Source organism: Ischnura elegans, chromosome 9 (assembly GCF_921293095.1).
Source record: "Ischnura elegans chromosome 9, ioIscEleg1.1, whole genome shotgun sequence".
In the NCBI taxonomy this organism is placed as follows: Eukaryota; Metazoa; Arthropoda; class Insecta; order Odonata; family Coenagrionidae; genus Ischnura; species Ischnura elegans.
The window spans coordinates 71,433,865-72,587,297 of record NC_060254.1 but is presented as its reverse complement, the minus strand read 5'-3'; the positions used below and the strand labels follow the sequence as shown (position 1 = coordinate 72,587,297).

The window sequence follows — 1,153,433 nt, the reverse complement described above, 5'->3', positions numbered from 1 at the left end:
AAATTACTACATCACATTAACTTCCACAATGCTCAAACAATAACCTCATGAACTTTTTATGATGTTTCATGGAGTTTAGGTCAAATGAAACCAAGTTATAGCCAACGTTTCGATTTATGTAAAATCATCCTCAGGGCTATGAAAGTGAAAACATGAACAATACAAAATACAAAGATGACAACGATATACAATAGTTTTACATAAAAATGTTACATAAATCGAAACGTTGGCTATAACTTGGTTTCATTTGACCTAAACTCCATGAAACATCATAAAAAGTTAATTGAACAAGGTCAAGAATAGAAGAGGAAAAGTAATAACCTCATGTTAAGCAAGCATTCGTTTGACCATCCATTGAATCATTTTGCACCTGGCTTACAAAATACACACAGCCTAAGCGCGCGGTGTTGAATCTCAGTGAGGGTGAGCGAGTGCCAACTTAATTTCAATTATGAAATGATTTATACAAACCTGCATGAATTAGTTCACCTGACAGTCGTGGCCTATGCGTCATACTTGGCAAGATTCTATGTCCTCTTGCGCCCAAAAATGAACCCAGTTACCCCACTAACCTTCATGTCCTACCTCTCCCTCCATCGCAGACAAGGAGCGTATGTAAAGCGGAACTCGAGGATAAATCTTCATTCTCCACGTAATCGTGACGCTCCAGCTTGGGAACGCGTTCTGTATTTTACAGACGAATTTTGAAGGCAAGACTCATTTTGCAACGCAAACTTTCACCATTTTCACCGCAGCACGTATGTTTCATACTCACCTATTATGTTATCGAGTCTGAAAATATTTATCTGAATATAATTTCGCAGAGGATTAGTTTTCCCTACTTATAGCAAACAAGGAATTAACATACGCAAAAAATCGATAAGATTTGCCTAAACAAGCAATGCAGAAGTATCTCTTCCGTAAAAATTGATTTCCCCATTCCTTGGTGAGATGCAGCGGCTTAAATATATATTCCAGAATAATGAACTATTTGAATATCCACTTAGAAATAAATTGCTGAAATATGTACCACTATTGACTGAAAAATGACAAGGCAAGCTCGGAAGAAATAGTCTCCGAAAGCCTTCATTCATGCATTTCACAAACAATGACTTGTACATATTTATAACTCTCGAAAACATTACCTCATTTTGCCTATATATATTGCAATTCGTATTTACTAATAGTATATATACTTAGCATAAAGCACCATAAGAGCATAAGGTTTCAGGAAAACTCTGGAAAACATGCCCCAGAAATATTACATATCCGAGAGGCAAGGGGTTAAATTTTAAGTTTCTCAAGCACACACTTTATAGGAATATTTCACTATTTTTCCTGATTGCTGATGGAGCATCTAACACCAAGCTTTTTTATATGCCGATGTCACTCCGTATATACGAGTATCAAACCAAATCACTGTATGGTGTTAGCATTTGGTCCGCCAACACCTCTTGTTCAGACTATTAAGACTCTTGTCTTTGATACAGGTTCCATCGGGTTCGTAAATAAAGGAAGACTCATGGTACCGCGAAATGAGAGTATTATTTTTTACTTCAAGCCAGAGTCCTCTAGATTGCTCTCTCAACACTACTCTCTTCATAGTTATTATATGGCAATATAGAGGACTCTGCTTCAAGCTGCTACCGCCCGCCACCTAGAGCTATTTTAGGTCTTCCCATACATCGACCAGAAGTAGTAACTTTATGCTGCCTTAATTTTTTTTTATTTTCGCCCATATTGAAATAGAAAGATGCGCGCAAAACAAATGGAATTTGTCTAAAAAAAAGCTATGCAACAATATTTCTTGTCAAAAATTAAGGACTGTTGAGTGCCAACTTTGCATACGAAAATGGTTTATTAAACGCTATTATGATCAAGTCGCAATCCAATAAAATTATAACTTCATATTTATTTTAAAATACTCAAACGATTAGCTCATGATCATCAAGTATTCGCTTGATATTCCATCAATTTATTGCTTAGAAGCTTTATTCACGTATCTTATAAAGTAGGCAGCGCCTAAGAGCGTCGCTAAAGACTAAAAAGACCGAAGGAATGATAAGTGCCAACTTTAAGTATAATATATTAATGAGTGTCCTTATTTTAAATGACTTAACGCAGTCTTACATTGATATTGCCCCTACCCTCAACCAAGAATCTACATACACGCTACCAAGGGTGGATCCAGGATCTGTTTCTAGGGGGGGCACATGGGTCGGACAGGTCGACTCATATTTGAGATTAAAAGATACAACAATACTGTAGAAAATATTCTATTTATTTTGATATGAAATTTGTTAATATTAAATTAAATGACTGAAGATCCGTTTTACACAAAATACAACTATCATAATCATAACCGTATAAAAAATCTCGTCTACCTTTCAAGCATCTGGGGGGGGGGGGGGGGGGGCACGTACCCCTATCGCCTAAATCCGCCTATGAACGCTACTGGGTTCAATGTCCATTTCATCTTCATCACGCGGGAAATAAACGGCAAATCATGAAGCGGATTTAACAAGAGTCAATAACTCACTGGTTCTAAATGGGTACTTCAACTACTTAAAAGATGATGCTCAGACTCACCAAGGGTCAGGAAAAAGCAATATAATCTGGCGAGGGTTGCATTGCTGATACTATATGCAGGTGTTCAATCCGGGTACCATAAATCACTCATCCTCCGTCTCAATGGGGCTGTTGGTGGTCCATAGTACGCGTGGAAAGTGTTTGCACGACTCAAGGGCAATAGGGTTTATTCCAGGAAGGATTTTTGCCCCAGTGGTATACGAGCGAAAGAATGGCAGACGTTTCAACATGAGGTATGCGTACAATATCTTTAGGGTGGGCCAAGGAAAATGTAAGGTTAGGGTAACTCATTTGGAACAAGGAAATTGTAATGTTTTATTTCTTATAATATTTTTTACTTGAATATGTGCGTATAGCATTACATAAAAGCCAGAGTAGCAGATAAGCGTTCTATATCCCAAACTAAGACGGTCTCAATAACGAAAAGGGCACTACTTTGTACGTAGAGCATTACAATGTAGAAAAAGAAACAGAATATGACTACATGATTCAATAAACTATTGAAAACTAATTTTTTAAATTAATTCTCCTCACTCCCGTTGAGGGTAGCCTATTCTCCATGATACTCCTCCCTTATATCCACGCCCCGTTGTTTCAACTCGTACGATTCCAAAACACTAGACCAAACTTTAAGCTTAGGGAACGAGATAGGGTTGCTAGGCATTCCATGAACTCCATACTGTGGAGAAATTAGAAGCTGAGTCGCTTCATGAGTGACAGTTACGTAATTTATCTTTTCTTTATTTTTAAAATCTACGGAAAGGAAGAAAAATAGCAATCAGCCTCTCATGGATTTCAGCCCTGCAATTCCTAAAATGATGGCATTTAGGCTTAGAATTTTTTCAACCTATGTGACGACTATTAATTGGACTTAGGAAACTTAGTAGGTCACATTCCAAGATAGAAATGTATTATTTGTAAACTAAAGGGAATACGTGCCGGAATAACTAGTTTGTAACGATTCAAGTACACCCGTTCTGCTTTAGAAAACCATTCTCTTCTGAACAGGCCCAAATCGATCCACGAAACAACAAACCTATATTAGGAAAATGCAAAATTTCATCTTTGATACATTTTTTTAAAATGAGTGCACTTCACTGAGTCCTGTCATTAGTGAAAAAAATTGGATTTTCCAGTCACTACGCTAAAACTACTATTTTAATAGAAGGACAGGTAATGAATGATTAATGTAAAATAATTCAAAAATTATTATGGGACACTACCGACCAAAATATTCCTTCTCTGATTCATCTGAAAAATGTTCACATTCACTATGCCCTAAGCAGAGATTTTTCTTCATGTATTGGTAATGCAGAATTTCACTCCTTTAAACTCTGTCAGATAGCAAGATTCCATTTTATGGAGTAATGAGAACGGTCATTTTGGGTACTTCAGAGGAAGTTGTGGCTTACGGGGCTGCAAATCAGGCCGAACATCAAAGAGTCCCGCGTTCCAATGCGGATTATGCCCATGGGCACCAGCAGATTATGCAGGATTGTGTGCCCAACAGATTATTTTCGGAAAATGTGGGCATCAAAAATTGCGGACTTGAAAGCCAAAATTGCAAACCTTGTTGGACTTGGCATACCGTGAGCTTGAAAAACGACCTCCGGGCCGGTAACTGCGTCTCTGTCCTAAAACTGAGATGCTTGTTATTGAATCTGCTCTCTCGAAGGAGTCGTAAATATTCATTTTTCTCGCACTAAAGATTCCTTATGGTCTTGAGAACTCCGGGTCAGACACCTTTTAAGGGAGCCATAGAGCAGTAAAGCGTCTTGGAATTGATTTTTTGGGAAAGTCGATCGTTTCCTGCTCTCACCAGACTCTTTCATCAGCCTTGCTATGCCCCATGCATCTGTAAAAATCTAAATTCTCTCCCTTCTTCCCCCAACATTTTTGCTAAATTCTTTATTTTTTTATCTCGTCCCTTATGCTTTATTTTTGTTTATCCTGTAAGCGCCTAGCGTATATCCATTATATCATGTTACTAATTCACTGTAAATTGGCGAAATTCTTTATGTGATCAGCCTAATTAAATATAAATGAAGTAAAAAATAAAGGTCTAGTGAGTGGAAAATTGAGGATGGGAAAATTAAAGTTATTTAAGCCTTGGAGAAGCACTTTTACGCAAGTCTACGCTTCCACAGATGTAACATTAAAACCTAATTTAAGTGGCTATAGATTTCAGGAAAACCGTAAAGAGAAGACGGAGGAAACTTAGTTGGGCAAATCATGACAAGATGATGATAAAATGGATCGATCGAATAAGTAGTGAGGAAATGATAAAGTGGGAGAAAAGAGAAGTCTTCTGAAAACCTTAATCAGAAGACGGGACAACTTAGTTGGTCATATTATGAGACATGATGGCCTGATGAAAAGAATCGTAGAAGGACAGGTGGAAGGGAAGAAGGGCAAGGGACAGCCCCGATTAAGTTACACAAGACAGGATGTTAAGAATGTAAAAGAGAAGAAATACGTCACCATGAAAAGGCTAGCAGATAGGACAAAAGAATGGAGAATTGCGACAAACCAATTTCAGGATTACTGACTTAAGATTATGACGAAGTTATACCTTATTATGGGTTGTAAGAAATTTGAAACACCAAATTCACTAATCTTGAGCCTCACTCGAATTCAACGATTAGGTTTCTAAATATCCCTTCAATGTTAGCGCGACTTCTAAAAGAGTTCTATTTCGGTTACCATTGAAATGATTGAACTTTCGTTCAGATTTCCACTCCCCTAGGTCGTTATATGAAATAAGTAATAACTATTTCCCAATGTCATCTGAATTCGTCCGTCGCATTGAGTTTTTATCTTTCATTATCTCCCCGTGTAAATCGTTCTGTTCGCCTCACTACAATGAAAACACTCCAGTGTAAGGGTTAAATAATCAGATAAATATGTCTCTGAGGGCGAGCATATTTATTATTTTAACGAGGATTTCTCAGATTCTTAACCTGGGTAAAGCAAATTTACCTAAATAAATAACAAGAATCTCCTCCCAAGCAGAAGCTAGATTAAGTTCTTCCGATAAATAACTATGAAATGCTACGGAGACTATCACCGCTATTCTTTTCACCCCTATTGAGGACAACGTAAAACAAATTTAACTACATGTGGCTTTCGGCTGCTTAGGAAAAACGATAAGAACTGCTGACATACACAGTTTAATGGCAAAAGTTGAATTTTAAGCGCTAAAACGTTTCGATTCAGATCGACAGCAATTCGATTCAGATCCCGAAAAATGCTCTTTTAAGTGGACATAAGGTAGCGTGTAAGAAAGTATGACAAAGTACAAGTATTTTTAATAATCTAAAGGGCGAATCCACATATATTTATATAATGACAACAAATTGAAATAAAATGTTTTTGAAATGCCCAAATGAGAAGGGGAAATGCATGATAAATTGAGATGTGCCCTTAAAAGTTATGCCTCAAGCACTCCATCAGCTTTTATTCACTCACAGAGATAAAGGAAAATGATTTTTATGAATTAGGTAATGCATTAATCCAACATGATATATTTAAATGTTACAGAGAAAGTTGCCATAAAGAATAGATTCTACACAAGAGTAACGGAAATGATAAACGTACTACGATGGGAATACCTTGAATTAAGGAGAAAAAAAAGCGCGGTTGAAAGGGATTTTTAAATCCTATTTTGGTGATCTTGCATTGATAGTTATTAAAAATAGATTTAAAGAGCCGCACTATATGTCAAGAGAAGATCACAGACACAAAATAGGCCCTCCGAAACAGCTATGGGATTTGGTGAAATACTCTTTCCTGCACGGGATTGGAACGGTCTTCCTAAGGTAGTTTTGGATCCCTTCATGCCAAATGTTAAGTTCTCAATGAGAAAGTTAAATAATGTTGAATGGTAAGGGTGTTTTAATTTTGTATGTTTCACTATGATTGGATTGACGTTTATATAGTTTTACTTGTTTATATGTTTATTTATTTAATTGTATCTATGTTACCACCCGACCGAATGGTTGACTTGTATGTTTTTTGTTCTTTAATTTAATAATAATAATAATAAATACCAACACAGACCGATTGAAAGCTATCCACTCTTTCCCATCTTATTAAAATTGAACAAACCCTGGAAAGCTGGTGAAGGGGCGTTTTAAATTAAAATTTTCTAATTTAAGGGACGGTACCTACTCTCACGTATGAGGGTGTCAATTTTGTAAAGAGTATAATCGAAAAAAAAGCTCTGAAAAGGGACAAAATCCAAGTTTTCAGTTTTTGGGATAAGAGAAATAACATTCCCTCTATCATATTTCCAACACAAGTAATTTTTTAATTTCCAATTGCTCAAGGGTATTATAAAGGCTGCAAAAACGTTCAAACATAGTCATGACATTACAGGATGCCGAGGACTCCCGAACCCGAGCTACTAAAATAAATTGCTAAAACAAAGCTGGAGATAAATCGTTTTTGAAATTTCTCATTAAATTTTAACAACGCGTGAATAATAAGTTGCGACCTGACCCCGAAACGGATGCAAGCAAAAAACATAAAGCAGTAAAATTAAACACTACGGAGAGAGAAAAAAATTAACCCATAACAAAAGGCGGCGGGCAGTGAGGGGAATAGGTTCGGTAGAAATTTAACGAGCATGACTACAAAAAGACAACAAGAGTATTTCGAAAAATTGGAAAAATAGCTGCCAGACAACTCCCAATGAGCACGGCCTAATTGAACCTACGTTTATTCTCCTAAAGACATCAGTGCGCAAATAAAAACTATTTTCCATACCGAACAGATAGCGCAAACAGAGGACCACCCAGGTATTTTTCCAGTAAAAACGGAATCACCCGTATTAACATGGAAGCGAAGGAATGGTGTAAAATAAATATTTTGGATGAATACGGGCGAATGTTATTGATTGGGCTCGCACACCCACTAACCAATTACAAATGACGGAAACGAGGTGAAGTAAATAAAAAATTCAATGCCGGATCTATAATTACAAACAAGGTGTTCATTTTCGTGACGCAAGCGAACGCCCTGCTATTTTATTTATACGGAGAGTTATCCCATGCGCTGCAGGCTACGGGCTCGGATTGCACGTGGGTAAATGGAGATCACTTGGATAATGGACGCACTCAATAAAGGGCGGGTGGAGGTGCACAGGCCGTCCTGCCCATAGAGTTTACGGCACCTCGTAAAGTAATCTTGCCTCATCCCAAAACCCCCGGGAGAACAACCCTTTGGACCGAAAAGTGTACGCCATGGGTCGAAGCGGTGAGGGCGTATGAACTCTCAAACAGACTGCCTCGGGGGGGTCGGCTCCAAACACCGCTGGACCCCTTGGATTCCGACGTGTGGGTGTGGGAGGCAAGTGAGCTCCGTACGATGCTCAGTGATAATCTATTTCTAAAGGAAAAGGTGCATGATTGGTGGATATATGGGGATAGACCAGGCGGTTGGGAGAGAAAGGGGACAGCTAGGAAATGCGATAGGTGAGATTACGAGTTACAAAAATATCGAGAATGCGAAATGCGACAAATCGATAAAATATTAACCTGTCAATTCAATAGTATCGATTGTAAACAAAAATTGTGAATAATCATGCCAGGCAGACAAAAGGGAGGGAAAGGGGACGGCTAGACAATGCGACAGGTGAGAACACACTAGTTAAGAGAACGTCGAGAATACCAAATGCGACAGATCGATAGAATATTAACTGGTCAAATCGATAGTAAACACAAGTTGTATATAATCATGACAGGCTGGCGATTGGAAGAGAAAGGGGACAGATAGGAAATGCGATAGGTGAGAATACGAGTTACAAAGATATCGAGAATACGGAATGCGATAAATCGATAAAATATTAACTCGTCAAGTCAATAGCAAACAAATGTTGTAAAGTACACAGAGCACGGATAGGTGCAAAAATGGCGAATGGAGGGGGCAAAACCAGCCGATCGGGAGATAAATGGGACGGCTAGGCAATGCTATAGGTGAGAATATCTCGAGAATACGAAATGCGATATATCGATAAAATGTAAATTCGTCAATTCGATAGTAGCGACAGTAAACACAAGTTGTAAATAATCATGACAGGCAGGCGATTGGGAGAGAAAGGGGACAACTAGGGCATGCGATTGGTGAGAATAGGGACGGGTTAAGATAATATCGATAGTATATAATGCGATTAATCGAAAAAAATATTTATAGTGTCGATATTAAATGCAAGTTGTGAATAATCATGGCGTGGCACGATGCTCATAAAAATAATTGAAAATAAATATTCGCATAAAGTATTGGACATGGTATTAAAAACGGCCAATTAAATTATCACAAAACGATGATATTGTTTAAAACCTGGGCATGTAATCCGGTTCATCCGTCGCTTCAGCTAATATTAGCTGGCCTTAAGAAGGTAATTCAAATATCTTTGCCAGAGTAGCTAATTTATTCATTTATTTGCGTTAGCGACCGTAAAACATCCCAAATCAACTCCTACGGCATTACTTCTGATTCATTCTTTGCTAATAGTAAGCCACAGATAACATTTACTAGGTATAAGAAAATCATAAACAGTCGTAGCGAAATTCACTAATTTCTTGTCACTAACTTAAACGAGTGTCGACCTATAATAATTACAACGATAAACACCCTATTTCCTATACGGATGTATAAAAAATATTGGACTAAAATAAATTATTTTAAATTTTTTTCGAGTATTCCATCAAATTAACCCATAACAAAATATGGGCCATTCGAAATCATTGATAGGCATTCGAGAATACTTTTTTATACCAAACATAAAGCACAAACCCACCAAGTAATTTTCCTGTTTCGGGGTTTGGAGAAATGATCGAATACCTTGAAAATGTTATGCTTGTATTGATAACATTGGGGTCAATCCATTTCAAATCACCCGGGCAATGTTGCTCGACATTTTTAATTATCCTGACTTTTATATTATTGGTTCCCTACAAGTAGAAAATCACAAATTTACACCATTTGAAAAACACCATTTGAAAAAATTTACAAGCCATACTTTTTTTTTGGCAGCTATTTTTAAAAGAGCGGCTGGGAAAATTTTAATGAAAAACGTGGTTTGCATAAAGTTTAATTTCGAACCTATTTTAAAAGATATCAGAATAATTTAAAGACCAGTGTGTTCATCATGAAAATAGCTTTTGGAAAACATTTTTTAAAATCTTCTATCATAAAAGAAAGTCATTCAAATTCCAATTGAGCTAAACATTAGCCGCGGCATACTGATCTTTTCACAAGTTTTGGCTAATTCAATATTACCGAAATATTTACTGGTATGATAAATATACAGTAATATTGTATTTATCTAGCTAAGCTCGACAAATGAAGACGTTTTACTTTTTTCAGTAAATAAATGTTGAAATAATTTACCACGAACCATTAGAGGAGAAGTATTAGTTTCGAAATGATGGTGGGTAATAAAGCGAGAGGGTGGAACGTATGAATAATATACTCCTATTTTAGTGGTTCCACAACATTAAGGTAAGTCAAAAAAATTGCTAATACCAAATACAGATCAAAATGATGTTTGGAATTTGATTAGTATCACATGGCCTGACTGTACATGAGGTTACTAAGAAATACAGCGTCTCCTTAATGATTATTTCCATTGAAAACAAGATAACGGAATATTTAGTGGAAACAGCCAAAAATATTTCCTTTCAAACTCTGCCAGAAAAGCATTAGTATGTGTAATAGGACGTTTGAAATAAGTTAGGAAACAGTTCACCAGTGCACATTTGGAGGAATAGTGCCAACGGTACCGACAGCTAAGAGCAAAATGGATCGGTCTTCAGGGAGAGCGATGTCTGTAGTGGTAGGAAGTTACTCGCTTACCTACCATCCCCCTGGGGACGATGGAGGGCTGAGGAAGGTTATGGGGGTGGAATTGGGATGTAGGCTTGCTGATTCGGCAGATGAGCAGGAACGGGTCAACACAAGGTGAGATTGGGAGAAAATGCCAATGCAGATACCCCAAATCGTCCGAATGTAACCCGTAGTGCTTCGTAAAGTAAAAGATGACACTGCTACAAATATGAATAATTTTCTTCCACTTTAATCCCAAATTAATAATTCACCATTGACAGTGAGGTAACAGCTAAAAGAAACGTAAATTATCAGGATTAAATTCAAAATATAGGATTAAAAGTAAAAAAAAATCTTCCTTTCAATACTTTAAGCCGAAGGCTATATTCATCAAAAATTAAAGTTAAGCTTAAAAAATTTTAGTTTTAACTTTCATGAATTTTATCCACTTTCCTATGTGGTACAAAATTTTAGGCCACCAACAAATGTATGCTATATTGAGTAGTTGCATATTTTTTTAATAATAAAAAACCCACCAGATACGAAACATTGGTACCTGGACAAGGAAGAGGGTTACTGGGAGGTTAATAATCCCACGGAAAAGAAGGCAACTGGTAAAATATTTTCTGTTGCAATTCTCATTTTATATTACCTATGAAATTTATGGAAGCCTTAGGTTACTTTTGGTATGATAGAAATAAGTAACTGCACAAATATAGAAGTAAAAAAGGTGCTAAGACACAGTGGCCAACCGGGGAGAATAAAAAGAACTAAAGAGGCAATGGAAACTGATGAAATATTGAAATTTAGCAATATGATGAGGAGTTTCTGATATGTGAAAAAACAGGCTAGGAAGCAAATTTGCATGCTGAATCTTATGTAAAGCTTGAAGCATTTACCCTATTGGCTAGCAGAAAAATTGACACAATAATTTTTTTCCCCCACAAACACATTTCATTTCCACAAAAAACGAAATTATTTCTCGACCTAAAATGTATTGAGAATACACATCTTTGAGATGACACAAAACATGGCAAATATGTTTTCTATTGAAGTGAACATTTTAATTGGTCGTTTTAATACAGTGTTAGCATATGCCTAACACATTTTTGAAACCTTAGGTTACTTGTAGCCAAAAGTTACTGTTCAAATATAGAGTGACAAAAAACATATAAAAAACAAAAGAAGACAAAAAGAGAAAGTACCCGTGCACAATACGTTTGATGTTTCAGCTTGGCAATTTCATGCGAAGCATTATTTGTTTGCCAATTAATGATACTGGCATTTGACTTTGAAATCTAAAAACCATATTTTGTACCCTATGTAGCGAAAATCATGAGCGATTCAGGTCCATGAAAGCTACATGTGTGAAAATTCATTGGGTGCAAGGAAATAAACTTATATCGGTAGGTAGGATTAGCATGGAAGAATTTTATGAAGTAATTTTGACTGACATTCACGTAAACGAAGCCGACGAAGCCTATCGCCTTTCCCCCTCTGGGCTCAAATTTTTTTTCACCAACTATCTACGCTATCCGTTTGCGATACTGCTGGAGCACATCGACCTTTTTGTTTTTTCAGCCGTTCGTTCGATCTCGTCAAAACGGCACGATTGACGCGGATCAGTCCATCGCGAAAGGCAAAACGCGGATAGACCATCCATCCGAAGGGAATGCACCGCATCTCCGTGACGCACGGGAATATTTCGTACGCCGTTTGTTTTTTTCCCCCCCGACCTTCTTTTATTTTCGACGGCGCCAGATCCTATAAATCACCCTAAGTGAACATTCCATGAGGGAGTGAGTGAGAGAAAGGGGTTGGGGGGAGTATTGAAGCCTCATATCCACCTAAACACCCACTCCACCTTCTCCCCAAGTCCTTTTTAATTCCCCACACTCTCCCGTCCTAGTGGGTAGATGCGCGTCCTATATTTGGATCTCTCTCTCGCTATCCTCCTCTCTCACTCCCTTGGGTCCATAATCGGGGGAGTTGGGCTCCAGCTTCTTCTCCTTCCGATCTGCTCGCGTCCAAAAGTCCGCCCTCGGATCTATGCATCATCAAGAAGCGCGGATGCTAAGAGCCACATACTATCGTAAGACAACGTGGTAGATTGAGCTCAGGCTACTCCTTTCCGAATACATGTGTTTCATTACCATATGTGAGCTACTTTTCTTTGCATATTACGCAATATAAAGCAGGAAATATATTTTCACGACGAGATGCATTGTATAATGCATAGAATATTTGAATATTACGTTGTATACGGCGGCAAATATATTTTCACCGGAACTATTTGTCGAACTCAGGCTATTCCGTTTTAAGCCCATGTGTTTCATTATCATATGTGAGCTGCTTTTTCCACAATGCACAACGGGGTATAACATGTGATTAGATAACGGGGTGGCTGAGGGTAAACTCAGTCCATTACGCTACATGCCCAAATGTTTCATTATCATATGTGAGCTACTTTTTTGCATACGTAATACAGGGTGTTTCAGGAGGAGTCTGCATTATTTGAGGAGGTGGTAGAATAGATAATTTAAAGCATTTTTTGTGCTATAAATATTGGGTCGCAACTCCTTACCTACTGAGCTATGGCAACGTAAAAATGTTTTGGGTGCACTATGCAGTTACCATGAAAAAGGTTTTTTTTCTTGGGCATCCACACTTTTCAATATTTTATTTAATACTCGGGATTTTTAAGGGCATTAAATATTCCCGCTCTCCACTCCTCAACCTCTCCCGGGGAGAGTCTCCCCCTTCCATTAACCCCGTACCTTCACACATTATTTCTATGACCGTGCGGTGTGCATGTGGCGGTCCTCTTGCATGCTGCATGTTGGTGATTGGCGACCCCCTGCCAAACGCCCTAGAGGTGGCTCGCAGGGTATTATGTAGATGTAGATATATATTATTGGTTTCCCCTTTCCCCGCTCTCCTTATCCTTCAACCGTAACCCACCTTCACATCCGCTGACGCTCTCGCACATTGAAAATTTTGTACTCCGTTAATGCCCTATTGTATTCTTCCCGATCTCCCCCGACCTCTCCCACTTTTGCCCACCTTTCACTGCAGTTAGTCAGTTAGAGTGCATCGGCCCTACCTTCCTCCCAATACTCCCACATCCCCTGGGCTTTTACAACCTGGGGAAGACCCAATCCCTCCCCTTCCACCCTCCCAACCTCCCCCTACCTCTACAGTTCCCCCTCCTACTCCCTCTGGTTTTTATATCAGATTTTTAAGATGATGGACCAATATACTCCTCGCCTGAGCGTGACGCGGCGCGTCGAAACCACGGTAGTGCAGAAAAAAAATATTCTGTGGAAAGAAATGATTAATTTTTCGTTCAAAATGAGTAAATTTCATTAAGTATCGCCAGAAACCATCAACGGCATTAAATAATTCAGGTTGGACGAAAACGTGCGATTATAATAGGGTGGTATCCTGTTTTTTTTTTAATTGCCTAAATCGAAAGATTATAACTCCTGGAATACGTATTTCACGATTTTAGATTTTTAAATGATGATATCTCTTTTTCGCGATTAAATGAAAAGAGAAAAATTTCAAGCGCGCGAAAACGCGACGGCTAAGATTGAATGCTGGGAAAAGTCCGTTTGACGTCATTCTGGTTCCGGCTGCCGCCGTGTGAGGCCACCTTGGTGCGAGCCTATGAGCGCTGCTACGATGCAGGCTACAAGCAGGTAGCAGAGTACCCTGCTAGCAGTTAGCGCTTGGCTTAAATAAGGATAATTAATGCCTTATCAAAGGAAGGAAACTTTCCGATTTTAGGTAATTTTAATAGGTGATTGTTAAGAGATGTTTCCCTGAGCTCTGTGCCTGCATTGGTTATCTCAGACGATGAAAAACTCCTATCTACTTGTATAGAAACTCGATACCTGTGACGTCACATGGAGTGAAATCGCATGGGCGCCAATCTGGCCTTTATCAATGAGGTTAAAATTGACCATTAACATTCGTCTAAACTGGCATTTCTAAGACCAAATAATTTGTACATTATGAATACACCAATTGTGGGTAACGAATCGCAATCAATGCCTTTCGTTTTCTTTGATGAAGGAAACTACCCTAGTGTCCGAAACAATCTTTGGGCCTGATTAAACGAGTGCTTTGACCCAGTATCAACAATACGATTGCGCATTCTCACGCATTTTGATACAAGAAAACAGCCTAACTTTGTCTTATATCCGCATACCTTAAACCTTAGTAACTGCCAGTCACATGATACACGTTAACCTTGATCAAATTATTTAACACATTCGTCGAAGAGCCCGTGATTAAAACCATACGTCTCCAGGAAGTAAGTCTCTAATCTGCACATCATAAAACCACGGAGAAAAGTGAGCACTGGATTTCCCTTGGGTTATTACTATCTTAAATCATCATACAGCTATTTTTCATCTAAATTATATAAGGTACAGCAGAAATAGATTTTGAGCTCAGAGTAACTGGTAGAAAGAGCCACTGAAAACTACCACGCTGTTCCAGTTATCCGTGTATCCGAAATGTTAGTACAATAAATCTAATAAGTACTGCCGGCAATATAGGTAGAAAACTTCTATTTCATAATGCAGCATTCACGTTGAAGGTGCATGCATATAATCATGGAACATAAAATAAGTACGTTTAGTCGGGCATGTTTATATAATAGGGATACTTGTACAAAGTCAAGGCATTCTTTAGGAAGTTAATAATGAATATCATCATATGAATTTCCAATAATAATTTATGTGCATATTGCGTAATTAATATCAGTGAATAAGTCTTAGGGATAGAATCATCAGCAGGTAATTCATTGAATTACGTTCAAACTGAGTACATAAAGAAACTATAGCTATTGATAATGTTTAAAAATAAGAAGAAATATCACCTTTCAGACGAATCCGGAAAAAAAGTTTTATTAAGTAGAAGGGGAGAAAAAGCAGTCGACAAAGGGCTAAATATGCCCCCCAGGGCACACCGGTTCGTTTGAAGGCAGAAATCATTTCCGAAAGAGAAAAGTATCTTGGGTAAGACTAAAGCAAGCTGAAGTCAATGAGGGAGTCTGTTCTAGGAGTGTGCCTGGTCTTGGCTTAGGGAGAACAAGGCTTGAGCGGGATAAATCTGGAGGATTTCCCCCTTAAAATCTTTCCAAATCCAAAACTCATTCATTCGGGTTCATTAATGGCGATATCCTGAAATGGAGAGTCGTCATAATGAAATGTGTTCAATCATAAGAGAGAGAAATTGGAGCCCTCAAGAGAGCATTGATCAAACGATGGATTCGTGAAGAGCACAGTTTTTAATTGACCATAGGGAGGGAATCATAAATCGTAAGAATAATGATTATATCAAGGATGGATTCAGGATACTTCTATTGAGGGGCACAATGGGTCTGATAGGCAAATCTCATATTTGGGATTAAAAACTACATTCAAAAATTATTCTACTAACCATACTCTCAAATTTAGCATAAACGTTATTAATGTGTAAATATAGATAAATTTTATGTTAAAATATATAATATATTAATATTTATTAGTATAATATATATAAATAAATTAATGTATATAAAAATTAATATAATAGATAAAAAATTACAAATATCGTCCATTTTTTAAGTGTCTTGATCCGCCTATAGATTATATACATATACACCAAGGATAGTGTTCGCCATGAAAAAAATCATTTTCCTTGGCCCGGATTCGAACCCGGATCTTCCGATTGATGTATATTATTTGCGTGACTACGTACAATAATACTTGTACTATGCAGTGTTTTGGAAATAGTCCGTCGTGGAATAGCGACTAAGAGGGGTTTATTCCTCGACAGATGCTTACATAGAGAGAGCGACCTCCGTCCTCTGCGCCACACTGTGGACTTGAAACATCAACACCTTGTTTGGTTAACCAAGTCTGAGCTACACCTTGAAAGAAGATGGCTTGATGATGTAACTTGTTTCATACTTAACTATAAATCGGGAGATCTGGGTTCGAATCCCAGCTGAAAGAAATGACTTTTTAATGGCGAATTTCATCCTTGCTGTATATACTTTGCACCCGTGCGCGTGACTGCGAACAAAGTCACTTGTTCTATGCTGTGCGCTTACTAATAATTACATTTTTCTATACACGGTATGCCTTTGAGACATTGTACTGAAGGAGGTTGCTGCCAAAGTTGATTTGCCACAAAAAAATAAATTGGCTCATTCGAGATTCGAACCCGGACCTCCCGATTGGTGTACATAGTTTTCCTCATCTTATTCTTCTATAAATATCTTCGTATATTAATGACTGAGATACGATGATAAATGCAGAAGAATGTGATAGGGAGAGTCATTTTAGAGGACCAGCACCATAATGAAAAGAAGAAGAGGATGAGTTGATTATGCCAAAGGCAAGGCAATTAGATGACAAACATGATGGAGGTGAAGAAAAATTCCTTTTATGGGAGTTAAGGGACTGGAAAATTAAATAAGGATGAGGGAAATTACAGAATGTAAAAAAGTGGAAATTAAAAAAAAAAAAAATACGGCGCGAAAACGTTATGCGAACGAAAAGGGCTAAAATATTAATTATTAGATAGAAAATACAAAAATGAATCACATTAAGAAGCGTAAATGAAAATTCACAATAAAACTATTACAAGCCTATTGAAGACGTTCATAGTTCTACGTAAAAACTTATCGGAAAATTGATTCCGGAAAATGACCCTATCCTACAGCATAGGTTTCAAACGCTGCAACCCACGATCTCATTTTCTGTCAAACTTTTTCCATTATTCTGGCTAAAAATTTCTAAGACCTTCTCGAGACAAAATTGATGAAATCACTGGGAGATAGCGTCGAAGGCCATCTACGATTCAATTTCAAACACACCATCAGAGAACTTGTGTTGGAAAGTTTCTGGAAATGCGTCGAGTAAAGAGATTTCAGAAACTCTGATTGGAATTCATTGAAGAAAATAACGAATCTTTGGATAAATAAACATTTGTTTCCAGTTGAGATGGTTGAACTTGTTTATTTAGAATATTCCACGAATAGATTGATACTTTTTTTACTCGAGAAAAGCTTTGCAGATTTGAATATCTTAAATATTTTATTTTACACGTTTGAATAACATAGTTTGATGAATATTTAGTGATACGTGATACAGACAGATTTGATTATGCAATGGATTTTTTTGCTACCTTTTCATTGATTAATTCCACTTTAAGAATACCCATGCAAAGGTTCAGACCCATTAGATCGTGGAAAAATTCCTTTAGCCTCTATATTTGCCCTTAAATTAGAATATAAATATTAATAATTTTCCTTGCTGATCCTTATTATGCTACCTGCATATCATTAAATACTTACTGTGCAAAGATAAAATGAACAAACAAGGTTTAAATAAAATTTCCATATGCATATATTATGCTTACTTCCAGATTGCCCATTACCAGCTTGAAATCCTTTCCCACAAAACCTCACGGCTATGTAGCAATATTTTCTCACTCTCTTCTTGGGTAACATTACGAATTACCGTATAATACTGAGGAAAACCTATGTATGAGTATCAGGAATTGGAATTAAAGGCAAAAAAGTCTGAAATAACAGATATTGTGAAACAGTGCTGAATTAATTGCTTACATTGGATATATTTTAAGTTATGCTGAGAAAAGAGAACTCGCGCAGTGATACAGGAATAAACCCTACTTATTAATGAAAGAGCAGCCCGCATGAAAGCTAATTATCGGTGAGGTATAAATAAAGCTTTGATGTGGGATTATAAGAAAAACAAGAATTATATAATACATGGTAAAGAAGATCTTTAAACGTTTAATAACCATGCAAGAAATCAAAACAAAGGAAGGAAAAAGGCGAACTTTTTCTGAGCCACACTAATTTCGATATCCATTCACCCAAACAAAAAGTCGTTTATTGGAGTAGACATTAGTTAGACTGACAGCTATAAATTGACACTCTCATCATTTAATGATCAACTACCCCTCCTCTGAATAGCAAAACTTGGGAAAAAACGAGAAAAATATTGACATTTTACCCCGATTCTTAATAACTTCTTCCTAAATGGCAGTAAGTACCTACTAACCAAGAAAAAATAAACAAACGAACTATTTGATTTAGAATATTCTGCAGATAGATTGGTACTTTTTTTTACTCGAGACGGTATTTACACATTGAATCCTTACGAATATCTTCAATCTTTTATCTGATACGTATGAATGGAATAATATGGAAAACATACGATGCTGACAGATATTGATGATGTGATGGAATTTTCTACATTTTGAATTGGTTAATTTCAGTATAAGAGTACCCACACAAAGATTCAGTCGAATTACAGCGTGGAAAAATTCCCTTGCCCTCGATATTTTCGCTTAAATCAGAAAAAAAATTTGCCAGTTTCCATCTGACTTTATGTTAAATTATACCTGCATTGCAATGAGTACTTCTACCGAGTGCGTCTACCAAGAAAACTATGAAAAAAACAAGGATAAAACAATTTTTGTGTGTTCTACTGTGTTTACTTTAAGGCTATCGATTAGCAGCTTGAAATCTTTAGCCACAAAACCCCAGGCCCTGATATTCATCTCCAACTGGGCATTTGACGCGGTTTCCACCCACAGCCGATCTTCTAGCCACATCCGCCAGCTGCCATCGATGGTGTTAATATATTAGCCGCATCTCATCCCTTTCATAACTGACCAACCGAAGAAAAGAAGAGCACAGGAATGATATTTCCGTACAATGCCAGAGCAATAAATTTTGACTGCCATACATAACATACCTAACACAACTAACGTCATATCGTTGGCTCAAAAGCATCTAAAATATTAAAATCCAGGCGAGTTCAAAGAGATATACATGAAAGAATGTAATAAATAAAAATAAAAAGAGGGTCTAAATTGGCCATTTTAATTTGTTACATTTGAAAGGCTGTAGAGCTCAAACTATCCCTTGATTTAAAAAAGATGAGTCTCAATGTTAAAATGAAAAATAGACTTTGTTTTATTACACCAATTTTTTAATGGCATGGCTAGTTTCGACGCAGCGGCGTCACCATCAGATCAAAGTTTTTTTGTCATTTTATCATTAAGTTGATCTTCCACAAAGTTGAGTCTGAGACGATAGTGATAAGATTGATTTCACTTCAACCCCATGTTCCTTAAAATAATAGAAATATTTTATATTCTAGACGATTATTAACCTCTTTATAATATATATCCTCACAACGTATTCAACCCGAATGGTTTCAAAACTTACTGTATCAGTACAAAGAATACAACTCCTTTGCTCATATCATCAAGGTGAAATTAGATAATGTTGACCCAGAATCATTGGAATCATTTTGATATTCTTGCTTTTATATCTCAGCTGCATATTGCATGATCATTTTTTTATTCCCTGCATTTGGTAATTAACTTGAAACCAGCATTCGAGGTTAATTTCTTTGAGAATTTCCGGAGGAACCAAATAATTTCTAGATCTACCAGTTAAATGAAAATAAATCCATAGTGTAATATAAAAATCGGATTATATTTACAATTTAAAGAGTCGATTCTCACGCTGAATTCATTTTATATTTCCAACATTATGTTTATCATGGGCAGACTGTGTAATACTTTCTACGAAAACAAAAATGCCGTACGCCAGCTTCATAATATTGTTTCTTCACAGTTTTTCCCTCCAAAGGGCGTGTTTAATGTTTTTTGGCAACCTTGTTTCACGGTTATGCTTCATAGCTATGCTGGCACCACTCGAAAGAAAAAAAAAACTAAAGGTCCTAACACGCCAAGCGAGAGGCAAATGGTTCAATTTTTTCCGAACCTTTTTACATTGCTGGTTATTTATTATCGGAAGTCATCAGAAATAAATAATCTGACGATTAATTTGACGCTGCTCTCCATCAAATTCTCTCATCAGCTGATCTTTTGACTTTATCCATAGTAGGTATATCATTTTCCCTCGTTAGACCACATTTGGAATACGCTGCCAGTGTTTGGGACCCTCATGAAAAAGGCTTAATAACAGAGTTAGAACGTGTGCAAAGAAGAGCTGCCAGGTATCTGAAAGTTCGTTACGATAGTCTTGTTAGTGTAACTGACCTCTTAGATAAACTCGGATGGGAATCTCTGTTGGACCGTAGATTGAAAAATAGACTAAACCTTTTAGATAAATTCAAGAGAATTGTCTTTTCTGACGAAGTTAACCATATCTTACGGACGCCAACATACTACGGAAGATCAGATCATATAAATAAAATAAGAAAGATAGATTGTAGAACAGACAGATTCCGAATGTCATTTTTTCCACGATCAATAAGAGATTATAACGGCAGCAATAGAACTCGTAAATAGATTGCATGACTTGTAGTGTAGCCTACTACCATATGTAAAACTTAATGCATGTTTCTTAATTCAATTATTATTTCTAACAGCATATAGTTGTATAGTTTGTTATTATACGGGACGTTTTTGGACGGTGTGGTGTGCATGTGGGAGTCCAAATGCATGCTGCATGCTGGTGATTGATCACCCCCTGCCAAACACCCTAGAGGTGGCTCGCAGGGTATTATGTAGATGTAGATTTCCCCTAACTCTAGTCTTAACAACAATAACCAATACTATCTAGGAATTCAAAACAGAATTTATAGGATATAACGTAAGCCCATAAAAATAAGCTTAAGGTTGACCGTAGGTCGAACGCTCAGGAGGCCGAATGACATAATTTCGTAAGAAGCCCCCCTCATCCCTCCTCCCATGCAATTTTTGAAGAAATATCGCCGTAAACCTCAGAACAGCTGTCCGCCATTACGACCGTTCGCTGGCAAATAAACAGTCGCGGGAAATACATCGCAGAGGAGCGCGATTAGACAGGTCTTCCGGGTTGAATGCCATTTGGGCTCTTTCTGCAGTCGGAAAAGAGAAACTGGACAGATCAGCTGGACGAGAGTGTTGGAGAGGCAGGAAGTTACGAACGCTTGCATTCCAGCATTATCGCCTCAAGTCATCCCTTCACTCCATTACCCAGGTACTCGGGCCAAAAGATTTTCCTATCCTTCTCTCTCTGGAATTTAAGTTTTTCCCCCCTGCGTTTGGCCTGCAGGAATAGTTCTCGGGTTTCCCACCGGGTATTGCGTGGCCCCAACGTTTCAACGCCTGAGTCTACCATCGCCTTCAGGGGTATAGAATGAAGACGATAATCAAATCAATAAAAGAATGCATATCATTGCAAAAAAAGGTACATCAAAATCCTTTTCTCTTCTTTTCAATTAATTTGCAACTGAATTATTTTTTTATTTCATAATTGTATTTACATTGTTATAACCTTTTATGCGACAAAATTATGTTCTTATATTCATTCATAGCCCTGATGAAGGTGTATAAATATACCGAAACATTAAAATTCACTCCATTGCCCAGGTACTCGGCCCAGAGGATTTTCCTATCATTCCCTCTACAGAATTTAAGTTTTTCCCGGCGTATGATCCGCAGGAATAGTTATCGGGTTTTCCAACGGGTATTATTTTGGGTGCATAGTCCAAAAGTTTCAACGGCTACGTTTGCATTCGTCTTCAGGGGTATTGTATGGAGCCAAGATACGATTTGGAGCGCCTATTTTTCAAGGCCAATACTTCAAGAAACTGAATGACCAAAATTGCAATTGCTATGTTCAAACACAGTCGTAAAAAATATCGGAAAAAATATCGTGGCGTGGCAGCAGTGACGCCACGTGTTTCTAGGTAAAAATATTGGACGTCGCTTTCTCACCACAATAGGGTGGTTTCCTATTATTTTTTTATTGCCTAAATCGAAAGATTATTACTCCTGGAGTGCGTATTTCACGCTTCTAGATTTTTAAATGACGATATCTATTTTTCGCGATTAAATGAAAAGTGAAAATTTTCAAGCGCGCGAAAACGCGACGGGTAAGTATAAATGCCGGGAAATCTCCGTGTGACGTCGTTCTGGTTCCCGCTGCCGCAAGTGAGGTGACCTTGGGGCGAGGCTTTGAGCGCTGATACGACGCAGGATGCTAGCAGGTAGCCGAGTACCCTGCTAGCTGGTAGCGCTTGGCTTAAATAAGGATTATTAATACCCTATCAAGCGAGGAAAACTTTCCGACCTTAGCCAGTTTTAATAGGTGACATGTTTCCCTGAGCTCTCTGCCTCATGCATGCATTGGTAACCTCAGACGATGTAAAACTCCTATCTACTCTCATAGAAACTAGGTCCCTGTGACGTCACGTGGAGTGGCATTGCATGGGCGCCAATCTGGCCTTTTTCAAATGCGGTTAAAATTGACCATTGCCATTCGTCTAAACCGGTCTTTCTAAAACCAAATGATTTGTATATTATGAATACACTAATGTTGGGTAAGGAATCGCAATCAATGCATTTCGTTTTCTTTGATGAAGGAAACTACCCTATTGTTTAATTAAGACAGTTTTCACCGAGTATCCACTGCGAATGCCAAATCAATGCTGGCGCTAATGGAATGACGTCTCATAGCGTCCTCACTCTCTCACGGGGGATGTTTGCGCAGACGCCGACCTATTGTTTGGGTGTACCGCCTCACTTAACCAGTTTGTCGCTCGGGGGTGGGCGGAAACTCCATCATCAGCGAGCACGTATTGTTTTAAGGGCTTCTGCGAGAACCCTTGGTCCATTCAGAGTCCGTTTGCAGCTTCGCACAGATTGCTCACATGAGAGCGTTAAAGGGTTTCATCCCAAGGGGAAAACCATTGTTCTAACCGCTCAACATCCTAACTTCGTATTATTTTTCTAAGAGTATGAATACCTGCCAAGTGCCTAAGCACAATGCATCTCGTAGTATTACATTTAACACTCTGAGTGCTGTGGGCGTAATATTACGCAGCGTGAAATCCTTCGATTTTTACTAATGCTTGTAATATTACGCTATCCGTCTTTTGAAAAATCGTAGTTTGCAATTGTTTTTAATAAAGGGGTAAGCCTCAAAATAAACAAATGAAAAAGCAAAAGCATAATTCATCATTTAGAATGGTACCAAAAACACCTATTCCTCGCATCTAAGGTTGGCTTTGAAGAAATAACGCGAAAGTATTGAAAATGGCCAGAAATTGGGTAGAGATCGACAGTACTAAGGTCAGCACGGTAAGTATTAAACAGAAATATTAAGATTTGAAAACTCGTGACTCATTGTCCAATAAACTTGGGGCTTGTAGCGTTCTCACTTTTGTGGCATACGGAGCGATAACAGCAATTTATGTTGCTCATATCCATCTCAGGTCAAACTATTCAATGCATCCCTTGGATGGGGAAATGGTGGAAAAGAAATATTACACTTCAATTATATAATATATTAATATACGAATTGATATGGTACCCATGGTAATAATTTTAAGATAAAACCTCGCATTGTAAGGACGATGTAAAATTTAGTACCATAATAATGATTAGCCACTTAAATAACCCATATACAAAATTCAATTATCTTGGTACTTATATGGAAAAATAGTTATCACCAATGTAATGTCAACTGATACCTACATGCGAGCTACTGTGTGGCGTAATGATTTCAAGCAGGATCACATACAAGTTATTCAGTCATTCTTACTCCAACTGGAAAAGTCATCTAAACGATCAAAATATGGTTGATGAAAGGTGTTCCATAAAAAAAAGAAATCTTATTATTATTATTAAACCGATTAATTAAAATTATCTGCATTTCTTCATTTCATTACTTATGTTTCTAATAACAAGTCCAAATGCAAATGATGCGATTTAATTTCCTATTTTCATAACTTTAAAGAAAAATATCGCTTGATACAATATTTTGAGAAGAAGAGAATGATTGATTAGATATTTGAGATGCCAAGATCTCAATACTCTTTGACACACGAAAGATTTATGAAGATACAAAATTATATCAGAATCCTGGGAATTTTTCGTTGAACTCATTATTAAGGCATTCGATATAATAAAAAAAATTATTTGCACAATTAATCGATTTTCCGTTTAAAACTATTCACTGGACGACAAAATTAGGAGCGAATATGCATGAACTCCAATAATACAGCACGCATGACAATTATGTGTCATAATTTAACCATTGAGATAAGAATTTCATAGACTTAGTGAATGTATCTTCAAAGAGGTTTTTTGCATCCGATTGAACTCATAAATTATCAGCATAACGTCATTAACCGGGGCAGAAGCGGATGCATTGCGGGGCCGCCTGAATTGCCGATCATCGCAGTGCCACATTGTAACTTTTATATATCATGATATGGCACTGTCTCTTATGGGTGTATAATCAGTTAAAATAAAATTTTCTTAAGCTTTAAATTTTAATGATAATGCACATGATAATTTTTTATTACGTTAAAAGGAAAGGTAGTTCGAGATAACTTTTGCGCCCCTCCCCCTTGTGTTTTTTCTGTATCCGCCACAAGTCCTGCGACATATTTACCGGAATTTTTGGTCTGAATTTCATGTTTTCTAGTTAATTAGATGTTAACAAACAAAATTAGCAACTTCTGTGAATCATGCTCCTGCTATATTCTGCCATCGGTCAGGAAAGTACTGAACTAGTTGCAATAACGACATTTCACCTCGCCAAGCGGGAAAAATTTTTACCGTCGACGTATTTTATACAATATTCTGGGACCGAAGAGCTTGAAATTTGCTCACCTGAACGAATACATCAGAAAGGCGTTTAAAAGGCTGCATAAAAGTCCGAAAGACGCCAAACCGCTCAGGTCTGCCACCCGTAAGGAGGCAAATGCTGTTCTTGGAAATGATCCCAAAGTTCCCACTTTTTCCGTTGGCGGAAAGATTTTTATCATATAATTTACATGCTTGAAATAGATCCAATCTCGCCAGCTTTCAATTAACACCCCTGTTTAAGGGGCAATTTATCCTTGTTTTCCCATGGTGAAATTTTACGAGCAAACGATAGAACTTTTCCCCGGATCGTTTCTGGTTTTGTTGGCGCTGAGCAATTTATCTCCCGGTCAATATTTTTGAAAGTCATAAAAAATCTGAAAATAGGCACGGTGTCGGAAGAGGCTTAATAAAGTCCTGCCAATGCGGAAGAGTGGAAGGAAATGGATAACCATTTAGTTCAACGCAGTCAATGGCTCAAAAATCTCTGATACTATACTTCGTAGCTAATAAGGATACGCAGTGCGCCAACATAAAATTCCAAAGTAAAAAAAAGATCATTTCTGATTTTAAGAACTATTAAAAAAATACTCCCTTAAAATATTCCAGGTGATTTAAAATGAATAGCGGGGTTTTAACGCTAGGTAATATTCATTACAGTTAACTTACAACGACAAAAGATACATCAAATGAAGAAGAAACTCAAACAGTTTTTATGGTGGCAATAATGCGTATGTGCGCCCAATGTTTCCGTCTACATCCGCTGGAAAGCGCTAGTAGCATAGCGACTAGTGAATAGAAGTTTATTGTGCTCTACAGTTTTCAAAGAGGGAATCTGTAGTTACTGTCCAACGTACGTACCGTACTAAGCTCTGTTATGATCCTCAATGATAGTAACATCCGAACCTCCACAACATGCTGACTTCTCCGAATTAAGTAACAGGATTAAAGCAGGTATTGCAACAATTACTCGATAGACAATAATCAGCGCTTGGGAGGAACGCACATATCTTCTTGACGTGTGCCGTGTTACGAATGGTTCGGATTGAACACTTGTAGACTTTATTATAAAACTGTTTGAGTTGACATTTCATTATATATATATATATATATATTCTTTATAGGTAGCTGTTATTTATAGCCATAAATATTATAAAACGTTAAATCCCCACCATTAATTTTAAAACGCCCTGTATTTTTTCAAGACCTCATTGGCATTCGGATTTTCTTGTCTTCCGATCCTTACACTATGTAATCAAGTCCATCTTTCCTCGAATTCCAGCGAGCGAATAGAGTTCTGAATTAGACCTCTCATGACATCCGCACGTTTGGAGCAGGCGGAAGCTTACACGAATTTATGATTTCATTACTGGGAAAAAGGGGGCATTCAGATTATTTTTTTCAATGAAGATAGCAAGTTTTCATTTCACTGACCTTAATAAAGCTTTTTATTGGTGATTGACATAAGTAGACGAAGCATAATGGTCGATATAAGTTTTTTATAATACTGAATACAATTCCCCAAAAGCTTATTTCATATTTAAAGAGAAGCAACTAAAAAGGTCTTACCAGTTCGTTTATCAGTGATAAATACTTGAATAATAAATATTATAAAGCGTGAAAACCGTATTGGTTGGTAACTATATGGTATACTTAACCCTCCTCCGATACTAATTTACAGAGAAATTAGAGAATTTTGCGGATATTAACACGATTTCTAAATTGGATACGGATGTGAACCACACAGAAGAATATTGATGGTAGGTTAATATAAAACAGTTAATTTGCTACAAGCCACAGCGAGCGCTAAGAGTCAAGGGGTACTAGTTCCCAACGAAATGTTTTGGGATGTAAGGCCATTAGGGCATTTCCTCCAAATAAACCTCCCGAAACGTTCCACCTCTACTCATGAAACCCCTGGAAAAGTTTTCATGCTGCGACATTGTGCGTGATGATTGCATCAACGACGAATTCATTACAATGCATATCTGTATTTATAAATGTACATACAAGTATTTGGTGGTATAATAATAAAGCAAATAATCGGGGATGATTCGCAGAAAAGCCTGCTATATTGGCTGGTCGGGTTGTTCTCGAAAGCCTGCCATACGGGTTGTTATCAAAAGATTAGAAAATTTGCGAGGGGTTATTGAAAAGTAATGTCTCTAAGGACGCCATGTCCGAACGCGAGTCGCTAGGCAAAATTTGACTACAGCACTGCATTCCTTGGTTCTTTCACCAAAGTGTGGAGCCATCCACGTGACCTTTGGCCGCCCAGTTGCTGCGAAACAGGGGTTTAGGATGGAGCTTCCGCTTTACTCGCCCACCAGATTCAAACTACGCTCAGTAATTCGATTTTTGAAATCAAAAATATTTTCTCCGAAAGAAATTCGTCGCCAGTTAGCGGAATTGTACGATGAGAAGTGTATGGGCATCAAAATGTTGGGGAAGTGGAGCCGGGAGTTTTCTGATGGACGGGAAAACGTCCATGTGAGTAGCAGTCAGGTAGGCCGGTATTGTCAGAATCAAAGGCAGCTCGGCGAGATGGTGTGCAATAACCAGAGAATAACCCTTCATGAGATACATAAAGGTCTTAATGAAGAGTATGGATACTTCTCTGATGCGCAGAATAATGTGTCGAAGGTCCTCGGTTGCGACTAGATGTCTACCAGGCTGGCCCGTAAGCAGCTCACCGATGAACACACGAAAAAGCGCGTCCACATATGTCACATTAAACGACCCCTCTACTCAATGAATTCGGATGGCATATCATCGACCACACTCCTTACAACCCGAAAGTTGCCCCGAGCGACTACCACTTTTTTCTCGCTTTAAAAAATCTACTTGGGGGACAGAGATTAGTCAGTCAGACGAGGGACTGCAAGATGCAATGTCAGATGGCTACGCGGCGCGGCAGGAGAGTGGTACGACACTAGTATTAAAAAACTGGTTACAAGGAAGCAAAAAGTATTTGATCATCAAGGCGAATACGAAAAAAATAATTAAATGCTTTGATTGTCAAATGCTATACACCAATTTGGGAATAAATTGATTTGCCATTAAAAAAATAGGAGATCTTACGTTTCAATAAAATCTCGTATTATTTTAAGCTATTTTAATAAATTTTAGCTGCACAATTTAAACTAAATGCCACGGAAGATGGTGGGGGCAATAAGTGTACGAATACGCTTCAATATACTTACTCCACATCGTTCAATAATAGTTTTTGTAAAATATAGATTTTTATCAAGAGATTAATTTGGCATTGATGGTAGCAGGTTATTTCTGGTGGATATTTTACTCAAACTGTGCGGAATTATAGAGCCATAATTTTTATAATTGACAAAAATTCATCAGTAGGGAGACATTATTACATTGAATAGGGATAAATGTGAAAAAACTAATTAGTGCCACACAATCTAAACTCAGCAGTAGGTCACAACACGAGGGCAGTGCCCAAAGTATCGTCCATTTCACCGAAACAATAAAGCCGAGAGCAGACCGTTGCGGATCATCCTCGCCCTACGCACCGTTCTGAATCATCCACCTACATAGCATGGGAATTCACCCCTAGGATAAATGAGCGACGCCTGCCTGACGCATCCATCACAATCAAAAACTCAGCAGTCCTCTCCGTGCAGTGAACCACGATCGCACGTATAACCGAGCCGTAATCACGCGCCGCCCCGTAAAACGCAACACACGGGAGGAAAAACAAAGGCGAAGCGGATGGCGGATCTCACGTGAGAGCACAGACATGCACTCCGGGCGCGACACCGCGGAAAATTGGATCTTGGCAATGAAAACGTGTGTGGCGGCGGTTTAGGGGAGGGGCAGGGTGAGGTAAATTACCGCAGTAGACGGAAGTTGGGAAGGGAGATATGGTCGAAAATATGGGACGAACCTAAAGTGATGCAGAGGAAGACCCAACGAAGACGAAGGAATCGGGTAAAGGATCACTAACAAAGGGTCACTAAGGGTTATACACTAAAAGTCCAACAAAAATTATGTATTTCCCCAATGTTTCAGTCCTTAGAATTTTAAATTAACCCAAAAAAATTGAAACGCGATTTATCGTTTACTAACAATATCTTCAGTTTTTATTTTTGTAAAAACGTTTGCTTGATTTTAAAATGTATTTGCTATTACCTTCTTCCATCCTGTTTTATTTTTCAACATTTTTTGACCGAAAACTAAAATTTTGCGTTAGTTTGAAATTTTCAAAATTAAATGTAAAATTTTAGGAAGCAACAGACCCGCCGAAAAAATAGACATTATTATCCCTACATCAAAGTATAATCCTTATTTTTTCAGGCTTTTAAGAATATTGGAACAAGATTTTTAAAAACCGATAGGTAACTGCTTTGCGCCATTTTCATCTATGCATTCGACAAGGATATTTGATTTGATTGTTGAGAGGAATGATCATTGAGCAGTTTGTAATATTATTGATTGAGAATAAATATTAACAAAAACAATGCCTATCACACTAAGAATAATCGTAATTAATATTTATAACTATACTGGTAGTTTCTTCAAGCTTTGAAAAATACGACGTCTGATGAAAGTGATTTTTTTCGTATCAGCAAACTCTACTAACTAATTAAAAACAAATTTATCGCCAGTTATCAAGTTGGTGGGTTGGATGCCTGTTTTTAGCAGACTATTCTCCTCAATCTCTCCCCCTTACCTCATTCCTCAGGGCCGCACCCAACCTACCAACTTGAAGATTATACATTTCAACCCATACCGAGACCAGCTCATTCACTTCTGAAGAAACGAACCTTCAGGTGTCGTGAAACATCGGGATAAAACCTGAACCACGCGGAACGACCCGCAAAAGAAACTAGACATGTCATTCATGTTATTATTTTGAAAGCTAAACCTATAACTCATCTACCGACAAAAAAAAGGTTCACTTCCGCATTATTCCGAAATTGCATTTGAAAACCCGATTTTCTCTCTCATTATTCGCCTAAGCATAAGAGATCTGATGAATACTGCTTGTATACATACTTGAAATTAAGAAAACACACTGATAAATTTTCACTAAACCGCATAAATCACGTTAAATAAATAAAGTAGGAAAGACATCGGGCTGCTTCTTGAGTTTTAGCTCTTGAATACTGTAATGCAAGTAGAATGAAGTTAGGTAGATGAAAATTGCGTTATTTACGATGCAGACAAGTATTTATTCTAGATATTACAGTCGCGAATCTATCTCTTTAAGCCTATGATGTTGAAACTTGATCCCTATTAATGGAGAATTACCAGAGATGAATTTTCTCACTAAATATTTGGCATTAAATTCTTCTTTTGAGAAGTTTCTCATGCCTCACTCATCGGTAGCTACAGCAGAAGTCCCATAAGTTTTGGATTTCTACATATAAATTTTCATACAAAAGAGTTGATAACTCATTTCTTCTCTCTGTGCTAAAAAATTATACCACTTGGATCACATCCTTTCAACCCCAATATGTCCCCTTCCTAAAAATATGAGTTCTCTGTGTTTGGTCGCTGCCACCTTCGCTGCGCCACTGCTCCCTGGCACCTCCATAACAATCACGTCCTTAATTTGAAAAGAGACCGCACCGCGACGATCACCGTAACTTAATCCTCTTGTCTTTGGGTCACTGAACTGTTTGTGATTTTTGTGGCGATCAATCATCTCCGTGAACTCTCGGTTGATTAACTCATCTTTCAATGAAACAAAATTGATAAAAATTACGAGGAAATGAAATCAATCTGCTCGATTCATCAACAGGAACACGATCATTACCAACAGCTGCTTGGATATTTGTTTACACACACGTAGTGAAGTGTTTGTTTACGACTCAACTCGAGCTGGGATTAGCTTGAATTCAATGATTTTAATATCATTTTAATATTTTTAATATGCTTTAACTATTACAACGTTTTTGATATTGTTAAAAAGCTCAATCATTAACTTGGTAAAAGTAAAACATTTAGCTACGTGCAGAGGATGGGGCTACCCTTGCTTACAATTTTCATTCCTTGGCATCACCATAATAATCACGTCCATAATTTGAAAAGAGACCGCACCGCGACGATCATCGTAACTTCACCCTCATGTCTTTGGGTTTCCAACAACGGACACAAAATGTCCTTTGCCGCGTCCACAGACCTTTCTATTATGAAAGAAATGTTACATAGCTGAAATGCATTGAGTCCCGCGTGAGATATAAACGTGGCAACGAGCCTTAATTTCACAGGATAAACTGCGGAAATGGAAGGGTCCCTGGCAATGACATTCGGAAATAATAGGAAAATAAAGTAGTTTGCAATGTGTGTGAGTGAGTGATATCACAACCAAGACATCCTTAGCAAGGCCCCTTCAACCCCCGCAATGTTTCCTCTGAGTTGGGTGAGTGCTTGTGAAGGATTTCCAGTTGAGAGTCAGGGGTTGGTCGCTGCTGCGAATTCTCCCGTTCCAGCTAACCAACACAGTAATTTGTCTCGTAGGTATGCCGTGACACCTAACATCACTGCCATTAGAGACTATTATTCTGTTTCATAACCCAATAATTGTAGGAATATTCAATAATTAATTATGAGTTCATTACTAAATATGTAGGCAAGCAAACGAATTTTATACTTTCATCGGTGTATCATATTCCGCAGAGATACGCATTAAAAATTTAAATAATGATCAAATGAGTAAACTGTTGTAGTAAGTAATCAATCATTTTATCAATATGCCTCACACAAAAAGGACCCCCAAACAAAATTTCGCACGATCCCGAGTATATAAATAAAATATTTAAATTCCAGCCAAATTGAATAAAATAAAAATGACTGATTAAGTTATTCAACAAAAAAAGCGATTTTAGTGTTCAAAACCTCAACTCCTTTGGAAGTAGCGTGGGACCAAGCATTGGGTAACAAAATCTTAGGCTCACTTCAGTATAAAAGGGTGGTTTCCTATTATTTTTTTATTGCCTAAATCGAAAGATTATTAGTCCTGGAGTACGTATTTCACGCTTTTAGATTTTTAAGTGACGATATCTATTTTTCGCGATTAAATGGAAAGTGAAAAATTTCAAGCGCGCGAAAACGAGACGCGTAAGTATGAATGCCGGGAAATCTCTCTCCGTGTGGCGTATTTCTGGTTCCCGCTGCCGCCCTGTGAGGTAACCTTGAGGCGAGTTGAGCGCTGATACGACGCGTCCCTATTGTACCCGAAAACCCAACCACCGTGTTATGATTCTTATCTGGCGTTAAAGAAGTTCTGTACTCGTTTCATAACTGTCCCTTTGTAGAAATGCCGCTTATTGCTTTATTGCCTCGATCTATGGAAGAGTTATTGCACTGTTGAGGATCGCTTCCCTTCGCACGGGGTTTTCCACAAATGCTTCTCTCCAATTGGTTGAAAACTATTCTCTTCCACAATTTCACCGAGAAAATTAGTCATTTTGTCTTCGTGAGTGCGAAAGAATGTGCGTGCCTGTGCTATGGAAGCGAAGAGCGAGGATTTTTTTCCCTATATCGTGACATTTCAGCGTTGAGGCCGAACTAAGTACCACTAGTGAAGGATATCTCGGAACGATAAAAAGGTACGTTTTCCAAGTAAAATATCTCTGTGATCGTGTGTATTGTTTAGGGAAATATGTTCTAATTTCGCATTCCTTACGCGGTGATTTAGATTGTTAATATTTCGGATGAGAGAAAATGGAGCGCATGAAAGTAACCTGCAAAGAAATACATGACGTTATTGTTAATGAAAGTGGAAATTCGCTGTCTTCAAAACGTGAATTGCCCTTCAATATCTTTCAGATAAGTTAAAATTGGTGAAAGACGAGAAGACAAAGGAAATGTTGAAGAATGTCATGGATAAATACGTTTTCAATGGGTATATCCAGATATGGAAAGAATGCAAGAGAACCAGTGTCAGGTTTGTAGTAAAATTTCGATGTTGTTTAGAGAAGGATATACCGCTCCCAACAGATATGCATGAATCCCTTCTTGAGACTCCTTGTCAAAGCATGGTCAAGGCACGACTAATGATGGGAACACAGCCCGACGTATTTTTTGAACCTAAGCTAACATCAGAAATTACCGGTATGTTTACCATCAAAAAATCATATTATATAGATTTTTATTTATTAATTCCAAAATTTGTCATGAATATTTAAAATTTTTTGGAAGAAGGATTTGGTGAGGACTTTTTTTCCTTTTTAAATAGGCATTAGCGAGGAACTCATCTCAAGGTTTGCCTTTATTTTAAAAGCTCTGACATCTGGACTTGAGATAGATTACGCCAATTTCAGCGGGTACTGCTCAGAAACTGCATCCCTTTTTGTGGATATGTATCCGTGATACTACATGCCTCCCACGGTGCACAAAGTGCAGTTTCATGCAGCATCACTTGCCAAGGTAGTAGTGCTTCCAATTGGCCAATTTTCTTAGGAGGGCTTTGGAATCTCTCCACAAAGATATCAAAGATTCGGAGCGCACCACACGCGAAAAATTTTGCGCTTAGAAGAAATGGGAGATCTTTTCCGAAGGCTCCTCCTTACTTCGGATTATCTAATATCCAATAGTTATGTATGTAGGTACATATGCTAAAAGAAATGTTTCAAACGATATACGAAACTTACTTGCATTAGAGGAGCCAACTTCTGATGAGGACAGTGACGGCTGGGAATCCGATGAAAACTGGTAGTGGGCTGGTAAATTTATCCCTAATGTTTTCTTATGTTTTATATATTTATGTTAATATATTATGGTTCATAAATAATTTTATGTAGCATTTTGGTTTATGGCATAAATTTTTTGCTAGGTGATTTCTTATGTGTGTCCTTTCAAAGTGTTAACGCAAAATTAGTTGACTAAATCATTAATAATGTTTAAAAAAATAATTTATGTATTTTGTATGAACATTGTTACTTAAATTATTAAATTTCATGGTAAACTACTTACTTTTTTATTCCTAACTATTAATTTCAATTAAAAGTTCCCTCTTAACTGAAGCCGTCCAAATAGTCGATTTTTGCTTTTTTTTTCGTCTCCGCGAATTTGTTTAAAAAATTTCCCAGGATCAATTTTTCGGCAAAAAGTCTTTATATTCACGTTATATAACCCAAATATGAATAGTAGGAAAAATTTCGTCGAGCTAATTATAAAAATATGGAAGATATGATTTTTGGCCAGCTTTTTTCGATTTCAGCCCACTGTGCGACGCAGGCTGCTAGCGGGTAGCTGAGTACCCTGCTGGATGGTAGTGCTTGGCTTAAATAAGGATTATTAATACCTTATCAAATGAAGAAAACTTTCCGACCTTAGCTAGTTTTAATAAGTGATTATTAAGACATGTTTCCCTGAGCTCTGCGCCTCATGCATTCATTGGTAACCTCAGACGACGCATAACTCCTATCTTCTCGTATAGAAACTAGGTCCCTGTAACGTCACGTGGAGTGACATCGCATGGGCGCCAATCTGGCCTTTTTCAAATGCGGTTGAAATTGACCGTTAATATTCGTCTAAACTGGGATATTTAAAACCAAATAATTTGTATATTATGAATACACTAATGTCGGGTAACGAATCGCAATCAATGCCTTTCGTTTTATTTGATGAAGGAAACTACCCTATTCATAAATTGTATTTGAAAACTCGAAGTTCTATACCGACCTGCATGGTATTATTCTCCTAAGCATAAGAACTCTGTTGACCACTTCTGGAATATGCACGCCATTTTGACGAAAAAATTATATGTTTATCAAACATTATCAAACAGTATGAATCCCAATAAAAATAAATAGAAGGCAAGTTATCGGGCTACTTTTTCAGCTCCAAGGGATGCAGTGTAAGGCCAAAGAAAACCGAACACTATGGAAACCAGTAAATGTTCACGAAAGAAAGGCAGAAGAAACTTGACGCGTCTTACAAATACAAAATTTCAAATCTCATATTCCTCAGAACTATGCTTAAAAATTAAAATTAAATTCAGATAAATAAGCAGAAAGTGCAATTTATCTTTTTCTGTTATTATGCTCCACAAAATAGGACGACCAAACATAATATCCGACAAATCCGAGCATAGAAATAAAATCACTCCAGTCAAATTGAATTAAGCAAAACTGACTAAATAATGCTATTCCACAGAAGCAGCGACGTTAGTATTCAAAACCACAACTCACGCGGAGGTAGCGTAGGCTGTTTTCGAGGGTGAGGGAGGGCGTGAGAGGAGGAGGGGTGGGACGGGGTCAGTCCAAGACTCGGTTTGGCGCGGGGGCGGCGTGGGTGTTGGCTGGCAGATTTCACGAGCGACGACAGCATGGATGGATTTCGTCTCCGACGTTTGTGCGCGTCACAGTCCCAAGAAAGCCCTTCCCTTCCACAACGTGATACACCGACCGTGTTCCTGTTGCCGACTATCCGGGGAAATGTTCATCTCACCAAGCAACGATAGTTTTCCGAACCCTTTTAGGCAAGCGTACCACCTAAATCGTGGCGAGGCACATCAATACTATTAACAATTTAGCCTCGTGGGCTCTACCGGCGAACTAATAGCAGGAATTCTTCTTAAGGCCGTTTTAGACGGTACACGGAATTGCGCAGTCTGACGTACGTGCGAAGGCGCATATCAAAATTGCGTCATGTAAAGCGGTGAATTGCTAGAACACATGCGAGAATGCGTGGATGCGAGACGGCAAAACAGCCCCTGTTCTAATTTCGTTCGTGCATTCGCGCAATTCCACGCCATTTTAGAAATAAATGCAGCTCTAACCAGCGCAATTCCGTGCCCCGTGTAAAACGGCCTTTAGGTACCCCAACCACCTGCCCTGATGACGATGCCCTGATGACGACGACGATGATCATCGAATCGTCGGCAATGTAAAAGAGTGATATTTTCAGATTATTTGTTAATACTTCGGTACCTATTTATTAAAAAAATTAAAAATGCATCCGAGAAAATGCAAAGGTAAAATTTCAACTTCGATGCACGGGAAACAGCTGATCAGCGTTAATTTTTTCGTACCCTGGAATTTGCAAGACGAGTTTTAAGTGACTTTTCCGTCTCCAAAAATAACAGGAAGGGCGAAAGGCATGCGTTCTCAAGGTATGCGTTCTCTTATTAACTATTAACCTTCAAAAGGCTGATGAAAAGGTGAATAACGTAATATGGAAAACTGTAAATGAATGTATCCCCGGTTTCTATATTTCCCTTTTCATATATTTAGAAGATATAATATCAATACCATCGGAAAAGTTAAATATTTTTTAAAAAATTAAGGGGTTGTTTAAGTTATTCTAAGTCAAGGTTTAAAAGCAAGTAGCTTTGGTTTGAAAATCACAACATTAAGGCCACGTTGCTTTGTTTCTTGTAGCTCTGTTTCATTCCTTTTTCAAAAATGTGTTTTAAAATATTGTATCTACATTACAAACGTTTACCTACAAGTAGATACACTCAAATTTCAATAATATTGCAATTTTGATGTCCTTCGACTTAATTTTATGGATTTCTGCAAAAGCCTACGGATTAGTATATTTATTTCACGCAATACTCAGAACTTTGACAAATTTGAAAATAATAGGAGAGGATGGGGTTAACACATATGCCACTTTGAGTTATCCCGGAGTATCATAAGTATGTATTAATGGGAGTTAAAAAAAACTAATGCGCCGGTAAAATTTAAAGTAATTGTAAAAATCTCACATAAAATTAATGCGAAATGTGTCATATTTTAATGAACTGATTTGCAACCTCACAGAGAGTAATAGCGATAAAATTGAAAAATAAAATATATATAAAAAAACATAAAGGTGGTGTTTGAGTTATTCAAGGTCAAGCATTAAAAACAATGACCTTGGGTAACAAAATTAATATAACGCGGTCAGGCTTCTTTTAATATATAACAAAAGTTTGTCACGTAGAAATGAAGCTATACCATCTGTCTTCCTTAAAAAACTAACATCCGCCAAAATGATGAATTAGGCGTTTCTGTTTTATTTGCAACGCTAACTTATGTTTTATTCAGGAAACCACTACTCTATATTGCTTCTTGCCATTTTGATGTTTTAATTAGAACATTTATGCTTTCCAATTTCCTTATTACATTTTGAATGGATATAAGAAGCATATCTGCCATACCAAGTGGCGTATTGTAGGCCACGGCAGGGGGAGCAGGATCGACGTGACCGCCCAGGCCGTTCATTGTTAATTTTTATTGTGAAATGATTTGTAAAAAATACTCAGTTGTATGCATAAGTGAAGAAATAGGTTATATTTAATGAATTTATCAATTTAATTGTAAAATAAACGAATAAATATTTAAAATAATTACAAATTCTTGAAAATTGGTCAGAATGACTGGTAGTATTTATTTTTCCCTACCACTTGTCCTTTTACAACTGTTTTCAACGTCTTGTCAGTGTCAATCATGTCTCATAACGTGGCCAACCAAGTTGTCCCGTATTTTATTCATGGTTTTAAGAAGACTTCTTTTTTCTCCCACTCTTCGTAGCACTTCATCATTTTTTTCTCGGTCCATTCATTACCATCCTGCTTCTTTCCTTACTTCTTTAAACCTCAAGATTAAACCTTACTTATTCCTGATTAATCAGTAACATTCATGTGGGTTCATCTTTAATTAGTACTTCAGGTTAATTCCTGCATCAGTGCTCGAGTGCTCTTTTCTCTGTCTAACTTCAAATCATTTCTAATCAAAGTAATTAATCCAGCATTATTCCGCATTATTTGTTATTTTAGACTTTTTCGCCTTTAAACCCGAGACTCATGCGGGACTTATAATTATTTAAAATGATGACTACCCGTCTAAATGACGGATAGTCACCTCTTTAATTATTTCTACTAGGTAGTCATACAACCCCGCTCCTTCTAGTGTTAACTCACGAAAAATGATTTCTGATATGAATCTGAAGGGTAAACAAGACTCCTTTCTCTCGCTCCAGCTTCCTGCTTTGCCAGATCACCTGTCCTCCTCCACCCCCGCACCCGTTCACCAATGGGCGGGGCTTCGGATCGATTCCAGCGCAGGGTGGTATACCTACATCCCCATCGAGACCGTGATAGCGATTAACGGGTCGTGAGGGGGAGCAATGTTCCGCCCGCCTATCTCCAACGCTCACCCCAAAACGGGTCGGGATTATCCCTGATTATTAGCCCAGACAGTGGGCATTAATCCCGGATGAACATGAAGTATCATTAGGGCAGTATTTTTCACTCCCTCCGGGGGTAATTCGGCGAAGACACGGATTATAAGGCGGAAAATCCTCGTATGAGTCTCAGGAATTGGAATTAAACACGATAAAGGCTTAAATAAAAAATACTGCGAAACGAAGCTGAATTAATCGCTTTGATTAGAAATAATTGGAAGCTATGCTGAGTAAATCGCACTCGTACAGAGATGCAGGAAATAACCGAGGAAATACGAAGTACCAATGAAAGAGGAAGCTGAAAGAAAGTTACTTATCGATGAGGAATAAATAAAGAGTAATAAGTGTTTAAAAAAAGAAGAATTGACCATTAATATATAATGGATAGATCGAGTATGCAATGAAGAAGTGCTTAAAAGAGTGGGAGATGCGTCTTCTAAAATCCCTAGGAAAAAGACGGGACAACTTAGTTATTTTAATTTATTTTCATTTATTTACCTACATTTATTTACTTCCCCGTACACAGCATATAGAAGCCTTATACAACGGAGTAATTGACAAAGCACGACACAAACACCAATGGCCTGGATAGGGACCACCTACCCAGTCGGGATTCGAAGCCGCGACCTGTGGTTTGGCAGGCGAGGACTTAAGCCCACCGCCGCTTGGCCACGTTAGAAGTCTAATGGCCTGATGGAAACAATCATAGAAAGACCAGTGGAAGGGAAGAAGGGCATGGGACGGCCCCGAACGAGTGACAAAGGACAGGTTATAAAGGACGTAAGAGAGAAGAAATACGTAGCTCTGAAAAGGCTAGCAGATAGGAGAGCGGAATGGAGGACTGCGTCTAACCAATCTTAGAATTGTTTAAAGTATACCGGGACTAGCCGCGGTGATAACTTACGGGAGTCACCCACAATGCACAATCTTGCGAAAGATCCACAGAGAAAAAATCATTCGCCTTGACCCGGGAGAATCTTAGATCTTAGGATCTTAGAATTGTTGACGAAAATTGTTGTGAGTCAAACTTTTATTCCGCAATGTAAGCACCTAATCAACAAGTATTTTATTGGAGTAAACCTTAGTTACACTGATTGTTACAGGTTTACAATGCCGTCATTTAGTGACCACTTGCCACACCAACGCATAGAAACATTTGGCAAAATCTCATAATGCTAATAGGTATCCCCAAGTGTAGTTACAATGGATAAGATTTGGGATAATTTTACACATTGCTACAACGTGCGCGAAAAAACTAATAAATCCTTAATTCTCATGAACTGTTTTTAAATTATATTCTTAATAAAAGTAAACATTGCGCCAAATGGAGGTAATTTTCCACACACAATATTTAAATAACTTTACCGGCCATGGTTTCAGCACCTATTGCAATTATAAAAGTAAACCTTTCGATTCCTGGAAAATCAGAGCAAATGATGCAAATTATTATTGCAGTTTAGAATTAAAAAAAAGCCTTTAAAATTCTCTTTTATAAAGAGGCAGCGAATTAGAGGAAAAGAATATTTTTGCTTTTCTGCGAGCGAAAAAAGATACAATTGTTGATGGCGAGAAGGTCGTGTAGGTGCTATTCATTTCTGTTTCTAGAGTACACATCACTTGGGGATATTTGCGTAGAAATGAGGCTGTGTACTTGGCACCACCCTGGGAAAAACATATGACAACCCAGCTGTCCACAGAAATAGCCAAACATGCCACTTCAGGCAGGGTAATGAAAACTAGACAGTACACACTCCGTAATGGAGGTATCCAACCTCTTTCAACTCTTGATTCGAAAATATAAAGAAATGCAACTATGCTTGCATTTCACCTTGATATAAGCACTAAGCAAGCACTGACACCGAGGAAGGTTAAGTCATGTATATCTTTGGTTGGGAACAATTATCGTTTTTCTAGTTATAGACAGGAACTGGACTCTTCCGTTTACATCTACACATTACCACGCAAGCCATCTAAAAAGGTGTATGGCAGGGGAAGTCACGACACTAGCCTTTTACGTATAAAAAGAAAACAAATTTACGACTAACATTTGTTGAAGTCCCCAATAGTTCGGAGGAAAAGCGAACTCCCATATTTAGCCGTTCGGCAAAAATATATTTTAATTTATCGCTTCTATTGCGCCAGGAAATATAGTGGGGTTATAAATAATACATTCTCGCTATTAATGATATCTCTTCTCAATAGGTCAAGCAATAGAACAATAAGCCTAGCACAAACCCTCCGAGTTACTAGCGGCTTATTTCTCATAATTCATTGAAGCATAATTCATTGAAGATTTTCAATGTGCATTTCATCAGTGGAAGAAATACTGTGTAACTTGAAATTACTTCCTTTCTTCGTGAAAATTTACTCTCTTGAGGATTTGAATCTATACACGTGAGTCAGCCTGGATTATTTTCGAAAGAGTCCCATCCATTGTATCCGAATTAATTCCTTAGGTCACCAACGAATTTAAGAGTCTGAAAGGTTGTCCAATGTGCACTGTGCAGTCCTGCTGTGATGGCTTCGAAAGCTTTGGACACTACTTTTTCCTGTGTGAGTGTTCCCTTTACGTGTATTTATTTAGTACAAGAGACTTACTGTCATATTATCATTATTATGCGCTTAATAAAATAATACTATGCATAAAGTAAGATTTATTTTAATCAGAAAAATATTGAAGCCAAGATCGATAAAATAATTTAATATTTTGTGGGGAAAAATTACCAGTGTTCTTACTTCTTGAGTAGAAAAAAAATAATAATTTATTTTCTCCTACATTTTGTTTATATATCTGAATAAAAAAATAACAAGAGGTGCTTTTGGTGTTCTCCAAGGTCATAGGACCATAATTGAGCCACCATCAAATAACTAAATGTATGCCAATAAAAAAATAATAATGCAGTAGATGATACATGAGTGTTATAAATAAATGATATCAAAATAAATTTTCAATTATATCTTGCGAGAAAAGCCAGTCTTTAGCAAGTCTTAACATTACATTTGAGGATTTATTTTTTTAAATTCTAGCGGGAAGTAAATAAAAATAACTTTGGCCACATGTAAAGAAAACAGCATTTATATAATGTCAACTTAGGCCTATTTACTTCTATAAATGACTCACTATGAAAATGCATGCATAGGTATACTCCTGATCGTGGCGACGGCCGTCCGTTTTGGAGGCGATCTCAGCCGCCTCCTCTCCACAACTAGGGAAGCTGAGGGGGAAACCTCACGCGCTGGCAAGGAGCAGGAGAGGAGGGAGCGGCTCCACCGCGCCTGAGGTGTTTTTCTTTTTCCGTGCGAGGGGGTGAGGAAGGGGGCAAGGGAGTTTTGTGAGAGAAGGGGAGATTGTAAGGGCATTGTGGGACGGGAGGAAGGGTGGGGGAGATGGGGGGGGGGGGGGCTGAGGGCGACGGTAAACGTGAGCAGCTCGCGCATCTATAAATAGCCGAGGCTGCAGAACAGTGGTGTGCGTTAAGGCGTGTGGCAGGGGTTGCGTGAGGAAGAGGGAGGGGCTAGAAGGAGATGTAGGGGAATGAAGGAGAGGATAATACGTTTGAAATGAGGCTGTTTACTCGCACAAATTATCGCAATTTCTTTGATGAGTCCTAAAAATAGATGAGAAATTTCATATTTCAAATCATATTTTCAATGTGATCGTTTACTCAGACAAATTTTTATCGTAATTTCTTTGATGAATCCTTAAAAAAATGGATCGGACGAGCATATCATGGAAGAGTTGCATAACGATGAGGAATACGCAAAAATTAACCAAATGGTAGTCATTAAAACAACAGTAGGAGTATGATGAGATAATACATTTGAAATGAGGCTACTTACTCAGGCAACTTATCGTAATATCTTTGATGAATCCTTCAAAAATGGATGAAACGACTTAATCATCGGAAAGTTGCATATCTACCAGGAATACGTGAACCTCAATTAAGGGATGCCTAATCACAAAACAAAGAATGAATGAACTCATTATAAAATAGGCCCGTAAGCGCCCATTTTTGAGGAATTTGGGTCAAAACAACTCAATCAAACTTATCATGCTAGATATCAAAACGAAAGTTAAGGAAAAAAAAACAAATTTGTTCTTAGCCAAACTTGAAATTTTAACAAATTCCTTAATAAAAGTAAACATTAGCTCGTTCCCAGGCGCATGGCACGGGTTTAGGGAGAAATAGAGAGGGGACAGAAGGAGGTGTAGGGAATGGGGTAAATGATAATACGTTTTCAATGAGGTTGTTTACTCAGACAAATTATCATAATTTCTTTGAGGAATCCTTAGAAAATGGATGAGACGACAAAGTTATCCGTATATTTTCAAAACTTTTCAAGAATATCCTGAAAAGTTTCCTTAGAAATCCAGTTGAAATACCAAAAAATACTATGACGCGTTCAAAGGAATTCCTCAAAGTACAAAATTGACCGTGCAACAAGGCAAATTTAGAATTCAGAAAAAGTGCAGCATTTTTACAGTGCCTCGTATGAGGCAGATCAAAGATACCGTTGCGAGTTCAAAGAAATCCTTACACAAAATGATTTGTCTGGAAGATAAGAACACTAAATCGGCAGTGAATTCCGTGAAAATAAGCAATAAAAAAGTCCAAGATACTAGCTACCTGGAAACGCCAGAAGTGAACGGAATAATACAGGAAAAAAAAAGGAACCAAGCGATAAATAAATCCATCAGGAAGGTAAGGATGTCAGTGAGCTGAGGAGGGGTGGCTACAACTGAATTTATATAAGAGATATTTTAAGAACAACTAATATTCAGTTTTCAATCCACGAAAACGAAAAAATTCCACAATGGATAAAATATTTTATATCTATACCTACATTGTGCTCAATAAAAATTTCAAATAATGAAACGAGCGTCATGTTCATCTTCCTGTCAGCTTCTCTCTTATAACTTGCTTTAAAGATCTCGAGTATTTATAAAACTCTGATTTCGCTACCCTTGAAAATGAAAATTTCCGCGAGGATGGATGGAAAAAGTAGCGGATAATTTAACGTTTGAGATATCCGTGCACATTAAATCATAGGTTTTGATAGACAGGATTATATCAATTATGATGGGTAATTTTGTAAGAATATCCTTCTCACCTTCTCAAAAACAACAAAATTTCACCTTGGACGACATAAAATCGCTCATCTCACTTCTAAAAAACAAATGAGACTGTAGGAAATGATAATATTTGATTAGTTCCATTAGATGTCTTAAATATTGTGCTAACAATAAGAATCTTCGTATTTCTGTTTACGAATTTACTTGGAAATTAGTGGCGTTGTCAAGAAAAATACACTAGGAAAGCAAATACGTTTTTCACCTAGCTAGTTATTGAGTGAGCAGCACTCGATTCACGTCACGAAAACGAAAATTTAACTCGTCTTAATACTTAATGGACCAAGATAAACATGCACACCAAGGAAATTTAACGGAGAGACAGTACCTAAGTAATGTTAGATGAACAAAACGACCGAGATTTATATTCAAATAAAGATCAAAAGAGAATATAAAATATTAATTAGTGTCAATTTGTCTCGACGTTTCTAGTATCTCGCACGAAGTGGTAGTTTAGTGGGTAACTTGCGATTTAATGTGGCATTCATAAACTTATTGTCTCCATTTCTTTACCTAATGAGAAAATCAATCTTCTTGTTTTCCCAGAGTTGCGCTCTCTTTGTAAAAAAAACGCTGAAGTCTCATTAGTATAAATAGGATATTCATTTAATTAATTGACATCACCAAGTTGCATGTACAAGCACTGAAAACCCAATTTCCGGATTTACTCTCGATTCCTCCTATGGAAAATATTGTCCAGGCTTCCAGGAAACTGGAGAGACAGGTGTTGAAACGTAGACCACCAATCAGAAATGAAACCAGAAATAGCCGATTACAGCAAGATGCACCCTTCAATTACCTAATTACAGTGACAAGCAGTGTCGCAAATGTTATAGTATAAAAAAATACTATCCTATACAATAAAGTTCCCGATGAAATAAAAAATTGCAAATCACCTTCCGAATTCAAAAGGAGACTAAAAAGCCTCCTAGCTGAAAAATGCTATTACAGTATTAATGAATACCTGGAGGATGCATTATAAAGGAAATTTTCTAGATGGCAACTTGAATGCCTATAATTTTCCATACTTTCTGTTAGTATGTTTATAACCCTCTCAGCTCTGTTTCTAATGTTTTGTACATATAGTGAAATGATTATCTTGAGAATTCCCAAGAACCTGGAAAATTTTCAATCATGTATGTATGTTGGTATCTCATATTCAATCATGTATGTATGCTGGTATCGCATATTGACTTTAGCCTTGCAGATGTATAATTTGCCAATGGTGAAATAAATTTATTATTATTATTATTATTACAGACCCATAAAAATGAAGCACAAAAAAAACAAAATAATTGTAAGCAGCAGAAGTGAATAAATCAGGACTAACATTAAAATAAGGAAAGAAAACTAGTAGAGGTAGATGAATTATGTTATTTGGACAGCAGGATAACTAACGATAGGAAAATCAAGAAATGTTATGTATGCAGAATAGCCCAGGCGAATAAAGAATTCCACCAAACGAGATATTTACATATGTATTTTTATATAAACATAGAAATAAGGAAAAATTTATCAGAACTTTCAGTTGGAGTATAATTATCTACGAAAGTGAGGCATAAACAACGATAGAAGTGGAGAAATCAAGGGTAGAGGCCTTCGAAATGTGGATGATACAGAAGAATGATGAGGATCAGACGGATCGACCGAGTAAGCAATGAGGAAGATTAAGAAGAGTAGGAGAAAAAAGAATCCTCGTGAAGACCTTGACAAGAAGACGGAACAACCTTATTTTGAGAACTGATGGTCTGATGAAGACAATCGTCGAGGGACAATTGAATGGCAAGAACGGAGAAGGAAGACCTCGAACAAAATACATGGAACAGGTAAAGAAACATGTGAAAGAGACAGGGATGCCGACTTACAAAAAATATTGGGGGCGCCCAAACCGGGGATCTTGCCCCGAAAAATTTTATAAGTAGTGAGCTTTAAGTTTTTTAAGCATTTAAGAAGAGTCATATGATCAAAATTAGCACCCTGATAACTCGAATCTCGATATCTGGACACTGCGGAGAAAATCGACAAGCCTGACACATTTTTTCCTCACACCCATAACGAATTTGTGAGGGGGCTCGGGCCTCCTCAGGCCCCATGGAGTCGGCGCCATTGGTGTAGAGTATCATTTGCCATTTACATTGAGTGAATCTAATTACGACAATCACATCACCTAATTTTCCACTAATTTACTGGCAGTTACGAGGCTGAATGGTGATCTGGTTCTCTGGATCTCAAGCCCCATGCAGTTTGAAAGAGATGAAATGCGCAGGAGTAAAAAGATTAGCTGATAGAAGAATTGAGTGGAAAGCTGCGTCAACCAATCTTAGGATATTTGACCACTGACGATGATGATCATCATAAAAGTAAAAAACATTGGAGGCGAAATGTCAATTACGCCAGAAAATTTATGATAGCTGTTACCTCGCTTTGAGATGCCCATTGAGCTCTCTCAAGCGATTAACGGGAACATCAGAGAGATGCATAAGCAACAGCTGAAAAAACATAACCGGATGGTATAAGGACTGCACGGGCGACCCATAGTAGGCACGTGATGCATTAAACACCCTAAAATCAACATATCTATAAAATTAGCTACATGCTCTAATATTCATGCCATTAGTCAGATAAAAAATAAGGGAATTAAATTGACACCAGACACCAACGGACGTTGTTCCCAGCGTTCGATAATATTATCACGTAATTATATCGCTACTGGATTTTTACATTTTTTGAAATTTTATTTGTAGGTTACCATTTTATCAGTATTTAGAGTTGATTAAAATAATCGAAACTTAGAAAAATGAAAATAAAAGATTAGAAGAAAAAGGTGATGAAAAGATAAGGAAAGAATTCTTAATCAAATTGTTTGTAAAATAAAAATAACTGCAAAAAGGTGATGAAAAGATAAGGAAAGAATTCTTAATTTCGAAAAAAGGAATAGTCTAAACATTCATGAAAACATCAATAAAACGCTGAGAGTTATAACTTATTAAGTACATTCTCAGAGTATTCACAACATTCCCATTTACCATTGGAATAATTAAAAAAAAATTCTGTAATAGAGAGATTCCTTATAATTTCGATACCTCAATTGAAAATGAAAAGATATGAAGTGAAAGACCTTGCAATTTCCTAATAAAAAATGTTCTGCTGTTTTTGAAAAAAAATTATGTGGAAAGTGCAAAGTGTTTCACTTCATATCTCATAACGGATCTCCACAAAGTATCTGCCTCATCTATTCAATTTTAAAAATGCAAAATTATTTCTAGGATATCTATAGGAGCACATTAAAAAATTCATCAAATAGTTACAAAGTATGCATGCATGTTAAGTTGTATAGATTACAGCCTTAATTTTAAGCCACAAAATACTACGTATTCAACAGAAACTAAATGGAAGAGACTTCAATCAAGGGCAAGCTTAACTTATTTTTCATGAAAAATAGTTCGTGTGGCGGCATTAATCAATTTTCAAAACATCTAATGCGCCAACAATATAAAATGAAATAACATTTACAAGTTCTGGAAATCCAGTTTTCGAGTCTCTTTCACAATCCATACCTCTTGTGGAAAATATTTTCCAGGCTTACAGATCGTAATTAGGTGATTAAACATTGACGACCAATTGGAATATAAATATAGGAATTGCTGCCATAAACAGTATTACAATGAAAATTACTTATCTTGTCCTCACCGTACACCCGTAACATTCGACGGTGTTTTAAACGAGGCTAGACGATGAAAGATTTTTCGTGGCAGTGTGGGTGGAAGAGTGTGAGAATCTAGGGTAATGGGGGACAAAAAGGGGTGGGGATAGGAGGGGAGAGTCTGAAGGTGATGAGGGGAGGGGAGAGACGTATTGGGAAGGAGTGCGGAGGAGGGGTAGCCATGGACGCCCTAACGCGTGGCGGGGATGCTGGGCTGGACCAAATACTGCGAGGAGTGAAAAATGAGAGTAGAGGGAACACGTGGAGGCTCCGCTATGATAAGAGACGTGTGCAAGAGGAGCGTAAGGTTTCAAGAAAAGTGCAAAAGCAATGCTTACGTGCCCGTTCCGTGAATTGATGACGCTATGTTTTTCGAGCTAAACATGAATGTGAGAGCCACCGATGTATCAGCCCGTATGAATCATTATGTCCGTGGAATACATATTTTTAATAAAATCTTAATGTCCAATTTTAATAATTAGAAAATAAAACTCATATGGAATTGATAACGTATACAAGTGTAGGAAATTGTAATGTCGTCTCTCTTTTAGCGACTTATCCTCAAATTTAACCAGGTCTTACATTCCCGCATAGAATAACCGCGTCAGGCGGTGAGACCTTCGCACAAACAACTTGATAGGAGAAGTGGAGTGGAAGGTTGGGGTAGGATTTTTACCTCTTAGAATTAAATTTGACACTTTATTTTATAATGTGGTGTAAAAATATTTTCGTACCGTTGCGAAAAACAAAGTTTTCCTTTGCACTATGTTGAAGATATACAAGACGTGAATAATAGGGCATTTTAATTGTTAAATAAAAAGCAAAAAATTATAAATGGGTTTAAATTTTACAATGCAAAGGATTTTTAAAATGTTTATTTTTACTATGGTACACTTTAAATTTTGGCATCTTGAGACAAAACGCAACTCTAGCAAAATACTTTAGTCAATTTTCTATTAAAAAGGGAAAAGCAGGATCATTGTCTATTACTATACGTTTCCTGCTCTAAACAAATGACTTAGAAATCAGATTATTTCAGTAATGTGTCCAATAATTATTCTATACTTAGAAAATATCATCGTTTTTTCCAAAATTAAAAGCGAAAAAATCATTTCTGACCATCATTTTTTGATCTCGACCCACTTTACGATGGAAAACTCCACGAGTTCTGAAAGAAAATGAAGATGTTCAAGAAATCTTGATCAAAAGAATCATCAACCAGTTTCCTAAGTAAGAAAGCCTGTCTCTCAGAAGAACTGGTGACTCTAAATCAATTTCGATGAGAATAACACTCTGCTGGACCAGAAGTCAAACCATGGAAATTTGGCCTCCAAGGCCAGTTTGCAGACCAATACGCAATCCAGGCTTCTCAAGAAGCATGAAAATTATGCTAGGTTCTAATAATTTTTAATTATACTATCCAAACTGTTTAATCCTATGGCTTGTCACGGTACGTCAAACGTTAATACATTCTACAATACGGGACATTGCCAGGAATTTTGTAGACTAAGTTGAACATTAAATGAGGAACTTTCAAGCCATGCGGTACACTTGCAATTTTTATAATTTTGGAGATAAGTGCAAGTAATGGTTGGTGGGGTAGACAATATTGTTGTGTCAAAGGGATATAAGTGAATCACCGAATCTGCAGGGTGGGGCAGAATTGACTCCATGGAATTGAATTAATTTTCTTCAGTGCATGGACGGTGAGCCTTAAAGGGCTGAAGTCGCCACGTTTAAGGAACAAAAGGGTTACAACTCAGTAAGATCAGATATATTTGATAGAAATGTAGAAAAGAATAAGTGGCCAGAAAAACAGAGTCGATTCCTACTAGGGAGTCCATTCTGCCCCACCCCGTATGTAATATTTATACTTATTAGTGAATCACTGAATCTATATGTATTATTTATACTTATAAGTGATTCGCTTGTATTCCTTTGCCACAACAGTACTGTGTACTCCACCAACCATTCATTATCTGCACTTATCTCCGAAATTATATATTAAGTGCACTAGTACCTCTTGGCTTCTAGGGTCCTCAAATGATGTCACGAATGACAATGACTCACCATATGGCTTATTCTGAGACATGGCAGGAGGTTCAGCTTACCAGCTGACGATGGATTCTGAAATGGAAAACAATGAAAATTTTTTAAAAATCCTTACAACTGAGAATCTTCAACAATCTTCCTCCTCCAATCCTCCAACGATTTATAAAACGTTTTCATTCATTTTTGTGATAGGTAGCGCCTATTTGTGAAAAAAATGTGAATAAAATGCATTACTAATGGCATTATTTCTATCTCTTTTTGGATGGCTGAGATGATCTAAAAATGAAAGGAAAATCTACAATAATTAGGAAAGAAAAACCTGAAAGAACTTGTAGTACTCAGTGCACTGATGAAATAATATTCACTACATTTTCCGTCCCCTGGTCAAAGAAAAGTTTATGCGAGTCTTTTTCATCACCGGCTTCATTATCGCCGGCCACGTGAAGTTCAAGCGTGGAACTCGTCCAAAGCGCCATTCAGAAAGCTGCATCTGAGCAGTACATAAACGAAATGGGGAAATTAGGGAGTGTGCGAAGGGTTTTATGCAATTACCACGGAAATATTTATTGACAGTTACGAAACCGTTCAAGTACGCTTCCCAAGGTTCATGAGCTGTCTGTTATATGCGTCCTAGGATGCGTTCTAAGCTATCGAAAAACCAAAAGAAAGGAAAACCATTGCGATGCAAGAGATATGAACTTGCCACCCCATAAATCACGGAAGGTTGTTTTGCATTATTAGAAACAGTTACGCTAGCATCTTACTCCAAGAATACCACATTATACATCCATCATATTTATTGATTATTGAAAACCGATCAACATTTAAAAAACCATAAAAAACATGGTTCGTCGGGGATATTAACATAAATAGGAATAATTTATTGATGATCACCAAAATAAAGATTATCAAGCAACAAACATAAAAATGTTTCAGTGCTTTACGATAAAAAACTTGGTGTCTTCTATACACCATAAAGACCACTTACGACCACTCATTCATTCACTCACTCATACAAATGTTTGGGGTGAACGAGACGAGATACGACAAAAAGTCTTATGAAGACCCCCTCTAAAATTGTCTGAAACCCCAGGAAAAATTATGAAAACTATAAATTTCCAATTATTTCTCTGTCTATTCATATGAAATTGAGTATGGGGATTAGTTCAAAAAATGGGCACCAAATTCCAATGGCGGCGCGGCAGTCATACAAGCAAACAATCATAGCAACATATTTGTTTATGCAAACAAGAGGAGCTAAACTGGGAAAGAAGATAAAGGAATTAAAACGAAAGGATGATAAAAATAAGGTAGGATATTTACTCACAACAGCAATTTTTGAAAAGTCAATCTTTTAATGGCTTCTTTCCGTATGAACAAAAATTTGATCACATCAAAGCGTATTCAAAGGAAAAGAGGAGAAATACAAGGTAAACAAACCTTCCTTTAAAGATAGGTAGGTAAAAATGATTTTATTTTCATTCTTTGTGATGGCGATAACGTTTTATTTTTCTTTACGTCCTTTTTCTGTTACTAACCTTTTTAATGTGCAATGTTATCCGTGAGCTGGTGCATCAATGGCAGTGAATAATAGAATATGAAGAATACGTGCGATTATAGAATCGAAAATGTGGTTGTTATTAATTCCATAGTTTACAAGTGCACATAATGTAGTTCCCCTCTTGTTGCCCATACACGATTGCAGTAGAAAGCTATCTAAACAACCTTTCCTTAAAAGATAGGTAGGTAAACATTATTTTTAGCGTTTTATTTTTCTTTACGTTATTTTTTGTGTACAATTTTTTATGTGTAATTTTATCCGTGATCTGGTGCATCATAGGAAGTGAATAATAGAATATGGAGGATAAGTTCAATAAGAAGGTATTTCTTATTCAATTATTTGTCTTACGAAAAGCACGTTTCATTGAGTGACTAAGTTATTTAGCTTAAATATATTCTAAATCATGACCTTTATGATGCCTTGTTCATTAAAAGTTGTCATCTGCTACTCACCAGATGATTTAATTTCGCATTATATTGGATATTAAAGCTGTAAGGAGATGTTTCTATATACCGACTCAATAAAAAAAATATTGAGGTTTTCCTGGAGTGGTATCATTCGCGATCATGACAAATAATCTTTTAATAAAATCGTCATTTCTAAATACGTCTTACTAGGCCCAATTCATGCTAAGGATCTTCACTTATCAATTAAAATGTAGTTTACTGTAGTTCATTGTATTTCGTAAATTCGTTATGTTATGATATTAAGTAGGTATAAATTGAGTGTTACAGGGGAACATGCTCTCGACGTTATTTTGTATTTGAATTGAATAAGTTAGATACTCAGTCAAACTCATAAAAATCCATTTTATTATCTTAGTCCCTCAGAAAAACGTTCCTCTTCATTAATATTTTACTTTCATATTGTAACCCACGTACTATACGCTCGTTTTACTTGAAAGTAGAAATATTATTTATATCTAATCTAGCCAATTGAAAAGTAAAAGATCCGTAAGTAGCAAGCGGCATACAAAAAGTATAAGAACTTCCATAGCTACCAAAACAAGGCCGAAGGCCTTTTACGGGGGGTCTGGGGGGGCAGAGCCCCCCCAGCGAGCAAAGCGAGTCTAAGGAACAGGAGTGAGTCTCTGCTCTGTGCTGACATCTTGTGGAAAATCAATTGCCCTACTAAATATCTAGCTGATGTCGTTTGTTTTATTTACCTAATTTTTTGCCTGACTCTGTTTGGAAAAAAATCACTTGTACAACCTGGCTTCTCACTCCCTCAATTGTAATTCGTCCTGCGATGGTGTAATGCCAGAGGAGTGTTTTTTTCCAAAAACATCTTTATTTTCTTTAAATTGCAGTGGTTTCATTACTTTTTCAAAATGCTTTTTCTATTCCTTTCCTTAAAATAATAACCCCTAATCTTAATAATGAAGAAATCCCTGACAACAATAAATAACAGCATTTCTTTCATTATTCTAGTCCATTAATTGGACATAACCTTTAAGGCATTTTACTCCCTAATTAAAATATCTGTCCATATTATCAAACATAGACTACAAAATTTACTAAATGGAATAGCCTAACGTTTCGGCATAAATTTTCCATAAGATAACACATTGAATAAAAAAATTTAAAACACACTGAAATAAACAAATAGCGTCATTTTAAAGTGTAAAAAAGTTCACTCGAAAATTAAGCCTCAGCGTTGAAACGCGCCGTACCAATAAAAATTTCCTATGAAAAGTTACCAAGGTTGTATATTTTTTATTTCAACACGGATTTTAACAAAGTTAAAGCCAAATCGATTGATTTCATCAGATAACACATAATTTAAATAACAAAAAAAGCAAAATTCTATCAAAAATAGAACAAATGTTTGGCTGAAAAGGTAAAATATAAATGTAACAATGGCTTCTCAAATCACAGTTGACGTAAATTACCATACCAATCGCGTAATCAGCCCAAAAAAAAATGAGTTAAGCCACCTCGACACGCAGGAAAAATCACGAAGACACTGAAACGAATCAGAGAACTAGACGAGAAAACGAAGGCAGCCGCGCCATAATGGTGAACGAGCGTGGAGAATAGGTTTATACGGAATGGACGGGAATGAAGCCAAAATAGGCGAATAAACGAGCACAGTGCAAACAACACCTTCACCTAAATGCGTCTCGACCTGTTTCCTGAACACCATGGGTTTTTATAAACAACACCTCAAGAGAAGGAGGTCATCCTAGATAAATCCATTGGTTTCTAGGCACTCTGGAGTTTCAGGCGCTAGGTGTTTGCTTATATCACAAGCATAGGCTTAAAATCAGACAAAGGATCCAGAATTTTGACCATACTAGGCTAAGACAAGAAAATAACTGTGGAAAAAATGTAAGATATGCAATTAGTGATGGAAAATTCGATTTAGAATAAAATCGCAAATCGAATTTAATCGAAAATAGTCAAGGATCGAGATCGAGCCATTATTTTCGAATTTTTATTGAAACTCGATTTTTTAACATCAATCTTGACCATTTCCTTTAATCTCAGTAGCGTCACTATCGGTATCTGATAACATCATTCGTCCCTAGTGAAAGACTTGAGTTTTGACAATGACTATGACAAAAGACAATGGTGATCCTAAAACTTTAATGTGCGTGGATTTGTAAATTTTTATTACAAATAATTCAGTCGAGTATTATGATGGGATTTTTTAATCAGGTACTAAAATGTGTATTTTGAGTGTTTATAGAATGAATGATAATTTTTTTGCACGAACTGTACTTTTTAAATGAAAGAACCGTCGATGCTTCCGATATTTTGGTAAAAATTGGAATTTTTGTTAAAAAGTTCAGCTATCATTTCGATTAAAAAAAGATTTTAACCGACATTTTTCCATCATTATATGCAATCAATACACCATGCGTAAAATAAAATTCCCCAATAAAACAACATTTTCCAGATTTTAGGGCAAGAATTTTATACTGGTAAAGCAATAAAATAAATCATTAAAAAAGCATTTATTCAATCCTCATTCATTTATTTTAAAATCATTTATTCACACCCATACTGCCCAGGTTTCAACGAATCACTGGTGCTATTTTATGATTATTAATATTGACAAAGTTTTTCGTTATATCAGCACTGCAGATAAATATTCAATATGATGAAAATTACATTTTTTACTGAATTATTTCGGTCTACCGGAATTTAAATAACTCGTGGCCTATACTGATTACATTTCGAGGCTATTTTATCCCGATTATTTATTTATTTTGCAAATTAATCTGTTATTGAATCCCAGGTGTCTGGTATTAATATCTCTCCATATAATTTTTTATAAATTGCGGAAAAGCACAGTGCCAGGGATTATGTAAAAATGAACCAATAATAAAGAAAATGGAGAAAATTATCGTAAAAATAATTTTAGCTTAAAAATAATAAATACCGATCATAAAAAAGAAATGTCCCAATGCAAAAACTAAAAATTAATTAGTGTGCATTTCAGGTTGTGTGCACTTTGCATGAAGAGCACCATAGCCTTGCAGTTAGCGCGTAGAACTACTGACCTTAAATAAAACTCTTGGACCAGAATATAACAGTGGAAAAATGTACGCTACGCATCCAATACATTTTCCTTCTTCGCGGATGTGCGAAGTAAAATTCCGCCATAAAACAATAGCTTTCTGATTTTGCATGCGACAAAAGAATTTTATGTTGGATAATAAATAAAATAAATCATATAAAACACGTATTCACTCATTTCACAGTGCCAGAAAGTATTGAGAAATGTACAAATAATAAAGAAAATATATTAAATTAATGGATAAATGTATTTAAACATTAAAAAAGAATTAATTATCAAAATCCTTGATGGAGAATTTACCAAGGAATGATACAAACTTCGCGATTGAATTTTCCTCCGCTCATATTTCTTGCTCAATTAAATATTTCCCGCCAAATTGGACAAGCGGTTTGATCATTCCAAGTTTTATCCATATTTTTCCCAAGCAAGGAGAAATTAAAAAAAAGGTGATCGATCTGGCATGGCATTATGTATGTACCTAAAGGTGATGGACCGAAATGCTTCTGGATATAATAACTTAATAGGAATAAATGGTTTCAATACAGTTCTGAGGTAAATATACACACTGTTTCTGTGCTAGGCTTAACCACGTTTCCTGACTGCCAATTCTGTAGCAAATGGAATAATTGAAGTACCAGTTTACAACATAACGTGACAGACCGAGGTAAAGGACGAAGCTCAAAGAGTGGCTTCGCACGGGGATCCATCTCGTAGTTTATTCATATGTTCACCCGTCAGAGGCACCGACCCGTGGTGGATTAACACACAATAGCTCATGCATTTTTCCTTAACCGAGCGATATCACAAATGAACACCCATCATTGCATGAATCATAGTTTCTTTAAGAGCGATACGGAGAACATCATATCGAGGACCTCACTTCATTTCCAGGTCCGGCAGAAACGATAAATTAAGAGAGACATTTCGCCCAACGGATAGGTATGGGAATTATTTTTCCCCAGAACAATGAAGGACTTTAATAAAAGGTCAATGGTATTCAATTTAAAATTTTTAGTTGTTATCATTATTTCGCTCGACCGGAATTTCAATAACTGGTCGCCTATGTCGGCTATATTTCGAGGTTATTTAATTACAGTTATTTATTTATTCTGCAATATGTTTTTGAATCCCAGGGGAATGATATTAACATCTATTCATTTATTTTATTTTATAAATTACGTAAAGGCACAACGCCAGGAAATATCGATAAAAGAATCGACAAATAAGAGTATAGGAAAATATTTATGGAAAAATATATCTAAAAATAAATGACTATTGTCAAGACCTAGTGACAAATTACTCGCATAAGTTATGTATCATTATAATCATCTCAAAATTTAGTACACTGAGAATAGTATCTCAAATTTTAATCGTAGTAATAGATCAGAAATTATAATGAAGAGTACTTTTTAAATGGAGACATAGGAAAGGAAATTTTTTAAAAGTCTAAACAAAAAACTTTGCAATTTTCCATTTCATGATTAGTGTTTCATACAAGTACTTTGTAGATAAACAATATTGGCTGAGATGGACCGAATCATTCTCTTAAGAATTTATATTACAACCTATCTTACTACTGGTCATGCTCAAGAATAAGTTGAGCTTTACTCAACAAATTATATTATGATGTGAACCTGGCATCGTAATTTGATACGTCACATACAGAAGTTCTAGCAGACGCTCTTCCCCAGTTTTTATATGTTGTCACCGTAGCCAATATAAGCCAAAAATTTTTCAGTGATAAAGTTCAACTATGAAGGTCAAATATTGACGCCTTGTTAACAACAACTCAACTTTTCTTAATTTGGTGTAACTATGGAACTGAAAACTCAAATTGAACGTCAGTTGGTTCCCAGCATGACGTAACTCGACTTAGGATAGACCACACTAACCAATAACTTTAATCAAAATCATAATAAGTAAAGTTATGCTAAGTTAATTCGTTGTAAACGGGGCTAAAGTTGGAGAATGGAGGTATCAACGACAATACGCCACCACAAGATTACCAGAATATTGGTCACGGATAACTTGCTGCAAAGTGCTCTTGTCCAATTTGCATCAGATGCACACATAACACGCTGCATGAAACGATGGAGTCCCACCTTCATTTTTCAGGGCTAGATACCTTTCATCGAGGACAAATGTCCGCGATAAATTCGCCAAATTTCGGGAGGGGAAACGCTATGGCATCATTTCATTCTGGAGACATGGGATGGTGGCACTTCGAAACGAATTTATTCCTTTGTGGGCCATGCCAAGTCTATATAATAAGGCTCATTTGGTGTAAATAAAATAGGAAGAAAAAAGGAAAGAAGAAAATACTTATTTATCTATATAAATACATACATTTCTATCCTTAATGTGAATACCTGAGAATTTAGCTGCCAAAAAATCCGCACATATGAAAAATATTTGCAACAGTGTTATTATTTATTGAACAATATTTTTGTAGCTAACAGTAAAACATAACACTAGTAGGAATAAATCGAAACCCTATAATAAACATAAAAAATATTCTTTTCCTCATCGCATTAGTAAGTTGACATTCTAGCATACAGGGAATTCCCATGAATTATTAACAAGTAATTTGTATACTTTGGTCTTGAATACTCGTATTAAAGGCAAGTTTCTTATTTCTGTTGGCAGTGAATTCCATATGATAAAAGCTGTTTTCATACAGGATTTATTGTTCGTTTCTTCCGCGCAGTGATTTATAGAATATGGGATTACCTGGAGCATACCTGTGATTTATAAGTAGAGTTACGCCAGTTGAAGTTGCTATGAAAAGGGATTGAGGGAGGAATGAAGATATCAACGACAATACGTCAACAAAGATTACCTGGATATTGGTGACGGATAACCTACTACAGAGCGTTTTCCTCCAATTTGCTTCACTCAGGCACAAATACACGCTGACTGAAACGATCGAGTCGTACCTTCATTTTTCAAGGCTAGAATACCCTTCATCGCAGACAAACGTGACGACGAATTGGCCAAAATTCGCGAGGGGAAACGCTAGGGCATCATTTCATTTCGGAAAGATGGGATTGAGGCCCTCCGAAACGAATTTATTTCAATATGGATCATTTCATTTCATTTCAGCGGAATGAACGACAGTTCATGCTGACTTAGTCGCAGGACTTCGACGCTAAGGAAATTCACTTCATTAAGGAAATTTGCAGCAAGTCTAATGGCCGCAGGGTAAGACTTCTGTGGAGGGTAGTGTGGTATACTAAACCCATTGACTTAGACACCGTGGTTTTAGAGTTCAACGAGCCGACAGGCCGACGACAGGGTAAGGAGACAACTGCTCCGAGCTAAACAAGTGCAGCTTGAGAAGCCGGGGTAGAGGGCGTGCCGATTGAGCCAATCGAGTCTCATTTATTGAAAAAATTCATAATTCCATATACAAACATAACAGGTAGATTGTCCAAGGAGGTTATATTTACAAAGAAAAATTTCTGAAGGGGGTGGAATACTTACAAATGCCATAATGGCCAGATGCGCAATATATAGTTATATATTTGCTGCACCGGGGAGGAGTGTCGGTATTCCATTATCTGAAGTTCATTGTGTTTGCGCTATAATCAGTGGCGTAGCCAGAGGTGGTTCCCGGGGGTCTGGACCCCCTCGAAATATAAAAATACAGTTATTTTCCTTCATAAAAGAAAACAAAATATTGAAAAATCATGAATTTACAAAATATTTCTTTAACAAATAAAGTTTTTGTCGGTTATGAAAAGTGTTAAAAAAGTTTAAAACCCATTATTTAGTACCCTGTTTTTCAAAAAATTTCCCCCTTGGTTTTGGACCCCCCCGAACGAAATTTCTGGCAACGCCACCGGCTATAATTGATGGAATATGTGACTACTCGGTCTGGTTAGCAATAAGTAAAGTTTCGCGAGTTTAAAAGTTGCTATGAACGGGGCGGGAGACTTGAAGATAACAACGACAATACGTCACCACAAGGTCACCCGAATATTGGTGACGGATGACTCGCTTCAAAGCGCTTTTCTCCAATTTGCCTCAAACGCACAAGTACACGCTGCATGAACGATCGAGTCCCACCTTCATTTTTCAAAGCTAGAATACCCTTCATCGACGACAAACGTGGCGAGAAATTCGCCGAAATTCGCGAGGGGAAACGCGATAGCATCATTTCATTCAGGAAACATGGAAGGGAGGCGCTTCGGAACGAATTTATTCCTTTGTGGGTCATGCCAAGTCTCTATCAATCTAGTGTGAAGGGGGGAGCGGGCCCATTTCATTTTGTGTAGCATCGGTATGAGCGACAGTTCGGGAAGCCAGAGAGCAAGCGATCACTCCTCGTTACGTCAGGCGCGTTGAATAAGCCGCGACACGACCCCCTGTCAGTATGCCACGGTCGCTAGAGTCAATATATTTTGATGCCATCGCTTCAGTTTACATTACGATCGTCGATAAAACTGTAGCGGGCAGGAAATCGAGCAATTGAGCGACAACATATTACTTTTGATTCCTCTTACCGAGTGATTGCAGAAAGAAGGATCTAGAAGCTGAACTGAAAGATCTTTTCATTTAAATTTCTAAATTTCAAGTGAGAAGGCCGAAATTTAATGTAGTGTCTGTAAATAATCAAACAATAGCTAGTAATCAAATAATCAACAATACGATTAGGCTATCTCATCCATTTTGAGATAATAATAATAATAATATTTATTTTACGGGAGTAAACCCAATTTACAAATATTAAATGTAAGGAAAATTACAAGAAAATTAATACATTTACAGTTACAATTATATTGCAATAAAAGTAGCATATCATATACAAGTTACATTAAGTCGATAGGTAGTGTATTAACAGCAAATATGTTAACATATTTCGTTTTAATAAGTCAAAAGAATCATAAAATATATCAGCATTAGTCACATGTGATGCACTGTTAAATAACCTCATTGCCCTGGTGACAAAATTATTATAAACAATATTGTTTTTACAAAATTTAACAAAGAAGTGTTGCAATATTTTGTTGAGGTAACTAACCAATTTAAACTAATATCATTGAGACAAGTGCAATATACCGAATTATGGCATAGTTTAAATAGAAACAACAGATCGTTAAGTTTCCTTCTGACCAGTAAAGGTTCCATATATAATATTTGAAGAGTTTCTCTATATGGGGTGTATTGAACATGAAATCCAGCATAGAAATTTACTATTCTTAAAAATCTGTTTTGTACTCTCTCGATTTTATTTATTTGTACTTTGTTATAAGGATGCCAGATAACACTGTTATATTCAACAATAGGACGTACCAGTGCTGAGTAAATACCAATAAATTGTTTCAATTATAATCGTACATTTTCGATCAACTCCAATTATATATCATATCCTTGAAAATTGAGAATACTAAATAAAATGTCAAAAAGGCTTTTGCCCAAGAAAAACAGTTTTCATGGCAGCTGCGAAGTGCATCCAAAAGTGTTTCTGTTGCCATTGCTCGGTAACTAAGGATCTGCGACCCCAATGTTTATGGACAAACGCTTAAATTGATTGCCCCGCCATCTTCAGGAGGTGGTAGGGGAGACAATTTTAAGCATATTTTATCCACTTCTGATACCATTTACGCTCTTTGCAGCTACCATGAAAACGGTTTTTCTTGGGTACCTATTCAAAATTTTCATCATTTTATTTAGAACTCTCACTTTTTAAGGACATTAAATAATTGAGATTGGGCGAAAGTGTACGATTATAATTGCAAAAATTAATCTCAAAATGGGTGAAATAGCGCAATCGTATTCTTGACACTCGCTCAAAGCCCTCGTTTAATTAAGCTCAAAGATAACATTTTCCAGACAATTATAATAATAATAGTAAATTTAATAATTTTATGCCCTTGAAAAATAGAATGAGGAAAAGACTGTATGTAGACCCATGAAAAACAATTTTTATGGTAACTGCGAAGTACATCCGAAATATGCTCGCGTTGCCATAGCTCAGTAACTAAGGAGTTGCGACATCATGTTTATGGACAAAATTAGCTTAAAATTTGCCTTCTGAAACATCCTGAATTCCACGAATTAAAGAGGTGTTGCTTGATGCTGTCGCAAGGTCGCTTCAAAAGGTCAGAACGATTTTCAAAGAACGTTTAAAATTTTTTTCCTCAAGCTGACGCCAGGATAATTGAAGCATTTCCGCTTACTCTTTCACTTACTCACACGTCTCTTTTTTCCACGCTGAATGGCTAGCCGAGCTTGCATGATGGAGTATTTTAAAGTTGCGGAATGCAAGTGACGAGAGTCGGTTTCCGGGAGGAGGAGACAAACCAAGCAAGGTATTACAACACAGACAGCGAAGCGAATATTCTCGTCTCCCAGTCCTAGCTCTTGGATAACTTAGAGGAGTCCATTGATGGAGTTTATGGAAGCTGCAACATAATCTTCTCATATTACAGTGTCGTCACCTTTCAAAAGATCGAGATAACAGTTTCATCTTGTGTACATGGAAAACGAGTACATGAATATATCACGAATGAGATAAGTATCGCATGATATTGACTTCAGGATGCTTCAAAAGGTCAGGGTGATTTTGCAATGAACGCTAAGATTCTTTCTTCAAGCTAACGCCAGGTTAATTGAAGCATCTGCAATTTAGGAGAAACTCTAAATCAGGACTTATCCTGTGAAAAGTAAATTCAGGAAATGTGCGGGCATGAAAATCGCAAATTAGGAATTATTCAAAGAATTATAGGCATATGCGATAAAAAAGCAAAGGAACGATGATGTAATTTTCTTGTGAGAGCCCGTTTGGAGTAATACACTAGTGTATGGGAACTGTACGATGAAGGGAAGATTTCGGATATACTATATATAATACAAAGGTGAGCAGCAATATTTAATATAGGAGCAAGCAGAGGTTTTTTGAAAATTGCGCCGGATAAGGTGGAAAATGTTGGAATTCAATGCGCAAAATACAATACAAGACGAAGAAAAAGCCCCGTCATAATTATTTTCCTTCATGATCGCCACAGCAAAGGACAACAATGCATTATGGCCGTTTTACACGAGTTACTCAATGTGACGTTTGCACGCACGCGCAGTCAAAAATTGCGCCGCGTATAGCGGTGAATTGGTAGAACACGTGCGAGAGTACATGGACGTGAGGTGGCAAAATAGCCCCTGTTCAAATTTCTTTTGAGCATTCCCGCAATTGCACGCCATAATTAGAAATTAATGGAGTTAAAACGTGCGCAATTTCGAGCCCCGTGTAAACGGCCTTTAGTGTGTTATACACTAAGCATTTCGATCCCTATTTGGATCAGTGAAGGGCATTCAAAGTATACAGGATGAAGTTGTAAGGATGGTAAAAATTGAACTCCATTAAAAATGCTTTTATTCGGTGCAATAAAATGATACCCGTAGACCAATATGACGTGGATTGGAAATAGGTATGAAGATATCATCTACATATTTATCCTTAATAATAGTGGTCGAAGGAATCTCAACTGGAGTAATGCAAGCAAAACAAACAGAATGTCGCTTTAAAAATACGTCAGAGCTTTTTAGAATATGAACGCACGAAACAAATATAATTTTACCCAGCACGCGAAGCATAGAGGAACCAAATCCTCCGGCTGGCTTTTGATATCCCATCCTTTATATCAGAGGCCATAAATATGGACATTTTTATCCCGGGATAATTTTGTATCAAATTTCCATCGCATTCTACAGCCATTCAGCTCCTTTGAAGATCCTCCGCCGTAAATTTAACTGCCACCATCTTATAAACTCTTCCATCGTTGTCAGCTGAGCAAATATATCTTATGCGTATACAATCAAAGTGTGTGTATAAGAACGAATCTGTGATGCACAAGGACTGAGATGGAGTTCCGCGACCATTATAGAAGACTTCATTTTTTATTCTGGGGCCAAGTTTGACGAGCAGCACAAATCATTCTTCCATCGTGCATGGGATAGCCCTTTGAAGTCCATGATGACTGATTCCTCTTCGATGCTGGGCTCGGAACCATTCCTCGGAGCTCAATAAAGGCATCAAACTTAGAAAATTTGGACAGCGACGCAATGAACTCTTACATAAATCACTCCACCCTATTAATATTTATTGACCTAATACAGTTACGGCGAATGAAAATGCATTGGAGGGTTATCATTCCTAAAGTACGAGCGGATCTTGGTCCTGTAAGCAAGTCTCTGAATGATTTCAGCTGCCGTTCACCAAGCAAATAAGTTAAGAAACGTTACATATTGAGGCAACTTCGGCCATCACTTCGCAGAATTAAGGCGTACCTGTTATGATTAAAATTTGTTGCCATTTTAACTTACTCGATTTCTTGTTCATTTAAAATACGGCATTAAATATGATAAATATTATTAGATTATAAAGGTTAGCGTAGATAAAAAGGCCGCTACAAAAAGGCTAGTGGATAGGAGAGAGAAGTGGAGAGCTGCGTCAAACCAATCCGAGTATTGTTGACTAATGATGATTGATAGAAAAAGAAATTTCTGATGAAATGTAAAAAATTATTTCCGTTACGTACGTTGAACTCCACCTTGTTCACTGAGACCCTAAAAGTTGGCGGAAAATACAATTCCCAGATCAGGGAGCTACTAATGCATGGCTCAAATGTTGCCATCGTTAATTTTGCGTTACAGAAGCATTTAAGATTGTATAAGTGACGGTAGTCACGGGATCACCCTTTCCAGTAAGACTGAAAATCCACGCAATATGCATGACTCAGCAGGGATGCCGACTTACAAAAAATATTGGGGGGGGGGGGGGGGGTGCTAAAACGGGAATCATTCCCAGGGAAATTTTATAAGTAGTGAGTTTTAGGTTTTTTAAGCATTTTAGAAGAGTATTATGATCAACATTAGAACCCTGATAACTCGAATCTCGATATCTGGACACTCCGGGGAAAATCGACAAGTCTGACATATTTTTTCCTTCTACCTATAACGAATTTTTGAGGGGGCTCGGGTCCCCTCAGGCCCCATGGAGTCGGTTCCACTGTGACTCAGTAACCATGATCAGCGTGTGCCGATTGTAACTATCTCCAATTAAATGTATGTATCTCTGATGGAAATCAATCCCAGTGGTTTTTATCATTTTTTGACTCCAAACCACCAAGCGTCAATTCCTTCTCGCAACCGTATGCATCTCAAGCTGACCTGGTAAGGACTAAAACAGAAGCAGGCGTCCACTCCTGAATCTTCCACTGCAAAACGAACTCTCAATGAAACGGCTAATAGCCATAGGAGTATCTGGCAGGGGAGTGGATATTAAGCATGGCAGCGGTTTATAATACCACATCATCAATGAGTAAAATGATATATGACACGACCCTATAGAGCAGGGGTGTCAAACTCATTCACCTTGGCGGGCCACATTAGCTAACTCAAACAGCTCGAGGGCCGCATATTTCAGGACCAATAACAGGAGAGTTATATAAAATACTACCGCAACTATATTATAATTATTATTAGTTAAAAAGGCAACTGAAAGAGAAGAAAGAGTGTATTTACTTTAATCTCTGGAACTAATGCTCCCAGATACTTGACACCCCTTTGCCTGTACAAGTGCATGAAGAAATGCATTTGGGCAATATGGATGACGTGCCAGTAAGTTTTGATCTTACAACTGCAAGAGCTGTAAATCTTAAAGGAGCAAAGGAAGTGCCGTTTGCGATTGAAGAAGTCATGGTGCCGCGGGCCGCAGAATGTAAGGGAGCGGGCCACATGCGGCCCGCGTGTTTGACACCCCTGCTACAGAGCTTCGGCAGAATTGCATGCAAATACTTAAAGTTCAGCGTTCTTCCTTTTTGCGCCAATAGTAGTAATACTTCTATCATATGTTCTGGGTATATTTTTTCCTACTTCTGATTAGTGTAATTTGAGTGTTCATGGAATTAATAATAAATGCACTTTTGTACGAACTTTATATTTTCAAAATTGAAACGTCCGTTTTTTCGATTAATCGATATTTCGGTTCAAATTTCGATTTTCGTCGGGAAGTCGAGCTTTTAATTTCGATTGAAAATCGATCGCTCGAAAAATTGATTTTCACTGACAATTTTCCATCACTAGCACGAGCACTGCCGAGATAGCGAGCGACTCTGACACCAAAAGCTTTCGGATCCTATTGTTGTAAACAGGGTGTGCCCTTCTATCTTACTCCCCCCTAACACTTTGTACTGCCTCTAGTTCTTCGCTCATATGAGTGCTCTTTTTCTATTCCTTATGGATGAACTTCTCCCGTCCCGGGAGGTGATGCATCGCCGTCTCGGAGCGAAAGTAGGTGGAGTTCTTAGCTCCGAAAAAATCACAATAATCGGAGTCGATTAAAACGTATTTACAGTATGTAACAAAACAATGTAACATAAAAATATTATGCAACTTTTTGCAATGGAATGCAGTTTTCAAAATCAAAATGTTACATAACAATGCCATGCAACAATGCTATATAACAATTTTTAAAGAATGGACTTAGACAAATCAAAAAAGTTATATAACTGCCGGCCTCGATGGTGGCGGGTTAGTCCTTACCTGCCGCATGATAGGTTGCGGGTTCGATTCCCGCTTGGGTATGTTGCTCATATCCAGGGCATGGATGTTCGTGTACGTCTAGTTGTAAAATTAAAAACCCAGTTGTAAAAGGCCAATACAGGAATAAATGAATAACAAATAAAATTAATGTAACTTTGTTATATAGCATCGAAAATGTGTTAATTAGCAGTGTAATATATTTCCCATCCAGTGTCGGTAAAGATAACAAGAAGTTATATAACTATGTTACATAACTTTGTTGCAGTATGCGAATCTGTTTTAGGCAACAGTATGGACGTCTGAAAATGTTATATAACTTTGTTTAATAAAAAAAAATGCTTTATAATATTGTTACATAGTGTAAATGCGGCTTTATACCACAAACTTTCACATCCATTTTCTTTTGTAAAAAGGGAATACCCTTCTGACATACTTCCCCCTACACTTTGTAATACCTTTAGTTTTCCGCTCATATGAATGCCTTTTTTCTCTTATTGCCGAACTTCTCCCGTCTCGTGAGGTGATGCATCGTCTTCTCCGAGCGAAAAAAGATGGGGTCTTAGCTCCGAGAAGCACAGCAGCGGGAGCCCAAAAGTTGCACTTATACTACGTAGCAAAACACAGTTATATAGCAATGTTATAAAACTTCTTGCAATTAAATACAGTTTTTCAAAATCGAGATGTTATATGGCAATGTTATACAAAAATGTTACGTAATACTTTTAATACTTTTTAAGGTATGCATTTCGGTAAACCAAAATAGTTACATTATTTTGCTATCGAAAATGTGACATAAGACAGTGTTAAATGTTCCCATCCAGTGTTCGTTAAGGTCAAAGTAAGTAAGGGTGAAAAGTCAAGGGGTACAAATGATTTTGTCCTAAATAGAGTTAGGTATAGAAATTAGGTATAATAGATGTAATATAATAAACGAGATGAACTAGGTATTTAGTAATGCATTTCGTTTTTCACTCGATGTCAGCACAGAACAGAGACTCACTCGTATCCCTTCAAGCGTTTGCATATTTCTTCTATAATTTCTGTACCTAACGCTGTTTAAAAAAATTCACTTGTGCCCCTTGGATTCTCACCCCGTCATGTAACATTTTTCTACAACAATGCTATGCAACAATGTAAAATAACACTTTTTCATGAATGCACTTTGGCAACCCAGAAAAGGCATATATAAGTAAATTGGTTATATATTGGTTCGAAAATTTGTTATATAACATTGTTACATGTTCTCCATCCAGTGCTGGTAATGATATTTAGAAGTTATTTAACAATGTAATATCACTTTTTTGCAATCAAGTTTGGGTGTCTGAAAATGTTATATAACTTTCCTTATAAGTATTGTATTATAACAAATTGCTGCATAGTGTAAATGCGGCTTTACACCTCAAATATTTTGATCCTACTTTTGTAAAAAGGGAGTAACATACAGTCTTGTAATGCCTCTAGTTCTTCGCTCATAAGTGTGCTTTTTTTCTCTCTCATGGACGAACTTCTCCCGTCTCCTGAGGTGATGCATCGCCGTCTCAGAGCGAAGGGAGACGGCGTTCTTAGCTTCGAAAAATCACAGCTACGGGAGTCCATAAATCAGCTCCAGCCGAGGGGTGCATCGAAGGAGCAAAAATTAAATCAAAAGAGACTTGGAGCCTAGAGACTCCATCCGGCTGTTCCATCTGGAGTGGAGCGTGGAGGGAAAAATATTAGATCAACTGGGAATCGGTCTTTTTTTAGTCTCGCATCAATGTCCAATTCGATGAACATTCTGGCATTCATCTCCAATGGTCGGAAGCAAAAGAGGAAAGAAGTAAACAGAAACTTCTGCAACAGTCTTCCAGCCCTATCGCTACTTCCAGGGGACATCGATTAAGCCGCATTTTCACTGTGTAACAAAGCTGTGTTATATAACAAGGTTATATAACTTTCTGCAATGGAATGTAGTTTTTTTGAAATGGAAATGCTAAATGAAAATGCTATAAAATAACGTCCTAAAACACTTTTTAAGCAGTGCACTTCTGCAAACCAAGAAAGTTATGCAACTTTGATGCATAGAATCGAAAATGTGTCATATGACAGTGTTACACGCTTCCCGTCCAGCGTTGTAAAAGATCGAAAGAAGTTATTTAACAATTTTACATATTTATTTATTGAACATTGTTACATAGTGTAAATGCGGCGTTACTCATATGATACTACGATTTATCGGTCCACAAGCGCTTCTCTGAGCAATTCGAATGACCGATTTAGCCGATGAACAAAAACTCTAATTAAGACTTAATTATTTTACACGCGGTTACAATAAATGTGTAGTAACTTTCCTGCCAAAAAAATTATGATTAACCCTTTATGTATAATCATCAATCCAAACAAATAGAAAACGTATCACGCACGAATATGGGTACCCAAATTTTTGTGGAATAACTTTTCATTTTGATATCAAGGATATCATTTAATCTCCTATGTACTAATGAAAGTTCTGTCTGCAAGAATATCTGTAAGAATGAAAGTGTTGTCATATTTAAAACGTTTAATATGGCATTAATATATTTAATGCATTTCCTATGATTGTTTATGTCATGAAATGGAACATCATAGTAATCATTTTAATAATTTATATTGAATTTAATATAATGCAAAATGTCATTTATTTATGTAATATAATATAATTTTTGTTCTCACTGAATTTTTCCTGAATAATAAATATTTTTCTATCTATCTAATGTGCATGAAATACGTAGGTAATAACTGAAAGTGAAAGTATAATTAATGAATATTATCCAAAATACCGAAAAATGAGTGCGACTCAGTTCCAATTTAAATAACGTGTGAATTATCAACTGATAAATTGCAGAAGAATTATTCGATATATATATATATATATATATTTTTTTTTTATTAGGTTGTGTCTTAAATGCGTGTGCTGGAAGTCTTCTTAGCCTCTGCGGATTATGTGGTTTTAGGCCTTGTTATATGTGTTCTAGCTTGGCTTATTTGTGTTATCGGGTGAATCTTTACTAATAGATTCTGTGTGTCTGTTCGTGGATTTCTTAAATCAGCTGGAACATTTTATTTCTGCAAACTTAAAATTTTGTTTGCAATTCATTGGAGTGACTGTTGTTAGCGACCCTCATTTGCGTTTTGTTTGGAGTGTGTTTTTAGTGTGTGTGTTTTTCACACTAATTTGACATTTTAGATAAATGTGTTTGTATCAGCTTGTGACTTGCTTCCGTTGGATATTGTGGATCTGCTAAAGGTACTCTGATAAAATTTATAAGTTCTGTTTTTGTATTGCAAAACTTTGTTTACGTATCCAAGTTCAACAATTGGGCATCATGTCTTGTGCCAAATGCAATGACCCTCTGCCAAAGGATGGTCTTTTTGTGTGTTGTGATGGATGCAATGGATCCTTCCATTATAAATGCTCTAAAATATCTGAGAGCATATGGAGGGCCAAATCAGCGAAAAAGAAGCTTGAGTGGAGATGCGGTGACTGCAGACGCTCAACTGTTTTCAACAACGACGAGTCACAGGAGGCCTCCTTTTCTACTGTGAAAATTGCTGATAAGGAACGTAAAATGGATGTTAGCATAGCTGGAATGGTATCAGGAAGATTTTCAGGCAGCCGCAATAGTGATGTAAGTGGTCGATTAGACAAAATTGATAAGAGTTGTGTGAAATCACGCATAGTATTAACTTCATGAGTGCACGGTATGATGAGTTGTGTGAAAACATTAGGGTGGTTAAGGAACTCAAAGATATTATTTTTGATTTGAGAGACGAGTTAAACTGTAAAAATAAAATTATTGACGATTTAAAAATTAGAGTGAATGAGCTGGAGCAAAACGCAATGATGGATAAGGTGGAAATTGTTGGGCTAGATTTAAATTATGTAGATACCTCTCCTATTGAATTAGTTAATAAGATAGCGAAATCGATTAAAATAGATAATCACAAAGATGATGATGTTCGAGATGCCTTTTTCGTAAAAAATAAGTCCCCTAACAAAAAGTCTAAGCTTGTTATCTCCTTTAAAAATAAAAAGGTTAAAGATGTATGGATAGATAAAAGAAAAGGGTTGGATAACAAAGATATTACTGAAGGGAAAATTTGTGGGAAAATTTTTATGAATGAAGCACTCACTGGTTATTATAAAAATCTCCTGTGGAAAACTAAGGAAAAGAGTAAAGAGAAAGGTTTAAGATATGTTTGGGTCAAATTTGGAAAAATATCAGTAAAAAAAGATGAACATTCACAAATCATCAGAATAAGGTCAGAAGATGACTTAAATAAATTTTGAAATTCCTAATAACTTGTGTGAATATAACTATTTTTTTTAAATACTAAGTATAAGAATGGATTTGTTTTCTATCATAAATGATGATTACAGAGACTGTCATACGTATAATTTATCTGAAAGTTCAAAAATAGTTAAGACTTATGATGAAATATGTTTACACTTGAATATACGAATACTCAGGAAAAATTTCAATGACTTACTTATTCTTTTGCATCAAATTAATATGAATAACAAAGTTGGAGTTGTGGTTTTAACGGAAGTTAATATAAAGGAAGAAGAAGTTGAGAACTTCCAAATACCGGGCTATGAAATGATATTTAAACTTAGAAATTTTGGCAGAGGAGGTGGCGTGTTAATCTATGTCTCTAATGATAAAATTTATCATTGTATTTCTGTTAATAGTATTTCTTATGAAGCGATCTCTTGTGTTGTAAATATATTAGGAGTAGATATAACTGTTATGGGACTGTATCGACCACCTAACCTCAAATTTAAAGATTTTTTAGAGGAATTTTTTGATGAAATTATTAAATTACGAACTAGAGATGTACTTATATGTGGAGATTTCAATATTAATTTCATGTCCAATCTTGGCACAGATATTAATGTTTACAAAGATGCATTAGCTCAAAGAGGATATATACAATTAATTAAAGAAAATACTAGAGAGGTGATAGTAGATGGAAATTTAGTTTCCTCATGCATTGATCATATACTCTACCGGGGGAATGCCTTTCATTGTGATGGGGTGATATTTCAGGCTTGCATATCGGATCATTATGCTGTAGCAGTTGGTATGGTTAAAAAAGATAATTTTCCCTCATTGAAATTGACTACTTTAAAAAATACAATTTCTGAAACGTATGTTTGTGAAAGAACGGTGAAACAGCTGATTTCAAGCCTTGATTTAAACGATCTTCAAATGTTAGATTCGCAATCTCCTAATGATATATATCTAGAATTATCACGTCTGTTTCAAGGAATATACAGTAAAGCCATGAAAAAACGTTCTCGGAAGGATAATAAAGATAATAAAAAAACTTGGATTAATAAAGAAATAATTGAAAAAATTAAAGTTAGAGACTGCCTCTATAAGAGATGGAAAAATAGTCCCTCGAATTTGAGTTATAGAAGGGAGTATCAAACTATTAGAAATCAAGTTAATAAAGAAATCTACCGAGCAAAAAAGAGTTTTTACTATCATAGTATAATTCGTGCAGCTAATGATGCAAAAAAGATTTGGGAACTAGTTAAGTTAATAACCGGAGCAGATAAAAATAAGGGGCCTGATCATACTATTGTTAAATATTTCTCTGGTAAGATGAATTTAAAATCTGTGGTCAATCTCTTTGTAAAGCAGTACTCAAAAGATAACGAAGAGCTTAGAATAAATTGCTCGGAAGTTTTATACGAGTACAGTCCTGTTACAATAAATAATAGTATAGTGGTAAATTATGCAACTGAAAAAGATGTTAAAAATATTCTCAAGAATATTGAAAATAAAGGACCTGGAATTGATGGGATGAAAATTAAAGACTTAAAATCTAACAGCATCTTTATACCGGTTTAAAAAAAATTTATTAACACTAGTTTAGAAAATTCCATTGTTCCTGTTGAATTGAAAACAGCTATTGTTCTTCCGGTTTATAAAAGTGGAAATCACCTTCAAACACAGAACTATAGGCCCATATCTATCTTACCTTGTATGAGTAAAATATTAGAAAAATATGTGGCAGGCATGCTGTTAAATTTTTTGGACAAAAATAGAGCAATTTTTGAGCATCAATATGGTTTTCAAAAAAAGAAAGGTACAAAGGATGCCTTATAATACTTTTCAGAGAATATTCGAAATAATTTAGATAGAGGAAAGAATGTTGTAATAACTTACATTGATTATAAAAAGGATTTCGATATGGTTGATCACACTTTGTTGCTTAAAAAATTATAATATTGGAGTGAGAGGGTTGTTGCTTGATTGGTTTAAAGATTATTTATTTAATAGAAAGATGGTAGTGAAAGTTCAAAATGTTGTTAGTGATATTACCAGCATAAAAATGGGAGTGCCCCAAGGATCGATTCTGGGGCCAATTTTGTATTTAATTTATGTTAATGATATGCATGAATGTATTAAAAATTGTAATTTACTTTTGTATGCTGACGACACAGTCTTGATATGTAGTCATGTCAACTTCAAAAATGCCGTCATTAATATGCAGAATGATATCAATAATATGTTAAAATGGTCCCATGACAATAATTTAATTTTAAATGAAAAAAAATCTAAAACAATGCACATCACTTATCTTGCATCTAATATTAAATCAATAAATATTAAATCTCACGGTCATGAATGTCTACATTCCAACATGATAACTTGTAACTGTAATATTTTAGAACAAGTGAACGAATATAAATATTTGGGTTTGATTGTTGATTGTAATTTCACTTTTAATTCTCATGTATCAAAATTGAACCAAAAGCTCAGATGCATTATGTACAAATTTTATTATCTGAACGACAGCGTCACGAAAAATGTACTCAAAATGATGTATCACGGTCTTTTTGAGAGCCTTCTCAGATATGGCCTTACTGTGTGGGGATCATGTGGTGTGACTAATATGAAAAGATTGAAGTCCAACCAAAAAAGGATTTTAAAAATGATTCATCAAACTAACTTTGAGGAAAATGGTGGATATTCAGGTGACTCGTATTTTAAAGACCTTGGTACATTACCACTTGATAAATTGTATCAGTACATATTAATAATTGATAATTATTTTAATAATAGATACAAAAGGAAAAGAAATATTAATAGTAATATCGATTTAAGGGCTTTAGGAATGTATGAGATTCCGCGATGTTATACGCATAAGGGTTGTAGGCAATTGAAAGTTGTTGTACCTAAACTGTTCAATAATTTGAAGAGCGAATTTAAAGAGTTAAAATCTTTGAGTGAAGTAAAAAGAAAAATTAAGACATGGATATTGTCTGGTTGTTGATAATGGAATGTAACAGTATTTTATATATTGATATGCTTAATTGCTATTAAGAATGTTTTTTTTAATGTAAAAATTTGTTTGTTAGTGAAATTGTTAATTTAGTAATTTTTACAAGACACAAATTGTAATGCTTAAGTTGGCACCTGCTGACAAGCCAATTTCGGCTTAGCGGGACCAGAATGTTTGTTTACATTTGAAAATTTAAACTGTTGTATAAACATTATTTCTTGTTTGTACATAGTTATAAAATGAATAAATAAATATAAGTGAAAAAAAACCATAGCGCTGATGATGAAGCCGAATAATTCACCGTAGGCCAGCCCAGGACTTGGAACTGAATCAGAGAATGGAGACGTATAGTGTTCTATATTCGGCATTAGAGGTAGTTAGCTGGCCAGGCATTTTATTCCATGATTCTAACTTTTTCAAATTAGCTCAACATGCATCTGAAAGAAGGATGCCTTGATCGTTTAACTTGTTACAAATCTCGACGCATATGTGGATTTTCCAAAATTCTGAATCACACGTGATCATTTCTCCGTCCCTCAGAATGATAGTTCCAGCGATAGGTTTCCGGGAACCAAAAGAGTGATCGCACTACCCATCATTTTCTGAATCACAAGGTCATTCTCAACGTCCCTTTTTTCATTGCTTTTTCCGTGCCACGAATATTAGAATAGAGGATTTCCAAGTCGGTCTCATAATGTTTTGTCCCCCACTGCGCATTTAAATGGGTTTACAGAAGTCGCCACTCGCGTCGCTACTGACGTACAAATTGATCCGAGTTTCATGGGGAAATAAGGCATAATTAGGGTTGTCAACCGATATTTACATTCATGATGAAGTTCTTTATCAAATTCATAACTCTTCAATGCTATTCCTTGTAGTAGGGTGATTTCCAATTATTTTTTTATTGGCTAAATCGAAAGATTATTCCTGCTGGAGTACATATTTCACACTTTTGGATTTTTAAATGACGATATCTATTTTTGGCTATTAAATGAAAAGTGAAAAATTTACAGCGCGAGAAAAAGCGACGGCTAAGTATGAATGCTAGGAAAAGCCCGTGTGACGTCTGGCTGCTGCCGTGTGAGGCCACCTGTGTGCGAGGCTATGAACGCCGCTACGATGCAGGCTACTTGCTGCCGAGCATGGCGGTAGCGTAGAATATCCTGCTAGTGGATAGCGCTTGGCTCAAATAAGGATTAATACCCTATCAAACGAAGGAAACTTTCCGACCTTAGGCAATTTTAACATGTGATTATTAAGATATGTTTCCCTGAGCTCTGTGCCTCATGCTTGCATTGGTAATCCCAGACGATGTAAAACTCCTATCTACTCGTACAGCATCTAGGTCCCTGTGACGTCAATTGGAGTGGCATCGCATGGGCGCCAATATGGCCTTTTTCAAATGAAGATAAAATTGACCATTAACATTCGTCTAAACTGGGATTTCTAAAACCAAATAATTTGTATATTACGGATACACTAATGGTGGGTAATGAATCGCAATCAATGCCTTTCGTTTTCTTTGATGATGGAACGGCAACTCGAAGCGAAGCGAAAAATTTTCTCCGCGATTATTCTCATTCTTTTCGCCTCGCCTATAGCTTCAGTTCTGGTAACTTCGTTATCTTGGCGAAATGCTGTGACTTAAGCAATGACGAATTACCCATAAGTCAATGGGCACAAGATAAATTCAGCGATCAACACACTGCCTGCGCAGTCCGAAACAATTGAAGAGCGCGAAGCACGTTGGTAAGTTCATATAACAATTCTAAAATATGTTAGGTTAGGGAAAAAGAAATCCATTATTTTTTAGGTTGATGGCTGTAGTGATCGATATCTCGTAAAATATTCATCAGGCGATTTCAAATTTAAGCTCTTATAAAGGTGACATTTCATACTAAATAAATTCAGTTGCTGTTTATTGTTCGGTCCTTTTAGTTGTTAGTTAAAGGGTATAAAAAATGGAGGTCAACAACGAGAAAATTCGGTACATTTTACATTTTTTCTTTGATAAAGGCGAAAATGCAAGCCAGGCGGCTGAAATTTTGTATGGTGATTATGGCCAACAACACCGGTTGTATGCCAAGCATCTTAGCAACAATTAAACTCATTGGCATCAAAAATACAACATAATAATGTTAAAAAGCGGTAGCAAAATCACGAGTCTGCCTCTCGTCAAATCTTTCGCTAAGCCGCTAGAGCGATTTCATTGTCGTCGTCAGCGAAATTCGCACTTGGCGAATGTTTACGTTCACTATATGCTCGTCAGGCAGAACGAGAATAACTTTTTCGTCGCCAAAGACACGAAGCGAAGCATTTCTGACGAAATAGCCTGCGAATGAAAATGACAATACGGATGAATACAGCGTTCGCCAATCTTTTCGATAAATCGCGTTGGCTATAGCCAGAAAGAACCAGAATCAGCCCCAGAAGAATTATTCGATATTTTTCTACCATATACTTATACGTTCAATAAACTTTTGAGAAAAACATGACATCTGTCTATTTCCCCATTAGGCGTAAGGGATGCTTAGCCTAACAATAGCGGACTCCCTCATTTCCATAATGGAAAGAGCATACGGCGACTCGATTTACTGACGGAGTAGTGTTGAGTATGGCCACCCAGAGGGCTCTGCCGTGGGGATCAGTGCAGCGCCACGCATCGAAAATTGCAATAATGCCTGGAGCTTCGGCGTGGGGTTCCCACCTGAGTAAACACATATCCGGTACCTCCGGACAGGTAGCAAACCTGCAGTCGAGCCGTTCGCGCCAAGCTGACGAAGGAATACGCGCGGCACTCATTGATGCTCGCTGAGTTCGCATCTGCTGAGGCCAGCAGTAGAAGGGGATGTGCATGGTAAGTAAGCCATTCACTCAACGGAGTGAAATATGATGCTCCACCTCGAAGGCGACGAGTAAAGGTTACCAGTCCGGCTAATCTCCTTCATGTCCGTTGAGGAAGTCTTTCATTTATGGGCGCCTTTACTATGCTGTATTGATTCTTGTACCGCATATAGTCCATGTTATGAGACGCTTTGATTATGTGAGGAATATTGTCGGAAGAAAAGTTCCCCAAGAAGTAAAAAAGATAGTTGGGGTAGAAAAAAAGACACAAGGACGAAGAACATGATGGAACTGAAGGAAATAGGTGTGGAAGGAGAAAAATGGACGGCTGCATTAATTTTAAGATCGTAGTACAATGAATAAATGTATTATGTATCGAGTAAAAACAAAAGTGCAGGGATGAAAAGAGTATTATTAAAGGCATATACCGGTTGACAGCAGTAGCGGATACAGAGGAAACTCAAAGGGGGTGGGCGCAAAATATACCTTGAGTTACCTTTACTATTATCGTAATAAAAAATAATCAAGTCACATGCAGAGCTTCAGAAATTTTTAACTTAAGTGATTATATGCATATTCAAGACAATATCATCTTATGATAAAAAAAAGTTACAATTGTGATTCTTCAATGTTTGGCAATACGGGTGGCTCCGCTAAGGGGGGGGGGGGGCGCCCCCCACTGTATCCACCACTGGTTGACAGCGGCGTATCCAGGTTTGGACCAAGGAGGGGTCAGAACGGGGGTCTGGGGTCCCCCCTCCTTCGGCTGGAAAGAATTCCCTTGACTCCTTACTCCGCAATATCCATCTTCTTCAACCGTGTATCTAATCCCTTTCATCACTTAATTGCGTGCGCGTCGGACGCTTCAACTGCTTTTACTCATCACCAGAGGTTACCATTGTTACCACCATCTCAAATACGGAAAACTTGAATACGCGTGAGCGCATGTTCGCAAAAGTCACCATATTAACCATTATTTTAATCTAGTAATTTTAAATGCGGAATTATGGTTTCTGACTATTTTGGAATATTAACTTGGTACATCATTAGAAAAATCTTCTCGGGATTGCGCGCGGGTTAGATTATTTAACCCGCGCGCAATCCCGAGAAGATTTTTCTAATGTTATTCGCCGGGAAAGTGTAAAATCATATATTTGATACATCATGGTTAATTGTGTTTTGCTTATGATGCTCTCCCTTCTAAATTAAATTGTAATGCTATGCTTTAATCTTTTTTTTACATCGTTTAGTCAGTGTTGAGAATTTTTATAATGCCAAAGTGTACAGCCAAATGAATATAGGAGCTGCCGTCGCGCAAATGCGCTGATACGTGATTATTTGCTCCGTTTCGCAAGTATTGCTTCCGATTGTATTCGTATTCTGTAGCTTCCTAGCTATTTTTAATTGAGTCAATTATAAATAACTAGAAAACTACAAGTATTGCACCTAGTGATGGGCACTGTGCGAGCGATTTATTTGGGAGACGAAGAAGTAGGAAAGGTTCGACGTTCACCGACAAAAGAGCTCTTGGAATCCACAAAAGTGTTCACGGATGATCCAGACAGCGCCAAACTGTGGGCAAGACAATCGATACGCGACTAATGTGCATGTGTTAAGCTATGCATTGCTATAATGATGAGGGAAATCAGACGGGAGAGAGGGGGGGAATCGCTCGTTTTGTCTGAGGAGGTGGGGAAGGGGTATTGGGGAAGTGGCGGATACGGTGGCTGAAATTTTTACGGCCCTTCCCCCACTATGAGCCGCTTCCAACCTCCACGACCCGCTCATCTTCGCCAATAAGCATCCAAAGACAAAAATAAACACCGCACATTCCGTATTGAATGATACGATCGACTTAACCAGAGAAGCCAAAAGGGGAGAAGCAAATTTTGCAATAATTTATTCTCACCGATCCGCGCTACACTGTGTTTTTCCCAGGATATATTGACTACCGAGGCGACGACTGATAACCCTAGGGGGAACATCTTCTTTTTCCTCGCTCAACGGCATGGATTTACACTCCATCAGTTTCGCTTAATCAGTTGAATAGCTGGAAATTTCGATCGCTCCTAGCCTCAAAGTAGTATCTCGAAAAATCATTCCATTCAGGCGTATATTGAATTTCTAGTCCAGAAAATAACGGGAATAATTTTTTACCGCATTAGAAATTTGTTTCATGCTACGACTTGTCTCTGTTAATTTTTCGACCATTTTTATCTCGGAAATCGATGGATTCGGCTTAAACTTGGTGAAAATTCATGCTGAATGAAGATAAACAACCTGAGTAAATTTTCAAATATTTTTTTTTATTTGGTATGGCGCGCTCCAATGCTAAAAATTAGAATTTAATGAAACATAAATGAAAATGGTGTTTACAAAACGAAAATTGAATTTTTGGCCTTGAAACGGTTTTGTTGATTAGTGCTCTGATATACGATTTTATACCCGAAATTTCATATTATATGGTTCAGTATTTACGCAAATGATTTTGTGGACTATCAATTTAAGATACCCCTGAATGGAATTTTTTTGGGATACTTCTCAGCGGCTAGGAGGGATTTATTTGTAACGTGCTTTTATGCTCACATCGATGGAAGATGTTACGGATCAGCCTTCCCGCTGGAATGTCGAAAGTTAAAAAAAACGTATTCGCGTCTTCGATCACCCTCTTTGCAAAAATGAACCTTAGATCTAAACTTCTTTTTTAATATGAACATGAGGAAATATCGGCTTTTACACATGTGGCCGAGATTGACATGGCAAACGAGACTGTAGCAATAGTCGCCCACGTCGTCGTCGTCGGAATTGGAAATTTTTGCATGCCAACTCTTTTGAACGGATTCAAAGATCTAAATGTCGTTATATTAAGTGCTTTCGAAAAAATGTACGGAACTATGATTTGTAATAGTCATACTTGATCAGTCACCAATAAGAATATTTTAATCATTAGAGTAGTGTGAATTGGAGATGATTCCGTTCTCATGTCCTACAGTACATAGATTACCACAAAACATGGAATACTTAAATATTTAATTTTTATAATTTGTATTATAAACTATTTTAATGCGAACCTTCTTTTTATCTCAAGCCACGTGAAATTTTATTCAGTATTTTGAGAAATAAATGATATTCAGCAAGTGCGGCATTTTTCAGCAATTAAAGTGCAGCTCATACAACGGTGACGTCTTCTATCACTATTATATTTTTAACTTATGTATAGAAAAAAGGGAAGAGTAGGAATGATTTCTTAGAGTAATTATAAGAGTAAATAGAATAGCGATAAAGATTAGTTTTCTGCTAATCCGGGCGCTTTTTTTTGCTAAGGCATACACATTCTATACATTGGAAAAAGATTATGCAGCAATGTGGAATTAATCCGCACGAAATAAAACTTTCCAATTCGAAATTTACAAGGGTAAAAAACAAATATTGAAAAAAGCCCTAGCACATTCTGAGGCGGTAATAATAAAAAACAAGACAGCGAGCGACAGAAAATACGAGACAAAGCAAGTAATAGATTAAAAAAATGTGACGATAAACAGCCTATGAAAATTTTCTTTCGATTTTCTATTTGGTAAGACGCGTTTCGACTCTAAGGTGTCATATTCGTGTACGAAGATTTTTAACGGACAGTCCCCATATGTATTTGCTATGGACGAGAGGGAAAGGTGACGAGGGGGAGGGAGGGTAGGGTGAAAAGGTTCTTAATCTTAATTCAGCATACATTTTCACCAAGTAAAAGCCAAACCTATCGATTTCAGCCATAAAAATGGTCGAAAAATCAACAGAAAAAAATCTTAACCATAAATAATGAGAACAGGATGGAAACGGTATTTTTTAGGTATCCAACGTTTACAGCAATTTAATTAATACTATGGAATTTAAAAGACATTTAATAACTAAGGTTGGACAAAAATGAGCGATTGTAATTGTCTGAAACAATTAATCTTGAAGCATAATTTTGAGCGAGTATCAACAATACGATTTCGCAATTTCACCCATTTTGAGATTGTTTGTTTGAGACCATTCTTATAGCGCATTTTAGTCCAACGTTAATAATTTTATGCTCTTTACAATCCAGAGTATTAAAAAAAATGTCGTTAAGGCCGATTATCGAAGAAAACAGTTTCCTTGGTAACTGTAGAGTGCATCCAAAAAAATGTTTGCGTTGCCAAGCCTCAGTAACCAAGGAGATGCGATAAAAATGTTTATGGACAGGAAATGCTCGAAATTGTCTCCCCAAACACCTCCTGAAGTATTGCAGATTCCTCCTGAAACACCCTGAATATCTGTTATTACACAATACTGCCCGAAAATATAACAGCATACTAAAAAAAGTCACAGTGAGATGCTGGCAGTCTTTCACCCCCATCAGTCACTGACCTAAAAGTCTCCTCGTTCAATCACCATCACTTTCAACACCTTCGTCTCTTTTTTTTTAAATGACGTCATTGCCCATGCCACATTCGGGCAGACGCCTCACCCTTGGCTCTCAGGCAGCTCAGAGCTCTTGGCACATTTCGTGGCGAGACGACGTATTTACAAAAAAAAGGTAACAAAGCTCCCCATTCTCAGGAAAATTAGGAAGGTTTCCCTCTCTGCTAGAAAATAAAAACTATCGTGCTCCTATTATAAACTGTCTCAGACAGCCCGAACTAATTTAATTTAACGATAAAAGTTTAGAAAAAACCTCCCAACTACCTTTAGGTCTACCAAATTGGATCAACATGCAACAATAGTTGGGTGCAAAATGAAAAATTACAATGGATAACTTCAACTGAGCGATACATGAAAATGAATAGATCTAGTGAGTGAGAGAGAGAGGCTTAGAACGAATAAGCCTGAATTAATTTATGGAGTTAACATGGACTACATCATCTCAAACCCTGATATTTATAATACATCAGATATCTCAGGTCTTCTTCAATGAAAAATTCGTCATTTCTTCCTGTATTGGCCTGAAAATGGAAGAGATTTAATTCCGCAGATTTTTTAAATGCATTCAGTAGATATGTTATAGTTTTAATTTATTATTGCCTAAATCCGATATATCTGAAGTGTTATTTGTAACGTGACTGCATAGAAAGGCATAGATTAATTTAAAATCCCAATTTATTTTCATATCCTCATCCGAATTGCGATTTATTCCAAAAAACACCCATCAAACCAAAGTTATTACTTTACGTTGCTACGCAAATAGAACCCATCGTCCTTAACTAGAATATCTCAAAACTTCCCCTTTTGAATTAAATAAATGTATAGAGTTTTTAATATACCCATCATCCTTCGCCGGCCTCGGTGGCGGCGGGGTAAAGTCCTCGCCTGGGTAAATTGATTTTATCCAAGTGCATGGGCGTTTGTAACTGTCCTTCTCTGTTGATTGGTGATTCCTCATTGTAAAGGCCATAAATGTGCTGTTTACGGGTAGATGGAAATAAATAAATAAATTAACAAAAATAGGAGCAAGCAGCCTGTCCACCCTGGTGTATGCATCTCTTTATTGTTTTGTTCCTAATGGATTATATTCAGTTTTTAGAGAATTATTGCTTGAGTAATGCCGCTAATTTGCTTTTCTGATGCGTGTGATAGTGAATAGGCGTGTATATAGTGGAAAAAGTGAAAAACTGGCGCAAAAATATTTATATTTTAAACTCTATACACATATTTCTTTCAAAAGGGGACGTTTCAAGATATCCTAGGTGAAATTCTAGCGCTAATAACTTTTTTTTTAATTCACATAAAATGTCGTATAAGTTCAACAGATTCAGGCTTCAATTGGTGGAAGTAGACATATTTAAGTAAATAAAAGATCTTAGCACTTTCCCACCATTTTTTTACTGCGTACAACGCTTTTCAGCTCACTGAGCCATCATCTGGTACAAGAGGTAGTGGCACATTTATTTAAATACAAAAATGTCGTGTTAAACATTATTCATAGGTCCTATTTATTTTAATTCTAAAATATTTTTTCATGTGGTGTAAGTTTATAAAAAATTGAGCTATAGCCATTTACTATAAAGGTGTTTGAGCCGTATTTATACCACTCACAGGGAGAATTGGGGTCAGGAATAATTTGTATGGGGTAGAGTTGAAGTAGTTATTGAAAGGACGGACGCTTTAGAGATGGAATCGCGATAATTGCGGAGTATTGGATTAAATATTGCTCACAGACCTTTCACAGATGGATGTACCTTTGCTTTTCTATTTCGAACGTCAAAAACTGTTACTGGCGCACAGACAGCGTCACCTAGATGTTAAGCGAATTAGGCTGGGAGCCGCTAGAGAATTGGAGGCTGCGCGCAAGGCTTAGATTGCTTGAATAATAGAGAATAGATGTCTTTAAGAGCGACACGGAGGACATTATATTGGAGCCCCACTATATTTCCAGGTCCAACCGAAGCGATAAGTTTAGAGAGATATTTTGCCGAACGTTTCTATATTCATTTTTCCCTACAAACATAAAAGACTTTAATAAATGCTTGATGTAATTTCGTTCGAGCACTTGCTTTTTATACGTAAACGGCTGGTGCCCTAACACCCCCTGCCACACGCCTTTTTAGGCGGCGGAGGGGTGGTATGTAGATGTACCTGATGATGACCTAGCGGTTGAAACCCGTAGAACCAAAGTAATCCTTGTGGAATAAAATGCTTTCTTCGAAAAAGGCTATTCGGGCTTCCAGCCGGGTGGTCTCCCTCCATTCTGCCAGAAGCCCGAATAGCCTAGGAAGGCAAATCGGAAAGCATAAGATTTTACTTCAAAGTGATTTCTTGTTTTCTTCAACCAATATGTATTCTTTCTACTACATCTAGACCACCTCAGTCAATTCTACCGTATTTTACAATAAATAGAAGGATGGTAAGAACAGTGAGATCCAAAAATTAAAATGACAAAATTTGAAAGGTAATTAAATTAAAAAAATTAAGAGAAAAATTTTTACACCTGATTCTACACCACATTTCTCACACTAGGATAGGGAAATCGACTATGGGCAAAGATCCGGAGCTTTTCCGGCCATTCCTCCCAAATACGAAAGCCTTGAGACAGGAGAACCGAAATTCTATTTAAAATGGCGGAGACTGTTAGATCACCGCTTGTTATTTTCGGAGAATCCTTCCTCAATTTAATCCAGTTTACACTCATTCAGTCATTCACATTCTCGATCATTTACCTTCGTCACGGGTTACCTCACTAGATCTTCCCCGAACTGTTCCTCGGCAACACGTTCTGACATCTCTATCAACAAAACTTCCAACAGAGAAGCGACAGTTTCACCATTCCCTATCTCCCCTGAGGTCGGCATTACAAAGGGAATCATTCATGCGGTAACGTTTTATCGAAGACTGCTTGGCCTCAGTGAATTCGATTTCTCCCAGCTGTTTATGGACTCGAATACCACGTTGGCCATCATCCTCAACTCCGGATGCAGCAACTCGTCACATCACAACGGTTTTTATTTCGAGGACCAATAATTTTGTACGACCAAATACGTTATGGATACCGCCCATCCATTGGACGAAAAATTCCTTCAAACTCATCACCCTCGAAAAATTTTGGTCGATACAGGTAAAGACTGCAGACGTGAAAACCAGAAAACTGCAGAGTTTTCATCCTCCATGCGCTAAAATCACAGGTGTAAAAAAAACTAATGTCAACCGTATTTTGCGACTAAATTACATAAAAAATCGAAATCATTTTTGGCCGTACAACGCAGAGACTACTTATGAATCTCGTCCTTTACTTTTTTTGCATAGAGTATGGTGTAGAATACCCACTTGAATATGATTTGCTTTCATTTCCATGGGTGTTGAAAGAATTCAAATTTTTTTAATTACTCAAGCACAGTCTCCTGCATTTTAATGTTCATGGTGACATTCTTACTAACATAAAAAATGGGTAAGCTACCGTGCAAAAGTAGAAAATCGCTCAACATGTAATCATGCCGGTAGAAAATGATCTAAGATGAGTTACCCGAAAGTCCAAAATAATACTCAACACCTTTTTTTCCCGATTCTCTTTCGTACACATTCATTTTCAGAAGATCGCAAAAACTGTCAAATTCAATATTAGTTGAAATTCAATATCAACTCAAAGGGTGCATTCCCTAACTTAAACGGACTTCTACATTATTTGTTTCGTGTAATAGGATAAAAGCGTCTTTTAAGCCTCCAGACAAAAGTATGGCATCATGTATTATACGTAAGAGAATGATATTTATTATCAATATTGTAATTTAAAGGCACATTAATGTTTTTTGTCAAACTCTACGTGAAACGAATATTAATGGAAGGATTAAAATGATATTTAATGAAACACAGGGACAACACATGAATCCAACCCATTAAGAATTATTTATGTACAGACTACGGCGTAGTATATTCTCTTATTGCTATGACCGCTTTCACGATACATTGATCTATTCAGCCACATAAATATTAATTAACTCTCAAATTCTATGGAACACACGCAGACGGCGGAATAAAAAAAAATTGGAAAATATACTTTACTACTGACTCATTTTTAACGAAAAGTGGAGAGCACTTAAGAATCTCTCAGTGGGCAAATACAAAAATTATAGCTTATCGCTCATGCTTACTGCATTCTAATAACAGAGTACATAATTCTCGACATGAATAAAAAACAAGGAATATTAGCTGTAATATTCATTTATATATATGCCTAAACCTGAACCCTCCATTGGGATATTATTCGTTCACCTCCGCAATAAAATTATTTAGGCAACGGAAAGTTAATTAGCTAACTATAATTTCAAAAACTTCCCTTAAAGCTAATCAATTTTTAAAACTTAATCCGTCCCTATAGTAAAATGATATGGAAAAAAATCCTTAAAAAATTTACAATAGGGAAGTGCACTAGTGTTTCAAATGCACCAAACACATTTTTTAAATTAGAGTTCAGAATAACATAATGTCGTAAAACCACAGTTTAAATCCTAATAGTGAATACTTGATTCGAGATGACCGTCTGAAATATGGAAAAATTCAAAGGCCGCTAAAACGGGTGTCCATGTTGAATATTGGCCGTGACGTCACAAGGCAGTAGCAGAAGGCAGCTTCTACACCGTTTAGTTCTACCACTATTATTGCATAGAAAAATTACAGAATTTGAGGGTATCCGTTTTTTGCTGTCATATAATATCTTCAGAATATATATGTGGCTGCTTCTCTTTTGAGTAAACGACTTCATCATTGCGTAATATATTAATATTCTGTTACGTGTCAACTTCAACTTTGGAAAGAGTAGTACGAATAGCACATTGAATCTTTAATAAATGCATGATGGCATTTATTTTTCGCTGGGTATATTTTGGCACAATGCCGTTTATCATGCCAAAACTTTTTTTGTAAGAACCGAGTCAAACTAATAAACCTATTTCAGACGTTTGCTGCAAGACTTATTCGTTGCGTATGTATTCACGCCGGCCGGAACGTTCGCCCTTCGCAACTAGAATCATGGGATGTTAGCCTTATTTCCGAGCTGGCTGGTTGTTGCAATGGTTCGCTGTCCAGGATGGGTTCAAGAAAAGATAATCTTGGTTGGGATAAGGAAAATTCCAACGATTTATAAATGGTATACCAAACTTTGATGTATTTATGGTTACTGAATTTTTGAATAAGGAGGACAGGTTCAACGCTCCATAGAAATGCGAGACGTTAAGGCTAACAAGGGGAGACCGCGTACCTTGCTGCATCTTTTTCAATTAGGGCGTTAGTTAGGCTGTAACTAATTAATTTTCATGCGTTACTTTTTACAACTTATATATATACATTCAAAATATCCGCGTTTACCTGTTGGGTCGGTTGGGGTAGTGGTAGCGTGCACGATTCGAAGGAAAGATCACACCCGAAGGACCGTAGTTCAAGACTACGTCAGGGCATTATTTTTTGTTGTCTTCATTGTGATCATACGGCATCAAGTTTATCATTGATTATAATTGCAGCAATCATTGACATGAGACAATTTTTTTAATCATCATTATGGCGTTTAGGTATTTTAGCAGTGTCATTACAAACGCAGAGATACGATGACTACAAGGGTTGGTGTGCGCTAAAATGTTAATTTTTTCTTTGCTTATACTGACCAACTTCCACATTAAAAATGAAAACCACTCTTGCAAGAGCACATACCATTAAAGGCTCGCGGCAAGCAACAATATGCGTACAGGCATAATTAATAAGAACACAAAGCGAATATAAAATGCCATATATCTCGAACACTTGTAATTCACATTAATCCAAAGGGAGTTTACTTACTCAGTACATACCTCAGTACCTTGTACTCAGTACCAACCAGTTTACCTCAGTAGCAGTGCTAAAAGAACCATTCTGAAATATAATTTCAACTAATAAATAGGATGAAATAAAAGTTGATAACCCTGGACCGGGCGCGCTGGCGTATAAAATACGTCAATCTTTGAAAACCAAGGATTTCGACATTGTACGTACATTCTGGGCTATAATGGTCTCGTGTATTCTTACAATGTACTTGGACTGCCTATATTGCGAGTTTTCAAAGTTCGAGGTATTGTAGCTAATTTTTTAGATCAGCAAGATGAACCCGTCACCAGTGGAGTACAAATTACGCCGCGCAACCTGCCGTGTACCTTTATATCTGTATCACCTATAAATGTACTAATTTCAACAAATAAAGATTAACTTTAACAAAAATCGTTTGTTATCATATATGCACATATCATGGGCAAAGTACGCATTTTGCCCGGTCGTGTAAAAAAACAGTCGCGCCATAATTCTTAAACCAAACTACTTTCAGTTTATAAATTACGTAGGTCTACGCGGAAGATGCTATATTTTGACTCAACACACTTTCTGATGTGACTGAGGTACCTATTAAGTAAATTATTATAATATAAATATCAATTTGATCTTACAATACCTTCAAATGATCTTCAAAACAGAATATCATCGATAGGTAAGAGTCAGGAGCAGCCTTGAACCATTTATTCCGTATAGCTTGTGCTTAAGGCACGGGAATGTATAACTTCTCCAGGCTTTTGTTTCGACGTCGAGATGAAATTTGGAACAAAAAATCATTTATAATTCTATTTTGAATTCATGTTTTCGGTACTAGACGACATTTTTAGGAAGCAAACTCCACCGATTCCCGGAAACTCTCGCCGCGCTAAAGAAGGCGACGGAATACAGCGATACTCCACTGGTGACTACTGCCTTGTGACGTCACATCTCAATCAAGATGGAGGTACTGTGTTTCAGCGCAACATGAAATTTTCCGACTTTCAAAACGTTTTAAAGTGCATACCCCAGATGCAGAAAATAAAAGTGACTATACTAATGTTTCTTTTTTAGGCTAAACTTTCAAATTCAGCAATAAAAAAAAATTAGTGCACTTCCCTATTTCTTCGCTCTCTACACCCAAGTCTAATTTTTATATTCATTCCCTATCTAGTTATGTCACAGCTGCATGTTATCTCATATCATATTACTCCCTTTATCTACTTAAGGCTGGAAGGCGATACTTGGTGGAACTTGGTGACAGGAAACATAATAAAGATATACTTTTGTATGTTCCACAGAAGTTTTAATAACCTACCCAGGTTTCCACAGTACACTGTGTCATTATCAAGGTGACATAGTGTACTATCGAAATCTGGATCGGTTATTAAAACTTCTGTGGAACATACAAAAGTATCTCTTTATTGTGTTTCCCTTTATCTGCTGTAAAATGTATTTCTTTACACTTTTTGTCACCAAAACTACTTGCCTAACACAATTAATTAGGCATATGTAGCAAGTGACCAGCATAAGACTGTTACCAAATGAATTAACTTACCCGTATTTCTTTTCCTCTACGGTTCACAACTCTAAAGTATACTTGAAGTAGACATTCCCAGAATGAATAAAGATCATTATCATTAAAGCTCAGAGATGAGAAATGGAATAGAAGACTAGATCAGGTTTCAAATCGCTCAGTGATACATGATCATTGGATTATAGGAGTCTAGGATGGATTGCCAATTTACATTCACAATTGGATAAGATACCACTTTAGCATAAAATAGCCGGTAGAAAAAGATTTATTAACCGGTGAGTTTAACCATGTCTCTACCATTACAAACCACATCATGATCCGAAATAGCTAAATGACCTCATGGCTCACTTCCCTACGCAAGAAAACTAACGAATTTTGAGCTATTTTAAAATCAGGTTTAACTCATTCAAATACGGCTTCAAGGTGAACTTCGGTAAAAAAATCGGTTAAAGGTACTTTCGTCATCAAACCAAAGGTAAAATTTGGGATTAACAGATTTACTTCTTTCTTACACGTATTTATTATACTCCACGGTTCACAATTGTAAAGTATACTTACAACAGATACCCTAGGAGAGAATAAAGATCATCATCAATAAAGCTAGGATATTAGAAGACTATATTTCTCATCGCTAAGTTCCACATCTTCATTGGTCTATAAGTTTGTCGGATAGAATGTCTATTTACTTATATTACCGTGTGAAGCCTTTAACACTTAAAATACCCGATAGACAAAAATTTGACTTATTAATACCTGATGAGTTCCGTTAGATTGAGCAAATATTGTCCATTTTTATTGTGCCATTCATTAAATTTCTGTTATCTCTTTTTTTTTTGGATTTTTGATTTGAGCGGAAACCGGTGGCGTTTTATTCATTTGTATCTTAAAATAGCCAAATTTTTAAAAAAGCATATTTTACTTGACCAGTCGTTTTCCAATATATGCTGCGATGAGTTACGTTGGGATAATATTTTTTTGCAGCTGGAGTTCTCAATTTTAATACGTTTATCTATGTGATGTGGTTTACCTAGCATGTCACATCAAGGTCCGAAATAGCACAAATGACCTCAAGGCTCTTATTCCATACGTAAGAAAGCTACCGAATTTTGATCAATTATAAATTCAGGTCTAACTCACTCAAACGACGGCTTCATGGCGGATTCCGATTAAAAAATCAGACCAAAGGTAAACTTAGGAAATAATTTCAACAGATTTACTTTTTCCTTGAGAAAAATCTTCATCTCCCTAACTAATTGCCACGATCAACTGCACAGGCTCAAGGTTTCCTAGCACCTGTTTTTCTGCAACCGAACAGTGATCGTTTGTTTACTCTCTACCTGGGCCTTTTTTTGAGCTAGACATTATTCATTCCCCTCGACCTTGTCCTCAATTTATCCCAAGCTTCCTCCCACACACTTCAAACTTCCCTCTTGGGCTCAAATTCTAGGAATTTTTCAATAAAAAAATTCGTGAGGTATTAGATCTTGAAGAACAATGAAGGCTCACGTCACAATAGCAGGATTAGGGTGCAAGATGAATCTGGAATCTACAGTGCCACCAACTAGTCATCTCCGAAGAGTCAAGTACTCCCTTGCGTTATCGATTGTGACCGAACCGCACCAGTGAAGTGGTAACGTATTTGAAAAATGAATGGAAAATGTTACATAATTGCGACAAATTGATTAATTTTTCTTAACTTCAATTATTTAATGATGCATAACGTCGTGAAGTATAGGTCTGAGAATGATATGCAAAATTGTTCGCCAACGTTTCAATATATTTATAATATCTTGTTCAGGGCTATGAATCATGATGGTTACAATAAATAAATACACGAAGACATGAAAGATATTACAGTGTTTTTTTACTACAATATAATAAAAACGTTAAAATAATTCAATTGTACATAAATGAAAAAAAAGATACAAGAATTTACACACACCTTATTTGCACATTTTTTTTACCGATTGTAACTAAGCTGGTACAATATCATAATTACCATTAATTTAGATTTATTTAATAAAGATAAATTTTATTTGGATTGTCAATGTCTGATCTTTTATTGCAGTTATTTTTATTTTAAGATACAAGAATAATTTTTTTAATAATAATTTTTCATTTATGTACAATGGATAAAAAATATTTTTATTGTATTGTTGTAAAAAACATTGTAACAAACTTTCTTGCCTTCATGTATTAATTTATTGTAACCATCGCGATTCATAGCCCTGAAGAAGATATTAGAAATAAACATTTAAGCGCTGGCAAACAATTTTGTATATCATTCTCAGACCTTTACTTCAAGAAGTTATTCATCAATAAATACTTGTAAAAGGGGTAAAAGATGTATTTTGTAATGGTTCTTAAAGAAAACATATGAACGTAACGTTTTAAATCTTATGAAACCTTTTGATTATCCATCACTTATGTCAGCACTTCTTCTGGCCTCATCACCCCTTAACCAACTTACCATACCATCATTTTGGCACCATTATATCACCATATAAAATACCGTTGCCTTTTTTTCTAGCGAGTTAATATTTACGCCTCTTGCTTAAAAAAAATATTTTTTCAAGATACCTGGAAACTCCAAAATATTATTTTATTTTTTTATATTTTCTTCTCAAACCACCGGATACAGCTCCTATTGATACCGGCATATGTAACAATTAAACTTACACGAATAACCATGCCCTGGATCTGGGAAACCTACCCAGGCGGGACTCGAACCCGCGACCTCGTCATTCCTAAATTCCTAAATTCAATCCCTGCGTGTAATGTGGATTACACTAGTTGTGCAGTACACCGTCGGTCGGATGGGACGTTAAGCCGTGGTCCCCTTGGCGCCTTTCGTTAAGAGCAGGCTAATGCCGACGCCGGGTTTCTATACACCCTTCATCGTCAGTTCCTAATCCCAAGCTGATCCATTCCTGATTTAAATATTTTAAAAATCTCTTTTAAAAACATATTCCATAGTAGTAACGAAGATAAGAAAACGAACTTTAAAAATTTAAACAATAAAATTCTTAAAAATTAACACAAAAAAAAGTTCCCTGAGTGAGCATCGATCTCACTACCTTCACTTCCACAGTCGGACACCGTATCCACTGGGCTGTCACCCTATTGTTTAACATGCGCGTTCAAATCAGCTTATATAGCGTACCTTCATTTTTAACGATTTTTTATTGCTTTTTTCTCGGAATTTTACGAGAAGTGCGTCGTCTCGCTTCGGCATATTACATTTGTACCCATAAACTACCGATTCACAAAATTTGAGCTCGATCGGCGATGCGAAGGTCGTGTATTCCCCTTGTAAGTTAGAAATTTTGAGCTGAAAAATTGATGAGACCATTAAAAAATATCCAGGGCTGACAGTTAGTTAGAAATTCAAATAAATTTTACGGAATGTAACATGGGCGTTCCCAGCGAGGGGTAACTGCCCCCCCCCTCCTCCCCTAGAAGCGAAAATAAATTTAGTTCAAAACAAAATTTATGAACAAATTTCCCTTTTGAAGAAAAATGATATTAGTATAAGCCATGGAAGTAAAATAAAAATCATTATTTTTTCAAGCAAATAATTAGAAAAACTAATCAATTGCTGCCATAAGTTCCTTAAAATTTTGGTTTCATTAACCTTCTCTGTGCAGAAAAGTTACAACTTGAACTTCCACGGCTAGTTTTTCTTCTCCCCTTCCTAGTTTTGAATCTGGGTACGCCCATGGAATGTAAAAAAGATTGAGAAATAAATGTGCGTTTTAATAAAGTCTAGTTAACTCTAAAAAGGCGACGAAAGAGAAAGAATGATGGTATTGGTTCTCTTTCAACATTTATTAAGCTTATTATTTAACCTATTGCGTTCCGTTTTTATCTAAACCGTTCGTCACGAGAATCAGATTAAACAATGAATAATGACCGTTTCTGAATTGAACTCATAGAAGTCTTAACCGTTAGAATCCCGGGGATCATCACCTTAAAAAATTAGCGTAATCGTTAAAAATTTAGTCAAAATGCAGGTCTCCAGAAATCAGCGAAAAAATGTGTTCATTAATTCAGATCTAATTGCAATCAACCTAAGATTTTATTGCATACATAATTTGACTTTTTTGTGCCAACTGTTTTCAAATATCTCACATGGGAACGAGAGAAATAGCTTTAAGATTGTAACTTTCATTAACGAAAGAGAAAGAATGATGGTATTGGTTCTCTTTCAACATTTATTAAGCTTATTATTTAGCCTATATTCAAACGGAAAATACATATATAATCATAAATGTAAATAAGCACATATACTGCAAATTAGAACACATTAGATATTTAAAGAATATTATTTCCATGGTACTAAATTTGATAAACAATACCATCCATGGAAAAGAAACCCTAAAACAACTTCAAGAAAAATTAAATTTGACATCAATAGTGTAGAAAATGGAAGGAAAGCTGCAATACTGTGAAGGAAAATAGTCCGTTTAACATCGCTAAACATAATGCGACTTTGGAGGCGAGACCTGCAATAGGGAGACAGCTATTTCACATCACTGTGAGAGGTGCAAATGGACTTGGCGCAGAATGTGAAACAAGTCTACTAAACTAAACTAAAAAATAATATTAAATATTCTTATTACCATCAGGGATGTGCGAGTACTCGAAAATTCGAATCGAGTCGAGTAGTTGGTACTCGAGGTACGTTGGTAGTCGAGTAGTTGGTTGTTTCGAGTAGCATTACGAATGTCGAGTCGAGTAGTTTGTGTTACAAAGCTGTCTAGGCCAGTAAGCCGGTGATTAATATACGTATATAATCTTTATTACTATTGTGCAAATGCCTTCACTATCTTTCTTTAATGGGCTCTTTCAAGCCGTTTGAATACGCATATAAATTAAAATTTCGAAGTATTACGAGGGGTCAATTCATTTAAACTGTGCTTCAACTGTTTAAGGCACATAAATTTCCATTCATCTCTTAATGCTGAGACAATTATCATCAGCGTTCCTCATTATTTTTTCCTTCAGGATAGGCATTCACAATAGAAAATATACTAAGGGATTGGAAAAAAGAGAATATGCTGGAGCATGCATTTGTTGTATTGCCTGGTCCAGAAATAACCATACTCGACTCGATACTCGTGAGTAGTTTTCTACTCGACTCGATACTCGACTCGAGATCAAAAAGTACTACCTGCACATCCCTGATTAACATTCATTTACTCATTTTGCTCTTCAATATTATAGTTTTTGTGAATTAAGATCAGTAATCCTGAAAAAATTAACATTTCGTTCACTCATTTTGAAACGTTCTCCATTTCCACACAAATCCATTATCTGGCCGGTCACCTGGTGATGATCAATGCATATGAACGAGGGGGGGTTTTGGAGGATAAAACCTGACAGAGCTCAGAGAATTTTAATAGTTTAATCCATTTTACTTAATTGGACTAATATTACTTATAGAAAAATGTAAGGATTATAAAAATATCCCTCAGAAGGCCGTAAAACTTACCATTAACCATTTTACATTACCATTACCATTTTGAACCATTTATCTTAAAATTTTCTGGGGAAGGGCCCCTGGGCTTCCCCTGGTGGGTATTCCATATCCCTAACTACCCAGTATTAGTTGCGCATAAAACCTACCCAGCCTCAATTCCTAGCTGCGCCCCTGTGAACGATATAAAGTTACTAACGAAGCAGGCCCTAGAAGATTAAAAAGGAAAGCGCCGACTTTGACCTGCTATTCAGAGGACGATGGCGCCATGTCCGAGAATGAGAGTGTTGTTACAGAATAAAGGGACTGCAAAGAATATCGTCCAACTTGAAAGCATCAAAAGAAAGGACAGTGAAATAGTACCTGTTACTGAGACGCTTAATTGGCTGAAACCCTGGGCTAAAATAAGGGATCGCAAAGCAGTCCAGGAGGCTGCATTTTTAAATGAGATTTTCGTGCATAGGGTTGTTTACTCATTCTTAGTAACTTCTGAAACCGCATTTTCACTATGTAAAAAACACTACTATATAGCAATGTTATTTAATTATTTTCAAAGGAATGCAGTTTCTCGAAATCGTGATGTTATATGTAAGTGTTATAAAATGCATTTTTCAGGAAAGCACTTTGGCAAGCCAAAAAAGTAATATAGCATAAAAAATATGCGATAAAGCAGTGTTACATATTTCCCAGCCAGTGTCGGTATAGAACAAAATAAGTTACATAAAAAAATCATATATTTTTTTGCAGCCTAGTTTGGACGTCTGAAATGTCATTAAACCATCTTAATATAACTGCGTTCGTTGAACATTGTTTAATAATATTGGAATAAATATTTGCAATTTTACACGGTTATAAAATTTATTGCGACTTAGCTTTCAACGATAACATCATCTGGAAAATATTAAGATAATATTGGGGACCTAGGTTGTAATAAATTTTATAATCGTGGAAAATTGCAAATATTTATTTCATAGCTTGAATATTCGGATTTTATTGATTCATCACGTTGTTACGATTTTGTAAATGCGGCTCAAGTGAATGCTGTGACCAAAGCGGACGGTACTTTGACAGAGAAGGTTACCTCGGGGAAAATACATGCAAAATATGTGGATCGGTAACTGCACACAAGAGGGGCAGCGGATCATTAATTTGGCTTTTTGACATCCGGCGCCAACCGCCTGTTTGTTTCGCGTGACAAAGGCTCAAGAGTTGTGACGAAGGAGAGGAGAAGAATACCCAGACGAATGGTATAACGACGAAGGGTCGGCGGTGCCAGGTCTTCAAGGAGGAAAACAAAAGCATTCACGTTTTAGAAATCCGAAGAGAGCAGGCGAGGAAAGGGAGGAGAAGCACAACGGATGGTCAGGAATAGCGCGTTGTGCCAAAAAGACACGGGCAGAAGTGGAACACTTAATAGATGCGCTCCCAAAACACCATTAGGATGGTTCTCTGACGATGTTAGGGAAGGCAATCTCAGGATTTGGAAATTTGATGGGGGGAAAAGGAAGTAGGTAGAAATACATATAACATGCGTGGAAATATTGGACGGTTTCTAAGTAAGTAATACGTCTATGCATTTTAATATAGGGAGGTGTAAAATCAATCGTTGGATATACCTATAATTACCTTTTAGCAACAAATTTTTATCTAATAAAAGTCTATTTTGAAGTTAATAAAGTAGGGGAAGATTTAGAAATTAATATTGAACGAAATTCTCATTAAGTAACAGGTTTATGCATTTATATACTAAAGATGAGATGCATTTATATACTTGTATAGAGCCCTGTAAATCAATAAATGGATATTTAATTACCTTAATACAATATATTATATATTATATACCTACTCCAAAGTTAGTTTATTTTGAAGTGAATAAAATGTGGGATACTTTAGAAATTATCTTTAATAAAACAAAGATTAATCGTTGTCATTTTTATAAACTACCTATGTATCTATGCAGTTCCAGTGCGAATTCAAGGCGGCTGATATTTTTTATTAAATACCGTACTCCTAAATAAGATTTATATATATTCGAACTGTGAATTATTGGTGCAATGGCGCCTCCCTCTATCGATCCATAATTCTCAATATAATATTTCGAATAATCCTTTGCCAAAAAGACACGGGAAGATGTGGAACACTTTATAGATGTGCTCCCAAAACACCTATGGGATGGTGCTCTGACGATGTTAGGGAAGACATTCTTAGGGTGAAGAAGTTTGATGGAGGAAAATAAAATCGGTAGAAATTATTATTATCTGGAAATGAAAGTTGTTCGCACTTTTCCATAATAATTTAATGCGTAGGACGCGTTTAGGCCCACAGAGTCATCATCTGGTACAACCACATATGTCAAACTTCCACTATATCACGCCAATTGAAATTACCATTTTCATAAAAAATTAAAGTTACAAGTCAACAAATCAGATGGTTGGTAAGATAGATTGGCTTTACCCAAGTTAATATATGAATTTGTGATTAGGAAAAAAAAACAAAAGCACATGTGGAAACACATAAACTAGTAATGGAATATCATCATCATAAAAAGCTACAATTACCCTCGAGAGCTTCAACGAAGAAATACAACAGCTCTACGGAGTGGAAATCTCTCAGGAAGTCCGAAAGTTTGGAGCGGACGGTAGCTTTCACGAATTATTACTGCGAGAGAGGAAAACATCAGGGTATCATGTTTTTCAACGAAAACCTATTTCGCCACTCAACAAACACACGTCACCAAATTCATCACGAATTAATTTGAGATTTTGTGTGACAGCAAAGAGCAAACAATTTAATAAACCGCGAGTTAATTAGGAATTCAATTCGCAGCTCGTAAATTTAATTAGGGAATGATGATGAGGTGTAAAATGGTCAGTGGAACGTTCCTCGGTAAGGGATCAAGGCACCACAGTTCGGAGGGATATGTGTGTGTAAAAGCGTGCTCGAAGAGGGGTGAATCCGTTCCAGTTTGAGATCGGGTGTGCCACCGATTTGACAGCCGTGACCTAATGCGCCTGTTCGGAAGCTTTTGCGCACTCCCCCGAGCCAAAGACATCAAAGAAATGCTGAAAGGCAAATAAAGAAACAAACTACGGTCGGCGCGCGTCTATTTCCCGCAGCATTCGCTTTGCGACGGAATCGAAAAATTGAAAACAAGGGTAGTGGGAGTAATTCCTGCGTGAGATAGGAATTTTTCTTTTGCCCAAATGACAAATGTCAAAACTGTGGGACACCGTACCGACTTTAGATCCTCCTATTTTGATGTTACGATGATTTTGACAATAAACTGGCCGCAGGTCTCGGTGGGTGGGGGATTAAGTCCTCGCCAGCCAAATCAAAGCCCGCGGGTTCGAGTACCGCCTAAGTAGATTGCTCCTATCCAGGGCATGGATTTTCATGTACGTTTAATTGTTAAATATTGAAAATTCCGACGTAAAGGCCAAATAATGCTGTTTTCGGTGGATTGGCAATAACTAAAAATAAAGACGAGCAATATGTTATATTGATAAAATACATATTTTCTCATGAATTAACTGATGAAAATTGGAGTGAATATATTAATAAGCCTTTGAAGAAAGGCATGAATTCGGCAGTTCTTACGCACGCAAATAGTGGCAGTGTTAAATGTCAACTTCGTGGCAAGTGTACGGAAATTAGTTGCTCACACTTCGATCAAACGCTGATTTTTTATAACGAACTGGCCAACTGTTTTGCATGCCTAAACTAAATATGAATCATGCATTCCATGAATAATATAAATATTTTATAAAAATACATTCCATAAATTTGCTGGCCTCGGTAGCAACGGAATAGTCTTCGCCTACCAAACAAGAGATCGCGGGTTCGAGTCCTGCCTGGGTAGGTTGCCCCTATCCAAGGCATGTATGTTGTTAGAGCATGTACAGGTTTATTTGCTAAATTTGTTAAACTTCCGATTTATAATACCCAAAATGTGCTGTAATCGGTGGTATGGGAATAAAACAAAAAATAAACATGCATATTTTCTTTGCGTTCACGGATAATAATTGGAGGGAAAATATTAATAAATATTGGAAGGTGAGATTAATTTTTGAAGTTATTAAGCACGCAACTATATGAAGTGCCCAAGGGCAATGCTTGATTACTGATTGAGAGATTTATGCATGACTTTAATCTATGTATGAGTCAAAATCTCTGTAATTTTACCATACGATTAATTAAAAGTAAACTATCCTTTCCATAATCGATAACCTCTCTCGAAAATTTTCCCGTAATATTTTCAATTTATTGTTAGTAAAAAGTAGGAAAAACCAATTGGACAATGTGTCCGCACATTTCTTTCGCATGCGACGTAAAAGCGAAAGTGGAGTCAAGAATACAAGTTGACGAGAATATGAAATTTATGCGATATATTATCGGAATTATATTAAAGGACGGATTAGGAATAGCCATACAATAAGGAAGTCAACAAACTATAGATAGACTATCGCGAATTGCCATTCATTTGGAGATTGCGTGACAAAGCCACTGAGTTAGATACAAAATTGGACAAAACGTTTTTCCATGATTTTTTTCATGCTTGATATAACGAAAATGACAAACAAATACGTTTTCAAGGAAATTGTTTACTGTAATGGCGTTGAAAATAAAGGATACTAGTAGAACTTTTTAAAATTTAAATCAGCACAAAATTAGGCCCTTTATTCGGATTTGGTATTCCGAGAATTAATAAAATAGTTACAAATAATTATAATTCATTTGAAACTATTTTATTTTCTTTCTCCGAACCTCCGAGCCTCCGAACACACAGCTTTGTTCACACCTAATTTTACCAAGAGGGATTGGCAGATTCTCGATTTTAACGGACTGTAATTATTTATTAAAGGTATTGAATTGGTAAGCGGTTTCTACTAACTTTGATTCCCATGCGATTCTCAAAAATGATATTGGTAAAAATTTCTTGCTTTTAACGAGGATTTTACTCTATAATCAGCAGGATTCAACGAACTCTTACGTACTCTTGATTTATCTTAAAAAATGAAAAATTAGAATTTCACTGGTCGGCCATCATGTTCCAGATTACTAATTAATGATGTAATGAATGCAATCGTTGTAAAATAATATAGCCGATGACACATTTTCTTTTTTTCTACTCAAATATGTTTAAAACTTTTCCATTGAGGAAAAATATGGCATCACCATCAAAAAGGGTCCTTCAATGTGGTATTAGAATTTCGCATCTCAAAAATCAAAATTCAATCGCCAGTCAACGCGCTCAAATAAATGAACTGAGGTAAAAACGGCTTTCACAATTAACTATCCAGAAACTGTCAATGAAAACATAACACTTAGAACAGATTTAATTCATTTGAACGTAGATAAAGATTTCGAAAAAGGCAAGATGAACAAAAGAAAGAAAAGTTTCTATCTACCGGCAAAAACTCGATGTAAAGGTATACTCAGCACAGTGTGTTAAGATTGAACAAGGCTCTAAAAACCATTCAAGTCGGAGATAATGCGGCAATATACAAAAAAACACAGTAAATGGACGTGTGAGAAAGGCTGAATTGGCTCGATTGACCTTTCCCAATCAGGATATTTTAAGTACCCTAGTTATGAAAAGGAGGAAATCGTACAGGCTCCAACCATAGTCTTAGTCGGAAGACGCAATTTACCCTATAAAAGTTGACAACGGCAATCTAATCTCACCACTGCACTGGTTTCATTATTCATTCACAATCATGATTCTGGAGGGAAGGATCTTCGAATGCCTCTCCTGGGAACCGCCGCGACTAGTGGAGGAGTCGAGAACTAATGAGAAGAAAAACTGAAAGTTTTCAAGCTGGTACCGACCTCTGTCCGTCGACGTCCTTACTAGCAGCTAAGCTCCTGCCGGCGATGCCACGAGGCAAAAAAAAAGAAAAACACTCTTCCGATGATCTAACTACAGCGGAGATTTGTCCTTATTTCAATTTGCGCCCGTCGCCACAAATTTGGGATAGCAATAATTGGAATATATTATTTACAGCAGCCATGGATTTTTTTAATCGAATTGTTTGGGGATGGAAGCGAATAGGATTAGGCGACTCATGAGTGGCACTCTTTTGAGGCACTGCAATGAAACAATTTTACTGCCTCCAGGAATTTTGAGCAGTTTTTAATACAAAATTTATTACAAAGTTACAGTGAATGCACAATATTTAACAAATGACAACAATTTATTTCATTCTTCTCGTCCAATATAATTTGCTCCTAAGTGTGCAATTTTTCGTATGGTATGTATGCGTGTGGGACCTTTTGACAGGCCAAGTGGCTTGTAATCTTGCCTCGTCTTTCTTTATCACGGCACATGTGAATGAAATGTATGTAAAAATTGGACTGCTGGTTAAACCTAATTTAAAATATATTGAAGATAACATCGAAAAAATACAGTCCGTGTATTCTAAACTCAATAAATGGATATATGGTTAGTTAATAAAATCAAATTTTCCTGTCTGGATATTAAAAGGCAAAACCCTTGAAAGCGGGGAAAGATGGCCCACTCGTTTCCACGATCGGGTGAGAGAGTGTGCTCATGATGCGGGCGGGCCCTCCATGCCGGGAGATTCGGGGGTCCTCCCCCGGAAAAAATTAGGAAATTGCATGCCTGGAAATGGATTTTTACGCTATTCTGGCACTTAAGCACTAGATTAAAGTTAATAAAAAATAGTAATTTCATAAGAAAAAAACATGAAAAGTGATATTTTCACGTCTTATAAAATGTTATGATGTATCATGGTTTTTTCCTCGAACTGCGCTGAAATCTAAAAAAATCTCTAAAATAACCTTTTCGAATAAACTTTCAAAAAAAGCTTTATCTTCTGCCGCCTTTTTTCATTTGTTTTTTTAATAAAATCTTTTCACACTGAGTATGATGAAAAGAAAGCAAATAAAGTAAACGATTAATTCTATAATACGAAAAAAACTATGTTTCAAGTAATCTGAGTGTTTTTATATACGCTTCACGATAAAAGCGAACGTTGTGGGGGGCCCCTAAGCTCGGGGTCCTCGGCGAATGCCAACCAGCCGACATGGCCAGACCTCCCCTGCTCAGGTGACTGCTTTCCTAAACACGAGAGGCTCCATCATGTGCCTGAACAGTCAAGGGAATATTATCGACGCAGGGGCATCAAGTTCGTGTGAACATTGCTTTGATTCCTGATTACCCATCCCGAAACCCTAGACGAGAATTCCAGCAGAAGCGCAGAATGTATCAAACGATACCCTACACTGAGAAAATAGGGTAAGAACTCATGATTGTATCATAACATCTGTAAGTAATAATAATAATAATGATTAGGCATCTTTTTTTGCAAACACAACTTGGTCCCTCTAAGCCATGACACTTTTCAGAAGATTCTATTAACATAAGTAAAACTGTATAATAAAGGAAACCGCAATACTATAACGCCGATTTCCAAGGCTTAAATAACGGGAAACACGTAAAGAAAAGGCTAAAAATATTGAAGAAAAAATTGTGAGTTATCTAGGTAGAATCATGAGATAAAGGAAATATTAATATTTAAGAGAGTTAAGATGCTTCAGAGGACTCATTCCCACTTGTCTTTTCTTGGAATGCATTAATCGCTTGAAAGTCATGCTATCATTCCGAAAATTTCAGGGAATATAAAGAATACCTTTGTTCGAATTTGAAAGTACCTTGAAATTGAAAATTTTAATTAGAATTTTTTTTCAGATGCATAATTTTTATATTTGAGATGCTGCAAATGTAGAAAAAAGCCTACTTTTAATAACCTAGTAGTTTTAAGATAATTAACTCAAATATTTATAGAGTAATTCGTCACGAATGATAACAAAACACGACCGGTAGAGAGGGAATGAGACCCCATTCAACCCCTAGACACGTCATTTAGAGTGAATAAATTTAAGGGTTTATAATAAATATGTATATTTAACCGTATACGCTATTTTATTTATCTTATAAAAATAATTTTATGTTTGTCTACTATTCCATAAACACCCCCCGAAAATATTTCCTGGCTACGGCCTTGTGCACGGGTATCGTATGGGAATATTTGCTGCCCAGCCCAGCAAGTGACTGTCATGAAGTTTACTGGGCTCTTCTAGTGTAGTCGACGTCAGGGCGATTTCGGCATAAACAACTGCCTCATAGCGATAATGCATTGCATAAAGTTTTTGATTAGTCTTTCTTTTCCATGGAGAAATGCACGTATACATTAGCCCGAAGGTTGTGCATACTGTATACTAAATTGAATATATTTTGCGATAAGTTTTTGACTCCAATTAGGATAGATATAATTTAAATAATGGTTGTAATTTAATTCAGCACATCGGTCGCAGAAATTTAAAGAACCCAATGGTTCTACCTCTAAACGCAAAATTTAATGATGGGTAAAATAAAGTTAAACCTGAATTTAAAACACAACTGAGAATTTTAACTGAAACCGAATACTAAATAAATTTGATTTAATTACTATGATAAAACTAAGTACCAACTTAGCCAAAATAGGTCTAAAACTGGTTTTTGCGGGTCAAAGCATGTAGATTAGCATCCAAAGGATCAGATGCATGAAAGGGAAAAAAAGGGTTACATTTTCTGCCAATGTTGGCTAAAAATTAGAGGTTCGTACGTATTGAAAGATGAATCACAACGAGCATCAAAAGTTTTGCTGTTGCATGCGTGTCGACAAGCTAATTGCCCGGTCGCGTATCAAAGTCGCAGGAAAACTCACGAAAGGGCGCATAAAAACAAAGTAACATCGCTCAAAAAGTCGAAAACGTGTGTGGAGTGAAAATAAAAATGAATAAATTTTGAGAAACATCTTCATCAAAGCGGGCAAAAAGGGTTAAGGTCGTAGAGAGCTCTCAAAAAGAGTTTGAGTTCACCACAAAGCAGCCGACATCCTGAGTCCAAAACAGGTAAACCAAAGTCTTTTTTAATCAATGAAAGTAGACTAGGAAGAGCTTCTCGGATCTCTGATTTCAGCTTTAAACCCTGGGTTACCCTGGAATGAAAGGAGTGCAGTTGAACTGCAGTATTCCATCACAGCACACAAGCAAAATAATGTAATGCGATAGAGTAGTCCAAAATTCACGATTTTATCAACCAAGGAATACATAAATCCCTTCCATCATCCGCGCATTGTTCCATTTACAGTTAAGATCTAGTTTAGTCCCACTCTGATTCGTCTTAAGGTTTATGGAAATTTTACGCCTCACCGCCAGTCTGCAAGCCCTAATCAAAAAACAAATTCAAAATCTTGTGTTAACTCCCAGCCATTAAAGTAAACCAGTTCAGCACAATAGAGGTTTGTCTCCCGCACAAAAATTTATTCAGCGGAAAAAAATGTGTTTAGCGGTTTCCAAGAAAGGATACCACATTGCTCCGTATGCTAGAATTTTCATTTAGTCGCAGGACTGAATATCCTATTGTCAAGTTTAGTTTAGTTTCCACTTGGTAATCAGTAAGATTAATATATAAAATATATTTCAATTTGCTGGCAAATTAATAGCTCTACACTTTGAATTTACTATTAAGCAAAACCTCCATCGATCATCAACACGAGACGTGGAAGAAACACTAGAGTACCTGATTTGAAATCAAATTATTGAATTTATTACATTTGTTGCAGGAAAAAATTAATGTCAAATTTAAAAAGTAGTTCCCTCACACATTTAGAAGCGGTGGAAGGATAGGAAAATGAACTAGTTGCAATATCTATTTTCTGTTTTTAACGACCTGAAAAACATACTTTAAGGCTACATTGATAAAACATGCACGCTCTGCAAAACACATAGGAATTTTCATCCTCATTTGGCCTCATCTTTCAAAGGCACTGAGCAAAGAATCCTTTCCTAATCCTAAAGACAGATCAGTAGATATGGCCCGCAAAGAAGACAAAATATTGCGCACATACTGATAATACTCAATGGCCAACAAAATAATGAGAAGTGATCCAAGAGATACAACACGAACTCAGGGCAGTGGTACTCGTGGAGAGTAATAGCTCAATATAATTATAGGTCTAACCTATTATCATCTCTATTTTCCCCCTTTAAGGTTGAATTTACACCCATTCAATAGCCGGGGACTGGACCTAAACTTGGAAGAGAAGGAGCATGCGTCTATCAATGAAATAACTGCATTATAATTAATTTTAAAGTATTCAACAGATTATGGTCGGTTCCATGGAGTATTTAAAGCCTCGTCCATATCCATGGAATCCATCCATTTAGAAGTCAATATCCATGGAGTTTTTAAGAAGCATTCTGGCAGCTTCTCTTTCCTTCATGCACTTCCCTCTTAAATTCAAAATAAAGTCTATTCCCTTTCTTTCTATCTAAAAATCCTATTCTCTTCCTTCCCCTCGCTCGTTTAACCCAACAGTCTATTCTCTTTTCAAGGTAGAAATTTGGAATGAATACAATACCTGCATAACATTAAAATTTAGGGAACGAATTACAGTGTCACATTTGTTACCTCATCCTTTGCAAAAATGTCATTTGATATGAACGAGTTCTATTCCCGTATAATGAAATGCTAATATTATTTTATTTACGGGCTACAATGGTATCAACAGGACAGAATCAAAATTTTCCAGGAATTGAATACGTATTGAAAGATAGATATCTTCATACACTTATTTCCATTACAACGACAATTTTAGTCGTGTTTACCTGATTTTTAGAAGAAATATGGACTTAGAAAGGCATTTGCTTCATTTTCTACTTGCAATATAACTGAGTGCAGCCAACGAAAACTCACTTCGTGCTTAAGCTAAAGAACAAACAGCTAAATATAAAGCAATATTGAAATATGTTAAAGGATATCTCGTTATCTGTGGCAAGCAGCCGTTAAGCTCAGAAGGGAGCATCTCAATGCTTAATAAGGAAAAGGAAAAGAACAGAATCAGGGCATAAGGAATATAAAAGTTATGTCAAGTCGAATATTTTTCTCTGGAATATTTTTTTTGGCTGGAAGATTGAGTGATGTTTTTTTTGCTATGCCTATAATTTTTATTTGTTTTCAGCAAGTGTTGAAGGACCTGTGAGAGCTTAAGTGGCACGGATGAAAATTAAAACCTTTCCTCGTGGGTAAGGCAGCAAAACCACGTTGATTCAAGAACATTAAGTATTCTCCTCGTCACTAAAAACACATTATGAAGGCATGGATGACAACAGGCTATTCATACTTTTCTGAAATGAAATCGATGCGAGACTGGGAAAAATTTACTAGTTGTGGACCAGTGCCTTCCTCATTCAACCTGAGTTCCTTTTCTTGACAGCCAACTGCACAAGTTAACTGCAGTCATTGGTCTTGGGAATAATTAAAGGTTTCAAGGCTCACTATGGTTAGAAAAGCTTTGGCGAGCATTGAAAGAAAACGATATTTATAAACGTCGTATACTTAATGCATTACATTTCCTTGCAGCTTTATTTAGCAGTGATGGATCAGACACAATCATTAATCGTTCCAGGAGTACAGGTTTCTGTTGAATATCACAATCCCTCTGAATCCTAATTTAACTGACGATAAGTCCAGAGCCAAACCTCAATGTCTTTGTTAAATACATGAACTCGGAAAAAATCAAGATGAATCATGACGTACTCATAAAAATAAAATTCAATATTGAACTAAATACTATTTAATCCCACCCATGTTGCTATGAATGAATAAAGCAACATTAAAACCGGGATCGAGATAATTTATTTAGCGGAAAAGTGCACGTCATTATTTCTGCATAGTCTCTTAAGCGACTTAATGAAGTATTTCGTTTTGTTTGATGACTTTAGTGAACCCATCACTATGGGACTACTGTACGAATAATTATGCTCACATTCTAATTTGCCACACTTCAACACTGGAAGACACGGGTCGAATCGATTCCCCTACCATAAAAATTAATAGTAATGATTCGATTCTGCGGTAACAACGCCAAATCTTCCAGTTTCGACTAAACTACCGACTGAATGAGTCAAACTTTGTCACCATTGGTAAAACTTAGATATACGTTTAAGAACTTCATACGTTTAAGTTCGAAGTCGAATAATCATTCCACTCTGTGTCCCACTTCCTAACAGTGGCGGATACAGATGGGGGGCGCGCCCCTCCCCTGCGGGTCCGCCCGTATTGCCAAACATTGCAGAACCGCAATTGTTATTTTTTAAATCATAAGATGGCCTTGTCTTTTATATGCGTATAATCATAGAGCGTAGGTTTCCGCGGCGATGGTTTGATCTCTGCATTTCTCCAGGGTTTTCTTCCGCGTCAGATTGTTGGTTGGCAACAGTTTCGCTGGCTATCCTGCCAGCGGCTATCCAGCAGCGGACTATCCTGGCTGACCTGAAGACGCTGGCAGGATAGCCAGCGAAACTGTTGTCAACCAACAATCTGACGCGGAAGAAAACCCTGGAGAAATGCAGAGATCATGCGTATAATCACTTTAATTAAAAGTTTCTTTTACTCCTCCTGTGACTTGATTATTTTTTATTGCGATAAAAGTAAAGGCAACTAAGGATATCTTTTGCGCCCCCCCCCCCTTGAGTGTTTTCTGTATCCGTTACTGCCGTCCTAAAGGCAAAACTAATAGACGGGAGTAGACTTGTTTCAAACCAAGCCCTTCTTACGCTCCAAGAACTTCCTTAACGTTCGCTTGATGATCCAAGACCTCAGATGGACTGTATGCAAGGCGTGAATTGATGGAGTCAATCCTAGTTCTACGGCAACGCCCTGAGGTCAAAGCGCTAGGTGACTCCAGTCCACGAAGGACGATGTTCCTACTCCTCCCCTTCTTGGAAATTCCCTCTTCGTTTCCTCTGCACTGCACGGAGGAGAGGCTCACTCAAGACAGCTATTACGACCGTCGCTTTTAGCGAAAATTATACTGTGTACACTAGTTTCTATAATGGATGTTGAAAAATCGAATAATTACTCTGTAAAAATATGTACACTTATAAATTTCTGCCAGATGGTAATACTTATTACGCTGGAGATTGGTGCGATGGAGGTAGGTGACGACGTTCGTTATTTTTTGTGGTACCCCGGCCCAGTGGCGCAGCGAGGGGGATTTTAGGGGATAACCCCCCCCCCCCAGAGCTCAGAGAAATTTTTAAATTTAATCCATTTTACTGGATGGATTAGTATTACTCATGGAATAGTACTAGGATTAATCAAATACCCCTCAGAAAGTCGTAAAAATCGCCATTTTGAACCATTAATCTTAAAATTTTTCTGGAGGGCCCCCGCAACTCCTAAATACCCTTGCGGGTATGCAATTCCCCCACACCTCAAAGTATTAGTTGCGCCTAACACCATCCCTAGCCTTAATTCTTAGCAGCGCCCCTTCGCCGGCCAACCATTCACGCATCGACTCATATTTGTCACTCTTTAATTCTGTAATGCTCCTCTGTCTTGTTTTGAAATTAGCTGTAGAATGTTTTAAGCTGGGAGAGTGCATTTATGTAATAACAGTAACATATGTTGAACATCGAGATCGAAATGCTAGGTTCTGAAAATATACTTTACTACTTCTACAAAATCGATTGTGAATAGTCGACAAGTTTCAAAGCCATCTAAATATAAAACAGTACCGATAGGTGTAATATAACATCAAAATTAGTAATTAGGTTGGGCTAGTCACCAAAATTAGAGCTAAGGCCTTTTACCATAAGTGAAAATGGGATAGCCTTAATGAGATAATAAAGCCCATAGATAGCTACCGATTTCCAAATATTTTTACCAATGGAGGCAGTTGACTGCAGCTGAACAGAAAAAAATGGAAGAAAAATATCGAACTAAATGGGATAACTGTCCTGAAGTGAAACGAAAATCTTCCAAGCTAAGCCATCTTGGTTCCTTTAAAAAATATGTTACGTAATTATGAAAATTTTTAGTGAAAATTACGCTACATTAAAGTGCATTAGATTCACCCTCAAGCAATAGTTTTTGGAAACATGTACCATTTCTTTAAATAATCATTTTCAGTGCATAAATTTTCGGTATTTTTGAAGTCGAAAGTTGTATATTTATATCATACAGACTGTTTGCAAGGACACATTGTTGTACTTTATTCTTTATGGATGATTTTCGTAAGGAATCATCCATAAAAAATAATTTGCAAAACTGATGTAATAAAACATTAGACATCGACAATTTAAGCAATTTATTGTTATTTAATAAATCAAAATCCATAGGTAACTATGAACTGTATTATCTTAGTTACCATCAATGAACATTGCAAAAAAGTATGTCTAAGATCTAGCCTCCTTTCTTAATTAATTTTCAACTGGCGTTTTTAATGTTTTAAAATTCCATCATTGGAAAAAGGTTGATAAAACCCTTTATGCTGTTTATATATCAAAATTATATACCCATTTCAATTTCAAACCCTGATGATGTTGCATAAGTACACTGGAACCTTGGAAAAATTGCATTTAAAACTCATAAGACACACTCTAAGACGCAAATTAAATTTAAAAATATATATATTTTGAAATATCGGCATATTTTTGGCCAAGTTGGGGCATTGGAAACAAAACTCCCTACATGCTAAGGCATTGTTTCAACCAAGTTAAATGTTTTCCTGTCACTTCAGCCACCATTATGTTTTTAATGTAGCGCACATACAATCCCCATTGTGCACCCGTTCAGATGCATCCAAGACAATGCACTTCCCTCCCGAAGGATCGGACTGGCTTCTCCTTAGAGCACGACCATGGTTCAATGGCCTCTCCCGATTGGAATCCCAGAGGCTGAGTCAGACCCATCCAACCCAGAACGAGCGTCCAATCCTTTAACTTCCAACCCCTACGTCAAACCCATCTCTCCCCCTACTACAATTCTACCTCTACCCTATCACTACCCTCCCCTTTCCTCGTTTACCATCACCATTATCTTCGTGAGGGACTTCTTCTTTTTCGAAATCACTCGTTTCCTTGTCTTTGGTCTGATCAAATACCGTTAAGCCCAGGTTCACTCAGGTATACCTACTCCTTCGATGCTAGGAATGGTTACGAGACTGGGCTAAATTACCACAGTGCAGGAAAAATATGCTTGTTATTGAGTTAATTTGAAGGGGAGTACGGAGAAGATGAATTATTCAATCCCTGCTTAAGCTTCTTATCTCTTCGTGAGAACTTAATTAATACGTCTATATATTAATGTAATCTTCAGGATTCTGTGAATTGCTTCGAAAGCGAAAGAAATTTATCTAATAAACAGCATCAGTGCAGGTAATCGATCCTTGATAAATATAAAGCATACTAGCAGCTATATCCTGAGAAACTATAATTCACGTCCACATTCTGTTATATAGGCCACTTGGAAATTACGAAGTAAGGGTTTTTCGCTTTTCGCTGATAGAAATATTTCATTGTAACTTTCGCCTACAACTCTCCTCGAGCTGCCATGCATTTAAGACATTACGCCATTAAATTTTTAGTAGCATTATTTATAGCATCATGAATGCTATTAATATTATTACATTAAAAGTGACAAAAAGATATTCTTTCAAAACTACGTCACGCGCACGTAAGAAGCTTAGAAAACCATTTTTAGATTGAACCGAACCAGTCACATAAGAGCTATATTCATTTTTCCGAAATTATTCCTTGCCTTCCATAGGATTTCCTAAAACAGTAACCAAAAGTGTACGATAATTTTTTCACAACAATACAAAAATGCGCCTACATTAGGTAAATTTGTAAAGAATGCGCCTATTTAAATTTGGAAAAAATTAATAAAACGGTCCTTTTCTAATTATGCATATGATATTTTATTCATGGTTCCAGGACTACTTCGTGTTGCATCATATGCGCGTAATTACAACGAGCTAATAACAGAGCGAGGGATAGTAAGATGAAAAATTTCAAACAGACAATTTTATATGAAAATGACACTCATTCGACAAAAGTAGCCTGAACTTCTCCATACTTGACCAGCCCACCATTTACAAATTCAGAACTAAGAAACTTCAATCTTTAGTTGAGAAAATAAAATAGGCATTTCTTGCATTAGTCAATTTAAGATCGTTAATTTCCCTTAGCCAAGAGAACGACTTCCACCTCCAAGAGCTATAACTTCCTGTTGGCAGAAAAAGTTTTGGCGCCAATTCAATTCCCTTTATCGCATAATTCTGCGGCTACCACTATTACCTAAGTAGGATGAAAAAATTGAAACGTACAATTTTATTTTAAAATTCATTTAAAACAAGTTGCCTATATTTCTCCATACTTAACCCGTACAGTTATTTTCCACCAAGAAACTCAATTTTGAAAATAAGGCATGCATTTGTTGCATTAGTTTATTGAAGATCGTTTATTTTCCTTAGCCAAGATAACGACTCTAAATTCGATAGAGTAAGAAATTTCTGATGGTAGAGCAAGTTTAGTTGTACATTCCTCACCTGCGCAGAAATTGCTCAAATCCTTGCCCTTAACCAAACAAATTTACCAATATTATCTTCAATAAGATGAAATGCATCAAACAGAAATTTTTTTAACGAAAATGGCACTAATTTCACACAAGAAAATAAAGCAGGAATTTGTTCCATTATCCAATTTTATTATTTTCCACAGCTAAGAGAACGATGTCAACTTCATTAGAGCTAGAACTTCCAGTTGGTAGAGCAAGTTTAGGTGCGAATTTCTTCTTCGCCACATATTGCTACGGCAGCTGTTGTGTATATTAGCGTACTCCTTGCTATATTGCTAGAACGCTCTCAGCACTTCCACGACGCGTCTAACAACCACTCTTGATCTCAAACAGCCCCTCCAAGGTCTCAAATACCTCCACACCATTGCTTTCATTTCCTTCTAAGCTCACCCCTTTGCCTCAGCGACGACTTCTTTTTCGTATTTTACACCACTTGCTTCCATTCCTTTCGGTTCGCCTCGGTACCGTTAAAAGCACTCTCCACTCGAAGGTTGGATCTTTTCGTGCGAATCGCTCGGCTCTAGAACAAATTAAAACGCGGAGGGGGGGATAAGAGCGCTCTCCCCTCCCGGATGGTGGTCCGGTGAAACGTGAGGCAGATAATATCGACGCAACAATACAACGAAAGGACTACGAAATACGATTTCCACTCTTTTTTTCTCCTTTGAAATGCGGGTATCATTCCAGCATCGTTCACTCATCCATTTAGTGATGACAAAAATCGGTTTAGATTAAAATCGAAAATTGAGTTTTAATAATTAAAGATCGAGGAAATCGAGATGGAGCCAAAATACTTGCGATAGTTTAGCTTTTGAATAACTTCACTTGAACTAGGTAAAATAGGTTCCTCATGTACAGTTAATATGACTGTCAATACTAGTTATCTGCGTGCATTTCTTGGCATGTTATATAATTCATGCATGAATCGCTTACCACAGTAACTTTTCGTTTTTTATTGCTAACTAACAGTTTTATTTGCATGGTATGTTCGTGTCATAAGAACTATCCTAGTTTCTGGTCTGACCGCGTATCGTTGTCCTGTGTGCTTTGTCTCTGTCCGGCAAGCGAGCGCGTTTCTGATCAAGGCTAGTATGAGTGCTGCATGCCTGGTGTGGAATCACCTCGTGCCACACACCCTGGTTATGATTTGCACGGTACATCATAAATGTATATGTAAATCCATGACCAAAAGAACCGACAACGCAACAGTAAAAGAAAGAGGAATAAATTTTGCATCAAGTCTCACCTTCCGGAAAGTAATGCCTGTTTTGGAATTCAAATAAAACTGGTACATTTCATCAAATATTAAATTTTTATTTGTAAAGAGCATACTTCTAACTACTTCTTTATCATAGTTCTTAAACAAAGTCACCTCGCAAATTAAAGCATTTTTCATAGCTCGTGACGAGTTTTTGTATCCCAGCTTCGTGCTCCTCAGCCGCCAGAGCATTGAGGTATGCAATGAGATCAGGACCCAAGGGGTCCTCTGGGGGTTACAACGCACCGGGGCGGGGCCCCGCGGGGCCGGGAACCAAGTCAGAGACCCGCTCGCCCGCGCCCCGGGGAGGGGTTTGGATGGGAAGGAAAAAGGAAAGTGGCGCCGCCGCGATAGGAACCCGACGACGCCTCTGGGGTAGGGATAGGGTTGGAAGGGAAGGACGGGGTATACCATCGCCGCCATAGACGCGACCAGGGCCCAGTAAATAGCGAAACCAGACATCAGCCATTAATGTGCCAACGATTTTGGAGGATTTTTCTATTAAAGAGAAAAATCCATCGATCAAATCGATTGAGGTATGCAGTCAGAGCTTCTTTTAACAATTTCACGAATGTTCGTAAAATAAATACGGAAATTGATCTCATCAATTGATACGCACCGATCGGCCTTCACGAATTCGGCAAACGAACCCAGAAGTTCGTCCGTAATGACTGATGGCCGTCCGGAACGCTCGCCGTCATGGGTGTTCCCTTTGACCAAGGGTGTTCTCTATTTTCTTCACCATCATAAACACAGTCAATATCAGTGAGGCGAAAATTTGCACACAGACATTTGAAATACAATTAAACGTTTCAGAACTTGTCCTGCGGTTACTCTAATCACCAGCGCTCCATACGGTACAGTCGGGTACTACTTTCCGGACGTCCCTCGAACAACGTTTCCTGATATTTAGCTTTGCGGAGGCTGTAGGGGGATAGTCTTGGTCTTACAATTAGTCCAAAAGTGTACCATCCTTAACGCTGCATTGGTTTAAGATTTACTACACTCACAATTACAGATTGGGTTAGCCAGTGCTTAATTCCTAAATATTTAGGTACCGGAACGCACACCCGCACATTTGATCCGTACACAATTTTCAAACTTAAGCCGCCGTCCCTCTTAAAACTTCCGATTTTTTTAAATTACAATAAAATTTACATTGAGGAATCATGTTTTACCAAATAAATAAAACGATAGCTTTTTTTGTATAACTCAATTTTCCCTGAGAAATCCCGGAACACTGCCTCGGTTGAATCCAGGCGAAAACAAGCACTGGGGATAGCTAGCACCAAGCATTCACCTCTTTACGAATACGAATTCCACTCTTTTATCCTTTGATATATGAATATCGTTCTCTCCTCGCTCACTCACCCATTTAGTTTTAAATTCGCTTTGATTTACTTGCGTCACCAAAAGGACCGAGTTTGGAACTGTCAAAATAAAATAGGGACAAATTTCGCAAAAAGTCTCATCTACATCTGCATGGATTCCTGCCATTCAGCTTTACGAATGTTGGAGGGAGATAGTCTCACCAAGCACGTATCATCCTTAATGTTACGTTGATTTAAGATTTACCTCACTAACCACACTTGCCGACTGGTGTTAGCTCTCGACAAGCATGCACTATTTTTTGTATTGCATGCAGAGACGCGCGATGCATGAGCTACGTTTTTCCTGAGAACCTTTGTCGCATAATCAATAGGTTTCAGGATCGTCGCACTAAATGCGATTATCACTTATATACGCCTGTTTACAGTTCTTATTTCTCAGCATCGGGTGGACAATATAAGATAGCTTTTAAAAAAGGAGAGAGTGATTCTTAAACCCTAGACTTCCGTTCTAATACAGAACTAACCAATTCTGATAAATATCTAAATACAAAGTTTTACCGCAGCGTTACAACCTTAATGTAATATACAAGCTATCATTTATCCCTCCTGTTTTTAAAAGACACCACGTAATCGAGAAAATATTTGGAATTTCAAATGTCACTTAGAAGCTGGAATTGTTAGCATTTTAGATTATAAAGGCTATGTGTATTTGTTCAATTTACCACTGGTTGAAACACGAAAAATGTGACGGAAAAAACTTCTCCAGCCACGTGCTAACTTAACGCAAAAAGTGAAATTTGTCCACTCAATTACACATACGTTAGTACAAAATATGCTTTATTACATGATATACAGGTTTCCGGGTTAATTCCGCGTCGACTCATTTTTGGCGGACGACAGTTTCGGGCGCGTTCCAGTTCCCGTCTTTGGGTCCAAATGATCTGCAGAGCTGCAATCCTTATATATATATATAGCTAGTCAGGCAGCCGTTAATTTGAATTCCATTGTTGGAAAAGCCGTTTGAATGATGAGGCTAAAGTATAGCCGACCTCCCTATTGAAGTTATTTTCACGATTCGCAATTTCTATCGCCTCTCTCATCAGCCGAGGGAAATATTCATTCTTTCTTGCGAAGATTTTTGATTCTTGGAATAGAATGATGTGCCCAGGTTCCGACCATGCGTGTGTGTTCCGCAATCTCAGAAAGGCAAAAATTATAATAAATATATTATATTAATGTAATATATAATAATAATAATCTAATATATAATTATATATTATAATTTATATTAAAAATTTGAGAGACATTAAAAATTAGGAATTTAAAACATCGCTTTCGCCGCAGTATCAAATCGTGCAATCTCACCAAACGATTCTTCAACTTTATTGAGCATCTCAAGAATTTCGAAAAAAAATGTGTCAAACTGAACGACAGGTGTTCCATTTCCAGTGGACTCTACGAGAGGAATTGTGACAGACAGCACCACTGCCAGCAAGCGCACGTTCTGTAGTGGGATGCTGATGCAAGATACAGAGCAAAAAAGGCAATGTTGATTTCTCACTCTCTAGAAAACACTTCTTCATTTTCACACGTGTTTTTATTTGCAGCAACTCATAACCATGGCTGTTCTATAGAAAACGACTATTACTCGTTGAAAAGAGTTTTTCCATTAAAAAAACATGTTTTTGCGATATATTTTTAAAATAAATATCTTCAATATTTTCCCTTCGGGTTGTGCAGAAATGCATTAAGCAGAAATTATTTTCCGGAAACCAAGTCACAATTGAAATATTAATACATTAAAAGGAATAGGTAAACGTGGTATAAAAATTTGCCGAGGTGGCAAAAATGTATACCAAAATTTCCATTCCACCAAATTTTAATTTTCTTCTTCAAAATGGAATTAAAATTGAGTAAACAGAATAGCATCTGTCTCACGGAAATATTATTAATCCGTGGTATCATTAATTAGGATATTTGAACGATGACGATAAATTTACTGAGGAAAAGTAAATGTACCACTAAAAAATTGTACTGAATGGCACAAAGGTAATATTTATGAATATATAATTCATGATCACTGATAAACATGAGATTCGTAGAACAATGGATAATTGCTGACGTATTTTCAAGACCAATTTTAAACTCCGTACGCTTTAGATTCATGTTAGGAATCAAATATGGTATGAGTTTTCTTTCCTCAACTAAGCAAAAATGGGCCTTGAGGTTTTCAGATTATGATCAAAAGTTTTGCATGGGAATATTATTATTACCTAAATATTGAGACACAAAGCAACCGAACCAAAATAATCCATTAAAATCCATGTTATGAATACTTATCTCTGTTCACTTTATCGTGGAAGTAATACAATTTTCTCCTTGAGGTCGTCTATATTTGAAATTACAGGGGTGAAAGCGTAAAAGATATGGCTGATCATCTTCGACTGCGCAATACTATCAATTTAAGACGAATAACAGCTTCTGTGATCAGCCAATCGTAATCCGACCGACCACCTCGTTAAGAACTCTCTATCGATCGAAACGTCAATGAAATTCTACTACATTTAGTCTCTAAATACCTCAAAATAATCTTCCACTTTCTTCTTCCACTTTCCAGTTTTTTTTGCCACCATCCACTCATGCAGCGCTTGCAGAAACAGGCTAAGTGCAATGAAGAATCTAAGCTTTTCCCGGTGATTAGCATGGATGAAATCTTTTCGGGTTTCCAACCGGGTCAGGGTCTGCATCGTGTACGCCGACGTTTCGTTGGGAGACTTTCCCAACATCCTCAAGACTGATGATGCCGATGCGCTGTGTTTAGTTAGTCCGAGCCAAGGACCCTATTGGTCTCAAAACAGCCGGCATTTACGCATTCCATGCGAATGTGGTAGAGTGTATATTGGAGAGACTGAGAGGACCATTGAGACGAGGATGAAGGAGCATCGTCATTATTATTACCCGATGTAGTGTTCTACACATTGCTGTCCATTCCTCCCAAAGCTTAGTTCGAGTTACGCCACTGTTGCATAGTGCATACTAGTGTAACAAGAGTGGAGTTCACAACGACGAGATTTTTAGTATGTATAGGGTGGAGAAAATTGCGTCACGAAATCTTTACCTTGAATGGCTGATATCAGAAGGGACCAAAATTACAGACGATGTTTAGGTCGAAAACGCATCATTTTTATAATTCAGAAACTTGGAGCTAAGCGCTCCAATTGGCCGCGAGTTTGCCCTGTTGCCGGATCCTCTGGACAACTTGTGACTTCGTATTCTTTGGCTGCCGGAGATAGCGATGTATCCAAGGCATCTGGCAATAAGGCAAACTCGCGGCCAATCGGAGCGCTTGGCTCAAAGTTTCTGTAGCAATGCTGCATGGTTGACAACTTTATATCGGGAAAACTGATTGACGAAAAGTTGTTATAACCATCTGTCAGTCTCGTCACATTTTGGAACGCCATTTGTCGCGTGGCGTCTCGCAGACCCCATTTTGGAATGGTAAAAAAAAATGCATGAAAGTAGAAATAACTGTTTTAACTACAATAAATCATTCATTGAATACTTAATTTCATGAATGGACAATAATAACTGAGGTATTGTTTGTAATAAAAGACTGAATCCTACTTATTTGACGCTTCTTCAGATTTTCTTTCATTGGAATTATATCAACATGTTTAATTTGGGCGGTAAATGCAAACATATTTTCCAAAGTTATACAGTACGGATTTTGCTATTAACCTAACAAAAATTTTGACTACAGGATGAATTATTAATTTTGGAGACATTTTATATTGATAGCGCGTACAGCTGAACTTGAACCAAAATATCTCCCATCAGATTAGAAAGTTATTCTTCGAAGCGACCACAAAATTGCTATGTGTATGTTTACAGTTAATTCTATGAATCTACATCAATGTAATAAGTCACCATAAACGTATATAGCAGAGGGGAAAGTGGTGTATTGTACGCCAAAGTTTTATGTGAGAGCCATAGTAAATTCATCGCAATAATAGTTTTATTCAGGTGTTAAATTGATTACAATAAAGTAATTCGCAGCAGTAAGACGCATATCCAAAATTTAATGATTTAAATAGTTGTTAATTTAAATTATAAATTTATTCAAAAACTTTGCGATGAATATCACGAAGCTATTAGTATGTAACGCTTGGTAACTTTGTCGCATGGCGTCTACCAGACTCCATAAACAGCGAAATATCAAAATTTATTCCATAAATGTAACAAAGCATATAACCATATTGGTAACTATTTCAGAACCATAAAATAATAAGATACAAGTAATAAAATACTAACTATAAAAATATGATGTGGTCGAAGAAAAGAAAATGGCCTGGAGGGTTAACAGAGAAACAGGGAGAATTTTACTACGGCAATTAAGTATACAACAGATGCACGAAAATTAAGAAATCTTCCCTCCAAGCATAGTTCAGGATAAGAATCCCTCCTAGACTCCTACACTTATGGAATTCTCCCATCGGTACCTTCGATACGGGATGCCACTGTACCTACTTAAACCACAACATTATAAACCTCCGCTTGCATCTACTGTCCGCACCGTAAGTTTAGAGACTCGAGTTTGAACGCTTACAAAAACCATACCCTTTAAGTTATTATCATATTAATTACTTACTCACCATTACTTTTGTTGTCTTTGCACACATGTTGTAAATTTTTCACAAATATGCGTTAATTTTGTATCAATTTTTTTGCGCAAGGCGATGAGCGCCAATCGGAAAAAAACAGCCGGTAAAAATAGTCTTTGTTGCACGCACTCCCTTTCCCTCAGTGTTGGAGAAGAGCTTGAATTTTCCTTGTCACGAGTGGCAAAATCGTATATTCGGTGTAAACACTTCAACCAGGGATGGATCGATTGCATATGTCAATTCTCGTTTCCACCGATTCCCGTGCAGGGAATCGGAATCGATCACATAAAGTCGTTTAAATGTTTCAACCAGGGATGGGTCGATTCCAAATGTCGATTCTCGATTCCACCAACTCTCGTGCACGGAATTGGAATCGAGAATCGATCACTTAAAGCCAATTCCGATTCCATCATATTCCATCGATGCACAAAGGTTATGAAAAGATTTCGCTGTTTCACAAAATAAAATATATTTGCGACCGGTTTCGATACATCGTATCATCATCTGGCCAGATGATGATACGCTGTATCGAAACCGGTCGCAAATATATTTTATTTTGTGAAACAGCGAAGTCTTTTCTTAACCTTTGTGCATCATGAAGGAGTTTCACCATGTTACGCCATCCACCATCGCATATTCCATCGATTTCAAGCGGATATATATTTTTTAAATACACTATACCGTTGGGGCATAAAGGCCACGACACACCTAAGCCATTGTGCACTGTACATTATTAAGTTAATCATTAATGTCACAAACAGTTTAAAAGTTTATTACTTTACTTAAGTTGACGATATATTATTATAAAACTAATTCCCTATATTTTTATAAATATACTACTTTTTTGGTAACTAGATTGCTCAATTGTCTTAGTTATTGTATTCCATTCCATCCCGAAGGTTAAATGACAGCAATGCTGCTGACAAGTCAAAAGCCCACCTGTTAGTATGCATAAGAATTGATGGAATGAGAATCGAGAATCGCGGATCGATTTCAAAAAATCGAAAGTGGAATAAAAAAAACTGAATTGACTCATCCAAGTTTCACCCAAATTAATCAACGCGCAATATTAAAAGTAAAGCATTGGTACCAATATCATGAAAATAGCTTAAAGGGCATGGTTCTTGCAAGCGTTAAAACTCGATTCTCTATACTTTTCGTACGGACTGTAATCCCGAGCGGCCTCGAACTCATCCCCCACTCCCATCATGCCCCTCTCAGCATCCTGCGTCCTTCGGTCCTGCACCGTCTGTCTCTCCCCCCGGAGGCCCGGAGGAGAGCAAGCACTCGCTGCATCGCCATTCCTGGACGGCCGAAGAGACGATGCTCCGAAACAGTTAACCGATCTCTCCTACTCCTCCTCGCTGCCGAGAGCAGCGCGGGTTATAGCGCACAGTCGGGCGACTCCCCACGCGCGATCGTCCTTTCCCACAATCCTCCGCGCAAGAGACCGCATCTGCACAAACATCGTCCCACACGTTCGCTTAACCGGTTTCCTTACCTCCATTTCCCCACTCCCTCCTTCAATATTATCTCCTCTCTCCGCCACATCTCAACTCCTTCAACCACCTCATAACTAACGCGCACACGGGCACAAATACCTTTCTCCTTCGCGCGATTTATATTTTTCATTTTTTTTTTCGAGAATTTCTCCGCTAAGAATATCCTCCGAGCCTCCATCGTCCTACCTTCCTTACCCAGACCGATACATTATTAATCTTTATCATCAATAAATAGGGTATCCGAACGTTGCAAATTGAGAAAGGAAAAATAAATGATAAACGATTTTAATTTTTCCTGGTGAATACTTCTGACGAATATTTCTCGGGTTCTCAGCCAGGTTAGTACTATTATATAACGCGACGTTTCGGGTGACGAGTTGTCTCCCATCATCAAGGCTGTGTTACTTTATGGAAGACCAATTTCACACTTGAAATTGAAAAGTGTGAAATTGGACTTCCATAAAGTAACACAGCCTTGAGGATGGGAGACAACTTGTCACCCGGAACGTCGGCTTATATAAAAGCACTAACCTGGCTGAGAACCATAGAAATATTCGTCAGAAAAATAAATGCTCTACCAATTTTTTTCGAGCATTTTCTCCGCTAAGAATATCTCCTACAACCTTCCATGCCAAGACCAAGATATTCCTGATATTTAGCATTAATAAATAGGGTATGTAAACGATGTCTGTTAATAGAAAAAGGAAAAGTAATGCACCACCAATATTTATTCGAACATTTTATCCGCTAAGAATACCCCCTAAATTAATCGTCCAACCTTTTATACTCAAACCGAGACATTATTTATCTGTAGCATTACAAAACAGAAAATCTGAACAATGCAGTAGATAAAAATAGAAAAGAAATGCACCACCAAAAATTATCATAAATGAAACAAAGAAAAAATATATATGATTACTACTAATGTAAATAACATTTGTATATAAATGGATGATAAACGACGAATTTTAGTAACAAAATGTTTTCGGAAGTACGGACCATAGAGTAAGCCCAGATACTTCAACATCAAAACCCCAGATTCCATCACATCTGAGATTAAACCCCTTGCCTATAATAAGTGCAAAATATCTATCTAAATTGAGACTTGGAAAGGCCTTTTCGCAGTCTCGACTGTCAGAGACCACCAAAAAAAGCTAATGAATCCATCTCGCTGCCTACGACACCTAATTAGATTGCTAATGCAGATTAGATTGCATGTAATGATTAAATGACAATATCTTTGTTAATAGCAATTGGAATTTTATACACATTTTCAAAATTTCGAGCAAATGTATCATAAGATCCCAAGTTTATGAATAATACAGCGGAAAAATAATTAACAAAAAGTTGATTTAGCAGAGATACAGAGAGTACTATGGAAATCTTATAAAAAAAGATACCTACATGAAAATTAAGAACATTTACTCCGGAAAGTCGTTATCTCGAACGCCTCCCGTCTTCTCTCGTCCTTCGTAAGTGTCCATGTTTCCGCACCGTAAGCGCAACACTCCAGCCGATTCACAATCTTTTTATTTGAAATCTTGAAACGGAATAAAAAACCATAATCACCAGTAGCGCAATCTTTAATTTTCACCTATTAAAATTGCCTATGGTCGGAAAGTTTCCTTCGTTTGATAGGGCATAAATAATCCTTATTTAAGCCAAGCGCTACCTGTTAGCAGGTTACTCTGCTACCTGCTCGCAGCCTGCATCGTAGGGGCTCTCATAGCCTCGCACCAAGGTGGTATCACACGGTGGCAGCTGGAACCAGAATGACATCACCCGGGATATTCCAAGCATTCATATTTACAATAGCCGTATTCCGTCGGTCATCATCAATTTATCTTCGAATGCTATTTCCATCAGTGGTAATGAAATATATTTTTTATTTGTGTTATTTATGATAATTTTTGTTGGTATATTTCTTTTTCCTTATTTTTTTTCCAAATTTTAATAGGTGATTATTATAGGTGATTTTGAAAAGTGCAGTACAACCATAGAATAGGGACCTACGGAATTCCGTAGGTCCCTATCTGTGGTACGTCTCTTTAAGCAATTCCATTCCCTCCCTCACCTTTCGTCTCTTTCAGAAACTTTTATCATTGAGATTTTACCAGAGAGGTCGAGCAAACATATTCACCCCTTGAAAGCCATGAAGGACGATGCGTCATCACCATTTTCTTTGACGAGCAAGCGAGGATAAGGGAGGCATGGGCGTATAATCACGCACTACTGCGGTCGCGCCTGAGCTTAAAAAAAACCTAAAAAAATAGAAATGGGCCCAAACGAGAGAGGCATGTTAACCTCACCATCCTATCAGAAAATCCGCAGATCCTAATCCCCGATCTGTCGATATAGCCTGAATCACATGACCATTTTTTTCCGTTCCTAAGAATAAAAGGGTGGTTTCCTATTTTTTTACATTGCCTAAATCGAAAGGTTATAATTCCTGGAGTGCGCATTTCACGCTTTTAGATTTTTAAATGACGATATCTATTTTTCACAATTAAGTGGAAAGTGAAAATTTTCAAGCGCCCGAATACGCGACGGCTACGTATGAATGCTGGGGAAAGCCCATGTGCGTCATTCTGGTTCCAGCTGCCGCCGTGTGAGTCCACCTTGGTGCGAGGCTATGAGAGCCGCTACGATGCAGGCTGCTAGCAGGTAGCGCTTGGCTTAAATAAGGATTATCAATACCCTATCAAACGAAGGAAACTTTCCGGCCAAAGGCAATTTTAATAGGTGATTATTAAGGGATATTTCCCTGAGCTCTGTTCCTCATGCATGCATTGGTAATCTCAGAAGATATAAAACTTCTGACTACTCGTATAGCATCTAGGTCCCTGTGACGTCACGTAAAGTGGCATCGCGTGGGCGCCAATATGGCCTTTTTCAAATGTGGTTAAAATTAACTATTAACATTCGTCTTAACTGGGATTTCTAAAGCCAAATAATTTTTATATTATGAATACACTCATGGTGGGAAACGAATCGCAATCAATGCCTTTCCTTTTCTTTCATGAAGGAAACTAACCTATTAACACAAACATGACATACCTTTGATTAAACCCGAAGGTTGGTGTATAGATGGGTCAGAGTAGATCTCACCCCAGACAAAGTCACAGGCATAAGAGTGTTTACTTCGAGTTCCCGCCAGTTCCTTTCCATCTACCACCCAGCAGTGCGAGGAGTTTCGCGAGGAGTTGTAAATTAAGAAGTGTGAAATTACGACATTAAATATGATATATGGAAAACTGAACAATTAAAACCATGGACACAAATACGACATACCTATGAAGCCATATGTAGGTATTATACAACTTATACCCACTTTACTGACCCCATGAAAATAACTAATTTCACAAGTAATCATCGATAAATTGTCCGGGCAAACTTAACAATGATTGCGTGAAGAATTCTTGATGTCCGACTCAGCCATCTTCCTCATAGCCTAGAGGACGATGGCCAAGTTGGACATCGAAACGTCGGTAGTAATGCAGTTCCTGACCCGGTGGCGATCCCGAGAATTCTTCACTCAGTCGATTCGCCGGGAAGCGCTATATATTTCTTTATATAAAACAATTTGTCTTACTTTCACGCACTATAAAAATACTTTAAGATTATGAAAAAGCATTTCACAAAAAGTTTTCAATAAAAAAATCGGTTTCCAGCATTTAGTCATAGATTAATCAGCTCCGCCAGAGCTTGTGAGACAGTACACTTGATTAATTTAGAATTTTTTTCCATTTCGGCAAGTTGTTCATTAAAATTTTCCAAATTTTCATTTCAAGCAGCTATATTTTCATGCTCACCGATGAATAAAATGAAGAAAAAGTATTTTCACGTTGGCAAGCGATTTATTCCCTAAATCATTCTCACCTGCCCATAAAAATGAGCCCGTCACAGCACATAAAATATCTTTTATACTATCGGGATTCTCCAAGTTTTTCCAATATGGTATAATAGCAGAATAATAGCTCAAGCGATAGGTTTTCAGAGTCCAAAAGAGTGATCCCTAGATCCATCACTGAATCATACCAAAATCCCCTTTCCCATCACTTGTTCCGTCTCTTTCCGCATTTACAACTGATGATCAATGAAAGCTATTCTCTATGGAATCGAGGCTTGGACGTTGACAACAGCAGAGAAAAGTCACCAAATTTTGCATTTCAATTTGAAGACCAGTCGAAGATTCAAATTTTTTATTTAACATAGATATCAGGAAAAGGGGAAAAAATCACTTTATGGAATTATACCTTCTTATTATCTTATTATCTCTTCTTGAAACCAAGAAGATAAAAAACAAATTTTGCCAGCGACGCTAAGTATGAAATTTTAAAATAGCAAGTTGTAGCCTTGTTTCTTTGTTTTAAAAGCTATATCAGCGGAGCCGTTTGCGATTAATCTATTATCGTAGATTACTACTGCGTTAAAGGTTGGACTACTCCAACGTCGCAAAATATATCGACTCAAGGTTCACTACATCCTTGAACAAATCGTGGTCTCTTCGCAGTACTTCGCAGTAACTGTCAACCCTTACAAGCCGATTGTAGTAGTTGTAAGTAGTCGACCGCAGTATCAGCGAGCGTTGACACGCAAATCCAGCTGTAGACATCAGAAAGGAAGACTTTTGCCGCAATTTAAAAGCTGAGATTTCTTTGGATATTTCACTCGGCTAGCTATTGTTTACCTAATATCGCCGACTAATAAGCGCAGCAGTATTAACAGCCGATATGTACGTAGCTTTTCAAGTTTTCCCTTAGTTTATCTTAGGAATTAGATGGAAGATGGGAATTTCTAGTCCCAATCTCAACCAATAATAATAATAAATACGAATTATTACTACTTATTGGTAGTTTAAGATGCATGCTGATCTGGGAGTTTACACTATCGTTGCGGAATGAATTATGATACTTGATGGGAGTCAAATATCAAAGGTCGAAATTGATGATAAGGGATTAGCTTTCGTTACCCATGGTCTTCTATTCGAGGATTTTTGGTGTTTTTGTTAGTATTTAAACGTGAGTATGAAATATAGTTCTAGAAAACCACGACGGATAGCAAAAGAAATCCATAGCTCCCGAGTACGATGAATAACGATGGTGTTCTTACAAATTGAGCTGTACGAGAATAATTTGTACTTTGAATTGTATTTTAAATAATTATTTTGCTATAAAATGTCACCATCATAGATGATGAATCTATTAAAAATGATTTATAAAATTGGAACCATTGAGAATAGTACGCTTATCAAGAGATCAACTGTGCGATTCATATCGAGGAAAACAGACGTTTTTCCGCCATTAAACCGGGTTCCTTTTTTCTCTGATTCAGAATCAGGAGCGAGATCACTCATACAAACAGACTCTTTCGCATCATCGTTGTTGTTCCACGGCTCCAGTAGAATAAGGAAAACCTGTGCATATCACGCCGTGGATCACAAGTCAACATTCGCTTCCCATTGCTGTTTCCTCTTCTGGAAAAACTACGAAATGAATAAAGGGTGTAGTTATAAATACATATATCAAATTTTCATATTTTTTGACGCTCTATGTCATCACGGCTGAAGTCACTACAAATAGAAGTGGTGGCTACGAAAAAAAAAGCCCTGATTAAACTTGTCCTGACTTTACTGCACCCATGGAATGTGACAGCCCTGGATCCTCCTGTGGAAGATTAGATGCTTAACTATTATTAAAGACTCGAGTAACCGGATTAAGAGAAAGCAAACCATTCAAAAGAAATAGAAATCTAAAAATAAGAAAATTTATACGTTAATTATTCTTTGAATGGTGACATTAATAGAGGTGTACAAAAGCATATAAACAGCAACAATTTAAAGTAAAGTTTCACAGTAGGTAATAATGATTTCGAGAATCTTTGGAGTAAAGGCGTCGTGGAAAATTGAAGTGGAATTTCAATTGCAAAACGGAAAATAAAATATTTGTATACTAAAAAGATTTCTTAAGAAGATCGTTTTCCCCAACTAATTCGACCGAGAAGATGAAGTAAGAATGACAGACATCCAGGTCATGATAATTTACTAATGTCACGATTGATAGTTCCCTCTAATATCTATCAGACAGGTGTTTACCATGCATAGAAAGTGCAATATGCTTCATTGTTTCGAGGAGGTTGTATATATTTCTATTCCTTTCTTTCTAACTGAGAAGTTATTTAAGGCTTGAAATGGCGAAACTTGAACTGCAGGCGCTTGGAAGAACACTTCACTGCGTTATGACATACAGAATGGGCAAAGAGGATTCATGTCAGTCATAATTTCATAAAATATTAGATGTGAAAAGTATTAGCGGGTCTTCCACGGCATCAATTAAAAATTTATTTCACTACCGCTCAAGCTATGATATGATTATGAGGAAAAATCTTATCCGATTCCCAAGTGATGAGCTAAAGGAAATGTATAATTCAGTTTCTTTATTTTCTTTCAGTGAAGTATTTGAAGTAATTTCATACTGCAATGCTAATATAATGACCGTACGCAGAATCCACCTTATTAGAATCACCAGTCGGTAATCAGACGCTACAGGCTTTACGAGTGGGCGGCAGGTTTCGCCATTTTTATTTTATTCAATAACAAATCAAGCAGCTCCTGAGTAATACTAGATGAGGGGATTTGATTCGGTGGGCGATTTTTGAGCGTTTTTGCAGTAAAGGTATCGTAATCTGACAAATGAATTGCGGCCGAACATTAGGATTTGTATTGCGTTTATCAGAAGGTTAAAATCGATTATATGCACGCCAAGCATTTGGTATCGCAATTATCCCGTTGCTCATTAGGGTCAGTCATAACAAAACACATGCATAAAATTTAAAACAGATACCAATCTTTTTGAAGCAATATTCAAAAGCGATAACTTGCATGCCAAGGATGTAGTAATACAATTCCCAAGGAGCTCATTGCGGTCCAAGCTACCTCACCTGCGGGCTACACGCGATGAACGGCGACACAAGAGAATAACATAAGCCCGTGTGACGCCAAGCTAAAGGCTTTCCAAAAATAAAAATGAGGGAAAGAAGAGGAGTGAGAGAGAAAGAATCGTCTGAATAAAAAAGTAGCGGACAGAGTACGTGCGCCCGAGATGGCGGCCTGGGCAGGGGCGGGCGGTCCATGTCGCTGGTCCGGTCTCCTCGCGATTAGATTCGCCCAAGCGATTTCGTCCCGCCAACCACCCAACCTCCTACCTATTTCCATAGCGACGGCGAAGTTTTATGCCGGCAGTTATGCAAATGGGCGGTTTTAAGGGAAGAGAGAGGGAACTGACTTCATCCGACGGAACGATTACAAAAAACTCCGCGTTCCCCTGATGCGAGGATGAGCACGTTGGGCTAAAATCGAAGGCATTAATGTTGTACCTACATCTACACGATATATCTCGCGCCACTTCATAGGCGTTACGTGCCACCGAGGGGGAGATTAGGAGACATGAGCCGCGCAAAATATAAAGAGATGTGAAAAAGAGATTACAATATTGAGGGAAGTGCTTTGGCTGCATATTATTTTTCAAAATTATCGCACCTCGACCGAGTATTAATCTCTTATTCTATAATTTATAAAAGCCATGACCAAAATATTTCCGAGCCAAAACATTTTTCCTCGGGGATCTTTGCTATAAGTCTGTGTTGAATTCCATCAAAGAAGCCCAATTCTATATCGAATGAATATTTGGTTTCTGTTCAAGAGAGAAACCTTTAATAACCACATTATAAAGGATTTTTAAAATGCGGTACAAAGAAAATGCATCATGTGTGGCCTTTAAAGATTTATCTTTTATGTCTTGGAGTGATGTTTCTCAAAGTTATAGGGAAACGTGTTTTATCATTTTAATTTACCGCCAATAGACGATCAAATCTGAAAATACAAACAAGTGTATGATTTACTAGTTAATTCATTGCCCATTGATTCAACCATAGGGTTGATGTGTAGATTGGTGAGAGTAGAGCTCATCCCAGGCAAAGCCACAGGCATGATAATGTTCATTTCGAGTTCCCGCCAGCTCCTTTCCATCTGCTAACCCGCAATTCGTGGATTTTCGTGTGGACGTATCCGTTGGCTTCACCGGGATTTGGAAGTCGGTGTCCAACGCTCAGTAGCCTGGTGCTCTACAAACTAGGCTGATCCGCTTCTACATTTGAAAATTATGAAGTGAAAAATAATGGCCCTACATATGATAAATGGAAAGTAAATAATTAAAACCATGGACACATATATGACACACCTATGGAGTTGTATGTAGATATTATGCAACTTTATTAAACCACCTGAAAATAACTAATTAAAAATTCAATCATTGTTTTTTTTGCGCGACAACTTACGATGATTTTATAAATACCGTCACTTAATGTAACCACTGCTTTAAGATCATAAAAAAGCATATTATTACTACGCTAAAATGAATAAACAAGTTTCCAGCCTTTGGTTATCGATAAATTGGATCTGCAAGCGCCTATGAGACGATAAACTCGTTTATTTCAGATTGTTATTTCATATGATCAAGTTACTTCCCAAATTATCATTTGAAGCAACTTTAATCTCACGATCACAGATTAATTTTAAATTCTTCTCTCATTCGCAGGCGATTCATTCCCTAGTTTGTTCTCGCCAGCTTATAAAAATGAGCCCGTCACTGAAAATTCATAGGATTTTATGCCGATTCTCCAAAGTTTACCAATATCCTATCACTTTCGAGAGGATTGTATGGGTTACTATGTGCCAAAAAAATTCCTATACGTAACATTTGTTGTCAAAGAATAGTTTTCCTCCAGCCCTTTGTAGTATTTCTGTTCCTTTTGTCCATCTCCATGCATTCTTCTTTAGCACCAGCAAATATTCAAGGCTTCCCTGACTCGCTACTCATATTTTTTGAGCATCATTGCAATAGAGAAATATGTTCCACGAGTGTATTTAAAGAACTCTCCTCGCAGTCAAAAAGTATTTCCATCGAAACAGGTTTAGCATCGTTTTCAAAGGAACCTCGTCACCGGGCTCTCAGACGTCTGCGTATTCGCCTCTGGCAATGTTTTGAGAAGCCACTCCCAGTAAGCTTAGACAAGCCTCTTTCCGAGAAGACAGTCAATTATATCCCGAGATATCACGAAACGAGCCATCTTCACAAAATCCACGTATTATTATGTATTGCGATTATATTGGATTCACTTTCCCTTTTCTTGACCCACAAAAAAAAGGAAATTTTCGAATGAGGATAAGCTTAATATACCGAAAACTCCACGATGAAACGACTGCTATTTTTATGCGAAGCATAAGCAAAATTCATATATCAAGGTGACACAGTCGTGGCTGCTGCTTTCCCATTGGCCCGTTTATTTAATAGTAAAAGAAGGCAGATATTATCCCAGACTTATTCGAGAATCAATTGAGATAGCCCGGACGGACACTTTCAATAGTGACGATGGCTACCGCTTGGATGCCAATTGGAGGAGACTGATTAAACGGGCCAATGAGAGAGCAGTAGCCACAACTGGCGGGCCTGAGCCTGTATATAACGAGGACGAGAAACGTAAAAAAATATATTAAAAAACATAAAAAATGAAATAAATGAAAAAACAAAAATATTGTACAAACTGTTGATCATTCTTAAAATCGACGGACAAAGAAATAAAAAATATAATAAATAAATATTAATTTATTTTTTAACTCAATCTGATAGTGCTGCAGGTAATTCAAACTGCTGTCTGATATTTATTGCATTATGTATAAAATTCTAGTTTTATGTTTTTCCTTCGCACCAACAACACTATCCACCAACAACGATACACAAACGCAATTTTTAATTGTTCACTGCAAACTGGCTGGTTGGGTAATGGGTAAGCCAAGGCTCACCGGAACAGCGTAATATTCGCGCCTCGGCGCGGTCATCAAGTGAAAGTGGACCGGCATCTTCGACTTAAGAAGTTGGCAGCAGTGCCAGCGAAATTGTTGTCTTAAACCAACAACCGACAGGGTAGCACCGGAAGAATGGAGACATTGGAACCTCGACACCACGGAAACCTACGTATTCACATGAAATGTTGTAGCTGTCATATTTTTCTTTCCTTTACGCTTGGAAGAGTTGTGTGGCTGTAGCATTTTATATTAGGAATTAGTAGATTTCACTTTCTTCGATTCCGCTTCCAAATCCGATTCTTTCAAATCGATTCCCGAGACCCGATTCCGATTCCATCGATTCTTACTTATAGTAACAGGTGGGATTTGATTTTCCAGTGGCATTGCTGCCATTGAAATTGAGGAATTGAATGAAATAAAATAACTAAGTGGATCAAAAAGTATATTTATTAGCCTTTCGTCAGACGCAATATTGGAATTGCTTCCTTCAGGCGCAATGTGCCTGACAGGCACAAACATGAAAAAATATTATTAACTCTTAGCATGGCTCAGTGATACACCCTTAAAGTTTAAAGCACCGTTATTAGTGTAAACGAACACTTAAATTATTTCATATTTGATACGTATATACCACTTTACACACCGCCATTTCAGCCCCGGACCGACCCAGCCAGGTGCGATTTAATGTGCTCTTTAGGTTATTAAGTATCCTTATTAGGCTATGAAGTGTAATGTTTGATGCATTTCAGCATGTGAATTCTATAAGATCAGTGTTTTTATTTAGCTAATAATTCTTTTATTTTGCCATTATTTTGTTTAACTATGCTAAGTAATCCGCCACTGCTCTGTAGGCATAAATGCGAAAAGCTAAAGGTTGCATAGAGCATGTCAAAACATACAACTACTACAAGCGCCAAGGGTCAATTTAAAATACACTTCTCCATCTACGTATTAACCTGTAAGCCGCCTAAAAGGCGTGTGGCAGGGGGTGTTTTGCGCTGTGTCTGTCAGATCCATTGCGCCCGAAGGAAGGTCAAAAACAGATAATTGATATTCTAGTAATATATACTCCAATTTAATAAAATAATAAATATTTTGAATGTTTCAGACATAAAGTGTTGATTAAATAATTTAAAATGTATAATGGCTAAGCTGTGTGGCGGCCTTTTTGACCCAGGCTTATAATCTACTTTCAAAATAATCCTCTCCCTGGAATCCATGGAATCGGAATCAACTTAAGTGGATCGAAAGTATACAAGAAGGGTACTTCCTCGGTGTGGTGAAGTTGGGGGTGTGGATGAGGGCGGAATTACTAAACAGAACGTTACGGAGGGGAGAATGCAGCGAGAGGACATGAGAAGGGCCAGAGAATGTGCTGGATGAGACTTCAAGATATAGGAATGATAAGAATCTGTGGAGCATGCGGGAATGCACGGGACAATCGACGCACGCATGCACCACGGAGCGTTGAAAAATGCACGAGCGGAGATGAATCATAAAAACGATTTAAAACATGTGTATCTGCGATTGCAGGAATGCTTTAAGTTAAATTAAATAGCTTTACTTTTTATGCCATAAAATGATTTGGTAACTACAATCATAATATGCCTGTACTCCGTGAAAAATTATTCACAACACCAAAAAATGTTTGTAAAAACTTTATTATAATGTTAAATTATAACACTGAATTGAATTCTTAATTGTACATTAAAATTTACTTGCATATATCAGATTAATTTCAGTGAACCGTATTTTTTAAATTTAAATTTTGAAATTCTTACCGCATATATTTAATAAGGAAAGTGAAATAGACAGATTCGGAATTTATGCCTATAGAATGAATTTTTTTAAGTACGGACTTCTGAATCTAATTCATTTGACACCAAGGCTATTAGTCCAGAGGTCATTATAGTAAAAACGAAATGTAACTTCTTTGTTCTTAATAAGGCACAATATTCCCACTGGACCTGTGTAATTTTTTAGCCGATCTTACCCCTGTGTCAAATATGAAAATTCAATTCTGAGAAAATAGAGAAGCAAAATTTTAGAGAAAAAAAGCGAGAAAAAGTTACACAGGAAAACTAAATTCATGGGTTAGATATGCATATAATTTAAGAGGGAAGTTCATAAATCAAACTAAAGAATTATCCTGGGATGATTAAATATTTATGACCGAAGGAAATATTTACTTGGAGCTTCCTCATCTATCTTTAAGATTTTTTCAGGGAGGGAATTCCTTATAAACTCAGAAAAATGTATAAGAATAGATCAGAAACCACTCGGAAGGTATCTCGCACAAAGGACTGTTCTTTGCGTTATCCGAATCCACGAACAACTGTATGGATAAAAATCATTTCTCATTACTGCATCTATTCTGGAATTCTTTCCCTGAAAGCTTAAGTCACATGGTCTCTATCTATGCATTCAAAACTGAATTATACATGACTCTACTGAATGCAGAGCAAAATTAAACTTTATGTGCAAAATTAATCAAAACCTACAAATTACGAGTGTTGCAAAAATTTAAATCCTTATTTCTTATTTATACTGTTATAATTTTGTATCACACTGCTATATCTATTTCTGTTTTACATCCATAGGTATTTTTGATTTGTTTTTATGTTCCTATTGAGCAATTTCCTGAGCCAATTATTGTAAATTGCCTTTTTGTTCAAGAGTTATCCCCAGAGCGTAATAAATATAAATTTTCTTCTATTCTCCAAATATATTCCTTCATCAAATAACAACACACTGCATTTTCCTGTATTTAATCACTTTGTACAGCTTTTATGCTGTACAATAATATATAGGCGAAAAAGTTAAATCATTACTCCAAACGAGTGAGTGTCTCTATTCTTAGTACTATGGTACGTTCACTATCCACTATTTGGCAGAGTAACAGCACTATCATTCGCATTTTACCGCAGAGTGTAACAATTCGCATCAATCTCCTAGTTCATGGCATTTATCTCCACTAGCCTCGATCGCAGAAGTATTACACAAGAGGATGAAAGTAGTAGTCGTAAACACTGCAAAAGGAAAATAACGATCTTTTTATTTCTGCCAACATGTAATGATTCTACCGTAAGGTTTGCATTACGCAGTTCACCGGATTGGGCTTGAATGAAAGCAATTTCAAATATCAAATAACGCGCAAAAGCATTTGCGGTTTTTATAATCTCACGACTGTAGTGAATGAATGAGTGGATCTTCAGCCAGCCACCGCTAATCTTCAACGATTCCCCATGTGAAACTGCTTATTTCACAGCCGACCTGCATTACAAGAGGTCAACTCGATTGCACGTTCGCACAAGTGGTGGACGAAACCTTTATAGCGAAGCATATCCTTGAAAGAAAGGAGCCCATAGATAGAAATACGGAGAGAGAATAAAAATGTGCGATGATTTCTCGGCTTGGTGATTCCGAGGGAGAGCGCGATAAATTTGTTGCCAACATTTTGAAAATAATTACTGCAAGTAAAACTGACCTTTGGGATGAAACATTAAATTTACGATATGCTATAAGGCTAAATTTTCATACAGGTAAGTATTTTATGTTGACGGTGGTAAATGAAATAGGATTTTTTTCCTCCTCAAAGACCAATTTAATTAAATCTACGGACTTTTGAAAAATACTATAGTTCACCTCATCAAAATACGTAGTAAAACCATTCCTTAGTCAATATCAAAACACTGCTCATCTCTTTCATGTATTCATGTTTAAGGCTTAAAAATACGGCGAGTGGTATCCTTTTCTGGAGGTAGGAGGCTGTTTATGGAATGCCATTTCCAGAATGAAGTGTATATTTTAGTTTCTGACGCATTTACAAAAAAATAAAGAAAAGTCAAAACTGTTTTCTTACGAAACATTTGGATAAAATTTTGTTCTTGAAAGGTCACTTATTTCATTTTTATGTGCTATTACCTTGCCAATCGATTCGTTTATTGAAAAATAAATCCTTAGCTCTGATGTAAACCAGGGAATCCAAAACAAGTTTCACTACGCACTAAATTACCTTTAAAGCAATCCATTTAATTTAATTTTAATTATATTAAGTATACTACACATTTATTAATTTAATTATAATACTTTTCGTGCTATGGGGGTAATATTACGCCACGTAAAATCATTCAATTTTTACTACGGGCGAAATATTCATTCGAACAGCATCAGTATTTTGGAAAATCGTAGTGTACCATTTTTTAACAATGTGGAAGTAACATATTTTACAACTATGTACTGCAAGTAACATATTTTACAACTAGGTACTGCAAATGAAAAACGTAAAATTTATTCTTTAAAATGATATCAAGCACCTCTTACTGGCATCAAAGATTAGTTATTGAGAAATAGCAGAATAAAACAAATGGTAAGCACTAGGGTACAAATGTACAGCACTTAGCACGGTAAGTGTAACTTTAATTTAATCCATTAATTTTACCCAAGAATATAACATCACTTCCCTCTATGTATACACATGCATACTTCATGAATAGGGACAAAAAATAGAGCTTGCGATAAAGTTTACGAGATATTCAGGTCATGCCAGAATGGCACGAGAGGGTATTTTATCCAAAACGTCGTAGTGGTTCAATGAATTGAGAGTACACAACGTGAAGACTTGCACAAAAGAGTTAAAAGACAACAAATGGAAGGCACTAACTTGTTACTTCTACACCATGTGATCCAACTAAGAGAGACCCAACGAGAAAAGTTTGAGCACATTCACAAATTTTCAAAACCAGCGCAGAAAAAATTTCACCATGTGAAATTGAGGCATTTGTTACAAAAAGTAACCTTTTAGCCGGAAAAGATATTTTACACTTAAGTTTACCATAAATATTTGCCATTACTTCCCCATCACAAACCTACTTGTAGGAGGTATTTTCTCTATCATTACAGTATGTACACATTCGCGTAATCGTACCTACCTATAATACTCAACCTCCTTGTTCAAATAAAATCCTTTCTTTCACTCCTGGGTTCTGTGAATTCTGTGTCAAGGATTATGGAGATGGTCGGAAGAATTATGATCATTAATTTTCTTTTGATGCATGAGTTGGCCTACAGCAATTAGTAATTAAGGAACTATAATTTGAGTTTTTCTCTCTTGAACTCTATATTAAATATTTAATCAGCGTCTTGGAGTGTAGGTCTTGATAAATTGTAAATGCAATTTATTTCCGACGTTTCGGTAAATATTCCTTAATCAAGGCTTGGTATATTTGAACAATAATAAAATGAAACAAAGAACAAAAATATCAGATGCAACATGATTGAAAAAAAGATTAAAAATTATATTGTATATATTTTAAACTAACTTATAACTGGTATTTTTAATTTTTTACCGTAAAAAACATCGTTATAAACTGTTATGCTGTTAATGCATCAAAATTATGTTCTCATTTTCATTTCAAGCCCTGATAAAGGTGTATAAAAATACCAAAACATTAGCACAAAATGGCATTTAAAATTAATCAATACTTACACTCCAAGACGCAGATTAAATACGCAACAAAAGTTCTTCCAACGAGTAACACATTTGTCCACTAAATACGCCAAAGAATGTCCTGTTACAGTGAAAATAATTCAATAAAATAGCAACAAAAAACTTTGATGAGTTGACACAGTCTTTCACAGAGACGGTCTTTCGTCACCTTGGTTTTGAGATAGTATGTCACACGCTGATAGCTTCATTGTTATCGCTAAGTCGCATTAATATGCATGGGACGGTCCTGTGACACAGAGATGGTAACGCCCATGCCTTTCATTACCGCGTTCCAATAGGTGCCCATTAACATGCCTCCATGGGAGTGGCTCTTGACGCGTTTTTTGGAGCATATGAAAGCTATTTATCAACCCTACGAGTCCGAATGCTACCTGTATTAATATTGCTAGACAAAATACTTGCTTAGTAACTTGATACTCTTACCCACTAAATATGACAGATACAACGCCGTGGTAGATTTAAACATGTAATTGCATTCACCTGGCCAAAAATTTCTTTTTGTTTACCTTCATGAGTGTTATCAATAAATAAGCAGTTCGAATAAGGTTGTGAGGATTGCTAGAAAGATTCTTTGCTCATCGAGCCTTATCTATAATATCTTAATAAAAAGCACACTAGGACTATGGGACCCAATGTCCGAGTAATCGTAACAATAAAAAGGTCTAATCAAGATTTGTACTCGGATCGGTGGATTCAAAGACCAGAGTGACAACCGTTACACCATAAAACGTTCGAGTCTAAATGTTTATAAGGATTTCATTATAAAGCCTAGAACACCGTAAGGTTGATTTTGGGACAGCTTTATCCACATGTTTCCGGACATCATTATTGCAATTGATGAGCCAATGATTTAAAGATGACTCATAGAGACAGTGGTACTTCTCGAGGAAAAAATTCGACTGATGTAACTCCGCTATACTTAAAGAAGTTCTGATAAGTGACAAATAATTCATTCGCGAAACAACTTACTTGCGACTCATGGTATTTCCAATAAGAAAAGGAATTTGAAGAAGTGAGGTGGGTGCTAATGGAGCCTAGACAGTTGAATAGTAATTGCCTACACATGAGGCAATTGCAGGTAATACAAGATGAATTAACTACGAGGATTTTAAGGAAGATATTTTAATTCAAAACCGCAATTGTTTTTCCTGAAGTTTCTAAATTAGGCGTGAAGGTGATAAGTGCTATTCACCTCTTGCTTCCTCCTTCATTTCTGCCTCAATTATCAATAATACACCCCCTCATTCTAATGACAAAGTTTCTTCCAATTATGGATAGTTAAGGTGTCAGCAGTAAATCACAATTCACTCTTTGGCATTTTGAGCAAGTAATGGAAAATATTCTTGCAAGGAACATGTAAAATTCTTTAACAATATATAAACTTATACTGAAAAGTAGCCATAGCATTAAAGATAATTCTATAAATCGCGAAGAAATCCACCACCACCATCATGATAAGTCAAAAATCCTAAGACTTGTTCCTACATCTACATACTACCCTGCAAGCCGCCTAAAAGGCGTGTAGCAGGGGGTGTTAGGACCCCAGCCGTTTACGCGTAAAAAGGAAATGCGAAATTACGATTAGCATTTACAAAAGTCCGTCATGGTTCGGGGGAAACAATTCCCATATCTATCAGTTCGGCAAAATATCTCTCTTAATTTATCGCTTATGTCGGACCTGGAAATATACTGTGTCTCCAATACTATGTTGTCCGTGTCGCTCTCAAAGATATCTATTCTCAATTATTCAAGCAATCGAAGCCTAGCGCGCAGTCCACGAGTCTCCAGCGGCTACCAGCTTAATTCTCTTAACATCTGGGTAACGCTGCATGTACGCCCGTAGCAGTTTTTGACGAACCGCGCGGCCTTCCTTTAAAGTTTATTCAGTTCACGGATTAAGTTTTTCTGCATCTGATCCCATATGGTCGCTCCATAATCGAGGTGTGGCCGGACGAGAGCGAAATAGAATCGTTTTTTTTTTACTTTCTCAATCGAAAATATTCCCACAATACGCTTGACGAATCCTAATTTCTTCAGGGCCATGGCGCAAATATTCCTTATATGTGTTCCCCAGGAGAGGTTCGCAGTTATCGTAACTCCCAGGTACTTCACTTCGTATGTTGCCTTTATTTTAATTCCAACAACAGCATAAACATGGTAGTTGGACGAACTTTGCAAAAAATGTACCGCCGTGCGTTTGTTCCGATTAAGCTCGAGTCCTCACTCTTGGCTCCACAGATGAACGTTGTTTAAATTCGATGATAACATTTCATATTCAAAGTGATCACTAATTTCACGATATATGACAGCGTCGTCAGCAAATAAACGTATTTTACTGCTATTTCGGGAGCAGAAGTCATTAATGTATATAATAAACAAAAGGGGGCCAATTGAGCTTCCATGTGGAACACCTTATGTCATTTTAACTGCATCAAAGCAAATTTCGTCAAGAAATATTTACCTTTTGTTTACGGTCACTCAGAAAGTCGCGTTTGACGCAGCTCTCTACTCTGCTCTCCTACCTGCTAGCCTTATGTTGTTTTTCAGCTGATATCTAGCTATTGTACCTTCCACATTTATCATGCTCTCCTTACCGCAGCATACTAAATACTTCTCAAGGAACTACCATTGGAAAGAATATTGCGTGAGTAATCCAGCAAAGATCGCAATTTATACTAGCATTACAGAACTAATCCTTCATCTCTTCATCGGTCTGCGACCCCAAGGAGATCATCCGGAATCAGTAACCACATTCAACTCTAAAATATCTCCACGTATTTTAGTAAAAACCATCCATTTTCACCTACAACCAAGCCAAACTCCCCAGATTTTTAACTCGAATCTTCTACTTGTACAACTGCCCGCATCTCCTTCCCGATGGAAATGATGACTATGGTAATGACTAACAAACTGCCGCACAAATATAACTACGAAGAAGTCGATTAGTGACCGCCTTGGAGACAACGGAGGCAGAATTGGTACAATATTTCAAAGGGAATCTAAATCTTGAAGTTCTAGCTCCAACACATTTCACTAGGCTGCGTCGTATTACTATATGGAATTTCAACGATAAATTCATTTCATATTTTCATTCACACACCAAAAGGTCATGCATTCATTCCAAAACGTACAGGTATTCTCAGGAATTAAAGATAAACGAATGTTTTCACGAAATATCTAAGGTCACAGCGTGCACAAAATTCCTCAGCATCCAAAACGTTTTGTTCCCAACCCAAATAAAAACGCAGCTAAATATGAGCGGCAGTTTTTCGAGCAAGAGCGCTTAACGGGAAAGGACGGTGTCCGCCCTCATCCTTCCAAAGCTTCTGAGGCGTATCGGTCCAAAACAACTATCGTAGAATACCGGTGCCTAGAAATTGCCTCAGCAGTTTTTCTTAAGAATACAGTTGAGAATTTTGAGGCAGAGGTTTAGGTACTTTTTGGAGCCACTATATCAGTTTCAAAATTGATGCACGCGTTGATGTCACCACTAACATTCTGATCTATGAACAAAATGTCAAAGGCATGTGATTCAATGTATTTTTCATTATAATTCACTTTATTCTCCATATTTTAAAAGCCCATTTGAAGATAATTTTTTTCCACATAGCAAAAAAATTTGATTAGTTGAAATCTTTCTGAATCGAAAAATAACCTTATTTACTGCGATAGGTCATTTACATTATGATTCCCAAGCAAAATTCAGCACCTACTAAGTAAGGTTCGCAGGCATGATCGTTTCCTTAATTTGATTGTGATTACAATGTTCCAACTTAATAAAAAAAAGTACTGCATGAAATAAGTGGCTTTGTACGTAGTCACGTGTACGGGCGCAAATTACTATACATCAAGGACGAAGTTCACAATGAAAAAGTATTTGCCTTAACCGGGATTTTAACCCAGATTTCCCGATTCTATGCCTGACCGGTAATCGGGAAAGCCGGGTTCGAATCTCGGCTAAGCCAAATATTTTTTCATGGCAGACTTCGTAGCCATCAAACTCAATAGACTAATAAAAAAAACGTGAAGCCAATTACACAATGCACGAATATTACAATAGAGGATCCTCAAGTCTGCCTCTATATATGTCGTCACTCACCTCGCATTTAAATGTGTTTATGAAAGTCTCTTGGATATTTCACTTTTACGTATTGTTTTTTACATAACGCGAACCTGGTTTCGATAAGTAATCACCATCGTCAGGCGTAAATTATTCTCATCAAAACCCGGGTCGCAAAAATTGTGGTATAAGTAAAAGAAGCCTTACAATAGGATACCACACAGTGAAGAATCAGTTAGTGAATTTTACGAAAGTCGCCACGTGAGCCGCTGACGGACAAAGTGATCCTAGTTTCACGGGAATGTAAGGTATAATTAGGTGTTTAAACCGAAATTTATGGACATGACGATGTGATCTATCAAATTCGTAACTTTTCCATGCTATTCCTCGCATTTGCAAGGCCCTACTGCAAAATAATGGGAAAAATTGAATCGCATCGCACTCATCACCGCGCCGCGGACATTTTTGAAAACCGATTAAGAAGCGAACGAAGTGGCAAGAGACATCAGAATTCTATGGGAAGGAATTGGGCCTCCTTTAAGCAGTCTCCATGAATAAAATGCTTCATCAGAAAGGTGTTTTGAAATCCTCGATTCCACAGTCGCGTCAGTGAGAGTGATTCCGAAAACTGACAACCAAACAGTGCGAAGATCAATTATGGCTCTTGTGAGAAAAAGATGAAGCTCTCACTCTCTTTTCTCGCAGTGCACCTGACGTCATCTTCCCATTCGTCCTAAGTGGATTGCCCTTGGTATTCCGTCAACAAACGCTACACGCGACGGAAGAGCTTTCCACTGTTCCATGGACCCGTGGGAGGACCGCGAGTATGAAGGGAAAGAACAAAGGTTGGAATATCTGGAGTCACTGTTTCCGAGTTTTTAGAGTGGTTAGAGTCCCGCTAACTTAGTTTCACAATTTTTTGGCATGGTCTCCCGCTGATGCTTTAAGTTGGCTAAATTTTGTTTAGAAAATGTACCTCATTAAGTGAAAAATGCTGCCACAATCACTAGAACATGGCTGGTGATCTTCATCGGAGTTTTCTCATCATTCGCGATTCTAATGTTGATGAATAAACTCTGTCCTGAACATTCATCTACTTCTACAAATTACCCTGCGAGCCACCTCTAGGGTGTTTGGCGGGGTTGATCAATCACCAGCATGCAATTGGACACCCACATGCACACTACACGATCCAAAAAATGTCACGCATACTAATAAATTATACTAACACATGCTGTTAGATATAATAATAAAATTCAGTAACAAACATTACTGGAGCGGTTATCCTTGAAAATATACTTTTGTGCTGTAATTGTTAGATTCCCATTGGCTCAAATAAAATTGAATACCAGTGTAAGAGCGGCGAAAATACTAGTTTATACTCGTAAAATTTTATTTTCAGCTGAGCTTGTTGTAGAACTTAACGGTGATGATTGGTAATAATTTTTCTGTGGAAAAGTATGTTGGAAACATTACTACGACAAACTACCAATGAAGTAATTAAAGAAGGTTTACTGTTAGCGTCCCATTGAGTATTTTAACGTATTAACCTTTTTCCTGCTCCTGGGAGAAATAAAATTGTCATTTTTTAACTGTGAAAAATTTCTACTCAATCATAATTATTGTTGCAACTACATATTTCGACATTAAACTTTAAAGTACAAAAGAACACGTAATTTAAATCTTTCCTGAATAGAACTGAAAATGTACGCCTACATTTTCGGTGATACTCAGAAGCAACATTAGGTTATAATGGGCTAAAAGATTATGACCAAAAATTTCACCAAAAATACGCATTGGCCCTGATAAGATTGCCAATGTTTTGCTCATGGTAGGCATGGCTTATTCTACCCTATCCTATCCTATCATACCTATCCTATCCTTAATATTACTGCCACACTTCGCTACACACTGGGAACCAGTGATAACCCCTATAGTATAACCCAACCTCCTCGGAAGGAACACTGAGGGAGAAAGAAAGAAGTGTTAGTTCGACTGGGATGAGGGGCACTCAACAGGGAGCGATGCCCTTTCCGCGCTGCGAGAGAGAAAGGACGAGTCAGAAGGAAGAAAGGCAAGCGACGCAGGACCGAAGGGAGGGGAAGGAGGAGATTGGAGAGAAGCTGGCGGTCGCCCACGAGTTTGGGGAACCGCCGCAGACGGGCGCTGCCTTCGCGCACCTTCAAGGCGGACGTGTGTGGGAGTTTCAACTGTCGAACTGTTGGGTGGACAGTGAAGGGGAGAATATAACGTTCATTTTTTAAGAGCAAAAAGTTTTAAAATACCTATTAAAAAATACATTACTACAATTTTAAAAGGGATACACCATTCAGATCATAATTAAAAAATTAAGAGTAATAGCTTTCCAACGATTCGACACATAAACTGAAAAAGAAGTAAAACGACATGTTTTTTTCCAATGATACGATAGCGAACTGGTTATTCAACGTTTAAATTTTCTGTAAGCTCGTGAGCAAATTATAATTTTTTATTCGTATTATATTCCTCTCACTCAACCTCTCTTTTTACAGTTTTTCATGAATTCTCACTTAAAAATCATACTCTCTGTTTGAAACCTTATGAAATACATTTTTTTCATGTTTTTTTTCTAAATAAATGGTAGAGAAGAGAAATTAAGAAATTAAAATTATCTATAAGCACGTGACTAACCATAATATTTTTATTCGTTATAAATTACCCTCACCCAACCTTTTCTTAAACAGTTTTTCGTGGAATCTTAATTTTTTAAATCCTAATTTCTAACGAAAGACGTTTCACTTGAGTCTATTTTTCGAATCATTGGAATGCCTTTTCTCTATACCTATTTTTAATTATGAAATGAGAAATTACGAGATCAGAGTAAAAGAACAAAGGAAAAAACGATTCATGAAAAGGAAGGATTATTTTTGTTCTCTATGAAGCGTTTTTGGTCACAACGCTGCATAGAAAAGATTTTTGTGAAAGCAGTGACTTTTTATGACAAATATAAAATAGTGTTATTATTTTCAATTTGTCGATATAAATATATTTCTCATTATGAAACATTTCTATTAGCGACTTAAATTATTATGTAAAGTCACTCGTACTCTTCACAATAAATATTTTACTGCAAAAATTATTAAAAATAGATTTAATTCTAATTAGGGGTAGGGTTAGCACACAAAGAAGCCTTATCATGCGGAAGACGTTTACATAAAAAAAATCACAATCCCTTTTGGAAGCTTCTCGGGGGGTTCTTGGATGCGATACGCAAATATGATACGAAGTTCCTTTGCCCATCTTTCCTTACAATCAGTGGGATTTCTTAAATTTCCACCTCCAAACATTCTACATCTCTTCTCCCCTTCTGAGTCGCTCTAATCGTTTTAGCTAGATTTCAAATAGCTTTGAAGCTAATTTCAAAAATTCACCATATTATGAGTTTAGGACTAGAAATAAATGAATTAAATAACATTATCTGTAGTCATGCCATAAAACACAGAAAAAAATCGAACTTTGAAATTTCCGCTAATACTATTACGGTGTGCAACTAGTTAATGACAGAAAGCATTGGAACAATTGTCGGCAAGAAAAAGCGTGGATAGCACGAAGCGAAGTTTTTTTCCAATAAGCGATTTCACTAAATGGTCGAAGAAAACAAGATTTTTTCCACATTTCGGTACTAAACGTTTCAACCGCTATGTCATCATCAGGTACATAAATATGAAATTTTAAAATTTATATATAAAAAATATTGGCAGAAGAAAACATATATGCATGTGCCTAATGATGACCTAGCGGTTGAAACGCGTAATAGCATATTAAAATTGCGGAAAGAGTGCTATCTCGTTTTCTTCAACCATTATCTATTCTTTCCATTACATCTCGCCTGCCTCAGTCAATTCTACTGTTTAACCTAAAACTAATTTACTCATGATATTCTCAGTAGGTATTTCTACTTTCTTCCAAACATAAATTTAAATTGAAACATTCCGTCAAGGGTTTCAAACGCTCCCAATGCATTCGATGTGGGGCCTTATCAGCTACCGGTGGAGCTCCAAACTGCAGGCGTGAGGGCAGACCTGCCCCCCGGCGGCCGTCAGCCGGTAGTTGGGCTCTCGGTTGAATCAATGTGGATTTCATGTGTACCCACGCTTTGGTGTTGGTGCCTAGTGTGACTGAAGGTGGGTGTTGGAGAGAGAGAGAGAGGTTTTCCAAGGTGGCCGCCAGGTGGGAGCAGCGTCGGAAGGGTGGAGAGGTGGGGTGGGAGGCGTGGTGGAGGAGGGAACGATAGGAGAGAAGCCAGTCTGCTGGTTGCCTTGGATCTGGCCAGCCTTACACCTTTACTGAGTGCGAGGGGCGTGTTGTGTTGTTCAGCAGTTGAGAGCCGCTCAGAGCTTTTTGGTTACTGTGAGACCGAGGGGAGGATGTGAGGACCTCGGAAACATCGGAGACTTCAACGCACGAATAAACAACTAGATCCCCCGCGAGGACCCACGACTGACCAAAAGGTGAGTCCTCTTTTTCCCATCTTCTTTCGGAAGGGTTTCGTCATCGGAAGTGTGTTTATGCAACGCCCTCCCTCGGAGCGTCAACAAACACTCGTGCCGACACCTATGCACATCCGTTAACGCGTGCGATCTGGTTCGGCGTCCTCGAATGCTAAGCTATTCCCAGCAACTGGTCTCCACCTGTGACAATATGTAACATATAGAGAGAAAAAATAAACGACTTCTTCCAAGAGGAGGAAAAGTGGTTCCGAGACGGAGAAATGGTAGTGCGTGAGTGTTCGTGACGACTATGTATGCATGTGCTGGTGTAAGTCTTCGCGAGAGGTAAAAGGCACCGCGTTCTCAAGTCGAGGCACTTTCTATTTCAACGATATGTTACACTCGGAGTCGTCCCTTTCCCCCCAGAAAGGCGACTGTGATGTAGTCACGAACGTTACTTTCTAATTGATCGGTGCAAAAGGCGGAAGCTTTGCCCTGCACCAGTTGGGTGCATGAGTGTGTCCATTTATGAGGCGAACGGGCAGCCCTGGAACGGATGTGTTATTACGGCATGTTATGCACATATATATGCGTATCGGAAGCTTGATTTTTACACAACCGGAGAAAATAGCACCACTTCGTTAAGTGACCGCGATTCCATGCTGAGGAAATTAAATCATGGCGCTAATAGCAGGCTATATTATTTCTCCAAGGCCATAGCAAACACAACAACTTTTACATCAACATATATATTTGTTTTTCTACAAAAATATTGGCTTCAATGCGACCAAGGTTTCGCTATGATGTTGCTTAATCAGGTGAATGAATAAACTTCTTATATTTTATGCTCATTATAGAGGCGATCACGAATATATCTCATCTAGTGATGGAGACAATTTTTCCCGAGAGATATCGTGGAACATAATATCGAATGATGAATGGAGATATCGTACTGTCCACTATTTTCTAATTCTATTATCTAAGTCTATTGACTAATTTTAATAAATTAAAGAACAGTGTAATACCTTTGTTTATCATTCATTTTTAAAATTATTAAAGTGAAGTTTTAAACACTTCAACACTGGAAATGTTTTAAGCACAAGTTGTCTAATGCTGATTAAAAAGTTTTGCACGAAAAATTTATTCTGACGAGTAAAAATATTAATTCAAGCGGATCAGTTATGTTGAGTGTCAATTATTCAGTGTCTAAATCTATTTGAAAACCGAATTTTTAAATGAATTTTAAATTCAGAAGCGTATCCCGTGACGTCCATGGACTGTGTTAAGCAATTCCCGTGGGTGGCAGCTTAAAGCTCTGCATCCACTGCCCATCAACCGCATGTTCGTGACCATCTGTTCGTCTTGAAGGACTGATGGGGGAAAAGCTGTTTCGTAACACCAAAATTGCGCTATATGGATTTATATTGCAAGAAATGATGTAGGAGTGTAATAAAACAGTTAAATTTTCATTCATAGAACATATAAACGAATTATTTTAACTATAGCGTATTTTATAATCTCTCCATGTAAAATATAAACCCCATTCATTCCGTAGGAGATAGATTAACGCGATTAAAAATGTAAAAAATGGTCATATTTGAAACTTAACCAAGTGCCGATCAGTGATTTGAAAGGCTATCGATAAACATTGAATAATTATCACTTTCACCATCAAGTTTAGACATCAGTGAGTCATCCATACAACAATGGAATATTTTAAGCATACTCCAGGACCAAAATGTTTAATTTAGCATAACTGATTCTTTCCTTGGAATAAGACATTTACAGAAAAACACTCTATAAACATTTAAGGGATAAAAGCATACAATTTCATATTATTTTATGCAGCGTTAAGATGATATCTGTCCAGTTGCATTGGATCTAGACAAGATGTTGATTATGAAGTGGAGAAACCGTTCGTGGAAGACGATTCCGCTTGGCGCTAAAACCAGCGATGTGAGTTATCTCATTTGGTCTCGAATAACGGAATTAGAGATGATGAATGTGTTGTTGTTGCATCATGAAGAAAAGTTATCCCGATTAGCTGATCCAGTCAAAGGATATCACTTCGCCTTTCCGTTGAACGTATAGATACCGACGCCGCTATGCGTGATGCACAACTGTTAGGTTCCCATTAATATCGAGTTCTACATATGCCTGCATGTTGAAGAGATTGACAAGCAGCGCTTAAAAATAGTTTTACCCTTTGTGTAACTTTTTGATAAACTCTTTAATACTCAGGTTATAGCTTCAAAAGGGCAGCCATATCCTTCATTTTGTCAAAATTTTCTTTAAACGGCATTTAACATAAATTACATTATGTATAAGGTCCAATTTTTCAACCCAATTATAGGTATATAGAGTGAGTTTTTGCAAAATAAACTGAATTTAAATCGAATGAATTTAGATAATCGTCTTGTTATTGCTTGAAGAATTATTTGCAATAGCGATGACTTGGAAACCGTTCGGCAGTCATTGAAATCTCCAACACAAATATTGATACAAATGGGAAATAGAGTAAAAATATCACGGCATTTTTTTTATAGAATTGGGTATTATTATTCGCTTTCTTTGAACGAGAGTAGGCGTGATTTCTATCTTCATCATTAGCCTTGTGGTTGTTCAGTTGCCGTATCCGAGCTACGACTGCTTTCACCGTATTGAGAACATGCAAATGCAAGCAAAGAACCGAAGCACTGATAATGATGTTCCAACGAGAACTTTGGAAAACATTCTCAAACAAGGTCGGTCCAATTAAGTCCACGATTTTTACCTCTGAAGCGAAGTTAATACGATTCACAGTTTACAAATTGATTATCCACGCTCACTTTAATTGCGAAAAAACATTACCTGTGAATACATTCTTCATGCTCGTATCGGTAATCCTTCATGATAGGTGGCTATAGCAAATTAAATACTTGAATGGTTGCTATTGATGCAGGAATTTAAAAATTTTGTCAAGGCAATTGCCATATCTATACGGAATGAAAACAATGACAAGTTAAAACGAGATATTTAAAGTTAATATTTAAAATGTAACATGAATTCTGAGGACCTCTTAGTTTTAACCATCAATTTACATTAGATAATTGAATGCTTTGTACTTGCTGGCCAACACTTTCCTTGTGTGTGCATGATATTGGTTAAATCGATGGGAAAAGGAGGTTACGACGTGAAGTGAGTGGTGACCACAGAGTATCGGAGTTATATCATAATCATTAATTAATATCGATATTCCGAACTATCTATTTATAAGCTTATAAGCCAGACATTGTGCCTTCTTTATCTTATTGCTGTAGGAGATGGAATAACATCCGGGACCAGTGGCGAATCTAAAATTATATTGCTGGATTTTGGGTAAACCGCGTCAAGATGACCAGCTATGACTCTTCTATGACGGAGACCTCATCGAGGCTAATGATAATTTGCCATCAGGAAACTTTGGCCCTTTTGGATTATTAACGCGGGTCATCCCAAAAGTCATTAATATTGACGAGCATGGACCGCGAAAGTTTTAGCAGTTCTTATATATTTGGTATCAAACTGTAAGGTGTATGTACCGAATTCCATATTATTAAAATCGAGCGTCTATCTTGAAGCTGCTCAGTTCAGCAACAAAGATAAAGAAAGAGGAACTATTCACGTTGACCCTGGGAAAAATTTTAAAACCAAGCTCTTCACCAGACGTTGGGAAATAGTTAAAGGGAAAACTGCTTAGGATATATATCTCAGTCAGGAGCCAATTGGTTTGGCTGGATTCCCATCGCTTTCGGCCGTTCGGGTGGCGCTCTCAATGCATGACTTGCTACGCTCGTGAGAAATGCTATCGGTGACATGGGTCCGCGGTTCCCTGGAACCTCCACAACCCGTGCACAACGGACGGGAGTGATTCTTGCTTTACTCCCCTCTTCCCAGCATCCTTTGCTCCCCCACCTGCCATAGACACCCCACCCCACTGCACCCCACCTGTTCCGTCTCTCTGTATTTGGCAAGGTAGAGGGACGACCAGTCCCACGTGGGGTGAGTCACGTGACATGCCGTCGCGGAGACCAGTCGCGACACAGGGGGAGCGACGGAGCTCTTGCACGACTCTCGGGAAGGTCGTCGGGGGAAGAAAATCTGTGGATGGGTTTTAGAAGAAGCTCCAGAACGCTGCAGAATCATTTACATTACCGTGAACAATGACGGTGCCATATTCCAAGTAGAATCTTTATATACCAATCAAATCTAAAAAAATTATAATTCCACGTAAGTTTAATACTGGACGACCTAGGTTTCACAGGTTCAGAATGTCTTTTTTTCCACGATCAATAAGAGATTATAACGGCAGCGATAGAACTCATAAATAGATTGCATGACTTGTAGTGTAGCCTACTAGCATATGTAAAACTTAATGCATGTTTCTTAATTTTATTATTATTTCTAACTGCATATGGTAGCATAATTTGTTAGTATGCGTGACGTTTTGAACCGTGTGGCGTACATGTGGGAGTCCAATTGCATGCTGCATGCTGGTGATTGATCACTCCCTGCCAAACACCTTAGAGGTGGCTCGCAGGGTATTATGTAGATGTGGCACGTATTTATCTGGTACATTTGCATCGAAGACTCCGATTTTAAAAATCAGTATTGAATTTCTGTGGAATTATAAATTTTTTTAATCGTTCCATTAAGTCGATTCCATGAAGTCACGCCTGAGACAACGAATAATAGAATCTATATAGTACAAACTATAAACCCACTTTCGACCACTCACTGACTGTCTCACTCAATGTTTGGGTTGATACAACCAGACGAGATACGATAAAACGTCATAAAAATAGATCTCCTCTAAAATCTTCGATTTATCTTCGATCGTCAAAATTAACACCAGAATTTTATTTACATGATCATGGATTCAAATTTATCCTAGCAAGAGTCCGATAGTTGTCTGTCAATAAAAACTATATGAGATCATTAGTAGGATTTTCTTTTCTTTTCCACACCTATCGTAAGTTTCTAACCTGAAGAGGACAGTAAACGATAAAATAACTAAAATCTAATTACTCCAAATCCTCGAATTAAATCTGAATCGCTTGCAATCGTTTTGCCGCAAAAATGAAAATAAACTTTGTGCATATGAATATCTTGATGCAGTTAAGCCAGTAGCTACCGAAATTATCCCGTCTTCTTTTAAATGAAAATTAATTTCAACACGTAGGTGGCTCAGACATCTTGCTTGGCAATTCCGAAAAATCTCTGTAGCATAGGTAGTCCTTAAGGATGGGTTGATGTTTGGTGTTCATTCTGAGACCATTAGATGATAATGCAGACAAGAACGTTCCTCGTGACGATGGGCAAACCCTTCGGTAATTTCCAATCTTTTGCGTTGACGAAGAAAAAGATCATCTCGCGGGTGAGTATGACATGGCGTCCATAGAATTGCCGCGACATTGTTTGCTCTCGCTTGAGCAAACTCGACGTCCAAAGAGGGCTGCGGAGGATTGAGGAAGTTGTTCACGGCAATGGCAAGACGAAGGTTGAGAAGAGGAAAGGCTTTGAGCAGTGAGATAAACGCAAGCAGGAAAGGACGAGACGTTATTAAGAGCGGTCGAGTGAAGAGGAGTGAGGAGGGGGGTTTGGTGACTTTTTCGGATGCTCCGGCGACTCGTTTGGATTGGCTCCAGGAACGAGTTTTAAGGGAGAAAAATGCCGTCTTCCGACTTGATTTTCAACCTGTCCGAAGCAGTGCAGCAAGCAAGCTTTACGATTCCCGAAAGAGTTTGACGGATAGGGCCAGGGTGACTCAGTTTGAAACGACTTCTCGAGAAATTCTTCTTCTCCGCTTCGGACGCTCCGCTTCTGTTGACTTGTGGCTGACGTAATGACCCGCAGACATTCGTGGAATTCAGACGATTAAATATTCATGGCGGAGACAAATAACGAAGATGGCTCTTTTCCGAGACGTGGTCGATAGTTAGCTAACAATCTGCGGCCGATTAGAAAATGCATAACTTCTGCCGATGAGGATAGCCTCTTATATTTTCTCAATTAAATGTTGCAGCATTTTGAGCGAGCCAATGCCGTGTCCATTTGTAGAAAATTCTCAGACATTGATATAACGATATGAATTCATGCATCAATTAAAAGCTGATATCATGTTAACTAAGAGATAGAGAGGTGATAGAGGATACAGTTCCCGGCATAATTTGGTGGAAATATTTGATATTGAACAAAATGAGATTACTAATCTATTTTCATCCCTATTAATTTATAACGGCCCAGGTTTCGGCAAAAAATGGCAATGTCATTTTCAACCTAGAAAATGGCATTATGTGCCGAAACCTGGGTCGGCAGAAAAAATAAAATTGTGAAACAGACAGGTGATTTCATTATGTTAAAGATTATGACGTGGTTGCTTAGTTCGAAAAGATCATGATCGAGGGCTCTCGGATCCGGATATGGGGGATGTCTGCAGAAAATACCACCATAAAATCTTTATAATATACAGAAAAAGATCAACGTCATAGTTCTAACCACCCGTAAAGATTTTGTCACATAATAAGTCGCAAGCAGTACCTTATCATGAATACTAAGACAAAGCTTAAAATGTTTAGATGCAATAAATCAGAATATCTGGGTTCAACTCTTTCATGCATATGCTTTCTGTTAAATCTTATAATCCTCACAATATTTTTGAAGAATAAAAAGGCAGAAATCCTTGATAGATGGACCAGTTTATTCTCCCTGCCACAAACATCCTCTGCTCCTTTATTTATAAGTCATTTTCAAAAAACTCCATTAGGTATAAAAATTTAGGAACTCCCCGAAGATCTGCTAATATTCTATAGAAATTATTCTTTACCTCTGGATATTTTTTATACGATACGTAAGGAACGGCCAACAAGGAACGATTAGTTTTCTAAATGAATATTTTTCGTGAGTTTCCATTAATTTCTTTGGGCAGCGCAAAAATTATGTAGTTAACCGTAAAACTGGGCCCCTTACGAACGTCATTTTTTAACATAGTCACTAATACCCAGCTCATTTAAAACTATTAAATACGGGATTTTACAGGTAATTATATTTTAATCACACACTAAACCACCATTCTAGATTCTCCAATTACAGCTGTGCAAGGCTCGGTATTTCCCAGGCTCCAATTAACCATTTTCGTCTATGCTAGAAACAGGTTGCGTTAAAAAAAAAAATGCATCCTTACCTAGAATCACTACGAGAATTTTCAATGCAAATTTTCCCTTTCACTTCTAAGAGTAAAATCATACGCATTGATGCAATTTTACACCTTATATCAAAGTCAGTGACTGCAATTTTCACATTATCAAAGCAAGCTCGTAATGGCAGTTGCGTTCACTTTTTTGTCGGAGCGGTGCTTAGTTTGGGGAAACATTACAACCCGTTCGCCTAGCATTGAGTTCAAAAGTGAAAGTGTGCCTCGGGCTCCGTACGCGAGCTGACAAAAATTATTTCAATGCCGATTTGCAAAGAACAAGATAACGTAGGGAATTAACGGCCTCGTAACCAGATTCAAATCTCTCATGAAACGTGACCAATACATTTTTCTCCTGGCCCTTCTAATTTTCTCATGACACATGCACGAATCATTATATTCGATATTTTTTTGTTTCAATTCCGAAAGCACGGTTGCGTTAAAACTACACTACGATATTTCATTTTATTTCGGCATGAGCGAAGTCTTTGAGTTAAGAAGAGCATATTAAATAAGATACTAATCTTAAAGTCACAATATTATGTGAAAATATCCACACTATTTTCGTCCGGATTGATTTAATGGTAAATTATAAATTTTCTTAACAAACAGCATTCTTATAAAAATACTTAAAAAATATGATCTCACAGATTTCTCTTGTTATTTAATACGGTTTCACATAAATTTTTCACATATATTCTCAGTTTTGAGAATGATTAAGCTGTAGTGAGGGGATAAAAATTAGTTAAAAGGTCATGCATTATATTAGGCTGACAGAGCAAACAAGTTTAAAAAAAAATTTTTATTCCATAGATTACCAGAGATAACGGGATAACTATTGACAGGAATTGCAGCCCATCATTGATAGTTTCTCCAAATATACTTATCAGCCCGAATTAGATATTGCATGGGCAAGTATATTAACTCTATCCAATTCTTAAGAAATGATCTACAAGGAAACATTTGTTTTCCAAACATTGTTTTTGGAGAGTTTCCATTAATTTCTTCAGATAACCCAAAAGTTTAATAGTTAATCTTTAAACTGCGCCTCTTAAGAACGTTTCGCTAACTGAAACGAAAGAAATTCGATGGTAGTACTATAGGAGTACCATGAATTTGATGAGCCTACACGTTCATGAAAGTTACTCATTTTAAAATTCAGCGTGAGATAAATATAAATAGTGCATTTAGGGACGGCCGACCAACGGGCACTGATCAGCTGAAATAAACTATCGCAGTTTTAATCAAATCAATAATTACCAGCTTCATATGTTCATAAGCTGCAGTGACTTCAAATATTATGCTCATGTAACCAATTCTGTTACGGTTACATACGAGCGTTGGAGCCAATTATAATGGCCTGAATCGGTTTCGTGCAATCATATATTAGCGCCCTCTGGTCATTAAAATCTTTCATCGCCACCGGAGCATGACTCCAAGCCGAGAATGTATACAGCGCGTGTCCGTCAGACCTCCCTCCCTCCCACCTTGGACAACATGTTGCGAAACATTATTTCACTTCAGTGGCTCCTTCACTATGGAGCCTTGACGCTTTCCAACCAACCGGTTGCTTTCGCGCTGCGGGAAAGCCGGTGATTCGTACGAGCATCTGAGTGCACAGTATGGGTTCGATCGACTCGCAGAGAGAGGAAACTTTTTCCTCTTAAGAAACACCTATGGGTAAATCGTTTCCCGCCGATGTTTTATCTATATCGTATTGATCTAGAATTGAAGTAATTTGAGTGGAATTAAGAAGCAGGATTTTGGAATAGCATGCGATGAAAAAGGGATGGAAATATATCAAACTATCGAACGATGAAACGTAGAGACAGGGCTATGGAAAAATAAGGAAAAAAATGAAAAGTAAAACTTGGCAATTACACATAAATTTATTGAAGGACGACATAGGTTTTGACGTGACGCGTTGATCTAGTTCATTTTAATAAAATTTCTATAAAATCAGTATATAATTTAATAAAATCTCTGTCTTCTGTTCAAGTGTACCAGATGATGACGTGCCTCGTCGAAATCTTTGTCGTCCTGAATAAAATTACGTGGAAATGCAAAGTTTTACTAATCATTGTGTTCGGTCGATTCCATGAATGAAAAATATGGAGATTGAGGTAGTAAAAGACGCAAATTTTATCATGAAAGAAGCAAGTCTTTAATATAAATTAAAAGAAAGAGTGATTAAATGTAACTATGGATTAGCTACTCCAATAAAGTTACAAGAATACTCTTCATCTTTTGCCTCCAAGAAAGAAAACTTACCGAAATTTCCAAAAAAATTTGGATATAATACTCAAATACACAAAAAACCTCAAAGCCATAGAATTACCTACACAACGCTCATGGTCTTGAAGGAAAATTGCAGAAAACTGGGGCGAGATGGACCAGAGGACGGGACAAGGAATACCACTAAATGAGTAAAAACGACTTGGAAGGAGAGTGACAGAGCAAGTAACATAGCTTGGATACCTTCTATACTCGGTCATTCACTGAAACATGCGTCGCAAGGAAATGCATCTACGTCTCCTAACATATTAAACGTAATGGCACTCCCCTAAGAGGCTTATCCATTTACTCGATAATGCTATTAAACCCTGTTAAGTGCTAGTCTTTCACGCAGAAATAAAACGCAGCAGAAGACTTAAGAGTTACCAACCTACTTTTTTCTTTTCGCATTAATCAAATGGCAAGCTTTGCATTGAAATATACCTGTTTATAATTTTGTTTCTTCTAGCAGGACTTCATAATTATTTTAAATTCTAATGATTGATGAGTAATCAGATGTATTTGAACGGCATGCTGGGGTTGTTAGCGCACTGATTGGTTCTTCATAGCCATATATTTTTCCATTATTTGATGTCAGTAACGTTAGCATTGCTTCAAATTTCTAAGCAATGAGATATTGATGCTTTTATATATTATCATTATGATGTGTATTAGGTGTTGTTTCGAACAGGTGAAATATCCTGCTTTTAAGGAGCTTTTTCTTTAAATTAAGCAAGTTTCCCAATGTCTTCAAGAGATGGTGAGTCACTTATGTCTTTACTCTCGTTATGTTGTTTCAAAGCTCAAATCAAGCATCTTTCTCATGACTGAAGAATACAGTTCCTACATAAGACTGAAGATTATCTATGCTTTCTAACACTTTCCTCGGCCTGAGTATTGAAACACCAGTCAGATTTGAACAATGTAACGTTAAATTCGATGCGAAAACCGTATTCAATCAATTACATGTATTGATGGCATGATATATTGATTTAGAAAAATTAGAATATATCAGGCAAAAAACTGCCAGTTTTCTTGTAGGAGGCGGAGCTATGCACTCTAATAAAGCAGACCAAGAAGAAGTGAAAAGCATTTAAAAATAAAATATTGAGATAATGGATATATACGACCCAACATTTAAAGAAGGGGTTTAGGAGAATACTGAAAAATAGAGGGTTCAGGAAACTGTACAGACGACCAGCTATAGTCATGTAAGAAGAAGGCTGGAGGATGTAATGACGAGAAGAGTGTGCAGAGGTCATGCAGAAGGAAGGCTCCCACGGGAAAGACCAAGATTAAGATGGAATGACCTAGAGGTTGAAGACATGAGAAGACTTGGGGAATAGGTTGACATGGCGGAGGACAGAGGAGTCTGAAGACAACTTGTCGGCGAGGCCAAAAATAGACTTGGATTTGAGTGGCTATAGGAGTTGAGTTTGGCGTGTTAACATGCTGAGAGGTGAACATAAGTGGTTCGGCTTCTATTTTGGTTGTCTTTCGCTTGACCATTATACTGTATTCATTGCTATTCATGCGGCTTGTTAGTTAATAAACATAAAATGAGCTGATTTAAATACTGCGTAATTAATTGAATTTCTTATCTTACATAAAGCCTAATTTTTTAAAAATTGTATACTGCATTTCCTTAAAACGTTCTTATCTCTGCATAAGTCTGCCTTAAACTTTGTGCCACCAGATTCCAGGGTCTTTAGATACTCTGGAAGGAGAAATCTGAAGTTGAGTTTAATAAAATCATTCTCAGTGAGAAACGCCCATCACCAGTTACGTTACAGAGGTGGGCCAGCAGGCGGAGTTAAAACGACCTATTCAATCCCGGCACGTCAATTATTCTCTTGTGGGTCGAAAGAGCAAGGCGATATACGATAGTCTTATCCACGCAGGGCGGGGTCGCTTTGCGTTGCTAGGGCGACCTGCGGAACCCGGTTGCATTGAAAGCGAATATTTTCGGTGAAATTGCTGGCTTCAAGGTGGTCGTGTTCTGTGGCTGCAAATCGCCCACGCGATGCTAGAAATGACGCCGCCCAAAGAAAATACATGCGCGCGGGTTCTACTCCCTTGCTACATCATACATTCCATCCATCTTCATTTTGGTCGTCGAGCGTGGAAGCTTGGTGGATGGAGATTGCGTTGGTATGGTTGCCAGAGTGATGGCTTTGAACCCAGAGGGTCCGGGTTCAAAAATCTCGGCGGAGATAGAGTTTTTTCAAAGGTTGCCCGATCCCTGCTTTAGTGCCTTGAGGAGGGCACTTTATGTACAGCACTCCGTCCGTAGATTGGGAAATTAGGTCTTTAAGGTCCATAAGGATTGCAGCCGTTAGATTGCGAGGCAAAATACGTTTTCAGGTTGAAATGTATGCGTTGGTGCCAAAAATATTTATATGAAAGCGATATCTCCTATAGATTCTTAGATACAGTCTGGGACGTGAAATGACTCCAGTTCTCGCTCTCTTATGGTACATAAGGACATATGTGTCCCATGACATAAAAACACTAATTTTGTGTAAATAAAATAACAAATGCGGAGTTTTTCGTATTATCTCCACAGGCTAGAAACACATAAACCAATAGTCCTGTTAATATCGGCCTTTTCAATGATTTGTTATAAAATCTCAAATTTCCACTTAGTAAACAGCATTTCACATGAAATTTCTAAACAATGTGGAAACTACAACATCTAAAGGATATCACGTAAAGAATTTAAAAGAGAAGCCAATAGCCTATTCTTCAATAGAACCAATTCTTCCAATCATTCACCTTCTCATTTAATTTTGATAGAATATCAAAAATTTTGGGACGTGTATGTCCCTTGCACCTAAAAGGGTCAAGCCGTTGTCCCATTGGCGCCTTTCGTTAGGAGTAGGCAAAATTCGTCGCCGGGTTTCTCTCCACCCTTCCTTTACCACCATTCTCTACGGCGCAAATGACCTTAGCTGTCGGTCACCTCTTCCAAAAAGGATACCATAAAATAAGTTTAAAATTATGCATAAATAGGTGATAATCCACCACGAAAAACCTATTTCTCACGTTTATCGCTATGGAAAGCCCCTCAATAAATCGTTTATAGTTACAGCTGCCAGAATATGGAACTCATTACCGATAGAACTAGGAAATTCGCCATCAATGTGTTTAAGAGTAAAGTGTATAAGTTTTTTCATGATAGTTCATGGCAATTCTCCGTGTAACTAGCCATGCTGACGTGATTGATTACTGATGTGATGAGAGGAGAATACATTTTGCATTCATAATATAACTTTCTGTTGGCGCTACGTTTTTCTGTTGTGCCTGAACGTTTTCCTTTGAATAAATTGTTTCCAATGTATTTAAAATGTCTGGAAATTTAGTGTGGCAAGATACCCGGGTATTTGCATTCGGGATGGAATTTTATGTATATGCTTCTATAGGTTTTTATTTATTTTTTCTTATTTTTCATGTTTTGTATATAGTGAGCCTATCTGTCGTGTACCTCTTTTTTGAACCTCTATCAAATGCTGTTTCCTGAATTCCTGTGCTCTTGTAAAATATCTCATGGGCCAAAAAGTCCCACGATAATAAATTAATTGAAATAGAAAATTAAATCTTAATAAGGTTGAAAGGGTGGTCTTCTAATTACAATGTCAGTTGCAGACCATGTTTTTCAATCACTTCCATAAGTAATGATTTTATTTCGCTTTTAGATTCGGCTTTTTTGCGTACAAATAAGGGCTACAGATTGTAAAAACTATGAAATCGTGATTTCATTATTAGTATAATGATTTATTAAATGATATCAGTTCAAGTAGAGAACAGATGGTCGGGAATAAATACGGATGATGCTCGTGGAGATGTATGGCCAAGACCGGCTGTCTCTCTCAGCTGTATCTACCTGGATTCGCGATGCGTTGGATGCTGTAAATGGTCGCCCATGCGCATCGAGTCTCTTGGGTTGCAGCACGCGAGGTTGAAAGAATAAAAAAAATGCGAGTGGGATTGCAGAGATGGAAAGAGGTGGGGCTGTGCAAGGAGGTTTTCGCGATGCGAGCTCGCGAAGCCCTGCGCTCCGCGAGCCGATATCGAGAGCGATGTTACCAGCTGCCGTGACCTCGTTCCCTTTTCGTGCGGGCACCGCCATCTTGGAAGCCATTTTAACTCCCTTTGTTGGCGCGAAACTTTCTCTCCAGTTCACTTTTCCTGCTCGACGGATCAATGAGACCCCGCTGCCAAAAAATGCAAGGGGGCAACGAGAGAGATAAAAAAATTGAAAGCGATTGAGATCTCGCGGTATACGGTTAAAAAAAGACCGTATCGAACGAATAAGGATGCAGCAGGTCATGCTTACGTCCACAAAATTGGCGCGCTTGCCAAAAAAATAGCACTTTATCTAAGTAATGGAATCTTTTGCTTTGATATCCACTCGCTGTAAGCAATATCAATAGAATTCGTACGTCTCAAGAGTAATTTTTTTAAACGAACTTAACTTTAGGAAGTAAATGAACCAAAGGATAGAAATGTTATTGTTCAATTGTAGTTCATTTAGAGAATGCAGTTGGAGTTCTTGTAGAAAAAAACTCTTCGAAGTTAGGTGCTCGCAGTAAATTCTGCAACCTTGCGGAATGCAGCTCAACAGGACGAATAAACACCGGCGTATATTATTGCGGCCGCAACACGCGTGGAAAGACATTTTTAAGGCATGAGTCATAATCCAGATAATGACACACTTCATTTCAAAAAAATGTTCTTACACGCCATTGATTTACCTTGAGAATATTCTGCAACATCCATTACAAGTATTTTGAATGAGTTACTCGCTAATCCATTGTACAAATATTTTTAAGATCAGTAGAGCACGTGGAGAGTGACTAGCCGTGTTAAATACAAGGATGTCAGCCATCTCATATCCACTCAAGTGAGGTCAAGGGATTCTAAAGTGATCCGTGCATATTTTAGTCGTCGAAAACCAATGTGTTATATTATCGATGCTCCACTTTGTAGTAAAAGATCAACAAGCACAGTGTTTTAGAATGCTTCAGTTTATAATGAATACACTTTTACATACTGCGCATACATAGCTCGATGTATCCACGTTTAACGGGATGACATTAACTCAGAGTAAATGTAAACAAGAACGATTTTCGGCTTTTACCCACTATTTTTTATGCATACCGGTACGCATAAATAATTGTGACTTACACTTACACTTACTCTCTCGCTGTTCTCAGAGTAAATGCATACAAGAGCGCTCCACGTGACTGCGAATCAGCCGAAAGCTGAGACCAGCATTGAAACCAAAACTTCAGTGTTATTTTGTGAAATGGGAAAGTTAGTATTTGAATTACTTCTAATATATTTTTTTAAATACTGATAACTTTCCGTCAACTTGAGCGTGAAATTAACCCTACACTGCATTTTGTATCATACATGATACACAACAATTAGTGCCAGTTGTTTCTGAAGGACACAAATATTCCCCTCTTACTTAACATCTCTAACTTAAAGTAATCATTATAATTATATTTCCATTATCAGTAATTAATTACTAAAGAAACGGGCGTTAGTGACAGGTTTTCAATGAGAAATTAATTTTATATTGTACACGACTGAAATGTACATGAGTGTGAATTTTAATGAAAACAATATTTTCAACAGAAATAAACAGCATGAAAACAAATATGAGAATACTAGTGGGCATAAAATGATTGTGGAAAAGTGCAACTATTACCTTTCATTTCAATACGAAAGCCACTCGTTGAAATATCAGAGGATGCCCTTTGGGATGCGATTATCACGTGGGAAAATCCAAGGATACGAAAAAGCGTAATTTCACATGAGTCACGCCTGGGTTTTGCGGCCTGGCGAGAGTTGCCTTTGAGAGTGAAAGTGATCCGCACTGGGAGAAACTCCACATGCGACGCGTTGCGGAGATCCGTGGAACGGCTCACAATCCGAGGAAGAAAGACAGTCGATCACTTCTTCGAAACGCTCCATTGGAGATTGAATAAAAACAACTCATCAACTCACCTGTCGCTTTCCAGCGTGGCGTGACAATCAATTTCTTTAAATTCGCTCATTTGTACGAGGAAAAAGGTGTGAGCTTGAATTCGGAAATTTTTAATCTTTCTTTGAATGCTCTCAAAAAGCTTGCGTCCACAAAGTTACACTTTTTACCTTCGTAATCAAAATACGGACCTTGGCGCTTATCGTCACGGAATCATTTACGAAAGCAAATCATATAATATAGCGTAAAGGCAACTTTAAGCAACGTTTTTTACTATATTGTTGGCATTTGTAACCTTCAGTTAACAATTAATTATTAATATGGACTTGGTCTGCGCTAATGAATGTCATATAAAAGTCTAGCTGATTATTTTTTCTTCATTTAGTGCTCTTCATGACAATACTTATTCACACAGCCTTACCATAGGTAACTCAGGCCACTCATAGTGACATCCATTATCATATACTGAAAAGTACCACGTCTAAATGAAAATGCCTTCATATTTTAAATTATTGCCACATCTGGCTTTGAGGGTAAGCATATGATGAGTGAGATTTCAAAAGAGCTTTATCAAGGTTTGAACATGGATAGGTACATACGTATATTTTCCGTATTTTTAAGCGGATGCTTCACAAAATAAATTTTGAGTAGTTTATAAACATTTTTGTAAATTACACTTTTGAGAGAGTCATAATTTCATTGTAAGGTATCCATTAAATAACATTTATCTTCCAGCCTATGTAAAATTTTGGGTTAAGTCAATCCCTGTATCTATCCAGTTTACACGAATCTGTAGTAGGTCCCCAAATGACGCACAGTGGGCCAAAATCCAAAAAAGCTGGCCAAAAGTCGAAAAATGAATTTAGCGCAAATCAACCAAAAACAGTTGATATTCATTATTAAGCATATACTCTTTAAGATAGGGTACCATACAGAGCATGGAATACGTTAATATAATTTTTACAGCAGGTCAAAGGAGAGCATGTCAGAGCGATTTTAGCGACCAATTTTTTTCGTTGATAATAGCTAAATTTGTGGCTTCATTACAGAGTCGTCGTTTAGAATATTGGTTTCATTGGTATTTTTAGCCATAAAATTGATCTTTATGAAATGAATAGAGACAGTGTTTGTTTCATTTTACTAGTTAATTAATATTTTTATAATAACCGTCATGACGGTTCCTAATTAAGTAGTTTTTGCTCTTTGTGTCTCCTAGGTTACGGCTCTGCTTCACTGCAATGCACGAAACGTCTACTCTAATGGAGCGTTTCCTTACTTCCAAACTTGTAACTCCATCAGTCACCTTGCGCCATGCATCGGTGCACCCGTCTTTTAATTCCTATCTTTTCTTCCGTTCCGCCAAAGCGCATGGTTCGCCTCCGTACGAGAACACCCACCGAAACACATGTTTCAATGTTTGAGACGCTTCACATCAAAGGCTTGTGACGTTAATTTCATTTCAGTCACCTTAGCCTTCAAATATAAAAAAATAACAGGGATAAAAAATATTTTCGTCTTTTTTTATATACATCTGGCGGCACAAAACACCGGAAGTCAAAAAGGAGGGATGGAATCTTTCGGAGAGAATAGTTTCGGAAAACGTTCATCCCGTTTCTCCTACGTCCACTTATATATCCGCCCATTCATTTTCCGTTTCCTCGGAAAAGCCATTGTCTATCGCCCCCCATCCCACTCCTCCTCTTAATGCCATGGGATTTCACGCCTACGGCTCCTCACGCACGCAACGAGGATCTTCTTTTGTCTGCTAGAGTCGCAAACTGCTGTGTCCCTTTATTTTTTTCTCTCTCTCCACATCTACAGCCCTACGTCTGCTTTCACGGTGTCTGTGCGAGAGAGTAGATTTAGGTCCGCTGAAGAATAAATACATACAATTAGCTACTACGAGCACCATGCTGTCGATGTGCGCATGCGTGTTGCCGTGCCATCATTCGGGAAACAAACAAGAGTTGTAAACACATTCCACGGCAAGCGACGGAGAAGAAGATTGACTAACGGAATATTTTAAGATCGAAAAGTTTTCAAAATGAAAACATTCGAAAGAATCATGGTTCGCTCTTCGTATAAGCTTTTAAATAGTCACATATTTTTTGTTCGCGGACACTGAACAAACCAACTTTCCGTTCCCACAAAAACTCTAAAAGGCGTACAAATTAGAATACTTCTAGGTGTCGTACGGTGCTGAAAGTGCTAGCTAGTCTTTGAAATAATATAAACATTGCAACGCAAATGATTAAATTGAAATCATCGTACATGGGTTTTTCATTATAAATGTACACCAGATTATAGTCCTTACCACTTAAGTGGTCAGAACTGATCGGCATAACATATTTTTCAATATGAATTATTCACATCACAACGATAATATTATCTTATTCAAACACTATGCTTCGAATGAATATAAAATTTAAAATACCAACTCTTTAATTTGATCACCGCATTGGAAATAGCTTAAATCAATATTTGATATGCACAAACATGGACGATTAATAATAACTAATGATTTCAAGCTAATTATTGGGAGATTGTAGTTCCGAAAGTGAGAGTGAAAAGAATATGCTATCCCTTGTGGTTAATTTTTCTCTCTAGTTTTGAACTCATAAGTACCTATTACAATATTCTGGAAAATGGGAAATAAGATCAATATCGATGGCATATTAAAAGAAAATTCTGCCTGGAGTTATCTGGCAATGCATCAGTGACTTCACAGTGGCCTCGCATGATATAGCAATAAAAATTTCCTCATTGTTACAAGCGAATTTTGGACTAATTAGTAATTTCATCCAATTTACTTTTTTGAAAGTCACATACATCCATGCTCCGGATGGTGGTAAATCCACCCAGGCGGGATTTGAATCCGCGACCTTTAGATTGGAATACGGGGAAATAACCCCAGCCCCCGCCGAGGTCGGCACATAAGTCAATCGCTTTAAGTCCACCGTGATCAAAGGACGTAAGCTAGGAAACAGTTGCAGATAGTCCCATTGCGTTTCCATCATCGACCAATTTGGAGCGCGAAATTCGTTGCGGACGTCCAGTGGCAGGCAACTAGACAAGCTGGGTGCGGTGACGAATGAAGCGACAGGTCCCTTGACGCGGTAAGTAAGGGTAGACTAGAAACGCGGAGAGAGAAAGGGGCGTGGGACGTGCGACGAATGCCAATCCGCTGATGAAAGAGAATTAAGATTCATGGGCGACGCGGTGTAGCACTGAAGAGGAGAATGGAATGAATAAACGAAGCCTGTCGGCGACTTCCCCAGAACCCTACTTGGTAGCTTACAAGATGGGAGCCGATTACTAAGAAATAATCCACCACTCAAAACTGGATAAGAATGGAGTGTTTCGATTTTGTCTTCGACATTTGAGAAAAATAGGGGAAAAGGTTCCACATCTACAGAATTTTGTACTGCGTATGGGCAATACTACTCCTTTGCTACCACTGTGGGCTAAAATCATTATATATTCCTGCAATTACCAGCCGCGGTAGAAACGGGGTATAGTTCTTACTTTCCACACAAGAGGTCGCGGGTTTGATAAATGAATAAACGAAGCCTGTAGTCGACTTCCCTAGAACCCTACTTGGTAGCTAACAAAGTGGGAACCGATTACTTATAAATAATCCACCACTCAAAACTGGGTAAGAATGGGGTGTTTCGATTTAAATATTCGATAAAATATACACTTTCCGTCGTAATTCGGTGGATACCTTTGATATGTAATATAGCGAAAAGTACTTGTCTTTTTCCACACTCATTTATTCAAGTCGTCATTCCTACTGGAATATGTATTAATATCTATATCGTAATCCCATATTGGAGTTCCCTAATGCCACTTTCAAGGTGGGACAGTGTGACGAAACCTGAGTCGATTGGAATAATTAAAGAAGTGTGGAAATAAACAACAACACTGTCTTCGACATTTGAAAGCACTTATGGAAAAAAATTGTACCTCAACAGGGTTAGGCATTGCTTATGAGAAATTCCACTCCTTTGCTGCCACTGTGGGTTAAAATCACAATATTATTGCCGACATCGGTGTAGGCGAGGAGAAGTCCTTGTCCTCCGTACAAGAGGTAGCGGGTTCAAGTCCCGCCTGGGTTTCGCCTATCCACGCATAGATTTTCGAGCGCGTTCGATTGTTTGGGTTAAAAAAAACGATGTAAAAGGTCACGGGTGCTGATTATGGTGGTGTAGGAATAAACAAATTAATAAAACCAATTACTAATTAGGCACAGTGCCAAATGCATTTAAAGTGAATCCACGCATGATAATAAAGTGGAGAATTGTCGAAGGATTCATGAGTACATTTATGCAAAACCACCTCAAAGTGTCTCATAGTTGTTGTTTCCTGGCCGTCTGATTGGCTTATTCCTTTTGGCTTTGGCTTTATTAACTGTCTCTCACCCCACTGTATATCGCTACATTGTTCTGAAGGAGTTTATTCATAGAACAATAAATGAATTTATTAACATTTGGTATTTATATTTATTATTATCATCCTAGACAGCGATTTATTATTTTTTTCACAAAAGAAGTACCAGCAGAACCTTTTCAAACACAGGGAAAGGAGTTGCTCTGACAGAGAATAGAGGAATATGCTCTCACCTGATGAACTTTTAATTCGCATATGGACCATTTGTACATTTGTGACCTGACGCAAACACGCATTCCGCATTCTGTTGCTGCAGGCTCAACAAATGGTATAACTCCTGTTGGCGTTTTTTATCCCTTCGGGTCCCATGAGATTTGCCCAAACGAAATTCCTTTTGATCTCAGGGCCGCATGCAAATCTCCATGAAAATCCCCTGATGCCGTCTCCCCAACCCCCAAAGCTAACCCCCCCTCATTCCACTCTCCAGTTCAATCACAATGAATTCCCCCTCTATCCGTCGTCAAGGGATGCATACCCCTCTTTCGCCTTCCCCATCCTAATCTGCTCTCTCCGTCACCTCGATACATAAAATATTTCTGGAGATCTTCCTAGCACTCGAAAGGGACGATTTTCAAATTGGTGCGAACAGTGTTTTCAAACGACTGGGTGACCTCGATTCTGAGTCATTCCCCATTGCTGTTAGCAAGCTTTTTTGTTTAGAATGTTCCCACCAGAGCAAGTGGTGCGATAATACTGGAGGACTAACAATAAGTAAAGAAACTTAGGAGATTTTTATTTGAGCAAGAGGTGGGTGGGAATTCGATTGAAGGGAAAGATCAATCCCCACACTATTTAGCCGTGGGTTGAATTCAGCTATTTGAATCTACTTCCATAGAACTCAACATTGGGCAGTAGTGTAGCGAGGGGGGAGGTCCGGGGAGTCCAGGGAGCCCCCCCCCCCCCTCCCCGAAATCAAAAATACAATTTCCTTGCATCATAAAACAGAACAAAATAGTGAAAAATCATGACTTTACAAATGCTTTATTTGAAAAATGAAGTTTTTTCGATTATGAAAAGTGTTTAAATTAGTTTAAAACCCTATATAATAACTTTCAAGCAACTTTCCTTCTTCCTTGTTCTCCCAAGAATCCCTCTATCCTTTTTATCAACAACTCCCTGACAACGTTAAATAACAGTATTTAAATATCAAACGTAACAACACTATATCATGAATCTTGAATTGTTCGTTGAACGTCGATCAACAACATAGCTTCGCTGATCATAGGACCTTTAACAATGGTAATAAAATAGTGTCTGTCAGTTACAGACCTAAAAAATCACCATCGTGAATAACAAATGGTTGATTAAGATATTGTACAACTACTACCACTTCATACAAGGCCGCTTTTTTCACCCTGATGAACCGTAGGCCAGACATGCTATTAAATCGAACGGCGATTAGGCTTCGAAATAAAACACTGCACACGTAACCCTTAATAATGGAGCGGCAATTTTACAAATGAGAGAGGATTGTAACTCTTCTTCACTCACTAGGGAAAAAATTGAACTTTTTTCCCTTTAAAAAGCCTAAAACGGATTTTAATAATACATGTCTGCGGTAGGGTGAATTATCTTCCATCGAACAGAAGTTCCAGCGTCCGACGACTGCAATTTATTGGGATAACTTTTAAAACGCAATCCCATAAACTTGAGGAAAAAAAAAGAAAAAGCCATATTATTCGCTCGTTGCTGGCGCACTACGATCGTCAATTTTCGCCCTTGTGTCTCGGTAAGGGCCCGCCATCTTCGTATGAACGTCGGCGCTCGCAGCGATGGCGTAAAACGTACGATTTTATGACCGCAACGGACCACAGGAACTGTCGTATGAGGTTGCGTTGGTTGGAGTTGGTGGGGTTCATAGAGGGTCTGACGGGAACGATATGCCTGTGGGTGGGCTCCGGCTGTTCACGTGGTGTAGGCTGGAATTTAGACCGCAGGGAGGGCAGAGGAGGGTAATCACCCACGCCAGGATTACCGAAGAAAAATGACTACACAATGTAAGGCCAACATTATAAATCAACATCATGTTGAAATGAAATGTACCGCGGTTGTCCAAGTTCAAATATTTATAAGACATTTATATTAAGACTTAATATCGAATAGGGATAAAATATGAAAATAAAATTTTATCATCAAAAACAATCATAGGTCTCGAAGAAAGAGGACTTCCCAATGTTTGGCGATAGGTCAACTTCACATTTCAATTCCACGTACCGAGAAAATTCAAATAAGTACTATGGATCAAGTTGGTGTGGTGGCCATAGTGTCAGCTTCCCAACTCGTGGATCCGGGTTTAAATCTTGGCGGTGGCAGAGATTTTTCAGAGGCTACTCGATCTCTACTTAAGTGCTTTGTGGTAGACACTCATTTAAAACACTCCGTCCGTTAGATAGGATGTTAAGCCATGGTCCCTTGGTATCTAAGAGCAGGTGCTAACTTAGGTTAATATCCACTCTTCCTTCCTTTCCGCGAAAACAACCTTATCTCCCGGTTACCTCCTCCAAATACCATAACATATTAGGCTTTGAAAATTAATCCAGTGAACGGATTAAATGCGAAATTGAACTCTAATTACCTTTGCTGAGAATTTAATTCTTTTCACACGACCACACGGTAATGAGTGGTAAAATTGTGTCAGTTATTACCGTAGTTTCAAGTAACAAGAAGATAAATTGCGCAAAAAAAAGCCTTTATTATAGTAGGCTAAAATTTAGGACATATTTCTCTTACGCCTTCCACTATGTTAAAAATGTTTCCCTTACCAAACAGTCCAGGCTTTCGGAAATGGCTACTCAACTGGGTATACAATACAGGAACTGTTATCGTAATTTTAATGAAATTCGTTCCATTCTGTCCATCTACTTCCTTCCATGTACCACGACAGCCACGATTCGTGTCGACGTGATTGACATGATATCTCACAATGCATAATTTAATAGATAAGTCTTCAAAGCAGAATCTTGTACTCATTTTACTCTTCACAATGTTCTTACCGTACTAATTCTCAAATTCAAAAATGCATTTCCGTGTTATTGAAGTAGAACAAGGTGTCTAAAACACACACTAACAGTGGCTCACATCAACTTTTTCTATGATTGATCTTTCTAATTGCTAGCCAGTAAAATTCCATTTCGAAAACAAATTTTTTTGTATTTCTCTCTTTGGCCAAATGCATCCTTAATTCAATAAAACATTTTGTAAAATGATCTTCGACGAGAAAAAACAATAAGAGAGAATGGATAAATGATGCGCGTTTTTGTAGTCGTACCCCATATTTAATCGAAGTAGGAGAGAACACAGCAAAAATACCAATAAATAGAAAAAATGCCAGTGAACTTTCTCTTTCTACTCGAAAATTCAGCCCCATTCACATCGTCGGAATAGTAAATAAATGCCTTATAGCTGTGCCGCACCATACCGCATTAAATTCGTGAAATATCGGTGACACACCGTTTTTCAGAAGTGGATATCATGTGACCTTCTTGAATCATGACGTCCCAAGGCGTCCACGGCGTGCACCGTTCATATTGCATTATACATTATTTGAATTCGAGATTTCCACAGCCCAACTAACGTATCGCCAGAAAGGCGGGACCGCTTCAGAAGAGATTCCGATCGCAAAGGTGGCTGGCGAGGGAGAGGGAGGTGAGACGTGTGGGTGGGGAATCTCTCCGTTATCTCACAATGGCGAGAGATTTAAAGCCGTTTTGGCCGCACGAGCCCATCAAATGCCGACTGCAGAAGAGGAGGAGGAGGCGTGGTTTGTGGGGAACACGTCCGCGCAGAGGAGTCTCCCTGTTTCGTATCTCTCGTGAGATGGTCTGTACGAGTCGATGCGGAGGTCTCATCGAAGATCGCAACTTCCTCATCCAGCCAGGCTCTTTGCCAACCCACTGTTCAAATCATTGATCTAACAGCGGGATTCGTAATAGACAAATAATTCACTGACTCGTGTAACAGTGCTTACAAATTCTACTCTTCAAAAACGGGCATTCGTAATTTCAACTTGGTTATTCGAACTCAAAGAGTTAAGGGTAGCCTTTTTTACTTGGGTACATGCATGTGTTATGTTATGAAATGGGAAAGCATTATACATAGACATTTTAAAAAATTAAACACTAATATTTTATGTAATTATTCTTTTTGTAATTAATATGACTGCAAACTTTACTATTCTATTTTTATTTTTATGGATATTGTCCTCACCATTAAATATTTTTATATAAATCTATCTAATAGAACATACCACACTTCAAATCATAGTGACACAACGGGATTCGCTGTAGACAATCGAAAAAATCACCGACTCGAAAACAAACCTCACAAGCTACACGCTTAAATTCAAGTATTCATAATTTCAACTGAGTTATACGAATTCAAAGGCTTAAAATGACTCGTCACAGTTCAAATCATTGATCTCACAGTGGAATTTGCAGTAGCAGATCAAATAATTCACCGTCATCCAGAATAAAAAAACAGCTAAATAAGCATCATTTGGATTGATACGAAAAAAAGCACTGCATAGAAGAAGCACCTTTTTCATAGCCATGCGCGCAGACTCAAAGTTATATACATCAAAGAATGAATTCGCCACGAAAAAATCAATTAAATTATCAGTGATCCTGGCTTAGCCAATGCATGGAAAATTTCATCCATAATGCTTGAATGTTTATTCCTTGTACCAAATTAACTATACTGTATTTTACATGTAATATGACATTAGCTTTCACTCACTAGGTTTTCGCAGGTTTTTCACGCCCCCCTTCTTGTGTGGGCGTTTTCCTGCAGTGGGTTTTTTTCGCTGAGGGATACTACACTCTTGTCCTCATGGTTATCCCCACAAACAAAAATCTTTTTTAACACAAAATTTTCACATATACTTGTTTATATTTTTTGACATTTCACAAAGAGTGTATATGGTATATCTTTTTTATCGTAATGGTTTATATCGTTTTTAAATATGCTTGCATTGACGCTATCGAAGGGTTAGGCGCCAGAGGGTACTTCTTAGTCTCAACCTCGCCAGAATAAAGACATCTTATTATTATTATTATTATTAATGTTATGCTGAATCTTATACGTATTGAAAAATATACAAAAGCTTTATCTAAAGACTTTAGTAGAAACCCACGACTGCGATAGAATGCAGGTGCTTGCCTCTAAGAGCGATGACTATGCGTTCTCGTTCACAGGAAAGGCGATAGTTTCCGTAAAATACCCGAATTCGTGGTGAAAACGTTTCCTTAGATTCACGGAAATTTCATAAGAATTCGCATTTCCACCAGAGCACCCTGAAGCATTTCCGCCGCAAACTCTTTGGAATGTGATGTGATTTGCAAGTTTTCCATCGATCCTCAGTGAGGGGGAAAGAAATAAATTCTACTCGGAATCAGTTCCGAGCGCGACCGACGCCTAAGGCGATCACGTCACCGTTCCACGGACGGGTGCTTTTCCACTCGACTTTCCACGTAAGACTTCCAAGACGAGATCAGACGGGATTCCGGAAATTTCAGATAGACCACGGCCGTTGAAGTCTCTGCGTTTTCTAAGGACGGAAGTCGATTACGCAGAAAAGTTTTCTTCCTGACAGTACATTTGGGATCAAAATTAGTCGCGTTATCACTAGGTGGCGTCATTGGCGTTTTTATTTAACTTTTTATTGCACCATCGTTAAAAAGGACTAGCTTATTTTGTGCATAAACATGGGGTCACTAGTCCTTGGTTACAGATCTATGGCAACGGGAACATTTTTGGATGTACTTAACAGTAACCACGAAAATGGATTTTCTCCGATTTGTTGCCTTCAATACTTTGGATTTTTAAGGACGTCAAATGATTAAGGTTGGACGAAAATACGCGATTATAATTGTCTGAAACAATTAATCTAAAAATAGGTGAGATTACGCTGCCATATTGTTGATACACAACGCTCTCGTTCAATTTAGCTCCAATATCAATTGTTTTTATTAGGAAAAATTAACGGATAAAACTGAAGTCACATATGCATAAATATCTAGATAGATTAGATCCAGTAACTGTCACCGTAGTACAAACTTTGGCTCTCGAAATGGTATAACGGTGGCCGCACAAGCCAAATTTATCGAATAATTTTCGTGAAGACAAGCAATATACTGAAAATTTCTTAACTAAGCGTACAGAAAAAAGGTAGCTTTTCCTGGTGGTGACCTTAAAATTATGGGTTAAAGATGGATACGATGCCTGCAAAAGTTTAAGTCAGAAAGATAGGGGGATTTGTATGAGTCATCACGTTTACGGGCTTTCAAGAATGGCAATGAATTATTCGGATCGATTATCCTCTCATGGCCTAATCCGGGCGTGTCCTGTTTTCGAATTTTGGACGGTGTTCCCTTCGAGGCTCTGCGTTTAAATTTCATCGCCTTTAAATACGGATTAAGGTGATGCGTTTTAGAATTTAAGGTTGCTATGTTCTTCTTACACTTGTTTCAGCGAAGTTGATACCGATATCGTTTGACAAATTTAAGGACAAAAGTTTTCATAAAATAAGAAGTCTGAATCCTTCGCTCTCAAAAGAAGCACAACTGAGGAAAATCATGGCGATATACAAAAGGTGCACATAATATTAAGTATTTTAATGAACTAGTTGCAAGCTCTCAAAGAGGTAAATTATGGTTGATACGCAGATGTGAGGGAAATACCAAAATTACGCTGAGTGTTGTGTCAGGAAAATTTTCTTTAATATAAACCGCTATTGAAAGAAAAAAAAAATCCCCAAGGCCGTTCTCTTTGCTGGGAGAAAAAGAAAGGGCAGGAAGGGGAAGGACAAGGTGGGGTTATTTATATTTACCGTTATATCTTAGCATTGAATAACAAGAAATGGCAGAGGTGGTTAAGAAATATTTTAAAAAATTAAGGGAAAACTTGCTACCATTAAGACATCGGAATGCCGACGACGCTTGCTTTGTTATAACGCCCAAAACTTGCCTTGTGCACTCGGCAACCAAAGTTAAGAGCATCACGGAATGTAGAGGCATCAAAATGCACAAGAAAGTGCTAGATGTGATGCCACCTTCTTCCCTGCACCGAATTACCATTAAGAAAATCGCTCGTCACTATTACGATACCGGAATGTTGACGACTTCTCTTCCTGCTTATTTTATAACGCCCAAACTTGCGTCAGCTTTCGGCAACCATAATTATAGAGCATCGGCATGTCCAGGCATCAAAATACACAAGAAAATGCTTGATGTGATATCACTTCTTTCTTGTAACCGAGTCTCTATGACGAGAAAAGCTTGATACCATTAAGATATCGAAATGCTGACGACGCGACGGTTGCTTTTTTATGACGCCCAAAACTTGACACCGCCATCGGCGACCACTGTTAAGACCATCGGAATGTCAACGAATCAAAATGCACAATAAAATGCTAGATGGGATGAAACAACACCTTCCGCGCACCGAGTCACCGCCACTCTTAGCTTCGGCCAGCGACGACTTCCCCCAACCCAAGACCTTCTCCCGCCCCCACGGCCCCCGGGGGCGATGCGCTCCAATGGCTCTTGGCCTCCGCCTCCTCCGCGGACCAGTGGGCGGATGGCATCGCCCCCACGCAGAAGACAAGACCCCCGGCTCCACCCCCCTCCCCTATCCCAAGCGCCCTGCATCCCACGCAAAACTGCCGCTCTTGGTTCTCAGATCCGTCTCCCTCCTTCTTCGGCTCGCTCCAAAGACGACAGTGACCTTTATGATGTGGTCCCCCCACAAAATGGAGTTCATGTTAAGTTTCTCCTAACTCCACGCTTCTACTAAGAATAAACGAAGCCCCGAACTGAATACGACAGCAAAACACTTGGTATTCATCCACTATTTATTTTTTACTTTGATTGATCCTAAAGTTGCCTTAAGGTTATAGCAACAATTTGTAATAAATTGGGTAAATCAGCGTATGTATTCATCAAGGACGAAGTTTGCCATGAAAAAAACATTTGACTTACACGGGCTTCGAACCTGAATCTCTCGACTGCCATTCAGGCGTGCAGATCAATTACACCACTAAGCCATCTTCTCAGAGTGAACTTCAGGATCTTACAGTAAAAACCAGCTACACATTTGGACACCATTGGACACATAAAGTTTATAATTTCACAGAATATGGTCACCTTGGACCTTTTCCCCCAAGCACTACGCGCCAAAATAGATTTCCAGCAATTAATGTACTCGAAATTTTCCGCTTCCTTGCAGTAGCAGAACAGTCAGTTAAGTAAGCAGAAAATTCCTCGTTAAAATATGATCATAAATACTCAAGGTGTTTTGGAAAAAAATTGGAGTTAGTTAATAGTAAAACCCCTCATAGTTAAGGCAAAGATTTAAACGATAGGAAACGAAACTATTTTATTTAGTGCTTAAAGGGTTTTTGAGTCCCAATGATCTGAAAAAATCTACGCAATAGCGGGTTTAGCGAAGCAAGTTGCTTGCGCTGAATCAAGTTGGATAATTCTTATAGGGGAAAAGCGTTACTGCCGTTGGAAGTAATTTTATTTCAAATTAAGTACATTGAGTAGAGTGCACGACAGTATTATTCTAATTCGTTTTAAATATATTTTTCCCTCACACCTATCGGTGGCTCAGAAAAATGACAACTCAGACAACTGCATACAAACTTTTCCCTAACTCAAGTTTGTACATCTCGAGGATTACCGCGGCGAAAAAGTGCTGCTTACCATGCCCAGGTAATTGCAAAGCTTTCAATAGCAATCCACATACTACTTAGGTGCGCTTGAGTGCAGTAATCGGACTCACCTGCGAGACGGACAAAATAAAATCGGCACCTTTTATCAAGAGGGGCTAATTCCCGTATCATGCTTCTACCTATATTTCCATTCAAACTTCCACAAAAGCCATAATACCTGTCCTCCTGGTATAAACCGCCGACTCATCCTGTAAGAACTTCACAAACATAGATGATGAACCGTGAGATGACATGAAGCCCGCGGTTTTTGCAGCCCTTTGTGGCGTTCGTGTCAAAATGCGCCCGCAAGAAGAAATTTACCACTCATCGCTGCCCAGAAAATTCCCTTCTAGGATTACCCAAGGGCGGAAGAGACTTCCAAAGAAGCGCACCGCACCTGCCAATGGCAGATTCGTTTTCCAAATGGGTGCACTCTCATCCTAACCAAAGTCACAGAAAAAAACTCAGTCTTTTCCAATCACTCTATTTTCTAACGAAAATGTTTCTTTTGTGAGAACAAATGGCTTAAGTAATTAGGTAATGTTTTAAAATTGTGTTATCCGTTGAAATTTATTTATTTATTTATTCAATCCAGTCCAAAAACAGCAGGAGGCCAATTACAGAGGACTACAATAACAGGAGAAACAATTTAATAATATTAAGCAACGTAACCAATGATGAACAAAAAATATTCAACAGTATTTACAAATAAATAACAAAGAATAGTACATTTCATCGATATTCAACAGTATTTACAAATAAATAACAAAGAATAGGTAGTACATTTCATCGGGTGGTGTGAGGAATAGGGGGAAAATTACGATAGTGATGGTGCAAGATGGATGAGGGATAAAAAAAAGGATCAAAATTTGGAACACATTTGGCATAGTAATTAATGGAGGAAGGAAGTCTAAATAATGGAGCCAAAGACAGGAAAAACTTTGATCACATATCACAGTTACAACACAGGAGGTTACGAGATAAATAGAGGCGAAAGAAAGAGACATTTCTTCACTAGCTAAACAAAGATCTCATTGGAAAGTTTCCCCAAACGTCAGGGTCGAATCTCAGCTGAATTTCTCCACGCAACTTCATCGACGGGCGGATTAGAATTTAACATTTTAAATAGTTAAACTAATACTACCTAACAACAATTCATTTTCTCAGTCTATGTTCACGAGTACAGAACGGGCAACACAGATGTAAATATTTTCCTTTGAATAATTAAAATTTGGACAATCGTGTTAGGGAAATGTACACAGCAGTATTAAAAATAAACTTTGCGTTTTTACATTAATTTCTTGTAAAATCTCCACAAAAGTCTTTCCCTTGCTGGCCTCTACAATTATTTTAAGAGGTCTTAAAACACTTTAAATTTAGCAAAACATACTAAAATATAGTGCTAAGTTCGTAGTAGCTGATCTCTTTAATCATGTATCTTTATCTCCTCATGTCTAGTTACCAAATTTCCAGAACCTCAAATTAAAATAGTGCGGATAATTGTTGAAAAATAACCCTAAAGATATATCACTAGGTAACCACTGAGTGTTGAAATATTCGAATCCACGTCCTTGCAATAGAAACCAGAGCTACCATTGTTACGAAGAAGCCTTCTATCACATCTCCCGACTCCGCACTCCCATATTACTGACGCCCGATTGGCTATTGCCCTGACAACCCCTACCAGGCATCTCAGGGGGTGGTTCGCCAGGCACCTATTGTGTGGATGCAGATTCAAAACCGGGTTCTCGGCATGGAAACCAGTGCATTAGTCACCACATCAACCTTATCCCTTGCGAAGTCTAGAGGGCGATGGCCCTAATCTCACGATCGTACCTTGGGGAAACAAAAAAGACGCGACACCCCGGCTCTGAGGACACCCGTATGGAATATCATCCAATGGCGCCCTCCCGTGGCACGCAACGTCTCCGCACATTTTCTTGTCGTTTCGATTCAATATCGGATGAAAATTAAGAAAACGGAATTTCCAAGGCCTTCGTGCGAAGGAGGAGCGGTTCGCGTGGGTTCTGTTACCACGGCGACGGAGCGCCTTGGCGGGTCGAAGGCCTTGAGTCGGCGAAGAGGCAAGGATGGAGCGTTGTGTTCTTGGAGGTGGCTTCAGAGACACTCTCCGATAGAACGGTTTAAATACGAAATGGGAAAAGCCTGCAGCTCTTCGCGTTTATAAAGCATCACATCTTGCTATGTAGTTAAGGTTTACATTTTCTCATGCTATATTGCGTATTAACATGGTCGGATCAAGGATTTTTTCTGGGGGGGGGGGGGTTCTGACAGGCAAACGATCTTCTCATATTTGAGATGAAAAATAGCATACAACAATTACTGTGCGAAATATTCTCTTTATTTTATTACGAAAGTTATTAATATGAAATTGAATGATTTAGGCCTAGAAATACACAAAACAAAACGAACATAATGATAACCGTTTCTAAAATCTCATGTATTTTTTAAGCGTCTGGAGGGGGAACGTGTCCACGTTCCCAACCCCCCTAAATCCGCCTATGCATATTAGTTTATGTCCATATATTGAACCTTACGTAGTCTCATGTAGTTATGCGGTAAAAATGTAAATTTAACGTAATAAAAATAAAATCGTCCATTTCCAAATTTATTTATTCATTCCAACCAACCCAGGTTTCAGCACATAATGATATTTTCAAGGTGGCGATAATGACTTCGAAAATGGTAATATGTGCCGAAATCTGTGTCGGTTGGAAGGAATTATTGAGCGCAAAAATAGACAAGTACTTTTCATTATGTTGAATATCAAAGATTTCCACGAATTACGTCGGAAACTGTTGCTTTTATAAAAATGTAAACTTAATATTAATTTATATAATCGAATATTCTGAATTTACTTTACGTATGAGAATAATAACATAGAGCGGATTTTTCTAAATATATAAAGTACTTCGCTCTTTCCTTCCATTCCCTCATTCAAGGTGAACTTAATTTTACGTTTAGTTAACAAAATCATGGTTAATATGTAGACAGAAACTCATGATAGGACAGTAGAGACCTGCGGCAGTAAACACAGGCATACTTATGCGATGGTGGTTGGCGTAACATGGTGAAACTCCTTCATGATGCACAAAGGTTAAGAAAACACTTAGCTGTTTCACAAAATATTTTGTGAAACAGCTAAGTGTTTTCTTAACCTTTGTGCAACAGGCATACTTAATTTAGCTAAAACGAAATATACCTAAAATTCTGAGGAGGTATATCTGGGATGATTCAATTGGCAATAAGTGATTATTATTGGCTTTTCTACAGATTTTACTCTAAATTAAAAACGTCTTCGAAGTCACCCTACTTCCATAGTTCGATTATCTCTCGTTTCTAGCATGATGTTGGAGGGAGAGAATTTCTTAGGAGCAAAAATTCTTGAGAAAACCTGGCGGCCTTGACAAAATAGTCGCTCCGGAGCCAAAATTTATTTTGCAAAGCTTCCTCTTCGTTATATATATCCACCCGATAAGCTGCAAATCGTAGTTTTCATTTGAAATAAGAGTGAACCATCACTAAACTGTATACTTTCCTGTAATATATGGTCGACAATAGATGGCGTTTTGCTCAAGGTATGGCTAAATACAATCAAAGATTTTCTTCAGGGTGTACAAATGATAGGAAGCTGACCAGGTATATTGTTGCCTACTTCCTTTGCTTGGAGTGCAGAGGTAAAAGAAAACAATTGTTACCTATTTATCTCGATTTAAGACAACGGTTAATAGCTTAGCATATGAATAAAAGTCAAATCAAATTAATTAGAAGTAAATTGAAGATTATTTCATTAATTTACAAAAGTGTTATAAATTTCCTAAACGGAAGGTAGTATTTTAAAAAAACTGATAAATGTTTTTCCTGAGACTTTTTTGTATGGTCTGAAGAGGATCTGTGGTTCTGAGTATTCAAATTTGGCTTAAACTGGGGTGGGTATGTGGCAAACAGTGCCTATCACCCACTAGCTCCTTGCCATTAGTATTACGATGTCATTAACGAGAGGTTTGATGCATTAAAAGGCAGCCGAAACAATTTACATTTATAGAAAGTAAAAAAAAGTAATATCCCAAACGTAAGATACTAAAAGCAAGAATAGGTCGACAGGTAAAATAAATTATAAAAAATACACTATTAAAATGAGAGAAATTATACACATATGCTCTTGAATAAAAATTGAAAGAGGTGTATTTCGTACTCAAAAGCGATTAATGTTAATTAGTGTCTTGCATGCATACATAGTAGGTATTGATGTGATATAAGGTCGCGTTAATGAAACCAAGTAAAATAGTGTCAATAAATGGTTCTCATCTTGTTTAATGTCAATAATTGTAGAATATTTAAAAAAAATTCCAATCAATTTCTGAGCCAAACTCTGTTTATAAAAAAATCACTTGTACCCCTTGGCTTCTCACCCCCTCATATATGATACATTGGGACCGAAGAGGTTAAAAACTCAACCTGTGCAATGGAGTGAGTGGGAGAGAGAGAAGGAGGAAAAGAGTAGGGGAGAAACCTTCGTGAGATGTGGGAAAGCACGGTGGGATGTGGTAGTCGTGGAGGTGAGACATTGGGATGAGATCTTGGAGGGGAGATGTTGTGTGGTGACGACTGTGGCGCTGCCCACGGTTGGAAGCCTTACAAGGCAGGCCGCCAGGAAGAGAGAGTAGTCGAGGCATATTCACGAAGGAGGTCGACCCACGCGATCAGTTTTTTTTTGCGGAGGACGAGCCTGAGGTCTTCTCGAGTGTGAGAAAGACTATGCGAAAAAGCGCAAAGTGAATAAAGCTCGAGTATATATACGTGCGAAGAAAGCGCTCAAGGGCCAAATTGACATTTACTTAGAGCTGCTAGGAGGTGAACCATTGGAAAAACTGCAAGTTTGCTAATTTTGAATGAGCCTAATTATACATTGATGAGGCGTAAAGAATATGAAAATATATTTTAAAAGTTAGCGTTGACGAACATGCGATAAAACAATTATCCTTCGAGCTTAATTAAAGGAGAGTTTTGAGCGAGTATCAACAATACGATTGCGCATTTTTAACCAATTTGACATTGATTTTTTCAGACAATTATAATAGCACATTTTTGTCCAACCTCATTCACTGATATGCTGATTTCAAATACGCCTGAATGATTAAAAACTGTTTAGTTTTTAACCACTAAGCCAGTCCAAATCGTGGATAAAGAGTGATGGAAATCAGAAACTAATTAATCCAGAAATTAATGAATTGTTGAAATGTCCAGAGGCGTGAACACAAAAATTGTGCACGTTTTCTTTTCTGTGTGCATAAAATTCCTCATTTATGAGAAGATAGGGGCTGTTTACTTCTGTAACTCCAAAAGTGTGAGATTTCTTCGCAGTGTGCTTTTTCCGCTGTGCGCATTTTTCCCCAAACTGTGGGAAGATAAACACGCCGAGGATACATAAGTGAGGCATAAAGGTTAGCGGTAAGGGTTCACTGGCCACGCAAAAAAACTAAATAAGTACGTTTTCAGTCATCTAAACCGAAAGCGATGGATTCCTGTCGCCGATAGACCACGGAGAAATATAACCTGCTCGATCGGTTGGAAGACAGGATGATCGGGCTGTAGCGAAGGCAATACGAGAATCTCCAATAACACATGCAGAATGTTTCAGTAGGAATCAGCAAGAATAAGATTGGATCCTCTCTTGGCATTGCTACTTTAGCTGATCGCCGTATCCTCAATGACCGGAGACTCTTCTTAAATATCATTAATGGCAAATACAGATCTTCTGACCTTCTTTCTTTTTTTCCGCTTCGTGTTCCTTCGCGCACGACGAGGTCGAGTGATCTATTTCATTGTTTCACCCCCGCCTTTCTGTTTCTAAACGTTCTTTTCTAACTCCTATGCCAATTGTGTTCCAAATTTTGATCCTTTTTTCCATCCCTCATCCAACTTGCACCTTCACTATCGTAATTTTCCCCCTATTCCTCGCACCACTCGATGACTATTCTTTGTTATTTATTTGTAAATACTGTTAAATATTTTTTGTTATTGTTGGTTACGTTGCTTAATATTATGAAATTGTTTCTCAGATCCTATGTAATTGGCCTCGTGCTGTTTTTTGATTAACTAAATAAATAAATAAAATCTTCAGGAGGTGGCAGGGGCGACCATTTTAAGCATTATTTTCCCGATAACGTAGGGCCAAAATTGCCACGTTACTGAGCTATTGCGACGCAAACATTTTTTTGTATGCACCTTGCAGTTACCATGAAAACGGTTTTTCTGGGGTATTCAGCCTTTTCGACGTTTTATGTAATACTCTGGAATTTTAAGGGACATAAAATATTTAAAATTGAAAGAAAATGTGCGGTTATAATATTCTGAAACTATTTCAACCTCAAAATGGGTGAGGTTGCACAATTGTATTGTTGATACTCGCTCAAAGCTCTACTTTGGTTAAACGAAAATATTAATTGTCTGTGTATGTATTTTATTTGTTATAAGACGCCTCAATTGGATTGTGGCGGTAGTTTTAGGATGCGGGCCATTAAAAATGAAAATAAAATGCTTTAACGCAGCTCCTCCGAAATATTATTAAAGTCTTTATTGTTCGGGGGAAAACGAATTCCCATAGCAATCCGTTCGGCAATATGTCCCTCTTAATGTATCGTTTCTGTTGGACCTAGAAATATAGTGAGATTCTAATATGATGCTCACCATATCGCTCTGAAAGAAATATATTCTTTATGGCTCAAGCAATCTAAGGCCAGCGCGTAGCCTCCGAGTCTCTAGCAGTATCATGGGAAATTCAACAGTATAATGGGCAATGGAAAAAAAAACTTGCTAGGATTTTATTATTTGAATCCTCCCACCTCTCCTTCTACCAGAGTATCCACTGTAATGGAATTAAATATTCAATATAAAGAAACAGCATGAAAACAAATCCTGCCGTCATGAGCTGCGATCATAAAATAGACAAAAAAATAATTGACTGAGAAAATATGTTCCTTCATCCCCAAAGCCGAAAGCGATGGGTTTCTGACGTTCGTAGACCACGACGAAATATCACCTGTGAGATCGATCAGGTAACCGGAATTGGGTGATCGAGCAATGGCGACGGCAACACGAGATCCAATGCATGTTCGAATCAAGCTCCTGAAGGTCACACGAACACACGCATAATTGTAATCGCATCACACTCCTTGGAGCCCAACTGAATGTTGCATATCGTTGGCTAAGTTCTAACAACACGCATCTAAAAAATAGCAACTTTTCAGGAGAGAAAAAAAAACGATTAGTTTTTTTTTACTCGTGCTCTGAAATTAAAAACGAAAAGTTCACAAAACTGAAAAAGAAGCATTCATTTGCAAACAAACAGTTGTTTTTCGCTTGTATTTCATTTTTTACGTCATCACACTGTGTTTAAGATACCTGTCTCAAACCGGCCGAATTTGAGATACGTGCTGTTAGAACTTAGCAATCGATATGGTATTATGCGTGGGATAGGAGTGTGGCAAATGTATATACTCGAGTACAAGCATCCTGGTACTCAAATAGTATTCGCGGAACCAGCCATGAACTCAAGTATCCGAAAAATTGCTCAGTTACTCATGCCTTTGTCTAATAGTTTGAGTACTTACAATTAGACGAATACATCACTCATCATCATATCTGGTCAACAATCCCAATAATGTTCAAAAAAAGCTATTCGGGCTTCCCAATAATGGTTTGACGCAGCCCTTCACTCAATTATCCTATCAGCCAATCTTTATTTGGAGAAATTTAAATTGCAAGAAAGAGTTTTTAGTATTTTCTACCACTTCAAATTACGTCCCAACGAAAATAATCTCTCATATCTTTTATTTCTTTCTAAACAAATTTTAATCAGTAGCTTTCCCCACAGTATTAAGGAAATTTAAACGAATATATAAGCCGATGCCAGTTTTGTATGCAATAAAAAAATTCTTGGTGGACAGCTGACTAATTAATTTTTATTATTGACCTCACGTTTACCATTACATCATATCTAGCCAATCTAAAATAAAAATGTTGAAATGACGAGAATAATTAATACATGACTCGGACATAGAGCTTTGCTCTGGCATAATTTCTCATTGTGCTTACATCTATCCTTTGGAATATTAAAAAAAATTTCTATGTTCTGTGAGAAATTAATTTATCTACATTGGTAGCAGATACATACTGCCGCTTTATTCTTTGATTTTGAATGATGCTTTGTTTTTCTTGCTTCATAAATTACAGCGAGCTCAGAACTTGAAAGGATCAACTACTTTACAGCAACCGTATTTCATCACCTTTCATTCTTAGATGCTAAACGTATTTTGACGGTGGATTCTCAGATTGTTCTCCACCTATAAGCCCCCTCCAATACGATCAGCCTCTGTGTTTTAATATTCCTCGTCGGAGTTGAATTAATCCTAGCTGCAGCTAGTTCGATTTTTACTGTCCTCACTATGTCAAGTAATATAATTATAGTTTCTATTCTTTGCGTTGGGATAATAGTGAATATATTGGTGCATAGGTATTCGAGTAATCGCATGGTACTCTTGTACTTGAATCCAGAAAATAATACAAGCCTGGGAGTGGCGAAAGCGATTTGAAACTTCTCAAAACTCGGTTGCTCAACATCAAAGCCTTCGCTGAGATTCGATGTAATTCCAGGTAATGATGGAGACCTATGATCTAATTTCCACCTTTGAGGTTGCCAGACTGCATAGTTCCCCTGCGGTGCGTGATGCTCTGAATCTTTAAGTTCCCGTCTGATGCATAGTGGGAAGAAGTAAGAGGGGATTGCCGCAAAGTCTTGACGTAAATGTTCCTCCAATTCACTTCAGAATCCTTAAAAATGGAATCAATCAGCTTTTTAAGAGATTAGATTAATGATACTTCCTTTTTTCTTGTTTTATTCACGAGGGCAAGGTCAGAACTTGGAACGTTCAACAAACGACAGTCCGGTTATCCGTCAGAAATAAAACAGAAACTCGATTTGAGGTTCTCGGATAACTTTCTAACTGCATTAAATCACTTTCCAAGCATAATGCGGAGATTGAAGTAATTCATATCAATAAAAACCTAAACTCGTCACAGTTTCTTAGAGAAAAGTTATGACATATCGACCACACTCTTTCTCACGTAGCCCATCGATGCATAACCATGAAAAATTAGTTTGACTAGTTCGTAAAGAAACGAGTTTGGTAAGCATGCGGTTCTAACACGAGGTAGAGACATTTCAAGAGAGCAGGAAAAGGCGAATCATTACGTGAGGAACGACTTTTCTTCGAATCTATTACGGAATATTACTCATCATCGACTAACATCCTTGAACAACAGCTGGCACGAGATTCGTTGACTAGTGGCGGAATTATTCTTTTTTTCTCTTTGCAGGTTCCTTTTGCAGCAGGTACATGAAGGGAAAAGTCACATGCCAAATGTTCCTAACTCAACGACTCATTGTTATTAATGTAGGAAGTTTTCTATCAATAAAATCATTTAGGATGTTCTTATGCTTTTGCAGAAATTTACTTGCGTTTAGTAAACTTTTTACAAAAAAATTAAATGTAAATTCACTAATAAATCTAAAATTGAGTAAAACATTGTCGTGAGAAAGAAATAATATTCATCCCTTCAAAATGTACGAAAGTAATTAAGCAAAAAGCAAGATCGAAACGTGCGAGGAGAAAAAAGTAAAGCAACGACAATATAAAGTTATTTAACCATAAAAATACCATGGTGAAGTGCTTGGGTAAATATATGAATTCGCTAATGCGTCTGTATTTAAAAAAATGCAATCGCTGATCCGAAATGAAAATTTCATGAAAGTTAAGAAGATTTTTTATAGATGAAAACATTGGACTGTAATCAAACATAAATTAGTAGATTAATGAAGGGAAAATTGGGTATAAACTTGGGATCAGCCACAGCTGGCACTTAATGAAAGGCGCTTACTGTACCAAAGCACAGAGAAAGTAAATACAGAAATGACAGGTGGTGCTGAAAGCGATCACCTCAAACTCGATGCGCATTTGGCCATGTTCCAAATAAGTAAATTGTGGTCGCTTAACAGTAAACAACTATTTAATACATTTCTTCTGGTGTTTTTATTTGTGACGGATTGTGATTGTGATTTTTAATAGGCGGTGATATTAGTTGCGCTACGATGAAATGGACGAAGGGAAGAAAGAAAGGAAAAGAGGCGATTAAATTTGATGTCTTTGATGCGGAACGAAAGAAGAGAACAGCCCTTTCAGCTTCTCGAAAAATTCAGTTAGGGATTATTGATCAATACTGGCTTGTACTGTACTGTACACTTAATAAATTGATCGGAAAAATTCATATTTCTCGATTCCTATTTTTTTATGCCCAGAAATTATGTCATCGGATGCGTTACAATTTACTAGTGCTTATCATTCAGGTGCAAGGAATGAGTCATCCATTGCCAGAAAAGGCAAGGATACGAATAGGTAATTGGATTCTATGCCTGATAAGTTAATGAAGTTGTCTTGAGAGCTGCTTACCTTAACTATGAATGGAGTGATAGCTAATTATAGTTAATTTAAGAATACCGGGACTAGCCAGGTTGATATCTTTACGGAGTCACCCACAATGCACAAACTGTGCGAAAAATCCGCAGAGAAAGTGTATATAATAGTTAAGTGAGTATAATCTTCAATATAACTTGGCTGAGCACTCCCCCGCTCAAACTTATTCTGGCATACCCCCAGGGAACCATCTTGTCTCAAGCAATACATTGACAAAATGTATATTTGCTTATTATAAGGTAGCGACGTTTTAGTAATTTCTAATTGGGCGGACATTTAACTCATTCTCAAGATGGCCGCCAGGTGAAATTCCTATTACAAGTTAATGATACTGTATTCTCGTAAATGTCCTCTCCATATATCCTTATCCTACGATTAAAGTTTAACTTTGCAATCGGCGCGCGGTTTATTTGAGTGATCACCACCTGTGTTCTAAGCTGGTATAGAGTTTCTAGAAAAAATATTCGTCAGTCTCGGAAATCGACCCAGACACTCCGAAAAAGAAACTATTACACGAAAACCATTACACCTTCCCAATTCACATCATTCAAGACCGGCCAATAACAACGTAACGACTGGCTTACAACATGAAAATCCAGTTATCCACATTAAATCTAGGTAGCCTTAAAACAATGCTGTCACCAAGTGACGTTACAATTAATACAGCATCTTTATCGGAGCATACTGTGTGACCGAAATAAATAAATGCTTTGCTAAAAGAAATGAATCCAAAGATTTTGAAGAAAAAACTTTTCTATAATTTGAGCAAACGATTCGAAGAAAAGCCTTATTCGGGTTTAATTGCGTAGGTTGGCATTCTTGGAAACGCAAAGGTTAGCATGTCACTAAAGGATACGAAACCGTTGCTCAGTCCGTCAACCCACGCAGAGAAATCCGAAAAAGGCTTTGTTTCACCATGATCCGACACGAAAACCTTAAAAAAAATAGCGGGTATTAAATGGAACTTGAACATTGATTGAAGCCATTGATCTTTAAGTACTAAGGTTCTTCATTTATGTTATCTGCTCAAGATAGTTAGAGTCCAGGGAAGTAAAGAGAGCCGTTATAAACTGTTGAATATCGGAAAAATTTCTATTTCAAGCTACTGAACCGATATTCATCCAAAACGCTACTCCAAGCAATAATTTCACGGTGGGCACAGGCTTTGAGGACGGCCACCACATTTAGCCATTTACGTGAGAAATGGCAATTAAACAATATTATATGCTTAATTGCATCTTTAATTCAACTACATGACAAGCAATCACAACATTAGCGACACAGAAAACGAAATAATCAAACTATTGTGCGGAGAATCCTGCTGATTTGTCAAGGCTTATATTTTAGTATCTGTTTACAGAATATTTAGAGACTTAGATTGCGTGAATTCTAAAGCGAATAAAATGCAGTGTGTAAAGAGCAAAAATATTATATCAGTCCTTGCACGATTATTATTGACACAAATGTAACCTGCTATAATTCTATTCAGGGACCTAAACATTACCAAAGGTATCCTAAACACCTATGAGAACCCAAGGAAGGAATACAGTAAATACAATTAAGACAGTATCTTTATCGGAGCATACTGTGTGACCGAAATAAGTAAATGCTTTGCTAAAAAAATGAATCCAAAGATTTCGAGGAAAAAACTTCTCTATAATTTGAGCAAAAGATTCGAAGAAAACCTTATTCGGGTTTATTTGCGTAGTATTTAATTGCATGTCACTAAAGGTCAAGTAATTATTAGGTTACTGTAATTTTTTTGAGAGTTACAACCACCCGGGCCGGGACCCAGTGCTACAACTGATACGCCAGCGCTACCAGGGAGGGGTTTGGCAGGGAAGGAAGAAAGGAAAGAGGCACCGCCGCGATAGGAGCCTGACGACGCCTCTATGGGTAGAGATATGGATGGAAGGGAGTGAAAGGAAACTCTCGTCGCTATGGAAGCGAACATGGCCCACGACTAGCGAAACCATGATTCGATGTTTCTACAGAAAGGAAAACATTTCCTATGAAGAAGGAAATTTCTACGATTTTCCGTAGATTCCGTGGTATCATCAGCAACATCAACATATTACACCGCAAAGAAGTGCCTTCTCCGAGAAAACTTTCCCTGAAATGACGAGTTGCGTCCGTCACCATGCACCGCCGAAGATACACGCTGGATTTATTTCAGTAAACAAAGGTTAGGGCATCCATCAGGGAACGAGACGTGTGCTTTACTCCCTCCGCCGGCGTAATACGGGCTCCCTAGGGCCATTATTGTGGTCAGCGATACTATAGAAGGGTTGGAGAAGACATTCACGGCCTCAACCGCATTCCCGCAAACCACATCCGACGATCCTCATCCGGCCTCCGAACACGCCATCGACGATCCAAACAATGCGCGTGACGACGGAGGAGGCTCTCCAGAATATTGTTAAAAAGCCTTTGCGTGGTCAGATGCATCGCCGTTGTTCCCCATTTGACTTGATCACTGGTTTAATTAAAAATAAAAACGATCAACTTATGGGTGGATGGCGATATTTGGTTGAACTGTGTAATTTAACCGATAAAACGGAATTTGCCAGTCATCACTAATTTTGTATGTTCCACATTTTTTTTATTAGTCCATTTCAGGTTTCGAAACTGTGTACTGTGACATTCTAAAGGGTTGAAATTTTTACCTTTGAGAATGACACATTGTACAGTGTCGAAAGCATGGTCAGGCTAAAAGAAATAATTTATGGAACGCACAATATTAGGGTCTTTATGATTATGTTTCGATGAAAAACTATGAACACACTAAGGATTACCTCGGTATTTGGAAGGAAAAGGACGATAATTGAGGACAATTGCAGAATGATCTGGAGTTATCTACGAGATATTTCGTATATCGAAAAAATAGTCAAACAGAGGTTAAGCTGCCAACGTAAATGAATCCAACGAAGAATTACAGTTTTGAAGGCTTCGTTACGGTCGGATCCAGTTCACAAATCACAAATATTCATCAGTATTCCAAAGAAATCTCTTTATGATTTTGTCATAGGAGGAAAGGCCTCCGAAAATGTTCTGTCATTTGAGGTCGGAGAAACCGATGTTGACTGTTTCCCATGGAGCCAAAGGCAAGCCACTTTTGAGCTTCAAGCGGGGATCATTTGGGCCTTCGTCCGGTGAGGATAAACCATCAAGGAACACACTCTCTCCATCACTCTGGCCCGAATTAAGGAGAGAGGAAGGTACTTATTTTTTGAAAGTTGACTTAAGTGCACACAACATGAAATCATCCACGAGATGATGGAAAAACTCAATAGGCTTCATCAAGCAAACACCTTGAGAAAGTTTTAAGCACCCGGTCCGGCGCAAAAATAAACCCTAAAAATTAGTATTTTTTTGTCGTATGATAGTCAACCGGAAACTATGGCTGCAAAAGCTATAAAAGGAGGGTAAAGAAGGTTAAAGAAAACGCTGCGCCAGCGTTATCCTGTTAAATACATTACTTGCAAGAAGAATATGATTTTTTCCGGTGAATGGTGGGATCAGGCATTCCATTTCATCCGACGTTTCGAAGATATACATTTTTAATAAACTGCACGGGTTGCTCCAATAACAATAAGTTCTCTATGAAATAGATTACTACTCCCGTACTTATTTATCGTCCTCAGATCTTCAGGCAGCCCTGAGGACGATGAAACGTCGGCATAAATTTAGTGCCTAACTTAGTCGCGAGTAGTCGTGTAGTAAGTCGGAGACATTAACAGCCATAATACCTTCATCTTAACGCCCAATCCGACAGAAGGAGTGCTATAATTTAACTGTCTTCAACACATCACGAAAATTGGGAATGGGAGTCTTCTGAAAAATCACGACAACTAACAATTAAAGCAATTATATATCAGGTCTTGGAGGAGTACATTTTTTCATAGCGCCTTTTACAAATATGCTATAGGGTTTCTCAAGGTACTTCTAGAATTTGAGAAACATACTTCATATAATGCGCCACTCAAAAATGTGGTTTACTCCATGGCATACCCCTTATTAAGGTTAACTAGTAGAATACCGGAAACAGTATCTCATTATCATTGGTCAACAATCCTAAGATTGGTTTGACGCAGCTCTCCACTGAAGTCTCCAATCAGCTAATCTTTACACATCTAAGTAGTACTTCCCTTTATCATCCTTCTTCACCTGCTCCATATATTTTATTCGAGGTCTTCCTTTACCGTTCTTACCATGTACTTGTTCCTCAACGATTGTCTTCATCAGGCCAACATGTCTCATGATATGGCCGATAAGGCTGTTCCATCTTCTCGTCAATGCTTTCATGAGGCTTCTCTTCTCTCCTACTCCTCTTAGGACTTCCTCAATGTTAACTTGGTCGATCCAATTTTTGCACAACGAATTTTGCTGGGATAAAGTTTCTTAACACAAGATACTGATGCGATAAATGTACCCGGCATTATTGGCGTGGCTCCAATTCTATAATCCCAGGATAAAATCAGATACTAAGATCGAGAGCATATATTACAATGCGACACAATGATTCTTCCACAGGTGGAAATTCTAAAGAAAAAATTCAGGGCGTGGCTAATTCTTAGGCAATCACGGTGAATAGCCCAAGGTAATCACTCCGACTATTCATTTCATAACGGAATGTTTTCCTCCGGAGGAAAAAAGATACTCGCACCTTCGTGATTACTCCTCCGTAACTCATAGCGAAAACATTTATGAATGTATTCTTCTCACTTGGCACGTCTTCAAGTACATAGAAGAGATAAATACCCCTAGTGTTTTTCAAGCAATTGCACACGTGACATAAAGTAAGAGAAAGAAACTTGAGGGTCCTTTAACACTTGTACACGTGATCTTTGATAACGAGAATTGAACTTCAATGTCATTCTAAAAACCAAATGGGATACTTTTTGGGGTGATTCAGGGATGGAAGGACAGGTATTTCAGTCGTGCTTTACCGTACTTTTGAACCTATAATTATCACCTAGATAATGAACACCATAATATTTGCAACATTTTAAATACATCGGTATTACTCAACCTTTACCGCAGAAAATTCACAAATTCAATTATTTCAAATGAATATATTGAAAGCAATGTTTATCTATGGAAGCGAGGTTTGGACAATGACAGCAGCAGAGAAGACAAGAGTGAAAGCATTTGAAATGTGGTGCCACCTAGGAATGATGAAGATACAATTGAACGACCTAGGAAGGCCTAAGAAGAGTAGAAGAAAAGAGAATCCTTCTAAAAATCTTTAGGAGAAGACGAGACAACTTAGTCGACCAAATTATGAGGCATGATGGCCTGATGAAAAAATCTTAAAAGGACAGGCGGTAAGGAAGAAGGGTAATGGACGGTCACGAATGAGTTACATAGGACATGTTGTAAAGGATGTAAAATAGAAGAAATACGTCGCTATAAAAAGGCTAGCGGATAGGAGAGAAGAATGGAGAGTTGCGTTAAATCGATCTTAGAATTGTTGACTAATGATGATGATGATGGAAGCAATGTCGTCCAATTATTGCAATCATTAACACGGAAAGCTACACACCACGGTTTGGCCACTACATTCAATCTTAACTTTCCCCACCGGGGTATCGAAAAGGCTTTACGAGTCTGCGGCTTCAAACGAACCAATCACGATCCCAGTCTACGAAAGAGACTTTGCCGCTCTTTAAAAAAAAAACCTCCTCCCCCAAAGGCAAATATGCGATACGCCGTCAGCAATGACAGTCCTTTAGCGAGGTAAAGCTGACGAAGTCTCTCCGCGAGGGGAATATGGTGGAAGGCCATCGGTCCGACAATGAGAATTCTCCATCTCCCCAACGACTTGGCAACAGCGGAGAGCGTGTTTGACTTTTGTCGTATGTGGGCGAGGGTCGCTGCGGGCAAGTAAGGTGTGTCAACTCCGAAGAAGAGATAATAGTCATTCCACTGGCACACCCTTTCGCTAATACTCATGGGTGACAAATGGCATCGGCCGTGCCTCAATAACTTCCTGGTATTTCCCTTGGCTCACGGCTCATTCGAATCCATAACGCACTGTTCGAAGAGAGCTCAGCGTTCGTGCAGAGGGAGACAATAGACAAATGAAGCGCGACGGACTGCGAAAGACGGTGACCACAAAGACGTCGATGGCACCTTGAGCGTGGGTTGATTGTACTGGTTTCCGGAGTGAGTCGCTTCACTCGCCCAAGTGGCGCATCCTTCCATCGAAAGTAAAAAAAAGTCCAAAAACTAAATTGTGACGTAAAATATCATAGCTGCTTGGAATAACCATCCATGAAGTGGAGAAAGTGCATGTGAGCTTATGTTTTAACTAACTTTTAAAGGTGCAATGATATTTTTGTCTAGGCGTACTCCCTTTCATGTGAAATGATATGAAAACTTAAACAATGGTCCGTAGAAGAGGTTCATATTAAAGTGTGCAAAAGTACCATTTGTAGTTTATATTTTGTCATGGATATATCGTATTTCCACCGCGTCAAGACTGGAACAATTTCATACCTCTCACATTTATTAAAAAACATTATCACCCTCTCCCTATGCGCTATAATTAAGTGTGCCGTTAAAATTTTAATTAGTTATTGTATCGAGATTCAGGTCTAATTAATTAATAATTATGGTGAATTTTCTCTCTATCATTCGTGCTACAACCTTTAGAAATTGATCATTTGAGGGCCATCACCAGCGGAGCAATAATATTTGTAGTTTATATTTTATTGAGGAAAGACACTATGTAGTTCAAGTGATAGCGCAGGCTGAGCAAAGCTAGAGTCGTCCCTTATGGTTTTAAAGCCATGCCAAGGTTCACCATGAGGTGAAGGGTATGATCAAGGAGGTGAATAATATGTTCAAAAGAAGCAGGAAATCTCAAACTTGTTGCTCTGCAGTCATTCCAACGTCTTGAAGTAATGGCGCGAATCGATCGAAGACACATCACCTTGAATGTGAAACATTAGCTTAGGAGCGACGCGCACCGGAAATCAGAAGCAAAGAAGGTGTTCTACCGCACCGTCCAGAATCACAATTAAATGGAGACTTTTCTCTCTATGCAACGCTTAACACACTCACTGTACTGACCTTGGTACTGCTCATCTGTACCCCAGTGCTGACCGTTTTCAATACTTTTCGGTAATTTCGGAACTACCAACCTTTGATGCAAGGAATAGGGTTTAGGTATCACTTTTTAAGAATGAATTTTGATTTTTTTGTTTTTTTGTTCATATGTAAAATTTGTGTATTTAAAAAAAATGTTAGTTCCGCTTTGTTAAAAAATGGCAAACTACGATTTTCAAAGGACGAATGGCGTAATATTACGCTCGTAGCACGCAAAGTGCTAAGTTTCGTTCTTCTGAAGGGTATGAATTCGGCGACTTGAGATGGTAGAACAAGCAGATATATTGCGCTGATAAAGAGTAAAAATCCATAACAACAAATAAATGTGATAAATAATTAATAGATATATGGGACAATAATTTGTTATGAACGTTATTTACCTATAGAAAGAAAACACCGAATTACCTAATTAAGAAGTACTTCTTTCACCTAGTAAATACTTTCAGTAAAGGGTACTCTTATCAAAACCTAGTTAAGTTTCGGTAGGCCAATAGCCACATCATCATCACTGGTCAGAAATCCTAAGATTGCTTTGACGCAGCTCTCCACTCAATTCTCCTATCAGCTAATATTATCACACCTACCTATTTTTTCACTTTCACATCCTTCTTTACTAGTTCAATATATTTTGTTTGAGCCCCTTATTTTCTGTATTTCCTTCAACTTGTCCCTCGACGTTTGTCTTCATCAGGTCATTATGCCTCAAGATGTCGGCTATCAGGCTGATCGGATTTCTTTCCAAGATTTTCATGAGGTTTCTCTTCTCTCCTATTCATACAGATAAATACATAATGCCTTTTACATGACTATTTGCTTTAGGGTATCGGAAATTTTCAGACATAAAGCACTAGCATCGCATAGCAATTTTTTATTGACTTAACCTTGATTTAGAGACAAAATGAGAGACCACAACCAGATAACGATAGGAAACAATGGATTTCGTTAGAGGTGTATTCAAATTGATGAGAAGGATATCAATTCACTGAGATCTCGCTAATGATTAATTCTCTTCAAATGATAAACTTATCACTTAAGAGATCACTTTACCGGTAAAGAGGACACTTCAACAATATTCTTAGTTTCTTAAGTCTGAAAAATACGTTATGTGAGGCAAGGAAAGCGGAGTTCAGCAATTTTCAATACAACGCAAACAAGCAAAGACAAAAAATGCGCATTTAAAAGAAGGGATAAACTCGGATACTATATAGGATGTAAAAGATTTGCAAAAATGCTTATTAAGTAATTGTGATAAACATACAAGGTTCAAGTAAGTTAAACTCGAAGAGCAGCTAAACTTCTTGTAACACGATGGCATTCCCTCTGTATAATGCCTGCCATTATACGTTGGCTAAAAGAAAGCCCGGGGTGCAAGAGAAAAAAAAACGCCTTTGGAAGTTATAAACTTCAATAAATGGTAAAAAAGCACCAATTTGCGGAAAAATTTCAAGAAATTTGTAGCACAATACCACAAAAAAAGCATAATAAGGCCGCAAAATATTCCTTGAATGGATGCTTAAAAAATTCAAAAGCTATCGACGCGTAAAATTCGTCCTTGGAGACTTATCAAGATCAAAATCTAAATTTTTTCCCTTAACCACGGTTTAAGTACAGGAATAAAATAATTAAAAAATGATCACTTTCGCATTATATTCGAAACTACCGCTAGCGCTGAAAGGAATGACGGCAAACAACAGAGAACTTTTGTTGCAGACGCCGGCGGAAGAGAGGAACTACTCTTTGTCGTCAAAACCGATTTTATTAGGAAAACTGTGGAATTGCAATCGCATCTGGCCTCGCGTAAACTTGTCCATATCCTTTTGAGGAACTGAGAAAACGTTCAGAGCTTGATACCGTCACAAACGTTGATCAAGATTTTCCAGTTGGTGGAAAAGAATGATTACCTATGGAGCCAGACTATTCCTTTGCCATGCTTCAAAAATAATCATTCAAGTATTTTCAATTAATAAAAAGCTACAGCCTGAATTATGAGTGAGTGACATCAACGTAAATGAACTACCGAGGAAAGATATTTTCATTTGCACTTAAATCCCTCCAGCATGTGTCTTCGATGAATTATCCATATCAATAATTATTGTTATTTAATCTTATAATTTACTGCTCAATCTCTAATGATACAGGATTGAAAATAACATGCCTGTAATTCTTAATGAATTTCTACACTTATTAAATGTATTAGACTTAATTTTGCATTCATACGGAATAACAACTAAAATCTGTATATCACATCATGTCGCCTACTACTACAGTATATAATTTTTTTAAATTAAAAGGAAAGAATTCTTCGACTTTAAGGTACGTATAACAATTAACTAGATGAATATGTTAGATAAATGCAATAAAACGTATTATTTTCATTAATTTTTGGCTTAAATACTTAGATAATGATTCTGTTTGGTTGTTATTTAGATTTACAACGATTTTAAACCACGATCACCCATTTCACTTTCGCTCTTTTAGAGTGAAAAGTCAAAAATATCTATGCCCTTATTATCTTTTCATCGGCCATATATTTTGAGTTATAAATCTGAAATTTATGACACGATACATTTTTCATATGCCATAACCACTTTCACACCAACCATCGTGTCAGAGCGATACAGCGGGAAATAGTATCGTTGAAGTGATGTTTTTATTTATTCTCATACCACCGAATAAGGCACATATTGGCCATTATACATCGTTTTTTCCAAAAAATTCTACAATAGCACGAACATAAACAACCATCCCCTAAATAGGGGCAACCTACCCAGGAGGGACTCGAACCCGCGACTTCTTGTTTGGCAGGCAAGGACTTTCCGGCATATTGCGCGATAAGACGTGCCAAAGCTCGAAAATACTCCGTTAAACGACAGTGGATAACGTATTAAATTAGACTTAAAATAGATAGCATTAACGTATTGCATTGGATGGTATCAAAAAGTATATTTACAAAAGTCATATGCTAATATCTAGCCACAGCTCAGCCTCTTCTTGCAAATGTCTCTCTGATCGGTCACGTATGAATCAAATCAGGAACAATAGTGAAATCTAGAGAGTGCCTCCGCTTTCTCTTTGAGTCTCGGTACTGAATGGAAAATGTTGGGAGACAATATCAGCAACATAAGAGGGATAATATCTCCTGATGTTAATGGCAAGACTCCTATTAAGCTCTGAAGAAACTATCCCCTGATTACTACATCTACATCTACATAATACCCTGCGAGCCACCTATAGGGTGTTTGGCAGGGGGTGACCAATCACCAACATGCAGCATGCAAGAGGACCGCCACATACTAAAGGTGTTATGAACGGTACTGAACGTGCAGAACAGATAATGCATTTGACAACGAAAGGATAAATTGAATCTCAATACCTTTTCACTAAAAATGTACTCTGTCAGCGTAATCTTCGTTTGAATGTACGAAAAATTTCCACTTTATTATTTTAATGAATCAATTTGAAGATTCAAAACAAGTTCTTTGGTTTCATTAAGGAAATGTATGGTATTGAATGAATAGTTCACGGTAGAATTAAATGATGATATTGATTACAGACTCTAAAAGCGTTAAAAAAATTGTTTGAGACTTCAAAATATGACCAAGCGATCAAAATAAGTAGCGTGGGTAGAGCATCTGTCATTAGGTTAAATAAATGCAGAATAACATTTACATAAAGTAATTATTTTGATTTTATCCTCTTGCAGCATTGGCCGATGTAGGTACTCATTTATCCTCACGCATAATAATAACAGGCATTATTGGCGAATGCACATACAAATGTGCTACATTTTTTTTTACTTTTAAGAGGGTTTTTAGAGCCTTTTCAAGCGTCAAAAATTTCAACGTTCGTGTCTTAAGAGAACAGCACTGACCCAAAAATGCGAATCCTGAAAAGCAATCGACACGAACAATCTAGAGAAATGTAAACTAATAATTATAGTATGCACGGAAACTATTCTACCCGTTAACTCTAAATCAGTTAAATATTACAGAAAATACAGAATCTTGCATGGAAACATAATCATTGATATCCTCCATTGATGCTAGTATTCCACCAAGTAGCGTCTTAAGCCATTTACTTAATAAATTATGCACGCGAAAAAGTAAAGCTCTCTATAAGTACTAAATTGGCATTGAAAAGCAAAGTCTTTTTCTATTATTAACTCAAATTAAGCACAAAAACCAACCGACAAAAACAAAACAGCATCTATCGACTGTGGCTTAATGATGCCTTTAAAATATTTAGGAGCATGCGTTGACTTAAATAAGTAAATGGGTATGCATTTAATGTTTCTCAAAGCTGAGTAAAGTAGCTAAGCCTTTGATTCTACTTGACACTATCAAAAGAAGTCAAAGTACAGAAGAGAGCCAATGTCAGTAGCCTCTGAAGATTGGCCGGGGAATCACATTAAGGTAGCCTAATGATTCAAAGAAAGGGTGGGGAAAAACCTTTCGCCAAGGGTTTGATTAAGGGGCTTATCCTTTCACGTCACCACAGCCAATCACCAATAAGTGGATTTGGCGATAAATCTTGGCCTCCTCCGTATCGACGAAATACCTTTTTTTTCTAATCCCGCCTGACGCCTTTCCTTCATCAGCCCTTCTGACCTCTGCCTATCCCAGGAGCAGAATAGTGGCTTGACGAATTAAAGCGAATTGCTGCTCTATCGTACAGCCATATTACACTTGAGCAACATTTAAGCCTCATGGTAGTAAATGCAAGTTTGTGAACCGACCAATTGATTTACAGGATGCATCGCTGATGTCCAGTCTTATAGGTCACGTTTTCTCGTATAAAACTTTCGCGTTTATCCTGAAGTTTTCACAATTTCCACTAACTTGGACGCAACGATGACAACGTGTTAATTGCCCAATAGAAAATTTCGTCTGTCAGCTTGTTTGTCATGCGTTGATATTTTAATCCGCATCAAACGTATTTCCAACAGAATGTTGAACTGTAGAAAGCGATCAAAGAAAACACAGCATATGCTTATGCAGCCTTGACAAATCCAACAAAGGATATCTTTCCGCAATAAATAATACTCTGCTCATAGTAAGCAATTGAAAACATTTTTCTTCATCAAGGTATATTTTTTAAAATGTTGTATTGTTTTATTTTTTATGTTCCATACTACCGAAAATAGCGCTATATTCGCCTTTCACGTCGGTTTTTTTTCAACAATTGAATGTATACGAACATCGATGCCCTGGATAGGGGCAACATACCTAGGTATCACTCGAACCCGCGACCTCTTATTCGACAGGCGAGGACTTTACCCTGCCGCCACCAAGGCCAACTATGAAAATATAATTTCAGTATTCTCTCGCCCGTTAAATTTTATAATTAAAATGTACAAGTTAATCGCCGTCAAGGATTTACTCCATTTACCCTGAGAATTTCAAGACCATAGCCTAATTTTTAACCACTGCGAAAAAAAGACAAATGGCCCGGTAGTGATGAGTCCTATCAAAAGTCTTTTCCCAAGCCATAAAAGAACTCCATCATGGAGGATAGCAAAAAAAAGCTCATAATTATCGGAACTCGAATCTAACTTTCAACTTCGCTGCATGGGAAAAAGTTTCAAATATAACCAAGGCCACACATTTAAGGATATCAGAAGCTTTTCAAGGCTTAAGAAGCATTTTTCGAATTTTCTGCGGCATATTTTTTACAGTTAAACTCGTTGATACGCACACGTTTAGTACGGACCATAGTATCCATCCGTAACAAACTTGCTGGAATATAAAACTTCCTTGTGGACAATGAACAGGCTTTCATCGTCATCCTGTACTTTATGCACAAAATAAATATCAAGTATGGAAGTATAAAATACTCAAATTACAGTTGTGATAGTTGTACACCTTGCACAAATTAAAAATTTAAAGCTAGAAGTCCTCAAATGTAGCTGTATTAATTCTTCATTGTATAAATAGGTGCCTGGAGGCGGCGATTAAGAGAAAAACAAAAGTAGGAAAATATTTTTGATGCGTCAGCTGGTGCAAAAGAGGAAGATATAAGCAATGTAGAATTTTCTAAAAGGATTTTTTAAGCATGACAATAAGTGTAGTACGTCATTTATACACTTTATCAACAAAATTCTAACGAATAATTTCAATAAAAATGTGATTTTTTCATTATAATATTTTATTGGAATAGTAACGGAAACTACATACTTTGTGTTTATATCCATGAAAAATTCATTTTATTTATATCGTAAAATAATATGGCGACTCCAATGTAATAGTGCGGTGACTAGACCTGAAAGAATCTGTAATAATCCACACAAAAATGTTGAAATTATTATCATCGACGAATGTGAAAGTCTTTAATTTTTTCGCACTTTTCAGTAACTAAGTGAGGTATTCAATAAGCGAAATTGAGTTTTTCAAATAATAGGATCCAAATGGTTCAATACCACAGCAATTTGAATTGACCGCATAGTCACAGTGGAACCATCTAAATGGCAATCACGGACCTTTCAGCGTCCCCTCACTGGATGAAAAGGGACCACTTCACCGAACGCAATTTTTCGATTCCAATGGTATTGAACTCAATCAGCGCTCTTTACGACTGAATTTATCCCTTCAATGTGAAGAACGGAGGTGCACAATTTTTTTTCGGTAACGTTCACTTCACTGGGAACCCAGGCAGAAAAAAATGAATGTGATACGGGTGTCATTCGATCCTTTTGACAGCATCAATCACGCTTTCACTTCGGCATCGTTTTTCAGACTGGTCATTGCAACCGGAAAAGAAATTTTTAACCGTTCAATTTTCGTTTGCTCTCGTTGGCCGATGGAACCAAATCAGGCGTTGACATCGCTACCTATATAACTAAAGACATTTACACGGTTAACTGTTGGTATGATCTATAAACGATAACAAAATCTGAGTAAACTTCTCTCGGGTTTCCCACCGGGTTAAAGGCTTCATAATGGCCGACGTTTCGAGCTCCGACTCGGCGCTCATCATCAGGGCTACTGGATGCTGTGATGCGGGAATGGGCCTGCTTATATGCTGCCCTCCTCCGGTCAGGTTCCTCGGGATTGGCTGGTAGTTTCCCGCCTGGTGGGGTTGACTCCGGATTGGTCTGTCCGTCGTATCGTCCTTTCCCTGTATTCGGTCAGTTTTTTCAGAACGGGTTTCCAAGTGCTGCTAAGGGAATAACAAAATCACCAAAAAAATAGAGATCCCTAAAATAGTGGCAGGTAAAAATTGTAGCAACCGACACAGTGGCGTGGCCAGGATTTTGAACTGAGGGGGGTAACCAGAGATTTCGGGGCCCTTCCTTGGTTATGGATAAACCCCCAGGGCAAAGGGGGATCCAGGGATTTTTAGGGATTTTTGACGTTGAAAATGTGATTTTTAAGACTCAAAAACTGTAATTTTGCAAAATATAGGAGTGCGAGTATTCACTGAAATAAAGTACTTTTTAATTAAGACTATCATACTCGCTTTTGGCGCCTGAACTGGCAGAGTCAAGAAGGACAGAGTTCCCTCACGAGCGTAAGCTAGTATAACTTTTAAGCTTGAGGAGCTAAAAAAAAACGATGTAAGGGGAGCGAATACTCCGCCCATACCAAAATTGATAAAACATTTGGGAACTTTTATTTTTTTCCCAAAGAGACATTATTGCCAGAGAAACGTGTACTCGAGTCAAATACCACGAAAGGTTTGCCAAGGATGAGGCGTCGCTATCCGAAGAAAAACGGGAGATAACGAGAAAAAAACACAAGCATGCGCCTTTTCCTTCATTGTAATACTTGGCCCATTAGAGATATACTTGACTTTTCGACAGCTTCGACTCCTAAAGATCTCTCGCGTGATGAATAAATAAATAAATAAAAAAGTTTCTTCTTCTTCGAGGGTGGGAGGGGTAAGGACACTTGCGAGTGTTTCTGTGACAGCCCCATGCGATAGGGCGCCGTCAACTCTCTCCCAGGAGTCGTAACTTGTTCCTCTGTCTTGTTGACGCCCTTCTTGAGTTTGGACTTTTTGAGAGTGACGCCTCTACGAAACAGCTTTAATACGAGAACAAGCTCAGATGTATCGGGATCAGGTGTTAGGCGAAACGCAGCAAAGTCGAACTTCTTCCGATAAAAAATTTTTTTCGTCTTTACGGCTAATATAAGTTTTATATGCTGTGAGAGAAGAGACAGTAAAATAACAAGTTAGGTAACAGCGTTAATCGATGAAGGCGATGCCTTCCATGTTGCGATCGTAATTGTGAGTGCTAATTTAACATGTATGGAGAACGATTATGTGATGAAAATCTTCCAATGTAAACTGGTGAGTCACAGCGCAACCGAATCATGGCAAATCAAGCTAATTTCATGGTTAAAGAAGTAAGAATATTTTACATCGGTTTGCTTACCAAAATAAAATAATAATTCGCCCGTGTAATGTGGGGGGAAATATGGTTATATTATTTGTAGTCAGACCACCAAAAACAGCCCTCTTTTGGCCTTAAAACCGGGGTTTTCATGGTGCTTAACAGTTTACACTAACATACATGCTCTCGATAAGGAAAACCTATCCAGGCTGGAATCGAACCCGTGGCCTTAGTCTGACATGCGAGGACTCGAAACCCGCCGCCACCGAGGCCGGTTCCATTTCTGGCTGAGCTTCTCGAATACTAAGCGAAAAAGTATAAAGTGCTCGAGAATACTGAGTTTATTACGATATTTAGATGTTCAGTTGAAAAATTAAATGGTAGGTTTGACGTAAAAATTTAAAATGCTATGGAAACAACATTATTCACAAGAAGACCAAGGTTGTGTGGTTTTGTAAAGCATCACGATCGAGGAATATGAGACTCAAGAGAAAAGTAGGTGAGGAAAAACTTGAGCTGGTGGAGCAATTCAACTATTTGGGCAGCACATTAGAGTAAAACGGATGCACCAGTAAAGACATCAGGAAGATAATTGCGTTAGAAAAGAAATCGTTTAAGAACATTCATTTCAGAAGATCATTATCTAAGAGTATAAAGAAAAGGTTAGTGAAGTTTTTGATCTGCAGTGTACCGCTTTATGTTGCGGAAACGTGTACACTTAGGAAGGCGGACGAGAGAAGACTGGAGGCGTTCGAGATGTGGTCGTGGCGAAAAATCGAGAAGGTGATGTGGACAGAGAGGATGTGGAACGACTAAGTGCTGGACATGGTGGGTGAGGGGGGTGCAGCTTCTAGATGAGATACGGAGGACACAGAAGGTTTGGATGGAACGAGTACTTAGCTGGGAGGGGATGCTGAAAACAATATTAGATGATTGAATGTTGGGGAAACGAGGGATATGAAGGAAGATAATAGGATGTTTGGATATAAAGGCCTGTTTACACGATACATTAACACGTACGAGTTAATGTACGTTTGCGTGAATGATTTTGGTGGACCGGAACGGAACATATACGAATGCATGAGCCAAATTAGAACGGGTTCTATTTTCTGTGCACGCATTGGCACAAGTTGGGTGGTTACACGGTGCATTTTGGCGTTCATTCTCGCGTTCATACATTTAGACATTAACCAGTACGTGTTAATGTACCGTGTAAACAGGCCTTAATGAAGGGTCCATGCTTTGAATTAAAGAGGGAAATACATGAAGGAAGATGAGGCTGCCAGAATGCTTCTTAACTACTCCATTGAAACTTACCTTAATCGGTAGAATACTTTAATAATAATCATGGAAACAACGATATGATAAGGCGTGCAAAATGAGCCGTCTCCTTGCATTCCTCACCCCGGACCTTTCTCTCCTTCACATTTTCCATCACATTAAGAACAACTCCTTGGCTCCATCCCCTCCCCTCCACTCTCTCTAACCAACATCCCACCTTCTACCTCCTCCTCCGCACATTTTTCCTTCCCTTTCGCTGCGTTATTTCAAAACCGGGCGGCCTCGCTCGCTCAACTCCACCACGCCCTATCCAGACTGTCAACTGGTATACATGCACCAGAACGAGAGTGGGCCGCAGCATTCAGTTTTTTTCTCTCGCGTTGGTGGCAATGAGTAGGTATAAAAAATAATAAACTGAGCAATAAATAGAAGCACGGAAAGTGAACGTGGGGCTAGTTTGCGTGTATGTTACGCTACGGTAGCCACGTTTTCAATAAAGCGCTCCCTGGCAACTATCTGTCCAGTTCCAGAGTCACTTTTAAAAAACTCACCTCCAAGGGGCCTAACGATTATCTTCACATCCACCACTACTGCCTTTGAGGCAGCCTCCAAGGACACCCGCAGCTTCTAGCACACAGGAGGTCTCAACATCACTCTAGGAGTCACCAACCTAAAGTTTTACTTTATCACTCTCAGCCGAAACGTGATAATGCTTTTACAAGCTTGCATTAACTGCGTAACACCCTATCAATCACATCAAGGAGTAAAATGGGTTTTTCTCGCCCAAACTGCAATATCTGTGAGGCAAATCATTGAATGAATACATATCGGCATACGCACAGAATGTGAGATCTCATCTCAAAAGAAAAATACCAATACTTGGTTTGCGATAGAAATTAGTGCAGCTCTACAAAAAGGCTAGTGTCCATAAAGAGGTAAAACCGAAATAAATACATTCCATCAGAAGCATCTATAGTTGCTCAAGCGACATGGAATGAATTTTGAGACCAGCAAAACTAGAGGTAAGAAAAACACGTGATTTTTAGATAATTTTTTCTTATTATTTAATGTACTAGCCATGATACTAAAAATACCCAATCTAAAAATATTTAAATAAGTTTGCTCTGACCTCTGAATGTGTTTAACAATCGTGCAACTATTTATCGTGCCCTATTCGTTTTTACCATCACTTGGAATTTACCATGGTGCCGCTAGGTAGCATTACGATCCAAATTTTCGTGAGTGAAAAATTGAAATTGAAAACGAGGACCGCTAAGATAGAGAATGAGCTGCATAAAAACTAGAAAAAACGATGCTGGACCTCAATAATGCTAGGAATAAAATGTTTCGATGAAAATTTGTCGCTAATGAAATTAACACTCTCGCAAAGAATATTATCTCTGTTTTAGCACACTTTGTGAAACATGTTAGGCATCTAGTTCCTTCCCATGTGTCTGTGCCCCTCCGATTGCGTAGACTTATTTCCATTGCATTGTTTTACATTGCATTTTAGCCTAGCCTTTTTGTTTTTGAGTCACAAAGACGATGGTTTCCGAAGTGTTTCCGAATCACGCTACAGGCTAGTCCACAGTAAGGAATAAGTGTAAATTCCTTGTTAGCCTAAGACATTAATTTTATATGGTTATATAACCCACTTTGAAGCCCTTAATGCTATTTTTGGTGTTGAATAAATAAATAACATTTTTGTGCTGGATTAAAATGAATAAATAGCAAACCAATGTGATAACCACTACAAATCAAATTAAATCACTGAATTGAATGCCAACGAGGAAAATAATATCGAGCGAAATTCATCCGACACCAAGCCACGAGAAAAATGTTTAGCAATTGTTTACTTTAGGGGGAGTAATGAGACCAAAAAGAGTCACGCAGCCAGTTGAGTCGACCACCATATCCGCAGTGCATCGACGATTATACAAATAAATGCACAAGGTCAATCAGGATCAGAATTCCAAATTATCAGAGATGAAACGCCTCCTGTGTTTGCTCGTGCACCGCGATGCTAACCGGAGTGGAAATGTCATTCTCAGTGCTTCTTTTAATAGCGGGAACAATTCGCGTCAGAATCGACCGCAGCGAAACGCTCGCGTCATAGTTTCCTTTGAGTCATCCATTTGACATTTTCAAACCGAATGAACCTGCTAGAGACCTGAATTTATAACGATTCAGCAGTGTGTCAAGTGGGCGAGGAGGAAAAGATTCAAAGAAGAACATTTAGGAAAAAACCGAAGGAGCCGGCATTTTTCCATTTTTCGGACATGATCCACAAAACGGCAGCCATAATGGCGATCTTTGATGAAAACAAAGGGAATGCGTAGAGGAGGACCAAAGCGGTTGTAAAATATCTGGAGGCACTGTTTCCGAGTTTTTAGAGAGGTCAAAGTTCCGCCATCTTGGTTTACAATAGGGTGGTTTCCTATTATTTTTTCTAATTTCCTATTATTTGCTATTATTTGTCTAAATCGAAAGAATTTTACTCCTGGAGTACGTATTTCACGCTTTCAGATTTTTAAATCACGATAAGTATCTATTTTTCGCGATTAAATGAAAAGTGAAAAGTTTCAAGCGCGCGAAAACGCGACGGATAAGAATGAATGCCGGGAAAACTCCGTGTGACGTCGTTCTGGTTCCCGCTGCCGGAAGTGAGGCGACTTTGGGGCGAGGCTTTGAGCGCTGATAGGACGCAGGATGCTAGCAGGTAGCAGAGTACCATGCTAGCTGGTAGCGCTTGGCTTAAATAAGGATTATTAATACCTTATCAAACGAAGAAAACTTTCCGACCTTAGGCAATTTTAATAGGTGATTATTAAGACATGTTTCCCTGAGCTCTGTGCCTCATGCATGCATTGGTAACCTCAGACGATGTATAACTCCTATCCTCTCGTGTAGAAACTAGGTCCCTGTGACGTCACGTGGAGTGGAATCGCATGGGCGCCAATCTGGCCTTTTTCAAATGAGGATAAAAATTAACCGTTGCCATTCGTCTAAACCGGTATTTCTAAAACCAAACAATTTGTATATTATGAATACACTAATGGTGGGTAACGAATCGCAATCAATGCCTTTCGTTTTCTTTGATGAAGGAAACTACCCTATTTTCGAACTTAGTCTCCGACTGATATTTTGAGGTGGCTAAGTTTTGTTCTGTTAACACTACGCTGTCAACACTGTTAATACGCTGCATCGAGTGAAAAACGCTACCAAAATCACTGGTATTTCGCCGGTGATTGTCAACAGATTTTTCCCATCATTCACGATACTTCTATTAATGTATAAACTCTGTGCCTGTTAGCCGCTTTATTGGTGGGTATATCGTTGAAAATATACTTTTGTACTGTAATTTTTACATTTCCTTTGGCTATAATAAGATTAGTTACCAATATAAGTGCAGGTAAATGACTATTTTACTCTTTTAAAATTTTATTTTCAGCTGTGCTGGTTGTAGAACGTAACTGTGTGTGATTGATAATAATTTTTCCCTGGGAAAAGATATTTGAGTCATAACTTTACGAAGCCTACCAATGAAGTAAGAAAAAAGGTTTGAATTGTGATTGTGATAAATTGTAAAGCTAAGAAATATTCGAACTCTACGGAATATACTATCCCTCATTTACTATTACCATTGTTTTTTACTCGTACATTGCGCACGTACACGTGATAGCTATCAACACCAAATGCCAAAATGATCATATGAACCCCATAACTCTAGAATGGAGTACGGTATATTGCTACTTTTTGCAAAGAAGCATAGTATATTTTTTATGCTAAATGTATTTCACATATTGTGAGATAAACAGCAGTGGCCAATGACATGTGCTCATTGCATCTTTAGCCATTAGTATCACATTGGGACTAAAGACGAGATGTAAAAATAAAAAATAAAACAGTTCTCTCCTTACACCTAGCCGTCAACCCTTAATAATTCATCACAGGTTGACGGCTAGGTGTAAGGAGAGAACTGTTTTATTTTTTTTTTTGCATCGGCGGCGACGGCTAGGTGTAAGGAGAGAACTGTTTTATTTTAACTGTTTTGCATATGCAAATACCCTTAATAATTCATCACAAGATAGTACCTTTACAGCGATATTGATACATAGATAAACTGTAAAAAAGAACAAGGACCCTGAGGAAAATACGCGAATGACTACGTCATTTTCTTTTACGAAAATTATCGGACTTTCAACGATAACTCATGCGGTAACAGTAGTGTGGTATGCCGCGTTATTAGATGCTGCATACGACTGCACCACGCATTTTTATACTGCATAAGATTGTTTTTTGCATTTAAGAATGTTTGCTGCATTTTCATGTTTTTGATACAGAAAAGTATCTTTTACGTTAATAGAGAAATGGCGGAAATAGCGCGAATAATTGGACGTAACATTTCGCGAATTAAGGACTAAAATTTTCTGTAATGACCACAGCAAAAGAGCGAAGATTAAAAAATGCGCTAATGCCAAATAATCTACTCAAGGCCTGCCATAATTTTAGACGTTAATTTCCTCTCCCAAAACCACAGAAAAAACCGCTCTCCCACGGCCATCAAGAGCTTTCGCGAGAGAGCGCTACAACTCAATTTTCACCCCGTGAAGGAACTCTACATGATGAGCAACTCCCGAAAATTCATTTTTCGATTCGAAACAGTTCTGGACGTGAGGCTGGCGGCCATACCCGCTCCTTGTTCACAATTTCGCTTCCTTCTTTTCCGCTCCGAGGTCCGTTACGTTTCCGCCTCGCGGCCCCTCACTCCACTTCCATCTGCTTCGGAAACAAAAAAAAAGAAGAGCGAATACCGCAAGACTCCCTTCCCCCCTTCCTCCCTCCTCTAAAGCTTCCATATCTCTCAGCACCGACGGCGCTGCGTCCAAGGCTCTCTTCCATCTCGCCTTGACTGAGAGAGTTGCCCACGCGGATGACGCCATGCGCCTCGTTAAAGACTGATCAGTTGGTTTTTGTAAAATATTCATCGCCCGACGTCGCTAAATAGGTTACGGACGCGTTCTCTCTCTCCCACCGTTGTCGTCGGAGAGGTCGTCTGAAGTGCAGGACGAAAGTTCGTGAACTAAGATTCATCGACTGACGATTTTGTCATCGAATTTCGATTTAATATTGGCTCTATTAAATATTTATATGACTAATATTTAATATTGGCTCGTTATTTCGATTTAATATTGGCTCTTACTAATAATTTTATAATTAATATTTAATATTGGCTCGTGATAACAGTCGGCTTTACGATAATTTTCTCTCATGATTTGGCAATTTATTTTCGTCTGCCTGCCGTAGAAGTTCCATTTCCTCTAGAGTTCCTCTAGTGAGCTCCGATGAACGCCGATTACCCGTGTAAATTCACTAGTGTCTGACACACTGAGCACTTCACGGCTGGCACAGGGCGTGGTTAAACACGATTCGCAATCGAAAGCTATTTATCCACGTGTACCGAGGGAAAGCAAGTGGCACATGAGGAGTGCAGGGCCATAAAGTGTGAAGAGTAATGCGACAGCACATGAGGGAATGATTGCCATTGGTACCGATACCAGTACGCTTTGGTGGTTTGCGTCCGCTGCTTGCGTCTACGCTGCGTTTCGCTCCAAAGAGTCGAATCCAACAGTGAGTTCGATTGGATCCGTGGGAAATAATCGAAAGGGAAACAGAGGATATTGTTGAAAAAAAAAGTCACGTGGAGCATGAGAGCCATGTGAAACTGATTGCCCGAGAATAGGACACGCCAGCTTACCCTCGCAAAGATCGACCGCTGTGTCCCAGAATAATTGGTCAGAGCACGGGGCAGTAAAATTACTCTAACTAGGGTACGGACTGCATTTTATGTTCCGGAACATAGTTGAGGAGCACAAAAAAATGTATTTACGCTTGCTTACTCACATCTAAATTAACGAAAAAAACTACGAGGATATTTAGTTAATTTGCTCTGGCTACCAGTTTAAAATCCGTGTGCATTACCATTTGCATCGCTAGGTTTATTAGGTTAAAAAAAATGAATTTTTACGTTCAATTGCACATATGCCCGATGAGAATAACGGTGATCGCGAATGGCATTATTAAACTGGAAAAAATTCTAAGAAAAAGTGCATATTTTTAGGAAAAAGGAGAAACTCCCGGGAAATTCCAGGGAAAATTACTAAATCGAAGCGAACACTTCGAAATGAACCAGGAATTCATGGATTCGAGCGAAGAAAAAAAAAAACAAAGCCGATACAACCAGGCACCATTTCAAAGTTTAACTAGTGGGTTTTTTTTCCGTGACTTATTTCAACTTCCAAATCAACGATCAGTTTAATCAAACCCTATAGTACTCAGGTATGAAGGAAAGTAATCAATGTAAACAGAGAAATGAGGAACTACTGAAGAGTGATGAAGCGAAAGAGGCTTAAAATTAATTATCTTTACCGCTTTGTATTAGGCTATTTCCACCAGAGTAGAGACTTTCTAATTCTCTTGGAACTTTTACTAAGGTGATACTGATCTCTTAATAATTTAGGCATGTCATCTAACTAATTTTTAAAGGCTTTATATAATTTGAAATTTTATCGACGCATGACGTATGAGGAATAATAGACCATACTTAACGACGGCCTCTCGCAAACCAGAGATGAAAAAGAAAGTCCTTTCATAAATCACAGTTGAAGCCAAAATGTAGAACCAATGACCCACTGTGAATCGATACGTAACTCAACTTTGCAGTTATGAATTTAATCCTCGGCTCCAAGCTCGTAATTTTCATTTCCAACAGTGAATGAAAGCATAATGATACCAGGATATAATAATGTTCATAATGATTTGCACCAAGATATAGCCTAAATTCTTAATCTTTAAAAAATACATTACAAATTTATTATATTAAACATATTTCGTTGTATTATATAAAGCTATCGGTCGTTGATTTAAGTACGATCGTAATATTATAAAACAGAGAATGTTGAACAACATAGCAACAGATGTCGTGCTGTCAGAAATTAACCAGATGTGATTTGAAATGTCTTACATAAATATTTTAGATTAAATACTAGTTAATAATGTTAATACCTCCAAAATTGAAATGAGATGGTGCATTCATAGATGACTTGAATTACAAATCGCAAATGAGCAACTTACGTCGTCTCAAAATGCGACTGTCGAGAAAAATTCACTAACTCATGTTTAACTATGTGGTTTTCCCTTTTAAGTTTTTTTCGATGATTATTTGATACTTGTACCACTTATTTAATAAAGCGACCCGTATTCCGATGAATAATAATCAGCCGTAAATATTAGCTATTTAGTACCTTACATTTCTCAGTATCAAATTGTGAATAATGCTGATAGTATCACAAATAAATAATGTCTCAGTAATTGCTTTAACGATTGATAGCTAATAGTTTTCCCCTAATGATGATGATGATAATTTATCCCAACCCGGATCGGTCTATTCAGAAAAGAAATGATATAAGTAATAGACAGTCATCCAATAAACCTTGTGATTGTCGAGGTCTTCTTCCGACGAAGAAAGTTATGAAACGGAGCAGTAACAGATCGATGACGGAGTGTTTCATTCGAGGTAAACAATGGAATCTTGCGAGAAAAGATATACCCGTTGCCTATGAGATAATGGCAAAATCTTAACGGGCAACATAATGGCTCAGCAAAACTGGCGAAAAGAAGGCGAACCTTTCGAAGGGAAAATAAATGTACGTGAGTCATTACAATAACTCTCCCTCTACCATGAACGGCGTGTGCCAGCCGGCCTTGCCTTGGCGAGATTCTTCGGCCTCTCGTGTTGCAACGCTTTCCTTTCCCTGCCTTCCAGCATCCGTTATGTTATCCCTCATCCCCCTGGCTACGATCAGCACCATTCCTCCCACCACCTACGGTCACCCGAGAAATATCAAAGCTCGCCCTCCCACTAAGCGCCGCAAGAAGATCTTCGCAATCATGCGACGTCCCCAAGGTTACGTGCGCAGAATTGGGCTCTTTAAGTTTTGATTTCCGAGTCCGAAAGCGATTATGCCAATCACGTCCAGAGAAACCCTTTGAGTCGGGGGTCTTTGTAAGCGACGAAAATCCACGTATGAAGCGTCCTTTTCGGAGACTTAGATCGGTTCTCATAATCAGAGGGATAATCAACACATGAAAGGGGCCGAAAGGTCTTTTCTTCCGAGGAATATTAAGGTTCTGAAGAAAGACAAATGTGAGCAAACTAAATCATAAGAAAGCTATTTTTAATTATTAAAGGATGGATCCTTGGCCCATAAAATCTCTATGAAGTAAAAGCCGTTTAAATTGTATGCTCATAAATTCGTATAGCAAGTATGGAAAACTTGCGTAAAACAACGTTTTTTCGCAGTAAAACTTCCTATTATTTCATGCTCATCCAGTAATACCTAATGGCCTCATCATATATGACATACCAATCGAAAAGAGTAAGCTCGATCATTAAAAAAAACTGGAAAACTCTCAATTTCTGTATGTAGGCATGCTATTTATCCCAATTCATAATTCATTTGGATTCCCATGAAAATTTCGTGCTAGTAAAATAAATCGTATCCTCTACCTCAGAATGTAGCCAAAATTCAGTGGCTCATCAACAATCACATCATCCAATGAGTTTCGTATACACGCTAGTCTTTCACCAAAAATTCTTTCAGCAATATTATCTCGGATTATGCGAGTGAGAATAGACAAATTTCAATTTCAGAAAACATGCAATTTTGCGGAAGTTGAATCGAAAAAGTAAAATAGGAAATGGAGCATATATCTCATTTTGAACTCTTCTAAAGGTCACGGGAAGTTTTAAGTTGGATTCGACATTCTAAGCTCCTAATCGTAAAACAATTAACAATCGTATCGGTTCTAATGCTTAGGATTGCATTTTAAAATCTAACGGATCCAAAGAGAATTATACCACACCAATCATCACACTCTCAATTAAATCTGCAATCAAATCAGCTCTCGACTCTAGATGTTAATTCCTCCTCAGATATCACAAGCATCCGATTTCAAGGGCTCTTATTACCGTTGATTTTACGTTCAATAACTTCATGAAACACCATAATATTTCCAACATTCCTGAAATGTTTCTAATTCCATCCAATAAATATGGATGAGCAATTTCGTATGAATGATGATTCAGCGGGAGATCTATTTCATCATGAATATTTATTAGAGGATGAAAATGACGCAGAGTTTAAATCCTAGCCAATCAATTTGCATTGATTTAGAGGAACGAATGTTTTCGCTGCAATGGATGCGTGTGTTGACTTCACAAGGGAGTTCAGTTCAGGCGCACAGTTGGCAACTGCTACTGAAGCGATTGCATTAATCGCACATGCCACGTCAATTGGAAATTATTTCAATTGATGATTCACGGAAAGGCAGAAAACGACGATGCACTTTGAGAAAGCACGAGATAAGAAAACAAAAGACGTAAGACGCCAGAAACATTCGTCCTTTGTGAGGTTTTATTGACCAAAATATTTTTTAAAGTTACTCTGCAAAAATAATCAGTCTTTCATTTAGTTCTCCCAATATTTCTGCTCATTTTACGCCTGTCATATTTCCTCAGTGAAAATGTGATATATAAGGAGATTTGGAGTATCAATTTCCGTATTAAAAAATAAAATTATATGCCTAGTTGGGAAAGATATTGGTTCCCTCAGGCACGTGGAAATTTTTTTTTTATAAAAGGACATTGATTTTCATACAATACAGGACTATTCAACTGAGTGGTTTTTGGCTAAAAATGCCTATCCAGAGTGCCATTGAGTGGAACCGCGTCTTTTGTTAAAGGTGACACTATGAAATGCTATCATATTATAAGCATATAATTTTTTCCGCAATGTAATCTAGATATAACTACAGATGACTTCGTACAAAAATCATATTATCTTTTTTTTAGTAGCCTTAAACTATTTTAATCTAAAAATTTTCCCAGAAATAAGTTGTAATGAACTATGCCTTCCCAAAGTTTAGGGCAACCATAGCATTAACAATGATATAAAGAGTTACTATCTTTACTATTTAGTATATTTTATCTAGTTCACTATAAACTGGATAAATTAAAATGGAGAATAACCGATCGATTCACGCACCGTTTACCACTCTCATAGCCATATAAGCGTTCAAAGGAGGTTGTAAAAAATTGATAACATTTCCTCAACTATCCAGGGGTAAAATTTCGAGATAAAATTTTTCTCCACCCTGTATAAATTCCACTGCCTTGGTAAAGGGTATACTGTGATTGTGTATGAGTGGAATGAAGTTACATTATTAAATTATATTTCCTTTTTCCTATTCTATAGGCGTCCTGACATGAAGCCCCTGCACACGATGAGGGTCCAGGTGGCCCTGGCCCTTGGGTTGCTGCTCCTCGCGGCGACCAGCGAGGGGCAATCCAACTACGCGAGCCACGGCAACAGCATCGAATTCGAAGCGCCCTCCGAAGAGAACAACTTCGGCCTGCCTCAGCAAACGATCCTCGACGGAAAAGTCACCAAACTCGACGACCTCTCCCCCGTCATATTCCTCAACAGGACCAAGGGGGCGCTCAACTGCGCCGCTGGCATCATGCAGGTTAGCACACGCGTCATCATCGATTGTGAAAAATCCTAAGATTGGTTTTGACGCAGCTCTCCACTCAATTCTCCTATCAGTTAAGACATATAGAAGGGCAAATCGTCTGTGACTGAAAAAAATTTTGAAAAAATTTTGGCAAAAATTTTATATTTTTAAAGTTTTCTTTTAACCAAGCGATCTCATTAGATTTAATGCTGGGACCATGTTTTCGTTCTTTTTTTTCAATAATCTCTATGAATAAATAATAATGTAAATAAATAATTCAATAATCTCTTTAAATAATTTCCTTAAATTTATAAATTATATTGTATTAAGTATTCCAGTTAAATTGGTGATATTTTCCCGCAATACACGTATTTATCTCCGCTAATTTTTCGCTCTTCATCGGTATTTTGAAGATACCCAATCAAACCTAGTGATTTTGTGAAAAAATTGTAAGCAACGTCATGATACATTCAAAGTTAATCTGTTAGCCTGAAAATGATACTAATTAATATCATTTCATAAGTTTTATCACACTAAAGTAAATATTACGTGCGTTACCGATATTTTTTACCACGGTGTTCGTCTTAATTTTGGATAATACGCTTACATCCTCAGTCACTCACTAGCGGCTACTTTGACGTAGATATTACGTCACGAGCACCGAACGTGTTAACCTCCTCATCTAACCATTCTGTAAAGATACAATCTAACGATTGAATCACCCTGAGCACACTACCAGAGAAAGTACACTGATAGTTAAATTGTATTACGGCTTCGGTGGCAGCGGGGATGAGTCCTCGCTTTCAAACCGAAGGTCACGGGTTCGAGTTCCGCCTGAATATCCGAGGCATGTGTGGCTTTAAATATCTTATATTGGGAGCACCTGTAAGCAATATGAAAATTATTATAGCTAAAATATTAAGAGTGAAATATTCCTCTAAAACTGTTCATAGATCGTACATTATCACTCCACGAAGGTCTATTCAAAAATGCTTCCTCACTCTCTAAAGAAACTGTATCATCATCACAGGGCAACAGGCCTAAGATTGGTTTGACGCTGGTCTCCGCTCAATTCTTCTCTCAGCTAATCTTTCACGTCTACGTATTTCTTCTCTTTCACATCATTATACTTGCTCAATTTGTTTGAGCCCTTTCTTTTCCGTTCTTGCCATCAACTTGTCCCTCCAAGATTTTTTTCATCACGCCATCATGCCTCAAGATGTGGCCTGTAAGGTTGTTCCATCCACTTATCAAGGTTTTTATGAGGCTTCTCTTCTCTCCTACTTTTCTTAGGACTTCCTAATTACTTACTCGATCGATTTGCTTGATCCTCATCATTAACCTCTAATCCCATATTTCGTGGGCCTCTACCTATGATTTCTCAGCTGCACTTAATACCATTGAAAATACGACGGTAAAAAACATGTTAAGATTTTATGCGTTACTGATAACATGCAGTTAAAATATCTACAATTGACTCCTTAAGTATTTCAAATTGAAAGATACAAACATTACTCCCGTAGAAGACTGTATAAGACTGACTGAGATAAATTTCAATGGGGAATCACCAATATCAGCACTTAAGGTTTACCACTCATTCAGCAATAAAACTTTTTTAGGCACTTAAAAAAACTTTAAACCTTTTTCACCTCTCTTAGTCTTTTACTCAATCCTCTTGCTTGATCTACATGCTATAAAATTGGCCTCCAATCATTTTACTCAAGAATACGAGCACACATACTCAAAAAAATGTCGACTGTATAAGAAAATCACTTTTAATTAATTCATTTACTAATGATCTGAGAAGGTCCTGTTTATTGCGCTCATCGTCGGATATAAGTAACCAAGGGTAGAAGTCACAATAAAATGATTAAATGATACTAAGTAATCTAGAAAAGTGGAATTTTTATGGTGGAGTTTTACAGCCTCAGGGTGATAGAAACTAGAAGCGCTAACGATAAAAATTGACAACCGAATCCCTTTTACCAAGTCAGACATAAAGTCTCACGGTCCAGAATCAAAGAGGACATTTCAATCCTCAAACACCGACCGAGGAGTTCAATATCATTCGCCGACACCAGGAGCAGTAATAACAGCCCGCACGAATTCAAGTTTACAACGGTGCAATAAAAATGAAGAGGTAAGGTTCCATCTGGAGTCAAGAGTTCTTAGTGACTGGGCACACTCAATGTCTTTTTTCCTGGTGCCATTCCACTAAATATTGTTAACGACCACTGTTATTGTCATGCTGAATGCAAGTGCTAGCTCAAACAGCCCAGCCATTGAACAATAAAAAAATCTGGTATAAACAGCATGATATCAAGTTAAAGGGTTAATGAACCATCTGACCCGGAAAAGATCCCAGTATCACTAAGCTGGGGAGGTGTTTACCTGCTCTGGCAGAAACGTTAAACACCACGTTTGTATACTGGTCGGACGACTTTCCCGTAAAAGTTCATGGTCCATGGAAGCACAAAGCCGTGCAGAGAAAATATAAGTACAATGGAAAATGGTCACACGTGAAAATGGTATCATTTTCATCCACCCTTAACCTTATCCACCACCAACAGCACCGAGGCTTCCGTAAAAATGCTCTCATGAGACTGCCAACCCCTCAGAATATCGCAAAGCATAAGGTTGGGATACGGTAAAAAAAATAATAATAACCCAAGAGCACGCAACGGTCTTATTTGAAGAAGGAAATACCGATGATGAGGGAGAGATTAAAAATGTGGAAAGAAAAAACAGTAAACAACTCATACCTTGGCGACGGGGATGAGATTTTCACGCGGAACATTCTCACGGAAGATAATCAGTGCCGGGATGTCTTTTCCGTTAAGATATTTCTTCGATCAAAGGGGTTTCCATTGAATATATTTCCCGTAGGGGGTGAAAGTTTGTTTGGTGATTGGTTCCCAAGAACTTGCGGCACAATATTGGGCAGGAAATGCAGACTTTCATCTGGAGATTGAATATCAACTGGGTTCCCACTCAACCGTGAAAACCTTAAAACCGTGAATAAGACGTGAATTTCGTCTACCGTGAAAAAAAAACCTGGAAATAGCCGTGAATTTCGTCATAAAACCTTAGAAATATCTCAAACTTGATTGTAGAACTATGATAGACGGATTTAAAAAAAAACGATATTTCAATTATATTTCAAGGCCGAGTCACGTACATATACTGTCCACATATTTATCTGCACCCGTGTATTCGGAGCGCAACTATTAATTGGTCCGTGTGGCATGACAGCACATTGACCTTAAGCCTGCGATTGGAAGACTTTAACCCTGGCAAAAAAATTAGGCACTTATTTATTTCCCTTCCACCCTGCTCTCTCCATTTTCCCACTCACACCCTTTAGCCGGACCTGAATTTTGCTAACTACAGGTGACGTCATAGGAGATTAAAATTTCATTGCTGCGTTTGCATTCAAGGCATCTGTCCCGTTTGTTACATTTTTAGTTAACGTGCGGCCGACGATTGTTACGTGTTCAATATTTCTACCTAAAACACCTTATCTACAAACCGTGAATTTGATGACATTTAGACCGTGAAAACCTGGAAAAAACAGTGAATTTTATAATGTAGTAGGAGTAAGAACCCTGATGAAGAAACAAGACCCTTCCGGAAACAGCAGATAAAACTGGAGCGATGTCCGAAATCCGGTTTTAGAGCATCACAGAAAAATAATGGAAATAAAAACTCAGTCACAGATAAAAATCCTTCTTTTTTGACTTCAAAACAACGAGCTTTTAACATTCATTTGTGCTTATATTTGAGAAATATAAAGAGTTAAAGTGCAAGTAATGTATGAGTTCCGTAATTAAGGTATTCCAGTTTTTTTACCTCTATTTTCTTTGGCTTAACCTTGTGGAAGCTCTTTCTTTCGTTAATAAAAAGAAAAACTTATTTACGTTCCACCAATTTATTTTCAGGAACAAATAGTTTCGACGCAACGGTGTCATATTCAGGTCGAAACTAAGTGTACCTGAAAATAAATTGGAGGAATACAACAAAGTTTTTCATTTCATTAACAATTTCAGTTTTTTATCATTGCCAGCATGGTTTAGTAATCTATTTGCACAAATTGAATGACTATAGCTTTATTAAAGTCGAGCATCTTCATAAACGAGACTTTAAAAAATCTTCACCTAAAACAATGCTTGTCACCAAATAACTCAAAAGTACTTTCTAGTATGAATGTCTATAATTTAATTTTGGAATCCCAAATAGAACAATAAATACTCTATTAGCATATCAACGAAGCACTTACCTAACTACTAACTACCCTACATCACCGGGATGAAATTAAGCCATAACTATGAAACCCTACATCAAAGTCACTGTAAGTATCCTACGTCATTCCAAAACCAACTAATATCTTTAATTAGTGCGACGGCTTCATTTCTTTTATATTAGTGTTAATAAATTAAGTAACCCAACAGTGAAAATAATTGGATTATTATATAATTCTTGTAATTGTATTTTTTAAATGTGCGCAAACAGGTAATTGTATTCATTGGTATCAGGCTCAACTATGTGGAAGTTAATATTCGAAAATGAAAAGACGACTTCGTTGAAGTGGAAGTCAACGAAGTCCACTTTTCATTTTCGAACTGATTGTCTTCCACTAACAGTGTCTTTCATACTGTAAGTGCAGTTTGAAAAAAGGGGGGATGTATTTTCCTGATTTCTCCTTCTAAAACCAGGTTTAGATTCTGCAAGCAAATAATAATAGCCGGCCCTGGGAAGAAACTTACGACTTACTTTTAATTCTCTTTCTCACACGCAGGTGGAGCTGAAGTTCGATGTTCCCTTCTTCGGCATCGCGTATGCCGACTTCGATCGGAACAGCGCTTGCAGCGTGCACGGCAACGGCTCTCTTAACTTCAGGCTCGACCTCCCCCTCAAAGGATGCGGTACAGTACAGGTGAGTTGATACTTAGTAAAGGGCTCCTTGCCCTCTCTCCTCCTCACTCAAGGTAACCTGAAAGATATAATTTTTGTTTTTTTCCCCGGCGAACAATTGCAGTGAAGTTTTCTCGGGTTTCGCACCGGGCCAGGTCCTCCATTGGATTCCTGAATCCCTTAAGACGATGGGCGAGTTATCCATCGAAACGTTGGAAGGAGAAATGGAGGACCTGACCCGGTGCGAAACCCGAGAAAACTTCACTGTAACCTGAAAGATATGTATCACAAAATATTTGATGCCTAACGGAATATTATAAGATTTCCTAATTTTTTATCATCAGATATCATCTTACCGTATGTGGGCACCAGTGACGTAGCCAGGGAGGGGCACAGGAGGCACGAACCCCTCCGCCAAAATAATTAATTTTAGCAGAAAAATATTAAACCTAATAAACAAATGTATTCTACTCCAATAACATTTGTCAGCAAAACAGCTTCCCGACGATGCATCAATTGCGTAATTTTAAGTGCCGAAATAGCATGAAAAATGGTTTCTAAGGATACAAATGTTCTTACTTTCCCCAGAGGGGTTTCCATCGCCCTTACCCCCCGAATCTTGCCCCTCCCCAACACATCGTCCTGGTTACGCCCCTGATAGACAACAATATAGAAGCTAATTTATGGCTTGGGGAGCTTGAGTGGGAAATTATGCTTCAAGAAAATAGGTTGGCTAATGAGAGGAAAATCGAAATATTTAACATAAATATAACTTTATGGTAAAGGAAAAGAAAGCTTCCTCTAGCTTCAAAAACCTATTAATTCTGTTTTAAATTCCTAATATATATTTGAAGTGCATTAGTTACCATACTGAATTTCCTTGAATAAGCTCATTCAATGGGAGGGCTATTCAACATAGGCAATAAACAACTTCGAGTTATTGAGAAGTAAGTGTAAAGAATGTTTTATTTTAATTTGATCGAGAACTTAGATCCAGATAAAATGGGCAAAAAAGTATAACAAGTTTTTTTTTTATTAAGTGATGGTTGAAAATAATATGTCTGCATTTTTAATAAATTAAAAGTGATTACTAAAGGTTTCGCGGTCCATGTTTGTAGATTTATGGTTTTTTGGGAATATCCCGCGTCAGGTTATTAAAATGGCCGACGTTTCTTCTCCTATGCCGGAGACCTCATCAGGGCAAATGACGGAGGATGATAAAGTCATTTGCCCTGATGAGGTCTCCGGCATAGAAGAAGAAACGTCGGCCATTTTAATAACCTGACGCGGGATATTCCCAAAAAACCATACATCTACAAAAAGTGATTATTTTGGCGCTGAAAAATTCTCCCTTGACTTCGTTGCTACTGCAGCTATGCGAAGTTAGACAACTATACTCTCTCCTTTCGTCTCAGGAGTTGATGCGCAAGGGGGATCGGGTTGGTGTGGTGGCTAGAGTGTTGGCTTCCCACCTGGCGGGCCCGGTTTCAAATCCCGGCAGCGGCAGAGAATTTTCAGATACTGCCCGATCCCTGCTTGAATGTTGTGTGGAGGACATTTCAAGAGCAACACTCCGTCCGTCGGATGGGACGTTAAGCCGTGGTCCTCTTGGCGCCTTTCGATAAGAGCAAGCAAATGCCGACACCGGGTTTCTCTCCACCCTTCCTTCCATACCCTTCTGAGGTTCAGCTCAATAATGCCATAAAAGTACACATAATAAAATCCTGTCTTCTTATTTCCCATATGGAGGGTGAAAAAATTTGTGACAAAAAATTTTAACACAGGTTTGATCGCGATCTCTGGCAGGCAAAGCATTCGAAATCATGAGTTATCCAAAACATCCGGCAACAGGGCAATCTCGCTATTAATTGGAGCGGATTGTCAAGCCGTGGACCCCTTGGCGACTTTCGTCAAGAGCAAGCAAATGCCGACACCGAGTTTCTCTCCACCCTTCCTTCCATACCCTTCCCTCATGGCGCAAATGACCTCAGCTGTCGGTCGCTTCCTCCAAATACCATACCAGTTTATGCGTAAAATAAGCCAAGGATCAGGCCAACACTATTATTGAGGATTCACTTGCCTGCATAAATGTATGGATCTCAATTTATTTATAAATAAGTGCAGCAGACCGCATATATTTAGCAGGAATGCTGTCCGATGTTCCAGCGAAATTTGCATAATGAGAGGTGAAACGGCAAGCGCTGGCGTTTCTCGGGAATATTGCATATGAAATGTTTACCAGACGGATACTCCGCAAGCTTGTTTGCGCCGCAAAAAGATGAGGGTCGCCTTCAGGTGTAATAAAGAGGGTACTTTTAATTCGAGCAGAGATGCAAAGCCACGCCAGAAACTTCAAACTCATGATAGCACACATAACTTTGAAGGCTTCCTTTTCAATTTCACGCCTTCTTTGTGATGAACACATTCATTCGAAGCGAAAAGGAGGGAAAATTAAACTCAGTATGATGACCGTTGAAGCGAGAGCATCGTTTTAAATAAAACTGGCTTCTAGGTTCTATATACGAGGATATTTCCAGGCACCTTCGCACACCATAGAAGGAACATAAATATCATTCATAGACTTTGTTTAGAGTGAAGTGATCCTTATATTGAAAGAAAAGAGTGGAGGTTAAACGCAGGCTATAAATTCACCTCCTTTCAATCAAGGACTTTATACGCTTCAATATCTAGTCCAAATACATTCCTTTTACATAACCTAAAACTCGTGGATAAGTATACAAGAAATTCTCAGTGATTACATATCATAGAAGTGACATATTCACTTTACACTGAGGATTACTACCTTTATCAAATAATTCCCACAAATACCTTGATTATAACGATTAAATTTGTACTTACTGAGGCAGTATCAAAATCTTCTAGATAAAGAAAATAATCCAATATATAAAATAAATATATAGAGGATAAAAAAACAAATGCTCATCTACAATTGTACTCCTAGCACGACTCAATTACACCATCCTGCATAAGAATAAAAAGCATAAAATATCAAGAAAAATAACTTTAAGGTAATACGGAAAAATTAACTCTGAGAGCTTTTATAAACATTATGTTAAAAAAGAGTACATTAACAATCAGCTTCGTAATGAATGCGATTTCATGCCTTCCAACAGTTTTTGGTAATTTTGCTCCCTATCGCAGATAAAAACTGGTGCAATTAATATCAATGCCCGAATAGGAATTTTTAATTATACTGATTCCATTTACGGAATATAAGTTATGTAAATAGCTGTTTCAATTTGGAAATTTATCACTTATTACGAGATAAAAATTAATTAATTAAGCTAATTGAAACTATAATTATAATAATAATCAACTATTGGAATATTTCAACAATTAATTGAGGACGCATGTAAGCGCTTCAAGTGAATAAAGCACTCAGGAAATACAAATTTCCAGGATTTATTGAATCAATGTAATGAAATTCGAAAACTCAGAAAGAAACCATTATCATAAATTAATAAATACCGCAATAAATTGCACAATCATATGAAAACTACCTGTTATCATTATTATTAATTAGAATCCAAAAAGGAAAAAATAAGTGAAATTGTACGATCAATAAGTCATATCCATTGACTCATTTCTACGGCTCAGGCCAAATTCAATCCTTAAAAAGGCGATTAAATTGAGACTTACGAAGTCTCTGTATATTGCGTTTATAACTAAAAATCACTCGATGAAGTATAATACAATTATCAAACTGTTTTTTTTTGCAGAAGCAAAGCGTTTAAAAAGAGTTATAATATGCTTCAAGTTTTGATTCCTCACCGAGACCTCACCGACCCCTTGACGCGAAACGTAGGCGCTTAGCAAATGTAATTCAGAGCAAGTTTCAATTAGGTTCTCAGATGAATATTCTATCTGTGTAATCAATGATGGAGTAACTCAATTATGAGATAATTAATATATAAACGCACACGTAATTTGTTGAACGTTTGCTCAATAAATGCCGTAACAAATTGACCAAGCCCGCTGGAAAGGTGATTATGGAATTCACTTATGTTAGCATATGCAGTTCTTACGAAGCGTATTTTGCATAATGGATTATTAAGAGTTTTAAGATAAATATGAATTAATTTATGAGGCGGGAGATATACATTACAAAATCAGAGAGAGAGACCTAGGCCTCATATTGAGGATCCTCATCAATAAGTTATTAACGAAACTAACCCAATACCTTTCACAATATCGGTAATTAATAATAATTCTCGTGAATATACAGTCGTTCCACTGAATGCAAATCAATGAAATTCGATGAATCTTTCATTGACGTAATTAACTTCGAGAAAATTCAACACCAGAATTGCTAAATTTATGACAATAGACCCTCGACGTAGACACCATTTAAAAGATTTCCCCCTCACATGAAATGGCCTTGTGATTAGGCACATCGATGTAATCGTCAGATTAATGGAAACTATTTTGTAGACACTGAACACCAAAAGTATGGATGAAACATTTAAGGTATGGTTTTCATTAATATCACTGATATGCAACCCTCACAAAATTTGCCCCGTTCAAAACGAAACATTTACCAATGTGAGGAAGTCATAGTTTAAAAAACAGCAAATATCGTAATAAAATAGTCTAAATTATTCTTTAGATGAATTGTTGGAATCTACAGTAGTCACACAATTGGGACAAAGGAGTTTTTCATTGATAGGGAGATAACTCTTATCAACCTAATTTTTAATTTTTCGAATTTATTTCTTTTTTCAGAGCCCACAACGAGTTTTTACCAACAACGTTGTGGTACGCTTCCATCCTGGACTCGAAATGGATGGAGACGAAGTCATCACAGTTGTATGTCGCTACCCACCACCAGTGGCGCCACCTCCGGTCGGACTGCTACCTCGAATGTAAGTATTCGATATTTTGGTATCTTCCACCTACACATGCAATAAATCCATTCCTTGCTGTGATCACAGAAGTATTTTAATTTCAGGCTATATTCTGATTTATTCTTCTGAAAGGACATAAATATATGCGGGAAAGTTTTAATAAAAATCTTTAGGAAACTGAAAAAAAGTTTTCTTTCCCGGTCGCTTGAAGAAGAAACTGATTCCTATATTTCTACGCTAAATATTTTCGGAATTCATTAATATTATCATCTTAAGATTGTTGATGGCAAGAAGTAGTGGTCCATGTTGATACATTTCATTGATGGTTCGTGATTTGTATTTACAAAAAAAACTTGATGTCGAGGCTAGAAACGTTAAACACACTTAATAAATAAATTTACTCACTAACAGGTTGATGCTTTCAGATTTAAGCAGGATAAAAAAAAAGACATTAATAAATTCATGAATATTTTGCTTCCTTTACAGTGAGCTTCCACCAGAGGCAGGCGCTGTAGAACCGCCCCTCAAAGGCTTCCACATCCTCCTCATCGTCTGCGCTATCCTTTTCCTCACCCTTCTTCTCATCGGATTGGGATGCTCGTACTACTGCCTGCGCCACCGCAAGGCTCCGCTCATGCTCCTGCCGCCCGTATCGAGACCCGCCTCCTCTCTCAAGGGAACCCCTCTCTTCCCATCTTCGGCCGCCTCCACCGCTTCCTCGCAGTCGGACGCGACCAACCAGCTCTCCTCCGGGACCATTTCCATGTTCGAGGGCCTCAAGATTCCGAGGGCCCACGCAGGGTCCTCTCCACCGGCCCTGGCCCCGGCGCCTCTTGCTTCCACCGCATCGGACACCCTGCCTTCGGACTACCCGTCCGAGTCGCTCAGCTCCGAAGAAGAGATGGAGGTGGACTCTGGCGGTAGGATGTTGCTCGTGACCACGGCGGACGTCAAAGGAATCGACCGTCGGCCATCCACACTGAGCTCGGCCGGATCCTTCGAGAACGCCGGCTACCAGAGGGAGGAGGAGACGTTCACCGCCGCTGTGGTACCGCCACCGGCACCAAAGTTCGACGTTTCCGTCAGGGTTAAGAGAGCGCCGCCATCTCCGCCACCTCCGCCTTCCTCGGCCACATCAGATACCACTTCAATTTGCTCCTCGATGGTTGCCACGCGACAGACGGACAGGAACAATCTAGACACGATCATGGAGGAGAGCCACGTTGCGAGGTCCATGCCGCCTCCGATGCCGCTCCTGCAACCGTCACCTCCCGCACCCCCGACGACGTTCACGTACGTCCCAGAACTCCACCCGCAACCGTCCACTTCTCAGCACAAGATGTCGGAGAGGCAACAGCAGGTAAGAGGATGGGATAGGCTTAAAAACCTCATCGTCATCACTGGTCAACAATCCTTAAACATTTCTCGGGATTCCCAACAGGGTAAATACCTACTCCATTTTAGCAGACGTTCCAGGACCCTACTCTGGGCTCGTCCTCAGGCCTGCTGAATGTCTTTTATCGAATAAATTATTTTAAAGTCCGTTAAAATGGAGTATTTAACCCTGTGCGGATCCCGAGAAAAGTTTACCTACATTGTTCCCCGAGAAATAATCAAATCTTATTTCAATCCTAAGCTTGCCATGACGCATCACAGAATTCTCTAAGGCAAGGAAATGTCTAACGCACTATTAAAGTGCAGAAAAAAATGCTAGTCAAACTGCTGTTGAGGCCTGATATAAAAACACAAACAAACAAGTATATTGATCATAAAAAAGAATGAAAATCATTTTCACTTGAAAGTTTCATCACATTTTAGGGGAACCTAGACTAAAAAATAATGTTTTAAGTTAATACTACAGATCTGGAGACATTAAACCCAAATCGAAATCTCACGTATCGGTTATACGCCAAAGCTAATGATGGCACATGAAATTAAACTTTTCCCTGTTCATACGATGGTTTTTTTTGTCCATTTGTCTTAAAAATATTGAAAAAATTTAATGACGCATGTCTCTCACTCTTCGTATCTAGATGGCGCAATACTCCTACCGCCAGAAGAGAGAATGGACGGATGTGGAAGCAGCACGATCAATGAACGACGAATCCGACACCATCCTCCGAGGAGTGGACATCATTCCTCCCCCCGCAAACTTGAGAGCAAGCCCACCGCCGCGCTCCCTGGTCAGCCTGAATACTGAGAACACGGACACCCGCTCCGTCTCCGAGATCATCGAATCGCCACCCAGCAGGCCTTACTACGCAGCAAGCCCACCACCACCGCCAGTCCTCCCAACGGGAACATCAACCCTAATACGTAGCCAGCCGCCACCACCTACACACATGATTCGCAAAGAGGAGGAGATCATCCAGCAGACAGTCGTGACCGAGGACCTACCCGAGCCTCCAGTCGTGATCTCCAGAAGACCCGAGATAACTTCGCACGTGGTGGATGATGTGTTCCTGAGGACCGTGACGGAGAGAAGGACCATCGAGGACATTGAACGCCGCAGGAGGAGAGCCGCCGCAACCAATCCAGAACCTCCGCCGCCTCCGCCCCAGAAGTGGGACGTCGTCATCAGGAACTACCCAGATCCTAACCCTCCAAAAAATCCACCACCACCCTCTTCCATTGCCTCTTCATCCACCCTTTGCTGGGAGTCTGACTACACCGATGCCGCCACTTCCGACTACCACGGCCCGCCAGAGGACAGGACCCCAGAGCCTAGGGAAGCACCAATCTGGCGCGATCAAGCTCCGTTGGAAGAGCCGGTAGTATCGACTAAAGCTCCCAACTGGGACGTCCTGATCAGGGTTCTGCAGCCACCAGAGAGGACCCCGTCTGAACGGGCTCCATCCGAGGCTACGACCACCGAATATGACACGGCTCCAGAGACCGATACAGAGGACAGGGAAACGGAGAGCAGAAGAATCGAGGACGACGAGGAAGAGCTGGCTGAGATGGTTAGAACGACCCTCACGGAAGCCGACAAGGAGAAGTGGCGTCAGATCATCACCACCGAGTCCACTTTGAGGACTCTCCTCACGGAGGCCACCGTCAGGGAGGACTTCGAGAGAATCCGTAGGGATACCCGCTACAGGACCCTGTTCGAGCCACACAAGTGGGATGTCATCATTAGGGTGCTGGCGCCACCACCTTCGGCCTCCCAGCCATCTTCCTCCCGCGGGCCCAGGCCGCCCTACCGCAGGAGCAAGTCTACCGAGTGGGATAATAGGTCCAGGAGGTCATCCCTGCCCACATTGTACGAGTACGACTCCGACACGGGAGCTTCGTCAGTTTCCACACGCAGGAGAGGGGATGACGACGAGCGCGAAAGCAGGAGCAGGGCCCCGTCCTCTCCGGCGAGGTCCAGGAGGGGCGGCAGGGCACCTTCTTCTGTTTACTCAGACGCGCCCTTCTCCGTCTCAGAGGTAGTGGTCGCGGACCACTCCAGGCCAGAGGCAATGAGCGACGTTATGAGCGATGCTAGCGGTCACACTTCCGCGTCCTCATCATACTTTGCCCCGTCTTCTGGAAAGAGGGGTGCCATCAGGAAGGCCCTGCCCAAGGGTTACCGCAGGAGGAGGTTCGAGGACAGCGAAGAGGACGAGGAAGACGCCGTGGACGGCAGCATAGCTCGCTCTGCATCCCAGCCCTCGCTGGCGAGGAGCGCTTCCGAGTTCACGGAGAGGTGGGCGGTTGAGGGTCGTAGCAGAGAGAGCTACGCTGAGTTCGAGGATTTCTTCGAGGACGGGTCGTCTTCGCTCCGCTCTGGAAGGAGCAGGGCCTCGTCCGGTGCCATAGGTTTGAGGAGGGGAGGTCCTAGCGAAGGCGTAGGGCCCGGTGAAGATGTGGTGGGCTCCCTTAGGATGACCACGACCACGACCGAGGTGGAAAAGGTCAGGAGGGTCGTTCGAGGAGCAGATGTATGGGGAGGTTATGGGCAGGAATGAAGAGGGAGGTACTCCATAGAATCCTCTCCTTAAAAGGATACGAATTCTTCATAAATTGCGAATTTATATCTCATAAAAGAACAGAGCATAAATTCCAGTTGAAAATCTGTTTGGGGCTCTTTTGAATATAATAAATGAAAATGGTCAAATTGTGAGAAGCATGAAAAACCTCGCCGGTAAAATATAAGGGTTTGGGTGAAATATTTGTGCAATAAAATCGAAGAGAAAGAAGGCGGGAATATACTGCTATTATTTGGCCTTATTCAGACCGCTAGTAAGCTTTAAGACCAGAAAAAATAGGGTACATTCGATAATACCATAAATAGCCTGTGCTGTCCTTAGCTCTGACCCGGCTAGGTTCCCGCCGAGTTTTTTTTTTAACTACTAAGAGGATAATTATTCTCGTTACACTTGGAGTAACTCACAGTAATGAATTTTTCATCAGATATTAAGGTGCTCACCTCCGTTTAACGGAGCCTTTTAGCGAGGTCAATGAATTCACACGAGGAACGCTCTCCCTGCGATTTTGTTGAGTCAAGCCTCGCTTCCAGGCACTTGATTCTTGCCTTAAATTTCTAAGAAATAAGACTGTTAGAATATTGGAGTGCGTTTTTTAATGTGTGAGAGGAATGCTTAGACATGATATTTCGAGTCTTCCACGAGATCATACCACTAAGAAACATTAAGATATGAAGGTTTACATGTTTTTAGTCTCGAAAATACGAAGAGTGTATTCGAATAGAGAATATTTTGCTAATTTTAATCGAGCTAGTACTAAACACACATTACACGGATAGATGACCAGGCTATATAGGAGTGTAACAACTTTGAATTATATGCCGGAATCAAAGGAAATGGTTTATAAACTAATTTACTCCTAGAATATGTACCTTAAATAATTAAGTTAGTTGTATATAATGGAACTCGAATCTCATGATGGTGCTTATATTTTATAAATATATTTTGCATGAACGGAGTTGCTTCAGAAGTTCAACAAAATATTTTTTATAAATCGTTATGTGTAGCTCAAAGGATGAAAGATTGTGTAAATATTAGACTTTTAAATATGATAATTGAGACAAGTCTGCCATGAACGGCAGAGGAATGTAATTCCACGCTCTAGGAAAATTATTGAATCATGTTAAACAATACGCAATGTCAAATTTCCTTTTGTGAACCTACGTGTCGTTGTTGAGATGAAATATTATAATTTTTCTAAGAAATAGTAAATATTTTTGCATACTGGAAAAAAAGACCTCCAATGCCAGAGAGAACACGTATTTCGTGTGTATGTGATGTATCGTCGCAATGCTATATTTCATTTTTGGCTATTTTTATCATCAGACTGACAAGTTATCTCACGGAACTGAGTAAAACGTACTTTCAAGTATGAAAGCATGTTTTTTTATATGGATTGGATGCTTACAGTCAGCATAAAGTTACTGTGATTTGGATGGATATTACGTCCACACACTGACCATAATGGGAAGCCTTTCCATTCTTACACTCGACTGAAATGATTTTTCCTCTTCCCATAGGAATGAAGCTAATTTCTAGAGAGTGAGACTGTAGAGATTTCCCTAAATCTTTGCATGGACCTATTGAAGGTTAACACGATCGTTAATTTTTTTAAAGGCCGAAAATATTTCGGATTGAGGTGGCTACACTTTACAAAGGACAACCTCTTTTATCTAGAACAGATAATAAAAAACTATAATTAAATGAGTAGCTCTTCGCCTAATACCTAATTAGTGCTTGAGTTACATTCCCAACGTCTATCGAATTGCCATTAACCACTGGTTAAGTAAGTAAATTAATTTAGTTTAAGGTAAATTTCTTGATTAACATCCTATGTAGACCGTTATCGCTTCAAGGGCACTCGGCAATAAAACACCTCTGACAAAAATGCAAATGGAATAACTGGAAAGGAATCTACATTCCATATAAATCATAAACCATTAACTGCCATAAGTTCTGCAAATAGGATTCAAGATCTCATATTGAGACTTAATGGTTGATGAGGAGACAGCAACTAGCATAGTGGCACAGGATACTAAAACTTGGTAGGATTACAATGAAAATATAGAAAAAATGAATCCAATCCGGTTCCTGACTGCTTAGCAATCATTCTGAAGATCTTGAAAAGTCTTGAATGGTTGCTAAATAATGGAAACCAAGAGAATTGGTATAAAAATTTGTAAACTGGAATCTTACCAAGTTTTATACTCCTCAGTTTAATATGATTTGATTCAACAATGCAATTTGATGCCGGAGAATGCACTTTAAATAATAAAATGTCAGACTTGGAACTAATGTGCGATAGAAAGTATAAAAAACTGCCATAATAACAGCCTAAGAAGTCCTAAAGAGGATGAATATATGCGAGAAGAATATTTTTTATAGGGATAAAATGTTTTGATGGTCTAACAGGACACACCAACGAATATTTTGTTCTAGCATGTACCAGTGAAAGTTTTATGGAAGAGTTATAGGATTCTGGTAATTACGTGAATTATTCAAATATTTTTTTACAGGAGTGTTGTAGCCGCTAATGCTCTGTTAGTTATGATTTTTTTTACTAAATATTTTATCTTTGACTGTTAACATTACACATTATGTGCAAAATACAGTTGATGAAAGCTTCCACGCCTAATTCATTACGAAATATTTCTACGCTTGTAATTGAAATGAAAATAAATAAATTTTTAATATCAACTGTGTATGTTAATTTTCATGAATAATTTCCTTTCCAAGCAAAACAAATTATCCTTATGAGGATAAATATCAATATAAACCAATTTGAAGAGCCAGAATTAATTAATGATATGACAAATACTATAAAGTAGATGCTCAACATATCGGTATTCCATATCGATCTATCGAACCAGTGGCTATTCAACAGAGTAAACTTGATTTGAATGTTAAAAAACAAATTATCATAATTGTTTTAATTGTCCTTAAATTATAATCCCTTTTAGCGGACGGTGATTATTTCGGACGGACGCTTTCACTCAGTAGGTTTTCGCAGGTTTTTCACGCCCCCCTTCTTGTGTGGGCGTTTTCCTGCAGTGGGTTTTTTCGCTGAAGGATATTACACCCTTATCCTCATGTTTTTTCCCACAAACAGAAATCTTTTTTACACAAAATTTTCACATATAGTTGTTTATATTTTTGACATTTCATAAACAGTGTATATTGTACATTCTTTGTGTTGTAAACGTTTGTCTACCATTTTTTAATATGCTTGCATTGACGCTATGGAGGGGTTAGGTGGAAGAGGGGACTTTTTAGCCTCAATCTCGCCCGAATAAAGATATTTTATTATTATTATTCTTATTATGGCGTGTAAGGTAATTACGTGGTGAGATACAATAGCGTGAAAAAATAAAATGCACTTTCAGAAAAAAGGAGCGAGGACTTTATCTTACCCAGCAAGGTTAGGAGTAGGTAAGTACTCCCTATAAGGCTCTTAAACCAAGATCAGGAAGAATGTATGAGCAAAAATCAAGGATTCATTAGAGTCAGTTACTCGTTTTGACAACCCTAAAATAAATTAAATGCAAACAAAAAGCACATTAGTCAACGTACGTGAAGCCAATAGCATGCCAGGAGAAGTCAAATGGGTAACGACGCCACCTATTGCTAATTTTGTGGAATATAATAATGTTTCTTCCTTGCCTACCACTCAACGGACCATTAATGAACCAACGAGACATGATGATGCGCAACAAACCAACAGGAGTAAACAGCGGTGATACAAAAGGTCGAGAAGCAAAATTCTTTTCAACTAATTGTCGTTCATTACGAAATATCAGAAAAATGAAAAGTTACTTGTTCATGCCCTTTGCATAAAAATATTTGAGTTAATTTTCATGAAAAAAAACTTGAGCACATTATTTGACTATAGATTTTATAGATTTATTAGCCACGATTAAATGACGCACGTAAGGGAGATTCAAATTTTAGCAAGGCTTTTTCAAGAACCTAACCCTGAAAATGGGTCATAGTGACAATTAGGGAAAAATGTAATCATACAACCAATAAAATTAATATTTCCTATTTAATTTCAAACCATTGGGCCGATCTAGACAAATGATCCTCATTAATGACGATAGGATCATTAATGACATGAAATGGGTGACTAAGATCCATGAATACGCCGTCATCACTTCAATTAGTAGGGCCTTGAATGTTTCAATGAAATGAGATTGACCTCGCACATTCAGGCGTGCAAAATTGATTCAGGGTTCGGCAATAAATACGTGATTTTCTATTAAGGGCAAGCGGTCAGAAAAAAAAAACCTTTAAACTTTCATTCGTAAATGCTGCGAGATTGGTTACAAACCACTATGATGCATTATTTTTCATATAAATACTGAAATATCCAATTTCAGATTTTAAAAATACGTTCCCCCTTTGGGGTCATGAAAGAAGAATAGCTAGATAAATGAAAGAGTAGGACACACTAAGGAGAGAGCACATTTCTACAACCAATGAAACCCATTAGATGTTTTTAATAATAGGTTTGACGATGGTGAAAGATTTTTTTACAAGTGTACTATGTAGAGTAAAACGATTTTTGTGTAGTGAAGATGAATAGGCTCTAACCCCGTTCAATCAATCACCAAGAGATGGTACATTTATGTACTTTGCAAGGGGAAGTATATTATAATGCCATCTATTAGTAACTTGTTGTAATCGTTAAACATGATCCCAAATTAACCCCTCCTGCGGAAGAACCCCTTAAAATGGGTGTAGCGTAACCGTATTGTTGATACATACTCAAACTCTCGTTTATTATTACTCAAAGATTAATTGTTTCAGACAATTATAATCGCATTCTTTCCCGGCGTATAGAATTGTGGAAGGTTACACGGGATTTCCACCGGGTCAGGTTCTCCAACTCCATCTCGGCCGACGTTTCGATGTGCGAGTTGTCCATCGTCCTCAGGGGATTTGACATGGAGGCTGGGTATGAAGACGATAGACAACTCGCCCATCGAAACGTCGGCCGAGATGGAGTTGGAGAACCTGACCCGGTGGAAATCCCGTGTAACCTTCCACAATTATAATCGCACATTTCGGCCAGCCTAAATTAGTTAATGTCCTTAAACATCCAGAGTATAAAATAATATGTCACAAAGACAGGATACCAAGAAAACCCGTTTTCATGGTAACTGAAAACTGCATTCAAAAAGTGCTTGCGTGGCCAAAGCCCATTAAAAAAGGAGTTGCGACCCATTGATTATGCACAAAAAATGCTAAACATTGCCTCCCCTACCACATCCTGAGTTTTTTCAGGTTCTTTCTGAAACACCCTGTATATAATACAATTTGCTTTCCAATTGGTTTGCGTTGTAAGCATTAACATGTGTAACTATTTCTTTCAGATTGTGGCTAAGAGACCTTCCTCTCTTCGATGCTTGGTAGTTCGTAATAAATTTACCTAATTTACAATCAAACATAGAAAATAGTTCACATCCTAGTTGCTACGGTAGAATACAAAAGTTTGCTCATTCTCCGCCTAATACACCTAAAACAATGTAATCCATTACTTATTTCTTGAATTTTCAAAATTCAACTTATCAAATCGCAAGAGAGTTTATTTTTACATGTTGAAGCCCAGGAATCCATTGCTATTCCTGATGCAAATCAGGAGTCGGACCATTCTCCACCTAACAAGCCTAAAATAATTTCATCCATTTGTATATTTATGCATTCTCAATTTGCAAATGATCCAATAGTAAGATAGTTTATGTTTACATGGTTAAGTCGACGGATCCATCTCTGTTATTCAAGCTCGCGGCGCCGACGCAGTAGGTCGCAGAGACAATCTTGCGGTGAAGTTCTACTCATGGCTCCCAAAACCCCAGCTTCCTCCATTTGTCTCCGCTCCCTTGTCAAGCATCAGGAGCAGGCGATGTAATCGCATTCTGGGATTTAATCAGTGGAGTACAGCTTCAACCTCATCATCAGAACAAATCATTGTTGCAATTATTTTGGCGCGTTCATCTTTAACGTACAGTCACTCACAAAAGTTTGTGGCGCCACTTCTGCTTCTCGAGAAATTTCAGTTTCCCTCACTCTTTTTGTTTTCCTTGGTCATTCGCCGAAAATATTTCGTTTACCTATGAAGATAAATGCACTCAGAGGGAGTAGTTACTTGCAAATTGATCATTCCGTTTCGATTCATATCGGATTTAATGATTATCTCGTGTGCATTTACGGCGAACTTGCCCACTGTTGGTTTGCATTGCCCGTATTATAATACCGCGACCCCGAGTAGTTGCGGTGGACTAGTGGGGTAAATGCGACTGGTAAAGGCGACTGCTATGGTGGAGGTAGTGAGTTTGAGTCCCAGATGCGAAAATATTGGTTATATTTTTTTCAAGTTGTTCGCTCGTTTTGTAGGTATGTCTTTATGGATTTGAAATCATGTTTAAATTGCTGAAACAGCATTACATACTTTTTTAACGATAATAAGTCGTATAAAAGTTAGACGTATGTTGATAAAAGTTGGGTAGGATTAAACGTATAGTTTCTATGAATGCTCAGTAGATTTTGAAGGTTAGGGATTTGCAAAAGAGGCTAACCGCAACCCGGCGTTGAAGGATGCATAAAAAACAAGCGTCGCGTTTTTTAGCATAATTGTTTAAGACTGGCCGCAAAGGGTCATGAATATCAGTTGATAATTCCAAATTTATCAATTGCTTTAGGTTGCTGTAGGTTGTTAAGATTTTCTGTAATGAACACCAGATCGATCACCCGCCTTGTGAGGCAGATGATGGAGCACAGACGGCTAGCTGGTGGTAGATATTGGTTAATATCCTGGCCTCGGCGTAAATGTGCTCGTGAAAGACCGGCGGGAAAGAGTCACTATTTTCCTTCATTATTAACCACACCATGTTCCGGGAAACTTAAAAATAAAGATAAAGCTTACGCAATTTTTTAAATTTAGCTTAGCCTTGTAAATGAAGTTCAATGGGTAATAATTTAACAGGAGATATAATAACATAATTTGATAATAAATAATAATATTCAAAATCCCTACGAATTCTTTCACCGGCTGTCATTTACAGATATATCCAATACCATTTTGAATTACCTTGTATCATAATGTACAAAACAATGGACAAATTTCTTTACAATTCACGACTTGAAATAATGTGTATTCCTTATCCTCCTCAGTTCTTTTCTTACTTGCTATATACTACGAAAATGTTTCTCGTCAGCGAAAATGTTAAAGTGTCAAAAAGCCTATTCGCTAACCATATTTTCCCCATTTTTATTTACTATTTATTTTTTACATTTTTTTCTGGCGCTCTTACATAATCTTACCCGCGCGGTATCCCGAGAAGATTTTTCAAATATATTTTCCCCGCTGTATAATAGCCTCGAAATTTTTTGCCGGTCTGTTAACATGGCATGAGAGCGAGTTTGTGGAGTTGAATAATATGTTACATCACTCAACTTCTAACTGTTGCGTAGTTGCATCCAAATTGCGCCTCCCTGGATATGGAAACTACTCTATCGACACAGAGGGTTAGCCTCGATCAAATCGCGAGTCCTGATGTCGTCGCAATCGTGGGTGGTTCGAAGTCTGCCACTCCTTCGCCTGTCTAACAGCGACTCGTCGCCTTCCTTGAAACACCTAACCCAGTAATAAACAGTATTCCGGGACAAATTTAGCAGCCTAGCTATTTCGGGAACTGTTTTGCCCGCCCTCTACCATGAATATTATGTGTCCGCGTAAGGCTAGACTCAACCGCGAGCTGCTTTGCTATTCCAGAGCTCGAGGTTCAAGACTGGTTCAGAATTATCGATGGTGTTATTCGTGAAACACATGCTTTCCTTTAGTTCGCAGTACCTTTTTACATGTTTCCCAGGTACTTTTCCCATAATTACCGCTTCACAACTATAGTAGTCTTCAATTTTCTCATACTGGTAATTCGTGATATTAAAAAGTGGTAAGAGCGTTAGATTGCTGTGATGAAGTCTCAGATTTGTTTTGCTAAATGTTTTTGGTCATGAAAAACTGTGACTTCCATATATTGACTGTCATAATTATTATTTAGAACTTACCCATAGTTTATAAAGAGCTTCAATGTGTTTTTATACCAATATGTGAGAACAAGTTAAAGGAAGACCGGTGAAAATGAATACTTTGACGTGCCTTTTCATATGATTTTCTTTTTTTCCGCTTTGCCATGATTTACAGTTTCACGATTCGCGTTTCCAGGATTATCACTTGGAAATTTTAAAGTAATCAGTCGTTAGAGCTCGATTGAATTAACGTGGCGACATGATATACACGTTAATTTACTATCTGAACCCGAGTTCTAATCCGAGGGTGCGCAAATTATTTCAAGAAATATTTTCTCGGGTAAGGAAATGTCTAGATTACTATGGAGAATAATAGAACTTGTGCTTATTAGTTTGATGATTGAAAAGAAGAATTAAGATTTTTTTACAAAATTTAAGCTAGCAACTATGACTAAAAGTGATAAAGGACTCCTATGTGATTGAAATACTTAAAAATGCTTTCAAACTTACGCAATGGCGATATAAAAGTGTGTCACTACAAGGAGTGGTGAGATTTTAAGGCCCCCTAGGTTTTGCGTTCACAATAGGTTATAACATCAACAAGTTCTCTTTTTCAGCCCACCGATTAATTGGACGAATCAACTCAGAGAGATTAGTTGGATCGTGGCATTAATTGATAACTAGAGAACGCATTCAACGCGAAACCCAAGTGAAGTAGTATGTGATGATTATAAGGGCTATTTACGCTATATAACTCAACAACGACATCATATAATGACGCACAAAATGGTAAATTAACCAAAATCCATGATCACAAAATGCGCACCCTCCTTAAAGATGCAGATAAGTTTTCAAACCTGACAGCACAAACGAGAAAACAGAGGAGAGTGAGAAGTCAGTGAATTGTATTAAATAGTGGAGACCGGTATTAATCGAAAAATAAATGTAAGTTTCTAGTAAAATCACGAAATGTGTGACTCCTAGCACCAGTCTTTGAACTGTTCAATAACGCTAACGCCGGGTTTTTATTCGCCCATTATCACCACCTCTTTTCTGAATCCCTTGCCTTTTAAATGTAGCCATCCTTAAAAAGTATAACACCACACTTGCTCTATTCTTAACTTTTATGTGACTCATTATAATTTTTTTAAATATAAGATGCTGTTGCAGCGAGTTTAAAGTGATTTGAAATCTATAAAGAAATAAAAGGCGAGTGAAAGACTTGAAAAAAATATGAACAATGTTTTCCGCGTCAGGCATTCGATCTCACAATCTCTACGAACAAAGTCGCAAGTTTATTCCACTATTCCACCGCAACTTATGTTAGCGGAGGTGTTATAAAATGGAAAATACGAACCAACAGTGAAAACGGGGGCAAGAACGTATTAAATGCATACGAAATAATCATTAAATCCGACATAAATCGAAACAGAATGATCAATTTGCAAGTAATTACTCCCTCTGAGTGCATTCATCTTCATAGGCAAACGAAACATTTTCGGTGAGTGGCCAAGGAAAACAAAAAGAGTAAGGAAGCTAAAATTACTCGAGAAGCAGAAATGGCTCCACAAACTTTGTCCTAAAACTTTTGAAAGTGACTGTACATTTCCATTCTTCGTCGTACGGACGCGGAGACAATGCTTGCTTCACTCGTTGGTTCTTCCTGAAGGTTGGTTATGTGATGATAGAGCTCTCCTGGAATTAAAGTCTATTTGCTTCACTCTGTAGTTCTATCTCAAGATTTCTTTTTTAGGTCATGACAGAGCACACCAGGCACAAAGTCCAACCACCACCACGTTTCCAACCACCCGCTAACCTTAAAAGTACTGGCTGTGAATTTTAAATGAGGTAGAGCGAGTTAAACGCTATTTTTTTCCAAACTTTGATCATAAAAATTTAGAATCTTCTCGAAATGTAACACCCCCGAAATTTATCCATCATAATTTACCCCAATTATGTCCAATATTGGTTTTCTCAGGGTTGGGAATGGCAAAGGATTAAAAAAATCCCAGCAAAAATGTGATAACGCAACCGGTAAACTCCCAGAATATCTGAGTGAAAACAGAAAAGGGAAAAATAACGACAGAGAAAACGGGAAAATTCCCTCCACCGAGCATGAAATCAACTTCCCTGCGAGTAAAACAGATGTAACGTGCGTAGGGATGGGGAGGTCAGGGTGTTTGAATCCTGCCGAGATGTTTTGGAAATGCGGCCTGTTAATGTATGTACTCCAAATGTAACATCCCCTATGAAAATATGTATTGTATAAACTTGTATAAAATTTTTTCATAGATGATTTCCGAAATGTATCCTCATAACTTTTTCACGCTTAAATCTAATTTTTGCTCTCCAATCTGCTGAGAATGGCGATAGATTTCAAGCATCCCAGAAAAAAATCACTTCCAAAAAATCATCAAAAGAGTTCTTCGCTTGGTGTGCCTTGGTATGTGATCAATGACAACTCGACGCGGCTTCACCCCGAAGACCGAGATGGTGCAGTGATTAATGTAACCGCGGAAGCCTACCTTTTAGAATCCCAGCAGATATGGTGTTTGTCAGAGAAGCTGTAGAATACCAAAGTCATGGTTTTGTAAAACCCCCAGAATATAGGAGTGAAAATGAAAAAGGGAAAAGTTACGACCGACACAACGGGGAAATCCCTGAGAGAGCAAGATCCTATCGAAGCAACCGAGCAAGTAATCTTACTCCCTGCGAATAAGACAGGGGAATGTGGTGCGTGAAGAAGCGGGGAGGTCAGGGTGTTAGAACCCTGCCGAAATTTTTGGAATATTCAGCCCTTTAACGTAACCCCTCCAAATAAAACACCCACGAAATGCATACTCGTAACGTTTCCACTCTTACGTCTAATATTAATTTACCCAGAGTTGGGAAATGCAATAGATTAAAAATTCCATACAAAAATTTTATAATAAACTATTTTAATTTCTCCTGGTGAATACTATTAATGAATTCTTCTCGGGTTCTCAGCCAGGTTAATTCATCCGTAGAATCCGACGTTAGTCAGTTTGAAAGTGGACTTTCAAAAAGTAACACGGCCAAGATGGGAGACAAGTCGTCTCTCGAACCGTCGGCTTGTACGAAAGAACTAACCTGTCAAAGAACCCGAGAAGAATTCATTAAAAATTTGATACTTTCGACAGCCGAGTCATCATCATCACTGGTCAACAATCCATGGTTTGACGCAGCTCTCCACTCGCAGTCTCCTATCAGCTAATCTTTTCACACCTACGTATTTCTTCTCTTTCACATCCTTCTTTACTTGTTCCATGTATTTTCTTCTAGGTCTTCCTTTTCCGTTCTTGCCTTCCACTTGTCCCTCGACGATTGTCTTTATCAGGCCACCATGTCCCAAGATGTGGCCTATAAGTTGTTCCGACTTCTTGTTAAGGTTATCATGAGGCTTCTCCTCTCTCCTACTCTTCTTAGGACTTCCTCATTACTAATTCGGTCAATCCATTTGATCTTCATCATTCTTCTGTAGCACCACATTTCGAATGCCTCTATCCTTGATTTCTCCCGACAGCGGAGTATAAAACAAAAATCATCCATTTGTAAAACTTTTCCAGAATATGTGAGTGAAAATGGAAAAGGAAATGATGCTTGACAAGAGTCCACAGACTAATGCAGGAACCTGGGGTTTTGGGAGCACGGAGTAGAACTATACCGCAAGATAGTGTTTGCAACGTACGACGCCCAATGGTTTCCTTGGCTTCACCATGTACAGAATAAACTCTCTTGCAATTGGATACGTTCAGTTATGAAAATGCAAAAAAATAGAAAAGGATGAAATTATTTTAGATTGATTAACTAGATAAATGTCTGGCTCCTGATTTTTTTTGAAGTTGCGGAATATTAACTCAGGTTTTATTTCTCAATATACTTTATTTTGAGGTTTTGGTCTAAATCAAGGGAAAATTTAAAACAAAAGCTCCAAAAAATGTCCGCACTGTCACGAGTAAAATTTTGTATCCTACGGAAGCAACTAGGATGTGAATTATTATCCCATTTCCTATATTTGATGACAGATGAGGCTACGAAGAAGGGAGTTCATAGTGCTTAATCTCAGCCGAACTAATTATGGTATAATACTTTAATGTATCTTCTCCAAATAAAACATCACCGAACTTTTCCAGATTTATGTCTGAATGGCAATAGGTTTAAAAACATCCCAGGAAAAATTACTGCCCACGTTTCGGAGGCGATGCAGAACTTCATCTACTGGGGAAACCAAGTGATCAAAAGAGTTGATCGCTTTGTCTGCCCAGGTATTTGAACAATAACAACTCGACGCGGCTTCACCCCGAAGACCCAGATAGTACAGCGATTACTTATAACCGCACAAGCGTAGAATTGCAGGAGAAGAAAACTTCAGTCATCCTACTGTAAAGGTTTCAGAATATCTGAGTGAAAATGAAAAAGGGAAAATTAAAGATACACACAACGGGAAAACCCCTGAGACGATAGGATCCAATCGAAGTAACCGAGCATGGAATCTTCTTTCCTGATAGTAAAACGTTCTCCCGGGGGATGCTTACATAAAAGAAAAGACATTAACTCGTCGGAGCCACCTTAATTGAAGGCGGGGAACCTTCCTCGCCGAACGCGTTCTCTCTCCCCCCCGCCACAACCCGAAACACGAGCAATTACAAAAGGAATCCTTCCCTCACAAGTCATTCGCAAGCAGGATCTTCTCACACTCCACTCGAGCGCAAAGGGAACACACAGTCTGTGGAGATACAGCCGAAACGACGCGTAAACAAACTTCGAGAGAGAGGGAGGGGGAAAGTCCCATAATCCTCCCTGAAGGCAACCGATAAAATGGTTATTGCGCCCTCTTCAACGGGGCGAAAAACGTCTCCGCGCCTGGATTTATGGGTCTCCAGGTTTCAATTGTGTGAGGGAGAGGGGGGAATTGAATACCCTGCGGACACTCGAAAAGACATTTGGAGGAGAAGAGAGGAAGAAAAAAGGGAGAAGAAAAAAGAAAAAAAGAGAGGAGAAAAGAATACACAGGTCTCTAAGCTTAGGGAAACTGATACAAAGAAGTTCTTGTTTGTCGAATGATCTAATGCCTCTTCTCAGTAGTGACTGAAAGCAACGATTTCCTTTCAAAATTTAAGCTGCAACCATGCATTCAATATGGAGATATTTAGGTAGCATAGCATTCTAATCAATTTATTTAAAGTTTTCTTTCTAAATTCAAGTCAAAATCATGCACTCGATCCGCGGAAATTAATAATTTTTTTATGAATTTTCATCCAAAATTTCTTCTGATCATTTTATCATTAACTGTTCTACGATACCTCTTATTATCATGAATTTCGTATAATTTATTTCAAGTCATGCATTACAGCTTGAAGTGGTCTTACCGAAATAAACCCCTGATCAATAGAGCAAGACACTGAAATACAACGTGTGCGCGCCTGGATTTATGGATCTCCAAGTTTCAATTAAGTGCGGGAGAAGGGGGATTTGAATACTCTACGAACACTCGAAAAGGTATTTGGAGAAGAAGGAAGAGGAAACAAGGAAAAAACAGAGAGAGAGAGGAAATTCACGTCTCTCGGCTTAGGGAAATTGATTGAAGGAGGTTCTTCAATACCGAGTGACCTAATGCCTCTTTTCAGCATTTACTGAAAGCAACGACTTCCTCTGAAAATAATATTTCCAATCACGTACTCAATCTGCGGAAATTTAAGTAGGTACCATAATATTTTTCATCAATTATCTCCCACAACATCTTCAAGATAAACTATCGTTAACTGATCTTCAATGCCTTTAATTATCACGACTTCCTTATTTATACTTTTAAGCCATTTATCGCAGTTTGAAGTGGTCTTACTGAAATAACTTCTCGATCAGCAAAACAATCTTTTTCTCTTGATCAAAAGAACAAGATACTAGAACACAATGTCACCACTCCTGGATTTATGGGTCTCAAGGTTTCAATTTTGCGCGAGAGAAGGGGGAATAGAATACCCTGCAGACACTCGATAAGACATTTTGAGAAGTAAGGAGGAAACAAGGAAAAAGCAGAGAGAGATAAAAGAATACACAGGTCGCTGAGCTTAGGGAAAGTGATTCAAGGAAGTTCTTCATTGTCGAGTGATCTAATATCTCTTTTCAGCAGTTACTGAATGCAACGATTTCCTCTCAGTGGCTTGAAAGCATAAATAACAAAGTCGTGATAATCAAAGATATTGAATGAGGAAACATGGAAGAGATTTAAAAAGGAGAGAGAAATGACTGCATACAGATCGCTAAGCTTAGGGAAACTGATTAAAGGAGGTTCCTCATTGTCGAGTGATCTAATACCAATTTTGAGCAGCTACTGAAAGCAACGATTTCCTCTGAAAATCCAAGTTACAACCATGTATTCAACCTGCGGAAATTAAAGTACCATAATATTTATATCAACTATCATAAAGAATGAGGACGATAAGATAAGGGAAACTGACTTAAGGAGAAAAAAGATCTGTTGCTTTCCCGGCGTATGCTGGTAGTGAAGGCTGTTCGGGTGCTCCACCGGGTAATCTCCTTCATGGCTGCCGACGTTTCGGGGTACGAGTCGTACTCCATCCTCAAGGCTGAATGTAGTTTCTCGGAAAGTGTTCGTCTTATATAGCTGTGCCGGGATCTCAGGTTCCCCTCTGATTGGTTCTTGGTATTGGCCAATCTGATTCCATACAATACGGGTTTCCAGACGTCACTGAGGGAGTAACCGCCTTCTCTATTGAAGTTCTTGTCCGTTAGCCGGATCTCTATGGCCTCATTCGCAATCCTTTCCCAATATTTCTTCTCCAAATATTTCTTCTCCTTCTGACTTAAGGGGGTTCATTATTGTTGACTAATCTAATACCTCTATACATCAATAACTGGGAGTAACATCTGCGGAATCTACGGACATTTAAGTACTTTAATATTTATATCAATTATCATAAAGAATTAATAGGACGCTAAGATACTTAAGGGAAACTGACTTCTGAGGTCTTCATTATCGAGTGATCAAATACCTATTTTCAGCAGTTACTAGAAGAAACGATTTCTGTTAAGTTGCAGTCATTATCCAATATGCAGAAGTAAAAGTGCAACAATATTTTTCTTTACTATTGAATCATCAATATGTAAACTTCAATTGAAAACTGGAGATCCATAAATCCATGCACATAAATCCATGCAGGCGTTCTACTCTAGTATCTTGTTCTATTGCTCAAGAGGTTATTTCAGAAAGATCACTTCAATCTGTAATGCATGACTTGGAATTAAAAAATAAGAAAGTGATAGTAATCAAACATATTGAAAGTGGAACAAGGGCGAAAGAAAAAAGGAGAGAGAAAACAATATACGGGACGCTAAGCTTAAGGAAACTGATTCAAAGAGGTTTTTCCCGTTGAGTGATCTAATAACTCTCTTCAGTAATTACTGAAAGCAGAGATTTCCTCTCAAAATTCAATTCTTAATCATGTACTTACTCTATGGAAATTAAAGTACCACTACATTTTTATCAATTATTTTTTTAATTAACTTCACGATGAACCATTGTTAAGTTATCTTCAGCACCTCTGAATATCAATACTATTTATTTCTACTTTCAATTCAAACATTAAAGCTTGAAGTGGTCTTCCTATTTTTGTATTCAAATGATTTAGTCAGGTTTCCATGGAGCACAAGAAGCATCCTGATAGCCTCCCTTTCCTTAATGAAATTCCTCTTCAATTCACTACCTTCAAGGATTACTCCCTTTCATTCTATCTAAAAATCCTATTCCCCTCCTTCCTCTCCTTCGTTTACCCAACATTCTAGCCTTTAACACTGTTTTTTTGCATCCCTTCCCCGCTAAGTACTCGATCCATACTTTCCGTCTTCTCCGTATCTCAAGTGGCCTCACTGAAGGCAGATTCTATTTCAATCTTGAACATCGGCAACTTGTAAAATATCACACTTCGTGGGATACCAAGAAATTATGCATAACGACGGTAGCCACTAATTACACTTAAAAAGCTATTTCCCTAAATGAGGCTACTTTTTCAAAGGGCAATTTCACTTGTATTGGGTCAGATTTCAAAACTTCCTTGGCATTGAGAACCACTTTTTAGCTGTTATAAACACTGAAGAAAAAGATAAGTAACCATGGCTTCCGTTGCTCCTGGAGCAATTCGTTGGAAAATGAAATATTAACCGGAGTCATTCGTTGGGAGGCAATAAGAAAGTATGATATAAGTATTTAATATGAAATCATAGGTCATACCAATTTCAACAATAATTAGCAAATAATACATCAAGGGAATAACCCTTAGTGATCGTTACCTCACTGAGGAAAAACAAAAGTCCGGAATAGTTGAGGCAAAATGTGCCACATGACATTTCAGCGTTTAATGTCTCTCACTGGTTCACCTTGAGAGGTACACCATAGGCGCCTTCTTCATATACTGGTTATGAAATAAATAAACCTGCTTTGAAAGGTCTCTCCAAGTTTAAGAACATACCCATCTTTAACAGTTACAGTCAAGCACTTCGAGCACATGGAAATCGGAATATGCTAAACCAGTGACTCAGAAAAAATGTAATATTTTATCCATTTTCCCATTAAATCATGCTCATTACTTGAAGAAAACCAAATGAGAAATACATTCTCTAATATGCTGAATAAAAATATATCATACAGAAATTCCATGAAGAAGGATTTGGTGCTTTCCCGGCGAATGCTGTTGAGGAAATCTTCACGGGAAATCAGCCGGGTAAGGATGGACATTGCCGCCAACGTTTAAATGGCCTTCTTTGCCTTCGCCCTGAAGACGATGGCAGAGAAGGCCACTGAAATGTTGGCAGCAATGACCATCATTACCCGGCTGATTTCCCGTGAAGATTTCATCAACAGAAATTCCATAATTATAGGCATTCATTATTATAATTTAAACATATTTATGATCCTTTAAGAGTACATATCGACAGTACTTAGTTCCGCAGAGATTATTAGTAGGGTTTGCAAGTGAAACGAAACAAAAGTCAAAACCAGTAAAATTTCAATAGTTTTTTCCAGGGAGCGGAATGTCGAAACGAAACGAAATGGATTTAAACCCTAGGAGCTAAACTCAGGGTCGAAAGGAAATCGGAGTCGTAACTACTACGGGTCAAAACTAAAGTAAAACTCTGGGACGAAACGAAACGCACATAATTTTCCGTACCGGAAGGACTACGTTCTTCACCTTCGAACAGTTTAGTTTCGACCCACACGCCGAGTGCGAAGTATGGTTGAATAAAATAGAGGTCTAGGCCTACCGGCATTAGATGCACGGGGCACTCATATTTTTCCCACCAACAGGAGAACGGTGAACGCCAAATAGCCATTCGATTTTTGAGCTCAAGGTTGTAAATTCTCCACACATATCACTACCTTGGTTTGACAAGGTTCTAACTGACATTTTTGCAAAATTTGGTGTTTTCACTCAAGATAACTAAGTTTATGTTTCTCCATGTGTTGCACCGGTTTTTATTCCTCTATGTAAAATAATAAGAGATTTAGAACAGTGACAAAGTTCCAACTGCAAGGAGAAAAAACTAATATTTGGCGTGACAAAGTTCTAACTGCATTTTACTTATTTTATTGCTCATATAAACATGTAAAAAAATAAAATAAATAACATATTTTCTTAAAGTAATAATTACTAGTGTATCCAGTGGATCACTAGTGAATTGCCAAAAATCAAAAATAAATTCCTATTAATAAAAGAAATATTGCAGTTTAAAACTTTGACAAGGTTTTTCTCAAAACCAGCTGATGGTCAGTAGAACCTTGTCAAACCAAGGTAGCGATATGTCAAGCGTAATGGGTCGAAACTATTCCCTCTTATCTCCCTCCACTCAACTTCTGGGATCGAAAACTAACTATGAGCAGCGGAGTATCGATTAAATAGTTTCGTTCCTGGGGAGTAAAGTTTCGTCCCGGGTCGAAACTAAACTCCTTGGTGATTTTAATTTCGTGCGGGAGCGAAACTAAACAAGAAAGACGAAATTATTTGGCGAATTGACAAGAAAAACGAAACGAAAATTTTTCTTTTCGTTATTCTTGCCAATCCTGATTATCAGTGGGTGAATGGTGACTTCTTCCGACTTCAAAATATTTTTTATTTCACCGGCAAAATCTTGATATTTTTGAATTGGCTCTCTCTCCGTGGACTAAACGTCGTGATTCAATGGCACTGCCACAACTTTATTTCATCTTTTCTGTGATTTGTGGATCAATAAAGTACAAGGTTTATAGTAATCTATGGTTTTGTCTGTGAGTATCGGTCGGTCCCAGAATAGAATGTGTGTATTTGCCTGTGGTACGGCAGGTATTGTAATAGGGCGGGGATTTTTTTAAAAGTCCATAAGTAGTTGCCAGGTTTTTGTGGATTTTTTATTATCTTATTACTATTACTATCAACATTATATTCACTTACTCAGTGATTAGACCCTCAGGCTAGCTGTAATAAGAGAGGGTAGCGCTCACCCCAGACTTGGTCACAAGCGCGTGGATCCCGCCTTTCGAGGATTTTGGTTACGGGGTACCCAAAGGCTTGACCTGGAAATTGAACCCGAGACTCTTCAAATCAATAGCCCAACGGTGCACCCACTGAGCCATCATGCCCTGGAAAATACTTCAGCCAGCGGAGAAATTTGGGAGATCCTTTATCGGAGTACTCGCGGCGTGGAAATACCACCAAAAGAATTGGTATTCATGAGAGAGATAATTTGCATTTTAAATTTCCACACATTTATTTATTATTATACATTTTTACCAGTTGGCAATTGTCTGGTGGTAACGTGAGATTTATTACAAATGGCTAATAAGCCTACCAACCCAAGAGGCACAGAAAGGCACAGAAAATACACCTACCTATAGGATAACTGACATATGAAATTTGAACCAAATAACCCAATTTACAACTCTCCCTAATATATAACAATGGTATCAACTCAGAATTCAAGAACACATACTCATAAAAAATTTACTCTTTCTGGAGAAGATCTTGAAAATATTTTCAGGAAGATATTTCAACCTCTATATTCCCATGAGAAGGAAGGATTATTTTTAAATGTCCGTTTTCTGCCTCTTAAACTTAATATTGAATTTGTGATCGTCTCTTCCCGTGTAGCCGGGTGAGTCCAGCTTTTTACCAATTTCCCTCCAACCCCGCTCTTATATTAAGGCTTTGTGGACCCCACATAACCTATTTATGTTACTCCTTACGTTTTCCATCCCAAGTACCCTAGCATTGCTGCGACAACGTCTCCTCTTCTATGCCTCCCAAGAGTATTCCTGGCTGCCATTCTTTGAACTTCACCAGGAAACCAAACAATTGTTAATTTATTATTAGCAATAGCTATTTCATACATGGTACCAACTAGAGACTGTAGAATCCGAAAAATATCTCTGATATATTTAATGATCTATCGTCGAATACATGTTTTTGGGAAATAACAGGTCAAGCTAATTGTAAATTGGGATTTGTGAAAAGAATACTTGGAGAGTGCGACGACATACTAAGAGAAATTAGCAACTTCTCTCTCGTTAGACCTCAATTGAAATACGTTGGATTCTCATGAAATAGACTTGAAAACAAAGTTAGATCGTAGACAGAGAATAGCAGCCAGTTACCTTAAAAACCGTTGCGATAGCCTTGTTAGTGCTACAGACCTATCAAACAACTCGGATGAGAATCACTGCTAGATCATGGATTGAAAAGTAGACTAAACCTAATAAGAACATTCAAGAGTAGTTAATTTTTCGAGTCCAGTCTCTCTCAGTCCTTCGTGGTGTGCGGACGTATTTTTCTGTTGCTCTCCCTACTTAAAGCAGTCCACAATGCCTAGTGAGTGCGTCAAGTGCGGTTCCAGTATAAAGCGAAACCAGAAGCAGCTTACTTGTGATACATGTAAGAGACTGTATCACCCTCACTGTGTTTCATTGTCAGATACTGACTTGCAAACACTGGTAGAACTCCAGAAGACGTGGTCCTGTGCTGTTTGCATCGGTGAATCCCGGAATTTACGCGGTGACAACACCCCAGTTCGAGCCACAGGTCATTCAGCTCCAAGTAGAACATCGCCCGAGAATGCCGACGACCCCCTCGCAGAGTTGCTTTATCGTATAAAGCAGCTGCAGGAGGATCATGGAGATCTGAAGAAGACCTTCATCACGTGGCAAGATACCTTCAACGACCAAACCGCACTTCTGGAACAAGTAAATGGGAAACTGGACACCCTAAAAGAGGACCAGAAGAAGCTAACACAGAAAGTAAGTGAAAACAGTGAACTGTTGACTGGACTTTCATCAAAATTTGTTCTCATTGAGGAAGAACTGTCAAAAGTTAAAGGTGCAGTAAACGTGCTCCAAGAAAAAGCAAATGACCTTGATCTTAAGTTAAATAAAGCTGAACAAAGCACACTGAAAAACTCAGTCGAGATAAGAGGTGTGCCGCTGTTCCAAGATGATGACATTCAAAGTGTGGTCATAAAAATTTGCTCCTTTCTTGGTGTGCATGTGTCAGCCGAGGATATAGACAGAGTTTTTAGACCCAGGCCTCGCCACAACAGTGATTCAGGCACACACGCCCCCCCGATTATTGTCAGTTTTGTGAGGCAGAGCAAAAAAAATGAGGTCATTGTGAAGCGTCGTGCCAAGAAAAATTTCAGCTCTAAAGACGCGGGTAGCTTCTCCGATTCAACTTCTCTCTCCCAGATCAATCAAACAATATATATCGATGAAGCCCTCACCAAATATAATAGAAAAATATTTGCCCTCGCTAGAGGTCTTAAGAAGGATGGCAAATTAAAATTTGTTTGGGTGAAAAACGGTAAAATCCTTGTGAGGCAATCTGAAACCGGCCCTGTTGTTGTCATCGAATCTCAGAGAGATCTGGATCTTTTTTTATAAATAGCGATAAGTGCTTGTCTGAGACAAATCTGTATGCTAGCACTGATAAAAATATCAATATTTCATTAATTAACGCTCAATCACTTGTCGCACATTTTGATGAATTTAAAATGTACTATGATTCTAGAAAGATCCATATAATTGGTGTTACTGAAACATGGTTGAAATCAAATATTGGAGATGATTTTGTTGCATTGAACAATTATACTCTTTTCCGAAATGACCGTGAAGGAAAGAGAGGGGGAGGAGTGGGTATATACGTCCATGAATCCTTACAAGCTGAACTGATCGGTTCGTCCCCTAGTGAATATTCGAACCGGCCAGAGTATTTATGCTTAGAGGTATGTCGACCACCAACAAAAATTTTAATTTTAATTATGTATAAACCTCCAAAATCTCAAAATTTAGAAGAATTTGAAAACTTCCTTGGGTATCACATTTCTATGTATGAAAATGTACTTGTGATGGGAGACTTTAATATTAACTTACTTAAACCCTCTTCAGAAAAAGATAGGCTGTTGGAAATGTTACAGGGATTTAATCTCAGCGTTGTAGCTACCGGGCCAACTTGCCATACGCACAACGCCCAGTCTGTTTTAGACTTATTCTGTGTCGATAATCTCAATAAGGTGGTTAAAATTGAATTATTCGATGAACCCGACTTGTCTTGCCACAATCAAATGACTTTAGTGTATGATATTAAATCACCAGACCCATTAGTGAAGCACATAACCTACAGGGACTTCAGAAATTTTGACCACTCCAAATTCCTCTCCGACCTGAGTAATAAAGACTGGGATGCAATAGCGAATGCAATATCCCCAAATGATAAAGTAGAAATTTTCAATACCAACGTTATAGATACATTTGATTTGAACGCTCCTATTCGCACTATTCGTGTGACCCACCCACCAACTCCATGGATAACACCCGAAATAAAGACAGAAATTAAGCGAAGGAACTATGCCCGAGCATTATATAGAAGGTATGGTGACCCTGATGCCTTTGCATCGTACAAAGCCCTGAGAAAGTTTACGAAGAAAAAGATTCGTGAAGCAAAAAATAAATACTATCACGCGCTTTTCTCAGAATACCAGAGTGCAAAAAATACATGGAAGAATTTGCGAAATCTCGGAATCGCTACAAAACATAAAGACGATAAGTTAAACATACATCCAGACATCATAAACAATTACTTCTCTCTCAGAAAGAAGGCAATTCTTCCCCAAACCTCCATCAGCAATGAGGCTGTTGTTCTTGATAACCAGTTCTTCTTTTCACACGTGAAACTTACAGAGGTCACTAAAGCATGTAAAAACATCACCACAAACGCTAGAGGCTATGATGAAATTCCTATAGATTTTATTAAAAAGGTATTACCTATGTTACTACCTGTTCTCTTAAATATCTTTGACTCCTCTGTACAACTAAGTATATACCCAGATGTCTGGAAAAGAACCTTTTTACGGCCAATTCCTAAATGTCCAAAACCTTCCAATCCGAGTGACTATAGACCAATAGGATTACTATGTGCCACAGCTAAAATACTTGAGAGAATCGTATTTGATCAAATAAGTGCGTATATCACCGACCGTAACATACTCGACCCAAGACAATCTGGTTTCAGGAAGGGACACAACACACAAACTATACTTCTGCGCCTAACCGAAGACATATTAAAAGCAATGGATAATAGACAGTTAACTGTGCTTGTTTTGTTCGATTTTTCACAAGCATTCGATTCCGTTAACCACACTCTCCTATTGCAGAAGTTAAAAGCATACAATTTCTCAAATAGTGTTGTTAAATGGTTCCGATCATATCTTTCCGAACGAATGCAGGCTGTAATAGGGAAGGACGGAGTAACATCTACTTGGCAAAATGTGGACACAGGAATGGTTCAAGGTTCTGTTCTTAGCCCATTACTATTCTCCATTTTTATCAACGACCTACCGAAATGCTTAATTCACTCACAGTATTTTCTCTATGCCGATGACTTTCAAATATACCTTCATGCAACTCCTGAAAACCTCATACAAGCTATAGATAAGCTGAATACTGATATTGAACATATTAGCACGTGGGCTGAGACTAATGGTCTGAAACTAAATGAAAATAAATCAAAAGCCATTATATTTAGCAGTAGAAACCTTTCCCTCAAGATAAATCTTAACCACATCCCAGAAATCATGGTTAAACATCGACCTCTCCCCTATGAAGAGCAAGTAAAAAATCTGGGGGTAATTATGGACCGCAATTTAAATTGGAATGCGCATTGCATAAATGTTAAGAGTAGAAGCCATAAAACGCTTTATTACTTATACAAGACAAAGCGCCTGTTGCCCACAAACATACGAAAATCCATCGTAAATGCTCTCATTTTTCCCCATTTTGATTACTGTTGTGGTGTGCTAAGTAATATTAATGAAGAAACAAATAACAAATTGCAGGTAACGATGAATGCTTCACTGAGATTCATATATGATCTAAAGCGTTGGGATCATATTACAGATGCTTACAGAAAACTAAAATGGCTTAAAGTCAAGGAAAGACGCCTCTATTTGTCTATGGTTTCTGCCTTTAAAACTCTTAAATCCAGCTGTCCTCAGTACCTATTCAACTCTTTCACTTTTAAAAAGATCATAATAAGTCGCTTAACGCGCTCCCAGCATATTGATCTACAGATTCCCCAACACAAAACCGAAATATATCATAAATCTTACGTAGCTACAGTATCAAGGCATTGGAATGCACTCCCGGAAGATATTAAATCAAGTCAATCTTTAACTAGTTTCAAAATTAAATTATTCAAACACTTAATTCTAAAAACTGAAGAATCTTCCTAAGCACATTGTATCCTAAATTTAGTTTTAATTTAGCTCATTGTTATTAATAATATGTACGATATGTCAATTCCTCCTGTGTATGAGTGTAAATTTATATATTTCCTGTAATTAGTAATCAGACTTAGGATGTACCAATTGTATGCTACTATGTACCACGGTACAGTCACTTGTTCTTTTATACTTTGTGAACTTACTCTATGTTTTTCAAAAAATTCATTTTGCCCCAGATCAACACTGTTTCATGTTTCATGCCTTGTTATGTATAGAGTGGAAGTTATTGTTGCTATGGGGAAGATACTATTTTTTTCTATTCTATGTAATATTTCTGCTGTACCTAAGTCTTTGTTATTTTTTTTTATTTATTACTGTCTTCTTATCATATAAAAAAAAGCTAAATTTTTATTTCTGTAAAGTCTTTAGGACCTTGAAGGTCTACGATAATAAACGTTTATTATTATTTTTTTTATTTTTTTTATGTTTTCACAGCATTTTTGCTGGTTGTAGGCGAGGTACGGGTATCACCAAGTACTCTCGTCTCTTTACTCTGTTTTGAAAAATTTTCTGACAATCCGGCAAGTATTTAAAATTGCTGCTTTTTGTATGGTAATAAACAAGTTTTTCGGCAGTCCAATAGTTTGAAGACCTTGATGGAGTGAATGAGGCACTACTCCTGTGGCGGAGATAATGATGGGTATTATGTGTACTTTATCTGATTTCCACAATCTCTTGATTTCATTTTTAAGTTCTTCATACTTTTCCATTTTGCTGGTGTAGGCTGTAGTGATATTATGCGAATTAGGTACGGTAATGTCTATCAAGTACGTTTCATTGTGAGTTTTATCTTGTACTACTAGATCAGGTCTATTGCTATGGACTGTTTTATCGGTAATAATTGAACGGTCATAATAAATCTTACAGTGGTCGTTTTCAAGGATGGTTTTAGGTGTGTACTTATAATAAGGAACTCCATTTTCTATGAGTTTATACTTCAGAGCTAATTTCTGGTGTATGATGTTGCATATTTGATTGTGGCGGTGTAGGTAGTCTTTTTGAGATAAGTTAGTGCATCCACTTGTGATGTGCTGTATCGTCTCAGAGGCATTATCACATTTTCTGCATCTGTCATCCAACAAATTTGGGTTTTTAATTATATATTTTTCATAATTTTTTGTTTTCACCACCTGGTCTTGTATTGCGATCATAAATCCTTCTGTTTCTGGGAAGAGTTGCCCATGCCTGAGCCATGCGTGCGATGCATCTTTATCGATTTCAGGGGCCTCCAGGGCATGAGGGTGTCTTCCGTGAAGGGATTTAGCTTTCCATATTGACATTTTACTGTCTATAGTAACAGTGGTTTCACTAACTTGCATACTTTCGTCAGATAGGTTTAACGGTGTGTATTTATTGTCTGCGTCACAGATAGTTCTCAGGAGATCCGAGGTAGATTTCTTGCTGAAAAAATATTTCCGTAACTGAGAAAGTTGTGAGTTGTGCTGATTCTTGATGTCTACGATACCCCTTCCACCAAATTTTCTGGGCAGCGTGCTCCTCTCTATATTTGAGCTTTTATGGAGCATATTTTTCTCCGTCATTTGGGATCGAATTTTTCTTTGTAGGTCGTCTAGATCTGTTTGTGACCATTTGATTATACCAAAGGAGTATGTCAGGAGAGGGATGGCAAAGGTATTAATTGAATTAGTGAGGTTTCTGCTGTTCAATTCCGTGCGAACAAGTTTCTTGATTCTATTTTGGAATTCAGTCGAAAGTTTTTGCTTTATCGTAGAGTGGTCTAGTCGTCTTGCTTGTTGGAATCCTAGGTATTTATAGGTATCTCCCTCATCCATGGCCTCTATTATTTGCCCATCCAGTAGTGGAATATCATTCCTTTGTACTTTACCTCGGAATATTGTGATAGTTCTACATTTATCTATTCCAAATTCCATGTTTATATCCTTAGAAAATATTTCAGTTAAACGGACTAATTGATTTAGATTATTATTAGATCCTGCATATAGCTTGAGATCGTCCATATAGAAGAGATGCGATAGAGTGTGGCATCCTGGTTCTTTTCCTTTTATTTTGACTCCATATTGAGTATTATTCAGGAGGTTTGATAGAGGGTTTAGCGCAAGGCAGAACCATAACGCACTCAAAGAGTCACCTTGAAATATTCCCCGTTTGATTTTGATATTATTCGTCTGCAAAAGACCCTCGTCAGTTTTTATGTGCAAGATGGTGCTCCATTTTTTCATCACAGTATGGAGACATTTAATAACTTCTGGGTGAATTTTATAGATGTTTAGTACTTCAATAAGCCAGGAATGGGGAACAGAGTCAAAAGCTTTTTTGTAATCTATGTAGCAACTGTGTAGGTTCCTATTCTTTTCTTGTATTTGTTTAAGAATAATTGAATCAATTATCAACTGTTCCTTGCAACCTTTGCTTCCTCTGCGACACCCCTTTTGCTCTTCCGTAAAAATGTGGTTCTCATCTATATGGTTGTTGATGACTTCTGTTATGCAAGAGGTGAAAATTTTATAAAATGTTTGTAGACAAGTTATCGGTCTATATTTTGATGGATCGTTACATGCGACTTCTTTTGGCAATAAATATGTTTTACCTTCCATTAAAAAAACTGGAATATTTTCTGGAAACTTCAAAAATTCGTTTATATATTTCAGTAGATGCTTATGGCAGCTGGTGAATTTTTTGTACCAAAAGTTGTGTATATTATCACTTCCTGGACTTTTCCAGTTATGGGTTCGGCTAAGAATTTTTTCCAGAATTTCCATTGTAATAATGGGGGGAAGCATAGTTTCTATGTTTTCCGCTGCTGTTCTTTCATTTCTCATCCAAGGCGCATTTCCATTATGGGATGTATCATTCGACCAAATATTTGACCAAAATTTCTCCACTTCCTGAGAGTTAGAATTACTTTGGTTTTTATTTTCACAAGAAATAGATTTCTTCTGTTTGTTATTGCCCAATGTTCTGTAAAAATTTCGTTGATTATTTTCAAATTGGGAATTCTGTTGTTTTCTTCTTGTGCATTTATTATATCTGTTGAGTCTCATTTTTGTGGCTGCAAGTTTTTGCTTGAGGGTGTCAATAATTTCTTTTATATTTTCATTGGGCTTGTCGTATTGAGTGTGGGAACGGTATTTTATGAATGCCTTCTCAACTTTTTTTTTAATGATGTACTTGGATTACCAGTCGAAAACTGGATTAAACGTGCAAGGTCTTGTCTTAAGGCATCCACTTTCCGTTCTAATCGGACTTTCCATTTTGGTTTGCGCCAAATGCGTTCTCCATTGACCATCGGCGGTCTTGGCTCCTCCCCATTGTTGCCATTACTGCTATTCGGGACAATCCTGCCACCATTGCACAAAACAGCTGTGGCTGCTCCGCAGTATATAAAATCGTGTAGGTCTTGAAATGTTTTTTCATCACTTAAATATACCGGTAATAGTTTTTCATTTATTATACTAATAATTTTTGCAAGCTTGACAGACGATTGTTGTTTGGGTATTCCTGGTTTGCCTGTGGGGTCTAGTCCTCTATACTTGATAAGGCACGTATTGAACTCATCTTCCACACGTTTGTACAGTGCCTCTTCACAAATTGAAGCTTGGTGTTCTATGACAACCGTGTCGATATTATCCTGTTGTTCGCCGCTGATGTTGGTCTCCCCGACGGCCGCGCCTGTTGTCTCGCATTCAAGGTGATTTCCCATTCCTGTGCTTATGTCATGTGAACTATTATCCGTAGCTAGGGAGTCGTAGACTTCTTGTTTTATTTTACTTAGCATGGGCTTTGAGATGAGGTTATTTCTGAATATTGTTCTAATTTGGTCGGATAGTCTTTGAGGTGTTACATTACAGTTGGGGTACATTTCTTTGAATTTTTCATGCAGCTTTCCTCGATATGCCGTCATGTCAGTTTCATTATTTGTTACGAAAAAATACATACGCATGATAGAGCAGTTTATTTCATGGTTCCATTTCATGCGCATACGTTTACGGCCAGCTTCAGTGGTCTCAGGAAAAAGTGGATTCTGGGAAGCACTTTCAGCTGTCGCAGCCTGTGTAGGTGTTGGGGTGCTGCTTATGTGGCGGGCTGTATTTTCTTCGGGTCTCCCGGTCAGCACCCGCCTCCTCAGTGCATGACCACCGTCGGCACCGTCGGTTATTATTATTATTATTATTCTTTACTCCACAAGATTTACTTGGAGGTCTGCCAGCGTCGGGCCTTGCCAAGACGCTGCCTCAAGTTACAATTCATTTAAAAACAATCTAACTGTTCTACATGTATCCAGTACTACAGATTTTTGAATGTTATATATTGTGTTTCTTTTAATTTTTAATTTTTCAATTCCAAAATTGAGTGATGAATGTATTATTCCTGTTGATGATATTACTATGGGGATGATGGTGACCACGTCCTGTTTCCAGATAGTTTTTATTTGCCTTGCGAGGTCTTGATATTTTTGTTTCTTTTCCTCGTATTTCTTCTTAAGGTTGTGGTCAGCCGGAACTGCTATTTCAATTATAAAGGTCTGCTTTTCTTTTTTTTTAATCCAGATTATGTCCGGTCTGTTATGCTGGACAGGTTTGTCTGTGTAAATTGTGTTGTCCCAGTATAATTTGTAATTTTCATTTTCTAGCACTGTAACAGGGGTGAAAAGGTAATATGGTTCATGATCCACTTTTAATCCGGTAACATACGCTATTTCTAAATAAATAATTTTGCATACATTATTGTGTCTTTTGGTGTATTCATTACCTACTAGATTCGTACATTCGCTAATTATGTGTTCTATCGTCTCACTCTTTGCATTACATTTGCGACATAAGTCATTTAATACGCTTCCGTCTTTGATTATATATTTCCTATAATTCTTCGTACCAATTACTCTGTCCTGAATGGCTACCATTGTCCCCTCCGTTTCCTTATATAGCTCACCTCTTTGTAACCAGGCATTTGATAGTGAGGTGTCTACGCATTCCTGATGAAGAAATTTGTGATGTATGCCATGTACTTGCTTGCTTCTCCATGTGTCTTCTAGCTCCTCTATTTTTTCTTCATCTATTGAATTGTCTATTATCTATTGAATTTCTATTATTATTATATATTTTTTTATGTTTTCACAGCATTTTTGCTGGTTGTAGGCGAGGTACGGGTATCACCAAGTACTCTCGTCTCTTTACTCTGTTTTGAAAAATTTTCTGACAATCCGGCAAGTATTTAAAATTGCTGCTTTTTGTATGGTAATAAACAAGTTTTTCGGCAGTCCAATAGTTTGAAGACCTTGATGGAGTGAATGAGGCACTACTCCTGTGGCGGAGATAATGATGGGTATTATGTGTACTTTATCTGATTTCCACAATCTCTTGATTTCATTTTTAAGTTCTTCATACTTTTCCATTTTGCTGGTGTAGGCTGTAGTGATATTATGCGAATTAGGTACGGTAATGTCTATCAAGTACGTTTCATTGTGAGTTTTATCTTGTACTACTAGATCAGGTCTATTGCTATGGACTGTTTTATCGGTAATAATTGAACGGTCATAATAAATCTTACAGTGGTCGTTTTCAAGGATGGTTTTAGGTGTGTACTTATAATAAGGAACTCCATTTTCTATGAGTTTATACTTCAGAGCTAATTTCTGGTGTATGATGTTGCATATTTGATTGTGACGGTGTAGGTAGTCTTTTTGAGATAAGTTAGTGCATCCACTTGTGATGTGCTGTATCGTCTCAGAGGCATGATCACATTTTCTGCATCTGTCATCCAATAAATTTGGGTTTTTAATTATATATTTTTCATAATTTTTTGTTTTCACCACCTGGTCTTGTATTGCGATCATAAATCCTTCTGTTTCTGGGAAGAGTTGCCCATGCCTGAGCCATGCGTGCGATGCATCTTTATCGATTTCAGGGGCCTCCAGGGCATGAGGGTGTCTTCCGTGAAGGGATTTAGCTTTCCATATTGACATTTTACTGTCTATAGTAACAGTGGTTTCACTAACTTGCATACTTTCGTCAGATAGGTTTAACGGTGTGTATTTATTGTCTGCGTCACAGATAGTTCTCAGGAGATCCGAGGTAGATTTCTTGCTGAAAAAATATTTCCGTAACTGAGAAAGTTGTGAGTTGTGCTGATTCTTGATGTCTACGATACCCCTTCCACCAAATTTTCTGGGCAGCGTGCTCCTCTCTATATTTGAGCTTTTATGGAGCATATTTTTCTCCGTCATTTGGGATCGAATTTTTCTTTGTAGGTCGTCTAGATCTGTTTGTGACCATTTGATTATACCAAAGGAGTATGTCAGGAGAGGGATGGCAAAGGTATTAATTGAATTAGTGAGGTTTCTGCTGTTCAATTCCGTGCGAACAAGTTTCTTGATTCTATTTTGGAATTCAGTCGAAAGTTTTTGCTTTATCGTAGAGTGGTCTAGTCGTCTTGCTTGTTGGAATCCTAGGTATTTATAGGTATCTCCCTCATCCATGGCCTCTATTATTTGCCCATCCAGTAGTGGAATATCATTCCTTTGTACTTTACCTCGGAATATTGTGATAGTTCTACATTTATCTATTCCAAATTCCATGTTTATATCCTTAGAAAATATTTCAGTTAAACGGACTAATTGATTTAGATTATTATTAGATCCTGCATATAGCTTGAGATCGTCCATATAGAAGAGATGCGATAGAGTGTGGCATCCTGGTTCTTTTCCTTTTATTTTGACTCCATATTGAGTATTATTCAGGAGGTTTGATAGAGGGTTTAGCGCAAGGCAGAACCATAACGCACTCAAAGAGTCACCTTGAAATATTCCCCGTTTGATTTTGATATTATTCGTCTGCAAAAGACCCTCGTCAGTTTTTATGTGCAAGATGGTGCTCCATTTTTTCATCACAGTATGGAGACATTTAATAACTTCTGGGTGAATTTTATAGATGTTTAGTACTTCAATAAGCCAGGAATGGGGAACAGAGTCAAAAGCTTTTTTGTAATCTATGTAGCAACTGTGTAGGTTCCTATTCTTTTCTTGTATTTGTTTAAGAATAATTGAATCAATTATCAACTGTTCCTTGCAACCTTTGCTTCCTCTGCGACACCCCTTTTGCTCTTCCGTAAAAATGTGGTTCTCATCTATATGGTTGTTGATGACTTCTGTTATGCAAGAGGTGAAAATTTTATAAAATGTTTGTAGACAAGTTATCGGTCTATATTTTGATGGATCGTTACATGCGACTTCTTTTGGCAATAAATATGTTTTACCTTCCATTAAAAAAACTGGAATATTTTCTGGAAACTTCAAAAATTCGTTTATATATTTCAGTAGATGCTTATGGCAGCTGGTGAATTTTTTGTACCAAAAGTTGTGTATATTATCACTTCCTGGACTTTTCCAGTTATGGGTTCGGCTAAGAATTTTTTCCAGAATTTCCATTGTAATAATGGGGGGAAGCATAGTTTCTATGTTTTCCGCTGCTGTTCTTTCATTTCTCATCCAAGGCGCATTTCCATTATGGGATGTATCATTCGACCAAATATTTGACCAAAATTTCTCCACTTCCTGAGAGTTAGAATTACTTTGGTTTTTATTTTCACAAGAAATAGATTTCTTCTGTTTGTTATTGCCCAATGTTCTGTAAAAATTTCGTTGATTATTTTCAAATTGGGAATTCTGTTGTTTTCTTCTTGTGCATTTATTATATCTGTTGAGTCTCATTTTTGTGGCTGCAAGTTTTTGCTTGAGGGTGTCAATAATTTCTTTTATATTTTCATTGGGCTTGTCGTATTGAGTGTGGGAACGGTATTTTATGAATGCCTTCTCAACTTTTTTTTTAATGATGTACTTGGATTACCAGTCGAAAACTGGATTAAACGTGCAAGGTCTTGTCTTAAGGCATCCACTTTCCGTTCTAATCGGACTTTCCATTTTGGTTTGCGCCAAATGCGTTCTCCATTGACCATCGGCGGTCTTGGCTCCTCCCCATTGTTGCCATTACTGCTATTCGGGACAATCCTGCCACCATTGCACAAAACAGCTGTGGCTGCTCCGCAGTATATAAAATCGTGTAGGTCTTGAAATGTTTTTTCATCACTTAAATATACCGGTAATAGTTTTTCATTTATTATACTAATAATTTTTGCAAGCTTGACAGACGATTGTTGTTTGGGTATTCCTGGTTTGCCTGTGGGGTCTAGTCCTCTATACTTGATAAGGCACGTATTGAACTCATCTTCCACACGTTTGTACAGTGCCTCTTCACAAATTGAAGCTTGGTGTTCTATGACAACCGTGTCGATATTATCCTGTTGTTCGCCGCTGATGTTGGTCTCCCCGACGGCCGCGCCTGTTGTCTCGCATTCAAGGTGATTTCCCATTCCTGTGCTTATGTCATGTGAACTATTATCCGTAGCTAGGGAGGAGCTATTATTATTATTATTATTATTTTATATTTTTTTTATGTTTTCACAGCATTTTTGCTGGTTGTAGGCGAGGTACGGGTATCACCAAGTACTCTCGTCTCTTTACTCTATTTTGAAAAATTTTCTGACAATCCGGCAAGTATTTAAAATTGCTGCTTTTTGTATGGTAATAAACAAGTTTTTCGGCAGTCCAATAGTTTGAAGACCTTGATGGAGTGAATGAGGCACTACTCCTGTGGCGGAGATAATGATGGGTATTATGTGTACTTTATCTGATTTCCACAATCTCTTGATTTCATTTTTAAGTTCTTCATACTTTTCCATTTTGCTGGTGTAGGCTGTAGTGATATTATGCGAATTAGGTACGGTAATGTCTATCAAGTACGTTTCATTGTGAGTTTTATCTTGTACTACTAGATCAGGTCTATTGCTATGGACTGTTTTATCGGTAATAATTGAACGGTCATAATAAATCTTACAGTGGTCGTTTTCAAGGATGGTTTTAGGTGTGTACTTATAATAAGGAACTCCATTTTCTATGAGTTTATACTTCAGAGCTAATTTCTGGTGTATGATGTTGCATATTTGATTGTGACGGTGTAGGTAGTCTTTTTGAGATAAGTTAGTGCATCCACTTGTGATGTGCTGTATCGTCTCAGAGGCATGATCACATTTTCTGCATCTGTCATCCAATAAATTTGGGTTTTTAATTATATATTTTTCATAATTTTTTGTTTTCACCACCTGGTCTTGTATTGCGATCATAAATCCTTCTGTTTCTGGGAAGAGTTGCCCATGCCTGAGCCATGCGTGCGATGCATCTTTATCGATTTCAGGGGCCTCCAGGGCATGAGGGTGTCTTCCGTGAAGGGATTTAGCTTTCCATATTGACATTTTACTGTCTATAGTAACAGTGGTTTCACTAACTTGCATACTTTCGTCAGATAGGTTTAACGGTGTGTATTTATTGTCTGCGTCACAGATAGTTCTCAGGAGATCCGAGGTAGATTTCTTGCTGAAAAAATATTTCCGTAACTGAGAAAGTTGTGAGTTGTGCTGATTCTTGATGTCTACGATACCCCTTCCACCAAATTTTCTGGGCAGCGTGCTCCTCTCTATATTTGAGCTTTTATGGAGCATATTTTTCTCCGTCATTTGGGATCGAATTTTTCTTTGTAGGTCGTCTAGATCTGTTTGTGACCATTTGATTATACCAAAGGAGTATGTCAGGAGAGGGATGGCAAAGGTATTAATTGAATTAGTGAGGTTTCTGCTGTTCAATTCCGTGCGAACAAGTTTCTTGATTCTATTTTGGAATTCAGTCGAAAGTTTTTGCTTTATCGTAGAGTGGTCTAGTCGTCTTGCTTGTTGGAATCCTAGGTATTTATAGGTATCTCCCTCATCCATGGCCTCTATTATTTGCCCATCCAGTAGTGGAATATCATTCCTTTGTACTTTACCTCGGAATATTGTGATAGTTCTACATTTATCTATTCCAAATTCCATGTTTATATCCTTAGAAAATATTTCAGTTAAACGGACTAATTGATTTAGATTATTATTAGATCCTGCATATAGCTTGAGATCGTCCATATAGAAGAGATGCGATAGAGTGTGGCATCCTGGTTCTTTTCCTTTTATTTTGACTCCATATTGAGTATTATTCAGGAGGTTTGATAGAGGGTTTAGCGCAAGGCAGAACCATAACGCACTCAAAGAGTCACCTTGAAATATTCCCCGTTTGATTTTGATATTATTCGTCTGCAAAAGACCCTCGTCAGTTTTTATGTGCAAGATGGTGCTCCATTTTTTCATCACAGTATGGAGACATTTAATAACTTCTGGGTGAATTTTATAGATGTTTAGTACTTCAATAAGCCAGGAATGGGGAACAGAGTCAAAAGCTTTTTTGTAATCTATGTAGCAACTGTGTAGGTTCCTATTCTTTTCTTGTATTTGTTTAAGAATAATTGAATCAATTATCAACTGTTCCTTGCAACCTTTGCTTCCTCTGCGACACCCCTTTTGCTCTTCCGTAAAAATGTGGTTCTCATCTATATGGTTGTTGATGACTTCTGTTATGCAAGAGGTGAAAATTTTATAAAATGTTTGTAGACAAGTTATCGGTCTATATTTTGATGGATCGTTACATGCGACTTCTTTTGGCAATAAATATGTTTTACCTTCCATTAAAAAAACTGGAATATTTTCTGGAAACTTCAAAAATTCGTTTATATATTTCAGTAGATGCTTATGGCAGCTGGTGAATTTTTTGTACCAAAAGTTGTGTATATTATCACTTCCTGGACTTTTCCAGTTATGGGTTCGGCTAAGAATTTTTTCCAGAATTTCCATTGTAATAATGGGGGGAAGCATAGTTTCTATGTTTTCCGCTGCTGTTCTTTCATTTCTCATCCAAGGCGCATTTCCATTATGGGATGTATCATTCGACCAAATATTTGACCAAAATTTCTCCACTTCCTGAGAGTTAGAATTACTTTGGTTTTTATTTTCACAAGAAATAGATTTCTTCTGTTTGTTATTGCCCAATGTTCTGTAAAAATTTCGTTGATTATTTTCAAATTGGGAATTCTGTTGTTTTCTTCTTGTGCATTTATTATATCTGTTGAGTCTCATTTTTGTGGCTGCAAGTTTTTGCTTGAGGGTGTCAATAATTTCTTTTATATTTTCATTGGGCTTGTCGTATTGAGTGTGGGAACGGTATTTTATGAATGCCTTCTCAACTTTTTTTTTAATGATGTACTTGGATTACCAGTCGAAAACTGGATTAAACGTGCAAGGTCTTGTCTTAAGGCATCCACTTTCCGTTCTAATCGGACTTTCCATTTTGGTTTGCGCCAAATGCGTTCTCCATTGACCATCGGCGGTCTTGGCTCCTCCCCATTGTTGCCATTACTGCTATTCGGGACAATCCTGCCACCATTGCACAAAACAGCTGTGGCTGCTCCGCAGTATATAAAATCGTGTAGGTCTTGAAATGTTATTATTATATATTTTTTTATGTTTTCACAGCATTTTTGCTGGTTGTAGGCGAGGTACGGGTATCACCAAGTACTCTCGTCTCTTTACTCTGTTTTGAAAAATTTTCTGACAATCCGGCAAGTATTTAAAATTGCTGCTTTTTGTATGGTAATAAACAAGTTTTTCGGCAGTCCAATAGTTTGAAGACCTTGATGGAGTGAATGAGGCACTACTCCTGTGGCGGAGATAATGATGGGTATTATGTGTACTTTATCTGATTTCCACAATCTCTTGATTTCATTTTTAAGTTCTTCATACTTTTCCATTTTGCTGGTGTAGGCTGTAGTGATATTATGCGAATTAGGTACGGTAATGTCTATCAAGTACGTTTCATTGTGAGTTTTATCTTGTACTACTAGATCAGGTCTATTGCTATGGACTGTTTTATCGGTAATAATTGAACGGTCATAATAAATCTTACAGTGGTCGTTTTCAAGGATGGTTTTAGGTGTGTACTTATAATAAGGAACTCCATTTTCTATGAGTTTATACTTCAGAGCTAATTTCTGGTGTATGATGTTGCATATTTGATTGTGACGGTGTAGGTAGTCTTTTTGAGATAAGTTAGTGCATCCACTTGTGATGTGCTGTATCGTCTCAGAGGCATTATCACATTTTCTGCATCTGTCATCCAACAAATTTGGGTTTTTAATTATATATTTTTCATAATTTTTTGTTTTCACCACCTGGTCTTGTATTGCGATCATAAATCCTTCTGTTTCTGGGAAGAGTTGCCCATGCCTGAGCCATGCGTGCGATGCATCTTTATCGATTTCAGGGGCCTCCAGGGCATGAGGGTGTCTTCCGTGAAGGGATTTAGCTTTCCATATTGACATTTTACTGTCTATAGTAACAGTGGTTTCACTAACTTGCATACTTTCGTCAGATAGGTTTAACGGTGTGTATTTATTGTCTGCGTCACAGATAGTTCTCAGGAGATCCGAGGTAGATTTCTTGCTGAAAAAATATTTCCGTAACTGAGAAAGTTGTGAGTTGTGCTGATTCTTGATGTCTACGATACCCCTTCCACCAAATTTTCTGGGCAGCGTGCTCCTCTCTATATTTGAGCTTTTATGGAGCATATTTTTCTCCGTCATTTGGGATCGAATTTTTCTTTGTAGGTCGTCTAGATCTGTTTGTGACCATTTGATTATACCAAAGGAGTATGTCAGGAGAGGGATGGCAAAGGTATTAATTGAATTAGTGAGGTTTCTGCTGTTCAATTCCGTGCGAACAAGTTTCTTGATTCTATTTTGGAATTCAGTCGAAAGTTTTTGCTTTATCGTAGAGTGGTCTAGTCGTCTTGCTTGTTGGAATCCTAGGTATTTATAGGTATCTCCCTCATCCATGGCCTCTATTATTTGCCCATCCAGTAGTGGAATATCATTCCTTTGTACTTTACCTCGGAATATTGTGATAGTTCTACATTTATCTATTCCAAATTCCATGTTTATATCCTTAGAAAATATTTCAGTTAAACGGACTAATTGATTTAGATTATTATTAGATCCTGCATATAGCTTGAGATCGTCCATATAGAAGAGATGCGATAGAGTGTGGCATCCTGGTTCTTTTCCTTTTATTTTGACTCCATATTGAGTATTATTCAGGAGGTTTGATAGAGGGTTTAGCGCAAGGCAGAACCATAACGCACTCAAAGAGTCACCTTGAAATATTCCCCGTTTGATTTTGATATTATTCGTCTGCAAAAGACCCTCGTCAGTTTTTATGTGCAAGATGGTGCTCCATTTTTTCATCACAGTATGGAGACATTTAATAACTTCTGGGTGAATTTTATAGATGTTTAGTACTTCAATAAGCCAGGAATGGGGAACAGAGTCAAAAGCTTTTTTGTAATCTATGTAGCAACTGTGTAGGTTCCTATTCTTTTCTTGTATTTGTTTAAGAATAATTGAATCAATTATCAACTGTTCCTTGCAACCTTTGCTTCCTCTGCGACACCCCTTTTGCTCTTCCGTAAAAATGTGGTTCTCATCTATATGGTTGTTGATGACTTCTGTTATGCAAGAGGTGAAAATTTTATAAAATGTTTGTAGACAAGTTATCGGTCTATATTTTGATGGATCGTTACATGCGACTTCTTTTGGCAATAAATATGTTTTACCTTCCATTAAAAAAACTGGAATATTTTCTGGAAACTTCAAAAATTCGTTTATATATTTCAGTAGATGCTTATGGCAGCTGGTGAATTTTTTGTACCAAAAGTTGTGTATATTATCACTTCCTGGACTTTTCCAGTTATGGGTTCGGCTAAGAATTTTATCCAGAATTTCCATTGTAATAATGGGGGGAAGCATAGTTTCTATGTTTTCCGCTGCTGTTCTTTCATTTCTCATCCAAGGCGCATTTCCATTATGGGATGTATCAATCGACCAAATATTTGACCAAAATTTCTCCACTTCCTGAGAGTTAGAATTACTTTGGTTTTTATTTTCACAAGAAATAGATTTCTTCTGTTTGTTATTGCCCAATGTTCTGTAAAAATTTCGTTGATTATTTTCAAATTGGGAATTCTGTTGTTTTCTTCTTGTGCATTTATTATATCTGTTGAGTCTCATTTTTGTGGCTGCAAGTTTTTGCTTGAGGGTGTCAATAATTTCTTTTATATTTTCATTGGGCTTGTCGTATTGAGTGTGGGAACGGTATTTTATGAATGCCTTCTCAACTTTTTTTTTTAATGATGTACTTGGATTACCAGTCGAAAACTGGATTAAACGTGCAAGGTCTTGTCTTAAGGCATCCACTTTCCGTTCTAATCGGACTTTCCATTTTGGTTTGCGCCAAATGCGTTCTCCATTGACCATCGGCGGTCTTGGCTCCTCCCCATTGTTGCCATTACTGCTATTCGGGACAATCCTGCCACCATTGCACAAAACAGCTGTGGCTGCTCCGCAGTATATAAAATCGTGTAGGTCTTGAAATGTTTTTTCATCACTTAAATATACCGGTAATAGTTTTTCATTTATTATACTAATAATTTTTGCAAGCTTGACAGACGATTGTTGTTTGGGTATTCCTGGTTTGCCTGTGGGGTCTAGTCCTCTATACTTGATAAGGCACGTATTGAACTCATCTTCCACACGTTTGTACAGTGCCTCTTCACAAATTGAAGCTTGGTGTTCTATGACAACCGTGTCGATATTATCCTGTTGTTCGCCGCTGATGTTGGTCTCCCCGACGGCCGCGCCTGTTGTCTCGCATTCAAGGTGATTTCCCATTCCTGTGCTTATGTCATGTGAACTATTATCCGTAGCTAGGGAGTCGTAGACTTCTTGTTTTATTTTACTTAGCATGGGCTTTGAGATGAGGTTATTTCTGAATATTGTTCTAATTTGGTCGGATAGTCTTTGAGGTGTTACATTACAGTTGGGGTACATTTCTTTGAATTTTTCATGCAGCTTTCCTCGATATGCCGTCATGTCAGTTTCATTATTTGTTACGAAAAAATACATACGCATGATAGAGCAGTTTATTTCATGGTTCCATTTCATGCGCATACGTTTACGGCCAGCTTCAGTGGTCTCAGGAAAAAGTGGATTCTGGGAAGCACTTTCAGCTGTCGCAGCCTGTGTAGGTGTTGGGGTGCTGCTTATGTGGCGGGCTGTATTTTCTTCGGGTCTCCCGGTCAGCACCCGCCTCCTCAGTGCATGACCACCGTCGGTTCGCATACTGTTACCTCCAGCGACGGCTCCAGAGGCACCCTGGCGATCCCCAGGCAGCGGCAGGCCATCCGAGGCTTCCGATTTAGTCTCCATCATTAAGAATGGGTATTGCCTTTTATACCTACGGCCAGGTACAGAGACAGCCGCCCCTAACATGGGGACAAACGCTGACCAGGACGCCGCCCAATATGGGATCAGACGCGCCTGGATTTCGGTTTCCGTTTTGGTCCGCGGGTGGTATTTTATTTCCCACCTACCCTGCATATCTGCCGAGCATTCCCCTATCCGCCACCTGGGGACGCGCCCGATGGGGGACGGAAAACCCCACACGGGTTATTATTATTATTATTATATATTTTTTTATGTTTTCACAGCATTTTTGCTGGTTGTAGGCGAGGTACGGGTATCACCAAGTACTCTCGTCTCTTTACTCTGTTTTGAAAAATTTTCTGACAATCCGGCAAGTATTTAAAATTGCTGCTTTTTGTATGGTAATAAACAAGTTTTTCGGCAGTCCAATAGTTTGAAGACCTTGATGGAGTGAATGAGGCACTACTCCTGTGGCGGAGATAATTATGGGTATTATGTGTACTTTATCTGATTTCCACAATCTCTTGATTTCATTTTTAAGTTCTTCATACTTTTCCATTTTGCTGGTGTAGGCTGTAGTGATATTATGCGAATTAGGTACGGTAATGTCTATCAAGTACGTTTCATTGTGAGTTTTATCTTGTACTACTAGATCAGGTCTATTGCTATGGACTGTTTTATCGGTAATAATTGAACGGTCATAATAAATCTTACAGTGGTCGTTTTCAAGGATGGTTTTAGGTGTGTACTTATAATAAGGAACTCCATTTTCTATGAGTTTATACTTCAGAGCTAATTTCTGGTGTATGATGTTGCATATTTGATTGTGACGGTGTAGGTAGTCTTTTTGAGATAAGTTAGTGCATCCACTTGTGATGTGCTGTATCGTCTCAGAGGCATTATCACATTTTCTGCATCTGTCATCCAATAAATTTGGGTTTTTAATTATATATTTTTCATAATTTTTTGTTTTCACCACCTGGTCTTGTATTGCGATCATGAATCCTTCTGTTTCTGGGAAGAGTTGCCCATGCCTGAGCCATGCGTGCGATGCATCTTTATCGATTTCAGGGGCCTCCAGGGCATGAGGGTGTCTTCCGTGAAGGGATTTAGCTTTCCATATTGACATTTTACTGTCTATAGTAACAGTGGTTTCACTAACTTGCATACTTTCGTCAGATAGGTTTAACGGTGTGTATTTATTGTCTGCGTCACAGATAGTTCTCAGGAGATCCGAGGTAGATTTCTTGCTGAAAAAATATTTCCGTAACTGAGAAAGTTGTGAGTTGTGCTGATTCTTATTATTATTATTATTATTATTATTATTATTATTATTATTATATTTCGAACGCCAACTACCGCGGTAAATCATGCTATAAAAATAAATAAGAGAAATGGCTGTAGAAAAGATGTTATTTTTCCGGCGATCGATGATAGACTATAACGGCAGTGATAAGAGCTTACCATGCATTCCCTATTACTGTACTTACTGTACTTCCTTAATGCATGTTTCTGAATTTTCCCCCCATTTCTAACAGCATATTTTAGTTTCGAAAGAGGTTTGCCATCATAAGTAGGATATATATTTATCCTATAGTTTCTGTGTCATATGTAGCGTACATGATGAGTGGTGCATATTCGTGGAAGTAAATTTTTATCCTCTGGTACACGTTGGTGATGATTCTCCCCAGCCAAACACCTCTGTAGGTGGCTTCTATGGTAATATGTAAATTTACTCTCATGATGTCAGCCTTACTGAGAACGCGAAATGATATTTGAGATAATCATTTGTCCCAGAACATAATTTAACATAAATTACACAGGTAACCATGCCCCTGCCAAAATTAATGTGCTGGAACACATTATAGTTTTCTTGTCACCCCCTGCCAAACACCTCCATAGGTGGCTAGCAAGGGAAAATGTGGATGTATATGTGCGTCACCATCTGAGGTGTCTAATACGTCACCAGGAAGGGAAAAGGAAAATGATGGAAGGAAAGAGAGGAACCAGCATAAGTTGATATCAATTCCACAGAATAATTGACCCCGGCCAAAGTTAAAGTGGACTGGAACCATTAATATTTTTTCTCATCACCCCCCGCCAATCATCTCTGTAGGAGGCTTGCAGGGTCATATGTAGATGCAGATGCACGTCAGCTACGTCAGCTGTCTCCAGGCCTTTAAAGGGAAATGAGGGAGGGAAAGAAGACCGTGATGAGGAGGGAAATGAGAAAAAATAAGGGTTCCTGGACCCATCCCAAACTCATCGAAACGAGAAAACTGCCGAGGGCTTTGGACGGGACCCGCAGGCGCTGAAGGTAGAGAGACAGCGAGGAGGAGTGGGTAAGGGGTCTTCGCTCACGCTGCCGACTCCGGCATTAGCCCTCTCCTCATGAAATATTCGTAGAGATGGGAGACCGTCGACCCCATTCCACTAGCGCCCGCCGTTGAACCCTCTTTATATATATATATATATTTCCCTCCCCCAGCGTGTCCAGCTTTTCCCTCAAAAACATAAAGAAAAGCCCCGCGACCGTTCACGCAAAAACTTAAACTCGAGTTTCCTCCTCCCCCGTTAGGACCCAGCAGCTCTGCCTGGGCTCAACGCACTTGAGCAACATAAAAAGAGTCATTCCACGGAGGCGATAAATAAAAGTAATTAAGGAAGAGCTACCTTCACAATTGAAATGTGAATAACTTGATGAATGTTCGCACTAATTTAATTGTCATAACAAATTCGATGTAACGTCCTAATAGGGGCTGCTTTCCCAGGGCTTTCAGGGCACATTTAATAGGGTAGTTTCCTTCATCAAAGAAAATGAAAGGAATTGATTGCGATTCGTTACCCACCATCAGTGTATTCATAATAGACAAATTATTTGGTTTTATAATTCCCAGTTTAGACGAATGACAATGGTCAATTTTAACCACATTCGATAAAGGCCAGATTGGCGCCCATGCGATGCCACTCCACATGACGTCACAGGGATCTAGTTCCTATACGAGTAGATAGGAGTTTTACATCGTCTGAGATTACCAATGCATGCATGAGGTACAGACTTCAGGGAATCTTCTCTCAATAATCACCTATTATATCAGCCTATGTACGGAAAGTTTCCTTCGGTTGATAATGTATTAATAATCCTTATTTAAGCCAAGCGCTACCTGCTAGCAGGGTACTCTGCTACCTGCTAGCAACCTGCATCGCAGCGGCGACCCTAGGTCACCTCAAACGGCGACAGCGGGAACCAGAATGACGTCACACGGGGTTTTCCCAGTATTCATACTTAACCGTCGCCTTTTCGCACGCTTGAAAATTTTCACTTTTCATTTAATCGCGAAAAATAGATGTCGTATTATAAAAATCTAAAAGCGTGAAATGCGTAATCCAGTAGTAATAATCTTTCCATTTAGGCTATTAAAAAATAATAGGAAACCACCCTATTGGTTGTTCTACGGGTTTTCTGCTTCGTCCGCGAAGAGTGATCAAGTGCCTAGCCACTCTACGAAGGTGAGATATAAATGTAATATATAAGGATTTAACATTGGTGACTAAAAGAGAGGAGCTTGATTTTGTAAACTAATTTAACTGTCAACACAAGTTCCATGTAGTATGCTTAAAAAAGGTGCAATAACTGTTTTCACGGGGTTTGTAGGCAAGTCAACTTTGCTATGTTATGCGTTCTGCCGTGTCCGCATTTCAGTGAAATAAAGGATCTAAGCTACTCCATTGAAGCAAGAAATGAAAGAAATTATCCACAAGCTGCATTTACCTATTTAATAGTTGATGACTTTTACACAGTAAAGATTTAAAACAAAAACTTTGCTGCTAAAATACCTAGATCCATGTGTTTTACGCAGCGTCTAATCATTTCCTGAGCAATATATTAAGTATTCTGCTCCCACTATACCTGGAAGATGTTAACTGTCGTAATATCATACTTTGATGTAAATATAAAAAAAACGTAGAACGGCAACTACGAATCGTAATTATGAAAATCATTCAATAATCAGACAAGCCATAGAAGATCCAAGACATTTCAATTTCATATTTCTTTAGCAAAGAACTTACCAATTATCTCCGGATAAGAAATGAAAAAAGGACTAACGGTAGTAACATCAGTCATGATAAATACGTTACCAACTACCAGTGGCGGATTCAGGATTGGGACAAGTGTGGGGTCTAGGTGCCTGCCAAATCCATGAGAACTTCAAGCAAATATAAGGAGCTTTGGTGGGTGACCTCCCAGTAGTAGTGAGGGTCCGAACAATATTACCATTTTATCTAGTGTTAATTGGATACCCCAGGGGGAGTGCTAGTCCCTCCAGCCCCTCTCTGGATCCGCCACTGCCAGCTACTATTTCTGTCTCTGGAATCAATGCCTAATCAATGAACTACACTTGAGGTGATATTTCACTGGCTAAAGGCGAGAATCCCGTCAGGAGTGTGATGAAAAAACAAAGAGCCGATCACTCAAAATAAGTTGCGCCACATTTCATTGAATTCTGTATCAGATTGTAGGGCGCGAGAGGAAAATAACCCTGCATGAGAATTTCAAGCAACTATACTCCCATTCTGAGGAAATATTTTCAATTTTATCTCCTCTATTCAACAATATTAAGGAGGGAAACTTTATTTGAAAAGTGATATTGTTCTCATTGTTTCCCATAAAAATGCCATTTTCTAAGCATTATAGAAGATGTATTTCAGCTTACCAAGTATTGAAGTCCGAACACACACCTTCTGAGGAGAAAATAGAAGTTTCATCAGCTTAATACGACCTTGAAGTTGCCTTTGCCAGTGATCTAGAAGAAATATAAGTTAAAAATACTGAAATTAATTTATGAATTTTTGTTCACCTTCATTTTTTATATTTAAATACTTAAATTACAGTTTTTGAAAGAGTTTTTGTAAATTTAATATCTTTAATGTAAGAATTTGTTTGAGTATATCTAAATGATGTAACATGTTAGTTTTTTCAACCCAGAAATTGAAAATATCTCGATACCATTAGAATAGGAATGGATGAATATTAATAAAATTTAAAATAGTTCTCACACTACTATTAAAATAATTTGTGAAATAAATATTAAAATAAATTTTGAAGAAATATTTTTTCAGTAATTCGTTCCTGCATAAGAACGGCTTCTGTACTTAGCCTTAAAACAAAACATATACTCCAAGTTAATATAAAATCCGAAATCATGAAAAAAATTCCACTACAGTAAAAGACTACAATGAAAAGTTGGTGATAAGCATGATTGAGAAAAATGAATATTTTGACAAAATTCTCCATGCCATTCAACCGCTACATCCACTCACTTAATAAAAAATATTGACAAGAACCAACACGGAGAGAGTAGAAGACAATTTGAAGAAAACATAGAGAGAAAGGCAATTAAGCATTTATTGTAATTCGTCAATTATTGATATTAAGGAACCTAGCAGCAAAAAGCGAAACAAAATACGGAGGAGTTAAAAATAGATGCTACATTTTCCAAGCATTGTTAGGAATACTGCTACGCCATTGTTGGATTCAAGTAACACAATATCATCCCAATAAAAATACTAAAATATATGAATATTTTGTGTCAAAAACATTTAATCTATTAAAAAAAACAATAACACATAGTCTTCGAAATTTTATTTCAGATAATAATAAATCAGCGTAAAGTTAGAAACTCAATTCATTCTACAAGATCGTTCTTCGTTTAAGTCACACAAAAGCGTATTTTGTGAAAAAATATTTCTTCAAAATGTGTTTCACAATTTATTTCAAAGTTTTTTTATAAATGTGCAAAACTTATTTTATATAATTTTCAATATTCATCCACTCATGCTCATTTATAAATGAGATATTTTCATGAATGAATATGGTTTGATCAAATTAGCATGTTCCATCACTTAGAAATATTAAAACAAACCCTTTCTTACATCAGAGATATTGAATTTTCTACAACTCTTTTTTTTTTGTTTCCCACCATCTCACGTACCAATTGATGCCGCATTTAGGGTCGTTCTATTTATGGCATTTATTCAGGTATTCCAACCAATTAAGCGGATTAGGACTTCAAGAGCCGCTGTCGGCCTCTTGTTGAAACTCGGACAACTGGGTTAAGCGCATTGCATTATTGGTATTCTACGAAGAGTTTAAGGGGTCACCCATTAACGATCACCAAGTCCAGCCACGGTCAACTGCTGCAATTGCACATTAATCACGACCACCGGGGGTCATGCTCCCGAGGGCCAGTTAACTTGCAAAGTGCTGACGACTTCCTTTTTTTTCAGGATAAAGTTCAGTTCGCTACTGTAACCCTTATCCTGACCGACTTTTCCCTATAAAACCGAGATAAAAGGTTTGGAAAGGGGTGGATGAACTCCATCTCCGAGACAAGGAATTTAAAATATTTTTCTACCCAAGCCTAGCAAACCGGAGGATAATATAAGTGACCCTGAGATAAACCGAAAAGACTCTATTGCCTCATTTTAAATCATCATCAATGGCCAAAAATACCTAGATTGGTTTGATGCTTCTCTTCACTCAAGTCTCCTATCAGCTAATCTTTTCTCACTTACGTATTTATTCTCTTCTACATTATTCTTTAGGTGTTCCTTATAGTTTAATAGCGGTCTTTAAGCCTGAATCACAAGATTATTTTTTTTCGTCGCGAAAGTGATCACTATCGCGATCACTTTCGCGATCACTCGCTAAATGATCGTCGCCAGCAATTGTTTTCCACGATCGCGATGAGGATTCCCATCGCTATTTTTCATCACTCGTCCGGTCGCTTTTTCCATCGCTAAAACCGTCACTAAAACCCCATATCAGCCAATCCGAACGCATGACCGTATGGTGTGATTACAGCGCAGCGTTTGAAAATTGTGGGAACGACATAGATAAACAAACACGCTATACATTTTCGTGATGCGGGTCCTATGTCAACGAGCTGTGATATCGGAAATGATGCGAAAAGCGACGGCGGGAGTGACCGTGTGATTCAGAAAAATGATCACTAGAGCGATCGCTTTTCACGACGGGAAAAGTGATCGGGATAGTGATCACTTTCGCGACAAAAAAATGATCGTGCGATTCAGGCTTTACTTTCCATTCTTGTCATCTATTATTCCGTCTACGATTGTCTTCACCAGGCCATCATATCTCAAGATATGTCCTGGTTGTTCCGACATCTTACCGAGGTTTTCATGAAGCTTCTCTTCTTTCTTCTTAGGACTTTGTCATTATTAACTCAGTCAATCCATTTAATCCGCATCGTTTTTCTGTAGCACCACATATCGAAGGCCGCTATCTTTGACTTCTCAGCTGGTATCATTGCCCATGCCTCACTTCCGAAATAAAGCGTACTATTAATGTACGATCTGAGAAATTGTTTCCTTACTTCTATGCTTAAATTTTCCAATATTTATTCCCAAATTTGTTTCCCAGTTTTGATGTTAGTCTTGACTTCTTCTCTTATGCTGCATGCCAATGTCTTGGTTTTATTTGTGCATGCGCCTATCAAATAAACTAGAAATAAATCTAGACGCGAAAACAGTAAACAACTTTCGGTCAATATATTCTGACACAGGGGAATAACTATTCTGGAATTGAATCTTTTATCGAACATTATTTTCTCACAAGAATAATGGATATTATGGAGATGGATAAAAGTAAGCCAATATATTATAATTTCTAAATTGAATCAAGAAGAACTTGCTTTTCATAGTACTGTTTCTATCATATTATGTCATTTGAGCCATGTTTTCATCTATACCATAAAAATCAATTGTAAGTAAAACAATTCAAGGTAGAGATATATTTTACCTCACTCGTAAATATCCATTTTATTAAGGCTGACTACAAAAACTTAACATTTTGTTACCAAAGAAAAATAGTCCTCACATTTATTCTTTTAATGCCGAAATAGAGAATTATCATTTACAAATTTATTCTTGATTATAATGGTTAAGTTTCCATTAAAAAAATTACAGCATCGCCTTTATGAGGGGGCAAAAAAGAAAACAAAATTTAATTCACCCACTTTTTGCCCATCGTTTCCCAGTGAGATGGATGGAAGACCTTTTCCTTGAGATGGAACGAGGTCGCTACCCACATAACATAGGCCACCAGCTATATTCTTGTCAAATAACGCCTAAAAACGCGCTACTCCAGCGATCGAAGCGAGGAGCGATGAAGAAGTCTCCAGACAATACGGCGAAAATTTCGCAAGAGACCCCCAGAGGGAGAGGGTATTTTTCACTCAGATAAATGACGACTGCGATTATGGTGATGATAATAACCCCTGGGGAAATGGAGTGAACGAAAGAAGGGGGAGCAAATAGACGGATGCTGCAGCAAGCTCGGGAAGTAGGCGAAGAAAAAAAATACAACACGGCGGAAGGGAGGAAAAAGAGAGCATCTAGAGTCCCGAAGGGATTCGAACCTTGATGATGACATAATCGAACAACGATCGATAAACGCGGCGGGAGCCCAAGCCAACAGGTGACCTAGTCAACAAGTGCCTAAAACCATGCTTTCGGAGGGGTGGTACGGAGGAATTTTTGCAGGGATCCGTAACGGGGATGTGTAGAGTTGAAGGGAGCAGATGTTCATTTTTTTCTTCGCAGGGTAGCGGGAAAATGCCAACCGGAAGACTGGATGGTAAGGAGCGAAAAATGAACGGAGTGACTACCAAACATAGGTATATTGAATGCAACCAGACAGATGATATTTTCAACGGTGTCAGGACGTCCTACAGAAGGTGGTGAGAATAGAGTCGATTTAAAAGTAGCATACCGATATTTTAATGATAGTGTGTAATGAAATGAATGGTGGAGGCTGATACTTCGTGGAAATTGTAGCATATGCTCCATTGTAAGATATTCAGTATTCGGAAGACTGGATGTTAAGGAGCGAAAAATGAACGGAGTGACTACCAAACATAGGTATATTGAATGGAACCAGACAGATGATATTTTCAACAGTGTCAGGACGTACTACGGAAGGTGGTGAGAATAGAGTCGATGTAAAAATAGCATACCGATTTTTTAATGATAGCGTGTGATGAAATGAATGGTGGAGGCTGATACTTCGTGGAAATTGTAGCATATGCTCCATTGTAAGATATTCAGGAGGTTATGAAGTAAAAATACTGTGCACTTTTCCACATAAATATAATTTGAAAAAGATTGAGCATGTTTCACAGCACCGCAGTATCATCAGCACTAGTTAAGTGTTTAATCCTGATGAAGCTGCCATATTTTGAAACGTCCAGACGCTTTTTTTACATAAATATTTCTGTGGAAAGGAGCAATGTGTTTTTATTTATATCCGATAGCGTGTGACTTCTAATGAAATGTACATGTGATTGGCCCAATTCTGTGGAGGGTAGTACGATCTTCTTATAAGGCCAATTTAAAACTTAATCTCTCACGAGCCCGTATTTCCTAGGGATATTGATGAAATTAAGAAAAGTTTTGAATAAAAATCTTGTGATACTAATCAATTCCAAATAAATGCAAATAGATTTTCTTTGCTACATCGCAAAAATAATATACAGAATATATATTTCAAGAATATTAAGTTCACATACTCCATAATAAATTTGAAAAGGGCAGAGGGTACCCACGTTAAACGTCCATGAAAAACATGTTATAGTGAAAGGAATCTGTCGAGAAGCAAAATGCACAAATTTAAATAAATCAGTCATGTTCAATGAATATTTTCCTCTGATTACTGATTTCCTCTGATTTCTAAATATGAAGGAGTATTGGAAGGCTAACTCACTGAGTGGATAAAAACAGAAAAATTATAAACACTCCATGGGGTGACAGACACAACATTGGTTCATTTAAAGTACAATTACATTGTATACTTTTCAAATACTATTTGTATTTTCAGATTTATAAGATAATCCGAGAGTGTTGGCATTCTTCGCCAGATAAGGCATAAAGCTTGCTTACGCCACACGATATATCCTTCATCTTATTTTCTCTTTCCTCGTACTGGGTGAAATTTTCTGGTATCTTTATTCATCCGTGTTTACTTGAGCTCTTTCTCAGTGGGTTATCGCAGGTTTTTCACGCTCCCCTTCTTGTGAAGGCGTTTTCCTGCCGTGAATTTTTTCCAATAAGGACGAAAATCAATATCCTTGGGTTTTTCCCACGTTTGTTCACAACACTTTACACTTGTTAAAAGTAACTTCGTTCACTTCGCATTTTTTTGTTATTTTTTTACAGCATACCTACTTCTAAATCTCTTTTGCATTAACTTGGATTCGTTTAATTTTAAGAGTAACTTGAAAATGTATTCTAGACAATGAAAGTTTAAAGGATACATTGTCAAGCCACTTTGCAGATATTTAATGTAAGGTAAGGGGTGAGATGGAGGATGGGACTTCTGGTCCAAATCTCGCAAAATAAATACGTTATATTTTATTATTATTATAATTATTATTATTCTGTATATATTTTTTCTTAAACAATCACTGAAAGGGCGGCTAAAAGATTAAAATTGTTTAATTCTTCATTTTCCAAAACGCTACACAGCAAAAAAAAATCTTAACTGAAGGCACCTGCTGGCAAACTTCTTTGCCTTAGCAAGATCTCAACTGCACTATTAATTTCTTTTCTCTTACATTTCTTCGTCAATGATGAAAGACTATTATTCCCACAATAAAACTACTATCGAATTCTATAAAATTATTTTTATGACTTCTTCAATTGTTAGAGTTTTTATTTTGCATGGAAATGGTGTGTAGATAAAGTTGGCTGGCAAGGAGTCACCTGAGGCGGTGGTGGGTAATGTACAGGCAAGTGAAGGCAGCTGTCCTGTCCTATCCTCCGACCGAATGGTGAACCTAAAAAGCTGTGTTTGATACAGCTTAATTCTTATTATTAATAAAATGTATAAAAGTTATTAATAAAAATTAAAAAATATTTCTATTATGAAATATTATTTTTCCATCTACCACTGCACCGCTGTCCTCATCCTATTTCAACTTTATGTTCCTATATTTTTCTTTCCTAATCTATGACTTTATTTTTTTGTTTGCCCTTACAGCGTCGTACGAATATTATGTATAATAACATAAATATATATCATATTACCATGGATAAATGTACATCATATTAGCATAGATTGGAGCTTATATTTCTTCCTCCCAGTGCGGCGGATTGCACGAAAATAAAAAAACCGAATACGTTAGAAGACACGGCAGTATGTGGGTGAGTCACGGAAGCTCTGCGAGGGAACGCTGGAGGGGGAGAAAGAGATTGGATGCAAGAAAACAATTGGAGAATGATGGAGATATGAGTGGGAGAGGAGGAGATGAGATGCAGGAGTAGTGAAGTGCGATGAATTGAAGGGGAAGAGATAAGGCGGAGAAGGGCTGGAAGAGAAGGTAGGGGGAAATGAGATGGAATGGGATGTGCTACGATGCGCGATTCTCAGCCCAAGACGCATCGCCAGCAGCGGAAAGGAAGTCCCTCAATCAGGGTTGTTCTCCTTGCAACAATACACTACTGTGCGCGACGTGATAACGTGAATTTGCGAGTGTTTCAGGAGAAATATGTAATACTAAAGAAGACGGTAGTGGAGAAAATTTGAAGAAATTTTGGTCCATAGGCATGTGGTCGCAACTCCTTAGTAACTGAGCTGTGGGAAGCCAAACATTCTTTTTGATGCACTTTGCAGTTACCATGAAAACGGTTTTTCTTGTGTATCCAGCATTTTCGATATTTTATTTACTACTCTTCAAGGATATTAAATAACTAAATTTGGGCGAAAATCTGCGATCATAATTGTCTGAAATAATTAATCTTTGAGCTTAATTAAACGGGAGATTAGAGAAAGTACAAGCAATACAATTGAGTAATCTCACCTATTTTGAAATAAATTGTTGCAGACCCGCATGTTTTCGTCCGATCTTAATTATTTAATGCCCTTAAATATCCAGAGTATAAAATAAAAATTGAAAAGGCTGAATACACAAAAAACCTGTTTTCATAGTAACTGCACAGTGCATCCAAAATAAATATTTGCGTTGCCATAGCTCAGTGTAACAAAGGAGTTGCGACCCCATGCTTATAGAACAAAAATGCTTAACAAAGCATTACAAAGTGTTTTATTCCGCACCATGGAGATAACGGTTGCAACTAAGCCTGCGAAATATCTAATTACGCAGGCAGCGCCATATCATTATAGATTGTTTCTTGTAATAGAAATCCTGGGAAAATCCATTCGGTAACCTAAGTCCAAATAGATTAGGATTTAAGTATTAGTTAGATCTTCTTCTTGCTCTTATTTAACGAAGAGAAGGTCATTACTGCCATTAAAATGCTAATTCTAAAAAAAGGAAGGCAAATGAATTTTTTTGAAGTCTCGCAAATCAGGTGATTTGGGTTGTTATCAATATTTTTAGAGTAAAAAATAAATTTGGATTTAAATATTAAAACTAATAACCATTCGAAATCATTCACTTTTCAACCAAAACCTTGCTGTCGGTTATGTTGTGAACTGTGATGCTACTCACAAAATAGAGAAAAAAATGCATTTTCCAAAACCACAACCAGCATAAAGCAGCAACGTCGAACGAGCGCTTGAAGCGACTCCTTCGACCATACAAAATTGCAACAAGACTTTTTCACCGCAATTGCTTTTTATTTTTGGGCATCAAAGCGAACGACCGGCGCATCGGATCTCTTCCGATGCAGAATGTAGATCGCGATGCTCCATTGAAATTGGAGCACACACGGCACGGCAGAGCACGAGAGGCTGAGTGGTTGGAGGGGGGTGCAAAGGGGGAGAATCACGATGGTGGAAGGGGGGGTAAAAAAGACGATTCTAGCATGAAGAGGAGGAGGTGGGAACTCAAAACTGAGGAATGGAGGAGAGGGAGTCCTGGAGAAGGAGTAGGGGAGACGGGATGTCGAGCTGGGGCTGGGCAGTGTTTAAATAGGGTAGTTTCCTTCATCAAAGAAAACGAAAGGCATTGGTTGTGATTCGTTACCCACAATTAGTGTATTCATGATTTACAAATTATTTTGTTTTAGAAATCCCAGTTTGGACGAATGTTAATGGTCAATTTTAACCTCATTCGAAAAAGGCCAGATTGGCGCCCATGCGATGCCACTCTACGTGACGTTACAGGGGCCTAGATGCTGTACGAGTAGTCATGAGTTTTACATCGCCTGATATTACCAATGTATGCACGAGGCACAGAGCTCAGGGAAACATCTCTTAAAAGTCACCTATAAAAATTGCTTATGGTCGGAAAGTTTCCTTTTTTTGACAGGGTATTAATAATCCTTATTTAAGCCAAGCACTACCAGCTAGGGTACTCTGCTACCTGCTAGCAGCCTGCATTATAGCGGCGCTCATAGCCTAGCACCAAGGTGGCCTCACACTGCGGCATTCGGAACCAGAATGACGTCACACGTGCTTTTCCCAGCATACATACATAGCCGTCGCGTTTTCGCGCGCTTGATAATTTTCCTTTTCATTTAATCGCGAAAAAAGGATATCGTCATATAAAAATCTAAAAGCGTGAAATGCGTACTCCAGGAGTAATAATCTTTCAATTTAGGAAATAAAATAAGGAAAGCACAGTTTTGAATTTCAATTACAGTGAAACCTCTATAACGAGAACTGGACAAGTAAGAAATCTGCCGAGTTCCATCATTTTTACCCTTGAATGCCTCCATGAGAGAGAATCTAGGTACCTCTATAAGTAAGAATCTGGGAATGTCTACAAGTTTGAATCTTGGAGCCTCTATAACTGAGAACCTAGGAACCTCTATAAATGAGAATCTAGGCACCTCTATTAGCAAGAATCTAGGAATCTCTATAAGTGAGAGAATTTTTCGGCAGACTTCAGGTGGGGAAATGTGTGCACGCACTCCAACTCATTGACGGGAAACCTATGTCGCTCTCAAATTTAATTTTAACAAACATTTTCTAACATTTTGACGTTCAGTACTTCGGGTATTTTCGATGGCCATTGAGAGAAGCGAAAATGAAATTCAAAAATATATTATTATATTATTTTTTTAATCACGCGTTTCCGCCCAAAATTTTAAGCCAAAATTGTTGGCAGATATTTCCCTACAGTATTTCACTCGTGCATGATGGATACCGCAAGAGAGACTAAAATTGTGAAATATTTGGTGAGGAGAGTATTACGTAGGAACTGATATACTTCGAAGGATTTTCCGTAGGTTGATCAATCGTGTGTACCACATGCACATGGCCAAATGCTTTCGTTTTAATTTTTTTTCTGGGGAACACAGTCTTCATGGTCTTATCAATTTCTTACACGCACTTTGGTGGCAGTTAAGAGAGAAAGACGGTTACATTTTTTCGAAGAAAATTCGAAAAGTTTACGTCGTTGCATCCAGCGAACCGAGACATGCTGCTGTAGAGTCGTTTCAAAAAAGGAACAATCCATTTTTGAAAACAGAAATGAGATCGAAAAAATATTAACAATACCAAAAGAGAATCTCAAAAGACTTCGACTATTATCTTTAAATAAACATTGTAAATAATTTAATGTTTCTAGATAATTGCATGCAAAATGAGTATAAAATTGTGGATTTCCTGCACTCTCCTCCCACTTCTTCCTTATTTATACCTCTATAAGTGAGAGAGATCATTCCGGAACCTTTGTAAGTGATAAACTAGGGAAGTGAGAAACCTCTATCAGCGAGAAATAAATCCTGGTCCTTTGAAATTTCACTCATCAAGGTTCGACGAGATATTGATCGCCTGAAAGCATTTCTGAATTGAATTTGAGCGGGCTACAATTTAAAAGTTGTACTCCTCGGCCTGTATTTTGCCCAGCCCTAAAAGCAAAGTAGGGGAGGCAGGATGGCAAGGTAGGGGAGGCTGATGGGCGAGGTAGGGGAGGGAGAAAGCGAAATCGATAAGAGGGAAAGATGACTGCGCTGAAGAGGGGGAAAGGGGGGGGGGGTCGGTGGTGGAAACAGGGGGTTCTGGACCGGAGGAGCGTGCGAGAGAGATACTGGAAGGTATTGGGAGGGGGTGGTATAAGAGGGCAGTGGTGGTAGACTCCGTCCCCGCGGCCCTGTGATGCCGTTCAATCCGCCGTGAGTGGTTCGCTCCAAGGGGTGACTATCACCGGCGGCGGCGCAGCCCACCTATAAGCCCATATATACATACATACATATACTAAACCCACCCATTGTGTGCCCGGGCGCTTTTTTTATTCTCTCCACACACACACACAGGCGTAAACCTTCTTTACTACGTTCTCCCACACCGAATCGTTAGGGTGAAAATGGGTGCAAGGAACTGGGAGAAAATGTTAAAGTTAAATAAGTTAGGAGTAGGTTAAGTAAGTAAAAAGTAAGGCTTTCTTTTTTACATGAGTAAATCACTGTAATACTCGGAAAAATTCTTATTTCCTTACTTATAACCCCTTATTTCACCACGTATAATGCAAACTGCTGAATATCCTGAGATTATGCATGGTGAAACACGCTCTGCCGTACGGCCTGAAAGGATACACAGGGTGGAGAACAGTTTAGTAACGAAATTTTAACCTTGGCTGATACCAGTAGGAACCAAAATTATCGATGACGTTTATATAAAAAACGAACCATTTTTTAACTACTGAAACTTTGAGCCAAGCGCTTTGATTGGCCGCGAGTTTGCCCTGTTGCCAGATGCCTTGGATACATCGCGATATCCGGCAGGCAAAGCATTCGAAGACATAAGTTGTCCAGAGCATCAGGCAACAGAGCATTTTCACGGCCAATAAGAGCGCTAGGCTCAAAGTTTATGTAGTTTAAAAATGATTTGTTTTCGACCCAAACATTAATAGTGAATTTGGTCCCCACTGGCGTAAGATATCCGAGGTTATAATTTCGCGACACAGTTTTTCTCCACCCTGTATACAGCTTGATACACATACTGACGGATACGCTGAAAATATGTACTCTATTTCAGCAACATAAAATAATTGCATTGTTCGAAACTGAATTCATCAGATAAATGGTTAATGCTACAAGTATTTAACCTCTTTCTCACATTATCCACTGAACAGAAAATGCTCATGAACTCAATGGGAAATGATCGCGAAAAATGGCGATGTGAAATCAGAAACTTATTTCATGAGATGGGAAAATTCTCTGACATTTTATTTATTTATGGAGTGTTGCACTTGATGCGCCCTCCTCAAGGTTCTCATTAATTAAAAATATAAATCGTATCCTTATGTGGCGACAATTTATTGTCTCACCACATTTCTGTTGGTCTTAAACCTTCTCCACAAAATAAAAACTAGTAGTACTTATAACCACGGCGATGCTGTTTTTTCCCAGAAGTATGAGGCTGCTTTGGACTGAATGTGTGAAATTTTCAAACAAATGATATGAATAATATAAAAATGGAGTAAAGGGAACCCAAACAGCGTTCAGGTGATATTATAATAAAATCATATAAACCTTCAATACTCCGCTAGCAATTCTTTTGGAAACATTAACTATGACTCAAAAAAATAATTCAGGCTTTTATGAAAAAATATAGCTTCAGTAAGAATGATTTTGAGCGGTCCTGCAAAATTTTAAAGCCTCATTAGTCGGCCTTCAACATTGATGTGATAAGTATACTTTGCCGACAAGAATTTAGGCGCTCGTGTGTTCCATTGTTCCAACAATGGTTGACTGGTGCACCGCCCCGGATAAAAAAATTGAAACAGAAGCATTTAGCCATGCGCTTGTGGTACATACGATTTTTTCAACCTGAGGAAAATCCTTCGAAGAATATCAGTTCCTCTGTAATACTCTCGTCACCAAATATTTTACAATATAAATCCCTCCTACGGTATCCATCGTGCATGAGTGAAATACCGTATGGATATATCTGCCAACAATTTTGGCTTAAACTTTTGCGGCCGAAGGCGTAATTTAAAAAAAATTATAAAATAATATTTTTTTCTAAATTTCATTTTCGTTTCCCTCCATCGAAAAAACCCGAAGTACTGAACGTAAAAAAAAACATGAAAAAGTCAGACGCCGACGTCAAATTCGACGGGAGAAGCGATTTGTTTTTTTTCCTAGAATTTTTACTTAGTTTGACGGACGGAAAATTCAGATGCCCTGATTTGACTGCATAAAAACTGGCCACATGCCAAACATGTGGGGCTCAAAGGATCCATTAAAAGGCGGAAAACTCGTGCGAGATATTTCTACACTTTAGATAGACCTCAATCCTCTACGGCAACCGCTCAGAAGGGTTATACATTGGATGATGTTTTCTCAGCCTCAAATCAAATCGATCTACTCACCTTAATATGCATTCCACGTGGAAAGGATTAGGATTTTACCCTCGCGCGATTTTTTTAACGAATACCTGCCGATGAAGCAAGCACAAAAATTGAGGTCTAAACCAAAGTTGAAGAAAATATAAGTATAAAATATTAAATATAATAATTGAATTAAAAATAAAAATAAGAACAATTGAATGATTAGAAGAGGGATTAGTTAAAATTCTGATAGCACAGTTCACTAAACAGAAAACAGATAATTAAAATTCTGTGGATGCTGTGCTCCCACTAAATAATATACTTAATAAAGTCTCAGTAAATATGTCTCGTATTCCTTCAATATAAAAATATTATTGCATAAATTTTAACCTTTATTGATGGTAAAAATAAAAAAAATGTGCATTAAAATGAGTCATTCTCAGATTTTATCAATAGATCAATAAAAAACCACTGAGAATTACAAATGTTTAAACGAAGATTAAAAATAATCCCGTATAATTGCCTATTTTCCGCAACTTAAAAACTGGAATAATAATTTCATGCTAAACTATAGGAACGAGGTCATAAGCCGCTACAGGAAAATTCATTTCCAAGTAATTTTCATACCTTAATTGCGAATAAAATCGATAAAAATCACTGAAAGGTTTGAAATAACCCAGCGCTCGACCAGTGCTGTGCGAAATAGGCGATCGTAGGTTATGCCATCAGCATTCGTTTTATTTAAAAAAATAAAAAGTTACATAAAAGTTAAAAAAACATAAAATATTATGACAGGGTTTCTACTCTAACTATATTATAAAATTCACGGTTTTTTCCAGGTTTTCACGGTCTAAATGTCATCAAATTCACGGTTTGTAGATCAGGAATTTTAGGCAGAAATATTGATAACGTAACAATCATCGGCCGCAAATCAACTAAAAATGTAACAAACGCAACAGATGCCTTGAATACCGCTTATTATGTCACATATATTAGCAAAATTCAGGTCCGGCTAAAGGGTGTGTGTGGGAAAATGAAGATAGCAAGGTGGCAGGGAAGCGAAGAAGTGCCTGATTTTTTGCCAGGGTTAATGTCTTCCAATCGCAGGCTTAAGGTCAATGTGCTGTCATGGCACACGGACCAATTAATAGTTGCGCTTCGAATACACGCGTGCAGAAAAATGCGTGGGCAGTATCTGCACGTGACTCGACCTTGAAGCATGATCGAAATGTCCTTTTTTTCTTCTAATCCGTCTATCGTAGTTTTACGATCAAGTTTGAGAGATTTCTAAGGTTTTATGACGAAATTCACGGCTTATTCACGGTGCTAAGGTTTTCACGGTTGAGTGGGAACCCTGCATGAGATATTGAAGCAGTTTAATTGGATTTCCGTAGAGGTGAGAAATGAAGAGTATGTGTCGTGAATTTCCATTCCTAAAGATCTGAATCACAAAAGATGGGGTTTTTACTTCTTAATTGGAGATTTCTGTATTTTTTAAGCGATGACAACACTGTTCAAACTTAAAAGATTGCTATCCCTTCAATCAAGAGATTGATGCAGGGGCAACACCGTCAAACAACGAAGTATTTGTCAGCCAGTGGCATTATGTTTCATGAAGCCATCGGTGCAGAGTCGGAGAGAGAAAGACAAGCGAAGCAAAAACTCTATTAGCCTTCGATAAAAAGATATTTCAGCAGTATTTTTGGAAACTTTGAATATAAAAAGGAAAATTTTCTGCAGATCTCTCGGTAATAAAAATTCTCCAACAAAAGAGAAAGGAACCAATGATAGGATGGCCAAGAGATGAAAAGAGAGGAAATGGAAGTAGGTTTTATTATTAAAAAGAATGCGAATCCGAATTTTTGAGTAAAAGGCAGGAAGGAAGGAAAAATGCTGGAGGAAAACATGCAGAGAAGGGAGGCTAAAATATTCTTTCAATCAGAGAGAGGCCTGAGAAATAACCAGAGATCGACCGAAAGGTAGAAAAGAATAAATCATTTGGAATTCGATTCGACGCAGCATTTTTTTATTTCCTTTTTTTTACTTCTTCATTCAGCCATGCGGAACTTGCTGAACCACAGAATATGTGGCCGTAAGAAGAAAAATAAAAAAAGATAAAGAATTTCAATTGGTCTCGCCTCCGGATAGTCTAAAAAAGGTTTTTATCCTTTCATCAATTCCTTCCTCCTCATTACGCGTGTAACGAGAAATGTTAGAGAGAAGAAGACTTGAATGGGATTGGATGACTCCTTCCTTATCCTTTTGTTTCCCCGTTTGGAAAAGTTCAGCGCTCGTTCAGGGACCCGCAGCAGACTTGCAGACGGATACTTAAAACGAAAGCCAGTAAGTCGGGAAGACGCGGAGAGACACCGTAAAACTCGACGGACTTACCTACTCCAGCGAGCTTTACGATTTAACGATTTCCTCTTCCACGCTGGCGACAAGAAGAATACACCGGCTTGACAACCGCTCCTAGTACAAAGACTGCTTGACAGCCGTGTGCTCTCCGATCCTGGGGAAGCAGATGAAGAGAAGGCTATGACGGCGAGGGAATCCTCAGGTGCCCCTGGCATTTTCTCATTCCGCCCCTTTACCCTTTACCCACCGTCGACCTGCGTGCCAACCGGCGACATACGGTGCATAAAAATTTGCCGTTATATCGGAAACCGATATTGTTTAAAACATACCTGTTTTCAACATTCATAAACAGATATCCCCAAACAGCATGCTGATAATACTGGTAATCACCAGTTTATGTGCCTGAGCTTTTTAAGCCGCCTACAGTACATGCAATTGACCACCTGAATCCAAATTCAGTGTATATATCTTATTAAGAAGCATTATATTTTTATATTATATAAATAAATAGCTCAATTTGCCGATTTTTACTATATTTCATGCGTTTGCTATGATAGGTTATGTCATGAAATGGAATATCATAAACATTTATCATTGTTATCATTGTAATAATTTATATTGTATTTAATGTAATTTGCTAGCAAAATGTCATTTATTTATTTAATTTAATATTATTTTTGTTCTTACGAAATATTTCCTGAACAATAAATATTTTTCTATCCATCTATATCCGGCGTAACAGCTTTAGTTTTTGAGATATTTGGCTATTTATGGTAAATAATTGGTTATTTACCTGATTTGTAAGTGAATTGTCACTGATATAGGAAATAAAAAATCACTAATTATTGATGATTTCTCTATGTTTTTACAAGGATCGGAAAAAAGAAATACCTCATAAATCATATCGTTATCACGCATTTATAACTGATATTCAATACGAGAAAATAAACTTAGTGAAAAGGAGTCACTAAGGACAATCTAAATTATTTGAGAATGATTAAAATCAGTGCCCAAAATAAAGTAAAAATCAATTTAAAAATTATCGGCATCAACAATGTTTTTTGTAGACCTGTGTCATCAAAATGAAATATGATAATGTAAGCATTTCTCTCATAAAAATATAAGAAAGAGCTTTAATCGGTGAGGCTTCGATTAGCATATATATCCTTCAAATGGTTTTTAGATTGATACCTCTCTATATCTAATCAATCAAGGTAAATATGCAGTCTGTTTCCATGATATCTGATCAACCATGAAGAATTGAAAGGTACATATATAAAATACGCTTAGAATTATATCACAAAATCAATGATATTCCAAACATGCAATAGTAAATTGGTGGTTAGAGCCAATTTTAGATATCTAGGCGCATACAATGGTCTATTAACATTCGAAGCAATGTGTATAGCGAACATAAACTACATTTATTTAAAGTGACCCACAAGGCGCAATATTAGGGCATATATTCAATATAAATAGTGTTTAATAAACCGATAAAATTACCGCTGCATAGAATAAAGCAGGTCCTCCGAATGTAAGAAATGGGTTTCTTCCAAAATTCATTGGGGTTCGTATTACTTCATAGATACAACAATAAGACAGGAACACATTCAACGGGGTAATCTATCACCCTCTATCCTTTGCAATGGAGCACAATTAACTATCTAAACTTATAATAATTTCCCAGTGCAATTGTCAATTGATCTCATAAACACCATTCTTAAAACTCTGCCTTGAGTCTCCAGTTAAGGTTTTTGTATCACAAAAACGCCTGCGGAACCGCAAATCATTGTCTTTTGCCACATTTTCTCTTTGAGAAATCGATAATTAACTTTAATAACCTTTGCACTGGAACAGAATTAACAATCCAACCTTCTCATATGTTGTCACAAAATGTACATTGGTCCCATTAACACCATTTTCAAAGCTCTGCCTTGCGCTGAAATGACTGGTTTAGCTCGCCATGTAATTCCGATGCCAAATTGCGCAATGACGAGTGTAGCTCGCCATCATATTTTCATTATTTTAGCACTACTTAGGGGAAAAATATAAGTATTTTGAATGTTTAACAATGTTAAAACATCCATAACTTATGTAAATACAGAACTTATATTTCATGAAATATGATGCATTGGAGCAGGGGCGCAGCTAGGCATTAAGGGGGTTTTAGGCGCAACTAATACTTAGGGGTGCGGGGGTATTGCATACCCGCCAGGGTATCGGGAGTTACGGGGGCCCTCCTCCAGAAAAATTTTAACATTAATGTTTCAAAATGGCGAGTTTTGCGGCTTTATGGGGGATATTTCAATTATCCTAACACTATTATATAAGTAATACTAATCCAATTAAGTAAATTGGATTAAACTTAAACATTTCTCTGAGCTCTTGGAGGGGTTTTATCCCCCAAAACCCCGTCCCTCGCTGCGCCACTGCATTGGAGGTACAAAAATGATTTTGTGAGAGTATTTGCTTTGTTCTCGATGTATTTAATTAGATAATTTTGCAATATGAAATAATCATAATAATAATAATAATTTTTAATTCACTGTTATACGTTGATCACAAAATACAGAATATCATTTCATTACCTATCACTCCATTCAAAAAGAACCGCAGAAAAAAATAAATAGAGGACAGGAGCACGAAATTCAGAAAATAAATTGAAGTGGTTGAGTAAAATCGTGGGTTATCAGTTCAAATTTTGGCAGTAGATAACGTCTACGATACCGTAAATTCCTGTATTTATTTGTTTGAAAAACCAATATTGAAATTCTCTTTGAAAGCGCAGAAATTTTCGAAACAAGATACAAATTTTCCATGGAAAAATCACCCGGCCCAATTCGCATAAAAAATATGGATACATCGGTATGAGTAAACCAACGGGGTGCATCGATACACGTATACACGGATAATCCCTGGGCCGACCTCTCAGCCCGGAGGTAGTAGCGACGCCTTTGAGACGGAAACTGGGGGAGAAGGTGAGAAAGGAATGAGGCGTCTTTACGACGGTTTTTCGCAGAAGCGAGAAGATGAGAGGGAAGGAGAGGATACCTTGATCCGGAGCGCGCCACTTGGTACAAGGGCGACCCCACCCGTCACTTTTCGGAAGCAGGGAGGGATCGTTGAGATGCGAGCGGGACCTGTTGGCACTCCGCTTGGCTCCCCTTTAATTTTTGCTCCGGAGGAGCGATGTCCACTTAACCTTAGCGTCAAAGATCGTCTGGATGAACACGAACGCGTCTGGACCCACCAGGAAATGCTGAAAGGAATGGCAATCCGCATTCATCTACATCTCTGCTGCACCCCGCAAAACGACATTGGAGCCTCCGTTGTTAGAAAAAGGGAGAAATATTTAGAAAGATATTTATTACTCTAGCACCTATGCCCTCAAAGAAAATTAACGATTTACTGAATAAACATCATTGAATAAATATAAAAATAGAATAAATAGAAATATAGCATAAAATCAACTCATTTACTCGTTGTGAAAGATGTATCAACAAAACATTACAACGAAAGAGTTCCATTATACAAAGTTAAATAAAAGAAAACATATCATACACAATGTTCTAAAAAATATAATCAGATTCATCACAGTAACTCTAAGTAACATTAAAGCCAATCAATTACCACGCGCTAAATCACAGAGATCAGAACTAATGAGAAAGAAGTTATACGAGCAGCTTTAAGTTACATGATCATCAAACACTAATAGTTGCAAAAAATCACAAAATATTAAAAAATGTACATTTTGCTTAATTTTAGGTACGGATCATAACGCTAGATAGTTAATTGTCTCCATTGCAAATGATAGAGGGTACTTGGTGTTTGATCACCCCATTGAATATGTTCCTGTCTTAATTTACTGTCTCTGAAGTAATGTGAAATCGATTAAGATGAAGAAAAGCATTGAGATATGTTAATAAAAACCAATACAAATCTAAGGAATCACAAAAAGTAAAGTCTGTTCACAAACAAAAATAAAATGGTCCAATGAAGTTATGCCTAGCATTTATTTCAGTCCTCTATGAATACGAGGGAAAAATGAATTCCCATACCTATCCGTTCGGCGACGTATCTCTCTTAATTTATCGCTTGTTGGACCTGGAAATATAGTGGTGCCTAGAATAATGTTATATCTCTATTATAACTATATGAGAAAACTATAATGTTAATGATATCTCTTAATTGTTGAAACAATCTAAGACTAGCAAGGAGCCTCCGAGTCTCTAGTGGCTCCTAGCCAAATTTGTTTAACATCAGCTGTGTAAGCTTTCAGTACGCCCGTAGAAGTTTTTGACAAATAGGGCAGCTTTTCGAGGTATTTATCGAGTTCACGAATTTTTTTTAAAGCGAGCGCAGGAAAAGTATTGCGCATGAGAAAAAATATGTCTGTTTAAAATAGGTGATAATGATTTTAGATCTCTTCGACCTAAAGCAATAACTATATAGAATATCTTGCGTATTTCCGATAAGTTCACAAATTCACCGAAGGTTAAAGTGGTATTTCTATGAGCTATGAACTCGTTAACTTAAGGTCTGATGGTAGGTACTGAAGATAATGAGATATAATGAGCTATCAGGCTCTATATCTATCGCTTATCTATTGCCCTTATTTCATCTGGTTATGTGAAAACTTGGCAACGCAGAATGTGAGCTTAATAACCTTTCCAAGAGCTGAGTTTTTAAGTCAGAGGCAGATTTACTTGTGGGCCGCAAATGAGTTTCCAAGGATCTTAATCTCTGATAAACTTTCTTTGAGACTGGGGCGAACACCACCGCGTCGTAACTCACCCAACTCTGTACGATTATTCCAAAGTGAGAAATTATGTGAATAGTGGATGAATTATCAACCAAGTCCAATGCCTCACCTTCAGTTACCCGAAAACATGAAATGGGTGCTTGCTATCAGCAAAATGTATTGGCTAGAATGACAAGGTATTTCGAGGCATACCCTTTTAGTATTGTCAGCATTTTAAATGTGGAAAATCTAGGAAAAATATATCTTTTAAGCTTTGATTGTTCATACAGTAATCAAGTAATGCAAAGAAAATACGGAATTACAGGCAAAAAAACTCAGGGTTGATTGAAAACTGACTGAATCTCGTTGAGTTTAGTGTAATGGCTTCAAATATTTATGATTTAGATAGGATAAAAAAGACGATGCAGTCCAACAAGGATTAAAAACGTTCATAAGATCCAAAAATCTGTCATTTAAGGATGAAAGTAACTAGAGGATACAGAGTAAGGAAAGCTAACTACATCCAGGATAACGTACCACTGAGCAAATGGGGTCGTGGGATGACATAAATAACGAGAAAAGGAAAAGGACAGGCAAAATGCATTGATGCCAAACAAGCATAGAACGACTGACATAGGTTGTAACTGATCTCCAACATGGTTTCATTTAAATAAAATATATCTTATACCGAATAAAAAAAAACATTGCTGCTAGTTGAACTCCTTCAACGTAGCCTTCCGTGGCTTAGGCCCTGCAACCCATGATGACGTAACATTGTTAGGTAATTAAACCCTCCTATGCTGGACAATAGAATTCCTGATTTTTAAAACCAGTTTCCTACTTCCCCAGAGTGAATAACATTCCACATATTTTAGAAATTCTGTCATATAGCAGAAATTCCGGAGAATAGAACTCCTATTAACCTGATGGTTTGAAAATATCGAGCAATAATTGAAACGAGTTTACGAGGAATGAAAAAAATGAAATGAAAATAAGAATGGGAAAATTAGTTTTATTATTTATTGAGGGAAAAAACACCGACTCATAACACTCGACTAAGTAAACAACAATGCTACGATGCAAGCACAAAGTTCGGGCGAGAACAATTCGGTTCCATTCGAATGGAATGTAGAAAAAAGTCCCAGCAAACGAGTCGATGAAAGGACAAGGACGGGAAACAGTTGCAACTGCTGAGCTCTAGCACTGGGGAATTTATCCTGCGAGACTGAATTTGAACTGTCATTTGCGGGCGTTTCAATTCGTAAGAATAAATTTAAATTTAAGGGTCCCATTGTAATGCTTTAAACAAGAAAATTATAACTCTGAGGACATTTTATTGCCCATTGGAGCGAACATCTCACCGCTTACATCAACTTCGTCACCTAAACCCCTGCAAAAATAGAAATTAAGAGATGAAGGGCGTACAACAAATTCCGATATGCAAATTTCTTTTCCATGAGAATTAATCAAATTGACCCTCACGAACAATAAACTTTGGTATTTATTCTTTCCTTAACTTTACATTGTATAAATGCCATTTAAGGTGCACCATTTTAAAATGAAAAGTGGATACAAATTGATAAGAATGTATCAAAGTGAGGCCTGTAATTTCTTCCAAAAATCTCCTCAATATTTAGTGTCATGGAATTGATATGGGGCAGACAAATATGTATATGAGTAGAAATTCCATTAAGCTTAATAAGATCAGATAACGTTCCTTCTGACTCTAATCAAAAGTGAATATATTTATTATGTGATAGGAATCGAATAACCCCTACACCATGTCCTGTAGGCAACTGTAGTTAGATATAAGATGAAAACGGATATAATCAACCAATATTCCATGCATAATATAAAACCAACTGAATGCCCAAAAAACCATATCATGAAAAGGATCCTCAGGTAGAAATGTAAACAGTGTGACCTAAGCGATACGGGTTGATGCTCGGACCAACTATAATCTTAACGGTAAAATATTTAAATGTGCGTACCTGTTTACGTACATGATCGACGGCAAAAATATAGAGGCCATAATTCTAACTCAGGTTGACGCTAACGCCCGTTGCCGTTATTACAAGTTGGCACCTAGGATTCAGCCTAACTGGGCTGAAAGAAGTGGAATAAAAAAACTTGAAGTAATGACGAAAATAAAATTTCACAAGGATTAATAATATTCTCGATATCATTCGTAACTACTCATCATCACTGGTCAACAATCCTAGGATTGGTTTGACGCAGCTCTCCACTCAGTTGTCCTATCAGCTAATCTTTTCACTCCTACGTATTTCTTCTCTTTCACATCTCTCTTTACTTGTTCCATATATTTTGTTCGAGGTCTTCCTTTTCCATTCTTGCCTTCCACCTGTCCTTCGACGATTGTTTTCATCAGGCCATCATGTCTCAAGATTTGGCCTATAAGGTTGTTCCGTCTTCTTATTAAGGTTTTCATGAGGCTTCTCTTCTCTCCTACCCTTCTTAGGACTTCCTCGTTACTAACTCGTAACTACTATCATATGTATATATAAAGGGGCTTAATGAACAGGGTCAGGTAATTTTCAATGGGACGCAGCCCATCATTCTCAAGAGAGAAGAGGAACAGGAATCAAAATTTTAGCCAACTATCCCCCGTGAGCTCCATTTTTTGTGTCCACCCTAGGTCAAGGAGAAGTTTTATTTATGATGCTTGAGTGAGTCACTTTTAAAAGACAACCATCAATATATGTACTTAACACTATATATCATCCATCTATCTACTAAAAGATAACTAACACGCACATTTTAGTAAAAGAAGCATAAATATTTGTAAAATATGCATGGTAGGTACGAAAGAACATATTATGGCCTAAATATTTGATAGAGCAGGTGTAATGATGACAAAAACCTCGAGAGTCGAAGGAAAAAGTTACTATATAATTCAGGGAAAACTGGAAAAAAGTGACCTCTGGAAGACTTTCCGTTCCGTTCGTGGGCACATTTGCCCCGAGGAGATATCCCGAAGGAGGGGACAATTGACACAGCAAGACGACCACAACGACGTGAAAGAAGAACCCTAGAGTGCCACAAAAAAATGGCAGCTCCACAGGGGCAGGCTTTCCTGAAAAAATCTTCTCTTTCTTATGCCATGTCCACCGCCAGAAAAGATAAAAGTCTTTCAACACGGTGCGGACCCTCACTCTAAAGCCATCGTTCTATCCCTCCAGCACTGCTTCCCGCTTTATCCTACCGTGAAATCCTGCGCCTCCGTTTCCAAAGAACCCCAAACGAACAACGGCCTGAATCTAAAATTCTTCCTTGACGACAAAAGCATGGAAACCGTTCAAAATAATTTTTTTTAGCCACAGCATTGCCCTGAAAAAGACCTATTTTTGCAACGCAAAAATAATGTTCTAGTTGGTCATCGAATTTTTTAACCAGACGCAGACATTTTATCCTTGCGTATTTGGAAACTGATTTACCGTCCAACTATAGAAGAATTGAATTATTTAGCACACGCTACGAAGGTTAGCTCTAAATAACAATGTTTTCTTAACACTCAAATATAGTGTACTCATAAACTCTGACCTTTTACTTTTCTTCCAACCGCAGAAAATTTAATTATACCCTTGAAATATTTAACTCTATCGCTGACTGCTGAACAAATACTGGTTAACTTCACCAATGAGAAGTATACTGGAGTAGATACTTAAAATATAGCCTCTGCATTGCGAGTGCGTTTAATTATATCCACAATTATAAAACATAAAGAAAAAATATAACGGCATACACAAATATATCGTGTTCATGGAAAGAAAACAAAGAAAGCAAGTAAAAAATTTTCGTGAAAAAATTTGAAATTAAACTGGACAAAATTTCCAAGATCTAGATTGAGGATAATGATTGATTGATCATCACTTCAAGATCAAGTCGTCTTATGAAGCATCTCAATGAAAATTTTCATGATAATTGATCATTCAAATGATCCACAATTTCTTTCTAATCAATTTTATTAAGGCGAAGTAGATATGGTAATTTTACAAATCGCTGTTCAAAGGTACCTAGGAAAATTATATCTGACAAAATTTCCGATTATTATTTCTCGTCTTCTGGTGAAGTCTGTGTGAACAATTTAGAGAATACGAATTAGCCACTATTTATCAACTAGAATAGCATGATCCGTTTACTCAATCAAAAAAGACTTGTCAGCTCGTTGCCACAAGGTCTTAGCAGCGTAGGTTTTCAATTCCAACCCTGGCCAAAATTTTCTACTATAGGGACTGTCATAAAATATTTAACGCGAAGCTTCTCCTCGCATCATTATTCACACTAAGGAACGATATATCAATAAATAAGATAAAAATACGACCACCAGCATGTACAGCTAGAAAATGTTCAACGAATTTGTCTGGGAGCCGCTAGAGACACGGAGGCATCGCACTGGGCTTGGACTGCTTGAGATATTGAGAATCTTTCAGAGCAAAACGGAGAACATCATGTTAGGACCCCACTATATTTATAGATCTGACAAAAAATATAAATTAAGGGAGATATTTTTCCGAACGGATAGATTTGGGAGTTCTTTTTTTCCGCGAATGAAAGGGTTTTGTAAATGACAGGTGGAACTTTGTTAGAGTATTCCCTGTTTATTTGTGAGCGGCTGGTGTCCTAGCACCCCCGTACTTGATGTTGAGGCGGCTTGCGGGGTAGTTTTTATATGTAGATGAAGAAAAAATACGGTCATCAGACGAATGTAATCGGCATCAAAAGGAATAGCGCCAGCAACTCCGGCATCGGAAAATCGGTCATTCACGCGTCCCATTCTCTTCGAATGATTTCTCCGCCTGCTCACAATCAATAACACCCACTTGAAATTCACATCATCTGCTCCGTTTTATATTCTCCCGCGAAGCGAATTCCACATGGAAATCGGTCTGGGCAAAGGAAAGCCGTGGAGATGCGTATAAAAACCATGGTCGGATTGAATAACTTTGTACCTCGACACTTCAACACGTTGGCTCGATGAACGAGATCATTACTCAAAATTCCGACGTGGATGAGCCTTTAAAGGGAAATAAATAACAAATAGTATTACAATCTCAAGGGGTTCCCTAAATTCAACTCGAAGAAGGCGTTACATTAGATTTTTTACATCACGATAAGAGAGATGATCGATTTTCAAAAGAGCAAAAACCTGAGTAACACACCAGCTCTAATATAAGCCTTCAAAATCGAGAGCAAGACTTATTATTTTGACACAAACAAATACTTTTGTCGAATGCGTGAAGGTACTTGCGATCTACTTTAACTCTGTATTTCCTGTCTTTAAGGAATGAATTCACCCATTAAAATACTCTCACATCATGCGGTGGAAATAGCTTCCCATTAATCATGAGCCATTCATGATTGACTCCATCGCAGGATTTCGATTAGTTAACTATTATTGCGCTCGCAGTACCTTCATCGAAAGCAAGAAATTTTATTCAAATATTTTTTGCTCTTGATTAACCCGTCACTGCCATAGTATGATAAAGAAATCTAAAAAAAAATGGAGTATTCCAAAGTAAGATTTTTGTGTCGACCTAGGTTTCGATAGACAGTGTCATCTTCAGGTTCATAATTAGGTGACCAATAGGTTCACTCATCAATCCAACCTACACCGACCAAATTTACTGTTTAACATCTCCCGTCCCATGTCTCACAGCTAGTTGCCTTGGAGAGGAAATGATTCCACTGCTAAATTATATACATTTCATTCACTAAGGTTTCTCTCTTTCTGCCAATAATATTCACAAGTATCTCGTAAGACTTAGCTATCTGCAGTGACTAAAAATCTTTATGCTGCCTCCATCTACTTGACCTCAATTGATTCCATAACACTGAACTTCTTCGTGTCGTGCATGTTGTAAAGTGCTCTCAAAAGGCTGCATTATGGTACAACCCATTCAATTATTTCAGCCTCTTATTCTCTTCTACCACTCATTCGTATTGAGATAACTAAGGTCTTACAAAGCAGGTTTATTTTTCTTCAGCTGGATAATTACTATTTTTCAAAGAAGCAGGAACATCTTACTTCATTGAAAACAGTCAAAGTCATTCTCTGTTCCCTAGATCAAAGACGGAAACACAAAGTTTTGTCCGTGAATTATGGTTCTCTTGAGATTGCATGGGAAAAAAACATCGTACGACTTCCATCTGTAATACCAGGTTCCGAATATTCTTGTTCGAAATTTTAGTTCTTTAATCTTCCTCCTGGCTGAATATTAAAGACGTCCGCATTAGTGATCGCAGAGATCTGCAATCTCGCTTAACCCGGCCGTGTTTTTCGGGGCTATTATAGTTACGATCTCCATAACTAGGTTTCCGTCTAGTAATAGCTGGTTCAATCGAAGCGAGAATTAAATATTGGTTATTTGGTTTGGTTTAAACTTCTTTTATAAATAAGGACTTCTTCTTATACTTGAAAGTGAGACATTCTACTTTACTTTTGTTACTTTCTTTTTACAAGTCGTGAAACTCCTGAAACATATACTACAATATTTTTTTGAATTTTTTTTATTGCCTTTATTTGCACATACAAACTTGGTCCTTCTAAGGCATATGGCTTGTCAGAAGGTTCCAGTTATTCAATGCAACATGATGCACATTGAGAGCATAGCATTTATATTACAAGTTTCAACTCCAACTTTAGGGGCTTTTAAACAAAACTATGATAGTTAAATATGTTTTGTACATTTCAGATTAAAATAAAGAAATTACAAGTTTACAATATCACTTATTAACCAAATTTTCACTTTTGTTTTAATGTCGGCCAAAGATTTGAGATTACATAAAGCCTTTGGCATACAATTAAAGGTATGAGGTACAACATACTTCAGCAACCTTTTACCGTACATGTTATTATAAAGATAATTTTTCAACAAAGGACTGTTGCGTTTGTCCATAGAATGTGTGTTATTACATTTAATTTTGTGCTCATTTTTTAAATATTTCTCTATAATAATGAGCCAATTCAGCATTTTATTCACAGCTAATACATTAGGTATATTTAGTACAGAGTGATTTTAGGTTAGAATTACAAAAATTGTTCAAACCATCTATATCAATAAACTTCAATATTCTCTTTTAGTTCTTTGCAATTGTGTTTAACAGAGTATTTGACGCCATTCCCCAGACAGTGATCCCATATCTTAATATACTCTCCACCATTGCAAAATAAATCATTAATTTTATGCTAACATATACTATGTCTTTTAACTTAGCTTAAAGAATATTTGATAAGCTACAATTCGTATTTTTTTATTAATTTTTTCAATGTGGAGGGGAAATTTGAAATGATCATCAATTATGACACCAAGGTAAGTATATTTTTGTACGTGATCCAGTATTGGACAAGTGCAGATATTATCAAGGACTAGGTTATTGTTGTGAATACAATGTAGATAAGTTACAAACAAATTAAAAGCTAGCGTAAGGCTTTTTGCGGATGACTGCATTATTTATCGAAAGGTGGAGGCTTACGATGACAATGAAGCTCTAGAAGGTGATTTAAACGCACTTCAAACATTCAGGTGTCAATTTCACCAAATATTTAGAACGCAGTCCAAACGTGGAAAGCATCGCTAAAAAGCTTTAAAAACGCTGCATTTTGTAATGAGGAACATCAAAGAAAGCAGCAAGACCATAAAATACATGGCCTATGACACCCACGTTCGCTAAATTCCTCAAAATGCTGCACTTGAATGGAATTCACACAAGAAGATGCAACGAGGTTTTCGTTCTTGAATAGAACCGTACTTGACTAGAAAAATATACTAGCAAAACTTTTCGAGCCCTTCCAAAAAAACTGTACAGCTTTAAGGGATATTTCACTAAGTACACTGATAATTTTCGTCCTTAAATATTTATTCCGCTATTTTTTCTTTAACTTTAAGAATATTTTGCTTCTTGACTTTTGATCTTGAAAATATTTCCTTTCAATCCTTTTTTTCTTGTTTACTTCCACCAGACAAATTGTCCACTTTTAGCAATTACAAATAATAATTACATTTGTGGAGTCAAAAGTACAAAGATATAGCTTTTTTGATAATTCCTATTACATTTCCGGCAAATGACAACCGAAAGAATTAAAAATTTCTCCAAGATCATTGACTTCTTCGATTTTCTACCACTATTTTATTGCCCTTTTAATTTCACGCCGAGGTCATTTGGTCTCATACTTTTAACCTCCGATTCTTCTTTCATTACTGCAGCCTCAAATTGGTTCACTCAATTGTGCAGCATTTAACCATATTTCTCACATCTCGCGTACTCATCTCTGATATTCGACTGACATTTCACAGGAAAATTACTGATACGGCATTTTCTCCTTTCATTTCGACCTTTCCTTCGAGTATATTGACCTTTCCTCTAACCATTATTTTACATCGAAAATATATCATTTACACTTTGAAAATCAAATGCAAAAGTTTTCTCAACACACGCAAAACTTCGTCTCACTAGCTCAACGACTTCGTCAGATGTGCTTGGACGAGCTGATGATTTCTTATATTTTTACTAAGCACCCCGTTTCTACAAAATATTTATGCCACTCATAAATTGTCGGCCTACTAGGAGTATCTTTAGCGTACTTGACACGAACATTACGCTAAACTGTTGTCGCTGGCTTTGATTCCTCAAACCAAAACACACAGATAGAACGCACGGATCCAGTGAAGGAAGCTATCTTTAACGTAACTGCCGCTAGTGCTTGTTGCGGCACGATTCTGCACTAGAAAACTACGCGTGTCAAAATTTGATGCGCTTACCTTTAAAACAACACTAAAACCGGAATTTTACCTTTTTTTCAATAACTTTATATACATTTTCATATTTGTAAAGTCCTTTTAAAAACACCATACATTAATTAAAAAGAAGATTGAACATGCTATCATGAGTAACAGACAGTAAAACAGTATTTTTTTCGCATTGAATATTTTTTCCACGTTAGTTTCACTAGTTTATTTCCCAAAATTCGTTTCCGAGTGAATTCCGATGCTAGTCGAAAAGTTCCTTTCCAACAGGAAACTTTCATGAGACGCTCCGCAAGCTGCTGTTCTCGAGAGAGCAATTGATTGAATCTTTAAAGAAAAAGGGAATAGGACGACGCGGGCGTGAGTCCATGATTTAAGGATTATCAGACTCACGTACCCAACCTTTGCCCTAGAAGAACGAAGCGCAAGGCTTGAAACTAGAAGCACGAAGTGCACCCTGACTCAATACCAGCACAATCTATCGGGAGTAATGAGGATCAGTGCTTACAAGATTAAGCACCAAAATCAAGAAGTCCCCATTAAATTTAGGTGTCAAACGAGTTTCCTTACTTTCCAGGCGCTGAAAGTCGTGTCCCGATTCGCCAGTTAGGTACCTAAATCCCAGGATTTGGGAAGGATGCCATCTTGGAAGGGTGTCCCGATTCGTCAGCCAGCATAAGTGCACGAATTAAGTTACCTATATTGGCTGCCAGAATTGGGCATCGACGATTGTATCCTTAACCCATGAATCAAAGCATGCAAAGCGTCTTAAGGAAGAAATCATAGGAAGAGCAATATAGCTACCAATATATCAATATACCAACGAGGGGAAGTAATTTTTTTTGTAAGTTGTGTTGATATTTTTTAACTTATTAGAGTGCTTGGTAACTCTTGTCACGTTTATAACAATGGAATATCGTTTCAGGGAGTGTTGAAGTGACGGATAAATTCGTTAAAATTTAAAAAAGAAGAAATAAACCTGGTCTTAAAAATACCCAACTAGAAAGTAAATGGCTAAAAAAGCGACGAAATTTAAACTTGTACTTAATAAAGGGAACGATTGAAATACCATCAACTTCATAAAAAGGAATTTAGTTAAGTTTTTGCAACAAAATGAGGTAAAACCTACTAATGAAACGTTAAAAAATAAATACTGACCTGAATAAAAAAATACACCAACTTTATCTACAACTGAAACAAAGAGGCTGCCTAATTTTTCCTTAAAGAGTGAAATAATGCTTTTCTCCGACATTCAAAATTCATAATCACTTCGGTCTGCACACAATTGCACGAGAGCGTTAACAATATGGAATGCGAAGGGTTACGTTCTTTATTTGTTCAAATCATTCCAAATTTCTTTTGTTTTTTAATTGGTTTTGTGCCCATGAGATGGCAACACCTGCATTAGAATGCCCCTATTCAGACTCAATTTTGGATCGGCTACCCAAAATTTAGCCACCCAAAAGCTCCCAAATGCCAAACGAGTTGTGACACGGCTGTATTTTTCTGGAAATGTTTGTTGTAGATTTTTCTAACTTTCTTTTTACTTGTAAGGTGTGTGGTCCGATAATAATCATTTGTTAACGTATAAAAAGATATCAAAAATAGACTGAGTATGACAGAGGGGTCAACAGAATAAAACTCAATGACTCAAATTGTGATGGCATGTTCTATACAACGCTAAAAAACCATGATAAAAAATGAATAATTTGATCATTTACTTTGAGATTATTAATTACAGTAATTACAACGGGCATTGAATGAGAGAATCACGATTGAGAGACAGTAATAACAATATCTTTATTTTCGCTCACAATGATTTTGCATGTTATTTGCATTAGTTTATTCCCCAAATTCGTTTCCGAGAGGATTTCCAATTACAATCGTACCAACTGATCGATTTTTGAGTGTAATCAAAAGAAGGTAATTTTAACCTGCGGCATCAAAATTCATAACATACCATTTTTTTGTGACTACCAAACACAGAACTAATTCAGCATTCCAAAGTGTCATCCAAACTGAAACAAAATTACTGTAAACCAAAATATGTTTAATGAATTCTCTAGAATTATTGAACGTTGCAATGCTAAGATGACTTAAGTTGCTAAAATACAGCGGTATTTCTTGAAAATAAAATAACTAAAAGCGGGTTGATAAAGGAATTTTTATGGTGTTCTCACGCTCTTGGATATAAACCGTAGAACTTGGATAACCTGTCAACTACCAACAGAATGCGTGACGGGAAATTGCTTGGGCCAAGAATTCACGGTCAACACGTTAAATTTTGAATAATGCCGAGAATCAAGTGCTAAAACGAGAATAAAAAGTGGAAAAAGATGGAAGGTGCCTACAGCCGATGCTGAAAATTTATGACAGCACTTGCGTGAAAGTAAAAACATGATAAATATATTAACTCGTATTAAGTAGTTCTCTTTTAGCAAATCAAAGCTATAATGACAAGAAATCAACTGTTATTAGCAAAATCAATCGATAAATAAAAAGGTTAGTAACGGAAGAATATTTTGCATATTTCAGGAGATAAACTAAAAAGAATAAACTATTGTGGTTTAAATACTATAAAATACCCAAATTAATCGAAGCCTATCGAATCAATATAAAAATTAATAAAGAGATGAAACTCTTACATGACATGTAAATGAAAGTGAAGAATATTTAAATGGGTCTGACGAAAATAATGAGAGAAAACATCAATCGAAATCGAGCTAATACAATTACTAAGGCATATTGTTCCAGAGATACACACAATTAAAGACTGAGAGAATCAGGAAATTTCATTACAATGGAAGAAGAAAAAAAGCTGATTCAATCAAGCTAGTAAATTAATTTACAAGTCACTAACACGGCGTTGATTAATTCAATCGTACATATTAGCGCTTCGCAAATTTAATCAGCCATTGAGATTTGATGGAACTCGGAAATAGAGACTTTCTTTGTAGTTACGCACAGTTTCAGGGAAACTCCTATTGTTTTGTCAAGTGTCCAACACAACCAGAAATAAATGAGGATTTTTGGTGACAAGGAATGGATGGAAACTCAACGTACGAATTCAAGGTACTATAACTAGTGAAGCACCTCGCAGTAACTACGCAGAGAAAAGTATTTCAAAGATTTTTTAAAATTACGAAATGTTTCACATTCCATGCATGTTATTTATGCCTACAAAAAACTTATTTTGAACATATCGGCTATTAAATTCGTGGAAAGTTATCTAGGAGACATACACAAAATGAGTATGCAAATACCGATTGTACCGATTCCTTGCATTAAAGCAAGTAATGATGATAGCATATCAATTCTTATCAAAAAGCATTATCCTATTGTGGGGCATCACATAAGACACGCATTCATATCCAGAGATTCTCAAACTGTGTTGGGAGCATAGAAACTATAGGTCAAGAAGATAATGGAAAAGCAGAAGCCAGTATTACCAATTCCAGTTAATTAACTCTTCGGATTACATTGATGTGTATTAAATAATCTAAATATTATGCATTTATTATAAAAACAAGACTTGGAACATTTTAAATTGCTTCAAATAGAGAAATTACCAGAGATCAACTCAAATGAAAACTTCCACTAGATGACTTTTCTTCGGGAAAAAAACTCGGAAAACTTTGAGAAAAATCTTACACCAGTTAAAGGAACAATATTTCTTGTGCTAGAAATAAATAAATCCTGGATTCATTTTTGCATTTTTTCAAAACACTTTGCATGTACTTAAAGATTGCTAGCTTTCAAGACATGCTTCAGACCTCAAGGAAGTGCAAAAAGAGAATATTCACGATATTGAACCGGTCACAAAAATGAGAAATAAAATACGCCTTCAGTTTTAAAATGGGGCACAATTTCATAATTTACTCCCACTCAATATTTGCCGGTAAAACTTGTCATTTGCTTTGTCCCACTAATTATATGTGATAATTTTGACTACAAATATCAGTGAGTGGTTCTATTTAAGAGACACAAATAAGCTGAAAAACTACCTACAAAAAACTTATTTTGAACATATCGGCTATTAAATTCGTGGAAAGTTATCTAGGAGACATACACAAAATGAGTATGCAAATACCGATTGTACCGATTCCTTGCATTAAAGGAAGTAATGATGATAGCATATCAATTCTTATCAAAAAGCATTATCCTATTGTGGGGCATCACATAAGACACGCATTCATATCCAGAGATTCTCAAATTGTGTTGGGAGCATAGAAACTATAGGTCAAGAAGATAATGGAAAAGCAGAAGCCAGAATTACCAATTCCAGTAAATTAACTTTTCGGATTATATTGATATGTATTAAATAATCTAAATATTATGCATTTATTATAAAAACAAGACTTGGATGGTAGGTGAAAAATGTTGGACTTAATTCGTTCTCATTTTCAAAGAAAAATTCAACGTTGCGTGTATTTTTACATTTTCTCCATTTACTTCTGACTTGCGATAATAGTGGCGACGGGGTAAATTCCTTGCATGCTAATCCAGAGATCGAAGGTTCGTATCCCACCATAGTGGATTTTCTCTCATCCACGGAATTGATGTATTTGCGTTTTCACCGACGTAATTTTAATAAAACATTGTACAGTCATATATTCCATTGATATATAAATACGTAATTATTATAGTTATTCTTACTGTAGTTTTGCTACCTGTATCTTTCCTGAAAAATTGGGGCCATCAATGATGGCTCGGAACTCACATCAACTGAGTCAACCACCTCAAATATTATTGCTAGGTCTCCCACGACCTTTAAGCTGTTACTTTATTAATATATATAAAGTATTCAGGATGAACTTGATGCAACCACATATCTATAGTGCGAAATATATCGGCGGTCCACGTGAGGTTTTGCCTGTTTCCCTCACGTCTTGGACCATTGTCGGACCAATAACCATCCCGCAGGAAAAGAGTTCCAGCATTGATTGTTACCATATCTGCTACAAGCTCACAAACAATGTTAAAATATAACAACTTCTGACATGCGCCGAAGAGGAATTTTTTTCTTACAACGGCGACTTTACTGTAAATAGCTACTATTCTACCTCACTATGTAAATATGTGCATGTATACTGCAGATGGAAATAAACCTTTTTAAAGGAATCACTTAGTATGTTCCAAAAAAAGGTTTTTGTGAAAAATACACCAACGGATGAAGTTCGTCATGAAAAATATTTGACTTAGCCGGGATTCGAACCCGGGTCTCCCGATTACTGGTCAGGTGTGTCAACCAGTTAAACCACCAAACCCTTTTCTCAGAACGAACTTCGGAACATTACCAAGTGATTTATTTAGCACTATATTTATTATATTAGTGCAATCTCCAGCCTTGACGCCTTTTCGTAGACAAGGGTCCCCACGTAAACTTGATAGCCCGCTTCTTTCTCTTGTGTGGCGGACAAACTCCTAAGAGAACGGAAGGAAAACCGACTTCACCTGACTCCCACGCACTCTGGGGAATTGGATCAACACGCTCGAGATGGGGAAGGGAAAGGGTTTCACTTGGAATTTCCGGAAAGAGAAATACGGGAACACATAAAAAAATAACAGCGGGAGGAAAGAGAAAGTAAATTGAAAAAAGGGGAGAAGGTAAGAACATCGTTACAACTGAATCACCAGGCCGCTACCACAGTAGGTACCCATTATTTGGAAATTTGGATCCGTGTTACATGAACAACAATGCGATTCTCTCTGGGATAAAAATAGCAACAATAACCTCTCAATCAAAAAAAAAATATGATTACCCACATTTTCGGCATTTTATTTAATGCTCTGGATTTTTAAGGACGTTGAATAATTACGGTTGCATGAAAATGTGCGATAACAATTGCCTGAAACAATTAATTTTTGCGCTTAATTAAACGAGAGCTTTGAGCGAGTATCAATAATACGATCACGCAATCTCATCCATTTTGAGATTAACTGTTTCAAACAATTATAATAGCACATTTCCTTGCAATGTCTCAATTATTTAATGTCGTTAAAAGTTCAAAGAGTTAAGTAAAATTTCAAAAAGACTGGATCCAAAAGTGAATCCAAAAAAATGTTTGCGTTGCTATGGCTTGTATTAGTCCGCATGGTTCAACGGAAAATGACAGCCTACAGTTTTTCCGCTCTGCGATATACTTACAGGGTGTTTCAGGAGGAATCTGCAATACTTCAGGAGGTGGGGGAGAACATTTTTTGTATTTTTTGCCGATAAACATAGGGTCTCAAATCCTTTGTTACTGAGCTATGGCAACGCAAATCTTATCTTTGGATACAAATATTAAGGGTATTTCCTCAGCGGATCCTACATGCTCATTGCATATTCAAGGTATAATCGGAGGAGTGCTAAATAGCACCTCCCTTTTACTTTCTCTTATGAAAATCTTTTCACAATTCGCTTGACGAATCTATCCTAGCTAGCTATCCTAGATGACCATGCTGTTGAGAGCATCTAAAGACTATCCGTGCTTAAACCCATTACCGCTCACCCTAGGCATACGGCTACATCTTACAATTTTGTGCATATGAGGCTCTTGAAGAGAACTCACACTCCTTTTTGATGTCGAATTGTTAAAAATATGTTGCTGAAGATTACTATGACTTAATCCTTTAATTAGTTTATTTTTGAAGGCGATCGAAATGAGCCCACTGACGTAAAGAGAGGGGTACGAAACATAAATTCTTTATGGACGTCTATTGTCTTCTTAACGCCTAAATTACATGCAGATATCATAAAATTAAACAGGAAGTGGCATTTTATAGACTATTTTCACTTTACTTCATCCAAAAATATATTTGTTCTGCAGATTCATCCTTTCTATCAAGGTCACTGGAAGCAATTGAACGACATTAGATTCTGACCTCGTTACTACCCATTACTAGGTTACTACCTATTACTAGGTCAATGGCTATGGGCCATTCGGAGGAAACAATCAAATGTATCATCAAAATATATTTCACTGGATTACTGAAGTCGAATATACCTACGTACGTAGCTACGTACCAACCTAAATATATTCACAATTCCAATCAGAAAGTTTTCTGGGCGGAAAGGAGATAAATTGTATTGTTACCTCGTGCCTTGATCGTAGCTCACAGCTGCTCAACGCATTGCATGACGCGTCGCAGGCGCGTTATTGCTGTCCCGATTAACCAAGTCAACCCTAACCAGGCAGTTTAGAATACATTTTATATTTTGCGCATTTGATTGCGATGTGGGAGTAGTGTTGTGTTTGCGTTAACTTAAAACTAATAATTGCATTGAATTCAGTGAACAGAATTACACATTTTAAAACTATTTTCGGGATTTTTTTGTTTGTGTCATTTTTTTGATCGTGTAGGTCGTTTATTTACTTTTTTAATCGCAAGTAGCAGTTTTATTTATTTTATATACAGGGTGTCCCATTTATCTTGACCACCCGAAATAACTTTTTGTCCACATGCAAATTCAAAAATGTGTCAGGCAAATGTTCATTAGCCGTCAGAGGGACATAAATCAGCATGATTGCCTTCCTTGTAGCTTTGTTATTTACAAAGATATGAACAGGAGGCGTTATAGGAGAGGAAATGAATTGCCGAATAAAAAATATAGGGTGCCATTTAAAAACGACATCCCGAGGGACACCCTGTACTGTTTTATTTTTTTAATACAGCAGATTATATTGAACATTTAATCAGTATAACACATCAATAATTTACCAACTAATTATACGATAAGGATGAATCCTGTCACTATATAAATAAAGCTGATGTGATAAAAACCAAGTTACTTTCAAATTGTTAAATTCGCAATTTAGTGACGCTCGACGAAACGGAACTCGCTTCCGATATCCACGCGCGCGGACCACGTAACCCACGCCCAGTGCGCTAATACGACCTCCCGGACGACGGTGAATTTGTTTTAACGGGAATGGGTGCCGCGAGCCACTCCCTTCTGCAGAAACCCGCATCTCACTCCAACCTCCCTTCCCCATGCTATCCTCCACCCGCACTACTCTGTGCTTTCCTCCGACTCCCTGCAGCCGTATTATCCGCCTCGTTAAGACTACTATCGCACAATCGATTGTGCGAACTTTCACATTACCACTGCATTCACACTACCACTAAATAAAACTAGTCATGGCAATGGAAAAATCTATTTCGATTAAAAGCATTTTTTAACTTCCCTTCTTTCAAAATTATAGTTGCTCTGAAGATTCATCCATTCTATCAAGGCCACCCGTAGAAATTAAGCAACATTACATTCTGGCCTCGTTACCAATCAGTGCAACTATATGGCTACATGTCAATCTGAAGAGACAAGTTCATGTGTGACTAAAAAATTTCACTGGATTAACGAAGACTAATATAGGATCAACGGACATAAATATGCTTTTAAATTTATAATTGATTTCGAATAAAATCGAGTTTTGAATCCCAATGATTGAGGAAATCATCGGGATCATAACATTTTATTTGTGAGTCTCGTTTCCTTCATAAAAATTTACGATGTTAAAAAGTTAGTGTTGACAAATTTTTCCCGAATTTTCACGGAAAGATTTTGACTGCTTGTCTTTAATGATAGAAAATTTTGAAATATGGTTTCCTTAAGTTCATTTCATGCTGATCACACGTGTTTTGAATTATTTGATTAATTATTTTTTTCAAATAGTGCTTTTTGATTGTCTACTCGTAGGGAATCAATAATAAAATAATAATGATAGTTGAACAAGTTGAGCAACATTGCCTGGGTGTTTTGAAATGGATTGACGCACCAGTGATCTCACGAACTTGCGTGCATTCACACTTCGATGGTGAAATCTGTGCTGCCTTTTAGTGCTAAAATCTAAAAATAAGAGACTGACTGTTAGCAAAGCTGTTGAGGAAAGTAGGGTTAATACATTACTGTGTTCAACAAGTACTTAATATGGTATTCAACTTCTACGCACAGATTCTTCCTTGCTGCTCCATGATTTAAAATGGAAGCTTAACAAACTTTTCGTATTTTTCTTGTTGCTTCCTCTTCTGGTTTCGCAGCGCCTCATCATTGTGAAATGGTAATGTTCGGAACTAAAAGTACTTTGCGTCCACACCACTGGTTCCGCAAAGCATCGTTGAGACCATCGCTGGTACGATAGTAGTCTGAAGGAGGCAATCGTCTCCGTCCCATCTCCTCTCCCCGTGTCGTAAAAAAAGGTGGCACTTCGCGGGGGCGGTAAAGCGGAGCGCGATGCGCGCGTCGCCAAGCGACAGTATCCCCTTTAACCGGAGATCCGATCAGCTGATGGACGTTCGGATACCACTGCGCAGGCGCAAAACAATGTGGTGAGGGGGAGGCGACAGAAAATGAGATGCCGCCGGATTAAGATGCGAGAAAGAGTGACTGTATGCTGAGCAAAGGGGGAGCTTGCGGAATTTTTACGGGAGATGCATCGCAGAACGAGAATGAAAGAGTGACGTTGGAGATAATAATAATAATTATAAAATGACATTGGAAATAATAACAATAATAAAAATTAATATTATATTAATAATTTCGTCTTTGTTGCAAGCGAATTTAGGATTAGATGGTCCTTTTTTTTCAATTAACTTGTTCGACAATCGCATACATCTCTTCCCTCGATGATCGTAAATCTACCTGAGAGGATGCATTGGCGAAAGCACTTTTTTCTCATGCAAAGGTTTCACCAAATGTCCCCCAACATTGATCTCAAATCTTCATTTGACGATAGAAATACTCATTAATTTTCCATCCCAGTGGTTTTTACCGCCATTTTTTGTAGTTTTCGTTCGCCAATAATGCATAAATTTCAAACGCTCCATCGCTTTGAGTCATCTAGATCCGAACTGGTAACTACCACATAGAATCATTCTCTGTATGGGGCAGACAAAGATTCTTACTCTTGAAAGCAGGCTAAATTACATATATTTAACTTATTAACTCTTTGAAAGTCAAGGGCATAATTTTAATTACGCAATGTTAAATCTTTCGACTATTGGCGGAGGCGTAATATTAAAAGCCGTATTTCGAAAAATCGTAGTTTGCCATTCTTTAAGAAAGTGGTACAAACCTGCACAAAAACAAATGAAAAACAAAAACCAAATTCATTCGTTGAAATGAATCAAAGGTTGGTTGATGAGAAATAACACAAAAGTACTAAAAATGGCTGGCACTGGGGTAAAGGTCTACAGTACTAAGGCTATCACTGTGAGTGTAAATAATACGAGTCGATTGGGCGCTTGAATTCATCAAGCGGGTAATTAGGGGGGTGGGAACATAGTTGTGTTACATGTTTCCGAGTCATATGCCCATAAGTGGTTCAAAAAGCGAAAGAAACACCCCAAATATCGTTTGAATGAGTGAAATATGCGGACAATACGCTCATTCACTGTCAACAATACTTAAGACCTTCTTAGTAACCACGGTGATCAATGCTCCGGGAAACCATTTTGATATGAATGAATTGCGCAATGTAGAAAAATATATAGTGTACGATAGATGAACTTATGAAATGTAGCCGATTTTTCTTATTTTAGCCCTTAACCTAGGATTATATCACCTTTATTTTTGATTTTTAGCGTTTGAATACAGCAGACTTAATGAAATTAAATACATCATTATTAGAAAATAAATGAACAGTGACTAATGAAATGATTATTCGAATAAATATGTCTCGAATAATGAAGTAATGTTCGGATTTCTCTGACGATGTATGTCTCTCAATGCTGTCATTTTTCTAGATCTAAGGAAGGTTTATAACAACAAAACGCATTGATTACAATAAATATATAAATACGGTTATGAAACTTAAATGGGAGAAAGAACCGAAGAATGTTCAACTGTCTCCGTTGATGTTATATTTGGTAAGTAATAGCAGTTCGATATATTTTACAAAAGGTATATTCGATAGGTGTCGAATGGGAGCATAACAAACGAATATATTTCATTGGTGCAGCATGAACAATGCTTTAATAAACATATTCATAAAATTTCTTTTGTCTAACATCAGTAGTAAAAAAGATACGCAAATTAGCATATTTGCTACCATAATCATAACGAATTGTCAAGTTTATTCACATGTGAAAATATAAATTCGCAATCCTATCGATTTATCTTCCCATTAGGTCATCTACCCTATATTTCATGGTCAAATACGCCCGCGGATGTAAAATCCTGCATGTTATAGCAATTCAATATATATTTTAAGAAAACGCTGAATACATCTAATGAGACAGTAAATGGAAAACATATTCCATTGGGCTTTGTGAAGAATATCAGGATGTACACATTCACCAAATTTCATTGGTCCAAAGAATATACGAATCAAGTTATGCCATTTTCCGTATTTTCTATAATAATCGATTCGATCATTCGATTATACTGCATCTGTAATGTAAAATTCGCAATGCGTTTGATTTTAATTCCGGTCAATGGCCATTCACCATATTATTCCTGGTCAACTTGGCCCATTGATGTAAATTCCGATGTGTTATAACAATTCCATATATTTTAAGAAATGTATATTCGATATATATCGAATGAGAGACTACATACAAAAAATCTTCCCATTGGGCAATTTGGGGAATACCAATGTGTACCCATTCACCAAATTTCATTGGTCCAACGCATATACTATTTAAATTATGCCAATTTGCATATTTGCTACAATAATCGATTCGATCTTTCGATTAAAATGCCATCTGCACTGTAAAATCCGCATCGCTGTATATTATAATTCCAGTTAATAGTCATCTACTCTATAATTCCTGGTCAACAATGCCTGTGGATGTAAATTCCTAAATTTTAACGCAAATCGATATAATTTGGATAATGAAGATTCGATATGTATCGCATGTGAGACCATATACAAAACATATTTCTATTGGGCATTGTGAGAAATATCATGATATACCCATTCCCAAAATTTCTTTGGTCCAACTTATAAAGCAATCAAGTTATGCCAATTTGCGTATTTGCTATAATTATCGTATCGATCTTTCGATTATACTGACATCTGTACTTTAAAATCCGCAATACTATTGGTTTAACTTCCAGTGTATGGGTAACTTCTTTAAAATTCCTGGTCAACTATGTCCCTACATGTAAAATCCTATAGGTTATAGCAATTCTATATCTTTTAAGAAAAAGTAGATTCGATATATATCGAACGTTAGACTACATACAAAACATATTTCCATTGGGCATTGTGAGAAATGCCAGGATTTACCCATTCACGAAATTTCATTGATCCAACGGTAAATCTATTGAAGTTATGCCAATTTACGTATTTGCTATAATAATCGAATCGATTTTTCGATCCTACTGACATCTGTATTGTAAAACTCGAAATGCTATTGGTTTAACTTTCTGTCTATGGGTATCTACTATATAAAACCTGGTCAACTATGCCCTTGGATGTAATATCCTATTTGTTATAGCAGTTCGATATATTTGAGGAAAAAGCATATTCGATATATATCGCACGTTAGACAACATACAAAACATATTTATGTTGGGCATTGTGAAGAATACCAAGATGTGCACATTTGCCAAATTTCATTGGTCCAACGGGTATACTTTTCAAGTTATACCAATTTGTGTATTTGCTATAATAATTGAATCGATTTTTCGATCATACTGACATCTGTACTGTAAAATCCGCAAGGCTATTGGTTTAAAATCCAGTCAATGGGTATCTACTATTTAATCCCTAGTAAACTATGTCCTTGGATGTAAAATCCTATATGTTATAGCAATTCGATACATTTTAAGAAAAAGTAGATTCGATATATATCGAATGTGAGACTACGTAAAAAACAAATTTTCATTGGGCATCGTGAGGAATACCAATATGTACCCAATCACCAAATTTCATTGATCCAACGGTAAATCTATTGAAGTTATGCCCATTTACGTATTTGCTATAATAATCGAATCGATTTTTCGATCATACTGACATCTGTACTGTAAAATCCGCAAAGCTATTGGTTTAAAATCCAGTCAATGGGTATCTACTATTTAATCCCTAGTAAACTATGTCCTTGGATGTAAAATCCTATATGTTATAGCAATTCGATACATTTTAAGAAAAAGTAGATTCGATATATATCGAATGTGAGGCTACTTAAAAGACAAATTTTCATTGGGCATCGTGAGGAATACCAATATGTACCCATTCATCAAATTTCATTGATCCAACGGTAAATCTATTGAAGTTATGCCCATTTACGTATTTGCTATAATAATCGAATCGATTTTTCGATCATACTGACATCTGTACTGTAAACTCCGCAAGGCTATTGGTTTAAAATCCAGTCAATGGGTATCTACTATTTAATCCCTAGTAAACTATGTCCTTGGATGTAAAATCCTACATGTTATAGCAATTCGATACATTTTAAGAAAAAGTAGATTCGATATATATCGAATGTGAGACTACGTACAAAACAAATTTTCATTGGGCATCGTGAGGAATACCAATATGTACCCAATCACCAAATTTCATTGATCCAACGGTAAATCTATTGAAGTTATGCCCATTAACGTATTTGCTATAATAATCGAATCGATTTTTCGATCATACTGACATCTGTACTGTAAAATCCGCAAGGCTATTGGTTTAAAATCCAGTCAATGGGTATCTACTATTTAATCCCTAGTAAACTATGTCCTTGGATGTAAAATCCTACATGTTATAGCAATTCGATACATTTTAAGAAAAAGTAGATTCGATATATATCGAATGTGAGACTACGTACAAAACAAATTTTCATTGGGAATCGTGAGGAATACCAATATGTACCCAATCACCAATTTTCATTGATCCAACGGTAAATCTATGGAAGTTATGCCCATTTACGTATTTGCTATAATAATCGAATCGATTTTTCGATCATACTGACATCTGTACTGTAAAATCCGCAATGCTATTGGTTTTAAATCCAGTCTATGGGTATCTACTATTTAATCCCTAGTAAACTATGTCCTTGGATGTTAAATCCTACATGTTATAGCAATTCGATATATTTTAAGAAAAAGTAGATTCGATATATATCGAACGTGAGACTGAATACAAAACATACTACCATAGAGTATCGTGAGGAATACCAAGATGTACCTGTTTACCAAGTTTCATTGGTCCAACGTACACACTTATCAAGTTATGCCAATTTGCGTATTTGCTATACTAATCGAATCGTACTTTAGACACTGCTGACATCTGTACTGTAAAATCCGCAATCCTATTGATATCCCTTCTATGGTCACTCCCTTATCCCTGCCTTCTCTAATATCCCCGCTTTCAAAATTTAGCCTATGTTCTTATATTGGTGACGTAGACAGACGGGATGCGTGTATTTCTTACGGGGGCCTAATACAAAAAGATATAAATGCAAATCGATGTATCTTCATTAGGAAACATAATTCATCTAAATAATTTATGTGTGCGCATAATTCATTTTTTTCCCTACATATTGTTAAAATTTTTATTTCCGTAACTATGTAAATAAGCCCAAAAAATGGCTCAATCGAATACAACCTTGTATCGATCATAACTTCGAGTCTAATCAATCAATTCGCCTGATTTAACTTTTGTCGGATGAATGACATTTTCAGTCGTATTTTATATGACATTCATGTTCAAAACTTGATTAATAAAAAAGTTATTAGCGATTAAAGCGTATCCAAGGAGATTGGTATCGATATAACTCGCACATGAATCGATCGAGCGGAATGGTCATCATTGCAAAAGTTGACCATTTTAATAATATTATTTATCTGAAAATTTCATTCCTCTAGCTTAAACGGTTGCTAAGATATTCAAGATTGCATGCTCCACAAAAAAATGGCGACAATGATTTTTCGCTTGCAGGACATTTTTCGGAATTTAATTATTAATTAACCAAGAGGGATACGGCGAAAGTAAGCTCAAACGTGAGGGTTCGGAGAACCCTCTAACGGTTTTTCTTGGAGATTCCAAATTTTCATATGGCACATGTCTCAACGCCGAAATCCAAGATTGAAAATTCGACCACCTCTACAATGGAAAATCGAAATCGTTTATTCCTCGGAATTGTTTCGACATATGAAAATTCCGAGATAGCCAAAAAATCAACCAAAAAATCTAGTATCTTGCGTTTCAAGGAATTTGTCCTGCGATGATTGCAAGTTGGTCAAAAAAATTCTTTATGTAGTGCCATAAGGAAAGCATGGGGCACTTTCAAAAAATCATAAAAAATACTAAATATTAATTCATCGCATTCACAACCACACCAAAAAATCAACCAAAAAATCTAGTTTACTTCAAGGGAATCTCATGTTCCTCACATATTTAAAAATACATTAAAAAAGCGAAAAAGTTTTAGTCCCATAAGGCTCCCATGTTAATTCAAGTCGATATATCTCGAAAACTAATCGACTTTTTCAACTTTTCAGATTTTTCCTCCCGATGAATTTTTTTTTACTTTTACATCCAAATTTCCATATACCCACACATATCACAGTTTGGGCAGCTAATTTTGATGAATCACCCAATCAATGAATTACTTTCCAGCTTTAAATAGCGTAACAATCAGCGGGGTAACGTTATCCATAGTCGCCAATGTCATATATCACAAATTACACCACTTAAATTTGATGACCATCGGCATGACCATATTAGTATAAAAGGTACTCTAGGTAGCGTCAGGGTAGAAGAAAGCATCCGCTATCGCACCAATGGAGTGACGACAAAAGAACATTGTTCCTCCTCTTCCGGAAGAACCCAGTTTCGCATCGCGGGATAGCTGTTAATCCTTAAACAATAACTCAATCCATTTTTGGGATTATATCCATACAATATTTGGGATCCAATGAGATTAATATTAAAATTCAATTGATATCCAACCCAACGACTAAACAATGAATATCACCGATGATTCCCTACCGCTTTTTCCTCCATCGCATAAAAGGTGACATCAAACACAGATATATCTTGAATTGCCATAAGAAAAATTCCCCTAGAACGGGAATCAATCCACGGGCTTTCCGTGCCACTTTGCAGACTACTACGCTATCCAGGTTTCATATTCCATTGCACCGAGGCTCAAGGGCGTACCCAGGATCATACCTAGGGGAGGGGGTCAAGCCATGGTCAAGAAGGGGCAAGCCATGGGATTTATGAGATTAATTCCTTGAAAAAATCGTTTTATTTTAGCAACATATCTTATACTAATATATATCATTTTTCGTGGGTTTAAAGAAAATTTGTTGAATAGTTTCGTTTCAATTCAGTACTGATTTAGACTTTTGCGATTTTTGCTTCTAGGGGGGGCAGCTGCCCCCCTCTGCCCCTCGCTGAGTACGCTCATGCCGAGGTCTATAGTACTAGATGTTAGGTCCTCGCATCCAGGATGTCAACGCGAGGGAGCAAAGACTTCTGTGAAGGCAAGACCGTTCGAGAACCTCAAACCTGCGATAAAGTCGCACAATATTAATAATAATAATTTATTACTCCTACATTTTGTTATTACATCTTTATACAAAAAAAACAAGAGAAGGTGGTCTCCAAGGTTCCCTTTAGGTGGTCTCCAAGTTCATAGGACCAGAATTGAGCCACCATCCAATACAAAATGTATGCCAATAAACATAAAATGCAGTAATGATACAAGGCGGTAATTTGTATGATTTCGAAGAAGGTCCGTGGTTCGATTCCCATTTATAGGAAATTTTCTATCGCAGTCATTGATGTAAAATTCACCGCCGTTCACGCGGCAGGCTCGAAATATTACGCTGGTACATGTTTCCGCAAAAAACCGTTCAGCGCTGGTATGAACTACCATTATCCTATCGTTACCTGAAGTTATGAGAGTAAGTCAGTACAGGGGCTAGAAGTAATTATTTAGTAAACTTAATCGAGAAAAGTCCTCTTTCCTTATTTAAGAAATTTTAAGTATTAACAATTCTCTGATATAGAGTTGAATAACTTAGGTTTTAAGGAGACACCGATAAATAGCCGAGAATAAGTTCAATTTTCCATTTTTTCGATTTTAAAAAGCTTTTTTTCGAGGATACTTGAGATTTTTGGGAATGAAGATGGGCTGTCGAACATCAATTTTCATGAAGTACTCCTGGGTGATGATTTTTTGACGCATGTGAAAAATTTGGCTGAGATATTTGGTTGTATCAAAACAAACAAACACACCTTTAATTGATTTGATAACACTTTGCGGTCACATAAAAATATAATAATTGGAAATGCAGAGTAAAAAAATAATTAGTACTCGTAAACTAGATGGAAAATCACGGAAAATATTTAAATGAGTCTCTACTTGCGTAGTCCTTGGCTAATGACCCTAAATGGTTGAAGAAATTACACAAAAGTGATATATTTTGCGTTTTACAGCTACATAATCTCAAAGCTACAAAAAAGTAGCCAAGTGATAAGTGATAAAACTACACTCTATTCGCAAGAACAATTCTTCTCGGGGTTTCCTAAAGTTTGTAATTCAGAGTTTGCTTTTGCGAGCAGAAAGACATGTAGAATCTTTAAAAATGCCATTTCTGACTATTTCACCACCTTCAGGTACAATTCAATTATTAAAGATCCAGCAAAATATGGCAAATAAATGTAAAAGAAGAATTGTTATGACCGAAAAAAAATCCTTTAGGGATACGAGCTCGATGCCTCGGAATAACGACACCGCACCGAAACACACAAGATACCCCCAACGGAGGGTACGCAGTTTTCGTAAATGCAAACGTTTAATTGATTTTAATACAATACAACACGTTTCTTTAAGCTCAGCCAGAATTAATTTATGATATCAATGTTTTCAAATAAAAGGTAGTTGAGCTTTCCCACAAGTATTTAACGAATTTCGGCTCAAAGAGACATCATCTGCTACCAGACATTATAGCGTATGAGAAAACCAAGTTCCGGCTCAGTGAGCCGAAACGCGTCGTACGCATTATATGCTTTTGGAAAAAGGCAACCACCTTTCATTTTAATTCATCAAACTTCCACCATATCACGTCGGAATCGGTAGAACTCATATAAATGTATGACCAAGTGGAATCAAATGAATTAGGAAATATATCTGTAGAGAAAATAAATGTTATATAATATAACGGACCCAAAACTAATAAAATAAGCTCTAATTTAAGATCTCAGACGTGGTCTTTAAGATATTACGACTTTAGTAGATATTAAAGTCTTGGAGGAATAGACCCTCGATAATCGATAAACGAATTTAAGGGATATGGAGTTGATTGAAACACAGATATATGGCAAGATGTCAAGCCCAAGGCATCTCAATCCAAGCATAGACGACGGATGAAGACGATAACTCATTCGAGGAATTCGTCTGAGCAGAGTTGATGCTAAAAAGACTTCGATCGCCAAGATAGGAAGACAAAGCTATCTCCTTCGAAGAAGGCGCTTTTTTCAATACTAGCTTTTGAAGTAAATCACAGGGGTGGAAACTTAAGCATTTCTAAAAGATGAATGTTACCTGTTGTAATTAGGCGCTTTGTAGGTCAAGGACAGTGAATTGCTACACATCGAGTTACCAAAGAACTCTTCTTGGGGGCTATGGAAAATTTATCAAAACGAAAGCGATTTTTCGTGTCCACTTTGAATAATCTTGTTTCAACGCTAAGAATGTATTTCCAGATAAGGAAGTTATACCTGTTTTCCTTCAATTTCGAAATTTCATTCCTTAGAAGCTATTTTGTGAGGTGAAATTTAGCAGAGAAACGTTTAAAAAATAAATAAGATTCATGCTACGTAAAGAGTATAGCAGCGAAGCGTCGACATTTATTTCCATATTTTTATGAATGAATACAGGAAGGAACCATCAAGTAGCCTAGATTAAAAGATGAGAGATCAAGTTGTTATTGGGTTTGAAAATAGCTATCTTCAGGATCAATAATACGGATAAGGAAAACATAAAGACACAAATAACCGTAAGCTATCCAGGGTCATAGCAATTTAAAATGGCGTCAAATTTGTACGTAGCTTTGTATAGTCAAAAAGTATCAAATTATATGAATATTTTTAATATATGACATTACATATTTCATATTAAATCATATACACTTGTTGTACTTTTTATAGATATCTTCACACCTTCCACTAGTGTCATCGCTTACGGATCGCAAAAGAGAAATGGAATTATGCCATATTTACTAAAATGAAACGCTGCCTTCTCTGCCCAGCACTAAAGTACCTGCAGGCATATCCCGGAACCTTTCTCCACTGTATGAGGCGCCGCCAGAATCTCTGCGGGAGAACACCGGGATAACGCAGTGGTGATAACAATCCGCTACGGGTGATAAGGGCCCACGGATAGTTACGGCCGGCACTTGATTTCACGGGGTCGCATCACCGTCGAGAAGCTTTATGGCCGGTCGCGCAGAGATGCGGGCATTGTGACGGATAAGGGCGAAAGACGAGAAGCCCGGCGATGTTCCTTTCACATTACTCCACCTCGGATATAATCACCCTCGCAAACAGCCACAATGGTGGGATGGGGAAAGCGTTGAATTTCTCACTAAAAATATGCACCTCCCGAATGTCCCACTACTTTTAACCATTAAATTTATTCACGGAGCAATACCTATCAGTTTTAATCATTAAACTGTGCATCATCATGATTTTTTTAATTCGAGGAACGAAAAAATTCATATTACCATAAAAACCAATATTATTCAACATTTAACCACTATGACTCAATTCATGGAGAATTTTTCATCTGTTTCATTCCTCATGCATCACTAACCCACTAAATTGTCCTTTTCACAATGGGAATATTTAAATTAAACAAAAGTATTGATTTAGGCTCTTAAATGGCGAATTCAAATTTAGAGTTGTTACCAGCGTTTTATAATGATTACCTTTCAATTCAAGACTTTAAGAAACAATAAATTCAAAATGTTAAATCCAACGCCAATATAATGACGACAAAGTTATTATTTGCCAATGATGAATTATACATTCTGAAGTTGAACTAATAGTGGAAGAAGTGAGCATAAAATTTACTTATAAGAGAGAATATTTTACTGTTCGCCGTGGGTAACCAGCCCGTCCTAAAACCCATAAAGAGTCAATAACAAACTACGAGGGTGGTTTGATAAGTCCGTGACTTTTTTAATAGAAGATATTTTTCGGCAAAAAGTGTTTTATTTCTTTCCATATTCTCCTTTTAGCTCACTACATTTGGTTCAATGGATTAAAAACTTTTGGATTCCTTCTAAATTGCATCTTTTATCAAGACCCTCAAAATAGACGTTCGTTTCAGTGATAACTTCTTGGTCTTCCACCCAACTCTTTTTCCATTCAGCCATTTCTTCATACTTGGAAAAAGAACGTAGTCACAGCGCGCTAAATCTGGAGAATAGGATAGATAGGATAGCAGCTCGTAGCCTAATTCATGGATTTTTGCCAGGTTGACTACACACGTATGCACCACCCGTGGTTGTCAAGGCGGCAAGACATCAAGGCAATGAATTGCACCAGTTAATTGTCTTGATGGAACAGAACATTTTTCTTCTTCAAAAACGGTTGTTTGTCTTACAAATCTATATCGAATCTGTCCAAAAGCCCTGAATAATATTAGCCCATGATTTGCTTACTCTTGCCAAGGTAATCAATGTTAATGACTCCGCAATGAGTGCATCCCAAAAAAACTCTGACCGTGACCTGGTTGGCCGACAGAAACATCTTATTCTTCTTTGGTGAACGTTCACCCGCACAAACAAATGGTCTTGATTGTTTTTTGGTCTATGATGTGTTGTAATGGATTCACGTTTCTTCCACGGTTACTAAACGGCGAAAAAACTCGTTCAGATTGCGACTGAAGATCGCCAAGCACGCATTTGCAGTGGTCATATGGTGTGCCTATGCTATGCGGATAGCTGTTTCATAGCTAAATATTCTTGCAAAATGTGATGTACCCGCCCAGTTGACCTGCCTTCAACATCAGTCAACTCACGCACTTTCATTCTTTGGTTGTTCAACATCATTCCATAGATATCGACAATTTCTAGCGTGACGACCTCCTTCGGGCGTCCTGAACGTTCGTTATCACTTGCGCTGGTAAGACTACAACGGAATACAGTAGACCACTTGTTCACCATTGGCACTGATGGTGCAGAGTTTTCATAGTAAGTAATTATCAAGTCATTCTATGGTTTAGATGATGTTTTTTTCACGAAAAAACTCATGAATGGTTATCTCGTCCAGTAAAGAATGATATCCCTAATGTAGTTTAACCACGTTACATGCATGGATTCGAAATTTCGAATGCTGCTTGTAAGTGGCTTTCAGAATGGAGGTTAAAACCTGGCAGATCTGCAATACAAACGCTAAAAAATGGGTGGAGGAGCCGAAGAAGGAGAAGGACTTAAAAAGGAGCTTAGATTAAACCGGCCAAAGCAGGTGTATGGTAGTAGTAATGACGACAACACAGCTCGAGAACTCTGAAATTTCCGCCAATATAACAGGCCTCAATTTGGAGCTTCTTCAGAGATTTAATACTGTATTACAAGCTGTCTTCTGGCTATAGAACATATATAAATATCTGCGAAGTGTATTCTATCTAAACAGCACGGCTATTGTTGAATTATATCACTGGTTTTGCATGCCAACAATGTTTACCGTAAATACTGTTGCACGAAAGGAATGCCATACAAAATTCATTGTTACCAATCGGAAAAATGCCAAAGGAAGCGCAGGAAGCGTACAACAAATTGTTGAGGAAATTCAGGGAAGATTTTACCCGAAAGTGCTCGAGGAAAAAACTGTAGTGGACTTGGTCGTGAGATTGATGTTACATTCCGACTCGATTATTGTAAGTCAGATTGTGATGCGGTCCAAGTCATCGACAATTTTATGTTCCGGAGCCATGAATATTTTGTATGAATCCTACCTGATAGAATCAGAATCTTCATCGGAATCGGTAGACGATTCTTTGGATGGAACGAAGTCTGATTGACATTTTTGTTTACGTTTATAAGCCTGTGTGCGCAGCTCTTTTCATATTCAACGTAGAAAACCTACTATATAATAATGTGTGATGTAAATGTGTTTGTTAACTTTTTATATATTCTTAAAAAGACATTTAAGTTATTAGTTTTCATTTTTTATTTGAAGTAATAAGTGGGTTTATTCAATAATGCTGTTTTGTGCTCATTCAATTCAATGCAATTGTGTGCAATTCATGGGACGAATTAGAGATAGATTATATTTAGTGTTTGCATTTTTTTGAGTGGTCGCGGGCCTGTTCATATTCTACGCAGATTGACTGTTATACAATAATGTTTTATAATTTCTTTGCTACCTTATTATTTTCCAGGATATATATTTAAGCCATAAGTATGTATACATGCTTATAACGTGTACATTAAGATACATGTAACAATATCGGAAATTAATTCGTTTAGAATGTTTGAAAATTAAAAATAGCCATAAAATGATGATATTTATTTAAAATAATTAATAAAATTATTAATCGATTGCCTTAAATCTTTGAAATGTATTTCATATAATTTTCAAAATCAGTTTGATATTCGTAATATAATATAATTAAAATATTCCCCCTTTTTACTGGACATGAGGAACAATTACTGTCTTATTTTAGCAAAAATTCCAATTTTTTGGCCAAATATAAATTTTCTTTATACTTCAACATCATATTCGGAATTAGCGACCTCGAAAACGGTTATATTCCAAATTTCAAACAAATTACATGATATTTAATAATTATGACCACCTTTTAAGCATTTGGCCCCACTGTGCGACGCAACTAGCTCAACATTTCACATCTGTTTCATAATGGATGGCAACTAACGGGAGAAATTTTATATTTTTAGTCATTACGCGGAAAATTCAAAAAGTCAAAGACCTATCAAATGATCCTCGTATTATCCGTATAGTTCATTTCATAATTTATAATTATCACAGGAGAGAATATAACTTTAAGTTTTTGCAACAGGGATAACACCACCTCAAAATAGTGATTCCAAAATATAGTCACGTGAAGAGTGATGATATGGTAGAAAGATACATGAGAGTAATTCCGTATTGTATTAACCAGCATTAGTCGTGATATTTAAGTGCCTTGATATAATGCTTGCACTTGAAGACGATGCAAGCAACATTCGAACGCAACAGTTAGCTATTTATAGAACGAATTTTTGAGAAAAAATATTAAGAACATATCAAAGAGTGTCTGGTCCAGTGGTCCTCAGGCGAGTCAATATTAAAAGTTAGTGCAACATGGGGGTAATTTGGAAGGTAAACTCTAACTCCACACCCACTTAGCGCGGGTTTAGTCCTAGGTTCATGAGTGGAATCAGGATTCGTGCTCGGGTGCTCATGTGGAAAGCATTTCAAGAGGATGTACCTACTCCGTCCCTTGGATGAGGCAATAAAGCGAGGACCCCTTTGGTGCCTTTCATTAAGAGAAGATTAATTCCGACGCCGGATTTCTCTCCACTCTCCCGCCATTTCCCAATTAATCCTTCTTCGCCACCCCTTCCTAATTGGAGCAAAATAACCTCAGTTGCCCGTCGCCACCCCCCCCCCCCAAATAGCCCATCAAACAACTATTATTTAATTCATCAGCGCAGGAGTTAACTTTGTTGGACTCGACGATGTCAACTTTGGCGGCTCAAAGGAAACAATTTGTAGCGTCAAACACTTATTTAATTAACTAAACGGTTTTGCTCGACTGCAGCCGTATTTTTTCGCCCTTTATTTTCGGGTGTGGACCCCAATTTACAGCTGCTAAATGGTCCAAAGCTAAAAAATAAAGGTTTAATTTTTTACGTGGCCGGAAACAAATTACTGATAAGGTTACAGTATTATTTTACTTTATCGTGGACCTGTGATGACACTCAGATAGAGTTTCCAATGTTGCCCATGATAAAGTATAAATTAAAAATTATAATTTCCACACTTTGATAAAAACTCCGCTACCGACCAAGATTTAGACTTACTAAGAAATTTTCAAGGATTTCAGGATTTCATGTCACTTTGTAAATGACATAAAATGTCGAAATCATGGTCGTTGGTGGAGTTTTTATATTAAAGCGTATAAATTGCCATTTTTAGATTATTTTATCATGGATATATCGCATGCCGCCGAGTCAAGCCTGAATCGATTTCATATGCTATGTCATTCACACAATCTAGAGTGGAAAAACAATTGCTCTTTCAATGCTGCGCACAGGGATGTACTTCCATCACGGCTGGTACAGTGCTCAGCTCGATCAGGTTACTTGCTAACTTCGAATTTCAACTTTCTCTTAAGTCCGAAGAATTCGATCTACAGGGATGTATTACGTATCTATCATGCAACAGTTTGGCCGGAATTCCATTAGGTATTACATCTTCAGGTAAGAAAATTCGTACATTAAAGAAGCGAATTTTTCATTCCTGTTAGACCTGCTGGAAGTGTATGGATTGAAAATTACAGGCATTCGAGAGGCAAGAGAAGTTTTGGTCCACTGAGCGGAATAATAGCGATATGTTTGATTACCGGGCGAGGATAAGAAATTGATACATAACGAACAGAGGAGGAAGAAGGTAATGAATTCAGAGGCGGGGCGAAAATATAAATATTAGAGTAGGTTTGTCGACCACCACCAGGACGTCACTTCCACGGTCGATTACTAGTCAAAATAAAATCGAAACTTGAAGCTTGTACTAAGTGGAAGTGCTCCATATTATCAACAACAGACATTTAGTTACTTCCAAAATATATTTATAAAAATTTCTATTTTATAAATATTTTGTGAAAGTCAAAAAGAGTCTGTCATTTATTATAGGAAAAAGAAGTAGATATTGAAAAGAATTTCGTTTCAATCATGAGAGTCCCTGTGTCCATATCGCGTGCCAACCCAAATTTCAGCATATAAAAAAATCTTTACACAGAGGGTGAAGTCCAGTTTCCCATGATGTTCACCTTTATCCCTTCATCTATGTACTGTAAAGCCAGCTTCCGATCACTGACTGACTGACTCATACAAACGTTTGGGGTAAACGAAACGAAATACGACAAAAAAAAGTCATAGAATCGGCCTCATCTCCAATTATCCGAAACACAAGGAAAATATTTCTAAATACTAAATTTCAATCTATTTGTGATCAATATAAGGTTAAATATAACAAAAAAAAACGATCCTTCAGGAAAAAACGACAGGCAAAAATTGTAAGAACTGGCAGAGTGACAATAAAAGGCCGCATGCCGGTGATCTGGGGCATACCTCCCCCAACAAGCGAAAGCGAGTCAGCCTTATATAAAGCAAAATGAGGATATTGAGATCGAATAACACTACTAGGTGATATCAGCAAGTAATTAAACTTATTTTTTTACTCGGCCAGTTTTGGTTAAAAAAAAGTTGGAATTTTTGGTGGAAAATTTTCAAACATTCACATTTCGTCTCGTATACTGGCATTAACTTCCTATTGTTGACCGCGCTATAGGGGAAGGTTGCCTAAGTCGCAAAAGTTTTGGAAAAAACGGCTTTACTGAAAAATAAGTGACGCAATATAAGTGTTTAACGCTGATTCATACATGGAGGTGTCTACTTAAATCTCACAATTTTTGGGGATAATTAATTCCAAGTCGAACACATGTATGAAAATTGAATTTAATACCTTTGAAAACCTTTTTTGCTGGAAAATCTCAGATATTCATAGGCGATTGCAGCATGCCTACAGTGATCTGGAAGTGGACAAAAGCCCGGTAGGTCGTTGGACAACCCGTGTTTCCTCATCGCCGCTACGGGGGTGATGAAGAAGTTACGACGTAGGCTCCGACACCGACCAATGGAATGGTACCATGCAGGCATACAGGCTCTCTCTTCAAGGTAGCGTCAAGCCGCAGTACTGAATAAATATATCAAGTTTAAAAATAGAGTTGATTATCTAGTAGATTGGGAAATAGCATGGTGTATTTGAATGCTGAACTAAACAATCCCTATTCGAGAAAACAAATATTGCAATGCTGTTGCATTACTTATTCAACTCCCCTTGTACAACAACCATAGAAAATCATCACATTAAAATTACCCTTCAGGTTCTCCTACAGTTATTTCCATGTGAAATCGTACCTCTTCACCTATCTTTTAGCAAGGGATAGCCTCCTCACATGTGAAACTTTTTATTTATAATTAAGGGGGTGAGAGGCAAAGGGATACAAGTGATATTTTTCTCGACAGAGTTAGGTAAAGTTAATTGTTCCAAGAAATACACAAAAACTTGGTTGCCAAGGGATACATGTGAGTCTCTGTTCTGAGGTAACATCGGGTGGAAAATAAAATGCACTACCAAATATCTAATTGATCCCGTTTGTTTTCTATAACTAATTTTTGTACCTAACTCTGTATAGAAAAAAGAAATCGCTTGTATCTCTTGGCTTCTTGCCCACTCAATTATCTTACTTATTTAACTCAAAAGGCCATTTTATTTCGGGTTTATTTCACTTCTACGTTTTCGAAAGTAGATAAGCCAGCCAATTAGTCTATTACATCTTCACCTTCGCATTATAATCATTGAAAACGCATCTTTAATGTTTTACATGGATTTCCCTCCAGTAATACCAACTGGACCATACTTTGCAGATGTAAGGAAATGATGGAGATGGCAGGAAATGTAATATCATTGAGTGCAACTCCCAGACGCCGTGGGGCGCTCGTGACGCCGCAATTCGAAGTTCGTCGTGATCGTCGAGATATCCGATTCTCTCCAGTCGCGCTAAACCGCTTCCCCCCCCCCCCCCTCCTCTTCTCCGATCGATCACACACGCGTTTCAGTTCACTCGAAACGTCCGCGGAATCGATAATTCCACTGTCCCCGAAGCTCTTTCTTTTTTTTTATATCTGTCTTCGAGTCGCCCGGAGCGGAAATATTTTTCACTAAACCGCTCCACATTTTATTTTTTTAGGATTAGTAGGTCGAGAGACAATTTTTGCAGAAAAAAATTATGGCCGCCTGGAACAGGCAGGTTAACGGATGTGTCATTCGTCGAACGACAGGGAGAGGATTTACACAATGGATTACGACTATCAGGGAAAAACTTGCATGGACCAATACATTATATCAAATTTTAAATTATAGTAGCGGGCGTGAGTTGTTGGAAATCCTTTATTTTAGGAGTCGAAGGATTAAAAACTTTGCTTTTTCCACGAGGTGATTAAATGTGTCCGACTATGGCTTCGTTATAGCGTAACATTTTCAAGGTGTTTATCGTCCACCTTGAAAATGTTTCGTACGGAACGTACCGAGCCCAAACTCTGCAACTGCATTTCAGAAGCTCACTTTGAGGGGAACACTTATCGAACCTATTAAAATTACACTCGACATAAACCATTGTGAAAGTGAAATAGTACCGACCATGATAAAAACGGAGGACAGTAAAAATACGATTGTAACCAACAAAATCAAGTCCAAGCTTAAAATGACGTTGTGTACAAAACTTTGACTACAACGACTATTTTTTTGCATAGCTGCTTCTGATTGTATTGCGAAAAACGATTAGCGAAGCATTAAAAAAGTCGTGCAGGGAAAATAACACTAAATATAAGCAAAAACTTATTGCAATGTGATACTATGAGCGTGATTCGCCCGCTTCCAACGGGCTTCCCCCGCCCTTTTCAATGCAGGTCCACAGATGATAGGCACGTTTCTAATTTTAAAATGTAGAAAAAAGGCAGGGTCTTATGTACAAATTTAATTTGAATGTTCATGTACAAATTGAGGTCAGAGGACCTCTTTAAACACAACATTGGAAGTAATTACACTATCCTCTGTTAATATTTGTTTAGCGTTTTCCTTAATATTTACAAAAAATATTTTGAATAGATCTTATCCTAGAGAATGCTAAACAAAGTTGGCCATGAGAGAATACAGGGTCAGGCCGGAATAAGCCAGCTCTTTGCAAAGTCTGACCCTGAGCCTTGTTAATAGTCATCGCACAGGAAAACTTAATGGGAAATTGTCTGCGAGTCAAATTAAAAGGCATGGTGGGATCCGACGGCGTTAATTGTATTCTTGGGATGAGGACAATCTTGCCGGAATCGATTTTTTTAATCGATTATTTTTTTTTATTTTTAAAAACCGATTTTTGGAAACAATAGCAATATTTAGGAAATAAGATATGCCGTCGCATGTTCTCTGATAAATTCTGCTCATTTTGGTACCTCATTTGTAGAGCTTGGTTGCGTATAAGTTGAGAAAAAGGTATCTATACAGTAGAAACAATATAGAGGATAGATACCCTTGACAAGAATGGTCGATGCATAGCATATCAAAACCCCATCAAATGCAAAGAGATGCCCGAGGTTTACATAGTATAGTGATTTTTTTCATCGAAACCAAGCTCAACAAACAAGTTTGTGAGGCACTCGTAAATTTAATGAATAAAATTATAAATCATTTGAAAAGTTGGAAAAAGGAGCGATATAACTGCTTCCACCGGTGAATATTATCATCTCATTTTGACTAATATGATCATGGGAGAGAATGATAAAAATGCATGATTAAATCCCACAACTTTAACCAAGAGCACAAATTTATTTTTTACGAAATTAACCCTATCGAGGGAATTTAAAATCGAGCACAGGCTTCGGAAAAGTAAATGGACGGGACTATTGCTCACAAAAAGGGTCCTTATACACTACTGTGACCTCAATCGGGAATTTAATCCAACTGCTAATGACGGTAATGGAGATACCTGGTAATGGCGGCTGAGACCGGCAGCGTTTCGAAGTTCAATGCCAGTAATGCCAGCAAAACTAGTTCCACTAAACTGTTCCGTAATTATCAAGCAGTAATTCCCACTACCCAGTGACGTCAAATAATTGATGACCTTTCCTGCAGTGGAATGCCTCTAAAGAGCAAAAAAAGTGTTCGAAAACAACGGAGACAACAATCAATACCTATGTCACTGAAAAGGTTTTTCGATAAATTTGGAATTTTATTCATGTTCATCGGTTACACCAATATTTTGTACATAAATTAAAAATGCGTATGAATAATAAATTTGAAATAATACCCTGATATATATATCACTGAGAACACTTCTATCTTGTTGATAGATGGGGTCTTCAAATCCTCTCCCTGGATCTATTTACTAAATGTCTAAAACTAAGAGAAAAACCTCTTATTCAACGACAATTTTAAAAGATATTTAGGCAACGGAGCCAAGATACAAATTTAGCTACACGGAAAGATTTCAAGAAGAAATCATCTTTCAATGTTGGTTTAAAATGTAGGGAAAAATTAATAAAACTAGTCTCTAATTCAGCAGGGCTGAAAAGTTTTTATATTATATTTTCAGCAGTAATGACACAAATTTCCAAGATGATAAATATGAGAAAGATACAATCATCGGGTAACTTACTTTATCCGCACCTGATAATCCAATGAAGAGGATAGTTAGACATACAAACGTTTCATTGCAATATTCAACTGCTACATCAACCCAGAAAATTAATTTCATCTCTCAATTTGTTGAATTTCTCGATGCCAGGAATGGATACTTCACCATCAATGCTAATGAAAAGGGACTAGAATCGCAACTCATCCTTTCACAGCATGTAAAATGTTGCGCATGCATACTAAAGAGCTCTTCAGCGAGCAAAGGATGTGGACAGACATGAAGGGTGCCTCGTGTTCGTCAATGCTATTTTATATACCCGGCTCAGAGGAACGAATAGCTAATCCTAACGGATCGAGTATATGATAGCTTTTGGAGAGGATTACAGATAGATATGATCAAAACTTCGAAGTTTCAAAACTGGATGGAATTTTCAATCGAGGATTACTCTCCAGAACGTGGAAAATCAGAGTTCGACCCATTTGATGAAGGACGTCGGCCTGAATAGATATTTTCCCATCATGTTTAGATGATTTTCCTTGAAAGTTTGGTAATTATAAAAGGATAATACCAAGGGGGAGTAAAGAATGTACTAGTATCGTGTACAAGAACTCTAAAAACAAAAAATATCCAGTAATGCCTTTAAACTCAATGATTTTCCACTATCAGATTGATATTTTGAATAAAAATGAAAAAATGAGATCTTTTTTTATAAATACCACCAAATACAACAAGTAATAAATAAAATAAATTTAAAAAACCAATCAAACCAGTTTACCTACATGCTTTTTTTAAGGGTTTGCCACGCATGTGAGGGAATAAAAAATAAGTTTCGGGAAAGTTTTCAGATTAATTTGATACTTTAATGTAAGCTTCCAAAACTAAAACGATTTTCCATGTATTCCCACAACGATAATTATTCAACTTCCTGACAGGGTACCGCACAGTTGTATGAAGGTTATGTCTGACTGGAGGAGTTTCAAATGTAATTCCATCAATTTACATTACAGCAGTCCGTATATTGTAATCCTCTTTTGGCAAAAGTATTTGATGTTTATTTTGAGAATAATTAGGTTGATAAAGTCTTCATTCGACCTCTCTTTATGGGTGTTATTCATTAATTTTATTGAGTTATGTAATATTTAGGAGAATGAAAATCAACGTCAAATGGGAGGCATTATTACTACTGCGCTTGAAGCTGCAAAACACGTTAACGTGAAGAAATGAATGACCTGATTATGCGTTAGCAACACGTACATGCTCCCTACTCAAGAGTCGACTGAATGTGCGGGATGCTCCTAATTAGAGGAGAGAAATGCGTAGTCTGTATTCTCGTTAGCATGAATGCAAGTGTAAGGCAAACTGATAGCAGGTACCTTGTTCTCATTATCTACTAAGGCATTTCGGAGCCAAAAAATTCATAGGGCTGAACTGCCACTTCCCGCCACATAGATTGAATTACTGCTGTAGAGGGATTTCTTCAACCAAAAAAACATACCTTTCGAGCTTCAACGTCATCTATCACTAACGCATCTGAAGTACCAGGGTACAACATTAAAGGATTATCTGGTAAGGACAAAGAGGAAAAATCACTCAACATAAGAGGTAGGTTTATGATTTTGAGATGAACTAGAGTTTAATGAAGGGTCCTCAGAAAAAATTCATGCTTTATCGCCAACATTAGTAACTAATTACTGCTTCATCAAATAAAGAGCTAATAGCATAAATAGTTAGCATGTCAGAATAGAATATCTTTCGTTGTCTCCCCTTATGGGAAAGTGAAACCATATCAGAAGTCGCACACGGAAGTTGGGCAGTAAATAAAATAACAACCTTTACTGGAAGTTGGCTCTTGCGCAGGATCCCAACTCCTAAATATTTTCTGCACCTAAATTGAATGAACTTGTTGCCTTATCTCCATGAACAATATATATTTATTTTTTAAACAAGAATAAAAGATCTAGCGATAACTTAAAACGATTTAACATGAAAAAAGAGTAAAATATTATCTTTAATACTTAAATTGGAACCCATACATGAGGTTAGTTTTATTCTTACTAATATGAGCAATTTTTGTCAGTTATGAAGAATGCGAGATAATCGAGGCAAAAAACCTGATTTTTGGATCGTGGTACTTCAATCACTGGGTATTCATATCGAATAAAATTTTAATAACGCCATGAGCCGCTGAGCTTTCCATATTCTTTCCGCAAATGCTGAAAAAATCTTAACTTCACATTAACCCATTTCCGCCCACCGTAGCCGTATGGCTACATCCTACCATTCTGAGGCTCTTGGAAAAAACTCGCACTCCTTTTTGCAGTCCATTTATCATAAATATGTTATTGAAGCTTGCAATAACTTAATCCCCAAACCAAAATTCTACTTAAGTCTACAACGCATTAGTATCTGAGTACAAAAGGGCGGTAAATCTTCATATATTTACAACGAGAAATGTAAAAAAAGGATATTTATTTGTCCCAAATTTAAGAACTAATTTTAGAAATAAAATTTGATAATTATAATAATACATTTACTATTAAACTATACTATTTTTTTAATACCAGCACATCCGTTTTTCCACGATTTATAAAACAATGCATTTAAAGATAATTATATTATGATGATACCTGGCCTAAACACAGGTCCGCCTTCTAGGTTACCTAAACTCCTCACGATTTCGTATATGTCTTTGTTTGTAGTTATTCTGGAATAATAAATATTGTTATTATTTATTTATTTTTGAAACCGGTCGAAGTAAGCCCACTTACGGGAAGAAATGGGGGCGAAACGGAAATTCACTATGGACGTACAGTAATTTCTGTAAATTAAACGCAAGTACGATAAAAGTAATCAGGAAATGGCATCGTATAGATTTTTCAACTTTCCTGCAACCAAAAATATACTTGCCCTGAAGACTCGTCCTCTCTATTAAGGCCACTCGTTGAGATTGAACAACATTAGTTTCTGGCCTTTTTACCACCCAGATTACTAGCTACATGGCTACGGGTAATCCTGAAGAAAGCAGTTGATGTATCATCGAAAATTTTCACTGGATCACTAAAAACAACCATGGGAACAACGCACCTACATATCTGCAGAAAGCCAACTTACCTAAACGCCAATCGTAATCAAAACGTTTTATGTGCGAAATTGGTTTATTTACGACAAATAAACCAAGCATCCATTTATTTTATTTCAAAGTACGGGATGCACTCTGAGTGAGGATAAGAGACCGCAACTCTTGGCTTTTGGACATTCAGCCAAGATTCTTGAATCAATTGTCGAGGCTTTAATGCACTTGCTTTTCCCAATTCCTATATTATTATATCTGTATATTTCCACGGTAAATTTGTTGACTTCGTCTTTCGGCAGCTGCGCGACCATATTTTATGCGCTTTCTGTAGGAGCATTTGTTACAGCTAGTGCCAGTATTCAGAGAGAGAGAGAGAGAGATATGACGCTCGTTCATTCTGAAGAACCAAGTTGATGTATCATCAAAATATTTCACTGGATAACGAGAGACCATCGTAGGAGCGACATACCTAAATGTCTTCACAATCTCAAGCAGAAAGCTATCTGGACGGAAATTGGTTAACGAAGTCAACTAGTAAATTTAATTCACTCAACTAGTATTGATTGTAACCAACTAAACTATCCAACAATATTTCAATTCTTTCCATAGCAACCCATTTCCTTGGCTTCGCCGACGACGGTAATCCTGTCTTAATGATATTCTTCCTCTCCATTTTTCCTCCAGTCTTTCAACACCAGAGGCTTCATCTACATCACTCCTCCACTCTTTAGCATATAATAATATGAAACCTTATTAGATCATATTATCCCACTTCTCCAGCGCAGCCATTTTATTCGCGTCTCTCACGAGGACTTAAACTAATGGCAAGGTTCCTTTCCAATTTAAATATAGCTCTACGGGTGACATTTTCATTATCTCAACATCAATTCAAGGACACAATCCTGAGACATTAACTTTTATTTAAAATGAAGAAAAAAACGACCTCGAAGAGTGCTCTTGCGCTGTCTGCCAACTCTTCAATCTTTCTGCACCTTAACTGAATGCTGTTTTTGCCGTGTTACCATTAGCTATAAAGATTTTTCTTTTTAATGAGAATAATAGGCCGATTTTTTGGTACATTCTGCAAGTGAATATATACCCATCATAAAGTCAGCGATGAAAATTGGGATGATTCTTTTTATCAAAAAACTGTGTCACAAAAGTCATACCCTTCAACTTCTTAGACTAATAAGCTGAATTTTCTCTACAATCAGCTCTCATAAAAATGAAATGTGATTCTCATTAACTTCAATTTACATGGAATCAGCAGCGTGGGGAAATAGAACAGAATTCAATGCAGAAGCATCACAATTAAATTCAGTGTCTAGCACTGAATGCATAACGAACCTTGGGCGAATGAAAAAACACACGCCCTGGAGTTATCAAATTTCGTGACAGTTTCAAATGTCAGCTGTCAACAGCGCTAACGAATTGAAGGAATTTGAGGCACGACACATCGACCTACGTCGAAACAATTTTGGAATTAAGCTGTGTCACAGTATTTATGTAAGGCATCACTTTACTCCTAATTTATATCAAACCATAATCCACACTTCACGACCAAAGAATCGCTAAGTTAATCAATTTCAATAAAGAAGTAAATGACTACAGATTGATCAAAATCAAAATATAAAACAACATCGTTTCTATGTTTAACTTTTATATCGCTACAATAAATACCTTAAAGTTATAAGGTTTGCTTCAGCTTTATCTAATACATAAAGTTTACATTTATGAGGTGCGTTTTTTTATAGCCACACTAATACATACTATTATCGAGTGTTTGTTAACTTAGCATTTCCTATTGTTGAGATACTAAGTCCTCTAGACACATTATTTGAAGTAAGATATTTCTAAACCCTGTATAACAATGCTTGAATCAAAGATACAATGAGAATAATAATAGGATAACATGATAGAAGTGAAATGACAGCCGTGGAAATCACTCGAGGACTTAAATAGGGAGAGAGATATCGTTGAAAATGAACGTAGGGATACAGCAAAAACAAATTATCTAAGTACATATGGGCAGGATTCTCCTCCCTACAAAAAATATCACCAGAATCATAAAAATAAATAATAATTTCTGTAAGTTAGGATTCACAAACAGACGAGCTCGAAAAACTATCCGTTTCAAGGTTCAGTTGCAACACATTGATAGTGAGCATGACGATAACAAGTAAATATTTGCAGGTAGATAGAGAATTTAGGGGGGAAGTTGAAGAATATTTAGACGATTTCAATTTGAAAAAATTATTAATAACATCACTGTTCAGAAACCAGTGACCATTCAATTAAGGGGCATATTCAATTCAGGAGTTGGCGACCTAATCAAGAGCCAATCTTTTCATCATGTTCTTTCTTTTTATTTTTTTATTAAACATAAATTGATTTAAGAATTTTTCAACGGTTTTGATTATCACCCTCTGGTGATCTATGTCAAAAATAATAGCTACGAGTATCGTCTATTATAGTTTCAAAGTCTCTCGTCGAGCTTTTGGTATCCAAAATGTGGATCGGTTGAGTTTCCCGGCCGTGAAAAAAAAACGACACGGAAGTAAACGGGCCATTAAAAAATATGGGTTCTTGTGCAGGTTTGCGTTGCCAACCCATACATTTGTCAATATCTAGAGTAGAAACTCTCTAATTTTTCCACACTGCATTCGCTACTTGACCGCTGCGCGAATGATTCCTACACAATTCTCACCAGTGGCGTAACTAAGAGCGACACAGAGAACATAATATTAGAGCCACGCTATATTTCCAGGTCCGATAGAAGTGATAAATTAAGAGAGATGTTTTGCCGAACGGATAGATATGCGAATTCGTTTTTCCCCCGAACCATAAAGGACTTTAATAAACGCTAGTCCCAACTTCGTTTGAGCACTTAATTTTTTTTTTTAGCTGTAAACGGGTGGTGTCCTAACACCCCCTGCCACACGCCTTTTAGGCGGCTTGCGGGGTATTATGTAGATGTAGATGTAGATGTAACTATATGGGGGAAGAGAGGATGTATCCCCCCTAAAGCTTCAGAGAAATAAAAAAAATATTAATCTTGTCTGGATTTGATATATAATAAATGCATCTTCTTAAAGTTAATTTTTAAGCAACAAAATGATGTAAAATGCATTTTCAGGCATGTAATTTTTCAAAATTTTTCCTGAACTCCCCTTTTACTGGGGGGGTTGCCCTCTCTAATCCCACACCACCACCCCCGCAAAGGCCCCTAACCCTTCCCCCCAAAGCAAATTACTAGTTACGCCACCGATGCGATTCATCATGAATGGGCTTCACTCTAAGGGAAAAACTCCATTTTGAAAGAGATAGGTATTTTTATGAAAACTAGTAGTCACACACACAAATCGATTATCTCAATAATCACTCGAAATCATTAATTTCCAATATTTTTATGGTATTACACGAAGAGTAATGAATTGCAATGCTTCAAAAGTTGTTGGACTGTTTGCCTGCAACACCAGATCAGCAGCAGATAAAAGACACCACAAATCTTATATAAACTTCCAGGAATATTGGATCTGCAACACGCGTGAAACGTAAATGTTTATGATCCGGAATACATTGCACTGCATTGCAGTCGTTATGGTACCACGGTGGACAATTCATTTCTGCAGACACAAGCGCTGAGAATTGAACACTGCCTTTTTTCAGACAGACGAGTTACAAAAAGCTAGCGGCACAGGCATTATGGGAACAGCATGTGATGAGGTGTAACGATAAATATAAATATAAGTGTAGCATTTTACAGAGGAATGAGAACTCACAGATTACATGCATGGAGCAATGTATAAAATATATTTTAATATAGGTTTTAGGTAGGAGAGGTATTTAGAGAAAAGCTAATGGCACAGGTATTAAGAGAAAAACAGGCATTAAGAGATAAACATGTAATATGGTAAAATGATAGATATAAAAATAAGTGCAGCCTTTTAGTGGCCACAGTGGAATGAGGACTGTATAGAGAGAGGGGAGATAATATGCATATAGCAATGTAGAAGCTTTTAAATGCTGGTTTTAGACACACGAGTTTCAAAGAAAAGCCAGTGGCACAGACATTAAGAGAAAACAAGAAATATGGTGGCATGATAAATATAAAAAGTTAGTGCTTCCTTTCACGGTGAAATGAGAACTCACGAGAGAAAGAGTTTCAAAGATACGCTAGTGCCACAGGCATTAAGTGTAAAACAGGACCCCTATTCCGGGCAGTCTCGTGAGAACGGAAAGTCAACAACACTGGAAATAACCAGAGGTGACGCGTTTAAACGCTGATTTTAGACAGAAGAGGTACTTAGAAAAAAGCTAATGGCACAGGTATTAAGAGAATAACACTTATTATGGTAAGATGATAGATATAACAATAAGTGCAGCCTTTTACCTGCCAAAGTGAAATGTGGACTCACGGATTAAATGCGTAGAGCAATGTAGAAGCCATGTAATGCTGATTTTATACGGATAAGTTTCAAAGAAAAGCTAGTGGCACAGGCATTGAGAGACAACAGGAGATATGGTGATATGATAATATAAAAAGACAGTGCCGCATTTCACAGTGAAATGAGAACTCACAGCATACATACATGGAGAAATTTAGAACCACACCAATGCTGACTTTGGACAGACGAGTTTCAAAGATATGCTAGCACCACGGTACAACCTATGACGTGGTGACATTATAAATAAAAAATAAATGCCCATTTTATTATACATTTACTATCATAAAATTAATTATTAGAATATTTTAATAAATATTTCTACAAAAATTTTTCATACAGTGCAATGTGGACTCACAGATTAAATGCAACGTAGAAGCCATGTAATGCTGATTTTAGACACACGAGTTTCAAAGAAAAGCTAGAGGCACGGGCATTAAGAGACAACACGACATGCGTTGATATGTCAAATATAAAAAGTACCGTAAGTGCACCATTTCACAGAAGAGAATGATAACTCACTGATTACACGCATGAAGGAAGGAAGGAAGTGAAAACAGGACCCCTATTCCGGGCAGTCTCGAAAGAACGGAAAGTCAACAACACTGGAAATAACCGGAGGTGACGCGTTTAAATGCTGATTTTAGACAGATGAGGTATTTAGGGAAAAGCTAATGGCACAGGTATTAAGAGAATAACACTTATTATGGTAAGATGATAGATATAACAATAAGTGCAGCCTTTTACCTGCCACAGTGAAATGTGGACTCACAGATTAAATGCAACGTAGAAGCCATGTAATGCTGATTTTAGACAAACGAGTTTCAAAGAAAAGCTAGAGGCACGGGCATTAAGAGACAACACGACATTTGTTGATACGTCAAATATAAAAAGTACCGTAAGTGCACCATTTCACAGAAGAGAATGAGAACTCACTGATTACACGCATGAAGGAAGGTTGGAAGTGAAAACAGGACCCCTATTCCGGGCAGTCTCGAAAGAACGGAAAGTCAACAACACCGGAAATAACCGGAGGTGACATGGTACCGGCGGCGTTTTCCTTTAGCCGCCTCGGACCTGCGATCGCACGAATTACTAATAACGGGCACTCTAAAACTTGACTCCATAAACGTTCCCGAGGGTTCGCAGGTTAGGTAAGCCCACCCATTTCGCCAAACACTCCCACGGTTCTCCCTCACACATTACGGACTCCCACGCAAACCACAAAGGAGATAGAGAGAGAGAGACCCTTTTCGCTGCCCCGGTAAAGCCAAGCCATGGGCGACTTTCTCCCTTGCGGAGTTTACCTTCAAAAGGGTAACCTCTCCCTTTTACCCAAGCGAAGCGTCACACGTAAAGTGGAAAGAAAGAAAGAGGTCCACTTGGTGCCTGAAGGGAGGGCTTCAAGTATTCGTCGCGTGTCCGAGGTGTTCGATTTTTGAATGATGAGGGTCACAGGAAAGGGACAGATTGAGTTAACTTCCGCACTTAATCACGAAGAGAGGATCGAGTACGTGGAGTGAATAAATCTTTATGCATTTGTGAAGGATTAATCATGATTTTGTTTTTTTTTATACTCCTACTTCAGGTGTGTCATATTTCAATGCATATTTTATCGGCTCGCGTTGTGACTGCCATGCGTTGTATCATATTTAAACTCGGAAAAGTCAATTTGCAAGCCGAAATTCAAGGAAATATTTTTTATAACTATTGTTATGAACAAAATCGACTAACTGTTGTCGCCACTAAACGCAGCATCCCTTTCTGCATCTGAACATATTTTCAGGCTTATGAAAATAGCAAATTCAAAAAATTGGCAAAATTTTTCTTCCTTGCCATCTACATCTCCATTTGATCTAATTCTTCCAGAATTACATCAAATGTATATATGATTATTGTACGTGCGATGAGCCCTCTACATATACTTACTCTATTATTGCATTAAAAAAACTCTTGGAAGGCGATTCTGCTACTCAATTTCACAAGTAATTTCTTTTTTTAAACTGCTGCGAAAGACTTGCAAATTTGGAAAATATTTTGGTCCTGGAAATGAATTTCAATCCTCAAGTTAAAGAAAGTACCAACGCATGCCTTCTGCTTAAAAATTTGCAGGCGTCGAATTTTTCATTTTAAGATTTGTCACTAAGTGTGAATAATGGTGTGCAACCCGTTGAATAAATGTAATTAGTAAGGGAGCAAGTATTGCATCTATACACTATAAAATCCACTTCCGATCACTGACTGACCAATCCATACAAATATTTGGGGTGAGCGAGACGAGACATGACCAATAAGTCATAGAATGCCAAATTGTCCATCTATTACAGTGTTACCAACTGCTTCTATGTCTCTACTTCGTGGGTGCATTTGCGGGTCAAAAAATCGATTTTTCAAAAATGTCATATTTTTAACCTAGACCACCTGATACGTCGAGAAACTGATTTTCATACAAATCGGAGCACTTTCAATTTAGGCCAAATCGTGCAGTTTCACTGTTTCGTGAATTGTTATCTCAACAATGGAGGGAGATACGGTGTTGCGTCGTAGGATTCAACAAAAATTGTAAGAACTGGCAGAGTGAGCAGAAAATTCATAATTACGTGCCGCCAGTTAATGTGTAAATCATAAAATTTATTAAGCTATTCTAAGTTCGGAACCATGCGTTCAAGAAATGGTTGTGACTTCGAAGACGGATGCCTTTGAGGTGGAGCCAATTTATTTTGGATTTGAGGGCGTTTTACTGCAAATACAAAAAGAAAATTGTGCGCAAGGTTGCTGATCTTAACCAAGGAAACTTCGTTATGGCATTTAACTTGGTTTTTGCTGCTAGTGAACATAATTTGCAATTTCTCTAAAACTAAAGTAAGTCAAACTTTAATAATTTCAGCCAATGGCGAGACCTCGATCGGTACCATTATAGCGTAGCGCGGAAATCACACTCTATTTATGCAGTCATGCACACAAATTGAAAGAGACATATGGGAAAAGTTACTTGGAACGAACATAAAATAGGAAGGATAAAATACTGCTTTCCATCAACAGCTTCAAAATAAAGAATTTCGGTGTAAAACAAATAGAAAGGACAAACAAGGACAAGGACAGAGAAAGGACAAATATTCGCAGTTGTTTACATTAGTCCAAGGTATATAAGGGCACTGACAAAACAAACTGGATGTTCGAGTTTTTTTGTAATAGGCTTGCATAATGTACAGACATATTGTCGTAAATCACGAATTAACTTAACACCCCACGAAAAATAAGTACGAAGCGCCAAAAAGCAGAATAAAATATAAATCTCCGAAAATTTGCAGGTGAAAAATTAGACGCCATGCTCACGAGCCTCAATATTGTAAGTGTCATGAATCATGACGAAACGCGGAGAAAAACAGACTCGTAAGGAATTGGAGGCCCAATATCCTGGAGAGTTAATGATTTCTCTGGTCTGTTAGTGAGAGGCAAACTTTCTGGAAAAAATTTCCGGCGCAGTAAGGGAAATAAAGAACCAGGGTTAAGAAAACGCTGACTAACCCAAAAAAACTGTTTTTGCTGATCCTTTTATAAATTCAAGAACTAACGAAAAGAGCTATTTAAAGATTTTTTCTCTCTTTGCCACATAGGCATGAGTTGAAAGATGCATAAAAAATGTCCCAGAAAAGCACGTTTCGTGGATTGCTAAATTTTATACGGTACCTACGTGGGTGGCTTGATTCGTCCAGTTTATTACCTTGATTAGTCGATTATTTACCTTATTGGAGGAAAGTTTTCATAATTTCAAACGCTGACAGGATGTTTCAAACACCTTGCAGAAACCGTCCCTATCATCATCACTGGTCAAAAATCCTAAGATCGGTTTGACGTATCTCTCCACTCAATTCTCCTATCGGCTAATCTGGAATCACCTACGAATTCTTTCTCTTTCACATCTTTATTTACCTGTTCTATATTTTTGTCCGAGGTTCCATGTATTTTGTTCGAGGATATCGGCTAATCTTTTCCGTTTCAGCCATCCACTTGTCCCTCGACGATATCTGCAGTGCCTCAAGATGTGGCCCATGAGGTTGTTCCGTCTTCTTATTAAGGTTTTCGTGAGGCTTCTCTTCTCTCCTACTCTTCTAAGGAATTCGTCATTACTTACTCGGTCGACCCATTTGAACCTCATCATTCTTCTGTAGCACCACATTTCGAAGGCATCTATTCTCTGCTGCTGCCTCAATTCCATATAGGAGCATACTCCAAATCAATGGCGTAACTAGGAATTTGTTTTGGGGGGGGGGGGTTGGGATGGCCCGGTAGGCGATCCCTTCCCAGGTAATGGGGGGTCCGGGAAAATTTTTGAAAAGTGACATGCATGGAAATATATTTTACATTATTTTGACACTCAAAATTTAACTTTAAGCAGATACAGTTATTAAATGTCACAACTAGACAATAGCTTTAAATACTTTTTTAAATTTCTCCGAGGCTTTGGGGGGGGGGGGATCTATCCCCTCAACCACCCTATAGTTAAACCACTGCTTCAAATATAGCTTCTTATAAATTGTTTCCTTACTTCCAAATCTAAGTTTCCCGCTGTAAGCAGGTCTCTCTTTTGGTGGAATTCTCTCTTCGCTTGGACTATTCTGCTGATAATTTCTTTCTTGCTTCTCCCATCACTAGTGATCCTGTTGCTCAAATAACGGACTTCATCTACCTCCACCAGTGTTTGCTTCCTTTTTTAACGCACAGCAAAAGTTTGATTACCAATAGAATAATAATAGTAAATATCCAAATCACCAATAAATGTTCACAAAATTGTACACTTTTGAACTATAGCGTGAATTAGCAATAGGTAAACATAATTCATACACTTAGAGGGACTATAAGGAAAATGTAGTGAAGACAAGAATATGATAGGATAAAAGCAGATAAGTTAAACGTAATTTTTTGTATCACAGATCATTCTGCCGCGTTCATGAGACAGTAATAAAGGAAGTACATCGTTTGCATTCAGCTTATAAGCCATTAATGTTGAATGCCAAGGAAATTGTAACGTTAACAACGGCAATCAAACTGAATGAATCTAGCTACCTGAGTATCGTATATAATGAAACCTCTACGAAAATAATACTACAATGGTCATTAAAAAACGTGCAATCTGCGAAATTTGCTCACGCATAGCTTGAAATTTATATTATTGGATCAAAATCTTTCAATTGTATTACGAAATTTCACATTACAATAGGTACAATACCGTTATATCGCTGTTATAAAACAAAAATAAAGGAAATAAACATACACGAAAGAATTTAAGCACAAATAGGAAGAGAATAATTGCAAAAAACATTTTTTTTAATTCGTTCCGTACAAAATTTTATCAATTTTCCTTTTAAGTATAACTAATACGTTTCAATAATTCATCGAGGAAATTCAGTCAAATTCATGGAATACTACAGGTATCATGCTATTTAGGCACAGCAATTCCGACCTTTCAAAGGAATCAGGATTTTAGTAAACCCATTTCAATGAAGCAAGCGATGAGGCAATTCTCTACGTTTCATTGGCCCGTTTTGGTGTATCTCTTTCTGCAAGTATGAGATTATCGGGGCACACATTTTTGATTATACTCTCAATAGTTCATCCCTATCTAGTATTTCAGTTCAGAAGTTATCGATGTCCTAGAATTTACAGTAACAATAAGCAAAGAATTTAGCATACACTATTGTAGCATTCTTACCCCTGATGGTTCCCTTCCGATGACCTCTACCGCGTGATATAAGACCAAATTTAGCGTAAAATTCTTTTAAAATAGGGTTTCTCAAACATTATTTGTATTATTTCTTTTGCTAATGCGAACCCTTTTAACCGCGGTATCTTCGACGCCTAAAGTTTGTTTTCAAACAATTGGACAGTTTTCCAAAACTATCATCAATTTATACAAATGAATTCAATTCACATTGGAGGATAATTAGTATCATAAGCCTACTAAATAATGTAAATACCATTAGTGCATCATACGAGCCCTATGATACGATGATTGAAGAGACCGATGGATAGCTAATCATCGTCAGCAGTGTATCTATCGGATAATCTAAGCTTAGGCCAATAGCTTATCTTAATAGCTTAAAAACTTATCACAAAAAAATTAGTCAAATTATTAGTTAAATTATTCGTGCAATGAGAGTCCACGATTAGTTGGTTATTAGTTAGAGCGGTTTGGAACACTTCTTCGACTTATTAAAGTGGCCATCAAGCCACAGCTTCTGCATTGAATGCAAATTATCGATACTCAATGCCATCCAAAAAAGATAAAACTCCGAATAAATTCATCAAAAATAAAAACAAAGCTATCAAGAGAACTTAAGTACGAATTGTAACTGAAAAATAATTTAAAGAGTGCCAAAAGATACGGTATGAATAACAATGATAAGTCGATAGGACAGATTTGCGAAAGGAAAACTTGGAATTACTTGAAGCAACGACAAAGAAATTCCATTGACCTTGTACAGTTATATATGTAGTTAAATAGATGCAAATTCCAGTTAAAAAACTTAAGTACCACACTTAACTTATGATGAAATCAATAATGAAACCACAAAAAAGACCTTATCTTGACTATAAATTATTCAGGTGAATTTTTTGATGGATGGGGTTATCCCCTCTCATTTATGATGGTAGGTACTATGACTTGAATGAACCTAGTGGTTTCTGCAGAATCCCTATAGAAAGAGAGCATGTGCAAAAAAGGAAAAGGTGTATTTCTGACCTTAAGATATCAACAATTGTAGATCAATACGATAAGATAACGAAAGTTTCATTTTAATTTTAACCTGAATTTCCAAATTCGTACTTTTTACATTCATTTTTCTCTCCTATTTGAATTGACTGCTTATGCCATAACTATCTTTCAGTTTAATACTATGCTGGAGTGTGTTTAAGTAATGCATCAAAAAATCTCAGACGCGTTCTTTAAACACTATTATTTCTTCAAACAGTTTATCGGGTATTCCACCGGATACAAGCGTCCATTTAGGCCGACGCTTCGATCCTCGACTCGAGGGCAATTTTTCAAGACAAGATGGACTAAAGGCAAGTGTTTTTCCTCCCCGTGGAGGTAGGTCAAATAGGATTTGGGGCTTTCTCGGCGTACCTGCATCAATATGTTTTCACGGGTTGTCCACCGGGTCCATATAAGCCGACGTTTCGATCATCGACTCGAGGATCATTTCAAGGTACCCTAAGCCGGTGGACGACCCGAGAAAACTTCTTCAAGAGGATACGCTGGTAAAGCACCAAATCCTAAAACTATTTCTTTAAGTACGGTAATAGCCAAGAACATGGAAAAGGAATCAACTGAGAACCAATTGAATAAATATGTACTAAAATCTTAAATAAAAGGAAAATTCAAAATTCGAACGCACGCCATTTTCACTTTATATTTCCTACCACCCGTTTCATTCAATAAAGCCTCAAGCACACGTATTTTTCCCCAAGACTGCGAGATGAAAACGTGCACAGCGGAGCAATGAATTCTCAAAAAAGGGCACACAAAAGCGATCCAATTCCATTCCTACAGATTGGTTCAAGACAGCCGGGAAGAAGATTTATGAAAGCACGCAACGAATGCGAAACAGACAAGAAGAAAGATATTGCGCCCGCGTTTTTTGCTCTCGTGGGGGAGGAGGCAGGGTGTATGTGGAAATGGGCCCCCTATACCCTTTATTCGTTACCCTGTCCCCTACCAGATGGGGTGAATGGACTACTGCTCGAAAACCCCCTGTTTATTTAAGGTTCTTGAGCACCCGAAAAATTAATGGCCCTCAGGGCATAGGTCTGAGTTCCCTCGAACGCCGTCACAGCTAACCCCTAGTGAAGGAGCACAGGGAATGGAGGTTGAAGAGGGGGTCCGCTGAGTAAGGGGTAGCTGAAGAAGCAGTGGAATGAAGAAGAGGCGGAAATGAATGAAAAAGGTATACGTGGAGAACTGAAGACAGGACTTCCTTTCTTCATTCTTTACTTCTGAGTCAACACAATGGTTTCTGGCTTCTTGGAACGCTACAGCAAAGATCGGCCAGAACCACTGAAAGGGCCAGAGTCAAAAGAACTGTAGGGTTAAAGCAGTGGTGATCGCACTATGAGCAAACCTAGTAAGGCAGAGGGGGCCGCTGCCCTAACAGAAGCAAGAAAAATTAAGCGATTTTAAGTCTTGAACAGGTTTTCATCAGGCCTAAAAAATGATAGAGTATAAGACATTTAGCAATAATATTTTTTTTCTAGCAAGCTACAGTACATATAATTTATGCCATGATGATTAACAATTTTCTTAACATTTTACTTTTATACACAGTAATTTAAGTTTTCCATGCTGAAATTTCACGGCTTAAACGACCATGGCATGCACACCAGTTTAGGTTTTACCTAGGTACGCCACTGGATCATACTGATACATATCTCGCAGAAGTATGGGAATCATGGATACGCCTAGGGCATGCAAATTTCTGGATCTTATTCATGAGGACACGGAACTTTCAGCGCTTGATGCATAAATCGCAAAACTAGAGTAGAAATTATCAAGCTCCCACAACATCCCGAAGGCGACCTCTCAGCTCGCATAAGCTTGAACAAACTCTACCTCCAGTGATATAAAAATAATTCAAGGTCGCAGTTTCAAAAATCCCAAATATAAATAATCAGTATTGAATCGATAATAAACATTCAATGTTCTCTCTCAACACAGTGATGACTTATTTTCAATAAAATTCTCAAAAACTAAGGCTCCAGAACCTGATAACAATGAGCTTTCCAAGGAAACTCCTAAACATAACTCCAAATTCAGGGATAAGGATGTAGAATTAATTTCTAGCACTTAATAATGCACGACCATTTTTTTTAAAGCGAGACATGTAGGCTTTTAATCGAGGTATAGTTTCTCATAAGTAGCAATATAAAAGTTGCTACAGAGGATGTAGACTTCTATACCACGCACGATTGCCACACATCAATTCGTAAAAAATAAATCTTAATAATATACATTAAATCTATAAAGCTTGGAATGAAAATGAGGTTGCTACACGAGAAAACGCTACCAGACCTGACCACCATCTTGCAGTTTGATTACATGATTATTAAATAAAGCATGCAGACTTGATACCTCAGGGCCTTCATCCACTAAAAAACAGCAAAGAAAGTACTGCTACATCGTGTTTATTAAAGTTGGTATCCGGAATAAATGCCAAAGCAGTAGAATGGATTTTCAGGAAATATCTGCAATACACCCTTCTAATGCGTACAACAGGTCAAGTGTTTGTTTTAAAGGAGTAGAAAAAGGCACAGAATCATCAGGTTTTGTTGTACACAAAATATGTGGACCACTCAGTTAAAAACATTAAGGCACATAATGATTGTTAACATTTAGGCTCTTTAAAAATTTACCTCATAACTGTACAACTCTCGCGAAATACCTCTCTTTAGTTCGACGTTTTTCCTCCTCCTAATTCCCCCACGCCTTTCAAGGGGGAACACTCAGAACGACGGATCCGACAGAGAACGAATTAAATACTTTTCTCCCTAACTGCCGCATGCAGGATGTAAATAGGTACAGAAAAACGTCGAGAACATCTCTAAATAATTTAGAAAAATAGATTAATGGGATGCTCTGATGAAAAGAAGCGAACTCTCCAAGAAGGAATGGAATGTGAAATTGGCTTTACGCAATGATGAAAAAGGAAGCAAAAATTAAAGAGAGCAGGAAAATAGAGAAACTAAATGCCGTAGTTGACCCTGGCATTTTAAGTATTTGAAGTCGGTCACTAACTAGCTGTACTACAGGAAAAACTATCAAAAGAGGAAAGAGAGCAATACTTCCCAAGCTTAGACTAAGGCACTTTATTTAAAATGAAAAATTGTTTCTAATATTAAGGTTTTACGGTTTGAAAAAAAAAATCTAAAGCAGCTTCGTTAGTACAATAGTATATGGTAAGACCTTATTGTCATTTTTATTTAATTATTATTTGGCAACAATGTACGCATTGATAGTAAAAAGTTTTATTATATTATTCTTTATGTAAATTGAAATAAAATTTAAATGAAATTTTAAATTATTTATTAATATAGTTAACATTAATATATATTTAAAACATTTTTTCACTCTTACAGGTACAGTAGATTCAGGTTAATTGGGACATATCGGGACTTGTGCACTTTGCCCCAATTAAGCGGCTGACCCAATTAGGCGAAATCTCTTGTATATGGGCATAAAAAACTTTTAAATTGTAGAAAGAAGACTAAAGAATGTTTATAATGCAACATAAGTTTATTAAAGTATCAATTTGATTAATAAATCAGTGAGTTTTGTTAATTTATTATCATAAGAATTATAACATTTTTGTTAAAAATATTTTTCACAGCCTCGGGCGACGCTGAATGAATGTCTTTCACTAAATCCTATTAAAGAAAAGTCCTATCCTCTTGCGGATAGTGTAATAACAAGAGCTTTCAAAATAGGGTAAGAATAGGACCACTTAAATAAAATAAAATAAATCAAAGGAGGAAAATATAAAAAATAGCATTCTGAAAACAAAAAAATTTAGTTTTGTCGCGAGTATATAGTCTATGTTGCCGACTCATGGCCCAATAAAGCGGCATGCTGTACCAAATAAGCGGATTATACTCTGGGATATTCCCCTTTTGGGTTCTGTTCTTCAAGTAAGCGGCTGCCTGTAGTAGCCGGTGGACCCATTAAACGGAATCTACTGTATATATAATCAATAGTTTGAGTATTCTTATGGATTTATCGATATAAAATTACATTGTATTACTTTTGTTTTTGGTAAGGTATCACGTGTACTTTCTTTGCTCGGAAAGCTCTGGTTGGTTTCCTTAATCCTCCAATTCGGAAACAATTACATAAATACTGTGATGGATCTCTCATTATCGGTTTTATCCTAATAGCATGTCGTTTAGTACTCCATAGATGGCTGCAAGAGTAGACACTGAACCAGAGAAAGTCTGAGAGGGAAAATTATCACGATAAGTTCATTCTATCCATAATTTTTCACTGAAATACAGGGAAAATGAGACGATATTTTCCAAGATCCATAAATTTTCAGCATAATGCATTCCGCGATTCGTCAATCATCATATCAATCGGACAGAACAGAGAGAATAATTCAATGACTTAGTTCCCCGTACTAGAGGAAAAAAGCCGAACAAACATTCGTCCGATTATGTGCTTTATTTAAACGTAATAAAATTCAGAAACATCTAAAAATCAATTCCTTTTTTTTTTCAATAAAAATAAATTGCAAAATCACTGAGAGCGAAAAAAAGCAAAAGCACGTCAAACCAACGATGATAATAAAAAAAACCTTCACAAATAAAAATGTTGCAAGAGAAAAAGAGCTTAAGTATTCTGTTCGAAAATACCAAAAAATAAGTAAGCTGGAATCCTTCACATCATTATTTTAAATCTGCAGAAATAATTAAAAAAATACAAATTACCCACGAGTAAAAGTTACATGAAAACCAAAAATGCTCAAAAAAAGAAAGCCGATTATTTTATTTCTGAACATGGCAATATGCTTTATATTGCCTGTTTTCACTGTGAAGATAGAATATGACAATCCAAGAAGCACAAAGTTATTTATTCATCGGTGATGGTTTTCCGGGTTTACACCGCGTTGATTCACGTTTTGCGGACGAAAGTTTCGGGCGCGTTCCAGCTCCCGTCTTCGGGTCCATTAAGGCCATTATTGTCATTTTTATTTAATTATTATTAGGCAACAATATACGCATTAATTATAAAAAGCATTATTATATTATTCTTTATATAAATTGAAATAAAATTTAAATTAAATTTTAAATTAAATATTAATATAATGAATATTTATATACATTTAAAACATTTTTTCACTCTGCCAGGTATATATAATCAAAAGTTTGAGTATTCTTATGGATTTATCGATATAAAATTACATTGTATTACTATTGTTTTTGGCAAGATATTACCTGTGCTTTCTTTGTTCGGAAAGCTCTGGTTGGTCTTCTTTTGGACCCGAAGACGGGAGCTGGAACGCGCCCGAAACTGTCGTCCGCAAAACATGAATCAACGCGGTGTAAACCCGGAAAACCATCACCAATCATCTCACCGCGGAAGCCTCCGTAATTATTTATCCATCGCTGGTGACTGGCAAGTGTATGTTAAATTCGTTGGGACACTTATTAGAAAACACTATATTGCCATTGGGTTTTCAATCAATGAATACAAGACCGTAATACATAATTATAAATGAGACTACAAATATCAAAAGTTTAAACTTTTAGTATTATCTATGATGGATGATTGATTTGCATCTGAAGCGAAAATAAATAGAGAAAAAGCATACCGTAACTAACAATACGTAATACCAACATATGATTACTCAGAATACAGTTCATATAATTTTTTTTCATTTATGTAAAATGTAAATGGCCTTAAAAATTTTGTTCCCTCTAAACAGGTAGGCACGATGTTTCTCATAATAAAAATGAAAACATAAAGTCTGGATTAATATTTAAAAGAGAGTTAGCTTAAAAAAGTATGTTTTCTCCATAATTACGCATTTACATTATACATTTTTAGAGAAATATTTATCATCCTGTATTTGAATTGCGAGTGATAGTAAAAGTAAGCTATTTAATAGACCTTGTAACCCAGAAGTATTTCAATGCTGGCGTACAACAGACTTAACAAAAATAAATTCCTCCAACATGAACCGATTTTTTCTACTCCATCGGTTATGAAAGTACTTTTCCTCAGTGGCTGTTCTTTTTTAAGCTTTTCGACCAAATAAAACACCGATATTTTTCCACATATGTTTTCACAGCTTTGGCCTTGAAAGTATTGAAATTGCACGCTTTCAGCGAAGAAGGAAAGGTGCATTGCACACGATCAAGCACGTGTCTCCAAGAGCATATTCATTTTGGAGAGAGGATGGGAATTAAATACTATATGGAAACGGCCTTGGTTCACGTATCACTGTCACACCTCCAACCGTTGAAAAACGGGATTTGGTGCAGAAACGGGCTGAATGTCACGAATTTTAAAATAACTGGTTACAATCTCGTTTATCTGGATACCAATTATCATTATATTATACCAAGTATTCGTTTTAAGGCGATCTGAATGTCGGAAAAAGCTTATTAGAAAGGTTTTAAAGAAAATTTAGATTAAAATAATATGGCATAAAAGCACTCAATATTCAAAAATTTTAATCACAGAAAGCAATCAGATTTATTCCAAACATCAAATTTACTCTCACACGCAGCAACCAAAATGTTATGTGCAACGTTAAGCAGAAAAAATACAAGGTAACGGCAACTTGTATTATATTATATTAAATTGCACAAACTGAGGAAAATTCAGTTTTCATAATTTTGGCAGTGATCGATTTTTTTCCTGAACAAACTGCGGCTGGACACATGCGATTGCAATCAGCGGGATCTATGGTAAATTTCAAAATCAGGCTTCAACGGTATTAAGCTTGGTAATTATGAGCCGCAGAATGTTCGAGTGGGTTTTAGGAATCCCTGTCTCAATACCTAGACAATAGGAGAAGCAGTAAGAAATAGGAAAAACAGAGAACAAAAGGACCGCAACTCAAGGTTATTAAATCACCCGAACTCAAGTTACTCTGAGCGCTCCATGACCTATTTCGCGGCGAGAATGTTTACACGACCTAAGATCCCAGCGGCGTTTACAGCAATAATTAAGTCAACGACCCAATTTCATCTTCAATTGGCGATGAATAAAGTTCAATGAGGAACGTCGTCATAAAATCATTTATGAAAGAGCGTTAAAAGAAAAATCCCATTAAATGTTATGATCCTAAGGTAAACATTTCAGAGATGGCAACACGCTAAAAAAATGAAAGTCAGCACGTGTGAAATGAGAATAAAATAAGAAACCCCCTCCTCTTACTTGCATTATGTCATCGCAAAGCTTGAGGGTCCAAGAGATGAAACTCCCGAGATATCCGCGTCTCGCTAAACGGCGGGGGAGGGGAGGAAGATGTTCCCTAAATTGAACCCTTGGAGAGAGAGAGTCAAATGGACAAAGCGAGAGAAAAACGGTGTCGAGTGTAAACAAATCCATCCGCCAGAGGCCACCACTGATGCCTTAGGGAGCAGCCGGAGGAGTGGGATTCATGAGATGTTGAGCTACGCCGCTCTAACGATATTCGGAGGATTAATGAAATCGATGTTTTTAAAGAACTCGGAATGAGGGCGAGAAAAACCTTTTAGCAGAGTGGAATTCTTCCCTTGGCAGAATATGGAGTACCCTTCCTAGAAGTAGTGACATCATGTTCCCACCGCAAGCTAGTAACCATGTAAAGATTCACCCCTATGACTAACCTGCATGTACTATATAAATGAAAAGAGTACACAATATAGGTACTTCGTTGGTTAACCTGAATTATAGTACCACAATAAGTTGGGTTAAAGCAGCGGCTGGTGCATATTTATGAAAATTTTTAATCAGAAAAACAATTTCGTCGTCATCATTAGACAACAATCCTAAGATTGGTTTGACGCAGCTCTAATTTCCTCTCCTCTATCCACTAGCCGTTTCATAACTTCTCTTTTACATCCTTTATAACCTGTCCAAAGTAATTCATCCATTTTAGATTGAAATAATTTAGATATCCAAATACATATTAAGTTCCATGCAATGGTAGAAAAAAGTAAAGAAACTAAGAATTATAAATTACAACAATTCAAATTCAAAATAAATCATGAATTCCAAGAAAAAAAGAAAAAATGTGAGAAAAATTGTGGGAATAATAGATTTTAACAATCCAAATACAAAAGAATTACAATTATCTAGAAATTAGCCATGTAATGATTCACTCCAATAACTAACCAGCAATCTAGCTTAATTCTATAAATCATCGCGTTTCGCTCATTTTTCATGCAGCACTATTAAAGTAATCGGCTCAATTCATGGAAATCCAGAGCGGAAGATAGTAGATGAACAGCTTAAAATTTGACGTAGTGAGCGACTGGTTTCGTGACAATTTTATCGATACGGAATTCCATCTAATTAAAAAAAACTGGGACCAAAGTGGCGCGATGTCTAGGATATTGGGTTCTCACCTCTAGACCCGAGGTTTACATGCTATTGGTGCCGGAGAATTGGAGAGGAATTTTGATCCATGCTTTGATGTTCTGGGAAGGGCACTTCACGTATAGTACTCTGTGCGTGACTATGCCGCTATGTAGGGGTAGCCTTTCGATGAGAGCGAACTAACGTCAAATCTGGATTTCTGGACTGAGCGGAATCTACTCCCTTACTCACCAGACTTCCATATACCGACCTATCTTCCAGTTATAAATGATAAAAAAATACTAATAAAAATTAATAACAATAATAATATTTATTCCACCTCAGCAAAGTATATTAAGTACATTTATACATTAAATGGAAACAGCACACTGGAATATAGGTATCCCGCATGTTAATCTGTATTGGGGTTAACATCATGTTAGGTTAAAGCAGCGACTGGTGCAGATGCATCAGCATTTTAAAAAATCTAATACGATAGCAGAAAAATAATTTAGATATTCAAATACACATTGTGTGCTATACAAGTTTGGAATGAAGACATTGTTTAAGTATTATTAATGCAATGCAATTACAAAATGTATTATATTCAAAGAAGGAAAGAAAAATAAGAACAACTAGTAAGAATGATAACTTTTAACGATCAAAATACAAAAGGAGCAACAAAAATATCCTTGATCTGAGTCACTTCGTCCAAGTAACCAAAATATTAAAGGGAACATGTGATTTGGGAATAGTCTGATTCAAAAATATATGTACTGGTACACAAAAAATGTACGGTCACTACTGGAACTGTTAGGGGGAAAATTGACTATTCGCGGCGAAATACGAGCATAGCCCAATAGTAGTTGTCTAATTCATGTTTTCTCCCATACTCATGGTATTCTCCGGACTTTCGTGATACACAAGTCATAATATTTTGGATCATCCAAACAGTGCTTGTACGTTATGATATGAAATCCGCTCAACGATCAGTTTCTTTTAGGAAATATGGCTTGGAAAAACGTAATGGTAAACGTAAAGTTCTTTAGCCAGTGAAAAGAAACACACGTAATTGATTGACCATATCCGTACGGTTATCATTTTTATAGAGTCTGAAACCTAACGTAACCAACCGTGGTTAGAGTTTCACTGTACCTTGAACTGTCTGACGTTCAAATAACGGAATTTAACAATATATTGGGATAACCCGTGAAAAATGGGCAAAAAGGAAAAAAATATTTGAATTGCCACGGTAGGAATGCCAGAAATGGGAACAAGACAGTCGTGTATCTTTTGATCTAGAGTACGATCATTAACGTCTATGCGGACTACTCAGCATGGGTCTCGAAAATAGAATATGACCTTCGGAAGCATAGCTCACATTACATAGTTCAGAGGCGTAATGCTTGAGGGAAATTGCATGGAATTTGTACGGAGTGGAATAAGCCGAGGGAGCAAACTAGTAACAGGATTGGTATGGCAAATGAACGTTTGCAGGGTTGGATTTGTAAACAGCGCATACCATAGGATTTGGAGTCCGAATTACACATGGCTATAGGAGGAAACTAAATCAGCGATAAAAATGGTTCAAATGGCAATGCAATTATTAATGCATAGGACTTTAAAGTAAAAGTCAAACTTAAGGTAGCTACAGCGGCATCGGCTGAAGTGAAGTGATGTAATCCGGCTACCTATCATTTACGCAAAAGAGTCGCCAAAAAAAAGTTTGAACAAAAGAAAAAATAACTAGGAATTAAATGAAATGTGAGAACTCTTTTGCACCACGGCACAATGAAAATGTAAAAAAAATTAATTTTTTAAAAGGTATTCATAGTAGTCAACTTGACTACTTTCAAATTTTGCCTCTAACCTTTGCGCACTGAATCGTTGACGACACTTTGGACTAAGTATTCACAATCTATGTGGTAAATACTAGAGAAATATTAAAGTTTATACACAAGAGATATATAAGACGCACGGACAAGCCGGGAAACTAAATATATTTGAGTAAAATTTTTGAGTTAAATATTTTGGCGAATTCGGTTAAGTGGTTTTCGTTTTGCGATGTTGGTAACAGAGACCCCCATCCAAATTGCCTGTTTTAGGCAGATTTTCACAAATATCTTTCTGATTTTTCAATGGAATTATGATTTCCCGGGCACATTTAGATTTTTCACAATATTTTGCCGTGTAATAATGCCGTCTCAACAACTTCTACAACTACAAATAGCTTCGCTGGCTCGAAAAAAAACCGTATTTCTCCATAAGAGCCCAAGCTAAATTATCCTAATTTTACCGTCAAATGTCTCGAAAACGGCGAATGGGAATCCTTTTTTATATCATTTGAAGAGCATCTTTCGAAAAGTATATATAACCAAGGCTTCATCAAATTCTTTTTACTTTTACCGAGGCGCTCTCACTACCTTGATCATTGTTAAAAGTGATTAAAATAGCAGTGCAATTATTACTGTATTGATATTTAAACAATGCATTAAAATTGCATTGCATAAAAACAGAGCAATTTGCCACAAAAATTGGGAGTTAAAGTCAACTATGAGAGTGTTTAACATAGAAAATGTTGTCAGAACCACTATGGCAGTATGCAAAAGAGTAAATAGTTCTCCGTTGCTATTGAGTATAAACTGAAACTTATGAGCACGTAAAACATTTAATTTAAATTCAAAGCAGTCGTTATCAATATTAAGGTTTTTTAATCGAAAAAGAGTGCCACACACAAACGCTTTCGCCGCATACTGTCAACCCAAATGTACCCTTTAAAATAATACGTGTTTTGCTGGTGTGCAATCAATATGTCCAATTATTATGCAACAAATATTCCGATGAAGTAAATTGACATTAGATGGATTTATCCCGCTATAAAATTAAGGCCGAGATAGCCAAGGCAATGTAAATACCGCAAGTGCAAATACCGATCGTTACACTCCAAGAATCACCTTAATCACAATAACGGATGAAAATAATGATAAACTTGAGATAAAATCACTCTCGTCTTCACTCAGAATCGGAAACCCGATCGGCAAGCAATGAATGACCTTGAAAGCCTTTGTTTTCAGCAACTAATTAATGAAACCTACTTTCTTTGACGTCTTTTTACCCGTGATTGTATCCAAAGGAAGCTTCGATTTTTTAAACTCAAAGTTTCTGGGGCAACCACGAGGCACTCCCGAAATGAAGAACATATTCAGATGAACTTTCCATTCTATTCGGGTTTCTTCACCGCGTTTGTTGTATATTGAAGACAACAGTTTCGCCGAAATTACACTCGGCGTCTTCAGGTCTTCACCTTCGACCTGAAGACGCCGAGTGTAATTTCGGCGAAACTGTTGTCTTCAATATACAACAAACGCGGTGAAGAAACCCGAATAGAATGGAAAGTTCATCAAACCAACGCCGCGAAAATCTTCGAACCTACAACATATTCAGATACTTGTTATTGTACCAATGCGCTCTTCAATTTTTTACGACAGATTTTCCAAGTGCAAAAATAGCACAGCGCTGAAAACGCAAAGGAAAGAAAACATGAACTGTGAAAAAAGTGAGAGCATTCACAATTCAATAAGGTTTGTCATGCTATGACTCAAAAGTTGCTCAACTCTACCATATTAAAGAATAAAGTAAATAATACTAATTATTAAACTTCGAAGCATAATAATAACCATATGGTCACAATACGGCCTCAGATATGGTCGCTATGCATTCATTTCTCTAAGGGTAAGTTAAGGGTAGGGGATCCTGGATCCCTATGTCCAAACCTGATTAAACCATGTGAAAAAGAACTTTCTTGTACATGGAACCGAAATGTATAATATCTTACATAACACAATTAAAGAAACCAATTGTTATGGTAAATATATAAGCTTGATAAAAAAGATAGTAACTTTCGCTGATATTGAAACGTTATTGTAAAGTGCCTGTATATGTTATGTTTATATTACGCTTAATTTCATATGTGTTGTACATTCTACATTGTAATTGAATATTTAGTCACTACAGTTTTGAATTTCATTTTACGCAAAACATTTCTGAAATCGTTTTTCTTTGGGTAATGAGTAATCCTAGTTCTATCTTTATCTTATTTCCGCATTTTAAGAATTGTATAGTTAGCCTACTTATAGGCTTATTGCCTTACAGGCTACCTTATTTCCCCGAATGGAAATAATTACCTGTAAGCACACATCCATGGAAGAAAATATACATTCTACCATTATTTGCAAAAAAAGATAAATTCTGTGATACAGGTATTTAAGTCATAGAATTTGGTGGAAAAGGCAAGTCGTTTCATCTTTAAATGCCCTTTAAAACTCTTGCGATACCCTTAAAAATTGGAAACCGCTACTGAGGAATCAATGGGAAGTTCTCTTGAGAATAATTCAAAGCCGATTGCCCCCGGCTTGAACAGGAGACTATTTTATCGACAAAAACTGTAAAGATCCACGGAAAGCGTATCGCATTTCCGATAAAATGAATTTCCTTTTGAGGCAGAGGTTTCTTTGAAGAGGGGCTACATCAGTCCACTATTAGCCGTTTCCGATCGTTCAAAACGAAGGCACAAAGCTTTCGATAAAAAAATTATGAAGATATGGTACTGCATACAATATATTAGACGCTTATATTTAACCATTGTATTCAGATCAATCATTTCTAAGCAAAGATATTTTTTTAAATCTATATTTCTCTCGATTACTGAAATACTAAAATTTTATAGCATGTAATAAAGATGTATATCCGGAAATCACTGACGATAAGTGAGGACATTTTATAGTCTCATTTATATGTAAGCCTCATACAAGAAACTAATTAAAGAGGAAATACCCTTAGAGACATCTAAATATAATGTTTTACTTCGAACTGAAAATCTTATTTGATAAGAATTCCTCTTTCCGACCTCGAAACTGATTAAAAAAATGGATAATAACCTTTGATGATATTGATACGTTATTGTAAAGTGTCTGTATAGGTATTTTGTATTTTATGATTAACTTCATATGTGTTGTACATTCTATATTATAATTCATTTTTTAGTCACTACAATTTTGAATTTATTTTTACGCACAACATTCCACTCAATGTTTTTCTTTAGGTAATCAGTACTTTCGGTGTTATGTTTTTTCGATTAAAATATCATTAATAATCACAATGTTACTGGCACCGAGAGAAGGCTGTTAATTATCTCTAGCAAGATCGCAAGAAGTAGGGAAAAAATTCCAATTGGGCAAACTTTTTGGACGCTGCATACCGTAAAAGTATGGCCAGATAATAGAATGTGATATCAAATAGAATCACATTAATGCATTTGTACAAACACCGTGTTATTATATTACGACATTTCACTTTGCAAGCACTCTTGCAATCCGAACAATCAAAGTTCCGTGACTTTAGGAAGCATCACATCATGATACAAAAAAGCATCGAATTTTTCTAAATAGAAATGATGCATCAAATATCCAGGACCAAGTAATGAGATTTGCCCAAACAATACAAACAAGCTACATAAAAGTTGTAGTAACCATAGCCACCAATCATACCATCCATTTATATAAAATTCAACGGTGCTATCCCACGAACTATCCTCGGGAATCCAAATAAGAGACGTCACCATGGTAAAATATCGGGGAACTTTATCATCGCGCGAAAGAATGCTAACCATATCATATCGCCGACTGTCGTTTCTCCAATCTTAATCTCATACACAAAGCTCATAATAAAGGCAAACAGAATGATGGAAACGTCCACAATATTGAGCGAAAAGATAAGTCAATACATTTCATCCGGAAGTCAGGCCGTTTGTCGGGCACACTTGAGCAGGATTGATTTTTTATCCAAGAGAGATTTCCCCCTGCTTGGCACAGATTTGCGGTGAAGACAGTGGGTCCATCTTTCGTTATGCTTCGAATAATACCTTTCCATGACGTAACTAGCACGGCACAAAACTTGAAAATAAAGCTAAGATGATTTAATAACTTTGAAAGTATATTCAGTAGCTCATACTTGGGACAGCGACCTAACTTTACTTACTAGGATACTTTTTACTTTTTCAAGTTGGCTACCATGATGTACACAGTGTAAGCGCTCAGAGTGGTATCTATTGTTACTATTTAAAAAACGATTATGAACGTACGTGATTGGACACGCACTGATATTTTTCCTACATACAAGAGCTTGGTTCAAGCATGGGTTTATATTCATTTATTACATACTGCCACAGGCTATTGCCTCTATATTAAAAAAAATATATTGATTCGAATAACATACAACTAACAAATGGAGTTTGAACCAAATAACCCAATTTCCAACTCTCCCTCACAAATCACAGTAACATCAACTAATACTTGAAAATATCTTCTGGCATAATCATACTGTCTTCAAAGAGTAGTGTTGATTTATTATATCTATCGTTAAGTCCATACGATTTCGTAGGAAAGTTTGGTTACTGCTGAATTGAAGTAAAAAAACCTACTATAGTGACCCAAGTTAGGGTATTTTAGTTTTTGCACGATACAGCCATTGGAAAACAAAAATGTTCCAAGCAAGGGGGAAGTATCCCCCACCTTGGCACAAAGCAAAAAAAAGCAAAAAACAAAAAAAGTAAAAATAAATAAAAAAACAATGGTGGGATAACAAGTTCTTCATTTGGAATTGCCAAGGCATTGAGTTTTCGCTAACATTTACAGTTTTTGGTTAACTCCTACAGTATTTTTATTTAAGTTAGAAAATAAAATCTGTCCAAGGTATGGGCTACTGACTATACGGTTACTCTCTCGTAAAACCTTCAGTTTAAGAAAAAAATTTGAAAAAAATAAGAGACCAAATCATACGTGCTTCGTAATTAAATTACGCAAAACGAGAAACTAAAAGAGGACATAGTAACTCGTGGCTATTTGAGAATAAAACACACTCCGTTATTTGTGCTCTGCAACTAAGAACGTGAGGCGTGATACAACCTTTTAAATAACATGGAAGCCTTATGGGAATTAAACTATTTCGTTTATATGGACAATTTAAAAATGTAGAAGGAATATGATATTCTGCTGACGCAAACTAGATTTTTTTCTTGATCTCATGGTGTGGCTATTTTTTCGATAACTTTAAGAATAGTATTTTTATGATTTTTTTTTTAATTTTTAAATTCTTTTCGTACGCCAGTAACTATGGAATTTTTTTCACCAACTTGCAATAATTGCAGAGCAAATTTCTTAAAGCAAAAACAAGAAAAATAGGAGTCCAAAACGCACAAGCTTCTTCAAAAAATTACATGCGACAGAAAAAGCGAGAGAGGCTATAGTAATTCGTGACTATTGAAGCAAAAAATAAACACCGTGATTTTTGTGTGTCCCGCAACTGAGAGCGTGAGGCGTGTGACCCAATTTTCCAAGATTTTCCCAGATTACACGGCAGGTATTTAATGAGTTTGCTTTTCCCCGTGGCACGCGGACGACATTTTTTTCGGTCTAAGGACAAAGAACTCCAGAGTGGTCCAGCGCAGAGATTAAAGGAGAGAGCGAAAGAGGCAGATTTTGCCCAAAAGACGCGAAGACATTTTCTGAAAGCTTCAGTACTTAAGATATACGAGCTGAAATTTGAAAACAGAGAGAAATAATAGTAACCAATGTAAGAGATCCACAGAATTCAAAACCATTAGTTCAGTGAGCTGAAACTATTTAACTTTTAAGCTGCAATATATTAATTTAAAATATATTAAAATATAAAAAACGTAGAAAATGTATTAAACATTTTGGAAAAATGAAGATAGAAGTATCTGTTCATGAAGCATGTGTTCTCCGAAACTTATTGCAAGAAATTTAACATTATGAAAGCACCTGTCTACTTTCTAACTTCTTTATTTCTGCCGGCTTGAAAGCTCGAAAATGGCATTAGTGCCATATTCTGGGTTGGTAGAAATAAAGAAGTGTGAAAATAAACAAATGCTTCTATATGCTATGTATCAAAGATTTCCACCAAATACTGCTACGGAAACTCAAGGACAACAGATGACGAGCGATCAGTTTTCCTGGTATATTAAGCTGATGCCCTTGCTACCTTTCGCAACCTTCAACGCAATTCTAGCAGCGGAAATGACACATTTTTTTCACCAAGGACTTTTTTAAAACTATATACGATGCTTTCCTGGCACGATTCATCCGTAAAGGACCGTTAGCCACCAATTAAAATATTTATGCAGATATTTTCGATGGTTGACTTGTCAATTGTCTTTTCTGAAAGCTTCAGTTCTTAAGATGTACTATATGAACTTTGAAAATAGAGAAAAATAATGATAATCCATACCAGAGACGCACGAGGTTCAAAAATCAGTTCGTGATCTGAAATTAAATAGTGTTTGATTGCGATATATTGATTAAAAAAAAAGCAACGCTGAATAGGTGAAATATTTGGTGGCAATACGCTTCATTTTTTATCTAAAAAAATGTGATCGGATTAGTAGCCCATATGCCCTCTAAACAACATCGACTGCATCATCTCACCTACCAACCTTTCATAATACTATCTTCTGATAACCCACCTTACCTGTTCGAAAAAAGTAATATTGATTTAATGCCCACTAGATATCACAATGAAAATTTGAATACTTTTTTACACATTTGTAAAAAAAACACCAAAAATAATTATTATCCTGCTACGAAAACTCAAGCGCAACAAATAAACTGCGATCAATTTTCCTGGTATATGAAGCTGGTATATGCCCATGCTTAATAAGCTACCCTTGCAACCTCCAAATCTATACTTGAAGCGGGAGTGTCACATTCATTACACCATGGATTCCTTTCATACAATATCCGATGCATTCTTGGGGTGATTTATCCGTAGAGGCCGCTAGGGTTCTACACCGAATCAAAAATGTCTGCAGATTTTTTCGATGGTAGAGTTGTCCATTGCTTTTTGTGCTTAACATCGAAGCTATGGAGCGATGTAATAGTCAAAAGTAGAGAATAATGACCTATTGGAAAGCTCGTGCAATTACCAACTACGATCTAGTACAATAGTAGTTTTAATCAAAATAACTCAGAAAACCAATGGTAACTGCGATTTACTTTTTCGTTCTCCTCAGCAATGAATCCTTTGATGTTTTGGAATAGAGCTCCATGTATAATATTCGCAGAGTTTCCTTGCGGCAAAAAAGGATGAACCAGATTGCCTTAGATGATATCCGTTTCAAATTATTGACATGGTATTTAAGTACCTAGTGCGATGAAAAACTAACAAGCACACAGTGTGAAAGGCTCTTACCATACCACAAAACCAAAATATCTTTTGGAAAAGCTTTTCTTATAATTGTAAAGGCTGTAAGTTATCAATCAATTCATAAATAAGTTTTGCATTTGAAGCTGGAAATTCGAATAACCAACTGTATGAAATGCCAAATGATAGTTTGATAACTGATGAACCGTACAGGGCGAAATATATTAGACGAAATCGCTCAAATTGGCAGGTCATTCATATTCATGTCGTTGGCTTCATAGCCTATGAGGGAAACGTAAACCTCACATGGCTAGCCGTCAATTATTACATAAATTTTGACGGCAGCGTCAACGTAAAAATGTCTTTGACAGCTTTGAAATTCACCTAATTGACCCACAGTTAAATTTAGATGAAGTATATCATTATTAAAAACCCAATCAGGCTCCTGGATTTCCGTTGGAATAGCAACGATCTATGATGAGGTTTAACGTTGGGATGATTTGATGATTTCATTGGGACAAAGTTTCAGCATTAGCTTCTGAGTTTCACAAATTCAGAAAGGGGAATTTCCTATCTCTACGGCAACTGAGACGATTTAAGATGCTCTGACGTTTTCAAATTTGCACTGAAAGGATCTGTCTGAGTTAAGGGACTACGTGATTCAGTCAGATCATATTTTCCCTGCCCAGAAAGGCAGACGAAAAAATAGGCACATTTTATTAGGAGGAGAACATTAGGAACATTTTTCCCATGTATACTTAATATAAAAAAAGCCATTTTAAAAGAGTTTCTGTTTATTTCAACAGAATATATCTCAATGGTGTTTTGTGGACATCCTTCTTTCATTAAAGATTAATAAATTTTAAACCAGAGCTGCTGTTATGTACCTTTTGAATAACCACAATTGAAATATACATGCAATGATACTTGTAAGTTCTCATTGTATCAATCTCATGAGAACTAGCTTTGTTTGTTCCCTTTTCAGAAAAATTAGTGATTTCCCTTGAGAACGAAACTCAAGTGCTGAAGGTAAAACCTCAAATCAAAAATTGTTCAAATCGACCCTCCTGGCTATCATAATATCACATACAAATAATTTTTATATTGCGTACAGGTGCCCCCAATTAAGAACAATTCAACATAAAACCACCCTTGCTCTGGATATCCAGGCAGGAGTCAAACCTGCGACCTTCGGATTGACAGGGGGAGATAATTCACAGTGTCCGGCGATATCTGGTGGAAATGTTTTATACCCATGAGAATAAAATAAAATGGTAACCTTCCACGCAATTTTATTTACTAAAGTACCGACCCGGTTTCGATTCCCCCGACCCGGTTTTCGACCTCCCCGATTTACTGATTCACGTAATCCCTAGTCCCCTTACGACCTAGTCTAAGGTCTCCTTCAAAGACCTTACCTATCACGCATCTTTTTAGTCAAACTGTCTCCCCCCTCCCTTGCTATCCTTTCCACCCCACCTTTCTCTTGCTGGACGGTATATATGGAACTTGGAAAGCTAAATTGGTACCTCGATAATGACACTACGTGTCGAAACCGGGTCGGTACTTTAGTATATAAAATTGTGTGGGAGGTTACTATTTTATTTTATTCTCATAATAGGGGGAGGACTTATCCTCTCTGCCATCGCGGCCGGCATAAATATACGGTTAATTTTAACCCATTAATCCCCAGCGTTGCGTTAACGCAACATTATTGATACTAATTCTCAGAATAAGTTTCTAATTCAGAATAATTTTTTCTTCGATTTACTGACTTTTTTTAAAGTATCTCTAGTTCTAATTTTGTCATTTCCAACAACATTTTCATTAATATAATTGTATTTTTATTACTGAAGGCATTTGACATAAAAATCGATGCGCACATACGAGACACCCGAGGTAAAAAAATGACATACCCCAGCAGTTGAAAGGCAGAATGAGGAATTTCCTCCGAAGGAATACTGTTAACACCCGTCGAAGATGTCGAGTGTGCAATTCAAGATAAAAAATATTAGATGTAACCTAAGCTTCTAAAATTACTTTTTTTGCTTTCATTTAACCGGAGCTTTCCCAGTGTTGCGTATACGCAGCATTATGAAAATCATATAATACGATGAAAATATATTTTTATTCCAAAAATTAATATTAATTAGACCAAAATAAATCGGAAAAAGCCGAAGCTAAAAGCCCTGAATAAAGTCTGGGGAATAATGGGTTAAATCGTATGTTTAACTCTACTAAGTTATTGCGTTAACTATGAAGTCGTTCCAACCCGAATTCTGAGGGGCAGGGTCGCTTTAAAAGAGCACCGGGAGAGGGGAGAAAATGGGCTCAAGGGAGTGAGGGGTGGAGAGCCTCGGAATCCCGCAGTCCGGGGTCGACCTTTTGTGATATCTCGGGGAGGAGTAGGAAGATTTATCTCAGTTATGAGGGATGCTGGAGTGAAAGGAAATAGGTCCATCCCCTCCCTCTCTCTCTCTCTCTTTCGTACGGCGCTGGATTGAGGGAGCCCTAGGGTTTGTTATGAGGTGCGCGCGCTACCTTAGTCTCCTCCACATACCCGCACACCAATCCTACACACTATTCACGACGGAATATATTTTTTTTTCCCTCCCCATCCAGCCGGAGAGGAGATGGTTTATGAAGAGGACGGAAGTTTGACTGAGTTACTCGCCGTTGTATTGATTACTGTAATCGCGAAATCGCCTCTCTCTCCAGCAGGCACTTCTATATCCCTCACAAAACGCATATTCCCGTGACTCCACTAGAAGGGGTAATATATTCTGCTATTTCAGCGAGTTTTCCTATGAATATGTTGCCCACTGGATTTTTTTACGTTCATATACACTCGGTATTCCCAGTTTCATAAAAGGAATAATCAACTTTCATGGAAATATCTTTGGATAGGATGCTGTAATCTATTGCGTATCCAGTATTCCAGGTGTGCCTGAACTCCCTCGAGAATTCTAGGGAATAACGCACCTTTTCAACTGAATAAGTGTTGAATATCTATTTCAACAAAAGAAATGAAGGCTCAAGCCGAATTTTTGTCGAATACAATTAGTTCTAAATTCCAGACAGAACAAACAGTATCGCAAAGAATCAATGCACGAGGCCGGCCCTCATATGAAAAATCGCAAAATATATGATTAAATAAGCTGAAATTATATGATGCCAGGAAAAGAAAAGAAATTTTTTAAATATAAAATTTTAGTAAATTTCAACTTTCATGGAAATATCTTGGCTGGATGTTGTGATGTATTGCGTATCCAGCATTCCCCGTGTGCCTAAACTCCCTCGGTAATACTAAGAAGTAATACCAATACTTTTTCAATCGAATAAGTGTAAAAAATATATTTAAATATAAGAAATGAAGGTCCGAGCTGAATTTCTAATAAAGTCCAGGTAATACATTTCTCTCGCTGAGAAACAAGGACAGAGGCCGGCCCTTGAAAAATTAAAAATCGGAAAGTATATAATTGACTAAAGTGAAATTATGTGCCTTCAGGAAAAGAAAAAAAAGAACGTAAAAATTTGGAAAAGCCGAAAAGCCAGTAATAATGAATGACGATTTTCAGAATTAAATATATCCTTTAATCCTAAAAAAAATTCACGCAACAACAATATTTTGTTTAAAAAATTAACAAATTCACTTTCACTATGTCCCTATGTTGAGGGCAATAACTCCAAATCGGGAAACTACTAATCACAACAAATATTAAGAGAAGAAATATATTGTTCCAAATTAACCGTAAATCAAATACATATTCCATTTGACTTAAAAGCAAAACTCGATAAAAAAAACTTTTATTCGTCCTTAATTGCCATTTTAAAATCCCTCACAAGCTTTGTTTGTTAATATAAATGCTGCAGCGGCTGAATTTGATCAATAAGCTTACCGAGTACATTATTTGGGAAGGGGCTTCGACTTTTTGGCTGCGTTGAAAAGTTGAAACCTTTCTCCATTCAGCTTAAGTGTGGGTATTTGCGACATTGGGACCAACGATTGGTGTGTTAATCTAGTAAAACCCCCGAAGCAAAATTATATGACCACCAAAACTTCGGAAATTTCGAGAATCAAAATAGTGATGACTTAGTACCTCAAGCCACATATATCATTCACTCATTGATTCAACCCGTAGGCTGGTTTGGATAGGTGAGGGTAAAGCCTACCCCAGACTTAGCCACAGGCATGTGAATATCACACGTTCAGGATTGGGGAAGGCCAGCTTCTTTCCTTAGCCCACCTAGCACTTTCATGGATTTTATTTCGGAGGGGTTCACCCGCGATCATAATAAACGTCACATGTACAAGAGTTAACTAGTCCGGCCGAGGAAGAAAATACGCTGCAGGCTTGGAAGGAGAATTGTTAAAGAGAGATGGACGGTCCAATCATGTGCGCAAACAGATGCCCCTTTATACACTTCACCAATGAGCCATTCGGTCCCAATAAAAATGACTACTACAGTCGGCGTCAGAATGATGTGCCACTGTACCTTGAACATTTATATCTGAACTTCAGTGCATGCCATAATAATGAATAATACGTAATTTAAAAGGAAATTTTATTCTCAATTCTGATTTCTTTTTTAAATTATTTTTTTTTCCTTTTCTTGACCTCATTTAATTCATGTTAAAATAATTCTTGGAGTGTAAGTCAACGTATGTTATGCAAAAAAAGTTATAGCCAACGTTTCTGTTTATTTAAAACCATCATCAGGGCTATGAAAGAAAAAACATTAGAACAATACAAAATACAAAGATAACAAAGATATACAATATTTTTACATAAATAAATGTTACGATAGCGTTTTTTACAATAATTAATAGCTTTTTTTAGCCTTTTTTTAAATGAAAAATTCAAAAATCAAGACACGCGAGTGCAAAAAATGACTCCGCGCACAATTAAATTAGCCGTTTTATCAACTTCATGAACTTTGTAACTCAACCTAGGGAAAACTACAACGCATACAACGTTTCTCTTCCACAATAAATTGCAAAGATTAATGAAGATTAATCAAATGGCATTTGCGTAATTTTAGACGTATTGTTTATTATTCTTGGCATGCACTGGTCTAGATATAAATTTGCAAATTACAGCGGCACATCAATTTGACGCCGAAAGTAGTGATGTCTCACTGTTAATATTTTCACCAGAGCACCCTCTACATGACGCCATGTTCACCTAGACGTTTCGATGTGCGCATGCATGGCCCTGAGATACTATTTTTCAAGGTAAGACTCCTAAGAACACGTTTAAAATCATTTCAGTCTTGAATGGGAGGAAATGCGATAAATTCATGATGAAATGTAAACTACACATGTTAATTTCCACAATTTAACTTAAAACTTTACTACCGACCATGGTTTCCACATTCTATGCCATTTTCAAGAGTGAAATCCTCAAGAAAACGCTTTGAAGTTAGAACCAATATTTTGCCCTATAAAGGCATCTACTGTTTGCATGGTCTAATGATGTCGAAAGACCAGAAAATGAAGGAGAAAATATGCGGCCAAAAGATTAGGTAAAGCTTTGAAAGAGACGCTTCAAAAAGAAAAGCAGGAGGTTGGAAGTTTATGCGAAGATGATGTGGGAAATAATAGAATTGGGAAGAATGGAAGAAAAGTCTTTCCGAAACACAAAGAGTAAGACGAGACTATTAAGTCGGGCACACCATGACACATGGTGGCTTAATGGATATTATATCCGAAATCAAGTGAAGACACTTACTGAAACGTCAAGCAAAAACAAGGATCCCAAATATTGTGCTACCGAATAATGGTGAAAATAAATGAAGATGGAATCGACAGAGGAGGTGCTAAGAAGAGCGGAAGAAAAGAGAAGTCTTCTCCTCTAAGTACTCGCTCCATCCATCCTTATGTCTCCGTATCTCATCTAGAAGCTGCCTTTCCCCATTCACCACGTCCAAAACTTCGCCGATCTTCATCCTCTCTGTCCATTTTACCTTCTCCGCTTTACCTTCTTCTCTAGACCAACCACCTCAAAGGCACGAAACAAATAGGGAGGAATTACAAATTTAAAAATACCTCAGGTAGTATTGGAGCATCTCAAGGAATAAACTCCGATATAAGGAAAGCCTTGGGAACGAGAATTGGACCATCTAGGAAAAAACCTGAACGAGGTGCGAAATAGTGGTTAAAATACCACTATCATCACTAAGAAAGCAATACATTCCTTATTCTCAAGACAGCATCCAGGCTTATAGGGATGGAAAAACCTGATATACAGCTCAACAGTGAAATTTCTTCTCGCTCCATACTAATTCATAGAAAATCCCTTTTCAAAACCAATTCCTCTGCACCCCGCTCGTGATATTTTCCTTTCTTGGTACTGGAACGTGATCCTTCTCTTTTTTCAACATTTTCTCGAATCCCAAAATTCCGAACCATATTTTTTTTCCAGACAAATATTTAAATTCGGTTACGCCCGCACGCTTGTTTGAGAACAAAAATCTACTCATAGTTTTTGGCCGTTTTTTGGTCCTTGGAACGATGAATATTTAAATAATTCCAAAAACCCTTGCCAGGCAAAGTTTTTTCTACAATTATGCCAAAAAATTCACCGCATCACTAAAATTTTACTAGCCCACCTTAAATCACATTACTTTCACCATAGTGTATATAGCATTGTGTATAAATATATTTTTAAAAGTATTTTTTTTCAAATTTGCGTGAAAATACGCATCCGATGGGTAGTTATGCGAAGCGGAAGGATTGGATCTTTAAATGTGCTGAATGGTTGAACATGGATTTTTTTATGAAACGCTTTGACGATGAAAAAGGAGGTCGGAAGGTAAACATTCGCCATGCAAACTAATCGATGGGTTCATGGAACATTTCTTCTTCCTGTTGACAGGAATAATACCTCCCAAGCTCCATGTAAATCGCCATTCAGAGTACCGGGGCGGCAAGTTTTCATTCGAACTCACAGATTCATCTTTTTTTATGTGGTCCCCATTGCTGGAATTTTCTAAGAGCTTATTTCCTTAATTCCTCGGGAAATGTACAGTTTTTTTGTCGGAAAAGGAGGTGGTAAGATGGGTCGTTTCGGCATATATATATTAGCATCAGCATGGTCCTAATGTTTACAAGTACGCAGTTACAGTCGTTAGAATGTCGTTGAAAATCACCATCGCCAAAGATGACGTTGAACAGAGAAAATGACAAATTAGAATGAAGGTACTCTAGACTAATCATCAAGTAACTTTTTCCAGTTAAGAGCTCACTAAGTTACAAAATAACTTTGGAGCATTCTGATTAGATAAGTATGGACTCGTTTTTAGCCTAGAGCTCAGCATATGAAACCGAAGGGAGAAAATAGAAAAAAATTAAAAGTATGTACGAAATCTTTTGATGAAAATGATCAACAAATTATTCACAGCGCGCAAATTTATTCACTTTGGCGTGAGGCAGCCACTTTATAATTTACTTCAAACCCCTGCCAGCTCAATTCTCATAATTATAATTTAAAACACAAATGCTGTATTGACTAGCATCAGAAAGACATATTTAGGCTATAAGAATCGGCTCGCATTACTAATTACAGGAATAGAAATTATTGCTTTAAAACCATCAATTCAACTCTAGAGAACTGCATATTAGAAATATTTACGCCAAAATAACCCTATCATACCGAAAGCACCTAATTCCTAACTCACGAGGAAGATGTCAACTTTTTCAGGAGAGATGTCGTGGAACAGCATATTAAATGATACACAAATATATCGTACTTCCCACATTATTTTGATGTCACAAACTCCGCTACATGTTTTTCTATAGACTTGCAATCATCATCAGGTTTTAACCTTTCAAGTATCTTCAAGAATTACTATAATCATCGGGTTGACTGACCTGTTGATGATTGTAAGCCCATCGAAACACGTGCAGCAGAGTTTGTGAAATTGAAATTAACCAATTGTAACTGCTTCTTTGCAAGATCAAAAATGCATGCACTTTCAGCTCTATTCAGGAAATGTTTAAACCACGTGTTCTTTTGTACTATATGTTTAATAGCTAGTCATATATGTGCCACAATAATTATGATTGATTAGAAAATTTTCGCATTTTTAAAGTGAGAAGTCTTGATATATAATTTTTCCCAGAAGCAACTCTGGGTTAGAAAGGGTTATGTGGTTAGTACACAGTGGCGCCGACTCCATGGGGCCTGAGGGGGCCCGAGCCCCTCCCCAAAAATTCGTTACAGATGTGAGGAAAAAATGTGTCATTCTTGTCAATTTTTCCCAGTGTCCAGATATCGAGATTCGAGTGATTAGGGTTCTAATGTCGATCATATGACTCTTCTAAAATGCTTAAAAAACTTAAAATTCACTACTTATAAAATTTACAGAGACAGGGTCCCCAGTTTGGGCCCCCCCCCAATATTTTTTGTAAGTCGGCACCCCTGTAAGTACAATATCTTTTTGTATCATTCGTGAGAAAGAATGATGTCATTTCCTGTCCTAAATCTCATGAACTTTTGGCCGGCCGCTTTCTGAGTCCGCATATCGACAAGGTCTGGCTCCTTTCGCTTGAGAGGATATTGAGGGTGGCTCAAGAATGCGCAAGTAGTCGGTTAGGAGACTCTTCTATCCAACCTGAGGCCCGTCGTAGAGGCTCACACAGTCGCGTCCATGATGAAATTATCCTCAGTTCGAATGAATGCGTCTCCGACGGTATTTCCAAACGAAGTAACTCCGATACAAATTAGCGTCGCTCCAGACAACAGGGTCGCTTACTTTGACCCAAAATCGTCACCTTATCGACGACAACATTGTCCCTAATGACGTTATACCACGGTGCCACGGGTTACATTCCCTTCAAAGGTGGTGACTTTTTCCTAGAGGCCTCATTCAACCGATTTGATGAATTTCCTCTGCCCTTTCTTGGTGAGGAAAGTATGGAGTTGGGAGATATAAAGATACTTTTGGTGGGGACGGCTTTTGTTTCGACGACAACATTGTCCCTAATGACGTTATACCACGGTGCCAAGGGTTACATTCCCTTCAATGGTGGTGAATTTTTTCCTAGAGGCATCATTCAACCGATTTGATGAATTCCCCTTTCTTGGTAAGAAAAGTATAGTATTGGGAGATATAAAGGTTCTTTTCTTAGCGAAGGTTTTTGTTTTGAGATTTCGGTTTCCTTCCAGTACTTCTCTCCTACAGCCCGGTGCTTAATTCCTAAGCATTTAGGCATCGGAACGCCCAACATTTAATCCACACTCGCAGTTGAGGAACTTAGAAGCCAAGGGGATTGCACTTATCCTTCTAGGCTTCTAAGGTCCTCAATTGATCTCTATACATCACACTCGAAAGGATTTGTAGCATATGTGGCGTAAATATCTCAAGGCCGCTCGGTGACCCTTCTTTTACAATCCTACATGAACAAAAATGTTCGCCGCCATTTTGTATCTCATCAGCTACTAATGGTAAACTAAGTCGTAAAAGTTAATAAGAATTTACAGCAACAATACCTATAATAATAATGTAAATTTTTGTTACAACTGGATTCCCACAAATGTTGTGGCATTAATTTAAAAATGCTGAATTTCGATAAAAAATGTAATGCGGGAAACTTTTGCGACATTTTTTTCAACTTTCAGGCAATGTAATTTGCTTGAAAAAGGAAACTATTAAAAACGGTTTCCGTCAAAATAGGAACTAATGTATTGCCAACAAACGTACAATTTTTTGAATTCTGTACTAAAAAATGTAGGCTTTGTCCACTTTTTTCGATTTCAGCTCACCGTACGCTGTTCCGGCCGATATTAAGTATTGCTTATACCTTGCCGCACTCAACCACGCACTGAAACTATATTATAAATTAGGCTATTAATATCGGTCACCTTCCTGAAAGGCAATGAGGCTAAAGACAACAATGCTATTAAATTGGCTAGCATCGGGTATTTTATATCCCTTCATAGACATTATTCATTTTATATTCATTATAGACATTCCTCACTTGGCAAGTTTTACTGCTAGCAAAAAAAAAAACCCTTTCAAAATGAAATGGAGCTCAGAATTCTCACGTCTAAACTATGGTCCCCGTAAATGAGTCTGATTCGTTTTTATCTCGACGGGAACTCAGAGGTATTTGCTCAGTAGGAACAAAATTAGGGCGTCTTCACGAATCCAAGAAGCCGACGATCGGAAAAAAGTTCTCTCCATAAAATTGGTGTCTTTTTTAACTTGATTTTTTAATGAATGATCACTTCCATAATGATTCACAAAAATTACAATCGTCATAATCTAGACGCACGAGTTACTCGGTATTACCATACACTATTAAGGGCGCGTCATAGAACGATCCAATCTCGAAAAGTAATTTATCCTCATTATATCACTACTTCCGTCGCAACTTGGAATCATTAGATACGCATTACAAGGTTACCTTAAGCTCAAATGGTAGAAAATTGTAACAGACTTTTACTTGGAAATTTGCCTTTCTTCTTTAAAAAGGTAATTGAATTCGAGTGATAAAAATTTTGCATAGAAACCATTGCATAAAGATATCGAAATAAAAGTTAACAAGGACTATAGAAAAAAATTCACTAACTCCTGATCAACTTTGTGGCATTCCATTATAAGTTTTCCTGGATTTAACGTAATTACAACTACACAATTCTTTTAAAAGAAGTGGTACAAGTAATTTTGTGAAATCCAGGAAAACTAATAAGGTCTCTAGAGTTAAGTGAATTGAATAAAACCGTCTCGAGGTACCATTAATTACATTTTACTGATTAAATTTTAGATAAGCATAAAAAGAAACTTGTTGCCATACATCCAATCATCACCCATAATTAATCTAAAGGTTTACTATGAAACCGAGTCGAGAATTATTTACATCGAAAAATGAATTCATACAAATAAAAAGCAAGGTAGGGATTACGAATGATTAACATCACACATACTGTTGGATTTAGAGATAGATTCAAGATCATGAGGTGGGTAAATGCGATAACACCGCAGCATACGAGTCGATTGATATGAATGTTTGTGGAAGTGGTTCGTTGTACCCGATATAAATCGAACAACCTACTCCAAAGTCCCCCAATGCTTAATGGAATGCGAATTGTGAACTTGCCGACAGTTGGAGGAACGGTAAAGTGTGTTCTCCACGAATTACAAAACTCTCTCAGCGCGTCAGGAATAAAAAAATGGACTACAAGAGCGTTTTGTATAGATTCCTCTCTTACTTCCTGTACCTTCCACCCGAATTATTACCCACTGACCTGAAAGGAAAACTTTCCACTCAGGAGTTTTAAGGCAGCGAAGAAATCCGAGACCGAATGGGATGAACATGAGAGAGACATATTTAAATTAGGAAGAAAAAGGAAAAAAAACGAATCAAAGTTTTTAGAGACTAAAAGACAGAAGTTTCCCCGTAGACCATTAAGGTATCCATCCAGAGGGATGAACCTTTAAAAAAACATATCCTTGCTAATGGTGACAAATCACAGAAGGGCTGATTCAAAGAACTGAATTCCCATCCCCGGCCTTATAGCTTTCTGAATTGCATATGGGTGAAATGAAACAGTAAACTTTAAAGCTGAGAAAATGCATATTGTTTATAGAGGGTGTTGGGTAGAGGAGAAATCCGCACCACTTCAGGATGGATTTCAGTTCTAATCAGGAGAGATTTAAACTACGTGTTCTTATGTGCTGTAAATTTTAATGGCGAAATATGTAGCTGCCTCAATAATTATAATTGAGTGGAAAATTTTCACAATTTTCAAAAGAAAAGTCTTGACATTAAATTTATCCCAGAGGCAGCTCTGGGTTAGAAAGGGTTAAGCATTTTTTGTCCACTAACATTGGGTCGCAACTTCATAGTCTGAGCTATGGCAACGCAAACATTTTTTGGATGTACTTTGCAGTTAACATGGAAAGGGGTTTTCTTGGGTATACAACCTTTTCGACAATTAATTTCATGCTCTGAAATTTTTAGGACATTAAGTAATTAAGGTCATTAATGAAGGATGTAATTGTGCGATTATAATTGTCTGAAACAATTAATCTTTGAGTTTAATTAAACGAGAGCTTTGAGTGAGTATCAACAATACAATTGCGCAATGTCACCCATTTTGAGATATATTGTTTCAGAAAATTATAATTGCACATTTTTGTCCAACTGTCCACGTAGGTTTCAACATAATTGATGGCATAATGATATCGTGACTTCCGCCTTTCGCAAGCCATTGAAAATCTAAAATATCAAACACCTCTGAGAAACACTGCGGAAATCTTTGCGAGAATTTCGTCTAAAAATATTAGCGGTGAAAATACCCTATTAATATCATGCGGTAGGCAAGTTTTTACGAATTTCAGTGGTTTTTCAAAGCTTTTTGTATCGTTGAGCACACCTCTAATCTTCCTTAAAAATAACAAATTAGGTACAAAATAATGCAACAAAAGCACTCTTATGAAAATAGAAAGAAAAATTATTCATACTGAACGGAAAAGCAGAAGTGTACATTAAGAGGTATCCGAGCAAGCGGAATTCCAATCCTACTCATGTCTATCTCTAAGTGCAGAAAAACTCGGCCACCGTTCAATGAAAAATACCTCATAAATAGAAAGCATTCAGGGTGAAAATAATACTTGTGTGTTCAAGAGGAAATAGAGTCGGTTACAATGACCAATGGCTCGGTGTATTGGTGCGCAGTTTTATACGTTACGGAACAGTGATAGTGATAGGGATCATAGTACTGCCAGAACAAAGAAATATAGAGGCTTTTGAAATCCAATGGTGTAGATACATATGGGGTCAGATTTTCAAATGGAAACATAATGAAGCCGATGTACGGAAAACTTCAAACAGAATAAAGTAAAAAGACTGTCCAGAAATCCAAGATACCATTGATAGGACACTCGTTTTGCAACATTAAATTTGTAAAAGAAATATAGCAGAAGGTTAGTTATAACTAGATAATCAACATTGTATAATCTTGGACTAGTGAATAAAAGCACTTTTTCTTTTACTCTCCTAAACTACATTTATGTGCCCTCTCCTTAATGGTCGATCGTATCTTTTTCAACTGCTTTAACCATCTCCATATCTATCCTCTGATGTTTCCTCCAACTCTCCGATAAAGAGTAAAACCTAAAAATTCATAAGCTAGTAGATGAACTGACAATTTAACACTGCAGTATCCGAGCGAATAGCGGCGTGCTGGGTGTAACTCTCTACCCAGCCCCGTGTGTATATCGATTTTTTAAAGGAACGACCAGTTGTTTTTGCCACGGAAAATAAAAAAGTAATATTTATAGGCTCGAGCCGAGGAAGGGTATTCCGTATCATGAGGGCACCGAAGGAAAGTCCACGAAAGAAACGTAGTGAAGACGAGGTATAGCCTTATTATCGAAGATTGCTAGCCTTATACCCTGGAGAAAATAATCATTAAAAATTTCCGTCCGGCATCATATACGGGTCGTGAAATCCCACGCCATTTTTCCTTGACCACCTCCCTTGGCGTCGGAATACACGTAATACAGACCTAAGGCAGAAAGTTAGGACTCCCTGATTAAAAAAATCACTCAAAATTAAGGTATAATGTATTTTTTTAATGTACAAGGCGCAATTGTTAGATCTCTTTCTTCTTCATGATTCTTCTTAGTAAGATTCTCTTCACATATTCATAGTAAGATCATCAACTTAAATTCGATCAACATTTTCTTAGATTATTCCACACAGCTAACCTCAACACCACCTCAATCAACCAGATGGGATCAAAAAAGAACATGTGTTGAATTTGTATAAATTCTCACTAATGACGGCCGCTTCCAAGTTGGTTGCTAATGTTCTTAATTCTTAACTGATTTCAGCATGAAAAATTATAGAGTATGTTGCTTCAAAATTTATTTTTAGTTTCGAGAAAAAAATTATCAAATTGCGCATATTTACACTGAAATAAACTTCTTCTATCCATCGCTAACATATTCTATGAAAAAAGAGAGACGGAAAAAATTCCATTCATAATGACGCATTTTAAACATAATTGGCCATTTTAAGAGTGTTTTGCATTATAAGAAGCAAAAACTCTGTTAAAGTACGATTAAAATGAGTGAATGCCCTCATTTGAATTTATACAAACTTGGTCTTTCCATGTGCTAAATTTTGTTAGAAGGTTACGTTATTATGTTACATAGTGGTATATTACAAGCATAACATTTTGTATTTTGATCAAAAATTACCCTACTAGTATATTTTTTACATTTCATTCATACTTTTAATTTCATAAGTAAATTTAAAATCAATGTTAATGAAAAATGGAACCAAAATAGGAGAATTCATTATCATGTTATTTTAAAGCATTACAAGTTCACAATTTCGCTAATTAATCATTCCATTGTTTCACTTCCCATTTAACTTCGATCAAGAATTTAGGATTAAGCAAGGTCAATGGCATACAATAATGAAATATAAAATATCTGATTAAAGCCGAAGGACATACTCCTGAAACATTTTCACCAACTAATGCCCTACATTTGTTACGTACAAATCGGCTCCTTAATTCATTGCAACTTTCACTAACGTCAAACACCAATTTCAAGGGACATGTTTGATCGCTGAACAAGTAAATTTCTCAGTAAGCTCCTTTTCGCCGCCTTTAAATTTCTCATGACCCATTCATCATTGCTGCCCTCTCCCACGCTGTCCAAGATTCCTTTTCATCTCCTCACCATTCACACTCCTACCCCACATTCTCGCTTTCTCCACTTGCCCTTTACATTCCTTCCCGCCTTTTCCATACATATATTCGAACAATCCTCCTCCCCTGCGAGATCCAATTTATTCAACCCTTCTCAATGCCATGAAAAAATCTAACACGCGTATTTTTGGTAAATTAAAGCCATAGCTTAAAATAAGTATTTAAAAATACATTTCATTTGATCTCTGCATAATTATATTTTGAATCACAGCTAATTCACTCGATGATAAATTACAATAGTGAAGTTTGACGATATAAAACGGATCTCTTTCTTATTCTTAATTGAAGCCATTATGTTCACCAAGAGCAAAAAAAACTCCTTTAAAAGAGATAATGTATTATATTACGAATCATAATTTTAATGCAAGTGAAATATAAATAAAACATTATTTTCAACCAAACACGATATAATAATTAGAAGTATAACAGAATGATTTGATTGAAAAAATTTTAATCATATAATTTTTCTAATAAAATCACGCGGAGAGGCTATTTACAGTCGTTCTTAAATTACTCTGAATATAATTTCCAGCACTTCATTATTAAGCTCCATTGATAACCATTTTTTCACACAAAGGAACAGATAGCTGTTCAATGAGTTTCCACAAACACGAATAAGAGATATATATTTGATACTGTTTGCGACTCGACTGCCGATATAATATTGTAATGCTGTTATATTTAAGTTAATTTATTTGAGGAAAATTTCGAAAGAAAAATAAAAACTTCCTAGGATCTCAAAAAACAATGGAAACAGATTTATGCCGACAATTCAAGTCACTATCAATTTCAAAAGCCAAAGTGTTCTTTCGTGATACACCTTCTAACCATATGCCATTAAGAAATAAAATTTAAGAAGCGATCAAAAAAAGCTAAAAAAAAAAGTATAATCCGCGATATGAAAAACAAACGATTTTGAAATGATAACTAGAGCACCTGCTGAGCAAAACTTTTTAACCATCTATAATTGTAATGTAATTGAAGAGATTAGAATATTAAAAACAAGACACCAGTAGTTACTAGTAAAAGTAAATAAAAAATACATTTGCATTTAAAATAGTAATTTATACTGCGTTTCTTAATAGAGCGCTACAAAATTCTTAAAATTATGCCGGCATTTGTCGCTAGCATTACCATATTTCGGTGGCACTTAGAGAGATAAAAAATAATTTTTTCACGCGTATGTCAAAACTCCTATCCATGAGGAATTATGAGTCATTAAGGTATTAGATATTTTGGTGAGCAACACAGACTGACTGAACGAAAAAAAAACGAGCTGGCAGCAACCTTTTGATGGAAATGTATCCGAAGTGAAGCACCTGGTTGAGGTTTTTTCTCGTCATTCCCTTCACAGGGGCGTGACCTATTAAATAGGTGAAAGAGGGATGTATGTATGTAAAAATATGACAGGAAGCGGGCGTTAGCTCCACGCAAAATGCTTCCCCGCCACGAACATGTCCTCCCTTGTGGTCATTAAGTTTTTGGCGCCCGCGATTTCGGCTTTTCCCTAATTAGAGCCTTTTTTTTACAGTCCGCCTGTCTCACGGAAAAACATGTAGAACTGCCACACTTGTGTACACTTCCTTCCTCTTTTCCCTTTCCCGGCCTTTATTTTTTTTCTCTCTTTTTTCAATTTCCCTCGCACGCATAATTTTCTTTCCCACCTCTCTTTTTCCACGTGCACCCTCTTCTTTTGTGACCCCTTTTTTTTATATCCCTCTCTGGCCTCTCTCCGTACTGCCAACACGATACACGTCAGAACCCCAACACATTCCTTCTCCTCATCTCATCTCCCTTCGTTCTCTCTCTCTGCACCCACAACCTCCACGCCTGCCTCTCACGCCGGCTCCACAGTCTCCTCTCACCGCCCAGCCTCTAAAATTCTCTCAACCCTGCGCATGCGCCGGGCGCCTCTACGGCCATTGATATATCCTCGGGAAAGCGCAACAGTCGATCTGTGCCTGTGCATCGGAACGGGAGCGCTTTGCCCACAACTCCTCGAGACGATATCATCCCGCACTCGAGAAACGGGCGAACTGTTTTATTTCTTTTTTCCTTTTAAGTATTTTTTTTAACTTTTAAACGCCAACGACGTTTTTCTCATCCCTCCTGGCACCCTGGTGAAGTACTGCCAGCGATCCCCGACTAGTCGCCAGACTCTCCGTCGACTTAGCCCAGGGGATCGGGTTTATAGAGTTGTGGCAAGCAGTTTTTCACCTTCCTTCCATGCTACAGGGTATGAGTTCGACGAAAAGTATTGCTGGAGAATTCCTCACAGTGTCTCGTTTAATATTTCTGTGCTCCGTGTGATATTACTTGTGCTGAAAAGTGCATATACATTCTGTTCGTAAAAAAATTGGCTTTATATCGGAACATAAAAAAAGAGGAGTCCACACCGTTTTTTTTACAATCATTCCTAAAATATTTTTTTAAATCCTTTCACTCTATTTGTATCTTTCGTTAATGAAACGTAAACAACTCTACAAGTATTTCACCTGTACTCAAAATCACCCGACTCAACGGCCGGTGGATATTTTTAGTGTTGTGTGGTTAAGCAGGGGTGATAAAACTTCACAGAATTGGTACTATAATTCTTACACTGCGGGACACTAATCCATTATAACCTTATATCAACACGATTTGAAGATTTCGTTCCTATTCCAAAAATAACAATTCGACTTCGTCAAAAGATATTGTTCAGTGGTACGCCTACTTATGTACTAAGTGACCAGATTGTGTTGACAAAGGAATATTATTCAATCATTATAAAATGAGAATTCCTAAACAGCAAGCCGATAATATATTCCCCATTTAATATTTCTCATTTCACATTATCCGCCAATCGTTAACAAGACGCAAAGGAATTCATCAACGTTTCACTTCCACACAAAGCCAATTGACATCTCTGAGTGTCGGTGGAAATCTGATAACGTAATTCTGGACCCAACCGCACGTTCTGTGCCCGAAGGTCAACCATGACCTGAATTTTCGCCACCCAATTTAACCGAGTAGGGTTCTCCCATCTGAGCCCTGGATCCTGCCCAACGTTGTGAGGAGAATCCAGCAGGATAAATAAAGTAATTCACTTTTTCCATTGTTGCGTTTGCACGCAATTCCTTCGGCCCAGCCACCTCTCACCATTCCCTCGTGGTCGAGTGATTTAGAATTTCCAAGGTGTCCCCCAATGACATGTTGTGTTGCCCCCTCACAAAAATTTGTCTGAAAACAACAACTAGAAAAAAATAACTCCAACCACATTTCCGCGCGCATTCCAGCATCCCTGCTGTCGTCACTCGAGCCCAACGATTGCGGGCGTCAGTTTAGTCCATTATATTCCAAGTGAACTCCTGCTTACGACTGGCTGAATTTTTTTTTCACCAAATCTTCCTGCTCCCTATAAAACGGTCCCATATCGTGCGGGAGCGAGTCATACCTCGTATTTTTTTCGTTCGTTCCTATCTCCTTCGCGCGAAATGTAAACAAGTCACACTCAACCCCCACTCGACATTACAAGTGCCTTCCTGGAGTGAAAAATTGATCTCTTTATCGGGAAATTTGTTCCTCGCGCACCAAAAGCAAAGAAAGAGTCACGCTCATTTGGTCGCGGGAGATCACTTGACACCACTACAGTAAACTGCTCATTTCTACCTACGAGAACCTTAAGAGTGAAGTCCAATGGATGTATTTAAATTTTTAATCCCTTGTATTAGCCGAAATAACTAGAGCGCATTGATTTTTGGACGCTAGCTTTAATCCTCAAAGTGCACATTTATAAAAAGTGGGACGTTGAATAGAGGATAAATATTTTTAAACTTCTTCCTAATGAGCAAATTAAAGGAAATATACTGTTAAAAATCTTGGATAAAATAAAAAATATATAATTGGTCGTGATTCAGATATTTCATCAGAAAAAATTACTAGATCTCCTAACTCCAAATAACTAAACATTTTGATTAGCTCCGCAGTGAATGATCCAATACATCCTTCAATTTAATCAATATTCAGAAAATTAAATCCACTCACGGTTACTTGTTCATCCCATATTGCGGCAATTTGAATTTTCATCCGGTAGTACTCTTTAAAATGATGTTGTAAATTTAAGGTCCTCCATCTACTTATCGCTCCTTTAATATTCATCATCATCACTGATCAACAATCCTAATATCGGTTTGAATCTCCAGTCATTTCTCCTATCAGATAATCTTGTCACCCCTACATATTTCTACGTGTCACTTTCACATCCTCCTTTACTTGCTCTATACATTTTACTCAATTGATATAAAATCGAATGATATTAATAGAAGATAAATAATAACATTATTAAAACAGGAGAACTTTTACAAAATTTCTCGCAGAAATATTGCACCTTTTTTTTAAATATTGATATCCTTCCCAAAAAAAGCTAACGCTTGGAATATAAATCCTCCGGAGGAACATTTGTCTCCGCGCTAGCTAATCCAGCAACTCGAGCATCGGCTAGCCACACAATACCTACTCACCCGCAGAGAGGGCGGGCGGGCGGAAGGAAGAGGTTAACAAACCACACACAATCAATCCTCCCGACGTAAAGGAAGTAATCAGAGCGTCGGGGAGAATTAATTATGGTCGGGTCATGAATGACCACGCGTTCACCCCAGATCAGCACGACGGCAACGGGCACGGGATCGGTGGATGTGATCGAAGTCTCCTCCTCACAGTGCGACGTCGAGTGTGTGTCAGTATGTATTGTGAGCGTGAGTGTGTGCGTGAATCGGGGCTTTAGTGGGGTCTCCCGAAGCTGAAAATCAACCTGTTGTTCATCCTTCTAGCATCAGCCGTTTCGCCCCAAAGCGAACGCGCAAAATCTCTCTCCCTCTTCCTCGGGAAACACTCGTCGCCGTCGAGGAGTTCGAGAGAGATAGCAAACATTCGGCTAATGGGTAAGAGTCAAAATCTATTTGTTTACTTGTTTATTTATTTAAGTAATCAATCGCATTCAGAATTTCTACCAATTTACAGTGACACAGTCACAATCATGAAATACAGGGTGGAAAAATAACTATGTCTTAATAATATGAATTTAAATGATATAGGAGAAAAATTTTTTCCCTCGCAAGCGTCTCCATAAGAACACCCTCCTCTTTCTCTAAACGCAAGCAACAGTGAAATTTTCCCCGCATGTTTCGAGTGGTAACTTTTGGTCACGCGTCGAAAAGGTTTATGACGCTTGAAGAGCGTAGTCCATTGGATTTTGGCAACTCTATCCACACGTATCAATTTCTTACTCCAAATGCTATCCCTAGACTAAAATCGTTGCCGGATCATATTGTTCTCTTATTTCCACTGCCTTTAAACTGATTTCTCAATATTGTCATGCCCCATTGCCCTGTGAATAAATAAACCTTTTTCTCCACCGGCCGAAATTAAGTACTGGATAGGCATTATGGAGTAAGGAACGCGTGCTTGTGGATCGACAAGCTAAAATTTACTGGACGGTACTCTTCGAGTGTCGAGGGGACTGCATAGATGAGGACCTATTACATCGCATAAAAGGCTGATTTACGTAGCCACTTCGGCCGCATTTACGTTGGTTTTCGAAAATGTCCGCGGCGCGGTGATGAGTGTTATGAAATCCATTTTTTTCCAAAATTTTGCACATAATGTTTGTTACTGGGAGAAATAATTTTGGAAAGTTTTGGATTTGATAGGTCACATCATCATTCATACAAATTTTGGTCAACACCCATAATTATACCTTATTTTCCCGTGAAACTCAGATCACTTTGTCCGTCGGCGACGCTAGTGGAGACTTTTGTAAACCCATTTGTCACGCGGTGGGTGACTACACATAGGAGAGGCCGACTTGAGGATCATCTTTTGTAATATTCATGGTCTTCAAATATTTTCAAGAAAATATATAAAATATATAAATATATTCAAGAAAAATTCTGCAAGGATACACCCATAACTGCATTGTATGTTACTTTTAAAAAAATTTCCTTGTATTCAGAAAAAAATTGTTCTTGTATAAAAAAATGTACTTGTAAAAATGTACTTGTAATCAAAGAGTTCTAAATGCTGTGAAATGAAATGTATGAAAAAAAATATGGAATAATGAATGCGTACGTGTGAATCGACTGGCTTAAAATCACGGGACGACGCTCTTCAATTGTCATAATGTTCATTTATACGCGGGACCAAAAGTTCTAGCTCGAAACTAGCGGGGAAATTTTCGCTATTGTCGGCTTTAAAAGAAAGAGGAGAGTGTTGTGGGGAGAAGCCAGTATAAAAAGCATTCTCTTGCAGTACCCACTTCGCGAAAGTTTTGAACGACGACGCTCGGAAAGTTTTCAGAGTCCGGAAAACGTTAGAAGAATTCGTGGGAAAGAGGGGGAGGGTCGAGAGAACTCCCTAGAGGTTTGCTTTTAACTTGCAAGGGACTTGGAACTTCCTCCCTGACGATAAACAAAATTTGTATGCAGGTATAAGGAATTCGATTTTTTAAAGGTTTTTTTTTTGCCCGCGGATACATGTTCCCTCCACTAAAAATGACGCCCGCAGTAAGGAAAAAGACAACTAGGTATTTTCGACGCAATTACGTATAATTCATGCACCGCTAATAAAAATGTGCAGCAGGCTTCATCCTCAGGCAGATAACTTATTACTTTTCACGCAAACTATTTACGGGACTTTAGAAGCTTCCTTAAACATCAATGTGGAAATACACCCAATCAAAAATGACGTCAATAAACTTGATCACATCAATCTCAAATCCATCATGATTCAACTTAAGGGTTGAGACAAACGCAGCACACTTTATCGCGTAAATTGTTTAGAGGAATTTAAAAGCCTTCGTAAACAACCATGTGGAAATGTGGAAACCTGCTTAAAAATGACGTATATGAAATTGATCGCATCACTCATGATTCACCTTCAGGTTTGAAACACAATGTACCATACTTTATGAAGAGGATCACATCACTTATAGTGAATAGTAGTGGATAGTGAAAACATCACTTATAGGTTTCCCTCAAGAACGGATTAAAAATGAACTTGGAATTTAACGCAGAAAGTTAACAGCCCTGAATAAAGATTCTAAAATTTAAACTTTATAAAATTCTTTCTCGCTGGCTGTTCCGCAGGAAAAGATGTCTCACAGGATCATACAATTATTTCATTCGGATGAGACTAATACAATTTCATAAAATCCTTCACATGAAGTTAACGATCATATCAAAGAAACAACAAAGGATTACGATAAAATTGTATTCTTCAGAGCAGTCTAGCATACCTCTTAAGCAATTAAATCTTTGTTATCAGTCTCCCGTGTAATCACTGATGCAAAAAATAAAATTACTGGGATATTTTAGCAATATGATAACTATCCTGAGGTCAGCTGATAACGGCTGTTTATATGTAGAGGACTGAAATTCCTCCCACGGAGAGGGATGCTAATATCTATGTACTTAAATATTTTCAAAAGATTAATAATCAATTCGCACAGAAATAAATTCTTTAAACCATTGAAATGAATCCATTTATTGTTGAAATAGCTGCAAATTATAGTTCAACATAATATTATTAATGCATTTTTCAATTCCTTTTTAAATTTCCATTCTAATATGGATGAAATATTATAGCTGCGCAAAATTAGCCACCCGTAAATAAGTTGCCTAAATTTTTGTAAGCATTACAGTACATTTTTTCCTGTTCAGCCTTATAACATTTTCCGTGTGTCTAGGCATTCAGATGCAAAAATAATAGAGAATGCAATGCATTTATTAATGCTAGAGAACGTACCCCTGCTGACAATGTATTTTAATCCAAATTAGCTCAAGAAGAGTGATTTAAAATGTATGGTATGCACGAGATATTAAAAAATAAATTCATCAAATCCACTTGAAACATTGGACACAAATGAATACAGAATCATAATTAAAAACAATATACCCGGTTTTCTTTCCAGCGAGGAAACAGGAAATGCTGATTATGCATGAACAATGCTGGAGCTGTACCATTCATCCGAAACAGTAACTAACGGTGGAGGCAATACAACCTTTAGTTTTAATCATAGAAGCAAACCTTCTGATTAATAGGTATTTTTTCTAAATTACTGTGCTCATGATATAGGCTTATTTTTTAAATAATAAATTCATTGCTCCAGCAAAAATGCCTGCTCACCACAAATTCTGTTTTTCATGTATTAATAAAAAATTTGAATTACATATTCCGCCAAAAATATTTCCGCAGTGCAAAGAATTCTAAAAGACATGGCAATATCGTGGGCCACTATTGCCTTTGTTGAAAAAACGTAAAAATATAATGACAATAATAATAACTACCTACACTATTCGATATCTGTATCAGTTTTCAACATGTTTTTAGTTTCAATTCATGACTTATAACGCATTTCATCCTGAAATATCGACATTTTACAAATCTAAAAACCCCAGTGAACGCGATGATATAATGTGTTTAATAAATTACTTTATCATTTCCAGTATAAATCGATAGCTAAAATTTCTCTATAGCACCAGAGTTGCTTCGGTGCTACCATTTAGACTGAAATGTATAAATAAGATAAAAATTTGAACCCCTAAAGATATTTTATTTCCCTTTTGAAATTTACGAGTGAAAGGGGTTATCTGCACACATTCCAAAATTCCGGCGACTGAAAGAACATTATATACGGTTTTCGGTTAACTATAGCATGATAAAACAAAAGTAGAATAACCAGTTCATCCGTTTTCATCATCCAAGGGGATAACATCCATTTTAAATAGCAATATAAAGTAAGCCAAAACGAATGTTTCGGAGAGATAAATGACAACGCGGTTCCACCCGTTGTTCCGGTTGGACATCGTCGGAAGAAAGGATGTATATGAAATTTTCACAGTCCTGAGGATAAATTCGTAAAGGAAGCATGAAAAACTAAGGAAAAGGCGTGCTTGCCGTGAAGAAGAATAATAAAAGGAAGGCAAAAGAAAGAGAGAGAGAGAAAGTAAAAGAAGGGGATGGTTTGCATAAGTAAGCTAACGTCTTGAATACACTTCAACCACTTGAAAAATATGGAAATGTAAGCGGGAAAAAAGGGGGAAAAGCTACCAGTTGAAAAACATTTCCGCTGGAAATCCTGAAAGTACACGATATTTTTAACTGAGAAAACTGAAATGGCAGTAGTCTACAAGTAAAACAAAATGTACAGTCGAGAAAGAAAGAGGTTAGTTGTATTTCAATGCAACCGACCTTTTGTATTTATTTACGAAATTTAATGATTCGGAAATTTAAAGAAAATGCCCGATGTTTTACGGAGAAACTAAGATATTAATAAACTCCACAAAACATTTTTACTAAACATTTATCGTTTTTTTGCGATCAAATTATTGAAATGAATATTTAAATTATTAAATACAGGAAGGTATTGCTTGATGAGCATCAGTAGGCGATAAGAATCAACAAAGATTTATATTAGATTGTAATCATGACGCCAGAGAAACTGGGGTTCGTAGCAGTAAGTTGAGTAGAGCACTTGGCTCCTGACTGAAGGGCTAGAGTTTTCATTCCGATTGAACGCTTCAAACAGCCGAAACAAAATCCTCGAATTGAAAGGCGATACAGGGAAAGGAAATGGCCCCTCTCTCCGAGCCTACGGTGATCTATACCTTAACCTATCCAAAACAAACGTCGAATCGCGACGAAGAATGAGTAATCATGAAACATGACTGCCTTATAACAATACATTTATATTTAGATGAGAATTAAAGATTATAAAAAAGATCCTAAAATAAGCATTACCCTTTTTAGTCAGGCATGAATAATCGCCAATAGATATAAACTACCAAAATCTATAAATTTTTTTATTTATCACTAGAACAATCCATCGTGTTTCGTGATGAATCTGCGAAACTTCAGGAAGTAAATATGACATTTTTTAAGCATTTTTGTTAATAAATATGGCAACATCTTAGTTATTCAACTATCGCATCGCAAACTTTTTGTTGAATGCATTTTGTAGTTACATTGAAAACGGTTTTCATAGGGTATCCAGCCTTTTTGAAATTTCATTTTATAATCTGATATTTGAAGGACATTAAGTAATTAAGATTGGACAGAAAATATGCGATTTTAACGTTTTGAAACGATAAATCTTTGATTAAAAGTAAACGAAAGTCATGGGTGGGTATTAACAATACGATTGCGCGATCTCTGTCAGTTTGAGATTAATTAATTCAGTCAATGATAATTGCACTTTTTCGTCCAACCTTAATTATTTACCACCTTTAAAATCTAGAGTATTAAATAAAATCTCAAAAAGGCTGGATAACCGAGAAAACCCGTTTTCCTGGTAACCGCTAAGTGCATCCAAAAACATTTATTACTTTGACCATAGCTCAGTAGCTAAGAGATTGCGACCACATACTCATAGACAAAAAAGGCTTACTTTTGTCTAACCTACCACCTCCTGAAATATTACAAATTCCTCCAGAACAACGCTGCATATTTTAAAACAATACGACTTCTTTTCAATGTAATCTTGTCTTATTCGTCAGAATAATACCACCAATTATAATCCCTACAGAAAGGTTTCCAAATTCATACATATCACTTACAATGGAATAACAAGTGAGACTTTTTCATAATACCCTACTAGCATTTACATTTCCACAAAAAATCTCGTCCTGAGCGAAGGAAGCCCTGTTCCCTTTAGCATCTCCCATCTCTTGAAGGGAAACCTTCCATTCCCATTTCCTTACGCCTCGGTTCATCCGAATGGCCAGGAGTAACGACGACGACGTATCCTTGTCACCCCGCAACCCACACATCACCAACGGTCTCACCTCACTGCTAGGTATTTTGAACGCCCAAATCTACTAAACTTGGTACCGTTGTACGAGATTGAGTGAAGAATTGCGTTTTATACGAACAGATACTTGCAATATAAGATTAAGTTTTTTCTTGGCGAGTCATATTAATAAATAATTCTCTGGCTACTTTCCGAGTGAGAAAAACTTAGAATGGAAAATGAAATAGTAAGCTTTGTTAGGTTCACTAATGTATTTGAAAAAGTGCAACCCGGGTTTTATAACATATTTACACCGTTAGGTCTTGGTAACTATGAAATGGTATCCTCAGGTAAATAGAATGTTATGAAACCAGGGTCGTGCTTTTTCAAATGTATTGGTGAACCTAACAAAATTTATTCTTTCATTTTCCCTAGTGGAAAGGTTCCATAAAGTTAAGCTTGAAATAATCAAAACTTAGAGTAATGAATAATTTTTATATTATATTCAATCGTAAGTGTAATGCACGAATTTAGAAACCTTGCTGTAGGGGTTGTAGTTGGTGGACTTATTCTGTCGAGCAAGCCTCATAAGATTGCATAGAAATTCAGTTGTATTAGTATTGATATACATTGATACAGTAAACAATGATAAAATTGAAAGTTTATGGTTTATTAGCGTAAGCTTTATACTAAAATGGCGATATTTGATTTAGAATTTGATTTATTATCATTAAGTCTCATACAAATAAAAAAGTATATTTATATGCCTCATGATTAGGCTTTTATTACTCGGCTAGAAACCCGAGAATTATTTATTAAAATGTATGCAAGCTTATCTGAATGTAAATGCGAAACGACGATGACACCAATCGCGTTATAGTGCACGAATATAAGGCAGAAATTAAATGAATACCAAGACAAATGAGCTCAAATTGACATCTGCAACATGCTATGCCAAGAGTCGTAGTTAAGACAAAGATAAAGTTTTATCTGCTGTTTTATGTTTTTGGCACCAAGAACTAAATATACAAGATAAAAATCCGTAACATGATTGCATAAATAGTAGCACCAAATTTATTCACCAAATATTACGCTTACCGCAGCTAAAATGCATTCAAGACCTGAGTTTTCATGGTGAATATTTTAGCAATGAGGATTTATTTCCGTGTTAAGGCAGAATTGAGTTCATAGCCATGACGTTCTCAGGCCCCCGGAAGTGTAAAAAAATCGGTTACGATGACCAACTTGTGTTTGTTAAAAATAATACTCATTATGGGAGCGGTATCGTATAAGTAAAATTTAGGATTCATTACTCTTTCAGCTAAATTGAGCAAAATTCTTCAGTCTAAAATTAATATTATAAGTAAAGTGCCCCGCAACGAAAGGGACTAGTTAATCGAAAGATAGGAAATGTTGATTTCAACTCTCAAATACGAAAGTAAACTTATTATAAGCACAACTATAAGAAGCGAACAGAAAATTGCACGTAAATATTACAAGATTAAATCACATCAGATCTTCCATAAACTTGGCTAATACAGACACTCAAGTTGTATCACATAAATATTGCAGTGTAGAGACCTATCTACCTGAATCAATATCCTAATTCAAATCAATTTGGAGGAATATCATGGTCTATCAAATAGTTCCTAGTGATTCAAAAAACAAAATTGAGATCAAGAAAAAAAACACAAAATCACACAAGGTATAAAGATGGAAACTAAAATTTGCACTTTTTCGAATCACAGGTAACTCCACAAAGGCGATTTGCAATTAATTAGTTAACGACAAGAAACTTTCTCCAACTATTATGAAGCAGTTCCATTAATTTTATAGCAAATTTAAGGGACCAGTGAGTAGAAACACACATCATCGAATCAAACATAACTTCACAAAGGCAATAAGACAAACAGACAATTTATCAGATAAGCAAATACCATAAACTTCCATTACAGGAGGTAGCATTTTATTCGAGAATTATTAATGCAAATAACTTTTCTGTAGGGCAATACACACCGAGCACTAAATTTTAATGTTCTTGCTTTAACGAGCCTATAAATCAATATTTACGATTCTCCATTGAACGATATTAAACAGTCCATTAGGCTATCAATTTTCAAATAAGAACGTCAAACATCTCGGTGCGACTATCATAAAACTTGTGACCGAAACTGGATATCATTTTTAGAACCAATTTATCAACAATGACGTAGGTCCTAAAGTTCACCATCGATACAATTAATTTAAACTTTTGCTTTGCTTTCATATGAAGTTATCCATAGACTTTATTAAGTTGCGATAAGACCCTTTTTAAATTGCTTTCAACAAGCCTGCCCAAACGTGCTATTACAAAAAAAATGCCGTTTTCGCCGCTAACTTTAAAATATGCCCAAATTTTTTCTTACAATTTTAAAGTGAACTAAGTTAAAAATGTTAATAGTAAGTAAAACTTCTTTTCTGTTTTTCCGTATCAGTATTTAATAAGTAGCATTTGGCAAAATAGCTCTCTTCATATGTTTAATCTAGAAAAAGTGATTTTTAATTTCCAGCAGTAAAATAGAGAAGAATGGTTTAAAGATCAATCCACTTTTCTCACATGGAATCCAAGATTTCAATCCAAATTTTCTCAATTTTTTAGTGCCAAAAAGTTTCTTAATTTTATACTATTTCATTACGTGCTATGAGATTTGATATGGTTAAATACTTTCCTTACTTTAATACCCAAACGGTAAACGTTAAAAGCCAAAAACACAGAGAGTCCACTTTTGTCCATTGTTATTTTACCAAATAATTTCATAAAGAATAATTATTGCAAGAACGTGGGTAATTAAAAATGATTCACCGTGTTCTTCGCAATTATTTGATGATTATTAAACAAAAAGAATAATAACATTTTATAGCAAACAACGGATAAACCAAACTAAATTGCTCTGATTTTACTTTACATTTGCATTTATTATTTACACGTCATATTCCCTGAAGCCATAACAGGAAGTTGTAAGTCGGAATTGATTTAGACGGAATTGATAAGCAATAACAGGAAGCTGTAAGTCGGAATTGTCGGAGTGGACTTAAGACATTATAAGGCAAATGCTATTACTATTTAAAATAGAATGAATGATTAACGCATTAGGTATATTAAGAAGCGGTTTAGAGATGAATTTATTTCTTAGAATACAACTCGCATCACGATATCAAATTACACAGTCATCATCATGGGAGGCTACCAGAAGATTATCCTCGTGAGCTGCGATGAGGATTTGGAGAAATAAATGACTAAGGTAAAAAAGGAATTGGTGAAAGCAATAGTAATCCGCCCCTTTTTTCGTTGTGATATTTGCTGAGCATGAGGTGAAGGAATATTTACCGATAGTTATACAGCCTTGGAAAAATGCATGACATCGCTTTAGATTTCCAGTGTCCTGAAATCGGCATTCAGTCATTTTTGACGCTGAAAAATTGAGAGTTGTGTCACCGCCAAGCATAATTCTTTTGGCATTTAATATTTCGACCTTATTCATAATTTTAATATTTTGGGCCTTGATAATACTGAGCACTGCATAAAAAGCCATACTGTAATTTTTGTGCCAAAATAATGTGATGCATAAATATATCATTGGCTAGTTACATATTGAATCAGTAAGACATTAGATGAACCATACGTTCTAATGTAAAAATACGTCTTCAACTGCATTTATGAACATAACACTCGCGTATGAAAACGAATAAGCTATGTTTACAATAATCTTGACCTTTTGATGTGATTTTAATTTTTTTTCTTAACCTTGTCTTTCTCAAATTTTACAATAAAAACAGAGCTAAGTATGTTTTAGTATTATTTAACCTAAAGAAACGATGAAAATAATCGGAGCACTTAGTAACAAGGCTATTTAAGTTTCATGTGATTAGGTTATAGAAGTTGTGAAAAAGTAAATTTCAAATCAATAGGGTTGAGAATAATGCATGGTTAATCCAGGCCAGAGCAAACGATTTATCTTTGTATATTTCCACACCTAAGAGCACTTTTTAGAGATAGAATATAAAGCACGATGCCAGAAAATCCGTGGAATTATTGAAAATAATTTTGCCATAAATTCCAACGGTTGCATATTTGAATTTTCCCTTGGTTCCTTCCAAATAAACTGTCCCAAAATTGATAGTTGCATGTTTATATGCAAAATGGTTCTACATATTGACGCAATGTTGTTTTTCTCCCAAACATAATTCACTTCCCTATTTAGAACCTATCGAGATATTACCCATACCATAACCACTACTGCTTTGTTCTGTTCTATCTGAAGATCTTTATTACGCTGTTGTAATATTCTATGGGTCATAATATCTAAATGATATTCATGAATTCCCATGTAAACTAGTAGAGCCTATCTATACTGTAGAACTATATCTATATAGTGTGTATCTAAACTATATACCTGGGTATCAATAGCGAACAAATATTATCATATGTCCACAATTTGAGAGTACCACACACTTATTCTCATTTAGGAGAAATTCACCATTAAATGCCTTTGTTTAAAGAATTTCATAAAACTGTTCTTCAATTGATGATATGAATTTCTATACATTCAAATCATAAACATCACCGCTCTATGATGAGGAAAGCCAATATTTAGGTCGATAATTGCAATCTTAAAAAATCTACCTCCAAAGCGCGAGTTTCTTCCATTTTGAGGTTGCCATTTTAATACCAGAAGATACAATTCTTACATATTTAACTGCAGAACAGAAATGCAGGAATTATGGACCATAATAGCACGATATTAATCATTATTATTAATAAAATTGGCTCGTATGGATTATCAAAGCGTTGGTGAGATTGCTGTCATTAGGTACCGCAAAAAATACTGGACAATGCATAAATAATTCACCCACTTCCATTTTTGAAATGACATAAAGTAAATATCGGGAATGAAAAATTCGTTAATAATACAAAAGTTGAAAAAATATCAACAAGTGACTCTTAACAAATAAAATATTTTGTATTTTAAACTGTCTTTCAAAGCATTTAGCTTTTTCCTTAAGGACATTTTCACTGACTTCATAAATATTATTAAATTTACCTCTTGATTCATTAAAACATTTAAACTTAGCTACGGAGATAAAGCAAGCATGCAGAAACTGCAGTTAAACCAAAAATACTGCTAGTAAGCATTTTATAGTATAATGAAGTCCTGGTAGCCCAATGAATCGCATCTCTGTCGCATTAAATAAAATAATCCTACATATCCTGAATAAATATCCCTACATTTGAAGCAACAACTCATCAATTGCTCACAAACTGTGAGCTCCGTGCCTTATACAAATAACTCAAATGAGGTTGCATGCGCATGAAGGAAGACCGTCATTCTAGCAAACGAGTATCATGAAGCCAGACATGTTTCAAATTTGGCTGTAGTGTGCATAATCTAGACCAAACCTGTAACCTGAGGCGTATTCCCCGCCTAGGTACCGTAAAATATGTATTACGTCGTGTAACTCAAAATTCCTGCAATCTACTAAAATTCCAATAAACAAATATTTACCGGGTCAATATGATAAAATTCCTGGGCTCCAATTTCGCTACCTATGTAGCCTTTCATCGAAAGAGTATAAAATTTCCATTTTCCTCCCACAATTTTTTCAGAATTGCCACTAACTACGCCTTTCTACTTAGAAATAAGTTCAATATTGGACATTTAAGTAGAGCACTTACTGGCAAACCGGAACTCCCGACTTGAAATATTGTTCTAAGCCGCATGACCCAGAAATTAGGCAACACTCCCTCGCGACATGCATCACCGCGGACGCGATGAGCGAGCAGGCGCAACATCAGAACAAACAGTCTCCACAGCGACATTGGAATGCTGGAAGAGAATGAGAATCTCGTGAATCGACCGCGGAAAGGCAAACAGTGACGTTTTTCGCAGAGGGGGCGCAGAAACAATCCAAAAGGGGAGATAAATCCAAAGGGAGTCTCAAGGCGATATATAAACAAATATGACAGAGTTATTTAGCGGCACGCGAACGCTCGAAACTGCGAAAGAATAACCGATAATAATGAATGCAAATATCAATGTTTGACTTGATGCAGCAATTTGCACAACCGATTCGGATACAGCTTTGCGGTGGTAACAAGGCACCACGAATTATTGTGAGCTGTGCAAGAGATACGGTCAAGTTGGTAGAAACGGCGCGACGTAAACATGACGGAGATAGCATCATCGCCATTTACATATTGCAGTTATATGCATGGCAAGAGGATATACAACGAAGAGGAAGCATCGCTGACTCCTGGACAGGTCGTAGTTTGTTTTTTTTTATCGCCACATATTATTCCAGTAGGATTTAGAAAGATTCAATGTTGAAATTATCCGTGTGTAAAGAATAGACCTTTTTCTGCATTTTCCTGTGGCTAAAATATTAATTAAATTGTGGATAAAATATTAAAATAACATACCTGAAAAAAGGGGATAATCATGAAAGAATGGTGGGGTTTAGAATGGATAAAAACAAAATTACTTAGAGTTTATGTCATTTATTTTTCGAGTTTATCGCCACAAAAAGTTTTTTACATAATTAATAAATTCTAATGTGTGCGCCCTGATTAAGTTATTGTATTTCTCAACGATAATTAACTTCAGTTAAAACTTTACTTCGTTCATGATTTTCATGGTTTATTTCATCCTGTTCTTCGAGTGGTTTAGATCGCAAATTTTTCGTATACATACAACGATTTTAATGTACCTTCACAAGAAAATATCGCATCATGAGAAACATGCCTGTACTTCAATATTGGAAAAATACTTCTTACGTAATGCAACGTTAAATAGCTATTTATTAATTAAAACATTATTGCAACGGTTTATTATAGACTGAGGTGACAAAAACATTGTATTTAAAATTATCTAGTAAAGAAGATAAATATTTCCAATGAACAGAAATTGTTTAAGTCTATTTTAGTTCAAAGTCTTGGTTTTCATTTATTCACACGTTGGAACAAACTTTCTAGCTGGGGATACTAAAAAAGATCAAATGAACCACAGCGGAAACAAGAGAGAAAACAAATTTGAATGAATCGGTTGAATGACAGGAGCTGCAGGAAAGCAATCTAAGGATTGGCGGGTACCGATGTCAAAAAATTAAGTATCTATAGAGGAGTGCGCACAAGCTCACACCGGCGAAAAATATTTTTACGCTCTGAAGTGCGCTGCAAATTTGCAAGGGATATCCTCATGGGATACAAAATCAAATTATTGAGATCCTATACAGGAGGTACTGCAGAGGTAGGGATATATAAAAAGTTACTAACAAGCAGTAAGTGGAATAAACATCACATGCATCACTGAGAGAGAGCTTCACCGCTATCTTTTCAGCATGAGCATGAAAATAGAGAGATTTTTAGCCTTTTTACGTGGATGCGTTTTTTTAATTGAGCCCGTTTGAGAGCTGAAAAAATCGAGGGTTCACCTCGAATTGAGACATTACATTTCATTCCATTTACATCTATTCAGTGAGGACTTTGCATAAACTGAATATGACGATTAAATTTTAAATGGATTAAGCAAAAAGCTATATTTTTAAGTAGATTAATTTTTTAAGCGAACCTAAGTTCACCCGATCTAAACCTTCTAATCTCGCTAATGCAGCAATGATACTTCATACGAAAATGCAGTAAATAAATCAATAGAGCCACTATTTAGAAATATTGAATTGGTGAAAATATTATCATTGAGCATGTGAAAGAACTGAGGAAAAAATTAACTAGAGAAGTAACATAAAAAAGGGGTTATACGTTCGTCCAATTTTTTTTTTATGTGGATGAAATACTTCTAGAACTGATAAATGTAACATCTCTATTTTATCATCGACCGTGTATTTTATGGCAAATAAGGCAAGTTATTAATAGTAGTAGTGTAGCAAATCTCTCCAAACTACTTTCAATATTTTCTAATTAGGGATAAGAGTAACCTCTACATTTATATGACTGAAAAAAAGTGAAACACAGTGAAGGGGTGGTAGGTAAACTTTTCTCCTCAGCTGTAAAGATAGATACGCATTGCTCAAGAAGAAAATTAACCTATATATCGTAGAAATGACATTAAAGTTAAAGCAAAACTTTGGATTCGTGATCCATATTTTTGAACTGTAGAACAAAGACTTTCTTTCATAATTCACAGTGTTCGAAACCGGGTCGGTAGTTTGTTAATAAAAAAGTGTGTGGAAGTTAACCGTTTTATTTTATCCTCATAAAGACTTTCTTTCTTTTTTGGAATACTTATATGCATCCCTAAGGCGATTAATGAAATTTGAGGTTATAATTTATCATGAATATGAGGGTTCCCAGAGGCTGTAAAAATATCGTATTTTAAAAATTTATCTTTATTTGCATGGAGAAAATGACTAAAGAAAACTTTCAAGGTCTAATAGACCAAGTAGAATGGTGAATATTTTTTTAACACAATTTCCTGAGAAAAATATCAAAAGGAGTGCTTTGCAGGTCACTTATAACAACTTTTTACTTTTTAAAACGGTACATTTCCCAGTTAGAATTCGAGAAAGAATATCACTGTAAAAATATATTTACTATAAATATACATCGCCACAAATCTTTTTCAGGAACGTATGGTAGAAAATGTGTAGCCTACACAATAACAGAAGTTAACCAACAGTAAATCGTGAATTAAGTCATTATAGTGAATTAAAGTTATAATTACAGTGAATTAAAATTAAAGTGAATTGCATATCGATGGCTAAGTTCTAACAACACGTATCTCAAAAATGGCAACTTCTCAGGAGAGCAGAAAAACGATTGATTATTTTTACTTGCACACTGAAATTAAAAACCGAAAATTCATAAAACTGAAAATAGGTATTCATTTGCAAACAAAGAGTTCGCTTTTGCTTGTATTTTATTTTTTTAATGCTATTACGCTTTGTTTAAGATACCTGTCTCAAACCGGCCGAATTTGAGATACGTGTTGTTAGAACTTAGCCATCGACACATGAATTAACTTACTATTGCGGCAGAGTCACTAAAATGATATTTTTACAACCACGCTCCCGATATCTCACCGCTGAATGCGTAAGCACCATTGTTTAAGATATTAATTATAATAAAAAAAATGAGTTCTGAACAAGGCCTTTAACGCTGAAGGCGTGGACTAGAATCGCACCAGAGCAGACGATTTATTGTGCAAGTCTCAGACTAGGAGCCTAAGTCAACGGACGGGAATGGAAGATGATAGCGTGCGCTTAATACAAGTCAATGGAGATATATATAATACGCCAATGTGCGATGGTGTGAAAAGGTACTATGAAAGGAGTAAATTCGCCTAAAGGTAACCACATTAACTTTCAATATCAAGTGTCACTTCATAGAAAAGGTTCCACCCTCATACCATTTCAACAAAAATGACGAGCGAATGAACGCAGAGTATTTTTTTCTTTCACCTTCCACTTCTGCATTCTTCGGAAGAATCAACACTAGGATTGGATGCATCCCTTCAGAACTGTGCTCTATAGGGGTCACAGATATTTTCGCCTTCCTGCGCCAGAATATCGTCCATTTTTTCACATCCGAAGCCCTTTGATTGATTTGTCACCGAAGAAGAATAAGCACAAGTCGACACAACTAAATAAGCAACAATGATTGCTACCCCTGATAGAGAAAAAAAGTGAAGAAATAAGGCAAGAAAATAGGTTTACAGCATTATTTCCTGAAAAACTAAATTAAAACTGAGCTAACATCCGAGACGCTAAACGAGCAAGTTGTTTTCCAGAATCATGCGAGATTTTGAAGACGGACATTGTTATGCATAATAAAATTAATCAGGAGCCTTGTTTTTATAGAGTTTTTGGTTGCGTCAATAGACTAAGCCTGATTTTTAAGGGCAGTAAATACATTAATTCGGAAGCTACTGCTTTAGGCTTTCCGTTTCCGAATACAGCTCTCATTTTACAGGGAATCGAATTTGATACCAGAATTACTAGCGAGAATCAATAAGTACGGAAAATATGTGCTGCGTTTCAAACGCCTTATAGACCATAACATCTGCGTAATTTCTTATTGATACTTCGTATTTCTTATGAATACAAAGCGATCCTGTAGTTCAATGGCAAGGAATGGACTATGCACATCCGAGCGCAGCCGTGATATGAAACCGAATCGAACTGGATAAAAGGATGGCCTACAAAATGAAATATAGAAAATATGTCATGCAAAACACAGTTCAAATGCCATCAAAGCCCTGGCCCTCAAAGAGATAAAGCATCGGCCTCTAATAATTAAGCATTCTTTTCCTCAAAATTTCATCTTATCGGTCCATGCCTTGGTCAATATTACACGGAGTATCTGCCTATTTCTTTCAGGCCTATGTTAATATTAAAGCTGCTTGTAGGACCCCTGGCGTTATACCTCCCAGCTCATATGATAATTCTGTGAAATTTTCAAAAAAATCCTTATTACATGCAAAAATGTTTCATTTCAAGTAAATGAGGATCTCTGCAATTTTATTATAATGCTGGAAATTTATTTTTTTCCACAAAACAAAACGAATTTGGATTTAGGCGATAATTAGCACAAACGTTGGGATATTTCAACAATGAATTCACACGCTCATCTTTCAGTTTATTCGGAATTATGACCCCAGGCGGAAATACATCCCTTCAGCTGTCAAAAATTATTCCCGCTATATTTCATGGACCCATTCTATTCAATTTCCCTTAACTATTTAACATTTTTAACCCTCTTAGTGCCGCGGGCCGGCTTTTCAACATCTTATATAGGCTTTTGTCTATCAGCCGAAAAGTGCCACGAGCCGAAATATCGGCTTTGAGGTACTTAATTGTCCATATTAATAATTATGCAGCAAGTAAACTCTTGGATACAGAGAGAGGATTTATTTTAAATTTAAAACTAATGTAATAAGATTAAAATTAAAAACAGCATTGTGATATACCAAAAAATCATGTAACAGAATTTTTTCTCGAAATTGTTACCCTTGCTTTAAGTACATTTGGTATTTCCCTTCAGGATGCACCAAGTAGATTGCACTAAGAGGGTTAATGTATTATAAAGAGCCCTGATTACACTAGTACTCAGCTCATATGTGTGAGATTATCATGAGGTTAAAATTATGGTTTGAAATAGGAATTGAAAAGAATAAAAACAATTTAAAAAAAACGAACATGCATTCCTTAAAAGCGAAGTTGCAGTCATATTTTTATTCGCTTCGCAATCAATTTCGGGGCAAAGGATGGTCCGCGAATTCACTGAGCTTGGAGCCAGAAGTGTTATATGGCGTCCAGCATAGCCATTTCCGACTTTCAGCAACCAATTGGCAATATTTTTTTCAAATGCCGAATCAGCCTCTCTCGTTGCCGGCGCAATTAAATGACACACTAGCACAGATTAAAAAAAAAACTCCACTCGACAAGGGAATTTGATCGGAGCAGTCCTCGCTTACGTCCTCACTTAGAAACAGAATGAAGGGCACATTTACCCGTTTATTCACTTTCCCTTAAATATTTTAACATTTTAATATACTAAGGGCCGGTTGCAGGAACGATACATATGTATTCAATAAAGTTATGGGACTCATAAGCCATAGCAACCAAACAATTTACGTTGCAGGAACGTTCAATAACTTTATGAGTCCCATAAGCCGTTCCATAACTTATCGGGCGGAATGAGCGGGGTTAAATAGTTATGAGTTCCATAACTCTTGAAAATGGCGGACGACTAATCAGCTGGTTGGATGATTTCTGAGGTAAGAGTAGTATTTAGCAAGAGAAACTGATTTTTACCATGCTCATAAAACCTCTAACTATCATTATATTGCAGTTTTTTTGCTTTTGAATGAGTTTTGTCATAATAGAAGGCGTGTGGCGTACAATTTGAAATAAATACTGTGAGAACTTCTCGTAACTTGCAATATTACACTTGAATCTGCCGCGCTATGAAAAAAAAGATAATCGACGTGTGCAAGAACGTATCAACGAGCATCGTCTGTTATTTTTCGTCTTTGTCGTCCGTGAAGGGATGTAATTTCCATTAATTTATGTTAAACAGGGGTAATCTGTGTCCTGAATTGTAAATTCATCCTGTGGAATTGCGTTATTTTTTATTGTACTTCGTCAGTTACCAGGTATGGGCAAGGCAAGGTTGCAGTATTTAGCTAGCATTCCATCATTTTTAGATTTTAAAGATAGTGATGTCACTCATCCTCTAATTGTATTGATATTACATATCCTTGAGGTCGTCGCAGTGTTTTATGTTCACTTTATCGACTGTAAGTTTTACTATGAAGGAGGGCAAATAGTAAAATTCAGTCAGAATGTAAACTTTGTGGTATGAAAGTTGTATGTTTATTTTACGAACATTGAACATTAATTATCCGGGTCATCTCGAGTAAACTTGAAAAAGTGTATTTTAGAATGTTCCTGGAGCAGAATTTTGTGATAGATGTGTGTATTTGAGTGATTACTTAACTTTGATAGAAGCATTGAGGACAACAGTGAAAACCTCCTTTACTATTTAAATTTGGTTTGTCTCAAATTCTTTTTTGACCGATAAAGTTTACAATAGCAGAGTATGGAATTTATAATAAAATCATGAAAGAGTGATTAACCTGTAAAACACGTTACAATTGGCTTGAAATGTGACAATATTTAGTCCTAACAGTAATTGCCTCAGCTACACAATAATAAAGTATTTGTTTGGGCAGTGGCAAGTGCTAAGATCTAAGCAATCATATACTTATTTGAAGTATCTTCAATAGTAATAAATTCATATGTGTTTGACGGAGCTGCTACAATAACTCTGTTGTTAGAGAACCTGCGAGGACATAGTACTGAAGGTGTATTTAGTGATTTTCAGCTAATTGGAATTCATTTGATTTCTATAGCTCCTGTGCTTAATAAAAACTGATCATTACATAATTAGAAAGTATCCTTGTTTCATACTATCCATTGATGAAATTATCACAAATGTTGGAGGTCCTTATATCAGCATTTCACTTTCAATTTAGTGTAATATACTAATGCCATGGATGCATGGAACTAATTCTCTTCAGAATAAAATAGCAATTATTATTGAATAATTGATTTTCTATATAAGTTATAGTAATGTTGAGAAGTATTTTCACACACCATGCCGAATTGTTGTGCATTCTGTTTTCATCTTCCTTAAACTCTTCCTTAAAAGAAAAGTCAAACATTTAAAAATACTCATGATGACTGTTAAAATCACATTCATCCAACAGGTTTGTAATGTTCCTTAGAATTTATTAGCACTTTTTCATGATCTTCAAAAGATGATCACACAATTATATGTCTTGCATTTAGCATTTATGATTGAAGGAAAAAAAGTGTGCATAGAAGTTGGTGTACTACTATGAGGGCATTAGTATTCATTCTTTTGAGTTGCAGCTACAACTGCTGCAATTTTGCTTATGCCTGTGTACTTTCTTAATATTTTTAAGAGTAAATATTGTGATAACTTTTTATAATTTCAATTTTGGAGTGAATATCATAATGAACCACGTTAATGCCTCTTGAAATTGCTGTGATAGTTTATGGATATGCTTCATGAATTTTCTGATTGGAACATGTCACCCCAGTTACAGGATTTCATTTCCAAATATTTTCCCTCATAGCTCGTAATGCTGATTTTAAAAAAATTAAAACATCTCCATAGCCATAAAAACACCATTAACTATTGTTATCCCTATATACCTATGTGCAACGGTGTAAGAGTATTTAAGTATAAATTTGCATACATGGCCTCAAATAAGTGGGCTGTGAATATGTAAGTAGGAAAGCTATCATGGAACCATAAGATCTGAGACGTAATATATTATAATGAACTCAATGATTCATCATCATAGATGTAATGGAGAGCCAATGTTGAGTTTCATGGGGAAACCAATGTAACCAGATGGGGTAGCTCATATTGTGTTTCGTGGGGTAGCCAATGTGAGGCTACAAGGGGAGGCAACATTGGGCGATTATGGGCTTTCATTGGCATTCCATGGCCATTGAAAGCCAGCATTGCCATCTTGGTCCAACATCGGCCTAATTTGGTAGACTACTGGGGTATTACTAGAATTTTTTGAGTCATGGATACTACACATATTGGATCAGAAAAAATGAACAAGTTTCTTTAACTAGGTAATTTAACACTAATGGACAAGTCAAAGTTTTTTCTCATAGAATACCTATAGACATTCGAAAAAATTTGAATATAAGCTTTTTTTAATTTAATTTAAAATTTGAATTTAAGCTGTTTTAGCACCTACATATTGTGACCTATGTTCATAAAATAGTATATGGTAACATGTTTTTATGCTACCATGCATTGAATTTTATTGGAATATTCACTTCCTAAATATCTTATAATTTCATAGAATGGAGGAGAGTGAAGCATCCTCAACATCCTCAGATGAAGAAGTACTTGATATATTGAGAGTTGTACCAAGAATGAGAGTCATAAGGGAGCGACAAAATCCATTCCACCTCTACAATGATGAAGAATTTTGTGAAAGATTCAGATTAAATAAGAATTTGGTTATGGACATTCTACAAAAATTGAAAATAATTTAAAGCCACTGACTAGAAGAAGCAAGTCCATCACACCTCTCAATCAGATACTCATTACCCTAAGATTTTTTGCTACAGGAACCTTTCAAATAGTTGTAGGAGATACATTTAGAGTTCATAAATCTACAGTTTGCAGGATTATTAAGAAAGTAACACATCAATTGGCCCTCCTCCGTCCACAGTACATTTGTTTCCCTAAAAATGAAAATTTAGTTAATATGAAAACAAAGTTTTTTAATGTTGCTGGGTTTCCTTCTGTGATTGGTTGCATCGATGGTACACACATACCAATTCAGTCTCCAGGGGGAGATAATGCAGAACTGTTCCGCAATAGAAAAGGCTATTTCTCCATCAACGTGCAGGTTGTTTGTGATGCAGACCTAAAAATTATTGATATTGTTTCACGTTGGCCTGGGTCCACACATGATAGTACAATTTTCAATGCTTCCTTTATTCGTGCTCAATTGGAAGCTAAAGAGTTAGGTAGTGGTTATCTTTTGGGAGACAGTGCCTATCCTTGCAGGCCCTACCTGTAATAGTTGCAACAGCCATTCTGAATAATTTGGCTATAATTCCTGATGACCATATTGATGATGTGAATGACTTTGGGGAGACAGAAGATCAAGCTATTGAGGAAAACCCAAATGCTCTTGGGAATGCTGTCAGAAATACAATAATTGATACCTATTTTAATTAAACTTTGGTCGTACACCCCAAACTTACTTTCATAAATAAATGTTGACAGCCCAGTATATTGTATTTTATGTTTGCTTATATTTCTTTGAATTAATTATATCACTACTGTTTGAGTTACATACTCATTTTCAGTAAAATAAATGACTGAAAATACATGAAGTTTACTTTTGCCATAGCAGGAAAAAATTAAAATCAATGATAAAATTACATGGGTTGTGTGCCAAGATGTACACTGGGCTAATTGCCTGGTAGAAAGGACCACGCAATGAGTCTGACTAAAATGTTTGCTAAATTTGTGTTTAGGAGTGCAGCATCTTTGTATTGGAGCCCCAACGATTCACGCTTAAGTTATAATGCAACATACACCAAAGCAATATGAAAGCCCTCATTATCATTCAAAATGCATTGCAATTGGTTGGCAAATAATGTTGAGGAGATGTTGGGTTGGAATAGTCATTATTTATCATGGATAAGGCTATTCTAATTTGGAATTGAAAATGACTGATAGTATTTTATTTTCAAATCTATTCTAAAAAAATTGCTCCAAAAGTATGTAATGCATGCTTCATGAGGTGATCCACTCACAGCCCTATGTTCTAGCTCAAGAATAGGAAACTTTTATGAATTGACTCTGCTTGGCCCATAAACATTGAAGCAGGTAGGAAATATCCTCCACTCAAAGTGTATGGCACTAGATTAGTTCTTGGAACAATGATTCAAGTTATAACTCACATGGGCCACCCCTTAAAAGAGTTGGGCACTTCTGATATTGAATGAAATTCAGTAGGATTTCAATTGAAAAATTTGTAGATAATGATTAGTGGCTTTTCTATGAATTAAAATCAAATAATTTAGCACAAACAATTTCATTTAATACTTTTAATTATCAACTCTATATCATTGCAAAATCTGGAATAAAAATGCTACATATATCATAATGCTTAACTCTCTTCATGCTCACAGAATTCATATAGACTTTTTATTCTATTCAATTCCAAAGTTTTCTTTTCCAGCTCAATTTCTTTGCACTTCAGTTCAACACACTTTATTTCAATTTCCAAATCCTTTAATTTTTCCTCCTTCTCCATGATTACTAATGTTCTTCTCGATATTTCGTCTTTCACCCTCTGTTCTGTGTCTAGAATTTTGCATTTTTTGGTATGTAATTCTTTATCAAATGAAGATTTGGTTATTTTTCTCTTTTTAATACTAGTACTTATTAATTTTAAGCTTGCAGCTGAAGTGTTTGCTCCTTTCTTTGTCTTATTTTGTGCTTTCTTTTGAGTTGTAGGGTTTCCTATTGTAGTTGAATGTGAAGCAGAATTATTTTTATTTTGGATCAACTCATGTGTGCATGGCACTTGGAAGTCTTGTTGACAATTTTCATTTTCCAAAACTTGGTCACTTTCCTCGGTAATTTCTTTGGAAGTCCCTGCACCCTCTAAAATATTGGAATTTTTATGATTGCAGGTTGTGTGCTATGCTTTATATTAAGTAGAGGCATAATTTGGTATACAATGAGCATCTGGCAAGTTAGATTTTATGAGGTGTAAATATTCAGAATCAACAATTTAATCATTAATGGAAAATTTATAAATCACCTTCTCCATAAAAAGTTGCATTTGAATCATATGCATTTGCCAATGGTTTGAATTGGGGTGTCAGCATTGATATAATTTTCTCTCCTGTATTGTCGAGTTTTCTTGTAAAACTTCCTCCTCCAGTTTTATATAGTTCAATCTACTGAGGAACAATAACATTAGTAATGAAGAATAACTTTGCATAGAATAGCATACAATTTCAAGTCAAAGGCAATTGATAATAACCCGGTCATCGTGCTGATCACTTCGTGCCTTCTTCTTCAAAAAATCATAAAGGGCATGCAGCTGTTTGGTTGTCCTTAACCCCGTTTGGCTTACGGCATTGTATTGCCTTGTTATTTCCTCCCAAGCTGCGATTTTTTCCTTCAGAAAAACGGCGTCTGTCCTTTTATTTTCTACTATGTCTTTCTTTTCACCGACCAGTTCAATAACTAGATTTCTCTCAAAATCGTTTAAGTTTTTCCCTCGCTTTGCCATTTCAGTTGATTTGAGTAGGCTTCAGTGGCTTCTTCTCGTGTATATTTATTACCTTTCAAAATTCGCTCTTCAAATTTGTTTACGTTGCTATAGTTGCGATGGTGACACCATCTGTTGGATTTCATAATAACTACGTGCTCGAAGCAATAACTATCGGGAGCTAGGTTATGAGACCGATTGTTTCTTGCAACCCAAAATAAGTTATGAGTTCAATAACTTTATGAGACCCATAGCTATCGAACCAATAGCGAAAGTTTCTTGCAACCGGCCCTAAGTGACCCTGATGAAACTACTATGATGCATGATATGATGATAACGCATTTGCGTGAACTGATGTGCTTAAATTATGGTTTGAGATATGAATGGAAAAGAATCACGCAAAAAAGAGCAAACATGCAAGCAATAAAAGCGAAGTTGCAGTTATTATGTTTTTTTTGTTTTCGTTTAGCTGATTTCGGAGAAAACAGTGCTTTCATTGAGTTTGGAATAAAAAGTGTCATATGGCGTCCACTACAGCTATATCCGAATTTCTGTACCGAATTGGCAATGTATATTTTTTTTCAAATGCCAAATCAATCTTTCCCGTTGGACTGCCGGCGCAATGGAATGACGCACACTTTCCCAAGGATAAAGAAAACCATTCGACATGAAAACTTCATCGGAGCAATCCTCGCTTTCGGAGGCACTTTATGGCCAGGATGAACGGCATGGGGAGATAGGTTATGGAAAGACAAGGGTGGAGTAATTAACGAAATAATTGGATTGGGCTGAGGAGAGTCTCTTGATTGACGAGGTCTCATCGCTCGCGGGATAACACTCCAACGAGGTCGCTTGCCCCACGCACGCATAAACCGAAGGGAAACCGAAAGACCTCCCATGTGGAGGAGAAGCAAATCGGTCGATTTTTCCCACACCCCACACGCCGCGGACTGAGCTGAGCCAGCATTGCCAAATTATTCACCCACCAGCTTAACACAAGGCATAATAAATATTGAAACAGGAGGGGTAAAGAGGGCAGCTACTCATGCAGTTTTAACAAAGGCATAAATTCATAATTGAAAAATTCCAAAATAGGAAATTTTTTTAAACAATAATTTTTAGATTTTCAGTTAATTAACATAAATTGCTGCTCTTTGAAGTAGATCGGTTGATTTCTACTACCCAACCAGAGCCATTGTTGCCAAATTATTCACCCAACAGCTTAGCACAAGGCATAATAATTATTGAACAGGGAGGGGTAAAGAGGGCAGCTACTCATGCAGTTTTAACAAAGGCATAAATTCTTAATTGAAAAATTCCAAAATAGGATATTTTTAAACAATAATTTTTAGATTTTCAGTTAATTAACATATATTGCTACTCTTTGAAGCAGACCGGTTGATTTCTACTACCCAACCAGAGCCATCGTTGCCAAATTATTCACCCACCAGCTTAGCACAAGGCATAATAAATATTGAAACAGGAGGGGTAAAGAGGGCAGCTACTCATGCAGTTTTAACAAAGGCATAAATTCATAATTGAAAAATTCCAAAATAGGAAATTTTTTTAAACAATAATTTTTAGATTTTCAGTTAATTAACATAAATTGCTGCTCTTTGAAGTAGATCGGTTGATTTCTACTACCCAACCAGAGCCATTGTTGCCAAATTATTCACCCACCAGCTTAACACAAGGCATAATAAATATGGAAACGGGAGGGGTAAAGAGGGCAGCTACTCATGCAGTTTTAACAAAGGCATAAATTCTTAATTGAAAAATTCCAAAATAGGATATTTTTAAACAATAATTTTTAGATTTTCAGTTAATTAACATATATTGCTACTCTTTGAAGCAGACCGGTTGATTTCTACTACCCAACCAGAGCCATCGTTGCCAAATTATTCACCCAACAGCTTAGCACAAGGCATAATAAATATGGAAACGGGAGGGGTAAAGAGGGTAGCTACTCATGCAGTTTTAACAAAGGCATAAATTCTTAATTGAAAAATTCCAAAATAGGATATTTTTATACAATAATTTTTAGATTTTCAGTTAATTAATATAAATTGTTGCTTTTTGAAGCAGACCGGTTGATTTCTACTACCCAACCAGAGCCATCGTTGCCAAATTATTCACCCAACAGCTTAACACAAGGCATAATAAATATGGAAACGGGAGGGGTAAAGAGGGCAGCTACTCATGCAGTTTTAACAAAGGCATAAATTCTTAATTGAAAAATTCCAAAATAGGATATTTTTAAACAATAATTTTTAGATTTTCAGTTAATTAACATATATTGCTACTCTTTGAAGTAGATCGGTTGATTTCTACTACCCAACCAGAGCCATTGTTGCCAAATTATTCACCCACCAGCTTAACACAAGGCATAATAAATATGGAAACGGGAGGGGTAAAGAGGGCAGCTACTCATGCAGTTTTAACAAAGGCATAAATTCTTAATTGAAAAATTCCAAAATAGGATATTTTTAAACAATAATTTTTAGATTTTCAGTTAATTAACATATATTGCTACTCTTTGAAGCAGACTGGTTGATTTCTACTACCCAACCAGAGCCATCGTTGCCAAATTATTCACCCAACAGCTTAGCACAAGGCATAATAAATATGGAAACGGGAGGGGTAAAGAGGGTAGCTACTCATGCAGTTTTAACAAAGGCATAAATTCTTAATTGAAAAATTCCAAAATAGGATATTTTTAAACAATAATTTTTAGATTTTCAGTTAATTAATATAAATTGTTGCTTTTTGAAGCAGACCGGTTGATTTCTACTACCCAACCAGAGCCATCGTTGCCAAATTATTCACCCAACAGCTTAACACAAGGCATAATAAATATGGAAACGGGAGGTGTAAAGAGGGCAGCTACTCATGCAGTTTTAACAAAGGCATAAATTCTTAATTGAAAAATTCCAAAATAGGATATTTTTAAACAATAATTTTTAGATTTTCAGTTAATTAATATAAATTGTTGCTTTTTGAAGCAGACCGGTTGATTTCTACTACCCAACCAGAGCCATCGTTGCCAAATTATTCACCCAACAGCTTAACACAAGGCATAATAAATATGGAAACGGGAGGGGTAAAGAGGGCAGCTACTCATGCAGTTTTAACAAAGGCATAAATTCTTAATTGAAAAATTCCAAAATAGGATATTTTTAAACAATAATTTTTAGATTTTCAGTTAATTAACATACATTGCTACTCTTTGAAGCAGACCGGTTGATTTCTACTACCCAACCGGAGCCATCGTTGCCAAATTATTCACCCATCAGCTTAACACAAGGCATAATAAATATTGAAACTGGAGGGGTAAAGAGGGCAGCTACTCATGCAGTTTTAACAAAGGCATAAATTCATAATTGAAAAATTCCAAAATAGGAAATTTTTTTAAACAATAATTTTTAGATTTTCAGTTAATTAACATATATTGCTACTCTTTGAAGCAGACCGGTTGATTTCTACTACCCAACCAGAGCCATCGTTGCCAAATTATTCACCCAACAGCTTAGCACAAGGCATAATAATTATTGAACCGGGAGGGGTAAAGAGGGCAGCTACTCATGCAGTTTTAACAAAGGCATAAATTCATAATTGAAAAATTCCAAAATAGGATATTTTTAAACAATAATTTTTAGATTTTCAGTTAATTAACATATATTGCTACTCTTTGAAGCAGACCGGTTGATTTCTACTACCCAACCAGAGCCATCGTTGCCAAATTATTCACCCAACAGCTTAGCACAAGGCATAATAATTATTGAACCGGGAGGGGTAAAGAGGGTAGCTACTCATGCAGTTTTAACAAAGGCATAAATTCTTAATTGAAAAATTCCAAAATAGGATATTTTTAAACAATAATTTTTAGATTTTCAGTTAATTAACATATATTGCTACTCTTTGAAGCAGACCGGTTGATTTCTACTACCCAACCAGAGCCATCGTTGCCAAATTATTCACCCAACAGCTTAGCACAAGGCATAATAATTATTGAACAGGGAGGGGTAAAGAGGGTAGCTACTCATGCAGTTTTAACAAAGGCATAAATTCATAATTGAAAAATTCCAAAATAGAATATCTTTTTAAACAATCATTCTTAGATTTTCAGTTAATTAATATAAATTGCTGCTCTTTGAAGCAGGCCGGTTGATTTCTACTACCCAACCAGAGCCATCGTTGCCAAATTATTCACCCAACAGCTTAACACAAAGCGTAAGAAATATTTAAACGGAAGGGTTCAAGAGGGTAGCCACTCGCGTCATTTAAACAAAAGCATAGATCCTTAATCTAAAATACTGAAAACGTGACTTTTTTAATACCATTATTCTGTTATAAGATAATTTAAATAAATTGTTGCTCTTAGAAGCACGCCGTTCGATTTTTCCCACCCCATTTGAGGCAATATTGCCAAATTATTCACTCACAAGCTTAATACAAGGCGTAAATATTTAAACGGAAGGATTAAAAAGAGTAGTTTTCACAAAAACATAGATTTATGATAGAAAATGCTAAAAACGAGACTTTTAAACAATCATTATTTTATTTTAAGATAAATAACATCAATTTTTGCTCTTAGAAGCAGGCCGGTAGATTGTTCCAAACTCACCAGAGGCACCATCGCCACATTATTCAACCGCAAGATTAGCGCATGCCATAAATCAATACGGAAACGGAAGGGTTAAAAAGGGCAGTTTTAACAAAAGTAGATATTCATAACTGATAACGCTAAAAATGGGCTTTTTAAATAAGAAATATTTTATTTTTAGATATTTTCCATAAAGTGTTGCTTTTACAAAGTCGAGTTTTCCAACTCCCCACACCTCTGTCACAGCATCATCAAATTATTCACCCTCAAGCTTAACACAAGGGATTAAAAATATTGAAAACAAAGGGTCAATAAGGGAAGCTACTCATGTAGTTTTAACAAAAGACACACGAATGATATTCATGAAATGCAACGAGAAAAACTTCCCCTGGACCAGTAATCGAACCACGGACCTTCATCTAGTTCTACAAGAGTCGATTCCCGGGCAGGGCAGGTTTTTTTCATGACAATTACTTATATATTTATAATTTTTATGTATACTTCACCGCCATTCATGCGGAAGTCTTCGAAATATACCACTCATGATTGATATTTCCAGGAAAATATCTGATTTTGGTGGGACGATTTGATGTTTTGCATTGATAGTAAATGTTCTAATAATTAAAATTTTATCAACTTACATTAATATACATAACATAATTTAACATCGTACCGTAAGAAATCATCCGCATTCAATGTTATGCTACTAATGATGAATAAGTATGACTGATCTTTCCGCTTCCATCTGGTGCTAATTTCGGTATTTACAAAATAGCATTTAAAATTAAAACAGTATTATTTAATTGCTTGGTTATTTCATTATGCCGAGCAAGTAGCAATAATATTTTAGGTAACTCATTTATATTGACATTATGATACCGAGAGTAAAGAAATATTTGAATCTATTGAACTTCATAATTTTAGCATACTCAGCTTTTAGTTTCATAAATGACCATGAACCGGTTACCTTAATAAAAAATGATTGTGTCCGATAAATACTATTCAATAGATAGAAATTAAATCAGTAAAATTGCTTCATTAACGACAAAGTTTTGAATTTGGGCCGCGATTTTGGTCCACGCGTCTAAGCGTGTAACAAAGTTCCCCGCGTCCACTGAAGGGTTGACATATTTCTCGAGGAATGCCGGTTATCATCGTGAAATAACGAGGAAACTTTTGAAAGACGTATTTGAATTTTACTGAGCATCATAGTTTTGACACGTTTAATTTCATAAATTATCATGAAACAGATTCATCAGTAAATAAATTATATGCGGTAAATAATAGTCAAAGTTAATCAATAGATAGAAATTCAATCGAAAATTTTATTCAATTAACGGGAAGAAAGTTTAAATTTTGGCCACGATTGTGGCCCGCGCGACCACCACGGCTTGTAATTTTTCTCGCGGAATTCCGGTTATTCTTGTGTAAAAAAAACTAGGACACTGCGAAAACATAAGTAAGATTAAAATGCTAGGCCCAGCTTCATAAAAGTTTGGGAAGGATCCCTGGATAGATATTTCTTGCGGGTGATGATACATGGAGCTGCGTGAAGCCCATTCGTTTAGGTTTTACTCCTTTTTTTAGCTCACTCTTCAGCAGCCAAATCCAACAATATGAAGCTTCACCTAAAAAAAAAAAACGAATTCTCTAGTGGCGCTTTCGGCACTCCGACCGACCTGTTGAGACTCGGCGGATATTAAGCCCCCGTGTGACTCGCTGATGCAGTAGCAGCAGCCAAGTTTTCTGTTTTCAACGTCTCTCTCTCACTTTTTGAGTGCACTGGAAGCGTACACGAGAACAATTATGCACGGAGGAACGAACAGGGAACAAAATGGAAAGAATATTTCACCGAGGAGTCAAAAAAAAAGTGCACCGCATAGAGCTAGCTTATTCATTCAAAGTAGGGCTGCGATAACGGTTTGTGAGTCACTATTACCCTCCTTACCACTAAACCTCGGGGCATATTTATGACGTAACTAGAATTCGTGAACGAAGTGTTGAGGTGCCTTTCGATATCAAAAAAATGAAACTCAGAGGACTCGTTTGAAACGTCAAGAAGCCACATCAGGAATAACTGAACATCGGCAAAAATAAGGTGAGCTATACGTAAAAAAAATGTTAATATGCGACACGCAATAGCTAAATTAAATTAATGGTTAGAAATACAATCTTAATTTTTATCAACGGATATAAAGTTTGAATTGCGATACGATGAATACCCTTTGTCGACTTCCTTGTCAACTATTCTTTCTGCAAACCCCAGTGCTTCTAGACACAAAACTAATTAAATAAAATCCCATTAGAGCTGCTTTGACAAAATCAATTCCAATAATGAGAACAGTTATGAGCCATGTCAATATCGGACAGGATTGGAACTGGATGTGTGGGAACAAATATTTTTTTTGCAAATCTGTGACCAACCGCTTGTATTAATCCAAAAATAAAATAACGATTTTCAATGCTCCTTGGTCATAAATAAGTCAATTATATGAAAATGGCACATATTCCAGTAGAATATCTAGTTATTATGACATTTTTGAGAAAAACCATGATGAAGCAGTATTTAATTCATATTATAATGAACCTCCACCGATTTCAACAATCTCCAGCTCTACCTCACACCACAATTAAGTCGTCTTCACATCGATACTAGCATGTTTAAAAGGCCGTGGATAAATATTAATTGATTAGAAAATGCTAATATTTAAAATTTTAAAACTAATTTTTAATAAGTATTTCTACAAAGTTTGTAGAGAAACGATAGATCTGATTGGAAAAAAAAGTTTATGGGCACTTTAATCATTAAATTTTTCATGCATGCGACACACGCATTTGCGCTTTATACCATAAGAATATAATCGTGGCGCAATAATTAGAATATAACAGGCCTAAATTAAATAGTATTTGAATTTTACTGGTTTCAATAATTTAGAAACTCCTTGCACTAGTAACGTAATTTCAATATATTGAATAAAATTAAAGTACGAGTAAGAACCTATACCTCTACTCCAGAAAGCTCTAGAAATAAAAAATTAAACCAAAATGCAGACTACGAACGAAATTCTGGAAATCTTAACCCAAAAATGAATGCTAGCTGACTTTGTCGGGCGTCTTAGTTAAAAAAATCTTTCCACTTCCAAGTCCCTGAAGTCTTGCAAACTGCAGCAATAAATCAGCAGCGTGTACCTGGTGTGTAGATGGGTATCAGAGTAGCTGGGGTGAAAACAGCAACCCCGTAGACACATGACCTAATTAGTGCTGCGGTCCAGCAAACGATTAAACGCGGCCTCTTGCATTAGGTGATAACCGAATTCTCAATGCACGGCAATGAATTCGAACCAAAGTAAGCATTTCCAGCGATGCACGAAATTTGATATGGCGATTTTTATTCAAAAGAAGAGTAAGTTAGGATTATGTTTCCATGTGGCATTCATTCATCAAGTACTGCAAAATTTGGCCAAATTTGACTTTCGGAAAAAAAATTCCAAAATTGTGTGAAATAATGGCAGGAAAACAAAAAAGGATAAAAAATGTATCTGGAAATGTTTCCTAATTACCTACAGAGACTATTTAATAATGCTATCAAATACTAAACCGGAACAAATAACACAATGAATTAATTACCAAAATGGGTAACACTTTCCAGACGAATGATATATAATGATATCACTATATTTAGTAATGATAAATTAATAATAATATTTAATAATATAATATAAAAATATTTGCTACTTTTCAAAATAATCCTCAACATACCACACAATTTTGAAGCAATATTACTTAGCCCAAGCATATTAAAAAATGGGATCTCTTTCGGTTCGTTTTCACTGTATAATCTCGGGACGCAAAGATACTTCGTATTCGGGTTTCCAGAGTGAATGAATTATATCTCAAAATATTAACTATCGGTTCAAAAAACCCACAGCATAACAAACAATGTTGAAGTAATGTGACTTACCACAAAATTTATAAATAAACGGGATCTCTTTCGAGACGTTTTTAGTGCATCATCTCGGGGAGCAAAATAAACTTGGGTTTTATACATGTTTTCGGGGCCGCATGATTCTTTTAAGGGAACTTCTTATTACTGGACCACAGTTTTGAGTTGTCAGAAGATGCATACCTCGAGACGAACAAGGCCTGCCGTGGCCTACTATGAAAGCAGGCACTGGTCGAAGTTTGCCATTCCTTCCACAATGCGGAGGTTCCATAGCATTGTGGTTGTGGCAGGTGAATCTCGGAAACCCGTCTTCACTCCCCCACAACTTGGGTCCTGCCTGAATATCACATGAATTTCAAGCCCACGGTTTTGCATTGTATCGCCTCGAGCGAGAATTGCCCCAATTATTGGCCTACTTCCAGGACAACAGAAGTGTTTGATTAAGTAATGGACGTCGTATTCTAAATTGATCTCTCAAAAGAGCTTCACTTATCACTACCTGCTTCAAAACACTCAAGCTTAACCAAATACGTTAAGTTAAATTTTTCCCTTTTCTCCGTCTTTTCTTTTCTTTCTATGAAAATCACGGCAGGCGTTGTTCGTCTCCAGGTCCGTAGATTTCTGACAGCTCAAAACTAAAGTTCAGTCATGAGAATCTTGCTTAAAAGATTCATGTGGCCCCAAAATAATACATTCCCTAAGTATCTTTTGCCCCCCGAGCTGATGCAGTGAAAAAGCCTCGAAAGAGTTCCCATTTTTGTATAAGTTCGGTGCAATGCCGTATTGATCCAACACAGTTTAGTGAGTTGTGGATTCTTTTGATCAATAGTAAATATTCGATAAAGTTCATTCCCCCTAGAATGCGTTACCACTATGGGTTATTAGTTCACAATCTTGTGTGACCTGTTTTAGAATTTATGTTTTTATGAAACTCTTATTTATGATGATGACTCTGTTCTAGAATATATCTCTTTCTTTCCTTCCATCATTTTATAAAATTTAGGAATTAGTACCCTGAAAATCATAATTGATCCTAACGAATGAAGGAGAAAATAATAAGTGCTTTGCTTTTAAAAGTTGGGGCAGCATACTGCAGTTTATAGTTTCCTAGGATGACCCCATGACTATCTTCTTTGGATGAAGAAGCAAAAAAATGTTTCATTCGTAGTGAGATGCGTCTGATTTTTTTAGTAAAAGTTTCGCTGATAGCCGACTAGTAAACTTATTTATCACTCAAATGCATCTCAAGAAATCGTTCCGATGAACTTTTCTCTCGATTATTTCAGGCTTTACTTTGTGAAAATCCATTGAAAACAATACAAAGTTATGGTACTTTATCACACGATTTATGCAAGACGACCGGTTTCGTCGCAGAGGCGACATCATCAGGTACAGGAATCGTTATTTTTACATTTATTTTGTTGTTGTTTATCTGGTTGCTAATACAATAATTGCCAACGCGTAATAGCAACCAGATAAACAACAACAAAATAACTGTAAAAATAACGATTCCTGTACCTGATGATGTCGCCTCTGCGACGAAACCGGTCGTATTGAATAAATCGTGTGAAAAAGATCCATAACTTTTTATTGTTTAACTTTTCTCTCCTTAAACAATCTTCAACATAAACAGTTCAATCGAATTACAAATTAATAAGGCCTTTGAATGAAAGTGCATACTATCGAAATTTAATATTTAATAAAGTTATATTCTTGATCTTCCAAAGCGAGGGAGGATGAAATGGTGACTGAATAATGTTTGAAGTCAACGACTTTGGTCACACCCTAACTAATTACAGTAAGTCCAGGCGGATTATTTGTTATCAATGACAAACCTTTACGTTACAGACATCTTCTTTGTTCAGAAAGCTACCGATACATTGAGCGGCACTACACTTCGTGATAGAACACGCTTTCAGAAATCTAAACTAAATTGTAAATATTTTTAAAACATGAAATTATAACACGATAAATACGCAACACATCGCTTCATTGTCAGAACCAGGTCCTATCAGCAGGCATCTGAATTCTCGGAAATTTATTTTTGACAATTACTGTCTATTATATGTACACCATACACAGAAGACGATACATTGAAAATAACCGTATTATCATTTAAATAGTTTGTTTAAGAATACCCCATATCCAAAAATTTGTAATTTTTTGGGAAATCAAGTAAATGTTTTTACTCTCGTAGGGGTCCTTTAGGGTAACTTAAGAGTTTCTGCGCTAAGCGAAAAATTTGATGCTCAGTCCAAAGCTTTTCGAATAGTCGCAGTTTTCGAATTTTCTGCACCAAACGATAAAATTAGCATTCCAGATTAATAATTTACTAAAAATTCAAGATCGAAAAAATATGTCACTAATGTGGCTTCTGTAATGAACGTTTCAATTAATCAATACGTTGACAGCGTAAACTGCTAACTTAGGCCATTAATTCACACTCATAGGGCCGGAGATAGAATATTAGCCGTAAACCTACGATCAATAATTCAATGTTTGCATTCGGTCGATTATTCCGATTCTATGTATCGGAAGGAGTAATGTTACTCACAATCATGACCAATTTCTTCGTGGCATATTGTTGTTGTTTCCATGGTTTTGTAAAAAAAACCTTTGAGGCATTTATACGCCCTGGGATAGTATTACAGGAAACGCCACGTGCATCTTTAGCAAGAACTAGCACAATGGGGACGCTGGGCTTTTCCTCTTGCTCATCGTCAGGGCACTAATGTTTGCAACCGAAGTTAATTTTTTTCGCTGCTTTCCTCAGATCGAAACCCAAAATTTAGGGAGACGTAATCGCATCCATTATTCTTCCTAAGATCGGTGCAGCTCATGCATTTTCGTCGCAGTCACTAGCTTCCGCTACTTTTTTTTCAGCCTTCCTCATGTATTCATCCCAACAGAGGTAGGAATGGCGAAAAAAATATTTGAGGACATGAAAATTTTCCGTCGTTCCCGTAAAAATAAAATGAGAACAGACCTCCATTTTGTCACACGCGTCCCCACGCATTCCGTGGAAGTAAAACTGTTCAAATTTTATGCGACTCCACGCAACAGCGAGCATTTACAGCAGTGGGGGAGGGAGACGAAAAACACAATGAGGCAGCATTCCAAGCTCCATAAGAGGAGAGCGGAGAGAACGACGCACGGTGGATGGAGAACAAATGCAAGCCCATAAACCTGTTGAGGGCAAAGTTAATTCCGGGTTTGCAGGCCGCGAGTGGGAGAATGGGATTTCCAAATTAGGGGAGACTTGAATTCTCAAAATTTTGGAACTTTTCAAGGATTGAGCCGCAAAAAATCGGATTAATTAGACGCCCGAGCCAATTTCGTTTGTTTGATTTCGATGAATAATCAGCCAAAAGGTCTGGGTAATTATTATATGAGGATCCTGGAATCCAAGGGGTTAAAGTCCAATTTTTGTAATCATGGGGATAAGTGCAAATAATAACTAGTTGGGTACACATTATTGTTGTGGCAAAGGGATACAAGTGAGCCGCTGAAATTAATGTACGTATTTATTTGTTTTTTTTCCATTGTTTACGTACAGTTTCAGTGATTCACTTGTATCACTTTTTAAAGCAATATTGCGTACCAAACCAAACATTATCTGCACTAATTTAAATATTTTTTAATGTTATTGATTATGTAAAGTTTCAATGATTCACTTGTATCGGTTGGTCACAGCATGTATGGCAAGCATGAATTAGTCGTTAGCGATTGTAGTGAATTAGACGTTACAGTTTGGAAAGTCATAGGAAAGAAGTTGACATCTTAAGGAAAGTGGCACTAAAAAGTACGGATTCTTAATTATTCTTAACAGCAGCCAGAGAAGTAAATTTTCTTGTAACAATTTTTACGACATTTGCTCCACGCGAACCGTAGAGAAGGTAAATCATTAACTGTCCAAGTTTCTTAAAGAAGCCCGAGCTAAATGTCCTACGCATCCAAGTTGACAGGTACTTTAGGAGTTGCTCAGGGATTATTTTCGCTAGATTGATGTCAATAATTTCCTATGTTAAAAGACAGTCAGTTTTAAAGGTAACAATAAAGTTTCTTCGTGGTTTCAAAATCAGCGTTATCATTACAGAAATGAAGCTTTGTTATTTTTTAACACTTCTACTAAGGAATATGCCATAGTCGGTTACTGATACGTCTTGCGATGGCTGATTATCACCAAGTCATGGGTTGAAACTGTCGTCGACCACAACACAAACCTAGCGACAATTCACCTGGAAAAATAACTTTGCTACGCGTGAAAACCTGCAGTGTAAAATTTTATTGCATAGTGACTAAATCTCCAAGGTATGGGATGCTTGCCATACAAGCCGGCAAAAAAATGACAACTCCACGGCTCATTTATGTTCCAGCTCATATGCGGGTATTTCGGCGCGGTCCTACTTTTCATGAGCGCTTTGCTGCCCCAACGCGCGTCGTTTCTCACTTTGCAGAGGGAAGACCGACGTCACGGGATACAAAGCTTTCGCTCTCTTCGTCGGAACGGGACAACGCGGGAAGCCGGCAGAAAACTGATCGATACCTTCCGGCGCATGTGACCAGGTTTTCCCCCCCAAGAGATGGAGAACGAGGACCGAATCTTTTTCGGGGGTCAGTGCATTTGGGGGCAAGGGTGTGATTGGCTTCGATTCCTACCCACGTAAGCCCTCCCGACCGTCAACCCAATACCATTCTCAGGGATTTCTCCCGGCTGGGTAGAAGAAAAAAAAAAGAAAACGTTTGGGATCCTACGATGATCCAATATCGGAAGGGTGAAGCATCACACGCTTAAGTAAATACTTACACTCCTGTTGACGTGGGGCCGAGCGCTGTTTTGATCCAAGAAGTATTCCCTGGGGATTCGATGCCGGTGCAAATATGTATGAAATAGCAAGTTGAAACTTAGCACTTTTAAAAACCTGATTAGTAACAGTGGTGCATCGGTAAGTACATCGACGATTTCGTAGCCGTCCTCAGCAATAATAATTGGATGTTTTTCTAGGCAAAATTAAGTGAAGGTCAACATAAATTACAATAGGTATATCTTGATTCCAGAAGCAGACCCTGGGGGTCAAAAATCTTATCCAATACCAGTACAAACTGGCATTTAATAAATATCAAGTTGAAATTTAGCACTTCACAGCACTTGATGAAATGTTATGTACCTGCATCGAATGATTTCCGTGCCTTCCTCAGCATCAATAATGGGTTTTGTTTCGAGGAAAAATTAAGGGATGGTCAATATATAAATTACAAAAGTTCTCTTCTGTCACAGAAAACGATGCGGTAGAACCTCAGAAATTTACTTCTGCACCAGGATGTGTGGCACGGGGGATTCCACATCTGACATGCAGCACTAATCCTAGCCTTAATTAGAAACGCCCTCTCTTGCCAGATACAGGCCAAGCACGCAAGACAACGACACGAGGTCAGACCAGAAACTAGGAGAGTGCCAGGGGCACGGACATGCTACCTTACAAATGAAACTACTAGTTAGTAACAGAAAATCAAAAAGTATCGCACTAAGTGATTCATGCATCAGTTACAACATGCCAAAACAAATCATGCAGAGAGTCAGTATTTATAAATATAATAATTTATTAACGATTCATGCAGAGCCTTCTTCCTACCTAGTCCGAGGAAAGCTATTTAAGAGCTAAAATATCGCAGGTATCGCAAGAAAGAAAGATATTTGCTATTCAAAACCACCGAAATCTTAATTCTCCTACGCACTGTTTTTTTCTTATTATTTTGGATGAACTTTCAATACAAAACCAATGGCTAAAAAAGCACTATCAAAGTCCACCTGAGCAATATTTACTGTCCAACGAGCCAATCAGTGCCGAGCCTAGAGAGGTTGAACTTCCCGCAAGCCTACATGGATAACTGTCTTGTACGAGGTGGAATGCAAAATAAATAATGACCATATAAAATTTTAGAAAGAAAACGATTGAAAATAATATTGGATTCAAGGTAGATTGATAACAAATCAAATAAATATCAGCCTCATTCTCTCCACTATCCTCCTGAAACTCTTTCAAAGTTTTTGAACGAATATTTCAGGAAAAATAGCTAAGATGATTTTTTTTCGTGAAATCGAGAACCAACAGCTATTCAGATTTGAATCTTAAGCAAACAAAAATTTCGATATGTTCTAAGTTTTGCACCCTCTTTCATAGAAAAAAAATCTTCTTGAAGTCAGGATTGCAGCATGATATAGAATTTAAAATTTTATCCTGATCGCTTCGAGTGTTACGTAAGTAAACATTTTTTTATTTATTCCCATATCATTGAAACAGACCACATAGGCCTTTTACGTCGGGATTTTCAACAAGATAACATTTACACGTTCACGAACAACCATTCTCTCGATAGGGGCAACCTACCCAGGCGGGACTTAAACCCGCGACCTCTTGCATGATATGCAAGGACTTTACACCGCCGCCACCAATGTCGGCCAACACATTTCCTAAAATAAAAAGTATGCAAAAAAGTATGCACATATCTGAGAATAAGTAAAAAAAAATGCATTTATTACATCCCTCAGCAAGCCGAACGACGAATTAGCTCCTGCAATGTATTGGTTGATCAAAAAAGAGAACTACAGGTAAAAACATGAATAAACTGTAAAGTATTTGTTTTAAAATGCATATGCTTGAAATTGTGACTCTTTAAAGAATTTATACATCTATTTAGGAAATTTATTAAAAAATCCTCAATTGTCTTGAGATTTTCGGAACTCTTCTTCACAGCAGCCTTTCAGATCAATATAAAGTTGAGACGTATCAAGCAAAATGTCATTCTAAGTAAAAGTATTCAAGTAAAAGGTAGAATAGGGATCTCAGGTCTGTGGTTCGCTAAAAATTCTACCGAGTCAAGTGAATATATATTCCGAACGAGCGTGCGTAGATTAATAGCGAGTAATTTCAGAGGGGATGTCAGTAAAACGTGGGCGAAAACGGTAGACGGAGTGAATCGTTTTATGGTGGAGGAACGACGACCCTCAGTGAGGAAGATGAGAATAAATTGCTGCCACTTTGGATGTAGTTGTGCAGAGCGATGAAGATGAATTGGCTGGACGAATGGGAAGACGCATGAGATAGTGGTTAAAATAGATGAAGACAGAAAAGGTGAGAACAGCACTAAAATAGCACGGGGCTGACACACGAATGAGTGCAATCTTAATCATGCGAGAAGTCGCGGGGACTGCAAGGAAGATAACCAATTCCATCCCACAGAAGGCTGATTTCTGTTGCTTCTTAGGTCGCATTTTAATCAGTTTTCAAAAATGTCCATGGCGCGGATGATGAGTGCAATGCAATCCACTGTTTTCCTATATTTTGCATCATAATGGTTTTAATATTAATTTATTAATTATAATAATTTAATTGATTTTTTATAATTAGCTGGTATTATAATGGCTGGTATGAATACTACGGCAATTTATTTTGTCCGTACGACATGTTTCGAACCACAGAAGTCATTATCAAGTACTTGATAATGACCTCCATGGTTCGAAACATGTCGTACGGAAAAAATAAATCAGTGGAAATCAACGAAGTTTCCTTTTCATTTTCGAGTATTAACTCCCATATAGCTGAGCCTAATGCAGTTGAACAAATACTACGGCGCCTTCTGACAAGCCATGTGGCTTAGAAGGTCCTGATTTAAGAATGCAATAAAGGCAAATTATTATTTTTCTAAATAGGAATAAATAGTATTGAATAATTATGATTTTCATAAATAAAATCATCAGGTATGTAAATTTCGGTTAACAATCCTAATTATATCTTATTTCCCCGTAAAACTCGGATCATTTTGTCCGTCAGTGGTGACTTTTTCGCTACTTACGCGAGTGGTGACTTTTGTATACCCATTTCAATTCAAGGTGGTTGACAACATATTTAGAGACCTAATTAAGTCCTCTTCCCTATCATTCGTGCATTTCGTCCATGAACCAGCATAAAAGTTAGAACAGAAGACATTGGAGGAAGTAAGGTAAAATCATAGCCAAGGTATGCAATTCCATGACTAAAACTCCTCAGTATAAATTCCTGTGAATATAATAGGTTTAAAGAGGTTGAAATGTATATTCCTCCGGTAAAACTAAGTATCATAAGTACATTTAAACATTAATTACACGAAAAAATATCGCCAGAATTCATCACACCTTTTTCCTTTTAATTTAGCCTTTTTTCTCCGCTTATGCTGATCAATTTAAATTATTTTTTTTTAAAGCCCATTTTCTCTCATAAAAATAGCAAAATCTCTCATAATCTCCTACAGAGTGGTATGTTTTGCTCAATTTTTAGAGATGTTTTGTACCTTTTCGGAAATGTACTTCAATGCTACGGCCTGCGAAACTTTTTTCTTATTATCTAACTTCATTAGGCATCACATCACCGTTTAATATTTAGTTCGTTTCTTTAGAAGCCAAAGTTAATCAATATAATCCAGTAAGCTTACGTTTTACGTGACGTATTTTGTTCATATAATATTTGCGGATTTATCTCGAGAGCCACAGTAATAATACTTATCGAAATGATATGAGAAGTGTACAATTTTTAAAGGTGTATTAAAACTTTTCAGATATATGTATTCCAATGCTAAATACTGGCCTGATACGTCTAATTTGTAGTTTAAATTAAAACTATTAGTTTTAATTATCAAAATCTCGGGAATTCTCGTAATTACGAATAAATAAATACAAATGAACACGTTTTCAGCGATGGCGAGAAAGAGACGAGCGTTACTTTAAATATTTACTCATAAGTTGTTGGTCACAAATATCAGTTATAATTCTCAAACGGAGGGAATTCTCATAATTACGAATAAAGAAATACAATTGAACACCTTTTCACAGAAGGCAGGAAACAGACACAATTTCGAGGGAATTATCGAGGGAATTATCATTGTAATTAATAAATAAATACAAATGAAAAGTTTTCACCGCTGACGAGAAAGAAAGAAGCGTTTTTTTATGCAAATCTTTTTATTTGCGCGCTAAAAAATTGGATTATTTTTTTAGTCCTACCTGTGCACATCCACCTTTGAGCTGAGGACTGATGCGTCTGTTTTACAGGGGAAATAAAAAAAAAACACCCCAGTTGGGGCTATCGCCGGACTGCAGCGACACGCTTCAGCGCCCAAGTGAGCCGAGTGTCTGCCGCAACACCGAACTTTTTCAATGCACAAACGAGACTGAAAAACAATGACAAACGACCCTCCAGTCTTGCACAAATTCAAAGTGTTTTTCCAAAAGACTGCTCGGTTCCTTCTTTAGATTATCTGGAGAGCCAAAAATAAAGAAGAATGCCTTGACATCAATTCAAATTTTTTTAAATAAATGCTTGAAATTTTCCGCGATTACGTTCCTAGGTGTCAATGTTACAACATAATCTCAGTGGCGTAACTAAGGGGGGATGCATGATTAGATCCCCCCCAAAGCCTCAGAGAAATAAAAAAATTATTTCAAACTATTGACTTGTTTTGTTCACACAATAATTGCATCCGCTCAAAGTTAAATTCTTAAATTTTAAAGTTAAATTTTTATGTAAAATATATTTCCATTTTTCAAAAATTTTCCCGGACCCCCCTTTACCTTGGGGGGGGGGAGGAGGGTCACCTGCCCAGACAATCCCATCCCCCCACCCAAAGCATATTAGTAGTTACGCCTCTGCATCATCTGATTGTGGTAACACTGAAACCAAGGACGTTAATAATTATAAAATTGTGGAAAATTCCGAGTATCAATTTAATATGGAAAAATTCAACTCCATCACGCCTGAATCTTTGGATTTTATCCTTTCCAAAAAGAATTTTTTTTCTTACGCTCCAGGAGGACAGCAGCTTTATTTTGAAAGGTGGCAACAACAATACCGTTTGAACCACTCAAGATCAATGTACCACGAAGAAGATGCACCCATGTTGGAAAAACGGCCTTACTTTTCTCTATCAGCTTACAAATATTTCGTAACCTTGTCCAACAAAGTACATCACTAAAATCGGCTGAACTGCGCACGAATAAAGTTGGACACAAAAAAAGCTTGGCACAAGCTTCATTATAATTTTCGTATGAGCCGGAATTTCAGAAGGCCACTCTATGTTCACCAAGAATTGTCACATGACGTACGTTAAAATTGATACATAAATTTAATTTCAAACCAAGGTCGATTAATACGTTAACTACATTTTATGGTAAGAATTTTTGCTACATCTAATGCTATAATTTCGTGTTAGTTATTTGTTATAAAATCCTGATTTTCTGATTATATTTGATATTATTTAATATCACATTAGAAATAGAGGTATGAGCCATTACCTTCGCTATTCAATAATTTGAAGTTTAAAGGTATGGTTCTGGAAATATGTCTTCGAAACGATTCTAAAAATCTTTCACAAGAGAACGCCTGACAATTACGACATATATTTAACTGAAGTACCAATCTTCGGGTCAGGCCATCAGAGTTCCTTATCTCACACGAAAAATAACTCAGAGAAACCCTTTAGAGCAAATAAAGTGCCTCTCATATATTTTCGTTATGTACTGGCTCTATGCTTCATAAACCCGCAAATCGATATCACAACGTAAGCTTACCGGATAAATCGATTAACTTTGGCTTCCAAAGTAACATTCCAAAGATTTATGCATAAATTGTCACAACATTTTACTACCACCACTGATTCCCAATCCACTGCATACTTTGCTCTTCAAATGCTATAACGACGTTATTTGTCTTTCTTCCTTTTGTTGTCTTGAGATTCTTCTCCACAGCAAGCAAGATATTAATACCAATTAACTTAAATGAAATATGAATGTCCTTCCCAATGGCTAAGAGACTATTTTGACGGTATGCTATTCATTATTCCTTAATGCTGGCAATTTCTGAGTCACATAACCGATTAATAAATTGAAAAATATGCCTAAATTCTAGTAGTAGTATATAAAATTCAAAGACCGAAAAGAAACAACTGCAAAATAGTTAACTCAAGACGCTCTAGTTAGCTTCGTGTCTTTGATCTGAATAATACCTGAAATGGTAAAGTTAAAATCATTCCAGGACCAAAATGTGCCATTACACGCCAATGGCTTGAGGGAAAACTGAAGCAAGAGATCAGGATAAACTTCTAGGGGGTAGAAATAAATAAAACACAATAAAGGAGCACCTCCATTTACAATTGAAAAGGATCTGCTCAACCAGGAAGGGAGAAATTCAACAAGCTGAATCCTCATTTGACCGATTTATATGAATTCGCAGCTGTCTCAAGCGACCCATGCGTGATAGGAGTTTTCTGAGAAATCGGTTGAATAATCAAATGAGATCAACCAAGTGGAAAATTTGGGGCAAGCTGAAGCATTTCAAATGGCACTGGCAGCCGTTTCCAAGGTAATGATCTAAGGAAACGAAAACCTCGAAGTATTCATGCTTCATCAATGGGAATTGATCGATCCATCTCACTAAAAAGACGGGAGACGGTGCAATTGAATACGTTTCCCGAGTGAACCCATTTCCACAACAATCATTTAAAGCTACACCCCATGTAAATGGGTGTTTAGTAAATAATACAAAATAAAAATAAATGTTTATAAAAAACATTTTTATCGCGAACTTAATTTTAAAAATACATATAAAATTTCTAATTTCGGTAAGGGTAGAACGCTGTAGAATTATAAATGCCTAGAGAATTACACGTTATTATGCGAGTACAGTTTAAGAAATAATTACGAAACGAAAGAGAATATTGAGTTTAAGGTAATTACAAAACAAATTTATCAGCGAGAAATTGTTCGTAAATAAACAAGCCATGAAAAATGTGATTTTTCATAAATTACGATGTAAATTTTTAACGCTATTTGTCTCCTCTTTTTGCCTTATCTCCTTTTTTAGTTAGTAATTTTTTTCAATCAACTTTACATTGAACTTTGATGAAAACAAGTTTTTTGCTATGACTATCATTCTCTTTCCTATAAATGATCGCAGCGCCGCCGTCGGATTTTGATGACCATTGTTTAAATTAACCTTATAAACATGTTTAATTTTATATCCTGAATAAAAATCTAGATACAATTTGAACCATACTAAGAGTGTTAGAATATTGCGTTGTCATCTTCTTCTGAGTTATCCTGCAATTTTCAGCTCGATAGCTAATCGAAAAGTGGATTAAAATTGAGTTGCAAAATTTGACCTGGACAACATGAAAAACAAAGAAGCGAGTTTATAAAAGCGTTATAAAAATTCGCTATACAAGATTTTTGTACAAGTTGGATAAGATGCAAATGATAGTTTTACCTCATGGTAAGGGAATGATAGCCACCACGGACTAATGAGGCTTTTGAGGAAAAAATGTAATGGCTAATAAAGAAAATCAAGTTTGCAAGTTTAATACAGCGAAAGGGTAAAAAGCACTTACAAATTAGAAATGGTGGTGAAATCATATGAATGTATTCAAATAACCAGGCAATTTTTCTTGGCTAAACAACCTAAAATAGCTGTTAAGGACAAGATTGTGCTCAAATTGATCTAAATAAAAAGTACTCCTAACATCTCCAGACCTTATCCGAATAGCCTCAATGAGAATTTAAATCACGAATAAAAAGTACTGCTTATATTACTGAATTGGTCACGTCGTTTTGGTTTGAAGTTAATGTTTAATTGACAAATTTAATGCGTATCTTGCAGCGAAAAATTGACTGTATCTTCATTTGAACCATTTTATCATCCATTAGATTTGCATTTTAAGACCCAAGAACTTTTTCCAATATAATTATTAATAAATTTCTTACTAATTTCATACAGTATCCGACCTTAGAAATGCTCTCTTTCGGTAAGTCAAAATTTCAAGAAAACTTGATGGTTAATTATAAGGAACTATATGACGCAAGGTACGCATTTTTCGCAAAAATAGGAAATATGAAATACCCATTAAACACACAAAAAATTTTTTTCACAAAATGATCACGGGATATTTAATTTGAGGTAGATATAAACCTATACAGAATATTTCATCGAGATCTTAGAACATAAGATAAAAGCATTTATTCAATTGAGGTGGAATGTCTAAACTCAGAGTCACAAAAATTTTATTTTGTAGTAGTACATTTCCAATAGATGAAATCAGGTCAGAAACACAACAAAATTTAAGACGGAATAATGTTTAATGAACTACCAATAATAGAGCAGTGTATTCAATTATGGTTTTTTACCGATTAAGACCGTTTGAACTTCTGAAAAATTAAAATGTTTGATAATTAGACCCATAGAACGGTGAGGAGGGTGGAAGATTCAACGATGATGGATAGCCCATTTCCTCCTCCAAGCTCTTATTTCAAATTTTATTCGTAGACAATAGGGTAGTTTCCTTCATCAAAGAAAACGTTAGTCATTGATTGCGATTCGTAACCCACCATTAGTGTATTCATAATATACAAATTATTTGGTTTTAGAAATACCGGTTTAGATGGATGGCAATGGTCCATTTTGAAAACGGCCAGATTGGCGCCCATGCGAATCCACTCCACGTGACGTCACAGGGACCTAGTTTCTACTCGAGAGGATAGGAGTTTTACATCGTCTGACGTTACCAATGCATGCATGAGGCACAGAGCTCAGGGAAACATGATATCCTATCCTAAATAATCACCTATTAAAACTGACTAAGGTCGGAAAGTTTTCTTCGTTTAATCAAGTATTAATAATCCTTATTTAAGCCAAGCGCTACCAGCTAACATGGTACTTAGCTACCTGCTAGCATCCTGCGTCGTATCAGCGCTCAGAGCCTCGTCTCAAGGTCACCTCACAGGGCGGCAGCGGGAACCAGAAATACGTCACACGGAGAGATTTCCCAGCATTCATACTTACGCGTCGCGTTTTCGCGCGCTTGAAATTTTTCACTTTTCATTTAATCGCGAAAAATAGATATCATCATGTAAAAATCTAAAAGCGTGAAATACGTACTCCAGGAGTAATAATCTTTCGATTTAGGCAATAAAAAAATAATAGGAAACCACCCTATTGTTTCTATTTTTTTAGACAACATAACATAGGGATCATTTTCATTGACGTATTAGAGCCGAAACGACGCGCGGGAGAAAAATGTACAAGTTTGTGTACAAATGTACTTTATCTAAATTACAAATAAAAGTTTGTGCCAATTTTGAGATGACTTATTTCACCAAAGTCCCTATTTAATAATTTTTAAACAATCAAAGTTAAATATAATAAAACGGACATTTAATAAATGATTTACAAATTCTTTGATTCACGGACATTGTTTTCAACAGCATTTAATTTATTGCGTAAAAATATCTTGTGAGTTTTACAATGAATCTCAGACCAGCGCGCAACTGTTTTCGGGGTGATTACCTTGCTCCAAAAGAGGTGCGCATCTAACGACCATACCCTGAGTAACGGCGGGTAATAGAAGACAGTTTGGACCGCTCGTAATCTCAATCACTCTTCATGATCGCCCATCTACCTGAGGTGAGACGCCATAACAGCCCGCCAAAACTACTATTAGTCAGCGATTCTCTGAAGTTGATGGGATTTCATCAATCACATTACTCAAAATCTATGGGTTGAGATAGGCTTTCATGAATTCAGAATTATCCAGGCAACGCTACGAAGGTTGCAACTCATTATCATCAACATTATTTCGTCCTTAAAGTCGGCATACGTCCCACCTTTCCTACCGTCCTTAAACTACATCCCTAAACTAGTAGGGGCGTATTCAGCACCAGATATGGAGAGGGGTCGTGACCTGGGCCCGGGGAGTATGGAATACCCCTCGTAAGAGAGGGGCGTTTTTACAGTAGGGAGTGCTACGCTCTACGATAAATACAACTCCAAATTCTCTCACGTTCGGGACTAGTAGCTATGCGTTTCCATATGCACTCCATTTCATGGATAAAAAGACTATTAAACTTAAATAAAATTAATTTAATAATAAATTAATAAAAATTACAAATATTTGATAAAATTTTGGGGGTTCATGACCCCTGTGACCCCCACTCCCTAGATCCGCCCATCGTTATAAGCCTATTTTCAATTAACTCCTCCTCCAATGGCTTAATTATTCCTTTTGAGGTCTAGTGGGGAATTTTCGTATTCTTCAGTTCTCCAGAAATCTTAAACTTATCCGACTCAGGCGTGATAAAGTGGAAGTTCGACATTTTGAAGTAAGAAGTAGTTGCAATTTTCCAATATCATTTTGATGCGTACGAGGCGTCGCATTCGCCCTTCCTCTACGCATTTTTACACTACGGGCTAGTCACAAATCCTCAGAAAACTCCATCACTGTCGCAATTCACCTGCTTGACTACCACCATTGATAATTCAACCGCTTTTTCAAATGCACAACAATATAGATTAAACTATCAGGAAAATATACTAAAATGAAACCTGAACAAGGAAACAAATTCATATTGTTCCCGGAACCAAGTTCAACTCGTTCAATAAGTTAAGTAGTCTCCAAATTACAAAGGCAGGTCTTCGTTAGGGGTCTGGCCTGGAATAAGCAATGAGGGTCTTAATCCAGTATGGCGGCAGAGGAAGATAATCGTGATATTAAGGGTGTAACACGGAATGGCATCCAAGAGAATAGGATATTACTTGCTCTAATGATGTTTCCTCATAATTATTTTTTTTCTACCTTATTCAGGAGCAATATAAAAGTTGAGCTCATATGCATGTGAATTTTCCTTGATTAAACTTTTGATAACGCCGGCACCTATTCCGAAGTTAGGACATGAGTTCAATAATTGAGTTAAAGTGACCTGCCAAGGAATGTACTGAGGATTTTTTTCATAGAGCAAAATCGAGAAAACTTATCAGCCAAATTCGATTCTGCCTTAGTCAATCGCTACGTTGAAACATATATTAACATAATGAATCTATGCGCATTGCGACATTTTTTTTACTTCGTATCACCAAATTGGTTACTGACCCAACATTTTCATTCCTAAAAGGTAAGGTTTTCGATTACCTTGACCAAATTTCACTTTATCTCTTCGGCTGATAAATCAGTTTAACAGAAAAATACGGAGGATTGAATGAGTCGGTAATTCCCACGTAACTTTACCTTAAAGTTTTCAGAAAGGCAATTTACCTCGCAATGCGCATCAAGAGAGTTCGTCACCTTAATTACCGCTCAAATTACACTCTCACGAATTAACGCGAATCAGAAAAAATAAATGTTTTACATAAAGCAAAAAATTCAAGCAAATGGAATCTGTGAACATCTATCAATTTTCAAGTGCAATAAAACTTCTTATCGTTCTAGATGACTCCACTCCACACTAACGAAGATAGAGTTAGTATTCAAAATATCATCACAATGAGACCAGAGGGAAATTTTAGAAGAAATGAACCAGAAAAATACTGGAAAATCACTAATCACTGGAAAATCACGATATTTCCTTAGATAAGATTGTTTTTAATGTTGGTCACGTGAATGAGATGCAACTTTTGATTCAGGCGATCAGTTACTGAAATCATGCACGACCTTTCACGCAACTCAAAATGAAATTTGATAATAAATTACTTTTGCAGATTTCCTTACTAAAAAGAGCACTTACTTACTCCTGTGGTCACTCAAATCCAAGTCGACTTTTGGCCTCGCCAACAAGTTGCCTTCAGACTACTCTGTCCCCGCCATGTCAACCTATATTCTTCTCATGCCTTCAACCATTTGGTCATTCCATCTTAGTCTTGTTTTTCCCCGTGGGCGCCTAACATCTGGTTGGCCTCTCCAGTCTTATTATCATTGCATTCTCCTCCAATCATACATGACCAAGCCACCTTATTTTCCAACTTCTTATCACAGCCATAATATCTGGTCTTCTGCACAAGTTCCTGAACTCTCTGTTTTAAAGGATTTAATGTTTATAAATGTAAATGAATCCCACTTTCTCTCAGTGAACTTAATGCTATACATTTTGAAATAGCTATAAATGAAATTGAAATACGAGAATTGAAAATCTCGCAATAATCTTATTGAAATAATTCTAATAAGTATCGACGAAGAGAAACCGAAAACGTAATTCATTCTAACTTTCAAGAATAACCTTAAGAATGAGATATTTTCTGTTAAATTTTAAGCTAAATAGGGAAATAATCTCAGGGTTCCCACTCAAACTGAATAATAAAATTCACGGTTTTTTCCAGGCTTTCACGGTCTAAATGTCTTCAAATTCACGGTCTGTTGATGAGCCATTTTAGGAAGAAATATTGAACACATAGCAATCACCGGCCGCACGTTAACTAAAAATATATAGCAAATGCGACAAACGCCGAGAATGCAAACGCAGCAATGAAAGAGCTCTTATGACATCGCCTATCGTTAGCAAAATTTAGCGCCGGCTAAAGGTTGTGAGTGGAAAATGGAGAGTGGTAGGGAAATTAAGAGGTGTCTGATTTCTCGCCACGGTTAATGACCACTTTGGTTGACGGTCATCCAATCATAGCCTTAAGGTCTGTGTGTCGTCATGGCACACGGACCAATAATTGCACTCCGAATATACGTGTGCAATGCGTGGACAGTGTCTGCGAGTGACAGACCTTGAAATATGATCGAAAAATCGATTTTTCCTTTTGATCCGTCAATCGTAGAACAACAATCAATTTTGAGAGGTTTTTAAGGTTTTACAACGAATCTCACGGCTATTTCCAGGTTTTTCACGGTGGACGAAATTCACGGCTTATTCGCTGCTTTAAGGGTTTCACGGTTGAGTGGGAACCCTGAATATTCTGGAGACAAAAAACAGCCAGGTTATTCAATTACCAAATTTAATTTCACTCCAATCATTCGACCTTCGAAACAATGGACGACAATGATAAAAATAAGGCTAAGCCTCAAAATAACGAAGATGCGGGCATAATTTCTCCCCAACTTGACTAATTGGCCTTCAGTGTGTCACGTAACAAGAGTGCGAAGATGATGATTCCTCCATATGCACTTCAAGCGATGTGCACCGGTGAGTAAATCGATCTTCCGAGAAATCGAATCATCGACAGAAAGCACCGATCAATACACCAGTGGGCGATTTCCGCTCACTTCCGCCAGGAAATCACTTTCATTCCTTCACGTTCCTTTTCCCGACGGACGGAGAGCAAGCGAAACGCAAATAAAAAAAGAAGGAAAAAGGAAGTCCCAATTCGAGTGCAAGACGACGCGACGTGACTGCAGACAGGGAAGACAAGACCTCTTTTAAGCGGGGGTTTCCCTTGAAAGGAACCCCAGAATACCATTCGAGGAAGGGCAAATAAAAATCAGAAATGTTTCATCGTACATTATTCCTGCTTCACGGGTACTTTTCTGGGGATTCAATATGTTTGATAACCATGAGTTTGGAGTACTAGTAACCAAACGGAAAGTGCATTACGATTAATATAAGAATTTACACTTTACCGGCGAACAGAACATTTAAACTTTTTTCGGGATTCCGCGCGGGTAAGATTTTCTAAGAGTGCCAATCTACATGGTGGTATCCAAAAGTAGCAGGACTGTTTTTTTTCCGTGGGGGGGGAGCCTTGGGAACAAGTGTCGACATGCGGCGGTCGCCTGCGTGCATTAGTTGAGTGTGGACTACTGTTTTCGCGACCTCCTGTTTTGACGCCTCGTCGTTAGTTGCGATACAGCAAAATTTAGAGTAGCAGTACGCCATCAAGTTTTGCTACAAACTTGGAAAATCGGCAACAATGCTTACGCAGGCCTACAAGGAGGATACCATTAGCAGTTCCTCGATATTTGAGTGGCACAAGTTGTTTCGGGATGGCAGGGAGCTCGTCGACGACCAACGCGCCGGGCGTCCGTCGACCTCGAAATCGAAAGTGAAATCGATGTTGATTGCATTTTTCGACCATCATGGAATTGTCCATAAGGAGTTTGTACCTCCTGGACATTCTGTAAATGCAAGATTTTACGTGGAAGTGCTGCGAAATCGGATCACACGCGTGCGACCAGACCTGGTGGGGCATTGGAAGCTCCACCACGACAATGCACCTTGTCACGGCCCATGGATTGTGAGGGATCTCCTGGCCAAATTCGGCGTTTCCACGTTGCTTCACCCTCCTCTACAGCCCTGATGTGGCACCACCGAACTTCTCTCTGTTCCCCAAGATCAAGAGGCAGCTTGAGGGGCATCGTTTCGACACGGTGGAAGCGGTCCAAGTGGCGACGACGAGGGCGCTGAACAGCATCCCGGAGGACGACTTCTGGAAGGCCTTCGCGACCTGGAAGACTCACTACCAGAAGTGTGTGGATGCCCAAGAGGCCTATTGTGAAGAGTATTGAGTCGATGTATCAAAATTTTCAATAAATCAATTTTTTTTAAATCAGTCCTACTACTTTTGGATATCACCCTGTATATGTGTGGGTTTACGAAAGATACTCTGACTCAGTTTGCAATTTTCTTTCCGATGGACGAGGACATCAAGATAGACAATCCTATTATTCCGCTCTCTCTCCATAGTGACCTTGATGTTCGGGTGTTGGTCGTTCATATGGTCCAAAAATTATTCGTATGGCGTACTCTTAGAAAATCTTACCCGCGCGGAATCCCGAAAAAAGTTTAAATACGCATTAGGATTTATTTGGCGATTCATTCCCTTTTTTAATGTTTCTTAATGTCGATTTGCCCTAATTTCCTCTGTGAACTTCATGCTATACGCTTTTAAATAACCCCAAGTATTACCGCAGAATCACCGGTAATGTAATGCAATCTAGCTATCAAAAATACCCTAAAAATATAGACAGTTTCTCTTAAATTATCAATTAAATAGAGTGATAATCTTTCGGAGATAAAAATCAAATAGGTTCTTCAATTCACAAATTTTACTTTACTTCAGGCATGCGATCATCAAAACAAAATACAGCAATGATAAAAATAATGCTAAACCTCAAAATTTCGAGTATTAAGCGTTTGTGAACTTTTCCAGTCCCTTCAAATTTTTTATTTAAAACAGTTTCATCTGCTAAAGACGTACTAAAAATGAAAAACTTAATAACATTTTAGATTTTAACACTTAGATTTTCGGACATAAGTATGCAGTTAAAGACTAAGAAAGTAATGGGAAGGGATTGATTACAAAATAATGGACCCTTTGATTCATGTAGATGAACAAATCAAGTTTCCGTGGCATATACACAACGGATGAAATTCTCCAGGAAAATAACAAGTGGCTTAGCCGGGGTATGAATTCGGATCACGGCAGGTCACGTATGCTAAAGCCTGAATCACATGACCCTTTTTTCCATCCTTCTGGAGCTACAGCTTCTTCTACAGCTCCAGCTACAAGGGATAAAGTGACCTTTACTCGCGATAATTTCTGCCTATGACTCGAGGGAAGGGATATCCATCCCTTTCTTCGTAACTCAGCACGTCCATTTTTTCGCAGCTGAAACTATAGCTGAAAACTATCATGCGGCGTCCATCTTGTCAAGTGCCACCACCTCGGAATTTTAAGATCATATATGACCACTTTGGAAGTACATTAACCCAAATAATGGTTCAAGTAAGTAATAAGTGCTTTGAAGGAATGTAAATCCGCACACATTAATTCTCTAGTGTGTTATTCGGAAAAAAAACATACGGTATTTTTAAAGGATAAATACGTCGTATCCTGAGACGTCGTTTTTATTCAAAATTTCATCGATATTTTGTTTAATTTTCTATTATTAAACTATAAAATATGTTTTGAACGCAGAAGTTTGGTGTCAGAGTCTCAATCAATAAGAAAATCTCTGTTTATTGGGTGAATACCTTCCAAGGAAAACGAGACGTTATATCATATTGGCCCAGCTATATTGCCACAATACAGCCCATGAATGTGAGAATCCATTTTCTTTACCTGCATCGATATTAAAGAACTGTGAACTCTCTGTGGCAACTAATTTAGGTACTAACAAAACCTTTAACTGTAGTTATGTGTAATTTCTCATAAGTTATTTTGAGAGCATTCGTTGCCTAGCGGACTTATTTTCGCTAACGGCGATTCGGAAGCAGCAAATTTTGAAATGACATTAACCTTTTATTAGCAGAAATGCATTGTCAATTACTTCATTTTCCTTCTCAGTTATAGGCGACACTCTGATCAGAAGCTCTGAGTAAATGCCTTCGTCCATTCTCAGGAAGTTCCTCTATGACCTAGCGTCTTCAATTATGCGAAAAATGCATTTTGAACATCGTAAATGTATTTATAGGAAGCGCTATGGTTAAAAAACAAATCTCTTTCAGCATCTGAGATACGCCACCTCTTTTGCAAACAAGTGAATATCGAAATGCTCGTAGCCTACTTACGTGGAGAGATGTTATCACTCATTATCTGCTAACCACTCGCTCCTTAGTTTAAACATTTTCAAATGTACCTACTCTATTAAAATAATTCCCTGTGCACCAAATTAAGGAGTCCTTGGCCAGTATCTCCTTCTTGTAGCCATTCTATCACCCATATCCAACGACGCCATCGTTCATTTTTTCGCCTATAATAATTATCCAATATGTCTGCAGCGAAAAGCAGACTGCGCCAATGTAAATCATCTATGGTGGCGCTGCCAAATTCTAACAATATCAAATCAACCAAGTAAATACATTTTCCCGTGATGCAGGTTCTACGAAAACGATCCGCGACATCGGAAATGGTACGAAAAGCTACAGATCATTTGTTTGGTCCCTAAAAAGCTATAGCTGGAGCTACATCTCAGAGGGACGGAAAAAATGATCGTGTGATTCAGGGTTAGCATTTGCACCTCCAATTGGCGCCAATTTCACCCGTGCGCGTCACCACGTACAAAGTTGCTTCTTCAATGCACTCATTCTATAGCATATGTAATCGGAGATATATAATGGCCTAAACGATATAATTTATGTAAAAAATAGAGATATGTAGACGAAGAAAAGACGAAAATTTCCTAAAATTGCATGTATATCCAGATGCTTAATAGTATGTATATAATAATTGTGCATTCTATAACGTTTTCTTAGCAGTTCTAAAATAGAAACCCAGCATACATCTATGGCTAAATAGATCAGGCTCCGAAATCAGCTGAAATGTAGACCCTTAACATTAATTCACGTTTCCCACGCCAAAATGTCTTAGCATCGCAAGAGGAAGCGCTGCCGAAATTTCTCACTGACAGGCCAGGTGAAAAGACGGGAAAGATTGTAAACGTAGCAGTCTAGTAGCCGGTGTACTAGCCGCACACGTGCGGTCACTTCCATCGCTCAAATAGAGCAGAGACGGAAAAGTATACTTGAAAGGGAGACTGAGAGAGTCTTTAATGCAAAGAGAGAATGGAATGCTCGTATATTCTACATTTCCTGCTCAATCTTTCTCCTTAGTCACTTGAATTTCCCACAGTGAGGGAGCCTCCAACATGCAGCGAAAACAAAAGCGAGGAATCGGCGTTGCCTCTCTCACCAGCCACCGTATTCAAGTCCCTGGAGAGCTTTGTTCCTCTTCCTGCAGAGTTTTAAGCAGAGACGTCCAGGAGTAAATAGGGCTGAAGGGAGAGGCTATGGGGGTAGCGCGAGCGAAGTTTACAGATGGCTTGGGATGGCGAGAGAAGCGCCAAGGAGAAGTGGACTGCCGAGGACGCAGCAGGCAAGTGACCGCTCAAGGGGGAGACAGGGGAAGTGTGAAGTGTTGAAGGCGATAACCATAAAAGAAGAGATCAGGGAACCTAGCGAATATGTTACGCGATTAGTGATGGAAAAATGTCGGTAAAAATCGAGAATTTTCCTATCATTCGATTTTTCGAGAAATCGATTTTTCGAGCAATCGAATTTTCGAGCAATCGATTTTAAATCGAAATGAAAAACACTTATTTTCGATAAAAATCGAAATTTGACCCAAAGATCGATTAACCAGGCTTCATATCAGCAAATTTGCTGCGCGATTAACTACGGAAAATTTCAATAAACTCGATTGTTTCTGGCTTTACCTTGTGAAACTCCATTCTGAACAATAAAAAGTTATGGTACCTTTTCACACGATTTATTCATACCTGATGATTCATTTATTTTATACCTGATGACGTCGCCTCTGCGACGAAACCGGTCGTATTGAATAAATCGTGTGAAGAGGTACCATAACTTTTTATTGTTCAGAATGGAAAATTTCGTTCAAAATCGATTTTTAACCGAAATGAAAAGGCCGACGTTTCAACAAAAATAAAATTTTAAACGGAAAGACTGATTACTTTTAAAAAATCATCGTTAGTCTTTTTGATAAAAAAAACCTGTTCGTGAAAAACATGTTTATTATTCATTCGAAAAACACTCAAAACACACATTTGAGTAGTAGAAAAAAAATCCCAAAAAATCTACTCAGAATACATGGTTGAAATGTTTTAGTAAAATTTAAAAATGCTCGCATATTAAAGTTTTGGTATGACCGTTTCAAACTATTCGGCTTCGTAAAAAATTTTAAGAGATCAAATGATTGAGATGGTCCCTTGATGATAGAGGAAGTGCGTTTCCAATTTTACCGGCCTGAGATAAAAGTCTTTCACTCCGGACGGATGATTTTACCATAGTCCGGTAGTGACCCTGCTGAGATCAAACGAAATGGTCAAGATCGAAGTTGAAAAATCGAGTTTGGATCTAAACTCGAAGACCATGCCTTGCTCTCGATTCCCTCGATTTTTGACAAGTAGTAGGTAGTTTTGATTAAAATCTAAAATCGAATTTTTTCATCACTTAAAGCGATACCCGCCCCTCAGCATAGTTTCGTAAAAATATGGAATCGAAAAACCCCAATCCCTGAACCCAATATAACCCAATAACTGAACTCAATTCGATGAATAAGACCAAGAGCAACATAGCGGTAGTCAATTTTTTAAAATGAAATGAAAGAGCCTGCACGATTCCATACTTATACGAAAAATCGACTATTGTTTTGATTTCTTATCATACTAAGTAGTAGGAATATTGCGTTCACGCTAATACATGGAAATCCGGGTCGTTCCATCATCCAAATACGGATTTGTACAGGTTATTTCAATTAATTCATTATTTCAATCTGTGGAATGATGAAATCTCACCTCAAAGTGAAGCTAAGAAATTTCACGAAGTATTAATATGTCTGGGTTGTGTTTTTGCTTCATTTTTACGCCGACTTTTATTTTAATTTGAGTCAAAGGAAGCCAAAGTTGAAGTTACTTATTTTTTACATGCCTGGAAAGAAGTTAATGAACAGAATTCAGCAGAGTTTTAAAAACTTATTGAAAGTAAATAACCGAAGCCTATAATATGTAGCAGCTTCACGACTTCCATGCAACCAATTTCCAGACATAATACCGCAAGGCACCGCACTTTTAACAACAAATCTTAACACAACTCAAATAATAATGAAAACGCGGGTAAAAAGCCAAAAGTAAAAAATTAACGTCACACATATTGCCTGTTAGATAAAAATGAAAAAAAAATATTTTGCCCCAGATAATTCCTGTGCAAAATCATCTTGTTTGTCTGAACACACTCATTTCAAGGGATCACCTTAAGTTGAAAAAAATTCATACAGAAACAGGAAAAACCTTGGAAATTCAAGCCGTTAAATCGCACATTCATTAGGACCGAACATTATATAGCATTTAAGAACAATATTCAACGTCTTTCTCCTTGAACTAACTCAAAATGGAGTTCGATACTCCATAATGAACATGGCAAAACTGCTCAGCAAATGCGTAAGTCGACAGCCGCACAAGTCATTTTCCTCGATAATGACGTTGAGCAAGGGTCTTCAACCTTTTTTAATACAAGGGCCAAAAATCGATTTCACATAGTCGGGAGGGCCACAATGCTCCACGTCACTTTACCACCACATCAAAAAAAATTTTTAAAACATATTACTTCGGGGCCTTGCCGCCCGGGGGCAGCGGATTGAAGTCTATTGACATAGAGTATCGAAACACGGTCAGTAGTGCAGTCATACATTAGATTGTGGACATTAAATTTGTTGTTTACATTATATCATTCTTAAATTTTATCGCCTCAGTTGAGAATTAACCGGCTCCTTCCGCTAATTACTTATAATAGTAAAAAGAGCAAGATATGTTGAAAAATGGTTGATAATGTTACTGATATTTTTCATACTGCTTTAGAAATTGCTCCCGGCAAGGTAATTTGGAGTAGTAATCGTTTCTTCTAGTTCGCTAGTTGTGCTAATTTTAACTGTGGGCCTGTGCCTCGAGTCGATATTTCGATAATGATAGTAATTTCAAGGCAGTTACTTATATAAACAGTTGAGATGAAACATTTAAAGAAATTTAAAAGGTTTTCGTATTCGTTTAGTATTTTATTTCGACCAGAACCTATTTGATATCATCTTATATGACATGGGTCACGTTGGTACCGATTGCTACCTTTTAGATAACTTTGTGGAAGCATTCCGTGTTTTTTGTCTTTTTGGGGTAAAGGTCGTATTCAATTTATATCCAACTTTGTGACAAGAAACAGGCGTATAGTTTTTTGCACTGAGTGTAGTCGCTATTAGGAAATAAGGAAAATATTAATAAGGTCCATTGTCGCATTTCCACCACGCTAAACCTGAAACGATTTCATAATTACAGAGCCGATACGTCATAATATTGCCTTCATCCTCTACTCAAGCGGATAAGCGGAGAGGTGGTGTACTTGAAGAGTTGGTCCTGCGCGTTAAAGGAGGAGCAGAAAGGGATATAGGATGCTCACTCCCAGTGGGGACAAAGGAAGCCAGAGGATTTAACAGCTTAAGGGACGGAATGAGAGACCGTAGTAGGACGTAAGGACAAAGCCCCTGCAAGGTAGAAGAAAGAAAAGAGAGGGTTAGTTTGGGAAGGGACAGAAAGATATGAGAACTGTCCACGGAGAGGAGGAAAAAGATGGGAGTTTTTTCCCCAAGAGGCATTACGGCTCGAATGTTATTGTTACTCAGGTAAAAAAAAAACTCTCCACTTTGTTTACGCAAGTCTTAATTCTAGAGAGCAACGTGCGATTCGACGACCAAAGGCGCCGAGCGGTACGGGCCTGCCTGTTATTACAACTCGAGGAGAGAGAAAAAAATATATAAGGAAGCACTCGACCGTTAATTAAACGGAGGACGAAAAAAAGTGGTGGTACCACGTGAGCTCAGTGTGAATAGGAGAGGGAACTAGGTGCTTGGAGCAAAGGAAGTCGCAACGTTTCGCATGATATTTAAGAAGTGCCGAATTGGTATCGGCTGAACATGGTAATCAAAAGAGCTCTCAGGTTCGGCCTTGCGACAAAAAAATAAAGGATAACGTATTTTTTTACGAAGCGTTGAACAAAATTTATTCCAAAAGAGAAATGAAAATATAAATATCTTGCATAGTGTGTGACACGATGTCGTGGAAATTATTTCCATAAGTGTAATGAAACATTGAGGTTGTTGTGCTCAAATAAATTCCGTAGAAAGATTGCTTTGTTTCATTTAACTAATAAAATATAGAAATATTTTCAAAGTCAGGTTTTTGATTATTTTCCGCAAAATGAAAATCGTGCACAACAATATTTCATAAACTGGTAAAATGAAAAACCAGGAAATACTGCCAATGCACAAAGGATTACTACAAATCATTAACAATAAATTATAGAAGTGGTAGGAGAAGAGCAAATCAAAAGAATGCTCTCTTTACTCAGAGGTATATTAGCTATTGGAATATTTCCTTAGTTTAAGCAATGAAATAAGAACAATATTTAGCAGAATATTGGAGAAATCTGAGTAAAACACAGAATAATATAGGTATACGAAGATGGATTATAATAATTTCACCAAAACATGAGCTGCATAAATCCTACGTGAGTAACTCACAAGTACTTGAACCATGGCAAAACACAAATATCTTTCTGGAATAACCGCAGCAATGGACCTTATTAATATTTTCCTTATTTCTTAATACCGGCTCCACTCAGTACAAAAAACTATATTTCCTGTTTCTTGTAAAAAAGGTTGATTATAAATAAATATAAGTCCTTTACCCCAAAATGACAAAAAAAACACGGAATGCTTCTACAAAGTTATCTAAAAGGTAGCAATCGGTACCAACGTGATCCATATCAAATAAGATAATACCAAATAGGTTCTGGTCGAAATAAAATACTAAACGAATACGAAAATCTTTTAAATTTATTTAAAGTGTTTAATCTCAACTGGTTATATAAGTAACTGCCTTGAAATTACCATCATTATCGAAATATCGACTCGAGGCACTGGCCCACAGTTAAAATTAACACAGCTAGCGAACTAGAAGAAACGATTACTACTCCAAATTACCTTGCCGGGAGCACTTTTCTAAGCAGTATGAAAAATATTAGTAACATTATCAACCATTTTTCAACACATCTTGCTCTTTTTACTATTATAAGTAATTAGCGGAAGGAGCCGTTTAATTCTCAACTGAGGCGATAAAATTTAAGAATGATGCAGTCATTGTGTCTTCAAAACAGAATAATGCAGTCTATACGTTTTTATTCTCAATATACTGAACGACAATAATGCTTCAATATTTTAGTTTAATATTATTTCAATGAATTTGGTAGGATATGCATTGTTTTTGTCACGAATCTCAACCTGCTTCTGTTTTGAAGTTTTAAAGCTCATTAGCCCTGGGCAAAGTAGAGACCAAAAACGTTAAAGCAATATTCCTAGCCTAATAAATCATTTTTCATGAAAGATATCGCCCCCTATCTCAGCCTGCTCTAGGAGCATCTCACGACAGACATGGCTTTTGCGGGTTCTATGGTAATAATGATTTAGAGAATGAAGACCTACGCAAAAAACAAAAGAGCCCCAGAACCAAGAGAACATACTAACATTTTCGCCTGGATGTTCCACTTTGCATTCATAGATGATGCGACTTAATATTCAAGAGGCGTTATTGCCCTAAAAACAGGCTTCTAGTAAAAAAAAATCCAAGGATAGGGACAGAAAAAATGCGGCGCTTCTAATAATTCTTATTTTTTAAGATAAAAAATATGCTAGACAAAAGTTTTTCTTACCAAAGGAAAAATACAAAATGAAACGTAAAAAACTTTGTAATTCCACATAAATTTTATACTATACAACCAGGGCCTCGACGTGGCAACGTCATAATCTGGAACATTTGCATCGAAGATGATGAGGTCGAAACCTAGGTCTCACAGTAAAAAATTAATATAGAATCAAAATTTTTACATTTCCTCATGCTAAGTCGATTCCATGAAGTCGAACCCAATACAACGAAAATTACATATTGTTAGGGATGTAGCTGTCGTTGTCTTTCTTTGTAAGAAAATAAATTTAGCTCAAGAGTAATTTATAAATTAACAAGAAATTATCATTCTCAGCATAAATATATAGCGTAAATATATGCCTTTTTCGTGGGACCATGAAATGCTTAAGAAAAATAGAATCACACGAGAATAAAAACATGAAACAAAAATCTTATTTTATGTAGTAGAAGGTGCTCTTTCAATTTTTTTAAATAACTGCGGACTAGCCGGCGGCATACCATTGCGAAGCCACACCCAAGTGCGCACAAGTTGCGACGATTCCTCAGGGATTAAATCATGTGCTCCGGTCAAGCCATGGAATTCTCAGGCACGGCAAGGAATGCAGGCAACGCGAGGAATTCGTGCACGTGCCTAAAATCTAGCTTTAGAAAACTATCTAAGTATATCTAATATGTTGTGATACTACAACGTCATATTTCCAAAAAAAAATATTAGAACATATTCTTTTTACGCATTTTACTGATTCTCACAACATTTATTCCCAGAGAAAAGTTGAAAAATAAGTTTCATAGTTCAGGAATCTTTCTCGGGTTTCACACCGGGTAATTTTCTCTTCCGACGTTTCGAAGCATTTCATTTAGAAAATCCCTTGAGGATGAAGAGTAAATCGCTCTTCGAAACTTCTGTAGACATGGAGGAAATTACCCGGTGGAAAAGCCCAGAAAACTTTCCGCACTTGACACGCCGAGAGAAACCAAGATCTTACAAGTTACATAGTTAACATAATTAAGTTAATATATTATGGCCAATGCAGAAAACTTAGCCCTGAAAATTCATAATTTTTTACTGCAAGCAATTAACATGTCTTCATTGGGTATATATTGAATTCGTATGTAATTCCTGTTTCTAAAATCCCTAATTAATAATTAAATATAAATAATGGCACTCATTAAACCGTATCTCTAATGCAATTTTTTATTACAATCAGTCAATATTAATAGACTGTTCAATTATTATGCTCATGCAGTACATTGCATGCCCTTAAACACCGCAGAAAGAAGTATATCTGCATCCCATAGCAACGATCCTGAGCCATGGCATTAGTGAATCCCATTCTACCGGGCCATTCTCCCAAAAGCGTACATTTTCTACGGGAAATTTTTCAAAAATTTAATTTTTGTTTATACAAGAACCAAAATAGTGTAATTAGAGGTCGGCATTCATGCAAGCTAATGACGTAGGTATGTGGCAGAGATCGTTAGCAATATTTACACTGTTTTTTTTTATTTTTACTTTTTTGTTGTCTACGGTCATGATATATATGTCTACGGACACGGCAGAAAAGGAATATTATGTGTTTACTCACGAGAAAAAGTTTGTTTTATTTGTCCTTGCACATTCTGTGACTACCGTCGGCGTCAAACTGATGTGCTGCTGTTCTTTGCAAATTTATATCTGGACTTCAGTCCATGCCATAATAATGAATAACACGTCGTTTTTAAGGAAATTTTATTTTCAATTCTAATTTATTTTTTTAATGAAAATTTCAAAAATTAAGACACGCGAGAGCAATAAATGACTCCACGCACCATAAAATTAGCCGTTTTGTCAACTTCATGAACTTTGGAACTCAACCTAGGGAAAACAACAACCAACGTCCACAACATTCATCTTCCACAATAAGTTTCAAATATTAACCCAACCAATCCCCAGCGTTGCGTTAACGCAACATTATTGAATCCTAATTCTCAGAATAAGTTTCTGCTTCAGAATAATTTTTTCTGGGATTTACTGACTTTTTAAAAGTATCTCTAGTTCTAATTCTGTCATTTCCACCAACATTTTCATCCACATAATTGTATTTTAATGACTGTAGGCGTTTGAAATAAACATCGGTGCGCACAAACGAGACACCCTAGGAAAAATGACATATCCCAGCATGTCCGTTGAAAGGCAGAATGGGGCAGTTCCTCCAAAGGGATACTGATAACTCCCGGCGAAGATGTCGAGTGTATCAATCAGAGTGTATCAAGATCAAGATAAATAAGCTCTTATAAAAAAAATTTTTTTTTAAACCAGCCTTTATATTTAGATTACAGGGGATGAGCAACGTTTATATATGACACAAAGCAAAAAAACTCAGTGACCCCGAAAAACCAAAAGTGACGTATTAAAAAAGTCACTATATTTATTAAATTTTCAGTGAATGGTAAGCCCCCTATGTTTCAAAATGCCACCCCTATGCTTTTAAATGCCTACCCCTATGTTAAAAATGCCACGAAACACGAAAATCGACCATTTGGAACTTCTTAGATCAAAAACATGTTTTGGGGGGCTATAGGTTGACTGGGGGGTGGTTAAAGGGGGGTTGGAGAGAAAAAGTTATATTTTCATGTATTGTCATCGGAAATGAAGAAGTGTGCAAAATTTCAGCGTTTTTGCTTCACAGGAAGTGAGTCAAATTTCAGAGTTACAAGATTTGTACCAGACAAACAGACAAACAAACAGACAGGTTGGTGAGTTGATATAAAGGCTGGAAATAAGTTATCACTGTGTTAAGAGAGAACATTGAATGTTTATTATCGATTCAATACTGAATATTTATATTTGGGAGTTTTGAAACTGCGACCTTGAATTATTTTTATATCACTTGAGGTAGAGTTTGTTCAAGCTTATGCGAGCTGAGAGGTCGCCTTCGGGATATTGTGGGAGCTTGATAATTTCTACTCTAGTTTTGCGATTTATGCATCAAGCGCTGAAAATTCCGTGTTCTCATGAATAAGAGCCCCAAATTTGCATGCCCTAGGCGTATCCATGATTCCCATACTTTCAGCGTTTTTGCTTCACAGGAAGTGAGTCAAATTTCAGTTACAAGATTTGTACCAGACAAACAAACAGACAGGTTGGTGAGTTGATATAAAGGCTGGAAAAAATAAAAGATGTAACCTAAGTTTTAAAAATGACTTTTTCTGCATTTATTTTCTTGAGTTTTCCCGGCGTTGCGTGTACGCAGCATTTTGGAAATAATATTATATGATGAAAATATTTTTTTTCCAAAAATTCATCTTAATTAGGCCAAACTAAACCGGAAAATGCCAAACAACCAAAGTTAAATGCCCTAAATTCAGTCTGGAGAATAATGGGTTAATGTATATTAATGAAATGACTTTTGCGCATTTTTAGAATTATATGCGCATATTTTGTTGTAAAATAACGAAAACGTTTAAACATTATCTAGTCCTATAGTTTACCCCGAAAGAAAAAATAAAAATAATAGAAACTTTTGGAAATAGAATTTTTCTAGAATAATTGCAAATAAATTAAAAACCTTTCCTAGTACCTCTTATAAAAATAAACTCTACCATGGTGGGGAAGCCTTTCCTCTAATGAGGGTATTTGGATGGTTAGATGATGATGTGAGGGCTACCTACCGCCTACCCTCCAGCAAGGGTAGACAGAGCGTATTTTGGGTACTACGATTCGTTCACCCCACGTCTACCCACCGTTGAAGAGTTTATTTTTATCAGAGACTATAACTTTTAATTAACTCGATTTAGTTTCATATTTTTTTTGAGTCGACACATAACTGCTTTATCCAAAATTTTACAAATCCAAGTCATTAGAACAAAATGCGTAGAAATAATTGGTATAAATAGAATTTTATAAAATAAAAACTTAAAATAAATATTTTCTTTGAAAAAATAGAGATTAACCAGATGAAAAATCGCGTCATAAGCATAATAATGCAAAATAGTGTCACATGTAACTACTCATAATACTAATTTCATATATCTCTCTCACTTTCAGACGCCATCCATTTTGGAAAAAGAAGATCAAGAGGACCCCGGAGGACCACTTCATAGGAACTAGTACAAACAAGCATCACCCTTTCCTGAGCGGTCCTTAGGCTTCGAAAAATCATAGATACGTGTTGAACCTCTCTCGAAAGGAAAAAAACAAATCTTTCCTTGAACAATAGAATTATAATACCACACCTTTGTAAAACACTTACCTCACCCTTCATCAAAAAAATCTATTTTTTCTAAAAAAAATGCACACTAACTATCTTCCTCTAGCAAATAAGTCAAATTCAACATTGACCGCTGACAACGCACATATACGTTGAAATCAAACGACCACCTGAAGCGTTCGAGAATGTGGTTTTTCGTTTGCGGCCGTGAACCTGTCGTTTCAATAGGCTTTAGATCGATAGTGGCTTACAAACTGCATAAATTCCCGACCGACTGACAAAAGCAAACATAGTAGCCATAACTGCTTGCATAGGTGATCAAAAAGAGCAACGACAAACACACTATAGGCCTAAGCTAATCACTTCTCGCGTGTTAGTTACGGTGGATTAGATGAGTACCAAATATATTAAAACGTGATACCACAACTGGAACCACTAGTTATAACTCATAGTTGTCTTAATAGCTTTTACTACATTTGTTATCGGAATAAAAATTATTTATGAGCTGTTATTCAATATAGTAATAATAACAAATATTTAAATGTTACTGGAATAAAGAGGAATAACTAGAGGAAAAGACTTTTAATCACAGAGTCGTGTTCCGTATTTCAAAAAATAAGTAGCGTGTATTGGTAAAGATTCTTCTCGTGAAAGTTTTTAATTTTTGAAGCGATTAGAAAAATGATCTATTTTTAAGATATATTTTGCATATTGACGACAATTCGATATGAAATTGAGTTGAGCAATTGAAGAATTTTGTGCTTCACCGTTTTGTTTAACTTTTCGCATTTGGGTTACATGACAAATAGATAATCAGATATGATTAGATAATCAGGTATCAAAATATCCCACTACTTTTTCAGTTTCATGAATTGTTGCATCTAACGTTAGGTATAAAACAAAGTCTGTTTTTTCATCTGTTACATTTACATGAGAATATAATATACTATTCCCGAACCGTTATCAAAACATGTTAAAAATTAATCAATTAATTAAATAAGATCAACTGATCAATGTTACCCTAAAATCTCCTCACAACTAATCTAAGAAGTGAAAATTCGTGAAGTATAATAAATCATTCTAAACTTTCCTAGGATTAAGTGTTGTACAAATATAAATTCATTAAATTGGAAACGATAATGGTACCTACGTTTTTAGCCTAAGAGACATTTTACAGTTTATGAACAACAAAACAATAAAGTAAATCAAAGAAACATTACGATACGGTTTCCTCGATAGAAATAGAGTGTTTTGAGTTGCTCATCATAAAAGTAACAACGAAGCATTCTGTTTAAAATACAGGCAGTGATAACTATATATATATACATCTATTCGGATTTAGTAACCGTTATAATCAGACACTTCTATAAACAATATTTCAAAACCATGGGCTCATAAGTTCATTCAATCTTACGATAAAGATAAGCATTATGATTCCAAGAATCATTTAGGAATAAGTACTAAAATTAATTAGAAAACTGGAACTTGGAACGTCATCGCAAAAAAGTATAAAATATTACTTGCGCACATTCAACTCCGATACATATGTTGATAAGTTCACGGTATAATATTTTGATCAAAAAAAGATTCATACAATCATTTATCGACATATTTGCCGAATAGATAATGGATTCATACGAACCAGAGCGAGTGAAAAACTAGCTAAATTCATAAACATCTCAAGGAAAAGAGCAATAATATTAACAAAAAATCACCTATGTTAGTAGAGAAGAGTTTTAAAAAAATGACTGATCTTCACTCAAGTTAAATTTAAGAAACAGTCCAAAAATACTAAGCTCAATAAGTTTACATTCAAAAAAGCCACAAATAACAGAGACACCCTATCAACAGAAGAAAATATAGGTCGCATTTTGATAGCTTGCGACATAAACAGTCACACTGATTCCAAGCCTTCCTTAGTAGCGCCAAACAGGCAGACTAAGGGGGTTGTGTGGATATTTTTAACACGAAAACGCCAATTAACGACCCGCTTGCTGACCCCGTGGACCCTTTAACCTCAAGCCACGCACAGCCCAGGTTGTGAACCGCTGAGCTAAGCCATAATACGGCATGGAAACGGATTAGGGGATTCTGCGCTCTGTAAACCCTCCCACTCCACAGTTTCGGGAAATGCTGATTAGCAGGATCAGACCTAAGGTGTGACCATCCACAAAAGGCAAGGTCAAAGTGGGGAACCAACGTACCTCACGCTGAAGTCTTCAGGCGCGATGGCCGACAACTCTGAGAATCCGCCATCTGGCGGTGGAGGAGGAAGCACGAGCGACGGTGGCGCTGCGACTGGCGGGAGACGGAAGAGATTGGTGAGGTCACGGAGGGTCTGCGAAAACACTCCGACTCCCCTTTCGGCGACGGCATGCAACCGCCTGAGGGCACCCCTGTCTCCCGGGAGGCGGATGCCCTTCGGCACCGGATGGGAGGCGATGGTGCGGGACTCGCTGGTGCACGGCGCCTGGCCCATGTCTCTGAGCGGAGAGCTGAGGGAGAGTGACGAGCAGGGAGGAAACGCAAGGTGAGTACGTCACTGACACTTTTCTTTCCATCAAAAATGTATGTTACTCAGGGGCGGTCTGGCCAGATCGGCCCGTCGGCGATCACCGAAGACCCCGAGTATATGGGCCCACACAATGCTCACGTCTTTCTTTAAATTAAAAAGAAGAACTTTGTGTTTACACATTAATATTTATTCACAAATTTACGACAGTGGGATGACCAAGTTCTTTCCCCCTCCCTCTTCTCTGTTGACCAATCCGTTCAACCTAATTACCTTCCTCCCTCCCCCTCCTAGCCTGGTATAAAAGGATGTGATGGACCTCTGTAGAGTTCACCTGATGATGACGTCTAACGTTGAAACCATGGTCGTAATTTTGTGAATAAATATTAATGTGAAAGCACAAAGTTATTCTTTTTAATTTTAATAATGAATCGCTTTCACCAAGTTACGCCTCAAACAGTCAATTTTCTCACGTATTTCGTAAAACGTATATGAAAAGTATAATAAAAAATAATAGAAAAGTTTATTTATTTATAACACACTCACTGTAAAAATATGTAGAAAGATAAAAATATTTGTAAAATAAAGGTGTCAGAAGATTAAAGAACCTGATGCTATTTTGAAAAGGTTATTCGAAAAGTCTATTTTAGAGGATTTTTATATTTTAGTACAGTTTCAAGGAACAAATTCACTAAATACATGATAGAACCATGAAACATTGTTAAATTTTAATAAATTAATTCTTATTTAATAAATTAATAATTATGCTGCGAAATTCTCACTTTTCATAGTACTTTATCATACGAAATTGCTATTTTATAAAATTTTGTCAAGTTTTTAATAACCAGAACAGCGTCAAAATCCATTTCCGGGAGTGCAAATTCCAAATATTATTCACGGTGGGACCCCCAACCCTTCAGCAAATAGGTTCCCATCATGAGCCCCTGCCATCATTCACTCCAGACCGCCCCTGATATTACTCCAAATCAGGCCCGACCCTAGGGCGGGGCAGAGGAGGCTCCATAATTTTTATTACAATGAAATATACAAACAAAATGTAAGGAGCTTTAGGTAACCTAGACGGCAGACATGTGTTTAGTTCAGGCCCGTGCTGGACCGTTGGGACACCGGGGCACATATCCCGGTGCACCCTCCGGCCTGAAAATCTTTGGCGCCCTCCTCTTCCGAAAATGACACGTTTTACAGTCAAAATACCAACATCGAGCAGTTAACTTGATTTCAATTATGTCTCATTTAACAGCATAATTAACACCACTTTTAGCAAATTAAACAATTCATAAATACCCCCACATCTCCCGTTGGTCTTCCACCAGCATACTGCTGGCGCCCTCTGGCCATGGCCGTTCACCGCCCTAAGGAGTCCGGCACGGGCCTGATTTAGGTCACCATCATTATTTAATCATCTTCCATGCATTGCTTTATAAATAGTTGAAAAAACAACTAGAACCGACATTGAAAAAAATAATATTGAAATATAATGAAAAGAATGAGAGAAATGATAAGAGAACGAAAAAATTGCAATAAAATGTCTTTTGGGTCCACGTTATGAGCGTTGATTTGTGTGGGAAACGGTTACGGGTCCATTCCAGCATGTTGTAAATGAGGTCAAATGGGTTTTTGTCCAAAACTGACTTCGATCATGTTTACAACATGCTGGAAAATACCCCGACCTGGACTTCAGGGTCGTAAAGATGTCACATTCAAATTCATGGAGCAGTTTGGATACTTATTATAAGCATTAAAATACACGATACCCTTCAAAACCTGAAGTAAAATATGATATGGCATTTATCCATAATAATCAACGTTCTCTAATTTCATTAATATAATCCGAAGATTCAAGCGTGATGGAGTGGAATTTTTCTATATTGAAATAAATACTTGCAATTTTTACTCGATTATTAAATGTATTACCACCTACGTTTCGAAATTACTACGTCATCTTCAAGGATCAATGATACAACATTACCTTGAAGACGTTGTGGTAACATTGAAACCTAGGTCATAATAAATGTTATGATCGAGGAAAAACTTCAAGTACTTATTTCAAATTTCATTACCCTCTCGATAATGTCCCGAAGAACAAATGATGGAAGAGAATAAAGTCGTGAAAAAAGTGCTCTCAGCAATTTTTGGGATCAGCGATATTTTCAAAGACTGAGAGGAAATTATTTTCATCGCCAACAAGAAAAAAAAGCTGGAGCAATCGAAAAACGGATATGGAGAATTCTGATGAGAAAAAGATACGAGAGAAAAAATTCTGATAACGTGAAATAATGCGTGAAGTGTCAACGAGAGTGTGATTGGTAAACTTGCGGCTGTAAATGTTTTAGATAATTGAGATTTTGCTCTACCTAAATGCCTTACGCATTCTTTTTCGTGAATTTTATCAGTCACATTCTTGAGACATTTTTATTGCATTACTTATAGGAATTTCACCCTGAAATTTTGGTCAAATAATACATTGCAATATTACCACTGATTTTTTTTAACACGACCCGCGTGATTGTAACAACAACATTCTCATGAAAGTTGCCCAAAATATTGAGATATTTATGCTACGTTTTTTACGCAAAAAAATTACGTTGGTTTAAGTGCTCGAAGTCTAAGGATTAAACCATAACCCAATTGCACTTCAGCAGGTCGTTCCCGTCTCATTCAGGCCGAAGCGAATAAAACAACATTCGAAGTTTGCGTTAATAATTGAACCAACACCCGGATGCCAGACGACGAACTCACAAAATTAGGTTTTTCCTCGGAGATTACTCAAACAAAGGAACTCTTAGCATCACCAGGGAACGACCCTCTCTAGAATTTTCGGCGGGAAGCTGCTTTAATTTCCTCTCCAAGAAGAGCACAAATGATATTCGGATGCTGGCCTTTTGCAGGCCAAGAGTCATCCAGAGACGCAATTTTGTGGAAGGATAATTAGAAAAGTTCAATAACTCTAAATTTCATCGTTCACCGCAAAAAAAACAATCGCTGTTGAAATGAATTTATATTTTCCATTGTACTGTAGTTATCAATACAGAGTCTGTTTCTTTAAAATTGAGGTACCTTTACCCAATATTGCTACTTAAACTTGCATAGATTGTTAACAACGCTAGTATTCAAAGAGGATTTGGCTATCAAACAATAAAAATATTTAAAATAACAAATCATTTTCATTGCAAAAAAAGCTCTGATAAAGGTATGAAAATATATCGAAACGCTGGCGAAAAAATTTACCCTGAAATCTTAAAGACCTATTCTCAAACACAACAATCTTCGCTAAAAATTGAGGTCTAGAGAAAGAAAAAGAAAACAAAAATATGATTGTGGAAAGTTACACGGGATTTCCACCGGGTCAGGTTCTCCAACTGCATCTCGGCCGACGTTTCGATGAACGAGTTCTGGGCATCAATTTCAAATGTAGAGGCTGTAAATGTTTTAGATAACTGAGAGTTTTTACTCCACTAAAATATCTCAACTCTCTTTTTCATGCGTAGAAAGCAACTCCCTTACCATAGAAAACTGGATATAGAATAAGCAACTAATATTATACACTGCAGTGCAAAAATATGAATATTACAGCTGGAAGCGAAAAAACAGAAAATGCAATGGACTTCGCGCAAAACTCAAATTCATGAAATCCATGAAAGATAAAAGGAAAAAAATTAGAAAGAAGAGATGTACTGACCACTAAAAAAACCATGAAACCGATTACGCAGTAAGTCTATACACCTGCCTCATAAAAGCATATGAATGCATCGCAGACGTATTGGATTTTTTATACTTCAATTCCGTAGCCGGGAGTGGTCCGTATCTGAATTTATTATTCGCCAATAGCACCAAAACATACGCACTTCATTGTTGGATCTAACAGAGTAAAATAAACAGCCAACGATGGAATCATATTCACGAATTTATAGCATTCGGCAAAAAGTGATTTTTACTGTGGAATCACTTTTTCATCGAATTGTATACTCTGTGTTTAAAAAAAAAAACAAAAAGCTAAGCTAAAATGCAGCGGACTGAATGAGATTGAAATAAATAAAATATAGGCATATAATACTAAAAAGTGAAAATTGATAGCACAAATTCTCCAAACCAGTTGATTTATATGAAGGTGAGTAGGACATCAATTTTTGCTGACTCGTACTACGAACGTATTTTAACCGATTCCTATGTGCTCCACATCTTTTCCGATGCCCTCCGTAAAATAACTCGTCTACAAAAACCAAATCAATCAATCGCATGAATCATCAAAATATATGGCATGAATAAATGAAACAAATTAAACTGACTTCAGTACACTACGCTGAAATAAGGAAAATCAACCTTCGATTTTGACATGCTAGAAAATTATTCAGTTAACATTTTAAAAATGTTTTTGCTCGATGAGAAATGTTTTTCCTTACCTACGATTTAATTTTTGAGGCTCAGGTTTCTGCAGTATCAATACTCAAATAGGGAAAACAAAAATATTTTTTTTCAAGCTAACTCATTTCCTTAGCCATGTGGCTACCCCTTACCGCTCTTGTTCAGTGATGCTCTGCGTGAAAAACAGCGCATTATTTTGTTTTCAAATTGTTACAAAAATGCAGCTTAAGGTTTTGTCAACCTAATCCATTTATTAGTCTACTAGCAGGCCACCCGGCGTTTCTCGGGAAAGATATAGCCCACAGAAGTGGGAAACTTGGAATTCATGGTCACATGGCAAGATTTTTAGGCAAGCTGAACAGCAAACAATGGAAAAAAACGACTTCTGTATAACGCGCACGGGATCAGCTAATATCCCGCTTCAATACATTAATCGCTACGTGTTTGCGTACGCGTGTAAACCAAAAACGGCTTGTGAACTCATACCCCAGCATAAAGGTTTGCACCGAGAGGATTAATAGGCAGGTGTACTATCTTTTGAGCATGTTTTACCCTTTGAGCGAGTGAAGAGGTGTGCCTACCCGGCAGGATATCTAACCACAGAAGTTGGCTTAGAGTAACAAATGGTAATGAGAATACTAGAGAAAACAACGTGAAGGATGTGCCGGACGCAACCGAAAGTAAAACTATGGGGTTTGAGAGTATGAGATGAGCAACTATGAACTAGCTTTGGTCGTAATTCGTGCAGCCGTATGGAAACGCATAGCGGACAGACGAACAGACATCCCCTTTTATATGCATAGATTTTTGAAGCTGGCATAATTATTTCCACACACAAGTGTAAATCGTAATTTCAATATGGACGCCTACTGTACTTAATTCAGATGCAAGTATAATAAAAGAAAAAATAGAAGGGCATTTGAAAGATGATTTTGACTTCCCTCGGTCAAAAACCATGTTCTCCCTGAAGGTTTAATCCTTTTTTATGCTGGTAGAAAATAGACGAAATAAGATTGTGACATCAGTGTAGCCACATTGGTGCGGGTCACTCTGAGAAAGCCGATTGATGAATGCATCAACAAAATATTAAAAACGATTACTCACGATATTCGTAGGATAGGAGCATTAAAATATCATTAAAATTGCCAGCTGAGATTTTTCTGGGATGAAATGGGAAAAATAATGAATAGAACCACGGGTTTCGTGAGATAATAAGTACAATTTCCGTGCATAGAACATGATAATGATAACAGCGCGTTCATTTACGAGGAGGAACTTAAAGGTTCCCGCCACTCTTCCACGCAACGCCGTCCATATTCGCACAAAAAATGCATATTTTTAATGCATATCTATTTTCCATTAAATATTTACTAATAACACGGAAGCATTCTAAATCACGATGATTGTTTGCTGAATCTAACTATCAATTTGAGAATAAAAGGTTTTTGAGTGGATTTGTATCATCGCTTTCCCTTCACAGTAGTTTACGTTAGAATTGGTCTCTTTACCATATATAGAGTATATAAATTAAATGGAGGTATCTGCAGGGAGAAAAATAGCTTCAGATACCACTGCACTCGTGGAGAACAAAGAAATAATGATAAGAAAAACAAAGAGAAGATGATTTCAACGCATGGGCTTCGCAAAACACATTCGTTAGACAGAAGGAAGTGTTCGGGCCCTTCCCGTGGCCGCAGCTACTACTGACATTTCCCAGATGAGATTCACATCCTCCCGAAAAGTGGATTGCTAGCGGGACAAAGGACCCTCCAGAGAAGATTTGAGGAGTCCAATTATGGAACCGGAGTGGCACTACAGTAAGCCACAGCGATATGATCAAGGTCCTCACGGGAAATGGGAAACTCATTCATGCAGACCAACCATTTAATTCTTATCCAGGGTAGGCACAATGGAAAACCTTAATGTTGATTCATAATCTTGGAGAATGCGTCTTGAAGAATTTTAAATGCAAATTTTTGGTATATTTATACAGTTCAGAATACTTAGGTATTTTTAAAATATATACGGTTTAGGAAATCATCCATAAAAATGGAATACATGTACGTGACCTTGCAATCCACAATTTAAATAATATTCATGCAGAAGACTTCGAAAATATCCAAATCAGTTGAATTTATTTCTCAATACGATTATCGTATTCATTTTTTCTCGTTCGTGATACTACTTCTTTCTAATATTGTCTGCAATTTTTCTGTGTTCTCAAACCATTTTCACCCACATCACGCGAACTTTTCTTTAATATTTCCGACAATAAACAACGTTCGTGTGACCATTCCCAGCGATTAAGCTAGAAACTATGGAAAGTAGCTAAACACATCTGTTTCCTATCGTTGGCAATGTTGCAACGTATAATATCCACATGTCTTCTAGTCGGAAGGCCTCCAATAGAAGTTTATAAGTGCCGATGTCGAGAAGTCGTATGGAAACCTTCCATAGAAACGGCTATAAATTCGGCACAGTGTTTTTTATCGAGTAATGCACCTTACGTTCATGGTGATAATAATTGGTATTCAGAAGTCTGGGCGTTTGTGAAAAATATTTTTGCAGCCGTGAATTCATTGGCTCGGACCAATTTATATCATTATAATTAATAGAGTGGAAAAAGAAACTTTGCATGCTCCTTGATAATGACCGCAATAATTAAAAAATACGGATACCTTTGAATTACTACCTTCCTAAACAACGGCTATCTTTGGGCAGCCGATTTTCCCTCTATGCAACCTGAATATCTTGTGGAAAATCATTGTAAAATCATACGTTTTAGCTTTCACTCGAACCAGGATCCACTAAGACTTACATCAGGAAGATTACAGTGTGCTAATGATTCGATCCACTTCCGGGAAGCTCTGAGGAGTTACAGTCCCACCATACCTTCAAAAGTTTTAGGACAAAGTTTGCGGCGCCACTTCTGCTTCTCGAGGAAATTAAGTTTCCCTTACTCCTTTTGTTGTCTTTGGCTACGCACCGCAAATATTTATTTTTTGCGTTAAGATATCATGTGCATTCAGAGGGAGAGTTACTTGCAAATTTATCATCCTGTCATTGTCCCTGGCGTAAAGATAAGAAGGTGTAAAGGATTTTTCATCGGTGTTTTTCGTCGGGATTTCGTCGAGATTTTATTTAGTCCAAAAAAACCATTTTGGGTCCTTGGTCGTTGGGGTCCTTGAGGCACGGGTTTCCGCAATTTTAAACTAACCAAAAGCTCATGAACATAAACTTCATGTAGGTCATCCTGAGACAACTAAATCATAACTTTTCCAAATTCTGAAAAAATGGCCAGGTTATTCCACATCCACACGTATAGTTGGTATTCAAGTCATGAGGAAACTTAATGAGATTGACTTGAGGAGACTTAATGAGTGATTTAGATAAATAAAATAAATTAATTGGAGCTGGAATGGGGAAATTTCCTCCAAACAAATCCGCAGTTTTAATTCATGAATTCGATATACGGATATGACCTTCGGAGAATCGAGCTAAATACTTTAACCTCATAACGTAAGGAGAGAGGATAATCTTTGAGGCTATAAGACTGCTATCCCAATGCTTTCGCGATAAGGATACAAGCGGGAACTTGAATGAGAACTGTTCATCCTGCTGCTACGTTTCATTTAATAGGAAATTTTCCCACAAATCGAAATATACAAGTCAAAGCTCTCTCAGCCCGCCACAAATGTCATTAAAAGCTAATTGAAAGCTCTGGAAATTCGCTAGAAGGCATGTCCTATGAACCGTCTTCTCACTTGATTTGACGTCATCTCGCGGTTCGCCTTCCACCTCGCGACGGTATATGCGGCTTGATTGAAAGAGATCGAAGTAAATAAACATCTTCAAACTTCATAAATCTTTTTAATGACTTATGACGTATTTAAGAAGGCACAATCTGAAATTTTACCTTATGAAAGTATACCGGGACTAGCCACGGTGATAACTTTTTACGGAGTCACCCGCAATGCACAAATAGTGCGAAAAATCCACAGAGGAAAAATCATTCACAGAGGAAAAATCATTCGCCTTGACCGGGATTTTTCGCACATTTTACCTTATGTTGAATCTCTTATGGTGGCTAATTTCCTTAAAATCAGTTAATGCTTCGTCACTGCCAAGACGCGTGGAGGAAAAGCAAGCAGATGAGTAAAAACTTATACGCTCAAAAAAAGTATATTATGAAAATGTATAAAATTTTTTACGACCCAGTGAGATTTAATAGATTCATTGCTAGCTGAAAATCTGTTGTATATATTTACTACCCACCGTCCGGAACACAGAGAATGTTCTCCAATCGGCCAGAGCTGAGAGCCAAACAATCGTTAAAAAAATAATCATAAAAGTAGTTTATTGGTACAGCAATACGTTTCGAGCATAATTTAATCTTTAATTAATCTTTATTAAATTTTCTTTAACCGTGATCTATGGAAAAAACGGATCAAAATTTTAATTTTTGCGTTGACATGCAACAAACGCAATGGGCATCATGGTAGCCAAGTATTGAGTTTACCTTACCTAAAACTACAAACTATTGAGTATGTTCCTCATTTTTCCTCCTACAGTCGATATCCGCCTTTATCCACGTAAATATGCACCTTTAGCTATATTCTATTATAATTCATCTTATAATGAGTTGGCTAATTGGTACTGATATACAAAAATTAAATAAAATATGCGTAATAAGTTAAAATAATTCTCACAGCAATATGCTTTTCACAACTTAAATAAAGACTGTAACTCCCTTTCCATACCATCAACCGCCTTCTTCTATTAATTTATTCCAGTGAAAAATAAACAAAAACCTTTATCGGCATGGAGGTAACACTTTATTATAAAGTGAATTATACGATTTTCGCACGTTCTTCTCCTGGAGATCCATGCTGCTTCGATGACTACTTCAAGTAAAATAAGTCTGTTTCATTAAACAAATGATATGCTTTCGTAACGAGGATTACAAGAAACATTTTTTGAAACGAATTTATGCTAGTTAGTCGATACTATCAGCTTAATTTCAAATCTCGATGTCTTTTCAAATAAGTCTTTGAAATCTCTCCTGACAATTCCACCTAGTGATTGAATGAAACAAAGAGTGACGCTCACAACTCTTCACGCCCCATTCGTAAAATTAATTAATAGCCTCGATATGTCACAGGCAATAAAAACAGGCAATTAATGATCTGAAGGAAAAAATTTATCTTTTTATGTACTTTATACTCCACGTTGATCACGAGCGGTATTTGGTGAAAATACCACGTGACGTCAGTAGTTGGGCGGTTCATCACGTAACCGAGCCAACAAACCGTTAATTGCTGCAGCAGCTATTCACTCGCGTTTCGATTTACGGCCGAGAAAAAAAATGGAACTCAAAACGACGTATTCACGACGTGCCTGACGTGTATGTGACGTTTGTGTGCTACTGCAACAAAGGCTGCAGTAGCACACAAAAGACCACGGCGGAAAGCAAGAGCTAATGAAAATTCAGCCAGTAAACAGCTGAAGGCCACGATGCTTTGAGCTTGCTGGTTACGCGACTGAACATACACTCTGGATTCATGGGTGTACCGTTCGTCTTGTCAACACGTTCTCCTGCTCTTCGGCGGTAGCTATCGTAACCATGGCGATATAAGAGTTTTTTTCCTATCAGGATTCGGGTACCAAGCGAAATGCTGATATGTTCCCAGAATCCAATCTCATGAGACGGACAAACATACCGGAGAGAGGCGTTAAATCGATCCCAGAAGCACGTCGTTATATGACCGCTAGGGTTAGCCACGATTGAGGGATCAGAGCAGAATATTCTCAAAAATCGAATATCCTTTTCGACCTCTATCACGCTTGATATCCATAATTTATACGAAGCTAAGCGGTGTCATCAAATAAGAAGAATGCGCTTTTTATTTAGCAAAGGAACTTTGCTTCGAACTCTGAAGAAAAGGAATAAACCAACCACCTCGAGAATTGATGACGAACATTTTAAATTTCACACACTTATTATTTTTAAAGTATTCAACCGATTGATGTAGGTTTTCATGGAGTACTCACGAATCATTCTGACAGTCTCCGCTTCCTTCATGCACAATAACTCTTCAATTCACAATATGGCCTACTCCCTTTTATTCTATCTAAAAATCCTATTCCCTTCCTTTCCTTCCCTCGTTTATCCAACATTCTATCCTCTAACACTGTTTTCAACATCTTCTCCCCGATAAGTACTCCCTCCATCCATACCTTCTGTCTTCTTCGTATCTCATCTAGAAGCTGCCTCTCCTCACCCACCATATCCAGCACTTCGTCGTTCTACCTCTTCTCCGTCCACCACACCTCTTCCATTTTTCTCCAAACCCACATCTCGAACGCTTGAAGTCTTACCTCGTCCCCCTTCCAAAGTGTCCACGTTCCCGCATCGTAAAGCGCTACACTCCAGATCAGAATTTTCACTAACCTTTTCTTAAAATTTTGCATGACGAACCTTTCATAAGATCCTTCCTATTCATGACCGCCTCCTTATCTCACGCAATTATCTTCCTGATGTCCTAACTACTGTATCCAATTTCCTATAATGTGCTGCACATTTTTTTTTGCAGCCATGAGACCTCGGGTAGAACGTGAATCCGAATACGCTTTGAAATGGTCTAATCAAGGGTAAATTATTTATCGATTCTGACTTTCTACGATTTACTAGTTTCATCAAGTCTCATTGCAAATAGTATAACACGACTAAATAACTATCTTGAACTTTATAACTATCTTGATTATTGAACTTTAATATTGTGAATGCTAATGGGTAACTACATAAATAACACCTCCAATGCTGAGATTATTATACTACTGAATTATTTTAACAATTCTATACCATACCTATTCCAATTCTATACCTTTCAGGCATGAAAATGGGTCACTGCGTTCAACATTTTTACACACTTTTTCTTTAACTTCGACCATTTGCCTATTTCATCGATGGAATCTCGTTATCGACTTCTTACCCACTTCTTATTATCGGATGGGATTAAAATTTTGGCACTTGCTTGCTTCTGACAGCAATGAAATATTAATATAATAAGATATATTAATTTTTTCCTTTGTGCTCTAATTAGTTAAATAAATTTACATAATCATAGTTTTGAATTTTCTCAATAAATGGGGTTGTTTTTTTCTAGAACTTTTGACAGTTCACTTTGAAATTTTGTTTTTTTTTAATTGAAACTTTTTTATTATTCACAACCAGTTATTAGTAAAACATTATAATAAATAGTGTTAAGAGAATCCGTATTTTTATATTCAACAGCCAAAGAGTAAGCGAGAGACGTAAATCGATTGCTTGATTCACCACTAAAAAGTAAAAATTAAATATTTTTTTATCAAAAAGCAGTATAAAATGCACTTTAAGGTTTAAAATAAGCTTCCTATCACTCAGACAGTATATACAAGCTAAAGTGTCAATCCTAACTCACTTATCGGGCTCTTCTACACTGATTTCAAAGGAACCTAATCAGCACCCACAGTTTATTCTTCGAGATATCGAAATCTATTTTTAAATTTTAGAGCATTTTATACTGTTTTTGGAAAGAGCGTGATTTTTAATCTTTTTAATTTTTTCTATGTACTCATTTTTCTACATAAATTGCATACAGCTTGATCCAAATTTAAATCAATTTCATTTAAATCGACGGTGATTTCATCTATAGCTTTTCTACCTGCGATTCACAGTCAAACTCTGATTAAAGCACCGAACTGAAAAAATATAACGGTGAGTGGACATCGCTTTCAATCCAACTCATTGTCCTCGTATCCAATTTCCGTCCTATTTTTCCGATTCATATCGACTTTTTCCCAAAAAAAACCAACGGCACAAACCAGCGAGCAGTATTTCAGGCATTGATTTCAGGTGTAATCGATATCGGTCCATTCACTTTGCTGGACGTATTCTGCATCCCTTTCAAAAGAATCTGCCGCGAGCGTAAATTCTCCACGTTTGGAAAAGGCAAACACGAAGTTCACCCAGAAACTCTAGTACACAATGGCAAACCGCAGAATGAACGCAACGTGCCTGCGCCAATGAATGAGAATGAAGGAAAAGCACATAAATACCCTTCCTGACAGGAAAATGACGTGAAATACACAGGCTAAGATTTATATTTGCCCTCTTGATATCTTGTACATGCAACTATGGCAACTATGCACATGTGAATGCTGATCGAGAAAACGGAAAATATTTTAACATTAGATCGCATTTAAACATTTCCAATCAAACAAAGATATTTTCGTTTAAAATGGCTTTAGTTGTAGAAGACACATTTGGCAAAGATACTTGTTTACTAATTCTTGATTTACTTTGTGGTATTCTATTGTAAGTTTTCCTGGATATCAAAAAATTACTTATACCACTTATTTTTCATCAGAGCGCGACCCGGGTTTCAATGAATTATCATCATAATTATTGAAAGTCAGGTCAGTACTCTCATAAATGAATATCTCTATCCATCCTTTTCCCCTATTCTGGCGTCCGTTTTTAAAATTCATCAAGTAACTAGGTAACAATAATAAGATAAACAAATCATAATTAACGCCTGAAGATGATGATAATTCATTGAAACCCCGGTCGCGCTATGATAAAAAATAAGTGGTATAAGTAATTTTCTGATATCTAGGAAAACTTAAAGATACTTGTTCCGATGCTTTACGCACCACCACTTATTTTCAATCGGCCCATTCAATTTGGTGTCACAGCATCATTTTCTCCAATAAATATCGTTCAGAATATATTAAAAACATGAATATCAGCTTATTTCTAACTATTATTATTTATGGAAATTGGACAAAACGAGGGATGCGCAAGTGTGAGGGAGCGATGAAAATTGGCAATGAATAGCTACAGGTTCATGAATCAAGTCTTTTCTTTCTGCTCCGTGCAAAACATGCACATCGTAATCATTTGAGACAATGTGGTCCGTAATACGTTATAATTGCTAAATTTATGACTGTATTTCGCTTCAAATGCAAGTAAAATAAATTCGTGACTTCCCATTTCTTTGGATAACCTTGCTGTGCAAATAGAAACCCTGTACCCCCTACATGTAAGAATAAATTTAGACTCTAAAAACCTAACCCTTCCAATTAGCGGCACGCGTGTCAAGCACAAGGTGTTTAGGGAATAAATTAGACATCTTTCGGATGGATTATATAGGACTATTCTGTTAGGAGAAACCTTAGGCAGAATTTTTCATCGATAACAACCCAAAAAATGAATGTATGCCATCGCTCATCGCATTGGTATGAAAAAATTCAATTTCAAAGTTTATTGGCATTTATTCAATGATCCTATCACAAATTATTCAAATCTTCTATCAGTTCTTTCTAAAATATTTTGATAAGTATCTTATCAAAACTTTGTGCCACCAACGACGACATTTACTCAAGCCTATTCACCCCCTGAGAAAAAAAGCAAATGAACGAAAATCACTGGCATATATGAAGATATATAAGAAGTTTTAACCGAGACAAAGGACAGACCATTATCTCATCCTGGATTCCAGTACTTTCGAAAGAATTTAAGAAATTTCGAGAAAGCCCCACACTTATCCCAACCTTTCCCCCAACCCCACCACCTTGACTTTACTTAAAAAGATAGACGCGCAATGAATCTATTACTTACCTGAAGAGGTCCAACAGCAGAGATAACACATTTCGTCAGTAATCCAACCGTGACGTGGGTGCACCAAAAAATGAATACCGTTGGATATCATGGACCAGGAAAATTTTAACCTATTGGCCATCATGAAAGCAGTTCGCAATAAAATTTAATTGAACAACACTACTTTTTCCACAGATAATCACACATAATTAAGCCTCATTTGAAACATCAATTAAATAATTTCTGCAAAATAGTTCAAACAATGACAAAGCTGAATGAGAAAACGTATTCGAGGCTACTTCTCAATTTTCTAACACATAAATAAGGTTAGACATAAATTACGATACAATTAGAATTCATTTATGATTATGAAATTGATCTCGCCTAAGGTATAAAATAAATAATTGCTCTAAATTAAATTTAATGAATAATTGACAAACAATGATCCAACTCTAGGAATACATAACTGCTAATTAACAAGGTTAATAGCAGCAGATACATAAAATTTACAGTGCATAAAAAAATAATAACATTGCCTTTTGAACCACTCATTTATCACAAAATAGCCAGTGCAATATTTCCAACCTACGCAAACCGAAAATTTTCGACCATCAGGATAAAGAATTAGAAGATATTCATATGTTAACAGTAAAGAACCGGGCACTGAAAAAATACCAGGAAAGATTTTGCTTCTTATGTTAGCTACAAATTAAAATATACGTATAAAAACATGAGGAGCGAATAACGCTAAAATATGGTGGCTGCTCATCGATTTACCAGACCGAAAAACTAAGAACTCCCAGAGTGAAACGTAAATATACTCGAATAGCTGAATTTTCATGCAAATTAACTCTCCAGCTTCTATTAATTCCTTTTCTCTTTTTACGGCTATAGAACTAATAAACTTCCATCCCTTAGCGATAGCAACGGAGCTAAATGAAACAAACAACATGAACGTAAAGAAGCAGATGTATCAACAGCGGTAACAACAAAAGACTAATTAACTGAACCCTATTTCCACTGCTACAGCGATGCGCAAAATGAGTTTAGAAAACATATTTTTCAAACACCAAACTGCTTGTGATATTGATTACAAGTATAAGGCCACTAGAGTTAGAAGCCACAGGAAATAAATAAACCTATGAGCGATATCAATTACTGCCACGCTTTCATTTGTTTGAATGCAATGTAATGGCGGCACTACCACTCCCCAGCCATCGAGTTTTCATTATTTCAACATAAAAATCTACCTTATAAAAACCGCGATTATTTTACTGCTAAACCACGGCCGGTACTATTAGTAATAGCCCTTTGTTAGACATTCTGCTACAATAAACCACTTTTAAATGGATGATGGTATTATATTTACATAATACCTTACTTTAAAAACTTCAAAAAGTCATAAATAATTATTTTGAGCCACCGAGCCATTATAATAACCTTTCCATCGCTTTAAGAGAGGAGAAAATATTTCTTGATATTCATAAGACTACTGAGATGAGTGTGACGATCTATCGACTCCACACAGAGGCGCCACACACGCTGGCCTAACCAAGCTGCTTGGAATATACAGAGTGTCTCAAGAGCAATCTGCAGTTCTTCAGGAGATAGCAGAGGAGACAATTTTAAACGTTTTTTGGACATTAATAAGATTTTTAAGGGCATTAAATAATTCATTTTGTACGAAAATTGGTTTCAAAATTATCTGAAACAATTAATCTTTGACCTTGATTAAACGAGAGCTGTTAGCGACTATCAAAAATACGATTGAAAATCCAGAGATTACTTAAAATGTTGAAAAAGCTGGATACCTGAGAAAAACCGTTTTCATGGTAACTGCAAAGTGCATCCAAAAAATGTGTGTGTTGCCATAGCTCAGTGCCTACGTAGTTGCGACTGAATGCTTATGGACAAAAAGCGCTAAAAATTTTCTCCCCTACCACCTCCTGAAGCATTGTATATTCCTGCTGAGAAACCATGTACATGCAAATAATATAATATTGCGGCAAAGAACTCAGGCAAGGCAAGAGTAAACTTATCACAGATAATAGAGTATTATCAATCATAACTTATCCTAAGAAATCTATCTTAAGATGCATATCAGTTGAAAGGATGCTTCTTTGAAGTTGCATCGCGAATGCTGCCCAAGTGTGAACGAATTCCGCACGCATCGTTGGAAATGGACGGATTCGAAAAATCGCATATAAGGATTAATAATCAGAGCGTGACAACACCGAGGGTTTATCCATAAAAAGCATTAATGATAGCTAACACTGGTGGAGAAAAAAAGGATAAAAAAACATGCTTGAATAAGAGGAGTAACCTACGACCCTTGAAACTCGACAGGGTACACGGATGGGCAGGGCTAGCACGAGTTCCGATTACCATTCATACCGGAATTTAAAAGAACGGGAAACGGAATCATCTTGTATATTCTACGCTTAAAAGCCATTGCTCTTCATCGCGAATAATCCTTCACAGAGGCAGAATGATGGCAATGTCATGAATGCAGAGTCGCAGCCCAATGGTGACATGCCGTGCACTACATTTTTCCCGCAAAAATGGAAAGAATATTTTTTTCTAATTTCCACGCACGAGTTTCCAGGGCTCGAAATATCAAATGGAAAAACACTAAAGATCATCCATGCATAGAAACGCGGTGCCGTATCGCCGAAGGAGATTTATTTCCACTGGCGCGTTCACAGTCACAGTCGTAATTTACCTATTCCTATTTCATATATCGCAATCATTTCCGTTTGATTACGTATAAATGCAATGCATTAACGTGATTTCAAAGTAATCTAATGCACCATTCTGAATGATAAATATATCATGATATTAGGCTTGAGTAAAAAGAGTATTGATTTATTAGGTAAAAAATATGTAATGACTTACAAGTTAGGATATCATCGCGGATAAGGAATAAAATAAATGAAATTCATCATTAGTCATACCCTCTATTGATTCTCCATTTATTCGTATATTTCGTGAACTTGGGAATCCTTAATGGAGCTGTGACTTTGAAAAATGAACCCGCTACCGTGACTCGAATTTTGAAAGATTAATCTTCGATTACGGAGACCATAATCACATTCACTAATTTTTAAGTGGTGTTCGGCAAAGAAGAAAGACGTTAAATTTTAAGTAGGTACCAAGAATTATATTTAACTGTAAGTATAAAAATATCGGCTTGATCATGGGTAGTTTTGAATAGGTCTCTATAGAAAGGAAAAAGCATGAACTGTCAATCAGGGCAAGATAGACGGATTACAGAATTCTCCTAAAACTTATATTACCGATTGTACCAAATGGCAGAGCTTCAGGCATATCACCATTAACGTATAGCTTAATTATCCTAAGCAAAAACATTATTTCAGAGCCAAATGACTAAATCAATTTCTCATCTGTCATTTTTACCGTAAAAGTTTGCATAAATGATCATATCTAGCATGATAAGACATAACTTGTGCACGAGGAGAATCCCTGCTGGGAGCCGAAAGCTTAGGAGGAAAGAGGAAACAGTAATTTTTCGACATTATTATTGATACCCCAATGTATAATATCCATTTTCCATTGGAAATGCCACTCAACTTTTTTGTAAATCGTAAAAAATAGAATAATCTGGGGAATACAAACATGAATCGAACACCTATGAACAAAACATGAGCATATTCAGACAGAGAGACTCCTAATGAGCCTTGCAGCCACTGTTCCAGAGAAACAAAGGAGGGATCTGAAGTAAACGCCAAAATAAAATTTTACGGCTCTTTGTTCCTCTTCATAAAAGGAACAAAATCAATTTTAATCAGCAACCTTTCCCTTTATTTTATTTCTCAAAATAAATTCTAAGGACATATTTTGCTTTTTGGAACGGTATCCTTTCCTCGCATGATTAAATATTTTAATCATGAGCGCATATTAGGATCATACCTCTCCTGTTGGATTGTTTTTTTCTTCCTTTCTTTTCCGTTCTCTATAAGACGTAAATGAACTACTAAGCTACTACTCCTTCATACTCCAGCGACCATATGTCGATGGCCTACATAGTACGTAATGAAGAAGGTCGTTATTACTTTGAGAAATTACTCCCTACCCTCTTCTCTCGACGCAAAAATTCACGGCGTTGAATTTTGACTGAGGCATGAAACCCTTCGCCGAGTCCGGAGCGAAGGCACTCTTGAGAATAGATATATATAGCGAAGGACTCTGTGCAAGAACCGATATTCCCAACGGTACAGTCCCAGGATTTGATGCATAGCCTGGCGCTGGGCAATGATTAGTTCTGGGAGGATTGTTCAAATGTATACACTGGAGAGTGAAATATGGGTCACCCAGTTTCTTCCACTAACAAGCCAGGGCAAAACAGTAAAGAAGATCCGAGATGAAATGGGGTTGTTCCGTGATGGTGCAAAACTTAAAGATATTCACTACCGCGTTGCGCCATGAACACTGAGCTTCATAGGCGGATCTAGGGGGGCGGGGGGGCACGGGGGCACGTGCCCCCCCCCCCAGACCCTTAAAAAATATGCAAGATTTTTTATACGGTCCCATTATCATTGCGTTCGTTTTGTATTACGGGTATCCCTGTGCCCCCCCCCCCCCCCCCCAGAAAGAAATCCTGGATCCGCCCCTGCAGAGATTCATACTATAGTTATCAAGAGATGGCTTTGAAGCCATCATTTTTGACGTGAAGAAAGAAACGTATTCTCCCACGAGAGAATACGACAACCGAAATTAATTTTTAGCAATTTTTTCCTTAAGCCTGAATAACATGCTCATTTTTATTGTCCTTCTCAATGATAGCTCCAGCGATAGGTTTTCAGAGACCAAAAGAGAGATATTTAATTTTCAGTATCGAACGGTCATTCCCATAGTCCCTTTTTCCATCGATTATTCCGTCACTTTCCGCATTTACTAGCGATGAGTCGATTCCACTTTTTTCGATTCTGATTCTTTCGAATCGATTCTCGATTCTATCGATTCATATTCATTCTAATAGGTGTGATATTGATATTGATTGACAGTAGCATTGCTGTCATTAAAATTTAAGAATTGAAGGAAACGACATGGCAAAGTCAACTAAGTGATCAAACAAGTATATTTATTAAAAATAGCGAATTAATATTATAGTGATACATTAGGGAAAAGTCGATTCCACTTTTTTTCGATTCCCATTCCAATTTCCATTCTTTCAAATCGATTCCCGATTCATGATTCTGATTCATTTGATTCTTAGTCATAATAACACGTGGGATATTTATTTCTCAGTAGCATTGCTTCGATTAAAATTTAAGAATTGAATGGAATAAAATAACAAAAAATATTAAATGAGCCAAAAATTATATTATTAAAATTTACGAATTAGTATTTTAATAATAATAATAATATATAATTTATTCCATTTACAATCAAATATTACATTTTAGAACATACTTAAATATTTTGGAATATATAGGTACCCCTTTTAGTAGTTTTGGGGCTACCATCATAAACTTTTTACATAGGTCTGGTGCTAGCACACATGAGAAGTAAAATTTCTTTGTATTCAGTTATTTGTTCTATTGCCGATTGCATTCATTATTACAAAACGTATTTCAAATATTTGGACAAGGATAACTATTTTTCTTATTTTTCTTATATAAACGCATAATTACATACATAGAATATACAATATACCTTTTATTGTAAACTTTTTTAACCCACCTTTCTTAGTAGAAACTCTACTTCCTCACACATCATAAGCCATTTTTTAACGGCGGATTTAAATCCCCATCTTTTTTCCGAGTTTGCTACATTACTCGGCAACATGCTAAACAATTTAGGCCCTAAGTAATTGTATGACTGTCGATAAATTTCGGTCGTCGGCCTAGGTATATGGAAGTTTCTCCAAGCTCTAATGTCATAGTTTTGTGGTCGGGCCTTTTCACCACTACGGTTATAGAATATTCTAAGGACTTTATAAATGAATAAATGCCTTAGTGGGAGGACATCTAATTTTTTGAATAGAGGAAATGAGTGGCTTTTCCTATACGATCGTGTTATAACCCTGATAACCCTTTTTTGCGCCACTATCAATGGTTTAATGTTGATAAAATATGCTCCACCCCAGCAGGCTATTCCGTATTGCAATCTTGAATTAACGAGAGCATAATATACCATTTTTAACACTGATTCAGGGCATATGTATCTGAGGAAGTAGAATTTTCTTACAATAGTAATCATTTCTGATTTTAATTTATTTATGTGAGACTTCCATTTACAATTTTGGTCAAAATATATACCTAAATATTTTATGTGACTAACCTGTTCGATCAAAATACATTTATCACAGGAAGTAACATTATCTTTTATACAATTTGCACATTGATAGTATAGTTTACTTTTGTTTGAGGTAGATTTACTCATGCTAAACATAATATATTTCGTTTTTTCACTTAACAACATATAATTAGCCGAAAACCACATATTGAGTGTTAATAGATCACTTTGTATGTGTTCATATAGATCATCAACACTATTAACAGAGTAACTTAGTGCAGTGTCATCTGCGAATGACGTTAATTGACCTTTAAACCTGCCAGCACATAAATTGTTTACATATATTAAAAACAGTATGGGTCCCAACACAGAACCCTGTGGGACACCACAGGTGAGTCGAATCTTTTCACTGTAGCAATTTTTGAGACGCACACATTGATCTCGATCACAAAGATAACTTTGAAACCAATCATATGCGGTTCCACGTATACCCGCTTCCCATAATCGATTCATTAGTATGTTATGATTAATGGAGTCAAAGGCTTTGGTAATGTCTACAAATAAGCCAGCAACTCTACAGTTCTTATTCAGTCCGTCGTTCAGCTCTGAACAGAATTTTAATAATGCATCCTCTGTACTCTTACCACTCATAAATCCAAATTGGTTTTTATTGAAAAAACTATGCTGATTTAGAAATTTAAGAAGTCTGACTTTAACAACTTTTTCTATTATTTTAGCAAATACAGATAATAGGGATATTGGTCTGTAATTATTTACGTTCATTTTATCACCTTTTTTAAAAATTGGTATCACTATTGCAGTTTTTAATTGTTTAGGAAATATTCCAGTATACATACTTAGATTAGCAATATGGGCAAGGACCTCCGAAATATTTGCATTTACTTCTTTTATAACTTGTGTGGAAATATTATCAACACCTTTAGATTTTTTAGACTTTAATTCCTTAATAATGCTGCTAATTTCTTTCGCATCAGTAGGAACAAAAAACAGTGAGTCAATTGAATTGGAGGTTGGGAATATATCTTTGTATTTATTCGTATTACTTTCAAAATAATTGTTCTGGGTCAATTCTTGAATTACTTTACCATAATGTGAACTAAATTCGTTTACAATGTCCTGGCACTTAGTGACAACGATACCATTACTAGTTCTAATTTTTACACAATTCTCATTTCCTTGCTTTCCTCCCGTGAGTGAATCTAAAATGCGCCATTGAGCAGCGGTATTATTGACATTACTATCAAATAGGTCCCTGTAATACTTTTCTTTGCGCTTTTTAATATCATATTCTAATCTTTGCGTGTACGATACGTAGTACCTATTTAGCTTTTCATTTTCAGGGTGTTTCCTCATTTTTTTATACAGAAAATTTCGCCTAGAAATTCTCCCGCACAAAGCGTAAGTCATCCATGGCCTCTTCATTCCTCCCGATCTGTTACTGTCTGACACGTATTCAGCTTTTTCAATGCAGCATTTCAGTTTATTTATAAATATTTCATAGGCTTCATTGACATTTTGTTGTGAATAAACATCATTCCAGTCACATCTTAGCAAACTATTATTTAGATGGTTAAAGTTTATCCGGCAATGGCTTCGATAAACTCGTTCGTATATATTAATGGGTACATTAATATTTAAAGAACATGATACAGCATGATGGTCTGTTAAACCCCAATCGTCCGCTCTTCCCTCATACTTATAGTTATCTCTACTTCTGCAAAAAATGTGATCTATACATGTACTACCCGTTTTGCTAATTCTAGTTGGTACTCGAATTTTGGCAATATGTACAGTGCCCCAACCTCATAGTCTAATTTCAATGTATTTATCTTCCTGGAATCGATGGAATCGGAATCGACTTTAGGCAAACGATTCTCGATTCCGATTCCGTGCTCAAGAATCTATGTAATCGAGAATCGACATTTGGAATCGACTCTGCCCTAATATTCTCAACTGTAATTGAATTAAAACCCAAGCGTGGCGTTCCAATCGCTGTTAGCGGCCGTGCTTTCTGATTGGCTGTGGGGCGGTGCCAGCGATGATTCCAGCGACGGAAAAAGGCACGTGCCAAGTGATGGAAAAAGGGATGGGATTTCCATCCCTGGAGTCAACGTGGAATATGATCGCGTGAAACGGTCATTTTCGCCATAATTGGAGCTATCCCTTGAGTTGTCCCTCGAAAGGGATAAAAAAATGACTGTATTATTCAGGCTTAAGGTCGAGCATTATAGTTTCCTCAGCATGAAAAGTTATTCTTGACACAGGGACTTCTTCCACCGCTCGGATCTATGACATTCAAAAAGTAAATCGCTGATTAACGAAACGAGACGAATGTAAAACCTGAATCGCACGATCATTTTTTTTCGTCGCGAAAGTGATCACTATCGCGATCACTGCGCAAAATGATCGTCGGCGGCAATTGTTTTTCGCGATCGCGATGAGGATTCCCATCGCTATTTTTCATCACTCGTCCGGTCGCTTCATCCGTCGCCAAAACCGTCTCTAAAATCCCATATCAGCCAATCGGAACGCATGACCGTATGGTGTGATTGCAGCGCAGCGTTTGACAATTGTGGGAACGACATAGATAAACAAACACGCTATTTAATTTCGTGATGTGGGTGCTATGGCAACGAGCTGTGATATTGGAAATGATGCGAAAAGCGACGGCGCGCCAAAGCGACAGTGGGCCAAAACCGAAAAAAGCTGGCCAAAAGTCGAAAAATGAAGTTAGCGCAAATCAACCAAAAACAGTTGATATTTTTTATTAAGCATGTACTCTTTAAGATAGGGTGCCATACAGAGCATAGAATGCGTTAATATAATTTTTACAGCTGGTCAAAGTAGAGCATGTCAGAGAGATTTTAGTGACCTGATTTTTTCCGTTGAAAATAGCTAAATTTGTGGCTTCATTACAGAGTCGTTGTTAAGAATATTGGTTTCAAAGTATTTTTATCCATAAAATTGATCTTCATTAAATGAATAGAGACAGTTTTTGTTTGATTTTACTAGTTAATTAATATTTTTATAATTTTTCAAAAACTGTGTTGATTTTCCATGAAATTTTATGTTTAACGGTAATTATCGTTTATATGTACATCGAAATACACGGAGTTATTTATACTGTGAGATAGACAAAAGCATATAGAACAATGTCCAGAATGCAGTTTTTGCGATAACTTGCGATCCTAATTTTAACAACCATATTTATGTGAATCCACCCCGGCCACTCGGACCACTGTGGCAGCCACGAAACGGCGCGGCGGCGGGACTAAGCGAGGAAAGGATATGATATCCGTGCATAAAGACGACGGAATGCTTGTTCAATGACATTAGTCACTTGAATACATATTTTATGAATAATAATCACCTTGATTTTAGCATATTATACTATAAATGGCTAAATTCAACGTACATCTTGGCGCAGATAACAGTTTCTTGCTAAATTGGTGACTGGGAATTCTACGATTAGGAGGTCATTGGGAGGTTTCTCAGCAGAGTTATGGGCAGAGTTACAGAGTTTGAAAAGATTTTTCCAGAATTTCGGATTTCCCTCAAGCATCATGGGCAGGCTGCGGTCGAGGGGTTTAGGGAAAGTCATGCACGTGCAGCGGCAGGCGCCCGTGCCGGCTGGTTGAGGATTTGCGACCCTCCGTACTTACTGGCCCGACAATGCTGGTTTTACAACCTTGCCGGTAATGACTCTTTTCTACTTCCCCTAATTCATCGGTAGCTATCCCAAGTTATGCTTTTTACACGTTTTTGCCTCTTGCCGACCCTTTCCGCCACTTGTTCCGACAAATGGAATTCTCGGTTAGTGCCCCTAGGGGTTTTCCGATTCTTTTTGCCTACCACATGCATCAGTTGTCCTAGAGAGAGTGTCGAGTGAACATCCACTGTAAGTGACTGTGCTGTGTTATAACACTGGATTGATCTGTCAACGTTAGAAGCACTTCAAAGGAGGATATAGTTGTACCTGGGAAGCAAAGCCTCCTTGCACCCGCCTCCGTTTCGTTGTGACTACAATAAGTGTACTCCTCATTCATCGAAAACGATTTTACTCTCCATTGTGGTGAGAAGCAGTGCTAATGGTAAGCAAAATTTTCATTTTAAAAATGGATTTCTAGTTGGAGTCCGCAATTTTTTTTTGCTACCCATGTACGACTGATGATAGTTTGGCTGTCGATGGAACTAATTACCTGATATTTTTTTATTTCATATAGTAGTGTTTGATACTAAATTTGTTAGAAACCATGGAGAGTAGAGAAGTGACGGTTACAGCTTCATGACAAAATTGTGGAGAAAAAAAGTACCACGGCACGTGAGAAAAAAAATTTTGTGATAGATTTTTGTATTGAAAAATATCGATTGAATGGAGATGCTAATTTAAAAGGTATTTTGACGAAGTGCCTACAAGCATACTTTTTCGCAAGATATTTTGAGAAATGGAATAAGGCGCAGCGAAGGGAAAGCTACTTTAGAGCTAATAATAGCAAATGGCTAGAGGAAGAAATCAAATTCCCTGAAGTAGTGTACAAATATCTTCCTGCTACCTACGGTACGTTCATTAAAATTTTTAATGAATAGTTTTTTTTACATAGAATCGCTTTTATATGTCACTAATTCGTATTTTTACAGATTCACCGCAGGACACCGTGTTTGGTAGACCTGCTGCGATTGGCTCGCTCATTTCTAGCCGAGTCAGTCTCCTTTCAGCATTCCTAGTCGAATTGCCGAATGACGTTCACAGAGTAGTTGCTCAGTTATGGATACAACGAAAGTGACTAGTCAAGATTTACATAATGTGGTCTTGGCAAATAGAGCGGGGACTATTCACAAAGTTTTAATACATGGAGCGGGAATTGTGAAACATGACATTCTTCCTATTGGACAGCTTTCCGAGGAGACATTGGGAGCCCGACACGAGGAAGTTAGAAGATCAGAACATATCGGGAAAAACATACCAGAAAAGTTTCAACTCAAAATGTAACCTTATGGACTCAAAATTTACCTTATGCACAACTATTTGACAGCTACAACGGCAGAAAAATTCTATTTTTCCCTTGATATTTCCATAGCAGAAGGTAGGCATGCCCCTGTAGAGTTTGCTTCCCGCATCACATTAGCCTATTTTAATTGTTATCGCCCTTCTAAACAATATTGTGGCCTACATAATCCTAAATAAGTTCAATTGTATTTTTAAAATACACAATTTGTAAAAAGTTTCGTTAATTTACCAATTCTTTAGACTCTAGCGACTTTTGGCCAGCTTTTTTCGATTCTAGCCCACTGTGCGGCGGGAGTGACCGTGTGATTCAGAAACATGATCACTAGAGCGATTGCTTTTCGCGACGGGAAAAGTGATCTCGATAGTGATCACTTTCGCGACGAAAAAAAACGATCGTGTGATTCAGGCTTAAGTTGTATGTTGCTGAAGGCAGTTTGAGCAAAGCTTTTTTTTAACTACCAATTTTTTTCATAAAAATAAGACTCAATTATTTCAACAAATGATTTGAGCTAAATATTTTTACGCCGCGGTGAACAACTCAATAAACTCACTGCCTTCCTGCAATCAGCTAGACTTCAGAGATTGAATCAGGAATACGAAATAATTTATTTAAAAACCGTGGTTCCAAAATTCCATTGTAGCTGGAATATATGATTTAACACTTTCCCAGCGAAAACAAGAACATCTCTCGGTTTTTACCGAAGGTTTGAAAATGGTTAACTAGACGGAACCCTATACGTCGGGTGCTTTGATTTCTCTGACCCGCGCGCAAACTCGATTTATTCGTACACACATACCATTTCTTCCGCTCAACAACTTTCTTAACGCTTAAAATACATAATTCTTCATTCTTCATTAAAAGCTGGTGAAACTTGCATGCACGCTTGTCTCATCATGGCTCGTGTAGAAGCTCAAGGAAAATCATATATTATCCTGAATCATTTTCAAGTAACTGAAAAAATAACTGAAATACTTCCAAACACCATTGAACTGGATTTTAGGGCTTTATGTACATGTTAACTCATAAAAAATTAAATGAATACACACATTCGTAATTATAAAATTAGGCTCTTAACATGATACTTCAATCAACAAAAATTCGCATTAAATGTAAACATGGTAAAATACGGTATTTTTTGTGGCAAAAAAATGTAGGGATGTGCGAGTATCGATTCGAGTCGATTCGAGTATGGCAATAGGGTAGTTTCCTTCATCAAAGAAAACGAAAGGCATTGATTACGCTTCGTTACCCACCATTAGTGTATTCATAATATACAAATTATTTGGTTTTAAATATACCGGTTTAGACGAATGGCAAGGGTCAATTTTAACCGCATTTGAAAAAGGCCAGATTGGCGCCCATGCGATGCCACTCCACGTGACGTCATAGGGACCTAGTTTCTACTCGAGAGGATAGGAGTTTTACGTCGTCTGAGGTTACCAATGCATGCATGAGGCACAGAGCTCAGGGAAACATGTCTTAATAATCACCTATTAAAACTGGCTAAGGTCGGAAAGTTTTTTTTCGTTTGATAAGGTATTAATAATCCTTATTTAAGCCAAGCGCTACCAGCTAACATGGTACTTAGCTACCTGCTAGCATCCCGTGTCGTATCAGCGCTCAAAGCCTCGCCCCAAGGTCACCTCAATTGCGGCAGCGGGAACCAGAACGACGTCACACGGAGTTTACCCAGCATTCATACTTAGCCGTCGCGTTTTCGCGCGCTTGAAAATTTTCACTTTTCATTTAATCGCGAAAAATAGATATCGTGATAAAAAATCTAAAAGCGTGAAATACGTACTCTAGGAGTAATAATCTTTCGATTTAGGCAATAAAAAATAATAGGAAACCACCCTATTCCTGAACTAGGCAATACAGCAATGCATACTCCAACATATTCTTATTTTTCCAACCCCCTAGTGAATTTTCTATTCTAAATGCTAAGCTGGATCTAAAAAGGAAAAGAAAATGAGGAACAATGATGGTCACAATTAGGATGTGAATGAAAATTTATGTGTCATAAACAGTTATATAAGCACAAATGAAATTAAATTACCTCTCGTAATATGTCATCAATTTAATTAATGTATATATCCAAACTGCTCAGAAGAGCCCTCATTAAAGGCATTTATACAATTATAATAAATATTACATACGTAAATGAATCATTTAATATTTTATCCTTTCAAATTCTCATGCAGAAAAAGTAATTTTTCTAAATCCTCAGGCAGGAGTCTCCACGTTACAGTATTACTGCCTGCAGAAAATTGTCTTTCGCAACACACTCGTTTTGCTGGACAAGTACTTTCTTACCAAAGTTGCAACGCTTGGGAACTTCGGGAATTTTTATTATAAGTTATATCAACGAATTCTATGGATCTTGAATGATCATGGAATTTAAGTGAACGTAGCGAACGAACTGCACAACTTACTAGTGGCTTTAGCATTGTAGACCAAATTTTTTTTGCATTATTTATTACATCGTTTAATTAACCATAACAACTCTTGTATTTTAGTCCAACGTGGAAACTTAACGCATCGAAAGATTAAACGGAAATTAACGACGGACGTATGCAGCACTCAAAAAGGCTAAAAGATGACGTCAAATACTGGGAAAAACTGTCATTGCCCGCTAAAACAAAAGGTTTCATTTTTTCCATGGAAATCATAACAATTATTACGTATTCCCCCGGCGTTTGAGTAAATAAAGTATGGTCGGGTATAAAAGTATCGCATAAGAAAGTATTCGCGATGCAGCAATCCACTCTGATTACGCCGTCAGGCGGTCGGCCACCGCGGCTGACGAAAAAATAATCAGGTCCCACGTCGAATACTATAGTGGTTGACTGATACGTAGATAGCAAGCTGAAACTCCCAGGGCAAGGCATTAGAACGACTTATTGACGTTAAAAACGATATCATTACATGATTTTCACGAAAGTGCGTCCTGTAGGTAGATTTCTGAACTTATTGACCTCGACAGCTAGGTAACCGAAACTACTCTACTCGACTCGACATTCGTAATTCGAGGCACTCGAGTCGAGTACCAACTGCTCGACTCAACTCGAATTTTCGAGTATTCGCACATCCCTAGAAAAATTAATAAGGAAAATAAGCCTTTTAGACGGTAGAATTTCAACGACACTTAATTATTAGGTTTTATGCGGCCAAATTAAGTCAAAATTAATATAGCTGCTTTACATGCAAATGAACTGTTACGGACTGCAGGACACACCGCTGATAAGTCAAAGCACATGTGTATTTCGTAAGCAGTCATTTAAATTTTCGTAAAAAAGATAATGATGTTGCGTTTGACAATTTGGTGTTATTATGTTACCAGTTTAGTGGAGATGAATCACGGAAATTAAGCGAATTCGACTACTTAGCTAAATCACCATCATGGTGGTTGACGGCATACGCTAATAATTGAAAATTCTTTTGTTTACGAAAATGCAGCGTACCGCAAAATTTATTCATTGAAACTACTATACCTATGGAATATTTTACCCAGGAAAAAAAATCAATTTTAATATAATGAAGGCTTTAAGTTAATGAGATTAATGAAATACAATCCAGAAGTCATTAGCTTAATTGATACTATGAGAAGTGAGTAAATTACAAAATGCCATGCAAGGTTAATGTGCACAAATAAAAATATTCATTATACTTTACGTAACCCTATAACCTATTTTACCTTATTATTTACATTTTCTAAATCAAATTAATATTGCTACAAAATAAATGAAAAATTATTATCTAAATATGAATTCATGAGGTGTTAAAAGACCAGACATTGTCAGGTGGGAATAATCAAAATATTACGAGACACTCGAATAGTTAAGCTATCCCACCAAAAAAATGAAATTTAGCCCGGAAAAATTACAATTCAAACAGACACACAAATTAAACAGCTTCATCAAACTTTTAACGATGATATGAGATTTTTACGATGCTATAAATATAGAAAACAGTAACTTTTATTATCATCCTTCCATCTGGCACAGTAACTAATTAGGTCATCCCTTTTACAATCACTACAAGTATGACGTACGTAAATTCTACCCGTAGCAAAATGATCCGCCTAATAGTGCGTACGGTGTGGGACTATTCGTACGAATTACTGATTGCCAATACCAGGGTTCCCACTCTAACTAAATAATAAAATTCACGGTTTCTTCCAGGTTTTCACGGTCTAAATATCATCAAATTCACGGTCTGTTGATAAGCCATTTTAGGCAGAAATATTGACGACGTAACAATCACCGCCTGCAAGTTAACTAAAAATTTATCAACCGCGACAGGCGCCGTGAATTCAACGTAGCAATGAAAGTGCTATTTCTCATGACGTCACCTGTCGATATCACAATTTAGGCGAAGCTTAAGGTTGTGAGTGGCAAAATGGAGGGAGCAGTGAGGTGGGGAAGTGAAGAAGTGTCTGATTTTTCGCCAGGGTTAATGAAACTTTGTACGCCGGTCTTCCAATCACAGGCTCAAGATCAATGTGTCGTCATAGCACACCCACCAATAATTGCACTTCAAATGTACGTGTGGAGATAAATTTGTGGACAGTGTCTGTATGTGGCTCAGCCTTGAAACATGATTGAAATATCATTTTTTCTTTTGATCTGTCAATTGTATTTCTTTTTCCATAAGTTTGAGAGATTTTTAAGGTTTTATGATGAAATTCACGGCTATTTCCAGGTTTTTTCACGGTAGACGAAATTCACGGCTAATTCACGGTTTTAAGGTTTTCACGGTTGAGTGGGGACCCTGCAATACGCAATTACTGCTTGCTCGTACGTAGCGTATGGACGAAGTGAGAGCATAATAGCCAGCGCAGCGTACTCAGCTACAATTAAGGTTGATTTGGTGGCTATGATGGGGTCGCTATGATGGGGTCGCTATGATAGATAAGCTGAGTCGATCTACGACAATCTGAATTTCACCTGGTAAAAGAAATGAACTTAATTATTGCGACTTAAAGGGTAATACCGACTTATTTCCTCCCACCTTAGCCATATAGCTACATCATACCATTCTGAGCATACAAGGCTCTTGAAGAAAACCAACTTCTTTTTTATTTCGAATTTTCACAAACATGTTGTTGAACCTTGCAATAACTTAATCCACTTCTTCGTTTAATTTTGTAGCCGGTCGAAATAAACTACCGGACGGAAAGAGACGGATGTGAAACGGAATCTCAATCAAAAATTATAATTCGAACCGGAACATAAATCAAACAGCCTGATCAAGCTTTTGACGGCGATATGAGATTTTACGAGGCTATAAATACAGAAAACAACCATTTTTATCATCTCTCCATTTCTTCAGGAACAGTAACTAATCAGGCCATCCCTTTTACAATCACTACATGTTCTTTGCCCAACTGTCTGTAGGTAAATCTAATACAGGTGTCATAAACATAAACAGGAGATGGCACTGTATAGATTATTTTAATTTTCCACCAACCCAAAATATTATTGTCATGGGGATTAAACCTTTCTATATATGTCACTCGTAGATATTAACCGCAAACAGCCCAATGTACCCATGTGGGAACAGATTTATAAAAAATGATGAAAATTGTATTTCGAGTCTCTGATTTCGTGTTCGTGTCTCTTATAGCTTTTGCTATGTATATAATGTATGGAAGTATTTTTTAAAGTGAATCGCATGACTTGTGTATGCATCGATCGTTATACCTTTTCAAAATTGGTTCTTTTCATCACCCCTCTATTGAGTACGTGGTTTATTCGATATTTTCCCCTACACTCGCTCTCCAGTTCACAAATGCTCATTTATTCAAAAGATTAATATATATTAAATTGCTTAAGTTAGTATTTGATCAAGTGTATATTTAATTTTCAAGAAATAGCGAAATTTTGTGGCGTGTTCCCATATGGGAACATGTTTGAAAACGCATTGAAATTTTTTTTCGGTGTTTATTTCATAATATCTCTTAATTCGTAGTAAGATAAAAAGAATATGCAAAAAAATAATAAAAATTAGTTGGTAAGTTAGTTCGGTCTTTAAAGGGTTAAATAATATTAAATTCTGGCCTCGTTACCACTCATTGTAGCTGTATGACTGCGGGTCATTCTGAAGAAGCAAGTTGATGTATCATCAATATGTTTCACTGCATTGCTATAGACGACCATAGGAGCCACATACCTTTTGAATATCTTCACTATCGCAAGCAGAAAGTTTTCTGGGTTAGAAATGGGTTAGAAATCAAAATTTTCCGGTAGCTCGACGAATTTCACGAATGAATATTTTTCATCGATTTAATTTTATTTATAGCCACAATTTGGGAAGAGATACCTACAACTGAGATATTCAATATGGAAATTTAAAATAAAATCATCACTTTAATAAGTAAATTGTATCATTTATGGTTATTCGATACATTCTTTGAGGCTAAAATTAAATATATAGGTACCCATCATTATAGATTAATAATGCGATGAAAGAGCAGTTATTCTCAACAGTACTCAATATTACAACATGATGTTTCTTAAAAGCAACATTTGCATATAATGGGTTAAGATGGTGACGCCACGTATATTTTTAACACTTTTATTTTTAAATAATTTGTATGAATTACTGCTTGCCAATACGTAATTACACCTTGTTCGTATATATCATATGAACTAAGTAAGAACGTAATAGATAGAGCACGTCCATACTACCATTGCGGTCGATATGGTAACTACTATAGTACCAAATAAGCTAAGTACAGCTACTTCAATAAGCATTTCAACTGGAAAGTAAAATCGACTTAAAAATGCACAATCGCACAATGCGCTCGCGTGCATTTGAAAATGCTCATATTCCTAAAATCGGGATGAGTTTTAAGCACTCATGAAAACTCATAGGAATGAAAAGGGCGTAATTTTTACCCGGAAACAATGGTCCTATGCAAAGGCTGGCTTGAAGATTAACACTGAAACACGTATGCATTAGCCGAGACATGCACGGCATTAAACTTGAAGCCGAGGTATCATCACCGCGCAAGCCAAATCATCATCGAGTGATGTGATCCACAGGAAAACTGGCACGGGACAGCTGAAAGCCCTAACTAACACGCTTACCCACTTACACTCGAGCCAAATGGGACTCGTATTCCAACGACGCCGTGCTCGGTATTCCAAGTACGGTGTGCTATAAATGCATTGGATTTCTACCGTTTTCCAGAGGTTGAATTCGTGTCCACAGGAAAATCACTGCCTCGGTTGCAGGTGAGTGCAACCTTTGTGAGGAGCATTTATAGCATTAGCGTCCATAAACCCATCCCATCATCACAATCGCGGGGACATTCTCAAATGCACGCGCGCGCTGGAGCCCAAATGGATAAAAATCACGATTTTAAAATTTCTACATCTACATACTACCCCGCAAGCCGCGTTAAAGGGCGTGTGGTTGGGGGCGTTAGGAAACCAGCCGTTTAACGTAAAAAGAAAATGCTCAAGCAAAATTACGACTAGCATTTATTAAAGTCGTTTATGGTTCAGTGGAAAAAATAATTCCCATATCTATCCGTTCGGAAAAATATCTCCCTTAATTCATCGCTTTCGTCGGATCTGGAAATATAGTAGGGATCTAATATGTGTCGCTCTTAAAAATATCAATCTAAGCCACTTTGCGTAGTGTCAACATCTTTATTGACGTAGAGTAAGAAAAAGTACAGTTTTTTTGACCTCAACAATTTCAGTAGTTTTAAATATTTTCAACTATTTATCATGACTAAAGGAGCGTGTGCGGATTGGTTACATGCAATTAAGTTCTAAATGTTTTACATCAAAACACCTCTTACCAGGAAGAGGGAAATAATATAAGTAAGCACAATGCTTGTAGAAAATAATTCAATGTATGTAGCAGTACCTGGTAGAGCCAAGATCAATTTCATTATGAGGGATTTATGACTTTTTCTTCCTGATACTCAGGACCCTCAATGCGAAGATTGATAAGAGTAGATAAGAGTTCAGCTTACCGCAATGCAAACTATCGCGTTGAAAATCAAATCTCCGATTTATTAACCACCAATCTGAGAGGAAAGATAGCAACAATTCGGGAGAAAATGGCAAAATTTTGGCACGTACAAATGTTTTAATGACGACGAAAATGAAGAAGAAACTCATTCCTGCAAGCGTCTGCAGTCGCAAATGGTATGAAAATTAAAGACCAATGATATAAAAGTACTAAAAAGTGATAAAATAGGCTTTTACTGCAAATGTAGAAATAATTTGTTCAAGCACCCCTGATACAAAATCTGTGAATTCAGTCCGCCCCTACTTTAGTTCAGGCGTAATGAGTCATCATTTCTCGCCTGCATAGTCAATCAAGGCGTTCGTTTCCAAATTATTATGAATGGATAATAATTTATAACATTGCTCCGGCAGTATTAATTAAAACGTCTTATATTGACGCTATTATAAAGAGATATTTTGAGATAAATGAAGCAAAATCCATTTTATTCCATTTAAATTTGAAGTGATAAAGACATCTAAAAAAAGCTTATTTCACTGTCATTAATAATTGTCCTCAGATGAAAGAGAATTTTTGAAATATTAAAGCGAATAGATAAGAGCTCCAAGTCTACTTCAGTTGCTTAATCAACGAGCAACATCAAAATAAGCCAATAATAAGCGTAACTTCGACGTAAGATGCTACGATGAAGAACTCCAACGCAATCTCTTCTCACTTCAAAAAAATAATTTCCACAGAGAATCCTTAAAGAGTGCACTAGGGGCAAATAACTACCTTTAAAATTTCCAAACCACCACTCGTACAGCCTTTTTCCGTTAAGCCATAGCTGCGAAAATCAGAATAGTTTTCGCTACAATGCCCGGTAACTTCGGATGAAAGCGCTTACCAAAAAACTCGATTTTAGTATAATTCGGTATTGCGATATGCAAATTTAATTATGAAATCCCCTAGATTGAAGAATACTCTCCCATTATGAGTCATGGATTCGGTGATATTCCCGTGTGCAGATATAATAATCACTTTCTGCCATTATACACATCAGTAACAAATCCACCGCACAAGTAGACTAGTTAACTACATTAGTATTCCAAACTTAGCCCCTTATTTTCCCAAATAATACGAACATTTAGCTAAAAAGCTTATAAAGAATCTTAGGACCATCAAGTATTGGCATTCAGCCCATACTTGATTACGAGACTTAGGAGAGCAAATTTAAAGATTCAAGTCTTTCATCTCCAGTGACCCCTCATCACCAAATTTGTTAAAAACTGAGAGAACCCTTCGCCTCACTCACGCCAATGTAAGTCACGCTGATGCGTGATTCTAAGTTTTCAAAAATAATCTGATACTAATAGCTTCATAATTTCAAATACTAAGATAAAAGTCACACTAATGTGACGTACAAAATTATACGTAGAATTTGATACCTATCCCGTTATCCACCAAAGCGAGACTTTTGCAAGTTCTATGTATTCTTGTTTTTAGATAAGTAATATGAGACTAAAAGTAGCATAGGCAATGGAAATTTGATCAAAAATATCTACTTTATGTTTATATCCCCTGTGCCGTTATCAGCAAATTAAGTATTAAAGTGATTAAACTAATAAATGTGAAAAAGAGGAAGCATAAAAGGATGCATCATCATCTGTTTCCACGGGGAAAAACGCATTCTAAATCAGCGTTAACTTTTCCTTCACAATGACACCTCTATGTCATTACCCTTCGAATATAGCTTTGATAAAAAATCATGAAGTTCGAGGCCTCTCACTTTTATATAATATCAAACCTTCTTTTTGATGTTCGCTGGATGGAATTTGAATTTAAATTCTTTTTCCTTGTTCTCTTCCAATTTTCCCTTACATTATTTTAAATTGAATTCGTTTGTGGCGGTGAAAATATAACACCTGCCTTCAAAACTGCCTCAAAAATTACCTTTTAAATTCTTTTTCCTTGTTCTCTTCCAATTTTCCCTTGCATTATTTTAAACTCAATTCGTTTGTGGCGGTGAAAATATAACACCTGCCTTCAAAACTGCCTCAATAATTACCTTGCTTACCAAAGCTTTTACTGCCAGAGCAGTTAATTTTCACGAATGACAGTTTTTAATCATACGAAAAATCGTTTGTAAGAAAGATCGGCTGTTATAATGAGACAAGAAAAACCTGCCATGAAAAAATAAAATAAAATTCACGCTAAGATTCACACTTGAAAGCGTGAGATATGCTTCAGACTTAAAGAGTAAGGATTAGTTTCTGAAAAATTATATTGTGAAATGACTGATTAATAAAAGAAAAGAGCTGATTACAAAACAAATATTTATGGAAAGGATATCGAGGAGGAGGAATGAAAACAGCCAAACAAACTTACTGACCTACGTGAACTCAAATATGCAACAAAACGTGGGACCCTTCATTGTTGATGTAGAATCAGTACACTGAGGAGCACGGAGGTATGTTTCAGGTAGAACGTCAATTTGATTTGAGGATATATGTCGAAATCAAGAAAATTTCTGACATCTGAAAAAGATGATTTCCGACAAAAAGAAATCATTTTTAATACACAGCCAAATTCAACAGCAATAACCACTAGAAAATAATGTAAAGTTAGTAAAAAACGTTTAATACCACATCCAAGTTTAAATTAAAACAATGTAAATAATCACAAATGCAACATGATGGCGACAAAATCTAACACATCCTCTCTATGCGCTAAATGCATACTATGAAAAGTAGATTATTTTTTGGCTCTCCTGTATCAAAATGTTGGCGACCCCTGGGATGGAATATTAAGCAGACGTTCAGGAACTGGTTCGAAAGTCGTTCAAATTTGAATTATCCTGAGCATACAAGTAGAGACGTTGCAATGATTGTTCAAATGGAAAAATTCCTCTGAAACTGTTCATAGTTAGTTCATTTCCAGTCTACAGAGTATCTATCATTCAAAAACACTGTTTCAAAATTCTTGGAATACTCTAGAAAACCATGGAATTATTCTGTAACTCGATTTAACAACATTAGGGTCCACTAAAATTAAAGTAAAAATAGCATATTGTTAGATCTTTTAAAAATGACACGAGGCTCTCGGCTTTACACATTTATTTGCACAAGTACAACACGACCATGCGTGCGCTCAGGCCAGGGCCCGCATACAATATGCCGCCTCCGGACAGGCTTAGCACGTCGTCAGTTCTCCTTCCCCTCGCGCACGCTAGCGGCGCTCCCTCCGCCACATCCGTCGTCTGCCCGACGCATCCCTCCGCCGTGATACTAGCGCGAATTCAAATGCTGCTAACAATATAAAAAAAGTTATTCAAAGGGACTTGTATCTACTACCACAGAATCATTTATATCTTTTATCTCATCAATTTTCAATTAACGTCACGCCAATACGGTAGTACGCCCGAAAGAGGTAATCACGCTATAAATAGGGTAGTTTCCTTCATCAAAGAAAACAAAAGGCATTGATTGAGATTCGTTACCCATCATTAGTGAATTCATAATATACAAATTATTTGGTTTTAGAAATCCCAGTTTCGACGATGTTAATGGTCAATTTTAACCTCATTTGAAAAAGTGCCAGATTGGCGTCCATGCGATGCCAATCCACGTGACGTAACAGGGTCCCAGATGCTATACGAGTAGTCAGGAGTTTTACATCGTCTGAGATAAAATATTCATGCATGAGGCACAGAGCTCAGGGAAACATCCTATGGTCGGAAAGTTTCCTTCGTTTGATAGGGTATTAATAATCCTTATTTAAGCCAAGCGCTACCTGCCAGCAGGGTACTCCGCTACCTGCTAGCAGCCTGCATCGTAGCGGCGCTCATAGCCACGCACCAAGGTGGTCTCACATGGCGGCAGCCGGATACAGAATGACGTTACACGGGATTTTCCCAGGATTCATACTTAGCCGTCGCGTTTTCGCGCGCTTGAAAATCTTCACTTTTCATTCAATCGCAAAAATAAATATCGTCATTTAAAAATATAAAAGCGTGAAATACGTACTCCAAGAGTAATAATCTTTCGATTTAGGTAATAAAAAAATAGGAAACCACCCTATTATAATGTTTTACGGAGAGAAGAAGTATATTATAGATGAGAGTAATTTTTCCGCAAGTTACTTTTGGATCTTATTATATATACTTTTGGGCCTAAAGAGTAAATTAAAAAGATGGTGTGGAGGAGTAAAAGCATTTTCAATTTATCAAGTATTTTCATCTTAAAAGCCACGAGACGCCTGGAAAAATGCAGTGGTGAAGTCTCTGATGTAGAATACATTTAAATTAAATCCATAAACAATTAAGAAAAAAATATTTGCCCAGAAGTATTCAAAAGGAAAATCGTTTCAAAAGAATTTTTTTTTAACATTCCTTAATAATTCCTATGCTAAACATTCAAAAACTGTTCGGTACGATTCATAGATGTTTAACTCTCGATTTTAACAGTATTCAACGAACGTTGTTCGGCCATCTAAAGGACGATAAATTTAGACTCCGAACTTAAGTCCGGTAATTGTGTTGCATAATGAACCGAGTGAATCCCAAATGCAAAACCCATTTCACGACTCCAAACGAAGTATCGCAACGCAATCGTAACTACGATTTTATATGGGTGCAAAAACTCAATCCAATCTTAACACAGCAAAACAGCACCACGAGGGTGAACAATGAAAAATTGGATTTTGCTCCACGCAATATGGGTCATGAAGAAAAGCAAATATTGGATTCCGTGGCCCAGAACCGTAACCAGTATGATACGCGGAACCAATCACCAGTCCTGGACTCAAAGTGAGATTTACTCCCCCCTTAAAGAGCCTTTCCGGGCAAACCAATCACAGCTGTCCCCGTCTGCGGGGCAGCAATAGCCATACCTTTCATTCAACTGGTGTGTGGAGAACGGATCCCTGCCAACTTCCCTCTATAGAATGACCTCTTTTTAGATATGCTTTGGATGATACTGTAATATCTGGATACGTAACTCTATATTATTTACTCCCTTTCTCTCGTTGGAGAGGGGGGCTCAGCCACGGCCAAAGAAGATTTTTCGGCGAAGGCGTTTGTCCATTCGAAAAAATTATCCTTCCCCAAGCAAGGGAAATAATTTTAACATCATTTAAATTGACGTACATTTGCAGTTATATAAAGGAAATCGTACCCGGATAAATGTCTGTTTACGTATCGTTTGGCTTTCTTACGCATTCCCCGCAAATTGGCGCTATCAATGGCAGTCTTCGCTACTCCCTCCGTCCGCCTACGACTCGTGACGTCACGATGGAGCGCTCAGGCCCTCTCTCTCGGTGGTCGTGACTCAGCCCCCCAGATTTCCCGGAGAAGGCCTGCGGCCTGTCTTGGTCAGTCTACGACGCAATACAGTATCTCCATCAGTGGTTGAAATAATAATTCTAGAAATTTACTAAGTATTTTCATATCTAAAGGCACGAGAAATCTGGGGAAAATGCACACATGAAGTCTCTGATGCGGAATGAACTGAAAAGGATAACAAATTAAATCCAATACAAATTCAGTTGAAATAATATTATTTCAAAAGTAGTTCAAATGAAAACCTTAAAAGTAATACGATCGGTCTGAAATTTGGTTTCTAAACGTATCACGTGGTCTTGATTCGAAAAATTACATTTTTGAAAAATCGATCTGTTGACCACCGAAATGCCTCGAAGTATAAAAAGTAGAACATAGATGCAACTGGCAACATTGTAATTGATAGAATATTTGGCGTTTAGACAATATTTCCTAGTGTTTCAACGATTTTAGCGGGGATCGATTCCATGAATTTTTATCGTATCTCGTCCCGTTCACCCCAACTACCCCCAAAAAGTAGAGGAATAGAGGCAGTTGGCAACACTGTCATAGATAGGAAATGGAAAATTTAGCGCTCCCACAATCTTTCTTGGAATTTCGGAAATGGGTGTTATGGTATACTAGCAAGCCGCCGGGCGTTGCTCGAGATGAATAGTACCCAGATAATGGGAAACATGGAACTTGGATTTTAAGTTTTCTCTTTGAGCGTGTGAAAGGGTTCGCCTATCCGGCAGGATGTCCAACCGCAGAAGTTGTATGGCGTGACGTAACGCTCTGTAATGAGCAAACGACGCCTTGTAATAGCACTAGGATCTTTCGAAGCATAGGATGCATCTAAGTACTAACTATGGTTACAGTGCGTGCAGCCGTATGGAAACGCCTAGCGGACAGATAAACAGACATCCTCTTTTATATATAAGTAGAAAAGACGAAAAGGTACCTTAACAAAAATAAATTTCTATGAAATTAAGAGATTTCCCAGTGTTAGGGAAAAACAATTTTTTAATAAATTACTAAAGAATGTCTTCTTCATAACCTCTGATTGTATTTCTAGACTTTTTTCTAGAATTAAAGAACTTTATTTTTTTATTAATTAAAAATATAAAACTCGGGCCAACATTTCGCAAATTTATTATTTTTTCAAGGCTTCCATAGATTGAGTTACGTTGTGGTTAATGTTTTATCAGTACTTTCTTCAAAAACCACAGGCAACTCATTGTCTTAAAACCTCGAAAGAGGAAAAATAATTTTTTTAATTAATAACCGACAGAGATCTTCACTCCCAGATAAAGTCTAGAATTAAATTAGAAAATACGGTAACGTGGTGAATTCCTGGGCAACGTTTGAAAACTGATTAAAGGGTCTCGACTTCAAATCCGGATGAAGCCTTTGAATGCCTACTTGCAAAAAACAGTATTGAGATGCGAGGGATACGAGCCAGCCTAGGGAAAGGGACTGGTCCCCTACAATGAACTTGTGCGATTTTACACACCTGTGGCATGGGCCTATGTGAGCTTGCATATCCAAACCAACCTTCAGACTGAAGCACTGAGCGAGTTAAAAGTAGAACGCATGCCCCAACAATCATCAAAACCATTCCTAAAATATGCAGGATTATCATAAAATAATGGTACGTTTTTGAACATGGTTTTAATGAAAACAGAATAACTGTTTGTATAACTTCCTCAGGCTTAAACGCGTAAGACATTTCCATAATGGAAAATGAGAGAATTAACTTTGTTACGTTCACTTATATATTTGAGAACTCAAAACCAGGGTTTCATTACATACCTGACGATGTAACTATGATATGATACTCGGGTCGTGCGTTTTAGAATATATAAGTGAAACTAACAAAGTTTATTTTTTCATTTTCCATACTAAGTTTATGGTTATAATTTTTCGAATTCGTCGTCTCAATCAATTTTTTAACGATAAATAAATTATAATATGTGATCCCTTGGCCGCTCGACATTGACATTAGCCTACTCCTGACGAAAGACGCCAAGGGGACCATTTGTCCCGGACCTCGGCTTAACGTCCCATCCGACGGACGGAGTACTGCACTTAAAGAGCCCTCTTCAAGGCAACCGAGCAGGGATCGCGCAGCCCCTGAATAATCTCTGCCACCCTATCCCTACTATCTTACTATGAATTACTGAAACAGCTCCATTCTTTTATGATAATCCTCTATCATATCATATTTTAATCACAAAACTTAAACATTACACATAGTGGCGCCGACTAGATGGGGCGTGAGGGGGCCCGAGCCCCCCAAAAATTCGTTATGGGGGGTGAAGCAAAAATATGTCAGGCTTTTCGATTATCCCCGGAGTGTCCAGTTATCGAGAATCGAGTTTTCAGGTTTCTAATGTTGATCAGATGGCATCTAAAATGCTTTAAAAAACTTTAAAACTCACTCCTTGTAAAATTTCCCGGGAAAAGCCTCCGGATTGGGCCCCCAAATATTTTTTTAAAGTCGGCACCCCTGATTACACACACAATAGGCCTTAGTCCATAGTGTAGGTACTCACACATACTATAACTTGCTTTGTGCAGACACTAATTAATGTAAAAGCAGTTAACGGGCTCACTAATAAAAAAATCACATCTATAACTAGAGATTAATTAATTTGGAATAGAGATTAAATTGAAATAACATTCCGCCGCAAATCGGATATTAAACCATGATTCTCTTCGAACCACTATAAAATAGAAGTCAACACCAAGTCCCTCGCCACCCTCCATTCACTAGCCTAATCAAGACATGAGATCAAAGCTGTAGATTGTGTTCATGCATTAACATCCAAAATCGCACAAAATCGAGAAATAGAATAAAAAACAAAACTAACACATTGCGTACCGAAGTATTTAATGCACAGGAACGACGTACCTGGGTAAGGATGTTGATATTGAAATAATATGCCAATTTGGGGGACTACCCTTGGTTTAAAAATGGTTAATAATTTAATGCTCGAAATATAATTTTTACCTAATCAAACTTTACGATACGTCCACTCATAATAAATAACGAACAACAACTGAAAACATATCTACTACCAAATACCTGCAACAGTTGCAACTTCAAAATGCTTTACCAAATACATAACTGCTCCGCTTAAAATAATAATCTGCTTAATAATGCTTTAAATTTGTTTAAGTTGACAAGAAAGTTTAGATGACGAGAATCATCTTAGTCCGTCGGTAAAAAATTACGAGTATTCTCGCTATACGTCGCTCGGTTTATTTAACTATAACATTTTATATATTTCTCAATAATAATTGAATGCAGGATAGCAGGGTCGGTAAACTACACTTTTAAAACTATGGTTAGAGTATAATGGTGAATACTGCAAAGAAATTTGATTGCACTATCGATAAAAATTGGCACAAGATGGAAAACCGAAGGTTATAATAAAACATCGTCTTTTCCGCTGAAGAGGAATCAAATCCCATGATTTTACAGGCCAGCAAACACGTCGTGCATGTATGAAAATGCCAAGCAAGCGGAAATTATCGAGGGTATTAAATTTTATACATCGGATTTTGATAGCATTCTTAGAATGAGCTGAGTTTAAAGTCCTTAGAAACACGAAGCGAAAAATCAATCATACGAATCACAAAAAAAAACACCGATATATGGGAGAAATGATGATGATTTAAACATTTCGGCATGTATAAAATAACCATGATTGACGTTTCATTGATTTATTGCTCGTAACTTTATTACTTTCGCGAGCGGTCACTCATAAGCGGATGATGAGGAAAAGAGGAGATACAAGTTCTTGTCAATATAGGAGGCAATATTTTCTTGGCCTATACAACTTGCTGAAAGTGAAAGTTTCCAGCAATTATAGTAAAGAAAATATCAACTTACTTAGAGAATTAGTCTCAATGAAATATTTACGGTCAATACAATCTTTCGCTTCTGGGTAGAGTATTCAATTATAAGATACTCAGCATAATAAATCACTCTATTTCGTCTTTTAGACTCATATCCTATTTCCACAGGGGAACAAATAATCTAGAATTGTACCAGTTGTGTAATGCATGTCAGGAAAATAAATAAATAAATGAAAAGCCCTTTTCCATTATTCATCAGGATGTAAGAAATTTTCGTAAATATGGAAGCCAAGATTTTTCCGCAAATGCAACAATTCGCTCAAAATTATTGAGTTTTCAGCAGGTAGCGCAAAGATAATATTTGCTTACTTAATTAAATATACGGATGGATAATAATAATAATGGATAGATAAAATTGAATTTTGAGGGCTTTGTAATTGTATATTTTTTAAATTTTGTGTTTCTTGTCTTTTTTTCTTTGGTCTTAGTATATTATTGTGTAAAAATGGATTTTGAGGGAAATGTGAATGTAGATATGTATTGTATTTTGGCTGATTTGGTGCTAGGTATACGGGGACATGTATTGTGTAAAAATGGTTTTGTTGAGGGCTTTTTAAAAATTTTGTGGCACTAATTATTTTGTTTTGCATTTTGGTTTATGTATATTATTGTGTAATAACTTTATGTTACCACCCGACTTCATGGTCGACTTGAAACCAATTATTTAATAATAATAATAATAATAATACCTATACTGCCAATAAAATCCATTGCTCCTGAGTTGAGTATTCAATTATGAATTATTCAGCAAAACACTATCTATACTTTCACACTCCTGTCTCCTTTACACAGGGTAATGAATAATAAATAAGTGTGCCTTTTGTGTTATTCAGGTCGGTAAAATATATAAAATAATGAACAACCCCTTTCCATTATTCATCAAGATGGTAGAAACTCTCGTCAACACGGAAGTTAAGCTTTAACGGCACAAGCTACGATATTCTAAATGTGAAAGAGTTTTCTGATACATTATGGTAAAGACAATATCAGCGTACTTAGAGGATAAGTCTTACTGAAATATTTACTGCCCATACAATCTATCTCTCCTGGACGAGGACTATTCTATTATGAGATATTCAGCATGTAATCACACTATTTCGACTTTTACACTCACATAAAATTTCCGTACGGGAATAAATAATCCAGAATAATGACTGTTGTGTATTGTATGTCAGTAAAATAAATAAAATAATAAACAACCCCTTTCCATTATTCATTAGGGCGATAGAAGTTTTCGTCAACATGGCTCTTTCGGCAAATGCTACGATTTGATGAAAATGATTTGAGTTTTCAGAAATTACAGCAAAGACAATATCATTCTGCTTACTCAGGGGAATAACCTTAATAAAATATTTACTGTAAATACAATACATATATAGCTCCTGGATAGAGTTCTCATATTCAGTTATGACAGATTATGCATAAAATTACTTTATCTCGACAATTTGCACACTTTTACCCCTTTTCCGTATCTTGTGCATCATGGCCTAATGAAGACAATCGTCGACGGACAAGTAGATGGCAAGAACGGAAAATCAAAACCTTGACCAAAACATTTATGGAAAAGGTAAAGAATGATGTGAAAGAGAAGAAATACGTAGGTGTAAAAAGATTAGCTGATAGGGGAATTGAGTGAAGATCTGCGTCAAACCAATCTTAGGATATTTCACCAGTGATGATGATCTCATTTCTACAGGGAAATAGATAATTAAGAGTTGTGCCTATTGTGTAATGTATGCTAGTAAAAAAAATAATAAACAGCCCCTATCCATTATTCATCAAGTATCGCGTCGCAGGGTATCCGAAACCATAAAAAAGACCTTAACCCTTAGGATATGAATCGCTGAGGACGGCACCTTCTATGAAATACACACTCGATGGCAACATTTTCAAAATCTAGAGTGACCAAGAAGCGGGTTCGAGGGACCACCATAACAGATTTGAATTGCATGACCAGGGAAGGGGAGGTTTGGAATTCTTTTGACCCGGCCAGGATCGATTTTCGTCTCCCGCGCACAGCTAAAGTCTTCATCCCTAAAATTCGATGCGGCTCTTACGTGCGAATGAACTCGCAATTGATAACTCTCTAAATATGTAATTTAGTATTGAGTACTTGAATGTTGATGCAATAAAAGCATGTCTGGACTAGCTGGTGCTTGCCTACCTCTGATATTCAATGCGCTAAGAACGCAGGGGAAGAGTATGCATAAGAGAGAACACAAAGACGTCAGGGAGCAATAAGATCAACGTTGTTACAAACAGCACTATCAAACAACGAAACGCGTAGTGTCAAATTAAAACTCAGTGGAAATTTTGCAATGCCCAATTTTACTATTATTAAGAATTTCCACCACATCGTGCCTCACATCACACAAGATTATGTGTAAGCTCTAGCGTCAAAAGTGTAGCTAAAACTCTCTCCTTTTTAGAACTCAAAAAAATAAATAAAAACTTTGTAAGGAGCGCTGAAAATATTTTTATAGGTACGACCAAGGTTCCATAATTTACTTAAATCGTCCTCGTACATAACTAAGTTATGAAACCCGAACGTTGCCTATTTAAATATTTTTCGTGAGATAAGTCTTTTTTTCTCTTAAATTCTAGAATGGAAAGGTTTCACACAGCTATGCCCGAAGGTATCAGTTATGTGCAGTGGCGCCGACTCCACGGGGCCTGAGGGGGCCCGAGCCCCCTCAAAGATTCGTTAGGGGGGGCTGAGCCCCCTCAATAATTCAAGAAAATAATTAAGTTATATTATGCTTTGGGAAAATCACAAAAATATATTGGTATTTTCCCATGTTTGACGATAGATACCTTTTAAAATGCATTCAATAATGTGTTAAAACAAATAATTTTAAGGTAGTAAGCAGGTTAACTGGAAACAAGTGGTGTGATTATGATAGTGTTACGGTGCTGAGACACACTTTGAATTTAACCTCTTCCCGGGGTAAGACCCCCGATATGGGCCCCCCAATAGTTTTTATAAGTCGGCGCCCCTGGTTATGTGTCCTGCCAACCACGTCCGTGCTGCAAAATCAGAAATGATCGATAAAATTAAAACCATTTTCTCATCATTTTAATCACTTTACGTCGATTGCGATAGACATACATAGAAAAACCTTTATTTGTCACTTAACTTAGGGGTAAATTGAGAGTGCAGGCCAAGACATGAAGATTAGGCATTAATTTTTCCAATACAATTTATTCCTAAATATTTTTTCATCATTCAATGATTAATTCTCTAATCTGAGCTTTAGCCGTTCCAAAATAAAGTATGATGACGTATTGATACTAAAGAAAGCATTGGAAGAGGACAAGATTACGAACGATGAACACAAAATATAACCACTTATTCATTTCAAATTAATGGTTAAAAATTACTAACATAAATTTTAGAGTAAACAATTTCTTACCTTATTTATCAATGGCCTTGTGATCAAATACTATGCGTCGAAGGAAAAATTAAAATCCAATTCTAGAATTACGATAAATATTCACCAATTTTTTTCGCTGACATTAAGCCTGTGGAATACTCTTCGGAATTCTTCGTCACTTCTACTGTGGCAAACTTTTTAGAAGTCATTTTCGTCTTTATTTCCCGAGAGAAAGAGGACGAAGAGCTGACGCACAACAGCTGACGCGAACAGCTAACTACTTTATGTGCACCAAGAGCACGAATCACTGTCGCAACACCTGCGTTCGCCCCAATGGATCCCCACTACAGTTTACATGATTTAAAAGAGGCAGCGGCAACCTCGAAAAGGGACATTACCGCGCTAAAAGACTGCCTGGAGCATAGTTGGAATCAGGGGACTTCTTTTATGACTTGCCAATAAAGGAGCGCGAATTTCCCCTGCGGGGCGGATAGTGCCTTTACGTATAGTCCCATAAATCTCTCGCAAAAATGATCGCCGAAGCGTCTACGTTCGGTCGAAAGAAGAATATCAAAATAGGTCTTCACCAACAATGGAGGGATGCTTTTTTTTACGCAGGACTCAAGAGCACTAATAAAAACTGTCTCAGCCCAGAGCATAAAAGAGCTAACAGCGACGCATTTTTAACTCTTTCATTACCTTCAGCAAGAGAAGTTTTTGTGATTCATGCAAGTTTTACCCCTAAGTCTTTTAGTGGCCACAAGAGGCATTTCTGCGGTGGCTTTTCAGTATCTCCTGCTCATGAGTCGATGCAACTGCTCGTGCATACACGTGTGGGGAAGGATTATCACGGCCAAAAAAAAAAACGATAGGTTCTCACAATCATAAGCAAGAAGCGTACAAAATCATTGGCATTTTCTTATCTAGCAAATCAATGTAGGAATAAAAATAAATCATAAACATCGACATAAAATCCATGAATGCTTAAAAGTATTATTAGTAATATTAAGGTCGCTTTAAATAGGGAATGTAGAATCTTACGTGTGTACGAAGGCGCAGTCAAAATTGCGTCCGGTTAATTGCTAGAGTCTTGTAAAGCGGTGAATTGTTAGAACGCATGCAAAAATGCATGGACGTGAGATGTCAAAAAGCACCTTTTCAAATTTCGTTCGTGTATTCGCGCAATTACACGAAATAATGAGAAATTAAATCATTTCTAACCTGCACAATTATGTGACTCGTGTAAAACGGCCTTTAATAGAGCAAAAAATTTCGATACAACATCCATTAGCGAGACATATACCTACAATTGCCTACTACAACATACTATTCAAGAATGATTGGAATGACAAATTTTGGGGGTCATTATCTGATGCTCCAATCAGTTGAACAAAACAATGTTGATTTAATTCAGAAATAGGGGAGAATTTACGAAGGGATACTTTTCCTGAAATGAATTTCGTATTTTTTTATACTTTCCAGGTGGATCGTATTTATTGAATATTTTTGGAATTCACACCACACCAACGGGTTTCAAAAGCTAAAGTTTCTTAGGCTAAGTCTGCCACCGCCTCCAACCACGCTTTATAAAATACTTTATCTCAAAGAAAATTTTTGGAAAATAAGAAATAATATGAGCTTAAACCATATTTTAAACGGTGCATCAAAATTTATTTCCTACTTTTGCCGTTTGTAAGAATAAATGCCTTATTCCACCATTACTATATAACTACTATAACTATTTCACATATAAACGATGATATGGACATGGATATAAAAATTGATGAACACATTGTGGTTCTACAAAATTAACTTCTTTAAAGAAAACGACGCGAAAATTTTAAACTTCGTCAACATGAATCAATCAATGTATAAAATAGGTAAAGGAAAACTAAACGTGCAAGAAAGGGTAAAAACAACGAACTGTTTGAATACCAGTAATATTATCTTCGCTAAACTAGTTTGCCTTGTCTCAATTATAACCTCACCCTGTTTACCAAGGATTCTTCTATGAAGTCCCAAAAAAGTGATAATGCACAGGTCTGAATCAAGAGATTTTGCTGGCTTAAATTACGTGGTTAGGTAAAGGGTGCCTAAACCTCTCACATTATGTCGCGTAATTATGATGGCAAAAGAAAATACTAAACGTAGAACCATTTTCAAAGAAATCGAATAAATATCCATTATTATATGTTAAAAGGCATCTCTTTCTCACATATATCACCAAATCCGTTAGGTATAAACAAACACTAGCCTCAAAAATCAAAGAGTTCCCGTTAAATTCTGATTGAATACTCTCTCTACGTAAACAGATGTCTACATCAACAGACCAGACCGCGCAGTTCCCAAAGCAAAATCTCCTTCAGGTAGTAGAGTGCCAGAAGAGGACTTTCAGTGACGTCCAGCTCACAAAGGGCTACACCTGGTAAATTTCAAACACACAAGTGATTTCCTAGGCATGCAACACATGTGATTGCCGAGTATTTATTGTTGATATCATAAAGTGCTTGCCAGTATCAGCCATGCGGCTACCATGCATTATTAATACATTCAGCATGAACGTATAAAAGACATATTTTCAGCATAAGTGAAATATATATTAGCTTATTCACAGTACAACTGCTTTTTCGTGAATTTCGATCATTGAATGAAAATGACATTGATCATATTTGAACCGGTAATTTTTACTCAAAAATCGAAGTGCAAAAAAAGAAAGTATTTCTAGATAATAACACACAAGCAACATTTTGGCATGATTGGTTTTACTGAACGTCTTACTTCCAATGGAATTTCGTCTTCAGTGTGCACAATAATTTAGCTACCGGTACAATGTTACCCAACCAGTCAACTTCACGGAACCCTCCAAATACTTGAGCAATAATGACATTCATTTACGCGGGATGGCGACATGTGTACAGTAAACTGATGGCATTTCTTCTACTCTAGGAGAGCTAAATGAAATCCATGGCGGGAAGATATTTAATTTTGAAACCACCGACATTAAAAATAAGAAACAACATAGAATATGTACCCCTATATAATTGAATAAGAAGGCCAAAAATTTCGCAGCTCAGAGCAAATTTTTAAGCTTTTTCCTTCACAATATCAGGATAAAAGCTTTTTTTAGCAGCAGTGCGAAATGACGATGGCAGTCCAAAATGATCCCAATGTTAACACTACGACTGCAGCATCATGAAGATGAAACTTTGCGAGTTTCCAAAAATTTAATCAAACGGCGAAAACAGTTGACGCGCGATCTCTTTGCCAGCGCCTGCGAAATTAATTTTCACGACTACGACAGATTGATTACACCCACCGACCTTGACAAACGGATTTCGACACATCAATATCCCGAGATTAAGGTGCTAAGCGAAAATTTCATACCTTTTTTTCTCCCGCGTGTCGTTGACCGGAAACAAAAAGCAAAATAGGATGACGTAAAAACTAATATTCAACGGAACTATAATCTCAGCGATGTACTCGAGAAAATAGTTTACTATAGGCGCAAATATATTCTAGAGTAGATCGGTTAAGAACAAACCTACTTTTCACGCTGATAAATAACAATTATGAGAATCCATGAAAGTTATTATAAGTTTCAAATGATTAAAGCTACGAAGCATGCAAAACAGCATAAATGATGACTCATTCTTTAATTTTGTATTTTAAGTATTGAAGTACTTCATTTCAAATACATAATATATCACTTCACAAGTGCAATCCTGAAAAATGGCTCCTGAATATTATTAGTAACCTTAAAATTTACATTGACATCTATATAAAAGAAGCAGTTCCTAGAAGATTAAGGAAGCAGTAATGGTTTCTAGAGAGCTTTTGAACAGAGCTCACTTACCAGAGAGTTGTCTACCGAACAGTGAGAAGAAAAAAATAAATATTAAGCTTAATACATGAATCGTAGAGCCAAAATACGACATTTTCATCTCTTAGTTAAACTCAAGATGGAAATTCTCCGAGGTATTGTAGCTTCATCAAAACATAGGCCTTCATTTTATCAAACAACACTTACTGTTTTAATATGGAATCATGGTGGATAATTTAATAGACATAATTTGTCTTGAATTTGCAGTAATAAGGATTATTCCCTGCGTAAAATCATCGAAGAGATAAATAATTGTAATTTTACCAGCAGTAATAAATTCTTTGCAATAACACCAATTGGAAATACACTCAAAAAAACTCACGTTAGCTAAGATTTTTACGATTGCGTACATTGCGTCCATGAGCTGGATAAAAAGTTACAAAGGCTACTTAATTCATGTGTAAGATATTTATTCAATTTAAGAAAGGATGTTCTAGTATCACAGTACAGAATCAGCCTTGGTTGGCTAAATCTTTGTAATCGAAGGAAATATCTACTCGGTGCTCTTCTTTTTAAGATTTTCAGAGAGAGAATCCCTAATTATCTCCGGGAAATCTTTATGAACAGATCAGTAACCACCCATATGTCATCTCGCAAAAAGGACTGTTTATGTTATCCTACTCCACGTACTAATATCTACCAGAATTCATTTCTGATAACGGGATCAAAATTCTGGAATTCTCTCCCTGAGGATCTTAGACAGAGGGGCTCCATCCATGCTTTTAAAATTAAATTATACATGGATTTACTCAGTGGAGAGCTAAAATAAACTCCCACGAAAAATACAGCCTATTATGTATTATGTACTATTGCCCAATATTCCGTCTGCCTATGATGTCAAATTTCAATCCTTGTTACGTGTTATTTCTTTTTATATGTGTGTATCAAACAACTTTACTTGACATTTTTCATGAACTTTTTGCTTTGATGAGCCATTTTATTGTAAATTGTGTTTTTTGCTCCAAGGGTTTTTTCCCAGAGCATAATAAACATCTATTCTATTCTATTCTACATTATAACGGATCATACTCTGCCCTTTCATCTGACGCTGGTTATTCTTAGTCATATTTACATTTTGTCGCGGAGCGGCAGCCAGCGTTGACTGCGACCAGAATTATATGCAACTGAGCACAAAAATTGAGTAACACGGTAAGCTTAGTCGTTATGAAAACGCAGTTATAGAAACAATCACTTTTAGCAACAGCCCTCAGGTCTGATGCTAAAAGGATTCCTGAGAGGTGATTTTACCAAAAACGGTCATAAGGGATAGGTTATCGTCTTGATTATAATAAATCTATTGTACAGTGGTGAATATTTGAAAAAGTTTGATCACACAATCGCAGCTGAGGGTTAAATTAAAGAGACTCCTTAGCATTCCATAGGCGATGTATACTTGAATCGGAGAAAGAGTTCTCGGGTTTCCAGCCGGGTCCAAGGGTTTTTCTGCACCGACGTTTCGAAGGCTAAGTCTGCCATCGTCTTCAGGGTGAATGGTTTTTCTGCACCGACGTTTCGAAGGCTAAGTCTGCCATCGTCTTCAGGGTGAATGGTTTTTCTGCACCGACGTTTCGAAGGCTAAGTCTGCCATCGTCTTCAGGGTGAATGGTTTTTCTGCACCGACGTTTCGAAGGCTAAGTCTGCCATCGTCTTCAGGGTGAATGGTTTTTCTGCACCGACGTTTCGAAGGCTAAGTCTGCCATCGTCTTCAGGGTGAATGAGTGAAATCCTCCAGTCTATTCGCCGGGAAAACCTTAGATCCTTATACTTGAATCGATAAATATTGGCTTAGCATGGGAACAGTAAAGGTTACAAAAAAAACATCGTCTTTTCCACCGAAAACGAATCAAATTCCATAATGTTACAGGCCGCCAAACACGTTCTGCATGCATGAAAATGCCGAGTGAGCGAAAATATTCGTGATCAAAGAAGATTATACAATAGATTTTGATAGCATGCTTATAATAATTTCAGTAAAAGTCCACGCAAGGCAAAGCTATAATTGGCTCTACGATGCATATATTACGCTTAACGCTAGCTTTTTTCTTTCCACTGTTTGAGAAAAGCTCTGCGGTAAGGCAAAAAGGTTGTATAATATAAATTTATTCTAAAGCCTCTATTTCTAAAGAATATTACCTCCACTTAGTCTCGTTTTCTCTAGGAACGCAATGACTATAAAATGCTCCCGAATTTCCCGCGTTACGTAAAATTGAAAGGCAGACTGACAAAATTATTCACGTGAAGCAAAAAGAAATTAATACTGGGATTTCCGCTGGCGAAACTACCAAAAACACTCGCAGATTTGTCAAGGAAACTAAATTTCAAAGAGAATATCTGCTTCGATACACAATGAGATATTTTCGACTGTAAATACGATATGGAAATTCATAACTACTGAAACGCCAAAATGTAGGGACTCGAGCGTTCTCTTATCAAAGTTTCTCATAACATCATCCAAACGTCAAACCTTCCGCTCATCCAATACCATTTTAATCCTTCATTAGCAGCTCGAGGCATATTCATTGCGTGACAAAGCAGAGCGGCAGAGAAAATTAATGTTGAAGACTGAACCATAGGTAGCCAGACCTACGACCGGCGCTGAAAATAAGCTATTTTCTCCTTTCATAAATTTCGCAATTACCTTCCTCGAGAGCCTTTTCCTAGAAAACTCTATTAATAACCTTAAGGCTCAGATAAATACGTAATACTTAACACGTTGCGTACCAGGCTAATTAAATGCAGAGGAACGACGTACCTGGGTAGAGGTGTTGAGATGGAAAATATGTGCGAACTGCCTTTGGTTTAAACATGGTTAAGAAGTTAATTTTTAATAAAAAAATTTACCTAATCAAACTTTACGATACGTCCATTCATAGTAAGTTACGAACATCAACTGAAAACGTACTACCTAATACCTGTACTACGCTTTCAAATTGTTCAAATTGACTACCAAATACCTGTACTATGCTTTCAAATTGTTCAAATTGACGCGCCTCAATGACAAGAATCTCCGACATCTGTCCGGAACCCCAAATAAAAAAATTACGAGAATTCTCGCCATCCGCATGCAACGTGTTAAGACTTAGCTTGTGCTAAATATCGCAAGAAAAAATCAGTAATTTAAATTATGGTCAAAGGTATCTCGTGGTCAACCGTATCTTAACTGCGACATTGGTTATTTTACTCCCGACACCGTAAAAACGATGAAAAATTACACAAGGTTTTTTTTTCAAGTAGATTATTTGTAAAAGTTTGGGGGCGATGTGGTATTGGCATCTCCGGAGGTCCTCGATACGAATTACATTTTAACCCATTAGTGCACAGCATCCGATATATCGGGCGCGCGTATTTAATATTTTTCTGGGCTCCAGTTGACTTACACTACATTTTGATACAATATAAAGTTCAAATGGATGTCTGCCTACACCGCTCCGCTGATATTTTAGGTGACTCCTTGAATTAATCGACTTGAGAAGCATTTATGCGAGACATGGCATTGAAAGAATTTTCAGTCACCCGCACGGGGTAAGTAAATTACTTTTATTGAAGCATTTTGCTCAATATGTTGATAACTTTTATCACATTTTTCTTCTAAAGGTTGATCTTTTTATTTTCTATGTTATCAAGTTTTTCTGTACTATTTTGAATCTGTAATCAACACTGAAAACTGACCGACCGATTTATCGGACGGGCTGCATTATTTAAACTATTGATTTAAAAAATTTAAAAATTGCAGAAATAAGTTCAAATGCACCTTATTAGCCAGGATTATTACTTTCTAAATGAATATTCGACAAAAATAACTTTATGCACTAATGGGTTAAGACAATAAGCGAGTCGTCATGGAGACGCAGTCACTGGAAGAACCACCAGTGCGTTAGCATTGGCAAATCTGTAATTGTGTCGATTAAGTGTGATAATAGTAAAAAAAAAAACTGTGGCATGGGGTGTGTCTGTGGTTGAAAGATTCCTGAACGGTGAATTACCAAATACTGTCGGGAGGCAAAGCTTAACGTGCGATAATAATAAATCTATTATAAAACCTCCATGTCCAAAGAAAATTGCCTCTAATTTTCGTAAGAACTGTAGCTAAACTTATAACGCTGAAGCTTTTACAAGAAAATACACACCAATAAAATGCACATAAAGGAGACAATTAATGGTCCCGTTGCCAAAGGAATAGTGGCAAATTTGTAGCAAAGGATGAGTGTGATATTTTTAGAGGCCATTTTGATGCCGATGAGGGCTTGTGATTAGATGTCAAACTATATGTTTCACAGAGAAAATATAATTCGCAAAATCATAACGCAATAAGTAATAATAATAATAATAAAATGCCTTTATTCGGGCGAGGTTGAGACTGGAAAGTCCCCTCCTCCACCTAACCCCTCGATAACGTCAATGCAAGCATATTATAAAATATTAGACAAACGTTTACAGTACCAAGAATATACAATATACACTGTTTGTGGAATGTCAAAAAATATAAACAACTATATGTGAAATTTTTGTGTAAAAAAGATTTAAGTTGGTGGGAAAAAACATGAGGATAAGGGTGTAATATCCTTCAGCGAAAAAACCCACTGCAGGAAAACGCCCACACAAGAAGGGGGGCGTGAAAAACCTGCGAAAACCTACTGAGTGAAAGCTAATGTCATGTTACATGCAAAATACAACATAGTTCATGAGATACATAGGATACACAAATATTACACAAGCAATTAAGATATAAAATATAACATGTATATATATACAGGCATTCAGTGATGCATATCACTTTGTCGCAGGTGCTGCTCAGTGTCATGTATACCTACTTGTTGTGAGGTGAAAAGTGCTTTGTGTAGCCTCCTCTTAAAAGATGCCAATGATGATGAGTTCCTAATTGAAAGGTTAAGATTATTCCATTCCCTACATGCAGTAACGGTAAATGATTTGTTGTAAATGACAGTTCGGTGATGAGGTATAACAAGATTGTGATTCCCTCTTGTGTTAGTCATATGGACAGTGTCAAGACTCCTGAATTCGCATGATAGGTAAGAAGGTGTTTTTGTGTTTAGAATTTGATATAGGAGAGAAAGAGTATGCAGCCGGCGTAGTAGTGGATTTAGACCGCACTGAATAGGTTGGCATGCGGACTTCAAGCTTGGAGTTACACGGAAGCAATTACGGAGCTGTGTGAGTGGTGTTCCGAGTGTAGTACTCTATGGGGTGGCTTGAGCGTCCAGTTGGTTGCGCTTTTGAGCGCTGGGAGCCCCAAGTTTAGAGTGGACTAACGACCCGGTGACTATATAACCCGATATCTTTTCCTTTGCCTACAGATAGACATGGAGGAGACAAAATTTTAGGTTCAAAGTACGAAAACTCTTCCTTCGAGTCCTTCATTCTTCTCGACCGGTCGTATTTTGTCTTGTTTCACGACGCATTACTGCTTTAAAGTTCCCCGCGCACTGACAACTTTTTCAAAGCAACTATGTATTTAGTTGCTAAAAACCGACGTAGTCTATCCCTGCCGGCAACAGTTTAATCACCCTCGGAATAGGTCCAGATGTAATTATTTAGTTGCGGCAACTAAAAAGTCGCCCGTGAGCGAGGCCACAGTCAATGTCGTGTATTTCATCGGAACTTCCTCAAAGCAACAAAATAGTTGCTTTGTAAAAGTTGTCATTGAGCGGGGGCCCTATAACTTGGCAAATCGACCTGAAATATTTTTTGTTGGAGGAATTGTTTAAGGAGGAATCTACAATATTGCAGAAGTTGGTAGGAGAAACAATTTAATCATTTTTTGTCCATAAACATGATGTCGTAACTCCTTATTTTCCGAACTATGGAAACGTAAAAAATGTTTGGAGTTACCATGAAAACGGTTTTTCCTGGGTATCCAGGCATTTCGACATTCCATTTAATACTCTGGATTTTTAAGGGCATTTAATAATTAAGGTTGGACGAAAAGGTGCAATTATAATTGTCTGAAACAATTTATCTTTGAGCATAACTAAACGAGAGCTTTGAGCGAGTATCAACAATACTATTGCGCAATTTTACCCATTGTTGTTTCGAATTTGAAATAATACACGCCTATGCCCATATCTTGCGATTTTTCTTTTTTATACTTATCAAAACGTTAATAACTCGTACCCATGTCTATTTTTATATTTATTCATGGCTACCGGGCTATTCAGAGAACTCGTTAAAATTACATAGCAGCGAGGTGATTACATCAATCAACTACAGAACGATGAAATTGTTGAGGTGCACAATTCATGACAATTTTGCTTACTTCTGTCGTGAGCACAGAGCTGACTGAAACTCTAAACGCGGCGATATCGATCGCAATTGATTTTGCATGCATATTTCATTTCGCATCAGCGACCACTCCCGCGATGCTGGCCGCTGGATCCGAGACCCCACTTACGGCTAATTTTGAACAGCCTGAAGCTCCATCCCTTAAAAGACGGCTGAGCGAAAGTTTTTCCCAAACCAAATCGACCTTGTTAACTCTACAAAACCTCATTAAGATAGACCAAGTTAAAAATTTTGGTATCCTTAAACGAGAAAAGTTGGTGAGTCCATCGACCCCAGGGCTTGTATCTGAAGTGTAGAGTTACATATTCAAAAATATATTACTTTTGACGTAAGGGATAAACTTAAACCAAGGACTAAGCGCGCAGTTAGATAATTCTTTTGAGCCAAAAACATGATGATTTTGCACTTTCACAAAACCTTAAGGGATCTAATACTTTGTAAAGATTATAAATAAGTAATATGGCATTTAATAATTATCACAAGAGCATTTCACATTAATTAGCACATTCTAACAATGCACTTTCCCAATAAACGCATTCGGTATCTAAAGTATCAAACCAATCAAAAGCATAACTGAGGAGGCCGCGCAAAACTACTTTCAGGGTCGTAAGTACCTCGTGGGTGCTGAAAAGGTTACATAGAGCATAAATCTTATCACTCGAAGTCATTAAAATCATAAAATTAACCTCTTTGATTAAATTTTTACGTAAAATCCCTATTTTAATAGTATTAATTACCTTTCTTGTTTTCCATGCTTATTACAACGATTTTTTTCCACTCACTTGATTGATGTGCCTCGGTCTATGATGACCTTTCACTGGAATTAGAGATTAAACTTCAGCGGCTCTTAAATTCCTGTGTTAGATTTGTCAATTTACCTTTCGTAAAGATGATCCCGTCTCCCACCACCTCGACATTGGCTTAGAACCTCATCTCGTAGAAAATATCCACTTAGTTCATTTCTGTTCACCCACTTCAAGAATGAATATCCAGTATATTTTTTCCCATGTTTAAACCAATAGTAGCCTGTGCTTCTAGAACCACTACAGCTGACCTTTCCCACCTCCTACGTCCTGTATCTCGGACATGCATAAATATCAATTCTTTTTTCATATCTAGTTGTAATCGCTGAAATTCCCTGACATCACCTATAAAATATTCCTGTTATCTATCAATTTTCAAACAAAAATTTTAATTATTACCTTAGAGAGAACTTACGGCGCTCAGTTATTTTATTTTTATGGTGTCCTATTACAAGTTATCTGGAAGTTATTTTCTGATTTTTCTCTTCCTCTTGATCGTTTCTGTTATGTTCTCATTGTTTACTTGGAGTTTTTTCTACGGTGTATTACTTGCTTTTTGTTGCAAATAGGGTGGCATTTTGTTTACTGCGAATAGAATTGCGCGAGGTAAATTTTTGCTGTTTGAACAGATATTATTGTATGTATTTTCAATGCTCCAATGGGAAACCTAGAGATTTAATAAACTTTCATTCTTGGCTGGCTTCGCTGGCAAACGCAAACATGACACATATTAATCTACGTAATAATAAAACATTCAATACAATAGGAATTGAAAAAGATGCATTAAATTTAAACCCCTTCTAATCCATAGCTACTTCTGGGAGATATTAAATTTCAAGACTTCTCATTTTAAAAATGTGAAAATATTCTACTCAATCAAAATTATTGTGGCAGCTACCTATTTCGTCATTAAACTATGCAGCACAAAACAACACGTAGTTCAAATATATCCTGAATAGATCTGAAAATGTAGACATTTTTTATGTTGCTTAGAAGAAACATTGGGTTTTAATGGGTTCATGTATCTAATTCACGTCCACAGTAGCAGTTTTATTTAGGCGTAGCGTTTAATGCTGAAATTTCATTCTGAACGTGTCGAGTCGAGTTTGACGATATCATTTTGCGGTATTTCTGCTAACGCTTCCCGAGGTCACATTAAAATTTGAATTCTTTTACTCCGGTCATCGCAAAACATAATTTCGCGAATAATTCCCAAGAAAAGAACTTAACATTGAAATTACACGACGCTTCGTGTAAAAGCAGGTGTCGTCAGCGAATTTCCTTGCATGACCAGACAACTTTGAATTCGCAATCGGCGAAACAAAGCTGGTTATTTTTGAAGAATTTGAAAAAAAATAGTTTCAAATTAGTGACTTCGTTCTTCAACAGTAAAACTCACCGTATTTAAGGATGGAATATAATACTCTAACAAGTATGGGACTTAAAATTGGAATCATAACACTGGTACCTTTAAAAATGCTTCAACTGAAACGTAAAATATTCTGCGTCAAATTAATTGTCATTATAATGTTCAGCTTTACATAATACATTGACAGTAATTAAATTGTTTTCTTATTAAGGAGTTCCTTCTTCACCAGTATATAACTTTGTTCACAGAATAACATTAGAATTCATTGCCTCCAGATCAAAGATGTAGCAATTATTTGTGCAATTAGTCATTTTGATTCACCAAGTCTTTCTTGGGAAAAATACACACAATGAAAATATCCTATGAATAGCTTTTTTATCGAATGAGTGGTAGGATTAGAGAAAAAATAATTTTTAGCCCATATTTCTTCAATTTTATAGGCTTCTTCGGCAGATTGAATTGGATTTAACACATTATACATTATGAAAATTTTCTTAAAGTAGAGGAGAGAGCCAAATTCGTGCTTCTGAACGAAAAATGTTCTCTTCCTAAAATTTTACCTTCGATTAAGTTAACGCAAGCACCAAAACTCAAAGCTTTCAAATGACACCTGTAACTTGCAACGAGAGTCTTTAATCTATGGTGTAAATCTTCAGAGCGAAAAGGCGAGCTTCACACGCTGTGAATAACATTGTAACAAATTCTTACGTAAACATCATACAAGAAATATGTATTTCATGATTCTAAAATGTTCCCTTCCAATAATTCAACGCAAGCACCAAAACTCAAAGCATTCAAATGACACCTGTAACTTGCAACGAGAGTCGAAGGGCGAGGCCGAGGTAGGGTCAGCAGTTTAAACAAGCCGAGATCAAAGTTGTAAGACGTCAGGAAAGTGAAGCGTGCTCTCAAAGAGGCAGCAGAGGAGTCAAAACTCAGTTGAAAGGGAAGCGAGAGATGTTCGTAGTGGGGAACCGTGTTTACGGCCGCTCGCTGTCAGATGAAACCGAGAGACTGGCGAAAGCAATTCAGCAAGAGTCATTCTGACCTGATGATCACTGCCTAGCCCTTCAAAACTTCACCCTCAGAAGCAAGCCCGTGCTGGGCGGCCAGGACACCGAGACATATTCCGGTGCGCCCTCCTGCCTGGAAATCATTGGAGCCCCTTCTGTTCCGAAACTGACAAATTTTACAGTCAGAATACCAACATTGAGCAGTAAACTTGATTTCAAAGGCGTTTCATTCAACAGAACAATTAACATCGTCTTGAGTAAGCAAAACAATAATTTAAATTAATACGAGCGTGCTGCGCCCGCTCCCAGCGGGATTCCCACGCTCTTTTCAATGCAGGTCCACAGAGGGATAGGCGCGTTTCTAATTTCAAAATGTAGAAAAAAAAGGCAGGGTCTTATACACAAATTTCATTGGAATATTCATGTACAAATTGAGGTCAGAGGACCTCTTTAAACACAACATTGGAAGTAATTACACTATCCTCTGTTAAACGCACATGATGACTCATACTTACGTATCAACAGGAGACTTGAATGTGGAATCAGCTGCATTTTGATAGAAGTTATTTAAAGAATGCGAGATATTGTTGCAAATGAACAAATGTATCAGTTTGTGCGCCGCTAACGTCAGGAATATTTACCGTTTTTTTGTTTTTTTTTTAAATTGTTTAAAAACCAATTTTAGGAAACAATAGCAATATTTAGGAAGTAAGATATGCCGTCGCATATTCTCTAATAAATTCTGTGCATTTTGGTACCTCATTTGTAGAGTTTGGTTGCGTATAAGTTGATAAAAAGGTATCTATATAGTAGAAATAATATAGAAGATAATTCATTCTGGATCACTCCGGTAGTCCTCCCCCAGCATAGTGCTGGAGCCCTCTGTCCATGGCCGTCCACCGCCCTCAGAAAAGGTACAGCACGGGTCTGCTCAGAAGCTAAATATTGCCCGAAAGCTAAAAATTAAAAATTCTCAAAAATCCATGCCCAGGGCCGTCTAACACCTGAAAAGTTTCTCTACTCTTCTAGAATGATCAGGCCCGGAACTACTTCCCACCAGGCGGCTGGTTTTGGATAACCGGTCCCAACGTTTCAAAGGTTGGGTCTGCCATCGTCTTCAGGGAAAGAATGTGGAGCCCATTTTTTGTCGTTATTACCTAAGCCATTTGCTCCTTAATTTTTCACGGAATTTCTCGGTCCAAAATTCTCCATAATTTCTTAAAAGTTTTATTTAAGAGTTATTTTAATCTGAATAAAATTTCATTACATGATTCATGTCTTCATTCGTTATGGAATGAATTTAGTTTTTCGGTAAAAATATTTACAAACGATTTTTAAAATGCAACAAAAACAGCGCAGCCGGCTATTTGTCGGCTCTTTAACTTAAGGAAAATCGAGGCAGACGGGTGAATCGCCGGCTCTTTACCCGTATGGGTTAATATACGAGAGTGCCGTTCTTGTGGGCCCTGATTGATTCTTTTTCGATGTGTGTTGTTTTTGTATGTTATGGATGATTACGCTCGTCCACGCATTGCTTAGGAGGAAGCCTTTGTCTCTATTGATGTTATTTTCTTCATGGTTATTTAGTATCACTTCTTTTACGATGCGATCCCAATATTTGTTCGTACGGCATAGAGCGTGCGGCATTTTGGAATAATGTTTTTTTTTACTATTTTTTTTCCTTATTGTGTCTCATAAGAATGACAAAAACCATCCAGGCTAAAGGCGAGGAAACGTTTTTACGAAACTTCTTCAACGTTTTTTTATATTACCAGCTTTCACGATAAGTCATTCTGGCACCATAACTTTGTACTTATTCGTCAGCATTATTATGCCCATTGATGCAAAGAAAAAGACTGATACACATAAAAAATATATTAATTAAGAATTATACGTGTGGACGCATGTACGTTTAAATTGTAGCCTTTCCCCCTCCGAAGCTAAGGTGTTCCTTATTTTTTACGATAAAATCCTAGCCTAACACTAAAATGCCATACGCCTGAAAAATTATACAAAAAAACACTGGATTTCCAGGAAAGTAAACAGCTAAAGGGAAATTTCTAACATTTGATTGAGGTCAATACTCACTATAAAAACGCTCCATAGTCCGTCATCGCGGTATGTCATCTGCCTACAAGCCTTTTCCCAACGTTGGATACGGTCTTGAATCTTTTTTTTCCAAAAAACGCGAGGCATCTCTTGAATTGGACTCCATTCATCACTAGAAATTTAGGAATATGCCATTAGCGCCTGTCATCTCAGCTATATTTCACACCATATGTACGTCCCCTCAAGAGGGTAGGAGTAATGGAATGCCAAACACACCAATTTCAGTTTTCTCCATTCCAAAATCAATTTACCACACAAAACCGGAATTACAAGGTTGATGTATAGATGGGGCATTCCAATATCGCCTGAGCAACGATAGGAACGAACAAAGTACGATGTGAGCGAAGAGCAAAAATAATAAAATTTAATTGCTACCAAGTCTAAAAAATTACAGCCCACAAGTTATACAGGGTGTTTCAGGAGGCATCTGCAGTACTTCAGGAGACGGCAGTGGAGACAATTTTAAGCGTGTTTGTCCATAAACATTGGGTCGCAACTCCTTAGTTACTGAGCTATGTCCATGCAAACATTTTTGGGTTCACTTTGCAGTTACCATAAAAACGGTTTTTCTTGGGTCTACAGCCTTTTCGACATTTTATTAGATACCCTGATTTTTAAGAACATTAAATAATTAAGGTTGGACTAAATTGTGCGATAACAATTGCTTGAAACACTTAACCCCAAAATGGGAGAGATTGCGCAATCGTTATTGTTGATAATCGCTCACAGCTCTAGTTTAGTTAAACACAAAGATTAATTGTTTCAGAAACTATAATCGCACATTGGAGCGATCGCTGGAACTGTCCCTCGAAAGGAAATGGAAAAAAATGATCGTGTGATACGAATTCTATTCCAGCAATCATTACCTTAACTACGGAAAAAAATACTCAGATTCAGTAATTCCAAGAAAAACGTAGCGATCTACTTCCATTGAAACTTGGTCTACAGGAAGGAGAGTGCATGATTACCTTCAATTTTTTCGCCATTACGCCCAAAGACGAGCAAATTGCACCAATTTTCATTCGACGAAAATTTCAAGGGCATTCATTTGGTATAAAATTTCATGAATACCGCCAAATTTCGGGTAATTTTGTCTTCCTGAATGCACCAGAGAGCATAATTAAAGGCTTATATGAAGTACCTGAGTAGTAAAGATACCGAGAAATACGATTCGGATAGATTTAGAGAGGGAAATCACATTGACGACTTCTCAGCATGAAGAGCATATTTTCACGTTCACTTTTATAGATAGTGAAAGCAATGGCTTGTTTTACTGGAAAAAAAATTCTTATGGTTAGTAATGATAACGATTAATTTCGTGTAACAAAGTTCATTAATTCAAAATTAACAACTCGCGAAAAAATACCAAAACAAAATTAACATCTGATAGTCTGTTTCCATGCTTCCTAACAAAGAGAAAACCTCAACAATGTGAAGTACAGGGCTATTCGTCCGAAATGATGTCACCGTATTAATTTATGCACTCAATTGTTAGACTATTTAGTTGCTCCGAAAACCGAAGCCTTCATACTGATTAAATAATACCATATACCTCATCAGACAGCATTAGAAAAATGCCAGAACCGAATTTTTTCACGGTTCAGATTTTTCCATTTGAAGCATTTCTAAATACTTTCACCATTACTTTTTGGCACAGGCACAGCGAAATGCTATGATATTGCTTCAGCTGACCATATCACGACTCCATTCAAATTACAATAAAATACCATGAGTACACAGTTTTCGTTAACATTAAACCGATTAGATTTGGCGTTACGTGTATACGTTTGTTTGTTTGTTTGTTTGAAAAATAAGTATACTACCCCCATAATCTTTACCTAATTCAAAAAAAATCATAAAAAACTGATCAATAGCCAGGAAAGTGTTTTGCGTTGATATAAATAAGCAGGCAATTTCATTACGACTAATAAAATATTTTTGTCAACATCGTACGCTGGGAAAAGTTGAATTTTTGTTCAAAACTGAATACATGATGAAAATGTGGAATTCTAATGGAAGATATTTTCCTCAATCGCAAAGAGAAACATTATATGCACATTTTAATACCACAATCTTTGGCAATAAAAATGTATTGTATCAACGAATTCAACATAAAATTGAATTGGACGAACATGAGATATATTTTTAGCATTAATGATGAATTTAGCTTTGACTACGAATAGGGTAGAATAAATACAAATCGAGCATAACATCAACAACTTATGTTTCCTAATTCAATGCCGAAGAAATTTACTGGCCTTACTTCCAGGTAAAAAGAAAAGCATACCAAACAAAACTAGAAAGAATCCAACTAGGAAATCATGCCCAGAGAGAGCAAAGGAGGAAGACTTCGGTGAAATAAACCCAATTTCCTGGGGTCCCCTAACGACTATTAAGGCTTTTTATGGGACCTGGGAATAACGTAACAGGTATTATGCATTCTCAAAGGTCGCAGTAAATTACCACAATTACCCGACCAATAAAAAAAACCTACAGCAACATTCCTCTCGCAATCCTATCTCCAGGAAAACTTCTTGCTCTTTTTGTAAGGCACTTCATTCCAATTTTCTTCAGGGTCTCTCGACACATATAAATACCCATTACATCAGGCATTCAAAGCACAGCGAGCCTCATTCCGTTTTGACCACTCTGCACATGTTCATTGATCATTGACTATGATATTAGAGAGCAAACGGACTATTTACCAATCAGAAATACACTACATTATTTTTACGATAATTTATATATAAATATATAATCAATAAAAATTTAAAGATAGAATTAAAAATTATGTATTGATATAATAAATATTTATTTATACATTTAATATTAAATATTTTAAATTCCTGAATTTTTATTAAAGCTCATTTCCCAAAGAAAATAAATTAACCGTATACAAGTGTTTGTCCTGAGGAACTTAATGACCCCTTTTTCTGAGGCGGTTATTTTGTTGTGAGGTAATCGCATATCGAAAATACTAATTTTTTTTATATTTTAAATAGGTTAGACATGCTATTTTTATAATTTTTGGTTGCTTATTTATGATTATATCCGGTGCATTTACCACTTATGAATTTAGTGCTTAAGAGTTATTTACAACATTTGAAAAATGTAGACTGGTAGGTAATCGAAAGGCCTTTGAGACAAGAGAAGAGAGCTTAACGATAGGGTTAGCCTGATCTATGAAAAAAAGACATGTGGTCAACAAAAACAGGACAAAGGGACTAGCTCGGCGTTCTATTTCACTCTGTCCAGTATAGAAAGAAAGGAATGGGAATTATCTGAATGTATGTTATGTACGCCATAGCTGGGTTTAATCCATGCGATAATAGTACCAAGTACGCACAATCAGATGTAACCTTGAAATTTCAACGGTGTGATTTCATCGTTAGTGTTAATCATGAATTATCTTCATAGTTAGAAAATTTTCGTTTCCGATATTAGAAAAATGATGCAAGGGGGTAACCACAAAAATTCCGGTTCAAACTGTAAGTAAGTCTACATTAAGTTAAACTATGTTCAAAACCTCATTTCATTACCTTTTTGCAGTGCACTCGTTAATATTTATTGTCTTGGTAATGGTCTCGACCAAAGCCTGGATTAATTCTGGAAGTAATTGACCAAATTCAACCCAAATTTTTAGTTCTTATTTTAGTTCGCTAAAACCCAATTCGGAGTCAGTTCAATCTGTACTATTGGCTGTTACAAAGAAAATAAATCTCATAGGTTCCATTAAACCACATTTGCTGGCACTGCGTGTTCCGACACTCTCAAGTCATTTTTTCAATAGGTACACTTTAAAAAAATGCGAAATCGTCGAAATTCATGGTGTCAGTAAATGAAGTTCGGTGGAATTTGCAAGATTGATTTTCTTTATGATGGATTATTTCAACCACATCCCACCCGAACCTTCCAATTTCATGTACAGGGTTATCATGACAGAATGGTGCGGTTTCAGTAAATCGTGGGAAGATTTCAGGGAAATTTCAATCTCAAACGTTGCGATTTTTTTCTTGAGGTGTACATCATAAGGGCTGTTTGTAGACAAAAGAAGTCGTAACCTAGACCACTTAAAGAACAGGATTAATGAAGCAATGACAACCGTTAAGAGGAAATGTTAACAAGTGTTTGGACAGAAATTGAGTATCTTTTGGGCATTTGTCGAGCGACTAAGGCGCATATATTGAAAATTATGAATTGTATTAAAAAAAACGTTCGAGGCGACAAATTCGAAACATAAAAAAACAAAAACTGTAGGTACTTCTGCATTTAGTTAAACCATGTTCAAAACCACATTCCATTATAATTTTTTCAGAGCAGTTGTTGACATTTATTGCCTTGGTAATGGTCTCAACCAAAGCCTTGATTTATCCTGAAAGTAATTAACCAAAGGGATTCCTTAAATGACTTCAAACTCCCATGATATGTGAAAAAGAAGTTAAAGCAACGCACCGACATCACTAGCAAATTATTAACTCAAAGCAAGAATTTTTTTATGGGTCTAGACAGAATTTGCATCTAAAGTAAATAATAGTTACCTCATTACTATAGAAACGCCATTCTTTTCGAATAACATAGTCATATTGGCATTTCTTAAGGCTCCATATTACCACCAAGGAACATCTACCATCAATGAATCTTTTGAAGCAAAATCATATTTGCCAAAAAATATAATCATGGGTCAAATTGTCCGACTCATTGCTGATATTGCTTCTAATGGGACCATTCGAGAATGTTCCTCTGCATTAACTGCATTTACTCCCCATAAGCTCTCAGCACACCCATTTTTTTTCTTCGAAATGGTCAAATTGAAACCTTTCGCTGCTTGCACGTTTACTCCCATCCATAATTTACAGTGCCCGCTTCGTGCCGAAGCCAAAGCTTGGATTAATTCTGAGAGCAATTGGCCAAATGGACGGCTTAAATGATTTCAAGCACTCATGATATCTGAAAAATAAATTAAAGCAACGAGCCGATATCCCTAGCGAATTATTAACTATGACCAAAAACGTTTTCATGAGTATAAACAGTAGATTTTACATCTAAATCCAATAGTTTAGGCCTCATTACTACTGAAATAATCTTAAAGGTATCCATCCAATGCAGGTATCCATTTTACTGCATTAAAACCTATGTTTTCTTCATCTACTTCCTTTCCTCTATACGATGAAGAAATATTTGGGCGTAAAAAAATTTTATGCAAACACCCCATTTTCGGGGTGGGCATACAAATTTTTGGTATCACGGAATTTTCCCAAAACGAATTAAATATACTGCCAACAATTTGGTTCAAATTATCGTCACTGCCAGAGTACGCTTGAAACTAACAAATTCAAAGTATCTATAAAGCACAAATTACAAAATAACTCAGACCTCACGTAAAAGCTATTGTCACAAAACGTCCTTCCTTTGGAAAGAATTTTTTTATCCTTGCCAAGAAAGGAACAAATTAAACCAGATTTAGTGTCAGGGTAGCAGACAACTATTCATAATTTGTGACGAATCATAAAATTAAAAATTCGACGCTTGTATATTTTGAGATAAAAGAGTATACGTTGGGCCTTTCTCCAACTTCAAGAGTGAGAAACAGAGTACCTACATGATAGGACCATCCTACGTAATCATCGTATCTCTAACAGCAGAATCGCTCTCCGAGAGTTTTTTTTTCAATGGATATAACGCATGACACTCCCAACACGAGCCGAGAAAATATGCATAACACACTTGAAATAAGAATACCAAAAATAAAACAGAAGCATGAAAAAATACATCGCAAAAGAGTGAAATTTCACAGTATTCTATCCCCGAACCCCGCGTCCAATTCATTTGTCAGCGTTCGTAGACAGCCCAATGAAAAGGGAAGAGAATGTACAAATGAACAAGAGCACTCATATCTTACCGCGCGAGTCTCCGAACTGAAAGACAGGTCCTCATCCATTCTGGCACTCCATTCGCACTTCCACCTAGCATTGAAAAATGCATGGAATCCGTATTTTCTAGAGATATCTTTTATCATCGTCACCGAAAAAAACCTCTTCATTCAACAGATGGATTGGTGCACAGACCGTAGCCTAACACGCAGGGGCCAAAAGTCGAAGATTAATGGTTCAGCATGCAGCACCTGTTGATGGAAAATCAATGGTCATACACCTCTCCGACGAGAAGAAAACAAGGGAAGGGGTCATAAAGCAACATGCTTATGCACTTGATCACAAAACACCAGGCGTTTAATGAAGCCCTGTACCCCAGGAAGTCAATTCTTGTCCGAAGGATCAATATATCACGCTATTGAGGCAAGCAAAATCCAAATTCCTCTCCACATATGCCTCACAACGTGGAAACCTCGATGTCAACCAACCCGTATCATAAAGTGTACGTTTTTATCAAAAATAAAATTTTAAAAAATCATCGAGATACGATAACGCATTAACGATTTCCACGCACTCTATGTAAGGATAATCCAGAGTTCTAGAATCTAGAGTCCAGAATCTACCCCAATCAACAAATCCGCCATTCTAGGCATGGAAGCATAGGCTCATAAAGAGAATTTAAACTCCAAATCTGGAGGTGTAGGGGTAGTTAAGGGTAAATCGTAAATAAGGGTACAATAAGGGACCGTTTACCGGAAGCTTCTAAAAAATTACCCTTTGAAAACAAAGAGGACCAATTGCGAAACATTATTTCCTATAAATAAAAATGGCTACTTATATTGTAGACCAGTGGCGTAACTAAGAATATATTGTGCGGGGGGTGGGGAAGGCCGACCTCCCACCTCCCCCTCCTCCCCCGTTCGGGAAAATTTTGTAAAAATGACATGCCTGCAAATACATTTTACATAATTTTCGCACTTAAAATTTGGGTTTCATTAAAATATTACGTCTAAATTTTACTATTAGTCCAATCTAGACAATAGTTTTGAATATTATTTTTATTTCTCTGAGGCTTTGGGGGGATCTATCCCACTCTTCCCCCCACCCCATAGTAAAGCCACTGTTGTAGCCACTAATATTGGATTTTTAGCTTCATCTAAATCTAATATGTAATGTTTTTCGTTTTTTTTCTCTTGCCGTTGCCAGTCAATAGGGTGGTTTCCCATTATTTTTTATTGGCTAAATCGAAAGATAATTACTCCGAGAGTACGTATTTCAAGCTTTAAGATTTTTATACGACGATATCTATTTTTCGCGATTGAATGAAAAGTGAAAATTTTTAAGCGCGCGACGGGTAAGTATGAATGCCGGGAAAAACTCCGCGTGACGTCGTTCTGCTTCCCGCCGCCGCAAGTGAGGTGACCTTGGGGCGAGGCTCTGATACGACGCAGGATGCTAGCAGGTAGCAGAGTACAATACTAGCTGGTAGAGCTTGGCTTAAATAAGGATTATTAATACCTTATCAAACGAAGGAAACTTTCCGACCTTAGCCAGTTTTAATAGGTGATTATTAAGACATGTTTCCCTGAGCTCTGTGCCTCATGCATGCATTGGTAACCTCAGACGATGTATAGCTCCTATCTACTCGTATAGAAACTAGGTCCCTTTTACGTCACGTGGAGTGGCATCGTATGGGCGCCAATCTGGCCTTTTTCAAATGAGGATAAAATTGACCATTGCCATTCGTCTAAACCGGTATTTCTAAAACCAAATAATTTGTATATTATGAAAACAGTAATGGTGGGTTACGAATCGCAATCAATGCATTACGTTTTCTTTGATGAAGGAAACTACCCTATTGAAAGAGAAATGGGGTGCGGGGATGTTATTTCAACGGCAGCTATTCAAAAATTGGCTTTCCAAACATATTTTGCAAAATTTATAACTTTACATTTAAATGATTTTTTTCTTTCAAAGAGGCATTTAAACTGCAAACTAGAGAGTTTACTATCGCCAGAAAAAACTACTGATTTAAATTTGCAACTCAAACATCACAATAGCTATAAAATTAGCTGCTACTCTTTGTTCGGTTGCATAATTATTTCCTGGAATAGTTGCACAATTAACACAATGAGGATAATTTGTTTTCATAAAGATAACACCTTGGAGTTTTTGAGCAATAACCTTCTTAAGCATTTTTTTTCTAATTTTGAAAATTATAAAAAGTCAATAGTTTTCATTACAGGGCTATCAATTGAAATAACAACCTCAGAAAAAGAGATTCTTTTTCAGTACAAGGGGTCTTCCGTTAATATTCAATGTCCCGGAGATGCATGACATGTGTTGCGTTGTTAAAAATACTTCGGAAAATTAAAAATGTTTGGAGGTTTTGAAAAATAAATTCATAAATTTTATTCCTTAAATCTAAATACTTTCACGCGATCGCAGTAATTTATGCATCTAATTTAAGCAAATAACGATAAATGAATGGTAAATGTAAGGCGTGGTATTTAACATCAAATCTTCGGTCGGACACGCAATGCCTATTGTCCTATCTACATGGTCGTAGGTGAGTGGGAGGGAAGATATTGTGATTTCTTGTTATGGAGAAAAATGCGCCATCATTATTGGCACCTCCGGATACAAATATGGAGAGAAAAAGTCTATCAGTACTAAACGTGGAAAATACCATAAAAAATCTCTCACGATGGATAGAAATATTTACCAGCAACTATTCAAAATAAAGGCCCTATGAAATCGAAAAAATCTCTACAAGACTGCTTGCCCTGTTCACTGTCCTCCATGAGTGTTGATCTGTCACTGAGTTAGGAAAACCATAAGGCATGCGAAGTTTGTTAAGGCTAGAATAATATTGAATGAGAGAACAAAAACATGTTGTCGCGTAAAAAAAAACAAATGAGTAATTTCAAGAGGACGTCGAAGCGGATAAACTTTACTGCAAGAGGTCAGCCGCGCCTTCCGCAAGAAAGGCTAAATTGCTTTAGATAAGGAGGCAATTGAGGTTACGAATATGAAGTATGAGTGGGTCTAACGAAATAAGCGTAAAGCCCTCGACGGGGTTTCCGAAAAAAAAAGTCTTTAGTCCCACTTGAATAGCATAGTAAAAATGAAACTTGATGCGCATATTTTTATGTCGGCTTCACAGAGGAACTTTGGAAAGCATCGAATTCCAAACCATCAATCATACGTCGCTTTGAACGTCGATAAATCAAGAGCTGACACCAATCGCTCGGCAATCGACATCGATAAAACTGTCGGCCATCAACATAGGCGACTTTTATGCACATATCAATGCGAAGAAATGTAGTTCCAGCGAAAGAGGGATGTGAGGCGCAAGTTGCGCCACGGGAAAAAATTTCAGGGAATAAAAATAACACAGGCCAACAAAAAAATTATGTTTGAAAACTTTTTTATTTTGATAGCTGATCTTTATACATTTTTATCTTTTGAATCCAAACCTGGCCTTAGTTTTTTTGTATCACCCATAGTTTCCAAGCAATATGTATTTAATATTTAGTCTAATACCCCTATACGGTATACAGGGAAATCAATGAAACACTGTGTTACATCATAAAATTGTTTGTATTTGCTGTTCACCACATCGTGATAAAATTGTTAGTATGTACTGCAGCGCGATAATACAGGGTTCACTTGTCAACAGGAATTGTTCTACATTTTCTTCCCCTTTTTTCATTGAAGCTTCCTGTGTAGCTTTTTCTGCGATGAATCGCTTGCTGAACTTCTCGGTGAAGTACCAACAGTAATCCCCCATTATCTTCGTTCATTATACCTACGTTTTCAATTGTATTTAACTATAAAAAAGCTGCTCAATTCTAAAAATATTGCTTGATTTCATAAGTTTGACTGTAAAATGTGAATAAATGGTGGGTGAGGCAATTTTAAAACCATCATATTTGGATTCAGCAACTTTAAAAGCATAAGAATAAGGTATTTTCAGTAAAAAAAAGTTTTTCATTGTTGGCCTGTGTAACGGGGGAGAATAAAAATGGATGGGCACTACACACCGGTGGAGGAGAAATCGTGGCTTTTGATGAGGAATGTATCATCATGAAGGAAATGGGCATAGGCGGATCTAGGGGTGGGCACGCCCCTCCCCCCAGACGCTTAAAAGATAGAGAAGAGTTTTAATACCGTTATCATTACATTTGTTTTATTATGTGTACTAACTTAGCCCCAATCATTTAATTTCATACTGACAACTTTCATATTGAAATAAAGACAATATGTCACATAGTAATTTTTGCATGTTGTTTTTAAGCTCAAATATGAGACCGTTTGCCTGCCGGACCCTTGTGCCAGTGGCGCAGCGAGAGGTGGGGATAAAACCCCGCCCCAGAGCACAGAGAAATCTTTAAGTTAAATCTATGTTACTCAATTGCATTAATATTACTTAAAGAATAGTGTAAGTCTTTATAAAATATCCCTCAGAATGCCGTAAAACTCACTATTTATCCAAAACATTTTCTGGGGGAGGGCCCTTGCACCTCCCGCTTACCTTGGCCGGTATGCCATACCCCTAGACACCCCAGTATTAGTTCCGCCTAAAACCCCTCCTAGCCTTAATTCCTAGCTGCGCCCCTGCCTTGTGCACCCCCCAGAAAATAATTCCGGATCCACCCTTGGGAATGAGTATCCTCGATGAGCCGCAAAGCCGAATGTAGGACCTGTAAACTTGAGGGGGCTGAAAAATTACTGTTTTTCAGATTTCATTGACGAAGTTTAAATTAGTAAAATTGACGATTTTTTGGGCATAATTATTTCCCTCAAAATGACCATTGAGACTTTAAAAAAAATTGCAAGTACTTTAAAAAAGTAATTAATTACCGCAAAGTCGCTTCCGAAAGGCAAAATGTGACATGATGTCACAAGCAGCTCGACATTTTGGGTGGCACGCGGGTTGCATACACTCGACATTTTTTTATTACTCTCACCCATCGTTAAACTATGAAATTTTTGTGATAAACTTTAAACTTCGTCAATAAAATTTTGAGTTCCATATTCATTATTAGTTATTTTCAAATAGGGCATAGTTGCAGTTATATACACTCTGTAGGCGTTTGTATCCAGTTTCAGCCTGAATTTTCGCAATAGCATAAAGTTTAGTGCTCGGGCGGCTGTGGTTAATAGAACGCGATTTTGAAAAAATTCAGATCCAAGACCCCGATATATGTTGGCAACATTTCTGCACAGGGCAAATTTGATCCTGAAAAAAGTCGTTTTTCTGCCCACCCTTCAGTAGACCCCTAGCAGGCAGACTCAACCTGTTGTACCTCAACCCCCACCAGCAAGCGTGGATTAGGGACTATTGGCCCAGTCAATGGTGACCAGGGGTTAGGCACTCCATTGTGCTGCAGGCCCCTATACATTCACATATATTATCTGATCAGAAATCCACCCATGATGAAAGGAAAGCAATGGCTGAAAAAGCAACAAGCCACAACCCTCTCAAATAATAACTAAATCGCAGATTCCCATTCAAAATCTCTAAGGGAACCACTTGTCAAATAGTATTTGTTTAGCTCTCCTAAGAAAATGCTATGTAGCTAGCTCGCCACATGCAGGTTGACGGTAGATAGGTCACACCGCACATTAGGATTTTGGTAAGAAACGTCATCTGATTTATAAATATTCAAAGTAGACATCCCCTACGTAAAACCGGAAGTTCTCAAAAATATTCCCTGCCCTACAGCATCGTTTTGTATTTAATTACTAAGCATCTTATCGCCGACAAAAATGAGACAATCTTACAAGGCAAATGCCAGGGTCTTCTCCCGTCATAAAACTATAGATACGGACTTCTGAATGATCAGGAAAATAATGCACAAAGTATGTACCTGCTCCAGCAGTTAAAATTCTATGATAAAATAAAAGGGTGGAAAAACTCCTCTATTCCTCCTCATTCCCTACCCCCAGACGATGGTGGGGAAGAATGAAAAAAAATGGTAAGCTTTTTACACTGGAGTGGGCATCGTTATGTAGCAGAAGCATGACAATATCCTGAGTAATGAAATGAGGACGATATCTAAGAGCGCTTTGATTGGTAATTCAACCTGAGAATTGGTTTACATTGTTAAGAGAACATTTCACCTCAAACTATGCTATTATCACTGTCTAACCATACTGTGTACAAGTGAAGTGGTATTCACATCAGGTAATGAGGGCCAATACTATGGTACATTTCATAAGTATTGACAGGCCCGTCGCGAGGGCGGGGAAACCAGGGCATTGGGCATTTTGCCCTGGGCGCAGCAAGTTGGGGGCGCACCGTGTTCGCCGACGAAAAAATTTTTTAAATATCCTTGTATGTTTTACTTTCATAAACGATAAAATATCTTTATTACGAAAAAATGTTTTCAATTATATTTTCAACTCTCCCGATTGCAGATATATCAATGTTATGGGGGGGGGGGGGGGGGGCGCACGATCCCAGTTCGCTCCGGGCGCCAGATCAGCTAGCGACGGGCCTGAGTATTGACACCCGAGTTTGATGGGCAGTAGTAAAGTAACGGCAGGTAGAGTCACTACACGATAGCTCTTTCCCAAGACCTCTAGCAATTTACCACTATCATGTGATATCACGTGGTTTTTAATTACAAATATACTATATCTTCATTTAGATTTTAATTTGGAATCCTCCCGTCCATAGGAGCACAGGTACAATCTAAGTATTGCGTCTGCTATGACAGTGGTTGGATAACTCATTAGTCAAAAGAGGTTCAACAATAGGGTTAAGATTTAATAGCAGAGGCTCAACGATAGTAATTTCTTTAGAGAGCCAATTTTTTTGGTACATATTTTTAGATACATTTTAGTTATTAAAAAGGCCTAATTCTAACTGACAATCAGGAATGGATTCCAGTCTTCCTTTCATGGGGATGAAGAGATTCACTGTATTTTGTGGCACCGGGAGCAAATGAAACTCTAACTCACATAGGAAAACCATGTTCATGATGACTACCTATTTTCAAATCATTTTTTAAGATATTTCCATTTCCAATCCTAGCAATATCTTATATGTACCTACTCCATGAAAGTTCATTTCCAATTTCTGAATTAATTTTTCACAAAACTTTTAAATGTATCTAATAAACGTCTGTTTCAGTAGTGAAGACATATACTTGATCCAAGTTCTCTATTAAAGCTCTCCAAAAATAGCAAAGCATATAAAACCACCAAAATTCAAAACATTCAAAATCACTAAAAACAGGATTTAAAAATAATTCAATGTAACAAAAGGGGTAAGAAAGAGATGAGAACACACAATACAAGGGTAAAAAGTTGCCTGATTGGGACTTGAACCCAAAATCAGGAGGTTCTGGGTTCAAGTCTCAGTAAAGCACATTTTCACCTTTTGATTTTTGGCTTCAGCCATCTTCCACATTGTTGCCATCCCAGTCCTTAATGTATCGTGCATCCCTATCACTTTCCTCCTCCTGCTGTCAATTTATATGCATTGATTTTCTAAAAATAACTCACTCAGGAAAAACACAACTTGAGTAATAAACCAAAACACTTTAGATTTTCGAAACAAAATCTTGAATAAGAAACACATACTCAGTTATCTAATCAGGACATGATTAACAGGAACCAATCTAAAGTCATTCAAGTAATGGTATTTTTAACCTATACACAGTAAAACCTCCATACTTCATGCCACCTCTATGGTCCCGTCAGATTTACATGTAAATTTATAGGCAAGCGTCTTTGTAGTGAACCTCTTTATCTTGTAAAACTTCCACTTATCATACCAAGAAGACACTTCCGATGTGGCCTAACTACCTCTGCAAATTGTATCGAGAGAAACCAGAGACCATTGATGCAGCCGCGATAACGTAAATGGAATGACATTTTCAACAATAAATGTTTCATGCTTTTTTTTTCTTATACACCTTTAATGTCCTGTAATTTTCACGTTAACCATTAGTTACCACCATTTTGTTCCATATGAGAGCATACCTAACACTAAATAAGAAAAAAAGGTATCCAACTATCCAAATCTTTTTAAGTGACTGTTGATTTAAGAGAGATAACATCGTTTCCTCTCAAATCATGGTAAAAATCACGCGATAGCGCTCGCTTTCTGTTATTCATAAATATATGTTCACTTAGGCATACATGTTTGTTTTAACACATAAATATAATGGTTTAAAAGACAGTAGTGCCTTTCATTTCCGAAGGATATGAAAAAATGGTGCCTATCACTAAAGCCTCTCTATAGTGAACCTCCATACATCTAATTGCCCAAATTTTGATCCCCTCCATTACAATGTAAATAATAATAATAATAATAAAATTTTTATTTGTCCAAGGATCTTATGAATACAACATAGATATAAAAGACACGTCAAAGTAATCAACATAACACTTAAAAATGTAAAAATGGTCAGAGTTCATTTGTCATTTAAAAATTCATTTACACTGTAGTAGCACTTATTAATTAAAAATTTCTTTAAAGAAGATTTAAATTCCCTATTAGAATTAATCAAATTAATACTTTTGGGAAGGAAATTAAATATTTTTGATCCCATTGCAATGGGACTTTTTGCTGTTATACGTTTTTTATGGAGGGTAACATGGATGTGGCGATGAGACCTAGTTAGGTGCTCATGTACATCATTATTAATTGGTAAATCATTAATATTCTCTTTTATCAGTAAACATAGTTGGTATATATATATACAAGGCACTGTTAACAAATTCAGTTCTTTGAATAAGGGTTTACAAGAATAAGTATAAGGCTTACTCATTATACATCTTATAATCTTTTTTTGCATCTTGAAAATTGTATCTAATAGCGTTACAGTTGATCCCCAGAATACAATACCATAAGTCACTCTACTTATAAAGTTGCAATGGTAAACTGACATCATCGCCTTGTGAGGTAAGGATGCTTTTAGGAACCTCACACTATACAGTACTCGGGACAATTTCGAACACAAGTCTTTTACATGGAAGGACCAGTTCCCAGTATTTTCAATTTGTAGCCCTAAGAATTTACAAGTTTTTGTTAGACTCAGTGTATGGTTGTTCAGTGTCAATGTTCCAAAATCTTTGGAATGATTCGGGTTAAACAGCATAGACTGAGTTTTTGCACTGTTTAATTTTAATTTGTTGGAAAGACACCAATTCCAGACTAAATCTAATATATGCTGACCATAGTGATGCACTTCATTGATGTCATTAGCTGAAATTAGGAAGTTTGTGTCATCTGTAAAGAGGACTGGTTTGACATGGATGCTATTAACAATCAAGGGCAAGTCGTTAAAGAATATCAGGAAGAGTAGAGGACCCAAGATGCTACCTTGAGGGACACCTGACGTTATCTTGTTTTGGTATGATTTACATAGTGTGTCACTAAGTCTCATTTCAACACATTGCATTCTATTGCTAAGGTATGATTTTAGCCACTCCAGTGCGACTCCTCTGATTCCATTTTGGTGACACTTGTTTATGAGTATGGAGTGATTAACCATATCAAAGGCACAAGAGAAATCAAAAAATAATGCCAAGACCTGTTTGCCATTATCCAAAGAATTTGAAATAAAATTCCAGGCAGTGATGAGGGCATCCTCTGTAGAACGTCCTTTCCGGTATCCCCACTGAGAGTTAGAAAGAATTTTGTATTTTTCCACAAAAGAAAGTAATCTGTTGTAATATATACGTTCACAAACTTTAGAAAGCTGTGAAAGAGGTTTTACTGTACCTTGTTCAATAATGTCACTAAATGGCCATCACTCTTCATCCGATAATGCTGACACTGATTTTCACACAGACATTGGGAATGCTGAGTGCACACAAAACTATACAATGATTAGGATTTTTCGCATTAGCTCTTCATGGAAAATATAAAATAGTTTTACTGACTTGTCTGCCTGTAAAATAATATCCTGAAAAATGAATGAGAGATTGACGATTAAATCATGAATGATTGATCATTTAATCCATAATTTTTACCTACAAAGAGATGGACTTTGCTACAGCTCTAAATTACACCAACCAAACGCATATGCAGCACATGGAATCATTATAAAAGAGAACTTTGCTTCTAAAAAAACAGTATTTCCACAAAAATTATATCCTCCATTCAATATGCAATTTAAATTTGCAGTGAATCTTGACCATTTTGCCCCTAAGAACAAGTGTCATAACCCAAGCAGCAGATGAAGTCCATCAGAAATATAAATAAGGTTGATACGTCCAAAACATTTTGTTATTCCACAATGCGTATTTTGACAATGTTCCATAGATATCCTATTTGAAATGTCCCTGACAAGTTGAAAAAATAGCATTACATTGATATCCTATTTATAACATCCACAACATCATCATCATTGGTCAACAATCCTAGGATTGGTTTGACGCAGCTCTCCACTCTATTCTCCTATCAGCTAATCTTTTCACGCCTACGTATTTCTTCTCTTTCACATCTTTCTTTACTTGTTCCATATATTTTGTTCGAGGTCTTCCTTTTCCATTCTTGCCTTCCACTTGTCCTTCGACGATTGTCTTCATCAGGCCATCATGTCTCAAGATGTGGCCTATAAGGTTGTTCCGTCTTCTTATTAAGGTTTTCATGAGGCTTCTCTTCTCTCCTACCCTTCTTAGGACTTCCTCGTTACTAACTCGGTCGGTCCATTTGATTTTCATCATTCTTCTGTAGCACCACATTTCAAAGGCCTCTATCCTTGCTTTCTCCGCTGCGGTCATTGTCCATGCCTCACTTCCGTATAAGAGCATACTCCAGATTTAGGTTCTTCTAAATTGTTTCTTTACTTCCATATTTAAGTTTCCCGCTGTAAGCAGGTCTCTCTTTTGGTGGAATGCTCTCTTCGCCTGGGCTATTCCGCTGATAATTTCTTTCTTACTTCTCCCGTCACTAGTTATCTTGCTTCCCAAATAACTGAATTCATCCACCTCTATCAGTTTTTGCTTCCCTATTTTAATGTTAGTCTTGACTTCCTCTCTTCTGCTGCATACTAAGATCTTGGTTTTCTTCATGTTTATTTTCAGTTGATATCTACCCATTACCCTACCCATTTTAACCAGAATATTTTTCAAATCTATCTCTGTTTCTGCTATAACGGCTATGTCATCAGCAAATCTTAGCATGCTAATTTTTTCTCCATGTATATTCACTCCCAATGCCTTTTCTTTGATTTCATTAATGGCTTTCTCAATGTAAACGTTGAAAATTACGGGTGACAATGTACAGCCTTGTCGCACTCCTTTCCTAATTCTTGCTTCTTCACAGCTGGGCCCTGATTTTATCACCGCTACTTGGTTTTTGTATAAACTGTGGATGATTCTTCTGTCATTATAAAGAACCCCAATTTCCTTTAGGATTCCAAGCATTGTGCTCCATGTTGTGAAAATTACATTGCATAGATATCAAAGTTGTAAAATCCGTGATATTCTCAATTGACATTGAATAGATGAAGTCCTTGTACATTAAACTAATGAAAGGAAGGATAAGACCTAGTCTTTATTCAATAAGGGTTAATAAAAAGAATTATTGTGGAAAAGGCTGGTTCTTTTTTATCACTTTTTATTTTATCTTCATCACCCCAAAAACATCCCATTTAATGCCTTTTATATGAGGGAAATTAATGAGTATCGATGAATACAACCATGGCCTGGGTAGGGACAACCTACCCAGGTGAGACTCGAACCCGCAACCTTCGGTTTGGCAGTGGAGGACTTTACCCTGCTGCCAGCAAGGCTGGCAACCTATACCATCAACTCAAGAAGTAGTACTTATTTCCTTTAAAAAAATTATTCCGATCAATATCCATCGGTAATATGTTCTGTATAGAATTGAAGAGCACAATTTTTTTTTAAACCAAAACCCATAATTAGCATAATTATTATCGATTCATTAGATGCTGTGAAGATATCTAAAAGATGTTGTGATATGGACCTCGATGTCCACTGTTGGATATTGCTGCGACGTTGTTTGGTGGGTCCTTCGGCTATTTGACAGATATCCGGACAACGTTAAATGGATTTACATCAATATCATACCAATGTCATATGTTAACGCCGAAACTGTTGTCTGGATGTTTTTGGAATTGCTGCTTACGAATGCAGCAGAGTTATGCATGAGCATGAATTTATTTGGAGTGGCAATGAGTGCATTCAGCCCACCATTTTATTCAGTCTGCTCTCACTGCATAACCATGAAATCTTGATCAACCAATCACTGAATAAATTGCAGATGAATGCATCCATTGATATTTCCTTTTAACATATGAGAGCAACCATACTCCCAAACTTGAATGCATTGATACATTGGTTTTGAGTTGTTTTAATCCCATCAAATCAAATGTATGACTGAAAAAATTATATAAGCAATTGTATACCGGCAAATATCAAACACTAATAAGAAAATAATGAAGACTACTTTTTTCAACTTTTTGGACTGGCAAAATAATTTCATCAACCAGGCAAGGGGAAATGTTGAAACTGATATTGCTAAGTGTGCCAGCCCAAACAGAAATAAAATTTTTGCTGGCATTTGGTTATGGTGCAAGGAAGGGGATTGCGTGACATGAAGGGTAAGAAGGGTAACCCTTTGAATGCCATTTACAATCTTTGGAGCTGCAGCTCTTTGCATGCACTCAATTCAAAGAGGGAATATCACTCGTTTCCAGCTTAGTCTTTTCCTATATTAGTAAAGGAGGTACAGCATAGTGCCCCCTTATAATTAGTTTTCAAGGGAGGGACCTGAGGCATAGGGGAATTAGGTAGGGGTTAACACATTCAATGCGGGCCCGATTTTCATTAAAGTCATCAAAATCAGCCGTTAAAACATGAAAGAAAAATAGAGGGAGGTTTCAGCAACATAATTTAAAGGAGAGGTCAAGAAATTGGAGAAGGTGCAGAGAAAAGCTGCTAGGTATGTGTTGGGAAAGCATAAAAAAACAGAAAGTGTTTCAGAAATGCTCAGAGTTTGGACGCTCAGAAATGCTCAGAGGTGGGAGAGCTTACAAGAGAGGAGGAAAAGAAGCAGGCTATGAGGCATGTTTAGAATAATGAGTGGGGAAAAAGGATGGAAAGAATTTGAGAAGGACATATCAAAACCCAGCTTTGTTGGAAAAAATGATCACCAGTTCAAGATAAAGTGCCGATCACAAAGGACAAATGCGAAGCAGTTCTCCTCCTTGAATTGGACCGTAAGGGACTGGAACGACCTACCAGCAAAACTATTTGAGCCCTTCCCGAAAAATTTAAATATTTTAAGAAAGAGGTTGAAGAAGTAGGGACCAAGGGCTTTTTATAATGTTTTCTATTGTTTTTTCAATGTTTTCTATTGTTTTCTTTCATCATATAGTACATGTTACCACCAGGCCAATGGCCTACTTGTAACAATTTTAATAATGATAATGATAACAATAACTTCCGTTCAAATACCGTGTTTTACAAACTTTACACACGGGTTGAGAGAGGGTAGCTTGCTGAAGGCCATGTACACAATCGGAAGACTCGGAATGGATATTAGTCACATACGGAGGTGGAGAAAGGGTTCACAGCCCAACCCTCAGGGCACGTCAATTGACGTGCTATGTATCTCGGCTTGGACGGGACCACGTCAACTGATGTGCCCCGCACTGAATGTGTTAAGGCCCTCTAATCACCCTCTTTTAATCGCCCTAGATCCTGTTCTACTCACATGACTTGTCCATACTCTATATCCTATGGATGAACAATCCACAGTAAGTCTTTGTGAGAACTCGTTCACTCACTTTGTGAAAACCATGTCAAGAATCAAAAATTTGCCAAGGATAGACATGAATTTTTGCGCTTTTGTCTCTTTTAATGCATTCACTATGATAGTGAAGGCCATTGAGGATTGAAGTTGAGTTTGTATAAAAATCTTTGAATTTCAAGGTACATATTACAGAACTATGATGGAAGGAGAGATCAATTACAGAGTAGATGCTTGTTTCCTATTTTGTCATAAGAAAAAAATGCATCCCTCCTTCAAAATTGATCTCTAAATTCTCCTGCCATATACCCAGTCCACAATTAAGTTATTTGCAGAAATGTGAAATTAAATTATTCATTCCCTAAGGTAGAAATGGTCGACAATTGCTTCAGAAAGTATTTCACCCAAAAAATGCATATGGTGTTCCACATATGTTGTTTACCCAATAAACGCATGCATTACCTATTTTCACAAGTTTTGTGAATGACAAAATAGCTGGTGAAAGCTACATTATACCACAAGTATTTTCTTACATTGCTGCTCAATCTTTTAGCTTCTTATTTGCCTGTAACAGAGACATACCTAACGGGTTAAGGATACGAGCCATTGTGTGATATGGCAGAAATTATTACCGCATAGTGAACATTGCAATCACTAGCGCAAAGCATCGACTATTTCAAAGATTTCTCACCATGGTATACATATCAACGCACAGATATTGTACGGTATTAATTAATACGATACTATGCTTAAACAATATTCACCTGAATTTTAGGAACATAACTTTTGAGTGGCTTATAGGATAGTAAGAACACACTGAGTTTAATTCATATGTACAAATTGAATTGATCTATTGTTTAACGATGCAAGAGAAATCTTGACACAAGAGATTTCTTGTTTTTTAATCCACTGAAAAATATGGGGAACTCTTTTGATAATATGTTGACGAAGTAGTCATAAGAAAATATTTTGCCTTCATTAACCATTTTTCTCATTTTTATTGCAGGTAGGTGCTGCATGCAGTGGCTACAACATCAGCTCAACAACAGGCAACGAAAAAAACTCGAGTAGCATGATGTTCTGACTCAAATATTCAAAACTATGCCAAATGGCAACGACGTGTAGAGACAATCATATCTATATCAGGATAATTCATTCATGGCGATGGGCAAATTTACAGCCTTAATAGAAATTATTTACCGATTAGAGCATGACAACTTGGGATCACACAGCAGTATAATGAGAAAACCATGATCAGAAAAAAGCACTTTATTACTAGAGATTTCAATCACGTTATGCAAGACTCAATGGAACAACATGATAATAAATAATTCCCGACAAAGTATTGTTCCTGCATTACAGATGATACAGAACACACATTTAGCCTTAAGGCAATTTTTCACAGGGCTCATAATTGCACACGTTAGAACTGCATTAATTTCTCATTATGGTGTGCAACTGCACAAATGTACAAACGAAATTAGAACAGGGAATATTTTGCCATCTCATGTCCATGCATTCTCGCATGTGCTCTGGCAATTCACCACTTTACATAACAAAATTTTGATTGTGCAATTACGTGCTGTGTAAAACAGCCTTTATTTGTGACTGATTTTAAAAATTGAAGTGAAAAAACTTCCAGCAAAATTGGTTTTCTGGCAACATAACCATCCATTACAATACATAACAACAACCGATGATTTGTTGCAGTACCAATCTTTTCAAAAAATAAACCTATTACAGTTGAGATTTACTCACTTTGTGCAATAATATTTTATTAACCCCAAACAGAAAATGAGCCAAGTGCAGTCTCCAATCTAGTTTTAACATTGATAAAGTGTGAATGAAAATTCTTTTCTCATGGATCACTAATATTTCCGAGGGTTAAGGCAGATCAGGGACGCCTATTTACAAAAAATATCGGGGGGCCCAAACCGGGGATCTTGCCCCAGGAAATTTTATAAGTAGTGAGGTTTAAGTTTTTTAAGCATTTTAGAAGAGTCATATGATCAACATTAGAACCCTAATAACTCGAATCTTGATATCTGGACACTCCGGGGAAAATCGACAAGCCTGACACATTTTTTCCTCACACGCACAACGAGTTTTTGAGGGGGCTCGGGCCCCCTCAGGCCCCATGGAGTCGGCGCCACTGAGGCAGATCATAGGATATGTTTGAAAGCCCATTGCTTAATACATTTCCAGATAGCACCGAATTAAAATTATATAGTTTTCTTCCTAATTGCTGCTAAGAAACTCATCTTATACAGCAATATGCATTATTGAATCAGCCAGCTCTTTCTCATATCTCATTTCTAAAGTCAGAGTTATGCATTAACTTCACTAAGTCAGCTGCTAGCCGTATCCTTTTGCAGGATTGGTTTGAATAAGTCCTAACTATAACAACATTAGCTTCAAGAAAAATGATTTTACCTCTCCCTGTACATTAATTTATGGACCTGAAGTCAAATTTGGTATAAATAAGTATGTAGCTTGTTCTTTATTACTGCCTAAAATGCAAGAAAGGTTAGTTTATGATTCAGATTGTTCAAGTCTGTTAATTCGATGAGTGAACATGCTTATCACCACAAACCCCAATTTCTAGACGTTGACTACCCAGTGGATGCATTTTGCATCTTTAAGCTTGGCAAAGAAATGTATCAATCTGATATAAATACGTACATAGACTGTTATGAGAACTAAGTGGAGTGTTGAATGAAACACAGTATTGTTGACTCGTGAAGTACAAAGAAAACATGTTATAATGCTCAAGCAATAAATTACAGACCATAATTGTTCTCTCTCAGGTACAGAGTAAGAATTTAAAGATGAACAAATTTTTCCACACATCATTGCACCTCAAAAATTATTCAATATTAATATTCATTTTACAATTGACCCACATCTCGTGATTTAAAAAAATATATATATATAAATATTCATTTTGCTTTTTTTCGATGACTTCTCTGAATATATACTTTTGCCCATGGAATATGGACGATGAAGCTTTCTGAAATTATGCAACCAAAAGTCAATTTTGTAAAAGCATCAGATTCTACCTAATGGCAGTAACCACATCAATGTAAGCCGCCTCATCTACCATATGACTGTAATGATCATAGGCCTTTTTGTAAAATCATGAAACCGACTTCAACTTGCAATAGTTTTTTTTGTAATAACACCTTTTCTATCTATACACATAGATTTTGTAATGATGCATGTTTTGTACATACCCATTTCTGATGCTTTGAGAGCCCATTTGTAGACACAAAATACCTCACTTTAGGTCATCTACAACTTGGGCATAATGATATTGTATAATTTTCATCTATGTGCATCATTTACACTGACAAACTCATACACTTTTCATATTTCTCTCTCGATCATCATAAAACTGAGCCTTCCATTCCAGATCACACCCAATAGCTTTATACTCAACTTCAACATTGAGTCTCCCTTCCACATATCTGATAAGCTTACAAGTTCAAATACCTACGTAGCAACAAGGTCCTCATTTAGGATTTGATGACATCCTATCAAAGGGCTATTTCTGGGGCCCACTAGAGTCCGCCCTATTCAAAAATATGTCCTCCTTTAATGCAACCTAAGGCAAAATTACACAACAGTACAATACAGCGACCACAAACACAAGCCTATTCATCTGGATGTGGAAACAGAATAAGCAGAGACCTACAGTGGAGCTGTGGATGTAGTGAAATGGAAGGGAAAAGGAATGTGCTAATGTTGTTAGGTCAGCAAGGAGTATTAGGGAGATTCTTTTGCCATGCATTGGGATCATGGGCGTACCCAGTGAGGGGCAGGGGAGGGGGGGGGGGCAGCTGCCCCCACCTAGAAGCAAAAATTGCAAAAGTCTTTAAGCAAAATCAGTGCTGAATTGAAACGAAAGTATTCAACAAATTTTCTTTAAACCCACGAAAAATGATACCTATGTATGTATTAGTATAAGATAGGTAACTAAAATAAAACTAGTTTTTCAAGGAAATAATCTCATGAACTAATAAAGCGCTGTTATAATTTTCTTAAAATGTTGGTTTCATTCACCTTTTCCATGCTGAAATGTCACAACTTGGCTTGCCCCCTCCCCCCCAATTATGATCCTGGGTATACCCTTCATTAGGATATGTCTAGCTTGGGTCCATTGGATGTTATTCACACAATTTCTATAAACAGAAAGTTGCTTTCGTGGCATATTCACATAGCTTCAAAAATTAATCTTGTGTTCACTCCATTCTCACCTTCAAAAAGAAAAACCAAACTAACATTACGCGTACAGTAAATCATATTTAGCAGCATCAAGAATTAAAATGTTCCTTATGGGTAGGCTACTGTTTAGGGTAGATTAACAGGGAAGCAAAATGGTCTATCTGAACCAACACTCCACAGGGTCTCCCACTGAACACCCTCTCCTAAGTTTGTCACATGACTTACTCGTCTTCATTTCATCCATAAACCCAGTACTCTTGCTTTACTTTCATTTTTACCTATTTCAGTACTTCCTCACCTCTCAGTAACCAAGTCCACCACACATTCTGCCCCTTCTTCAATTTATCCAGCTAATTTCTCCATTCACCTACCACTTCAAGCACTTTCATTATCCATTCCAATTATTTCATCATCTTCTCAACATCAATGAACATCTTGACTGCCTCTAGACAACTGACACCCCATTTCTTGCATAATATGCAACAACACCTACCAACACATCAAACACTGGATCAGGATTTTTTCACATTTCTAATGCCTTTGTTAACACACTTCCTCATTGGCAAAAGTCTTCTTGTCCAAAACTGTTCTTGTAATAATATTTGACTGATATACCAGTTCTCCTCCATAATAATGCCCAACAAAAACATAGATGATTCATCCAGCTTCAGCTTATGATATTTTACCATTATATTTTGTCTGGCCTTTCTTGGAGTCTTAAACAATATATTATAGTCTATAGCTATATTGTGTACCATCGATAAACAGCTATTTGTCAAATGAATAATATGAAACTGATTTACAGGCTCCAGATTACTAACTCCATCCAAATCAAATTAATTTAATATTCTTCAAATTTACTTTTTACTACATTTATTCCGGTAATTGCATCTCTAGCAAATCTCACTTTATCTGTAACTACCACAACTATCCAACTGATTTATCATGACAAAATCAAACTGCCTTTCATGTCAGTCCACTCTACCTCACTCTTCCTTTCACCCCATCTCATGAGTTCCCAGTTACCACCCATTTTCTTGACAAATACATTAAGTATCAATAATGCCTGTGAGTAGCCTTGTCTAACCCCTACCTTGTTAAGCTCCACCCTGACACTCAGTCTAAATACATATATTGTCTGAGCTAAAGAAGTCTGAACCATATGAATGCTACAAATGAGCCTTCTCTTCTGTGATGCCTTATATTATTGAGTCAGTTAATTAGCTCCAAACACTTTACTTTAAAAAATTCTTGAGCAAAATCAAGGAAAAATAAACATCTTAGATGTACAGCCAGCTCTTGTCATGGAGAATTTCACAAATAACCAGGGCCCGAATTACAGTGAATTTCCTTCTTCAGCATGGCATGACATTTTTCTACACTCAACTCGTTAGCCTTAAGCTCTTCCTACCCCTCCATTGCATGCTTGACATCTTTCCCACACCTATGGTTTCAGACATCACCGTACCCATAGTAAATACTCCAGCCACACCCTCTGACACCACCTCATTTCCTCAACAAGTTTTTTCTCCTTCCCAACCATGTCCAGCACTTCATTTCACCTTCACCAATCCTGCCCACTTCTCTAATCTCTTTCATTTGATCCCATAAATATGGATGCACACGAAAGAGGTTGAGAAGAGACTAGAGGCACCTCAGATGTGAGTACAGAAAAGAATGGAAAAGGTGATATCGATACCAATGTCAAAGCTAGTATGAGCTTGAAAATAACTGCTTCCTATTGCTTATTTCTTTCCTATAATTAGTTGCATGCCTGTATACCTGGGCCACCACAAAGTTTGAAAAATCTTTCTTTAAATTCCCCATCACCATTTTCTCACCCATTATCCGCACCCAAGAATGAAATGTTCTCCACTATCAATAATCTTACTGCACTCAAATCATTTCCTCTTTTCTTCCTGGGAAATGGTTAAGTGGAACATCCTATAATAAGTATATACACATACAAAGTTTCTAAAGAGGGAATAAATGATTTTTTTTCAATTTAATAAATACTCATTATCACAAATTGCATGATTTCTAGGTGTATAAATAACTGTAAAAAAATAAATGTTACATCTCCATGGGCAAAGTTTTTGATTATTTTTAGGTAATTCAGATGAATTACTGAGTTACAATGGTAATTTAATAATTTAATCTATAAAATAATGATAACCAACTTTTTTTACATCTGAAAAACTATTTTACCAACAAATTGACAAATCCCCATAGTACTTTTCGCATCTTTAATTAACTACATAATATTCCACATAACGTATTTCATATTCTACACCTATGCAGAAAAATAACATTCTCCCCACAATGGACCAACCCATGGAATGTCAGATAATCTCAAAGTATTCAAAGAAGAGTGTAAATTTTGTAGTTGGTTTACATTCACAAACAATGTGTATTCTAAATTAAAGCCATCCGAACGATTACTTAGCACTTCACGCAACTCTAAAGATATTGTAAACCTTGGTGTACGAGTTATACAGGGAGACGAAAGCATTTTTTTAAGCACCATCAAAGCTGGTGTTAGCAGATGTTGGTTGCATATTACAGCACAATTTTTAGCACGAATAATAACTTTCAGCATATCCATCAGCGACTTAACATTTTCAAAAGTTTAAACATAAAAAAGCTGACAGGTGAAGTGGGGTAGGAGTAGGAAACATGGGATGTAAATCATAGCAAAAAGGTTAAGAAGAATAGTGTAAATAGAGAAATAACCAAAGTTTTTCCGGTATTCATGTCGATAAATAGTGTCAGATTTGCAGCCACATCTACCTTTGGGGTGATTACAATTCAAACATCAGAATGTCAGCAAAAATGGTGAGTCTGACCAGACTGCAAAGCTAACAGCAATTTACCAATGCTGTATATGGACTCCTAAGTGACCCGCAATCACATGTGGCCATGAGCTTCCAGACAAGGGCCATACTCTGAGAGTCATTCAAGAATATCAATATCGTTTCCATTAATGTAGAGAATTGTCCCATCATAAAATCTGGAAGCTAATTATTTTGTCAGCAAGTGGCGGCTGACTTTTTCACTTCGCTTCAATGTGGCTGATGGAAAAAGGCTTAATAACCTAGCCCTGTACGATGCACCATCAAATCTACTCCTCATTCAGGTATTCTCCAAATTTAATTACACTTTCTACAGCTTCTCTATCAGTTAATATCTGAACTGAACTAGAACCAAGACTTCAAAGCATGGATTATAATGAAGTATGTATTGAATTCAGATAACAACGGAAAAGCTACAATTGTACCACAAATGATGTTCTAACATTTTTGAGTAAAATTAGCATATATAAATGAGAACTTCAGGCTTGACTTTGTGAAACCTCTCCATATTGGAAATATAGGAATAAAACTTTGTCAGGTTCACTATTACATTAATATGGGCACGACCCAGGTTTTACTCTTTTACTTCCAAATTAGTATACATATATGGTGATAAGAAATGTAGGCTTTGAATAATTTTAATTTCAGGGAATAACTATCGCTTGCTGAATTAACATAGGATTGAATTATATGCATGATGATATGCATATATGAATGATCAAAATCGAAGCAATGATTATATTTTGTAAAGCCAATTACTTATTTAATATATTAAGGTAGATTGTAATTTTCTTAGCTTTCTCCATGCTTATAAAGAGGTGACAGAAGAGCTTTGGCAAGTTCCTTAGTTGAGGTAAACTAGGAAGACTGCTAGAACAAATTGAAAACAGTTTTCAGACCCAGTTGTGTTATAACGAAAACCATGGTAAGGGTATGTTTTTTTTTCAAGTATAGGTATCCCTAAGAGATATCTGATTTTGTTTTCAGTTTTGCAACTGATTGCATGCCACAACTTAGTAGTATGCAATATATGACAAATGTTTCAACCTAAGTGCTTTCCATGGATATGACCAGGTCCCAATACCCACCTATAACAGAGGTTGGTAAGTGGTTCTACTGAGGGTAATGATTGCTATGGACCACTCACCTTAATGCATCTTATCCACCACAACCCCAGAAGTTTCAATAACTGATTTTCAATATGAATAATTCCTAATATTTGAAGGGGGCCCCTTGATAGTTTTCAGCTGGAAATGCAGAATAATTGCTATGTTCCTGCATTTTTCCCCCTCATGTTGCCGTTATAATTTTGCTGTTCCACAGACGAGCCTTTATAAACAACAAATCACCATTAACGTCTTCAAATTTGGCACATTTGATCTGATCAATCACACCAATGCATTCACAAGAACTCATGCATGTTAATGTATCACTTATCCAGAGCATTAACTCCCTCAATGAAAATATATTTTAAAAATTCATATGATTTTCAAGGTTCTTTCCTATCACAGTAACATTCCATAGTTGCAGCGAATATCAGTACTACAGTATGCGATTTTCATGAAGCAGGTGCCATGAGCTCATTTCGGTCATAAACCATGTTGTAAGTGATACTGAAAATAATCACTGGACATTGTACGAGAGTTAGACAATAAAATGAATTCATTCTGATGCTATTTCTAGAATAAGTATAATACAGAATATCCATCGCATCAGATTGTAGGATTGCAAGGACTACCAATGGAGGGAGATCCAGTGACCTAACAGCCTATAAAAAAATGTATGTGGAAAGTGATCACTTCCAGATACAAAATGAGTACACATCAAGTTCAAAGGATGGATAGTATTCAACCATTATGAATGTATCACGGTATTACATTCCAGCAATTAGTTGGCATTTTCATCAAAAATTTCCAAATGGGTAGCAAGTATTCAATTGAAAAATTGATTTAAGTCAATAATTAAGGCTCTGCAAGAGAAATCTCTTTCTAATATCCCTTTTCTGAGGCCTCATATGGCCTAAAGGATCATCATATTACGGAAGCTGTATAGAAAGATCATTAAAACGTTCCCATTAAGCAAACATTCCCGTCTCCAATTACAACAGTGAGCACTGCTTCAGATATGTCATTCCAACAATAATATCCTCACTTCTTAGAAATACGTAAAAATGGACAACATATTTGTAGCTGATAAATAAAGCACTTCTGACAGGCATAACACAACAGGAAGTCATAAGGAGCATATGTTCAATTTATGCCATGAAATGATGAGGATAACGACAATAAAATAGGCTAATAAATCCTCAGCTGCGGGATGGCTGCAATGAGTTTTCATTCTCAATTAAAATACAGTTAGCGTAAGCCAATACGTTACATTAACATCGTAATGTACTTCAGGTTCTGATGTATGATCCTGAATGCAATGGAAAAACTGCACACTTATTATTACAATTAGGAAATGCAGTTCAGACCAATACTTTCGTGAATGTGAAATTACCGCTAGATATGCTAATGAAGGCACACGCTGACTTAAACGGGCCTCACCCAAATTTTCAGACAAATTGCTCGAATGTAAAATATTTTTAAAGTTAGGCAGCTAAATGCAACTATGAAAGTTGATAAAATAACACTACGTCAACATTTTTCATCCAAATCTAAAATAGATTGCTAAAATTCTTCTCCCGTAAAATTATTGAAAACAACCGTTATAATCCGTACGATGCCGCGATTTTCCATTAACTGTTGCGTGAGAAATTTCTGTTCCTACACGTAAACGTTGAGTGACCTGGACATAACAGAAACTTCAAGCTTCGCAAGTACTCATTGACACATGGCAACATGATGGAATTGCCTACTCTGCATATTTGCCGGTCATAAACCGCACACGTAATCATAAGCCGTGCAGATGGAATTGAAAGTATATATCAAAGGACTAGAGGATATCAAAGAATAATTTAGATGCCACGTATACGTGATTAAGTTCAACATCAAAATACACGTCGACACACGAGGCAATTTTTCCAAACGCTTATGCCACCATTAAAAAACACAAAAATTACAAAGGGAGTCAAACCTTATATACAGGGCGTTAAAAATCAATACAAAACCAAAGGCCATTCTCAGTGAGGTCCATAAAAATCCATGCTTCTAATTTATTTTATAAAAGAATTTTGCCGCCTTATTTGAAAACAAAGACAAATCGAACAACATTTGTATTTAAGTGGATTGTTCAGTCAATACGTTTTAGGTAAATTAAGCCAAGAAAATCATTTAAAACTATAATTAATTAATACTGAGTGATCTAAAAGTCTTTCTAACGGCCTTTTAATTCGTTTTATTTAAATTATTAGCAACACTTTAAGTATTATGTTGCCACCTATAATAAATATAAAGAAATAAAAGTGTTATTTTCTACCACCAGAGGGAACACGTTGTCTTCCTTCCTCCTGATCACGTGACCTATTTCGGCAGCAAGTGTTTCGCGCCACGTTGTGTTAGTCACGCCGTTTTTGACGATAAATGAATTTAAAGCCGCTGTAGAGAGACGAATTTGCTTTTTAATATCACTTTTACTCGAACTACCTAAAATTCGAAATGGCAGAAATTGAGGATACTCACTTCGAAACGGGTGATTCCGGTGCTTCGGTGACCTACCCTATGCAGTGCTCTGCACTACGTAAAAATGGCTTTGTAATGCTAAAATCTCGGCCTTGTAAGATAGTTGAGATGTCTACTTCTAAGACTGGCAAACACGGGCATGCTAAAGTGCATTTAGTTGGTTTAGATATCTTCAGTGGCAAGAAATACGAAGATATATGCCCGTCGACTCACAATATGGACGTTCCGTTTGTGAAACGTGAAGATTATCAGCTTACTGATATTTCTGATGATGGCTATCTCTGCTTGATGGCGGACAATGGGGATCTTCGAGAAGATTTAAAGGTCCCTGAAGGCGATTTGGGGTCCCAGCTTCGGACGGAGTTTGATGCTGGCAAGGAGTTGCTCTGCACCGTCTTGAAGTCATGTGGCGAAGAGTGTGTGATTGCTATCAAGACCAATACTGCCCTGGACAAATAACTTATTGTTATGCTGCCATTATGCGGGGCTAACGAGAGTAAGCAGTGGCGATGCTTCAGCAGATGGCTGGGTGAGGTCCTCATCAGTGAATGTTCGGTATACTCCCTCAATATGTAACGGAATGGGAATCATGTCAAAGTTGTTTAATTTACAGTTGTGGGTTTTGTGTTTTCAGTAAAGTTAACTACTCGCGTCAACCTTTGAAATGATTAACAATAGCATTTCCAAGATTTTTTGTAGTTATGCTAATTTGATGTTCAATTATGCACAAAGGCACGGATTACCATTTGAAACAATCATCAAATCGGACATGAACTTTTGCTTCGCCACAGTGTTGTGCCTTTGAATTATTGTGTATTTACGCTGTGGAATTTCTATAACAAAATGCTTACGCTATTTTGATTTGTCAGTTTGTGCATAACGTAGGAGTAAGAGTTACTATATACATTTAATTCATGATTTACTGACGATCAATCACCTATGCAGTACTTGATGGCTTTGATGTTACAAGGAAAGTGAGATGGTGTTGTTTCCAGATGCACTTATCTTTTTACTTTTGTTCATTTTGTTTCTCCTCATGGTTTGGTTTTTATTGATGAAGTGGTGTGGGGAAGCCTGTTTCAGGTATTCAGAATTATTTGAAAGAAATGACATCGTTATTTTGCCTTTAAAATGTAAGTTCGTGAAAGCTTAATTTGCAGTGTGAATTTTGTGTTGAAGAATTTGGTGTGGATTATATACCCTGCTGAACATTGTGATGAATCAGCCTTCTTAATAACTTGCTCTTATGTCTCATTACTCCCATGTTTTTAAAAAGTTATATAGCATCAAAGGTTTTCATGTAATGAACTTGCATGCAATAAACAATTGAATCGACTGGAGGATTAGTCATTTGTACTTATGAAGTTCACCTTAACATCTCTAGGAATTCAAGTATTTTTCAGGGTGATTGCAATTAAGCCAATGAATCCTCAATTAATTGGTCTCGTTGCATTGGTTATCGTCGGCTGTAGGAGTTGTTAACTTACAGCATATGTGATGATGATGCTGTGGTGTTGACAGATCTAGTTGCATCCCAAGCAATAAATAATTGTTCTGGGATTTTTGTACCTTACCTGTGCAGGAATGGAATATGTATCGGTAAGTGGGTGAGTATCTTTGAGCTTGTAGGACTAGTGGGTTTTATAGTTTCATTGTCATTTTTGTGGGCTGTTCAACTCAGTAGTATCTTAATAAATCACATTGATTGGCTGTGTCGGGCACAATGTTTAGCTTCTCATAGTTAAGGTAAAAGTTTCTTCTCGCTATGACAGGATTGCATTTTAAGGTGGCTCATGCTTCTGGGTAGAAACATTCCCATCTCAAGTTAAACAAGAAATAGTGATATATTGCTCTGTATTTTAGTTCAGTAGCCCCTTATCTGCTGAATTGTCACAATTCAGTATCAATAGCTACGTTTTCTCAAATCACTTTCTTGATGGCTTCATGGAGAAAACTGCCTTATCTTTTGCTATAGCCTTAATTGCTTTGCATTATTATTGTTGTAACCTTCAGAATATAAGGAAGTCAATATTATGGAATCTCTTCAGCTAATCTCTTAATTTTTGAGTGGAGGAGTGGGACTCGCTAAAGGAACTCTTATTCTATGACATGTTGAGCTCCTTGTTTGTTCAGATGAGCTTATATTTCAAGGTCAGTGTGGGGCATGGTTGGTTATGTTTACCCTATAAGAAGTCGACTTCATGCTTAAAGTATTTAAATTTGGATTTCAAGGTCATCTTGAGGGCAAATTATTCCTAAGTGCATGTATACTTTCGCTTTTTTACATTCAAGGTCAAGAAAGAGGAAACAATTTTTTCTCTTGAAATTTGTTACAAATGCCCTTGTTATTCCTCTAAATGTCATTGTTTTTGTAAACCTACCTCAAATAATCGATTTACATTGCTCTAGTACTCTCAACAATGGCATTAATATCTTAAGGTCATACGTAAAATAGTTCCTTTCATAGTCTTTTTCATATTGTCTGTGTGAGTATTTCTAAGCCATTAATGCGGCCATCAAGGGGGGTGATTGGAAAGTGCTGTAAGTTAAATTTTCCAATGCTTTCTCAGAGATTCAAGGGTGTTAGCGCAAATATAAAACTCAAGGGATGTTTATTCTAACCTTGGGAATTTTTGTGTACTTTCAGCTTGTTTATATTCAGCCCAAAGTACTGAATCAAATGGGACATATATATCTGTATGAAGCAGTGGTGTAACTATAGGGGGGGATGAGGGGATAGATCCCCCCCAAATCCCCAGCTAAATAAATTAATTTAAAAGTATTGTCGTCTGACATGATACTTGCATCTGCTTAACGTTACATTTTAAGTGCCAAATTGAGGTAAAATGTATTTCCAGGAATGTTTTTCAAAAATCTTCCCGAAACCCCTATTACCTGGGGGGAGGGGTTGCCACTCCAGTCCATCCTATCCCCTCCCCCCCCAAAGCATATGCTTAGTTACGCTACTGGTATGAAGTATTATTTGTGTTTGCTGAACTCAATGATTGGTGGATGAATCAAAGTTCTATAAGTGTTGCTTACACTTGCCTGAAATTTGGCATTAATTATTGGGAAGAATCCATATTTTCAGTTAATTCCCTACATTGTATTCTATTCTTAATAAATTTCAACAAATTGCATTATTAGTTCAGAAGTTCACATCTCTGGTAATCACTCTCCTTAAAGAGACTACCCTCAGATATGAGGAGTGAACGGAAATTGAGATTTCATTGGGGGTAAATTTAGGAGGAAATGCAATATAGATTCATCACTTTTGAGTTCAAAGTTAGAGCAACTTTGTGATTACATCTCATTGATTAGTCTGTATGCTACTTCTCAATTAGCTTCACATGTGGAAGCCATTAAACTTAGAGCATAATATCTGTCCCGGGGTGCTGTGAATTTTGTAATAATCAATTGAGCTGGAATAACCATTTGAGGGTATTAATGTGAGTTTTTCCCTAGGTAGGTGTGCATTGAATTCTTGTATCATGATTGGAAACGAAGTTCTTGGAAAGATAAGCCAGTATGCTGTAATGAGTGAAATTTTGATTAATTTGTGATCAGCATCTTGCAAACCATGGCCGCAACTCAAACGAATTAAATCAAGCATTTGTCACATTTACTCATGTTGGGATTTGGCTTGTGCAGGCAGCAAAGGGAGCATCTGAACCTTAGTTCTATTAACGTCATGGCATGTTATTGGCTGTTGTAGGTAAGTGGCTATAATAATAACATTAGTTGTTTTATTCACTGTTGATTCTTTTGTGAGAACAGACAAGGCCTCCGTACGAGCTAGTTAATATTTGCTGCTAATGATACCTTTGAAGGGTATTCATAATCTATTAGAACGTCTTGTCAAATCACATCAGGTTTTGTTTGCCATTAAAAATTTCTAAATAGATTTTACTTTATTTAAAGTGCAGAGAAGGATAAAATCTCTTCTAGTCTGTAACCGTTCTTAGTTCTCACTGGTAACTCATCCCTTGTTGACAAACCATAGCATCTGTGAAGTTGTTGCTAAATATTACTGTGGTACGGTAAAGGCACATTAAGCATTAGGGTAGCTTATGTATTAATCATTGCTGCAATAATGGTAAAGTTTGGCTGCTGCAGCCAAGGGATGTAACATCTTTTTATGGTGAGCTTGATGAGGAGACTATTTTCACCTAACTTATTTACTAGGAGATTTGGTTTTACATCTATTTTTGGCTTCGGCCATGCGTCCTAAATTACCCTTTAAGTGGTGAATTTATTTACAATGTATACATACTTTGGGATGATTTATTAATGGGTAGATATTACATATATATCAGCAGTGTACATAGATCTTCATTTCAGGGGGTTCCTGGGGCCCCAACCATATATTAGCCCCAAGAAAACTACAATGAGCAACTCTTAACATTGGTTTGGTACACAAGCATTAACTTGGAGGGGAAGATGTCATTACTTTGGGATCATCCAACGGTTATGGTTTCTCTCTTAGTCTTTCTCACTCTTATCCTGCCTAGCAATAACTAAAGGTGATGAAGCAATTTTAATGGAGGGCTAAGATCAATGTACAATAAAAGGTCAACTCATTTTAAATTAGTATACCCAAATATCTATGAAAAGTAGTACGTACGGCAAGAGTTACTCTGTATGACATGGCCATGCCATCGTATTAATTTGATTCATGAATTCAATTCAGACTACAGAGCTTAACTTTTTCTTGTTGCCAGGGGCTGCCCTTTCCCCAATGCTTTCAAAACCAGTGAATCACATAGTACTGCTTGGGAACTTTGATTTCTGGAATTATGGTGAACCACGAGGTTATCTTGCATTAAAGGAAAACTTTTTTGGCCAGGGAAATAGCTGAGTTCTTTAGGGTTCTTTATTTGTCCAGTTAATGAACTCTGAATGTAGCTGAGTAAAGGAAATTGTGTTATCACAACTTGCTGCACATTACTAGGACAGAGTCTTATGATCATCCGACACCATCGACATTAAAAGGCCTGAGTGCTTAGTTGTGATTTCACACTTGTAGACCACTGAAAGCCTGCTGTAGCTAAGGAAAAATTCATCATGTTCAAGCTTTTTAATGTGCTATCTAACTAATTGAAAGAGTAATGTTTTCACAGTGGAAGTATGTGGTATCAAAATAACCCCTAAGTTTACAAATAGAAATTTTGCATTAATACCAGTAGCTTCAAATGGTATACAGTGGAACATCGTTAAAGCGAGTACGGGCTATAGCAAGACCCCCGCTATTACGAGAGATAGCCGATGCTCCGTCAATTGATCCTATAATAAGCAGGTTAAAAATTACGTTTTTACGAGGCCCTTTTGGTGTTGGCTCTCGCCATAGCGAGGGTTTCACCGCCGGAAAAACTTACACCAAGACTCCTTAATCTCTGTAATTGCTAGCGATCTGTTAGAAATGAAGTTAATGGAGTGCTCAGTCTCAAATTTATGTAGTAAACTGTCGTTCAATAAATAAGTAGTTAATTTTGGTGAAAAAATGTGGCATTAGCATTCGCGAATGCTTGATCCTCTTTTGTTCCTCGGGCGGCAGAAAGCAGTCGTCAGCATACCCGCACGTCCATGAGTTGCATGAATAGAAAGCATTTGATGGAACACACCATGGCCAAAAAACACCAAACACGTCTAAGCGAGAAAATAAAAATAAAGGAGTAATATGAGGTATATTGGCTATTATTTGCACCACCTCCGGTAAAGCGACAATTCGCTATAGCGAGTGTTCATTGGTGCACGGTGGGGTGTCGTTTTATTGAGGCTCCACTGTATTTAGTTTGAGAAGACTGTGTTTCTATAGCGATGAACGGTATATATATTTGCATAATAGCTCAGAACACCTGGTGTACAAGGGCTTTATGCCTTTTTAGCTTACGTAGATAATTTATTTGGATGTGAATTCCTGCGTATATTGAGCGATGCGAGTAAATGTTGATGGAAAGCCGTTAGATATCAATCTAATGAGACTAATTTTTTAAGATCCATATGTTTACCAAGAAACTTAGGAGTATAGCTTCACATGAATGACTTTATGAATGCTGACTCTTTAGTATCATATCAATGCAATGCTTTTTGACAAGAGAGAGTTCTGGTGTGCAGCGTGACTAGAGTATGGTAAATAATAGTAACAAGAGCTAATCTGTCACTTTGTCAGAATCACTCAAACTTATATCTATAAGTAGCTGTAAATTCACAATTAACAGTTGTAAATATTCACTCTCATCAATGATGAATGGAGCAGACTTTTTTAAAAACAGAAAGATAGTATAAATTATTTTTTTCTTTCTATTGTCATGCAAGCATTTAGTTTTTGAGCTGTTCTGTTCGATGTCTGTGAAGAAATTTGAAAATGGCCACCACTTCCATCCTGTACAACATATTTAAAGCTTCCAGACAATAATTAGTTGTATTATTAGGAGTTCTAATTTTGCACATCGAATGTCACTTGCAAAAGTTAGCTAACATAACATTTGGAGAATTGCATTTCTTAAAAGTATCAGATTTTGCCTCACTGTTGTAGTTTAATGTATCATCTATGCCATGTAGCATACACTAAGAAAGACATCAGAAGTGAAGATTGTTATCAGATTCTTATTGAATCAAAGCGACTGAGTCCTTACCCAGTCAAGATTTTAAATTCACATTCCATCGAATTGCTGACTTTTAATCACTCACCGTGTAAAGTACGCAGCCAAGCTCTCTACTTGAGAGTATACAGCCAAGTTACTGTGGGATTTGATCTTGTATTTTTTAAAGTTAAATTAATCTTTTGCTGGAAGACTATATTTATTGTCACATTTAGGGTTAGATGCAATGGAAGAAAAAAATCAGTGCATCGATGGACGGGAAATTATAATTCTAATCGAGTTCTTTGTAAACAAAATCTTTTATAATGCACAATCCCTCTCGCCTGGCAAATTTAAACCAGTCCCCTTTTACAAACGTTCATACCGTATATCTCCGAATATAGTCCCCCCCCCCGAATATAGTCCCCCCCCCCCCAATTTTGAGACCTCAGTTTTGGGAAAAATTTTAAAATGTAAAGGAAGGCAATTTTTCTGTGGTTAGCAAGTTAAGATTCTAGATTCGATAAAAACTATTATTTTCTGTGAAGATTAAGAACAAATCTGTTCACATATTTTCCATCACAACAAAATAACTATACCTAAAACATGTTGTGATCCATTGCATGTATCAGTAATTTATAGTTCCTTAACCAGATGTAATGAAGAAATGAGAAATTTTTTTAAGTATCCAAGGCTATTGTATTTTTTAAACCTTCACAAATTATTAATATTTTTGATTTCCAAATGACTACAGACAATGTCAATATATAAGCTTTAACTTAAAGCACATAAACAGTATTGCATTTGGCCCTGAAACTTCCTTTAGATCCAGTGTAACACACCCATCATAAGTCATCACAAATCCAAGTGACCTGAAGAATTTAGGAAATCTAAATAAAATTGTGTTAAATAAATTATAAAAATTATAAAAATATTGCTATCAAATGCCTGCTAAGCAAAACAATTTAACTACAGGACTTACAAATATCAAAGTAATAAAATTAAGAAATAAACTTTTTCCAACAAACATTAAAACTGAAAAAAAATTATATCAATTTTCAATGCCTCGTCGCGAATCATTGCATAAGTTACACAAAGAGCTTCTGCTCTGCCTTTGCGCACAAATTCGACGATATTTTCCTCTAATTCTTTGAATCTGCTGCATCGAGACCCCCGAAATGACTTCCGCGATGTATTAGCGCTTTGCTAGCGCTGTAAATACTATGATTTACGGCGTATTCTGCAACGGCTATTTTTAAATTGGCATCGAAACTCCGTCTTTGAAGGCCTCTAATCTGCGGCAGGATTGATCCTCATCTTTCTACTTGATCCATCACCTCACTGTTGAACGTAAAATTATTTTTAATAAAGAAAATATCGCGGAAATAATTGCGAAACGTTATGCGACGTAATTTATCGATCCTATTTACCCTGACGAATTGAAGATATTCCTCAATAAATTGATTACATTTTCGATGCTGAGTCGCTGTATTTCGATCAAATGCAGTAATGCCGGCGCTTCTGGTTTAAAGTCGTCGATTATTGCGCCTTTTCAGAAACAAATGCATCACCTATTGCGCATTCTTGTTCTGTGAAAGCGGTAAAGGCAGTGGTTGTAAACACGAACCGCACGGGCACATGGACGTATAGTAGCTACGGACGCAATGAAATGCTAAATCGTCACGAAAGGTTCACTTTATCTGTTTATTTTTCGCAATTATTTAAATCGTGTAGTTATTAAATGAGCGACGGGTACATATACTATTGATTCAATTCTAGTGTTCGATTAATGTAATGATAGTGTGTGTTTAGTTTTCATTTTAATTATTTACTGTTTTGCGTCATTAAGTGATCAGTGTCGATTGAATTATTCTAACAATACTTTTCCAAGAAAAATTAACGGCTACCCGATGGATTCTGTGAAAACGCATATTCGATATGCGATTTGAATCGGAATAATCGTATCTGTACAACATTTGTGGTAAAAATTGTCTTAATTTCCGGTAAAACGTGGCAGTATTTACTAATATCTCCGATTATAATCCTCATAAATATACTCAAAGACTACGAGAACATTAGCCATTATGCCGTTATTTATTACTTTATGGTCACCTTTAGTATGCTAAATTGGATTACACTCGATTATAGTCCCCCCCCCTTACTTTTCCGCGGCCATTTTTGGAAAAAAAGGGGGGACTATATTCGGAGATATACGGTAAATTGGGATTCTTAACAGGGTAAGCTACAATTAAACAAAGAGCTGAAGTTCTACGTTCATCACAAAGCATTTTTTATTTTTCATTCTCAATAAATTCACTGTGCCTTGATGACCTTTCTCCTGGATGTTACTTTAATTTTCAGCCACTTTCAGCACCAAAGTATAATTTAAGCTATCATTACAGGAAAATATTTCCTTTTATAATGCCTAAAAATCAGTGAAACGAACTTTGGATTGGTTTAAAGTTGGATTTAATGAAAGGAATTAGAATGTGATCATTCACAAGCATTGTTTTCCATGTGGGAACTATTAACTAAGCTGATGATATGAAAATATGAGCCAGCAGTTACTGGAAAGTTTTAAGCCTGAAATTAAAGCAAAAAATAAGGAAATTCGTGCGAATAGCTGTATACCATAATACATATAACCTTACGCTACACTTTTACTTTCTACAACACTCAATTAAATGGCCTTGATCTTGATCTACTTCTCTAAATTTTCACATGGAGCACTCAGAGCTGTTAATCCAGATGGGGTTGGATCGACTCCCAGCCCAGCCGGTGTGTGATGAGCTAAGGGGAGCGGCATTTAAAGGATACATTCTTATGGTTATCTCAAATAAATTACTTGACTCTGTACATCTGCTGTGTGCTCATTACTAAAAGTGATTACGATTAAATTCATAACACTTGTCAATATTATAAATTGAGTTTAAAGGAAATTCTTTCAATCTTCACTTTTTCAGTTAAGTGAATTATTCCAATAAACTTGGGATTTTTAAATTCTTTCACTTAGGATAAATCCTTCTGAATATGTCACGTAAATATGTGTGAATAGCCACTGTTATTAAGGATGTAAATAGGAAGTGGCTAAGCATCTTATAGATCGACTGAAGTCTTAATGGATTTTTTGGTATATTAAAGAGCCAATTATTAATTTCAATGGTTTTAATCTAAAATACCATGGTTTTAATTTAAGAGTCAATGGTTTTGCTGCATCATAGGAATTATTATGAAATCATTGCTGAAGTGGCACAATGATGAATTATTGTGAGCCTAGTGGGTTGTAATTTTAGATCCCCTCTTGCAGTTGTTATTGATTCTAGATGGAATGGCTTCGCAAGCATTTTTCAAGAATAGAAATAGAAGCAATAGAAATATCTAGTGATGGGTCGATTCCAAAATGTTAATGATACCGATTATATTGATTCTGATGCCATATGCTCCAAGAAAAATATCACTTAATTCCAGGCAACAAGAAAAAAATGCAACTTTAAAAAAATGATTACTCTGTGAAAGAATCAGTTGACAAAAACATCTTTCATATCATCACTATGTAATTAAAATATAATATCTTAATTTCAAAACAGAACATACCTGAAAACTAGTGTTACCTCATAGATATTACTTTAGAATATTAGCACTCATGTTTAAATTTCAAATAAAAGTATCTCTTTTAATATCTATCTTTCATTGTAAATATCTTATCATTATCAATAATGTCTCACAAATTTAAACTCCCTTTAAAGATTTTAAATTTTTGCTCAGAAAGCAAAGCATCTTCACTCTGTCAGGATCAAGGCTGTTGCATTTTACATCACATATTTTTCCTGCCAAACTAAAAAGTCTTTTACTGAACACAGTGGATGGCGGCATGGCAAGAAACTTTTTCGCTACTACTTTCAGCCTTGGGTGGGAGATGCTAGTCTTCCAGTATTTCCCAGGGAAGTAATTTGGTGGTGCATTCATCCTGATGAATAAGCTTCCACTTCAGCTTCAACAGTGTTTGCTGCGGTGACTTTGGGTACTTTTCCAAATGCATCGCTGTATCTTGACCGTATACCTGTAACAGGCTCCCTAGTCTGCATTTGCTCCTCTGGAAGTGTAGTGCCAGTTAGAATCTATATGTTATATGTTTTGTTATTACGATTACGTGGCGCAAAAATTCAAATGACTGTTGGAAACGCGATCGTATATAAATTTGTGGCTTGAAGTACTGCTGGAATCCGAATCGATTTTTCACCTTGGCAAGTGCTCATTTTCGATTCCGGTTCTTGGTCAAGAATCGAGGAATTGAACCGACCCATCACTAGAAATATCATTTTATGGAGGTTCATGACATGTAGAAATATCATTGAAAATGAATCTAAATGAATTTTTCTATCATGAAGTACTGAGATCATGAGGATCACTAAGTCTATCATCTATGCCTAAACGAATGGTTCTAGGCACTGTTGGTGGGGATGTAGTGACTCTGTGGTTGGTCACCATTATAGGCATGACTGTCAAGGTGCTAAGCATTGTGACTGCAAATGTTACTCTTTCATGAAAGCTAACACACTGGCCTCACTTAGAGTAAATTTGGGTTGAAAATGAGGCTGACAAAATCCTAGCAAAAGTGGCGTAAAACTTGTGGTTTCAGGAGTATCCACTCATGAGTTTAGATGGACTAGTTAATTTTGAATCCTCATGGAGAAAATTTAGAATTTTTTTTATACCTAACTGGGTTATTTTTGCTGCTCCAGTAGATTTTCATGGTAAAATAATTTTCTATTGCTCTTATATTCATATTTTACATGTTGACTGCCATGCCATTCATAGTGACCAGTAATGAAAGTTCCCACCACACCATGCCAGTGATATTAAACTGGCCGCAAAGCGACAAAATCCCAGTGGAACTACACCATAAGTGACCAAGACCATTTGTTTAGAAATGGATCAAACCCGAAGTAGTTATTATTACTGCAGTACTTCTAAACTGAAAAAAAATTATTTTAAATTAATTTAAAATAATATTTTAAATGTCATTAACTAATGACACACAACACAAAAAATACACCAATGGTATTATTGGAAATATTTGCTAAAACACCATGTCGGTGAATATGTTGAGTATACTAGTCATCAGTGGTGTCATGGTACTGGTTAAGAAAATACTAGAAGTCAAATAACCTGGTGCTTCAAAATTTCTAATTCATACATTCATAAATAAAACAAAACTTTCTTTTAAAATATGCAGACGTAACTTGTAATAAAAAAGACATACAGATTATTATTTTACTAGGAAAAAAAGTTACGGAAAGTGTGTTCCGGCATTGCTAATTTTGACATGACACCACTGCTAGTCATGCATTAGATGGTACATGATAGCTATTTGTGCATTCTTGGATTTGATTAGTTTCTTAAGTTAAAAGATACATATTATTTTACTTTAATCAGAATATTGAACATTACCAAGGTTTTTAATTATTCAATCAAATATTCCAAAACGCAATATTTACTTATTTGATAAATGCAATTACACTAAATTTGGCGAGATGCTTAATGACTCCTACACGAAATTTGTAGCTACATCAAAGAACAAAAGAACAGATGTAACATGGAAACACTTTTTAGAAATTCTGCGCGAAGGAATCAACGAATATGTTCCGCAAAAACTGAAATGTGATAATAAGGAACCACGCTGGTACAACAACGATGTCAGAAGGGAACTTAGGAAACAGAGAAAACTATACAACGTGTACAGAAAGTCCATTAGGTTACGTAATAAATCGAAGGAACTTGAAGCTAAAAAAAGTTACGCTGCACAACGCTCAATAACTAAGAAATCAATGTGAAAGTTCAAGAAAAAAGTACTCGGCGAATTACTCAAAGAAAATTCCAAATCCTTTTGGTCATACACAAGAGAGCTTCAGGGAAAACATTCAACCGTTGATTCGTTATTTGATAAAGATGGTAAACTTGTCACTGGAAATATTGACAAAGCTAACACATTAAACTCCCACTTCGAAAGTGTATATGTACTCTACTGAGGATACTCAATTTAATTTAGACATCCCATATACTGAGGAATGATTGGAAGAAATCTCTATACAACGTGATGGGATATCTAAACAACTACAATCCATTAAGAATAGTAAATCTCTGGGTCAGGAGGGAATACCTGTGCTTGTCCTCAAGGAGTTAGTTCCACAGGTCGCACCTTACTTAGAGATAATATTCAAGAAGTCACTATCAAAAGGAAAGTTACCGCTAGACTGGAAAATAGCAAGCGTTACACCCATATTTAATAAGGGAAACAGACATGACCCAGGCAACTACGGTCCAATTTCATTAACATCGATCGTAGGCAAGATACTTGAGCATATCGTCGCTAGCAATATCATGACTTTCTTGGACAGAAGTATCTTCCTCCATGACTGTCAGCACGGATTCAGAAAAGGTAGATCATGCGAAACACAGCTCGCGCTCTTTCCACACGATGTTCTAAAATCTGGTGAATCAAAAAGACAAGTTGATGCATTATTTCTAGATTTTTAAGAAAGCTTTCGACGCGGTACCTCAATACAAACTTTTATTCATATTACAGTCATGCGGATTAAACAAAAAAGTTGTAAACTGGATACCCGATGTTCTCAGTGATCATAATCAAAACATAGTTTTTGACGGAATTAGCTCTGATGGAGTAAAAGTTACATCAGGTGTTCCACAAGGAAGCATAATCGGCCCCCATGTTGTTCATTATATACATTAATGATCTATGCTCCCGCATTAGCAGTAAAATATGTTTATTTGCTGACAACGCTGTCATCTATCACGAAATTAGTGACTATGATATTCTATCATCGGACTTCAACAACGCTCATTTTTGGGGCCAAGAGTGGGGACTCGAACTTAATCTGAGCAAATGCATGTCGGTACATTTCTGGAGGAATTCGTCCAACTATAACCATGTGAATGCAGTGGATGGTATTAACATAAAGGCAACAGACCAAGTGAAGTACCTGGGAGTTAAGATAACCTCGAACCTCTCGTGGGGAACACATATAAGGAATATCTGTGGCATGGCCCTGAAGAAATTAGGATTCGTCAAGCGTATTGTGGGAAGATTTTTGGATGAGAAAGTGAAAGAAAGGTGCTATTTCGCACTCGTCCGTCCGCACCTTGAATATGCAGCGAGCGTATGGGATCCGGTACAGAAAGACTTAATCCGCGAACTAAACAAAATACAAAGGAAGGCTGCGCGGTTTGTCAAAAACCGTTACGGGCGTACAGACAGTGTTACACAGATTTTAACTGAATTAGGCTGGAGACTCGGAGGCTGTGCGCTAGGCTTAGATTGCTTGAACAATTGAGAATGGATATCTTTAAGAGCAACACAGAGAACATAATATTAGAGCCACACTTTATTTCCAGGCCCGATAGAAGCGATAAATTAAGAGAGATGTTTTGCCGAATGGATAGATATGGGAATTTCTTTTTCCCCCGAACCAGAAAGGACTTAAATAAATGCTAGTCCCAACTTCGAAGAGCATTTCATTTTTTATGCGTAGACCGCTGGTGACCTAATACCCCCTACCACATGCCTTTTAGGTGGCTTGCGGGGTATTATGTAGATGTAGATGAAGGTTGCAATACATCTTTAGTCTGGACATCGCCCTACATTACTTCTGGTGTTTTTAGTTCCCTGTTTATATCTGCCTGCACTGCATCTAATATGCTTGCTGTGAATTCAAGGTGCTGCCTGAAGATTGCAAAGTAGCTGTTCTCTTTTACTTTTTCATCCGCGAACCTTTGTATGACAAACTTCATGAATATCTTAAACATACCAAAGCATTTTACAAAAAAGAAAACAAATGTCTGTTGCTGAATTGGAATATTGCATCAAATAAGCCCTGTGAATTTAATGAGAGCATCGCCACTAGGGCTATGGCAGCCCTAACAGACTGCTCATTCTATCACTCAAGGTAGAACGTATCATCATAGTCAACTGCCCTAAGATTTGTGTGATGCAGCTCTCCATTCTTCTCTCCTATTTGCTGGCCTTTTCATAATGACTTATGTATTCTCTTTTACATCCTTCATAACCTCTCCTATGTAACTTATTCCAGGTCGTTTCTTGCCCTTCTTCCCTTCCACTACTAAAAGAACTAAAAATATGAGTTATGCCCCTTAGCACTTGGGCATATTGTTATTCAATGAACTACCATCCGAAGCTAAGAGAATAAAAACCCCCATGTCCCTCTTCAAATGAGTTACTTTTGGAAAACTCTTTTATTCTCAGGATGAATTTTTTCACGTATAACATTTTTTATTTGTGCTGTTTTTGTACCTCACTTGACATGTCGCATATCTCTAAAAACAAATCACCAGGAAAATGAGTGATAAATGGTAGCTATGTTACAGCTCTAAGACAGCTGCAAGAGCTTGTTTCGCTATAGGAATGGACCACTTTGTCCCAGAGGTGTGCAATGTTCATCAGGAATTTAACCATTTTCATGAAGAGTCATCATAATTCATGGTGCTAGTAACTGGAAATCAGTTTGTTCACGCAGACCTAAAATTGCTATCGATTAATAGGTTAGATGGAATATTAGTTTTGGTAACACTTCATGACTTAGGGTATATGGAAGGGAAAACATTGGGATGAATAAAAGAATGCTCCCTTTGCAGTCATTTCCTCATAAGTTAAATTAACTGAGGAAGTTGCCACTCACTTTCTTGAGTTGGAGATGTTGTTAAAGGTCTGGGACATTGACTTGTTCAGGTAGAACTGTTTCGGGATGTGATTTGGTTTCAACCTATGGGTGGCTGTACCTGGAGTAGATGAGAATTAATCCTGTCAGTGCAGCTCCAGGGGTCATAGATCCTTTCACGACGTGGTGTAGCCCTAGGGAAATGATAGGAACATGTAGATACCAAAATACCTTTATGTACATTTAGGCACCTAAATGAATCCACTGAAGCAGCTAAACAGGCCATTTAGGCAGGTTACACCGGCCATATGTAGACAGCTACATGGGCCATGTAGGTGGCTACTAGCCATAGCCATCTATGAAGGCTATTACAAAGACAGTGTAGCCATCTGAGTGGGCACTTCCTTTTGGAAATAATTGTGAGGAATTTAAAAATACATTTTTATACAAATAATTTTGATAATTATTTTTGTTGAGCATGGTGGCCCAGTTATAGAGCATTTTGAGGCCTCCACTGCAAAAACACTCAACAATTGCCCACCAAATCAAATCCCCTCATCTAGTAGCCCAACAATACGAATCCGCTCAGCTGGCAGTATCCGGAGCATAAACGCTCACCTCCAAGCTTGGAGAATAGGAGATGAGCGTTTATGCTCCGGACACTGCCAGCTGAGCGGATTCGTATTGTTGGGCTACTAGATGAGCAGATTTGATTTGGTGGGCGATTGTTGAGCGTTTTTGCAGTGAAGGTATGGATTTGGCTCTTGGCCAATGAATCCTAAGAGTTCACATCAAGTGAAGCTATGAACAACCAAAACAAAGACCTAGTTTGTATTACATGGTGGGCAAGAGAAAGGAACTGTTGACCTATTTGCTTTGAAACGGTGAAATGCTTATGTTAATAAATGTTAAATAAAATGCTCCAAAAGCCATAACAAGTTACACTTATCCGTTTCACACTGACCCGGAATTTGCTGCAATGGTTTGCAGAATGGAAAGGTTGCAGCAAATTCCGGGTCAGAGTAAAACGGATAAGTGTAACTTGTTATGGCTTTAGGAGCATTTTATTTAACATATACCTGTCAAGGCCATAGAGCTCATTTCTTCATATTCAGTGCTTATGCCAATAGTTTATCCAGGGTGAGAACTACCCTCACCTATTGAAATGAACCCATGGGTTGATGCATTTAAGTATAAATATTTTATCTATGCCCTGATATGCAGCCCAGTGACCTTTAGTACACTAGCAGGTAAACTCAATAAATTTCCCAAAGTACTGCATGGAACTAATAACTTGGTATGCAGTCAAGCACACAGGGGCAAGTTACACACGCCAAGGATGAAATTTGCTATGAAAAAATCATTTGGCTTAGCCAGGATACAAACCTGGATCTCCTGATTGCCGGTCAGATATGCTACCAGTTACATCATCATCTTCCAAGAATATAACTTGCACGTGACTTCGTACAAAGTTCCTTGTTCCATGCATCACTTTGGAAAGTTTGTTGAGCTCATCTGCTAAGATACCAAGGGTCACTGGGTTGCTTATAAAAGTATACATTAGCTTAGGCAAAATATTTACAGTATTTCAATTAACTTATCTTGAAGAGGATCAAAAATGAGCCCTTCACTGATTTAGGCCCAGTGATCCCCTAAGGTCTCATTTCAACAATATATCTCTCCTCCTTGTAGAGCAATATGGGAAGGATGCAGAAAATTCATGACAACTATTTTCTCCAAGAGACTCGCAGAATACTGGGGATGTCATCATTCACATTATTTTGTAGTTTCTTCTCTTATTATTAAGGAAACCTGGAATGTTTTGTGCATGGGGAAATTATATTAGGCTTTGTAAACCTATGGTCATGTTTGTGAAGTTAATCTTATTCTGTATACTGCATTCTGGGGCAAAATGTTCAAGTTATCCCAACATTTCATTACTTAGAGACCATTAGAAAGTGATGGTTTGATTCATGTCCTCCAGCATTTTTGTCAATTTCGCATCTTTTTCTTAAGCCATTGTCAGATTATGCTTCGGTGCATTGACCCTAAGCACTCCACTGTTGGTTATAGTTAAGCACATGGAAAATTCAGTTTCACTTAGCCATGTTTGAGATTTCACTGGTGTTCAACCTCTTCCATCCACCAGAATTGCCTTTGTATGCAAGGTAAATGATTTTTGTGAACGTTCTGCTCCTGTAGCAGAAAAACTGGAGATACCTCCCTATAATTAACTACAAATGCTATCAGCCATTAGTAAGCATATATGTATGATGGAATTATTTTAATATGCCATTTGTTGATTTACTCTTATCATCCTCTTCTAGAGTTGCACCTTGGCATGTAAGGTTTGATAAGCCAAAGATTAATACCATTGCAAACACTACAGTCAAATCAATATCACCTAAAATCTCTATGCTGTTAAATTTTTGAAACCCTATTTCTATAAAGTGCATCATCAAAGCTGAAGAGAAATAGTATTTAAGAAAAATAATTTAATTTATGGGGTAAATAATGTTGGGTTTACGTTGTTAACAAGAGTTGTAATGATTATTTATTCTTCATCATTATCATCATAAGTCGGTAATCCAAAGACTGGTTTGACACAGCCCTCCACTCAATAGGGTAGTTTCCTTCATCAAAGAAAACGAAAGGCATTGATTGCAATTCGTTACCCACCATTAGTGTATTCATAATGTACAAAACATTTTGTTTCATAATACCCAATTTAGACAAATGGGAACAGTCAATTTTAACTGCATTTGAAAAAAGCCGGATTGGCGCCTATGCGATGCCACTCCACGTGACGTCACAGGGACCTAGTTTCTATACGAGCAGATAGGAGTTTTGCTTCGTCTGAGATTACCAATGCATGCATGAGGCACAGAGCTCAGGGAAATATGTCTTAATAATCACCTATTAAAACTGCCTTAGGTCGGAAAGTTTCCCTCCTTTGATAATGTATTAATAATCCTTATTTAAGCCAAACGCTACCTGCTGGCAGGGTACTCTGCTCCCTGCTAGCAGCCTGCATCGCAGCGGCACACATACTCTCCCCCCAAGGACACCTCACACGGCAACAGCAGGAACCAGAATGACGTCACACAGAGTTTTCCCAGCATTCATACTTAGCCGTGGCGTTTTCGCGCGCCTGAAAATTTTCACTTTTCATTTAATTGCGAAAAATAGATATCGTCATTTAAAAATCTAAAGGTGTGAAATGCGTACTCCAGGAGTAATATTCTTTCGATTTAGGCAATAAAAACGTATGTAATGGGAAACCACCCTATTCTCCTATTGGCGAATCTTTTAACACTAATATAATTCTTCTGTTTTATCAGGCTATAGAGTGTCATGATGTTAAGTTGTCTTTCTTCCTGAGGCTTTCAAGAGACTTCTCTTCTATTCTTCTTCAAACTTTTGCATTAATCACATGATCCATCCCTTTGATCTTAATAGTTCTTATTTAACACCACATATTGAATTCTAAAATCTTGAATTCTCCGTTGCTGTTATTTTCTATGCCTCACAGCCAAGAAGGAATGTGCTCCAAATATAAGTCTTAATGAATTACTTTCTGACCTCAAGACTTGTATTGCCAACTGGAGACTCCTCTTCTTGCAAAATGTCCTCTTATCTTGGACTATTCTACTGGCTATTTCCTTCCTCCTTCATCTATTGATTGTCACGGGACTACCCGAGTAGGACAACTCCTTCATCGCCTCAATTTTTTAGTTTCACTTTAACCTTGATCTTGGCTTCATCTCCTCTGGTACAAACCAATATCTTAATTTTGTTTACATTGATTTTCAGTCTATACTTACCCATAGCCTCTCCCATATTTATTACAATTTTCTTCAGATCTCTCTGTCTGCGCCATGTCTTCTACGTCATCGGATAATGGTAGCATGCCAATGTTTTCACTATGGATTTTCTCTCCTGGCACTTCCTCTTTGATATCACTAAAATGAAAATATCAGATGAAAACATTGAAATTACAGGAGGCAGAAAACACTGTTGTGTCACTCCTTTCCTTACTCTTGCTTCTTCCCTACCCAATCCAGATATTACAGCTACCTGGTTTTATGTATAAATTGTGGATAATACTCTGGTCATTGTATATGTAACACTCCAATTTCTTTCATGATTGCAAGTGGTGCATTCCAGTCGGCACTATCAAAAGCTTTTTTTCTAAGTCCACAAATGTGATGAATGTTGGTCTGTTCTCTCTGTCCTCATCTAAGCAGCCTTAGCACCAATATGGCATCTCTTGTGCCCTTGTTTCACTTAAATCTGTATTGGTCTTCATTTAGAAACCGTTCTGCTTTCTATTCATTTATCCTGTAGATGATTCTTGTCTTTATTTGCAATGCATGCACTGTCAGGCTTATGGTTCTAAAATCTTCTACTTTTTTCAGATCTCTTTTAAGGAATAGGTATGAAGATGTTCTTCTCTAAGTCCATTGGTATATTTCTTGATGAGTAAATGTCACTGATGGTCTTTAGAGTTGAGTTAATGTCTTTTCCCAGCATATTTATTGATCTCTGCAGGTATAAATTCCAGGTGCTTTTTATTCTTACGCTACTTTTGTTTTACTTATTGATGATTGTCATCTAATTGAGGTTTTCATATGCCAAACACTATAACCTATATGCACCTGATTATGCACACGGAAGACAGTGCCATCTTATGATATAAAAAAAGTAAAAATTGTGGTTCTGCAATGTGGCTCAGCAATCAGGGCGGCCCTGCAAGAGAGGGTGGGAGCTCCCAACCATAGGTATCTTCTGCTGACCAATAATCGGTACACTCCCTCACATTTCCTTATTACCCAATCACATGTAGTTTGCTTAACCTTTTCCCTACTATACACGTATATATAAGTTTGTACGTTTCCTGACCTGTGAGACGACGGCCATATATTTACGTATGAGATTTTCCTGTCCAGGATAACGAAAGCCATATATATAAGTTTTCTAGCTCTCCCCCTTTTAGGACGGTCGGGGGTTTACGTCGTCTTTGTCTCGGGACCCAACCCTCCGGAGTTTAGAATTTACCCTCGAAATGCGGGAGCAGGTATAACCCCTCTTAGCGGTAAGGGACAGCGGTCGTACAATTGTTTATCCAGTCAGTTTTTGAAATAAATATTTGTTCATTTCTCATAAAAAATAAAATAAGAATTTAATTATTTGTCTTTTGAGCAGCATTTACAATTTTTAAATGAAATTCTACAATAAGTATTAACTTATATCTCGAGTTATGTATAAACATCAACATGGAAATTGTTGCTGCTTTAAATGCGTTAATATTGACCTTAGAACTTCATTTAAAATTTGACAATGCTCAGAAAAAAATGAGGAATTCAATTCAAAGTCTGCAATTTACGTGCAAGCAACAATTATCCATTTGCTAAATACATATAAGCAATACATAAGTTGACCGCGAACCAATGCCGCAGGTATGGTCGTAAACCCAGAAAGCAGGGAGCACAACTACTCTAGGAGTCTGAGATAATGCGGAGTCCCAGCGGGGAGGTGTTGAAAAATGTTCCGCGAGACCCTTCTTAACGAATGTCCTCCAAAAATGCTCCATACCACGAGAAAGAAGAATCTCTTGGGGCTCAGTACAACAGTCATGCTAAGACGAAAACTCCTCGGTCTTGAAAGGGTTAAGTAAAAGATCCTCATTTTTTTAATAGAGTTCTTTCTTTATGAGTAATGAGCCACGAAACTTAGAGGCTCTTAAATTCTTAAGGTTATTAAATAGAAAGGGTCATGGAAAGTTGCTGGATTGCTGACCTTGGTTTCTAAGAAGCATCCTCCGTATGAGCCAGCAAATTGTGCACTCTGCCCAAGATCTGATAATATCATTAATTTTTCAGGAGGTGGTAAATATTTTTTTTACTTAAATTTAAGATTGAAAGCTCGAATTCCCATGGATTTTTTTGCTGCAACCTTATTTTCCATCTGCATTCTGCTCTCAATTTGTCTGCAAAGAAAACAGGTATTTAGTAGGCTGTGAATCATAACTTCATCAAATAAGTGACATGTAGTCCTTAATAGTAGATTTTTTTGTTTTACTTATACAGTAAAACCTCTATGTAGTGAACCTCTTTACATCGTAAACCTCCACACTTAATACCACCCCTATGGTCCCGTCTGGTTTATATGTAAATTTATAGGCAAACCTCTTTGTAGTGAACCTCTTTATCTCGTAAAACCTCCACTTATCACACCAAGGAGACACCCCTGAGGTGGCCAAACTACCTCCGCAAATCGTACCGAGACAACTGGAGACCATAGATTACGCGATTACGTATATGGAATGACATTTTCAGCAATAAATGTTGCTTTTTTTCTTATACACCTTTAATATGCTGTAATTTTCACATTAATCATTGGTTGCCACCATTTTGTTCCATGTGAGAGAATATCTAACAGTAAATAAGAAAAACGGTAACCAACTATCCTAATAATTTTAAGTGACTGTTGAATTGAGAGAGCTCACATTGTTTTCTCTCGAATCATGGTAAAATCACGCAATAGCACTCGCTTTCTGTTATTATTAAGTAATAAATATATATTCACTAATGCATGTATGTTTGTTTAAACACATAAATATAATGGTTTAAAAGACAGTAGTGCCTTTCATTTCTGAAGGATATGTATTAAAGAACGTTGCCTATCACTAAAAACCTCTTTATTGTGAACCTCCATACATCTAATTGCCCAAATTTTGGTCCCCTCTATTACGATGTAAAGAGGTTTTACTGTATCAGATTAATGCTATGCCTCTGGGGGCTGAGCATATTCATGGGGTGTTGCAATAGAATTGAAAAAAGCTAATTTCATTGGATTTGCTGTTGTCTTCGAGACTGATTTTATGTACGTATTAACAAAAGATTGATACCTCTGGTTCATGCATCCAACTTTTACCCTGGAATCAGCGCTTTTATTATTATCAGTAATTACTACCATATTTCTCGAAATATAAGCTAAAGGTAATTTACCATAATTTAAGGGGCTACAAGTGAGGTTACAATGTTCAAGGTGCACCTTAAATAATACAAGAACTCTCTAAAAAAAATTGTAAAAACGTCAGTTTTGAAAAAGCTAGCTATTTGGAAAATTTAAGTCACCAAAGCCAAGAATAAAGTGAGAAACAATGCTTAAAAAGGACACACTAGTGCAAAATTTACTCATATAGTGACCAAAACTATGAGGTTCCAGCAAGAATAACAAATACAGGGTGTCACTGCGGGATCACCGTAGGGTGAGCATGAGGGTGAAGGACATAAAAACTTCTGGCACTCATACACAAGCACTTGTAATGGTTGGTTTCAAGAAAGCAAAATGTACTCACAAAAAAAACCTGAGTTACGAGTGATGCAAAAATTTCCACTCAGAAATAAATCAGACACCTTGACCGGGATTTGAACCAGGGACCTGGAGCAGCAGTGGAGTGGAGCGAATTTTCATTGTTGCTCTGGGGTGCTCTGCTCCGCTCTGGTCGGAGCAGAGTACTCATGTGGAGCGGGATTTCGGAGCTCCCCGAAGTGGAGTGAATTGCTACAATGCTGCTCCGCTCTGGTATTACTTTTATGTTAACTTTGTTCCATAAATTCTATTGCCACCTGGAAGTGTGTATTTCCCAAATAGAATTACCCATAATGAATCGTACTTAAATGCAATGAAGGGTTACTGGCATGTTTTATTTATTTATTTATTTTTTATTTATTGACGAAATAAATTATTTCACCATTGGCAGTACACACATCTGCAAGGCTCAAGTCAAGTATAAAATTTACAAACAATTACATACATGTGATGGCACAGCGAGATTTAATAGCAATTCCCTATGTGACGTTTTTATTTAGAATATATCATTTTATAGAGAAATATCGGATTCTTAGCATAATGATACCCTTGTAAAAGAGGAGTAATATTCATCAATATGTTTTTATCCAAATCAACCATTTTAATGAAAATTTGATTGGAAATCAAAATTAAATGATGCACTACTTTCTGCTATGTTTCCAATTTTAAGTATACATTTAAGCATACATAACAACATGTAATATAATGTCTTCACATCAATTACGCCAACTGCAATTTTTGTCTTTCAAAGGCATGTATAATGTAGATTTTTTCCTGCCCGTAACAATAATTCAAAATGATTATATTTACCCAGCTGGAAATTTTTCCTACCGCTTTCGGTAGGCTATATGCTTTTTGAAACATCCAACCGGGTTCGGTAGGCAACCGAACCCCATCCGTAACCAACCGGGTTCGGTAGGCAACCGAACCCCATCTGTAACCAACCGGGTTCGGTAGGCAATCGAACATCATCTGTAACCAACCGGGTTCGGTAGGCAATCGAACATCATCTGTAACCAACCGGGTTTGGTAGGCAACCGAACATCATCTGTAACCAACCAGGTTCGGTAAGCAACCGAACATCATCTGTAACCAACCGGGTTCGGTAGGCAACCGAACATCATCTGTAACCAACCGGGTTCGGTAGGCAATCAAACATCATCTGTAACCAACTGGGTTCGGTAGGCAATCAAACATCATCTGTAACCAACCGGGTTTGGTAGGCAATCGAACATCATCTGTAACCAACCAGGATCAGTAGGCAACCGAACATCATCTGTAACCAACCAGGTTCGGTAGGCAACCGAACATCATCTGTAACCAACCGGGTTCAGTAGGCAACTGAACATCATCTGTAGTCAACCGATCACCTTCAGCAGCTTACCAGGTTTTGTAATGTAGTATGAATTTTTAACAGTCAAATAGTTAATTGAATATCTCATAAGACCAACCGGGAGCTCTTAACCTCTGTGACACGAAACGTTATTAACTGTATCAAAATATTAACTATCATTTCATCAAACGTGCAAAATAAATCACTTACCAACATTCCACAAAAGAAACTAATTGTTCCAACACATGGTTTTGACTAGACACAGACTAGGTACACAGACATTATCAAGGTCGCTCATCGAAACCCTACGCCGGAAAATTAAGTTTTTTTTAGAAACATTACTAAGTGCACATTTCACACATTAGATAGTATGCAGTTCCACCAAGTGCAGCCCGAACACATGACATATATCTATACGAAATGATATCATTGTAGTTGACAAACTATCAACGGTGTATTCTACAAATGTCCTTTAGAGTAGCAAACAATATGAATAAAAAACAATAAATTGCTAACATTAATATGCACTAGCATATGAAATTGGAAATACATTAAGCCTATTTAACAATCACCGCCATGTTTCTGAAACAGATGACAAATATGATTCTCAAATAATGAAATTAAAAACATAATTTACAATTTATGATAGCTTGTAATTCATATAAAATTTGAAATAATTACAAATTTGATGTATCACTTACAGTTTCCTGATTAGCATTTTCTTTTACATATTTTCTGTTTATATACATAATTTTATCAGAAATGTAAGATTTGTATTTCTTTAGGCACAATGTAATTTCCTCTTCTTGAATGTTTTTACTCCTCAGCCAATCTTCAAATGTATCTAAAACAAAAAAGATACCCCAGTCACAGACAATTTCTAACAACTACCACTGTTATTACACTACATGAATAACTCATTCAATTTTATCGGATTCACTCACTAACCATCAAATTTGTTTGGAAAACCAAAGTCAAACAATTAAAAAAATAGCCAAAAATACTTAAAATAATGGGCTGTCAGGACCAGTAATGTGTGAGTTGGCATACTTAGTTAACGAGAAGTGCCTGAAGCTTCCCATATACACACTAAGAAGTCGCAGGTAAACATGCCAATATAAAGGAGTTAATTTCGATAGATCAATCTTATGAATGAAGTAAAATTCAGGTACTATGTGATCTTTTGAAATAACAGTTACAAAATTGCCAGACTACAGAACACTTAGCAAAAATGTTTGACTTATTTGACATGCACACTTACCCTTCACCACAGCTAACTTTTCAGGAGTTAAGGCGGGTTTAGTTGTTGCTCCCTGGCTCTTCAGCCGGTTGCATGGAATGCCTTCTATACTCCTTCCCCTCAAATTCTCTTTGCCCCATATCGCAGAGGCAAGATCCTTCACGAAGATGGTGTCCTTCATATTACTGGAGATCACATCCCACTTGCTTTTCTCCATAAAGATATTGCCACTAAGAAACACCTGAAAAAGAAATGTCAATTTCAGTTCATAGATGGATCACTCTATAATCACTCATTTTTATTCAGTTGGTTGTTATCCATGCGATCCCTACCTCCTAAACTCCTTAATTTCAGTTATTTTTCAAAATCTACACTGGTTAATAAACCTGAAAAATCGCACTCTTTTTTTAACTCTCCATTCAAAGACAAAAATCCCTTTGAACCTTACCTAGCAGCAGTGGCGTTGCCAGGAATTTTGTTTGGGGTGGAGGGGTCCAAAACCATGAGAGAAAATTTTTGATAAACAGGCTACCAAGTAATAGGTTTTAAACTAATGTCAACAATTTTCATAATCGAAAAAACTTCATTTATTAAAGACATATTGGATAAATTCATTATTATTCAATATTTTGTTTTCTATTATGAAGGAAAATAATTGTTGTTATTTTTTGCACTTCCGGGGAGGGGGGGTCGGGCCCCCTGGACCCTCTGGCTATGCCACTGCCTAACACCATGCAATTTATAACTTTGAACATAAGAAATGCAGCAAGTTACCTTCTCCAGACATAACTAGGCCTGACTACTCACCTTTCCATCTTCAATGGAGAGTCTTTGCCTGGTGGAATTTGTTGATGGCACATCTATTGGCATTTCATCCCTTGGAGGAGTTGAAGGTGCTGGTGCAGCTCCTGTAACAGATTTTCGAGAAATTTGTATTCTTGTAAACAGAAAAGTTCTTGAATGTTACTTGTCGATAAATTCGATGGACTACCACCTCTGCATCAAAGAAAACATACCTAACTTTCCCAGCAATGCCTGTTGCAGTTCAATATTGAGTTTCCTCAATGTCTGCAACTCTTTCTCTTGCTTGGAAAGCTTATCTTGGAGCATCTTCATATATGCAGGTTTTAATGACATTGGAGTCATATTAAAAACTAACAAAATATTTTAATTATGTGAACATGATTTTTTTATAGTTGATTATTACATTTTTTTGGTTATACTATTCTTTGCTATCAATAAAATTCAGAGATGATAGATCGAATGGTTGACAATACTGCCATGTACCTACATGGACAGTACAGAATGTTGGTCAATTTTGATTTATTTTATAACTGTATTCACTATGTTCAAGAATAGCCACATGTGCACTTAAAGTGCTATTCACTATGTTATAGGCAATGCATGCTGCGTAACACCCACATAACATTTCGTTTAACCACCTAATGGCTGTAATCGCTAAAGGAACATGAAATCGTCCTACCACCTTCGAAAAGTTTAGTTAAAACAATGTTTTTTATAAATTAAAATACCAAAACTCAAAATATCAGATAATTTTTGAATACCAAACAAGTTATTACATCGAATTAACATGATTGAGTTTAGCATATCTTTTGATAAATTATAGCATTATGATGAAAGCACAAATTCCACGCCTGAAAAGAGGCGCTTAACACTGACCTGAGTAGTGGGCATTGAATTTACCACACATGCAAGCTTACACAGTTCTTCATTTTTTAATTTTTCCTTCTCCCACAAATGTAAAACGTTTTGATCCTTTTTTCTCGGTACAATTTCATGTATTCTTCCATAATACTTCTAATATCTACTGGATGCTCTCCTGATGATGACTGGCTTCTCTTGCGATGGCATTCTGCACGTTTCAATAGAATGTCCAGGTCATCTAACTTGTCATCCGATGGTGCCTTGTTTTCACTCGTGGATTGAGCTGATGGGGTTCCCTGGAGTAACCTCACTCAGTCATACAATTTTATTAGATGTTCTTTACCTCATTTTACATCGCTATTTGACAGCAAAATGTTGTATTGACGATCAAGACATAAAGCTGCTACAAACTCATCACATTCTAGCAGCCTAGTTTCTCGAATATTCATACTGTCAACCAATCTTTTGGCTACATCGATTTCCATCTTCGATGTTTCTACTTTACACAGCATCCAAATGCTCCAACAATCTCCAGGTGTGAGGCTCTGTGCCTGTAATTTCAATGTCCCATGTCCCAAATTTTGCCGGCTCCAGTTCTTTGTGGAAATCGTTAATGTATTTCCATTCGGTGGACGTGAGATCATATTCTGTGTCAAATTTCTTTGTTGTTTGAGAAATAATATTGATAAATCTTTAGCCTCCAAAATTCTTTTGAGCATCAAGTGTGTCAAGCTCCATCTTGTCGGGCAATCTAAAACAGGCTTACGTAATTTCTTTTCTTTTACTAATACCATCATCCCTTGAGTTCTAAGATGTCTGGAAAGCTTTCTTGCTTTATCCGGAATGTTCATGACTTCTTGAGTTTTTATTGACTCTTTTACTGCCAGTTGAAGCGTGTGTGCAATGCACCTCATGCGACACATTGTCGACTCTTCCTCGAGTTCAAAAATGTCACCTTCTGAAGACAATCCCTCTTGAAGATCGTCCACAGCAATTACAGCATCTTCTAAATCTTCATCTTTGTCCATTTCGTCAATTTCATCCTCAATTTCCTCTGCAGATGGTGGGGAAGCACTCTTAAGAGGCTCACCATTCGTGCCATATTGCTGGCATTATCAGTAGCCAGGCAGTGGATCTGCTTTGACTCTACTCCATACGAAGACAAGATGTCGAATATTTCATCCCTTAGGTTTTCACCATTTTGTGTTTTCGAAATTTCCCTCACAGCAAGGGTACGTAGTGAAATATTTCCATTGAGGATGAATTGTATATTCATTCCAATCACTGACAGGTCTAATCTTGTTCCTGTATCCACTTTTAGGTTTACGAATATCCCGTGCACTTCTTGCCGTATTTTATTAGTTATTTCAGTAGCTTAGTTAATTATACTCTCTTGAATGCTAGGTATGGTCAATGCCTTGGCATCTTTTCCCATGGTGCAAAGATGAGGGTCATTTATCTTCTGCACACCCAAGTCATTAATAATGGAAAATGGTCTTCCATTCACCTTTACCAGTTCCAAACAGGCGTCGAAAACACTAGTGGAATTGATGTCAACAACAAAGTTATTCTTCTTATCCCCTCTTTTCTTTTGTCCATATTGAGAACTATGCTGAGAAGAGCCGCATGCCTCAACAGCATTTTTTAGGTTAGTAACATTTTTCGATGCCACCAATCCTCAGGGTGGTGTCTTTTTAGAGGTCTTTCCAAATTGTATCCAGATTTACCCTGCACAAAAATAAGTATTCCATTTATCAGTACGAAGGGTCAGATTTTCAATGTTAATATATTATTAGAAATAAAAAGATATATATATATATATATATATATATACTCTTACAACCCTTAGTAAATCATACATTAATTAATTACATTAGTCAATTAGCAACATTAAGCCACTTTTGTTAATATGAAAATTTATATAGAGCACCTGACAAGGAAAGAATTGAAAAGATTACGAAATTCATGGAAAGCATAAATGATACACTAAAAGATTGCAAAAGAATTTACTTAGAGAGGTCCTTTCCTGGTTACATCCAGGTATGCTACACAAGGATTTATTCGTCAATCCGTCAAATTTGAAATATCCACTTGCCGAATTCATAACTGGCTTTGTAAGGTATAAATAGATATTTAATCTTTTTTTTTGTAGATGTTTTCACACTTATGAGCAAGAAAAAGAGTGTATTCCGAATATATGCAACAAATAATTTTTACATAATACTAATTGTAAATTGAAATGTATTGGTATTAAGTAATACTGCAAATCGCATAGACTGTGGATTAATAACTCAATATAAAAATAGCCGCAGGGAATATCCGATGCGTTCCACAGCCAAAGAAGCAAGCATAGGTCAATTTCTCACGAAGAAGCGGAGCATTGACGTTTGTGTTCTGCTCAGCTATGCTCCAAGCAGCGGAAAATATGAAAAAGGCACAATGTGCATATTATGCTATGTTACACCAGTGATTGATTTAATCAAATAAAAGACCCCCCTAAGAGAGAGAGTCCTTCGGGCCGTTCCCATTTCCTGACCACCACATCACTCTTAGATGTGATTATGGTGCCAAACCAAATTATGGTGCCCAACTTTTCCTGAGTGGTGCCGGGATGCTGTTCTGGCCAAAATTAAGCATTGTGTTGCAACACAATATATTAAAGGATACTTCTGGAGTAGGTGTGCAATGGGTAGGAACAGGAGGGGGCAAGGTAGCAGTGTGTCATTTATCTATTGGGGCTTGCGGCCTGGTATGAATGGTGGTAAATAATTTTAAAATCTGAAAAATCCGGGAAAGGGGTCTCAAGCTGTCTTTTATCCACTTATTACCCTGATGGGATGGACTAAAAATGGTGCGGCTTTAATTGCAAAAAAATAGGGAGCAGCTTATATGTACTTGGAAAAATATGGTACCTTAGGTAGGTTAGCATGCTACACTGCCTTCCTTTTTTAAAATTTAATCCCTTTCCTTTTTTGAATAACTGTAATAGCTACATATTAGGACTATTACAGTAAAATCTGGTTATAATGTAATTTTTGTGTGTGTATTTTTAGCATATTACCAAACATTTGAGCGTATTTCGTGGCGATAACATGAGTTTACTGTTTATTGTTGATACATAGATAGATGGTACTCATTGTCAGTAGTGATGTTAGAGAATATTTCTAGGCAGGTTTCTGCTATCAAAACGTTTATATCAAGAGTGCTACACCACCTCATCAAAATGTCTGAGGATAAAATCAAATTTTCTGATGATGTGTCCAAGGAATGCTCTTCTTTCAAGAATTATATGAAAGAATTTGAGACAGAGCAATAAATTTTATCCTAAGGATCTTATATGCCTCTTTAGTTAATAGCAGTTGAGTTTGCTATTTTACTTCATAAATCATAGTTCATACAATATGTCTGCTAAATTAGTTCACTCTTGACTCCCCAGAGAACAAAACAATATTGGATATTTGCAACTTGTAATGGCGCCATATTTTCCTCGAAATTAACTATAGAACCACATGTGGGAGGTTTTGGACTCTCTCTTTGATGACAGTTAATATGTAACATCCAATTGATACTTAGCACTCCATATTAATTTCACCTCTAACAGATCGCCTAACTAAGTACTAACTACAGCTACTGAGAACTGGTGATGAAAGTTTTTGGCAGATTGAATTTCTTGCAATGATGGGTGCTTACTCCAAAAAAGCCTCGTATTTCCTGTATTTTTTTACATGTTAATCATAGGGTCTATTGATGGTGCCTCTGTGATTCCTCATTTTGGCGGGGTCTCACAATAGGCTGTACTTAAAGTAATGCAGTTATATTTTAAATTATTGCATCAGATAGGGGGTTAGTTTGACACCACTCTGCACTGGTGAGACTCTTACATTAAAAATGAACAGATGTATGGAAAATGAAAATATTTGTGAAAATAATGTCCCTTACAAACTGATGAGAGTAAGGCTAGAGGAGGAGTTCTTGGAATTTAACATCTAAACTGCCAATTGTGGTATTCACAAAATATAATAATGATGGTTCTGTAAATTTATACTCATAGACTTCCATGTATAACGAAAGAGGAAAAGGAAAAATAATTAAAGGTAATGTATCGCAGCTGAGCTTAAAGCCACTGAGTGCATCCATAAGGCTGCGGATGGTGGAACGACCTCTAGAGGTTAGGTGTGAGATAAGCGGGTTCTCTCATCGAATAAGCAGTCATGGACAAGTGACGGAGTTCTTAGGGGGTATTACGGTCCATCCCTGGGTCAGATAGGTGGTGAAAGTGACACTCAAATCCTGTAAAATTGCCATGACTTAGCAAGGGAAGGCCACCAACAAGTATGCTTCCTATCACCCAGGGTACCCAGTGAGAAATGGATCATCGAATCTACGTCGATTCGACGTCGAAGTACTCATCGATAAAACGTCGATGGTAACACATCGATCGATGTCTATATGGTCCGAAAATCGACGTGTTTTCGACGTCGAAGCCATCGACGTGTTTTCGACGTCGACGCCATCGACGTATTTTCGACGTCGACGCCATCGACGAGTTTTCTATGTCGACGAGATATCGTCTTTTTACCTGCGATTCCTACTAATAATTACGGAAATATACATCTTTTCGGCTAATAAAGACGCTTAAATTGCTGCGCCAACGACGTATTTCAATCGAGCACGTAAAGTCTAAACAAACGAAGGCTGAAATAAATTTATAATGGTGATTTGTAATCTTAAGTCCTTCGTATTCATCTTCATTAAAAATCAGAAATCCTTGAGAAAAAATGTGAGGTGTTGACATCTATGACGTGAGTATAAAGGTATCGAAATGAGGTAAACGTAGTCACAAAGCCAAGCTTGTGCATATCGCATACCACGCAGGAAAGAAGTAAGAACTTGGACGCAAATAGAAGGTCCGGCGTATGTGGCAAATGTGTGAAAATGGAAATCTTGAACACATTCAATAGGGGAAGCTAATCCTACCTGTCATACAGTGGTCCAATTAAAGCAGACCGATTCCGAAGTATGAAAGACGTAGCGAAGCTTGTCTTTACTAAGCGACGGAATGGCATGCCTTTTTCGATGATTAATACGAATCCAAAAGCTCATTAAGTTTCAGAAGGATTTTAAATACCAATAACAGGATTTAGAGCTAGCAAAGTTTGTCGCGCAAAATAAATGCGACAATAAATTTTCTATACGGCGCCGAATGTCTCTGTTCCGAGTTTACTGCGAAGAACTAACAGCTTGACTGAACCAGACTGAACTAACTGCTATACGCAATCGAACTTCAACGGTCAAGTTACAGAATTAAAAGGAATCAAAGATTGTTCTCGGAGATTAAAACTAATGTTTATGGATAAATAAAATTATTATTTAATTTTATATTTCTTATTTAAGACACATATGTTGTAATAGCGTCTCACCGTTATTTTTAAGACATTAAAACTACATCACTAAGTCCTCACCTCAGCCAATCAACACACTGACCCCGCTGACCAATGAGAATAACACGTCGAAAAATCGTCGATTGAACAAATGAAATCGACGTCGACCACATATCGATCTATAGTCGTCGAATCGACGAAGATTCGACGTAGATTCGATGATCCATTTCTCACTGGGGTAGAGGGCAGCAGCTCCCCTTCACAAAAGTGATGGTAGAGACCGCAGTGGTAAGTTAAGCAACGCTCATTCCACTGTAGGTGTGGTAACGTTTACGTTAGGTACTGCGATATGGAAAACAAGAGGAAACTATCACATTATTATCCTGAAAAGTTACAGCCACTCAAACTTTAAATGTAAGGTATAATGACTTTTATCGAGTGTTGTAGGGGTAAACTTGTTCCCCATTTCAATCTCCACATAGGGACTGCTCAAGAGGGTGTATCAGTCAGAGTTGATAAAATTGTGAGGATAGAAACATGGAATGGGAGATCACTCAGGGCCTGAGGAAGTCTTGGAGAACTTGAAAGTGGAAATGAGAAGTTTGAACCTCAGTATGCTAGGAATTGGTAAAATGAATTGTCCAGAAGAAGGAAACTTGATAATAATGTGATATATATTCTTGTTTTAATAATATTCTCCAACATCACTACTGACAATGAGTACCATCTATCTATCAACAATAAACAGTTAACTCATGTTATCACCACGAAATAGGCTCAAATGTTTGGTAATTTGCTAAAAATACACACAAAAAATCCTCTATTAATTGTGTTTAAGGCATCATTCGAGTACACCCACAAAATAATATATGTAGTTTATCAAAAGAAATTTGCAATGCTTATATCAGGATTATCAAAAAGGAGGATGTTTTTCCAGAATCCTCAAGGGCACCAAATGCATAATTAAAGCAGATATGAGGACAAGAAGGCCTTCTACATATAGAAAAAGTTATCAAGGACAAAAAAGAGAAAACAAGTTAAAATGTGAAGAGGTTAGCAGATAGGGTAACTAAATGAAGAGCTGGATCTAAGAAATCTCTGGATTCTTTTTTTCCGGCCTATTCGATACCTCCACTGCACAAGCGCTCTACAATCACCCACAAAATCAAATCTGCTCACCTAAGAGCCCATCAATAGGAATGCGCTCAGCTGACTGTAGCCATAGCAAAACTGCTCACCTCCTATTATCCCATCTTAGGAGGTTTGTGCTCTGGCCATTTTTGCCAGCTGGGAGCATGCATATTGTTGGCCTCCTAGACAGTGGTGCTGACAAAAAATATTGGGGGGGCCCAAACTGGGGATCTTGCACTGGGAAATTTTATAAGTAAGGAGTTTTAAGTTTTTTAAGCATTTTAGAAGAGTCATACGATCAACATTAGAACCCTGATAACTGGAATCTCGATATCTGGACACTCCTGGGAAAATCGACAAGCTTTGCACATTTTTTCATCACCCATAATGAATGTTTGAGGCCCCATGGAGTCGGCGCCACTGCTCCTAGATGAGCAGATTTGTAGGGGAGGTATTATATTGGTCCTTTGCCAGCAAGAAGCTAAATTTTTAGGACATATAATGCAATTTGGGACCCTACTTTTAGGTATTATTTTATATTATGAGATTTAGCTCCATCGCCATTACTATAATGAATTGATCAATGCTATTTCTGTTGTCATAACAGAAAACTCGAAATGATTACCTGCACATATCATTTTCTACTACAATCTTTTCTCTTTGTGGATATAATCAAGCTCTCAAACTTTTAGCTCAGAACACTGCAAGACACAGAGGATGTATGAATAGGGAACAGACATGTGCTGCAAGATCCTCTTGTGCAGACAAACTTTTCTGCTTTGGTGCACTAAGGGTCTGATTTTTGTCAAGCCTTTTGAAAATCATGTGAAATCACAACAATGAAATTCACTGGAGTGGTAGATTTAATAATGAATTTTGGATTAAATTATGATGTAAAGGGTTGGAAATTTAAAAAATTGAATTATTTAATAAGTTTTCATCACTTGAATCCATACTATGTCATACCCAACCCATTTCATTTCCTAAACAGTGAGATTAACCATCCAAGATTCATGTAATTTTTTCAACTCCCATTATTTAATTTTTTCTGCAAAGAAATTCACCTGCTTGCTAAAAATGTCCTCTCTGCATTTGAAGTGATTCTACGTGTGGTTGAAATGGCTCCAAATTCTGATCTTTGATGGTTCTTTGAGTCAATCGTTGTTTTCCACCAGTGCAGTGGAGACAAATATGGGTATGATTTAGTACCAACAGAACCAGAATTAATCAATAAGCGCCATTGCAACTTTACTTCCTTAAGAAATCATTCGCGGGTAGCATCATATTAGCTTTCCTTCTGCCTTCTGCCAGGGCTGAGGGAGTGGTGCCTTATATGTATAAACTTCCCCCTCCCTTAAACAAAGAAAATCAAGAAAACTTAAGCAACGTAGTCTGAAGTGATTAATTGAATCATGTGTGAGGGGATGGCTCAAGGTTCTTAGAGTACAGTCTTAAGAACCTTGGGATTGGATGTGGCATGCTGTGATACTCTGTCATGTATATATTATTATTATTATTCATACACATTTGAATGTAAATATCTTATGGGGTGTCCTTCATTAAAATAAGTTGACTTAGCCTTGGTTTTTCACCCCCACAATGATTGATCCATCATCTTAAATTATTGCTAAGCAGGCTACTCATGAGAGATAAAGAGGCAAGCATGAAGGACCAGAATCTCCCAATTGAATATGATGCATATGAGCGTGATGTGCCCGCTCCCAGCGGGCTTCCCCCGCTCTTTTCAATGCATGTCCACAGAGGGATAGGCGCGTTTCTAATTTTAAAATGTAGAAAAAAAGGCAGGGTCTTGTACACAAATTTAATTGTAATGTTCATGTACAAATTGAGGTCAGAGGACCTCTTTAAACACAACATTGGAAGTAATTACACTATCCTCTGTTAAACACACATGATGTCTCATACTTACGTATCAACAGGAGACTTGAATGTGGAATCAGCCGCATTTTGATAAAAGTTATTTAAAGAATGCGAGATATTGTTGCAAATGAAAAAATGTATCAGTTTGTGCGCCGTTAACGCCAGGAATATTTACCGTTTTTTTTATTATTTAAAAACCAATTTTAGGAAACAATAGCAATATTGAGGAAGTAAGATATGCCGTCGCATGTTTTCTAATAAATTCTTTGCATTTTGGTACCTCATTTGTAGAGTTTGGTTGCGTATAAGTTGAGAAAAAGGCATCTATACAGTAGAAATAATATAGAAGATTCCTGCATGGTCCTGACAGCAGTGGATGCGGACTCAGGGTGGGCCCTTTCAAGGTTACAACACAATTGGTGTACATATATTATTATTATTATGTCACAAGGGGAATATGTTTAATGCAAGCAAATTGGCAGTAAAATTTAGATTTAATTATTTATCCTTTTTTTTCCAAAAAAATTCCTGTTGAAATGAGGGTATGGTCTCTCCCCCCAAGCAGGGGCGCAACTGGGAATTAAGACTAGGGGGGGGGGGTTTAGGCGTAACTACACCTGGGGTGTGTGGTATACCAGCCAGGATAAGTGGGAGGTGCGGGGGCCCTCCCCCAGAAATTTTTTAAGATAAATGGTTCAAAATGGTGAGTTTTATGGGTTTCTGAGGGATATTTTATTAATCCTTGCACTTCTCTATTAGTATATTAATCAAATGAAGTAAAATGGATTAAACTTAAAAGTTTCCCTGAGATCTGGAGAGGGTATTATCCTCCAAACCCCCTCTTGCTGCGCCATTGCCCCCCAAGAACCACATTATAACCAGATTTTACTGTAATAGTCCTAATAGTTATTACAGTGATTCAAAAGAAGAAAGGGGTTAAATTTAAAAAAAAAGGAAGGCAGTGTAGCATGCTAACCTACCTAAGGTACCATATTTTTCCAAGTACATATAAGCTGCTCCTTATTTTTTTGCAATTAAAGCCGCACCATTTTTAGTCCATCCCATCAGGGTAATAAGTGGATAAAAGATAGCTTGAGACCCCTTTCCCGAATTTTTCAGATTTTAAAATTATTTACCACCATTCATATCAGATAAATAAATTGCGGAATTTTATAGATAAATACCTCAAAATGGTGAGTTTTCCGGCCTCCTGAGGTATATTTTATTCATCCTTACACTATTCTATTAGTAATAGCAATCCAATTAAGTAAAATGGATCAAACTTAAAAATTTCTCTGAGCTCTGGGGGGGGGGGGGGGTTATCCCCCCTCGCTGCGCCACTGCTACCCATTGCACACCTACTCTAGAAGTATCCTTTAATATATTGTGTTGTAATACAATACTTAATTTTGGCCAGAACAGCATTCCGGCAAAACACTGTTCCCTAAAGTCTTCGATGAATTTCGGCCCCTGATAAGCCTTCCGACCACAAAAAACGGATTACTTAACGTTGCTCTTCTTTGGTACAAATAGAAAGCGGAGCAGCCACGATTAACAGCACGGCAGTGATAAAGAAACTAACCTAGCAGATTGAAACTTGCAAAGACGTGACACCAAATAAACAAAGTATGCGTCATCAACGTTAAAACGACGGCAATACCGAAATAAACAATGATGTAACTAAATGCGGATAATAATTGACTTGCCCTCGTACTTTGCCTATCAAGTAACCGCCCCGAAATTTACGAAAATATCATTTTCCGTCACCGTGTGAAGATTTGCAGCCTGCTTTCATTCGTGTGGATCTCGTCTGGTTAAGATGGTATAAATAATAAATTTCCTTTTTACCGTCGGGATTTCTTTTTAGCTATCACACCGTAAATGCAGGTAAACATGTGCGGTCATTACTCTCCGGCACGCTACGAAGAGTTCAATGACTGCGCGAGGAAGAAATTATATCACGGTGGGTCAGAGTAAACCTCCATATGCGTGCTGAGAGAAGGGCACGTCATATTATTCTGGATGCCGCCAACTTCTCTAACGGGAAGCAAGCTGCGTGACTAAGCAAGGCTTTTGAGGCGGTACTCCCTGGTATCTCGACTCTCTCCGCTAGCCGAGGAGGTCAAGAGCCGGAAATATGATACTGAAGTGAAAGGATATGTCAAAAGGTACATACTTAAGGGAAGTAGTAAAAGAACAGAAAAGACTCCCAAGATCATTCAACCTCCTTTTGTGTCCTGTCGTTCAAGTGGATTGATGGGTGGCTGGACACAATAAGCCTTGTTTACGGTTGTTCTGATCGTGAACGGTGTTTTATTACCGTTTTTTTATTTTACCAGCGAGTGAATCCGTTTATTTTTAAGAGGAGGGATAAAATTAAGTGTTTCTCGTTGAGAAAATAGGAAATAAAACAGAAATACTATTAAAATATATCAATATTGATTTCAATTGTTGATCGCAATTATTTACTCTGTTTTGAAGATTTTTACCGAAAAGTTTGGCACCATCTTAAGGTATCACACAGGGGTTGAAATCTAGTTTTCTCGGACAAAGGAGGAACCAAACTGAACCTAAAACTAATACACAAGACCCCTGTTTAAAGAAAGATTTCACTTGCGATGATTTGAGCGTACGGGCGTGCGCTTTTTAAACTTTCAAAATTCGTCGATTTTTTTTCAAACTCGGGCAATATGTCTTCAATTTTGTAATTTCACGCATTAGTTGTAAAAGAACCCATTTTTTTATCATAGCTACAATTACATACTCTTTAAACTGATTCTTCTTTCGGAAATAGTGCCGATTCAACACACTATGGAATTCGCTCAACTATCTGTCGTCCGGAACTGATTAACTTGGTAGCGTCTGATTTAAAGGTTTCTCAGTCTTTTGTCGTGATATTATATTTCGATTTTAATATTACGACATAAGTGGGATAATTTATTATTAATATAATTGTTAATATTACGTTGATATATCAAGTATTATTACAATTTGAAATCAATTATTTATAAGTACTTATTTACAAATTTCATACTTATAGCACTAATAGTTTTGGAGATATAACCTGTCACCTTATGATGCCGTTAGGGGTGTAAGCGATCAAAAAATCGAAATTGAACAAAAATTTCAAAATTAAGATTTTAATGCCAAAAACGTTAAATATTAGCCGTTTTTCGCAAAAAAACACACTTCCATCCAAAATTACGTTAAAATATGACGTCAAGCTTAAAAAGCAAGGTTTTCGGAAAAATGTAAGTATAAATATGTATATCAATTTAAAACACTCGAAAATCCAAATAAATTACGTTTAATATCAAAAAGTGAGGGCTATGTATTGCATTACCATTTGGTACCATATGGCACCGCCTGTCAGGAAATGAAATTTAATTTTTATATGGGTAATGATTAACTTTAAACTTAGAAAAGAATTTATATGAAAGTATGGGTATAGCAATCGTGCAGCGTGCAGCAAATACGTGCACCTTTAAATAACCTCAATCTGGAAATAACCATTAGAGACTATTAGTAGGCCACCATCGAGAAAAACAGGAGCGATGGACGTCAATCTACAGGAAAAAAAGCCGATACTTTGGCTTTATGACTTTTGAGGGCGATGCACAAAGCTTACGATTGATTTTTCAATGGTTTGGCATGCATGCACCTAACATTGGAATGACTATCCCGTTCGAAGTGGGACGAATGACGCTGCACGCACGCTAGAATGAAATAGAAATATTGTTTATCGACATTTTTTGCAGCAATGAAGTCGCGCAAGAAATTCTCACTAAATAAGAGTAATGATTAAAAAAGGAATAAAAATGTACGAAGATTCATATTGGAAATTTATTACGTATGTGGTTATTGTTAACTACATGTCGTTATCTTAATTGATTTCGGTTGCAGTGCTCTTTAACCAGGTCAAATGAAAAGTAATTGGCAAAATTACGTATTTATTGAATTTAATGTAAAACCGTAGTGGTAATACAGTAACTACCCATGCGTAGTTTTGAAGTACGTAACTAAAGTGTATTATAAATATTTAAAGCTGGTATTTTTTCTAAAAAAAAACACTGAAGCCACCTAAAATATTCAGAATGTGCCTCCACGATATCTCACTGACTAAATATTGATATATTCGTGAATGTACACATTGAATAAAATCACTTCTTGGCGAGCTAACACAGCATGCATTATTAAAGTCATGACTGGGCTTAACTTCGAGGCTACACGCCATTTCAAAATGCTTTTAAGTAATTTGAAATCTTGTCAATATAATAAAAAGGTGAAAATTATCATCAGCATGTTGAACTGTATTACATTTGGGTAAAATAAATTAAAAAGCCTGTACCTCTGTCACCAGCAGAATATTTAAATGTTAGAAAGTAATTGGGTGAAACGTAGTCGCGATTTGGTGGCTTTCTTCATGAAATCTGTAATATCTTAAGCTTGTGATCACACGATCATTTTTTCGCCATTTTCGAGTGATCATTCCACCGATCACTCGAGTGATCGCTTGGAAATGATCGTCGTGCGCAATAGGGTAGTTTCCTTCATCAAAGAAAACGAAAGGCATTGATTGCGAATCGTTAGCCACCATTAGTGTATTCATTATATACAAAATATTTTGTTTTAGAATTCCCAGTTTAGACGAATGAGATCAGTCAATTTTTACTGCATTTGAAAAAGGCCGGATTGGCGCCTATGCGATGCCACTCCACGTGACGTCACAGGGGCGTAGATGCTATACGAGTAGTCAGAAGTTTTACATCTTCTGAGATTACCATGAGGAACAGAGCTCAGGGAAACATCCCTTATTAATCACCTATTAAAATTGCCTAAGATCGGAAAGTTTCCTTCGTTTGATAGGGTAATATTAATCCTTATTTAAGCCAAGCGCTACCTGATAGCAGGGTACTCTGTTACCTGCAAGCATTCTGTGTCGTATTAGCCTCGCAAGGTCACCTCACTTTGCGACAATGGGAACCAGATTGACGTCACACGGGGTTTTCCCAGCATTCATACTTAGCCGTCGCGTTTTTGCACGCTTGAAAATATTCACTTTTCATTTAATCGCGAAAAATAGATATCGTCATTAAAAAATCTAAAAGCGTGAAATACGTACTCCAGGAGTAATAATCTTTCGATTTAGGCAATAAAAAAATAATAGGAACCACCCTATTGTTTTTCGCGGTCACTCCAACGATGAGGATTCCCATCACTTTTTCCGTCACTGAAACCCCACATCAACCAATCAGAACGCATGGCCGTACGGAGCGATTGCGGCGTAACAATTGACAATCTAGGAAACGACATAGAGCTGTGATATTGGAAATAATGCGAGTAGCGACGGCGGGAGTGACCATGTGATTCAAAAAAATGATCACTCGAGCGATCACTTTTTCGGTCCCAAAAAGCGATCACTTTAGTGATCACTAAGAGGGACAAAACAAATGATCGTGTGATTCAGCCTCTAATTATGATGTATTTCTGTAATGGCGTTTCCTCCTAGAAAATTGCAAGAATGGATGGAAAATTATATATTTATAATTTTAGTAGCAAAACGAAAGCTGGTACATAGGTTTCGGAATTCCCTGCCGTTATCTATATAAGATTCCGTTCCTCTACCCCTTTTCAAAGAAAATCTTTTTAGTTATTGCCTCAGCTTAAGACGGTTAATAAAATTTATTTTTATGTTGTGTTATCAAAAGTTATCTGAAGTTTTTTTCCCGATTTTTCTCTTCTTCTCATTCGTTTCTGTATTTTCTCATTGTTTACTTCGGGTTATTTATGCTTCGTTGCATTTATTTTTTTTTGCTTTTTGATGCAATGGAGAACTTGCACATTTTTTAAAAAAAATAGAGGAGATAGAGGATGTTGAATCTTGCACAACGCAAAAAACCCGAGGTCTAGGTAACGCTTCGTTCCCGAGATAAAAATTGTCAAAGTTGTCGAAAATCCAATGGCGCGAAAAACGGCGTTCGAAAGGGGGCGTAGTTGTTTCCAAGGGTCTGACGTCATATATGCCGTTCCGAGTACTCCGAGGTAGTACTGCAGCGGGGGCCGCCGTTCCGGCCGCTTCCTCCAGGACTCTGGGCGGCCCTAACGGGGAAAAGGTGCACGGGCGGAGTTTTGGGGAGGGCAGCGAAGCCTTATATGTTAATGAAATGTAACTTAAATGGCAAATTGTCAGAAAAATTGCGTAAAATTTATGTCAATAAAATAGCTGCAGGATTGATAAATTTAGAAAATAAGATAATTAAGAAGTGTGATTAGTTATTGAAATTTACTGAGTCAGTGAGAGCTTGTCTATTTTTATAGCAATACTCGTAAATAAAAGCATTAAAACATTAAGCATTAAGCTAAATCCACTTTCCAGCGTCTCGAACTGATAAACACTTTGTTATGCCTGGTTACCATGCCACGGAACGGCATATATGACGACACGCGTCATTAATGCCGTAAAACGATTTCATTATTTTCAGGGAGCTATTGTTCAGTTAATATGCGTCACTCAGGTTAAATAGAAGTATACATATTAAAGATTTTTGATGTTCTATACGATGCATGAGTTAAATTGCCTGTACAAAATCCTTGCAAGTTCTCCATTATAATTAAGCCAGGTGTATTTTTGTGTTTGTTGCATGCTCAGAAATTGTGGCATTTGTTTGTATTTTTCCAATGCAGAAACTCAGAGCATTAATAAACTATCAATAATTTCTAATCGAAGGCGGCTAATCGATGAGGTAGAACACATTATGCGCACATAATTTTTCTTTCCACTGAAGAAACCATCGACAGCACATAGGAGTCCCAGGCAATGGCCAAAATTTTTTAGCAACCTCTCATTGATAACAAATGGAATTAGAACTGACAAATGAGTTGAAGTAAATAGACTAAGAACAATATTGGAATGGAGTGATAGCGCTGCAATGATGGAAAAATTCTTCTGAACTGAATTAGAGGCCTGAACTTAGTCGTAAATAGTAGATGGGAATTGATCCCCTTTTGGAAACCAGGAACATCAACGACATATGATCTACGACAGAGATTAATGCAGACAAAGGCTTTAATCCAGGGAAAGGGAGGTTACTCTGCCGTCATTGGAGCTTAGATAAAGCCTCCATTGTCATCCTTGATGGACAGTTGGGCCACAGAATCAATTCTCTGAAATCCCTAATACGAGATTCATGCAGCCTGCGCAGCCGAGGTCACGTGACGTTTGCCACATAAAAACTAGTGGCTCGGCAAATGGCTTCAGTACTAGGGACAATCGAAATAAAATATAATCCCCGGTTGAGGCTCTTCACAGTTCACTCTAAAGGGCAACAAAGCTGACTGAAGAACCACATAGAACGTTAGCATAAGCTCAAAGGCTACTGCTACGAAAGGTTGCCTAAAAGCTTTAGGGATATGCGAAAATTTCATCAAATTTTACGAAAAATTTGACGAAGCAAACGAGCAAAAGAACTAGCTCCAGTTTTTTAGACCGAAAAAAAAACAAATTACTTTCTTACTTCTTTTTAGTCAAAAATTAGAAAACAACACTTTTACACAGAACATAAGCAAATAACTATTGACGAACGTATTACTCTTATAGGTTGATAAAAGATGGCACCACTCGTGCCGTCAAATGCGTAATAAAAACCGGCATTGTCCGCCAAAACTCAAAGTTACATATTATTTCATAGAAATCCTTACAAATTGGTCCTCACATTGAATCTCTAGAACTCAAAGAAGTGGCTAGATTTAGAAGTAAAACAGATTTATTTAATAAAATAAGCTTTGACTGACGTCAGGGATTCAATAGAAGCGCGACAGACATATAAAATATGTTAACTCACTTTTTCCCCTGTCCTTTCACTTACTGTGATCCTTTGAAGTAGGTGTAAGTACTTTTTTCACACTTAGGGGATCCACTTTCATGCTGGCACGAAAAAAAGTGACTCAAATACTCGCCTTTTCAGGAGATATTTAAAAAATAATTAATCACTGTACCTACTAAATTTAAAAATGCACTCAACAATCAGTATGATAGTGAAAAGGATTCATACAATTAAAAATTATTTTTTGAGCACCTGAACATACAGTATTCTCTCTATCGTTATTGATCTTATTAATCCCGGTTATATTTTCACAAGGGATCGTGATGAATATTTAATGCACTAGCTGCTTCAAACGCAGATTATAAATTCGGATATTCACTTAACTTAGCACTATTCTGTACCCGGTCCACTTACATTGCAAAAGCACAGAAAATCAAAGTTAAATGAATACTTTTCACATATGATATGTCCCAAACTAGCATGATTTAAAATTATACATACTACATGCATGATAACTTACACTTGGTTAGGGAAGTTCCTGTAACATATATTTAGCAGTATCACATCAACAGTTAAAATCTAATTTTCAACGTTCTCTGTTATTGGCGCTAAATCTGATTATGTTGATTTAATGCTTGGAAACACAATTGATTGCCCATGCAAATTAGGAGGCATATGGTAAGTTATTTCTAATTGATAATATTCTGCTTTTTTAATCAAGCTAAAAACCTTGCTATCATATTTAGATTATACCAGAGCTAACTGAAGAACTACGTAGAACGTTAACATGGCCTAGGGGGCTACTATTATACGAGGTTGTCTAAAAAGTTCAACTAAACAACATAAATATGCCCTCACTGATGAAATTCAGCTACTCTTATTAATAATAACTTGGAAAAAGATCACAATCAGCGAAATAAACGCTCACAAGCTTCATTATTTCGTAGGACGTTGGCAACCTAATTATATCTAGGCGGAATACTTGAACTTCCTAGCATAATTTCATGTCAAAGAAAATTATGAAAAATAACCTTCCTACTGACTCTGCAGTCCTTCCACCATTATTATTTGATGAAATCCTGAAATTGAAAAAAATATACCTTTTCATTCAGAATACCTTAGGGCAAAGAATGAAAATAATAATGACTAGCGGATGGAAAAAAATTCCATGGGATAGAATTTTGATACGATATAAATACGGTGTCTGGCCACAAAAATGTAAGCAATTCTCCTATTAATTAAGTAATAAATAATTAAACTGCAGGATATAACATAGATATACGTTAATATTTAACAAAGTGACCGACTATGTCTATGAGGACTATGTTTATTTAAAGATTTAGGACAAAATAAAAAATAAACCATCGGCTTTTAATTCTATCATCAGCAATCATCAATACGTTTGACGAAGCTCTCCACTCTACCACCCAAGAGACTCGGAGGCTGCGTGCAAGGCTTAGATAGCTTAACAGTTGAGAAGAAATATCTTTAAGACCGACACGGAGAACATCATCTTGAAGCCCAACCATATTTTTAGATACGACAGAAGCGATAAATTACAAGAGATATTTTGCCGAACAGATAGATGGGAATTCATATTTCCCTCGAATCATAACCCCTATGAAAAAATTGTATAAACCTGTTTCAAATTTTTATGCATTCTTATACATTGCCATGGCAATGTATAAAAATTTGAAACAGTTTTATACAATTTTTTCATAGGGGAAAGGACTATAATAAATGCTAGTCGTAATTTTGTTTGAGCAATTGCTTTCCATATCTAAACGGCTGGCATAGGCGCCGACTCAATGGTGCCTGAGGGGGCTCGAGCCCCCTCAATGATTCGTTTGGGGGGGGCTCCACACTGAAAGTACTAGGCGTACTTTATAAGCGTTGCTAACTGTATTAAAGGATGAACGTTGAGATATTTTTTTAATTAAATGAACCCGGAGTCTTCTTCAAAGTAAACTTAAATTAGCTACATAACTTATCAATCAAAGTGCTATTGCAGAGCAACAACAATATTTTATGTTATCTTCTTTTCATGATAGTTTAGGATTTATTTAAATATAATTTTAGTTTGTTCAGAGCTATATATTTATTGCTCTGTAATAGTCCATGAGCGTAATTATAACTGTAAATGAAATTAGCTTTTTACCAAAATACCGTGCTGTTGACTTTTTGTTTCTTATTTCAAAGCCAAATGTGTCAGGCTTGTAGAGTTTCCCCAAGTGTCGAGTTGTAGAGAGTCGAGTTTACGGGGTTCTAAAGTTGATCATATTACCCCTCTAAAAGGCTTTTAAAAAACTTTAAAACTCACAATTTTTCATCTAAACTTTAGAAAATTTTACCCCCCCAATATTTTTTATAAGTCGGCGCCCCTGACGGCTGGTGTCATAACACCCCCTGCCACACGCCTTTTAGGCGGCTTGCGGGGTAGTATATAGATGTAGATCCAATTGGCTAATTTTTGACAACCGGCATAGTTCTTTTTGACGACCTTCGTCACCTGCATCTCACGAGTATCTCATCACATCTCCATATTTCCATTAGATTTTTCGCAGAAAGACACGAACTCAGGAGCAAAACCACTTCTGTGGGAGTAGAAAAAGTATTTTCGACGTGGAGAGTTAAAGGGAAAAGAACGAGAGAAAACCATCTAATGACCCCACGACGACCATTCCGAAAGCCAATGAAAAGGAAATTCTCCATGCATAAGGTTTCCCCACGAGAAGAGTTTTACGGCTCTCTGAAGGATGTTTTATTAATAAGTACTTACACTAGTCTATAGGTAATATCAATCCAATTAATTAAAATGGATTAAAAAATATTATTTTATGATAATCATAAACAGAAATTTCAAAGAGCTTTGAAGCAAAATCATAATCTATCTTCTAATATATAAAATTCTCGAGTCACGCTTTTTTGTTTCCAAACTCCTCCGTAACGGCTGGACCAATTCCTATGAAATTTGGTTTGTGAGTTCAGTGAGTCTGAGAAATGTTGTAAACTATTTTCCAATCTTCTCCAGGGCCCATTAGGCCCTGGAATGGGCCCTGAGTCAATTCCATAAGATATACATGTAAAGTTCGTTTTAGTGACTGCAGACCTTTTTCCTTTTGCATATTGAAATTAGTGATAATGGTCACATTAAGTTGAGACATATACCACTGGAAAGAAAAATAAACGCAAATTCTTATTCTTGCAATCGAATTTACACATGATTTACGGCGAATTTAGAAAAACACATCCAAAAAAGCTGCAATTTCAGCTTTTTTGGCTTACTGTCCCCTTGGCGACCGTTAGAATTGTTTACGTTGATTGACATCTCTTTCTATCACCATAAATTATGAATGGCATGTTTCAAGGAGATGTATTACTACCACGAATCCCTATTATTCCCACCGGTGTGCCAATTGAATACAAACGGGTTCAATTTCCAATTAGATTGGCATTGGCAACGACAAGTCTCAAGGCCAAAAGATGTCTTTTCATGGCTTTGAGACATTTTGTGTTCTTCATACGGACAATTATACGTGGCATGTTCACGCCGGGGTAAACAATCCAGTTTGCTTGTTTGTTTTGGCTAAAGATAGATTTACTAAAAAATATCGTGCACAAATATCGCCTTCATATAAAAAAATGTCGCCACTAAAAATATCATATCGCTGCGCCACTTATCTCATCATCTTATGTATTCATCCTAGGCTGTTCTTCTCTTCTACTGTCCTTCAGTGATGAGTTTCATTAGACCATCGTGTCTAATGATGTAGCCGATTATATTGCCCCGTTTTCCACCCGTGGTTTTCAAAAATACCTTTTTTCGAGCAATACCCCCGTGGGAGTACAAAAGTTCCTTCGACGCGGAGAGTTAAAGAGAAAAGAACGAGGAAAAAAAATTTAACGACCCCGCGACGAAAATGTCGAAAGCCAATGACCAAGAAAATTCACCACGCAAGAGTTTTTAACCTCGAGGGGCCCATACCATTCCATTCGACACGGGTTTTTATTTTTAATCATTTTCACCGTGAACTTGAATGGGCAGAAACTCGTTTCGACGAAACGGAAAGGAGTTTGTGGGTGGGGAATATTTTATTTTATTACGAAAAAATTAGGGTCTCGCCCTATTGTCAGGGAGGCCTCCTCCTCATCTACTTAATCGAAATCCCCTTTCAGCCGCTAACCCTAAACCTCCCTTCAACGAGCGATGGAGAAGCGTAGAACTTTTTTTCCTCATCTCGTCTCGAGCCCTCAATTCATCCCACATGTGCCATTCTAAGTTTCGATACACGTGGATCTTACATTTTTACCCGTCAAATTTTCCCCGCGACAAAGATGATATGACCTTTCTCTAATTCCACAGAGGTCACGAGCAGTGGCGGAGGCTGGGTTATCCAATTTATCCTCTATGCATATGAAAAGAGGATGTCTATTTGTCCGTCAGCTATGCATTTTCATACCGCTACATGGACTGCGGCGGATAATTCGTATGTACCACCACATTTCTAAAGCTGCTAACCTTAATATTATTTATAGGTCTTATTTAGTACACAAACAAATATATAATCAATTATCGACATTTCCAAAGCATGGGCGCTTTACTACAATTATGCGTGCACTTTAAAAAGGACCTGAAGGATAAAGAACATTGATCGATGCATTTTCATTACATATTATCAATTGAATATATTTCTCATTGTTCGTTCCATGCATTAAACAATCGTTTAAGAGAAAGGTAACATTCAGTCAACCGATTGAGCATTTTTCCCTTCGAACCGAAGCAATTACAGTTAAGCCGATAAAAAAACGAGTATGAAGCGATTATTACGAACGTAATTGGGTTAGGGCCCCCGCGCACTGGCAACTTTTACAAAGCAACTATTTAGTTGCTTTGAGGAAGTCCCATGAAACACACGGCAGTTGCGGCAACTAAAAAGTCGCCTGTGCGCGGGGCCACAGTCAATTCCGTGTGTTTCATTTCAACATCCACAAAGCAACTAAATAGTTGCTTTGTAAAAGTTGCCAGTGCGCGGGGGCCCTTACGCACATTTGACTACGAATTTAGGTGAGTTAGGGGAAAAAAAGGAGAAACTCATCCAACTGTAGAGGCGGATAGAAGTCAGCGGAATGATCCGTACCTTAGATTTGCTCCGATGAACAGGCTGGGGCGAAAAGACGAGATTAATAGGAAAGGGAGACGAAAGGGTGAAGGAGTAAAGCTGAGAAGTTCGCGCGAGATGGGTTATGCCAGGCTCGATAGCTTAGGATGAAAGGGTCGGTTGGTATTTTAGTACTGGTGCAAGGTCTGATGGGGTGTTCTAGAAGACGAATGAACAATGTTACCTGTTCAGATCGTCGAGAAAAATCAACCGCGCATTAACTTGTTCGCGGCCAAGATCATGATTCAAATATAATCAAAATTTAATTATATCCTTTTAAAAAGAGACTTCGGTGTTTATGCCAGAATAATACACTATCAAATAATATTACATTAATATGAACAAGTTTTTAACTATCTGGAAGTCCTTATGATAACTCTTCAGAGAAATATATAAATATTCAAATTAGAGTTCATTAAAGTACCATATTTCGAGTTCCGATGGTGGTATTACAAAGAAATGTTTTCATATATTTGAAAAATATTCTGTTAAATATTCAAATAAAGAGATGCTATATCTACCTTAAGCACATATACCATGTCAGCAATAAACGCGTAGCGAACTGTGCAGTAGTAGCATAATCGCAATATATCCCTACAATGTACCCAGCGTAATGGTAAAAAGTTTCAAAGAATTTCTCCATTGTATAGGTGAAACTATGAAACACATTCAAGCAATGAATAATTTTTTAGCTAATGCTTGAGGTCATCGGAAACGAAGATAATTTTTCCAGCAGCTCGATTCTGCTGATCCAGTGCGTCGCCTCGAGACTGAGGAAGTTTGATTACAATATTTATTTTGGCGGAAGGTTTAGTAAGAAAAACCACCAATCGAGTTGATTTAAAAAATTAGAAGCAGGAGTCCCGATGATTTTTTTTATAGTAGAGAAAGTTGAAATACTAATCAGGCATGCTAAATTACTTTAAAGAACGCCACCAAGACAAAATTTGGAATAAGCTTCATTCCGTGAGTCAGGGATTTTTAGTTTTCACTCCAATAAGTCTACATTGATTCACAAAGCAATAGAAAAATGACCGTGTATCAGTAAGGTTGCCAGTTCTTTTCATTTCTGTAGAAGTAGCTAGGTAGGTGAACAAAATTCATCCATTATGGTGCTTAGGACTTATGTAAAATTTTAAAACTCCTTCCAAAAAGTAAATGTAACTATATAAGCGTAACTGCAAGTAGTTATTAGAAAAAATATACACTGGTACTAATGAATCATTACAAATTTTTAAAAGTAACGGTAACTGAGCCGCGTTACTTTTACTATATACTTAACGAATCTATGCGCTATGTTGCATGGCAGCGCAATGGTAGAAGTACCTACCAACGAAGGAAATAAACGGGAGAAGGAAGGGTACGGGTCTTTATTCTAAGGGTTCACGCTCCTCTCTAACCTCATCTAAATCGTGAGGAAAGAAAAAGCTTAAAAAGTTTCCTTACTTTTGGAAAAAGTGGAATCCCTATATTCCCTGCGGTTTACTACTTCCAATGGCAAAGACTGGCATAGAATATTTTAATGGAGGGAAACGCCCGCGAAAAGAAACCTATTGCCAACTTCTTAAGGACTGCATGAAGAGGTTGGTCAGCGGAATGATGACTTTTAAGCGTGCCGGATGATAATGAGAGTCGCCTCAGACGAGTAGAAAACTAAACGGGAGCACTCGGAAAAAAAGAACATGAGGGAATCCACCTACGAGAGAAGGTCCTACGCTTCATTAGGAGGAAAAGTACTTCGCGACCGCTTTTTGATTGCTTTGTGGGCTCTTCGTACTCGTACACGAACAAGAGCGCCCACCTCGAGAGGCATTTGACTGCGCCTTAATTCGAGTGAGAAAAAAAATATATTTAATAGGATTTTCCTCGCAGATCTCCCCGTATTTTTCAGATCGCTCCACAATTTCCCCGTAGGCAGCAAAAACAGAGAAAAATTCGGACAAAAAACGAGAGAAGTTTCCTTCTCATAACGAAACCTGCACATAAAATGTTCCAAATCGGAACGAAAATAGTGTGGGCGTACGAATCATGATTTTTTGAGGATATTTTTCACTGCAAATTTTACAGCATTTAATTTTTCGTTTATGTCACTAGGAATGAATGGATTTATGAAGCCCCGTTAATTCTATTAAAAATTTCGTGCAGTGTAAATAAAATTGATTTGAGCGTCTCATTTACATTTTCCAATTTAGTTAAATTTAATTTACCTAACCAAGCATATTACTCCATGCATGAAAAAAAACTATTTGCTAACAAATACCAACCTATTCATAACATTCCAATGAAATTATATTAGCGCACAATAATTATGGAACAATTAACAAAATAAAAACGTCAAATATGAAATAATGGAAATCACATTTTCCCACACATATTTATTTTCATTTGAACTTTTCAACTCATATTAATGGTTATAAAAAGCTAATAGCTACATTATAAAACAATTATAAATTATAAAAAGCGCAAAAAATCATTTATTTTGGAATTTGATAATGAATTCAAAATTCTACAGCTTTAATCGCCTACGCAATATTTTAGTGGTATTGATTTGTTTGATGGCCATCAGAAGATAAATTTCTAAATTAAATATCTTCATCTTCTTGTGAAACAAGATTTTAAGAGAATAAGTTCCCCACTTTATTATTTTGCTATACATTTTCTTTTTTCTTATGGCAGATGGATAGAAAATTATCACTTTCAATTGATTTTTTTGCTGTAAACTGTAAATATTACTGATTATTGCTAAATGAGAAAAATTGATACATCATCAGCCACAAGGCCCTTCGATAGAACGCAGATATTGGCATTATGTATTAAATTTAAATGTTGGAGTGTAGGTCTAAAAATTGAAATGCTAGTTTTGTTGGCGTTGATTTATAAACCATAATCAGGGTTTGAAATGAAAATGAGTATATATTTCTGATGCATAAAAAGGGTAATAACATATTTAGTAAAAAAGAAACATTCAAAATTATCAAAAAAGAAGAGACTAGAATTTTGGCATACCTTTTAGTAATGTTTATTGATAGTAACTAAGCCAATGCAATTCATGTTTACCTCTCAATTTTGATTAATAATAAAAAACTTCAGCAAATATTGCATTTGAATTATAAGATCTTCACTCCAAGATTTAAATTTGATGGTAATATAGGGGTAAGGAAAAGAAAAAAATCACTCATTTTATAATACCGACATTACGATGTGAGAAGTAAGAATGGTATTCCAGGGAAGATTCGACTCATTTTAATGGGAGTGATAAATAAAACGGTTGACAGTGCAAGGTGTATGAAGAGCGGAAGTGAACAAAGTATGCATTGGGAGAGACTTGTGAGTAAGTTGTCAGAGATTATCATATGATTGTTCAAATCAACAATCCTAATAATGGTTTGATGTAGCTTTCTGCTATCCGTTAGCCTGTTCATCGCCACGCATTTCTTCTCTTTAACATCCTTTATAACCTGTCCTATGTAACTCATTCGTCGCCGTCCCTTGCCCTTCTTTCCTTCCACCTGTCCTTCAACAATAGGGTAGTTTCCTTCATCAAAGAAAACGAAAGGCATTGATTGCGATTCGTTACCCACCAATACTGTATTCATAATAAACAAATTATTTGGTTTTAGAAATACCGGTTTAGACGAATGGCAAGGGTCAAATTTTATCCTCATTTGAAAAAGGCTAGATTGGCGCCCATGCGATGCCACTCCACGTGACGTCACAGGGACCTAGTTTCTATACGAGTAGATAGGAGTTTTACATCGTCTGAGATTATCAATGCGTGCATGTGGCACAGAGCTCAGAAAAACATCTCTTAATAATCACCTATTAAAACTGGCTAAGGTCGGAAAGTTTTCCTCGTTTGATAAGGTATTTAATAATCCTCATTTAAGCCAAGCGCTACCAGCTAGCATGGTACTCCGCTACCTGCTAGCAACCTGCGTCGTATCAGGGCTCATGCCTCAAAATGTGGCCAGCCAAGTCGTCCCAAGTCTTTTCCTTAAGGTTTTTAAAAAGACATTCCTTTTCTCCCACCCTTCTTCCCACTTCCTCATTATTTACACGGTCGATCAATTTTATCTTCATCATTTTTCGGTAGAACCACATTTCGAATGCTTCCCCTCTTGACTTCTCTGCTGCTATCAACGTCCAAGCCTCGCTTCCATATGTACCATCTAATGAACTGTTTCCTTACTTCTATGCTAGTATTCTTCTATATACAAAATTCCGGACAGCAGGACAAAAACAGAGGAGAGGATATAGCAAAGCATAAATTAGTCATTGAAAGACGATTTTGGGCTCTGATGGAGTGATATGAATCAAGAATTTAGTAGCCTGGAGGATTAAATTTTACTTGCTATGAATACCAAATGATTTCTATTGCAGCCGTCTTTATTGCAGGAGGTCTTGAAATTGGACGATTGAAACGGAATTTTTTTCCTCGCAAGTATGCATAAATTTTACGTTCCTTAAGTCGTTAAGAAGACGATTAGTAAGTATCAAATGGCATGTGTCACGAAAAATCGTCTATTTTCTCAGCCATATCTATCTTACTTATTTTGATTGCAAATATCAGCTCGGCAGCAGGAATAAGAATGCTTACCGAACTTCCTTCCGCGTTATAGATACTAATAGATCTGTTATCTTCAGAAAAATCATTCTCGATTTTTATTAGCATTGTTTAAAAAAATATGAACGTTTATGCTAACACTAAATTTTGGAAAAATATAACAATAAAACAATCATTCGAATACTGATTCTGAAGAGCTTACATGGACATGCACTTTTATATGTGACAGGTTTATTTGAAATCTTTTTAGGGAGGGAAGGGCGCGGATTTTTTAATAGTTATAATTAAAATTATTCATAATAATTTCATTCCTCATAATTCATTGTATCTTAACACACGGTCTGTCATGATAAATACTCAACATGCCACTCATTAAATAAATAGAAAAATTAGGAATGTATCACGTTGTTCATTTCCTGGATAACATTTTAGGTACATGGACTGGCGCAAACAGACGAATTACATACATCAATAATTATAAAAAATAAAGAATCAAAATTATGATTGATATATCAAGACTGAGACTCATCTATATAATTGAAAGAAAGTCGAAAATCGTGTTAGTTAGAACACTTATAACTCGAGAACGGCTGCACCAATATTAATGATATTAGGTTATAAATCGCATGGTCAGTCTTTCAGTTTTTGTGATGTTTGTTCTCATGTGCTAATGAAAACCCAAGATTTTCTCATGGTCAATTATATGTGGCATGTTTACGAGACGGTAAACCATCCACTGTTTTTCTTCCTTCGCTTCAAGGGCGCAGCTAGGAATTAAGGATTGGGGGTTTTAGGCAGCTAATACTGGCGGGTCTGTAGGGTATAGAAAACCCGCCAAGGAAAGCGAGAGGTGTGGGGGCCCTCCTCCAGACATTTTTTTAAGATAAATGGTTCAAAATGGTGGGTTTTGCGGCTGCGTGAATAGTTAAATATGTTTCGTTTGTGACTCAACCGTCCCCCTAGTATTAGAAACAAAATGTTTTATAAAAAGATTCTCTGAGCTCTTGGGGGGGGGTTATCCCCCAAAAACCCCCCTCGCTGCGTCACTGCTTCGCTTCGCTATATTTATTTAGCTTCATCCACTTTATCTTGCGCCTGATAACAAAACAAAAACTGTTGTTTATCAGAAGGTTCTTGACGCAAGACTTTAAGTTCATTGATTGTTAGGCGGTACGAAGTTCGCCGGGTCAGCTAGTTGCCAATAAAAATGCCGAGATTCGGCTGCGACGAGCTCTCGCTGAATACGACTTAATATTCTCAAACACGGGACGTCACTCATCGCCACGATGGTGAACATATAGCGTAAGCCGTCAAAAATTCCGTAACGGGGTCGATTTATCGGAAGGAGAAGCGAAAAGCAGCCGTCAACCGCGCGAATTCAGGCTTCGTTAGTCAAAGGGCCGAGATCTCCAGGGTTTACAATCCAGATAAATGCCACGTTCGAATTCTTTCACGCCCGCTGATCATAAATATGTCTCACTAATCCACTTTGACAGTCTTCTCACTCGCTCAACAGACCGTAAAATCACCACATTCCGTTTAAATCCTCGTACACTGCGTTTTGACTCTTACAAACAAGATAAATTATTTTCCCAATTTTTGGAAACGGTATAAAAACATTCAAGACGCATACAAACACCGTATACGTTTTATCAATGTAAATAATGACCGACGGTCATTTTTTTTTAAGTTTTAAAATTTTTTGACTAGTCCACCAGTCCCACATGTTTCAAACATTCAACTTTTTATAAGAGACTGTGTGTATGCACTGAAATAATTTACATACATGCTTATTGCCATCCTAATACTGTCTTTATGACGTTCATCTTTTACCACCTGATAAATACGTGTTATGTATCGTGGTAAAACTACGTAGGGTACTTATTTGAGTGCTTTAGCCAATGGCTAATACTAGCATTAATTTAAATTCGATGGCCGGTGAACTGAATTGTGCAATTAATACAGTGAGAAATGGGCTCTTTTATATTCAAAATGATATAGATTTACCATAGTAGAAACCATTTTGATGCAGCAAAACTAGATTCTATTTTCTGACTGAATTTGATCATTAATTTGCATATATTAGGTATTTTAGCTGCCATAGCTCGAGAAAAAGGAGTCCCTTGATTATGGGACATCAACACATAAAATCGCTTTCCAGACCACAAGCATAAGGCAATTTGCCCTCAATGACCCCCAGAATAAATATAAAAAACGTAACTTAAGTAGAAAACACCATCGACTAATTTTTTATTGATTTTAAGACCTACCAAGTATGTTAAGTTGACAAAAATACTTCACTGCTAATTATATTTCATCGTTTTGTTAAATAATCCACAGAAGTTTTTAATTTTATGTGGCGTTGAAAGAAGTGACCTCTAAACCGTTATTTCATAACTATTCTATTTACTGTGGAAAGCAATGAAAAATATGAATATTTATGTGTGTCTTCGAGGATTAGATAACACTAAAATTTACTTTGGCAACGGATCTTGGAGGCCTGCATTCAAATAATTCACATGAAAGATAAATGCGAGGAAGGTAGGTTTAAATTAAGATAAATATGGTATCTCAATTTAATGAACAAGTCGCGAGGTTCGAAGAATTATTCAAAACATTTGCAAATTAAAGTATTATTTAGATTGATTAGTGAATTTTTCCAGGTACTCCAGCCGCGTCTGTCTGTTGCGAGTGACGACAGTTTTGAAAGCCATCCTGATTTCGTCTGCAGTTCGAAAGCTCGTTATTTCGCCGCCTTATATAGTGCCTTCCGTTGTTAAGCTGGACTCCGGAAACGCTAACACTCTCTTCCACCTGTTACTGATGGGGTGGCCATGATCTCGGTTGAAGTTTTCCATCTAGTGGATTTCCAAGGCTTCTCTAATCTGACTTGGATAGAAGCAGTCAGTCCTCCTTTACCAGTTTTTTGACCTTTAAAAATCAATTGTATGACCTGCCTCACTCCTATGTTTCTGTTTCGCGGCTCTTGCATCCTCATTTCCATTCCTCGGCATATTTTTCCTACATACGATTTTTCCGAACGAAATTGTCGTCACTCGCAACAGTCGAACGCAGCTGGCGTACCCATAAAACTGAACTCTTCGTGAAGATCTCCGCGGATACAAGGGCGTACCCAGGATCAAAAGTGTGGGGGGGGGGGGGGGGAGCAAGCCATGGTTGTTCAAGTTATAGGTAAGATTTAAGCATGGAAAAGGTGAATGAAACCAAAATTTTAAGGAAACTGTAACTGCTCTTTATTATTTTTTAAAATTATTTCCTTAAAAAATATTATTTTCCTTAAAGACATTTGCGATTTTTGCTTCGAGGGGAGGGCACTCCCCCCCTTGATTTATTCTTGTAGGGGGGCCCTTTCTCCCATGCCCCATCCTGTCCCTCGCTGGGTACGCCCATGCGCGGATACCTTTGCAGATATTATGATTTTGATTACTTGAATACTAGAAACTTAGGATTTTTTTACCTTGATCCCACGAAAAAGATCCTGATTCGAAATTCGATGCCCGTAAAAACACTTCGATTACTTCCATATTCCGACCTGCGAAGTAAAGGAGATCTCAAAATTTAAGGTAAGAATGAGAGGGGAAATAAGCTGAATGTGCGAATCCAAAGGAAATGGGAAGTTTGAAGGAGGGAGGGAAGGAAAATGGCAGATCAAAAGATCAAGGAAGGAAATAGGAGGAATTGAGTTAAGGAAGCTTGACTTGAGCCGGAAGGGTGTCAGTTGTCCATTTCCGAGGATAAGGTCAATTTTCAAATCCCATTCCCCCCCTATTTCATGCTCTCTTCTACGGTGGACTTGACTTCCAGCATTCCCCTTGAATCTGGTCCCAATATAAAAATCCCATGATCTCCTCTCTAATGGGAATTTCCGATAAGCTTCATCCTATATCTCATTGACAATGACTCTGCTGTGCCTCGCAATATCCGGTATGACCTTCACCTCTTTTATCGCTTAAGTTCCAAGTTTTAATGCCAAATCCTATGGATTGCTTAAAATCACAGGAAAGGCACTAAGAAACGGAAGATACAATTTTTTTATTTACTTATTTTCAGCTTCCCCGTAAACACCGCATAGAAGCCTTTCACAACGGAGGAATTAACAGAGCACGACACAAACATTCATGCCCCAGGGACCACCTACCCAGGCGGGATTCGAACCCGCGACCTACGGTTTGACAGGCGAGGACTATAGGGGTTTGAACTATAGGGGTATAGGACTTTCTTTGGAGTTGTCGCACAATATTTTACAAAGAAAACCCTATTATTTTTAGGAGAATCCATGAATTCCTCGTACACCTACAGTTTACGTACATTTCCCTTCGGTATTAATCGAAATTCTTTGCAAATAAAAATCATTATTCGCCGGAAAAGAATCAAATATTTAAAAGAAGCAGTTTAACAAATGTTTTTGAAATGTGGTTCAGGTAATGGATGCTTATTTTAATATAAAAGTTGACTTAAAACGCATTAGTTCAATATGCTACCTGGTCCATTCATTATTTCCTACAAATGAATCGTAACAACAGAATCTCATATCTTCTGGCAGAAATTTTTACGCTAACATTCACCATTTCGGCAAAAAAAGAACGTATCGTAGTTGCCAATGACCTTATCCAGTGGGACCGACCATGTATTTGGGTAGAGGGACACCATTATGGAGAAATAGTGATATTTAAACATCATAAAGCAAGTAATACTATTTTAATGAAAGGTTGACTTAATACGATGCCCTCGACAGTTGTCGAAGTATGTCATATGAAACCCGCAGCACAAATTTTATTTTACTCAATGTGTTTCCAGTAAGAGTGACCCGATGAAAGAGTTTTCTACAGATTTTGCCGAAGAATTAATGGATAAAATTGTCATAAAAAGTAAGGTACGAAGAAATTGCCATACATTAACGAGGAAATTGTGTCATTGCATGTCCTAAAACTTGAAAAAGGGAAAATGGTTTACCTCGTACACAATTCAAAATAATAATTTAATCTCATCTCTATGGAATATTAAATAAATTTGCCTAAAATATTGAATCTTCTAATGAAATCATAACATTTTTGATTAATTAAAAGGAAAAGTCTGGGATTTCCCTGAATTGAAACTTGCAAGCCGAAAATCAATTTAGTATATTTTTATCGCTCGTTAAGTATGTATACCTATTATTGTATTCAATGATATCTATAATAATTAAAATTTTACGAAATAAGATAATGATGATGGAGATAGTAGTTCAGGTAGATAGTTTCCATGAACTCATCAGTACACAAGCAAGTAGGCAACGTCTTTTTCTTTTCCCTGAAACGTTAGCGTATCTAAATAGCAAAAAAATCAAAATAACGGAACAAGGAGATATGACATGATTGGTATATAATTCAAATTCTGTTTAAGGATTCTGAGAAGATGCAATGGCTAGTTTTATTCTGTCTTGACGGAGCAGTGAATAGTTCAAAGAGGATGTTGCAGTCATTGTAAAGAGACAAAGACGTTCAATCCATTCATCAGTGGGAACGAAACCCTTAGGACGGGCTCGCGGGATACACTCCTGGGGCAGGGACTATAAGCGATTAGCTTTTCTCCTCTGCCACCAGAAGGGGAAGGACGGGAAGGAGCAAGGAAATGAGGCGCCGCCGCGATGAGAGCCCGACGACGCCTCCAGGGGAAGGACGGGGAAGGAAGGGAGAGGACGAGGAATCCTGCACCGTCACAAGGCGGGCAGGTCCTACCATCAGCGAAACCAAGCTTACGCAATTAATATGCTACCAATTTTAGTAGATTTTCCTATGAGGAAGAAAAATCTATCGATCAAATCGGTAGAAATCCATTCATCAGCAAATCATGAGAGTAATAGTCAGTCTTCCCCTCAAATCGTACCCAAAATCTATGACATAATTCTTACATACATGAATAATCTATGCCAGTGGCGCAGTGAGAGGGGGATTTTGGGGGATAAACCTCCCCCCGCCCAGAGATCAGAGGAATTTTTAAGTTTAATCCATTTCACTTAATTGGATTTATATTATTTACAGAGTAGTGTGAAAATTAATGTGAAATATCCCTCCGAAAGCCGTATAACTCACCATTTTGAACCATTTATCTTAAATTTTTCTGGGGGAGGGTCCCCGCACCTTCCGCTCACTCTTTCGGGTATTCCATACCCTCCAGACCTCCCAGTATTAGTTGCGCCCAAAATCCCCCCACTAGCCTTAATTCCTAGATGCGTCCCTGATCTATGCCACTTATGCCACTAACGATTAAAAAAATGCCGGCCCCGGTGGCGGTGGGGTAAAGTCCTTACCTGTCAAACCATAGGTCGCGGGTTCGAATCCCGCCTGGGTAGGCGGCCCCTATCCAGGGTAAGGATTTTTGTGTCGCGCTCTGTTAATTCCTCAGTTGTAAAGAACTCTATGTGCTGTTTACGGGAAAGTTGGAAATAAATAAATAAAATTAGAGAAGGCTCTTAAATAACACGCTTTTTCCAAAATCAATTTAAAATACAAGAAAAAGTAAGCTTTTCGTCACTCGAAAAATAAAGCGTGAATGCTGATTAGGTTAATTAGAAATGAATGTAGAAGAGCCTGATAGGTGAGTACTGATTGGAACGCAATATTAACACCTAAAGCTAAACAATACCCCCGCTTTTTTCTCCGAGTGATGTAAAACTTATTTTTTAATTTATGGTATATTTTATACCGTTTTATGAGAAAAACATGTTTTTAAAATATTTTTTATTTTTTTCTTTACTGTGTACTTTTACTTTAGTGGGAAATAATTTGATCGATGGAACTAGAGCAGCTATTACAGAAATTTCTTCCAAAAAATTAATGGCTAAAGCCATCGGTTGATAAAATTTAAAACTATTTTCCCGTATGGAAATATAGTTAATTAATTAGAGAACAATACAACAAAAACTGAGTGCAATATTTCAACCTGATCCGACAGTGGGAAGCTGGTTAAAAATCGATTACAAGATTCCATCGAAAAACTGACAAACAGGCGAAGAAAGTTTAGAAAAAGCGTGTAAAAATAGATAGCATGTGATAAGCTGTAAATACCAGCTGCTAAAGTACCTAGACATTGTGGGCTGCATTTATGAAAGGACAATGGGCACAATCATACTGGGAAAAAACAAAAAAATATTTTAATCGATCAATGGTGGTCAAACTTTGTGACCTCCGGAAAAAGAGAGAAATATTTAGAATTACACTTATTCGCGAAGTCTGGCCAACGGGTAATATGGGTTCCAATTAATCATTCATAAACACAAACGCGTTGCCAGGGTGAGATTCAATGAGAGATTAGTGAGAAATATGGAAAAAGAGGCTTTAGAATGTTTCAAAACCAACAATTTGGAAAATATTATCCGAAAAAGTACAAACTTTTTTTCGCAAATATTTATATATTCGTTGAGCCGCTGATTAAGAGAGGATCGACTCAATCACGATTCATATTGAATTCAAATCTCTGGACGCAAATCCTTCCAAAAGGTGCTCACTAGCCTCGGCAGTGAATTACATGCTTAATTCCTGAATTTTGGCCAAAGCAAAAAAATGAAAATCAACAAGCGTCAAATAACAAAACAACGCGCATAAAAGATATGTTACCCCGTATAAACCGCATCTATTTTTTAAACTTTAATGCGGAAGAGCTTTCCGTTTGTCTGGTATCCACAACTGATTAAATAATTTTGCCACATGAAAAAAAAAATTATCATGTTTATGACTGCAACAGATTTTTCCATCGAATTCCGTAATTTTATTATGTAGCGATGATTGATAAAATTGCTGGAGCTGAAATTTTATGGAAGGAACTGCATGCGTTAATTGCTATAAATTATGAAAAAACGAATCAACGAAGAATTAAAATAATATTTTAAATTATAAATGCGCTTTTATTGAGTTATTCTGCTGTTTTTTCCAATGACTGCCAATTAATGAATAAATCCATTATTTCAATGTATCTACTAATTTGCAATTTGTTGGTGATGTACTCAATTCAAATTGAATAAGAGGAAAAACTGTGGCGACACTTTAATGGAAGAGCTAGAGAAAGAATTAAAAATGGCAATCAAATTATTTGCAATGAATGGCGCAGAGGCCGATTTTTTTTATATTTCCGAAGCATTAAAGGTTTTGGGATACAATGATTGCTCAAAATATTGCTGCATAGTCTAACAAGAAGAATTGATTATGGCTTTCAAATCCTAATAATTATTCACGATCTCTAAATTTTATCGACGTAATAAGACATATCTTAGGTAGTATTATTTCGGGGAAAAATCTGGCTTAAGCTAAAACAAGGTGATAAAAGATTGTCCAATGAAGTTTTCCCATTATTTGCAATAATTAAATATGGAAGGATAATATATGTTCGAATGTAGTTAAGAAATCGGTAGAGGGATACTAACGATTAGAATCGGTCAAAGAGAAAATACAAGTTACGACATACATACATATACAGTGTATATTGGAAGGCTTCGAGTGGAAGAATTCTATTGAAAGGTAATGACGCATGGATGTTATTAAGAAAGAGCAAGCTAAAATTATAAATAACCCAGACATTGTACAGCCTTAGCGGGTGGGCTCAATTATCAACCTAAAAATACAGAGGAGCAAATCGGCTTACTGTCCTCGCTTTGTCTGCTTTACATTGGAAATCTGCTCCATAGATATTGCTTAAGTTCTCTATCTCTGTAATAGTTTTTCTTAGGGTAAGTCCATTAATTACATGAGGTGATTTTGGCGATTTTTGGACCCCCCTACTGCCTTAGTGAGATTACGTGAGTTTTTGCTCGACCCCCTCACCCTGAAAATACGTTCATATATGCTTCATTTCGCTGAATTTATTTAAAACAATGTTTAACTATTCATATTTTAGAATAGTTAAGACTAGTATTTAAGATACCTAGCGATATACTCTGCAATATCGTAATGTACTCTGTTTCTTGCGGAAAAAAATTACGAGGTACTTGCCAGGACCCCCTTCCCCAACGTGAGATTGGGTGAGAATCGGCTTGACCCATTTCTCCTTCTCAACGCCTTACGAAATTAATGGTTGCCCTCATTGCATAAAATCTCATATCGGCCCTATTTTTACCTGAATCTATAGTGACTTTGCACATATAAATGGAAACTCACATAATTATGATAAACTCGACGGTATCAGGCTTTACTTTACGAAAATCCATAGCAAAGAATTAAAAAGGTATGCTACTTTTTTCACAGACTTTATTTATTGTATTTGTTTAATATTTTAAACTGAAGATGCCGCATATGCGACGAAACCGGTCGACTTAAATAAATTCTGTGAAAAAAGATCCATACCTTTTTAATTCTTTAATGTACATAATTATAATGAATCAACTGGGGATCATATTGTTTCTCTGAGTTTTTCTTGGCGCTTTATTATCTTATTTTTGCTGTTTGAAAAAATTTGAGTCCCACTAATATGACTTCTACTACTGTCTCCGAGACATTTCTTAGGAATAAATCAAGATACTTGCATACAAATTACGGGGACCAACTTTGGTAAATAGTATCACGATTCAAAGGTGGAAGGAATAAGAACTCCATCCAATGTGTACACAATCAAACGAAAGTAATGCCATGGATAAACAGATTACAAAGCTACCAAGAACGACACTGAACTATGCGGAGACTCATTTCACTTTTGCCCACATATAACAAAATTCATAACAGATTCTTTCAAGTAATAGATCTGTTTTTATAGGTAGATTTAAAAGTACCAAATGTATTTATAAAAAAATATATTGCATAGGCTTAGATCTATAATGGCCTTAAGTTCGGTTTCAATAAAATGATTTATTTCGCCATATGTCAAACTTCGATCAAACACCCTCAAAAACGCTAAAACCGTGATGACATTTATTCTTTCTAATTGAAAAGTTGGAATGCACAATATAAAATGCAGCCTTGGACTGAAAACATTATGGTGAAACAATTTTCTTTGATCTATATAATTTATCGTTATCGACAAACAATTCGATTTCTAAGCCGAGAGTAATTAGTTCTAGCATTATTATTTTCCTACTTAAAAATTACATGGATCAACACTTCTTCCTTCGGCTAAATAGGCCTCATATGATTGACCCTTGTAGGCCTATAAAATGCCACACCACGCCGAAATTTCCTTGCTGATTTCTTCGCTATCCCAGCCTTAAGTCTGTGTACAGCGGGTTTCAAAAATTGTCATTTCAGCTATTGTAGTCGTGGTTAAGTCATGGTGTGGCAGATAATGGAGTTAAGGGGAAGGGACATGGTAAGGAAGGAGAGCATGTTTTGGGGTTTTGTGCTTGTCATTTGGGTTAGGAGTGTATTGCCAGAGTTCTGTAGTCGAGCTATTGTTCGTAGCGGCCAGAGATTTTTCAAGCTGTATTAGGTTTGCCTTTAATTCAATGAGGATAGGAGTAATCTTCAGATCTTTTCCTGTGTCTTTGTTTCTGATATACCAGGGGGCCCCAGTGATTTTCCGGATCAGTTTGTTTTTCGTTGTTTGAATTTTATTTAGGTGGGTTTTTGCCGCCATGAGCCAGACTGGTGACGCATAAGATGGCATAGGTTTTAGCATACTGTTGTAAAGTAAGATCTAGGTCTTTAGGCAAAGTCTGGAGTTCTAGTGAAGAAGGGGACCAAGTTAAGAAGCAGCTGCTAATTTTTTTCTGTAGAGCCTGAAAGATGGCCATCCCCGCGTTAGCAGCTGCATCAATAGCAAAAGTCTTCATCCAACCTTGCAAATTCCGTAATTACCCAGTGATCACGCAATTGCCAATACGTTCAAATAATATTTGATTTTCGGGAAATGGAATGCCATAGTGGAGAAAATAATCACAACAGACGGAGAATAATTGCAATAATATTGCAAGAACAAAAATTCAGTCTCATCTATCCGACTATGAATTTATAACTAAAAATAAGTTCCAGCTTCATTCAGAATGAAAGTTGGGATGTTCGCAGAAATTGGTCCTCATTCATGTACTATAGTATTTCATCCCTAACTATCAGAAATATTGTAATATATAACAGTCAAAATTTATATCTTATGTTACCTATTACAACTACCATGTAATCTTTAGTTTGGCATGGAGTTACTTGAATAATGTACACTTATTTTTGTTCTGTAATTACTGATTGTATATAAAGTTTTTGTTTTAGTTGTCTTGATATTTTCTCCAGTTGATCAGTATCGTAAAATTGGCCTATTCGTTGGAAATTAATGAATAAAGAAAGAGTAATTCAAATTATCAAGTAAAGAAGATTTTCCTTATATTTATATTATTTTCTTTGGGGACAAAAATCTAAAGCGGGGGACCAATGCAGTGCTTCCTGCGTATAACCCTTTCTAACCCAGAGCTGCTTCTGGAAGAAATTTGTTTTAAATTTCAAGGTTCCTCGTTTTAGAAATGTAAACATTTTATACTCAATCATGATTATTGTGGCAGCTCCATATTTCGCCATTAAACCGTACAGAACAAAAGAACACTTAGTGTAATCTTTCCTGAAAGGAGCTGAAAATATATACATTTTTATAATGTTACTTAGAAGCGACATTGGGTTATAATAGGTTAGTAGAATTTCTCCATCTTAAATGATATTCCCGCATTTGCGAGTAATACAAACGCGGACACGGGCGATGGAGAGTCGAAAGCGGCCCAAAAAATCCATCGTCTAATAACACCTTACTCTCCGAAATTTCTCCGTCGTTCAGTCCGGAAAACCGGTACTTGGAGTAACAAAGCTGCTTACGCTTTCAAGGAAACTTGATACTATTGTTTTCCATTCGTCCATTCATTATTAAAATTACTGTCATCGACTTAAAACCCTTCAGAGAATATATTTAAGACTACAATCCGCTTCTATCGCAATGGATCTTCCGAACTTCAAGGAGTGCTGAAGTGGATATCAAAAAATCTACAATGAGCGTCCGGCTGAGGAAACGTGAGTGGTATTCAAGTAATTAAATTGACAAAATAGGAGGAGGAGGAAAAATAACGCTGTCAACAAAATGTGGCAACATGAAATGAAGCTGTGTGTAAGAATATGAATTGGAAAAGAGGGAGATAATTTAACAATGCCTTTCCACAAGACTGATTTCGCTCCTCCCTGCCGTGAGGACTCGCTCGGATTTCACGGAATTGCTGGAGAATCGCATAATGAACAACAAAACGAGGAATTAAACATTTCAACGATTTCCTGATTTGAGAATTTATTATAACGAGACAACTGCTTCCCTCGGGGAAATGAAGTTCAGGACGAAACAAACGCCGACTGCACAAAAACGGTAACAATTTAATGAGATAACGAAGTTTTAAGCTGCCGCCTGGGGGCTTATGCTCGTAGATTAATTTTGGTAGAATTGAACCGAACCGATTGTCACCGCATCATTCCAGAATATTGAATTTTAATTTTATTCAATATGGTTCATAAGTATTTGAATGAAATTAATTTGTATCAAAGGTATATTGTAAGTATTTAGCTATCAAACAAGAAAAATGATGCATCAGAAATTGAAAAATCAAATGTGCATAATGATGTCAATTAAATATCTTCTTGAAAGGTAATGGAAGACCCGACGATAGCATTAAGTTAACGTCATTTTTTTCTTGAAAAAATTATGAAAAAATGCTCTTTCAATCTGACAAGGCCACAGCGAGACTCTATCGACAATCATAATTTTACGAACGGCTGAGCATGAATAAAAAAAAGCACCTGTACTCCAAAATGTAAAACGAGTGAAATGGATAAGCCTTAATTTAGCGCATGTCTTAAAGGAATGCTATTCAATACCCCCAGGCTATTTATAAAAAAATTGGATCCAATAGCTTTAGAAAACCATAAATGAAAGATAGAGCTGCCTATAGTCAAGCCTTTTATTTAAAAGGGTAAAATTTGAGTTACAGCACATTCTTTGATACTTATAACCATGATCAACATAATTTAGTAGACAAAAATTAAAATTAAATATAGTTTCTTAATCATAACTCGAAAGCAAGTTTTCATTTTATAATTTAGAATTCTCTATGCGTAACGATTTGAAACATCAAAATGGCTATGGATACATCTCGGTAAAATCACTAAAATCAATACGAGGAAGGCATGTTACACAACATGTAGCGATTCCTGTAACTTCAGTGTTCTTCATTAAAAACTAAAATCGGATATCTCCTTCTCATATCGCCAAGCACTCAGTTTTATGTAAACATCACAATGACTATGGATAAGTCTCAAACTACAAAATTCAAGAATATAAAGATGGTATACTACACCACGTCACCACATGAAGCGATCACTGTAATTTCAGTGCTCTTCATCAAAAGCAAAAAACGGATATCTCTCTAATGTCACCAAATGCTCAGCATTATGTAAATATCACAATGATTATGGACAAATCTCGGATGAATCACTTACATGCATATGTAGAAGGTATATTATAACGCATGACAACATAACATATATTACAACACAACGTGATTAACCGCTAACAGTCCCATGTTCCCATTTGGGAATACAATTATAAAAAATCATGAAAATTATATTTCGATTCTGTTATTACTTTTATAGCTTTTATTATGTAAATAAAGTATTTTTTTAATGAATCGCATGACTTGTGGTATTATTGTTTGCATTGGTAATTAATTATGCCTTTTTCATAATTGGTTATGTTCATTACCTCTGTAGTGAGTATGCGGTTTATTCGATATTTTTCCCTACACTCGCTCTTCTGTTACCAATGCTCATTAATTCAAATTATATTAAAATATATTACATTGTTAAACTTAGTTTTTGGTCAAGTGTAAATTTATTTTTCAAGCAATAGCAAAATTTGTGTCGTTTTCTTATTAGGGAACGTGCTTAAAAACGCATTAAAATTGTTTGTCCGTGTTTTCTTTCATAATATCTCTTAATTAGTTGTAAAATAAACAGAATGTGCAAAAAAATGATAAAAATCATTTGGTAACTTCGTACGGTCTTTAAAGGGTTAATGTATCCACAGCGCTCTTCATAAAAAAACTGAAAATAGATGTATCTCTTCCTCTCTCATACATTGCCGTATGCTCAGCACTTAATGTACACCAGCAGCCCAATTCCCTATCGAGGATTTACCTCGCATGTTGAATAAGTATTCCGCTAATAAAAATGTAATTCACCGTCCCGCTCGACGACACCACACGTGTCCAAACGTTGGCACGTTGCGGTGAAAATAGAACACTCCGATGCAACACATGAGGCCAAAACGTGAAACGACACTCTGTAGGTGCACGAGCACGCTATCCTTAAGAAATTCTTAGCCGACGAGACGGTGGCAAAGCTGGGATTTGAAACGGCAAATCTCGCAGTCTCGAGAGCTTCCAAGGGGTTACTTCCGGAGAGCCAGATTTGGAAAATATATCGCCATGACATTTTCGGCTCGTCTGGGCGAGAATATAGGAGAAAAAAGGCTTTATAGTGGGTGTTTCAGGAGGCATCTGCAATACTGCAAGAGGTGGTAGGGGCAGGGGTGCATTTAGGAATTAAGGGTGGGGGGGGGTTTAAGTGCAACTAATACAGATGTGTGCGGGGGTATGGAATGCCCACCAGGATAAGCGGTATGTGCGAGATTAGTAAATTGCGGAATATCAAGATAAATGGTTCAAAATGGTGAGTTTTACGGCTTTCTGAGGGATATTTTATTAATCATTACACTATTCTATTCGTAATATCAATCCAATTAAGTAAAATGGATTAAAATAAAAAAATTATCTAAACTCTGGGGGGGGGGGGTTTATCCCCCAAAACCCCCCCTCGCTTCGCCACTGGGTAGGGGAGACAATTTTAAGGATTTTTTCGTCCATAAATAGGGGGTCGCAACTCCTTCGTTACTGAGCTATGGAGTAACAAAGATTTCGTTTAGTGGTAGTTTCGTGGGGCCAAGATCCAGCCAGGTATATTGGACCCAAGCAATGCTCGATCAAAGTAGAAGATTAAATAAAATAGTGTCGGTTGATTAAAACTCTCACTCTGCCGAACACCTTTGCGGAACCTCGTCACCGGAATTCCGGATACACGTGGACAAACTAAGAAGTGGAGCGGGGGAAGAAAAAGTAGTTTGTCGCTTTCCCCATCCCCTCACAAAATTTCAGCGTTGCCAATTCTCTGGAGCCAATCGGCGTAAATTTGATCACTTTTCGTAAAATCCTTATTTTCCATCTTAAAACCTCGATCAAAAGACGCATTTAATCGCTCGACCGCAAGGAGTATGATTAGTGTATTTATTTACCTTTTCGTATTGGAATTAGTAAAGTAAAAAACATACTACGATAGGTCATATCGATAGGGGTAAGCTCATGCTGTGACGGCCGTCTCCCGAGGACCCGGATTATCTCTGGGAGCCCGAGGAAGGACTCGGAAAAGGGTAGCAATCGAGTATTACTTGGGTCCAATATATCTGGCTGGATCTTGGCCCCATGAAACTTCCACTAATTAAATTTTCTTTGGATAGACTTTGTACTAACCACGTAAACGGTTTATCTTAGCTATTAAGCCTTTTCGATATTTCATTTGATACTGTGTTTTTTTAAGAACATGAAATTATTAAGGTTTAACTAAAATGTGCGATTATAAATTGTCTGAAACATTTAATCTCAACATGGGTGAGAATGCGCAATCGTATTTTTGATACTCGCTCAAAGATTACTTTCATCAGACAATATTAGTCGCAAATTTTTCTTTAATACTTCAGAAGGTGGTAGGGGAGGCAATTATTTTTACAAACAACCATAGGGTCGCAACACTTTAGTTACAGAGCTACGGCAACGCAAACATTTTTGGGATGCACTGTGCAGCAGTGGCGCAGCGAGGGGGGGGGGGTTTGGGGGATAGAACCCCCCCAGAGCTCAGAGAAATTTTTAGGTTTAACCCATTTTACTTGATTTGATTGATTTTACTAATAGAAGAGTAAGGATGAATTAAATAACCCTCAGAAAGCCGTAAAACTCATCATTTTGACCCATCAATCATTAAAATTCCGCAATTATTATTAATTAATTAATTATCATATTTATTAATCTCGCACCTACCGCCTGGTGGGTATTCCATACCCCACACACCCCGGTGTTAGTTGCACCTAAACCCTCCCCAGCCTTAATTCCTAGCTGCGCCCCTTCTGTGCAATGACCACAAAAACGGTTTTTCGGTTAAAATAAACAATTAAACTTTGAGCTTGATTAAACGAGAGATTTTTGAGCGACTAGCAATGATAAGATTGCGAAATCTCCCATGCCCATTTTGAGATTAATTGTTTCAAACAATTATAATAAAAAAATGGATGATGAAAAAGGATTTCATTCAAACGTCGGCAGCGATTGAAATTATCCGGATTAAATCCCAAGATCAATTTACTGTTACCATTCGCCCGAAAAAAGTGACACCCTTCATTATGATCGCACATTTTCGTCCAACCTTAATTATTTAGTGTCCTTAAAAAACCAGGGTATTAAATAAAATGTCGAAAATGCTGAATACGCAAGAGAAACCGTTTTTCCACGGTAACCGCAAAGTACATGAAAAACAATGTTAGCGTTGCCATTGCTCGGCAACTAACGAGTAGCGGCTCCATGTTTATGGACAAAAAATGTTTAAAATTGTCACCTGTCCTACCTCTTGAAGTATTCCAGAGTCCTCCTGAAAAACACTTAATTCTCTCGAGGGCAAAGCACGCACGCAAAATATCACTCAAATATGCTCATGTGTATAATAAATCTATCTAGCTGAAATAACTTTCTTTCCCACTGGCATCAATACTTTCTGAAATACCTTTTACTTTTCCCAAGATTGCGTTAAATGAGCGGGGTGGCCACTCATTCTAATGGATTACGTGACTTTTCGATACATCCACGGAACAAACGCTCAAAAATCGCCCGCCGAATCAAATCCGCTCATCTAGGAGCTCAGCAATACGAATCCACTCACCTGGCAGTAGCCAGAGCACTAACGCTCACCTCCGAAGCTTGGAGAATAGGGTGGTTTTCTATAACTTTTTATTGCTTAAATCGAAAGTTTATTACTCCTGGAGTACGTATTTGACGCTTTTAGATTTTTCGCGATAAAACGAAAAGTGAAAATTTTCAAGCGCGCGAAAACTCGACGCCTAAGTAGGAATGCTGGGAAAAGTCCGTGTGATGTCATTCTGGTTCCAGCCGCCGCAAAGTAAGGTGACCTTGGGGCGAGGCTTTGAGCGCTGATACGACGCAGGCTGCTAGCAGGTAGCACAGTATCCTGCTAGCAGGTAGCGCTTGGCTTAAATAAGGATTATTATTACCCTATCAAACGAAGGAAACTTTCCGAACTTAAGTAATTTTAATGGGTGATTATTAAGAGACGTTTCTCTGAGCTCTGTGCCTCAGGCATGCATTGGTAATCTCAGACAATTTAAAACTCCTATCTACTCGTATAGAAACTAGGTCCCTGTGACTTCACGTGGAGTGGAATCGCATGGGCGCCAATCTGGCCTTTTTCAGTTGAGGTTAAAATTGACCATTGCCATTCGTCTAAACTGGGATTTCTAAAACCAAATAATTTGTATATTATGAATACACTAATGGTGGGCAAGGAATCGCAATCAATGCATTTCGTTTTCCTTAATGAAGGAAACTACCCTATTGGAGGTGAGCATTTATGCTCCGGCTACTGCCAGCTGAGCTGATTCATTATGTAGGGCTACTAGATGAGCGGATTTGATTCGGTGGGCGATTGTTGAGCTTTTTGCAGTGGAGGTATCGTTTTAATTTTTGGCAATCATGTTATGAGGACATGTGTTTGATTTATTACTTTAAAATCGACTATAAAAAATGAATTAGTTAAGAAATAAAAAAATGGATGGTCTAAAGGCTAGATCAGATAGCTAAAAACCGTTTTCATAGTAACTACAAAGTGCATCCAAAAAATGTTTGCGTTGCCATGGCTCAGTAACAAAGGAGTTGCAACCCAATGTTTAAGGACAGAAAATGCTTAAAATTGTCTCCCCAACCACCTTCTGAAGTATTGCAGACTCCTCCTGAAACACTCTGTATGTGCATGGGACCGAGACATTTCTCCTTCAGAGTACCCTTAGCTCCGTGAACTGAAGGCTTCTCAAGTAAGTTGAGGACCCTATCGAAATGAACTTGACTGGATGCCATTCAGAAAATTGGAAGCACGCAAAATTAACGAATTTGAAGCGAGAGAAAAGTCACCGAGTGCCAAGGCGCCTACTCAAGAGCTAGAGATATTGTCGGGAAAATCGTTACCTATTAATTAATCTAAAACTGGTTCTCTACTGAATAGAGTGGAGTAAAAAGATTTCTAGCCTCCAGCGTTTTAATTCAAGCTTAGAGTGGGAGAAAATGAATAGCAACAATTTAGCTCAGTTAAAAATAAGTTTTCTTCGGTAATTAGGTCAAATGGACGGTATTGACGTGCGAGTTGGTCTGTTAGCCACTAGTTTTCAATAGAATTCCAAAAAAATCATCAGGGAAAAGCCCTTAATATAAAGCATTGATGAGATTTCTTTGATTCTTAGCAAATTAATAAAAAGCATGACAATTAAGCTTGATGAAAACCATATATAGATGCATAATTAGTCTTTAGGTCATTCGTGATCTCATTTGCTTACATATGGAAGGGTACTTTCATTCCTGCGCCATTCATCTAAAATAATTCCACAATTAATACCGAGGAAATATAAAAATAGATGTGCACTATTTTATTAAATCACGTAAGAAAGACAAAAATACGAATAACAGGTAAAAGATGAAAATACACGTGGTGAAGTACCTCGTTTTTTAATTTTACGTCATGTGTTAAGAAAAACCAATTGGTACACCTCATTTATTTGCAATCGCAATTTAGCATGTATAAGATTGTCCACATTTCAGTTAAAGCTAGATTTTTGCGCAAAAAGATGTTCGAAACACTTGTTTCGAGCAATTCCTTTTTTTAGAATTGGTGAAGAAGTATATGGTAAGACCATCAATACAAAACATATACTCGGCAGATACCCCACTTAGTCTTTGCAACAATTCCCTCCTAAAAAACGTGTGGGAAATACACATTACGTAACATTTAAAATTTAAAAAATCAATCCCCCCTGGAATGAGCTAATCCATTACCAGCTTACATGTAAATAATTTCATACAGCAAATGTCATTTTGGGAAAATATAAAGCTAGGTTATCAATAACCCAGTTACAATTTACCTTTGATTCTCGAATATATTAGAAATGAGAGTAGAAGAGCCTGATATATGAGTAGGAATTGAAACGTACTATTAACTTCTAAACCAAATCAGCACCCACGCTTAACTCTGCGAGTAATGAAAAGCTATTTGTTTTTAATTTTTAGCACATTCTATAGCTTTTTTGGAGTAAGAGTATTTTTTTTAATATTTCATTTTATTTCGGCAATCCCATTTGTGACGAACTTACCATTAGAAAAAACTATGCTATAGGATATTTCATATAGCATATAGGATATTTATAAAGTTGTAAAAAAAAGAATTGCAAAATTTCTAACTGTGCATGAACAAAGAACATTTCCAAAAAATGATTTTCATTTACAGAAACAAAATTAATTATCGAAATACTTTCTAAATATATCCATAGTTATCATGTGACGGAATTGCTGTCAGGTCAACCTCCTATGTGCAATGATTTTCAAATATCTTCAAAACTCTGTTAATCGAAGTAGGCATACTTTGAAAACTTTTCATAAGGCTCTGAATAATGTTTAAAATACTTATTTTATAAAATTCAATCATTTAGCTGTTGATTTATCAAGATAAAATATTTTCAGCCTTAATTTAAATTTGAGAGAAAAAGTTGACATTTTCATCGAAATTCCCAGTTTTATTTTCTAATTTTTACGTAATTTCAATTTATGATTTTTTAATATTATATTGTCATCAAAAATTATATTGTCATCATGTATTTGTGCAAAATTTCAAGCCGATCCGACGATGGAGAGTGAGTTTAAAAAATCATTTTCAAGATTCTTTTGACGAAGCTGACAGACAAAGCAAGTTCAAAAAAAGCTTGTATCAAAGTACTGAGACCGCCTTTAATTAAACAATGGAATACTTTTTCTCTACCCTTCGTCCCGACGACATTTAAGCTGTAATCCTCAAGTTGATAGGAGCACAGGGAAACTAAGATGAAATGATTTCGCGCGGAGAAAGGTGAAGTTATAAGAGGGGATGGTTATAATGAGGAAAAGGCGAGAATGGCTGGCGTTAACAATGGATAAGTGGAGTTTCAAGGCCGATATAGCACGGTCGACTAAAGGCCACGTGGAGGAATTATCAAGCAAAAATAGAAACCAAGCCGAGAAATGGATGAAAGCATATTATCATCTGTGACGACGAAATTATTGTGAGAATGAATGTCTCCGTGAGGTAATCTTCAATCACGCTCGCATACCCTGCGACAAAATAATTGCGGTCGGTCAGCAGGTCTTAGCAAAAGAAATCAAATTTTGACCTCCCTCGTCTTGTCAACAATGATGTATGTAGAGGCTAATGGAAAATCTTCAGCATACATTACTGAGAATGAATTTAATCTTGAATAACAGTTCTTAGTTCTAAAAGCATCAAGCAATTAAAAAAAAGAATACAAGCCAAAAAAAGTGTCAACCTCTGCCTAAATAATACTAAAAAATTTGAAAAGACTTTGCATACAGACCCTAAAGGCTGTATTATTCGGTGCACGTAATTGCGCAGGTTAGAACTGCATTAATTTCTCTAATGGCGTGGAATAGGGTGGTTTCCTATTATTTTTTATTGCCTAAATCGAAAAACTATTACTCCTGGAGTACGTATTTCACACTTTTAGATTTTTAAATGAAGATATCTATTTTTCGCGATTAAATGAAAAGTGAAAATTTTCAAGCGCGCGAAAACGCGACGCGTAAGTATGAATGCCGGGAAATCTCTCCGTCTGGCTCCCGCTGCCGCCCTCTGAGGTGACCTTGAAGCGAGGCTTAGCGCTGATACGACGCAGGCTGCTAGCGGGTAGCTGAGTACCCTGCTGGCTGGTAGCGCTTGGCTTAAATAAGGATTATTAATACCTTATCAAACGAGGAAAACTTTCCGACCTTAGCCAGTTTTAATAAGTGATTATTAAGACATGTTTCCCTGAGCTCTGCGCCTCATGCATGCATTGGTAACCTCAGACGATGTATAACTCCTATCTTCTCGTATAGAAACTAGGTCCCCGTGACGTCACGTGGAGTGGCATCGCATGGGCGCCAATCTGGCCCTTTTCGAATGAGGATAAAAATGGACCATTGCCATTCGTCTAAACCGGTATTTCTAAAACGAAATAATTTGTATATTATGAATGCACTAATGGTGGGTAACGAATCGCAATCAATGCCTTTCGCTTTCTTTGATGAAGGAAACTACCCTATTACGCAAATAACGAACGAAATTAAAACAGCGGCTATTTTCCCAGCTCACACCCCTGCATTTTCGTATGCGCATGCAATTCACCGCTTTACACGATGCAATTTTGACTGTGTCTCCTCACACACGTTAAGAATTTGCAATAAAATTACCGTGTGAACAGCCTTAAGAACTTATATCGGTACTTTAAGGGCTGAGATGTGACAGAATGACGAAAATATTTATGGCCCTACTTAAGAAAGGGGAAAACATATAAAACACGGGTTGTACACAAATATGCTGAATTTTCTACAAAGAGAGCGATAAATTGAGACCATCAAAATACAGGATAAAATTTTGTAACAAATTTGAAATATTCGATGGAAATAATTTTATAGAAAGTTTTCTCAAGCTATATAAAGACCGAGGATTGCCCATAGATAACTCTGGCAAGAACTCTAAAATTAATAGAAAGAAGGACTGGACATCAGTTGGAGAACGACGTGAAATCAAAAATCATAAATCGATAGAAAAATAGTCTATAATTGAAAAATATTCAAATATCACGCCCTAAGGAGTCACGGCAAATAAAATTTAAAATAATCAGAAATGTTCCCGTCCACCTGAAAATGTCATAACTTTTGCAGCGCTTAATTCTCCAGCTGACACTGATTCAAAAGCACCCATCATGTAAAAAAAAATTTTTCTTCAAAATAGCTGGAATAAGTATTTGTTTTACCGGTGGATTGATGATGAGCAAGGTCACACGAAAATATACAGTCACGCAACTCAGGGGCGCAGCTAGGAATTAAGGTAGGGGGGGGGGTTTAGGTGCAACTAATACCGGGGGTGTGTGGGGGTATAGAATACCCACCAGGATAAGCGGTAGGTGCGAGATAAATAAATTGCGTAATTTTCAGATAAATGGTTCAAAATTGTGAGTTTTCCGGGTTTCTGAGGGATATTTTAGTAAACCTCACACTATTCTATGAGTAATATCAATTTAATTAAGTAAAATGGATTAAACTTAAAAATTTATCTGAGCTCTGGGAGGGGGGGTTTATCCCCTAAACCCCCCCCCCTCGCTGCGTCACTGACGCAACTAGCGTCTCTGCAACTAATAAAAGCCAATATAACTTCCAGAGCGACTTCAACAGTTGTCGAATAACAGACTGCAGTCAGAGAGCAGGGCAACGGCTAAACAGTGTACAATAGGGTAGTTTCCTTCATCAAAAAAACGAAAGGCATTGATTGCGATTCGTTACCCACCATTAGTGTATTCATAATATACAAATTATTTGGTTTTAGAAATCCCAGTTCAAACGAATGGCAATGGTCAATTTTAACCTCATTTGAAAAAGGCCAGATTGGCGCCCATGCGATGCCACTCCACGTGACGTCACAGGGACCTAGATTCTAAACGAGTAGTCAGGAGTTTTACATCATCTGAGATTAACAATTCATGCATGAGATACAGAGCTCAGGGAAACAGCCATTAATAATCACTTCTCAAAATTGCCTATGGTCGGAAAGTTTCCTTCGTTTGATAGGGTATTAATTACCCTTATTTAAGCCAAGCGCTACCTGCTAGAAGGATACTCTGCTACCTGAAACCAGCCTGAATCGTAGCGGCGCTCATAGCCTCGCACCAAGGTGGCCTCACACGGCGGAAGAAGGAAGCAGAATGACGTCACACGGGCTTTTCCCAGCATTCATACTTAGCCGTCGAGTTTTCGCGCACTTGAAAATTTCACTTTTCATTTAATTGCGAAAAATAGATTTCGTCATTTAAAAATCTACAAGCGTGAAATACGTACTCCAGAAATAATAATCTTTCGATTTAGCCAATTAAAAAAGGAAACCACCCTATAATCGTAGAGGAAACGAATTATTGGGGCGAAAGAAGGAACGATACAGAGGAGAAGCAGGCCGCTGATGGTATCTTTCTCAAGAGCTTCGGATCGAAGAATGATGATAGAGCATTCTTTCGCAAATAGGGAAGTAACACATTTAATAATCCACACTCAAAATTCAGAGTTAAATATGTGGAGATATCGCTGAGCGGGATTGCTTTTGTTTGCATAGCCAACAATTGAGCTTCGAAGGTAAGTAAACATACACGAAAGGATTTCTTTTTTATTTGCTAGCAACGAACAATTCAGATTAAATAAACTAAAGATGGACTAAATTCCAATCACGTATCGATTGCAACATAACAAAATTATACGTACAAACATAGCATAGGAATGAACTCGTGCGAGGTGATATCAGACGGAAATCTCTTTTAGATCATGAAAACATCCCTTATAGTGCACGAGGAGAGACTCGCCACTCGTGATTACAATTTGTAAATATTGCGACGCATCTTAATGTACGATGTTCGATTATTTTCACAAAGCCTACATAAATGGAAACTTGACCCACTACCACCTCTAGGATTCTGTGGAATACAAGACGGATACCCATTAATTCCATCAAACATAGTACCTATCGCAGTGTCGGTCCAGCGACGAGCAGTTAATTCGTATCGACAAATTCTCCTGTGATACTCGCTGAATAAATCTGCATTAATGAAATATCCTGCGAGACATCAAAGGGACACGTATTCGGACGCTATCCATGAATAAATGAAGGAAAACGGCGTATCGTTTGGAAGAGGTAGCAGCCAAAGGTCAAAAGCATATTTATAGTCTCTTAGTTGTACCCCAATTTTCCTTGTTTTGACTGCTGAGTGGAGAGTAGATGAAAATATTTTGGATGGTCGATACTGGCGAAAATTTGTCAAAAAATTTAATTCCGTGCCGATTCAATTCCAATATTTCGATCTTTCTGTTGCCTAATTCACTCTTTCCAAATGGTCAGTATCAATCCTCACATACTGGTTTTGCGTAGCTGTGTGAAATGATTCAATAATTTAAATCACTAAAGGAGCCTGGATGGCCAGCAATGAAATAGCTGAAATGTAAACGAAGTATTTAAGTATACCGGGACTAGCCACGGTGATAACTTTTACGGGAGTCACCCGCAATTGTAAACGAAGTTTTTAATTTTGACTTCATCAATTCCACCGACTGTCTTTGTCAACGACAAATGGGATATTAAATGAATGCCCAATGTTTTAAAAGTAAGCCTTCACATCAACTCCAAAAAATATTTCGATCTTTCTGTTAATTCACTCACAATCAGCCTAAGTGGTCGATATCAACAGATATTCCTAATCCTGACATACTGTTTTTTGGAGCTAAATGAAATGATATAATATTTTAACCGCTACAAAATCTTTGAAGGCAAGCAACGAAATGGCTGAAATATTAAAGGTTTCCATTTGACTCCATAAATTCCACTGAGTGTCCTCGTCAGCCGTCGAGCGGGGGTTTATGTAATATGAAAGTCGGTAGTAGTACCTGCTGCTAGCGACACATGGGATATTAACCGAATGCCTAATATTTGAAAAGTAAACCCCCACATATACTCTAACAGAGAATGTTTCGACATTTCCGAATCCTAATTCACTTCTCCTAAGTGGTCGGTACCAATAGGTGCTACTAACCCTAACGTACTGTTTTTTTGGAGCTAAATTAAATAATTCAAGACATTCAATCGCTAAAATAACTTTGAAGATTAGCAAAGAAATGGTTGAAATATTAACGAAGTTTTTCATTTTGACTTCGTAAATTCTACAAAGTGTCAGCCGTCGAGCGTGCGCTTATAGTATCTGAAAGTTGTTAGTTGTACTTGCTGCCAACATTACAAGGAAAAAAATGCCGAACGTTTGAAATGTTAACATTCACATTAAACCTTACGGAAAATAATTCAATCCTACCGTTTCACAATTAACTCTTCGTTAGTAGTCAGTATTAAAAGATATTACTAACCCTAACATACTGTTTTTCGAAGCTAAATTATCGTCCAACCACCGTCTTTGAACTCCGGCTACCTCACTGAACACTAAAACAAGAGAAAATAATTCATTAATATTAATTAGCTGCCTTTATATACGAGAAGTTAAAATTTAATTTCACTTTTATCATTTTGGAGTGAAAAAACATCACACTTGGCAGTTTGAAAAAGAATTTCTCAACATTGATTTCTTTCCAGCGCTGTGATGAATACGGGCAGAATGGTGATTTATGACCCACCAGAAAGCTCTCGTAGTCTGAGTTTTCAAATTAATCTAATTGCACACACACAGCTTACAGTCTAAAACGAGAGCATGAATTATTAATTGTGAATAATCTGACCTTAACCACACAACCATAAAGTCATGGCTCGACAACTCAGAGAGAGTGCCCAAATATTATTTCAACACGCTATTTGCGAAGCCATGCACGACCCGTCCACGGTTCTGTTTACCGTATTTGAAAGGATAATTTCAATTTTTTCTTCTAATTTTACGATGTGAGCTGCGCAGCTAAAAACATACACCCCTCGAGCTGCTATCCCCAAATCCCTTGCTCAAATAGCGTCCTTCGTACTCCCCAAAGTTTGAAAATAGTCGCTAATCCGTGACAAATATTCCTGTTTGAAATGATTATATGCCATAAACCAAAGGTCGCTTCACCGTTCAAATCCCAACGTGATGATTTCCTTTCACTTTATGAATGAAATAAACAGTCAATAATCCCCAAAAATTGATCCATTCATCAAAAACTACTTAAATGTAACCACAACTATGCAATTAAGTGCAATGCCATTGTAACTCTTTAGTCGATAAAACTACTTACCTTCGGAAATTATACACAAATTACACATTGAAACTGAAACGCATGAACTTTAGAAACAGTGCAAAAATAATAAATGTAATGAGTAAGATATTTACGTACATATTTACATAGAAAGCTATCGTGAACAACAAACGTAATGATTTATTCATAGACAAGCAATGGTCTTCATACGGCAGGCGATTGTTGTCAGTTGTTTTACTCACTTTAAGAAAATGAATTTAATTGAATTCGTGCCGCCAAAATACCTTTTATACATTCCTTACAGATCTTAAAATTTCAAGGGAGTTAACTAATTTTCTAACGCATTCCTGCGAAAAATATTTCGGACTCGGATGATTATTATCCACTTCATAAATAAAACGTTAGAGGAGTACGCCGAATTTGAGCACTTCACCGTCAAAAAAGCATCACCTTGGTATAATAGACGTTCCCAAACAATAATAGATGTATCGAATGAAATTCGGAGGGCTTTAAATGAAAACGATGACCTACAGTCATGACACCAAAAAAAGAAGAGATTTTGAGCTAGCAGTGCCCAGGTAACGGTTTACGCATTCTATTTTTTTTACTAATTGTAAGAATATCAACAAAGAGATTTTCAGATTAGCGATCGTTGCCTATAACTATATCATAGCGATGGAAGTGATTCTTTGGTTAAGGTATTAATCCCCCTTAGGAGCCTGGGATTACATTCAGCTCTCGGTAGGAATAATTTGCTAGTTTGGTAGGAAAAAAGCTATATTGAATCTGAAAAGACAACAATTCAACCATTAGATGAATCAGTCTCTTCCTCTACATATTAAGGAGGAATACCAATTTGTACTGCTGAAATTTTAATCTTTATGCCCTTTCTAAGAGAGCTCTTATTTAGTCACAGCAAAATGACCCTCGAATGCGCATAAATAGCAGAATTTAGGGACCAAATTATTGGAGAAAGAAAATATGTTTTGAACTAACATGATTAAAATTCGCTCTGGACAAGAGTTGAGTCACAGCATATTGGCCCGGAAGGCAAAATTTCCAAAGTTTCTGGCGGACAAAATTTTCAGAAATAAAATTTTAATAATCAAGAATCATTCCTGAAAGTATTAGTTAAAACTGTACACCTGCAATCATAGTACTGGCATCAATTACTTCCAAAATCATTTTATTAGGGGGAATCCCCACCACTTGAATCAAATATAACCAGCCTGGGAAACGTTAAGTCAGCAAGAAAGATTACGAAACTACAGGACTTCGTAGCAGACAGTAATGGGGGTTGAACCATCGATCGTATAAGCCAAGAGTAAACAGTTTATGCGTTTTTAGGACATAATATCGGTCCCAATTAGAATCCTGTTTCATGAAAATTCATGAGGCCTGCCCTGAATCACTATATTTGTGGTGTGCGGGTTGATGATAAGATCGATTGCCATATTTGTGAAGTGTGCCAAGAGGCGTATCAATTTACGGACATGATCGAAGGTTCAGCAGGTTAATGCGGGTGACTCCCGTAAAAGTTATCACCGCGGCTAGTCCCGGTATACTTTAAACTAAAAATTCAGCAGGTTAAATAGAACACATTCCCACGGATTTCGCAAAATAATAGGAATCAATGAAGCGTAAGTCTCCGCACGCTTGAGCGAGCAGGAAGGCTATAGCAGCCTTTGATCTGAGTATTGGTGCGCCACGTGGAGCAAAATGAAAGCTGGGAGGAGGAGGAAGGAGTTGCACATCGAAAGCATAGGTCAAGGGTACTAAACAGGGGATACCCCAGTCTATTCCACGGGAGCTTATTGTTAGTCTATGCTGCTACTTCGCTTGAATTTTGATTGCTCTTCAAAAATGCCCCCAGCGGGGCAATGAGCGCCGTACGATACTATTAATTATTTAATTTGATTCACACACAGCATTTCTGCCAATTAAAATTGAAACAGTAACAATGGATATAAAAAAGTAGTTTAAAATACATATTAAAAAACAACGAAAACATTAGAGACAAAATTAAAAAGATAAAAGTTTTTAAAAATTCAACGCAAATATGAAATGGGAAGAAGGTGGAGCTTAGTTTTTTTGCAATTACGTGGGACACAGCAAGGTTGATGAAAGAGCCAAATGAGAGAAAGAAAGGATCGACATTATCTGGTAGAGAGCATAGAGTAAGTATATTCTTACTTATTCTATGTAGAGAGTTTGAAGTGAGGAGAGGCGGTAGTGCAGGGAGCGTTTAATAAGGGAGTCTCGAGATAGGCAAGAGGAGAAAAGAATGGGTACGAGTAGAACGGCTTGGGACACGGACATTAGCTAAGGAAAGTTATTCAGGAGAATCAATATTCGAATTGTGAACATTATAAACTAATTTTAAGTCATTTTTAGCTCTTTGATTGGAGGGATTCGGGATTCCAAGGGAAGATGGGATGAAATCAGTCGGTAAGTTGCGGAAATGGGGAACTCTGTACTTTACAATCCTGGAAACTTGTTAGAATGCTGAGAGTAGCAAGGTTAGTTGGGGCCGAGATGGACCAGATGGTAGAGCAACATGAAGTGATTGGTAGAATAAATGTTGAAAAGAACGATCGTAGGGATACCTATGTTTATTCCCAATGTTTGCACTCTCAAGTAATAACATTGAAAAGGTGCGGTCTTCAACATAAATTCTGATTCTCAGACCTAATTATAGCTTACTAGCAAGCCACCCGGCGTTGCTGGGGAAGGATAGTGACCAGAGAAGAGGGGAACTTGGAATTCATGGTCACATATGGGACAATTTTTGATGGGACGCGTGACCCCCAATAATGTATCCCAATCCCAATGTATCCCAAATTCAAAGTCGAATTAAGACGGTGAGCGGAAGGCGCAGAACAGCAAACAATGGAAAAAACAATTTCCGTGCATCACGCATCAAATTATACCCCGCTCCACAACAGTGATCGTTATGTACGTCCATACGTGCATAGACCAAGAACGTCGTGTGAACGCATACCCCAGCTAAAAGGTTTGCACCGAGATGATTAACATCAACTGCTTCATTGGTCTGTTTTCATAAGATTCACACTCACGACGCCATAACCAAGCGCTTTCAGCCTGTCGAACAATTGTCCATGTGATGACAACATTCGTACGTTGAAACTAATGAAGTATTTTACGAATACAATTTGTGGCAAATAATTTATAATGATACTCAATGGACTTAAGGTAGGTAAGTGCAGTAACCTTTGAGTCATGTTTTACCTTTAAGTTCTTCATGAGGTGTGCCTACCCGGCAGGATGTCCAACCTCAGAAATTGTATGACGCGACGCGTCGCGCCATCCAATTTCTGTAAGTTTATGTTGTATTGCACTTAACAACTTATTATTTGCGGTGCCTTTATAGTATATACCCTTTTTTGACGGTTTTACCCTTGGGTCTTCGCGCGGAGGCCGCATGCGGACGGTAATAAACCTAATGGTTCGCGCGCTCCCCTAGCCCTTTTCTAGTGCGATCTGAATAGAGGGGGGATCATTCAAAAAGTTTTAATATATGGAGCGGAAATTGTGAAACATGACATTTTTCCTATTGGACAGCTTTCCGAAGAGGCATTGGAAATCCGACACAAGGAAATTAGAAGATCAAAATATATCGGGAAAAACATACCAGAAAAGTTTGTTTTTAGACTCAAAATTTACCTTATGTATAACTATTAGATAGCTTTAGTGTTCTTAACAGTAGAAAAAATTCTATTTTCTCCTGGATATTTCATAGCAGAAGGTAGGCATGCCCCTTTAGAGTTTGCTTCCCGCATCACATTCGCCTATTTTAATTTTTATCGCCCATCTAAACAATGTTGTGGCCTCCATAATCCTAAGTAAGTTCAATTGCATCTTTGCAATACACAATTTGTAGAAAGTTTCGTTAGTTTACTAATACTTTAGACTTTAGCGACTTTTGACCAGTTTTTTTTTCGATTTTAGCCCACTGTGCCACGTAACATAGCAAACTAAATGACAAAATGACGCAAAGGACGGGTTTGACGCAACCGGGAGTAGCACTGCAAGCTTTGGAAAACTGAGGTACACCTACATGCTAACTTTTGACGCAATCCGTGCAGCCGTACGGAAACGCATAGAGAATAGACAAACAGACACCCTCTTTTATATACATAGATTTCCCGTGAAATTCGGATGACTGTACCGTCAGCGTCGCGAGTGGAGAACGTTTGTTTACGACGCATTTAAACGAGCGGAGGGCGACTGCACCCTGAATTTCACAAATATAATCCAGTCGGCCTCTAAATATGCTGTCTCTCACCGCGCACTAAAATGGATTTGCAGAAGGGCGACTGGCGTCGCTGACGGCAGCGCAATCCCGATTTCACGGTGGAAGTAATTAGAATTAGAAGAATTTTTATAAATATTAAAGTATTCTACCGATTAAGGTAGTTTTCCATGGAGTATTTAAGAGGTATTCTGCTAGTCTCCACTCTCTCCATGGACTTTTCTCTTCAATTCACCATAAGAATGTAATCGTAAGTCAGTTAAAAAGAAGAGACTAGAATTTTGACCGACAAAATAATACGATGTCGAAAAACCTGATTTCGAAATTCTATTCTATTCTTTTTAATTAATTTACAATTGAGTTATTTTACTTTCTTTATTTTCTAAGGCAAATACGTTTTTATAAGCTTTGATGCATTTGTGGTATCTTAATTGTGTACTCATATTAATTCATAGCTCTGATGATAGTGTAAAAAACACCGAAATGTTGACAAAAATTTTCATTTAAATTCTTCAAGACCTCAACTCTAAGACACTGAATCAACACTGCATATAGTGGCCGACTGGATATTTATCTACTGAAATATTCGTGACATGCGTACTACAGTGGGAGCGTTGTAGTCAGGTGTGTGGAGCGCTATGCTGTTGCTCGAAGGCTACCCGGGTCAATCCTCGGGTGGAGATTTAGAACACTCCTTGATAAAATCCTTTGAGTACGAGATGGCGCAGGCCTAGAAAGAGATGGCCCAGAAAATAACTGGCCTTCCTACCATGAATGTGTATTATTCATACGCCTTAAGCTTAACCAAAAGTGAGCGCTACCCTCATCTAACCAAACCAGTCATCGGGTTGCATCTATCAGTGATTGAGGTGCTAAAAACATACGTGCAGACAGTCGCTTTGTCCCCCCTTAGGATGATGCTCTAGTTTAATATTCTTGGCAAACGTAGTAATGAGGGAGCGTGTTAGTGGGTAGAGCGCTAGACTTCTTTTATTTATTTTTTATATTTTTTTCTTCTCAAACCACCGGATACAGCTCCTATTGGCCATTCTGATAGAAGGTTCCCGAGTTCAAACCTCGGGTGGAACCTTCGAACTTCCCCCCAAATAAAATCCTCAAGGTGAGACAGGAACCGGCACCCCCACCCTGAATATGTACTATTCGTACACCCGTGGCGTAAACCAGGGTGAGATCAACCCTCACCTAACCGAACCAACCTCGGGAATCAACCGATTTGTAACACTGAGCAAGTGAGGTACTACATACATACATACGCACCGTCACCTTGCCCCACCCACCTGTTTACACTTCCCCTCTCTTTGACGGGAAACGCTCGAACACGCATGGCTGACCTCCATTGATTCCCGCGTTGCAAGGGAGCAGCTCCATCTGCGATACCCGCCCTTAACGACGCCTTTCATTAATTAGCCCATCTCCTAGAAGATAGAGAGAACTGGAATTGATCCGAAAAGAGGAAAACCTCCCCCCAGCCACCGTGGAACAGCGGCGTGCTAACAACAACACGTTAAGGGGGCCACATAAACGGTATCTTCAGAAACGGTCATCCTCGATACATCTGTGGGGGGATATGGCAGCTCTCTCTCATCTGATGACGTGGAGCCGATAGGAAACATGCCCGCACAACTTGCTGACGAGATGACAGGGTATTTGATCGCTAAGTGAGTGTCGCACAGCACGAGACCAGAGATAACTGGTCGGTTATGGCGTCGGAGGTGAATGATGGCAATGGTGGGGGAATGAGGACGGGAATAGGACGTTTATGATTCGGTGGAGGAGGGGAAGCAAGATTAAGGAGTATCATTGAGGACAGAAGGCGAAAAATAAAAGTATTTGATGTAAGTATTTAAATATATCATATACGTATATACTCGTATATGAACGCAGTGTTATCGTCATGCCTTTGTGTTCCCGTTTCTTTATTGCAGAAGAATGTACGAAATATAAGATGGAAACGAGTCAGAAAAGCCTTAGGGACGTAAAATAAAGAAAGGTATCTTGGCAAAGGGAGAAATGGAGGCCGCATTATACCATTATAAGGATTTCAATGCTACGTATGCATGTATGGAATTAATAATCCCATTTTTTTCAACACTTTTATATACTTACATATTAAGAATACAAGGTTTCAAACTCAAGGCGTCATATTTTCATGATCAATCGATTTAAGCCTGAAGAGTCATGATAAAATTCTTATGTGAAGTGTTTTACAAATTAAATACGTGGAAAATAATTAATAATGGCATTCAATACAATGTAAGATGTCCAAGTACATTCCAAAAGTAAAACTTTGACCATCTACAATATTAAGTGTACTTGATCTGCGTCTGAATGAAGGCGAATTCAGGACGTAATCAGCGAAAAAGAGCAAAATTTGGTTGATAATCACAATCATTCAGCGCAAATCTTCGTAACCACTTTCCGTTACACGGTGTGCAACTTTAACGTTAATTTTCAGAAAGTGCAACGTTAAACGTGCAATGGCAACCAATTCCAGTACTTCATAAATGGAGAGAATTGCATAAAATATTTGCACTTGGCGTGTGTTCTGGGCCAATGCACAGACCACTAACGCTTTCGAAACGTCTAGAATGAATTTCTCACGGCAAATATACTACGCTTCTTACGGAGAAGATTGATGCTAGGTCCTAATTTCAACTCAAGGATAGAACCACAAGGGAGGGAAACTTCATTATGTGGGCTATTTCAGCAGTGTAATAGAATGGGATTCATCCTTGTTGACATAGGCTCATAGCCTCTTGTTCGCAGACGCTACCGTCCCCCGGAGGATACGAGATTAAATTCCCCAAAATTTTGATTTAACGTAAAAGACAGGAGAAATAGAAACCTTGGTTAGCAGGGATGCTTCAAATAGCAACAAAAAAATATGTCTTGTGGAAAAATAAATAATGAAATGAAATTCGAAAAATAATATCAAATTTTACAGCTGTGTATTAATAGGTTCACAAATAAAGAAAACAAATTTCATCGGATAGGAATATAAAAAACTAATGTAAATGGGGAAATTTTATTGCACATTTGACTAAATCGATTTTCTGTTCAAAATTATGCATTAAAAAAGAAGTTACGGTCACTTTTAAGGAAATGATCAGGTGAGAACCAGACCCAGCTTTTATTATACAAATAAATCAAACATATATCCTCGTTACATGATGTACTACATTAAAAAAGTCACCTAATGCATAAGAATAATTGAGTGATCACCTCGATCATTCACCGCCAGTTAGGAAAAAGTAAGCATTCCTGAAAGTAATGGGGAAATTGGACCAGATAGATACGTGGATCTCTACATCGTACGGGTTTTCTCCGCGTTGGTTGTCTGAGGTTGACGACAGTTTCGCCGGGACTCCACTAGGCATCTTCGGATCGAAGTGGTGCTCTAGGATAGCTTGACTCGGGCTAGGTAAAATAACTAAACTATCGCTTTAATCACTTCAAATTAACTTAACCCATTTAAAAATAAATATTAAAAGACCTTTAAAAATTTAAATAAATTTTTTTTCGGAAATTTCAAGCATTATAGTTTTTACCTGATGTTGAAGATATTTTGAGAGAGTATAATTATTATACCTGATAACTTCAGGCTTTACTTTGTGAAACCTCTCCATGTTGGAAATACAGAAATTAAAACTTTGTAAGTTTTTGTTAACTTTGTAACAACAACAGTGAACCTTACAAAGTTTTTATTTCCTTATTTCCTAAAATCATTACATTAGAATATGTCACAAGGATGAGATTAGGAAAATAGACTGCTGAACTTATTTAAGATACCGTTTTTACCGTGTACTATAAGGGACCATAATACTTGCGATAGTTTAGCTATAAGATAGCTTGACTCGGACTGGGTAAAATAGGCTCTGCGTGTTTAGTCAATAACTTATTATACTTTTATGTACATACAAGCAGAGAGTATGAGGGTTCTGGGCGAAGGATACAACACACCGGGGCCGGGAACCAAGCCCGTGGCTTATACGCCCGATCGCCCGGGGAGGGGCTGGAGAGGAAGGAAAAAGGAAAAGAGGCGCCGCCGCGATAGGAGCCCATCGACGCCTCTGGGAAAGGAAAGGGACGGAACGAGGGAAAAATACCCCAACGCTATAGAAGCGAAGAGGGCACTACTATTAGCGAAACCAAGCATACGCAATTAATGTGCCAGCGATTTTAGTGGGTTTTCCTATGAGGAAGAAAAATCCATTGATCGAATCGCTATATTGTATGTACTAGCAATCTGCATGCATTTATTGGCGTGTTGTAACTCATCCATGTATCACTTACTACACTAAATTTTCGTTTTCTATTAGGCGCCAAGTGTCAAATAAAGAGCCGCCCGAGCGATAGCGTTGCGTCCTCTTAAGACCGTTTTCTCCGATCCCCTATGTGCTTTCGAAAACGGACGTTATCTACGCACTCACACACCCAAATAAAATAGAATTCACCCGAGAAGGATGGGGGGAGGGAGCAGAGGAGACTTGGTATAGACTGGGAGTTGGAGAGAGGACGATTCGAAGGACATCCGGACCCCTTCGATCACCACTGGAGTGCCCCGCGAGCTTAGCATTCTATTCGCCATCCCCGCATCGAAATGGAAAAATTCCAGTTGCTGCTGATGGAGAGGGAAAACCTGGAGGAGGAAGGGAGGGGAGGAAAGGAAAAGGTTCGTGCCCAGCGGGGAAAAATGAATCGGAGCAAAAGATGTTTTTTTTTGTGAAAAAAATAAAAGATATTGAACGTATTTATATTTTGACCCCTGGAGCTGGACGGGAGCACCATCCACTAGAGAATATAAGGCCACGTGAATTTAATGGGTTCGATGTAAAAAAGGCTAATTAGGATAGACGAGAGTAAATCTCACCCTCGAATATAATATAAACCAGTGAATTTAATACGTCTCCCACTTTCACATTTAACAGGAGCAGTGAAATCTTCTCCCTCTAACAGACGTTTCAGCATTGAAGGCACACAGTACCAGTGGCGCAGCGAGGAGGGGGGGTTTGGAGGATAAACCCCCCCAGAGCTCAGAGAAATTTTTAAGTTTAATCCATTTCACTTAATTGGATTAATATTACTCATAGAATAGTGTAAATATTAATAAAATATGCCTCAGAAAGCCGTAAAACTCACCATTTATCTGAAAAATTTTCTAGGGGAAGGCCCCCACATTTCACGCTTACCCTGGCGGGTATTCCACACCCTCAGGCACCCCAGTGTTTTGTGCCTGAAACCCCCCCTAGCCTTAATTTCTAGCCCCTGCACAGTACTTATAGATAAAACTCCTCAAACAATATCACTTTAAGGAAATTTGGATATAACCCCTGAAATGCAAATTTACCTACATCTGGACAATAAACATAAGGCATCATAACCTTACCGATCTGACTCAATAAACTTACTCTTAACTACATTGCTAGAACCCCATAAAAACATCTGCTTCTTTTTTATGTCTACGAACAAAAATGGCATAATTAAACCAAATGGCGCATTCCTTAGCCCACCTATCAAGTAACTTCTATCCTTACGTGTGAAACATTGAGGATTGTCGATAAAAGTCGATATAATGAGTGTCTCAAACGATAGGATCTGTTTATGATCCGTAACTACATCACTTTAAAATACATAAAAGCCTCTGCTATTTCATCCCGTATTGCTTTCCAAGAAGAATGGACAATGAACTACGGAAGCAAAGTATAATTATAAGTTAACAAATAATACATAAATAAAAGTTGTTTGAGCCTAGGAAATTTTATTGCTCAGAACTTCTCTTTCTATGCCATTACCCCTCACTAACTCTCGCGTCTTTCTCAGTGGCACCCACAGTTAAAGACTTCAGATGGAATTTTCTTCCAAAAATAACCAACAATTACCAACCCTAAATTTCCTCCTGCAGTAATGAAGCTAAAAAACGTTCCAAAAGTATTTCAAAAAACAATTTCAGATTATTTGGGGCACAAATATTTCTCTTTCTACGAAAGCTCCACAAGGAATCTGACCTTTTACAAAGAGAAGAATTTCCAGAACGCGGCAATCGCAAAGTCAAGGTTTGGACGTCACAACCTCTTTCTCTTTAGAGAAAGATATCCAACATTTTATGGCAATTTAGATGATTCGTAGAATGATACGTGAAAATTTCACAAACGTCCGGAGCCGTAAAAGAGATAGGAAGACATGAAATAAAAGGTAGGAATTTCCGAATCAAGCCAACAGTCACTTCAAACAACAGGAAAAACCCCGAGCGTCCCTGAGAGAAAAATGAATTTTCGAGTGACATGTAGTCGGTAAACACACCTGAATTCTAAAAAAAACCGCAGTAGGCGATTCTCAAAAAAAAAAAAAAAAAAAATCGCCGGTATCGAAACACCAAAACGATTGGTGACGAGCGAGGTATTCTAATCAAACATTCCCGGGAGCGATGATTTTTCTCATCGCCTTTCCAAACAGTCCTTCCATACTAGCTGTTAATAGCCGATACCCCGCTGTGTTCACAGGCCGTCACAAGCGGTCTCTCTCTCTCTCTCGCGGCAAGTTAATGAATTTCCACCAACCTCTCACACCTCGAGAGAAATGAAGCCAAACAATTCATGGGGGCGGGGCCGTCAATTTAGTCCGCTCTCTTAATAATGAGACCCGCGGGAAGAGCGCAGGTCCAGCCGAATACCTCAGCTTCCCTCTTTCCAATTCCCAACTTAATAAACAGAGCTCTCGGCGAAATGGCGGAGAATATCACATGCGAAATTAGAGAGATATTACGTTCTACACCAACTACCACCGTTCTATAATACAAGCGATATTTAATTGAAGAATATGTTCTACCCTTGAAAATATTATAAAATATTTAACGCTTGCATTTTAATATATATTCACCTCTGACGATGATCATAATGGTTCCGATGGTAATATGTTGTGCGGATATAAAATGGGAAGGAATATATTTTTCATTGCTCACATCAGATGATGAAACGCCTTTTGTAATGCATCTTGAAAATATACGAGTAGATACCAGATATTGATCTCTGTCAAAGGCCATAATAACAGTGTGCCACAGCATACAAATTACATACAGCAGCCACGTAAAATCTCAACCATATGCTTACACTAACAAGTGGAGTATTTGAATGCAATTTTAGCACTATAAACAACTAAATGAACGCTGAAAATCCTTACAAGCAAGTGGAAGTTTTATGAAAGAATTCCAAAGATGTATAATGTAGGACAATTGTCCTACAAATGGATAAACGCGGAAGAATACCCGGAAAAACCAGCAGAATTCATCATAATCTCCGCGGAAGCCTACTTGAAAAATGTATAATGTAATTTGATGCATCATTCCATTACTTCTTCAACTAATCATCTGTTTTGTGAATGCTTTTTAGGCTAGAAGACTTCACTGCAACGCGATATTTTCATTGAAGGTCAATGAAAAACCAAAAACGATCATTCATGTATATAGGTGGGTATATTTGAATGGTACAAAATTTTACAGAAAATACCGAATTTTATTAGCTATCGGCGAAGGGATTCGACGACCATCGTTCCGCATCAAATTATTCCATTGGCTATCATGGACATTCGAGTTCATCCCAATGGATCCAATTCCATGAAATGACGATACTTATGCAATGTGCAAAGATTCAACTGAGGACAGAGCGAATCTTCCAACACGGCCGAAAACAGTGTATTTAAGTAGGTAAAATGCTCAAACTTTAAATGTAAGGATATCGATTTTTGAGCTGACCGGACTGCCCCACAGGGCCCGGTATTTTAACGATTCAAATCGTAGTTAACAAAACCGAATAATGTGCGCTGGGAAAAATTTAAGTTGCCAGATTTCTCTTGCCCATCCCATGTAGTTCACTTAAATATTTTGTCAATTACCCAAATATATATAAAAAAACTCCAAATTTTGCACTCATCATTCCGAAATAATTTAAACTTTCCAGATGGCAAGCCTGATTGGAAGACGACTTTTGGAGCATAGACGGAGAATTAGGGCGGCACCATTGATGACAAAAAGCATACCAACTAGAATGCTATCAATACTCAAAGATTTGCAGTTAGCTAGCTCTGGATCACATAATGAAGGAAATTCTGCGCTCACTAGTATGTTTGCTAGCAAACACGGACTTTGAAAAGGGCAAGGATCGTGTGATGTAGGCTCATGCGAGAAACGACCAAAGTGGTCCAGGTTGCATAGCAACCAAACCACAGGTGCATGTTTGACAATGTTCTAATTTCCCGATTGGAGCTTTTGTTTAAGTCGCGACCTATACCCAAATTGCCACTTGATTCAGTGGCGGATACAAAGAGAGTTTGGTGTCCCCCCCTCCCCAATTCATTCTATTCGACTATATTTTAATAAACTATATTCAATCTACTCTAGAAAAATATACAATATGTATTCAATCTACTCTAGATTTATCTACAATATGTATTCAATCTACTCTAGATAATGGTTAATTTTTTTTTATTTGTCGAATGCATACACGAATAGAGATCCTCGAGGACACCTTAAATTTTTATTTCAAGTTTTCAAAATTCTAATAAATTTCGTATTCTCCCGAACCCCCACAACTGCTGAGAGGTCACCGCCCAGACCCCTACGTCTATTTGGAGTATTGAAATGCAATTCAGAAACATGCATAAAGGAATAGATAAGTAAGTGAGCTACACTACCAGTCAACTAACCTATTTCCTAAGTCCCAACGCTCCCGTTGGAGTCTCTCATCGATCGTGGACAAAAAACAACATTCTAAATTCTGACAAACTCACACATTTGATCTGAGGTTTCCGCGGCGTTTCTTCATATGAGTCTCGGCTTCCGGGCGTTCCTCCGCGTTGAGTCGTCCATAGGTGACGACAGTTTCTCCCGTCATCCTGCTGGCGTCTTCAGGTCAGAAGTGGTTCTTCTGAATGGTTCTCACCTGAAGGCGCCAGCAGGATGGCTGGAGAAACTGTCGTCACCAATTCGACAGATCAACGCGGAGGAACGCCCGGAAGCCGAGACTCATATGAAACTCACACATTCCTTTATGCATTTCTCTTAATTGCATTTGAATCCTCCAAATAGGTGTGGGGGGCTTCAGGGGTTACCTCTCAGCAGTAGTGGGGGTCCGCCGGTCCGGGTGGTCTCGAATATTTCCAGAACTTTGCCCCTATTCCCCATCCTGGATCCGCTACCGAGTCTCGATTGTAGCAACGGTGGCCCATCGAAAAGGCCCAGATTACAGGTTAACGTAATATAAGCGATCAAAACGCGGCTTTTGCTGCACCGAAATTAGAATATTTTGTGGAGAGCACTCGCTACTGCTACCTCCGTCAAGCCGCACTGCCGCAGCAATTCCCGCGTTTAACAACCCATTCCACCGTACCCCACCCACAGAGAGAGGCCCTACCTATTCCTTTTTCGAGGAATTCCACTCCCCTGCCCTCCCTGCTACTTAACCCCGGAGAGTGAGAGGGATGGGGGAAGATTCAGGGGAGGTTAAACTACGCCTCCTCCACCCTACGTGTGGACCCTAGCCACTCCCCCGTGCCTTTCCGACAACACCCATTCCCTCCCTAAACACAGACTGAACCTTATACGCAATATTGAGTGTCCGAGGAAAATCCGTTACCAATTGGCAGTTATCATAGTAATTAAATAGTGTTACTTCAACATTACAAAAAATTGTGAATGAGGAGCTTTTTAATAGAAAATGAAAATAGGATTTAAGCGCGCGAATTTATCCGTAATTGCCCGATAAATCAGTCTTTTCTCCTGCTCGCTAATTTACCACATTGGTGATTCGTTTGATAATAATACTAAATTGTACCACATAATCCATCTTACTGATCATGTCTATATTTCTACTTAAATCGATATTTGATGAACAAACAATTGTAAACAGAGAGAGCAGAGCTTCTAACCTATTACGCCGTTGGAAAACCACGGTCACTCAATATGGCGGTGGGTTATGCCCATTCGGCTTCACCCTCCCTTAAAGCTGAGCACAGGCAGCGCCATCTCTACTGCTTTAGTAACTCTATGGAATGAACCAACCACCTCCGTCTCCCCCGCTTCTCAATGGACGAATCCACGGTTTATCCTGGGGTAGGAGGAAGGTGAGCATTTCATATAAGAACGCGAAGCTATATTTTACGGTGGGTACTCATATATAACACGTTATTGAAGGACGATTTTTGTCACCGCATGAAAAAGCGTCGACTCCGAGGGTGGGCAATAAGGTATAGGTTTTCGGCCAACCCTCAAATTGGAGCTGTCCCACTTACTCTTGCTTAACGCGTAATATACTGGTTTTTGGACGCGGAGGGAGTGTTTGGAAAATATATGAAGTGCAAATATATTAAAAGACAAAGCAGGTCACATGATACATGGATGGAATATCGTCATCGGCATAAAAATGATCTCTACGTTTATTCTCGATTGCATTATACTTTTCTTCTCTTGCATTGCACAAATACTCGTGTTTATGCTATGCAACAAACTGGTTATGGCATTTGATAGAGATAAATATCTGGTATCGATACTTGAAAGATGTATTACTTGACGTCGTCCCATAGAGAATCCAAGTTACCTCTCTACCTGAACTACGGTAGATGAGATAGTAAAAATAAAATTAGAGAGATGGACTATAGGCCATAGATTTAAAATTTTGTTTATTCCGCGATCGATAAGAGACTACAATGGCAGCGTTAAGACTTAGAAAAAGGTTGCTTGACGTTAGTGTTTCACACTAACTTATATATCCTTCATGTATGTTTCTGAATTTGCCATAAGTAGCGTACATGACCCGTAGTGCATGTAAGTGGAAGTAATTTTAATCCTCTGGTGCATGTTGGTGAGGGTTCACCCCCTGCCAAACACCTTTGGCAGGGGGTCAACCCAATAAATGGCTTGCAGGGCAATATGTAGATGTGAGCGATGAAAAATATATTCCTTCCCATTTTATAACTGCGCTTCGTTTAGCACGTTATCATTGATACCTTCATGATCATCATCAGGGGTTTATGCATTAAAATGTAAGCGTTAAATATTTTATAATTTTTCAACAGTAGTACATATTCTCCAATTTTAATAGCACTTGTACATCGAGACGAGGTAGAATACGTGGAACGTCATATATCTCAAATTCCGCATTTGATATTCCAAGTAATTTTAACATCATGTTTTGCATGTTCTAACTTCATAGGCAGATTACCTTCATTTGCTTGATTTGGCAAAGTTATAAATTAAACATTAACTTTTTAACCATTTTTAAATCAAAGGCAGTTCACCCAAATTGACAAAATTATCAATCTTAACTACTCAACCCAATTACGTAGTTCCTCAGCATTTAAATACCCCAGTACGCAAGGTGTTAAGAAACTGTTCCGTCAGATGCAGCTTTTTTTTAAAATGGAGTTCAAAACTAGCAATTAATACCGAGCTTTTTCACCAGCACCTGACGATTTTCCTTCTTCACCAAGGCTCTTATACCCAGCCACATTTTCATGATGGCCAAAATACCTAATTAACCCTTTTCTTAACCACCTCGAATTTTTCCAAGCCCACTTTTCTCTCTCTTTTCGCAAAGACCTCAGCATTCACACCCTCCCCCCTTTCTCATTTTAAGTCTCCTTCGTCTCAACCTCTTTCCAACTCTTTTTCACCCTAATATTTCCGTTCTCCTTCCCTTTAATCCTTGCACACCACCAGCCCTGGCTCCCATTATCCACACCTTTTCCAGTCCCCCTTCGCCCCACAAGTACCAAGAGCCTTCGTTCCCTTATAAAAAAAGATTCTCTCTCCCCGTTTTCAACACCCCGAAATATTCTTTTATTATGTCATACAGCACGCGAAATATATTCCACTTTTTCTCACCCGACATAACTCGAAACTTCGCCGTGGTCGACTTAATGCTTGAAATCTCCCCAAGCACCAAATTCAGTGTTCAGCGAGACAAGTGTTAGCTTCGAATGTTTCTTGGGCTTCCCACCGAGTTAGCTAAATGCCATTTCTGGTTAGCTAGGGTCCACCGGGTCCCATCTCCGCCGACACTTCGATGAAATACTTTTACAAAGGCAGTTCGCCCAAATTGGCACATAGCCATTCATCTACATATTCACATATCATCAACCAATGAAGGGTCAGGGGAGCCCTTCGAGGACACAACACACCGGGGCCGGGAACCAAGCCAGTGGCTTATACGCCCGATCATCCGGGGAGGGGCTGGAGATGAAGGAAAAAGGAATAGAGGCGCCGCCGCGATAGGAGCCCGTTGACGCCTCTGGGAAGGAATAGGAGCGGAAGGAACGGGACGGGGAAAACACCTCAACGCTATAGGAGCGAAGAGGGCGCTACTAACAGCGAAACCAGGCAAAGCCATTAATGTTCTAACGATATTGGAGGATTGTTCTATGAGGAAGAATAATCCAACGATCAGATCGTTAGGTTCACTTATCATCAATCAGGCCTGAAGAAAATGAAATAGTATTTCATCGTAACGTCGGCAGAAATGGACCCTGTGGGTAGCCCGAGAATCATTCACGGCCACCATTTGCCGGGAAGGAGACAAATAGGCATATAAGCCTGCCTTAGGCAGCTATGGAGGAGATTAACCGGTGGAGCACCCGCGCAGTTTCCAATACTGTATAAAATATGATTACGCAGCAGCAAAAATACGAAGCCAACGTTGAAACCCATTTACCTAGGAAATATAAAGAAGTAATTATATAGGAATTGGGAAAAGCAAGTGATTTAAAGCCTCGAAAATAGATTCTAGAATCTTGGCAGCATGCCCATGAGCCAAGAGTTTCGCTCTCTTATCCTTACTCAGAGTGCATCCCGTACTTTGCGATGAAATAAATGGATTCTTGGTTTCTTTTATGATAATTTAACCCATTCCCGCACAGAAACCTTTCTGCTTACGATTGTTTTTAGGTACGCTATCTTTCTGCAGACGTTTAGGAAGTTGCTCCCATGGCCGCCTTTAGTGATCCAATGAAATATTTTGGTGATAAATCACCTTGTTTCTTCTGAATTACCCGTAGTCAAAAAGCTACACAGGGTGTTATCGCGGCCAGAATCTAATGTTCTTCAATTTCTGCGAGTGAAGAGAAAGGATGAATTCTCAGGGCAGTCAAATTTTTTTATGAAGGCAAATCAAAATAACCTATGCAATTCCATGTCCTGTTTACTTTTATGATACTTGCATGTAATTTACAGACGGTGGGTTTTATTGAATTTCTGTTTAGCACTCGACTCTTTCCGTCAGTGGTCTTATTTCTACCGCCTCCGAAAATTAACTTACGAGTTGATTCAGTTATTGCAAGCTTCAGCAACATATTTGAAACAATTTGTGACAAAGGAAAAAGATTGCGAGCTGGCTGCAAGATCCTCAAATGCTCAGATTGGTAGCGTCTATGGAAATGGTGGGCGGGAATGGGTCAAAGAAGAATGAATTATGCTTTATTTTGCGTTGGTAATGCAAAAAGTTGCTAAATGTACATGGTATATTCAAAATTTAACTTTGTTACATTCCGTACAGTATTCTATTAAAAAATAACTCTGGCGGTTTCGACCTTTTCAGATCATTATCAAGAGGTAAAAATAACTGAAAGGAAGAGGCCAAATGAAAGTTTCTCTCTACCTCTTGAAGGTGACCTGGAAAGATAGAAACCGTTTGAGTTTATTTTAAATGAAATACTGTGTGGAATATAGCAAAGTTTATTTATTGATCTATTATGTCACCAATCCGCGAAGCAAACTCGCAAGCCATTGATTTCATAAATATTCATAAATAAGAGGGAGAATAACGGAGGATGTAACCAGAAAATTAAGTCTGCAAACTAAGTCTTCCGAACTCGCGGAGTAGCGCTCCAAGGGCCGGGCCTGCACGTCAATGACTTTTCTCCTATGCAACGTTAGAATAACCTGGATTTTGGGAAGGATAAAAGAAATGGGGAACTATCCTTGACGGTCACGACTAATCGGTTAGGATAGGTTCGGAAGGCTCGGGAGGTTTTTTTCTGCTTACTGTCAATCAGAATGCTGCATAGCATGCAAATTACATGCAGCATCCCCGTATAAGCATAATTGAATACCATTTGGAGAATTAAAATACAATTTTAGCCCTATTAAATGCAAAAGGGATGCTGAAAACTCTTTTACGCAAGCAGTGGCGAAACCAACGGGGGGGAGGGTTCCGGGTTCCCTCCCTCCCACCTCCTTGAGCCTTTAAAAGAGGCGCCAAAAAAGAGTAAGTGTTACTTTTCGAAATTACTGTTTCTGTGTCCTAAAAATCACATTTCAGCATCAAAAATCCCAAAATTTTGCGGGCGAGGACTCCCGGACTCTCTGCCCTTGGGTGTTTTCCGTGCACCCCGGAAGGGCCTCGAAATCTCCGGTAAACTCCTCCCCCCATTTCAAAATCATTGCTACGCTACTGCACGCAAGTAGTAGTTTTATGAAATAATTATATAGCTGCATTATGTATTAATTCCGTCAATCCTTCAACAAATCATATGTTTTGAAAATAATTTTTAGGCAAGAAGACATAGCACACGTTATAGACATAGACATAGACATTGCGCAAAATTCATTGAAGATCGTACTAAAAGGAACAAATGTTATGAACCGCGAAGGCCGTACTTCTTGATTCAAGCGATGCACAATGGGTCTATTTTTATTCAGGTTAGAAAACTTAACTACTTTGTATTTTGCTTGGGGTAAGCCATATCCTGGGCATATATATAATAAATAAATATTTATTTTGTTCGTTATTCAGGTTGTGTCGTTAGCTGCCCAAAGCGAAACCTGAAAAGGGCATCGAAAGAAATGTTTCCTATAAATCTCCATCTACGAAGTACCCTACATATCGCCACCACGGTATGAGCCAGGGGTTGATTCAATGTCAGGCATGTATCACTAATCTTAGCCTTAATAAGAAACTCGATCGCTTTCCGGGCACGAGCCAAACACACAGGACAGCGAGATGCGGTCAGACCAGAAACTAGAAGAGTGATAAGGACACGAACGTGCTCTCATATAAATAAAGCTGCTATTTAGTAATAGAAAATAGAAAATTTAGAGTAAAAAGTGAATCATGAAAGAGTTATAACATACAAAAAACGCATGCAGATAGTATCTACAAATATAATAACTTCTTCACTATCCATGCAGGGGATGTATTACCTAGTCCGAGTCAAGCTATCCAAAAGCTAAACTATCGCAAGTATTACGGGTGTGGGTCGAAAAGATGGGTAATTAGATAAATAAGGCTATAAGCGTCGATTTTTCTCCAAACGTTCTTCCAGCGAATATTTTTGCTGTAATTACCGTGGAACTGGAATAGCATATATACGGCAAGCGCCCGTTATCGTAAGGCAAACAGAATGTTTACCGGACGAGCAATCATCGGCAAACGAGCACTCAGGAAGTTGAAATTGATTGCGTTTGATTTGAACGGAAAGCCGGAGGTCCCTAGGAGTATCCGCCGGCAGACCACGACGCGGAATGTTTACATGTAATTAATTATACCGGGTGTTTCAAAATGCATAACGAGGTCTTAACGATTTCTAATATTTACTACACTGAACTTACAGCTATAAATGAAACATCAAATGAAAGAGCAACTCAAACAGTTTTTCATCACACGCCACACTTGAAGACGATATGCGAGTTCTTCCCGAACGTTTGATTGATTTAAGCACAATGAAGTGAGATTTCAATCGTTTTATTATTGAATATTTCATTGTCATCAGATTCAGGTCAGTATGAAAAATTTGAAGCCCATCCGACGATGGGAAGTAGGTTAAAAACTAAATACAAGATACAATCGATTAAACAGACAAAAGCACGAAGAAAGTTTCAAAAAGTGCGTAAAACAGGCTGCAAACCTTGTCTATCTATTGGGGTATTTTATCAACTATACAAAAATGTATGTCACTTTTATAAGATTCGATGTTGAGATTACACACTGGCAACGAATTTTTCCATGAATATCCTTCAGATGAGGGTAAAGGGGGAATTCCGTGATGAGAACAAGGTCAACTACATCAGGCGAGATATGGTCAAACAACACGATGAATTCAAGGAAATAAAAGATTTTCTAACGTCCACTTTTTGATGACGAAAATTTGTTTTATAGTAGAGCGTTTCGATACACAGCGTCATAATAATTGATCAAAATCATTACAATTTAATAATCATAATTGATAATTAATGTTTATTTAATCTGGTGACGATGCCAATCTTTAAAACGCGCTGTGAATAATTTATTTTCGCCTTTAAAAATTGGACGGTAGAAAGAGTTTTACTTGCTTCGATTAAAAAAAAGAGCCCAAAAACTATGCCATTAGATTAAAAACTAAAAAGTGTGATTCGGAAAGTCTCTTCTATTTGGCGTCAGGGGTAATATTTAGAGCACTTATAGATGTTAACCTTTGAGTTTCCAGTTCAACATACTTTTGTCCGGCTCCATACCCTTGTCCGGTTCATTGAACCATCTGTAATATCGCAGCCAATGACTTCTAGAGGTGGAAACATCTCTTCTCACGTAATCATGAAATAAGCCATGCCTAGGTTGGAGTCTTAGTTGGATGGGTGTTTGTACAACTTTCCCCATGAACACCAGCAACCCCCTGCAAAAGAAGCGCAAAGTGGTTTTATGCATGAATAAAAATAAACTATAAATGTTAATTCCCACACTGAAATATACAGTTTGTTCCACTAGTTGACCTCTAATTTTAGTAACATCGCCCCCTTCGGAGGTCAAAAGATCAAAAATCTATGAACTGAAAAACTGACTTGGGCACCCTTTAAAATCTATGGTTTCACAGGTAGGTTGTCATGATGGACTGACGTTTAACTCTATTACCTTTGACCCCCATCATGACCCTCGGAGGTCAAAAAATCAACAATGCGGATCTAAGAAGTGCAAAACTGACTTGAGAACGATTAAAAACCTATCGCTCGGCACATTTGTTGGTATTATATATTCTTTTCGCCACCCCTATGACCTTGACTGTGACATTACCAGGTTAACGGTTGAATTTTCGCAAATAAAAGTGTTAATTTCGGTTTTCTCGAGTCCGAAAACCTAAGAACTGGCATCTAAGTCAATGAAATTTAGAATTTTTTCTATCTCGAAGTTTTTAACATTGAAATGCCACAAGGAAAATTCGAAAATTTTGGTTTGGACCCGAATTGTGAGTTCAAAAGGTCAAAATTGAAAAATGTTGCTTCCACTCAACAAAAAATAGGACCTTTCTCCACAAGTATGCCAATTTTCAAGAATATTGCTCAAGCCGAAGCTACTAAAATTATGATGTCAGAAATGACATGCGACTAGTGGGAGAGTCTGTGTAACTCCACTACAGACCATGGTTTCGACACTTATGTCATTTTCAAGGTGATGAAACCTACGCTCTCTCATGTATTTAAACCAGAACTGTGGTGAGAGGAAGGGTTATATGGAAGTGGCGTGAGGAGAGTGGGGGGGGGGGAAGTTTAGGAGGAAGTGTTTTTAGCTGCGGATGACAGTTTAACCATTAGAAATGGACTTGAACAAACAATTTCCGTCCCCAATCCATTAGACAAACTCATGTCGTGGTTTCTCGGTTACTTGTCATAAAATAGAAACATATACTTTCACTCCAGATTTTAAGTAAATCCTTTAAGGGAACTCAAAAGAGAATAGTTATTTTACTTAATTCTTAATTTTGGTAAGAAAATTACACCCTTACTTAGATTTTTATAATGCCATAAAATCGCCGTAAACTGCTAACAACACTCTTTGCGGTCGATTCGTCCAGATTGAGGAAGACTTATCGTCAAATATTTTCAAGTGGAAAATATTGTAAGTGTTATTCATTAAAATAAATTCACATGATAGTCCGATATTCGAGGTCCTTTTACTTTGTCTCAGTTCTTCAAACTTTTGTCTTGCATACACTGCGGATTTGTCAAGAAAAACTTCGGGCACGATACCTGCCGAGAAATGTGAGCAAAAGATGTAGTTAATACTAATTTTCGCTATAACGTCACTCCCAAGGCAATTGTCTCTGAGCCCTTGCGTTTGCATGAATACTAATGAATTCACCAAGCTGTGAAGTCCATTTTGGAGCATCCTCTATTTTCTGATTCTGACTCGAGCGCATACTCTTTTGGAGATGGTGATAAGTGAATAGATAAGAGGCAGCAGAAGACACGAGAAAGACGCAGACAAAAAAAGAGACGGAGACACATGGACATTTTAGCCTGGGAAAACGATGCCGAATCATGGAAGGAAGCGAGTTTTTTTTTGGGGGGGGGGGTGTGGAGGGCGAAAATGGAGATAAGACCCACAGAATGTGACGTGATCGGTGAAAGACTGGGCTGAGGTAGGGTAGCGTGTCCTGAGAGCGACTGAGGGAGAAAAGCTGAGGCGCTTGAAAACATCTGCTGGTGGCACACAGGAGTAGGAAGAGAGCGAGGTGCGGGGATGGCTGGGAATTCGTAGAGTGAGGCGGGACTCGGGGAGAAAATATTTCTGTGTGGGAAAGAGGGCTTTGTGGAATGTTTAGGCTCTGAACTGTGAAGGGCAGAGAGCAGCTTAGAGAGGAATACGAGGTGGGTAATACTCGTAGGGATGAAAAAATCGATTTCGATTATAACCCATTTCGATTAAAATTGATTTCGATTAAATTTTATTTTGATTAACCCATTCGGGCAAATAGCCGACGAGTCGCCGGGCTGTATCGATCTTATATAAGGTAAAAAGCAAGAGAACCACCGGTAGCGTGATTGTCGCTGCTTTTTAAAATTATTTATGACTAATGAATTAATATAATGTTGAAAATAAATAGTATGTACCAAAAAGACTAAAATTATCGTATTATAAAATAAATATACGAATGTTGTCTTAACATTTCATACAATATACGATAATATGTTAATGAAAGCTTTAAGATAAGTAAAAAAGAGATTTAGGTCCGACATTTACGTGCAAAATTAAGGGGCGATTGGGTTAAAATCGATTTAGATTAAAATGGATTTCGATTAAAATCAAAAATCGTGTGTCAATAGTCATAAATCGAGATCGATCTTCGAGTTTGATCCAAACTCGATTTTTCAACTTCGATCTTGACCATTTCGTTTGATTTCAGTAGCGCCACTATCGACCTATGGTGACGTCATCCGTCCCATGTGAAATACTTTTCCTTAAGGTCGGTAAAATTGGAAAGGGATGCCATCGAACATCTATAAAGCATCTAAATAGGTTCATCTTTCTAAAAAAAAATTAGCGAAACCCAATGGTTCCAAAAATTAATGGGCGTGCATTTTTAAATTAGTACAACTAATAATTCAAGCTAGAAATCTAATAAGATTTTTCAGAAATATGTGTTTTGAGTGTTTTTTTTCGAATAAAGGGTAAACTTGTTTTGTTCAAACTGTTGTTCTTAATAAGCCGTCAATTTTTCAATTAATCGATCTTTTGGTTCAAATTGCGATATTTGTAAAAAAAAAGTCGAAAACATCTGCTTGTGGCACTGGAGTAGGAGAAGCGAGGTGAGTGGGGAATAGAAGGCTGGGAATACGCAGAGCTAGGTGGGACTTGGGGGGAAAATATTCGGGTTGGAAAAGGGAGCTTAGTGGAATGTTTAGGCTCTGAACTGTGAAGGGTAGAGAGTAGCTTGAAGAGGAATAAGAGATAGGTAATACTTAGAGGAAAAGGCTTAGAATGATAGCTATCGCCGTCGGCTTACGATTCGGATTCGTATTCCAATATGATGTAGGAGGCCCATAAGGTGTAGTTTTAGCAGAATTCATCAATAAATAGTTTCGTATTCCCTTATATACCTGTTTTAAATGCGAACAGCCGATGAAACTTCCATTTTCGGCACTAAAACTACCGAAAAGAAATTACTGAAGATTGTTAAATTTTTATGTGTGATGCTTAATGGCGTACTCCATTCGGTAAGCTGAAGAAAAAGGACTAAATCATTAAAGTTAACACATAAGAATTTCTATAGACTTTTCGATGCATTTATCCACCGATAGGATGCGAAACTATCACTAAACACTGAAATTAGAAACTAAAAGCCAGGGAAACAGCAAATGACCCCCGTTTACCGTACTAAAATTATTGAGAAGACATTAGTAAATATTCTAAACATTTTAGGTGCGATTCCTAATTGAGTGTAATCCATTCGGTAAGTTGAAGAAAATGGACATTATCATTAAAGTAGCACACAAGAATTTCGACAGTTTTTCGGTACATTAATCCACCGCCTGTATATGACACTAACACAAAGCACTGTCACAATTAGAAACTGAACCGTCAGGGAAACAATGAATTACGTTACCTCCATTCGTGGCACATAAAATGGAGGGGAGAACTAACTAAATATTCTTAACACTTTAAGTTTCATTTATTTATTCATGTACCGACGAAAATATAGCACCACTGGCCTTCTCTATATGCATAAAAGCCAGATGCCTGAAAATTAACGAGATATTTTTAACGGAAAACTAATGCAACAAATCATATCAATGCACTTTGTATCAATGCATTCCCTGTAAACGCATTTTTTATCCGAATTATCAAACCGTTTGTTGCATAGACCGCACGAAACTACTTCCAGGAGAATAAGTGACCCGCGGGTGCTGAAAAATTTGACGTAGGGCTTAAATCTTATCACTCAAAGACATTCAAATCACTAAATTAACATCTTAGAAGAAATTTTTGTATAAAATACCTAAAAATAAAAATATTCGTCGGGTGAACTGTCTTAGCGACTCCCATGCTTTGTTTAGCTAAGTTGACTTCGCTGGCGACGCAAATATTTACTCATTTATTTATTTGTGTGTTTATTCCAATTCCACCGAAAACAGCTCTTATTGGTATTTGAATAGGGGTTTTTCAAAAGGTAAACGAGCACAAAAATCATAAATGCAATAGTTTGTGGCGTACCTTGATGGAACTCCTTCATGACTGCTATGAAAGAATAAGGCTTAGCTATTTCCACAATAATTAATTTACTTGCGATCGGTTTCAATACAGTTATTATTACAGTTATTCTTTCGCAACTGTCACAAATATCATGTTCTGAATAGGAGAAACCTGCCCAGGTTGGACTCGAACCCGCGACCTCTTGTGTGAGAGGCAAGGAATTCACTGCAAGAGGGAAGTACTCCTCTGGGAAAGTTACAGAAAATGAACACGAGCATGAAAATTAGGACACAAAAATTAGGACAGCTTTCTCGCTGCATTAACACACCGCTTTGATACGACACCGTCGCGAAACCCTGTATCATTAATTATACTAGGACTGAACGTCCCCGTGACCTTATCCCCCGACCTGTCTGCGCACGTCACTCAAGTCTGCCTACTCCAGTCGTCCCCGCTGTGTCCTTTTTCCCTTTCCGTCTCAAGCGAGAGAGTTTTTTTTCGTCGCTTCATAACAATTTCACCCGCCCGAAAACATCCGAGGAGCGAAAGGCGACCATCTAGATATTGCCCCTGCTGACGCGCAAAAGGCACATCTCCCGAGGGGGAAAAGTGGGAACGGGAACATTTTCCACACATTCGTGAATAAATAAATAGATACCGACACTCTTATATACTCCCCACGAATACGAATTCAGAAATGTGTACAAGTTTACATGCATGACGTAGGTAGGCGTTTTGACACCCGTGACGCACAAAGGGACGAAGTCAAAACGCGTTCCCGATGCGAATAAACATGAGTGGGCTCTCGGGAGTTTGATTGGCTCAAAGGGATAGGGAAGTAAGCGACGAGGAAAAGCGGCGTTTGAGCATCCAGATACATACCTTTCCTTGAGGGTAAAGAGAGGATCGTGCGGAAATAATATTAGACAGTGCCCCGACTGCAGGAAGATGGCGTCATGAAAAAGCGACGTAAAATATTAATCAAGCTAAAAACAGATGTTTCATAATTGATAGCGGGGTTTTAACGTCTTTGAAGTATTTATTTGACTTAATTTACAGCTATTAATGATATATAACATGAAAGAACAACTCAAACAGTTTTGTTGGCAACAATGCGCATGTGCACCAAATGTTTCCGCCGCCATCCGTTAGACAGCGATACTAGCAAAGATAGCTATTTGTGAACAGAAAGTTTTTTGTGTTTTACTATTTGCTATGACCGAATATGAAGTTACTATGCAACGTTCATTGCATATTAAGTTCGGCTATATCTTCAAAGTTTTAATAACATCCGTGCCTCCACTTTCAGCTGATCTTTTCTAATTAAAAAATAAGATTGCAGCAGCTGTTTCAACAATTACTCGAGAGGCGCTAGTAAACGTTTGGGAAGAACTCGCATATTGTCTTGACGAGAGCCGTGTGACGACTGTTTCGCACATTGCACACTTGTAGGCTTATATGCAAGACTATTTGAGTTCCTATTTCAATTGATTCGTGATCTGTAGCTGTAAGTTTAGTGTAATTAATATTAGGAAGCGTTAAAACTCCGTTATTCATTTGAAACGCCCGGTATTAAACAGCATCCCGACTGCAGATAGATAGCATCATAAAAGAGCAATATGAAATAATGATTAGTGTTGCCGCAAGACGAGACGAGACGAGACTTTCGCCAGTCTCGTCTCAGTCTCGTTTCCTGACCTCTGGTATCGTCTCGAGTCTCGTCTCGTGAACCCCAGTCTCGTCTCGGTCTCGAGTCTCGGACGAGACTCTCGTCTCGTTTCCCCCACAGTAAATTTAGCGTCGTTTCCATGCGTAAGCGTGCTGAATCGCTTAATCGATAGTCTTAAAAATAGGAGAGCCATTAATATAAATTGCAAGCACATATTTATCCGGACACCAATTGCATCAAAATGGTGCTAAAATCATTGATTTTATTGATAATCAATGAATAAAATAATAACATAAAACGAAAAATGTCTAAAAATGGAATGACGACATAATCCTAATCGATCACAGAAAAAAATTCAAAAAATTATATTATCTTAAACATTGTTTGAACTTGATTATTATTAATACGTACTTACAATTTTCAGCGCCGTTTACTTTTGCCTGCTCCCTGTATGCCGTGTCTAGTAGTTCAAAAGTCTGTGGGGTTTCTCAAAACACAGGTTCCTGGGCAGTTTTACATCTGTATCTTGTCTCGTATCTCTATATGTTTATCTCACTCACTGCACAATTTCTTCTTTCAACCCTATATGTTTCAATTTATGGGTTTTGTTGAACAAAATATGCCGTCTGGTCGATCGAGCACATTCCGTATCGGTATCCGAGATCCGAGAACCGTCCATTGTGCTGTTCTAAATTCTGTCCTGCTATAAAGTTGTTCACTAAGATTCAAATATTCACTAATGGGCGAAAGGTTATAGTGAAAGCGCATTTTTTTTGGAATTTTCTTTGTAAATTTTAAAGAAACTATGCCACGTAGCGGTTTGTATCAGTCACTATAATTGTAATTATTTCACCATCGAAAAATAACTCCAATTCCAAGGATCATTTTTACACGAGTAGGCGATATTTCTCAAACGCACGAGGCAAATCACACGCAAAGGTTAGAGGCGCGTCTTCACGGCCGATCTCTTCCCAATTATTTTCTTGAAAATTCACGGAAAAATTAGATGCTATAAATCTTCGAACCTGGACTCAAGGGAGTATCCAATTGAAACATCCAAAGTCGTATCAGAACATTCTGCACTCTTTTATTCCAGAAAGTCAAGCACACTGTGATCGGACCACTCACGAGAGCTAGAAGGCATGGTCAACTAAGAAGGGGTTCAGATACGGAAGGGGCCCAAGGCCGAAAAAAAAATAAAACCACCAAAGCAAACGCAAGCGCGAAAAAACTCCAACCCTCAGCTTCCAACGTCATAAATAAGATACCAGATGCTGGCAGGTCTTCGAGGTTCCGAGAACTATTGAGTGACAATGCCTGGACGGTCCAAGCCTTCACTATCATTGCCACGATGAAAGAGAAAGGAAAAAGATGAGACAGAAGATGAGATGATAATGAACCACAGAGGAAGGCATTCAGCGTCCCCACATTGAACATACAATCGCTAAGAAAGCACATAAATCGGAGCGTAAGTGGTAGACTATCTTCCATGGGCGTCCACCAGTCGCCGCTCCTAGAGGAAGCATCCTGGCATCAGCTGGAAAAAATATTCTAAAAAAAGTCGACCACACAAACAGAGGCAATTAAGAGGCACAGAACGAAATCAGACAGATATGTCTCACATGTATACTCACTGAAAGTACATACATGGAAGATTAAGAGATAGGGATACCTAATGAAACTTTCAAACTCATACAGTGTGTCTTTCACGCTTAGGAACGACCACGCAAGGGAACGACCACGGGAATTTAAAGTCACGAATGAGGGGTTAAATAGCAATAATAGTACTCCCTCGTTTGTACCGGCGAAAAAATACCGGTATACTGGTACATTCATAATTTATAAAATTTGTTAATAAGTTGAAAATAAACGTTCGTATTAATCTATTAAAATTATCCGGTGTTTCCGAAAATTAGATTATTATACAGGACAATTACACTGAAAAAGTCATTCGCAGGCATTTATACGAAAACCCAACGGAAAACTTCATCAGAGGCTCGATTATCGAATTGTTGAACGGTGATAGCGATGTAGTTGTCAAAGGCAACGTTATACAAACGATTTCGGGGCATACGTTTTAATTTTTGGTGTTTTCCTAGCGAATGATAAATTTGAAGATCTCTCAGACAAGAAAAAGACACTGTCAGCAGAACATCTTCTTATTCAAACACCCGACGGTGGCAATCCGACACAAACTTTGGCTACTTATACAACAACCACTCACTTGGTGCCCGAGAAAGCTTTTGTCATTTTAATTTCTGCTGTATTTATGTGTGTAAAAATATTTTTACACTTGTCTCATGTAAAGACATAGTAGGTTTTACATTTCTAGAATCGGAATTAGTTATGCCTAAAATACTGTGATCGAATAAAATTAGATGTGTAGGTCACATTTCTATTTAGTTTAGAAAAATATATACATTGTACGGTTCAATAACAATGATTTTCTTGCCTTCTGTGGCTAAAAAAATCTTTTATGGCCATAGTGATAAACAGTCAAGCATGTAGCCATAGTCAAAACACGTAATAATTTTGAACAGGATATTTGGCTGAAATTCTCGTAAAATTACTTTGCAAGTCATATTTAGTTCGAATATTTTCATTTATAATTGATACCATATTTATCCCTGTACATCGCGGTGCGGCCAACAGCAGCCTCCTGCCCCCCGCCACAGGCTTTTCCCGGCATTCAGTAGCATTCATTGGACCGCACCCAGTGTGGCATAACTGTTTACGACACATTTTTCCACCGCCAATTTTAAAAATTTATTAAAATTGTAAAAATTTTAAGTACGACTTTCTCTCCATAATTTCTTACAATATGCAATACATTGAAATAATTATTAGCTATAATAATTATTAGCCGGACATGGCCTTAGAGATGGGACTCCAATAGGGTAATGAGATAGCAATACACGAAGATACTAATACCACCTCGAAATACCTTCTACCAATTATGAACCGATTCGAATTTTTTCTCCCAGAAAAGATAAAATGCTGAGGCACGACTTTCATTATCTCCGAGTATCTTCAAATGAGTGAGATAAAAAATTGAGGATACCATGACTCTTCAGCTTACTGAGATTTTAGTGCCGATGACAGCACCACAGACTTCATAGTTAAGAAAAAAATGAAGTTGGCAGGATCTCAGAGGAGTTCAGCTTGAATAACTATATATGAATTTTAATGAATATAATTATAAACACGTTTATGTCTCTCATGAAATTCACTAATTGTAAAAATTTTAGAATTTTAATATATTTTTCTTACTTAATGCATAACTTGGAGTTAGCGCGGCGTGTGAAAACCTTTCACCAATGGAGTTGAAGCGATCGAAATAGAGGTAATTTAGGATTCCTCTCAGCTGCAATAAAAATTATATTGTCGTTGCCATCTTAGGAAAAATTTAGAAATGAAGGGCGCAGTAATATGTATTACTGAAGTAATATAAACGTGAATTTTGTGATGGGTTGCTAAAAAAACGGTAGAAAGAAAAAGGAAACAGCAATTTACGAAAGTCATACACGATTTCTGGCGTTCTCGTAACGATCTATTATGTTGTGCAGTATTGTAGACGCGGAATAAGTCTCGTCATGCGTCCTAATTTTATATTTGTATAATGCAGTCTTTTGTTTACGATACTTCGATGCTTTCACAAGTGCAGAATGAAGAAAGACCTTGAAACCCTGAAGAAATCAAGAGGAAATAAATGCAGGAAATACCCAAAGCAAAAGACACCGAGCGAGGGGCTGACCACCCAACGTAACACATTTTTATAACACAAGGCTGTGGCTCTCGAAAGTTTAGCCAGAACTTTTTTGCATTAAAATAAGGCTCCAATTTTCCAAGTTAATTATCCCGGGAAACAAGGAAAAGTAGTCTGCCATTAACACTCCCTTACTTGGCTCCATAAGTGTCGCTCATGCATTCAGAAATTGGTTTTTCAGCAAATATTCTAGTTTATAATTTGATCATCTATCGAAAAGTTATTATTCAGCTGTATTTAAAATATAATGCTTAAGAAAAACGTAAAATGTGTTTCGTCCTAACTGAAGGATATAGTTTTAAGCATAAACCTATAAACCTCTAGGCATAAAACTATACCAAATATCAATTAAGGACGTCCATCTAAATTTCGAGACTTTCGAGAGTCTCGTGGAAGTGGTATCGTCTCGTCTCGTCAAAAGGTGGTCTCGTCTCGAGTCTCGTCTCGAATTCTACCCTACGGTCTCGTCTCGAGTCTCGTCTCGTTTTCGAGACGAGACGAGAAAGTCTCGAGTCTCGCGGCAACACTAATAATGATCATGTTAAATATTTCAAGATCACCCTTCATATGAGCTCATGCTCTGACAAAAATAAACACTGGCTGTACCGTACTCATATTTTAAGGTCATTTTACTATACATATGAGCCTACTTTCATGAAACCATGAATGAAGTTCCTTTTTAAGAGAGAACGAATTCTCACGGGGGGAAACTTTTTCCATCCACTTTTTGCTAAGTAACTGAAAAGTTTTTAAGCGTGGAAAGCGATTCATTCCATGAAAAAAGCAAACATAAAAATTATGATATTTTCTTTTAAGGATGCATCCTGAAAATTCTACTTTCGTTTAAGATAAAAATTCCTGACTCCAGAAGTTGACCCACACATTTGGTACAGAATTCAATTTTAAAAATTGTCCAATCCCGTTCAAGTTCCTTTCAACTTTCACAGTTCAACTTTTTTCAAAATAAATGCAAAGTGCAATCATCAGGAATAAAAGAAGGTATTCATTTTCACCAAAAAACAAGCTAGAGCTAACAAAACAATTTCATATTTTCATAAGTGTCTGAGGAGCGTGATAAAACACAGGTAGTGATCAATAGTTCTCAACACATTGTATTAAAAAGGTGGTAGGGCCACTCACGCACATTTTATCAATGCTGATTCTAAATACAATGTTTTATAAATGCCAACACATTCAATGGAAATGGTTGAAGAATAATCCATTGAAATAATCACAATTTAACCGCTTGGAAATACCGAGATAACTGAATTCAAACACTTTTACCGAGATATATTGAAAGAATATTTCGATTCATTCTGATTCTATGCTTCGTAAAAACTTGCTGAGGAATAAACACGATTTTTCTCCCACATAGCAGTCATATTTATACCATTAAGTTTACCACTACCCTGTGCACCATCTGTGACCCTCCTTATTCCTCAATCTCCTTCCATCTCCCCACGCCGATGTCTTAAGTTTTCCTTCATCATCCATCAAGATCTCCACGCCATCTACTTCACATTTCTCCCGCAAACTCAGCTCCCTATCTCCCTCTTCCCACGGCCTATATTTCGCCTCGGATCCGTTTGTCTTCATCTCTGTCCAGCATCCATATTTCATCCACTGCCTTCTATACGTCACGAAAGCCGCCTTAAAAAATCCATTACGTCCATCTTTTTTAATGATTACGGGACAACTCAAAATATTCACCATTTAATACGTCGTTATATTCGATAAATAAATATTCTGTACCACATTAACTACCCCTACCAGCCTTTCCTTTTATTAGAACGATGGCAGGTATTTATTACGTAGGCACGTATCAAAATATAATTTGAAAAAATTCAATTAACTTTGCCGATGAAGAGATTAAAGAAATATGCGTCAGAGTTTTAAGAGCAAATGTGATTAATGTTTACTAAAAAATTATCAAAAACTTTGAAAAGCGGAGTAAAAAAGCCGTATATTACTTTGCCTAGAAAATATTGAGAGGACTTCAGACTATATTCCTAAATTTTCTTGGGAAATACGACATTTTACATTATTCAGTTCGGACCTCTTTCAATGAACTACGTATCTTTCAGCGCCTACCGCTAAATTTGTGACTTATGACACAAAGCAGCGTTATCACCAAGTCGAAAATAAAGTTAGGCAAGAGTTCGAAGGATATTCATAAATTAGGATTCCTTTTAGAAGCAAATTCCACAAGGCCACGGGTCACTAGGAAACCGGGATAGTGTTTGCTTTTTCTGCGAATTATTCATATGACTATCTTCTCTGAATTTTTTTTCATGCTGCATTTGTTTAACGTTTAACACTCTAAATTGAGAAAAACACATTGATTCATGAAAAGTCGTGAAAAGGAAAAAGAAAACATATTAGCACACTGTATAATCTAATCCATGAGCTTTAATTTAATTCATAACCACCTAGGAGCTGCAAATTCAACAATCGGAGACCACAGCCAGACAATAGGTAAACACTAACTACCGCACGAATTATAGAACTACTACGCGAACATACTGCATAAATACCTTAGGATAATTATAAAGGCATAACACTCCGACATTTGAATAAATTTAACGTTAAATACAACGTAACTAAAGGCAGCTGAGGTCACGGTATTCCACAAAGATAATAGGACACATACAAGCAATTAGAAAAGGACTCAGAACAATACTAAAGGGATGCTTTATCAAGAGAACTATTACCGCTACAGGTATTTGAACCTACTAAAAGGACGTCCCGCGGCATTCTACAAGGAGAGGTATGCTTAACGATTCGAACAACCACAACGCCACGCTGCCATCTATTGCTCAGTCAGAAAATTTTATTCGCCTAGTTTTCACGGCGCATTCGCATTTCAAAGCTACATATCGATTTCAGGGAAACAAATACAATGCCAGAAGGACGACACTCAATTAGAGTTCGATATACGACATTTTTTCCACTGAAGTTAATATTGTGCACCCGATCCAGGGGAGTATAATTGGCCAGCACGCACAGAGTTTGATTACTAACCGAAGGATGGAGGGTGAGAATTTCAGTTGAAGCCCTTAGACTTCCTCAATAAAGGCCCTCGTAGTGCGAGGTGTCTCAGAGAAAGGAACTGGCCCCTTATTCCTGAATGCGAGAAATAAACACGCCTGCATTATGCGAAACCAAGGGTGTAGTTTCGCGGGGGGGGGGCAGGGGGAGCCTGGTATATACCAATTTCTATGGTAATTTGGCCGAAATAATTAAGAAACATGAATATACAAGCACAACGAAAACAAAGGCATCAAAAGATTTCATAAATTTTAGTCTTAGATAGTACTTGAAATGCTGTTTTTTGAGGCTAACTTAAACAAAATTTCCAGGAAAACTAAGGCGCTGTGGAATGCCCCGTTTCACTGGGGCCTGTTCCATAGCCCCTAAAATCCCGGTAGAATTGCTGCCACCCATACCCCAACATAAAGCTCTAAACTTCGCTCATGTGCGAGACCACCGCTACACAAGAGGTAAAAATTTACTACAACGCAAATTACATGAGGCACATATGATTTGAAAGTTATAGAGACATCACACACAAAAATTTGAGTAAAATTAAGTTTAGCTGAAAGGTAACCGAATGCAACCTAAGAAAATTATAGAGACATCATACATAGACATTTGGGTAAAATTAAGGTTAGGTGCAAGGTTAATAATGTAGAGGAACTAAAAGGTATTCCAATAAGGTATTAGGATGCATACAAACAGATAGAAAATGACTCAAGACAATACCAAGGGGCGTATTCCAGAAGGTTTCTCTAGTCTTAAATTCGACTCAGCTGCCGCGTTGATTTTACGAGACATCACTCGAGTCTCAACTCAAATCGAGTTGCCCAATGCAATATGTCCGCCGCCATTGCCTATTAAGGGTGGAGAAAAAATATGTGACGAAATTTTAACCCTGGATAGCGGTTACGAGGAGGAACCAAAATTACCAATGATGTTTAGGTCGAAAACGCACCATTTTTAAGCTAAAGAAACTTTGAGCAAAGCGCTGGAATAGACCGCGAGTATTCCCTGTTGCCACATGCTCTGGAAAATGACAAAGGCAAATGCAGGCAAAGCATTCGAAGTAATGAGTTGTGAAAAACTCGCGGACAATCGGAGCGGTTGGCTCAAAGTCTCTGTAATTAAAAAATGGTGCGTTTTCGACCTAAGCATCATTGATTGTTTGAGGCGTAACTTGGTGAAAGCGATTCATTATGAAAATTAAAAAGAAGAACATTGTGCTTTCACATTAATATTTATTCACAAATTTACGACCATGGTTTCAACGTAAGACGTCATCATCAGGTGGACAACGCTAGACGTCATCACCACCTGATGATTACGTCTAACGTTGAAACAATGGTCGTAAATTTGTGAATAAATATTAATGTGAAATCACAAAGTTCTTCTTTTTAATTTTAAACATCATTGGTAAATTTGGTTTCCCTACAGACGTCAGCTATCCAGGGTTAAAACATTGTGAAATAATTTTACTCCACCCTCTATAGGTCATCCATGTTCCACCTCTATATCTTGCTTCACTCGAACATGCTCGCTTTACTCTATCTTTTCATCGATTGGGATTTCCTTTTCTCGCATTTTCATACTCGTTTCAAACTTTAAAAAATTATAATGAAATTTTCAGGCTAAATGGAGTTCACACTCGCCAATATTTATGTTCGTCTAATATCTAGAATCTTTGAACTAGAGAAAAGTTAGAGTGAGCGTTGAGTCAGTGACCCTATTCAACATCATAAGAAACATTTCCTGCCTCAGCTGTACAGAGAAACACGCTAAGAAAACTCTTGATACCGAGCGTATTTAGCCTTTGCCCGCTGATGTAATGCCACTTAAAACTTAAACAACTATCATGAAATTTTCAGATTACATAGTCAACCCTCGGCACCACTCTTATATCTATAAATTATACATTTGAGAACATTTTGAACGGCATTTTTAAAAATTTGAGATGAAGGTGTTAAAAAGCTTGCATACAATTAAGCGTAAGACTTCAAGATATTTTCAAAATTTTCAGCTTTTTATTTTGCCGCAAAAAATACCAGATGAGCGGGAGTAAATTTATTCTACAACGGAATCAGATGAGGGACATATGATTTGAAAATTATAGAGACTTCATACATAAAATTGAGTAAAATCAAGGTTAGGTAGCTGAAAGGTAACCAAATGCAACCTAAGAAAACTATAGAGACATCATGCATAGAAATTTGGGTAAAATTAAGGTTAGGTGCAAGGTTATTAAATGTAGAAGAACTCAAGGTATTCCAATAAGGTATTAGGACGCATACAAACAAATAGAAAAGGACTCAAGCCAATACCAAGGGGCGTATTCCAGAAGGTTTCTTTTTAATATTACGGCACAACCCAAAAGATTCATCTTTTCACATGACGCTTACTTCGATAAATACTTATTATGTGACATAAAAAGTACCCGTACCAGACGTCCCCTTTAGTAGACTGATAAGAGAATTATTACACATGTAAGAATCAAAATGAAATTTGAAAAAAAAGAGCTCAGCCATAAAGACCCATTCTCAGGTAAAGAAGCATAACTATGGAGGACTTAACTTCGCATTTGAGCTTCGAATAAATCAATGTCTTGTAGAAATAATAAAACCGCTGTAGTAATTTTCCACGCTTTTTAATTTGCTCAACCGGTTTCCATGTTTTCACATCATTATCAGACAGTCCCTTGATAATGATTTGAAAACATTGCAACCGATTGAGCAAATTAAATAGCGTGGAAAATACTGCAGCTGCTGTTGTTATTATTACTATCCATGAATTTCCAAAAAGTGAACTCGTCGCCAATCAATCCAATGTCTTGTATACTGGCTCTAGAGAGGTAGTCCTATCGTCCGCATTGCACCCTACTTCCCCCTTAAACCAATCCCAACAGTTTCTCACGCCTTTCCCCTATCCGCCCTCCATTGCCGTACTCTCCAACCCCACGTCAATCCCTGCGCATCCCCACATAAAAAGATTCCACTGCTTTCCCCAACTCACTCACGATTTTCAGCATAAAACCCCTTCTTCGCGCTCTCCTCGGCTGCTTTCGCCTGCTCCGCTTGAAGGAGGTCCCTCGAATAAAACGAAATTTATGTCTCCGCATTTTCGTGCTCGCTCCACCTCTTAGGGGAAAAAAATCTCTCTTCCGTCCTGTTACTTCAATAAAATGTTACATCCTCTTTATGCATCCTCTTCACGTCGACAATTAAGCTCGAATTACGTAGGTCTGCGCGAAAATGTGGGCGCGTCATGATTAAGATCGTATATTTTGCTGGAACAGCAGCAATCGGTCGTTTTATCGAAAGGGATAAATCGTATTCTCCCATAAAATTGGAGCCGATAGTAAAGAGAAATTTCTAATTACGATAGCTTTAAAATTGCTTTGGAATATCTAGGCACCAAGGGTAAATACGATACACTCAAAAATATATTTTGTCCTCAGAACTCCCATAAGGGTTTTTAAAAATCGTTTTCTATAACTAGTACATCACTCATATTAGTCAAAACCGAACTGAATCATTGGATGACAAAATTAAAACTGGAAAAAACATCAGGCAAGTTTTTAGCCATAATTTAAGCCTCTTTTGCTAAGCACATAAAAACTCTAAACTGTAATGGTAACAGTATGAAGAAACTTGCTGGTATTTAATTCTCTTTGCCAAATTACCTCAATTATTTCAATATCAAAGGAAGCACCTCTAAATAAAAGAAATTTTTAGACATTAAAAGATGCGATAACGGTAAAAATGCGTTCTCAAGGTGACCTACATAATTTATAATCTTCTTTTGAACCCAAAGATCAAAGGCTTTTCGCAGAGAAAACGAATTTTTCATTTCAAATTTGCAGTATAAATGGAAAGGAACAGAATCGTCACATTTTTAAATTCCAACCTCAACTTCTGCAAACATATATACTATGAAAGAGTAATAATAAAAGGTAACGAGGATCATACGCTGAAACTATGAACGTAAAAAAAAAACATTTCGAGAAAGGCACGCGAGGAGATCCTCTTCTTCCTCATCACCCGTTTTTCAATTTAATTCACTGACATTTTTTTCCTGAAGATCAATCATAATGAAAAATATATGCCATTACAGAAAAAATAACTGTATAAGCAATCAGTAAGCATCATGCAATGAATAAATCGCAGACGGAGAGACTTTCGAACGCAAAATTATAATGATATAGTAGACCGAAGTGAAAAAAAGTTCGTAAGGACTTTAAACTACAGAGTTAGAGTTACAGAGAGAGTAGTAATACATTTTAAACATTTTAATAACCAGGGACAACACTCTCATAAACAAATATTTTTACCCATCCTTTTCCCGTATTCTGGCTTCCGTTTTCAAATTTATCCCTTTTTTCGTTTCGTAGCAAAAGTTACAATAATCAGATAAATAGATAATAATTTACGCCTGACGACGATGACTATTCATCGAAATTCGGGTCGATTTATTTTAAAAGGATGTAGTTTAAGTAACAGCAATACAACCAAGAAACCTTAAAAATGGAATAACACGCAGTTAAAAACGAGTTAGTAAATTTTGCTTGAACGTGAAGTTTCCTTTAACTCCATGTCGCCGAACGCCCCACATATTTTGCTCACCAATTCCGAACCCCTCGGCTCAACCATACGATATGCCTCACTTCTCCTCTCATATCCTTTTGTCTCTGTCTCCCTCTAACCTCTTTGATGTATCTCCTTTGCCCTCTCACACTGTAATCCTTCCATTTTCCCTTTCACCTTCCCGCAGAGACACACAGAAGGGCTCAGACACTAATTCACGGCACACCTTCGACCCCGTACATTCATCTCACCTACCCAAAACTTAGCCCAACCCCGGCCATATTTTCTAGGGGCGGGATAGTTAAAGGGAGTGGATGCTATTCTCTCCCCCGCGATCCAATGTCTCAACCCAAATCCCAGTCTTGCAACCGAGGATTCAACCCTCCTTGCGCAGGGTGCCTTTTGCTCGTGAAAGAAGAAATTTTTCCAAAATGTTCGGGTGGAATTGAAAGGGGGTTTCTAAAAGAAAGGGTTAAGATATTCGACCGGGATAGAGTACAGCAACCACCCCCTTTAACTATCCCATTCCCTGGAAACACATCCATCCCTGCCCTCCCCCAAGTCTTCGCAATTTCGCTCAGAAAAACAACGGCGACCAAAATGAAAAAAACAAGAAGATCTCGAGAATAGTATAGATTGACTTGGCGACCGAGACTCCACTCCTTACATTCCAGAAGAAGAGAAGAGAGGGTTGAAAAAATGTCTGCCCCCAATTGATAATATTGTAAAATTAGCAACAATATCAGTTCGAAATAGAAACACCTAAATCAGTAATTATTAACATTAACCAAGGTTTTTTCCAATATATCACCTGAAACCGCTCTTGCTCTTTTTAGTATCATGTGGTTTATTTTAATCATCAGTATGTTATGAATGCGTCCTTATTACGTTTTATATGGTTTGGTTTTTACAGTATTGATTTTATTATTTTACAGTTTTATCGTGTTTGTATTTTATATTGATCGTTTTGCATTGTTGCTAAGCAAGTTATTATGAATAAAATAAATAAATAAAGATAAAAAATAGAGTGCTCATCGCATTGAGTTCGGTGTTGATATTTAGCTCTTTTATTTTAATCAAGTTATAAGAACGCGTAAGAACCCTTATCATGTGAACAAAAGTTATCCGTTATTTTGGATTTAAAGAGAGTTTATGCTAAGTTAATGGAAAGACGACAAAATTTATTATACGTTTCTTGATCTTGGGTACCAAGAATAACTAATGGACAAAAAAGCACTATACACCACTATTACACCATGAATATCGCATCACTTTCGTTTCATATCTTCTAAGAAGAAGAGTAGGAGTGAGGTTTCCTTCGAAATCCTTGGGTAGAAGACAGAATTATGTAATCGGCCACGTCATAAGACACGATGTTCTAATGAACGTTATTGCTGAAGGATAGATTGAAGGGAAGAATGACAGAGGTAAGACACGTGTGAGATCCATTAAGCAGATGACGAAGGAAGTAAGGCTGTATAACTATGAAGATGTGTTAAGATTAGCTGATAGGAGCATTGAAAGGAGAGCTGCGTCAACCTAGAGAGGAGTAACCATAGGCATGTTCCCTATCCTTGACTGTATGGTTAGCTGAAGGAAATTCAAGTGAAGTACTCGGGTCCGACGGGTATGAAATTCAGCCGTACTCCTCTTGACACGAGTTGTTTGAGCAGGCTAATGCCAGAGGCTAATTTACTTCCTCTCTTACATGCATCATATATCGTCCCTATCCACAAATCCCGAGGATGGAAATGAGTTCAGCTGTAGGTAGCTTCCTCATAGAATCGAATGGTATACGTATTTATGCTAATCATGGCTAAGGCTTTATATTTAGATTTAACTTCGTATTTTGGCTTTTCCAACCAAGATGTGCGTGCGAGTCACTTTCCATCATTTATTTATCTTCAGCCTTTCGAGACTTAATGTTCAGGTAAAATATAACCATGAACTAAGGCCATGCGATGAATTCCACGATTCAACAAATAAGCCTTCAACATAAAAGAGAAAAAAATGAATGCCATGAACAGAGGATAGGAAATATTTTTCCCAACGTGTTATGGTTCACGGTGTAGTAATTTGTGCAATAACCATCTGAAATCCAATGCTGTGATGCTGAAATCCATCAAATTACTCTCAGAAGCTCACTGGTAATCTATAAAATCATTTTCCAGTAAGCAAAATATTATTCTAAAACAGCTTCATGAATCATAACGCGTTGTGAAAATATATATTCCAAAAGGAGACTTCACATTCGTTCGGTTTTCTTACATGAAAGCAATCATAGCGCTCGTGGCAAACATTAAATGAGGAGCCTGAACGAAATTTGAATCATTTACAAAGTTATAAATGCGCCCATACATATATAAAGACAAATTCACGGGGAATTTATCGTCAAGTGAAATACCTAGAGGAATTACGTAATGGAAACAGCTTAGATCTTGACATCTGTGATTTAAATCGGAGAAGGCAATGAGTTTAAAATACTACAGCATGTATTGGAACTATGCCAGAAAAAAGACTCGTGCATTAGCGCACTTGTGTATAAACGAATGCGTCAGTGCCACAGAGTGAAAGGGTGTAGCAGTAAAAGACTCGATAGCGGCCGTAAAAGGAAGTTCAAAAGGATTAGATCCCGAATGCCTAAATCTGGAAGGAAATAACTATTCGTAAAACACTTCCGCTAGGGTTGGAGAACTGCCAAGATGGAGGACGAGGCTCTTATTCACACGTGTGGGGTGTGCGATGAAGGGAATCGGTGGCAACAGAAAAAGACGTAAACTGCGTTCGAAATCGCTACTACCGCGGCGTCCTCCGTAAACTTTATTATTACGTAAGTTCAAACGAAAATTGGAAACGTGTCGCGAAAGTGGAATGAATTCACGCGTTACCGTGAGTATGATCTTATATGCACGGTGGAGCAGTGGCGTAACTATGTGGGGGGATGAAAAGGATAGATCCTCCCCCAAAAGCCTCAGAGAAGAAATTTATTATAAAACTATTGCCACAGTTTATGTCAAAATTTTTTGTATATTCCATTATGTTCTTCATAAGTAACATATATATATATATGTTACTTATGAAAGATTCATCTTATCATATATATGTTACTTATGAAGAAAGATATTCTTCATAAGTAACATATATATATATATATGTTACTTATGAAAGACACCACAGGTGATATGAATATAAATAAATGCCATGATAGGCCACAGAAACATAGACACAAATAAAAGAGAACTCACACGTTAGTTTCAAATTTTCGACCTCTTAGGGTCTTCGTCGGGAAGGAGACAAGGAGATAAAAACTATTGCCTAGTTTTGGTGTATAATAACTGCATCTACTTGAAGTTAAATTTAAATTACCAAAATGACGCAAAATGCATTTCCAGGCATGTCATTTTTCTAAAATATTCTCCAACCCCGATTCCTTGGGGGTAGGAGGGGGGAGTCGCCCCCTAGGCCCCTCATCCCCCCCCAAAGCATATTCCAAGTTACGCCACTGCGGTGGAGTGAGTCGAAGCAGCCAGCCACCGAGAGTAAAGTTGCAAGATCGGCTTTTTTTACAATCATATTTGAGACAAGGAGCGGATTTGTGTTGTTTTTGGTTCTATTTATGGTTATAGATGAAAAATGGCATTTTAATACTTTTTTTTGCAACTCAGGTAATTTTATGGGCATAAAATAAAGGCACATATGAGAAGTAAGTTAAAAATGATTTTTTTCTGAACAGAGTAAGTTAAAGAAATTAGGTAAGTAAAAAAAACGAGATCAACTAGATATTTAATAGTGCATTTCATTTTCCGCTCGATGACGGCGCAGAGAAGAGACTGACCCGTATCCCTCGGTCATCTAGCTCTTGAATATCTTCCATCTAATATACAAACTTCTCGTGTCACAGTTTTTTGTAGCCAATCCCCTGCGAAACGGCACGACCGATTCCTATGAATGAATTTTCGTTATCAAAAAATGTTATTATAAACAACAGTTTCACTGGCTATCCTGCCAGCGAAACCGTTGTCTACAAACAAGGTGACGCGGAAGAAAACCCTGTAGAAAAGCAGAGATCAAAACATCGCCGCGAAAACCTACGCTCTAATGTTATTATACCATGAAAAGTTCGTTATTAATGCCTGCAGACCTTTTTTCATTTGCATATTTAAATTAGTGATAATGAACATATTTAGTTGAAACATATACCATTAAAAAGAAATATAAATACAAATTCTTATTCTGGCAATTGATTTTCGTTGTCCATGTAATATATGGTGAATTTTGAAAAATAAATTCATAAAAATGCTGAAATTTTAGCGTTTTTGGCTTACTGTCCCCTTGACGACTGTCAGTATTGTTTGTGTAGTTCTCTCTCATCTACAACATCACTTCTATCGATGCAGTTTGCCATACCGATGAAGCTGTAAATTATCCAGCATAGTTTTTGAACTCATTGAATTTGCCAGGTATACCACGCACCGTTTACAACTAAAGGTTGGATCTCCAGTTATTTTGCTTCGTAATTTGAACCCACCACGGCTGTGCTATGGTACGCGATTAGTCATTTAAAAATTATGAAAAACGTTGATGAAGCCACGATTTTGAATGGAAAGTTCTGAGGAGAACATGTATTTCTATTACGAATCCCTATTATTCCGACAGATGTGTTCAATTTCCAATTAGATTGACATTCGCAATGACAGCCAATGAGCCTCAAGACCAAACGATGTCTGTTTGTGGCCCAGATTTGGGTACACCGTATTTTCCACACGGACAGTTATATGCGGCAGTTCTTGCGTGGGCTAACTATTTAGTTTGTTTGTGTTGGCTAAAGATGAACTCATTAAAAATATCGTACACTCCATTGCACTAAGAGACTGATCACATTTCTTTTACTTAATAGTCATTATATCTTGAAGAGATGTAATTTGAAATTTATTGGTTAAGGTAATATAAGATGAAATGATGAATTCATAAATGAATGAATTTTAATTTTTATATGTTCCCATCGTTCACAGCGCACGATTCCTCCTTCAGCTCTATATCATCTCCACACACTTTCAATGAGTTATTTTTTTGTTTGACTTTCAAAATATTCACTAGAAATAATTTACACGGCAAAACAATGTTTGCCAGGTCAGATAGTTTCTTTTATAAATTTCCGTACCAAACTATCTTTAGAAAAAGATCACTTGTACCTCTTGGCTTCTCATCCCATCATATATAATACTTTTCTCCATTCGATTCTTCTCTATATACATCATCAAAAGCCATCAGTCCTAATATTGGTTTGACGCAGCTCTCGACTCAATTCTGCCATCGGCTTATCTTAAAACATCTTCATAATTCTAATTCTTTACGACCGTCATCACCCGTGTCCTGCCCCTGTCATTCTTCCCTTTCATCTGCCTGCTGCAATAACATTCATTAGACCACCTTATCTCAAGATGTGGACGGTTAATTTATGCTGTCTTCGACCCAAGGATTTTGAAGGATATCTCTAATCTTCTTGGAAGACATAAAATAAAAAATGGTGCACTAATATTCTAGTTTTTGGCCAATTTTTCACACAACCTCAAGAAATGTAAGATAAATGTTGTCATCTTTGATTAACTTATCATTACCTCTCCTTAAATCCGAAATAATGGCCAGAAAATACCTACAATATTTAGTGAAGGGAGAATCCTTTAAAAAGATCTATTAAATAGCCCGGATTTGAATCCAGACCCCAAGAGGGGAAGGGTTACCGAAAAACGAACCCAATCCCATTGCAATCTAGTTTCCCAAAAAAATCGGTATCACAGAGCGGCTAACAAGCCCCTCTCAACGTTAACTAATTAGCACAACACCTCCTTCGACCGCGGCGTCGTTCCGACGCCAGTTGCACGCTCAACTTCGCGAGGAGGGACCAAACTTGAGTTAATCGCAGTAGTGGGGCAAGAGCACTTGAACCGAAACTGGGTCTCTCTCTATCCACGACCCTGTCATGTATCTTCGTTAATCCAAAAAACCCCTTCTCCTCCACCCTCCCAGGCAGTGTTTCCCCTATCCATCTCCACCGCAGCACTCTACCACACAGACTACATTTCCAGAATATTAGATACCGACTAACCATAAATATTTGCAGAGCAATACGGTATTATGTAAGAATTAGCAATACTCTCATTAATAATAATTAAAATAATTGAAATAATGATTATCAATAATCTCATTAAGTGAAACGATACTTTAGTGGCGGAACTGAGCACTTTTAACACCTTTAAATAACCTGAAATTTATTACCAATATTAAATTCTCCTATTTCTCTGGTTTCAAAGTTGCTTAAAATTTATAGTGTCATGTTATTTTTGTTGAATTTTTTTAATAAGTTGAAGTTATAAATGTGATGTAAATGTTACGCTTGCAATATGCCACTGTGTAGTATAAATGGGACCTTCTGACAAGCTTTATGGCTAAGGAGTACCAATTTGTATATGCAAAAAAGGCAATTATTATTATCATTAACCTTTGTAGGATACAAAATTGTAGCAAACTTATTTTGTGCATTTTTCCAACCAGAAAACAATCATTCCGCACAATATTTCCTCAGCTTACCCTCGTTTGAAAATTCCCCCTCCATTAATCCTAATAGTATTGAATTATATTACAAACCCATTTGGCATAGGTGTTCCAGCGAAATAACATACATACTTTCTTACAGATATAGGTACTGAAATTCCTAGCATTCCAGAACGCTGAATACCGACAGCTATGAATATCGATATAACTTTAGTCTAGCGAGTAAGAATTATCGAGAATCTTACTAACACTTGTAGAATTAAGTATTTCAGCGAACCTATTTGGTATACTTGTTCCACCCCAATAACCAACCTTTTATTTGCACATGCCTGTACCAAACTTCCTAGCCTTCCAAAATACTAGACGTCCACGGACTATATAAATACCGGCATAGCTATAGCATAGCGAGTAAGAATTATTGAGAATCTCACTAACCCTTGTAGGATTAATTATTAAGTAAACCTACTTGGCAATTTTTCCTCCGCAATAACCATCCTATTTACTTACATATGCTGCACAAAATTCCTAGCCTTCCAAAATATAGATGCCGTCGAGCCATGAATATTTGCATAACAATACGCTAGAAAGTAATTATTATCAATAATCTCACCAACCCTTTAGGATACAATATCATAGCAAACTTATTTGGCATATTTGTCCGATCATAATAGGCAATTTGATTTTAAACGCTGCGGATACGGGAATTCTCTGCAGTCGAGAACGTAAGACAACCGATGATTAGTAATAGCTTAACTATATGCAAGCTTATGGATATGTATGAATTATGTAGAAACTATATTATTTGAAATATAAGATAGATAATCTCAAATAATGTTTTTTATTATTAACTTCAGCTGGTGGTGATATTTTTTTATGTCTGACAAATAGAATCACAAGACTTATAACCGCATTTCCCGACTGAGTAATTTTTCCTAACCCCCTCACAAGAGCTCAGCCATACCTCATTCCTTAGTGCAAAAAAGTGTGACTGTAATTTGCGAAAAACGTACTTAACATAGGATTTTAACCGGAGCTGATTTTTTTTTAGCGTTATCACCTTTCCTCATTCAATGAAGTTTAGAAAAATTACCGATTCTAACATTATAACCATTTCATTATAAGTAAGGAAAATCAATTTGCTTTAGCCATTCAGGAATCTTTATTCTCAAAATTCTCAGAGCGTACATAGATAGAAGGCCTTGAATTTCCATAAAATTGACAATGATTCAGACTTACATTACATGCACATATATGTGTTTCAATCGTATTTTCCACATTATCCTATCGTGAAATGATAATGAAAGAACGAACGACTTAAGGCCAGCCGAGGCGTATAGGGCGACATTAACGAAAAACGTTTGGTTTACGTGCAGAATAAAATTAACGTTGCATATTTCAGTCCTACCACCTAAATATTGACGAAATTCTCGTTGCGTACGGACGTATGGCGTCCACAAAAGTATACGGGTGAATTCACAGAATCAGAGTAATGCTGGAAATAACATACCGCAAAGTAAAGGTTGGTTAGCAACTTACCTGCCCTCAGATGTTCCGAGGATTCCTCTGCAAACACTGCGCTGGAGGGAAGTGACCGTGTTAGAAATTCTGGAAGGGGGAAGGAGCCGTAACCGACTCATCAAACCTTTTCCTCCATCCCCGCTCCTAACTTTCTCCTCTTTGGACCATCACTCCGTTTCGAAGACTCCCACGCAGAATCAAGTCCACCAATTTCCTTCCCACTCTAAAACTCCACCCCAAATTCGTCCTCCTTCCCCCCCCCCCCCGTCCGACCTTATCCTCCAGAAACCCTTGAAGACCAGCACACACCGGATGCGATGCCGAGCGATGTGACTATCCCTCACCACGTGTCTTGAATATCAGTGGTGTCATGGCAAAGTCGGCAGTGCCGGAACGCACTTTCCTTAACTTTTTTTGCAATTGAAATATTACTCTCTGTGTTTTTATTACAAATAATTGTTTACATTTTATTACAAGCATTTTTGTTTTGGTGTTGACTGTATATATTAGAAATTTAGAGGCACCAAAATTGTTGAAGGAGTTCTTTGACTATTATGTCTTTTCTTAACCAGTGCCAGAACGGCGTTCCGGCGCGTCCGGCATCATGACACCTCTGCTAAATATCCAAAACGAATATAACGCGTATTGAAATGAAAGGTCAGCTTTTTTTTCGAATAACAATATATAGAACGATAAACTAAGATATCGTATTGCCTACTTATTTTATTATAACTGCTTACAACACGTGTTTTTATTGCTACACAATCACGTATTTGATGACGTTTGTGTAGCAATTGAAATAGGTGTAGTGAGCTTTAATAATGGGCAATACGATATCGTTTTTAACTGTCAAAATGAAAGGTAGTTGGTCTATTCCACAATTATTTAATGCGTACAACGCCTTTCGGCTCACAGAGCTATCGTTTGGTACAAGACATTGTAGTACATGAGAACATCACATTTATATAATTTCTTGTACCAGGTGATGTCTCACGTACTGCAATGTCTTGTACCATATGCTGTCTCATGTACTAGAATGTCTTGCACCAGATGATGCCTAATGTACTACATTGTCTTGTACCAGATTATGGCTCTGTGAGACGTTTATACAATGTCTTGTTCCAGATTGTCTCAAGTATTATAATGTCTTGTGCCAGATGATGGTTCTGAGACCCGAAACGCGCTATGCATTAAATAATTGTATAAAAGTGCAACTACCTTTCATTTCAATATGTCGAACTACCACTATATCACGCTTGAATCGGTTGGATTTATTCAGAATATTCCGCGATCCGTCCCCACAGGATGCGAGCCAATCCCTCGCGAATTTCCCCGCGCTGTGCGTACAGCATAGCCAGGAACTTTCTCTTCGCTTAGCATTTACGGCACGTGTACACTACTACCGATTGCAATAAACTCAAATGTGGCCGTAAAAAAAGATACGACATGCATGAAGTCAACCTTTTCCGGAGACATATCGTGGAACAGCATGTTAACTGATACTTAAGTATCGTGCTGTTCACTTAATCTTAATTCCACAATACAGTACAATTAGGTACTTGATAATTATTGCAAGCCAATCAAAACACGTGCAGTAGAGTAAGTGGACACTACGATGCATTAGCGTGTCACTTGCCAGGCGTAAAGACTAGAGATATACAGAGCTGTACTTCGTTAATTTCCAATTTTAGGCTGTAATAGTATACCCCCTAATTTCTTTTTTCTAACGGAAAAAACTAGTCCATCTTTCTTACTATGCAAATATATAAAGTCCATACTCAAAGTCCGATATCTTCACACACAAGGATATGCACATATTGTCTTCCAACACCCTCTATTCACATAACGACAGATAACCCAAGTGGCAACCAAGATGATAATTTAAAAACCCATGCACCTAATATTTTTCCTCGATTAATAAAGCTGAAATAGACAAGAATGTCAATGGTAATGAAAATAAAGAAAAACGATCACGCATGTAACCAAATAAACACAGTTTCCACGGAGACTAAATATTTCTCCCACGTCCAAAACCCGCACAGTTAGTTAATTATGGTTAATTAATCATGGTTGCCATCCAGCAGCAACTGAAGCAAACTTCCTTTTCAATTAAAACGTTTATTGCGTTCGGGGAAAACTAAAGAGAGATGATGAGAGTACCAAAAACATGACATTGTTTTGTAATTGAGCGCGTAACCGACGTTCAATGTGAGAACTATTTAGTCGCAATGTTGAGTGTTGAGGTTTAGATCCAAGAAGTGTAATCCAGAAATGTCAATCCTGAGTAGTGGGAAAAAGTCCTTTTCATACCCACTATAACTGGACTATGAATATTTTATGCATATATTTTTTTATATACTGGACTATGAATATATTTATACATTGAATGCAAAAATATAGCACCTAGGTACTATCATCAAATAAAAAAACATGTTTTATAAACATTAAAATACAAAAAATAAACTGTTTTTTCCCCGAACATACATCTCTTTTTGACAACACACTATCTACGACGGACAAATTCCATTGATATTTCCGTAACACTGAATTTCATCAAAAGGTCCATTTGCGGAGAATAATTGACCCCACTGCAGCGACAATTCAATTGCTCTACATGTCTAGCCATCTGTTTGCTTTCTGTGTAGTTTACACTTTTTGTGACGTATCTTATATATGTAAAAACATATCTTCCTGGACCAATAAAACTATAACTATTATTATACTAATCTCAGGATTACAATGCTATGAATGTGATAAGTAAGCAACAGCTGTAGTGATTTTCCACACCATTTTTTTCGCTTAACCGGTTTCAAAGGTTACATATTAATACCCATTTGAATAAAGACCAAATAGCTAGCTGGTACATATATTACTAGTAGGTGTAGTTGGGATAACATTTAGAAGTAAAAGGGGGTGAATGTTGGGGAATTATTTAAGTTAGAAAGGTCTACTCCATTCCCACTTCTAAATTTTACCCCACATACAACTCCCAGCAATTATTATTTCCCTTTTTATTCAAACAGAGGGGATCTAGCTGGAATGAAGGCTAGAGTGCTGGCTTTCCATCGCGTGGGCTCGGGTTCGAATCCCGGCGATGGCAGAGAATTTTCAGAGACTGCCCGATCCCTGTTTGAATGCTGTGTGGAGGACATTTCAAGCGCAAAATTCCGTCCGTCGGATGGGACGCTAAGCCTAGGTACCTTTGGCGCCTTTCCTCAAGAGCAGGCTAATGCCGACGCCGTGTTTCTCTCCAAAGTTCCTTACTTACCCTTCCCTTATGGTGCAAATGAACTCAGCTATCGGTCGCATCATACAAATACCATACCCTTATTCAGACAGCTCTTGATAAAGACGCTTAAACGTTGAAACGGGTTGAGCATATAAAATAGTGCGGGAAATCACAACAGCTGTTTGTATCTAATAAAATTTTTAATAAGTGAACTCGTCAACAATCGATCTGAACTATGAATGCGTGCAATATGTGCAACTATGCACTCTTTCGCTAAACATCGCGATGGGCGTGCGGCTGTCTTTATCCCTCCACTAACATCATCCTCACCTCCCCTCCCTTAGTACCTCCGGGATCGCGCTGCCCTCCTCCGAAGCACCCTTCCCTCCTCCCCCTCTCCCTTCCTCCCCCACCCCGTCCGTTTACCTCTTTCCAGCCCCCTGCCCCTTCCCCCCCAACCAATCCTGTTCACATATCTTCGCTCCCACTTCGGCCCTTTTCCTCCTCCGCCCAGACATCACCACCACCACCAGCGCCTCCTTTCCTTTTCCCTTCCCCTTAAACATAGCCTACTCCCCCATCATGTCACCGGATGCAGTCTTGCTTGGTTGGGCGCTCCGATAACTCGCCTCTCTCAATTTCTCTCACCGTATTTCTCACTCTCTCGTGCGAACGGACAGTTATCCAACCTCTCTAAACCCATCCTACCCTCTCCTGCCTTTTCTCAAAAAACTCAACAGTCATCGCGTCGCGTTCCTAAACGGTTTTCGGCCTCACCGTCAACCCCATAACACTCCTTCCCCTCTTTCATTTTAAACCTTTGGATCCTTATTCTAACCGTTGGAAACTCACATCTTTCCCTCCACTGTCTTTTTCACAGCTCTTATTATTTTCCCATCATCAACACATCAGGATATTTTCCACCCAGTCGAGGACGTTTCGGACAAATTTTGAGCCTTCAACAATCGCCACCTCCCTAAACCCTCCCTTAATCTAACTGTTTTTTAAAACCATTCTTTGTCCAATATTTTTCCTATCGTCCTTCAAGTCAGCACACGATTCGATCTCTCCCAATCTCTTAGGAACGATTCGGACGGTTACAGAAAACATTCAGCTTCACAGCAATCATCACCACAACCTAAAAACCACATTTCTCACAATTAAAACCTTTCCATCCGCATCTAACTGCACAAAATCACGACCATCCCCAAAATGATTTTGTTAAACCCTTCTTCTTCTTCCAGTTAAAAAGCGTCCCACCCACTCCAAATTCGGAAATAATTCGATCCCACAGCAACCATCATTCAAACATTTTCCCTCTTTAAAAATGTCTTTTTATCGAAATCCCCTCTTCTTCACTGAATAGGAACAAAGCACATCCTTCCCCCAAATTTTGTCATCCTCCTACTCTTTTTCCCGTCCAAATACAAAAAACACTATCCCACCCATCCTTTTTTTTGGGATGCAAAAAAAGAAAAGCCCTTGTAGTCCGTAGTACGATGTAGGAAGGGAGAGAGAAGTTGAGAGGTGCGGATTTCGGAGGGGATAAACAAAGGGGCGGGGGTGAGAGAAGTGGCAAATGGAGTGGGGTGAAGGGGTACATAGTGCTCGTGAGTGCGCGAGTGTGGAGGGGAGGGGATAGCGGAGGGAAGCGGTTTTGTTTCGCGGACCCAATTTCGTTTAGGGGGATCGTTGCGAGCGAGCAAGAGTGCGAACAGCATCGTCGTCCGGGACTTACTTTTTTAAAAATCCGGCTCATTCGCTGGAGCAGAATATGTTCACTTCTGCGAAGAAGAAAGAAGCGAAGAAGTGTTGTGCAAGGAAAAAATCTCCTCCGAACGCCATCGTTTAGGGGAACTTAGTGAGCCACATCATAGTCGCCCAGGACTTACTCTAATAAAAAAACCGGTTCGTTCGCTGGAGCACTGAATGTGCTCACTTCTGTGAAGAAGAAAGAAGCGAAGAAGTGTTGTGCTAGGGGAAAAATCTTCACCGAACGTCATCGCTTAGGGGAACTTTGCGAGGGAGCAACAGTGCAGACATCGGCATCCCCATTAGGGACTTATTAAAAACACCGGTTCGTCGCTGGAGCAGAATATGCCCACTTTTGGGAAGAAAGAAGCGGAGTGCTGTTGTGGTGGGGAAAATTCTTCTCCGAACGTCTTCGGAGGATAACTCGGGAGGAGTTGGTTTATCTGGGCGCTGCTGTTGCTGATGCTACGCCTGCCTCAGCTGCTATTGCCCCCTGGGAACGAGGTGCTTATATCCCTTGTGTGTGTTTACCTGTATATTCGTGTGAGTGTGTGTGCTATTCCTCCACCCCTTCCTCCTACTCCTTACCGTTCTGGGAGGTTAGAAGTAAAATGGAGGAGCCAAATACCGTGCTTCTTGAAGCAAAAACCCAAACCTTCTTGGGTGACACATTCTTATGGTTTTGCAAAGCGGTAAGTGGACAGTGAAAATAAAAACTTAGGGAAAGTTGACCGACTTGGAATAGTTAGTTCAGTGGGATGATCAATGGTTTGTGCCGAAGGAAATGAATTATCCATCATCATTTCTGCACTGAAAGTCTCACGTGGGGTACTGCGTGGTTTAAAGTAGGTAGAATTTCGACGGGTAATTTTGCAGAAATAAGCATTCAATACAATTTATTACAGGCACCAAGTTTTCGTGCACCACGATGTCAGTCGGACAATATTTACTGCCATGATTGTAACATAGAAATCGTAAAAATTCTTTTACAAGTCCGTACGAATTCTGTTATGAAAATTCGAAAAATAATACTGCTGTAGGTCTGGCTTCAAATCCCAACGATGATAGAGATTTTTCAGACTATCCGATCCCCATTTTGAGTGTTTGCCGAAGGGCACTTCAAGTACAGCATTATGTCCGTCGGATGGGACGTTGTGCCGTGGTCCCCTCGGCGCCTTTCGTTTAGAGCCAGCTAATGGTAGCGCCGGGTTTCTTTCCACCCTTCCTTCACTAATGGCGCAAATGACCACAGGTGTTTGTCAACCTTCTCCAGATATAATACTAATCCTGAACTGAGTACTTCATCGTGGGTCACAGAAATTTGGTGCCTCTGACGATTGAATATCTGCGGTATTTTGAGTATTTAAATCAACACTTAATATTTTCCGCGATTTTAAAATTTATTACGATCTAGGTTTTGGTGTCCTGGGTTACTACATCATTATCACCTTGTAGGTGTAGTATCACCATGAAAATTATGTAGTAACATCGAAACCTGGGTGGTAATAAATTTTAAAACCATGGAAAAATACAAGCTTTTTTTTAAATATGGAATAATTCTACAAAATCATGCTTGGGTCTTCAGATTTCATTATTTTGAGTAAATAAGGACCGAGAAGGTAAAATTAATTTTTAGATATACTCATTTCTAGTAGTGAAATTTCAGCAAAGTTAAATCAGGCCTAAAAAAATGCTTGCTCTCACGTTCCATTCAAGCTTTCAAGGTAGCCTTCTGTGCACCTTCAATTTTCTTCTAACCTCCTTATCACGAACATTGCAATAGAAGACTCTCCAGTCGCCCGCTAGATGTTCTGTCACCCACAGCGTGATGTAATGTATCAACAAAAGTCGCCACTCGTGTCGATGACGGCAATGTGATCCTTAATATCCCGGGGAAATAAGCTGTAATTAGGGCTGATGTGATGTCTGATTTTTTTCCCGGCGAACAATTTCAGTGAAGATTTCTCGGGTTGGAAAACGGGTAGGGTGTTCAATATCTAGTTCCGACGTTTCGATGTTCAACTCACCCATTGCCCTCAGGGATTTAGGAATTCAAATAAATCTTGGATTCCTAACTCACTGAAGATTTGGATTCCTAAATCACTGAAGACAAAGAAATTTGAAAAATATAGAATTTATAACCGGCACATAATTTCAACCTAGGTCATTTGAGGACCTCTTGTGTATATCACCATTAAACCTTACAAATATAATTGTATTGGACATAATTTGGTGTCATTTTTGCGCAGTATTTTTTTATTTTTCACTGTTAATCCAAATCTTTGATTTTTGAATCCCTGAGTACTATGGGCGAGTCGCAGATCGAAACGTCGGAAGGAGATATATGACACCCGGTGTGATACACGAGAAACCTTCACTATAATATGGCTCTTAACCGTAATTTATATTCTTGATGAATTGTGAAATTTATAACTGTTCGATGCTACTCCTTCCGATGACAAATGCTCTCAATGATAATTAATGGATCGCTCTGTCACCATTTCCGCGCTGCGAAAATATATGAAAACTAATTTAATTGCCCCCTAAGTTGCGACATAAACCAAACTTCTACGGGAAGGTCTGAAGTCTCCTCTATGGGAGGAGAAAACTTGTCATTAAAATGTTAAAAATTTAACGTACACAAATAGCGAACACCCACGCGGGACTTGACCCGCAACCTCCTGTTTGGCAGGCTAGGACTTTAACTACAGAAACTTTGAGCCAAGCACTCCGACTACCCGCGAGTTTGCCCTGTTGCCGGATGCTCTGGCAAATACAAGGGGACTGCATAGAGGAAGCTGAATTCTATCCCATAGAAGGCTGATTTCTGTTGCCACTTCAGTCGCATTTTAATCACTTTTCAAAAATGTCCGCGGCGCGGTGATGAGAGGATGGCGATCTACGTTTTTCCAATGTTTACTGTATAATGTGTGCCATTGTGAGGAATAGCATTGAAAAGTAATTATTTTCATAGATCACATTATAATGTATAAAAATGTCTGTTAAAACCCCTAAATATACCTCGTTTCCCTGTGAAACTAGGATCATTTGTCCGTCAGCGACACGTGTGGCGACTTCTTTAAATCCATTTGAATGCGCGGTGGGTGACAATACATTAGAGGCCGACTTGAGAATCCTCTTTTGTAATATTCGTGAGCAAATCATTCGAAGTAATGAGATGTCAAGAGCATCCGGCAACCGGGAGCAGTCGCGGCCAATCACAGCGCTTGTCTCAAAGTTTCTCTAGTTTAAAAATGGTGCGGTTTCAACCTTAACATAATTAGTGATTTTAATATAAGACACGGTCTCAGGCGTTACTTTTTGGAATTTCTTCATCATAGAATGAAATAAAATTGATTTTTTTATTCCACACTTTATTTTAAATAGCACGACCCGGGTTTCAGCATCTAATGCTATCATCAGGTAGCCTGCTGAAACCCAGGTCGTGCTATTTAAAATAAAGTGTGGAATAAAACAAATTAATTTTATTTTATACTATTAGTGATTTTGTTTCACACTGGCATCAACTATCTAGGTTTAGAATTTCGTGACGTATTACTTCTCCACCCTGTAAACGTAAAACCAATAAAATTCACCATGAGCTGCAACGAAAAACTTCTACGGCACGGTCTGGGGACTCCTCAACGTGGGACCCTCGCTGTCGTTCAACCCCTGTTCTCCTCCCTTTTCCACCCTCATCATTCCATCCCCTATGCAAAACGCCCCAAAGTGTCCAACACACGTGCTCGGCGGTGCAACGCACCTACAACGCGCCTCTGACCTTGCTGACTGCCCGTCGCGTTCTGCGCTGCGCGGGATCCCATTCGTGCGTGGGTTCGTCCCCCCTCTTTTTAAGACCTCGTGCGTGCGTGCACGCGCCATTCCAGGGCGTGTCACGATGAGAGGAGGGTTTCGCGTTTTTTTATTATTATTTTTTTCCTCATCTTCTTCCCTTTTATTTATTTTTTTTGACGCTATCCCAAATTTTTACGCGAATCGATATCCCTCACCCGGGGGGCTCTGGGATGTTGTGTCTGTTTCCGAGAGGCAGAAATGGGGAGGATATGATGGTCCCAGAGGCGCGGGTTGGATTACTGCCGCGGATAAGTTTTCTCTCGCCTTAACGTCTCCTCGGTGACGTGTCTGGTGAAATGTAGTCGGCATCAAAAATCGATTGTACAGTATTTTATAAGCGGAACATAATTCCCGACCTATCCCATATATAGACTGTTTGTATATATGAACTTTTGGTTAATTGAAAATTTGAGTTTAATGTGATTATCAACGTCGATTGCTATGTATTTTAAAATTGCAATACCCCATCATGTGCATAGGAGACATACTCCCATTAGATGATCGTAAATATAATACAATTAAAATAGTTTCATCAGAATAATCAGATGTAGATTTACCATATTGATAAGTAATTTAAGACTGTTTAATTCTCTATACGGGTTAAACGTAGGCAATACATATCCTTGGGCAGTATTTTATTGCGATTACATAATTCCCGACCGATGCCATTCGAGTACTGCTCGTACATATGGCCGTAAGCTCCAACAAAAATAATTGTAGGATATGAAATAAAATACATAGCACTTTTCCACATTAATATTTAATTAAAAAGGAGTCAATATGTTTCACTGCACTGAAGCATCATAAGGACCGAATTCATATTTATGTGGAAAAATGCAAAGTATTTCACATCATATTCTACAATGGATTTCCAATAAGTATTACCCTCCACCATTCATTTCATCACAAATAATTGCATTGGACACAATGCGGTGTAATTTTTGCTAAATGAATTTGTTTTTTTGATTGCTCAATTGAAATTTGGGTTTAATGTGGGTACCAACGCCGATGGCTTTGATTGATTTGATTTTGAAACCAATATTCCCGATATTGGACATGGGAGTTGACATTGCAATAAGTGATCGTAAATACAATCAAAATTTTTAAGTCGATTGACCTGGTGTAGTTTTAGTATAGCGAAATGTAATTTAAGGCTGTTTAATTATCTATGAGGGTTAAAATGTATGTGCTGAGAAACGAAAGTTCAGTATTTAAAAACCGGTATTTATATCTATCTAGATAAGCGAAACACTACATTTATTGAGCCCAAAAATAATTCTACCAGGTCTGATTTGTGGTATGAAAACATAATGACGAAGACTAGGTCCTACAGTTAGTTTTTTCAATAATACACTTTAATACCAACCTCGAAACCTGTATACTGAATGGTATTGAAGTACATCAAAGCCTAGCTCGGTTTTTATTATTGGGCAGTATATACTTTCAAAATCACCAGAATCCTTTCTTTTAAGCGTTTTCATCTCCTCAGTGTTGAGTCGAGCGAAAGAAATGCAAGGTTAATTAATATTTATAAATTTCTTATTTTATTAGGCGAATTTTGTGGAATAAGTGGATTTTATATTTGGTTACCTCACGGTGGAAGATTGCTAGGCGCTCCTGGTTATCAGATCCATGATTAACTACGTTTGAATTGCCTCTGTCTTTGTCGTGCGAGTCAAATTACCGCGGTCGATGCGTCGTCTGGATAAACGTCGCCCGATAGATGCACCATGTAAATTTTAAAATAAATATCGTGCTGCTTTATGCTTTAGAATCGTTTCCGATCACGTTCATTGGGAGTTGTAGTAGATTCAAGGAGGAGATGCGTGCCTCGCTCAATAAAAATCCAAGGTCGTGTTTCGAGTGCATGTCCCCTAGAGTAAAATTTAATCGTCATTACAGAATTAAAAACCTACGAATTCCTTCACATTACTTCCCTACCACTTTCAAGGAAGATATATTTATAAGGCATTCTTATTAGAACGCTGGCTGTGGCAAAAAATATTCCTTACTACGGAATCAATAGTTCCTAGGAAGCAATTCGCGAATTATGGTTAAAATTTCCAGCTTTGTTCCAATCAATACAAAATATTAGACGAGGTTAGTACGCTAACGGTCATGTAAAAGAACCTAGACATGTCAGTAAGTCAAAAGGGCATAAATATAAGGAACCTGGGCTTTGGCAGAATACGGCATGCACTAGGAAACTTAAAAAAAAAGAGCTTGATTGAAAATTTGCCTCGAAAAAAAACGAAGTAACTTGAATCTCGCAGTCAATCGCAATGAGTCTTAACATGATTTTCCATTGGTTCCACAAGACAGAACAATATATGTATATAGCCAGAACGGATTAATCCAATTCTCATGTTGAAGGGCCTAGATTTTAACCTAGTTTCACGAGTAAAGTTACCTTTCTCATTCTTATCTAAGCAGTACAAAGAGAGCACATCTAGTAAAGTACCATTATATCAGATAGGATGAAACGCCGTGATCCATTGGCGACCCATCCTTCCATAAAAATGATATGCCAACAGCTTTATTCCCATAAAAGGAATCTTCTAAGGAGTGCTGCAATTCACAAATTAGTCAGAAATGCCGCTAACTTACTTGTTGAAACTTTGGAACACAGTAACAACGTTGGAAAAATGGCGATCAAGCCGGCGATCCTCATTATTAACCTGCCACTATAGCACCAATCATAGAAACATTCAGTTAATATCCTCTCTGCGGGCAAAAATCCCCAATTTTTTCCAGACCCCAAACAGCATACCGAACGAGATGACCCTGAATAAGAAAAATTGGGGTAGGGAATGTCCATAAGTCTTAAAATCGATTGGCTGGAAATTGGCCATAATGCCGAACCGATTGGTCGAAAGTTTTGTTATCACTCGACAGGCGACGTCACTCAAGGATCGGAGGGGAGGGGAGGGGGAAAGAAGGGGAACATTTTGGGCAGGGAACCATTAACCAATGGTGTAAGGCTTGGTTAAACTGAGCGAGTTCTCGCACGCACGCACGCGATCGACGTCTTAAGAGTAGATGAAAAAACTACAATATCCGAAATGCACTTGGATTGATGAGGCGGAGTGAATAGCAATAACTGACCAATAATTCATGAGAATACCTTATTTAAATTCCAGCATATCATCATCACTGGTAAACAATTCTAAGATTGGTTTTACGTAGCTCTCCACTCGATTCTCCTATCAGCTAATCTTTTCACGCCTACGTATTTATTCTCTTTCACATCATTCTTTACCTGCTCCATGTATTTCGTTCGAGGTCTTCCTTTCTTGCCATCTACTTCTCCCTCGACGATTGTACTCATCGGGCCATAGTGTCTCAAGATATGATTTATAGGGTTATTTATTTTCTTATCAATGTTTTACCGAGCTGCTGCTCTTCCCTCCTACTCTTATTATGATTTCCTCATTACTAACTCGGTCGATCCATTTCATCCTCATAATTCTTATGTGGCACCAAGCCTAGAAGGCCTTCAGCATTGATTTCTCTGTTGGTTGGTATCATTGTCTATGCATCACTTTCGTGGAAAAGTATACACCAAAATAGAGTATAACACCTGAAAAAAGCACCACGCAAACCCTTTGAAAAAAGATAGTATCGCAAAAATAATTTTCTTCGACAGTGTCATCATTTTTAACGTAGTGCATGTGTCATGGAAACACTGATTTTTATTGAATTTCACCACCGCTGGGAATGAAAATTTAGGTTCGGAACATATACTGATCACCAACGCTTTCGTTGAATACTAAAAGAAGTTTGAAAACTACGTTTTTTGATGGAACTCACGGTCAGAGCATAAATTGACCCATAAATTGATGATCAAGTGCGCAAGCTATGTCTCTTTTTCCGCTAATTACGTCCTTGTATACATGGATATAGCTCATGTACGTGAATGAAGTCCTAATTATGAAATTCGAATGGCTGCTAATTGGAGAAATACACATTCGCAAGCAAATTGGAAAGAAAAATAAAACTGAATTTTACACCCGAAGTTTAATGTATTCTTTTTGCTCACAAAAATGAAAAGACTGTCATGGAATGTTTTTAATTAGCATTTATAATAGCAAAAAATCATTTTTTGTAATGACCTTTGATATATTCTACCGATAATTTTCACAGCGAGCTATGTAAACGATATTTGACTGGAATTAAATTAAAAAAGGTTAAAAATAACGGGTAACATTTCTAAATATAGAATTTTCAAAAAAACTATGCATCACGAGCTATTAAAAGAGATTAACAAAACAAAGCAATATTGCATACCGGCTTCCATTAATATGACCTATTTAAGACCGTAATCATCAAATAGGAAATTATGATTTTTATCTGATATTAAATATAAATGTCCTCCGATACATTATCCTAGCCAGGCACTGTATATTACTTTACTCCCGTTATATTACGAAAAATTTAGGCAAGGAAAAATATTTATTTTTTAAAGTTATCAGTAAATTATTTATTTCACGTGACCTTCCTCTGTTTTAGAGAAATATCCTTTTCATTCTCGCTTCATTTTTACAGAGAATTATTCGGGTGCCTGGGAAATATCCAAGGAATTTGCATCATTGAAAAGTCATCAATTACAATAGAGAAAGTAACAAAGCAAAGCCGTATCAAATCTTAGCCCAAAATGTGCAAGAAAATTATATTAAATAATAACTCAGAACCGATAATCTAACTACATACAATTTTTATCAAAAAATGGCCTATAGAATACCTATATTTTCAATTTTGATTAGGGCATAAATTCAAATAGATCAGGGTAAAATCAGAATTTCCATCATAAAGGAGCCGTATAGTAGGTAGAAAATATATTATAGCACGGCATAATCTCATCAAACAAAGCACAAAATTTAAGGATTGATAGTAAACTGGTTTTTTTAGTAAATTTACCCTTGAAACAATTTCATTTCATATGATTAATATTATTTTCACTATTTATTCAAAACTGAAATTTCCCAATTCAAATCAACACTTAAAATGCTATAAAAATTCAATATCACAAATTGAAGTAATGCCGAAACGATTCACCGAGTTATGCCACTAATATTCCATAAAATTAGCTTAAAAAATCCATGTTTCTATGACTTCAATGTCATTTTCTAGGAAAGACTAAGACCTCACGAAGTCTTCATATGATCACTGATTGTGAGTTTTGGAATTCCGTAAAAGAGATAAACCGCAGCAAATCTTCACTAAAGATGCGCTAACATACGAAATTAAATGGAAGGACCTATTATCAAAATGCATAGCATTTTATGGTTAAATGACTTAAAATATACCAATACATGTTTTTGATTTTGATTAGGGCTATTTAAAAAAGTAACAAGCATTGGAGTTATAGGAAAAATAAAGTTAGGAAAGTAAATCATTTTCGTACCATTTTTAGATTTACTCATGATGGATCGGTATTGTAATTTTATATATTCTTGAGCACATTAATTCATTACAGAAACATTACGATAACTCTGTTTTGACTGCAGATGCTAGTCTTTTTCTTTTATAGGTTCTCTCTGTTTGTTGACTCTCTTAGTAACATACATAACTACAAAATCGGCGTCGCAGCGCCATCTCTGCATCAAACAATAAACTTACATTCAACTTGATTTTAACATAATAACTTCAACAATCGGTAGACTAACTTAGGACCAATAGGTCTTCAGACCATAGTAATACCAGTCGAGGAACATCAACTGACTAAAAGGACCGTACTCTCTCTTACGAAACCGACTTTCACCCAATATTGCCACTCTACATATTTTCATTTACCCTGGAAGACACTGAAAAAAAACCGGAGAAGCTGTAACAGAATATATGTTGCTTTCAACCGCGCTCTATATGGGCGGAAAACCTTCATACTACACTTAAAATATTATAGCAATCAAGTATCAAAAACAGAAGCGACCTCCTTGAGTGAGGTCCCCAGACTATTAACCGTGTCATGACAGAGATATCCCATTTAAAAAGCTATGTTTTTTGTCCCATATCCAGGAAATACTCAGACTTAATGAAATTTTCATGTGATGAATGCCTTTTGGAATTCCTTAAAAGAGGAAAACCGTTACAAATATTCAGCTAAGATACACTGCCAATTGAAATTAATTGAGAGAACCCGTAATCTAACTACATAAATGTTTTTAGTAAAATAGCTCAGAGCATGCCAAAATATGTATCCTTCTTTTATTAGTGCTATTAAAAGAAAATATTTGAGTTGAAAGGAAAACGAAGTAAGTAAGGATAGTAAATCTATTTTCACACCATTTTCCGATTTACTAACGATGGATCGGTAGGCTAACTAATGGAGTAATCGGTCTTCAAGCTAGAGTAATAACAGTTGAAGAACGTCAAGAGACTAAAAGGACAGTGCCTGCTATTATTATTAAACCGATTGATGCCCAATATTGCCGCTCTACATCCTGCCGGACGATTAACAGTGCCAAGATCGAGATACCCCATAAATTTACTTTAAAAAGATATGTTTTTAATCTCATTTTCCAAGAAAGACTCGGAATTTGTGAAACTTCATCTAATCACGGCGTTTTGGAATTACGAAAAAGAGGAAAACCGTAAAAATGTTCACCCAAAATGTGCTGCTATTTAAAATTAAATGAGAGAACCCTTAATATACATGCATAAAATCTTATTGTAAAATACCTTATAGCATACCCATGTTTCCATTCTTTATTAGGGCTATTTAAAAAAATAACAAACGTTGGAGTTATAAGGAAAATTAAGTAAGGAAAGTAAATCTATCTTCGCACAATTTTTCGATTCACTCACGATGGATCGGTAGACTAACAAAGGGCCGATAGGTCTTTAGACGAGAATAGTACCAGTAGAGGAACATTTACCGACTAAAAGGACCGTGCTCTCTGTCATAACGCCGGCTTACGTCCAATATTGCCGCTCCACATCTTTTCATTCCCCCGAGAAGAAACTGAAAAGAAACCGCAGAGGTTGAAACAGAAAATACTTCCTTTCAATCAAGCTCTACATGGGCGGAAAAAAATTCAAAATCCACTTAAAATGTTGAAACAATCAGGTATTACAAACGGAAGCGACCTTCTTGAGTGGGATCCTCGGAGGATTAGCTCGCAGAGATATCCCATAAATTAAATTTAAAAGGCTATGTTTTTTAATCTCATTTTCCAGGAAAGACCCAGACTTTACGAAATCTTCATCAAATCACGGCGTTTTGGAATTCTGAATAAGAGGAAAACCGTAAAAAATCTTCACCCAAGATGTGCTGCTATTTGAAATTAAATGAGAGAATCCATAATCTACATATATAAATGTGTTTAGTAAAATAGCTCAAAGCATACCAAAATATGTATCCTTCTTTGCTTATGGCTATTTATAAAAAAAACAAATATTGGAGTTACGAGGAAAATAACGAATGTAAGGAAAACACTCATTTATCGCACCATTTTTCGATTTTTCTGACGATGGATCGGTGGACTGACTTAGGACCAATAGGTCTTCAGGGCAGAGTAACCAGTCAAAGAACATTAACCGGCAAAAAGCATCTTGTTCTCTATTATTAAACAGACTTACGTCCAATATTTTCCCTCTACATCTTTTCATTCCCCCGAGAAAAAAGTGAAAAAAAACCGCAGAAGCCGTAACAGAAAATATTTCCTTTCAAACACGCTCTCTATAGGCGGAAAACTTTCAAAGCGGATTTCCCAGAGGTGACCCGATGACAAAGAGGCCTATTTCTCGCGTGAGTGGCGGCAGATTGCGAGCATTACCCATCCGAACTGACTTTTTGCGACTGCCAACTAGCTCGAGAACACCTCGGCGACAGCGCCGTCGGGATAATACCTATCTCTCAACTTGAAATCGAAGGAGACACAAAAAAAAAGACGATTCCAAAAGAGATTACGATTCCAGTAGTTTTTTATACACACCGTCTGAGGATGAAACTTGAAATTGCCGACACAGTATGAATACCTAACCTACATAAATAGGTAGCTTGACATAAAAGCCAGCTTGGGGTGTTTTCTCCAAATCGCGAGCTACGGAACACATTTATTTGAAATATTCTGCACGTGTATACAATCTCGTAATACATGCACTCACCAATAAGTGATGGAGTAGAACAGCAATTGGACCATTATTTTATTAAATCGACTCATATTTTGCATCACAAATAATCAATTTTCTTACAAATTATTCACCTAGCATTATCACAATATATAAATGGGAATAATTAGGGGGCGAAGGATCTATGGAAGTAGTATAAAAATAGACAAGCGTGCCATAAAACTCATTCCTTGGGATATTTCATTGTACAGGGGAAAGGAACTTCAAGGTTCGAGTTTCCTTCTGAGAATGTATTTCATTAACCTTTTATTACATACCGGTCACAATTGCCTAAATTCTTGCTCTCCTGACACGTAAAAAATGTAAGATGTACGAAGCAGTGATATGTTTTGATTGCTATTACTAATAAGTAACACAAATAAGAACATGGAAATATTAAGAGAAGAAGGCAATGCACACACAAATCACATAAATCTTTCTCACGGAAACAACGGATAAAATTATGCATTTCTATGAGTTGAAAGTGATGATTGTATACTGCTAATAATATTTCCTTTACAACTTTATGCGTTTTCGGCCTTCTGTAGAACTTGAGCCTTCCAAATGAGAAAAAAATCGACAAAAAAGGCAGCTGAATAGAAAACATTTTAATTAGATTAATTGGCCGACATCGTTCAAACTGGAAATGTTAATCTTTAATGAAATACAATTAACATTCAGAAAATAAATACCAATTTAAAAGCTGCGTTCATTGCAAGGTATGTCTTCCAATAAAACAATCGAATTTTCTCATACACACGAATATTCATTTCTTCTTAATTGAATCGTGACGGAAAATCTTGAGCTTTTAATACACATTACTTCCACTGAGCTATCCATCACAATGGTTTTAAAATAATTATCATACTAAAACAAGCCCTGGAAAACACGATACAACACAGTGCCCTCAAAAAATACTAAACTGAAAATCCATCGCAGTTCCTTCAGTAAAGCCTATTGACTTTTTTCTTATACCTGTGTGTCCAGAAAAATTATTCGGAACATGTACATGATAAACTAGCCTTGGAAAAGATGATATAATTTAGTACCCTCAAAAAATGAGCAATTGAAAAAATGCCGCAGTTTCTTCACTACAGGTATTTCACTGTTTTTCTCATACTTAATGTGCCCAGAAAAACTATTTGGAATATCATGATCATCAGTAAACAATCATAAGATTTTTTAACACAGCTTTCCATTCTTCCCTCCAATCCGGTAGCCTTTTCGTAGCGACGCATTCCTTCTCTTGTACCTACATCCTTTATAACGTGTTCTATGTAACTCATTAGGGGCCTTCCCTTTGTAACGTTTGAAATTTAAAAACTGTTATTCACAGTTGTCAGGCAGTAGTTGATTAAAAAAGGATAGGGAAATTGTTGAGAAGAGAAGAAAAGAAGAAAGGTGTTTGAAGAAGAGGGACTGTTAAAAAATTGTAGTTTGAAGAGAATAAAAAGTAAAAAAAAAAATGTCTGACAATACACCTTCTTCCCTCATTTGGAATTTTGGAATATATTAGCTATAAAGTATATAATCAGGTGCACCTGTACCATAGGATATGGATTTTGAACTAAGTTGATGGTGGGGGCCAGAATATCAGTTTCATTCAGGATGAACGCATGGTTCGGAACGGAAAACGAGCACTCAAGAGAGTTGAGTAAGGCGGAGAGACATGCGTCGCATGAGTACAAAATAAAAGAAAAACAAAAAAAGAACGATATCCCGGAACCGTCGAGAAATTCCGCTCCCCCGATTCAACAACTTCCCCAGTCTAGCACGCGCGCTCAGAAATTGAGCGAGAGCGTTGATCGAGGAACAAAAGACACACGTCTGGCGAGGCGCGGTAGCACAGCCGAGGTACGTCCCGGAAGTGGAAATTAACCGCTACGATCCGAGCGAAAAACAAAAGCGTTGCCTGGGTCTCCGTACAAAAGGTGTGCGTGTGCTTGTGAAATTCCACTCCAGCCACGTACTCAAACGAGTGCATGCTAATCGACAAAAGACCGCGTCTAGGTTTCAAAAATCAACGCTTGCGAGAACTCTACCCCGGCGATTTACGATTTTTGAGATTCCGGAAGCGAAATTAATAGCCATCCGAACAAGCGACCTAACGCGAAAATCAATAGCTATGAGCTTCACCAAGTTATGGAACTCACCACCGATCAGAGGAACCATTTCTCTCACAACTTTCTGCCCCACGGGAAATTATCCAAGCATTGAGACTCCGATCCATAATTTTGAGTGGCATTCGTGCGTGAACTTTCTTCTGCGAAGTTTAACCGGTTTTCATGAATAATTTATTACTTCATCTGACTCCGAAACTCTTTTAGCGTGTAAATAAAATTTCAAGTGGTCGCTCACCCGTCAGTTGTTTCTATTATTTACCTAAATATGAAATTAGGCCTTTTACGGAACAATTAGCTTCATTTAACTCTCCTTTTGCATTCTTTGAGCAGCTTAACGGCTAGAGGCATTGATTCTCAGAATATCAACACGTCATTCATTAAAAGATTTCAGCTAGGCCCAGGGCTCAAACACCGGATGAGGACTTGAAGAAGAAGGATGAAGGCGAAAATGAGAGGAAATATTTTCCGAGTGCGAGGTGGCAGAGGGATAAGAATTCCCCTTTACCGTGAATGTCAAATGTACCACTCCATGGGTTCCTCTGGGGTGAGCTTTACCTTCGCGAAACAAAAATTTATCGGCTAAAGCAATAGCTAAATAGAATTCGAAAGCACATGTGCACTTTCGGTGTATCTACAAATGTCTGCACCTCTCCAACCAGGGTTGAGCGTAATATTTCCGATGCCAGACTATGCTACGGAAATAGCATTATGTCTGGCACCCTTCGCTAAAAAGATGAATAATTGAACCGCATGATGTTTCCAAAAACGAAATCACCTGTCTTTTCAGCTTCTTAACAAGGCTCCCTCTCAAGATGAACTTACTCCACAAATTTTGATCAAGCGTGGTAGTGTTTGGTCATAGAAAGCCAAAATGTTCAATTTTCCGCGCCACGATACCTTATGAGGAATCAACTATTGATGACATCGGTAACTTTTAATAAATAAAAATCAGTGGCCAATAAGTGTGTAAAATGGCCGATTGGTGCCTATAATCTCTCCGCCAGCGATGGTGATACCACCATTGGCGCTTTTATCAGTGAACTAGTAGGGATCCGGGCGTTGCTCGGGAGAGATAGTACCCAGAGAAGTGGGAAACTTGGAAGCCCTTCCACCCCTCAATGCATCCCGCGATTTACTCAAAATTGAAGTAAGACGGTGAGCGGAAGACTCTGAAATGTAAGCAATGGAAAAACGATTTCCGCATTCCGCGCACGGGATCAGCTTATGCCTCGTTCACATTGCGATTGTCCGAGTAATCGTCCTAACGATAGTTGACAGAACTAGCCGTGTGAATGCATGTCCTGACAATAGTTGACGTAGTTCCGAACGTTGCCACTTTACGATGGTTAGGCGCTGGGAGACCGGAAACGGAAGCGACAAGAGAAAGACGAAAAGCTCGTGGAGCTCTATTTTTTTCATGGATTTGTCCTAGGAAGGAAGAATATGGGCGGAAGAAAAATTATTCGGTAAAAACACGTTGAACACAGTAATATCTTTTCCATGCATACCTCAACAGCTTTGCTAAACGTCAATTTCCCGTTCACTTTAGATGTCAGCACTAGAGGGCAGCACAGGTTATAACCACCGCAGTGTGAATGCACGATAGTTCCGACAATGCCTGGAAATATCGTAATGTGAATGAGGCATTATACTCCAATCCACTGCATTGATCGTTCACGTGTGCAGACCAAAAACGCCTTGTGAACGCATACACCAGCAATAAGGTTTCAACCGGGAGGATAAAATAGGAATGTATTATCCTTTGAGTTATGTTTTCTTTTCAAGAGTGTCAGAAGTGTGCCTAACCGGCAGGATGTCCATTCTCAGAAGTTATATTAAGTGACGAATGGTAATAAAATAACGACGCAAAGGATGCATTGGACGCAACCGAAAGTAGCACTACGGACTTTGAGAGCATTATATGCATCTACGTATTAACTTTGGTCGAAATCTGTGTAGCCGTATGCAAACGCAGAGCGGACAGATAAACAGACATCCCCTTTTATATATGCATATAGATAAATATTAAACCCTATCAACGAGGCTATTTGTCTCACTCATACGCATAGTTTATCGATTATGATACATCGTGCCTGAAAAAAATACTTCACTAATTCTAAACACTATCACCAACGCCGGAATTCGTGAATTCAATTAGCTTCACCTAATACGCGGAAAACAGATTCGATTGGAAATACATGGTCAGTGGAAGCGACAGTTTCATTACTCTGTCGTCCTTTCGAGGAAAACGTACAGAAAAGTAAGTTTTGCTGAGTAAATTTAAGAGTATTTTTTTTTTCGGAGAATCAACTTCAAATTAAATCACTACCCCGAAAGCTGGAGTCGGAAACTAGGTTTCCTGGAAGGTTACGAAAATTGATTTTGTCCTCAACTGTGCATTGCGCCTGGCTTGGAAATCAATTAGAGAACTTTCCTTCTGCGTAAACAAGAATAAATTTAAATATGGAGTGCAGCGATTTTGTACTTTACCCTCGAGACGCTTTTCAGACCTCACTGATATCCTGCACGAGATATTTACAGACCGCAATAAGACCCACGACACGTATATTTAACGACGGTTATGTTTCAACGAAATGTTTTTTCAGAGCAATAAACCGAATTGAACACTTTGGCGCATTCACAGCACAATTTTTCCATCCAATCAAAGATGGATTGCAACGTATGGTAGAAAGATCCTACATCATCCTGTATGAAGTTTTTATAACATACAAAAGTAATATTATGGAAATAAAATGAATAATTATATCCTCGGATAATATATTATCTCCTCTATATTTAGCAGGCCATAGGGTTTTTAGTAAAATTTCGTGGTTTAGAGTGATATTTTATGCAACTGAAATCTACCTCAGGGTGGTTCTAAGCAATTCCACCAACATACCAGGTATTTCAAAATAAATTGCGTCTCTTTAACGGTTTTATCATATTTATTAGAGTTAAATACCATGCATTAAATGAAATAGCTAATCAGACAGTTTTATATAAAAGCCTAAAAGTGTTCAATGCGAGCACAATTCATCATATGGCACACGTCATCAAGGGCGGATCCAGGTTTTAATTCTGGGAGGGCAACAGGGTCTGACAGGCAAACGGTCTTCTCATTTTTCAGATTAAAAACTACGTGTAACAACACTCTACGAAAGGTACACTTAACCCTTTCTAACCCAGAGCTGCTTCTGGGAGAAATCAAATTTCATGTTCTATCATTTTAAAAACTTGAAAATTTTGCACTCAATCGTAATTATCGTGGCAGATATATATTTGTGATGATGATGCTTTGTGATGATGTGGCAGGTAAATATTTCATCATTAGCACTTACACTACAAAATAGTACGTATTCTATATATTTCCCAAATAGAGATAAAAACTTAAACATTTTTGATGTTGCTTAGGAGCAACATTGGGTTATAATGGGTTAATTTACACAATGACAGTAGTTATATTTAAATACTTCAAATTTTTATATTAAAATATAAAATTCATAAATAACAAACAAGCTCATTAACGTTTGCATTAAAAATCTCGCCTATTTTTTGAGCGTATGGGGGAGGGGGGCCACGTGCCCCCCCTAAATCCGCCTATGCACGTCAGGACCATATCGATGGCTAAGTTCTAACAACCCGTATCTCAAAATTTGGCCGGTCTGAGTTAATACAGCTTATAATGTTAATAAAAAATGAAATTCAAGCAAAAAACAACTCTTTGTTTGCAAATGTATGCTTCCTTTCAGTTTTATGTATTTTTGGTTTTTGATTTCAATTTATTTTTTATACAATTAAAAAATAAATATTTTTTTATGCTCCCCTGAAAAGTTGCAATTTTTTATATATGTGTTGTTAACACTTACCCCCTCGATATGCAAGATCTTCTCAAACGCAAAATCAAGGGATAAGTTCTCCGGGCGGAAAATTTCAAAGGGGCGGCAAAATTGTAAAATTGAAATTCAAATTTTTGCGTTGTTGCAGTTGAGTTACAATACAAAAAAATATTTGTGATCATCATGTGTAAAACTACCATTGTGTTTAATATAAATGTTATTAAGAAGGGTTGTCATAAATAAAACTTCTTAATAGCAAACATACGGCGCGTTTCGGAGATATTTTAGTGGTGGGAGGGAGGGAAGGTCAGGGGGGGGGGGATGCTGACAAACTCATCTTTGCCCCTCCTGACAAAACTTCTAGTTCCTGCCCTGGGCAAATGAGTTTGTTTAGCAAAACTAAAATTCATCAATACTGATACTATTTAGTGCTTTGAATTGTCCTCCTCCTGTGAGCGAATAAATTAAATGAAACCAATCACATTACACTAAACCGAATGAATACTTTTGAAAGTTTTGGGTTGAGAAAAGGTAGCTCTCAAAACAGACGTACTTTCGTTTTACAACTTTGAGGTTAGTTTACATTTTCGTTGACAAACCCCTAGAGACAAACTTCTGGCAACCGACGGTTTGACGAGTTGACATTGTTCGCATCTCCGCCGTAAAATTCCTCCCAAAGTGATCAATGGGAAAGTTTCCTTTGGTAGAGAAGCGAATAGCTTACCACCAGCGAAACCTTATTTGCACATTCGTTCGAAATGCGGGCATGGAGGATGATGGAGGATGTGGGACGAGGAAAGGAGATTGAGGCGGGGCTTAGCTTAGAGTATGAGGATAGCAAACTGCTGAAAGAGTTTGATGGAAAAGAGAGAGAGAAGGTAGGCTTGATAACGAGACTAGAGGCACAAGAGATAATGAAGATCGTGATGGAAGGAAGGCTGAAAGATACCAAGAAATCATAGATAAAAAAGATGGCATAAGGCCCCAATAAAGAATAACGCAAAGAAGATGAGGATGCATGGCTTACGAAACTTACTGTATTAACTTACTTATGAAACTTACTGTACTTATGGCTAACGAAACAAACGAAATTTACTGTACATAACAGTGAGGACTTGCGACTCAAAAATATTAGTCTGAAATTTACCGCCATTACTCATTAATTACCCATTCATGCGTTACACAGATGTCAAAGGAATTAGTTTAAGTGTACCGGGAATAACCACGGTGAAAAGTTTACGGAGTCACCAGGAATAGATAGACTCTAGGGGAATGACGCCTTGGTAGCGAAACTGGCTAAAGCATTCGCCCGGAAATCGGGGGATCCGGGTTTGAATCCCGGTCAAGGCGAATGATTTAAACGAATTAGATTAGGATCCGCTAGAGCCTCGAAGGCTGCGCGCTGAGCTTAGATTGCTTGAGCAATTGATAATGAATATATATTTAAGAGTGACAAGGAGGACATCATATTAGAAGCTGACCACATTTCCAGGTCGGACAGAAACGATAAAGTAAGAATAATATTTTAGCGAACGGATACGTTAGGGAATTCGTTATATTCGTTACACCCATCTCTTATATTTTTACAGATACCAAGGCAATTGTTTTCGTGATATATTACCATCAGTCTTCGGAATATACTTTTTGGATTTTAATTATTACACTTTTGAGCATATTCGTGTCAACTGTTGAGACATGCCTATGCTCATTAACTTCTCAAAAATAAACATAAAATTTGTGAGAAGTAGGTATAATTTAGACGGAATGATCGATTTCGCTTTTACATAAATACTCAATGAATGGGAATACTCAATAAAATAGTTACTCAATCTGGAATTTCTAGGGATTGTATAGCCGGGAGAAATCATGGCAGTCTATAAATTAGAGACCATCACGGCTGATAAATGACACATTCGTGTTCTCCTGTGCTCATTAGTTGAAACACCGCGTACCCTACTGTTTGTTGATGACTTCTAAGACGACTGAGTTATGAGTGTCACTATGTTTCAACGCAATGACTGCTGAATTGCGTTATGTAAAAAAGAAGTAGACTTGAGTTGTTTTGCAAAAATACATACGCCTGATGAAAGCCATACATAATACTGGAATTCAAACATTAATTCATGAAAATCACTATATATGAGAAACAGAAATGAATTAAATGGGACGTCATGTACACCTATATTTCATGAAAATGTTTTAAAATGTCGCTCATTAAGTTGAAAACATTCCAGGTTCACAATGAAACCTCTCGACGAAAAAGTACTAATGTTGCTGTCAGTTTTTATCAAAATATTTCTCAAACCCAGAATTGAATGTAGGATGGGATTTACTCTTTTACATACATGCCGTGAAGGAGATGATGTATGAACCCGGTTGGGAGGCGCAATGCGCAGGCTGCACGACTCCGGTTCGCTCACGTTTACACCGGGAAGGGAGACTAGATCGGAGGAGGAAATCAGCGAGAGGGCGCTGAGGAGAGATGGGAATAAGATAGGGGAGCTAAGCGCTTCGAGGGAGTCGAGTTACGCTGCGATTATCGACTGCCTGGCATTTGATTACACCACTGTTGTTTACCATCCCCACCAATTAACAGTGTTTGTAAGAAGTCAAACGACAGTAATCGGATTACTTGTAACGATTAATTTTGCAGTAATTTGCATTCGTAACGATTACTTCTTATGAAATGATAAACAAAGATATCGTACTGCCCACTAATTTTGTTTTAACAACGCACAACGCGTGTTTCGATTGCTATACAATCATTATCAGTATCTGATCATCAGGTACTGATGGTGATTGTATAGCAATGGAAACACATGTAGTGAGCAAACAAAATGAAATTATTGGGCAGTGCGATATCTTTCATTATCATCCAATTTGTAGTTTCACGATCTCTATCAGCAAAAAGGTGAATTTTTACGTTATGTAATAATTATTTGTAATTCACTCATTACGGTCACGGAATAATCGTTAGTTTCGTTGAAATCGCTACTTGTTCGTTGTAATGACTACTAATCTCCCTTGGCCTACATATAAATTCAAAATCCCCGAGTACCACATAATTTGATTGTTTATGTTCAGCCACTCTTAATGTGGGAGCCCACTTATGATTGGTAGAAAATGTTTAACCCCTTATGTAGTTACAGAAGTTATAACTGTACGTATCACGAGTTAATTTTCAATTTTAGCTATCTCCATGACTCAATTATTCCACATTTTTACTGTAATATTCGAAAATTACCAGGTGGTCTCAAGTGCGGACAATCTTACTAGAGTAATAGTAATTCTAGCTGAATATGACTTATTTATTTTTAAAATCACTAATTTGTACTCATAATTGATTCATTTTTTACGAAGTAACTGTAATTGAGCGTAGTTACTTTTCCTCAGAATTTTACAAAACACCTTAAGCTACGAGCACGATTGTGCTCATTTTTATTTTATTTCAACCCTAGAAGGACTGTGGTTGCTTTGCTATTCTATACGTGTATAAGGACCATTATTTAAACTAATTACTATCCGTCGTTTCGACAGGTAGTAATTATTTAAACTTTTTCTTCGTTTATTTTAAAATCAATCGATAACTTCATTACATGTAACCGTTTCCTTTATTTATCAATGCGACATAGTAATTCTTCAGAAATCATTTTACGATAAAAAATATTAAGCGAACAGAGGTCGCGTAGCTCCTGCTTGCCCTGCCCTGGCTTACTACACGCCATATGGAATGGCAGAGATGCTGCTTATGTATAAATTTACTAAATTAAAACTTCAAAATGGCCAGTGGTTTCCTGAATAAAACACGCGTTACCGTTACAAATAAAATAGAAACGCTTAATCCGTCGTTTTGACGGGAGTTGGATTTTTTAGGCTGACGGGTGTTATGACGCCATTTCTGTTTGAAAAAATGAAATTATATTTTAGCATAATACATAATATTAAATATAAATAAGGTCATAAAATATTAAGAAGACAGAAGAAAAAATTCTAGGCAATAAGATTAAGTAAGTAGTGGTTAATCGTCAAAATGGAGGGTCTGATCCTTCTTGTGTTACAGTTGCAGAAACCATATACAGCAGTGTTGTCAGACCTAGTAGACTAGATCAAGCCAGTTACACATACGACAGATAGAAGAGGGAAAGGCTCATTAAGAATTTAAATTTAATTTCAAAGGGATCAATGTGTGGAGGGAGCTGGTTCAATAGAAAAGCAATACGAAAGAAAAATGAAAGTTAAATAAGCGAAGGCCTGCTAATGGGCGTGTGTATTAGGGGATGAGACCGGGTAGGGCGGGGTGGAAAAAAACTGACAAAAGAGAGCAATTCAGGGCAGTCGATGGTGGAATTGAGAATATCAGAAATAATTTTTAAATATTCTGAGTCTATGGATATTGAGGTTAGGGATGGAGAATATTGGCCCAATTATCCGTCCGAATCCAATCCGTCGATTCGTCTGAACCAAAGAGATTATTCGTCTTTTTGCCTTCGCGTACGGGATTTGGGTTGTTAGGGTGGCTCGAGATAGGTTCCTTATCCTCATTCAAGGGTTCGAACCGTAGTATTGGCAGAGGAGTTCATTTTTTCGCGAAAATCCCGGAATTATATTCTATATATAGTTCTAATCCAAGGAAATGTTTGCCCCAGAGAGTGAGTAGATAGTCAGGGAGAGTAAGTATGGAGAGGACAAGAAATATTCAGAGAAAAATGAAAAAAGATTATCTTAAGGTCAATCTTATAAAATCATCGAGATCAATACACTTTCTTCATTACCCTTCTACGCTACCATACATATGCTAAGTCCCTTATTCCAATCCTGGGTAAGCCCTTCGGATACCCCAAAATTTTTCGAAGAGCGAGGTGCTCTGGGGAAAGGAATTGGCCCTCCCTACCTTGTATGCTTGGTTTCACTCAACATTTGGTTAGTCTAAGGTGAGCTCAACCCTCAACCAAACTAACTTTCGGGTTGAATAATTGAATGAGGGATAGATATGGCAAAATATTTAGCAACATAAATACCTACAAGCCGATTCTGCGATATCTTCATCACCACAGAGTACCGCACAAAAATAAGGCCACTGCTTAGCGTATGGTACACCTGCGGTAAGCTTGCCAGAGCCAAATTTTTCCTATCATGCTACTTACACAGCGAGGTGGCTCGGGGAAAGAAATTGGACCCTTTACCCTGAATGCTTGGTATCACAAACCATTCACCTAGTCTAAGGTTAGCTCAACACTCGCCCAAAATAACCCTTGTGTTGAATAACTGAACGAGTGATGGGTATAACTAAACATTTTACAACAAAAATAATTTCAAGCAAAATAATCTATGACATCTTAATTACTAAATAGTTTACTTTCTGTTTCCTATTTTAAATTAATGGTTTTATTTGCATGGTGGCCTGTTCGTGTCCTAAGCGCTCTTCTAGTTTCTGGCCTGACCGCATCTCGCTGCCCTAAAGAGCGCTTGTCTGATTAAGGCTAGGATGACTGCTGCTTGCCTGGTGTGGGATCACCCCATGCCACACACCCTGGAGGTGCCTCGTAGATGTAAAACAGTCAACTTTTTGTGGAGAGATGTCGTGAAACAGCATATCGAATGATAAACAAAGATATCGTTTCGCCCACTAATTTTATAATGACAGCTTACAACACGTGTTTCGATTGCTACACAATCATCATCAGGTACTGGCATCGTTATTCTCAAGGTAAAATAAAAAAACTCGTAGATGTAGTATAGTGTAAATATAACGCCGCAGCTAAGCATGTTGTAGTTCCACGTTAATCTTGCCAGTGCGAAAAAATTTCCTACTCCACTCCGTTCATGAGTACCTAACGTTTTACCTTAACTGTGACAAGATGCCGAACACAACTGTCTTTCCTCGATTCCATTCATGTACCCTGTCAAAAGCATTCCGAGCCCTTAATGGCGTAAATGACCTCCGTTGTCGGCCGCCGCCTCCTCAAATAAACACAGCAAACCCCGGTCCCATCCAGGGACATCCCTGCAGGGTAGATAACGAGGCCGGTGACTTTATTCTTCCGCATTATTCTTTTTTAATTCAGCTTAGCTCGGACGCCCTCCTACGTGGCTGCGTGAGTGTTTGTGTGTGTGACACCAACGAGTTCACACAGATTACAACGTTGGACCGAAAAATAAAATGAAAAATAAAAACAACAACACACAAAACCCTGCCGCATAAATGAGCAGGGGAGGACCGGGGGAAAGGGAGCTGTTGACTGTGGGTGGGGCTTGGTCTCGTCCGTCGGCTTGTTGGAGAACGGAGATAGGGGCGGACGTGATGGAATTTTAAAAAAAAAGTGCTATACGTGCGTAGCTCATAGTGTGGGAAGAAGAAGAGAGTTAAAGGGAAACGGGACTGAATTTTAGCCGTCGCTTGTTGCTCATCACTTGACCGGCAAAACGGAGATATCTTCCTCGAAGGAAAGGCCACAACGTTTTTCGTCTTCAATCATTGTATCGCAAGACCATGTAAGTGTTAAAGTTGATGAAGTTATTCCGATTTGTAAGATGGAAATAATTAAATTTTTGTCGGCTCGGGGTAGTACATAAAAATTTTAATACGTATGTATTTCCGTAAATTTCCGAAGATTGTTCATCACTTGACCCGAAAAAACGGCGAGATCTTTATCACAAGGTTTTTCGTCTTTTAACCATTCTCTCACTACGCCATGCAAGTGTTAAAGTCGATGAAGTGATTTCGATAGTTATGATGGAAATTTTTTGTCGGGGCAATGTTTGCCGAGGCTTATTGCTCATCATTCGACCGGAGATCTCTACTACTATGATAAAGGTCACAGGATTTATTGTCTTTCGCGACGCCAACGATCACAAAGAGAGTATATGAAAAAACCAAGAGGAAGTTAAAAAATCTTCCGTTTATATTAAGCCGTTTCAATTGAGGTAGAGAATTGCGCAGTTTAATAAGTCAATAGGCCTGATATACTGAGAAGCTAGATAAAAGGTACTCTATTTTGAAATAAACACAATTTCCCACGATTATAAAATTTATTCCGACATAGGTCTCGATTTTGCTACATCATCTTCAAGGTTCAAAATGTGGGTGAAGATGTATATGAATGTTGATGAAGTTGAAAATTAAAGATAGAAAATATAGTACCTTCGTCAAGTATAGCGATGCATGTTCAAAAAGAAAATCAACATCCCCTATCGTTCAAGGCCTATTTCAACCATTCTGCCACAAGACCATGTACGTCTTAAACTTGATTAAGTGATTCCGATTGCTACCATGGAGATTAATAATTACCAATTACAAAGCATAAAATTAAGCGCTAAACTGTTCCTGCAATCGGGGTACTTATTATAATCACTTTCAGGTACGTTTGAAATTTCACGCAACTGTCCACCATAATTTATTCTAAACGTTACAATTCGTTGTCTCGGGTGTGACTTCATGAAAATGACTAAACATAATAAAAAGAAAAACTTTTTAATCCCACATAAATTTATTGATAGACGACCTACGTTCCACGCCATCATCTGTTGAATCACCACATGATGGCGAGCCACGTCGGAAACTAGATCGTCTATAAATAAATTCATGTAGGATAGCTAAGTTATACCTTTCACTAATTTAATTTTTATATAAAAACGGAATTACATACATTATCCCACATAAATTTACTAGTAAACGTCCGAGGTTTCAACAATCCTCGCCAATCTCTCCTGAATATGGCGAATCACTAGACGATGATGGGCCACGTCGAAACGTATATCGCCCATACGTAAAATTATGCGGAATTGCAAAGTTTTAAAATATGATGAGATTATTTCCCGGCGTATTAATTGAGTGAAGTCCTCTAGCAATTAGCAATGCGTGGAATCCCATTTTAAAGAAAATTAAAAATCATAGAACCCCACCGTTTCATAAAAATTCAGATTTTTCCGGCCGATCAGGGGTAACTTAATTGTTGCAATTTGTTTATAGTTACTTATAAACATTCTTTAATCAGTAAAAATTTATTATTCACCCTGAGGACGATGAACGAGGCGTTCATTGAAACGTTGGTGCCTATAAATCAAATCAACCGGTGGAAATCCCGAGAGGACTGCAAAGTTTTACTTTTCTTTAATTTAAATTTTACATTAAAACTGAATTGCATACATGAGCAAATTTAATTTCTAGCTTTTTTTCCGGGAAAATTCTTCCAGGTAGGGTAGAAGGCAAGTCCGATCAAATCAGTATGATTTCCTCACTCGCTTCTAGGTAGAGACAGTGCCCAGCACTAAATTCATTTTCGCTCAACTCATTAATGTCGAAAGTGACCATCAAGGCCCGAGAACCATGAGTTTCGGCGGGGATTAAGTCTTACAATAGAACGTTATCCGGAGGCTTAAACCGCTGATCGGTGGCGATCTGAAGTGGAATAAATTGTGAAATGTAATGAAAATATGAAGATTTTGATGCTCCTTTAAACCCTTTCGAGGAATAAAATGACCTATTCATTATTTACCAAAATTTAGTGAATATAAAATCAATTCCCATTTTTAATCACATGAGTAGTAAAAACTCTCTAACTTATTAATCTATATTCCAAAGCGTGTTGGACATGTGGACAGAAAGTTAGGCTTCTGAACAAACATGTGTTGGAATTCTGCGTGAAGACTTGGGACACCGATACACAAACAATACATTTGATGAGGGAAAGGAACGCACTCCTCTAGCATGAACATACGAAATTTACAAACATGTAGCTCTATCGGGGATGAGCTCTACCCTCGCCTATGCATTCCGATCATCAGCCTGGAGCTAACAGTGCAGTAATTTAACCCCGTCTTACCAAATGTAACTTTTAGCAACATCAAATCTGAAGTTCCGTCGTTTAAGAAATGGGTGCCTTTCCAGCTGCATGAAATGTAGGGTTGAATTAAGAGTTATTTTTTGTTTAAAATTTCAATGTTCAAAAATTAAGTAGCTATTATATTTATGTTTGAGTTAAAAAGAAACATATGTATGACTTGAAAAGATGTAAATGATGATGATGTTTTAAATAGAGAAGGTGTATAATGAAGTACTTTCTTTATACTTGCTTTCTTGCAAATATACACTACAACTTACGACAGCATTAAACTCAACAAAACTTAGGACCTTTCCCCATAAGTATGCCAATTTTCATGAATATTGCTCGATACGAAGTTACTAAAATTAGAGGTCAAAAATGACAAACGAACAGTGGAACAGTCTGTATATAAAACATATAAATACAGTACAGGCAAGAGAGTTTGGTACCAGTAGGAATAATCATGACATCTGTTACAGAATAATGGCACGCAATTTACAAAACTTCTTTAAAGACAATATTAGAAGTAACAATGCTGTCGTCTGTAACTTTATGGTTATGGGTTCCTTTAACTTTTACTTTCAACAGAAAATTTTTATTTTTTCGTGATACACGTCATCTTTCAAGTCCCTTACACACGATGTACCTTTCAGTGAAGGTTAAAAATTATTCATACTTAAAAGATTTTAATTAAAATATTTTTGCCTGCTAATGTAACGTTTCTTTGGTTAAGTTATAGATTTTACGGGTTTTTAAACCTTTTTTTTAAGTTAAGAAGAAAAGAATGTGAGTGGCCGAGCGAGTAATTGACATGGAATATGTGAAACTTTAAAGTCTAATTAATGCGTTAATAGTGAAATTTGAGGTTAAGATTGTATTTTTTTTGGGTCAGAAGCCGGCGATTCAACGATTAAAATGATTCCTCATTTATCATTTGTATGCACAGTATTAACGGAGCATTTCTAGGGAATGATAAAAAAAGACCTTTCTATTAATATATAAATATTTATTTAATATCGTACTACCCACTATTTTAATTTATCTGCTCAAAACACGTGATTAGATTGCCTTTTAATTGCCATCAGGTACTAACAAATGCATATTTCAGAGGAATAATTATATCTTCAAAAGTTGTGGGGAGACGGATCTGAAGGAAGCCCACTACTTTTATTATAAATATTATTTATGAAAATGTGTCTGAAATAGGAATTTTTTAGTACTTGATGATGATTGTAAGGCAATCGAAACACGTGTTTTGAGCTGTTAAATAGAATCAGTGGGCAGCATGATATCTTTCTTTAACATTCTAAATGGTGACGTAGGTCTTCTGGACCGACAGGGACATTTTCATTCATTTTTAAACTTATATATTGTTTAAATTTTAAATAAAATTAGTGGGCAGTGAGGTATCTTTTTTACCATTCGATATTCTGTCGCTCGATATCTCTCCAGAAAAAGTTTTCCCCTCCGAAAAGGAAGACTTTGTCGCCACTTAGTCTCCAACAGATTCTAGTCACTACTGCAGTAGGGTTAAAAACTTGCCGCCCCGGATTTCGTCCCAGGTGGGCACAGAAAAGGGGAGTGGCCGACCACACCACCACGCCTCCTTGTGTGTGTGCGTTGCCGCGCGCCTGTTGTCCACTTTAGGCAGATTGCTCCTCCGCCTCCCTCCTTTCCTTCCTCCAACTCCCAAATTCCCCCCGACCACCCCCTCCACTCGACAAAAGGGGAGGGCCGACGTGTATTGATTCCGGCATTACCAAACCATCCTTTAAACCAGCCGCATTATATATATTTTCCTCCGCCGCCGCCGGGAAGATATAGCTAAACTAATTACGAACGTATTCTCCGGTGCCACTAGGGAACGCACCATAACACATACAGACGACACGCGAATTTCTTGGAGTTCTGCGTGCTGCCGCAGTTCTTAGAAAGGTTAAGATTACACTCATGCTATGTAAGGCCGTTACCTGCTATCGGGATTCTCTATATTCTTTTAAGGCTACACAAAGGGCCGGATTAATAAGAAGAAAGGTATTCCACATATACAACGCATTATAACACCAAGGGCGTTCCCAGGACCAAATCTAGAGGGGGAAAGCCGCGGTCGTTCAAGTTGTAACACAGAAAAGTTTAAGGAAACCAAAAGATACTAATATCAGATGTACTAATATCAGATTCTTGAGTATAAAAAATACTTTCGTTATAAATTAAATTTACTTTTGCTTCTAGGGGGGACAGCTACCCCCTGCTACCTCTCGCTGGGTACGCCCATGTATAACACATTGATGACGACACACACGAATTTCTTAGAGTTCTGTGTGCTGCCGCAACTCGTAGAAGGGTCGCGATTATACTCATGCTCTGTCCGGACATTAACCCCTTAATTATTTACCGAAAAGGATTAAGATTGCAGACAGGGCCGTATTTATGTGAAAAGAGGTCCTTAGGCTACTCCACTAATGAGGCCATTTCACCTTCCAATTTGAGTTTTATAAATTAAACGTGAGATAATAAAATACATCATTACTGTGATAGTAACTAAAATGTTAAATAAAACATGTTGCCATTGGTACTAGCCTTTATAAAAATACATTATGGTGCCCACTGTTACTAGAATAGTATAATTTAAATTCTTCTAGCAATTTTAATGCAGGCAATGACTTTGAGACCTTAGGCTGAAGCGTAATTAGCCACTAGAAAAATCCATCGCTGGCTAAAGATTTATTTTTAAGGCGAAAAAGCCATTAAAGGAACTGCTTTTTCCAAAATTAGATTTGCTTTAATATTGCTTCTATAAATACATGCTATTCTTCTTTACTTTTGACAGTATTCTGGAAATCCCATTACATATCTACTTTCACGAAATATAACATTCGGAGCGAAATTTCCGCCGGAAATTTTTGAAAAATCCTTTTGAATTGAGGGAAGGTGAATCTGCTGACACACCAGCGTGATAAAGCATTTTAAAAAGAGTTGAAATCTCATTCCTCTATAATTAAAATAAATTTTTGGGATCCAAAATAAACACAGAAGCCATATTTGCAAAACATAACTGCACAAGAGTTTGTTCAAATCAAGAGTAAAATACTTTGCTCTATGGTTTTACTATTTCAACCTAATGTCTGATATATATACTTCGCAAAATTAAAAAATAAAAATTATTCAACAGGAGGCATTCTTGAATCATTATTGATCAAAATAACGTGGAAGTTAACGCCGCTGCATATCACCACCACCTGTCGCTGCAACACGAGTTAGGTGGCCACCACGAAGGAGAGTAATCATCGCAAATGTAGCGTGTCGTCTCGCAAAACTTGAAATGGCAGTATTTTTCCTGCCTAAATTGATTGGATCGCTAAGCACATGAAATATAAGTGGCTATTTCTAGATTAATATCCGTGCTAATGAGCTCAACTCAAACGGCGTGCACTGCGGAAAACCTCGATATCAGCGAGGTGATTTTATGCACCCATCTTGTCGAGGAGGAAATACTGCTCGCACAAATTGCCATGACAGGAGACGATAAATTCATTTTCGAGATATTCGTTAAAAATTTAGGGGGAAAAAATGAGTTTTATTCAACACAATTAAATAATTTCGACCAAAGTTCGACGTAAGTTACGATAACGGGCCTTCAATATGTGGAATTTGGTCGTAATTGGATAGGAAGCGACAAGCGAACAAATAATTGAAAAATTATAGTTTATTTCAATGTTTTATAAAAAGCCCTGCTGAGGTACCTAAGGTCTGCTCAGCCCATAGTATTTTTATTATGAAAACATTTCTGCCTGAAATACAAATTAGAATAAAATACCAAATTTTTGAGAGAAACGTTAGATTATACGGCCGTAAATGGATTATCAATTTGCTTCTTCTTTAAGGATATTTAGCATCAAATAAAGCGTGATATATAATCATAATACGTCTTACTCTTTCCGCATGATTACCAGTTCGTGCAAATTTCGGCCAGAATATAGCACTGTCATAAATTCGACAAAACTGACCGAAGAATATTTACTCGATTTCGACAAAATTGTTCCAAGGCTTATTATATGAGGACATCCTGCTCATCTATTAATATATTTGAAACAAACAAGCTACGCAATAGTTTGTGGCAAAACATTTTATACGAAAAAACTAAAACGCAACCTTACGGTCTTCCCAGACCCAAGCACTTTACACGCTCCTTGCTTTCTTGTTTCGCATGGTTGTCGTAGAAGTCTCGCAATTGATTTTTAATTCACCTTCCATTGTCGGATAGGCTTGAAATTTTGCAATGAAAATTCAATAATTTATTATACATTTTACATTTTTATCAATTTTACACAAATAAATTAGCTAAATTTTCATACGGAAAAATAGACCCAATAAGTTTATCAATATATGTCTCATTTATAATTTGTTTGGCAGAAATTTCTTCAACAGCTGTGGCTAAATCGATTACATGATTCAGCGATATAAAAGAACAATAATCATATAATAACAGATACAAAGAAATACGTTTTTACCTAAAAACAGTATAAAGTGCATTATAATGAGAAAAAAGCTTTTTATCACTCGGAGAACAACACCGATTCCGGTTGGCTGTAGGTCTTTTGAAATTCTTCACGTTTAACCCTTATGTTTTTCATACAGCTGATTACAGGTCTCCATGTAGTGCTTAGATGAAAGCCGGTGTCCCGATTAAAAGTTTTGGGATTGAGGCGGATCTCTATTGCTTCCTTAACTACGCGGTCCCAGTAACGTTGCGGACGACACCTGAGCCGCATTGTTGTCCTCGGTAAACGGTCGATCCAGTTCAGTGTGAAATTGAACTTCGATAAAGTAACACAGCCTTGAGAATGGAAGACAAGTCGTCTTCCGAAACGTCGGCTTGCATAGAAGCTTTAACCTGGATGCAAACCCGAGAAATATTTGTCATTGAATAGACTTTCCTGGTTCATGTTATATCCCTCTCGATCCATGCCATTCGCCAGAATTTCCTCGTCATCATCCACGAAACTCATTCGCCAACTGACGAAGTGTACATGTCCTTTATTTGAGCCTTTCCAATTATTCACCCGAATTTATCCACAAGTAACCATTAAAAAAATGAAAAAAAGAAGCGTTAATTAGCGTGAAGCTGCTACGGAAGGAGCAAATGACGCCTCGACGCAGTATCGCGGAAAGGAGCAATATTCGATGCCAAATGAGCAGGTTGATGAGTTGCCCAATAGAGTATACGGTTTCGCAAGAGAAAGCCAGATTGGCTGTAGAGAGAAGGACGCGGAAAATGAAGTTCATTTGAACCTTGAGACTCAGATGAAGATTCCGAGGCAAGAGTAAAAGCTAATTTTTGAACTGAATGAATATCGTTTGGAATTCAACTTATTCCACCCATGAAAAAGGTACATCAAACTATGATAATTCCTCTCAAAATTAAGTTTGTGAAATCACAGTCCAAAATTTTAAACGTATTTCAAACCATAAAAAGCCTCTTATAAGTATAATTTTAATTACACCAATGGAAAATTATACACGATTTTTCTCGTTCTCAAGTAATTATTCGTGCATTATTGCCAGAAAATGTCGAATCCCATAAAGATCAAACTTTGATCATGATCATCTGTGATTAAAAGCCGTTGCTGCAGAACTAGCCTTGTCAACCTATTTTATTCTGTTTTCTTATCTTCATCATCAAGTTTTTGCGAGTATTTCGTTTTATAAAATCAAAGTTGTATGTTTTTTTAGAGGTATTTTTGTAAAGGTAATGAATAGGAATGAATAAAATTTTCCCTGTGCTCAGTAAAACACAAAAGGCTAAAACTACTGATGGAAAAGGCACTATTTGTAACATATTTTGAAACATATAATCGTCGTACTTCTTCTGAAAAATTTTCAATTGAAATCAAAGGCAGAAGTGCTGTATCAATGGCATAATAAATTCATTCCCGCTGGGACCTGACAGACATGATGCATCGCATGCTTTATCTCATTCTGAATTAATTTAGGAAAGTCATCTTATGTTTTCCCCGCCCAGGTTGAATTATTTTTCAAAGACAATATAAAAAAAACTCCTAAAGACAAATGAATGACTTTGTACGCATGCATTTGCAAACTCATTCTCGACAGAGGTTTCGTTATTTCAAGGAGTGGAGTATTTATACACGTAGGAAGAATGGGAATCCACTACCACCTTACCACATATTTAAATTTACGGCTACAGTAAAATAAAATATGAACAATGATGGAAATTCTTGCGCTCTGAAAGTTTTGCGGCTATTCTCCAAAAATATTCATCCACTTCCCACTAAAAAACCCTCGTTGACCTTTTTTTTCTTTCCCCCCGAATGTAATATAGTAAAAGCTTTAAGACATCATTAAAAAGGCATAAGGAAGGCCAAAACCGAAGGAAACTCGCGTTCATTAAGATCGTTACGCTGAGGAACGAGCAGGTTCTGCTCAAGACGCACTCTAGCGAAAAAGGAGGGAGGGCGCGCAATCTTTGACGTCAAATAAGCAGGAGGATGAGCATAACTTACAAGGGCGTTCAGGGAGGAGTCTCTCAGTGCGAGGGTTTGAGCTGCTGGGCTCGGATAAAGAGGGTAGGAGGAGGGAGACCCATACCAAACTCTCGAAAAGACAGACTGAAGGAGGGAGGAGTCGGGGGGAGTTCTTGGAAATTGGCAATGCAATCCCCTTTTCCAGGGAACTCGCGAAAGACGTTTTCACGGGTGAGGGGAACGGCAGGGATGGAGAAAAGCGTTTCCTACCCTTTTGAACTGCCGGAAGTCTCCATCCTTATGTGGTGGAAGGATCAAAACTGTGAGGTAGGTATACATATATAAAATGTTGGAAGAAGACGAAAAGAAAAAAAACTCAAAACGAGATAAAATCCTAAGGAGGTGAATATATTTATAAGTAAGCCTGATTCCAACTAGGGTACTACATGGAGGATATCCTAAATCGTAGACAAACTAGCTATCATTAGATACGTGTACACTGGCATTTGCTTTCCATCGCGCATGTTGAACATTCGTCCCTCAGGGAAAAAAATCCATTATAGAGCGCAAAACCTTTCCTTTGATGAATGCTACCATAGCTGCAGCGTAATAGCTATAAAAATTGGGAATATGTGACCTCCACATACTAAAACAATGTCAATTGTAAGACCCAAGTCGCCACAGACGAATTTACAAATACAATAACAGAAAGGTGAAACAAAGAGATAGTCACATTAGACAGCGGTTGCGTGGAGATGGATGGATGGTCGAAAAAAAAAACGGAAAAATTCCGCCTTGACCGGGAATCAAACCAAGGACCTTCTGTTTCCCGGGTAGATGCTCAGATTACCGAGCCATCGAGACTACACTTATCTCCAGTGTTTTCGGTACCATTTTCCAGTTTTTGTACCATTTTCTCCCAGATGTAGCCCAACATATATACTCATAAAATTTGAATCTCGGAGTGTAGGTCTTTAAACTGTTTCACAATGTTTTCCGACTCTCCGGTTCATATTTAAATTATCATCAGGAGTTGATGGTTTCTGGCGATACTTTTATGGACTTTAATCATTTTGCACCACCATGATGTCGACGCTCAGCGCCATCTACTAGTGTAAAATAAAGTCGGAAAAATTGCATTTCAGTTTTTTGAAGACCTACACTCAAAGATTCAAATTTAATATAAAAAAATATAGATGTCAGGAAAAGGTAAAAGAAAAAAAACTCATCATATGCACACCTATTTACGTATATATGTGGATTTTTAAGCCCTCTACCACATGGGGATGGAGGCTTGTAGGAGCTATTACATTGGTTGGTATATATAAAACGTGGAGAGAAGAGGAAAGGAAAAAATCTTCAAAAAGACAGAAAGGGATAAAGAAGGAAGGTGGAAAAAGTGGGCAAAAGTGCGACTTACAGTAGAAAGAAAAAAAAAGAAAGCTAAGTCCCAAGAAACCGAGTCGATTACGTTCGTACGCATACATTTCCTCCGCACGAAATCTACTCCGAGCACGGAATTTCTTGCAAGTTTTTAATCCATTTTTTTGGTCATTCACCCTGGCCTCCTCCTCTTGATTCCCTCAACTACGAGAACGAGCAACAGCGTACAACTTAGTGGTACGCATCTCGAAGAAAATGAGGCTACAAAATAACATTCTGGGCTTTAGGTTCATTGGTACCCACACATTTTTTAAAATTTTCAATTGCAGTGTATTTTCAAGCATGACGATGAACACCAGTTCTCGCCTTCCTGTTTCTGGATATATAACCAAATTACGAGTTAATGGTGGTGTTAGAATTTGGCGTAATTGATATTTTGACTGTAGTGGACGAGGAACTTTTTTGCCCAACTATCTGCTCCCATGTTTCCACAATAAATGCAATCACAAGTCTCCCCCCCCAACCTTTTTTTCACGCTCATTCACACTAAATCATACTTTCCGGAGTTTTCTCATATACCAGACCCTACATTCGTGTAGTTCAGGGCCGCATTACTTCACTAAACTTAATATTATTTCGTTTTTCTTCCAAATTGCCAACGATTATCATTATAAGATAATAATTTTTATTTTGAACGTAGATTTAATGGTCAGTCACTGTGAAAAACAGTACGTTATTACAAATGTGAAGTGCATCAGAAACGTAAGTTTTGTATGAGCCAATAAAAAAAATAATCTTCGACTCCACAGTATTGTAATTCATTACAATCAAGATATGGTACGATGAAAAAAGAATACCTGCTATTGTTCTCTTAAGGCAAATGAAGCACAGAGCCGCGTCTATAATTCCCCCATCAGCTTTACGAATCGATGAAAGCTCTTGCAAGACTTTTTTCCTTGAGACTGAGCATAGACGACTTTTATCCTAAATCTGCTTCCCCATACATATTTCAGGTTCGTGGAAAAAATCCTCAATTCCGAAGGAGGAAACGACTTGATTATGAGTACGTTTTCAGTGAACATACAAAAATCATGTTACATAGAAACGATAACAACGGACAAAGGGAGTTTCCAAAGAGACAAAAGAATTGTTGCTTTGGGCAAATCGTCTTTCTACGAAAATTAGAATTCCACTGCAGTAAAACAAAATCCTTAAATGAGTTAAACTCTTTTTGAAGGATTGGTTAAGCGTTAAACCTATGATATTTGTGGAATAAGTGCACTCATTATGACACTCACCACATGTACGGAGGGGCGAATTCAAATGCCTAAGGAGGTGAATATATTTCTGGGGAAGCCTGATTCCTGCTAGGATACTATATGAATGATATCCCAAATGGTGGACTAGCTGGCCAAGAATCTACCGTTAAGGACGTTTTGCATGGGGCACGTCATTGTTAGGTTAGCACTGAAAACATGTCGAAATTGCCAGAATGCCAGCTTGGAATTATAGTAGGGACTGTTTTGCCATCTCGCATCCATGCATTCTTGTATGCATTTTTGCAATTAGCAATTCACCGCTTTACATTTCGACTGCGCCTTCGTACATACGTCAGATTGCGCAATGATGTACCCCGTGTTAAACGGCATTTAGGTACTTATACATTGGTATTTGCTTTTGTCATGTGCTTTAATTTTAACAGAAAGAAAATTTTTCCAACAAACTGAAAAATTGCTGTCGCAGTGGTTAACTTAAAAGACCCATTTCTTTATCTAGAATTTAGCCATTTCAATCTGGGTTGCAAACGGAGAAGCCAAACTATTAACATTACCTATGGGCAAGTCCAAAATCTACCACACACCGCTCGGCAAGACGACTATAGGGGTGCTATGCAGAATTATATGACTTGATTTGCATTAGCTCCAGGGGATCCTAAGACCTCCTGCCACACGCCGCTCGACGAGACGACTCCAGGGGGTGGTACGCAGAATTTTATGACAGAGGGCCACATTGGCGGCAGTGACGCCAAGGCGATAAGCTCCGTCTTCCGCCGACACCGCCGAAAGTAGAGTCAGCGGAACCTCACTCTCCGTCCTTGCCTTCCCAACGGATCAATTTCCTAAACACGCCAACTTCCGCGGGGGATAAGGCGCTTATATTAACGCCACCCCCGCCCTTTAGATATGAGAGAAGGAAAGGCGCCAATCTCTCCCTCCTCTTCTCTTGGTTCTGGCGTCTTTTTGAATATTTCCTTCTTCAGCAACCGTCTTCACCACCAAGTCACAACTCCTTGTCGGCCCACGCGCACTCCTCACGTTTTGGAGCTTTTTCTTGCACCTGGCAATACAGTAATTTAATCTAGGGCCGCGTAAAGTCCAGGGTCGTGCTATGCATTATTTCCAAATCCATGAGATTTTACGATTAAATCTCAGGAGTAACGTAAGACTTTCTTTAGTCCAAACTATCTCAAATCCCATTGAACGCAACTTACTTCATAAAAAGTAATATCATTGTGTACATTTTTCTTCCAATTGACCAACTATTACCATTAAAAGGCAATTTCCTCATGCTACCATGCTCAAAGGGAAAATATATTACAAATGATATTATACACGTCTATTAATTTTCTCGATGCAAACCTTTTTGCTGGGGTATACGTTCACACGATGTTATTGGTCTACGCACGAACGCGCACATAACGATCAATGTTGTGGAGCGGGATACAAGCTGATCTCGTGCGCAGTATACGGAAGTCGTTTTTTACATTGTTTGCTGTTCAGCGTCTTCCGTTCACCGTCTTACTACTTCGTTGAGATAACGGCGGGATATATTGGGGTGGGGGAGGGGGTTCCAAGTTTCCCACTCCTCCGGGTTCTATCATTTCCAAACAAAGACGAGTGCTATTCGATGATAGAACTTAAAACATCAGTAATAATTTCCACAATTTAATATACAACTCCACTACTGACCACTGTTTAGAAATTCTTCCTCAGTGCGTATCCGAAAGTAATGCAATTTCATTTCACGCAATGGACAAAATAGGATCAAAAAACTTCGCGTACGTAGACTGGACATTAAGCTTTGTCTCAACATGAAATTCAGTGCTATCCAAGCTGTGGCAGCCGCAGGACGTCAGTTATTGAAAACCTCTGAGCGTCGCCCGTGCTACGAAAAAAATGGAATCGTCGATGGATCAAAGTTAAAGTTTTGTACTAAACTGAGAAAAATCTCTTAAAGGTGTCCGACATAATGATTTGTTAGGCTTACGGAGGCCCAGCTCAATCCTAACTACAAGTTTTGATATGGTTTAAGGCCTTTAAGGAGGGCCGGGAAGAGGTCATTATCAAGGAATGAAGACTTTGAGAATGACGTAAGAGTGTCGGAACCATGGTCAGTAGAGGAAATGCATATTTAAGCGTGGAAATTACTGTTGGTATTTAAAATTTTATCTTGGAAACAAGGGTAAATATAGTGTGAACGTTTTAATGTCACATAGAAAACTTATGCACTTAGCGAACCGAACGCGGCATTATCACTGTTTATTATTAACAATCAATCATTAGGAATTCGGCCAAGGATAGAGGCCATCGTCAATCTATCTAGAGGAGGAGGACAGAGAAGTCGAAATCCAGAACGGGTGCAATTTGATCAAGGTGGGCCATAAATAACCACTCCTCATCTTTTAACGAGATTTCACTGCTGTTCACAGCTTACTAAAATTTACGATGGCATGAATAATGTCGGAGGAGAAGCTGGAGCGCAGAATCTAATATTTTATAGCACCGATAACATTTTCCTCTTTTTTCAAAAGAATCGAAATAAAAGGATACTGAGGACGTGTTTTTTATGACTCCTCACTACCATAATCCCTGGATAGAAATTAAATAGTGGATAATATTTTATTCGGGTGTACTCGGGTAGGTAATTCAGCAGGTATCGACAGAAAGCAACCGTTATTAAGCCGCAGAGATGGATTGATTTCTAGCACGAGCCTTCAGCCTTGATTTCAAAGGTACCTTCGGTCCCCAAGGGTCGTGGCCTATTTCTCCTACGTTGCTATGTTTACTGCTTTGCGGAGATATCGAAGTCACTCTGTCTTCATTTACCCTGTGCTGCACTTTTAAGTTAACCATCAATACCGCTGGGTAGCAACAGAGAGGGCTCGAATAGGAATGGAGAAGGCTTTTTGAGGGATTTTGTTTACCGGCGTTAAACAGTTAAAACAACGAGGCTTGATGCATTTTCTCTTCACCCCCACTTCATTCGTTACTCCCTCAAATTTAATATACATACGAGGGCCGTTCAATAAGTAATGCCCCACATTTTATTAAAAAGCCGTTGATATAAATTGATCAACGTCCTTGTCGGTGCTTCAGAATTGATGTTTGTTCTCTGTTCTGATGAAGTTTGACACCGTGCTAGTGGACAGCAGAACCGTACTACAGCGTCAAAATGGCGTCTACATGCGACCCACGTTAAAAGCAGCGTCCTGTTATTGAATTTTTATGTACAGAAAAAGAAACCGTGTTGAACATCCATAAAAGTTGGTGTGCAGTGTTTGGTAACGCTGCAGTTGGTAGGAGTGAAGTTGGTGGATGGGTGCAGAAAGTGAGCTCCATGATCACTATCTGGAGATGCAGTAACAGAGCTCCATGATCAGCCACGCTCGGCATGGCAACGCCTACAAGACAAGAGCTTTTACCACCACGGAATACATGTTCCCCCAAAATGTTCGCGCTAGGCCTTAGAACGCAATGGGTACCACGTAGAAAAATAGGGCACGGACAAGATATGTTGATTCATATTGTCACCAAATTCTGACTCTTTACAATAAATAAATTCTGAGAAAAAAGGATATAACTTATTGAACGACCCTCGTACAAAAGCGCTCAATGTGGCAGCGAGGCGAAGAACAATGCTGAGACGCCAAATTTAGGATTATTATGAGAAATGAAAAATATTAGCAAATGACTAATGAACAAATTACAACCCTAACCCCTCTTCTTCTTCGGGAGTGCTAAATGTGACAGGAATAGAATTTCCAATCGTAAAAAAACAACATGAAAACAAAATCTATCGCATAAGCCAGCCTATCAGAGGTATTGGATATATCTCATGATCTTACATTTTGCCATTTCAATCTTGATCGCATACTATGAATCCGAATATACAATATCACCTCTGTTCCCGAATTAGAAGTAAAATGTGATTATTTGATTACGCCGCTGTCATCTATCTAATCATGAATTATCACGTTGACTTTAAAATTATATCATCGGAGCAACGTTCAAGTATGGAGCCAAGAGTTGTGAATCGAACTTAATCGGAGCAAATCCGCGATTGTAAATTTCTTGAGGTCATTTAACTATTCATATGTATATGCCGTGGATGGCATTAATATGAAGGCGATAGATGAAGTGAAGTATCTGGAAGTTACGACAGCTTCGAACCTATCGAGGGAAACATATGTAATTAATATATATGGCAGAGACCTGAAGAAACTAAAATTCGTCAAACGTGTTGTGGGAAGATTTTCAGATGTAAATGTAAAAGAGCGGTGATTTTTCGCAGTCGTTTGGCCACACCTTGAATATGCAGCGAGCAAATCGAATCCCGCGCAGAAAGACTTAATCCATGAACTTAATGAAATACAAAGGAAAGCTGCGCGATTCGTCAAAAACTACTACGGGTGTACAGAAAGCGTTACGAAAATGTTAAAAGAATTAGGCAAGGAGCCGCTAGAGTCTCGGAGGCTGCGTGCTAGTCTTAGATTACTTGAGTAATTGACAGTAATCTTTCAGAGCGACACGGAAAACCCCAAAATATTTTTAGGTCCGATAGAAACGATAAATTAAGAGAGATATTTTGACGAACTGATAGATATTGGAATTCTTTTTTCCCATGAATAGTAAATAAATTCAATAAATGCTAATCAGAACTTCGTTTAAGCATTTCATTTTTATTTGCTAATGGCTGATGTCCTTACACCCCCCTCCGCACGCCAATTGAAGTGAATTTTGGGTTAGAGAGAGTAGATGTAGATGTTCTCTACGGTTATTTCAAGACTTGTTTCTCCCTCGCCTTACTTCTCAAGATTCATCCGCTTTTTTCTTTAACTCCCTTCAATCGAATTCTTTCCGTAATAAAACTAAGCTCATTGCACTAACCTACTTATCTGCTATAACCTATCGCGTCCAAACACACTCAAAAGGAAGAAATAAAGGGATGTATTTGGCGAGGGGCACGGTCAAATTTAATTTGAGAAAAAAGGAAATTTCGATATAAAAACCTACAAAGGACTATGAAAAAGACTTAACAAGCTTTAAAGTTACATTCATGCGGTAACTCGTGAGTTTTACGCCTCTCTGGTCAAAATATTACGATGAATTGGCATCTCAAACCTGAGAGATGTAGTAGGAATTTGAGCTTGCGAGAAGGGAACGAATCCGTCTTCACTTCCCATGCAACGGACAGAGTTAGACGGACAGAGATTTTTTCCAAGCCGCGCAACTTAATATTTATTCTCTACATCACGATCTCTCACTATGACTCGCCCTCAGGTAGAAGTCGTGAACTTCAGGCTTGCTACGGTTAACCGTCACGTACTTAAACTCAGTTTGCTTCCCCATCTTCTTCCAGTAGGCTAATTAAGTTCCATCAAACAATACTTAGCGAAGATCTTTCACTATCGTTTTCTGCTAATATACTAGCGTGAACTGCTTTAAACGTATATCTATCGACTCTGATTACTAGAACTCCAATATCAAGAGATATGTTTCAGAAATGTGATTTTAAAAACCTAGGTCATATAAAATATTTGATCGAAACATTCCTCAATTCAATTATATGTTGCTATAAAATCAATTCATTTTCATTCGTTCATATTATCTGATTCTTTTCTTCATTACTTCTATGCCTATTGGGCTATTTTGATCTCCTGACCTCACCCTGTAGTTAATGAAAACCTTGACACTTCGATGCATGCCTCATTTCAGTCAACTTGCTAACATGAGTGCTCATTCCTAACAATTCTGGGAGGACATTCCCCTAAAAAGCAATAATTACTCAAGCGGCGTATCATAAAATGGGTTTTCAAGCACCCTACCACCCAATAAAAGTAATTTAAGTAGGCAAGCTGTAGGAGAATGACATCCTGATTTAAGGGAAAAAATAGAAGGCAATTTTCACGTCATTGTCAAGTAAAATTTACTTGGGTTTCCCAGGAAGTTATGCACCACAATTGTTATCACAGCCAAAAACAATAGAGTTAATGCGAAAAGTCACATATGTATTATCTGAAATTTCATGGGTTCGCGCACAAACGTTTTGAATCCTACGACAGATATCGTAACTTCATGACCGTTTCAAAATGGCGTCTGTAAGTGATGTATGCTGTAAGCAGCGTGCCGTCATTGAATTTCTCACTGCAGAGAAAGTAACTGTAGTTTTATTTAGGTCCACAAATGGAAAGAAGACTTCGTTGACTTCCACTGATTTATTTTCTTGGCACGACATGCTTCGATCCATAGACGTCATTTTCAAGTACTTGAAAGTCAAAGTAGTCTTCTTTGCATTTGTGAATATCAACTTCCACATAGTTGACCCTGATACCATTGAACGTATTTATTTAGGCCATTTATTAGTTTCTGCTTGAGTTTTTCGCAGCGCTGGATTGCAGTTCTCTCCACGATTTTTTTCGGACTTGCTGCGTCTAAGCTGTTTTCAAGATGACGTTTCGTGGCCTATGCTGACCACATCTTCAGATCAGATCCGAGTCTGAGTCACTCAGCACTGACCTAAAGATGTGTCCAGCAAGGGCCACGAAACGTCATCTTGAAAGCAACTTCGGCACGCGTCATGCCTGATTTTTTTCCCGGTGAACAATGGCAGTGAAAATTTCTCGGCTCACACCCGGTAAGGTCCTTCATATCTCTTTTCGAAATACACTCGGATGGAATCAGGATTTTAATAAGCGACTGGCACATCGAAACGCCGGAAGGAAATATGGAGGACCTTACCTGGTTTGAGAAATTTTCGATGGAGAGATTTTCTGAGTCTGAGAAATTTTCAATGCCAACTTCGAAAATGAATATGGAAAGAATTGCAACTTCTCTTACAACAATATCCACCCTCATTAATCGTACTATTCTCCTCTGACACGATCACGTTCGTAACTTCTGACTGTCTTTCCCGAATGCTTTCTTCTTTTCCACCAAATCTTCTTTATTACTCTAAAAGTTCCTTTGCTAGCTTGTCCCGCCGACAGTAAAGAAAAGGGTTCTCAGAGAAAACGTTCCTCATCTTTCCCTTATTAATTGCGCAGCATTCTTCTGACTTCACCCACGTCTGACGGCCTTTTTCCTCCTTTAAGGTATTCCCGTACTTCCACCCACTCCACTTCCTCGCTCCTCCCATTATTATTTTTTCTCTCTAAGTTGCGCTCCTAACTAACCTTCCCCCTTTTTTCCTCCAGCTCATCTGCTCCGCACATTTTACCTGCCTCGGTAGATAAGAACGTCCGTTTTCCGCACAGCAGCCAAAGCTGCTTTGATCGAAACTGTCCGTATTTCGCACAATACATCTACATAATACCCCGCAAGCCGCCTAAAAAGGCGTGTGGCAGAGGGTGTTAGGACAACAGTTGTTTAAAAAAAAGCAAATACTCACACAAAATTACAACTAGCATTTATTAAAGTCCGTTATGATTCGGCGGAAAAAAGAATTCTTGTATCTATCAGTTCAGCAAAATATTCTTTTAGTATATCGCTTCTGTCGGACCAGGAAATATAGTGTGGCTCTAATATGATATTCTTCGTATAACTTTTAAAGACATCCATTCTGAAATGCTCGATCAATTTAAGTCTAGCGTTCAGCCTCCGACTCTATAGCGGCTCACAACCAAATTTACTTTACAAAACTCACAGCCCAACCCCTAACATTACTACATAACAACATTACCCCCAACCATCTTTCCTGACCGCGAGCGTCCATAGTTCGCATATTGCTGCTATGTCAACGGCTTATGCTTTCGGAATTTCTGGGATCTTAAGTTGGTATATAATGATAATGCCTGATATAATGATACCTATAGGCAGAAAAAATCTTGATTTGCTGTGAAAAAAATTGCTTTATTACTGTTCGCGGCAATATAATAGACATGATTGACCAACCCAAAAACAAAAATGAAATTTCACTTTCAAGTTTCATTCAAATTTTAACCAGTAGAACAGCTATACTATAAAACCACAACTTCGCACTGAGTTGTGTACATCAGCGTACATTTCACCTGGCAAGAATGTCTCACGCACAGCCCCCACACCAGCTCGGGACAACGAGCTACTTTTCATTTCAGGAATACAAACGGACGCATTAGTGAACTTTTTTACCTTTTAGGACGGTCATATAAGGACGCTCGCTAGCTGTGATACGGAGCTGGCAAAGTTGTACTTCGTGAAAGCAAAGGGGAAATATAGTGGAACCAAAGGCTTTGTTGAATGCTACATTGGCATTAGCTTTGAAGTTTCCACTATGAAATTAATTAAACTTCCAAATATCGCTCACGAGTGAGGCCATAAGAATGCAGTGCAATTGATCAAGGAAAATTTTCTCTGAGAAACGTTTATTTTCTGTAGGAGGGACAAATTGGGAACGGAACTTCCTGAAAAAAAAGACTTGTAAAGAAGATTTGGTTGAAAAGAAATGTTCGCTAGAGACAATCAGAAAGCAAGGACGAGAGCGAGTCAGACGATAGTAGTGCGATGAACGAGGGTGGAAATTCTTGAGACAGATTGCCCAGTTCTCTCCAATGATTGACTCCAAGTAATTGTCGATGCAGTGTTTCCATGCTTCCTACCATGTGAAGTTGTTGATGAAAACCGACGTAGGGCGTAGTGTGAAAATATTTCAAAGGCGGACTCCACATATTATTCATCCCGCAGGCGATGGCAGGCTACGTTCCCGGAACTTTGAAAATGTATAAAAAATATCACCTGTAGAAAATCCGAGGATGTTTCATCACCAAGATTTGCTTGCATATTTCACAATATTTCGTGCACGAATCAAAGCTGAAGGTCGTTGTTACCGGGCACGTAGTTGCACAAGCTGAATAGTGTATGAGGGAGCAGTCATAATTGAACCGTGTAAAACGGCGAATTGAAAGAATGTGATATGGTAAGATGCATGGAAGTGAGATGACAAATGGCCCCTGTTCTAATCACAACTCCGTAATATGTTATACACTATTACATCGCACCTGGCAGGGATATCTCACACGTCATTTACGAAAAACAGTCGCATGGATAAGCGGACTTTTTTCCACCCTTTTTGATTGTCAAAAATGTGCGGAATTCGGACGCGACCTTTTCCACGCGTTAACCGTTCGACTGAAAGATTTTGAAAATGTTCTTGGGGCTTCGGCGGCCCTGCATCCTTGAAAGGTCACGCCCTCAAGAGGAACAAGTTGCGGAGGAGGGCAGGGCGCGAGCAAAGCATGGGAGGGAGAGGGGAGGGAGAGTAGAGCAGTAGATGGTGGAAGGGGATGCAGAGGGAGAGAGAGAGAGAGATAAAGCCTTACGGGATAGGGAGCCCTTGTGTGTCCCCAGCGCCGACGGTCCCAGTCGAATGACCTCGATGCGCGGCACAGCACGCGCGCGCGAAAACGTCGGGAGGAGCCGTGGTCGTTGCCGCCCGCCGCACAAACCACCTATCGCGGAAAGTCCCGCGCGATCCGTCATATATTACGTGTTTTGCCGCCAAAACTCCCGCGAACCCACACCTTGTGTATCTACCTACTTATGCCCGCTCACCTTTACCGCCGTGTGAATGTTTACCCACATCACGTTCGGTGCACCGCAGCTCAGCACAATCTTCCTCCTTAAAATTTACGACCTTATCCTTAGGTGAAACTGTGTCTGTCTACCATTTCCATATCTGAAGGATAGAGAGAGAGAGAGGAATCCCAAACTACTCTCAATCCAACGCCACTGTTCCTGAACACATTAATTTTTTCAGTTTATCCTAAAATATTCGCGCACTTTTTCCTTCTCACCTCCCGCGAGTTATCGAAAACCCTTTGCACACCTTAGCATCTCCTCCTTTCCTAATTCATCACTTTTTCTCAGAAACTTACTAATTTTTTTCACCCGCCACTCGCTGAAAACACTGAGAAAAACTGTGCACCTCAAAATAAGACCTTCCTTTCTAGACCACATTTAAGTCAACAAAATATTCAGCAGAAAAACAACCACTTTCTCTCTCTTCCTGAACTAAACAACCTTAAAACCAAATCCTCCACCCTAAAAGATAACCGCTGGACTAAAAGATAGCGACGAATTTTTCCAGGAGGATACAACCACACCGTGCACGAGGTTGGAAAGTCGAGCCGACCCATCGAGGCCATCAACCGACCACTCCTTCCGCAACAATCGTTTCTAACTGATTTGGCCAACCCAATTTGACTCATCACCGAAAAGCTGCTGAGTGTGGAATTCGGCTAAACGGCGGATATATGAGACAGAGTAGCGGCGAAAGGGAAGTGAAGGAAGACGGAAAAGAAGACGGAGGAGGAGAAGGAGGAGAGGAGACCACAGCGAACTTCTCCCATCCGGGCACGCGGGACCTTAACTCTCCGCGTGCGCGGGACCCTACACTGACCGACCCCTTCTTCCTCTAATCCGCCTCGCACCCCATCTGACCCACCCCATTTGACCCACCTGTCGTGCCGAGCGGCGCATCGTGTATGTTTGTGGGGGTCGGGGGAGGGAGAGGGAAGTTGGAAGAGGGGGAAGTGACGTCACAACAATAGTGTGTGCGTTTGTGTGTGCGCTCCATCCGGAAGAAGAAGGGAGTTCGCTGCGTTCGTGGCGGGACACGGCAGTCGGCGGCAGCGGCAGCGTCTGCGTCGGCCGGCGGGTGTAGGAGTCGGCGGCGCTGGAGGAGGCAGGCAGGCCACCACGTGATCGATACTGGCCCCATCGCTGCCTGTTCTTGCTGCTCTGCGCGGGAGTAGTGCGATGGAGTGAGGGGAGGAGGAGGAGTTGGAGTGAAACTGGGATATAGCGGTTGCGTTTCAGGGGAGGGCGGGGTGAAAAACTATGTAGTGGAGATTTTGTTTTTTTTTTCGGCGGTGAGAGAGGCGCTCGATCTCTCTGTGCAGAGTGATGGTTTGGAATGAGGAACACTTATAGGGCGCGGTTTCGATTCGATGATGATGATGACGGAGGAACAGGACGCTCGGGAGTGAAGAGATTAATAAAAAATAAGAAAAAGACCATTCGAGTGAGAGGAAAGGGGAAAAAATAAACGGGAATATAACGTCCGACCACCCACGCGCGCATATTCGAAAACGAACTCACCACCACCCGACACACACGCGCAAACAACAATACGCTCAGAGGAACGTCAACAATACCGCCGAGCATACAAAGAGGGAGGGGACACAAGCCATTCGACAATGGAACGCTGAATGCCGGGGACGAAGTAATAATAGCTTAGGCTCTCGGGTGTTTTGAAGGCAGTATTTCCCCTGGAATCGACCTCTCCTCCTGTTTTCGCGTGGTGGATCATGCACAGAGTGGACTCTCGACCCGTTGTTTCTGTCTTTCGCTCCTTCTCCTTCAACTGTTTCGTGTGATAACCAACACCAACACAAACGACGCCCAAGTCGCGATTACGTCCGGCTTTGCGGGGGAGGCAGAAGGAAAGTGGGGGCGATAAACCCCCCGCGAAAAAACCGGCTGTCCTAGTTCGATCCTGCGGCGCGCCAAACATGTGCTCGACGACCTCCTCGGGGCGGAAACAGTTGAATGCAGGCGAGCGCAATCATCGCCATTGCGCGTCGCAGTGTGGAGTGATTCCGGACGCTGCTATTTTGTATTTTTTCGAGGATAGTACACTATAGGAGCAGCTTGGATCGAAGATTAGAGAAAGAAAATAAGAACCAGAGGAAAATATAGATGTGTGCATATGAAATGAATCTTAATTGAGACAGTGAGAAAGCCTGGTACCAAATAACCGTCCAGTAGCCGATGACAGATCAGATTATCTTTTGCAGAGTGTTAACGATCAAGAAAGTCATAACGAATGATTTATTCAAAAACCTTTTATGAATTGGTGGTCGATGGTTGTATTTGATATGGTCTAAAGACAACTGATCTTCTATGTGATAGACTCAAGGAGAAATGCCTATGTTTTTCTTCCGTGCTATAATGAAAAAAAATGCTCAATCTAAACGCTCTACCGTGTGAGGTCTTCATTACTTACAAAGTTGACGTGTTCTTCCGTATCAGTGAAAAATAACAAGAAAAATTTCTTTCGTGAATGGCATAATGCTTCCGCAGTCTAAAAATGCTGTATTTAACTAAGCCCATTCAGTAATCAGCAACGCTCGAGTAGTGGGTTCAGTTAAGTTACCTAATCGCAGCATTTACGAGAAAAAAAGCCCGTTCATAACCAATTGATATTTGAAGAAAAGCATTTGCGCCTTGTTAATGTTCGTAATCATTTGAAAAATAATAGGATACTGGTTACATATCTTTCAAACAGACAGACACTCTGATAAAATTGTTGGAAAACACTGTTGCATGGCGATGAATCCAAATATTTTGGTTCACGCTCACTTATAACGAGCAAAAATACCAAAGCTTGAGAATATATTACCAGTGATTACAGCTATTGAAGTTTAGTTGACCATCAAAAATCCACCAAAGTAAGCCACTAAAAAGCAACTGATTAATTGTATTAATTAAACAAAGTAAATAAGAACCTTAATGACTACATGCATGATTGCCTTCGTACTTCGGTCGAACAATCTCATGGAAATCACGAATTTCGGGCAGACTGACCACATATTCGATAATGTTCAAGTGTGATATTTAACTATTTTTTGTAAGAGATATATGTTTATTATTACGTATTCGATGATACATAACTTGTGATCATATACGAAAGGTTTTATATCTTTGGAAATATGAAATTGTAAACTTGCTTTAAAAACAGGACCATTAACTTTAATTGCCAGAGTTTAAACTTATGGTACGTTAAGACAAGATAAGAGGGTATTCAATGAGAATTTTTACCAAAAATATTGTTTGCTTGCACATTGTACAAAGAGAAAAGCTTGCTCCAACAAGGCATAACTTAATAATTGCTCAAACTTTTATGAATAGCGAAAGGTTGTAAGATGAAAAAAGCTCCATATCTAAGCTCACACGGACAATACGTTTATAATTATTATTGTTACTTCTTCTAAATTATTAATAATATTCTGCGAATGATAGTGAAGTACACTTCAAGAATAACTCAGGACTTACTTCATGTGTGCTCTCATAATAACTAATTTAGCCTCATTAAAGAGGTAGACTCGTATCCTTGGACAAAAGCATCAACAAACTTGAATCAAATCTACTTGAATCAAAAATACTTGAATTACTAATGCTACGAATCTAAAAGGGGGGTAAACTAATACATTCTTCCAACAACTCTGCTCCAAGGCGAAGAAAATCGTTCACAGGATACATACTTTATTTTAAATAAACATATACGTCAAGAGCGCATTTACAAATATGTCCTAAGAAGAAGTTATGGCTAGCGCACACAAAATACGTCAAAGTTCCAGGACCATTATGGATCAATTGTTGACGACTCATTTTCACTCAAGCGACCGAGCTCAAGAATTTATTGAAACGAATTAACTACAGAATATTTTAACGTACAACAAATGCTTTATCGTTGACGTACGTTGAAATCGCTCCTAACTGCTTAATTCGGTGATATTTAATTAATTAAACGTCCATACTATACTCGTCTTCACGGGAAATATTGATGTTTTTCACTATCGACCTCCAAAAGTCCAAAAGTGATTGATGTTACTTCAGATGTAGTTGATATATACTAATTGTTATCGTCCATTTAAAAAATTTAATGAGTGTTAACAATACTTGCGAATATCATAACCTTTTACACGTATTAGAGAATTAATCTCGAGTTTCACCCGTCATACTAGACGAAGAAGTAGCAAATAATACATACTAGGAGACTGTTGTAAATCTGTTAACTGTCGACCTTGGTATTATTCTGTTGTATACCTATTGGAATTACTTTCTGAGAAAACAGATCGAATCATTCGTGTATGAAGACATAAAACAGGAGGATTTGAGCGCAAACGGAATAAAAATTAAGAAACCATTGCGTTCAAAGCCTTTAAACCCGGAGAATAAAACTTAAATGTGGAGGAAATAGATTAAAAGAAGAAACAATCAACTTCGATATTAACCACATTCCTTTCTGCCGGAAACTTAGACAGCTATCACTCAATCAATACATATTTTGAAGAGCAAAGTTTGGGGTGTAGTGGTGCAAGAGGATAAGACTCTAATTTTATCTGGTAAACTGAGTAGAGCAGTGCCCACACAAATTCTTATCGAGTGTTTTATTGCTGTCATCAATCCACATCACAGTTTTGGAAGGGCTAAAGTGTTATCGAAAACCTGATTTTTGGTACCAGCGAAGAAAATACGAGGACGAAATTTTATCAACCACGCACGAAAAGGCGGCGGTAACACTAATTCTGCTAGAATTGGAGACGACTTCCAAGCCGTTCTGATTTCCTTCAAGCTTTTTACCTCGGAAGAAAAACAATTTACTGGCAAGCTCCGGATAAGCGGTTTTATTTGGAATTCATTCTCCTCCACGTTACAGCAAAAAAGAATTGTTTCAGCATCTACCAAAATTAAAACAAATAACTCTGTCTATCCACTCACTAGTGACATAACTAGGTTAAAGATAACCGTGCTATGGAACACCTTAGCACTCAGACGAGTTATTGAGTAATGCTTTTGATTTTTTTCCTCCGTGTGCTTCCGAGGATTGACTATTTTGAATCTTCCAGGCAGTCAGATATCAATTAAACGTTGCGCTGCAGCAGGGGTTCGCCGAAAAACCGCTTCGCATTGGTAGGAATTAGCCCACAGGAAGGAACGACGATTAATTCTCCGAAAACTTGCCCGCGAACACCTTCCTCTCACCGCCGCAACACACGCGATTCTCGGAAGAGTGGAACGGATTGGCTTTAGGTACTTCTGGCCACCTCTTGACTTCCACGAGGAGCAGTGGAATTACAAAGAGGGACGAACGACGACTGAGGATAGAATCTTCGCCAAATTCGCAAACCCGTCTTCCTTACGCCCCTACCCCCTTCCCAACGTGTGAGAGCCGCTCGAAGACCACCTCGAAGTCAGTCACCGCATAACCTTTGCCAGTCCCACACGGTTTCGCTCCTGAAGGAGATTTTGTTTACGCTTGAAGACACATGTAAGCATGAGTGTGGGTGGGATTGTTTGTTTTCATCAACAATGACATGGCAGCACAGGGTTATATAATCATCTTTTAGACGAACTGTCCAAGTGCTACACGAAGGATTTGTTAACCGACCGCTCATCGAAATTACCGGTAACAACCGGAATACGAAACCTGACCTTACGTGTGCGAGCTCTGGGAAAGCAACAATGGTGTAACTTAAAAGTGCTGTGTGCTGTGTAAGGAAAATATTTACTCCACCTTAGAAAAGGCAAAATTGTCTACTGAAATAAACAGTTAAAGTCTGTTTTTGAAATCCATCCATTCGAGTGTACGCAAGGTAATTCATCCTTGGAGCAACTTGAATCTGGCTGAATAAAAGAGGACAAGCGAGGACATCTTCGCTGGGTAATAAAAGTGCTACGCAGTTATATCGTCTCCCATCATTCGGCGAACTTCCATCTTCAAGGCTCCCCAGTGATTAGGGCCACGTAAGCACTTGACATTGACCACCACTTCGGGGTACTACTAGTCCTACGTAACTGTAGTGCAAAAGTGTTTTCTGCACCATAAGATAAGCCAGTGCTACGGTTATAGTGGCAATCCTAACCAATCCACAGCAATTGAGTTTGGGTTCTCCTACTCCAGTATTTTAGACTTATAAATGTTTTTCATAGTTCTTTAACACATTCACTACGTATTTTAAATGATGGTCAATGAAAAAGTCCTCGATAAGAACAAAGTTAGTCGTTGAAAAAATCCAGTTGAGGCAAACTCTCGCCTTCAGCAACTTTATCAACAAATAGGCTAACAATATTGCCATATTGTTGATCGGTATCCTCCTGCTGAGTCGGTCTTAGGTGTCTTCCAACACCCCCCTCAACAATGGCAAGAAATTAAAAATTTCTACCACATTGTTGAAACTTCCTATCGTAACGTTGCAACAATGTCGAGGAATTAATCAACAATTCTACCACATTGTTGAAAGGAGTATCAACTGTAACGCTGCCGCAACGCGGCTAAAGAGCTTATTCCACCGCCTCAAGATTTGTAGCGCTAAATTCCGTCCCTGATTCAACTTAAATTTGTCACCAAAGACACCGTCCTCGATCATGCGGTCCTCCAACCTGTTCCACTCCTCCAAGTGGGGCTCTTCCTCGGACCTCCGCACCAGCGGCGGCGGGGGCGGCGGCTCACAAGGTTCTCCGGGGGCCTCTGGGGACGGGGGCGGCGAGGAAGGGGGATGCGGAGGCGGCGGGGGCCGGCTCCGGCGCGTCCTGACGGCGCACGCCCGCGGGAGGCGCTCATCGTGGCGCAAGGGCAACCACGGCCCCAAGGGGACCTTCGACCTCATGACCATGATGAAGGAACCGCTGAGGGTCGTTCACTCCGTGCCACTCTCCTGGTGAGTCTGCTTTTGTTTCGAAACCGTTTTCGTAAGCTCTCCCAAGTCAAATTGTCCCCACGTGCGACTTTAAAAAACCGGTTACTCAGAGTCCTTTGTCATTGTCTCCACTACTACTATCTATATCGGAACTGATTGCGGCGTCACGCAATGGCAAAAGTGGGTCATTTGTTTTAAGTGAAACCTTTTAGTGTAGTCTAAAGCAATTCATTTTATGGAAGAGGCGATCGAATAAGTTGTGCATGGAAAATAACAATGAAAACATAAATTGTCCTTTTTTATATACCCACTTCTGCTAGCTACACGGATTTCTGAGTTCTTTCTTCTCCATACTCTATCACTCATCATCTATCATACTCTATCATACATTCTATTTATTGCCAATACGAGTCTATTGAAAATATGAAAAACGATAGTTAAATAGGTACATTGATTCTGCATGAATATGGGCAATCAATAGAGCAATCCTTTGTGGGAAAGTATCTTTAACATGTCACATTTCTAACACAAATTATCAATGGAAATCACAAACATTAACGGAAATAACTTATTAGAATAATTAAATAGATGATTTTTGAATATGTGTTTTAAATTGTGAACTAAAATACAAAGTTCAATTAAATCTAAGGAGTAAATAAAATAGTTCCTAAAACCATGGCCCCAGCAGACTTATAAGGGCTTTTTTTTTTTATCTGAAAAGGCTAACTACTAGAGCTATTTTAATCAGAGCTAGAATCTCTCTCGAGGAGAATGGTTTGATGGTGGTGTAAAAATATTTTTTTCAGATTTTCATAGTATGCTACTTAAACATAGATGCAATATAGACGATAATCGTTACGATATAGAAAGTACTGTTTTTAAACCGATTCCGAAAATTACTTAGTCAGGCGCACTGGCGACTATATTTCAATTTACGGAGGAAGAGTTTACCAATGTGTGAAATGCTTAGAACTCCTCTGATGAAGTCCCATATTATTTAGACTGTTTTTACCACTATTTAACATATACAAGTTGGACGTTTGGCCTCTGCGCATGGCACAGGGATTGAAATGGCAAAATACTAGATCATGTGATTGTCTGCTTTGCTGACAACGAAGGTAGCGCCTTTTCCATACTGTTAATTTCCATTATTAAGGCTCCATTTTCATTTAATTAAATGCATACGAATAGAAATCCTCATAGTACACATATTCAAGATTTAATATAAATAATAATATATTAGATATAATATCACTACATTTTAATAATCATAAATTCAATAAAACGTGTTTTTAATTATTTATTCTGCTGACAAAATTTCTATTTCCATAATTATACGTACCGAAGTAACAGATTCAATTTTGGACTCAGCTTTTGGTTACTGCGCGGCCACCGCTCGTAGAGACATTTACAGCGATAAATGCAGGAAGTGGTTCCGCCTCACTCCGCAGAGGTGCGTAACGATCGCTAAATGTCCACTGGTTCGGCTCACAGCGGAAGGTTTGCGCTTGTCGGCTCGATGGCGATCCTTTCCAGTTCAAGGTTTGACATCCGGTAAACCCCGTGATATCTAACACTACGCATTTCATCCATGCGTTGAACATTGCATAACATTTAGGATGATATAAGCTACGTCATTTCTAGAGAAGTTCAGTCCCACTTCTTCATCAAGCATGCTATTGGCCATGAGTAACAACCATCTAAAAGCTGCAGAGATATATGTACATAATGAGACTCTTCTTCGTATGATACTTCTTTTACCATTTAGTCATTATTTAAAGCAAAAACTACTGGGGAAGTACTCCTCGCAATTTAAATATTTATTTGTGTTTAGTACAGGTGATACAATCTGTTAGCACTTACATCGTTGTCAGACGAGAGCAAAATACTCCAGAAATATAGTTGAAACAGTCTAACATCGGGTTAAAAGCTAAAATAGGGAACGTATTTCAATATTTTACACTCTTACAACGGTATTTAGCCTGCAGGTACTAGTGGATGAGTTAGACAAGCGCAGCCAGGAGTATGCTATAAGGATTAATCACTACGAGACCAAGGCTAAGCGCTTTTGCAAAACATCCCGAGCTAGGAGTGTGAGACTCAAAGTAAAAGTAGGTGGGGAAAGACTTGAATAGGAAGAGGAATTCAACAATTTGGGCAGTATATTAGAGGAAAACGGATACAGCAGTAAAGACATCTGGAACAGAATTTCGTTCGCAAAGGAGGTGATCCTAAGAAAGATCTTATGAGAGGATTGTTACACTAAGTTAAGAGTTTAAAGAGAAGGTTAGTGAAGAATCTGATATGGAGTGTAGCGCTTTACGGTGAGAAAACATGGGCACTTAAGAAGGAAAAAAACATGATTTTTAGATGGAATGAAAGAGAGAAGGTCTTACTGTGAATTGAAGAGGGAAGTTGACGAAGGAAGGATAGGTTTCCAGAATACTTCTTAAGTACCTCAGGGAAGCCTACCTTAATCGGCAGAACACTTCTGTAATTATAATAAAATATTATTTAACTGTGCTTAAACGAATTATTTTATATTCGTTAAAAATTCACCAGTAGGGTTGACATTGGATGATTGACTTTTGATTAATACGCGCCAACACTCATCGATATAACGCATGAAGATCTTTTTCTCCAATTAATCGTGATGATTTTGCAATCTTTCAAAGTTGAAGCAGCAAAGTCTGTTATGCCGATGCCACATTGTATCGCCAAACTTTTTTTGTTTTCTTTTAAAAACTTTCAAGCAAAAATAATTATCTGAATTTCCACCCAAAACAACTTGATTCCTTACGAAGAAGTTTTATTATATCCCCCGCTTGAAATGCTTTTCATGAGAATTCTTAAGAAACTTTTGCGTCGACTAGGTGTACCAAAATTGGAGGTTAATTTCAGTCCAGAATATTGCGTCGGAATTTTTTTTGTTTTCATTCAAAATCACTAGATTATTTAAAAAAATTTAATTCCTAAAGTCATTGAAATAGCCATTTTAAAGGATGATGCATATTAAAAAATGCATTCTGTAAATACTCACAGAGGAATTTATCTCGAAAAAAAAACGAAAACGAAGCTAAAACTGTTTACATCGAGATCTACGCCACTTTAAGATTTTTTTGTCTTTTTAATTTTATTCCAATAGTTTCAACAATCTTTACAAGCAAATTGTTCCAAGAACAAAGCAAGGGACTTTCGAAAATAATACAATAAGTTGAATTTCATTATAAAGTTAGAGTTACACAGAGTGTTACAGTTATAAAGAGTGTTTCTAAAATCTACGCCTCTCAAAATAAGGCGTGGAGCTCAACTTTTATCTGGCTTAAAAAAACTGAATGCTAAGGAAACGTGACGGAACTCGTACCACTTATCTAAGGGAATTCCATTGAATAGAATATATAAGTGTAGCAAATAGTGTCCAGCCAAATGAATTAAAATGGTAAACACAGGCGGTCAAGATCCAACAAATAAAAGTATCTTGTTTAAGTTGACGTAAAGACAGAATGAACGGATGAGAGGGAAGCCTATCATTGTATTCTGTCTTCAACAGCGAAAAGTTGAAATTGCATACTAAGTATTAAAAGATGGGAGATTCAGAAAATTAATGGAAAAATAATGTAAAAAATTGAAGCATTAAATGAGAGAGGTAAATTAGTACATTACCAGCCTTTTTAGTTGAGACCCCTCACCACAGGATCGGCTCGTCCGTGTCGGCGCTACCCAGCACAGACCGACGACCGACCAGAGAGACCCTGCCCTCAGGGATAGCATTTTAAGTGTGCCAGAATTATCAGTAATGTTTCTCTGAACTGATGAATGTTGTAACATTAAATCTATATAAAAAAGAAAGTAAAAAATCGTGTTAGTTAGAACACTTATAACTCGACAACGGCTGAACCGATTTTAATGATATTAGGTTCTTTGGATTCGTCTTAGCGCCGAATATCATATAAAACATTAAAAAATAGAAAAAGTTCGCTAAAAAAAATCATCTTTTTCTTAGGATATGTTTTTAGGATTTGGTAACACTACAAAAATTGATAAATCGGTCGGAACTGCACATTAAATATTTTTTTTGTTTTTACCAATTAAATGACTGAACTTCGTATCAATATAACATTTTAATTGTTAAATATATTAAAATATTGAATATGTATTTAAAAAATTTAATTCGAGCTAATTTTAAGCCCAGCTCGAGTTGACACTTCACTACAGTGTTTGTAAACAAATCAATTGTAGACAATCGGTAATGCCCGTGTTCCTGTCGACGAATCGAGCAGTTTGATTTCACTTCCTCGGAACGTTTGCAAATTAGTTTCATCGGAAGGTGAGCTCATGAACAAAGTGTTCCCGAATATAATTGATCACCACAAAAGTCACAAATAGTTGATTGGGCGAGCAATTTTGACGGCCCAGAACGAAGATGTGGATGACTCAAACTAGGTAAATCAGAATCAAATAGTTGGTTCTCTACATGAATTCAAATCTTTTAACTGTGTAACGAATGAAGACGAAGTCACCAACTATCTATCTGAATATTTGAAGTCCTTGGACGTACCTGGCTTACCACGGCAGGATTTACAGCTAAAGGTAGCTCTGTGTTCATGAGATTTCAAAACCTAAACCAACCAAAACTATCCAACGGAATGCGTTTGGTGATTGAAAAAAAAACTGATAATGAATGTGATTCACGTGACTATACTCAAAGGAAAATTCAAAGATGAGGAAGCTCTCGTTCCGAAGATTCCATGATCCCAACTTATATGCCCTTTTGAGCTCAAACGAATTTCAGTTCGTGCTGCATTTGTGATGATGATTAACAAATCAAAAGGTCAATCTTTCAGTGTATGTGCTGATATGCTCATGAAAAACCCATGATTTTATATATAGTATGTTCACAAGTAGGTAAACAATGCGCTTAATCTCTTTCTTCGCTTTGCTTTACTTATTTCGATTCATCCGCTTCATCTTGCGCCTGATAAAAAAATATCATATATCATAAGGTGCTTAACTCAACAGATTAAATCGGAATGCGTTTGTCTTGGTACGTTTACGCATTGCACTTCCCCGAACCGAGTTATAACTAGCGTGCCATGAGTATATGACATATTAATGCTGCGCCCTAGGGGGTATTTTCACGAGATTTTGAGCGTCAGTCACGTATCGGTCTAGCGTGGCGTAAACTTGCTCCAAGAACGGGTTTAACCTTATTAATTGCTTTATAGGCCACCGTGTCTTAAATTTCCTATTGAATTTAACATGAAAATTAGAAAATTCATTGAAAAAATCCGCATGTGCATGCCTTGGTCTACTTTCTCGGCGTAACTTGAATAAAGAAAATATATTTCTAACATGCCATTGTCATGCTTATTTATATTTTTTTATTATTTTATTACCGAAGGCTAAATATTATTCGAATCAGTACAGCCGCTTTTGATTAGTAAATGGTGTTTCTAAACTGTTCAGTGATTAATTAATAGACGGTACGAAGTTCGCCGGGTTGTTAAAAATGATCTTGGTTTTGGTTGTCAAAGATGGTCTTGGTTTCTTCATTTTATTCGGCTTAGATTTACCTCGCGGACGAAGGGTTTTCAAAAATACCCAGCCAGCATCTTCAGAAAGCCTAAGACCAACCCGCACCAAGATGACCTCATCAAAAATGGCTGCCTCGCGATCCAACGTCAACGCTTCAAATTAAAAAATGGATGAATCATGGGCATCATTTACCAAAAATAAAAAAAATACAGGAATGAATTAATTTTACGGGTAAGTTTCCAAACCTCGGAGCATTAAAGTGATATCGGAAAAACGAATGAAAAGCTTTGCGAGAATTTCTCGATAATTCTGTTATTTAAATTAAAATAGACTTTTATCGGTCAGAAAATTTAGGATGACTCCCCGGAACGAAATGCTCCTACATTATATTCATGGAGAAATGAAATGAACCTTTTTTGAGAAGACACGAAATTCTCGCATTAGACATTCCTTTTTTCGGCCTTACCTTCCGTGACGTTTTATATGTATACGTTAAGACGCCAGGAATAGACAAGCTAAGAGTCAGAGGAAAAGCAAAATGCTGGTACCTTTCCTTTCTTTGAATGTTACAAATTTTTTTGGAGATGTTTCAGTCTAAAGAGACCAATACGACATAAAAATTGACCTCTGACATAAATTTTTGTTTTTCTGTGGGTGATGTCACACTGATGCTGAGCTATGCTGGTCAGAAGATTTTCGCAGCATTGATCAGATAATTTCTGCATTTTCATCGGATTCTCACCGAGTCCATTGACTGTTGCTGAAACAGTTTAGCTGAAATGTCAGCCCGCGTCTTGAGCTCGAAGAATAGAAAATTACTGCACACTGCAAATGCAAAAGCTTTCTTACTTTCTGACTACGATGTTAGCGAAAATTTCGTCAACACAAGCCAAAAGACGCGGTGGGAACCCGAAGAAAATGCATAAATCATCTGATGCAGGACTACTACGAAAAAAAACGGCTCAAAGAGGTCGCAAGTTTTAAAACGAGTTCAAATTTTCCATCTTGTCGGGTCATATTTGCATCTGAATTATCGTGCGAAACGATAACGATGAAATTAGTGAATTTGACATCAGAATCGTCCTAAGAAAATCACAAAACTCACACATTTACTAGTAAGCTCTACAGGTGCTCAGATCGATAGCAAGTGAGGTGAGTTAATGATTGAGTTTCCACTTGACTAAAACGGCTGAAGCCAAGACGACGGGAAGTTTGAGCCAAACTTATAATTTCGTTACGACGGTATCAACAAGTTACAGCTCCAGAATTTTGTTCTATCGAAAGACAAACTAACTTGAGATCAAATTCGGTGTCCAAAATCACCGATTCTAGCAAAAACATACGGCATATGGATTTGAGGATAACAATACAGCAAGCTATAATCAATATTCATAATAGATTTCCTTCGTCAAAGCAAAATACCACACTATGGGAGAATGTATACAGAAATACCGGGTGATTTAAAATGAATACCGGGATTTTAACGCTACCTAATATTTATTACACTAAACACGTGCATTGTTACCAACTAGCAAAACTGTTTGAGTAGGTCTTACATTTAATGAATCATTCATATCTATAATTTAAGCGTAATAAATAATATAAAGCGTTAAAGCGCCATTAATTTGAAAAAAAACTGCATTCATATACCAGCGAGTCGCGCAAGTTTCCGCAGGAAAACATACCCGAAAGAAGTTCGTACATCCTGGCATTCTGGTATCAGCCTTCAAGCAATGGGCAATAGTGACGAATGATTCCAATTTACATTTCGCAAAAAACGTAACTTCAGATAGTGGACTTAAAAAGGATTGCTGGAGAGTTTCGACGACCCTAAAATTAAATTTTCCAAAAAAGAATGACATCTCTTTGTTCAGTTTTTGGTATACTTAAGAAGTCAATTAAATGTCAGCATACAACGCAGGAAGGATACCAATTAAACACATATGAACGAGAGGAGTACTTATAATTTTTGCCTAAATTTATAGTACGAATGCCGGATTAGATCACTCGGCAGTTAAAGCTACGACCAATGAGATGCGCTGATTCATGAGCCCCTTCGGTTGACGCAGAGTAGGATTGGTAGCTCAAAAGAGATTTCCACTTTTAAGATAATGCATTTGACTATGTTTTTTCACATTGGTTATGAAAACCTGTGTCTTATTGAAACAGTTAAGCATTTCAATGCTTTTTTATTTAAGCTGTGTAATGAAAAAGAAATTGATTTCCGCTTCGTACAGAAAACAAATGACGAACGATATACAACGATCGACGAAGTTCATAGGAATTTCTATGTTCAGCCGCAAATAATCAATGCGTATAGCCTTGATATATTATGGCTTTTGAAGTGAATTCAAAGCTAAAAGTTATATTCTCACTGAAATAAATACAGCATATCGCGAGGTATTTCTTCAATTCACTGTGATGTTTCTTTGCTGTCATTCTTCCACGGAATGGAATGCTAAAATTGTTGTCAATCATCGTTGTTTTTAGAATGTGCGTATAACTATGGCCGCAGAAATCTCTTTGCGATCTTTGAATATGTAATTTAAAGCATAATATTGATTACAGTCTTCAGCAAAACTCAAGTCCGGTGATATGCGGCCCAGATCATTTAGCTTCGATGTTGATAAGGGACAAGATATAACTGAAAACTGAAATCTAACTGCATAAATTATGCGCATTGTAACATTGCTAATATTTCTAAAATTCATAATATATAGACTAGATGTAAGCATTTACCATCTTCAAATAAAGGCTACCATCCGAGGATTACGGAACTGTCGAAACAATGTATTCTGACGAGTGGTTATTTCCCGTAGACGGTATTGTTACCCATCCTTTATACAATGAAATTTACTTGGAATTACTAATCAACTGAAAATTTCCAGGAGATTATGAATTCATTACCTATGTTGCTCATATTTTATATTAAAGCAAATCGCCTCCACAAAGCAGTATTTCCGTTTCTTCAAATACATTTCGCAAGTTTCGTCGCATTGGTTGCACAAGGAAGCTACGTAAGTATAAAAAATATGTAAATTTCAATTTGTACGATGCCGACAAAACCATTGAAGATGTAATACTCGTATTAATCCGTGGGAGTCCAATGACCATACCCATTCCATCGGAAGTGAGTGTATTAAAAAATACGACTATGCAATGAAGAAAATTCGAGTGCTAGGGATACTCAGCCAAATCTATGTATTTCGATGAAAGAGTAACCGCAGTACATAAAAAGAAAAAAGTTAAGTCTATAAACGTAAAAACCGATGGATATTCCATCATCAAGGCTGATGTCTGCTTGGATGTTAAACGGAATGTAGAAGCAGTCGTGTATAGGTAGTAGGAGTATGCAAAGTTGATTTGCTCTGCCATTTAATGAATGCACCAACAAAATATTGGCGAAATTTTCTCGTGCCCTCAATAAATCAATGGAAACTTATCGATGTCAACCCGATAAAGGCAGTCATCTTTGTTTTGTGAGGGGATCATCCGGTATCTTACCCAACTTTATCCAGCCGGCATCTAAGGACTTCACCGATTGGCTGACTGGTTAACGACCTAACACAATATATCCGTGGTAACACAATATTAATATTTTTGTGAACGTGCCTAAGTGTAATATATGAGTGCATAATATCTAAAACAGCTTTCGACTCAATAGCTGAATAACCAGATACAATATATTTACAGCAGATTCTGTTTCTAACATGGGCTACATGAAATCATTACCTGATGCTCATCACACAAACCAAAAGAAGTAAAAGAAGAGTAAAATGATATAATCCTAATATTCGCTTGCATAAATCATTACTTTCTGAGTTTGAGTCCCAGTAAGGTCATACTTTCACCCTTTCATTTCCTCATTCCACCATCCATATCACTGATGTCCTTTCCTAATTTGTACTGTGTATGTCATTCTGTATCGTTCCATTAGCATTATCGTTCCACATACCTTTTTAGGCAGCTTGCGGGGTAATATGTATATGTAGATTAGTTCGAATTAATTTATTGCCATACATATGCAACAGAATATCTGATAACTTTCTTGTAATACTATCAGTACATAACTGATAGGTAAAAAGGGAAATAAATAACTCTTAATAAGTAAATGGTTCTAATTAGGTTAAAAAAATATAAGAGACGTTAGCTGGAATTTTGGAGGTAACATCCGGTGATGTCATTTCGAGAATCTTCACTAATCGGGTATTAGGCCATTTTATTATAGGTGAAATGAGGACCTTGAATGGCAAGGGGGAAAAGTACAATTTGGAGTTAACTGCACATAAAGGTTGGTGGGGTACACAATATTGTTATAACAAAGTCATACATGTAAATCACTAAATCTATATGTATATGCTTATCAGTGATTCACTTTTCCTTTGCCACGACAGTATTGTATCTGTACTAATCTCCAAAATAAAAAAAATCACTTATCCCCATTGGCTTCTATGGTCCTCAAATGGGTTTCCTGATTCAATTTTTACCGCAAATCATGTAATTCCAAAAATAACATTTGCTTCCTTAAATTTAATTGAAAAATAAATTCTGAAGACTTTAATTATTTTACTGCAATTGAAAAATATATCATTATGCCAGAAAGCAATTCATTAATAAAGTTTGAATTTTCATTCATTAAATACAAACAAGCATGCTGGGACTCCATTTAATAATTCTCACTGTTAATTTCATAATATCGACGCGACTTTCACGGCCTTTTTTTGCCGATTTTGTTGTTTCTGCACTGAACCGAGATAAGAATGTGTATGCAAGGGAATAAATCACTTTCCGCTACGCCGCTGAATATTTACACTGGAATTCGCACATGCCCAACATTTGGATATCCCGGCAAAGCATTCCCGCAAGAAGTGTAGACTTGTGCTGCCGCCTGCTGGCGAAGAATGTGATTACATCTTTCGGCAGCCCCTCATTGAACGACATTGATTTGAACGAAGTAAAACTGCAGCGGCCTGTCGGCGAACTAGATGACCGAATGACGGTTCGGGTAGCCACTAAATCCGCTGCAGGGCGGTGACTTCAAATGAAAATTCATCCATCAGCCGACAAAGTTAGCCGTGAAAAATCGATTAAAATGAGGATTAGCCATTTTGCTGTCTTAGATCTGTGACTTGCTTTTGACTAACATTTGGGACCTGGATAAGACAATAATCTCAGTTTTTATCTTTCAGGTCATATTTTTAAACAGCAAATTACCCTCTATTTTCTCATACTTACAAAATTTGCACGCAAAGGAATAAACATGTTTAATGAAATTTTACTTTTATAATTATTTACGAAACAAAATATGCAGCTAATTTAATGAAACGAATGGTTTATTGATGAGTGCGGAAGGAGAAAAAAATATCAGTGTAGCCAATCTGCACACGAACCAACCACCCACGAAGCACATGCAGGCTTTTTGCATGCGTCTCACTGTAGTATCCCGGACGTGACTAAAGAACTATGCACCCATCGCCGGTCTGACTCTAAACTTATCCAGCCGGAGAAGGTTAAAGTCAGCCAATGAGTGCAATGATGCCTCCTTGATCCATGCTCAATCCAGCAGCGTGATCACTTTCACTTCAGGGACAGAGAAAAAACTTGACGTGGTAGAAGGAAATTAACTGCATTTTTGAAATCAGTATGCCTATTTTCCCCGTAACAGCTCAATATTCTAAGTCAACAGGAATTGTGTTAAAAATTATTCCCCATTGTTAAAGTTCCAGGTGACTGGCTAATTGTTTGACGCAACTTGAATTTGGGAGAATGGTATATTTTAGTAGCCGGCAGAGAATTCATTATATGCGTAGCAAATACAGCAATAGCGAAACAGCAAAGAATATACCCTGAAAATGTCAAAATGAAGATCGCCTTTGCGATAAAAAAATCCATTTAATGTCGCATGATCAACGCGGGTGGCAGGCATAAATTTATTCTGCAGAGCATTGCATTCTTCGCCCCGTTTTCAATATTTTGACAAAAAAATCTTCCAGCTCCAGTCATCAATTTCTTGATGGTGAAGATGTCCTCAGCATTCGGTCGCTTCGCAACAAACGAAAAAAAAAAACTGGGGTAAATCTTTCCTTCACCTTTCCCCAGAGATACGACTGGGACCAACGACACCTCACACACGCGAATACGACGCATAAAATCCGCACCTCCCTCATCGAGCCAAAATTTACGCCCCTACATAAATATTCAATTTATTCATAAAAGGTGCAAAAAAAAATAAATTACTGGTACCCGCACAATTCGACCTGACGGACTCGAGGGAGGAGGTAAAAATTCAGAAAGAGTATCGACCCGTGAAGTCACCTTTTTGCACTGCAAAGACACATCCCGTAAAAAAAAAACGAGTACGAAAATAATCCCCATTGGGCGAAACGCTAAAAACACGACCAGGGTTTTTTATGCGAGACAGTAAAAATGAAAGGGGCGAAAAGGGAGGGGAGGGTGGTTGAGGGTAAAGAGGGGGGGGGTGAGGAAAGGGGTTTGAAGAAGTTTAACTTCCTCTCAGGGGCACGCCAAGGGGTTAACGGCTTACTTAACTTTCTTACGGCGTAAGAGAATGAGAGAGGGGTGTGTATAAAGAGAAGCCTCCTTCTGTCTCTCTCTCTCTCTCTCTTTTCTGCGTTTTATTTTCGTTTGGCCTTTTTGCCGCAGCGTTCGCTCCAACCGGTCCAACACCACACCATGCTCTTCATCGATTCGAACTCAAAAACCGTCCCTGTTATTCTAAGATGCCTTGAGCAGTAATTGCGGTTCATTGAGAAGTCATTTTAATATTTTTTAAATGTAGAAAGGAAATACGAGACAAATTTACTGTCACCAAACGAACAATGTTTAAGTGTGGCCATGTTAATACCGAGTGTTTCAAAATGAATAGCAAGGTTTTCACGCTTTATAATATTGATTACACTTAAATTACACCAATAAATGATATATCACATGAAAGAGCAATTCAAACAGCTTTGTTTGTTGGAAACAATGCCCATTGTAACCAAATGTTTTTGCCACCTTCAGTTAGAAAGCCCTCGTAGCAAAGATGGTGACTAGAGAGCAGAATCTTTTTTCTGCTTTACAGTTTGCAAAGATGGAATCTGTAGTTACTGTGCAAATTTTGTTTCGTATTATGTTCAGTTTTGATCCTTTAGGTGATAATAACATCCGTGCGTCCGTTACCAGAAGACTTTTCGAATAAATAAACATTATTGAAGCAGCTGTTGCAGCAATTACTCGAGAGACATTAATAAACGTATGGCCGTATGGCGAAAGGAGCGCTCATTGAACATTTGTAGGATTTAAGTATAACTGTTTGAATTTATCTTTCATTTGAGGTATGATTTATAGGTTTAAGTTTAGTGCAACAAATATTTTAAAGCGTTAAAATCTCCGTTATCCTTTTTAAACAGTCGGTATTTTCAGTACACTGTAGAACTTTTTCTCGAAGACTGGAAACAAGTACCCTTGAGGAAACAATTAAAGAAGGTTTTTTTGCCAGCCAAAACGCTAAGGTGACGAATGTTTCCAATGGTTTCGTTAACTTAGACTATAATAGTAACCTTTAAAAGGAAAAGGTACGTGTAATTAAAAGATAACGTTTTCATTTAATTACTCTGCCGATAAAGGTACGTTTCGACGGAGTACTTAAGAATTCTGGCGCTCTGGCAGCCTTCCCTTCCCTCATGTAGTTCCCTCTTCAATTCACAGTAAGGAATACTCCCTTTCATTCTATCTAAAAATCCTGTTCTCTTCCTTCATGTGCATTCTACTCTCTAACACTGTTTTCCTCACCCACCACGTCCAGCACTTCTCCTCCTCTTCGTCCATTTCACCTTCTCCATTCTTCGCACATTCAAATCTCGACCGCCTCAAGTCTTCTCTCGTCCTCCTTCCCATATGAAAGATAAGATACGACGAAAACAGGATCTTCCCAATTCAGCCATCAGAGTGTCACTCTTTTGAGAAAACGTCCCAGGCGAGGCCCATGCTTAAGGTCAAGGATTAACTGTGAACCCGTGGACCACTCGGTATGAGTTCGTGACATCATGAACTTACAAAAGAAAAGTTTAACGCCGGTGATTTTTTGTTACGAATAGCTCGAGTGGAAGACGGAGACTTGAAAAATACGAAAATGAGGGCCTCTTACTTTTTTTATACTCCGTCAGATTCTACAATTCGTAAAAATTCAGAAAATTAATCTGTTCAAATTATCTGCTATAGCACAATTAAATGGAATAGATCATAAGTTCAACAGATTCAGGCGTTATACGTCTTGACATACTTAAATGGATCACATTAAGTACCATAATGATAACCAGAAATCGCCATATTTAACACAAGTGTGATCGAAACTGTTTTACATGAAATGATTAGCCGACAAAACGCAAGTGCTTTTCACTTAACTACGAATTTCATCCTAGCTATTTTTCTCTCTTCCCGTCAGAGTGGCCAGGTCTGCTTACGTACCGTATTCAATAAGGGCCACAACGTATTTAAATACGGCTTGAGAACTACAGATAATTTGTATTTTCCAACCAAAAGCAAAAGTTTCATTATTTACGTACGTAAGTCACGTAGGTTTACGTAAGTTAAGTACTACTTTTCAAAATACGGAGTAAAGCAAACTAGGATTTAAGGAATTTTAGCAGAATAACAAATAATATATTAGCGACCGGACCTCAGTCCTCCCGGCTGTTATCTACAGTGTTGGTTAGTAGATAATATAGACCTTTGCGGATTACAAGAGTTTATAGTGAGTTGCCGTGCTGAGGTACGTCAGAGAAATAAAAATATTTAAATTCGAGGAATTTAATAAATGATATGGTTTTACGGCTTATTCCGTGAAAGACGTTTGCTCAAGGTACCGATATGACGGAGTAGTAATTTTCTTGCAGCTTGAAACACCAATATCAGGGAATGTTAAAGTTTAATGAGCAACTAACTCACTTCCCGAAAATTCCCGATAAATAGTGACGAAATTATGGCTGAAATTTGACAGAGGACGAATTTTATGTGGGAGCAATCGTAATTGTGGGTTATGGAGTTAAACATGCTTTACAAAAGTGGTGAAAACAAACGACAAACACATTTTATTTTATGTAACTTTCCATGATATCACTTTACACAAATTTAGATTTGATACTAGAATTATGTTTCGCTATGATTCTCAAAGTTTCCGAAACCGACCGTCTATATGAAGCAAAATAACCACTGCAGTCAGCCATTGTAACTCATAGTTTAAAAAACACAGTTTCCACCAATATAGCGAGACTGACTTAACATCTACAATATGAATATTTTCCTCGAAGCAAAACTTTAATCATTAATTATTTGTTTTATCAATTCATGATATAACATTTCTTGGAGTTTAGGTCATTTTTAAAATAAGTTTCAGCCAACGTTTCGATTTATTTTTAAATCATCATCAGGGCTATGTAAAAAAAAGTATGAACAATATAAAATACAAAGATTAAAACGATACACAATATTTATACATAAAAAAGGTAAAATCGGGTTTTTTACACAATAATATAATTTAAATAAATACATACATATATATATTAAAACAGAATGGAATACACAAAAATTTTGACATGCCTCTTAACTTTGAACATATTTATTGATGTTTTGTTGCTAAGGTATCTAGGTACCTAGGTTACCATTACTTTTGATGTGACCTAAACTCCAAGAAATATTATATCATATACTAGCTGACCCGGCGAACTTCGTACCGCCTAACAATCAATGAACTTACAGTTTACTTACACCATTTATAAATCAAGAGCGGCTGTATCGTTTATAATCATGTTTAATTTATTATAATAAAATAAGGACACAAATTCAATAAAACTACGTAAATGAGTACCCAAATTGCTTGTCAGAAAGACATTTTCTTTATTGAATCTACATAGGGTGAATCGGAGCACGTTTACGCGGATTTTTTTCAACAAATTTTCTTACGTTTTAGCTTAAGAAATTTTGGGCATTGTGGTTTAATATAGCAGTTCATGAAATAAAAATTATACGTTGTTCAGTTGTTGGCTATTTGCGTTATTAGCTGTAAAAAAATGTTTTTAGGTCCAAGTCTGTTGCATACACTTGGCCCATTCAGGGGGCAGGTTGACACGACCCCAGACCGACGCTTGACTGATGCTCAAAATTGTGCAAGAAAAGCCCCTATGAAGCAGCATTCGCATTAAATGACTTAAGGCGCGCCAGTTTTAGTATCTCTGTTAGGAAAAAATGCACTGCGTAAACGCACCACGGTGAGCCCTACACATTCGGGTTTAATGTCTTGCGTCAAGCACCTTCTGAGAAACAACAGTTTTTGTTTTGTTGTCAGGCGCAAGATGAAGCGGATGAAGCTAAATAAATACAGCGAAGCAAAGCAGTGACGCAGCGAGGGGAGGTTTTGGTGGATAAACCCCCCCCCCAAGAGCTTAGAGAATTTTTTTATGAAAGATTTTGTTATTAATATTTTGGGGACGGATTACTAACAAACAAAACATATTTAACTATTCAGACAGCCACAAAACCCACTATTTTGAACCATTTATCTTAAAAAATGTCTGGGGGAAGTGCCCCCACACTTCCCGCTTACCTTAGCGAGTTTTCTATACCCTACAGACCCGTGGTATTAGCTGCGCCCAAAACCCCCTATCCTAGCTACGCACTTGAAGCGAAGGAAGAAATACAGTAGATGGTTTATCGACTCGTGAACATAGCACGCTAAATTGACCATGAGAAAATCATGGGTTTTCATTAGCACATGAGCACAAACAACACAAAAACTGAAAGGATGACCATGCGATTTTTTAATCGTTATCACGAATGCAACACGAATTGTAAATTGAATACGTTTATGCTCAAAAGGGCATATGAGTTGAGATCATGGAATCTACGGAATGAGGACTTCCTAACCTTTGAATTTTCCTTTGAGTAAAGTTGCGTGAATCACATTCATCACCAATTTTTTTAATGATCAAACACGTTCCGTTGGATAGTTATGGTTGGTTTAGGCTTCGAAAGATCATGAGCACAGAAACTACATTTTTCTGTAAATCGTGCCTTGGTAAGCCAGGTACATCCAAGGACTTAAAATATTCAGATAGATAGTTGGTGATTTCGTCTTCGTTTGTTACACATTTAAAAGATTCGAATCCATGCAGAGTACGAACTATTTGAATTTACCTCGTTTTAGTCATCCACATCTTCGTTCTTGCTCGCTAAATCAACCATCTTTGATTCCTTTGGTGATCAATCATATTCTGGAACTCTTTGTTGATGAGCTCACTGAAACTAATTTGCAATCATTCCAAGGAAATGAGTTAAAACTACTCGATTCCTCGACAGGAACACGGACATTACCGTTTGTCAACAATTGCTTGGAGATTTGTTTACAAACACGGTAGTGAAGTGTCAACTCGAGCTGGGCCACGGCTGGGCTTACAATCAGCTCGAATTAAATTTAAAAAATGTAATTTCAATTTAATTAATATTTTGAATATATTTAGTAATTAAAATGTTATATTGTTACTAAATTCAGTTATTAAAGTGGTAAAAACAAAACAAATTATTTAATTTGTAGTTTTGACCGACTTATCAATTGTTGTGTTACTATAACTCCTAAAAGCATGTCCATAGGAAAGAGATGAATTTTATTTGTGAAATTATCCTTTTTTTAATGGCCTATATGTTAACCCCGCCTGAGACGAATCCAAAGAACCAAATCTCATTGAAATCGGTACAGCCGTTCTCGAGTTATAAGTGTTCTAACTAACACGATTTTCGACTTTCTTTTATATATATAGATTAAACAAGGTCAAGGAAAAAAAATAATAATATTTATCAATTCATACATAAATAAGGCATTTATATTTTGGCACGCTCGGGCCTCTTTACGTGGAAAACGGTGGTGTTTAACGACAATTGACATCCCATTCCATAAATGACGACCGATTACTTCCACAGTTTTCACTTTCACAGTTTCACGTTTGTGCCTATTAGGGCGAAAAGTTTTTTTTCGCATTTCTTCTCGTTTGCATCGAGTGAACCTCGCATCACTGCGTTTCCCACGATATTTGCTTTATTTCCCCCAAATAATCCGCTCCGTGCCGACCCGTCACAGCCGATCCTATCCCTATTCTGCCGCAGATATCACGTCGATTTTATTCGCTCGTCCCAACCCAAATAACCAAATTGTGGTCGTTACGTCGCTCACTCGGAGTCTGCCGTCGGGGCGTCGCTATGTAAGCGTCGTTGCACAGCCCTTGACGACAATGCGGCGTGACCAGGCTAGGTCGGCACCGATTTGTAACCATCCTTGCTTCACGGTTACATTTTGTGGTCGGGGACACAACTGTTCGTGATGTCGATGGCGTAATCTAAATTTCTCCTCTCCTGTCTCCCTCGTTGGGGAATTAAACTCCTCCTCACTTCTCTGTCTCCCTTCCTTTTGAAATTTAGGTCTGCTCTCCTGCGGCAAGCGATAGCTGCCTGTTTCTTTTTTTTTTAGTGTGGCTGGAGTGATTTCATTTTTTTCTCATCAAAAATTTGCGTGAAATTTCATATAAATGGTATTTCAGGGAGACCCATCGATAAAAATAAAAAACATACGGCACACAGACTTATTTGTTTAATTTTATATTTTTTGGGTCCAAAATTTTAAGTAAAAGAGAAAAATTTCAATACAATTCGATTAACGCTGCAACTTTCTTCTTTTCTTAGTAATATTAGACGCAATCTATGATTGAAATATTTTCTGGACCAGCATATTTGCTGTTCTTTAAATTTTTCCTTGCTACCACTATTAAAATAGTTAACCATTTACTTTAAAATATTACGGATTTTTCTTGCAAAGTAATCGGCAACCTATGCAATGAATGGCATTCAATTTCATATAATTAACATATTTTCTTAGAAATTACTTAGTATTTTTAAATGTATCGTGGATGTTACTTCCATCACGATGCCCCTATGCCTTGATGAGCTAACCCATGGCTAAATTGTGTGAACTACGTAAAAGGAGGTTAGATTAGTTTTTTCGTTCCTGAGCAAACTATGACAAACTAACTCTCTAATTTAATAATGTATAAATTTGTTGTCTGCACGCTTTGTCTAACTTACATTGATTTAAGAGTGGGTGTTTTCCGAGGAATTATATAGGTTCTTTTAAGTAGAGGAAATGGCATAGGTATCAGAACCTAACTTAATTTCCATCAAAATGTTTACTGCCATTACGAAGGTTATTATGGGATATAGGTAATAAACTTTGGGGGTTTATTCTTAATCGAGTTTAACAACTACTGATTCACTGCAATATATTTGCCACTAAGTTGCTAAGCATGCGGAACTAAAGTTTGTTTAAATGGCTAGAAATAATAAATTCTAGAAAGATAGAAGTGTTTCTTGTTTATTTTCCTTTGTAAATTATGTTTACTCATTCGTTTTTGAAGAGCCTTAGTTGTGCGGAAAAACTTAGAGTGGTGGAAATATCGAATGGAATCCACGAGTTTTCATTTGGCAGTACCTCAATGTACCTAAGCTTCGGACTAATGTTTTTTGAGATAAGGGTCCATTTCCAATATAATACATATTCGTATATATGTACAGCCAGTGTACTCTCTTTTTTTGGGCATTTCAATTCTTATTGTATACTGGCGAGGGGTACTCGTTTAATTGAACAAGGGTTGACAGAAAGACAGCACGTATGAAAAAAAGAGCCTCAGTTGTGCGGAAAAACTTATCGAATGGAATCCACGAGTTTTCATTTGGAAGTACCTCAATCACTATCTTATAGCTCCAATAATTATGACGAATTAATTATAACCTCACAGAAAATAATTATTTAATAATAATTACTGTCAATGTGGTGGAGGTATCCGATATAAGTTTTAGCCAAAATTTTAGAATAAGTTCTTCATCAATGAAAAGCCTTATTTCCTTAAAGGTAATTCATCATGGCTGCTAAAATCTTCAGTTTCCCCATGCAGAGGTTGAATGGTCCATTACAGCAAGCAGTTCTGAATGGGTTCAATTTCTCCCAAGTACGTGCTTCAATAAACAAGCAAAAATAAAATATCACAGCAAGTAACCAGGTACAGGAACAGTACCCACCATAACAGAAGGAACTAAAGGGAACGCAATTGAACGTACCTCTGGAGAGTCGGGGGTATTGTGCTCGAAATTCTCTCCACACGTCTCCCTATTATGGATCGGACTCTCTGAAAACACCGACCCACAGTTTGCAGCCGACTGGCTACCAAGTTCATCTGCGCCGCGTCGCAAATCCAAATGGAATGTGAATGTTCTACGCTCCCATGGAAATACGAACCATATAAATTGCTCGGCTACACTCCAGATGGACTAAGGTAGGATATTTTACGCCATTAACGAGCGGATGGTGAAGATAGGATTTGTGGAAACAATATTATGAAAGTCTTTGGTGGAGGCTTGTACCTCCGATTTTAATGCAGCCAAGTCAATGTGACGGAGAACTAATGTCAAGGTAATAACGTTACATACTATCTGGAACGGATATCATCATCATCATCATTAGCCAAAAATTCTAAGATTAGTTTTACGCAAGTCTCCATTTATCTCTACTATCCCCTAGCCTTTTTATAGCGACGTATTTCTTCTCTTTTACATCCTCTGTAACCTGTCCATTCGGGGCCGTCCCTTGCCCTTCTTCCCTTCCACTTGTATTCTACGATGGAATGCATATAATGGCAATACAAGAGTGGTATATGCAATGCGCGAGGACATTGCTATAATTAAAAGACAATAATTTTATTAGTAATAGCTCTGTAAGGCACTTGCGAAGGCAAACCATACCACAACCACAGTCCCCTTGCAGCAAGAGACTTGTGGAACGAAGAAGTGTAGTTGTTGACCAGGTCATAGGTCATAAAAGTTTTAAAAAGTGTAACTGCACCTCTGTCACTACATAGTGTAAACTATAGACAGGATTCACTAGTATTGCGCTGTATTTCAATTACTTTCACGATTTAATTGCGAGTGTTCTCACTGCTGGAAGTGCATAAAAAATAAAATGCATGAGTGCCAGAATTCAAGAAGAAGTATGTCATTTCAATATATTACCCTGCGTAAACAGAGATATTATGGCAAAAGCTATTTTCACAGTTAAATAGCAATTATCGAGACCCTGCATCGTAATAATGACTCGGAAAGTTTTGAAAATGTTGATTTTAAAAATCAAATGTTTCTTGAGCTCATCTTCCATCTTATCTCATCAAGTCATCTTTAAATCTTCAATATCCACCCAAAACATTCCGGAAATGGTTAAAAGAGATGCCAAATTCGTTACGTACTGCGTAGTATATAATGAAAACCAGTAGGTAGATAAAAGAAAATTTGCAACCACACACAATGAGGAGTTGCCCACTGGGGAGCTGTCATGCTATTGCCAGCCGCAGAGACAAAATCGCGCCCTTATGGGAATTAAAATATCATCTCAAACTTTTCCCTTTACTTCCATTTCCATTGTCGGGCTTCTGAATGTAATCCCATGTATGTGCAAGAAATTCAATAGCATTTTCGAACAGTGACCTGGGAACAGTCTTTATCTAGCCACTTCGTTCGCAAAATTTGAAAAGCTAGAGAATAAAGCTGGTAGGTACGGCATCGGTGTCCGTCAAAGAGTGGCGTTTTCATATGCGCCGGTCTTTTCAATGGATACCCAGGCTAATTTTCTAGACTCTTGAGTTCATGCCTTTGTGAAACATTACACAGCATCTACTGGAGCCCGATTCGGTGTCATAAAATAGAAGGCTTGCAGCCTATTGATCCGTGGAAATCCCGCATCACGTAGGAACCTCATTTTACACTTTTCCAGAAAGATTACATGGATACTGACGAAACACTGTACAGATTTTACGCAGTAATGCCACTCCTTCCAACTTTCAGGATTCGATATCAGGGGTGACCCGACATATAGATGTAATCGATAGCACTTAGCTGCGTGCAAATTTGAGGCACTCTTTTTTTTCATCATGGAATTGACTATGCGAAAAAGTCTAAATAAAATGATGCTGTCGAAATTTTAGAAAATGCATTATTAGCAATGGATAAGTAAAATTATAGGTTATCAATGATCAATACATCTCAAATGTAGTCAAAATGCGTAAGCGCTTTACAATCACATAAATATGTTCCTGAGAAACTAGTCCAGTTTAATTTTTGGAAATGGCTAGTATCTATGAGGCTTCTCAAGTTATATTAGTGAAGTTAGATATCCCTCTCCATTAATTAGAATTGGAGCAGACTTAACGTGAAACAAGACCTATAGTAATTTTACCATCAAAAACTTTGACGACTAACTACGAATGACTTTAACATTAATGGCGACTTTCTTATGGCTTCATACTGACATAATTAATTATATTGAGCAAAGGAAGACGTATATTCTCTACTAGTGAATTATTTGGAAAGTTTTAGCATGCTTGGGAGAATGTTCAGCATTAAATCCAAAACTTTTCGCTTCGAATAAAACCATAACTTCTAGAACCGAGCTAATAATAAAAAGTTTAAGTTAAAAGATATTTAATTGAAATCATATGTTTGCCCAGGCAGACAACTACAATTAATATTCTCAGTAGTAAGACTAATATCGCATGCCTACATAAAAATTGGTAAATTGAGAGCTTAATTACAACCGATAAATGAATAAATTTGGAAACCTGAACAGAGCGCACATTTGATGGATCAAAACTAATTGTTTTTCTTCATAAAAAAACTTTTGAAACTATTAAAGCCGCTCAAGATACAATATTAGACTATTTAAACATGGAACGAATATCTTATTGATTCTTTTATTGGATGAAAAAACAATGTCAAGTTAATCTAAGCTTGAAACATTATCATAAAATAAGAACCAAATAGCAGCAATAGGCAATGAAGATAAAATACGGAACAAACGGGATTATTAGGCTCAGAGGGTTTATGAAAGGTCAATAGAGAAGAGAGTTAGTAAAATGATTACAGAAATCAAGGATATAAGAAATTTGATGATGCACCTGCAATCGCAAACTTAGTGGAATTACTATTTTATTTCAGGTTTCACCTTTTTAAGAGTTATAACTATATGCTTGAATAGATATAGCACAGCTTTCCAATTAGGTACATGGTTATAAACCCACAACCTAAATAAATTTTTGTCACTTTCCGTCCATTTCAAGTTCAATTCTAAACATCATTATAATTGGCTCAAGTCCGCTCATGATCTGTTTGAGTCTCCCTCGGTTGAAGCTGTGTGAAAAGCATTATTACCCAAAGCTTTAGCAACCGTTACAGGACGCAGTAGTAGCGCGTCGTCACGTCCTCAAATAGCTGACAAAGCTTGACCAACAAAGCGACTCTGGCAACTTCAACCAAAGTGCCTGAAGCAGAGAGGACATGTCAAAAAAAGTAAAGTGATGAAAGAAAGAAAAGAGTAAATATTAACACAAAATAAAGATTGTTTAAGACGTATGATAAAGGGAAGACCATAATCCCCACCTGGAAAATCTATCAATTTTAATTGGCATCATCATTATATCACATTGATTTATAGGGCAGAATTACCACTACCTCACAAATGCAATCTCTCTTCCGCAGATTGTGAAGCAATACTAAGGATAAACGTGTACAGGTTACTGTTTGCAATCGTTCCAACCGAATCATTGATTCGAAGATTTAAAACCTATACGATTACGAAGATTATAGCATCATTTTCAAGAATAGGTCCATCGAGAGCATCTTTTCTTTAAAATTCTGCAAAGTCATGGGAAAGTTTAGAACGAAATAAATTTCGTTGGATCAAACGTAATGTTTCTAATTGTGTGAAATAGAAAAAAAAGATATTGATTCACCTGGAGCCATTGAGTTCATACTTCGAAAGCATTTCAAACCCTCAATGTAAAAAATAAGATCACCATGAAGTAAAGAAGATAGAGTGTATATACACTCTCTACACTGCTAATAGAGCGTATAGTACTGTATACTCTCAATGCTACAACGGGAGCGATCTTAATGTCAGGCATGTCGGCTACACTAATCAGCGGAGCGACTTGGTTTCAAGTTTTGAAGCGGAAAGACACGACCTTCGAGCAGGCATAATGGTTGACCTAGAAACACGGGGAGCAGAAGGGCATGCGCTCAAACGATACGATGCCCACCTACTTAACTTCCCATCCGGTCGTCTTGCTCCTCCTCTCCGCTGATTAATGTTCACCGAGCGGCAAAATTATTGCTTAGGGGAGCGACAAAAGAGCCCAGAGAGCCAGTCTTTTAAGTATCCCGGTGAGAAGGATGAGAGCAATAGGGGAGGAAGGAAGAGAAAGGTCGCGGCGAGAGAGGGCGCTAGTGCCCGGCGATGGAAGGCGTACTGCCTCGGTTAGCACCACGACAACCATCGACGTTATCAATGCAACCAAATGACCTAATTCAAACATCCAAAATAATTGTTATGTAGAATGAATTAAACTTTTTTTTGGCGCTACTAAAACTGCTTAATTAATACAACTATCACTGTTCCCTAACTGATTAGATAGAAAATGAGAAATTGCAACAAAATAAAGAAATTTCAAGCTTATATCCCCATTATTGTCTAAATTATAAAAACTTTGAAATATATTGCTTCCCCCTTGCTCGCCAAAACGGCCATTCTTGGTATTTTTGACGACAATAAATGACGGTAATTTCAGGAACTATAAACTTCGAAAATTGAAAGCGGTCTATTTGTGAAGCATTTGTAAGTGTCTATAACATATTGTAGCGGAGGTATCATTGAGAGCCTTGGTAACAGTGGTTATTGATGGAGGGAGGAGAATCAACAAGGAGGGATTGAGAAAACCGTGTGTTTGGAGAGACTTTAATGTACTGTGTATTTATATTCAAGGAATAAATGTGTTTATGCAAATAAGAATAGTTATTCTTGCGCCCATGCACGTAGCAATATATATTAGTTTTTCAGATATGTTCATGAAGGTAACCCTAGACTTCCAACACGAATTTGAATGGAATTTTCCAAGAAAAGAACTCTTTTATTGCGTTTTCATCCATGTCAAACTTAAAATACTCGATGCATTTCCTCAGAGAACGATAAAAGAGAACGAGTGTGCATTCAGTTTTTAAAGCAAACAGCAGGGAGCGGAGACAAGGATCAGAGCAGGGAGGCATGGTCCAGGGATTGGAGGCACTTTGACTCGCTTTAAAACGACCCCCACCAATCGTCCCAAAGAAACCAATCGACATTAAATAATTCCAATATCGTTTTCGGGCACAACTTTATGGATATACAGGATTTTGAGAATAAAAACTACTTCGTATGAGCGTACATTCCACAAAAACTTAATTTAATCGACTGACTCGGGATTTCCTACTACGCGCACATTTTCAAATCAACTATGAAATATTTTCAAACGGAAACGTGAACAAAATGGGAGAAATCGGAGTTATCTGATTTAATTTTGATATGCAACGAAGTACTATACTACATAAAAATTATTTTCATTCAAATAAATCTATAAATTATTAGATAGTCTTCTTTGGGGCCTTATTAAGGAAGGCTTCACCAGATATTGATAAAACTGACGACTGTAACTTCATGAAGGGTCAACTTCGAAAATTGAAATTTACCTGTCTGTGAACCATCAGTATGTGTCTACAACAAATGTATGTTTTCAGAAATATACTCGAAGCTAACCCCGGATCTCTAAGATGAATTTGAGTAGAATGGTCCCTTGAAAAGAACTTTTTTATTGTGTTTTCCTCATATGTCAAGCCGAAAATAGTCGACGCATTTGCTGTGGAAACCACAAAAGAGGCACGAGGGCCATTAAGGCTTTATAGCAGGGGGTCTGCATAGAGGTTGTCCAATTCCATCCCACAGAAGGTTGGTTCCTGTTGCCAATTCGGTGGCATCTTAATCAGTTTTCAAAAATGCCCGCGGCGCGGTAATAAGTGCAATGGGATCCACGTTTTCCTGTATTTTGCAGTATAACCTTTGCGATTACTAGGAATAGCATTAAAAAGTTATGAATTAGATAGATTACTTCAACCCGTACATTAATTTCGGTTAACATCCCTAATTATAGCTTATTTCCCCGTGAAACTAGGATCACTTTATCCTTCAGCGACGCGAGTGGCGACTATTGTAAACCCATTTAAACGCGTGGTGACTGAAAACAAATGTAGAGGCCAACTTGAGTATCCTCCTTCGTAATATTCATTCTTTAAAGCAACCCGCACGAAGTAAAGCCAAGGATGAGATCAGGAAGGTAAGAAGAGAAAGGGTCCAGCGATTGGAGGCACAGTGCACCCCTTTGAAACGACCACCATCTACCCTCCCAAAGAAACCAATAGACTTTCACTCATTCCAATGCCGTTTCTGGGCTCAACTTCATGAAGCTGCATAAATTTGAGAAGTAGCGCTACCTAATGGGTAGATTTAGATGAAGATGAGGAGATGTAGATGAACTTATATGAATTAAGTATCTAATTTCCCCTAAAGCACTCTTCACGGCGGACAACAAATTGTAAGAGATTACTCAATTTTGTGATTTTTCTGCATTTACGAAAGTCATTCCACGATTCCTATTCACTCATTCCACTAGCATTTTCGGGTTCAACTTCATGAAACTGCATGACTTTGAGAATTAATATTAACGTAAGATGGGTACTAAATAGATGAAGATAAACTCACAGGACTTTAGTATGAATATATCTACTTTGTCCGTAGGTACAGCTCTTTTCACAGCGGGGCAACACATTGCAAGAGATAGCAAAATTTTATTACTTTATCCCACTTAACTAGACTTGTACGCACAAAAATATGTTTCAATCGGTAAATTTGAATGCATGCGAGGTTAAATATTTTACATATCACTTTTTTGGGTTATGACTATGAGTTACGCGGCAATCGTTCAGAAATTCCCTTGTGATTTTCTTTTTGAGCTGGACCAGGGATGCCCCATCCAGGGGTGACTTTGTCCCATGCATGATATTTCACGGTTATGATGCTAATTTTTACTGACGGGTCAACATTCCCACAAGAAGGAAGTTTGCCCGCCTCTTTACTCTTCCATACCTTAGAACCTTGAAAGCTGTAAGAATCTCTAGTTAGTTCTGCCATCTAATGGTAACTATTCACTATGGCAATATGTTGACTGAAAAATAGTTTGAAAATATTAAATCTCTTTTTAGAGTCTGAGCCCAAGTTACCATGATGGTCCAAAGTAACCCCAGCTTATGGTACTTCCTATGCATGTAAACCCCAAAAAATAATACACGATTTTTATTTATCCTGGTGAATACTATTGATGAATTGTTCTCAGGTTCTCAACCAGGTTAATTCTATCGTATAAGCCGACGCTTCGAGAGACGACTTGTTTCCCATCTTCAAAGAGTAACACAGCCTTAATAATGGGAGACAATTCGTCTCTAGAAACGTCGGCTTATACGACAGAATTAACCTGGCTGAGAACCCGAGAAGAATTCATCCAAAAATGAAATTAAATCGACCGACTCGGGTTTTTCCCACTTCGTGAACATTTTCAAATTAACTCCGCAGGCATTCTCATTTCAAAACGTCTGCAAATTAGGCGAAGTCCGAGTTTCGTGATTTAATTTTACTACGGAAAATATTTAGAGAATTATCATTTTTCTAACCCTTTTGAGATGGTTTTCCCTGGGGCCTCATCCGGGAAAGCATTTTCCAGATACTGATAAAACTGGTGTCTGGTGAATCGATTGTGTGAACGTCAATTATGGAATGTAAATAACCTCGCTCATTTAACCTCATCATCCTCTCCTTCCTCATCCTCCACTCCGTGACCACTTATGTGCATACTGACCTCTAGCTATTTAAAGTTAGCTTTTTACTCATGGCTTATGCATAGAAATCGATTATAACCCTTAATGACCTCGCAAGATAATAAAAGTTTACTGTGATTTCGGCACTGTCGAATTTAAAAATAATTTAAGTTTAAATTGGCACTTAACACTAGAACTACCAATGGAGTCAATTTGACTCCTAGCCATTTTTATTTCTCTGCCCTGACTCACATTTTCCAAATTCCGGCCTGATATACTTTCGAATTTTGAATTTAAAAAAATACACATTTTTTGTTAAAACTACGGTTTTTATATTAAAATCATAAACAAAAATTATTACTTTAAGTTATGTATCAATAAAAGCCGAAATCATCGACGACAATCACCAAAAACATACATGGATAAGGTAGGAGTCAGTATGACTCCATTCGGTAGTTCTAGGAGGGGTGTCAAGTCCGGTATTTCTGGTGTTAATCTACTAATGGTGAGTAATTAAAGCATTGTAGTAAGGATATAATTTATCAGAAGTTACATTTGAAGTATGCTTCTCCACAAAAACAAGGCATTGACAAAATGACAGCAGAGGAGAAATCAAGGGTAGAGTCTTTCGAAATTTGGAGCTACAGAAAAATGATGAGAATCAAATGGATTAACCGAGTAATAAATGAATAATCCCTAAGAAGAGTAGAAGAGAAGATCCGTGAAAAACTTTGATAGGACAAACAACCAAATCGGCCATGTCATGAAGCACGATAAAAACAATCATCGAGATGCAAGTCGATTACAAGAACAGAATGGGAAGACCTCGAATAAAATATGCGGAGCAGAGTGAGAATAAATTATAGTGGAATATTTGACGATATTTTTAACTATGTCAAATCCAATTTTGAAATTGGTATGAATATTGAGGTAAATGCATATGCTCATTTATGATAGATAAAAAGGTGAGCTCTACGGCCTCAAAGTCAACTGGGGAAATAGAAACTCCAATGGCCGTAACAGGGGTGTTACGGCCCTGTTACGGCCATTGGAGTTTTTATTTCCCCAGTTGCTCATTTATGATCATAATGACTAAAATTAACCGGAGTTAAGCCTAAGATATAAAACAGTACTGTGTGTAAGAGAAGAAATGTGAAGATAAGAAAAGATTAGCTGACGAGATAACTTAGCGGAGTACTGCGCTAAACCAACCTTCGGATTGTTGACCAGTTGTGATATATTATAATTATTATTAAAAATAGTTACAAGTCGACCATTAGGTCGGGTAGACATAGATTAGTTTACCCAAGTTAAAACATAACGTTGCAATGAAAAAACAAACACATGGAAAAGCACATAAACATCACCACAGTATTAACTTTACCCCAAACGTAGTAAACATGCAGAATGAAAAAGACACATTCAATTCAATATTACAAAACTTCTCATGAAGGCCTTTAGGTTACGCGGGAGGGGTTCAAGAACTACCTTTAGTAGACCGTTCCAATACCCGATCACCCGATGCAGGAGAATATATTTCACAGCATTTGAAAGCTGTTTCGCAGGTTCTACTTTGTGCTTGTGATCCTTTCTTGACAGATAGTGCGGCCCTTTAAATCTATTTGTGATGTATATCCGCGCTGGATCACCAATGATTAATAATAACTATTAGCCCTTAAATAGTTTCATCAAGTAAGATTAAAAGCAGAATCAATTCAGCTAAACTAATCTGTAGTACAAGCGCACGAAGATGTAGGATTAGGGCCCGAGGGAATGATTGTTAAAGACGAAGTGAAGGAGATGGAAAGTCGCGCGATTCGGAGGAGAAAGGGCGAGAGAAACATTGTTAAGGAGAGGGAAAAACGTTTGAAGCCATATTTGAGACATGAGGTCCTGATGAAGACAATCGCCGTGGAGCAAGTAAATGGCAAGAACGGAAAAGGAAGACCTAGAATTAAAATAAATGGAACAGGTAAAGAAGGATGTGTAAGATAAGATATACGAAGATAAGAAATCATTGGCTGACAGGACAATTGAGTGGAGCGCTGCGTCACACCAACCTATGGATTGCCGACCAGTTGTGATATGATTGATCATAATAACAAACCCTTAAATAATTTCATCTACTAAACCTAAAAGCGGAATTGATTCCCCTAAATTAATCTATTTATTTAATCCTATATATTTAACTATATACTACGATATTTACCAAATTCCTCAAAACATTTCATAAACTAAATCTAAAAGCGGAATAAATTCCCCTAAATTAATCTGTGGAACGCACGTACTAATATTTAGGAATTAGGGCACTAGGGAATGAATGTTAAAGGTGGACATGCGGGTATGGAAAGGCACGCGGGGGTCGGAGAGGGAGAAAGGGCGGATCGCCATCGACGAGGACTCGACGTTGAGGCCCCTTCAGAGACGCCGGACAAAGGGTTCAGTCGCAAACGAGACTCGGAGTCGGTGAGGCAACAACCTCGGTGTATGGCCACGGAAGGATCCTCGGCTCGGGCGGCGGTGAAACGGAAGGGCACATCCACTGGAGGAGGTGGAAGTGGGGGGTCGTTAAAGCGTCCTCCGAGAGACCGTTGTTTTTCCACCGCTTTGTGAGCCCCTTTGCTCCTTTTACCGAGAACGGAGTTTTGTCTTTTTATCATTCCACCGGGGGGAACGGAGAGTGATTTTGGCCGGGGATTGCCTTACAAGGAAATGTAACGCGCAAAACGCAATTAACCATGCTGATCTATTGCACTGATTTAAATTATATACTTTTTGAATCGATAGTGATGGGAGTATTCTTGAAATCGGGCCCTATCATAATAATAACATCATCTTTGCACAATGCCAACATTCAGGAAAACATTTATTCCCAAAATACTACCACTTCCCCAGAAAACATAAGATAAAAGCTTAACACAGAAATGAAAAAGTTTAGTGTATTGAGAAATATATCAATAGTTGATATTGTCTGAAAAACCGAATATTGTCCGAATTAATTTGTTGTGAAAGAGGTTATTATGCCTGATAAACTCTTAAAAATACGTTTCATGCTTTTTAAACAAAGGAATGTGCAAGTGAAAGGGCTATAAATGCATTCAATTAAATTTTAATTGATCGATCTCGAATAATTTTGAGAATGTTTTGATGCAATACAAACAGAAATATTTATTAATTATAAATAAAGTATAATATTACCCAGTGATTCAGCCCGAGTCCCACGAGAAAGTTTGTTTGGATAATTGAGGATAAATCCAGATAACGCCCTATGGATTGAAAGTAGCAATAACGCACGGTAGGTGGCAATTTCCTATCCCTGGGCCACCTTGTACTGCGATACTTACGTTACCCCGTTATTAATTAATAAATTATATGTTGTATGAGTCTTCCGTCTCGTTCAACACCATGGCTCTTTTTTAAATGATAAATATCTTGTTCTGTACAATATATAAATACATTATAGGCTACATTTAGGTTTTATGTAGATTTTGTGCGAAATGGTAGCAATATTTCATATTTTGCTACTGTAACTGTACATTGACTAACATGCTATGAAAAAACAAGTACAACAGGTGCCATCATGTAGAATATTGGCGTTATTGAAGTTACAATATAGTAAAATTTATTGAATTCAAATTTTATCCCTGCACTCATACCACAAGCATGTTTATTATCTTCCCCCAACAGCTGTGCGGGGTAACTCAGTTACCCCACCAATAAAATTTGAAGGTTTCAAAAACAATTTAAGCTCAAAAAAATCATTTGTCGCCTAAATAACGACAAAGTGGTTGAGTTCAATACAAAAAATATCAAAGGGACATAGTAAAAAATATAAAAATTACACAACATTAACATAAATTGGGATAACTGAGTTACCCCGCAAAGTCACAGAAGGGTTAATGTTAAACAATTTTCGCCCACCTTAGCCATACAGCTGCTTCCTACCATTCTGAGCATATGAGACTCTTGAAGGAAACCTACACTTCTTATTGCAGCCGAATTGCCACAAATATGTTGTTGAAGAATAACTTAATACACTTATTAGTTGATTTTTGAAGTCGGTCGAAATAAGTCCACCGACGGATAGAGAGGGGCGCAAAGCGGTAATTCAATACGGACGCCTACTGCCCGTAAATCACAAGCAAGCGTCATTAAGGTAAACAGTAAATGGCATTATAAAGAATATTTTAACTTTACTTCAACCAAAAATATGCTTGCCCTGAAGTTCATCCTTTCCATCACAGTCACTCGCAGAAATTGAAAAATAGTTTCTGACCTCGTTCCCTTCCCGTGTACCTGTATGATTGTGGGCCGTTCTGAAAAAACAATAGTATGTATCACCAAAATATTTCAATGGATTATTAAAGGTGACCATAGGAGCAGTGTACTTAAATATCTTCACAATCGCAAGCAGAAGGTTGTCTGGGCCGTTTAACCAATTATAACCCAATGCTGCTTCTAATTGTACGGAACATCAAAAATTTACACATTTTCAGCTCTATTCAGGAAATATTTAAATTACAAGTTCTCTTGTCTTTTAAAGTTTAATGGTGAAATATGTAAGTTCCACAATAAGTATGAATGAGTAGAAAATTTTCACATTTTTAAAATGAGAAGCGTACAAATTTTAAATTATCCCAGAAGCAGCTCTGGGTTAGGGAGGGTTCATATATGTTGTTTTTTATTCTTAGTCTTTTTCTAGCATTTTACGTCTAAATTTTATAACTTAATGTTTATTTCACGAGGTAATCAAAATGATAATCATCTCATTACAATCCTAAATTCTGAGATTTCAAAACGAGCGCTTGAAACCTTTACCTTGCTCGTTACTTTCTACCAATTCTTCCTTTTCTTGCCTGATACCGCCGAGAAATGCAATGAACCCTAAGCGTTGGCTGACTGGCTGGCTGGAAGAGTACCTCCGCAGATGTGACTGGAAAGATTACGAAGAGTATGATGCGGTCCGCGATCTTCTTTTCTGCCGCGTCATGATCGTGTGGACCTCCTTCGATGGCTCCTCCCGATTTGAGGGCGAAAACGTGGTCGCCGCAGCGCATCACGGACCGTGCAAGCCAATCTCCCGGAGCGACCTGCGAGACCGGTCGGTCTTCTTTTCCTCGACTTAGAATTTTATTGGCAATGAAATAACCTCCCTTCACTCCCTGGGTCACATCGCTGAACCTGACCGAGGAAAAAAGCCGCACCGACCGAAAAGCCACACCAAATAAATCGAGATAAAAATGCCAAGGTAAAGAAAAAAGAAACGTCATGGTGCCACATAAGCCTTTCTCTAGACTATCGCCTCCAGCACGTCAAGCACTATCGCCCTAGAATCGCCAAACTGGCTACGTATTTATACCCGGTTCAATTTCGCGGCTCAATTTTTTTAAGAAAAATATACATGCTCTCTAGCTATTCTAAGAGAAGTGAATTGCCAGCCACTCCATACCCATATAATATATTACTCTAATCAACTGTACTACATTCACCCTCAAAAATTATCTTTAAGGTATCAACTAAATAGCAAAATACATACTTTTCCACAGCACAGATTCTTAACTTTGTGCAGTCAACACCAAAGTATTCCGTGAAAAATATCATGTAAATACAGAGATTTAGCAGATGACAAATCCAAATACTTTATGCGTTCTGTAGGTTTCAATCCTACACTATGTAAGAAGAGGCAATGGTTCTATGCGCATGAGTAAAACTCTCTTGTTATCCTAAATCCGCAACTTAATTTTTGCCAAACTTGAATATTCAAGTACGTTGTTCAACTGCATGTTCCTCTCACAGGTCACAAGTATTTTTTTCACATCATTTCTGCGTCATATTACCAAAACCACTGCAAGCTAGCCAAATATTTCAATATTTAAATAAATACTGAAAAAAGCAGCCCAAAATTGAAAAGGAAGTATTGCAGCATCTAAAATTTTAAGAGAAGGTTCTGGCATTTAGGTATATTCTTACCCATGAGATACACATGTTTAGTTGCAACCCGTGGTTGCAATTCAAGCTTGAAATTCACTACTATACATTCACACTTGTGAGACGTTATTGATTGCAGCCTCTACGTTACAAGTTTTGCGGCAAAAAGATTTCATTACCAACAATTTGAGTGCCAATGATTCCCCGTCACGATTCTCGAAGCATCATGCTTAAAGCGAGTGGTGCAATGCATTTAAGTACCTCTACTCCTCACGACCCTCTTAACATGCCCTTTAAGATTTCCTCAAGTGGGATAATTTAGCCTTTGACGAGGTTAAATTAGGTTCCCTTCGTCATAGCATGCACCAGTAAGATTATAACCGAACCCGTATTGCTCGCAACGAATATAAATCGAGAGAGAAGAACGACGAACAATTTTCATTCGAATTGACAACACGTTCCCATTACGAAAAAGATTGAACGTGGCAACATAAATAAACAGCGAGACGGTACGTAAAAATTTAATTGCGCACCTAAGATTAAATTCAATTCAGTTTCAACGTAACCAAAAAGACTCCGGAAAATTTATTGGTATAAAAATAGCTGTTTTATACGGGAAAATCGTTTTACATCACGGGTAACGAAACAATATTGAAACACATAATTATCCTAATTATTCAATTTAAAATAAATATTTTTAAGCTTAAATTTCGAGAAAAGGCTATATTCGAAAAATAATGAAACAAGATATTAGAGCAAACAAAAGTATTCTTTAGTGACAATAACCACAACCTAAATGCCAACTACCTTCATTAAATTAGGCAAAAAGATGAAGTGCTATTTTCTATGTACAAGGTTATACCCGCGTTTTGGTATTTATCTATTTATTTTTAACTCGTCTGTGAAAATTATGCTACATAATAAAATTTCGAACCGTCAGCAATAATTCAATAATGAATCAGGAAACATGGATAAAATCTGATACCTACTTTTTTTTAAGAAATGCCCTTTTGATGGAAGCAAAACACTGCGTTATAGGTAATATCTACCTCGGGAATTTCCGTTTCGCCAATATTTCGGCTCAAAAAAGAAAATATGTAGTTTTAAATATATAAATTCTTGGAGCTAGGCCGAAAAGCAGCTTTACAAAATATGAATTTATTGCATAAAGGATTGAAACCCCGAAAGTGATTGAACTTGGAACCTACAATTATTCCTATATTTTCGAGGCATTACGTTAAGATTACTTAGATGCTAACAACACGATAAGTGTTGTTAGCATCTAAGTAATCTTAACGCAAAAAATTGTTTGACGGTAACATGGATGACCGGGTTAACGCTAAAAGGTCACCAGCTATAGCCTGCACAAATATTTTCTATTCATGCATTTTTCATTCATTCGCTAATAGCTCCATGTGTTTGCGGGTGAGATTTTGTGAGAGCCCGGACACACTCAGAAGGCCTCGCTAATGGGGTGGGGGTAGTATCGAGAGAGGGAGGAGGAGCCAACTTAACGTTGCCAAATGTACATTGCCTAAGAAGGTTGTAAGTATCTTTCCCCAAAGGAAAAATTATTTTCAATCACCACGGTTCCGCTGTGCAACTAGCTTAGCCGAAAATAAAATTTTACAAGTGTAAAATATCCATTCCCTGCAATAGGGTGGTTTCCTATTATTTTTTTATTGCCTAAATCGAAAGATTATTACTCATGGGGTACGTATTTCACGCTTTTAGATTTTTAAATGACGATATCTATTTTTCGCGATTAAATGAAAAGTGAAAATTTTCAAGCGCGCGAAAACGCGACGCGTAAGTAGGAATGATGGGAATAAGTCCGTGCGACGCATTTCTGGTTCCCCCTTCCGCCTTGTGAGGTGACCTTGATCGAGGCTCTGAGCGCTGATAGGACGCAGGATGCTAGCGGGTAGCTGAGTACCTTGCTGGCTAAAAAAGGTTTATTAATACCTTATCAAACGAAGAAAACTTTCCGACCTTAGCCAGTTTTAATAGGTGATTATTAAGACATGTTTCCCTGAGCTCTGTGCCTCATGCATGCATTGGTAACCTCAGACGATGTATAACTTCTTTCCTCTCGTGTAGAAACTAAGTCCCTGTGACGTCACGTGGAGTGGAATCACATGGGCGCCAATCTGGCCTTTTTCAAATGAGGATAAAATTTGACCCTTGCCATTCGTCTAAACCGGTATTTCAAAAACCAAATTATTTGTGTATTATGAATACACTCATGGTGGGTAACGAACCGCAATCAATGCCTTTCGTTTTCTTTGATGAAGGAAACTACCCTATTCTACTGGTAATTGATAAAGTTTACAGCCAATGGAAATCTTACGATAGCGGACCAATCGCAATAATAGTACGAAAGTATGTTCACGACGATATATTATCACGATATGACTATATGGAGAGTTCAATATTCACAGTAGTATGACGAACGATCGGAAAACTACGGCGAAAATCAGAAAGTAATTTTTGCATATTCATTTTATAAATCAGAGGCGATGTAAGCAACAGAATACTTGATTATATGCGTACACTGTTTGAGACTAAGTCCGAAAATTGTCAAACGAAGATGGCGGAATTCTGACCACGATTAAAACTCGCATACAGCGCCCCCAGATATTTACAACCTCCTTGACATAGCCGCTCTAGTTTTTCACTGGAAACGTGTGAGTCATGGTGGCCACAGGTTTTTGGGCCCTGGCGTCGATGCAATACACCTACAAATTTGGAAGGTATTGAGAATAATCCTTTCAAAGAAGCCCACTACATTGCCAGCCATAAAGCTGAATGAGGCACCGTTGGTGAAAGGCATACTTAAAGATATACAAGGAGAACGCGTGCGGTTTGGCAACACTGCTCCACGAGCAGATTCACGATGTTTACTCGACGGAGGTCTGAGAGCAACTGACTGGGGCCACGCCTCCTGTTCGCTGATTGGCAAAGAGAAAGTCCCGTGTCGAGAAACTTTAACTCCCTTCACCCCCGCTTGCTTTAGCCACACCAGCTCACCCGCAAATATAAAATGAACAGAGTATAACAACGAGTCCAGCTCGACAAAAAATGGATTACTAGCAGCGGAATCGTCGCATTGAAGTGGACCAGCAGCGAAGAAAAAAGGCAAAACCAAAATCGTCTCGAGCATATTTTATGATAACGAAGCTACAGTTTACACAAACTTATGTGAAGTATATAGATAACAACTGTAGTGTGGTATGAAGTAAGGGTTGCTCAACCCTTACTTCATTCGAGCAGCGTCAACGAGCTCGACTAGAACCATAGAGCTAAGGATGATACAGGTGCTATCGTCACAGCTGATCGTGCAATGTAAATGATACGCGGAAAAGGTAAAAGGCTCAGTACCATAAACATCTGAAACTTGAAATTAGATACATTTTCTATTTTAAGGATGGCTGTCATGCCAAAACATCGATATAAAATAATATGCTGTTTGAAATATAAATTAAGCCTTGAAGTATCCACTTTCTTTTACCAAGCTGGACCCCTTATTCTGTTTTTACTTGCCTCTAATATCGTTCATAAGAATTATTGGGGAATGGTAAATATCTATCAAAAGCATAATAAAGAGACAAAAAACTATCAATACGAAAATAACTTTTGTGTATCACATTCAGTTTTTGCTAGCAAAAAATATCGTGGATACATCATAAATGCATGGTTACTTCAAATATTGGCAGTAGTACTTGAAAACGGTTCTTTTGAAATTCCAAAATGATACAATTTTAATAACTAGTTCGAAATAGGCAGATAAGTACGTAAATCTACGTTGAAATCATGCTAATTAATTTCGGTAGAAGAAACGCAAATCAGTCTATCTAATTGTGATTTGAGAATATATAAGACCTTGCCTCCGTTATTATCCATTCACTTCTCTATATAAATCTCAATCTCCGGGAGAATGTTCGAGAAGACGACAAATTAATGAGACCTCGGATGAAGCAAAGACCTCACGTCATACCTAGTGCTGTTATCATTTGAATAATAAAGCATAGCACATTTAATCGCGGACCGAGTAAGACGGTTAGCATACAAAAACCTTAGAAGTCTCAACTGAGCATTGTATTAGAGATGCAAGGAACTAACGAGTAAACGTGGCTATCACCTGAATTCACGATGAACGTTGAGAGCTTTTAGAAAGGAAAATACAGCCCGCTCCCATGTCACAGTCTGGAGAGCATAAATGCACAACTACATCGTGCTATTTTCAGAGACAAATTCTCAAAAGCCAGTCATTCGAGTTATTCACCCACAGTACTATAAGGTACGCTATGGGCTTGTGTCATTTCTCTGAGTGCTCACTGAACGGAGAAGGAATATTAACCAAGCTAAACAAAAGTAGCGGAGTACACATTAGCATTGTGTTTCACGTGCGCCACTGAAGGGGACATCTAAATACGTTCTACGCTCTGGTACTAAGGAATCAATATGAATGCATAGGTAATTGTTCAGGGCAGTTTCACTGAGGCCTCATAGAAGGTTATAAAACATACTGCACCTCCATAGAGCATTTCATTATTTTTTAGATTAAAAAGTACCATTTTAACTTTACGTCGTGGGAAATTTTCCATCTATAAATCATTTGTATTCGCCAGGATACGAACACCGATCTTGAAATTGCTGGTCGGGAATGCCACCCGTTGCACTACCAAGGCATCTTCACCTTCGAAAATATCAACGATGTCATTTAAGATTCGGGGATGTCATGAAGATTACTGGAATCATCATGATTTTAAAAAACCAAAATGATAGAATTTTAACAGCTTGAAAGAGGCAGATAACTACGTAAATCTAAATTGAAATAATTAACAATGATGGGCTTTAAAAAATTCTAGGCGTGTTTCCGTTAAAGCATTTTCCTTTTTATTTGTAAATGGCTGGTGTTCTAACACGCCAATTGAGGCGGCTTGCCGGGTAGGATATAGATGTTCATAGATGTAGATAGAGAAGTCAACGATGTAATGAGGTATTAAGTGAAAGACAGAGAAAAAAAATTGAACAAAACTCGCAGACACCCAAAATATTTATCAATAATTAGGATTTTCTCAATTCATATTAGAAAATAACGGTATCAGCATTGCTAAATGACGCTGTTTTAGCATGAATTCAGTAAAATATAGCAAGTAATCCAGAGTTAGAGCAGGTATGCACTCAAATTTCAACAGTATTACATTTTAAAAGGTAATGGGCATTTTATCTATAGCCTGTCGTAGAAATGGAATAGACATTAGCAGTTGATAATATCTGACAATGAGTCCAAGCACTGATATTATTGACAATTTCCATTTTTAAAGCAGATGGCAAGATTCATCACAGTAATTAACTTCTATCACCACAAATATACGAAGGATGAGGCAAAAAATTGTATTTATAAACATTTAAGACATAAAATTACATTCATGCTTTTGTGCAAAGGAATGATCTTAATCAAACGAAAAGTATTGACAGCTTCAAACTTAAGAAAAAGATATCGATCTGCTTTTTATTCATTCAAAAAAAGAAATACCTTCGAAATAAATGGTGATCACTCTCAATTACTTCTAATTCGGCAAGATTTATATAAACAATCATACTCTTAACGGAACACAATTACCCCTTTCCTGAATATAGTCTACTTTTGGAAATGCCAAGGTACAAAAAATGTTTATAGTATATGAACGAATAGATTAAAGCCGGAAACCTGGCACTCGCATACATAAGAGGTAAATAACATGTTCAATGCATCATATATATCATTATTTCGCATGCGAATCAAATACGCAAAATTAGATACAATAAAATATCATCACCAGGCGCAAAACAAATGATATTGATGCTTGGAATATAAGACCAAAAAAAAGTATAAAATAATTTCAATCTGAAATGGATTATTCTTCCGGTTAGCCTGAAATAACAAAAAAAATATTTCAAAATAGGAAATACTAATTGCATATATGAGGCAGTTAGTCACCAAGGAGAAAGTGTGCATTCAATACCGAAATTTATACATAAAAGCTTGAGTGGAAATTGATGAATGGACACAAAAAAAATTATCAACCAATCGACAAAACTAGCTTCTGATAATTAATCCATCAATTAAAATTACATTGCAAAATTTTTTTTAAATAGCTTTAAAATATAAAATAAATGAAGAAAATATGCAGATTCATCATCAATAGCAGATAAGCCCACTTCAACATGTCACCGTTCCCGTGGTAACAGATGCGAGAAAACAAGATGTCAATCGGTGGTCCACAGTGATTGATAATTTGATCGCCCTCATTTGAAATTCAGAGCACCGCAATAACCCAAGCTAGTCAAGGAAACTTAATCAGAAGGGAACTGCAATTTCCATGGACATTAATTCAATGAAAGACTATTCGTGAGGCACTCATAAAACCTTGCGATGCAGAAGTTTCCCGAGAGCACTTAACATCCAAGAATTGCCTTCACTAACACATTCAGCAGAGATTAAAGTGGCAAGGGGAATCCACACCTGTGACGACATAATGGGGTTGTCTTATTAACTCCCTGATATTGGGGAAGCCGCAATCTGGCACTCCCTTTCACCAGGAAATGTAAGCAGCTCTCCAAGCATTTACGGAAGATTTGTGTGTATATTGTGGCACATATTTGGAGGAGGCGACCGACAGCTAAGGTCTTTTGGGTCTTGAGGCCGCTATAAACGGTGAATTATCATGCTGAAAGATCATGCGAATGAAATCATTCGCACTGCCATAATTCACGATATCATGCGAGAAGAAATAGAATCATGTTCTAATTTTCATTGCATGATCATGCGCATGACGATTCATTCGCGAATTTTCCGATACACACGGCGAATGATTTCACTCGGATGACCATTCACCGTGTATAGCGGCCTTAAGGAAAGGCTAGGGACGGAAGGACGGAGAGAAACCCGGCGTTGTCATTATCCTGCTCTTCAGGAAAGGCTCCAATGGGACCACAGCTAAACGCCCCGTTCGACGGAAGGAGTTCTTAAAGTGCCCTCAACAAAACATTCCAGCAGGGATCGAGCACTTCCTCATTCTCTGCCACCCCCGGGATTTAAACTCGGAGCCTCGGGATGGGAAGCCCAACCCGATCCCCAGCATTTTGGTTACAGCGCTTGGCTGCAGATCAAAGGGGGCCGAGTTCAAACACCGGGTGACGCTTCTGGAAACCCCAAAAGTCACAAACTCGGAGTGCTAGCACGTTGCGTACGGATGGCGAGAATTCTCGTCATTTTTTCCTGAACGTTCCGGGCGGATGACGAAAATTCTCGTCATTTAGGCGCGTCAACCTAAACAATTTTAAAGCGTACAATACGTATTTGTTAGTACGTTTTCAGTTTTTATTCGTTATACATAATGAATTGATGCATCATAACGTTTGATTGGGTAGAGTTATATTCTAAATATTAGCTTTTTAACCATGTTTAAACCAAAGGCATTACGCCCTAGCAGATATATATTTCCAAATCGGCGTTCCTAGGAATTTAAATACCCCGGTACGCAACGTGCTAGGTGACCCAGGGAACGGAACTGGTTCTCATACCGTAACTGCGTGAAATTTAGATAGAATAAAATCGTTTCAGACTTGGCGTAGTATAAATTCATGATAAAATATAAGACAGCAATAGTCGATTCCCCACTTAAAAATACAACTCCACTATCGACCATGGTTTCAGAATGAGAATGATATTACGTGCCGAAACCATGGTCGATTGTGAAGTTGTATATTAAAGTGTGGAAATTACTATTGTGGTTTTATATTTTATCACAAGACTGTGAACTATTATGGGGATAACTCTACCCGTGCCACTCCAAAAACTAACTTTCAGGTTGAATCACTGAATGAGTGAGGAAAGCTCTACATATAAGAGAGCGTAACGCCATAATGGATGAAAGGCTTGGCTTCTGACCGAAGGAGCCTTGGTTCAAAGCCCACGAGGCGCCTTTCGATCTATCCTGTGTTACAACCTGGGCGCGGAAGATTCCACCTTATCCTCACTGTTTGACACCCTCACGCCGCGGCTTGAATAGTCCACCGGTGCGCCGGTGGAATATTCAAGCATGAGCTCTATCTCAGGGTTCCCATTCTAACTACATTATAAAATTCACGGTTTTTTTCCAGATTTTCACGGTCTAAATTTCATGAAATTCACGGTTTGTAGATAAGGCATTTTAGGCAGAAATATTGATCACGTAACAATCATCGGCCGCACGTTAACTAAAAATGTAACAAACGCAACAGATGCCTTGAATGCAAACGCAGCAATGACAGTGCTGTCTCTCATGACGCCACCTATCGTTAGCAAAATTCATGTCCGGCTAAAAGGGTGTGAGTGGGAAAATGGAGAGAGCAGGGTGGTAGGGAAGTGAAGAAGTGCCTGATTTTTTGCCAGGGTTAATGCCTTCCAATCGCAGGCTTAAGGTCAATGTGCTGTCATGGCACACACGGACCAATTAATATTTGCGCTTTCGAATACACGTGTGCAGGTAAATGCCTGGTTAGTATCTGCACGTGACTCGACCTTGAAACATGATCGAAATATCCTTTTTTTCTTCTAATCCGTCTATCGTAGTTTTACAATCAAGCTTGAGAGATTTGTAAGGTTTTATGACGAAATTCACGGCTATTCTCTTAGCAAAAAAATTGTTGAAATTTCAACAATAGTTTGGGACCACTGTTAAAACTAACAGTAACTGTTCAAACGAACAGTAATTGTTAAAACTAAAAGTAACTGTTCAAACTAACAGAAACTGTTAAAACTAACAATAACTGTTAACTCTAACAGTAACTAATAAATCCAACAGTTATTGACTAATTCAGCAGTTACTGTTGAATTCAACAGTAACTGTTGGACTCAACAGTTACTATTGGACTCAACAGTTACTGTCGGATTCAAGTCACAATTAACTGTTGAAATTTCAAAAGTTTTTTCACTAAGGGTTTCCAGGATTTTTCACGGTAGACGAAATTCACGGCTTATTCACGGTTTAAAAGTTTTCACGGTTGAGTGAGAACCCTGTATCTGCACCTAATAAAACCAACTTTAGGGTTAAGGCTCCGAGGGGAGGGATCGATGAGTTTACGAGGAAGGGAATGAAAGTGAGTGGGAGTTGAAAAGGCGATGAGGGAGGGAAAATTGGAACATCAGTCACCCTGGGAGTGTGCTAAGGCGATTGCCGCCGGGAATAAGAGTCATGGCGTGGGAGGCCACGAAGAATATTAATAATAAAGGGTACATCACAGAACAGCGACGTAGCGAACCTTTTCATCCGAAATATACCTGGCCGGAATACGCTGAGGCAGCGTAAATACGGGGAACCGTGCTATCTAGGGAAATGAAAATTTGTTGCGCCCAAAAACAGTGAAACTCTCGTATATGTGGATCAAAAATAAAAAATTCATTACCGTATATTCGAAGTGAATACTTGCAGCGAGTATTATCGACTGAAAATTTAAATTTTCGGATTTTGTGAGAGAGAAGAAACTTCATATACTCCAGCCGTAATGATCAAGATGGGCTATCAATCGTGACGAAACAAGCCATGTGAATTACAGCTAATTATAACACTAGAAATGTATTTTTGTTCCGTAAAACAGGATACTAATTATAAACCTAGAATATTGAAACATGTAAGAACTTCTGATTCCAGAATTTAAAACACTACGTATTATAGTTTTGATTGAGTTTTAAAAACATTTTTCCATAAATTACGTGCATACTGACCCCTAACTATGTAAAGCTAGCTTTTTACTTATGGCTTAAGCATAGTAACCGATTATAACCCTTAATAACCGCGCAAGATAATAAAAGTTTACTGTGATTTCGGCACTGTCGAATCTAATAATAATTGAAATTTAATTTGGCACTTAACACTAGAACTACCGATGGAGTCATTATGGCTCCTTGCGATTTTTATTTCTCTGCCCTGACTCTCATTTTACAAATTCCGGCCTGATATACTTTCGAATTTTGCATTTTAAAAAAATCATTTTTTGTTAAAACTACGGTGTTTATATTAAAATCATAAACCAAAATGATTACTTTAAGTAATGTATCAATAAAAGCCGAAATCATCGTGACTAAACTAGCCGTGTGAATAACAGCTAATTATAACACTAGAAATGTATTTTTCGTAAATTCGTTTACTAAAGTGCTACAACTACGTATTCATTAAAATCTCTGCATGCTTGGCGCAAGGTGTGAGTTCGATTGCATAGGTGATTCAGGTTTAAAAAAAGTCAACTAACGTCAATCGCTCAAAACAGGGACCTGGAATGGATTACTTTTCAGATGAAATGTTAAAGAGGACAATAAAGGGAGGATGGAAATCTAGTATCAGCATTTGCATGTGGGAGCAAAAACGAAGAAGAGCGCAATTCAGCGCTTGAGTTTTTGAGAGCCACAGAAGTGATGCATACTTTACGCATTCATTATTCCTAAAAGCACCAAATAATGACTAATGCTCATAGAATGAGAAGTCAGTAGACCGGCTGTGATATCCTGGGCACAAAAGGAAAGCTGATTAATCATCAAGCATGCTCACAAATCCTAACTCCAGGGTTGGTCTGGAAATGAATATTGCACCTCACTAAATTCTACATCTACATCTACATAATACCCCGCGAGCCGCCTAAAAGGCGTGTGGCAGGGGGTGTTAGGACAACAGCCGTTTACAACTATAAAAAAAGAAGTGCTCTAACGAGGTTGGGACTAGCGTTTATTAAAGTCCTTTATGGTTCGGGGGAAAAACGAACTCCCATATCTATCCGTTGGGCAAAACATCTCTCTCAATTTATCGCTTCTATCGGACCTGGATATATAGTGTGGCTCTAATAATATGTTCTCTGTGTCTCTCTTAAAGATATCCATTCTCAATTGTTCAAATTACCACAGACAAAAGCCCGATGGAGGAGAGCAATAGAAAAACATCACGGCTTATTGGCTGACTATATTGGCATAGTTCCAGATGACTGTCACCTCAATCGCTGCACAATTCCTCCAACTTCTGCATTCCTTCGCATGTTTTTGTAATGCGGAAATTTCCACGTTTCAAATAAATGCTAGCGTACCAATCAGGACAGCTATCACCACCAGCGAGCCCAAACTTTGTAGCTTTAATTAAACCCCACTCACAGCGGAAATCTACGAATATTCCAGCAAACACACCCAGTAAATCCTGATTCGGCTAAACGGACAGAGAAATGAATGTACTGTAGGATGACACAAAGCAGGTGCCCCATGATATGCGCTCTCAGTAAAGTAAGTAGTCATGGTTATTCAGGCAATTTGGGTAGCCATTAAAACCAAAATTGATATACAAGATAAGTAACTAAGAGAATATGCATATATTTACGGAAATAAAAATTAAGAGAAAAAACGAAACTCACCCAACAATCATGAATGCTTAATACTAATGACATTGATTCAAAAACTAAAAGGAGGTACTGAAATACTCCATTGCGTGCCAATGAGAGGAGATCAAATTATATGACAACCTTGGAACATTCAATTTTGGCGAAACGTTACGAACCAGATCTTTATTAGTATTTTGTTAGCAATATATAAAAAAAAATTATACATGAGTGGCCGCTGAAAATATGCGCACAGATGAATAATCATATTAAATGCATCAGTACGAGATCTTACCTTCTATTTGTAGGATATCATTCCCTTCTGATAGCACATAATTTCAGGAATGCAAGCCATTTAGTGCATTGAAAGTTCATTTGAAAATAATGTAATAATTAAAGTTCCATGTCAGTTCTCAAAAAGTCGGCTGATTCCTTGCAACGAAACGATCTCGTTTTATGTTATTCTTACGATTTCATTATATTTATGAACATATTTGGAAGATATGGAGATAAAAATTAAAGATTTCTTCAATGAATGGTCAATTATAAGGGAATGGTAGTTTCGAAAATTGAGAGAATGTACATTTTTCCCAAACGGAAATGTTTGTAACACCTCGTAATTGCGTACCTAATTTTAGCCTCATTTTGAACTAATTTTCAATGTCGCCGAAAATATTGGACTATATAAAGCCGGAGAATACCAAAATGAACTCCAAAAGAGACTCATACCCATGGAAAACAGATATTTTCAACAGAATACATAGGTACTATGACATAACAATCAGGAAAAAAGTGAAAAAAATGGCGTTGAATAACTTTAAAAAGTACTATGAAGTTATAATATAAATAAACACTAAGCATTTTATTATATTCATGCAACCAGATGTCATCAAAGCTGGCTAGTACTGTTTTTTAAAAACACTGGAATAAGGTTACTAGCTTCTAGTTAGGAGAAGAGGGTTCTAGGTATTCCGGATCGAATCAAAATGAAGGAGGGTTCTAGCGTAATTACCGCCCTCTCGTACCACAGAAATTATGTTCTACTGTGCCACTATAGAGCAAACGATGCAAAGGCAGAGTTTAAAATAAAATAATTTCGCATTACTTTAAAATTTAAAAAAATAATATGTCTGTTTTGCCGGTTTCAATTTAATTGCTTAAAAAGTCAATTAAATAAAATGAATTACAGCTTTTAATTGATAAAACTAGATTAAAGTGACCTATACCAACATACCCAAAGTATTTTCACCATAGTAATAATAATAATCAATTTTTTTAGAGATTTTAGAGATTTTAGAGAAAATAGTTCAATTTGTCCATAAAGCACATATGAATTATCATATTGGTTAAAAAATTGTAATTTGCGTTTCAAAGTTGCGCCAATCCTTCGTCGTTGCTTCAATTTTCTCATAATCTCATGCTTTCTTATTCGGAAGGTCAAATGAAAATGGCAATTTTAATTTTTTTCATCGTTTTACAGCTTTCCGTTTACTTCATCACTCGCAACAAATAATTTCGCGACATTTTTTCAAGTCATTAATAAATTAAGAGTGGCATCATAAGGGAAATTTGCTTAAAAATGGTTAATAAGGTTGTATATTGCACGAGTAAAAAAATTCAAATTTGTTTTCTTCTGGTGCGCGGTAATATTAATTTGCATGAGAGTAAGTGAAATAAAATTTTAACATATTGTGAAAGAATATAATTGAAGATATACGCTATGTGCAAAATAAACCGGCATTGCGCGACCTCAACCATTTAGAGATCGTTTCAGAAAATTATGATCGCATATTTTGGTCCAACCTTAATTATTTTATGACGTAAAAATCCAGATCATTAAATAAAATGCTAATAAGGCTGCATAACCAAGAAAAATAGTTTTCACGGTAACTGCAAAGTTCATCCAAAAATTATTTACGTAGCCATAGCTAGGTTGATAAGTAGTTGCGACCCCATGTTTATGTACAAAATGTGCTTGAACCTGTCTCCGCAGCCACCTCCTGAAGTATTGCAGATTCCTCTTTATACGCCCTGTCTATAATACGAGAAAAATAATTAAAATTTCTCTTCTTCTGGTGCACGGATGAGGATGTAAATTTGCATAAGAGCCATTGGAATAGATTGTTAACATATTCCAAAAAAAATAATTGAAGATATGTGCAACATTTTAAGATACACCAGGTTGGTCACGTTTTTAACCATAAAGATAAAGTCCATTCATTTAGCAAGAGCGTCTGGACATCTTCATTCACCAGTTTTGGTCATTCCCGAGGTTAAACTAGAGTGACGCCAGCGACACAATGGCATACGCACCGTGACACGAACTCTCACATAGAGCAAGACGGCGTTAAATGAGACAAATAGGAAATGCATGATTCAATATCCATCCGGACATACTAAAGGCGATTAATGAAGTCCACTACTCTACAGCAGACATTCTCCAAACTCGGAAGTTAAACTATGACTCAAGTTTGAATCCGCATTTTAACGCAGAATCCCGTGGGGACCCAGTTGCAAATTTCGCAGACGCCGCAAAGGATTAGGAATCCTCTCCGGCAGCGCGTTACAGCAGCAACAGCAGTTCGTCTGCATATCGCAGAATGCGATGAATACGTAATGCGGGAGCTGTGCCAGGCTCCACGACTACAGTACGACTGGTCACTCCCGGAATTTTCCGAGCGCATGCAAGGACGCTGCGAAACCCACTAACCTGCTACGTACGGAGAGAGAGTGGGCAGCTCTGTGAAACGGCCTGATTAGTGAGGGGATTCAACATTCGCGCTGCTCTCTTCGGCAGTAGTCGCATAGCGTAATGAAGCTTGCATTCACTCACGTCGCCCCTAAAAGGCGTCTTCAGTTGCGCATTTCATTTCTTTCGCCGGGCGAAATAAATAGGACCGAGCTTGGAGTAAAAAAGGGTATTAAAAAATATATGAAGGGCTTTCCGCGATAAGTAGACGACGTTTTCGCCCGAGAGTCCCAAGGTTTCTCGTAGTTTTTTTTCTGCCCACTTCTCTATAGCGCGATAGTCCACATTTTCGCTGGCAGAATAAAAAAGGAAGGTATCGAGCAAATAAGCCTCACTTTAGAAAGGCAGCCCTTGATATACATACACGCATACACCTGCTGTCAGTTCATACATCAGCTAATTACGGCAGCTACTTCTTCCTCCGTGTAGAATGAGCATATAAGCGCCGAAATTAGTCCTCCATGCACTGTGAAGAACCCAATTATGCATATTCTTTTGCGCCTGCGCACACTTTCAAACTATAAATTCCACGTACAATTCTAGCTAACAATGAAGCAAAATATTTTCTTGGAGAAGTGTTACAACCTTTTCTAGTGAATACAATGGATTTGCACCGGAAGATAAACAATTTTTGCTTATTTTTTAAGACAGCTTACTGGCTTTCACCGATGATTTCCAAACTTATGAGAAAATGATTTCAAAGTATATTATTAACAATTTGACTAATGCAACTAAGAACATGATCATCACTCGGAGTGTGGCATTTTAAACAGTAAATTATTGACTTATTTTCGCCATAAATTGTTCTAAATGAACTTTTTGCATCATAAAATTTGAGTAGGGAAATAATAGAGGAGGCATTTTAGGAAATTTTATCAGATAACTCATCAATCACAACAAAGTATTTTCACAAGATGAGATGACAACTTCGATGAATATGCATCGAATTTTATTAGACCTTCGCTTCACGTAAGTGCCATTTTAATCGCGTTTCCACACGGAGAACAGTTACACTAAAGGTTTTTAAACAAACATTTTTTTATGGAGGAAGAATCATCCGAAGGCCTATTGAAATGAGTGGTGAAGACAAAAATAAATTAATAATATCGTGAAAAACAGGCAAATCATATAACCAGTCTAAAGAAAAAAATTAAATAGCAATGAAGCGCATAATGAATCAATGTATAACCGAAATAAACTTGACGAAAAAGTTTCTTCAGCATGTTGTGATATAAATTCATAAGAAAGATATAATTGTATCACTTAGAAAAACTACTGCTCAAACACAGCCGAATACGAATATTTGAAAGTCCCTACCAATGATTTTAAATGCACCAACTCGGGCTTTAAATAACTATGAATACCGAAGGCAGAATTTGCATGTTCTAATTTTAGAGAAATTTAAAGGTTCCACTCATTTTTACGATTCTTGATGCATAGTTATACGTTATTAGGAGATATTTCACCAGTGCAAGTATTTTATGCATCACCGAAATAAAACACCAAGTGAGACATTAATATTCATGTATTTTTCTTCAAATACCACTTGCGTCTCCTGTCTTGCATATTCGCTTTCCACAAGTCTCGGCCGAAATCAGAATCCACTGCTCTTCGTGTGGATATGAATACATTAAGTTCTTACATATAATGAAACGGCAACTATTACAATACATTATGCGACAATACAGATGATATTTAATGCTATGGAGCGTGATTCAAATTATTCAATCGTAATATTACAATTAAAACTGATAAGTATTATTTAGAAACTCTATTTCATTTCTAATATTCATATAATTTCCACTAAAAAGCTTTTTGTGATATAATACTTCAATCCAAAGTTTAAAATACAATCGCAAATATTAATTTCACGGAAACCTTATCTCAAAAGCATTTTACCGTATGAGGAAAGAGTTCGGATTGGTATGGATATGAAATATAAAAATGTAAGCCTTGCTCAAGTTTCCCTATTCCCTCAACAGATGGCGTGAAGTCGTGCGGCCGAGTGCGCTGCTGCTGTTGGTGGCAATTAAGTGAATCATATCCTCTTCTAAAATATTTTTTCCCTTGTTCAACCGCCAAACTAGGTAACGACAAAAAGAATTATATTGATCTTGCAAAGTTCCGCCATAGATAATTGTACAAACATATAGACTAGGTTTTTTCTCTAAAGATTCCCCTCCCGATTCATAACAGGCAATAATCAACGATACATATTCAAGTCATAAAGTCAAACCAGTGTCAAAATTCTTTCAACTTTCGACAAGTTAATACCTCAATGGTAACTGTTATGATAACTTGATCAAATAATAAGTCTTTGTACGTAAAACGATGCAAACAAGAGAAGATTCCACTTCGCCGTCACAGACCTCTTGTATTTCTACAAATTAGATATTTTTTTACAGATTTGCTTATTCTTCCCGCTGAATGATATATAAAGGAAATAATCCAAGGCAAGGGCGCAGTTAGGAATTAAGGCTGGGGGGGGGGGGGGTTAGGAACAACTAATACTGGGGTGTCTGGGGGTGTGGAATACCCGCCAGGGTAAGCGGGAGGTGAGGGGGCACTCCTTTAGAAAAATTTCAAGATAAAGGGTTCAAAATGATGAGTTTTACGGCTTTCGGAGGGATAATTTATTAATATTTACACTATTCTGTAAGTAAAATCAATCCAAACCCCCCCCCCTCGCTGCGCCACTGATCCAAGGCTAATGTTATTTCCACTAGACAGGCTGAATTCCTATCTACAACGTGGAAATAAAATAGCGAATAAATTTCCTAAAATTGCAGGGATTTCAGATTTTATTTCTTAAACTACTATTCCCTATGCAAAACTCCCCAGTAATTTTGGAAAATATATAAGAAAACATAAGTTGAGGACCACGAAGGAACAAGGTAATGACAATGAAAGGTATGAAGTCGTTTCACGCTTGATGTGGTGGAAATTTGTTATGTCCATGATTAAATATAAAAACCAATAGTAATTTCCTCAATTTATAATATAACTCCACTACCGACCACTGTTTTGACTCACTCTGTCATTTTCACATATTGAAACTAGAAATCATGGTCGGTAGTTATATGGTAAAATGTGGAAATAACCATATGTTGCTAATATATTATCATTCATAAATCAAAGGTGCGACGCATGAGTGAATCAATGCTTTTGAAAACTTCAGCCTAAAATATCTCATAATGCTATACTGCAGTAAGCGGCTGATGACTAAGGATATTAAGGAGAGGTCTCTCAAAGAGCATCCGTCACCGAATTCATGAATGATAATATTGTCTTCAGGAAAAAAAAAACTATTTTTTGGGTAGACATTTCTTACAATCCAACGCCCGCTCTTTTTAATGCACCATGAAATGGTTTATTCTTACATCTACAAACTCATAAAGAAGAAAGTTAAGTGAGATGGAGAATACTTTAATAAAGCAGTCCATTGTAAAATTCCTTTTTCATCAGACTCTTATGATGTTTAATTTCTTTGTTCGATAAAACAATAGAAAGGACCAAAAAAGAAGAACAATTCGTAGGGCAATTTCTTTGTAACCTAAACCTACAGCTAAATATCAGTAAGCGAGGCAAAATTTGTTGGTGATTGTAATTTTCTATTTAAGAAAGCGTTAATTTTGAAAAATACTCTGAAGTTTGTTCCGCCATGTAATCGACTCTTATTATATTTAATTTATTTATTTGATAAATAATAGCAAGAAGAATCAGAAATAGCCTTCACACGGCGATTTCTTTGAAACTCAAACCTAAAACTAAATATTTTTAAGCAAGGCAACACTTGCGTTGATGTTGATTTTATATTTAAGAAAATTTTGAATGATAATGAAAAATACTCAGCAGTGAACTCCACCATGCCTCTGAAACACTTATTACCTTATTCTGAGATGTTAAATGGGAAAGTAAATCTGCAACAATTTAAAAGAAGTTTTTGAGATAAAATAATTACTGTTAATACTACTACTAAATATTATCACTACCACTAGAAGACTACTATTACTACTACAAAAGACTTGTTATCTTCGGTATCATGTATGTATTTCCAACCTCAATATATTTAAATCGATTTCACGAAGAAAATGCACCGCAACAATTCGACGGGGTCAGTCAACGAAGTCCGCGGTACCCGAACACGCAGCGCTGGGCTACACAATCGACCTTAAGGAAGCAAAAATTGTTGCCGAAGTAAATGATTTTAAACAGAGAATCGTTAGAGAAGCCAAGGAAATATCTAAAGAGGAGAATAAAAATTTCAACAGGGACACCGGCCTTAAAATCAGCCGTACCTACTTGGCAATCCGTAATCAGAAAAATAATCAACAACCTATTCCCTTAACCTCCCGCTCCGCTTCCCCCACCACCTGACACGGATACCTATATATATGAATTCAAACTCCCACCTCATCAGATTCCCTTGAGAAAGAGACCAGCATCGGTCGGGAAACGTTGGAGCCACCCAAAAATTGACGCGTCGACATAGCCCAAAAGTTTTATTCAACATAATATGTTGATCAATTTTACGAAGAGGTGCAATTGCAGAGTTTTTGCTTACTATTGTTGTAAGAATAATAGCTATAGATTAAAACAATTTAGACAATACAGTTATTTGTCTTTCTTCGTTGATGATGACCTCCCACAATAAAAGAACAAATTAACTTAACGGCTCTACCAGATAGGAAATATATGCTCTAAAATACGAGAGATAGAAAAGGAAATCAACTTTAACGTGAAAAACATTACCCCCCAAGAGCATATCAGTTAAACATCGGCTAACTTGACTGACACCCACAATCCTCTGAAATTGCAGATTTTCTCTTCGAGAGATCTTCTTTGAATCCGTATGGTGGGTTTACATCCGCCAATTAATCACTTCAATCCTGTTTGAGGAAACAGGAAAGCAATTTAACGCGACAGGAAGTGCTTGCATTTGTTTGGCTGCCTGATTAATTCGCTTTTGTTATGTTCATGAACAGCGCGACGGAGAAATTAAAAATGATATTGCATTTTGATTGATTATTTACCTAATTTTTATTCCCAGTAATAAAAGCAAGGCTATAAAGGGTATTCTATATAAGACGTGTGAAAACAAATAATTACGTGTGTGCACCTATTAATAGAATATGTATTTCATTCAATACACTTTTAAGTAAATTAAATAAAAACTTGCGTTAGGAAATGTTTCATATATATGTATATATATATATATATATATATATACAATGTTTTGGAAAATGTGATATGCACGTGGCACGTAATATATGATTTGTACATAATTTTGCAAGTGACATTCAGCCGGCCTTGATTGTTATGGTAAATTATTGCGCTATTAGTTTATTAAGTTCCATTTGTATTAATATTACCTGTGAAAATAGTTTAGCCTGTCATTGTGTTTTCATGTTGGGGGACTTAACATTATTATACAAATAAATACCCTGAGTTGGTATTCTCAGATGAACTGAAGGCCTGTATGAAAGGTTTTTTTCACTGCTTCTGGCAAGAGTCGCAATTTGGCCGAACAGGATGGCACTATCCTTTAAAGAACATAAATTTTTGCCGCTGAGAACGATCTGATCTCCTGCGGTGATGGAATTTTTTAAGTATATTGTTCCCTTGGGGACCAAAAAGTGAGTTTTTCTGACGCCCAGGCGTGGCCCTGCGCCGAAATGGTCCAATCAAGTATTCATGAATGAATTTCGAGCAAGTAATCCGTTTGTAGGGAAGGCATGCTGCATTAAGCACGTTTCGCGGTGGATGTTGGACCACAAAAAAAATTGCCGACACGACAGCGATGCACCATACACGTGTGACATTATTACCACGAGAAGCGTGAATTTGTACGGAGGAAGTGGAGAGTGATATGTTTTTAACGATGGACTACCAAATAAACGAGAGAATACAACACCATCTATTACGCCATTTAAAACTTGTATTATGAGCTATTTATTGTGAATAAATATTCGTGTAGTAAATGTATTTCTTCAATGAAGTGAGTCAGCTGTTATTTTTTCTCACACGAGAATTCAACTTCAGACAGACGAAAATGTGTCACAGCCAAGCGCACTACTTTAAACGTCTAATACTCCCCATTTAAAAAAAATACATACAAAAAAATAAGACATAAGAAAAATATTTAAAATTATAATTTTAGCTGAGTTAATATTTCTGGGTTTTACTTCTCATGTAATTTCGAAGTTTGGTTATCAAACTCTTACAGCAGATAGTGAAACAAATGAAAGATTGACCTGTTTAAGGCTAAAATTCGCCACAAGTATACTTTGGTTTGCCTCTTTTTCCGCTTCAAGAATTTTAAGGTAAAAAACAGCGATTTATTTTTAATCAGCCAATATCGACGGATGTTTCTTTCAGGCACCATAACGTTCGTTTAGTTTCCCAGCAATAAAAAGGTCACTGCAGAAAATAAACCATTTAATCAACAGTATATTAACTAAGGTAAAATAACTTCGATCAAATTAAAATAAAACTTATCTCTTTCTTATATTATTTTCCTTGTGTTTACTGAAATAATGATAGTACAACGATTAGGAGAAGATGTGACATGACATAGAGTAATACTCTGTAATGTTAATCTTACCTGTATTCTTTCTATATAATGAATAATTCTGCATCAGTTACTCATGGTGGTAAGAGACATTACGAATTAATCCAATACATTCATAAATTTAATAAATATCCTAAATTATTGAAAACTACGGGGTTGTAAAAACCAATAGAAACGTCAAAGCCACTAAATCAGCATTTCACCCAATCAATGTTGAAGGACAAAAACGTGCTCTGGCGTCATAGGATCTGTTTGAATAGGTTTCATGGCAGCAATTTTTAAGTTTATTGATGAGTAGGACATGACGATAACGAATTCGTGGGAGTGAAACTTTTAATTTACTTATTTTATTTATTCCTATGGTGAGCAGTATTTTTCTTTACAGTTATTCTTACTTAGATACCGTAGGGAGTCAGAGTATTCAATAATAAATGCATCAAGATTATTGCAAAACTGTGCGCTAAATTGTCTTTGCAAATTCCATAATTAAGGGGGCTTTCGAACGTGCCAATACTCAAGTTTACGTGATGACTCAGGGCAAAGCTCTCATTCGACAATTTAAGATCTTGTTCCAATGGAGTCGAAATTCAGTGGTCACCTCCTAGTTGATAACTTCGGTAATATGGGTACTATTGGAAATTCGATGCTCAATTTTTTTTAAACATCGCGAGTACAAGTCTATTGTAAAGAAAGCTTGCTGTGGCTATCCAAGAGCGCCAGGTTTAGGTATTTATAGTATATATACGTCACTAAAAATGGCGACGGTAAGTTTCAGCGCAATATCTGAAATACGAGTTTTAAACATTTAATTCTGAGTGGGAAATGTACAAGGGTAAAACTAATTTGACTATTAAAAAAATAACTAGCTTTCTATCTTTTCTCTAATTCTCCAAAATATCAATTTATCAATGGGAAAAACCTTATGATGATGTAGGTGTATATGTTAAACAAAAACGATGTTAATACAGGTGATATAGGTTAAAAACTAAGTAATTTATCCATTTAAATATCAATCAATAAATTATTTTTGGCCGAAAACCCCATTCCATTATTATTATAATTTTTAAATATATTATAAAATGAAGTTTTTGTGCCATATATGCTATTGTTTGTCATCAAAAATGGAGAAAATACTCCGTTTTATACCACTAAACAATGAAAATATAAACGCCAAATATGTATAACCGCAAATACTTCAGTAATATAGAGTTTTTGATATGTGAACTCATAATCACGGAACAAACTCATGCGCCCACGGAAAAACAACGGAATTTACACCGCTAGCATCCATTCTTTATGCACATTAACAAAACGCACTATGAAAGAAAGCGATACGCACATGTTTTTAGGGGTAGTGAGACACACGCACATTAATTTTTTTGGTCTCATCTTGGGTGAGTAGAATTTTTTTTGGGTTTTTTTCTCTTTGAATACTCAATCTAAATTTCTGCAAAGGGCATACTAAAAAAAAGAATGAGTAGGTGACCGAATGAAATGTGGAAATGACCACAGACGGATTTCTATCAAAAGCACATACAGGATAATGCGATGACAAATAAGAAGGAAAAAAACCTGGAGAAATAAAGGACGACACTCCTATTTCGATTGACGACGATATAAAATCCATTTGCATCCTAACAATGATCAGCGGGAACTGAATATTCCATTCGAACAAATACCAGCCCCGTTGACATATCATATAACATACGGTTCAATATTATGTACATAAGTATACGTATATAGCACATAAATTTGATATCCTTAAAAATATAAGGTCATATACCGATTGAATACCTTGAAACCTGATTACACTCCAATAAAAACCTCATTTCCGACGCCAAATTCGTACGCAACAGGATCATCGACATAAAAAGAAGAGAGCTCTAAGGGTGACTCCTCGAATGACAGAAATGAAAATGGAACCTGAATTTTGCTCAGCCCTTTCGATCATGTCTGAGAGCTTCATTCTTTAAGTAAAATATTTTTCATTATTTCTACTGCCGCAGAATACCAACCAAGATTTCATTTCCTCAAGAGAATTACATCCCCTGTAATTAAATACTGAAATAACCAAGGAATCTGCACTACAATCAATGTTCAATTTATAAAGCCTAATAATCCCTATATTATTATTAATACAGCCGTCCACTCTAGCCGCTTCCCTGTAATTTTAATACTCCCTTCCATCAATTTCTTACAATGGTCTTCTATGCGTTAATAATCATTAATGTCTATTCATTTCTAGTAATGTCTAATTTAACATTAGTACAAGAACTGCCATGAGGAAAAATTCCCCTGAATCGGGGATCGAACCACGGACCTCCGAGTCACTGCGCAGACCACTACGCTATCCAGGTTCTTTAATTCCCACGGCAATTATACCGAATAGGTATATGAATTACCATTTATGTCTCCTATTTATTAATGTAAAACTAATCTTCTCTGCACGAACCAAAACTGAAAGCTATAAAAGTGATAATAATTCTCTTGCATGGCATAGATAATTTGGAGGGATACCAGGTGACAGTGATTAAATTTAAACTGTCATTGCTTCTATTATCGCAGCTAAAGGGTGTATTATAACTTCACTAATTTCAATAATAATCATGCATCTTTAATTCAAGGGGACTGCATAGAGGAGGTCCAATTCCATCTCATTGAAGGCTGATTTCTGTTGCCACTTCGGTCGCAATTTAATCGGCTTTCAAAATTGTCCACGGCGCGGTGATAATTACTATGCAATCCACGTTTTCCAATATTTTGCAGTATAAAATTTTCGTATTGCTAGAGATAGAATTGAAAAGTAACGAATTTGATAGATCACATCACCAAGTGTATAAAATTACGTTAACCCTCTCATGCATGGTATCCTAATCTCTCTCGATACAATGTAACCAAATGTGTACTGTATCGGTTTCCTATTCTATATCTTGAACGTGAAAATACATATAAATGTATTTTAAAAATTCAATTACAAAATCCTGCTAAATATGTTACTATGAATGTTAACTAAACAATTTAAGGTATTATAATACTCAAAGAGGTTCTAAACATTTTTTCTGCCTAAAATATCCAATTCATAGTTACAGCGGTTTATATCACGATAACCTGTTTCAAGCATAATATCATCCTATATGAACGTCAAAATTTAGCCACTACGTGCCAAACATGTTTATTTATTACTATATCACTTCAATATTATGGTAAATTACATATAGAAACCTGGTTTTAAATTATTGTTATCGCTCCAATTGAGTAGCTCATGCATGAGAGGGTTAAATACCCTTAATTATACTTTACTTCCCCCGTGAAACTCGGATCGATTTGTGCGTCAGCGACACGAGTGGCGACTTTTGTAAACTCATTTAAATGTTCGGTGGGTGACGGCACATTCAGAGGCCGACTTAAGGATCCTCTTTTGTAATATTCGGTAAAATTTTACAAGAGGTACAATCCGGATTTCGCCTTCAAACCTTCACTTTCCTGTAGTATTTTTGCCTCCTGATTAACGTGGTGACATTCATTCCTGGCGGAAATCAATAGTTTTCGAGATATTTTAACTTTTATGGATAGCGATTTTCGGGTTCTGCGCATGCGCGGCCATATTGGAATGGCGGTAAATGAGTTTCACGGAACATGTTTGAAATTGTAAACAAGAGAAAAATATCCCTAGTGATGGTCCAATACATAACAAAGTGGGAGGTAGAAGTGGATAAATCACTTTCCGGGCACATGTACGACTTGGTCAACTAGAAAAAAATATCCTTCGAGCTGGTCCAGTTGGTAAAGCGGGTAAATCACTTTCGGACCAAATTGAATGAAAGTTTAAATTGGGCGGCATGGTAATGTTTGCGCATGCGCAGAAGATGAAGTGCGTAAAGTAAAGGGTGAGTAAGTGAAGATCGTAAATGGCGGCGCATGCGCAGAACCCGAAAATCGCTATCCATAAAAGTTAAAATATCTCGAAAACTATTGATTTCCGCCAGGAATGAATGTCACCACGTTAATCAGGAGGCAAAAACACTACAGGAAAGTGAAGGTTTGAAGGCGAAATCCGGATTGTACCTTTTGTAAAATAATACCTAATATTCGTGCTTTCATTATTCCAAGCTCGCATAAGGTGCAAAAAAAAGATCGAAATCACATGATCCCTGGTGCTCTCGAAAAATATAACGAAGACTACGGCGTTCTTCTTCGACGAAATTGAATATGGTGCAGATAAAAAGGGAGAACTCGATCTCCCTGAATCTCTCATTCAAGCAATGAAATGGAAAGGAAATCACTTCGTCTGGGAAAGAATCATCGGGCATATTTGACTCTTTTAGGAAAGAAATTAATTTTTCCATGAACCGGCTCAGATTTTTTAATTCAATCAAGAGAATAACTATGAAAGGCAATTAATAAAATAAACAACTAGTTTTCTTCCTTTTTCATGTCAATTAATACCAATTTACGGCATAAAAAACGCTATTTGGAATACCAGGATATTTACAAACGAAAGGAGCGTTAACACGGATGGTAACTCAAAATTATTTCATATTTACCACTTGTATCGCCTAAGTTAATTCCCTTAAATCCCCGTAAGGTAAGTTAATTTAATGACTCAAAAATTCTTATAAAAGTTAGGCCACATAATCCGTTTTTTCCCTGCTAGAACTTTATACTTTTAAGGTTAAGAATACCAAAATATAAAAAAAGAAAGGCATCAAAAGAAGCTGGGAGAATGGCCAGATACAAAAAATGCACTTATTTTTGATATGCTCCTAAAATAACTGAAAGAAATCGAGAAAAGGTATAACGTTTGATCAAAATCTTCATTACTTGTACAAATTCAAAGACAAAAAAATGCATACCAAAAATCATTCTCAACTTACTACACTATGCAACCACTCATGCAGGTGCAAATAAATCTTAACCAATAAAAGAAATTTTCTAAGAAAAAAATAATTTGACTTGACAGTAACCCGTACATAGTGCCCCAAATTTTCGATCAGGCATGATATCACAATCACACCATAATCATTCAAAATAATATTCCCTATGGCATTACCTTCCCTTTCATACTTGGAGACGTTTGTACATAAAATACTCGTATATTGATTGTGAAAGGGTCTTATGCAATAAATGTATCCTTATACAATACTGTAATAGTGATGCACTGCATATGAATGTATTCTGATGACCTTTGTCAGCTGTTTCAAAATCACAGAGAAAAAAGTAGGTAACGACCCATTTAAAAATATTTACACCAATTACTCTCCTCCGCATAACAGAGACAATAGGGGTTTCTGATTTCGTCAAAATTCATTGAATATAAAAACTCAAAACACAGTTAAAAAAAAAAAAATATGCGAGATAAAGTTACATATTTCTGATGAACACCCAAGATCGGACAATATTAATCACAATTACGAAGGAAACTCAATTCTAAAACACACGAAAAATGAAACATAAATATCACGATAAGCGACTAAATGTTAAGTATAGAATTACTGCCACGTCAATTTTTCATAAAGGAACAACCCAGGAATTTCTAGCAACAGGTGGAAGAGAAAAAAAGTTTTAAGTCGATGGCGGAAAAAAAATTATGAGAGGAGAAATAGGCACCTTACCGTATTGTCTATTTCTTCACTCCGAAGCACACTAATGGACGCTCTTCACTGGTGAGAATTCTCCTGCGGTGCTAAATGAGTAATCCGCATCACAAACATCCATTACCGACCACAGCAGCGGTATGCCTGAGGCGGAAGATTATACTCATGAGAAGTGTTTTACATACTGCAGTCGCAGAAAAAATCATGTTTCAGATTAAAAAAAGTTAACGTTGGAATTTTACTTTTAGATTTTCGGGGAGTAGATAAGTGTCCCTCATGGTGTTTTTACTTTTGTTTTCAACTCGTTGGAACAAGTTTCTTAAAAAAAATGTTTCGCGCTATTATTTACCCTTCGCTGTGAATTGCACGTGCCCAAGAATAATGGCCATTCCACTGATGGACACATATTCCAAGGGCATCTTATCAGCCATATTCCCTCGAAGTTAAGCACAACAATAATGCAGCACAACATAGGCACGATTTAATGCATGTGTTTGCATGTAAGTATTTATTTCAGTACAGAAATTAAGTTGTACAAAGTGGTCTAGAAGTTCCGTAATGAAATAAATAGTTGAAATACATAATATAGGAATTGCAAGTATTTATTTCAATGAATTGAGAATAATTGGAATTATTTATTTGGAAATTGCTTTGAAATAAGAATATATAATCCCCCATTATTGCGCCTATAATTATGTATTACAAGTATATATTTATTTCAGTACAGATATTAAGTTGTTCGAAGTGGTCCAGAAGTTCATTCCTCCTCTCCACCTGCGAAAATCTATCAAAATGGAAATGTGCTAAGTTGGAGATGGGGAGGAAGGTGACAACTTTCGCTCGCAAAGGAGACCCCTAAATCCCCTTAGGGACGGCCCCTCTGAATGGGTTAGGAGAAGACGTTCCAGGAGAAGGCCGAGACGTTCGAGAGAGAGAGAAGAGACAGGTAAAGTGAGAAGGGGGGAACGTTTAATAGCGGACGTGGGCGTTTGAAAGGGCAAGGAGGCGCAGGAAGTGGCAAAGAGGAAGTGGCAAGGGATCGCCACTCCGCTCCCGTCCCCGAGTAATGAAATGAAGTAGCCCGCAGGAGACATCAAAGAGGAGACACGAGGCGAACGTGAAATGACTCCGGGGGAGGAGCTCCACTGCAATAAACTCGGCCGCCGGAAAGCATGCATAGAAGGTTCAATTTCGTAAATCCTTCCTGAAAGCAAAGCAGGACATGAGTATTGACGTGAGGAAAATATGTGGGTAGTCGGTTACTGAATCGCAAGTCGGCTCAAGTACATATGCTTCCTGATTATCTCATTCAGTAATTTTCCTAAACGCTGGCTTGATTCGGTGACTAATTTGAATCAGAATAATTTCGTAAACCATTCCAAAAAGCAGACTAGGATACTATTGGAGTAGAATAGATACTAGAGTAGATGACTATTGACATGAGGAACTTATGTTTGCAGTTGGTTTCTGCATCAGAATTTCACCGATAGGCATGGAAATTCATTTTTCCCCCGAACCACAATGGACTTAAATAAAAGCTAGTCGTAATTTCGTTCGAGAATTAGCTTTTTATACATAAACGGATGGTGTCCTAGCACCTCCGCCACACGCCTTTTTAAGCTGCTTGTGAGGTAGTACGTAGAAGTAGAGTCCGGATTATGTCCATCTATTTCTGATAATCTGAATCATTGATTCCACTGACGCACAGTGGTCCCAATCGCTAATCTAGCGGGACAAAAGTCAGTTTTGCAACTTTTAAAAATAAAGTCGCTGTAGGTGTCACGATATCCGCAATGAAATGCTTCATCATGATTGATAACTTTTACAACGTTTATATAAGTTATAACAATGTTATGCAGCTGCAAAGTCACGCGTTGAGATTGCCTACCATCCGCATACACCCAGACGGTGGCTGACTCGCTAACATTAACACGTACCTGCTGGATAGCAATAATGCAAGGAACGACAATTTCTAACGGTATCTTATAGCCATCAGTATATAACATTATTTAGAGTGATTTTTCTTCAAATACAATTGCTTTAAAATACTATATTTCAAATGGTAATCTCTCAGTCTCCTCGTTTTTTAATCGACTTCAATTGTTTAAATTGACTTATAAAAAATATATGTCGAGGTAGGATTGGGAAACTTTCAAAAACATGTGGAAACGTCCTTATAGTTATAGATATTTTTATCACATTTTGCGCCTACTTGCGCTTTTTGACAATAATGCCCTTTTTGTTATATGAAGTTAACAAACGAGAGCCGTTGAGACGCGGGCCTGGGGGCATTTCCTCGGACGACGCCTGGAATATCGGGATAAATTTTGCTAGAGAATAAATATTTTTAATTTTAACTATTGTAGTTTTGTACGGTATATATTTTTATTAATATTTATGGTACAGTTATTACATGGCTTACAATTTTTTACATTTTTATATAGATAGGGAAAATCATGTCGCATTCAGAGCAATTCAAGGTTTCGGCGGTAAATCGCATGAAATCGCTGAGGGAGGAAAGACTATAGATGATTTATTAAATGCGTAGAACATAAATTAGGATTTGAAAGTTGTAATGAAGATACCTCAAAGGACTTCAGGAAAATTGTGATGCTATTTTAAAGTAATTTTGATAAAAAGTGAAAACAGTGCTCCAGAAAATACGACAGATTTAGGTATATGTGAACAGTCTCTTTTGAAGGATACATCGAAAGTAGAACCTTGTTTTTCAAGCCAGATTTCATTGCCAAGCTCTGGGAAAAAAGATGTGGCTGCAATTATAAAAGACATAACTGAAAACATACCAAAGAGAGATACCAACTATAAGAAGGCTTAATTGTCTTCATCTTTGATTCCAATACCATATTCATCATCAGAAGCTTTGTCCTTTTCGATGGAAAAAACCTACTAAGCAACACTGCGTAAACATCAGAAGAGAGGCCAACCAGCGACGGTGCGATATTTATCCCTCATACAAGATAAATTTGAACTCAAAGTTGTCTTGCTATCCCCCATCACAAGAACTGACTATTACTGGTACTTCGGCCGAGGTCAAATTACTGGCTCTGGTGAATAACACTATTTTGGCTCAGAGAAATGTCGTCGCCGCTTTCCTTCGGTCTGGTAATGAATTCAAACTAACGAAGATATTTAATTGGGGTTAAAATGGGAGTAGTGGGCACAGGCAATGTAAGCAAAGATTTGCATTTCGGAAGGAATTAGGCCCAGTGGACGATTCCTACATGTTTTCCATTTCTATGTTGCCTCTTCAGCTAAAATCAAATGATAAAAACAAAATCTTATGGCAGAATACCAGGCCATCTTCGATCAGGTATTGTAGACCCATTAAAATATTTCTGGAAGATGAAAGTTAGGAGATAACTGTGAAAGAAGTGCAAAAGATAGAGGCGCAGATCTCTCTACTGATGCCCTTGGTCATCGAAATAAACGGGAAGAAATTGTACATAGTATCAGACTTTTGACGTTAAAAGAATCCTGACATTTCATCAGGCATTACTGGAGTAGAGGTGGAATTATTTCAAGGGTTTGGAGCAATTCTTAGCGCATTTTACTGTGGTTTCTCCACAAGTACAAGTGTATTTGAGAAGTATGCTCAAAAAACAGAAAAAATATACATGCGTCATACTCATGGTATTATATGCCTTTCACGGTACATGAAAGCAAGCATATTCGTAAATTCAAAGAAAATCACGCGCTAAAATACTCAAGAAAGGACACAATTAGAGATGTTTTTGACCTACTATTAGTCACATCTGATCCTTATGTTTCCAGTATTAGTTCGTTGCACCCAAAGCATTGTTATTCCCTCTCGATGGATGTCAGACAGCCTCTCAGGGAACCAATATTACCTGTGCCTAATGAAATGAGTAATGTTGAAGAGATGGAGGATGTGGAGTCGGTAAATTTCGGAGATGAAGGGAGTTGGGAGAGTAATAATGATAAAGGTGACTAATATTCCGCAGTTAACACTCGGTGAAAAACGATTTTATCTGTATCTCCAGTGTTTAGGAGTATATTTATAACGTAATTAGTTCATTAAATTAAGAAAAGCGCATTACTATAGATTTTTAAACGATTTTCTGCATATTTTTCTAAGTGTTAAGTAACACGAAATTATTTTATAAATAAAATTTTAATTTTTTTCATAAAAACCACCTTGAAAAGCCCTATGATAGTGTTATTTTGTGATTTTGTCTATAATTTGGCAATTCTGAATGTTTTCACGACAAAAGCGCTAAATATTTTGGGAAAAATAATTTTGTCCCGCTAGATTCGCAATTGGGACCACTGTGTGACGGTTGGTTAGGACTGATTAGGATAGAGCTCCCCCGGATGAAGCCAAGACAAAAACTTAAGTTGAGCGATTGATAAAATGGAAAAAAATGAAAATAGGTCGTGATTCGATTTCAGAAATAAAGATAAATCTTTGGAAGAACTTTTCAAACGATAGGTTTGTCCGTGATTTTGCCGCGATTCCACCAGCTTTGGCGATCCGTAGCAAAAGGGACGGGTATATCTTAGAGGCTTAAGAGAACTTAGTGATAGTCACACTTGACCTTTGCTCAAAGGGTAATGAAATTTAAGTGACCGACCAAAGGGATCAACGCTGCTGAGTGAAAGTGAAATAGCCTCTAAATGACGGTACTTACATTCACAAAGCATGTAAGGCTATAATACCAACGTACATTCTAAGAGATCAAAGGTGCAAAATGTGGTCATTTCACTCAGGAATACGGCAAAACCTATCCCATAAAGGGCACACAGCGGGATGAAAATATTCCTTTCCAGACTTCTGTCTAAGCTTCGGATACGGCTGTAATACGTAGCAGATGACAACCAAATAACAATCTATCAACAAGGGCCAAGGTCATGGTAATGCATGGGTAATTTTAATACATGTTAAAAAAAAACTTTATATCATAGTTACAGAAATAATTCCTCCTTAATCTCCTTTTCCTAAAATCCGGAAAAACTGTAAATTGAACAAAGGCTCACATGGGATACTGAGCAGTGAGTATATCTAAAGAATAACTATTAATTTCAAAGACACCACCTTTTTTATTAAATTTAAAACTTTAACGAGCACTCAGGTCTACAATCCTCAGAATTAACAAATAAATAAATAAATTAACCTTAATTATCAAATATGATGACAAAAATTTTCATATTCAAAATGATTCCCCTTAGATTCATTATTTATACTCCCCATGGCAGCAGCAATCAGGGAGTTCAAGGCTTTTAACACTTTGCGTGCAATGGACGTAATATTACGTCCTGCTAATCCTTCTGAGGAATGCCATGGACGTAATATTACGTCTTTCCATTTAATTGGCTTTGTATGCGTGAAGCCGTAATATTTCGCCCGTGGTACTTTTCCAGTTTACTGCTTAGTGGTTCTGTTTTTTCAAAAATCAACTGCTCGATGGAAAAAGAGTTCACTTTATGTCTTGAGGACGAAAAGTCCTCCGTAGCTACCGGCATCCTCATCTTAAGCCACTTAGTGTGAAAATTCTTTGGGCCAAATTCGTTGAGGGTGCATTGACCCTTTTTGTCATCCAGGATATTTAATGCTTTGCTTGTAACAATGCTTTTTTATGATTTCCATGCTTTTAATAGTTCAAATTGAGCGTATTAAAAAAATTATTATGCATGTAATGGCGGTACATCATATGTTGCAACTTTTTTATTTTTCAAAAACAGTAGGTTTTCATTGTTAAATTATATATTTAAAAATTAGCAGTAAATGTTATTCAACTCATTCATAAAGAAGAGCAAAGTCCATTTTTATTGAAATGCACATCGATATAAATATATTTTTGATGCTAATTTTTTAAAAAATTTACGAATATAGTAAAAATGGCTGGATTTTTCAGTAGAGATTTAAATTTAGTAGCCGGCACTCAAAGTGTTAACCTCCCGCGAAACGTTAGAATGACAGGTGTTCCGGCACAAAGTGAATCCTTCTAAACTTCGTTCTCCTTCCCCCAAAATATATTTAAGCCAACGGCCTTACTACTAACCATCACATAATTTTCGAGGAGTTTTTGCTTTTAAAATGAAAACCCATGTCCAACCTTATCTTACGTTCCACCCTTTCAAAGCAACAGGGTGCAAAAAATACAGCATTTCCTCGGTGCGCGAATGCCTAAAGGATATTCTGAGGATTCACACAAATTTTGACGCGAAATTTCAGGGGAGAGTGGCTGGTGACATGACAGAAGGAAAGGAATTGGACCGAAACGAAGCTTGCGGGCAACATGGGAAGCAAAGTGGGAGTGAGAGGTCAGAGAAGGGCACGTACTCGTAAGTTTTGGGAGGGGTGAACCTTTCTCCTTTTTCATCTCTGATAGGACCCGAGCTGTAGGAAATCTTACAGCCAAGTCTCAGCTTTTTTGATAAAACGATCATACGCCGAAAGGATAAATGGTTTCATCATCATCATTAGTCAACAATCCTAAGTTTGGATTGACGCAGCTCTCCATTCCTCTCATCTATCCACTAGCCTTTTCATAGGGACGTATTTATTATCTTTTACATCCTTTAAAACCTGTCCTATTCCAACTCATTCGGCGCCGCCCGTTGCCATTCTTCTCTTCCACCTGCCTCACTTTACAAGATCTATTTGAGTTACACTCCGTTAACCACTTCATAAGGACTTAAGGGCTGCAGCTGTGTAGTGAAAATAAAAATTTTTGGCTTTCCGAATAATTATCTAGCTCAGCCTGCCTTTTCAAAGAGACATGTTTCTTTTCTTTTACATCCTTTACAATAATTCCTATTTAACTCATTATGGGCCGTCTCAGGCCCTTCTCACCTTCCACTTGTCCTCCCATGATTGGTTTTATCAGGCCACCATGCCTAGTCAAATGTTAAGCAGCCTGTTTTAGATTCTCATTAACCTGAACTGAGATTGATATTGCGACTAAATCAAGTACAAGAAGAGTTATGGTTGAAAAATGTGAGAAGTAGAAAATTTTTATGATAAGAAAGTATTCGGAGCACTGCGCGAAGCTATTTCATAGTCATTTACCATAATTAATATTTTACATCCATAAAAACAATAAAGTTAATAATTCATTCTCAAATTATTTCAAACATTGGACCGCTTGCATCTAACTGATATTATCTTTCACAACATTTCAATCCAAGAGTAAATACTGATATCGGTGGGTTTAAAGCGGCATTAAATGTGATTAATGGAAAGACTATTCCTTTTAGCAAGACGTAACTTCTGGCTTGAAGTAGTGTATATCGAATTATTCGATGAATTAGTTCGTAGATGTAGGGGCGTACCTAGAACAGAGACAGTTTCATTCCCACATAAAAATAAAAAATGTAGAGAATAAACAGATGGAAGGCTGTTGATTACTTTTTTTGGACAATACAAAAATAAAGCGACCTACCAACACGCAGCTAGACCTCTCATAAGAGATTACAGGCTAAAAGGCTATGTTTTTTAGAAAGACACGCAAAGAGCTAGATAAAACTAGTTTTTACGCGAGGCGTTCGTAAACCTGAAAGAGCAATGGCAGATTAGGGACAAATAAAAGGTAAAGTGACCAAGGAAAGCGTGGGAAGAATGACAAAAGAAGGAAACGGGGCAAGAAAAGAGAACCATTTCGGATAGTTTCCACTCGTACCCCTTCACCCTGGTTCCCTTCCGTAACATTTTTAGTACACCCTTCTTCACCACTTCCTTCTCTCTTTTAGCCCGGCCTACGCTTTTTTCTCTCATCCGCCGAGTACCACGTGGTCACCGCTGTGATCCTCAAAGAAACGCCGCCCACGGTGAGAAAATTGTGGAGATAAAAAGAAAAATAATACAGTGAAAGTACAAGCAGAAATATGGTGGAAAAATTAGATATGCATAAAACGTTGATGATGAGAAAATTCTACATAAAGCTATTTCAAAGTCATTTACCATAATATATCTCTTAAACCCCAATTACTCTATACGACCAAAGTTTTGGTAAGCGTTACAGCCTGTTCTCAACTTGATTTTGATAAAACGAAGAAGAGATGAATGCGTGATGAAACGATGGCTCAGATGCGTCCTAGAAAATACAATCATCATATTTGGTGTAGCAATATGTCATTAAACTGGACTGAAATTAAAAAATCGCCTATACAGGGTATTTCAGTAAGTAGGGGAGGCAATTTTAAGAATTTTTTCCCATAAAAATAAGTATCGAATTTCGTTGTATCCGCGCACAAAAATGACTTAGTACCCAACGTAAAAGAGCCTTAAAAACCAAAGTTTCAAATGCGTGACCCCAGAAAATTTTGATTCAGACACCACCTTGTAATGAATGGAATAGACAACACCTTGCAAATCTCACATCCAAGGATCTGACAATTATTCATGCAGCCCAAATGATTTTGCTTCGTAATATAACCGCAGCCCTAAAAACCTCATGAGGCGGCTAGCTGAGAGTCTACTTCAGATGTATTCTACCCTCAAAAGATATAACATGATGGGAACCAAGGACAAATAAAAAATAGATAGAAAGAACTACAACAGGCGAATTGAGGAACACTGAGGATGAAAGAAAATAGGATGCAATGAGATCTATTGAGTTAATGCAATATACACGTTGTTTCAGGAGGAATCTGCCATACTTCGGAAGGTGGTAGGGGAGACAATATATAACATTTTTGTGCACATAAAACGCGCACGTAAACATGGGGTCGACTCTCCTTAGTGACTGTGCTAAGGCAACGCAAACATGTTTTGTATGCACTTTGCAGTTACCGCGAAAACAGTTTTTCTTTGGTACCCATTCTATTCGACACTTCATTTAATAATATATATTTTTAAGGACATTGAAATAATAAAGGCTGGACGAAAATGTGAGAGCATAGTTGTCTGTAAAAATCTTTGAGCATAATTTAACAAGAGATATTAGCCAGTGGCGTAGCTACGTGGGGATTATCCGGGTTACAATCCTTTTAGCCTTTTTAAGCCATATTAAGTTTAGCCTTCAAAAGAGGCACCAAAAACGAGTTGGATAGCCTCAATAAAAAACACATACTTTTTAAAATATATACTCGTACAAAATTAATGTTTTTGAGTCCTAAAACTCACGTTTTCAACATCAAAAATCACCAGACCCCTTTTCCCTGGAGTATTTTCCATACACCCTGGAAGGACCCCGAAATCTCTGGTTAACCCCTCCCCCCAATTTAAAAATCATGGCTACGCTACTATTTTGAGCGAATATCAATAATACAAGCGCGCAATCTCACCCATTTTGAACCTCTATAAAGACGTCAAAAATCTTCTTTTCATTCACCTTACAACTAATTTTTTTTCTTTGTTTCATTATTGAAAATATTATTTTTATTAACCTTTTTATACATCAATATTATGTACTCATTTTCATTCCAAGCCATTACGAAGGTGTACGAATGTACCGAAGCGTTAGCAAAAATTGTACTTAAATTTATCAAGACCTAAGCTCCGAGACACTGATTAAATATTCCATTTTTGCAATGAAGTATAGCTGCCAGTATATTCAATAACCAATTGGCTGATTTCATGGAAACGCTCACTTTGGTTACTCCTGAACGGAACTCTAATGAGATACTATCATTTAAAAGCATTTTCAAAACGAAACGAATAGATAGGTACCCTTTTATCAAGCCATGATGGACATTCATGAAGTTTAGAATGGCTTATTTAGCTTTTTCTTGAAGACTAACGCTGACCATCCGATTATCGGTTCCTCACGTACTTTCACTACCCGATCTCTTAAAATTCATATTATCGAGATACACCACTACGAAAGAGAGCGTGCACTCACTAAACCTAAAATTTTATCCAACGTAAAATGGCCAATTGCATTAGTATTTGCGCCATTCTCTTGAAATAATGGTATTGAAATACAGTCTCAACAGTTTTCTTCAAAAGGTATTCATAATTTCGTTTTAATGGCGCTCAAACATGACGAATCCCACTCATAAAAGCTTTTAAAACCAAAGTTCGAAATTCGTCTACCCAGGAAATGCGTTTCAAGCGCCGCGTCGTCTTGTATTGTCTGGAATAGACAATATCTCATTCACATCCAAAGTTCTGATAATTATTCATAAAGCCAAAATAATTTTAATTTTCACCAGTGTAACTCATACAGATCTAGTAAAGCGAGTCCTGGACGTTGACAGCAGCAGGGAAGTCAAGAGTGGAAGCATTCGAAATGTGGTCCTACCGAAGAATGATGAAGATAAAATGGATAGACCGCGTAAATAATGAGGGAGTGCTAAGAAGGGTGGGAGAAAAGAGAAGTCTTCTAAAAACCAAATAAGGAGACATGATGGTCTGATGAAAACAATCGTGGAGGGACAGGTGGAAAGGAAGAAGGGCAAGGGACAGCCCCGAATGAGTTACATAGGACAGGTTATAAGGGATATAAAAAAAAAGAAATACGTCACTATGAAAAGACTAACGGATAGGAGAGAGGAATGGAGAGCTACGTCACACCAATCTTAGGATTGTTGGCTAATGATGATGATATCCTCACATTAATTAATGTGAAACTAAGATAAGCGACAAGAAGTATACAAGTAAAAAGAAGTACAATATGTGAATCAAGGAGCACTAAGGATGAAATAAAATACAATTTAGGGAGATCTAGTGAGTGAATGAAGTAAATAAATATATATATTCTCTCTTTATATAGGACTAGAGAGGAAATACGACGGCCCAGGGCATTCCATAAAGTGAGACGGGGAAAAAATTTAAGGTCTAAACGGCGTGGGTGGGAGAAAAGAGAGAATTGAAGGAGGCAATCAAGAAAGGTCGAGAGGCGCAACGAATTAAAGAGGGAGTGGTGAGAACGGATGGGTAGGGCGTGAGTAGGGTCAGTCAGGAGAGGAGGACGGACGTAACTGCTAGCATCGTATGGGCAACAGGCGTGAATTAACAATTAAACTCTCGAGTTTCCGATATAATGAGACCAGTTTATCCCTTGTCAAACTGTCTGTTTATACTGTTTTGAGTTGATTTTACTTTTATCACGGAGATTACATAAATTTATGGTCGAACTCGCTATTGCCGTCATTCTCAAGTACGTCTTGAGAAGGACGCTACAGCCGTCGATACTACTAGGCAGCAACATAAAGTGTGTTGGGCTGTGCTGTCAGGGCCCTCATTCAACCGTGAATAAGCCGTGAATTTCGTCATAAACCTTAAAAATCCCTCAAATTTTATTGTAGAACTGCGATTAATGGATCAAAATAAAAATCGATATATGGATCATGTTACGAGGTCAGTCACGCGCAGACACTGTCCACGGACTTTTCGGCACACGTATATTCAAAGGTCCTTGTGCCATGACGACACATTTACATACCTCAAGCATGTGATTGGAAGACTGATAACCAAATTGTTCGTTTATTAACCATGGTGTAAAAATCACACACTTCTGCACTTCCTTGCCACCCTGCTCCCTCCATTTCCCACTCACAACCTTTAGCCAGCCCAGAATTTTGCTAACGATACCTGACGCCATCAATTTCATTGTTGCGTTTGAATTCACGCCGTCTGTCCGTAGCTACCGCTCGGTGGCTACGGTCTGTCGCGTTTGTTAAATTTTTAGTTAACGTGCGGCCGGTTTTTGATTTTTGGGTTTGACACGATCAATATTTCCACCTAAAATGGCTTATCAACATACTGCGAACTCGACGACATTTAGACCGTGAAAACTTAAAAAAACAACGTAAATTTTATAATTTAGTTAGAATGGGAACCCTGTGTTTTTTGTTCGACCATGAATTTATGTAATCTCCGAGATAAAAGTAAAATCAACTCAAAACAGTATAAACAGAGTGTTTTACAAGGAATAAATTGGTATCATTATATCGGAACCTTGAGAGTTTGTTAATTCACGCCTACTGCCCATACGATGCTAACAGTTACGTCCGTCCTCTTCTCCTGACAGGCCCTACTCACGCCCTACCCATCCGTTCCCACCACCCCCTCTTTAATTCGTTGCGCCTCTCGACCTTTCTTGATTGCCTCCTTGAATTCTCTATTTTCTCCCACCCACGCTCTTTAGACCTTAAATTTTTTCCCCGTCCCACATTATGGAATGCCCTGGGCCGTCGTAGCATCCTTCTCAAGACATACTTGAGAATGACGCTATAGCCGTCGAAACTAGTGGAAAGCAGCATTAAATTTGTGGAGCTGTACTGTGCTTTTCGTTCTACCATGAAGATCTCCTCGTTCCAACAAGTCACACCAAAATCAGTTGATTTGATTACATATATTTTTATCAAACCTGATCAAAAAATACTACATAAAATCAACACTAATCATAATACAGCTCCAAAATTCCCCTCGATACTATCAGCTAAAAAACTGCCATTATTATTTCACTCTCAAATAAATACAATATGGATAGCAATTAATTAAAAATTCATTCTCATACTGGTTTTCTACATATTTAAAGCGAATGTCATCGACATCGGAGAAGAAAAGGGAAGACTAAATTATTCTCGGAGAAAGAGGTTTTGTGATAACAATGGGCGGGTAACAGAATGGCTCGAGAGAATCGAAGCACGGGAAAAATATGATAATGGTGAACATGCACAATTTTTTTAAAGTACTATAATATGAAGGTCCCTAACTCAAATGTACCCGCCGATAACCGGCGGATGAATAATGCTTTTTAGCTGAGTTTTGAGTCTTTAAAAATTAATCTTCATCGGCTGCTTGAAAACGCGACGTCATCGGAGCGTGACGTCAGGGTACGGTATCCACTGATGACAGACTGAGGAAGTGGATAGAAAATCTGTCTATGCAGGGGCTCAAATGCAAAATTGGCGAAAATAATTGCTATATTTACTTAGATATCCTGCATTCAAGGTTCTACCGTCTTAGCGAAGTGAATGGTGTACCGTCCGATGACGTCAGAAGGCGTTTCAGGTCACGTGACTTCAAGCTATATTCGAGCTCTTTTAATTTGCATTTAATGACGTTTGTGGAATACAAGGGGAGTTTTGGCTTACATATTTGGACTCGTGAGAAAATTGTCTATTCAGTAAGACTTACTAGCATGTTGAAAAAATTGCATGCATGCTCCCCATTCTGCCAATACGCCATGGCCGGAATATATCATTTCTCCGGCTGATGCGAAAGGGCTTTAGGCAATATTCACGCCAACTTGGGTTTTCAAACGTGGATCACGAAAAAACTAACAAATATGATATCAATACGCATCATATTTCTTCAAAATGGAGCTCAAGGTTACGTTGTCTTTCTAAAGGGGAAAAAAATGATAGATAGATGATCCTCAATTTTCTTGAAATTGCTATATCCTCTAAAAATAACTTTCATTGAAACTAATAACACTAGCCATGTCATTTATTCTGTATTCAACGTGAATTCTCTAAATATCTAAACGGAATGAAAGAAAGCAACGTTAGGCTGATCAGAAATAGTCATTTTCTGTTATAGCAGATCGTAGGTTGAAGGGGAAAAATCCAGAGAGGTCAATTCAATATGGTCAGGGACCCTAGAACCACCGAATCCATGTCGAGGGATCAATCCGCAGCCCTACATTCTTTTACCATGGCCTTTTTGCATCTTTATAAGGTTATGTATTACTAGCGAGTTTAACTATAGTATCATAGGCAATGAAACTATATTATATATGAATAAGCTTTTGATGTTCTCGCGACGAAATGTTACCAACAAATTAGAGATAAAATTAAAGTACTGCAAATAAAAATAAATTAAGGAATAAACTTCATCAAATTTAAATTAAATTATGACGACTACGAATGGCTTTCTCTAGCCTAAAATATAAATATACTTCTATGGTGTGAATTCGAATCTGGCTGTTGCAATGAACTTGTCTTAGCTCAATGATGTCAAGAGCACTCTAACGAAGTACTGACAGCACTGAATGTACATTAGTCCACCGAAAAAATACAACCAGAAAGCGAGGAAAATTAAGGCTATAAAAGTAAGATGCCAAGTTTAAAATACGGGATAGGTGATACGTAGTATCAAATAATGAAGTAGCTGTCGAGCTTGCAAATTCTCAAAAAAAGGTGATATAATATTAATTCTGACAGAATGAATACATTATTGAAATCAAACCTCCAGGCAGGGTAATGAAAATTGAAAATTAATGCACAAGCGAAAGTCAAAATGTCTGGTCGCATTACGACCAAGCGTCAACACTCAGCACCAAACGTTAACACGGGGAAGACATCCCTACTTATAGGCAATTATTCTTTCTTGATTGCGTTGCGGGTTCAGTAACGCCACGGCTTCAGTTACCAACTTCTGGGATCGAATAGAGACCCTGAACTAGGCGATCGATGAATACAGAAACTTACAAATCGATGATATCTAAGGAAGTAGGTGTTGGAAGAGAGGAAAATTTCTTAATACGAGCAGTTGGGAATTCTAACCGGGTTGGTTCTCAAAAAGGACAATTCCACTCCCTTAGTGTACGGACAACTTGCAGAAGTAAGGAGATTACGATTTTCAGACAACTGCTTAGCGAGGGCAGTAAGTGGTATATTTTTTCAGTTCTCCCACAAATTTGAACACATGACCTTTCTACCAGCAGTAACACTGCGTACTGGTCCTACTTTCCGCCCACGTAATCAAACAATCGTAATATTATAGTTGCTACACCATAGTTTCACACTGTTTAAACAACTAGTTATTCTCTATAAAATTGACATTAATGTTCATTACATATAATTTCATTTGCAAGAGATATATATCAAATCTCATATAAGTTAAGTTTGCATTCGAAGCAAAATGGATGACAAAACGTAAGTATGGTACGGTAAATACGAAAACTAGCTCGTTTTGATGGATGTGATAGGGTTATTATGACCCAGGCACCATTTCAAGAAGCCATTCATTATCATATATAGTCTTCAGACGAAGCATACTCCAGCTCTCTAGACGAAATTTATGAAAGACACATTGGAATAATCAGAAATAGTAATTTTCTATGACAGAAAATCGTGAGTATAAGAGCAAAAACTTCAGAGGGGCAATTATTCACTATGGCCTCTATTCACTGGGACTCTAGACCTCCGAACCCGTGTCGAACATCAATCCGTGGACCCGCTTACTTTTACCATGACTTTTATGTATATTTGCGAGACAATATTGATTAGTAATGGGTTCAGCTATTGCAATATAGAAAAGAAAACTATTACAGACTTGGATAAGCCTTTAATGCACTTGCGACGAAATAGTAAAATGTGAAAATGATCTGGCGTTAAAAAAATCGTTTTTCTAGATATAATATTCTAATTTTCACGATACCCATACTAAATCACACCCAGCAGAATAAATAATCCTTGCTCTGACTCATGCCAACTTATATACACATAGTAAATTTAATAAACTTTGCTTCTGCTAAACATCAATATTTTTTCATGAGTGACTACTGGAAGGTGATACAGTGAATTAAACTTGAGTCTGTATCATTTTGAGCTCTGATTCAGTAAGATAACCACGCCGGTGTCATACTTAACAAGATGCAAAAAAATTATTTCGACCGCAGTCAACAGATATTCATTTATTTAATTTTCACCCGGTCTCGTAATAGCGTTCAATAAAGGAATGCAGGTTATTTTTTTTGTCCACTTCACTCGTCATCCGAAAAGTTAAGACAATCCTGTTAACCTCGAGGAATTATGGATTCATGAAGATTAAGCATATCAATTATCTAACAAACCGAAGTTGCTTCTTACGCAAAACCTTTTCTGACCGTCCTAAAAACGAATTTTTCTTCATGTGTCGGGGCGGCCATACATTTAAACAAATGCCCATTTATACCTTCTGTGACTGTCCATCACGCAATATGCATAAGAAAGGTAAGAGAAGAGCCATCTACCCAGCGCCAAGGCAATTATTAAAGTAGTTTGAATAATAAATCAATCATCTCACCACATAGTTCTGAAAGCGGCATATAGATGACTCTGGAGGTTACAACACAATGGCGCCATCATACCGAGCGGGGATAAAAAGCAGTTCCTTCTCAAATCGTTGACTAACGGGTGTAGCATATGAATATATTTTCCATATTGGCATATAGCATATATGCCAATATGGAAATTTAATGAAGTAAATAATAAAGTTTAAAGTAAAGAGTAATTAATGCCTCGGTGGCGGCGGAGTAAAGTACTCACCTGTTAAACAAGAGATCGCTGGTTCGAGTCCTGCCTGGGAAGGTTGCTCCTATCAAGGGCATGTTTGTTCGTACACGTGTAATAGTTAAATCAGTGGTGCATCCCTAAGTAAAGTAGCCATTATTCGCTCTCTTTGGTGGCATGGGAATAATTAAAGCCATTAGCCGTTAACGCTACGAGAGGTAACTATATTTATATACACTGAAAATCAAAAGGATATAAAATTCAATATCCAACATATTCTAATTTAAGTATACCGGTACTAGCCACGGCGATAAATTTACGCAGTCACCCGCAATGCACAAATTGTACGAAAAATCCACAGAGAAAAAATCATTCGCCTTGACCGGGATCACGGATTCTGATTTTTTTCTCGGAGGGCATTTCGCACAATCCCACGCATTCCGCCTATATTTTATTTCAAAGCCATATTTCATGGATGATATCAAAAACAAAAGTAATGGGGTAAAATACTTTTAAAGCCTGAACACAATAATATTCTTGCCATTTATACTATTTTACATTTTTCTACACATTTTTATAAGTTCGAAGGAAATTGATTCTCTGTCCGACAAGATTTTAGGTAAAATTTTCCATCGGCGAACTAAGAAACGAGCAGAATCGATGACGGAACTTCATTAGTACCTCCCTTGAATTCCGACCTCAGGCATTGGATACGGAAAGGATCTGAATGGGAGTTACGAGCCGTGGGACCTACCCATGTAATGCAGAAAAATATTCTCTGAGGAGCGAACGCGTTGGTGTCTGGAATAAGCCAATTTCATCGCACCCTTTAGCCATTAGAGCCTTTTTTCATCAGATTGTCCTGAGTTTCAATTTAATATCATCCACAGCTTTGATTAAAAATTAGCAGTCTCATTACAGTCAGAAAACTTTCTAAGATAACCAAATTCCCAAGTGAGCAGTGTTATTCAAAGATTATTAATTTCGTCAGGCGCAATAAATAACTCCCAGCATGGCTCAGTGGTAGTTATTTAAAGTTTAAAGCACCATTGAATTGTAATTGAACACTTTCTTTTTCTATTCTGCTATTCATAGACCCCTTCACATGCCGTCATCCGGCCCCGGACCGATCCAGCAAGGTCCGATTTAACGTGCTATTTAGGCTGTAAAGTATCTGTAAGTAAAGTGTAAAGGCTGTAAAGCATCCACAAATTATGTGGTATTTATTTTAGCATGTAAATTCTATAAGATCAGTGTTTTTTTATTTCGCTATCATATTTATCTAATAATGCTTTTATTTTGTTTTAACTTGTCACTATTTTGCTAAACTATGCTGATTAATCCACTACAGATCTGTAGCCATATATGTGATAAGAGAAAGGTGGCAAAGAGCGTGTTAAAACAAAAAGGTGCTATAAGCGTCAAGGGTCTATACCGCCTAATGATATGGAGAATTGAAAAACAGACTCGCGCTGTGCCTGTCAGATCCATTGCGCCCGACGGTAGGTTAAATCTGATATTTACTTTGAAAAAAAAAAAATCTTTCTTGTAAAAGGTATATGGAATCTTTGAAGATTTTTGGCGTTCTAAAGACCCTTAATGAGGTGAAGAACCCGACTAATGTAGGTAGCAAATGAGGTCACGGTCACCGCTGCCTGTCACTGTCAATACGTCATACTATTCTCAACTTAAGTTTTAACAACATAGAATTACTAACAGTAGCTGTAAAATTAAATTCCACAATGAGGTTTTTCTCATTTTTTGAGACAGATTGAACGCGAATGCATTGCATTATTTAAAAGACAGTGGGTCTCTCAATAAAACATGGACGAAGGAAAACACACTTAGAAGGAGAGAATTACTGAACACTTATATGATTGTTTAAATGAGTTTCAGTCGCCTTTTCGTCTTGAAGGGCGTAAAAAAATCTGTCAATGCTTTGAAATGTCGCGGCGAGGTCTCGAGATTTTTCTCTTTATTCATATTTCCCACAAATATTCAAATTGAGCCGTGAGAACAACAACCTTATCGATATTTTATACAGAATTTCCAAATCAGAGTAACGGGCGGAACATTTTCGTGGATGTGAAATGAAGCCTGCTGAATCTACTGATCATCTACTGCATTCATGAAAAATAATTAGGAACGGACTTCCATTTCAAAAAGTTTGCGTTTCATAAATATGCGGAGTACTATTCCCACCAAGAAAAATAACAGTCTAAGCGGCAAACCACGTCATGAGCCCTTGCTGAGCTGTTGTGTTCAAATATTAAAACAAAATAAGCTTATTTTTCTATGTGTAATTATTTTAAGTACTAGGGATACGCTTGCTTATCAGCTATTTACTCATTCCGCTAAGTTGTATTGCAATAATTATTTCTGAATAATTCCACGGAATACACGAAATTACTCATCTCTCAAAACTTTATTTTCTAGAAAAACTAAATTAAAAAAGTTTTCCATGAAAACTTAATTTAGATATTTTATGAACGATAAAATGGCAAGAAAAAATGTCGCTGTTGCATTTGCTTCAATGCGTTTTTGTAACAAAGAAAAAACAGTCAAATTTGCTCCAAATCATTCTGGTGTCGGGGATGGAAATATTATTTTGGACATCGTAACAACAAAAACACAAAAAGAGAATGTATCAGTGATACTCATGAGTGAACAATATTTTGGAGAAACAAATGTAAACTGTGGCGATAAAAAGAATGAATAGCCACACGTTCGGAAAACAAATTTGAACCCACATTCGCAGAATTGAGAACGAAACCTCTTGACGAGTCAATCGCAAACGCGTCATCTTCCGCTGAGATAACAACAACAGAGCAAGCAATTTCTTTATTTCAACCTCGAATTTCGGATACTCGCGTATCGCACGAGTGTGGAGCATCGGGTGAAGACGGAAGGAAAGCTTCAAATTTGTTTTTGTAGAGCTCTGATCCACCGCGGCAGAATGAACGACAGGCTGAAAATAGAACACGCCACGAACATAAGGCTCAACGTAATTTTAGTCCCATTTCCGAGCTCACACTTTGATGTTATTTCCCATTACTCTAGTGGAGAGGTAATATTACCTCAGCGAGTTGAGAAAAAATATTTGAATAAAGTTTCGTCTGAAATACCCGCAAAATTTTCTTTGTCAGTTTTATGGACACATGTTTATGCCTTAAGGGCCATATCACCTTAATTACCGAGCAACCTAGCTATTAATCAATAAAATTGTAGTAAATTTTACACCTATAAAAATCTGTTGGATGAAGTAATGAAATCCAATTATAAAATTTATTAGCATCTTCGAAAATATCCTCAGAAAAAAATAAAGAAGCATTCATTTGCAATTTTTATTCACCCCCTCTTCCAACTTCACAGCACTTACCATAGACTTATTTCCATTAGAATATCTCTCTTGTTTCATTGAAAAATGAGTGAATTTATTCAAAAATCATTATTTATACTAATCCATATCTTCACGCGTACTTAGCATTAATGCCTAAGATGATCCAACCATTAGCAAACAACTATGATAACAGGCCACGAAAAAATAAAATCAGTAAGTATTGTATTTGAAAGAATACTGGGAAAAAAATAAAATCCAATTGAATTCCCATCTCATATTTCGTGGCTTAAGAAGAGCCGCAAATAATAATGCCACCTTGAAATTTTTACGCTGTAAAAACTCTCCAAACTCTCCGTAACAACAGCATCAAAGCAATCTTAGGATTGATGTTCAGTGATGATGATGGCATTAATGATGATGAAAATGTGTTATATAATTGATGATTGTACTCCATGTTTTCAGGGAAGAGATAGCTGGTAGGGTTTCCCACTTCCATTCCAACAGTGTTTTTCACGTGACACCATCGCGTGGACTACCTTTCGTCTGGCTCCTACCCTTCGACCTACGGGTGGCCCGACCGGGAATAATTTAGAATTAATCCCGCCAGGGCAGCTCTAGGGGTCATAGGAACGCGCAAGCCTTTCCACCGCGATAAGGTTGTAGCCCAAGGGAAAGGATTATATAATTACAATGGTAAAATGTCAATACCAAATATTTTGAGATGACCAATCCCTGATTTTGTCGTAAAAAATGGAGAGAAATCCAGAACCCTGACCTTATAGATAACTTCAGTGAATAATACGCCGCATTGTTGAAGAAGAAATCTCAAATAAATACGAGAACATGAGGGAGCACGTATGCTTTAAAAGTGGAATATCCCTTTTTCAACCGCAAGGGTACCCTTGAAAACTGGATTATTTTTATCTTTCACAACTGAAAAACGCCAAAAATAAACGGCTAGAATGGAGAACCGTACGGTAGCAAATAAATATCATTTAATGATTTCTCATATAACGCAATCTGAAAGGCATTATTCGACCAACGCCTTCCGGCTTCGATTTTAGAGCGGGTATTTCTGAAGTTTCACGTCCTTTTTTTTGGCAAACGCAGACAAAGGTACGAACCTTAACATTTTTTTTATTCACGTAGGTACATCCCCAGCAATCCATCAAAAGAGCTGACCCCATTCCGACTCGTTGCCGAGTTACTGTACAGGGGGACCGCGAATTTTTTGGTTGCCCAGGGATATAAATAGACACTTACGTAGTGACGGAAAAATGTCGGTTAAAAAAGGATTTTTCGAGGCATCGAATTTTAATCGAAAAGGAAAGCTGGGCTTTTCCAGAAAAATCGAAATTTGAACCGAAAGATCGATCAATTGACAAAATCGACGGTTTAAAAAATACAGTTTGTACAAAAAATATTTTTATACATCCAAAAAAAAAAAACACTCAGAATACTCATTTGAGATGCATGAAAAACGCCCAATTATCTAATTAGAATAAATGCCTCATTATTATTAGTAGTACAAATGTAAAAAGTCGCGCATATTTAAGTTTTGAGATCACCGCTGCGAATAAATGGCTCCAATAAAACCATTAAGAAATATTAACTGAATAATCAATTTATAGATAATTGAGGGCGCGCCTTTCCAATTTCACCGGCCTTACAGAAAATATATTCGTATGGAACGGATGAGGTTATCATAGGCCGTTAAAGCCGCTCCTAAGATCAAAGTAAATGACCGAGATCGAAGTTGAAAAATCGAGTTTGGATCGAAACTCATAGATTAATCTCGATATCCTTGATCTTTGGCATTTAAAACACGATTTCATATTTTAATCGAAAGCGATTTTTCCATCAAAAAACACGTGGCATCCCTTCAATCCATCCCTTACTAAATGGATATTTATTCGCTCTTACAGTTGAACAAAGTTAACAGGCATCACTTATGAATAGATTATTATAAATGGAAAGTCTGGTTCCGCACCAACACAGAACCAATAAAATTTGAACCCCCTTCAATGCATTAAATTAAATTGCAATTTATCAGCAAATATGGTGACAATTTTACAAAGGCAGTAAAGCAACAGCCAGGTCCTTGACAAGGATTTCTGAAACTTTTAGACATAATCCGAGTGCGGCACTTGACAGCTAGTCAGAGTGCCGTCATTTGTCAACGCGATCTACATTATTATCTGCGCTCGCAAATTGAGGGATTTAACGGCAGCAAACTTCCATTGGAGGTTTAATGCGACGCCGGAAATAAGATGCCACAGGATCTCATCGTCATCGTAAACTACGTCGTCAGGGAGCTTGGGAGTAATTTCTGGTTATCCATACTCTTGGTCAACCTAATTCGTTTTAGCAATTATTTTTAACATAGTAATACTTTCTAAAAATATAAACTTCTTAAAGTCATTGAAGAATCTGAGTTTTTCCCGGTGAATGCGTTGAATGAATTCCTACACCAAGCATCACTCACTAAAACCTAAAATAAGGCCTACGTCATGCAGACCATAACTCGGTTGAAAACCCGAGAAGAATATGAAGAATCCGAGAGGAATGCATAACACGTTAATATTTTATAAAAATATCAACTGATTAAATGTATTAGAGAACTGAGTTTTTCCTTGTGAAATACTAGAATTAATTCTTCTCGGGTTTCCAACCGAGTTAAGGTCTGCCTGTGATAGGCCTACGATAAGCCCTACACCATACAAACCCCAACCCCGTTGAAAACCCGAGAATAATTCATTCAAATTAAAGCTGTTTTTAAGACCTCGCGCGAGAAATCGTTTAAAATTTTCGAAAAACAAATTATACTCAATTTACGAATTACACGTCTCTATCCCTTTCAAAGTACTCCCTTCCACGAGGGACACACGTATCCCAACGGGTTTTCCAGTTTTGGATACAGTCCTGAAACTCTTCTTTCGTGATAGGTACTCTACAGCTGTGTCGCCACTTATGTCTTTATCACAGGAATCGTCTCAAATTACATTCCTTATAAAGATTTTTTCATTTGGGGGAACAAGAAGAAGTCACACCCAAGATTCATCACATGTTATTATTCTTGATAAGAAGGTTTCATTTCTTCCTGGTCATTCCAGCAGCTTCTGACAAGTCTGAAAGGGATGGGCCTTCTGTTCTTCCGTCATCAGGCGTGGAACAAATTTCGCAGCTACGCAGTGAATCTTCAATTTCTCCTTCAAAATTTCGTGACATTTCGCCGTTTTTTTCGAGCCAGGGTACTAATTTGGTTGACATGTGAGTCATCAATTGACGGGAAAGGACATACAAAACGATCATCGTGTTCTATTGGCTAACGAACATCTTTAAAACGCGCATGTTACTTAAGACCTCTTTACGCACGCTTTATAAAATTGTCACTGTAAGCCACTTTGAGCATTTCAAAAGTTTCGCTCTCAAATTTTCTGGGTTTAAGAAAATACTTCACAGCAGCTCTTTGCTCATTCAAGTCACTCATCCTTTTATCCACCAAACAACACAAATCGCGCTTCACATACAACTGCGTTATAAGCAAAAAACAATGATTTCTGCAAATGTTCATCTGATGTTTACGAATAAGTTGACACCAAGAGGACTTATCATGAACTAACTGGTTCGGCACAATTCAAACAGTCAACGTATTTTTTTAAACATACCTCGTAAAACGTTGCAACATTAATGTAACGATAGTAATGTATAACTTGTTTCTCCTTGACCTTAGATTTAAAATGATGTCGAAAAATGAAGCGTGCAATACATAACAATGGTACAAGAGCGAGCCACTGTCACAAAAAAAAATTTGGGGTACGGGTCTTACATAAAGAACATATTTTCGGACGTTTATTTTTTAATTAATTTCCATCCTCATCTATTATTTCAAAGGGATATTTTTATTTATTTATATTAATGATTATTGGATATTTTCCGCACTAAAAAATTGATTTTTCATACCTGACCAGCTTCTTTATTTATTGTGCGAGGGTCTCTCCATAACTACTGCACCCAAATTTCTTGACTCCACACCCTTTATTTTAGGTACCTACTTCAAATTTTTACAGTGTACTAACACATCCTCGAGGAATATCATATCACCCGCCTGACATAGTCTCCGTCCTTTTCAATATCCTTAACCTTGGAACCAAGGCGTGTATTCCTGTTCGGTAAAACTCTTCACTCGGTGCGCAGTACAATAAGAGGTGTTTGTGAAGTATGGGGTCTACCGCTGCGTCTACGATCTAGAACATTGTCATGCCCGTTCTCACCATATAATCGGTGTGCCCACAGACTAACTTTACCGCGATCGAAAGTCATCATCTCTATCCACCCTCTTCAACTTTACGCGAACATTTCCGACTGTCTCATTCTCGCAACAAAGGAACTCAAATACGCGTTCCTTTTGACAGACATCAAGAATATCCGCCGTCTTATAGAACTGTTGCCACCACGCCACGATCGGTATTGCGTTCAATTAAATTTAAATGGAAATGGAAAGGATGCTTCGATGCACTCTATTATTTGGAAGTGCCTGGAGTAAAATTTGTGGAGTCAGGAAATTTGTGTGCATTAGTTTTCGAGTGCCCCTCGCACCTTTCATATTTTCATACCATATAGTTCGAGAATGGAAAATAATTTCCGAACCGTCGCCAAATATGTTTAAAAAAAAAAAGAACTAAAGTATAAGATTTTTAAATAGGGACATATCCAGGCTTTCTGGTAACAGCCACGAAGGTTAAGTATATGCCATAAGTACAGGATAAGCACAGTGATAAGAATAACATAAAATTACGAAATTATCTTTACACTGTTTACGACGATAGTCTTTCGATTCGCAATAGTGTGGTTTCCTATTTTTTTATTGCCTAAATCGGAAGATTATTACTCCTGAAATACGTATTTCACGCTTTTAGATTTTTAAATGACGATAACTTTTTTCGCGATTAAATGAAAGTGAAAATTTTCAAGCGCGTGATAGCGCGACGGCTAAGTATGAATGCTGAGAAAAGCCCGTGTTACGTCATTCTGGTCCCGGCTTCCGCTGAGTGAGGCCACCTTGGTGCGAGGCTATTAGCGCTGCTCTGATGCAGGCTGCTAGCAGGTAGCAGAGTACCCTGCTAACAAGTAGTGCTTGGCACAACTAAGGATAATTCATACCCTATCAAATGAAGGAAACTTTCCGCCCGTGGGCAATTTTAATAGGGAATATTAAGAGATATTTCCCTGAGCTCAGTGCCTCAAGCATGCATTGGTAGTCTCAGGCGATGTAAAACTCCTGACTACTCGTATAGTATCTAGGCCCCTGAAACGTCACGTGAAGTGGCATCGCATGAGCGCCAATCTGACCTTTTTCAAATGAGGTAAAATTGACCATTAACATTTGTTTAAACTGGGATTCCTAAAACTACTTTGTTTAAAAAATATGAATACACTAATGGTGGGTAACGACTCGTACTCAATGCCTTTCGTTTTCTTTGATGAAGGAAACAACCCTATTGGTGTCAGCTGGAGTTAGGACCCACACAGTGGAGATTTCATTTATCAGCTTTGACTACATTAAAACGCAAGGGACTACGTTGAGTGCGCTTGGTCGGAGGGCTGGGTAGTGTGGATGAACCCACCACTTTCTCGGATTGAAATGGAAATTTTTGAATGTCCATCGACCTGCATACATTGTCTTCCTGAGTCCGAGAAACATCTGGTTTCGGGGGCCAAACATTCCATGCTGTCACCAGTAATGCATAAAGATTAGGGTTTGCGACTGGTAAAACAAAATGAGAAAACTTGTTTCAACCACCCACACTTCCAACCCGAAAATGCTTAAAATCGCATCGGACAACAGCCTATAGCAAATGATAATGGACTCAGCAAGTAAATTAGTTTGTCCAAACACTGTAGCAATATCTCATTAATGTAATTCGCGTAACATACGTTGCCAGTCCAAATGCAAAGAGGTGAAGTAATTATTAAGCAAACTATGTTCTCCTGCTAGATTTTCTGCCTATAGTTAAATTAAAGACCTGCGTAGTAAAGTATCTTAGGGCCGGTTTTATAATGTCTGGTTAAACCTCACGTTAAGTTGACGTGGAGATTACGGTAACGTGGAGTTTAACGAGAGGTTGTGTTTTATAAAGCAAATCCTACCGCCGGTTGGCTGATGGGGACTTTAACGAGAGGAAAGCGCAGCTACTGTAATTCTCATACCAACAATTGATCGCGAAAAGTGAAACAGACGAAAGTCAAAATTGAAAAAAATCGAGTTGGAGAGTGGTGAAAGAATTGTTTACGTTTGTTTTGAAGTGATGGTTAGCTTTGAAAACGAAGATGACGCCAATATTTTCGGTTTTAATCGTTGACGATCTTATGGTCAATCATCAGTGTGTCGTTAAAATAAAAATACTCGCCTCGATTTGTGAATATTTGGCAAGTACAAGGGTTAATTGTATGAGTGCAAGAAATAGTGGTAAATTAACCTTGTTTGTGCTTATTATTCGAGAACGAAGATTTTCATTTGTATAATGAAACCAATTGAAATGGTTTTCTATTGAGTACGCCACCAGAGCGATTTTAGGAGCATTTTGAGGCTACAATTTAATCATAATGACGATAAATTTTAATCATACTTTTGCAGTAAGATATATCTTCTTAGCGTTAGTATGGCCCCTACGCTAATTTATTATCATCTCTGTGTTCCCTACGGAATTAGGAACAACTTGCAATTTGTGAATAATCAAAGCCTTTCCCGTTTTCAAAGTACTCACCATGGCCATAATTTAAATAACAGAATTTATAACCAACCACCGTCTAATAGAAAAATTCATCAGTGTTCATTAAAACGATAACGAGGCTTCTGTCACAATGATGTCATTGTTATGATCAATTCATGGTAATTCCTTTGATGATTTTTGTGTTTATATAGAGCATTTTCAGTTTTATTAAAATTTTCACAATGAGGAGGTATATTCAGCCATGTGCCACTCGTGTTACAGACACGAAAAGAATTGAGCCATATAATTGTCAGCTAGCAGCAGATATTTCATAACTTTAAATTATCTCATCTTTTTTATGATTATATATATAACAGAACTAAGTTTAAATTTCTTCATTAGAGAGACCAAAATCTATTGCATGACACCAAGTAGCCCTTACCATTGAAGTATAAAGTGAAACATATTTTGATACTGGCTGTCAATAGTGTAGTTGATATTGTAATAGGGATGACTGTGAGTCTTTATGGTAATGCCATTGAGAATGCATTCATTGCCATTTTAAATTGAATGGATGTTCAGAAATCACTGATTATGAGCATAGCTTCACAGTCTAAAATTAAAATTAGAGAAGAATGAATAAAGTTTGAATAACTTATGCATAACCCTACCACAGTTACTTCAAGGGCTCCTGCTATCCAATTATTAAATAAATGTACAGTTTGCAGCAAACCTTTCATACTTTACCAGCAGGCTGCATGTTGTTATAAAAATATGCATCTGTAACAAATATTGCAACTCTTCTTGGCTCATAGCTTGGGATGGGGGATCTATTCTTTATGTTAATACTATTTTTGCAAACCTTGTGTAAGAATAAGTTTTAAGTGCTAACATAACTAACTTCATATCTAATCAACAGCAATGGCTTGTATTGTATTTAAGATTTAAGGAAAAGAGATGGGGTGCAAAGATATTAAAGTTGCTGGGTTCAATTTATAAAAAATCTGTCGAAAAACATATCTAATCAGAATGAAAGCATTAAATTTCAACTCTCAGTGGTGTTTATGAATACTATACTATACATGTGATAGATATTTTCTTTTATTCTCAGCGCACAAAATATGAAGCTTTCATTGAACATGTTTTAAATATTTAGCAGAGTACTAAATTATACAAATACAGTAGTGGATCCAGGATAGGGACAAGGGGGTTGGACTAGGTGAGGTTAAAATTCCAGCTGTAGTGGGGGTTGGAAATAAACCACCATTCTATCTAGTGTAAAGTGGATGGTACCCAAGGGGAGCAAATTGGATACCCTCCTTAGCCCCCCCCCCCCATGTATCCATCACTGTACAAATATACTGTTATTTATATAGCATTTAAAGAATTTATTTGTATCAAATGCAAAGCGTAAGGATTCCATCATGATGACTCCTTCATTGCAACTGTCTTTTTGGGATATGGGGTTTCAACGGAATTATGTTGTTACATGTTGTCACAGTAAGTAATTTTTTTTACAACCTACCTCTGGGGTAATCCTTATGAATGCTGTACCAAGTAATCTCTGAATGCACCACACTGACATCACTCACTTATAATTAATATATGTGCTTCCATTATCATAAATGCAATAATATGACTTCCTCACAGAATTTTATCGTACCATGTTCTATTTATGAAGTGATTATAGGAGCAATTTCCCTTACATCCACTCCACTTTCACAAATCTATTAAGAAAATTTGCCTTTGTGACATGAACATAGACTGTTTATCATTACATATGTTGCAGCTATGCATGTTAAAATATATCTCTAGTGATGCAGATCGGAACGAGACAGATGAGACACAGATAATCCTTGGAATAAATAAAAAGAGGAGAATTAATGGGATAATCACAGTACCAAAGTGCAAATAGAAGTCTGGTTAAGACATATGGAGTAAGGTTTGCTATGGAACTGGTATTTTTGACCCAGAAGGAGGATAAGAATAGAGGTATACAGGAATGTATAGATAATATTGACAGGAAAAGGAAGTAGGAAGTGCTAGCTAGACCTGATAAGTGAGGTGGGGGAATAATTGCAGGAGATGAATTAGATATAAATGATGTAGATGAAGTGTATATCAAGCTTGAAATGCTGACAACAGTGATTAAGGTAAGGATTTTGAGTAACAAGCAAGGGCAGGGAGACAATGGTTCTGGAATAAATGGAATAACCATGTATGTTACAAAAAACTATGCCAACCTTAATGAGTAGATCACTTCTAACAGTAAGTAATGGAATGAGATATCTAGTCATGCATTATTATAAGTGTTGATGAAATTATACCTAATAGATTTTTTGAACGTATGTACTCATTAGTGACAGTTCAATGGATGGAGTATGAAAAAATTAATAAAAGCTACGTATGGGATTGACATCCCAAGAAACTAACGAGTGTACCAGATATTTGATATAAATTGGCTGTTATAGGAATATGTCTTCACTTATCCTTTGAAGACTTATTAAACACATTAGTTAGTTAAACGTTGACAAGTAGTAGTAAGGGTTAATATTTTAGGAAGAAACCATACCAAGGATCCCACTTAAGACTTTGAAAGAGTTATTAGTAAAATTAGACATTGCAATATTTCCACTGATTTTATTATAATAAAACTCAGTGGAAATACTGCAATGTCTAATTTTACTAATATGAAGAACTTCACCATATCTTGCTCAATATCATACAAAATACTTTGAAAGAGCTTATCGATGAAAAAATTTCAGTAGTCACTGATAAGCATGGAAAATAATGAATGTAATGGTGGTGAATGCAGTCATTTCCTGTAATTTCAACCTCATGAGCAAATACATATGTACACAGACAACAGCTTTCCCCAATTGCAAGCAAGAGTAGCCCAGCTGGCTCAATATTGTAAGAAATACAACTGACTCTGATTGTTTCAAACATTCCCTTAGCAGACTATGCTAGAGAACCTCAATAAATATATTCCCTTAGCAGACAATGCTTAAGAACCTTAAAATAATATTTCTTTGATTAATCTGACTTTGATGTTCCATGAGTCTTCAGGTGCAAGGGTCCAAATTCTCTCCTTGAATTAAGGCTCAAATGTGTGGAATAAAATCAAACTTTTTCAGGATAAAGTCTCGAATTGTTTACTTTTACCATATTAAAATATTCAAACCTGAAATAAGATAAGTATTGGTAACCAAATTGGCACTCTTATATTTTAACATGAGGTATCTAGATGGGCACCACTGATTCTATGGCTCTGAAGCTACTTTTGATGGCAGATGCACCACTGATTCTATAGCTCTGAAGCTACTTTTGATGGTAGATAATTTGCTAGGAGGTTTTAATAGTACATAACCTATGTTTGGCTACGAACTGCACTTAGGCAATAAAGTCGCATTTTTTTCCGTTGAAGGCTACACATTAGAACACTCAGAGACGAGAAGACTTCTCTTGCTTACGGTGCCTTTCCAAATCTTTTTCTATCAAAATAATGAGAGGTCATTACTTAGTCACAAAAAGTACAATAATTAGTAAACTTCCACACTCTAAAGGCTCATTTGCCTAACAAATTCCTTAATATGTCATACCATCTCATGAGCAAATCAGTCATTCTTACTTTTTTACCCACACGAGCTGTATTGGTTGCATCATAATTTGCCTTTCTCAGCCTCCAAAGAAAACTCAAACAGTATCTTGTATACATTACGTACGAAACGTGCAAAATCCTTTCTTTTTCACGCAATCTTTCACTTGCCTCACTTATTCCTACATATTTATCTCCAAGAAATACCAAGCCGTACACCAGATATTGTTAATGGACCTACCTACAATTTTTTTGTAGTACTTTGACAAACATATCTTTTGGAAAAGGAAATACGAAAATACTTTCACCTCATAACATACATCCTCACAATTAATTATAAATTCTATAGTGACATCAAATGCTAGTAAATCAGAATGCAATCAGTAAGTACGATCTTTTTCTCTCTTTCGATTGCCAAATACGAAACTTGGCTGTTCTTCTAATTCAAACTGTCTTTGTAAACACCGACACATTTTAAATTCGTTGATGAAGTCAGCAAAACCAGGTAATAACAGATTTCTATACCTACACTCCTGTTACACCTCCTTCTTTCTCTCCGATATGTAATTCTAATATTTTTCATCATCTCACTTGGCTGGCACAAATCATAACAAACTCCTACACCGGCACAAATATTGCATAACTTCAACATTTTCAGGGGTTTGGCACACGATCTCCGACTGCAGTCCATAGAATAGACAATATTATTTATTGGATGGTGATTATTATCAAACTTGAGATGTTTGTAAGGATTTCGTAGCGTATACCGTAGAATACGTCGAATAGCATGAAAACAGTGGTCCGTTCCGGATATATCACCGGTCTTATGGAAATATTTCACTTATTAAATTGCTAGTATGGTGCTAAAAATATAGGAAATTGATTGCTGATATCGTAGATACGGATAAAAACGGAGGATGCTGCGCTTATGGTCGATTATTTCTTCCGTATACTATCGTAGGGTACTTCAGCATTTCAAAACATCCGCCATTTTCAACAATTTAAACTTCACGTTAACCTTTTACCCAAGGGAAATCCATGGTTTAGCTTGACTACCACTTTAACGCTCAGATTTGACTTAACCATCGATTATAAAACAGAATTTTGGAACTTAACCGACGCTTAGCTTAAACTCCAGTTTAACCAGACATTATAAAACCGGCCCTTAGAGTAGTAGAGTGTAAAGGATAATTACTCAACCACTGTAAAATCTTGAATAACCCAATAAATCAGCAAATCATGTAGCAGAAAATGTAAACTAGCTCCATCAGGAAAAAGTGAAGCTAGCTCGTAAATGCTTCAAGATAAAGGAAAAATTGTGCAAAAAATAACGGCTTTTTCATAAATAAACTAAGGGAATCCTAGGAGACAGAACAATGAACTTTTTATAAGATTCATCCATTACATTTATTTTACAACTATTAGTAGTCTATTAAACGCATTCTAGCAGGTAAATTTAATAAGCATTTATAGGGTTTTTCTTAGACAATTGCATTAAAATTATTTAAAACCAATCAAAAGTATGCCGCTGGCAATTAATCAATACCATACTGGATGGATTGATCAGATTGGTAAAAAAAATCAGAGAAGATCGAAAAGTTAACTATTACGGAAACATCAGAATTATGAAATTCTATCCTTGGGCCAACAGTCGCATTTCAATAAGTTTTTATTGAATAAGGTATTATTAAAAATAAAAAAATATAAGTTTACCATCTCGTTCTCTTTGCCAGCAAGAGGTTCAGAACGAAGGCTGGAGCTATCAAGGAAATTTTGCATATTGAGCAGCAAAAAAAGTCAAAGAAAAGAAAACAACATTAAGTCAATATTTATGTTAAAAATTTTAATTCCACTCAAGCCACAATCTTTTTTCCTCATTTTCATTCCCTTCGGTAAGGGAATAGTAGAGAGTCAAATTTAAATATTTTATGGAATGGAATAAAATTTCCGCAGACGGAAAATCATTAACTCTTGACCTTTAAAAGGGTATAGTAAAGTATTCTCTGTTATCATGAAAATTATTTCATCGGCAAAAGCAAAAAGACTAACTTTAATTTCCTTAATTATCACCAGTTTAATTCCAATAAGGGCAAAGTTCATATGCGTATTTGTATTGCTATCTTTGACAACGGTCAACCAGTACATAAAAGAGAACGGAGTTCGTTTCACGGAGGTCACGGTATCAATACGCAATTGGAGAGCGTAAAATTACTTTTCCGAAATACTAATATTATTTTAGATAAAAGCGGTGCACAAAAGAAATATGGCCATTTGCATGAAAAATTATGGTGAGTCCCTTTCCCTACCCCAGAGGCGTCGTCGGGCTCCTATCGCGGCGGCGCCTCTTTCCTTGCTCCTTCCCATCCAACCCGGGTGATCGGGCGAATCAGCATGATTGCTGGGTCCCGGCCCCGGTGCTTTGCATGCCCACAGGGCTCCCCTGGCCCTGAGCTCCTTTCTGCCAGAAGCTGCAGCGTGGGTGTAGCATATAGTTATTTACAACTGAAATATTATCATGAGAGTGAAAATAAAACGCTTGTCTTACGAATTCAAACCACATCATCCTTAAACTAAACAAATTTGTATGAATGAGTTTATAACTTTCCATTGGTCAAATTCTATGTCAACGAGTGATAAATATTCTTTCTTTTTTCAGGTAAGTGAAATCCATGAGGCTTCGCTACTATCAACCACTTCCCAGCTTTCGAGTTTGCTAAATTTTGGTGAGTAATTAATATAATAAAAATAAAAATGTAAGGGCCGTCAGAAACTTTCTCTGCATGACATGAACTCGCAAACCTTCAATTATAATTTTTGTATCACCAAAAAGTATCATTGCCATTATGCAATCCGCGGAACACATTACGTCATGCAAGAGGGTATATGGAATCTATTTTTTGTCGGTTGAATGAATCATTGAATAGAATTAGTTCAAAGTTTGAATAGAATTAGAATTAGGTTTTCTTAATAATAATGTCCTACACTTGACAATCCATTACTAAACGTTAAGAAACTCCGAGATAACTCATGGTATTCGAAACCATATTTCTAAGGCTTTTACAACGGTAACCAAAATTAGAAATGACTATTACAGTTGAAACAAAAAAGTTGGAAAAAAATCATCAACTATTGTTTTTGCGTCTCAAAAAACGTATTATAGCCAATTTATACGCCGACGGCCGCGTTACGTCATTCATGATGGTAAATTTTGACGGATGAATCAATAATTTGATGTAATAATTTTTTTACTGGTAATTTCCTACCCTTGACAATCCATAACTAAACGTTATAAAAATCCGAGATGAATTTAGGAGTTCCAAATCATATTTCCACGATTTTTAACACAGTTACTATAATTAATAATAACTATCAACAGTTGAAAAAAAAATTGAAAAAAATCGGTACAAAAAAATTACCTTCCAATATATGAAGGACAGAATATTTCAAAATCCTTGATATCAAGCCCAACATAAATTACCCATTGTATAACAACTCCGAGATCAAATGAGGAAATAAGATATTCAACTCAGTAAACAGATAAATCCGGGAACACAGCTTTTTCCTAGTCCTCCTTCCGTAGTAATTCTTGCAAACTAATGGCAAGGCTAGCAAGTACAAAAAGGAAAACGAGCAGGATCTATAATGAATGCAGAGTGCCGTGAAACAGAATCCGCGCAATAACCCACTGATTCCGGACACGACGAGCATATTTTGATCAATGCGAAAGAAGTCCACAAATTTGCATACATGAGATAATCACACCACAAAAGAACACTAGGTAGTCTTTAAAGTTTTCGATGGTCACCGAGTTGCTTGTACTGCATGAACCCAAATTTTATCGCTTTGAAATAACAATTCTGAGAAAAAACCCTAACGCCGAATAATACCATAAATATAATAATCTAATATGCAATCCTAAGTCTGGGTGAAATTAAATTTTTGCTATGAATCATTCAGTTTCATTAAAAATATTCACATTTAACAATTTGATTCGGAATAGAAGGCAGGTATTGATGAAATTGTTGTTATCCATTACTAAATTATGTAGGCAATTAAAAAGTAAAGCGTTGAAAGTGAAGGGAACGAATTTTTTCTCTGAACGCTTCGATGGCTCAAAAAAGTGTTACATGAATTAAAAATGTGTTACATTAAAACAAATTGATTTCTTTTCATGCCAGTAACTGTAAATTGCGTCCGTGACACACTGCAAGCGCCCATAAAATTGGAAAATCTTTGGATCATTGCGATTAAATAATTTTCAAAAACATTCTTTGCTACTAGAACAAATGGTGCATGGGATGTAAATGCTTCAAACGCAATAGTTGATTTCGATAATCGAAAAATAATAAATATAATATTTTATGGTATTAAAAAATTATCTTCCCACAATGTTCTCCTGTTCACCGTGGTATAAATGTAAATAATATTTATGATTATGATAACATCATGCAGTGCGCTCAATGTAAGTATTGAAAAAAAACCAACCGAGTCATGATATGATGCACAATGGAATTATCATGCCTTTAGACTCTATTAACGAGCAATATAAAAGCAGAGTTTGAAGAACAAATATTATCAGCAAATATGAGTCAATATATATAATAAAGCAACGTATAAAAAGAGCGAACAACTACATTTTGTTCTCCACTGACAATGCTAAACATTTTTATCGCTGCAGCTAAGTATACCACACATTGGTAAACATGACGCATAAAAAGAGAGGTAGAGGACAGATATAAGTCAGACGTCCATCCATTGCAATTAATTTATATAACCTATGGAACATATTGAGATGACCCATATATATTCGACGTGAAGCGAAGGAAAAACAAACTAAAATTGAAACAGGTAGTCACTGCATTGATTGATTACAGTTATTTATTTTAAAATTAACATAAGTATCACTAATATGAGCATTCTACGCAAGAGAACATTACAAAAAAGTAATTTTCCAAAGATTACACAAAAGAGAAACAATTAACAGCCAAGATAACACCTTATCTAACATAATAATAATAATAATAATAATGTTTATTACTCCACAAAATAAAAGTACAGAATAGAATTAATTACCGAAAACGGAGTAACTTTAGGTAGCCATTAAGGACAACCTGTTTTTTGGCTACCATCATTTGCATAGGGTCATGCTGACATATAAACATTTGAATTGAAGTAAGCACAACATTTGAATTGAAGCAAGCACAACATTTGAATTGAAGCAAGAATAACATTTGAATTGAAGCAAGCACAACATTTGAATTGAAACAAGTACGTACATATATATTACATGGTATTACATCATAGAAAAAAATCGTCCACACTTTGCATTTTAAACAGCCAAGACTGAATATTTTTCATAATTACATTATTATTTTTTGTTTTCAGACATGATACAGGTAATAAGTTGTACACTTTTGGCCCTATAAACAAGAAACAACGTTTATACAACGTAAGGTTAGTCCTAGGTAAAGCAATACATGATCTTCGTAGGGTGAACCGATGCTTCAGTAAATATTCTAAAACAACAACGCATTTAGATTCAATAAATATTCCACTGAGTTTTTGGTACGTAGATTATAATCATAAATTATACGAATAGGGTAGAAAAATATAGACATGAAATCACCTTCGACCTGAGCCATCATAAAAAGAGATACTGTCAAAAGAACATAAAAAACATGGCAAATTCCTTTTCAACTAATTTCATTTTGGCACTGCGCTTCTCGCAATTTAACCTATTCAAGTTAACTTTTAAAAAATAACACCATTTTCATAAATTTAAATGTTTCCACGTTTCTCCATATTCCTTATTCGTAACCTTATATTCATTTGATGCAACAATGTCTATTCATTTCAATATACTTCCTGCAGCAAAACGGTTACCATTATTCCCTTCTTCCTCGTTCTAACCATTTTTTGTACTTACGTAGTTATATCTTCCTACGCTGAGCTGTTTATAAAATTACAACCTTGCACATTCTTCTGAAATGATAAATCCAAGATGTAACATGCACGTATAGAGATTACGAGGGGAAAAATTTCTCGACGCATCATAATTATCTTCAAACTAATTTATTTTGCTATTTCGCACACCTTGTGTTCATTCAAGCAATTCTCGCCATTTTCCGACGACCTAGATTCCTATGTGATTGCGATCCCTACGCAAAACTAGGAGAGGCAGCTTACCGCTCCAGGTATTCCGGGAATTTCGCGGTAAATGTCGAAGCGTGGGTCGAAAAGTAATAGGCGTCATATGTTTCCTGTTTAACTACGAATAGTCAAGCACCCTCGGCAGACGGAAACTGCCCCATTTTCTCTCAGCTAAGGGAACAGCAGCGAAATTATTTTCTTTCAATTCACTGATTTAAATTTCAAAATAAAAACTCCCATCGAACAAAGGCTGCATGGAAAACCAAAGAACTTAACAATGAATGTAGTATTAATTGAATTAAATATTTGAGCGCCCTCTCAAAAATGTACATTTTTATTTAACGGAGGAGAGAAAAAAATATATTGAGTCACAATCTGCTTTTAAATTCATTACACACTGTTTTTTCCTTTTATCTATCTTCTTTTCTACCTTATAATTGCATTTATGAAGAGCAATACGGTGACATTCAATACTGATGTATATAAGCACAATATAAAACTTCAACTGATTTTTTATCCTTTAATTTTTATTCAATTTCTTCATGATAAAAAGGAGCAAGGAAAATGTACCTTCTAGTAAAATGATTTTCTAATTAGCCGTATTTTCTTAGCCATTATGGCCACAACAAAAAATCGCAAAAAAAATCTAGAATATCAGAGAATTGACACAACAACGTATGCTGTATCGCACAGAATTTTATGGCGTCTAATTTATGTACTTCTAAGAAAAAATTACTATGAAGATAATAATTGAAATAAGAAAAACACCCGGATAACATATAATAACTGACTTAAAATATAAAATTGCTTGAAACTCGAATTGAAAAATTTTGTGATATCGTCAGAGGTTTATAATTGTTACACAACTAATAAAATTCTCACTATTCGATGTGCTCTAGATTCGCAGCTGTCCCGACTACAAGGAACTTATACGGCTCGATGTTTAAACTCCTAGGAAATATTAATTTCGGATTCTACTTTGACTGCTTATTCATAGAAAAAATCGCCTATTATCGACATATTTCCCGCGAGGGAAGCTATTGAAAATATAAGTAATCTGATCTGATGCCGTACAGAAACGAGTTATTTTTACCATTAAGCAGCAAATACCATTGCCACCTACTGAAGCACTTTAGGAGAGACAGATCAAGGCAAATCAGAGCCCTCAAATGCTGTTACGGCTAAACAACGAGAGAGTGAGTATAAAAATTCGAAAATTCAGGTGCCACTGGTTAAATTCTATTTCAAGTGCGTAAGGAACAGGTAGGAAGGACTGAAGGTAATCTTCACCATTTCAGTGAGACCCCGACCTCTCATTTCTGGGAGAGAGCAAATGCAGCTAATTACCTACAGGGCAAATAAACTCCTCCACCTAGGAATGCCGGGCGTTCGAATCCAAGTCATTCCTATGTGAATGAGCCTCGCATACCGAGCCTCATTTGAGACCTACAGCAACCAGGGGGATGTAGTGACCGACAAAAAAAAACAACCTCCGACAACTGGAGGTTCCACCAGATGGCATGCTTCCTTGTCAACAGGATAATCCGACAGTGAAAACGAAAAACTACTCGAATACCGAATGTAGCTATCCTCGTAAAAGTTAAAAGGTCGACAAGAGCATACGCTATATGGCCCGTAATCAGTGAATAATATCGAGGAAACTTAAGAAAACGTATAACTCCTGGTCGACCACTCGCAATTTTTCTTTTTTAACGACACATTACTTTTTAATTATTGTTTTTTCTATTATTCACTTGCTCCGAAAACAGAAAAAATGTGACATTTTACGACCTATATATATACGAAAAATATTCAACAATTAACAATATACTATCACTAACACCCACGTTCTTAATAGGAGCTACCGATCCAGGCGGGGCTCAAACCCGCGACCCAGTACGTTTGGCAGGCAAGAATTCTACCCCTATGCCACCGATTCTAGCGAAAATGTGCGAAGATTAGGTTATGATCTTCAAATATTCTGTACATACTGACTATTTTCATCATATACCTACATCGACATGTGAAAATTCTACATTTCATTAAATTCTGACGCAAGTTTCAAATTTGAGATAAAGGATATCCTAGCAAAGATTAACTCTTTTACCCCCTGAAAGTGTCCAGTTTTTATCTTGAGTTTTCATTAAGTAATACGTACAGGAAGATTGGGGGTGGAGCGGAAGAGATACGTTCTTTATAAAAGTCCGTTTTCGTTTCCAGGACCCAAATTACATAGAGTAGGTTATCTTTCTCGCCCTTTTACTCTGTCTCGAATAAATTTTTACATTTTAGTTAAGTTTTAACGAAAAAGAAAAGAACAAAGCTTTTGAAAAATAAGGTAATCTGATCTGCAGTCACGCAGAAGTGATTTTTATACCCCCAAACCGCGCCCAAGGCATTGCTACCTATGGAAGAATTTTAGGGGACCCCGATCAAGGCTTATCCTCAATCGGTGATTGTATTTTTACCTATTGATGCACTCAAGGAGACATAGATCAAGGGAATCTCAAATATTTATCTGCTGGGATGAAGTACAAAGTCGATTGGTGGATAGCCCAGGCATTATTTTCGGTAATACACTCAAGATCAATTGAAAAATTATTTTTTGAACAGTACGTGAAAGAACATTAGTGTAAAAGCCATTTTGACTTATTTACAAAGGAACTTTGAAGGAGAAAAAATCGGAAACGAATTTGAAGTGGACCACAGTAATAGGAAATAATTTTTCTAGTCACCCTCTTAGACATCCATAGCCTTTTTTGCTTTCTGGCGCGTACGTCTGTATCCTGAATTATCGACGGAAAATTCTACCGAATGGTATATTTCATGTCCATTATAGAGCAAAATAAAAAATATGAGACCTTATTCATTGCCTCCTATTAAAAAATATCTTATTTTTCGATAAAAGAAAAAACTTGAGATAGCACTTTTCGAGCAAGACAAAGTCTGGTTCCCTATCGTAAGGACGACACCAGCTAGCTATAACTATCCAAAGACAGGGAGTACATTGACGATCAAAACCTGGGAGGAAAAAGTCATAATTCCGTCTGCCATGCTTTTGCCCGGCGTTGGAGAAACTCCGAGCCAAAAGTTACGACTTTCGAAAACGGGATTTTTTTCCTCTACAAAGGCCGCACGACCTCAATTCGATAGTTTTGAAGACCGACCTATATGTTTCGGCGGATCAAAACGATTTTTGAGAAAAAAGTGGAGGTAGAGGGAAAAATACAATGGGAAGGTATGAGTTCCAAATTCTATTTTTTCTTCGCACAATCCTAAAGAGTTCGCGGGAATCAAAAGTTTTCAACTGAAATCTCTAAGTGCTAAATGTCGAGTAAGGTTTCTCCATTTTTTCTTTATTAGTGACAGCTTTTCCTTAAAAATATTGAGAAATTTGGAAAAAAAACAGAAAATTCCCACAAATTCACGGCTACATTATGATGACGTTACATAGGTGTAACGTTCGGCATCATAATTTTCACATAACCGGGGAGCATTACATAACTTTAGTATAAGTAGTGCGACTCCGGTGCGATAGCTACAGAGGCCGACCCATATTTTTCAAAAGACAAGTCCGATTTTAGGAATATAGAGGTTGGGAAAAAACATTGCAAAAAAACATAGGAACAGGGGTGGATTCAGCATCTAATTTGGTGGGGATTATGACCTGGGTCCAGGGAGCATGGAATACCACCAGGCGGGCGTTTTTACATCAGGGAGTTTTACGATAAATAAAACTCAAACCTATCTCACTTTTGGACTTTTATTCATGCATTTGCATACACGATCCTTTTATAAGGATACATAAATTATTAAACAAATAAAATTGAAAAATTTTGGATAAAATTTTGGAGGATTCCCTATGATCCCTCCCCCTACATCCGCCCTAGGGTAAGATATGAGGCTTAGATTCGTATTCATACAATGATGTTGCATCCCTTCTCGCCTGGCACTAACATACAGAAGAAGAGCTTCCCCTCATGCCTATCTCGATAGATGTTAGGCAACGGTCGATTATCAAGGCTAGAGTGTAAATTACTTCTTAAACCCCATAAACCAGAGAGGATTTTCGCATACACCACCGACGAAACGATTATCAGAGTAACTGACAGAAATTAAAACGGAGACAAATCAGGATTAAAAATCGGTCAGCTATTTCCGACAAAAATCGGTACAATAGGAGCGTCTCATTCAATATGAAGGTATTTAAGATAAACATTTGCGCAACAGGATATGGTATATGTAATTTGCTCATCGGCACAAACGTTATCGGCTCTCAAATGCTATCCCAGGCAAAGGGAATCTAAAAATACTACGGAAAAGATGATTATATTAACAAAGTTAATAAAAATACACCAATTAATTAATTAAAATTAATAAAAATACACCAATTATCAATAGCTACATTTAAAATTATCATGAAATGATCAGTAAATATCACAATAAAGCAATCATGGATTTTATACACAGTGATTACCTTACCGGCTCAATCAATAGAGGCCCGCATTGATTTTTCCACAATTCATGAACATAGTATTTTATGTTACACTAATATTTTATGTTACACAGTTTTCTTTCAATAATGGGATACGATACTGATCCTGAGAAATCCAAATCCCTGTAATCTCCCTCCTTTCCATTTTCGAAGTACCTGTCTTCACCCCTCTCCACCTTCCAAAACGATATAAAATAAGCTCGCAAAATGTACATTTTCACCTTTGAGAATGAAATAGTGAGCAGTGTCATACCTGGGTCAGACCATTAAAAAAATTGTGAAACATACAATATTAGCGTATGGGTATTATTTATCCTGCTACACAATTCCACCAAATACCGCCATCCACGCTTAAGTTGGACAATAATACAGTATTTTGAATGAATAACTTAAAATTTGTTTTTCCAATGAATAACTTAAAATTTGTTTTCCACAGAATTTTTTATGAAATCATGACCACTATTTCAACGGATAACGCAATATTCTGGTCTCGTCGTCAAGCGGCGAAACAATGGTCTTGATTAAATGAAAAATTCTGTGCTAAAGCAAAGTTTAAGTTATTCATTCGAAATTTTCATAAAATGCCACAAATCATTGCGGTAAACACAAATAACACTCTAGTTTGAATTGCCACCACACTGATTGAAGAACTATTCATTCCACCCGTCATCGTCGGAGCTGCTTTCGACTGAAGGGATAGAAAATGGTAACTAATGGTAACCCTAATGTCAGACGGAGCGGAGAGGAAAGGGGTTAGGGTAGCAACTCATCGTCGACCTAATTCTAGTGTGCGGGGCGCGGACAATTAAGCGAATGTGTCTGGGAGTAATTGAGGGGGTGGTAAGGGGTAGAGCGGGGGTCTGAGTGTCCGGTGCTTAAACACCCGGCGTCGGCCGCCGCCGCCGAACCACGCCCCATTTGGAGATCGCCGGCCGGCGGTGGTGGGGCCATAAATCGGAGCACGGAACGGTTTATCGAACAGTTTCGAAGAGTGGTAGCTGGAGAATAGCGCGAGCACATGCCATATACATACTTGACACTAAGGCTCATAGTTAAGCAACCTTTGACCCCATGTAGACTGTATCACTGATTTGGGCACCCCTGAAAATCGGTTGATTGAATTCCACCTTGTCTCCTTCCTTTCGCTTCCTCTATACTGTTTTAAAATATGAGCCCTGCGAATTGAAGGTTCCAGAAGTAAAATCTACTAATTTTTCTTCCACCTGTCTTCAACATCACTTAATTCCCTGTTCAACTCCATCAACCCCTTTCTATCTTGCTTTCTTTAACGCCTTCTCTTGCCTAATATTTCGATACCAAACATCTGAGCGGTCAGAGTATGGAACAGTTAATCGAGTAGTTCTGAAGAGCGGGAGCTAGAGGATAGCACGAGCATATACCATACACACACTTGACACTACAGCCCATACTACAGCAACCGTCGATCCCTCCTACTGTTTTTGGGAGTGTAATGAGTTAGCCATACGAATATGCATGATGTAGCATTGATTTTGGGCACCCTTGAAAACCCCTGGTTTGACACCTTGGAAGCTAAGCTACTCTTTATGCCACCCCTGTGACCTCAGCTGCGACCATCCTTGCGACGTTACGGGTATAACGGTTCGATTTTTTCCAATGAAAGTGTTTTTGTTCCATGTCTACCGTGTCCATACACTCATAATATGGAATCTTCACCGATAATTTCAAACTGTAACCACCCAGATTTTTTACACCGGATTAAACCCCGTAGGCGAATTTCGATCGGCTCTAGGGCCCACATTATGGGTTCAAAAGGTCAAAATTCTTAATATTGGCTTACAGCCAAAAATTAATACAACCCAAGCGTGTACGGAATTTCATCTCAATTGTAAATTTTTTAGTCCAGCAATAGAGGTGAAAAATTAATCACGGCTAATGACCCATTCTGCCATTATACTTTTATATAAGGCCATTAATACTGCCAACTAATTCTGCTATCAATTGAATGGGCTCAGAAAAAAATTTGGGCTAAACCTCTTTTTCTTGACTCGAATTCTATAGTAAAATTGACTTAAAGACAACAGAAAATTTGAGTTTCCAGTAAAATTCTCTGTTGACTTTTGGTTTTAGAAAAAATTGAAGTAAAGGAAACGGAAGACAACCACCGATGCCTTATATCGAAAATGCTTTATGATTGACCGGTGGATAACGGCTTTCCTAAAAGCAATCCCGTTGAGCCACATACAAGTTTGCAATAGCTATTAAGGTAACCGGGGGTATGTTCTTCGCAGTTGTATTCTTATCGTGGTCGTAGACTTTTGTATCCATTGTCTATGAAACCGTGACTCAATTTTTCCCTAATAGTAATTCATTAATGAAAGAACATTATTTATGCGATCCGGCTCATAATTTTAATTGATCACTTGAAGCATTGACTTACAATATTCAAGAATCATCCACCTTTGAGCAGAATAGCTTCCCAAAATCGATAAATTTTAACCAAAGTCATTGTAATACAGCATGCGCTTAGCTATCAACCGAATTTGCATACGGCATCTGATGGAAAATATCATGGATTTTCACTATATTAACAGTATTAAAAAATTCACGTATTCTGAAATTTCCAGGTAATTATCAAACCGACTAGAATAACTTGCAATAGGTAATTCTGTAAACTAGAAAGTCATGAAATTGGGAGCATTTATAAATCCATAAAGAAATACAAATATTAACGAGAAATCTGTCCAGAGGTGAACCTAAAAGCTGAATTGAAAGTCTTGGATCAATGGGAAGAAGTAAAAGTAACTAATGAGTAACCGCTGCCGCGCAGCAAGCAGCAACTAAACTATGCATAATCTGAAACCTTGTTCAGGAGAGAACAAAAATTATTAATGCAGGTGGTGCAAACTTTCTGCTTCCATTAACTAATCGTACTATCGATCGTTTGTCGATTTTTTACTGAAGTACTCCAAACGGAAATAATTTTTATATTCTTTCCATTGAAGAATGTGCTTACTGCGATCGTTCCTTTCTCTGAACTTCCCTGTTTGTTGGGTAAAATTTGAATCGAAACTAATTCAACCGTCAATTTCACTATCGAATCATTTCAAGTGAATGGAATAATTTCTCCCGAATGGTGAAAACATTTTTTTAGTTTAGGATGAATCGTTGCGACCCATTTCCACATTTGCAGTAACCATTTTATTTTGAAGCGAAGCATGTTGACCGAAATAAGATCCTTTCTCTTAGAAAAAGCTTTCAGCTACGGTGATGGATAAATGATTACGTTCTGTCAATACATAACAGGGATTTTCACACAAAAAACTTTGCGCCAATGTTATTGTTTACTCCTGCGTTCATGTATATCAGATTGAATTGTGCGTGGTAATTTTTTACGTAACCAGACCTTTAAGCACTCTTTCCCACGCTTTTTGCTTCATATTCAACTCCATCCCCTTTTCTCGCAGCCCCTTTCCCTTATTATTCTTCTCCAGCTCACTCAATTTCCCCTTCTAATACGGCCTTTCCTTTTTCCACTCTTTCCTTTCACCTCTACCTACCATACCTTTATCTTCCATTCCCTCCTTTCTTTTTACCATCCTCCTTTTCTTTCCTGTTTCCATTTATTCAACTTCGATCATTTTATTCCTTTCGTTTCTTCATCACTATCCCTCCCAATCTCACGGTCAATAATTCCACAAAATCTCCAATTCTTTCTCAAACCCTACTAATTCTACACCTTTCTCTTCCTCTACCTTCACCGCGCATTTTTTCACACATTTTTTTCCTCAATCATCTCTGTTTTCACCGCATCATAGAGGAAAGACGATAGAGTGAAGAAACCTTAGGAAGAAAAATGGAAAATTATTTCATATTTAAAAAACAGCTACGTTAAAGAATCCCGCCATCTTGCGTACACAAAGTAATTGTATTCTTAACACCTCGTTTGAATTTTATGCTATTATATTATCATATGAGTTTTATCTAGTTTCTTTTCTTTCACCTGCTTTTTGCTGTTTCAAAAAATGTATGAAATTCGTTTTAAGGAAATAACAAATACAATCAACTTATTATTCTTCCGGCCGTCTTCACTATGTGTCATTCAATATATATTCTATAGTTCAAATTCACTAACACTTCTTCATTTCAATTTCTTCAACGTTCTTTGTCCTCTTAGCGATTCTCTAGCGAACATTTGGTCGAATTTTTCAACAACAAAGCCTTTATGAGCTATTATTTAATGCAAACACCAGAGAGAATATTATTTTAATTGTGATAGCTGGGAAAAATATGACATGCTAGTAGAGTAATTTATTTCGCAGTGAAGAACTTGAGATAAAGGGATAAACACAGTCATGGTCAAAATGACGCAATTCGTCCAGTTAAGTATATTTTTAAGAGTTTCCTCTTAGCATAAGTTATAAAAACTCTGTTCCAAGGAAAGCCTAAAAAAATCTCCGTTTAACTTAAGCCTTTTTTTACATTTTAGCCAGACCACGCATTATCAGTGGTTAGAGAGAAAATGTCATTACGAATTTGGATCAAATTCTCAGAATAGAGGTGAGGATAGTTCAGGACAATCCACGGCCCATCCTCAATTCACATGATCAGAATATTACGGGAAATAATAATTTAGGGTTACCCCAAGCAATTTTTTCTACGAAAACAAGTGCTTTTGAGCCCCATGTACTCTCAATTCGTTTATTAATCGTCGAAGTATCTACCTTTCAATTTTTAAAACTCTGTGTTACAAGTGATGGGCCAGATTGCCAAATTATTACAATCCCATACGACTAGATGCAAAATAGACATTAAAAAGCGTCATGCACATGTAGAATACTATAAGCGGTGACCACTCAATAACCCGGTTTGTGAAATATGTTGCCCTGCGACTCTGAAGAGCTTACCATTAGGGATGATCGAATTTAAAAATTGCCATGAAAAGAGACTTACTATACTTGTCAATAAATTGTTGCCATTGAAGGAAATGAGCGCTCAGCAGCAGTTCTTCAGGATGTAGCTTATTTTATTCACTCACATATGCTTCCAAGCCCTCAGGAAATAATAAGATCAAGAAAAAATTAAGAGATTGCAATCATCGCCATGAAAAGTAAAATTTCCATGATCTAAGTATTTTATAAGTTGCATTGCACCGCCGCAAGAAGCAAGTTTAGGTAACATTTTTAAATTCCTGCTTTATCTCCACAAAATACATTCTATTCAACGCACCGCCATATAGCGATTGACATGGACGATTAAAGTTCTTCTTCAAATGAAATTCTTAAACTGAGGGTTTTATATAAAACATTTGTAGCGGTTGATTATTTTTGTTATGGGAATGCAATGTCTAATGGAATTCTATAAATCGTAAAAAAATACCTTTTAACTGACACCACAATTTGCATTAAACCCTTCGATTAGCTCTTTTACATGCTTGAACGGCTGAAAAATTTACAAGCTTTTCTCTCCTGTCACACCAAGAGACGTACTGTGGCATCAAAACGACATACTCACTGTCACATCGTAACACGTCTGTTCTGATTCGTCGAAGCAGTCTAAGCTCAGCGTACAACTTCGGAGTTTCCAAAGGCGCCTGACGTAATCCCTCTAGAAGCTGTGAAACACTCACTGTTAGCTCGGAGCGGTTTTAACAAAACTCGCGGTTTTGCTTTGTATTATATTTATTCCTTAGATTAATTTTTTCGCGTCTGATTCCGAAATACAGCATATTCAATGTAAGGCTTGGAGATAATGAATTAGGAAGCAACTCTCGTTAACTTTCTCGTAAAGATAAAATAGTTTAACTTTCTCGTAAAGATAAAATAGTAATTAATTTCCTCAGCTGACAGTCGCCTCCACAAGTCAACAAAACCAAAAGCAACCGCACTGCCTGCCTCCCTTTATCTCCTCTCTCTATCTCTCACACCTTTTCCCTCTCGACTTCATCTCTTTCGCTTCTTATGTCTCACTCGATCTGCCTGCCTCACTCAACAAAAAAATCCCTCCCTCCCACTCTATTTTTCCCTACATATCTTTCGTCTTCCCTCTCCCTCTCTCAAATCCCGACTCTACCCTCACACTTCCCCCCACATCTTTCTCCCGTTCCGATGACAAACAATAGTCATCTCCGCCTTTCACTCCCGACTGAGGAAAAAAAAACTTCTTTATGAAAAGAACATGAGGGAGAGAAGAAAAAAAAAGAGTATGGCTGGTAGGGAGGGAAGAAGAAATGGAAGTAAAGAGAGAGAGGGAAGAGAGGAGAGAGAGAAATGAGTTCGGATCGAGGAAAAGTCGAGAGAGAGAGAGGATGAGCAGGATATTAGGGAAACAAGAGAGTTGCGGTGGGCGTGTTTTCTTTTTTTTTGACGCTCGCAGCTTGGGCATGAGGAGGGGTGGATAAAGTCAGTTTGGGGTGGGTTTAAAGGAGGTTGGAGGAGAAAATATACATATACCGCCGAGACAAGGACTGGGATGAGGGTTATGTTCTGCTGAAGAAGGTGGAGAAAGTATAGCGGCAAGGAAAAGAGGGAATGTGCATTGTCACATGCATTGAGTGAGAAAATGATTGGGAAGGCCATCGCGGCACAAAATTTTTATTCCTCCTCTGGCCGCTGATGTTCCAAGGTCACCAAAACACAGGCAGAGAAAAAAGTAGATCCAAACTAAAAGTATCTCGTATTCGGTCTTCCTACCATTCACCGCCAAAATCTATCTATATTCATCAAATATGTCTGTTTGTTCTTCCGCTATGCGCTGATACATATGTGCATTTCATTCTCCCGAAGCCCGTAGGACTACTTTCAGTTGCGTCCGATGCGTTCTTTGCGTCATTTCTCATTACCGTTAATTATGTCACGACATACTAAAATTAAGAGTAAGCATTCATCGATTCCTGATTGACATCGTATTTTTTACGCATCGTTGAAAATTGGGTTACATGAAACAATTTTCACTTGTTAACTTCAATGGTATTCGAATGAATTTTTTTTAATACTACAGGTGCTCTCTACCTTTACTTTGCTCTTTTGTAGGTTGCCTCTTTATTCATTTATTTTAACCCTTAACCGGTGACGTGCGGTTTGAGAGACCGCTGCATTTTTGAAATTATGAATATTCTCAAAATAACTGTTTTTAAATCTATATAATCATCGTTAGCTCCATATTTTTGTACAATAAAGACATAATAATCTTAAAATGTAACGTTTTTATTATTTAATTCTGTAAATTTGTAAATTAATTTGATTAACGGTGTGAGAGAACTTACATCATGCCTGCAAAATTCACGTCACTGGTTAAGGGTTAAATATCATGCTTCCACTAGGCAATAGCCTACTTTTATAAATATGTAATAATAAATGAATAAATTTAAAAATTACAATTTATGACATTAAACATCCTGCCGGATAAGCACACCTCTTGACACGCTCAAAGCGAAAACTTAAGACCGCCCACCTTAAAGTCCTGACCTTGCACCTAGCGACTACTTCCTCTTCTTGCACTTGAAACAAGGGGTCGGTGGACAACATTTCCATTTGGACAAACCGAAGAGGAATTCTTCGGCGCTGTCGATTGGTTCAACTCTTAGGCGGCGAGCTTCTACTTATGCAGAGGGGTTAAAGAAGCTGGTGCAGTGGTACGAAAAGTGCTTAGAAGTAAACGGCGATAATGTAGAGAAGTGAAGTATTGTAGCTAACTAAAAGTGCCAATAAAATGTGTTTCAAAAGAGTTTCTTTTTTCCTGTGACCAAATGGCCCTTACTTCATGAATACACGTCGTATTTTATTCTCAGAGCAATGTCATAGGGACATTTTTCACCGATAGAACACAGCCTCGCACGTTTTTAAAGATAGGCAAAATTATATTTATCAACAAAATAGTTACCATCGCAATACACCGCAGCATCTAACCAGCAGATGCAATTACTGTTTCTGCATGTGTCGGGATTGTGTCAGGAATAGTAGGTTGACAGTAATTCTTGTTGCGGTTTCATTACGACCATATTTTGAATTTGTCATTCTCATGCTGCTACAAGGCTATGCATATTTTTTATTGAAGGAAAAAATACTCCAGTAAATATCAAAGCAGTACTCCACTAAAAATATATCTAATCGCAGCATCTATCCATTATCATGAAAAACTCTCTGAGTATGTTTCGGTAATTGGAACAGAAAAGGAGGTAGGTACAGCTAATGATTGAGTTAACTAAAACGAATTCTATTCTGAATAAAGAAATCGAAAATGATGAAATTGGTGAAAATGGTAGGATATTACTGGCCAAGTGTTTTAGTTGTACAATAACTCATTAATATCTCCTTATTTCCCGGCATAACTTCATTTGTGGATGAGATATACATTTGTTTTTTCTTGGTGGCAGAACATAACAATACGAGAGCATTTTTCGGCATATGAGTAGTCTATCACAAAAGCCATAGTAGATGATTAAAATAAATTCTTCATTATTCATTATTATAAAAAAGTAAATGATAGGGTTTATTACTCTCGGAAATAAAAATAACGATGACTCCTCTGCGAAAAAGAAAAAAAAATTGGCATTTCTCAGGTTAACGGTAGTCGAGATGCCCCTGGAAATACCGACATCCAAGGTGTGGCCCCAGATGAAGCATGTAAGTTTTCACACACTCCTAAGATCTAGATTATTGACCTCTAAGCCGATGATTATCATACTTCATGCGGAACATTATGAGGTCACTTTCACAAAAAATGTCGATGGTTAAATTGATTCCTTCGATAGATATTCGCAAAAATATAATGACTTTTAATTTCAACTTTAATAAGCCGGCCTCGGTGGCGATGGGGTTAAGTCCCCTGCCAAACCGTAGGTCGTGGTTTCGAATCCCGCCTGGGTAGGTGATTCCTATCCAGGCATGGATGTTTGTGTTTTACTTTGTTAATGTTGGAAACCCTCCTTGTAAAAGGTAGTTTTGTGCTGTTTACCGGGAAGTTGACTGATTTGAAGAAAACTTACGCTGTCATCTTTAAATAATAGATGATAAATAAATAATAGGAAGTTGTCTCAAGGATGATGCCGATTATGATCAAGTATTTATGAAGAGTGAAATATTAACGAGATTAGCTTTTTTCAGATCCACAAGATACGTTGCGATGAATAGCCAGAGTCACTTCATTTTTCAGAATCGTGTGCAATACACAAAGAACACACGAAGAGAAACATAAGTGCATAAACTGCCGAAAAATGACAGTTGCATTTAAATACGCGATTATATTCCACGCGCGTGCAAGACAGATATGCATTCACTGTCGTAAACGGCACACATTTTTTCAAAATTTAAAGTTCTAAATTTAGTAATACACTGGCGTAAGAGATTTAGACTATCACTTGTGAGTCTCTTTATTTCAAAACTTAAAACTGAAAGGACTGAAAAATATGACTTTTTTAACCAATCATCTAATAAAGCCGAACTGAATATTGTGAAAAAAGGCAGTGGTTTATTTTTCTATGTGTTGTTTTAGCGAGCCGATTCCGTCAACATAATCACCATGAAAAAAGCAGACGAGGGAAAAGAATTTCTCCAGTGCTGATAAGCTAAATATACATTTTAATTTATCCAAATAATAAATCTCAATTTTTTTGTCGCTTTCCATTTCAGCAAATATAAAAAAATAACAACGAGCTCCGATCATATGAAGCACCAAATTCTTTACAGTAACTTTCGATTATTGAAACGCAAATCACCCGTTTTTCTTCAAATTTGAATAGCATATATTTGTGTTGCTTCCAGTAGAGTCCGACAGAACAGATAAAATGAGAACTAAACTTCCCCGAAAAATTTTGTTCGGAAATGTGTTTATTCCGCAGAAAATAAAATACTAAAAAAAATAAGTCCTTACTTAAAACATTCACAACGACCACATCAATCTCCCATCTAGGTTGACAGCTGGTGGCCTAACACCCCCAGCCGGACGTCTATTGAGCGGATAGCGGAGTATTATGTAGATGGTTTTTTTTAAGGATTTGTTATACTAACTTTCTTCATACTTCATAGCAACGTCAGCATTTATTTTTAGAAGTAAGATAATTTTAATCCTGGCCTTTTCTTTTGACTACTGCACACCGCTCTAAGTAATATTACTCGCACAAATGAAGAGAAGGACCAGCTATGATATTAAAGAAACATTTACTAACGCAAAGATAAGAATATACGCTAAATGAGACGAACTAGGAGTGACAATGGGACAGAAACACTAGGTCGTTAGAAATGTTTATAACTATTATTTGTTATAATTTATTATTTATTATATATTATATAATATTTGTTTATTATTTATTATGTGAATAAGAGGATATATTACTCCCACTCAAACGGTAGTTTAGTGTTTTTATTCCCTGAAGTTTTTTTTTTTAACTTACGCTGTCATCTTTAATGACGGGATATAACGATTAAATCCTCGCCATTAATTGTCAGTGTATCAAACACGAATATTTTACCACAGTGCAGGTACTGGTAGACAGTATGAAATTTTTTTCCTGAACTTTACAAGATTATTTGATAATGGCTCGACTTGAATGATCGATGATTTAAAAGGCAGATGGGGGTAGTGCTTGAGGAATTCACACATTACTTCCGCTCGACTAACTTAAAATCCCGAAGTATTACTTGTTTCAAACGAAGAGTATTCTCCAAGTAACCGAAAATCAGAATGAAAGCGTAGAAGTAACGAAACAAATTCACCAGATGCTGCATATGAAGCATGTTTCCGTAAAGGAGCGAGGCGTGGACAGTGACAGCAGCAGAGAAGTCAAGCGTGGAAGCATTCAAAATGTGGTGCTACCAAAGAATTATGAAGATAAAAGTATCGACCGAGTAAGTAATGAGGAAGTGCTACGAAGAATGGAAGAAAAGAGAACTCTTCTAAAAATCTAACGCAAAAGACAGGACAACTCAGTTGCCACATTATAAGCCATGGTGACCAGATGGAGGCTGCACCATCCCAATTGACTCATGATGATGATATATAGTAGGACGTTGACAAGATTATGGTGTTTTTTCGAGTATAAAATTTGCAACTGAGAAAATATAGAGGCAAAATTTTACATTTGAGAGAGACGAATGTTAACCACACTCCATCTTATCATCACTGGTCAACAATCCTATGATTGGTTTAACGCAGCTCTCCACTCAGTTCTCATATCAGCTATATATGCCATGAAAAGTTCAACACGATAGCCTAAGTTCTGCGCGACTAATTCCGCAACAAGAAAAAGACCTAGGTATGAGTGAGAGGCAGGCGTTCTTAAAAGGGGGTCGTATGAATGGATAACTTTCACAGTCGAGCAATGAGTCACGGGTCGTTTAAAGGGAAAGAATTTATCTTTGAGCTTAATTAAACGAGATCTTTGAGAGATTATGAACAATACGATAGCGTAATCTTACCTATTTTGAGATTAATTGTTTCAGGCAATTATAACGGCACATTTTTGTCCAACCTTTTATATTTGATGTCCTTAAAAATCCAGAGTATTAAACAAAATTTCGAAATGGCTGGATAAAAAAACAGTTTTCATGGTCACTGGAAAATACATCCAAAAACGTGTTTTTGCGTATCCATAGCTCAATAACTAAGAATTAGCGACCCCGTGTATATGGACAAAAATGCTTAAATTGTCACCCCCACCACCACCTGAGGAATTTTTCATTACATTTCTCTTCAAAACAATCCGTTCAGAGGACTCCTTGGAAAACATTTGGTTGTTTTTCAAGCATAAAAATTGCATCTGAGAAAATACTGAGGAAATATTTTCCAATTTTAGACACAGACGAATGTTGAACAGGCTTTATCTTACATACCATGAAAAGTACAACAAGATAGCCTAATGATAAATAAATATATCGTATTTCCCACTATTTTTAAAACAGCTTACAAAACGAGTTTTAATTGCACAACTACACATTCATCATCAGGTACAGCTTTCATTAGGTACTGGTGATGGTTGTACTTGAATTTTTTGCGAAATTTACAAGGTTTTTTTATTCAACATGAAGCAATTCAAGATACACTGTTTGATGTTCCACAGATGTTTACTTGACCGACCCAGGTTTCAACAGTACACTATGTCATTTTCAAAGGTATAGTGTACTACATAGTGTACTGTCGAAACCTGGGTCGATCAACACGGTTCCCACTCTAACTACATCACAAAATTCACGGTTTTTCCCAGGTTTTCACGGTCTAAATGTCATCAAATTCACGGTTTGTAGATCAGTCATTTTAGGCAGAAATATTGATCACGTAACAATCATCGGCCGCACGTTAACTAAAAATGTAACAAACGCGACAGATGCCTTGAATGCAAACGCAGCAATGAAAGTGCTCTCTCTTATGATGTCACCTATCGTTACCAAAATTCGGGTCCGGCTAAAAGGGTGTGAGTGGGAAAATGGAGGGAGCAGGGTGCCAGGGAAGTGAAGAAGTGCCTGATTTTTTTGACAGAGTTAATGTCTTCCAATCGCAGGCTTAAGGCCAATGTGCTGTCATGGTACATGGACCAATTAATAATTGCGCTTTGAATACACGTGTGTAGATGAATGTGTGGACTGTATCTGCACGTGACTCCGCTTTGAAACATGATCGAAAGATAGATTATTCTTTTAATCCGCCAATCGTAGCTCTACAAATAGGTTTGAGAGATTTCTAAGGTTTCCTGGCAAAATTCACGGCTATTTCCAGGTTTTTTCACGGTAGACGAAATTCACGGCTTATTCACGGTTTTAAGGTTTTCACGGTTGAGTGGGAACCCTGATCAAGTAAACTTCTGTCGAAAATAAAACAGTGCATCTTTTATTATGCTTCCCGTCACTAAGTTCCACCAAATATCGCCATCAAGCATTAAGTTGATGAAGCAATTTCACCAAGTCACGCCTCAATATATTAATTCTGTTGTAACAAAATTAGAGGACAATACGATGTCTTTGTTTATCACTCGATATGTTGTTCCAAGACATCTCTCCACAAAAAGTTGACTGTAAGATAAAATTCACTAACTCCTGGTTAACCTTGTGGTATTCCATTTTAAGTTTTTCCTGGATATACACAATTAGTTATACCACTTTTTAAACAAACAAATCATAATTAGCGCCTGATGATGATGATTATTCATTGAAACCCGGGTCGCGCTCTTATATAAAAAAATGGTATAAGTAATTGTGTATGTATCCAGGAAAAACTGCCTTTAAGATAGCCTAACTTCTACGCGACTAGTTCGCGACAAAAAAAGACCTATCGGGTTGGAGGCTGGCCGTACTTTAAGGGAGGTTGGGTGTAACTTTCACGGTCGAACGATGAGTCACGGGTCGTTATTCGAGGAGAGGACCGAGGTTTCCCCGTGGGATACGCACCATTCGACACCGAAAGAATACGTATGCATGAACGGACTGAGAGGACCCGATGAATATTCGGCAAATTTTCTCCTCTTTCCTCCCAGTTTTTTTTTTATACGCTTCCTCTTCATTATTCACGCCTCGTGCCCAGACTCCGGCGCAGAGGAGTATTTCCCGTGGAATGTTTGATCGGCACGACGGAGAGTGTTCACTGCTCCGGAAATGTAAATAGCAATCATGATTCCTTTAGACAGCACACGTTTCGAGGGGCGGTCCGCAGAGGTTTGAAAAAAATAAAGTCATCCGAGACGGATTAGAAACTTCTTCGGCACGTATCAATTGCAACAGGAGAGTGAGAGAGAGATATCGACCTTAATCCTAGTAAAATACATCGTCGTCCGTTTCTTCTTGAGAAGGAAAGGTTAATCTCGCATAATTCCTTTGCGATACTCGGTAAACTTACTTCAAACGGATCGTTTTTGTGTGCCAATGGGAACAGCAATCGTTGTCACAAAATCGGATTTTTGCCACTTGCAGTAAGGCTATAAATTTGCTATGTATGAAAAATTTCGCAAAATTCGAGCATTTTGTCATCAAAATAAGATTTAAAAAATATAAAAGAATGAAACAGACGATAATCCTTGAGAAGGATAAGGTGACACATATATAATAAGTATATGAACATGAAACATACGCTTCTTGATGAGAAGAACACGGTAATTTTTTTATAATTTTTTGCTATTCTCAATGAATGCACTTCAAACGGATCTTTTTTATATGCCATAGTAAACAGTAATTCTAGTCACAAAATGAGAAGCGAAATACCTAGTCACGAAATCTTAATTTTAGCCCCTTTCAGTAAAGCTATGAACTTTTCTCCACATTAAAAATTTCAGAAATTCGGAAATTTTTAATGTGGAGAATTTCAGAAAAACTAAAATGCTATTTATATAGGATAAAATGAAATGGGCAACAGACGAGGATATTAGAACAAAAAAGTAATTTTAAAACGTTTTGAAACAGCCACAATATTAAAAACAACCGAAATAGGATTCCATCGCCTCAGCTAGAAATTTTTTATTCGGACAGAGCAGGGAAAATGATATGATGAAATATAATATGACATGTAACGCATCTCTTTCAAATATTTTTCTTTATTTCAACTCCAGAAAATCCACAAAATCGCACTTGCAATGCTTTGATAGTCTAGCAGAGACATCACTACGACAGTATATTCAAAAATATTGAAGAGAGGAATTTGCACGTACCAGAAATACAAGCTATAAACAAAGAGAAATGGCCAAGAAAAAATCGAAATACGTGAATAATAGAAACTTCCATGTGCATAGCATACAATGAGGGATTTAGGATAAATAAGGCAAAGATAGAAAGCAACTAATCCCATTAAGATTGAATTTCACTTCACTGTTATTTGGACTACCCGTTATGAGCGGGAGGTTGAGTAGATACGCAAAGAAAATCCGCGTCGCTCTAGGAATACGGCGAGAAACAATCCGACTACTTAGCAAAGGTTATAGGAAACATAGCACGCTTAACACTTCCTTAACTCAACGCTCACAACGAAACATCCCCGCAACTGATCGCGGCGAAGAAATTCGAGACACACTCCAACGTAACAATACGTCAGCATTCCTTTCAATAACGCACCAAGGGTGACGAAACAAAGGACAACGTGAAATTCAGACGGCCCGTTTTGAAATAAATTAGCTTCAGTACCCTCGCCCAAATCATTCGCTCCAATAACCTAGCCTAATGGCAGAGGTCATCACAATGTCTCCTATTCACTCAGTAGATCCATGAAATAAACTGTAATATGTGCTTAAAACTAAATGCGTGCTAAAACTCACGCTTTTCGGAATAAATTAGGAGAATGCATCAAATTTTCCGCTATTGAGACAATTCTATCAGGCCAGATGAGTAGTATATATTTAGGGGACAGTGTTCTACCACGGAACACTTTTTCTTTTTTAGATAAAGATAAATTTACTTAAGATTCAGTCTAATAGTAACAATTTAATCCATCAGGATTACTTAACATAAAATTTAAGTTTTGGACAAGTACCTTTACTATTAATGGATCTAATTTAAACTTCTAAAAGTGTTTATAATCGCTCCTAGTAACATCATGTTCATGTACCAAGAAACACTACCTATCGTACCAAGGAACACAAGTTAGATTGGTGGGAACTGTGGTAAAAAACGTGAAAAATGGGAATCAGCGTATGTGTAATAATAATAAATGTAGCGTAGGTAAAAACTCAATTTTAAAATATTATTCCTTTCAAGTAAAAATAAACTTAGGTTAAACCCTCCAAAATTCTCTGAAGTCCAATTATGTAATGAATGTAACACAAAAAAGCTAATTATAGAATTAATAATAAAACGTTATTGTACTTTTCCACACGATTTAATTAATACGACCGGTTTCGTCGCAGAGGCGACATCATCAGGTACAGAATCCGTTATAATAACAGTTATTTTGTTCTTGTTTATCTGGTTGCTATTACGTTGGTAGGGGAGGGTTGCGTTGGGGTTGGAGCGTCACTCAGCTTCAGGGGAATCTCCAAGAGCGGGGAATAGTTTACAAAAATATTTTCATTTGCTAAAATTCCATTTTTTATATACTTCCTTATCTCCAACTCCTCCAAGCAATCCATCCTTCTTCCCTTTCCCTGCAAGGTGGTCGTATTAATTAAATCGTGTGGAAAAGTACAATAACGTTTTATTATTAAGAATGGATTTTCACAAAGTAAAGCCAGAAACAATCAAGTTTAATTATAGAATATTAGACCATAAATTACGGCTGAATACCAAAATCACAAGCATAGGAACATGTTCCTAGGTACATCATGGGCTTGTGTTCCTGTACAGCAGGTAGCCATTTTTAATTTCGGCTGAATTGCCTGGTTAATATAACGTCTAAAATACCATATAAGCAGCTAACATTACTCACAATTATACGTCAATTTCACCTGTGCTACGATAACCACTGTTGATGTGATCGATTTACGGTAAAAGACTTGGATATACAATTAAAGTTTTCAGCGACAAAAACTTCAAACTAGTGGCTTCTCTGAAAGGATTACCCAAATGGACTCATAATTGACCTATTTGCACTATAGCGCATCTTTCACATAATAGCTTAGTTTAAAGACGCTAGGTCGCAGATCTTGCTAGTAATAGCAAATTTTCCTAGGTACACTATGTCCTAGGTACACCACCCTCCCCTACTGTAACACCCGCTTCCAACCACTCACTTATACAAACGTTTAAGGTGAAAGATACGAGATACTACAAAAATTCATAGAATCGAACTCCTCTAAAATCCTTTCAAACCCTAGGAAATCATGTAGAAACACTAAATTTTCTATTTTCTATCTATCACAGTGCTGCCAACTGCATCTACACCTAAACTGTTTTGCAGTTTTGGGGGTAAAAAAGCGATACTTTTTAAATGTCATTTTTCAAATCTAGACCAGGTAGAATAGGTCAAGAAACCAATTTTCAGACCGATCAGAGAAATTTTAATTATGACCAAATGTTATAATCTCATTATTTCGTAAAATATTATCTCAACAATGGAATAAAGAGTGTTTCATTAAATGAGTTACAGTGGAAGGAGATACTAAATAGCGTAATAGAGTCTGGGAGACAGAGAGGGGAGTTAGGGAGCAGGCACCCCCAACAAGCGAAAGCGAGTCATTTATAAAAATTTTTTCATCTACAACAGACCAGACAGGCAATTGTTCCCGTTAAGAATGCAAGCATTAATTTGCTGATTTCAAAGATAACATATAGTTACACATACGACTAATTATCATGGAACTGAAGTTATAAAGTTATCTCAGAGTAAAAATTACTATTATTTCCAAAAACAGGCATTCAACTTTGATGCCACGAAAACTTCAAAATGATAGCGTAAGTTTTAAAACAAGTTATGCGTCAGGACAACAAGAGAGTTGAGCGGGAGTTAATCGTCCATCAGAAGTGGCAATGGGGATAAATTTTCGTATTCGAGAGACAACCACTGAGACATAATTTTCAAAAATGAGATTAGGATGACGATTGAAAAGGATCCAACCACTAAGTACACACTAAAAATTTGGTAGATAAATGTCACGATAAAAAACACGCAAGCTCAAAATAATTTGAACTTCTGTATCTTGATTGGTAAAAAAAAAGTAATTGACTAATAAGCGAATGAAGCGCGATTAATCTCAAAATGAGTGAGATTGAGCAATAGTATCGCTGACACTCGCCGAAAGCTCTCGCTTAATTAAGCAAAAGAATAAATGTGTCAGATGATTATAATTACACATTTCTGTGTAATCTTAATAATAGTAATAAAAAATCCAGAGTATTAAATGCAATATTGAAAAGCCTAGATACTCTAAAAAGGCCGTTTTTATGGTAACTGCAAAGTGCATCCAAAAAATGTTTGCGTTGCCATAGCGCAGTAGCTGAGGAGTTGCGACCCCATGTTTATGGACAAAAAATGCTTCACATTGTCTCCTCTATCGCCTTCTGAAGTACTGCAGAATTCCTCCTGAAATACTCTGTATTACCACAGGTATTTACGACTTGCAATAAGAACAATTCGAGAGTCATAGTATCATCAAAAGCTAAGTCCATTTGGGGGGAAATCCGGTCCCGACACGAAGTTCACCCATTTATCCACTCAAAGTTCCTTTTTCCCGAGAAGTTGTTACATCGACGCTTTCGAGCTGAATCAGGCCACCGTATTCGATGCCCCAGATTTTCTCTCGGGAAATAATAATAAAAATAGCTCCTTTGTTTTTTTTCGAGCTTCCAACTTTTCCACGTCCAATTTTCATGTTTTCGGGACATCAAAAACCAACGGCTGGAATTAGTGACAGACGCTCCATCACTTTAAAAAAAAATAACTCGCCACCCACCCTTTCCCGATGTGTGCTCATGCATGCAATATAAGATAGCTACACCCTTTCCCTCGCGGAGGCAAAAGGGTGGCCCTCTATACGGGGTAGGCGGACGGGCTATTAAGTGGAGTATACTCGGAGACCGTTAAAGGGATGTGACGGTGGGCAATTTAGCTCCGTTCCGGTACCGACCGAAAAACACACAAGCAAGGGATACACGGGACAGAGTAACAATAACAAAGGGCCACCGCGGAGAACGGCCAAGGGTGGCTGAAGGAAAACTGGAGGGTCAAGGTAAAGCGAAATCAGGTTTTAGGGTTTCAGTAAGCCACGCACGACCCATAGAGCCGGTTTTTTTATTATGTCTGGTTAGCGCTAGCCATAAGATGATAAAGCCTTCCCCTTGAACTAGGGGAGGCTTAAAGCACTGATAAGCTAGATGTCAGTTCGTATACAACAGCTAGCCAGAACTTTCAACTACTGGGCTGTATCATCTTATAATTAGCGTTAACCCAGACATTATAAAATCAGCCCATAGACTTTACATAAAGGTGCATAACAGGACTAGCTAGAGCTTGATAAGAGCTTAAATGAAAGAAAAGCGTTTAAAACAGAAGCTTGCCCTTCAGTGTAGGATGCGACCGATGCCATCAATCTTCACTTCTTGGAAGTAAATTATAATCGTTTTGAGAATAATATCACGCGTAATTTTCAACACCTTTTATTTTTAATACCTTTTTATTCAGATACGACTCGTGCTATGAATGATCAATAGTAAATCAATGATGAATGGTAAAATTACTAAAACTTTACTTAATTACTAAAACGTGGTCCATATTTTTGTCTATGCTATCGGCTTTTGGGGCAATCCGCGTCAAGAGGAATAATAATATTGAAGAACTCAGGTTTGCATTTGACGATTCCGAAATAAGTAGGAACGCATCCTTCCTAAATAAAAATTAAGGGAGGGAATTTTAAAATTGTTTTCCTTTCGAAATGGACCAAACTACGTCGCTGGAGGTGAGCCCTTTCAGACCCAGCGTCCAATAAGTTGGACACGCATTTTCAGCCAACTTATGAATCTCTACGTCAATTTCTGGATACCCCATGATACCCTATGATCAAGAACTTGGATTGCTACGCATGCTATTAATTTTTATAAAATTATGGAGAAAATCGGAATAATACGCCTTTAAATTTCGCCTTTGATAATAATTAGCATCAGAAACCTATGTTTTCCTCATTAAAAATTAAGTCATGTCTGACAGGGTTAATTATTTGTGGGGATTATAAGGGATTGTTATCCCTTAAACTAGTTAAGATAAAACACAGGAAAATTAAAGTCCAACAATTAGTGAAACTTTTATTTGTTTCTCGAAATCAGGGAGTTCATCGAAGGTATAGTTCGTTTTGAGTTTATGTACTACTTTCTTAGCCACAATGTCAACCTCGGTGGCGACGCGACGGGGTAAAGTCCTTGCCAACCATGACAAAGGTCGCAGGTTCGAGTCTCGCCTGGGTAAGATACCCGTATCCAGGGTATGCATGTTTGTTTGCATTTCATTTTTATATATTATCTAAAAGGTCGATAGAATGGCGGAAAAGTGCTCTTTTAGGAGACATGGAAATAAAAATAAAATGAAAAAAGTTGAAAAGAAATTGAAGGAGAGGTAGATAATCGAATTGTAGTCCAAAAAAACTAAATCTAATCTGCAAGACTTATTAACGACCAGAAACCAGTACATATCAACAAACTTCTTTGCTTAAAGACGTCCAAGACGTTACTGAGAAGATGTTAACTACGATTTGGAAAAAATTATAAATCACAATATGATTTATTAAACAACTAAATTTCACTTAAATTTAAAAAAATTATTTCCTAAGCACTGCACGAAAATTTACGCGGGCATAGTTTACACTTTGTTCATGTAATATCTCTCCCTACTATTGCCTCATGCGATAACTGCGTGTAGATATAAATTTCATAAGCAATTTTTTCATCTGCTGAAACTAAAAAAAAAAAGTTGTACACTGCCGTGATACCTGCGTCTGTTCCTAAGTCTGTTTATACATTGCCATTGAAAAATACTCTAATTATAAAAAGAGGTAATTTTCAGATGTCGTGAGATGAATACGGAAGAGTATATTGCCGTATCAAGCTCTCTCCTGAAATTTTGAGAATATAGGTGAACGAACAAGGAATGGAAATAGATGTTACTATTGCTAAGTCTCACAATATCACAGCGGTAACATTGGAGAACAACCTTGCATCATTCAACAATTCCCAGATAGAGAACGCGGAATAATAAATTCTGCTCAAAGAGAGAAAAAGAGAGTTCATTTAATAATTTATGGAGCACAACTTTCTTCCTACATCCATTTCTAAATTCTTAAAGTCATGAAGTCACCTGGAAGGTAAAATTGTCCAATTTAAAAATATCCAATAATCTTGCGAGAATCATCAAATTAACTATATGATCAAATACATCATGTAAAAATCTTTCATGCGCGCCTAATTCAAGCATAATGAGTTAGATTAGGAGCAAGTGAACATTATACGACTGAGATTAACAAAATAAACTCCGTGAACAAGAATGGGACTTTCACGGAAGTACTTTCCCATCATGCCACAAACATTCTGTCGTCTACCAGAGTTTCATTGATGATGCAATCTGAGATCTATTTCCATGATGGCGCAGATATAGGCAAGTACTTAACTTAAATTGAAGAACTGAATACTATGGAAGAAGTACCAGCAAAATCGTTTTTCTACCACGCATCTTACCTTCAAGAAAACCCTTGGACTGTGGAAGATTCACTCTCACATTCCACGATATTTATGAGGCACATAAACTCCACTAATACTATATTGTAATTATAGATAATCTAACCTCAAACCTCATGTGACGCAACTATTGATAAATAATCATAGCAACATTCCAATTGGTTTCCATCTCAGTAATTTACTGTGCATTAACCAAACACTCGCCACAAGATACGATATCTCCATAGTTCAAGAACTTCCTGGAATATTATGAAATCCGCCGGCTTCTCACAAATAGATACCTAAATAGAGAACGTGTCATTTCTGTTTCCATAAGAAATGAAAATAGAGCATTCCGAATGTCACCGACGAATGTAACTCAGTTACGAATCTTTTCGCCCTAATGAATTGCAATAGGAATTTTGAATACTATTTTTTCGCTGCGTTAATGATTTACACTGGAATATTTGACTCCTTGCAACAAAAAGTGCATGGATAGAATTTTCTCTTACTAGAAATATTAACAAATCAGAAAAATATTCCGCTGATGATTGCAAGATATAATGAAAACGTTATCCTAGATATTCACCTTTATGTTGCATTAATATAACCTACATCTAGTTTTAACGTTTTTAAGCCATTTTCATGTAATTCGAAATTATAAATAGAGGATATACACAATGACCTCTTCATTATTAAAAATAAGTATCTGCCCGTGTTTCACAACATCTCGAAAAATTTCGTTAAAACATTTCGCATGTCAAAGATGGATGTAACTCACACACGAATCTTGTCAGTTGAGCAAATCCCGCATGGCTTGTATATTATATTCTTCCATTGTTATTTTCACTTAAACTGGAGTACATGTTTGTAACCATCCAACAGTTTCGTCATATTTCCCGTTCGTTGGAACCAGATTTATTAAAAGGTGGAATATTCCGTTTGAATTACGAAAGGGAAGGTGACGCCACCAAGTCCATTCAGAAACACTCATGTCACCCATTTTCGTTCGCCATGGTCGCGCTTTGGATCAAACACTTTCCTTCCACTTGCTGGAAAGAAAACTCCACATCTGCGACCGGAGGAAGCGAATGGAACGGGCGAACGACTTTCGAATACCTTCCCAAAAACATAAATTTCCGGACTGACGAACGCTCTCGTTTTACGAATAACGATGTTCCAATTTCGTCAAAAAAAATATAAAAGACACATCGACGATAATGAGACATCAGAGAAACAAAATAAAAGAGAGCGTAAAAGAAACTAAATTGACGAAATGGCTTTTTCGTACGAACACATATACGTAAACGCAGAAATAAATCATGCTTTGATTTGTCGTAAAAGAAACAAAAACGTAAATTGTCCGAATAGAAAATGCTCCAGAAAATTTCAATGGGGATATTTCTGCAAAAGTATTTTTAGGCCGCCCTTGAAATAGATCTTGCTGCCCAGGAAATTGCTAGAGTCGAGGCAATGAAAAAACACAATACTTAATAAAATACACTAGTTCATCTGAAGGTAAGATCGTACCCTTTTATCATTAATAGCTACCGAAATCATTCCTTATTTACGAAATTTAACGCCAAAATCCTTTCCATTAGGCAATCGAAATGTTTAGCTTCTTCACTTTCGGTTCCTTACACTTCCTATCTTAAATTTTGTTTTTTTTCCATTATGCGCTAATAATATTATGCATGATCTGTTTTTCCTTCTTTATGAGGGTAAACCTGTAATACCTGTAGATATACATGGTTTCTCTGGTGCCAAACAATCAAGCCACCAGCCTCGGATATCTTCGGCGCCGCAACATCTGTAGCGCAGTCGACCGACTCCCAAATAGTATTAATATTATATATGATTTCTTTATACCTTCTGTATGAATGTAAACTAGGGATTCTTATAATTAGTAAACAGACATTATGTCTACAGTGTGTGCTACTATCTATCACGGTTCATCAACTTTTTCTTTTATATTTTGTTAATTTTCTCCATTTTTTCTCAAACTCCATTCTGCTTCTTGTTTCAAGTCTGGTTATGGTATCAAGTGGAAGTTTTTGTACTTCTTCAAAATTCATTATTATTTCTTATTGTTTTCTAATTGTAAAAGCAAGCAAAATTTTTATTTCTGTAAAGTCTTTAGGACCTTGCGGGTCCACCACAGTATTTAATTATTTCTTTATTACTATCACAAAACTTTCAGTTTGATAGAATCGGAACTGAGTGAGCACTTTCCAGGTGTTGCGTTACTATAAGGGATATGAATCAAGCATATGATATATCTGAATCATTTTGTGTAATTGTGGGGCATATTCCAGAGGGTAAGCATTAAGTAATATATTTTTTTAGAGAAGAGAAGATAATTGATTGATAAGAGAGTGTTTCCATTAATTCATCAATTCACCTAAAACCAGTGGCATAACTATGATTATGCTTTGGGGGGGATGAGGAGGGATGGGGAAGGGCGACCTCTCCCCCCCCTCCCCCCGGTTTGGGAAAATGTTGTAAAAATGAAATGCCTGCAAATACATTTTACATAATTTTGGCACTTAAAATTTGGCTTTCATTAAAAGGCTACGTTAAAAGTTACCAAGTGTCCAAACTAGACAATAGTTTTTAATATTATTTTTATTTCTCTGAGGCTTTGGGGGAGATCTATCCCCCTCATCCCCCCCATAGTTACGCCACTGCCTAAAAATATACAAACTACTCTATTTCCATTGATACAATTAACAATTCCAACCATACGAGACTAGTCGGCATGAGCGGAGTTTAGAGTTTTAAATTGGAGGGTTGGGGGAGGCAATAATGCCGGGAGTTTAGAGGTTATAGAGTACCCTCCATTGAGACGGGAAGGTCTCCAGGGTCCCGTGTTGCCGTTACTCGTCGCGCCATTACTCTCATAGTGCAATATTTTTATCGTATCATCTCAAAAACCGAAAATCTAGTACGCCTACATAATTTGACCCTAAATAGTTTACGAGGAAACAACACAAAGAAGTTTTTATCTTAATAAACCTTTTGATGCTTATGTTTTCATTGTACTAGAATGTATAGGTTTCGTAGTTATTTAAGACAAATCACCATTTTTATGGGACACAGGCTCCCTCTGGCCCCTCCCAAAACTCCGGCCATATTAGCCGAGACATTTCAATTTCTTACTGAATCGCAAATAGGCAAGCAGGGATGTAATTAATGAGCTGAAAAGGTTTTTAAATCGTTTTTACTAATAAAAAACCTATTTCTGGTGATTTTCCTAGAATTAATCTTCATAGTAACTCTTTCTAGACAGTAATATGTACCTGGATATACGTAAAGGATCTTTTTCTCCCCAGTTGTAAACACACTAATGTTGTTACAAGACAAGACCCCTGTTTTTTGTATGCCCCACAGTTCCACACAGCTACAGTGCAGAAATCATTTACTGTTGTGGCCTAAAAGCTGTGGAACGATTTGCCGAAACAGGTTAAAGAGACTGCATCACAGAAAATATTTAAGAAAAGGATTGTCGCCCACCTACTTTCTGGTGACCCATGAACTCGGATCATGTAATTTAATAATCATTTTTCTGCTCACTGATGTAATTAATACCTATTGTTGTGTGAGAAGTAGTGATTTAGTTCTTTTTTTTCATTTTTTAAGCTTAATTTCCTTTTATAAAGTTGTGTTATTTGTCTCTTGGTATGTTTAATGTTCGTTTTCTGTTAGAAAAAGAAATTATTCTTATTCCAGTTCGTTGTTAAATGAAAACACTGTATATGTCAATTAGCATAAATGCATATTGCCACTTCCTTTATTTGTGTTTTCAGATTGGTTTATTACTTTGTTAATTGTACTGCTCACCACTTTAATAATTTGTATGTTCCAAAGGAGTTAAAACTCCTAGAGCAATAAATAAGTTAATAATTATTATTTATCCAGTGAATCATATAAATTGGAGGAGTTTCATGAGGCTTCATTGGATTCGGCTCACTTATCTATCGCCCAACCAACGACGCACCATGCCCTCCTTTTCGAACGAGGCGCCGCAAACTCCAATTTCGCCCGCTCAGCGGCGCCACCGCTCTCCCTCTCTCTCTCTCCCCGGCTTATCCGCAACAGAAGGGCGCCAATGGGGCCGAAATCTCAGTAGGCGAGTGAGCGGGGAAGGAGCGATTGTAACAGCAGGGCGGACGACGGAACGTCTCAGTCGCGTTCGAGTTGCCACCACGGTCGCGCCGCTCACGGGTATTAATCGCGCGAAAAAGCGACGAGGACGCGAGATCGACCAGAGGCGACGGAGAGAGAGACCACTTCGCCCCGCGGAGCCGCCTCCACCACAGCCGCTGAAGACGTCCCATCGCTTAGCCACGCGGGAAAACTTCGGAATCTACGCGGACACCGAAACAAGCAAGAGGGAAGAAGAAGACGGAAGTGCTTCGACGAATTAGAGGAAGAAAGGAGAGGGTGTTCATATTTTCGGGAGGAAGATCAGAGAGGAGTTTCTTACCGGAAGAAATCGAGGGACGGAAGATTTTCGTTCGCGTCGTGAGTGTTTCTTTCCCTACAAGCACGCGTATGTGAGAATCGTGAACCGAATTGGTGGATTACCCCCCTCATTACGACTATGAAGTACTCTGGCAGCGTTCATTATAATAATGTATTCTTTTCTTCATGTCCTCCACATACTCCTCTTGAGTTTTTCCCGCCATTGAAGGAGTTGATATAATTTTAGGGCTTCCTTCAACCAAAATCAGTAGCTATGGTCAATAATAACTACATAATTTTCCATCAACTTTGTTAATGCTGAAATCATTGACGACGCTCTGAGATAAAATTTTGTTTAGATAGATATTTGGCCCCAAAAATTGAATCCTTTATTACACGAACCGTGACATAACCGACTTTTATTTTGAGTTTACTTTTTAGTACATTATGAATCTACAATTTTTAATACATGATTAAACTAAACTGTGATTATGATAAAGGCTTCAGACTGAACATCAAATTATTCTTTTAGTGCCGAAACCCCTAAACTACAGAAGTAAGCAAACTTTTTTCTCGATTTCCCTAAAATTTACAAATTGTTGATTATGGGGTCTATGTAATTAACGATTCATTTGTAAGAGAGATATTACCCGTTCGGATGCCGCTAATTTTTAATTTAAGAATTTCCTACACTACTGACAAAATAAGGCTCATAACATCCTATTTACAGCATTCTGATGAGACTTGAGAATTAGAGGAAATATAGTTTATTGAATTAGTTACCGAACTCGTGTGTGAACGCTCGATTAAAAAAACGAATTTAACTGGACCTCATTTATTTAAACCCACTTAAACAGAAAGTGAAATTTTTGAAAACAAAAAATACAACTGCAAAGATTTATCAGCTCCGTTCCACATGATACTTGACTCGGGTGAGCGGAAAAATATGACTGCAGCTTCCCACTGACCGCTTTGTTCCAACATTATATCGTTTGAGTATCGTGATCACGTCACCCACCCATAAAAGATTATAAAATAGCCAACGTTCATTACTTTATTAAACTGTGAGCAATGTTAATCCTCCGCAATCACTTCAAACATTCCATCTGTCCTTGAGATGGTCACAGATGATAAGGGAGAAATATTACCTCAGTCATTATTCTCTGAAATCACGCAGCTTAGGGAATGACATGTTAGCCACATTTCCTTCTACGCTAAATAATGTCTGATAAGGTTAAAAACACTAAATTATTTTAATTTATATGCTGTTTTTGTACTTATCTAGAATGTGCTTTTCCCTACAGCCCAGTACATCTTTTCGAATAGATTGCTGAATATTGATGATTTTATCGCTGATATTTTTATACAACCTACGCAACTACTTTCTTTTAACTTCTTTACCATCTAAAATAAATGGACGAATGTCATGCTATAAATTTTGAACTTGTTAATCCACTGTTATAATAATTGTTTATACCCCAATTTTTAGATTCTCAATATTCATAGGTCATATTATGATCGGATTGATCTTAATAAGGTCCAAAATTGTAAACGATTCTCTCCATAATTATAAACTGTTGCTTTCTCATTTACAATAATAAGTAAGCAAACACAGGCATTTCTTTACGTACTGATATTATTTTACGTGGAATTAACTTCTAAGCTGCGGTTGGAGTGCAAGGCTGTATGACGACTTATTTTCATTTTAGGGGTAACTGAGGATTTAGAGCGTTGCTATGTCTATTTTATTCTAGTCATCGCAAGCGGCATGTTTACCAGTAAAAAGCCGAGTGACGCGAGTTCGGAAAAAGGGTTCATAAAAAAGACCACAAGCGTGGTTATATGATTCAGTGGGATGTGTAAGTGAGAAAGGTGACATAAAATGACCGACACCGCGAGGTCAGGGCTTTTCATTCGCCAAGTTCATTGAAAATGTAGGTACCGCACGAGAGTTATGAGTAGGGTTCGCAATAACAGATCGTGGTTGCCAAGGCTTAACATATAGCGAGCAGGAGGTATTACAACGGGGTGAGGAGCAATAACGATTGAAATTGTAAAACAGCACGAGATGACGTGAAGGGATGAGTCTTTCGCTCCATTAAAAATTTTTAGCCGTGAAATTTGTACTGCGAACACTTCAGTCTATTTCCCGACTTTGTCGAAAATTCTGGAAAATACCAGACAATACCACGTTATTTCATGAGACACCAGCTCAATATTTTTCTTCATAAATGCTTTTAAGACCTAAAAAATACAACAAGAGCAACAAAACAAACGAGCCTTCAGCCCCAGTAAAATATTTGTCCGAGAAATTTGTCACGTGAATACTTCAGACAACTTCAAGAATTTGTCAAAAATTCTGGAAAATACCCTCGTCGTCTCATGAAACATCGATTCAATATTCATCTCCATAAGGACTTTTAATATCTACAACATATAGCTACAGCAACATTCAAAATAAACAGATTTTCCATATATTAGGGATTTTACTTGACAGCGTGGCAGAGTAATTACGAAGAATTCACAAAATCGTGATATTAAATTTGAAGAGGGGAAAAATAGATTTCAATAAATTTTATATGCACGATATTCATGTTCTAACGAACGTTTTAACCGCTTTATAAATATGTGACGGCCAATTATCAATGAACGGGAACAAATACCAACTACTCAATCCACAACGGCAAAAAATGTCACGGTATAGATTTCTCAATATGACACTAAAGTATAGTATGGAAATAGGTAAGGTAGCAAGCAAAATTTTTATAAAATTTCAAATTTCATTGAATCTGGACAATATTTTGTAAGAACTACTTAAACTTACGTTCGGACCATACATGTAGAGAGGTTGTTAATAGGTATGGATATAAGAAAGCGGCAAAATTATTCTATACTCTGAAGAATAGCAATTTCTTCACGAGATTCTGCAGAAATACCTAGTACAAAAGTTACTTTCCTGCACAATCATGCGCATGATAATGCATCTACAATCGTTGAATCGAAAGTTGGGATAGGGTTACAATCGTGTACAGGAATTAACCGAATGAGTGATACTTTCTCAAACTCTGGGGGCATTCCACAAGTGTTTCGGCCAACGCAATTCCAGGGGTAGACGGTGAGGAAGAGTTTTCAACTGGCAACTAGCAAAAAAGCAGTTTGGATTTTCTCGACCACGCAGCGTCGAAAGAAATCTCGCTAATGCACGCTTGAAAGATTAAAGGATTCTCAGAAAAATACCGTTAACAGGCTCAGATGGCGCACTAAAAGCAGTATCTCACACGCTGGGCACGAAATGTTCAGACATTAAGGCGAGCCGAGAAACTGCTTTGCGATGTATTAAACGGCTAACGGATGGGGTTCTAACCCCCAAATTTGAGTGCATAATGCTCATTCGGCAACTGGAATAGTAACCGTTGGGCATTGTTAATTCAGGCGCGATTCACCAAGTTCCATTAGATTAAACAATTGCACACGAAAAACGAAAGCAAACCATGTAGGCGTGCGAACAAACTAAATACCCGTCCAATTTTAGACTAAATATTATAACAAAATTTAAACTCGAAGACGGTGTCTAATATCTTTGACATTCAAAACTAAATGTACAATGTCACAAATAATATCTGCTGGTAATGTGTTCCGTGAAATTCTAATTTCAGATCATACTTTATACGCATGACTTTACCCTTCCTTAAAATATTTAATCTATTTTTGCAGCATGAGCAGTTCTGTTTCGGTACGATAAAATGGGAGGACACTTATATCACCTTAAAATTACGTAGGCGAATGTGGATAATGAAGTGTACACTAAAGGAGAGCATTTCTTATTAATTCTAATACAATTTTACTATCTATACTCCTAACGAATGAAAAATTTCCCACAGCGACAGACCAAATAAAGAGTTTTACTCAAACAGTTCAAAATTGGAGCTAGTGCTCCTAACAAATATCAGCGCAGCTCAACGCGAAAAATCACGTGAGCCCGAGAATTGGAAGTTACTTTCAAAAATATCACGGACAAATAGAACGCGGAAACATGTTTAAGGCGAGGACCAAGGCGAGGATGTATGATTGAAAAGGTCATTAGGCCTGATCCTTAAATCAAAATGAAAAGCGTTTACATGTGAAATATTTTCTCTTCGGAAGTCGATAGTGAAATTTCAATCAAAAAATAATTCGGGTAACGTTTGGCAAAATATTCTGACCGTGTTAGAAATATTTTTGAAAACTTAAAATTATATAGCGTATCTAGCCACTTAAATTCTCCAGTTGGATTAAGTATGCTTGAATAGCCATTAAAAAGAAATTCTGTCCGATAAGGACAGCTTTTTTCATCTATCTTTCAAGAGTCGTCCACTTTGCCATTCAGTAATAATTTTCCCTATCATTTAGCCTACGCGTCTTGATTAAAATTTTGATGGCATTGCTAAAGGTACTGAAGATTCATTAATTTACGCAGCATCATTTTTAAATTTTTGTGAACATTCAAAAGCAGTGATCGAAATGCGGTATTAAATAAATAAGGAATTCATTTATAATATTAAATTGTAGTCAATAGTTCTGCACCGCAAAACTAGCTTTTCAAAATTAAGCATTACCCGCGTGAAATCGATGAATAGTGCTTGGACATTATAGCCTTTCCTGAGGGTCGCATTCAATACAATGGTTTCAATCAGTTTAAATCACTTCTCAAGTTTCTCTTCACTCAAGGCTGCTCAACTACAGGTAGCGAATCCTCACGTCTAAGGTAAAGTTATCGCCCTGGGGCACTTAGCTGGAATGGAAAACGGGAGCTTTTTTTATTAACAAAATGTGTTCTAAGTTCGGGCTATGCCCTCTGGCTGTGGCGCTGTGCGCACGATTTGGACTAGGTACTTGTCGCACCAAATGCTCAGCAGTCCATACCAACTGATCCGGTATAGTCATAAAATTTCCAAAGAAAAATGACGCATTGATAGCTTAAAAGGCTTAAGGACTCGACCAGAAATCGGGGGATCCGGATTCTAATCCCGATCAATGCGAACGATTTTTTCTCTGTGGATTTTTCGCACAATTTCTGCGTTGCGGGTAACATCCGTAAAGTTATCACCGTGGCTAGTCCCGGTATACTTAAACGAAACACGAGATTTTGAGTTTCGGAACTGAGGATCCATACCAATTGCTGTATTGCTTTTTTTCGCGGGAAGAAACATATTCTAAATTAGACGCGGGCCGCGCGACAGGAGATGAGAAATTCTACACTTTTAAAAGTCATTCGCGAGAAATCCGGAGGGCGGAGATAGCCACGAGGCTCTTCGAAGAATACGCAAAAGGGCGAGATGCTCCAGCGTGGATACGCTAAATGTTAAACTTGAGGGTTTCAGCATATCTTGAATTTTATTTGCCCCCTTCAGCCCAAACGAGAGAAATTATTCAATAAATACATGGTGTTTCAGAATCTGAAAATAGGTGGGAGGTGGTTGCGGGGGACAATTTTAAGCATTTTTGTCTATAAAAATGGCGACGCAACAACTTAGTTACTGAGCTATGGCAACGTAAACTTTTTAGATGCACTTTGCAGTAATGATGGAAAAGGTTTTCCTTGGATATCTGGCTTTTTTGACATTTCAGTTAATACTCTGTAATTTTAAGGATATTGAATCATTAAGATTGGATTAAATTTTGGCATAAAAATTTTCTGAAACTATTAATCTTTTAGCCTGATTAAACAAGATCTTTCAGTGATTATAATCAATACGATTGCACAATCTTACGCTTTTCAAGATCAATTGCTTCAAACAACTCTTTCCGTGGTTATTATCGGTTACCTATGCTTTAGCGTTCTCTGTTTTCGCCTTAGCTTCGAGACTGGCGCTATTCAAACAAATATGCTGTCTTGTAACACTGTTTGTATGGCAGCATTTCTAACTTCTTCAAAAATGATGCAACAGCGTAGAAACTGGTAGAGGAGAATAAAACCGTGGGGAAAATCACAAAGTTTTCCATTCCAAACCCACCAAATATGCCCTTTAAAGGTTATTTTTATTGACAGTATAAACTACCTAGTCCTACTGTCTAGTTCTAGCCCTAGCTTCTTTAATTAGCACTCATCTCTCATGCTACTGAGAGTGATACTTATTATTGGGAAAGCAATCTAGTTGAAGAGTAAACGATTTAAGTTTTTCCTGGTGAATACTTCTGACAAATATTTCTCGGGTTAGCATCCAGGTTAAAGCTTTTATGTAAGCCGACGTTTCGGAAGACGACTTGTCTTCCATCCTCAAGGCTGTGTTACTTGAATGAAGTTCAATTTCACACTGAACAGGATCGACCGTTTACGGAGACAACAATACGGCTCAGGTGTCGTCCGATTGGCTGTAGGTCTTTTGAAATTCTTCACGTTTAACCCTTTTGTTTTTCATACAGCTGATTACAGGTCTCCATGTAGTGCTTAGATGAAAGCCGGTGTCCCGATTGAAATTTTTGTGAAATTGAACTTCATTCAAGTAACACAGCCTTGAGGATGGAAGACAAGTCGTCTTCCGAAACGTCGGCTTACATAAAAGCTTTAACCTGGATGCAAACCCGAGAAATATTTGTTAGTTGAAGAGTCATTACCGCCATTTTGCGTGAAAGGCATTCATAGATGGAATTTCGTATTTCGTAAATCATGTAATGAATGGAAAACACTGTTTCGATTTGAAGTCCCCGCTCATGTTTAACAGTCTCGCGGAATCGTAATTATTTACTTATGAAGCCAACGAATCTCTGCAGAAGAAGGAGATGTCTCGCGTGCTCATATCGGAGAACACCTGGAATGAATTCTGGAGATCCATGTTTAGAATCCCGGTCGAGAAAAATGATTTTACTAGCGTGGAATTAACGCATAAAAGTTGAAAGGTATTTTCTTTAGTTCAGCCGAGATTGATCCTCCGTAGCAAGCGTAAAACCTCTCATAAAAAAATCTTATTAAAAAATTGTAGGCCTAGAAAAAATAAAACCATCTGATTGTAGCTCGCATTCGATTTTCACTTAAATTCTTCGTAACTCCAGTAATTTATATAATTTTTCATATAGAAACTGCTATTATTTATTCAGTAATAACAGTGATAAATATAGTAACTTTTCACAGGAAAATTTATTGGTACGACGAATTTCGACGCTGAGGCGTCATTATCGCCTCGTCAACGCTTTCCTGTGAAAAGTTACCAAGGCTTAATATTTTCATTTCAACATGGATTTTCACAAAGTTAAAGCCGAATCAATTGAATTCGTGATAAATATATTTTTACCAGAAATACGAATAATTACGGAGCAATTGAATGATCACATAATAGATATGCATTCAAAAAGAACTTCCAGATTTCCAAATCTCGGAGGGGTTATTTGGAGCTCCCTCCCTTTCTAGCCACCTCCAGTGATGGCATAGGGTTGGACATGCCCGACAAACCGACAAACACATCCGACGAACAAGGGATAGAGAGCGTCCCCTAGACTCGCGGAAGTGGAATGCATGGGATGCCAGGCGAAGGCGGAATGCTAATGAGTCTCGTTAAGCGGAGGAGGTATAACTAGAGAGGGGGTTGGTGGGAAAGGGGATGCGAGGGAAATAAAGGGAGGATTCAGGCTTCGTCAAACCACGAGAGAGAGAGAGCACACTAGAACCAGTAGAAGTGCAAATCAAAGTTGGGCGAAGAATGAAAAGGCCGACGATGAAGTAGATCAACCTCTGAATCGATAATATGACTACGTGGGTCACATCAGATGATTTCGCTGTGAGACTGATGAGGATTCTTACAAATACTACGGTTAAAAAAATAGTGCAAAACACACTCCAAGCTCAATTTCATCAGCAAGCACTACCTCCAGTCTTCCGTGGCGTTCTTGATTAGTTGATCTCTCACGGGGAAATACACACATCTGACTAGCTATTTTTACTGAATACGCGTGTCAACCTCTCACTATATTTTTAATCCTTTTTTTGCATTTTACGGTATTTTTAACGGTTTTTATTTGATGGATCATACTTTGGAAACGCCCTATTATGTCAATATCGGCAGAGTAATGAAAGAGATCTTGAAAATGAAGAATCCTTGCCAAAAGCCTCTCTGACAAAGCTTTCAAAATTGAAGTAGGTTTTTTTCAGTCATTTTCAGGTTGGAATGCATTCTGAATTTTTTATCAAATAATTGACAAATGGAGAATACCTGCTGACTAACCTCTGGTCACTTTTATAATTCAACTGAGTAATACCTGGACTATTTATTTTTTTAAACAACAATCTTTTGGGATTTCTCGGTTCAACGATAGTACTTGCTTAGATGATCTCTCCATCTTTCGGGTTTTCGCCGCATTGTTTGCCATAACGTGACAATAGTTTCGTCGAAGTTCCAGCCGGTGTCTTCAGGTCGAAATGCCGATATCGGTATTTTCAACGCGTTTATGTAGCCCACGTTCCAATCATAACGCATCTGAGAGGAACAAAAACATGATGAGAGGTAGACACACATATTCAGTAAAAATGGCTAGTCAGATGCGTGTGTTTACCTCAAGTAATGTGCTAACTTTGTTCACTTTCATGTGATACAGAAACATGAGAGAATTGAAATAATCATAGATGGCACGAAAGGATGGCGAAATAAAAAAGCAGGAAAATGACACATTAAAAGTACTCGGGTAACACATTAATGTCGTTCACTGATAACAGTTCGTTTACGGCTATGAATTGCATCCTCAATAATGACTTAATAGTTCATCTTTTTCTGTTTCATGTTCTATCCGTTAAGTTCTGTTACTCATTCATTTTCGTGCTTTCTCCGTTACTCAATGAAGCTGAGTGACCACGAAAGTTTTCTTTTAGCTGTCAATGCTAATAAAGTCGCTGGTTTCCACCTTTGTGGAAACTTTGTGGAAACTGCTCAAATTTTGAATGAATAACTTAAACTTTGTTCATCCACAGAATTTTTAATACAATCACGACCACGAAAAAAATCATGGTTTCGACGTTTAACGTAATTTTCTGGTGACGTTAACCATCTAAGATTACGTCAACCGAACTGACACCAGATGCTGACGTTAAGCGTCGAAAATATGGCCTTAATTTAACAAAAACCTCTGTGGAAAAACAAAGTTCAAGTTATTAATTCAAAACGGTCAATCTTAAGACTTAATATTAATTGAATCTCCGCATTATCAACGTCTTGAGCCCTCATCAGACAATTGTGGATGCTTAAATTAATAACATTTAAAGAATATTAATAAATGTTGAAACAGAATAAAGAATATATTGCTCGCGGCAAAAGGACGGAGCAATTACTATAAGAGACAGGGAACCGTGGTATTGGTTGTGCTGCATAACTTATTTTGTAGGCGAGTTCGTGCTTAGAGGTAATTTGCGGGCAGGCTATGAACGAACAGGGCTGCACGTAGCGGTAGATTAGCAGCTGCATAGAAAATAAAAGATAACCATCTTCAAATAAAAGCTCTTTCAGTATCTCGCTTTAGCAATCTTAATTACTGATTAAAACGCGTCCGAATATTTTTAATGGAATAAAGACGAACAGTGGCTATCCGAGTTATTGTACGGTAGAGTTATACCAAAATGGAGGTCGCGGGTTCAAATCCCGCCTGGGTAAGGAGTCCCTATCAAGGACAAGGGTGCTTGTGATTATTCATGGTTATCGTGAATATTCCCCTTTGTGGGTCAAATTTGTGCTGTTTTCGGGGAAATGGTTATTTTGAAAAATAACATGCACAACGTCTCAGAAAATGCTCGAAAAGGGTGGCCTCGTACAGATATTTTATGGAGAGAAATTTTTCAAAACTGGTGAGATTGCTCTATCGCATCGGTGGTACTCACTAAAAGCTCTAGTTTAATTAAGCACAAATATTAAATGATTAACATAATTATAATAGCACATTTTCGTCCAACCATAATTACTTAATTTCCATGAAAATATAGAGCATTAAATAAAATGTCGACAACGCTAGATGCACAAGAAAAACCGTTTTCATAGCAACTCCAAAGTGCATCCAAAAATGTTTTCGTTGCCATAGCTCAGTAACTAAGGAGTTGCGACCCCATGTTTATGGACAAGAAATGTTTGAAATTTTCTCCCCTTCCACCTACTGAAGTACATCAGATTCTTCCTGAAAGTATAGGGTGAGAAATTAAAAAAAAACTCAGATACAAAACAATGTCAAGGACATTTTAGCTCAAAGAAATCGGCCGAAAAAATGGTCTCAGCGCGAAGCAGGAGATGAAAACACCGCGCCAACGGGATCATTTTCCCGAATCGATAAGCGTAACTTCCGATAGCGGAAATTTCGACCGGCAGCGGTGACGCCTTGGTTCCTCTTCTATGAAAGCGTAAAGGAAGCAGGCCACAGAATACAAATCGAGGAGAGATAGGTTATTTGAATAAGATTGTTAAAAAAAGAAGCGATTGATCGTGATTAAAACGCTCCACTTTATTTTCAATGCCGCAAACAAGTTCGAGTTAATTTGCTCTATAGTTAAGATCAATCGATTTAGTAACTTGTTAGTCGACTTACCAATGCGCGAAAAAGGTAAAATAAGCTTTAAAAAATAGCCTCACAAAATGATTCTCGAAACTTTCATACTGCTCATTCGAACTTACCTTATTTATATATAAATAATTTTTGGAAAGTTTAAATATGGGTACAGATTCAATACTACTTGTTACAAGCAGAACATATTGGAAAAAATATATTTTCATGTTGAAAATAATAAAATGCTAGCGCTTACCTTCAAACAGAAAATTAGTTGCTCCACTATTTCCGATACTGATTAATTCTTCTTCAACGAAAGAGTTTTACTGGAAAGCTAGGATGATATTCCAAGCCTGGAAATAAAAATTTATTGATATCAGTTACAATAGGAATATAATTATATACATTATTACCTATTTAAATTCCTCGTAAAATTTGAAATAAAATATGCAATGGTTCTAATACCGCTAAACGATTACATTATCGAAATGATCAATGACCAAAATGGCAACAACCAAAATAAACTTTGCGAGCTATTTCATAGATTTAAATGTTTAAATGCACAGTAAAAATGTGGGAGAGATTGGAGCGATGAGATTAGTTGCTAGAGTGCCAATGTGCTGTAGGAGTCAAATGTTATGTTTGAGAAAGTTATACAGAACTTTACGAAAATCTGCCAAATCGGACGGCTGATTGATTTAAAAACTATCATCATTAAAAAGTTCAGCAGAAAAATATCGGACCGTGGTAATGGAAAATACGGATGGGAGGTGCCATGTCCACTTGATTAAATAAACTCTTGGCAACCGAAAGTAGGGATAAGTAGGGAGATATACACAATGCCTTTCAGAGCCGTCAACCCTGGTGATAGCAAAATATCATCATATTCATAATGAAGGTTAAGTAGGTTTCAACTACCAATACCCGGATAGAAATCCGTGAAATCTTCACTATCGCAATGCGCCGGGAAAACTTACGAGGAATGATTCATCTGCTCTGCCCACGGGCCAGCTTGAAACGTGAGAGAATTTTTGTCCCTTCCACTCAGCACGGAAAGGAAGATAAAATAGAAAATAATTTTTATCCCAGACCCAAGTGGGGTGACGGCCGTGAGTCGATTCTTAAAAAAGAGTAACGGGTCACATTCAAAGTTTAAAAGCGGAATAAATGGGAATTTTCAGAGCGGTTCAACGAGTGTGAGTTATACGGTTCAGGCTATATCGATTCCTTCGCGCGCACCGTATAGAGTGATTAATGAACGCGAGGTAAAATGTGGAACAAGGGAGTTTACCACGAGGCTCGTAAAAACAAGCAGTAAAAAAATCATCTTAAAAACCTATGACGAAGGGCTATCGGGGCGCTGACGAAGGGCACGAGGGAAAAGGGATGGAGAGAGAATCGCTTTGGATGCACCCCCATAGCGGGGGATGAAAACGCTTCGAAGCCTTTTTAATTACTCCTCTCGTAAGAGGGGGAGGAGAGAATAGTTCCGACTTCGAAAAATGAAGGATATACGATCTGTAGCAATGGGTTCTTCAGGTTATTTCCACCTCTAAGCACAGTGTACAACGATAAACTCACCTATTACGACGTCATTCATACCATCCCAGATTTCTAAGGCGGTATTAGAGAGACTCGATGAACTAGAAAACCGAATAGCATTATAGTTCAACTGTTGAAAACATTACTTTTCAACGTGAAGGCTGAAGATGAATGTCACGAAGAGGCTTCGTAAAGGAATAATTCTTGTATTGAATGATGATTTAAGACGATCTGTCTCTTCCGTCTAAAATTGATTAGCTTCAACGATACAAAGTTCGAAGTGTAGTGTGGCAAATGGAAATAGGGAAATTGAATGATTTTCCTTCTCTTGATCTCTAGAATTATAGAGGCTATATATACTAACTCATTCTAAGGGTGTTAATACTCACTTCTTGAATGCTTAATTAGATTACACATACAGCCCTTACATGAAGGAATATTCCGGGAAATCATAAATTTTTATGGCTTTTTTGGATCTCTAATTCTGATAAAATAAATCAATTATGCAACATAATTTTCATGAAAATTTATTATAAAATTTACCGGGGTCCAATAGGTATGCTCCAAGCTTAAAAATCACTAAACAAGTGAACATAATGGCACATTACATTTAGATTGATGACAGCAAATTGGTATAAAAATCATTTCTATCCGGCCCTTAGAGGAAATAAACCTCGGATATGAAAAATAACTTAAAATTACACACTAAAAGAGGATAAGAGCTTTGTTTTCCATTGATGCCCGCTTACATTTTTGCATCAGCTGCATTAATGCAAAAAAAACATATGCATACAATGTATAGTAAGAACTAGATAAAGATCAGTTTCAGGTTAGCGGGTTTATTTTCGATAATAAACCTTGTATCTTTTTTTTATCTTCATGGCTGGAGATTTTGTTATAAATTATCAAAAATAACTGAAACTCCCAGAACTTCCCTTCAGGTTTTGCAAAAGGTTTGAAGAGTTTCAGCCATATGCGTTATTTATAAAAATATTTTCAAGCCATGGAAATGCAAAATAAATTGCGAATGGTTGATTTCATAAAAATGGTGACCTATTTCCAGACAATGACAAAATACACGTTTAAGTAAACATTATGGACAGTGAGGAATCTATTGGGTCTTATAATCATTATGAAAATATTTACCTACCTATCAATCCCGCACACAACTCGAGTGCTGCTTGAATACCTCCCCTTAAATAATTATGCTTCATTTTCGTTGTGGGTGGATTATAATAGGTGCACAGTTCGAATGCTTGCGTGTAGTCGGTATTTCATATTCAAGCCCTTCGATCGTAAACATGACTGATCCGCGTTTTCTTTCGGCCGTTGTGTTCATATCGTCAAATATTCATCCGAATCAATTAAATTCACGTGACAGTGTGGCAACTGACTGACACTTGCTTCATTAAGTTTTCATTTGAATCGCTCTCAACCGTGAGCTAGACTTGACAACGTTCCCTTATCAGCCCTGGTGACTACGTTTTGCCACTGTGCTACCGTAAATAAAAATTATGCAATTCAATTTTTTCCATTGCTTGTTCACGCACTCACTCATAAAAATAATATCATCTCTTTTTATTAATAAATGTATTACCAAATAAAATACGTGTCCTATGTTTAGTGCAGGCATCAAAAACCTCAACTATACTCAAGAAAGGCAAAAGAATTAAATTCCTAGAGAATTCCATAATTTTAAGCAAGAACACCACATAGAAATTTTCACCATTCAGACATGTAATAAAACCGTTGAAATTTCTATGCTCCACTAAAAATAGCTTTGATCCTTGCCGCTACATGAGTAAAAAGAATAGATTAAAAAAATGAAGTCGTAAAACGGTTTGAACGGTTCAAATGTTAAATCAGAGGTTACACAACTAAGTCATGCAATTCGGTAATAATTCAAGTTTGCTATGACTAAATAGAAAACAAGATGCAAGTAATGTTTGCCTCCTTTAATGTATTTGCAAAAGTTTTAATTAAAATATACTGCAAAACCTTTGCATCAGGCTGGATACCACTCCCCACTTAGTAACGAGTTACAAGGGATTGACAGAGAAATAGCGCGCGTTTTATCACATTCAGCTGCCAAGGTTGACTTCATACAACTTCATATATTTAGTTTAGATGTTTAAGTCTCGGCGGTTTTCCATTTCCACTTAGAAAACGACAGCAAAGAAAAATTTATTTTTTACCATCATGATCTTTCTAAGTAATCCTTTCTTTTACAACTAGATTTTCACGTCCCAGTCACTCCTAGCGGTAACCGCTCTTAATGACCAAGAACCTGCCTGCCTCTATCAAGATTGTCTATCCTAAAATAAAAATATAAAAATTACCATAAATATCTTAATTTACTTAGCAATTACACGCGGAATATTTCTTTCGGTTCCACCAATCGGTTCACGGCGCTTTACTTCCAAACGATTTGGTTTTCTCACGGCTGATTTTTCACTCTCTCTTCCCAGTCAAACAGCAGCGAATCGCAAATTTAAAGGCCATGAGGTTTCCGTAGCAGAACGAATGGAGATGAGGCCGAATCGAAGAAGAAGTCCGGGGAATATGATCACCATGACACCGGATTGAAGACAACAATCTCCTATTTATTTCAAGCAGAAGAGAGAAGAATAAAATATAAAGTAAAAGGGGTGTATTTTTAAACACCCAGGGCAGAGCCATGTTATGCCTGGATATGAAGTTTGCCCACCGGAGGGGCAAGAAGCGGTTGCTCTCCTTTGGGGCTGGCCCTCCGCCGGTCATCCCAATATTGCCGCCGGACGTGGCGCTCGACAGCTCCAGATCAGCGTCGATCTTCCGCCAGAGAGACCGATCAAGGAGCGTGTGCGTCGACAGGCTGACCACTCTGATTCAGCCCGAGCCGCTGCTGAGGGACCTGAGTCGCAGGAGGGCGTCAGCATCCACGTGAGGAAATTTCTTATATCTTTTCACACTCATCTTCGACCTTACGCATAAACGGACACGCCCTTTCACACACCTCACTAATGAGGTACTTTCTCCCATCATCTACCATAATCAATGACATCATCATATCAATGTATTTACCTCAGGAGCCCACTCATGGCAAAGTTTTGAGCATAAATAATGGATACAGGATTTTCTACTTCCGCAATTCCATTGATTGCCACAGGTCGCCGAAGAAATTGTGGCGTTCCAGTCGCTACGATACATGTCAATATACGTATTAACCCGCGAGAGATACCTACGATACGCGGCTTATGTAATCGTTTACTGCTAAAAATTTAGCTCAATATATATTTAATAAAGCTCAATTAATTAATATTACGCTCAAATATATAACCAATTTTCTCATGGAAACAATGAGAATTTTACCCCTGTTCAAGCGGCAGGTTTGAAGTAAACCTTATAAGTTTTATTTGATTTATAGAATGACTTACCAAACGATGCAACTTTTATTTAAAATTTTCAGAACATCCGAATGAAATGGGTCGGTATACAGTCAATCATTTTACAGGCAAGAAATTTACTTGATTTTTTTGTTTTTAGCTAGCAGCTTATTTCTACTGATACCTAAATTTCTGGAAGTTACAAGATGAGATTTGAGGAGAAGCAATATGAATTCTCCTAATTTAGAGATAGCTATGACCTTGTTCCAAGCAAATGCTTTCAACCGATAGCATAAAATAATGCTTTAATCAAATTGAATTATTTCATTATGTATTGTATAGTGTAACCTATTTCCCTTTAACATAGGATTGTTTAACAAAAATGATAAAATTACTGTAATTTAGCATAACTTTATTGCCACAACTTATGCCAACGTTCTTAATTCCAACATTCTTACAACTAATTAAGCAGGATACAATTTTGTCTTAGCTTGTTTTCCTCATTCTAGCTCCCGGAGAAATGAAATATCCATCTCTCAATTCGCACTCGAAAACACAATATTCATCATTGACCATTTAAATTAGCGGATTTATAAGTAGGGTTAATTGGCCGCTAAGACTTACAGTCAGCATAAGCTTAAGTGGCTATCTCGAGGTAAATTGTCAACTTTTACTTAATATGCCACTAAAATTAGTGCTGTTCCCTCATTAAAACCTTGTGGGATAAACAAGCTCCGCCTAATGTGCAGCCCCTATTAAAATGGAGTTTGTCTCCGCCAGGGCAGAGTGAGAAATTTTAAAGTGAACATTTCAAGTCTCTCAATTTCACGTCAAATCTTAATTTCCCCTAAAAACTTTGCCCCAGATTCAATTCTCTTGAGCATACTGCGGCAAATTCGGAAAATACCAAGCATTCCAGGTCGAGTCGCGGTAGAGAGGAACCGGCTGTCATATTTCGTCGGGACCATTTCGCTTTTCCAAGGGCATATATTCGCGTCTTTCGGCGTGCTTTCTCTCGCTGTTTCTCCTGCACACATACCCCATGATTATTCCCGCACTTAGAAGGTGCATTAGCCAACCCAGGATTTCGAGCTCCGAGAGCTGATGAAATTAAATTGGCCCCCATAGCTTTCCATGATCCATGAGGTATTATACATATATTTTATTTAAGTTCACACGAATGGCACAACTATAATCCATGCACGATTTAACATAACATATAGTGGTTTTTCCACATTGTTTCCGCATTTAACACATAGTTACATATAGTGGTAATGCCCATAAATCCCAAAGAAGGTAGGGTGAGACATTTTTATAAGTTGTCTCACACGCAAAATTATAATAAGGAACCTAAAAACTTGGTTACTTTACATTTATCTCAATAATATGTACACATTGAAGATTTAAAAATATTCTAAAACAATAAGATCTCCAAATAATGATGAGAAAAAATGAACATATATAACTGACGACTTATTTCAATGCCATTTAAATATGATTTTCGTCTCATGGAAATCATACGTTTATCCCAAGTGAATAAAATGAAACAGTAAACTAAAAGAGCAGAATAAAATAGGAATTATGGACACTGATTTATGATAATGCTTGCCTACTTTATACTAGCATGACTTATATTGTTATTGAATGAGTAGTTATAACATTCTATCACCTCAAATCGAACAGCACAATACTGCGATAAAATTCAAACGATAAAAATACCATTCGCTTGAAGGCTTCGATCGTTAGCACCTCCAGGGTGAATTGATCGAAGACCTCTCGTTGGTGTACGCAAATTATGTTTACTCTACAAGCATTTTACCCTACGGCAATAATAATGAATGTGCGGCTTCGAATGAAGCAACGTTTTTCCTGCTTATAAACTCTTAAAATGCGTAAAAAAAACTAAATAGTACAACCAACCCAATGCATATCACGTATAGAATTTAGCAGAGTTTGCAGCACAAGTACCTAGGCTGATTCGATTTAAAAAATAGTCTTGTCAAGTTTTTAATGCACAAACACCTGGTGATGCTTAAAGCAAGCATACACGAAATACATTGACTTACTCTTTCATTAATGATTACCACCATATTTGGTTTATGGACTGAAAGCGAATCGAATATTATCCTCCAGTGAGACTCAAGGATGGAACACAAGGCTCAAGTTTTTTTATTTATCACGTGAAATTTCTAAGTCTATGGCAGAGTTATCGCTCTTTTAACATTGATTTTTTCCCAAAACACAAATTTGATCAATAATAGCTGAGGAATGAGATGGATATCAATACAGCTCATCTTTATAGGCTGACGCACAGTTATTTTTATTTTCAACACCTACCATTGAGTCAGTTTTCATTGAAATAAACAATATTAGCAGCAATTGTATTCAAATTTTGGTACGAAACGAACATTATCATAAAACGTTGGGTAACTAAAGTTTTTTTCCGAACCAAAAATAAAAAGGGCTGGCAAGAAACCTCTTTTTTATTAAATAATCTACAGTCTAATCCGTCAGCCTAAGCATTGTCAAATCCAATGAACGAGGAAGCAATCAATACGCACCTACACTTAAGGCGAATTTAAATATTTTCAGAAAATAATTCACCACCGTCAATCACTGAATGAAAATTGATACAATCATGATAATAACCCTACAAACTTTTCATATTAAAAGTTTGAAGTGGTTTAAGCGAAGGAAGGAAGTTAATTTAGTCTTATTTCATCCATTTTTTTCGAGCCCATATTAAAACGGAAAAATTAAATAAATTAAAAATCACGCATCCCTATCGAAAAGCACTAATTACGACAACATCCCTCCCTTAATCGCCTTTGCGCGGCAGAAAATTTACTAGCGCACACTCCTTTTGCATCGGGAACGGGAATAATAATCTGGTACACCCCGCCGCATATGAAGCTGTGTAATTACAATGGAAAAGTGGTACCAATATGCGGCGTTTGGACGCGACGCTAGGAAAAAAAAATTCGCGATTCAATTTATGTCGACGGCACAGCGAGGCGCCCGGCGGAACATGTTAAGCTAAAATGATGGGAACACGCGTGGGAAGGATTAGTTTGGATATCACCTACCGTTTTACTCGAACATCGCCCACGTATCCGATCAATATCGGAGGGCATGTGGCCGTGAATGAAAGGGACCAGGCCGTGCCGTGCAGACTATTTTTTTTACTACAGAAGCAGTAATTGATATGCACCTTAATGGAACATAAGTGAATGCTATCTTTGAGCTCACAATTGAATCTTTCAAATAACAAATAAATAATAAAATATACAGTATGGTAAACTTAAGAGATTTCGGGTCATCATTCTTTACCAAAATTTCGAGCGTAATTGGAATAATTTATCCTAGAGTGATAGAGAAGCATGCACGAAAATACATTATTTAGTAGAATTAAAACGAAATTAAAAAAACAAGCTACTCTGGTACCTGCTCAATCTTCTGGCAAAACCAGCCATCACCACAGGAAATAGACAAAATAGACAAAAAAACATTATCATATGTTTCCACAAATTTTTCAATTCATTCTCGAGTGCCAGCCACGGACAAGGAGATGATATTCCTCCTGGATCTAATATCATCCTATTCTTCCGCTGTACTGCGCCAATTACCAATGAGTTTCATTTTTATTACAAATGCAAAAGAATTTATTTCTTAAATTTGTCCAAAGAATAAACAGGAGTGGGTAAAGGAAAATTAATTGAGGAGCTCAACCTTGTTGCTTATGCTGTTAACACTGCCCAAAATAAACTGTTTATAACCTCACTCCAATAAATGCAATATTTTCAAATATTAATAACACATAACGACAAGTATATTATAACTTTGATAAATGTTTTTCGCAAGCTCGAATCTCCATAAGAACATGTACAAAAACGCTGATTTTCACATGCAATTCATGGAAAATATATCATGGAAAGCCTAATTTTCGTTGCCCTCCAAGCAATGGGATACAGTAAGAAGAACACAATTGTAATTTTACGTGAAAACGTCATGAAATTCGTATTTTAAACCACCCTTAAATACATACATACATTTTGCGGCACAGATGTTTAGGCAAACTACCAAATATATCAATTTTACGAGCTTCCAAACATAATACGTAATAATTGACAATTTGAGTAATGACAGCAGCAAAAGTGATTCTAATGCAGACGTATGAGGTGAAAAGAAATCTATCCGCTAAAAAAATCGGAGTAAACGCCGAGACGTGGCCCAGACTGCGAGTTCCTGGTAACAAATGTTTTTCTCTTATATATGCGTCTCGAACGGAGATCTTGGCACGAAAACTAGAGCGGTCCGGCTGGGGCAGTCATACCATTCGGGTTCACGGGGTGAATGGAAATCTGAATCACAGATGTCATGAAAGAGAGACGACCAATCGAAAATCTGCGAAGACTTGAGATGCCGAGAGGTTATTCCGGCATGAAAAAATATTAGCCGACCCATTAATGCTTCCGAATGTTGACGTATGACTAATCGATATTTCTCTACACTCCAACTCCCTAGCCTACACATTTCATTCATTTTTTTCAAGTCTGCAGCTCACGAAACACATTTTTTTTTTTTAATGTCAAGCTCCCATTCAAAGATTTCCATTACATAATTGCAAATAATAAAATATAAAAATACTAAAATTAATCTATCTAATTAACTAAATTTCCATAAGGAAAAATAATTTCAAAATTTCTCAATGGAAGGAGTAGTTTATAAATTTTTGGACAGAAATGTCTTTGCCAGCGTTGGTTTAATGGATCACATGATTAACTGCTAAAAGTTGAAAATTAAATTAAAAACACATAAATTGCGCCCTTTTTAGAAAACATAAAATACACTGAAAATTAAAAAAATATGTTTTTCATTACTCAGAGTGGGTGCTTATTAGGTTTATTTGAATTTAATTAGATATACTGATATTCGGGGAAAAATTGGCACGCGCTATTAATATCTAAACCTAATGATCAAACGCGCTATGTTCTCCGAATAATGAAAAGCTTATTTTTTTCATTGCTGTGTATTTATTACGTTTTTTGTTTGTTTATTTTTTACTTTTTTCTACTGTTTAGCGGTGAACCATGTAATCGATTCAACCAAGGCTTTTAAAGAAAGTTATGCCAAAAATATTTAAAAATAAGGCCATAATTTGAGAAATTTTGAAAATATTTTTCCATATGGAAATTGGAAATGGTGTGCAACAATTGGGAGTGGTTAAAAATCAATAACAATATTCCATGGTTGAAACAGACAAACATACGAATAAAGTGAAGAAAAAGCGTGTAAAAACTGAACACTTATGTTCACTTAGTTCATTCGCAGGACCATGCTGAAAACGGATAAGCGGTAGAGAATTACACCATATGCTCGCAGAATTTCCAAATTTGATGGTGGCAATATAATACTCAGATAAATAATTACATCAAACACAGCAAGGCTATGTTACACGCACGATATCAAGCCTCCAATAATTGAGCAGAATTTGTTGACGGATAAATTTTGCATTGAGTTAACTACTACGAACTTAATAAGCCAATTACGGAGCAGAGTTTGCCAATTGATAAGCTATTTAATCAGCAACGAACTTGTAATAGCTGATACACACTAAGTGGGTCGCATTCCAAGTAGCATAACAGCTAAAAGCACAATTCCACACGTAATAAGAAAGATCGCCACTTAAATGACTTAATATCTGAAATTGCTGAAAATAAAGTAGGTCAGCAAATTTCATTAAAATTTAACTTGCTTTCGGAAAATAAATTAGGGCGATGCTATTTAAATACGATTAAACTCTAACTAGTAGGCAAGCATATACCCGCATAACATTACGTCCTAAACTATTCACTATTATAAGAGTAATTTCCTTTATCGACCATACCACTGTACGAATTGCAATGCTTTAAAAAAAATAATTTATTACCAGATTCAACATTGCATACAGATGATAATTCTAAATACTGAACTAATGGTATTTTGACATTAAAACCTTAATGAGAGGAATGACTTATCTCTCTTATTAATTTTAAAATAAAATACTAACATAATTTCACATAGACCCAGCGCAAAATCTCTATTGGCTGAAATATGAAAGTGCCATCAATTATTCAGTTCTCAGATAAAGGAAATTCAAAAATAATTTCAGATTAATCAAAGAGGTTAAAGAACAAATTCGTAGTATCTGCAGACATCCCATCCACCACTTACTTTTTTACACACTCCGCAAACCGAAGGCACCATAGACGATTTTCAACGTCTTCAGGGTTGGGATAACAAATCCCTTTACCTTGAGATGGTTTAGTCGAGATAAGTCTGCGAATGAGCTCACACGGACCGAAAACTGGAGAATTGCCAGGAATAATCCAAAAATGAAAGAGGATATCCAGGAGCCATTAAAAGCTAATTTCCGAACTTCGTTAAGAGGTTGCACATGTGATGGTAATCAATAATACTATTCCCCAGAAGACAATATATATCATGAAGTAAGAGTAAGGTAACACTTTTAGTTCAATGGGCGTAATGTTATTCCACGTGAAATCCTTCGATTTTTGCTACGGGCGTAATACTGCGCCCTTTGAAAAATCGTAGTCCGCCATTAAAAAAAATGGGTACACCTCTGAAGAAAGCCAAATTCATTCTATAAAATGATATCAAAAATTTATTCCTAGCATCAAAGGTTGGTTGTTAAGAAATAGCAAAAAAGTATTGAATATGGCCAGCACAAAGGTACAGATCTACAGCACTAAGATGAGCACGGTAAGAGGTATTCTATGTGTGGAAGACTAATTTCAAGCACTAGCTCAAAATTTATATTTCTATTAAAATTCATTTTGCGTTCTACCTTCCATTTTTTTAATTTAAAACCATACCAGATATTAAAAACTAATGTATACATGAGCCGTTTACGTGAGAAAGGTTATAAAAACTCGGTATACATAGATTCATGCTACATTCAGGTAGAAATCGGTTGAAACACGAGTTTCTCAAAGTACGGTTTTTCTGAAATAAAGATGCATTAGCACGAATCAAAACTGCCCTAAACTTAGTTTCTTCCTTCATTTTAACCTATACGCTGTATCGTCGAACATATCCAAAAGTTTACCCACTCATCTAATTATCTCAAAGGCAAACAAATAAAATCAAATCCAAATCATCCAACCATTGCAAAATCCAAATCCTCAGTGAAAGGAAATTTAAAAATGATCATGATCATTTTCATATGCCTACTCAACGAGGTTCAAGAGGATAGTTGTAGTTTTATGCATAAATTCTACATTCTTCTTTTTTATCACACTGATAATAAAATAATAATCTAACAATAAAATAATAATTAAATAACTTATCAAAATAATAATTTGACTCATAAAGGTCAACATGCATAGTTATGATAAAAAATGTGCAATTATGTGGACCACATTCAATGTTAATCATAGCTAATTTCCTCTGATACAGACCCTCTAAAATCCTCCATTATCGAGTACGCTGAGGTCGCTTTAGGAAGACTGCGGGGGAAGAGGGTGCTGCTGTAAATGGAAATAGTTTACGGAACCAGAAATACCTCATAATGTTGGGAGGGCACCCGCGACCTCCAACATCGATTGAACGCAGAGGCAATTCCCCGGGGACTAACGCGTAGGTGGCTTCCAAGTTCAGAGGTGCGGATAAACAACGATGAAAAAAATGACCGAGGTAAGACAAACGAGCGATACAGAGCATATGCGCAGTCCCGAAGCCAGAGTCTATTCATAGTGAATTTAAGGATATGTCATAAAGAATAGAAAAAACTTGGTTATATTCCACCAATTCATATTCAGGTACAACTAGTTTCGACGCAGCGGCGTCATCATCGGTGCAAAGACTAAAATTTAAAAAACACAATCCCTATGTATCATCCCCGAACCTGGATTATATATATAAGGATCATGTTTTTGAATTTATCCTTTGTACCCGATGATGACGCCTCTGTATTGAAACTAGTTGGACCTGGAAATAAATAGGTGGAATATAACAAAGTTTTTCCTTTCATCCATGCGTCTGTTCGTCTGTGCGCAATGCGTTTCCACTCGGTTGCATGGATTGCAACGAAAGTTAGTGCATAGGCGCATCTCATGGTCCCAAACCCCGATGTGCTACTTTCAGTAGTGTATTTTGCGTCGTTATCTCATTACCGCATGTCCCGTCACGTCATACAACTTCTGCGATTGTACATCCTGCTGGGTAGGCACACCTCCTGACACGCTCAAAGAGGAAGCATTTAAATCCTATATGATACTGAAATACAAGTTCCAAGTTTTCCACTTCTCTGGGTACTATCCCCGGGGGAGAGTTCAGCTTAAATCTTCTTCATATGAGTGAAGGTGGAGACCACGGTGGTTAGTACAGCGACACTCATTTCAACGCCGGCTGGCTTGCTAGTTTAAGATAAAATGATCCACAAGTTTGAGCCTGAGACGATAAAGCGATATTTAAAGAAAAATTTTCGGTTCATCTTTAAGTCAACTTGTTTTGTTCTTGTCATGCATCACTCCAGGTCAGCTTTCTTTTGTTCCGTAACATATTACTCATCTAAAAATTTATAACTCAATTTGAAATTTTCAAGGTAATTTGAGTGGAGTAGAATACTGGACGATATGTATTTAAGTATCAAAACTGAAAATGCAACCTCATTATTCCCTCAAATTTAAAATTATTATACTTTAAAGTCAGGCAAATGCTACCACAGGTTTAATTCATATCTCTTAAAATATCAATATTTTATTTTTAAAAAGAAACACATCAAATGTGAAGAAAAAATAAAACCTGCTTAGAGTAACTGATGTGTTCTCTGAACTATCTGGTGAATACTACGTAAATGAGGACTATGAGCTCATAATCCTATCTGAAATGTGAATGCCTGCAAGAATCTGCAGGTGTGTTCTGGAATGATTTCTTACCGGGTAACCTTCTTATGAATTCCGAAACTTTCGAAAATGCATCTTTTAATTTTTGTCGGAATTTTCTTCCCAGTGTAATAAAAGTGGAAAACGTTATTTTACGAACCATTCCGATAGATTTATCTAATTGTAAGCAATAACCTCTCGCGGCTGAGCTTAAAATCACAGAGTGCGTTCACCTGGTTGCGGATGGAGGGTCAACCCTTAGATATAGAGGTTAGCAGCGATATAAGCAAGTTTACTCATGGAATAAGCAGTCGTGGACAAAAAACGATGGCATTCCGAGGTGGAATGGGTCTATCTCCGGGTAAGATGGGCCATCTAAATGATATCTTGAGCCTGTAATGATGCCGTGACTTGGCGACGGGAAAACGCCAAAAATTATGCCTCACATCACCCGGGGGAGAGGGCAGCATCTCTTCTTCATATGAGTGAAGGTGGAGACCACGGTGGTTAGTACAGCGACACTCATTTCACTGTAGTCGCGGTAACATTTACTTTAACGGCTATAGTACTGCGTTGTGGAAGGCAAGGGGAAACCACCATATTATTATCCCAAGGAGTTGCAGCTACTCCAACTTTAAATTATCTGACATGCTGATATTCTCTCAGCTAAAACATTCCGAAGGTAAACTAGACACCCATACGGATTTCCGGGTGGGGACAACCCGAGATAGTACATCGGTCAACTGTGATAAAGTTATGAGAATAGGTAAATGAACGTGAGATCACTTAGAACCTACGGTAAGCTAGAAAACATTAAGGTGGAAATGAAAAGATAGAATCTCGACTAGCTATAAATCAGCGAAATGAAGTGGCCTGAGGAGGGAGAACTTTGGAGTGGAAGCTATAGGATTTTACACATAGGATCTCTAAACGGTAATGCTGGAGTTGGGATAATGCTCAGCAAGAGCGCCGAAATGCGTGTGAAAAGGTTCCTACAGTTAAATGAATGGATAGTTATAGGGAATTTAGACACCAAGCAGGTAGATACTGTAGTGGTACAGGTTTACATACGACAAACTACGCGGGTGAAGAAGTTAAAGACGTCTTCGATGATATCAAGGAAGTAATCAAACAGGTAAGGGGTGAATAAAACCTTATTGTCTTAGGAGATTGGATCGCTGTCGTCGGCAAAGGTCAGGATGGAAGAATAACAGGAAAATATGGATTAGGAAATCTAAGTGATGGAAGGAATACCTGGAGGAATCGTACAACGGAAGCAAACTTAGCTCAAAAATTATCGAAGAGGAAAGTGAAGCAGAAAAGGATGACATGAGAGAGAGCATCTTCAGATCGGAATTTGACGCCGCAATAAGAGACTTGCGAAAGAATTAGGACCCTGGAATCGATGACATTCCAGCAGAGCTAATCAAAAGTGAAGGATGAAAGGGCTTCACCCCATTGTAAAAAACTATCTGCGATATGCACTCAACAGGATATTTACCTAGTAAGTTTGAGAAGAACATCATCATTCCTATGCCCAAAAAGAAGAGAGCAGAGAAGTGCGAAGACGTTTTGCACCATAAGCCTGAAGACATGCGTCGACGATTCTGGCAAGAATCATTTGCGGGAGAATAAAACGAAGAGCAGAATAATTCCTTAATGAGGACCATTTAGAATTTAGGATAAGCAAGGGCATAAGAAAAGCAATTTTGACTCTAAGGCTGCTCATAGAGTGGAAAATGGAGGAGAACAAACCGACTTTCGATAAAATTGTCGATTTATTGAAAACGTGGAATGGTATTCAATGCTTAGAATTCTGAAATAATTCAGAGAGTTCTACAATGATCGTGCAATTTTTCATAGTTTGTATAAAAACCAAGTAGCTGTGGTCAATTGTGGACCCAACTGTGTAGAAGCAAGAATTGGAAAAGGGGTGAGACAAGGGTATGCACTTTCCCTCATGATTTTTAATATTTACATCGATAAGGTCATCAATAAAATCAAGAAGAAGGCTTTGGGAGTCAATACCCACGGAGAAAAAATTAGTATGCTGCGATTTGCCGACGAAATAGCACTCATAGCCGATTGAAGAATACTTTGAAAAATATGGGAAGGACATCAGTTGAAAGCTGAAAATCAGCACAGTAAACAAAAGTAGTACTAAGGTATTAGTATACAGCAAAATAGAAAAGGCTAATACAAACAATAAGCTAAGAAAGCGTAAGCTTGAAGAGGTTAAAGAGTTTCCTTACCAAGGAAGCCGAATGGCCGACGATGGACGAAGCAAGAAAGAAATAGTCAGTAGAATAGCGCAGGCGAAGAGTGCTTTCTACAAAAAGAAGAATCTTCTTACAGCTGAGAATACAAGCATAGAAGTAAGGAATCAATCCATCAGATGCTACATATGAAGCATGTTTCTCTAAGGAAGCGAGGCTTGGACGATGACAGCAGCAGAGAAGTCAAGAGTTGAAGCATTCAAAATATGGTGATACCGAAGAATGCTGAAGATAAACTGAATCGACCATGTGAGTAACGAGGAAGGGCTTAGAAGAGTTGGAGAAAAGAGAAGGCATCTAAAAATCTTAAGCTGAATACGGGAAAACTTTGTTGGCCACATTAAGAGACATGATGGCCAAATAAAAACAATCGTAGAAGGACAGGTGGAATTGAAGAAGGGCAAGGGACGGCCCCGAATTACTTACATAGGATAGGTTATAAAGGATGTAAAAGAGAAGAAAAACGAAAAATGAAATATGAAAAGGCAAGCGGAAAAGAGAGAGCAAAGGAGAACTACGTCAAACCAATCTTAGGATTGTTGACTAATGATGATGATGATGATGATGAGGCAATAACCTCCATTTTTCATTTCGATTGTCATCTAATATTAGAGGAGTCTTCTGATGGCTTCTTTAGCTTCATGGCTTCAAATTATGCATTAGGGACTTAATCACGTAAGTATGTAACTTGCGTTAATAATTTAAGATAGCTCAAAAGTGATAAATGTGAAAAAATTGCATTTTTTTGCTTATGTTTCACCTTCACTACACTTTTGTTCTTTTTTTGATAAAATTCAAATTATGCGGAGATTGCGGGAGACGACGTTGACCCTTGGAGACGATAAATTCCTTTTTAAATTTTCAGACCTCCCTTCCCACGCAAGGGAGGCGAATTGAGTGATATCTCCGACACATATCTGCCATCGAGGGATTTAGGTGGGTGCAGATCACTCGGATTGAGAGGTACCTATATGTGGCGTGTGGAACGTGAGAATTCTCACGTATAGGTCAAGTTGACGGGATCTGACGAGGTAAGGTGAAGAGAGGGGAATAGGGTCGGCTGGCAGAAATCTTGAGGGGTCTCAGGATTTGGGATGGCTGCTGAGTGAGAGGGATCTAAGGGTACGGATTTAAAGAGCATTAGTTCGTGAGTGTCGGTGGGATCAAGCGGCCGTGAATCGCTTTAAAAGGGTGCCAAATCTCACGAGATAGATAGAGGGAGGCAGGGGGTGCGGGTGAATGGTAGTCTCGGACCGGCTCGATACGCGCGCATCTGCGGCCGATAATTTTCGAGTAACTTTTTAACAGCTCCAACTTTTGAACTACATAAAGAAAAATTTATCATTTCCCGGTCCTATAAGTATAATGCTGTGATAACTGCGTGTCAATGGCTCAAATCAAAAATCAATCAATAATATTTAGTGAAGAGTAAGTTCTAAATAAGATGCACCGCTCGAGGAAATTTTCTTTCAAATTTTCATCCCTGAATATGACGGAAAATATGTGCAATAAAGTATGATTTTGGTAGACTGTATAACTATGTGTTATTTGTCGGATTTAGGGAGCATTAGTTCGTGATTGTGTTGGGGCGGTGTGAAGGGTAGGCTTGAGCCGTCTCGATACGCGTGCACCTGCGGCCGACTTTTTGAATTTAAAATGTAACTTTTTAATAGCTGGAACATTTATACTAAATAAGGAAAAATTTATAATTTCCTGATCCCATATGAGTGTAACGCTGAGATAATTGTGCTTAAATTAATCCTTCGTGTGTAAATTGTTGGATATTATCTTCACAACAGCGAGAATGTTTTTTTTTAGAAAAGTTTTTGCTTAACTTTCTAAAAAAAATATCTAGACATGGGTGAGTTATAAATAAGATGTGTCGCTCGAGGAACCTTTCCTTCGGATTTTCATCCTTAAAAAGACGGCAAATATGTGCAATAAAGCATGATTTTGGTAGACTGTTATTTTTTCGGATTTAAACAGCATTAGTTCGTGAATATCGCTGAGATCAAGCGGGAGTGAATCGCTTTAAAAAGGGTGCCAAATCTCACGAGGAAGAGGGTCGGGTTTGGGGATGTGAAGGGTAGGCTCCAACCGGCGCGCATCTGCGGCCAACATTTCGTGGGATTTGCCCCAAATGCGCGATATTGCCTAGCACCGTCGCCCGTTTATTTTGTCTCAGGAAATTAAAATTTAAAACATGAAATATCAGCCACGTTTATTAGTTTCAATTCGAAAAAATGGAATCATGAAAAACAAAGGTATGTAGAGAGTTAAAATGGCCTCAGGCTGAAATATTTACCATTGATTGTCATTAAATTACGCTGGTCGGAACGCAAGTGATACATTTTTTCTTGATGTAGCATAAATCTTGTAGTCATTAAAAAGTTACTCCTAAAATTACAACCCATATTTAAGATACTGCATGAAAAGTAACTTAACTTATCACATAGATTGACGTTTCACCTGGATCATTATCTACACATCCCTAATTATTAATATTAATTGAACGCAGCAAAATAATTACAAGTAGGATGGAGAATGCCAAATTTCACAAGGAAGAGAAGGGGAGGTCTAGGGTACGCTTGAACCGGTTCGATACGCGCGCATCTGCGGCCGACATTTCGCGGGATGCCCCCCAAACGCGCCTTCCTGCCTACAACCGCCGCCCATTTATTTTGGCACGAAATAAAAGAAGATCGGAAAGCGATGAATTTTCCACAGAAGGGGAACCCTCATTCGCGGGTGCCAAACCTTTTTTTTTCCATTTCCCCAGGATCCAAGAGACAAGAGAGGGTTCTTATTCAGTAAGGACAAAGTCGAGGACGTCCCACTACCGCCACCGCGATGAATGACATCACTTGATGCGTCCAGCGTAGTGAGGTCAGAAATTACGTCAGTGCAGATTCTAAATTTATTTATTTTTTCGAAATCGTCCCGAAAAGGTCACTGGGTGGTGGTAGAAATAGGTCAAAGAATATGGGGCAACATTGGTTGGCCCATTACCCAATTACTTCCACCGCAAATTTTTGCCTTACATGGGCATACAATCTTCCAACATTATGCTCTGTTGCCCAAATTTATGGTTGTGCTCTAGCATGAAAATCTATAAGATAGGTTTCCCAAGTGATGTATCTTATTTAAAACCTTGACTTCACTAAAAATTATCTTTTAGAAAATTAAGCAAAATGGTCTCACAAAAAAACAGATTCCATACATTGTGGAACTAGTTTCAATCAATATACAGAGGAAGGACCCACTGACGCTCAAGAATATATCAGCAAATACATCCATATAGTTAACCATGCTAGTTAAACGTAATTTCTTCATGACAGTAACGAACCTCAATCAGTGAGACGGAAATGTTGGGAACCTATTTATTTAAGGAACACAGTATTTTGGAGCAATATATATTCCGTACTGTACCCAACGTTGTTAGGCATGGGTGACCAAAGTATACACTTTTAAGATTAAACTGAAAATGATCTAGCATGGCCTAAATAAATCGCAAAATAATTAGAACGCGAATAATTTACCAAGCACTTTGCGGTTATTTTTAACTATAATTGATAAAATTACTTTAAATTCATTGAAAATGGAAAAAAAATAAGTTAAGTAGAGAGTTAAAACTTCCTCATATTGAAATAGTTTCTATCAATTATCACTCAATTACTCTCATGTGATCGCAAATTATATTTTTTTCTTCATGCAGCATAAATCTTGCGACTAAAAAAAAAGTTACACTTAAAATGACAACCCAAATTGCATAAACACTTCTATATCTTAAATATCTTAACACATCATATAGAATGACAGTGCATCTGGATCACCTAAAAATCGCTTGCCCTTGATCTCTAAAAATGCATTAATTGATCATAGAAAAATAACTACACTTAAAAAACATATTGGTTGAGTGTCCGAAAATACTTATTGAAATTGTAGTAAGAATATCTTAACTGATAAGTATCCCGCGCCCCCGAAACTGCTAGGGAGAAAATATAAAGCTATGAAGTGCAATATCTGTGGTATCACAAAGCTCTTTAATCAGCTAATGTCAATTTTCATATTAAATGATTTCGATACTAGAAATATACAACCAACCAACCATAGCAACAATAACAGGATCAAGAGGTCACTAGTCAACGTGTTTGAATATAGTTATTCGAATGCATAGGCAGAGATTTCTTATTATTCCTTTTGCTTTCTCGCAGCGTAGAATATCCTTCACAGATCTCAGATTTTTCATCGAAAAATTCAATTATTCAGAATTTTCGGGCCTTTGCCTCTTGAAGAGCACAACACGATAGAAATCTATGCCTATGACAGTTGACTGATAACATCTGTCACTAGCAGAAGTTCCCAAGGCGAATGGCTATTTGTATAAGGTCACAAAAATGAAAAACACTCCTTTAAAAAAAAATACCAAAAATCAAGAATTCGGGGAGAACAACGCAGTACACGCGCAAATTTTCGCCAAGGCCTCCAAATATTAAATTTTTTTCTTGACTAGTACAATCAAAAGGTGCGGAAAATACGGAACGCAAAGTAAACCTGAGACTTATTTCCTTTGTCACCTTTTATACGACGTTTTTGGATGTAAGGCACAAAAATCATGCGAGAATTGTATGGTCAAGGAAGCATGCTTTTACTCTAAGCTCAATGACATTGGTTTTTCAATTCTACTTTAAAGTTTTCTGGTTATACATTTTTACTCTGAATTCTTCCTTCTGTAAGGTAAAAACCTTGAAACATATGAGCCAAGAATTTTCGTCCGACAAGTGATAAAATGCAATTAAGACTCGAGCCAAACGAAATACATGGAAATCCATAGTAAGCAAGAATTAATGAATTAGGGCACTTAAAATATATTTAGCACCCTTAAATGGAATTATCACACGCATAATGAATAAAACCTAGATTTGTTGTCAGTGGAAGGTTTAAGTTATGGAAATCAAAACACGCACATTAAACATAAATCGCGCGCGAATGCACATTCACGAGGCATTTGGATTGATCGATATATCGAACGCACGATTGATCTTTCGCGTCTCTCAAACCGTCACCTCAGCCGTATCACCGATTCTCCTTTTTCATCATCACCATATACCGACAGAACCCCACATGATTCACCTGAGAATCACCTCGCGGCGAATTTCAATGACGAAAACAAAAGAAATAACTATAAAAAAATGAAAAAGACCACCCCGCAAAGATACACTAGGAACTTTCTTTCCAATATTTTTGATATGCTAAAGTTGGGCAAAGTCAAAGACTTCAACAAGACAGGATGGAAAACTTTACATATTGCGGGCACAATATGAAAGAAACCCTGGGCGATACAAAAGATATTTTTTTATAGAAACGTGAATACCAAATTAAAACCTGTAGCTCCATCTTATGCGTACGTCCAATATGTAAAAAGCATCTCAAATATCATGCCAAGCTCTTTCTCAAATACTCCCTGAGGCATAAGAAACGATATACCAAGAGGCATGGAGGAATCATCAGTACTTTGTGGTAGCAGTAGCAAGTTTGAGTCACACGATACAAGATTCTCTGCGGCGACTTTATATACCTTATGTAACGTGTTACATTATATAAATTGCAAGATTCATGAAATAACTAGTAGACGCAATGTGAATAGATGATCAACTTATTATTCATTTTAACCATGGACCAGGCGCTGCTGCCACCTTATGAAGAATTTAGAATAACGGAGTCATGAAGCGAGGACTAATATACGGCGTTAACAATGAAATGAATAAATATCTTTCCACTGTAGGACTTTCTATAATTGCTGGATATTAAATAACTGTTTTGCGACTGTGTAACACAAAAAACGCCAAAACAAAAAATGCTTAAGTTACTTACTTTTTGGCTCACTAGACAAGCCACAGTCAGATTTGCTCCCGGAAAAATTCAATCCTCCAAAAACATTGGCACATACAAATACGACATGTCAGACTTTCCGTACACGTTTTCAGTTACCTGCGCAGTTTCGCAAGGGACGTTGGAATTAGTTTTTTAATCAGCGTTGCACAAAAGGGGCCTCTGTTTATCTTTTGACTCACGTAGCCGCACAAGGGAGAGAGCCCCCATGCAGGAAGACGACCTTTTCGCGCGTGGGCGTGGGTTGAGAATTCGGAGATCTAAGCCAGGGGCACGCTGGAACGCATGGTTTTGCATATCGAGAGCCTCTCGGCGAGGTCTCGATGTTCGCCCTCCCCTGAGGGTCCCCGCAGCAAGAAGGGGAAGCCATGTGCCATATCGCCGACGCCGGAGGAGGGAAGAATGCGTGACAGGTGAGCAGATGTGGCGCGCACGTAACAAAAAAAAGAGAGCGAAGAACCGCGAGATGCGGGATGTAAACGGTGACGATGGCTGGAGCACGATATTCAACAAAGCGCCAACTCATCACACCAATACATTCAACCCTACCTTGAGGTCATGGATCCTTTATCGCGCATATCTGAACAGGTCGTTGAGGGATTTAAATACAGTCTGCGGCACACAAAATCTACCTGATAAATCCATAATCGATATTGAAACCCTGATCATCAGCTCCACAGTTTTTTGGCAGTATTGAGCCATCGCAATGACGCCTAGGCCACTTATCCGCTAAAAGAGTCTTAATAGGAAGCAAAATCACCGCTAAAACGGTATTTTTTTGCCAAGAATAGCTCATTTGAATCCTGTGCCGTCATCTTGACATTTCCATAGTGTAAATAGTGAAGGTAGCATTTGCCCATATTTATAATTTTTAACTTTTATCCCAATATTTTCAAATACATAAAATATTTGAGGAACAGGAAATTGTCCAAGATATTTTACTCTACTACCTTGATCATTTCAAGATGATAACGAACGTTTTTAACTAGTGATTTACCGCGAAAAAGAAGTTCGAGAAGATTTCATGCGTCTCCTTAATCGTGCCAAGCTTAACTTGAAGGAACTCCATTTCGATGAAATGAAAACAATTTTGTTCGCACATTCCAAATACCGATTGAGATTTTAACTTCAACCCATATTTAGCTGAATTCACTTCATCTTTCTACTGAAAGTAGTGATGTCTTTTTAACATGATTCAATCCTTTTCAAAAGAAAAGCTAGACTCAGGTTTCATGAAGGCGATCGGCACAATGATTATCACACCGCAGGTTTGCTCCTTACCTTCCTTTGTATACCTCGCACCAATCCTCCCCTTTAAAGCTCTGAAATTAATAAGAAAGCTTTAAGCCTCCGGCGGTCGCCATGTTTTACCGCGAAGCAAATTTATATTTATCGAAATAAGAAGCTTTGCCATTTGTTGAATTCTTTTCATATTATCTATTCCGCGGATTTAGGTGCCAGAGTGTAGTTTAGATGAGTTAAAGCTTTCGAATCTTGAAATCCAGATACATTGTGCAGCAAAAAGTGTAGAAATCGCATTATAATCGAGCTGAAAAATATCTCTCTCGGTACATATAAACAGGAAAAATTTGGATGATAAGGTTCAAATATTCAGCAACGATTTCCGAATAAAAGCATAGCATCAATGACTAATTTCTTTCATTCAAAAGAGCTCTCGATCAGAGTTCTGTGTTTCATGCGGACCATCGGCATATGCTTCCGAGGAATTGCACGACTTAAAAATAAATACTGGGGAAAAAATCAAGAATTGAATTGAAACTAGTAAGACAAAAAAAACTTTTTCAAAATTAAACAATATACAGATATTTTACAACCACTTTAAAGTTTGCCACCGAAGACTCTTATGTTCGCTTCCTTCGAATTAATATTCCAGGCTGCCGAAAAAGTATGTGAAACTAACACAAGAATGATACGGTTCTTTCGAACATTTTAACAGTGAGTATACTTTGGAAGCCACACTGTGAATTTTACTGCCAGAGACACGACATTGAGATGAGAGCAAGATGAGATTCGGATTGTACAGTCGCACGAAACTATGTTGTGGAAGCGGTACGCTTTCGACACGGCCCGAGAAACGGAGTGAAAAGGGTGCATGTATCTGAATTCCTGGACTGGTTTCAAGGGTCGATAGCGGAAGCCCCCTTTTGTTCAGGGGATCGCGTCCCTCGTAAGGACTGAGGCAAAAGGGGAGCAATCGTTGAACTACATTCTCCCAACGGCCATAAACCCACCCCGTTTATCCATCCAAACGAAGAGCCTACAAAACCGATCACACATACGCAATGCCACAATAACATCTATGCATCCCATGCATTTCTCAAGCTTACAATCAAACGCGCACGATATTATCTCGAACGAATTTTATGTACGTAGCATAAGTCTGAATTGCGCAAAAAATTGAATGAGTAGGCACAAATTGATTCAGGAACCGCGTCATACCGCTAGAGGTATTTTTTCGCATAATCACGTCTGCCTCAGATATTGAATCGGTTCTATTAAGAAGAGAATTTGGGCCAGTCGGAATTTTTAAAAAAGATTACTTCCTGAGAATGATAATTTCATTTTATCAATCAAGAATACTTTGCTTTAATAGTTTCACACGCAATACGAAGCTGATATCCAATGTTGTGGATCCAATAAAGATAAATGAGAAACTCGAGGGGTGCTTTATGGATAATTTCGACTCAGTATGAAGTTCAACAAATCCATGGATACATTTCTCAATGGGAAAGTGCACCAATCCATGCAGATCAGTATGAAGTTCAACAAATCCATGGATACATTTCTCAATGGGAAAGTGCACCAATCCATGCAGATCCTGTTTCTCTCTACTGTTCGGCATATATTTTACTCCCTTTGATTAATTATATCTTTGTTTACCTATTATCCTTATCCCATCCACAAGTAGATACTGATCCTTACAGTTTACAGCTGAACACTGGGGGATTCACTGAACGTTTCAACTCTTCAATGGATTTTGACTCCATTAGAACCACGTGTGGCGCTTTGTCGTCCGTCATTTTTTACGCCCGCCTCTGACGCCTAAAGCGTAAATATATTCACCAATGTAAAGATTTTTTTTTTAAATTTTCGGATTTTTTAGATTTTGAACGAGGGAGAATAGCCCACTTAAGACGAAAAATAATTATATTATCACATTCGACACTGGGGAAATATAATGTGGTAATTTTTTTTTATTCTAGCCTTGAAAACCTGGGCTTAAAGCTTCAAATTCATATTTGGATTACCTCGCACCACTTGCCTTTCTCCTCGCTGAGATTTATTTTCGAGCCTCAATTCTTCCGTCCGAATTGGGATCCGTCCAAAGTGGACGACCAAGATGAGTGGGGTTGGGGGGGGGGGGGGCACGAAATATTTCCTTTCTCTCATTCGGAGGAGAAGGGGGAGTTGAGTGACGTGAACTCGAAAATCAACGGGGAAGAGTCGTCGTGGAGGGGATTCCAGTATCGATCTTTGAAATCGGTCCGCGAATGTAAATATGCCGTATTCCTCTCGTTCACTTTTTAAAGGCCATGAAGACGAGTTTCCAAGTAGTCTCTCGCATAGGCGTGTCCAAGGATGGTGCCAGGGGTGGATCCAGGATTTTTTGCTGGGGGAGTGGGCACAAGGGCCTGACTGGCAAACGATCTTCCCATAATTTAGATTAGAAAAAAGATATAATAATTACTGTGGGATATACATTTTTTTATTTTCATGTCAAAGTTATTAATATGAAATTCAATGGTTGAGGCTCCGTAGTACACAAAAAAAGGAACGTAATGATAACCGTATTAATAATTTTGTCTATTTTTTAAGCGTCCGGGGGGGGGGGGGGGGCACGTGGGTATCCCCCTAAATCCGCCTGTGGGTGGTGCCACCAGTGCCGTGGCACCACCACTAGATGTTTCTTTTAAAGAGCCAAATGTACGTATGTAATGTATGAATCTATGTCAGTTCCGTATTGGCATTCTTGTTCATTCAAAATGTACTTAAAAGTTTCGAAATTAACTTTTATTTCATACATCGCTTGTCATACCAGGCACCTGCCGTAATGACTTGACTTGACCTCAGTTTTATTTAACCAGGCCCGGATGAGGCCACAATCCGGCCCCCTCTTCCCCCGGGCCAGGGCTGGCAATAATGCTGGCAATCGGCAGTGTAGTTGCCAAAGTTGCCGTATTTCAGGCGTTAGGCGTAGGCCCCCATTAAACATTAAGCATTTTTTTCATCAATAAACTCCGTAACGTCTCCTATACCAGCCAGTTTCTTGAACACTACATATTTGGCAACACCACTTCTAGAATCCTGGACACGCCTATGGTCTCTCGTGCTAGTCCACTGGTCATGAATGATGGTAATTTAGTGCATGAGTGGTAGCATGTTTGCAGAGGATGAGGTGAAGTACTTTTTTGTGGTATCTGGAGAGGCTGCCTCTAATCAGAGGGGACAATTGTTGAATCTTCGGCGATAAAGTAATACCCATGAGATACATACGTAAAGCGTTTAAGCTGTGTATATTCTGTGAACTGATGCAATCAAAATTGTAAAAAGAATATCACGTTCCGCTTTCCCATCGTACCGGGGAATTCGATAGAAGCATGGGTTGTAAATCTCTCTTTTGTCAGTCGCTGGTATAGGGAATCTTCTTGGAGTTAGTCACTACGTTTCCTCTTCCGTCGCTCGATCCTTGCCAGAGGCATGAGAACAATGATGGAAATCAAGATTGGACCCCACATCAATTTAGCTGTGTGAAAAATGTACACCCTAAAATAACCTTTCGTATAAAGAAAACCAGTGGGTAAGAGATTTCATGGAAAATATCTCATCGAAAGGTAGAAATAATGAATTTCATGGGTAAGCAAGATACATATGGGAGCATTACATACTTATACAAATATATAGATATATATGGGAACATCACATACTTATACGAAACCAAAATTAGGATTTAGTACGGTTATGTTCTGGAAGAGAAATAAAACATGAAAACCTTTAAAAAAAACGCACAACGAAGAACCCAAAACGAAAATTAAATCTGTTATAAAAGCTGAGAAATTTAACCTTCAACACATAATCCACTGAGAAGTTTTATGTGGCATTTGGACATGTACGTCGACATAATCCCTGAAAAAAATGACGAAAGTTTACGCGATTAGAGAGATAATTTGGACTGCCACATCTATGCATCCCATGCATTTCTCAAGCTTACAATCAAACGCGCACGATATTATCTCGAACGAATTTTATGTACGTAGCATAAGTCTGAATTGCGCAAAAAATTGAATGAGTAGGCACAAATTGATTCAGGAACCGCGTCATACCGCTAGAGGTATTTTTTCGCATAATCACGTCTGCCTCAGATATTGAATCGGTTCTATTAAGAAGAGAATTTGGGCCAGTCGGAATTTTTAAAAAAGATTACTTCCTGAGAATGATAATTTCATTTTATCAATCAAGAATACTTTGCTTTAATAGTTTCACACGCAATACGAAGCTGATATCCAATGTTGTGGATCCAATAAAGATAAATGAGAAACTCGAGGGGTGCTTTATGGATAATTTCGACTCAGTATGAAGTTCAACAAATCCATGGATACATTTCTCAATGGGAAAGTGCACCAATCCATGCAGATCAGTATGAAGTTCAACAAATCCATGGATACATTTCTCAATGGGAAAGTGCACCAATCCATGCAGATCCTGTTTCTCTCTACTGTTCGGCATATATTTTACTCCCTTTGATTAATTATATCTTTGTTTACCTATTATCCTTATCCCATCCACAAGTAGATACTGATCCTTACAGTTTACAGCTGAACACTGGGGGATTCACTGAACGTTTCAACTCTTCAATGGATTTTGACTCCATTAGAACCACGTGTGGCGCTTTGTCGTCCGTCATTTTTTACGCCCGCCTCTGACGCCTAAAGCGTAAATATATTCACCAATGTAAAGATTTTTTAAAATTTTTTTCGGATTTTTTAGATTTTGAACGAGGGAGAATAGCCCACTTAAGACGAAAAATAATTATATTATCACATTCGACACTGGGGAAATATAATGTGGTAATTTCTTTTTATTCTAGCCTTGAAAGCCTGGGCTTAAAGCTTCAAATTCATATTTGGATTACCTCGCACCACTTGCCTTTCTCCTCGCTGAGATTTATTTTCGAGCCTCAATTCTTCCGTCCGAATTGGGATCCGTCCAAAGTGGACGACCAAGATGAGTGGGATGAGGGGGGGGGGGGGCACGAAATATTTCCTTTCTCTCATTCGGAGGAGAAGGGGGAGTTGAGTGACGTGAACTCGAAAATCAACGGGGAAGAGTCGTCGTGGAGGGGATTCCAGTATCGATCTTTGAAATCGGTCCGCGAATGTAAATATGCCGTATTCCTCTCGTTCACTTTTTAAAGGCCATGAAGACGAGTTTCCAAGTAGTCTCTCGCATAGGCGTGTCCAAGGATGGTGCCAGGGGTGGATCCAGGATTTTTTGCTGGGGGAGTGGGCACAAGGGCCTGACTGGCAAACGATCTTCCCATAATTTAGATTAGAAAAAAGATATAATAATTACTGTGGGATATACATTTTTTTATTTTCATGTCAAAGTTATTAATATGAAATTCAATGGTTGAGGCTCCGTAGTACACAAAAAAAGGAACGTAATGATAACCGTATTAATAATTTTGTCTATTTTTTAAGCGTCCGGGGGGGGGGGGGGGCACGTGGGTATCCCCCTAAATCCGCCTGTGGGTGGTGCCACCAGTGCCGTGGCACCACCACTAGATGTTTCTTTTAAAGAGCCAAATGTACGTATGTAATGTATGAATCTATGTCAGTTCCGTATTGGCATTCTTGTTCATTCAAAATGTACTTAAAAGTTTCGAAATTAACTTTTATTTCATACATCGCTTGTCATACCAGGCACCTGCCGTAATGACTTGACTTGACCTCAGTTTTATTTAACCAGGCCCGGATGAGGCCACAATCCGGCCCCCTCTTCCCCCGGGCCAGGGCTGGCAATAATGCTGGCAATCGGCAGTGTAGTTGCCAAAGTTGCCGTATTTCAGGCGTTAGGCGTAGGCCCCCATTAAACATTAAGCATTTTTTTCATCAATAAACTCCGTAACGTCTCCTATACCAGCCAGTTTCTTGAACACTACATATTTGGCAACACCACTTCTAGAATCCTGGACACGCCTATGGTCTCTCGTGCTAGTCCACTGGTCATGAATGATGGTAATTTAGTGCATGAGTGGTAGCATGTTTGCAGAGGATGAGGTGAAGTACTTTTTTGTGGTATCTGGAGAGGCTGCCTCTAATCAGAGGGGACAATTGTTGAATCTTCGGCGATAAAGTAATACCCATGAGATACATACGTAAAGCGTTTAAGCTGTGTATATTCTGTGAACTGATGCAATCAAAATTGTAAAAAGAATATCACGTTCCGCTTTCCCATCGTACCGGGGAATTCGATAGAAGCATGGGTTGTAAATCTCTCTTTTGTCAGTCGCTGGTATAGGGAATCTTCTTGGAGTTAGTCACTACGTTTCCTCTTCCGTCGCTCGATCCTTGCCAGAGGCATGAGAACAATGATGGAAATCAAGATTGGACCCCACATCAATTTAGCTGTGTGAAAAATGTACACCCTAAAATAACCTTTCGTATAAAGAAAACCAGTGGGTAAGAGATTTCATGGAAAATATCTCATCGAAAGGTAGAAATAATGAATTTCATGGGTAAGCAAGATACATATGGGAGCATTACATACTTATACAAATATATAGATATATATGGGAACATCACATACTTATACGAAACCAAAATTAGGATTTAGTACGGTTATGTTCTGGAAGAGAAATAAAACATGAAAACCTTTAAAAAAACGCACAACGAAGAACCCAAAACGAAAATTAAATCTGTTATAAAAGCTGAGAAATTTAACCTTCAACACATAATCCACTGAGAAGTTTTATGTGGCATTTGGACATGTACGTCGACATAATCCCTGAAAAAAATGACGAAAGTTTACGCGATTAGAGAGATAATTTGGACTGCCTATAAAGCAATCCAAGCAAAGAAAGTAGGGAAATTCATAACTCACAAATTGGTATTCTCGTGAAACACCTGAAACGCGAATCGTAATAATGTCCACAAAACATATTTCTGAAAACAAATGACTGTGAAATGAATTTTGCTTAAAATTATCGCCTTCAATGAAAATTAACGTACAATTCCCGGTCGTGAAAATTCACGAATATAATTGCAGGTTTTCAAGGGTCAATTTGCGAGTCCACGAAGCTCTCCTATGTCACAAAATTGGTGGGGAGAGGATATTTCGCGCGCCCTACTCATCTCCGTCCTCCACTTTGGACGGATCCCAATACGGTCGAAAGAATTGAAACTCGGAAATAAATCCCTACCGAGAGAAAGGCAAGTGGTGATATGGCAGCTGGTGGACCCCTCAGGGGGCACGCACGGAAAATAATCGAGAACGTGGAGAAAAACTTCGGGAAAGTTCTTAAAGGAAATCATAAAGGCTTCGAGAGAAGACGAAATAAAAAGCAATATAGGTACTCATATCATTTCATCGTTTTCCAAGAAAAGGTCTAGCCCCCAAAATAATTCATAAGCAGTCAACTTAAGATTATCCTTCTCCCTTCTCGGGCAGTGGCACTCCATTCTATCATCATTTCTTTGAGCCCTTCCTTCACTGCTGGTTGAATAAAAGAAGATAGCCCTTTTCCCCAGCGTTTACTTCTATACCACGCATTTCAACCGCGAGGTAACCATCAGGTACATAAATCTATGAGCCGTGAACAGGGTGGAGAAACAGCAAAGTTATTTTGCTCTCTTTCCGGATGTTTTGGATATATCCCGATCTTCGGCATGCTAAGCATTCGAAGTCATGATTTTTCCAGTGAATCCGGCAACAGGGCAAACTCGCGGCCAATCGGAGCGGTTGGCTGCTTGGAGAGTTTCTGTAGTTTAATTCGAAGTCATGAGTTTTCCAGAGCAACCGGCAACAGAGCAAACTCGCGGCCAATTGGAGCGCTTGGCTCAAAGTTTCTGTAGTTTAAAAATTGGGCGTTGTCGACCAATACATCACTGGTAATTTTGGTTCCTGCTGGAAACCGCAATCCAGGGTTAAAATTTCGGAACACAATTTTTCTTCACCCATTATATACCGCTCACAGGGAAAAATGTGGAAGACGGAATAATTAGTCCCAATTCCTTGCTTTGACTCCCCCCTTACATATACAGCGGCATAGTATATACATGGCTCACAGACCTTTCATAGATGTATGTACCTGATAATGACCAAAAGGTTGAAACACGTAGTACGAAGTAAATCGTGTAGTGCTCTTCAACCGATATGCATTAATTCCATTATATCTCGCCTTCCTCAATCAATTTTCTTTCTACATTGCTTCATATATTAAATAGCCCATAGGTAATAGGTTAAAACCATACAAAATTCATTAAGTAATTAAAAGGGTTAGTTAGAAGAAGAATTAGAAGAGGTTATTGACTCACTTTCTTATTTGTAACTAATTTTACCCTTTCATGACAGTACCTTTCCAAGAAAAACTATCACTTTTCAGCGCAAGAATTATTCTTTCCTTTCCCTCTAAGGTCAATTCCTATGTAAAATTGCTTCAGAATTTCAATGTCGTTATTCATGATATTATTTGTCACATTTGCTGTTTGTCCCTCCACAATTTTCTTCATCAGGCCATCATGTCTCAATATATGGCCTATAAGGTAGTTCCATCTTCTTTGTCAATGCTTTTTTCCTTGAAATAGTTATCACAAGCAATTAGAGCAATCATACAACTCATTCCTTTGCCACAAGATAGAATATTTGATGAGGACCATCGTGTAAGCATTAATTTTCGAGAAACTTTTTCCCCATTTCAATGGACACCAAGGAAGGAGTGGCACAAAGAGGGGGCTGGGAGAAGAATAATGAAGAGAGGGACGATGAAGAATGACGATGACGGAGGGACCTTAAAGCTATTCAAAATCTTATCCCACGACCTGAAAACTTTATGTGACCGCATAAAATATTAACTTATGAAACCATCGACTCTACACCAGGATTCGCTCATATCATTCACCACCATATATTCATTTCTGATTTTCAACGATCTGAACGAAATATCACAGATCGTACGAATAAGAGGGAGTGACAGGTGACACCCAAACCAGGAGGGCTGATGAAAGCGTTTAAATTTTATACAAGGCTGGCTCCACGCCCTAAAAAAAATGCAACGAATTGAGGAGGGTAAAAGAAAAGGGGGAGGGGGAACTACTGCCTTAACGACGGATATTTTATTGCATTATCCGTATTGAGAGTTGGCGCAGCTCGCTCTCAATTGGTTTAATGTATGGGTAGTAATTTTAACATCATGTCCAGTTTAAACAAAAACGAAAATAGCTGAACCAACAATTTACTTTTTACCAGAGGTTAGCTTAAACGGTTATTGCAGGAAATTATAGAGCGATCATGCGACTGATTCCTTTGTCATAAGATAAAATATTTGATGAAGACTACCGTGTAAACATTAATTTAATTTTCGAGGAACCCCCCATTTCAAAGGAAACCAAGAAAACAGAAGCACAAAGAGGGACCTGGGAGAAGAATGATGGTCAGAGGGGCCTCAATGCTAATCAAATCTTTTATCCCACGACCTCGAAACGTTAGGTGTCCTTATGAAATATTAGCTAAAGAAATCATCAACTCCAAACCAGGATTCGTCATCATCATTCATCATACACAGAAAAGGTACGGAGGCGAAAAGAAAAAAGTCAAGAGAGAAAATCCGTTTTCCAGGCGAACAAGAGGTTTCAATACTCTGCTTTCAAGCATACACATCAAAATCATTCGGGACCACGACAGGAAAAAATTCAGTTAATTGGGAAGATATTTGGGGGATATGACTGCATTCTGGCCATTAGTACCACAATGGACAGAAAACTACCTTCGACATAAGCCATTTAAATTCCCATTTCTATTTTAAAAAGAAGAAATCAGAGAGAGCGTAGGAATATGAGGGAGTGACAAGAGGCACCCACACTAGGTGGGCTAATGAAAGCGTTTAAATTTTATAAAAGGTTGATCCCCGCCCTAAACACTGCATTAGATTGAGGAGGGTAAAAGAAAAGGGGGAAGGGATACTAACTTTTTTAAAGACGCATTTTTCATTGCACAATCCGTGTTGAGAAAAGGCGTATCATTATCTCTATATGTCTTATTTGTACGCTGATATTTTGACTTTATATCAAGTTTGAAAAAAAAAGAAAAGAGTTGGTTCAAAAATTTATTGTTTCCAGAGGATAGCTAATTTAAAATCCGAGGATTCAAGCGTGATGGAGTGGAATTTTTCCTTACTAAAATAAATACTTGCAATTTTCCACGATTATAAAATTTATTCCGACCTAAGTTCAGATGTTATATACATCCTCTTGATGAAGATGATGTATTAACATCGAAACCAAAGTCCGAATAATTGTTTTAATCGTGAAAAATTGCAAAAGATTACGAGTTTATTTCCATATGCCAGCTGAAATAGTTATAACAGTACATCCTTCTGATTTTTAAAGACAAATCAGAGCGTAGGAATACGAGGGACTGATGTGAGGAGGCACACAAACTAGGTGAGCTAATGAAAGTGTATAAATTTTTAAAAGGTTGGCCCCACGCCCTAAAAAATGCATCGAACTGAGGAGGGTAAAAGAAAGTGGGTTGGGGAGAACCCTCCCGCCTGCCTCTCCGAGGTTTGCCTTACTCTTCAAGCCTGGCTCCATTCTTGTCATGAGAGGTGGACCGGGGAAGGGGTGGGGGGAGAGGGAGAAGGGATGGAAACAGAGACGAGGGGTAAGAGTGGTTCGAGTGATAGATTACTGCCTTGGTAGAAAACTTGAGAACACCCCAAGTTCGTTCTGTTCGCTCGGGGTTGGAAGAAAGACCTAAAAACTTCACTTTTGCTCTTTCTCTCCCCGTGCGCTAATTCTCACTCGAAAAAGTTTTCGAGCGCTCTAAGCGAGTGGGCTCTAGCGGCCCAGAAACCTTGGGAAGGACTTAAAGCACCGATGACAATACGACGAAGAGTCATTTAGTTCAAGGAACTGGAAGACTACGAACAGATTCAGGGTATACCTACTCCGTGCTTTCACTCTCATCTACAACTAATACGAAAATGGCGTAGAGTAGTACAAATTCCAGTTCGAATATAAGAATAACTTTCACTAAGTGATGCCTTATGTGGTAAAATGTATTGGCAGAGAAATGTGATACCGTATTAACTTGAGAAATATGGTACCTATATCCTACACCAAGTGTTCAGGCTCCACTTGATGAAATTACATATCTATAGTGCGAAATAAATCACTTTGTAACGTTCCAAATAACTTTATTGTTGTTTATTGTTCCAAGGTTGACCTTGATACCGACTAGTTAGTTGAAGACCAGGGTCGGAATAATAAAGTTTTGTGGAACATTAAAAAAAAGATTTATTGGTGGTATAATTTATTACAAATTGATTTAGTGGTTAAGAAATATTTAGTGCTTTCCCGGCGAATAGACTTCGTAAAATGTTCTCGGGATCGCCACTGGGTCAGGAACTGCATAACTGCCGACGTTTCGACGTCCGACTCGGCCATCGTCCTCAGTATATATGCATACATAATTCCAAAGCCGATTAGACGACCTCGTATTAAGTCAACTCTGAAATCAATACTTATGGTCTCTATTCCAAATTCATTGTTAAATTGATGCTTAAGCTTATATAATAAAGTTTAGGTGCTGTATACATTATTTCCAATTGCTGTATCCAATATTCTCATTATAGATAGCATGAATTAAATACGCAAGAAATTGTAAAGAAAATTTTCTGAAAATGTAATACCGAAAGTGGTTGGATGGAAATTTTCTTCGATCGCGAAATATGGAAATTCAGGTTTAGTTGAAAAAGATGGAACTCATTACATAGACGATTTTGAACCCAATTGGATAGATATCTGGGACATAACTTTCTGAATGGCAATGCAAACATTGCAACCTAACATTTCATCGGTGAGTAACTCAAGTCGATAAAGCCTCTAAAAAAGAATATAAATCCAATTATTGATTGGATGAATATTGCATTACACCCAATATGACAAAATAAATGATACTTTTATAACCGACAAAACTGTTAGTTTTAGCAAATCCTTTGGTAACTAAAAGGGTAATTTTTCGCAGGTGATCTGAGACGTTACTAGTACAATATGACACGTAAGACATTACTGATACGATATTACTGGGACCTATGCACAGAAACGGTACGAAGGTAAAAAGAGACATAACATTTCAATACTTACTATGCTTTCAAGTATGCACATCAAAATCTCCTTTTATGCGTATCATATGCACGTAAAAAATGTTCACATTGCTTGGGAAGATATTTGGATGATATGAATGCCATCTTAGGCAACTTTTATGGCAACGGCCAAGGAGACAGTAAAGAGAAAACAACCTTCGATATAAGTCCGCTCAAAATAAAATAATATGGACAACGTTTTCCAGGGCTCCTGCCTCGGAGTTCTCAACTATCCGTCGAATGACCAGGGAAATATTTTCTTCCAACATTTTAGATACCAAAACCCTAAATACTTAACTATTGCTTACTGGTACGACACAGAGCTCCTAAAACATTCCATGTCCGAAAAATTGACACCAGATACCACCAGACGGAAATTAGGTCATGTATTTCGTCTTCTGTGGTATCTTAGAATTTGACTGAGAATATTACGATATGTGGGCGTATCGTCGAATGATGACACCGCCAAATACAAATAGATATTTTACGTAATACCTGGGCTCTGATCCGGATTCACGTACCGCTTTTTGCGCCAAATGTTTCAAAAAATATCTCCGATTCCGCATCCCTATCGTATCGTGAGCTGAAGCTCACAAGAAATCCTGGATTAAGTCCTTTAATAAGCTGAAAAGGTAGGGAGCGAACGGATCCAAAATACAAGATTCTAAATATCTTCGCCGTTTTGCATGCTTAAGGCATTGGGTTCCCACACACGTCTCAGAAGAGTCCAGCTTCTCGAACGATCTAAGCTATGGATTGGAGAAAACAGGTAATGGAGTTGCAAGGCAAGATATATGGATCTGCTGAGATAAGCAAAAGAGAATCCTGAATTCAAAAGTCATAAAGTAGTTCTCCAATGATATTGATACATTCGAGAAAAGATATGTTTCTGAGCCATTGCAAGACAATAATGGTGACGAAATACAAAAGCAACCACTAGAAAAAATAAGCCTCATGCATATCCCGCTATGTATGCGGTAGTAAAGAAAACTTACGCACCATTGCCGGTGCTGCATCCCACTACCTATTTGAGAAATCTGAAAGCTCAGACAACACTGGAGTATGAATTTAGTTCTCTCATATTTTGTTTCCTTTTGCTGATATTTTAGATAATCGGTATATCAAGCAGAAGTATTTCAGTATTATTTCATTTATTTCAGAGCAGTATGTTTTCCTATGCAATTTAATTAATGTATCAACAAAATATTAACGAAATATTCACGCATTTAAAAAAAATCAATCCAAACTTATCGATTTGGACCCAATCACCTGGTGTAAAAAAAGCCGCCATATTTCTTGCGCAAGGTGTCCATCCTGTATGCAACGTTTGATATTTAATTATTCATCTACATACTATCCCGCAACTCTCCTAAAAGACGTGTGGCAGGGGTTGTTAGGACACCAGCCATTTGCACATAAAAAGGAAATGCTCAAACGAAATAACGACTGGCATTCATTAAAGTCCTTTACGGTTCGGGAGAAAAAGGAATTCGCTTATCTATCCGTCCTGAAAAATGTCTCTTAATTTATCGCTTCTGTCGGACCTGGAAATATAGTGGGGTTCTAATATTATATTTTCCTTGTCGCTCTTAAAGTTCTCAATTATTCAAACAATCTAAGCCTAGCGCGCATCCGTTATTGCTGTTGATACTGATGGTGCAAGGAAGTTTTTCGGAGTTGTTGATGGGAGAATAGAGGGCGTTGTTGAGGAAGGAAAAAAGGGATATTTGCTCGAAGTAGGGGGGCAAAAAGAAACTGCGTCTTAAAGAAATTAACAGGACTTGGATCAAAACAAACGTCTGACGCCACAGGTACCTCATCCCACCTTATGCAACCGACATCTAACGAAGTGCGCATAATTCGTACACAGCGTCTAGGCTAACATGTTAGATATTCGTTCGAAAATAAACTCTGCCTGGCAATGGCTCTGAAATATATTAGCTTTTTTGTCGAATATATCAATGCCTTCGGAAAACTACTCTATGACTCCTGAATTCAGGATTATCACTTGATTATCTCAGCAGATCCATAATTCTTGCCTTTCAACTCCAGCCACTGTTTTCTCCAATCCATAACTTGGATCGTTCAACAAGCTTCACTCTTCTGAGACCAATTGTGCGTGTGTGGGAAACCAAATCACCGATTGGCTGTTTTTGTACTGGCCAAATGGTCTACGCCGCAGCATACTAATACCCACGTATTAGATCCTAAGGTATCACTAACTATGCATAAAAAAGAAAAGGCACCATCCAACATCTATGAGCAAGTGCAAGTTTCATGCAAGTTTTCATATTTGGAGAAATGCAGAAGGTATGGTCCATTTCGGATATGGGTTCCAACGGTGAATAGACACACGATTGGATTTCGCAGACAGAGAGGAGTAGCTACTCCAAAAGTTTTTCACGGATGCACTCGACACCGAACGGGCGGGAACAATTCGGCTCCCGATTGCATATGACGCCCCTTCCCCTCCCATCTGGCGGCGGTCGAGCTGAACTCCACAAAAAGAGCCGTATCTCATCCAACAATGACACCAAAATTACATAAGTGGAATACAGGAGAACCTGGAACTCAAGATGCATTTTTTAAAAGGGAGAGTAAATTCATCTGCCGACGTCTTATTTCAAATATTACAAAAAAATAAGCTAAAACAAAATATGTGAGACTTCACTTTTTCCCAGTGAATGGTGGAATAGGGCCGGGGACGATGGAAAAGGTTTTCATCGAAACGTCGGCAACGATGGAGATTGAGGAGATTACCCGGATGAGAACCCGAGAAGAATTTACTATAATAGTAAAAATTTGAAAAAAAAACAATGAGAAATATGAGACCAACCAGCATATTTTTATATCGCTCTAATTCCCACAGTTTAATGTATGTAGTTTATTAAAGAGAAAACCATAAAAGATTCAATGCTATAATTATTAGTATTATAAGATAGGATAAATGAAGCTGAGAAGCATAGGTATATAAGATGGGTAGGCTACCGGAATCACGGAATTACTTCATAAACCTCCTCCTCTTCTCTCCACTCAAAAGATATCACTGATATTCTGAGATTTACTCAACAATAGTTACACTTATATGAGGGGGATAGAAGCCAAGGGGTACAAGTGATTTTCTTTCTAGACAGAGTAAGGCACAGCAATTGGTTTAAAAAATATAGAAAAACTTGGAGGCCAAAGGATACGATTGAGTCTCCGTTCTGTGCTGACATCTACATCTGAAATGTACTACTAAATATCTATTTGATCTCATCTGCATTTTTTTACATAATTTCTGTGCATAACTCTGTTTAGAAATTAAAATCACTACTACCCATTGGCTTCTCATCTCCTTATAAGTTTTCGCAAAAAAAATTTTCCCCGCGCTATACATGTTACATTATGTGCACAGCTTTCTACCGTAAGAGATTTCACTCTTTAGCTTCATGCGTATTCTAAAAGAAATTAACATACATTTCTAGGAGAACTCTAGGTGGAAGACTTTCATCCATTAACATGAGAAATGTCTTTGAAAAGCTTCATCCAAACAGCATACTTTTACTGACCAAACTGCATTCCATGACATATCCGCTACTTATGATACCAGTAAGTTTAGGCAGAACCACAAAAAATTGATAAGCTCCTTTCCTATTATCGATTAAAATAATACATACAGTAACACTTCACATTCAATTTAGCACTAACCTTGAATCACACGATCATTTCTTTCGGCCCTCAGCTCAAGCAATAAGTTTTCATGGACCAAAAGAATGATCGCTCGACCCATCATCCAATCTGAATTCCCACCGTCCCTTTTTCCATCGCGTATAATCGTTGTTATCGGCAATGCATTCTGATAGGCTGAAAGAAAGTGCCAGCGACGAATAAAGGGACGTGGCTAGAGTACGGGCGCCGAGAGTTGTCGGATGACAGGCAAAAGGTAGGGGTAGGGGGCAAGGTTGCAGGTAAGAAAGGGAAACGTCCACCTCACATGTAAACTAAAGGCTTCCCTTAAGAAAGGAGCCAGAAGGGACCACGAGCGTAAAGGATCCAAAGGAATAATCCTTTGTTTTGGTAATTCGAAGAGAGGACTTGTTTTGGTGGTTCAGGCTTGTTTCGGTGCTTCATATGCATGTGACAACGTTATACTATGACTAGGCGAGGGTGTGAGGTTCGTTTGGGGGACAGCGATTGGCTGCAAACGGTGATGGCGCAGGGTTCTCCGCCCCTCCTTTAGAACTGTCATCGGGAAACTCTCGCCGGCTGGACTGTAGTAATGGGAAAAAAGGATGGGATTCCCATCCCTCGAGCCATTGTGGAAAACGATAGCAGGAAACGGTCATTTTTTCTGCCATCATTATAGATGTCCCTCGAAAGGAATAGAAAAAATAATGGTGTAACTCAAGCCTTTTTAAAACTAATCACCAAAACGGTTTAATGTGTACAACCATCAATCCAGGCGATGATAAGGTGATGGAAATATAACGATAAAACCTGACCAAACAACGGCATATTGCATACGACACATTTTAAAGGCATCTTGTTGCATATAAATTCAAACCTACTCGTCGTCGAAATCATCTGTATTTACCCATAAAATTAGACCTTGCGACACTAATTAGCGACTCCAAAGACTGCTGACTCATCCTGAATGGACTCCTCATCTTTTCCATAATTTAATTATTTCCTCAAAAAATAATAAATAAATTGAACAAAACGCAAGTGCCTATGGTCTGAGGAAGAGGTGGAGGAGGCGATCCCTAAATATGCAAGGAGAGCCTCAGTTTGGCTGTTCTATCGCAGGATCGTGGTGCTCGTGAAATATAAATTTTGTGTCAACGCCGAGACCCTTGCCAATATCTCGGTTTGATCGCTGGAAAGAGGAGGGGGACTATTTGGTAGCGAAGAAGGAGAAAGAGAGTTGAGGGGGGTGAAAAGAAGAAAGGTTGGCTCCGCGAGAGTGGAGAAAGGCAGGGGAGGGAGTGAGGCAGCGAGAGTTGGCTGAAGTGAGGATAAGTTTGGAGAAGGGAGACCGGGGGTTTCGTTGAGAAGGATACAACGAACGCCTTCCGAAACACACCTATCGCGCCTCCATTCGAAACCTTGAAGAGGACGCGAGGAAGCTGTACTATTTTTAGCTCGCAATTTGCGGCATGTGGCGATATCACGAAATCGATATGTTTTTTAGCAAGGCTAAGAGTTGTTTTCTTTTCAAAATACTTTTCTGGATTCCTTAAAACCGTTAAACTCGGGAAAAATTATCACTCCGAGTTTCAAGTCCTCACTTCAACATGAGGTTGTCAGAGAATATTGGTGCCTTGGTCCAAATTAGCGCACATGGTTTTAGACGTGGAGATCCAAGATCAGTACTTCTGGACACTCCCAGCCTCACATATCAATAAAAGTTTCGTTAGAACGTAAAGTAACATTAGAGAAAACCCAAAATCGATATGTTTTATGGCCAGGCTCTGAGATATTTGTTCGTAATACTTTTCTGGATTCCTTAAAACCGCTCAACTGGAGACGAACTTATCACTCCGTGTTTCAAGTTCCCATTTCTCAGAGAAGATTGGAGTTCTGGTCCAAGGTAGCCCACATGGCTATAGCCCATGAGATCCAAGATTCAGAGGTCAATAAATCTTCAGTGCAGCATAATATCATGTCTCAATAAACGTTTCGTCAGAAAGTAACATTAGAGAAAACCCTCACTAGCTCGCATTATTTCCTCCGATCATTAAAAAGGAAATCGGTAAATCCTATACCCTAGGATTATTGTTGGTAAAAAAAAAATTGCCAGCCAGCATTCCATATAACCCCATTACGCGCTCTTTAGGGAATACATGACCATTTTTATCCACAATAATGGCCATGGATTTGATAATCCTCCATGTGACCAATAATATCCTAGGTTCACGTCCTTCGTTCATTAAATACGGCGAATAAGCCGTTTCTACCATATTATTCACGCAGAATATTACGAAAATTTGATGATTATAAAACAGAACATTAAACTTCTTATACATTAAAACTTCTGCACTGTAAGCTGCAAATTTTGAATAATATTTTGAAATATGAGGTGAAGCAATTACAATAATAGTGTCTGAGTACTAGTAGAACATAATTAAAACATATCAGTGCTTTTTTTTCAAAATATTATTCCCATTTCCCATGCCCCATGATCAACTCCTGCGTTACGCGTGACATCGTCGCTTTTCCGGGTCAAATATGTATGTTGTATCAAAGCGAACTTTCAATTATTTTTTCATGAAGCTTCATCACGCAAACGGCCCAGAAAGTTGTAAGTGGGACACGCTATAAGAATATGATACAGCGAGGAACTAATATTAAATCCTATTACACATGGGCCTGACAGCGTTAATTCAACACGAGCCAGATATACTCTTCCATTTATTTTAATATTAGATGCAGCTGAGAAATGGATTCAACAGGCTAATTGACCGCAAAAAGCATATCTAAGACAATCAAATATTTCAATGAAATTTATCCACGCAATGAACTAATTCTCCTACGCATAGAAGTAGAAAAATGTTAAAAAATATCAATATGACTAGAGTTAGTATATATTTCTAAGACCATTAAAAAAATGGCGAGTAAATGATTCAATGACAGCCGAACGTACCCTATACAATAGGATTATAGTTAAGAAATAAATCGCCCAGCCAACATATAACATACCATACAACACCATAACGCGATCTATAGGGATTTCATAAAATATTTTATAAATCAGAATGGCTACGGATTGGAAAAGAAAGTTGACGGAAGTAAAACGTTTACGCTTGTGAGTAATCGAAGGGGTAAAAAAACTTGAAAACGAGTTCTTATGTATTCGCTACAAAAAAATGAGTTCTTTCGCACATGCATAAACGAATGATATCAGCAATTGTATGTAATGCAACCTTATGCAATAACAACTTTTATACCTAAATTGGCGAGTTTCCCAATTTTAAGCGAGCCTAATCAACATTTTTGGCAGTATATTCGTCAGAAACATGGATCAGACGATCAGTGGATGATGCATGAGGGCAAAATTACCTACACGGATAAACATATTTGCCGTTTAAATTCTTAGACAAGAGCACAAATGTAGAGATATTAGCCGGTATATGTTTTTAAGCCTAATATTCATTACCAACAGCACAGGAAGTTACATTCAAGGTAGACCGGAAAAAGAGGAAACCAGAGCGCGAGGGAAGGAAAGAGCTATAAACATCTGTTTCCATGCCAGCCGAGCCAATTAAACGGATTTGCTGCATTTAGAATTTACCCACGCACTCTATGCGGTTGAGGACAAAGAACATACGGCTTCATAAGAGAATGATCAAAGCTTGTACCAAATTGCAAAGCGTACTACCAGTATCAACACTTGAAAAACATCCGCATGTTCTCGCCGCATTAGTTTACCTGTATTTTCATCCTTCAATATTGTTCCCACGTCATCAGTGGATCAATTACCCAAGCACTACTATTATACATAGATGCAGATAAGCCTATCTCATCATCCTTGTAAATTTTTTCACTAACCGATTCAATACCACCCCTACGCTTCTTACTCACAAGACGCCCAATAGTCAAATAGATAGAACATCATAGACAGTGGTAGTTACGTTATAAATAGGCTCATGTATTTCATGAAAATTCATTTCACTGATTCCATTTGAAAAATAAAAATGCATTTTTTTGAAAAAAAAACTATTATTTAAAAAATGATGACCTTGTAAAAAGTTTGTTGTTCTCTCTGAACATCAAAATGAGATATTACGTGAGTATTATGGAGATGAAAATTAAGTGCCATCAAACATATTTTGCTCTGTTGACGACGCATTAGCTCGGGAGGAATAATATTGGGGAAAAATATTTTATAAACGCTATGAAATATGTGAATATGTCTAGGCTTTTTTGGTGGTTGTGTCAAAGGCTTCATCAGGAACCCATAGGTCGGCAGCTAAGAGCACTACACACTAGGATTACTTCAAAGTGGCTGAGATACGTTTGTTTGGGAGGAGTTTTTTTACGGAGAAAAAGTTTAGGGGTAGAGGTAGTTCGAATCAAATACCTGTAACACCTAAAAATATGAGTCAATACCTGTAGGAAGCTTCTTTTTTAATTGTAGAAATAAAGTTATGAAAACAAAAGAGTCAGGTTTTATTTGGTGGAAGTTTTCAATCATGATAAAAGAAGAGCACACAAACTTTCGCAATTTTACAAACAACTCTATGGAACAAGTATGGTAAAAACATTGATAGGGGCATAGAGAATCGCAGTTTAACTGCCCGTAGACCGACATCACACAACCCATAAGCCTTCAATCTATTTCATTTTCGTCATGAAACCTGCCGTTAGGAGCAAATGCGTAGTTATTCCTTCGTTATCAAATTACCTATCCCCTTCCTAATATAAGGCTGTATCACTACAACGGATTCCATTAGTCCTAGAAATCACTTGCACGGGAAAATATGCATAATAATGAAGAATAAACATAGATCTCGAAAATTAGAGCCTAAGTGAAGGAAAATGTGTCCCTGGAGAGCGCATGAAAATAATACGGATCTCACTACGGATCAGTATGATTTAGACGCGGAATTCTGTTTTATTTACGATACTAAATGACTAGTACGACGTTTAAAAAGAATGATTTTGTTCCCCGGATATTCAAATTTGTCACGCAGACCATTATTTACTTAAAAATAACCATTCTAATTCAAACGCACTCAGAAATCTATCCCAAATGTCGCTTTGAGTAACTGCAGCCCGCCCAATACTGCCTCACAGCGTTTGACCTACATAACAAAAAAAAAGTCTGCTCGAGGATCGTAAAACATACATGGCACTTAGCATTTCTCTCACGTGTTTATCACTATCTGCAAAATAACGGGTCTCCGTCCACATGCTTATTTTCCGCGCGCCAGTCAATGTTCTTTTATTATCTCTTCCGCAGAGAAATGGCGAAACAAAGACACTCCATCATCACCTGACTGCAACGACAGCTCTGTTTTTTGTAAACGCTTGGTGACCGCGATCGTCAGCAATTTGTAAATGCACGCAATGCCATTTATGCATTCTTCTGAACGCTACGAAAAAAAGGGTTTTGAAGTACTCCTTTACCAGCTGAAGAAGAGATATAGGAAATATTTACATCTACATAACACCCTGCGAGGTATCTCTAGGGTATTTGGCGGAAGAGGGTGACCAATTAGCAACATGCAGTATGCAAGAGGACCGCCACATGCACCACCACTCGGTCATAAAATATTACATATAATAGCAAAAGAAAACGTGCACATTTATGGAAAAAAATGACTTTCCAAAAAATAGTGATTTCTATAGCAAAATTCTTCGATTGGATTGGATATTAATTTTATGAACTCTGTATGGTGAAAGCCCATGTAGCCTAATGGTTTGGCATCGGTCTTTTGATTCGAGGATTGGGGGTTCGAGTATCCTCTGAGGTACATACATTTTTGTCGGCCTTAGTAGCGGCGACGGTAAATCCTCGCCTATCAAACTTGAAGTTGTGGGTCTGAGTCCTCGATAGGTCGCCCTATCGAGGATAGGTAGCTGTTGTTGAAATCCCCCATGCAAAGGCCTCACTGTGCTGTTTTAGGGGGAAACTGAGATAAATTTAAGAAAAACTGCACTTTAACGTCACGGTTTATTTGATTTCAATCGCGTGAACCGATTGATTTTTACAGAGTGAACAAATTCAAATAGAACAGTTCTTCTTAAGCTTAAGAAAAAAGAAAATATTTTTGTAAATTTATATCATGATCTTCATGCATCACCAATTGTTAATCATGGCATTATTTTTTCCATCCCTATCGAGGGACAGCTCCAGCGATCGCTCCATTGATGGCCCATTTAATATAGGAGTTTAAAAAAATTACTTCCTCTAATAACACGTCGTATGAAGTAAAGCTGTTGGTGAGAGATAAGATAGAAAATATCACACCAAAAGGGAGAATTCAAAAACAGGAGACATTTTCAAATTCATTTTAAAAGTGAAAATAAACAATAAGAAAATAAATGAAAAAATATAATTCCACCTAAAAGTCATGCAATTTGATTTAAGATAGAGCGAGGGTCCTCCTAATGCGATACCGAGTGCTTTAACCAATGAAGATACCCAGATATTGTTCTCCCCTGAGGATGAGGGACAAGACTACATTATTTCGGGCATGTTGTACCTATTGGCAAATTTCCGTGTGCATTTCCCCGAAGTTCTCATTTCACATGCTATCATCAAGAAAAAGATATACTCTCCTTTAAAAAATGTTATTGAAACAAAAACGGGCTGCCCAACTGTGATTTATTAAACTTGAATCACACCGTCAATTTTCCCATTCCTTTCAAGGGATAGCTTCAGCGATTGCACCAATTATGGCGGAAAAACGACCGTTTCACGCGATCATTTTCCACGATGGCTCAAGGGATGTAAATCCCATCCCTTTTCCCATCACTCGGCACGTTTCTTTTCCCGTCGCTGAAACCATCGCTTGGGCCACGAATATTACAATAGAGGATCCTAAAGTCTGCTTCCAAGGGCGTACCCACGATCAAAACTAGGGGGTAGGCAAGAATTGTTGTTCAAGTTATAGGTAAGTTAATGGAAAAGGTGAATGAAAAAAACATTTTAAGGAAACTGTAACAGCTCTATATTAGTTTTTAAAATTATTTGCTGGAAAAAATATTATTTTCCTTAAAGACATTTGCGATTTTTGCTTTTGGGGGAGGCATCTGCCCCCTCCTGCCCCTCGCTGGGTACGCCCATGTCTGCTTCTATAAGTGTTGTCACCCACCGTGCATTTAAATGGGTTTTTACAAAAGTCGCCACTCGCGTCGCTGACGGACAAATTGATCCGAGTTTCACGGGAAATAAGGTATGATTAGCGGTATTAACCGAAATTTATACACATGATGATGCGAACTATCAAATTCATAACTTTTCAACGCTATTCCTCGCAATGACAAGCATACATACTGCCATATATAGGAAAAAAGTGGGTCACATTCCACTCATCACCGCGCCACGGATATTTTTTAAACCCATTAAAATGCGACCGAAGTGGCAACAGATATCAGCCTTCTATAGGATGGGAGTAGGTCTCCTTTATGCAGTCACCTTGGCTGGGACCGTCCTTCAGCCAATCAGAACGCACGGCCGAAAACAACGATTGTAACGCCACGCATGGCTTTTAGGTGAACGACAGTCTAAATACGGAAAGTGACGGAATAAGCGATGAAAAAAGTGACGATGGAAATAATCGTTGATTCAGAAAGTGATTGGTAGAGCGATCATTGCTTTCGTCCTTGAAAAGCTATCGCTGGAGCTATTACTCTGAGGGACAGAAAAAATGAACGTGTGATTCAGGCATCAGGGAGGTTAACCGTAAAGTGTGTTCCGCCGAAATGATAACACGAAAAGGCGAAGAAATCGATCTGCAACGTAAAGAGAAGAGTGGTAAAACTTTTTCCGCATGAAGGCATTAAAAATTCGTGAACTTTTTAGTGAAAAAAACACAGAGAACTCGAAAAATGTTCACAAATATGAAGAAAAATCAAGTAGAGGAGTCCACTGACGAGCAAAAACTAGGCCAAAATCGTTCATCCTAGAAACCTGGGGATAAATGTAGTGAAAACGACACTTGGGCTAGAGTGTCAACATCCGGAGCAAACACGGGTAGTGTCATCCACAGATAAGGAACAGACAATGGGATTTTTATGACCGTTCGTATAAGAGCTCGTAAAACGTGGTGACCGCAACTTATGAAACCTCCCGAAAACTGACAGAATTGCAGGCGACGAAGACCACCGTTATGGGCATCGAAAATTCTGCTGTTATTTCACGAAGAAGTCACTCATAAAAAAGACTAAACAGAGTCGTCATATGAAAAAATAATTGCAGCGGTGCCTAAAACCCTTCATTGGCTGTACCCTTCCCGCCAAAATATAATTTTTGTGGATTGAAGTTCACACATTTACGCGGAGTTTTCTATGTTTAAGCAACTCTCGCAAAAAAATTTATATTTTCATGCTCCTAAAACCACAGGGCATATTTTATGAGGCTATTCGTGCCATTGAGCTAGGAATAGAAGTTGTAAATGTGTTTGTCTTGAAGGTTTTAACGAGAGAAAAGCCTATTTATGTTCACAAAACGCCTAAAAACTACATTTTGGGTACTATCATCGTAGTTTAACATGCAGACAATCCATGGAAAAATTATTCATTGCTTTTTAAGAGATCGTACTCAAATCAAGGAATTTTTAACGAGAAAAAACAATTTATGCTCACAAATCATGCCAAAACACTAATTTTGAGGGAACCAACACAGTTTAAGTTGCAGATAATGCACGGCAAAGGTATTCATTTCGTATCAAGAGATCGAACTCCATGTAAGAAATATTTTTTTAAATGAGATTATGCTTTGAATACGTTTACGCCCTGCTAGGCGACTATGACTTGCTTGCAAGTCGTATTTAACATGGCCTGCATTCGGCTGTTTTTAAATTCCTTCAACTAGGATGAAGGAGAATTAAATGAAGCTATGAAGAAAGATCTGAGGTTTTCCCGGCGTATGATGATGTTGAAGTTATTTCGGGTTTCCCACCGGATGAGGTTCTCCATCTCTGCCGACGTTTCGATGGTCGTGTCGTCCATCGTCATCAGGGCTTGATGACGATGGACGACACGACCATCAAAACGTCGGCAGAGATGGAGAACCTCATCCGGTGGGAAACCCGAAATAACTTCAACATAAATGAAGCTATGATATGCATAGCGAAAATATAAATCGGGCATCTGAGAGAGCGCATGCTAACTAAACTACGCATATGAGAGGGTATACGATCTACGGAAGCCATAAGGATACAAATTTCAACAACAAAGGTCACAACTCACAAATCAGCTTTTCATTGGTACAATGATAATGTGATAAATTTCACTCTCAAAATACAAACTACTTTCGAGCGCATTTCAATGGTAACTTCATGATCGATAAGTCATGAAAAAGCATCACTCAAGACTTTGTGAAGTAAATTGAGAACTTAATAATAAACAAAAATATCCGGGTGATCGGCACTCCTTCATCTCATCCATGAAAAATCCACATATTAATACCGCTAATCCCAACGAATTTAGATACACAGAACAAAACCCAGGAGCATTTTTTTTCTCCGTGAAAATAATATTTGATTCCACCCATCGACCGCACAATTTCGAAATGCGATAGAGGCCCACAATCGTCACGAAAGTCGGCGATCATTCACGCGCCATTCAATCAATAAAAAGTCTGACGGGGTCTCATTATTTTTATTTTTGCTTCTCCCGCAGCCCACTGCATTTTTTTCCGGCGCTTGAGTGCATTCTCGGACGAGAAAGACGTAAAACCTTTGCTTTTTTGGCGCCACTGGTATTGCAAACGAATGGATTCCACAGAGATCTACCGTTTGTTCAGAGGGGTCGTCAAGAATCTAGAACTACGCAGATACCTTAGTTTTATCAATGATTCAGCAGGATTTCCATTCGCGGCAAGAGACTGAAGATGCGTTGACCGAAACCCAGCATTCATGTGTCCATGACAGAGGAAAATGATCGTGTGAAAAATGACGCTGAATTTGTACCTTGATGATGATGTAGTAACATTGAAAACTAGATCCTCTTTGGTGAAGAGTTCTCGGGATCGCCACCGGGTCAGGAACTCCAAATCACCCGACGCACAGTGGGCGGAAATCGGAAAAAGCCGGACAAAATTACAAAATGGCTTTTTTTGAGTTATAAACTTGAAACTTCGCAGGTATACTCAGAAATGATTGAAATTTATGGATATGTACTTCATTTGACATAGATCCTACCCGTTACTGAGATACAGAGGAAATACCCCCGTTAAGACGGTCAAAGGCTCCACTCCGCGGTGTCATAAAACGACCGTTTTCGAAGTAGAATCCTGAGGGTCAGGGATCGGAGAGTGAAGAAGGTATAAGGGTCTCAGCTGGTACCTTTCTGGTAGGTCTTTTTGTATGAGTCCCAGGAAAACAACTCACTTTTTCGAGGTCTGAACGCTTTTAATAGAAGTATGGTCTTCGATCGTATCCAAAGAAAACGAAATCAACTTCGATGAAACGTGCAATTACATCGCATGAAAAACCTCCACTGTCTTCACCATAGACCATTTGAGAATCGGTGTCTTGAAGAAAAACATAAAAACGGTAAAATGGTGAGCGTTAAAACCCATACAGCTTCAATAACCTTACCGCGTCGTCAAAAATTGTATAAATTGAATGCAATACACATCATTTGTATCTTGAAGATGATCTAGGAACATTGAAACCTAGGTCGCAATATATTTTATAATTGTGAAAAATTGCTAGTATTTATTTCAATATCTTCTCTTTCGATCCTTAGCTTGGCTAGAACCAACTCTCCCTGATACCTCTATATATAGCGATGGACATTTTCAGTCGAAATGGAGTTTTCGAGAAATTGATTTTTAATCGATACGAAAAGCTCGAATTTTCAACAAAAATCGAAATTTGATCGATTTATTGAAAAAAATCGGCGGTTCTTTAAAGGTAATAGTTTATTATTGTTTACATAAAACATACATTTATACACATGTTTGTTATTCATTAAAAAAAACACCAAAATAAACATTTTGTAGTAGAAAAAATTACCTTAGAATGCTTCCACTCCGTAACGCTTGAATCTTCGGATTTTATTCGAAAGAGAAGAATTCGAAGCGAAGAGCTCCAAGCAGCCGATTGAGTGTGGGCGGTTAGAATCGACTGCTTATTGGGAGATCCTCGCGCCCGGGGAATATACGTGGGAAGCACACTGCTCTCTCACGATTGTCGCGCTGCCCTCCCTCTCCTCTCCCTTCCTATTCCCCATCGCGCCAACTCCGATTCGTCCCTTTTAATCACTCCCGTCCAAATCCTCTTTCGCTACCCGCCACGCTTCTATCTTGGCCGAACTCAATCCCACGCCAGCAGCCGACCAGCAAAAACCATTCTCCGCTGGATGGAAGGATTGGGAGGGAGAAGGGTGGGGGCGTAACATAATCCACATCCCCTCCACTCAAAAAGGGGCCATATTTTCATCACACAAGTTCACTGCCGAAATCAGTACTCAACTCAGTGCTATCCTCCAGAATTAAAAGACTGTCGCGAGAGGATTACTATTCCCGAATTCAGTTTTTTTTTTTAATCGTTTCCTGGTCCGCTTTATATCTCTTTCGATTCCTTTCCCTAGCCAATCCTTCTTCAAGCCATTTTTTATTCGTTACTTGTCCGCCAATCAAAGCAAAAAAATCATGCATAATTCCCATTTTTCCGGAGAAATTTTACAAAATTCCAGGTTAATCTTACGTGATTACTGCGATAAATGAGTATTTCAAAACACCCAATATTACTTCAATTTTTTAAATTAATATTATGTACAAGTTTTATTTTAGGATACTCATTTAAAGACATGCTTCTTAACGGAAATTTTAGACTTAATTTACGAATGTCTCACTAGGCACCTCAAGACATAGCACATACTCTATAGAGTCGTACACATAAATACATAGTATGTTTTTTCATAGAGTGAAATTTTAAATGTAATCAATGTACTGTAAAGCATACATGTACATAAAACTGTCTTTAACTAAAAAATTAAATAAAAAACTAAGACTTTGACATTCCAGTTATGAGCAAAAATTCCTGAAACATTCATGCATGATTACATGGGACTAGATATTCACCCATAATTTCCGATTCTCCCGGTTTTCCCAGCTACCGGACACGCTAATCACACAAGTTCACTGCCGAAACCAGTACCAATTCAACTCAGAGCTACCATCCAGAATTTAAAAATCTGTCGCAGGAGGATTACTATTCCCGAATTTACTTTTTTTAATCCTTTCCTCGTCCGCTTTATGTATCTCTTTCCCTGCCAATCCTGCTACTAGCCGTTTTTTAATCTTTACTTGTGTAACCTCCAACACAACTCTCGGTTAAGCGCGTGGAGATATTCGTAAACACGATCAATCGCATCTAAGCCGAACTCGGTGTGAGACTACCCGAACGGTCTATTCAGCAACTCCCCCACCCAGTTCTCTTCGGATAATCCCACTGGACGAGAACGTATTGCCGTGACCTACCAGAGGAAATAATTGTTTCCACGCGCGGCCGAATTTGTGATCACGTCGCTAATACAGGATTCCAGGCTCATGTTATTCGCATTGTTTCAGACCCCCCAACGAACAATATTCTGGGCCTGAGGATATTCAATAGTACATCTAACAGAAACAATATGTTATTGTAAGGAGGCAGCATTACTGCCATATATAATAAAATGAATAAATATAGAACATAAAAAACACAACAACATATTATGAATCAAATCTATTAAAATTCGAGTTCGAGTATTGTACACTCATTTAATTTCCAGTATTTCATACAAAGGATGAAGCGCTCTTGTAACCGAAAAAATAGAGCAATACACTCGAGTACATGGATTCCACAGTAGAGAACAAAAGTTATAGGGGCATTAGGCTTTTGTTCAATATTATTCTTGCATGCAGGCATTATAATTTTAAAGTACGCATGAATAGCTTTGCATGAACTAGTCGAGAGGTTGATGCGCCTCTGATGACGGCGACGACTTTCACAATGTTCGAAAAATGACGTGTGCACATGCAAATTATTGCGAAACCTCCTAAATCTATCAGAACTATGTTCCTATGCATTTCTATACGAAGTCTTGTCCGATATTTCACAATTTCAACATTTCTAAGGCTCCAGTAAAAGGACACATATGAATGCTTCGAAAGAGAAGACAGAACAAAATACATTAGAAGCTAAATTGAAGAAGCTAACGAAGCCTCAAGTTCTTGACTGACCAACTCGTCGATCGAAGAGAAGCATAAGTGGGTCAGTTAGGTTGCTCTGAAAGCCCAAGGAAGAAGTTCCTTCAACACGTTCTAAGCGAAAAGATATCGCCCGCAGGTTGCTGCAAGATAACTCTGTTGTGCTTGGCTGTCGATAAGAGAAATTTTCTAAGAAGTACGACTCATTCCTTTTTTTAACGCCCGTAATCACAAGGTCTAGCCCAGAAAGTAATGCTAACGATAATCGGCTGTTATTTATAAGAAAATTAAGGTACTATGAGAAGTAACAACCACGATAACAGTGCTGGTTTAACGTTGAAAGGAGCCAGCGGAAAAGTTCAGAAAATGTGTATGCCAACCAAAGGCCATGCGTTAGCATTATTCTCATTAAATTTGGCATATTACCGTATAATTTCATGAAGAAGACTTTTATAGTATATCTTGTTACAACTGGCCTTCAGGGATCGAAAAAGGCCCAACTTGGTCGTCTATATGCTAAATATTGTGTTCATTTTTCGTTGCATCTTTCACTGATTTCAGTCAAGATACAGAGGAAATATTTTTCATCCCACCTATGAATAAATGAAGTTTCTAATTATTTTTATCCACAGTCCTGTAGCTATAGAATATCCCTTAAAAATCGTTATTTTATCTGAAAAATTCCTCATTTTCCTCAATATCAACCGAGGCATATTTCAAACCACTGTTTATAACAAGTAACTTTGTACGCAGTCACGCGCACTGGTAAAAATTTACACTAGTTTTTAGTATCTGAAAAAAACTGTATTGCGCTCCAATACGCAGTTCAAGTTACGATTTTGCAATGGAAATTCCGGGGGAATCATGTTTTGTTTCAGCAAAAAGGACATTTAAAATTCAAAAATGTTGACTTTGAGCCACCAGTTTATTCAAGAGTCAGTTCCGCACAATTATCCGGAGTGCTTTAAAGACCGATCATGAATTATGGAGTCGAAATTGAAGGGACACCCTCGACTGGCCGTCAACAATGGAAACTAGGATATCACACCAGGAGACACATTACGACTGGAAATAAATGATACGTCTGAACAATATATCATGAGTGAGTTTTCCTAGTCCTGATATGAAAGCAGTCATACATTACAGTCTCCGGAAAGACCCGTGCGATTGGTAGAGATTCAAATTACTGGACTAAGAGTAGGGCATAGCCTTGTCCTAAGCCAAAAAATACTTAATGTCATGATTGTAATATTGGGTAGAAAAAAGTTTTAACAGGAACAAAAATTATTTCTTGCTTTAACAAGCAAAAAATAAATTTGAAAATGTTTCAAATTTGAAAACAATAATCCTACTAATGCATGATGCCGAACTATGCTTGACCTTTCGAAATGTCAGCTCAAATATAAATCAGAGATAACTGCGAATCCTCTTCCAGTGTTTTTATCCACTCGAAGTACATAGATAATAGTTCTAAGACTCATTTGATTCATGGGAGAAAAGATACTTTTTTCTATGGATTTTTTTTCTGAAAAGCCTTGCTGATAAAATGATTGGCGTTATCTTGAACAGTAAAATATTATTCCTGTAGGTACATACAGTTACCGATAGAACTCGTGATGGTAATCAAACGTAGAGCAATGAATACTACAAAAGAGGATCTTCAAGTTGGCCTCTAAATGTGTTGCTATTCAGCGTGCATTTAAATAGATTTACAAAAGTTGCCACTACCATCGTTGACGAACAAAGTGATCCGAGTTTCACGGGGAAATAAGGTATAATTAGGGGTTTCAATCGAAATTTATTTGCATTATGATGTCATCCATTAAATTCATAACTTTTCAATGCAACCTCTCGTAATTAAAAACATTGTAATGCAAAAAATTGGAAAAAAGTGGACCGCATTGCACTCATTACTGCGCCGCGGGCACTTTAAAAAACCGATTAAAATGCGACCGAAGTGGCAACAGGAAACAACCTTGTATGGGATGGAATTGGACCTCCTCTATGCTTAGAGACACCAATTTCTGCCTTAATCCTTTTAGCCTCATGGGTTTGATTTTTCCGATGCTGCTACCGTCCATTTTGGTCAAAGAACCAGGGCGCTTCTACTTTGAGATCGAATGAATTCACGGGATTATCGAAGACAAATCTACTGAATGTACCTAGTTGGGGATGTATCTGGGATTGAGCCCTGAAGCCAAAATTGCCACGGTATTGTTGTTTCGTCAGCACTTCCGATTGCACACTGCATTTTTTGGTGCATTTATGAGGATTTTTTGATTTAGGATAAAAAGATCATTTGTAGAATGCCATTCTGAAAATTTGGTAGCACCATTTAACCTTTAGTCTCATACATCGAAGTAAAGGCATGTAATAAATACACCAAATGCGGATGATAGGCAATAAGATAAGGCAGATATGAGTGTACGAATGTAAGATGAACATGACTCTAACAACCCAATATTATCTCCGAACAGAAAAATCGTTGGAAAATTATCTACCCCACGGTGATAACTACGGTAATAATCGAGAGTTGAGTTGAGTAGCGTATACAAGATTGTTGACAACATGCAGCAAATAGTAGTAGAAGATATATTACACTGGATTCACAATTTTTTTATGTGCGTTTAAAGATTGCGGAATCCGATTGCTATTTAGGGCTTTGCCTGCAACAATAAGATGGACCCAATTATCGCTGGAATTCGACAAAAAAAATTTAGTCCATTGTTTTCAGAAAACTTGGGTTATTACGAAACCAACGTAAACACCTGATTAAACCCACCTTTAAAAAAAGGTATTCTAACGCGTCATTTAAAAGATGCATACCATGATCGACTATATATGTCATAACTATAGATTAATTCAAGTCAGAAGTAAACGTCCAGCCTTTATTTTGGCCAATATTTCTACTACGCCTCCAACGATATTTTGTGCGTAACGAAAGTCCCCTTTGACATTAGGGACATGCTTGATAATTTATGACGACTTTTCTAATAATTATGATAAACAAAAATAACAGTAAGGGGGCATCCATTCATTGATTGAGGCATTTTCGGGGGTGAAGTATCAAGATGATTCTCAATGAATTTCATGATGGGGGAACTGGGGGGTCCTTCCAAGTACCGCGTATTTTTTTCGCAAGTAACAGTGTAAAATTGCTATGTTAAATACTAGTCTTAAGTAACCTTAAATGAAAATAATTTTAACAATTGTTTTTTTAATAAATCCAACGCAGTGAAGCATAGATTAACGAAATAACACTAAAACAAGCATTTTGAACAATCTCACGATATCTCGCCCCCTAATACATAAAAACATGTAGAGTAATTAGGAGTACTCACATATTCAAATCCATCTTGAGGGATACGAAAATGGCTTGGTATTGAATAGCTTTCATTTCAACAACACCAATTCGTGTGTGAGGACATCATTTTTAAGGATAGCACCCGCCTTGGGCCCTACCTCTCTGTGTGAAGTGCGGTCTCAGAAATTATGAGCAGCAGGATGGAACAAATATCTGAAAATGAAAGAAAGATGATGAGAATCGTGCGCTTGACATGACTAAGGAAAGGAAGGTAGCGAAGGGGAAGTTTTGGTCGAGAGGGAAACACGTACGTTTAGGGATGAAAGGTGACGTGGTATGGAGCCGGAAGGAACCTTGATTAGGTGGCGTGGGAGGAGGGAAATGGTATTATAAAAGCATGAGATGTGGAAGCCAGCCGTAGCCAGACTGATGCCAAATAATAAAATCGATTGAAGTATAATAAAACTTGCAATTTTCCACAAATGCAAACAATAAGACTGGTTTCAATGAGCTACGTCATCTTCTGGCCAACCAGGGGTCGCATGATATTAATATCTAAGAAAATTTGCCAATTTTAGTTTTGGTTGGATGTCAGCTCAGATTCTAAATAATATACATAAATTTCTCTCAATTTCTGCACCTAACTCTATTTAGAAAAAAAACACTACACCCCTTGCCTTTCACCCCCTCAATTTTGTTATTTCACCAAATTATGCCCTAAAACGACCACTATCATTCAAGGTGATGCTATGTGAGTGAGTAAGGATAGCGCAAACAACAGGGACCCATACGTGCGGGAAACTTAGATACTAAGTAGTTTCGGTAAATAGGGACAGAATTGCCAACGCGAGAGAGGTACTATCTAGAGGTCAAAAATTAGGGAATAATACCCCTGGAAAACGCCCCCGCTGATGCTATTGGAACAGGATCCATAATTATACTTCCATGTAATTACTATGATACTACAAGAACATGAAGGTGTGAGAGGCAGGATTGAGATATGATTCGCGATGGCAACAGTTAACAAAGAGCTCATATTATAGCTACAATCATGCGGAGAATATTAGTGCACAATTAGTGCTCTACACACTGCTTACACGAAGCATAATCATAAACAAAGTTTACAGTATGCTGGAGTTTAATTAAAGTAGAAACTGAACTAATCAAGTATATTACACACAGAAGGTACCTATAGTTACAATTTTATAAATCAGTCCGTACGCCAAAGTCCTCTCACAACTATATGTAATGGTTGAAACCCAATTCATTCAATAACAAATGAATACCGAGAACCATTAAAAGAGTTCGCAATGGAAATAGCGATTATTTTTGCGATTCTAACCGTTTTTCAATTCATCTCAGGAATTCTAACTTACCTTGCCCCTTTTGGGAATACAAGTCAAATTATTAACATACTTACAAGTCATTTAGAAAACTAATAAGCCAAAGCCTAGGGATTGAAATGTTGAAATAAAATTTACCTTAAATGACAAGTACCGGCTATAAGAATAATAAAAAACAACTATGTCTTTTCCACCTAACATGCAAAAGAGTCCCACCAGGGATCTAACTTCGCTGAATATCGTTTTGGCTAACAACGCAGTTGCTCAAAGCAGCCAAATTATAAAATAACCTGTATCCTTTTTGCTCAGGCTTTCATCATAATTAAGACTAATCACACTATTTTCATTATATCCATGGCGTTTGTAAGAAGGTCACCAGATAAATTAAAATACATTACGTGATCTCTGACCTCAGCAAGCATGTTTAAATTGTAATATAAATAATAAATTCGTATGCATGTTCTATGCGACGAACATTCTAGTCATTAAAAAAACACGAGCAGTTTGGGTAAAATTTAAATATATAGAAAAATAAACTAGCGAGACTAACGAGGCCAAAACTTGCACAACGAAATATAAAATTACCAGCAAAGGTTACCAGACACACTGGTTAATACCGCAAAGCCAAAAACTAATGCGCAGCAATATTTCACAGTCGGGGAACAAGTTTTCTGAAAAAATGCAGGAGTAAAAAAAGATAAACACGAAAAAAATTAACCCAGATTTATCTCGGGCGAGGACTGCTCTCAGGCCGGGTTCACATTTTATCCTTATCTACTCCCGTCGTCAAACTCATAAAACCTCGTCACGCAGCTTTGCATTTGCCGTCGCTCTGCTGTGGGAGGGAATTGTCGAAGGAGGAAATTACTTCCATGAACAAAAGGAAAAAAAAAACCTGTCAGCAGTTTGATCAACCAGGAGATGCAATAAACTTTGAAATCTGCACGCACGAAATTGACCATGCAAATAAAACTATGGATATTGGCAAACTCATTTTACGAGATTACTTGGTGTCACGACTTGAATGCAACACGCTAATGATGGATCATGATCTTTTAATGCTACACATGCCTCTTACAGTTTTGAACAGACGAAAAACGCTAGTCTACTACGCTAAAGACTTTTTAGGATATTGAACTAGGCCACTGAGGGTAAGTACATCATAATTTTACCGGGGACTTTTGAACACGCATCGAATTTTCATTCTTAAAGTGATGGAATTCTTAATTACACCATGTAATGTCAAATACTAATTGCATTATTGCCTATGTCACCAGAAAAGATATTTTATCATTAAGAATAGTTTTAAAAATAAAGTCTTAGGTCCCCTTAGGTTTAGAAAACGAAATGAATGAAGAATTCAATCATAAATATTACTATTTCGAAAGCCAATGTAATGTAAAATACTTAGAGCATTATTGCCTATGTCACCAGGAGAGATATATTATCATTAAGAATAGTTTAAAAAAATAAAATCCTTGGACCCCTTAGGTTTAGAAAACGAAGTTTTGGGATAATTAAATCATAAAAATTACAATTTTGAAATGAAAGACACTTTTCCACAGTTATTAATTATTAACATTGGATAAAGTGCAGCTACCTTTAATTCAATACGCCCAACTTCCAATACATCACCATTGACTCGGTTGAACTTATAAATCTAACAATTATTAACATCTCGAGAAACTAATAAAACAATAATAATTGCATAAACAAGATCAAAATATTTGAAATAACTTTCCTGAGGCAAATTAGGTTCTAACATAAAACGAAAGCTAATCGTACACTTCAGAAATTGATTGATTACGATTATGATTGAATTCTCCATAAATTTCGTTTTTTAAACCAAAGGGGACTCAGAATTTAATTTTTGAAATTATTATTAATAATAAAATATCTTTTCCGGTGACACAGACAATAATTCAATTAGTATTTGACATTGCATGGTCTAATACTGTATGCCTATCGATCAAGGGGTTATTTTCGAAAACAAAAAAATCAGATCTGGTAATAAAGACGGCTGATCTGCCGCATTGAATTTTTTTCATTGATTGATACATTGAGCGAGTTAAGTAGGACACCATCCTGAGAAAATTTTAAAATAATGGGACGCTCAATTCAGCGGAGATGCGGAACATATTTTTGCTACGGTTGAGAGAAACTATTTCGTATATTTTATTTGCGGCTCCCGATTATAAAAAGCTTTCCAGATTCTTTAGAATTGCCAATATCTCCTATAATCTCTCTCATAATCAACAGCCAACAATCCAAAGATTCGTCTTCATTTTTTCTCCTATCCATTATCCTCTCCATAGTGACGTATTTCCTCTCTTGTACATCCTTTCTAACCTTTTCTATGCATCTCATTTCGCTCCATCCCTTGCCCTTCTACCCGTCCACCTGTCCTTCTGCGATCGTTTCCATCAGGCCTTAAAATGTAGCCAACTAAGTTGTCCCATCTTCTCCTTCAGGTTTTTAGAAGACTTCTCTTTTCTTCCACTCAGAATTTCCTCATTACATACAAGGTCGATCCATTTTATCCTCATCATTCTTCGGTGGCACCACATTTCGAATGATTTCACTCTTGACTTCTCTGCTGCTGTCAACGGACAAGCCTCGCTACCATGGAGAAACATGCTCCATATGTGAATCGCTAACTGCAGAAAAGTATCATGTCCAAGTTGGACGACTTTTCTTTTTTCTTCTTTAACTAGCTGCCAGGTGCAGGACTCAACGTTTCCTACTAAAAGGAAACATGTTATGGAAACAGATGCTCGGTGTTGTTAGCACGACATGTTTACTTTCAGAAGGAAACGTTTAGTCTTGTACCTAAAAACAACTTAAATTTAAAAAAATTAATCATCGTATGCTCTATAGACATGTATATGCTACATAAGGCAAAACATTTTCTGTTAGCGTAAGGCTAATAATATTTCACAGGCATTTTGGGTAGGGGATAAAAATGAACTACCCTGAAAAACGGTCATAGAGTCCTCCAATTAATAAAAGAGACGAGGGTGTGATAAAAAAATGAGATAGGCTCGAAGAATAGATCAAACCTTAGGGATTACACTATTGAAGAATTGGGAATATGCTCAAAGAAAACGCGACAGGGAAGAATACACATGAACAGACGAGAATAAGGTACGTAGGAGACAAGAAAGGCCCCGTTAGCATACACAAGAGAAGAATAAATGTTCGTAAACGTACGCCTGGGGCGGATATTGAATGAAAGAATAATGGCAAAGAGGTGGATAGAATGGGAGAATGTGACAAAAAAACACGACGGGGGACGGACTCTGATTTCGAAAACTTTCTCGAGCACAATGGAAAGACGGTAGAAAGGAGCGGGACTTTATGGCATATACATTGAAAAGCTGGAAGAATACTGTACAATGAACATAGTAGAGAAACAGTAAGATAGTAAAGAAAAGAAAGCTTCTATACTTAAAGGAAAGATATATTAACTAACTATATTCGTAAGGGAAGAATGAAAGGCTTTAGAGGAACTACCTAATACAGGATTACCAACTACCAAAACACGAGAGTCTATATTCGATAGCTGATCAGATCTGAAATGTTAAGTTTGACTCATCTAAACATCTCTAGTACATACATAAATGTGGAATGCAGTGCCTTGAAGAACTTCGGATCGAATTGTATTGAGTATGAGAAACATACCTCAAACATAATTAAAACGGAGGGAAAATTAGACTTTACAACGAAGATGTCATACATTTTTATTTTGAAGAAAATGACACACGTACAGAATTTTTGCCAGTTTAAACTACGAAACAGCTAAACTAAAAAAAAACTTGCTACTCTTATAACAACAACACTCCCACACAAATACCAACTGTAATCGGCACATATTTTCCTTTCTATAGAGGCTAAAACAGACAGGGATCGGACATATACGATTTTTAAAAAAGTTTTTTCTACATAAGATTCGAGAAAAACGGGATTTTTATACAGGTAACTTAAAAAGAATACGGAGAAGGAAAATAAATCCCTGAAAGGCGTACTAAAAAGTAAGAAATAGTTGTTATTTCACTGCACATAGCGTTTACTTCCGCCTTATTGTGTTCAGGATAGTCAGGTTTTACAACGAGATAGCCAAAGCTTTAATTTTGATTCCGTTGTAGTTATGCCCCATCTGCTTTAAGAACAACACACATTATTACATTTCTTATTTGTCAATCGCGTCCCAACATGATAACGATGACTTTGATGCGCCGCTTGACGCATCTTTATGGGATATCAAAAGCTAAATTGGAACTTGGGACACAGAAGAGGTAATTTTAGGCGACCCAAACCGTATCATTTATGACGCCGAAATGACAGAAACGCAAAACTTAACGTACTTTTCTCTCTTTATAGCGAGCGCTAAAAATATTCCCTAACTTATAAATCAATATCTAGTGCCTGGTTTCTATAAACTGAATCATCATATGAAATACATTATAAAAATATATACCATTAGTACATAGAAGTCTGGGTGGAAAGTTATCATAAAACTCAAGAGATGACACTGAGTATAAAAAACAGGGAATTAATTCTGAAATAAAAAATAGCCGCTAATATGTTATCTATAATAGACAAATTGTTGCTTCTATAATATATTTTTTTAATAAAAATATTTTGACCGGCTTCGGCTGTATACTACTATCAAGTACAGAAAATATTTTCTGCATTTAAATATATATTGTGGAAGCAGCAAATTGTCTGTTATTGATATCATTGATCCCTTCCACCGCGTACAAGCTTCAAGTTCCTATTAATTATGCAAATGGACAATATAAATTGCTATTAAAGGCCGAAAGAAGTTGCCTTTCACAATAACTGTTCGCTATATAGTATTTACTCACCCAAGGGCATATTCTCCAGATTCTAAGTGAGAATATACCATTTAAGGGGCTTTCAAAGAAATCTACGAGGGCTGTTCGCAAAGTAAATTCCGTTTTTTTTTGTTGATAAAACGCTCAAGTAGATGAACGAAAATTGTTATGTATATCTTAAAACTACGACTTCCCTTTACTTATCAACATAATTGAACTATGAATGTAAATATCTATCATAAATGAACCTTATCTATGAACATTTAGGCACCGATCAAACATATAAACTAACTTTGAAATTCCAAATGTAAAAACAACTCCCGCCTGTGCCTTGCGCCATCCGGTTACCAAATCTCTTAGGCCTTCATCATCCTCAAATCGCTGGGAGCCAAGACATTTCTTCATATCCATAAACCCATTCCTGAAAAACTCCGTCACCCATAATCTTTGGGCCATGAATAGGGTAGTTTCCTTCATCAAAGAAAACGAAAGGCATTGATTGCGATTCGTTACCCACCATTACTGTATTCATAATATAAAATTCATTTGGTTTTAGAAATACCGGTTTAGACGAATGGCAATGGTCCATTTTTATCCTCATTGGAAAAGGGCCAGATTGGCGCCCATGCGATGCCACTCCACGTGACGTCACAGGGACCTAGTTTCTATACGTGAGGATAGGAGTCATACATCGTCTGAGGTTACCAATGCATGCATGAGGCGCAGAGCTCACGGAAACATGTCTTAATAATCACTTATTAAAACTGGCTAAGGTCGGAAAGTTTTCTTCATTTGATAAGGTATTAATAATTCTTATTTAAGCCAAGCGCTACCAGCCAGCAGGGTACTCAGCTACCCGCTAGCAGCCTGCGTCGTATCAGCGCTAAGCTCGCCTCAAGGTCACCTCACAGAGCGGCAGCGGGAACGGCGCACGGAGAGATTTCCCGGCATTCACACTTACGCGTCGCGTTTTCGCGCCCCTGAAAATTTTCACTTTTCATTTAATCGCGAAAAATAGATATCGTCGTTTAAAAATCTAAAAGCGTGAAATACGCACTCCAGGAGTAATAATCTTTCGATTAAAGCAATAAAAAAATAACAGGAAACCACCCTATTGCTGCTCCCGAGTATTATTTAGCTGTGAACAATCGAATAAGATCACGCACTTCACACTTGGCGGGATTTTTTATGGCAACTGACATTTTTGACGGGCTGCCAAAAAACAACTAGCGCTCAAACGACCTTACCACGACCACGCCGCTCTACCACGACCATACGTCGACTGACGTGCCGTGCGTGCCGACGCAAAAATAGCGGCACTACCCCTCCACTTTTTCACGTAAAAACGTAGGTCACCTTCCTGACAGCCCTCGTATATTCAAGTATCAGTGGCTTTATTTTGAGTTGAAATCATGACCCAAGCCAAAGAGAAATAACGATTCACCCATCCATAATTATGACGAAATATTTACACGATACAACGTACCAAACAAAAAAAATGAGATAAATTCACACAACCCGGTGCACAAAGAAAACCTTAATCCTCTTACACTTAATATACACCCTTTTCTTGAATATGACAAAATTAATAAATAAATTCCTAAATGGCATACCTCTCTATCAAAATTCCTTACAAAATCACTCGACATAAATATGATAATACCTCATTTCGAAGATGCTTTACCTGCTGAATCTTGATTTCCCAGTAACTAAGTGCCAATAAAAATGCGAAAACCCCCATAAAAGTATGACCACTTTACCATACGATTTGAGGCTTTGAAAGCATAAGTAAAAAAATGAGTTGCTTCACTGAAACTTCCGGATTATATCAAGCGGATCTAGCATTCGAGGAAAATGCTTTTGGCAGCAGCAATTCTAGCTGTAATTCTGCGATAATGAAGTCCGTGAAAATGTGGCATTTTTTTAGTGCAGAAATTTTTCCTTGTACAATCTACCCCAAGTCACTTTCGTCAAGTGTAAAGTTTCGTCAAGTACTTATTTATTGGTTGTGCGTATTTTAAATACTCGCTGTTAAGCTTTTCTTTTAAATATATTGATCAATTTATTGCTCTTTGGCTTTGTTTGTCTTTGTGGAGTTTTTCCCTCATTTCGTGTCACCAACCGACGGAAAGAGTTGAGTCTCCGACAGATCGAAAGAGTTCCTTTTCTCGTCCGGGAAAACGTTAGGAACTGCTGGTTGGAAAACATTTCGCCACAATGATACAAGACTTCATCACTAACTCCTATCACTTACAATGTTTTTTCGCAGATCCTCTGCCTCAAAAAATGTTCACCATAGAAACCGCAAAAGCTCTGTATGTCGCCATGTCCTCATACAGCAGCCCGGGGTAAGAAGCGAAATCTATCCTGACATGATTCATTATCCAAAGAATATTAACGTTTCGTATGCCATATCTACGATGTCATTGTGAGCTTCGGAACAGAACAAGGCTAAGATTAGTGATGTTTATTGAAAGTAAAATGTAGAGTCTGATTTTTTTCTATTTGGACGTCATAATAACTACATCATAATTCCTCGATTTTGTCGCCCTAGTTGAGAATCAATCATTCTGTAACTCCGCTACATAGTACACAATTATATGCTTGGAAAGCGACTGCATAAGAGAGAAAACAACCAGCATATTCAAATCATTCGACATTTACATAGGCAAATTCATTAACGCACAGCAAGGGACTACATTTGGTAATAACCAGAATAAATCGAAAATGGCTTTCCCAAAGAAATTTTTCAACTTATATTGTTAAGGTGATGGTAAAGGATAAAAAATGAAGCATGTCATGCACAGATTATATTAACAATGCGCATAATAATGCGAAGTATCAATTTTCTCGCTGAAAAAAAGTTTTGGCCAGCTTTTTCCAATTTCAGTCCTACATGCGACAGGGAGAAATAGTAACTTCACAACGCAAGTCAAGAGTTAACAGTAAAATCCCTTTGAATTTGGGAATAAAAATGCCACGCATATGCATTTACCTAATAACACTGTTAAAATATTTTAAATCATAAAATGACGGATTAAAAATTCAACTGAGAAGCATGGGGGCACACGATTCCCAAGCAACTGAACATTTGTAATGCGAAAAACGTGCACAACTGAAAGGTCACAAAAATATTTTTACTCGTAGCTCCATTTGAGGGACACACGTGCCGACGAGGAGTCTATACTATGGGTCAAGTATGCAGCTTCATATAATCTAAATAATATTCCGTTGAAAATAACTTGTATAATTCCGAAGCAAAATGAGTTGATAAACTCATAAAACAGACATGGAATGATATATTTACAAAGATTTGCACTTGTTTTAAATAAATGGGATAACATAAGGGAATCACGCTAAACATATTTAAGACCTGGAGTGATTGAAAATATTTCTTAATCAAGGAATTATCGATTGATATAACTGTTTACTATACCTTCAACTAAAAACAATTGTCCGTACGTCGTGTTAAACCGTGCGTGAGACTATATAATATATTCCCAGTATCAAATACCAACATTCAGCAGAGGACACTAGCAACGCAGGCGACGAAGACCTCAGAGCTTGCACGTGAGTAAATTTAAAAAGAACTATAAGGAAGAGTTCACAGGGCTTCGGAATGTATGACAAAAACGACAAAAAGCATTGGCGGAAACACATATTTTCCTCTCCATTGTGCGTGGGCAATGTTTATCCTTGCCAGTCTTCTCCCTTAACGGTAACCCAGTTTTCGTTAGTTTTCCCGTTTCCATGGCAGCGGCTCGCTGACTCAATTTATTTCCTTCCAGATTCCTTTAGAACGCAGGGACATCCACCTCTGCCCTTTCAGTTCTGCATATGGATACAGGCACGAGGGTGGCGCCATTTTCAATCACTATACCAGACTACAATAATAATACCTCTGCCACGTATTCCTTTACATCGTAAATCACTTCATTAAAATTTTCAAACATGCAAAACTGAAAGAAAATAATAGACATTTGAAAGTTGACAGCTTGATAAAATCTAAAAATATTCCACGTTGCATTTCCTTTCACACGCAGCGCTAGAGCAACTTGAATGGCAATAATTTGAGGAAGTTTTACACCCGGAAGAGTTTTACACCCAGAGTTTTGACATAGTTGACTATTTTTTCTGGATGTATATCTTCTTCATACTACTGTCTTTAAAGTTGTTCTATCTTCGCGCTCTGAAAGATATACAACGTAATAGATATAATCTTTCGAGAAAAAATTTTAAATTTTTTATGTTATTCCTACTGTTGTAAAAATGTAATGTTACTCTTCAACTATTTGACAACTCCATGTGGATGGTTCAATATTTCTAATATTTTAAAAGCAAATGACATACTTTTCTTCTTGTTACCTCCAAATTGCATTTTTAGTTCATTAGGAAGTATTTGTGTTCTTGACCTCTTTTTAAACGCTGCATTGTGCAACACTCAACCTCAAAGTGTCTTGCTAAGAATGATAGAACTAAAACGAAAATTTCCAAATGTGCTCGGGTATTAATTAATAAGAAAAATAATCTCTGCAACCAGTATCATCCAAAAGTAAATACAAAATAGTTTTACAATACTCAACCTTACTCCAAATACATACACGCATCAAACTGCAAGATCACATAATAATTACAACTTGCCATATCATGAGAAAATTTCTCAACAAACCAATAAAGAGTTACTTTGGTGATTAACCGTACTCTTTAAAAATAAACTCAGGGAAAACTGAAGAAATTTTAATGGAAAAGACAATAATAGTGAATTCATATTATGTTCGATTTCATTTGAAAATTTTTGCACAGCGAGCAAATATTTGATGTTGTTACAAATTAAATTATTAATTTATCTCTGCAAGTTTAGTGTGAAAAAGTCAGTTCAAATGAAACAAATATAGTTTATAAACGCAAGTACAAAAGATTTACAAGCAATCAGTCCCGCTTTTCGAATTTCGGCCCTGTCTTTATTTTATTTGCTTTTGCGAAACGAAAAGCAAGCGTGCTAGATCCCCACGGGGGACCTTCCCACCCGCAGATGTCGATGGGGAAAGCGTCTGAAATGCTTTGTCCAAGCCTTTTGTCTTAATGGCTCCTGGCACTCATGTCTTTTCCATTTCCTTTTGCAGCGCTTCGTCGTCCGCCGCAGCGGCTGACATCCAGACGTCAAGGCGAGGACTCCTATGGCGAAGGCAGTACGGCTCGGTGGAACTGGTGAGTGCTCCGTCCAACCAACACCACTATGTCCATCGCCTCGACAATACCACCCGGGAACCTCCGTTATTATCGAACATGTCGTATCGGTCCCCTCCCTTCAACACATATCCGTCCCCAAATATCCTAAACGATATTCAATATTTTCTTGAGTCTGTCTGTGAAATGGCTTTAAAATGTAAATTCATTCCCGTGGGTTAAACTTTCTGGAACGTAACAATTTCCTCTCTGAAAAAAAAACTCTGATACCACACTCATTTCTTACAAAAATCGTTCCGGGTTTCCACAAATCAACTCTCATGTTTCAAGTGTCCGCATATTTTTATGAAGAAAATTGCACTCAAAACATGTTGCTAAAATTAAGTTGGGGTCTCCCCAGGTCCGTTTTTTTAGTATCACCATAGCCTTTTTCAACTATAATGTCTTATGTAGTTTATTTCAAAAGTAAACGGCGGCGAAATTCACATGAAATGATGAGAAAAAAATTATCCTGGACCGGGAATGGAACCACGGACCTTTATTATCCAGGTTCTTTGATTCCTATGGTAATTTTAACGTTGAATCTCGGATTTGACATAACATAATGAAATATTAGTAATTCCACATAAATTTATTAAAGAACGATCTAGGTTTCGACGTGACACGTCACCAGCTGATACATTTGAATAAAACCCAGGTCACTGGCGTAGCCACGGGTGGTTTTCCGGGGTACAACCCCCTCCACGTTTAGCCTTTAAAGCTTTTATTTCGTCCAATTAATATACTTTATTCTGATGAATACTTGTATAAAAATCCTGAGCCTTAAAAATCACGTTTTCAAAATCAAAAATCCCAAAATTTTCGTGGTAGGGTCCTCGGACCCCCTTTGCCCAGGGATGTTTTCCATACTCCCAGGAAGGGTCCCGAAATCTACGGCAAACACCCCCACCCATTTCAAAATCCTGTCTACGCCACTGACACGGGTATATCTTCTATACTGTTTTCTATTCGAATGTATCGGATGATGACGTGCAACGTCGAAACCTAGGTACTTAGTTCTTTACTGAATGCATGTGGAATTACAAAGTTTTACATTTCATAATTCTATATTTTGAATAATTTTCGATCAAATTTCATTATATTCACACGACGTTAAGTTACTCAAAGCATTAAATTATATTTTTGACGTCTTCCCCCGGCCAGCCCACTGTGGCTCCAGGCTATCTATATTTCTATTTTCCCGCGAACCGTTCATGAAACCAAGTTTTACCTAGAATGACACCCACGTCTACAACGTTCTTCCAATTCGTGGGCGTAAGGCAGGAAGATTTCCCGCTTTCTAGGAAGTGGCTTGCCCGGAGTGAAACCCCCGCGGTAGAGATTCACTCAGAAAAGAGGATGTGCCACAGGGAATTCACCGACTTGAAAAATTAAATTAAACCTCTGGACGATTGAGACAGAAATGTGATTGGGTCAGAATAGCCGTTGGAGAGGAAAAGAAAGAAAAGCTTCGGCTTAGCTTCGTGCCTTCTAGGATAAAGGGTGCTGTGATATATTGGATGAGGGTGGAAAAGGATTAAGGTGGCCGAAAAAAAAACTACTTACTAAGGAGGCGGTGAACAGAAAGACTTTTTTGATTCGGCACTGAAGGAATGGACAAAGTGCCAGCCGCAGAGTGACGATAGACAAACGGAAAAGGGTGCCCAAGTGTTTATTAACAGTGGTCACTTCCTACGGAGGATTGAGAATACCTACCTTTTTCCGAACGGTCGTAGGGAGGTTCCAAAAAAAATTCCGTTGCTAAGAGTGATAAGAACCGACATAGAAATATTTCTACTAGATCGTAAATGGTATTTAGCTCATAGATTTCCCGATCAAAACGAAGAATTTTCCTGAATTATTAATGTTAATAATTTACATTTAAACTTGACTGTAACTCTTCTATGCATCCCATGCATTGAAAATAAATTTTATCAAAACTAAATAAGAAAAATTTTATGAACAAAATTTTGGGTGAATTAAAAGAGGTAGCCAAAAAAGTTTCTTATCCTTGTTTCATAACGGTGGTTTTCTATTAAAAAATCCACAGGTACTGAAAAGATCCAAAATACATCAAGCGATGGAGGCCAGATGTCCACGTATTTTGGTTCGAGTCCTACGCAATTCCCAAGAGTTTTATCCCGTAATTTTGGGACATTTCCAGGGCATACGAGAATATTTACCAGTAAGGGTAAAATATTTTCCTTGATATCTGAATTTGAATGGCATTGCTATGTTGAACGTATTTACTTGACGACAATTTCAAGAGACCTCGATCAGTAGTCTTCAGGGCAAAGTTTCCCGACCTATCATATCAGCCTAAGGTGTGCGTTCAAGCATCGGATGGATTTTTTATGGAAAACCGCTGATTCAGCGAGTAATTAGAATTATAGGGACTTCAAAGAAATATTGTTTTAACCCACTCACTTTAATTTCATTGTTGATTGTTTTCAGATAATTACAACGGTCAATGCAATTAAAATAAAATGAAATGGAACTGGGAAAACAAAAATAGAATAAAAATTATAAAATATTTTTAGCTCATAACGAGGAAGGAATATACAGGATACCAATTACGTTATTCCAATGTAAGTTTAAAAATACTAGGAATACAACTTAGTGCTAATAAAGATTTCATGATACAGATTAGCCACTACCCCATTCTAAATTGCAAATTATAAATACTTCTATTCATTAAAAATTCAGTAAAAAGAGCAATAATTTCAAACTAAACATATGCTTCAAGTGGAATACACGGTACCCACTATTGCTGCTGTTTGTAAGGTGCGATAGCAAACGTTATTCTTTTTTGTAATAAATTCTAGTCACTTCCTCGCTTAAAATGTAAAATCTTTTTCATTTTAAAATAAGCATGGAAGGAACCAAAATTGGATTCTATAAGAATAATTTACAAGAAAATCCTCAAAAATTAAATCAAACCACACCGCATGATAAGGAAGCGCGCCGATATCTGTAGGAAGAGTTGTAATCGTAACTGAAAAAATATACGCTTCACCGAAGAAAGAAGTTTCTCGTATTACTGGCGTATCTCTGACAATTTGAAGTTTGTTATCGATGTTTCGTAGAATTCAACTCTTATAGGTTTGGAATCGAAGAAATACCCCGCCTACTTCCCACTTTACTTTAGAAGTTGTAGCGAGAACGAGGTATGACCCGAAGTAAAGCTAGTTTCCGAATAGATATCATGCCCAAACCTGAGCAGCTAAATAATTCTTTGAGGATATGAAAGTCACAGCCACAATGCGTTGCACTAGTCCCCTCTATTCCTCCTCCAATCCTTGAAAGAAAATTGTACCATATATTTCTTCCGCAAAAAAACTTAACTCACATAAACTTTCTTAAAGAAACACCCCCGACTTAGGACTGAGCTGCAACAGCAAAGAAATGGTTCTGCCCACATGAAATATTTATTACTAGCTCGTTAAGAAATTCTCGGCATTTTAGCAGGATTAATTGAAGAGTGAGGATTTCATTTCATTTATTTATTTTACCTGGCCCAGATGAGGCCACAATCCGGCCTCCTCTTCCTCTGGACCCAGAGGAGGGAAAGTGCCTTTAGTTAGGGTCATATGGCTAGATCTAGTCTATTAAGAGGATCACGATCACAAACCTCTCATCAATAATTCTTTGAAAATTACAATTGAAAATAAATTAATCAACTCCACGAATTTCATTATCAATAAAGTCTTGATTAAATCCACTTAAATTAATCTAATCCAGCTTTGCGACTTTGTATCGAATAAATTTTTGGTCACATTACAGTGGTTTCAGGAACCAAATAATGGCGTTGAACGGCACAACGTATCATGAAGTATTGCTTGAAAAACTCATAATTAGATGGTATTTTCGCAAACTTACTAAGACAATAACTCAGAAAACGTAAATTCAAAATTATAAAATTCAAATTTGAAAGTTCTTTTGAGGTATAACGTATCCCGAATGAAATGTCAGATGTTAAAGGATACTTACGGCAACAACACCACTCTCAGCGACATATAAATCAAGTACCCTGTTCAAAATCGGAGGCACAAGTATCAGATTGTCGATGATGACGCCATATTATGTATCAGCTCGAAAATTGGATGAAAGCTTTTGGAAGCATCCTATTTCTACACAAGAAGCACGCTCACGAAACGCCGATGAATAACGTCCTCGGTCTCCACACTAATTAGTGTTGATTACTCCAATTACTTATCAAGATGTTTTCAGAACACTGCGACAGTTGAAAGCCCAATTATCGCATCTATGCTGAGGTTAAATCCGCCCCATGTAACAGCGCAGCGTGAGGAGGCAAATTGCCCTTAGTTAACTGTGACACCTTCACGTCTTTACGTAGAAAAATCCCCAAGAAACGGATGAGTTACTTCAAAAGAAATTGAATTGGATGGATGAGGCAGATACTTTGTGGAGATCCATTATGAGATATGAAGTAAAACACTTCGCACTTTCCACATAAAAATTTATTAAACTACAGTCGACATGTTTCGCTGCACTGCAGCATTATCAAGACTAAACCAAGAAAGACTAAGAGGGACCTAAGAAGAGAAGACTTAAGAAGGACTATGAAAACAGGGAAGGAAAATCCCAGTTCGCGGCTCACCTCCTAAAAGATGGACACCGGGCTATTTCATCCCAGAAATGCTGCAACGGGTTAACAAAGAGAAAAAAATGGACACTTGGAAGCAATTGTACATCGTTTCTGCCATTAGTAGGAAAGATATTATTACTAATGACCATGTTTTTCCCTTCCACTCTCCGATCCTTGACCTTCCTCAGCTAATGGGGAAAAAACCCTCCGAGCACCTGAAAATAGTCACCATCCCTACCTCACCCCAGACCAACGGTAGGTTTAAAATTTCCCAACCCTCCTTTCCACCCCACCTTCCACCCCCAATTTCTCAAATGTTTGCGAGTGTGCATTTTTTTATATATATATTGGTATGGTTAATTTCTTGGTTTAGTCTTGATAATGCTGTAGTGCAGCGAAACATGTCGACTGTAGTTTAATAAATTTTTATGTGGAAAGTGCAAAGTGTTCATATCTCAAAAGAAAATGAAATATACACTATGCTAATCTCAACCCATTAATCAAAGATATTAAAAATTGGGCTTACTATCCCATTTTTTGTAATTATTTTTTTCTAATTGTAGAATCATCGTATAATAACCGTATGATGTGGCGGAAAAGGTGAATAATGGTCTACGCATTGGAATTTTTATTACAGATATAACGTAAATAGATATTGGAAAAAATTTAATGTAAATCTCGTTATGCAATAAAAATCATCATAAAAAAAAAGAGGTATACATCTCCATCCCGCTTTCAAGCAAGAAAAAATTAATCCAGGATTCGAAGTCAAATCACTTTAGTCACCTGAAAATGGTGCTAAAGCCGGATGATGAAGGTTTAAAAAGCATTAGATTATAAATATAAGCATTTACTCGTCCAAATCATGCTTATCGTAATTTTAATTTTGACGGCAACGACTCCATTGAGTATAAGCGAAACATTTTTTAACAAATTTTACGCAATGACTTTGGCTTTAGTTTTTCAGCCCGATGGAATCTCTTTAACGTAAATCAGCCACAAAAAAAATCTCGCCAAAGGGCAAAGTGTATTCAGAAGAATGTAGTCATAAGAATTTCTACCGTAGGTAATAATTAGAGCTCTTTACCACTTCGAGTGCAAATCAAACAAGTTCACTAACATAACCACTGGCTAACATATGTTAAAATGGAACGCCAATACATAAACCACGGGAATGATAGATATTCACATTGAATTACGTATTGAAACATTGAAGCAAAACTTAAAACATATCATTTTATATTCGCTAATAAACTTAAAACACAATTATTTACCCGTTCAAATTATGGTAACCGTAATTTTATTTTCAACACCAACGCTTTCCATAAGTGAAATAAAAACGTTTTTTTCAACGAATTATACGAAATTCCTTCGGCTTTAGTGGTTCAGTCGCTATGGAATCTCCTGAACAAAAAATCGACCACAACAAAATCGGGCCAAAAGGCAAAGTGTTCTCAGAAGAAGCTAGTCCATAAGTATTCCTTTTTCTACTAAGCTTTTATTACCGGTAGCCTTGGGCTCAATTCCGTTCTTATTTTTTCTACACTAACGTTCTGAGGACTGGTGAAAAAACAATAAGAACTTTTTACCCCTGAACTGAATGGACGTCCGCTAGCGGGACACATCACATTTGCAATTCAAGGAAACTCCGTCCAAAGGCTCACCGCAATTTTTTTCTGAAATTCGAGAGAGAAGTTTTTAAACAAGAAAGGAAAGCATTTTTTTTTTCCTTTTACTCTCCGACTTCGCGAGACGAAAAATCAATTCAAGAGATGGTTCATCACGTGTCAGTCTTCGAGGTAAAATATGAAGTCAGCTGTCACTTTCGCAAAGTAATAAAAAGTGGCAACTTTCCCAAAGGGAAATTTAAACCTCTTTAACGCAAGAAGTGCTAATCAAACAAGTACACTAGTTACTGACTGGCTAACGACACGTTAAAATGAAAAGCCGATGTGTAAATCAAGCGATTAGAGAGAGAACAAAATATAATCATCAAAGCAGAAAACAAAAACTTACTTTTATTCCGGAGACCCCTCATATTTGTTAGTTCCTACAAATGTTATAATGGTGAGAATTTATATTCATAGTTACGCTGAATATGAATTCAGCCACAAGACCGATAGTTGAAATTTTATGTGGGTGATAACTATTTAGGTTTAAAAATATATGTTCAAAAATTTCTCACAAAAGTTTGTGCTAATAAAGAACGAAACGCTTTTGTTATTTTTTCCAGACAAACCTTATCATCTATTTCCCATGAAGAATCGAACAAAAATAACACATTGATCCAATGTACCTACCTGATCATAATTTTTCCCTCAAATTCACTGAAGGTAAAGTTTTACTTTATGGTTAACGTTAGTCGAGCGTGAAAAAATAGATAATACTTCCGCTTGACATAATAAACTCTGAAAATTATTTTAAAAAGACTTTAATCCGATGATCATCTGAAATACTGTCAGGATAAAACAGATTGTAGACGTAAATACTCCGTTTGGTATGAGAAACTTTTGAAGCAATCTCCTTGAGATTGTAGAACAGATGTATTGGATCCCTAACAAGGGATTAAATCTCCCCATTAAACTGAGGAAATCGGTCAAAAGTAGTTTTCAGAGAAAAAAGTATGGACCACAAACCATGAGAAAAGAGTGTCCAACTTATCTCAACATTTATAAGGGTTTCCGCTGCGTCTAGGAGCCAGCGGAATCGAAGCGATTGGTCCGAATGGAAGCGATTTCTATCGGAGAGAGAACCCACAGGAAAATATTTATGGAGAAAACTCCGTATCTAGGCTGCATCTCACGTTATGAATGGTGTGACCCGCCCTTCAAATAAAAATCGTCAGACGGAGAGGGGAAGAAGTGTGCTTCAAAAGTCGGATTTCCTTAATCCTGATCCACGTGGCTTCGCAAGGACGCACGCGGCTTTAGACTGGCTGGGAAGATAAAGGGATCTCAAACGATGTGCACTGAGATCAAGCTACCGCAATGGAAATCCCGTAATATGATAGCCACTTCGTCCTCGCATTATCGTACCTTTCTTTTCCATTTCAGAGGTACACAAAAGAATATTTGGAAAGAGTTACAACAGACGGTTGCCTTAATCGGACGGGTCCCACCGCAGAAATTGAGGCTTGTAACGTCGTACCTTAGGAGAAAGAGAGCTCACTGTCTCTCATGAAATCGATAAGCAAGTGTTGTATATCAATCTGTTATTTTAACTTGGGGTTTGTAAAAAAATCTGAAATTTTCATTTTGTTTTCTGATCACGGTTTTTTTTATAAGGGATTGCATGAGATTTTCACATGGCAGCACCCTTAAAATAATATCAGTCTGGAAGATTAAATTTAAATGTTTGGTAACGGAAAAAAACCCTTTCTTTTTCAGGAAAAATATCGCGATATCACAGGCTGCAGCACAAAATTTGCAATGATGTGGAAAGCAAATGACTGTTTAAGGAAAAGGAAACGGTTTTAAGGCATTAGCAAAGAGAAAGGACATGAAGTGGGTGGAACATATGGATAAAGACAGGGAATATCACCATATAACGAAGTATATAGCTTTATTTTCACTACGTTCATTCAACAATAATTGGTCAAAACGATTGACCAATTATTGTTGAATGAATTGATTAAGGTTGGACGAAAATATGCGATTCAAATTATCTGAAAAAATCTTTGATCTTAATTAAAAGAGAGCTTTGAGCAATCATCAACAATACGATAGCGCAATCCACCCCATTTTGATACTGTTTCAGACAATTAAAATTGCACATTTTCGTCCGAACAACCGCTTTCATGGTAACTGCAAAGTGCATCCAAAAACATTATTCCGTTGCCATAGCTCGGTAACTAAGGAGTTGCGACCCCATGTTTATGGACAAAGAGAATCTAAAAATTGTATCCCCTACCACCTCCTGAAGTATTGCTGATTCCTCCTGAAACACCCAGTATGTACATACATAGGCTCCGAGAATGACCTTGTACGGAATCCTCCCTCAGGGCGCTTGGTAACATGAATATCTCTATATATAAACGAACAAAAGAAGGAAGCGAATGTCCCAGTTTCACGCCTCTGTACGTGTGAACTAAGCGTGCCTCTCTATATGTAACAGAAAACGAATTTTCATTCAACTTTTTGAATCCACCTCGGCAGTCGTTCGACTAAACTCCGGACGCATTCCCATGTTTTCAGAATTTAACGTCGCGGGGAAATATTATCTCCCAGACTTGGGGTAACGTGCGTGAGTACACTTCACTGACACCCGCAAGTAGAGATTAAGAGTCATGAGTATAAAAATGCTTGGAACTATGCCAAAACTACGACGTTCTCCGAGAGCGCCGGAAAACTTTTCATCCAGGGTAACGTTTTCGCTCATAGTCTTTACGTTCAAGAATAAGTCTGGTCAACAGGCATTAATGTCACACGGCCCATGGCATGTCTTTATGAGTTATCAAGAAAAGTTATGTATTAGGGCGGAAGTGAGACGCAAAGTTTGATAAAGAATCACTTGTTTACGACTAACTTATGTTTCTTGGTTCAGATACTGGGTCATTAGTAGTTCAAAATCCCAGAAATTAATTCTGGTACAACACATATTTAGTTGATATAATTTAGGAAGAAAAAAGCAAAACACATGCGGTAAAGAGGTTATTTTGTCTTTTTTTTTATATGTTCATTTCGAAAAATGAGTTTCAACGTCAGGAAAATCTTAATTTATGCCTAAAATTCTCGATTATTCCCATATTCACGCGAATAAATCATAATAAATATGCACTTACTTAACAACTAAGATCAAATATCTATTCCTCGATATAAACTATGATGAAAAATTACAGGTTCACATGTTGTCACGCAATCAAAATTATTTTAAAATATTCCATATGTATATTAATGCCACATACAAAGATTCTGTTCTTTTTCAACGACTTTTTCTCTATATCCTGTCGCATGAAGAAGTAAAAATTACGACAGTCAAAATATACATGTGAGCTTGTAAACACTGAAATCATATCGTATTTTCTAAAAAAAAACTACCAACAGTGAACCTTTTCCGCTAAAAAGATGAAAATGAAAAAGAGCTCAAATGATTCATGGGCTACAATGCTGCAAAATATACTTGAGATTAACAATTTATTTTAAATTAGAAGAGCCTAAGACACAATTTAAAAAATATGAACTAAACTGCTTGATTCATCTCGGTATTCGACGTTGAGCCGAGAATGTACGAGATTGCGGCAATTGAAAAAAATACCCTAAAAATACCTGAATCCTGCAGGAAAAATACAACACACTTCTCTCGATAATATAATTGAAGATATTGAACATCCGGAGTACCATTAAGACCTATTGAAACTTTTCCCCAAACCACTAGAAATGAGACACTCATTTCAAATTAAATGTTTTGATTTAAAGCAAAATGCATTATCAAAGACGCGGAAAATCGATAAGAAATCATATTTCAACAAGATGAAGAATAAACGTAGGTGAGTAACATTCACAAATAAACGTCAAGTAATATGAATTCACCCTCGTTTCGTAAAATAATAGCGTGCGAAAATATATGTCCCAACAGCTTGAGAATGTGATCCATAAAACTTCGGTAACAATAACAACACAGACAAAAATGCTTTTGCATTGACATGACAACGGAATACTTAGTTTCGTGAAAATCAAGTATTCGTAAAGTAATATTTATGCATTTTATGGTAAAAATGAACAGTATCAGTATGAGTAAAACTTTGAGTAAAACATTTCTGATTCTGCAATAAAGCAAACAACAATTGAAAAATAATTCCACGGATCTGATTTCAAAATAAAAAAACCCTACACCAATAAAATAAGAATACTAATTAAACATCGTCATGCATGTAATACAGCTACATGCAAGTGATTAGAATCGAAAAATAAATGCCATTATAGGTCCTGGATCACGAAAAAATAAAAGTTCAAAAATATAGCTCAGGATACCCTTTAAATGCTGTAGCGTTTGCAATCGATTAAACTGCCATCTCAAAACTATTAACACATATCTTGTCTATTTCAGCAGGTGACTATTTATATTCGATCAAACGAAACAACCCTACCCTTTAAAACATGACCGACTAACATGAGGTATATTAAAAAGATTTATATCGCAGGTTAAATCCTGGAAAGACGGAAGAGCATTTCTCGTGTGTAAAAAAACTCAGTGTAAGTACACACATACACGTATCCAAGTCAAATTCAGAAGAGATAATTCATGACCATTTGGTGACCACATAAAACTCACTCTGTCTCCCTATTGCCTTTCTCCTTCATCCTTTCGCTGGGAAATCTAAATATATAAACATCGCGTAGATATACCGTCCCAGTCATTATAATGAATCCATTACATCGGATTTAGTCACTATAATCCATCAATAACATCAGAGCTTCACCAAATTTCTTTATTTCTAGAAACAGATCAAGTTCACTACAATATTTATTATATTTCTCACAAATTCTATGGCATGGCGAATTTTTGGCGTTTTTTACACAGTTTAAATAAAACAAAGACTTGGTTCCCATATGCAAAATTTTTTAAAGGACGAAAATTTATTCTATTACTGGCTTGAAAACTGGCATTCACCGATATTTACAATGTCAAATAAGTGTATTAAATCTTTAACGTGTTTTCTATTTCCATTTTACCTCAATACAGAGGATATTTCCAATTTTTCTTTGAAACATATTCTTTAAGGTGATGCTCTTTTAACGAGGTGAACTGCTAAGCAAAGCTCAAATTAGTTCAATCTCGGGGAGCGCACGCCTGCACAAACCCTCTCTCGCAAAAAATAATAAAAAAAACCTGTAGCCCTAAGAGGCTAATCAAGAAGCGAGACTTATGATGGCAATTATATCAACAAAAATTAAGGGGTAACAAGCCCGCTGGAACAGAGGAGAGATAATTAATTTAATTTGTCTCACCTTTCTTTCTCGGACAATTAAAACAAAATATAATAACGCAATGTCATCTGCAAAAGAAGCTCTGCAGAGATGATCTTAAATGCCAAACATTCCCGTGAAGGCCCTAGTGCCCTCCAGCGCCATACCCAACTCCGTTAAAACGTAAGCGTACTATTTCTCTCTCTCAAGGCATTCTGGCGTGGCCATGTCTGACCCGAGGGAGTATTACATATGCCCCCCTCTCCCACCCTATTTTCGGAGAACAATTAATTTCGGGACTTTGCCCCACTTAGGAAGCACTCTGGTCCGTGGACGGAAAACTTTTTTTTCGCTCTGCCAGTGAGTTCTCTCTCTTTTTCCTTCCGTCTCCCACTGCATTAGTCTTCCCTTAAGGAGGAGTTGTGGACATGACGAAGATGAAGAAGTAGAGGTGGAATCCTCCGCAGTTCACTTTATTTCCCCGGGCATGTAAATTTTCGCGGGGATCGGGCATGGAGTTGAAAAAAAATAAAAAAGACCAAAAGAAGAAGGAGCGTGCCACGTCTCGGGATTTATAAAAAAAATATGAAGACGAGAGAAGCGCTCGTCTCAAATTACCAACTTGTTTACCCAGACCCTAAACAAATTTCCGCCCATGGCCTCCCCTACCTTCCTCCCCCTCTACAACCTCCCCTCATGTTTTCAACCTCTCCCACCCCCCTCAAGTTTCTCCACCTTCTTCTCTATATCTCTGAGCCAACATCTGCCTCAATTACCGGCCCCCTACCGGCACCTACCCTCCTCTTCCTACACCATTTCCTCCCTCAACTTACACTCCACTACGTTCCCCCCCCCCCCCAAACAACCCACCCTAACCCTCAAAAGGGGATTTCTGTCCGGATGCCCGCCCTGAAGGATCTTCTCCGCTCGCACCACAATTTCGGATCCTCTCATCAAATCTCAAACCCCTTTTCCCGCTCGTGTCTTTCTCCCTCCTTCCTCTCTCTTTCTCTATCTCCCTCACACCCGGTCTTCCGCACCCGTACATCCTCCCACGAGGTCTCAACAACACCGTTTCCATGGCGATTAAAAGCTGATGACACGCGTGCACTTCATTTTAGAGACATTTTTTCGTAATATTCTTGAGCTCAGAGGTGCGAATTCCCCTTTAAATTATTACGCCCAGAAAAATTCATTAACCCACTGGCTTCCTGAAAGGTACAGAATGCTGTCCTTCTTCCAACGCTCGAGTTGTTAATAGCAACATGATGGAAAAATTAGCAATGGAGAATTCAATTTATTTCCCTTTTTAAAAATGAAGCCAATCATCAAATATTTTTGCCCAGTACTTACAGAGAAAATATAATTTCCCTGAATAATGATACCGACCTAGATTTCTATTGTACCCGGTGTATCGATATCATTACGTACATATTCTGAAGTTTAAAAATACTCATTACGCAGATCAGATACGTTCACTGTCAATACCTTCGTCGAATTTATAATAAAACGCCGTGGTACAATCTGAATTTCAGAAATTTTTAAATTCTATTTTTGAGTACATCGCAAAATTCATCGAAGTGACCCAACGAAACCCTTTACACTCACAGATAGGAATAAAAGTGATTAAATGCCACATTAACGATATGTATACCATTGATTTCCTACTCATCGTCTTACGGAAAATGAGGTTACTTTTATTATAATCAAATACGCAGATATTCCCTCTAAAAGTGAAATGATGAATAAAAGAAGACAAGAACGGTTAATTAAATGCATAATGAATTTTAATATTTTAGGGAATGTGGTAGAAAAATTGTAATTCTTCAATCATACTTGGCCTCAAGCCATTTTTTAAGCCTTGAGCTAACCTTTTCCCCATCAAGAAAATAGTTCGTGACACACATTTAGGAGCTACCTATGTTTAAATTCAAATGCTCCTTATCCATAATATCTGAAATATTTCAAAAGCAAATATCTTTTTGTATTTTAAGTAGCATTCCTCTATCATAAAAAATACTGTCAGTCAAAAAATTTGTTTGGCTACATTCCAGAGTCAAATCAATGAAAATGATAGAAGCGGTCTTTGTTATTAATAACAACATTGTGGATTTCTTCAGAAAATATATAATGGCGACTTTGATTTTAGGGATTATCAAGGCGGCATCCAGTCGTGATACTACGGTCGATATGATTTTTTTAAAAAGGAAATTCAAAACGCTGTATTTTTAATAATCGTAGTCACTTATTTCCACAAATGTTAACCCGATTCCTTAAAACTCAATCACCTTTACGGCTCACGATGAAATAACTCCCTTCAAGAGAGAATTTCGAGAGAATTAGCATCGCAGTTGGCAAAAAATTGTCGATACGTACCTTAAAATAAAACCAACAAAACAACACTCAATGCGCAGGTTTATTCACTTCGCAAACTAATTCTCTCTCGATAGATCTCTCTTTCGTGTTATCTTTCGTCGGAACATATTTCTCCACGAGACGAAAAATGCGTCTTCCATCCTTTCCCCCAAAATCCTTGTCGACTCTTCACCCTTCCGTTCCTGTTAAGGGAAAAAGCGCGCCTCCACCCTTCCCCCCCCCCCCCTCACGCCCATCCTCTTACGACCACCCCACTTAACCCCGGCGTCCGTCTTCCACCTACACTCCTCAAACACCGCCTCCCCACCGGTCCAACCCCTCAAATTATTTCCCTCCGGCACATCCACCTCACTTTCCCTACAGTCTTGTATTCGATTCTATTTTTCAAGAATAAATTCACTTTCACTCAGTACTGATTACACCGGGGAAGAGCCATTTTGTTGTTCTATATCTGCGACTTGTTTTTGACCAACCTTTTGGCTCTGAATAAGAAAATTACCTCAGTTTTAATCTATCATGGCAAATTTTCAAGCATGAATAAAACTCGATCTTGGGAAACTTTGTGGTATTCCATCACAAACATTATCAGGTGAGGAAGCTTTTACTAAACCATATAAATAAAAACTAGAACACGACCCGGGTTTCAACGTCTTAGATCAACCACCTGATGATGACGCTCAGACGTTGATACCCGGGTCGTATTCTAGTTTTTAGTTGTGCCGTTTGGTAAAATTTTTCTCACCTAATAAATTTTCAAGCTTCAGGATACCCCCTTTTCGTCTTATACGTGATACCGAATTTGCAACTGAAGAAATTGGAAAGGAAATCTTACATTTTATACTGCCTATGCAGAATGATTAAATTTGTGCATAGGTACGGATTCGCGTGAATTGATAAAAGTAAATATCCGTGTGGGTAACGCGCGCTACACCAAATCCTCCGTACGAAACAAATTCCGGTCTCACCGTGGTATCTCCTGCATAACTAGACTTTTATGCACCTGTCGCTGGTCTCCTACGACATCGGTCAGCTGGCGCCAGTCGGATAAGGCTAACGCCAGCCGATTGGAGAACAATGATGCCTCCTGCGATCAACGCTCAATCAGCCGAGAGTGGTCATGATTACACAAGGAATAGTGAAAAAAACTTGAAGATAATGAAAAAAGAAACTTGGCAGAAGAAAAATAACTACAGTTTTGAAATTAGCACTTTTATTTTACCCCCTAAAAAGCTCAAAAATTGAAGTCATCAGAAGATAAATTAAAAATTGTTCCCCAGTGTTATTAAGGCCGTTTTACAAGGGGGCACGTTATTGCACAATCTGATGTCTGCACGAATAGAACGAATCCGAGAATGCATGGACGTGAGATGGAAAAATAGCCCCTATTCTAATTCCGCCCACGTATTCGCGCAATTGCAGGCCATATTGAGAAATTGACGCAGTTCTAACCTGCGCAATTACGTTCCTCGTACAAAACGGCCTTTACAAGCTGTTGAAACTAAACAGCGTGAATATGCGAATGAGCTGTCTTCGAAAATATTGAAATATGTTCACGAAATGTTTATGTGCCAATTAATCAATTAATTCCTTGTGGTATTAAGGACAGCGGCGGGGTCTCGATTGATAACATTAACGGCGAAATCTGCTAGAACGATTCATTCCATGTTTTTAATTTCCTCATGTTCTAACCTCGCATGGATCTGCTATGGGAATTGCTGACCTTTGCCAAGTTTTGCCTCTGCATGAATTTGGACCTATATTTTGTTATTATGCGAAATATTTTATGACCGTGTGGAGTCCATGTCAAGATCTTCTTGCATTCTGGTGATTGATCGCCAGGGTATTACGTAGATGTAGATCTGCCAAACGCGAATTCAATTTTACATTATTAGTTCACGAAAACTACGGATAGAAAATGTATCCGGTGATGGCAACGAAAGAATCTCAGATTTAAAGACACCTTGAGAAAATCCCCGAATTTCTCTGAATTAGCTCTCCTCGAAGATTTCCATGAATTAGGGAAGTTGGTCACCCCCTTTTCTTTCTTCCTTCCATAAGACAGCCTCTTCTTTTAAATCTCTTCTCCGTCTCTTTTTTTCTTAATCTTCGTCTTACACTTCGCGTGGCCTTGAGAAAGGAGCGAGAGAAAAAAATCGGCCCCGCGGGCCCATACAACCAATGGAGGAGGCGCGAAATAGAGAAAAAAAAAACTATGTATGAAAAAAATGACCGGTTTTTTTTTGCAACATCACGGTCGGATTTGTGATCGCGCACCCATTGCTTCAAAAAAAACCGTCGCGTCGCTACGACCCACTCTGGGATACTCTCGGAAGGGTTTTTGGTCTCGAAATCAGGTCAGGAGAAGTGAGACGATGTGCAAACGCATCACCCACATGCGAGAGCAACAGAGTAAACTGGGTAGTGCGAGCAGTCTACGACATGTGCCCGGAGCATTACACTAGGGCGATAGAGAGAATTTTCAAGGAGCGAGCGAACCGCAAAAACTCGATTGGAAAACAAACCAGAAAAAAATATGCCTCGAACGAAAAGGTCGTACAAAGTTATGGGGCCACCTTTCAAGATGTTGCCATGGTACCTACGCCAAATTAATTCACGGGAAAGCCGGAAGACTGACCGATAAGTTAAATCTTTGGAGGGAAATGATTGGCTCAAAAACCCTGACGGCTGTTCTACGAAAAAATGGATGAGATTGACGCCATTTCATAAAGTGCCTAAATCGAATTTCTACGTATTTGGCAGAGACTCGACAACTGTTCCGAAAAAATTCCATTAAGCAAACTGTTACAGTGTTAAAATGGTGGTTATGTTTTTAAGCGTAGCCATTAAGTGCTAAGCAAACGTGATGTAGAAGCATGTAGTGAAAATCAAATAAGCCAGTTAACTACCGGCATAAAAGTTTAAATGGCACCATCAATTAAAACTTACCATTACCATTAAAACAATTACCTTTTTAACATATTAGTGTCCCACTTTGTAATATTAGTGTAGTATTATAAACAGTCAAACAATGAAATCTATCCAATACAAACTTCTAAGGTTAATAACAAAGGTGAACACAAAATTTATTCCGAAAAAAGTATGCCATTAAAATAAAAAGATTTTAAATGGTGATGATTATACAATGTCACTGGTATCACATCGGCATTTCATGAGCAGCGATATCTTTCATTAGGACGATTTTTTTGCGAGAAATGACAATAAAGTAAAAAATACATTCCATTTTAGGAGAAGGATTACATGTATAAATCCACTGCAACTCCTCAATTAGTAGGCCAGTAGCGCAAAACCCCTTCTCAAAATCCAGTAAGCATTTCATATCAGTTGATGAAAAAAAAATTCGGGTAACCTGAAGAGCATTTCGGTTATAATGTAAATATTAAGGGTTTACTCAAAGCCTCTGACAGCTGCTCGGCGTAAAAATGAGTTGTTATATATGATCTCAGGTTTTCCCGGCGTATCAGTTGCAGAAAAGTTTCTCGGGTTTTCCACCGGTTGATGTCGTCCAAGTCTCCCGACGTTTCGATCCGCGACTTGCTGATCATCCTCAGGGGATCTTCCGAATTCCTCAGGGGACCAATGAGTTGTTATAGTTAAATCAACGTTCATTAAGGCGCATAAAGGTCAGGTGTACATCTTCACCTGTAGAATATTTGATGCCGCAATATTTGAAAGCGCAAATATTATTTTCTTTGGAAATATTGCTCAGTCCAGCTATATTGCCATGGAAATATTCTTGAGCGCATTGATATACTCACTAATGTGGCTCGCTCGACTATGATGACCCTGATCTTATTACGCATAGTTTCATCCGGGTGAATGTAATACTATTCCAATGTCATTTACTATGATAATCACTTCACGTCAGCAGTCACTCTGTTCTTTCCGATGGTGATTATCGTTTCGCAAGAGAGAGAATCGCCCATATTCCTTCATTGTTTCTTTCCTTACACAAGTCTATCTGGCAATAAAACGCCATAATGCGAGCCAAATTGTCCTTTTCCCTTTCATTCTGCCCAAATAACATGTCACTGCTCAGTTTACAATCTTCTTTATCATCAAAATTTCACCAAAAGACCAAAGTTTTCTTTTTCTTTTCCTCCCTTTTGTTTTGAAGCCTTCCCCTTTCCAATAGTCTGAGCCTCGGTTCCATGCTTGATGGGCCACAATAATGAGTATTTCAAAACGCACAAGAATGTTTCCATGTCAATTTAGCATGATGTAACAGTATTTCCAAAGAAAGTAATGTTTCCTCTTTCAAAAAGGACATCAAATGTACTGGAGATGTACACCTGAACTGTACGCGCCTTAATGAACAGTGATTTCGCTCAACCATGACCTAGTAGTATACGTAAGGAATTTTCGTCCTTGACCTATTTCATTCCTGGGAACGGAAAATTTAGTCTTTTCTTTCAAAATATGTCTTACTTCCTTCCAAATGATCTATTGATGATATCCACGCTACAAACCCCGTTTTTTTTACGCCATACTCATTTTACGCAAATTGCAATTCAGTCCCCATTTCTCAAGCTAAAAATAATAAAAAAAACATTATACGCCTTACCACTACTCAAACGATCACATTACTTCATCACTCTAGGATACAATCAAAAACACTAAAATATTTAGCTCGCTATGCTTGATAGAACCTGGTTCCGTCCATGATTATCGAAAATTTTGGGGAAGTTGAAATACGCCTTATGTTTGAAATTCTTCTATTTACTTGCATTAGGATTTTTTCCATTGTAATATATCAGTTATTTTCTTGCCATTCAAGAAATTCTGACAAGAAGGGAAACGGATCAGACCGACGTAATATCATCTGCCAAACATTTATCGATACACTTTAAATGAGATGTCACAAAGTAAAAATAAATTCACCAACAGAACATAACTGATAACTGCAGACTTGGCTTTGTGAAACCTCTCCATATTGGAAATAAAGGAGTAAAAATTTGTCATGTTCACTATTATATTTAGTGATACATGGTACAATATTGAACCTGACACAGTTTTACTCCTTTATTTCACTGACAGATGTTTGCAAAAAAAAAGAAGTTTTTAATCATAAATAAGATATCCTTTTAGAGCTTGACTAGAAACCTTATCTAGAATACGTGCAGTACATTTTGAGAGAGCCAAACCAAACGTCTCACGATATTTAAGAGCCTTACAGCCACTTTATTAATTCTCTTCAAGTATTCACCAAGACGGTAAGTGTCTTTCTAAAATTCAAGTCTGAAAGTGTTTGCTTCGACTTAACCTAAAATATTACAGGAATAGCAATAAAAAGGAGCAGACCATAGTAGTATAATCAATGTTTCTCGGATGAGTATCTATCACTTATGCACTCATTTCTTTAAAAAAAAAAAAGACCCGGGTTTCGATGAATAATCACCATGATCAGGCGTATTTTATTAGTTATTTCTCTTATTATTCATCCAAGAAATGCCACATAGTTCTAACTAAATATGAGTTAGTGAATTTAGTGGTATCATTACCAAACAATATCATATAAGCCATCCATTACCTCGAGAGGAGCATAGGTGCCTCAGTGGAAAACTGCATGGGGACATTAGTTACAAAAATAAGCGTACCCGACTCTTCTCTCTTTCCATTACATAAGAAATAATGAAGAGCGAAGCTTTCTTGCATCGCGATTTAAAAAGGTAATCAAGGGAGGGACAGGGTTGAACGTGGGTGTAATATCCCTGAGGCCAATTTCATTATTTCGCCATGAAATATTCATTATCCGAGCGTAATCTTCGCTTTATTGTGGAAAAAGTTTCTTTTTGAGAGAGAATGCAAATGTGAATAAATGAAATGGAAGCAATATTAAAACGCAGGTCTTGTTGACCACTTTATTGCCCTCGCCAGGAGAATGGCGCAGTGAAACATAGAAGGTAGTAAGAAGAGGAAAAGGCATACAAATTAAGCGAGGTGCACGAAGTGAAAGTACCCAAAAAAAGACACTCCGTCCGTCGAGGAGCATACCCTCTCATCGTACCTTTCACTATGTACGGCTGGATTCTCTGTAATTCCCCTCAACGTCACAAAGGTATTAAAAATTCACGATTGCACTGCGCAATAAACTAACTTCTCATCAGGAAATATGAGTAAATTTTCGCATATAGAGTGACATAAAAACATCGCGTAGTTCGCATTGTATCGTAAAAATCATGGCCTATATTTAGACAACGAGGCACAGAAAGAATGCGTACAAAGGATTACTGTCTCATCGCATCACGCAACAACAGGAAAAATTGATATCTCATAAAGCGATGTAAGCGAGACCAAATACACACCTAACAATTATTGTCCTCGAAATTTAGAGCCCTTTCGTTTCCGTTGCACAAAAAATCCACCTATCCATTAAATCGAAGGTACTCTGACAAATTGAACGAGTAAAGATAATTAATAATCGGGAATGTCTTCGTAACCCGATCTATCTTTAAAATATTTCCGATTTCCATGGAAACGAATACAAATGTGACTTAAGTTCTCATTATATGAAGGTAATAAAAAAAACCGACGACAACTGCTGCAGAGTTTGTAATATGCTGGATGATCGAAGGCTTGTTTTTACTGTAACCCTTAAATAGAAAACTACAAAATTTATTTGGCATTGCTCGGTGCGGCACCATTTTCTGGAGGTGCTATCAATTTTTTCCTATTCACAATCATCAATTGTATATTTTTTCGTTTTCTACTGCTCACGTCTTCCTTTATAAGCTTTAAATTTGCTAACTTTTTATTAAAAAAACAGATCAAGTAAAAACAAACCTTCGATCATCCAGCACATATCAAACTCCGCCGTTCCATGGGTCCTCACGTCGTCGGATTTTCAAATCTCTTCGTTTGCTGAGAACTTAGGCGGCAGTTAAAAATGCTTCCCCTAGAAATCGGTAATTAGCATCGGAAAAATGGAGCCGATTACGCAAACATTCCTCGTCATTTATTATCTCCTCGTCTCGTCGCACTTTCATCGCTTAGTGAGGTTTTTCGTGACGCTGCGAGATGCTTGTCGTTTCCAAACAATATTTCCGTGCCTAACGGACCAAATATAGGTCATGATTTGTGCGTTACAATGCGAATGGCATATTTGTTATGCCATTCTATGTGCAAAAATATGCTCCTATCTCTTGAAGAGTAGTTGACTATGCTGTGCGATCGTGAATTTTTAATTCCTTTTTAATTCGTAGAGGAAAATTATGGAGAATGCTGCCGCAATTAGCATTGCCAAGATATAGTCCAGTGACTTTACTGGGTTGGCGTCGTAGCCATCGCTATGGTAACGAATAGCATAATAGGGAATTTTTGGAATCACTTACTTGCCTCCTTCGACGATCGAGGCCCGCACAGCTGGTCTCTCGTTCATTTTTCCTCAATACAACCTCTCCTCTCACGCTTTTTTCCCCTCATACCCTAACCCCCACTCAACCCTTCATCCCTTTCTTCATTAATGACCCCGATCCCTTTCACTCTCCGCTTTTACAGCCTCTCCCTACTACTTCAACTCACCGGCTACGCTCTCCACAACGACCTTCCAAAGTCCCCAAAGCACTCCCTGCTCCCAAAACAAAACAGTTCCTTCGCGCCCTCCATGTGACTCAGGCCACCCATCGACACTGCCAAGGCTGCGCCTGTAATCCATTCCGCGTGTATCGCATTCTGCACTCTTAGCAGACATATTTCGCCACTTTTGAGGCAGTTATTACCCTCCTACTCCTCCTCCACACCCCTACTGGTCACGGGGTCGACTAGAGACAAACTGACTAACAAAACGGTTTTTCCCCCTCGGCTGCATTTGTATGACCCGAGTAAACTTGCGCATATTACGATTAGTCCAAGATAAAGTATTATTAATAAGACGTTAATATATAAAATAACAATAACATATAATTACAGATATTAATTATTTTATAATTTACGAGAAATTTTTCATCATAAAAAATCTAGCAATAAACTTTACATTGAACCATTGTTATCTCGATCACTTCATAAGTATTACTTAAGTATTCTACCGATAAAGGTACGTTATCATGGAGTATTTAAGAGGTGCTCCGGCAGTCTCTCTTCCCTCCATGAACTTCTCTCTTCAATTCATAATAAGACCTGCTCTCTTTCTATCTATAGATCCTATTTTCTTCCTTCTTCTCCCTCGTTTAGCAAACACTCTACCCTCTAACACTGTTTTCAACATGCCCTCCCCGCTAAGTACTCACTCCATCCATACCATCTGTCTCCTCCTTATCTCATCAAGAAGCTGCCTCTCCACACCCACCATGTCCTGCACTTCGTCGTTCCTCCCCTCTCCGTCCACTTCACCTTCTCCATTCCTCTCCTGAACCACATCATCAAACGCACGCAGTTTTCTCTCGTCCTCCTCCCTAATTTCCCATGTATCATACGTATAATAAGGCTAACATTAAAATAGTCGCAGACAAGACTGAATAGAGAAGTTTGATTTGATCATTTGATTCATGATGATGCCGTAATTTTATCCATTACAAGTAATAACATAACGCGAGAGGACCAGTTACGGAAGGGATAAAGAAAAATAAAGAAAACCTGGTGTCGGCAAAACACTGGTTATGATAGCCGATATTAATGTGACAGCAGTTTCTTTCCTGAACGACGACCGCAGTATTTCACCGGAAAACTTGCCGTATATTACCTATGCATTGGTATTATAAATCTTACTTGTCCCTAATTTTGAACCAGGGAGTGGGTTAACACATTCACCACCAAAGCAAGTGATCGCCTATTTTTACAATTTTACTCTACAATAGCTCAATAGTTCATTCCATTTTAAGAAATAAAGGAATACAACACATCTCAACAAAGCTTCAGAAAAATTAACATAAGATAAAAAAACAAGACTTCGACTAGTGTATGTTGCTTAGGCTGTAAAAAAAACGTCGAAAGGCGAAAGGTGAGCAGGACCAAGAAGTTAGATTGACATCTGTATATCCTAATCTTGTAATATACGTATAAAAATATCAATGACTGCTTTAGTTTCTCAGTAACTACGACCAAAAGAAATGGGAAACACTGTTTCTACTATCCTGGTGGTTAAAACGTTAACATAATAACGTATTGTGTTAAGATGGGCGTAATAAAACAGTCATTTTAGCTTAACCCTGTCTAACCCAGAGCTGCTTCTGGAAGAAATCAAATTTCAAGATTTTTCATTTTGAAAAATTGAAAATGTTGGACACAATCATAATTATTGTGGCAGCCAAATAGTACGTCATTACAATTTACACCATAAAATAATGCGTAGTTTAGATATTTCCTGAATAGATCAAAAAACTCATACTTTTTGATGTTGATGTCTCCATGTTTCTGGGCTTCACCGCGTGGATTTTTCTTTATGACGACAGCTTCTCCTGAAGACGCCGGTTGGACTACCGGAGAAACTGTCGCCATAAAGAAAAATCCACGCGGTGAAGTCCAGAAACATGGAGACATCATCTAGACAACGCCGCGGAAAACTACGCATCAACTCCACTTGTTGTTTTGTCACGATGTTGCTTAGAAGCAACATTGGGTTATAATGGGTTAAGAGTGTATTAAGCAAACATATATTACCGGCCAAATTCTGAAACTTCGCACCCTCTTGTAGCGAACGAGCCACAAGGGAACATGCTTCTTGAGAATGCCAGGAGTCGAGGCCAAGCAAAGGAGACAAGGTCTCACATAGTCCCAGCGAAGATTAGACAAGAACACAGATTTGATAACGGTTTCAGGAAGAATAAGCAAAATTTATAATAGTTTACGTCAGTCGTAGTTCAGGAAAAAATGGGGCTCCAAAAAGGTTTCCATCATCGTCATAAGCCGGTGGATAATTTCTGATCGATCACATTATTCTAAGAAGTATGGTTCGATAATACACAATGATCGAACGAGAAATAGAATATTGCGATCAATGAAGTTAGATTGTAGCGGCTTCGTGATCATCCACCGTTAATGACTGCAAAGGTTGACAAGCTAAATTATTTACATTGTTCACTGGATTACTTTTTAAAATAAAGGAAATGCGCGGGGAAAAATTATAAAAATCTTTAATTTTGAAGTTTCTCAAAAGGAGTTGCTGAAGAGCATTCAATAGAGTTCGTTGAAAAGATTTATTCACTACATACTCGAGATTAACTTTGATAGTTTTCGCACAGTGCCCATCCAGATATCCAGCTGGCTTTTTTACGTTATGTGTAGTTTTTTTCAAGTAAAATCAAGAGTTCATCTTAGAGACATTTTTTTGGGGAGGAATGACCATTGAAACAACGCAGCGGAAAACCCGAAAACTACTTGCGATGCCTACCACTTACACCCACAGTAACATTTTTAACATGTATCCACTTATTGTATCGAATTCATTGATATAAGATTTAATCGAAAAACGTATTATGAATTAAAAAGTTATTAAGTCCTTTCACTTACATCTTCAACTGGCAGGTGAGTTTACGAATGGCCCACGAACTCATTCCAGGATGGAATTAATCCAGATTCCAGACGAATTTAACCGGCAGATGAAATCAAAACCTGGAAAAAGAACGCATAATTAAAATAAAAAACTACTTTCCAATCTCATTATTATATTTACCGAAGACCCTTAAGGCACTCGAGTCTCCTTGGTGCGTTCATCTCCCACCGAGGACAGTTTCGAAGTTTCTTTTGCCATTTTCAAGTCCATTGAGTATCCTATACTGTACCACGTAATCTAATTTATTATCGTACCATATTTTAATTCAATATAGTATATTCCAGCAGGATAAGGTTAATTGCACAAAGAGTAATCAAGATACCTTTAAAGGAAATACTCAACGAGTAATAAGGAACCCGCTCCAGTAGGAAAAATCCGTAAGTATTCTTGCTCAGAGTTAAGAAAAAATTCTAATCAAGTTAGGATTTGGGCTCAGCATTTGTCTATAAACATCATTTGGGCTTTGTATGGACTTCTTTGAGGCAACAAAAGATAACGTCGGGAAAAAGCAATTGATTTGCGTCATCTTTGATTTTACCATTTTTATTGATAAGCGTAGAAACGTATCTCTGGTAGGATAGGACTGAAGTTTAGCATAGATATAACTCATTACATGCACAAAGTAACAATAAGGAACACATAAAAGGCATAATATTTTCTCAACGCCATAATGAGTCAAGCTACGAAACCTTTGAATATCTACAAATGAAATGGCACAAGTCATGTGACTGCATTAATTCATACATACAGCCGATATGCATACGCATGTACGCATACCTTGGCCAGAGCCCTCGCTTTCAATTTTTATGCGTATTCCCTAAAGTAACCATTTTTAGCTGGTGTCACTTTACTTCCACTATAACTCGTGTTTTTTTTTTGTAATTCATTATATAAATTCTGTTCTTTGAACCCGCCACACTCATTAACGAGAGATAGGGAGAAAATAAATGATCTTTTAGCAAAGAATACACTTAAAATTCTTGTTATTTTAATTTCTTGCTGCTCTAAAAGCGTGAGCAACTAAAAAATCTATTAACAGTCAAAAAATTTCGGCACCTGGATCAACCTTTTGGCACAGTTAAAATGCTGAATATTTATGCAAATTCCCTGAATAAAATTATCTCCCACACAAAGTTTTTACTAAAAGGCAAAGTTTTCATAGCCTTCGGACATCTTTATCAAAGCAAATTTCACCCTTAAGTCACTGAGAATTAATCGACAGCGAGTATTTACGAAGTTTTCGTTTCAGGAAATGTTGACTACGTACTCAAATTTACACGATAACTCAAGTATTAAGAGATTCCTAAAGCTGGGACTGTTACACCTTGAAGGCGAGAAAAGTTATTATAGATAGCTGGTCTAAGCAGTTGACGTTCACATGACGATAGAAATGGAAATGTTACGTGAATAAAATATAACATTGAGTAAAAACATATAAATATCGCCAAGAGGAAATAAAGAACGCATAGCCAGTCACGATCGAATTAATGATTCGTAAATAGCAAGGCTATTCGTGCGGGCCAAGCCTCATTCAAACTTTGGTTTAGATGAAATTCCTACACCGAATTTTAAACAAACTAGTTTTCAGCGAAAAATATATCAAGTAAAGTATTAAGTTTTATATAATTTTATGTCGACCACATCAGAAGAATATTTGTTTAATTTTTATGAAACTCACTTTTTTTCTGCTACTACAAAAATTCTTCCAAACAAAATATTAAATTCACATGCAAGCATTATCATTTTTTTAAGTATTTTATTTTTGTGGACCCAATCGGCTATCGCCTTGAGAAGGAGCTCGAAAAATACGGCATTTTACCAGCGATTCACAACACAGCTATGGGAAAAAAATCACAAGAAAACCCCAAAAAACTTCTACCAAGAGCAAGTGCAATAATGTGGCACTTGTAACGAACGACGTTGAGAATCACATCCAATGTTAGCTCCATCTATTCCACGCGGCCATTTCTTCCAGATTACTCCCACTACAACACGCGCGCCTTAATGCACGGCATGCATATGCACCAAAGGGAGAGAGAGAGAGATAAAAAAAGTGAAGAACACGAGCCGGAAGCCGCATGTGCGTCGGATGAGAGACGGCTTCTCACGCCACTCGCTTCGCCGTCGTATAAATATGACTTCCATTTCTCACGAGAGGAGAATGTTGGGCGAAAATGATAACCGCTCCAACTGTGAAGAAACGTCTGCGCGGGATGAACATCGCTCAAGGTGCAAAAAAAGACGAGAAAAGAGGGGTGAGCGGGGGTAATTTGAATTCTCGAACGCCCCCACCACCCTCCAGGGTGAAAAACGCACGAATTCTTGCTGAAATCGGCGACGACGGAGAGATTGCGCCTAAAGAGCGTGATGCATAGATGGATGGAGATTTGCAGCGAAGGTTGTCGAGATATTTTTTTTAAAGGTCATCGCGCGCGATAATTTCTTAATATATGCCACAAAACTCAACGCCTCCCACGCTTGTAATGAATGAGGTTGTAATGGATTCCAACTTGAGCAATTTAATTCCGCATGATGTTCCGAGTATTCGTTTCAAATGAGGGGGTGAGAAGCCAAGTGGTAATAATTATTTTTTCTCAACAGAGTTTGGTAAACTTAATTGTTAGAAGAAATACAAAAAACTTGGTTGCCAAGGGATACGAGTGAGTCTCTGTTCTGTTATGACATAGAGAAAAAAAATCAAATGAACTACTAAATATCTAATTCAACTCGTTTGTTTTCTCTACGGAATTTCTGCACATTAATCTGTACAAAAAATACATCACTTGTAGCCCTTGGCTTCTCACCCACTCAAATTTCATAGATTATGTCCAAGTGAAAGTTTTGTAAGGGAAAGCAGAAAATTCGTCAATAAGTAGCCGCGCCCATTATAATGATTAACCTTTTTTAATCCAGAGATGTTTATGGGAGAAATTACATTTCAAGACTTCTCATTGTAAAAATGTCAAAATTTTCTGCTCAATCATAATCATTGTGGCTGATATATATTTTGCCGTTAAACTTTACAGCAAAAAAGAACACGAAGTTTAAATCTTTCCTGAAAGAGCTGAAAATGCATTACTTTTGATGTTACTTAGAAGCTACATTGGGTTTTAATGGTTAAATGATTTTAACAGACTTCCATCGTGATTAGCTACTCTACAAAAATTCCAATTAAAAACAAAATTAAGTCGAAACTAAAAATTATACCTACTGCACTGCACTAATTAATGAAGCACTGTAAGCTTTGACTAAAATTTTATCTAAAAAAAACTTTTAATTGTGTATCATTCTATCCATGTTAGCTCGATGGTGCTTCTTCAGAATAAAAATAATGGGGGACAGATACTTTTAAATTCTCCGAACAAACGTTCAAAGACACAAGCATTAATTTAAACAAAAAATATGATCATGAAATCACAAATATAATGGATCAGGTAATAAAAATGACAGTGGATAAAAATGGATAATACTCCCTATGATAATGAATATCCATTATCAGAAGATTAGGACCCCCAAATTAGGACTCTAGGTAAATTAATTGTGCCAATGTTACATAAATCACAAAAAGGCTATAAATGTTTGATGAAGGAAATAGGAAATGGACGGGTCAATGTTTTAAATGAATATTGCAGATATCATAATCGTCCAATAGCTATTGAGCACTCGCATAAAGCATAATATCACCTTTTCTATTAATCTTTTCCCACCAATCACATGTAAATGGCTTGACAGGGCAAGGATTAAAATTTTCACGCTATTAGGGGAAGACCACGCACGTATGTCACGATTCCAAACGAAAATAGGAGAAAAAATCCTCATCCAAAAGGTGACCTGGAAAGGGGGAAGGGAATCTCGTAAGTTCATCCATGCTTCTATTGCGAACGAGATTTCTAGGGGGAAGACGTGGGTAGAATTATTGATTGATTGCATTCATACGTACAGGCACTGACATATCCAATGAATGGGAATTGAGGAAAGCGTGGGAAAGGTAAGCACTGAATATCCAAGCCGTCCATTCAAGCGGGCCCCGGCAGCGTAGGCATTCATACGACGAAACTGACCCGTCCCCCAACCTCCTCCAACATGCCCAAAGCTTATGACGGACTCCTAACCTTATCGCTCTTTCCAAAATACCTCTTGAGGCAATTTCAAATGGACTATTCACTCCGCAGCCTCAAGCGAGATAATTCAGACAGACGACAATCCGATGAGGAGGGATAATGTATATTTAAACAGGAGTGACCACTGATTTTTTTATAGAAATACCAGTGTGTACCGAAATGGATAATCATGATTTCCTTAGATTGCCAGGTATATTTCAGCAGCTAAGATGTCTAAAATACCGACTACCGAAAATAAGTCTTCGGATTGGTATTCAACCCTTCCGCGGTTTAGGGCCCTACTAATTTACAACTTGGACTACGAAACAATAAGTACTACCATCGTTAAACATCAACCTAGCCCTTGTGCAAGTAATATAAACCAAAAATGTTATGCAATAAAATAATCGTAAATGGTTTCATAATGGTATGCATTTCATAAAATAATGTGCCGTAATAATTGCTATGATTTCTGCACAAGAATTGCTGCATTAATGAGAGCGAAAATGACCCTCCATAATAAAGTTACATGCCTCTTATTTTTCCCCCACATACAATTAGATTGATTTCTTTCCAAATACTGTCTAGAATACTGCTCCGATTCATAGAAAGAACCAGGATAATATCCAACATGATTTTAAATACGATAATTAAGGCATGTCAAAAATGCATTTCGCGCTTGAAGAAAACGGCTCCGGATTCATTATTTTCTTTAATCAATTCTTTAGTGAACCCAATTTATAAATATCCAGCGAGATAATTCATCTGCCATAAGATTTTCCAAACATTTGCTTTGCAATATCAGCTGATGATATTCCAAAACCCGCGCCTTCGACAATATTTATGCGTATAATGGTTGCATAAGTCTAAACAGCACAGAAAACATTTAGTACACATGACCAACAATTCACCTTTCTTAATTCTACCCTATCAGTCATTTTGTCCATTAAAATGGACATGGCTTTTTAGGGATTTTAACCTCTCAATGTGCATACTGGTCCATTATTATGGGCTTAGACCAAAATATTGACTAAAAAAATAGCCAATGTTTTCGGCTAAGTGGTCATGGCTTCATAATTAGGGTCAAATAGCAAAGCATAATAATTTTCATCAGCATAGAGGAAAAATATCTTACTGAAAAGGTTAATAGGAATTGATAATTTCAAAAAAATTCCACAGAAATAAAGGGATATATTTTTTTTTATGCCTTTGTAAAATTTCCATTTTTGGACACTAAATTTTCTCCATATGCTTCGTATGTCTGTTATGTATATTTTTATGCACTCAATAGGTTGGATAAAAGTTTTTAAAAAATAAGTTTGAAATTTTGAGATTTAATTGTAAATGATAGATTCGGCAACCCTAAAGCGAGGCGAAAGTCTCAAGGGGTGTTCAATTCCAAATCTTAGTCCATACATATTTCATTTACTGTTTGTTCTATGGGGAATTGAAATTATTTTAATTAACACAAATAATCATTGAAATATTGGCGCGCGGGGGCGGAATGCGTCAGACCTTGAAAACGCGTGTGAATGCAATTAATCAATAATACTACCTACTGCTCCCGCTTGGAGTGCGTGGGCCTTGGAGGAAAGTCGAGAATGTCTGCGCGACAACTTCATGAAGTGCGCTTGAAGCACCATCATTGGGTGATTGCTTTCTTCATCATCATCAGTGGTCAACAATCCCAAGACTGGTTTGACGCAGCTCTTCACTCAACTGTCCTATCAGCTAATCTTTTTACACCTACGTATTTCTCCTCTTTCACATCCTTCTTCACCTGTTCCATTTATTCCATTCGAAGTCTTCCTTTTGCGTTCTTGCCATCCACTTTTCCCTCAACGACGGTCTTCATTGGGCAATCATTAATCAAGATATGGCCACTAAAATTGTACCGCCTTTTTATCAAGTTTTCTCTTCCCTCCCACTCTTCTTAGGACTCCCTCATCGCATCGATCCTTCTGATCCTTATCGTTCTTCTGTAGCACCACATTTCGAACGCCTCTGTCTTTGATTTCTCCGGTGCTGCCATTGTACATTCCTCACTTCAGCAGAGAGATTGCTTTCTTGTCTTCATTAAAAAGCGCGAGCGGAGTATCAAGCGGAATGAAAATATATGAGAGGATGTGATAAGTATTTTGGATGAGACAAGAGGGAAGCACGCAGCCAAGAATAGCCTGTTATTTAGCGAGAGATGACAAGGGGGCTTGACACATCACCCGACCAACCTAGCGCTTCAGCTTGGAGCCACTCCAGACGACCAAATTGGGGGCTGGAATTTCAAAGAAAATTCGCCTCACCCACAGGGAATTTGATCCGAGAATCCCCAATTGGATAAACAACACCATTGACACCTGGGCCACCAGATGGCATCCCCTTTAGCTAGCCTGAAAGGAGAACTTCTAAACCCCGTAATTAAGGCACTCAATAAATTGCGAAATACAGTGGTGAGACAGCAGAGCATCGCTCGTAAGTAATTTGACATTCGTATCGCTTTCCATAACCGGGTAATTTTCCATTCAGAAATTGCAAACTCCAGGCGAAGTAGGATAAATTATATTTAACAACGATTAGAGTTTATTTCAAATATACTTGCGATAGATAGGCAGGCCCAAGTTTTTTTGGGGGGAGAGGGCGGAGGACCAACCAAAATGTTATAGGCGGAGCCCAGGTTCCGCGATATTCAGCCGATTTCAATCTCCATGCTGCGTAATTTAGCTGTGTTGCCAAGAGGGAAGAGGATTTCTGAGACGATCTTATGTTTCCATTCGCTGAGAAAGTCTTTTGAGAAAACATGGAAACGCCCGCTCTCTCGTCATCCCAGATAACTAGTGTCAGAGTTCCCACCTTCTGCCGCGCCGCCGCTCGAGACATTCCGATCTAGTACGATTGGCTCAGTCGTAAAGATACTAGAAACTGGTGATAGCACTCAATCCCTACCTTTTTCATATGCAACTTCTCAGAGTCAAAAGGATATTTTAGGTAAAATAAGATAATTCGACAGATAAAATCCAAATTTCTGTCTTGCATGGAACAAAACAAAACTAATCATTTATACCTGATCATAGTATCATACCACATGTATGACACGACTTACGAACCGTAATTTTGGAAAAATAACACCTCATGCTTTATAAAATTTTTATTTTTAAGAATTCGTCATTATTATAGTAGACGCAGAAGTTTCTTTTTCTTCGTGTCAGGTGAAGCTCGACTCATGGCCAAAACTTTACCAACCAAAAATAGTGCGTAAGTAAGCACTTAAATTTCACTAACCAAGCATGATTTTTATAAGCTGATCACGAGATAATTAATTTCATCTAATTCCATTACAAACTTGCGTTATGAAAAGATGAACCTCCTTTGAAAGTCACCGGACACAAAATTATTTTTTTTACTCAAATACTACAAGAGCCGCTCAAAACTACGACTGTCTGCTTGCCTAAAACAATAACTCACACAGGACTGCACGAATCAATACCGTATTGAGGTCCCCCAAGAAATGTCATGTTTTAATCGTCCCTCTTGAGAGGAAAACATGGCATTTTGGGAAAAGGGCAGCACCCATTAAGTGGTGATGATGGCAATTAACAAAGTAATGGGCAAGAAAAAGGAAATTAACGAGGCTAATGGTTTATGAAACTCTAGGAAATTTGAAAGCATCAAAAATGGAGGAATTGAAGGGCAGGAGTAAGGGGTGTAGTTCGCAATTGGCCATCTACTTCTAAATACTGCCCTGCAAGCTGCCTCAATACGCCTGTGGCGGGAGGGCGGACGTTTAACGGACACCAGCCGTTTACACATAAAAAGGAAATGCTCTGACGAAATAACACCAAGCATTTATTATTATTCTTTATCGTGCGAGGGAAAATGAATTTCTATACCTATTAGTTCGGCAAAATATCTCTCTTAATTTATCGTTTCTGTCGGCGCTGGAAATATAGTGGTGTTCTAATATGATAATTTCCTTTTCGCTCTTAAAGATATACATTCTCAAACAATCTAAGCCTAGCGCTCAGCCTCCGAGTCTCTAGTGGCTTCCTGCCTTATTGGTTAAACATCTGTGAAAAACTTTCTGTACGCCTATGTTTTTGATGATTATGAAGCTTTTCTTAGTGTGTCATGTTATACGGAGTACATAGAATTAGAGATATATTTTACCCAACGGATAGACATCGGGATTCGTTTATCCCCCGAAGTACGAACGACTTTAATAACCTGAACTAAAATAATTCACATCACATAAAATGCCTGATGAAGACAACTGCCGAGGGACAAGTAGATGGCAAGAACGGAAAAGCAAGACCTCGAACAAAATATATGGAACAGGTAAAGAAGAATATGAAAGAGAAAAAATACGTAAGTGTGAAAAGATTGGTTGATAAGAGATCCAGATAAGCAATTGGAGAGCTGCGTCAAACCAATCTTAGAATTGTTGACCACTGATGATGACAATCATGCCCAACGAAAACCTATTTTTACAGTCTTTATATCAACTCACCAACCTGTCTGTTTGTTTGTCTGTTTGTTTGTCTGGTACAAATCTTGTAACTCAAATTTGACTCACTTCCTGTGAAGCAAAAACGCTGAAATTTTGCACACTTCTTCATTTCCGATGACAATACATGAAAATATAACTTTTTCTCTCCAACCCCCCTTTAACCACCCCCCAGTCAACCTATAGCCCCCCAAAACATGTTTTTGATCTAAGAAGTTCCAAATGGTCGATTTTCGTGTTTCGTGGCATTTTTAACATAGGGGTAGGCATTTAAAAGCATAGGGGTGGCATTTTGAAACATAGGGGGCTTACCATTCACTGAAAATTTAATAAATATAGTGACTTTTTTAATACGTCACTTTTGGTTTTTCGGGGTCACTGAGTTTTTTTGCTTTGTGTCATATATAAACGTTGCTCATCCCCTGTAATCTAAATATAAAGGCTGGTTTTTAAAAAAAAATTTTTTATAAGAGCTTATTTGTATTGTCTCACAGGTAAATTGGCTGGTGACCTAACACCTGATTGTATAAATATGGAGTTGCTAGGGCAGAGTAAACTTTAGCCTGAATTTCAATTATTTCCCCTTTTTGACCAAGGACGGCGGAAGGGCGGGGAATAATATTTTTTCAATGGAGGAGGGAAGGCTTTTACATCCCCTTCCTCAAAGGGCCAATTTTCTGTTTGTTTTGATCTATCTTTAAGGGTTTAGGAGATATCGTCCGTTGTAATGTAATCCCCCCAGGGCGCCTCCCCGCACCGCGGCACCACTGAGGTACGGCCCGCACCACTTACTATAGACTTCCCCTCAACCCCCTCCCCTCCCTCGGCAAAGACTTTGCTCACACTGGCAAGATCTAGCCTCTGAAGAAATTTGCTTACCTTAGAAAGAATTTAATTGCAATAACAATACTTCCAATCCAAGAGATCAATTTATTTTCACTCTGTCCATGAATTTCGGTACATTAACCAAAATAAAATACATTTTCATTGTATTTCTTATTCTTATGACACTGTTAGGAGCGGACAACCACACCTTTTACTTTCTTCTTGAATATATTGAAATCTATTCCACCACTAACTGCATTTCGTTCTCCTCTCTTTATTTGCGTAAGAACTTATTTCTTCAGCCCAAGTACATTTATCCGAGAGATTAACTGCTTTTTCCCCATCGTGCGTCAAAAATTCAATGGTACCGCTCCTTGCAATTTCAAACAAGTCATCAAGTTTTCTTACGAAAGATTCTCTTCTCTTCATCTCTACTGTAGTTCGCGGTCTCTTTATGTCGTTGCACGTTCATCCATTCTTTGCGTCATTTTTCTTACTTTTAAATGGCCTTATTTACCGTAATAACAGGAATTCTAGTTTTGTACCATGGTTGAGACGCATTTCTCACGGTTTTTCTCGCACTAAGTCTTACAAATTTCGAACCCATTAGGTGATAGAGAAAACACACAGTACTTCTCTCACTGTAGGTAAATTTGAGCCGAGTATTTCTTCACTTTCTTTTCCTACCAGTTCAATGCCTGGATTTAGTCTTGATTACAATCTTTCCTTGTTGGTCTATTCTTAAAATGAACATCACGTTCATGATAAAGTATTTATTTCACCACTTTTCTCCTTACATCCTAAAAAACTTAGCACCTTCTGTCCCTTGCACACTATACACAAGAACTATCTCTCTACAGTGATCTGCATCCGTGAACTGACTATCTCGTTTCGTCTTCCTTGAATATTTCTATCTACTATTGGAGCTCATTCCCTTCATTCCTTTATAATTCATAGACACAATTGTATCACATGCTTATAATATTTTGTACATAACAGAGCACTTTGGAACAAAGCCTGCTGGAATGGTTCGCGGCCGTATGGCGACAAAAAATCAAGGTTTAAGGGGTCGGTACCTAGTATATAGGACGGCGTTGAAGGGTTAAAATTGACATTATAGGCTTTAACAACATTAATCATGACACCAGAGGGACAACCTATTCAATACTGCACCACTAGCATGTAAATCTTGTCATCAGGAGCAAAGTCTTTTCCGAGGGAGGGGAGGGGGTTGAGGGGAAGTCTGTAGTAAGTGGTGCGGGCCGTACCTCAGTGGTGCCGCGGTGCGGGGAGGCGCCCTGGGGGGATTACATTACAACGGACGATATCTCCTAAACCCTTAAAGATAGATCAAAACAAACAGAAAATTGGCCCTAAAGGGCTTTACTTTTACGTTTTACATAGGAATAGCACTTTTTGACCCCAAAAAACTCAATTGAGGGTCCTTAGTACTTAGGGCCCTTGGGGCACGGGTTGCCGTTATTTTAAAGTAACCAAATTTTAACATGTGAATATAGACCTCATTTGGATCATTTTGAGACCAGGAAAACATAACTTTTCGCAATTCTGAAAAATAAGGGCCGGCCTACTGAGCAGGTGACACATATTTGTCGCATCCAATTTCGTCCAACTGAGCGCAGCCTCAGCGGTCTTAATAACAATACATTGCTGCTGACTAAGTGCATAGAATCTTTTTCGTGGAAACCGAAAGTGATGACTAGGATATACGCATGAAATGTTGACTTTAACGATATTTAAATTGCTGACTTATCGTGGTATCAGAGGATTCGAAAGTAGAACTATGCATGAATAGGTTAAAAAGATATGGTCCAAAAAAATAAGACCCTCACAAAATACATATTCCTACTCAGTGAGCTACTGCATAATTAGATAAAGTAATCTACATCTACGTATTGCCCCGCAGGCCGCTTCTATAGGCCTATGGCGAGGGGTTTTAGGCCACCTCGTGTTTACATATAAAAAGGAAATGCTTCAACTAAATTGCACCTAGCATTTATTAAAGTCATTTTTAGTTCCGGGAAAAAAGGAATTCCCATGCCTATCAATTCGGCAAAATATCTCTTTTAATTTATCGTTTCTGTCTGACCTGGAAATATGGTGGGGTTCAAATATGAAGTTCTCCATGTCGCTCTTATAGATATCTATTCTCAGTTTCTCAAGCAATATAAGCCTAGCGCGCAGCCTACGACTTTCTAGCGGTTTCCAGCCTAATTCTGTTAACATCTCTGTATCGCATTGTGTGGGCTCATAGTAGTTTTTGACGATTCGGGCATATTTTTTCTTTACATTTTATTACGGTTCACGTATTAAGTCTTTCTGCACCGCGTCCCATATACCCGCTGGCAATTCGTCAAATATAAATTTCAAATAGATACTTAAATAGCCAAATGCATATTGCTGCTGGTAAATTACTCTACCGGAAAAAATTAAAGTCCTAAGCATCGAGCCCCACAGCATAATTTCGAGCTCAAACCAGCAGAGAGGATTGACTCCCAAAAATGGTCATGTAGGTACACAGCTTAATTAAAGCATGCATAGATTACGATAAGCCTTCAACTTCATCAGAATAACGAACCTTTTTTTACACCCACATTCCCCAGATTAATTTTGCAAATAGCACAATCATATGAGAATAATTCTTCTTAATAGATCATAAGAGTATCATTCATATATGAATCTAGTAAAATAAAGAAATACCGTGTGCACATATTTTCAAGTACGCAAGAAATATGCTGTTCCTCACCTCAAATACTAATTCATTTCAATACATAAGTTTCTCTATATGTCAGATCTTCTCAAGAGATACACAGCAAATACTGGTGCGGTACCAAAATAATGGCGTCGTATTACCTACAAAAAGAGCCAATAAAAGGAGTCTCTCACTCAATTACTGCCGGCTTCTGGTGGCATAAAAAAGCTTCTAAATGGCAGAGACGCAGTAAAGGCCGACTTTCATTTAGGCAATCGACTTTACTACCTCGCTTTATGTTTCTCATTAGTGAGCCTTTTAGCAGATATTCCAAGGCTCCATTTCAGGCCCTGGATACCCAAGGGGGAAATAGTCAGTTTTAGCCTCAAAGAGGATTATACTTCTGTAATTTCTCAAGAAATTAAAAATGAACCAACCGCGTAAAAGATACAGTGTCCGGCGTAATACGGTGGAAATCTTTGATATTCAGCTTACAATTAGTAAAACCACTTGCCTGTTTCCACACACTTTTATTTAAACCGACCATGGTTTCGGCAATTCGTGCCATTATCTTAAGTGTGTGGAAACAGACAAGTGATTTTACTAAGCTGAACAATCCGCGTAAACTTCATTTTCATAGAGTGAAAGAGTATAAGGCCCACTTACGTGATATTTAAAAATTTAAGACTCAATCACTTAAAATTATTTGATCCGTTAAGAGTCAAGAGGATTTTTTACCTTAAGGTTGCACATATAACGACGTAAGAAATTTCATTAATTCAAAACTACTTTCGTCATCAGAGTAAAATTAAGGAGTTTTGTCTTTAACGCACTAACACTTAACTTTTACAGTGCCGAGTCTCCTCCTACACAAGAGTTGGGTGAAATATCAGCGCAATGGTTTAAGTCCACTTCTAAATCAGCCTTTTAGGTCTATCATCAACACCCTTTTGAACTATCGATAGCAGATTTGGCCACAACATAGCCTGACATAAAAGACAAATTTCGGTTTACGCAACTCAAGGCGACGCCATCAGCCGCTTTGAGCCGGCATCAACTACTGGTAGACGTTCTTCCGGAGTTCTGAACTCGTGACGTAAATAATTAAGCCAAGTTATGCTGATTTTCGTTGATTTGAAAGAGGTTATCCTGTAATTTTAGCAACTGTCTGTAGAATAATATATCCTGAGCATGAGCGCAACAGACGTCTTGTTTCTTCTGTCTGAAATGTAGTCAGTTGGTTTTCATTTCAACGTAATGATACACACGGTCCGCATTTAAACAAGATTGCACAGTTGGGATACCTTCATATAAGAAATCGGTTTACGATGGCCGAGGCTAAAAAGCTATAACCAACATAAAGTATCACGCATCAAAATTAAATGCTTACACAAAATACACTCAATCACTCACTCAGTGATTCAACCAGAAGGTTGTTATGGATAGGTAAGGATAGATCTCACCCCAGTCTCAGCCACAACAACATGCCTCATATCTATTACGAGAGTTTTATCATGAATACCTCCTCAATAAAACCAATAATTTGCGCTAAATTCTAACAGTTTCCTCCTAACGCCATTAAACTCATCCTCTGAAAAACGAGGCGCTTTCTATCTTGGATAAGAAATAAATGACAGTTTCATTATTCGGTATAAAATTAACCCCAAAAATTCTTCATTTTCCTATGAAACATTCGATTTGCATTGGAGAGTAAAGGAAATCTGTAAAATCTCGTATAAAAATGAGGGGGCTTACACCAATTTGTCCTGGGATATACGATGCATAAAACGTAAGTTTTCGTAGGTAATACGTCGGCTGTGCGTCATCTGACGTAACGAGCCTTTCAAGTTGACCATACATTTACCTTTTTCCGTTTTATAGCCCAAAATATAGATCGACAGGGTAGGTTGATCAATATTATAAGCTTTGAGGATGAGGATGTTGTCGTAACAGATCCAATAAATAGAAAAAGTGAAAAAAAAGATGGCAGAGAAAATATGTGAATGTTAAAAAATGTTCGGAGGGGATTATCTTCCTAATTTACTTTATGTAACAATGAGGAGAATAAAAGAAGATTCAATCAAACTTTAAATTTTCTTCACTCCACCTCTTCTTATCGAAATCCGCAACGGCTTATAAAAACTTGAAAAAAAAGGCAACCTAGAATTTTAAATATAAGCATTTCTATTTATCACGTCATTAAAAACATGTTAAATTTTGATGGAGTCATTTCTAAATCGCAAAAAAATTAAGGCCAGTACAAACAACAAAAATATTGTGCACGTAACGGAATTTTTTAAAATATTAAAAGCTAATAAAACAATAGAATTGCGACTGAACATAAATTATTTGATATTATCACATCACATTCAAACTAATGGAAGGCTATTTTTAAGAGCAATAAAATTAATATCTTAGAAAAGAGGCATAATATAATAAATCGTTTTAACTGCGGCAGATACTCCGGAGTTGTTCAAAAAGTGAAGGTGAATACCAAAATATGCCATCCAGAATCAGTTCATCAATAATCAATAACCACACAGTTATTATTTATTACAGATTGATAAACTTAATTTTCTCGGAGAAAGGCAGCTCAGTTCTCGGTGGAATTCTCCCGAAAAGGACAGAAGCCCTCATGGAAGCCAGAAGTCATTCATCACACCCACCTCTCACTTGATTTATTATGAAAATATATGCTATTCCGATTCAACGCACTAAAAATATAGAGAAGGTCATTTCTCAAATTTATTGACAGATGGAAGACACATTATTGATATCCCGAGTTCATTTCTAAATGGAGCCAAGGATTGATTCACTTCATTTTTTAATCATGGAGAAAATTGTTTTTCCCAACATTCACTTAAAATATACACGAGAATATGATTCATCAATCTTCAAGGACGTAATCAAAATAAGTCATTTTACCATTTTCAATAGGGTGGTTTCCCATTACTTTTTATTGCCTTACTCGAAAGATTATTACTCCTGGAGTACGTATTTCACGCTCTTAGATTTTTAAATGACGATATCTATTTTTCACGATTAAATGAAAAGTGAAAATTTTCAAGCGCGCGAAAACGCGACGGCTGAGTATGAATGCTGGGAAAACTCCGTGTGACGCCATTATGGTTCCCGCTGCCGCAAGTGAGGTGACCTTGGGGCGAGGCTCTGAGCCCTGATACGACGCAGGATGTTAGCAGGTAGCAGAGTACCCTGCTAGCTGGTAGCGCTAGGCTTAAATAAGGATTATTAATACCTTATCAAAAAAAGAAAACTTTCCGACCTTAGCCAGTTTTAATAGGTGATTATATGACATGTTTCCCTGAGCTCTGTGCCTCATGCATGCATTGGTAATCTCAGACGATGTAAAACTCCTATCCTCTCGTATAGAAACTAGGTCCCTGTGACGTCACGTGGAGTGGCATCGCATGGGCGCCAATCTGGCCTTTTTCAAATGAGGTTAAGATTGACCATTAACATTCGTCTAAACTGGGATTTCTCTTATTCTTCCTTCCGGTATTCGGCTACCAAGCCTGTTCCGGCTCCACATTACCATATTTTCCTGGGTCTTCCTATACTTCTCTTGCCAAATGGTTGATATTCTATTGCTTGTTTTGGAATTCTTTCATTTGGCATTCGAAGTAAATGTTCTTTCCATTTATGTTTGCAGTCTTGTAGTTTGTCAGTGACTGCCTGGACACCCAGCTTATCTCTTATTTGAGTGCTTCTTATTTTATCCAATTTTGTGCAGCCTTTTACTGATCTTAAAAATTTCATTTCCGATGATTCTATCTGCCTTAAATCATTCTTTTTTGGTACCTAACATTCTGATCCGTAGAGTACAGGAAGGACTGCCATCACTTTGTAAAATTTTATTTGTGTTTCTTTTCTTGTTTTGTTTTTTAGAATTCTTCTGATTGTGCCACATATTCTCTGGAAAGTGTTGACCTTATTTATAATATCTTTTTCCTCGTCATATGTTATATCGCATCCTAAGTACTGGAAGTGCGACACTTGCTCCAGGACTTGATCCTCAATAACAATTTTTGTTCGTATCGGGTTGCTTCCTAAAAATGCCATAGTCTTTGTTTTGGATTTTGAAATTCTCAGGTTGTATAGTTTGCTCAACTGGTGTAGTCTGTGTACTGCCATCTGGAGTTTGTCCTCTTTATCTTGTATTATAACCTGATCGCCAGCAAACAGCATTGTATTTAAGTATTGAGATGGTCCAGATTCTATGCCAGGTGATCCAATATTCTCTTTGAATTTTCAGATTATCAAACACTCGTACCTAACAGTTTAACATTTCGATCGAAGAAGCACTTGAAAAAGCAGTCGAGATGGACGTTGGTGTTAGAATAGGCACTTAAATTAATATTTCAGCTTTTGCTAATGACGTAGCGATAATCGCCGAGAGTTTGGAAAACCTGGAAAATATTTATGGAAGAAACGAAAAAAATGGATTAAAAAGTAAATGACTTAAAAACCAAGTACACACATTCTACGACAACCCCTAACAATATAGGCCCCATACAAATAGATGGACATGAGTTCGATTAATTAGACCTTTATAAATATTTAGGATTAATTATTTCGTAAGATATTAGATTAAGAAGTGAAACAAAAAATAGACTCAACTAAGAAAACAGATGCCTACACGCAAGTTATAGGCTATTATCTTCAAAATACCTCTCCCAGAAAATTAAACTAAAATTAAGACTTTGAACGTAGGTTTTCGCAGCGAGGGGCATCGTTGATAACGGCTTTCGGGTGCAGCTGCGTGTTGCGCTTTGTCGTGCAAGCTTTCGCGACCGTTGCAGGACGCATCATCAGGCGATGAATGAAATTACGGAAATCGGTGGTCAATTAATATACTCGTCCACCTCCCCCATCCACCGGAGTAGTGGGGGAGGGGGGCGGAGTTGATGTCAGCAGAACTCTCACCCCTGTCCTTGAGCGACGAGCGGACTCTTCTTGTCTAGCGAATAACCTTGTTGGTAACATATTCGTCGTCTTCTCTTTCTGAAAATCGTTTTCCACGTCTGGCTGAGTTTAACGCCGTCCACTCTGTTGAAATTTTGGGGGCATTTTTCAATTTTAAAATTAAGACTATACAAAAAAAATAATCGAACAATACAATAAACAATAATAAACAATACCGATCGATGGGTCAGAGACGTCGATTCTAAACAAGAAAGATGAGAAATGGTTGATATTGTACAAAAAAAATTGATGTTAAATGTTGATATTAAAAATTTGTTATACGGATCTATGAAAAGAAAAACCGATTTTGGCACCCTTCAAAACCGACGGTTTGACACCTTTGTTGCCATGATGGCTCAACGTTTAACTCTATGGCCTTTGACCCCCATTGTGACCCTTGGAGGTCAAATAATCGACAATACGGATCTATGAACTACCTAATCGACTTTGGCACCCTTCAAACCGATGGTTTGCCACCTTGGTTTTCATGATGTCCCGACTTTTAACTCTATGACCTTTGACCCCCGTGGTGACCCTCGGAGGTCAATTAGTGAATAATACGGGTATTTGGACAATACCAATGACTTGGGCACCCTATAAAACCCATGGATCGACACCTTTGTTGGTATGCTATTCCTTCTGCCACCCTTGTGGCCTTGACGGTGACCTTACTGGGTCAACGGTTGAATTTTCGTAAATAAAAGTGTTATTTTCGGGTTTCTCGTGTCCGATAACCTAAGAATTGACATATTGCTCAATGAAATTCAGACTTTTTTCTATCTCGATTTTTTTAACATTGGAACCCCATACGGCAAATTCAAATTTATGGTTTGGACCCACTTTGTGAGGTGAAAAGGTCAAAATTGTAAAAATTTTCTTACACTCAACAAAACTTAGGACCTTTCCCCATAAGTGTGCCAATTTTTATGAATATTGTTCGACGCAAAGTTACTAAAATTACAGGTCAAAAATGACACACGACCCTTGGGACAGTCTGTATTCGAAAATAAGTTTTTGCGTAATATATATGGACCCAATTGTGAGCAAGGGAGGTAAATAAGAAAATTCAATAAAGAGTTCAGAGAACTCTATAGGAGTAGCAATATTATTGGCGAAATTATGGGCAGAAGTATAAGATAGTTTGGCCGCGTGCAGAGACAATAAAACGGACGCAAGATGAAGAAAGTTCTAAAAGCCAACCCGGACAAAGACCGAGAGGTTTTTGTGCCACACTACTGACTACTGGGATCGAATTGTAAAGGAGGCGATTGAAATTAGCCTGAAGGAGAAGGGCATAAATAGAGATAAAGGCTTCCAACTTCGCAGTGCCTGGAATGTTATAATTAATCGCCACATTCGTACACAACAATAAGAGCAACCAAGGATTTGAATAAATAAGTACCGTAAAAGTACCGCAAACACCATACCCCTGAAGACGATGGCAGACTCAGCTGTTGAAATTAGTTGGGAGGATTAACCCAATGCCACACCCGATGGTAAACCCGAGAAATTTTTCCTAAATGTACGACGAGTTTCGAACGTCAGGTCATTCTAAAGTACAATATGAAATTGTTGGAATCAGGAGCTTTATTTATACAGTTCGGATGAGTGGAGGTTCGGAGGAGTAGTAAACGGAAGTAGAAGGTTGAGGAATGGGGGAGATGTATCATTGGGTAATGCACTTTGAGAATGGGATGGCTAGGAGCGGGGAGTAGCCCATGAATGTTTATTCGTTCATTTCATAAATGCCCCCTTCTTGCACAATTTCCAGTTTTTCAAGCGTATCCAGTCTTCGGCCTATTCTCTCCACGTGGAAGATATACGGCCTCCGTGAAAATGCCATCTCTCTTTTTCTTAAAATGATAAAATCATCATTCCACTAATCTCGCTAGGCTCAGTTTCTTTACCGAGAGTAAGACTAAGAAGGAGACCACTGGTGGGACCATCTAAAATCCGATTTGGAGAAGGTTGGAGCTTCAGAACAACTCGCCCCGCTCAAAACTTTCTTTCATAATGAGTGAAATCTCCAGAAAACAACCATTGCTCATGCAATATAAAAATTAAGAGAGAAGAAATCGCATAATGTTCGTGTTTTTCTTACAAGACTTTAGCGATAAAACTCGATGTATGAAGAATATCATTACTATCTCGTCCGTTTCATGATCATATCGCCGGCCTCGGTGTCGGTGGGGTAAAGTCCTCGTCTGCCAAACCATAGGTCATAGGTTCGAATCCCACCTGGGTAGGTGGTCCCTATCCAGGGCATGGATATTTGTGTTGTGTGTTGATAATCCTCCGTTGTAAAGACCTTAAAGTGCTGTTTACGGGGAAGTTGGAAATAAATAAATATCCTAGCTCGTTCTACCGCGAATGACGCAGGTATTTGATAATTTAAAAATAGTATGAGTCTGTGTCATTGCCCATCATTCCAGCCCAAAAGTTTTCCTCCTGTTCTTTTCTGTGGGATCATTCATTAATGAAGGCTAGACATAAAACTTTCGGGGTAGCTAACAAGAATATTTCTGCCTTATATGACCTATATTTGCTATTGTAGAGGAGGTCGAATCTATGACTTTTCTTGTTCACCCAATATATTTGTATGAGTGAGTGAGTGGTTAGAAGTGGGTTTTATGGTATAGACATGACGGGTGGTTGGCCACACTCGGCATTCTGTCGTGATCACGGCTACACACATTTCCCCGAGCTCTTCTGGCCATTTTACAAGGTTTCACTCATTGGAATGAAGATGCTGGATTCTATCACTTTTTATGGCTATGAAGCTACTTATTAGGCATTTCATGTAATTTCATGGCATAGGCATTTCATGTAATCATGTGTTAGACATCCATCCATTTCAATTTATGCCACCCACTCTTCTATTAAAGAATCTCGAAATTACGAGCGTTTAATTAACCGTTCGATGAGTTTTGACGAACTGAATAATTCACGCATGGACCGAAGCCCCTCAATTACACTCAACAGAATGATAATGGGTGAACGAAATAGCATCGACAAATTAAAATGAATCTGCAATCGACGCCGCAATGAAATGAGGGCGGTATAATAATCTCACTTCCAGTCCAATCACGAACTGCGAAACAGCAAATTTGCACAGGAGAATGCATACTCGGTTACAGACAAGCATCTGGTGTAAATGTCACGCAAATTCTCAGTACCTGACGCCAACGTCACATAATGTCCTCTGCATATATGTATACCGTCCTCTGCAGCAGACTTTTCTAAAATAAAATTAAAAGGCCCACGCCTGATGCAGTGAAAGGTATAATGCACACATGAAGCAATTTTGCACTAATTAATTAGATAAACTACGCCCACAGAGTCACGATCGGATGTAAGACATTTAGGACAAATATGAAGACGTTAATAAAAATTCTTCTTCGGAATCCACTTAATACCACTACACCTACAATTTATTTTTATACATATTTCATTTCTTGTTGAAATCGACCGGTACCTGATGATGCCTCCGCGAGTTGCAACGCGTAGCATGTTCAGTTAAAATTGGAAAAGTGCATACTTTAATTATGTATCAAAAACTTTTAGTAGCGAAAGAGACCGAAAACACTCTTGCCAAAGAAGAGAGTGCATAAAGAGGTTACTGGTATAAAATTAATGGACACGCCAATAAATAATCAAAATAGTTAATATGATTATTTATAAGTATGAATAAAAATAAATATAAAACGGTGTTCTTTGAGGTATTTTTCAACTGAAAAAAATGAAGCTTCCTTCAAAATAAATTTCGTACTATTTACGAGGTGCTGATAATACGAGTTGTGATGTAAAATAGGTTTAAATTCTTCTGAAAGCCATTGAAAAAATCATATAGCACGGAGAAAGGACCTGGAGCTGTTCATTACCGCTGAGGATATGTTTAGAACGTGTTAAAAAGCACGCTTTATTGAGATAATTATTCCATCAAACTGTGGTACCCTTAAGTCCATATAAAATATGCAACAAGATGACAGAGATTAGTTAACGGAGCTCAACTGCCCTGAATTGCATTCCAATTGCCTACCATCATCACCATAATATTTTCCTAAGTCAAGTTATTACCAACATTCCAAGTAACTCCGTCGTATTCAGTATCTAAAAAGTAAAGGCAGCGTTCTAAAAATGTCCCAACCATGAGAATTAGATTTCGCTGCAATTTTGATCCTTTTTTAAAGGTCACAGAGGTCAGAGTTGAAAAAATAAGCGTGAGGATTATTTTAGAATAAAACTGTAAATATATTTCATTTTCTTCATGACTTCATCCTTACTAAATACATCAGAAAACATTTGACCGCCTGGTTGCTTTAACATTCTGCCACTTATCATACCCTTCACATCACTATTACTTGAACTTCATCGGTTTTAGATTTTCTAAGACTTTTGGCGAGAAATAAATAGACATAAATATATGACGAGTAATATTAAAACCTAAGACATAAAATTGTCTTTCTAATCCTAAAATTTTCCACTCTTTACCCTCTTCGCGGCTTTATCATGAATCAATTGCTTATCTGCCCCCACGGTAAGTACTTAGAATACCCTCTTCTACGGTCCTCCGTAGCTTAAGAGCCCGGATGAACTCTTCTCGCGGATCGCTTCACTCGTCGAACAGATATTTCCGGATAAAATCGGATTTTCATAAATTTTAACGGTTAATTCCCTTTTCTTCGTATCCAGTTAAGTCTTTTATCAGCTAGAAACGACTCCGGTGATCGCCTACAGCTCTTTTTTAAATCTAGAACCTTCTTCCGGAATTGGAATTCCATTGAAAGCAGCGTATGAAAACACTTCATAAACCCTTAAGGAACAATTTTTGGATCATACGAATCACTACATGAATTCTATGTATTTTCGTAATGAAAGACTGGTTCCCATGGCAATCCACGATTAAACTATTAAGTAGTATTAAGTTTCGTTCCTAACTACCAGAACGATCACATTACCGAAAAGATGGAAATCACTGCCCGACACACTCATAAAAAATATATATACATATAATCCAGTGATACCTAGGAATCCAGTAATACCTAGGAATGACTCAGGAAGATCAGCATGTTTCCTGAACTAATTTTCGAGCAGTCTATCCGGGTGAAATAGCCTGATTTAAAGACTACATATTTCTCTTACACCCAGCGAAGACGAAAAGCTTCAGGCATGCGCTGGGTAGAATATTCTCGAGGATGACGATATATCATTGACGCTATCGAATTTTTTCTCCCAAAATATTTGTTATTGAGAGTTCATTCTTTACATAACTCTGAACTCCTCAATCTTCCAATCTGTATTCGTCTATGCTGTGGTCGTCGTCAAAATAGTATATATTCCTGTTCTTCGATGCGTTCCACGAATACGTTGATAGTAGCTAGCAGGACGTGTTACACTGTAGAAAGGAGTATTTAGTAGAATATTCTCGAAGATATTCTATCAGCTTTATTCTCTTCGAATACTTTCTTATCGAAAGCTCATTCCTTTGATACAAATTTCGATTTTTGTTGGTAAGTCGAGCCTTTCATTTCGATAAAGATTCGAAAATTCGATTGCTCGAAAAATCTATTTCGATTGGTATTTCACAATCACTAGTCGTGAATTGGGGTGAACTGTAAACAAATTGTAAAGGCTTTGTGTTTTAAACACACGAACATAGACTCTCGATTTGAATCGATCTTGATGATCGATTTTAATCCGTATTATGTAAACCTTATCACCAAATAAGTTAGTTTTACGCAAAAAAAAGCAACAAAGAATTTAGTACTTCATGGTTTTGAATCGTACACCTCAGGAACAACCACCATAACAATATCCTTGGTGAATGATAACACGACATAGCTATGGTGACCAGTTGCCACGAGGTAAAAAAGAGGACAGCACCCTATTAAAAAGGAGGATAAAAGGAGAAAAAGTAGGACTCTAGAAAATTTTCGACAATTTCATAATTAAGAACACTAAAAATTATTAGTCCAATGAATTTGTACACCTGAATATATATTTGAATATGCATTTTTAACAGAACTCTTTTTATAAATTTTTACTGAGGAAATGTTTTATTTGTTTCTCTAAGCAGTCCACTTAGATAAAATTTCATAAAATACCCTTTCTGCATTTGTATTGTGCCCTGATATACTGAAGTAATATTCAGTTATTTTGAGAAGTTTTGAACGGCAATTAGCATATTTACTGTATGCATATAAAATCATGATTTTCAAACAGGAGAACAATTTCCGAATCATAAATAATCCACCCGGACTTCGGACTAACATCTAAAAAGGAGGACATGTCCGAATTGATTGTCTGAAAACGTCTGGTCAACCTAAATATAACAATGCACTTGATGCTAATTCTCACGGCCTCTGCACAACAATCACCCTTCTAAAATGCATACCCATTACCCTGCATTTAGGAATTTGAAAATGAGACTACAATAAGCGTCTTCCGATGTTCAATTCAATGCGGGTGTTATATGGCCAGGTTCACCTTCATCAAACGAATTTCATAAAAATTAGCATTTTATGCATCAGTCGACACGCCGCGGCCGTTCAAACCATAAGGTTTGGTTCTCATATAGCCAAAGCCCCTTTTCTAGCCCAACGACAGACGGTAAATGGATCGTTCTAGCGGGTTAATGGCACGTGCAAAACCCTACAAACAAGTCAGACCCCCTTAAAAGAATCAATGTCATGCAAATCCATTTAATCGTGTCTTAAATGCGCACTCTATTAGCATAAATTATCATACATTTCTGCTGACGACCTTTCGCGGATCTTGTGATCCCCATTGGAAACGAGTTAAATTATTCATCCTGCAGAAATTGAGAACGTAATAGGTTATCAATCATAGGAGCTCTTTCACGGATCGTACTTTCTTGGACAATAATCCTTAGAACTTCGTCTTGATCAATAATCCTTAGATATTGTGCGTCCCAACACCCTATTCCGTCTCTCTGTAGTACGCCTTTCAATATGACACCGAATTCCCCAAGTTCGTGACGTGCATCACAAAGACACCACTTTGTATTTTAGTTTTCCTCACGCCGGAAAATTTTTATATTAAACGAGTCTGTAAGACCCAAAAGTATTTTCTATTCGTCGAAGTATTCTACGAGCTCTGTTATCGTACATTATTCAGCTGTAGCCTACATTTTTGTCTACTCTCACAATTTCATCAATAAATTCCTTATTCAGGGTGACTATTCACATGTCAAACCATTTTCCCTGGATTTTCTAGGTGTTCATTGCTATAATTTCTCTATAATTTTTTTAATTGCTATAACTCTATAATTTTTCGGTGTTTTATATTGTCTTTTTTACCAAATGTATAACAGAAAATAAATTTTTTGAACAGCTAAATGTTAAACTTAAAACAAATTAAGTGAAATCATAATATAAAATTCACTTTAACACTTTCAAATTCCCCTTGACTATTAAAGCTAATAAGATTTTTTAATTTGCTTTGTAAATTATCCGCACATTCCATGACTTTAAGAAAACACGATGAAATTCAACGACTTCTCCTGATTCACCAGAATAATGGTCACTCTGTTATCAGACACGCTCAAAACATCATTTTTGTCGTTCGATACTAGTTCAGGTATAACAGAGGAACATGCCCAGAACAAAATAATGCACTCCAAACTTCACTGTAAAACGTTCGTGCATAAGTAGAACTTTATTCAGAATTTCTGAGCGAATTTCACTAAGGAATAGATTGATATTTAAGTAACCCAACGCAAAATGATCCTCAAAGAAAATAAGTTAGTAAAATTAATATAACTATATTCCAATCCCACAAAATTATAGAATGTCCTTCACAAAAGCAGATGAACATATCCCATATGAACCCGTTTTGCTGCTACCATCACACATTGTTCCAATAGAATTGGAGCTATAAATATATGATACAAATTTTCTATAATTCAACTTAGTGATCACTTTTTTTTGTACTTCGCCTTTTCTTGCTTGAAATAATTACCGATTTTCACCACAAAATTAATCAATGATATTCAGGTACATGTAGCTCTAGCTCGTGCGTTGTGAATTCTGACGTAGAAGGCTTGATATAGCGGAGCATGTTTTGCAGATCAATACAAGAATATCTACCTCGTTCAACTTCAGTATTAATGCGCGAAACTAGAGTCAGCGCCGCGGCTGACCGCACGGCGTAGCGACATAGCATATAAGAATGACGCGAAGGCGTCGAATCCAGCTGTAGGCAACACTGAAAGCGAATAATGTGGACATATATTATGATTTATTTCCATTGCTATCATTTACAATTTTTTACTATCATTTTTTCATCGCGGTATACTATCGGTCTCATATGAAAAATCGGTCAAGCATAAAAAACATGACTTGATCTATAGCGGCGAGATCGCGTGCCAATTTGAAGGTATTTAGCTTCATGTGTAGCAAGATATGAAACAAAAAGTTTTTCCTCTCCCAGCCAACAGATGGCTTATGACTGACACAACCCCTTTTTTTTGTGTGGAAACTTCTTCCATTGTGAATTTCTATCAGTTTTCAGTATTTTTCGTGAAATCTGTACCCAATGCAGCTGAACTCGTACCAAAGCAAGAACTAGTTGAACTACTTTTGACTTTTCCCAATTGTCTAACCGTCTACTGTACTAACGTTGCCTTTGAAAGAATCGTGACGTTGGGGGTAGCTTAGACGAAGAACCAACAGCACAGCAATTGATGCGTCTCATAATTTACGTCGTGTAGGAGGAAAGGTGTGTGTCACTAAACCGATCAATTCTCGGGCATAAAACAAACATTGTTCAGAAAAAGCGTATGGAATAGTAAACGGAGATTCCATTAGTCAAATTAAAATCGCCGAGTTATTTCACGGCAGCTCCTTTGATCCCTGCCACCTCTGACCTACAAATGAGAAGACACCACAATGAAAGACGAGTTCCAGAACTCAACACGAAGCATTTTCGTCCCGCATATGGACACAAAAGGCCTAGTATTTTCTAAGTCGCGCAGTCCGACGTCCTTTCGCGCCAACTGCTTTCTTCATCCACGTGTTTCAAATGAAGCAGAGCACAAAAGTTATTTTAATTCATGATTCTTTTTAGTCCCGAGTCCTATTTCCGAAAGAACGGGCACACATTGTCCTCTTCGACGCTGTCGCGAAAAAATACTCGTACACCAAAGGCAACGCAAGTACAATAAACGGTTTGAACACGTTGAAAAGACGAAAGTAGTTCAACCAGTACATGCTATGGTACAAGTTTTGCTGCATCGCGCAAAAATTTTACGAAAAACAATCCAAAAATAAAATATCGATTCAGAATATAATAAAATTCAACAGAAAAAGAAAAGTTGTGTCAGTCATAATCGTAGGACTGCGAAAGCTTATGTTAATTACCTTCAAAATTGACCCGCTATCTCGCCGCTATAGGTCAAGATCATATTTTTTATACATGTACAAAAATTAAGAACGATACTATAACGCGACGAAAGAATGGTGGTTAGAAGGTTTACGTGCGTTACTCCATTGGTCACCCTACCTTGTTACTTAGCGTTACCTGAAAATTTCTTAACTGCGATTAAAACTGCTAAAGCGGAAATGTTCCTTCGTCTCGAAACTCAGAATCACAGCCCGTGGTGGAGCTAGAAGCAGCAATCCAGTCGTGTGTAGCAATAGAACCCTGAGCCGATAAATGACCCCGATTTTCCGCGAGAGACGGTACTCCATTAATCTACGTCAGCTAGTCGGTCTTATGAAACTTCGAGGGACGTGAGGACGTAAGTAGAGCGCAGAGATGTTTTTAAGAATGGTCCAAAAAAATATTACCTTCCTTGAAGCATCAAATTTTTTGGTAGAATTTTGGTGATCGATCAGTTTCATCTAATCTTGAACCTTCTGATTGAGTTGGAATGCTATGGAATGCAGCGTATAAAAATATTTCAGGAAGCCCTATCGAATAATTATTGGATTATTAGATTTTATAAATGAATTCTATGCAGTTTCATTGAGAAAGATTGGTACGCGAGAGATATTTCACGAGGAAGCTATAAAATAGTGTTATTTTGGATTAGAAACGGCCAGGACGATCGCATCAACGACACTCTCAAATAAAACATGCACATATAATGAAATGGATGGAGGGGTAAAAACTAATAATTTGCCTGAATCTGAATCACATGATCATTTTTTCCATCCTTTCCGAGGGAAAGCACCAGCGATCGCCAATGATGGCGGAAATAAATACCGTTTAACGAGAAAATTATCCGCTATGGCTCCAGGGATGGAAATCCCATCCCTTTTTCAATCACTCTGCACGTTCCTTTCTCCACCTTTGGCACCGTCTTTCAGCCAATCAGAACGCACGTCCGCCTACAGAGATTGCAACGCTAAACTTGGCTTTAAATACGGAAAGTGACGGAATAAACGATAGAAAAAGGGATGGTAAGAATGACCATGTGATTCAGAAAATGATAGTGATCACTCATGCTGGTCCCTAAAAACCTATCCCTGGAGCAATCGCTTTCAGGGACGGAAAAAATGATAGTTTGATTCAGGCTTTAAGGTTGCAGTGTAAAAGTTCTCTACCGTGAACTATATCAAATCGGTTATGCTACCACATTTTTTTCCAGGAAGATTAGAAAGGAGGCACAAATACGAGACGAAGATTCGATATTGAATATTCATTGATCGAGTAGCGATATATTAAACTGTTCTGTTTGCTAGGATATACTCTCTTGGAATTTTAATCGCCATTTATCAGTTTTAAAATGCCAAATGAAACGAGTACCACAACACGAGGATAACCTTATCCTGGCAAAGTTACGAGAATCTTGTATTTCTTATTACATAACGGAAATAGCTGTGGAAGTGAGAATTATCACACTTAATACTTAAAACTCCATTCATGAAATCATAAACTTGAGATTGATTTCCTATCACTGCTTAAGCATTAAGCCGAGTATACAGATTAATCATGCATGTGCGCGTGTTCTAAGAATAGATCTTAATAGCAGGATGTATATTCTTTGAATACAAATAAGACTTAAAATTATGGCTATGATAAGTTCACAAACTACACCATGTGTCTCGGGGCTCTTCTAATGCAAATAACTTCCTAATACAGAAAACACTTGTTAAAATAATAAATACAAATCATAACACTGGTAGAATTTAAATTACATCGCACTTGGCGGCGTGATCAGGCCATTTAGTGCGGGTCAACTTCAACACCATCATTAACTGTAATCACTTCGTCCAACCCCTAGCAGAAAGGTATCAGATGTTATCGAAAAAGACTCTGTTCTACTTGTTTCAAATTTCGGTCGTCTAGGTAGGAATTCAATTCATGGAATAAACGAATTATAAACCCGCGGTGGCATTTTTAATATTTTCAGGACAACCAATTTCATTAGAATCTCTACATTTCCGTATGAATTACATCCATTCGTACGTATTTCATCCCGATTCGTTATTTAAAATTCTACAGGACAAAATAGCTTTTTACTAAAACGTAACCAGCTTACTTGCTAACGAAGCTTAAGCAGAACATATTACCTGAGTCGATATGGAACTGATTTAACAAATCTCCTAGCATCTATCACCGATGGTTTGATGAAAACACAGTATTTCCGAGCTTCCATCCATCAACTTAATAAGATAAAATCATAGGCGTCGTGACATGGGATTGAATAAAATCACGACAGAAATAAAAAACGAATATTTTACAATTTTCCTCGATTTCATCCATCAACTAAATTTATTACCACCTATTTTTCAATTTTTCTACATAATCGTCAAGGTGAAGCCATCTTGTTGTTACTACATCACCTTGAAGATTGTGTAGTATTATTGAAACCTAGGTCGTAATAAATTTTTAATTGTTGAAAATTGCAAGTAGGTATTTATTTCAATAAATCACAATATCATTGGGCCTGGTGGTTTATAGCTCCTTCCCACCAATACCATCCGCAGCATTTTTTGTTTATATTTTCCACGTCTCTATCGTCTGTTTCACACGACTTTTTTCCCTTCCGTATCCCGTCCATTCATTTCTTTTCCCCTCAGCCACCCACAATCGGGATGCCTAGGAACTAGGGCCTTGCGAATAATTGGACCTTGGGCGTCATTTGTTAAATCCTCTTCCTCGAGTCACCCCCTGGAATCATTAAGGCCACGACCCTGCGAGCGATTCCCCTCCCCTGACTTACAAACCCTCACAGCCCCCACCCTCCCTCATTCCTCCTCCATAAACACCCCATCCAAACCTCCTCCTTCCTGCCTTTAAAAAAAAACTTCTCCTTAACCCCAAGGGACTCATCTCGCGCAAACTCTTCCCTTACCAAACCACACGACCCATCGCCACCGCCGTAATCATCCTCATCATCTTTTAATAACTCCCCAAAGTTCCCCCCCTGCCGCCTATGTCCTTCCGCAATCCTTATTTCATTTTTTTTGTTCGTCAACCTCCATCTCTCCAATACGTTCCATTCCATCGCCCGAAATACGTACACAGGAGAGACGAAGGTGTAGAAGAAAAATATTTTTTTCGCTCCTATTGAATTTTCCTGAAAAGTCTCCCGAAATTCCTCTTCACTAAAATGGAATATTGTCCACGACAGATTCTTTCAATATATTAATACGTAACTGAATATATTCCGAAAGTAATAACTTAGTATCCACCGAGTCCCAGCGTACGTCGCACACATATAAAAATGATTTTACCACACTTCCACCGATTGAAAAATTAAATAAATATATGTAAAATCATTTTACACGAATTTAATTTTGCATTATTTTTATACCGTTCTCACGTAAAAATTTCCTTCAAAATCAAGGCAAACCGAAATTTACTTCGACCAATTGTGTACCAAAGGACAATACAAAGCTTAAGAGAAGGCTGCGCAGTGACTAGAAGTATTTCAACATTGCTCCGGAACTGGAGGCTAACCTGGATTGAGCCATCCTTTCAATGCACTGGCAGCGTAAAGAAATCTGGGACCTGTGCTAAAGGACTAAGGGAAAAGGATAATGAGCACAGCATATATATCTCATGTATTTCGCCACTTGGAGTTACGGTTCCAAAAACAACAACACATGGGAATATCTGAGTTAACTCGAGCGAAACTATTTCATTTCATATTTTGCATCGCTTTCCTCTGCTTCATAACTGATACATGGGTCAACATCTCTTCTATCCGATTCTTAAATTTACTGCGGTTAAATTGATATAACACTCTATACCCACTTCCTACATACCATCAATACACATTTCTGTTCTAAATTTTTCTTTTTTTACAAAAAAGGATGAAAATATTGAGAAATAGCACGTAATGTAACACTTTCATAACATAAAAATTACAGCCAACAAAAGCCGAAAAAATATTCGATGAAGGATCTGCAACTTGGGATACAGTCTTATGGAAAGTCAAACGAGTTATCACATCGTGGGCGCATATAATTTATTGTTTAATTAATTCGGAAAATGGTGAAATGGTACGCACTTTTCGAATTTCACGCTAGGTTATTTAAAAAATAAAAAACGTTCTCAAATGCGTGCCCTGGAATACCCATTTGCGCCTGGGAATAAATATAGCAAAATTCCACGAGTTCAGTATTTTTTCACTAAAAACCTTCTGTTGGGTTTTGCAATTCTCAATCCTTCACTGCGACCGTTAGAAAAGAACTCTCAACACTTAAGGTTTAAAATACTAATTTCCATTGCGGTCTACGGTAGGTAAATGATTGCTTATCGCCCGAAATACGGTCAATATATTTATTCGTACGCAAACGGGGATAATTATGACTAATTAGTCCAAAATATTAATGCTAAAACCACCTATTTCGGCGTGCATGGACTCTAATTTTTTTTAATGCTACCTAACGGTACAATGCAATGTAAAACCAAGAATCGAATTTAAACTCGGGAAACACTTTAAAATTGGTAATAGGAAACGGAGAGGGGTTTTCAGATAGCAAGGCCCTGTAATAGCGAGAAATCTAAGCAAAATCGAAGAATAACAATTGGCATATAGGAAATTAAAAAAACATGTCTCATTTCCAATAAAAATTTTATAAACACGCCCGATAATTTCTCATCGAAAATTACCTAAAGGTAATTAATACCAATCATGACATTCACAGTAGCGTAAGAAAATGTTTTAGCAGTCGATTGAAAAACAATTATCCGTAAGGCGGAAACCATGCACTTCACATTTGCGCTGCAAGATGCATACCACTAAGGATGATGAATGTGCATACGTCCCTCTTCCAGTACTATGAACACTGTTTACGAGTCAAAAGTTTCATTAAACACTGCTAACAACGAAACCAGTAAAGCATAAGATTGTACATCAAAAATGGCTCTCCGTTTAATTGCTGAAGTTAGAGGAAAAAGCCATTAAAAATTGCGATGCATATCTTTAACAATTTTACGCGATGACAATCATCTACGAATATGTGTTAGCTAATGTTTGGACAGAAGTTGAGTATCGTTTGGAAATTTTTCGAACGACTAAGGACGCTCCTATTAAAATTTATTACTTATGTAAAAAAAACTGTCAGCGACAAATTTGAAAAATAAAATCACATAAACTGTAAGCAATTCTGATTCAATGAAAAAGACTCATGGCAATTTTACGCAAATTTATTCAACAATGCACGACGTGTTTCGACCTTCAGGTCATCAATTTCAAATACCTGTTAACAGACAAAAATATCGTGTCTCAAACCACTTAATTAAGAGGATTAATGAAGACATGACAACTATTAACGAAGAAAGGATAATTAATGTTGGACAGAAGTTGACCTGAAAATGATCTGATTATCGAAACGCGTCGTACATTATTATATAAATTTGTGGAGAAATAGACAACTTTTTCGTTAAATCAGGACATTATTCCACTTCATCTCGTATGTCTCAGTTACTTTTAAGCAATTCTGTTTTCATTTAAACAAATTTAAAAACCACCTTTTACCACTCTTTAATAATACCAACCACCACCAAAACCACTTTTTAATAATAATGGTGTGTAAAATATTATATAAAAAATACTCCATTTAATTTTAAAAGACCCCTCTCACTCGTTCACTATATGTATATTCTCTCCCTTGTCTCTTTGCAGATCCCGCGGATCGAAGACGGGGACGGCGGAGGCGGCGGTCAAGGGTCAGGAGGAGGTCGCCGCTTCAGGGTCGAGAGCGGAGACACACTCGCGGAAAAGGATGAGGTGGGCGGATCCTATCCCACTTCCCTCATTTTTCTTTCTCCCTCGCTCCCTCCACAGATTGTACGTGTGGGTGAGCGTACGAACTAGAGGGTGTGTTCGAGTGTAGCCCAGAGAGGTTTTTTTTCTCTGCAAGTGAGTGTGGGAGAGATAGAGTGAGCGCGGACTGCCCAAAAAGTTTCTTCCATCCCTGACTGTTATCGGCGGCTCGGGACCCAGTGGATCGCAGAAGCTGGCAGCTAGCGACATATATATTACGACGCAGGGAACGAAGGAAGAAAAGCATTACGGTGGAGAAGGGAGTTTGACGCGTTCCAATTAAGGTTGGGTGCCTCGAATTAAAGAAAAAAAGAGAGGAGAACCGTGAAAAATATGTCATTTAATTTTTGGTTTTTTGGAAGGAGATATGGAGGCCCTGACCCTGTGCGAAACCCGAGAAAACTTCACTGCAAATATGTCATTGTTTTCTTTTGGAGTAATAAAGGGAATTTTTTTTGGCTCTTCTCAATTCTGTTTGAATCCAAAGAAAATATGGAACAGTGAATGAGGAATTTAAAAGGCCGTTCTCGCTAGGAGGATCGAGATGGTTTTCCAAATAAAACTCAAAGTGTTCAGAAATCTGCATCATAAAACGACAGACAAAATTTTGAGGCAAAACGAAATCCGATACGTATCCATTTTTTCCCAATCCTTATTTTGTAATCTCATTCCTTGTTTATTTAAGCACCTGCGAACTGTCCTAATTTAAGATACCTCATTCCTATAATTCCATTTTAGCATTACCAAAGATCTAATCTTAAATCTAAAGTTAAGCATTGGATTCGTGCTTATGTAAACTCCATGGAAAGGTTTTGAAAATCCTTTGAAGCCGTAGTTCAAGTTTGAAAGCTTAAATGTGCGGCGGATCACAGAAGCAGGGAACGAGAGACATATGCTACGATGCAGAGAAAAGGAAGGAAGAAAATCATTAGGGTGGCAAAAGGCGTTTTACGCGTTCCAATTAGGAATGGGTCCACAAATCGCGAATTAAATCGCACATCCTAGCGAGATTGGCTTTTTTCATTCTTCATTCAGTTTTTTTTTTCTTTGGGCTCAAACAAAGTTAAGAACGGCCAAAAATTTCCCTTATAACACTGAAAGAAAACAACGGCGTATTTTTCAGAATTTCAAACGCTTTTTCTCTCTTATTTTTCTTTCCACCTCCCTGCTACCGGGCCTCAGTGGTGGCGGGATACAGTCCTTCCCGACTAATCCAGGATTCACGGGTTCGAATACCGCGTGGGTGGATTTACTACCATCCACGGAATGGATTTTTTTTGCGTGTCCATCAACTTAATTGTAAGAAAGGGCTATCTAGTGCTAAATTCAATTGATAAATAAGGACTAAATTATTAATATTATTGTTACCAAGTGAAAACTGAATAATTTTTCTAACTGAATTAATTCATCTCGCAGAAATTGAACAATATTATATTCTGACCTCGTTATCACCTGTAGGTATTTATATGTCTACGGGTCATTCTAAAGAAACAAGTCGACGTATCACCAAAATATTTCATTGGACTACAAAATACGGCATAGGAGCAACGTACCTAAATATCTTCCCAATCGCAAGCACGAAGTTTTCTAGGCTAAATTGAGTAAAAAACGTTTCCTTACCGCCCCGATTTAAGCCTATTCTTGTCGCACTACGTAGAAGCAGAGACAGCAGTGAGGTATGGTTTTTTGGCTTAAGGGTGCCGATGCGAAGAGCGGTGAGTAAAATTATTCTCCGAGCTACATACACCGTTCAAGCCACAACCCCACTCTATAGCAGGTCTCCCCCCTCAAAGATCTATTTCCACTTTCCGAGTCGTACCCTTTTTGCAACTATCTATACCTCCGCCCCATGGGTGGAGTTTTGGGGGGGTCCAGGGGGAGGCTGTCCCCCAAACTTAAATGACAATTTGTCAGAAAAAAGTATGCAACCTGTACATTCAAGTAGAATGGAAATTAAATGGAAACTAGAATTCTGAACTAAGTGGAAGGGCTTGATATGAGCAATGATAACAATTCGTGACTTTTACAATTCCCATTGCAAATATAAACTTGTCCACGTCATATTTTCTCATTGTTATTTATGTACATGACAATGGCCTGACAGCCGCGACCGGCCGTAATTTTCTAAAAATAAACTGTCGAAGTTACATTTAAAACAAAAAAATCAAAATTTTAAATACATTATAGTCTTAAAATTATACTTAAAATGCTGTTTTACGAGGCTAATTTGAATATATTTTCCAGAAACACTTTGGGATATGGAACTGGGGGGATGTTCTATAGCTCCAAAACCGGCAACAGGATTGCTGGTCCCCCAACATTAAACTCTTCGCCCATGCCCCACGCCCAATCCACCCACCCGCTTCCCCGCGCGCGAAATTGCCTCGCCAATTCTCCTTCAATTGTTGCCACTTTGTGAAACCATTTTCGCGCGCTGGCAGCCCGCGAAGCTGGTCTAACCAGCCCACCCGACCTTGACGTCGTATCGTCAGCTATACAGAGAGGGGAATCCGCCGCGAAATATCCATATCAAGTGATTTCGTGCCCGGACCGGGCATTCCCGTTAGATTCACTGCATCCTCTCTAAAGGAAGGAGTTGCGAGGCATATTGTCCCGCCCGTGACGGGTAGGTACAATTTCTGATGGGAAGGTTGCCCGGGCAACTTGATTCTTCTCGAAGGTGCGACAAAATGTCCAAGCATTCACGAATATATTATCCCCATACCATAGCGAGATTGAAATTTCTGCCTCAAGCGCACGGCGTGCATTGAGAAAAGAATATTCAATCCGCGGAAATTTCGACCAAACTTTGCATGAAAGCTTATGAATTGAACCCCCATGAATGTACTTCAAGTGGGAAATTCAAGAAAATAGTATGGTGAAGGTAAAGCATTAGTATAACGAAGAAATATTACGGTAAGGAAAAAAATAGAAAACATGATATAAAGATGCATTTTTTTGACATGATAATACGAGTAGTAGGCTCGTAGTTTGCCTACTTCCAGCATTTTGTACACACGAGCTCTCAATTTTAAAGCATATATTATTACCTTAACAATATAAAGTATAAAATAATTCAATATTTATGGTGCTATACCTTAACTTGATTTATGTCAATAGATTTCACAACATGATCATTCAGTATTTCCTATGATTAGTATACAAATAGATATTCATACAGAAGAAAATTGAAATTTCTGACTGCCATTATCTTTAATCTAGTTAAATTCAAGGGATTAAGTTGAATGAACGATAAAAGAAACTTGAAAAGCAAACAAAGAGAAATTTCTCATTTGAAAGCATTAGCAACATAACATATATGCAATTGTACTAGAAATATTTTAATTACAAATAATATTTTCAAGAATTCAATAGTTGATTTAATGTGCTATCTCCACTCGATTTCCATTTTTTTTAAACTCAAGGAATTGCCGCCTATACTCATAAACTGTTTGGGCTATAATTTTCTCCTTCACTTCACCCGTCATTAGTTATGTCACGCATGTATGTGAATCATGAATCAACGCAAGATATCAAATTCTGTGATGATTATTTCTCGCCTGTCTGGATACCATTAACAACATAATAAAAATACAGTTGTGCTAGAAATATTTTGACTATAAATAATAATAATTTTATTGCATTCTATAATCGATTTAATGAGCTCTCTCCCCTCAATTTCTTTATAAAAACACAATAAATTTTCGTCCACATTTATAAATTGTTAGGGATAAAATTTTCTCCTCAACTTCACTCATCCATTAGTTCATTAGTTGTAACTCATGTGAATCTTGAATAAGCGCAAAATGTATAAATTTTGAGATGATTATAGCTTGCCTCCAGCACGGCATTCGCAAAAGGAAATCCTGGCAAAACTCCAAAAAAGCGCCTTTATAAACCCGGCAACATCCCCTATTGTGTCAATTTCCCCATTCAACAGATCTTCCCCACACCCCGGATCCTTTTCCCACTCGAAGAGATCTTATTTCCTTTTCTTTTTCTCTTTCTTTCCATTCGTCTTCCACTCGATCCGGATGCTGGCCGCCTTGAAGATGTTTGGGTCACCCTGCACACCTGTCATCGAGAACCCAGAATACCAGACAAGATGGTATTTCAAATATTTCCTCGGGAAACGTAAGTACCTCAAGGCGCAAACATGCGTCCATTCATTGAAGTGCCTTTGGTAATGGCCCCCAAAAAATATCATCCCCCACACTCTCCGAAACGACGTCTGATCACATTTTACCGCGTTGGGTAGGGGAGACCGGGGCGCGTTGGCCCGATTTTTTTTTACTTTTTAAATATTTTTTATTTATGCATAGTTAACTTTATGAAATTATTGCTAAATCATAGAACAGTCTTTCTGAATCTGGATGGCAATAATTAAACTTGAATATATGAGTTATAAATTTAAAAAAATAAATAAATACTGGGCATATGACAGGTGGGCCAATCTGCCCCTACATCGGGGTAAGTTGACCCAGCGGCTGGGGCACGTTGGCCCATATATTTTTTGATAAGCTAAACTAGTATGATTTTAGGAAATCAAAATAAAACTAATAGTTATCAAGAAATATATTTCAATATATCTAACCATTTTACTAAAACAACGGGAAAGTCTTAAATTATTAGGATTTCTGGCGTGCTAATACAAACCAGTTAACTTTTGTAACTGTCCAGATACAAAGGATGAGCACAGTTATTGCACTCGTAAAATAGTACCAAAAGCAATAAAATAGTACAGAAACCAACGCTCTAGATCAAAATATCACGAGGAACAAGATTTATTTTATCCCTCCCACAAGCTTCGCGTCAAAAGAATGGTAATTTTGCTGCGTAAGAGGGTACTGCAAATATTCGAAAGTAACTCAAAGCACAAAAGCGCGTTTATTCATAAAATTTTCCGTATTATGGCTCCCAAAATATTATATCAAATCTCGGAAATGACTTCTGAATGAACTTCACTGCGTTCGGCAGAATAACCAACTCTTCAAGATTGATTTTATCTCACCCAACAACTACAAGTCAAAAGAATGTTATTTCGATGGGTAAGGCGGTACATTTCAAAGTTCTCAAAAAGAAAAATATGCGTAAATACGTTATTCATTGAAGTACGTCAGTTATTATCTTCAATTGTCATCCTTAAATCATGAAGCGAGCCTAGAACACACTTCACATCGTTGGGAAGAAGAAAAAGGTCAGAGGTCAAAAAAGCAAATCGAATAAAAATGATTTCATTTTATTGACTAGCTCTGCGTCCAGATAATATTAATTTAGATTCCAGGTACACGAAATTCTTAAAAAAATAATACTTGGTAGAAAAAAATCGTGTCTGACATATTACTTCAAAATTTTACCGGTAGAGAAATGAGATTTACACACACAAAATGAAGACTCGTTTTACACGCTTGACCTTTGAGAAATCAGTAAGTAATGAAAACGTTTGATCCCTTTCAATATAATAGATATGACTCAATAACATGGATTTTATCTCTGTTACGACTAATTCCCAGAGGAATTATTTCTGAATAACCAAAAAAATCTGTAAATGTGAGGAATAGGGACAATTCGCGGTAGTGTTTTCATATCCTCCAGCTAATATCTTTTTACACATTCAAAGCTTAGAGAAAACTTCCTTTTCCTAATGAATATTGTCAAGATCAGAAATTATATCAAGCAAACAAGGACATAATCCAGGGTCACAAAATCGCTAATTTAGGTAATGTATTCCAGCGTGTCGAACGTATAATAAGGCAAATTTATAAGGCTCCATGCTATCCAAAAAGATTTGGCAAGTAAATTTGAAGACGACTGACGTAATACGAACACTCATTGGCGGATTCAGAGAGGGGCCAGGGGGTATTATATCCCCCACTTGGGTATCCAATTTACACTAAATGATAATTTTGTTCGGATCCCCAGTACTGCTGGGAGGTTACCTTCTAGGTTCCCAACCTATACCCCCACTTGTCCCATCCTGGATTCGGCGCTGGTCTTCGGAAATCATCGACAGTGAAGAGAACAGTTGTTAATCCGCTAAGGACTAGGCTAAGAGCTCGGAATCGTTCTCTAAAGAAAAATATCTACGAAACCGGATTTTCAACTGCCTTAGGCTATCATCGGCAATGAGGAGACCGGTTGTTATGGATAGGCTGATAACTCAGAACTATTCTTGACCAGAGCCCTCGCCCATTTAAAACCTGCGATATTGTAACTCTGAAATGAGTTCATCATTGGCGTTACTATTTCACAAGTCTTGATCCAACTTCGATTCATTTTCCCGCAGCGTCTCGCCATCTCTGGGTCTCTCGCCGAGACTTGAAAGCGTTCTAGATGCTAGTTTATCGGCGATCAAATAATTCCGAGAACAGGAAATCCAATTTCTAAGTAAAGATGGAAGAAAAGTATTTCCGAAACCGGTTTTTCGATTATCTTAGGCAATCATCACCAGGGAAGGGAACAGGAGTGGAATCGCCGAGGGCTCTGGTTATGAACGATTCTTAGTTATCAGCCTAGCCCTCGTCGGGTCACCTGTTCTCCTCCCCGGTGATGATTGCCTAAGACAATCGAAAAACCGATTTCTGAAATATATGTCTTCCAACTTTACTTTAAAAATGGATTCCCTGTCCTCGGAAATTCTTAATCGCCGATAAATTTGCATCCAGAACGCTTCCAAGTCTCGGCGAGTGACCTAGAGATGCCGAGACACAGCGTGGACATTAAAAGAGGCTGGATCAAGACTCATTAAAAAAAAACGCCCATGATGAATTGATTTAAGAGTGGCAACAGCGTTGATATGAATAGAATTAAACGGTTATTAGCGTACGCACGTCCTAATTCGTTCGTTCGCCCTCAAATATGGTCCCAATATATACTGGGTAATGGTCCAGCTGCTGGTGAGTGTATATACCACCTCTTCAGCGGTTTTGGTTGTGCTTTAAATGCGCACTTGGGACAAATGACACAGCAAATTTAAGGGACTAGTATCACCTAGCCAGTGTAAGTAAAGGAGAAGATGAATGACAGGTTACTAGTGAGCTCGTACAATCTTCTATATTATTTCTGCTGTATTGATACCTTTTTCTCAACTTATACGCAACCAAACTCTTCAAATGAGGTACCAAATGCACAGAATTTATCAGAGAACATTCGACGGCATATCTTACTTCCTAAATATTGCTATTGTTTCCTAAAATTGGTTTTTAAATAATTAAAAAAAAAAAACAAAAAACGGTAAATATTCCTGACGTTAACGGCGCACAAACTGATATATTTGTTCATTTGCAGCAATATCTCGCATTCTTTGAATAACTTTTATCAAAATGCGGCTGATTCCACATTCAAGTCTCCTGTTGATACGTAAATATGAGTCATCATGTGCGTTTAACAGAGGATAGTGTAATTACTTCCAATGTTGTGTTTAAAGAGGTCCTCTGACCTCAATTTGTACATGAACATTCCAATTAAATTTGTACTAAAGACCCTGTCTTTTTTATAAATTTTAAAATTAGAAACGCGCCTATCCCTCTGTGGACCTGCATTGAAAAGAGCGGGGGAAGCCCGCTGGGAGCGGGCGCATCACGCTCGTACACTCTAAATTGAATTGAAACTACCAGATAACAGACACCGGGAATGTACGCACGTCCTCAACAAGTAAAGGCACTAATTTCTATAATGGGGCTAGTGGGATAGAACACCCACTTAGATTCCTTTAGCTTCGCCACTGCGACGCACAACAAACATCCACTGGTGGATTTTTTGACACCAAATGTCAGAGATCGCCGGCGCCAGTAGGGGTTCTCGACGCAACAAATTAAAGACACGCGGCAGAGCCCCCGATGGCAGCAAAATCTCAGCGAGCACCAATTTCCCGGAAGATGATTTCCGAGTCGCCACGGATTGACACAGGGGGACAGAGATGCCGGATTCATTTCGATGGCGTTTCGTTGGTGGACGTTATTTTATTACGTGGATCGGGCGGGAGTTTATTTGCACGGCCAACGCCCCTGTGGACTCTCCACCGAAATTTCCCGGACACGGATGAATGGTCTGGCCAAATAGCGAGGAATGGACCCAGTTGACGCTCACTTTATTGAACAATTGGCGGGGTGTAGCTCTGAAAGGGAAGGGTGGAGAGTGACCAATTGACCCCGCTCCCACGCTGTGACATATACGCTCCCCTTCAATAAAAATTCCCCCCCAATAGGTTTCACCCATCCATTTCTCTGCTGATGAGGCACTTCAGGCAGGTTATAATGAAAGGATTGTCCACGGGTTAGAAATTTTCTATTGCTTTCTGTCCTCACAGTTCATCTCTTCACTCCCAATCAAACCCTGGTTATATTCTGCAATGGAAACAGCAGTGAGGACCACGACAGGAGTTCTGACTACGCTCGGATGACCAATTTATGCGTCCACATGCGAGCGCTAAGTTCTCTCCTATGGTTACCCGTAGGATAACTGGTGCCTCGTTCACTGATTCCCGAATTTTTTGCGGTACATCTGATTATTTCACCAAATTGGTGGAAAAAAATGTAATAGCGACATTATATTATCATCTGGAAATCCGGTAGTCAACCATAATCCTTAAAAAATAGTTTCACATCATGCCGTAAATGCGATACTACTGACTCGTCACTTATGTACACCTAAAGGAATTAATAAATATCGCAGATTCCAATCACTAGGCCCAGCGAATATTACCTACAGAGGCTTACTAGGAAAATATATTCACGAATATAATCGAATTAAGGAACTACCTAGGGTCTCTCTGGTTTATTGGGATTGAACGCCCTTTCAATAGAACCACGTATTTTTTTAATTGCATTATTTCCTTCACCTTCACTTACATGAAGATATGTAAAATTTTAAGACCCTAAAGAGCGATTTTGTACATCCCCACTCTCCGTTAACCCAATATTCACAATGAATCCTCTTTCATCGTCCCTCATACTGCTGCTAAACTTACAAACACACGTTTCCGTACGCTAGGGCTATGATAGAAATGAATACCTAATTTTTAATCTACTCTCAGAATTTCAGAAAAAAACATTTAACACATGTATTTTCCACAATAACGGTAACAAAATTTGCACAGAAGATATTAATATCGGTAATTAATAATGTTATTAAATTAACATGATCTATTGGGATGCTTTCAAAACAAAGATATATGCCAAAATTAAGCAGTAATGTCATAAACTATCACACCTGCCCACGTAACGAGTTTCCGTTTGCACAAGATTAATTTCAACTTAAACACATATACCCCAGTAAGCCCACGCATAATATAGATTACAGGCCCCACAGAGTGTAAGGCTGTTTTATACCACCGACCTCGAGCTTCCTATTCATTTAGTGCTATTTTCGTAACACGAGTAGAGCAAACTGTCCGCAGATATTAGGTGTCCGCAAAAATAGTAACCTACAGCAAGGTGTTGGCGTGGGATGGCAGAAATTAGTCGGAGTGATGAAGTCAAATCTGACCACAACAACGACGACGTAAATGACGTAATATAGCCACAGCACCAAAGGACAGAAAACACGAAAAAGTGCTTTGAGAATCATATGCGTGGGCCAGGCCAATCAACTGCGTCGGTCAATTAAAAAAATCGTAAGAAAAAGATACATTTGAATCCGATATTTTTATATTCAAGACGAATTTTTTTTAAATCGTTAAAATGGTCTTCCTAATATCCCAGGAGTAAATGCCTCTCCGCAATATATGTGTAGCATAATATAATGACGTATTGAGAACAGTCATCAGCAATCATCAATCGTGATCATGAAGACAAATAAATCATTGAAAGCGAGATAAAAATAAAATTTTCAAGATGAAATGAGCCAACCACATTGAAAGTTTACGGACAAAATTAATAGGAAAAACAAAGGCGCTGTTGAGTTTGAAAAATAAAATAATAAAATCAGGACTTAAGTAAAATAACAATGTTTACATTTTGTAGAATATGAGAAAAAATGTTATAGGTACTTCCTGCATCGGTGGTATGCCGTTTTCAATTCCCAAATGAAATAGTTGTACAAAAATACACCAATATTTAGGTATTTTTTACGTAATCAACAGCCCGGAGTCCATGACAACAAACGCCACTGAGTCAGCAAAACATCAGAGAAAGGAATGAGACAAAACTGAAAGAGAAATTCTCGCCCGAAGGGTAAATAGCTATTAGGCTTGTTATTATAAATTTAAATCGTATCAAATGAGGTGGATTCTCTCCCAGCGTTTAGATTCATGATTTTTACACTTGGCCAGTCAAGGTTAACGAGCGGAATAAAAGGCAAATGAAAGACAGAGATTTATTTGGTTGAAGGGAGCGAATTCTGATTTCCCTTTAAATTTTTCCCCCACGGGAATTATTTGTTTGAGGGCACCTTTTCCTGCATTCAAATTGGAACATGGCTGATGAAAGTAAACATTCCCGCTCATAAAGTTAATATCCTACTGCCACAGAATCTGAAAATAATACTGACCATTAAGTATTATTTAAAGGTATTTCTATAAAAGTCAACGATCACGCAAATTAATTTTATAAATATTTCCCAATCGTATAAAAGAGGACAGTTCAAAAACAAGTGAAACGTCTGCTTCCTTTTACTTTTCATTTCTAAAAAATCATAACAGAGCCAGAATGCGAATGTATATCCCTTTGATGTAAAGTTCATAATCACCTGTTCATTATATACTCTAAGGATTGGCTGTAGAATGGGACGCTTTTAATATGACTACAGTCATCCCAGCGTCCCATTTTATTTTAAAACTGTCATGATAAAAAAGCAAATATTTAGTGAAACAATAAAGCAGTTGTCCTATAGATAATATTTGATTTAGGCTAACTGTAATTATTATGGTGACAAAAAACACCGCATCGTTCGTCGCGCTTATCAACCGCGAAAGTTTAAAATATAGCCAAAAATTCATATTCATGGATCATTTTCCAAAACCTGGCGGTATGTGGCGTGCATCGAACATCTCCACATAAATATACGCTCATAACGCCGAAAAATCTCCCAAGGTTTTGCTCTATCGACACAGTTAGCATTTAGGCCGGAAGCTCAGGAGTGACTCCTTCTGCCGCAGCCCTACCTTTCCAAGAATACCTCCGGCGGAGGGCATGCTGATATTGTTACCGCATCCATTAGTCTCCCCGATCCAACTAGCCGAGGCAAACCTTTTCCTTATCTCTCTCACCTATTTTCCCGAACTTAGATTAAAAGCGCCGAGGCGAAAAGCGATGCACTGGAAGGGCGTGAAAACCACCCCATTTGAGAGGACTTTACCCTTATAATTGGTCTGTCACCTCGACTCGCCGTCCTTGTTATTGGTAGAAAACAAAAAAGAATAGAGGATAAAAAATTAAGAGACAGAACAGAAATTAAAATGCCTTTAGCAAGATCGTCCACAATAAGATAAGAAATGTATTTCCACAAACAATAAAATATTTTTTTTAGTTATAATTACAATTGAGTACTAGGGTAGTTATTCAAAATTAGGAAAACATTTAGGCAAATAATTGAACTGAAGAAATGTAAAATGATACGGAACTTGCATAGAATAGATGCATTCCTCTAATCGGCTTCCAATAACTTTCCATCAATTGAAAATTTCCTACGCTATACCAGAAGTCTTGAATTTCAATAGGTAACGTTTACCACATAGATTCTTACAAAAAAACTCAAATCCCTCGTTATTTCCGCTTGAGTCGTACTTTTTTTTTGTGTTTCGCCAAAAGCTGGAATCCGTATGTCGAAGCTGAATTGCTGAAGCAGAATTAATTAATAATCACTATTTGAGCCCGTATTTCGACAAATCATTACGATAAAAATGAAAATGAAGTTAAATGAGGCAGAATTAAGTCTTTTCCCCATTTCATACGTACTAACTGCCAATACACATAGCATAACTATCATTCTTTCCACAGTTACAGCTTGTGGGCATACATAATCATAAAATATAGCAACGATATTTTTTTATTTGTTTTTAGCTCTATTGATTTATATGATTGAAGTTAATGAGTTTAAATGCTGGAATTAAACATGCACGATTAAATCAGTAATAAATTAATGAAAGATAAATGCAATGCTTGAGTCAAAAAGCGCTTCGATTGCCACTATTACCCCCAAAACGTGTTATGGTTAATCAATCGAGAAAAACACATCGCAATAATTCGCAATACACATATTGAAAAATGTTGCAAAGCCAAAAACTTCATCCTTAGGGCTGACAATTTTTTAAAGTATACTTCTATACCGGGTGTTTCAAAATGAATAGGGGTTTTAACTCTCTATAATATTTATTACATTTAAATTACAGCTATGAATGATGCATTAAATAAAATAGCAACTCGAACAGTTTTGTTTGTTGGCAACAATGTGCATATGTACCTAATGTTTCCTCCGCCATCCGTTAGAAAGCGGTAGCACTAAAGATGGCGACTAGTGAACAGCAAGATTTTTGTGGTTTTGTGTTTATTCAGACGGAATCTGTAATTACTGTGCGACGACGTGAACGACGAATGGTCATCACTTTAAATACTTGTAGGCTTTTATGTAAAGCTGCTTGAGTTGCTCTATCGTTTGACGCATGATTTATAGCTGTAAGTTTAGTGTAATAAATAATACAAACAGTTAAAACACCATAATTCGTTTTGAAACACCCGGTGCATTCCATGTGAGGGTGCGAGGAGACTAGGGGTACAAGTGATTTTTTTCTAAACGGAGTTAAGTATAGAAATTGACAGAAGTAATACACAAAAACTAAAACAAAGCATCGAGTGGAAAATCAAATGCACTACCAAATATCCAGTTGACCTCTTTTGTTTTCTTTACATTATTTCTGTACATAACTCTGTTTAGAAAAACAATCACTTTTACCTTTTGGCTTCTCACGCCCTCATATATCTTCGACAATGAACTTCGCGAAAGGGTGGTGTAAAACACCAAGTTTTATCACGAAATTCACCGGCCGGTAAAACAAATGGGTAGACTCGCAAAACCATTCTTGGTCACTTAGGATCCTGCAGTTAAGATTTTCGGAAAGAGTCCAGGATAGCCCTCGCAATTTGACGCAGAATCCACGCCGGGGACGCTACGACCGCTCCTCGCTTCCACTATCCCATCCCAACTCTTCCCTTGGCGGTCGAACTCGGAACAAAGCGGTAGAAACTTCATCGGTGAATGGGCGACCACATCTTAAATGACCACTCGCCTCGCGTAATGCAATTTTGGCCCTCTCCATCTCGTAAACCATTCCATTTACTTCCCCCCCCCCCAACTCTCTTCCACCTCGACTTTATCGAATTCCTTAACGTTCTGCCTACTTTGCAGTGCACCACAACTACGTGGGCTGCCTCGTAGCGGACAAGGAGCCCTTCTTCCTATCCGTGGTCTTCGGCGATGTCTCGTCGACGCACTGCGCACCGCACTGCAAGGCCATCTTATGGAAGAAGACGGTAAGTACCTATTATTTATTTCATTATTTAATAAAGTACTAAAACAGCATAAGGTCAATTACTAAGTATTTATAGCAATAAATAAAAAATTAACAAAAATGTAAAAAACGTAGATAACACAAAACAAAATTCAAAATTATTATCGAATGTCTAACTAAGAATAGTTGCAAGAGGTATAAACGGCAAAGAACTAGATTTCCTATCATAGCCGTATGATTACATTTAAAAATAATTGGAAGTTAAGTCAGTCTATGTAACAGTCTGTTAAACTAGTGGCTTTAAGTGATATACATGGTCAACGTTGATTTTCATATGTAGAAAAATTACAAAAAGGTAATACGAAAGCAATTCCGAATATCACATTACATTTTATAAAACCCAAAAGTAAACTCACTCCCCATTTATGAGGATACTTATCTCTCTGCCGCTTTCCTTTTGTCTTTTTTTTATGTATTATTCATTTAAAGTTTCAATCAGTTTACCGCAAGGTATTGATATTAGTAAATATAAACAAGAGTGATTAAGGTGGCTGCACAGTAACGAAAGTCTGCGGTAAACATTGAAATCCCAACTTCAGCATAATAACTGGAAACGGAGAAAAAAAATTTGCAATGCTTGTAAGTAATTTCATTAAAATACTGATACTTTCCCAGATTCTCGAGTTATGTGATGGAAGTAAAACTTCCATATAAAAAAAGGACATGTAAACAAACACTATCAAAGTAGCCAGCCCACAGAGACCCATCATGAAGCATGGGATTTTACCCTTTCAATCCTGATCCCATGCCATCCCATTTTCCTCATCCCATAATCAATTTAATTTAATAAATTTCATAATTTATAAAAATTTATAAGTTTTTGACCATTATAATTGTGATACATGATGTAAAAGATCATTGTGGACACCATTGGCTGCACGGCCAACAACTTCGAAACTTTATCTGTTAATTGGTATAGAGCTCGTAAATATTGGAGTTGTACTCGAATATATTCCAATTTTTGAAAGTGGGTCCATCATTAAGAATAACCCAGTATTATTTACCATCTGGATTTAGCGTTGGAAAAGATAACTAAAATCATATCTTGAAATATTTCTGTCATAAAATACACTTTTAAATCACAGTAATTTTTACTAAAAAAATGCATTCAACGGCTGATATTCCATTTTTCCACAATTAGAAGTTAAGAACATGACTACTTTCGATGACATAAACAAAATCATGTTATCGATCCCTCCACGGCTTTCATCAGCTCTTTCTCAATTGCCGTTTTTTACTAATTTCTCTGCGTGTGCATTTTCTACCGCATGATGTGCCCCACACATATAATCCACAAAAATTTAGAGATCCAATGAAAGGCAAATTAATTACCAGTCAAAAATCCGGTTAAATAGTGATATTCGTTGCAAAGAGCACGAACATCCAATTATACGAGCGGACAAGGCCACAAAATGTTCCAATGACAAGTAAAAGCTCACAACGATCATCATTAAATATCACTCCCAACAATCTTTAGTAAAGATTCTGATATAATATAAAAATTACAGTGATGCTATGTGAATTATACTGTCACTCAAATTAAATTTAAATACATTATTAAAGTCAGCGCGCCAACATTCCGTTGATAAATATGAAAATAAAATGGCAAATTTTCCTTTTTCCCTCGCAGTTAAAAAATATTCTCGCATTTTCTGGAGATTTAATATTCTTCATAATCGCATTTTCTGAATATTTAATATTCATCATCTTCTCCAGTTTTATGAAGAATTTCATCGATGAGCGTAAACTTGGCCTTAAGGAAATTCCACCGGGCGAGGAAAATCTTACATTGCACCCCTGGTAACCCAGTCACATGCCAAAATTGACAAAGCCGACTAAACAAAAGGTCAACACTATCCCGAGTTGCTTACAAATCATGGTTACTCTTATTTTTTATATTGAAGGGGACAATCAGTAAATATTCAACTATGAGAGGGATATCCATAAACAACATAACACATCATTTCCTAAGAAAATAAATGTAACCTTCTGGGAATGCATTTACAAATACATACGTGCGACAACATTGTAAATAGGAAAGCGACGCACAGCTCGGAAAATATTTGAACACCATTAAAAGCTAGTAGATTGAATGCTTATTAACTCATAGATAAAATTTCCGATAGATAATCAACCGCAATTGAAAGAATGTGTTAATCAAATTTTCGCGTTATATGGAAAATAAAATATATTGTGCCCATAACTGACGATGTCACGTGCCTTATCAAGACAAAGCTGTTTGTAATATCAATAATCTAGCATGAAATAAATTTTTCAGAAGGCAATGAAGAAAGTAAGTGTATTGTATCATCGCAATGGGACAAAAATACCTACGCAAGGCAAAGAACTAAAAGAATTCGTATGAACAATAGTTTTAGTCCATTTTCCAAGTGTCAAGAACAGTGCGAGAAAAAATGAACCAATTATATCGGAAGAAAGCGCTATAACCTGGACCATAGTAGGTAGAAACAGCTTTCAACCGTATCTAATCAACACGCTCGCTTATTAGTCACAGGTGAAATATAGGACACAACGTACAACAAATTAAACCACCAAGAAAAAGAGCTAGATGCATGTATACTTCAATATGATCAAATATATTGTAACAAAAATGGTCTTAAAATAATTTCTATAGTCCGTTAAGAATTGAATTATTACACGCATTGTCTGTAACAGGACTCAAAGACATAGCGATACCTTGCTTTAAAGCAAGCATTTCATATACACTACACACTACAAATACAATAAAGGGTAGTTTGCGAAAGTTTTGAGAAGAAGACCTTCTTATAAGCAGGACGGAGTACCTAAAATGAGCATGTATTCTACGGAACAACTTTTTTTCAAGAGACACGAAATAGTCGGAAGAAAGAACTTGATACCAAAAATATAAAAAATTTCGGGCTTTATTGGTTCCACTGATTAAGTTTTTTCGACAAACGCAATATGTCCAAGAATTTCTGAAGAGACTTCACAAATGAAGAGGAAAAGAAATTTCTTCGTTGAGATCGTAGGTATACAATATCCAAGAGAATGGAAATGGAGAAAAAAAACACCGTAGCAGCTTCCGAGAAGATTATATTCATTTCAGAACTTTTTACGAACATATAACTTGTGAATAGTAAGCATGAAAACATATTAGCAACTTAACATGCAGTCTCATGAATTATTTCTGATCTCATACGCGTAATCACTCAGTTTAATGTCTTCGTTCGAAGTTTTAGGAGAAAAGGCAAATAATGACTGCATTCAATATTCCGGTTTAATTTATCCCGGACAAATCTTTCGCATCCCATCCGATGGACGGAGTCCTGCTCTTGAAGTACTCTACTCCTCAAGGCACTCAAGCTGGGATCGGGCGGCCTCTGTAAAATCTCTGGCACCGCCGCCAGCATTTGAACTCTGCGCCAATAGGTGGGAAGCCGGCACTTTAGGAGTAAGCTACTGTCGATACCGGGTTTCTTTCCTGTCGAGCAACTCCTTCTCCTCTGGTATTCAATCCTAAGATTCGTTGGCTGCATCTTAATTTTTTTGGCGGAGAGACGAGAAGAATCTCCATTCTTCTCGTCTCTCCGCCTTCGTCTTAATTTCCTCGAAGCTTTTGCGTTCAACATCGCCAGACCAAGCTTCACATACACATATGGATACCGTAGCAGCTTCAGCTACTGTACCCTACATGGATACCTCCAGAAGTTCAATAATTCCCGTAGCTAATAATGTTTCATTCGTATCCTGTTGTGTTACAGATACTATGAAGTTAACTATTCGCACAATTTCAACTTCAAAAACATTCAACGGGTCGAGGTCAAGCGACTATACGGGGCACATACTGAAAAGTATTTATTATGTAAAAACAACTGTTTGAGACGGAAGATTCGAAAAATTAAAAAAACACGTGCGCCTTGCCTTTGTGATTTATTTTTTTGAGGGATTAACTCCTTCTAGGCAGCAACCAAAACACCGGGTTATAATAAAGAAATGGTGCGGTTTCAGTAATTCACAGGAAGATACCAGATCTTACGCCTTGCGATTTTTTCTTGTGGGGGTACAAAAAAAGCGTTCTTTATAGACGAAAATTAGCGACCTAAAACACTTAATGAACAGGATTGATGAGGCAATGGCAATCATTAACGAATTAATGTCAACTAATGTTTGGACAGAAGACAAGTATCGTTTGAGCATTTGTCGAGCCACTAAGGGCGCACATATTGAAATTTATTAAGTATGTAAAAAAGCTGTTGAGACAAATGGAAAAATATACTGTAAGTAATTCTGTTTTCCTATATTCGAAACTGCACTATTCCTTAATGATGACCCTGTATTTCCCATGAAGAAATATTCCACATTGTCCCAAATATTTTACTCACCGGATATTCCCTGCTCCGCCCAGATATTTTTGCCACAGAAGCCCGACTGATTCCATTTCAACGGCACACAGTCATGTATCTCGCATTTCTCCAGTTTAAAAATTCTATAAGAGAGAATAAAAAACAGGGAAATGGATCAGGTGCGTTGGAATGAAACGGAGGATAAACTCATGAACAAGAGAGAAACCTTTCAATTGCGAGTTCTCTGATTTAACAGGGCCCAATTGTTTCCGTTTACGGATCTACCGTTCCTGGGGTGATAGTATTACACTATGACAGTGTACCTGTATATCTAAAAGACAACAGGTTATTATAATCAAGTTCAAGGAGGAGGTGCGGGGTCACCAAAATGGATATGTCTCCCTATAATATATACTGCGTACAAATACATGTCTTTCACAAATTAACCACTTGAAACAATTTAAAAGTATATTTCATGAAATTAAAGCCAATTGAAGTTTCAGCGTGCAAGGTTAAAACAGTCAATTTTCAATTATATAAATACATTTAGGGCAAAAATAATGCTATAATATTGAATTTTATCAATTTAAAACGACTTACTACTACTTCCACAAATTTTAAATAAATAAAATTTTTACCTTATAAAGGAAGTATATTTTTAAATTCACAGTTATCAATCACGGATTTTGCCAACTTTGACCATTTTTTAAAGCCACGAAGGTTCAAATAGAGAAAATAACAGAATGATACGTATTAATTGAGATTGTTAATGGCTATGTATTTTTAATACCCCCAATATTGTCTCACAGTCGTATAAAATACAACATCCAAGCAAAAAAATGAAATTTTTGCATAAACAAGAAGCGAAATCATAAAAAAACAGTCCAACGCCTATCTTTCGCTTGCATTCATTTCATAATCATACGCATCTGTTCCGATGCCTTTACAACCGACATTTCCAGTTTTCGCGGTCCAGGTTCTGAAGTCCGGAAGATATAATGACGAAGAGAGTGAATAAAACCCGGAATATGAAATCCGCTGATTTGTTTTCCTGTCATTAGCTTTGTCAAATATGTATATTCCAACGCCAGGAACACAAGGTATACAGGATACCTATAAAAATTGAAATGGTTAAGTCTGAGCGCCGCGGCCGGCGCGCCGGTTTAATTCTCTCGCGTAGGAATTGAATGGGATTCTTTGTTTTTTTACCAAATGAATTCTAAAAGTGCTCTATGAAATCGAGAATAATATAAAATGTATGGAGATCATGGAGCGAACATTTTATACACGCTTTGGGTTCTTTTTTAGCTTTGCTGAAATAATTTCAGGTACATATATATGAAAAATTCTGTAACTTCATTCCAAATAGTGCCGATTCAGAGGAGAATTTTAACCACGGGTTCATTGTTGTTTATTTTAATTTAAAAAATTACCGAGACAAGTTTAACTGCTAGTGTTCCAAAATTAAATATTAGCCGTGTGCATTCCATTGATTTTTGCAAAGTGTTTGAAGTGTTGGTATATATTATTTTTCATTCGACGTTTTGTTCCAAGAAACACGGTAACCGTTTTACGAGCAGTGGCCAGACGCCAAGTCCATTTCCTATGATCAATCGGTGCTCAGTGAAGAGCGATTATACGCACGAAAATAGATGGTGACAGTTATGAAATAGTGCGAATGCAATTTACTGATGATCACTGTCATTACAAGATGATCCATATTTAATTGAACATGCCCAATGACAAAAAGATTGGTGTAGTAGCTACAGCTTCCCATCTCGTGGGCTCGGATTCAAATCCCAACAGTGGCAGAGAAATTTCAGCGATTTCCCTATCCCTGCTTGAATGTTGCGTGGAAGACATTTCAAGCGCAACACCACGTCCGTCAAATAGGAAGTTAAGCCGCGGTCCCCTAGGAGCCTTTCGTTAAAAGCAGACTAATGCTGACGCCGGGTTTCTCTCCACCCTTATTTCTCTTACCCATTCCTCATGTCACAAATTACCTTAGCTGTCAGTCGCCTTCGCAAAATATCATACTTATCATATCAAGTTATTCTGCGTAGATATCATGCTCATCGCAAGATTAATATAATACCATTTGGAATGCACAGCATAACGCTTTTCCTTAGGTTTTTAGGGGCATTTTACACTTAGCGCCATAAAATTAATCTCTATTAAGTAGGTAACTATCAATTTTTACACTAAGAAAATAAATCGAATTCCAAGATCAAATGAGTGGGCGAGAAATCAAGGGGTACAAGTGGTTTCTTTTTTTACATAGAGTTAGGAACAAAAATTAGCTATAGAAATCAAACGATATGAATTAGATACTTAGTAGCGCATTTGATTTTCCACTCGATGTCTCAGCACCGAACAGAGACTCACTTGTATCCCTTGGCAACCAAGTTTTTGCGTATTTCTTCCAACAATTAACTTTACCTAACTCTGTCGAGAAAAAAATCACTTGTACCCCTTGGTATCTCACCCCCTCAAATGACTTCCACTCTACAGCATGAAGGGAAAGCTTAACCTTCTCATGGCACAAATGACCTCAACTGTCGGTCGCCTCCTCCGAATATAACACCAAAAGAGAAAGATGTTAAATCTGGAAACATTCATGCAACATCGCCTGCGTAAATAGTTAAGTATTCTTGTAATGTGGCGTACTACGCCATATGTGGATGTGTGCCATGAGAGCACGTGCCCCCATCAGACGCTCAAGAAATAGACAAGATATTTAATATGATCCTTTATAATTATTAAGTTTGTTTTGTTTTGTATACTACGGAGCCTCAATTATCTATGCCTTGTACCCAAGTCAAGAAGATAGATTTGTCGATCATTGGTCATACGCTAATCAGCGCTCGAAAACAAAAACATCGCTCTAATGGGAAAGGAGCTCGTGGGGGGTGCGGTGAAACCTTAAATGGTGAGTGGCTTAAACGCCTACGAGTACGGACAATCTCTTGCAACGCGGTGACATACTATTCGTCGCAAGTTCCTTCCTTCCTCCCCGCGTGAGTCTATAGAAACGCTTATTTACAAATATCTTAACCCTTACCTCTAAGTGATGCGAGAGAGTCTCTGTGCTTGAGTGGAAAATCAAATGCACTAATAAATATTTAGTTCATCTCGTTTGTTGTCTTTACCTTCTTTCTCCACCTTACGCTGATTTAAAGCATATCTTCAAAGCAGAATGACGTATGATCGTTTGAATGGACTGGCTTCAATGCATATAAATCAAGACATTGCGTTAATGATAAACATTCATGTACTACTGGACATCTTCAGTAGGAAACATATACGTATATACGAACATATACATATACGAACACTGTCGTAATTATAAACATGTGAATTATTATTTTATCATATTATTAACTTTTATATAAAAATAAAGAGTAACTTTCGTGCATTAATTGTTATATGTCGCTTTTAAACCCAAATATTAGACGACCGTTTGCCTGTCAGACCCTCAGAAAAAATCCTGGATCCGCTCTAGTACGAGGGCAATTCTGAATGTAATATCCGAATCGCTGTAAAATAAAAACAACTCATAGGAAAAAACTTTTATTTTTATTACAAATGAAAAGGCACAACTCCCCTCTATTTTTCAGCGCAATCTACCTCATTATTCAAGCACTTATCGTACCGTTTTACCAATTTACAAATTCCTTTTGCATGTAAATTGGTCTCCTGCAATTTTAACCTATGCGTCACAGTGTATTTAAATTTCTCATCGTCAGCGAAATGCTTTCCCCCAAGCCACATCTTCATTGTAGTGAACAGATGATGATCTGAAAGAGCCAAATCCGGGCTGTAGGGAGGATGTTGTGAACATCCCATTTGAATTTGCGCAAAACCTCTCCTGTTCTCACAGCAGTGTTTCTGGAATTTTCTTCTTCTTCTTCTGACTGTAATGACGACGAGGCTTTTGGAATGAAGCATTTCTCTGACGATGATGAAAGTGAAAACGCTGTGATGCACTGGTTTAGATCACGGGCGGCAACTTTCTATGCAGAAGATATTAGTAAATTGGTAAACCGGTATTATAAGGGCTTGAAAAATGGGGAAAGTACGTTGAAAAATAGAGGAGAGATGTACCATTTGTTACGTAAATAAATTTTCCCCCCTCTGTTCTGGTTAGTCTTTTACAGCGATTCGGAGGTTACTTTCCAAATTGGCCCCTTACCACGCCGTAGTAAGCGAGAAGAAACGCAACTGTTTCAGCGGTAGCGATCACTTCTCCCGCGTACACCTGCCTTCCTTATCTCGCGACAACTCTCATTTGGCCCGCTTGTTGACCCTCCCTTATCTATTGTCACCCCAATGTAGGAACAAACTGAGTCTATGATCGATTCGCACCTCTCCAAAGTGTCACTCTCAGGGCCGACCGTAAATTTCAGTCCGAGATTTTCGGTGACCGCAACCTACATCTATTTTCATCCCGCCCGTTTTGGCTGTTTTACATAGGATCGGCACGCTTATTTATTTAAATATGTGTTAAAACCGACTATGACAAATGAATCGTACTTTTCCAAAACGTCATAGGTGCCAAAAGTAAAATTTTATCGTGTAAAATTTTATATGAGTTACCATGAACTATACTACTCCAATGGTAGTAAGCACGGTGTGAATTTCTAAGCCTTTTGAAGAGTACTAAAGAACTTGATGAAGAATTCGAGTTTTCCCCGGTGAATGACTTCAATGAACTCTTCTCGTGTTACGAAATTGGTGAGTGCCTGCATGTTTTAGGCCGACGTTTGGTTGAGAGGCCTTCCCAACATCTTCAGGACTGACGGTGCCATAGCAATTTTCTGGTATTTTTTACCCTAGCATAGCAATGTTCTGGTATTTTATCCTCCTTCACCTAGGTGAGTCCCTGATTAGTTTGTTCTGTGTTATCGAAGCAGAACCCGACCATAAAAAGAAGGGAAAGCAACAACAAAACGAACCAATCAAAGACCACATAGGTCTACAAAATGCGAACACTAACCCGGTTGGATACAGAACTTGATGTTTGACATTTCTATTAGAAGTCCTTTTCCACTCCGGGCAAGTTAGCAACACTATTTGATCAAGTAAAACAACTTAAGGTTCCGGTCGAATATAATTAAATTTTAATATTATGTGAAGTTTATTTTCATCATCATCACCGTCTTCATGAGGCGAATGGAAAAAGAGACTGATAACCTGCCACATAGTTTTTAAGACGTAGATCCCCCAAATTTGAACTCTCCACTTAATGTACATCTACTATCCTTCCATAATAGCGTATAACTTGCATTCACAACCGGCAATATCATTTCGGAGATCATGTAAAACATCAACATAAGAACATATTCCGGCCTCATTACGTATTTTAACGCCTCCCGCAATGTCTTATTTTGGATTCAAAAACCGAAAAATCATAAGTTCTATGAGCTCCCACTATCAAAATAGTAGGAAAATATCATAATCTCACCCAAGAGTTAATATTGTTATACGATGAATAGGTTTTCTAGTGAACGTTTTGATGGCAACATCTGGTCGTCAAAAGGGGTTAATTACTCATCCCTGGTTGCGAAGGGGGAGATAAAGACTTTCCATCCGGAGCTGATTAAGGAAAAGAAATACTCATTCCTGGCGCCATAAAGATAGCCAGGCTTCCCTTCATGAACAATATAGAAACGAACGGAATATAATGGGCACAGCTCCGATGTACCTTAAAGCACTAAATTCACTAAAAAATACAATTACAATGACCAGTGATTAATTAAGCCTAAATTTTCAGAAACTGTTTCATTCATAATTATTATTAAATATCCTACCGATTAAGGTACGTTTGCACGGAGTATTTAAGGAGTATTCTGTCTCCCATCCTTTCATAGACATTCCTCTTCAATTCACAATAAGGCCTACTCCCTTTCATTCCATCCAAAAATCCTATTCCCTTCCTTCCTCTCCCTCGTTTACCAAACATTCTACCCTCTTACTCCGTTTTCAATATATACCCTCCCCGCTCAGTACTCCCTGCATCCATACCTTCTGTCTCATCCACATCTCTCCTAGAAGTTGCCTCTCCCACTCACCATGTCCACTATTTCCAATAATTGTCCAAAGCTTGAGTGTTTAAAGTTATTTTTACGTAAAATTCACCAATCAAATAAATGATAAGCACTAAAAATCATACAATCACAAGCCGGAGAATTCTCCCACGATTGAGCTAAAGCTTTAAATACTAACTGGATTAATTTTCCTGTCCTCATTTCAGGTAACTTAACGTACATGCAAGATGAAAAAAAAACTGATTGATTTCGATTGTAAAGATAAGTCACTAGAAAAATAAATATCAAGACTCTAAAAAGCAAAGACGTCAAAGAAAGGTTAACTATTTCACAAATAAATCAATGCCAAAAATCAAAATATAAAAAAATCTTGCAACAAATTTTGAACGAATCTTTCAATTCAAATTTCAATTCATTCAAAATTCAATTCAAAAGAAATTTCAATTCAAATGAATTGAAATTTCTTTTGGTGCCATTGTGATTGAAATTAAATAACTATATAATAATGAGAGATGGCAATTGTCCACGTGCTTATTTAACAAACTACGACGCGTTTCCACAAGTCATTCTTAACCACGATATGAAGTTGTTAAAATTAGGAACTGTATTTTAGTTATAGTTCTTTTGTTCCCCACCCACTCACTAAATCAGGATTTTATCCTATTATATCTCGCCTGCCTCAGTTTCTTTTATTTGAAATTATATAGTTAGCAGTCATTGCGCGAAGATACGAAAAAAAATTCTTTCAACTTCAACGCTACACTGTCATTCTCGCAAGGTTTCTGTTTCGATCCATAAAGCGGCGTGGCGTATTCGGTTCTGCAGCCGAGTGAACTGAGCCACTGCCTGGTGCCCCACACAAGCAGCCAGCAACACTACATTGCAACGCATTCGAAGATAGGTTAGCCTTGCCATAAATTAGTGGGGCAGCAGGTGCTTTCCCGAAATCCCCTCGAAGCTCCGTGAGCATGCGGGGCACGATTGGATGTCCTCTTGTCGAGCGTTTGAACACACGTCCCTACCACCAAGCCGCTAGCATTATCTCGCCCGAAAGGTGTGTCTCAACGTTTGTAGGTATCCATGGTAAAATATTAACAACAAATGGTAATTTCCACACTTAAATATGCATATAACTCCACAACCAGCATGATAAAATACAAGCTACACATGGTAATCTCCACACTTTAATATAGAAGCCAGAGAAAAATATTATTGGTTTAAGTCAATTTTTGTTGGTTTTGAGATATCCATGGCAACCGACTCCAAAATAGTCTATCTACCTAAAAACATGCAACGGCGCAAGCCATAGTTACACTTGGGACCGCCGGGTGCTCATACTGGGTGCCCTCAGTACAGTTCGAACTTCCTTGCGAATTATTTATTTAATGATTAAAAAACTTTGATTTTTGAATTACACCAATATGTTTCTAAGCCCTCCACAAGTAATTCCACTACCAACCACAGTTTGGACACTTTTTTCAAGGAAAAATTGGGTCTTCGTCACCTTGAAAATGACATTGAGTATCGAAACCATGGTCGGTTAGGGAGATTTATAAGAAAATTAGGAAATTAATCATTTGTTGTCCATATTTTATCAATGCTATATCGCATTTCCACCAAGTCAAGCCTGAAACGATTTCATAAAATTTAAAATCGAAACAATTACGGCAATCAATACAATCATACTTCGTACAATACTTTTCTATTATGTTCAAAATTTTGAAATACTGTGCATAAAAGGATATTGTTTCAGATACATCATTGATTACAGATCATTATTTTTAATTTTGTTTTTGGAGGATTTCAGTTGACAAAAAATTCAATTTCCAACGAATATTTCATGTCAATCTACGATGCCAGAAAATTGAAGGAATCGTGACCAACGGACGTTACAACGGCGTCTATACCTTAAATTTCAATTACCAACAAGTACTGAATAAATTTAAATCAGACTTAACGTCTAAAACTGCCGCGAGCGAGGAGAAAGCGATAGGCAGCTTTTACACGGATTATATTGGGAGCCGCTAGAAACACAGGAGGCTACGTGCTAGGCTCACATTGCTTGAGCAATTAATCCATTTCCGCCCAAGGCAGCCATATGGCTACATCCTGCAATTCCGAGCCTAAGAGCCTCCTGAAGAAAATCCGCACTCCTTTTTATTGCGAAATTTTCACAAACATGCTGTCGAAGCCTGCAATAGATTAATCAACTTATTATGGCATATTTGAGGCCGGTTGAAATAAGCCCAGTGAAGTATAGACAAGTAAAATACGAAACGGAAATAGAATACGGACGCTAGCTGTCTGTAAATGAAATTTAAATATCATAAAAGTAAATAGCAAATGGAGTCAAATATTTTTTTTAACTTTCCTTCGTTCAAAAATAAGCTGGCCCTGTAGATTCATCCTTTGTTTCAAAGTCACTCGTAGAAACTGAACAGCATTAGAACCCGACCTCGTTACCACCCAGAGTAGCTATATTGCAACAGATCATTCTGAGGGAATATTCTTCTCTTTTACATCCTTCCTTCCCTGAGCTATGAATCTCATCTCCCTTCTTCTCTTCCACCTGTCCTTAAACGATTTTTTTAACAGGCCATCATGCATCATAATTTGGCCAACTAAGTTGTCCCGTCTTCTCCATAAGATTTTTAGAAGAAGTTACTTTTCTCCTACTCTTCTTAGCACTTCCCCATATCTCACTCTTCTTAAGGTCTTCTTGGTTTACCGCATTTCTTGCACACTCACCTTCCCTGCTGCTTGTCACCATCGAGTCCCACAAGAAAGAAAAATAGAGAGGTATTAACTAAGCCAAACGATTAGGTATTGGAATTCGTTCTTCCCACCCAGCAATGAAGCACGATAAAAAATTATTGACGGAGTCAAATCCTACGGGCATCTCGATATGTTACTACATAAGTGCATACATACTTAAACGAAGGTCTCAAGACACCTTTTCGCCTTTTAAGACGGTACGCGGGATATTACATTGCATATTTGAACGTGGGAAATGGATAATAACAGCAGTAATATATGTGGAAAAATGGGAAAAAATGTAGACTTACGTCGTACTACCCGTTATACACAAGCGGGCAACTTAAACATAAAGCTGGATTTCGAGCAAGTATGAAAAGTAGAATTGAATTATACAGTAGGGCGGATCAGAAAATCGATTTTTACAAATCCATCTGGTCAGATGAAACAAAGCTGTGGAACTGATCAAATATAAGACCTAAAAAATCAGAGACCTCCAGGTGAGCCCCTGGCCCTCGCTCATCGGCCATTTACAGGCGCAGGGTCAGAAATAGAACAATTAAATATTTCATGGTCATTTCCTATATATTTTGCCGAGTTACTATCCTTAGGCCCAAATTTTCGTGCATTTTGACATAACTTCTACCGCTAAGCTACAAAATGTCAATTTTGAGTGCCCGTCCACAAAGAAAATATTCCAACGCCCACGCAGCGTGGCGGGTAGCAGAGCAACAGGCAGCTCGCGTCCCCTCCCTTCTCGCCTCTCCCCCTCCTATACACCAAAATTCACAGGAGCACGTCTTTCGTCATTAACCTAGCTAACATTTGGTGTCTCAGCATCATCTGTGGAGCAACAGCCTCGAAAAAATTACCAATTTGAGATAGATGTTAAATACCGTATTCAACACCGAAGTAGAGATTTTAAAATCTCCCCTGTGTGGGGTTCGGCTTATATTTACAATTTTGCCTCAAATAAGCGGAAGAATTCAAAAGCAGTTACCAGAGCTCACCGAGAGGAGGTACCAGCACTTTGAGCTCATATGATTTTACCATTATATTTTATATACAAGGCTATCATAAAACAATGGACAGTAGGAATAAGGTGGCGGAGTTTTTAAGGAGGCTGCCCTAGTTGAGTCCCTTGAGGAAGGCACTTCAAGTGCAGCACTCATTCAATTGGATGGGACGTTAAGTAATGGTTCCCTTAACGCCTTTCGTTAGTAGTAGGCCAATGTCAACACCGGGTTCCCCACTTGTGGCGCGATTAAGGGCGCGCATATTGAAATTTATCATTTGTGCAAATAAAATGTTAGAGACGACAAATTCGGAGAATAAAAAACATAATCCACAAGTAGTTGTTTTCATCAAAACCAAATTCAAAACCGCACCGTTGTATTATATCCTGTAGAAAAATAGGTGCTAAGCCTCTACAATTTAGATCAACAGTACTAACTGCGGGCGGAGTTTCCGTGGTTTAGACAAATACACACAAAATTTGTTTATCAATACAAGCAAATAATGTGTCAGCTAAGATATATAAATTTTGTAACGATCTTCATATGTGTAAAATACAAATATAAACCAGGCTATTTGAGGCAAACTAGACCACAAGATTAATAAATTTATAGTTTCTAGTCCACTTTCCCCCAAATATTTTGACTCCATGTTTTCAAATAGTGGTAAGGCGTTCATTTACTACCACATTTGAAAAGTCTAATGAACACGTTCTTTTCTCATTCCAGGGCACGCAGAAGATATCGTTGTCGTACTCTTCCACCAAACCTATGACAGTCAAGCAAATACTAAGGTAAGCCAAAATCATTCTTCTCAGCTCCTATAATATATCCTACTGAAAAATTTTACCGTATGATAATAAAAGCCACTAACTTATCAAATAACATTAGATAGACATTATTTAACATTTTATCCAGAATTTTAAAAGTAATGCGGAGTCTCTTGTAACAAAAAACTGAGATGTCTTCATCGTTTAAAAAAAAAACAAAGCATGCAATGGCTTTTCGCGCTTGTCACTGTATAAAATAAAATTGCACGTGTCATCAAAGCACTAACAAGCTTAATGTTTTCCTTCGCTTCCGGTTTTCCAACGGTACAGCAATTTCCCCAACATGGAGAAGATTGAAAAAGGACCTAAGGAAATATTTGCTCCTGACATACAAAAGGTACGCTCAATTAGCAGTATGTAGTAATAGTACACATGTTTTTTTTTTCTATTTTTTATCTGCTTTATTTTGCCTTTCTTCGAAGATACCATGGCCGTTGGACATACTTCTGTTATTTTAAAGCTTTGCGAGTCCGTCGTCTGAAAACTCTAACAATAACATCCAGAAGCGATTGCTTGATGGAATTCAAAAAACATCTAAAGGTCGAGAGAAACAAAAATCTATCAATAGTTAAGGTATAAAATATACAGCCTGTGGCACGATGACATTTGCTTTGAATACGATGGGAATTAAGTTCAAAAGTAAACAGCTCTTTGCGATATCTCCATTCTATCATCAATTGCCCTCTCCTGTGATAAACCCACGAATATGAATATAAAAGAATTCGAAATAGTTAACACGTCTGTATACAATAAGAGACAATTTTCCGGTGCTTCATTTAGAAATACGCGTAAGTACTCACAATGTTTACCTTCTAATAAGACACTAATTTTCCTCAAACAAGCGTTCATACAAGAGATTGTTAAAGTATACCGTGTATGGCGACGTAGAGAACAGTAGATAATCCCAGACGAAACCCGATTTCTGTTTCATTATTACAGAGGATAATGTAATCTCAACTATGTCTTGAAAGAATAATTCAAATTTAATTTCATTCACAACAAAAAGAATATTCAGGGGATGAGGAATTGGGGGATTCTTGCTTCTAAGCTGATCGTTAACACTACTTATGCTTAGCAATATTATCGAAGCCAGCGATTAATAATCCATTGACAAAGATTAAAGGGAAAAAGCTTGGTAGTAGCCAATAAGTAATACCTCAATAAAGTGCTGTATATCTTAATCTTAGCATCACAAATATTATACCTAGGACCGTTACAAAAAACGCACTTGTTCTTAACGGTTATTTAATCCTTAATATATTGGATTTTTGCTAATTAAATCTATTCCCACTCCAGTAGACTTCGTTCATCATAAAAATATCGAACATTCGTAATCTTATGGGATTATAATGACCTTATCCCATTTCGCAAGATTCACCTATTTGGATTATTCAACTGTGTTAGGAACGCAAACGAAAAGGTCGAATATATATCCTGTTGGAAATAAATCCGTTTTTTATTATAGGCATAGCAAATAATCTTTTGATACACCTGGTTAAATGAATAATCTGACCTATAAACCCTTTCATTGAATTTCTCCGAAATTACCATGTGTATTAAAAATACGACATAATGCGACGGTTCGTTTTGATTCCCCTCTATTTTTCCACCAATTTAATCTTTTAATGCAGCCAACTGCGAATGCAGGCAAGCTCTATACGTAGAGATCAGTTTTTTGTCGGCTCATTCCTAAATTGGTTCTTAGCCGGGCTAAAATTTTTTTATTCGAGAAGATTTAAGCCCAAAATATCAACAATATCCTTAGCCTATTTCTAATGTCATACGACACTTCAATTGAGCCGGGAGCCCGTCAACCTTACTTGTCTTTATGCCGCCAACAATTTAAGAGTGAAAAGGACTACTGGAATACTCAACTCAATACGCTCTGCTTAAAAAAATTTCAAATCAAGAAGGGAGGACTAGGCCCCCTTCTTTATATTTTAGGTCCTATCACGATAAGCGATGGAAAGAGTTTTTAGAAAAAGCGATTTCGTTTAAAACCGATCATTTCGGAAACATCATAGTATATTTATCGATGACATCACGCAGCAGGACGGGTGTAACGACGGAAAAATGTCGGCGAAAATCGATATTCCGAGCAATCGATTTTTAATTTAAATGAAAAGCACGTCTTTTCAACAAAACTCGTAATTTGAACGAACAGACCGATTAATGGAAAAAGATCGACTTTTTTTTCTGAAAAAATAGTTTGCACAAAAAAATTATTATTAATTCGAAAAACAATCAAAATACTAATGTTAGAAGTGGAAATCATATCATAACTCGGAATACATGATTGAATAATTAGTCGTAAAAATTTATAAATTCATGCGCATTAAAGTTTTGAAATCACCACTCGAAAATATTCGGCTGCAGAATAATATTTAAGAAATATCAACTAATTGAGATTTGATTTCTTTACGAACGGGGGCGTGCCTTTCTAATACTACCGGCCTTCGATATAAATGTATTTCACGCGGGACGGTTGACGCTTTCATTGGCCGGTAAAAACGCTGCTGGAGTAAAAAAAAAAACCAACGAAATGGCCAAGATAAAAGTCGAAAAATTGAGTCTGGATCGAAAATCGAAGGTCATGGCCCAATCTCGATTTCCTCGATCTTTGGCATTTAAAACTCGATTTTTTTATTAAATCGGAATCGATTTTTTTCATCATTAGTCACGATCTCTCCGTGAACCACTAACCAAAGCAAGCATACGTGCCGCAAAATTAATCACTGTGATTTGTCATCGCCTGTCTGCGACTTATTAGCGTCGAGTCTCATCCCACGAAAGCAAACAGCAAGTAAGCGGCTCCGTCACCACAAACAAAGGCGCGCGGATTTTTATTATCACGGCCCTAATCCCGAGGAAGGAAAAGATAATTGGTAAGCCACTAACCGTCGCATGACGAATCACGTTCACGTTTTATATCCCTCAACCGCAGTCGAGCCTTGCATGGAGGAAAAGTCTACTCGATACAATTTCAGTGGAGGCAGCTAGGACCAAGTACTCTTCTCTAATTGCCAACTAAAGGGTAATTTCTAGTTAATTGACTACCGCATTCCGTTCAGATTACTTATCTAATACATTTAAATAAAATCACATATATTTGCCGTTTCATCCCAACAAAACTGAACTTTTCGCCATTTTTATTTATCAAATAAATTATACTATTTTTCTAGTACATTATACTATTTATCTAAGATATTATATTATTTATCTAATACATTTAAATTCTGTCACATATATATTTGCCGTTTGATCCCAACCGAGCCGAACTTGTCGCCATTTTCATCTCTGTATTGCATTAATTATTTATCTAATACAGTTAAATATAGTCACATATATTTGCCGATTGATCCCAACCAAGCCAAACTTGTCGCCATTTTTATTCATCTAATACATTATCTTATTTACCCAATATATTTCAATATTGCCACATATATTTGCCGTTTGAGCCCAACCGAAGCAAACTTGTCGCCCTCTTTATTCATCCAATACATTATATTACTTATCTAATACATTTAAATATTGCCACATATAATTGCCACTTGAACCAAACAGAACGAACTGGTCGCAATTTTATTTGGCTATCGTATTTTAAGTACAATATTAGTATCAATTTTCTAATTGCTCCTGGGATAAGTTGTCCAGATGCTATTCTTATTCGATTTAGTGAGACTTTTTTCTTCCTTGCAGGACTGTAAATACTTAGGTTGATATTTTTATTACACGAAACAGATTTTTTAAATTACCAATTCATTAGATTAATAAATAGTTCTCGGGATAAGGTGATCAATGGCCACTTCAAATTAGACCAGCATGCCTAATGCAGCATAAATCAGACTTTGACACGGTTTAAGAATGGAAAGGAAGTCTTTTTTCGAAACGTCTACAGGAATGAGTTTAAGCTCGTACTACACAGATTTTTCTAAATTAATGCGTAGATTTTTTTATTATAAAATAATTTCTTTACTACCGAAGTACCTTAATTAGGCTGCGTAAGGTAAATAAAGCAATTTTACCTTTCTCTATACCATTTTTAAACAAAATAAAAAGATACATTTTGCAACGGAGGTGGTTCCATAGGAAGTTTGAGGCACACCCTTTCATGCCAAATACAAAATAGACCAATAAATACATACATAACCATCAATCTTAAGAATCTGTTCACCATATGGAATTCAGGTATTTAAATTAAAAATGCGAACTACTGCCGGGATAAGAAGTGGAGCTCTATGACGGATGTAAAATATTCCATTAAACAAAGCTGATTCTCTTTGGGTTTTGGGATCTATAGCATGCCCTTAGAAATGATTCTACCTCACCTCAACGTGGATTTACGCATAATGGCTACCTTAAATGTAATTAACATATATTAAATAAATCAACGGTTTACTTATCTAGTTCGCACTGGAAGTGGGCAGTTAAAGTGGTTAATCGCAGGAGACCATTCATCACAGATGATTTGGAACAAGGAGGAAAGCTTAAGTTCTAAAAATCATCCTAGACTAAATATTTCAAATGAAATCATGGACAGTGTACTTCAACATAAATCATCCTCAGCAATTTCAAATTGGCTACCCAAAATCACGCTGAAAAATCTGGAAAATGGGATTCAACAAAGTAAGGCTCCAAGTTTTTTTTCACACAAATTACAATTGTTAATTTCATGTAACAGCTATCGTAGGTTTTTTTCCGCGCGACGTCTTTAAACTCTGAAATACATAACTTGCTCTATGTGATAATTAAAATTTAATGCTATCATTTCGGTCAAAGGTAAGAGAGCGTACATTATACTCCTGTTCTTCCAGAATGATGGCCTGCATTCAGTGTCGTATGAGAAATATCATTGTCCCGGGTATAATTAAGGCAGTATTTTTGTAAACGTCCACGTTATATAATAATCAAAGCCGGTAGAGAAGATAATCGCACTAAACCGTTAGAAGAAAAAGGAAATTATTCTTATGGTGAGTTTTCCTTTTCACTGAATGTTCGAAATTTTAGCTCGGTATCTAATGAGCCATTTTATTATATAAGACAAAAATAACACATTCTCGATAATCATCATTATTACTTCAAGTTTCCATGTGAAAAAAACCTGCGAAATGAAAAGGAATTTCATGTAAAACTAGCATTTTTATAGTCTCAAACCGTGATGCTCGTCTACTTTGCATGAAAATTGTTGATCATTAGAATAATATACAGCGATAAGAAAAGTTTGATGAAGTTTCAAAATTAAAAAAATACTTCCATTATTTCCCTTGAGACCCACAGCAAGAGATATCCCGCTTGTCTAGGTATGAAGTAAATCCTACGCACATCAAGGGCGAGAAAAAGAATGCCAGGGGTTATCCGGAAATGAGGGGCGTCTTCGCTCACGGAAAATGGAAAAAAATCGGAAATGAATCCATGATTGCGGTCCGGTCAAGCGGACATTTCAGGGACGGTTTAATTTCAAGCGGTCATAGCTCTGAGGATAAAGGGCAAGTGTTGGTTTTGGTCGGAAACTGGGAGCCTTATTTTTGGTCGGGAGAGGGAAATAAAATCGGAAATTCATGAATAATTTTGTACATGGAGGAATATGCAGGGCGTGGTCGAAATTGGTAGAGCCTTATCTCATACGCATAAAGCCTTAATCACACGATCATTTTTTTCCGTCCCTCAGAGTGATAGCTCCGGCGATAGGTTTTCAGGGACCAATGAAATGATCGCTCCACCTACCATTTCCTGACACACATGGTCATTTCTACCGTCCCACTTTTCCATCGGTTTATTCGTCACACACCGTATTTATAACTTTTCATTTAATTCAATAAAATTCCAATCGTGGCGCTGACATTGTTGTTGGCGGCCTTGCATTTCGATTGGCTGAAGGGCTGTGCCAGCCAAAAAAATTATTTTTACTGATATGTTTTGATTTGAATTCACGTTTCAAGTATTATGAGATGGCTAACTTTTTGTCTGTTTTCCTTTGAGTATGGCAATAGTGTTGAGACATGGAACATTATTTCATGTCCTTCATAAATAGTATACACAGAACGAAGATCGTGAATATCATTTAATGGATGGAAAGCCCATCCCTCGAATCATCGCGGAAAATTATCGCGAGAATTGGTCATTTCTCCGCCACCACAGGAGCTGTCCCTCCAAAGGGATGGAAAAAATGATCGTGTGTTTCAGGTTCAAGGATAAAATTCGGAATTGTAACCGCCTTTGTCAGCTTGAGAATAGTGGATGTGTTGCAGCAAGGCCCAGTTTTGGGAGATAAAGTTTTCGTCTTCGGTCGTAAAGGAAGTTATCTTGGTATTGATGAGGAAATAAAATCGGAAACGAATAGATAAAGTTTTCCCATACAGAAAGGCAGCATTTTATGAAAAATGGATATTTATATTTCATACCCCACATACCATTTATAGCTCTGACATCACAGCAGCATATGCCATTTTTGCGAAGGCATATTGAAAGATAAAAAAACAACTGCTGACGGAAGAGTTGAATTATTTCATCGACTATTTCCAATGCATCTAATTAGCACCCAAGAATCATTATCCGAGAGATGAAAAGGTTATTTTTTATTTTAAGTGCATTTTATACTGTTTTCGGAAAAAGCGTGTTTTTAAATATTTCTCTATTTCATCTTCATTTTGTTACGGCTAGTGCCCAAGCCCCCTCCCGCCACAAACCTAGGAGGCTTGCGGGATAGTATGCGCATCTACTAGCACAATGTGGAATTTAAACTGAAAACATCCGTTGACGAATAAGCAAAACGCCTCCGCACAGTTGTGCACATAACTTTCTCTCATTCTGGCGTGTCCACAAACCTTTTGCGATAGACTGCCGTATGCGAGACGTTACCGCCGCTGCACGCGGCGGCCGAAGGGAATTCCCCACTAAAACAACCAGAGAGAGGCAACATGCGGGCTGGAGGCGAGCGGTTCCAACACCGGCTTGCGAAACCGCAGAATGAGGGAAACATTTTTCGATCAGGGCGTTCGTGAGTTGCGATATCGACCGCGACGGCGCATGCATATGGATATCCGAGAAACTCAACAATGGGGTCGACGTTCAATCGGTCCCGGAATATCGCAATTTAATAAAATAATTCGGAACATAGATGCAAGGTAACTGCATAAAGGAGGCCCACTTCCATCCTATGGAAGGCTGATTTCTGTTGCCAATTCCGTCGTATTTTAATCGGTTTTCAAAAATGTCCGTGGCGCGGCGATGATGGTAATTCGATCCTCTTTTTCCAATATTTTTCAGTAAAATGTTCGTAATTGGGAGGAATAGCATTAAAAAGTTATGAATTTAATTTAATATATCACATCATCCCGTACATAAATTTCGGTGTAAACTCCCAATCATACCTTATTTCTCCGTCTAAGGGTATTTTTCTCGTGAAAATTCATTTATATTTCACCTCCGTTCACACGGCAAGGTTAGAAACTATCGGACATTGATCGTTAAGTGCGCCCGTACCTGCGTAGACAAAAGACGCCCTGAGTGTGCATACTTAACCCAACGAATGGGTTTGAACCGAGAAAATTATAAGTTAGGTAGTGCAACACCCTTTGTCTTATGCCTTCCCTTTGAGCGTGCCAAGATGTGTGCCTACCCGGAAGGATGTCCAACCGCCAAAGTATGACATGACGTAACGAATTGTAATGATAAAACGACGCAAAGGACGCGTCGGACGCAAGCGAAAGAGGCACTATGGGCTTTGAGAGTATGAGATGCACCGACGTGCTAACTTTGGTCGCAATCCGCGCAGCCGTACGGAAACGCATAGCCAACAGACAGACATACTCTTCCGTTTAGAGAATAGAAGATGACGAATATAAATTCTCCCTCATTCAGCCATTTTCTCATAACTTAAAATGAAAAAATGCAAAAGTTACCGCCGAATTTTCATGAGTTAGTGATATTTTTAGTTAGTCATGGTTCCTCTTAACCTCAAAATCTCACTAGCGGTGACAACTCAGATTCATGATGCATCTAATTTCCTAATTTACAGTATAAATGTGAAAGGTTATATGTCTGCTTAACCCTAAACTATCTAAATTATAATATTCTTTCTCTCACAGGATCTTCTACTTTTGGAAGAACAAGAAGGATCAGTAAATTTCAAATTTGGAGTACTACTATGTCGACCTGGGCAAAACACAGATGATGAGATGCTTAGTAATGGTAAGAGTATAGGAATTTGCACATTTACAGCTAAATGTAAAAATAGGATCTTGAAAGTTCATATTTTGGAAGCAATTTTCACAACTTGTCAGCATAATAGTGGACTTTAATTTCAGTGAATAAACAAAATATTATGAAATATCAGCATCCAATAGCCTGGTCTATGGTTTCATGATAATTAATTTTTTTTGTTTATTAATTGAGAAAACAAATTACTATGTAATATTTTTCCAAAATTTGCTGAAAAAATCACATTAGACACCAAACTCACACAATAATTCCCTGTGATCAAATGATTTTTCAAGGGCAGTATGTGCTTCCAATACCACCCAATTGCAACAGCAATAGAGATGAGTATGGCAAGCCATCCTTAAAGCTGTACCTTGATTGCTTGCCATGCACTTAATGACTGTACTCCACAACTATAGCCACATTTAACAAATTTCAAGAGCATAGAGACTTGTTAATGGGGAAGCTAGACTTAGGGTGGCCATATTTGTTTTGGCCTAAACTTAGTCTTCTTAGTACCAGGGTGGGGGGCCCAGTGAAGTGCGAAAACTTATAGCCGTATTCCATGGAAATGGGTTTGTAAAATCAAAACTAAGACTATTTTTATCATTTTATTTATTTTTTAATGTTTTTCCTTCTTTAAAAAAATGACACTTGGTCAAATAAACATTTCTTAATACTAATTTCAGGCTAAACTTCAGAGGTGTGTTCTTTGATAATGCCACAATTTGATTGTAATACAATAACTTGCTCAGATATTATTTTAATTCTAAATTCTCATGGCCGTTTTGTGTTACGCTTTATGTTATAAACTGGCATTATAAAAACATAATTCCTATAATTTTTGTATGAAATTAGGACATTATAGATGATTTTCAGAAACGAAGGGATGCCCTCAAAACAAGGTTTAAACCTGGACTTAGGCAACTTTAGCTAGACCCCTAAACCTCCAATGCAAAGAGCTGGATGGAAGTAGAGGTGAAATGTTTACCATGTTTCTCAGAAACATAAAACGGATGATAAAGCTTAAGATGTAAATACTTTATCAAAATCATTTTTAGAAGTCTCAGTCTATTATTACCCTTGTGCTTTGCCAATTGTGAATATAATCCTTAGGAAAAAAATTTGATTAGAGCAACTTGGATATCCTATTTCCTCATCAAATCACATTGTGTCCAAATCATATTCATCCAGTTAGGTTCCCCCCATGGAAATACCTTACTATGTATTAAGTTTTGCCTATATTAAGGGGCAACCGCCGGCATAAAGAACTTAAGAGTTATGTGCTCACCTCATATTTGCTCAGGAGAAGCTGGAAGCTATTTCTTTCCCTGAGCTGCTTCTGTATGTAGGCTAAATGCTATTCAGTTGCAAGTTATTTATAGGGTATATGAAGCTTGACTGAGCTCAAATGAACGAAATTAGATGAACTGATGCAAAATCATGTCAAGGTTCCTTGTATTAGCTGTTACTTTTCTTCATGGAGCCCCCAATTTTTTCCATTTAGTTCACCTAAAGCCCATGTACTGCATTTGTAACTTCACAAGAAAATTTTAACCTACACCAAAGTAAATGTGAAACCTCTTTATTATAGAAAAATTGCCAATAATAATGCCATTCATTAAATTTTCAGAGATAGGCAGTGCTGACTTTGACCGTTTTGTGGCACTTCTTGGAGATAAAGTGCGCCTTAAAGGCTGGGACAAATACCGAGGAGGTCTAGATGTCAAAGGTAATATGCTTTTTGTCAAATTTATTGTGAAATCAAAAAAAAACCATTTCTAGGAAAAATCACCAACAAAGTGATTCAACCCCTTGATTACTTTTCCTTAATATTCCTTCAATATAATTAAGCAGAACATCTTCAATTTTTGAATACCTACAACAAATCTTAAAAAATGAGACTCAATACTCAGTATCATATTCGGCATCAACTCAGTATCATTGTTTTTGTAATACATTATTTTTGGTTAACACAAAAATAACTTTAACTAATATCAAGGAAAAGTCATCACTATACTTAAATATTAATTCTCTATTTTTTCAGGTGATATGACCGGTCTTCATTCTGTGTACACTATTTATGAAGGACATGAAATAATGTTCCATGTCTCAACACTATTGCCATACTCAAAGGAAAACCGACAACAGGTTGGCCATCTCAGAATACTTGGAAAATGAATTCAAATCAAAACATATCAATAAAAATAATTTTTCTTTTCCTTTCAACAGGTAGAAAGGAAGAGGCACATAGGAAATGACATTGTAAATATTGTCTTCATGGATGATGGAGCAGAAAATATGAGCCAGTTCAACCCCTCTTACATCAAATCGCAGTTTACACGTATCCTTCCTAAGTTATCGAAAACATTTTACAATCACCTGCAATGGCAGAGAGTCTGAACATGGCATTTATCATAAAATTTCTGAAACCAAACCATGCATAGCTATAAAATTCTATCAACATTTATTTCCATACACTATTTCTTTCAATAAATCTCATATTCCCATTAACAATAGAAGGTCTTGAACCGCCATTCTGACGGGTAACCTCTACTTAATTAATCCTGGAGCCTACAATTTTTTCTGTCATCTTTATTCTTTTTTGACTTTTAATTTTTATGTTACAAATTCTTTTGAAGTAAACTTCAATTTTTTCACATAGAAATGAAGTTATACCGCCTGTATACCTTAAAAAAACCAACACTTGTCAAAATAACAGGTTGGGTGTTCCTATTTTATTTGTAACTGTTACATGTGTTTTATTCAGGAAATCACTACTCTAAAATTCCCTTGGTCATTTTGATGTTTTAGCAGGGACATTGGGGAATTTCACATTCCTCATTAAATTTTTAATGGAAATAAGCAGTACAATATCTGCCATACCAAGTCCTGTGTGGTGCGTCAGGGTATGGGAAGCAGGAGCGATGGCACCATAGCTCATTTCAAATTTTTTTTATTGAAAAACGATTCGTAAAAAAATACTAAGTTGTATTGATTAATATTAAAAGCTTATATTTAATGAAGTTATCAATTAAATTTAATATAAATGAAGAAATATTTAAAATAATTACTACCATTCAAAATGATTGGTATGTAATGGCCATCCAAGTAGATCCATAAAACCCCAGTTACTAACTGATATCATCTGCCCCATGAAAACTTTTTTCTTGACTGGATCTCTCTCAGATATCTTTGCTCTGGTAACATATGACCGAGGCCAATCAAGTGAGGAGATCTCCAATGGTGCTAACGATAGTTGCGAGAGGATAAGAATGTATGGAAGAGAACCAGGATATAGACTGATGGTGTTCTCTGAAGAGTCAGTCCCCCTCTTTGGGCCCTCCCTCCCTTCCCCATCCTTCTTCCGTAATGCTGATGAGTTCCGTGAATTCTTATTAGTCAAAAGTGAGTAAAATTTCCAATGCTGTACATAAATAATGCATTCATCTTTCTCAATAGAACATACTGAGTGAGTTATACCTCCTATTTTCTCAAAACAAATATAATTATCACAGCTTATTATATAATTCACTGGAGTGGATCACACTACTTTGAATGATGCACATCAACTTAGGTTTCAATTAGAGCAGCAGTTCCCAACCGGTGGTCAACATACCCCTCGAGGGGAACACGACGAACTGGTCGGGGGTACGCCGAAAATAATCGGTAATACCAGATGCCAGGAAATATGTATGCATATAATGTTTATGGGGTATTTCAAAGAAATTCTCTATTTATACAATTATTTACAACTATAAGTGTCACCTACTCAAAGTGAGTTTATATAATAAAATGTGCATGCTCTATTTTTGAGGGTTCAAAATTAGCTGCATACATATCGAGGGGTATGAGAGGAAAAGATTGGGAACTGCTGAATTAGAGGGTATTTCAAGGTTTAACTAAAACACCTTCCACGCTTAACAACTCTTCACTTCTAAAAACTGAAAGTTCTGCATTTTTATTAAATAAAAAAATTGGATAATAAAAAAAGATGCGATCACTGAGAAATAACCAAGGACCTTGACATTATGAGCCATTAATATTGAATTCTATCTTCCCTGACAATTAGTGATCAATGGAGAAAAAGCAGCTTTCAACACTCCAACATTTGCTCAAAAGAGAGAACGTACGCTGGATATGTTGCTGAGGGATATGTATGCAGAGCACATGTCAGAAGTCAAAGGTGTAAGTATCTCAAGAATACAATACTAATTACAGGACATGCAATCATAATGTGATATTCACAAAATTATTTTTTTTATTTTTGTAGGGCAACATACCTAAAGATTTGACAAAGTTTAATTTATTCCCACATTCAGATGAGAAAATATAATTAAATAAATTATCATGTACACTTCCCATTGAAGTACCATAATTTCACCATTCCTATTTCCGTGATCATAATTTATCTCAGTATGAAAGTCATTCAAAATGCTCTAGAAAAATATATGCCTATCTGTCAAGAGTGGTAAAAAAGTAATACGGAAAAAGTCGAATATCTCGATGGTACAGCAAGGAATAACTAGGAATGTCTTTCTGATTGCTTTTGACAGACAATTAAGGTTAAGAAAAATTTTCATTTCGCAAAGTTTTCCTTAAAAGAAGTCAAAATGATTTCCATAAATTTATCAGTGAATTCCAAAAAAATTCTCATTTTGAAAAATAGGAAAGAGTGGCCATTGGCCAAAACTTGGCCATTTCAATACGCAACCATCCTAAGTAATAAAAATCATAAACTTGTGAACATCCATCAAAAAACATTTACCATCAATCTGGGGAGCAAGAATAAACATTAGCATAATTTTTTTATAATTCTAACCTGTTCAATTTGGTACTGAAGTAATAAATAATCAATATAAGCAGAGAGAAATAATATTTCGATTGCCTTTGTAATGAAATTTCACAGGTGCCAAATAAGAGTCCTGATTGTCAGGATTCTAAATGCGTAAACAAAAATTTTCTGATAAGCACTTCCCAAACTTAATGCAGCTACATATGTATTCTTATATATTAAAATGGTTAAAATTTAATGGAAAACGTTAGACTCCCAACAAATACAAATTATGAGTAGGTACCCATTTCCTCAATGTAAAATATATACATGTTTTGGTACTCACCTTCCATGATAATATTCCAACAGGCTATCACAATGGGTAGGCGGGCACTGAGTGATGTCATATCAGAAAGCACCAGAGGAGCCCGCAGGAAAGAGGAGTCAAGACGGCAGGTAGAATTGGTGCGTGTTGGACAAGCCCTCAAGTTAGAATCCATAGTCAAGGGAGATGCTCCAACCTCTTTAGCAACGTCAAGCCTCTTCAAAAGACCTGTAAGTATCAAAAATTGATCATAAAAAAAGTTATACAAAATTGTACCCATGTCCTGATAACCCCAATAAAACAAAGGGAGAGGTCAAATCTCCTGACAACCCAGAGATGAAACTAGAAGTTTTTCAGGGGGAGCAAAGATCAGTTTGCCACACCCCCTCTCCTGATCTCCTCCTTACTTCCCTCCACCACTAAAATATACATACTAATATTTACATCCTTACGTTTTTTTCTTTGAGCTGGTGTTGCTGAAATTACACTCCATATATTTGCTATGAAGAAGTTTTATTAATATAACTGTCTAATGATTTATAGATTAATAATTATTATTAAATATTCCTAATTAGAAAAATTAAATAACTTTTTAATGAACTTTTCAAATTTTGCTGCCCCTTAAATCTTCCACCTGGGGCACGTGCCCCCTCTGCCCCGATCCATTGGGTTGTCATGGACCCAGAACGGAGTCTAGTAAAACCCTTAATCTAAATTAGTGTAATCAATATTCAGTGCAGCCAACACAGATATCCAATCATAGAGATAGTGATATTTCATTGATACCTACCATTATTAACGTAAATTCATCAGTAACATGTAACCTGGCATTTAAGTAAGAGTCCACTGAATATTAATAACACAGTTTTCATTAATGCCAACATTTCTCAGAGTATATTGACCACTGCAAAAGACCTTTACGATCCCAATGGGAGAGTGGAGAATATAAAATCAAGAAATACTTTAAGCTGATGAGAATCAGCTTTACCTTACAGATGAAGGAACATAAGAATTCCCTTATATCAGATAACCTAACCTTCCAATATAGCCCAACATTGGATTGAAGAGCAGCATCACAGCCCCTTCCAATCTGAGATTCTACATTTCAGTGAAAATGAATGTAATAATAGATGTAGGGTATGGAAAAAGTTGACAAAGGCCACAAATTAAGGACAAGCCTACAGGTGCATGCCTAAGAGAACCAAGGTTTGAGGGTCCCTAGAGTCTTCCAAAATACCAGGGGCTCTGGACCGCTCCAGAGCAAACATGTTAATCCAAGTATTTTAATAATTTAGCTGGTAAGTGAGATACCAGCTCCAGCAAGATTGGTCTGAAATTGACAATAACTAGGCTTTCAGCAATTGGATTATTATAAATTCTCATATAAATACTCAACTGCTCAACTCCACATGAAATATTATATGCTATTGCAATATTGCTTGATCAAGACATTCAAGGTTGCAATGAGAAGGTACTGAGGTACTGAAACTAAGGTAAATGAAGGCTTTTACAAAGCACCCAATATGATAAATTGCCGTTATTTACTGTGCAATACAATTTTTAAATATTACAGTAAGTTGTGCATAGTACATATATATATACTAAATTATGTCATTTTCATTGTTTTTCAACAAATATCAGGGTAATCTCGGAAAGCTGTACCAATTTTCTTTTCTTTTCTTTCACTATTTAGCAACCATGGGAACCACAGTGTTTTTATCCAGACTTCCATCACGAAGTTATAAGCGGTGATTCATGGGGCGAGAGTAGGTTACTAGTGGCAGCTGAAAATGGAGTGCATTTGGTGGAAGGTAAGTTCTCCCATTCGACAAGAGAGCACATCACAACCCGATATACCAGCCTCTTTCCTTGATACAGTACTTGATTAAGAATAATTCTATTATTATGAAATTTTAAGATAAGAAATAAACTCTCATCAAAGTATTTTCTGTAAGTTAAGATTTTTACTCGAACAAAATATATAGAACAAGTAAAGAGAGATGTGAAAGAGAAGAAATACGTAGGTGTGAAAAGATTAGCTGATAGGAGAACTGAGTGGAGAGCTGCGTCAAACCAATCCTAGGATTGTTGACCAGTGATGATGATGATGATGATGAAGATTTTTAATTACTGAGCTTATTAGAGGTATTTGGCAAATGTGGCCAAGTCGTTTCAAAGTAGATTTGAGGTCATATTTTTGCCCAGGTACTACACAGGGTGACCAAAAATTGTCACGAAATTTTAACCCTAGGTAGCTGATACCCGTAGGAACCAAAAGTATCCATGATGTTTTGGTTGAAAATGCACCATTTTTTAATTACAGAAACTTTTGAGCCAAGTGCTCCAATTAGCCACAACTTTTCCCTGATGCCAGATGCTCAGGATAACTGATGAATTTGAATGCTTTGCCACTTGCCTTTGTCAAGACCATCCGACAACAAAGCAAACTTGTGTTCAAATAGAGCACTTAGCTCAAAGTTTCTGCAATTTAAAAATCGTGCATTTTCGACCAAAACATTATAGATAATTATGGTTTCTACTGGCATCAGCTACCTAGGGTTAAAATTTCATGGCAATTTTTTGCCACCCAGCACCTGGCTAACATTTAAAGCCAATTCAAATTTTTCTCATTTATTCCATGGATAATACACATATTGTGTTCACTAAGCTATTAATTTTATACTATAAATTTTTTGCTTCGATTTCTGAGCCATACTTTCCCTACATTTGTTGTCCAACAATTTAACGTAAATTTCTAGAATTAATAAAACGGGTTGCATCATCTAAATTAAGCATACACAAGATTGTTGCCCAGTTAGCTTTGCAACAAAAACCAGCATTAAAAATTGTAGCACCATCAAATACTTAATTGTACTTAAAAAATACTTATTAACAGGCATAGATTTAGTCGGCACCTGATACCTGGATAGCTACCTGGGGCACACCATAATGTCACAAATTCGCCTCCATTACCCAGCTGGGTTTGGTTAGGAAAATCCAAACTTATTTTGCAATTTAAAAAATTTTGTCATTTGAAATGACTTTATTGGTGCACTTTGCAACTCTGCACAAAAATTTCTCAACCTGCACCGGTACTAACATGTAATTGTACCATTTTGTTTCAGAGGGGCTTTCTCAGAGACTTATTTTTGATAAAACAGTGGCAGTTAAACAACTTGATGTGGTAGAGGCACATGGAATTCTCCTCTTTCGAGCTGATAAAGGTATGTTCAAGTTTTCTTATTTCCAAATTATTTCACTGGTCATGTCCACGCATTCAACTCAGTTCATACAAATCATCCTAGAGCATTGAAACTGAAGTTGGAGCGGCACACATAGACACACAAAGAAAATTTTGACCTGCAACAACATGACAACAATTTTATCCAGGCGAGACCGCCCATATTTTGAAATTACATACTTTTAAATGTAGGTTTTAAAATATTTAAATCAAAAGACAAGATAAACCAGACCCCTGACCTCATTTTAAAAATTATATTGAGGACCCTCCCCGTTATTTACCCAGCAGATTAGGGGAGCCTCCCTCCATAGGTTTTACCAGGTGTGAAAGTACTATACAGGGGTCTTCATGCACGTAGCAAAGCTATGACTACCACCACCACGGGATACAAAGCTCTTTTCCTAAATTTCCTACGTGGCCACCCCAGTTTCATTCCCATGTACAGTGGAGGATCCATGGGGAGATGAAGTGGGGAGGGGGCTAAACCCACAGCCCCTCTCTGGTCCTACGACTGGATTGTAACATACCAAAAGCGTGAAAAATAGGCCCTAATTGTAGAGCTAATGTGTATTTCAATTCATTACAGTTAGTGAATATAAGCCAATGGTCAAAACACACACTCGAATTTTTTGTAGGCTGCCACTCATTACCAAAGCATTTAGTTATATTTTTTTAAATATTCGCCAACTGTAATGAATTGAAATACACATTAGCTCTAAAATAGGGCCTATTTTTCACTCTTTTGGTATGTTACAATCCAGTCGTAGGTCAAGTGAGGGGCTGGGAGGTCTATAGTCCCCCCTTGGGTAACCAATTTACACTATATGTATAAAATGGTAATTTTGTTTATACCCCCACTACTGCTAGGAGATTACTCCCTACATTGCCCCCCCTTAACCCTATCCTGAATCCAGCACTGCACATGTATACCGTCACATTGAAGTATTGATCCCCCTGTGATTGTGTTGCCATACCCTCTTACCACAGACAGACACACAAAGTGTTGTAAAGGTTTTCAGTGTTACCCTTCAGGATCTGTGCCCTCCGTTAACATGTACCTTTTTATTGTCTTCAGACAGCAATCATACTTTCTCCCAAGAAAAGCCACCACCTTTTATCATCTGATGCTAAACATCAAATTTAATTCTCATCAGAAAAAAGTCCTGAGTCCTAAATGTGTAATAAGAAGAAAATTAATCAGCCCATGAAATAACTTTTGAGTCATAGAATATGATGAATCGATTACTCAATCACTTCTATGTTTCCAACAAAATAACTGCTTAGGGTATCCAAAAGTAAAGTAGGAAATGATTCCTTGTCAATAACCTCAAAAGACAATAATACGTACATGTCACAAGAACCAAACCCAGGGAAAACCTCTCATCCTTAGTCAGTGTTCCAACATTTCAACTCAATATGGAATTATGGGAAAAATGAGTGAATAACAAACTACATAATCATACACAAAAATCCGTTCAATTGATCATAAAATATCTATTCTCAAAAAAAATTACACCTAAGCCTTATTGTTGCATCTTCATACATATATGTATAATTTATGTCCGCAAAGATTCATATTGAAAATTTTCCTCCACTTAATGTTTGATAGTCACTTTCAATCCAAATATGTATTGAATTAATAAAAAATTTAAAAATACCTGCATCATGTACAATGTGATTATATAATAGCAAAAAAATCTTCTATTACAGGGCGTGACTGCAAAGTTCATGTATTTAGGCTTTCAGATTTTGAAACAGGGCCAAGTTTAGGAAATTCATCAATAGAATTGCAGTCCAAAACAAAACATGATCTCAAAGAGCACAGACTGGAAAGAACAAGAGGATGCCACCTATATGCTCTCTCAAAGCCTGGAGGATCTCATTTGAGAATGGTAAGTAATTTACAAATTTTTACAATGTACAATTATGAAAGCAAATTTACTCATAAATTTACTGCGAAATGTGGGAATGTGTTGAATTAAATTCATATTAAAATTTATAAAAAATATATGTAATTGCATATAAGGACCCTAAAATTCAAGGGGTACAAGAGCAATTTCCATAATTTTGGAGATAAGTGCAGATAATGGTTGGTTGATTTATTTGTATCTCTTTGCCACAATAATATTTTGTACCCCACCAACCATTTTCTGCACACATCTCAAAAATTAAAAACTGCACTTTTATCCCTTGGCTTCCAAGGTCATCATATGATTATGCCCATAATCATAAGCAGATCTAGGGGGGGGGGACGGGAGCACATGCCCCCCCCCCTTAAAAAATATGCAAGATTTTTAATACCGCCCCTTATCATTGCGTTTGTTTTTATTACGAGGTATCCTTGCGTCCCCCCTAGAAAGAAATCCTGGATCCGCCCCTACCCATGATGAACACATAGTTCTGGGTTCTCCAGCCATGTTTGTTGATTATGAGTGACAAAAGTTTTGAAAGCTATTCTGCTTTCGTCTTCAGGCCAAAGATGAGAAGACTTGATTTTTGCCACATAATATAGCACTGGCCATCCTTCTCATGAGTGCTGATTGATCAGCACTCTTTATCCACATGTTGCTGATTGGCTTCTCCTTTTCTTTGCTCTTTCAAAAGCAATCGTATGACCTGCCTCACTCCAAATATGTTCTTAAATGTCTGATAATGACATTTTTTTGTTTGTGGCCCTTCATGCTCCTTAACCCTCGTCATCATTCCTCAACATGTTTCTCCAAAACATGATTTTCTGTAGGAGCATCACACTTTGGACAGACCTTTGCACAGCTTCTGTGGGATGCAGCCCTTTGCTCCAAATAAAATAAATTGGATCTTAGTTACACAATTAAACCTTGTCTCCTGATTTCCTCATTGCTATTCTTTGTGATACTCCCTCGGTGTATGAGATTGTCAGTCACGGTGCGGGTTTGGTTGATTCCCCTCCTCTACGGCATGGTATCCTGGGGATGGTTGTGAGTGTATCTTACCCACCTTAGAGGCCCTTCTGAAAGGTTACCACCAAGGCCTAATAAGTAGGATGATGGTGTGCTGCCACATATAAGTGTCGGTGTGCGTAGCCTTCCTATATATATGGCATATTTAAGACTGCCACTGTCTTTCCTCATGACATCCAGGAGTATGGAATACCCCTCCCCCTCAGGAGAGAGGGGCACTTTCTCACACAAATACAGCTCAAACTTCTCTCATGTTCGGGACTTGTAGCAATGCATTTGCATATAAACTCCCTTCACAAGGATACGAAAACTAATGAACTTATAAAAACTAAAATTTTTTGATAGAAGTTGAAGGGGGGGTCATGACCCCAGGGACTCCCCCTTAAATCCACCACTAAGTCTATTTTAGTGCTAAAAATTATAAAAATCGTCGATAATGCTTTTTTCATCAAGAATCGGTATTAAGATAAAAGTCCAGTAAAAACTATATAATTCTCAACATGCAAATCAGACAGGAAATGGAAGTTCAACTATGCTCTCTCACATTCCTGCCAAGATGCCTGCGATGCGTTACTAACTTACCCCATTATAATGAGATATCTCATATAGCTTGGGTGATTTAGTCACGAATGAAGAAATTAGATCTCCGCCAGCCGGACGCCTAAAGAAATGAGGCAGTAAAACTTTGAAATTTAAACTATGGTAAGTGACGTTATCATCAGAAAACTAGTACTTCCGTAAAGTATTCATAATCCAATGCACTAAATGAGATAGCAATTCAGATGCAATTTCAATTTAATAAAACAGAATGACAGGAAAATGTAACAAGTACCTTCAAAAACTCTTGGTTCAAGAGTAAGAAACGCAGCAATTCAGATTTATTACGCTAAGAGTCCTCTGAAATAGAGAAAAAACGATTAGCTTCAAATGCAACAGTTCAATGGAGCGCGAGCTATGAATGATATATGAATGTTTCTCACTTCAGCCACGAAAAAAGGAAATGAAGCTACAAATTTGGGATGCTTTTTTATAAATTCAAAATTAAGCTTGAAATATACTATCTCAAACACAAAAAATAGCCTGAAATCTAGATAAAACCACACCTACGAGGGAAATCAAAGTTTCAGTCCTTTTCAATGGCCGCTACGACTGTTGACAACGCCACCAACGGATTACGTGCACACCACAGTACGCGCAATGCATTCAAAAAATATTTTAGATGAAAAACGTAAATGCGTGAGTTTATGTGTTCACAAAGCGGCTTCTGTGGACAATAGTGCACCAAATTGAACTTTTTTGTATTGAAAATATTAAAATGTACGCAAATGCGTTAAAATTGTCGATAAATTACCGCTGACGATGTCCTCTGTACGTCTTTCTCGACGACCTCCCACTCAGCATCTACAAGGGCGTTATCGGAAGTTTAGCCAACAGAAGCGCTCAGCGCAGAGGCTCAATCCTTGAACGAAGTGGAAAGATATAGTTATGGATATAGTATTGGAGATAGGGTGGTGTTTTTTTTTAACTAACTGCTTAGACGAATCATTTGTGCCGGCAAACGGATGACCTTAAATGAGTAACTAAGTAAGGAGTAACCTTTATAAAGGTTACTCCTTAATCGTTAACATTTCCATTTGGCCATGGCACTGGGCCCGAGATATTGTTTAATCGCCTTAAAGTTGAAGATTGAAACCTCAACAGGTTTCATAGCATGGAAATAAAAACTGCCGCCAGGCAATGGATTGTCTGTCAATACCTTATCAGCGAAGCTGAGTCGCAGCTTCTGCACCTATATATTTTCCTACGAAATATTTGCTCACGACCATAGTGGAGATGAATGTAAGCGATCGTAAATACACTGATGGTATTATATCTGTGACAGAGTTGTGCCTTATAGTTCCTAAATGAGCCGGTTTGAAGCAAAGTAATAGTTCGTATATTGTTATTTTAGGTTGTCTGTGTCGGAAGGCGGCTTTTGATCATGCAGTGGAGACATTCTGCAGCCTGGACGGCATGGTGCCCTGCCAGTGACACAGATACTGTTGATGGATTCCTATATTTAAGGGTAAGATATCATGTGAATATCAGTTGACTGTGATATTTCCAATCTCAGTGCAGTCACGTGAAGAAAACTTGATGGTAGCTGGTATAAAGCACCGAATGTAGAGAGCCCTTTTCAATACAGACTTCAATAAGGAATAATGATTCATTGCTATAAGTGGGCAAAAATGTTTTGTCTTAAAAATTATTTAAGGTATCCCCATAGGGATGCACTGTTTCCTACAAATTTTACTTTCTAAGGGCAACGTGAAATAAGAATGAATGTGTTTCTTTCCTTCCCAAAATTATTGGTTAAAGGGAAGTTTGGTGTAAATAAAAAAGTCATACCCCAATCAGCTGCAGCTGGTCAAGGCATCCATATTTCAATGCCTGACATGTTACTAAATTGATGGAGTGGATATCCTTCCATCAGTAACTTCTCACACATTTCTTTAAATTGATTTCTGTAATAAATTATTTATCTACTAAATTTGGATGAAACGTCTGGCAGCTTTTTTTGTGTTCCCTGTCTCAAGGCACATTTATTTTATTTTGTTTTTTTTTCGTTTAAAAAAGTATATTTGCTTATATTTCCCTTAATTTTCCAACCCATTCTAGTCCCTTCCTTTCTTTGCAGTATCCAGGGTTGCATTGATGAAATTTCATCAAATTACAGTACCACTTGAGGGGCAGCTTTTCTTAATTTTTCTGTTATGTTAGCTGTAATAAAAGTCCTCTCCAAGTTTATTGTATGTTTAAGTAAGTCCCCATATGTGTTCCCTTTTAGAACTATTGAAGTGTTTTTGTTTTGCACATTGCCAATGGTAAAGTTAGATTTAATGGAGGTGGATATTTTTTCACATTTATTTTGCTAAAAATATGTGCATGTTTATCATCTTCTAACGAGATAATTTTTTATGACAATTCAATGCCATTTTATTAAATGCCATAAGGTAAGCATGAACAGATAATTTGGATCTTTTATTTTGCCTTTTAAATGTGATAGGTGTGCTAAAACTAGCAGGATAGCAAATAGAATTCAACGTTTATTAATTACTTGCTTGCTTATCATATAGAGAGATTTTCTCTTATGTATGTAATTTTTATGATACAAGATCTACTGTCCATTTTGATTGATTCCTGTCTTTTTATTTTCCATCACCTGTTTAGGAAGTTCAAGTATGTGAGCCCCCACTTCTCTTGTCACTTGTGGATGTGTCACCATCAGTTGTGGGCTTGGAAAGCAGTAGTGGAGTGGCATGCGTTGTTGGCTACAAGCACCAGTTCGACCTTGTGTGTTGTGCAGGCATTACACCAGGAGCTGGAAGTCTAGCAGATATAGGATTAGGGGAGTGCACACCAACTTCCATTCCAGCTTCCAGTATTCATGGAAGCAGTAGTAGCGTAAATCCTGAGGCCATTAAACAGACTGTTTTCACAGTGGAGACATCGCACAAACCAAATTTGCTCTCTGCCATCGAGCTTCCAAGTGACCACTCTGAGCCAGAAGTTCTATTATGCTACAACAGTAAGTGGGAAATTCTTCACTTATACATATTTAATTTCAAATGCTTGGCCTGTATCTTCTTTTGAAAATATGACTGGTTCCAGCCAGGGGCGCAGCTAGGAATTGCATACCCTCCAGGGTAAGTGGGAGGTCCGGAGGCCCTCCACCAGAAAAAATTAAGATAAACGGTTCAAAATGGTGATTTTTATGGCCTTCAGAGGAATATTTTATTAATCCTCACACTTTTCTATAAGAAATATTAATCCATTTAAGTAAAATATGTAGATTTAACTTAAAAATTTCTATGAGCTCTGGGGGGGATTTTACCCCCCAAAACCCCCCCGCTCGTTGTGCCACTGGTTCCAGCCTACCTTTGTTAGTTATGCAAATGACACTTTTTTTTCTTTTTGTTAATTGGTGAAGTTCTTGCAATTATTTTAAAAATTCTCTTAATTTTTAAAGTACGATTCTGATCAGTGGTGGAAGAATTATCATTTTCTCCTCAAAATATATTTTTCTCAAAGTGCAAGTTAATTTTTTACAACAGCTTACTTAGCATTAATTGTTTTGAGTCAATTGAAAGCATTAGGGTGTACAAAAAATAGCATCGAGTGTATTCAACTTTGCTGAGGAATCAGCCTCCGTTCACAGATCAAGTCCACCCAAGTGCATGGCATCACAGTAATGAGCAAAAGGATAGGTCTCTCATATTTAACTCCATTATTGGGAATGGTGGATGAAAATCTACCACCACCGATCACTTGTGATGTGAGAAGGTAGGATGAAAAGGGATGAGTCACCCTACGCTCCAATGTATTCTGCTTTCTTGCTCTCCTTGATCATGATGATGTGATGCACTGATCATTGAGCAAAGCTTGGCTGAGTGAACCTGTTGAATATGGAGCAGTTTAATTTCTGCATTTTCTTCTGGTTCTCACCAGATACGCTGGGTTTTGTTGACAACAGTTTTGATGACGTTGAATTCTGCATCTTCAGGTCGAAAAAGGGTGAAATTGTACTGCATTTTCCTGATGTGAGAAGATAAAGAGATAGTGAAAATGCTATCAAACTTCAACAGAGATCAAGGCTAACACCTACACAATCCATGTATAAGGGTTTCTCCAACCACGGACCAATGAGAGACCAGCAATGAGAGATGGACAACCACTGACCAACGAGAGAACAGCACCTGGATGAAAAGGCCTCTATAAGGCAGCTGTTTTCAATGTTTCATTACCTTTACCTTTGATCTGAAAATGCTGACTTCAATGTCTACAAAATTGTTGTCAACAGAAGCCAATGGACATGTGTGTGAACCCAAAGAATATGCAGAAATAATCAAATGAACGCCATGAAATTCTTCAACCTTACATGGAGCAATTTGGTTTGGGTAATGACTTGGGTTGATGTGAATGATGGTACTGTTCAAGTAAAACTAATAACTACAATGGAACACCTTTATTGGATGCCAACTGATACAATGTTTCAAGAAATGTAAATTGCACTCCAGCAGAGGCAAGAAGATGAGACTTTTTTGTCACAGTTGTTACTCAATAACTGGTTCTGGCATCTGCAGTCAATTGCTGGTCCTTGTGACTTATGTTCCCTGGCTGCATTATCAGGGACCTTTTGGTTGTGACCTCTACCAGGCAGGTGACCTTAGTATTAGAGCTTCAAACTTGAAGCTCTGCCATTACAGAATCAGTGGAGTAACTTTAGTTGCATACAAACAAGGATGAATAATAGCTGTGTTTGGCTGAGTGGCTCCACTCCCACACAAAGTCGGGCTTAGGGGGGGAGGGCACGGAGGCCCCTTCCCTCCCGGAAACTTAATAAGTGGGGAAAAATTTTTTATAGTGCTATCTTCACATTCGTTTTGTTTTGAACATTATGGAGTCTCAATCATTTAATTTCATATTAATAACTTTCATGTTAAAATAAAGAGAATATTTTTACAGTAATTGTAGTACCTTGTTTTTAATCTCAAGCATGAGAAGATCGTTTGCTTCCACCCCTGCTCCCACATCTTGAATGCCTCCAGTTTTTTCTCGCCCTCTTTCTTAAGGGTCCATATTTCTACACTATCAGCATTACACTACTGATCAAATTCTTGACTAACCTCTTCTTCAAGCTACATAACAATCCTCCCATAAGCTGCATACTGTTCATGAAGGCCTCCTTTGCTAATGCAATTCTCTTCCTGATTTCCTTACTGGTGTATATGTTCCATCTGATTAGCTGCCCAAGTATGTAGTTGAATTTCTGTACTTGCTTAAGTTCCCCACCTTCTTTTATCTTGAGTCTTACATTCCTTGTTTGCAATGCTTTAAAAAATCTTATAAGTTATAACCTAGGTATTCTTCTATTTTATCCTCATCTTATACTCCTCGCAACACTTGTCTAATGCATCCACTAGAGCCTGCAGCCCCCTCACTGACTGGCTAATCAACACTTGATCATCTATGAACCTCACTGATTTAACGTCATTCCTCCCACTTTTACTGCAGCCTCCAATTCACCCCATGAATGCCCCTGTTGAATGTGGAATAATTGTGGTTTAGTGCTGCAGGCAAGAGATGATGCGGTGGTTCAGATTAAAATTGAGAAAATAAAGAAATGCTGTGAACCACTTTCATTTGGATTGTGATAGTGACAGTTTCAGAAATGAGAAATTTGGCAGCGGAGGCAGCAAGGAGACTTCCTTGTGGCTATTATCAGTTAACAGCTGTTACTGTCATCTGAAGTCCATTAGTATTGCTGACTCTTTTCCATAATGCTAGGGTCTTTCTTAACATGATAGCAGTGTCAGGGATTTTGGGCTGCAACCTCAGCCAGGGGTAGGAACTGAGTGGTGGAACATCAAACTTAAATCTCAACTAAGTTGATTATGGGGTGTTTTGTGTTGCATAAAAACTAGGATAAATTGGAAATGGGAACATTTGTAACCTCATGCCTTATGTGCATATCTTAGTACATATTAGTTGTTATGTGGTTGTCATAAGTATAATTAACAATGATGAAGTGCCTTCTAACTTTTTGCTGAGCTATTTTGTGTTTTTTTTAGATACGTGCCACTTCCAAAAGCTACTTCATGAAGGACCTGTTAGTACTGAATTTGATTTTCATTGGAATTCCGTGCCAAATGATATTGGTAAGTTGGCAATATCATGAGTTTGTTCTAGTAGGAGAAATTATAAGCTATACATAGCATAGTATGTTTTATAAAATGACATCTCATCAGCTTAGTATTTTTATTCCTTGTCAGTGTTTTTTCTCTTTTATTCATCAGCACAAGTGAACTCTTATAACACTCTGGCCCACTTTTTGCTTTCCACTTTGCGTCACTGGAGGACACTGATACAAAACCTTTCTCTGAAACATGAGTTTAATGTTGAGTTTTTATGACCGTACACTTGTTGACATTTGAGTGACTCAATCAGAAGCACTTAATATGTTTCTAAATATATTTTTCCTGTGGTTGATCCCTCACTATTATTGATATTTTTACCATGGTAAAATTAAAGTATCACAAAATTGTAATGCCAATCCCTTAACGCGTTCATGACAGCCATGCTAAAACATCCATGACCCACCAGGGAGTCATGGGTGTTTTAGCTCAGTGGGCGGTATGACCCTCTAGTGGGTCATGATGACTCATGACTGCTGGACGAGTTAATGCTATTCATACAGAGCGGTGGCCAGGATATTGGCCAGGGGGGCAGACAGATTATCAAGTCTGGCAACATTTACACATCGCTGGGGGTGGGTATGTTCCCAGGCTGGTAGAGATGTTCAGGTCTGGCAGTGCTCAATCTGCCCCCCCCCCCCCCTACGGGTGGAAAAATTGTCTTGGTTTGAATAGTCCATAGTATAGAATACCATCCACAGTCATTCATCGCCAGTAGTTGAGTGAAGGTCGAGATTAGGCCAGAGTGTTTCACATATACTTAGGGACAGAATTGAGAGCATTGTTAAGCTATCAAATTCTGTTCTAAATTCAGTAAATATGTGGCAAATTCGTTAATAATGCTTATCGAAGCTTAAGGAGGATGTTATATCACAGGATGTATTGTAATGTGATGTTTGGATACTGTTAGGAGACTGTCCACTGTCCAGTATGAGAAGTATTCCTAATACTCTTTCGTGCCTGTGGTCTGTCTGATAGAGATTCATGATGTGGCCTTTGATGGAGTCGACAAGGAATGGGTGAAATATTGGAAAAGATGTTCATTAAAGATGAAGGGAACTAATGTGGCAGGAAATCTAGATGTATAGTTATAATCAGTAGCTTAACTTGGTATACGGGAAATGTTTTTGAAAAATGGCATACCTGCAGGTATCCATGGATATACATTTTACACCATTTGGTCATTAAAAATTTAAATTCAAGCAGATTCAGTTATTAATAGTCAAAACTAGAAAATAATTTTTGTATTTGTCTGAGGCTTTGGGGGGGATCTATCCCCTCATCCCTCCCCATAGTTATGCCACAGGTTATAATGATAACTCATTGCCTGTCTTTTTGGACATCAGATTCACTTTGTGCATATGAATTCTTCAAATATCAGGAAATTGTTGAATGCTATTACTTTTTTGCTGTATATGTACTACCAACATTTTCAATGAATTCATAATTATGATATTCTATTTTACAGTTGTCGCCTTTCCCTATGTTTTGGCGTTGACAACTGACTGCTTGGAGATCCGACTGATTGTCAATGGAAACCTTGTTTATACTAGTCCAATGCCAAAGTTGAAACTTATCTCAGCAAAGGTAAATGTTATGGTCATTTAATTAAATTTTAGTTTTATTGTGATGCCTCCAGACATTATAATGTGATGGTACCATCAAATATGTAATAATAATAATAATAATATTTATTTATCACCGTTGGCAAAATACAATGCATGGCTACGTCAAGATTTGCATGCAAAAAAGATGCAATATAAAAGTACTAAAGACATTAGGAGATGCGTTTACCATAAGTATATTGTGGCGGACGGGATCGCGTAGAAAGCATGATCGTGAAGATTGCTTGATTGACCCCCCACGTGGGCGGAGGCAAACATATGACAAACAAATTCGCGTTCCACTAATTTAGAGCAAGAAATATCTCGAGTCGCGGACGACGTAGGAACGAGTAGGTCAGGGCACGAAACGACGGAACAATTGGGGATTTGGGGCTGGATTCGGAGGAAAACACACGTACTCGTGGGTTGCATTAAACTAATAAACATTTATTCTCAAAAGCATGAGAAAATAACATGAAGCACACAAAATATGAGATACATCACTCGGGAAAAAGGGACGTTAGTGGGGATGGAATGTGGGCGACTTAAAACTAATTGACATGGAAATAGCACTTACAAGGAATCAAAAAGCAACTTGACAAAAATTAAAATAAATCAGAGTTGAACTGCGTTCAACAAACTGCAGGGTTTAAGAGTCCACTGCGACACAATATGACTTTATGGTTCACTGACTGTTCCAGCGCAATCTTGAGGAGGAAAATAGGGGATGAATGGGGTAAAAAACGTGGTTGTTTCAGTTTTACACGGGGAATGTGGTGGGGGGCACGGCTTTACTGCACCTTAATCTGGGAAACTCGTTGTGCGAGAGAAATGACGATGTCGGCCGACGTCTCGTCAATTCGCGATGTTTTCCCGTTGGGTGTGGAGCCGTGTCTATCCCCGGGATGATTTCCCACGGTGGTTGGCAGAGGCTGATGGGGTTGCAGGCCACGGGATGCGTCTACATCGGGCTGTTGGCTAGGAAGTTTCCACGCGCTGTAGCTCCTGACGCAATAGTGGCTCAATCGCTCAGCTGTTGAGCAAGCAGCAGTTGAACTGCATTCCCCGGTCGTCTGTCGTGTTCTACCTCCTCGTTGACACACTTTCTTCCACGTCAACTTCATAAGAGGGGAAGGGAGGGGAGGGCGGTGGCCAGAAGTACGCTTTATTCTCTTAAGGCGGAGCACTTATCACTGTGCGCGGGATTTAAATATGGCACACGCACGCGCACACAAGCATAAAATAAGATAAACCTTCACAAAACAAAAAAAAATAAAACAAAACAAAAGGGAAGGGAAGAAAAAAGGAAGAGTGCTTCTCAATATAAGGGTGAATAGAAACATATCAGGTGCTGCCGTTACAATATATATATACAATAAAAATACAGAAAAGGGAAAACCGTACAAAAATACATTTCAATATCATATGTCTTTATGAGAGTCTTCAAGGTATTCAGAGACACTGTAATAGCACTTTCTGAATAGAATATTTTTAACCCTCCATTTAAACACGGCAGGTGAAGAGACGGATTTAATTTCCTCAGGGGTGTGATTAAAAATTGCAGAGGCAGAGTGGTAGGGGCCTTTTAGGCAGAGAGAACTTGAGTATTGCTGAGTGTGTATATTATTTCTAGAGCGGGTAGAGTAATTGTGGTAAGAGGCATTAGCAGGAAATTTGTCCCGGTTGGAGTGTATGAAGCAATCACATGTCAAAATATATAAAGAAGGGAGTGTGAGGATTTTTGCATTGGAAAAAAGAGGTTTACCTGGGGTACGTATGGAGACTTGAAACATTGCCTTGATGGCTTGCTTTTGTGCAGAAAAGGCTTTACTAGAGGCAGCTGAATTTCCCCAGAACAAAATGCCATAGGATAAGTGAGTGTGCATTTTAGCGAAATACAGCTTTTTCAAAGTATCTAGAGACACAACTGGTGCTAACATCCTGATCATGAAGGTGCCTACAGATACTTTGCTGATTGTGGCTTGAATATGATGTGACCAATCTAGGGTCTCGGAAATGATAAGTCCAAGGAACTTATGAGGTACTTATGCTGTTTCCGTGTGGATTTTTATTATTACTTGGGAAGAGATCTACCTTATTGGATCTCTTATGCAGAAATTGAAGGAAGACTGATTTTTCTTCATTGAGCATGAGGTTATTTCTGCTGCACCATTGTTGCATTTCGTTGACAGTAATATTCCTGAGATGGATTAGGTTTTGGGGACTGTCGGCTGTGATGATAGCAGATGTATCGTCTGCATAGAGAATTAATTTTCCATGGGATAGGTGGTTTGGAAGGTCATTGATGAACAATAGGAATAGGAGCGGTCCCAGGAGAGACCCTTGGGGTACCCCACAGGAGAGTTTCATTGCACTGGATTTAACAGTAGAGTGACTGATGAAATTATAATTTTGCTGCCAATTTTTTCCAAAACACCATAGTCACTCAGTTTTAGAATTAATATGTATTATAGAATGATGAAACCTTGATGAAGGCAAATACAAGGCAGCAGGGGCGCAGCTAGGAATTAAGGCTGGGGGGGGGGAGGGGGGTTAGGTGCAACTAATACCGGGGTGTGTGGGGTGTGTAATACCCACTAGGATAAGCGGTAGTTGTGAGATTAATAAATCGCAGAATTTTAAGATAAATGGTTCAAAATGGCTTTCTGAGGGATATTTTATTAATCCTTACACTATTCTATTAGTAATATCAATCCAATAAAGTAAAATGGATTAAACTTAAAAATTTCCCTGAGCTCTGGGGGGGTTTTATCCCCCAAAACCCCCCCTCGCTGTGCCACTGCATGGCAGTATGCTATGAAAACCTTTTCTGTAAAGCATGCTTCCACTTTCATGGATCGCTATTAATTTCATTCATTTCTGCTCATCCCTAAAATAAACCTCTCTCTTTTGTTCCCAATCAACAATTTTTATTCAAAATAAGAATCACATGGCACATTCGAATAAGATGCACCTCTCTATGAATTTTCAGTCATAATGTTTTTATATCATGTCTTTTTGCAAAAAAAAACTTTCCTGTGGTAGTTTATGTTGAATAAATAAACATCTTAGAATGTAAAAATGACAAAATTTTCTCTCAGTAATTTTGAACTCAAGAGCAAAATTCCACTTAAAGTTTTAGTAGATATGCACAAGCTATTGTGGATGTTCACCAACATTTGAGGATTACCAAGTTATGAGGATGACAATTAGTGGATGTCAACATTACATTTGTGGATCCGCTTGCTCAGGAAGCAGATATCTGCTTTTTTGGGTAGATCCTAATGCATCTCTACAAATGTGTGTGGATATCCACACTTTTAGTGGATGATTTGGTATATGCACAAGTAAAATTAATGGATGTCCACAATTTAATAGATATTAAACAACATTAAGTAGATTTAAATAAGCGAATTGTGGACCCACCACCAAATGTGGATATTCAAATGTTCAATGCAATGGCTCCGTAGATGGGGCCACCTAAAATTAAGGATAATTTTAGTGAATCCATTAAAATTTAAGTACATAGATGCCGAAAATGCTGCTCTTAGTGGATCTACTAATTGTGGACTTTTACCTATGGGAAGTTACTATAAAAATTTTCATTTTTAGGTTTTTCAGCCCACCCCCCATAAAAGGTCTTGGGGCAAGGGTTACTGGTTGACCTACTGGTCTTAAATGTAGTGCACCTAATTTTAAGTTCTACTTCTTTTTTTTTAATGGACCAAATTTGCCAAGAAAAAAATTATTTTTCCAATCCACCCGATAGTGAACATATATACATAATTCAGTACTTATTGAATCTTAATTGTGGGATGTCTCTTAGCTGAATTGTTTTAGCACATATTGAGGTACAAGATCTTGTGTTAAATTTTCTGGTTTCCATTGCCTTTTCTTTTGAGATCATAGGAAAAAAATCATACCATCAGTATTTTTTTGTTGAAACTCAAGCACTTAGTTAAATCTAATCAAAAGCATTGGTTTTCAGAATGATATATTCTTTGCAACCACTGCACCTGAGTTCTTCCAAACAAAGCAAGAGAGTTTAGTTGTTGATAGCAACCGAAGTTCTGCGGCTGGATCAACTGGAGGGTTGCAGTTTCCTCCCCCCAATGCTAATATGGTCCTCTCCCGAGCCGATGTTGATCAAGACTCCAGTGTATCCCCACCTCCTTCGCCTCACTGTAAGTGAACATGTTTTTGTTCTTCACACATGTATCTACATATATTATTCTTGGTCATGCTTTCCTGTGTACTTGTAAACAATAACACTTCATAAAGTTATTGTCTACATTGGCATTATGAACTTTTTAATGTTGCATATGTAGCTAAGAAACTGCGTTCCAATTTCTATTTTATCCTGGAATTAAAATTCTCCAAAGTTAATAGATGTTCCACGGTGTTACTAATCAAATCACTTGCGGATTATATTTGCTTACGGGATAAAGTTATATTCTATTTTGCAATAACTTGATTAGTCTACACTATTACCATGCTTGTTGCTATACCATCGTCAATGGTACTTCCATTGTTTTAACTTTAAATAAAACCAAAATTAGCATTACCCTGTGTTTAATGATTATTATCTGCACCTTCTGCATCTTTCTGCATCTTCCCCTATCTGGTACCATATGAGACTAGTCTCAAATATCTGGAGCAATTAAGTCAAGTTGAAATTAATCATGACACTCACAAATGAACTTGAATGTGTGTATGCCACATTAACACATTCAATGCGGGCCCGATTTTCATAAACGTCGTCAGAATCGGCTGATAAAATAAGAAAGAAAAGTAGAGAGTGGTTTTCGCATCATAACTTCAGTTCAAATACTGCTATTTACAAACGGTGCACACGGGTCGAAAGAGGGAAGCTTGCTGAAGGCCATGCACATGATCGGAAGACTCGGAAGTGGATATTAGTCACGTGCGGAGGCAGAGAAAGGCAGAGTCTGACCAGCAGAGCACGTCAATTGACATGGTCCATGCTGAATGTGTTAATGAGCCTTCTCTTGATATGCTCTGCAGATGAAGTTAATGGAAAGAAAAAGGCCTCCAATTCAAATGAAAGTAACGAATAGTTCTTTTAAATGAGCAAAAAATTTGTTTCAGACAAAAGTAATATGCGATCACTTAGGGTAGTCGAGGAGTAAGTTGCTATCATAAATACTTTTCTATTTATTACTATAATCAGTAGTAAATATTTAATAGGTACCTACCACAAGGAAGTTATTATTGGTGATTAGATGACTTTCACTTGATTGCTGGCCTTCTCCGGTGAATACCTATCTTCGTCTTAGAGCACACGCGTGTCTATCAAGTGATCTCTCTCTTGTTCACCCCATGGGAATCGTCATATTCTATGTATTAACCCTGATTAATTTTTTTCCTCCGTACAGCAGCATCCCCAGAGGCAAGACCTTTCAGGTTCTACCGAATTCCCCTGCATACATTGTGTGGCATAACGGCTGCAAATTCCAAACCAACTAGTTCTCAGCGTGAGAGAGAGGCCCATCCTGCAGCAAATGAAAGGAAGACCCTCGCTGGGAAAAGAGGGATGACATGTACTGTAAGAGAAGACTGTGGCAGAGAAGATCAGGTAAAGAAAGGCTCTATCTTTCATTCTGCAATTACATATAATCTTTTGTAGCTAAATACTGGAGTAAATTATGCCCTTGATAATAAGTTCCTGCCACATTTCATTTGTAAAAAGGGAGCATTGGCAAGTGTATCCCCTACTTACTTAACCCTCTTAGAGCTATCCTTCTTCCAGGGGTACTGGCAAGAAATGCGGAGGGTATTTTAATAAAATGTAGCAACTAGGAAAGAGAACAATACAAAGCTATTTCATTACATACCAGTGGCGGCGCGTGCGTATACGCATGTTAGCAAGTGCACACCCAAAGATGAATGCATTATAAAAGAAAACTATTCCTTTGCAACGAGAAGGATAAAAATCCTGTCTGCATATGCTAGAAACATGAACGCTACAGCTATCTCCTTTTCGAATTCACCGCTCTACAAGTGTGCGATCCAGTGGCATCGCGCCGGGCCAAAGGCATTGACCGGGCGCATTTTCGGTCTATGCGATCGCTTGAGGGTGCTCTGGCGGGACGAAGTATGCGGGGGGGTATATGCAGTTCAAATGGGTGAAGGGAGCAGACTCAAAACGATGCGAGTGCGCAGGCGCATGTTTTTGGTGAGTGACTCGCAGGTAGTGTAGTGGTGTAGCGGGTGTAGCCGCCACGTACACTACCTGCGCCCAGGATCCTAGTCCGTCTACAGAGTCATCTGTATGGCCGTTTTCTACACTACTTCCTCATAGAGTGTAAGGAAAGGAGAATGAATTTCGCCTACCGTCACTTGTAAAGGCGTGTTTAGAATAATTATTTTCATTCATGCTAATATTATTTCTGTTCATGCAATTTTAAGGTTAGAATATGCCAGTTATATGTTTTGCTTGCGATGTATTCTATTACGACGAAATATGATGCTCATGGATTAGCATTAACATAATATAATTAAATCATCCTATATCTGCTCTAATGCACACCCTAGATAAATTACCACCAGCCGCCACTGTTACATACCCATGTGTATTTTTTTTTAAATTGATGAGGTTGAACTGGATAATATTGACAAAATATTTTTACATTCACTGAATTATAAATCTTATATAAAAAGTTAAAGCAAATTTTAATAATGGACTATGTAAGAGCCGATATATCGGCCCGCCACACTAAAAGGGTTAAGCCTGAATCACATGATCATTTTTTTTATCACATAGAATGATATGTCCAACAATAGGTTTTCAGGGACCAAAAGAGTGATCAGTTTTTGAATCGCTCAATCATTCCCATTGACCCTTTTACCATCGCTTTTTCCATCACTTTTATTTACAACTGTCGTTCAATTAAAAGTAAACTGTGGCGTTACATTTTCCGTTAGTGGCCATGCCCTCTGATTGGCCAAAGGGCGGTGCCATCTGTAGTTTCAGCAATGGAAAAAAGGATGTGCCTAGTCATGGAAGAAAGAATGGTATTTCCATCCCTCGAGCTATCGCAGAAAATAATCGCGTGAAACGGTCATTTTTTTCCACCATAATTGGAGCAATCGCTGGAGCTGTTTCTCGTAAGAGATGGAAAGATGGATATATTCAGGCTTTATTTTCACAAGTGAGGAATTCAGCATTTAATGGAAAACATAAGATAACATTAAAAAGCCTGTGCCTCTGCCAGTTGAGCAGATTCAGAATGAAATTTACCAACAGTGTAAATTAATTTTCAGTGAGTGGTAGCCGTGCCCAACAACCCTCTCTTTATGATACCCTCGTTCATGTCTTTTATTATTAACAGTGCTGTGTGGTTACAAAAACCTTTCATAAGCTCAAGGCAAACAATTTTCTGGCCATTGCCTTATTCTCTTATGTTCATGAAGGATTGGCATCACCTCATCTCATTCTAAGCTACAGATATTTTTTTTCTGAGCAATAATATGACATTACGACCTGTCTTCTAACAGATGCAAGAGTCTAGATCTGGAAATCTCCGAGCACGCTTAGCATCAGGGGATAAATCTGATCTGGATGATGATGATGGAAGCATAAGGGAGGAGGTCAACGAAGGTGGGGTAATCTCATCTGGCAACTCCTTGCTTGGTGTCGCTCCTCCTCAGAAAGGCCTCAGCCGCAGTTGCTCATCATCACCCACACCAGGGCCTCGACCAAAATCCCATCAGTCGTCCCTCGACTCGGGGAAGTGACAAGAGCTTTGCTCTCGCCTTGACATCAAGGATACAGGATATGGTGGCACAATATTATATTTTGAAGGAATATTTTTAATGTATTTAATTTATCAATTTTAGCCTCTTGTGTCTTCTTCTGGATAAATTATTCCAGTTCAGGATTGAAAATGAGGTTACCTTAACTAGAAATGAATTTAGTCTGTACTTCTTTCATATTTCAGATTTCATCAATCTATTTTGAAAAGAAAATAAAGTGTTCCATGTATTTGTTGGATCATTTTTTTGAGCTCCTTGGAGGCTGTGTATTGATTGCCTTACATATTGTTTAATAGTTGTACATGTGAATCTTTACATGATGACTCTGTCCTTTAAGAGACTATTTAATGTTACCGTCATATTGATTTGATGTGATAATTAATGTAATTGACATTCATTGATGTTTCATTGAAATATTTCATTGAATAAAGAGCTCTGATGGCTGGAATAGCATCTTATTTTCCTGATGCATTTGCAAGGCATATCAGAGAAATGAGGTCTTCCATCCTTCTGCAAATCTTGCCTGAGTGACATCAAGTGAGGTATGTATCTCATACTTTTAAAAGCGATGGAAGATCATGTTTAGTCATATTTATAAGAGTGCACTACATAGCAAATGAGCTCCTCCTCCCCCCTGTATAAAATGAAGAAGTGAGTGAAAAAATGGATTAAAAAACGAAAATGTGTGAGGAAAAATCGTTCAGATATAATGTACACAATGAATGTCATAACTAAGGGCAAAATAACGAAATTTAGTAATTCTACTAGGTGTACATAACATATCCACTATCAAAAATTTTATTCGTGGAAGGCCAGCTGATGACTGACATTTGGCTGGTCATCCAATTTCATGATTTTGTTGTATTTGTAAAAATTTCCCACTTAATCAATGTTAATAATACCTCTGTTCAACAGCTACCTTCTTCAATGGTCACAGTTTTTTTTCCGACAGCTAATCTTTTTGTAAACAGCCCTAACCTGTAATTCCATGAAATACTTATCAAAAATTAATACATACAAAATAAAATACTTATTAAAAATAAATATCATTTAGGAATATGTACCTCTCTTCTCTTAAACAGACTAACAGGATGATGGAGGCAGATGACAGTTAAACTTTGAAGACGATTCTGCACTAGACATACAAAAGAGGAACAAAGTAACAAGGCATCCATAATCCTGGGGAAAGAAATGAAACTATCATAGAAACTGTTTATATTAAAGAAACTCTATAGATCATCAAGGGTATGGCCATAGCTAGGGCAGACCGACCCTCCACCCCCAGAAAGCTTGTGGTCCTTCTGGAAAAGTTTGACAGGTCAAAAACTAGTATTATACAAAAATGTCACCAGAAATTAGGATTGATTTTGGTTCTGATTAGGCTCATCATCATCATCGCTGGTCAACAATCCTAGGATTGGTTTGACGCAGCTCTCCACTCAGTTTTCCTATCAGCTAATCTTTTCACACCTACGTATTTCTTCTCTTTCACATCTCTCTTTACTTGTTCCATATATTTTTTTTGGGGTCTTCCTTTTCCATTCTTGCCTTCCACTTGTCCTTCAACGATTGTCTTCATCAGGCCATCATGTCTCAAGATGTGGCCTATAAGGTTGTTCCGTCTTCTTATTAAGGCTTTCATGAGGCTTCTCTTCTCTCCTACCCTTCTTAGGACTTCCTCGTTACTAACTCGGTCGATCCATTTGATTTTCATCATTCTTCTGTAGCACCACATTTCAAAGGCCTCTATCCTTGCTTTCTCCGCTGCGGTCATTGTCCATGCCTCACTTCCGTATAGGAGCATACTCCAGATGTAGGTTCTTATAAATTGTTTCTTTACTTCCATATTTAAGTTTCCCGCTGTAAGCAGGTCTCTCTTTTGGTGGAATGCTCTCTTCGCCTGGGCTATTCTGCTGATAATTTCTTTCTTGCTTCTCCCGTCACTAGTTATCTTGCTTCCCAAATAACAGAATTCATCCACCTCTATCACTTTTTGCCTCCCTATTTTAATGTTGGTCTTGCTAAATAAAAAATATCTGAGAGAGAAACACTCCCTCTTGAAATGGGGATACTCTAGACTATCTACCAGATGGGGAATGAGGGAGATCTTGGTATGGCCTCATGGCCACCCCTGCTGAGTCCCTGGGTCTGCCTATGATCTTTTTTTTGTTTTCCTAGTTAATTTTTGTCCTTAATCACCAAAAATGGATGAAGCAAGTAAGAAATGCATAGTAGAATAGTGCAGGCAAAGAGGGCTTCCTACAACATGAAGAATCTTCTTACAGATGAAAAGTAAGGAAACAATTCATCATATGCTATGTATGGAGCATGTTTCTGTATTGAAGTAGGGCTTGGTCATTGACAGCAGCAAAGAAGTCGAGAGCAGGGGAGTTCCCAGGGGTCATGACCCCCAAATTTTATTTGTAAAATATTATTTTTATTGTTCTAATAGTTTTTGTAACATTAAATGTCTAAAATGTTCAATTTAATCTGTTATTAAGAATTAAAATGAAATTTTATGCTCCAACATGCATAAAAATGGCCTTCCTCCCCAAATATGATATATGTATGTTCATGATCGCTTCAAACCGCCTACCATGGGCGTACCCAGGGGGGGCTGGAGGTGGCAGCTGCACCCCATCAGATGCAAAAGTAAATTTAGTTTAAAAATATATTTTTGAAGAAATTTTCTTTAAGTCCAAGAAAAATGATACAAGTGTTATACATGCATTTAAAATAAAAATATTTTCCGAGCAAATAATGTTAAAATTGATAAAGCGCCTTTATAATTTTCTTGAAATTTTGGTATCATAGCCTTTTCTTGTTACAACTTGAACGACCATGTTTCCAAGTAGGCTTCCGCGGAGATTATGATGAATTCTGCTGGTTTTTCCGGGTATTCTTCCGCGTTTATCCATTTGTAGGACGATATTTCGCCAACTGGAACGTTGGCGAAATATCGTCCTACAAATGGATAAACGCGGAAGAATACCCGGAAAAACCAGCAGAATTGAACGACCATGGCTTGCCCCCCTCTAGTTTTGATCCTGAGAACGCCCTTGCCGCCTATCCCTCAAAGTGTTGAGTGAAGAACGAATCCTCTGCATTCTGTAACTAACGAAGGCCTCCTACCGTGGTTTGTCGGCCTTGTTAGTAAATGGTTATACATATGATACGTACTGGTATGAAAAATCGCATTTATAGATGCATGAGGAGGCACGTGAATTCTCGTTTCAATTTCGTGATGTGAAAAGATAATTCGTTAACCGCAAAAGTTAGTTGTTACTTACTTTGTACTAACGTTGGCATTAGTCCTTGCTCGTTGTTCTCAATGAGGGAACCTGCGTTAGCTTTTCAGGCGGATTTTCAAGGAATTAGAAAATATCCTCCTAGTCTATGATCATAGTATTATTTCCTATTCCTTGGTGCTATTCCTATTGATCTGTATGTTCCCTTTACTTTTCTTGTTAGGTGTATTCGTGGGTAGCTTTTCCCCACAGTTTAAACAATGAACCTGAACATAGGGTATACTATGCGAGTGACCTTAAGGTTATTTCGTGAGCTCTTTATTAATTTGCAATTTTGGTAAGGTACCGGTATCTGTAAAAAAATATTCAGTTAAGTATGGACGCTGTTACTGAAGTAATTTCGAAATATCACTTTTGGATTCCATCTCCCTCGTAATTGAATTATATATAATATTTGAACCAACGCTATATTGCGACGAATTGATTTCCCGAATGCAAACAAATGGCGCAAAAGGTTGATATCCATCTCTCATGGGAGTATAACATTATTTGCCTTACAAAAAAGTCAGTTCTTCCTATATTTTTACATCCACGCTTGGATTATAAAAAACTTCGTCATCGAATTATTAATCCTTTAACTTGTATATTTGAGAGCTCAATTTATTAGGGGGCATCAGGGGCGTATTTCGGCGGGATGCAGGGGTCAAGATCCCCCCAAAATTGTATCAATAATTTTATATTTTTGTTATTTTTATGTATCCTTGTAAAGGCATAAATGGAGTGTGTACGCAAATATATTTCTACAAGTCCCAAAACGTGAGAGAAGTTTGAGTTGTCGTCGCACTCCATACCGTAAAAACACCCCTCTCCCCTATGGGGTATTCCATACTCCCCGGACCCAGGTCATGATCCCCCCAAATTTGACCTTGAATCCGCCCCTGCTCGGTATAAATATTTTTTATGTTACGATCCTCGAATTTTCCTCAAGTCTGTCATCAGGATGGGACTCAATGATGAAGCGCTGATAATGATGCAGCATGCGTTTATAGCTGTGGAGTTTCGTTAGTGTAAAGGTATGTAAGTATCGGGTTGGTGTGATGGCTGGAGTAATGGTTTTGGAACCTTTAGGTCTGGATTTCATCCTCGTATTCGCAATGATTTTACCGTCACTACCTGTTCGGAACTTCAGTGTTTTCTGGAGGTCACTTTAAGTGCAACTCTCCGTCCATCGAATGTCTGAAGAGAACATCATCCTGAACAGCACTGTAATTCCAGGTCCGACGGTAGTATGTCAATGAACAAGCCGTAACTTTCCTGGAGGTTTTCGTTTAGAGGAAGGGTGTCCAAAATTTTCATTGTAAGGGCCGCATTACATATTTTCCGCATTTATGCGGGCCGAAGGAATAAAGAATTAAAAAAAAACAATCTGTGCCAGTAATATAAGTTCCTCAAAAATTAAAGTATAAACGTGGAAAATTAAAAAAAAAATATCCGGTTGGAAAACAACAGGGCAAATTGAATACATTCCTGCCTTCATTTTTATGCAGCCAAATTAGTGTGACGAATGATGAAGTCGTTTTAACTTCAAAATTTCAATAAAATCAGGTCCAAGATTAGCTGAGCCAATTGTAAGAATTGCTTTAAAAGGATCATCAGACACATTTGCTCCATAGTTGAATTTGCTGAATGATTCCCCAGCTTTGATAGAATTCAGCGGTGTCAACGATACGATAATTATTTTTTCAAGGCCAACACACAGGGATTTGTTTGGCAGGCCATATGAAATTGTGTTCTGGCCGGATGTAGCCCGGGGGCCATAGTTTGGAGATTCTTGGTTTAGAGGAAGCCGGGAATTCCAACGCCGGGTTTCTCTCTCCACCCTGCCCTATGGCCCAATAGGGTAGTTTCCTTCATCAAAGAAAACGGGAGGCAGTGATTGGCAGTGTACTCATAATATACAAATTATTTGGTTTTCGAAATCCCAATTTAGACTAATGTTAATAGTGAATTTTAACCTCATTTGAAAAAGGCCTGATTGGCGGCTATGCGATGCCACTCCACGTGACGTCACAGGGACCTAGATGCTATACGAGTAGATAGGAGTTTTACATCGTCTCAGATTACCAATGCATGCATGAGGCACAAAGCTCAGGGAAACATCTCTTAATTATCACCTATTAAAATTGCCTATAGTCGGAAAGTTTCCTTCGTTTGATAGGGTATTAATAATCCTTATTTAAGCCAAGCGCTACCTGCTAGTAGCCTGCACCGTGGCGGCGCTCATAGCCTCGCACCAAGATGGCCTCACACCTCGGCATCCAGAGCCAAGGGCCGTATTCTGTATCTCCAAACCGATCGGTGCGGCACTGATTCCTCGGGTGGGACGTCACACCGACTTGTTGTGCAATTCTGTATGTACCCGATCGGTGCGGGACCGGCAAGAAAACGGGAGATCGTCGGTAGCCGTACCGACACCTTTTTGGCCACCGACTAGTGGGTTTCATGAATTACGGAGGGATAGGGGGGTCATGACCTGGGATTGGGGAGTATGCAATTACCCCCGAAAGAGAGAGGGGTGTTTATAAAGCAGGGAGTGCTACGGTAAATGCAACTCAAACTTCTCTCACATTTGGGACTTGTAGCCGTGCATTCGCATATTCACTCCTTATACTTCTTATAAGGATGCAAGAACTATTACACTAATAAAAAGGTAAATATTTTTTTATAAAATTTGGGAGGATCAAGACCCCTGTGGCCTCCCCCCCCTAAATTCGCCCAGGGTGTTTCAGAGTCTCATAGGATTGGCGGCGTCGGAAACGGGATTCAGTCCGATTCGATCGGGAACCTATCCTACGCTCGTCTTCCGTGCGTTTCACACATACTATCGGAAAGTGTTCCGCTTTTGGTATGACGTAAACAGTCTTCCTAAACAGGAAACGATAAAACGTCACGGTTTTCAAGGGACAAGTGAGCAGCGAAAATAACATTCCGCCAGGTTTGACAATTCACAAGGGAGGCGAAAGGTATATACGGGTATACATCGCTGCGATTATTTTTTCTCTGCTGAATAAAAATAATCTGCTCAATAAAAATGTGTGGATTGTAGATGACAAGATGGTGTGAGGGTGACTCCGTATAGTTGTTACCGTGGCTATTCCCGTTATGCTTGAACTAATATTTCCTATTAAAACGAATATTTTGAATGTACACCATGGAATCAACTGAATTAGGTACATAACCACGCCTAATTTCGATGTAACTACGATGCCAAATCACGCACACAATCATATCAAACTAGACAAATTGTTATACTTCCGAACCCACGGACACGTATTCAATGCATTATGCTACCTACATATTTGTAAGTCATTACGCCATGCATTCCAACTTGTTTCACGTTCTTTTTGCCAAATTACTCGTTCAAATAACAAACAAACGAACTTGCACCGGCAGTGATACAGTCTGCGCATTTATTATCTAATTTACACAACAATTAAATTCGCTTACACCTACATTACTCTAGCAAAACATCCACATTTATCAGCACTCATGAAATAAAGTGGTATTATTTTATTAGAGCCAAATAATTAATAAAAAAACAGCATTATAACATATCACCATTCGCAACCGGAATGACTTTCCGGCGCCTCTAGCCCAATCGACTTCTATATAGAATATAGATATACTTCTTCCGACAGGATATCCTGTCGGAAAGCCGTCCTTGAGTCGATAGGAAGCAAGTCTAAAACGCACGGATTGCCTCGCCAATAGTAAGTGATGCAGAATCCGCGTCAAGTCTCCCGATCCGCTCGGAAACTCTGAAATACCCTGCTGATTTGGATTGTACAGGTATGTTCATGATGGGGTTTGGTATTTGGATTGGTGCATGAGCTGTATTTAGAGGGATACTGTAGACGAATTGAGGAACATCAATTGTATAAAGCACATATATGAACAAAATACATCCAAATGCGTTTGAGTTAATTGTTAGTGGTAATAGAGAAATGGATGGTTGATTTATAGTACATTTCCAAATGAATAATGGTTCTTAGAATTTTAATTTGGGAAGAGTGTTTAATAATCAAGCTTGAGTATGGGTTGCATTAAGCGTTAGAGATTAATAATGATAAATTTATAATGGATATTACAATTATTGGGTGTTTAATCTTCAAGCTTGATTATGTGTTGCAGTGAGTGTTAGAGATTCCGCAAAGTCATCCCACGTACCATCGCCCTTACCGTTGGTGAGAACGTGGGTTTTAAGCGGACGTGACACCCATAATGTTCGTTGTTGGGGCACGCGTAATCGTACATCAGACTGATGCGGGTGGCAATTCATTTCATCCCAGACCAAGCGGGTACTTTTTTATTCCTCCGTGAATTTCACGCATTGGTTTCGTAAAAGGGAGGGTGGTCAAGTTAGGGTTACCGCCAGATAGGGGAATCCCTGAATTGTTTTGATTTTCCATATGCTAAGCCTCGTGGACTGGGACACGTAGTTTTCTAATTTGTGTGCCTTATAATATCATGTGTCATCTACATCAACTAGGTACCGTGCAAGCGACCACCAGGGTGTGTGGCACGGGGTGATTACACACCAGGCATGCAGCCATCATCTTAGCCTTAATCAGGAACGTGCCCGCTTGCCGGACACAGGCCAAGCACACAGGACAGCGACACGCGGTCAGTCCAGAGACTATGACAGAGCTAAGGACACGATTATGCTACCATGCAAATAAAACTTCGAAGTTATTAGCAGAAAATGAAAAGTTAGCGTAGTTAGTGATTCAATCAGTTATAATAATTAATATGCGAAGAAATGCATGAAGGTAGCTAGTATTGAGAAATATGGTAAGTTGTAACTACACACTGATACGTGCCAAGTTATCAATAACAGACCCTTTGTAACTTCCACAATATATTTTTAAATTTTTTTGACCGGTTTGGGTTATTCCATTATATAATACAGGAAATATATCCAATATACACGAAATATACACAGTTAAAAAAATATATTTTAGAAGTAACTAAGTGTCTATTATTGATAACATGAAGCCCTTCCACCACGTACAAGCTTCAAGTTTCGATTTAAATTCATACATGCCAAGCCTATTTTACCTAGTCCGAGTCATGCTATTCTAGAGCTAAAATATCGCAGGTTTTATGGTCCCTTGTTATACGCGGAATAAACGACATATTAAATCTATCGGATGTGCAGTCTACATCCCTAATCTTATCCTTGTGATCATTTCTGCCATAATAATTTGGCTCTCTGAAAATATATGAAATATCGGCCAAAGGTAATCTATTTAAAATTTCCGCAAAAGATCTAATCTACATTCAAAATAAATCAGTTAGACTTTCCCATTCTTGATTCACGTTCTTCATACGCCTGCATATCCTTTGCCTCTAAAAAAAAACTATTTGTAATGTGAGCTCAATGCTAGAAAATTCCACTTATCCATATCTCTCCCGCAACGTTTGGGAGCAAAATGTGGCTTGAATCTGACCCTTCAAAAGTTACCAATGTGAAATATATGTAGGAAGTTCTTGGTGAAACCATTAGGTCCAATGAGTCAGTGTATTTCCCGCAGTATATTCCGTAACCGACGTAGAAACTGTGCCATTTTGTTCGTTCATCGGGACATGAAAGATATTGATAATGATTTTTGGGTGTGCCCCGCGTACTCATTAGGTTCGTTGCCCGACGTTTCGCGGCCGTTACTGGTAGTTTTTTCTTCGGAAATAAGGATAGTTTTTCGTGGAGGGTATTTTATGAGGGATCATGGAGGGAGGACGGTAGAAAAGGTAGGGGGTGGAATTGTTTTTTATTTTAATTTTGTCGTTTTGATCTTACTATCAATAAAAATTGACTTATATTTTCCCGTAGTGGTTTATATTATTTAAAAAATAATTTTTCTTCCGAATATGTCACTTTTTAATTTAATTTTCTCGTTTTGATCTTACAATCAATAAAAATTGATTTATATTTTCCGGTAGTGGTTTATATTATTTAAAAAAATAATTTTTCTTCCGATGATGTCACTTTTTAATTTAATTTTCTCGTTTTGATCTTACAATCAATAAAAATTGACTTATAATTTCCGGGAGTGGTTTATATTATTAAAAAAAATAATCTTTCTTCCGATGATGTAACTTTTTAATTTAATTTTCTCGTTTTGAACTTATTATCAATAAAAATTGATTTATATTTTCCGGTAGTGGTTTATATTATTTAAAAAAATAATTTTTCTTCCGATGATGTCACTTTTTAATTTAATTTTCTCGTTTTGATCTTACAATCAATAAAAATTGACTTATAATTTCCGGGAGTGGTTTATATTATTTAAAAAAATAATTTTTCTTCCGATGATGTCACTTTTTAATTTAATTTTCTCGTTTTGATCTTACAATCAATAAAAATTGACATATTTTCAGGTAGTATTTTATATTATTTAAAAAAATAATTTTTCTTCCGAATATGTCACTTTTTAATTTAATTTTCTCGTTTTGGTCTTACTATCAATGAAAATTGACTTATATTTTCCTGTAGCGGTTTATATTATAAAAAAAATACTTCCGATGATGTCACTTTTAATTCGATATTCCTTGGAAAATTTGTTTAATTGGTGAGGATTGAGGTCACCGTGAGCTAAGCCATTGACGTGTCTAGTTAATGAATTTTCGGAAGTTAACTGTTTCCCCTCCTGAGCATACTAAGTATTTACCACGAAATTCTGCCAATCAGAAAATCGCATCACGAGGATTTTAGTCGCCGGGGTGTCCGAAGGCTTGACCCAGATCTGAACTCAGTACCCTTCGATCGGTTATCATGCACCCGCAAGGGCAACAGCTCTCTGACTTGCATGTTGAAGACTTATGGAAATGTGGTGGTTTTACCTGTAGGTGTTGCCATTACAAGATTTTACATGCTTATTTAATTTATGCCATTTAAAATAGATTTTTACTATTTAGGTCCTCATTTGATTAATAAATGAATGGGCAATATTCTACTCAGATAGTAGTTTTGTTGATAAATAATTCCGGCGGTTGTAACTTCCTAATCTTTCCTGCATTGTCATACTTGAAATTGCATCGAGCCATCAGAATCTCTCTACATACTTATTTCAGACGAAATTAGTTCACAATGGAACTAAGATCCTAGAGGAAATACCCAATCAAATCATTTGTGTATCACTTAAGGAATGGAACGTATGACCATCCGTACGGCCTTGATACTCTGTTTCTATGTATAAAGGTCAGTTTTACTTGAATGAATGTTCCAGCTTGACAGCATTTTATTTAAATATTATGCGATTTCATTGTCACTGCGGCAACCTGCTTATTGTTTAAAAGATCTGGAGATACAGGGAGGTAAATAAAAGAGACAAAATACTATTTAACTAAGGATGAGGGATTGGAATTTTAAAATATCATGCTAGTTTGTCTCATTTTTTATTTTTATTCATTGGGTATTTGTCAATGCTTCTACTTTTGTGGAATTAAAATATCTTCATCTAACTGGATGCTGCTCGTTATCGGGTTTTATTAGTTCATTTGTATTCTTAACCACCTGTATTATATATTTTCTTTGCTTTTATTCAAATGATTCCCATTCATTAATCCATTTATAGTCAACGGAATTAACTGGGCCAAATTTTCGTAACACGATCGTCAAAATGTCTCTAAATATTTTTCCTGAATGTGAATAGTGCTTTCCCACATTAATAACTCGTCCTTGGCGTTTGAAGTGAGAGATGCTTTTGTTTATTTTGCCCATTGGCCCAAATAATGTCGAAATGCTGTTAAATACGTCATAGAGGGATGTGAAAAGTATTAACCCCACTGTCCTCCCACTCACATTTCTCTGCCGTGTCTTCTCAATTCTATAGCCGACGGTCCCTGCAGATAACACTTGACACGGAGAGAAGTCGGTGGTGAAAGGATGGCGGGAACTCTGATAAAATTAGGTTGAGGCTCTAAATTCTCTTGTTTTCCACCCCGCCCCCTCCCCCCTCAAGGTCCTTTTGTGTGGAAAATAATCGATATGAACCCTGGGAACTAAGGATATCCCTTACGACCGATTGTTAGTGTGTGTGTAGACCGAACGGCTTTTTGATCTAAACCATTCAATTACTTACCGCCTCCTTACTACTTTTATCTCTCTCTTCGGAACTTCGTGAACTCATAGGGAGGTTCCTTCATTCAGGCCACGTTCCTCTCTGCGTGGTCCAGCTTGTGTGGGCTGAGGAGAGTTGAAGAAACGGGCGAGCAAATGCCTTGACAAACAGAAGGAAATTCGAGGCGGAAAAACCGTGGTAAGCTCCTTCTTAAGGGTTCGCTCGCTCCTTTTTTCCCGGGAAGTCCCTCGTCGTCCTTCCCATCGAAGGAATGATGCAACTACCCGCTTCTGACCCAAATCTTCTACTAAACTTAATCCATCATTTTCCGCCCTTCAAAGAGGTGCCTTAGGTTTCAGAAAGCTGCTGGTTTAACCCCTGCACTGTTGGCTGTGTAACGTTATTTTTATTTTTATTTTTACCATCGGCTAATGGGTGCGTTAAAAATTTGATGAGGTTCTTCTGAGGCTCTTATAGCTAGCCATTTTTCCTCAGCATACGGTGTCACTATGTTATCGATATTTTCAGAATTGAAACTCCTTTCCATGGATATTGACATTGGTAAAATATCCTTTTGGTGAAACTCCGCCCGATTTCGTCATATGCGCCATTAAATGTTGCAATTTGTGAACTAGTTATGATTGCTATTGAAAGATTGGTTTGTCGCAGCTCTTCCTTTTTCTTTCCAATCTGCTAGCCTTTTCATGGCGAAGTATTTCTTCTCTTTTACGTCCTTGACGACCTCTCCTATTTAATTCATCCGGGGCCGTCCCTAGCCCTTATTCCCTTCCACTTGTCTTTCTGCAATTGTTTTCAGAAGACCATCATGCCCCATAATGTGACCAATTAAGTTGTCCCATTTTCTATCTACCGATTTGATCGATAGATTTTTCTTCCTCATAGGAAAATCTACCAAAATTGGTAGCATATTAATTGCGTAAGCTTGGTTTCGTTAGTAGTAGGACCTGCCCGCCTTTGTGACGGTGCAGGATTCCTCGTCCCTTCCTTCCTTCCCCGTCCTTTCCCTGGAGGCGTCGTCGGGCTCTCATCGCGGCGGCGCGCCGCCGCGATGAGAGCCCGCGAGGAGAGCCGCGGCGCCTCCTTTCCTTGTTCCTTCCCGTCCTTCCCCTTCTGGTGGCAGAGGAGAAAAGCTGATCGCTGCCCCAGGAGTGTATCCTGCGAACCCGACCCAAGGGTTTCGTTCCTATTGTCCCATTTTCTATTTAAGGTTTTTAGAAGGCAACGTCCGCTTCTAACCACATCGTCTACTGAACTTAATCCATCATTTTCCGCCCTTAAACGATGATATTCCTCTGAGGGTCATAACTAGTCATGTTACCTCAGCATACGGCTATCCGCTAGATAACTTGTTGACCCAAAGGGTTGAGAGTTCGACTGCTGACTGTATGGTCCCGAATTTGAATTCGGGGTTATTGATTTATAATGTTTCATGGAGTAACTTACTGTTTATTTCTATAGGTGTTGTCCATTTTGATTTGTCCAGCGAAATAATTAGTCGAATGTGAATGGTTGCATTCAGGACTATTATGTTCGTGAATTCATTACTTTGTGTCAATAATTTCATCGTGGTATGAGATGCCTGGGAGCCCAGTGGGTAGAGCTTTGGTTGTTGATAAGAAGGATGCCCAAATTAACTTCACGAAGTGAGAGGTAGCCCAGGGAAAGCAACTACCCCGTCCCCTACTCTGAGTGTGTGAACTTCAGACGCCTTTGGATTGGTGAGGGAAGGGCTCTACCCTCGATAGGGTGTATTCCTATTATTTTTTTATTGCCTAAATCGAAAGATAAAGAATCGACTCCTGTTATACGTATTTCACGCTTTTAAATTTTTAAATGACGATACCTATTTTTCACGATTAAATGAAAAGTGAAAATTTTCAAGCGCGCGAAAACGCGACGGCTAAGTATGAATGCCGGGAAATCTCCGTGTGACGTGGCACAGTGGGCTGGAATCGAAAAAAGCTGGCCAAAACCTCAAAATCGATTTTTTTGAGGTAGGAAGTTGAAACTTAGCATACATATTCTCAAATTAATTGTGCATGACTTCCCGGATTATTTTTTTCCTGTGTTTTTACGTTAACAATATATGTGAGGTCAAAGTTGTACAAATTTAGCGAAAAACGACCACCCTCGATTTTTTCTGAAAATTTCCGACTTTATCCTCGTGCAGTGGTTTCATGAATAGTTTAATCGACAAAACTGTTATACCATCCTGATTGACACTTCTTTTTCTTTCATTTGAAGGGTGTTTAAAGATTTTTCTTCATCAATAACCGTAGATATATAACAAAATGGCGGAGCCTGTTTTCAGCTCTTTTTTTTTTACATAAACGTGGAGAAAAAGTAGACATTGTCACGGACTTTCACCAAGTAACTGATACCACGTCATTTTATGAAGCTTCTGCATTGTGGATCTAAAGTCAAACCTTGCACCAACTTGCAACCCCGAATTTTAAATCGTTTTTTCGAGCGTGCGGTCGTGGTGCCGGGAAAATAGCTGCCTAGAGCCATTCGCATGCTTGGATTACACAGGCCAACAAAAAATTTTTGTTTGAAAACTTTTTTTATTTTAATAGCTGATCTTTACAGATTTTGATGTGCCGAATCCAAACCTGGCCTTAGTTTTTTTTGTATCACCCATGGTTTCCAAGATATGTCTATTTAATATTTAGTCTAATACCCCTATACGGTACATAGAGAAATCAATGAAACACTGCGTTACATCATAAAATTGTTTGTATTTACTGTTCACTACATCGTGATAAAATTGTTTGTATTTACTACAGCGTGATAATACAGGGTTCACTTGTCAACTGGAATTGGTCTACTTTTCTTTCCCTTTTTTTCTTGAAACTCCTTGTGTAGCCTTTTCTGCGATGAATCGCTTGCTGAACTTCTCGGTGAAGTACAAACAGTATTACCGATTATCTTCGTTCATTAGACCTACTTTTTAAATTTTATTGTAACTATAAAAAAGGTGTTAAATTCTAAAAATATTGCTTGATTTCATAAATTTAACTGTAAAATGTGAATGAATGGTGGGTGATACAACTTCTAAACCATCATATTTGGATTCAGCAACTTAAAAAACATAAGAATAAGGTATTTTCAGTGAAAAAGTTTTTTCATAGTTGGCCTGTGTTACATTTCCCTATTGCATTGCATCCGATCAATCGATCTGGTTTAATCACCGAGTGAGAGATTTATTGTTTTATGCATTCAATAAACGTGTCAAATGGTGGTCACTGTCCTTGTATGATGACGCATAATGCATTTTTATATATTTAGCCACGAAAGGTAATCTCATTTTTCTTTCACCGCTTTGCTTCATCCATGCTAGATCACTGGTGATCTCCGATCAAATAAATCATTAGCAATTTGCCATTCTGGATCCAAGTCTTGCTGTACTAACAACGGATAGCATTGCCAGAAAGATCTAATTCTTCCTAGCGATTTAATTGCGTCTAAACTTCGTATATGAACTTAAAGATGTATATAACTTAAATATGTTATAAAGTATAAGAGCGGAAAAGGAAGACCTCGAGTGATATACATGGAACAGGTAGAGAAGGCTGTGAAAGAGAAGAAATACGTAGTTTGTGAAAAGATTAGCTGATATGAGAATTGAGTGGAGAGCTGCGTCAAACCAATTTTAGGGTTGTTGGCCTGTGATGATGATAGATAGATTAATCAAATTAATTATTTGCTGCTAACCGGTAGATTAACTGTATTTTACAAATAAATATTATGGATAATGAATGCATATAGTGTGAAATGACGTATGAGTAACTAAGTAATTGTGTATCACGTCAAGGTTTTTAACAATGCGCGTAACTGTGAAAAATAAAAATGTGTTAGATTGAAACTTATAACGCAGTTAAATTACTGTAATGGATGGAAACTTAATATTATTGAATGACAGTGTCATGTACTAACAGTTAATGGTTTTAAAGTACAAATTAATCAGTTCATTGTCTTGGGAAACAGTAAACATCACCTTTTTTGCACGAAGCTATGATTTACAGCTTTAAATTTCCAGTGGGTTTTTACTATATATCAGATTGATTTTCTTCAAAGCAACATTTGATATTTCGTCTGATGCCATTCGTATGTGTCTTTATTATCAATGCCCTAGGTGGGCGAAAACAATTATCCATTAAAATTCTTCCTTACGAGTTGATCGAATGGCTTCCTCATTACTCTATTTAAGACAAATTTGGTCTAAGAGTAATGGACATTGTAGTGAGGGCCGTCCCACCCACTTTGCGGTACCTTCGCCGAATCTGCTGAAAATAAGAATGTTAATATCCCAAAATATTCTAATTACTGGACTACATTCTCAATATCCAATTCCAGTTTTGCAGTTCTTAACTCTTGAAACTCAATTTTTAATCAATGTTTAATTTTTTAATGCCCAATTCGCGAAGAAGAGACCATTTGTATGGACGCCGGAGCATTTATCGGGAAAATGCCCTTCATTTCACGAATTAAGTATAGTAATAAGTGAAGCACGCTCGCCGCTATCGCATTTTTTACTGTCACCGTACATTTATAAATTAAAATAATTAGACTGACCATTAACCCAATTCACTCACGTCTAAGCGGTACCGTTCAAACCACCACCAGGGTGTGTGGCACGGGGTGTAATTACACCAGGCATGCACACTCATCCTAGCCTTCATCAGAAACGCGCTCGCTTACAGGGCACAGGCCAAGCACACAGGGTCAGACCAGAAACTAGGAGAATGCTAAGGACACATACTTACTACCATGAAAATAAAACTATTAGTTAGTAATGGAAAACGAAAAGTTGGCTTAGTAAGAGATTCATGTATGAGTTATTACATGCCAAAAATGTCCACGGACAGATAATATTGACAAATATAGTAAGTTATTTACTATATATGCAGATCCTATTTTATCTAGTCCGAGTCTAGCTATCCTAATCTATCGAAGGTTTTGGGGTCCCGTATTGTATGCGGAAAAAACGACAATCTTGAATCATTCGGTTCTGCAGTCTACTTCCCTAATCTCATCCTTGTGCTCATTTCTACCGTGAAAATTTGGTTTTGTGAAAATATCTAGAATATCAGGAAAATATCTAGAATATCAAAAAGTATTCTACGTGAAATTTCCGCGATATATATAATCTAAAATTTGTCCCATCGGTTAGTTTTCCTGTTCGTCAAACGCCTATTTTAGAGAGCATACAGAGCGTATTTTATCTTGTTCGTGTCAAGCTATCCTGTAGAGCTAAGCAGGGGCGCAGCTAGGAATTAAGGCTAGGGGGGGGGGGGGGGTTAGGGGCACCTAGACCTGGGAAATGTGGTCTACCCACCAGGATAAGCTGGAGGTGCGGGGGCCCTCCCCCAGAAATTTTTTAAGATAAATGGTTGAGTTTGATGGCTTTCTGAGGAATATTTTATTAATACTTACCCTCTTATATAAGTATATTATTCAAATGAAGTAAAATGGATTAAACTTAAAAGTTTCTCTGAGATTTGGGGGGGTTTATCCCCCAAACCCCCCCCCCTCGTTGCGCCACTGGAGTTAAGCTATTGCCAGTATTATGGCCCCTTATTTTACGCGAAAAGAAAAGGCATCTTAAGTCTACACGATATCTCAATTCATGACTCTACCGATAGTCCAGAAGTACTTTTTATTCTGGATTTTAGGGGTAGAGGAATGCTGTGGTTAGCGTGCCGGCATCGTTTGTTTTTTCAACTTTTTCACGCCGTCCTAATGTGCACATCATAACGGTTTCAAAGTATTCCAAAGGCAATGTGGATAGAAGGAGGAAAGGGGAATCGTTGATTCTTTTTAGCGTCCTACTCCTCGGCTATTTATTGCCCATTCTCGACTTTGGGCGCGCATCAGCCGGAAGCCATCGCGAGTAAACATTAAACAGCATTAAAGCGCCGTGTTTGGACCAGAGATGAACGAACTACTTCGCGCCCACGTGTCTACTATGTTCAACTGGCTTTCTTCAATCTTTTTTCCCTAACAGGAATTCCACTCTGTGACTAAGTATAATTCCGGCCTTTTTTAAAATGAATAGGGGGCTTTTAACGCTTTCTAATGTTTATTACACAAAACTTACAGTTATAAATCATTCATCCAATGAAAGAGCAACTAAAACAACTTTAAATATAAGACTACAAGTGTTCAATGTGAGCACCGTTCGTCAAATGGCACATGTGAAGATGTTATGCTAGGTCTTCCGTAGCCACCGAGGTTCTTCCCAAACGTTGATTTGTGTCTCCCCAGTAATTATTGCTGCAGCTGCATCAATCCTGATTCTTAGCTCGGAAAGGTCAGCTGGTAGTAGAGGCACGGATGTTACCTGATCGCCTAGAGGATCACAACCGAACTTAATACGGAACGGAGGTTGCACAATAACTACAGATTCAGTCTATGAAAACTGTAAAAGCTTTCTTTTCTCCAGTCGCCATCTTTTCTTCTAGCGGCGGAAACAGAAAATATTTCAATAACCAGAATTTTTTCTCAATAGTTTGGGCCAATGTTATAATGAGTTGGGGTAACTTCGGCCCAATCTAATAAAAACATACAAATCTAGTTCTAAATTATGAGTTGGAGTAGAAATATACCACACAGAATATCTCTTAGTATACTGTTTTCAAGTGTTCCTTCATTTTAACCTACAAATTTATTTCATTCGGGTAAAAATGAAAAATAAATTAAACAACATTTATGCTAATATGCCCGTAATTTTCAATGCATCAATGCATATACAACCAGCTAATGTTCAAATATCCTTTTATTCTACGGAACTAAAACTCAAACCATTTCAGGAGTGAAGCCTTTTCTGCTGCCTGTTGAGTCAACAGTGTTGACTGATGCAAGAACTTAGTCGATCATTCAGTGCAAATGGCAAAGTACAGAACTGTAAATCTTTTCACATCCCTAGGCCAAAGTTACCTGCTAATGGCCAAAGTTACCACAGTTGACCGTAAAATAAATATTATAAAGCGTTGAAACTCTGCTATTCATTTGGAAACACCCGGTACAACGGCGGTGGCGTCTGAAATAAGGTTTGTTCTCCTAGTTCGAATATTGGCTTCTCTTTCTTGCGAGCCAGTCCTTGATTTGAGTTGAGTTCGGAAGACCGCGATCATCCGTTCGGCCATATTCCGATATGCCTAATATCCTTTAAGAAATAGAGGGGTCATCGACATTATCTGACCATCGAACCCAATAACCAACCATCTGAAATGTTCATGAAATTCGTTAAAAATTGAAACCACAATGAGCTTTTTCCGCGTATAAATATTTCACTCCTCAGTGACTCACCATATTTGTACTGGAGTGTGGTGAACACAGCAAAACAATTTTCGCTCTCACGCATTTCATACAAAAGTTTTTGCTTCTTACTTTGAATTATAATAATGGTAACATTTTGGATATCTTTGACGTAGAAATTTGGTTTTTGGTCTATTATATATCTAGGTGAACGCGTGTAGTTTCCAAAAGTAGTAGTTGCATTTTGAAATAAAATTATTTCCAAAGCGAGCTCACAAAGAATTATTCTACAGTATGAACATCAAACAAATGTTATAAAAGTTTGTTTGGATATAGGCGATGCTGAAGGGTCAACTTTATTCTGCCGTCAGGATTGTTTTGAATTTGGGATGGATTTGCGAATAGCATGAAAAATTAGAAGAGAATGAGTGCATGTTGAGGATTTTTTTATGAGTGTGAATAACACCGTGTAGCTATTCTTTTTACCAAATTAAATGCAAATCACTTAATCTCAGTTAAGAAGGAGCAAATCAAGTGTTGAGGTTTTGCGTAGAGTGACCTAGAGATATTTTTCATCGTCGGTACCAGTGAGTTGAAAGGTTTGTCCTCGTTTTTTTCTGGAAACGTGAACGGCCGCGTGGAGTGGTATACATTTCCCGGAAAAAGGAGTGGTACCAGTTTTAATAAATGTTTTTACGACTGGTGAGTTGTAACGGGTATTTTTGTTGTTGTTACCATATTGATACAGCGAGGCTTTAGTTTATTGTAATTTAGCATATTTCTGGGAATTTAATTTATTTTATGACAATTTGGAGGCATTTTAACTTGAAAAAAGCCATTCGTAAGTGATTTTCTTAATATTTTAATTTATTCATTGAAGTTCATTACCCCGAAAACAACAATACAACATCTCTCTTCTCTTGCATCGGAGGCTACAACAAATAACAATGGACTATCACAAACATCCGTGCTCAGGTTAGAGGTAACCTCCCCAGGCGGGACTCGAACCCGCGATCGTCACTTTGGCAGGGGTGAACTGTACCCCGTCGCCACTGAGGCCGGCAAAAATGTTTTTCAGAAGTGGGATTCGAACCCACGCCTGGAAAACCGGACTGGGTCCTAAACGCAGTTCCTTGGACAGCTCAGATACTCTGTGGATACTAACATGGACGGATATTTTGGGGCGGGGGGGGGGGGGGGAAACAGGGGCTGGCCCCCAACTTAAATGGTAATTTGTCCGAAAAAAGTACAAAACCTGTACATTCAAGCACTATGGAAACAAAAACATCAACAGCTTAAATTAATTTTACGCTTATTGTGAGATAGTACTTAAAATGCTGTTTTCAGAGGCTAATTTTAACCAACTTTCGCGGCAAACTTAGACTATGGAATACTCCCTGTTTCACTGGGGGCTGTTCCATAGCCCCTAAATCCTCGGCAGGATTGCTGCCCCCCTCCAAACTTAAAACACTTAACTTAGCCCATGGATACTAAGAGATACAGCTCTCCGTCCGTCCATTGGGTATTCAACTTCGATATAGCCTTCAATGTAAAGGGTTGAATGTGTTACGAAAACGAGTTTTTACATCCACCAACGATTTCTTCCGTACAATTTTCAATTTTTTCGTGTGAAGACAAGTTCCTGGAGAAATTGAATTCATGATACTGGTCGAAAATAAAGATTACATTGCATTTTATACGGCAAATGAAAAAAATTAGCCCCATTAACATCGTAGTAATACCAATAGATATCTTAAATATGTACAGAATTCTTTTCTAATAACCATATGGTCCTCAACTTGAGGCTAGCTATATATTGACGTACTTGATGGTCGCCATTGCTTGGCCGTGTGTTGCGATGAGCTATTTTGATGAAAGGCTATGATTCGGTAATTGTTTTTTTTTATATTTTTGGTAGAACAGTGGGCACGTACGTTGAGATTCGTTAAAGTTGAGTATGTGATATAAAATGAATGTTGGAGTATTAATTCCATAAGAGGTAAAAGAGGGAGTTACCAAGTTGTGAAAGGATTCTAATATCTTGCATTAACATATCATGCTAGCGCATGCCAGCTAGTATGTCTCATTTTTAATTTTTTCATCTTGCGTAATTGTCAGTGCTTGGGCTTTCGTGAAATTAAAACACCTTCATCCAACCGGACGCTGCTTATTAGGGGGTTTTATTCATTCTTTTGTATTTTTAACTCTCTGCAATGTATATGTTCCTTGTTTTTTTTCCAATAATCTCCATTCATTAATTCATCCATGGTCAACGTAAATGGGCCAATAGTAGATACATTGGGACAAAACATACTTGTAAAATTCTTTCCTTTGGGTAGCGGAGAGTAATGGTTTTGGGAGTGTGTTTGTAATTTTTTCTGTTTAGACATTCCTCGCGAAGAATTATGTGTTGGCAATATTACGGAGGAATTTATTTTTAATTCTGTCTTTTTTTAGGCGACAGTTTCCAGCTGCACCCAAAGAAGGATAGCCACAATTTGCAATGACCGGGATCATGTTTTGGAGGAGTTAATTCGTGCCCAGCGGCAGTGGGCTTCGGAATGTGGGCGTTGGAGTCCAAAGACGGCATACGACGCGCTATGGTGAATATGAATGGTGACAGTGGGGTGAGTGTTTCAATTTATTTTTTGACCTATTTTTAAGATATTCGGGTAAAACTTATGGGGTACTAATTTTCTTTAGAAGTTTTTTAGTAATTAACAAGGTAGATTGCTCAGATAGACATTAATATTTTATGCACAAAAGGTGTCTCAAACATATATTTTACGCTTCTTTGAATGATAATAACTTCTTGGTTATGATATCAGCGATAGCGGCCATACTGGTGATGCTATGAATATCGTTTTTTTGTCCTTCGTTATATGGTAAAAAGCCTGTCAAATTATAGGAAAATTTGTTTCAAAATTCCTAGATGTAATTGCCGCGATCAAATTCACATGCTAGAGCTACGCCATAAAATGAAGCAGTGGTAACTCGATGGCCTGATATAATCAACTCATTTTTTCATTGCAGTCAGTGTTTCCTTGTAGCTAATATATTATATCTGAATGAGTTGATGTTATGAGGTGGTACCCAACATAATGTACTTTCTAAGAGTACCTATTGTGGTCTATCGCGGCCGTCAGGGTTTTTTTTTGTCTTCGTTATTCCGACCCATATATGCTGCTTTCCAGAGAATTTTTATTCCAGGTTCCGTCTGTCTTATTTTTCGTGTAGGCACCAGTTAATAGAAATCTCCACCCTGCCTTCATTTTCGAAATATTTCCATACTTGCTAATGAAAGCTGCCATCGATCTTTGTGATTCGTCTCCATTAAAAGTAGTCAAGGGTGAAATAATTCAATATTATGTGTATTCACAATTTTTCTTGAAGGTTCACTGGCAGAATTCGAATTTTTTTAATGTACCGATTAATCATCCACTGTCTGACTCCATGAAGTAGCAGTTTGTTTTAGTTTCCTTGCAATTCATGAACTGTGAAGTGTTCGTCATGCTGACCCTGAAATAAAGTTTCATGTCTGCTGATTTTCTGGAGTCTGATCTTATCCTTACGCTAAATTCGCCGTGCAGGAATCCAGTACATATCATCCTCCGAATCCTGATCAGCCATCAAGCATATAACTGGTAGAATCAAGAATTCTACCTCAAAATGCGAACCTTCATCTCTCTATGGTTTCGACGGCTGACTCTACTCTTTCGATTTTATATTTCTTCACACTTGTATTTTGTCCTTTGACAACATCATACATTCATAAATCTTAAGATTGAATTGGCAACGGTAATCAGTGTAACACACTAAATTATTTATTAAAAACTTACAATGGTTAATTTAGTAGTAGTTAAACATTAGTGCTATAAAACGATGTTTAACTTCAATTTTAGCCTTCCAATATGGATGACGATGACAGCGAAGAACGATACGAATAATAGAAATATATTTCTTCCTAACATGTGCGCACAGTATATTATTTATATTCATGGAGGTAAGGTCGCCTATATGGCAAAAATCCTGTTGTTAGGCTAACTTCAAAAACTCTTAAGAGCGGAAATGAAAACATAAAACCAGACATACTCATTACTCAATGAAAATATAGAAGGGCTTCTGTTCATTAAAAAAAAATAAAAATTGTAGTGATTGTACAATTAGTAATTATATAGAATAAAAACACCCATAAAACCAAGCAGAATTTACAAAATACATATACACACCCTTTGCGATAGCATTTCGATATCATCAAAATTTTGTGTCCGTTTTTTAATTAGCCTTAAGTATTTCCCCAAAAAATGTTTTTAAAAATTGTATTGGGTAATATATTAAACAATTTTGTCCCCAAATACAAGAAACTCTTTCTATACAATGTTTAATTAGGTTTCGGCGTGAAGATCCAGAAATCTCTACATAATTCATTCATTGATAAAATTCCCTGCCGTAATTTATAAAAGATTCCTCTTCTCTATCCATTTTCAAAGAAACGCTTTTCTTTCTATTAGTACCTTAGGGAGAAATTACTGTTACTGCGTCTGTAGTTATATTTATGTTGTCAATTATATTAGCAGGTTTTAATTGTATTTACGTCAGTAAATTATATTTATTTTCATGGTGTGCTACCACAAGTTATCTGAAGTTGTTTTTCTGATTTTTCTACTCATCTAGTTCGATTACGTTTTTTTCTAATTGTTGACTTGAGGTTATATTTTGCTTTCGATATATAGTTTTGCTTTTTGTAACTAATAGAATTGTGCCAGGAGTATTTTTTAATTTTTGTTGTTTGCGGAGAAATTTTTGTATTTGCTCTTATATGGAAACCCAGAGCATTAATGACCTTACAATCGTTAAAACGAAGGGCCCCATGAAGTAGCGCTTCCTATTGGTCGTAGATAATCCGAGAAGCTCCGATGTTCAAAGCATCCGATGGCATTTCACTCATATGGACACCGCGTTCTCCTCTAAGTACACTTCTCAAGAGCAAATATTAATTAGAGCAATAAGCGGCCTCCGCGCACGAGAGAAATTTTGAAATGTTACAAGCTGGTTCGTAAGCCCCTTCGGTAGAGGCAGAGTGGAATGGATAGCTCCAAAATTATTTTCACTTTTATGATGGTCTATTGTTTATCATCTTTTTAATTAAAACCTGTGATTGAGATAATCTGAGCTCTTTTAATGGATCTGATAGGCCCATTTATGTGGCAGGTGTTCCTCTTGGGTTCTTCAAAGTCTGCTTCTCGATGCTTTCGATTGTCGAACCGAGGTTTCTTATCAACTTTTAAAACTTCGCCCGGAGGACAGGTCGCACATCCACCCTGATGTCGATGGACGAGACAAGCATCGAAACGTCGGCTTTGGAAAACCTGACATGGTGGAGAACCCGAGGTGAATTCTTGCGACTAGTTCGTCGGGTAAGCCTATGATCATATTTTTTGGCGAAGGCGATTTGCTTCATCGATTTTCCATGATAGAATTGAAGTTTGAGTTCTCATATTTCGGGTACAGCGCAGGCTTCTTAGACACTCTTGTACATACGTAAGGTCAGTGGAATAACTAAGGGGGTATCAGGGGGATAGATCCTCCCCCCAAAGCCTCAGAGAAAAAAATATTACAAATCACTATTGCCTAGTTTTGATGCATAATAAATGCATCTACTCAAAGTTAAATTTGGAGTACCAAAATGATGTTAAATGTATTTCCAGGAATGTCAGTTTTCAAAAATTTTCTCGGACCCCGATTGCTTGGGGGAGGGGGGAGTCACTCCTTGGCCCCTCAGCCCCCCCAAAGAATATTCCTAGTTACGCCTCTGCGTAAGGTAATTCAGGAGGAATCAGCAACACTTCAGTAAGTGGTAGGGGAGACGACTGCTAGCATTTTTTGTCCGTAAACATGGGGTCGCAAATCAAAGTAACTGAGCTATGGCAACGCAAGCAATTAATTCAATTAAATGTTAAACGATTAATCTTTCATCTTAATTAAACGATAGCTTTAAGCGAGTATCAGCAATGCGATTCCCGAATCTCACCCATTTTGAGATTATTTCAGACAGTCGTACATTTTCTTCTAATGTTAATTATATAATGTCCTTAAATCCAGAATATTAAGTGAAACGTTGAGATTGCTGGATACCATTGAAAAACTGTTTTCATGGTAACTGCGTAGCGCATAAAAAATGTTTGCATTGAAATTGCTCCCTAACTAAGAAGTTGCGACCCCTATGTTCCCTGGCCAAAAATGCCTAAAATTGTCTCTCCTACCTTCTCCTGAAGTATTGCAAATTCCTCCTGAAACACTCTGCATATATGCAGTGAAGTTTTCTCGGGTTTCACACCGGGTCAGGTCCTTCATTTCTCCTTCCAACGTTTCGATGAACAACTCGCCCATTGTCTTCAGGGATTCAGGAATCCAATACCAATTCCTCAAAATCTTGGATGGTATTGGATTCCTGAATCCCTGAAGACGATGGGCGAGTTGTTTTTCGAAACGTTGGAAGGAGAAATGGAGGACCTGACCCGGTGTGAAACCCGAGAAAACTTCACTGCAATTGTTCGCCGGGAAAAAAAACAAAAATTATATTACCCTGCATATATGACTGAGATGGACACTGCCTCCGGAAAAACTCATTGCTGAGCTGTGTAGATGAGGAATCGGGTTATAAGGGCGTCTTATGTTCAGCTCTTGTAAACACGCACCGGTTTTCACGTAAACCGACATTTGCCGGTCGATTACCTCTAGCGGCAATAATCACTCGTCCAAAACAAGATTTGCCGTGCGTTCTCCAGCACGCGACCACGTTCCGAGGTGACCGGCAGCGGGGCAACTTCTCCTCTGTATTAAAGCGGCTCCGAGATCTCGGCCCGAGCGAGGCATTTGGTCGGCCGGCCGCGCACTGCGCATGCGGGTGACGTCACCTCCCTCCCGCCAGCGTGAATGAGAGCGAAAGAGTGTTTTCCGAGTAGGGGAGGGGTAACCAAGGTGATGCTGGGTTGGAGGGGAGGGGGAAAGAGGAGGGGAAGTGGGACGTAAGGCATGTGGGACGAAAGGCTGATTTTTTTTTCGTAGTCTCCTCCTCCTTCTTCTTCACTCCACTATAACACACACACGCGCGTGTGTTGCGTTCATTTCTTTTTTTTCTCTCTCCCGATTTTATTCCTCCTTTCCTTCTTCATTTCTCCGTGTTGGCCCCGCCATTTTTCCTCCCTTCTCCACCGCTTGGCGGCTCTCCTACTTCCGCCGTTATCCGCAGCACGACGTCGCCCTCAGACGAATCAGTGTAATCGCGAAAGTCGTGGCGAGTCAGTCGGTCGGGCTCTTGAAGAAGGAGCGGCGGGGAGTTCGCGAAGCTCTAGCAAGCGGCGGGCCGACCCCCCCGCTATTAGCTCGAATTTTGTTTACCGCGGTTGCCTAGCAACGCGACTCCGCGATTGTCTTTTCTCAGTTTTTCACGTGCCTGCTTAGGATAAGAGTTTTGGAAAGTTTCTTGTATTTTTTTTTCTTTTGTTTATGTCTTTCCGGTGATTGAAATTGCGAAAAAGTGTGATTTTGATATTTGTAGCAAGTATTGAATGATTAAGTGATCTGGGAATAGCTCAGCGATGGTATCCGGCGTTTGTGTTTGTTGGTCTGTCGGAGCGGCTCGAAGATTTGATTCCTGAATTAGATTCCCGCTCGGGTTTTGACCTCACCGGTGAGTAAATATCCTGATTTTTTTGCACCGAGTAGGCGGCGGAAATCGAAATCGCTAAATCGGGTACGTTTAGTTTTTTTTGCAACGGTTCGATGTGACTTTTGCATATTTTGGGGCATGCAATTTGATGCGAAAATATTTCACGCATAGTTGAATATTTTTGACGTGTGAACACTCAATCTTCTCGTACTAATACCTATTGTTTACATTTAAGTTGTGTTATCTTCAATTTTAGCGCGAGTTCTATCAATTTTTATTTCAAAACCATTTTTATTTTCCTTCTAATTTTATTTGCGTTAATTTAGTCGCTATCTAGTTTGATCGATCTTGAACTACGTTGAATTTCGTGTATCAAGTTCTTGTCGTATGTATGGCTGAGGCACTGTTTTCTTTCGGAGATGACATAAAGCTTTCAGGGTAACACAAAAATCGTGTTACAAGTTTTTGTATCGCCTATATCGACTGATACAATGAAAATGGATGACTTCACTTTCTCTCATTGCCATAACTGAGGGAAATGTGTGATGCAGAAATGGTGAATCAATGGCAGTGACTTTCACCGTCCGTGAAAGATTATTTTCAACGCACCGCACCTCAATCTGAATTTATTCGCGTGAATACGATTATAAAAATTGAGAAGCCCGCGTGACATGTAGCAGATGTCCTGTCAGATAAATTTTACCGTGACTGCGGTGGATATGAGGTATTCTTGGAAGTGTTCAAAAATGAGACCATCCAGAAAGTGTGATTATCGACCCCGAAGATCGCATTACTTTCGACCCGAAAATTCCAGGGTGGTCGCCCGAAATCGCGATTTAGTTGCTCCGGCGACAGACTGTTGCATGTGTTGAGCGGTCAACGCTTTCGGCTCCTCTCCGGAGCAGATAAAAGCTAATTGACGCTGGTGCTTCTTGAGCCAATCAAGTCCCTCATCCGGAGTCAGCATTTCGGCGGTGGCCAGAACTGTCATATCGGACTGGGTCCCCGCGAATGGCTGGACCGGCTTCGTGTGTTTATGCGGCAAGTTTATAGCGGCAATATCTTGGCCGGATAAAAATATGGGGAACCGAATGGCTTGAGGAAATGAAACCATTCGAATTCCCAAAATTTTCCCCGTGTATCAGGTAGAGCGCCTGGCTTATGATGGAAGAGTCCAGGGTTTAAAACCCTAGTGTTGCCTACGGACACCCTCAGTTTAAACGCTGGATGTGCGAGGTGGCCCTGGGAAAGGAACTGCCCGCCCCTATCCTGAACATGTGGCATTTCCAAAATAGTGACGTAGTTTGGTGTGAGCTCTACCCTCACAGAAGCAAATCACCCTTCGGGTTTTATTACCTGGGGTATGAGTTAGGAAATTTGATGCTTCATCGGTCTGATGATTTATTTTCGCCCCTAAGTTTTGCCTTTTTCCACACTTGTACCTAATAGGCTGTATATATTTTGATAATGGACATTTTGTTGGCTCATTTATCAAATGATGCATTTTATTAAACCATGCCGTTGGTGCCATGAATCCGATTCCGTACCCGGTATTATTCTAGCTCTTTTTACCTCGCAAATCATGTAATCAGCGGCTCTTGAAACGAATATCTTCTATGAAGAGGGAATAATGTTCTTATAAATGACCAAGACGGAAAATAATATGGTATTTGTATTGATAATAATGAAAACTAGAGCTGCGTGGTGAAAAATTTAGTGAATCGTATTTAGCGTTCATTTTGTTGGATGACACTTCAGTTCATTTGTGCACTAACTCAGGAAATTTATGAATGTACAACTCACGACTTGACATATTTGTAACCTGTCTGTGACAGAATTCTCGTTATATGCTTGAATGGAAGCCATTCGTAGGCTATTGTGATGGAAATGCGATGCATTATCTGACTGACTACGATACGATGATTTTATATTACTCACGTGTTGTATCTTAGCCGGCTTTTTTCACCTCGTATCACTTGTATGTTGTGGAGGCATTTCACTGGCTAAAAAGCGTGCATTTTTTGTTTCGATATATTCATTTACTGATGATATTCTCTTAGCACTGCGAACAAAGGGTTAGAATGCATATTAATTGATGGAACACTTCTGAAATGCAATCTTGTTTTTCGACTGTTTAAAGGGCCTATGATTACCGTTTTTGTTGATTCATTTATTCACGTATTCATGAGGAAGGACTGTAATTAGGCAAATTCCTGGTGGCAAGGAAACAAGACGTGTATAAAATAAATTGACATGTACAATAAAGCTGAGAAAAATCAGAATACTAGGGACGAATTAACTCAAATTATTCTTTAAAAATCTCCATCTATAACAATCCAAGTACTCATTTCTGAATTAGTTTTTATGGCTATAAGGTTCATTTTGGTGGGGGGCGGGTCCATGCGATTTGGAAAACTATTTATGGACTGCGTTCATTTTCATTTAAAACCTCTTCCCGTGAATTAATCTTCTCTTTTATTTTCTGTTCCTTGGTTCCAGTGCTTATTTGGTGCTAGCATCGTGTCAGTGTTTTTGAGCTTGAATATTTGAATTGGCATGGTTGAAAGTGGAAACGCCGTGATCACTTTTGTTAACTTTTCGGCTAGCGTCAAATCACAATGCTCCCGGATGTAGCATGTAAATACTTGACTCTTCTAATTAGTGGTAGGCCAATGCTCTTTCCCAACTATTTGTTTAAAATGATTCTTTAACTTTCGTTCTTATAGCGATTGGCATCATTTGGGATTTTTCAATTCCCTTTCATGATTAATGTATTTACCATTTTGCAACTGTATGTAAGAATAAATAATATTAGTTTTCTGCCTAAACGAAATGTCGAAAGGGATTTTTAAAAATGTGTATGCACTTACGATATCGCTCGCTGTTTCATTTGCGTGCGGCAGGGAATGATAAGGTACCAACATGGTGAAAATTTAAGTGAGAGATATTTTCTGTCATCAAGGCTCGAGCGATTAGAAATTAATTCGTACCCTATGCAATTAGATTAGACTCGGCCCTACCCAAGCCGGCGACCCTGTATAAGGAGGTGAAGCCTTATGTGACAAAGTTTAATTTTAACTTTTTAATGCTGCAGTTAATTAAGAATTAATTTCCTTAGTTACCGTTCTCAGTTGAAAATTTCCTATCAATTGATTTTGATATGAGGCTCTCTGATGTAAATTTTGAGAAATACTATGACGAGGAGTTTATAATTTCTTATCAAATTTTCTATCATCAATATTTTGGTGGTCACAAAAGTATATTTGTTAATCATTTATGGCTTTCGTAAGGAATTGTTACATTCAGGTGATATGATGAGGACCATATTAATGAAGCTCTCTTGAATGTCCAAAAGAAATGATAGACATAATGTAATTTTAATAATGAAATATAATAAATGTGTTATATCGCTATTCAAATTAGTCGATACGTGTTTGTGTGTTGGTTGATAATAATGATGGTTATATCCATAACCTTTACCGAATTATGGGAAATCGCTTTAAAACATTATGGATGGAATGGAATATTCAACACCAATGGAATTTTGCGGTCCCCTCGGCCTTAAATTAAATCCGTTACGAACTATTACTTCCCTCAATAATTTTGCCTTCTTCTCAGCTCTCTTCCCATACCCAAATTTAAAGTTTATAGAGTAAAACAGTTTTTCGACGTGGAGTTTAGAAATTTTTAATACTCATAGGTATTTGCACAGCATTATTGAATATCCTCATTTGTTACCAATTCTTGTATTTGCATCCTGTGTTGTTCTGTGTTTCCATGTCTGTGTTGTTTCTGCGAACCATATTTAATCCTTTCACCAATTGGTAATCACAGTATCTTCAAAAATCTCCTGCACCAATTATTTTCTCAATATTTTTAACAGTTGAAATTCAAATTGCCATTCAACAGCATTGGTATTTGTAGCCAAATGTGCCTTCCTGGTTCCATTAAATGCGTGCTTTATTCATCGAGAGAAAAATTAATTATGAATTTCTAATTATAGTGGTTTTCGTCTCGGACTGAATCGTGAATTCGCTTGGATACTTTTTGTTTAGATACTCGCTTATAAATACTTTTAACTAACAAATATTTTATTATTACACCGGGTTAAGCTTGAAACAACTATCCAAACAAGAAATTGGGATTATAGCGGTTTTCGTCTCGGATTGAATTCGCTTAGATATGCTTGCGCGTATCACGGCAATGCGATTTCCTGAGCGGCCTCCGCGTTGTATTTCTCTCCCTCCCTCTCTCTCGCTCTGCTGCCGGTCGAGAAAAGCGAAAGCGTGTTTCGTCTCGAATGTATCGGCTACCGTCGCTGAACTCAAGCCGTGGTAGATGGCCGGGGACGGAGCGAGAGGGAAGTGGCCGACGGCACCGCGCATCGCCCGTTGATTGAGGAAAGAGAATTCGCCCGTAGGGAGGAAGACGTAAAAAAAACCTTCGACGGACAGTTTCGGACCCGTTTGCTCCTTTTTCGCAATTTAACTCGTCGCGTATTGGAAAATTTGCCCAGTCTAGAAGGAAAAGAAGTCTATTTTAGAGTCGTAAAATATAGAAAAAAAGGTTGCATTAGTTCAATCCACGAAGGACTCAGTCCCGTTCGGAACTAAATCTCAATTTTGAATTACATGAACACCAGGACCAAGATCCAAAAATTGTTATTGGAAGGCAGACCTTGGTAGTCGTGGCAACAAGTTACTTACTGAATCACGCCTAACTATGCAATGCATTGGAATATTTTAGAGGAGTAAAATGGATGTTAAAGTTTTGGGAAAGGTAGTGCCGATTATTTTATGCCATGAATTATGAAAGTAAGTTTTTCATAGGAATTACAGAGTAATATTTAAAAAAATAGTAAATTACAAAAAATTACAGAATATTTATCCTGAGTACGCTCCGTAATTCATTCATCCCCGTAATTCTTGTACGTTACAGAATTTTTCGTTTGTGAACATGTTGCAGTAATTTGGTAACTTACAAGGAGGAAGATATTAGCATTGGGAGGGAAGTACTTCTATTGGGGGAGAAAACTAAGGACCGGTGCCTGGTGTGAGAGTGCAGATAAAATACTTCTAATTGCTTTCTACTGGGAAATGAAAACCAGTAGCCAATGTAACTTTTAAAATGATGTTGAATGACTTAAGTGTGTAGGTTACCGTTCATCCAAACGAATGTTGAAAGTAATAATTGGCTCCTGTCGATTCTTCCTGTTGATTATCCTCTCCTCATAGGTAGTTGAGCTACAAATACTGAAGGTAGATGGTCTACAGGTATCTTAATTCATCGATCGTATCAATCGCTAGATTTGCGTCGATTCCCATTGTGGATGATAATTCATTCCTCCCGCGCGATGATATCTCTGCGAAGCAGTTATCTCTCCTTGTGCTTCCTCTGGGCTGTGTTTTCCCGCAGACAGGTGAGAGTTGTATCTTGCTCGTGGACCCAGACTAGTCGTCTCCGTATGATGTATCAGGAAGGACTGGGTTTTGATTATTGAATCCATCTGAGCGGCAGCAAGTACTTACTGTCCTATTTTAATGCTCGTACCAACTAGTTTCAAAGCGCTTATACGCTTTTATAGTATTTATCGTCACCTAGTTTAACAAATATTTCGATCAGCTGATAAAAAGTACCCAGTGTTTACTTGCTTTTTAAACGGAAATTTGGGGCTCCTCCATTTTCACATTTATGCTTCTCTTTGATGAATAAAAACAATTTATTTCAAGGAAATATAAATTCATTTCCTGTCTTTGAAGTACTACTTTGGGAAAAATGCAATGATAACTTCTGCAGGTTGATCAATGATCTGACTTGTATTAAGGAACACTAGTCAATGAACGCAAACGTTTGTTGCGTTGGTAGTCTCTTGATTTTGCATGTTAGGTTGAAATGCATATTTTTCTGGTTCTCATCAATAAATAGAGAAATAATACTGGAGTTAGTAACGCTTCGTATTGTGTTTTGGATGCAATTTTGTCTGTATTTGATGTGACTGCATATTTTTTTATTTTTGTTTCAAATTGGTCTTCAATGATAATTTTCATAGTAATCACATGCTCATTAGTAATCATTATTCTTTTTTAATCTATGATTAAACCCTGCTTCATTATAAAAAGAAATCATAATTCGTAGCGATTGATCATGAATGACTTAGTTAGAGTACAATAGGGTGGTTTCCTATAATTTTTTTATTGCCTAAATCGAAAGATTATTACTCCTGGTGTACGTATTTCACGCTTTTAGATTTTTAAATGGTGATATCTATTTTTCGCGATTAAATGAAAAGTGAAAAATTTCAAGCGCGCGAAAACGCGACGCGTAAGTATGAATGCCGGGAAATCTCTCCGTACGTCGTATTTCTGGTTCCCCCTCCCGCCCGGTGAGGTGACCTTGAGGCGAGGCTTAGCGCTGATACGTCGCAGGCTGCTAGCGGGTAGCTGAGTACCCTGCTGGCTGGTAGCGCTTGGCTTAAATAAGGATTATCAATACCTTATCAAATGAAGAAAACTTTCCGACCTTAGCCAGTTTTAATAAGTGATTATTAAGACATGTTTCCCTGAGCTCTGCGCCTCATGCATGCATTGGTAACCTCAGACGATGTATAACTCCTATCTTCTCCTATAGAAACTAGGTCCCTGTGACGTCACGTGGAGTGGCATCGCATGGGCGCCAATCTGGCCCTTTTCAAATGAGGATAAAAATGGACCATTGCCATTCGTCTAAACCGGCATTTCTAAAACGAAATTATTTGTATATTTTGAATACACTAATGGTGGGTAACGAATCTCAATTATTGCCTTTTGTTTTCTTTGATGAAAGAAACCACCCTATTGGAAGAAAAGTGAAAATCAAAAATGGGTTCAATCAGGACGTGATCCCGCGATTAATGAAGATGATACGCGGGTATGAGTCAGTATTACTAAAATGTTAAATGGGAACTCGATGCAACCAGAATCTTGTAAATTTTTACGTGGTAGAAGCCACATCTTTAACACGACAAGTGGAGTGGTTGTAAGGGGAGATAGCATCACCCGTTAGCATTACATTATTTACGTAAGCATTTCATGATGTGTCAGCAATTAACCCGGTTAATTTAAGAGTAGTAGTATTAATTCAGTGAGGTTTGCAGGGTATGAAAGTGAAGGTTCTTCAATCACCCTTCCATTTTTGTGGATTTAGATCAAGATTTCGTCACATTTCCGTTCTACTGAACCATTTTACTGCATTAACTACGGTGTGAGAGTGACGTGCGCCTCTGGTTAAAGATATCATCGTGGATTCTCCAGAGTTTTTGTCACATCACGGTTGCGAATGGTGAAAATTCAGCGTGAGGTATATGATCGCGGAGTTAGTATTTATAATTCCGAGAAACTGAGTCCCAGTAATACCATTCATTGTATTTATCAAGAGTTTGTCTTAAAATAATTCAATAACTTCAATTCATCAAAAATAGACGCTGATAATAACATGAACTACCTGAAGAGCTTCTTGTATCTGCTGGATATATTGGCATCCTGGAAGTCTTATTAGAAAGACTAAAATATATTTTGTTTCTTTGATGAATTAAAAATTATTTCTGATGTCATAATTCAGTTACTACTCAGAAAAGTCATTCGCTGTTGAGAAATGAAACTGGTTCAATCAAATCGCAAAAACGAAATTAGTTATATAAGTACTTTTACTTATTCATTTGAAGAGGCTCATAATTCTGGCTCTTATTTGCCCTGTTGCCTGTATACATGTAGATCTTCGTTCGGTTTCCTCTCCAATGTTGTGATTTTCGTCAAAGAATGTGCCTTCATCCACGAAATAACTAGCATTTGGTAGTGAAATTCTCTGATTTGCACTGAACCAACCAATGTTGCGGAGACCATAGGTGGTCGAGGCTATAAGTATCACCAAACAAATTGGAATAGCATCAACATACAACTGTAAAATTAATTTTTTATGGGACCAGGACATTCTTTTCTCCCCCTACGATTCAATTAAGGATGTGAAAATCGAATTTTTATTTCCTCGAAGAAAAATTATTTTTTTATTTTTATTAATTTTAGCTTAGTGAAATGTCCCTTGCTTATTGAAATCAATATTTCAGAAAGCAGGGCATGGATTCATTTTATGACAGTGTTTGATTGAGTCATATTACTCAAAATGTAATACCCATTACATTCAAGTATGCAGTGTAAACATTCGAACGTGTTTTATATGCTATAACCAACTGTCTTTACAAGTCGTCAGTTATACTAGAGGTCCAGCTGTCTCGCCATAGTGATCCAAAAATTTCGATTTTATCTAGTTAAATTTTCGGCCCAATGGGGAAGCCTGTATAACCCACCCTTCCGTTGATCCATGTCTTACATGCCAGATGCCACGCGCTACCGAATGGCTTCTCGGCCCCAAAATTTTATCAAAGGGTGAGATAAGGTGCTTCATCCTCGTTGGGAAACGAAGTTATTATATATGCTTCTTTTAATTATTGCTTTGGAAATTTTCTGCATTAAAAACAGAATTTTAGCTAAGTTAACAGCACCATAATCTCTTACTCTGTGCATTTTGCGTTTGCAATAATGTAAGTGGAATAAATCTCGCAGTGCAACTGTTTAGAAAAAATGCCTAAGGCAGTTTCGACTAAGATTTAGGAAGTAAAGATTGATGTATTGAAAATAAATGTCCAACTCGTTTTGAAGTTTTTCGAACGTATGTTGAAATATGACGTGTATCGTACATGAAAAATGGTGGATTGATGAAAGGCTAGATTTCAAGAATTGCCAATTTTTTGTGCAAACTTAGTTGCTGCGGGTGCATATATATGTAGGCCTCTATCTTTTATTCATGGCTTAAGAAAATCATAGGTAGATATTCATGTGCATGTCGATTGAACTGCGAATAAATTAGTGCCATTACACATTATATGAATGATAGCAATGACTACATGACTCATGTTTGAAAGAAAGAATTTCTAAGTGTATATTCAGTTACTCTTTTCAAATGGGTACGGCGTAATGCACACTCAGTCTCAGAATATAATTAGCATGAAATGCGTAACCTCGTACCACTGGAGGGAAGTCCGTTCTTTTACGTCATCCGTTGCATCTCGATGAAGAAATGCCAATGGCTTACGCGCAGGTTAGGTTAACGAAAAATAAGGTCTTGATTAGTTAACTGTTACTTATACCACTACTTTTTTGCATAAACCAACCCGAGTTTCGATGAGTAATCATTATTATCAGGGGTAAATGAATATGTGCTTATTTTATTATTGTAACCTAGTTACCTAACGGAGGAAGAGATGAATTTTGAAACAGACGCCATATTAGGGGAAAAGGATGGGTAATGACATTCGTTTATATCCATCAATCTTCGCTGACTTATAATGGAATACCACACAGTTAAGAATGAGTGTGTGAATTTAAACGAAAAATAGCTAAAGATAAATAAGGCGCATCTGTAATCATAATTTTCCTAGCAATATTTTGTGAAAATAATTAGTTCCATATTAATTCTTTCAGAATCTAAACTATTAGGATGTCTTCATGCGTTAATTTATACATAAAAGGCTCTTTTTCGAATGCCTGGGTTGCTGGAGGGGGATTCCTGTGAGAGGTCCGGATCTATGGGTTCGCGTCGGGGCTCAACCCCGTTCCATTTCGTAATGAAAGGCGTCCCGACTATTTCTGGTAGCCGCTCCGTGCGGTGTATTGACTGCAGGTCTTTCACCCTCGGAGCATTGTGTACGGATGCGTTCTCCAGCTGATCATTCTCTCGAAAAATTTCTTCAACCCCTATCTTTGCGAAATTTGAGATGGAGAATTGTGGATGATCACGTAGGCATGGACGTCAGTATAATCCGTACGACTGAGCATCATAATTATTTCCCTTTTTATGAAAATGAGGATCTCCCCGGTGAGGATTGGATTTAAGACAAAGAAAAATGTCATAGGTTATAAACAAAAATTAGAGGCTAAATTATAATCAGGGGCTTACTTACACGGGCGATCGATAATTCGGATTCGAATCTGAAAAAACTCACGAAAAATCTCATTGATTTCATACCTCTACAGTCAGGGTGGACAGTCTTCTGGAAAACTTGGAAAGTTATGGAATTCCAATTAGTCTGAAAATCATGATATTTCAGGAAATTTAAAAAAACTATCATAAAAATCATTTTTGGGAAGCAAAATTATTGTATATGCGCGATTTACCTTTTGATTTGGCAGTTTCCGTGTTAAAAACAGAAATTCAAGAAGTTAACTGCACCATAATCTCTTATTCTGCAGTGCATTTTACGTGTGCGTGAATGCAAGTTTAAGAAATCTTGCAGGACTACTGATTAATAATGAAAATCCTAATGTGGTTTCAGTTAATATTTAGGAAGTGATGATCGATGTTTTTAAAAAATCCGATCTCGTTGCTGTTGTTCTCAAACTTACGTTGAAAATTCACGTGTATACCTGAGAAATGGTGATCTAGTGAATGGTTAGATTTCAAAATTTGCCAATTTTTTATGCAAACTTAATTGCGGACACACAAATTTTGTTGTGACACGAAAATAACGATTAATTATCATTCTCTCGTATCATCTTTAATGCTTGTACAACTCTTTCCTAAAATTCCAGATAGTTAACTAAAAATATCTCGTTATCCAATTTTATGCCATTATAGATTATGATAGAGCTTTAAGATTAAAGAATCTCTTATTTTTCCGTGTTTGATCCATTGCCCACTTCTCGAGCTATTCGCGGCGAAAATTTTATGCTCATTATCCTTCCACACATAAGTTGATGACGTCACAAACTCATTTCGAGGATGTTGCCACTTCTCCGCTACTCCTTTAACTTGTGTGTTTGGTGGTTAGTTGTTGTTTACATTCCTCAGAGTGATTCCTCCCCTCAAATAGCGGTTCTCCCTGAAGAATGCCATGAACCAGAACTCTTATTACGTAACCAACTGATGAAAAGTGGGGGGCAACTTTTGCTTTTTCTTATGTTGCAATTTAGAGAGAATGGCTCTTTGGTGAAGATTTATTTCCGTCGTAACCTACCTACCCTTCCCTCTACAGAATTGTTAAATGAATTACGACTTCGGATCTGTGCGGCTGTCCTCTTTTTAATTAATTTTTATATTGTAATTTTTGTTTATATAATTGCAAGTGATCATATTCGTACTTTTTAAATTTATTTTTACGCCGTAAAGTTGAATATTCAGGGAAATACTTTTATAAAACAGTCTGTAAATTTGCCAAACTTGCTTAAATAGCCTGGAAACGGCAAGACATTTCAATTTTTATATTTGTTTTTTCATCTTCTTGATGTAATTCAGTACACCATTAGGGTTGTTTTTGTAACTATAACATAATTTACCAAATTAATATTTCTATTCAGCAGCTTCAATCCAGTAACCACCGGAGCCAATTATGGTCGATGCAAGATTTTTACTTTGGCATTGTTTTTGATTCTGGCGAGTGCGTAGTTAACGATATAGCGGCACCACCAACTACGCTAGATAGGACTCAAAATAACTGACTTTTATTCATGTCTCTGGCGTATTTAATCTAAGGTTTCTTTCGAATACTCTTCAGAGATAACTCTGTCGGTGAGTGGTTATTCTCAGTTATCTTACTATTGACCATTAGGTCTTTTCGCAAGTAGCATTTAAACTAGGATGGCTTTGACGTGGTTTTGAAGGGTGTATGCCTATGATTTGGCTTAGAGCTGAACTCGCAAAAACAATCAATATAAATTCCCTTGATTAATCCATCCAAACTTGGTTGCGTGCACAGTAAAAAGTAAGTGATCTTTCCTCCTCGAATCTCAATGATAAGACTGTGATATGGAGTCTGAACATATGTTGGCGATCTTTAGGCTGTCATGTACAAAAAAAAAAGATGGGAGGGAAATTCAACCCAGGTATTATTTTATCGTCGGGGGAAAAACTTGTCGTTCTGATTTTTGACAGCTGAATAGATGCGTACCACTACGGATTTAACACGGAGCCGGTCTTCTTGAGATTTAATGGCAATTTTGTCTGTATCGCATCAAAATAACCTGTTTCTTTAATGGATATCGGTCACATTTTTTGATGTAAAATGTATGTTTGCGTCAGTTTTTTTAGGGCTGCCATTACATTTATGGAACTACAATTAGAGCAACGTCTGGTCTCTTCCATTAAAAATTTTATGGATTGATAAAATGACGATAGTTTTATCTTTTTGCCCTTAGTAATTGTTTTTGACCTGGAACATTCAAAAGTTTTGGACTTAAATGGTGCTCAACATGCTAAATAATTGCTATCGTGGGCCATTAACGGATCTTCTGTACCATCTTGTTTTCAGATGAGAGCTTCCACCGCCACTTCTGTAATTTTTGAGCATAGGTTGTAAGGAATACCAGTTTACCGTGAAAAGTATTGTAGATACTCATAAATCCTGGTTTATTGAGTCCCTAGGAATTACTTACTTACGGTCGGTAGAAATGAAGAAGTGTGGAAATAGGGAAGCGCTTTCATTATGCTGGTTATGTTACATTAAAACTTTGCGGGATGAAAGATATTTTTTACGTCAGTGGCGTTAGCCTTGGTCTCATTTTCCACCATAAATAGGGTTGTGTGGAGTACTTAATTTAAGGAAAAGATGGATGCGCAAGACGAGGTTCCGAGCTCTTAATGTTTTTTTTAGGATTCCGTAAAGCATTAAAATTTACTTTTTCAAACTTAACGTTGGTTATTCTCCGATCTGTCGTTCTTTTCTTAGAAACTCTAGTATAGCGCTCTTTGGTATGGAATTACCAGTCAGAAATTAAGTATGTGGAGATAAAGAATAGTCGTAATATTCCTGACACATTTGGAGTTCTATTTTCGAAGCCATTGTGTTTTTATACGAATTGATTTCGCTATTTTACGATCTAGTTCGTTCATATAGAGCTAATTTTTAGTTTTTTTTCGTTAAGATAAACATGAAATCTGGATGAACGGATTCCCGATTATCTGGTTGTCAAGGGAGATCATAGGCCAATGTTTGCTTGATGATACTTGTTATCGTGCATGCTCACACGTATTCACCAAAGATAAGTGTTTAAGGTATATTGGGGAAATGGTAACAGGAGGGCCATCGTGTTTCGTGTGTTACCTATCCGCAACCCGACCGAGATAAATGTTTGATAGTCAATGTGAGGGCTCATTGGTCTAACTGGAATTGGTGATTTAATTAACCGTTTGTACGTCCCAAATCAAACCATACCTTTAGGCATTTCATTTCAAACCAGCAAATGGTTTAAAATAAGATTTCAAGTTTAAGCTGTAGCGTAAATTCTAATTCGAGTTCACTGCGAGATGATAGGAACGCGACTACGCTTTGATGGTCTACTGGATCCCTGAGAGCTGGGACTGTGATGTAGGCACAGCATGTACACCCTAATCGGATCTCTTAAGTTACAGGGAGAGTACATTGGGGAAACAAGCCACATCATTGAGTATGAGGACTGGTATAAAGTAATAGATGTCCTTCAAGGCTCTCTAGGAAAATCAGCTGTCCTTGTTAACAGTCTCACGCAAGGCTCCCTCATTTCCGTTAATGCCTTGCAGTTCAAAGGCAGATGCAATCGATCCTGGTGTAGAGTGGCAAAAGAAGCAATAGAAACTCTTGTTGAAAACAGAAGTTTCTGCAAAGATGCAACTAGCCGTGGGCGTTTGCGGGATGTGAGCTTTCAGTATTGGCTTAGCAAATGGAAATCGGAACTCCGTAACATCAAGGGATGCTCTTGTTATTTGCATAGAACATCGTCTAAATTAACCCTGTCGTAAATCGAGAGAGTAGTTATCTTCGCATGTGATATTTCGTTGAATTTAGCCATGGGAGGAGGTATATTTTATACGGTGACTATCATATATTTATCAAAAGTCATAGCTAAGGGTCATCTCATGACATTCCTCGAAGGTTCATCAACTTTTTTTCGGAAGAAATGTAAATATTGATGATATTTCGAAACGTCTCACGGGAATATCTAACGTAACAGCCATTTAGGAAAGATATTTCAATATACTCACTCTTATGAACGTAGAATATCATTCATCATCATCACTGGACAACAATCCTAAGATTGGTTAGACGCAGCTCTCCACTCCATTCTCCTATCAGCTAATCTTTTCACACATAAGTATTTCTTCTCTTGTGAAATCACATCTTTCTTTACCTGTTCCGTATATATTTTGTTCGAGGTCTTCCTTTTCCGTTATTGACATCCACCTGTCCCTCGGCGATTGTCTTCATCAGGCCATCATGCCTCAAAATGTGACCTATAAGGTTGTTCCGTCTTCTTATTGAGGCTTTCATGAGACTTCTCTTCTCTCCTGCTTTTCTTAGGACTTCCTCGTTACCAACTTGGTCGATCCATTTGATCCTCATCATTCTTCTGTGGCATCACATTTCGAAGGCCTTAATTCTTGCTTTCTCCGCGGCTGTCATTGTCTAAACCTCACTTCCATATAGGAGCATACTCCAAATGTAGATTCTTATAAATTGTTTCTTTGCCTACATATTAAATTTTCTCGCAGTAAGCAGGTCTCTCTGTTGGTGGAATGCTCTCTTCGCTTGGACTACTCTGCTGATAATTTCGTTCTTGCTTCTCCCGTTGCTAGTGATCCGGCTTCCCAAATAACAGAATTCATCCACCTCTTCCAGCGTTTGCTTCCCTATTCAAAATAATATCTTCATGAAAGTTGTTAATTCTACATATTAGTGTCATTTTTGTGTACCCATATTTTATTGGCTTTGAATTTTTTTGCCTGTCAGTAAATATTACCGGTCTAACTACCGGAAGTATCTCCAAAAGCTCCAGGGGTGACTGGTGAAGAACCTGCAAATTTATGGTGGATTTTTAGATATATTTTACGTTCCAAAAGTATTGTAATTTTTCGTACTAATAATTTTTCTCATCTTTATCATGCAACGGTTTTGGTAAAAGTATCAGACCTGTGTTGTTGCGTATACGTTTAGTCAGTAAAAGATAACGACTGTGCCGATAATTTTTTCTTGTCATATTCATTCCTCTCCTGGCCTAAATATGTGTATTTACTGAAGATTTCCCCTCTTCGCTAATTTTTGTAAGCAGTCTGTTCACGTGGTGCAAATAGTGGCACTTTCCTTTTTCCAGAAAATTTGCGTGCTGTAAGGCTTGAATCTTCGCAGAAATTTTGTATGCGTTCCCAGTTCTGATTCCCGAATCTAATAGTCGTAAATATCTGTGGTATTAGGCAAGTATACGTTCCTTTTATCTGAAAACCCTAACTTCTTTTTATGCTGTACTGGTATTAGTGAATCGACACAGTTCCAATTTTCCGGAATGTGTTATTTATTTTTAGGAATAGATAACCAGATTATTATCGGTAGACCGCACGTTTTATGAATTTGATGTTCTACAGCAGTTACCAATGCAGCACTTTGGCATGCAGCTATTGTCACATCAACGCCCGTTTGCTACCTTTCCAATTCAACGCCAGGTCTGAAATAATAATTCTCATCCTTTCTATGGTCTGCTATTGCTACGTATGTATTGTATCCTTGGTTGTTACATCTGAATTTATCCTGTGCCAAATTTGTCGTCTCAATTCGCTAGTCATTCATTTTGAGGGCATGGAATGATTTCACCCCAGTCACCCTCGTGTTTTGCGGTTATATTACCTTTTGAATAAATTTATTTTAGCAGCTTTCATCGAGGTTTCTAGTATAGATTGCTGCTTTGAGATGCCTCATTAGTTGCTGGTATAAATGCCTGCGTGAAACTTCAAAACTTCCGGGATAATATTTGGTAAATAAAATGCACACATTTCACTGGGACAATTCATTACACATTAGGTATCTATGTGAGTGTACTCGAAAATTAAATTTTAACGTTATTTACTGCTTTATAAACATACAAACTTTTATAACTTCCAAGACTTTTTGTATAATGGCTAATTTCTTAAGCGTCTTGTAACCCGTTAATCGTAACTAAAAAATGCACGCATAACTAAGTATATGATTGTGCAATTCATTTCAGTGTTTAGTTCAACCTTTGTTATTGTTTTTCCATTCTGCTCAGAGAGATCTTTTTCGCCGCTATGTTTCAATTATTTATTTTCCATCAATTAATTATTTTTTTCAATTTTGACGGGTTTTCTATTGAATTTTTGAAAATTTTATTGCCATGAGAGAAGTTTCCCGCCTTCTGCGGCTAGTTGCCGTTAAAACTGCGCTGTTATTACATTCCCCCTCGGACTACCTCTGTTTTCCGTAAAACCTACCTACACTCTGCCATGACCACCATGTCTTAACTGCGAAAATATGGGGGATGGAGATCCCGTTCCTTCTTCCATCACTCGGCTCGTCCCATTGTACGTCGCTGAAACCATAGCTTGAACCGTCCTTCAGCTAATACGAATGCACGGCCGCTAAGAGCGATTGCAACGCCACGCTTGGCTTTTAATTGAACGACAGTTGTAAGTCCGGAAAGTGGCGGAGTATGCGTTGCAAAAAGAGACAGTGATGGGATTTACCGTGCGATTCAAATAATGATGGGTAGGGCGATCGCTTCTTTGGTCCCTAAAAAACTATCGCTCAGAGGGACGGAAAAAATGGTCGTGTGATTCACGTTTTAAGACCTTCTCATTATGCTGAGGTCAATGTATTCGCTAAGTGTACATAACCACAGCGGATAAATGACGACATTTGTATACGGGGTGGTTGTGCGCCCGTACGCTTGAGTGCGTTACCCTCCTGTCAACTACCGTTTACTCGAGGCAGTTTCTAGATATTTGTGGCTCGCCCGCATGCTGAATTTTCCGGGAAAATTTCGTAGGGAAAGCAGGTGCTCCTTAAAAAAATTCGATCACCATTCAAACCATGTTTCGCAAAAAGGGAGTGAATTTCCATGGTGAAAAAGTTAGCGTACTACAATTTGCCGATGACATAGCTGTCGTAGCAGAGAAAGAGAGGAATTTGAAAAATACTACGGTTTATATGGGTAGCGTAGTGGGTAGATATCAGCTAAAAATAAGCACGGAGAAAACAAAGATATTAATGTGCAGCAAATTAGAAGAAGTCAAGACTAACATTAAAATAGGGACAAGGGCGGATCCAGACTTTTTTCCTTGGGGGACACCAGGGTCTGAAAGTCAAATGGTGTTATCATATTTGGGATTCAAATCTAAATGCAACAAGAACTCCAAGAAATATACTCTTAATTTTAATGTAAAAGTTATTAATATGTAAACATTCATTACTTTTGCATTAAAATATAAACTTTATATATGTATTAAAAATCTCGTCCATTTTTTAAGCGTCTGGAGGGGGAGGGGGGGGCGTGCCGCCAATGAATAGGGAGACAAAAACTGGTAGAGGTGGATGAATTCTTTTATTTGGGAAGCAGTATAACTAGCGTTGGAGAAGCTGGAAAGAAATTATTAGCAGAGCAGCTCAAGTAAAGAGATCATTCCACTAAAAGAAAGATCTACATACAGCCAGAAATTTAAATATAGAAATAAGGAAACTGTTTATCAGAACTTACATTTGGAGCTTGCTTCTCTACGGAAGTGTGGCATGGACAACAGACGCGGAGAAATCAAGATTTGAGGCTTTCGAAATGTGGTGCTACAGAAGAATGATGAGGATCAAATGGATCTTCCGAATAAGTAATGAGGAAGTACTTAAGGCCGTATCACACTAGCGACTGCGGCCGGCGCTGCGGCTGCGACCGCGACTGCGACTGGCCCGTCGACCAATCAGAGCGAGGCAGTCGACGCTGCGACTGCGACTCCGAAGAATAGCCGACCGGCTATTCTTCTGAGTCGCAGTCGCAGTCGCAGCCAATCAGAGAGCTCCATTTCAATCTCGCGCGCTTGCGGCAGACGTGTTCGTTTGTTTTGGTTACCGTAGCGAGGGAAGTTCAAGAAGGTTGTAAGATAACGCTGAGATAATTTCGGATTTTTAAAGTGAAGATGGAAGCCCAGTATATTGGATATTGCACCCAAGTACACAGGTGAATGAAAATGAAGTACGTTTTAACATATTTTAGGAACATTTTCAACAATTGCTGCTCTCTATCTATTCCTTGGGCTTTCGTAAACAAACAAGCCACAAGCAGAAACGTTCATACGTGCGCATGCGCGATCGTGGCGTCGGCCGCAATGTGTGATGGAGTGCAGTCGCAGCCGCAGCCGAAATCGCGGTCGCAGCGGCGGCCGCAGTCGCTAGTGTGATACGGCCTTTAGAAGGGCAGGAGAGAAGAGAAGCTTGATAAGAAGACGGAACAACCTCATAGACCATGTCTTGAGACATAGTGGCCTAATGAAGACAATCGTCGAGGGCAAGAACGGAAAAGGAAGGCAACAATGAAATATATAACAAAATATATGGAACGACGAAAGAAGGGTGTGAAAGAGAAGAAATATGTAGGTATGAAAAGATTAGCTGATGTGAGAATTGATTGGAGATCTGCGTCAAACCATTCTTAAGATTTTTGATCAGTGTTCGTGGTGAATGCAGTCCCATAGAATTGAGGCATGAGAGCACTGTTCCTCTTTCAAATCCTGGTCAATAATTCGTTTTGATTTGATTCGTGACGTTAACTGTCAAAAAATGAGCTTGAAGTGCGTCGAACACACAGGAAATTTATTAACGTGAAACTCGAAGGGCTCAGGAAAATTTGGATGCCTGCCCTTTGTGTTTGATTTGTTTGTTTATCGATCTTCTTTTGAAAATTTTAGATTTCGGTGTTAGGATTTTTTTAAAAATTGAGTTCGATAACCGGCTTAGGATCCATAACTATTACTTATAGCTCAAATAGCTGGTACGCATGCGAGAATGCATTGAAGTGAGGTGGCAAAATAGCCCCTCTTCTAATTTTTGTTCATAAAGTTGCATAATTGCACGCCATAAATGGAAATGCTGTTGTAACATACACAATTACGCGTCCCGTGTAAAATGGCCTTCAAAGATCGATTCATTCGTAGATATTTCAATCTTTCGGGTTTTCGCCGCGTTGTTTTTCATGGGGAGACAACAGTTTCGCCGGAATTCCACCATGCGTCTTCAGGTCGAAGTGCCGATATCGGCATTTTCGGAATTATCGGTACTTCGTCGCGTGATGGAATCCCAGCAAAACTGTGGTCAACGTCTGACAAGAAAATAATAAACTCTGAAAACCCGGAAGCTGGATAAGTCCACGAATACAGAGCGCCACATAAAACTACGAGCTAACTAGTTCGATTAATATTTTCTGCTAATTTACCATCTCCGAAATTTTTGAATCCATTATGAGCATAAGATTGATTATGATAATTAGTCATACTTGTTTTTTTCAGTTAGTCAGCTATCATGAGATTGCTAATTAGCACTGCTCTCCACTTAATTTTCCAAACTGCTGCTATTTTCATATTCTTGTATTTCAGCTCTTTTACATTCTTCTTAACTCACTCTTTATGTAGTCTTCGTGGCCTTCCTTGGTCAATCTCCATCCCGTCCACTAATATAGATAGTGATAACGTTAATCAGCGTATTGTTCGTCAAGAAAATTTCCAATCGTATCCTTTTATAATAGTAAATATTGTTCACATTTTTCAGGAGGTCGTTTCATATGTTTCGATCTTGCTGTTTCTTGGCGATTATTTCGGTTCCCGTTCTCAATTTACACTCCCTTATGTCATTAATTCCGCCCAACTCTAATCGATCTGTTGGCGGTGATGGAGAAACTGATCATTTGCGGTGTCCCATTTGCAGCATTATTTTGTCATTTATGTTCTGTTCCATTTTTGTTATCATCGAATTCGGATAAAAGGATGTTATATATTGGATTCCATTTTTGTTATCATCGAATTCGGATAAAAGGATGTTATATATTGGATTAGTGTATCAAGTTTCCTCATCTCCTGGAATCGCGAACGAGAATCGCTGATATTAGGAAATCCGATCCGCATCGATTTGGAAAAAGTTTCGATTAGTGCGGTTATGTAGGGTTATTTTTTCATACGACCTAAGCAGTAACATTTAATGAATATTCTTGACGAACTTTTCGGATATCATACTTATTCTATTTATTTTCATACTTTATACTATGTATTTGATTTCATACTGAAGGAGTTGTGGCACCAATTCTGCGTAACTTTCATTGGTTGTCGTATGCGAAAATGAACTTCGCGGCTGGGATTTTATCTATAGAAATGCTGGTACCATTTATCAATGGAAAAATTAGTATGATGAGAATATTTCGGTTTTTGTCCTGGATAAATTGATTGCACTAATAATTGCGCCGAATGCCATCAAAAACTTAAGTATTAAGTGAATAGCTGCGATCTAAGTTAAGAGTTCAGCAGTGATCAATAGATAGTTACCAAGTTGCTGAACTTTCTTTTAATTTATGTTATAGATTGATTCACCAAAAATTTACAGTTTTTAGTGAGTATTGTATAATTGCTTGATAATATATTTTGTAGCATATTGGGTGTGCTACTCAGCCTTACTGTGTGAAAAACGCATGCGAATTTTTTAACCCGTATTGCGGTATCAGGAATATTCAAGATATTAATTTGAGGGCCTGCGGGCGCTAGTGATTCAGCAAAATATAGTGGGGCATCTGCTAGACGTATATTGATGCATTAATCATAACGGATATCTTCAGCTTAATGACTTTAAAAAGTGCTCTCATTTTTTTAGCCTCGCGTTCTAGGGGTATGGATGGGGATATTTATCTTCTTGGTTCTTCCTGTATGACTGGGCATAATTGACGTATGCTTAGCTTAATGATATTTAATGCGATGTTACCAAAATACCATGGCTCATAATTATATCAAAAAGAATACACCCGTGAAGTAAGAAAGTCAGTGAGAAGATATGTAGATAGTATTTAACCACGAAACATATCAGGTCGATCATACAAGCGTTTGAGGATTATCTAATCGTCCGTGAAAAGATGTGTAGATAGTATTTAATCACGAAATATATCAAGTCGATCATACGAGCGTTTGAGGATTATCTAATCGTCCGTCTTGAGTTTTTTTTCGTGATTATGGTTGTAAAATGTATGTATGAGTAGTCTAGCTGGAGGTCTGTCTATGTGTATGAGTAGTCTAGCATCATCAAAACGTCGTCTGGGGTACGAGGTAGATGCCCTGAAAACATTTGGATACATGCCCTTGTTATTTTATTTGGTTTTCTACCAATCTTCTTTCGAAATTTTGAGGTTTTGGCGTTTAGGTTTTTTTTGAATCGCCTTCGATAATCGGCTAAGGATCTTATACTAGTACTTGCGTGCCTCTTTGTAGAAAATACTTTGGATTATTTCATTGTCATAATTGCTGGTTTGAAAAAATTCATCCATAGATGTTTCATTAAGTAATAGCCGTGATAGAACTATACATTTGCTCCTCTCAGTAATAATTTTGGTGTAATTAGAAAATTAATACTGTTATCGTAATAGTGACGTATGAATCTCGTCACATTTGACTAAAAAATAGAATATTTTTTTAACTTAACTTCATTGTCTAACCTACATGCTATTTATTCCAGTTTTACTGTTTACCACGGTAGAATGTGATGCATTACAGTTGTACTTTTTTTCATTCTTTGTGCGCGAAAATATGGAATTATATTTTGGTTTTAAATCGAATAGTCGTGATGAAACCTTAAGATCAGGTTTCTGGATTTTGTGGGGATGGAGGATTATAGGTGAAGAAATATTCTACTAGTTAGGCGGCCATTGGACGGTTATAAAATTTTATCAATTGTTACTCTACTCATAATCTCTGCCCTTTTTGTCTGTACGTCACAAGTCGGTGACGATTAGCGAGAAGAGAGGTATAAAGATAGGGTTATGATAGGATTATGGGTTGTAATGGTAAAAAAAGAAGCCAGCCGGCATGAATCTGTATTATTGGACGACAATTTAATAACGCCTTATCCGACACTGTACGTAGCTCTTTTCAAATTACTGAAATAATGTTGTAGGAAATTTTAAAATAATCTTCCCTCATCGGTATTTAATCTGCGCGTACCGTGTGCTAGAGAAAAACCCCACCCACCAAGCTAATCCGATCCCTGATTACCCTATGGTAACCCAGAAATAGGGACTGGAGTTTCTTTGAAAATCATGCGGCACGTTAAGATTATATCTACCTCCGAGTAATGAACTTCTCTGGGAGTAAGTCGAAAATAACGAAGAGAATAACCATGTAGCTCTTTTGGTGCTCAAGTCAATTGGATAGAGATTAAAGAAGCTTTGAAAGAACCAGCTTAGGCAGGAAGCAGAGGATTAGTAGGATTTTCTCATATCCTCCTGAAAACTGTGATGATAGAAGAGATTTCATTGGGTGTAATTGTGGGGACATGCAGAGATACCTTAGCATCATTAAGAAAGACTTATACTTAATAATTGGAATAACCCAATTATTATTATCTGTATGCTCTATTCATTAGGACCTAATGCCCTATCTTTTCGCTTTTGATTCCGGAAGTAATGAAGGAGCTGGCTCAAAGGAAGATTTTTACTGCAGTGCTGGTAAAAACAATTCCTGATTCCGAAGGATTCAAATCTGTGAGATGTGTTAATTCACAGCTTGTATCACCAGTGAAATTATGCGGTACAGCAGCAGCCATGTGCCCGGAATTTTCTAACTACCGTATAATTATTGAAATATTCCAACTTAGGTTTCAATTTATCTGTCCAGTCCAGTTCTTCACGAGGAAACACACCAGAAGAATTTTCTTGGCATTAAGAGTGAAACCAAACTTGCGCCAAGAATTGCTCTTTTTTAAGAAGCCACTCTGATCTTGTATGCCCTTTTTAATCCAAGAAATCCTCTGGCCTGACTTGTAAAAACCAATAAGTAAGGGTATTACTGGCTTAAAAAATGGGACTAAAGTAACGCAAAGTCATTCGCCGAAGAGCCGCATTGCTGAGATATTCTTCAAAGTATCTTTTTAAACCTCAACGTGTCGGTGGGCAAAAAAATTGCTCCATCTCGGATGGAAATTCAAGTGACGACAATTCCGTCTTCGATAAAAATAACCATCCTCCAACTGTGAATGTGGATGCCGTCGACCGCGCTTATAGCTTTAATGCGCCGTGCCTCTCACTGCAGCGGCCTTTCAATTATTACGGCCATGGTAGATAAAAAGATATCGCTTTATCTGCGTCGAAGAATTCATCCAGTGGCGTTGGCCATCGGAAAACATCTAGATATCATTGCACTCATTGCACTATTGGAGGAATCCTTACCACTTTAGATCATTTGTTAGGATGCATTGTGATTCAGGATTCAATATTTTTTTGAACATCACGTCAGTTGTTCCTTCTCATAAGTTTGAATAGACTTTTTAGCTTTTCTAATTAACATAATAAAGCAGAGGTTGTTCAGAAGGCTCATATTCCTTTATAGCTGCATTTAGGTTGGATATTATGTATTACCATTTGTTTCAATCCATACTTTGAAATAGAAACTAGATTTTTCTATGATATTATATATATTATTTTTGCATTTCAGATCATGTTGTAGATCTTTGTGATCCCGGATTTCATAATTTTAATCATCACTTGAGGTTTTCCCTCATAAACTTGAACGGACTATTTAGCATGTATAAATAACAAACTCAAGCAGAACTGATTGAAAAAGTTCTTCTCTGGTAGCTTGGTCTCAATTGAAGATAATTTATTAACACTATCGTACATTGTTAAATTATAATTCATAGTGGGTGATAAAATCTATTTTCAAGGAATGCGTTGAAATAGAAAAACGATTTTTTTACAATAGATTTTTTGTTATTAATACAATCCGGATAATTTGTTAGAATGCTATTTGATTCCATATTAAATATTTTTAAACATCCTGTTATTTTATCCCCTTATAAACTTATACGGACTCTAGCAAGTCAAATTTACAAAGTCAGAGAAGTGGTTGGAGAAGTTCTTCTATCTTGATAGCTGCGTCTTGGTAGGAGATTAGTTATAAGAATTATCGAATATAATTAAATCTTAATGCATAGTGGTTGATAAAATTTATTTTGAAGGAAAACATTGAAATAAGAGCTACGTTTTTCTTTGATAAAATATTAATTATTAATACCTCAAGTGAAAATTATTTTCACAGCAGCGGAGGGAAAAGGTTTTACCACCCGTCGGAATCATTTCCAGAAAATGCTGAGAGTAAGATTACGATAATATTAAGAAGGTATTAAAATGAAGGTTGTCCGGTGGTGATCATTTGTTTTTCCCCTTCAAAAAGAAGAGATATCGTTAAGATCCGGTGTTTAGTCCGATAGAAATAAACGAATTGTCTAAAACAAAGTTTTTCGTTTAGTCTCTTTTGTACTGACATTTGTGTGAATATGCTGATTTTGTGTTCTTTCACTTATGATTTGAAGTTGGCTTGAGCAATTAGTTTCGCTGTCCTCGAAGATCCATTGTCCATGTATCCAATGTATCCATTTGTCCATGTTAAGAATTAGACTATACGTTCATTCACCTTATATTTAGTTTTACCATTAGTTTTTGTGTCCACGAAGATAAATGAAAATTTTGATATCCATTTTCCCATGTTAGTAATCAGGCGATTTACCCGTAATTCACCTTAATCATGTGATTTTTCTGGAATTTTCATAACACGCCAAAATTCTGGCATTTTAAGCTCCCATCAGACTCGTCTCTTTTCATCCGCTAAAAAAATAATACTTTTTTTGTAGAATTATTCGAGAATTTAACTCTTTCCAAAATTATATTTTTTCTCAGTTTTTTTTACCCCAAAAGACGTTACTATAAGAAAAATGGATGATTTACTTTAAAATAGTAGTATTCTATCGTCCCAGATAACCAACTGGCTTCAGAAGTTGTCTCGTACAGAAGTTCTTTTGCGATGAAGAAATTTTGGCTGGAATTCCTGCTGCGGTCCTTCATTGTCTCGGAAGGAGAGTGGACTAACGTTATTACGAAGTGGTTTCATCACTCTTTCATCGCCATGCGTCGAATAACCGTTAAGACAGAAGCACTTCCATCGATCCAACTGTCGGAGAAAAGGGTTCCCAATGATAGTTGGCGACGCTAGACGTGTTGATTGCTCCATTCATCCATTATCCATCCATTTTCCCAACTATTTTTTTATTTATTAATCATATCATTTACATTTATCCTAACCGACGTAAATGCATCTTCTGTTAATGATTTGGTACATAATCATGAAAATCACATGAAATAAATCAGATAATGGATTTAAAGAGAACCTCTGACGGGAATTATATTTTCAGCATTCTGAATGCAGAAAAATTCCGTATTTGTTCTCTAATTTCTTAAACCCCAAGATTCCTCATTTCTGTTTGCCTGTATCACATTTAAGAACAGTTATCAATGAGCGCAAAATGCTGGCGACTTTGCCCTATGTGTAAGTCGTAACCGTGTAAATGTAGGTTACCTTAGAATATACATTCACCCCATATTATTATTCTTCTGATTGTCAATCCGTAGGTTGACTAGCAGAAGCTGTTTCATGACTCCGGCCTTCCTGGTATTTAGGCGGCCCCTTCTATGTAGGGAGTGCATTCCAGGTCCTGTGCGCTGTGTTGTGGTGGTGGTCTTCATGTGCCATTTACTGCCCAATACTGAGTCCATTATAATGGTTCCTAACAGTTTCTCGTGCCCTGCGATGTGGCCTATCTATGTGTACTTTCTCCTTCTCACTGCATTCCCAATAAATTTCATCTCATGAAGTCCGTCTAGTAGCTCTTGATTAGACACTCCCTTTATCCAAGATATTTTAAGGATTATCTGGTAGCACCACATCTCTTAAACCTCGAAGCTCATTCATCAATTGCGACCAATTTTCCATATGACGCTCCCATACAGCAAAATACTCCGAGAATATGTGTTCAGTGGAAGTTTTCTTGAAATATGAATATTGGTATCCAGTCTGTTGTGGTAAATAACCTTGGAGATGAAAGATGGTGTGCCTGCAGGATTTAATCACCGGAGAAGATAGATCTCTTAGTTTTGATTGCAATAATAATTTAAAACACATTTATCAATCTTTTAACTAGCGATTGTCTATTCGAGGTCAAAAATTATCCCCGAAAATAATGTTTTTGTTCGGTAACAACGGAGGCTTGCATTAAATACATACTCGTAAAGATGGTATCAGACTCCACTGCGGGCTATTTATTTGCAAACTTGAAGTGAAAAGTACCCATTTCCTGTACTATTAATGATACAATTTAACATAACCGTGCCATCGACCCAGATTCTTCAATATACTCCGGTAGATAGCGAGTTCAAGCTCAAGTGTCGACATATGTTGTCTATCGATCTGAATCCATTAAAAAATGTAAATCGGATCGCGTTTTGCTCGAAAAGATAGCAAATAACACCTTTTTCGCCCTAGTTTGCCATTGGCATTTGAAACGACTGGCTTTGTGGTTTTTCGGGCCAGCTCAGCAATGAAACTCATACGCTTTGCGGCTACTCTCAAACTGGCATGGAAAAAAGGAGATCTGTAGGAGTGAAAGCGCTGAAAAACTATATCCGGAACTGCTGGTGGCTTTCATTGAGGCTTTGAATGTTACGTTCGAGTTTTGCGGGCAAATAAAATAACTTCCAAAAAAAATATTTGAGGGAACTTCTCAGAGAGCGAGAAGAAAGGATAAACTTTTATTTTCATGCCGTAGTGTAAAAGTCATTTGATGTGGGAATTCGAGTTATTTTCTTAGCATGAAAATTGATAGTTATTAAGTGGAGATAATTATTGTAGAACAAAGCGTAAAATTACCCCTGCAAAAAAGATCAGAAAAAATTGTTTTACTTGGCTCCATTGTATTCCATTAACCTCATGATGAGCATGATATCAGCACAGGATAATTTGCTTGGTTTTGATCGTCTTATTCGTTGACTCAAATTTAAATTTTTATCTGTACTTCAGACTAAATAGAGGGAGTTTTACGAGGAATCTGCAATACTTCAGGAGGTGGTAGGGTTGACAATTTTAAGTATTTTTTGTCGGTAAACATAGGGCCGCAACTCCGTAGTTACTGAGCTATGGCACCGCAAACACTTTTCAGTTACCATGAGTATGCAGACTTCTCAACATTTCATTTAGTGCTCTGGATTTTTAAGGATTTTGAATAGTTGCGGTTGGACGAAAATGTGCGATTATAAATGTCTGAAAGAATTAAATGTTTGAGCTTAATGAAACGAGAGCTTTGAGCGAGTATCAACTAAACGATCGCGCAATCTCACCCATTTTGAGATTGTTTCAGTCAATATTAACTAGTAGGTATTACTTCTAAAGGTCATGATGTCAGTCATAATTTGGTAATGACAGCGACGCATTCCTGCAAATAGTTACCGCAATTCCACGGCTTCTCACCGGAATTGGCATTTCTGCCCACTCCATTTCGATGACAAAGTACATATTTCAACGAAACGTCGGCAGCAATGGAGTGCCTAACCCGGTCGGCAGCCTGAGAGAAATTCACAGCCGCAATTAGCAGGGAAATAATCAATTACTTCTTACTTTTAGTCGATGAAAACTCAGCGTCAGTATCGTGCCATTTTTTTGATCAAACAAGGTTCTAAAGTTTGCCATCATTGCGTGGGAAGAGTAGTGGTTCATTGCTCTCGTCTTCGGCGTATAGTCTTTTCAGAGAACCAGAAAAAAATAGCGAGCTGAAGGAGAACGAAAGGAAAATTGACGTCATTATGTAGTTCGATTGATAGCTCTTTTTCTCTAAAGGCATAATGTTGCAAAATGTTCGGTGCAAACTGTATGGTTTGCGTCGATGATGAATAGCCGTCGTGAGACCAATTGACACACAGGCTGCGGGGCTTGCGATGTGGGCAGAGAACCTTTTTCCTTGTGGGCTCGAGGTCAAAGAGGCGCACCGTAAGGTTGGTAGAGGCGGGGAATATACGTCTGCATGCATGTATTTAGATGTCATTAAGGCGGATTGGGAGGGGAGGCGATAAAACCAATTGAGTGAATGATGAATCACTCCGCTCTGTCGATAACTTGGCGTGATTGCATCCCGCGTGGCCTTAATTCGGTATCAATGGCCAGATTGGATGGAATTTGATTTCCATACCGTGAGGAGGTTGATTGAAGACTCAAAAATGTGTGTTTTACAGAATGGGGATCTGTAATCATAAGTCTTTGATCCAGTTGTCTCGTTTGTTGCATACCTCAAGTACTCATTGTATTATTACTGCTCTTTATTCCATTATTTTATTTTATACTCTCAAATGGCTTTCTTCGTTGACTGATGAGGTTGCCGAAAAAATTTGTATCGTGCAAAGAATAATAGGGTAGTTTCCTTCATCAAAGAAAACGAAAGGCATTGATTGCGATTCGTTACCCACCATTAGTGTATTCATAATGTACAAATTATTTCGTTTTAGAAATACCGGTTTAGACGAATGGCAATGGTCCATTTTTATCCTCATTTGAAAAGGGCCAGATTGGCATCCATGCGATGACACTGCACGTGACGTCACAGGGACTTAGTTTCTATACGAGAAGATAGGAGTTATACATCGTCTGAGGTTACCAATGCATGCATGAGGCGCAGAGTTCAGGGAAACATGTCTTAATAATCACTTATTAAAACTGGCTAAGGTCGGAAAGTTTTCTTCATTTGATAAGGTATTATTAATCCTTATTTAAGCCAAGCGCTACCAGCCAGCAGGGTACTCAGCTACCCGCTAGCAGCCTGCGTCGTATCAGCGCTAAGCCTCGGCTCAAGGTCACCTCACAGGGCGGCAGCGGGAACCAGAAATCGTCACACGGAGAAATTTCCCGGCATTCATACTTACGCGTCGCGTTTTCGCGCGCTTGGAAATTTTCACTTTTCATTTAATCGCGAAAAATAGATATCGTCGTTTAAAAATCTAAAAGCGTGAAATACGTACTCCAGGAGTAATAATCTTTCGATTTAGGCATTAAAAAAATAATAGGAAACCACCCTATTATTTTCATGCTAGAGCAGGGGTGCAGCTAACAATTAAGGCTAGGGGGGGTTTTAGGCGCAACTTATACTTTGGGTGTGGGGGTATTGCATACTCGCCAGGTGAGTGGGAGTTGCGGGGGCCATCCTCCAGAAAATGTTAATGGTTCAAAATGACAAGTTTTTCCGCTTTATGAGAGATATTTGATTAATCCAAACACTATTCTATAAGCAATACTAATCCATTAAGTAAAATGGATCAAACTTCAAATTTCTCTGAGCGCTGGGGGGGTTTTATCCCCCAAAGCCCTCCCCTCGCTGCGCCGCCTCTAGAGTTTGCACGAATCAGTTCTTAAGTATATATTTCACATTCTTCTTTTTATCATGAACGAATGTCACGTACTATGAGAAACGAGTATTTTAAATTTCTCTAAAAATAATATTTTCCGTTACATTTCTATACATATTTACATTGAAACCATAATTTTACTACTCTCCTTTGCTATTGCTTCAATGCTCCAATTTACGCTTCCTTGTCGCTGAAGGCAATATCTTCCAATTAGAGGTGCTCTTTGTTCTATTATTTAGTTGATGACACCTCAAAAACGTCCCTTCTATTTGTTTCGTGGAAGTTTTAAAATAACAGCAAGAATCGTTTAGTAATCACCACTTTTGCTTTCTTTGTTTACCCGTGTAGCATTTACATTTTCGTTGCCCCATGTTTTGTTATTCTTGATTAGCCTTTGTTTTGGTTCTTAAAAATTAAGGTTCTTTTACGCCATTCTCTTGAGTGTTTCGTCACTTCCAAGCTTGTGTTTTAGTTGCTGGTGGTAGATTTGATGATCGTGTTTGTGAAATGCAATCACTAAATGTTCTTCCTTCTTTTTTATCTGTGATAAATAAGTGGTACAAAAAGTCATCCACTTACTGAAATTTTCGCCATCAGAGTCAACATAACGGACATGCTTTGTCATTTTTATTGTAAATATGAATTATTAATCAGAGCAAACTTGCTCTGGAATTTATTTGCATTTGAAACTTGGTTGAAACAGTAGGTCGTAATTGGTTCAGATAATATCCACGTGATTACTGTCTGGAGTTCGCGCTTTTGATGCCTCATGGATACTTGTGATCTGTACGGAGTTTTTTATTTCCTTGCCATTCGGGGGTGAACCAGTCCTTTCTGCGCACTTCGGAGCTTTTACGAGCGTCTCGAATCTTGTTCTCAGTGTTGACCTTGATAAGTATATCGGAAACAGTTTCTGAGAGGTTCAGGAGCCAGGCAAATTCATTTAGAGGAAGTCGATCATCCGCCAGGTGATTGTCCATTGTCTTCGGTCCAATTCCATGGATTTGTCTCCGAGTAAGCATGCAAATGGAAGTGGAACTAGTTACGTCAGGTGGCGCAGATCAGGCCGGATTTCATAAGCAAATACCTATAACATTCCTTCTTCATTAACATACGTTCAATTTTTATATGTCATGACCTTGTCAAGAGTAAATTCTTTCGTTCAACTAATTTTTCTCGAGTTCAAGGAAACAATTTTGCCAATTGTCTCTCAAAGATGGAATAGTATGTGATGTGTTAGATGATGGATTTCTTGTGATTTCATCTCAATGTAGTGAACGATAAATTGCATTGCATTCATGATGAAGTCTTTCATTCGTATTATCTGTTGCGTTCTCCTCACTGAAAATTTATGTGGAAAATACACAGTTCGTCTTTCATCATGAATTGAAATTTTTTACTCTTAGCAAAGAAGGACAGCATATTTCAACGTGGTCAATAAGGCAAATGTCTTTATAATTCCTTGTTTGTTAACTGAGGTTCATTTTGTATATACCATGACCTTGTGCAGAAGGTAAAATCTTTCATACGACTAATTTGTATCCAGTTCATTTTGCCAATCGTCTTCCCAAAAAGGGATGATATTCTGTGATTTAGGTGATGTGTCAGGTGATGGATGTATTTCCCTTGCGATTTCATCTCAATGTAGCGAACGAGAGTTTTCAAACGTACTCGATGCTCCTTGCACTACTGTAATATATTTTAAGTGAACAATGCCTTAATGAATATATTTATTTATTTTACAACTTCCCCGTAAACAGTACACAGAGGCCTTTGCCACGGAGGATTAACAAGGCACGACACAAACATCCATGCCCTGGAAAGGGACGACTTACCCAGGCGGAATTCGAATCCGCGACCTACGGTTTGGATGGCAAGGACCGACGCCACCAAGGCTGGCAAGAATAGATCCCACCGCAAGGGAACGGGAAGTCGTAATTAATACGTTGTAAATATTATTTCTACTGTATAGATACCTTTTCCTCAACTTATCCGCGACCAAACTCTACGAATGAGGTACCAAAATGCACAGAATTTATCAGAGAACATGCGACGGCATATCTTACTTCCTAAATATTGCTATTGTTTCCTAAAATTGCTATTCAAATAATTTTAAAAAACAAAAAAAACTGTAAATATTCCTGACGTTAATGGCGCACAAACTGATACATTTGTTCATTTGCAACAATATCTCGCATTCTTTAAATAACTTTTATCAAAATGCGGCTGATTCCACATTCACGTCTCCTGTTGATACGTAAGTATGAGTCATCATGTGCGTTTAACAGAGGATAGTGTAATTACTTTCAATGCTGTGTTTAAAGAGGTCCTCTGACCTCAATGTGTACATGAACATTCCAATTAAATTTGTACATAAGACCCTGCCTTTTTTTTCTTCAATTTTAAATTAGAAACGCGCCTATCCCTCTGTGGATCTGCATTGAAAAGAGCGGGGGAAGCCCGCTGGGAGCGGGCGCATCACGCTCGTACGTTGTAAATAGTCAATTCCAATCCAAATGGAGGATATTTTCACATGGTAGAATTATTCCGCGGTTTACCGACCTCGTGTCGCTTTTACGCTTCGGCTGGTTGACTGGGTACTCGCCGGCCTCAGGTCCACTTCGCTTGCTTCTCGCCGTCGTCGCCGCAGCCTCCCTTGTTTAGTCATCGAGGGCTCGAGTCCATTTGGCCGTGCCGGCATTCTCTCTGCCCAGAAAGAGATGATCGTCTGGCGTCACGTCCCTTTGAGCCTCCTTATATCGAGATGGCTTCTCCGAACCGCGTGTGCTGCCACAGGAAGAAGTCCTTCACATCCGCTTCTGTCGGGATTTCTGGCGATGCCGATAAGAGTGAAGGGAACGGCGTTCATAATTCAATTGTAGTCGGCCAAGGGGAGGTTTTTAAGGGTTGCAGAGAATGGGGTGGTTCCATTTTGTGGGCCACGAAAAACTTAAATGGCTATCTTCATTGGGTAATGAGGTTGCCGAATAATTTGTATTATCTGAAAGAATAATTATTTTTATGCTAGAGTTTGCGTTATTTCGTTCTTCAGTGTATATTTCTTTTATTATGTTTTGGTGAATTAACCCAGGCGAGGAGTGCATTATACCTTTCTTCACTATTCATTCACTCCAAGAGAAAGATCTACTTTGAGCGGGAAATTTCAATGTAAAAATAAAGTAACAGATCATCAGAACTTACATTTGGAGTGTGCTTCTCTACGAAAGTGAGGAATGGGCAATGACAGCCGCGGAAAAATCGAGGGTAGAGGCCTTCGAAATACGAGGCTACAGAATAATGATTAGGATCAAATGGATCAACCGAGTTAGTAATGAAGAAGTCCAATGAAGAATAGGAGAGAAGGCTTATGAAAACGGAATAACAGTATAATGGTCTATTGATAATCGTCGATGGACAAGTAGATAGCAAGAACGGAAAACGAAGACTTCGAATCAAATACTTGGAAGAGGTGAAGAAAGATGTAAAATAAAGGAAACGAGCGTGATGCGCCCGCTCCCAGCGGGCTTCCCCCGCTCTTTTCAATGCAGGTCCACAGAGGGATAGGCGCGTTTCTAATTTTAAAATGTAGAAAAAAAAGGCAGGGTCTTATGTACAAATTTAATTGGAATGTTCATGTACAAATTGAGGTCAGAGGACCTCTTTAAACACAACATTGGAGTAATTATACTATCCTCTGTTAATACTTGGATGTTGAAAGCGCGTTATATTGCAAAAAATATAATGTTGAAAGCGCGTTATATTGCAAAAAAATATAATAATATGTATCTGAAACTAAATTGGTATCAATTAAATATCCTGAAATAAAGGTTTGCTCTGCACCATGGAGCAAGTGCGTGACGTCAAGATGGCGGATCGCCTCATCCCCTAAGAGAAATATCAAGGGCCATTTTTTAAAACCAATTTTAGAAAACAATAGCAATATTTAGGGAGTAAGATATGCCGTTGCATGTTCTCTGATAAATTCTGAGCATTTTGGTACCTCATTTGAAGAGTTTGGTTGCGTATAAGTTGAGAAAAAGGTATCTATACAGTAGAAATATATAAGGAGAAACGTGAGTATGAAAAGATTAGCTGATAAGAGAATGGAGTGGAGGGGTTCCTCAAACCAATCTTAGGATTGTTGACCAGTGATGATGATGATGATGTTGAATGAAAGTCACCTTTGCATGAGCATTGAGTGTTCTAACCCTCTCTTAAATTAATATTTTCCGTTAAAAAATACTGAAAGCGACGGTGCCATAAATATTCACATGGAAGCCATAATAATTGTACTATTATCTTTAGCAATGGCTACAATACTCCAATGTAGGCTAGCATGCCCTGGTGATGAATTAAATCACTTTTTGAATACTAAATTTTATTGCATTGGTAGAATTTCGCTGAATTTGCTAGTTATTTTAATTCTATTTATTCCCATACCACTGAAAACTGCACGTGTATGGACCTGTAACATCGTTTTTTTTTCAACATGTTATCAATCATGCGTGCACAACCAACCTTGCCCTGGATAGGGGCAACATAAACAGGCGGGGCTCGAACCCGCGACATCTTATTTTGTAGCTGAGAACTTTACCCTTCCACCACCGCGGCCGAAGTTTAGTTCGTATATAGATTGTGACAGCAAATTCGTCGAAACTCGGGCCGGTTATTATTTAAGCAGTGTATAAGTTACGAAATCTCTCATTAATTTTGATATGAAGGCATTCGAATGAAATACGTCGAGGGACCACCTAAATATTTAAGATTGATTGTTGCCCGGTTTCCACTAAGCTCTAGTTTTTTCTATTACCCGTTTAAACTTTTATTTTATTTTAAATGCTGACTCCGGATCTATTGCTGTGTACAAGAGTATCTCTAAGAACACGTCTTCTTAGATAGTTTTTTTCCGAAACTACAAATTTTCCCTTTCGTTGTGGTAGGGAGTATTCTCTTCTCATATATTGGAGTTTCGAATGCATAACAAACATTTATATCGATCAAGGCTTTACCTGACTCGATGATGGTGCGCTGTATCAAACCCTAAAACTTTTGGTGAAAAATTGTGAATTGTTCATCTTGCAGTGCCAATGAAAAACACCGTCATTATTGGATTGGAATTTTTCAATGAAGCCGTGACTACGGCTGTGACTAAGGTTATCTTTCCGTTTTTAACCTTGTGTACTTGCTCCACATTGCTCACTTTCTCCGTAATAACATACCCTTTAATAGGTATCTCGTCATAGGGTTGTTATCTCAGTGCTTTATGCACGATCCTTTGTTCTGCGGAGTCAGGAGTGTGTCTGCAATCTCCTCTTAAACTATCACCCAGTACTTTCTCGGTATAGCTCTCACAACAATTTCTCCTCATAAATATTCTTTTACTATTCGACTCCCAACTCTAGGGTTGTTATAAATGCGTGGTGCGGTTTTGGACATGGTTTTGAATAAAATCATAATTACTTACAATTGAAGTTTTTCTATAATCTCTATAGTCACAGGCTCAACTTTGTGGAAGTTCATTTCAATGAATAAAAACGAACAATCTTTGTATTAATACCTAAGGTACCTGAGGATGACGCCGCTGCGTCGAAACTAGTCGTACCGCGTAAATTGGTGGATTAATACAAAGTTTGTTCGTTTTTATTCATTTATTTACTGAAGTTTTTATTTATTTATCGAATTGGTCGTGTCAAACATTTTTTTACATGATTAATAAATTTCACAAATTGCGCCCTTTGTCCCCCGACAAGAAAGAAACCCGGCATCGACATTAGCCTATTCCTAACGAAAGGCGGCAAGGGGACCACAGCCTAACGTCTTATCCGACGGACGGAGTGTTGCACTTGAGGTGTCCTCCTCAATCTGGGATCAGGATGCATCTGAAAAATCTCTGCATTTTATCTAAAATCGCCACCTATTATCTTCCTATGCATTAATAGAATCTTAACATTATTTTATGGTAATCCTATTTCATTATACCTAGCCAACCGACTCTGCTTTCGTATGACTCCATTGGAATCTGAGCATCCGCCTTTCATTATGTCATAATTCACACCTCCCTTATTCTGTGGAGAGACGTTACATTGTCGCCTACGCTTCTCAGCTTGTTCCGAGTGAAGTTTTGTATTCTTGGTTTAGTAAACACGCCCGGTCCGTTTTTGAAAGTTTAAAGATTTTGATATTGAGATTTACTATACCAAATTAATAAAATGAATTTAATGGTGGAGGTTTTTATATATTTTTAAAATCCTTCTCAGGGTATGAAGGAAGTACTATTCCGCATAAATCTTTATTTCAAAGGAGACAATGTGTTTCACTGCACTGCTGCATCATCAAGACTTCCAAACACGTTGACTCATTTGAAATAAAAATATATATGGAAAAGTGCAAAGATTCATTACTTCATAAACTATACCAAATTACATTATATTTTCTGAGAGTAATTTCCTTTTTCACTCCTGTCACCATTACAATCCCTGTAACTTTAATGGTTTATAAATGACCTCGCGCGAAACGTTGAAATGGCCGATGATGATGTATTATATATATTAACTCCATTGATAATTTGGAAATAGCTCGATGGTTTGATGGCCTGATCATAATAATGTTTACTGGACCAATGATCGTTTCTATTCAATTTTACATGTGGACTTCAGTTTTTTTCGCCCTAATCATGTTATTTTATTTATTGTTATAACACTTTGCGATGCGGCATAATCGCGTATACGTGGCATTCAACTGACTTTACCTCAGGATGCTTCAAGATTCACAACAATGACGTTAAGTGTGCTGACTGTTTTATTATATTAGATTCCTTTAAGTCATGTTTCTCTAATTTCGCTTCTGTGCATAAAATTTCACTGCCTATTTTTCGCTGTTGATTAGTTTGTGAAGTGATCGTTCAACTCTCATCTCCAGTGATGGAATTAACCGCGCTCAAATTATCTTATTTACCTTTGTCATGTGCAAAACCTACTTCCTGGATGCAATTACTTTTAAGACAATGCAGCTTCCATTACAAATTGACGACATTTTTGCTAATACCTCAATGTTGTGAAAATATGTTTTTCATTAGTATCTTTAATTATGAATGCAGCATTCAAGATAAATGGCCGTTTGAGCTTTATAGGAATGATTCAGCATTAGCTACGTTTGTCCTGTGAAGCAGAGGGGTTAAAACTCCTGTTAAAAGTTGATGGGGGAATGAAAACCTCTTTTGGACTCTTCAGCATTAGAAGTGATACTAATCGGAATTCGATCGTCATTGGCAAGATTTGAACTGGCATCGCTTATACGAAATTCATGTGAACCTCGTCTTGTAACAGCGAACCTCTTTGTAAGTTTAAGGCAGTTTTCATTGATCACTGGCAAAAAAGCTCCGTTATCTACTATCATGTGAGATTAATTTGACTCCGTATCTGTATTTTTCCTGTCTGCAAAAGGGGGAGGGAGGGCTTATCACGCTGAAAATGAAGAGTAGATATCACAAAAATTTTAGGCCATCCGTTTACTTGAACTCCATGATTTTCCTGCGTTCATAGCTTTAGTAGATTAAAATATTTGTCGATAAACCAATTGTTTGGAATTTCGGCTACGGTTTTGGAATTTAATTACATCTTAGATTTAATAGTAGGCAGTATAGGTTTGCTATTAATTCTTGTTCTTATCTTTTTTGGGATTTGATCCCGCATATATTTGATACCATCTCATATAAAGATATATTGCGGGGATGAGAGTACTCTTTAAATCTGATAATCCTAAAAAAAATCTCTATGATATGTTAATTGAAAATATTTTCTCAAGAAAAATCACTCTTCGGCTTTTCGTTCTTGTATGGGAAAATAGGTTAATCTAAATCGCACTTATTTATTATTGTTCATTTTAAAATAAGTAAGTACCATAAACTTGAGTTTTATAAAGTCAAATTGGATTTAGTAAGTAATATAATTATAAAATTATAACTTATTTCATCAGCTGCTAACAAAAATTGAAATACTACGGCACTTAGGTGTAGTGAAGACTATCATAGCTCAACCAATAAGACGTATTTTTAACTAATCTAAATATCAATAAACTCATGGGAGTTGGAGTGAGAGATAATTCATTTTAAATTATTTATGATATATTCGTCTTCTTTTGGGTGATAATAGAAAGTAGATTATCAATAAACATTATGACAAATTGCAGTCCGTATTCAAGGCAATTTGCTACCTTAAGAAGCTGAGGAAGCCGCTCTGGCTATTCTCGTTCGGCCCTTTAGCTTTGTCTAAAAATGCTGTCGTTTGAGATTGAGGAATAATCTTAAAAGCTTGAAATATTTGAAATTTTTCCACTCCAGTCTCCCTCGAATCAGCGTGGCAGTTATATGGGCCTCGTAAGCGTTTCGATATAGATAAATCCTTTTCGAATCCCAATAAAAATTACCACGCCTTTGCGGAAATTGATTTTTAAAGGGGGTGGATGGTGCTTTTGCTGCTGGCGGGAATCAAAATGGAACGCTGCAATGAGGGAGTGCGTTCGTTTACTTCGGTTAGAGTGGGAAGATTAGATCTTTCGGTGATGAGGACGAGTGGATAAGGGATGAGAATTGGCGGGCGGAAGAGATACGGGTTGAAGGGTCGAAAAAGGGAAGGTAAAGAAATTAAAAACTAAAAAACCTAAAAAAAAACGAAGTTCAGGGGAGCGCGAGAAGCATAGAACTCGTGGTTAGTCGATACATCCAAGCATAATCTCGCAGAACTTGATGGCAGAGAAATCAAAAACAAAAAAGTCCACAAAAACAACGTTCAGAGGAACACGAGAAGCATAGAACTCGTGTTGAGTGGTTATGCGTGGAAAGTATCGCAGAACTTGATGGCAGTGGAGTCAAGAATTTAAAAAAAAACAACGTTCAGAGGAACGCGAGATGCATAGAACTCGTGTTGATTCGGCATATGTGTGCAACGACTCGCAGAACTAGATGGCAGTGGAGTAATAAAAATTAAAAAACAGCGTTCAGAGGCATGCGATAAGCATAGAACTCATGGTTCGACGGCACATGCGAGGAAAGTCTCGCAGAACTTGATGATAGAGTAAGTAATAATAAAAACAGAAAGATCGAAAAAAACGTTCAGAGATATGCGAGAAGCAAATAACTCGTGGTGAGACTACACATGCGAGGAAGGTCTCGCAAAACTTGATGGCATGCTGATCAGGTGCGGTTTGTTATCTCTCCCTATCTGTTCCCGGCGTCATGATTATAGTGACCTAATTTCCCGAGAACATAGGTTGCTTACTCTCGATGATTTAACAATCGATTGTTAGATAAATCGATTTCGCCCGACATTTTTCCATCACTGCCTCGAGGTAGGAACCCAAAGCTCTGCATCCACGACTCCAACGCGTTCACGCTGTCTGTCGCCTCGTTATACTCTTCTGAGGACGGAATGTAATCGCAAGAGGTGCTGCGGAGATACGTGGAGACTTCCACCACGCAGTGCATCTCCTTCCGTCAGAGAACGTAAACAACACACTCTTCGGGAGTTAGTGGAGAGCTCCGCCCATAGCAGTTCTCCGCCTCGGGGTGTCCGCTCTCTTCCAGTCTCCATTCCAACTCCTTCTTTCTTCGGAAGAGCAGCAGAGGACTATAACGGTATATCAGTGGCAAAGAGATGGAGAGAGAGAGAGAGGCCCTCTCTCTTCGGAGGGAGGAAATCGCGATGGTGAGGGGGTGGGTGTGGACGTGTTTTGCGAGAGGGAGAGTGGGGTAGGGGAGGGTGTGGAAGATGAGAAGGGCGTATCGAGAAAGAGAGGGAAGAGGATTATGGGAAGGAGGACTGTTGTCCGGTGGAGGGTTTTGTGTGTTGAGAGTGGACCCAGAGGTGGGTGAAGAGGTTGGTAGGCATCATTCCCACGCCACCGAATCGGGAGCCGTGTTCATCGGGCGATTCCCAATCAATCGATGGCCAAAATTAATCGATGGCACGACTCCTGATTAATGCGGTAATTTGTGCGGTGACTCGTCTGCTGCATACAAATGTCTTTTCTTTTTTCGTGCTTATTTTCAGATTTTCAGGTGATATTTACCCATTACCCTATCCATATTAACCAGACAACCACTAATAATTTTTAATAATCATCCAAACTTTAATAATCTTTTAATACACACTTAAATAATCAAACCAAATTTTCGTAAAAAAATTTCCTGTTCTAATCTGCTAATAATTAAGTTCAGGTTCAAGCCCATCATGGTTAGTTTAAGTACACGGTGAAAACTTTACGGAGTCACTCGCAATGCACAAATTGTACGAAAATCCTACGGAGAAGAAATCCTGGGTCGGGAGGGCTTAACCGACTAGGTAACTAAACTAACTAAAAGCACACGACTGGAAATCGGGGAATCTGGGTTCGACTGCCGGTCAAGGCCAATGAGTCTTTCTTTGTGGAATGTGCGCTCCTCTCTTGGTTATTCATCGCTCATATTTCACCGTTCATTCTTGCCTCATGAGTCATGAGGTTTCTGTATCTTGAAATGGCACATTCAATTTTTCTAAACTCTCGCTCTAGGATATGTCGTCGTAGAGGAATTAATGTTCCGATGTTTGAATTCCAATGAATGGATTGATTTGGATGCAAAGAGGGATGGAATTCTTTTTAAGACAATGAATTTGAAGAACTTCGTGATAGCCTAATTCAATGCCGTGTTAGCGTGATAGCCAAGTACTTGCTGAACTGTTCACAATACAGCTTCAAAAACGGCATAGCAATCTTTGGATGAACAAACGTGAGGAGATATTTATCCTGGAGGAAAATAATTCGTATTTATTATGTTATTATTTTAATGGCTCAGAAATCGACAAATTTGTAGGGGATATGGTTTGGATGAAATCACGGATTATTAAAAAATAAATGTCAACTGATCGCGTTTTTCTCTCGTATCTATTTACTATAAATTTGAGGTCTATACACTTGAGCCCTTTCCTAACGTAATTACTTGTTTCCATCGATAAACTAATACATAAGTATTTCATAGAGTTTAAGTAGAGTTTTTATATTATTACATATCATTACATTGATGAAAGTGTAGATGCGTGAGAAGTGAAAGATTCAATAGGAATTTCTTGGGTTCAACTCGAATTACCTCTCCAACTAAAATTGTAAGGTTGCACAACGCAAGGATATTCGTGACTCTTACTTGACAAGTGGCCCACAAAACGCGAGATTAGTCGGCAATGTGGCGAGATACGTCTCTCTCTCTCTCACTCTCTCTCTGAGGCAGTCTTAATGGCGGGAAAGCTTGGGAGGATATAGAGTGCGTCGAGTATGTATTATATGTACTATGTGCTTTTGTATGGTATCCGTTCCCCACTTCAGCTCCGTCCCTTGTTGTTGTGGGGAGGGTGTTTTCAGAAAGGGGGGAAGAGGACCGCCTGCGATGAAGTTGATGGTTGCAATGACGACCGCGTTGCGATCGAAAAGATAAACAGATTAAAAGCCTCGCTACCGTGTTTTTTCTCGGTGGTATATACACCGTTTCCACTGCATGGCCCTGGCTTTTGAGGAATGGGAAAATGGAAATGTGCGCCGGTGCTTTTAGTGGTAATCGGTGGTTAATTAAAGAGATATTGCGCTCCTAGCGTCGGCATAGTTTCGTTCTTGCTCATCAAGTGCGCCAAAGACTGTTTTACGTGATATTTAGCTAGCTAGGCGTATGGGTTTCAAAGTGGCTTATTTGTGTGAACCGCGCAAGGAACTGTCATTAATTGGAGTGCTCTTGGAATGCCAGAGAAATTAAAGGCCTCTCGTTTTCCCCTCGTAATTATCAAACCATATCGTACTTGAAGATATATTTGGTATGGGAGCGTTTTGTGATTCGTAAGTTTTGTTTTGATCAATGATGATTATTAATTTAGTGTGTTATTCGAAATTAATGAGGACCTTGCTGAGTCTCTGCCACAAATGAGGGAGTTCTGTCGGCAGTATCTGAGGTCACGTGATGGGTGTGATTGGTCTGCTACTGCGATAATGTCTCGTCATGCTATTTATTTCGATGGGATATTTCATTTCCATTGAATTTTATACTCGCGAAGAAGAATACATATTAGGATTTTAGTAAAGGCTATTTACAACTGCTTCATTTTCCAATTTTTTCCATTTCCCATTGTAAATACTGAAGTTGGGTTTCCAATTTTAGCCACAATTTTTGGTTACTGCACACCCTCCTCGAAAGCTATTGTTTATATTTACTCTGAGGTAGTTCGACATTGACCGAGGATGGTTGGCGACCAAGGAAGGGTGAACGTAGTTGGCTCCAAAGGTGTATCCAGGCATAAATTTTGGTGAGGGTGAAATTTTGGGGATCGTTGGCATGCAATATGTGATTATGTCTTAATCAAAGAGATTTGGGTGAACGCTTTTGCGTTTTTAAAATTCATTTTTACTGTATATTCCTCAATGGAAGAATGATTTTGGTACGCCATGTGTGGACCTATTCAACTATTTGGGCAGAACATTATAGGAAAACGGATACCGCAGTAGGGATATCAGGAAGAAAATTGCATTTGCAAAGGAGGCTTCATGAACGGGAAGTAGCTTGTGAGAGGATAATCGATATGTAGGAGTTTAAAGATGAAGGCTAGTGACAAGTCTCATTCGGAGTGTAGCGTTTCACGGTACGGAAACGTGGACACTTAGAAGGAGATCGAGATAAGACTGGAGGCGTTTGAGATGTGGGTGTTGAGAAGAATAGAGAAGGTGAAGTGCATGGAGAGGAGGAACGACGAAGTACTGGACATGGTGGCTGAGGAGATCAGCTTCTAGATGAGATACGGAGGAGATAGAAGGACGGTGTACTGAGAGGAGAGGGGATGCTGAAAACGGTGTTAGAGGGTAGAATGTTGGGTAAACGAGAGAGAGGAAAGAAGATAATAGGATTTTTTAGATAGATTTAGATGTTATAAGCCTCATCATGAATTGAAGAGTGAAGTTCATGAAGTGAGGAGAGACTGCCGGAGTACCTCTTAAATACTCTATGCGAACCTAACTTAATCGGTAGAGTATTCAAATAATAAATCCATGGGTGATTCTCGGTTTTAATGTGAACGTTATTGATCTTAAGTATTTTTTGTAACTTACGTTAAAACGTATTGATTATTCGTTGTAACTGATTATATGTTCTATAAGATTACTCAGCGAAGAGGGATTGCGGATAAGGCCTCTCACGCAGAGGCGGAACTATGAGTTTTGACAGGGGGGGGGGATGAAAGTTCAGTGTGTCCCCCCATCGCCGGTTCCAACCTCGCTCCATTCCTCCCCCTCCCCCACTACTAAAATATTTTACATCCGTAAGCTATTTTTTTGAGATGCGGTAGTTGAAATTGCACGTCGTATATTTGCTGATAACAATTTTTATTAATATTGTTGTTTAACCCTTAATAACCCAATGTTGCTTCAAAGAAACATCCAAAATGTTTAAACTTTCAGCTATATTTAGGAGATATCTAGACTACCTAATATTTTTTTGTATGCATTTTAATGATGAAATAGTTAGCTGCCACAATATTTCTCATTGAGTGTAAAATTTTCAAGTTTTCAAAATGAAAAATCTTGAAATTTGATTTCTCCCAGAATCAGCTCTGGGCTAGAAAGGGTTAATAACTTGTAAATTAATTTTTTTTTAACTTTTATGAGAAGAATAAAATAACTTTTAAAAATAAACTTATCAAAGTTTGCCCCCTTCTCTTCCCCGCCCTAGTTCCGGGCCTGTTATCACGTCAGCGCTGAGCCATTCAAGATATCTCGGACGATGGCGCGCGGCTCCCTTCCGCATGTTTCTATCCACGTAATTATGCGACTCGTGGGTTTGTGTAGCGGGAGTTTCACGTTTGAATGTGCGGAGAGGCCGGGAATCCGATTGACCGATCCGACGCGAGTTTATATCGCCGCAATCGGGAGTGAGTGAATGGGTGGCAACGGAGGTTTTTTTTATGTCCCTCGACTCAGTCTCATGCAGATTAGGAAGCCTCTGCCGGTCTCAACGGGATGAGGAGAAAGAAATTGATTGGAAAGGAAATGTGTGGGTTGGCGTAGCGTGGCTATTGTTAGACAAAGTAATAAATGTAGATGCTGGTGCCCTCCTGGTGCTCTCCTGGTGCATTGAGTGGAGGAATTCCTTTCTCGATATACCGATAGGTTGAGGTCTTTTTCAATGATTTGATTGAGAAATTTTAACGAATCATTGATTTGTTTTTTGATGTGATCGGTAGTTTCCAAGATGTCACGAAAAATAACTCACAGCGAAAGTAGCGCACTGCAAAGAAAGCGCACTACGAAGAAAGCGCTACGCGGAAAAAGCGCGAAGACAAAAAATCGCTGTTTACCCTCTTGGAGTACAAAAGGAATCCAGCCCCAACCCCCTTTGAAATAAGGAACGCCAAACTATTAAACCATCTATCTTCTTCCTAAACTCCTTATGTGCTGCAGGCTTACCCTTGTTGGTAGCAATGACTTCCATAACTACACAATGCAAAAACACTAAAATTAATTTAAATGTTCCAAACACTAAGTAAACTAGATACGTACTATAAATTTAACACTGGTAAGTTCAAAAAAAAAATTAAACAGACGATTGCTGCTTACGAAGTGATTTGGGAGGACCACCAGAACAGTAATGGTAAAGATGGGGGTGGGTGAGGTGGTGCGAATGCTCTCAAGGAGTATTCCTGAGGTATTGTATTACGTGATGACACTCCTGAAGGGTGAGGTGAACTGTGGTGGATGGCCACTTGAAATTTAATTAAGCCATTGTATTGCTTGATGGATCACCTCCAAGGACTTCCAAGTCTACATATCCTGGTAACGTAACCCCCAACCCAAAGTATTACATTCGCCCCCTTGCGATTTCTATTTTCGCGTAACCGATCCTAATTCTGTTATTTTTATAGATAATGACTCCAAATTCCTACCGTAATTCTTGAGGTATCCTTTAATATACTCTTTTCTTCCCAAAAGGCCATTCGGCCTAACATTGAGAGCCTGAATACATGGGTCGAAAATAGTCATTCGCGAAGTCGTTTACGTGTCATGAAACATCTGACCTCAGGGCTACTGGATGTCTCTACCACCCAGAAGACAATGCCCGAGTCAGTCTTTGGAACGTCGCATCGGCCATTGTGGACGACCCGGACGGGTAATATATCCTCCAGAAAAATTCTTTGTGCGCAACCGAAAGCATAAACTTCAAGTATAATTTATTGAGGCAACAGCAAAAAAATTACTCGTTTGCTAGTGCACTTTTAATATATTCATAACTATCCATTGTGCTGATCATCATCATCATCATCACTGGTCAACAATCCTAAGATTGGTTTGACGCAGCTCTCCACTTAGTTCTCCTATCAGCTAATCTTTTCACACCTACGTATTTCTTTTTTCACATCCTTCTTTACTTATTGCATATATTTTGTACGAGGTCTTTCTTTTACGTTCTTGCCTTCCATTTGTCCTTCGACGATTGTCTTGTGCTGATATTCAAATTAAATATTCTCTCTTAACCTAAATCGATGGGTACACATATTCCCGTTTCTGGCTGTATACAGGGTTGTATCTCGTAGGGAACCTTTGCAATTTCAATCTTTTAAGAGGATTTATCCTCGAGGATTGAAGACAAATCTTTGAAGAATTATTTCTTGCCCTTACAGTATATTTTTAACCGGCTAATTATATATTCTATAACTTCTGATTCCTGTCCCGTTTTGGTCCAACGATTTTGTATTCTCGTATTGTCATTTTGAAAATAAGAATTAAATCTTTTTCATACATGTTTTCTCCTATACTTATGAAAAAATTATTTGTTTCGTTTTATGGAAAACCGAGTCTTTGGTTAACTTCAAGGTAAGATAATGACATACCTTGAAAATGATGTAGATTGTCGTAACCACGGTTGGTAGTGGAGTTACATATCACTGCGTGGAAATTAACACTTGTTATTTATATTTTATCATGGATATATCGTATTTACACCACGTCAAGCCTGAAACGATTATTTCATACGTGAATATTTTATTGGGATTGTCTACATGTTATTCTTATAAAAATACTGACGGAGGCAAAATTTATTGATCATATTAAAGTATGGGAGAAAGGAGAAGAAGCGTCCGCTTAATAAAATCATAACTTGACCATTCCAAGAAGAAGATACTTTGTGGCATTTTAATCGTTCTTTTTCTGCAGGATAAAATAGCTACCAAGAGATACCGAATTTTGGGGAGAAGGTCCGGACTGATCAACTTCGTAACTTCCTTGCCGATAAGCGTCCAATTTTTTCAGCCCGGATTAATGAGAGCCACGTTGTTTTCCATTAAATCAATATTCCGATTCGGATGCGAAAAGTGATCTACGGAATACACCCTCTACAGAAGGGAAGCTACGAAGGGTTTAAGGTCGGTCAGTCGTCGGTAGAGAATGGCGAACCACGGCGATAGGCGCGAAAGTTCTGGTATGCCGAGAAGAGTTCGCGGAACCCGTTTTAGCCCATCTGCTTTAGTCCGGAGGCGACATAGGCGGGGGAGTGGGCCAAGAACAGTCGGTCCAGATTAACGTGGGCGAGGTTGACCTGCCCGAAGTGCTCCGCAACTCGTTGACGTTAATCTCGTTAAACTTTCCGAGGGGCAAGTTAACCAGCGTGAAATATGGCCCGTGTCACGTAGTGGATGGCGCTCTGCCTAAGTAATTAAGCCGCCGAAGTGCAGAAGGATTGTCAGCTTAGGTCTATACATCCAGCTTTTTCGGGTGCGAATCCAAGAAATGAATTCGATTGTTGACGGATTATCCTACGGAAAATCAAGAAAACAGAGAATAACTCATCGTAAGATGATTTACCACGTTGCTCGGAGTCGAACCAACCATTGTAGGACAACATTGGCTAAGCAGTGCACTCTCTTTGATATCGTATGAGACCTATAAAATCCAACAGTATAGATCGTAGAGATATGGCTTTTACTTGCTGTAACTCCGTGTTAGGAGTCGTTTCAATGACGCGGAGTAATGGATCGAGTCCCATTTAGTAGAGATCGTTGTAAATTTTGTACCTCCTGATTATGATCCATTTTCGGATGATGTATTTTTCTTTGTAAATGCTAGTTATGGAAAGAAGAGGCCGAGAATAATATTCAGTGTGTCCGCAAATCTGGATGTTGGGATTGCACTTCAATGCATCAACTGTTTATATAAATAATGTTTTAATTGTTGTTGTTTTACTCATAAGTTACTTGACTAAATAAAATGGAAAGCTCAATACTTGATTCGGTGGGAAGTTCTTTAAGGTCCTAAGTCCATAAGATCTACATTGGAAAAACGAGAAAATGTAGAATTTGCCTACCGAGTGATCTACACCCTGAAAGACCAGTAATACTCGAAACCGATTGTATTACCCAGAGGTTTATGGTATACAATGCTGATTGTATTGGGAATGGTGTGAAACTGTCCCTAATCAACTTTAAGGGTTTATAAGTGCCTGTTAAAATTATCCTGACTCGGTAACGCCTTAGTGAAGAGTGGGTTCTTTCTGATGAAATACATGCCAGTTGATAACCTACGTGAAGACTCTCTCATTGCTCTGATAAGAGTCTGGGATGGGATATTTCAGTTGGGAGGTGAATCGTCTGTGGAGGTTGATTGATAATTGACCAGATATATGTGTGGAGAAAGTGCCAAGTACAGAGATATACTTTAAAGGAGACGATACACTGCAACGGAAATATCAAAACGAGATGATTAGGGATAGGAGGAAGAAAATGATCTTGAGAAGTTGAAGGTAGAAATTCAGGTCCTGGCAGAAAAAAGAAAGAAATCGAGAAAAAATGAAGAAGATGAAGAAATGAAAATCATTTTCATTAATACAATTGACGGGTGATAGTTTAAGTATAAATTTCTTGTCATTAACTTTTGGACATCAATATTTTAATTCAAAGTTTCTTTCTGTTTTATGAGTTTTGGTTGATATTTCAAGTTAGAGGATTAATTGATATGTTTATTCACTGTTCTGTTTGCGCTGTCTCATTTTTTGTTTATTCCTATCTGAAACGTTGTCATAAAAAAGTTAAATATATTTTGATGAGAGGCGCGTTGTTCCCATTTACTAAAATGTATATATCATGCGGGAGGTGATTTTCATTTTGTCACAGCTGTTGTATTTTTAAGACAACTCACTGCTTAACACTCGATCCCCCACCGATTATCGTCGTCACGACGGCCTCACCACGCCCGCCTGCACTCATTCCCATCGGTCTTCCCCTCCCGACCACTCCCCCTCCCTCCCCCGAAGTGGATTAATGAAGGCCTCTCTCCACATGCCGCATGCAAAACATCGCCATTTAAAGGACTTCGCCTTCGCTTCCTCGCCAACGGTTCACTCACGACTTCCCGCGAACACATCTGATCTTTGTCGAATGCGACCCTGAATTCTCGGGCAGTTAATGATGCTCGCGAAAGCTCCTTTCAATGGGACCACTCCTCACTATTTGATCGTCGTAGGTAATCGTGCTTTACTTCAGTGATCGCGCAGTGTTTACAGCCAGGGCTTGCGTTATTGCGGGCTTGGATTAGAGTTACTATAAATTAAGAAAAAATTGTGGTATTGTAGTGAGGCATGGAAAATGACAACGGCGGAGAAATAAAGGGTAGGGGCGGGAATATACTGACGTATAGGGATTGAATATGCATGGAGAAAAAATTACCATGCTAAGATTTGCAGATGACATAGCCGTCACAGCAGAGACAGAGAAGGATTTTTAAATATTCTGGTTATTATGGATGGGGTAATGGGTAAAAATCACCTGAAAGTAAGCACGAAAAAGCAAAGACATTGGTAAGCAGCAGAGAAGTCCAGACTAACATTAAAATAGGGAAACAAAAACTGGAAGAAGTGGATGAATTCTGTTGTTTGGGAATCAGGATAACTAGAAATGGGAGAAGCAAGAAGGAAATTATCTGCAGAATATTCCAGACGAAGAGAGCGTTCCAACAAGAGAAAGATCCACTTACCGCGGAAACCCTGAACATGAAAGTAAGGAAACAGTTAATCAGAATTTTTACAATTGGAGTATGCATAGGGTTAGGCATGGATAATGACAGCAGAAGAGAAATAAAGGGTAGAGGCATTTGAAATGTGATGCTACAGAAGAATGAGGAGGAGCAGATGGATCGACCGAGTAAGTAAAGAGGAAGTCCTGAGAAGAGTTGGAGAGGAGAGAACACTCATAAAAATCTTGATAAGGAGACGAAACTACCAAAACGGAGCGACAAGTGAATGGCAAAAACGGAAAAAGAAGACCTGGATCAAAATGTATGGATCAGATAAAGATGGATGTGAAAGAGAAGAAATGCGTGGGTGTGAAAAGATTAGCAGATAGGAGAATTTAATGTGGAGCTGCGTCAAACCAATCTTAAGATTGTTGACCGGTGACGATAAAGATGATGTGGTTTGTCATATACGCTTGTATTTTTTATCTGAATCAGTAGGAGTAACCTTTTTCGTAAAGACTTATGGATACTTCGTTTCTACGTATCCTATTCATCCTAGCTCTCTTCCATCAAGAATATTCCTCCACTTGAAAATAATCGCAACGTGAACGACTTACTAGAGCATATGGTAGAATTGTGTGATAGGAGAATTGTTTGCAGAGTTTCGTCCAGCCAGTGATATTCACCAATGATATTGATGTCTTTTACCAATTTTCTGCCCTCCTAGTGCTTAGTGCCTAGTGCCCGTAGCATAGTGCTTACTGGAAATACTTTATAATAACTTAAGTTGGCTAATTTAACTATTAATTTGTTTACTCAATGTTTTGCGTGACATTTTTATAATACTAATAATTTCACCTTGTTAAACGGCATATTGTGTGAACGCTAGTGTAGAACTCTGGATGACTGAATGGGAACAATAATTTGCTAGTACAAAAGCTTTCTCCTCTTGGGACGGCCTTCCATCTTCAATTGTTCGCTGTTCATGTATGAAGTGGAAATAATGATTTTGGTGACATAAGAGTATCATATTTTACCATAGATTGGTCGTTCGGGTGATCATTTACCGACTGTCGTGAATATATTCGATGGAATATTACCCCGAAATGAGGAAGCGAATCTAAGAAGTAGTCTTTCTTAAAACAATTTCGTATTCCTCTCAGCTATTTAAGCTTATAAAACGCCAACCTGCAGAAGTGATTAATATTTACAAGCTTTTTCTCAACTTGCTTCGTCTGTTAGTCTGTTTCGCAGTTGGAAACCTGTCATAGATTTTTTACCCACCCCCTAGTTTCGGATCGGCTTGTAATTTTGCACACTCGCTTATTTATGATGACTTTTCAGTATTCAATAATAAGAATTTAAAATGATCTCAATTATGCAAGTAACTAAATTTTCGTACGGAGATTTTTTTATTTTCTCGTTAGATTACCTTATTTATAGGTTTTTGACAGAAATTTCTCTGGTTTAATCGATTACGCAAATCACCAAAAAAAAGGAGAAACGTAAATGAAATGAGAAGAGATTTATAAAAATCACGCTTTTCCATAAACATTTTAATTTGCTTTCAGAAGTAAAAAATAAGGTTTTCTTCACTCGCAGAACAGAGCGTGGGTGCTGATTTTGAGAAAAGTTTACGTGCCAATCATTACTCACATATAAGGCATATCTACACTCATTTTTAATAAACCTTATTATAATAATTTATATCTTGTATAATGTTAAGCACGATGAGGTGGGAGTTCTTAACATGAGTAAAATCGGACATTGCAATATTTCCACTGAGTTTTATTTTGATACTACGTGTTTCGTTGTTACAAACAACTCTTGATAAAGTTGTTTGTAAAGACGAAACGCGTTGTGTCAAAATAAAACTCAGTGGAAATATTACAATGACCAACTTTAATTATATAATAAGTTACTTAAAATTAAATAAAATTTTATTATATTTTCGCACTATGAACTAAGACGTTTTTACTTGCATGACGAATGAAACAAGCTGGCGCGCCTTGCGTAGCCAGATGACCCTCTATCCGTTATTGAGGGGTAGTAAGTTAGTAGTCTAGGGGCGAGTACCTCAACCTCGGCTCCTAAATTTGAAGGAAATAAGGAGAGCACCTTAGACACCCTCTCTTGTGAATTCAGTGAATTTTGGGATTATGCACCTGGTGCATGCGCTTTCCTAGCACTCGCAGTGAATAATAATGTGTCGACTTGGCAGAAACTACGTATAACGACGTTCTTTGATGGTGTGTAGTGGTAGAGCGATTGGGAACTAGAGCAGCCCTATGTTTAAGGGTAATGGTCCCTCGTGCCTACCTTCGTGGTTTCTCAGAACCCTTTCATCAGGCTTGCCATAGCTCGGCCGCTATACGGTCTTCACTGCCAACAGGCAGATTCTCCTTGCTCTTTTTATCAGAAGGAAGCGTTCCCATTTCATGCTGCTTCGTCATATTACAATGGCTCAAACAGGAATCTACGGAAATAACGTATTCTAACACAAGGTTCCAGGACTCTACAGTGCATGTTTCTTCTTTCGTTTCTCTGTGACTTTGGATGGAATGGAAATAAATGCATTTTGATGCAGCTCCAAGGTACCATTGTTCCATGACTATTCATTACCATTGTACTGCGAAACATAGAATCCAATTAAATCGTGTATCGCGGAAACCCCGTAATAAACAATTTGTAAATTTTAGGGAAATCAAGAAAATATTTACTTATTCCTGTAATTTAGAGGCACCAAAGGAATAATTTAATGGTCATTATAAAGCCTTTATAATAGCTGCATGTGTAGTTTCTGCACCAAATGATGTATTTAAAATTATAGATTCATTTATAGATTCAAATCATAGATTTTCTGAAAAATCGATCCTTTCATTTCGATTAAAAATTGATTACTCGAAAAATCGACCTACATTTTTCCAATTATAGACACATCCACCTCGTTATGCAATTGGAAATGAATATATTGTGTTCATTCTATAAAATATGGTATTCGACGCCATTCTGTTTTTCGGAAGAAATTTCCTATTGAGCCTTTGCTAGTCTCTCGGTTGGTATCAAAAATCTTTCCACGGATTTTTATCCGCGACATAAGGCTCCGTTATACATAGTTATTCCCTTTCGTAAACCATCCCTCTCTATTTCTTACCCCTTTTTAAGGCGTATTTATACGATACATTTATGCGCGCGAATAGATGTGTGAACACATTCAATAGAAATTGCGCCTTGTAAACACCCTAAGCAGCGTAAAGTCATCGAATAAATATAAACTGTATATATCCGAGAATATGTACCGCCACTTACTTGAATGAGTAAATACGTTGTGTAAACATGGCTACACAGTAGTGAAAATATTCATGTGAGAAAAGTCAGTTTTTTAGTTGCGCCTCAATTAAAGATACCACCTGAAATAATACCGTGATTATTAAATTTCCAAAAAAATATGTTCACCACTGAGGAGTATTTTTGGAATAACTTTAATATTACATATTATCGAAATGTTTTAATTCCTGAAAATTCCCCACCATGAGTTACATAGAGTTATTATTCGATAATTAAACAGTTATAAAAATTACATTCCTGTAGTTAACTTCTATTTTATTTACCACCCTGATGAAGAAGTGAAAGAGTAGGTTGATGTGAAAATGTAGTGAGGAAAATGATGTTTAGGCATTTTTCTTATATATTTAATTAAAAATTATGTTTTCTATGTTTCTGCATGTGCCCGGATAATTTCAGCGCTGACATATTGCATTAAAGTGTCCTGATAGAACCCATGTCATTATTTTCATCCACTCATTATTTTTTAATATGACGAAAATATGTGCGTAGGGAAAGAAACATAGCCGTAAAAATCTCGTATTCTGCGAGGCTAAATTCTAAAAAATAAAGGAAACTGTAAAAAAAGAACTTTGGAGTGATAATAGTGGTAACTTATATCTTGTGACATCGGGATCCCTCAAATAAAAACTTCCTTGCAATCTCTTATTGGCATTGCCCCTATTTATTGCACGTATTTTCTCTAAACTTTCTTTTTAACAATCCCCTTCTATTTTGTAAGCAACGTAGCATACAGAAACTAATAAGGGCACACAGCAACGTTCTTTTAAACCAACAACAAAGAATGTAAAACATCGGCCAAGCAAAACGTACTTTAAAATATAAATTTATTTAATCAAAAACCAATTGTCGAGCGAAATTAAGCAAATTAAGTTGAATAAAATAAATAAAAATGGAGTAGGACAGGGCATGACGTTAGAGATTATGCTTGAAAAAAGAAAAAAACATGAATGCGAAGTTGTAGAATTTTAGTTTTTCTGCCGTATAGATTGAAGGATAATTTCTTGGGTTTCCCAACATTTAAAAGCTAAATAAATTATTGGAATATCGTAATTAGTCGCTATGTACGTAAATAACAATCAGGGCAACCAATGAAATAAATAAATAAATAAAATACCGTATATCGTTACCTCCATTACACAAACACTCAACAATCGCCCACCCAACCAAATCCTCTCATCTAGTGGCCCTAATCGTACTAAATGAGCGGATTTGATTCGGTGGGCGATTTTTGAGCGTTTGTGCAATGGAGGTATCGATGTATTCTACCCCTGAGGACGATGGTAGACTCAGCCGTTGAGACTTTGGGAGCAATTACCCAAAGTCACCCCCGGTGGGAAACCCTAGAAATATTCCTTCGAATGCGAAGTTGTTCACGGGAATATTAATATGCCCCAGCATCCACCTAGATGAAAAGTATGCTTTGCGATGCGACGTGAAGAGATGTGAATGTCGCTCGATCTTCCCTTAAAAAAGTTTTCGTTTCTCCTCTCAACCCCCTGCCATACTCCATCCCTCCAATCCCCTCCCCTATTCTCCTCCCTTCGCCCACCTGCACCATCCCCCTCACCCTTTCAGTCGCCGGGCAGTCCGCGTCGGCAGGGCCCTTGCTTTATCTGGGCTCCCCGTTCGGAATCCCAAATTAGCATTCGATAGCAAAGTTTTGCCGTGCAACCAACGCTGACGTTATTTTGTGACCATCATCAATTCCCCTGTCTCCCCCTTTTTACCATGCAATGCTCTTCGTCCCGTACCTCTACGTGGATGAGTTATGGGAGTCCTCGTCTCTCAGAAATTCCTCGCTTTTTTTTCGGGAGGCAGTGCGAAAATCGAAGAAAGTTGTTTTTTTTTCTTTGACTATACTTTTCTTTCCAAGTTCCGGCGGCCATATTATCTTGCCCTTTCCGGGCTATGTCGAATGTGTAACCTTTCTAGGGAGTTCTCGACCTGCAGTAAAACTTACTACTGCCTGGAATACTTTCAGATTTTTACATTCATGCGCTGTCTGATGATAATTTATTTTGGTGAGGTGACCAGTTGCTCGTTTTATTGTGATCGTTTTGTAGAATCCTTCTTTAGCTGTCGAAAGGAAATACCAACTATAGAGTCTTCGGTTTTCAGTCGCTTAAATGTCGTAACTTAAGGCATGATGAGACAAGTGCCGATCCGGCTGAGAACCTATGAAGAATTCTTCCTTATGATTAGCAGGGAAACAACCCCATCAAAAAATATGTTTTGGCTTGTTTGCTGTGAGTCAAACGCTCGACAGAGAGAAGTAAGGGCGAACAAATACGGAAGATTTTCATTTTATATGGCTCCAGATCTTAATTTAAAGTGTCTTTCTACTTAAAATTCCGTAAATTCAAAACCGTAAAGTTGATAATCTTGAACCTATTTCAGGTGTCTATTGCAAAATTAAAAGGTCGAGTGAAATTGCGCTGATAACTCAACTATAAGTGCGGAATCAATCTCATAGTCAAATATAAGGGATGAAGTTAAAGCACCTCTACCACTGCTATAGATTCGAGAATTAAAGAAATCCTAGCTTACTTGCATTAGAGGCTAAGTCAGATAGCCTGTTCCATTGTAGGAGCAGAGACAGTAGCGGATACAGGATGGGTACAAAGGGGGGTTAAAATTCCAGCAGTAGTGGGGGTCGGAAAAAAATTACCATACTATCTAGTGTAAAATTGGATTCCCAAGGGGGGGCTATTGCCCTCTTACGTCTTTCCCATCATACATCCGCCACTGAGTGGAGATACATGTTTTACACTTGGAGTTAAAGTAGGATAACTTTGGTCACAGGGATTATAATCAAAGTGACGAACTATGGCGTTCTCTCTGAGTAAGGTTTTGATGACAGAAATACTGAACAGAAACTTACTTAGTACCTACCTATAATGACACTAACTTCATTGCAGTTTACGATACATTACAGCGATATCCACGTATTTCCAAGGAGCAAAACTATAATAAGAATTTCTGGCTGAAAATGAGTTTCGTTACAGTACAAATCTAATCATTACCTTTTAACATGTTTCTTAGTCATACACAAAATAAATAAGAAAAAAAGTCACCGCTTCATTCGATTTTTCAACCTCGAATATTTTTCATTTGGCATTTTAAACATTGTCGCAGAGCTTCGCTTTCGAAGGAGAAGATTTACCATATGAATCGCGCTTCTCCTGTCTCTCGCGAAAAGAGCCATGGGCTTGCTAGTTATCATTTATCTTATTTTAATATTATATTTTTTTAATTATAAGTGAACTTATATTTTGTAAACAAAATCGTTGAATAATACATTGAAAAGTTGAAACCACATATCATGTTTTTGCCAGAGTTTTTTATATTTATCTTCACTTATATGTGAGGCAATTTTAAAGAGCAAACTAAACTAATAAAAATCAGAAAAAATTCGTCGTCGGCAATTTTAGTATAGTGCCTAAAAAACTCGGTTGACACTCAAAGGGTTAAAGAAGTTTTCATGCCCTGAATGTTGGTCAGTTACCTGGGACATTGTCACGCTCACGTGCTGCGACCAGTCAAGGTCATTATCTCGTCGTATTCGCATGCCCGAATGGACGAGACCACATATATTCCAATCCTGTCACCGGTCACGAAGTTATCGAGTCGTAATCGATCACGTAGCGAACGTGATTACGCTTCGCTTACGACCTGTTACTACGTCGTCAAACTGATTTCTGAGACGTCCAAGTCATAAATTGTTGGTTGCCATTCAATTTTTAACAAAAGATAGCCTGTGGCCGCCTGATTCTGTTTAACTATGCGTGAGGCATGCTAACTTGTTGAAGGCGAAGCCAGAGAACGGCTCTCATTTTATGAGTCGATCCATTACCTAATGAAGTTTTTATGAGAAAACCACAGTTCAATGTTTAATAAAACATGTAATCTATGATAAATTGAGTAATGTTTTTAACAAAAAGTTTTTGAAAACGGTTTTTAAAATTGCTTTTAGCAAGAACCTCAATGACATTCTCGATATCTCTTTTGTAACAATATACAACCAGGGGCCGTGCAGCATACAGAAGCCCTCTTAGCCACACCACAGACTGAGTTAACATTTATAGTCTGTAAGCACTTAACAAAAAATATTTTTTTACACATCCGTCTCTACCGTCTATCCGTCTCATCCGGCTCGTTGCTACTACTGAAGCAGGCTTGCTATATTTTTCCCATGGGCGTTCTCTCGTGTTTCTGTACCATAAACGAGGTATTTTATATTTTTAATACGGATGATAAGATTGAATTAATTTACCTTAAGTTAAAACAATGCAGATTCATTTCAGGTGCGAAGCTTACGCTTGCTTAGCATCATTCTTTAAATGAAATTGACAAAAATATAGTTACATTATCATTTAATGCGAGTATTGCAAATACATCCAACGATTAGTTACAAACATCATTACTTCTGGTGCTATTTTGTCTTCTAGACACTGCCAATTAAATTAATTCACGTTCAACCCTGCAAATTTCATATATTATTATAGTCGCACCTTATTGCTATTTAGGTACTTAGGTAATCGTCAAGGTGTCGCCTCTTAAGCGAAATCGTCCGAGTTCAAGAATTCAAGTCATGCTAAAAGTCATACTTTAGGTCTACGTCATGCCTGATACGTTATGATACGTCATGACTACGTCACGCGCCAGTATGATAAGCCAAGAGCAGATTAAAAAGTTTTTTTTCGTATGTAAATAAGTTTGAAGAATGAAGAAATCAGTGTTTTTTTTCGTTTTTTCGATCCGTCACGCACTATTGCCGATCGGGTCATAGCATCTCAGCAACTACTTTGCCTCGCGTGGTGTTTTTTTATGCTCAGAATGGCGTATGTCTGTATTGCATTAATATCTCAGGATATGCGGGAAAAGTGGATCGCACTTTATTTGAACTGAACAGCAAAGAATATAAAACAAGTGGAAAGCTTACCTGACTCTAAGTCATTCATACCTTGAAGATATAGTTATCAACTTGATCAACATGTTGTGGCGGAAAATAGATAGGTTTTAGCATGCGTGTAAATGCTGTGCAAATATTTTTTTTCTTTACTTGGATCAAATCTTTTACTTTTTCTTGAGCGATTCCTTCCCTCAACAAGCGGTTCTCTCCGTACAAGCTACCGATCCCGAACTCTAATGACGTCACCATCTCAGTGTTTTTCTTTTTACTTTTTCATATAAGAGAATGGCTCTGAATGAGGAAGATTTCTTTCGTCATGACTCATGTTTCCCCTCCATCTGCCTAAATACTTTTAACGAGCAAAGATTTCGGATCTAAGTGAACGACCCCATTCCGAATAGGCTATAGTTTGTTTCTAATTGAATAATGATAATAATAATATTTATTCCATATCAGTGGAGTATACAAAGTACGTATGTAGAATGAATGAATGAAACAGTAAGTATTGCGGTACATAGGTACCCGCTAGGTAAACCTGAATTGAGTATACCATCATATTAGGTTTAAAGCAGCGGCTGGTGCAGATTTTGAACATTAAAAAAATGTAATGCAGAAAAAAATTATACATATATTTTAATATTTAAATACATTTGTTATTGTTTGCGTTTCAGTGCTGGAATAAAGAAAAAAATATGAATTATATCAATGTAAATGCGAAATAAATCATGAATTCAAAGAAGAAAAGAAAAAAATTAGAAAAACTTGTAAGAATAAAAACTTTTAACCATGGAGCTGGAAAAGATATAGCAAATTAAAATAAGGAATTACCTTAAAGAGAATGAAACGAAGAGCCTGCGTCAAGTCAAGGTCATTACCTCGCGTGGATGGAAGAGACCACATATATTCCATACCTGTCAGCGACTTATCTCACCTTAAATGAGAGCAACGGGCGATGTGTGCATATTTTAGAGCTAAAATAAAGGAAATTAGTTAATTAAATTTACTGACAAATCCAACTGCCTTTATACGCTGCCAGTGTTTGGTTCCCTCATGAAAAAGGCTTAAAAACAGAATTAGAACGCGTGCAAAGAAGAGCTGCCAGGTATGTGAAAGGTCGTTACGATAGTCTTGTTAGTGTAACTGATCTCTTAGATAAACTCGGGTGGGAATCTCTGTCGGACCGTAGATTGAAAAATAGACTAAACCTTTTAGATAAATTCAACGAAGTTGACCATATCTTACGGACGCCATCATACTACGGAATATCAGATCATATAAATAAAATAAGAGAGATAGATTGTAGAACAGACAGGTTCAGAATGTCTTTTTTTCCACGGTCAATAAGAGATTATAACGGCAGCGATAGAACTCATAAATAGATTGCATGACTTGTAGTGTAGCCTACTAGCCTATGTAAAACTTAATGCATGTTTCTTAATTTTATTATTATTTCTAACAGCATATGGTAGTATAATTTGTTAGTATGCGTGACGTATTTTGGACCGTGTGGTGTGCATGTGGGAGTCCAATTGCATGCTGCATGCTGGTGATTGATCACCCCCTGCCAAACAACCTAGAGGTGGCTCGCAGGGTATTATGTAGATGTAGATGAACGTCAACGTAAATATAAATTTAAAAAATATTCTTGCAAGCCATGAATAATTTAACAAAAGCTTCTCCTTGATCTGATACATATGCATATATCTTTTTTATTTAATACCAACTAGTAAGGAATATTATTTATCTCATACTCTCAACAAATATGCTTCTTGAAGCTTATTAGTTAAAGTGTGCTGTTTCCGCAAAACTAATGCCTAAAGTTTAAAGTCTTCTTTAACGGTAGAATTTAAAAAAAATCAGGTCTAGACATGTCTGCAATTTTAACGCGGTCGTCACACAACACTCAGCCAACCACTAAATTGACCGCATAAAGACTTCGTCAACTCGGTTGACACACTGCAGCCATTTGTGTGGGGGGAAAAATAATCCCGCGAAACGCTTCAAAATGCGCTTGGTCACGCTTGTTTGATCTTCAAAATCTTTTCCATTTACCATATTTCTGTATAGCATTTATCTCTCCGGATATACGGGAAAAGTGGGTCGGCTTTCTGTTCATCTGACCCGCAAGGAGAATAATACTCGTAGTAGTTATCCTAACTCGAACTCATTCATACCTTGGAGATCTAATATGCAGTGTATATTAACTGTGATCACCTTGTTGTCGTGGAAAGGGAATCATAGGTCAAGCGTGCGTGTGCATGCAACGCAAATCATTTTTTCTTTACTTGAACTATTTAAATTAATTTTATAATGGATTTTTTAATGTTTGAGTCAATTATTGAACCATACCTTAAATACTCAGTGTGTATTTTATTTATCTTCTATGCCACAGAGTAGTTGAATTATATAAATTCTCTCAAGGACTCTTTTATGTATTTATATAATCAACCACTCTCTTTGGACTGTTTAGCGGTGGAGTTAATTTATGGGGGTAGAGGAGAGGCGAATAAGTAAATCCATGTGCAAATTATTCCAAATTAAGAAAACTGACAGAAAACACAAGCACGCACTCCCTCTTCTAGCACCTATGCGAACTAATTTCCGAGCAGGTCCCAAATACTTGCACACTCTGATTTGTGAAGATTACTCCAACGACTGTGACCTCACTCATACCAAAGAAATACATTAAATACTTTACTTTTGGGGTGTTTTCTATGGATATACTTCTTTATTTTCGTCATAACCAGACCCTTTCTTTACCCAATATTTTTTCTCACTCACTAAATAGTACGACCTTTGGGATGTATCTGGATTTGATCTCACTTTAATTTTGATTAAATAATGAAGCTACATGCCAAAATAGTCAAATAGAGTTACATATCTACGCAATATGCCCTCTGATGCTGTGCTGTCTTCTCCCTCCTTATCTAACCTGCAGAAACTTAGACTTCATAAGGATTTCGAATTCCTTCATAATAACTTAAACTCGACATTTGACTGCCCTGAACTCCTTTCTCTGCTGAATTTTATAACACCAACTCGTTCCACCCGCTCGCTCTCCCTGTTCCATCTGCCTATTCCCAGAATATCCATAGCTAAAGACTCACCCTTATATCGCCTCTCCTCCCTTTTAAAGTCACTCCCTCCCTACATCGATCGTATTTATTTATCATCCAACCAATTCACCCTCCAAGCTTTGTCGCATGTGTCAGCTAATGCAATGTTTTCCTCTCTCCTTTGGTTTTATCCCGGTCAAAATAGATCTTTGCATAAATCCCCAACCAGCTGAAAATTTACATGAACGTTCAGGATACTTCATAATCTTTCAGTTTTTGATTAAACTGATGAATTACTTTCGTGGTGAAGAATTTACTCATATTACGCCTCCAATAATGTTCAGAGACAGCGTAGTCATGCATATTATGGAGATTAGAGCTCCAGCTAACTTTCGAATGGATTTTTCTCAGAATCTTAGAGAAAAAAGTATAAGAACATTGTGGGGGATAATTACCTGATCTGCAATTTTGGTTTTGAGTTATCTTTATCGTAAAACCAACCGTTTGGCCAAAAATTCCAAAAAAAAACATTTTTTCGACCTTTTCTTGAATAAAATTTTGTGCAAACATGGGATAGATGGGTACTTTTCAGGAATTTATTAGAGTAGTATCCTTAATGTTCATATAGATTTTCAGCTTGTTGGGAATTTACGTGCTATTTTTTTGGGCTAGTTTCACAGGTCTATTTATTCTTTTTTGTTTTTATATTGTTATTGTATTTTTTCTCATTTAATGTTTTTTTTAAACTTTTCACTTTAAATTGGCGTCGCGGCTGTATGTTAAAAATGATAAAATAATATAAAGAAAATATTTTCTCTGATTGTTTCAGACGAAATTGCGTAAAATATTCGTAAGCCTATGTCTGTTAAAATAATTAGAATATATATGTTCAATCCGGTGCATACACGAGGAATCGTTTTTAGACCCTATAGGTTTTCTCTCGCCGATTCATGTCTTATGAATGTTCTCATATCTTCCCATCTTGCCCAATATACGTTGCTGGTATCCTTAGAAATTTAGCCTCCAGCAAAGCTCTCTTTGTCCTTTCTTTACCCTTCTTTCCCCTGTTGTTATCACGTTCTCGTTACTCTTTATTTTCTCTGAGTATTTCCGTTTGCTTCCCTTCAGGTTAATCTCCGAGCCTTGTGCGTGGATAACTCCGGATCAGCCAGACACAGCCGCACACGGCTGCGATTGAGTGTTAGTTTGTCTTGCGTCATTTCCACTATCTCGAGTGGCATGTTTACGATTTGGCGAGCAGGAGATTCAGACCTGCATGTAGGACGCTGACCTCTAGGCAAATGATTCTCAGGTCTTCATCACTTGAGATTTTTCTGTGTTGCGAAACTTTTGTATCTGCTTCCGTTTGAAACAATCGGAGAAGAAAACGTTACGCGAAAATCAATTCCTTGAGCATAAAGCTTAATTAATTGGTCGATAAAAACGTGTGTTTGCAAACAAATGTATCGAACGTAAGTAGTTATAAAGAAATGAGGCATTATAAAGAGAATAAAGAAATCTTTGCGAATGTTCCTCCATCACTCGCATAGTTGAAGGATATTAAAGGCAGGAATCGATAAGAATGTTTCTACTTCTACCCTTCAAAATAACTTTCACTTGAGATATTCGGCCGCATATTTCACGTTTATACATTAAAAATGTTGGAGTATCTAATTATTGCTATCGGTATTTTTTGGCGATTACTGTGCTTGTTTAACACACTTTGAGGCCGAGGCACCCTTTTTCATACATTTTTTAAACCCATTTTGGGTTTTCAAAAGCGGATTCATTCATATTTGCTGGAAAACGAAACTAAAATAAATCATTTTTTCCTAGCTGTCTCTTTTTTAAAGGAGGGTAAAAGTTAAGGAGAACGAGGTTGTTCCCAGCGTCATTTTTCATTGATTTCATCTTAGGATAGTAAATCCGGCTATAATATTGTTTTATAATAATTGCGCAATTAGTTTTACCAGTTTGCCGTTAATCGTACACATTATTGGATAACCTAGCATATTTCTGTTGAAATAACTTCTTGATAATGAATGTTCTTAATGTATCATTGTGCCTTTAATTTTTTGCTATTTATTTAGGCTGTAATTGGGGCATATTCTTGGCATAAACTTTGAATTTCAGCTATTATGACTTGGTTGGTCAAAATTTAAATGGGGCATTGTTATCGATACTCAGTGTTAATTTAAAACATTGGTATTCAATACTTTATGTCGTTTACCTCTTTATATTACATTAACTTTAAATAAGGCATTAATTTTACCGTCTTCCAAATTGCGCCAAGTAAAATACTAATAAGTTTTTAGTTTTGATATCTACTCCATTAAACGTTTTTGTTTATTTTTACTTTGCGTGGGCGTAACTTTTCTTAATTCAATCACAATATTTTTCTACACAATCTAGTATGCCTGTTTCCAGAAAGCTCTTTTTTCCATTAGATGTTCTTTTTCCGTTTTTACTCGGAATTCCCTCATTAAATTTTCGAGAAATTTATGTGAACCAATTCGGTTTTCCTCTTTTTTCATGTGCTATTTCCAGTACCGAGAGCAGCTCTCCCTTAATAATACTGAAGTTACAGTTTTTTTTAAAGTCGATTTGGCGTGAAAAAAGTCAAGAAGTGAAGTAATGAAATTTGAGCAAGCGTGTTACTCGTTGGCTCGGGTTGATGCGCTATCTAATTACGCAGGAATTTTTAGCAGCCGCTCTTGGTGGTGGAAATAGAGAACATTGTGTAAGCTTGGAGCGTGGGGACACGAGCCAGGAAAAACTTGGTGACAAACTCATATCCCACGGCTCTCTGATTCTCACGTATTTCCACATTTATCCGGATACCGGAAAAGATATTTAAAAAAGCAGATTTTTCCACCAGCCATAAAGCAGGCGTTTTCTTTATATCTTTGCCAAATGTTTCTGCAACTGAGTCGCAAAGCATTTATGAGACTTGGACTTCCCATCCGGATGGCTTCCTCAATCATTTATGATATATATGTTCCACTTGAGTTACCGGTTTGTGAATAAAGTTATATCTAAAGAAAGATGGTGCTTTTGGAGTGTCAGATAATATTTTGCGGTATCTTGAACGTTATAGAGTAGAAGGATAGCATTTTAGATGGGTGAGCAGCCATCAATCTCGTGATGTACTTTCCAGGATAAACTCTGCTTTTAATATTTTCGCTCAGATTTTTCTCGTATTTTTTCGTAGGAATTAGACTCCTGGTGTCGACGGAGTAGTTGGAATTTATAAAATAGGGATTCTTTTTTGGCTATTTCTGTTCATTATAAGTTTTTAAAACCCTAAATTCGAATACTTTTTTTATTCAGTGATACTCGATATTCGCTTAGTCAGCTAGTTGGTTAAATTCCGCGGAAAGGAAATCATTGGCCTGGATTGGAATTTTCATTATCTAAACCTTAATATTTCCCTCTCAGAGTGAACGAACCAGATAAATTCCTCTGGCTTACTCTTCTGGAGTTACGTATTTCAATCATTAATTTGAAAATGCTTCTTGTGTGTTGTGAGGAACCAAGTTCTTGCACATGATCACGGCAAAATGAGAAAGATAGAATCCATTACAACTCATTCAATCTCTGCCCTAGGGTTGTTATCCATGATTAGTATTACCTCGATAATTACTTGAAGTTCGGTTGATTTGATCGCACTCAATTCTGCTTTATCTCCTGTGAAAGACTTGTCGTCATGGTGACCTAATTATGCCCAAATCGACAATGGCAGTCAATTTGAATTTAATGGTTATTTAAAATTGAATGATAATTGATCCCAATCCCATTGAATCAGTCGGCCGATTTTAATTATCTTTTTAACAATTGTGTTACAGAGATGAAATTGTCATTCAATTTTCTCCACACGCATTATTGGTTAGAGGAAGCAATAGTTTGTACACCGAAGCTCAGCGTACTATTTTACCATTGGCATCCTCGTGGATATTGAACATTCGCTTAAAATAAATTAGAAAAGTTTTCGACATTAGAGCAAAAAATAAACTCTTGGTAGTATTAGGACGCTATTGTTGCAAATTTTACTGCACGACTGCCCAAAATAGGTCAGCTTATTAGATGCTCTTAAGTGTGTGTGCATGCTCGTTCGTTATAATAACTGTTACTAAAATTTACTCACTTAATTATTTTCGAGTGTCACCTTTTACGTTCTACCGGAAGTTTACTTAAGTCGAAAGCACCTCTCCATATGTTCATCATCCGTATTAGAACGCTTCTTTTAATTCACGAATGAGATGTAGGGTGGAATTTTACATGGAGTTTAATGCTATGGTTTATTTCAAGGATGACTGAATATTAAATCTTTTTCTGCTTCGATATTTATAGAATATGTGTTTTCAGAAGTTTATTTCCGAAGAGAGCTTTCAAACCATTTTTTTTATCTCTGTAGCATAAATGGCTTACTGTTTGTTGACTAGATTTTCAGTGAGCAGCGAGTATCAAGGATGTATGTATTCGTTGTCGAGAGAAAATTTCAAGTAAGAGTTTTGAAACCTTATTTTTAACTTTTATCTAAATAAATTACTTTGTATTGCTGTTGAGAAGATATGGTTTCATGCGGAGTCTTTATCTTCGTTTTGCGGAAGTCTGATTTTTTTAACGGACCAGCACTTTGAAAAAAATGAAAAATGTGCTTCTGGAGAGCTGTGGGTATTATTCCCCGTCGCACTCTCCGCTAGCATGTAGCGCTTGTTATGAATCTCAGCAGCTGATTACGCTAGTCGCTCGGACGTGGGAGGTGGCAAAGTCGCGTAGAGCCCTGCACAAATCGAGGGAATTGTCCATGCGGAAGGGTTTAATGACCTATCAATCGACCTATATTTTCCCACATGCCTACTCCTAACACGCAGAGGCGGGCGGCAGCTGGTGGCTCAGCTCATGTGCAGTGCAGGGCAGCGTACTCTTTCTGAGAGGTTTGCACATATTTTCAGTCGGCGTTGGCGAGTAATCGAGTAAAATGAATCGGATTACTTGTGCTGTAATTTTTTTAGTAACGAAATTAAATTTTTATATGCAGTTTTTACCTTACGACGAAAGAGGAATCGTTACTTTCGTTTAAATCGTCACTCACTCGTAATCGAGATTACTTCCCTGATTTAGGTACCTAGGTCTAATGAAAACTTTGAGCCCCTGAGTACCATAATTTCCTTTTTTAGGTTCATCCACCCTTATGTTGTGCCCTACTTGTGATGGATACAAAATACGACACTCCTTATGTTGTTACACCAGTTATAATTGCATGTATCGCATGTATAGTGGAATCGCAATTTTCTATGGCTCTATTATTCCACATTTTTATTGCAATGTTCGGCAGTTGCCAGGAGGTGTCTACAGTGGACAATCTTACAAGAAGCAATCATAATTATAACTATAATTTTACTGATTAATTTTTAAATCAGTAATTTGTACTCGTATTTAATTACTTTTTGTACGAAATAACTGTAATTGAGTCACGTCACGTATTCTCAGTACTTATACCAACACTGCTTTCAGCCCTGGGGAAATCGGAGTGTGCATTGTATCTACGAAGTCTTCAGGCCGGAAGCCTTTAGCCTAATTTACAGGATTTAATGGTTGCTATGGAGTAACTGTTCCATAGTAATTTATCCCTTTTTTTAAATAAAAGTTTTCACGAATAAAAATTGTTCTCTTCAAGACATATCAAAAGAAAGGTTTTAATGGCCGTAAAATATCTGACTTATTAACTTTCTTTAGCTGATGATGTTCGGCGTTATTAGGTTGAGTTTTGTTACAATATTAATGGTAATTAATGGCAGTATACACTTTTAAAATTTTTATTTTAGAAGGTCAACCAAAAATTCTCGAAAATGACATTTTATCGCTGAAATCGATTGTGATCGCCAAGTAAAAATGTGAATAAGTGTATAAAGCTATTCAATAGAATGGTTATTGTAACTATCTGTAACCTGGAAATAATTCAGTCATTGAAAATAGTAATTTCATTTTGAAATTACCTTACATTAACTATTCAAAGTTGTTTTTGGACTAATGTAACAGTTTAATAGTTCAGGTAGCCAATTCTCTTACTGCAGAAGAATTTATTCTGCCTCGATAGCTATGAAGATTTCCTCCTTTGGCGGTGGATAACTGCAAGAAAATGTTGAAGTGTATTTAATAACTCGGAAATTTATGATTTACGGTCGGCAGTTCAAAAATTATTCGATGAGGTATTTCAATGGATGTTAACATATTAGGCGTCAATGTCAGTTATTGGTATTGGACGTTCACACCTATTTCTTACTATATTTCCCCTGTTTTGTTAGCTCAATCTTACGAGTAGGTTGATGGATAAAATTTAAAATTTCATGGAAGATTATACCATGCACAACTGTGAAATCGGCGATTGTTCGTTGAGACTTAAAATTTGTTATTTTTCTTTTAATGACTCTTTCAGACGAAAAACCTTTACTTGTTTTTTTTGGTGACATTTGAATTTATGCGCAAAACTGCCATGTCGTATCTCTCAATGGAAAAATTAATTTATGTGGAAGAATAGAAGAAACAAAAAGAAATATCAAGACAGGTGTAGTAAAACACTACCTTTAGTCATATTTTAGTTAACTCTCAAGATATGTATTAATATTTATGTTAAAGGTTAAATGAATTAGGATGCAAATTCTTAATCAGCAAACATTTATGGGAATTTCCAAAAATACCCATTACTAATTCAACAATATATGCATATTAGCAAGTTACCTAATTTGAGGTAATTTGCTAATAAATCCGGAGCTTGTTGCGGGCTGATATCAAATAAATTCTTGGCACCATTGGATTCATTCAGAATAAATATTTTGCCCTCAAGCTTGGGTAATGAAAAATGTTGGAAGGACGCCCGAAATGAAGACATGAATTTACTTTTTTTGCGTACATATTTTGCAAGAAGAGAGGAGTTTTGGCTCCAAGATCAGAATACTCACCTCTTTCAAAATATGCTTTCTTATTAAATCTATTAATAGTCAGAATCTCGGAATGCTTTGTATGCATTGGGACTCATGAACTGAGATTAATGGATAACACCTACGGGTTTTTATTTCACGTCACTGACCTTCTATGTAATCTTCTTCTTCGTGACTACTTGGGTTCATGTTTTCTTGTCTTTCTTTTATCCTATTTTCATTTTTAGTTTCCTCTGCGCTCTTTTGTAACTGCGTATTTTTCACGTTCATGGGATTGAGCAACTATTTCTAGAATACAAGCTCGGAATCTTATCGAGCCCTTAATTCCTTTTAGGCTCGTATTTTACAGACAGAGGATAAACACACGCCATTGCAGTTCCCAGTTATTTTTGGTGGAGCGATATCGTATTCTTTAATTCTTCGTTCCACATAGTATCAACCCTCGGCGCTCATTTTTTTCTGCCTTCGCGCTTAGAGTCGCTTGTGCCTTCCATTCTAAGCGTCTGTGAACCGTTTGGCTGTACAGGATTAAGCCAGTAGTTCCATTTCTTTAATATCTTCAGCTCCGAGAAATTGGTGAGCGAATACTCCTTTTAGCTTCAATTCTTTATCAGAGTTGTAGGGTAAAACCTACGATAATACAAGGATTATCTTTATATATATGTTTGAATTGACGCTAACGAGGGTTTAGGTGGAAGAGGTCTTATGTTTCAACCTTGCCCGAAGAGAGGCATCTATTATTATTATTTTTTAAATATATTTTCACAGCATTTTTGCTGGTTTTAGGCGAGTTACGGGTATCACCAAGTACTCTCGTCTTTTTAGTCTGTGTTGAAAAATTTTCTGACTATCCGGCAAGAGTTTTCATTGCTGATGTTTGTATTGTAATAAACAAGTTTTTCGGCAGTCCAATAGTTTGAAGACCTTGATGGATTGAATGAGGCACTACTCCTGTGGCAGAGATAATGATAGGTATTATGTGTACTTTATCTGATTTCCACAATCTCTTAATTTCATTAAGTTCTTCATACTTTGCCATTTTGTTGGTGTAGGCTGTAGTGATATAATGCAAATTAGGTACGGGAATGTCTATCAAGTACGTTTCATTGTGAGTTTTATCTTGTACTACTAGATCAGGTCTATTGTTATGGACTGTTTTATCGGTAATAATTGAACGGTCATAATAAATCTTACAGTGGTCGTTTTCAAGGATGGTTTTAGGTGTGTACTTATGATAAGGAACTCCATTTTCTATGAGTTTATACTTTAGAGCTAATTTCTGGTGGATGATGTTGCATATTTGATTGTGACGGTGCAGATAGTCTTTTTGGGATATTATTATTATTATACTTCCCTATAATCTAGTCTGCTTGTGAATGTGGATTCACTTATCATTCGAGATTGTTATTTTATTCATTTTTTTTCAGTTCAATTGATTGTTTGCCTATGATTTGATTGTGAGTTGCTATAAACTTGAGGGGCTCTTCAAAGCCGTTGAGCAATTCGAGACTTGCGTCTGATTGTGAGAACTTTCTGATGAGGTTTTATGCTGATGATTCTGTTCGATACCCACCGTAATGGCACTGCTAAAGTGAATTAAAAATACTCGCTGAGAAAATCGTTTTAAACCATTGACCGTCTGTGACCTCATTCAAAGGCGTAAATTCTCGAGGTATTTCGTATTACTTTTGTCATCCTTTTCTCTCATTCACGAGATAACATTCTAATAGTAATTATCACCATTAGTTACCCTACTTGTCGCACTTCTGCGAAATTATCTTGATAAATAAAGATTGAATTATTGTGCGGGCTGAGTAGATGCCTGTCATAATGGTCAGATACTAATTATTCTTCAAGATAATGCTAAGAGTGGATTAGATTTTTACATTTTATGGCAGATCGCTCTAATACCCTCATGATGGCTCACAATCCAAATCCATCGTTTTTGTGGAAATGATATGCGTGAACTCCTTTTTTTCCTCATTTTTTTTATTATTTTTATTTTACTTGACTCGACTTCATTTTATTTAACTTGGCCGAGATGAGGCCACAATCCGGCCCCCTCTTCCCCTGGACATTTGGGATATTGTACATGGATAAAGGTTCAAACGTACTTCAATTTAACAACTCGGTTTATGTAGGGATATGATGCACAAGATGATGACATAGTGCACTGAATAGTAGAGGCCTTCACGTTGTAGAAATCCATCTTACTGATTTGTGAATGAAAAACTTTGTTGTTTCTACTATTTGGAACTTTATTTTCCTGACTAGTTTCGATACACTGTATCATACACACTAGCTAGTCCTATGAATATGATACAGTGTATCGAAACTAGTCAGGAAAATAAAGTTCCAAATTGTAGAAACAGCAAAGTTTTTCATTCACAAATCAGTATGATGACATAGTGTCTTCGAATAGACTCTGCCGAATAGCAAAATGCTGAATTTTCCCCTGTTGGAATGACACTGATAATTACCGCCGATTTGGCCCGTATACCGTTATGTTATTAGTGGTAATTTTTTTAACTTCCGACAAAATTTTGCTAACCAAGCATTTCCAGCACCATTCTTTGAACCTTGAATATGAATACCAGGTGTTTCAAAATGAATAGCGGGGTTTTTACGCTTTCCAATATTTGCTACACTAAACTTACCGCTATAAATCATACATCAAATGAAAGAGCAACTCAAGCACTTTTACTTAAAAGCCTACAAGAGATCATATTTGACCACCGTTCGTCAAACGGCAGAAGTCAAGAGGATATGCGAATTCTTACCAAATCAGTTTGTAATCAAAAATCATTGTATCATTCGGTTGTTTGTGAATGCAATTTCGAGTGCAACCATTAGTGAAATGAATTGTAGCTATACCTAATTTTTATATGAATGAAATTATTGTGTATGCTAATGGTTGTATAATGGTTATGTGTATGCAGTGTATAATGTTATGTTTGTATAATGCAAGCATAAAGTAATACATGTTTCATTAATACTCGCGTACCAGCATGATCGGCAATTGCATCAACTGGTCTGGCCTCATATTTAATGGAAAAGAATCTGTGTGTGGGCTTGCTCTGATCCCCCCATTATTATCCTTGAATCCGCAATGTATATCGTTTCTTGCTTCTTAAAATCGCTTTTCGGAGCCGTTGAGATTTAATGCTAAGCCGCTTTTAAAGGAGGCTGTTAGATAGGTAATGCCGTGAAATTAAGGTTTAATCTAGCGAAAGCTCGTTTTTGGAAGTTACTGAAGCTTATTTCCGGAATTAGGCGCGGACTTAAGACATTCATCTTGAACGGAGGAAGAAGCTGAGATAAAGGAAGAAATTAAGCTTATAATATTGAATTATTTATTTCCAATTTTCTCTCCATAAAGTTTTTAACAATTTGAAAAAACTCTTTTATGTAAACAGGATGTTTCATAGGGAACCTGCAATATCTTAGTAGGTGGTAGGAGAGTCAATTTAAAACATTTATGATCATAAAAATCGGGTCATGAAGAATCTTTGAGCTTAATTATACGAAAGCTTTGATCGAGGAACAACAAGACCTTTGCGCATTGTTACCCGTTTTGAGATTTATTCTGTCACGAGAGAATTTATCTCAGAATAGTGAACGATTATAATTGTATGAATAAAATTATAATCGCTCGTTTTCGTCCACCCTGAATTAATTAACGTCCTTAAAAATCTAAAGTAGTAAATAATATGTCAAAAAGGCTGGACACCCAAGAAAAACAATTTTCATGGTAACTGCAAAGTGAATTAAAAAATGTTTACGTTGCCATATCTTAGTAACTAAGGAGTTGAGACCCCAATTTTATAGACAAAAAATTCTTCAAATTGTTTCCACTACCATCTCCTGAAGTATTGCAGATTCCTCCTGAACCACCCTGCATTTTTATGTTCAACATTTACTTATTATCTGTAGTGCGGCATTAATGCAACCTGGCTGTTTAAACCGTTTGTGGGTACTGTAATGGAAGCTGTCTTGCAGTCGTTTTCTTCTAATATTGTTAAATGGAGGATTGACCTTTGAAAGTAAACCTCGATAGAGGAAGAATTTCTTTCCCTATCGACCAAGGGCCAATAATGCTAAGGTAAACAGTCTTAGCAATAACTTGCTAACCCAATGTAGAAACCTCATTAATATTCAACTGTATATAGATCACTTAGCTTTGATAGGTAAAATACAACCAAGCTTGAGCGGGTAAGCGATAAGTCTCTCGATTTTTTTTATTATTTACAAACCACGAATATATGCAGATTTTCCAATTAGAGGGATCATGCGAAACATATTGCCGGAGGACGTCGATTACTTAGCTTTTCTCATCTTCCTTTTTCTGTGGTCATTACTTTAAGAAGAGAATAGCACCCTCAAAGTAGCCATGCTCAACGAAACGATAATTTACTTGTAATTCCTGTAAGTACGTATTCAACTGATCGTAACTTTGAGGAGACGCGTAACACTGGCCTAGCAATATTAGGCCTTAGTGCTTCTTCTGGATTTCTTATGTATTTTTCACAACATTTTAATTTCTCTATCTCTTACGTACGAACGTACAATTCAAAATATATTAAGTAATGCGGTAGGTTGCATGCCATGATGAGTTAACGCAAATTGGCTAAATAATACTGCTATGATAATAAAATTATTGCCCGCCTGACAGAAAAAGAAAAGTTTGAAGAAGTGCAATGTCTTACCTCATTCACTACTGCTATTTTATTTAGTTGACGTTTTGTTTATGATGATTGAATGCTTCGGCTGTGAGGAAAATGCCGGAGAAATGGTGGGCAATTTCTTTTAGGTAAAGCTGAGAGTTTCCTGTGTTTTTCCAATTATTCCCACAAATGAAAATATATCTGAGATGATTGATTAATCAAATATTAATCTGAGTTGTAATATTTAATATTTAAATACTACTGATTGTTGAAATTGGAAATTATTGAGGGGAAAAAAAAGGAAAGGTTCTCAAAGTATAGAAAGAAAAAAATTGTGTCTCTAAGAAAATGTAGAGGGTTTGGAATTAAACTAACGTTTGAAGCTACATAGTCTAGCATTAATTTGAACGATAATTTTAATGATGTATCTCGAAGTTATAAAACCGATATCTTTCTCGTATTGACTCTTGCAGAAATAATTCTCGATTGGAAACTTTTGCGGGGGACCGTTTCTATGTGTGAAGCATCGTGCATAAAGCAGTGGCGGATACAGATGGGGGGCGCAGGGGGCGCGCGCCCCCCCCTTGCGGGTCCGCCTGTATTGCCGAACATTACAAAACCACAGTTGTAACTTTTTTACATCAAGATGGCATTGTCTTTTACATGTTTATAATCACTTTAAATAAAATTTTCATATACTTTGTCTGTGACTTGATCATCTTTTATTACGATAAAAGTAAAGACAACTCAAGATATGTTGCGCCCCCCCCCTTGAGTTTTTTCTGTATCCGCCACTGGCATAAAGAGTACTTCTTTAGAAACTCGGGAGTGTTTCTCGGAATTGGAATGAGCCTGTCGTGATTTATAAACGTGGCGGGATAAGGCGTATTTTCCATTGACCCGTGTCCGCTTTACGAGCCCGCGGCAATTTAAAGTGTCATCGACGCATTCCTTGATTCATCTGAGTGATGCCTAGAAGCGTCAGCGCTTTTCAGTCCGTGGCAGTCATCATTTATCTCACCCTATTCCAAGAAATATTCAATTCTTATTCCTCGTGATGAAGGGCTTCTATTGAGTTCAGAATAGTTGTAGGCGGCTGCTATGGATATAATGTATGTTTCGTATTTTCTCCCATGAAAATGCTCGTAAAAAGGTTATATTCTAAGGATACATTACACAACCCATTTTCCCATTAAATATTTACGCAACCGAGAATTTTTTACCATTTGATGGATTTTGTGAAATGTGATTAATATTCCTTGGCCCTCTTTTAGAATTTTTCGCAGATTACTTCGCCATAATACAACTTTTATGTACTCTTCCAGTCGTCAGTGCAAACTTCTGAAAATAAAACGAGATCTATATTTATAAAGTACCTACATTATAGATTTAGTGGATGACAATAATTGCCTTCAAGATTGATAGAAATTAACCTGACACTTTTATGTGATTATTGGTGTGAATATCGAGAAAAATTTTATGTAATTCTTCACGTAATATTTTTCATTTCATTTTAAACCTTGACGGTTAGAAAATTCAATTAGGTTGTTTTATTTATTTTTCCATCATTTTCAAGAAGCTTCCTCAAATAATGGCTGGCATGAGCTGTCTTTTTCTCCTACTTTTTCATTCGTGTGTTTATTTTAGCGTGTGTCGTCATTTTTCTATTTTATTATCAATTGGAAACCATTTCTGTCCCACTTTGTAATCACGGAGGAATCCAGCATCCTGCATCAGATTTTGTAGTCTGTAGTATACTTCCTTCTCACAGAAATGTAAGAAGCAGTTGAGTATATTCTGTATTCCCATTCTGGATTCCCATACTGGATTCCCACGCATTATACTTCTGCATATCATTTGTCTCTAAAAAAAATCTTTGTTATGTGCGCTCAATGCTATAAAAATCCATTTGCCCTTATCACTTACGGAGCGTTTCAGAGTGGCTTACAGTGAGTTATTAATGTGACTAATGTTATTATTATTATATATGCAGAGCCTATTTTATCTAGTCCAAATCAAGCTATCCTAGAGCTAAACCATTGTAGATATTATGGCCCCTTATTGTACGCAGAATAGGTCACCACACCTCACGATCGCTCTCTACGCAAGGGCATGTGCTTTTCGTGACCGCCTACAATCAACGCATCCACTGCGATTGACTATATCCCGCAGCTAACCGTTTATTTACCTTCCCCGCTGACTCCTCCCCATACCTCAGCCAGAGTCGAGCTGAAATCTTGGCCATTGTTCGCTCATGCCCAACCCATCCCATTCTATTCCATTCGGCTTTCTTTCGCCGCGTCTCATGCGTTGAGGTAAAGCCCATTTTATCCCCTCCTACCTCCCTTCCCACCCACCCAACTGCCCATGTCTATATCTCTTTCGTTCGTTTACTCGCTTAGGCCATTGACTCCGATCGTCTGAGAGACGGCTCACACATGCGGCCCATACCTTATCCCCTTCGGCGCGCGGCCGAAGGCGCCATGCGGGTGTCATTTGTTTGCGATTATCTCCCCTTTGCGGGGCAGGTGAATCTTGTCCTGTGGGTTTATGTTTTTTTTTTTCTTTCGGGGAGATAAAGTGCGCGCTTGATAGACAGTGGCTTCGCTTGATTTCGAGTCGGGAAACGAATGGAGTTGAGACTGCCATATCGCTCGTTCACGTTGTCTGTTAGGTGGTGCAATCCTGCGTGTAAAGACGAGAACGTTTAAGGTGGCTGCGCAGTAAGCTCAGGTAAACATTGATAACCCATTTCACTGCTATTTTGGGAAATTGGGAAATTATTGGAAATATGGCAAAGGAAACCCCATTCAACCCGCTTCATTGTTGTTATTATAAAAGTATTCTGCAGATTAATGTTTCCACGGAATATTTATGAGGTATTCTGGCAGTCTTACTTAATAAGACTTATTGTAATAAGAATTCATTCTACCTAAAAAAAATCCTATTCTCTTCCATCCTTTCCCTCGGTTACCAATTTCTTTAGCTATCGATTTTGTTAAAGTTCGATTAGAAAAGACACACAATATTTTCCACTACTTCCTGATATTCTCTCCTCATAGTTCCCTTCAGAGCTTCTACATTTCATTTCTTCGCCTTCCTAACTTTCATAAGTCTTGTGAATCTTTTGCATTTCATTCACTGTTGTTAAGCGAAATGGAAAAAGTTTGCTATTTACCTACTTGTTAGTTATTAACCTATTTTATTAAAATCATGATACTTCTCCTTCTTGTTGTGTGGTAACTTAAATGGAAATATAATTTCCAATCGATATACAGATTATCCTCGTAGTCAGCCAACCAGACCCATCATGTGATTCCGGTTTTGTGATTTTAATCTTGGTCCCTCTTGGAGTAACTTATTATCAAGGGGACTGCAGAGAGGAGGCCCAATCCATCTCCCAGAAAGATGATTTCTATTGGCACTTCGGTCGCGTTTTAATCGTCTTTCAAAAAAGGTCCGCAATGCGGTGATGAGTGTAGTGCGATCCACTTTTTTTACAATGTTTTTTCAGCATAATGTTTGTCATTGATAGGGATAACAATGAAGATATATGAATTTGATAATTAAAACCATCATGAATGTAAATTTCGGTTGACAACCCTAATTATACCAACGAATATTTCACGGGTTCTTAGCCAGGTTAATGCTTTCCTGGCTGAGAACCCGAGAAATATTCGTCAGCAGTATTCACCAGGAGAAATTAAAATCGCTAATTATACCAAATTTCTCCGTCAGCGACGCGAGTGGCGACATCTATAAACCCATTTAAAGTCGCGGTGGGCGGCAACACATGAGGATCTTGAGGATCTTCCATTGCAATATCCATGCTTATTACCGTCGGCCACGGTGGAGGCGGGTAAATTTCTTGCCTGCCACGCAAGAAGTCGCGTGTCCGAGTCCAGCCTGGGTAGGTTACCGTTTCCTGGTCATGGATGTTCGTGTGAGTTTGATTGTTTTGCTAAATACCTCGATGTAAAAGACCAATAGTTCTGTTTTCGGTGGTACAGGAATAAACAAGTACATAAAAAAATAAATTCCTCTAGATCTTATTTACTTTGAGGGTTGACCTGGGTTCCTATTCACTGTGGCCTTGAAATCTTCCAGAACAATTTTATTTGACGTATTTATGACGCCAAGGGATCTATCCTATTTGTGCAACTCGGTCGTGTTATCCAACGGAGATCACCAATTTCTCATGGCTCTCTTTACTTAAACTTTTTTCGACATTCTAATGTCAGTATCAACGAAGCGCTACCTCCGATACGTTTCCTGGGTGGCATCAGAGGTTACGTTGCGAACGAGAATGAGGTCCACTTTCTTTAAAAAAAATAATTCCAAAATTCGAGATCATGCTATGTCCTTTTTTAGGCTAGGTAGTAATTGTCCGACAGTTTTGGTAACCAAATGAACCTACGAAATTGTGGATCCCAAAACTTGAAACATTGCTTTGCTGTCAAATTTGATCTTTCATTCTCAAAATAGAAATTGCCTTTCCCTTGATATATATCTGCATGTTTGCTATTGATTCTTAAATTAAAAAATTTCATTTTTGTGAAATACTTCCTGTTTGCATGTACGATGTGCGTCTTTGGCGCAAAGATACAAATTCCTTCGTGAATGAATGAGGTTTCATCAGTGTTATTGGCTTAAGCGATTGGAATTTTGGTAACCCTCAAAGATTCTGTCAGCGTCTATCGGAAAAAAATCATTCGAATCACTTATCACTGTCAGACGGAATGAATGATGAAATATTTTGTGGATATTTTGGCTCGATTCCTTCGAGCTGTGATTCGGCTTTGTGTGTATGCGATCTCTTGGAGCAGTTTTCTTCGCATTTTTTGTTTCTCCTTGAATACACTTTTTCGCATCTTTCTCCACTAATCGGGGAGAGTCTGCTATCTCATTCGACTCGATTTTTTTTAGTTTCTGTCTCAGCCTTATTTCCGAGATGTCGGAAATGAAAAATAATTGTTGTGGAAGAGTGTGAAAAGCACCCCATGTAGGACATAAATCACGGAGGATAGCGCAGCTAAAAATAACGTCCGAAGCTCTTCGGCGTTCAAACATAAGGGGAATACTTTCTGGATTTTTCTCTCGAGGAAACTTAATTTTCATGTAATATGGTAGTAGCACACTAGATTTGTATGATATGGTATTTAAAGGAGTCGACCGACAGCTTAGGTCATTTGCACCATGAGGGAAGGATAGGTAAGGAAGGGTGGAGAGAAACCCGGCGTCGGCATTAGCCTGGTCTTCTACATCTACATAATACCCCGCAAGCCGCCTAAAAGGCGTATGGCAGGAGGTGTTAGGACACGAGCCGTTTACAGCTTTAAAAAAAATTAAGTGCTCTAACGAGGTTGGGACTAGCGTTTATTTAAGTCCTTTATGGTTTCGGGGGGAAAACGAATTCCCATATCTATCCGTTCGGGAAAACACCTCCCTTAATTTATCGCTTCTATCGGACCTGGAAATATAGTGTGGCTCTAATATTATATTCTCTGTGTCACTCTTAAAGATATCCATTCTCATTTGTTCAAGCAATATAAGCCTAGCGCGCAGCCTCCAAGTCTCGAACGGCTCCCAGCCTAATTTGCTTAACATCTGGGTAAACTGTCTGTACGACCGTAACGAAAGGCGCCAAGGGGACCACGGCTTAACGTCCCATCCGACGGACGGAATGTTGTGCTTGAAATGTCCTCCACATAACATTCAAGCAGGGATCGGGCAGTATCTGAAAATTCTCTGCCACCACCGGGATTTTAACCCGAGCTCAGAGAGTGGGAAGCCAACACTCTAGCCACCACACCAACTCCATCCCCTCGTTAGAGTCTCTGTATAGTGCCCTCTATCATTCTTACATAGTTAGCATTTTGCTTCAGACATATTTATGCCTATTTATCTTCAGTTTTGTAGAAATAAATATCCAGAAAAACTGATTTGTGTTGGAGTGCTCGGCGAAAACTTTACACCACGCCGGTGCAAACATTACCTAATTTATGAACTTCGTTATACATGAGGAATATCAATATAATGTATAATATAAATCTTCCTCTATACATGTGTACATTTAGGTAATCATTATATTCATTCAGGGAAGTAAGGTAGCCTGTAAGACAATAATCCTATAACTAGACTAACTTCACAATTCTTAAATACGGGAAAAAAAAAACATTAAACCAAAAATATTCATTACCTAAAGAAAAACATCAAAGGAATTACGTCCGTAAAAAAATTCAAAGTCTGAGTGACTGTATAATGAATAGCTTTGAGAACAATCTTGTCTAATCAGACATTGTCTGTCTCTGGCGGTATCTGTGAAGTTCGCACTGTTACCGGGGTTCGGAATAATAATCGGATATCCGCTGAAGCGTTTGATCGTGGGGGCAGATCATTGGAGTCCATAATAAACCGTTCCTCAGGATTCGGAAATGAAAATCTCGAAAGACTTCTTTGAAATGGGCTTCAGCGAGATATAGCTCAGGACCCGCAGCATTCTGGAGGAAATGAGAAAAATAGCGATGAAATCAGGCGAGATTCTGGAAGAAGATGAGGGGTCTAAGAAGAGGAATTCCGGGCGTGAACTGGTTGATGGACATTATTGAATCAGGAGGCGGGCGAGGATTGGGAAAGAGATTTTAAAAATGCGGGAGAATAACCTGAGAATGGGTGTTGATTGACTGACGAGATTTTTTGTGTTCGAGGTGTTAAACTCCCGAGTTTTCACGACCATTCATTGCTCAAAAATAACAGTTCTGAGGTCTCCGTAGGCTAGAATAAATATCTTTTCATTACGTCAACGGCCTTTATAGAGTCCACGTCACTCTCAAAGATAAAATTTACTTAAAATATTTTTACGTCTCCAATTTCACCTTACTACGTTATAACTAGAGAAAAAATATTTTTTCTGCCTTTCAATTGTTGAGAATTTTGGAGTAGTTTTTATGGATTTCTGTGCATATGTTCTTAAGGATATCAGATATTATATTTTGCATTCGGAAATATTTATTTCTTGGTTTATTCGTGGTTGGTTATCAACCATCTACGGCTGGCTCTTGCAACAGCAGTGAAAATTATTCATTGATGATTAAGGAGTTGAGGTGCTTCAGTCTCTTTCGGTAGAGTTTGTTTATTGCTTTTTGGAAATTAACCATGCATTGTCGTAATCGTAATCGCCGTTTACTAAAATTCACACAAACGTAGGTTTTTCATAAACACCCAAATTATATTGTACTACTGATAGTGGCTCTTGGAGTAGATATTTTTTGCTTTAAAGCCTGTTGCATTAAATAAGTATTATTCGGCATCTTCCACTCCACCTCCTTGTAGCCGCTTATCTAATCTCAGATCTTTGAGCCTCATTTTTAACATAATCAAACGATTGGCTTTAAGTGGTTGAAGATATTTTTTTCTTAGTTATGCCTCATGCTATATATCTTTTATTTTAACTTCTCTGCCTGCTCACTTTTCTATCCCACATCTATTGTGTAGCACATATCACACGCATTGTAATACAATCCCCTGAATTTCATACAATCATTTGAATAGGAGCTTGTCTTGGCTTTTATGATGAGTGGTAATTCGAGTTTTTTTTTAAATTTTATGTTTAGGAAGAATATTCAAATTTCATTTGGGTGTTATGTTAATGGAAGTGCTAGAAATGATTTAATAAAAAGCGGATTCCCCGATGATAGTAAAAATTTTACGTATGAGGATATTTATTTGATTTGATTTATTTTTTTGCTTTACCTGGTGAAAAGCTAGCGGTAGGCTTAGAATTGAGCGCTAGCTACCATTTGGTGTTTATAGGTATGAAATGGATGTGGTTTAAATGATGCTGGAGAAAATATTTTTTTGTGAATTTTCTTTTATAATTATAAGATTTTATTTTCTGGTCTCTGATGCATGGGTATCTTCATTTGAAATGTCTTCGAAGGCAGGCAGTTCCATCAAGGGCAATTGAGCAATTAACTTGGAAACGTAGTGTCGAAAGAGGGAGTAAATTACTTGGTCCATTTAATAATGTGTATTTCGTGAAAGTATTACATTAAAAAGTTAAATCACTCCCTCTCTGCATATATCTTTACACCAATCGTCTCTATGAATAAAATCCTATGGAAATATTTCGGGGTTGCGCATCAAGCAATGTTAAAGGTCATTTTACACGGGGCACGTCATTGCGCAGGCCAGCTCTGAAAACATGCTGAATAGCGCAAATTAGAGCAGGGGCTATTTTGCCGTCTCGCATTCTCGCATGTGTTCTAGCAATTCGCCACGACGTAATTTTGATTGCGCCTTCGTACATGTAATGACGTGCCCGGTGTAAAACGGCCTCAAGACTGGGGTAATGTTTGATTTTCGCTATAGAAGGGTGGCACCAACGGACTAATGTTAGAATTTTTCATTTCTATGTTTTGAATTTGTCGCATTTTTATAATATCAATGAATTTGGATGTGTCCAGCAATTCACGAAATAAACATTTGGATGTCTCCAGCCACGGTGAGCTATTGAGGGGAGCCAACTGCACGATCCATGCGCTTTCCTAAGGACTGCTGCTATACAGTCCGTCTCAAAATCTTTGTCGGTGCCTCAATGGACGTATAATTCGTAAAAACAATTTCAGAATTTTTTTGATGATCGAGCTCTTTAATGGAAGAGTCCTCATCATCAGACCTGATAGTAACAAGGAAGAACTTTCATAAAGTTGAGACCGAACCATCGGGTCCTTTTTTGGCGTTTAGATTTGATTTGTAAACCTAACAGAATTGGAGAAAGCCGAAAGCGCACCACCAAGCTTTCGTTTATTTCACCACTGAATGGGCGGAATCTTACCCGGGGACATTTGCGGGCAAATTGTAAACATCAATAGAAAAAGGTGTGCGCGCATCTATTGTTCAGTCTTCGTGGGGACTGCGTGTTTCCCAATTGAACGGTGTACCTTCCTCGGCGAAAGATTCGAATGTTCACAGATTTTGTTATTTAAATTGTAAGATAGAAGGTGGTTGGAGCCGACTCATTTGCGATCCAGGACGTATAGAAGTGTTTTGGGTCTTTGTGGGTTTTTGGGAAAACCGAATAAGCCATGCATTTTACGATTAATTTATATTATCTTGTATTTCCATTTGAATGGAAATCCCGAGTAGTGAACTTGGTATGCTCACTTCGAAAACGCTATAAGCCCATTTAATCAGCACCCATTGTTTCAACAAACACTTTTGATGTCGATTTGTGAACTATTAATCCACGTCACTTTCAAGGCGCATGATTATTCTAATGGCTAAAGCTATATTTCTCTTCCACTGCAACATATACGGTCTGCCTTAGCTGTTATGAAGAAAACTGAATCACTGAACCGATTACTCGGTAACATAATTTAGGTAATATCGTCTGCTGCTACCAAAAGTCACCGGTATTCTTTGATCGCGATATGCGTCACAGTAACTCCTCCCGTATCAATGTAGCTCTTAGGACGAATGTGCTAAAGGTTTGACCCCTTCCGTCCTCTTAACGTTTCCAATCGAAATAAAATGGTATAAATTGTAAAAAAAAATCCGATCCGTTAACGTTCATTCAAATTTGCGGATCAGATATTCATCTTTCCTAATTAAGATTCTGAAGAATTTTATCGAAGAATCAATCAGTGAGAGAACCTTGTATCAGATCTGTGGCTTGCATGATGACTGTAGTCGTGTTCTGGAATCGACAACTGAAACGTAATAACATAGTTTTCTACCTGTAAGTACTGTTATGGCAAATTATTTTGCTTTTTCAACACTTCCGTTTTATAAACTCCCATCTTTCACATTATTTTAACCTATTTATTCGTTTGTTGATGCGTTTCAAGTGTCACCATACACCAAACTTTAAAATTACGGGCAAAAAGGCACTAATTCGAGGATAATATACTATATTTATTGTATAATTTCGCTTCGTGGCAGCGTGGTCTCCTGCGGCAACGTTTTTGAGGAGTTGAAGTGTATGAGAACCACCTGTTACCAGTTATCGCGCGTACTTTCGGACGACGTTCTTGATAAAAAAAAATTAGGGCAGTGGTCTATGCCCGCTTAGTAAATAAGATACTGTGGTCAGGTTTTTGAGATTGTCGCTGTTCGGTCTTGGTAATCTAAATTTTTAAGCAACTTGGCAACCACTCACAGACCTTTTAGAGACTGCCTAGTCTCCTTCCTTTCTATACGTTACCCATTCAATTTAGATTGATTTTGTTCCTACAGTTTTGTTATCTGTGCGTTTGGATTGAGTGGTGCCTCATTTAATGCTGCTTTTTGGTTTTTCCTTTCACAGCGCTTTTTTCTTTGCCTAAAGAAAAAGCGCTGAGGGCCGTATTCTTAGTGGACCCTACATATCCGTCCCTACATAACAAAAGGCCCCTACATGCGTTTCTCAGTCGACCCTACATAAGTGGTGGGGGGTAATTCCGTCGTCAAGTTCTCTGAGATGACGTAGATGATGGCGCAGTGCTAATTTTACCCTCTGGTGGTGTAATGGAACTAACTATGAAACTAAGAAAAGACGACCGAAAATTTATGACCGAGAATATTGTTTTTGTAGGGTGTAGGACTGGTTCAGCTACCCTACATCAAGTAGGGCCCGTTTAGTTCCAAAAACAGCCATATGTAGGGCTTGATGTGGCGTATGTAGGGCGAGATCGGTTTATGTAGGGGCTGATGACGTATCCAGGGTCGGTTGGCCCTACAGGGTCGACTAAGAATACGGCCCTGAGAGTCGCAACCTTGATAATGATAGTAATATTTTCTTTAAAGAGTGGCATTTAATTCGAGACTTCCCCACTATTGTATTAGTATATCAATTCAATTGATTCATTGCAAACTAACACACTTAGTTCATCATTTAAAAAAATATATCCGTGAAAAGTTGACGACGACCGCTTTGTAAATCAAAAATAATTAAAAATCAAACATACTCACAGTTGCTGATTTTATCATAAACGAGGTTGCTCGCAGCCGATTGTGAATAGTTGGCAGGTGGACTTCTGGTATCGTTAAACTCGATTGATTTAGGCTTAACTTTGTGAAAATCCATTTTAAACAATAAAAAGTTATGATACTTTTTCACACAATTTATTTAAGACGACCGGTTTCGTCGCAGAGGCGACATCTTCAGGTACAGAAATCGTTATTTTTACAGTTATTTTGTTGTTCATTTGGTTGCTATTACGCGTTAGTAGGGGAGGGTTGCGTTGGGGTTGGAGCGTTACTCAACTTCAGGGGAATTTTCAAAAGGGGGGAATAGTTGACAAAAATATTCTCATTTGCTAAAATTCCATTCCTGATGTGATTCCTAATCTCCAACTCCTCCAAGCAGTCCACCCTTCTTCCCTTTTTCTCAAGGTGGAGAATTTCCGGTACAAAAACTCTCCCATAGGTGCTTCGCGAAATGCGATTTGTCTTGCTCCCCGTTTCTTAAATGCCTTCTGTGCTCCTATGTTCTTACTCGGAAAGAACGTCTAGTCTGGCCGATGTAACAGGTCTAACAGTCACAGCACTTGAGTCTGTAAATGCCACTTCTATCATTTATGTCAATTTTATCTTTCCTATTGCATAATACCGCCCTTAAGTTAGATGAGTTATAATATGCAATTTGAAATTCTTCTCTGGAAAAGAGGTTTGCGGTTGCCTGTGAAATATGTCCTTAATAACTAAGGTATTATATAATAATATATATATTAATGGAAGATATTAATATCAATGCTATTATATTGTAAATTGCATGTTATAACACATCTAACTCAAATTTTTAACAAAAATTCTATTTTTTTGGCAAAATATAATTTTTCTTTATATTTTAAAATCATATTCGGAATTAGCGACCTCGAAAACTGTTATATTCTAAATTTCAAACAGATTACATGATATTTAATAATTATGACCACCTTTTAAGCATTTGAACCCACTGTGCAGCGGGTCGTCTGGGTGATTGTTGAGGAAGGGTAAGAGATAGGCTCGCTGGAATGATTTCGCGGAACTAAGTAACGGGGATGGATGGGAGATAAGCGGGTGGGTGGCGTATGAGTTTTTTAAGGATTGAGTGTGGGCCAGGTTTGGAATTCTGCGAGGGTGGGTGGCAGACAGGAAGCAACAGAGAGTGAGGAGATAAAAAAAGCAGGGAACTGCAGCGCCAATCGGGGAGGAGGGCGAACGCGGGACGAATCGGAAAAGAGATGTCTACGGGGAGAAGAGATGGGGCCTGGCAGGTGTTTGACGCCGGACTCGTGGCAGACGGGGTCGGCGCGTCGCGACGGGGCGTTATCGGGTCACATTATTAGTTGCTTCGCGGGCGCGTAACCGCTGCACCGGTAGATCATGTTTACGACAACCGGCTAGTTAATAATAAAATGATTAATTTGCGCATATATTTGTGTTGCATGGGTAGCGTGTTGTTTGTGTTAGCAAAAACTTGAATATTAAGTGGAAAAATTAGTTAAAATAAATAATATATATAGAATAAGTAGAAGTAAAATAAGTTGCTCCAAAAGCCGTTACGAGTTACACTTGTCCGTTTTACACCGACCCTGGTTTGCTGCAACGGTTTGCATAGATAGAAAATGACTGCAGGGACCAAACGCAGCCTCTCTCACCGGTTAGCCTTGGCACTTACGTAGACACCAAGACAAAAAGGCTATAACTGCCGGGAGAATAATTTTGCTGCAATGGTTTTCCAAGATGGAAAAAGGTTTGTGAGTGAGTGAGTGCCAAAGCTTACCGGTTGAGAGGCTGTGTTAGGTCCCTGCAGTCCTTTTCTATCTTTGCGAATCATTTGCAGCAAACCCGGGTCTGTGTAAAACGGACAAGTGTAACTCGTTACGGCTTTTGGAGCAACTTATTTTACATTTTGTAACGTTTTTTTATTATCACACCTTAAAACACAAACGTCACTGACGCAAAATTAAAATACTTTTAAAAGCTTCCACGTCAAAACTCTCGGCCGCGAAGACACAAATCAGCATGCCACAACTTTTACAACCATACTCCTCTCCGCCGTCCACAACAATTCCCGTCCACCATCACTTGCCTCATTGTTCCTCTACCACCAATTGTCACATCAACACTCAACTTGCATACAACTAAAAATTAATTGTTACAATTTACCTGTCAAGAACGTAGAGCTAATTCCCTCATATTCATAGAATAAGTAATTTTTTGTAATTTGTCCATATTTTCATTACTCGTGATTTTTATTTTAGAGAGAGAGAGATCATTTCTCAACATTTTGTTCATGTGAAGATCAGACCCTAAACTATGTTGAGAAGGAAATATTCAATTTCTAAACCGGTTCATCTTTGTGCCGTGGACAGATATATCGGGCTTTTGCTCCACCGGCGAAAAGTTGTACGGGCCGATATATCGGCTCGTGGGGTAGATTGGATTTAAAATCATAATAAGATAACTCATTTTGTTTTTTTTCCTATATTCACTTTGTTATAATATTTTAACCAACAAATAAGTCCCTTTTAGTCTGATAAAAAAGATACAGGTCATAGTTACCTATTAATTTTGATTTATTAAATAAAAATATTTTTTGCTTAAATTGTCGATTTCTGAACTTTTAACACAACGTGTTTTTAAATATATTCGTAATAATAAATTTCATCTCTGATCTTTCTTTTATATTGTAGACTTGAAAAAATTATCAGTTTCGCAAAGTTTTCCTAACTTAAATAATTTTTTTTCCAGAGGAATAAAATATTCTTGAAACTAGACTGTTCGGTACTTGCGAGTTTTCTTACAGAATGAAGAGTCCTTTTTATGCAGCACCTGGTACTCAAATCGCCGTTGATACTGCTTATGAGTGATTGTCATTCTTGGGGCTCATGCGAGCCGTTTCTATCCGGTGGAGAGAAAGAGCTCCATGTATCTCCCCTTCGAAATCTCCGCACTCGACTTCTTAGAACTCCCGAGTCCCGTCAATCTCGATTGAGATCGCGAGGTGTTAAGTGCAACGTGTGAATAGTCTCAACGTGTGCTCCACCCACGATCTCAATGTCTCGGTCTATCACATACCGAGGCGCCCCAGATTCTTATCTATCCTTCAAAACGTGTCAACCAAATTTAAGTCATGGATGGATGCACCTGTGAAATTCAGCGTAAAAATTATGTCTCAAAAACAAAGATCATGTACTCGTGAATGAAAGGAGGACATAATCCTATTTTAGTTCAATTCTTTAACGACGCGTTTGGAACTAATAGCAAGTAGCCAAACAAATATTTGCGATAAAAATGTTAACGCAAAAAAGTGATTTGAATTTTATTTAATCCGTAATCGATATTTAAATCCGATGTTAGCCGGAGTGATTTTAGGAACATATAGATAATTAAGTGGTCAGCGTACTTGTTATTTTCCTCATTAAATGTTTGTGGTTTCTTGGTTCCTTATTTAGATTGGCAACTACAGTTAAAGCAATAGGGCCTGTAAATTGTCTATACCAGTTGATGAGTATGAGGTCTCTCTTTGTAATTCCGGCAAATTTGAAGCTCATTATTATCATTTAATGTAAATTTGTTGCTCCATTATTAAACCAGTTTTGGAGCTTCAAGTGGCCCCAGAGGCTATTGCCAATTTTCAAATATTCGTCAAACTTTACATTTGTCAATATTTAACTCTAATTTCAAAATATTTCACCTGACCGGATAGAGTATAGACTAGGTAGGCACAAAATCTTGTCAGGATGGCCACGATAGGTTATTTGGTAGATACACCGCATACGTCTGCTGATGATTGAAGAAATTAAAGCGAAACTCCATTTCAGGGGCGCGACGTCTGCGCTTACTGGTCGCCAGCGTAGTATCTGCGATCCGATCATTGATTCAGTTCAGCACGTTACGTCGGTGAGGGTGGGAGGGGGAGATAGCTGATTAATGGCCAAAAGCCACGGAGGTTTAAGTCTTCATCCTTTTTTTTTATTTATTTCGGAAGTGGAAAGGATGGGAGGTTTTTTTAAAGCACTTTTGATCTCTCTATAAATGCCGCCATCCGTTTTCCGTATCCCTCCTGAGATTTACGGCGCGGTGACGTTCTTAGTTGTGTGATTCTAACTGTGCCGCGGCGAGTCATTCGGACGATAAAGCATTCCATCATCTATGTGGTGCTTTCGACTTAATGCGCTGCTGCGGGCTAATCGCGATAGAAAAAAGTTGTTTCGTTTCTATCTTCGTGTTTCTACCGCCTGCTGCTGCCTGAGTAGCACTCGATGGTTCCGCGTGCGAATGCCTATACCTACGAGTTTTCCATTATTCATCCTATCGTGTTGTCAAACGAGGCAAAAAAAATTAAATGAATCACTTCAGGTGAGGAAGTATGTCTTGATCTAAATTTTTTAGTAGTGTCGATGTCAATTATGAACCGTTAAGGAGTGTCTAGGAAATTTGTTCAGCATTGGATGGACAGCCGGGAAAAAATAGAAAATCACACCTGTTTATGCTAGCCAATTTGCAGCACACTGAGCTTTCTCTAGGATTCTTAATGCTGAGGTTTATTTGAGAAAGATTTTTCGTGATCTGATGGTAACAATTACAATTTCTTAGTTGATTGAGTTGACATAAGCTTCACGCTCATGCCATTGTTACCGTCTACGGAATAAAAAGATAAGTATAATATTCAATTCATATCAGAAGGGTATTGGGCTTCTTTTGTTGCTGTGAATGTCAACTTTGCGTCTTTTTTTTAGCCCTTAACTGATTCATCTATCAGAAAACGAACATGGGAGCAAAATCTGCCTGATGCGAGGCATTAACTGGGAATTTCGGCCTAATACTCTGCCTAAGTTGGCTGTACAATATCAAGATGAAGTCAATCCCGGCAGGATTTTCTAAGGTCAGATGAAGAGCTGGGGAGATTATTCAATGGACGGATGGCAGCATTTCTATCGGCTACTGGAGATTTTTTGTGGTGGTTCGCGAGTCCAAACTTGTTTTCTATAATTCACTCTTTAGCATGTCGTCACGAAGCAAAAGAATGAAATGATTCATGAATCCGTTACCAATGTGTCGCGCCCAGAATCTAAGTTTCAAATCTAGAAGTGCTCGGACTAAAACAATAGGTATACAAATTCTGCGCAATCATCTCTTCTCAGAACAAATGCGATTGCACGTAAAATTATTGCTTACACAAATTTATATCTCGGAGATCTTTTTGACAATAACCTTAACCCTCATCCGAACTAATTATCCCTCATCACGAGCCTGAGACTGCAGTAAGTCCCATAACCCTAATTTCACTCTACTTCTATTGCCTGAAGTTCTCTCAAGCACTCAAGCAGAGATCGGATATTCCCTGGATAATCATAATACCACCGTCGGGATTTGAACTCGGACCTGCTGGGTGGGAAGCCAGCACTCCAGCCACCGCAGCCAACACCAACCCATTTTTATGTCTCGACACCTAGAGGAAGTAGTGGTGGAAAAATCGATTTCAATTAATATTGAAATAGGAAATCTAGTATAATAGTCAAAGATCGGGGAAATCATTATCAAGCAATCATTATCGTTTATCGATCCAAACACGTTTTTTCAACTTTGATCTTGACCATTTCGTTTGATCTCAGTAGCATCACTACCGGCCTATGATAAGGTCATCTGTCCCTAGAGAAAGACTTTGTAGCGCCTAATTTTGAGTTGTTTTGAGTTGGATTTTGGTGTGACGATGGATAGGAGGAGGACAATGAGTTGGACAATAATGAGCAGCAAAGGTGGAGTGGGGCGATTGTTGTTGACGGCGCGGGATGGAGTGTAAGGGGAGTTGGATGGTAATAGTTGTGGCGTACGTTTGTCTCTTTGCTCCCGAGTTTGTTTTTTAAGGTGTAATAATCAATATTTGTAAGTGAACCATTGCAAAGAAAATAAAAAACGTTACAACTTCTCTCTAAGACCGGTAAAATTGGAATGGCACACCCTCAATCATCAAGAAAGCATCTTACTTAGTTGATCTTTCGAAAGTGTATTATGAGTGTTCGTTGAATGCATAATTACATTTTTTGTACCGACTGTATAAAAAAAAGGAATCGTCGATTTTTTTCGATTAAATGATCTTTCCGGTCAAAT

The 1,153,433-nt window shown here is 37.5% G+C and overlaps 4 protein-coding genes across 7 annotated transcripts; all 4 read left to right on the top strand.

Annotated features, from left to right (window-relative positions):
* The first annotated feature begins 141,048 nt into the window (after nucleotides 1-141,048).
* Nucleotides 141,049-224,173, top strand: LOC124164855 (proteoglycan 4). Its single transcript, XM_046542062.1, has 6 exons — nucleotides 141,049-141,261; nucleotides 207,471-207,741; nucleotides 212,525-212,662; nucleotides 217,384-217,523; nucleotides 217,992-218,865; nucleotides 219,539-224,173. Exons 2-6 carry the CDS (start codon nucleotides 207,481-207,483, stop codon nucleotides 221,456-221,458), a joined length of 3,333 nt encoding a protein of 1,110 aa, XP_046398018.1. The 5' UTR covers nucleotides 141,049-141,261; nucleotides 207,471-207,480; the 3' UTR covers nucleotides 221,459-224,173.
* Nucleotides 224,174-241,370: 17,197 nt separating this feature from the next.
* Nucleotides 241,371-242,441, top strand: LOC124164954. Its single transcript, XM_046542191.1, has one exon. The coding sequence runs from the start codon at nucleotides 241,371-241,373 to the stop codon at nucleotides 242,439-242,441; it is 1,071 nt and encodes a 356-aa protein (XP_046398147.1).
* Nucleotides 242,442-373,896: 131,455 nt separating this feature from the next.
* On the top strand, nucleotides 373,897-1,039,270 carry LOC124166045 (GTPase-activating Rap/Ran-GAP domain-like protein 3). Of its 4 annotated transcripts, none has more exons than XM_046543636.1 (25): nucleotides 373,897-374,461; nucleotides 438,219-440,911; nucleotides 917,901-917,985; nucleotides 974,617-974,721; nucleotides 978,810-978,891; nucleotides 988,099-988,223; nucleotides 1,003,130-1,003,194; nucleotides 1,003,501-1,003,567; nucleotides 1,011,318-1,011,420; nucleotides 1,013,063-1,013,161; nucleotides 1,013,477-1,013,580; nucleotides 1,013,662-1,013,773; nucleotides 1,014,619-1,014,837; nucleotides 1,015,502-1,015,617; nucleotides 1,016,573-1,016,758; nucleotides 1,018,222-1,018,339; nucleotides 1,019,654-1,019,752; nucleotides 1,021,480-1,021,661; nucleotides 1,024,660-1,024,773; nucleotides 1,025,919-1,026,276; nucleotides 1,029,320-1,029,406; nucleotides 1,030,911-1,031,029; nucleotides 1,035,035-1,035,230; nucleotides 1,036,446-1,036,642; nucleotides 1,038,565-1,039,270. In XM_046543636.1, the coding sequence occupies exons 2-25, from the start codon at nucleotides 440,610-440,612 to the stop codon at nucleotides 1,038,802-1,038,804; spliced, it is 3,480 nt and encodes a 1,159-aa protein (XP_046399592.1). In that variant the 5' UTR covers nucleotides 373,897-374,461; nucleotides 438,219-440,609; the 3' UTR covers nucleotides 1,038,805-1,039,270. The 4 variants fall into 4 exon arrangements, with proteins under 4 accessions (XP_046399592.1, XP_046399591.1, XP_046399594.1 ...); XM_046543635.1 differs by having other exon boundaries at nucleotides 373,900-374,461; nucleotides 1,036,443-1,036,642; XM_046543637.1 differs by lacking the exons at nucleotides 373,897-374,461; nucleotides 438,219-440,911 and adding exons at nucleotides 840,295-840,674; nucleotides 855,113-855,566 and having other exon boundaries at nucleotides 1,036,443-1,036,642.
* On the top strand, nucleotides 532,389-533,906 carry LOC124166046 (eukaryotic translation initiation factor 5A). The gene has a single exon (XM_046543639.1). The coding sequence runs from the start codon at nucleotides 532,548-532,550 to the stop codon at nucleotides 533,028-533,030; it is 483 nt and encodes a 160-aa protein (XP_046399595.1). The 5' UTR covers nucleotides 532,389-532,547; the 3' UTR covers nucleotides 533,031-533,906.
* Nucleotides 1,039,271-1,153,433: the final 114,163 nt, after the last annotated feature.

Coding starts and splice junctions, on each gene's coding strand:
- LOC124164855 (XM_046542062.1), top strand. CDS start 207,481: ATGAAGCCCCTGCACACGATGAGGGTCCAGGTGGCCCTGGCCCTTGGG. Junction 207,742..212,524: donor GCGCCGCTGGCATCATGCAG/GTTAGCACACGC, acceptor TCTCACACGCAG/GTGGAGCTGAAGTTCGATGT. Junction 212,663..217,383: donor AAGGATGCGGTACAGTACAG/GTGAGTTGATAC, acceptor TTCTTTTTTCAG/AGCCCACAACGAGTTTTTAC.
- LOC124166045 (XM_046543635.1), top strand. CDS start 440,610: ATGGCCGACAACTCTGAGAATCCGCCATCTGGCGGTGGAGGAGGAAGC. Junction 440,912..917,900: donor GAGCAGGGAGGAAACGCAAG/GTGAGTACGTCA, acceptor TTCCTTTTGCAG/CGCTTCGTCGTCCGCCGCAG. Junction 1,003,195..1,003,500: donor ACAGTCAAGCAAATACTAAG/GTAAGCCAAAAT, acceptor CCAACGGTACAG/CAATTTCCCCAACATGGAGA.
- LOC124166046 (XM_046543639.1), top strand. CDS start 532,548: ATGGCAGAAATTGAGGATACTCACTTCGAAACGGGTGATTCCGGTGCT.
- LOC124164954 (XM_046542191.1), top strand. CDS start 241,371: ATGCCTAGTGAGTGCGTCAAGTGCGGTTCCAGTATAAAGCGAAACCAG.